The sequence below is a fragment of the Desmodus rotundus genome, chromosome 8 (assembly GCF_022682495.2).
Source record: "Desmodus rotundus isolate HL8 chromosome 8, HLdesRot8A.1, whole genome shotgun sequence".
NCBI lineage: Eukaryota > Metazoa > Chordata > Mammalia > Chiroptera > Phyllostomidae > Desmodus > Desmodus rotundus.
Genome location: NC_071394.1, coordinates 49,124,368 through 50,277,800, shown reverse-complemented (window position 1 = coordinate 50,277,800; position 1,153,433 = coordinate 49,124,368). Strand labels below are relative to the sequence as shown.

Genomic DNA, 1,153,433 nt, shown 5'->3' with positions numbered 1-1,153,433 from the left:
AGTTTTTTTAGTTTGATGTAGCCCCATTCATTTACATTTTTTTTACTTCCTTGATTTTGTGGTAAAGTTCACAAAAACCCTCCTGAGACAAGAGCCTGTTTTCCTCTATATTATTGTTTCAGGTCTTATATTCAAGTCTTTAATCCATGTTGAGTTGATTTTTTGTGTAGAGTGTCAGGCACCAATCTAGTTTCATTCTTTTGCAAGTAGCTGTCCAGTTTTCTCAACACAGTTTATTGAAGAAATTTTCTCCATTGTATGTTTCTGGCTTCTTTGTTGAAAATTACGTATTCCATTGGTCTGTCTGCTTTTCTGTCAATACCATGCTGTTATAATAATTGTAGCTTGATAGTATAATTTGAAGTCAAGGAGTAGTACCTCCAGCTTTGTTCTTTTATCTCTATTGCTTTGGTTATTTCAAGTCTTTTGTGGTTCCATAGAAATTTTAGGATATTTGTAAAGAATATAATTGGTATTTTGATAGATTGCATTAAATTTTTATGTTGATTTAGGCAATGCGGCCATTTTAACAATATTACTTCTTCCAATCCATGAAACAAAATATCTTTTTATTCTTTATATTTCCTTAGATTTCTTTCAACACGTTTTACAGTTTTCAGTATACAGCTCCATCCCTCCCATGCTAAGTTTATTCCTAGGTATTTTACATTTTTTCTTCATTTGTAAATGGGATTGTTTTCTTCATTTTTATTTCTGATATTTCATCAGCAGTATATAGGAATTCAACAGATTTTTGTATCCTGAAACTTTACTTGTTTATTGTTTATAATAGATTTTGGTGAAGTCTTTAAGGCTTTTTGTACATAGTGTACTGTCATCTGCAAATAGTGACAATTTTATTTCTTCATCCCCTAGTTGGATGACTTTTATTTCTTTTTCTTGCCTAAGAGCTTTGGATAAAACTTCCACTAATGTTTTGAGTAACAGTGGCAAAAGTAGGCATCCTTATCTTGTTCCTGATTTTAGAGAAAAAACTTAGTTTTTCACCATTGAATATGATGTTACCTGTGGTTTTGTCATATATGGTATTAATTATTAGAGGTACTTTTCTTGTATAGTCATTTTATTGAGTGTTTTAATCATAAATGGATATTGTATATTGTCAATATTTTTTTCTTCATCTATCAATAGATCATATGACTTTTATCTTTTCTTGTGTTAATGTGGTATATCAATTGATTAAGTTGCAAATATTGAGCCATCCTTGCATTTCTGAATGAACCTCACTTGATTGTGATACAAGATTCTTTTAATGTATTATTATATTTGATTTGCTAACATTGGTTTAGAATTTTTTGCATCTCTGTTCACTAAAGATAGTGACCTGTTATTATTATTGTTTTTATATGAGTTGTTCTTGCCTGGTTTTGTTATTAGGGTAATGTTGGCCTTGTAAAATGAGTTTAAAAGTATTTCTTCTTGAATTTTTTTGAAGAGATGAGAAGGATACATATTAAATTTTCTTTGAACGTTTGTTAGAATTTCATCAATGAAGACTTCTGGTCCCGGACTTTTGCTTTTTAGGAGGCTTTTGATTACTGTTTCATTTCCTTACTAGTTGATCATTCTATTATTTTTTTCACTTCATGACTTAGTCTAGGAAGTTTGGATAGTTCTAATAATTTGTTCATTTCTTTTAGTTTATTTAGTCTGGTGGTATATAACCTTTTGTATTATTCTCCTAAAGTTCTTGTACTTTTGTGGTGTTCACTGTAACATTTTCTCTAATTTATGATTTTATTTGCTTGAGTCTTTTCTCTTTAGTGAGTACAGACAGAGGTTTGTCAATTTTCTTTCTCTTTTCAAAGAATCAATTCTTTCTTTGTTAAATTTTTGTCTTTTTGTTCTCTGAATCATTTATTTCCACTTTGATTGCTATTATTTTCTCCCTTCTACAGACTTTAGGCTTACTTTTTTTTTTCTTTTTCTAGTTCTTTAAGGTATAAGGTTAAATTGTTTACCTGAGATTTTTCTTGTTTCTTGAGGTAGGTCTGTAATGCTATAAAATCTCCCCTTAGTACTCCTTTTTCTCTACTCCCAAAATTTTATGCCATATTTTTATTTTAATTTGTCTCTATGTATCTTTGACATCTTTTATTTCTTGTTTGACTCAATAATTGTTCAATAACATGTTGTTTAATCTCCTCTTATTTGTAGTTTTTCCAGATTTTTTCTTGTCATTAATTTCCAGTTTCATAATATAATGGTTAGAAAATATGGTTGGTATGATTCAAAAGTTTTAAATTTATTAAGACCAGTTTTGAGACCAACATATGGTTTATTCTTGAGAATGTTCCATTTTGCACTTGAGAAGAATGTGTATTTTGTCACTTTAAGAGGAAAAGTTACATAAATATCAATTAAGCCCATATGATTTTATAGATCTTTTAAGGCCAAAATTTCCTTACTGAATTTCTGGATGATATATCCATTGTTGTGAGTTGGGTGTTCAGGTTCTCTACTTCAGTTGTATTTTTGTTAGTTTTGCCTTTTAGGTCTTTTAGTAATTGGTTTACATATTTTGGTGCTCCTAGGCTGGGCACATATTTATTGATACGTATTATGACTTCTTGATGAATTGTCCACTTTATCATTATAAATTGTCCATCTTTGTCTTTTTATACTTTTTTATTTTGAAATATATTTTGTTTGATAAAAGTACTGCTACACCCACTTTTCTCTGGATACCATTGGCTGGGAATATCATCTTCTACCCCTTCACTTTCAATCTATATTTCTATTTGGAGCTGAGATGAGTCTCCTATAGGCAATATATAGGTGCGTTTTGTTTTTTAATCCATCCTGCTTCTTAGTAGCTTTTGATTGGTGAGATCAGTCTCTTGACATTAAGGGTGATAACCGATAAAAACAACTTACTACAGCCACTTTAACTTTTGCTTTCTGGTTCCTCTGTATCTCCATTTTTTTTTTTTTTTTTACATTGTAGTTCTGTCTGCTATTGATTTTCTATGATTTTTTCCCTTTACTTCCTTTTTTAAATGTTTTGTATCTCAGCTCTGGATTTTTGTTTTGTCATAAGGTTTGTGTAAATTGTCTCATACATATCAAAGTCCTTTTCCTTCTAATTACTGTTTATCTTTATTCACCTGTACACATCTAGTCTTCTTCCTCCACACCTTTTATGACTTAGTTGTCATAAACTATTTGTTACCAAATCACAATAATTATGGTTATTTTTAATGCTACCCCCTAACATTTATCTTATGATTAAGTGTTTACCATTGCTATTCTTGAGTAGAGTTGGAGTTTCCTGCTTCTGTCTGTCTTTTAGTCATCTTAGTTCTATATACTTTTGTCTTTTGGTTTCAGGTAGAAGAGCTGCTTTCAACACTTCCTGTAATGCAGGTTTTGTGGTAGAACATTCCCTCAGCTTTTGTTCGGGCAATTATTTATTTCTCCTTCATATCTGAAGGATAAATTTGCTGGATATATTATCCATGGCTGATTTTTCCATTCTTTCATTATTTTGAATATTTCTAACTTCCCTTGTTTTATAATGTTTCTATTAAAAATATGGTCATAATCTAATGGGATTTTTATAAGTTACAGGTTTTTATTTTTAAATCTAGGTGGCTTGAGCATCCTTTGTCATAATTTTTGGAAAGTTTGAATACAGTGTGTCTTAGAGAAGGTCATGTTGTATTGATATAGCTAGGTTTTCTATTAGCTTCTTGTTTTCTAAAGTTTAGGAGTTTTTCCACTAATTTGGGAAGTTCTCTCTGTTTTCTACTCCTCTTTTTCTTCTGGGATATCTATTATTTTTATTTTTCTTTCTGTAATTAAATCAAATAGTTCTCATAGAGTTCCTTCATTTTTAAAAACTCGGTTCTTTCTCATCTTCCTCCTGGGTTATTTCTATGTTTCTTTCTTCAGGCTCACTCATTCTCTCTTCCATCTGGTGTGCCTGATTTCCCTTGCTCTCTATTGTATTCCCCATGAAGTCTATTGAGTTCTTCACCTCCAGATTTTCTGTTGTTTTTTAAATAGTTTCAACCTCTTTGGTAAAGTACTCTTTTTTTGTAAATTAATTTTATTCCTTAGCTCATTTAACTTTATTTCTGAGGAAACAAAAATACTCTGCATCCACTGGGATGGTGGGAGTACCTTCTGTGACTGACTCTCCTCTGGGGCACCACCACTATGGCAATTGTTACAGAATCAGTTTTGTGAGCTCGTAGAGCTACCTCCTTTTTACTATATGTTGCTGGCCCTGCTGTATTTTTGGAGGCTTCTCCACTGCCTCTAACAGATTCTGTTGGGTTGGTTGGGGCAGGGGGATGAGGCAAGTTTACAATTTCAAAGCTCTACCCCCTCTACCACCAATGGCTGTCAACATTGCTGTATTTTTTCAGGCATTTTTGGCTTCTCTACTTGATTCTGTCAGAATGGGTAGAACAACAGAGGCAATTCTGTGATCTCCTGGCTCTGTCCTTGGCCAGCAATGGCTGTTAGCACTGCTGTACTGTCTAAAGTTCTCTAGCCATTTCTATAGTGTCTGCTGTGAGGTGAAGGGGGTAGTTCCTTTTTCTGGGTGATCAGTGCTTCTGTTTTTCTTATAACCTAGGCCATTGTGTGAGAGCTGAAGCTCAACTTCTCCACCACTATATGCTGCTGTAGCTGCAGTAGGCAATTACTGCATCTGCAGCTACCATCTTTGTCATTCCCCTTCCCTGCCTACGCTGCTTATTCCAACATACCCACCATCAGATGTTCAATTCTTTGAATCTTTTAGGCATGTTTTTGTGTGGAGCAGGGGATACTTTGTTGAGTTATAATTGTCTGACTTGTAAATTCAAGGGAAGAAACAAAGGAGTCTTGTCATTCCACCATGATTCTGATATCACTCCTCCAAAAGTTTCTCAAACTTCTATAACTATTGTCATTAAATTTCTGTCCTCAATTTCCCAGGGCTGTGATGCATAAGACTCGCATATATATGTCAGATATGGGACACAACATTCCAGCTGTTAAATACTTAGAAAAGTCAGCTGTCAATTAGAAAATAAGTCATTTTGAAGTCAGTCTAAAGATCATTGTTTCTTTTTCTACCTTTCTATAGATGACAAAAGGATAAAAATAACAGGAAGTATAATTGCAATATTAGATCCATTATGTAAATTGCCCATACTCTACTTGCAAAGTTTGGGAAAGTGGCAGAATAAATGGCTTTGGTTTAAAATAAGCCTGAATGAAAAACATGAATTTTCTAGCATTATTAAATTATGTAAATGATTATTCTTGATTAATACACTGCTTTTACTTTCAGTCTATTAACAAAAATAAGTTAATTAATAGTCAATTCTCAGCATTCATCCAAAGTGCAAACATTGGAGCAATGAATTCCTACCTTGCCTACATTATCTTAGATTGCTTAGTCTGGGGTGATCTCTGGAGGTGGGATTCAGATATCAAGATTGAAAGTAATTTTTAGGTAAATCAAATGAGCCACCAGGGTGAGAACCACTCTCTTAGCTATTTTATTCCAAAAGTCATTTGATTTGCCTCTAAACAATTAAAGGGAGTGCATTTTCTTTATTCTTATATTTGAAAATATTATCCTATATCTTTTAGAAGCATGATAGAGTGTCTCAGGTTCCTCTGATTGAAAAACAGCCACATGTTCAAACAGAGTAGAAATTTGTTTTACTAGAATTAGAGAAATATACAGTAGAGAGAAGATCATCACTAATGTAAATCAGTTATGCTGGTAGTCTGTTTAATTTAATAGCAATGTTGAGTGTGATTTGAAATATATGACTATAGAGGTGATACTAATGCTTTAGTTAGTTACCAAGGACTAAAGCCAGGAGAATGACTAAGCATTGGCAAAATGAAAAGAGAGAATGATACTATCAGTTTTCAGCTTGAAAGCTAAGCCTTAGAATTTCTAACTCATCTTCTTCCAAAACAAGGAGAAAATTAATTATAAGCAAATAATGCAATAAATTTGTTCTGGAATGGTAGTCAGCGCAAATTATTCCAAAGACCTGCTAAATATGAAGGGGGAATTTATAATCAAGACTGGGTGAAGTGGTCCATTTGCTATTTGAAATTCACCTGCATCCATAAATTTTTATTTTATTTTCATAATAAATGTAAATATAATTATAAAACATAATTAAGAAAAAAGTTGTCTATAAGTATATATGAAGTACTAATAACTAAATTGTTAATAACTAAATTATAATGCATATAATTTTTGTCAACTTATAAAGAACATCTTATGTTTTCCTGAATACATTTGTAATGATATAATTTTGAGGAAAAGACTTAAAAATCAATGTCAGGAAGCTTTTTATAGGAAGCTCTTTTAGATAGTATTTAGAACACATACAGTGTATTAAAATTCCCATATAGCCCTGGCTGGTATGGCTCAGTGGATTGAGTGCCAGCCTGTGAACCAAAGGGTCAGCAGTTGGATTCCCAGTCAGGGCACATCTGGGTTGCAGGCCAGATTCCCAATAGGGGACACATGAGAGGCAACCACATATTGATGTTTCTGTTCCTCTCTTTCTCCTTCCCTTCCCTTCTCTAAAAATAAATAAATGAAATCTTTAAAATAACAAAATCCCCATATATATGTGTGCATATATATACACACATACATATATACATGTATACACACACATATATGTACATGTATATGTGTATATACATGTATGTGGCCTTGCAGAATGTATTGCTTATTACATGCAGCATTAAATACATTTACACCAGTAAGCCCTTCAGTGAATCTTTTTTAGAACAAGAAAAATTACCTTTTCTATTCCATATTTAGTTTTGAACGTATTCCCTGATTTTAAATGAAAACTTAGAGAACTGTTCTTCATTTATAACTTTTCTCATATGTGCACCTATTTTTGTGTGTTGTTTTCTATTTTGAAACAGCCATACATGAATCAGCAAAAGTCATCCCAAAGTAAAATGTATATGTGCTGTGTGTATGTGTGTGCATATATACTTGTGTGTATGTGAACATATATATGTACATATGTATGTTTCCTGAGCTTTGAGTTATGTCTAGTGAGGAGCAGAGTCCTGTATTCTACTCTGTCCAGAAGTTCCTCCTAGTTGAACCAGTGATTTCAGTCAGCCTGTGTCACCATAGAAAATACCACAGATTGGGTGTCTTAAACAATAGACATTTATTTGTCACAGTGCTGGAGGCTGGGAATCCAAAATCAGAGTGGCAGCATGGTCAGGTTCTAATGTGAGCCTTCTTTCTGGCTTGCAGAAGGCCACCTTCTCACTGTATTGTCACAGGGAATAAAGAGAACTCTGCAGTCTTTTCTCCTACAGAAACCAGCTCTCTCACTTCAGGGCCCCACCCTCCTGACCTCATTAACCTTAATCACTTCCTAGAGGCCTTATTTACAATGCAGTCATATAAGGGGTTAGGCTTTCAACATATGAATGGGGGGAGCACAATTCAGTCCATGGCAACCAAAATCTATTCTCTTACTTAAGATGAAACCAATGCTATTTTCATTGCTGTAGCAAGCACACAATGCCAAGAACTAAAATAGATCATTGGGAAATAAAATACTTTTCAGACAATGCCATGCTTGAATTTGTACCTTTGTATAGTATTTTAAGAAATTGAGAGCTGAAGTTTTATTCACCTCTAAATGTACTTCTTTGTATCAGCCTTATTCCCCGAAGAGACTGCAAAAATCTGGTTGTCCAAACCATTAGCCTGTGAAGAATACCAAGTAAGAGTCAAGGGAGCATGGAGTTGTAGATCAAATGGCCTTCCAATTATCACCTTCACCAGACACTTGTCCTTGAAACCTTTCAGCTCTTGTGTTCACTTGGTTTCAGATTTACCTCAGCTTTTTTTCTAGCAGAAAAAACCTCACATTTCCTTAAATAATGAGTTGAATTATTTAACATGAAATTGTAGAGGAACTGTATTAACCTATAGATGCCTGTCGTTATTGACTTTTGAGATGACAGTTAATGAACACCCTTGCTCTTTGTCCTATGCTATTGTCTCTGTGCATCTCACTCATGCAACACATTTATTATATAACCACTGTGACTCCCAATACAAGATGTGATTTATTGTATTGTGGCACTACAATTTACTACTCTGATATGTCTTCATTGTATAATTGATGATAATAATGACAAAGTGGGGGAACCAAAAAGTTACCCCTATTAAATAAGAAACTGAGTGTGAAAACTGATAAAAACTAATAGGAAATGAGAGTGTATTTATTTTTATCCTGTCTTTTATTTTTTAAGAACAAAATGACTGATTAAATTGGGGTGGTGATGGGAAAGGAAATTCTAAGTAAAGGAGTTGCCACAGTGAACCCCTTATCATGGGTACAGACATCAGCACAGGTTCTCCTGACCAGTCTTTGAAGTTAACCAGCTTTTAGCACCCAACCTTTTATATTTAATAAACATGGTTACACATAGGTCCTGAACTGTTTCTCCCAACTTTCAGAGAGGCTCTGAATCTACTTGAGTAGTATCACAATATATAGTTTATTGGTTTTGACATCCATGTTGCTAGAAAAGAATAAATAGCAGTTTTCCTTAAATAGTTTAAATACCGAACATGTACTTTAAACACAATATACCAGAGATTATAAAATTTGAAAGCATGAAGAGTATATTTTCATAGAATTTTATGTCAGAAAGCACCCTGAGGTGGCCCTAATGTTTGGTTTTCAGAGCAATACCCATTTGCTTAATTTAAATTAAATCTAATTTTGTCCCATTATTTAACAAATGAAAAACCTGGAGGACAGGGAGATTATAAAGCCACACAGCTTGTAGAGTTAGGGTAAAATCCCAGACGTTTTTGGTCCAAAACCAGTGCATTCATATGAATGGTAATATCTAGCTATTGAAGATTAAATAGTTTCTGAGTCACATAGTTTTTCTTGTGTCAGACAATATGCTAATCAATATTTAATGCATTAGCTACTCTCTTTGATAAAAGGTTACTGCAAATGTTAGACCTTGGGCACCTAAATTCCTCTCAGTCTACTTAAAATCTTTGTGAGACTTGAGTGTGAGGGGCTCCTTCACTGTGTTAAGAGTCGAGTCATTGGTGAAGCATTTTTTTTTTTTTTTAACCAGGCTAACACTCATTGCTTCCCATTGATGGGATGAAGGGTGATGAGGAGAAATGTATTAGGTTTTTCAGAGAAGAATTATGTATGTTTGGGAATATTATTTGAAATAAAACAGAACTGTGATTTAGTGGCTCTGAATATATTATCATCTTTAATTAGATAAATTCTTAGTTTCCAAAGTTTTTCTCTGAACAACATATACAAGATCTCTCCAGAAAGTATCCAGCCATGTAATATGAAAAATAGAGACATTTATCGAAGAAAATACAAGATACAGGAAACATTGTACATACAATAATGACACCTCAGTCCCCTTCAGAGTAGGCACCTTGGGACCTCACACAGTTGTCCCAATTGCCATCAGGTGCCCACTTGCATTTTCCTGAATCTTATTGATGGTTTGATATCTCTCCCCTTCAAAGATGATTTTAGTTTTGGGAAAAGCCAGAAGTCACAGGGTGCCAAATCTAGGCTGTAGTGGGGCTGAGTCACCTGGGGGATTTAATGTTTCATCAAAAAACCCTACATAAGACATGACGCATGAGTGGGTACATTGTTGTAATGAAGCTGCCATTTACCAGTTGCCCATAGCTGTGGCCTTCTGAATCATCTGAATAGTTTCTGCAGAGGAATGTTCAAGCTTAATGCAAAATTTAATGCAGATTCATTGCTCTACTCGCTCAGACATTTTGAATGCAAGTCACACAGTACATGTGCTCACTCAAAGGCATCTACTGTGCCCACTGACTAGTACAGTGAAGTCATCATTGTTCATGCATGTGCATTCCAGTCCACTCTCCTTGGCTGCCAGGTTACATTGATATCATGCAAACCATTCTTGGACCAACCTTGTATATTTTAATGGCTTAACTGATGAAATGAAAGATGTGCTTCTATGTCATTTGTAGACTAAGTAGTTAGAGCTGGATTAAAGAAGTACCAGCTTTGGTTTCAAATTCTCTTAGTAGGTGGGAGACTTTGAGCAAGAAATGTAAAGTAAGTCTTATGTGAAATGAAGATAATACTGTAGAGCACAAACCCAGTGGTAGCATGAAATAAATAACATGTATTGTTATTGATCCTAACATAATAACAAATTTAGATTAGAAACTTGATGTAGAACCCACAAATCTTTGTTGTTTCCTTTCTACATTGAGCTTGACTACATTTGTGGTATACTGTAATTAGTGAGGTATGATCTATTAATAGTTAAGAAATCAGTCCATTTATATATGAAACCTTAGCATCACAGTGCTGGCATGATGTGAAGATGTGTCCATTCTGGTGAACCTCTCCCCATTCTCTACAATTTCTTCCCAGGATTTCTCTTGAACTACACTTCAATGAAATTGCTCTCTTCCCAATTTACTCTCCTAATTCTTACTTAACTTTTTGATTTAGTACTGAATTTTCAAATACTTATTTGTGGAAGTTTTTTTAGCCAAGGCAAAAAATATTATACTGTGATTGATTTTGCTCATGTAAAACATAATTTTTAAATTGTTTCCCTGTGAGCACATTAGATTTACCACTCCAAATTCCCATATGAATATGACTGAAAGAGATTCAAGAGATTTCCATATTGAAATAGTTGAACATTTGTCTTCCTCTGGCATTCTTTTTGTGTTTTTGGAAAGAGATGTTTGAGAACAAATGATAATGAGCAGAACTAATTGATACTGAATACTGTTTTATGCTCATCAGTCACATCTTTGTAGTTCTGTAACATATCACATGTGTTGACAGAAAGAAGTGAATAAAAATTCTTTAGACCCTGCTGTTAGGACCTCTCATTTCTTGCATGTCCAGTTAAAAGATAAACTAAGGTATATTAAATTTTTAAGGGTTTATTTCAGCAGAAATCATTTCCAATCAGGCGGCACCAAACCAGAAGTGGTTAGGAGTACTTCAGGTCAAGAGCTCAGGGAAGGGCTTTTACAGAGAAGATGTGGAAGCAAAGCAAGAAAATTGTTTGCTTGGATGCAGCTTGAGTGTTTGCTTTATTTGGAGGAGACTAGTTGACTGTTTGTAGTTGGTAAAACTTAGATTTTCATTTCTTAACCTTGAGGCATTTACAGTCTTAAGTTTGCTTATGTAGGTCTCCAAGGTCTTAGAGACACCTCAGTCTAATGGCCTAATTGTTTAATTAATTAATGCTTCCTAGAGGCTGGCCTGGATAAAGAGGAGGTTTGGAAATTGGGATGGTTCTATTTTTGAGACCTTATCCAAGAAGGCCATTGCCTCTACTAAAAACAGCCTAAATCTATTTTGGCCTTGGCTTCTTAAGATTATTTTGGTTCTATCTATAAACAAGTCTAAATTTAGGTTATAAGACCAATAGATACTCAAGTTAACAAGAAAGTGTTTTGGATCAGGTAGGACTGTGGGGATTTGAAATACAACCTTTGAAATTATCTTTATAAATGTAAGAAATCACAAAAATGTCTTCATCTTTCTCCTGGCCTAGGAATAAGATTTGAGTGGAGGGAGAAAGCGATTATCTTGGCATTTTTCATTGGTACCAACAATGATGTACCTCTATTTTGATGACTTCCCTTAGTTGGTTATACTTAACTTTACATTTTATATTTAAGACTTTTCCCTTATTTTAAATTAACTTTCTTTATTTATAAGTCAAGCTAACTTATAAATATTTAATCCTAATTGATTATAGCTTTTTTCTTTAGAAGAATAATACTTATTCACATATGAGATTAGCCCATCAAACTGTTGATAATCCAATTGCAGTTCTGTTGGTTTGGTCTTTACAGAAGGGAAAAATAAGAGCTGAAAATGAAAGAGCTGACTTTCATTATCAGAGAAGTTAGGAGGACATGATTTCATTATTTCTCTATTACTTTACAGAGTATGGTAGATTTTTTTATAGACTTTCTTCACTAGCTGTTTGGAAGGAAATTAAATGTGCAGTCTATGAAAGTTAAGGGGGCCTCTCTGTGGTGGTGGAACTTTGGAAGATGCTTATATTTATCAGAGATTGGAAAATCTAAACCTGTGCTTCATTAGTGGTATTCTCAGTGCACTTCAGTGCAGCATGGTTCTGAGAATGGGAAACGAATTCTAATTTCATAGAACCAGTCCCCTCTCTATGTACTTATTTTCTTTAATTGGCAGAGTAAAGGTGTTAATAGATAACTTTCTAGATGGTTCGCTGTTTATGTTTTGGTTTTCTTATAAATCTATGTTCTGTCTTTTCTTCCTCCAGCATTAGGGTTCACTGTGATGAAAAGCTGCAGAAGTCATTACCTTATTAAAATAAAATACATCAGGTAATAGCCCCCTAAAATATCACTGCTTTTGGTAGCACATATAAGACAAACGTAATGATGAGAGAACTGGTTACTTCCTCAAATAAAACCAGCAGCTCAAACAAGGATAAAAAAATCAGCCATGCATTGGCTTAACCAATAGAGAGGTTACAAAGTGCAAGTCAAGCATATATAAAGTTCTTTAGTAGATTTATATTTAAATTCTTTGCCTAAAATAAAGCAAAAAATCTGGTTGTCTGAGATGACCCATAAATTGGAGCTCTTGCAAAGAGCTGACAAAAGTCATGAGGAGCCCAAGAGCAGTTGCTTCAGTGTTGCCAGAGCAGATTAGCCTCCTGCTGTAGAAAGTGTGATTCTTGCGTTTCATTAGGTGCCAAGGTAATCCCGGTGCAATTTCCATCCTGTCCTGTGGCTGGGCTCTGAAAGATTTATAGGCTGGCAACCTGCTGTTTGAACAGATGAGCCCAAATACAGGCAGCTCAGTGCGTGACAGTGCTTAAGTCTTTTGTTAGGTAATTTCTCAAAGCCCAGCTTTCCTAACAGTGCGGCTAGGGAGACTGCTGTAGCTGATCCAGGTGTGAGCCGTCTGAACCTCCTAATTTACAAAAATAGTTTATCTCGTTGTAAGACAAGTGACTGAAACTTCATGAGTTAAAAGGAAATCTGCTCTGGGATAAAGATAATTATCATCCCAGAGATCTAATTCTTCCTGGCTTTCTGCACGTAAAAATAAAGTAAGCTTTTCTAATTAGATAATTATTTGGGATACAAGTTCTCACTTATTTTTGGAAACATCTGTTCATCCCAGGCTGATTTCTGTCTTAAGTTTGGCTAGTGCTTGATTTCATTTACCATCAATAGTGATATGTACAGACATGTTTGCTGTGTCATACTATCAATTGATGGGGACTATAAAACATTAAAAGTTTGGATAATAAGGGTTAATCAAATAAAAAATATATTTTACCCTTTAACATTGGTATAGCTGTCACTCATGCCAGAATACTCAGTCATCCCAGGTTTCATCGGCTTCCTGTAGCTGCCTCAACCCAAAAGGTCACCAGATTGTTTTTTCAACTTTGTCATTTAACTGCGGCAGGACTACGTATATTGTAAATGTATTACTTTGACCCCATTTTCCATTTTGCAGTATTTCTGTTTGTTTTTCTCATGAATCTCCCAAAAAGTCAACAGAATGCCCTTCTCGATGTTATTCAGACTATGTTACTCTCTTGCTTTAATATCTTAAATTAATTCTAAATACCTGAAAGATAAGGTTAAAATTCCTTTGCCTGATTTTAAGCCCTATGTGCTCCTGATGCCCAAGTGTTGTTTTACCCCCTTGAGCCATCAGTGTCCCTTCCCTTCCCTGATAGACCCGCACTTTTTCTGGAAATACTGACCTGCTACAGCAGTTGTGCCGCAAGCTTTTTAGAGCTATTAGGAAGAAATGTTTACTGATCAAATTTTATCATCCCACCAGAAATAACTTTCTTGTCCTCTGTGGTATTGCAGGAAAGAATTCAGGGACACTCACATAGGAGAAGTTTAAGCAACAGTAGCAAGGTTTATTAAAGCAAAAAGTGAGGGTACACTCTGGAGAGAGACACAGCAGGCAGGCTAGAGACCAGCTGCCCCAAGGTCTTTGTGTAAACTTTCTTTTATTTCCTTAGGTTTGGGAAAGAGCAGCCTCCCTCACCCCACACACAATATACAATCTTGTTCTTGGATTTTCCCCGGATTTGTGCCCTCTCTTTTATGGTTGCCATGTGCTTAATAAAATGAACTCCCTCTGCACCATTTCTTCCTCCCCAGTTAGGCAGGCATATCAATATTGGTTATACCCCAGGGCGAGTGAAAGTTGTTTACCTGCCTAGTCAGGTGTTTTGTTCTGTTTGCTCTCTTCTTCACTATTAATATCTAACTAGCAGCCCACTCTAACATTATAACCTAGATTTTCTATTTCAGTGAAGTAGAGAACATCATTGAAATCATTGGAACTATGTAGATAATGAAATGTCAGTATTGGTGCTGTTTAAAAGTAATAGCACTTTTAACAGATTTTCAATCTTTTATTCTGAAAGCAGGCTGAGGACTTTAATGTGAAGTTGCCTAGGCTGTATTTGGAACACATACCATGGTTTACTCATTACATATAACTTCTATGACTGAGGTGTATCTTTTACTTTAACCACAAATGTCTTTTGCTTTATTACTATGATATTTCCATACTCATTATCAGATTTTTTTCTTAAATAATCCACTTTATTAGGTTACAATTTACCCACAGTAAACTTTACTCATTTTAAGAAAATTGTCTGATAGGTTTTGATAAATGTATATGGTTGTTTAGCCACCACCACGATGAAGATGTAAAAGCTCACTATCAACCCAAAAGTTCCCTGGTGTGCTCTTGTAGTCAATCTCCTTCCCCCACCCCCCCACCATGCAGCCCATTGAACTTCTTTCTGTCACTATAGTTTTACCTTTTCTAGGATTCCATATAAATGGAAACCTATAATATGTAATCTTTTGTGGCTGGATTCCTTTGCTTAGATGATGGTTGGGATTCATCCATGGTGAATGTGTCAGTGGTCGGATTTTTTTCTCTGCATTCCTTTGGGTGGATCCAAATTTCCACCTGGTAGCATTTCCCTTCTTCCTAAAGAGCTTTGTATTTAATATTTCTTGGAGAGCAGATAAATTCTCCCAGAGTTTGTCTGTAAGTCTTTATTTTTTCCTTCATTTTTGAAAATTTATTTTACTTTATTATTTATTTTTTGAATTTATTGGGGTGACATTGGGATTAAGTGAAGAAAAACCTCATAGACATAGAAAACAGTATGGTGATTACAAGAGGGAAAGGGGTGGAGAGAGGTAGAAAAAGGTAAAAGGGGGATAAATGGTGATGGAAGGAAATGACTTGGGGTGGTGGACACACAATACAATATACAGATGATGTCTTATAGAACTGGATACCTGAAACCTATATAATTTATTACCAATGTCACCTCGTTATCAGATATATACCTTATTACAATGACTATTTTAAAAACATGTCTATGTCCTCTATTGGACCATGAGTTCCATGAACCAGGAACTTTAATCTCTAGTGATCATATCAGGCATGGACACAGAAAGAGCTCAATCAAGTTCTTTTGGATCAAGTTGAATCAGTCATATGATTTTGATAATTCCATTTAGTAGGCTGTTTGTGATGTTCTAATTATAAATTCATTTACATGTTTATACAGAAAACTTGGAAAAGAAATAAATATTAAGTTTCACATATCAGAGATAGTTATATTTAGCAGGCAGGCATATTTCCTCCTAGTTTTACTTCTGGTTATACATGTACACAAAATAGTTGGGATGATAGCTATAGATATACTTATTAAAAGAATTATATCACGAACATTTTTGTCTTATTATTTTCCAGAATATTCTTCTAAAAATGGAATTATTGTACCAAAGTGCCTGACATATTAAGACTCCTAAAACATAATGACAAATTGTTTTAGAGAAAGGAGGTTAACAATTTTCACTTTCACTGGTTAAGTGGAGGTATTTGGTTTTGCTACATTCTTGCTCCCTTTGAATATTTAATATTATTATTTAAACTTTAGCCACATCGTATCACATCACAAGATAAGGAATTATATTTGCATTTCTTTGATTATTAATGAGTATAATCCATGTTCTTAAATATGTAAATAAGAAAATGTATTTAAGAATATATATATATACACACTCTTAATACATATAAGAAGATTTCTTTAAGAAAAATATATAATTTGTGAAATGTCTATTTACCCAGTCTTTGTCCATGTTTCCCCTGGGGTTTTGACTTATAAAAGACAATATATTAAGAATATTAACTGTTTTTGATTTGTTATAATCATTTCTTAGATTGTTCACCTTTTGGCTTTTATAATTTTTTGAGCAGTGTCTATGACATTTTTCAATGTTACACAAAAGTTTTGATGCATTATTTTGCCACATATTCCATTTTTTAAAAGATTTTATTTATTTATTTTAGAGAGGAGAAGGGAGGGGAGAAAGAGAGGGAAAGAAACATAAATGTGTGGTTGCCTCTCACGCAACCCCTACTGGGGACCTGGCCTGCAGCCCAGGCATGTGCCCTGACTGGGAATTGAACCAGTGACCCTTTGGTTTGCAGGCTGGTGCTCAATCCACTGAGCCACACCAGCCAGAGCTATTCCAATTTTTTATACCTATAACACATCTCACCATTCAAACCTTAGAAATTTCCTTATATTTTTATTGTCATTTTTTAAAATTAGATTTAACTTTTTACCTATCTGGAAATTATTTCAATATTTTATATGAGATAAATCTTTAATTTAACTTTTCCCCATTAATTTTGATCAATTCCCATGCACAGAAACACCATTTAAAAAATACTGTGTCTCTACCCATCGTACTCAATGAATGTAAAAAATATTGATTTTTTCAGCCTAATGGTCAAGTGGGACTCATTAAATCAGAGAACCTGATTGGAGAAAAGGAGAAAAAATATCAATAATTTTTACTATTTTACTGACTCTTATTTTATTATACAAGTCAGTAGGAAAGGCAGAGGTTTCCATTCTTTTATTGTTGTTGCTGTTGCTCTGTTTGCTCATGGCCACTGTGAATTGATCTAGGCTGGGAACGAAGCATGACTCTTGCCTCCTTATACTGAATCATCTCCAGAGATATGGAAGTGCCAAACCATTACTATGGGGTGTTATTACATTACCAAGTGAGTTCTAGAGAATTGCTTAAAAGCAATTTCATGGTGTACTTGGCTAGAGAGTGGGTCTCTTTTCCAGATCAATCTATCTCATACTCCATTGGAAAGAGGAATTGAGGAAAGAGATTACACATTCTTACTTTTGCCTTAATGGAAAGTATTGGAAGATTATTGTCAGAAATAGCTAATCTTTAGGCATGCCATCCTTGGAATGTAGCAAGAATATTTGGATTTGCTCAATGGGGAAAACTTCCAAAATTTGAGTATCTAAATAGAAGCTAAAATATGTCATGTTACGTATATTCTTTATATAATATTCATTAATTTAGTAAATATTATTGTGGGAACTCCTTTTAAAATATAATGAGAGAGATAATGGAAATACACAAAAAGTACAATATATACCAATGTAATTGGATTTATGAAATGGATTAAAGAAGTTGGGAGATAACATTTTCATTTGTATGTGTGAATCAGAGAGATAAGATTCTGAGACTTCTAAAAGAAGGTATGATTTGATGAGTCTTTAAAAATAACATTTTATTTGAATGAATCAGTGCTTGTGTGTGTATATATGTTTGTATGTGTGGGGGAATAAGAAAGAAAGGGGTTTAGATTAGAAGGGATAGAGGGAAAGATATGAGTACAGTCACAGAGACAGGAAAATATTCAATGTGTTCATGGGATGTTAGCAGATAATAGGGTTCCCAGAGAGGATAAGCAGATAGGCACGAGGCTAGGAAAGCCCTTATATACGGGGCTAATTCAGTGGTTCTCAGGGGGGTGTTGCCAAATGTGAGTTGTTTGGGGTTGCCATAGTAACTTAGGAACACTAACTGGTATTTGAAGAGTGAGGGCCTTGCCTATTAGACAATCTGCAATATATAGGACAGACCTATTCAGTAAAGGAGTTTCCCATATATTCAAATGTCAAATTTTTCACCAGACATTCACTAGGTGAAAAACCTGTGCATAATGATTTCAGTCTAGAACCCATCTCCATTTTACATGTGAAGTTTCTAGCATAGTTGATAAAATTGTGAGGGGGGTATAAGAACACAGAAGTATTTAGACATTTGTTTGGGCCAATTAAAAAAAGTACTTTATTTTCTGTACTCATTTTCTATTGCTGCATAACACACAAATTACCACAAACTTAGTACCTTACAATGTACCCATTCATCAGTTCAGCGAGGCATGGCTATGTTTCCCTTCAGGGTGTCCAGCAGCTGGAGGAATCAAGCATCAGCTGGGACTGCGATCTCATCTCAGGTTTGCTCCTCTTGCAAGGTCATGCAGCTGATTGGCAGAATTCACATCCTTGCAGTCATCTGGCTAAAGCCCTTCCTTCCTGGCTGACTATCACTTGGGAGTCATTCTCCTCTCTTAGCAGCAGCCTGTTGTTGCCTGTCATATGATTCCACAAAATAGACATTTGCTTTTCTGGGGCCAGTAGGAGAATCTCTCTGTGGTTTCAAATTTCTGACTTCCCTTGTCTCTAGTCTTTGTCTGGACCCCGATTTACAGGGCTTATGTAATTAAGTCAGGCCTACCCAGATACTCTCCCCTTTGGTGAAGTCAAAGCCAATTGATTCGTAACCTTGATTACATTTGCAAATTCTCTTATGCAAATACCATAATATAATTACAGAGTAATACCTTATCTTATTCACTGGTTTGCTCACACTGAAGGGCTTGGGGGAACTATACAGATATGCACATCAGGGAATGGGACTCTTGGAGGCTGTATTAAAATTCAGATTTCTACATTGTCTAGTAGCATCCAGAGCATTTTGTGCTAGGACTTTCATGTTCATGGTGATGACTGAATACTTAATTAGATCTGCTCAATTCCAATCTTGATTATTGCTTTTACCTTGGCAGTGGATCAGATGCAAAGTGATTTTGTGAAATCTGTGAATTGGACAAAATTACTGCTCCTTTCTTGATGGAAAATATCACAGGATAATTAATAAGTATGTGGACACATATGCTAAGTAGCCATAAAAACAAACTGTGTTTAATATATAACCCTCCCCAAGGGAAAACATAACATAGATATTGATGTTGTAATGATTGTGAACTATTTAAATTGGCTAATGTGTCAAGTCTAATTTTAGTTTATAATCCCTTTATTTCATTCAGTCTGGAGGTGGTCAACATGAAGTGGATGAGAGGAAGAAAAACAGAAAAGCAGCCATGGGACAATCAAGGTGAGAACAGTACATTAGTGAGAAAAGAAGAAAGTGAGCCCTGGAAAACCAGTTGTCCTCTTTGCCTTCCTTTTCCTGTGCTGGGTTATTTGCACATTACTATCACTTGCCTTAGAATCTCTGCCTCCTTATGGTCTTGCTAATACTCCATAGAGCTTCAAAGTGTGGTCTCTGATGAGGCTTTTTGTTCAGAAGAATTAGAGGAACATAGAGCGGGCTAGCAGCACCTTTTAATGTGTTTCTACTTTGCTCCAGTATCTTACTTATTTCTTGTTGCTGATTGGTTGTATGTACTCTGTTATTAATTCTTGGTCTTTTTTATTGATTCTAGATATTTTTTGTAAGCTATGACCTTCTTTTATACATTGGCCTAAGTCACTATTCATTTATAATTGTTGGTACCTCGTGACTAGTGTGGCTCAGTTGGTTGGGTGTCATTCTGAAAAGTGAACGGTGGCTGGTTTGGTTCTCTGTCAGTGCACACGCCTGGGTAGCAGATTCAGTCCCCAGATGGGGCATCTGTGAGATGCAACCAATCAATGTTTCTCTCTGCCCCTTTCTTTCCCTTTCTTTCTCTGCCTTTCTTTCTCCCCCATTTTCCCTCACTATAAAAATAAACAAACAAACAAATAAATAAATACAAGTTGTGGTACCTGTGGTTTGGAACAGGGGTATGGCCTAGTCCATGGTTCTTAAAGTATAAGTAATTTTGGCATCATCTGGGGCTGGGAGTGAGGGTTGTTCCCAGCCACCTGTGTTTAATTAAGCCCTTCCGGTGATTCTGATGAACTCTAGTTAGAGAACAAGTGTTTTTCTAGTCAAATTGTGTAATTTCTCTCTCCACCCCCCATCCTATCTTCATTACTGTCACCCTCTATCTCTATCTCTGAACTTGTATCAAAAAGCTGGAGACAACAGATATTATTTTTTACATTTCCAAACAAACAAGTATTTTGGCTAACAAAGGTAACATTGATTTAAGCTAAAGAGGAGGTAAATCAGGAGAATGCAAGTGGTATAAGTGGTTTAAGGCATCACAGATGTGCAGCACAGTTGTTCGGCAACAAACAGGTGAAGGCTGGAGCTCTGTGGTGTGAATAGAGGTCCATAAAGGCGGTGGAGCTCTTCATTCCTGAGTTTTTGTGAACACAGCACCAATGAGTAGGACCCCAAGGTCCCTTTCAAAAAGATCTTCATCACTCATAGTAGATTAGACAAAAAGCTATAAGCTTTTTTGTTTGTTTTGTTTTTAACAACACAGTGGTGGAAACTAGCCCATAGCAGCAAAAATCTCCTGCAAATGCCAACTGTTTTGGCATTTCTTTCAAAAAATATTTCTTGATTGAAAATTTCTTCTATAAAACACTTTCCCAGAATGTACATATAATGTTTAAAATATTTTGTACATGTTGGTTTATAGTAATGTTGGTTTATTTGTAATGTTTAATGTATAATAGTTGTGTTTGTACTGCAGCACTTACATAACGCTATTTGCTAACTGTGTTTTAGCACTCCAGTGTAAAGACCACTATTTTCTTATTGGTTATCTCTGAATGGTGTGATTTTACATATTCTCTTTCTTAGAGTGTTTCATATTTTATTTTTGTATGTGCATATATTCTTTTACTCTTGTAAAAAGTTGTCCTAAGTATACCTTTAACTTTCTAATATCTTTTTAAATGGTAGACGTGTACTGATTCCATAATTAAGAGTGTCTAAGATTTATGAAGTGCTAGCTTGCGCACTAATGCCTGGTGGAAACAGTGCCTAATGGAAGCTGAAGTTGACAGGCATATGCTGGAAATGCAGTGTTATATACATGTGGGAAAAAATGCTTCAAAACTCCAGTAAAGCCGTACTTTCTATTTTTGAGTTGGGTTATTTTGAAGATGCTGTAGTGCTTTTTTTCCCCAGTGAGTGTTACAACCTTGTAAAAATAGTGGTACTCATGGTCATATGTGGGCCATTGTCTGAGACGGACTGGGGAGTGGGTGGGGCAGCAGGAGCCTGGGTGTTGCCTGACCCTACAGTATTACTAACTTGTACAGCTTTGATGCTGAGGGTCCCAGAGCCAGCCTGTTTGTGCAAAGTGATTAAGTCAAATAGCCAGAATCAAGAAAAACAAATGGTGTGTGTAGATTCTACTCCTGAGAACTTCAAGAATAAATACCAGGAAGCCAGATATCCATTTTTAATTCTGTGGGGCCATAAATGGGAGAGAAAGTTAAGAGATAAATGTATGAACGATCTGGGAAGTGAAATTTAAGGGTATCTAGGGAAAGGAGAGGTAAAACAATTAGGGAGTTATTCTCTTATGGGTGCTTCTGTAAGGTGACTGATGGCCTTCTGGAGGCTATGTTAGGGAGAAGGGAGGGTACGTGTTTGGCTTGTGAAATCTGAACAAACCTTTATGTTTGCTTTGTTCTTACAGTTTGCTTTTTTTTTTTTTTTAATTAGTGAATGGGCCAGCATAATGGATGCTTCAGATCCACTCAGAAAGTTATACAAGGAATCCTGTACTGAATCCAGAATCTCTCTTTCCTGCTACAGTGGTAAAAGCAGCCCCTACAAATTCATCCCCTACAAAAACAGGTTGATAAAGCACCACCAGGCCCACTGCCCCAGACTTGTCCCATTGATGTTTATGAGCTAATCCAAGAACATTGGTCTTCTAGAGCTCAGTTAGATCTAGGAACATAGGGTGAAAAATTTCATAGTAAAATAGTGCCATCTCCCTCTGATTAAAACAAGTGTGGTATCTAATCAATTTTCTTAATAATTAATTTTCACAATAGTGCTACAAGATAAATACAACTTAACAATGAGAAAATTGAGGCATAAAGACATTAATAACCTGGCCAAGATCACACAGGTAGGACTTAGCAGTCTGAAGCAGGAGCCCTGCCACATGCCTGCTTGTGTTCATCCAGAGCCCATTGCCTTGCCTCTGTATGGCTGGAGGAGAGGGTATTGTTGGTTAGAGGGCAGGAGGGTACCAAGGACAGTAATGGTATTTTCCCCCACTCATTAAAACTTTTGTTTGTCAAGTCCTGGCTGGTGTGGCTCAGTTGGTTAGAGCATCATCCTGTACACTATAAGGTCGCCAGTTCGAGTCCCATTCAGGGCACATACCTAGGTTGTGGGTTGGTCCCCAGTTAGGGTGTATAAGGGTGGCAACCAATTGCTGTTTCTCTCTCTCCTGTCCCTGCTCTCTGTCTCTCTGAAAAAAAAAAAAAAGAAAAAGAAAAAGAAAAAGAACCATCTCAACACCATGACTATCTATCTCTTCAATATGCTTAAAAATACTTGTGTTTGTCAAGAGAACTAAATAATGTCAAATGGCATTGTGTTTGAGAACATATCATCTCTTTTAAATAAACACAATCACATGTAGTATTAAATATACTGAGGATAATTTTCATTTTTAAATATTTTATTGATTATGCTATTATTGTAGTCTCAATTTTTCTCCCTTTTCCCCCTCCATCCAGTACCCCCCATTCCCTCTGTCAATCCCCCTACCTTAATTCATGTCCATGGGTCATGCATATGAGTTCTTTGGCTTCTCCATTTCCTATACTGTTCTTAACATCTCCCTGTCTATTCTGTACCTACCAATTTGTACTTAATCCCTGCATCTTTTCCCCCATTCACCTCATTTCCCCTCTTAGCTGATAAAACTCCAAATGATCGTCATATCTATGACCCTGTTTCTGTTCTGCTTGTTTGTTTTTTAGATTCAATTGTTGACATGAATTTATCAACACTTTAATGTTCATAGTTTTGATCTTCTTTTTCTTAAATAAGTCCTTTTAATATTTCTTATAATAATGACTTGGTGATGTTGAACACTTTATCTTTATGGGAAGCACTTTATCTTGTCTGGGAAGCACTTTATCTGCCCTTCTATTCAATGATAGCTTTGCTGGATAGAATAATCTATCCAGCAAGGTTGTAGGTCCTTGCTTTGTATCACTTTGAATACTTCTTGCCTGCAAAGTTTCTTTTGAGAAATCAGCTGACAGTCATATGGGAACTCCTTTGTAGGTAACTGCTTTGCTCTTTATGCTTTTAAGATTCTCTCTTTATCTTTAACCTTTGGCATTTTAATTATGGTGTGTCTTGATGTGATCCTCTTTGCATCCATCTTGTTTGGGACTCTGTGCTTCCTGGACTTGTATGTCCATTTTCTTCACCAAATTGGGGAAGTATTCTTTCATTATTTTTTCATATAATTTTTCAATTTCTTGCTCTTCTTTGTCTTCCTTCCAGCACTCCTATGATTTGAATGTTCATACATTTCAAGTTGTCCCAGAGGCTCCTTAGCTATCCTTGGGGGGGGTTTTTTTGGATTATTTTTTCTTTTTGCTGTTCTGAATGAATGTTTTTTTTCTTCCTTATGTTCCAAATCATTGATTTTATGCTCAGCTTTATCCACACCACTGTTGATTCCCTGTAAAGTTTTCTTTATTTCATTTAGTGTAACCTTTGTTTCTGTCTGTTTTTTTTTTTTATGCTGTTGAAGTACCCAATGAGTTCCTTGAGCATCCTAATAACCAGTGTTTTGGACCCTGCATCTGATAGATTGCTTATCTTTGTTTTATTTATTTCTTTTCCTGGAGTTTTGTCTGTTGTTTCACTTAGGCCATATTTCTTTGTCTCCTCAATTTGGCAGCCTCCCTCTGTGTATTTCTATGCATTAGGTAGAGCTTCTTTTTTTTCCCCCCTCTAATTTTATTGTTGTTCAAGCACAGTTCTCTGCTTTTTCCCCCACCCAAGCCTAAGCCCAGCCCTCCTAACCTCCCTCCTGTTTCCACACCCCACCCCCGTTATTGTCCATGTGTCCTTTATAATTGTTTCTACAAACTCTTCACCCTTTTCCCTGAAATTCCCTCCCCTCTTCCCTCTGGTCATTGTTGGACTGTTCTCAATTTCAGTGTCTTTGGTTATATTTTGCTTGTTTGTTTGTTTTGTTGATTAGGTTCCTGTTAAAGGTGAGATCATATGGTATTTGTCTTTTACCACCTTGCTTATTTTGCTTAGCATAATGCACTCCAGTACCATCCATGCTGTCCCAAAGGGTAGGAGCTCCTTCTTTCTTTCTGCTGCATAGAATTCCATTGTGTAAATGTACCACAGTTTTTTGATCCATTCATTTACTGATGGGCACTGAGGTTGCTTCCAGCACTTGACTATTGTAAATTGTGCTGCTATGAACATTGGAGTGCATAGGTTTTTTTGGATTGGTGTTTCAGGGTTCTTAGGATATAATCCTAGCAGTGGAATTGCTGGGTCAAAAGGCAGATCCATTTTTAGTTTTCTGAGGAAATTCCATATTGTTTTCCATAGCGGTTGCACCAGTCTGAAATCCCACCAACAGTGCACTAGGGTTCCCTTTTTTCCACAACCTCTCCATCACTTGTTGTTTGTTGATTTGTTTATGATGGCCATTCTGACTGGTGTGAGGTGGTATCTCATTGTGGTTTTAATTTGCATCTCTCTGATAGCTAGCGATACTGAACATCTTTTCATATGTCTCTGGACTCTCTATATGTCCTCTTTGGAGAAGTGTCTGTTCAAGTCCTTTGCCCATTTTTTAATTGGGTTGCTTGTCTTCTTAGAATGGAGTTGTGTGAGTTCTTTCTATATTTTGGAGATTAAACCTTTGTCTGAGGTATCATTGGCAAATGTGTTTTCTGATATGGTTGGTTCTCTTTTTATTTTAATACTGTTTTCTTTAGTCATGCAGAAGCTGTTTATTTTCATGAGATCCCATTTGTTTATTCTTTCCTTTATGTCCCTTGCTCTAGGGGACATATCAGTGAAAATACTGCTGTGTGAAATATCTGAGATTTTCCTGCCTATGTTCTCCTCTAGGACTTTAATGGTGTCCTGACTTATATTTAACTCTTTTATCCACCTTGAATTTATTTTGGTGTATGGTGTAAGTTGGTGCTTGAGTTTCATTTTTTTTTTTTTAATGTAGCTGTCCACCTCTCCCAACTCCATTAGTTGAAGAGGCTATTTTTACTCCATTTTATGCTGCTGCCCCTTTTGTCGAAAATTAATTGACCATAGAGACTTGGGTTTATTTCTGGGCTCTCTGTTCTGTTCCATTAGTCTATGTGCCTGTTTTTATGCCAGTACCAGTCTGTTTTGATTACAGTGGCCTTTTAATACAGTTTGGTATCAGGTATTGTGATCCTCCTACTTTGCTCTTCTTTCTCAAAATTGCAGCAGCTATTTGAGGTCATTTATGGTTCCATATAAATTTTTGAAGTGTTTGTTCTATATCTGTGAAATATGTCGTGGGTACTTTAATAGGTATTGCATTGAATCTATAAATCACTTTGGGTAGTATGGACATTTTGATGATGTTCAATCTTCCAATCCATGAACACGGTGTATGTTTCCATTTGTTTGTGTCTTCCTTGATTTCTTTCTTCAGTGTTGTGTAGTTTTCTGAGTACAGGTTGTTTACCTCCTTGGTTAGGTTTTTTCCTTGGTATTTTATTTTTCTTGTTCCTATATCAAATGGGATTTTTTGCCCCTGATTTATGTTTCTGATATTTCATAGTTGGTATACAAAAATGCCTTTGATTTCCGGACATTGACTTTGTATCCCGCTGTTTTGTCAAATTCATTTATTAGGTCAAGCAGTTTTTTGGCAGAGTCTATAGGATTTTCCATGTACACTATCATGTCAGCTGCAAACAATGACAGTTTTGTTTCCTCCTTTCCAATTTGGATGCCTTTTCTATCCTTTACTTGCCTGATTGCTATGGCTAAAACTTCTAATACTATGTTGAATAGAAGTGCTGAAAGTGGACAACCTTGTCTTGTTTGATCTTAGTGGGAAAGATTTTATTTTTTGCTCATTGAGTATGATGTTGGCTGTAGGTCTCTCATATATTGCCTTTATTATGTTGAGGAATATTCTCTCTATTCCCACTTGGCTGAGTGTTTTTATCAGAAATGGGAGCTGTACCTTGTCAAATGCTTTTTCTGCCTCTATTGATATGATCATGTGATTTTTGTCTTTGCTGTTGTTCATGTGATGTATTACGTTTATTGATTTGTGAATATTGTACCATCGTTGCATCCCTGGGATGAATCCCAGTTGATCATGGTGTATGATCTTTTTAACCTATTGCTGGGTGCGGTTTGCCAATATTTTGTTGAGAATTTTAACATCTATGTTCGTTGGCAATGTTGGCCTGAAGTTTTCTCTTTGTTATGTCTTTATCTGGTTTAGGGATTAGGATGATGCTGGCTTTATAAAATGAGTTTGGGAGTCTTCCATCATCTTGGATTTTTTGGAATAGTCTGTGAAGGGTAAGGGTTAGCTCTTCCTTAAATACTTTGTAGAATTCTCTTGTGAAACCATCTGGTCTAGGGCTTTTGTGTGTTGCGAGTTTTTTGATTACTGCTTTAATTTCGTCTGCTGTTATTGGTCTGTTCAGGCTTTCTGCTTCTTCTTCATTCAGTTTTGGAAGATTATATTTTTCTAGAAATTTGTCCATTTCACCTAGGTTTTCACATTTCTTGGCATACAGTTCTTTGTAGTAATTTCTTACAATCCTTTGTATTTCTGTGGTATCAGTTGGAATCCCTCCTCTTTCATTTCTAATTGTGTTTATTTGGATTCTCTCTCTTTTTTTCTTGATGAGCCTGCTTAAAGGCTTGTTGATTTTGTTTACCTTTTGAAAGGACCAGCTCCTGGATTCATTGATCCTTAGAATTGTGCTTTTAGTCTCTAGTTCATTTAACTCTGTTCTGATCTTGGTATTTCCTTCCTTCTACTTGCGCTGGGCTGTCTTTGTTGTTGTTCCTTAAGTTCTTGTAAGTGTAGGGTTAGGTTGTTTATTTGAAATGTGTCTATCTTCTTTAGATAGGCCTGTGTTGCTATGAACTTCCGTCTCAGGACTCCCTTCACTGTGTCCCATAAGTTTTGGTTGTTGTGAGTTTGTTTTCATTTGTTTCCAGAAACTTTTTGATTTCTTCCCTAATCTCATTCTTGACTCACTCATTGTTTAATAGCATGCTATTCACTCTCCATGATTTTGAGTGTTTTGGGTTTTTCCCTTTGGGGGTTGGTTTCTAGTTTCAGTCCCTTGAGGTGAGAGAAAATGCTTGATATGATTTCAATTTTCTTGAACTTGTTGAGGCTTGCTTTATGTCCTATCATGTGGTCTATCTTTGGAAATGTTCCTTGTGCATTTGAAAAGAATATGTATTTTGCTTCTTTGGGATGAAAGGGTCTATATATATATCAGTTAAGTCCATTTCATCTAGGGCATTGTTCAATGCCACAATATCTTTGTTGATATTTTGTTTGGAAGATCTGTCCATCTTTGACAGTGGGGTGTTAAAATTCCCTACTATAATTGTGTTGCTGTCAATATCTTTCTTGAAGTTCTCCAAGATTTCCTTTATCTATTTGGGTGCTCCTATGTTGGGTGCATATATTTTTAGAATGTTTATGTCTTCTTGGTGGATTCTTCCTTTGAGTATTATGAAGTGACCTTCTGGGTCTCTCTGTATGGCCCTTTTTTTGAAGTCTTTTTGGTCTGATATGAGTATTGCTACCCTGGCTTTTTTTCCCTATCCGTTTGCTTGGAAAATTTGTTTCCATCCCTTCACTTTCAGTCTGTGTAGGTCTTTTCTCCTGAGGTGGGTCTCTTGTAAGTAACATATGTATGGGTCATGATTTCTTATCCATTCAGCTATTCTGTGTCTTTTGATTGGAGCATTTAATCCATTTACATTTAAGGTTATTATTGATAGGTACTTATTCATTGCCATTTTTTCATACCTGTCTTTCTCTCTCTCTCTCTCTTTTTCTTCCTTTCTTTAAAGCAGTCCCTTTAGCATCTTTTGCAGAGTTGGTTTGGTTGAGGTATATTCTTTTAGACTTCTTTTGTCTGGGAAGCTCCTTATTTGGCCTTCTGTCTTGGTTGAGAGCCTTGCTGGGTAAAGTAGCTTTGGTTGCAGACCTCTGATTCTCATTACTGGGAATATTTTTTGCCATTCTTTTCTGGCTTAGAGCGTTTCCATTCAGAATTCAGCTGCTAACCTTATCGGGGCTCCCTTATATATTACTTCCGGTTTCTCCCTTGCTGCCTTTAAGATTCTCTCTTTGTCTTGGAATTTTGCCATTTGAATTATGATGTGTCTTGCAGTGGGCCTCTTTGGGTTCCTCTTGCTTGGAACTCTCTGTGTTTCCTGGATTTGTGTGACTTTTTCTCTGATCAGATTAGGGAATTTTTCCATCATTACTTTTTCAACAGGTTTTCTATGCCTTGCTCTTCTTCTTCTCCTTCTGGTATCCCTATTGTATGGATATTATTATGTTTCATGTTGTCCTGCATTTCCCTTAATCCCTCTTCATTCTTTCTGAGCCTCTTTTCCTTTTCTTGCTCTTTCTTTTTTCTACTTTGTCCTCCAGCTTGCTGATCCGATCCTCTGCTTCATCAAGTCTGCCTTTGATTCTTTCTACTGTGTTCTTCAGTTCAGAAATTGTATTCTTCATTTCTCTTGGCTCTTGTTGATAGTTTCTATTTCCTTTTTCATGTTGACATAGTTTGCAGTGAGTTCATTGTAGTTTCCCTGTAGTTTCTGGTAATACTTTGTGAGCTCCTCTATCAGAGGAGCTTCCTGATAACCATTGCTTTGAACTCAGTATCTGATAGTTGACTTGCCTCTATTTCAGTTAGCATTCTTTCTGAGGCTTCCTCCTATCCTTTCATTTGGGGATTGCTTCTTTGTCTTCCGATTGTTTGTGAGACTCTTCTTGTTAGCCTCTGCTTCTTAAATTTGTCTGTTCTGACTCCCTGGGTTTATGGTGTGAACGTCTATGGTACAATGCCTGTGGGCTTCAGTGGTGTGGTCTCCTTAATCTCCTGTGCTCACTGGTCCTGTGCTGTTGTTTATGTTGGCTCTCTGTATGTCTTTGGGTTTTGATTGTTGTTGGGTCTTTCTTTGGTGTGTCCTTCCCTCCAGCTGCTTAACTGAGGGTCACTCCATCCACCACATCTTGTATTCTGTTGTGCAGGTGTGGACAAGTATTGAAGCTGATTCTTCAGTGTGTACAAGGTTTTTAGGCTTCTCTCTCGCTCTTGTTCAGTTGTTTGTTCTGAGTAATTTCTCCACTATTTAGTTGTACTTGCAGATCAGTCCTTGATTGAGGTTAGTGTGGCTTCCACTCCCTCCTTACCCTTCTTCCATTGTTATTTGTTGGTGGTTCCTTTGTTGATGGGTTTTCTTTCCAGCAGGTGTACTGGTGTTCACCACTCCCACCTTGCAAGTTCTCTGGAGTAGCAAAGTGAAATTTGTCTTACTGTCTCTGTTCTTAGGATGACCCCTGTTTGGGTCTGTCTCTGGTCTTTTCACAGCTCCAGGTTTTATTGTCTCATCTGTAGGGAAAGAAGAAAAAAAAGAAAAGAAAAAGGGAAGGAAAAAAGGAAGAAGGAATAAAAAAGGAAAGGAAGGAAGGAAGGAGTAAGGAAAAAAAAAGAAGGACAGGAAGGAAGAAGGAATTAAAAAAAAAAAAAAGCCTTCTGCTGGCTTTAACCGATCAGGCCCGTTCTGCTGGTCTTCCTGTTTGACGTCAGGCTGGGGAGGGATTGATTTTGCTTTTCTCCTTTCCTGAGCCACACTCTTCACTGTTGTCCAGCCTCCAGCTGAGTTCTTTAGTGCCCTTCTGCTCCCCGCCTAGGCCTTTGGTCCACTAGTTGTGCTGTCCTTGACTTGCACCAGTTAGGGGCAACTCATACTCCGCCTACTTGCCCTTTGCTGTCATAGATGCTAGGGACTCTCAGTGGACCTTCAGGGCGGTTCAGCCCCCTACTGAGTCAAGTCTTTCCCGGGACTGCTATCTCCCATAGCCCTGCAGCTGTCCTCTGCAGGGCTTTCCACCTGCCTCCTAGAGAGCCAGTAGGCCCTGCAGGGCTCTGTGTGCAGAGGCTAGGCGGGAGGTATTCATTCCCAGGTGCTTCAGGCTCGGGTGCCCACGGTAGCTGGGCCACTGATGGGGGTGCGCACCTACTGGGGGTTTGGATGTGCGCGCCTACGGCATGGTGTGCACTGTCCAGGGCTCCGGGGGTGGGGGTGCAAGAGGCCGGCGGCCGCTGTGGAGAATTCTCCAAACAGCCGCTCAGTACCTATTTTTTCTGTTTTTCTTTTCAAGAAATTCCTCCTATTCAAGCCCCCAGTCCAAACAAACACCTGGTCTCTCACACAGCCCATCCTGGCTATCTCCCAAGAATCTTACAGCAGACCTGGCAGGCACCGGGCCTGGGGCTTCAGCTGCCCTAGTCCCTGCGCTTGTCCCAGGGACCTTATTGTCCTTAATCCCTCTTCTTACCATCTGATTTTTCAATGTCTTCTATAATTTTTGGTCTCCAATCTTCATATATGCTGGAATACTGCTGGCTGTTTTCTCTGTTACTCAGAAGATCAGCTTGGTGTTTCACCGGTGCCCAGAGGGAATTAGACTCTGCTCCCACCTATCTTACTGCCATCTTCTCTCTCTCAGGTAGAGCTTCTTTGACTCCCTGTCTCAGTAGCGTGCCCTGTTGTAGAAAAGCACACTGGTACATTGGATGGAACAGAGCCTTAGGTAATGGCCAGAGGAGAGAAACCCATGTGAAGCAGGTTGATGGAGTCTCTGATATGGGGTTGCCACTCTGTGGCTCTGTGTGTGGGAGGATTCAGAAAGGGGAAATGCCACTGCCTAACCTCTGGACTTTTATCCAGGGGAGGCAGTCCCCTGGCACTTTCTCTGATGCCATATACTTCAGTTTCTCTATGCCACTGGTGCCCTTTCAGCTGCTGCCCTAGTGCTGAAGTCTAGAGGGAGTGAGTCTGTGTGAGTCTAAGTCTGCCTAAGTCTGTTACCGGCCCTTTAAGAGGAGACTCCTGAGAATCCCACAGTTTTGTCCACTGCCCCAACCCCAACTTGTTGTTATAGCCAGAAGTTATAGAGACTTATTTTCCCAGCACTGGAAACTTGGGCTGGGTGGTCTGGAGTGGGGCTGGGATTCCTTGCTCCCAAGGTATCCATCCCACTTTTTATCTACCGCACATGGGTGTGGAACCACCCATCGTGTATATGCTTCTCTGGGCCTCTCTGCACCTCTCCATGTCTCTGTCCCTCCTACTAGTGTGGATGAATGTGACTTCTTTAATTCCTTGGTTCTCAGACTTCCATACAGCTCAATTTTCAGATGATTCTAGGTGATACTTGTTTTGTAGTCTAGTTTTAATTTTTGCTGTTGTGGTAGGAGGTGAGTTGTGTTTACCTATGCCTCCATCCTGAGAAGAAAATTTTCCTCCCTGTTACAAACCTTCACTCATAGAGTTGTCAATGAGAGATTTCTGTACTCTATTAGACATGGTCTTCATTGGCAAACTAGCCATGAAAATCCTGGATAAGTTCAAGACACAGCCAAGCAAGAACATCACCCCTACTTCTCTATTTTTTGAAGAGAATTCTGTTTCATAACCAAAATCTTCAATTCAAGTTGCATGCATACAGGTCCAGCTGCCTCATGGACATCTGGTCTCTGGTAAAGCCATTTCCATTTGTGCAGTGTCTGTCCTGTGGACTAAGTGGAATCATAGTTACAAGTACATAAGCACGAGATTGAAGACTTTGATGTGCCATCTTAACAACCAGAAAAGAAACCATCAAAGCTTATTGTAAATGAAAAAAAAGTGAATATTTTTAAGCATTAATCAAAGTAAGTGTTAGGAATAGAGTTAGCCTGTGAAATTTATAGTGTATTAATTCATAAACAAGTTTCAGAGAATGACAACAAGATTAAATGGAAAAATTCTTTGCAATTAATGGATGTGTGGGTCCCAGAAGAAACTTATACACATATCAACAGAGACAACCCTCACTATCTTATTAGTTTTACTTTGATGAAGTTGTTCTGACAGGATAAATAACTGTGGTTTGCATTTTGCTCTTGAAGGTGATGCATATTCATGAAATAGGTACTTGTCAGGCCATCATTCTGTACTGTGAAAAGGAATTCTATTACCAGACTTTGAAGTTCTATGAAGTTCACATAATGCTGACCATATGCTAAATGTTTCTCTTGGGAAGGTGAGATGGGAAGCCCTAATGCAAAGTAAAAAGTCAGTCCCTGACTCTTCAGGAATGAGTATGTTAAATAAATAAAATGGATGCATATAGACCCAAGGATGAACACAAAACAATAATAAACATAAATAGCATTTATCAAGGATTTACTACTTGCCAGTCATTTTACACCAACTATCTCTGTCTTCTCCAATACTGTGAGTTAGAAACTGTTACTCCCATTTACAAATAGATGTTATGTAATTTGTTCAAGTTTGTATAAGACCTATGACTCTAATGTAAGCTGTTTTAGGTAATCTGTACCCATCATATCTCACTGAATCTTTATTTGTAGATGTAACTACTGATAACTGAGGTTTATGCAAATTACCTAATGCCCCATAATTAAGGAGTATGTGATCCAAACTTCCAATCAGATCCCTCTGTCCAACTGTAACTGAAAAAGCAGGTTTGGCTCCTACCACAACAAAAGCCAAACTCATGAGACAGGTGCTGGTACAAAAAGAAAGGGATTTACTCATGTGCCTTGACCTAGGAGAGCCATGGACTACTGTCTCTAAGACCATCTCACCATCCTGCTTAAGCCTGTAGTTCTTACAGAGATAGGGAGGGGATTATTTTTCCTATCCAATTATCTTTCTATTTTTTAGCATGCTCAGTGTAAGAACCGCCCCCTGCCCCCGTACCATCTTGGTCAATGGGGGAGGCTCCAGATGCTCCCTGATTATCTACAGTATGAGGGTCAGTGAAGAGTAGGGGGTGCTGCAGGACCTCTGGAAACAGAAGCCTGGAGATGCTGCAACCCTCAGCCTACCTCCCGAGGCTGGACATAGTGCCTGCACATCTGTGGAAGCCATTGGAGTTGGGGGAGCACTGTTGGATCCTGGCATGCAGGGCCCTCTGCACAGCTCCTCTGAAGTGGTCAGCTAGGCCACACTCACCCTGCGGCCATCTGCTTGTACTCCCACTGACTATCTGTAGTAACACAATATGTGTATTCTCTTTCCTATAAGAGTCTGTTTTCCAGGCTCCAAAATATGGAGGATACATTGTCTAACATCAAACAACATTCTAAGTGAAGGGAACAAATTAATCAGAGCACTATAACTACAATGTGCGCAAGGTACCGTCTTCCTCTGCACTACCTCATCACTGTGTCACTGCATCTGCCTGGTTTACGTATTTGCTCACACAGTCTTTCTCCCACACCAGACTCTTTAAAGGCCCTATCTTCCAAGGTTTGTGCTTTACTCATCATTTCCTCAGAACTTAGAACAACATCAGGCACATAGTAGGTATGAAACGAATGTTAGTAATTTTAACAGAATTTGGTTTTAAATAGTCAAAACAATCCAGGTAAATTAAGAGGCAATTTTTACATATCATTATTAGATTCTATTTTTTAAATTATTAAATTCTACATAGTACCTACATAGCAGGGGATATACGAACATATTTGTTGAATAAATACACAAGTATCTCCCACAATGTGATAAACTGGTGCTATGTTTTAAGTGTTTACAGTGATCTTTTTTAAAGGAATAAGTCTGAGAGCTGATTATATTAAGGCACTCAAGAATATAATTCTGCTGATGAAAATGTCAAATTGAACATTAAAATAGAAATGATGGAGTTCTGAGATAGATATTAGAATGTAGAACAGAGACGTGTGAAATTCATTTTAGTTTAAGCACTACTCCATCCTACAGTTTAATATGTGGCCTGGCATTTTCTTGCCAAATTTCTAATAAAAGAATTGCATTTTACAAATAAGGAAAAGCTATGCATTTGTGATTAGATATCAGAAAATTAGATATGTGGAGAACCCAGAAGAGGAGCTATAAAGAGGGAGGTCCTGGAATGTCAGATTGAGATCAGCAGGGATAAGCATTTGTTGTATGGTAAAATCTAGCTTAATAAAAGCAGTAGTTGGATTATTGGAGACCCACTCTATGTGCTCTACTCCTCCTTATAGCAGGAATGTGGCAACTATATCAGAACCCAATGCTTGGAGAATAATATATTTTGACAAAGAGGAGATCCAAGGTTCTTCTTAGGTGATGTTCTATGAACTGCAAGCCTTCTCTCTGCCTCCCTTTCTTCATGTAAGACAGGGGTTTCATGAGATAATCTCTATGGACTCTCTTAGTTCTGTGATCTAATCCTGTAAACTGTTGTTATTCAGGACGTTCTCCAAGAACTCATCAAGGGTTTCCTAGTGAAGGAAATCCTGCTCCTAATACTAATGGTAGCTGAAGCCCAGGTTCTTTAAGGTTTTAATCCAGCCATCAAATACTTAAGAAATTAAGAAACTGGTTTCCACATTTGCTCTCATTGTGGATCAATAAAGTAGTGCTTCTGAAAACAGTTATAATTTATCCAAATCTTATTTTATTTTGGGTAAAGATTTTATGTGAAGAATAGTATGTGTTTATTTAAATTTGAGACCAATATTTCACTTTCATTTTTAAACCAATATTTCCCAAATCTATTTAGGAAATTAATATTGACTTCAAGCTAGTTATTAACTGTTCATTTCTTTATTTTTAACTCTTTCACACATAACAATACAGGAGCTAGCAGTTCTATTGCATTTCAAAAATATGGTTCAAAGTTCTTTTCTTCTGAATACATTGGAATACATTTTCTTCTGAATACATCTTCTGTTTGCTGTAAGCAGTGGAGAATAATATTTTTTTCTGAATTGAGGAAATGTGTGTCATATGTTGCATAGATCAACTGTTGTTATAAAAGAACAATTAGGAGATCGTGGACTCATGAACAAGGAGGTATGTAGTGCGACGCATGCCTCTGAGCAATGGAAAGTCATTCAACAATTTGGTACCAGAAATGCTTACCTAGTGTTTTCATACATCCCCTTTCGCCATCACAACAAATGGGAAAAGTAATCAGAAACGAAGCAAAAGCTTTGGCAGTAAGCTCTCTTTTAAATTAGAGCTTCAAGTAAACAATCATACATGAATCCTGTCCTAAACTTAATGACTCAAGTTACAGGGATAAGCCTCTAATCCCTGTGCTTTTGTCATTGACCTTGAACTTTCTTTTGGATCCATTTTAGGATTCCCACTTGGGATTCTATCCTGAGACCTTAGGTCATTGTGTTTCTTTATTCCTTGACTGTCTGGAAAAATTTAATAGGATTAATTGTTGATTTTTTTGCTCAGTGTTGATTTTTAAATTAATTAAAAGGTTTCTGTTATGTGGACAAAGGATATTTAACAGTGATCTAGATAATTCATGGTAATGATACAGAATACAAGCAAAAGTCTGTTCTAACAGTTCTAAAAACTAATATAGATAGAAGAGATAGAGTCATTTAGCCAAGAAATACCACATGGTGTGGTAATTCTGATCCCAGCAGAGTAGGTTTAATTGTCTGGATGGGAACTGGATAGCTTCTGGAACAGGGCACTTCTACTTTGTTGGAGAGTGGGGAAGGGAGGGCTAGTGGTCAAAGATGATTCTATCCTGAAAGAACCACAGTGAAAACAGACACTGGTCAGACAGCTAATAGCTAGGACAAATGAAGGAACTAGTGGATTTCAAAGACATGCAGGACATTCATAGGGGGTAGAGATAATCCCACAAGTAATACAGTCAACAATAATCTGAGTAATAAACATGCTTATTGAGGACTTATTTATTTACATACATTCTTCCATTTAATTGTCTTAAGCCTGTTTTATGGAGGAGCAAAGGCTTAGAACTTTTTGTAACTTTCTCAAAACAACACAGATTATTGAATGTTATGTTAAGAATGACTGAAAAATTGTAAGAGATATAATGGGTTAAAAATCTATATAAGTGACTTTTAGAAAGTCTTGCATGTTTAGACTTAAAGTAGAGCTACCTTGCAAAAAACAAATCATTGAAGGAGGACAACAGTATTCCAATGGAGAGATGACTAGGGTTTGTAAGAGCAAGTGAGTTTCAAGAGTGTGGAATAAGTACATTGAAAAAGTAGGAGAGCATTTAGCAAATGGTGGGTATGTAGAATATAAAGTGATTGATAGTCAAAAGCTGTTCTCAGTTTCCAATGAACTCCTGGAATGTTATCACCATAGAAGGCCTCTAAGTTATTGACTCACTCTGACTCAGTTTGGGAAACTAAGATCTGGGGAGAAAATGCAATGTGTGTACAATCTAAGGAAGTATAGCAGAGCTGGTAAGTAAACACTTTGGAAAAAGATAAATATGGGTTTATCTTTTTACCTGACTGTGCTATTAACTAGCTGAGCAAATAGGTAGTACTTGGGCATATTATTTACTTACCTCATGTGTGACCTGTGGGCGGCACACCCGTAGAACAAGGCAGGGGTGAAATGTAGGAGAGAGCTGGCCCGGCACTCACTAAATGGTGGCTCTGTTGCCGTTTTCACTACAACCAGCACATGAATCCAAACTCCTGGCTCTCAGGTCCATGCTCTTCAGCACAGCAAATTGCTCGCGTGTCAGTGCCAAATAGCACTTTGATTTCAGAAGACTTTTAACCAAGTCATTTTCTATAATCCTCTTCAACGTGCCACTCTTCCAGGGGAATTTACCATTCAGTAACGTGCACATATATTAAGAGAATGGCAACAACAGACATCCTTGTGTCTAAGGTTATCTGAAACAAAGCAGTCTTGGAAGAAGTTTCTCTTTCCAAAGTCATGGCATCCAATTATTTCAGGGGTTCTCCTTTATGCGCACTTCAAGAGAGTCAATTTGCCATTATTTCCTTTACATTTCAGTTAACTGGCGCTGAGAGATTTCAACTCCCCAGGCTATTCAGCTTTAGTTACTGAATCCATCTCAGCACTAGTCAGCCCGCGCTTCATGCATCACTGAGCTGAATCCTGAAGCTGCAATGCAATCTCTTTGTCTTTTTAGGATCCATAATAGAGTGCCACGGTAAGAGAAAACAGGCAATGATTTGAATCCTGCTCCTTAGTGAGTATAAAATGGAAGAAAATGTATGGAATTTAGAGACACTGGGTATATTTTACGAATATGTAAGAGATGAAAGCTGTTTTTGAAACCTAATGGTGGAAAATAGCAGACTTAAAAATTGGTCATTAATAAATTGGCTTCAAATTTTGGGCCACGTTGTTTTAATCAGTGCGTTTTAAATAGCTTCTTAGTTCTTATTTATGTTCTCAAAGACTTTCAGAAAAGAATTACTTAGTATCTGGGATGTGTTGACATTTTCTAATTAAATATTGAAAAAAGTTATATCGACATCTAAACACCTATAAGCCTAACCTTTTCCTAAGTCTAAATTGCTGGAGAACTAATGTTGTTCTGTACACCATCTCCATGTTTAAACAAACTATTTAGAGAGGTGGGGCTTTGTGTCTCTTGGGTTTCTAATTCTGGTTTTCACATTGAAGGGATCATAGATTCTCTGCATTAAACGGATAGTACAAGTTGGAAACATCTGCTTGATTCACTGTCAGTCGTCATCTAGCCTTTGTCAGGAGCTCTGACTCTTCTTCAAGGCCCTGTATTGATTTTATTGGACAACTCTGCCTTAAAATGTTGATTAAGCTGAAATCTGTCTCCCCATATCTGCTGATCTTTATTGTTGTCTTTTGGGAGGAACACATAAGCATGTTTTTCATTATAACAATATTGTTTACATTTATAAAAAAGTATTTGTTTATTGTAGAAACTTTGGAAAAGATAAAACAGAATAAAAGATAAAATTAAATTCACCACATTTCTATCCTGCTAATGTAGTTACTATTAACATTCAAATCTTTTTTATAAGTTTCCCCGTGTGTGCTTATAAACACATGTAGGTGCGAAATTGGAATTGAACACTGGCTTCATCCACTATTTTCAGAGTTACTTCTTATGTTGAGAACACTTCCCTACATCATTAAATATTCTTCAAAAGTATGGTTTCAAATAGTCTAAATTTTGATGTGCCATAATTTATTTACCATTCCATTCATTTTTGGTCACTTACTTCAGATAAAGAAACATGTAAAAACCTTGGAATTACTTTCAAATATTTGAGAATAACCTTGAGTCTTTCAAAGTTAAAAAGTGCCTCATTTAAAAAAATTGTTTCTCCTCTAACGCACTTTTCCTACCTTTCATTGTCTAAATTGCTTTCTCCAGAATTTCATTCTGTTTTGTTATATCTTTTACCCACAACGAACACAATACTTTGGTTAGCATCTGAGCATTTCAGATGCTAACCAAAGCAAATCAGGATATATTTCCTGTATTTGATGAATGTTCTTTTACAATCTAGTGACACAATGTAATATTTCATTATGTTTTTCACTGATTACTACTAGATAATACTAGCTTTACACTTAATTGTTTTTGGCTTATAACCTCATAGAGTGCCTGCTACATAGCCCTTGATGAAGAGTAATTAATTATAAAAACAAAATTCAAAAATTACTCCTCTTTATTCTAGTCAATACAATGTGGTATTTGCACTGGAAAGAATATTTGTTAATTTTTGAGTATATTTTATTGACTATGCTATTACAGTTGTCTCATTTTTATTTCTCTCCTTTATTTTCCCCTCCACCCTGCACCACTCCTCCCACCAGCATTCTCCCCCACCCTGACTTAGTTCACGTCCATGGGTCATACATATAAGTTCTTTGCCTTCTCCTTTTCATATACTATCCTTAATATCCCCCCTGTCTATTTTGTACCTACCAATTGTGCTTCTCATCCCCCGGACTTCTTCCCCCACTCTTGCTCCGCCCCTCCCTGCTGACAAAAATCCTTGTGATCTCCATTTTTGTGATTCTGTTCCTGTTCTGGTTGTTTGCTTAGTTTGTTTTTGTTTATTTTTGTTTTTTTAGGTTCAGTTGGTGATAGTTGTGAGTTTGTAGTCATTTTACTGTTCATAGTTTTGATAGTCTCCTTTTTTTTAGATCAATCCCTTTAACATTTCCTATATTAAGGGCTTGATGATGATGAACTCCTTTAACTTGACCTTATCTGGGAAGCACTTTATCTGTCCTTCCATCTAAATGATAGCTTTGCTGGATCCAGTAATCTTGGATGTAGGTCCTTGCCTTTCAAGACTTTGAATACTTCTTTACAGCTGCTTCTTTCCTGCAAGGTTTCTTTTGAGAAATCAGCTGACAGTCTTATGGGAACTCCCTTGCAGGTAACTGTGTCCTTTTCTCTTGCTGCTTTTAAGATTCTCTCCTTATCTTTAATCTTGGCTAATGTAATTATGGTATCTTTTGGTGTGTTCCTCTTTGGGTCCAATTTCTTTGGGACTCTATGAGCTTCTTGGACTTCCTGGAAGTCTATTTCCTTTGCCATATTGGGGAAGTTCTACTTCATTATTTGTTTAAGTAAATTTTCAATTTCTTGCTCTTCCTCTTCTACTTCTGGCAACCCTATGATTTGGATGTTAGAATATTTAAAGTTTTCCATTGGCAGGAAAATCTCAGACATTCCACGCAGCAACATCCTCACAGACACATCCCCTAAAGCAAGGGACATAAAGGAAAGAATAAACAAATGGGACCTCATCAGAATAAAAAGCTTCTGCATGGCTAAAGAAAACAGCACCAAATTACAAAGAGTACCAACAATATGGGAAAACATATTTGCCAACGATACCTCAGATAAGGGCCTGATCTCCAAAATATATAAAGAACTCACACGACTCCACTCCAGGAAGACAAACAACCCAATTAAAAAATGGGCAAAGGACTTGAACAGACACTTCTCCAAGGAAGACATACAGAGGGCCCAGAGACATATGAAAAGATGCTCAGCATCACTAGCCATCAGAGAGATGCAAATTAAAACCACAATGAGGTATCATCTCACACCAGTCAGAATGGCCAACATAAACAAATCCACAAACAAATGTTGGAGAGGATGCGGAGAAAAGGGAACCCTTGTGCACTGTTGGTGGGAATGCAGACTGGTGAGGCCACTGTGGAAAACAATATGGAATTTCCTCAGAAAACTAAAAATGGAACTGCCCTTTGACCCAGTAATTCCGCTGCTGGGATTATACCCTAAGAACACTGAAACACCAATCCAAAAGAACCTGTGCACCCCAATGTTCATAGCAGCACAATTTACAATAGCCAAGTACTGGAAGCAACCGAAGTGCCCATCAGCAAACGAGTGGATCCAAAAACTATGGTATATTTACACAATGGAATTCTACGCAGCAGAGAGAAAGAAGGAGCTTATACCCTTTGCAACAGCATGGATGAAACTGGAGAGCATTATGCTAAGTGAAATAAGCCAGGAAGTGAGGGACAAGTACCATATGATCTCACCTTTAACTGGAACATAAGCAATAGAAGAAAAAAGCAAACAAAATATAACCAGAGACATTGAAGTTAAGAACAATCTAACAATAGCCAGGGCGGGGGTGGGGGGTGGGGGCGGGGATAGTGGGAAGAGGGTATTACAGGAACTACTATAAAGGACACATGGACAAAACCAAGGGGGAGGGTGGAGAGGGGGGAGGGAGGTGGGTTCACCTGGGGTGGGGTAGAGGGATGGGGAGAAAAGGCATACAACTGTAATTGCATAACAATAAAAAAAAAAAAAATACAAAAAAAAAAAAAAAAACAGTGAAAAAAAAAAAAAAAAAAAAAAAAAAGAATATTTAAAGTTTTCCCAGAGGTTCCTTAGCTGCTCCTCATTTATTTGAATTCTTGTTTCTTCATTCTCTTCTGGTTGAATATTTATTTCTTCCTTCTTTTCCAAATTGTTGAGTTGAGTCCCAGTTTCCTTTTCTTCACTGTTGGTTACCTGTATATTTTCCTTTATTTCATTTTTCATAGCCTTCACTTTTTCTTTTACTTTGTAGACATACTCAGTGATATCTCTGAGCATCCTGATTACCAGTGTTTTGGACTCTGCATCAGATAGGTTGTCTATCTCTTCCTTGCTTAGTTATTTTTCTAGAGTTTTGATCTGTTCTTTCATTCGAGTCACATTTCTTTGTCTCAGCACACCTGTTACATTGTAAGGGGTGGATCTTAGGTATTCACTAGGTCAGGGCAACCTACTTCACTGCATTGTGGTGCTGTATATGGGGGAGGGGTCAGAAAGGGAACAATGCTGCTTGCTTAGCTCTCACCCCACTTTCAGTCGCTTCCCCCACTACCTGCAAGCAAATTAGGCCCTTCTGGTGCTGATTCCCAGGTGGGCAGGTTTGTGTATGTTCTAGGACCTAGTGGTTTCCTCTAACAGACTCTCCTGTGAGACTAAGAGTTTCAGACAAGAATGCAACCCCCACAGATTTTTACAGACAGGGGTTTTGAGGCTTTATTTCCCCTTCAGTGGAACCCTGGGTTGTATGGTCTGTCTCACTCCCCGGTTCTGTCCATTTTATCTGCACACAAACATGGGATTGCCTGATCCTCCAGCCACCACCTCAGCCACCCAGTCCACCAGCTGCCAACTTGCTATGCATCCTCTCTGCCCCAGCTGCCTGTCTCCATCCCTCCTACCAGTCTGGAAGAATGTTTCTTCTTTAACTCCTTGGTTGTCAGACTTCCATACAGTTCAATTTTCAGGCAGTTCTCATTCTTTTTTTAAAAAAAATTAATTGTTGTCCTTCTTTTGTTTGTATAAGGAAACAAAACAGATCTACTTATGCCTGGCTAGGAGTCATCTTCATTCTTTAAGTATACAAAAATATAGCCAACTATATATGTTTTTGTTCCTATGCAGAAAATGGCTCTGGAAGGACACAAAACAAAATGGACATCGTGGTGGCCTCCAGGAAGGGAAACTGAGTTGATGAAGGCCAGGGATGGGAAGGAGGTTTTCCAGAGGTTAACTTTTTTGGACATTTTGAACTTTGATTCACATGAGTGTACTACTTACTCAAAACATACGGACATACATACAAATATAAATAAATACATCACTTTCAATAGTCTTTATGATGAATGTTGATCAGTAACTCTGCAGCTATGGCCTAAAGCAATAATTGTCTTAGGAATTCTATACTGCACTAAATATTCCAAATAGAGTTTATTCTAACAATATAGCATGGGAGCTTGTTTTAATGAGTTAGAGTTAGTATCCCAGATACTGGCTTTACACATATAAAACATACTTGAGAGGGAGAAAGAGGAATCTTAAGATAGGAATATAGGAAAACTGATTAGTCATCTCCCAGAAAAGATTTTTGTTCTTATTGTAGACAAGATCGTGAAGGCAAAAACAGGTAGCCTGCCTTAGTCAAAATACTTTTTTATGAGTTCCCTCTCTCTATATTTACCAGTTAGGCAAAAGAGTATTTATTCATTTTATATTTGAAATTTGTGCTATTATTCCAAGGGTCATTTAGAAAATGACTCATGCAGACAACATAAAACCTTTTCCACAAAGCTCCAGGCTATTTGTAGATTTGGCATTTCCTTCTCTACTATTCTCTATTTTATTAATAAGATGTTTAGCCAGACAGAACTGAACACATAGGATTCTAGCACTCCTTTTAGGTTGAAGTCAATTTTTACATCTGCTGTTATTGACCAGCTGTTGACCAAGTTTTCACTTGGTCTTTGTAAGATAATTTACCTAAAGACACTTCTGTTAAGTTTGTTGCATTTCAAGATTCTCAAGATTCTTGAATGTCAAGAATCAAAATGTCAGATTCCAAGACATTTTTAGAATGATTTGGCTTGAATTAATTTATTCTTGGTGATACAATGCTAATTCTTTGTAATCATTATTTAAAACATCATGGGCTAATTAACCTTTTTCAAAAATTCCCTTTTGGGGTCTTTTGAAAGATTCAGGTCAAATTCACTTACTCATTAAGTAAGCTGCTTAAGTTACTTAGACATCACTTAATTTTTTAAATTATATTTTATTGATTATGCTATTACAGTTGTCCCAATTTTTCTCCCTTGCCCCTTTCCACCTAGCACCCCCTACTCCCTCAGGCAATACCCCACCATTGTTCATGTCCATGGGTCACATGTATAAGTTCTTTGGCTATTCCATGTCATATACTGTTCTTTACATCCCCATGGCTATTTTGTAACTACCTATTTGCACTTCTTAATCCATTCACCTCTTCCCTCATTCTCCCACACTCCCTCCTATCTGGCAACCATCAAAACCTCTCTATATCCATGATTGTGTCTCTGTACTTGTTTGTTTAATTTGCTTTTTAGATTCAGTTGTTGATATGTATTTATTGTCAGTTTATTTTACATAGCTTTGATCTTGTTTTTCTTAATAAATCTTCTTAACATTTCATATAATGATTGGTTGGTAATGAACTCCTTTAATTTTTTCTTATCTGGGAAGCTCTTTATTTTCTCTTATATTCTAAATGATATTTTTGGTGGGTAGAGCAATATTGGCTATAAGTCCCTGCTTTTCATGACTTTAAATATTTCTTGCTAATCCCTTCTAGCTTGCAAAGTCTCAAAAGAAACTTTTGAAGCTGACCATTTTATGGGAACTCCCCTGTAGGTTACTAACTGCTTTTCTCTTGCTGCTTTTAAGATTCTCACTTCATCTTTGACCTTTGGCATTTTAATTGTGATGTGTCTTGGAGTAGGCCTCTTTGCAACTACTTTGTTTGGAACTCTTTGTGCTTCCTGGACTTGCATGTCTACTTCCTTCACCAGTTTGAGAAGTTTTCTTTCATTATTTTTTCAACTGGATTTCCACTTTCTCTTCTCATTTTCATACCCCTATGATGTGAATGTTAGAATGCTCAAAGTTGTCCCAGAGGCTGCTTACGCTATCCTAGTATTTTTGCATTCTTTTTTCTTCTTCTTTCTTGTTCTGGTTGGTTTTTTTTGCTTTCTTATGTTCCAAATCATTGATTTGATTCTCGGCTTCAACCACTCTAGTTATTTCCCTGTAAATTGTTCTTTGTTTCAATTAGTGTATCCTCTGTTTCTGATTAGACCTTTTTTAGTGTTGTTGAGGTCCTCACTAAATTCCTTGAGCATCCTTATAACCAGTGTTTTGAACTCTGCATCTGATAGATTGCTTACTTCCATTTCATTTAGCTCTTTTTCTGGAGTTTTGACCTGTCCTTTCATCTGTGCCATGTTTCTTTGTCTCCTCATTTTGGCAGCCCCCCTGTGTTTGTTTCTGTGTATTAGGTAGAGCTGCTTTGACTCTGTGGCCTAATGTAGTGGTGTCCTGTAGGGTCAAGTGGCACAGCCTCCCCTATCACTCAAGCTGGATTCGCCCTTTGTGTGGGTGGAGTACACCCTCATCTTGTAGTTGAGCCTTGATTGCTGTTGGCAGGTCAATGGGAGTGATTTAGTTAGGACAGTCAGCTACAAGGACTGGCTGTAACCACTGACCACCAACCTCCACCTTCCATAGATGATTAGCTGTGCAGGGGCAGGATGGTGGTGCTCCAACATGGTCTATAGCTGTCCACTGGGTTGCAGACTCTGGGTTTTCAGGGTGGTACAGGCCAACATCAGCCCACACTTGTGTTGTGTCCCAGTGCCACCCTGCATGAGCTATAAAGCAATCCGAGATGGCTGTTACTTAATGCTGACCTTTGAGGTTCCCAGGTGAAACCAAGCTGTAGACCTAGGCTGCCTACTGGTAGTGTCAAACCTGGGGCTACTTAGCAAATGGTATGAGGGGTGGGGGTTCACTGAGACAGGCTGTTGCTCATTTGAGAGGATTAAAAAGTTGTGAAGCATGAGCCAAGACCAGCCATTCATATGGAAAAGCAGCTTGGGTGGGCCCGTAAGTTGGCTGGGATGGAGTCTCTAGGGACCTGCAGGGCTGGGCAAGAACTATTAGCCAGGTTGATGGAAGCTCAGATATGCCATCTGCCTGCCTGTGGGGGAGTGTTCAGAAAAGAGACAATGGCCTCTGCCCACCTTACTGTTTGGGAGAAAGCTGTCCCCCAGCTCCTGCCTTGATGCCAGAAACTTCAGGTTCTTCTCTGTATGCCGCTGGTGCCTTTCAAGCTGGCATCTCAGTGCTGGAGCTCAGAGGAAGTGAGTCTGAGTAAGTCCGTGTGTGGGTTCTTTAAGAGGAACTGCTTGGGACTCCAGAAATTTCTTCTACCAACTGAGTCCTTGCTGGATTTTGCAGCCAGAAGTTATGGGGATTTATCTTCCTGGCACTGGAACCCTGGACTCAGGGGCCTTGTGTGGGGCTAGGACTCCTCTCTCCTGAGCTATCCCTCCTGAATTTTTATCCCCCACAATTGGATGTGGGACCAGGCTCTTCTGCATCTCCGCCCTTCCATCCAATCAGGATGGATGTGTTTTTTTTTAATTCCATTGTTGTCAGATTTCCATTTAACTTGATTTTGAATGGTTCTGAGTGATGGCTGCTCTGTGTTTTAGTTGTAATTTTGATGTGATTTTGTGAGGAGGCTAGCATGATTTCCTATGTGCCATCTTGACTGGAAGTCCAGATCTCACTTAATTTTTTAAATTCTTTTCTTCTTTGTATTTTATTTTTGATAATTTTGATTGTTATGACTTCAAGTTCACTAATATTTTCTTCCATAATACCTAATGAGCTGTTAATCCCATTCAATGTATTTTTCAATGTGAAGATTATCATTTTCACCTCTACAATTTTTATTGTAATGTTATCATGTTACTATTTACGTTTTTGACCTATGAATTACTGATGTAATATCTTTTTCTGTATCAGTTCTGAGTCAGTTTTAATGGATTGATCTTTCTCCTCATTATGAGGCATGTTTTTTGGTCTCTTCCTGCCTGTTAATCTTTAATTGTATGTCTGACATTGTGAATTTTATCTTCTTGGGACTGGATTCTGTTTTATTTGTACAAATCCTATGAACATTGTTCTGGAGTGCAGTTAAGTTGTTTTTAAATAGTTTGACCCATTTGGCACCACTTCCCTTGGTGCTGTTCATTCTTTCAAATGGTTCTTTTCACTCATGTGCACTGAGGATATTCTGCTGAATACCTGAAAGGACATCTGCAGATGTCTGGGTTTCTTTCTCTATTGACTTGGGCTCATCTCATTTGTTTCTCATCTCCCAGGGATCGCTATTTTTTATTGCCTGCTATATTGCAGTTTTGTCCTGCTTTATTTTACTTTTTTTATTGTTTCAAGTAGAAGGGAAAATGTGGCCTGTCCTTATTAATCATTCTTGGCCTGAAGTTCAAGAATTGCAGTTTGGGTTTAAATTTTGACTCTGTCATATCCCAATTATGGATTATTTATTAGTCTGTTTGTTTATTTGTTTATTTATAATATTTTTACCCAAATCTAATGATCTTTGTTTTTATGTGGAACATTTAGGCCACATTTACATTTATTGAAAATACTGATAGATCTTAATTTATTTCTACTATCATTTCTGGTTTCTGTTTTTCTTTGCATTCCTTTGTTTTGTTTCTATTTTTAAAAAAACTTTTTCCTTAAAGGCAAACAAAATATAACCAGTGACATTGAAATTAAGAACAATGTAACAATAGCCAGAGGGGAGTGGGGAGGGGATAGTGGGGAGAGGGGTCTACAAGAGCTACTATAAAAGACACATGGACAAAATCAAAGGGGAGGGTAGAGGTGGGGGAGGGAGGTGGGACTGGCTGGGGTGGGAGAAAATGCAGACAATTGTATCTGAATAAAAAAAAAAATTTCAAAAAACCCCCAAAAACAATAAAAATTTTTTTAACAAGTTTATTTATAATTACTAATAAATTGAACTGCTTGAAGTTGTTTACTGAAAAAAGTAAAAAAAACAATAAAAACATTTTTTCTTGATTTCTTTTGTACTAATTGATTATTTTCTTATAAATTTTCCTACTGGTAGTTTAGAAGTTAAACATTTCATTTTTATATTTAGTACTAGATGTTTTAGCATATCAGAGATGCTTTAGCTCAATGCCTCAGAGTGTAAGTGTAACTGATATTTTTACCTACTCCCAAATGTAGTCTTTATAAAGATTTAATTCTAACAACCCCTCTGAATATATATTGTCTTTTATTGTGTAATTTAATCTTTTTCTTTTGAACCTCGGTAAGCAATTATTTTAAAATTTAAACCATCAATGTAAATTTGATTTGATGATATTATTTACTAGTTCTTTGTTATTCATTTGTTCTTGCAAATAAGTTTTAGCATAGATCTTAAAGGGAAAAACTCTTGGTTTTTCTTTTTCTACCGAACACACTGACTGACCTTCATGGAGAGAGAGTCATGCTGAGTGAAGTGGGGATTGCTGTACTGAGAGATCCAGGAGTGTGGTCAAGATTGAGACCAGCCAGCTGGCAAGTAATCCCAGGTCCCGGTTTTGGAGGGGTCTGGAATGATAGGGGATGAAGGCTATTAAAGAATAATTTTGCTCAGTTTACAATTTTTCTTAGGATTTTCTGTAAGAAAGAAAAGAAGTTGTAGTCAATTAGAAATTAGTAGAGGAGATATAGTCACATGAATTGAAAATAATAGTAGCATAATTTCTGTACTTACAGAGAAAACTCAGACTTTTGCTTTTAAATAGAATTTGGTAAAAAATGAAAAGGTAGAGGTGGGTCTCTGTTCCTGTAATTTCTGAAAGGCTATAAAGGAGAAAACATCATAAGTTCTACTGTAACATCTAAATCCTAAGCAGGAGACTTCACAATATGCTTGAGGCACAGAGATTTCAAATACCTTATTATTAATCTAACATAGACTGATGGTGATTTCATACCTCATTATAAGATTTAGCAGGTGTGCCACTTACCATAGAGCTAGAAAAAGCTTATCTTTCCCCAATGAAGACACTTCAGTTCACAGAGTTTAAAAAGATTTCCAGTGTCCTGTAGCTATTTCACAGTTCATCGTAATTTAAATATAGTGTTCTTTCCATTGCATTAGACTTTATCAGCAGTGAGCAATTTAAAAATGGTAAATAAATCATAAAATGATAAATCATAATGGTATTATTTTATTATTAATCAATGCATTTGTTTAATGTGATAAAATATGAAGAAATGTAACATATTCTATGTTCTCAATGTATTCATAGAGGTATATATGTGTGTACAGTACCATTTTGTAAATGATTATATTGTGTGGTTACATATGTGATACATTCCTGCCAATTTGTAGCTCATTTGAAACCCTGAAGTTACCCTGCAAAGTCTGACCAACCATCTCCAAATCAAGAGACTAAAGGATGCCACAAACTATAAATTCCTAAGGAGTGTGAAATGTTTCCAAAAACCTAAATAGTAATTTTAATCCTTAATTTTAATCATTCTAGTCATGCAAAAAAGCTGCTGATGAAGAACTACAGTATTCTTTTGCTTGCTAAAAAACACTTTTTTTTCTGATAATAACAGGGCATGTTTGTAAAAATAATAGGCTAATTTTTTTTATTTTAGTTACCAGAAGCATATTTATACAAGATATTCTAATAAAATATCACTTTGATCAAAGTCAGAAGATCTGAAATCAAGTTCCCTTTTTAGACAGTTAATTCTATGAATTTTTCCAGACTACATTTCCTTATCCTTAATCTGGTTTTCAATATATGATTGACAAGATTTCTTCCAGCCTATTGTTTTTTGTTTAACCTGTAGGATAAAATAGGTTAATGTTTTAACATATTTATTCATTGTTATTTATTAGTCATTGATTTATTTATACTATTTCAGTTACTTCACTGTTAAGCTACTTATTAATTTTTATTTTTTATTAATTTTCTTCTTGGAAGAGTTCATATTGATCCTTCCATGCATTTGTCCTTCCATCCATCCATCATTTGTCACCAAATGTTCATCGATTGTTTATTGTATGTAAGAACTTTCAGATGTTTATGGACCTTCCAGGCAGGTAATATGTCTAGAAATTTCTAGAGCATTTCATAAAAATATATTTACATGTTTACTTCACATGCCACTTAAAGAAAGAATAATTTTTAACAGGAGATAATATTGCTTAATATATTATTAAAATTTTTAATGACATTGATAATTATAATGATGTCAGAATTATGTATATAAATGGGATTACAAAGAATATAATGCACTCATTTCATTCATCCCTTTGATAAACCAATATTACATCCCAGTGGCCATGCTTGATGTGAGATAGTTCTTGTGGGCTGTGTTGCAGGTGCTTACAGAATAGCAGCTAAAGGAGAGGAAGGGTAAGTACACTGGGAACGTGATAAAGCTTTCTATTTGTTTTCTAAGATTCCATACTGTTTCGATTACTATCGCTTCATAATACATTTTGAAACAAGGAAGCATGATGCCTCCAGCTTTGTTCTTCTTTTCAAGATTGCTTTGACTATTGGGGGATTTTTGTGGTTCCATACCATTTTAGGATAGTTTTGTGTGTGTGTGTGTGTGAAATATATCTTTATAATTTTATTAGGGATTGCATTGAATCTGTAATAGATTGATTTGGGTTGTATGGACATTTTAACAATATTTATTTTTACAAACCATGCATGGGATAATCCATGCACTTTGCCATGGCTTGAAGGGTAAGGCAGAGAAGTAGTAGAATGTGGGAGGACCTCATACACCATACAAGCCGCTCTGATTACTCTCTGCTTGCAAGGGAGAGCCACTGAAAGATTTTGAAGTGAGAGAGTTCAATTTAATAACTGCAAATAAAAACTGTTTGCTTTCCTACAGAAATCCTCCAAAGCTGTGTGCAAGAAGGATGCAAGGAGTGCAAGAGCATGGATCATCAGGATGCTGACGATGTGAACACGGGAACTGTCTAAGGAAGGATTTAGAGAAATTGGTAGCTATTTGCTCTTTGTTTTTTGATTTTGTGTCTGGGTGAATAAAGAAAAAACAGAAAGAAGAGAAGGATTTTTAGGCTTGGGGAAAAGTTGAGGTCCTTTGTTATATTTATCTATTAGAGAAACCAAATGAGTAGATTAATGTCAGGCACAGAAGACATGGTAGACATCTAAGAGATTTGGTGGATGAGTGTGTCTATATGTATACATGTACATGTGTGTACACACACATACTTATACATCCTTACTTATATATACTTTCAGTTTTCTTACTTTTATACAGTTTCATGGAAACCAGAAGAGTGAATGGGATTCCTCAAGAAGGTAAAGGGATTAGCAGGGGTCCAACCTTTTGGTGTCTCTAGGCCACACTGGAAGAAGAGTTGTCTTGGGCCACAAGTTAAATACATTGTGACATGTAATCTCAAAAAAAAATTTCATAATGTTTTAAGCAAATTTAAGATTTTGTGTTGAGCTGCACTGATAAGCCACCCTGGGATGCGTTCGGTCCATGGGCCACAGGTTGGGCACCCCTGGATTAGAGAATGGGTTGGGGGCATAGCCTTAAGGTCATTAGCATTTAAGGGGTAGGCAGAAGAACATGATCTGGAAAAGGATTCTGGAACAGACTGAAGAGAAAGAGGTCAGCTAACATTACCAAATACCACCAAAGATAAAGTACTGTAGATGGATGACTCAGACTCATGTATTGACTTTACCCTTCAAGAGTACATAGATAACCTGAGCCAGGACAGTTTGAATGAAACGATAAAGGAGGAAGTCAGCTTGCAGTGGGTTAGAATGAATGCAGCAAAAATGATAAATGTATTTTTTAAATATAAAATTACAGTCTGTTTTTTTAGTTGTCGTGATTGGCATCCAAATCGTCATATGGAAGGTAGAGCAAAAATGTTAATAATTTACTAATTTACTAGAATTATAGACAGATATATTTTCCTAAAAGAACATTACCTATTTGAGAAATTGAGGTTATTGCAAATCTAATGTCTTTATTTGTTTCTCTGCATAGTTATTGAGATTTGACTCTCAGCAATTGCCTGAGGCACGCAGGCCACACTTCCCATACTCGGGCTGATCTGGAGTGTGACACTCAGGCACAGGAGCTCAGGGACAGTGACCAACTCTTTTAGTCTTATAAAGTTAACTGCATTTCTCTTTTCTTTCTCAAAATTGATTTTGAATTAGTGCATGTTTTCACTAATATTTACAAAAAGTTATTTCACTTACTGATGCTGATATAGATGCCTTATATGCAGCTGAACTGAAATCTAACTTTCCATTTGTTGTATATTTATAGTATTTCTTATTTTGCCTATTATGGACCATAGGTGGTTTATCCTACTTATTATTGTTATTATTATTCAAAGCTGTCTATCAATATTTATGCTAGGGATGTAAATATTGTGCTCTGTATACAAAGGTGGCTTAGACATACTGCCTACTCTTATGGTGCTTCAATTCACCTATGTTGGGTGGGAAGCAGACGTAGTAATTGGACAATTTCAATGCCATATTTAAAATGTTGTAATAGCAGGATTTGTATTGATAATATTACAACTTCTAGCACTTGCTGCATGTAAGAAACTATTCTAAATGATTTACATAAATTATGGCATTTAATATAATAGCCCGAGTAGTATTATCTGCATTTTATGATGAAGAAACTCTGGGAGAATATAAGCCTGTCCCAAGTTGCACTGCTGGGGAGTGGCCCAGTGGGACCAAGTCCAGAATTGCTTCCAAACTCTGAATCCCACACACCTAACTGCAATGCTAAATTGCTTCCCCTTGCAAAAGCCTCAGGGGAGCGCACAGGACCCCAGATAACTGTCGTTAGGGAATGCTTCCCTGAAAAATTAAGGATAGATTTGGAGGCACATATCAGCATTGAAGTGTGGCAGCCAGTCTGGACATTGATAGTGAGAGACACCCAGTAGATGGTGCAGATGGCAGAGCTGCTATCACTGGCTATGCTTCTTTCTGACCTGCCACAAGGTTGCTCCAAAGCTGAGGGGGTGCCTTTACCTTCATGGATGTGATATTTATGTATTGTTTTGAAAGATATTTGAGAATGTAATAAACAGAGAAGAAAGGGAAGGGCATTCCAGATAAAGGATCAGCAAGTGTGCATGTACAGAGTTATAAAACAGTGTGACCAGGGTGTGATTAGAAAATTTAGCTCATCGTCTCCCAGTATGCCTCGGGGGTGAGCAGAGAGGTGTAGAAGCTGGATGTGCACCATGTAGATAGGTTCAGTTGTATCCTGTGCCTCAGGACATCCTGGAAGTGGATCTCACTCCTGGTAAGTCCTAAGTCACCAAATAAATGGTGGAGAGCCAGTTTGCAGGATCTTTTTCACTTTTCCAGAACAAAGTAGTAACAACTTAGCAGTAGGACACAAGAAAGACAATGGAGATAAAAGTTAATGCAAGATAAGAATGTAACCAAGTCTGATGTCAGCGATCTTTTAATATTCTTTCTACCTTCTGACTGTGTTTATTCTTGCTACTGTGAAGTGTGCGAATGGGCCACATTTGGATCTAGCTTATCCAACAGCACTGGCTGTCCTCCCATTCAGAGCAGCCACGCTTAACACGAAGAGAGGGGACAGAACAAAGTGAAATTGTTGTACAGTTGAACAGTGGTCCTATACTGTAAATTATGTTAAGTATGATTTTTAAAATTTAAATCGTATTATTTTGAAAGACATTTTCACCAAAGTGACAAAGTTGGCAATGCTTTAACATTCAAGACTCTAAGCTCCAGTTTTACGTAACAATTTTCTTAGAACTTCTAATTCCCTGAGAGCCGTTACTTTATGCAAGGTGGTGTATTATCATCTGAGTAAAGTTTTGCTGCTGGCTGCAATATTTATGTGCAAATGAATGTGATTTAGTGAATATTATTCAGCCTGTAGCCTACTGGCTTATTTAGCCCAAATTAAATGACTTCACCTCCTTTGACATCATCTCTTTGACCTGGAAGAGAGGACTACTCTTTAGCGACATCTGCTGGATTTACCAGGTTTGTGGACGAGGAAGAAATCTGGACCGGTTGCATCAGGATTTCCTGTTTTCTCTATGTTTCAACTCTTCAAAGTTATTATGATTTCTTTTACATTTTGATGCTTTGAATGTCCTGACTAATTCAGCTGGACACTCATGTCCTTGCTGACTTATCTTGGACTGTCTGACAGCTTCCATTAACACTGTGAGCTCATTTGTGCAAGTAAGGGGTGTTTGTTAATTCTAACCATATAATCCTTGAAAGGCTGGGGATTCAAAATGGAATACTAACTTCTCTGTTTGAGGAAAGTGGGAATTTGTTTTGGATAATAAGATAGAAATTGTACTGAGATAAAAATCAGGAGAACTGTCTTCTGATGCATATAAGTCAGCAGTTGGATATGTAAGACAGCTCCTTCTTAAAAAAAAAAAAAAGTTCTTCAAGATTATAATATTAGCACTTGTTCCCTGTACCAAACTGGGGCAAAAGAGAAAAGTACAACTTTTAAGTCTTTATGCTTATGTGTGTGTGTTGCTACCTTTCAAGTTGTGCTTCCTGTAAGCCCTGGACAATGCTCAGCACTTTACGACTCATAAAGTTTTGGGGTCTTATTTTCTCATCCCAGTGATTTTGTGAGCAAGCACCTCAGTGGAGAGTTTCAGTCCAGCCTGGGTTAGTTCATAGTTTGAGAAGAGATGCAGTTCATTTCTGGAAAATAGTGTGCAGCTGGGCTGGAACTTTTATGAAGAAGCAAAATAAAGAAACTAGGTTTAAGAACTGGTATAAAGTTGTTCTAGTATCTTCTTTGAAGCCCTCATAGTATTCTGATTTATGTAAAAGCACTTTAGCCATTTTTGGAGATATGTAGATGAGCATCAAACATGTGAAAAAATAAGATGTAAAACAAAAACAACTCAGCACCATCTGCCCTGCACCAATTCTCAGCAATGTTGCCGCACCTGCTCACTCTTTCTTGTGCCCTTTACTTGGAGGTCTCAGTAGAGCTGGTGAGATGATTCTTACCAAGCAATCACAATAGCAGCCCCCTTTTGGGAGTGGAGACTGCTTGGGGTTACTGTCCTTAGAGCTTTCTGATATGCAAATCTGACCTTGGCAGGTCCTTTATTGACTGCACATATTCCATACCTGTTTGGAAGTCCTACCTGAACCTCCTGGCCCAGGCTTCCAACCCCACTTCCTAGGAACCCAGGCCTGTTTTATTCATTGACATTATATGCCCCACCCTTGTAAGGGATGGCACTTAGCCAAGTGGGGAACATGTCTTCAGAAAAGCCTCATTGAATGAGGGAATAGATGGATACCACTACTTTTACTTCAGCAGAGAGGGTCATATCAGGTGAACCAGGGTTCTTTAGAGAAATTGAACCAATAAGTAGAATGAAAAGATCAATAGGATCTCAAAGAGGGAGAGAGGCGGAGAGAGAGAGAGATGATAGGTAGGTAGGTAGATGATAGGTAGACGATAGATAGATGATAGACAGATAGAGAGATGATAGATAGAGATTGATTTTAAAGAATTAGCTCATGCTCTTGTGGGAGCTCCCAAGTCCAAATTCTTCAGAGCAGGCCAGCAGGCCGGAGAACAGGGAAGAGCGGATTTGCAGCTCAAACTTGAAGGTACTTTGGAGGCAGAATTTTCTCTTTCTCTGGGCCCTCTAATTCTTCTTTCTTATGGCTCTCATATGGCTTTTAAGTGACTGGATGAGACCCACCACATTAGGGAGGATAATCTCTTTACTCAAAGTCTACTGATTTTAAGTGTTGATGACATAGAAAATACAATTTCACAGCAACATTCTGACTGGTATTTGACCCAAAAATGGGTACCATGGCTTAGCCAAGTTGACACATAAATTAACTTTTACAAACAGGTTAATATCAGTCAGACAAAGAGTAACAGATGACAGCCTCAAGCTCTGGCTGCTTGGTATTTGGTAGACAGAAGATGCACCTGAGTTCAGAGGGAACAAACATTTCTCAGCTGTGGAAATGATGGGGAATCAGGCATGCACTGAGAGGTGCCCTTAAGAGATCTTTCTCAGGCCTGGAAAATGTATTTCCAATTCCCACCCTGACATAGGTATAAAATGAAAAGAAAAAGTAGATTTTTAGGGCAGTGGGGAGTTGTGGAGAAATACCTTACATTCTTCTCCTGACTGCAAGCTCTGGCAGTGAGGGTGGAATTGTCCAGACACCATGGATGGAGGGATGGCACACAGGACAGAGGCTGAGGAAGAAAACAAAGGGCTATAGCAACTCCATGAGCTGGGCTGAGTGACTGGGGGCCTGGGCCACATAGCATAGTATGCACTGTGTCTGATTCCGGGAACAGGCCAGAGGCAGGAGAGCAGAGATGTGAACTCGTGGCAAAGAAGATAATGGCCAGCTATCAGGATTTATCTTGCTTCCTCCTCCTGCTCTCCCTGGAAGCATGCAGTTGCATGCTTTTGTTTTTACAGTGACTTAGTCGCATCTCTTCTTTTAATAGGAATGCTTCTGGTTCAAGTACAGATCTGCTTGTTTTTTATGAAGATAGGCTTTCTGCTAGGATGAATATTTCGCAGTTATGAGAGGAAAAAGCACACTCAGACAGAATACAACCTATTAAGATGTCACTCTTTAAGAGTTTCACCTTATTTGTTTTGTTCTCTCCATATCAGATTCTCAGCTATATTGCTAGAAATGGGCCCACTTATCACCTGGTTTTACTCTGTAACTTGAAAGATCATCCCCAACCTGGGACATTATTAGACAGAATCATACCACAGTGGGACCAGATGAGCTATGTGGCCTGGGTCTCACCTATGTGAAGATTTTTGATTTTATCTCCTAATGAAATTGTACATTCAATTGCAGAGCTAGACTGAAAATATTTTAAGAGCGTCATCTTACAACTTAATCTATACTGCAAACATTACATATAATATAATATACTCAAAATGAATTCTGCAATTGTTTTGTGAATTATAGTATAGACAATTTAATATGTTAACTGATTTTTGTGTATTGATTTTATATATTAATTTATTTGCTTAATGTACTTTTATATATTAATTTAGTTGTTTAATGTTAACATTTGTTTAAATTGCCCACTTATTTATTATTAACATACACTATGCTCTAAATTTGGTAATTTCTAAAATATACTGGGAACCTCAGGATCTGAACAAGTCCTAGCCTCTCTGTCCCTCTGCGTGGTCTTTCTCTGGACTTTTCCACACATTTACATGGCATAACTCCATTTAACCCTCTGAGAGGAGATATACCAGACTGTGACATGGGGGCTGGTCTCTGACACATTTCTCTTGAGGATTAAATGGCATAATCTTGAGCTGTATTAATTTGGGGGGGAGCTAGTTCATGTTGTGCTCTCCCCATTCTTGCCCTCTGAACTCCTTCTGCAACGGGGAATCATTTTAAACTCCTTTTGCAGAAGAACAATCTGGACTGAGTTTGAGCTCAAAACTCATCTCTTATCTGGTTGGAAACATGGATTTCAAATTTGTCACTGTGAATAATATTGAACATTTTCTTCCCCCAGCTTCAGCAGCGTGGGCTAGGGAGGCAGGAGAGTCAGAGAGAAAAACAGACTAACCTGTATTTAACCAATCCCAGCCAGCTCCGTGTGCCTACATTTATCTTGGTGCTATTCTTAGAATTGCTTCTAAATTGTATAGAAGTGAAACTGATTTTTATATATTAATTTTGTATTCTGTGACTTTACTGAATCCACTTATTTTTTAGTAGAGTCTTTAGGGTTTCTATATATAATATCGTGTCATCTGCAAAGAATGGCTTTTATTTGTTTTCCTTGTCTTATTTCTGTGCCCAAGACTTCTAATACTATGTTGAATAAAAGTGGTGAGAGTAGGCATCCTTGTCTTGTTCCTGATCTTAGACGAAAATCTTTCAGCTACCTTGTTAAGTATAATGTTAGCGATGGGTTTGTCATATATTGCCTTAATTATGTTAATGTATGTTCCCTCCATGTCCACTTTGTTGAGAGTCTTTGTCATTAAGGGATGTTGAATAATGTCAAATATTTGCTTGTAAATTGAATTCCAATAAGCAATAGTTGGAATAAAAATTGTGCTGAAGAGTGGTTATTATTATCGTGAACATTATGTTACCAATAATATATATGATAATGGAATAATTCAATTTTTACTCTAATTATGTAAAGAGTGAAAATATAATGCTACATGTTATGATAAGGAAGGTTTTGTGTAAATGACAAATTTTGTATGAGTGAAATCACCAGTGACATATCTTGACCAAAATAGAGGCAATATGAGGAAATGAGTTACATTTTTTGATAAACTTATTTATACATAAAGCAGCATGATCCAAATGTGGTGATCATTTGAATTAAAATGATCTAATTTTTAGTTTAGCTATATAAAAATATTTGCTCTACTAAAACAGGAAAAACCATCTTTTTTTTTTTTGCCTGTTTTTTCTTTCTTACAAAAAACACTTCTACTTCCGGTTACCAAATTTGCAAAGGCTTTTTTGTCCCATTAAACAATCTTCTAGATGCCTTACAACTTAACTGAATTCTAACACTATGTATTTGGAAATAGTGTCAGTTTGTACAGATTAAAGTCTCAGTTCTGCAAGGTTCCATCCTACTTCAGATGCCAATCACAAGTAGTAGATCTCTAAGTGACTCACACAATTTCTGTTCCATTTGGTTACAAATCAAAGCTTCCCACAACCCCCTCCTGAAGTTTGATTAGTTTGCTAGAGCAGCTCACAGAGCTCAGGGAAACACATTTACTGGTTCATTAAAGGATATGATAAAGGATACAGATGAACAGCCAAATAAAATGACACATAAAGGCAAGGTCTGAGCACAGGAACTTCTTTCTTGTGAAACTGAAGTGTGCTACCCCTCTGGTCTGTGATTGTGTTCAGTAACCTGGAAGTTCTCCAAACCCCACACTTCTGGGATTTTGTGGAGGCTTTTTCACCTAATCATGATAAATAATTAAGTCCATTTCCAGCCTCCCTCTCCTCTCTGGAAAATGGTGGGGGGATGTAACAGAATTTAGGTTGGGAGGTCCCAAGGCCCCCCAAAGGAAGGATTTGTAATGGGTCCAGAACTTGGGGTATCTGGGAATATAGGATATCCTTACAGACACGGCTGGGGGATGGGAGACATGGAGCAGGGCCACTTATTTTGCATAACAACAGCAGGCTAACTAGGGATATGGGTGTGACTTTGACCCATGACGTATCTGGGAGGGAGCTCCTCCTGGTTACAGTGCCTGTGTGAAAGCTTGAAGCTGGTTCACTTCTTGCCACGGGGCCACACCTGCCTGGATAAACTACAGCAGCCAAAAAGGCTGAAAATATGGGAGTGCTGGCAGGTGTAGCTGATTGTGGGAGGAGTTGGAAATGGGGTTACAAAGGAGGTTCCAGGCTGTGATTTAAACTACAGGCGGGCTGCCATGAAGGAGAGAGGCAACAGGAGACAAGGAAGAGATAATGTGCAGCCATGCTGGAAGAAAAGCAGTGAAAGGACTCTTGCTGATGGGTCATGAGGAGGGGCCATGTGGTTTTGGATTAAGAAAGGGAGATCATGGTGGCTACATGGCTGATGGTGCTGGGGACTGCGGCAGACCGCCCAGCTGAGCACAGACTTCTAGGAGGAACCGGAAGTCCAACTGAGCCAAGGACTTCTATTTCTTTTCCTGAGATACAGTACCCCTGAGACTAGCCTGAATGGGAAAAGGCAGGACTGTGTGTGTGTTTGTTTCAAAAGGGTCTTTGGGATTTTAATGGCAACATTCTGCCATTACTCTAAACCTGTATAACTTTTGAATAAATAATTCCTTTCCTTTTCACCAAACTCTGGCATTGAAAGCCACAGTTCATATTGGTGATGGGCAAAGATGAACCTAAAACAGAAAGACCCTGGGACGCTTGTTTCAGGACCAGTATCGCGGCTCCTCCATGGGTCCTTTTCTGTAAGGGAGGGAGGGCTGAAAATTCTAAGCTCCTATTCATGGCTTGGTCTTAGAAGTGACCAGCCCCCATCCAGGACTTATCCAGAAGCCCACCCAGAGTCACCTCACTGGAACAAAAAATGCATCTAGTGCTTTTATCACATAAGAATTTACCAGAGTCTTAGGAATCCTGTGTCAGGGATGGAGCCAAAAACAAATATTAGAAAAAGAGATGCTCCTAGTGTTTTAATCACTTAGGAAATTACAAGGATTTCAGCAGTTCTGTGCCAGGAACTGGGGGTAGAGTCCAATATATACATATATATTTTTTAAACTGTATTTTTTCATTATCATTTAGTCCCCTTATATCCCCTCCCCCGGCATTCACCACACTGTTGTCTATGTCCATAATATATATTTATTATCTTATATACCTACTCTAAGCAACACATTGTAAAATGTTCCATATGCAATCTAAAATATGAGTTATAATAATAAAGGAAGTTTTCCCCAGAATTTCAGTTTATAATATATTTAACCCTAAAAGTTTATGTGGTAATAACACTAGCCAAAGATGGCCAAGTGTTAACATATTAATTTGGAGACATTTGAATGCACTTTATAGAAATTTAAGTCAATCTAGAAAAAATCTTTGGGTCTCCAAGGAAACTTTGCTTTTCAGGAAGAGGCTGCTTCCCAAATGAGAATGGCAGAAAATTTTTTGTTATTAAATTTACTGGGGTGACCTGGGTTAATAAGATTATATAGCTTTTAAGTGTACATTTCTATGATACATGATCTGTATATTGCATTGTGTGCCCATCACCCAAAGTCAAATCACCTTCTGTCACCATATATTTCCCCCCTTTACCATTTACTACCCTTCACACCCTTCCCTCTGGTAAGCGACGTACTGTTGTGTGTGTCTATGAGTTTCAGTTTTACGTCCCACATATGAGTGAAATCATATTGTTCTTAGTTTTTTTCTGATGGGCTCATTTCACTTAGCACAGTATTCTCATGGTCCATCTATGTTGACACAAATGGTAATATTTTATCTTTTCTTATGGCTGAGTAGTATTCCATTATATATATGTACCACATCTTCTTTATCCAAACATTTATTGCATGACATTTTGGTTGTTTCCATGTCTTGGCCACTGTGAATAATGCTGCAATGAACATAGGGTACATATATCTTTGCCAGTAAATATTTTCAACTTTTTCGGGTAGATACCCAGAAGAGGGATTGCCAGGTCATATGGAAACTCTTATTCTTAATTTTTTGAGGAAGCTCCATATTGTTTTCCATAATGGCTGTACCAGTTTATATTCCCACCAGTAGAGAATGAGGATTTTTTCCCCCATGGCCTCTCCAACACTTGTAATTACCTCTCTCGTTGATACAAACTCCTGGCTAGACTCACTAAGGTAAAAAGAGAAAAGGAAAATAAACAAAATCAGAAATAAAAGAGGAGAAGTTACCGAAGACATCACAGAAATCCAGGGATTATACTAGAATACTATGGCAGACTATATGCCATGAAATTCAATAACCTAGAAGAAATGGATAAGTTTCTGGAAATATAACCTTCCTAGACTATATCATGAGGAATTGGAAAATATAAATAGACTGATTAACAGTGAGGAAATTCAAACAGTCATCAAATACTTCCCCAAACATAAAAGTCCAGGACCAGATGGCTTCACTAGAGAATTCAAGCAGTCAAAGAAGATTTGATATTATCTTTCTCAAACTCTTCCAAAAAGCTGAAGGAGAGGCAGTACTTCTAATACATTTTATGATGCCAACTCAAACCTGATACTGAAACCTGACAACAATGGCACAAAAAAGAAAACCACAGACCAATAGCTCTGATGAATACAGATGCAAAAAATCTGGCACAAAATACTAACAAATTAAATACAATAATACATTAAAATAGACATCACAGTTGAGTGGGGCTCAATCCAGGGGTACCAGGATGTTTCAACAAACACAAATGGATCGATGCAATACACCACATTCATAATATCAATAGATACAGAAAACAATGTCGATAATAACAAAGTATGTGAAGGGCCTATACTGAAAACTACAAAGTGTTATTAAAAGAGATTGACCAGTGGGGAGGGAGGAAAGGGGTACTGGGGGGAAGAAATGGAAGGGTCAAGTCAAGGAACATGTATAAAGGACACATGAACGAACACAATGAGGGGGAGGATTGAATGTAGGAGGTGGGGGTAGAGAGGACAGGGGAGAGTAATGGGGGAAAATGGGGATAACTGTAATAGAACAACAATTAAAACAAAGACATTGAAGAAGACACAATGAAATGGAAATATATTCCATGCTCATAGATGGAAGAGTCAACATAGTTAAAATGTCCATATTACCCAAATCAATATACAGATTTAATGCAATCCCCATCAAAATCTCAATGGCATTTTTTAAAGAAATAAAACAAAAAAAATGAGATTTGTATCAACCACAAAAGACACAAAATAGGCAAAACTCTCATGTGAAAATGGAATAAAACAAGAAGTATCACACTACCTGTCTTCAAATTATACTACAGACCTATGCTAATGAAAACATCATCGGTGTTGGCAGAAGAACAGACACACAGACCAATGAAGGAAAATCAAGAGCCCAGAAATAAACCCAAATGTATAGGGCAAATATTTTTTAACAAAGGAGTCAAAAAACATACAATGGACAAAACAAATCTTCAATAAATAGTGCTGGGAAAATTGGAGAGCCACAGGCAAAACAAATAAACAAACTAGACTGTTATTAGTCCCCATGTACAGAAATCAAATTAAAATAGATCAAACAATAAATTACATAGGGGAAAACATAAGTACCAAGCTTATGGACCTTAATGTTAGAGACAACTTTATGATTTTGACCCCAAAGCCAAGGGAAGTAAAGGTAAAAATAAATGAAAAGAACTATATCAACTAAAAAGCTTCTGCACAGCAAAAGAAGCCACCAACAAAATAGGAGTTGATATTTGCAAACAACAGCTCTCTGACAAAAGTTTAATATCCAATGTATATATAAAGAACTCATAAAACTCAACACCAAACAAACAAACAATTCAATCATAAAATGGGCAGAGGATCTGAACAGATACTTCTCTCAATAAGACATAAAAACGGCCAACAGATGCATGAAAAGATGCTCAACTTCACTAGCTATGAGGAAAATACAAATCAAAACTACAATGAGATACCACCTCACACCTGATAGAATGACTATTATCAACAAAAATGAAATTTTAACAGCAAACAGAACCTTGATTTTTAATCCAATAAAAAGTTTGAATTTATACTTTGATGATTATTTCAAACAACTTTTCACATTATTTTCAATTACTTATGTTGCTGTATAATGCAAGTAGTTGAAAATAAATTTGGAATTAGCTTAATTTTGTAAACCTGAAGATGCGCACACCTTATGACCTAGCAACCCCAATTCCAAATATTTACCCCAGAGGAAATTTCCTTCACGTAGACAAGGTGGCATGCATGCATATATATTGCAATACTGTTTGCAAATAGTGTTGTAAAAAACTGAAAGTGACCAAAATGTTGTTAGTAAAGGAATATACAAGGTCCAGCAAAAATAGTGCCCCTTTTTTATTACAAAATCATAAGCATGTAATTCTGTAACACTCAATCACACCATATGACATTTTAGGTGAAATGTTGAAATTAAAACTATAAATTATTACACCCATATTATTACCCTACCAATCACACTCAAGCAGGCGTTACTGCTGCCAGACCCCATACAAACAAGCTGAGGTCTGTCTGCATGGTGGGGTATTATAGAACAGGGGCAAATTCCTAGAGTTTGATATCTCAACAGGAATGACTTAGAAAAGATGTAATAGAGGAGACTGAAAGGAAATTTTTAAAAACTGCATATAAAGTTTGATATTTTTATGTTTTAAGTCACTAAGTATTTTATATTTACCTACATTTATTTTAGTATTTATATATATACATTTTATGTTATATTTATCCATATACAAATACATGTACGTCTGAAGGAGGGTAGCAAACCCATAGTGATTACATTTGGATGGGGAGACAAAGCTGTTAATATTATTTCTCCCTTTTTTATTTTCTGAAATTTTCAAAACTTTCAAACCTTCAAAGAAAGAAAAGGATTTATCTTTTTATATTTTCTCCCTTCTTGTATTGTTGAATCCCAATTTGGGAGGATAACTAGGATTCATGGTCTACTGAGAGAGGAAAGTCTCTTAATATAAAACTTCCATTTTTAAGGGAAACCAGTGATTCTATGATATGTGAGTTGTTAACCTAAACATAAAAGACCAAAGTGAGAGGCAACAAGAATTTATTTGAGATAAAAGAAGCACAATCTGGGAAGACTTGACTCAGGCAGGAACCCAAATAGTGTTCTGACTAGTAGGGGAAGGCAAGGGGTCTTTCTAAGGACGAGAATGGAATAATTACATGAATATATGAATAAATTTCTATTGGTATTAATTAGCCAAGAAAGTAATTTCTGTAGGTGCAAATAAGCTAAGTTATTCTTTAGCTATACATGATGGTGCTAACACTAGAATGTCACTGACTTCCAGTCTGGTAGTCGGATGTCTGTTTTCCTGTTACCTTTGCAAACAGTTGTTTGCAGTACAATATCATTTTGGCCTAGTCCAAAGGTCATTTTGCCCAGTTCAGTCATGCTGAAGATTTGAGCGGGAAGATGACAATGCCTTTGGGATGATGGCTCTGACTCCATTTTGAAGTGTCTTCATTAATATTTTCAAAGGGCCTATGTAACTTTATGTCTTATAGGTTTATAGGGAGAATCTCACGTAACTAATTAAGTTTCATTTAAAATTTTAGTGTAGACACATAAAATAACAATGTCTGGTGCTTAAGCAGTGCATTCTATCTCACAAAGAGGTATATTCACAGTGAGATATTTTAATCGAATGATTTTAATTAAAAACAACAGCTTCTATGAAATTGTGCATATTTTCCCTAACTCAACTCCCGAGGAACATAAAATAATAGATAAAATTTTAAGGTAATTTTACAAAGGTTTGTAAATCAAGTAATTTTTGAGAAACTGAGGGGAAATAAAGATAGTTTTGTTTTTGCTTTTTGGTTTTTGTTTTTTTTTTGATGCCCTAATGTCCTGTAGAATTTTCTTGATATGACTTCCCTTGGCTTCACATTTCCAACCAAATTATTTCATATTTCTCCTATGATTTGCACATTCATTTATGAAATAAACAGTCATGTTGATAATTATTTCCTAAAGTAATCTGAAAAGTCAAAAGGTAAATGTGGACTCAGGCATAGCTGGATCCAGAGCTTTATTACTTTTCCTATTTTTTTTACCTTATTTATTTCTGCTTGGCTTTATTCTCAGGCTCGTTTTTTCTGGTCTGAGCCTCCTGGACACTAGTAACCCTACACACTCATTTTTAACCATAAGCTCTGAATCCCACATGAAGAACATAACTCTCTGTTATTCAGCAGCCTTATCAACACTCATCAAGGTCCCCAGTTAGGTTTGCTTGAATCATATGTCCCCCATGGAAGAAACAGTGTGTCTAGGAAGACGGTGTCATCATTTGGCTAACTTTAGTGACTCTGTTGGGGGCAGGAAGAGGCCCATGATTGATGTCCACCCAAATCACAAGGAGTGGAGCAGGTTGTTTTCCTATGGATAGAGAAAGTCCAGGCAAACCATTACTTAAATCAGTTCTCTGTGTGAAGCATTTCGTTTGTTTCTCTGTGTACCATGGATACTTTACATACTGGTTCTGTAATAATTTGCTTCTCACCTACAACTGAGCTATGCCTGTTCAGTAGCAGGGACCCTATCTTTCTCATCTTTGCGGTCCTATTACTTAAACTAAAATGTGGCATGAAGTTGATAAATAATTTACATGTTGAATAAAGTCATATATTAATTGATGAAAGAAGATGTTGATTGTGGAGAAACAGCTCTCATACCAATTGTTTTTTTTTTAAAGTATATTTTATTGATTATGCTATTACAATTGTCCCATTTTTTTCCTCTCCTTTATTCCCCTCCATCCTGCACCCCCTCCCATCAGCATCCCCTCACTCCCTTAGTTCACGTCCACGGGATGTACATATAAGTTCTTTGGCTTCTCCATTTCCTGTATTATTCTTAACCTCCCCCTGTCTATTTTGTGCTATTTATGCTTCTTATTCCCCCATTCTCCCTCATCTCCTCCTCTCTGCTGATAACCCTATATGTGATCTCCATTTCTGTGATTTTTATGTTGTAGTTGTTTGCTTAGTTTATTTATTTATTTATTTATTTTTAGGTTCAGTGGTTGATATTTGTTGTCATTTTACTCTTCATGGTTTTGATCTTCTTTTTCTTAGATAAGTCCCTTTAACATTTTATATAATAAAGTCTTGGTGATGATGAACTCCTTTAACTTGACCTTATCTGGGAAGCCCTTTATCTGGCCTTCCATTCTAAGTGAAAGCTTTGCTGGATAGAGTAATCTTGGGAATAGGTCCTTGCCTTTCATGACTTTGAATACTTCTTTCAAGCTCATTCTTGCCTGCAAGGTTTCTTTTGAGAAATCAGCTGATAGTTTTATGGGAACTCCTTTGTAGGTAGCTGTCTCCTTTTCTCTTGCTGCTTTTAAGATTCTCTCTTTATCTTTAATCTTGGGTAATGTAATTATGATGTGCCTTGGTGTGTGCTTCCTTGGGTCCAACTTCTTTGGGATTCTCTGAGCTTCCTGGACTTTCTAGAAGTCGATTTTGTTTACCAGATTGGGGAAGTTTTCCTTCATGATTCATTCAAATAAGTTTTCAATTCCTTGTTCTTCCTCTTCTCCTTCTGGCACCCCTATGATTTGGATGTTGGAACATTTAAAGTTGTCCCCAAGGTTCCTAAGCTTCTCCTCTTTTTTAAAAAAAATTCCTGTTTCTTCATTCTGTTCCAGTTGAATGTTTATTTCTTCCTTCTGCTCCAAATCATTGATTTGAGTCTGGATTTCTTTCCCTTTACTGTTGGTTCCCTGTACATTTTTCTTTATTTCATTTTCCATAGCCTTCACTTTTCCCTCTATTTTGTGACCATACTCAACCATTTCTGTGAGCATGCTGATTACTAATGTTTTTGAAGTCTGCATCTGATAGGTTGGCTATCTCTTTATCACACAGTTCTATTTTTGGAGCTTTGATCTCTTCTTTCATTTTGGGCCATGTATCTTTGTCTTGGCGCTCCTGTTACATTGTAAGGGGCAGAGCCTTAGGTATTCACCAGGGTTAGGTAACCCACGTGTCTGCCTTGTGGCACTATATGTGGAGGAGGGGTCAAAGAGGGAACAATGCTGGTTGCTGGGCTCTCCACTGGCTTTCAGTCACTGGCTGTTTTTATAGCCAGAGGTTTTGGGGCTTTATTTCCCTGTGCTGGAATCCTGGATTGCAGAGTTCGTCTCACTCCCTAGTTGCTCCTCCCAGTTTATCTGCACACAACTGTGGGAACTCCTGGTCCACCAGCTGCTGCCTTGTTTTGTGTCCTCTCTGCCCCAGCTGCCCATATCCACCCCTCCTACTAGTCTGAATGAATGTTTATTCTTTAACTGCTTTATCTGCTTGTCAGACTTCCATACAGTTCAATTTTCTGATAGTTCTGCTTATTTTTTGTTTTTAAATTTGTTGTTTTCCTTCTTTTGGTTGTGCGAGGAGGCAAAGTATATATACCTATGCCTCCATCTTTGCTGGAAGTCTCATACTAATTGTTTCGTTGACTTGTTTTAATAATTTCTAAGAAAGCTGTTGTAGTTCTTGACTATAAAGAAAATTGAACTAATTAATAACTTTGTCTAAACTCAAGCAATGGTGTTGAGTTGATGGATGACATCTGATATATCAATACTATTTTCTAAACTAAATATATTAACTGAATTATTGTCAGACATAGAATTTGTTTTGGTGTCATACAAACATAACTGAAAGCAAATAATGTAACTGTCCTTCACACTCTGAAGTGCTGTCTGCCCTTGACTAGCATATGTGCCCCATATGCATAATCTGCTGTAAACAATGTGCCTACCTAGTAGTTCATGCATGATGCCTAATTATGTTTAGTCTTTTAGTCCTACATATTTGATTATAACAGAAGAGTTCATTTCCAAGTTTTGGAAATAATTGCAGAACTGGAATCAACATATCATAATCTTTCTTCCCCTTTTTAATGTTCCCAGAGAGTTGAGTTGAACAGAATAAAAGAAATTCTCGGGAGAACCTTCAAGAAACTCAAGAATTTGAACAACTTGTGAGTACTTACTGCTTGTCTATAGGATTTCTAAAATTATGAGCTAGTTGTATTGCGGTCTACCATGAGAAGTCACTTTGAGATTAAAGAACAGCTAGAGCTAGAAAGAAATATTGTTAGAGGTTTCATAACTAGCAAAATTCTGGTACTTCTTTCCACTGCCTATCTTTTTGCTACCTTTGAATTTGGGAGACATTCTTATTTATATAATTGTCATTTATATTCTATTTGTTTAGAATAGCCTCCTGAGATGAAGAAACATGAGAAGAAATAGTTAAATAACTTGTCTCTGAGTCCCATAGCCAAAGCTTGGAAATGGAGTAACTCATGATTCCAAAGCTCGTGCTTTCCCTGATGTGCTGCTGGAACTCCTTACTTGTGATACTATGAAAACCTTACAGTGATTTAGTAGAAAAATTACAACTTTATGGTTAAATTCTGATAGAAATTTTCAATGTTTGAAAAACATTGATTTTTTTCACTCTACAGATATTTATTATCTGTTTTCTCTGAGGGCTTGGTATTCAGACCACAATGACCCACAATCCTGCTGTGATTACTGGGAGTCTGACCTTGTAGGACAGTCAGTAAATAAAAACCCAACTGTAAAACATATATCATAAAAGCGCAATAAGTGCTAAAATGAAAAAGAGTACAATGCTATGATAGATGATGACAAGAGGCTTAGAAGTGTTAATAGTGCTCAATATTTAAAATACTGCATTTAGATTAATCCATACAGTCAAACTTCTAAAAGTTTAGAGTATTCATTGTTGTTAGAACCATGTGGGTGCATCAACCTTCTTGTCAAAATGTTTTCATAATCAAGTTAGCAGTATTATTAATTTAGCTGAACTTCTCACCATATTACAGTCAAGCTAGTCCTAATTTTAGGGTTGAGATCATTTTACACTTATACTTTTTCCATCTGGTTTCTTTCCAAAAACTAATGCCTGAATACACATACTTGATCACAATATCTCTGGTTATGATGGTGTTAAGTTTATAAGTAATTAAGGACCATGGGATCTATTCCTTGCTTAACATTAAAGCAGTGGTTTCCAAAGTGTAATGTGTAAAACATTTTTCTGGAATACTTGTGGGCATGAAATTGTCCAGCTTTGTTCCCAGAGATTCTGGTTTAACTGTTCTCAGGACCAACCCACAGATTTACATTTTTTATGAGTGTCTCTAGGGGGTCTGATTCTTGGGGAGTACATCATAGAAGCTTCCGACACTGTCTACTGAGATATGTAGATGATAAATAACAAATCTTATTAATTTATTAAATTGCTATTTTGCCAAATATTATTCAATTCCTTCCTTAGGAGAGTATAACAAAATGAAAACCTCCATTGGAATTTGTCCACATTCTGGAGTATAGCCCATGATACTTTAACTATTGATGAACAATCCACTTCTTCATTTGGTAGAAACTATATTTCATCTTAATTTGTGTCTGAATGTTTTTGTTATAAAACATATTAAAATAACGATCATTTATGGTTTTAATTACAGGCCACATGATATGCTAGTGGCTTTATATAATTTAGTGCTGGTCCTCGCTGCCACACATTTTGATCTGCGTCATTAAACGAGGGAACTGAGGCTGTCGTGCGATTTACCCACGTTTGCATGATTAGAATGGGGTGGTCTCAGGGTTCACGTACAGTTTGAAGTGTTAACTGATATTTTGCACGGTTTCTCTTGAAAGCTTTCTGGAAGGTTAGTTTATCATAACACACAATGCATCACTTAAGTAATAAATTCTGTAAGATGCAGGGACATGGAGTAGGAAATGGGACATTAAAAGACTCCTGGGATTGGAGAGAACTTGAGTTACAGAGGTAAATACCCCAGGATTTAATGGGTTCTGAGGATCTATTGAATTTATATTGATGCTGCAAGCATGTTAAGTGAAAAGTAAATCTTTTAGTTTAGGGTAATTACTGAGTTTCTAGTTGTGTTTTTCAAAACTTTCAAACTACCAAATTTTTCAAGAAAATATCAGTATCTAAAGTATTTCCCAAATTTGATATAATTGTTGGGTTTGTGGTACTATGTTTTATATAATATGATGTGAATTCTTCACTTATGTTTCATCTATGAGAGCTTGTTGATGAATCACCCAGTCACTATTTCATTTATTTGCTTTTATTTAAAGATCTGTTAGAACACTTTTTTCCCGTTAAAACTTTAGAGGACTGATGTTCAATGTTTTGCCAAAGGTGTAAGTAGCCATACTTTAACTACGAGGTTTGTTTTTAAGGTTATCTTGTAGCAAAAGAGCAAAATTTCCAGCAGTAAATATATGCACAACTTTATAATTGGAGGTATGTGGTAGAATTTAAATAAGGCATTAATTTTGGGGATAGTGGAAACATGAAGATTATACCTGGCTTTCCATCATTAACAGTAATATCACTTTGCAATTTCTTTACTTTGTAACTTATTTTTAGGATGAAAAGATAACCACAAGGGGATTTACGCTGATCTAGATGGTAGCATACAAACCATTCAGGTGAAAACAAAGAAAGAAACAAACAAACAGACATCTGGATAAACTACAAAAGCAATCCTATGAAAATTTCATAGGCACTCAAAGCAACCAGGACTTAAGAAGCTAAATAAAATCTAGGAAAGAAAGGAAACTCATTGAGCTGACTCAAACCTTCTGTACTACTTTTTTTTTTTGTCTCTGGCCATTAGGTAATTCAATAATAGAGGCTAAAGAGAAGGCAGAGTCTTAGATTTCATGACAGTCTCACTGGGCTGGAAAGACAAAGATCGAAGTTTAAGGCCACCAAGACAAGCAGCTTTAGCAGTTCAAGATACCCAACGGAAGGCAGGGGCAGAATAGTGAGGTGAAGAGTGTGCAGGCATTTCAGTGGAGACAGTTGCTCAATTAGAACCTACGCATAAGGGGAGTGACTGCCAAAAACTGATGAAAGCAGCTGCTAAGTCTTGAAAAGCTAGTCAGCCTTTTGGTAGATTCAAGATACCAGAAAAATAAAATAAAAAGTTTAGGGACCATCACAGAAAAAACAATCGATCGAACAAGCAAACAAGTGAAAAAACAGGTCCTGATAAATACTTCAGGTTTTAATTTTGTACCTCTGCAGAGCTTTTCCGTAAGGGCTCCGGGCCATCCCAGACTGAGCCACGATGATCTGCTATATTATGTCTGCCTCACAAAAACAAATGTAACTGTCTCTGGAAAAATATAAAATGATCCAAGTACTCTATACTTTTTCATTCACACTGTCTGGCATTTGATAAAAGATTGTCCAAGCATGCCAGGAAACGAAGAGAAAAAAACAGACAACTAAAAAGCCATGTTTAAAATTTTGAGCTTGTAACATAGATTTAAAAAAAATTATTATATTGTTGTTCAATTACTGTTGTCTGCATTTGCCCTCCACCACTCCCCCAACCCCAGCTAAACCCACCCTTCTCCCTTGGTTTTGTCCATGTGTCCTTTATAGTAGTTCCTGAAAACCCTTACCCCCACTGTCCCCTCCCCATCCCTCTGGTTATTGTTAGATTTTTCTTAATTTCAATGTCTCTGGTTACATTTTATTTGCTTTTTTCTTTTGTTGATTATGTTCCATTTAAAGGTGAGATCATATGGTATTTGTCCCTCACTGCCTGGTTTATTTCACTTAGCATAATGCTCTCCAGTTCCATCCATGCTGTCCCAAAGGGTGGGCGCTCCTTCTTTCTCTCTGCTGCATAGTATTCCATTGTCTAAATGTACCATGGTTTTTTGATCCACTCATTTACTGCTGGGCACTTAGGTTGCTTCCAGCACTTGGCTATTGTAAATTGTGCTGCTATGAACATTGGGGTGCACAGGTTCTTTTGGATTGGTGATTCAGGGCTCTTAGGATATAGTCCCAGCAGTGGAATTGCTGGGCCAAAAGGCAGTTCCATTTTTAGTTTTCTGAAGAAATTCCATACTGTTTTCCACCAACAGTGCACTAGGGTTCCTTTTTCTCCACATCCTCTCCAACACTTGATTTGTTTATGATGGCCATTCTGACCGGTGTGAAGCGGTATCTCATTGTAGTTTTAATTTGCATCTCTCTGATGGCTAGTGATGCTGAGCATCTTTTCATGTGTCTCTGGGCCCTCTGTAACTCCCCCTTGGAGAAGTGTCTGTTCAAGTCTTTTGCCCATTTTTTAATTGGGGTTTTTGTCTTCCTGTAGTGGAGTCATGTGAGTTCTTTATATATTTTGGAGATCAAATAACAAAATAATATATCTAAAATATATGAAAAAATAGTGATTTTTATCAGAGAAAAGGAAATTGTTGTATGTTTTTCTTAGAACTGAAAAAAAGAAATGTTAAATTTAGGGATTGAGTAGATTAGTTCAGTAATAGATTAGAATATTGCAGAAGAAAATTTGGGTACAGGATAGATCATTTAAAAATCCAGATAGTAACACATTAGGAAAAAAGATGAGGAATATGGGAAAGGTAGTAGGAATGTGACAAAAATTACATGATGTGTAATTGGAATCACAGACAGATGAAAGAGATAATGGGTCAGGAGCAATAATTAAAATGATTTAAAACACTTGTATTTTCTCAAAAAAAAAATCCCAAGCCACAGATTCAAGAAAACTCTATGAAACATACAAGGCAATGAAAAGAAAAATATAGTCAAGAACATTGTAGTATAATTGCTAAAAACCAAAGACAAAGGGATAATTTTAAACATATTCTTAGGTAAAAATACATTATCTTTGAAAAAATAACCACAGAATAATGTAACAAAAAGGGATAAGCATTTTTGAAGTGCTAAAAGAAAATAACTGGAAGACTTGAATTTTATTTACAGGAAAATTATCCTTTAAAAGTGAAGGTAAGCCCTGGCTTGCGTGGCTCAGTGGGCTGAGTGCTGGCCTGTGAACCAAGGGGTCACTGGTTCAATTCCCAGTCAGGGCTGGTGCCTGGGTTGCCAACCAGGTCCCCAACTGGGTGCTGTGAGAGGAAACTGATTGCTGTTTCTCTCGCACATCGATGTTTCTTTCCCTCCCTTCCTTTCTCCTTTCCCCTGTTTCTAAAATAAATAAGTAAAATCTTTAAAAAACCATAAAGTAAACTCAAGTGTATTTTGTTTAAAGAGATAAACATAAAGGCACATAAAAATCAGAAGTTTAATACTACAAAAGAAAGCTATTTTATTACAATAATTGTTAACAGAGTAGAGTTCATGCTGAATAAAACACCAATTCAACAGGAAGATACAATAATAAATTTGCACACACCTATAAAATTTATAAAGCTGAAATTAGCAAATAAAAGGAAAAACAGAAATGTCCACACACATATAGTTACAGATTTTAACAGAGTACTCAGTACAAAGACAAAAATGAATAAGAATATAAAAGATTTATAACAATCAAATTTAAAAAATGAGCAAAGGACCTAAATAGACATTTCTCCAAAGAGGACATAGAAATGGCTAACTGACATATGAAAAAATGCTCAGTGTCACTAAAAATCAGAGATTCAAACAAAAACCTCAAAGCTATATCACTTTACACCTGTCAGAATGGCTACCATCAATCAATAAAAAAACAGGTGCTGGTGAGGATGTGGAGAAAAGGGAACCCTAGTGCACTGTTGATGGGAATGAAGACTGGTGCAGCCACTGTGGAAAACAATATGGAGTATCCCAGAAATTCCACTTCTGGGAATACACCCTAAGGATCCTGAAACACCAATACAAAAAAAAAAATAATGCACCCCTATGTTTATAGCAGTGCTATTTTTAATAGCCAAGTTTTGGAAACAGCCTAAGGATCCACTGGTAAATGAGTGAATAAAGAAGCTTTGGTACATTTACACAATGGAATACCATGTAGCAGTAAAAAAGAAACTCTTATATTTTACAACAGCATGGATGGACCTGGAAACAATTACGCTAAGTGAATTAAGCCAGTCAGTGAAAGAAAAATACCACCTGATCTCACTTATATGTGGAATCTAATGAACACAGTAAACTAATGAACAGAATAGTAACAGAAGCTTAGATACCTAAAACAGACTGACAGCTGCTGAGACAGAGGAGAGGGGATGGTGAAGGGATTAACCAAAGAACATTTGTGCACAACCCATGGACGTGGACATGGACATGGACATGGACAACAATATAGGGACTGACTTGGGGAGCAGAAAAGGTGAGGCTGGGTGGAAGTGGGGAAAAGGAGAAACAGCAGGAATAACTGTAACAGCATAAATAATAAAAAAGAAAGAATAAATTGCTGAATACAGTAAAAATTAGTAATAAACATTCTAATTAATAATTAAATAGTAGAAACTTTCCTTCAAAAATAAAAGATGAGGTATGGATGCTTACTTACTCTTACAACTTATAATCAACATTATATTCCAGACTTTTTTTGCTGTAAGGTTAGATAAAAAAATACAAAATGATAAAGATTATAAAAGAATAATTAAAATAGTATTATTTACATATATATTTGTACACACAAAACAAAGTACTATTTAGATTGACTATTGTAATAAATAACAATGTAGTGATGGTATAAAAAACAAGTATATTTCTATATTTTGGCAACAACCATTTCAAAAAAATCTTTGTGATACAATTTGCAGTAATATTAAAATATTTGATAACTAAAAATAAATGTAACAAAGCCTGTGAGAAAAACTATAAAACATTACTAAGAGAAATTTAAGAAATCTGAAATAAATGAACAAATATATTATGGTTATGAATTGGAAGACATATTATTAAGATATCACTTTTTAAAATTTGATTTATATATTCAATGTCATCCCAGTCAAATATCAGCAGACCATTTTGTGGAAATGTGTGAGCTAAATCTACAAAGGGCCAAGCATAGCTTGTCAAATGTTAAAGAAGGACGTGGTAGAAGCCCCGAGACCCCGAGATATCAAGACTTATAAACAAAAGAAATTAAAAGTATGCCATTGGTTCAGTAGTAGAGAGACTAATGAAACAGAATGAAGAGTTTAGGAGCAGACACACGTGTAGTGACCAATGGAGCTATTACACAGGTGTACCTCCTGGCAGTGGGAAAATGACAATTTTCAAATAAATGGTGCATAGGCATTTGGATATACATGTAGAATAGATGGATTTTGCCACTATTTCACTACTTTGCCTCATACACAATAATCAATTCCAGATAGATCATAGATCATGTAAAAGCTAAAAATATCAAAGATTGTGGAAGATAACAGAAAATATCTTTATACTCTTAAGACAAAGATTTCTCAGCAGACACAAAAATCAGTAACAAAAGAAAATAATTGATAAATTTGAGTTTATTAAAATTGAGAACTTTAGCTTACCAAAGACCAATGTGACCAAAATGAGAAGTCAGACTGGGACATTTGCAAACATGTTTGTCCAGCAAAGGGTTAGTATCAGGAACTCTTACAGATTCATGAGTGAAAGGCAGAAACACAACTGAAAAATGGGTAACTTTTAAACTGCCATTTGGCAAATAATATCCAAATAGCCAGTAAACTCATGAAACAATATTCATCGTCATTTGTAATCAGGGATTATTGATTTGTAGCTTTATTCCAATTGTTTGGAGAAGATACTTTGTATCTGCTGATTTCAATCTATTTAAATTTTCTGGTACTTGATTTATGGTTTCACACATGCTCTTTGCTAAAGAATGATCCATGTGCACTTGAGAAGAATGATTATTCTTTTCTCACATTCTAAAGGATGCTTATTCTCTTCTGTTGTGTAGTGTGATCAAAAAACATATACATGTAATATATACAATCTTACACATGTCTGTAATTGTCTACAATTGACTACAACTATAAACATCTTTTATTAAGTTTTAGATAAAGATAACCATTTATAGTTACAAAGTCAAATGTATCTATTCAAATAAATACATATGCTTTGTTGATGTTAAAGATATAATTAAATGTGCTATTGTAAATGTATTAGACTCTATTATGAGAAAGTGTGCATGCATTGTAAGTTTGGCAGAACAACTTCACGACAGCAGAGGTGATGTGACCAGAAAGCCTAAGGTTACCACTACTCTGCACTGGGGAGTGACTTCCCCCAGGAGTGGAAAAGAAGAGTGGGGCATTTCTTCTCACAGGGAATAGCTTGAGGGAGAGGACAATTGGATGCCCTTTTAATAGTGAGAGGTAAAGTTTCAGAGCAAGAATCATAGGAACTGTTGTGCTTATTATGTAACAATATTAAAAGTTTTATGTTGAGGAGAGCAGGTTTAGCATAAGTGCACGTTATGGCACAGGTGGCAATCCCCCAGTCTTCCCACTCAGACGGGGGTGATAAACAGCACTGGCTAGTTAGCACTCACTGCTCAGTGTTGGTGTTGGGGGAGGGACAGGGCAGAGTGAACATTTGATCTGGGAGAGACAAGGGGAGAGTAGGTCCATCTTGAAGGTAGGACCCTTCAGAGGTCTGAGGCTTGATTTTGTCTTCATCAATTATAGAAATAATATAGTGCACACAACTTCTTTTGGAGAGGCACTGAGGCCCAGACTGGCTATGGATTAAGCAACCATTTAGCAGAAGAGCCAAGAATAAAATAGTTCCCTTAAGTCACAGGTGGCAAACACAAGGCCCGAGGGCCGAATCTGGCCCTCCACCTTGTTTTATCTGGCCCGGCACCTTGTTTCTACCTGGCAGCAGCGTGGAGCTCTTGCTTAACTAACTGTTAAGAAGTAGTTACATTCATACAGTGCTAAAATTACATTCGGCCCTTTGAAGGCAACATCGAGGATGATGTGGCCTCTGGTGAAAATGAGTTTGACACCCCTGCCTTAAGTCCTCACTCCAAGCCATTTCTGCTGCTGTTTGTTCATCTTGCTACTGGTGGCTCTTATGCTAATTTATTGTCCTGTGGTACCTTTTATTCGGCTTTTGCTTCTTGAGAGGTCATATTATAAAAATGTGTGAAGCATCATTCTAGGTGTTAAAAAAGTTACTTAACATTCAGATTGTTATTTTTATATTGTCAGGCATTTCGGGGACCCACAAAAAAATGGAATTATCTTCTGGAGGGCAGGCCCCTTGTAGTACAGGCTTCTCCCACTAGGTGAGTGTTCTAGGAACCCATCTGTATCAATGTATCAGCTGGCAGGTTGTCCTGAGAGGCTGCATTCAGCTTTAGTGAATTTTTTTTTTTGACTCTTTCAACGTGTTTGCCCATTGCATGATGGGTGATTTAGTAGTGCACCTCCTCACACAGCTCTGACTGTTCGGCAGTTTTTGATCAAAAACAGCATGCCTCACCCTCCCTATTAACCCGATCTTGCCCCAAGTGACTTTTTTTTAACCTACCCTAATTAAAAAGTCCTCAAAGGGAAATCTTGCAGATGTGGAAGAGGTGAAACAAAAAACAGGAGAAGCACTAAAAAGCATTACCATTGACAAGTTCAAAAGCTGTTTTTAGCAGTGGAAAAAAACATCTCAATAGGTGTATTGCATTACATGGAGAGTACTTTTGAAGGTGACAGAAGTTTATACATGTAAGAATAAACACACAATTTTTTATAAATCAATTCCATTTTCTAGGGGGGTTCCCCCTCATACAACATCTTAAACTACATAAAATATCCTTCTCCACTAGTTTCCTATTGTAGCTTGGTAAATTGCCACAAACTTTGTGAATGAAAACTACCCCCAGTTATGAGCCCGCAGTCTGGAAGTTCTGTGAGCAGAGGTCTGGCAGGCTGGGCTCTCAGCAAGGTGTCAGCAGTTGAGCACTTCACTGGAGGCTGAGGGAAGCACCTGCCCCCAGGTTCATTCAGGTTGTTTCTGAATTCAGATCCGGCCAGTCATAGGTGAGGTTCCTACTTCTTCACTTGGGAGTCATTCTCAGCTCCTATAGGCCTCTCTCTGGGGACAGGTGACCCCCTCCCCACCATCTTCACAGATAGCATAGGCCCACCAAATTCTTCCTATGCTTTAAGTCTCTCTGACTTGCTCTTCTGCCAGGAATAGCAAAAACACTGCTTCCAGCAGTGGTCCCCAACCTTTTTAGCACCCGGGACTGGTAGAGAGCAGCGGTGTGGGGAGTAGGGAGGTGGAGCTCAGGTGAGCTTTGCCTGCAGCCCAGTTCCTAACAGGCCAGACTGGTACTGGTCTGCAGCTGGGGGTTGGGGATCCCTAAAGGACTCATGAAAATATATCAGGTCTGTCCAGGTAATTTCACTTTGATTAACTCTAAGTCAGCTGATTAGTAACTTTACATTTGAAAATTCCTTTTTCAAGGTAATTTAGTCAGACATGATATATCATCATATTCAAAGTCTCATCTGTGGGGAATCTTAGAATTTTGCCTGCCATTCCCTCTGAAGTCTGAATTTCTGCTTCACTTGGTATGTGTGCTTGTGTGTGTATATATATTATATATAGTGCACAAAAGTAGGCTTAAAGTTGAGTATGCAAAAGTTTATTATTGTATTATTATTTTTTTACAATTAAAAAATACTTTTGTCCACCCTCTCTATGTATGTATTCTTATAATCTATTTTTAATTAATGTATCATTTTTCTTAATAAGATTTTATGCCAGCACATAATAGGACATTATTAAAGTATTTTATAACTTTTGCTATCATTTCATTTATACTTTACAGAGTACATGCTTGTATATTACTATAAAGCAATTAAATACTATTCTAAAACCTACAGATTAGTAGCAACTTTATGATGTGTGGAAACCTAGAATACTAAAATCCATTTGAATACAGATATACTTGATATACTTTCCTACTGATTTTTTAATGGAGATATTAGTAGGATAGTACTTTTTCTGTTCATTTTACAATATATTAGTAATATAAAATTATGACTCATGTACCAGTCTTTTGCTAAACTTAAATGTTAAACTACATTGCTATTTAGCAATTTAATTTCCATTTCTTTTGAAGTTCATAAAAATAAGGATATGGTGTCCTGAGGGAGCACACAAAAGTAACTTATTTAGCTGTCAGAAGAAATTATTTCTGTTTCTATAAATGGCTGAGTTGTAAGAGAGTCTCAGCTGGAACTATGCAAATGCCATGGTTACATGGTTACCCTATGAATTAAGCTTTTGTAATATCCAGAATTCCAAGAAAACAGTCAGTAACAAGCAAGACATTAAGGGAAAATGTTTGCAATATGTTGCCTAAAACCACTCGGAATACACTATATTGTTGTATATAACAAATTAGGAAAGTTATTTTTATTGCACATTTTGAGACTATTTAACCCTCTCCCTTCCACTCTCAGGATTAAAGGCATTTGCAAAACCTTCAAAATATAGAAAATTTCTCCAGGATATCTCCCATAAATATGGCTACAAGCCACATGCCTTAGGGCAGGGGTGTCAAACTCATTTTCACCAGGGGCCACATCAGCCTCACAGTTGCCTTCAAAGGGCTTAACGTAATTACGACTCCTGAACTGTTAAGGAGTAGTTACGTTTATACAATCCTAAAATTATTTCGGCCCTTTGAAGGCCACTGCAAAGCTGATATGACCTCTGGTGAAAACGAGTTTGACACCCCTGCCTTAGGAGTTACCTTCAGTTCAATGATAAATTTCATCCACAGTTTTCATGGTAACTTCATTGTGTTCAGAAACTACATTTTCAAGTGGTCCCTTAAATTACAATAGGTTTTCATAGCAAAATCTTTGAAGTGTGATCTATTTTATAGGACATATGCTCCAGATTGTGTATCCAAGTCTAAAAATACTTCCCCAAATACATAAGGAACACTTAAGAGCCTCCACTTGTATAAAGAAATGTAGGAATCTAGAAGACCTACCACCCTTTTAATAAGAGCCATCAACATGTTTTGAGCGCTCAATAAGGACCAACCTGTGCTACTTAAATTCTCATGAGAGTTGTATACAGGAAGGCATTATCCACCTTAAAAACAAAAGTTGAGCAGGTATTGTCACCAAAAAGAATGTATTATGGGAAAAAAACAAAGGATTGAAATGCACTATGTGTAGCCACGGTGCACCACATAAAGCAAGAGAAGGAGAAAAAGTAAGAAGGCCCTTTTATAGAGGGAAAGAGGAAGTTAAGCAGAGGGAGGGGCTATTAAACCTTAGAGCTCAGCAGCAAACACAGAGTTCTTCCTGCAGGGCTCTCTCCCAGAGGTAAAGTGTGAGAGCCCCTCCCATAGCCCTCCCTATCTCTGCCCAGATTAACGTCTGTGTCATAAATTTGAACAGCTTTATTATTTTTCCCACCATGCAAGCTAAGATAGTGGATTTGAATGTAGAACCCAAACTTGAATCCAGAGCACCAAACTGTAGCCACTGTACTTAATGACACTTTTCACGAATTCCCAGTTCCCACATGGAGCAACATCTTGTTTTTAAATTTACCCTTATACAGAGCCCTGCTCTTCCCTAGGAAAGGCCCAGGCACTGTCCTTTTGTGGTAGGCAGTTAGACAGACGTGAGTAGAGTAACCACGATAGGCCAGGTATGGAAGGTCACCAGGGTGGAGAGACCCAAGTGCCTGGTAATGGGCAAAACTGGGAAAACAAAAACCTTGCCTTCAGGGTGAACTTTCCTCTGGCTGGTCATGTGGTTTAAAACCCCTGACTTTTCTCACTGGATGTGCCACTCATACCCTCCCCTGACCTTTCCTCCCCTGTCATGTCACTAGTCATGCAGTAGATCCCCTTGGAGGAGGAATATGGGTCTGAAGAATGGTCTCCTGTGCCTCCCACACAGGCCTTTGCCTGTTCACTCCCTTAGGCATCAACCCCTAGAGATGAGATCTAGGTGTCAGTTATGTTTCAGTTCCAGGCCCAGAAAAGGAGCAAAACTGAAACCAAAAATCCAACATTCGTGCTGCCTGTCACATACTGAACCCAATAAGCAGAGATAGGGGTTGAATCTTTGTGGGTGCTTTCTTCAGATGGCTGGCAATCTGAGAAGACAGCGGGTTCATACCCTCACGGACAGTCTTAGATTTTGTTCAAGCCAGCCTTTTCATAGCAGGGAATATACAAGGTGTGGTGAGAGGTTTTGAAATTCAGGGAAAATTAGGTAAAAGAAAACTTCAGCATTCTTGCCCTGGGTGGTTAGCTGGTCCCCCAGTGGGGCGGTCAGCTGTCTCTCTGGGGAGTGGTGGGCCTTAACTGCAATTCCTGAAACAACAGCTTTAACAAATGCATTACCTACTAGGCTTATTAACTATTTACCTTAAACTAAAACTTTCCAACTCTGGAGTCCCCTATCAAAACCTGATAAGCATTGCCGTGGCTGACGTCAGGACCAGCTGCATTGATTAATGACTCCCAGCTCTGATACTGATCAATCCATGGAGACCACGGCTCTGAAAGGACACACCTGGAAAGCTAACAAATACTCTATTGAGATCCTCCCCTGGGACTCCCCCTAAAATCCCCACCCTTAAAAGCCCTTAGGAAGAAGGACCCAGCACAGCTCCCTCTCTAAGGCTCTGTCTTTATGGAGCATGTCGGAGCCTTTCCCCACCCCTTCCATCCAGACTCATTTTCCTTGCCTCTGTCTTTCTCCTGAACTCCAAGGGCCCTTTCTTTTGCCTCTGTAACATGTTTCCTGCATGCATTTCTTCTACGGCTCACTTCTTCTACCTATGTGACTTTCTAAATGACCTTTCCCTTGCAGTTTGAGGCTTAATTCTGAACTCTTTCTTAGCCGGAACTCAAGTACTGAGGTTGCTGAACTGAGGTCTGACACCTGGTGCCGTTTTTTGCCGACAGCACTTTCATCCACCATATAGGCATTCTCAGGCACTAAAAGCTGAGAACTTACTTCAGGGTAAACCAAAAATGGGGAACTTAAATAGGAACAGTTGGCTGGTAATTGGAGACTACTGTACTTTTCTCTTTAAAAGCAGTTAAGTTTTCCCAAAAGAATATAGTAGCAATTTTAGAGTATCTGGTTCTAAGATTGCAGTTCCATCTTTATGCTGCCCAGTCAATCCATCAGTCAGGTTTTTATTCAATTTTCCATTTACTATTTGGTTTATTGAAGTCCATAGGAATGGATTTTTTTCTGAATGCCAACACCTGCTGCCTTTCATACTGTAATGCCTCACCTTTCCCACTTTGCTTTGTTGTACTTCCTATTTCTGGTCCATTCTGTGCGTTGGTAATCAATGGTGTCTTTGCCCTTTAGCTTCAGTCCTGCTGCGGCCATATGGAGTGCCTGGTGCCTGGCGGCTTTCTGGAGAGAGGCAGGACCTGGGGGCTCAGAAGACCATTTTCATTGCACAATGACTCACTGGGGAGCTAGAAGTTGGCAACCAGGAAAAATAAAGGAGTAATTTCAAACTGGTGGAACTTTCTTCAAAAGACCTTTCATAACCACTTGGAAATCTTTGTGTTTGAATAAGATTGGAATAAAAGACTCCTCGAAGTGTGTGTGTGTGTGTGTGTTCTCCACTGGAGTTAGAAGGAAAGAGGACAATTTTCAAACACTTTTGACTTTTTTTTTCCTGTTATCAGTAGAAGTAGATCTAGTAAGTTTTGAAAAACCCATGCATCATTTGTTTCTTAAAATGTGTACTTGTTTCATTATAAAATTATTGCATAGTTGTATAGACAACTTATAAAATACAGAAAAGTCAAACATTAAGAGGCAAACCTAAGGCAACATTCCAACGTTCAGAGGACATTGTCTTGCTAACATTTGTATGCTCTCATTCCCTGATCCAGAAATCATTACTCTTTTTTTTTAACAATAATTTCTGTGGTGAAAGTAAAGCTGAATTTGTGACTTTTTAAAGATTTTATTTATTTTATTTTTCGACAGAGGGGAGAAGAGGGAGAAAGAGAGGGAGAGAAACATCAAAGTGCTGTTGCCTCTTGCGCTCCCCCTACTCGGGACCTGGCCTGCAATCCAGGCATGTGCCCTGACTGGGAATCGAACTGGTGACCCTGTGGTTCCCAGGCCAGTGCTCAATCCACTGAGCCACATTATCCATGGGAGAAATCATTACTCTTTAAAAAAAATATGTATATGTATATTTACTTTTTATATTGAAGGAGGGAGAAAGATCAGGAAAGAAACATACATGTGAAAGAGAAATATCGGTTGCTTCTTGCATGTGCCCCATCTGGAGACCAAACCTGCAATTCAGGCATGTGCCCTGACTGGGACTCAAACTAGTGACCTTTTTCTTTGCAGAATGATGCTCAACCAAAGGGCCACACTGGTCAGGGCAGGGATTATTACCTTAAAAATTATATTTCTTTAAGCTCCTCAGGTACTATGTAGCACATGTGAAAACCAGACAGAAATGGAGCATGCTTTTTGGTGTTGCTGTTTTCAGTGGCATCAGTAGAACCAAAAAAAACTTGTGGCACTTAATAGAAAAGTATTACACTTGAAGGATAAAGTTCTACTTTTTGAAGTGAATTAATAGAGTGTTTATATATTTTATTAGCACTATTGTTATGGTAACTTTTATTAGTCTTCTGCAAATGTACAAATATATAGCACCAAAGGTTATCTTTTAATGTCACTAATATCAAAGAATGGATAAATTAAATTTTACTGCTTTTAAATTTTGTGAGCATTTATTTAATTTAAAAAGGTTGGGGAATTGGGAAGGCCTTTGGCCAAACTGTCAGACTGGTGAGTTATTCTGTTAATTTTCTCCTTTTTAGCTTCCCCAGGATTCTCTGTTAACAGTCCAACCTCCTGACCCTTCTCAGACTTTCTTAACCCCTTTTCCATGCACACAAAAACACATACATACACAGATGTAGATATAGTTATGGATAAAAGTGTGTGTGCGTGTGTGCATTTAAAAAATTTTTTTTCTTTTTTTACTTTTTAGCCCAGAGGAGGCACAACCCATGGATTTACACTTTGATGCTTATAGCACCTTAATTATAATCTCTCTCAAGCTGAATTTATGACAGACCTGACTCAACAACTTCTATCCCTCTGGCTATATTTTCTTTTTTGGTGAATGGTGACATCAATACCATCCTTCCGGTAATCCCGATCTGAAATTTGGGAGTAACCTTTGTTATTTATGACCCCATATTCAATTACTTATCAACTATTATTGATTTTACTTCTGAATCATTCAGATCCTTCTTTTCCTTATTTATAGCCTTAATCTGGGTTATTGTCAAGTCTCCCTAAGATTATGTCAACAGCCTCCTATGCCAGGCAGTCTCTGACAGGAAACAATGGCACACACAGATCGGGCGTTTTGAAGAGAATTTAGTTAAGGGACAATTACAATGGTTTGGGCATAGTTTAGAAAAACACAATAAAAATGGTGATATCCCATGCGAAGTGGATTTTATCACCCCTGAAGGGACAGTTGGAGGGAGCATATATAATGTATAAATACAGAGATATATAGAGAGAATTATGTGCAGAGAAATGCTTGATAGGAACTATGGTCTTTAGATGGAGGCAGTCAGCCTTCCTTTAAGGAAGGAGAGTGGGGAGTAGATATCTCAATTTCACTTTCCTTCCTGTCTTCAAATCTTGCTGTTGCTTCCCACTGGCTGATCCCAACTGAAAGGCAGAAGAAAGAAACCATTGTTTCAGTCCCTATAGGTCAGCGCAGAGTTGCATGGAAAAGGGCAAAGAGTGGATCCCAGAAGCAAACAGAAAATATCCCACATACTTTAGCCTCCTTTCACTATTTTCCTTTACCTCACTCCAATCTAAACTAACAAGACGAAACAAAACAGAACAATGATACTGTTTTTATCCTATTTTAACATTTATATTTGTAAATGCCATTATTTCTTTGTCTAAAGAGTTCCAGTGTGTCTCCAGGACTTTCAGGATAAGAAGGGAACTTGTAGGAAATCATACAAGTCATTCAAAACTTATCCCACACCTAAGTGACCCCTCTAATCTGCACACGTCTAATGTCTTCTGGCCGTGATTGATATCCACAACTGTGAGACACTCCCTGTACCATCTCTGGAACCCTCTCACCACACTGTATTTTTACTTCTTTATATAATTCCCATCTGTCCCTCAAAATTCTATGTGTTCTCCTCTTGGAAACTTCCCTTGGCTTTCTGGGAAGCTTTTCCTTCCTGATTTGTCCCATAGCTCTTTAACATAAAAATTTATTTAAAAAATGTGATTTGTTATTTGGTTCCTTTGTTAAAGCTTTGAGAATGTTAAAGGAAGAAGCTTTGCTTTATAACTCTGAAAATAGAGTTGGGTACAGAAAGAAGTGTTTAAAACTATTTAAATATGCATTATATAATATTTAAGGTCTCTTAAAATGTCTAATAATGAACACAAATGTAAACATCCAAGTTAAGAAATAAATCAACAGTAAACCTAATTGCATCCCTTTTTCTCAGCACCAAGGTATCTACTATGATAAAATTACTATTTTTTATTTCTAATATTTATTTATACTTCAATGGGGTGATCTATATCTCTAAATAATGCATCATCTTATTAAGCGATATCACACTGTAAAGCAGGGAGCAGTTAATATTAATAGTGATATTTTGATTGGATATCTGAATAAATCCAGTCTGCCTCAACTGCTAACCAAAAACTCAAGATGGCAGGAGTTACGACTGCCAATGACCCATGCATTGACCCTTCTCTGGAGTGTGGGTGCTACTTATGTGTATAATAATGCATAAATCCTATGGTATTTACACTGCATGACAAAGGTAAAGGGGTTTTTCATATATAATAAAGATCTCACTCTAATTAGTTGACTTTTAATAAATCAAAATGGAGGTTATTTCCTGTGAGCCAAACCTATTCAGCTGAGCCCTTTAAAAGTGACTTAAGCAGCAGACATGCTCTCCCAGTGGCGTGGAAGGAGAAAACCAGTCAAGCCATGAAGGAGAGGGGGGCTTCCAGCAGCTGAGAGCCTCAGCCCTCCAACTGTGAGGAACTGAATTCTGCCCATAACCTGAGTGAGTTGGGAAGAGGGCCCCAAGCTCTCTTTTTGACCTGAAACCAAATACATGGAAAAAAACATAGACACTAAGCCACTGAACATTGGTTTTAGTGATTTTTTTGTGTGTGAATTTTACTCCAAAAGCAAGGGAAACAAAAAGTAGACAAATGCGACTATATCAAACTCAAAACGTTCTGCACAACAAAAGAAACCATCAATGAAGTAAAAAGTAAGCTGACCTAATGGAAGAATATGTTTGTAAGTGATATTTCCAATATGGAGTTAATATTCAAAATATTTTTAAAAACTTTACACAACTGAACAAGAACAGTAACAAGAACTGACTAAGAAATGGGCAGAGGATCTGATAGACATTTTTCAAAGGAAGACAGACAGATGGCTAACAGACACATGTGATTTTCAACATTGCTAATTACAAGGCAAGTGCAAATTGGAGTCACAATGAGGTATTGTCTCATACCTGTTAGAATGGTTATTATCAAAATGACAAGAAATAACAAGTGCTGGAGATACAGTGGAAAAAAGGGAACTCTTATACACTCCTGGTGGGGATGTCAATTGGTTCATCCACTATGGAAAACAGTATGGAGTTCCTCATCAAATTAATAATTGAACTACTGTACCATCCAGCAATTTCTTTTTTGGGTATTGAGCTAAAGAATGTGAAAACACATATTCAAAAAGATATATATATACCCTTATGTTTATTGCAGCATTGTGTATAATAGTCAAGATATGGAAACAGCCTAAGTACCCATCGCCAGATAAAATGTTTTATATATGCCTTGTATATTAATATATATAATAAAATAGTCATAAAAAAGATGAAATATTGCCATCTGCAACAACATGGATGGACCTTGAGAGTACTGTGCCACATGAAAGAAATCAGGTGGAAAAGGAAAAAACAAATCAAAACCAAAGTCAGACATGTGAACAACAGATAGGTGGTTACAGAAGGGAAAGGGGAACGGGTAGGGCAAATGGGTAAAGGAGATCCAATGTATGGTGATAAATGGAAACTAGACTTCGGTGGTAAGCACAGCCTAGTGTATTCAGACATCAAATTATAATGTTGTACACCTGAAGCTAATATAATGAAAACTCCCACATTTAACAGAAAGAATTCTTCTAAAGTGTACTGAGCTATAAAAGATGATTTAGTAAGTGGAAGGACAAACCTTGTTCTTAGATAGATAACGTCAATATGATAAAATGTAGATATTAATTTAAAAATTTAAAAGATATTTTAAAAATTTGAATAATGCTCCTAAAGTACACCTAGAAAAAAACATCTGTGAAAATAACCATTAAAACAGTAGAAGAGGCGCACTGTATTAGGAAAAATATTTCTAATACATGTTATAAGCAAAAAAATTTTTTACATGCAAAGAGTTAATAAATCAATAAAGACAAACAAGTAGATATATGGAGAAAGAATCTAGTTAATTTATATGAAACTACTCTTCATATAACATAAACCAGAAAGCAATACTTTAAATATTTTCATTTTAATATCTACAAATAGACTCAGACACATGTCAGAAATACACATGTGATTATGTCAGCATTGCAGATCACATGGAAATATAAATATATCAATAGTAATGACAATAAGTCTTTTGGAAAAATAAAATTAATTGCTATGAATCAAAGATATAAGCATGTAAATGGAACCACAATAGCTTAAGAAAACAAGTAAGGTTATAATGTAACTTTAGACTCAGGGAAGCCTAAACATGATATAAGATGCAAAAATGTTGAAAGAAATGACCAATAAATTGCATTACATAAAATTTAAAACATTTGTGTGGTATAAATAATAAAACAATCCCAAAGTACAAACTATAAGCTTAAAAAAATATTTTTAATACATGTTATAAGCAAATTAAAATTTTTTACATGCAGAGTTAATAGTAAATCAATAAAGACAAATGAGTAGATATATGGAGAAAGAATCTAGTTAATTTACAGAAAAAGAAAAAAATGGACATTACTACAAATTTTCAAAATATCTATTTTTTACTTCTGAATATTTAAATTATGAAGTCTTAAAATTTCAGAAGACAGAGGACAATCAATCTATTGGATGTGTAAAAGAATTTGTCACTCATAGAGAGATTTGACATGTAAATGTGCCTTTTCCTTTGAGAAATATACATGTTCAATTGATAATAAATCTATGTTCTTTAAATCAGCCTGACATTTTTTATTCCCTTTCACCATGCCCCCTGTTTGAATGTTTTGAATTACAAATGTGGTACTTCCAATAAAGTAAATATTTTTAGTGGTATTGAGGATGGCACATTTTTAAAAGATAGTTGTTACTGATTTTTCCCACATATCTCTTTGTAGCTACACAAATCACTCAGGAATTATGCTTTATGCATATTGAAAGTTTGGTTCTCTGTTTACTTCAGTAAGCATGGAAATGAAGTACACAATCCTGCCACGTTAATGGCAGCAGAACCAGATTTCTGGAGAGTGTCCAAATGAAAAGTAAACATAACAAGCAGAAACATCAACATTATTGCCACTTACAAAAACAAAAAGAATATGTTATTTGCATTTAAATGTGGATATAATGATTCACTTTCAGAGTAAATCTTGCCATTTTCTCGAATGGAGAATTTTACATTACACATGAGAAAGCTCTATTTTGCTTTTTTCCACTTTGATGAGTATATAACTATGCAAAAAGCTTTTACCTTTCCTAATAGTTACTTGTTGCTTTTTTTTAAACAAAATATTTCCAACCACAGTATATTTTTATGTAACATCAAGTGTACAAGCATATGTGTGCATTGTGTTTATTTAACACACTGTATTTCAGCAACAAAAGATGTAGCTGATAAAACAGGCCTATTGGTCTCTGCTGTTTCCTTTTTGCCTCCAAGGATTTAATCATCAGGATAAACAGATCCCGCGCTTCAGAAATTATTTTATTTCTTCAGTAAAAATATAACGTTTTTTTACTTGGGAATTTTGTTTGTATCTTTTATTGTTTCTCGGCATCATAGGCAATAGTAGAACACAGAGGCCCATCATGACTTTCCTTAAGCTCGCACTGATTTTTGGTGAAGATGCGTTAGGTGCTGGTTTATACCCTGAATTTCAGCAGGAGCACTCATAAATTTTGAACGCATCTTCTTTGTGAAAAATAAAATAAAAATAATAAATGACAGTCTCTATAATCACTTAACCAAAACATTGTTAGGAAAAGGTTTCATCCATGAAAATTATAACAAAGATTTTGATGGAAGACATAGGCTTTGAATAAACTTTGACAGAAATATGTATTTGTGATTGAAAAATGCATTCAACTGTGAACCATTTTAATAAATTTGTTTCTTGTCAGCAATAAAAATAGTTCCAAGAAAACTATCTCACACTTTAGATTATTAACATTCATATTGAATTACAATGTTAAAGAAATGGAAACAACTTCAGTGCAATTTTTAGAAATTTCATGTTTTATTTTTTACCAAAATTTAGATTACTATGTAAGAATATGCAGAAATATAGGCTTCAAGCACTTTTTCTAAAATAATGAAAAATGATGAATTATGATAAGTAGTATCTTTTCCTCTCTGTATGGTGGTATTGAAAGAGAATAAGCATTAATATCCGAAGGCATCCTTTGTATGAAATAGATCAACTTCTTTCCTAGGCACCATCTTTGGGAGAACTAAGAAAATAGTCAAACATATTGTTTCCTGTGTTTTGTGGTCCAGATAAGATTGAGATTGTATATATATACCATGTATCACACATAGGCACATATCACATAGATAATGCACAAATTACACATATGTAATGTATGCACAAACATATGGGTACACATATGCGTATGTATCCACATGCATATGAATATAAATATGCACATAAAAATGTGCTTACATGCATATACCTTATGGTACATGCATTCATGCGTATACTTAATAGATTATGGAGACAGAATAGTAGTCATGCTTCAAGTAAAAATAGCTGTATACTGGTAGTTTCGGGACCTAAAGAAGTGTAGTAACATATTCTCTCAGGACAACAGTTGTGACTGGTATCAATTACATATAAATGAGCCATGTTGCTTTCAGCCAGTTGAAAAATTCCTTTAACATATGGTGAATTCTAAAGTTTATTGGGTTGTTTACTGAAGCTAAGAATAATCCACAAAATGGGCATTATTTCTTTATGGTGTCAGCTCTAATGCATAGTGTAGATTGATTGATTTACCCCCTGATACCCAGAAACTAGACAATCATAAATGGTGAGTGATAGTTTCAGTGTCATAGATGGGATGTTAGAAAGTGGCTTTGGATGCTGTTTGGGAAATAGAGTGGCTGAGCCTTTAAGGATGAAGCATGTGGTGAGCAAGTTAGGAGAAGTTGAGACTGAGGATGTCTACACTGTCTTTGTCATTCTGTATAATGACTACAATAATCATCTGCTTCATTGGCCAAAGCATTTCTATTTTCCTAATCAGTTATGTCAACTAATACCCCACAAAACAAATACTTTACATATACTAAAAGTGAACCTTCTAGCATTTGACTTAGACGATGGATTTTAGAAGATTTGGATTTTTAAAATACTATAGAATATTCAGAAACATGTGCCACTATAATTAGCAGATTTTTCTCGTACACTTAGACATGCCATAATTATTTAAATTTGAAAGAAATTTAAAATGTATTTACTGAAAAATCTATAATTTTAACTTGCCAGAATGCTTTTTCAAAAGCATTCAGAGTTGCTGAAAGATGATTTTCTGTAAGTTGTTTTGCTGTTCAATTTATTCTACCACCTGTTATTGTTCTCCCTGGATTTTCTAGAAGTCATTTTTGGACCATTTGATAGTTCTATAAAAAGAGCCGCACTTTCTATCGTATAATAGACTCTGGGTTTGACAGTTTAACAAATACACACTGAGAGTCCACTGTGTGCCAAGAGCAATGATATTTATTTTTCCAAGGGAAATACTTAAGCTAGGGTGTATGTATCTCTCCATCTGTTTATTTAGGAGTATGTTTCTTTGTTACCATGATTATGTTCATAATATTCCTTTTAAATAATAGGCTCCAGGAAAACAAGAATTTTGTCCCTGGCTTTATTGTGCTTTTGGGTATATTTTAGGGTAATTTAATAAATATAAATTATTTTTGAAAAGTCTTTTGTTATGAATTACTGTCTTAATATAGCTTTTTTTTGAATAGAAAATTATAAATTTCTAAATTTAGTCAGCCATGTCAGTAAATGTTTTTCTATTGTATAAAGCACTATATCTGGTAGAATTCTTGTTTGTAAAATCTGTTTCTCACTGTGGAATTTTGTTAATTTGTGTTTTTCAGTCTCCTTAACAACCACCAAATCACAAAGATATCCAGAAATGCTTTTGAAGGACTTGAAAATTTGTTATATCTATGAGTTTCAAGAAAGGTCAACAATAACTTATAATATTGATAGATTATTTTGGCCTTTATGTTGATTCAACTAAAGTAATTCCTCATCTTCTTGAAAAGCACTATCAACTTTTGCATGAAACTCACATTTTAAACAAAGTCAATTGTTGCTTCAAATAGATGCTTCATCAGAAAATATTCAAATATTTATGCACATATCTATCTTTACCCCTGCAACAAAAATTCTAAATTAGAGAAAAATACCAACAAAACAGAGTTTGTTCAACTTTCACTTTCAAATCTAATTAATCAATAATTGTAAAATCTATAGATCCAAAAGAAGCTTTACATCAACTCAGCCATCCAACACCTTCTATAGCCAATGATCAAATATAATTAGGAACTAATGAACTTGGGTAAGAACCAAATTTTGGAGACTTGGATCAACAGTGTGGGGGTGAGGGCAGAGAGACTGCCTTCCACTGTCATGGTTTGGTGGAACTGGAGAATCACCAGGACAGCCAGACAGGACTCCAGTCAAAGGCTAGCCAGAGCCCTGTGGTGGGGGCAGTCCCCGGAGGAAGTGCTCCTTGTCTGTAAGTGAGCAGTCTGGCCAAGACAGAGGTATGGGTAGAAACACTTGGCTTCCTTGCACAACCAAAAGAAGGATAACAGCAATTTAAAAACAAAAAACAACCACAAGTACCAGAAATCCAAACTGCATGGAATTCTGACAACTAAGAAGCTAGAGAAACATTTATCCAGACTGGTAGGAGGGGCAGAGATGGGCTAAAAAACTTCCTGAACTGTAATAGCATAATCAATAAAATATACTAAAATAAAAGTAAAAAGTACATTAGAAAAAAGAAAAAAAACAAATTTTGGAAAAATTAGCTCACCAAAATAACATTTATAAATGTTGTTCATTGTTTTTCTGGGTGATTTTTTTTAACTGTCTTGTCTGAGCTTTAATGTCATTCCTCTAGGACTAATGCTAGGTCAAGTAAACCTGTCCTCTTTTTTCTCTATCATGATGCTCTGTTTATTTCATTATTTTTTAAGTTTCCATGGATTCTATGAAGGCAAGTGGCCAAACTCCTCTTATTTATCACATGGTCCAGCATTTAGATGTAGTAACTGCTCATTAAATATTTGTTGAATAAATAAGGCAACATAAGGCACTCAATAAATATTTGATATTTGTTTTATTAATATTCTTAGTTATGTTGAGTTCATTAGTTTTTGAGCAGATTGATAACACAATTAAATGCCTCAGCTTTTTCAGGAATATGAATCAATCTATTATTTATTTTGTGTTTTTTTGCAAGGACTTCAGTTGTTTATATTACAGAAGGTAGTTATAGTGCAAGTCTAATCAAGAGGCTAGTTTTCATTAGACTAGGCATGCCTCAGAAATGCTGTTTTGCCCCTCTGAACACAAAGGAGAACACATATTTTTCTCTAAAGCAAATGCATTTCTGAACTCTTCTGCAATTCTAACATATTTTGGTCCAAAACATATCATTGTTGGGAACTGCCCTGCCTGGTTTCAGAAGCTGTAAACCCCCATGGGTAAGGCTGAGTCACAGACCTTGGGACCATAAGCCATTAAGGAGACAAAGCTTATTTCCCTGGCAGGGGCGCCGCCTCTGCCCACTTTACTTCACCCTGCTTGGCCCTGAGCCTGACTAGTTAGCCAATGACGGGTAAGATTCCTTAAGGGAGGGACAACCTAAGACAGGCATGGTCACAAAGAGGCCCTCAGGGAAGGACTTGGGGGGGCTGTAGAAAAAAGGGGGTGATGTACCCTCGCCCCTCAGCTTTGACATAGCCTGAGTCCTCATTCTGTCTGCAAGAAGTCTCCTAATCTCTTGGCTGCCTTACTTCCCCTGCCTGACTTAAGCCTGAAACAATGACAGAGGGAGGTGCAGTCCTGTGCTGGAAAGTCTGGATTCCCCAGGGGCCATCAGGCCTAAGAAAGAATACATAAAGCATTGTGAAACCTGCTTTGCTAAGAATGCCCTCAGTTTTCTGTTAAGGGTTTAAGCATGAAATGAGTTTGTTTCCCAAAGTTTTATAGCCCTTTAGCTAACTGACCCTGACTCACAATAAGCCCTCAGAGTTCTTTGTATATTATCTATTATTTGATCCTTACTGCCTGACAATGATTGATGAGCTTTACCTGTATTCCTGTGCAAATTGAACCCAATAAAAGCCCATGGAGGAAAAGGCTGTTGGCCCTTCTCCTTGGAGAGATTGGCCATCTTTCCTCCCCAAGCAGATAATGTCTGGGTAGACTTATTCTTATCCGTGGTGGCCGGAGGGTCCTGCAGGTGGAGCACCCCCACAGTTGATTCCCTTGGACAAAAACAAATGGAAACATCTTAGGACAAATTTTGGTTTTAGAGTCACAAGTAAAAGTACTATTGTTTAAGAATATCTTTGGAAACTGTGGTTCATTTAAGATCAGCTGAATTTGCCCTCACCGGTGTTTCTCAGTTGATTGGGCATCATCCACACAGCAAAATGTCACCAGTGCAATTCTCAGTGGGGCTCTTGCCTAGTTTGTGGGTTTGGCTTGATTCAATCCTTGGTTAAGTGTGTACGAGAGGCAACCAATTGATGTTTCTCTTTCACATCAATGTTTCTCTACCTCTTCTTCTCCCTCCCTCCCCCTCTTTCTATAAATAAAAATTTTAAAAAAGATTAGCTGAATTTTAGAGCTGAGATACCTTTGAAAAACTGAGGCCAACATTTTCTTTTTCTCAGTTTAGCAGACCAGTAACTGCTAAGCATAGCATACCCTGTATTCATTATTGTTAACCACTATTTCTAACTATTAGAAATAGTGTAATGGTATACTTGAAAATGAAATGTATTTATTGAGCAACATCTTAACATATACAAAGTGGTAATTATATCATCATTTATGAGCACTGAATGATTTTTAAAAATTATTCATAGGGCAAAAACTGTTGCATATCTGTGCATGTTAGAGATGAATTCAGCATGATTTGAAAGCATTTAAAGGGGAAATTTACTCCACATTCAAATCCATGATTCTGTTTCTGGGTATGGTTCCCATTTCCAAAGTTTAGTTTTTTCTCTGCATTGTAGCTTCTCCCTGCCCTTCTAGCCCAGCTCTTGGAGTCATTGTCCTCATGAACTCCTATCACTGAATGCTACTTCCTCTGCAGAAAACTTGCCTTCTTAGATCTTGGAAAAATGTATCATTTGCAATTGTGTGTTTAGCACTGGCCTTTTCCATCACTCTCCAGTCTCAGAATTTATTTGGAGTCTTCCCCATTTCTTTTGCAACCTATAGTTAAAAATGTCTTCTTGTGGAAATATTGGGCAAATGAATGTGATTGAAGAATCTGACCTCTAATGGTGTAAACTTGAGGAACACAGCTCACTTCTCTGGCCACTCTTTTAACCCTCTTTGAGGATTACTGACAATCTAACAAAATGAGTGGGTTTCTTCTTCACTCTAGCAGTGAGCTTTTGCTGTGTACTAAACTATTCCAGAACTTAGTGACAAAGCAATAAAGAGTTACTATTTGTCACAAATGATTTATGGGTTGACTAGGCAGTTTGTCTGGTTTAGGCTGGCTCAGTTGGGGCTGGAAGGTCTAGGATCGCTTCACTCACATATCTGGCAATTGCGCAGTATCAGTGAAGATAGCTTTCTCCTCCACGTGAACTCTCTTTCTCTAGCAAGTGAAATTTTGCTTGTTCATAAAGTGATCTTATTCTTAGTGCCATCAAGGATGAATGTCTCATGCCTTACTTGGGTCATGTTTGCTAGTGCCTCATTTCCCAAGTCAAGTCACATGGCCAAGATCTGATTCAAGCAAACATTGGAGTAATAGATTCCAATCTCCAGGTAGGAAAAGTAGCATAATGACATTTCAAAGGATATGAACCTAGAGGAGAGAAACTTGTGACCATTTCTATAATCTATCACATTCACTGAAGGATTGGGAAATTCCAAGAGTGGTTGCAATCATGATCAGTCACATCCTGGGTTAGTCACCAGGATAGATGTACGCAATGGATACCATATTCACAAAGGGAGAAGAGGTCTTGTCTACTTGGGGAAACGAGGCAGGTTAGACTTGATGAAAGGAAAAAGGCTTCAGCTTAACCTTCAGAGAAGATGTGTTAGAAAAGGCAAGGCATGGTCTGGTATTTTCCCAAAATTATAAGTATCTTTTAATGACTAGATTGTAGGGTCCAAATAGAACGTGATGAGAGATAGGGCTAGTGAGTTTGATAAAGGTCAAATAATTGGGAGGGTTTTGTGCCAAGCTCTCTGTCTCCACTTATTAACCTCTTATTTATTTCTACTCACCCCAAATCAGCCTCCATTCTTATGACTCCACTTGAAGTTCTCTGACAAAGGACACTTATGTTGCTGAACATATTAAAAACATTCTGTTACATACTGTGTTAAATTATGTCTAGTGGTTTCCTTTGTTTGCCACTCATCTTTTTGGAAATTTCTTCGGTGTTAGTGACACATCATGTTCCTGGTTTTCCCTTTGTTGTTCTGCCTGCTGCTCAGACTCCTTCACCTAGAGCTCTACCACAGGCATTGTCATTTTTCATTCTTTATACCTCTCTGTGGTTGAACATACCTGCTTTCATGGTATAAGTATCAGTTTTTATGTACATGCTACTGGCTCACAAATATTTACTTTTAGCCTAAATTGCTTTGATGTTTCAAAGTCTACACACACATACATATTTGTTTACTCAATATTTCCACTGATGTGTCCCATGTGAGCTTCAAACTCAACATGACTTAAACTGATTATCTTTCTTCATTAAAAGCTGCTCTTTATTTTCCGTTCAAAAATACTTCTTATTTTGATAAATGATGACAGGCTCATACAATCATTGAAACTAAATATTCTTGCAACATACTGGCTTTCTCCCAATTCCTCACTCACTATATAGTTAGTTGAAAAGTCCTATAGATTCTACCTGTACATTGTTCATAGCTTTCCCTCCTATTTATTATACTGTGCTGACTTCAATTTTAACCTTGTTAGCCATCACACTGACTGTAAGGAAACCTCGTTTCTCTCTTAAAGCCTTTCCTCCTCTAACTCTCTGGAGGACAGCCAGTTCTGTTAAAAAAAGAAAACAAAACAAAACAAAATGTCAGTCATGCCATTCTCTAAGTGTTCTTCAATGGTTCTCCGTCACTGTTTGGATGCACCATAGGTAAGATTTGACTTCATTTACATTTTCACATTTCTTGACAATCACCTCCTTAACTGTGCTACCAAGTTCCTGATGGGTGAAAGTTGATGCCTTCCTGAATAGCCGCTTTCAGATCCTCTCTGGGTTACTGGATTATAGAAGAGAATTGTGTTTTCCAGTGAATCTTTCCTGCTCTGACTTTGATACTCAGATCATGTCACAGATCTATTGCTCATTATCAGCTACACCATATATCACAATACACAATATCAGTAATCTGTGCAACACACCTGTAAAGTTTAATAGATGGGAAAAATGAACTCAGAGTAATTAACTTTACAGGGACACAAATGTGGAAATGCTCTTGACTTCTAAGAATAAATTGGAGAACTGAAGGGAAAAACAGAGACTGGGGTGGAGAGGAGTAACACAGATCTCTACCTTGTGTGAGACGGAGTGCCCTAGTTTACTGAGTGAGTTGTCATTTACTTAGATAGCTGCATCAAACTATCAGAAGTTAATGAGAACAAGCATCAACATAATGTAACTCTGAATCTATTTTCATCATTTCTGATTATCATCTAATTCTCATAGAGGTTTACTTTCAGGGAAAGAATATACTGGCTAGCTAGCTGATAAGAGTAGTATGATCTTCAAGAAATTCAAATTATTTCTATTTTCTTATGAGTTTGGCTTGGGTGGATCAGTTTCCAAAGGCATAAAATATATTTGGGTTCTCCGACCAAATCCATTTTATAGGCCAAGGTGAGGAACCAAGGTAGTGACCGCTGGGAGAGTAATGCCTTCTGGGAGATCCTCTTTGGGCCATTAGTTCAGCTTCCCTCCACAACATCCGCTTTCCCCCTCTATGCTGGCAACTATATTCTGTACAGAATTTATAATTCAGAACTATAAAATTTTGCTTTATAGTTTTGAACTATAAAAACTTTGCATATTTTGGCTAGGAAATTTTAGTTTTTATTTATCTGTCTATTGTTCCATCTACTCATTCATCCAACCATCCAGGATTCTACACATTTAACATCTATTCACCCATCCATCAATCATGTAATAAACACCTACTACATACCAAGTATTGTATTGGTCCTATAAAACTGTGGTGAGCAAAAAAGAAATGATTGTTGCAATTACTGAGCCTATAGACTGATTGAGCAGATGGACATTATTTGAGAATTTTCTTTCTTAATATTTTAATTATAGATTACCATACCCTGTGTATTTGGAATCAGCGATGTCCAAAATGAGGTTCAGGAAATCTGAGAAGGGATGTTTCAATTTGACCCAAACTCTCTGATGTTTAATTTTATGCTTTCATGAATTTCCAAAAAAGACTTCACTTTTTTTCTGGCATATATGAATTTATGAAGCAGTTTGGTGATATAAGCTCAACCTTATACAGGAAAAGGGCCAGAAAGACTGTTTTCTTAGTCAGAATGACCCATGGGTACAAGAATTCTTTTTTGTCCAGAGATTTCCCTCACTCTTTTTTCCTTCCTGATTTCTATTTGACTTCAGACCTTTTGAGACCATGTTTCCCAAATCCACCACATTACTGTCTCTGACCTACTATTCACTTGGGCAGTGTTTGCAGTAAATAACTTCCAGGTTGGAAAAAGAGGAGGGAGGAGTGGATTCAGTATTGCTTTGAATTGTGTATTTGCTAATAATGCAAAAACTGTCTTTGGAATTTGAGTTCCATTAAAAATGCATTTAATGAACATCCAACAATTCAGTTATCTATGTACCTTTTTATTTTTAAATATTTTATTTATTTAAAAATTATTTCATTGTTGTTCAATTACAGTCATCTCCATTTTTGCCCCATTACTCTCCCCTGCTATGCCCACCCCCAACCACATTCAGATTTTTTTCAATTAGAAGTTCTCCTCACATTTGATATAATTTCTGAGCTGCAATTAGCAAGTACGTATCAAGGAATTTATTAAATACTTTTGCTTTTCAGGTAAAATATAGCATAGTCCCTGGAATCCAGAAGTATTAAATAAATGATCATTAAGTTTATCTATATTTTTAGTTTGTAAAATGGATGACTTAGAAAAAACACAATATTCAAAAGTTTGATGGATAGGTGTGTAAAACAAATTGGGACTTAGATTAATTTCCAGAAAGAATGATTTCAGTTAAGTTATTCACTCATTCATTCAACAAACTTTTTTATTATGTATTTTTAATAGAAGTTATTAGGGTAACATTGGTTAATGAAATTATATAGGCTTCAGGTGTACAATTCTATAATACATCATCAGTTTATTGTATTGCATGCTCACCACTCCAAGTCAAGTCTCCTTGCATTCCCATTTATTCCCCCTTTACCCTGTTTTATCTCCACCCATTCCGGTTTCCCTCTGGTAGTCACCATACTGTTGTCTGACTGTGTCTACAAGGTTTCTTTTCTATGCTTAATCCCTTTACCTTTTTCACCCAGCCCCCCGACCCTCCTCCCCCTGACAGCTGTCAGTCTGTTCTCTGTATCTATGAGTCTGTTTCTATTTTGTTAGTTTATTTTGTTCATTAGATTCCACATATAAGTGAAATCATACAGTACTTCTCTTTCTTTGACTGGCTTATTTCACTTACATAATGAAACAGGGTGCAGCCAAGAGGAGGGCCCCAGATAGAGATTTGTAATGGGGTCCAGAACTCAAGGTGTCCAGGAAATATTAGAAAAATATATATAGGATGCCCTCACCTCCACAGGCCTGAGCTGGGGGATAGGACACATGGTGCAGGGCCATTCAGAGCTGTTTTGTATAGCAACAGCTTTGCACCTTGCCCCTGGCATGGTCATTTAACATATATATAACCTTTAACTGGTTTCATAGATATGTTAAATAGCTGTGGCCATGCTTTGAGCCAGGGGGATGGGAATGACTTCCACCCAAGATGTAACTGGGAAGCAACTCCCCCTGGTTACAGGGCCTGCATGAGAGCTTGGAGATGATTGGCTCCATGCCATAGGGCCACACCTGCCCAGACTTACTATGGCAGCCCAGTAAAGCTGGAAGAATATGGGAATGCTGGCAGGTGTAACTGATTGTAGGAGGAGCCAGAAATGGGGCTGCAGAGGAAGACGGGCGCTGGGATTTAAACCCAGGCGTGGCAGCCATAGAAAGAGAGGACCACCCGCTTTTGGGGAAGAAGGGGGAGGATCGTGAAGCTTTGGCGAAGTGAATAGAGAGGACCCTGCAGTTTTGGAGGAGAGGGACGAGGACCATGTGGCTTTGGAGTGCTCCTTTTTGCCACGTGGCTTAGGCAGCAGGAGAGACTTTGCCAGGAAGAAAAGGGAAGAAAGGACTCATGCTGGTGGGCCTTGAGAAGGTGCCATGTGGCTTTGGATTAACTGGAGATTGCAGCAGCCACACAGTTGATGGTGCCGGGAGCCTGAATCACAGACTTCTACTTCTTTTCCTGAGACATGTTACCCCGGACTGGCCAGAGGGAGAGGGAAGGACTGTCCATCTGTGAGTATTCTAGAGGACTTTAGTATCTTAATGAAGACATTAAGTCATTACTCTAAGTCTGTGTAACTTTTAAATAAATAATTTCTTTCCTTTTCACCAGTCTCTGGCATTGAGAGACGTCTTTCTTCTGGCGGTGGGCATTTCAAACCTAGTAGGTGTGTGTTTGTGCATGTGTGTGTGTGGGGGAACCTCCAGAGAGAGAAAGGGGGGATCCTTTCTGTAATAATATATCGTGAACCACCCCCATCCTGTTCTGTAACAATAATATTCTCGAATCCATCCATGCTGCAGCAAAGAATAAGATTTCCTTCCTTTAAAGGCTGAATAGTGTAAATGTACCAATGTTTTATCCACCCACTTACTGATGGGCACTTTAGCTGCTTCCAAATCTTGGCTGTAAAAATGCTGCAATGAACATAGAGGTGCATATATTCATTTAAATTAGTGTTTCAGTTTTCTTCAGGTGTATTTCCAGAAGTGCAATCACTTTGTCATAAGGCAGTTCAACTTTTAATTTTTTGAGGAAATTCCATACTGCTTTCCTCAGTGGCTGCACAAATCTGCATTCTCAGCAACAGTGCATGAAGTTTCTTTTCTTTACATCCTCACCAACCTTTTGTTTGTTGACTTATTGATGACAGCCATTCTTACAGGTGTGAGGTGATATTTCACTGTGGCTTTAATTTGCCACAGTGAAATATCTGATGATATTGAACATCTTTTCATATCTATTGGTGATATTGAACATCTTCTCATATCTATGGCCATCTGTAAGTCCACTTTGAAGAAGTTTCTATGCAGGTCCTTTGCCCATTAAAAAAATTTTTTTGGTGTTGAGTTGTAAAATGTTTTTATATATTTTGGATATTAACCCCTTATCAAATGTATCATTGGCAAATACATTCTGCCATTCATTGGGTTGTTTTTTCATTTTGTTGAAGGTTTTCTTTGCTGTGTCCTATTTGTTTATTTTTTCATTGTTTCCCTTTCCCAAGGAGATATATCATAAAAAAGTATTATTATGAGAAATGTCTGAGATTTTACTGGCTATGTTTTCTTATAGGATTTTTATGGTTTTTAGAAAAACATTTAAGTCTTTAATGAATTTTGAGTTTTTTTCTTGTGTATGGTGTAAGAAGGTGGTTTAGTTTCTTTTTTTTTGCACCTATCTGTTCAATTATCTCAACACCATTAATTAAATAAACTATCATTACCCTATTGCACATTCTTGCCTCCTTAATAAAATATTAATTGACCATAAAAACATGGGCTTAATTCTTGGATCTCTATTATGTTCTGTTGATCTATATGTCTGTTTTTATACCATACCATCCTGTTTTGATTACTATGGCCTTGAAGTGTAGTTTTATATCAGATGGGGTGATTCCTCCAACTTTGTTTTTCTTTCTGAAGATTGCTGTGGCTATTTGGGGTCTTTTTTGGTTCCATCTAAATTTTTGCAATATTTGTTATAGCTCTGTGAAACTATATCAATTTTATGTTGATAGGAATTGCATTGAATCTATAGATAGCTTTGGTTAATATGAATGTTTTGTTAATGTTAATTATTAATATAGCAATAAACATAGTATAATGTTTCACTTATTTATTTCATCTTTGTCAATTTCTTTCTTTTTTAAAATTTCTTTTGTTGGTGTCTTATAATTTCCTGCGTACTTTTAATGTTTTTCTTCAGTGTGCTGCTTTTTAACAAAAGGAAGAAATAGCTAATAATCACGACTCAATAAGTAATAACATTTCTTTATTTTTATTATGGTTAAATATACATACATAAAATTTACCATTTTAATCATTTTTAGTTGTTCAATTCAGTGACATTATGCACATTCACAATGTTATGCAACCATAACAATTATTCATTTCTAGAACTTTTTCATTATCACCAATAAAAACTCGGTATCCAATAAACAATAAATTTCCATTGCTCTCTTGCATCAGCCCTTGGTAGTTCTATTCTACTTGATGTCCATGAATTGGCCTATTAAAAGCAGCTCATATAAGTGGAATAATTCAATATTTGTCTTTTTTGTTTGGCTTATTTCAATTAGCATGTTTTTCAAGTTCCATCTGTGTTATAACATGTATCCAAACACCATTTCTTTTCAAGTTTTCAATAACATTTTATTGTATGGTTATACCACTTTTTGTTATCTAGTCATCTGTTGATGGAAATTTAGGTTGTTTCCACTTTTTGCCTATTTGAATAATGCTACTATGAATATTACTATATGTTATGTTGGTCCATGCTTTAAATTTTTTAGGTATGTTATAGAAATGAAATGCAATTTTTCATGCAATAGTTTACTGATGTATTACTTTCATTAATTTATATATTCATTCAATATTCTGTTGAATCCTTACAATGGACCTATGATTTGGCTTATTATATACTAACTACAGAAATAAAGAACATATGTCTTTATTGGAATAATAACCCTATTCCTTCCTCAAATGGCTAATGATTAATATTAAAGCTGTATTACTTTTAAGTAAAGAAAAAGTGTATTTGTCTTCATAGAAACATATCCAATTGCCAAGTTTGCTTTAAAAATGTGTGTATCTCTGTCTTAGTTTTCTCTCAAAATTTTAATTTGAATAGTTGTAAGAAACAGAAAAGTTGTTAAACACCTATATACCATTCCTCTAATAAAATTAATTCAAATTAATTAAATTTTCAACTTTTAATTTACCTGTTTTTATGCATAATACATTTTACTAAACCATATGAAAATGTGTAGCACACATGGCACAAGTCATCCTTTGGCACTGAGTAACTATTTACCTCAGTTCACACTACTTGATATGTCTTGTCAACAAATAGAAAATAATTATACATATATGTTAGGCATTAATACAGTTATATTAATAATGTGCAAATGGTCTCAGTATAACAATTAAAATGACACTATTTGAATGTGATAAAAAATCAACTATAGTTGTCTACAAGAAACCCACGTTAAATATAAAAATTTAATATTTAGATTAAATATTTAACATTAATATTTTGATTAAAAGTAAAGTGATAAAAAGATGTACCATGCTAACATATATCTAAAGAGAAATAGGATAGCTATATTAATTTTGGATAAAGCAGACTTCAGAACAAGAAAAATTATAAAGGATAAATGGAATAATTACATAATGATAAATAAGGGTAATTCTTCAAGAAGACATAATTTTTTATGTGTATGCACCTAACAATAGAGCATTATATTTTGAGGCAAAAACCTGTAGACCTGAAAAGAGAAACAAACTAATTAAATTTGGAGACTTCAACACCTGTCTGTAAGTAACTGACAGATTCAGCAGTAAGAAAATTAGTAAGGACATAAATGAACTGAATAGCATTATCACTTAATGAACTTAGAGATCCAAGATGGCAGAGAAGTAAGTGGAAGCTACACTAACCTCCTCCCAGGACCAATCTGGAATTACAACTAAATTGTAAAGACATAGTGAGTAACTGACTGAACAATAGCTGGATAAAAACCTTATAAACAACGATAGACAAAAGAAACCACTTCACCACTACAAGACTGGTAGGGAGTGCAGATGAGGTGCAAGAGGGCTATCTGGGCTACCACAGGTGGCAGCTGAAGCTCTGGAGGGTTATTTCAGTGGACAGGAAAGTCCACTGAGAAGAGTGGGGTCTAAACCCCAAGATGGGCTCCCCAGCCTACAGCATCAGAGCTGGAAAGGAACCCAAATAACATCCAGCTGTGAAAAGCAGCAGGGTTTTTGTCTACCAGGGAAAGATGGATGGCTGGTCTCTTAAAGGGCCAACACACAAATTTTCCTTTGCAATCACTTACTCTGAGCTTCAGCAGATGGAGGGCAGAGTGGACTAGAGACACTTGCTGAGACTCTGAGGTTGGTGGCTCTGAGGAGAGAACTGAAGAAATAGCCACCAGGATCCTTGTGCTGAGATTCCCCATATTGCAGAAGCCACTTTTGTCAGGCAGAACACTCCTCCCCAAGTGGCATCAGCCTGAGCAGAAGCAATAGGCCCACCCACAGGAATTATTCTGCCCCACCCTGTGGAGCTTCTGATTACAGCTTGCTTAGTTCAGCAACAGATCAGCTTAATAATGGATTAGTTTAACAACTAAGGCAGAAAATACAAAGCAACCAAAATTTGAAGACAAAAAAACAGACCCCACATGAAAGTAAAAGAGAATTCTCCAAAAGCACTAGATGAAATGGAGGCAAGCATTTATGAGATAGAGAGTTTAGAGTAATGATTATAAGGATACTCAACAGAATGAAAAAAAGCATAGAAACCGTAAAACAGGACTAATCAGAAATAAAGAATGCAATATCTGAAATAAATAATATACTGGAAAGAATAAATAGTAGGTTAGATGAAGCAGAGGATTGAATCAGTGTTTTGGAAGACAAGGTAGAAAAAAACACACAGGCAGAGCAGCAAGAGGAAACAAAGAAATTTTAAAAAATGAGGAGAACTTAAGAAACATTTTGGAAACATGAAGCATAACAACATCTGTATCATGGGAATACCAGAAGAAGAGAACAATCAAGGGATCGAGAACCTATTTGAAGAAATTTTCTGGTAAAAGAAAAAGACACACAAATCCAGGAAGCTCAGAGAGTTCCAAAAAAGTTGGATACAAAGAGGCCTACACTGAGACACATCACAATTAACATGACAAGGCTTAAAGAGAAGGAGAGAATCCTAAAAGCTTCAAGAGAAAAGGAGGTATTTACCTACAAGGGAGCCCCAATTAGAATGTTACCTGATTTCTCAACAGAAACATTTCAGGCCAGAAGGGAGTGGCATGAAATATTCAAGGTAGTGAAGAGCAAGGACCTACAACCAAGGCTACTTTACCTAGCAAGGCTATCATTTAAAATGGAAGGAGAGATAAGGAACTTTCTAGACAAGAAAAAGTTAAAGGAGTTTGTTAACACCAAACCAGTACTGCAACAAATGGTAAAGGGCTTGCTTCAAGAAGAAGAGAAGGAAAAGAGGGAGAAAGAAAGAAAAAAAAATAAACCCCAGGAAAACAGGCCAACAATAAAATTGCACTACATACACATGTATCAACAATCACCTTAATGTAAGTAGCTTAAATGCTTCAACCAAATGACATAGGGTAGCTGAATGGATAAGAAAACAAGACCCATATGTATGCTGTCTCTAAGAGATCCCTTGCAGATCAAAAGATACACACAGACTAAAAGTAAATGGTTGGAAGAAGATATTTCCTGTGAATGGAAGAGAAAAAAAATTGTGGTAGCTGTACTTATATCCAATAAAATAGACTTTAGAACCAAGGCTATAGTAAGAGACAGAAGTACACTACATAATGATAAAGGGAACAATCCAACAGGAGGATGAAACCCTAGTAAATATCTGCACACCCAATACAGGATCACCTAAATATGTAAAGCAAATCTTGGTGGACATAAAGAGAGAGATAAAGAGAAAATACAGTCATAGTCAGAGATTTTAACATCCCATGGACTTCAATGGATAGATCTCCTAGGCAGAAAATCAAGTAGAAGTCAGCATCCTTAAATGACACACTAGATAAAGTAGTTTACATCGATACCTTCAGAACATTTCACCTCAAAGCAGCAGAATACACACACTTTTCCATGTGCACATGGAATGTTGTCTAGGATAGATCACATGTTAGGACACAAAACAAGTCTCAATAAATTTAAGAAGATTGAAATCATATCAAGCATCTTCTTTGACCACAATGCTATGAAACTAGAAATCAATCACAAGATGAACTCTGAAAAACACACAAAGACATGGAAGCTAAATACCATGTTATTAAACAATGAAAGGGTCAACAATGAGATCAAGGAAGAAATCAAAAGATACTTTGAAATAAATGAAAATGAGCATACAACAATCCAAAATCTGTAGGACACTGGAAAAGTAATCCTAAGAGGAAAATTCATAGTATTACAGGTGTATCTCAAAAAAAAACAAGAAAAAGTTTAAGTAAGCAATCTAACTTTACACTAAAGAAATTGAAAAAGAACAAAAAACCCTGAAGTGAATATTATGAGTGAAATAATAAAGATCAGAGAAAAAATAAATGAAATAGAGTTTAAAAAATTATACAAAAGATCAATGAATCAAAATGCTGTGCCTCTGAAAAGATAAACAAGATTGACAAACCTTTAACCAGACTCACCAAGATAAGAAGAGAAAGTACCCAAATAAATAAAATCAGAAGTGAAAGAGGAAAAATAGCAACCAACACCAAAGAAATAGGAGGGACTATAAGAAAATATTATGAACAACTATATGCCCCAAAACTGGACAACCTGGACTAAATGGATAAATTTCTAGACACATACAATCTTTCAAAACTAAATCAGGAAGAATCAGAGAATCTGAATAGACAGATGATAACTAGTGAAATTGAAGCAGTAATAAAAAATCTCCCCAAAACAAAAGTCCTGGACCAGAAGACTTCACAGATGAATTTTACCAAACATTCTGAGAGGAACTAATACCTCTCATTCTCAAACTATTTCATAAGAGGAGTGAAGGCTTCCAAACTCATTTTACAAAGCCAGCATTATCCTAATTCCAAAACTAGCTAAAGACACTACAAAGAAAGAAAATAATAGGCCAATATCTCTGATGAACATTGATGCTAAAATCCTCAACAAAACATTAGCAGACTGAATACAGCAATGCATTAAAAAGATCATGTACCATTATCAAGTAGGATTTATTCTAGAAATGCAAGGTTGGTACAACATTCACAAATCTGTATATATGATTCAATGCATAAACAAAATGAAGGATAGAAACCACATGATCATATCAATAAATGCAAAAAAAAGCATTTGATAAAATCCAGCATCCATTTATGAGAAAAACTTTTAGCAAAGTGGAATGCGGAGAACATACCAAAACATAATAAAGGTGATATATGACGAACTTACTGCCAGCATCATACTCAGTGGACAAAAACTATAAATGTTCCCATTAAGATTAGGAAAAAGACAGGGGGTATCCATTTTCACCTTTCTTATTTAACATAGGACTGAAATTCCTAGCCACTGCAATCAGACAAGAAGAAGAAATGAAAGGCATCCAAATTGGAAAGGAGGTAGTAAAATTCTCTTTCTTTGCAGATGACATGACACTGTACATAGAGAACCACAAAGATTCCACCAAGAAACTACTAGAACTGATAAATGATTCAGCAAAATAGCAGGATACAAAATTAATATTCAGAAATCAGTTGCATTTTTATTTGCCAATAATAAACTAACAGAAAGGGAAATTTAGAAAACAATCCCATTTAGAATTGCTAAAAAAGAATAAAATACCTAGGAATAAACATAACCAAGGGTGTAAAAGACCTGTACTTGGAAAATTATAATACACTGAAGAAAGAAATTGAAGATACAAATAAGTGGAAGCACATATTGTGCTCATGGATAGTATGAATTAATATCATTAAAATGTCCATGCTACCCAAAGCAATCTATAGATTCAACACAATTCCATTCAAGATTCCAATGATGTATTTCACAGAACTAGAACAGATATTTCAAAAATTTCTAAGGAACCACAAAAGGCCTTGTATAGCATCAGCGATCCCAAGGAAGAAGGAAAAAAAGCACCTTCTCGTGGCCCACCAGCAAGACTCCTTTCACTCCTTTTCTCCCCAGCAAGGTCTCTCCTGCTTCCTAAGCCACATGGCTAGAGGGAGCACCCCGAATCTTCGTGGTCCCAACCTTGCATGGCTGCCGTGCCTGGGTTTAAATCCCAGCAGCAATCTTCCCCCTGAAGCCCCATTTCTGACTCCTCCCACAATCAGCTACTCCTGCCAGCATTCCCATGTTTTTCTAGCTTTTCTGGGCTGCCATAGTAAGTCTGGGCAGAAATGGACCCATAGTGTGGAGCGAATAATCTCCAAGCTCTCATGCAAGCACTGTAACCAGTGGGAGTTCCCTCCAGTTACATCATGGGTGGAAGTCACTCCCATCTTCCTGGCTCAAAGCATGGCCACAGCTATTTAACATATCTATGAAACCAGTTAAAGGTTATAGATATGTTAAATGACCATGCCTGAGGTTACTTGCAAAACTGTTGCTACACAGAACAACTCTCAATGGCCCTGCTCCATTTGTCTCATTCCACAGTTCAGACTTGTAGGGGTGAGGACATTATATATATATATCATATATATTTATATTTATATTTCCTCGACACCTGAGTTCTGGACCTCATTACAAATCCCTATTTGGGGACTCCCTGCCTGGCTTCACCCTGTTACACCTGTGTATTAGTCACTTGGTAGCATCTTGGTTTTGAGATTATCACATTATCACAGTGGTTGTGTTCAAGTAACCCTTGTTTTACTTATAGTATCCACCAAAGCACAAGAGTAGGATGCTGGCAATTCAGATATGTCAAAGAGAAGCCATAATGTGCTTCCTTTAAGTGAAAAGTTATGTTTGTATAGGAAAAATCATAATATATGTAAGGTTCAGTACTATTTACATTTCAGGCATACATTGGGGGTCTGAGAATGTACCCCCACAGATAAGAGGGGGATTACTGTAGAAGGCTTAAGGCAGAGTTCAAAATGATGTCTTAAAAATACTACTGGTTCTCATATCTCTTCACTAATTCACATGCAACCACATTTGAGAACTACCAGTGGCTTTTGAGGCCACAGTTCAATCAATGCTCCTTGTAAACCTGTTTGAAGACACATGGTCCCAGAATATTCTTTTTCTTACTATCCAAATATGTAACTATTTTTGAGACTCTGTGTCAAAGCAAGATGTCCCATAGTAACAAATAATGCTAAAGGAAAACAAAATCTCCTGTTGGACATAAATCCCCAACTGGCCCTCCTCTTTGAGAAACTACAGCAGTTCTAATTTGTGAGAAGAGCAAGTAGTTTGGAACTTCCCAAACGTCACTAAACAAGATTTAGAAAAGCAGTCTCTTTACATTCACATTCAGCTAGAACTGTATTTCTATGCTCCCTAAGTCATTTGAGGATGGATTACATCAGAATCACTGGGAAACTTGTAAAACAAGTGGTTTCTTAGACCTCACCCCAAGAGAATTGTGTGGAGCTGGATTTTGGGGGTGGGGGTAGGCTCAGGATTTGTTTTTAACAAACTACCAGGTGATTCGGATGCAATCAGAATAGCTGTGAATTGTAGCCTATGGAAAGGCACATTCCAAAGGAACTTGTTAGAAATTTTCAGGAATTCTGGTTGCCTCAAACTCCCAGAGGAACAATTAGAAAAGATCCAAGGTTTCACTTTTATAACATTTACAAAACCCATAAAGATTAGAGTTAAATAATTTTGCCACCCTATATCTTAAGAAAAAAATACAAAGAAAGTGCTCATACTTTAAATAAGTTGTTTCCATCAAATCGTAAGGTCAGATTGGATATATCATTACATTTGTGAACCCATTTACAGTATTCTTTCCTGTAGGTTTTCAGCAGCAGCCATGGGAGAACCAAAATGCATCTTGTGAATCTGTTAAAATGTGTTTATCGCCATTCAGATGATATCCCCATGGTGATATTTGCCAGCTTTGCAAATGTAACTCTCAATTCAATATATTCAGTATGATAGAATGGATTTTTGAAAATTGTTACAGTTGAAGTTTTTCTTAAAAATGTTGCTATTCAGTATATATGACCTCATTAGTCAGATTTTGTTTTTATAATCACTTTATGTTTTAGAGTCTAAAGTGGTGATTCTTAATATCTTGGATCAATAATCCCTTTGAGAATCTTACATGAGACTTTGAACTTTCTTATCCAGGCAGTTGAACATATTTGAATGAAATAAAAAATTTTATATAATTTTAGGGACTATTAACATGCAAATTCTCCTTAGATCAACACTGCAATTTAAAAAGTCATGATCTAAGTTGAGTTTATGTGTTTTTTTGGTACCTGAAAAAGAATAAAATTCATGCCTTTGATAAGCAAACCTTTAAATAACTCAAATCTCTGGAACAGCTGCAAGTAATTAAAAGATAGTTGAACATTTTTATTTGAAGCTTTGTAATGCCGCTTAAATGATGGACTGTTCTGTCATAAATTGAATAAAAATCAGGAAGTATGAATCAGTTGGCAGGAGGACAGAAAGATAGAACTCAGCTGGAATCCCAGCTCCTGACTTAATTAGTTGTGGGCCAGCAGGCAAGTTGCCTTCCCTCTGTTTCCAAATCTATAAAATGAAGATAGTTCTGCTATGAGGATTAAGATCTGCATCCAAAGAAACTAGTTTATTGATTAACACAAAATAGGCATTTTAGAATAGGTAATTGATAGCTGTGATTGTTATTAATTTATGAAACAAGTTTATAGACATTTGACTGATATGAGAACTTCCAGAACATGAGATCTAAACTCTCATTTACAAATGATAAAAGCAATTCCAAGGTAATTAAAGAACTTGTCTAAGATTAAAAGTTCATGTTATTATTGTTACAGCCTAGACCTCCTGACTTCTATCTACCTCATTGCACTTTTTAACCTTTGACACTTTACTGCTGGTTTCAAAAATGTCTGAAATTCCATAAACCTTAGGTTCCCCTGTCAGAATTTTAGTGTGAAATATGAGTTTCTCAATATAAAAAAGTCATGTCATGTAGTTACACTGCTATGAACTACAATTTGATATAATAAATAGAGGTATCACTCAATTATTAGTGTCTGCCACACTAATTAGATATTTGAAGAGATTTTTTTCTATTGATGACAAGCTGCAGGATATTTTTTAAGCTCAGATATATAGGATGCTTGTTGACTTTTAATAAATAGGACTCAAATGCTAGAAACCTTTTTACTTCCAAATTATTTCTATCTTCAAGGTGGCTTCTTAGTTTCAAAATGCTATTTACATTCATTTCTATAATAAACATGTTTTTATAAAACTCCAAAAAATATCTGGATTTTTTTTCTAGCAGGTTAATGTGTTAGGTTATAGTTTTAAAATATAATTAATCAATTAAATGTATTTTAAAAAATCATTGTTTCTGTCTACTTCTTCCCTTATTAATTTTGTTTTACATGACTAATGAACTATCCCTGTGAAAAGTGTGTTTCTTCATTTTTTTGTGTGATGTTTTAGGTAATTTTTACTACATTGCAGAATCAATACAAAAACCAGTTAAGTGTAAAATCTTGCCCTGGCTGGTATGGCTCAGTGGACTGACTACAGGCCTGCGAACCAAAGAACTGCAGGTTAGATTTCCAGTCAGGGCACATGCCTAGGTTGCAGGCCAGGTCCCCAGTTGGGGGTGCAAGAGACGCAACCACACACTGACATTTCTCTCCCTCTCTTTCTCCCTCCCTTTCCGTCTCTGTCTCTCTAAAAATAAATGAATAAAATCTTTTTAAAAAAACAATTAAGTGTAGAATCTTTAATAACAACAACAAACAAACCCTTATCAGATGGTTTATAAATATTAGCATATGAAAGCTTCTAATTACCATTTAAAATGCACATAATTCTCATTAGCAAATTCTTTGTATTTTCATAATAATTACTGGGCTTATTAATACTGAGCTGTGATGATGTTTAAAGCCATGGGGGAAAAAATCTACTTTCTGTTTCAAAAGCATGATTCCATGCTTATGTATATCACTATTTGAAGTTAATTTTTGGATACCAACATTGTAATCTTTAATCCTGGGATTTTTTAAAATTTTAATCATAGCTCTGAAAACCAATTTTATTTTAGTATATTTCTACAAAACTGAAGTAGAGCTTGAGGTGCCAAAGATATTTGTCTCTTTAAGATTTATTGACATTGCCTTATTTTTAATGATTCTATTGTACATGATCTTATTTGGGTTAAATTCCTTTTAGAGAAAGGCCGAATATATGATAAACACATTGCCTTGCATAGTAAAATATTGTAATGCCAGTTTCGCTACTGTTATGATTCTTTATAATGAGTATAAAAATATAATGAGTATGATTCTTTATGATGAGTATTTTCCTATAAACTTCAAGACAGCCTGTGATCAAACAAATGTAGAAATGGGAAGTGAGAGACGAAATATTGAAAAAGGATCTTTTAACCTTTGGTTATGTATTTTGCCTTGTATAATGTGCACTTTTTTGCCCAGATTTTTTAGAGAAAAATAAGGATGCACATTATACATGGGTAGCAATAATTCCATATCTATATTGGTGTTTTTCATTCTTTTATTTATGCTTATGCATTAAAAATATAATTCTAGAAAGCAATAATGATATCTGTATGCAAATAATACCCTGGAATATGATAATCAATTTTGTTAAAATTAAATTAAACAAATTTTGTTAAAAAATTATAACGAAATGTTTTTTTTCATGAAAGTTTGGGCCAAAAATGTGGGTGTGCATTATACGTGGCAAAATATGGTAACTGAAAATTTGATAAACTAACTTATTTAAAAACCACTTTATTAAGTTATGTTTGACATATGAACACTTCATATTTAATGTATATACCTTGATGAGTTTAAAAATAGGTATACACTTATGAATCCTTCACCACAATCTCTTCCATAAACATATCCCTCACGTCATAAAATTTCTCTCCACCTTCTTTATGTTCTTATGATGACAAGGTAATGTAAGAACAGTTAACATAAGATCTACCCACTTAGAAAAATCTTTAAGCATATAATATAGTATTAAGTCCAGACACCATAAAACTACTAAAAGAAAACACAGAGAAAATCCTCTTCAAATTGATGTTGGCATAATTCTCAGATATGAAATGAGGAACAAAAGCAAAAACTAAACAATTATAGCTACATTGAACTAAAAACCTTCTGCCTAGCAAAGAAAACCATCAACAAAAGGAAAGACAACCTATGTAATGGGAGGAAATATTTACAAACATATAGCTGATAAGTTCAAAATATATAGGGAAACTTTACAAATAAAAAAGCAAATAAACTGATTTTAAAAATAGGCGAAGGACTGGGACAGATAGTTCTCCAAAACGACTTATAAATGGCAAACATGTATATGAAAATGTGCTCCACATCAGTAATCATCCAGGAAATGCAAATCAAAACACAATGAGAAGTCCTGTTAGAATGCTTATTATCACTCTGCCCACCAGCAAAAAAAAAAGAAAAAAAAATAGCTGCCGGTAAGGATGTGGAGGAAAGGAAATTTGTACACCTTTGATGAGATTGTAAATTAGTGCAGCCACTACAGAAAAGAGTATGGGGGTTCCTCAAAAGATTTAAAATGGCCCTGGCTGGTGTGACTCAGTGGATTGACTGCCAGTTCAATTCCCAGTCAGGGCACATGCCTGGGTTGTGGGCCAGGTCTCCAGTAGGGGGCACATGAGAGGCAACAGCATATTGATGTTTCTCTTCTAAACGTTCTCCTTCCCTTCCCCTCCATCTAAAAATAGAACAAATAAAATCTTAAAAAAAGATTTAAAATAAACTTTCATATAATCAACCAGTTTCACTTCTTGGTATATCAAAAAGATACCTGCATTTCCATGTTTACTGCAGCATTCTTCATAATAGTTAAAATGTGGAAGCAATCTAGATGTCCAGCATCAGATAAATGGATAAAGAAAATGTGGTACATACATACAATGGAATGTTCTTCCGAACTTTAAAAAATCTTGCCAGTTGTGTATTTATGGGTGAATTTGGAGGCCATATGCTAAGTGAAATATGCCAGACACAGAAGGACAAATCCTACCTGGTACTGTTTCTAAGAGGATCAAGAACAAGCAAATTCTTAGAAGCATAGGGTAGAATAGGGATTGCCAGGGAATGAGGTAGGGGAAAATAGGGGGTATTAATTACACAGTAGAAAGTTTTAGTGATGCAAAATGAATAAAACCTAGAGACTTACTTTATAAAACTGTGACAAACCACATTCTACTTAAAGATAAATGTTTTCTTTATGCTGCCTTAAACTGTTTTCTATGTGTTGGCTACATAAAGAAAAATTTGTGATCAAACATAACAAAATCATACACTAAAACATAAATATCATCTGTGTTGGGAACCGCCCTGCCTGGTTTCAGAGGCTGTAACCCCTCATGGTTAAGGCTGAGTCAGAGTTGGGACCATAAGCCACTAAGGAGACAAAGCTTGTCTCCCTGGCAGAAGTGCCACCTCTGCCCACTTCACCCTGCTTGGCCCTGAGCTTGGCCAGTTAGCCAATGACGGGTAAGAATCCTCAAGGGAGGATCAACCTAAGACAGGCTCTGGTCACGAAAGAGGCCTGCAGGGAAGGACTCGGGGGGCTGTGGAAAAAGGGGGTGATGGACCCTCGCCCCTCGGCTTTGAAATAGCCCAAGTCCTCATTCTGTCTGCAAGAAGTCTCCTAATCTCTTGGCTGCCTTACTTCCCTTGCCTGATTTAAGCCTGAAGCAATAACAGAGGGCAGTGCAGTCCTGTGCTGGGAGGGGCGGATTCCCTGGGGAATCAGGCCTAACAAAAATACATACATTCCTGTGAAACCTACTTAATCTGTACCCTCAGTTTAAGAGATAAGGGTCCAGACCTGAGATGAGTCTGGCGCCTAAAGTTTTATGGCCCTCTAACTAATTGGCTGTAACTCAGAATAAGCCCTCAGAGTTCTCTGTAAATCTTGTATTTTTTAACCCTTACTGGCTGACAATGATTGATGAGCTTTATCTGTATTCCTATGTGAATGAACCTAATAAAAGCCCCTGGAGAGAGAGGCTCGGGGCCCTTCTCCCCCTGAGAGAAACGGCCACCTTTCCTCCCCAAGCAGATCATATCTTGGTAGTCTTTTTCTTAGGCCGTGGCGGAACCTGGGGGGCTGCGTTAAAGCCCCCCCGACACATCTGAAGCCTTAATGAGGTGTAGTTATTTCTGTTGAATAATGCGTTCTCCTATGGATTGTGTTCAAAGCAGTAGGTGGAGTAGGGAAGAGTAATTATCTTCATAAAAATTTTAACAATTGAATTTTACATAGGAAGATGGAATGATCATACATTAGGATAGCATATATTAAAATGAACTTATGAGGATATAATGAATTTTACCCAGTGTAAAGATCATGTTCTTAAGTATAATTTTCTATTTCACATCCAATATTCCTGGTTAAGGAGGATGGTGTCTTCAGAGCAGATTTCTGCTCTACAAATGAAACAGAGGATTCTAATGCTTACACCTTTCAAAAACAGAGGCACTGCTGTGCTCTTGGAAAGCCCAGTTTAATATTTCTCATATTATTAGTCAATCATTGTGTCAATGAAGTTTTTGTCTTGCCTCTTTAATAGGCACCAAATAACTCTTTTGTAAAAAATAATATTTTGTAGTCGTTTCTTATGTGACCATTGAACTAGAGCGATATTATCCATTTTAATTAGTCATTAGTGTTTAACCTATATTTCCTTTTCAATATAGTACTTTATATTTCTTATTTTTTCTTTTCTTTAGATGTTTACATATTTATAAATTGTATATTTCATCCAGAGTATCTTTATTAGGTAACAGCAGACTTTCATACCTTGTTAAACTGTTATATATTGCTCCAGCTCTTAAATCATCTACTGTAATTATGAAAAGAGGCAAGCTGTGATTCTGAGGACATAGGGTCTTAGATATTAGACTGAACTAAGTTTGATTTAATGGAAAATGTATTGCACTTATAAGCTATCTGATCTTGAGCATCTCACTTTACAATTGTAAACCTTAATTTCCTTTATTATTTTTAAAGGAGAATAATAAAGGCAATTTCCAGGCTAACTCTGAGATATAGGATACATATGTGAAATGCTTGGGAAGAGTAGATTTTGAAATAAAAATACCTATTATCTTTGTTACTGTATTTGTTACTATTTTATAATTATTATTTCACTAATTGCTTTCAGCACAACTTCTTTGAAGAATCAGCTAATATTGAGTGATGAATTTTAAATACAAAATTATCTTTCACCTTTCTTGATCTGCCTAGTCTATTTTAAAGCATATTCTAATTTTATTCCTTCATGTAAGCCAATACTGGCTGTAAATGCTAAAAATATAATATTTAAAAAATGTAAGTATCTAAAATTATAAAGTTAATATTTCAAAGGTTTTATTAAAATTTCTCATTTTTTCTGAGAAGACTAATTAAAATTTTTTTTAAGAATACAAAGTTATAAGAAATGGAATAACTAGCAGATTTTTACATTCATATGTACTTGAAAATGCAAAAAAAATCTGACTGGAATAAAAGAATATATAAGTAAAACTTCTTTGCTCATTCATTGCCTGAAAATTCTGCATTAGAGTCATTTTAAATTTATCCAGATTGTCAAAGATTGTCAATACCATTCATCCAAAGACTACCAGGAATATACCTGTAGTTAAACAAGTTGAGTTTTTCACTTTTGCAGTGAAGGAGAACATAAGACATGGAGGATCAGTAAGATCAGTAAGAAGGAGTGTCAGTAAGAAGGTGTTAGACCATACTATAGAACTTAGACTTGGTGTGAGTGATTTGGAGACAGGTAGGAAAGCTCAAGTGTTCTTTAAATTGGATAATGCCACAAAGTAAGCACAATTTATGATTGAGCATATTAATAAATCTTATTTTTAGAGAAGAGAGAATAGAATGAATATAAAGTTGTAATTGGTAAGGATCTGACATTCACTCAATTTGGTCAAGATAATAGGATGTTTGGTATTTTGTGGGTGGCACAGTAATCTTGTTTTATCTGTGCTTAAAATTGTAAAGTAGCCTTATTTTATCCCATTTTATTAAGGTTTCAGAATAACCTTGTTTTAGCTTGAATTCTGTGAGAATATATTCCGTAGAAGAATACCATGGCCTATCCATGAGTGCCAGCCAGCTCCTCAATGTCAATGTCAAGATGCTTTTTCTTTTTTCTTTCTCAAGATAAATTAGGATCCAAAATTCAAACCATTATGGTTGTAATGATTCTTCATCAAATAATTTATTTAAAATAATTCTTTCATCATGATGATTAGTAACTTATCCTCAGTATAAAAAACATCTTTGATGTTATACATCTGGGAGAGTTTCATTAATTTATAAACAGAGACAAATTTCTGATTTTGACAATGATGGAGTAGGAGAGAGAAAATTTACATTTTGATGTTAAAAACCAGAAAACCAGATAAAATGTAAGAAACAACGGTTTGCAGGCATTTAGACAACAAAAGTCTGTGATCCGTGAGAGAAGTAACGCATGAAGTGATCTCTCTGATTGTTACAGTTTACTGCTTTGTGGAAGTTTACAGGTTGAAATGTGAGGAGGAAGAGTTACACAACCAGAGACCAGCAGGTTTGGTGAGTTGAGGAAACAGAAACTGGAGTTTGAGAAGCCTAGCATGTTTAAAATTGTTGGCATGGGGTACCAAAGAGCAGGATGCTGCACACAGAGAGCTCTGGAAATCTAAAGTCTTTGGCTGGATGCTGATCTGCACATGTATGAAAGGAAACTACCTATGTGCAGAAAAGAAAAACTGGAAAAGTTTAGGCCCAAAATTCCCAGAAATTTCCACTCAGAGCAGAGAATAGTTTGTGTCACTACCAGCCATTATGGAAGAACCTCATGCTGGATAAAATCCTCAGAAGGATGTCACCCTAATAGATGGGAATATATAAGTTCTATTATTAAAATTGCTCTAATAAATGTTAAAACAAACCTGAGAGACTGAAACCGATCCCAGCTAATATGACTGTATTCTAGGACATATTCCAATATTATTCAAAGGAATACAACAAAATCTAGCACCCAATAACCCAACATTCACAATTCTCATTATTCAATAAAAAATTACCAGGCAAGTACATTATACCAGAGTTATAAAATTGAGAAACCCAAACCTGAAAGAACTAAAAAAAGAAATAAACAAATTTAATATTCCTCTGTCTAATTGATAGAACAAACATAAAAATCAGTAAGTATAAAGAAGACCAGACTACTAATATGAACTAAATAGACATAACTGATATCAATAGAGCACTCCATCTAAACCCCAAATAATATACATTTTTAGTGCATAAAGAATATTTTCCAAGATAAATCATATTCTGGGCTAAAAATACATCTCAATAAATATAAGAGGATTAAAATCATACAAAATATTTTTTCAGATGAAAACAGAATTAAACTAGAAAATAATAAAAAGATCTATAAATTTCAAATATTTAGAATTATTAAGTAATTCAAAGAAGAAATCATAAAAAGGCTATAAACTTTTTTGAATAGAATAAAAATGAAATTATAAATATTGAAAATTTGATGATGCAATTAAAGTCATGGCTAGATTTAAATTTATAAAATTAAATACTTATATTTGAAAAGAATAAAGATCTCAAATCAATGATACAAGTTTCTACTTAATGAACAGAGGCAAAACAGTAAATACATTCAAAGTAAGGAGAAATAAAAAATAACAAAGATGAGTTAAAAATCAAAGAAATTAAAAACATAACCACAACAGAGAGAAGTCAATACAAAAAAATACTCCTTGAGAATACCAATAGTATTGTTACCTCAATATTGGTACCTCAATAATATTGGTATTTCAAGCCAAAGTATCAGAAAAAAGGAAGAAGACACCATTTCCAATATCAAAAATGGGGGTGTTGATGTAAAACAAATAGTGTAGAAACACTGATAGATAATAAGAAAGTATCATGAACAATTTTCTGCCAATAAATTTGACAACAAATGAAATAAAATATTTTTGAAATATACAACTTATAAAGTTTATTCAAGACCAAAGAAATAATCTTTGTAACAATATATGTACATATAATTCAACTTGTAATTAAGTATTTTCAATTTAAAATAATTTTATATTCAGATATCTTCACTGGTGAATTCTTACATTTAATGAAGAAATGAATTCAATTCTATACCTATTCTTTCAGAAAAAAAAATATTTCTCAGCTCATTTTATGAGTTGCAATCATTTCATGACACCAAAATAAAACAAAAGCATTACAAGAAAATAAAATATCTCTCATTAACATGTATGTAAAATTCCTTAACAAAATATTAACAAATCAAATCCAGCAGTTATATAAAAGAGACAATAAATAAATCATACACAACTAGGTTTAATTTTAGGCACACCAGTTGGTTTAATATTTTAAAACCAAAAATATATTTTACCATATTAGTAGATTAAAGAAGAAAAAACATGATTATCTCAATATATGCAGAAAATTATTTGACAAAATTTAATACATATTCATAATTAAAACCTCCTAAAATTAAGAACAAGTAAGAATTTTCTCTACGTGGTAAAGGGCATCTAGGAAAGGCCCTTGCTTCTCTTCACACTGGTTCTACTTTACTGACTACTTTACTCTTGCCACTGAGAACAAAGGGAGAATGAAAGACAATAAGCACATCATCGTAAATCATTGGGGAAATGCACATTTAAATCACTATAGGATACCAATGACATGTCTTGTAGAATGGCTGAAATTAAAGAGACTGAAAATACAAAGTTTTAGGGTAAATGTGAAGCAACTGGAACTCTCACACATTGCTGCTGAGAATGCAAAATCACACAGCTGCTTTGAAAGAAGATGTGGCAGTTTTTTAAGAAAGTTAAACATTAAGAGTTTTTATGAGTAATTTTAAGAGCAATTTCACTTTTAAGTATTTACCCTGAAAAAATAATAAAACATATTTCTATAGGAAGAGTACTGTTTGAGTGATTATGACAGCTTATTAAAATCACCCTGGACAAAAACACTAGTATCCATCAACTGGTGAAGAGATAAACAAATCATGGTACACCCATACAACAGGATGACAATTGGCAATAAACGGGAGCAAACCTCTGATAGCCATATGATACCCATAACATCATGGATGATTTTCTAATGCATTCACTAAGTGAAAGGAGCTAGACAAGTGAGACTTGATACTATTTGATTAAATTTACATAACATTCTAGGAAATGCACAACTATAGTGATGGAGAGAAGCTAAGACTTTCCATGGGGCCAGAGGATGGGGTGGAGGTCGGAAATGGCTGCAAAGATAAGGGAATTTTTTGTAATCATGGAAATATCTTATGTCATACCTGTGATGCCACTTAGATGATATATGTTTATCACAAGTAATTTTCTAATTTGTATAGTTAAAATTGATGAATTATATGTAAATCATATCTCAATAAAGCTGGCTTTAAAAAGACAAATGAATTTAATTGATATCATCAGAGCATTTAACCCCAAAGCAGCAGGATATACATACTTTTCAAATGAACATAGGATGTTTTCTAGGGTAGACCACATACTAGGACACAAAACAAATCTCAAAAAATTTAAGAAGATTGAAATCATATCAAGCATCTTCTATGAAAACAATGCCATGAAATTAGAAATCATCTAAAAGAGGAACACTGAAAATCATGCAAAAACATGAAAGCTAAATCACATGTTATTAAACAATGGATGCGTCAACAACAAGAGCAAGGAAGAAATCAAAAGATAACTTGAAGCAAGTTAAAATGAGGATACAACAATCTAAAATCTGTGGGACACTGGGAAAGCAATCCTAAGTGGGAAATTCATACAGATTACAGGTATTTCTCAAAAAACAAGAAAAATCTAAAAAAAAAACCAATCAACTTCACATTTAAAGGAACTTGAAAAGGAACAACAAATAAAGCCCAATGTGAGTAGAAGGAAGGAAAAAATTAATACCAGAGCAGAAATAAATGAATTAGAGTCTAAAAAATGATACAAAAGATCAGTGAAACCAAGAGTTGTTTCTTTGAAAAGACAAACAAGATAGACAAGTTTTTAACCAAACTCATCAAAACAAAAAAGAGAGAGGACCCAAATAAATAAAACCAAAAATGAAAGAGGAGAAATTACAACTGACACCAAAGAAATACAAAGGATTGTAAAAAATATTATGAAAAATTATATGCCAACAAACTGGATGACCTGGACAAAATGGATACATTCTTAGAAACATACAATCTTCCAAAACTAAATCACGAAGAATCAGAGAATCTGAATAGACAGATTACATCTAATAAAATTGAGTATTAATCAAAAAACTCTCAACAAACAAAAGCCCTGGACCAGATAACTTCACAGGTGAATTTTACCAAACATTCTGAGAGGAAATAACACCTCTTCTTCTCAAACTATTTCATAAAATTCAACAGGAATGAAGGCTCCAAACTCATTTTACAAGGCCATAATTATATTAATTCCAAAACCAGATAAAAACACTGCAAAGACAGAAAATAATAGGCCAATATCACTGAAGACCATAGATGCTAAAATCCTTAACAAAATATTAACAGACCAAATACAGCAATTCTAAAAGGACATACATTAGGATCAAGTGGGATTTATCCTAAGAATGCAAGGATGGTACAACATTGCCAAATCAATAAAAGGGATTCACCACATAAACAAGAAAGGATAAAAACCACATGATTTTATCCATACATGCAGAAAAACTTTTGATAAAACTCAGCACCTATTTGTGATAAAAACTCTTAGCAAAGTGGGAATAGAGGAAACGTACTTAAACATAATAAAGGCCTTATATGACAAACCCAGTGCCAGCATTTACTCAATGGACAAAAACTACAAACAATGCCCTAAAGACTGGGAACAAAACAGGGATGCCCATTTTCACCTCTCTTATTCAACATAACATTGGAAGTACAAGCCACAGCAATCAGACAAGAAGAAGAAATGAAAGGCATCCAAATTGGAAAGGAAGAAGTAAAACTGTCTTTGCAGATAACAAGACACTGTACATAGAGACCACAAAGATTCCACCAAGAAACTATTAGAACTGATAAATAAAAAGCAAAGTAGCAGGATACAAAATTAATATCCAGAAATCAGTTGCATTTTTAATACTAATAATGAACTAACAGAAAGGGAAATTAAGAAAACAATCCCATTTAGAATTGCTAAAAAAGAATAAAATACCTAGGAATAAACCTAACCAAGGTACTTGGAAAATTATAAGGCACTGAAGAAAGAAATTGATGAAGATATAAATAAATGGAAGCACATACCATGTTCATGGAGAGCATGAATTAATAACATTAAAATGTCCATACTACCCCAAACAATCTATAGATTCAATACAATTCCTATCAAGATTCCAATAACATATTTCATGGAACAAGAACAAATATTTCAAAAATTTATATGGAACCACAAAAGGACCCACATAGCAATAGTGATCCTGAGGAAGAAAACAAAGTTGGAGGAATCATTCTAACTAACATCAAACTATACGACTAGGCCATAGTAATCAAAACAGCCCAGTCCTGGCATAAAAACAGACACAAAGATCAATGGAACAGATTAGAAAGCCCAGAAATAAACCCACACCTATATAGTCAACTAGAATATATATTCTAGTGTCTGCCATGAGGAAGTAACCGCTTGAGCTAAAGCCGACCCAGTCAATTAATATTCTACAGAAGAAGAAAGCACACACAATGGGCTAAAGATAGTTTATTCAATAAATGGTGTTGAGAAAATTGGACCGATACATGTAGAAAAATGAAATTAGACCACCTTCTTACACCACACACAAGAATAAATTCAAAATGGATTGAAGACTTAAATGTTAGACTCCAAACCATAAAAACCCCAGAAGAAAACACATAGGTGGCAAAATCTTATTGCTCATAGCAATTTTTTATCAGATATATTTCCCCAGGCAAGGGGAACAAACAAACAAACAAATAAATAAACAAATGGGACTACATGAATCTAAGAAGTTTTTGCACAGCAAAGGAAATCATTAACAAAATAAAAAGATAACCCACAGAATGGGAGAACATATTCACCAATTCATCTGAGAAGGGCTTAATATCCAAAATTGATCAAGTGTTTACAAAACTCAAAACCAAAAAGACCCCAAACAATTCAATTAAAAATGGGCAAAGAACCCGAATAGACAGTTCTCCAAAGAGGACATACAGATGCCAACAGACATATGAAAAAGTTGTTCAATGTCACTAATCATCAGAGAAATGCAAATAGAAACCACAATGAGATACCATCTCACAACTGTCAAAATGGCTATCATCAATAAATCAATAAACAAGTGCTAGCAAGGACGTGGAGAAAGGGGAACCCTTTTCCACTGTTGGCGGGAAGGCAGACTGGTGCAGCCACTGTGGAAAACAGTATGGAGATACCTCAAAAAATTAAAAATGGAACTGATGTTGGGAACCGCCCTGCCTGGTTTCAGAGGCTGTAACCCCTCATGGTTAAGGCTGAGTCAGAGTTGGGACCATAAGCCACTAAGGAGACAAAGCTTATCTCCCTGGCAGGGGTGCCACCTCTGCCCACTTCACCCTGTTTGGCCCTGAGATTGACTAGTTAGCCAACGACGGGTAAGAATCCTCAAGGGAGGATCAACCTAAGACAGGCTCTGGTCACCAGGGATAAGCTCGCACGGAAGGACTCGGGGAGCTGTGGCAAAAGGGGGTGATGGACCCTCGCCCCTCGGCTTTGAAATAGCCTGAGTCCTCATTCTGTCTGCAAGAAGTCTCCTAATCTCTTGGCTGCCTTACTTCCCTTGCCTGAGTTAAGCCTGAAGCAATAACAGAGGGCAGTGCAGTCCTGTGCTGGGAGGGGCAGATTCCCTGGGGAATCAGGCCTAAGAAAAATACATACATTCCTGTGAAACCTACTTAATTTGTACCCTCAGCTTAAAAGATAAGGGTCCAGACCAGAGATGAGTCTGGCGCTTAAAGTTTTGTGGCCCACACCCTTACTGCCTGACAATGATTGATGAGCTTTATCTGCATTCCTATGAGAATGAACCTAATAAAAGCCCATGGAGGGAAAGGCTGTGGGCCTTTCTCCTTTGAGAGAACGGCCACCTCTCCTCCCCAAGCAGATCATGTCTTGGTAGACTTATTCTTCATCCGTGGAGGACTGGGGGGCTGCGTTAAAGCTCCCCGACAAACTGCCTTTTGACCGAGACATCTCACTTCTAGGAATATATATGAAGAAACCCAAAACCCTAATTCAAAAGAACACAAGCACCCTTATGCTCATTGCAGCATTATTTACAATCTCCAAGATATGGAAGTAGCCCAAATGTCCATCAATAGATGAGTGGATAAAACAACTATGGATCATTTATACAATGGAATTCTACTCAGCCATAAAAAATAAGAAAATATTATCCTTTTTAACAGTGTGGATAGACCTGGAGACCATGATGCTAAGTGAAATGAACCATTCAGTGAAAGATAATACCATATGATTTCACTCATATGTGGAATCTAATGAACAAACTGAACTAACAAGCAAAAGAGAGAGACTCATAGATGGAGAACAGATGACAGGCAGTTGGTGGGGAGGTTACAGGGTGGAGGGATTGAGCAAAAAAAAATCACTCATGGACATGGGCAACAAGATGGTGATTGCTGGGGGTAGGGGAGTATAAGGGGACTAAATGGTAACGGAAAATATAATAAAGGTTATATATTTAAAAAATTAAAAGATAAATAAATATTTCATTATTTACCATATTTTTCTGTGGACTTACCCTCATTCACTTTTTTGTTTGCTCAATGTATGAATTCTTATACTGCCTTAGAGTAATTCTTGAAGTCTGACAGTAAAATGTTTCCAATTTTTATTTTAAAAATTTGTTTGCATTCCCATATAAATTTTAGAATTATCTTGTTCATTTCTAATTGCCCCTTAATTGCTTCCTGCTTCAATCAACACAACCACCAAATAAAAGCTGTGTGACAGTCTGATTGGAGTTACATTTAATTTATAGATCAATTTATTGGGATTTTTATTATGAAACATACTATAAATATGTTCAGACTAGATATAATCAAATGGGTTATTTGTGGTAGAGTTATATCCAAGCAAAATTTCAGTCACTTCAAAAGTTTTGATAAAACCAAAACACATCTTTGGCTGGTAACAGCATCACATGTATCTTGGTTAGAGCAACCAGGGGAAGTTTCCTGGGACCTGAGAGTTGAGAACTGGATATGCAGTTATAGGGGAGAGCAATTTAATCCTATTCCCTGAGCATCATTAAAATTCCATTTTTAATCACCTTTCTAGGAATAGGGATTTTTCCTAACCAGAAGATATGTTTTCTTTAAATTGATTTGGGAGAGAGAAGACAGAGAGAGAGAGAGAGAGAGAGAGATCCCTCAGTTGTTTCCCATATGCACCCTGGCCTGGGATCCAACCAGCAACCTAGTTATGTGCCCTGACAGGGAATCAATCCCGCAACCTTTTGATGTATGGACAATGCTGCAACCAAATGAGCCACCTGACCAAGGCTCTCAAAATAGTTTTGTTCTTGCATTATTTAATTTTTTCTTTCAAAGTTGCTTTATGACAAAGTTTGAGATACATTTGAGAAAATGGTAATATAACATTCTCTTTGTTAACACTCAAGACCATCCCTTGAGTGGTTCTGGGGACAGGATGGACTGCCCATCAGGCTGAGAGTGTTGTGGCTTTTTAAATTCATTCCACGATATCATCCTTATTCCTCATTGCAATACCCCAGTGTGAGTGTCACTCTGGCAAATCCTCTTTTTGGATACTTCATGCAAAGAAGGCTTTGTGGGTCTTTTCCTCTACTGTACAATTCTAGATAAAATCAGTAAGACATAAAGGATAATCCTGACTTTGAAAATGTCTAAGTTTGTTCTTCAACAGAAGCTAAATGTTAAAAATAGAAAAGTTCTCTGATATCCTTTGAAATTCTCCAAGATTCCTAGGGAGAGGCTCAGCCACTCACACTGAGAAATAGATCACTGGGGTTGGGATTGAGTAAATCTCATCTTTCCTGTGACTCTGTGTTGCACACAGGCGCTTCTGACTGGCTGGGATCAGAGATAAAGAGGAAGTCAGGTCAGACTTCAAGCCCCACCACTGCTGTTAAAATGTCTAGAGTGGAGAATAACATTTATGGGTGTATGTTTTTAAGCCATTCTGTAAACAACTAATGCCAACGCATTTGCGTTTGGGTTTTTGACTGAATTTCCTTCCCTAACTTAGGTTTTCAGAGGACAGGTTATGCATCAGTGTTCCAAAGGTAAAACTTCCATCAGCCTTGCAGTTTGCTCAGTAGTGTTCCCAAACCAAAGAGTATTCAGCCTGGCAGCATGTTAGAATGACCCAGCAAGCTCATATAAATAGCTCTTTCTGCCCACCCTCACAAAAAATCAGACTCTCAGGAGGATGATGCTGGCATTGGAGGTTTATTTTAAATTTTCCTGGGAGATTCTAATGTGCAGTTAAGGGTAAGAATCATTAGTAACTGGAAGACCAGAAAGTGCACTTCCCAGGCTGACTGGCTTTTCAGCTGCCAGCCCTTTCCACACCTCCACCCTTCTTAGCAGCCTCTATGTGGCTTCTTCTGTAAATCCTTGGTAATAATATCTTAGTTCAAGTAGACTCTAATTGGTTGTTTAGGTTGATTGCTCTATAACATAACTACAAATTTGGTTTGGCACTGGGAGCAGGTGAATAGCTTCAACCTACTCAGAAGCCAACTTGAAATCCAATCTCTTTTAAAATTCTCATGAAGTCTTAAGTGTTAATAATCAAAGATATCTACGGAGCCTGTGTTTCCAGTGGGACTGCTATGGTCAAAGGTGTTTAAAAGAAGTATGCTTATCCCTGAACAATAGGTTAAAACTACTCCAACTCATCCACAGTCTGTGCTATAGACAAATTATATGAATATGCTTGCCTCAAAAATTATAGCACCTTGATCTGCACAAAAGCCTACTGCAAAGACTGAAGATTGTGGTAGCAAAATTTAGTCAAAAACAGGTATATATTAAGGGGCATTCAGGGTATGTTCTTGCTTATTGGGACATCTTCCACTAAATGAATGGTGGCTGTGTAAGAAATTTTTCACCATTACTAGATTCCTACTGTTTCTTAATCTTAACTCACCTAGTCATTTCCTACTCTGGAACCTTTTCATTATCCTCTGCTTGGAATGCTCTGACCCAAGATGGTCCCCTCCCTCTGTTAGGGTCTCTGTTGAAACACCCCTCACTGTGAGGCTGCTCCTCCACTTGATGTAATATCACCCCTCGTCCTCCCCCTCTTTCACAATTGCACTACAACCATCTCCCTGATATGCTGTACATTGACTTGTTTTTTCATTTTCTTTATTCATTAGAATATAAATACCCCGAAACAAATTTTTTCTGTTTTATTCACTAATTTATTTCCAGTGTCTATAAAACACTAATCACTTTATATGATTACACCATTCACTGGGATATGTGATGACAATCACTATCCATGCTTTGAATGTGTTCATCTCTCACCTCTAAGTCTGTTCAGATGCTCTTTGCTATTCCTGGAATCTCATACCCATCTTTTCTAGCTCATGAAATTTCTTGTTGCTCAGCATCTGTATAAGTTAGGTGAGTGTTCTGACTTAAGTAACAGAAAATGACCTTACGGTGTCTCATACTTTACCTCTCTGCTAACTTGAAAGAGCCCTGTTTTCATACTTTACTTGCTATTGAGTGTACCTGCCTTGCCCCCAGTGATGAGACTGATTCCCATCAAGTTCCTGCCACCAGCCAGGGGTCTGAGATATCTGTGTCATGTTATTTTCCACAGCTGCTCCAGATGTGACCTCCAGCATCTAATGGTCCCAGATAGGTGATCTGTCTTCCTTCAGTCTACACGGGACAGAAATAACAGGATAAACCAAAACAGGCAAGTAAATAGGGAACACATATGACTATGTGTGGCCTACATGGATACCACTTCCTGATGGGCAATGATAGTGAGAACCCGCTTCAGTAGATTCAGTTCCTTGACTAAGCAAGTTGGTAGCCGTACATGCACTCTGGCCAAACCCCTTCTTAGCATGTGTTTTGGGGAGATAGTCCTGACTCTGAGCTGAGCAGATTCAACTGCCCACTTTCCTCTTGGTGTGTGTTTAAAGGCTAAAGGACTGATTCAATATGTTAAAAGTCATATACCCTAGCCTTCAGATTTGGGTTTTCATCCAACTACAATTCATTCATTCATTCATTCATTCACTCATTCATGTGCACGTTCAAAATATTTACTGAGCATGTACTTTGTGCTAAGTGATTTATAGGCACTGGAAGTAAATTAGGGAAGAAAACAGAAAAAACTTGTTTCAGGGTATTTATATTCTAATGAGTAAAGAAAATGAAAAAGCAACTCAATGTATAGAATATCAGGGAGATGGTTGTAGTGAAATTGTGAAAGGGTGAGAGGGCAAGGGGTAGTGTTACATAGGGTGGAGGAGCAGCCTTACAGTGACGGGTGTTTCAACAGACCCTAACAGAGGGAGGGGACCATTTTGGAAGGAAGCATTTCAAGCAAAGGGTAAGTGCAAAGGCTCCAAAGTAGGAACTGACTTGGGGCATTAAAATTAAAGAGAGTCTGTTTAATGGGCTCGCTCAGTCCTAGAACATATACAAACCCACCCACTCTGGGAATCATCACCAGGGTAGCAGCTGGAGTGGTGTCAGTCACATACAGGAAGTGGGTGAAGTGACTGGAAACTGGGCAAGTGATGGGCAAACCTCCAGAGGCCAGGCAGCAACACTCTCCCTTCTCCAAGCAATCCCCCCCCACCACCAGAGACTTAGAAATGGCTAGTGAATTATGAGAACCAAGAAAAGATATTCTAGAAGCCCAACAAATATTTTTAGGTTTTAAGGAGTCATAAACTAGTTCAAGGCTGTTAAGAAGTCAAGTAAGAGATGAATGGAAACTGAACATTTGATTTTGCAAACTCATCATCAGTGTCACTCTTTACATGTTAATCTAGGTGCAAGCATGAGGCACAGAGTCAAGAGAGACAGCAGATAAGAAAAAGGATAAGACAATGACAATTGGTAGCATACAAAGAAGAAAAGAAGAACACCCATAATCTCCAACTCTGAAAAAGTATTTTTAGTCACACTTGTGCTTATGTGTATGTAGAACTGGGATGAGTGACATGAAAGTGTACATGCACTTCTATGTTGGAATTCTTTTTTTTTAAAGTGTGCACTTATAGTGTTTATTAAATGTATTGGCTTCCTAATGCTTCCATAACATTACCACAAATTTAATAGCTTAAACCACACAAATTAATTTTTCAATGGTTCTGTAGGTCAGAATTTGGTATGGTCTCAAGTGGCTAAAATCAGTGCATTGGCAGAGCTGTGTTTCCTTTCTGATGCTTTAGGCGGCCTCATTTCCTGCTCATTGAGGTTGTTGGCAAAATGCAGTTTCATGAGGTTGTAGAACTGTGAGCTGAGGTATGGTCCCAGCTTGTACAAGTTACCTGCATTTCTTGGCTCATGGCTCCCTTCCTCCACCTTCAGGAATAGCAGTGGTGGATTCTCTTTGATGGGTCTCCGCTGTTTCTTCTTTTATATCTCTTAATTGACCCTGGCGCCTTCCTTTTCAGTTTTTAATAACTCATGTGACCAGATTTGTCCCACCCAGATAATCCCCATTCCCAAATTCTCAACCGTAATCATGGTTGTGAAGTCCCTTCTGCCATGTAATGTAACACATTCACAGGTTTTAGGGATTAGATAACTTGGAGCAGCATTATTCTGCCTACTACAGTACTATAACATTAAACATTCTTTGATGATGCAATTTAATGGCTGTATATTGTTAACTATGTGAATGTATTACAATTAATTTTAAACATTTATTTTATTGTTGGACATTTTTATATTTTCAAATTTTGCCACCTGAAATAGTACTATGGTGACATCCTTTTTTTGTCTTCATTTTTAAATTATATCCTGCAGAGAAATTATGTACATGTTTTTGACACAAGCTAGGAAAACTTATTTTCTGCCTTCCTAAGTCATTTTTACAGTTTCAAGGAACATGGGAGAATCTGTAATTTTTGGTCCCAGAACGATTGCCTAAATAACTTGAGGATGAGTCAAATGACCTTTTTTAGTAGTGTTTTAATCATCTCCTGGTTGTAATGTTGCAATGGTCTGATCTTTCCCTTTTGAAATCATCTTATACACAACCACCAGATCAGACACAGAAGAAAACTGGGACACAGATGAATTAAGCTACTTGGCCAAGATCAAACAGCCAGTGAGTGAAGGAGCCAGGATTCAAGTCAGGAGTCTGGGTCCAGATTTCTGCTCCTGACTTCTATACATATTTCCTTTTCTGCATTTTTTTCATGACCGCCTCACTAGTCAGGAAAGGATTGCAGAGAAGTCAAGTAGCAGTGACCTCAGTCTCTCCCCTGTAGGTTTCTACTCTGTGTGTACGCTGCACAGTTTTGTCCTACTCCCCAATGAATCTCTCTCCTACTAGGTTTTAAGGATAATGAGGGATTTGTGTTTTACTACTAACTACCACTGTTACCTGCAGCTCACTTTAAGTATATACATGCAGAAGAGTAGTGGCCACTTAGGCTGTCATCAGCCCTGGACTATAATATCTTCTGAAGATAATCGTAATAATTACCTCATAGAGCTGTAAAGATTAAATAGGGTGATTCATATAAAGTGGCTAGATCAGGGCCTGGCAGACAGTAAATGCCACAGAAGTTCTTATATATTGTTTAGGTTAGAGTCTTGAGAGAGAGTGAATATTCAATAAGTACGGATTGGAATTTGAGGCTGGACAGCAGATAAGGAGAGCAGATAGAAATATGAAGGGACTTGTGGGTAGAGGTGCTCAGGCATGAAGACTTGGCAGGCTAGGACACATACATAATTTCCTCATAGCAGACAGCAGTGGGGTGTGGAGGTAAAAAAAAAAATCATACGTTCCAGATTATGGCAGGCCTTATACCACATGCTAAGGTATCTTGTTGGTGAGAAGATGATGAGGAGTGATTTAATCAGATTCATACTTTAGAAAGTCTTTCTGTCAGCTACTTAATAAATGGGCTGTATGCATCTAAAATGAGAAAAAAAAGTAAAGAAAAAAAATTTTTTTAAATAAGAATGAAGACACTGCACTGGGGAATGGGCAAAGGTAAATGTAAAATCTACAGCAACTGACACAAGTGAACAGTAGCATAAAAGAGGCGCTGAGTCATCTGATTGAATATTGATGCTATTCTCTGAATGAGGAGCCCAGAAGGGACAGCTGGAGGGAACAAGGATGCCATGCTGTGTTAGAGGTGCCTACAGGACACCCGGGTGGAGGTGTCTAGCACGCAGCTGGGAATGCAGGTCTGAACTGCAAGAATACGTAGCGAAGTCATTAGCACAGATAGATATGTGTGGTCAAGGTGACTGGTGAAGTTTTGTAGTAATACTATCAGCTGCATCAATTCCACCCACCCCCAGTTTTATTAGAAATAATTGGCATATATCATTGTATAAGTTCAAAGGACACAGCACAATTACTTGATTTTCATATATTGTAAGTTAATTACCACAATAGGTTTAACTAACATCCATTATATTATATAGAGATACAAGAAAAAAAACTCTGTTTGTGATGAGAGGTTGTAGGATCTACTCTTTTAACTTTCCTATATATCCCATGAAGCAGTAACTATAGCCATCGTGCTGTGCATGACAGTCCCATTGAAGCAGGGTGCAGCCAAGAGGAGGGCCCCAAGAAGGGATTTGTAATGGGGTCCAGGACTCAGGGTGTCCAGGAAATATTAGAAAAATGTATGTAGGATGTCCTCACCCTCACAGGCCTGAGCCAGGGGGGATGGGACACATGGAACAGGGCCGTTCAGAGCTGTTTTGGGTAGCAAGAGCTTTGCAGCTAACCCCTGTCATGGTCATTTAACATATCTATAACCTTTAACTGGTTTCATGCATATGTTAAATAGCTGTGGCCCTGCTTTGAGCCAGGGGGATGGGACCAAATTCCACCCAGGATGGGACTGGGAAGTAACTCCCCCTGATTACAGGGCCTGCGTGAGAGCGTGGAGATGATTGGCTCCATGCCATGGGGCCACACCTGCCCAGACTTACTATGGCAGTCCAGTAAAGCTGGAAGAATACAGGGATGCTGGCAGGTGTAGCTGACTGTAGGAGGAGTCAGAAATGGGGCTGCAAAGGAAGACGGGCGCTGGGATTTAAACCTAGGCCCAGCAGCCATAGAAAGGGGAGACCATGCGGCTCTGGAGTAAAGAAGAGACCACGCGGCTCCATAGTAGTAGGGAGGACCAAAAGGTTTTGGGGAAGGAAGGAAGAGACCACGCAGCTCCAAAGTAAATAGGGAAGAGACCATGCGGCTCTGAAGGAGAGAAGAGACCACGCACCTCTGAAGTAAATGGGAGAACCACGAGGCTCTGAAGCAAGTAGATAGATAGAGGTCCATGTGGTTCTGAAGTGGGGAAAAGGACCACGCGGTTCTGAAGGAGAGTAGAGAGGACCACGAGGTTTTGGAGTGCTTCTTCTTGCCACGCGGCTTAGGCAGCAGGAGAGACTTTGCAGCCATAGAAAAGGGGAGAAAGGACTCTTGCTGGTGGGCCATGAGAAGGTGCCACATGGCTTTGGATTAACTGGAGATTGCAGCAGCCACACAGCTGATGGTGCCGGGAGCCTGAATCACGGACTTCTACTTCTTTTCCTGAGACATGGTACCCCAGACTGGGCACAGGGAGAGGGAAGGACTGTGCATCTGTGGGTATTCTAGAGGACTTTAGTATCTTATTGAAGACATTAGGTCATTATTTTAAGTTTGTGTAACTTTTAAATAAACAATTCCTTTCCTTTTCACCAGTCTCTGGCATTGAGAGATGTCTTTCCTCTGGCGGCGGGCATTGCGAACCTAGCAGGTGGGCGTGGGGGAAGGAACCTCCAGAGACAGAAAGGGGGAATCCTTTCTGTAATAATTTATCGTGAAGGAACCACCCCCCCTCTTGCTCTGTAACACCAGTTCTTATTTATCTTATAATTAGGAGTTTGTGCTTTTGACCACTGTTCTTTAATCTTCTCTACTTCCCTCCTCTGGTAATGAACATCTCCTTTAAATGGCAATTAAATGGTACGCACTGTTAACATTCAATCATATACTGGTAACGAATGTAATCAGAAGGATATGCTGTGCACCTGGAAATGCACAACTTGAGAGACAGGAAGACTAACTACTTAGTGACAGAAATAGAGTAGGAGGTGGGATGAGAGGCATGAAAATAGATATCATTGTTTACCTCAGGAATGAAAATTTTTCTTAAACTGCTGGTATATTGTTACTCACATACCTTCTAGATGGAGCTATAACCTTAACATATGTGTTAAATAAAGCTTTAGACACTATTGGTTTAACAAATTGAATATTAACATGTACACTGATCCTATAATAATTTAAATTCCTTAAGATTCAGTTACCCGGTGGTTCTGACAGGCTTCTCATAAGAACAGCTATTCTGATGTGTTGTTATACCTCTTGCCTCCTGCAGGTGTCACTGTTAACTCACAGTCCTGACCTGGCCGGCCTTGCGCACCGGCAGCAGACCAAGAGTTTGTCCTCAAGGGCCTTGCCTATCTAGCTAAGATTCTTGTGTGCGGTACCTGCACTTTGGGAAGATTCTGAGGACAGATTGTAGTAATATGAGGGCAATATTTATATTTCAACAACACTTTTACTTTGGTGAGAGGAAAAACTATGTGTAGAATAAAGTTTCAGATGGAAATATATCTGGATATTGTTATTCCCCTGCTACCCACTCCACCCCCTTCCAGAACTTAAATTAGCAACCCATTTTACACATAACAAACTGTTAGGTTTTCCTATTTCTTACTTACCACGACACTATATAGCCAGTATTTGTGTTTTTAGGGCAAATCTGTGGGCAGGCTCAAAATCAAGCATGAGTATGACGTTTACCAGGTAATGTGACTATCTGAGGTCCTGTTTTCTGCCTGTCATTGTGTAAGTGACGCTCAACATGGACACTTGCTGGGTTTTTAGCAGTCACCCAATGCTTTGCTGTAAGAGGACAGATAACCTGCCAGAATTTTCTCTGAGTCAGAAATCATTGGTTTCATGGTTGGGTCTTGATTGAATCTCATTTTATTATTATTTTTTTTCTTTTTTTATTGGTTTTCACGTACAGTTGCCTCCATTTCCCCTCCCCCCTCCCCCACCTCACTCCCCCCCTCCCCCCCACAATCCTACCTCCCATTTGTCCATGGGTCCTTTATATGTGTTCCTTGACAACCTTATCCCTTCTTTCCCTTGTTATCTCCCCCCCCCACCTTCTGATTAGCGTCAGTCTGTTCTTTATTGCAATGTCTCTGGTTATATTTTGCTTGCTTGTTTATTTTGTTGATCAGGTTCTGCTTATCAGTGAGATCATATGGTATTTGTCTTTCACCACCATTTTGAACCTGGCTGATCCATAAAGCATCATCTAGATTTTCCTTCTGTTAAAAGTCTCCATATTTTGTAATTGTTTACTGAAATGGTTTAGTGGAAAGAGATGTTATATTAAGTTGTATACATGTTTCTGAGTGTGTATAATTACAGAAAGATGCAGAAAAATGGGCCCCCCAAAAGTTACAGATGGTAATTATTGGGTAGTGGGATTGTTAGAGGTTTTTTTTTCAAGGCACTTTTCTGTATTGTCAGAATTTTCCTCAAGCAATATACGATTTTTAAACAGTTTTATTTAGCTATAATTTATATACCATAAAATTCACCACTTAACAGAATAATTTTTATAAAAGCCATAACTCTTTAAAAAATCATGGGCAGGTCGGCCCTGACCAAGTGGCTCAGCTGGAACATCATCCTGTAAACTAGAAAATTCAGGTTCAGCTCCTGGAGCGCACTACCTGGGTTGTTGCACGGAGCTTCTGGGAGGCAACCAGATTAATGTTTCTCTCACATTAATGTTTCTCTCTCTCGTCTCCCTTCTCCACTCTCTAAAATCAGTGGAAGAAAAACATGTCTTTAGGTGAGGGTTAAAAAAAAATCATGGATAGGTCAGACAAAAAACAAAACAGACTTCACAGAGCATGTCTTTTCTGGACTTTTCCTGTAGTGAGGAACATGATTATGTGTGGAGACTTTTAAAAGATTTTTTTTTTTTTTGAATGAAGGTGGCATATAAGCTAGACTAGCAAACAAAAGCAGTTTTGGTTCAAAATTGTTCTTCTTCCTTCTTATAAGCTCTCAGTCCTCTGGGATTGTACCTTATCAAGGACAATTCAACACAGCTTTATTTCAATAAATCAGGGTTGTGATTGAACAACTTCAGTGTTTTCCTGGTTGGTTTGGAACTTTTGCATTCCTAACCTTAAACTTGTTCAAAGGTTCCAAAAGTTTCAAGCTTGAAGTTTTAGGTTGGAAAACTCCCAAGAGCAATTTCCTATGAAATTGTGCTGTTTCTATTTCAGGAGAGAATCAGTGACCACATAATAGAATTTGATGATTTCCTGTTCTATAACTAGGCACAAACCAAAAGTAAGAGTTTCATTAATGCATCCCAAATGTTCAAAGGATAATTGTAAATGACAAGTAAAGAATTATTTGAGGATAACTTATTTTTATATTAGTGGTTTTATGTTTTTCACTTAATGGTGGCATCACTAGAAAAATTTCACATCCAAAATGGAAATTCAGTGTTACACATTTATGTGATATCTTTGACTCCATATTAAGTGGGAATATTTGCCTAAAATTGCCTAAATGTTCAGAGTTGTAGTGATCTTTCAAAAAGTCCAGAGAAAGAGGTTTAAGGGTGTTTTTTAAAAGCTCATACTGTAACAGCTTAAATGCATTTCCCTTTTAGAGAAAGGCCAGTCTGTCAATCCAATTGTTCATAACATGTCAGCCATTCAACATAAAATTATTTCCAAGTTCTATGACATGCTTCTGAGCGAGAACTTTGTAATAGCTCATACTTATTAGTATGTCTTTGGAGCACTTGCCCTATGCTTAGCACTTTGCAGATATCTCTTTTTATTCTAAGAAAACAGCTTTTCAGATGATTAAAACAATTATATGCCATGTAAAAGAGGGTATTTAAAATATATAATAACATGATTATATTTAAAACAAGGTCATATACACTTGTTATAATTTCCATCCTAAATTAGGAGTCAGGAGGAAGCCAGGTGACAAATGAGATCACCAGAGGTGGCACTACTTAGGCAGTTGAGTGGACCCTATTCCTGTTGCCAAAGCCCTTGTGCCTCTGGGTTACATGCTTAAATTCTATCCAAGGCCCTGAGCTTGGCCAGGATCTAACATGAGGCTAACTTTTCTTTTTCTCTATTGTTATCTTTAAACATTTTTGGAGAATTTTCCTTTACTAGACCTTATTTTCATCTCTGGAAGATCTGGAAATTTACTGATTTCTTTGAGGGATTAAAAAATTCTAGCCATGTAGAGTTAAATCTTGTATCGATTTTAAATTCCCTCTCATTGCTCAGGTTTACTGTTGGGCCTGAGGGACCTGCTATACAAAAGCAGCAAGGTCACATTCATCCACCTTAAAATATGGATGTGGAAGTCTTCTTGGGAACATCTGACTGCTGATGTATAAAGGAGTTAGTAGGGGATGCAGTTTGTGCAAATATTCTTGAGATAATGTGAGTTTTCATTTTTACAAAAGCATGGCATATTAATCTTAGAAGGACTTTGGGCATCAAGTTTAACCCTTCCATTTGTGTTTTGCCATGTTTTATTTTTTAGTTGCTGATAAAATTAAGAACTGGACAAATTAACTGATTTTCTCAAAAATCACAAGGCAAGTTAATGGCAGGCCCAAATTGGAAACCAGGATTTTAGACTACTAGTAAATTCTTTTCCAGCCTGTCACGGCTGCTGGGTCATGTTGGCTGCATATTCAACTTGATAAAAAGAAAATGTTATTTTTAAAATACAGTTTTAAAATTATTTTGAAAAGCAAGGAAGAACAGAAATGAATACACATTTGTAGATGCTCCACAACATTCTTCTGTCATATATAAGAATATTTAAAAACGCATATCACTCACAAATCATAATGCCTTTATCAATTGTGAACTTAATTCTTTTCACAGTAAAATCCTGGAGTCATCTTTTACTTCACATCTATTTCATCTTTTATGTCAGCCTTTAATTCTTTCCTTTCTCCCTACTCCCTTTACCCCCATATGTGCCTCTCTTCTGTGACACCTGCAATGGCCACTTAACAGGTTTTCCTGCCATTATTATCCCTCTTATTTAGTTCATTCTCTGTATCTCTGTCAGATTTTTTTCAGCCACTTTCTGCCTCATTAATATACAATTGCTGTGTGTCATGTACAGGGATGAGAGCAGATTCACTCTTCTCTCATTGTCAAGGTATTATGTAGTGGAAACTGCCAGTCGTCTCCCTTTACTTTCATAGTGCATATAACCCTCTAGTGAGGTTAGTGTTTTTTGTGCTATTATTTATGCTGTTTTCCTATTACTGGCCTCTTTCTCTTAATTTCATCTCTATAAAAATTTCTCAAGATACAAATCAACATTTAACATAGCTCTCTTGGGCACCAACAATTGTTGGATTCCCCCAAATTTCAATCCATAGTGATTTCTGTTACTTTTAACAGATTAAAACATTTAGCTATATCCACAGTTTAGAACATATTATATGCTGTCTTATACTGTGGTTGCTTCACAAAATATATCTTGATTTGTATAAATACTGTGCACTCATTGATTTTTATGGTCTTTAAGATAAAAATAAGTGATATATGCCCAGCTGGATCTCCATGAGAAATCGTATGCTAATTAAAATTTCAGAATAGGAATCCATCTATTGGGTTACTATAACCACACAAAAGTTCTCATTCATTTAATATAAGTTGGCCATTATTTCTTGTTTGTTCTTTAAAAAGATTAATATGTAAAAAAACATGATAAAAATAAAACAATATATACTTACTTGTGAAGTTAAAAAAGAGCTCTGTTAAAAACATCTCTGTAGCCTTAGAGAGGTTTGTTGGATATATAGCCTTGCCATTACATGAAGATAAATGAATGCAATAACTACATTAAACAGAAGCAATCTCTTAAAGTCAACATTAATCGAAACCCACATTACATTTTTTTTATACTCCACTATAAGGGAGTATAGTGGAGGAAAAAACCTATTTTGCTTTTAGCTGTTAATTTGCAAAGGCTCAAAAAATATTGTCAATAATGTATTATTGATTGGATGTTGATCTTCACAAACTAGAAGCAATGGTTACAAGGTAGTAGACTGCAATTAATCTATTTTTCCTTTGAAGCTAATTGAAAGCTTGTCACAAGTTGAGAAATAGAGCAAGGACATATAAAGTTGTCCCTGCATAAAAAAGTATAAAGAGCAATTACACTTAAAATAATATTGCCACTCATCTTTGATATGCAATACAAAGCAAGTATGATGAAAGTTGTTTTACACTTAGCATTTTAGAAATAGCAAATCTGCTCTGGCAAAGAAGCTCAGCCAAGTCTTAGAAATCATGAGCAAAACATAGTTAAGTCTATTTAAAATAGATTATTATGGTGATTATTTTGTGATGTCTCTAAATATCAAATCACTATACTGTCACCTGAAACTAACAGGATATTGTAGGCCAATTATACCTTAATAAATGAATGAAAGGGTTTTATTCATAAACTGCTTCAGCACACAGAGCAATATTATATAAATACATATGAGGTCTGTGCAGAAACTATCCATCCATGTACCATGCACAATAAAGACCTTTATTGAAGAAGACACAAGATACAAGAAACATTGTACGCAGAACAATGATACCTCAGTCTCCTTCACAGTAGGAACCATGGGACCTCACACAGTTCTCCCAGTCACCATCAGCTGTCCCAACATATTTTCCTGAATCTGGTTGATGGTCTGAAATCTCTTCCCTTTCAAAGGTAATTTCAGTTTTGGGAAAAGCCAGAAGTCAAAGGGCACCAAATCTGGGCTGTAGGCGGCTGAGTCACCTGGGTGATTTTATGCTTCCCCAAAAATACTCTGCATGAGATGTAATGAATGAGTGGGTACATTGTCATTCATGATGAAGCTGCCAATCACCAGTTGCCTATAGCTGTGGCCTTCTGAATCATCCAAATAGTTTCCATAGCAGAATGTTCAAGCTTAATGCAAAATTTGGTGCAGACTCATTGCTCTACTTGCTCAGCCATTTTGAATGTGACAGCCACACAGTACATGTGCTCACTCAATGGTGTTTACCACCCCCAATGGCTAGTACAGTAAAGTTGTCATTGTTCACACATGTGCATTCCAATTGGCTGCCAGGTTACATCAATATTGCACAAACCATTCTTGTTATATTTATAATGGCTGGACATTTTCTGGACAGAACTCATATATTGTATTATATATAATATATAAAATGATTTGAATTGGTGGTTTTGAACTTGTTTGAGTATAATAAAAAGACTTTGCATGCTATATAATTAATTTTTGCTTCAGAAAGATCTTTAATATATTTTAGCAAAATTCAGTTATAGCACAGGATGATATTTTATTGCTGTAGAACAATAGATCTCCACTAGAGTTCTAATAGGAATCATCTAATACATAAAAACAAATGGAGAGGCAGTAAAAATGAACAGACAAAGAAACAGGTCTCAAATGCAAAAAAGGAGAAAACTCCAAAAAAGAACTAAATGAAGTGGAGGCTAGCAATCCACCAGATATAGAGTTCAAAACACTGGTTAAGGAAGGTCAATGAACTTAAAGGAAGAATATATGAAATCAGTGAGAATTAAAAAAAAGACATAGTAAGAATAAAAAAGGACATTGAAATAAGAAAAAGTGAGCCAAAAGTAAGGAATGTAACAACTGAAAAAAGACTACACTGGAAGGAATCAATAGCAGATTAAATGAAACAGAGGATTGAATCATTAATTTGGAAAACAAGATAGTAGAAAAAATACAATCAGAACAGTGATAAAGAAAAAAAATAAAAAATAAGGATAGCTTAAGGGACCTCTGGGACATCAAGCATACAAACTTTGCATCATAGGGTTATGAGAAAGAGGAGAGAGCAGAAGACTGAGAAATTATTTAAAGAAATAATTACTGGAAACTTCCTTAATCTGGAGAAGGAAAAAGACATACAAGATCAGGAGGAGCAGAGTACTAAAACATGATGAACCCAAAGAGGCCTACACCAAGACATGTTACAATTAAAATGGCAAAGTTTAAAGACAAGGAGAGTATCTTAAAAGCATCAAGACAAAAACAGTTACCTACAAGGGAGAACATATAGGAATGTCAGCTGATTTCCCAACAGAAACCAGGACCCATGTGCTTAGTCCCTCTCCATACCATAGATACCATCTTTTGTGGGTATAGCACTCCCCTCCTTACTGCATCAGCCTGGGGGGATGCAACATCCTCACCCTTTGAGCTCTTTGTTGCCTTTTTCTGTGGAGCTCATCCCCTTCTGAAGAGTCAGAAGCAACCAGCACTAAAGAGTCAAAGTGATGAAGAGCAAGGACCTAAAGGCAAGACTATTTTACCCAGTAAGTCTATTCTTAAAAAAAAAATTGAAGGAAATATAAAGAACATCCAGACAAAAATAAGCTAAAAAATTAATCACCATGAAACCAGTATTACACAAAATGTTAGTGACATTTTTAAGAAGGAAAAAAGAGCATAAATATAAATAATAAAATGATAATAACTACATATCTGTCAATAGTCACCTTAAATATAAATGGCTTGAGATCCAATATGGTGGAGAAGTAGGTGGATATTATACTCCCCCCCCAGACCAAACTTGAATTACAACCAAAATATAGAAAAATCAACCTGAATAACCAACTTAAAAGTAGCTGAAGAATCTTATAATCAAGGATTTAGAAAAGAAAGTACATTGAGATTGGTAGGAAGGGTGGCGATGTGGAAAGGACTAGCACTGCTTCCATGGGTGGCAGCTGAGATTCTGGAGGGATATCTCAGCTGCAAAGTTTCTCCCAAAGAGTTGAGGTCTCAATTCCAAGCTGGACTCCTCAGCCCAGAGCAACAGAGCTGGGAAGAGGTGCCCACATAACTCATGGCTGTGGAAATCAGCAAAGATTCTGTCTGACAGGGCCAGAGGTCTACTAGAGACACAGTCACCCTCTTAAAGGGTCAACGTACAAAATCACGTTCACTACTACTCAAGTTGTGCTCAAAGGGAAAGAGGGCAGAGCAAGCTAGAGTCATGTGAGGAGAGAGAGGAATTTATGGCTCTGGGGAGACAACTGAAAAGACAGCCACCAGGACCCATGTGCTTAGGCCCTCTCCCACACCACAGATGCCATCTTTTATGGGTGTAGCACTCCACTCTTTACTGCATCAGCCCGTGAGGATACAACAACCCCACCCTTTGAGCTCTTCGTTGCCCTTCTCTGTGGAGCTCATGCCCTTCTGAAGAGTCAGCTGTCTGGGATGAAGTGTTGAGTTCTGGAAAGACTCAAGAAATGTCAGTGCCTGAGTGGGGTAGGAGCCATTCCCTGGACTTTCCTGTGAACCTTACTAGAGACACCTCCCCCTGGGAAATATACTAACCCGATCCTCTGGGTTTCTGGTGGCCCCAGCCTCCCGACTCTTGGTGGTCTTACCTTGCTGAGGTCTGGGCAGAATCCACAACAGACTGAGTTGTGTGGCTCTGAGGCAAGGACCACTTCTCCCACCTTCCACCAAGCCTGACTGGCAACTTTCCTTCATGGGAGATCCACTAGCCCCAACCGCTCAGCTTCTGGCAGTTCCACTCTACTGAGCTCAGACTCCCAGTAGAATCTTGGAGAGATTGAGTTGTATGGCTCTAGAACAGGGGCCATTATTCTCTTGCATGCCCAGCCAGTGCAGAGCCCTACCTTAATGTGACCAAATCTTGGCCTGTTTGGGCCTTGCACTGCTGGCGTCACCCTGATGGCTTCCTGAAATCCCACTGCAGCACAAATGTCTGCAGGGATCCTGGCAAAATAAAAAGACACACAAGCTCAGGCAGTGCAGAGAGTCCTAAACAAGATGAACCCAGAGAAGCACACATCATAATTAAAATGGCAAAATTTAAAGACAAAGAGAGAAGGTTAAAAGCAGCAAGAGAAAGACAGTTACCTACAAGGGAGTTCCCATAAGACTGTCAGCTGATTTCTCAACAGATACATTTCAGGCCAGAACGGGTTGGCATGAAATATTCAAGCTGATTAAAAGCAAGGACATACAACCAGACTACTTTACCCAGCAAGACTATCATTTAAAATTGAACAAGAAATAAAGAGCTTCCCATACAAGAAAAAGTTAAAGGAGTTCATTACCACCAAATCAGTATTACAAGAAATGTTAAAGGATCGTTTTGAAGAAGGAGGACGAAGATGAGGAGGAAAGAGAGGAATATAGTTATTTATAATGAAATGGCAATAAATATATACCTATATTTAATAATGACTTTAAATGTGAATGGCTTAAGTACACAAATAAAATGGTCATAGGGCAGCAGGAGGGATAAGAAAACATATACATACATATATATACATTCGGCAAGAGACCCACCTGAGAACAAAAGTAAAGGGTTGGAAAACTAGTTCATGCAAACGTAAATGAAAAAAGCTGGGGTAGTAATACTTATGCCAGACAAAACAGACTTCAAAACAAAGGCCATAAAAAAAGACAATGGAAAACATTACATAATGCTAAAGGGATTAATTTAAAAAGAATATGCATTTACACAATGGAATTCTATGCAGCAGAGAGAAGGAAGGAGTTTATACCCTTTGCAACAGCATGGATGGAACTGGAGAGCATTATGCTAAGTGAAATAAGCCAGATGGTGAGGGACAAATACCATATGATCTCACCTTTAACTGGAACATAATCAACAAAAGAAAAAAGCAAACAAAATATAACCAGAGACATTGAAATTAAGAACAATGTAACAATAGCCAGAGGGGATTGAGGAGGGGATAGTGGGGAGAGGGGTTTACAGGAGCTACTATAAAGGACACAAGGACAAAATCAAGGGGGAGGGTAGAGGTAGGGGAGGGAGGTGGGATTGGCTGGAGTGGGGTGGAAGGGTGGGGAGAAAATGCAGATAGTTGTAATTGAATAACAATTAAAAAAAGGAAAAAAAGCCCCCCCAAACCCAAAAAACAAAACAAACAAAACAGGATATAATCCCTGCAAACATTTATGCACACAACATAGAAACATATAAATATTTACAGCACATGTTGATGGATATAAAGGGAGAGATTGACAATAATGCAGTCATAGTGAGAGATTTTTAATGTACCTTCAACATCAATGTATTAATCTTCCAAATAGAAAATTAACAGGGAAACAACAGTCTTAAATGACACACTAGAACAGATGAATTTCATTGATATCTTCAGAGCATTTGACACAAAGGCTGCATTCTTTTCAAGTGCATATGGAATATTTTCAAGGATAGGCCACATGTTAGGACACAAAGCAAGTCTTAATAAATTTAAGAAGATTGAAATCATGTCATCTGATAATGTTATGAAACTAGAAATCAATCACAGGAAAAAAACTGAAAAAAGACACAAAGACTTGAAGGCTAAATAAACAATGAATGGTTTTGCAATGAGATCAATGAAAAAGTCATACCTTGAAACAAATGACAGTGAGGACACAACAACCAAAAATCTAGCGGACAGATTGAAACCAGTCTTAAGAGGGCAATTCATAGCATTACAGGCCTACCTCAAGAAACAAGAAAAAGTGCAAATAAACAATCTAACTTTACACTTAAAGGAACTTGAAAGAGTACAACAAACAAAGCCCAAAGTGAGTAGAAGAAAGGATATAATAAAGGTCAGAGCAAAAATAAATGAGACAGAGTCTAGAAAAACAATACACAAGGTCAGTGAAATCAAGAGCTGGTTCTATGAAAAGATAAAGAAGATTGACCAACTTTAACCAGACTTATCAAGAAAAAAAGGAGAGACCCAAATAAATAAAATAAAATAAATGAAAGAGGAGAAGTAACAACTGATCCATAGAAATGCAAAGGAATGCAAGAAATTACAAACAACTATATGCTAACAAACTGAATAATCTAGACAAAAAGAATAAATTCCTAGAGTCATACAATCCTCCAAAACTGAATCAGGAAGAATCAGAGTATCTGAATAGATAGATTATATCTTGTGGAATTGAAGTAGTAATCAAAGAACTGCCAACAAGCAAAAGACCTGGATCAGATGGCTTCACAGGTGAATGCTACCAAACATTCAAAAAAGAAATAACACTTATCTTTCTCAACATACTCCAAAAAAATTCAAGAGAAGGGAAATCTTTGAAGCTCATGTTATGATGCCAGCATTATCTTAATCCCAAAAGAAAATAAAGACACTACAAAAAACATATATTATAGAGCAAGACCAATCATGAACATGGATGCTAAAATCTTTCACAAAATATTCGCAGGCTGGATACAGCAATACATTAAGAGAATCATACATTGTGATCAAGTGGGATTTATTCCACGGATGCCAGGTTGGTACAATATCTTCGAATCAATAAACTTGATATGCCAAATAAACTAAATGAAAGATAAAAATCACATGATCATATGATGAGATTCAGAAAAAGCATTTGATAAGATCCAGTACCCATTTATTATAAAACTCTCAGCAAGGTGGGAATAGAGAGAACATACCCCAACATTAAAAAAAGTCCATATATGACAAACCCACAGTAAACATCACACTCACTGGGCCAAAACTTCAAACGTTTCCCTTAAGATTAGAAACATGACAGGATGTCTATTTTCACCACTCTTATTCAACTTGGTACTACAAGTAGTAACCACAGGAATCATGCAAGAAGAAGGAAAAGCAACCCTCCCACTCTATTAATGAGATTGCAAATTGGTATAGCTACTATGAAAAATAGTATGGAAATTCCTCAAAATATTAAAAATAGAATTCCCTTATGACCCAGCAATTCCTTTTCTAGATATTTATCTGAAGAAGTTCAAAACATTACTTTGAAAAGATGTATGTATCCCAATATTAATTGCAGCATTAATTACAATAGCCAAGATATGGAAGCAACCAAAATGTCCATCAATAGACCACTGGATAAAATAGTAGTGGTATATATATTGAATGGAATATTACCTGTCCATAAAAAGAATGAGATCTTAATAATTCTAACATTGGTGGACCTAGAGGGTATGATTCTAAGTGAAATGTGTGAGATAGGGAAAGACAAATTCTGTATGATCTCACTTATATGTGAAATCTAAATAACTAAATAAACAAACAAAACAGAAACTGACTCAGACACAGAAAGCAAACTAATAGTTGCCAGATGAGAGGGATTTTCAGGGACTGGATGGAAAAGTGAAGGGATTAAGAAGTACAAATAGGTACTTTCAGAATTGTCACTGAGATATAAAGTACAGCATAAGGAATACAGTCAATAATATTATAATAAGTATAGATGGCAATAGGTGGCTAATAAATTATCAGGGTGGTCACTTCATAAGTTATATAAATGTCTAACCACACTGCTGTACACCTGAAACTAATATAAAGTTGTATGTCAACTCTAATTTTAAAAAAAAGAACAAAAAGAATCATCTGCAGAATTTGTTACAAATATCAATAATTGTGTCATACCCAGCCCAATGCAAACCAAATTTCCCATATTGGGTGCCTCAAATCCATATATATTAAAAAACAGTTCTCCATGAAATTATAATGTTCACATAGGTTAAAAAATTAGTGATGAAAGGTCACATTTAATGAAATGACTCCATAATGTTGCTTTATTTATTTTAATATTTATTCTTAAAAGAAATATGATCAGATCAGGAGTAAACATTATTAAACTCTATGGTTTGATAACTCTAATTGTTTTATTTGTCAATCTTTGGTATTGAAATAAAGCTTTAGGGGCATTTTAAATTTGGGGGCACTGAGAATCTAATACACAATTTATAATGGCTTAATAGACCCCTAGAGTTGCGAAACAGTTAAAGGAGCCCTGATAGCATGTTACTACCAAGGAGTGATTTACAATATCCAATGGCAAAATACAGATGATTATATGACTTGAGGCAAAATATATCATTTCTTTGTATTTCTCATCTTATTCTGGCAAATGAGAATAGTACCATACTCTCCAGGGAATGCTAATATTTTAAAATTAATTTTATCTAGAAATATACTGGAGTAGAATGTTAATTTAAAGTTAAAATGAAGAGCCATGAAGACATTCTAAGTTTTTTTTATCTTAGTGGATTTTATTGCTATGAATCCTTTTTCTTTGAAGGAAAAATATAAATGAAAATATATTCTTGGAAAGACTGTAGTTTGTGTCTGTCAAAGCCACGATTCTCACAGAGCCTCAGACTTAAATAACAGTTTGTCTTCTCAATGGGCCAAATGAAAATCAACTTCTTTTTAGAGTTGACTTGAACTTATATTTCTAATCAAGAGTTGCTAAGCAGTAGTTTCATAATCAGAGCTATATTTTATACCTGTCATATTTTACATGAATTGAATAGAGTAAATACAACTTGATTCTTTGAGTCAAATTGTATGATCCTGTTATTCATCTCAGATGGATTTTATAAATTTTTTAAAATTGCATAACTTTATTTTAGAGAAAGCTTTAATAATATCCTTTCAGAGTTAGAAACATAGAGAAATAAAATCTACCCAAAGTGGAATCTATATCCTTTCAAGTGTTTTATTATTAAAAAGGGTATGCATTATTATACCTCAGTTATGATTCTAAATTGAAGTTTCACATCCAAGTGGTTTACACAGTTACTTAGAGGACTTCAAAGACTATTATATATCTATATTGATATAAAAAGTTTGAACCAGGTGAGTACTTTAAAATACCATAAAATTTGAAGTAAGGAAGAGAGAGGAACTAATAGAAAGATGACATCAAAATGTTTATAATTATTAAGTGTCAGTCTGTACTATGTGTTATATATGTCTCTCTATATATGAATAATATTTTGCTAACCCTCATCAAACCTCTAAAATATTGTCATTTTCACTTGTGATGAGTAATAACAGTAAATCTCTGGGAGTTTAGCTTATGTGACAAAAATCACACGGTTCATTTTTTCCTCATGACTCCCATGGCTTTCAGCCATGGAAAGGACAGATAAACATCTAAAAAAACACCCATGATGTGATTGGATAAATGCTTAATGGATGTGTGTATAAAACACTGTTGCTAGGCATTTAATTTTTGGGTCAACTTTCCAGAATGATTAAGTATATGTCCAGAACACTGTTTACCTCACTCCCACTTTGTCCCAATGCCCCTGCTTTATCTTGTAGCCTGAGATTACTTGAAAACAGTCTGAATTGATGAACAGAAGATTTTCCTTACTTGGAATGACCTTTTCCCCATGTGTACTTATTTACCTAGAAGCAAATACCCATTTGTCTTTCAAAACTCTAATCAAATATTATAGACTACAAATATTCCCTAATCTCCACCCTTCATCAATGGACAGGTGCTCCATAATTCCATTTCTCTTGTGATACTCTGATCATCATACTTTGTAAATTTATATTGTTTCTTCAGTTCCAGACTACAAACTCCTAGAAGATAGAGGCATATCTCCTTCACCTGAGAAAATCCCTCATAATCAAGTCCAAGCATCATGTCAGACATTCACCTAGTGCTCAATAAAGGTGTTTATGCATGTATAAAGCAGTGATTAAATAAAGACACAAATTATGCCTGGGATGGTAAGAAAAGTCTACGGAAACCATGATATTTTAAAGTGGTCTTAAAGGTTGTGTAGAAATTTTTAAGTCAGAGAACTGGGCAAGGCACCTCTTACATGAGAAAAGGGAGCAATATATGAAAGGGAGCAATCACAATATTTACTGATGGACTGGTTATCAGATGTAAGAAAGGGAGGAGCTAAGGATAGCTTTCAGGAGTTGGAAGGATGGGGCTCTCATCCTTTGAGATAAGGAGGTGAGGAAGAAGGTTTGCAACTTAAATGCCTGTCAGTAAATGAATGGGTAAAAAAACGGTGGTACATTTACATGATGGAGTACTACACAGCAGAAAGAAAGAAGGAGCTCCTACCCTTTGAGACAGCATGGATGAAACTGGAGAGCTGTAGGGGGGCTTTAACGCAGCCCCCCGGTTCCACCACGGATGAAGAAAAAGACTACCAAGACATGATCTGCTTGGGGAGGAAAGGTGGCCGCTTCTCTCAAGGGGACAAGGGCCCCGAGCCTCTCTCTCCAGGGGCTTTTATTAGGTTCATTCACATAGAAACACGGATAAAGCTCATCAATCATTGTCAGCCAGTAAGGGTTAAACAATACATGATTTACAGAGAACTCTGAGGGCTTATTCTGAGCTACAGCCAATTAGTTAGAGGGCCATAAAACTTTAGGCGCCAGACTCATCTCAGGTCTGAACCATTATCTCTTAAACTGAGGGTACAAATTAAGTAGGTTTCACAGGAATGTATGTATTTTTGTTAGGCCTGATTCCCCAGGGAATCCGCCCCTCCCAGCACAGGACTGCACTGCCCTCTGTTATTGCTTCAGGCTTAAGTCAGGCAAGGGAAGTAAGGCAGCCAAGAGATTAGGAGACTTCTTGCAGACAGAATGAGGACTCAGGCTATTTCAAAGCCGAGGGGCGAGGGTCCATCACCCCCTTTTTCCACAGCCCCCTGAGTCCTTCCCTGCGGGCCTCTTCTGTGACCAGAGCCTGTCTTAGGTTGATCCTCCCTTGAGGATTCTTACCCGTCATTGGCTAACTGGCCAAGCTCAGGGCCAAGCAGGGTGAAGTGGGAAGAAGTGGCACACCTGCCAGGGAGACAAGCTTTGTCTCCTTAGTGGCTTATGGTCCCAACTCTGACTCAGCCTTAACCATGGGGGGTTACAGCCTCTGAAACCAGGCAGGGCGGTTCTCAACAGAGAGCATTATGCTAAGTGAAATAAGGCAGGCGGTGAAAGACAAATATCATATGACCTCACCTATAAGTGGAACCTAATCAACAAAACAAACAAGCAAACAAAAATATAACCAGAAGCTTTGAAGTTAAGAACAAACTGAGAGTAACCAGAGGGGAGGTGGGAGGGAATAATGGGGGGAAAGGGGAAAGGGTTTTCAGGAACATCTATGAAGGACACATGGACAAAACCAAAGTGGAGTAGGATCAAGTGTGGGAAGTGAGGATGTCTGGGGTGGGGGAGAGTGGTGAGGGGAAAATGGAGACAATTGTACTTGAACAACATTTTTAAAAAGTTAAAAAATAAAAAATTAATTAAAAAAGAGGAAGGTTTGGTTGACTGAGGGATTGAAGAAGGTATTAGGTGTTTGGACTGGAGTATTTAAATGTGAGATATTTACTGCACATTGAGGTTATACATATGCAGTTCATGTGGAAGAGGAGTTCAGGGGAATTGTAGGAACTATATGTATAAATTTAGGAATTTTGATAGTAGAAATATTATTTAAGCCATGACACTAGAATGAAATAATTTAGGGAGTAAAGTTAGATAAATAAAAAAAAGGGAAATAAGGAATTATTTCAAAGAACTTCAAATTTTACCAGTAAGGAAGATGACGAGGGGCCAGCTAAAGAGATGGAGGAGTGGCCATCAACAGCAGTTACGTGAAAATTGACGTCTGATTGCCTCCATTCAGATCTGTTCTCTACTCTCAACATTGCCTACCTCATCTGGGACCTTACTGTATAACACTCCAGTTAGGCCATTCTCCCATGTTTTTAGCCTTTTCCAAGGAAACAGTGATCTCTGTGGCTGATCTTCCCTTTTTTAAATTTAATATCTTTTTTTAATTGTTGTTCAATTACAGTTGTCCCCATCCCCTCCCCATTATTCTCCTCTGCCCTATCCACGCCACCTCCCACATTCAGTCCTCCCATCCCCCATTGTCTTTGTCCATGGGTCCTTCATACATGTTCCTTGACTAACCTTCCCCTTCTTTCCTCCATTATTTCCCTCCCCGCTCCCCTCTGCTTACTGTCAGTTTGTTCTTTATTTCCATGTCTCTGGTTCTATTTTGCTTGCTTTTTTTGTTGTTGTTGTTGATTAGGTTCCACGTACAGGTGAGATCCTATGATATTTGTCTTTCACCACCTGAATTATTTCACTTAGCATACTGTTCTCCAGTTCCATCCCTACTCTCACGAAGAGTAGGAGCTCCTTCTTTCTTTCTGCTGCATAGTATTCCATCATGTAAATGCACCAGTTTTTTGATCCACTCATTTACTGATGGGCACATAAGCTGTTTCCAGCCCTTGGCTATTGTAAATTACACTGCAATATTTTCACTGATATGTCCCCTACAGCAAGAGACATGAAAGAAGGAATAATCAAATGGGTCTTCATTAAATTAAAAGGCTTCTGCACTGCTAAAGAAAAACATCAGCAAAATGTAAAGGGAACCAACCTTAAGGGAAAACATATTTGCCAATGATACCTCAGAGAAGGGTTTCATCTCCAAAATATATAAAGAACTCACATGACTCTACTCCAGGGACACAAACAATCCAATTAAAAAATGGGCAAAGGACCTGAACTGACACTTCTTCAGGGAGGACATACAAAGGACTGAGAGACACATGAAAAAATGCTCAACATCACTAGCCATTAGAGAGATTCAAACTGAAACCACAATGCGATACCTCTTCACAGTGGTCAGAATGTCTGTCATTAATAAATCAGCAAACAGCAATTACTGGCGAGGTTGTGGAGAAAAGGGAACCCTAGTATGCTGTTGGTGGGAATGCAGACTGGTGCAGCCGCTGTGGATAACAACATGGAATTTCCTCAAAAAACTAAAAATAGAACTGGCTTGTGACCTGGCAATACCCTGCTAGGAGTATACCCTAAGAATCCTGAAACACCAATTCAAAAGAATTAATGCACCCCAGTGTTCATAGCAGCACAATTTACAATAGCCAAGTGATCTTCCCTTTTGATCTTCCATCTAAACTCTCTTTCACTGTGTCCTTTAGAACTGCAGCTCAATGACCAAGATGCTTTCATAGCTTCATGGTTTTGCTTTTTAAAGCCCTTCTTGCCAACTTCTCTCTTCAGCTGGAACCAAGCCCTGCTTCTTCAAAACCGATGTCCTCAGGTGAGGAGGCAGCATTAGCATCCTCCCAGCTTCACATTGCTGTTTTAGCAGCAGGTGTGATTTTAGGTCTTAAAGTTTTATGTTTTACTATGTGTTTCTCTACCTGAGATAATGTCATGGTGCTTCAGATTAATGTTTCTCAATGCATGTGTCCTCCAGAGTGTATGCTATGAAACAGGAATTTTGTACATAGCAGCAGTGATTTAAAGAAAAATTTGAGCATTGGCTTATTTGTAAATGCAACTTTTCTTCACTAATCTCGGCTTTCAGAGATCAGAGTGGGGATATAATCCCCCACATTTTCCAGGGCTATGTTTACTGAGGCTCTGCCTTCTCCACGGAGCCCTGGAAGATATTACATGACTGCCTGGACTCAATTTGGGGTGACAGAGTGCATGTGGGAAATAGACATATGTAAATTGATAACATTTGTTTGAAGTATTGGATCTCTGAAGGTTCAGCAATTCAAATTTATTATACTTTACCTCTCTTCAGCAGTCTTATGTAAGATAAGGAATTCAAATTGGCCATTTGGAAGGTGCCACCTAACAGGTTGGTGTATTACAAATAATTATATCATAAGTGTTTCAATGACCAAATCATATGTATTTTCATAATATAGTATTTAATCTACCTAATAGGGTCTTAAATTCTGCATTTAAAAAGCTTTACATATATCTTCATATTTTTCATATGTAGAAATATTACACTTTCTACTAAATATGAAATTAATGACTTAAAAGGACAGGACTATGGATTAAAATTTGGAAATACGTCACATTTGCTGATTGAGTAATTGATTCTTTTTGCAATTAAAAAAAATTTTTAGTTGTTCAATTATAGTTGTATGCCTTTTCTCCCCAGCAATTTTTTTGATTAACTATTTCATATGACGATCGTGTTCTTCTTTATAACTATTATCTTCTGCTTATATATTATTAATTTCCAATGAGATATGTTTCCAATGGGATAGAAACAATTTATTCTTAATGCAATGCTAATATGCCCAGGATTTCAAACAGCCACAAACTTCCTTAGAGAGAAATACACCTCTGTGTTCTTCTTCAATTGTTGTAAGATGGTCTATTCATGGTTGACAGAACTCCTGTAATCTGTGACATGTCATTTATGGCTTAAATCCAGAAATAAAATGTAAAATAAAAGCATAACTTTATATATGAGCATAGAGAAAACATTGTAAATATATGGGAAACTTTGGTCAAAGCTGTTTCTAGTTCTCTCTCAGGTATAAATCTCCAAGTGGCAATCAACCATGTCCAGATATTGGATTTATGGGTTCACATGAGAGGATGTTACAGCCCAGAACGCTTAGAGAATTATTGAATTTTGACTTGGCAAGAATTTTGTAGGGCAAGCTTGAATTTAACTTTTATAATGTATGCATTTAGAAAGTGAGTTTGAATTTCTGAAATCAATTTTAAGCAAGAGGAGGCAGGCATACATGTATGACAATAATAATAATAAAAAATAATAATTCTTGGTATGTTGTTTTCTCATTATTGTGAAACAAATACATTCGTAATAAATATTGTGACTCTTGTTGTCTTCATTAGATTTTGAGTAATTTTTATTATAGCTACATTCCATTTCCTATTGCAAAGTTTCTCACTGATATAGTAGTCAAATGCCATGTTTGTTGCTGGTCACAAAAAAAAAAGGCAGTAAGTTCATACTGGTATGTGAATTAAAATTTTTTCTTGCCCATTGCCCATCTGACTCAGCTTCCCCAGCTACTCAGATTTAGGCCAACTACCTTTATCCTCAGATTCATCCCAGCTCAGTTTCCCAAGCCACTTTCATTGAAGAAGGAGGACACAGTTCCATTGCTCAGGCGTAAGGCACAGGCCAGAGTACATAAAATGCGGGCCGCTGGTGCTTCTCTCACTGTTTCCCATTTTCAGAGACTTCTTGCAACCAATTTGACCTCTTATGCTAAGAGCTAGCCTTGAAGCACATAGCCTCTCTTGGATAGGAGCCCACTTCTGATACTAGCCTATAGTAGCAGCTTTTCTACCTCAATTGTTACCTGTTATTAATCTCTCCTGAGTTCAGGTCTTTAACATACCTGCTAGCTAGAATCTACTCTGTTTGAAAAAGTCTTAACTTCTTGGTGCTTATATAAAATTGATTTCATATGAAAGCTCTGGAGGCTGAGGAAAAGATGAATCATCCTATAACACATGGCCATGAAGCCTTCTAAGATGCCATTCATCTCCTTATAACCCATCTCACACATCTAGACTAATCAAACAAGCAAATCTGCACTTTATGGCCAAGATAGGGACATATTGAAATATTTCTTTCTTTTTGATTTTGGTCCTTCCTGTCTGACTTCTGTCTGTGCCAGCTTCTTAGAAATCCCATTGCACAAATCCTATCATTTTCTTTTTTTTTTTAGCATTGCTTCACATAATCCGGTGGTTTAGTGTTTGCTTTTTCTTTCAGCCTATTTCTTCCTTCTACTGGGAGCAACTTAATTGCTCTCTTTTCTTCACAGTATGAGCTCTGAAATTTCTACATTATGCTGCTTTTACCTGATTTTCATTTCCAAAATTTTAGTTGATGTATAAATTGTGTATAATGGCACATTTAGGGGATTTTTGTGGAAATGAGCTCAGGAGGAGCCATCTGACCTAATGAATATTGTCCATTGTGACAGTGTCATGGAATTATGATACATGAAGGAAATGAGAAATCATGTAGTTATTCCCTTGGTTTTAAACTCAGCTAAAGTATTTAGCAAGTAACGTGTTTGGGGAAGGCACGTAGCAAGCTGGGGAGGAGGGACAGCCACCACAAACACCCTAAGTTAGGAGTGTTACTGGCATATGAGAGGAGCCCTTTGAATGCTGATGTGACCACAGCAATGAGGCGGGTTCAATTGGCACAGGACCTTGTAGATTAGAGGAACCAATCTGCTTTGTACTGTTGTGAATAATTTGCTTTTTTATACTCAGCAAATACTGCAGGATTTTGAAGAAAGAGAAGGTAGGGTTGATATCACAGGTTATTATTTAATTTTATATATTTTATTTTATTTTTCCAATACCATTTAGTCCCCTCATACTACTCACCCCCTACAATCACTACCCTGTGGTCCATATCCATGAGTCCTTTTTCCTCTTTGCTCAGTTCCTCTACCTTCTACCCAACCCGCACCCCCTTAGCTGTCAGGCTGCTCTCTGAGTCTGTCTCTATATTTCTTGTTAGTTCAGTTTGTTCATTAGATTCCACATGAGTGAAATCATATGGTGTTTGTCTTTCTCTGACTGGTTTATTTCACTTAGCATAATGCTCTTCATGTCTATCCATACTGTTCCAAAGGGTAAAATTTTCTTATTTTTTTACTGCTGAGTAGTATTCCATTGTGTAAATATCCCATAGTTGTTTTATCCACTCATCTACTGATGGACACTTGGCTATACTTAGGTTCATTGCAACATTATTTCCTATCTTACAGATTTTAAAATGATTATTCTGACTTCTGCATTTTCTGCCTTCTTTTGACTGCAATGTTGACAATACACTGAGATCAGGTGAGGAAAGGCAGTAAGGGAAGTAGTAAGGAGTCCCTTAGTGTAAACTAGGCCAGAGAGGGTGGTACCTCTGACCAGGGAGGTAGCACCATGGGTGTGGGTGCAGATTCTGGATCTATTTTTTAAAATATTTTATTTATTTGTTTTCAGAGAGAAGGGAAGGGATGGAGAAAGAGAGGGAGAGAAACATCAGCGTGTGGTTGCCTCTCGTGTACCCCCAGCTAGGGACCTGGCCTGAAACCCAAGCATGTGCCCTGACTGGGAATTGAATCAGTGGCCCTTTGGTTCACAGGCCAGTACTCAACCCACTGAGCCAACCAGCCAGGGCTGGATCTATTTTTAAACTAACCACTTGGTTATAGGATGCTGGAGAAAGATAGTAAAGAATGTTACTGAGATTTTTGACCTGAGCAACTAGAAGAAAGTTTCATCAGCTGAGATTGGGAAGGCTGTGGGTAGAATGGGTGATGGAGGGGTAATTCAGATTACACATTTGTACATGATGAGTTTCAGATGTCTACTAAGCAGCCATGTGAGCATGAGGGTGTGGGGTAGGCAATAGAATGTAGGAGTCTGGAGTGCTACAGAGTGACCTGAGCTGGCTATACAATTTTGGTGTCACTGGCTACAGCTATGAGACTGGATGGCTTTTAGAGAAGAGCCTCAGGACTGATCCCTGTGTATTCAAAACAAGAGGATGGGTAAAAGAAAACAAAGCGCCAAAGGAGTCTGAGAAGGAATAGCTATTTAGGTAGGACAGAAGCCAGTGAAGGAAGCATATTGAAGAGGACGGGGTTATCAATGGGCTCGAATGTTGTTGAACTGTCAAATTAAGAAATGACTCAACACTGAGCAGCAGCTTTAGTAGTAACAACAAAAATGACCTGAATTCTTTATCTTGCTTGCTGTAGTGACAATTCAAACTGTGCTCCTCTGTCCTTTTTTTCATACATTTCTCTGATATTTCATAGTTGACTTTGCCTTTTTGCTTAGGAAAAAAGTTGAAGGCAAATGTTAGTAAACATCTAGCTTTCCCTGCCAACAAGAACCTATCATGAATTTGCCTCAACCTGTTTTACTGGAACACTTTATTACCATTTATTTATGTATTTATTTGTTTTTAATTTTTATCATTTTTTTATTTTCAATTATGGTTGACATACATTATTATATTAGTTTCAGGTTATACCCCAGTGATTAGACATAAATCACTTAGTAAGTGATCATCCTGCTCTTACCACCTTTTCCAAAGTGACATTTTTAAATAGTGCATTTTGATATCATCCAATCCCTTTCCTCCTCTCATGGTCTTTCTCAACTTGCATCTTTAATTTTTATCTCTTCTTCTCTGATGCCCTTTTAATTACTTCCCATCATTTTTCCTTTCTGGGATCTTAAGTAGCTCTTTCACTCATGCAGCCCTTCAGTCTAGGCTCCACACAGCAGCCAAAGTCACCACCACTATTCCCTGCTTAAAAATTAAGCCAGGTTCTGGTTCCTCATTTCTCAACCTCGGCACCACTGACAAATTGGGCAAGGTAATGTTATGGGGGCTGTCCTGTGCATTGTAGAATATTTAGCCACATCCCTTTTCTCTTCCCACTAGATGGCTGTAGCCCCACCTCCTCCAGATATAACAAACAAAAATTTCTCTGCATGTTACCAAATATCCCCTGAGTGGGCAAAATTACCCTGAGTTGGAAACCACTGATCTAGCTCATCACACTTTACCTTGAGCTAACTTCCAATCTTCTTTTGTTCAAATTACTACCATGATAATGTTTTAAAAACAAAATTTAATGAAATTTTATTTATTTATATCATCTAATGTATCTTTATAACTTTTAGGATAAAAATCAATCGTCCTTATTGAGCACAGAGGAAATGTGTGATTTGGTTCCTGCCTAACTCTATCTTTCCAAAGCTCCACAGACATGTATGCCTCTGTCCAACTACTACTGTTCTGTAAGAGTCATGTGCTTCCATGTCTCGGTGCTTCAGATATTCTTGCCTTCTCACTTCTTACACTGCCTTTGCTCTTTTGCACCTACATAAGTACAACTTTCCCATGATAATTACATTATAAATTTTATTCTCTGAACATCCTTTCTTTATTTTTAAACCTGGCTTAGATCTTTTATTCTCTCATGGTATTCTTTGGATGCCCTTATCATAATACATATCCTATTAGACTATGGTAAATTATTTCTTATCTTTTACCTCCTACCAGAATATAATCTCAGAGAAAGTCAAGGATCTTGTCTTCCACTTCATAGGCACATAATACATGCATATTAATTTTTTAATATGCTAAAAGATCACAGAGGAGTAAAGTTACCTTTTTTAGATTGTAGAAACTTAATTTTTTCCTTTTTTATTTTTGTGCAATTGCAGTTATACTCATTTTCCCTCCATTACTTTCCCTTACCCTATCTACCTCTACCTCCCATATTCGATCCTCCTCCCTCCCCTTGTCTTTGTCCATGGGTCCTTTATACATGTTCCTCAATGACCCTTCCCTTTCTTTGCCCTGTTATCCTCCTCCCCTTCTGCTTTGGTTACTGTCATTTGTTCTTTACTTCTATGACACTTCTCCAAGGAGGACATACATAGGGCCCAGAGACATATGAAAGGATGCTCAGCATCACTAGCCATCAGAGAGATGCAAATTAAAACCACAATGAGATACCACATCACACCAATGAGAATGGCCATCATAAACAAAGCAACAAAAAACAAGTGTTGGAGAGGATGTGGAGAAAAGGGAAAACTAGTACATTGTTGATGGCAATGAAGACTGGTGCAACCACTATGGAAAACAGTATAGAATTTCCTCAGAAAACTAAAAATGGATCTGCCTTTTGACCTGACAATTCCACTGCTAGGATTAGGTCCTAAGAACCCTGAAACAACAATCCAAAAGAACCTATGCACTCCAATGTTCATAGCAGCACAATTTACAATAGTCAAGTGCTGGAAGCAACCTCAGTGCCCATCAGTAAATGAATGGATCAAAAAACTATGGTACATTTACACAATGGAATTCTATGCAGCAGAAAGAAAGGAGTTCCTACCCTTTGGGAAAGCATGGATGGAACTGGAGAGCATTATGCTAAGTGAAATAAGCCAGGCGGTGAGGGACAAATACCATATGATCTCACCTCTAATAGGAACCTAATCAACAAAATGAACAAACAATCAAAATATAACCAAAGACATTGAAATTGAGAACAGGCTGACAGTGACCAGAGGGGAGAGGGGAAGGGATTTTAGGGGAAAAGGGTGAAGGGTTTGCAGGAACAATTATAGAGGACACATGGACAATAACAAGGAGGGGTGGAAATAGGGGAGGGAGATGAGGAGGCTTGGGGTGGTGGGGAGGGGTGGGGGGAAAAGGCAGAAAACTCTACTTGAACAATAAAAAAATTACATCACTTTTTCTATGAATAATCTAAGATTGAATACTTCTTGAGGAGTCAATCTGTACAATATCATTTTAGCTCAGTTTAACTATTTAAGAATAAATATGTTTTGTATTACAGATTTTGGTAGAATATACTGTTACTGACTTCAGCATAGCATGCAAATAAGATACTGGAAAGCTTTTCTCTTGAACTTAATGGGTTATGGAAATTTAGTCATTTTTCCCCTTTAACATCAGTTAAAATAATTTACTGTTCTCTGAAATGAAGATCTCCACTCATATGCTTAATTAACTCTTCAAATGTGTGAATAATTTATTTCTCTAACAGATTATTCTTATTTGCTCTTGTGCAACAAAGCCAGAAAACCCACATTTTAATTTCATATGAACTATATGGAAAGTTGGGGTCCCCATGATGCACCAGCGTGTAAAAATTCTTTGGTGGATATGGAGGCAGGACACAGATCTCCATCAGCTATCTCTCATTGCTCCTGCTCCGAATTGTTTCATGTTCTAAGATTGTTGAGGTCCTTTTTTAAACATCCCCTCACCTGCACGTTTCCAATATGTATTCTTTTAGCTTATATTTTACATATACATAGACACCTGCAAAATTATACACACAGATACACACAGACTCATATACATAAACAGAACTTCCCTTTATCATCAGTACTCCTTTATTTATATATGTCCTCAAGGCTTTTGAGGAAATAAAAAGTAGCTTTTTTATAAAATGTTGAGATATTAAACATACCATTTTGACTGTGTAGTTAGATACAGATATATATATATACATATATGTGTGTGTGTGTGTATATATATATATATCTATATATATATATAGATATATATATATATATAGTGTTCTTCTCCCCCTCTCTGCTCTTACGTTAGAGTGGGGTTGCCAAGGTGACAATATGGCACAGTGGGTTTGCTTTCACGTGGCTCAGTGAGTTCACACCAAAAGCTAAATCAATACCAGCAAGTACTCATCTTTAGAATCACTCTCTATTATTTTTGTTGTCATTTTTTTTGCTACATGTTCCTGCTCTGCATGTTTTAGAGAAGTTGGGAAGATTTCTGTCCTCATTTTGGTCACCTAATACCTGCAGATAGTTGTGTAAGTAAACATTAATCAGGTACTAGCTCGAACACTTGACATTCTAAAACATCTCTTTGGAATGACATTTATTCTCTTTCAGAAACTCCCAGAAGAATTTGTTCTCCAAGGTCATTAGTGCCTAAGGATCCTATAAGGTTCTTTTTTTATTGTTGTTCAGTTACAGTTGGCCCATTTTGACCCCATTACTCTCCCTGCCCTACCCACACCCACCTCCCACATTCAATCCTTGCCCTCACTGTTGCCTTTAATACTTGTTCTTTGATGACCATTCCCCTACTTTCCCCTGTTGTTCCCTGCCCTCTGGTTACTGTCAGTTTGTTCTTTATTTCCATATCTGTGGTTCTATTTTGCTCATTTGTTTGTTTTGTTGATTAGTTCTTATATTACCATACCTGAGGATGTAGCTTAGTTGACTTAGTGTGGTAGTTGTGGTTAAAAGGAGAATGGAATAAATTCAAGAGATGTTTATGAGGCAAAATCAAAAGACTTTGGGTTGGATAACATACAGGGAGTGAGGAAGAAGGAGGTGTTAACACTAGTTTTCTGAGTTGTACAAACTGATACATGATAGTTACATTAATTAAGACAAACAATAGCAGAAACAGCAGATGTAGTGGGGGAAGATTATGAATTAGGTTTCAGACATGTTTGGTTAGAGGTACCTTTGTGACATCCAGAGGATATTTAAGTTGGATCTATAAATCTAGATCTTACAGGTAAATCTGGAGAGGTAATTTGTAAGCTTTCTGCATAGAGATAATAATTGAAGCCATGGGTGTAGATGAGTTATTTAGGAAGGCTGTGTTTGAATATATAAGAAATGACAATGAGGATAATTTTCTGCCTTAAAAATTTGAAGAAATAGCTAACAGCCTATTGATGTCTAAATTTCTTGAAATATTTTAAACATATTTAAAATCCTTTCAAGTGAATATTCACATTTATCTGCTTGCAATAGATGCCTAAAAAGGTTAGGATTTTCAACAGCATAGTAAATATAAGATTACAGAAGAGGATAGACTTGCTATATTATTAAGTTTAGAAGGGAGAGAAAAATCAAAGCTAAATCCCTAACGGGGCTAAAGCCATTACAGAAATCAAACAAACCTAACTTGAAACATCATACTGCTTTAAATTGTTTCAAAGTAAAAAAAATTTTTTTGGAAAAATTTTTGCTGTAAAATTTGTCAAATCATATGGACAAAAAGCTTAAAGATGTCTGCACTATATTCAGTCAGAACTCTCTGGGTTGTCTTATTTCCCTGCTAAGAACAAAATCTAGTTTTGCAAATTTTTCACCATCTTCAGTGAATTCAAATGCAATTTGCTTATCCTACCGCATGTTAGATTGAAGTCAAGCGGAAAGCATTTATCCTGCAAGGCATCCCTGAATGAGTTTAGAAATGGGAATCTGTATTCTAGGGAAGCATTGTTGGAATGGAGAATAAAATAGGGCTGTGATTAGTAGGTTCTCGGTAGGTGTATTCTGATAGAGATCAAGTATTTCTTATGAATTACTAAGTATAAACTGGTAAGTATAAACTATTTAAAAGTAAAATCAATATTTATTAATCACTTTAATTACTGTAGAGTAAAAATCACAAATTCTATTGGCAAAAATGTAATTGTATGATTTGCCTTTAACATCATAGTAGCTATGATCTTGAATAAACAATTGTAGGTTATTTTAACCCTTGGATTATCTCCTTGGCCTGAGTTTAGTTGGCTTGGTGTATTAGAAACTTCCCCAACAGAAAGCTCTCTTTATTCTATTTACTTTTCTAGTTACCTTCTTTCTGCTTACCCAGACACCTGTGCAAGCTATGCAAGCTGCACATTTGATTGACGATGGCAGGAAGAACAGTGCCAAGGGAAAATGTTTTTGCTAAATTCCAGTTTTATTTGTGTTGAAAAGTATAAACAAATTTCAAAGGGAGTTTAAAGTGTAGAAAGAAGAAATATCAGAGGTCTAGCTCACTCATAAACCAGAATATACATTTTAAAAATCTGAAAGTTGGTATTAAGGTAGCAAAGAACAAATCCTGGCTTATGACATCTTCCCTTGTGGTTTGTTAGGTTGTTTCATGACCTGCAATGGGCTACTTTTACTCACCTTTTAAAGACAAAGGCCCTAAAATTGGTTGGAATGACTGCCAGGCAAACTGAGAAGCAGCCTCCATTGGTGTTTGGGGGCATGGGTCTTGCTTGATTTATGGCTTGGATTTAGTACTGATCAGCTCTGTGGCCTTGGACACTAGCCTTCTCCAAGTGGCGTATCTGTTTCTATACTGAAGAAAGGCTTTGTTCCTGGCATTGTTAGATGAAATTTCAGTTGGTCATGCATGCGTGTTCCATCTGTCAGGTAAGTCCAAATATGCTGCTCTCTTTACCACCAGACAGGCTGTTGTCCCAGGTTATAAGAGACACATCTACCTAAACTGAATCTTGGTCCTAGCATTTCCAAGCTTTGAGAAATTGAACAAGTTACTTAAACTCTCTGTCCCACATTTTCCCATTCAAATAATGGGTGTATTCACAGAATCTACCTCACAGTAGGTAGGAAGGCTGTGTTAGAAAGAACATGAAATGATGATAATTTTCTGCCTTAAATACATGAAGAGATAGCTACTGGTCTATTGATGTCTAAATTCCTTGAAATGTTTTAAACATATTTCAAATCCTTTCAAGCAATCATTCACATTTCTCTACTTGAAATAGATGCCTGAAAATGGATTAAATATGGCTAAATGCATGTAAAGCACTTAGAATAATAAATAAATGGTTGGTGTTATTATTATTATTATATTGTTCATGCTAAATTGAAGCTCTAAGCAACATTTATTCATATCCATCATAAAGGGTCTATTTGCATTCCACATTTGTGAGCATGAAATCCAATGATGCAATGCATTTTACTTGGAAAGAAAAATCCTATAATAGATCTCTTTCCAAATCTTTTTTCACCAGTCACTGAAGCTTCTCACTCTCCCCTTCTTCCTGCTTCCTCCAGCACACCCAAACATCTCTTCAACACTCTTTCCCCCTCTCTCTTTTTCTTAATTCTTTCAGGATCCCTCTCCTTCATTATATTCTAGAAGGTGTGTGTGTAAATTTAAAGTAACAAAGTTGCTTTATGTAAATACTAAAGCAATCATTGCTTTTTATCTCATACTTTAAAAAAGTAAAAGTAAAAGTATCTCATACTTTTACTTTTATATTAAATGGACACCTTGGGAGGAATGCGTGTGTTCACCAACTAGGATGCCAAATCTCGGAGGGTGGGAAGGTGCAGCTCAGACTGTAGGAAATTATTGTAACTGAAGACGGGCTGGCTGCCTGCCACTTTGAAAGCCAATACTCCAGAGACAGGTACTAAGGAAAGTGGTTTATTTTCAGGTGCCAGCAACATGAGAAGATAAGGGACACTTGTCTCAAAGCCTATCTTAACATATCCGATCAAGCCAGTGATTCTTACAGGGAGTTGGTGGGTATTTGGGAAGGGGGAAATTCCTAGGGGGATTGTGTATGCTCTGTTTCTCTTGGGAATAAAGGGAGGGAGGGACTGAAAGGGGAGTCAGCACAGCTTCTTCCCAAGCTCACTCCCTTTGCTCCCATGTTATTTCTCTATTTGCATTAGCATTCTTCCCTTCCCTGGACACCTGTGGTTTATGGCCAGCACCAGTGTATCTTGTACCTGCAAGGAGAACTGAAGCATAGGGTGACTAAATACTTTGATCTGTTACAGAATACATACTAACTGGGAGATACTAAATTGTGATTACAAGTTAACATCTTAGTGCAGGCAGAGGTTTTTACAAGGAGGAAGGAGAGGGAAAGCAGAACAAATAGATGAGGGGGAGAGGTTGTGGGCATGCAGGCACTATCTTTGCTGGTCCTGGTATGAATCTTCATGGTCAGCATCCTTGAGTCACTGGGACTCTGAGGTCAGACTCTTTCTTAGGTACACACAGGAACTGAACCTGTTGATTCTAGTAAAGTGTACTTAAAAAGGAAAATTTTAACATGTAAACTCTAGCTTTGAGAGAGAAATCAGGTTAGAGTACAAGCTGGGTTTAATGTTTACTAAGATTAACATGGGTAGCTTTATATAAATATAGTGTATTCATTCCACATTACAGCATCATTCCTTTCCAACTGCATCCTTTTCATTCTCTTGTGATTATTATGCTCTTGCATTAGGTGTCTTAAATGCTGGTTCTATAATAATGATTTTACAAGAAAGAGGCTCATGAATGGAGAAGAGGTGTTTCTTTTCCTTCAATGTTTTATTTTTTATCAAAAATATTTCCATTTGTGATGAAATAAATAAGTTTTATGTAAACATGTAAGACATAAAGCTTTTCTTTTTATCTGAGAGCCCTCACTTCAAGTCAAAGAACTTTCTCTTGTAAACTTGACCAAGTCAAGTGCAATTTACTGCTTCCTCCCACAGGGATGTAGCTCAGTGTGAGACTTAGGTTGTTTCTTTTCACCATGACTTTTGTGTTTGAGGTGCTTTCTGCAGGCAATTCACCATAGACTGAGGCATATGGCTGTCAGTTTTAATTTAATGATTTGAGAAAGTTGTGTTTACTAGTCAGGTGCAGTGTGAAATTTAAATTTTGTAGCGGTGTATCCAACCTTACCAGCAGATCTAAGGTAGGCTCTGCTCAGCTCTCTGCTGTGAAGGTACACTTCTCCATTTCATCACAAGATTTCGGAGGGAAATGTAAACCTTAACATCTTTGGTGTTGGTGCTTGTTATTTCAAGAGGAACCTTTCTCAAGTGGCATCTTTGGAAATACTTACTGGATAAATTGCACCGGGAAGTAATGAGCACAGAAAAGGTCTAGTTCTGAACAGATTAAAACAAGACACATAACTTTTCATACATCCTTTGGCATTATAATTAATTCATTTCAAATATTCATCATATTGTGTCAACTATGTCACTTTTTTTAGACAGGAAAATTATCTCTATTCTGAAATAAAAATAAGCATGTGGTCCTAAGTAATATGTGGTACTATGATTTCAATCTTTCCAATTATTCTAGCTTCACTTTAGGTGTTTTAATGAATAGAAGAGTAACTTTACCAACCGCTTAGCATCTTTCTATTTAAGAGCACAACCTAAGGACAGGGGCATCATCAAGTTACAATTTCTGAAGGGGCTGTCCTTTCCTTGTTGCAAAGTCAGGTTTTTAGATGCATGATTGTAAAGGTCAGAAGAGACTTGAAATATCTCAGAGTTGAATGTTAACTAAAGCTATTGCTCACTTCTCAAACATGTTACTTTACTTAACAGCACAAGAAATGAACGACTTGATTTTGTGCCTTCCAGGTACATCCATTTTGCTCAGATAGAAACACTACAGGCAGAAACCTTTGGAGACCTTTTGAAATTAGAGTTGATTCATAGAAGTTCTTTGCTTCTGCTTTACATATTCCATTTGTTAACATATTGACTTCCTTGGAAATCAGAATATTTTGTTGTAAGTCTAAGAAGCAGAGCCTGCACCCTTGTCCTATAAAATAGAGTTACTATAAGACATCACATAGTTTGAAATAAATGGATAAAAGATGGCTAACCCAGTTAAAAATAGGGCTAAAATGATGAACTGTACTTCAAAATGAGGTACAACCACCTTAAACACTTATGGCAGAAACTATTACAATTAAATATACGCATTCCATATGACCTGTGAATTCTACTTCCAGTTATGGACAGGGCAGAAATGCACATGTGTTTGCACCACAAAATGTGTTTGTGTGCATTTGTGGCAGCGTTGTTCCTCGCAGCTCCACACTGCAGGCTACCCAGACACCCAACAACAAAAGAGAAATAACTTGCACATATCCATAAAATAAAATACTATATAATATAGATGAATCTCAGAAACATTTTGAGCCAAAAATTTAAAAAAAATCAAAAACACTGAAAGGTCCATAACTTGATTTTGTTTTTAGAGGATATTATAAAAACAGCAGAAATCCACAGTACTTGGAAGGCAGACAGTATGTAGCTATGGATGAAAGAGGTGACAGAGAATGGCGGGGGGAGCTTCTGCTGTCCTGGGTGGTATTTACACAGCTGCCTTCACTTCTGGGAATGGCATTGTGCTCTTTATAATGATGTGTGAGATTTTCTAGATAAATGTTATGCTTCAATTGAACTTTATTAAATATCAGTGACAAATCAAAAGGGCACTTGAACACCCTTCTTGTGTTTTGTCTTTTATCAGATAAAGATACTCTACTACTTAGCTTCCACTAATTTCTCATAGTTACAAATTTACTGTGCCTTTAGGTAAAGATATGGTACTTTTTCTGAAAAAAGAAAGAAAACACAAAATTACACAGCTAAACTTAATTAGGAATATCTTTCCTCATACAAATCTGAATTAAGACCTATAAGTTTCTAAAAAGAACTAGTAAAATTAAAAGATAAATAAATCTAGTCAGCTACATTCCTAAGATATCATGGGAGTAGTAGTCTAGTAGATAAATAGTAATTATTATACTATTTCCCCATTTTATAAATAGAGACAGGTTTAGAGGGATTAATTGGCTTAAAAACAGTTACAGAAATAACAAGTAGCAGTTATATCTGAATTGGGAGCCATAATAATATGTATGACACAGACTAATATTAAAATAACATTAATTTGGATATATTGTCACAATCTGTATAAAAATAAAAATTTTGGAACTGGAGAGCATTATGCTAAGTGAAATAAGCCAGGCGGTGAGGGACAAATACCATATGATCTCACCTTTAACTGGAACATAATCAACAAAAGAAAAAAGCAAACAAAATATAACCAGAGACATTGAAATTAAGAACAATGTAACAATAGCCAGAGGGGAGTGGGGAGGGGACAGTGAGGAGAGGGGTCTACAAGAGCTACTATAAAGGACACAAGGACAAAATCAAGGGGGAAGGTAGAGGTATGGGAGGGAGGTGGGACTGGCTGGGGTGGGGTGGAGGGATGGGGAAAAATGCAGACTATTGTAACTGAATAAAAAAATAAATAAAATAAAATAAAAAATTTGGGCAATGATTTTTCAATATTTACATACCTTTTTTCAAAATCTATTATGAAGGATACGTGCTTTTCTCTTGATTTGGTTTGCCTTTAAAACAATTAATTCTGGTCTATTTGGCTTAGAATATAGATAATATCTTACATGTATGATTATCAATGTTATTTCCACTCTTAAATATGCTATGAGAAGAAACAGCTGCCATTTTAATGTTTCACATTGAACTACAGTAGTTGTAACAAAATGATGAAATAAAACTTATAGCCTAGCAAAATTAAAATATGCATAAATTGTCCCAATCATACAGCTTTTTCCAAAATTCAGCTGCAATATGCTACCATAAGCTATTTCTCCCTCATAAAATTCTACTCCAGTATACCCTGAGATATGGAAATGGGTTAGGACTTGTGGTTCGGAATGAGAATTAATGTGACTTCCATCTGTCCACCCATTTTAACCTAATTGTCTTCTATTTCTTCTCTTGTCATATTTCTGAATTTGGTGGATTGGATGAAACAGGGAAAAATGAGAATAAAGAACCAAAATAGAAAAGATCAGGGAAAATTTATGTCTACCCAGATGTGCATCAAATTATCAAAACCATAAAAAGAGTTTGACTTCTGCTCACTCTCCTCTACTTTAATCCCTAACAGATAAAATAGTTAAAATATAGCTAAAATACCATATTTATAGGTGAACATGGTCAGGTGATTTTACTTAATTTTGAGACAGGGGTACTGGTCATAAAGTAGCACCATGAAGAGCCTGCAGATTCAAGAATAAATGGCATGGGGCTTGCCTCTGTTGTGCAGAGACTATTGTTTTGCTCTCTCTTCATACGTGTTGAATATTCAATCAGTAACCAGAGAGATCCTACGTGGTTATTTCCTGAGTCATAATTTATCTAGTCATAGTAGGAGGAGGTGATGTGGCCAATGCCACCCAGGAAAAAAGAGGGGGAGAAATACTGTGGCTGCATCTCCTCTGCTTTCTCCACCCTCCATCATCTCCCATGGTGAAACCTAAACCAAAAGAGGAAGTCCTGGGCCATGGGGCCTGGGAAATGCCCTTCTTTGTGATCTTGCCTTTGTGAAGGACGTGGGCATGGTTTAGAGAGGGAAGAAGCAGAGAGCTGTCTAGCCAGCAATCACCACAGCACCAAATGGGACTAGTTTAGCTAGACTATGGCTGATCAGTAAACTGAAGTACAGAAAAAGGGTTGCCATCTGCAGGATTCAGCTCAGCATGGTTCATTTGCAGGCTTCTGAAGTCATATATCTTTATTGTGCCATTTTCTTAATGAATATATTATCTATTTACCTTGATTTCCTATGCGTTTAAAGATTTTTTGAATTACTCTTTAGCATTTGTAATTTCTAAATAAAACTTCAAAAGAGGAGAAAATGCTAATATACTGGTAGGCACATACCTGTAAACCTTAAAAACAAATGCTTGCATGAATGATACTCTGCTTTGTATTCGACCTTTTTCACTGAAATACTTATATAATTGCACTTGGTTTCACAATTAGGTTAAAACAGTTGTTGCCTAAACTCATTGTTACTGTGTTATGATTTCAAGTTGTCTCTTATTTTTTCAGATTTTTGCATAACAACAAACTATCTAAAATCCCAGCTAGGAGCTTTTTTCATCTGAATTCATTAAAGAGACTGTAAGTGAAAGCAAATGCATAAACGCAAAAACCTTATGAAATTCTCCAAAATAACTAAATTCCAAACAAAGATTTGCTTTTGTTTTCTTTTGACGTGAAAGATCATTGCGGTTCTAGGGTGTTAGGGAGAAAATGGTGTTGTTAACTGCAGAGTGATAGAGGACACAGGCAGTCTACTGAGCTTTCATGTATTCTCTTAGAAGTGATTTTCAAAAGGAATATTGAAGATAGAAGTTTTCCTCGGTTCTCGGTAATTTCTTTGTTGGGCAAATCTAAAGACTCCCAAGACTTCCTTTAACTTTTATTTAAAAAACAAGATGTGAGAAGTTCCAAAGAAAGTCTAACTCCTCTGGTAAGGCTTCAGGAGTTTTCCCTCGTCACACACGTGGTTACCAGTACAGTCCGTTTCCTTCTATATTAAATGAAACTACTAAAATTCCAATCCCAATCTTCTCATAATCTCCATTTGCCTCACTTGTCTTTTATGCGAATCACTCTCCTTTACTCTGATCTGTCTTTTCACCCTGATCTGATCTGTGTGTATTCTTCTGCCTTGTCGATACTTTTTTTCCTTTCCTTTTATTTTTTTTCTGACAGTACACATAGACATAAGTTCCACTTATCAGGTAAATGTCAAATGCCCTGCTTCCACAGGCTGGTTGGAAAGCACATAGTAGAAAAATCAGAAAGGTGTACTTTTCACTTATGATTGAGGCTGCTTTGTTGTTTTTGCCGTTCTGAGCTTGTGTGCCCAGATCCCCGTCCATGTGCAAAGGAGTGTTAAGAATAAGTAAAAATCAGACTATTGAAGGAAATAAATATGTGATCAATCAGTGCCTGGAGATAACATTTGTTGTCTTTGCATTTAAAATAGCATGAATGATCACGAGAACAAATGATCCAGTTCTAGTTTATTTTCTTTTTCAAGTTTATATTCCCTATTTTTTGGCAATTCTCACGGCAGAGGGTCATGATGCTTCCTCACAGTCTTCTCTCTTCCGGCTTTTTTTTTTTAAATATATTTATTGATTAAGCAATTACAGTTGTCCCATTTCCCCTCCTCACTCCACTCCATCCTGCCCACCCCCTCCCTCCCACATTCCCCCCCTATAGTTCATGTCCATGGGTCATACTTATAAGTTCTTTGGCTTCTACATTTCCTACACTATTTTTACCCTTCCCCTGTCTATTTTCCACCTATCATCTATGCTACTTATTCTCTGTGCCTTTCCCCCTCCCCCTCCCACTCCCCTATTGACAACCCTCCATGTGATCTCCATCTCTATGCTTCTGTTCCTGTTCTAGTTGTTTGCCTAGTTTGCTCTTGTTTTTATTTTAGGTGTGGTCGTTAATAACTGTGAGTTTGCTGTCATTTTTACTGTTCCTATTTTTGATCTTCTTTTTCTTAGGTAAGTCCCTTTAATATTTCATATAATAAGGGCGTGGTGATGATGAACTTCTTTAACTTGACCTTATCTGAGAAACACTTTATCTTCCCTTCCATTCTAAATGATAGCTTTGCTGGATACAGTAATCTTGGATGTAGGTCCTTGCCTTTCATGACTTGGAATACTTCTTGCCAGCCCCTTCTTGCCTGTAAGGTCTCTTTGGAGAAATCAGCTGACAGTCTTATGGGAAGTCCTTTGTAGGTAACTGTCTCCTTTTCTCTTGCTGCTTCTCAGATTGTCTCCTTCTGCTTAATCTTGGGTAATGTAATTATGATGTGCCTTGGTGTGTTCCTCCTTGGGTCCAGCTTCTCTTCTGGCTTTTCTCTTTGTGCTCAAACCCACAAAGTCCTTGGTTAAAGATCTTCTTTTTCTGCCAAAGTTTTCTTGTCAGAACTGGTTGCACCACAGTAATTTGAAATAAAAAGCATATCCATTCTTTTTGTTGTTGTTTTGGGTGTTTAAAATAAACTATTTCTCAGAGTAGTTTTAAGTTCACAGAAAAATTTAGTAGAAATTATTGAAATTTCTCATATATCCCCTTCTCCCCACACATGCACAGCCTCCCCCACTATCAACATGTAGACCTTCATAAAATGGTATTGTTTTCAGTGATAGCTGGATATTTCCTATAAATTTATTTTAAAAGTCCTGTCTCTATCCTGCAGTGGTTCCCAGCCCTTTTGGCACCGAGGACCAATTTCATGCAAGACAATTTTTCTATGGACAGGGGCTAGGAGGATGGTTTTGGGATGGTTCAAGAGCTTTACATTTAAGCTCACCTCCTTTTGTGTGGTCAGGTTCCTAAGAGGCCTGGACCGGTATGGATCTATGACTCAGAGGTTGGGAACCCCTGCTTTAGAGCAAATTTAAAACATGGGGAACACATGCTCACCAATATCTCTGTGTCAAGGTAGTTTACAAGACAAAATAACAAGTCATCTAGGGTAGCTGCATGAATCTTACACAAGCATAATTACAAGCCTCCTTTGAGCAATAAAGCCTCTACTCTTTCTTTTAACTAATTCAATATGAAAAAGTAAAAAAACTAAACACCAAAGATAAACAAAATTGACAAGCCTATAACCAGACTCATTCAAACAAAAAAGAGGACCCAAATAAATAAAATCAGAAATGAAAGAGGAGAAATTACAACCCATATTACAAAAATGCAAAGGATTATAAGAAATTACTATGAATGACTATACGCCAAGAAATTTGAAAACCTGGGTGAAATGGACAAATTTCTAGAAAAATATAATCTTCCAAAACTGAATCAAGAAGGAGCAGAAAGCCTGATTAGGCTAACAGCTAGTGAAATTGAAGCAGTAATCAAATAACTCCTGGCACATAAAAGTCCTGGACTGAAATGGCTTCACAGGAGAATTTTACAAAACATTTAGGTAAGAACTAAAACCTATCCTGCTCAAGCTATTCCCAAAAATCCAAGAGGAGAGGAGCATTCTTTTTATGAGGCCAGCATCATCCTAATTCCAAAACCAGATAAAGACACAACAGAAAAAGAAAACTACGGGTCCGTATCACTGATGAACATGGATGCTAAAATCCTCAATGAAATATTGGCAAACCACACCCAGCAATCCATTAAAAAGGTCATACACTATGATCAACTGGGATTCATCCCAGGGACGCAAGGATGGTACAATACTTGTAAACCAATAAATGTAATACATCACATACACAAAATTAAAAACAAAAATCACGTGATTATATTAATAGATGCTGAAAAAGCATTTGATAAAGTACAGCACCCATTTACAATAAAAAGTACTTCGCAAAATGGGACTAGAGGGTGCATGCCTCAACATAATAAAGGTCATTTATGAGAACCTACAGTCAACATCATACTCAATGGGCAAAAACTAAAAGCTTTCCCCCTTAGATCAGCACAAGACATGGATGTTCTCTTCACTACTTCTATTCAACATAGTATTGGAAGTCTTAGCCACTGTGATCAGACAAGAAAAAGAAGTAAAAGGCATCCAGACTGGAAAGGAAGAAGTAAAACTGTCATTGTTTGCAGATGACATGATAGTGTGCATAGAAAATCCTATAGACTCCACCAAAAACTATTCAACCTAATCAGTCAATTTGACAAAAAGTTAAGATACAAGGTCAATATTCACAAATCAAAGGCATTTTTTATGCCAACAATGAACTATCAGAAATAGAAATTAGGGGGAAAAATCCCACTTACTAAAGAACCAGAAAAATAAAGTACCTAGGTATACTCTTAATCAAGAAGGTAAAAGAACTACAGTCAGGACACTACAGAATGTTGAAGAAAGAAATTAAGGAAGACATAAATAAATGGAAGCATATATCATGTTCATGGATTGGAAGAATTAACATCATTAAAACATCCATACTACCCAAAGCAATTTACAGATTCAATGCAACTCCTATTAATATACCAATGATATATTACACATAGATAGAACAAACATTTCAAAAATTTATGTGGAACTATAAATGAGCCCAAATAGCCTCAGCAATTTTGAGAAAGAAGACCCAAGTAGGAGGGATCACAATACCTGATATAAAACTATATAACAAGGCCACTGTAATCAACACAGTATGGTGCTGGCATAAGAACAGAACACATAGATAACTGAAACAGAATAGAGAACCCAGAAATAAACCTAAGTGTATATGGTCAATTAATATTTGCCAAAAGGGGCAGGAGCATAAAACAGAGTAAACATAGCCTTTTCAATAAATGGTGTTGGCAGATCTGGACAGGTACTTGCAAAAAATGAAACTAGACCACCAACTTATACTCTCCACCAAAATAAACTCAAGAAGGATAAAAAGACTTAAATATAAATCGTGACACCATAAGAGTCCTAGAAGAGAACATAGGCAAGAAAATTTCAAATATCACATGAAGCAATATTTTCACTGATATGCCCCTAGGGCAAGGGACATAAAGAAAAGAATAAACATAAAGAAAAGAATAAAATCCCATTCATTTGGGATTTTGGGGAAAATCCCAAAAGAATAAATGGGATTACATTAAATTAAAACCTTCTTCATGGCTAAAGAAAACATCAGCAAAATAAAAAACTGAACCAAATGAATGGGAAAACATACTTGCCAATGATACTTCAGACAAGTGTTTGTTCTCCCAAATATATAAAGAACTCACAGGACTCCACTCTAAGACAAGCAACCCAATTAAAAAATGGGCAAAGGACTTGAACAGACACTTCTCCAAGGAGGACATACAGAGGGCCCAGAGACATATAAAAGGATTCTCAGCATCACTAGCCATCAGAGAGATGCAAATTAAAACCACAATGAGATACCACTTCACACTGACCAGAGTGGCCATCATAACCAAATTAACAAACCACAAGTGCTGGCAAGGTTGTGGAGAAAAGGGAACACTACTTAGTACACTGTTCGTGGGAATGCAGGCTGGTACAACCACTGTGGAAAACAGTATGGAATTTCCTCACAAAACTAAAATGGAACTGCCTTTTGACCTGGCAGTTCCACTGCTGGGACTACACCCTAAGAACCCTGAAACACCAATTCAAAAGAAGCTATGCACCCCAAAGTTCACAGCAGTGTTATTTATAATAGCCATGTGCTGGCAACATAAGTAAATGAATGGAAAAAAAACCCAAAACAAAACTATGGTACATTTACACAACAGAATACTACACAGCAGAAAGAAAGAAGGAGCTCCTACCCTTTGTGACAGCATGTCTGGAACTGGAGAGTATCATGCTAAGTGAAATAAGTCAGGCTGTGAAAGGCAAATAGCATATGATCTCACCTATAAGTGGAACCTAGTCAACAAAACAAACAAATGAGCATAAAAGAACCAGAGACATAGAATCAAAGAACTGTCTGACAGTGGTTAGAAGGCAGATGGGAGGGGGATAATGGGGAAAAGAAGGGGAATGGTCAGGTCAAGGAAAATGTACAAAAGACCCATGGACAAAGACAATGGGGTGGGGATTATCTTTCGGAACAGGGTTTGGATGGGGCAGGGGAGAGCAACTAGGGGGGAAATGGGACAACTGTAACTGAACAATAATAAAGAATGTTTTAATTAAAAATATTCAGAACAGAACTTCATAGTCCCTTGTAACATTTGTAAGTCTTGCCTGCATGTGTAGGCGTCTGGGTTATGATACTGTACTTTGTGACTGTGATTTAATGTGGCTGGGGGAACTTATGCAAAGTTATGTCTGTAATGGCTGAACTCAGGCTGCTGCTACATGTGAATATCCCAACAGGCTCCGTCCACATTCCTTAGTTTTAGTGACAGAAAAGGAATTCCGTCACGGTATGCTATGTTCTCTCCATCTATACAACTTTAACACAGAAAGTAATTAAAACTACTTACAGATCTCTCTCAACGATATCTTAGAATTCTAAAATTCTGTATCTTTCAAAAATATACTAATAATTTTTTGTTAGAGAATCCTTGAGTTACTTTGAGCCCCAAGATGTGGAGGTAACATAGAAAATATCATCTACGTCTCTTTCTGGGCTGAGATTATTTGGAAACATAACAAGTAAATCCTGAGCATGGGCTCGTGTTGCAACCTTCTTTCTAAATTCAGTAATCTCTTTATGTTGCTTCACATCACTTATCTAGAGATGAAATCTCTCCCACATGACCAGAATTTCTTAGAGATAAAATGTCTTTAATTTCATTTTTTCATTTGCTAAAGGTATGCAGAGGATTTAAAAATTGCATATTTCTGGACTTAAATGATTGTGAAACTGACACATAATTTTATATTATTTTTAGAAGGAATATTAGAATTAATAACAAACCATTATGTTTTAAAATTAAAATACAATTTTTATTTTATTTATTTATTTATTTATTTTTAGAGAGGAGGAAGGAAGAAAGAGAGGGAGAGAAACATCAATGTGGGGTTGCCTCTTGCACACCCCCTGCTCAGGACCTGGCCCACAACCCAGGCATGTGCCTTGACTGGGTTTGAACTGGCAACACTCTGGTTCACAGGCTGACACTCAATCCACTGAGCCACACCAGCCAGGGCTGAAATACAATTTAATATAATCTCATCTTAATTATTTTAGTTTCAAACTTATATTTTATGCTGTCACTTTTATATAGTAAATCAGTAAAGGATTATGTACATGAATTGGCAAAAAAGGATATTAAAGATTATTTAAAATATTAGTATTTAATTATTGTTGTACTATTTGATAAAATGCAGAACCTATATGTTTAAAAGCTTGTGAATATAAAATCAATTAGCAATAGTAAACCCTTAAAAAGTTGAAATAAACCTGCCAAAAAGGAATGAGAAGATAATATAAAATAGAAAATAAAATGAATTATATATTTAACTCAATTCAATGATAATATTTAAATAAGTATATTATTATTAATTACATTATCAGTAACTAGAATGATCTGTTATGTATCTTTTCCATTCTTGCACAAATTCTGATTTTTTTGTCATGTGTACAATCAGCTCTGAATTTTTATTCTCTTATTTATAAAATATTCTAAGAGATATTATAAATAGTTGATGTACCTTTTTGTTTAATTTGGATTTCTACCTTAGTCACAAACTCAGACATGCTTGTAAAATGTGACTTTAATTCTTGCCAAAAACTAATAAGTATAGGTTAAAAATAGCTTGGAAAGAAGGCAATTATAAATACTATTAAATTTGGAATCCAGCCCAGGAGAAAAACTTCAATTAAAAGAAGACTTTAATTGATTTCCATTTAAAGTTTGTTCAAGGGTACTTGAGAAACAGAAAGCGATACTTGTAATGTCTTAAAACTGCTTGTTCAGACTTTTTACATTTTAAATTCCGTCATTGTGAGTTCAAGGTGACAAAGGTACTGACTGACTAATGTTTAGAAAGAAGCAAGTGAAAAAATCATATTGCCTGATGGAACTTAGGACGTAAAGGTTTTATTTATAATGACTGTAGAAGGTAAGATACATTTAATAGGAAACAAAGAAATTGAAAAGAAAGGATAAAATTAAAGAAAGGTGACGTATAGGTGGAAATACCTGTTAAAGTATTAATTATTTCATGTAGAAAAGTTGAAAATAAAAAGGAAGAATTCATGCCAAGAAATTTAATATCAACAAGTTCTAACTTAATGACTATTTGTTGTTAGTGATTTTTTATGAAAAGATAATACAAATAATGAAAGTATATGAAGTATAATGCAGCAAATAATTTCAAACCAACAAATATAAACCAAGTCAAGAAAATAATACTGTCAATTAATTAGAAGGTACTTAGGTATCCCTTTCTTTACACTGGCCAGGTTCTTCAACCTGCGGCTAGTAGGCTGCATGCTGCCCACGATGGCCGTGAATGCAGCCCAACACAAAATCATAAATTTACTTAAAATATGGGATTTTTTTGTGATTATGTGTCACAATGTATTTAATGCATGGCCCAAGACATCTCTTCTTCCAGTGTGGCCCAGAGATGCCAGAAGGTTGGACACCCCCATATCCCATCCTCCTGCCCTGGGGATAACACCTGTCCTGACTCTAGGATCTTTGGAGGAATGAGGTAAGCAGGGGGAGAATAACGGGGGTCGGGGAGGGAATGGGGACAACTGTAACGGAACAACAGTAAAAAAATTATGCCATTAAAAAAAAGCACTAATTGAACACAAGCAAAGGTAGAATTAAAGAATTAAAAGCTAGATTTATTGAAGTAAAGTAGGTTTCAGAGTGGTTAAGACACATGGACTCTATAGTGCAAAGGTCTGGAACATACCCAGTAGGAAAGGTGAGAAATTATGAGTCGGAGGAAATTTTTGGAGAGGTAACAATTTTCCAGACGTGAAAAAGAAAATCATAAGATTTCAGGCTAAGAGTTGTATCAATTCCCAAGAGGTTTTAAAAAGAAATCTATATTTGGGGCATTATGATTGGAACATTGGAACTTAGAGATAAAAAGCTTTTATTTCAAGATAATTTTCCGATTTGCTTCAAATGCATAGCTCAAAATGACAACTTTGTATCAGCTAAAAGGTGTGAAACATATTTAAAGTGTTAAGGAAAAATTGGTTTTCTTCACCTTTAGATAAACCTAAATTATTTGACAAATTAAAGACATTTTTAGACAAAAAATTGGGCCTTACTCAGGAATATTTGTTAAAAATGAAAAACAAACTACAAATGTAATGCTTCAGTAAATAGGAAATTGGATCCATAGGGAAGATGTGATATGCAAGAAGCAAAGGCAAATAAAGTATTTCTTAAACATGTTGGTAAATAAGAATAAACTGACATAATTAAATATAGTATTGATCAAGTTGAAAGTGAGGGAGAAGTAAAATATTAGATACATTAACTAAAGAATTATAAGGAATGAAGACATAATTAAATTATTTTCCATGCTTCATTTTTGCAGTGGAGAGTACTATTAACTTTGAAATTAGATCGGTCAAGAAGGCCTGTTAAAATTATAATAAAATACTAAAAATTAGAAAGAGAATATAACTTCCATACTAGGGGGAGCAAAATATTGTATGACTCTGACAAAAAAGAAGAAATAGAATAAAAAGGCAAAGAAAGAAATGGCATGGAGAAAAGAAAACAAAATACCTCATCAGAAATAAATCAAAGTAAATTAGTGAAAATAATAAATGTAGAGATTTAAATAGCCTATTGAGAAACATTATAAAATTGGTTAAAAAAATAAAACCCAGAAAGTGCACTTATTAGGCGTGTCTAAAACATTATAATGCTGATTGTAAACTAGATGGACAGATATAACCACTGAGTTATACTAATCAAAATATAGGTGCTATAGAAATGTTAATATCAAGTAAAATTGTACTTTCAAGGCAAAAGTATAATTGCATAAGATTTATAAATCTTTACATATCTTGCAAAAAAGCTGCCAAAATATAAAGAAAATTAAGACAATTGGAAGGATAAGTTAACACAGCCCTGTTATAGTAAGAAAAATTATACTTTTTTCTCAAAAGAATAATAACAAAAATTAGGAAGAATTTCTAAACCACATAAGAAACCTGATTTTATTATATATTCAGCTACTATATGAAAACCTAAAATGTACTGCTTTTTTTCAAGTAGCTATGAAACATTTACCCAAATTAATCACATATAAAGAAATAAAATCTCACCTCCTAGCAAAGAATCAATTTCTAAAGACCCCTTTCTTTTAAATTTATTTATTTATTTTTATTCAGTTACAATTGTCTGCATTTTCTCCCCTTCCCTCCACCCCACCCCAGCCAGTCCCACCTCCCTCCCCCACCCCTACCCTCCCCCGTGATTTTGTCCTTGTGTCCTTTATAGTAGCTCTTGTAGACCCCTCTCCCCACTATCCCCTCCCCACTCTCCTGTGGCTATTGTTACAATGTTCTTAATTTCAATGTCTCTGGTTATATTTTGTTTGCTTTTTTCTTTTGTTGATTATGTTCCAGTTAAAGGAGAGATCATATGGTATTTGTCCCTCACCATCTGGCTTATTTCACTTAGCATGATGCTCTCCAGTTCCATCCATTTCTTTTAAAATGATTTAATAAAATTAGAAATCAACTATCTTTTAATGTAATTTTAGAGATTCTTTGGACTATTCAGCAGAAAAGTAAAGTAATTACCAGCAGCTAGGAGTAACACTCAAAAATAAATTTTGAATAAGTAATTAGATATCAGTAAAGACTGTATTTAAGAAAGAGGGTAGACCATGTTTTTTGGAATAAAGGTTTTACCAATGAAAATAATAGAAAAAGACTGCATTATAACTGGAAGCCTAATGAATGTGGCTTTTAATATATCATCTTTGAATGTCACTAGATTTTGAACAAGATTGTGACATGATAAAGGAAATTCTAAACCAGCCATACTTTTCTAATGTTGAGGTTCTAGGTCATATAAATTTCCACAACTGTAAAAAAGTTATAACTGTGAAGTGATTTCTCATTGTGGTTTTAATTTGCATCTCTCTGATGGTTACTGATAGTGAGCATCTTTTCATATGTCTATGTGCCCTCTGTATGCCTTCCTTGGAGAAGTGTCTACCCAGGTCCTTTCTCCATTTTTTAATTGTATTGTTTGTCTTCCTGGTGTTGAGTCGTGTGAGTTCTTTATATATTTTGGAGATCCACCCCTTGTCTGAGATATCATTGGCAAATATGTTTTCCCATACAGTTTGTTCCCTTTTCAATTTGCTAATGTTTTCTTTAGCTGTGCAGAAGCTTTTTATTTTGATGAAGTCCCATTTGTTTATTTTTTCCTTTATGTCCCTTGTTCTAGGGGACATATCAGTGAAAATATTGCTGCATGGAAAAAAAGAGTTGTAACGCTATCAAATATTATTATACTTATAGAGGTTACAAGCAAGCCTTATAATTACATTCTAACTTATAGTTAAAGATGTCTTTGTGTGAAGAGAGGAACTTTTAATTTGTGGGTATGGATGATAAATTATTCATCTTTATCTTTATGGTAGCTAGCCACAGTTTTTAGTTCTTAGGAAACACTTAAAAAATGCTTGGTGCAATGAATTGCTTTTAATAAAGATTACTCATACTTTTCCATTAAGTCAAATGTGTTCATTGGCACATTTTCAAAGAAAAACTAAGTAAATTTCATTTATGCCAACCTTTATGTTTTTACATATGATTGCTGCTTGATTTGCATCAAAACGACAATGTAAAAGGAATATATTGAACGATAAAGACTAGGTTTGAATTTTTGAAGGAATATCATGATATAGGAATCTTAAAACTCATTTGTTTTATGAACAGATCCATCCATTTATTCACTTATATATGTATATATTTACTCACATGTATATATTACTCATGTGTATATATTACTCACATGAATCTCAGTTGTTTTTTAAAAAAGTTCCAATGAAGGTAAATTATGTTATGAATTATAAAATACAGCATGTAATCCTCAAGGTCGTGAGCCTAAATTTTGTTATCTGAGCATGTTTTAAACATGGGTTTTCACAAACTGATTATGTGTTCTCATTGTCATTGCCTTTTTATAATGTTGTATTTTAGAAGAAGCCAAGTGCATCTATGTTTTATTATAGCACTTTTTGAAACTTTTACTTATGGTGAGAAATGTTATTTTGAAAGAGTCCTTTACATGTTTTGTTTGATGACAGTTCTGATTTTAGAACAGCCGAATTCTCTCTTGTCATTTTCAAAAGAAAAAGTCTCCACCTACATTGTGTTTCAAGTATGTTAAAACAATTCATGGAGAAATATATTTGAATTCATAATATTAGACATGAAAAATTAAGAATATTTTTCTTTTTAAAATTTTTGATATTCATTATTATTTTCTGTTATTTTCAGGTGTATGACATACTGGTCAGACAATTATGTGATTTACAAAGTGATCCCTCAATTCTATCACCTATCTGGCACTGTATCGGGTTATTACAATGTTGCTGACTATATTCCTCATGCTGTATTTCACATGCCAGTGATATTTTTTTAACACCAATTTTTGCTTCTTAACCTCTTTATCTTGTTAACCTATCCCCTCAAGTTCCTCTCCCTATCTGACAAATCTCTGTTTGTTCTCTGTATCGGAGTCTGTTTCTGTTTTGTCTGCTTTTTTATTTTGGTCTTTAGATGGCACATATGAGGGGCATCATATATTATTTGTTTTTCTCTGTCTTATTTTACTTAACATAATACCCTCTAAATCCATTCATCTTATTGCAAATGGAAAGATTTCATTTTTCTTTACAGCAAAGTAATATTCTATTGTATATATGTACCACTTCTTATTTATCCAATAGTCTACATTGATGGACACTTGGGTTGCTTCTAAATCTTGGCTATTGTAAATAACTCTACAATGAATAGAGGGGTGCATAGGTCCTTTTGAATTAACACTTTGGATTTCTTTGGAAATTCATGGAAGTGCAATTGCTGTGTCATTAAGTAATTATATTTTTAATTTTTTGAGTAAACTCCATATCCTTTATAATAGTGCCTGCACTGATCTGTATTTCCATCAACAGTGCAGGAAGGCTCCCTTTTCTCCACATTCTCACCAACATCTGTTTCTTGTGTTATTGATAATAGTTATTCTGACAAGTGTGAGGTAATATCTCATTGTGGTTTTAATTTGCGTATCTCTGATGATTAGTGACACTGAGCACCTTTCCATGTCTCCTGGCCATCGGCATGTCCTCTTTGGAGCGATGTCTCTTTAGGTCTTTTGCCAAATTTTAATTAAATTGTTTGTCTCTTTGGTTTTGAGTTGTATAAATTCTTTATAAATTGTATATATTAACACCTTATCAGATGTATCATTAGCAAATATCCCCCACTCAGTAGGTTGCTTTTACATTTTGTTCACGGTTTTCTTTGTTGTGCAAAAAACTTTTAGTCTGATATATTTCCACTTGTTTATTCTTTGTTTGCTTGTTTCTTTGTTTCCCTTGCCCAAAAAGATATATCAGAAAAAATATTACTAAGAAAAATGTCAGAGTTTACTGCCTATGCTTTCTTTTAGGAGTTTTTGTTGTTCTTTCTGTTGTTTTAAATCTTACATCTAAAGTCTTTAATTTATTTTGAGTTTATTCTTGTATAAAAAGAACTTTTATGCATAAAAACACTTAACATTTCAGGAAAAAAGACATTTTATACACTTTCCTCATTCTTACACAATATATAAAATTCAGGCAACCTAAGCTCCTCTTAAACGAACACACCCCTTCAATGGCCTTATTTAGTAAACTGCAGATGTTTTATACTTTGAAGTCAAAATGCTATACACTTTTTAGTTCAGTTTGTAACTCATTCAGTAAGTATTTGTGAAGTGCCTACTAAAGAAAAATATAAAATATTAAACTTAAGGTGGATAAAAAGAAAAGGTATTGTTTATTACCATAAAGACAATAGTTTTTTGCTGGTGGGAGTTATGGAGAAAAATTATTACAAGATTATACACTTATTATAGTTGATATACTTAATAGGTGCAATGGGTTTAAGGCCCCATCTGTGCATTTCAACTGAATATGTGAACAGAATTGAGACAAGAAAAATGTTTGGTTGTCCAGAACCAATTTTAACTGCCTTTTATACCATATCATATTTAATTAGTGTTTGTTCAACTTTTGCCATAAAAGGTAGGATTGGAGGAATATCAGCTGATGTTTGTTAAAAATGATTATTTTTATTTCCTATCTACTTTGTATTAAAGCAATTATAGTGCATGAAATTTTATGGTAACTAGCACAAGGACATTGCCTTGTTTCTGGCATCCATATGATGCGCTTTATATTTGCAGTCAAATAAACATAAAGAATGCAAGAGTGGAAAGTTCTGTGATGAAACCGAAGGTGGAGAGGAAAAACAAAGACCGTTTCTCCTGGGAGGAGAGAGCTCAGTATAGCCCCACCAGAGCGTAAATTATGTTAGAGAAATTCATCAACTGATACAAGCCATAAAGCCATCAAAGTTCTCCTAAAATAAGGGTTAATGGGATCTTCAAATCAAATACATACTCAATTTAAATACCTCATATTTCAATGTTGTCTCTATAGTGAACCTTTAATGAGTTTTTTCTCAATCCCCCACCACTCCCACCCAGCACCCCAAAGCCTCCTGCCCACCTGACAGCTGTCAGGCTGCTCTCTGAGTCTGTCCTCATTTTTTTGTTACTTCAGTTTGTTCATTAGGTTCCACATATGAGTGAAATCATATTATGGTACTTGTCTTTCTCTGACTGGCATGTTTCACTTACCAAAATGCTGTCTAGGTCCATTTGTGCTAGGGGTATCCAACCCACAGCCCTCAGGCCTCATGTGGCCGAGGATGGCTATGAATGTGGCCCAACACAAAATTGTAAATTTACTTAAAACAGTAATTAGTTTTCTTATTAAGTCTTATTACTTAGATATATACATTTTCTATATTAGTGATCACAAATTCAGGACCTGTTCAATGATATTAAAAGATTATTCAAAGAGCTGCTGGATATATGTGAGGACTTTTTTGCTTATCTATGGTGGCAGATACCATGAAAATTATGCATGGGCCTTTTTTTTTTTTGCTCATCAGTTTTTGTTAGTGTTTGTGTATTTAATGTGTGGTCCAGTAAACTCTCTACTTCCAGTGTGGTCCAGAGATGCCAAAAGGCTGGATACCCCTGATCTATGCTGTTGCAAGGAGTAAGATTTCCTTCCTTTTTAAGATTAAGTCTTTGAATAAAAAAATATAAACAAAATCTGTTACAAGATTTGGCTACATTATTTTCTGTTTTTATATCACATAAATGTCCTTTTTATTGAATGATAAGCAATATATTCTTAATTTTTCTACATCTTCTCTCTTTATCACCTCCTAACCAAAATGGTTTAGTAGATTGTATTCCTTCTCTTTTAAAATATTATCTTAGGGTCACTGGTTTGGTTACCAGTCAGAGCACATGACTGTGTTGCAGATGAGGTCCCCAGTAGGGGGTGGGTGAGAGACAGCCACACACTGATGTTTTTCTCTCTTTGTCTTTCTCTAAAAATAAATAAATAAAATCTTTAAAAAATAAAATTAAATAAAATATCATCTTACCATCCTACAACTTTTACCCTTTCTATCACTGATTTTTATTCTTGTTTTTTAATAGACATTTTTTTACTTCATACTCAAATTTCTTCCCCATTGGATAGAAAATAACTGGAGAATGAATAAATGATAGAAACTTAAAATATATATTGATAATTATACTTATTGATTATACATTTCAAGTATTTCCAACCATACTTCTTTCAGGTACTTAATTACTTATTAGGAATTATTCAACCTGTTACATCTCTTGAAACTTCACAACAACAAAAATAACCACTATTTATTCTAGGTGTGCTAACTGCCTCTCAGTTACTGACTATTTATAGGCATTGTTAATTCAATTTTTACATCAATCATATAAGTATAATTTAGGAACATGGTTAAAACATAAAAAATGAGGCATTCAGAATTTTATTGACTTGTCTAAGAAGCACATTTCAGTAGGACGTTTGGATTTAAACACTGACTTATCTACTAAATATATACTGTTCTTTATACGCTATTTAATCTCCACAGGTGATAAGATAAATGTAACATTATTTTTCAACCAGAAAAATAATTAGATATATCAAGATGATCTCAGATAAGAATTAGCCAAATTGCAAGCAGAAATGGAAGGAAAATGTAAAACATCAGAAATTGAGTACGTATATAGTTCGGAAAGCTACATGCTTTTGAAACTTAAACTAAGGAGATGAAAGCCTTACCTACCTCTAAAGACCAAATATATTCAGGTGACCACAGCTGCCCTTCATTAAATTAAGGAAATGTTTGGATTGAGTGAGGAAGTAAAGAAATTAAACATGAGAACTAATTCCAGGGAGAATTTTAATTTTGGCTACCGGCGTATGGAATTGATTGGGGGTCATAGATCAAAAGTCAGCCATCTTAGGTCAAGTTCTCAAGAACCAAGAGCCTGAGCACAAGTTTGAAGGGTTGATATTTATTTGGAAAGTATAATCCCAGTATTTTGAATGTGATGAAAAAGAAAATGAAACAAAGAACAATGAAAACTGGCCATCACTTCAAGATGAACTCCAAAAGGCACAGCATATCTCTGTAGAGAGTGTGTGTAACTATACCTCAGGGCAGCCCACAAAAGAAGGGAATGCATCTTCCTGGCTTCATCCCATGGCCCATTTTCCATTACTCAGGACTTGCTCCTAGTGACTTAATTGCAGCTCTATGGTGCTTATAGGAATCATGCCTTTTGTGATGTGCCATCTGAAATGAACCTGGAAATGGAAGTGTCAGTTGTGGTTGATGGAAGTGAAGTGTATACATGGGAACCATGCAGAGCTGGGTCTTAACTAAAACTCCAGCTGGCTCAGGAAGCTTGACAGGGTGATAGCAGCATGGTGTAGGATGTAAGAGGTGCCACAATGAAGGGAGCAATAGATGCATGTGAAACATCTTTTAAGTTGTACTGCATATGAAACTATAAAACTAACCAGAAATGTCTGTGATTTTTCAAGTTTTAAACTAATATTTTTGCTCTCCAACTTGCTACTCTATTAATTTTCTATGGCTATCACAACAAATTACCACAAACTGAGTTGCACAAAACAACATAAATTTATTCTCTCACAATTTTGGAGCCTGGAAGTACAAAATCAACATGTTGGCAGGGCCATGCTACTACTGAAGGCTTTAGGAAAAATTCCTTCCTTGCCTCTTCTGAATTCTGGTAGCTCCAGGCACTTTTGCCTTGTATCTTCCTAACTCTAATCTCTGCCTCCATCTCCACTTCACCTTGTCTTCTGTGTCCGGTCCATGTCTTCTCCTTTTCTTTCTCTTATAAGGAAAATTGTCATTGTATTATGGCCTACTTAGATAATTTAGGATAATCTCACCTTGAGATCTTTGGCTTACTTACATCTGCAAATTCTTTCTCCAAATTAGGTTACATTCACAAGTTCCAGGGATTAGGCATGGACATGTCTATTGAGAGAGGCAAAAATTCAACCAACACACCCAGAACAAGCTGTCTTCAGCTTGTCTTCATATATAGTCTTAAAAGAACGCACTCTCCAAGATGCATTTCAGGTGTGACCTTAAAGAACAAAGGTCTGTGAAGAATCTCCCAAAAGGTTGAGTCAGTGGCCCTGGAGATCAACAGACTAGGGAGTTCTTTCAGAGTCCATAACAAGGAAAGTCAAGTAGGCTAAGTCTGAAAAAAAGACATAGTAGAAAATATTTGCAATTCTTGACCAGCCAAATTTGGTAGTTGCTATAAAGCAGTGATTTCTTGTGGTTTTCTGCTCTTTCCTGTTCTTCATGGGAGTTGTATCATGAATACCTTGGATCTGCTCCACCTGGATGTATCTGCGTATTAAAGGAGGAAAGGGAAGCAAGTACCTAACATTTAAATTAAAGATTCTCATCCTATGAAGAGCAGCATCCAGAGCTGATGGAACGAACTGCACATCACACACTAATTCTGGATTTAGGGATTGCACTTCAGTCCTCTTGTTTTATTAAGGGATAAATGTGAATCATTTTGTGGAAGGGTATATAGAGGAAGAGGGGTGCACTCTGGCAGAAAACAGTAGTTGTTCACACATATACACACATAAAGTTGTTCTTTCCTTCCTGTAGGCAGAGTTGTGGCCTGTAGCTGGGATATAGGCTACACGCAGACTGTATTTATCAGCCCCTTTACATCTAGACGTGGTTATATAACTCCTCAAAACCTATACTTATGAGTGAATGTAATACATGTCTAGTCCAGGGTCATCCTCCAATGTTTCTTACATTCACTGTGCCATGATGTTTGTTCTTTCTTACTGGTTGATGTAACCACAAGTTCTTGAAAGATACATGTTGGAAAGAAGGTAGTCACTGTCAGCAGATGTCCTTGAATGTCCTTGTGAGACAGACATTTTTCAGTTGCTTGATCATGTCCAGTGATGTTTAAGACACACCACAAATGATTACCTGAGTGAGAAATAATTTGTCCTTTAGGTTTTATAGTTTTGAAGTCTGTTGCAGTCATTAAGCATTTTACCCTGATTAAGACCACCAATAACAAACTTGGATACTTCACTTGAATTAAATTAACTTTCAGCAATTATTATTGCAAGAGAAGACATTAGGTATTGTGGATGGAAAATTAGCAGGTAGAGCTTTTAGGTAATTGGAGGTGTCTGGGTTAAAAAGAATAAAATTAGCAGACAACTAATTAAAACATGGGGTATTATAAAATAATGTTTTATTTAAAAAGTCAGGAAAAGCCAAATATGTTTACAGAAAACAAAGAAGACTTCACAAATAGTGTCACACATGGAGTGGAGATCCAACATGGATCAGAGATTGTCAGGGTGTGAGGGAACTGCAGCTGGGGAGTGAGCTACCCACGTGACGGTGGGGAGAGTCATGGTGTGCCTGTTCAAATATGTGATATACACCTTGCACATGCAAGGCGTTAACTACATCTTGTGAGGGATCTTTGGATTGTAAGATTAATTTTTCTCTCAATAAACTTGCATATTAGCCAGGAATACAAGTATTTGAAGTATTAACAGCCCTAAAAATAGAATTTAATAAGTACTATGAGGTAACAAATAAAACTTGTTGGCTAAAGCGGTAAACCTACTTTTGCCCACATTTGTGTTATATTGTCTACACCCATAGCTTCTATTTCCTTACCAATGATTTAATTTCTAATGTGCTCTATATGTATCACCTTTCAAAGGACTTTAGCCATTTGCATCCTACCTGAAGAAAAAGACCTGTATGTTTTATTTATTTATTCTTAATCACTTCTTAGTAGTACTTTTATTTCTGTAGTGGGTATTGGAGTTGGGAAATATTGGGTGAAGTTTTGTTTCCATGAACACATTTTATTAAAATAAGAGATTTGGCAAATATAGTTGAAAATATAACTTTAAGAAAAAATAAGGGATATAAATGCCAATATAGATATGATTATTTGAACAAAATAAAATTGTGAAAGTGGTACCTAATAAAACATAAAGATGATATGGCTTTTTTAAGCTTCCACCACACCAAAAAACCTTTCTCCTCTTTCAACTGCATTAAAGAAAAATGAACTTGCCCAACAAAGTGCCAGTGGTTTTTCTACTAATGATGAGTAGGAAGAGTTGGTGATGTTTAAATGTAAACTAATATAGCTAGAGTCATTGAGATTAAGTATATTCTACTGTATTTGCAATGTAACACTTAAAAGTAGAAGTAAACCCCACTTCTGGCCTGATTCCTCTATCTCATAAATGGCTCCTATCCTCACTGAAGCACATAATAGATTTAGTGCCTAACATTCGTCACTGTGAACCACAATACACAAGTCTTAAAACTCCTTCTGACACACATTGACTTAACATTCTCTCACAATTCCCTGTGATGAGTGAAATCCTCATTTCATTATCTTATATGTTTATGGTAATCCTTCCTAGTTTCTCAGTTGCAAAACTCCAGGGTCATAATTACATGACATAATCCAGGTTCGAATAGTGAATTCCAAACACAGGGAAAAGTTATTTAGGTAATAACAGCTCTTTGTTGTTGCAATTGTTATTTGATCTAGCTCCCAAGGCATTTATGTTTATTCATAAAAAAATAATGTGAGCTACACTAAATAAAATACAGTAAAGACTTACTTTTGCTAGAGGTATATAATTCCATAGTTTCAAAAAATGTTTAGATACCTTCTTAATAGAAATAAAAGTGACTTTTTAAACAACTCAGTAAATTTTCACAGTGAAATAAAGACTATTATATATATAATTCCTCTGCCCCATTAAGGTAGGAAAATCAATAATGAGGTTTACCAAAATTGTGTGGTCAAAATTTATATATTACCAGAAGTGAAGGCAAAATAGTTATTTGATCTGTTTTCTGTAGGATCAGAATTTGAAAACAATTTTAAAAAATGGCTAAAAATTTTGAAACCAAATTAATGTTACATTAAATATAATCCAAAATTCAAGCATTAAGTAGTAAGTCTAAAATAGGACAGCAATTAAATGCCAAAGCTTTGGCTTTTATGGTTTTGGTTAGGGTATGGTTTTTATTGTTTATGGTTGAGATATGTATTTAAGCATATAGTTTCAGGAAGCTGAGTGCTTATAATAAAGTTTGTCTTGAGGAACTAGTGTTACCTTTAATGATTTGATGCATTAAGTCACACACACATACACACACATGAGATGAGGTATGTCCAGAAATTATCCACCCATGCATCATGTCTCATGATGTTTTTTGGCAAAACATCAAATCACCCTGGGTGACTTAGACCCCCTGCAGCCCAGATTTGGCACCCTGCAACTTCTGGTGAATGAAAACTAAAATTTCCTTTGAAAGGGAAGAGATTTCAGACCATCACTGATATTCAGGGAAATATGACGGGGCAGCTGATGGAGATTCCAACAAAAAAATTGCAATGTTTTGAATAGTGGAAGAGACACTGAGAGAACTGTGTGAGGTCTAAGGTGCCTATTTTGAAGGAGACTGAGGTGTCGTTGTCCTATGTACAATGTTTTTTTGTATTTTCTTCAATAAATGTCTTTATATTTCATTATTTCATGGCTGGATACTTTCTGGACTGACCTTGCACATACATATATTCATAGTTTGTTAAAAAGCTGTGTTAACATATAAAAATTTTGAGAAAGTAAATTTATATCAATGTACTCATGCTTATTTCCTATTAAGCATTCTGGAGAGAATAAAAATCCCACCCTTCTCTGGGGTTATAAAAGAAACTCTTCTCCAACACTTCTGTTGTACTTGAGTTCATCAATATATTGATAGTAAAATGGAGAAGATGCTAAAGACATTTGGAATATTTAAACAGGTACACTTATTATAATAGCTAAATGAGGAACTAATAGAAAAGAACTTTGTCTATTAAACATCATCATCTTGAAACTAGCCCTGGTCAGTGTGGCTCAGTTGGTTGAAGCATTATCCATAAACAGAACAGCTGCAGGTTTGATTCCCAGCCAGGGCACATGCCTATGCTGCAGGTTCGATCCCCAGTTTGGACATATGCAGGAGGCAACTGATTGAGGTTTCTCCCTTTCCATCTCAAATTAAAAAAAAAAAAAGAGAGAGACATTGAAGTTAAGAACAATCTAACAATAGCCAGGGTGTCGGGGGGCTTTAACGCAGCCCCGGGGTTCGGCCACGGAGGAAGAAAAAGACTACCAAGACATGATCTGCTTGGGGAGGAAAGGTGGCTGCTTCTCTCAAGGGGAGAAGGGCCCCGAGCCTCTCTCTCCAGGGGCTTTTATTAGGTTCATTCACATAGGAATGCAGATAAAGCTCATCAATCATTGTCAACCAGTAAGGGTTAAACAATACAGGATTTACAGAGAACTCTGAGGGCTTATTCTGAGCTACAGCCAATCAGCTAGAGGGCCATAAAACTTTAAGCTCCAGACTCAGCTCAGGTCTGGACCCTTATCTTTTAAACTGAGGGTACAGATTAAGTAGGTTTCACAGGAATGTATGTATTTTCCTTAGGCTTGATTCCCCAGGGAATCCGCCCCTCCCAGCACAGGACTGCACCGCCCTCTGTTATATCTTCAGGCTCAAGTCAGACAGGGAAGTAAAGCAGCCAAGAGATTAGGAGACTTCTTGCAGACAGAATGAGGACTCAGGCTATTTCAAAGCCTAGGGGAGAGGGTCCATCATCCCCTTTTGCCACAGCCCCCCGAGTCCTTCCCTGCGAGCTTATCCCTGGTGACCAGAGCCTGTCTTAGGTTGATCCTCCCTTGAGGATTCTTACCGGTCATTGGCTAACTGGCTAAGCTCAGGGCCAAGCAGGGTGAAGTGGGCAGAGGTGGCACTTCTGCCAGGGAGATAAGCTTTGTCTCCTTAGTGGCTTATGGTCTCTACTCTGACTCAGCCTTAACCATGGGGGGTTACAGCCTCTGAAACCAGGCAGGGCGGTTCCCAACACCAGGGGGGAGTGGGGTGGGGACAGTGGGAAGAGGGGATTACAGGAACTACTATAAAGGACGCATGGACAAAATCAAGGGGGAGGGTGGAGGTGGGGGAGGGAGGTGGGTTCAGCTGGGGTCGGGTGGAGGGATGGGGAGAAAAGGCATACAACTGTAATTGAATAACAATAAAAATTAAAAAAAAAGATAAAGAAGGAAAAGAAAAAAAAACTGTCTTTGTCTCACCTCCAACTGCAACTTTTTCTTTATCCTCCAGGGTATATCCCATAGCTTCCTGGAGGCATTTTGAAAGTAGAAACATCCTGGGCAGGCTGATGTAAAACCTTTATATGACATGTGTCTCAAGGATTCTCCCTACTTGCCTACTCAGACTTGATCTTTGGTTGAATGATGTGCAAAAGGAAAGGGGCTCTGTCTGCTCTTTTAGTTTTCCTCTTTCTATATAGAGCTACTCATTTGTAGGGAATTCAGGGAAAGGCAGGAGGAGGATACATTAGAAGAGACAGTTCACACATTAGCTTCAAGGACATATGGAATAGATTCTGCTGCTAGAGTTCCCTCTTGTCTTATGGCAATGCGTGCTTTCCATTTGGTAAGTCTCCAAACACAGTAATCTCATGCAGTGTCTTATGAATTCTTAAAAGTCTCTCCAAGCTTCCTGGAACACATCCACAAACTTCAAAGGAAACTGCTAATTGCTCAGTTATTTCACAGCAATAGAAACTAACTGAACAAATGTAAGCCAAACTAGAGAAGATAATCTCCAACATCACTGTAGCTTGCAGTGACTAACTTCATGTACTTAAGGTCTAACTGAGTGCATCTAAGTGCTTCTAACTAAGGTCTCACTAATGGTTAGAGGGCTATTTTCAGGTAGAACTCAGATGGTTCCAGCTGGAACTCAGAGGTGCCACAAACTACCTTTGGCCATACAGAGGAAGGCAATGACCTAGGAGAGGACAGAGTAACAGGTGGAAGGAGCCTGGATCCCTGAATGACTCTGTGGAGCAGAGATATCTCTCCAACCTGTGCCACTTCCCTTGGGATATTTATGTCAGAAAATTTTAGAGCACTATATTGTAGCTGGTCTTCTTTTATCAGCTTAGTATTTCCCTTTCTAATACCCCAATTTGCCTAATATAACTTATCCTAAGCTTCTGCTGAGATTCCTCCATCTTGACAAAAAGCTTTCTTAGAAAGATCTTACCAAAAATCATCTGGTCTGACTACCTTCTCAGTTGTCCAAGTTATCAAGTGAGAATTCACATAGTATTGACCATTTAAACAATAGAAGTATTCCTCTGCATAGATAGCCTTTCTCCTTCACCTATTAAGTCAAATGGCAGTGTCAGCCTCTGGCTTTCTGATTGTATCAGACAGAATGTAAATGTGAGTCTCTATGTTCACACATAACTCATCAGAACCCATGGCAGCTTTGGCACCATGGCTCATAGAATTTACTTTGAAAAGGGAGATCCCAGAGCTTCTTTCCTCCACACCCCTGCCTTTCCCCCAATATCTCCACATATTTGTTCAAACATTATTCTGTGAATGAGTTTTTGGATGAGGTTAATATTTGGACCTTGAGAGCTTGTGTGGAGGTTCTAGCAGGGGAGCACAGCTACTCGTATACCCTTGACCGAAGACCGGTCCTCTCCTCTAGTTGGGAAGGTCATCCTCTTCGACCGAGCGTGCAGCTTTGGGAGGGATGCACATGGACCAGTGAGGGAAGAAGGGGACACCCGCCTAGCCAGCCAGATCAGCCGAATCAACCCTGGTGATCAATGGGGTGACAGATGTCACAGCCAGATCACCCTCACATCCAGATGAGGTTAATATTTAAATCAGTAGACTGTCTAAAGCAGTTTGCCCTCCTCAGTGTGAATGGGCTTCATTAGTTAAAGGACTTACTAGAACAACAACAAAAAAAGCTGACCTTCCTCAAGTAAGAGAATTCTGTCTGACTGTCTTCCAGCTAGGACATCAGATTTTTCCTACCTTTAACTGAAACATCATCTCTTCCTGGTCTCAAGCCAGCTGACTGTGGGACTGGAGCTACACCATCAGTTCTCCTAATCTCCAACTCGCCAACTGTGCATGGCAGATCTCGGGTTTGTCTCTATGGCCTCTAGTATCACATGAACCAGTTCCTTACAATAAAGCTCTCTCTGTGTAGGGCTCTGGTTCTCTCTGTACATTCTCTGGAGAGCCCTAAAATAAGCACCACTCCTTAGAATGTGGGTACTTCAAACATCTTTTCCTTTACCTTGGGTTTTCATACAAAATCTAAGACCACAGGAAAAGATTATTTAGTAACTATTTTTTAGTACTAAATCTTGAGGGGAATAGAAAAAGTATTTTAAAAAATTTTACATTTATTTTGACCTAAAATAAAACAAAATCTTTTTTGTTCCAAAGGAAGTAACTAGAAGTTAAATAATTCCAGGAATGGTGCAGGATTATTATTCCATGTAATTTTGTATCAAATAAAGATAACATATAGTAATTTCTAAAATTAATATTCTCGCTTCCAAAGCATACTGGCAAATGGAGCATTTGAAATTTGAAGTTTGAATTTGGCACTATTACTGATTCTCTCTCTCTCTTCACATTTATTATTAATATGAATAACAATAAAAAATTAAAATTAAAAAAAGATATCAAATGAGATCAATTTAGAAATGGCCCTATCTACTTGGTACAGGTTTACATAAATAACTATTCTTTGGCAGTTTGTATGGTAAGGAGAACCTTACATATCTTTGGCTCTATGAGTTTCAAAAACAGAAAGACACATAACATTTCTTCTATGTTAATCATTGCTTAAATTTTAAATTTGTAATTCTTTAGAGAAACCTCAGAAGGCAGGTATTACTTTTACCCCCTTTAAGATGAGGAAAGTGAAACCAGACAGAAACATGCCCAAGTCTCAGAACCCCCAGGGGAAAACAAGGAGCGGAGGGCAGGGGCTACACGCTCTTTCCTCTCACTGGACGATCCACAGCTCCACAAAGCTGACCTGCCTGTCACTCCAGGGACTAGGATCTCTACCATAGAGGATGATTACAATTGTGCTAATTAATCAGGAGGAAAGGTTAGGAGAAGGGCAGAGAAAAGAAGGGGAGTGTGTATTGCAAACACAATGTTTTCCCTAAAATTTGGGATGATTTTATAGTACTGATTGTCATGGGGAATGGCTGAGTCCTCGCAAGCTGGTTTTGATGCTCCCATAGAAAACACCCTCTGAGTTGACTCAAGGTCATGAGTTGCTTTTGTTTGGTATCTAGTCATGATTACATCATCTCAAGAAGGTCCTTGACAGAAAGGTTCTTTTCAAAGCATTTTTCTTTATATAAATGTTATTTAATTGTTTTTATATCACTTCATTGAATAACAAATAAAGTTGGATTGTCATCAACTTGAATTTCCTGTAACATTTCTGTGAAACCACCCAGCTCCCTGAACTAGTGTCAGAGAGGGCCCAGGGCTGAAAGCCACATATTTTAAGGCAGTGAGATGCATCCAGGCAGCTGTACTTGTTCATTTCTTTCAGTATGAGTGACTTTTCTAGTAATTGAACTTATGTTTACTAATTCATAATTTGTATGGGAACATGGTTTGTTATTATCTAATTCAACATTCATATAATAAACCTGATCTTAGTAATGGAAATATAAATATAATTTTTATTGAAAATATTAACTTGATTAATTTTTGATGTACTCAATTTTATATTCATAACAATATTCTAGAAGCCCAAGTGCCTCATATGGCCTATGTTCATTTTTCATAGTATATTTTTCATTTGTTTAGAAATAGTATTCTGCCCTGGCTGATGTGGCTTAGTTGGATGGGGCATTCTCCCATACACCAAAAGGTTGAGAGTTTGATTGCCAGTCAGGGCACATACTTACGTTGTGGGTTCAATCCCTGGGTGGGGCACATATGGGAAGCAACCAATCGATGTGTCTCTCTCACATTGATGTTTGTCTATCACTCCCATCCTCTCTTTCTAAAATCAATACACATGTTTTTAAGAAGAAATAATATTCTAATAGTCTTCTTCAAGGTAAAGTTTGTATTGTTTTATTTGTGCTGAAAGCAATCTAAGCAATTTCTCTGGTTGTTAAAACAGTTTAACTTTGTTTTTGTTTTTTTTGATCGAGAAATAGAATTATAAACCTTAAAATTGTCAAATTGTAGAATACTACATGTCATATTTCAGACAGTACTTTAGAATGAGAAAGTAGGAGTGGGCAGGTAAAGTGATTCCTATGCCAACAATATGACAGTTTGTAACCACTCCAGAGAGGGGCAGCAGATTGAAAGCAGAGATGAATAGTGATAAGGAGGCTGCAGCTATACATGGTGTCCAACAGGTGAATTTCAAAACCATAGACAAAGAAAACAAAGCAGTATCTTCATTCTTTAATTAAAAATTAAATTATACAAATTAAAAAAAAAGTTTGCAAGAAACAATGAATGGGACCCCTCTCTTTCCCTTTAGGGCTTTCTAAAATTTCTAATTAGTGCTACCAGAAGGTAGAGCTACTTAATATGTGTGGGGTGGCCACATGTAAACAAGTTGATTTTTAAATAAAAGTTCTTCTGAAGCACTGCACATGAAATGGAAAAGGTATAAGACATTGGATGCATTAAGAGAGCACATTTTGTGCATCTGAGGACAGTTGACACCTTGGTTCTGCTGCACTCAGTGTAGGGCTGCATGCTGCTTAGATTGTTGTCCTAGGGATTCCTAGGGAAGCAGTGTGAAGTACTGGAAACAACATGGACCTTAGTGGGATAAGACCTGGGTTCTATTCCTATCTTTGCCATTGTGAATGATCTTATGCATCATTTAATATTCCTAAACCTCAGTTTTCTCAACTGTAAAATGAACATAACCTACCTAAAAGAATTGACATGACAATCAAATTAATTTGATAGCAAATTTCAAACAAATTATGAAAGGCTAAAAAGCATCCTACATAGGACCAAAAGAGAATGTTCCATATCACTATTTCTACTTAAAATTGTGTGAATTTTCCTAATCCATATAGTAATGCAAAATTATAAAAATAAATAATCTTAGGAAGGAAGAAAATCAAAACTTTGATACTTATAAAAGATACAATAGTTTGCCTAAGAAATTCAAGAGAATCTGAATTGGCAAGATGGCAGAGGATTGAATGGAAGTCACACTAACCTCCTCCCAGGACTAATCTCAAATTACCACTAAATTGTGGAGAAATCACCCAGAACCAGCAACTGAAAATTAAATTACATGGTGAGTGAGAGAGGAGTGAGAGAGAAGACGTATAACCTCACATAGACAGACAAATCAGCTTCAACACAACCTGATTAGTAGGGAGTGTGGTGGACACTTGAGAAGGCTGGCTGGGCACCCATAGGCAGCAGCACCAAAGAGATAATTAAGTGGCTGGTTGAATCCCTCTGAGAAAAGTGGGGTCTAAACCCTAAGCTGGGATCCCCAGCCTATTACAGAAAGGACCTGTGGCTGGGGAACAAGATACTGTTACTGAATGGACTCCCACCTCCCCAGGGGTCCCTCAGTACTAGATTCTCCTTGCCTGCTGCCCTTAGGAATTATGGCTCTCAATGCCAGAGTGTGGTAAAAAGGAAAGGAACTATTTATTCAAAAGTGATACAGACTTAGAGTAATGTCTTAATGTCTTTGTTAAAATGCCAAAGTCCCTTAAAACACCCACAAACACACACAGTCCTTTCTCCCCACCTTTGCCCAGTCAGGCCAGTCAGCAGTACCATATCTCAGGAAAAAATAGAAGGCCGTGGCTTAGTTAGCTCGCAGTCCTTCCCAGAAATCTGTGCTTGGCTGGCAGGCCTCCTGCATTTCCCAACACCATCAGCTGTGTCCCCATGATCTCCAGTTCTTAACCCAAACCCATGTGGCACCTTTTCACAGCCCAGAAGCAAGATTCCTTTCATCCCTTGCTTCTGGGGATGTCTCTCCTACATTCTTCTGAACTGCTGTAAGAGAGCTGTGCATGTCTGCTACATCTTGCTTTCATGCTTCTTAAGCTGTGAGGTAAAAGGAGCCCCAAACTGCCTGATTCCAACCTACATGGCTGCCGCGTCTGGGTTTAAATCCTGGTGCAAATCTTCCTCTGCAACCCCATTTCCGACTCCTCCCACAATCAGCTACACCTGCCAGCATTCCTGTATTTTTCCAGCCTTTCTTGGTGGCCGTAGTTAGTCTGGGCAGGCATGGCCTCATGGTGTGGAACAAACCATCTTCAAGCTCTCATGCAGGCCCTGTAACCAGGGGGAGCTGCCTCCCAGTTATGTCATAGGTCAAAGTCACTCCCATCTCCTTGGCTCAAAGCAGGGCCACAGCTAATTAACATAACTATGAAGCTAGCCAGCTGTTATAGATATGCAAAATAAACATTTTTTCATATCAGATTAGAAGGTGGCCAACTGTTGATATGCAAAAAAACTCTCAATGGCCCCGCTCCATGGGTCCCATACCCCAGTTCAGACTTGTGAGGGTGAGGATATCTATATGTTTTATATTTCATGGACATCCCAAATTCTGGACCCCATTACAAATCACTCTTTGTTGGGGGCCCTGGCTGCACCCCATTACAAGTCTATAACACCAGAGTCCAAAAAGTGTACAGATAACAACCAGCGGTGAAAAGTGGCAGGGTTGCTCTCTGCCAGAGATGGTCAGCGAAGATGCAATGAGCTGTTTAAAGGGCCAATGACAAACTTTCTTTTGCAGCCACTTACCGTGGGCTCTGGCAAAGGTGGGGGCAGAGTGGTCTAGAGACACCTGAGGAAAGACTAGGGATGGAGGCTATGGGGAGCAAACTGGGAGAGTGGACACCGAGATCTTGGTGCTGGGTTGTCCCCCATATGGCAGCAGCCAAGATACTCAGGCAGACTACTCTCCTGAGGGGCAGCAGCCTGAGGGGAAACAATAGTGCCGCTCCCAGGACGGACTCTGCCCTGGCCCTTGGGTGCTTAAGCCTGATTGCTGAGTTCAAAGTGACTAAATCAACAAGAGTCAAGAGGAAGAGAAAAATGCAATTTCTGAACTGAAGAACACAGTAGAAGGAATCAAAAGAAGGCTAGATGAAGCAGAGGTTGAATCAGTGAGCTGAGGGACAGGTAGAAATAAACTCCCAGAAAGGGCAAGAAAAGGAAAAAAAGATTCAAAAAGAATGAAGAGGGGTTAAGGGAACTGCAGGACAACATGAAACCTAATAATATCTGTATTATAGGGATACCAGAAGGAGAAGAGGAACAAGGAAGAGAAAACCTTTTGAAAAAGTAATAATAAAACTTCCCTAAGTTGATGAGGGAAAAAGTCATGAAAGTCCAGGAAGCACAAAGGGTCCAAACCAAGAGACCACAAAGAGGCCCACTCTCAGAGACATCAAAATTAAAATAGCAAAATTCAAAGACAAAGAAAGAATCTTAAAGGCAGCAAGGGAGAAACAGGGAGTAACGTAGAAGGGACCCCAATAAGGCTAACAGCTGACTTCTCAACAGAAACAGTACAGGTCTGAAGGGAATGGAAAGAAATATTTCAAATAATGAAAATCAAAGGTCTGCAACCAAGACTACTCTACCCAGCTAGGATCTCAATTAAAATGGAATTGAAATAAGGAGTTTCCCAGACAAAAGATGGCTAAAAGAATGCACTCTCACCAAACCAGCACTGAAAGATATGCTAAAGGGACTGCTTTAAGAAAGTTAAAAAAAAAAAAAAAAACAGTGGGAGGAAGAGGAACGCAGATACAAAGGTGATAGAAGAGTAATGAATAAGTACCTATCAATAATAATCCTAAATGAAAATGGAATACATGCTCCAATAAAAAGACAAAGAGTAGCTGAATGGATAAGAAAACATGGCCTGCACATATGCTGCCTACAAGAGACCCACCTCAGAACAAAATACCTACACAGACTGAAAGTGAAGGGTTGGAAGATATATTCCAAGCAACCAGACAGGAAAAAGGAAGCTGGAGAAGCAATATTCATATCAGACAAAGTATATTTAAAAATAAAGGCCATAAAAAGAGACACAAAAGAGCACTTCATAATACTCAAGGGAAGAATGCACCAAGAAGACGTAAATATTGTAAACATATATGCACCCAACATAGGAACACCGAAGTATATAAGGAAAATCTTGGTGGACTTCAAGAAAGATATACACAACAACACAGTTACACAGGGGATTTTAATACCCCACTATAAACAATGAATAGATCTTCCAAACAAAATATCAGAAAGTATATTGTGAAAGTGAATGGCACATTAGATCAAATGGACTTAACTGATATATATAGAAACTTTCATCCCAAAGAAGCAAAACATACATTTTTTACAAATGAACATGGAATACTTTCAAAGATAGACCACATGGTAAGACACAAAATAAGCCTCAACAAATTCAAGAAAATTAAAATCATATCAAGCATTTTATTGGAGCACAAGAGTCTGAAACTAGAAACCAATCTCAAGGAAAAAACTCAAAAACATTTAAACTCATGGAAACTGAATAGCATACTATTAAACAATGAATGGGTTAATAATGAGATCAAGGAAGAAATCAGAAATTTTCTAGAAATAAATGAAAATGAACACACAACAGTCCAAACCTATGGGACATAGCGAAGGCAGTCCTGAGAAGGAAGTTCATAGCAATACAGGCATAAGAAGATAGAGACATTTCAGATAAACAACCTAACCCTACATCTACAAGAACTGGAGGAACAACAACAAAGGCCAGAGAAAGTAGAAGGAAGAAAATAATCAAGATCAGAGGAGAATTAAATGACGTAAAGACTAACAGAACAATCCAAAGGATCAATAAATCCAGGAGCTTGTTCTTTGAAAAAATAAACAAAATTGGCAAGCCTTTAATCAGACTCATCAAGAAAAAAAGGGAGAGGAGATTGAAATGAAAGAATAGAAATTACAAAAGATGACATAGAAATACAAAGGATTGTCAGAAACTACAATGAACAACTGTATGCCAAGAAATTTGAAAACTTGGGTGAAATGGACAAAATTCTAGAAAAATATAATCTTCCACACCTGAACCAAGAAGAAGCAGAAAGTCTGCAGAGACAGATAACAGATGGTGAAACTGAAGCAGTAATCAAAAAACTCCTGGCACACAAAAGCCATGGACCAGACAGATTCACAGGAGAATTTTACAAAATATTTAAGGAAGAGCTAGCTCCTATCCTTCTCATACTATTCCAAAAAATCCAAGAAGAAAGAAGACTCCAAAACTCTTTTATGAGGACATCATTATCTTAATCCAAAAACCAGACAAAGACACAACAGAAAAAGAAAACTATAGGTTAATATCACTGATGCACATAGATGCTAAAATCTTCAACAAAATATTGGCAAACCACATCCAGCAATACATTAAAAAGATCATACACCATGATTAAGTGGGATTCATCCCGAGGATACAAGAATGGAACATTTGCAAATCAATAAACATAATACATCATATAAACAAAAGTAAAGATAAAAATCACAAGATCATCTCAATAGATGTGGAAAAAGCATTTAATAAGATGCAGCACCCATTTATGATAAAAACACTCAGCAAAGTGGGAATAGAGGGATCATACCTCAACATATTAAAGGCATTATATGAGAAGCCTACAGCCACCATCATACTTATGGGCAAAAACTAAAAGCTTTTCTACTAAGATCAGGAGCAAGACAAGGATGTCCGCTTTCACCACTTCCATTCAATATAGTATTGATAGTCCTAGCACAGCGATCAGACAAGATAGAAATAAAAGGCATCCAAATTGGAAAGGAGGAAGTAAAACTGTCATTGTTTGCAGATGACTTGATAGTGTACATAGAAAACCCTACAACTTCCACCAAAAAATTACTTGACCTATAAGTGAATTTAGAAAAACAGAGAGATATAAAGTCAGTATTCACAAATTGAAGGCATTTTTGTACACCAACATTGAAATATCAGAAACAGAAATTAGGAAAATATCCCATTTGATCTAGCAACAAGAAAAGTAAATTTCCTAGGAATAAACCTAACCAAGGAGGTAAAAGACCTGTACTCAGAAAACTACGCAACACTAAAGAAAGAAATTAAGGAAGACACAAATGGAAGCATATGCCATGTTCATGGATTAGAAAAATTAAATCATCAAAATGTCCATACTACCCAAAGCAATTTATAGATTCAACACAATCCTTATTACAATGCCAATGACATATTTCACAGATATAGAACAAAGATTTCAAAAATTTTTATGGAACCATAAATAACCCCGAATAGCCTCAGCAATTTTGAGAAAGAAGAATGAAGTAGGAGGGTTCACAATACCTGATATCAAACTATATTACAAGGCCACTATAACCAAAATAAGTCTGGTACTTGCATAAGAACAGACACATAGATTGATGGAACATAATTGAGGCCACAGAAATAAACCCATGTTTCTATGGTCAATTAATATTTGACAAAGGGGGCAGAAGCATAAAATGGAGTAAAAATTTAATGGAGTTCAACAAATGGTGTTGGGGGACCTGGACAGCTACATGCAAAAAAATGAAACTTGACCACCAAATTATATTATACATAAAAATAAACTCAAGATGGATAAAAAAGTTAAATATAAGGTGTGACACCATAAAAGTCCTAAAGGAGAGCATAGGCAGGAAAATTTCAGATATTCCACACAGTGATATTTTCACTGATATGTCCCCTAGGCCAAGGGACATAGAGGAAAGAATAAACAAATGGGACTGAATCAAAATAAAAAGATTCTGCATGGATAAAGAAAACAGCAGCAAAATGAAAAAAGGAATCGACCATATGGTAATAGGTATTTGCCAATGATAACTTGGAAAAGGGTTTGATCTCCAAAAGACCTCACACAACTTCACTCCAGGAAGACAAACAATCCAATTAAAAAATGCACCAATGCCCTGGTCATACGCTTCTCCGAGGAGGACATACAGAGGGCCCAGAGACATATGAAATGATGCTCACCATTTCTAGGCATCAGAGAGAAGCAAATTAAAACCAAAATGGGTTACCACTTCACTGCGGGCAGAATGGCCATCACAAACAAATCAATAAAACAACAAGTGCTGCCAAGGTTGTGAAGAAAAGGGAACCCTATTACACTGTAGTTGTGAATGCAGACTGGTGCAGCCACTGTGGGAAACAGTATGGAATTTCCTCAGAAAACTATAAATGGAACTGCCTTTTGACCTGGCAATTCTACTGCTGGGATTATATCCTAAGAACCCTGAAACACCAATCCAAAAGAACCTATGCACCCCAATGTTCATAGCAGCACAATTTACAATAGCCATGTCCTGGAAGCAACCTAAGTGCCCATCAGTAAATAAGTGGATCAAAAAAATGTCTACATTTACATGACGCAATATTATGTAGCAGAAAGAAAGGAGCTCCTACCCTTTGCGACAGCATGGATGGAACTGGAGAGCATTATGCTAAGTGAAATAATCTAGGCGGTGAAAGACACATACCATATGATCTCACCTATAAGTGGAACTTAATCAACAAAACAAATAAGCAAGAAAAATATAACCAGAGACATTGAAATAATGAACAAGCTGACAGTGACTGTGACCAGAGGGGAGGGGGATAAAGGGGGAAAGGGGATGGCTTATCAAGGATCATATATAAAGGACCCATGGACAAAGCCAAAGGGCGGTAGGACTGAGGGTCAGAAGTGGGGGTTGGTGGGGCAGGGGAAAGTGGTGGCAGGAAAATGGGACAACTGTACTTGGACAACAGTGAAAAAAGTGCAAAAAAGAAAGAAATTCAAGAGAATCTAGAAATAAATTAATAGGATTAATTAAAGAATTCAAGAGTGGGAGAACCAAGATGGCGGCGTAGGTAAACACACTACGCCTCCTTGCACAACCAGAACTGACAGAAAATTGAATGGCAAGGGGGTTCAACACCAAGGAAATACAAAATAAACATTCATCCAGACCGGTAGGAGGGGCAGAGATGGGCACCGGGGTGGAGAGGACTCACGTGGCGGGACTGAGACTGGCGGAGTGTGGGATGAAGGGCGCAGGCAGTCTGACCACTAGCAGACTCTGCAGCCCCACATTCACTCACAGATAAACCGAGAGGGCCGGACTCAGAGTGGCAGAGAGTGGGGCAGGCAGAGCAGTGGGTAGCACCCCGGAGCCCCACATTCACACACAGATAAACCGGGCGAACGGCGGGGAGTGAAGCAGACTGCGCAACCCAGGGCTCCAGCTCCAGGAAATAAAGCCTCAAACCTCTGATTGAAAGCGCCCATGGGGGTTGGGGCAGCAGCAGAAGAGACTCCCAGCCTCACGGGAGAGGTCGTTGGAGAGACCCACAGGGGCCTAGAGTGTGCACAAGCCCACCCACTGGGGAACCAGCACCAGAGGGGCCCAGTTTGATTGTGGGTAGCGGAGTGAAAGATTGAAAGCCGGAGGAGAGTGGAGCGGGCATCATTGCTCCCTCTCCGCCCCTCCCCCACGTACAGCATCACAGCGCAGCACAGACCAGCGTTACCCCGCCCCGGGGAACACCTAAAGCTCCGCCCCTTTAAGTAACAGACGTCCCAAGACAAAAAAAAAAAAAAAGAAGGCCCAAATGACACAACACTTCAAAGCTCCAGAAAAAATACAACTAAGCGAGGAAGAGATAGCCAACCTATTGGATGCACAGTTCAAAGCACTGGTTATCAAGATGCTCACAGAATTGGTTGAATCTGTTCGAAAAGTAGATGAAAAAATGAAGCCTATGCTAAGAGAAACAAAGGAAAATGTACAGGGAACCAATAGTGATGTGAAGGAAACTGGGACTCAAATCAACGGTGTGGGCCAGAAGGAAGAAAGAAACATCCAACCAGAAAAGAATGAAGAAACAAGAACTCGGAAAAATGAGGAGAGGCTTAGGAACCTCCAGGACATCTCGAAACCTTCCAACATCTGAATTATAGGGGTGCCAGAAGGAGAAGAGGAAGAACAAAAAATTGAAAACTTATTTGAACAAATAATGAAGGAGAACTTCCCCAGTCTGGCAAAGGAAATAGACTTCTGGGAAGTCCAGGAAGCTCAGAGAGTCCCAAAGAAGCTGGACCCAAGGAGGAACACACCAAGGCACATCATCATTACATTACCCAAGATTAAACGCAAGGACCTACATCCAAGATTACTGTATCCAGCAAAGCTATCATTTAGAATGGAAGGGAAGATAAAGTGCTTCTTAGGTAAGGTCAAGTTAAAGAAGTTCATCATCACCAAGCCCTTATTATATGAAATGTTAAAGGGAGTTACCTAAGAAAAGGAAGATCAAAAATATGAACAGTAAAAATGACAGCAAACTCACAGTTATTAACGACCACACCTAAAACAAAAATGAGAGCAAACTAGGCAAACAACTAGAACATGAGGGTGGTCAATAAGGGAGTGGGAGGGGGAGAGGGGGGAAACGTACAGAGAATAAGTAGCATAGATGATAGGTTGAAAATAGACAGGGGGAGGGTAAAAATAGTGTAGGAAATGTAGAGGCCAAAGAACTTATAAGTATGACCCATGGACATGAACTATATGGGGGGAATGTGTGAGGGAGGGGGTGGGCAGGATGGAGTGGAGTGTGGGGGGAAATGGGACAACTGTAATAGCATAATCAATAAATATATTTTTAAAAAATGAAAAAAAAAGAATTCAAGAGTGTTACTAGCTTTCTGATCAATGTAAAAATGAATTGCATTCCTGTATGTTAGCAACAAACAATATAAAACATAATTTATAAGGATCCATTTTAATATAATCATAACAACTTAATATTTTCAAAAATTCAGCTAATCAAAGATGTGGGACATATTTATAAGAGGGAAATAGCAATACTACAGAAAAAGAATGGATAAGCATAAAACAAATGGAAAGACATGGTGCATCTGTGTAAAGACTCGGTATCACAGTTTTCTTATTCTTTTTTATGTAAGTAAAGATTATTTTATTTATTTTTAAATATATTTTATTGATTATGCTATTACAGTTGTCCCTTTTTTTCTCCCTTTTATTCACCTCAGCCTTGCACCACCCCTCCCAAAAGTATCCCCACTCCCTTAGTTCATGTCCATTGGTCATATATATGTCCTTTGGCTTCTCCATTTCCTATACTATTCTTAATCTCCCCCTGTCTATTTGTACCTACAATTTATGCTTCTTCTTCCCTGTACCTTTTCCCCCATTCTCCCCCTGCCCTTTCCCCACTGATAACCCTCCATGTTATCTCCATTTCTCCTATTCTGTTCTTGTTCTAGTTGTTTACTTAGTTTCTTTTGTTTTTTTAAGTTCAGTTGTTGATAGTTGTGAGTTTATTGTCATTTTATAGTTCATAGTTTTGATCTTGTTTTTCTTAGATATGTCCCTTTAACATTTTATATGATAACAATTTGGTGAAGAACTCCTTTAACTTTACCTTATCTTGGAAGCACTTTGTCTGCCCTTCCATCCTAAATGATAGCTTTGCTGGATAGAGTAATCTTGGATGTATGTCCTTGCCTTTGATGACTTTGAATACTTTCCAGGCCCCTGTTCTCTATAAGTTTTCTTTTGAGAATCTAGATGACAGTCTTATGGGAACTCCTTTGGAGGTAACTGTGTCCTTTTCTCTTGCTGCTTTTAAGATTCTCTCCTTATCTTTAATCCTGGGAATGTAATTATGATGTGTCTTGGTGTTTGCTTCCTTGGGTTCAACTTCTTTTGGGGTCTCTAAGCTTCCTGGATTTCCTGGAAGTCTATTTCCTTTGCCAGGTTAGGGAAGTTGTCATTCATTATTTTTGAAAATAAATTTTCAATTTCTTGCTCTTCCTGTTTTCCTTCTGGAGTCCCTATGATTTGGATGTTGAAAGGTTTAAAATTGTCCCGGAGGTTCCTAAGCCTCTGCTCATATTTTTGAATTCTTGTTTCTTTATTCTGTTCTGGTTGAATGTTTATTTCTTCCTTCTGGTCCAAATCATTGAGTCCTGGTTTTCTTCCTTTCACTGTTGGCTCCCTGTATATTTTGCTTTATTTCATTTTGTATAGCCTTCACTTTTTCCTCTATTTGCAACCACACTCAACCATTTCTGTGAACTTCCTGATAACCAGTGTTTTGAACTCTGCATCTGATAGGTTGGCTATCTCTTCATCTCTTAGTTTTATTTTTGGAGCTTTTACCTGTTTTTTTCATTTGGGCCATATTTTTTGTCTTGCTGTGTTTTTTGCATTGAAAGGGGTGGAGTCTTAGGTGTTCATCAGAGTGGGGCAACCAACTTTGCTGTGTTGCGGTGCCATATGGGGGGGACATGTCAGAGAGGGAATAATGCTATTTACTGGGCTCTAGGCTGGCTTTCAGATACCTCCCCTGCTATCCACAAACAAATGGGGGCCTTTTGGTGCTGATTCCTGGGTGGGTGGGCTTCTGTATGTTCAAGGGCCCTGTGGACCTCTCCAATGAACTCTCCCATGAGGATGGGAGTTTCTCCCACTGCCCTAAAGCCCACAGGTTTTTACAGCCACAGCTTCTGAAGCTTTCTTTTCCCATGCTGGAACCCTGGGTTTCTTGGTCTGTCTCACTCCCCATTTGTTCCTACGGGTTTATCTGTATGCAAATGTGGTACTCCCTGGTCTGCCAGCTGCCACCCTGCCTGCCAGATCTTCCAACCTACTGCCTTGTCAGCTGTCCTCTCCACCCTGGCTGCCCATCTCCACCCCTCCTACCAGTCTGAATGAATGTTTGTTCTTTAACTCCTTGGTTGTTGGACTTTCATACAGTTCGATGTTCTGACAATTCTGCTTTTTTTTTTTTTTTTTTTTTTAATTTGTTATTGTCCTTCTTTTGGCTGTGCAAAGAGGCAAAGTATATCTACCTAAGCTTCCATCTTGGCTGAAAGTCCTATACACTCTTTTACAACTACCCTTTTACACTGACTTTGGACTCATCCGTTTTTAATCTAATTTGTAAGATATTAAATTGTATCCTACTTAAGTATTAAGAAAATGTTGGAATTACTCCTATAACTGAATATTCTTTATTTTGTGATTTTATGGCTGCCCATGAAGAAAATGTTTTTGACTTTCCACTACTTTTTACCTTTGTCTACCTGATTGACCTAAATTATAACATGATAGAGATGTTTTTTTTTCCCCCATGAATTAACTTCCTACTCATTTTTGTAGGCAGATTGAGCATAATGGGCCAATAAACTTCTCCTTGGAAATAGCATCATTTATCATCTAAGAATCTCTGTGTTAATAAAACCAAATTCCTAAAATGTATATTGTTGATTCCATGGAGAAACATGCCATAATAATCTCCATTTCCTACAATTGCTTCTGTGTTCTGGGGGTGTTAATTATTGGATTGAAATAAAAATTTAGGATAAAGAAAAAGAAAATGTTGGGATGCTTTAGCAGAGTTGTCTCAATAGTGCCATATATTATGTGTTTCTGTCAAGTAGTAATAGTCAACAGTTTCTCCATTCACTTTTTTATGATATAAAAGCTCAAGTAAGTTCTAGATGTGAATAATACTTGAACAAAGCAGAGCTCAATAGTACTAATCGACTTTTACGTAAAATCAATTGCTACTTTTTTAACATTCTATCCAATTTAACTGCCTGTTAACATAGATATTTGCACCTTTGACATGCTTGAGGAAAAAAGAAACAAGGAAGCTAAAACGTACTGTTATTTCTATAATAAAAACATGAAATGCCTACTTTTAGTGAACATTTCTGAATATAACACAGGCATGTTCAAAAGCCAGAATATTTAGTGTAACTTGTATGTCTTATCAATTCCTGGCTGGAAATGTACACTAGAACTCAATATATTGAACAGTTTCTTCAATTATTATAAAAATTTTCATAAATAGAAGTGATATAGTTGTGATAAACACTAAAGGTCCTCACTCTGCCCAGCAGCCATTCATAATCTCTTTATCTTATACAGACATCCTACCACGGAAACTATGAAAAATAAACACTCATGTTCCAAGACTCCCTTGCAGTTCGGGGTGGTCAGATGGCATGATACTGGCCAATATAAGCAGAAATATGCAGGGGGCAGGGAGTTTTGTGTAAGTTTTATTTTTCTAATAAAAGGGACAGAAAGCTTTAAGCATTGATATCTACCGGTATTAGCACAGCCATATTAAGACCCTGAGGCAACAAACATTAGGAGGAAAGCACAAGTAGATCCAAGAAGTTGGCTCTATCATTACACTAATGACAGAGGTCACTATATTCACACCTCGTATTTTTAAGACAGTATAATCAAAAGTAACTGCTGGTGTTATTTTTTCTTCAAATGTCTCTAACAATTGCATTTTGCTTTTCATTTTTTTCTTTAGGATTATATTTAACTTTCTCATCATCTAACACCAAAAATCTAGTTGTGAACAAGTTCATTTTTCTGATTATGGATCCATAGCCTTCTGTTTTTTGAGTCTTATCCATCCTGTCTATACATAATACACCCCAGAACAAAACTTGGGTCCATAGGATCAAGAGAGAATCCTCTCACTAGTTCTGTTTGGTAGAACTATATTTGTGATAGAAATGTCCCTTGCCTATGCTGTCTAATATAGTGGCCATTAGCTGTAATTGACTAGTGAGCATTGAAAATGTGGTTAGCACAACTGAGGAAGTAAAATATTAATATCATCTAATTTAATTAATTTAAATTTATATATCCCCATGTGTTTAGTGGCTACCATATTGGAGACCAGAGCCCAGAGCAACTGAAAAAGAATGGTCTAGGGTAGTGTAAGTTCAATGTATAAGTATGGCTTTCAGACTAAATTTTAGACTTAATTGCCTCCAATTATTTGTTCTTTAATCCAATTTACCTACATATCTCTTTTTTTTCCACTTAAATTCCTCAAGCAATGGATAATTTCACTTGCTTGCTCAAAAGCCTATAAAGGCATCTCATGGCCTATCTTTACTTCAAAAGTTGGCATTTAAGAGTCTTCAAAACAGATTCTTTTTGTCTCCTAAAGATTCTCTATTCACACAATTTTTCTTGCTAAAGTGGTCTGCTCTTTGTGAACATAGAAATGATTTTTTTCTCTGCTCATTGTGATTTTCTCACTTGAGCTGAGCTGCATAAAACTAGATCAAGTTGGCAAGAATTTCTATCTTAATAATATGAATTCCCTAATTCATAAACATGGATCTCTTTCCATTTATTTTGGCCCTTTTTAGTTTCTTTAAACAATAATTATTATTTCTAAAGTAATTTTTTTAGTATCTTTGTTAAATGTATTCCAAAGTATTTTAACCTTTTTGATGCTAAAAAATAGAATCATTTTGTGAGTTCATTTTCATTGTGCTTCTTGCTAGTTCATAGGAACACAATTGACTTTATGTATTCAGAATTTCCGCAATCTTGATTAAATTGTTTATTATTTTAGTAGTTTTAGTAAGTTCCTTAAGATTTTAATATATACAAGATTATGTCTTCTTCAAATAGAGATCATTTTATCTCCTTTCCAACCTAAATGCCTTTTTTTTCCTGCCTAAGTGGCTTGGCTAGAAATTACAGCATGTAACTGAATAGAGGTGGTGAGTGGACAAACTTTTCTGATCATAAAGAGGAAACATTCAGTCTTTCACCAGTAAGTATGATGTTAGGTCTGGGTTTTCATAGGTGTCCTTTATCAGTTAAGAAGTTTTTATTCTAGTCTTAATTTGTTGAGGGCTTTTTAAAAATCATCAAATGATATTAGATTTTGTTAAATGCAATTTCTATGTATATTTAGATAATTGTATGGTTTTGTCCTTTGTTGAAGTGATATATTACATGAGTTGATTTTCAGATGTTAAATCAACCTTGCACTCTTGGGATAAATTGAAGTTGGCTGTGGTACCATATATGTTACTGGATTCTGTTTGCTAGTGTTTGGTTGAGGACTTCTGTATTTATATTCATAAGATGTTCTGGTCTTTGATTATGATGTCTTTGTCTAGGTTTCATATCATAATAATACTGGTCTCATAGCATATGTTTGAAAGTATTCTTAACTTCTGTATTTTTTGGAAGAGTTTGTGAAAAATTGTTATTAATCCTTCTCTAAATATTTGTTAGAATTCACCAATGAAGCCATCTAAACCTAAACTGTCCTTTGTAGGCATTTTTAAAAAATTACTAGTTGAATCTCTTTACTTGTTTTTAATCTATTCACATTTTCTATATCTTGAGTTAGTTTTGCAGTAAGTCTAGGATTTTTTCTATTTCATCTAGATATATTATATTATGGCATACAGTTACCCCCTTATAATCCTTTTTATTTCATAAGATTGAGAATAGTATTTCCTCTTTCTAATATTGGTAATTTAAATGCCCCCACCTCTCATTAGTCTAGCCAAAGTTTGCTAAATTAATCTTTCTAAATAATCTTTCTAAATTTGATTTTGTTTATTTTGTTTTTCTATTGTTTACTTCATTGATTTCACCTTCTCTTTTCTCCATTTTTAAGGTAAGTGGTTATGTATTGATTTGAGATATTATTTTTATTAATAATATAGGTATTTACAGCTTCTAATTTTCCTAAAACTGCATCTATCTTCACTTCAGTCTTGATATATTTTGTTTTTATTTATTCATCTTATAGTATTTTGTAATTTTTCTTGTGATTTCTTCCATACTTTTTGGTTATTTAGCAATAGATTGTTTTTAAAAAACCACATATTTTTAATATGACAAGTTTTTCTGTGATTATTTGTAATTTTAATCCATTTATGATAATAACACATATTTTGTATGATTATAATCATTATAATTTACTGAGTCTTGTTTTATGGCTGAAAACATGGTCAATCCTGGGTATGTTCCATTTGTGCTTGAGAAAAATACGTATTATGCTGAAGGAGTATTCCATTGGTGTCCATTAGCTCTAGTTCATTTATACCATTTTAAAAGTGTTTCATAGCCTTGTTGTTAGTTTGTCTAATTGTTCTATTTTTATTGAAAGTGAGGTATTGAAATCTCTGACCATTGTTGTTAAATTGTCTAAGTCTTCCTCAATTTTTCTGTTGCCTCACTCATTTTGGGGCTCTGTTTTAGATGCATATGTCTTTATAACTGTGATACATTCTTGATGGATTGATCCTTTTATCATAAAATATTTATGTTATGTTTAGTACATTTTTTGTTTTAATATCTATTTTATCTGATATTAGTGTAGCCACTGGAACTCTCTTGGTTCCTTTTTTCATAGTATATCTTACTTAACTTATTACTTTCAATCTATTTGCATTTTTATATCTGAAGTGAGTGGTCTGTCAACAGGGTACAGTTAGATCTTGTTTTTTGTTTGTTAAATTTATTTTTTAATTTTAAACTGACAATCTTTTTCTTTAATTAGATTTTTAGAGTAACTAAAGTTTATGTTACTGAGTCAGTTCCCTAAGCAGCCAGGAGCGGATTATATTAAAAGATACCACTACCAAATGTACGTTGTATACTTATGCTGTTTAATTTATAAGCAAACAGTGGTAATACTCCATTATTATTTTGTTTTATTTTATTATTATAATTTAGGTAATCTTTTAAAAAAGATTTTATTTATTTTTAGAAGAGAAGAGGGATAGAAAAAGAGAGGAAAAGTAATATCAATGTATGAGAGAAACATTGATTGGTTGCCTCTCAAAAGTGCCCCAACCAGGGATTTACAACCCAGGCATTTGCCCTGACCAGTTACCTTTTGCTTTATGGGACAATGCCCCACCAGCTGAGTCACAATGGTCAGGGCCGTTTTAGGTAATCTTGAGCCTATTTCCTAATTTGGTGTGATGCAATAAAGTGAAATGAACTTTGAAATATATCATAAAGTAGATGAGTTGTACTGTCTCTCCAAGACACTCTCACATCTATCTCAATTTTTTTTTTTACATAAAAGAACATTAAGAATGTTCTGTGCTCTAAAATTCTCAATGAAATATTGGCAAACCGCATCCAGCAATACATTAAAAAGATCATACACCATGATCAAGTGGGATTCATTCCAGGGATGCAAGGATGGTACAATATTCGCAAATCAATGCACATAAGGCATCACATAAACAACAGCAAAGACAAAAATCAGATGATCATATCAATAGATGCATAAAAAGCATTTGATAAGATAGAGCGCCCATTTCTGATAAAAACACTCAGCAAAGTAGGAATAGAGGGAGCAGTCCTCAACATAATAAAGGCCATATATGAGAGACCTACAGCCAACATCATACTCAATGGACAAAAACTTAGAGTTTTCCCACTAAGATCAGGAAAAAGACAAGGATGCCCTCTCTCACCACTCTTATTCAACATAGTATTGGAAATCCTAGCCACAGCAATCATACAAGAAAAAGAAATAAAAGGAATCCAAATTGGAAAGGAGGAAATGAAACTGTCACTGTTTGCAGATGACATGATAGTGTACATGGAAAAACCTATAGACTCCACCAAAAAACTACTTGACCTAGCAAATGAATTTGGCAAAACAGCTGGATACAAAGTCCATACTCAGAAATCAAAGGCATTCCTGTATACCAACAATGAAACAGCAGAAATAGAAATCAGGAAAACAATCCCATTTGATATAGCAACAAGAAAAATAAAGTACCTGGGAATAAACCTAACCAAGGAGGTAAAAGACCTGTATTCAGAAAACTACACAACACTGAAGAAAGAAATTAAGGGAGACACAAACAAATGGAAGCAGGTACCATGCTCATGGATTGGAAGAATTAACATCATCAAAATGGCCATACTACCCAAAGCAATTTATAGATTCAGTGAAATCCCTATTAAAGTACCCATGGCATATTTCACAGATATACAACAAACATTTCAGAAATTCATATGGAACCATAAACGATCCTGAATAGTTGCAGCAATTTTGAGAAAGAAGAACAAAGCAGGAGGGATCACAATACCTGATATCAAACTGTATTACAAGGCCACTGTAATCAAAACAGCCTGGTACTGGCATAAAAACAGGCACATAGACCAATGGCACAGCCAATGGCACAGAACAGAGAACCCAGAAATAAACCCAAGTCTTTACAATCAATTAATATTTGACAAAGGAGGCAGGAGCATAAAATGGAACAAAAACAGCCTCTTTAACAAATGGTGTTGGGATATCTGGACAGCTATGTGCAAAAAAAGGAAACTCGATCACCAATTTACACCATATACAAAAATAAATTCAAGGTGGATAAAAGCCTTAAATATAAGTCGTAACACCATAAAAGTCCTAGAGGAAAACATTTGGCAGGAAAATCTCAGGTATTCCACACAGCAATATTTTCACTGATATTTCCATTAGAGCAAGGGACATAAAGGAAAGAATAAACAAATGGGACCTCATCAAAATAAAAAGCCTCTGCATGGCTAAAGAAAACATGATTAAAATAAAAAGAGAACCAACAGTATGGGAAAACATATTTGCCAATGATACCTCAGACAAGGGCCTGATCTCCAAAATATATAAAGAACTCACACGACTGCACTTCAGGAAGACAAAAAACCCAATTAAAAAATGGGCAAAGGACTTGAACAGACACTTCTCCAAGGAAGACATACAGAGGGCCCAGAGACATATGAAAACATGCTCAGCATCACTAGCCATCAGCGAGATGCAAATTAAAACCACAATGAGATACCATCTCACACAGTCAGAATGGCCAACATAAACAAATCAACAAACAAGTGTTGGAGAGGATGCAGAGAAAAGGGAACCCTAATACATTGTTGGTGGGAATGCAGAGTGGTGTGGCCACTGTGGAAAACAGTATAGAATTTCCTCAGAAAATGAAAAATGGAACTGCCCTTTGACCCAGCAATTCCGATGTTGGGATTATACCCTTAGAACCCTGAAACACCAATCCAAAAGAACCTATGCACCCCAATGTTCATAGCAGCACAATTTACAATAGCTAAGTACTGGAAGCAACCTAAGTGCCCATCAGCAAATGAGTGGATCAAGAAACCATGGTATATTTACACAATGGAATTCTACGCAGCAGAGAGAAAGAAGGAGCTTATACCCTTTGCAACAGCATGGATTGAACTGGAGAGCATCATGCTAAGTGAAATAAGCCAGGCGGTGAAGGACAAATACCATATGATCTCACCTTTAACTGGAACATAATCAAAAAAAAAAAAGCAAACAAATTATAACCAGAGACATTGAAGTTAAGAACAATCTAACAATAGCCAGGGGTGGGGTGGGGTGGGGACAGTGGGAAGAGGGGATTACAGGAAGTACTATAAAGGACACGTAGACAAAATCAAGGGGAGGGTGGAGGCAGGGGAGGGAGGTGGATTTGGCTGGGGTGGGGTGGAGGGATGGGGAGAAAAGGCATACAACTCTAATTGAATAACAATAAAAATTTAGAAAAAGAGAATGTTGTGTGAATAAAAATAGGTGCAGCCATAAACTCAGAAATTCATGATGAAATTCATCAAAATAATACCTACAAATGCATATATTATAAATACATACCCTTGCCTATCTCCATAACTTTTTACTTTGATTTCTGGGTTCTAACTTATTGTACATTGATTCTTATTCCTTGCTTCCACTTTTAATGTTTGTTGCTGACTGCTCTCCAAAATAGATTTCCTTTTGTATTTCAGTCTTAATATGCTAAAAGATGCAAAATTCAGTTTTCATCCTATGAGTGTACATTGGAAAAGGGTAGCTTCCTGGGCTCTGTGACATAACCTGTACTCCTAGATATACCTATATTTTTCTGGCCTTTATACTCCCCTGGTTGTTTTGGATTTATCCCCATTATATTTTTTGAAGTCTTGTTTTTATGTTAACAAAGCTAATGACTTGTGTTTTTTAGTTTCATTTTTATTGTTTATGCTGTTACAGTTTTTCTCACTATATCAAAGAGAAACATGTTTGCTTAAGTGTGTAACTCTCATCTTTGAATATTTAAATCATTGACCCATGGAGATTTTATAGTTCTACATTAACTAGATAACAGTTTTCTGCTCTTATAATTGAGACACTCCATATTCATGCTAGTTAAATGAACTTGACAAGGTTTTTGTCTTGTTTTGTTTTGTTTGTGTCATATCACTTCCTTTGGAGATGTTGTAAAGTTCTAGGTTGGTTTTCAAAAATGAAACTCACTCTCTCTGTTGCTGCTGCTGGTAGAGGATGGAGCTGCTTAGAACACTGACTGAGGCTCAGAGACAGTGACTTCTCTTTAGAGGTGAGCTCTGGTGTTTGAAGCTGAGCCACTCCATCTCTGACTGCCATGGGCAATCCTGATGCCAATGTGGTGTGTTAGCTCCTATAATTCTCTAGCTGTTAACATAATGACATTTGGTTTCAAACTGCACTTCAGAAAATTGCCTCTTCTTAAGATTCTTTACCATTCCAGGATCTCATAGTATACATTTATTCAGTTTTAAAGCACAAAAATATATCTTTAATGAATGAAGCTGATTATGTCAAAGACTCTCTCCTCCAATATAATACAGAAGGACACTAGCTCCTATTTCATAACCACTTCACCCCTTCCTTCTCTCAGATAGGAATCTCCAGAAATCATTAGAACACAGATTCTTTCATTGATTATCAAGAAAGTTAATACATGAAATACTTCCCTGAGACATATTTTATATGTATAATTAATGAAGTTTACATCCATGTAGTACAATAAAATCATTGTTTAGTACACCAAAGTACTACACCATAGCCCTTACCATTTAGAATTAGGAAGTTACTAATAAATACATGATTTATAAAAATTTCTTCTCAAGACTTCAGAAAACTAAAAAAAGAGATGATTGAAGAAAATCTATTGACATCATGGGAATTTTTTAATAAAAAATAATTAATACCTTTTCCATAATCTACCATATTGGACACTAGGAGAAATGATGTTAGTTAACCTACATAAATGGGAATTGCCTTTGAGAAGAATGGTTACAATCATAACTGAGAGCAAATTTAAATAATTCATTAATGTCAGAGTTTTATGGAATCCAATTTTGGACTTTTTTTTCTTTTTCAATATATTTTATTGATTATGCTATTACAGTTGCCCCATTCCCCCCCCCCCTCTTTATTCCCCTCAGGCCTGCACACCCCTCCCACTCCCATTCCCTCACCTTAGTTCATGTCCATGGGTCATACATATAAGTTCTTTGGCTTCTCCATTTCCAATACTATTCTTAACCTCCCCCTATCCATTTTCTACCTACCGTTTATGCTATTTATTCCCTGTACCTTTTCCACCATTCTCCCCCCTCTCTCTTCCTGCTGACAAACCTCCATGTGATCTCCATTTCTGTGATTCTGTTCCTGTTCTAGTTGTTTGATTAGTTCATTTTTGATTTTGTTTTTGTTTAGGTTCACTTGTTAATAGTTGTGAGTTTGTTGTCATTTTGCTGTTCATATTTTTGATCTTTTTTTCTTAGGTAAGTCCCTTTAACATTTCATACAATAAGGTCTTGGTGATGATGAACTCCTTGAAGTTGACCTTATCTGGGAAGCACTTTATCTGCCCTTCCATTCTAAATGATAGCTTTGCTGGATAGAGTAATTTTGGATGTAGGACCTTGCCTTTCATGATTTTGAATACTTCTTTCCAATCCCTTCTTGCCTGCAAGGTTTCTTTTGAGAAATCAGCTGATGGTCTTATGGGAACTCCTTTGTAGGTAACTGTCTCCTTTTCTCTTGCTGCTTTTAAGATTCTCTCTTTATCTTCCATCTTGGGTAATTTAGTTATGATGTGTCTTGATATGTTCCTCCTTGGGTCCAACATCTTTGGGAGTCTGTGAGCTTCCTGGACTTCCTGGAAGTCTATTTCCTTTGCCAGATTGGGGAAGTTCTCCATTATTTGCTCAAATAAGTTTTCAATTTCTTGCTCTTCCTCTTCTTCTCTGACACCCCTATAATTCAGATGCTGTAACGTTTAAAGTTGTCCCAGAGGTTCCTAAGCCTCTCTTCATTTTTTTTGAATTGTTATTTCTTCATCCTGTTCTCATTGAATGTTTATTTCTTCCTTCTGTTCCAAATCTTTCATTTTAGTCCCGGTTTCCTTCCCATCACTATTGGCTCCCTGTACATTTTCCTTCATTTTACTTTTCATAGCTCTCACTTTCCCCTTTATTTTGCAATCATACTCAACCAATTCTATGAGCATCCTGATTACCAGTGTTTTGAACTGTGCATCTGATAGGCTGGCTATCTCCTCATTGCTTAGTTGTGTTTTTTTCTGGATCTTTGATCTGTTCTTTCATTTGGGCCATTTTTCTTTTCTTTTTTTTGTCTCTGCATGCCTGTTACACATAATGGGTGGAGCCTTAGGTATTTGCCAGGGAAGGGCAATGCTTGTCACTATGTTGTGGCTTGTAGGTGGGGTAGGAGTCAGAGAGGGAACAATGCCGCTTGCTCAGCTCTCTGTTGACTTTCAGTCACTTCTGCCACTAGCCACAAACAAATTGGGCCCTTTTGGTGCTAATTCCCAGGTGGGTGGTTTTATGTGCATTCTAGGACCCATTGGGTCTCTCCAATGAACTCTCCTGTGATGCTGAGATTTTCTCCTGCCATCTCAACCTCCACAGACTTTTTCAGTCATAGGTTTTGAGGCTTTATTTCCTGGCATTGGAACCCTAGGCTGCATAGTTTGTCTCACTCCCCAGGTGTTCTTCTGGGTTTATCTGCACATAAAAGTGGGACTGACTGTTCCTCCAGCAGCTGCCTTGACATGAGTCCTCTCTGCCTGGCTGTCTCTCTCCACCCCTCCTATGGGTCTGGATGAATGTTTCTTCTTTAACTCCTTGGTTGTCAGACTTTCATATAATTCAATTTTCTGGCAGTTCTGGTTGTTTTTTGTTTTTAAATTTGTTGTCCTTCTTTTAGTTCTGTGAGGAGGCACAGTGTATCTACCTACACTTCCACCTAGACCAGAAGTCCACACATGATGGACTTTAACATGAAATAAATGTGAAGTTAGTAGATTGCATAAGGAAGAGATATGTTCTTAACATGATTGATGAAAAATACAATGCTAGCAATCCAAACTGCATTGACTCTCAAATTTTCCAAAACATCATCAGTCGCAATTTATAAACTAATGAACCTACAACTAAGAACTTTTCTTCTTACTGACCTTGTTTTCTAGAAAAATAAGTTAATAAACATGAAACAATATGGGAATGTTTGTAGCAACTAATACAAAAAACATCGTTCTTCATGAAAACAATGACAAAATAAATGCGTGGGGATCTAGATGTCCAGACTTTTTCATATGGATTATTTTAACTGAATAATGAAATTATCACTGCAGTTTGTTATAGGAGGGGAACAAAGGGTAATTTTATCCAAAACTTGTTAGGGTTTATCTTTAAAGTTCTGTCTTATAACCTTTACACATTAAGAGAAATGTAGTTTGGGTAGAGATGTGAGAAAGATTAGACTCTGAAGAGTTACAGATACACACACATGTTCATGATATATCATATGATTGATACATATCAAAGAAACTTTAACCCTAACATTTACTGTAAGTACCAAATAAATTGGTTTACAGGTCTTTTTTTTTTTTTCCTATTTTGACTTGAACCTTAAACACTTGTAGAGATAGGAAGCATATCCTTTATTTCCTGTGTTGTTTAACATTTGAGACAAGTTTAGCCCATGAGAAGCAGTATTGGACATTTTTTTCTAAGGCTTTTAACTAACATACTGGCTCCATGCCACCAGGCATAAGTTGTACAATAGTAACAGCCCAGTTTGGTCATCATTATCTCTTCTGCTTTGTAAAGACCTCAATTTAAGTTAGCTCTCACTCACAATAGCAGTGATACCACCACAGACAGGTGATTGCAAGGCAATTAACAATTACGAGGCACTACATAAGTGTCCCTTTCACTGTGTATTTCTATAACCCTGCACTGGCAGTACAGAAGGGTAACACACCAAAAGCTATTTTCTGTTCTAAACTTTGGATTTACACCTTTTCCTCATATTTCTCATTGTTATCTTTGCCCTATTACTCTACAGTTGCTCAGTCTGTGAATTAATGTCTTGTGTATTATATGGTCAGTATGATCAGAGAAAATCTTAGGAGCTAAAAATATAAACCGCTTAGATAAGGTCAAAATAAACTATGACACATTATATTTCACAATTTTTGCTGCTCTCTGCAAGTTTCATTATGTGGTTTTTATTTACTGGTTATCTATTTTTTAGTTTTAGGTCTAGCCTAATACTTCATAATATCCATTTTAATATTTTGTTGATGGAAATATTTTGCATATGAAATCTGTTAAAGTATGCCAGAAAACCTAGGGTCTGTTATGGAAAACATTTCACATAGAGATGTAAAGCATATGTATTCTCTTACTGTCAGGGGCAGCACTGCTTGTGTGAGCATTAGATCAAGTTTGTTGACTGTTGTTCAAATCTTGACTAAGTTGTGATCTGCTTGATATGTCAGTTTCTTAGTGAAGTTGTCAATCGATAGTTGCTGGATCCAATTCCACATCACCAGGAATCCCAAATTTATGATTCAGCAAAGGAGGAAACTCTATTCAGTGAAAACAGCATGGTGCAAAACAGCATGGCTGTAAGGAAGTTCAAACATTACAACTCACTTATGATACTGCACAGCTGTGAAGCGGCCCTCTAGCAACTGGGCTCTGGGGCGAAGGGCCATCTCCAGCTAGACAGCTGGGCTCCACTCTGATTCCCACTCCATTCGCCCTCTCTGACCCACTCTGCCTGCCCTGCGCTGTTCCTTTCTGCTCCACTCAGTTCTGCTCTTCTGCAGCAAGATGTTTTCAGTGTTACAGCTCTAGAGATATTTTAGGTGTTACAGCTCTAGCCCTAGGCAGGGAAATGCAGTCTTCAGTCTTCGATGGAAATAGGATGAGCTTGACAGGAACCCAACCTGATAAGTGAAGCCAACTGCAAAGAAGAAATCAATGTGTAATTAACCAAGTAGTGTATAGAAGCACTAACTAGCTAAGCCTCCCTTTGTGGAGAGATAGCTTTGGATGTGAATCCCCTGTCTCCCGTTACTTGCTGCATGTAAATAAAACTACCTTGAGACAACCATGTCTAATTCTTGGATGGAACACCCCAAGTGGCAAAGCCCTTGAGTATGGTAACAAAATGACAGGGAAACTCTCTAAGAAAGGAAAACGTCTGATAATACCATGAATATAAGAATTACAGTACACTATACAGTTTTGTTCTGGTCTTAACTACAAAGTCTTGAGAATAAAAGGATATTTGGCGGGGAGTCAGAGAACAGAGTGAACCAAAGCTTCCCTTCTCCTACCCATCCATGCGTTTATTGCTAGAATATAGAAATACAACGCACTTTTGTATGTTTATCTTGTGTATCTTATATCCTGCAACCTTGGTGAACGTGCTTATTAACTCTAGCAGTTGTTTGGTAGATTCCTTGTGATTTTCTATAGAGGTAACGGCAGGCATACCTTGTTTTATTGCGTTGCACATTATTGCGCTTCACGTGTACTGTATTTTCTATGAACTGAAAATAAGACCTTCTACCAGCAAAAAGATTATGACTTGCTGAAGTCTCAGATGATTAGCATTTTTAAGCAAAAAAAAAAGTGTTTTATTTTCTGTAGGTAAAGGATATACTTGCAAGATAAACTCCTAGTTTAACACTTTAAATAAATACTAGCTCTGGTCAATAAAATATAATGACACAGGTGTAACCACAAATCTAAATCATAAAATAATAAGTCTATATGATCCTCTTAGATAAGGAGAAAATACCAGTATTATACCAAAAACTTGTGGAAAAGGATATATTATAATAAGTATACAGTTTATTTTTACTATGATTTTGACATTTATACATAAATAAATGCTTATTTTTTTAATTTCAAATATTCAATTCAATTCAATCTTGTCTGTCTTATTTAACTTGAATAGAATTTGAAATAAATTGTTTAAGAGCTGATTTGAATGGTCTAGATTTTTTTAAAAGAATCTGACAGTTTAAATTCTGAATGTTTGCCCTATTTTTCTCTATACTTATTCAAAATAAAACTGGGTATCTAAGAATGTGTCCCAAGGCTTCAACATTTTTTTATTCTCATCCAAGGACAACTTTTCACTCCTTGTAAAGAGAGAGGAAGAGAGAGAGAGAGAGACAAACACTAATGTGAGAGAGAAACACTGATTGCTTCCCATACACACCAGGACTTGGAATGGTATACTCCAGACAGGGTATTAAACTCTCAACCCAGGCATGTTCCCTGATCGAGAATCAAATCTGCAACCTTTTTGTTACAGGATGACATTCCGATCAACTGAACCACACTGGCCAGGGCTCAACTATTGTATTTGTTTGTTTGTTTGTTTGTTTGTTTAATTGTTGTTTAAATACAGTTGTCATGCCTCCCCTGCCCCACCCATTCCTTCCTCCCATCCTCAAACTTACCCTCTTCGGCTTTGTCCAGATGTCCTTTATACATGTTCCTTGATGTCCCTTCCTCTAATATCCCCTATTATCTCTCTCCTCCCCACTCTCTGGTTACTGTCAGTTTTATTTGTTATTTCAGTGTCTCTGGTTGCATTTTGCTTGCTTGTTTGTTTAGTTGATTAGGTTACACTTATAGGTGAGATCATATGGTATCTGTCTTTCATCACCTGGCTTATTTCACTTAGTATAATGCTCTCCAGTTCCATCCATGTTGTCCTGAAGTGTAGGAGCTCCTTCTTGTCGGGGGGCTTTAACGCAGCCCCCCAGGTTCCGCCACGGACGAAGAAAAAGACTACCAAGACATGATCTGCTTGGGGAGGAAAGGTGGCCGTTTCTCTCAAGGGGAGAAGGGCCCAGAGCCTCTCTCTCCAGGGGCTTTTATTAGGTTCATTCACATAGAAATACAGATAAAGCTCATCAATCATTGTCAGCCAGTAAGGGTTAAACAATACATGATTTACAGAGAACTCTGAGGGCTTATTCTGAGCTACAGCCAATTAGTTAGAGGGCCATAAAACTTTAGGCGCCAGACTCATCTCAGGTCTGGACCCTTATCTGAGGGTACAAATTAAGTAGGTTTCACAGGAATGTATGTATTTTTCTTAGGCCTGATTCCCCAGGGAATCCGCCCCTCCCAGCACAGGACGGCACAGCCCTCTGTTATTGCTTCAGGCTTAAGTCAGGCAAGGGAAGTAAGGCAGCCAAGAGATTAGGAGACTTCTTGCAGACAGAATGAGGACTCAGGCTATTTCAAAGCCGAGGGGCGAGGGTCCACCACCCCTTTTTTCCACAGCCCCCTGAGTCCTTCCCTGCGGGCCTCTTCTGTGACCAGAGCCTGTCTTAGGTCGATCCTCCCTAGAGGATTCTTACCCGTCATTGGCTAACTGGCCAAGCTCAGGGCCAAGCAGTGTGAAGTGGGCAGAGGTGTTACACTTGCCAGGGAGACAAGCTTTGTCTCCTTAGCGGCTTATGGTCCCAACTCTGACTCAGCCTTAACCATGGGGGGTTACAGCCTCTGAAACCAGGCAGGACGGTTCCCAACACCTTCTTTCTTTCTGCTGCATAGTATTCAACTATTTTTATAAAGCAATTGCTCCAGAACAGCAATAATCTCTGAAGTAATTAGTACCACTATGGAGTACAGTTTTCATGTACTGTTTAATCTACCTCTTCATTGTCTTTAATTTCATCACCAGAAATACAGACTCAATCAGTATACTTGTTTTTCATAAAATAAAGGCTTCAAAAATTCTTTACACAATTTGTGACATTCATGCTAATGAGTGATAGAAAAACCACAAATGTTAATGTTAGAGCAAATGTTAATTTCATAAATTGTAAGGGCTTGTCATATCTGAAATTATGCTTTGGTAGCAGAAGATGGCTTCATCATCCTTTGCACGTCTGGGTGCTTATGCTCTGGTCTAGTTATGGATGCTCCTGGGGGCCACCCAAGACATATGCTGTTTATCTGTTTTCCACTCTGGACTCTTTCTTTTTTAGTCTCCTTTACATGATCTGGGTTGATGTCTGGTTTTAGTCTATGTTCCCCAATGCTGGTGCTCTGTCATATTTAGTTATTTATATAATTCTCACCTCTCAAGGTTTTGTTATGTATTATTCAGTGTGGACATGGTACTGTGTACCACTGCAGCCTCTTCCCACGTCAGGTAAACCTTGGACCTCTGTCATAGCTCTCAGGATCCTCTAACTCTCTCTTCCAGTTTGTTTAGCCCCAACACACTGTTTATATTCCTTTTATATCTGGAGCTAACTTGCTGTGTTCCAAAAAAAATAGTTATTTTTGAACAAGTACTATACATCAGGCATTAAGAATCCAGCAGTGTAAAGTCCCAGCTAGTAACAAATTTACAATGTAATAAAAGAGATGGGGTGAAATAATAGGGAAAACCACTGTGTCTAGAAACATTTAGAGATATGTGCAACTTCCAACTGCTATTGGACGCCTAGAAGGGCCACTACTTCAGTCTTGGGGTGCCTGGGATGCTTTTAATCACTACAGTACATATTACCAATAAAAATATCACCAGCAATATGAAGATAAAATAAGATTGAAATGTTGCTTATAAATTCTACCTGTGTCTGCAAATCCATAAAATAAATTTATGAAAAAGAATGTGCTGCATGGCCCTGGTTGGGTGACTCAGTTGGTTGGAATACAGTCCCATACATCAAAGGGTTGAGCGTTCATTTCCTGGTCAGGGCACATACCTTGGTTGTGGGTTCAATCCCTGGTCAGGGAGCTAGTAGGAGGCAGCCAATGGATGTTTCTCTCTTTCTTTCTCCTTTTCTCCCTTCTCTCTCTAAAATCAATAAACATATCTAGGAGTGAAGATTGAAAAAAAAAGAATGTGCTGCAGGAATGAATGGATTAATATTTAAATCAACAGGGTCCCCCTTCTCTAGCTTAGTGCTGAGGATTCTCCCCTGCCACTACAACTTATCTCTTCTGTGAAACATAAACTCACTCAAAATAAAATAGAGGTTCCCAGACTCAGTAGTACACTGGAGTCTAAGGTCACCCCACCCATTCCATGACGGAATGACCTTAACCTTTAGGAATAACCTTCTAGAAACAATGCCTCATGCCTTTCAGATATATGTTTAGACTTAGATTGGAAGGGCCCTGGTGGGTAGCACACTGATGCTCCACCATGGCTCCAGCCAGTCTCTATTTTATGCAGCACATGAAGCAGGTAATCGTTCATCTCTAAATAGGATGATGTGTTCACTTACAAAAGCAACAGTAATACTTTGAGGGGGTTACAGTTCACAAAGAGTTTCTGCCATATGATCTCATTAGATTCTCATAACTTTCCTGAATGTCCAGATGAGGACACTTATTTGGAGTGATTAAATGAATTGCCAGGTCAGGCAACTAGTAAAGGCAGAACCTCTTCATAGCAAAACCTGACTCTTCTGAGAGTGTTTTCTGCCTCAAGGCCTTTGAAAGAAAGTATATGTGTCGAAGTGACATTGAAGTCTAAGAAGGAGCTAGTTTGGCACTATGCTTTAAAAAATTTCGGTCTTCTACTTCTGAATAAAAATATCTATATTGTTATTTCTAATACAAGCCAAAGCTCTCATTTATTTATTCTAAGGTTTTAGGAAAAATTAAATCATGAGCCAAAACAACTGAGAAGATAAGCAAAAGTGCAGAGGAGTGTAGACACTTTAACAATAGCTTTTTTTAGGAACGGAAAACCAGACAAAGTAATAATCCCTGAGAGGCTTCTTTGACTTCATTCCAAGAAAAAAAATGATGAGAAAAGTATGTGTTGTGCCTATTACAAATTATCTACATCCACAGAGATGAAGACAGCACCCAGATACAACTATTCAGAAACTGACTGGCAGAGAGCCATGGACACTTGAGCCCTCTGTATTTAAGAAGTTGGCACTAGGAAGGGAGGGTAAAATTATCTGCATCTGTGTGATGTGAGTTTCAGCCAAGCCCTCCTTCCCTAATTCAGCTTCTCATTTCAAGAAAGCTCCCCATGTATGTGGTTATTATTCTGGTATGGTGCTATATCTTTTGAGAGTTATTTGACAGATTTTTTAAAAATGTAGTTTTCCAATCTATACAACAAGGGCATGTTACTTGGGGGGAAAAACAAACCTGCTGTTTGAGAACTTTGATGGCTTTTTGAATTTCTGCTGCAATATTGCTGAAATCCTGATTGAATTTTCTTTTTGCCAGAAGTGTCACATTTATACCATCTTTATTCCCAACAAGTTATCTTGTTGCCTGGTTATACAAGAAGAAAATAAAATGCTGAAAAACACAAGTTATATGAGGATAAAAAATTAACAAATATCCCTTTGGCATTTGTCATGCACGAGGCACTGTGCTTGCTGCTCTGCGTGATCATGAAAAGAAAACGAAATGACAGGAACCAGAAATTAAAAGTAAATGGCACATAAGAAGATAATCCAGCATGTCACATCTGCTTCACATAGTTCACTTAAATGATAAGAAAGTATTTCTTATGAAACAGAGGGAATGTGATGTCATATTACATGTATATTTGGCATTATTTAGATTTTAAAGTTTGTCTTTTGCTAATGAAATGTTCATTTTACTTTAAACAGTGAACATCTGTGACAGATTCAATATTCCATATTATGCAGCACCCAGGTGGAGAAGTTCCATGCTCTATTATAAATTCATGGCAAGAACTAAATTAAGATAAGGATATTATGTCTGAGAATAATCTAATCCTGAACCAGATACAAAATAGCTCAGTATTGTCAATAATAAAAGGAAATAAAAAGTCTTGGGTTGAGTTTAAGATATATTACTTAGAAGTACTCAAAAGACAGCAGTAAATAACAAGTTTGGGAAATTAAAAGGAAAGTTTTATTTATCCATGATGGTCATATATTGTTAAAAATATTTCTGTGTAAGTTTGATTTAGTTGACACATTGTCTATGTCTCAAGTTTTCTATTTTTGTTCCTGGTGAAGAAGGCACTGTAACTTTTACAATTGTTCTGCTTTTTTCTGTTTCGTATGTGTCTTGTATTGTTCAATAAGAGAATGGTTTGCCAGAAATGGTACATCCTATAACTTTTTAAAATAATTTCTAAATCAGAGACATGATTGGGAGCTTACATCAGAGAGGGGGTTTAAGAAAGGGAAGCATTGAAAAAGAACAGACGTTTCCAATCCAGCACCTTTATCACTTAGTAAACTCTATGTTCCTTAAGACACTGAATTAGAGGGCCATGAGTCAATAGTGGCTACATGCCAGCTTTTCATGTGGTGCTCTGTTAAAATCAATTCAGGTGTACAATGATGATATGAATAATATTACTAACAATGGATAATTTTAATTAAAATGGTTTCACACTTTTGTTTTCTTAATATTCTCTCTTGGAAATCCTCATTGTCTAACCAAAGGGGATTTAACTACAAAGAAGTCTGGACAATTGTCTAAAGATATAAGCAAGACTTGAGGTACTGAATGTAGGAATGTGGAGTGTGGCTGATGTTGACAAGACTTGATATTGTAGGAATCCAAGATGACTGCAGAGTAGCTGGAAGCTCCATCCACTTGCTCCTGTACCTGGACCGGTCTAGCAGCTAAACCACAGATCATTCAACTAAAAAATCCAGCTGAGAGTGAGTGAGAATGTATGTGAGTGTGTACATGGATGAGTGTGTGATATGTGTGCATGATTAGGCAAAAGCTTGCCTGCCTGCAGGCCACACAGGAGCAGGTGGCCTGGGCTTTCCTTGTAGAGCAGCTGCTGCCACTGCTGCCCAACCCAGCACTTCTGGTTGTGCAGATTTGGGGTGGGAGTTATTTAAAATGAGGAATTTAAAATATCCTTTTCAAGAAGAAACCTCCAGAGTACCTGCACCTCAGTGCCCAGATGTGTCACTGTGCCCTCCTCCATGGCAGGGCTGTGCTCCCCACTGTGCCTGGAGACAGATTCCGGGGACAGTGATATTTATTGGGTAAGGGGCTGTCATCTCCTTGACCCTGGGTACCACAGGAACCATGAATGGGAAAGAATCTGACTGGGGAGGCTGTGGTTTGGCTCAGGAGTCACAAACTCTGGGGGTGGAGAGAGGCCGGGTGGGAGGTGGATACTTGACTGCAGAGACAGGGTGGTGAGAGCAGGCCTGCTCCAGACCGAGATTCACTGTGGGGAGCAGCAACAGCACCCTGCCACTGCCTCCTGTGAAAGTGTCACTGGGGGACTCTTCCCAGTGCCTCCTGGGGGAGATCCAGAGAGAAATTATCTAAAACCATTGGATGCTCTGACAGGCTGTGGCCAACCCCAACCAAGAGAGACTTTAGGACTATAGGGGAGAGGTAGCTTGCAGAGAACAGACTTCCCAGGGCTCAGTGATGCTAGGGGGGCTGTTTTAAAAGAGGAGCTGAGGCAAGACTGTCACTCGGCTCTGACAAAAAAGAAGTCAGAGAGATAGAGTCATGTTGAAGGGACTATGGGACCAAACCCAGCATGGCTGGCAACCAGGAGACTGTAGAGTGGAGAGCTTGGCCCTGAGTCTCAAATGCCTGAGATTTACTGCAGCCAGGCAGGTCCCCTCACAGGCAGGCAGGCAGGATTACAGACTCTGCAGATCAGGGAGGCCAGGCTCAGGAGTCCCCTGCTGGGAGCATACCCACCAGGGAAAGCACAGAGCTCTGAGCCATCCCTTCCTACCCAACACTATGAGCCACACTGCTCCTTGGGCCTTGATCCAATGAAACGGTAGAGGAGAGAGATTAGAGACAGGCTCAACAAGGGGTGTTCAGGGCTCCACCCAGCCTTGGCACCTAAACAGAGATGCCATCTGCGCCAAGCAGGAAAGGGCTACCTCTTTTACACAGACTGCCCCCTCACAAGAAACAAACAGTTAATTCATCAGAAACCACACTTTATTGGAAAGAATCCAAGAAAGATCAAGACCTGTGGTGAGGGGGCAGGAAAACACTCTCACCATCTTCCCTGAAAAATGAACAGTGCCACTCAGGGGTGACCTAGCATTCCCAGCCTTATTATCACAGCAGAGGTCCCATCTGGGGGCAGGTGGGGAAGGTACTGACAGTCCTCTTGGGTCATTAAATGAACCACTCCTGTGTTCTGTGCTGACAGAAAGCCAGCAGGACAGAACAGTGGGGACCAGCCAAATCCAAAGGAGGCAGCCACAGACTAGATTGCTTGTAGTCTCAAACAGGTTGCCTAGGGCCAGACTAGGACACCATCTAACATTACCAGGGGCAAATCCAGAAAGAGAAAACAGTGGTAAACACTGGATTCTACTAAGACAAATTCCACTGCAGTCTTTTTCATGACTTGTGTTATTTTCTCTCTAAATAGCATAGCTTTTTAACATTCATTTTTTCTTTCAAATTTGTGCCTATTATTTCACTGGTAGTTTTTTAATTTTAGTTTATTTCAAATTTCATATTTCTCTTCTCTCTTCTCTTGCTCCATTTTACCATCTTCCTCCCACTTCATATTTTTGTTTTAAATTTTATTTTTCTCTGGCTACAATGTGTTTCTAGTCTTCAGTCTTACTATTTCTCCCCTCTTCAGGATACAAAGTCAATATTCATAAATCAAAGGCATTTTTAGACACCGACAGTGAAATATCAGAAACATAAATTAGGAAAAAATCCCACTTAATATAGCAACAAGAAAAATAGAATACCTAGGAATAAACTTAATGAAAGAGGTAAAAGATCTGTACTCAGTAAACTACACAACACTGAAGAAAGAAATTCAGGAAGACATAAATGAATGGAAGCATATACCATGCTCATAAATTGGAAGAATTAACATCATTAAAATGCCCATAGTCTCCAAAGCATTCTATAGATTCAACACAATCTTTATTAAGATACCAATGACATATTTCACAGAGATAGAACAAACATTTCAAAAATTTATATGGAACCATAATGACTATGGATAGATGCAGAAATTTTGAGGATGAAGAACAGAGTTGGAGGGATGACAATACCTGATATCAAACTATATTACAAGGCCACTGTAATCAAAACAGTCTGGTAGTGGCATAAGAACAGATACATAAATCATTGGAATAGAAATGAGGACCCAGAAATAAATCCATGTCTCTATGGCCAATTATATTTGACAAAGGGGGCAGGAGCACACAATGGAGTAAATATAGTCTCTTCAATAAATGGCGTTGGGAGAATTGGACTGAAAATGCAAAAAAAATGAAACTAGTCCACAGACATACACCATACACCAGAATAAACTAAAGATGGATAATAGATTTAAATATAAGTTGTGACACCAAAAAAGTCTTAGAGGAAAACATAGGTAGTAAAATTTCAGATACCCCACAGAGCAATATTTTTGTCAATATATATCCTAGGATGAGTGGACTAAAAGAAGATATAAACAAATGGGACCACATCAAATTAAAAACTTCTGCAGAGCTAGAGAAACCATCATCAAAATGAAAACAGAAATGACCATATGGGAATTTTCCAATGATATCTCAGACAAGGGTTTGATCTCCAAAATATATAAAAATCTCATATGACTCAACACCAAGAAGACAAATAATCCAATTAAAAATGGGCAAAGGGCCCTGGCTGGTGTGGCTCAGTGGATTGAGCACAGGCTGTGAATCAAAGGGTTGCTGGTTTGATTCCCAGTCAGGGCACATGCCTGCATTGTGGGCCAGGTCCCCCAGTGAGGGCCACGTGAGAAACAACCACGCATTGATGTCTCTCTCCCTTTCTTTCTCCCTCCCTTCCCCTCTCTCTGGAAATAAATGAACAAAATTTCAAAAAAAAAAGGGGGGGGGCAAAAGACCTGAATAGACATTTCTTCAAAGAGGGCATACAGATGGCCATTGGCATATGAAAAGATGTTCAACATCACTACCTATCAAGAGATGCAAATTAAAAACAAAATGAGATACCATCTCACACCAGTCAGAATGGCCATCATTGAGAAATTAACTAACAACAAGTGCTGACAAGGACATGGACAAGGAAACTAGTGCACTGCTGTTGGGATTGTAGACTGGTGAAGTCACTGTGGAAGAAAGTATGGAATTTCCTCAAAAACTAAAAATCAAAATGCCTTTTGTCTCAGCAATTCTACTGCTGGTAAAATACCCTAAGAACTCTGAAACACAAATTCAAAAGAACTTGTTCTTTTGAATGTTCATAGCAGCGTTATTTACAATAGCCAAGTGCTGGAAGCAACCTAAATGCCCATCAGTAGATGAGTGGATTAAAAAACTGTGGTACATTTACACAATGGGATACTATGCAACAAAAAGAAGGAAGGAACTCCTAGCCTTCATGACAGTATGGATGGAACTGGAGAATATGATGCTAAGTGAAATAAGCCAGGCTATGAAAGACAAATACCATATGATCTCACCTATAAAAGAAATCTAATGAACAAAACAACAAATGAGACAAAATAGGACCAGAGGCATGGAAACAAGGAACAGACTACACGGTGAGCAGAAGGAGTGGGAAGGATGTGGATAAGGGTGGGAAGAATAGGAGAGGAATAAGTATGAATGACTCATGGACATGAACAACAGGTTGGGGATTGACTGTGGGAGTGGAGGTGGGGTGTGCTTGGTGGAGGAGAGCAAAGGGGGAATATTGGGACAACCGTAATAGAACAACAATAAAATATTTAATAAAAAGACTACATATTGTACACTATGATAGTATGTACAATTTAACAAGTATGTTTTGGGTATGTGTCACACTTCAGGCATTCTGCTAAGGTAAATATGAAGGTGTTTTCAGCAGGTTGCTCACTTTGTCTTAGAAAAGACCATTTAATGAACAAACAGGAAATAAATGGGTGGGGAAGGGACAAGATGGGTTGAAAATGCAGACAACTGTACTTGAACAACAATAAAATGTATATATATACACACATATACATACACTCGAATTAGGAAGACAGGCAAGAATGCAATTATTTCTGCCTGGGGCCAGATTGGGGATGGTTTGAGTTATGAGCTAGGGAAATCTCTAGAACGACTATTGTAGTTCTTTATCCATTTTGGGGATGATATAGGAATGTCTGCTCTGCACCAATCAGTAGTCTAAGTGCTGGAGTTCTCTTCATGTCACTCAATCCGCCAAGCAGTGCTAAGAAACAATTTAAGTAGCCTTGTTTTTCAGATGAGACTAGAAAATACATATCCAAGTAATGTAGTTATTAAATTTCACAGCTGGGATGCAAATTAGAATTTTAAGAAATTGAAATGTCCTTTCTTAAGCACTACACAGACTGTTTAACATTCATGGAGAGCTGAGTGTCATTTTAAACATGATCATATTTATGTTTTAGACACTATAGAAGGAAAAGAGACTGACAAGGATACCAGTTAAAGGCATTATTGAAAAAAAATGAAAGAAGAAATAGACATTATTGATGTTGCTATACTCAAATTCTTATTGCAAATATGAAACTCAGTATATAGTTTGTAAGAAAAGATGGTGATATTTATCAAGTTCAACTGACTTTAATTCATAAATAGTCTATTAAAATTAAAGCTCAATTTGTGAATAAGAGGGGGTATGTGCAACAAAGATGATTGTGCAGAGAAAAGTAAAAGTTAAGTCACAACCTGAGTAATGTGTACACATTGGTTGAGGCATTTGACCCTCATTGTTGAAATAAGTATGCTCCATTGAAGCATAAGAGAACATTCTACCAAGAGTTACTGAAGTGTACAGTTACAAAACCAAACAAACCTCATTTTTAATCAGATTAATGATAAACAGAACTGCCAGTTATCCAGTTTGTGTTTGAGTATAACTTTGATAAGGTTGGCAGGAGGCTAAATGAAATCAACCAATTTTAAGCTGATTTCCTTAGGCTATATACAAGCAGAACTTCAGTGAAGCCACCATAGTCTTAAGAGCTTAGAACATAATGTACATTTTTACCTCAAAATAAGCAAAATGAATCTTTGTGGAAAAACTTGGATATAGCTGTGGCACAGGGCAGAAAGCAAGTAATGGGTGGTATTATTCCACACACTTGTGGAAGTGACTGGAAAAGCTAGATCTCTATCAACAGTTTATATATATATAAAAATAAGGAAATTGCACACACAAATGTGGACCCAATATCCATTTCTTAGTATGCACTGGTTAAACATCTCACCTAGTGGAATCAATTACAAACTAAATAAAATGTCAAATTAAACTTAGGGGCAAGTGACTGTTTTCTGCCCTTTCAGTTATTTAAAGAAGGCTCTAACTACGGCTACTCTCCTGGTCAACATTGTAATTACCTTGCAGGAAAGAGCTCCAGGAGCACATGGAATAGAGTTACTTTCCTTCACTTGGAATTTAAGGACCTTCTCTCTGGCTTTTATGGGACATTTTCCAGAATGTTCTTTATCTCTAAATATTGAAAACACCGAGTAGATCCAAAAACTATGGTATATTTACATAATGGAATTCTACGCAGCAGAGAGAAAGAAGGAGCTTATACCCTTTGCAACAGCATGGATTGAACTGGAGAGCATTATGTTAAGTGAAATAAGCCAGACGGTGAGGGACAAATACCATAAGATCTCACCTTTAACTGGAACATAATCAATAGAATAAAAAAGCAAACAAAATATAACCAGAGACATTGGAGTTAAGAATAATCTAACAATGGGCAGGGGGGAGTGGGGAGGGGACAGTGAGGAGAGAGGATTACAGGAACTACTATAAAGGACACATGGAACAAATCAAGGGGGAGGGTGGAGGTGGGGGAGGAAGGGAGTTTCAGCTGGGGTGGGGTGGAGGGATGGGGAGAAAAGGCACAAAACTGTAATTGAATAAAAAAAATAAAATTAAAAAAAAAAAAAAAGAAAACACCAGGTCGCTTAGATACACCACATACTGCTCTCCAAACACACCTTACTTTCCTTTGTTCCCATGACTACTTATTGTTCTTTCAGACTGGTAAGCCCTTAACCTCTATCAAAATCTTACCCTATTCTTTCAGATGCCTCCTCTCTATAGCCTAAGTGAACAGTTAGAATTAACCACCCCTTGTTCTGAACTATATTACATCCTAATTGGATATGATATAGAAATATAAGTTCTTATATGAGCAAGTTTGTTAAATGAATTAATGTTTGTGTAGTATTTAAAAGAATATTTGGCATACAGTGAACACTGTAACAGCTTCAACTATCCTGTCTTTTATGAAATGCCTATAAAATTATCGGTGCTATGTTAGTATTAGGTGCTTTACATCTATATCCCTAGCATAACAATCTCGTAAAGTAGGTATTGTTATATTGATTTTACAGCCAAGGAAAATGAAATAGAAATTCTCTATGTCTTGCAATTATGAAACAATGGAAACAGGATGTGAATCTGTCTGCCTGAATCTAAAGGCTTCACCCATCTCTCCTATCACATGACACTATCTCCTCTCGTGAATTGTAAATCCTGCAAGACAGGGACTTTGTCTTGTTTATTTCTACGTACTTCACAAATTTCCACTTGTAATTGAAGAAATAGACCCAGACATGAATATTGAATTTGATTCAATTATGCTACGTAGTGGTCTGCTATGAAAGGCAAAGTTACTGCAGTTAGTGCCTTCAATGGTGCTTCGCCTATGGGGCTGTGAACTGCAATCTTTATGTAGGTAATTTAATTATGCAAGTACCTATTGAATGTTTACTCCATGAAAAGAAACTATTAGATATGACCATGCACAAGCCACTGTTTCTGTTTTCAGAAGCCTCAAAGTCAATGGAAAGGAAAAACTTGTAAAGAAGTAACTGTATGTGAAGCTACTATATCAATGTCATAGGAGGAGTCCTAAGACATTTCAAAGAAATATGATTGACATTTCTCAATTATCTAAGAGTGCAAAAGTATTCCATCTTGGTCACAAATTGAGTCTTCCTTGCAATACACTATACGTGAATTAAATTAAACTTAACTTGATAAATATTATTACTTTCTTACAAACAGTATACTGAGTTTTATGTTTTCAAAAAGAATTTGAAAAACAGTAACATCCATCATGTGGTTTAAGGAGTCAAAAATAGCATCTATGATGTGTAATTTTCTGTACTTTATTGAGAAAAGAAAAACTTATTGTCAAACACAAACCCTGAATATAATGTTCCAGAGTATAAAGAAACCATGCATATTACGGAATTTATCTATGTGCTTGTTTCTCTTTATGTAATTTATATTATATGTAAATGAGTCAACTACAGTACCTATAAACTCCCTTAAACTATATTTGAAGTAAATCTATACTAAATAACCTATAAAATAGATATTTTATACATACCTACTAATTAGATCACTTAAGTCCATATCTTTCTCATCAGGATAGCTGTATGGAGCAGTGTTTCTTTCAATATTCTTGTGTGAATGCGCTGAATTGTCCTCTATTCCTACAATTTATGCGGGGGTGAGGGGAGGGGAGAAGTATCCACATAAGCATCGTGAGAGATTGGAGTCTACCTTTTTGTCCAGATTCTTTCCTTAATGGGGGATGGGGAGAGAGAGAAGGGGGTCTGTTCAGTCAGTTTGATATCATTGGGTCACAGTTTTCTGGTATTGAATGGTGAATCTCTATTTTTACCTAAAGCAGATGAAATACAAGGCAGTTTTCAAACTCTTTAGAGGCCCCACAGGGAGAATTATGCTCAATCTGAGTGAAGACATGAATCACAGGGCATATTTATTTTATTCATTAGAGGTCTTGACAATGTGTTAAGGAGCAGAAAAGTTGTGGGTGAAACATTTGAACTTTAGATCTCAAATTATCATATCCACACAAACTATCGAGTAGAGATTTTTTAATGACCTCTACTATAAAAAAATGTGCATATGGTGAACATGACTGTATTGTACATTTTAAAATACTTAAGATAGTAAATTTTATGTATTTGCCACAATAAAAATAAGAAAGATATGAAAAACTTTTTGCACATAAATCTAAAACTTTTTTAAAAGTTCTGTAAATTTCATCTGAAAAACGGACTGAAAACTAAAATATTTTGGAAAAAAAGATGTAGGGACTAGTTCTAAGTACTATCACTGTGCCATCTCTGATGTAGACATATTTGCCAACAATACTTGTGCCACATAACTAATTAGCTGTGAGGCAGTTTTGCAGGAAAAAAGGATAAAATCAAGAAAATTTAAGGAGAGATGTTAACATTTAAAAGACTTCATTGCAAAATACAAAATACTTGATTATGTTTCAAATGTGTGTAGATTTATAGTAATGCTGTGGAAATAAGTGATTTTATTTTGAGGACTGTACCTCAGCACTTGTCTTTCTTCTATGGAAAATGTGGGTCAACTCTGCCCTCAAGAGGGTGCTTGACCTCTCTTTCTGCTCCCAATCTAGTATGTTTCAAAATAAGAAACAAACTCTTGGGGCAAATCATTGTCATCTGGAAAACACCCAAACTGTTTTAAGACCCCCCCCCACCATGTCAGCTCACCACTGTATAACCCAGTATGTGGGCTAATTAAAATTAATATGCAGTATAAAAATGGGAGTAGCTGGAGACCTTTGTCAATGCAAAAGTGAAACTGAAATGACAACTACCTTAAACACATTTAAATTGGCCAAAGGCAGTTCACTGATTCATCAATGGAGAAATGAAAGGAAACAACAATAACAAAACAAAACTTGTCAATCAGTTATCTTATTTTTTTTACAGCAAAATTGCTTCATGGCCAATTAGTTATGTGGCAAAATAATCTGCAGCAAAAGTATTTGAAGCAAACATGTCTAAGGCAAAGATGCCTACAACAAAAATACCAGACATGGTAGGACCATACCTCTGAGACAATAAAATTAATATATATAAGAGTAAAAAAATTGTTTATACTGATAGAAAGTAATAGCTCAAAATGTTTTAACAATCTTGGAACATCTCACTATGCAATTGAATCTATAGATTAGAGTGAGTCATTCTAAATTGGAGGGAAGGGAATGATCACTTTACAGTTTTTTTATTTGCGTGTGTTTGCACATGTGTGTTATGCAATTTTGCACATTAGTTCTTAGGAAAGGGAAGTAAAGACAACTTAAATATTAACTAAAGTATGTGTAAATTACATTCTAGAAAAATATGTCTCATTATAGATTGTTAAGCATGTATGCAGATGAAATTTAAGCTGATTTTTAAATGACAAAATTAAATGCACATGCTATAAAGTTAGACACAAAATTAAATTTTTGTGTTATATAATATGAACTCATCAATATTAAAAGGTATAGAAAATAGACTGAAATAAAAAGTCTACAAGTGATAATAGTGATGTGTCTAGAATACTGGATATGGTTGTTGCTTTTTTTATTTCTACCTCTACCTTTTGTTTTGTCCCAGTTTTTAATAAAAAATAGTAACTATGTAATTCAAATGTGTTTATTGAGGTAAAATGGAAGAGCTTTGTAAAGTTAACAAGTTAATTATCACTGTACCTATTGCTATAACTGAATAAGAGATTTCTGGAAATGTAAATATGACATAGAGAATGAGTCACTTCATTAAGCAATCCTGGGACAGGTGAGTTATTTTGGACAATCAAGGAGCAATGTGAATTCCTACTGAATTCCTGAGGACAGAGAATTATTCTGGAAGGGAAATGGAAGGGTAGCAGTGAAAAATTACCTCACCTGGGCAGCTTTGCCAATGAACTGATGGAAAAGGCGTGCTACTGAAAATGCTTCTTTTGTTACTTTTGTAACTATGGAATCAAGACATCATAGATAAAGCTATACATTATATTAATGGATCCATAGGTACCTACTTTTATACTGTTACTTCAACCTAGTATCTTACCATCAATAATCCATATATATTTGAAAATCTGGGTAAGAAAAAGAAATAGAAATAAAAATAATAGTTATTTCAATCATGTAATGAAACAGTATGTCTATTTCTGAATAGTATATGTTTTTTCTCAAAATATTTATGTAGAACTTACTAAGTTAAGGTATTAAACTAAGCACTGTAGGAAAATAAGAATGAATAAAACATGGTTCCTGATTTTAGAGAGTTTTCAAATGAGTAAACACTTTTTCAGTTAAGCAAAATATCTCCCCTTCTAATCCTTGTATAAAATGGAAAAATATATATACAGAAAAGATTGCATAGGTCAACTTTCATTATCCATTGTCTCTCACTTAATTTTTAGAAAGATAAAACTTTAGAATGCATTTAAAGCACCAATGTAAGGTAACATACATAAAACCCACAAGCAAACAGCAGTGCATGTGATGTGATAGGTACACAGAGATTCACACATGTGAAGAGAAACACAGACAAGTACTCCACCCCACCCCTGCTCCACCAGAGAATGCATGCTGAGACTTTCCATTGGTGGTGGGATTTGGGAGGGCAACCCACTGGTATTGAAATGACCATTCAGCTTTTTAAATGTGAGATCTGAGGTGTTTTATTCTTGAGTTTACTTTTTTAAATTTGCCTTGTTATTTATCATTAGTTACTGCTGAAGAGGCAAAGTATCCTTGATTGTGAGTGTTTGGCTTTCTTGTGCAAATGGCATCTGAATTGAAATAGTTTGTTAATTTGGTAGATGCATTGGTTTTATATCCATGCACGCATATATTATATAAATATGCAAGTTCAACATGTGTGTGTATATATATATTGGTTTGCACATATGTACATATGTGTACATATATACATATGTGTGTTCAAACTTTGTTCTTAGGCCTAGTATGAATTATCTATTTGAAACTTTATAATAACCTGTGGTGCATATTATTATCTATATAGTTAACTTGAGAAAACTAAGTCACAAAGAAGTTACATTACCTTCTCCAAAGTACTACAGCTTTTTAATGGAAGATTCAGGATTGAAATTCAGACAGTCTGACTCAAAAGTTCAACCTTTTATTTCAGGCTCTACAACACAGAATGAGGAAAACAGAAGTAACAAGATTAACTCCTAGATTTCTGGTGTGTACAACATCAAAATTATGGTACTGTTATTTGTCAAATGATAGAATGAATGATTTTAGATTGGGAGATAATAAAGGAGATGATTTCAATTCAGATTGGCTCAAAATTATTGTAAAATTTCTGGTATACTCATGACTTGAGGGCCAGAAATATAGGAAATAGTGTTTCAAGACACCAGTAGGAAGGGCAGGTGAAAATATAGCAATATTGCACTGTGGAGGGCAGGGAGAATACATCAAATTAAAAGGTTGCTACACAGTGAAGGAAACCATCAATAAAACAAAAACAGCCTATTGAATGGGAGAAGATATTTTCAAATAATATATCTGGTAAGGGGTTAATATCCAAAATATATAACGGACATATTCAAGAAGCATAATGCAATATGTGTATGCATAAATGTGTGTATTTTCCCACTCAGTGCAAACTTAGTTGACCCCACCCTATTCTCCAGCCTTTCCTTTGTGAAGAGCCCTAGATCTTCACTTTGTCAAAAAAAAAAAAAAGCCCTTCCCTGTACACACCTTCTTTCCTCTCTAGCCTCATTTCTTTCTAATTCATGGCTAATAATCCAGCTCCAATTTTATTTGATCTCACACGAGTGACAAACACCATTAGTGCCATAATATTTCTCTAGGAAGCCTTTCCTGACTTCAGAGACCAAGTCAGATTCAAATTCACTCTCACCACTCTGCATACATCTGATGCCCCATTGGCTGAGAAACAAAAGAGGAGAGATGTCCTACCTACCAGCTTATCCCCACCACATAGCACAGCACCTGTGCATGATACACATTCAATCAAAATTTTAATGAACAATAAAATCAGAGAACAAATGATGACTGTTAAATATTCTGTTATTTTTCTGTATTTAAGAGATATGAGCCCAGAACAACATAAAATACCTAGGAATAAATTTAATGAAAGAGGTGAAAGACCTCTATTCCCCAAACTGTAAGACATTTAAGAAATAAATTGAAGAGGATACAAGTAAATAAAAGAATATACTAAAGGGGGTGGGATTGAGGGTGGGAGGTGGGAATGGGTGAGGTGGGGTGGAGTGGTGGAGGAAAAATGGGGACACCTGTACTTGAACAATAAAAAAAGGAAGTTAAAAAAAAGAATATACCATTCTGAAGAATTGGGAGGGTTAATATTGTTAAAATGTCTCTACTAGCTAAAGCAATATACAGATTCAATGAATCCCTATTAATTTCCTACCAATAGCATTCTTCTCAGACTAGAACTACTAATCCTATCATTTATATAGAACCACAAAAAAACCCCTACAAAACCAAAGAAACCTTGAGAAAGAACAAAGTGGGAGGCATCACATGCTCTGATTTCAAACTCTGCTACAAAGCTACAATAATTAAAACAGTATGATACTGTCATAAAAACCAGATATATAGATTAATGGAATAGAATAGACAGCTCGGAAATAAATCCTTGATAATATGGTCAATAATCTATGACGAAGGAGGTGAGGACATACAATGTGGTAAAGACAGACTCTTAAATAGTGCTGTTGGGAAAACAGGAAAGATACATATAAAAAATGAATTTGGGACCTTTTTAATACTACATACAAAATAAACACAAATTAGATTAAAGACTTACACGTAAGACCTGAAACCATAAAACTTCTAGAAAAAAACATGGGCAGTAAACTTTTTGACATCAGTTTTAGCAATACATTTTTGGGTACCTATCTCCTCAGGCAAGGGCAGCAAAAGCCTCCAAAAGGGTGGGGGAAGAATACATCAAATTAAAAGGTTGCTGCACAGTGAAGGAAACCATCAACAAAACTAAAAAGCCTATTGAATAGGAGAGGATATTTGCAAATGATACATCCGATAAGGGATTACTATCTAAAATATGTCAGGGACTCATACAGCTAAACACACACACACACACACACACAAACCAAAACCAAAAATGATCTATGTTAAAAATGAGCGGAGGACCAGTTTAGACATTTTTCCAAAGAAGACATACAAATGCCAAACAGACATATCCAGGGAAATGTAAATCAAAACCACAGTGAGATACCGCCTCATACCTGTCAGAGTGGCTGTCATCAAAAATCTAACACAAGTGCTGGAGAGAATGTGGAGAAAAGGGAACTTTTGTACACTACTGGTGGGATTGTCAATTGGTGAAGCCACTATGGAAAACAGTAGGAAGATTCTTCAAAAAAATTAAAAACAAAGCTGCTACATGATCCAGCAATATCACCTTTGAGCACTTATCTGAAGAAAATGAAAACACACTTCAAAAAGATATATACACCCCTATGTTCATTGCAGCATTATTTTCTTTTTTTTAGTCTGCAAAGAAATGTTTATTGCTATTTCTTTTTTGTTGCTGTTCAAGTACAGTTGTCTCCATTTTCACCCCACCACTGCAGCAATATTTTCAATAGCCAAGATATGAAAGTAACCTAGGTATCTGTCAATACATACATGGATAAAGAAAATGTGATGTAACTATGTATAATCTCTATATATGTATAAATAACAATAAATAACAAAATCTTCTCATTTGTGACAGCATGGATGGACCTAGACAGCATTATGCTAAGAGAAATAAGTTAGAGAAAGGCAACTACTGTATGATTTCAGTTATATTTCACTTTTATGTGGAATCCAAAAACACAAAACGTAAGCAAACAACAAAAATGTAAACAGACACACAGGTATACAGAATATGCCAGTGGTTGCCAAATGGGAGGGAAAAGGTTGGATGAGTAAAAAGGGGGGAAATAAAGAGAGAGAGAGAAAGATTATAGCTAAAGAAGCACATTAAAACCCACTTAAAAAAAAAGAGTATGATTCCAGGAATCTGGGTTTGTATCCTGTCTTCCACACTTGAAATATATTACTTTGGGTAAGCTACATAAGCTTTTTTGACTATGCTCTCTGATCTGCAAATGAAGATGATAATATTACCCATCTCATGCAGTTATTGAGAGGATTATATGAGTTAATGTAAGTGAAGCAATTTGCAAGAATTCCTAACACAGAGTAAGTCAAATGTGGCTCCAATCTTTGCACTAAATGCTAGACAATAAGATAACTATCCGATTCAGTTCATAAATAAGTTTTTCATAATGCCAGTTATATTTATATATGTTCGTTCATGTGCATAAAACTGGCATTCAAAAATGTTGTTGAATAAATTAAATCTTAAGGTAATGTATTTGTATACTGTTTTTAAGGTTATTCCAAAGGAGTTTGAAAAACATTTTCCCTAAAAACAATTGGGTGTATACATTTTAGCATTTTTAAAAATCTGCATTTCTTTATTGTGAAAAATAGTACAGAACAATTTGCAGAACTTATAAATGTGGAATAATTTGCTATGTAAAGTTATCACCAAATCAGACCAGTAGAAATGTGTCAGTCTGGCTTGGTAGTGAGTGCTGGAAAAAGGAAAGTTTATTTTATTTTATTTTTATTTTTTAAAATATATTTTATTTATTATGCTATTACAGTTCTCCCATTTCCCCCTCTTAATTCCCCTCCACTCTACATAGCCCCTCCCACCTGCATTTTCATCCCCTCCCTTAGTTCATGTCCATGGGTCGTACATATAAATTCTTTGGCTTCTCCATTTCTTATACTATACTTAACCTCCCCCTATTTTGTACCTACCATTTCTGCTACTTATTCCCTGTACCTTTCCCCCATCCCCCACCCCTCCTCACTGATAACCCTCTATGTGATCACTATTTCTGTAATTCTGTTCCTGGTTTAGTTGTTTTCTTAGTTTGTTTTTGTTTTCTTTTTAGGTTCGGTTGTTGATAGTTGTGAGATTGTCATCATTTTACTGTTCATATTTTTGATCATCTTCTTTTTCCTAGATAAGTCCCTTTAAAATTTCATATAATAAGGGTTTGGTGATGATGAACTCTTTTAACTTGGCCTTATCTGGGAAGCACTTTGTCTGCCCTTTGATTCTAAATGAAAGCTTTGCTGGATAGAGTAATCTTGGATGTAGGTCTTTGCCTTTCATGACTTTGAATACTTCTTTCCAGCCCCTTCTTGCCGGGTAAGTTTTCTTTTGATAAATCAGGTGATAGCCTTATAGGAACTCCTTTGTAGGTAACTGTTTCCTTTTCTCTTAAAGGGAAACATATTTTTCCTTTTAAGGAAGCTGCTTTTAAGATTCTCTCCTTATGTTTAATCTTGGGTAATGTAATTATGATGTGCCTTGTTGTGTGCTTCCTTGCATCCAACTTCTTTGGGACTCGAGTTTCCTACACTTTTTGAAAGTCTATTTTCTTCACCAAATTAGGGAAGATTTCTTTCATTATTTTTTCAAATAAGTTTTCAATTTCTTGCTCTTCCTTTTCTCCTTCTGACACACCTATGATTCAGATGTTAGAAAGTTTAAAGTTGTCCTGGAGATTCCTAAGCCTCTCCTCATTTTTTTGAATTCTTGTTTCTTCATTCTCTTCCGGTTAAATGTTCATTTCTTCCTTCTGGTCCAAACCATTCATTTGAATCCTGGTTTCCTTCCTGTCACTGTTAATTCCCTGAGCATTTTCCTTTATTTCAATTTTTATAACCTTCATTTTTTCCTCTATTTTGTGACTATATTCAATCATTTTTGTGAACATCCTGATTACCAGTGTTTTGAACTCTGAACCTGATAGGCTGGCTATTTCTTTGTCCTTTAGTTGTATTTTTTTCAGGAGCTTTGATCTGTTCTTTCATTTAGGTCATTTTTTTGTCTTAGTGCACCTGTTATGTAGTAGGGTCCTAGCCTTAGGTGTTTACCTGGGTGAGGCAATCCACGTCTCTGATTTGTGGTGCTGTTTGTGGGGGAGGGGCCCAAGAAGTAACAATGTAGCTTGCTCAGCTCTGGGCTGGTTTAGTCCCTTCCTCTACTACCCACAAGCAAATTGGGCCCTTCTGGTGCTGATATCTGGGTGGGTGGTTTTTGTATACATTCTGGGACCCCGTGGGTCTCTCCAACGAACTCTCCTGTGAAGCTGAAAGTTTCTCCCACCACTGCAACCCACACAGGTTTTTTCAGTCAGAGATTTTAGGACTTTATTTCACTGCAACTGCAACTGGGTTGCATGGTCTGTCCCTCTCTCCATTTGTTCCTCCCGGTTTATTGGCACGTGAATGTGGGACTTCTCAGTCTGCCTGCTGCCACCTGGCCTGTCCTAGTCCTCCAGCCACTGCCTTGCTGTGAGTGCTCTCAGCCCAGCTGCCCATCTCTGCCCCTCCTACAGGTCTGGATGAATGTTTCTTTAACTCCTTGGTTGTCAGACTTCCATTAAGTTTGATTTTCTGTCAGTTCTGGTTGTTTTTTGTTTTTAAATTTATTGTTGTCTTTCTTTTGGTTGTGAGAGAAGGCACAGTGTATCTACCTAAGCCTCCATCTTGGCTGGAACTAAGGAAAGTTTATTTTAATATCTATGTAGAATTCAATCATGCCTCTCAGAGTCACATTCAAACTCAGACCACATCTGATCTGTCCAAGAGGTGGACAAATGGTAAGGATGTAATTAAGAACAAAAGTTACAGGTATTAATGATTAATTTATGCCAATCAGAAGATTAAAAAGAATAGGTTGCTTTAGGAATATGCCTAGATATTCCAACTTGTTGGGGTACATTGATGTTACTTGATGGGTAAATAAGTTCAAATAGGGAAGATAGGCTACAGCAGTTCAGACAATCACACATTTTCCAGGTATCGATCCAAACTGCAACTTTGGGACACTGGTGTCTCAATGCTGCCTTTCATATTGTGAAAAAATATAAATAATTGAAGAGAATAAATTCATGATTGCCACAGGGGACTGAGATGCAGAGATGGGTGGAAGAGGGCAAGGGTATTAAGAAGTATAAACTTCCAGTTATAAAATAAGTATCAGGGATGAAATGTAAACAAAGGGTATATAGTCAATAACATTGTAATAACTGTACAGTGACAGACGGTTACTAAACTTACTGTGATCACTTTGTAAAGTATAAATGCTGAATCACTATTTTGTTCATCTGAAACAATTATAATAGTGTATGTTAACTATAATTAAAATAAATTTTAAAGTAGATATCAATTATACAAACTTTAAAATGGAATATAATTGATATTTTCTGATTTTATCTTCAACACTTGTTTCTAACACATTCTGCACCTCTCATTTTTTTTGGAAGAAGTAAAAAATTGAAAAGTGCAGATAATATAAAGAAAACATAAAAATGACAATTTCAGGGGGAGTTTGAGAATAAGTTTATTCATTGTGTGGTTTTATATTGTGTGTGTGTATGTGTGTGTGTGTGTGTGTATATATATATATATATATAAGCAAGATATAATTCCTAGTTCCGACTTCCACACCCAGGTCCTAGAGTCCACCTACATACAGGATCCTGTGGTACCCTTCGTATGCCATCCACGTTGTGGCTGTTTGCTGCTTCAAAATCAGTGGGAGAATGTCTCTCACACTGTCTGGACAAGTATAGTTTTATATAATTTAAAACAATCATGTGGGCAACATGCTATCACCTTTGCCATGTTCTGTTTATTAAAAGAAAATAACAGATTCTGTCCACCCTAAAGAGAGGGGGATATAGACGGTTGTGACTCATTCAGAATTACCTAAGGGTAAGTTCACCTGAACAATTGATGTTACTTGATGGGTAACATCAAGTAACTCATCTTGTGGATTGCATGTGACTTCTTTTTATGAATCAAATGGATAGTTCTCTCAACAAAACATAATGGACTACCAATATATAACATATCATAAATTGTATTCATTTTTATAATTATAGGTTTTAAAAATTACAAAGTAAAGTTATTAGTACTAATTTATATGGAGTATTAAAATGATAAAGACTCTTTGTATTAAACTTAGAAAATAAAGTACAAAGAAAAAACAACTAAAGAGAATTTGTAACCCTCATAACCTCAGAAACATAATTGCTATGAATGACTTAATTGAGAAATTTTAAAGCATACATTTTGGTAAATAATGCTGTCATTATTTTTAAATACCACTTAATTTTAATTTCCTATTTAACAAAATATTTATTTGCTCAAATGATTTAAAAATTTCTAAATCGCCATTTTATTTTGTTTAATTATTTAACTTTAGATTAGTTGAATTGAAGAATATTGTCCATGTGAAGTTTGTTCTTGATAATTTAATTTTTAATGATATAACATATAATCAATTTTTTAAAATTCTCCAATGCTTGAAGATAAAGTTAATTTTAGTTTACAGAATACAAAGATGGATACATCTGTCATAAATTGATCTCAATAATATTAAAATACCCTTCCATTAAAGTGTGATGAGTGATGCTAAGCTATTTCAAGTATGAGAGTTTCTGTGACTCGTACACACTATTAAATGAAGGTAGATTTTTCTGTCTCACGTAATGCTTTTTCTTCCCTGGCTTGGCACTCAGGTTTCTATCTGTGTGCCTCACTTCTACTTACATTTTATTGTTTTATCATTCTCAATATTTTTGCTTACTTATGTCTCTTTTAATGGTATAGAGTTTAAATTTGCTTTTGGATACGTCTAAGAATTTTCTACTTTTAATAATTCTCTTAGTGCATTGAAACTTCAGCCATATCTAGATCTTACTAGCCTTTTATTTTTATTTTGTTTTACTAATGTTTCCTTTAGTTTTACATTATTGATTTTATTTTTCTCGTGATCTGCAGGGTATACATTTTGTTTTCATTGGTCAATAACTTTGTATTTCATGGGAGCATGTTTTAAGAAAAATTTCACTAATTATCAATGTCAGTACTTAAATAATATGAATAATTATAAATATAATTAGAATTTAAAAATTCATAGTAATACTAAAAGGGACATGTCTAATGGAAAAATGAAATTTTGGTATTAAAATACCACTTAGTAACTTAATGAAACTTTATTAATAAGCTAGTTTTGATATGGGAAGATATTGACCCCCTGGGGTGTCATAGATTATAAATAAATGTATAATGCTGTATTTGAAACATAAGTTAAAATCCTCGGAACTTTTAAAAGGTAGTTTTTAAGTGAAAGCTTTATGCTCTATGTAAAGTCCATATTTTCAGTAGAGTTTGATTCATTAACTGTATCAACTTTTGAACACATCATACTTTGTATTATTTCAGGGCTATTTAGTGTCCTTTCTCCTGCTGTGAGGTTTGTTCTCACCTTGATTTTAAGATAATATAAAGCTTTTCATGTAAGATAATATATACTAGCCAAAACAAGGACAGCGGAAGATGTCCTTATAGCATTCTATTAGAATAGCAACAACTTTCAAAGACAAACCTAAAAACACGGTTGCAATTTAATTGGTTTATTAAAACCTCATAGGAGTTGCTGAAATCTTTAATAATACTTTGAAGGCATTTTATAAGTTAAGCATGAAACATTGTGAAATGTTATGGTAGTAAAAGTCTCTTATGGAAGAAATTGAACATTCATTAAATTTCAAACATAAGCACAATTTGTTTGAAATAAAGGCATAAGTAAACAAATATATTTATGTTTGTATATAAACTATATTGTATTTAGAATTACTTGATACTTTAATATTTTTTGTTTATTCATGGGAGAGAAGCATCGACTTGTCCCACTTATTTATGTATTCATTGGTTGACTCTAGCCTGTGCCCTGACCAGTGATTGAACCCAGAAATCTGGCAGGTCTGTATGAAGCTCTAACAAACTGGGCTACCTGGTCAGGGCCTAAAATTACCTGATACTTTAAAGACAGAACTTAATGTGAAGTATGCAGCTCGAAACTGCAAAACTGGGTGGTTCCATAAATCTCAGAGAAAATATACATCTGTTAGCTCTTTGTGAACTATGTTATTTAATCAAGCGACATGGCATCTTAACACACTACTTATCTTGTCTTAGGAAATGTACCACTTATATTAGGTGCTATTTTTCATTTCTAAAATGAATGGAGAGGAAATAATTTTCTGTTTGATTTTCAAGGGAATATTTTATGCTCTATTTAAAATAATTTTGTCATTAGAATTTGATTTATTTGATTTATGGCACAAACAAATGTGCCAATTATAAAGTTTGCTAAAATAAGGTGATTGATTATAAGGACTGTGCATATTGTTTAATTGAATCTGTAAAGCCTACAATATTATGCAAAGAATCTTGATTTATTGATTAGACTATAATGAAAATGAGATTAAATTAATGGCAAAATGTCAGTGTTGCATTTATAATTTGTAAGCATAAAATTCTAAGAAGGAAAGGTGGTCAGCTAATAAAGGTTTCCATATTTACTAACATAAAAGAGATTGGAGGAAATTATAGACAGTAGAAAGAAAAAAGCTAGCTATGAAGTTATTTGTTAGGATAAAGAAAAAAATTGGACTTGGAATTGTGTGAGACATCTGAGTTACATCCTTAGCTCTGCCAATAATTAACCAAGGGCAAATTACTTAGACCTTTTCAACTTTTGCATCCTAATCTTAAAATGATTTTTTAAAATCAAATGCTCTCTCAGGTCATCTCTAGCTCTGAGAACCTATAACTAAGATAACTAAAGAGTGAAAATAACCCAGAAATGTAATGTGAAATGTTTTACATTTTATAATTATGCTAAGTGATGTAAAATATTAAATCTCAATAAAAATTTGAGAGATTTCCCTTCTTTTATTCTGGTAAAATAAGATTCCTAACTTACTTCTTGTATTTATTCCATTCTTTGCTAATCTTAATTGTTGTGATCTTTTGATACCTACAAGTTTAGCATTTCCCTTGAGAGTTTTCCATGTTCCCTTTTCCTTAAAATCAAATCAAGTCAATACGGACTTTGAGTACTTGCTACTCATAAAATAAGTTCAACAGCTAAGGCTCTGCTCTGGGCCTCTCTTTGTTCCACATGCTTTTCCCCATGTCTTAAGTGAGAACTTAGTCTTTCTTAGCACTTACCTGTGACATTGAGTCATTATTTTTCTGCTGGTTGAAAGAAGAATGACACCAAATCAAGCAATTGATTCATCTGAGCATTACCTCCACAAACTAACCTAATGTTTATATATGTTTTGAGTCAACCTGTAAGTTGTTTTGACATAATAAAGACACATTGACTGGACAACATTTTCTCAGGTACTCAGATAAATAAATAGAAACATCATGGGCAACATGTAAAATAATCTTTGGCCAGAATATCCATAATTTTACTAGAATATTGATTTTTTGTATGCTTAATAGTATTAATCATTCCAGAGAGCTATACTGAAAGACTAATCATAAGCATCCAAAGTTTATTCAGTGTAACTGGTACCAAAGGCATGTATGTACCTTATTCAAATTAATATCCAGAGTCAGCACACAGCTTCCAGCTTGCCTCTGCCATTTTCCCATGTTTTCTGGTAGCAGTGGTAGTAGAAGCTGTGCAAATTACAGGCTTCTCAGAGTGACTTCTAGAGCACTGTTGGGTGGTGCAACAAAGGAATTAAACAGGAACTATCTGGAATTGGTTTCTGAAGGAAGTCATTCTAGTAGATGGCATGCAGTTTGTCTTTATATACATTTAAATGTATTAGTTCACACATATTTAGATGCACTTTGCTCATAGACAAAATCAGAACTGAGACAGCAGATAGTTTAAATTCATGGGTAAAAATACAGAGGCTAGTCAGAAGAATGGGCAATGTCAAAATAGAATAAATGGAATATCTAGGGGAGAGGGACTCCCTAAATTTTTGGAGGTTAGCTGTGTGATTTTCATTTTTAAACAGAGGGCCTACCAACTTACTTTTCATTAAGAAGGGAATATATCAGATTAGACAATCAGTCCAAAATCTACAACATACCTTAAAAACTATACTCACTTCCGGACATCCTACTTTAATAAACTATAGTATTCTCAGAGAAGAACATGCAAAATTAGAATACTGAAACAACTCTGAATGGTACAATATGAAGAAAATGGGGAGTTAAGGGGATGTCTATTTAGTGAAAATGAAAAGAGATTGTAGAAAATATATTCATCTTTAAAGGTAGATATCATATTCCATATTTCTCCAGAAGGAATCAAAATAGCCAAAGAGAAACCTCTCATCATAAATTTGGTCTTAGTGCAACATTAAAAATAAATCCTAATAATCTTTCTTTAAATAAAATGTACTCTTAGAAAACATGGATTCAGAGCCCATGGGACAGGAGGGAGGTTGGATGACATAGTAAACTGTTAATACATGTTTTGCTTTTTTCTTGTGGTAACTTCTGAGGTTCTGTCTGAAGGTGCTTTTAATCTTCAAAGAAACAAGTGTTCTATAATTGAATTCCAGGTCCTACTTTACCTTCAGATAAAAACTGGTTTTCTCACAGCTTGCCTTGGTATATTTTTAGCCCACACAATAGTGTGCATAAAATGATTAAACAGGAACCTCCATGACCTTCAACAACCACAGCTTCTGGCTAATGCTGTCACACAGGAAATCTCATGTACCCATGTTTTTCCCAAAGATTTAAGACCTTGATCAGAATAAAGGTCAAAAAAGGCAAGAAGAAGGCGGCTCATCACAGGATCACAGAACCTGTAGCACATGGGCATGAAGCTCACATGGATTTTTCAGGGCCCAGGACAGGCCAAACAAAAATATCCTGCAGTGGCATATCGATTACTTTGAATTAAAGTTACTTGACAAGCAGCTGGTGCCAGAAGGGCACCTTGACCCTCTCTTGTCTCCTTGACTGCAGGAAATAAATCTCCCCTGTGAAAGGTGTCATCCCTGCACCTGAAGGACTTCTTATCACTAAAGTGGAAACCTCAAAGCCAAAAATTCTATAAACAAATCTTATTGCCTCTTTTCAAATTTACTACTTTGTTTAAATTCTTCATTAATGAGTATCCAACTGCACTTACATTATTTTGTAATTAGTATTAACATTTTTTCTTTGCCCTGTCAATTCATCACAAATGTATTGTTTCTTTGTCCAAAAGGTATTTAAAAGATGCTTGGTGTGATTATTTTTGTCCTGATTTTAGGATCTCAGCATTATAGTGTGATTCCACTATGCACATGCATTGATTTGTGTTTTTCCCCCCTGGTACTCTAGTCTTGTGTAAATATTTCTGTTTTATTATTAGTTCAGCTATAAGAACTAAAGCAGGGTTGGTAGGTGTGGAGAAACTCTCCCCTTCCCTAACATTTTTGGTAAGCCAGCCAGGAGAACTTTTCAGCTAGGAAAAATGGTTTTTCCTGAGACGACTAGATTTAGAGATGCTGGGGTCTCTGACAACTAAGGCAGAAAACAAGTAATTTTTTAAAATAAGTTTTTCAGCCTCCCAGAACCTCTGTATGCAGAATGCAGTGGGAAAAAAAAGAGGGTCAAATTTTATTCTCATTTTCTAAATTTAGATTAGCAAGAGACAATATTTATGAAACTAGTTCCTTGGGCATGGCAACTCTGATAAAAACTTGGTTTAAGTATTCTTGTTTCTAGTGATTCATTTCCTTTCAGAGATGGCCATTTTTTTTCTTTTTTGTCTACTTTCTCTGAAATCTGGAAGATGCATTTATATCTGGCTAGCAACTGATAGTCTGTGGATTCAAGCTCAGGGACTCTAAAACTCAATTCTGTTCAATGGTGGGGAAACATGTGACTCCCTGTGTTTTGGAACAGCTCTTAAAATAAAAAATCTCTCTTAGGCAAACTCTGAGTAAATTTTCTGGATCTTGTGAGGACTGGCACTTCTTGCATGGTAGGTTAAGCCATAAAAGGCTTATTGGTTTGAGTTCCTATTGATATTAATTGAATGAACTTCTAAATTGAAAAAAAAATTAGATATTTCTCATATTGTTATAATGGCTAGCTGATAAGACTCCATTAGTAAAATGGAAGGACAGAAATTAAAACAAAACTCAAAATTCACTTAGATCCCTTCCTATTTGCCTTCAGATATTTGAAGATATTTTTGAAAATGAAGACATTGAGGTTCAGTTATCCAGCACTTGAGAATAAAAATGGAAAAAATATAACATTTTATATTTAAAGACTTCCTAACAAGATAAAAGAAAAGAAACTAGACTTAAAACATAAATCCAACATAAACTCCTTAAGAAAACACCCTGTCCCTTCAGCAATCCCCCAGTTGTCTTATTAAAAAATCAGAAAAAGAGTCAGATTGAAGACAAAAATTAAGGACTAATAAAAGCAACTGTCTTTGCCTTAACAATCTTTATTAAATGAGGCAAACAACTCTAGAAGCAAATCAAAGCCTGCTGTTTTTTACCAAGCCAAAAACTCTATTATTACTCTCAAAATGATTGCAGACATTATAAATGATCAAGATGTTAAATACAATTTAAAATAAACAGAAATTATACTAAAATTTGTGTAAGAAAACTCACATGCCTTCTTTATCCTTGAATTTACCATGCGTATAAAATGTGTAACATCCCACAATCACCTGAGATGGAACCCAACTAACTCAACTGATAGAACCTCAAACCATGGGCAGGACAAGCATGGTCTTTTAAAAACTATAAACTACAATGGACACAAAGATAGTAGCAGGGTAGAAGAATTCATCTCTCACAACTTTCCAGAATGAAGCTGAAAATAAAAATAAAGAATATTCACCAGAAATACATAACTGAACACTACCTGAAGAGGAGATACTTAACCAAGGATGGGCAGAAACCACCTTATGAATGGTAGAAAGGACTGGGACATGAAAGGAGCCAGCATCACTTTCACTGCCCCATAGCAAATATGATACTAGACTTCTCCGGAGAGACATACTAGGACAGTATTGAAATTAAACTCTATTGTTTGATTTCACTAGTGGAATTTTCAGACCTTCCACAGAGATTGTAAATGACTTAAATTTAATCTTTTTGGCACAAACATCTGCCAAATCACCAAATATTTGGATGGCTTACAAGCCACCTTCTCACAGCTTGGAATGTTGCAGCTGCTTCCCTGATTAAGCTGCCCAATACCAAAAACTACATATGGGTGAACCAAAAATCTGGATTCACTTGGCCAGGCAATAAAACCAAACTTTTTAGCAGCAAAAGCCAGACTGTAAGCTACTTCACAATCTTTTCTGCTCTCACAGATTGATGGGATATAAATCAAGAAATATTTCAGATCCTCGGAATTACAGGTTCCACTTTAACCTTGTCTATAAACCATACTAGTCTTTTTATTTTATGTGGCAGTAAAGTATTTAAAGGGTTCCAACCTAAATGGTCAAGATGATATGGACTCAGATTCCTGCCTCCTTCTGTCACTAAATATTGTACCTTAATGACAGCCAAATCACAAATTTGGGCTCCTTTGTTCATAAAGTTATGCAATATAAACATGTCAGTAGAAAGATCATGGAAAATCTACTTGTGTATCACAACTCCAACTTGTTTTTCAGCATCAAGGATCTTATTCCCCAATTTTGGAGATTGTAAATTGGAAAAACCAATTTTAAATCTCTCCATGGTAATTAAAGAAAAGTTCAACACACTATGAAAACTTTGGGAGTACTCCAGTCAGAAGTTAACAGCTTAGCCCCTGTTTCACTCCAAGCCTGGGAGGGGCTTATGTCACAACACAGCCCAATGAGCCTTCACCATCTGCAAGGTCTCTGCTATGAGAGTAACTGCACTGACATGACTTGAACACAAATTATTCAAGAGAGGAAAACTAACTGTCCATTCCAGGAGTCCAAGAGCCAGAGACAGAAAAGGAGGTGACAGAGTCAAAACCTGCCCCATGGGATAAAAGGGACAGAGGTAATAACACAGAGATTTAAGGCATTGTAAATGCTTCAGGAAAAAAAAAATACTTCCTAAAGCTTAAACAGATGAAATTTGAACTATGAAATTAAATAAATTAAATAAAAAGGAAGAAAATACAGACAACTGTAATTGAACAACAATAAAGTAATTAAAAAAAAAAAAGGAGAATGGTCCCTGTTGAGATGGACACTAGTAAATTTGATATTAATGGCCATGTGCAAAAAATAAATTAGAACATTTAACAAAAATATAGAAGATATAGAAATATGAAGCAAAAGAAGAGAAATAGGGAAGGTGGATCCAGCAGGCCTAATATCAAGAATATCAAATATCAAAAGAGAAAAGTAGGCTTCTGGCCAAGATGGAGGTGTAGGTAGACACACTGCACCTCCTCACACAACCAAAAGAAGGACAACAATTTAAAAACAAAAAACAACCAGAACTGACTGATAATCGAACTGCATGGAAGTCCAACAACCAAGGAGATAAAGAAGAAACATTCATACAGACCAGTAGGAGGGGCAGAGATGGGCAATTGGGGCAGGGAGGACTCACAGCCTGGTGGCGGCTGATGGACCCATCGAGGAGGTGGATTGTGGAACAGGGCAGGCAGTGCGACTAGCAGCCCCAGCAGCCCCACATTCGCCCATAGTTAACCAGGAGGAACAGCGGGGGAGTGAAGCAGATCGCCCAGCCCAGGGCTCCAGCACAGGGAAATAAAGCCTCAAACCCCTGATTGAAAACACCCGTGGGAGTTGAGGCGGCAGTGGGAGAAACTCCCAGCCTCACAGGAGAGGTCGTTGGAGAGACCCACAGGGCCTAGAGCGTGCACAAGCCCATCCACCCACTCGGTAATCAGCACCAGAGGGGCCCAGTTTGATTGTGGGTAGTGGAGGGAGTGACTGAAATCCAGCAGAGAGTGGAGCAGGCGCCATTGTGCCCTCTCGGCCACACCCTCACATTTAGCATCACAGCGCAGTGACCAGCATTACCCTGCCCTGGGGAACACCTAAGGCTCTGCCCCTTTACTTAACAGGTGCGCCAAGACAAAAAAAAAAAAAAAAAAAAAAAAAAGGCCCAAATGAAAGAACAGATCAAAGCTCCAAAAAAAATACAACTAAGCAACGAAGAGATAGCCAACCGATCAGATGCACAGTTCAAAACACTGGTAATTAGGATGCTCACGGAATTGGTTGAATTTGGTCAAAAACTAGATGAAAAAGTGAAGGCTATGCTAAGAGAAACAAAGGAAAATGTACAGGGAACCAATAGTGATGCGAAGGAAACTGGGACTCAAATCAACGCTGTGGACCAGAAGGAAGAAAGAAACATCCAACCAGAAAAGAATGAAGAAACAAGAATTCAAAAAAATGAGGAGAGGCTTAGGAACCTCCAGGGCATCTTGAAACGTTCCAACATCCGAATTATAGGGGTGCGAGAAGGAGAAGAGGAAGAACAAAAAATTGAAAACTTATTTGAACAAATAATGAAGGAGAACTTCCCTAATCTGGCAAAGGAAATAGACTTCCAGGAAGTCCAGGAATCTCAGAGAGTCCCAAAGAAGCTGGCCCAAGGAGGAACACACCAAGGCACATCAGAATTACATTACCCAAGATTAAACAGAGGGAGAGAATCTTAGAAGTAGCAAGAGGAAAGGAGACAGTTACCTACAAAGGAGTTCCCATAAGACTGTCAGCTGATTTCTCAAAAGAGACCTTACAGGCAGGAAGGGGCTGGCAAGAAGTATTCCAAGTCATGAAAGGCAAGGGCCTACATCCAAGATTACTGTATCCAGCAAAGCTATCATTTAGAATGAAAGGGCAGATAAGGTGCTTCTCAGATAAGGTCAAGTTAAAGGAGTTCCTCATCACCAAGCCCTTATTATATGAAATGTTAAAGGGATTTGTCTAAGAAAAAGAAGATAAAAAATATGAACATTAAAATGACAGCAAACTCACAGTTATAAACAACCACACCTAAAACAAAAACAAAAGCAAACTAAGCAAACAACTAGAACAGGAACAGAACTACAGAAATGGAGATCACATGAAGGGTTATTAACAGGGGAGTGGGAGGGGGAGAGAGGGGGGAAAGGTACAGAGAAGAAGTAGCATAAATGGTAGGTAGAAAATAGATGGGGGAGGGGTAAGAAGAGTACAGGAAATGTAGAAACCAAAGAACTAATATGTATGACCCATGGACATGAACTATAGGGGGGAATGTGGGAGGGAGGGGATGGGCAGGATGGAGTGGAGTGAAGATGGGGAAATGGGACAACTGTAATAGCATAATCAATACATATATTAAAAAAGAAAAAAGTAATAGTATACAATATTTAAGAAATACATAGTAAGTAAAATATGAGATTCACATATCCCTTTGTTGAAGAAAAATGTAAATCCATGAATTGAAATTGCTCATTAGGTTTGAGAATGGGTTGATAAGAAAAGTTACATGTAGGTAAATTATGATCTAATTCTGAAACTCTTAGAAAAAAAACACAAAAATCTAGTAAAATCACAGTAATAAAGAATTAGAAATACCTATATGAACAAGAACATAAGGTATCTAACCTTCCAACTGCAGTATGAGAAGGTTAAAAAAAGCTCTAAAGCATCTATAAACAATCAGAAAAAAAGACTACAATTCAGGCATCATATACAAAATAAGATAGCCCTTACTTTTCAGGGAGCAAAAGATGTTTGACAATAAAACATAACACAGAATATTTTACACAAGTGCCTCAAATGAGAGCGTTGCCTGAGAAAAGGACTCAGCAACTCCACGATGGGAATACACGCTAAGAGTCCCAAGTCACCAATTCAGAAAAACTTATACACCCCTATGTTCATAGCAGCCAGTTGCTGGAAACAGCCTAAGTGCCCATCAGTAAATGAGTGGATCAAAAACCAGCGGTACATTTATACAATAGAATATTATACAGCAGAAAGAAAGAAGGAACTCCTCCCTTTTGCAACAGCATGGATGGAACTGAAGAATATTATGCTGAGTGAAATAAGCCAGTCAGTGAAAGACAAATACCAGATAATCTTACCGATAAGAGCACTGAACAGAATAAACTAACAAACAACATAGAATCACAGGCATGGAACAGACTGACAGCGACCAGAGGGAAGGGAGGAGGGGGGTAATGGTGGGAAGAAGGGGAAGGGACCAAAGAACATGCATGGACAACAGGGTGGGAAGTGACTGCAGGAGTGGGGGATGGGGTTGGTGAAGGGGGGCAAAGGGAGAAATATTGGGACAACTGTAATAAAATAACAATAAAAATGATAGAAAAATGAACCAAATAATAAAACAAAACAGACCACCTGAAGACAAGGGACAAGAAAGAGAAAATTATGAAGTGTGCATCTTCCACCTGCCATAGTACAGACAGTCATGGTACAGTTTGTGTGTTTATGTACATAACACACATGCACATAATGGCATAAGTGAATAAGGTGAAACTGTTAAGGAAAGCTCTAAGTAACAGTAAATGCAGAACATAAGTGAAAAAATTCTCATGTTAATAAAACTCTCCCTGCACACTAGGATTGCGGGTGGGGCAGTCAGTGAGCAAGGAGAAGGAACAGCACTGATAAAATGTAGCAGCTGTCCCTGTTAAATATAAGTACAGCAATATAGGAAACTTGGGTAACCATAAAGAAATATGTATACAAGAAACCAAATATGTAGCTACAGGGTAAAATGATAAAATTATCTTAATTCAGTAATAAGCTGGAATGATCATTCCCACCATTGTTGTAATATAATGTTGAATCTGCAGGGCTCATACAGATTGGTAAGAAAATAAATATACAATGCACAGAAGAGGCAACCCCTCCATCCAAATCAACAGCCATGTAAAAAGTTGAACACACTTACAGAGAAATTCAAATTAAAAATAAACAGGAGATCCCTGGCTGGTGTGGCTCAGTGGATTGAGTGCCAGCTTGCAAATCAAAGGGCTGCTGGTTCGATATCTGGTCAGGGCATATGCCTGGGTTGCTGGCCAAGTCCTCAGTGGGGGGCACACAAGAGGCAACTACACATTGATGTTTTTCTCCCTCTCTTTCTCCTTCCCCTCCACTCTCTCTAAAAATTAAGAAATAAATCTTTTAAAAATAAAAATAAACAGGAGATAATTAAGTTTTTATTCACTGGACTATCAAAAAGCATAGGTGAAGAAATGAGTATCCTTGTAATTGTTCATAATTCATAAAGTTTGCCTTCTTTAGAAATAAATCACATATATTTTATATTAGAAACATATACCTTTAAGAAAGCAACACTACTTTTAGAATTCTATGATAATCCAGCCCCTGGAAATACAAATAATGGTGTATAAAATATGGCTACATAAATTTTGGTGTATGCAAATGTATCCAATAAACCCTATTAAATAATTAAAAGGAATTAAATATGTATACATAGATGGAATGAATGACTTGGGGAAATTTATACAAGGTATGAAGCAAACATAAATGGATGACACAAAATCAAAAAGAAGAAAACAACTTGGAGGAAATAGAATTTTCTCCAAATTCAGTGAAAAGAAATTTTAAATTTCTGGGTAAAAAGGTAGAAAAAATTCATCATGAAATGTGATGAAAGGTGTTGGGAACCGCCCTGCCTGGTTTCAGAGACTGTAACCCCTCATGGTTAAGGCTGAGTCAGAGTTGGGACCATAAGCCACTAAGGAGACAAAGCTTATCTCCCTGGCAGGTGTGCCATTTCTGCCCACTTCACCCTGCTTGGCCCTGAGCTTGGCCAGTTAGCCAATGATGGGTAAGAATCCTCAAGGGAGGATCAACCTAAGACAGGCTCTGGTCACAGAAGAGGCCCGCAGGGAAGGACTTGGGGGGCTGTGGAAAAAGGGGGTGATGGACCCTCGCCCCTCGGCTTTGAAATAGCCTGAGTCCTCATTCTGTCTGCAAGAAGTCTCCTAATCTCTTGGCTGCCTTACTTCCCTTGCCTGACTTAAGCCTGAAGCAATAACACAGGGCAGTGCAGTCCTGTGCTGGGAGGGGCGGATTCCCTGGGGAATCAGGCCTAAGAAAAATACATACATTCCTGTGAAACCTACTTAATTTGTACCCTCAGTTTAAGAGATAAGGGTCCAGACCTGAGATGAGTCTGGCGCCTAAAGTTTTATGGCCCTCTAACTAATTGGCTGTAACTCAGAATAAGCCCTCAAAGTTCTCTGTAAATCTTGTATTGTTTAACCCTTACTGGCTGACAATGATTGATGAGCTTTATCTGTATTCCTATGTGAATGAACCTAATAAAAGCCCCTGGAGAGAGAGGCTCTGGGCCCTTCTCCCCTTGAGAGAAATGGCCACCTTTCCTCCCCAAGCAGATCATGTCTTGGTAGTCTTTTTCTTCATCTGTGGCGGACCGGGGGGCTGCGTTAAAGCCCCCCAACAGAAAGGCATGTGAAATTAAACAAAGTCTTATTCCTTAACATCCCTAGATAATCCACAGCTACATTACGCACGTGAACCCACAGCATCACAGCTGTCTCAGTGAAACACGTCTTACGTCCATCTCTTAGGTCTCAGGCCTTCTATCTACAAGGAACAATATAGTTATCTAGAGTCTATTACATTGTATTATTACTGTCTTAGGCAGGTTATTTTTCACACCTTTATGGATGTCCCCATTTTGCCCCCTTTGCCCACCTCCCAACGCATTCACTCCCACTTCCTTTTGGCCATCACCACACTGTTGTCTGTGTCTATGGGTTATGCATATGTGAGGTCTGTCCAGAAGGTATCCAGACATGCAATATGAAAAATAGAGACATTTATTGAAGAAGATACAAGATACAAGAAACATTGCATGTAGGACAATAAGGCCTCAGTCCCCTTAATGTAGGCACCTTGGGACTTCACACAGTTTTCCCAATTGCCATCAGCTGCCCCGTCATATTTTCTTGAATCTTATCATCGATCTGAAATATCTTCCCTTTCAAAGATGATTTTAGTTTTGGGAAAAGCCAAGAATCGCATGGCACTGGATCTGGACTATAGGGGGGATGAGTCACCTAGGTGATTTGATGTTTTGACAAAAATCTCTGCATGAGACGTGATGCATGGGCAGGCACATTGTTGTGATGAAGCTGCCAATCCTCAGTTGCCCATAGCTGTGGACTTCTGAATTACCCAAATAGTTTCTGCAGAGGAATGCTTAACATAAAACTTGATGTAGATTTGTTGCTCTACTTGCTCATTTTGAATGTAAAGGCCACACAGTACACATGCTTGCTCAATGGCGTCTACTGCCCTCACTGACTAGTACAGTGAATTCATGATTGTTCATGCATGCACATTCCAGTCCACTCTCCTTGGCTGCCAGGTTACATCAATGTTGCACAAACCGTTCTCTTTATATTAACAATGGCTGGACTTTTTCTGGACAGACCCCATATGTTCTTTGGTTAAAGCTTTCAACTTCTTTTATCCAATTACTCTCCCTTCTCCCCTCTGACAGTTATCAGTCTGTTTCATGCATCTATTCCTCTGTTTTAATTTTGTTCATCAGTTTATTTTGTTCATTAGATTCCACATATAAGTGAGATCATATGGTATTTGTCTTTCACCCACTGGCTTATTTCACTTAGCACAAAATCTCCAGGTGGATCAAAAAACTATGGTACATTTACACAATGGAATTCTACACAGCAGAGAGAAAGGAGCTTATGCCTTTTGTGACAGTGTGGATGGAACTGGAGAGCATTATGCTAAGTGAAATAAGCCAGGTGGTGAAGGACAAATACCATATGATCTCACCTTTAACTGGAACATAGTCAACAGAAGAAAAAAGCAAACAAAATATAACCAGAGACATTGAATTTAAGAACAATCTAACAATAGCCAGAAGGGAGGGAGCAGTGGGGAGAAGGGTTTTCAGGAACTACTATAAAGGACACATGGACAAAACCAAGGGGGAAGGTGGAAGCAAGGGAGGGAGGTGGGTTTGTCTGGGGTGGGGTGGAGGGGTGGGGAGAAAATGCAGACAACTGCAATCGAACAATAAAATAATTTTTAAAAATCACTAAAAATAAAAAAGTTTCACTAAGATATTAAAAACAGTGTTAGTATAATGGACCTTCTTAAACAATTTATAAATTTAATATACTTGTAAAAAAACACAAGATTTTTTGAGTAAGTTTTCCTAATATATAAAGTTTATTTGAAGAAATAAACAGGTGGGAAAAAAAATCTCCAGGTCCATCCATGCTCTCAAAAAAAGTAAGAGTTCCTTCTTTTTTATGTCCTCATAGTATTCCATTTTGTAATGTACCACAACATTTTTACCCATTTATCTAGTGATGGGAACTTGGGCTGTTTCCAGATCTTGGCTATTATAAATAACACTGCTATGAACATAAGGGCGGAATATGTGTGCATGTATTTTGGAAATTAACCCCTTATGAGATGTATCATTAGCAAATTATATTGTCTCATACAGTAGGTTCCCTTTTCACTTTGTTGATTTATTTGTATATTTGTTTTTGCTGTGCAGAAGCTTAATTTTGATGCAGTCCCATTTGTTTAGTTATTTCCCTTTATTTCCCTTGCCCTAGGAGGTATATTGGCACAAATATTGCTACAAGAGATGTCTGTGATTTTAGTTCCTGTTTTCTTCTAGGACTTTTATTATTTTGTGACTTGCATTTATGTCTTTCATCCATTTTGAGCTTATCTTAGTGTATGGTGTAAGTTGGTGGTCTTGTTTCATTTTTTTGCATGTAACTGTCCAGTTTTCCCAACACTATTTATTGAAGAGACTGTCTTTACTCCATTGTATGTTATTGTCTCCTTTGTCAAATATTAACTGACCATAAAAGTGTGGGTTTATTTCTTGGCTCTCTGCTTCATTCCATTGATCTATAGGCATGTTTTATGCCAATACCAGGATGTTTTGATTACAATAACCATGTAGTATAGATTGATCTGAGGTATTGTAATAACTCTAACTTTATTCTTCCTTCTCAAGGTTCCTGAGGCTATTGAGGGTCTTTTTGTTTCCATATACATTTTTGGAATATTTGTTTTAGATCTGTGAAATATGCCATTGATATGTTGATAGCAATTGCACTGATCTATAAGATTGCTTTGGGTGGTAGGGACATTTTTCGATGCTATTTCTCTTAATCCATGAACACGTGGTATGTACTTCCACTTACTTGTTATCTTCCTCAATTTCTTTCTTCAATGTCCCATAGTTTTCATGTGGAGTTTTTTTCTTCCTTTATTCCTAAGTGCCTTATTTTTGTTGTTGTTGTTGTTGTTGTTGCAGTAGTAAATGGGATTGTTTTACTTTCTCCTTCTGAGTTCACTGTTGATATATAACAATGCAACTAATTTCTGAATATTAATTTTGCATGCTGCTACTTTGCATTTATTAGATCTCATAGACTTTGGAGAGAACTAGGGTTTTCTATGTATAATATCCTGTCATCTGCTAATAAGGACAGTTTTAATTTGTCCATTCCAATTTGGATGCCTTTTATTTCCTCTTTTTGTCTGGTCACTGTGTCTAGGACTTCTTTTTATTATTATTTTTTTCTTTTTTGATATATTTATTGATTATGCTATTACAGTTGTCCCATTTCCCCCCTTCACTCAACTCCATCCTTCCCACCCCCTCCCTCCCACTCACCACTCTTATTCAACATAGGACTTCTATTCCTATGTTGAATAAGAGTGGTGAACACAGACATTCTTGTCTTGTTCCTGATCTTATGGGAAACACTTTTAGTTTCTGGCCATTGAGTATGATGATGGCTGCAGGTTTTCATATATGGCCTTTATTATGTTGAGGTGTGATCTCTCTTTTCTCATTTTGTGAGAGTTTTTATCATAAAAGGTGGTGTATTTTATTGAATTATTTTTCTGCCTCTATTGATATGATTATGTTATTTTTTCTTTCATTTAGTTTATGTGATGTATCACATTTATTGATTTGTGAATATTGTACCAACCTCGCATCCCTGGAGTAAAACCCACTTGATCATGGTGTATCATCTGCTTTCTGTATTGCTGAATACAGTTTCCTATATTTTGTTGAGAAATTTAGCATCTGTGTCATCAGGGATATTGATGACCTTGGAAGTCTTCTTTGATCTTGAATTTTTTTTGAATAGTTTGAGAAAAATAGGTGTTTTTCTTTGAATGTTTGCTAAAATTTGCCTGTAAAACCATTTGCTCCAGGACTTTTGTTTTCTGGGAGTTTTTAAAAACATTATTTATTGATTATAGAGAAGGGAGAAGGAGAACTGGGGGGAGGGAGAGAGGGGAGACAAAGAGGGAAGGAGCGAAGGAGGGAAAGAGAGAGAGAGAGAGAGAGAGAGAGAGAGAGAGAGAGAGACATCAATTTTTTTGCACTTATTTATACATTCATTGGTAACTTCTTGTATGTGCCCTTAACAGGGTTCAAATCCACAGCCTTGGCCTATCAGGACTATACTCTAACCAACTGAGTTACCCAGACAGGGCTGGGAGTTTTTTATAACTGGTCCAATTTTATTAGCTGTAATCAGTCTATTCAGGTTTTCTGATTATTCCTGATTCAGTTTTGGAAGAATTGTAGGTTTCTAAGGTTTATCCATTTGCCCCCAGTTGTCCAATTTTTTGGTATATAGATGCTTATAGTATTTTCTTGCAATTTTTTATTTCTGTGGAGTCAGTTGTTATTTCTCTTTTATTCCTGGCTTTCTTTTGTGTCCTCTCTCATTTTTCTTGACAAGTCTATTAAAGGTTTGTCAATCTTGTCTATGTTTTTTTAAAAAAACAGCTCTTGGTTTTATTGATTTTGTATTATTCTTTTAGTTTCTGTGTCATTTATTTGCTTCTACCTACCCTGGACTTCATTTTTGTTATTTTTCTAGTTCTTTTAGGTGTAGACTTAAATTGTTTTTTTGAGATGTTTCATCCTTCTTGAGGTTGGCCTATAATGCTATGAACTTTCCTCTCAGAATTTTCAATGTGTCCCATGGATTTTTGGTTAGGTGTGTTTATTTTCATTTGTTTTCAGGTAATTTTTAATTTCTTCCTTGATATCATTGATAATCCCTTCATTGTTTAATAACATTCTACTTAACCTCCATGGGTTTGAATGTTCTTGAGTTTGTTTTAATTGTGGTTGATTTCTATTTTCATGCCATTGTGATTTGAAAAGATGCTTGATATGATTTCAATCTTCTGGAATTTGTTAACACTTATTTTGTGCCCTAACATCTGGTCTGTCTTTGAGAATATTTCATGTGCGCTTGAGCAGAATGTATATTCTGCTGCTTCAGAATGAAATGTTCTGCAAATGTCAATAAATCCATCTGATCTAGTGTGTCATTTAAGGTCACTGTGTCCTTGATGTTTTTGTCTGGAAGATCTGTTAGTTGATGACAGTGAAGTGTTAAAATCACCTATGATTGTGTTTCTGTCCCTTATGTATAGGATATATATAAACCCTATTTTGGGTGCATATATGTTTACAAGGGTTATTTATATCCTCTTGTTGGATTGTTTTCACTTTATCATTTATACTGTCCTTTTTCTCTTACTATAGACATATTGTGAAGTCTATTTTGTCAGACATAAATATTGCTACCAAAACTTTTTATTTGTTTCCATTTACACGTAGTATTTTTTTCTTCCCTTCACTTTCAGCCTGTGTGAACCTTTTGTTTCGAAGTGAGTACTGTAGACAGTATATATGTCATGTTTTCTTACAGATTCAGCTACCCTTTCTTTTAATTAGATAATTTAATTCACTTACTTTTAATGTTATTATTGATAGGTACTTATTTACTGCCATTTTATCCTTTATACTGATATTCCTTGCTCTTTCTCTGTACCTCTTTTTTCTTCTTTTTAAAGCAAGTGCTTTAACATTTCTTGCAATACTTGTTTGTTGGTAATAAACTCCTCTAACTTTTTTTTTTGTCTTTGGAAGTTATTTATTATCCCTTCAATTTTAAATGATAGTCTTTTTGGTTATAGTAGTTCTGGTTGCATGTCATTGTTTTTTATCATTTTGAATAATTCATGCCAATCCCTTCTGGCTTCAAGTGTTTCTATTGAGAAATCAGCTGACAGTCTTACGGTAACTCTATTGTAGGTAACTCTCTCTACTGCTGCCTTTAAGACTCTTACTTTCTCTTTAACACTTGCCATTTTAATTATGATATGTCTTTGTGTGGGTCTCTTTGGGTTCATATTCACTGGGACTCTTTGTGCTTCCTGAACTTTTCATTCATAAATTCAGGGAAGTTTTCTTGAATTATTTCTTCAGACAGGTTCCTTATCCCTTGCTTACTCTCTTATCCTTCTGGTACCCTTATGATGTGAATGTTGTTATGTTTCATATTGTCCCAAAGATGCTTATATTTTCCTCATTTCTCTTTAATTCTTTTTCTTTTTCATGCTCTCCTTGTTTGGCTACTCTTATCTTGTCCTCAAATTGCTGATTAAATCCCCTTCTTCATCTAACCTGCTCTTTATTCATTCTAATGTATTCTTAATTTCAGATATTTTTTTCTTCATTTCTGACTGGTTCCTTTTTATGATTCTTATGTCCTTTTAATGCTACCTATCTGTTTGTCTAAGTTCTCACTGAGATTATCTATTCTTCTCCTAAGGTCCTTGAGCATCTTTATAACCATTATTTTAAACTCGGCATCTTGTATATTCATTGCTTCCATTTCATTCGTTTCCTTTAAATGCTTTTTTTCTGGGGATCTGTCTTGTTCTTTTGCTTGTGGCATTTTCTTTTTGTCTTCCAATTTTTTTCTGTGTATCAGGTCGATTTGCTATAACTCACAAAACTGTTTTTATAGTTTTATGATAAAGGTGTCTTTTTGGACTCAATGGCACAATCTTCCAGATCACCCAAGCTTCATACTCCAAGAAGGTTACCCATGGGTTATGTTCCCCCCCTGTTCTAGTTGAGACTTGGATGCTGTTGGCTTTTTTGTGGGTGGATGACTACAAGTGTAAATCTCAATTTTCATGTATGAGACACCATGCCGGAGTTGCTCCCTAAGGTGGGGTTGTTCTCAGCAGTATTTGGTGCCTGTTGGAATCCCCATATGGGTGTGTCACTTGTGTGGCTAGTTGGGTCAAGCTCTTGTGACACCTGAAGCCTGCCATTATGTGTTAGTTCTGCTTCCACTTGGGTGGGATTCAGGTACAGGTCACTGTAATGTGTGCATAACTGGCCTTGGGCTCCCTATCTATAAATGCCCCACTGTTCACTGTTTATGTTTGTGTCTACTGGACCTGCATGTGCATGTGAGTGACTAATCTATGTGAAAGACTTGGCTTCTCTCCACTTAGAGCTAGGGACAGATCTGTAAGAGTACCAAAGCTCTCTAAGGTCCACTTCCATCTGTCAGCTATTCCTTCTATCCCTGAGGTTGCCTGGTCTTTTTCCAGAGCTTTCCAAAGAGATACTCTAGAATGAGCCCAGGCAAGCTGATATATGGCTAGTGGATCCTCTGTGGGGGGATCACACAGTCAGGAACTCAAAAAGGATAAAGTAACCCTTACATCAGTCAGACTCCTCAGTCTATGGCAGATTCTCCAACTCTAGTTTCCCCTAGGGGGACTCTCTGCAGGTCTAGTTTGGGTACGACTAGCTGTTCCCTCTGCATAAGCAAACTCAGCTGCCCTATGCTTGGGGAGATAGATCAAAAGAGTCTCCTGTTGGTGATGATGCTGGCCTAACCCTCAGGAGGAGACTAAGCACTTTGTACCAGTACCAGAAAATAGCCCCCAAGAGTCTCACACTTTGAATGTCAATGTCTCAGGTATGAGCCAGTTTCCCTTCCTCCCATGGAATGCACACAGTGGGGGGGATCTTGGACTTGACAAGGCTGATCCAAACAGTCTCCCATTAGAGGTGGTGCCTGCAAGCCTGTAATAAGGGGGTGAGCACATCTCCTCCCCAGGATAGCATGGGCTAAGCTTGCAAGGGAGCTTGGATTTGCCTCCCCTTAACGTAGCCACTCAGCCGAGAACTTACCTATCTGGCTCCTCGAAAGAAACTTCCCCAGGAGACACAGTTTAGAAATCTCATTCCTTCACAGCTACCCTGCACCACAAAACTAAGTAGGATGGGGCAAGCCAAGTGGCTCAACAGTTGGGGGAAGGGGCACTGCCTGTGCACTGGAGATGGGGGAAGCTAGACGTCTATTCCAGACCACACAGTTTAGTCACCATCTGGGTTTCCACTATAAGCTTCCCCAGAAAGTAGAGGGGCCTTAAGTCAGGACCTGATTATGGCAGCATGACTTTACCAGCAGTTGGAGTCCAGGCCATGAACTTCCCAAGCTAGTAATGTGACAGTGGGGACTGCTCATCCCTGGGAGGGTTTGGTCTGAGTCTCCAAACTCTAACAAGGACAAACTTAGATGTCGAAACCTGGAGAACAGTGATTTTGCATGCTCCAGTCTTGTCCTTTATCTTTCTAGCTTTTGGAAGGCTTAGTGTAAAAACCTGCTCCTATGCCCTCTGTGGTGCTCCCTGACTGTCCACAGTATCAGGATCAGTTGAGAGGAGGGGTGGCTACAAGACTTGCCATCAGGAGGCCTGGAGATATCATAGTCTTCAGCTTATACCCTGATGCTGGACATTGTGCCCACATGTATTGCAGAGCTGGTTGGAGACTGTGGACCACCCCTGGATCTCAGTAGACTCATCCTCTACACAGCTCCCACTCACTCCCTGCCTATGGAAATAACTTCTGTGTATCATCTTTTAAAGAAAACCAGCTATCCAGGTCTACAGTTTCTATATGTAACATGCACAAAGCAATGTGTTGGCGGTAGCAATGAGGAACTGTAAACATGATGTCACATGATAGATATGTGCTCACAGAATTAAGCACCAGCAAGATCTGCTCAGAACCATCAGCCCTTACTTTGTCTTTGCCTTACTTTATCCTCAGAACCATCAGGCTCTTACATTTCTAGGTGTCGACAGACAACACATCTTTTCTGTGGTCCCTGGTCACCAATTACTCTATGTCACCTAATATTTTTGAGACATAGTTTCCTCCTCTACAAAAATAGAATAGAGCCACATTTCTTAACAGATACTGTGATCAAAACAGATGTCTATGAAGCACCTTAGGCTCATAAAGGTGATATGGTAAATGCTGCAAATTTTGTTGCATACTAAAAAAATTTCTTGGTCTAACTCTATCAGGACTTCCTCAAGTTTCCAATGAACGTGGCATCATATCTTATATAGAATGAATGGTCGAAGTTAGCTAGGTTACTATAATTTTTCTCTTCTCTCTGTTCAGCCAACTACCAGGAAGTAGGTATATTCAGTACAAAATGACTGGAGCTTATTCTTTGGTAATGTGAACTGAAATGCAGTGAGCATGCAAAGACCAGATCAATTACCAAGCCTCTCTCCACTCTAACAAGGTTCATATGAAATGGAAGAGGTTGGGGAGAGGGAAGTAGCTCTGTCTTTCCTATTGTCCTCTCCATAACATCCGATTTCTGAAGTAAGAACAAAGCTTTAATGTTGTTTTCCTTTGTGTACCTTTACGTGGCATAATCTTTGACACTGGAAAAGAAACAATACCCACACACAAGCACATACAATCCAGATGGTGCTAGTGATGTTATCACTGACCTTCATAGCAGTCTTGCCACACTCACAAATCAACTTTTGGTATCTCACTACAACTTACATAATACTGCAGGTATTCTGCCTTCATGAAGACATCAGTCTGGGCTTGCCGAATGTTGTCACCATTGTCACAAAGCACATGGCCCAGTGATGCCTGTTTCAGCTAAGTTGTGATAGGGTAAACACTCCAGGGGTTCATACCAGAATCTGGTGGTCGACACAGAAAGTAGGGGTGTGATGAGTCTGAGGTCTAAGCACTGACCGTATGTGCCAAGAAATTATACCGAGCACAGAAAAGCAGCAGAAAAACAGACAGAAAGGGCAATGTTTGTTCTCCCACTAAGGATACTTTGAAATGGTTTCAATATTTACCAAGTTATAACATCCCCATTCTTTTCAACCGTCACTGACTCTTCAGGTTTTAAAACAATGATTCAAAGTAAAGTTCTTTAAAATTTTTAAGCATATCTAAATTAAAACTCCATGGCATTAGACATTGTCTGAGCAACTAATATTAGGATGTTTAAAAGGAAATATTGTTTTTAAATATTAATTTGTATCAAGTGATTTTTATCTACTAATTAGAATAAACACATTCAAGTTTAAATGAAAATATATAATTTAAAAACATTATTACCACAAGACCTTGTGTTCTTTCCTTCAAGAAATATTTAAATACCATATACTGAGCACTTTCCTTATGCTGGGTATACAACAATAAATTAAGATAGGAAGCAAAGAATTGTTGCCACTCATGACATTATGGGTTGAATATTTGTCCCCCAAACTTCATATGTTGAAATCTTAACTTCCAGTACCTCAAAATGTGACTATATTTGGAGGTAAGGTTTTTAAAAAGGCAGTTAAATACAAAGGAGGTCACGAGAAGGTCTTGATCCAATTATCACCAGTGTCCTTATGAGAAACGGAAGTGTGGACACAGATAGGTAGAGAGTGTACATGCTAAGATGAAGAGTGAAGATGGACATCTAAAAGCCAAGGAGAAGATAGGAACGAATCCTCCCAATACATTAATCTCAAATTTCTAGACTCCAGAACTGTGAGACAATAAATTTTTGCTACAAGTCTGTGATACCTTGTTATGGTAGCCTTAGAAACTAATACACATGGGGAAGCAACTTACTCAGAAAAAACAATGTTTTCCCAAATTTGTTTTTTTTTGAACCACATATATTCTTAAGACATACCAATGAAATATGTTAGCCCAATTATGTATTCAATAAATCCAAGTGTTAAAAGTAATTTATAAAAATTTATTTCATGAAATATACTATTTATGTTTTTTAAAAATTTTTATTGTTATTCAATTACAGTTGTCTGCATTTTCTCCCCATCCCTCCACCCCACCCAGCTGAACCCACCTCCTTCCCCTACCTCCACCCTCCCCCTTGATTATGTCCATGTGTCCTTTATAGTAGCTCCTGTAATCCCCTCTCCTCACTGTCCCCTCCCCACTCCCCTCTGGTTATTGTTAGATTGTTCTTAACTTCAATGTCTCTGGTTATATTTTGTTTGCTTTTTTCTTTTGTTGATTATGTTTCAGTTAAAGGTGAGATCATATGGTATTTGTCCCTCCCTGCCATGGATGGAACTGGAGATGATTATGCTAAGTGAAATAACTCATGAAATATATTATTAATGTTTGCAAATGTGCAGTTAAGCAAATTAAATCTTTTACTATTTTATAATATAATTCATAAAGAAGAAATTCCATAATGGAAGAGATTTGGGAGAAAAGAATAAGTAAAGAATAACTTTTAACATAACTAATTAAAAACTACATTCTAGACAGTGTTTTAAATTCTCTATATATCATCTCTTTGATATTACAGAAGTTTGAATTGCCAAACAGGTTCACAAGAATACTAGCTGTTACTCAAGACTGTACATTTCTAATGATTGAGGAGATAAAACACCCCAGAACACATTTGGTCCAAGTGATAGAAGAGAACTAACAGTGGGGGATGACCAACTTGGGGGATGAAGGGCACTGCTTAGTTTTGAGTTTTCTTTGTTTTTATACTTGGTTAGTCTTGCAACAGAAAAGAGATTACATGACTAACTTATATTCTCCTGTCAGCTGTCTACCATAATTCCATAAATTCAAGATTATTTACAACAAGCACTTTGGGTATACCAAGATATATATATATATATATATTTTAGAATTCCTGGTTATCTTTCTACTACTAAGTAAATGCTTGCAGCACATGGTTTTTCAAGGAGGTTTGGTCTCAGGTCAACAAGTCTTCAGTGAGGATAGAGGGAGGGAGTCTCAGGCTTGCTGTCAACTCCTGCACTCCTAACACCATTTACAGTGGCCACAATCTATAAATATATGTACCTTTGTTATATAGACTTTACAGATGAGGAAACAGGTTTTGAGTGCTATGCTTCCCAAAGTTAAACAGCTGTCAGTGGTTCCCAGATTCAAATTCATGGTAATAAGTCTACTGCATCCTCTCAACCACTGAATTCTTCTGCCTTCTACTGCCTTCCTAGGAAGTCAATTTCTCTTTTCCTTACAAGGAATTACAAGAACTTACAAAAATAAGTGCTATCTGGTATCAATGATCACCAAAATTCTGTGACCAGATGCTATTTGTTATTTCTTGTATTCAATATGCTTTAATGTATAATATTATAAATATATATAAATATATATATATATATATATATATATATATATATATATATATTGGGGAAAATAAAACAACTGATAAGTATAACAGATAATCATTTACCTATTCCCATCTCTTAGGCACTGAAACTGGGTCAGAAACAAGCATGTAAGTGTTGGAGCCACTCTTGTACCAGGGATCAGGTCTTCAACCATGAGGAGCAAGGCAGAAGTCAACGTTGCTGGAGCTCCACACAGCCTGACACAAAGACAGGCAGATATGACATTATTGATACAGATGACTATGAAGCATTATTTATTTTGTACACACAAACAGGAAAAGCAGGTATTATTATTAATTTCATTTTACAGGTGAAAGCACTGAGATGATGGAAACATTTGGTGTCACTTAGCGGGCAGGGAGCAGATCAATGACCTAACCAATGATATTTGACATCAAAAAACATATGACGTACACTGTGTTATTCTTCATAATTATCTTATAAGTATATGTAATATACCTAAATATATTTGTATACTTGTATACAAAAGTGTGCATATGTATATACATATATAAAAATAAAATCTACAAATAAATCTTTCAGAAGAATGTAGAAAATAAACAAATTAATTAAGCATTCACAATTTCTTTGATATTGTACATGATTGGCATTTTTAAAAAAGTGAAAATATAATTTGTGGAAATAATATAATGTTTTAGATAAATGCTCTATTGCTGAAAAGCCCATGATCATTTGATCTGGAATTTATGGCAGTTTTTTAAAGTTAAAAAAAGTATAACTCAAATGACAACTTAACTAAACAGCTTTGGACACACCACCTACATCAAGAAAGAAAATATGACCAGTACCTGTGGGATCTGATTTAATTGTCTTTTTTTCCTCTACCCCTAAGGATAAACATGAGAAAATTTAACATGCTTTTTACTATCATTTGCCATGTCATTTCATGTGTATGATACTATAAAATACACATAGTTTAGCTTTGTATGTGTTAACCTTGACACAGATGGAAATGGAGTTGTCCACTTCTCACATTTTACTCAACAGTTTATTTTGAGATTCAATCATGTTGCACACTTCTGTACCTAGTTCATTTTCTCTGCTGTATAGTAGTCCATTGTTGGGTAATGGATTCTCAATTTAGTTTTATATTTTAGTGGTGATGAATATCTGCGATGTTTTTAGCTTTTACTATGTATAATAAATGAGCATTCTCTTACATATTTCTTGATCTGTACAAATGTCTCTCTAGGCTAAGTATAAGCATGTTTTTATTGTACAAGGCCACATTTAAATCACATATTGCATACTTAAATCTTTCATTTTGCACAAAAGCAGTTGTGGGAAATGCATAAATTAATAAACACAGTTGGGTTCCAATAAAGTGTTATTTATAAAATCAGGCAGTGAATCTGATTTGACCAATAGGCTGTGGTTTGCGGATCCTTGCTCAGAACCAGCCGATGCTAGAGCTACAAATGCTGAATGCAGAGCATGATGTCTTTAATTTTAATAGATAATGAATGTCAAAATACTGTTGAAATATATGTACATTTCAAATTCTCATAATAAGTGCATAGAAATTCTCTATAATGTACTTCCTAGCCAAGTAATTTCTCATCCCTTGGCACATTGTAACTTCTTATTCTTCAGTTTCTTTCTTTTTGTTTCTTTGTTTCTTTGTTTCTTTGTTTCTTTCTTCTTTCTTTCTTCTTTGTTTCTTTGTTTGTTTGTTTGTTTGTTTCTTTCTTTCTTTCTTCTTTTTCTTTCTTTCTTCTTTCTTTTTTAGTTCAGTCAATTCTTATTGCTGCTGCCCTCATTCTTCTCCTCCTCTTCTTCCCTCCTTCCCCTCTCCCCTTCCCCTACTGCTTCTCTTACTGCATTTCTTTTCATAATATCTGATGATAGCTGGGCTTTTTATATCTCGAGTACTTGTCTGGGTGTTGGAGTGCTTGTTTATTTCAGATTTGAGTGTTGTATTATAGTTTCCCTCTGTTTCAAATTTTGTTTTTCCCTGGGAGAATTTTTCCCTGAAATGTTTTGATTTGCATTTATGTTTCCTTGCCATATAGTTTTATTCAAAATAAGTACCCATCCTCTCCCTGTCCTTTATTTCTAGGCATTTCATGAAACGAGTTCCTAGTTCAGTAGCGTACTCTTCTGTCACAGCAGGGAAGCACAGCTGCTTTCATTGCCGTGGTGGTGGTGATGGGGAAGGAAAGACATCAATTTGTTTTATTTCTCTTTTGTTTCTACAGCATTTTAACTTCACTTAATTCTACTTTCACTTCACTGTCAACTCTGAGGGGGAACTATCCCTTATGTCTTTATTTCCTTCATTCCTTAAAACAATGCTATCACTGAGAAAGTTAACAAAACTTCTGTTGTTAACTCCTGGGTTCCAGATGTACATTTATAAATTTAGTGTTGAATACTTCGTGTCAAACTTTTTCTTTCTAGAGAGAGTTTTGTTTGTCTTGTAGTTCTTCTGTGCCCTACTCCGTTGTCTTGTGCTGACAGAAAATTTTTAATCCCTATCCTTTTCTCCACACCCACAGACTTACAGTGGGCGTAGAATTTCAAATAGTAACTCTGTTGGAATTTGGTGATTATTTTCAAATTTACAATATTTTAAACTCATGCCATTATCTGTGTCCTACTAATTCTGAACATACAAGTCATGCGTTATTTGATGTATCCTCTGTTGTCCTCTTACAGTTTGCAAGAGACAGTGTTGATTTATTTAGAATCACATGAACATTATTTTCCTAGGGCTAACTTGAAAATATATCTGCTTTTAAAATTTTGTGTTGCTCTGACTGGTGTAGCTCAGTGGGTGGGGCATTGTCCCACAAACCCAAAGGTCACCAGTTCAATTCCGGGTAAGGGCACACGCCTGGGTTGTGGGCCAGGTCCCTGGTTGGGGTGTGCTAGAGGCTACTGATTGATGTTCCTCTCTCATATTGATGTTTGTCTGCCTCTCTTTCTCCCTCCTGTCCCCTTCTTCTAAAAATAAATAAACTCTTTTTAAAAAGTATGTTAATGTGATGGGTCTGAAATGCTGTTTCACTATGGTTTGGGGTTTTCCTGATTAATTATGTGGTTGAGCATCTTCTATGCATTGACTGAACACTTAGTTTTTTTCATATATAAGATGCCTATTTATATCTTTCACTCATTTTCCCATTGGGTTAAGTTTTTTTTCTTTACTTTAAGACTGCTATATATATTCTGGATGCTATGTTCAAATGTGTTCCTTCAAGTGTATGACTTATTATCACTTTTATTAAATTTGACTTTGATGAAGATATTTTCTTAATTTTAAGGTCAGTTTTATCAACTTTACAGTTAGTATTTTTTAATCTTTATTAAAAATGTTTTCCTCTAATGTAATAAGTATATTTTCCTCTATGTTTTATAAATTTTTAAAATTCTGCCCCTTAAATGTAAGTCCTTCATCTATTTGGAATTTATTTTAAATATGACATGAGGTAAAAATCCATATTCATTTTATCCATGGATAGTCAATGGTTAGTTACTGTATCACTTACTGAATATGTTCTTATTTCTCACTGATTTCCTTGCAGTTCCTTCAAATATAACACTTCCATATTTGAGCATGTTTTTGTGCCTCTCTGCTCTATTTTATCACTCTGTTTCTCTGTTCTTGAATCAATATTGCACTGTCTTAATCACTAAAAGCTCTATAATAGGTCCTGCTAACTGGAACAACACAACACTCCACTAGATTCTTCTTGGCCATTCTCTCCACCAAGTTAATTTTAAAACTTGTTTCTTGGCGCCATAAAAAATCATTATTAAGATCTTAATTGAAATTACAACAAATACATCATTTTGGGGAAGCCGTCACAAATATGTACTGCTGCATTTGTCAAATTTGGCAATTTTCTTGCCACAATGTTACCAGTATCCTGTTCTCATCTGCTGATTTGTAATGTAATATAATTTTGACTGTACTTTTGAAGGTATCATTCAATTAATTTCTGAGAATAAGTGATAAAGATATTTTGCATTCTAAATGGTTAAAATTAAATTATATGGAAATAATTTGATAAGTAATGGTTAATGGTAATCAGAAAGTTAAATAAAGTGAAATTATTTTCTGTGAATTGTAAGCATTCAGAAAAGAAATGGTAGTTTAAGGTTAGAGATTAGAACATTGAACCTTCCCAGATAGTGCAATCTTGGTTTTGTCAATTTCAATTTTTTGATAATGATCTGTTTCTCATCTCTTCACCAATTCAATTAAACCCTAACCATTCCTATCCCTATGGTTACTTATTGTTTTTACTATGGCTCACTATATAGCTCCAAAAATGTGAGGGCATTTTTTATATTACTTAGTACAATTATCATTTTGAATATATTTTAATTGGATATAGCTTATGTTTGAAACAATATGATTTATATTTAAGATAATAACATTAATAAGCTTCAATTTCTTACAGGAAAGTGTGAAATCAGTCAGTTTTGAAAGCATTTCTTATTGATTTATCTGAATTACTTGGGAGAATTTCAGCTCTATTGTTTTTTAAGTTTGTTATTGCAGACATTGTATTTCTTCTTCTTTGGGGATAATTAGTCCTTAGTAGGTATATAAAGCAGCCTCTGTATTAATACTTTTGGTATGTCATTTCACTTGTCGTATTTCCTCCCCAAATCTAATACCTAACAACACTTGTTCCATGATTAAAAATAGCAATCCGATGTAAAGGTGATGTGGTTCTGACTATAAAGTTATATAACCCGGGATGGCCTCTTATGCGCACTGCTCCACAGAGTAACAGTGACAGTGCGCATCGACCTCTTTGCTGTTGAGTGCAGGGGCAAACGTTAAGGCTCCCCATACTTTTGAACATAACCCTGCTCTAATATGCACAGCATTAGAGAGCACGGCCCAGAACAAGGGCGAACACCGCCCTCATAAAGTGTCCTGGCTTTGATAATATAACGTAGAACTGTGTTTAAACTCAGTTTCCAGACTTTTCTATTACTGCAAAACTAATGCAAACATGGATAATACGAGTAAACCATATCTAGCTATGTTTAAAAGTGGTACTTTAAAAAAATAAATGAAAGTGGTACTTTTATTGCTGTTTTGATGTATGAAGAGTTGAAAGAAAATATTTGCAGATGAAGAAATGAGCTATCACATGCCACAAAGACTACAGTGTCAATCTGTATCTAATTTCATAAAGAAAGTTTGATTTAAAATCTGTTTTAGAAAGATGGATAATTAAAAATTTCATTCAACTGGATCATTCAGAGAGACAGAAGGGTAGACGTTCTTGTAGATTTTTTTAAGGTTATACAAACTCACCTGATTCAGAGTAAAAGACAATGTTGCAATGTATATTAATGGAAGAAATAAAAGCCTTAATTAAAAGTTCTCATGACGAAAGGGTTAACCAGACAAAGGCAAAGATAAGTATGTTTGAAATAGAAATTCAGTAGTAGGTTGGAAGATAAAGTTAAGGAATTCTCTTGGTTTGGTATTTCTGAATCTTGGCGTTACTGACATTCGGGGCTGGAAATTCTTTGTAGTGGGAAGTTGCCCTGTGCGTTGTAAGATTGTTAGCAGCCTCTCTGGCCTGCTAACTGGAGAAACCGAAGCAGACATTCCCAAATGGCTGAGGTGGGGAGAACCAACAACTCCACCCTCAGTTGAGAACCTCTGTCTTTGTCTCTCACCATCTGGCTTATTTCACTTAACATAATGCAATCCAGTTCCATCCATGCTGTTGCAAAGGGTATAAGCTCCTTCTTTCTCTCTGCTGCCTTTAACTGGAACATAATAAGTAGAAGAAAAAAGGAAACAAAATATAACCAGAGACATTGAAGTTAAGAACAATCTAACAATGGGCAGGGGGGAGTGGGGAGGGGACAGTGAGGAGAGGGGATTACAGGGACTACTATAAAGGACACATGGACCAAATCAAGGGGGAGGGTGAAGGTGGGGGAGGGAGGTGGGTTCAGCTGGGGTGGGGTGGAGGGATGGGGAGAAAAGGCACACAACTATAATTGAATAACAATACAAAATTAAAATAAAAAAAGAAAATTTAAAAAAAGACAGAACCTCTGTCTTAGACAGAAAAGAAAGATGCAAAGATGATCAACAGGATAAAAGGACAATAAATCTAGAGAGTAATATAAAAATATCAACATCATACAAACAAAATTTTATTGGGAGCCCAGAGAAAATGAGAAGGAAATTAGCAAAGAAATAGTAAAAGAAAAAATTTACAGATGAGAACTAAAGAATCCCTTTGTCTCCAGCACAATGAAAAAAGACTAAAGAAATAAAGGGCAGTTTCTTTTTTTTTTAAATATATTTATTGATTATGCTATTATAGTTGTCCCATTTGTCCTCCCCACTCCACTCCATCCTGCCCACCCCCTCCCTCCCACATTCCCCCCCTATAGTTCATGTCCATGGGTCATACTCATAAGTTCTTTGGCTTCCACATTTCCTACACTATTCTTACCCTCCCCCTGTCTATTTTCCACCTATCATCTATGCTACTTATTCTCTGTACCTTTCCCCCCCTCTCCCCCTCCCACTCCCCTATTGACAACCCTCCATGTATGTGATCTCCATCTCTATGGTTCTGTTCCTGTTCTAGTTGTTTGCCTAGTTTGCTCTTGTTTTTGTTTTAGGTGTGGTCGTTAATAACTGTGAGTTTGCTGTCACTTTTACTGTTCATATTTTTTATCTTCTTTTTCTTAGGTAAGTCCCTTTAACATTTCATATAATAAGGGCTTGGTGATGATGAACTTCTTTAACTTGACCTTATCTGAGAAGCACTTTATCTGCCCTTCCATTCTAAATGATAGCTTTGCTGGATAGAGCAATCTTGGATGTAGGTCCTTGCCTTTCATGACTTGGAATACTTCTTGCCAGCCCCTTCTTGCCTGTAAGGTCTCTTTGGAGAAATCAGCTGACAGTCTTATGGGAACTCCTTTGTAGGTAACTGTGTTCTTTTCTCTTGCTGCTTGTAAGATTCTCTCCTTCTGCTTAATCTTGGGTAATGTAATGATGATGTGCCTTGGTGTGTTCCTCCTTGGGTCCAGCTTCTTTGGGACTCTCTGAGCTTCCTGGACTTCCTGGAAGTCTATTTCCTTTGCCAGATTAGGGAAGTTCTCCTTCATTATTTGTTCAAATAAGTTTTCAATTTTTTGTTCTTCCTCTTCTCCTTCTCGCACCCCTATAATTCGGATGTTGGAATGTTTCAAGATGCCCTGGAGGTTCCTAAGCCTCTCCTCATTTTTCTGAATTCTTGTTTCTTCATTCTTTTCTGGTTGGATGTTTCTTTCTTCCTTCTGGCCCACACCGTTGATTTGAGTCCCAGTTTCCTTCGCATCACTATTGGTTCCCTGTACATTTTCCTTTATTTCTCTTAGCATAGGCTTCATTTTTTCATCTGGTTTTCGAACATATTCAACCAATTCTGTGAGCATCTTGATAACCAGTGTTTTGAACTGTGCATCCGATAGGTTGGCTATCTCTTCGTTGCTTAGTTGTATTTTTTCTGGAGCTTTGAAGTGTTCTGTCATTTGGGCCTTTTTTTTTCTTTTTGTCTTGGCGAGTCTGTTATTTTAAGGGGTGGAGCCTGAGGTGTTCCCGGGGTGGGGTAATGCTGGTCGCTGTGCTGTGATGCTGTACGTGGGGGAGGGGCCAAGAGGGAGCAGTGGCGCCCACTCCACTCTCCACCGGACTTCAGTCTTTCACTCCACTACCCACAATCAAACTGGGCCCCTCTGGTGCTGGTTCCCGAGTGGGTGGGCCTGTGCATGCCCCAGGCCCCTGTGGGTCTCTCCAAGGACCTCTCCTGTGAGTCTGGGAGTCTCCCCAGCTGCCGCCCTAACCCCCAGGGGCGCTTTCAATCAGAGTTTTGTCTGGGTTGCGCGGTCTGCTTCACTCCCTGCCATTGGTCTGGTTTATCTGTGGTGGAATGTGGGGCCGCAGGGTGCTTCCCGCTGCTCTGCCTTCCCCGTTCTCCGCCACTTTGAGTCTGGCCCTCTAGGTTTATCTGTGTGTGAATGTGGGGCCACAGGGTCTGCTAATGGTCAGACTGCCTGCCCTGTGGGTCCCACACTCCGCCAGTCTTGGTCCCGCCACTGCAACGTGAGTCCTCTCCGCCCTGGCTGCCTGTCTCCGCCCCTCCTACCGGTCTGGATGAATGTTTACATTTTATTTCCTTGGTGTTGGACTTCCTGGCCGTTGGATTTTCTGTCAGTTCTGGTTGTGCGAGGAGGTGCAGTGTGTCTACCTACGCCGCCATCTTGGTTCCCTCGGCAGTTTCTAAAAAGAAAAACTGGCCAGTAGCAGAGGAATGGGAACTAGAAAGGCATAAGACATTTCAATGGTAACACTAGAGATAAAAGGCAGTGAAACAATGTCTTTAAAATGGTTAGAGAAAATAATCTTAACTTTATCCAAATTATCAATCAAGAATGAGAATTATCTGACAGCAAGCACTCTAAAATGATACCTTCCATGAACTCCTCTGAATAAACTCCTAGAGCCTGTGCTTCAGCAAAATAAGAGAGTACACTAAAAATAATGTGTTTGGACATTGGAAGATATTATTGATGGACACTTGGTAGGTATGTTAAAGCATTTGGATAAAATTCAGGTTAAATACATTTTTTTAAAAAGCACAAAAAAACAAGGCATTTGTTAACTTCAGGAACAACAGGAAATTTTCAAAAGCATGATCATGGCCCCTTATTTGATTCAGCAATGCAGTATATTTATGATATCAGGGTGATATAAACCCCAGTGACTGATTCGTTGAAAGTTGTGATGTTATATATGCTATTAGAGGGAAGGTTAAGGGCACAGTGGTGCCAGGCAAAAACAGCTATCTTCAAACCTTGACAGGAAGTCAATAAATAATGTCTAAAACTGAAAAGCAAGAAACATTGGCTTAAGTATATCATTTAGAAAATTAAGAACACCTAGCAGGGTTATGTGGAATGTAGGTGAAGCCAGGTGGGAAGAAGTTGGGGGACTCATGCTACTCATGGGTGTTTTTTGTTATAAACCTTTAAGAACCATTTGAATTTTTACATATTATATATATAATATACATATAATATATATACACACATATATTTCATTAAAAATAAAAATGCAAGCAAAAGCAACTAACATAGAAAAAATCACATAAAATAAGCAAAAGAACACAAAACACATAGAATCTCACTCACTCAAATATGAATAATGTTAATATCATCAAATTCTAAAAAATGAATGAAAGTACTTTTAAATACTCAAAAACATCTTACAAAAATTCTTGATACACTAGAACTACCAACATATGAAATAATACTTTTGGGGTTATTCATTTTTGACTAAATCAATCCTTCTGACCAAAATATTTGGTGTTTATTTTTGGTTATATCTTCACCAATGGAGCAGAGTGTGAAAATGGTAGCAGGTTTCCAAAATACTTTTGTTTATAATTTTCTTGTTATTTCAGAAAAAAGCAGCTTTTGGATTCAGTTTTCTGAATAATTGGCACTATTTAGAACTTTAGGTATTTTTGTAAACAGAAATTTATTTAAAAATTGTTTCAAAATAATTTCTGTATATTTCTCTTTTTAAGCATGAATGAATTTTTCTTTGAACTGTTTAAATGAACAAAAAATTTAAAAAGCAGATTTCAACTTTAATACCTCACATTTAAATTGCGGAAAAACAATATAGTAAATATTGTTTTACTATAATACTGTAAATATTGTTTTACTATAATACTGTAAATATCATTTCCAAGGACAGGTCCACTCAAAACTGTCCTTGGAAAGGGAGTCTTGGTAAAGCAAAGTTAAGAATAATTAAAGATTTAAATGTGAATGATATAAGAAGGTAATCTAGTTTCATTTTTCTGCACATATCTGTCCAATTTTTCCAACACCATTTATTGGATAAACTATCTTTAGCCCATTGTACGGGCTTGCTTCCTCTGCCGAATATTAATTGACTGTAATGGCATCGGTTTATTTCTGGGATCTCTATTCTGTTCCATTGATCTATGTGTCTGTTTTTATGCCAGTATTGTGATGTTTTGATTACTATGACTGTATAGTTTGATATTAGATAGTGTGATTCTTCCAACTTTGTTCTTTCTCAAGGATCGTTATTGCTACGCAGGTTCTTTTGTAGTTCTATATAAATTTTTGAAATATTCTAGTTTTGTGAAATATGTCATTGGAATCTTGATAGGAAAAGCATTGAATCTATAGAGTGCTTTGGGTAGTATGGACATTTTAATAATGTTAATTCATCGTATTCATGAACACAGTATGTGCTTCCACTTATTTGTATCTTCTGTAATTTCTTTCTTTAGTGTCTTATAATTTTCTGAGTAAAAGTCCCTTACTTCCTCGGTTAGATTTATTCCTATGTATTTATTCTTTTTGTAAGCAACTATGAATTGAGTTGTTTTCTTAAGTTCCCTGTCTGTTAGTTCATTATTGGCATATAAAAATACAACTGATTTCTGAATATTAATTTTATATCCTACTACTTGGCTGAATTCATTTTTCAGTTCTAGTAGTTTCTTGGTGGAATCTTGGGGTTCTCTATGTAGAGTATCATGCCATCTGAAAATAATGACAGTTTTAGTTCTTCCTTTCCAATTTGGATGCCTTTTATTTCTTTTTCTCATCTGATTGCAGTGGATAAGACTTTCAGTAATATGTTGAGTAAAAGAAGTGAAAGCAACCATCCTTGTCTTGTTCCCGATCTTAAGGGGAACACTTGTAGTTTTTGCCCATTGAGTATGATGCTAGCATTGGGTCTAGACCACCATCTTACACCACACACAGGAACAAATTCAAAACAGATCAAAGACTGAAATGTTAGACCCCAAACCATAAAAGTCCTAGAAGAAAACATAGGCAATGAAATCTCAGATAATGTTCATAGCAATATTTTATTCGATGTATCTACCCAGGCAAAGGAAACAAAAGAAAAAAATGAACAAATGGGACTTCATCAAACAAAAGTTTTTGAACAGTAAAAAATCATCTACAAAATTAAAACAAACAAACCAACCCATAGAATGGGAGAACATATTTGCCAATACATTTGATGAGCAGATAAATATCCAAAGTTTAAAAAGAACTTATAAAACTCAACACCAAAATAACAACCCAATTAAGACATGGGCATAGGACCTGAATAGACACTTATACAAAGAGGACATATAGATGGCCATTAGACATATGAAAAGATGCTCGACCTCACTAATCATCAGAGAAATGCAAATTAAAACCACAGTGAGATACCATCTCACACCTCCTCAGATTGGCTATCATCAATAAATCAACAAATAAGAAGTGCTGGCAAGGATGTGGAGAAAGGGGAACCCTTTTGCAGTATTGGTGGGAATGCAGATTGGTGCAGGCACTGTGGAAAGCAGTATGGAGATACCTCAACAAATTAAAAATGGATCTGCCTTTTGAGCCAATGATCTCACTTCTGGGAATATATCTTAAGGAACTCAAGATAATTTGAAAGGACATACAGACCTCTATGTTCATTGCAACATTATTTACAATTGCAAAGATATGGAAGCAGCTTAACTGTCCATCAGTAAATGAGTGGATAAAACAACTATGGGATATTTCCACAATGTAATACTATTTGACCATTAAAAAGAAGAAAATTTTACTCTTAGCGATAATACAGATTGACCTGAAGAACATTATGCTAAGTGAAATAAGCCAGTCAGAGAAAGACAAATACTGTATGATTTCACTCATATATGGAATCTAATTAACAGACCAAACTAAGGAAAGTGGGGACAGACTCATAGATGGAGAGCAGGATGACAGTTTGTGGGGAGGAGTTAGGAGGTAGAAGGATTGAGCAAAAAGGAGAAAGGACTCATGGACAACAGTGTGGTGATTGCTGGGTATGGGACTAAGTGCTAATGGAAAAAAACCATGAATGATAAAATAAATATTTTAAAGGAATTATATGCATTAAAATTTGAAGGAAAATATACAGTTGATATAGTCTTCTACCTCTTAAGGTCATCATTGAGTTCTGGATAGTTTAAAAGTTACAAAATTCAACTAATTACTGAATTCCTTCCATATCTCAGGCCTTATCTTTGTATATTTACTTACATACTATTATAATCTCAAAACAATCCCACAGGTGTGGTGATACATTTTGAGAGGTCTAACATGAAGGAGTACAGTGGGACTTGAAGTGTAACGGACTTCCATGGGTTTACTTGACTTTGGCTTCTGCTATGGATATTAGAGAATATACACATCAACAGTGAATAAATAAACAAATGAATGAATGAATAAAGAAATAAAATCCTTACCACAAACACTTAGGAAGAGGGCATTGTGTGAAAGTTTCCTTATGGAAAGGATTTCTGAGACTCATGAATTTTTAGAATAAATACAATAATTTAGGGAGAAAATATGAAACATGTCCTTCAAAAGTAGCACAATGTCCTTCTGTGTTCTCACACAAAACAAATTTTTTTCTGCCTCAGGGTAACTATTCCAATTTGACATGATATCAGAGAAAGTAAAATAATGAGAACATATTAATCCACTAGCATAATTAGACCAGACACAGTGTACCATATAACCTTATGGTTAACTTAAAGTCACTAAAACACCAGAAAGAAATGTTTCTTAACCTGGAAGAAAAAGTCCTCAGTATGCTTTTTACTAGAAGTTTATCTCAGGACCCTTAAAGTCTCCTGAAAAATTTTAATGGCACTCTATTTTTTCTTTTAATATTCTTCAACAATTAAAATTTTATGCATTTTGGAGAGCTATTATGCTCTATCTTTAAGAAACATTTCTGTAACTGAAGTGGCACGGGGATTAAGCAAATGGGAAGAATGAATTGTCCTAATGCCCTAGCCTCACTGCATTACAGGAACTACTATAAAGGACACATGGACAAAATCAAGGGGGAGGGTGGAGGTGGGGGAGGGAGGTGGGTTCAGCTGGGATGGGGTAGAGGGATGGGGAGAAAAGGCATACAACTGTAATTGAATAACAATAAAAATTAAAAAAAATGAATTATCACATTTTCAAAAAAATTACAAATATCCCAAGAAAACCAAAATACTAATTTGAAAGAATACATGCACCCCTATGTCCATTGCAGCATTATTTACAATAGGCAATCTATGGAAGCAACCCAAGTGCCCATCAATAGACAAATAGGTTAAAAAAAAGTGGTGGTACATATATAGTGGACTATTAGTTGGACATAAAAAAGAATGAAATATTACCATTTGCAAGAGCACCGAAGGACCCAGAGGGCATTTTCCTAAATGAAATAAGTAAGTCAGAGAAAGATGAACACCATATGATTTCATTTGTATGTGGTATCTAAAAAACAATATAAATGGACAAGCCAAATAGAAACAGATTCATAGATACAGAGAACAGACTGATGGTTGCCAGAGGAAAGGGGGTTTGGGAAATTAGGTGAAAAAGGTGAAGGGATTTAGAAGTACATATTTATAGTTACAAAATAGTCATGGAATTTAAAGTACAACACAGGAAATATAGTTAATAATGTTTTACTAACTATGTATGGAACCTGGTGGGTACTGGAAATGTCAGGGGGCACAAGTATATAAAAATATACAAGTATATTTTCTCATCACTATACTGTATACCTGAAACTATTACAAAAATATTATTGAATGTAAACTATAATTGAAAGAATTTTTAAAAATTAAAAAAAAGAACAGCTGCTACATCTCAGATATTTCTATCCTCAACTTTTCCCCCCAGCTTTGAGGTATGATTAAAAAATTAAATTTGTATATATTTAAGGTGCTCAAAAATAATAATAAACAAACAAACAAATAAAACAAATATATAATACTGTTTTTGCTTGTACAGGAAGGGGAACTTTTCTTTTTACTACTACTTTATAGGAGGAAAACAATCTAAACTCTAATATTTTATAGAGAATTAAAAATGTAATAGTCATCAAATTTTCAAAAGCAGAGTACAGAATATAGAGCTCTAAAATCATGTATAATAATAAAAAAATGGTCATTTAAACTCCACCTGTAATCAGTTACAGAAAAAGGGAAAGAGAGGGGACAGAAAAATTAAAAAAAAAACAAGAACAGAAAAATGAAAACATAAAATTAACAAAGGCAGAGAATCAGGAACTAGACAGAAATCCTTCCAGGCAATCATTGAGACTGGATTAGACTTTCACAAAGGAAAAGGAACAGGTTCACATCCATCAGAAATGTATGTGTGGGGACCACTGGAATATTTGAAAAAGAAATTCAGAGAAAATATTTCATGAAAATAACATGTGGGCATTTACCACATGGCAAATTTTACCAATTAAATTCCTCTCCCTCCTTTTTCCCCCCCCAAATGGTGGGCATAGATGACAAATTTGTTTTTTGGTGTATTTCATTGTCACGATCTATACAAGTACTGAAAAAGAAAACATTTTTATTAAATACTACTGACATGTAGTTCTCTGGTCCTGAGAAACACTTGATTTTTGCTTTTAAGGTTCATTAACAAGTGAGTATTGGGTGATGACATGCAACCCCAAACAGACAATTTTGACTCTACAGTATTGGCTGTGTACCTTTTAGTAAGAAAATACCTGAAACAGATTAGGAACTTAATAAATATTTATTAATTAACTTAATTATTTATTGAATAAAAAAATTACTATAATGGTTAAAAAGTTTCTTTTCCAAGAATATTATGTTGTTATTTTTGGTACTGTTGTGGTTGTTATTATTCTCAGCTTAAATATGTGTTTGATTTTACCAAATGTCATTTTGTCATATTCTGAGATGATTGTGTGGGTTTTATACTTGTATTCTATCGCGTTCATTCTATGGATACTGACACAGACTTATATTCCTAAATTATCCCTCCTTAATCACGTTGATGTATGTCGTTACTCTTCATGATTTGAATTACAAGCACTTTAAACATTTTTTTCATTCCTTGTCAAAAAACTAACATTAAGATACAATTTTATTGATTCTGTCTTAAGGTTTATTATTAGAGGGATGCTAGTTTTATCTAATAAGTTGAGTACATTATTTATCTCTTTATGAATTCTATAATAACATGTGTTCTCTACAATTTGAGTTTGCATACTTGAAACCTAGAGACTGTTTAAACACAATTTTCGATTATTTCAAATTTCTATAGACTCCAATTTGAAATTTGTTTTCTAATTATACTAAGATCAATTAAAATTATTCATTTAATAAGATTTTCACAATTATTTTTATAAAACCACAAATAGCAACTTTTTAAAGTTGTACTCTTTTTATGTTTTTTATTATTTCCAGCTCTTAGATATATTCACTAGTCTTGTTTTTCAACTTTCCACTTTATTAATTTTCGCTTTTATATTTATAGTTTCCACCTTCCATTGGGCACAGCATATGTGAGAAGAAATAAATGCCTGATGTGTTCACCCTGTGAGATTTGTGGTTGTTGATTGCAATAACTTAGCCTATCTTCGCTATACAGACTTCAAAAACACAGACTTACTCTATTTCCTAGGTTAGGTAGTCAGTAGAATGGTATATTGCTACAGGTTCTGAACATTAAACTTGAAAAGTCAATTCTTTCTTCATTTCTGTAATTCTTCTACCATTAAATCTTTAAACTTATTCTCTCCCACATGGCTTTTTCTATCTTTTGGGACACCTATAAATATTTGACCTCATCAATCTTTTCTTTTAATAACTCTTTTTTTGATATATTTATTGATTATGCTGTTACAGTTGTCCCATTTCCCCCATTCACTCAACTCCATCCTGCCCACCCTCTCCCTCCCACATTCCCCCCTATAGTTCATGTCCATGGGTCATACTTATAAGTTCTTTGGCTTCTACATTTACTACACTATTCTTACCCTCCCCCTGTCTATTTTCCACCTATCATTTATGCTATTTATTCTCTGTACCTTTCTCCCTTCTCTCCCCCTCCCAATCCCCTACTGATAACCCTCCATGTGATCTCCATTTCTGCGGTTCCATTTCTGTTCTAGTTGTTTGCTTAGTTTTCTTTTGTTTGGGTTTTAGGTGTGTTTGTTAATAACTGTGAGTTTGCTGTCATTTTTACTGTTCCTATTTTTGATCTTCTTTTTCTTAACATTTAATATAATAAGGGCTTGGTGATGATGAACTCCTTTAACTTGACCTTATCTGAGAAGCACTTTATCTGCCCTTTCATTCTAAATGATAGCTTTGCTGGATACAGTAGTCTTGGATGTAGGCCCTTGCCTTTCATGACTTGGAATACTTCTTGCCAGTGCCTTCTTGCCTGTAAGGTCTCTTTGGAGAAATCAGCTGACAGTCTTATGGGAACCCCTTTGTAGGTAACTGTGTCCTTTTCTCTTGCTGCTTCTAAGATTCTCTCCTTCTGCTTAATCTTGGGTAATGTAATGATGATGTGCCTTGGTGTGTTCCTCCTTGGGTCCAGTTTCTTTGGGACTCTCTGAGCTTCCTGGACTTCCTGGAAGTCTATTACCTTTGCCAGACTGGGGAAGTTCTCCTTCATTATTTGTTCAAATAAATTTTCAATTTTTTGTTCTTCCTCTTCTCCTTCTCACACCCCTATAATTCGGATGTTGGAATGTTTCAAGATGCCCTGGAGGTTCCTAAGCCTCTCCTCATTTTTCCAAATTCTTGTTTCTTCATTCTTTTCTGGTTGGATGTTTCTTTCTTCCTTCTGGTCCACAGCGTTGATCTGAATCCCAGTTTCCTTCGCATCACTATTGGTTCCCTATACATTTTCCTTTGTTTCTCTTTGTATAGGCTTCATTTTTTTCATGTAGTTTTTGACCAAATTCAACCAATTCTGTGAGTGTCTTAATAACCAGTGTTTTGAACTGTGCATCCGATAGGTTAGCTATCTCTTCCTCGCTTAGTTATATTTTTTCTGGAGCTTTGAAGTGTTCTGTCATTTGGGCCTTTTTTTTTTTTTTTTTTTTTTGTCTTGGTGCGTCTGTTACTTAAAGGGGTGGAGCCTTAGGTGTTCACTGGGGCGGGCTAATGCTGGTCCCTGCGCTGTGATGCTGTACATGGGGGAGGGGCCGAGAGGGAGCAATGGTGCCCGCTCCACTCTCCACCGGATTTTGTCACTCCCTCCACTTCCCACAATCAAACTGGGCCCCTCTGGTGCTGCTTCCTGAGTGGGTGGGCTTGTGCACACTCTAGGCCCCTGTGGGTCTCCCCAGTGACCTCTCCTGTGAGGCTGGGAGTCTCTCCTGTTGCCGCCCCAACCCCCACGGGTGCTTTCAATCAGAGGTCTGAGGCTTTATTTCCCTCTGCTGGAGCCCTGGGTTGCACGGTCTTCTTCCCTGCCATTCGTCCCGGTTTATCTGTGCCCGAGTGTGGGGCCGCGGGGTACTACCCGCTGCTCTGCCTGCCCCATTCTCCACCACTCTGAGTCCGGCCCTCTTGGTTTATCTGTGCACGAATGTGGGGCCGCAGGGTCTGCTAGTGCTTGGACTGCCTGCCCTGTTCGTCCCACACTCCGCCAGTCTTGGTCCCACCAGGGCAACTCGAGTCCTCTCCACCCCAGCTGCCCGTCTCCACCCCTCCTACTAGTCTGGATGAATGTTTATTTTTTATTTCCTTGGTGTCAGACTTCCTTGCTGTTCGATTTTCCATCAGTTCTGGTTGTGCGAGGAGGCTCAGTGTGTCTACCTACACAGCCATCTTGGTTCTCCCTACTTAATACCTGTTATGATTTATTCTTTTCATCTGTCAGTACTCCATGCTAAGTGATTTCTTTAGATTTCTTTTCCAATTCACTAATTCTTTTTTTCTAATCTGCTGTTTAGCATATCTATTAAGATAATTATTTCAATTCTATCATGTCTTGAAATTAGATTTTTTTTTCAAATATCTGTTTTTCTTATATTTTCATTTTCTTTTAATATGACTTCTATTTATTCTTTTACATGATAAATTATGTTAAGTGTAATTATTTTATAGTGTCCTTTATAGTGTTCTAACTTCCTTTGATTTTGTATCCCAGTTATTTCTTTTTGTTTTATTTTGTTTTACTTCATTTAATTCCATTGTGGCTATTTATGTACTCTGTTGGTTTTTAATCTGTGGGCATGTGAGAGAGCAAGAGAGAACTTCTTGGGAATCTGTTCACATTGGCTTGTGGAAGAATGCTTACATGGTACTTCCTGTGAGCTTCTGACAGGACCATAGTAGTTTCATGTGTTCCAGAACAGTTTTTATGCTAATGTATCTGCTTTTATTTCTAGCACCACTGGTGTTTGAGTAAATTCAAATTCCTTTCCTGTGTTACATAGGCTTAGATAAAAATTTCATGAAGCTTTCTGTTTTTTATGTGTGAGTCCTTGCTGCCATTAACAGCTGTCCTAGATGCTTCTTCATTCATAATGGGAAGTGTTCTCTTCATCCCATGAATAAATGAGATAGCCTTTACCCTGAGATCTCTATCTCAGCCTTCTGCCTACGACAGCCCAGAGGGATCATGGCTTCTTGGCCTGTGTGTGTATTGAAACCCCAACCTGTGATTCTTACAACTATTATCTATGTATAATTATGGCTAGGCCAAGACAATATTAGTTACAGATTTCTCCTCATCTTTTAGTGTTCTAGTCCTTGTGGCATGTAAAAATCGTTATTTATTTTGAGCTTATATTTAAAATCACTCTTTATATTTTTATTTTTATTCAATAGCTGTGGGCTTAAAAAAAAAGAAGCTTACTTTACTGAATTGGTTATTTCCCAAGAAGCTGTCTTGATATCAAACTGTCACTGAGGAGTCTATTATTTAAGTCCCTTGAAAGACATCCCATACTCTTTAAAATTGCTTTTATATTATATATTCCAATAGTGAAATAGATAAAAAAATCAATTAAAATTTTAATATTAAATATAGTACCATATTTTTACATATATTAATTACATTTTAAAATATTACTTCAGGAAAAAATAGAAAATAATTTAATGAATTTATTGACTATAGAAGTCAGTGACTATAAACCTAGAAAAAGGCCCAGGTATATTACTAGACCTATGCCTTTCCTAATATTCTCCAGTTCCCTCATATAGATTATTGATCAAGTAAGTATGGATATTAATTCACAAATTTATTTCCTATAACATATTGAACACTTAAGAATATTTTCTGTATATTAACTACGTTTGCATGATAGGTTATTATTGTTTTCTTCACTCAAACAGAAACCCACATCACCTGCTTTCCTCATTTCTGGCCAACAAATGAAGATCAAAGACTTCTAGGATTTCTATCTGTTTAGTGAAGCAACCAACTGACCAAATTAAATGGCACAAAAAACAGATTTTCAACAGCGACAATAGTGCAATTTCTATTGTAAGGTTAGGAGAAATTGTTTGATAGTCATATAACTTAATAATATCAAAGTTCCACTATAATTTTAATATAAAAAGTAGATTAGAGATTATACAAATGGGATTAGTCTGACAGACATTGACTTATATTTTGTGATCAAAAGCAAATACTGTGTTACACTCAACCTACTGTGGGTTTTGCATAATTTAAAGACAATCTTTGTTTTTAATATGGAGTGTCTTTAACATGGCTTTCATGTGAATGCCATGGTGCCATAAAAAGGAAAATGGAAGACTTGATTCTTTCCAGTTTTACTTAAAGAATATTTTTCTTTAATTTTCTTAAATCAACACTATTAACAACTGGAAGCTAAAGAAGATTCATTTAAACATGGAATTCTAATGTGTTCAGAGATTTGCTATTCATTGGGAGCTTCTTATGGGCCAGGCACTCTGCTAAATTTGTTGTGTGACATGTGTAAAATAACTTAATCTTCTCAATAAAATTACTGCTATTATTCTTATTTTAGAGCCAAAAAAATATGCAACTGAGAGAATCAGAGAGAGCATCTAAATCCCCTGTGGTCTGGCATTAGAGCTTTTAATCCTATGTATTGTATTAGAATGTTTTTCACAATGTCCAAGGCAAAGTGCTGTTAACAACAATGAAAATAAAAATAAAATAGAAAGGAAACAAAAGAAAATATATTTGCAATGGTGACATTTACATAATTGCTACACACCCCTTGCACTCCACAGATATGCTTGCCCTAATCTCTGGAACCTGGGAATATGTTTACTAACAGCAAAAAAAGCTTTTGCAAATGTGATTAAGTCAAGACTGTTTAGACAGGGAGATCATGGTAGGTTGTCTGTGAGAGCCTGTGTAATCACATGGGTCCTTAAAAGTAGAAATGGCACCCTGGCTGGTGTGACTAGTTGGACCATCATATCATAAACTGAAAGGTTGTGGGTTCGGTTCTTGGTCAGTGCACATGTCTAAGCTGCAAGTTCAGTCCATGACAGGGTGTGTGTGGGAGGCAGCCAATCGATGTTTCTCTCTGGCATCAATTTTTCTTTCCCTCTCTCTGAAATCAATGAGGGTGTCCTTGAATGAGGATTTAAAATAAAAGTAGAAATGGGAGGTGAAAGAAGGATATAAGGGAGATATAACTACAGAAAAGTGTGAGAACTATGTGATATCAGAAACTCAACCACCCTTGCTGGCTCTGACAATGGAGGAAGTAGCCACAAGCCAAGGAATGAAGGTAGGTAACCTCTAGGAGCTGTCAAGGCAATGATTGGAGCTCCTAGAAAGAACATGTTGATTTTAGTGCAGTGAGACATATTTCAGGCTTTTGACCCCTAGAACTATAAAATAATTACTTTATATTGTTTTAAGGCACGAAATTGTGACAATTTGTTACAGCAGTCACAGGAAACTAATATTTATACAAGGTATGTCCAGAAACTATCCATCCATGTACCATGAAAAATAGAGACATTTATTGAAGAAGATACAAGTTATAAGAAACATTATACATAGGACAATGATGCCTCAGTCCCCTTCAAAGTAGGCACGTTGGGACCTCACACAGCTCTCCCAGAAATTTTCCTGAATCTCACTGATGGTCTGAAATCTATTCTTTTTCAAAGGTGATTGTAGTTTTAGGAGAAGTCAGAAGTCACAGGGCACCAAATCTGAGCTGCATGGGGGCAGAGTCACCTGGATGATTTGAGTTTTGACAAAAAACTCTGCACAAGATGTGATGCATGAGCAGGTGCGTTGTTTTGTGATGAATATGCCAATCCTCTGTAGCCCATAGCTGTGGCCTTCTGAATCATTCAAATAGTTTCCGTGGAGGAATATTCAAGCTTAATGCAAAATCAGATGCAGATTCATTGTTGTATTTGCTCAGTCATTTTTGAATGCCATAGCCACACAATACACACATTCACTCAACAGCATCTACTGCCCCCACTGAGTAGTACAGTGAAGTCGTCATTGTTCATGCATGCATATTCCAGTCCACTCTCCTTGGCAGCCAGGTTATATCCATGTCACACAAGCTGTTCTCTTTATATTAACGATGGCAGGACTTTTTCTCAACAGACTTTGTTATATATTAATTTTAACTAAAGATAAAATCATAGATTTTAGAATCAAATAGATTAAAATTAAAGTTTGAATTTTCCACTTGAAAAATATTCATTCTTAGGAAAGTTAACACTAAGTTACCAGATAACAACCTAGAAAGTGTGTATGTCTTCATGGCATATATAGAAAAGATCTGCCTTAAACTAGTCTATTCACCTTAAAACGTGAAGAACTAATTTTAAAAAGGCAATATCTCATATATTAAATTGTCTTAAAATCCATAAAATTTCAAAAATTAATAAGAAAGACATGATTTCCATTTAGCAACTTTTTGATAGCTCTATGTCTCATTTTAATATGAGAAAGTTATAAATCTGAAGAAGAATAGTGTCATTCTCAAGTATGGAAATAAATTCCAATAATTCATCTAAGAATATCATCCTTCTATTGTGCCTTTATATTTTTAGAGCAGGGATCAGCAACCTTGTTCTTAATGAGCAGATCGTAAATATTTTTGATTTTTCAGGGCATAAAATCTTTATTGCAGTTACTCAGTTCTGTCATTATAGTGGGGAAGTAGCAATAGATAATACATAAATAAATGGGTGTGGCTGTGTAACAATAAAAGTGTTTATAAGTACAGGTGGCCAGCCATAAGCTGTAGTTTGCCAAACTAATTAGAGTCTGATAGTCACATTAACTCTGAAGTTTAAATATTCATAGTGCTATCATTCTATCTCAAAAGTGCCCTGGGTTATATGCTGCTAGTCTTATGGCCACATATACCCAGAAGTCATTAACCTGCCCAAAGAGCTCCCCAAAGGATTCAGCCTCTCCTATGACATCAATTCTATTCCCTTGGTGTAAATTAGAACTGGCCCAGACAAACAAGCACAATGGTCATTCCATGTCTGCCTCACAGGTTGCAAAAATGCAGTAGAGTCACCAGGTCCAAGAGATATGTGCTTGGACAAGGGAACAAACCTGTGGTGGCTAAATCTAACTACTGAGTAATTACACAGAGGCAAATTAAAGGTAATGGAACAAATGAAGATAATTCTTCAAGGTCAAAACACCAAGGCTTCTCCCAAGGTTCTAGAAGGAGACTAAAAAGTGTCCATGCAATCACATGTGTTGGCAAAATGTGTATAAGTGTTTCAGGTCCTGCAATCCTGGATCCTCCTCTGATTTTGTAAACAATATTCCATATGCTGAGCAAAATAGCTCTCATGATGAGATGGAGTTTAACAAATTCTTTAAAATTATACTTTAGAGATTATTAAATACAAGAATGGTGTTTAATTCATCTGTGTTATTTCCAAATTCTGTTTTATAAATACCAGTGCTTAATAAATATTTGTAGAACTGATGCAATATTCAGAGGATCAAAGCATAAATAATGTAAACAGAAAAGCTAGGTCATTGTAGAAGTTATTTTTAAGGATTTAATAAATATAAATGGAGACAAGTGAACTTGAACAACAATAAAAAAAAGAAATAAAAGAAATAAACTTTCCAACAGCAAAAAATAAAAAATGAAAAAATAGAAAAAAGGGAATTAAGAACATTATAAAACAAAACTAAATAAAACATTAGGAACAATAGAAAAAAGGGAATTAGGAACATTTTTGAAAAGGATATGTTTAATTAAAAATAAAAGTTGAAAATACAGAACAGAGAATGTTGGAAGATAAAAAGATATATAAGTTAAATTCTCTTTTTGTGTGTGTGTGTGTGTCTTTTTTTTCTTTTCTTTCTTTTTACATTTTTTAAATTGTTGTTCAAGTACAAGTGTCTCCATTTTCCCCCACTAATCCCCCCTACCTCAACCATCTCCATTTTTGGCCCTCTATCCTACACCCTTTGTTATTGTCCATTGTCCTTTATACATGTTCCTGAAAACCCCTCCCTTTTTTCCCCTTTTATCCCCTCCTACCTCCCCTCTGGTTACTGTCAGTTTGTTCTTAATTTCACAGTCCATGGTTATATTTTGCTTGCTTGTTTATTTTGTTGATTAGGCTCCACTTATAGGTGAGATCATAAGGTATTTTTCTTTCACTGCCTGGCTTATTTCATTTAGCGTAATGCTCTCCAGTTCCATCCATGATGTTGCAAAGAGTAGAAGCTCCTTCTTTGTTTCTGCTCAGTAGTATTCCATCCTGTAAATGTTCCATAGATTTTTGATCCATTATTTACTGATGGGCACTTAGGTTGCTTCCAGTACTTGGTTATTGTAAATTGTGCTGCTATGAACTTTGGGGTGCATAGGTTCTTTTGGATTGGGGTTTCAGGGCTCTTAGGTTATAATCCCAGCAGCAGAACTGCTGGGTCAAAAGGCAGTTCCATTTTTAGTTTTCTGAGGAAATTCCATACTGTTTTCCACAGTGGCTGTACCAGCCTACATTCTCACCAACAGTGTACTAAGTAGTGTTCCCTTTTCTCCACAACCTTGCCAGCACTTGTTGTTTGTTAATTTGGTTATGATGGCCACTCTGGCCAATGTGAAGTGGTATCTCATTGTGGTTTTAATTTGCTTCTCTCTGATGGCTAGTGATGCTGAGAATCCTTTCATATGTCTCTGGGCCTTCTGTATGTCCTCCTTGGAGAAGTGTCTGTTCAAGTCTTTGCCCATTTTTCAAGTGGGTTTTTTGTCTTCCTGGAGTGGAGTCATGTGAGTTCTTTATGTATATTTGGAGACCAAATCCTTGTCTGAGGTATCATTGGCAAATATGTTTTCCCATACTGTTGGTTCTCTTTTCATTTTAATGCTGTTTTCTTTAGCCATGCAGAAGCTTTTTATTTTATGAGATCTCATTTTGTTTATTCTTTCCTTTATGTCCTTTGATCTAGAGGACATATCAGTGAAAATATTGCTGTGTGGAATATCTGAGATTTTCCTGCCTATATTCTTCTCTAGGACTGTTAGTGTGTCACGACTTATATTTAAGTCTTTTATCCACCTTGAATTTATTTTTGTGTATGGTGTGAGTTGGTGATCATGTTTCATTTTTTTGCATGTAGCTGTCCAGAGCTCCACCAGAAAACTATTTGACCTAATATATGAATTTGACAAAACAGTGGGATACAAAGTCAATATTCAGAAATTAAACCATTTTGTTCACCAACAATAAAATATCAGAAACAGAAATCAGGAAAAAATCCCATTTGATATAGCAACAAGAAAAGTAAATTTCCTAGGAATAAACCTAACCAAGGAGGTAAAAGACCTGTACTCAGAAAACTACACAACACTGAAGAAAGAAATTAAGGAAGACACAAACAATGGAAGCAGGTACCATGTTCATGGATTGGGAGAATTAACATCACGGAAATATCCATATTACCCGAAGCAACTTATGCATTCAATGCAATCCTTATTAGAGTACCAATGGCATATTTCACAGATATAAAAATGGCACATTTCAAAAATTTATATGGAACCATAAATGACCCTGAATAGCCACAGGAATATTGAGAATAAAAAAAAAGTAGGAGGGAATCACAATGCCTGATATCAAACTGTATTACAAACTATACTACTATAATCAAAACAGCCTGGTACTGGCATAAGAGCAGATACATAGACCAATGGGACAGAATAGAGCGTTCAGAAATAAACCCAAGTCTCTATGGTCAATTAATATTTGACAAAGGGGGCAGAAGCATAAAATGGAGTAAAAATAACTTCTTCAACAAATGGTGTTGAGAGATCTGGACAGCTATATTCTGATTTCTAAAGAGAGAAAAGAATGCCATAGAGTTAGAAAACTTGATTGGTAGAAGGAATCACATTAAGATGAGATATATTAAAAAATAGGCAACAAATATGTATGTTGTTGCTTTCATTCATTTCTCTTTTTTTTAGCAGAGAAAAATAACTTTGCAAAGCTTTAAAATCTAATGTCTAATGAGACTCATACTTACTTTAATTCACTTTCAGGGCCAATAGCCTGTCCAACTCTTTAAATCACCAGCATAATATCATTGGGTAATGGATCTTCCATAATATAATTTCATAGCTACCCCACTGCTCCTTTCTTAGTTTCCTAAGGGAAGATTATGTGAGATTATAGCAAATTACAGCTCTATGTGCCTCTTTTGCTACAGGTACTGACACTAATGAAACTTAGCTCCACTTGGCTAAGAAATAAATACATTCTATGCATTGGCAATAAATAGGGCCACACTCAGGGAAATAAGCTTCAGCAGACCACACACAGTTCCAAGAAGAAAGAGAATCTGAATGTCATATTCATTTATGTTTGATTTGTTATTGAGGTGGCTAAACTGCAGTTTTTTTCCCCTTTCTAGATGTCAAGGCAGATTCTCTAGGAAGAGCCTCCCTGTTGGCAGTGTGTCAGGATGTGTGTTCCCAGTATGAAGCAGGGACTTGGGAAGACCCTTGGTCCCCAAAGACCTTCCTCACCAGAGTGTAAAGCTGCCTGTATTTCTATGTCTCACTGATAATTGAGGCATAAGAAGCCTAGATACATGTAAACATGAATCTGGAAGAAAACAATAAATAAATAAGCCATTTATACATTAGTCAAAATATTAGTTCCAATTAGCCCTGTTTTTCCCTCTAAGGCTTGTAATAAAGCAATTCTCTATTTTTAACTCACAAAGGGAAATCATGTACTTGATCATAAAGTATTTGATCATAAAGTACTGTTTGTACTTTATTTTTAACATTTTAATGAATGTTTTTGCCATGGCCATTCTGAGGTGATCTTCACAGATGTGTCATGTATGAACCCATATACATCAGGTCTGACACTAAACCAAAGTATTTCATTAAGAATTTGGGTTAATAAATAAAAAGTTAATAAAAGGTATTGATCCACAACTGTCTTTAAAGTGATTATCTACAAGGGACTGTTCATGGTCATCAAGTCTTTATGAAATAAGAAAAATAAGCTTACTTGCTAAAAATTAATATTTTAGGTCCTTAACTAGAAATGGGTTTCAAATAAGTTCCAATGCTTGTATTCATTTCAAAATCACAAACAAATTGCCCTACTACTTTTGAAGTGTTTTTGTAGTTAAATTTCTTATTCTCTGTTAAGATATATTAAAAATTATAATGATTTTTGTAATCCAAATCCCTTATCTAAAGCAATAGAAATTAACATATAACAAAACAACCCCCCCCCAAATTGTAACATCCATTCATTAATCCTCTGCTATTTAACTCATTTTACTAAGAACCACGTATTTTTAGACATGAAGGACAGAAAGTTTAAGGAGACTTGATATTTCTATCCACAGTGTTCACAGTTTAATGAAAAAGTTGAGCACATAGTTACTATAAGAAAATTTTAATGAAAATTAACACAAAGTGCTAAGATGTCACTGAAGAAAAGTAGGCTCTGCAGAGATAACAGTATTAGGAAACTTTGATTTGGATTTGGAAGACTGAGGAAGTCTTAGACAAGTAGGCAAAAGAAAGAAATGTTTTCTGGGAAGAAGTAATAACCTCTACAAAGGCATAAAGGCTGGAAAGATCATGGCATTCTTGGGGAATATGGTTGAAGCATAGAATACCTGAGTTTGGATTGGAATATTATAAGAAATATGACTGAAACTATAGAATAGAACCACAGTCTGAAGGGATTTCTTCCCAAGTACAATTTTTTTTAACCTAAAAAGGAAGACAATATCCTATATTTTCAAGTAAAATATGAGGCACTCTAAAACTGTACTGTGTAATGAATCTGATTCTATAAGATGAAAAGAATGTGGTGCAGGAGGATACCTACAGAGAGAGCTGTTGTAAAAACTCAGGTGGAAGTAGAGGAAAGCTTAAAATGTAGACTTAAGGAAGGTAAAACCTTCTGTTTAAAACTTTTGCTTTGTTCAAACATTTGCACTAGGACTAAAGTTGAAGGAAACAAAACCATAATTAATTATTGTATATTAGATTCTGTTTCTGACTATGGCATCATAACTGGAAGGAGACTAGTCCTTCCTTTATAAACACCACAGAAAAGAATGAAATATATGAGTGCATGGTTTTCAAACACTGGGTGATAAATAGAATAAACTACGAAACTCGAGGAAAGGAAAACTAGTGACTATAGCCCAGCTCTCTGCCCCGGGAAAATTTCCCCAATGCCTTCAGGATGCTAGAATCCAAGCAGGACATGATGGTGGTGCTGAGGGGGCCCATTAGAGTTCAGGGCCACTGGAGCAGCTGGAGCACAGTAGGGAAGGGAGCAAATGCTGATTTGAGGGCCCCCATAGTCCGTGGGAGGGGCTGGCTGACACCCAAGAAGAAAAAACTATGTCTTATAGAGAAAACTACCTTTGGGGGCTGAATCAGAAAAGCAAGACCGCTTTAACATTTGCTTTGTTTGAACAATTGTACAAGGACTAAAATTGAAGGAAACAAAACCATAATTAAGTATTGTATATTAGATTCTGGGGTATTAATAGCATCCCAGGCAGCTCAGGTAGCAACACGGCAAATTTCAGGAAAAGTTCTATCCTTATACGGATAAAACACACTCTAACAGGGAGTAAAAACCAAGCCTTGCCAAGATTTGCATGGCAGACACAGCACGAAGGTTGGGCCTCACCAAGTCAATAGAGGTTATGTAACACTTGTGTTTTCCACCTTTTTTTACTCAAAGTATGAAGCAAAGCCTACACAAGTCCAAAATGAAATAATAGTTATTGATATGTATTTAAAAGTTACCATACAGGAAAAGAAACACACAAATTTAGTTCATACTTAAAAAAATAAACTCCATTGTAATCTACTTCAGACCAATGGTTGTGATGTTGAATTAATCAGAAAAGGACAATAAAATGGTTATTATAAATGTATTCAAAAATTTAAAGCAAATATGTTCTTAATGAGTTAATATTTAGGCAAATGTCAACAGAAATTAGGAACCATAAAAACTGTAAGTTCTAGAACCAGAATAACTGAAAGGAAAATTTAACTCGATGAAAGAAGATGAAAGAGGAGATTGAAGACAGCAGAGAAAAATATCAGTGAACTTAAAAATTACAAAAAAAAAAACAACAGAAACTATCCAACCTAAAGAACAGATAAATATAGAATTACCAAGTAATCTAGAAATTACACTGTGAGGTTTTTATTCAAAAGAAATGAATACATAAGTCCATAAGACCTACATATGATTGTTCATATCAGTGTAAAGTAGATGAAAACTGGAAATAACTTATATGGCCATCTCAAGTGAATGAATCAACTGATATTTGTACATTCATCAAACAATGCTATTCACAATTTAAAGAAACAAAATATATCTATTGATACATATACATGAATTTCAAAATCATGGTGAATAAAAAAGGCCAAGCTTAAAAGAATACACACGGTATGATTCCATTTATATGAAGTCCTAGAACAGACGCACTGATATATAGTGATAGAAATCTGGTCTACGGTTGCTGTGGAGGAGCTGGGTGGGGAGAATAACTGCAAAGAGCATGAAGTAAATTTCTGGGGTAATGAAATGTTCTTCGTCATCACTGGAGTGAGATTACACAGGTATGAATATTGCTCAAAGTCATATAATTGTACAGAAAATGTGTGCATTGTATTGCATATTTCTTTTACATATGATGATTAAATATTAATTTTAGTTTAGTAATATTTTGAGGATTTATACAAAATACATTAAGTTGCACTCAGATACATACTTTTTTGGTAAGATAGAATTTTAAAATAAAATAAATAATATATTTTGTTCATTCTAGTTTTCTGTAAAGTATTTATTATTATTTCATAACATATATAACCAGGAATATTAAGTTATGGTATAATATTAGTGTATATTAGGATAATATAGAGTATATTAAGTATGCTATGGTGTACATTTCTTCAACTGAGTTATTGTAATTGTAAAATAATCTAATATAGCATCAATTTTCAAGGATGGAAATAAAAGCAGATTCTCAAACAAAAAGGGTAGACAGATAGATAATACACTTTTTTATAAAACAAAGTTATTAGGGCTCACCACTATAAAATCCACAATGCTGATGCTAAATTAAATGTCATGCTTTAAAGTACTGAATTAATTAATTTTCATTTTGTTCTTGCTAACTAAATGGCACCAAATGCTTTCTAAGAATGGGACCTCTGGGGATAACTGACTGACAACCTGATTTTTAATTGTCCTCTTGTCACTTTTGATTAGCTCAGTCATGTGTTTTCCTTGTGGCAGGGTTACAGATTTGATTGAGTTTTTAATTTTTTGAAATTGGGGTTAAGGTAATGGAACAATCAAATACATATATGATTTTCTCTTTTGTAGCTTTTCATTATTTTATATATAAAATTTAAGTACATTACAGTTGATTGAGGTCACAAATTTTTGTTGAAAAAATAAATTGGTATGGATAAGTATAAAAACCTAGTTTTCATCTTAGGAAACATATCTGGTTATGGATTTCAAACTGAGACTAGTTTTCAAAGACAGGGCCCATGGGAAACTAAAATGAACCTCACCAGGCTGGTCATACTTCCCCTAATGAACTACCTAATGTCTATTGAGCTGTTCTATTGTGTTTGGCCCTACTATTAGCTCTGGGGTTTCAAAGATAAATTAGGCAACTTATCTGCATCCAAGAAAGGCATACTCTTGGAACCTTCTCAAGAAAGGCAGAAACATGATAGAATGAAAATGATCAGGGGAGGGATGTCTCTAAAAATGACAATTTTTCATTTTTATTTTAAATTATATTTTATCACTGTGCTATTGAAGATGTCCCAATTTTCTCCTCTTTACAACCCTATCCAGCCACTTATCCATTTCTTCAGATAATCCCCACACCATTGTCTCTGTCCTTGGGTCGTGTTGGGAACCTCCCTGCCTGATTTCAGAAGCTGTAATTCCCAGTGGCTAAGGCTGAGTAAAAAGACCTTGGGACCTTAAGCCATTTATGAGACAAAGCTTATCTTCCTGGTAGGGGCACTGCCTTTGCCCCCTTTCACCTCACCCTGCTTGGCCTCAGGAGGATGACTAGTTAGCCAATGAAGGGTAAGATTCCTGAAAGGAGGGACAACCTAGGACAGGCACAGTTGCAAAGGGAAGGACTTGGGGGGCTCTAGAAAAAGGGGGTGATTGATCCTCACCCCTCAGCTTTGAAATAGCCTAAGTCCTCATTCTGTCTGCAAGAACTCTCCTAATTTCTTGGCTGCCTTACTTCCCCTGCCTGACTTAAGCCTGAAACAATGACAGAGGGAGGTGCAGTCTTGTGCTGGAAAGGATGGATTCCCTGGGGCCATCAGGCCTAAGAAAGAATACATAAAGCATTGTGAAACCTGCTTTGCTAAGAATGCCCTCAGTTTTCTGATAAGGGTCCAAGCATGAAATGATTTTGTTTCCCAAAGTTTTATAGCCCTTTAGCTAACTGACCGTGACTCAGAATAAGCCCTCAGAGTCTTTGAAAGTTATTTATTGTTTGATCCTTACTGCCTGACAATGATTGATGAGCTTTACCTGTATTCCTGTGCAAACTGAACCCAATAAAAGCCCATTGAGGAAAAGGCTCTTGGTCCTTCTCCTTTGAGAGATTGGCCACCTTTCCTCCCCAAGCAGATCATGTCTTGGTAGACTTATTGTCATCTGTGGCAGATGGGGCGGGGGGGAGGGGGCTGCGGGTGGAGCCCCCCGCACTTAGCAAGATGTATAGGGCTCACTGAAGGCAGATATTGCCTATTTGAGAGAACTTAGGAAAAATCTGAAGCATGCACCAAGATAAGCCATCCTTATGGAAAAGCCACTCAAAACAGCTTGGGTGGGCCCAAAATTTGGGTGGGGCAGGGGCTCAGGGATCACCAGGGTGGGGCAAACAGTGTGAGGCAGGTTGATGGAGTCTGAGATGTGGTGCCCACCTTCCAGCTCTGTGGCTCTGTGTGGTGAGGGCTCAGAGAAAGAACAATGGCCTCTGCCAGCACTTCTGTCTGTGAGAAAGATGCCCCCCAGCTCTCACCCTTATGCCAGACAACTCAGATCCTCCCTGTATGTCTCTGATACACTTCAATCTGCTGCTCTTGCACTGGAACTCATAGGGAGTGAGACTAAGTTTGTGCACAGGTCTTTTAAGAGGAATTGCCTAGGACTCCAGCAGTTTTTCTGTCTTCCACAGCCTCTATCACCACTGGTTTTTACAGTCAGAAGTTATAGAGACTTTTTTTCCTGGCACTGGAGCTCTAGGCTGGGTGTCTGATATGTGGGCTAGGACCCCTTGCACCAGAGGTACCCCTCCCAATCCACCACACATGGATGTGGGGCCAGCCCATTCCATGTATGAACCTCTCTTACCAGTTTCCATGTGATTTCTTCTTTAATTCTGTACTTTTAGGACTTCCATTTAGCTTGATTTATGATGGTTCTGAATAATGGTTGTTTTATAGTTTAGTTGCATATTTGATGTGGTTGTGTGAGGAAGTGATTAATGTTTACCTATACTGCCATCTTAACTGGAAGTTTAAAAATAGCATTTAGAATGAAACAATATGACGATATAATTGTATAAGTGGTATACTTATAAAATTACTTTTTAGGAAAAATGTGTTCAGTACTCTTGTGCTAGCTATGCCATAAAAGAAGTACATGAACTTGGGGGCTCTGGAAGAGCAACTTTAGTGTACCATTTGTATAAAAAAGTAGATGTGAGAATTTAGGGAGAAAGGAAAATAAATCCTGAACAGAAAGAAGAGATAAGAGGTAGAAAGAGTTTACTAGTCCTCTGGAGGCCTGGCTGTATTTAAACAGTCCAGTTTCCTTCAGTAAGAAAAAGAACAAAGTCATTCCCTCCAAAAGTGATAGAAGACAAGGATGGTTGAAGGCATAAGAAATGGTAATTTCAAACTCTGGGCCTCCTGCTTTTTTTGGTTAAGGGAACAGCCATTTGGAGAAATAAAGTGGAGAAGCACCTATTTCATATGCTTGGTGAACCCTGTGAAGAAGGGGGTGTAAAATAAATATTTGTAAAGTCAATGAGAGAAGAATGTCCATGGATGCCTTCCAGGAATGTATGAGTCCTCTGAAAATACATGCAGAATCATAGGTGTGTAGTTTTTTGTGCTTTTCTGCAAAACAAGTTTTATAGCTTCTATCAGATTTCTAAAATGGTCTTATAAAAATGATTAAGAATCACTGTTTCACAGCAACTGAGTGGTTTCTGCACATACTGACTATTCAATAAAGGTGAAGGAGGATGTTGATTTAACGTCCTTTGAGGCTGGTTTGAATATGGAAGTTGAGAGATATTTGGAAGAATGAGAGTTGTGAATCCTGAGTAAGGAAGGCCAACCTCTGAGAAAAGTGGCCAAGCTCACTCAGATGACAGAAAGATGGAGAGATATTACAGGTTATTGAGAAGGCATCATTGCAGAATATGACCCTGTGGTACCTAAAAGTGGAAGGGGGATAAACCAGGGATTTAAAAATTATATGATCAAAGAAGCACCTATAAGAAAGGTGTATATACTGAGTAGGAATTACACAATTGGTGAATTGCAAGCTAGTCTTTAAAAAGGCTGAGGTAGCCTGTGATGATGGGTTACAATAAACTGGCACTTACTGAAGAACGGAAGTTAACCATATCCACAAAAATATGAGCATTATGTTTTCAAAAGATGATTCAAAATAGCTTTTAAAATGGCCTCTCTCTTCTTCAAAAATTTATGTTCACCACTCAATGGATAATTAATCTTCACATTCAGCTCATTATATGCTTTAGAAAGAATAAAAAGAAATAATATAATTTTTAGAGCAAATATAATCATATACTCTAAAAAGCAATTAATTTATTTTCATATGACCTATAAAACAACTCTAAAAATAAAATACTTTTGAACCCCGCACCCCCCAAAAAATGTTTCCTACAGCTCTTGGTACTAAAGGAAGTAAGAAGACTATGCATTTCACAGATCCTCCTCAAAAGGCTGTGGGTCTTTGGGTCCAGGAGAACTAAAGTGAGGAGAGTAGAAGCCAAGGGGTCCAGCACTGTTCCACCTTATTCTTCCAAAACTGTTATTATCTCCTTTATCTAGCAAGGCCCTATATAAAACTTCTCTTGGGAGAAAAGTGTCAGTTTCTTAAAATAATTTTTTTTAAAAAAGGAGACCAACTTTGAAAATTCTCTAGACAGGAAAGCAATTTAGTCATTCAAGCAAAGCTTAATTTAGCTTATTTTGCAAGACTCACTCAGCCTGGGTCTTTTCTTGCTTATCCCTCTGGAAATCGTAAGTAAAAGAACTGTTTCCCAAGGTTTATATAAAGTAGCCACTGGAAATTCTAATATTATAACCAATTACTGCAAAGAGTAAAGTCATTACTTTCTCACTGTATAAGCTGCTTTGTATTATACCCTTAAGCTTCATTCCTTATTTTTCATTTGAGTGTCCTTGGTTCACAGACTGTTTTTTTTTTTTTTTGGTGTGTGCACACCAACTTTTATTAATCACTACTTTGGTGATTCATTGATTTAACTTCTGTTATTTTTTGAACTTTTGACATCCCCCCAAATGTTACAAACTTTGGAGTAGAATAAGTCCAATGCTAATTCTAGGAATAGCCTCCGCCATGCCATGCACTCAATAAGCCAGCATGATAGACAGCTTTTAGTTCGTCAAGTTTATCACACTGGTCCAGGTGACAAGTTTTTCTTCTCTCTACTTTTAAAAATATTTTATTTGTTTATTTTTAGGGAGAGGGGGAGGGAGAGAGAAAGAGAGTGAGAGAAACAACAACGTGTGCCTGCCTCCCACACATCCCCCCACTGGGGACGTGGATCCCAATCTGGGCATGTGCCCTGACTGGGAATTGAACCAGCGACCCCCTGGCTTACAGGGCAGCACTCAATCCACTGAGTCACATCAGCCAGGGAGTATATATTTAAAATCTTGATTGACCTCTGTCTGCCCTTTCTCAGATGACAGTCTTTCACAGATAATTGGCACACTTTTTTAGGGCTGACATCATCTTCTAGGAGAAATCCTTCCTGCATCTCTGTGGAGAGGAGGACTAATAAAATTTCACTGGTCTGGTCAAGATAGCATAAACTATATAAAACAGAATGGAGTCACTCATGTCAACCAATATGAATGCCAGTCAACCATGACACTTGGTTTAAGAAGGAAACTACCTAGGTCATGCTAGACATACCTATTAAGGAGGCACACCTAAGATATCTGCACACAGAACAAGAACAGTTGTGTCTGCAGATCAAGGCCACCTATAGATAGGCTCCTGGGGAAAAGTCCCCACTTGCTATCATGGGTGCCAAGATACTTATCAAGAGACCTAGAAGGGTGGAGTATATCACTTTCAAGGTATAACTGAGGCAGGCTCCAGGCCACTGCTGAGACAGCTGAGCTCTGCACACCAGAGTGCTGCTCCAGGCCACACTGATCTCCCCTGGCATCAGCCACTGGAGGCTCTGCCCTGCTGGACTAAAGACTTTGTCTGCCTTGCTGCCCACCTGCCTCTGGAGATTGTTCCTTGCAAGATGCTGACAGCTCCCTTGCTCACCGTGCTGTCTCCTGGACTTGCTGACTGAGACTCTTGGACTTGGGCTCATTATTACTGATTGCTTCTGAGTGATTAGTATTGCTATTAGGTTAGTACAGATTTGGATTAAATCTGCATTAATAGAAGCTGAGTGCACTTGCATTAATAAAATCTGAGTGAATAACATAGTCACCTATGTTGGCTCCCTGTCATTTCTCCGTCCCGGTGTCACATGTAGTCGTAAAGGCAGCTCAGAGCTTTTGTTTCTTGAGGCCCAGATCAGACAGTCCAAGTGGGGACTGCAGGCTGCTGACCCATAGGAAAGACTATATCGTGAACATGTGTTCGCAACAATCTCCGATGGTGCTGCTCCAGGCATCGCGCAACCGGGTTATGTGGTTCGTGAGTCCCTCGCCCCCCATACCCTGAGGTCCTTGAGGAGAATACAAAGTGTCTAGCTGATCTCACAGAAGTAAACCAAAAGATAACTAGAAAAACTTGTCTCATATGGCTTTCCTGTGACAGAACAGGTGTTGCTCATGGTAAAAATAGTTGCTCATTTGAGAGGAAGTCTCTTGGCATGAATTTCCACATATTGTTCTGGTTTTTTGCTACTTACAATATGTCATGGAAAGTAATACATTTTTTTGGTGCCTTTGACATGTAAATATCCAGAAGCTAACCAAAACATTGCCTACAGAGACTGAAGGGAAAAAGAGGCCTTTTTAAAAAGGCAGAGTGTTAATTAAGTTCACTTGCCAAAATTAATTTGTAAAAGAGCTAAGGTTTTATTTATTTTTTATTAAACTACTAGAAAATAATGAGAATAAAACAAAATAACTATTTATGGAATACAGAATGTATGTTTTTAGTAGAAGAAAATATAAAGCGTGGAGATACATTTTTGTTGAAGGAAATGAAAACAGAATGAGTTTTCTAGATGAGAAAATACATAAAGCACCTGGGTGTTTTTTGTTTGTTTATTTGATGAAGAAAGAGAAGAATTAATTTATTCCTAAAATCAAATAATCGTTTCAAAATAAGGACAAGATAAGACAAAAACTGAAGGTATATAAGAATTGCAGAAGGTTTGTGGGTGTTGCAGAAGGTTCGTGGAAAAAAACATCTTGAATAAAGAATTTTATATGTGGTCAAGTTAACAAAGATTGGAATGGCAATTGAATTATTTGTACGTGTATGTATGTAAACCCTCACAAGATCTTTAACCATCGTCCCTTTTAAATCTTTTATCACTTACTGACAATTATTGTTTTACTCTGATGCTTTGTTAAAAATATTTCTATAAATGTCTTTCATCTTCAAAGAGATTAATAAAATTAAAGACAAACCCTGAACTTTAAAAGCATAGTACTATCCTGGGTAAAGATTTACAGAAATTTAAGGAATAGATTCATAGCTGCTAATAAAAACTAAGGTCAACAAGAATTAATAACATGGGACTATATTAACTAGTAAGGATAATTATATATATTTTTAATTTTTATATAAAATCACTTTATATAAAATAGCTGTTTTTAATTTTTATTTTCCAGATATAAGAAAAAATTTCCCAGTAGCTACATAAGCCTTACAGCAATTCGGTAAATCGTGCATTTGTAAACAAAATTAAAGCATTTATCTTTTCTTTCTTAATCCCTCTAAAGTTCAGGTACTGTTAACTAATTCATATGTGACAAAACTTAAAGATGTTGACTCTTAGATTCATGTTTCCAATTTAAAAGAATTTCTTCCACCTAACTCAACTGCTCATCCAACAGAGGAGATGAAATTTAAAAATTACTAGGAAGTGAAGCAGATAATATCTATTGCAGATAGCTAGCCCAAGATGATGGACCAGGTCTGAATAATCTATACCTTCATTTATCATTTTTCCTTGCTTTTACATCCTTCCTATCTCACAAGTAAGAAGCCATGCACTCACTATAATAGTTATTGTTTTCTTTCCCCTTTGAAAACATAACTGAATATTGAGCATCCTCTTTAAATCTACTTCACAGGTACCACTGGTTACACATATAAGCAGGAATAGTCAATAGCTGATGATGCCAAACCCAGTGAAGTTACCAGATTTGGAAAAATACTTTTTCCTTGAGCAGGTATTATAGTAAATAAATACATAATTAGAAATATTAATAATTTTTGAGGAAATTATTGGAGCTATCACCAAAACAATAGCTAGCCAGGAAAAAAGAATATTTAAATTCTCTCGCACCAGTTATATTAGACAATAAGGTACCAATTATCAGAGAAATGCAAATTTAAATCACAATGAGATATCACCTTACCCCTGTCAAAAAGACTATCATCAAAAAATCAACAAACAAGAAATTTTGATGAGAATGTGGAGAAAAAGGGACCCTCTTGCACTGTTAGTGGGATTGCAAATAGGCTTAGCTGTTATAAAAAAAGTATAAAGATTCTTCAAAAAATTAAAAATAGAGCTATATAGCAATTCTATTTCTGGGTATATATCCAGAGAAATCCAAAACACCAATTTGAAAAGATTTATTTACCCCTATGTTCACTGCAGGGTTATTTACGATAGCCAAGACATGGAAACAACACAAATGCCCATCAATAGATGAGTGGATGAAAAAGAGATGATACAATGGTATATTACTCAGCCATAAAAAAGAATGCAATCTTACCATTTACAACAGTATGGATACACCTAGAGGTTATTTTGCTAAATGAGTAAGATCAGGCAGGGAAATATAAGTACCATGATTTCACTTATATGTGGAATCTAAAAAACAAAATAAACAAACAAACACAACTGAAACAGACTCATAGACACAGAGAATGGCCTGGTGGTTGCCAGAGGAAAGAGGTTTGCAGGACTGAATGAAAAAGATGAAGGGATTAAGAAGTACAGACTTGTAGTTACACAATAGTTATGGGGATGCCAAGTACAACATAGGAAATATAGTGAATAATACTCTAGTAACTATGCATGATGCCAGGTGGGTACTGAAACTATCAGGGAGAACACCTTGTAAAGTATATGATTATCTAATTACTATGCTAATATAAATAATGTAGAATGTTAATGGTAATTGAAAAATAAAAAATATATTTTTTAGTTATGTAAGATTTGTATATGTATTATTTTTGTAATTCTCTACTTTGTACAATTCTTAATCAATCTGTCCTCATTGTATAAACCATAAACTATGAGATTTTTAATGTTACAGGTCAGGATTTATATTGTGATTCATTGATATATGTTCTAGCTCTTTCCAAAATTGACTGAGTTGGTTTAGAAACAAATTCCTAAAACTACACATGTAAATTAACACAAAAGGAAAAGAAATAAGGGTAGTAAAAAACTGTCACGTAAGTTCTCATATTTAAAGCCACTCCACTTTCATTAGCATAATCAGCTCCTGAAAAACTGGGATCACAGATGTGAAGATGACTGTAAAAATCACAGCACTGTATTTATTTTGTGTTCATAGTTGAATGAGTCTATGGTTGATATTTTATAAATTTGCTACTGATCACAGGGAAAGTCAGACAAGAGGCAGCCTTAACAGAATAGAATGTAGCTTGGCCTCCGGGCCTCCCTGAAGCCACCCACAGCTGGTCAGCCCTGCAGTCCTCGGGCGGAATGAAGTTCCTTTAGTTTAAATATTCCCTGAAGGAAGGATAATAACTCCACATTTAAGTTTCGGAAGGCTCTGTGTTGAGATTCCAGATAAATTAAAGAAGCACAGAGAAAGCCAACTGTGTGAATGTTCAGTGTGCAGGGTCTTGGCCACTGTCCATTTTAAAAACCAGTCATTTATTTTGAGCCACCTGCCCTGCAGTGGAGGAGCCAAATCTATAATCCGGCCCTATGCTGCTTGAGGCAACAAGTAGACACACATTAGAACCATAGGGTTTAGGAGGGCTTGTGACAGGGAATTTTTAAGAGAAAATATTTCTGTTTCTCTATAATTTGTAGTGAATCTACAAATTAGCTGTGAATTGAGAAGTGGGACTCAAATGAATTGCAAAGCAAGAGTGGGCTCATCTTTATTCAATGGAGATAATGTGTTCCCAGGGAATAACTGAAATGCTCATAGTACTGCAGCGTCTGCCACAAGCTATCTAAGGGGTCCTCTTGCTTCACCTGGACGACTGTCGTCGTAACTGTAGAATTTCTTGTTGCTAGCCTCTCCTCCTTCCAGTATATCTTATAAATTCCTGCCACCTACCATTTATGAAAAAGTATTCCCTCATGCCACTCTCCTGCTCTAGAATTAATCACAGGGTGAAGACCAAATTCCTTTGCATGACATAAAAGGCCCTTTAAAAGCTGTCCCCTGTAATCTTTTTATTTCCTCCTCCTGTCTCTCCTGTCTTTCCGATACTGATAGACTGGCACCAGACTGCTGGGAGAAGGTTGAGGGCAGGAAGCAGGAGAGGCCCTCATTTGCAAAGGACCGTCCAGAGGATTATGCAAGCCAGAGGGTATGCACTAAAAACAATCCTAAGACAGAATGTGTCCCAATGGGAAAGGAAGTACAGTACAAACAGATGTGCCCATATGAAGACTGAGAAGTTGACTCTACACAGATGCCTAAACCCAAAGGAAACTTTACATTTTTATTAGTTTTTGTGAATACTTTTTACGGATGAATAAAGGTGTACTCTACTAGAACTGAGAAGGCAACTGAGGTAGCAAAACTCCTACTTAAGGTTGGGACTTCCTCACGGCATTCAAAGGGACAATGGACATCTTTCGCTTTAGAGATCTCCCAGAAGACAGGGCAGGTGCACAGGCTCAAAGGAAACTACGTGCATCTTGGAGACTTCAATCTGTGTAAAAGACTTAGAAAATGAACCACACAATAAAGAGGACCCTGGCAAAAATATGTCAGGGAAAACATTTGAAATAGGATGAAGCACTCCCTCTTGCCTTGCTCCAAATTAGGGCAGCACCCCAAAGCAGGTTTATATTAAGCCCTTTTGAAATTGTATATGGGAAACTCTTCCAAGTTTCTGCTTTAGGAAAACCCCCTTTAGATCTAGAGCATGAATAAAAAATCAAGCAAAATATACAACATTTAGGACAAAGATTAACACTTTTGCACAAGACTGTTCACTGCAGGTCCATCTACCCTCTGACTCATCAGTCCTTACACCCATCCCATCTGGGAGACTGAGTCTTACTAAAGACCTAGAGTACTCAAGGCCCTGAACAGCAGTTAGCCGAGCAATGAACCAGTCCCTATGATGTCCTGCTGACAACATGCTCTGCCTGAAACTCATGGGAATCGAGCCTTGGATCCACCACACACAGGTAAAGTGGGCAATGCCTGAGAAGGACTTGGATCTTGCTGCTGCAGGTGATACTGAAAGGGAGAACTGGACCTGCACTCCTGAAGATGTAAAATTCCGCCTTCAGAAAAGGCTGGCAGCTTCCAAAGCTAGTTGACAATGTTACATTTCATTTTGTTTCAATTATTTTCCTTTCTTTCTTTCTGCATTTCCCAGGCAGTGGTTACCTTAGCAAATTTATTCTGCTAGGGCAGGGTGTACCACCCATGCCCAATTCAGAGTGAGATCACACGGAACCTTTAGTCTTTCTCTGGTCTCTAACCCTTCACCAAACACTTGGTTATTTGTCTGCAGAGTATGTCTCACTTTGGAAGCCCATCTGCAACCCTGTCTCTTGAAACATGAAGCTGTCTACCAGCTTTGCTTATCCAGCAATGCCACACTTTGGACATCACATATGCCGCTTCCCAGGGACAGCCAACTGACCTGGACTTTGCAAGATACTTATCACTCACATAAAGGTTTCCTTTCATTCCTGAGTCCCCTTTACTTGTTGGAGAGTAAGAATCTCTGGGCCCAGGGGTAGGTAAGACTATGGCCTTTGTCAGCAGAAAGTAATTACAGGAGAATGACACCTTTGTCCATGTGCCCTTGTAAGAATACCAGGGTCTAGAGTTTTGAGGGAGCGAATTGATATTGATAACCTGGTTGGGCCACTGGGAGCAGGTGGAGGGTGGGGAACAAGAGGGGCCAATGGAGGAGATCACCTGAGGCAGCAGGCTGGGCAACGGTGCCCATGTAACCAAGCTTGCGCCTTACAAATGCTCTGTCCCCAGGGCAGAGCATCCTGCTCCTTGCAGCAGACCCCCCGCCCCCAGGCACGAAGGTGGCAGGAAGAAGTATTGCACTGAGCCCACCCAAAAGCCAGCAGGATAATTGGAGAAGGAGAAAGCCGTCCCACTGGAAAGCTTACTTCCAGTACCTGACTGAAGGTGGGGCCAGGGGAAGGAAGGCACATGAACCATAGAGGTCAGAATGGTGGCAGGGGGAGGTGCTGGATTTAAGAAGCCTGTCAGTTTACCCTGGGGTAAAGAAGGGATTGGATGGAGGCTGGAGTCTCCCAGAGTGTGTGGAAGTTTGGGAAGTTATTTGGGAATTCTGAGAAAGCACCTGGTCCTCCCCATACCCCAAACTAATGCAATCCTAAGGGGAGGAAGGAATGGTATTTTATTCACCTGGCAAATGTACTGGCCAGTGTGTTCATGGGACCTTCTGGCCCTGAAAGCCACATGGCCAATGATGGTGTCAGAACCACATGCAGGTTCCAGGAGGGATCCAGAGGCCTGTGGGTGTCCAGGAGCAAGCTGAGCTGCCTGGGTGGCCACTAATTGGACACCTGCAGCTTCCAAGGGAGAGTACTTTAAATAGCAGTACTCTGGACACCGCCTTTGGTTCTGGTCTGGCTGAGGATGGCTGGGTTTTCCTCTGGGTTTCCTGGAGGGAAGGGGATTTGGGAGAAAAGTCTGCCATTCCTTCCCTATGATAGGCCTTCTCACACTGATTGCAGCAGCTCCCTGACTTCCCTGCATGCTGTCAAGGAAGTCAGAGGAGGGATGTGACTCCTTCATCTCAAGTCCCAGCACCTAGCACAGGGCTGAGGCATAGCAGCTGTACAATATAATAATGATGTCGACAACTGAAATGATAATGTTATAATACGAATTGATTGTAAATGTTATAACATTAAATGTTTTCATGTTTATTGATTACCATTGATGCACCAGATCTGGGCTAGGGATTTAATACATTTTTTTATATTAAATATTTAAACAACTTGAAAAAGGAAACAATACTTTCTCATTTTATAGATATTCTGAGATTCAGAACTGTTCAAATAATTTTCACAAGTTCTTAGAACTAAATAAAAAATATTTAAACACAATGAATCCAAATCTATGAATCCAAAGTAAATATTCTTTCCAGTAAAAACTTGTACATTCAATTTGTATGATACTCTGATGTATTTTAAGATTTTATTTATTTTCTTAAAATACATCAGAGTATCATACATGAAAACATTTAATGTTATAACATTTACAATCAATTCATATTATATAACATTATCATTTCAGTTATAGAGAGGGGATGAGAGGGAGAAAGAGAGGGAGAGGAACATCTATGTGCAAGAGAAACATTGATCGATTGCCTTTCACATACTTCCAACCAGGGACCTGGTCTGCAACCTAGGTATGTTCCCTCACTATGAATCAAACTGGTGACGTTTCGGTTTGTGGGACAATGCCCAAGGTACTCAGCCATACCAGTCAGGGCTACTCTGGTTTCAAGGTCCAGCTGAAGTGAGGCCTGCTTGAGTGTGGTTGGTAGGGTAATAATATGGGCCTAATAATTTACAGTTTTAATTTTAGCATTCATCTAAAATGTCATATGGTGAGTTTAAGTGTGATATTGTTATGTTACAGAAATGCATGCTTATAATTTTGTAATAAAAGATTTTGTAATGAAAAGGGTTGTTTGTTCCAGACCCTGTATTTTTAATATGTTATACATTTTCACAGTTTGATATACTACATAAACATGAGAAAAATATCCTCGATATTAACAAAATGGCATAATATTGACAATTAACTCCATAGCTTGTGAACAATATTAAGCTTCTCTGAATGATTTCACATTAATATACCATAATCTGTTGGTAAATACACTAGTCGTTTATATTTAGTTTACTATATAAAAATACTTCTTGATTAAGCATTTCTATAATTTTTAAGCATATTTTAAGGGATAAGGGGTTGTTAGCATGAGGAACAGTTAGAGCTCTTTCCTGAAAATCTTTTATGCTTCTAGGTTCAAAGAAAATTTGTATCTTACATGTAGAAAAAGTTATACTTTACTCACAGGTACTAACGGTGCAGTTAAAATTCCCTGACATATTCTGAAGATAAATGTATAATTATTTATTCTTTTTAAAAATATAATTGAATTTCACCCCACTATTTTGCTCTGCTTAAGAAGACACATGTGATGGGCCAGTTTATTACACGGCTTTCCATTAGAGCTTAGACCTCCCCATAACAATCAAACGGCCTTGCTTGGACTGCCACAGATGCGAACGCACTAGACATGCCCACCTCTCCTAGGTGAGATGTGTTGGCAATACATCTTTGTAAATATATATATGGAAGTGGGCAGACAGAGAGGTAAACATGGGGTTTTTATCTCTGGAAATCCTTTCTCTAATATTTAACTTCTCCCACAATAACAATTACTCGAAGCTCTGCAATAACATCACCAGGACACCAAATTCCTTATATGCAAATGCCCTTTAACACTCTTACCTCTCAAGAAATTGTTAAATCCAGGTAACATTTGCATACCTACATTTTCAGTTTTTGTCTAATTTCTGAGTTTTTATTTCATTTTGAAGATCTTCAAAATTTTCAATAGAAGACACATTGCAGAAAACTCTGATGTCAACATATGGAGGGATCCCCTGGTCTTGTCCCCTTTGAGTGTTGGCGGCAGCCAAATCCAGGGCCACAGAATGGACTGTGGAGAATAGCTGCTCAGCCAGGTCCAGGCCGAGAAGTAGAGAAGGCATCTGCTACTTAGTGGCTACACAAGAGAGCCCCCAAAGATGCAGATCTATCTTACCCTCCTTGATTATTCTGGATGGTGTAAAGAAAGCTTTGTGGAGTGGAAGGTGGTCTTTGGGGATTTCACTAAAGGTGTCATTCAGTTGATAAAGAATAAGGGTTGGTTAATTGTGGCCAAATCTGAAGGCTGCAGGAGTGAAAGTTAACGATACCTGCATTCACATTGGAGTTGCAACCCTGATAATCCCTCAGCATCTGCGTGCTAGGTTCCCTCAGGATCTTGGGTAGCCAGTGGCTGTAGGTGATGTGCTGCAGCTCAGCACCCAATTTTCCTGGCTTTGTGGTAAAGGGTCTTGATCGCAGTGAGGGTTCAGGAAGCTACCCTGTAGTGTTCCCGGAACCACAGCATATGCATGGTTGAGAGTCCTGTGGTCTCGGCCAGGAAACAGGCTGTGGCTGTCCTGCTCATGTCATGTGTACTTGGTGGGTGGGCCTGTAGAAAAAGACAGTAAGTGCTTTCCCAAAGGGGACCAAGGTAAGCCTATCCTCAGGAGTTCCCACGACTCCTAGTGTTTCTCGGAAAGAGTCTCCAAGACTCTGAGTGTTTCTCTCAGTACTTGAGATTCTCACTCTGAGCTCCTGTAAACATTAGAAACGTCGACATATGCCATGAGCTGGCCAATCTGTTCTCAGGTATATGAATTCATCACCAAGGAGGTAATTCCACCACCACACACAAGGCTGGAGCATACAAAAAACATATATGGTCATGGGTTCTCTGAGGGTCGATGTGAGGAATGACATTTGGAAAGTAAGGGGTGTCATTAGTACACGCAGAGCTGCATAGTTGCCCATCAGAAAAGCAAGATATGTTCAACCAGACACCATATGGTCCAAATTGTAGTCTAAAAACTAGCCCCATTGCATGAGTATGTGTGTGTATGTATCGTCAGGGTGACAATTGCTGTGGCCACCAACTCTGTGGAGACCAGCCTGGTCAAGGGAAGGGCATACACACTGGGCATTGCATGGCAGCCAACCCCACAAGGCAAGTTGAAGCCATTCCCACAGGTGGGTTTCAGGATGTGCTCAAAGGAGGCCAGAGCCAGGCCCTTGTGGGGCAGTGCAGATCATTGCACATTCAATCCTGGGCTCAGTTCTTCCGATAGAACCACATATCAGAGCAGTTGGGCATGTGCCTGTGGGCTGTGCATTCAGATAAATTGCAGATGAGGCAGAGGTAGCTCGGGGGACACCAAGTCATTGCAACAATATTCTGAAATGCACAGGAGTAAAAGCAATGAAGGGAGATGTCCTTGAGGGGTGAAGGGAAAACCTCCAACTCTAGGGCAGTAGGGAACAGATCACTATGAGTCAGCAGAAATGCTTATGTCCAACAACATATCAGTAGGGCAAAACTGAAAGTAAAATTATTAGGAAAAAAAGGGGGATACACAGTTATATAACAGTTTCCAAAAGATAGGGGAATTGCTTGGTGATGTCTATTTTATGAGCAATTACTACCTGCTAAAATGAACTAAAATGATGAAGAAAGATGTTCCCAGTCCTGTGTACACCTTAGTTCTGTGACTTTACCAATGTAATCTCAGTAAGGATTTGTTAGTCCTCATCCCAGAACTGTGAATCTTTGTTTTTCCATTCAGAACTTTTTCTTTCAAGTATTATGCTTCCAGAAGGTAGAGTCTAAGATGTGCCAGTGTGGATCGTGTGAGTATTAACCTAATGATACTTGATATGAAGGGAATGACTACCTGTCATTCCCCAGGGAGTGGGAAACAAACCCAGAGGTGGTTTAGGCCGTTCTTATTCTAAGAGCTTAAAATTGCAGCACTATCCCAAATCTGCAAAGAATTATTCACTAAATCCTGCTTCGTAAGAGTTATTATGCCTATTTAATCACCACTTAATTAGGAAGTAGCTAATGATATGAGCATTGTGTATCTTTTATCTGTGTAAACCTGTCCCTGGCTGGACCCTGGGATATCTTAATCTTGAACAGATACAATAATTTTCACGTCTGCCCAAACATGGATACGAGTTCACTTTTAAAGCCAAGTTGCTCCTGGGGTGAAAACGGTCTTTAACTTTAAAAACAATGGAAAATAAGGTAGGGAAAATTATTAAAGTTTGAATAGTTTAGATGAGAAGATATTCAGTTTGCAATGATCATCATAAACTTCAGATGCCTATTTTAGCAAAGCAGTATCTCTGTAGTTACTGATCACTTCAAATGTTCTAGTTGTGGATTAAGAGTAAGTTATTCCTGAAAACTTGAACTCAAAGATGTCCAGAAAGACCATGGGCCTAATCCTCACCTGGAACTGAAGAATGATGTAGAACTGGGTTTTCTGCAGCTTTGACCATGATCGGCTTATGCATGGTATGATTCAATATTCAATATATGGAGGTTTAATTAAAGTGCTGATATGGACATATTAGGAAAATTTCACTCATGTATTTTAGTTAAGGAAGCTTTGAAAACCCAAGACATACTTGACCAGTAGGGGCTGTCAAATGTACTTTGGAGTATAATTGTTTAGAGCACCTAAGGGCTGAGCCAAGCACATAAATTGCCTTCTACATCACATCTCAGTTTATTTTCTGAAGGAGAAAACAAAGGTAGATCTATAGACTTTGCTTTTGCAATTACAGTACAGATAGTGTATAGCAAGGCATCACATTTGTTTACTTCATTTTAAAGAGAAAAGCATATAAAACTTGAAAGCTTTCTATAACATTTTTATTCGACATATATTAAATAGATGTCTGGAGTCAGGGAGAAAAACATGAAAACTTCAGTATAACAAAGACAAAGAGTAGAGTTACAGACAAGTGGAGAAGGGATGCATATGTTATAGGTGGTGAATGGGGTCAGGTAGATTCACTGAGTGACTTAAGGGATTACAATAATAAGTAAGGAAATATTATCCTGGTAATAAATGATATTCTATAAGAAATACTAATAGTTTTTGGATTCCAAAAGTAAAATTATATAAAATGAGCCTGCTACATTGACTTCATGCATATAATGGGAAAAATCTAACAAGTTTAAATATATATATATATAATTATATATATTTATATATCTCTATATATAATTATATATTTAGTCATATACATTTAAATATATATTTATATTATATATATTATTTATCTAAATATATGCATATCATCCTTACTTTTGAATTACACTTCCTATGAGAAACATTAGCATTCATATGATAAAACTGGTGAATAAATGAATTTTTAAATGACATGATGCTTTGGAGATTAAGAGCCGAGGGGTAGTCAGTGTTGCTGTAGACAGTAGAACAGAACGCTTCCAGAGGCTGACCTCTGCCTTCCAAATCAGCTGTGACCCCCTGCTTCACATATTCCTAACCAGTTGGAGTGTGCTCAAAAATCTCTGCCACTCTTCCTATCTCTCCAGTAAACAGGTCACAAAGGTAGCAGAACTGCTATCTTTGGAGATCCAAAGATTTTTAGCAGCAGATCTTGGGAAGTGTGAGGTTTTCTGTAAATGACAAAAGATATTACTGTTTGCAGGGCAAGACTGCAGAATCTGTGAATCTTACATCTGCCATGCACGTAAGAATCATATATTTTCCAAATGTTTGAGAAGAATTAAGCTCCAACACCAGAATATAAGGGGAGCTGTAGGTTCTTTTCATAATTTGTTAATAAGTGAATTAATGACTGAAAAATAGTCTTCTATAAAAAGCTACATCTATGGTGAGGGTTGTAAACTTGAAAGGTCCTTGCATGAGTCCTGGGGCTCAGTAAAGTTTCTGAAATAATGTATACCACTCAATGCGTAGGTCTTGGCACTTTCTGTCTTCTCTTTCCCTAAATGTAACTGCCTGGAAATTCCCCCTTATCTTTACTCAGGCATTACTGCTCAGGCATTACTCTGCCTATAAAGTTTTCCCGATAGCTCTGAGAAGCTAGCGTCTTTTGTTACTTCTGTTTCATTATATGCATCTATTACACGCACAAGATGTACTTAAATTGCTGACATGTTGTCTTCTCTACTAAAGAGAGACTGTGTTAAGGATGCGATGATGCTTTGCTCATCTTCATATCATAAGGACCAAGCCCACTGAACAGCACACAATATTGGTTTATACACATTTGGAGAACTGAACAAAGTTAAAAAGTATTGCAGTCACTGAAAATGTGAAACAACTTTAGAGATTTTGGTCAACTGAGGCATATCTAGTTATCTATGTCTGGAATCATAATAACTTTAGATAATAGAAGAATGGTAATTATATTAATATTCCACTTTAATTAAGCGCTTTCTATGTTCCAGGCACATTTGAAACACTTTATCTGTATTAACTTGATTAATCTCTCTGGCAAGTATATCCTATCATGATCTCAATTGTACAGGCAAGAAGTCTGAGGTTCAAAGATGTTTAATCACCTGCCCAAGGTCACCTAGATAGTGATAAGGTGAGGAATTACAATAAGGGTAGAAATAAACTGTATGTCCCTGATGGGTGTGGCTCAGTAGGTTGGACATCACCCACAAAGGGGAAGGTCACTGGTTGGATTCCTGGTCATGGCACATGCCTGGGCTGCAGGCTTGGTCCCTCAATAGGGTGCATGTGAGAGGCAACCAACTGATGTTTCTTTCCCTCTCTTTCTACCTCCTTTTCCCTCTCTAAAATTAAATAAATAAAATCTTTAAAAAAATAAGTTCTATGGCTGTAGAACAGGAATCTATAACCAAAACACCATATTGTTTGTGGGTAAACAAGGTTCAAGGCAACACTTGCTTATGTCATTTTAATATGTTCTGTTTTGACCAACAACTGTGAAGACTGGGTATATACTTTATTTGATGACTATGAAAACAGCAAACATATTTTCTTTAAAACATTCAGGTGTTGCAAAACATCCCAAGGTGGCTCTAGCAGGACAGTTGGGAAGTTTATACAACTGGAAGGCATCAGTAGTCGACATGCTGATTCTAACCTAAGTGCTACATATCCTAAGCAAAATTTTCACCGCTGCGTGATCAGAAGTGAAGTTTATGACCAGGTGTGTTCAACTTGACAATCACTCTCAATTCATTGATTGGCAGGATTACTGTGTCTGACACTGGTGGATGCTGGTAAAACAGGGTCCAATGTCTAATACCTACTGTGGACCATACAGAGTGAAGGTGTGACAGAAATTAATGCCATTTGGATACTAGGTCAATAAGTTCCCTTCTCTTTGAGGCCGAACTGACAATGGTGAGTAGTTCAGAGGTCGGTGCATGTACACAGACTGAAGAAAAGACACTTTGACTGTCTCATGCACTATCCTTCTTGTGATTTATAGAGATTATAAAAACTAAGTAGAATAGAAGTGAAAACAATTTTTAATCAAAATAAAATGAGTTATTTTTTTGAAAACAAATGTCTTCATGTGGATTTAATCGCCACATCAACCCCAGTACAGCACCAAGAATGGATAATTCAATAGTCATCTCAACTTGTCTACTCTGTATTGCTTTGAAAATCATTTCAATGATTAAAACATCCAACAGATTTTGAAGATAAGTATGATGTGACATAAATGGCATTACAAAAACTTCTAAGACAATAAAAATGTTATACAGTGTGCTCTTGATACTCTTCATTGCAGAGAAGTGGCTAATTATCCCGAAGCAAAGCATCTACCAACAGTTACAACACTACTCAGGGAATTAGAGCATTCTAAAATCTATTAAAACTTTGTGAAATATTTCCATTTTTACAACACTGATTCAAATGGGATTCGAGTGTGTTAGCAATTTGTCATCTTGGGGAAGGTAGAAATGTCTATCTCTTCAGCCATCTTGCTTTAATGTTAAACATCAAAACAAAATTAAATATTATCATATCCCTATGGAGATTTCTTAAAGCAAGAATTGAACTCTCAATAAAATTTTAGTGAAAAATATTTCATGCTAGTACCATAGTTTTCCAATGTGTGAGAATTGTGTCAAGTTGAATATTATAAACAAAAGAAGCTTTTTGTTTAAGTAGAGTTGATAATCTTCAACATATTAAGTCTTCTCCAGATGATGGTTTAAGAATTTTAGCCTTAAAGAAGGGGAAGGGTCATCAAGGAATATGTATAACGGACCCACGGACAAAGCCAAAGGGGATAGGATTGAAGGTGGGAGGCGGGAGTGGGTGGGTTGGGGGAGGGAGGTGAGGGTAAAGTGGAGACAACTGTGCTTGAACAACAATAAAAAATAAAAAATATATTTGGTAGCAAAAGAAAAGAGCTAAAATTTTAAAAAAGTTTATCCTTAAAAGAAATAAAATCCTAAATAAAATTATCATGAATAAATATTTAAACTTCATTTAAGGAAATAATAAAACATATCCATATTATTTAGTTAATTTTTAAGGTTTAAAAGTACAATACATTTTTATATGACAAAACAATAATTTTTAGCACATTAAATATTGAAAACTAGAGTAAGTATAGTTTCAACAATTGAGTTTGAAAATATCATTGAAGAGAAATAAAAGAAATGAAAAACAAAAAATAGAATAGTATTTTACATATATTAACTATAAATTATGATACATTATACATGGTGTTATATAATACAATGTTTTATTAAAATAGTGTATATGTATATATGTGAGTGAATATACTTATTTTTTATATTTTATAACAGATGGGTCTAAATAGTATTTCACATTTGGCCATTTTAAGAAAATTTCTTTATTTTATGACAGTATATACATACTAGCATTTTTCATTGTTCTAAAAAGACCATTAACATAAAAATTCCAAGAAAATAATTACCAGTAGTATGACTACTATAAGAAAAAAGTTAAATCAATGACACTGCTGAAAGATGTTCTTAGTAAAGTGGATTATGTGCAGTAGTTAAGAGTTGGAGGCTACAATGTGAATTCAGTCTTACCTTTTACAGTCCAAAAAACACATTGGATTGACCACATATTAGCTAAAGATAACTGAAAGAAAAAAGATAAATTGATTAATTTGATTATATATAATTAACAATTATCATTTAAGGAAAGACATGAATAAAAAGGTAAAAAGTCATATGTAAACAACATACTAGGTATCAATATATTCAATTTCTAAATCTGGCTGAGATTTAATATTCTATTTCATACAAGGGATTCTTGTAATGCAGTATATATATACATATATATATATATATATATATAAAACCCTAGAAGTTAATTAAGTATATGAGAAATTAAATTTAAATATCAATAAATTACTTGTGTATACTTTCTTACCCAGAAATCTCATTCCCACATATACATACAGATAAATTCTCATACATATCTGTAAGGGGTATAAATGAGAATGGTACTGTAACTTTTTCTGAAAGTAATTGAAGAAAATTATGCAGCAATAGAAGTGTGTGGGAAAGAAAAATATGGTGGACGCACGATACGGAATACCATGCAGCGGTTAGAATGTATGTATCCATGGATGGAAACTAGAAAGAGTACTGAATGTACACATTAGAAAACTAAAGGAGATTACCATGAAGTGATTTAATGAAAATATAACTAGTTAAAGGCGTTATTGTTGTTACATATAGAATGAGCATGATGGAAGTTGGGTATGGATATACAAGGAAATGAATTAACCAATTTAGCAATCAATATAATTACAATGATTATGAGAAAACTAAATATTCTCAATATAGTTACATGAACTTTCTCATTATATGTTCATGGAAAAAGTCAGTAAGACTGAACATACTTAACTTGTTAACTTTTACTTAGACATAAGGAAACCGAGATCAATCTCTGCTGACATGTAGATTAAAGATCAATCAAGATATTAAACTTTTCTTTACTGTTTTCCCTTTAACTATTTCACTTGTGAACCTCAAGTGTAGACATTGGCATGAATCATGTGCTCTTATTCATGACAATTATTGACATTGGGCCACTGCATTTGTATGCAATGTATGTTATCAAAAGTCTCCTCGGATTTGGAATTAAGAAAAGTTATATGTTAGGGTTGATTTATCACACAATATAATGTTGAGATGCCAAAATCCAGGCTGTTCATTGTGGTAGACAGAACTTAGAAACTGATAGTTAAATTTCAGAAAAGTATCATTTAACATGTTAATATGAATTTTACTTATTTGATAATTTTGCTTTTATTCTATTTATAAAATAGTTTTGCTACTATAGTTGTATAAAATTTACAAGCATATGCCCTGGCTGGCATGGCTCAGTGGATTGAGCATGGGCTGCAAACCAAAGGGTTGCTGGTTCAATTCCCAGTCAGGGCACATGCCTGGGTTGCAGGCCAGGTCCCCAGTGGGGGCCACATGAGAGACAACCACACATTGATATTTCTCTCTCTTTCTCCCTCCCTTCCCCTTCTCTAAAAATAAATAAATAAAATCTTTAAACAAATTTACAAGCATAAGGAGTTTGATGACTGTGTTTCATCTTTTGACTTATTCACAAAATAGAAGTACTAAGACTTGCACAGCACATAGTTCAGGCCTGAAGTGATTGTGAAGTGTAATTATCAAATAAAAAAAGGCAAGCAAAGTTCTTTGAAAGCTACATGTCAATGCAAATATGAGGTGTCCTTCGATGATGATTTGTTATACATCAATAGGTAATCTATGTGCACACATAATTATCAATTGATACTGTATTGTTATGTCATTTCCTTAAACTTGAGCACTCAAGTATTCATAAGATACTAACAAGTGTGTGGATGTGCAAAGGAGAATGTAACATGAAAGTTAGCATAATATGTAAATATACCTTCATATAATGAAATTCTAAAGTATATAAATAAAAATATATAAAGATTATTCATGGAATCATAAAATCATATTAAATATGTGATATGTTCACCTAGAAAATATTGTCTATAACATTCTCTCACTTTTCTATTATTTTAATAATGAATTTTTAATTTCCATAGTTTTATGGTAAATAAAATAACATTTTTATTATTCATTTGGATTTAGTATTATTTTATTTGGCTTGATACAAATTGCAAAAAGATTTCCATACATTTCTTCAGAACAACATTCTATTATGCAAAACAAATTCAGTTTTTGGGACACATTAGAATCAAACAATATTAATATTTTATTTGTTTCAATATCTACTTCAATTAATGGCAGAAAAGATAGAATGATTAGAAAAATCTAGCATATTCTTTATCTTTTTATGCAAAATTTTACAGAGGTGAAAAAATGACTAGATCATTTTTTTTAAGTCTTGGGGTTAACAAAAAGTAAAAAAAGGCCTCAGTAGAGTTAAGAAATAAACACGTTTCACGTTGTCTGATGAACATGCACTTTCAAATCCTACCCATGTATCTATGAGACTCTCCCATCTCCCTTGAGGGTAAAGTCAAAAAACAAATTAGAGTCCTTTTAGGAATGGGAGCTTAGGCCAAATGGCTCACAACTGTGCTGTGTCTACCATATTAAAGACTTCGCTTTGATGACTGGGCAGAATCTAGAGGGACACTATGCTGAAACTGTTGTGATCCTGCTGTCACTCGCACCATAAAATACCTATAACTCCATAAAAGCTTAGTTTCTTCCACAATTGCTGATGGATTTTTTGAGTATTCTTTTTTTAAGACTTTATTTACTTATTTTCTGAGAGACAGGGGAAGGAGGGAGAAAGAGAGGGTGAGAAACATTGACTGGTTGCCTCTTGCATATCCCCAACTGGAGACCTGGCCTGCAACCCAGGGATATGTGCTGATGGGGAATTGAACCAGTGACCTTTTGGTTCCTAGGCCAGTGCTCAAGCCACTGAGCCACACCAGCCAGGGCAAGTATTCTTTATCTCTCCCTCCCCAACCCCTTAGAGAAAACTAGGTGGATAATATAACTATGACAACTAAATAGAACTTATCACATTAAATCATCTCCTAAAAAGAATGAGACTGAATACACCTGACACTTATGGATGTTCTAAGAAACCAGATACTTTTACAGCATATAAATTGACATTATGACTGCATTTGTGATACAATTTTCTTTGCACTGAAACAATTCTGCCTTACTTATCATTTTCCATCATTAAATATGTAAATAGTTCATTACCTTGCAGGTGACATTATTTTTTTAGAGACTGAAAAAACAAAACACACCAACTATTTTATTTTTAGTTGTGATGTTTGAGATATGCCTTTTATTTATTTTTACTTTTTTTGATTTAAACTTTATTGTATTTATTTTTCCATTACCATTTAGTCACCTTATAATCCCCTCCCCCCAGCAGTTACCACATTGTAGTCCATGTGCATTCTAAACACTCAAAATTCTACTAAACCAAAAATCTGGAAATACTATTTACTAATCATGAAATTTAATGTTAAAAATTTTAAAAACATCTATCTTATCTTAGGATAGACATATTGTCATTATTAATTTTACATACAAATATAAGGAAAAAGTGTTCAAAATGGTTAAACTGTATAAATATATGTATATGGCCCTAGCTTGTGTAGCTCAGTGGATTGAGCATGGACCTGCGAACCAAAGGGTCACTGGTTCAATTCCCAGTCAGGGCACATGCCTGGGTTATAGGCCAGGTACCCAGTAATGGGTGCATGAGAGGTAAACACACATTGATGTTTCTCTGCCTCTCTTTCTCCTTCCTTTCCTCTCTCCCTAAAAATAAATAAATAAAAATCTAAAAAATTATTAAAAATATATGTATATATGTATTAGGTATATGGTGCTGTAATAGAAATATTTCACCATTAATTGTATTATTAAAGTTTGGCAAGGTAAACAATTGTCACATATCTATTAATTATTATGTAAAATAATTTCTTCCATCTTTAGAATAAGTTAACAAATACAGTAAAATAGCATTTAAAATGATTCGGTTATTGATTTCATTTCATTGATATATTTGAGTAAATATAATTCATTAAACATTTTCAATACTTAATAGTTCACTTGTGCAACAACTACAGTGGTTTTTGAAAGATATTTTGTCTAGATAATGACATCCAAGTATATCTGGATTAACATGTCAAATAATCAGTAAATTATTCATTCAGAATTTTAAAAAATAGCTAGACTTCATAGGAATTAAGTAAGTTCACTGATGTATAGCACTTGGAACACATAGTAAATGAAGTCACAGAAGTGGTGGGTCTAGTTTGGTTCATGGTTTGCCATCTTGGTGGTGTTCAGGTTGATAATGACCTTCCATCAAAGTCTATACGCTCCCAGGTTTGCAATGGAGGGTAATTACTAGACCTCCACCCCTACTGCTAGGTTACAGGAGTAGGTCAAGCCTACACATCTGACTGTGTCTCCATGATTCTCAGTCTTGTTGATCAGTGTGAGTCCCCATCCCCCAAGTGGGAAAAGGCTTGATGAAACTGCTAAAGTCACAGAACTTGTGGGTATGGCCTATGATAAATGATAATTGCTCAACAAATGTTAACTATTTTTATGAGTAATATTAGTATGAGTTTAATATAGGTTATTTACTTAACAGAATAGAAAAGCTCTCAAAGTTAAAGTCAAGTAATGCAACCTTAATTCTCATTAACTTTAGTTCAATGATGATTTATTGGATTGAAGATATAGTCAAAGTAAAGAATGTTATAGGTAGGAAGGTCACTTAAAAAGCTATTGGAAAAACTTACTTGACAAAAGGGTAAACTGTGGATAGGATAAACAAATGGAGAAGAGCAGTGGACAATAAGTACCATGTGGAAGGAAAAACTTGTGATACGTCATAGTGGGGGGTAAAGGAAGAAACACAAAAGAAACCCCCAGGAGGTGCTCATGCTTCCTGCATATATTAATATAAATTATATTAGAGGTCTGCTAGGCAGATACAAGATCTTGAGAGAAAAATGAAGAGTTCAGTTAGAATACATTCAAGCTCAGTTTTTAGCACTTGGAACTGGGAAGACTGTGGGCCAACCAAATGTAATGTACAACAGACAATTAGATATCCAAATCAGAATTTCAGAGAAAAGGACATTATTTAGATTTATTTTTAGGTAATTAAAACAGAATGTGCATGTTTGTGCTCTAAAATGTTTGTTTAATAAATATTGTGTAACCATCATTTGTAGGTTTGTCCACACACTATTGTCTCAATGGTGATCATTTGATCCTGCAGACATGTTATAAACTGCTTCCGGACTACTGTTGCATATCTGAATCTATCATGAAAACATAGAAATCCTGTGCCAAGAAGGATCCTTGGGAGTGTCCAATTCCACCTTTTTAAGGAATGAGAATGTTAATTCCAGTTATGAGTAAGTAAGGTATCCAGTGGCTAAGATCAATAAAGTCTGATGACTTAACTCAGGGTTTTTCCTCACTATCCACACTTCTAATCATCAGTGTAAGCGTCTTGTGTCTTCAGATAGACTGACCCATTTCACAAGCAATAAATAACTCTTATACCTCATAGCATTTAACAGTATATATATATACACATAGATTTAGATGTCAAATATGACCTAGAGAAAGAATTATATAGACATGAGTAATTACCAAGATAAAATACATTGAGAGCATCCTTAAACAAAAGAATAAATTCCCAGTAAATACCATATCAATTTTATAGATTATTTAAATCTATTAAAACATTAAAACTCTATTAAGTCTATGAAAAAAATAAACTTCTTTAAAAATTACAACTTGTGGGAGAACCAAGATGGAGGCATAGGTAGACACACTGCGCCTCCTCGCACAACCAGAACTGACAGAAAATCGAAGGGCAAGGAAGTCCAACACCAAGTAGATAAAAAAAAGAAACATTCATCCAGAGCAGTAGGAGGGGCGGAGACAGGCAGCCGGGGTGGGGAGAGGACCCTCGTGGGTGGCCTTGGCGGGACCGCAACTGGCGGAGTGTGGGACTAACGGGGCAGGCAATTTGCCCCACATTCGCACACAGATAAACTGGGACGAATGGCGGGGGAGCAAAGCAGACCGTGTAACAAAGGGCTCCAGCGTGGGGAAATAAAGCCTCAAACCTCTGATTGAAAACACCTGTGGGGGTTGGAGCAGCAGCAGGAGAGCCTCACAGCTTCGCAGGAGAGGTCGTTGGAGAGACCCACAGGGGCCTAGAGCGTGCACAAGTCCACCCACTCGGGAACCAGCACCAGAGGGGCCCAATTTGATTGTGGGTAGTGGAGGGAGTGACTCAAATCCGGTGGAGAGTGGAGCAAGCACCATTGCTCCCTCTCTGCCCTTCCCCCACATACAGCGTCACAGCGCAGTGACCAGCATTACCCCGCCCAGGGGAAGACCAAAGGCTCTGCCCCTTTAAGTAACAGACGCGCCAAGACAAAAAAAAAAAAAAAAAAAGGCCCAAAAGACAGAACACTTCAAAGCTCCAGAAAAAATACAACTAAGCGAGGAAGAGATAGCCAACCTATCGGATGCACAGTTCAAAACACTGGTTATTAAGATGCTCACAGAATTGGTTGAATTTGTTCAAAAACTAGATGAAAAAATGAAGCCTATGCTAAGAGAAACAGAGGAAAATGTACAGGGAACCAATAGTGAGGCGAAGGAAACTGGGACTCAAATCAATGGTGTGGACCAGAAGGAAGAAAGAAGCATCCAACCAGAAAAGAATGAAGAAACAAGAATTCGGAAAAATGAGGAGATGCTTAGGAACCTCCAGGACATCTTGGAACGTTCCAACATCAGAATTATAGGGGTGCCAGAAGGAGAAGAGGAAGAACACAAAATTGAAAACTTATTTGAACAAATAATGAAGGAGAACTTCCCCAGTCTGGCAAAGGAAATAGACTTCCAGGAAGTCCAGGAAGCTCAGGGAGTCCCAAAGAAGGTAGACCCAAGGAGGAACACACCAAGGCACATCATAATTACATTACCCAAGATTACACAGAAGGAGAGAATCTTAAAAGCAGCAAGAGAAAAGGAGACAGTTACCTACAAAGGAGTGCCCATAAGACTATCAGCTGATTTCTCAAAAGGGACCTTGCAGGCAAGAAGGGACTAGAAAGAAATATTTGAAGTCATGAAAGGCAAGGATCTATATCCAAGATTACGTGATCCAGCAAAGCTATCATTTAGAATGAAAGGGCAGATAAAGTGCTTCTCAGATAAGGTCAACTTCAAGGAGTTCATCATCACCAAGCCATTATTATATGAAATGTTAAAGGGACTTATCTAAGAAAAAGAAGAAGATGAAAAACTATGAACAGTAAAATGACAACAAACTCACAACTATCAACAACTGAACCTAAAAAACAAAAACAAAAACAAAAACTAAGCAAACAACTATAACAGGAACAGAGTCAGAGAAATGGACATCACATGGAGGGTTTTCAGTGGGGAAGGGGAGAGGAAGAATGAGAGGGATAGGTACAGGGAATAAGAAGCATAATTGGTAGGCATAAAATAGACGGGGAGAGGTTGAGAATAGTATAGGAAACAGAGAAGTCAAAGAACTTATATGTACAACCCATGGACATGAAATAAGAGGGTAGGAATGCTGGAGGGTTGGAGGGTACAGGGCAGAGGGAGCATAAAGGGGGAAAAATTGGGAAAACTGTAATAACCTAATCAATAAAATATACTTAAAAATGAATAAATTAGTTTTTACCATATAATATAATAAATACATGAAGTTTGATGTGCTATTGATGAAAATGTACACTTTATATAAAATACCCAAACAAATGGAATTTCAGAAGTTTTTTATTTCAAAATAATTTGGGAGTGGAAGAATATGAAGTTATACTATATGATAGGAAAATGGTGACTTCTTAAAAATGTCATTTATTTAAATAAACTTATTTTTAACCGTCTGTATTTATAATAAAAAAGTAATCAATATCTTTCACAGACCCATAAAAGCTGGAAAAACTAAAAGGGAAAAATAAATCAACAAAACCCTGCTTATGAAATCTGCCCTTTTCTAAGGAAACCAAAAAACAAGCAAAACCCATCACAGCATTCCATATGCTTGCACCTGAACTCATCTATTTTCACTTCTGATTATCAAAATGCAAAAACTTGTAAAACAATTTTCAAAAAGCAAATCTGATGTTAATTCACATGTACAGACATGCCGTACTTTTCTCTGAATGCTTTCCCCGCGTGGAGAACCAATTGGTCAGTCATAACAGACTGTCTCCATTTCTATCATCACAGCCAAGGCTGAGTTCAGTCTATTTGAGCTGCCTACAAATGGACTCTTATCTCTTATGAACTGATTAATTTAAAAACAGGACTTTATTTTTTATAAAACTATGAAAATCAAATTTTGGAATCTGTCATTATTTATAATCAACCAGCAGAGGGCTATAGCTATATAACCAGGTTGATGATAATTAAATGTAAAGAAAATGCCAATTTGGGCCAAATGTAAATGTTTTCAAATATTAAGATATTTGTCCTCATAGTGGCAAATCTTACCTAGAAACCTGACTGATTGACTTTTAATTTTAACATAGGATTAAATATATGAGGCCAAAGTGACTAATATATGGTAAATTTCATTTATTCACATTTATTTGGCTATGAATAGATCTTATATTTTATAATTTTCAGTTCCATAAAAAACACGACATACATTTGCAGATTATTGTTATTTATGTTCCTTTTTGGCATTGTTGGTTTTGGTATTTGATACCCATTATTAAACAAGATCTTAGATTTTTTAAAACATTAAAATAGCTCTGATTTAATATTAGCATATTAAATTAGAAAGAATGTATAGGGAACTTGGGTAGTGCGATGAATCAGGTTTAAAATTATAAGCTGTTGAAATGCATTCAGTTGGGTATTGTGTGAGGAGCTATAAATACTTACCGACGACTGTGGGAAACATGTTAACCACAACAAGGCCAGTGAATTCTGAACCACATCCGCGTCGTTCTCGGTCAGCGTGGCTTGCATCGTGGCCGGTTAGCATGCCTCCAGCACTGACATGCAATTCACCACCAGCAGGAATCTGAACACCTGCCTAGGGTGTGAAAAAGAATTGCCACTGGAAGAAAATGTGATTCCCTTAAAAACAACATCTTTACATTTTGTTTGATATAGTTTTATTTGTTCAGTGAATATCTACTGAGAGCATACTATGTGTCAAGCGCAAGATGAGACAGTATACAAATCTAATGGAGAGGAAGAAAGAGAGAGAGAGGTTTCCAGGAAGTGGGGTTTATTCAATCGTGTAATTATTTAATATGATGATTATTTTAAAATCATCATTCCAAAGCATGAATATGTACAGTTTATTCATATCCTGTTTATTTCTAAAAGAATTCTGATGACAATATAAATAAAATTTGAAAAGGAGAAAAATACTTACAAATCTACCACCTAAAAACATCAAACTAATTTCATATTTCTGACTTCCCCATCTATTTCTTCTTCATAGATACTCAGAAATTTTGTATAGCTGAAAAGTGTTTACATCTGTGTTTCTCAATTAAAATTATAACTTAAGAAGATTAAAATAACTACACTGTCTATGAAATATTGTTAACATGCATTCATTATAATTAATATGAATGTATATACTTTTCATTATTTTGTTATTAATTTAAAAAGCAAAAGAAATAGGCTTTATGAGATTGCAATTGGAGTGGAATAAGGGTGAAGATGGTCTCATCTTGCCCCTCTCCAAAAGACTTACAGGAAACCGAGGATGGGAGATACTATTTCAAAAAAGCTTTTGGAGAGGAATGGGGAAAACCGGATGAAAGAAGGTGATGGGATTAGCCAAAGAACATATGAACATCACCCACAGACAACAGCGTGGTTATGGCCAGAGGGAAGGAGGGCGAGATCGGGGGGAGGTGAACGAAGTGTGTGTGCAGGGGTATGGGGACATCTGTAATAATGTTAACAATAAAAATAAAGAAAAAAAGAAAAAGAAAACCTTTTATTCCAGTGATGGCCAATAGGCCAGAATGTAACCATAGAGGTGTAGAGAGAAAAAAAAAGTGTTTCGTAGGTATTCAGATCTCACAGCTGTCTTTGGCCAGGCTAAGAAGCAAGTCAAAGGTAATAGGTAGCTAGCTGGTAACTCAGGTCAGGGAATGAAAAAAGGTGTCAGGGACCTACCAGACTGAAGGGCATACTGAAAGGGATCAGATGCTACATAGAAGGGGTGTGAGGCAACCTTGTGCTTTCCTGATCTTTCATGCCACTTTCCTTAGATGGACCATGGCTGCATCTTCCTTTCAAAGTTGCTACCCTTGCCTCTCTTGTCCTTACTTACTGCTAGAACTCTCAAGTTAAATATACAGTTCTACAGTTTTTGTTTAAAATCTCTGAGCTAGCAAATAGCTTTTCAATAAACTCCTTATCTGCTTATTTCAGGTAGTTTCTTTCCTCCAGAAGAAACATCCTAGCTCAAATCCTTTCAAACTTGTCACTTAAAGCAGATTTTTATAAAGATTAAATGTAGTAATGTATGTAAAATGTTTGGCATATAGCCATTCTTCAATCAATTTGTGATTAGAAGCTACCTTTTAGAAATTAGACTCTGAGATATTTTGCTGATATATCTCAGGATTAGGCAAAAGGAAGTTTACAGTTGTTTGTATGGAAAATAATACAATAATTAACAAATGATAATATAAGAATATTCTGTTTTATGTACTCACAACTGTAAACCTACTTTTGCCCCATCCTATATAATAAAACAGTTAGTACAATGTATAGTAAGGTTCTAGATATGGACCAAAATGTATATTTTTCATATATTTTAATTTTACTGTAAAAATATTTGAATTATATAATAGTAAATTTAAAAGAAATCAAAATAATTATTTAAACTATTTGAGAGAACATGGTCCTAAAGTTGTAAATTTGTGACAATTAAACTTACTCTTTATCGAGAACAGCATCTGATCCTTAGCTACAGCAAAAAACAAGTGAGCCACCAAAGTTATAGAACATTGTTACTATAATGTAAAAACAAAATAAGCCAAGTGGTTTTGAAAAACAACTTTCAAAAATTTTATATTTTGTTAAATTTTACCATAAAAAATGCCATTCAGGTGTACGTAGTTTTATTTATTTGTAAGACTACTGGAATCTGAAATCTATTATTTTATCTTCATGAAAAACTTAAAATTGGAGAAGCAATTATGTTGAATAAATATGGCTCAAGGAACCAAAGGAAGTGAGATATATAAATAAAGGCTTAATATTTACACTCACTTAAGTTTTGATTTACAGAATTACTTTTTCCATGTCACTTTGTTTTAGTACCAAGCTTTCATTCCTTTCTTGTATCAGCTAATGACCTACTTTTAATACACTCTGAGTTATTAATTCAAAATTGTTTCTTGCTAGCTGCTAAAACTCTTAATTTATATGTGACAACAGCAATTTTTCCTTAGAGGATTTTAGTTATGCTTGTGAAGCTATTATTACCAAGTAAATGAAAAAGGATAAACTTTATCAAAGCCCTCAGTGAAAATCAGATATAGTCACTTTAAAAAAAAAAAAAGAAGCAGGAAACAAACCTATTTCAGTGTAAAAAGTGCTAGTTGTTAGCAAAAATCTCAGCAGCAATAAATCAATATGAGAATCATTACCTCTGTTTCAGTGGGTCAATACATCTGTCAGTGTTTTTAATATTACTGTACTTTTAGCTGAGATCTTACCTTATTCCAAGCAATTATGGGCTGTAGTTCTCCTTGAACATGACATGAAATGTTTATATTCTTTCCAACCTCTATGCTTGTAACCTGAGGTAGTTGAGTAAACACTGGGAGAACTGTGGAAACAAAATAATGTCACGTCAATATCATTTTTGTCAATATATGCCAGCCATGTCAAACTTTATAAATCTAGATACCATATTGGTTAGCAACACTAGTCTTTTAAAAATCAGTTACTTGTACATCTGAGAAAATGATAAACATCACACCCAGTGTAGTGGTAATTACGGTACAGGTGAGAGCAGTAGAAAAGGAAGACGAATAAACACAGTCTTACCATATTTATAATACTTATTTCTTCATCTAAGTGGTGGTTTTAAGAATTTTCATTATTCTTTCTCAGTATCTTTTTGTAAGTCTGAAATAAAAATATATGGTAAAATAAAAAATGTAATGCTGGCTAAGATAAAAAGAGTTAATCTTAATTTATTTTCTAAAAAAACACAAACTACATGACTCACCAAATATGAAATAGGTAACTGGAATAGCCCAATTATTAAGGAAATCAAATTCATAATTGTCTAAACACCCCAAAAATAAATCTCCAAGAAATAATTTAAAATATTAGTGAATAAATTAATACCAATTCTATACAATTTCATCTAAAACATAAGAGCGCATGTTTCTTGACTCTTTTGCGGAGACTTACTCTAACATCAGAATCAGAGAGAGTCCCCAAAAGAAAACTACGGACCAGTACCTCTTATACACATAGACAAAAAATCATTAACAAAGTATTAGAAAGTGAAATTCATCAATGTAAAAAGGCTTATAAGTCCATGACCATGTAGAGTTTATACAGATGCAAGACTGGTTCAATATTTGAAAATCAGTTAATGGACTCTACCATACTAACATCTAAAGGAGAAAAGTCACTGGATAATATCAATTAATGTAAAAGTACTTGACTAAACTCAACACTCATTTATAATTAAATAAAAACTATCAGCAAAAATAGAAGGCAATTTACACATTTGAAAATAAACAAAAAATACATAAAACTTTCTACTTAATGGTGGAAGAATAAATGCTTTTTCTCTCAGACAGCAAACAAGGCAAGGATGTCTGCACTCTCATTCAACATATTGCTGGAATTTCTAGCCAGTGTAATATGGTAGGAAAGGGCATAGAGGGCATATTAATCGGGAAAAAAAAGAAACAAAACTCCCTATTTGCAGATTATATTGTTTTCTATGTAGAAAATTCTAAAAAATTTACCAAAATACTTCAAAGTGAGCTCAGCAGGAGTGAAAGATATGATAAATATTTTAAAAATTACATTTGTATATTCAAGTGATGAACATATGGACACAGAAATTTTAAAAACAATTTATAAGTGTTCAAAAACATTAAAATACTTAGGTATAATTTAACAAAATGTATACAGCACCTGTGTGCTGAAATCTACAAAATGCTGATGTGAGAAATAAAAAAAAATGTGAATAAATGAAGAGACATTAGCAGATCGAAAATCTCAAGAGAGCAAAGATGACATTTCTTCAAAAATTTGATATTTATATCACAATTCCAGGAAAATTAGTTCTTTGGAGATATAGACAAGATTATTCTAAAGTTTATATGGAAATGCAAATGAATTGAAATGGCTAAACAATTTTGACAAAGAAGAATAAATTGAGAGGAGTCAACCTACAAGTGACTGAATACATAGTTGCAGCAGTAAAGACTGTGTGTTATTGACAAATGGTGAACGCAGACACATATAAATGGCACAGAGTAAACAACTCAGTAAAAGAAACCACGCAAATACCCCAATTGATTTTGACAAAGATGCAAAACAATTACATGGAGGCTTTTTAAACAAACGGTGCTGGAGCAATCGGGTACTCACAGACAAACATACAAACAAAAGATGACCTTTAACCTAAGTCTCAACCCTTATACAAAAAAAAATTAACTCAAAGAGAACAACACACTTAAACATAAAATGTAAAACTATCAAAATTTTAGAAAAAAATATAAGAGATAATCTTTAGAATCTAGGGCCAGGAAAAACGTTCTTAGACTTTGCATCAAAAGCACAATCCATCAAAGAAAAAAATGATAAACTGGACTTCATAAAAATTAAAGCTATTGTGTTATGTTCAGAAAATAAAAAGACAAGTTACAGACCAAGAAATAGTTGCAAATCACATACACAACAAAGGGTTACTGATTCCTCTGATGTAACAAAGTGATCTTTAACATGTCAATACACAACATCTAGATGAATCTCTAGATAATTATGCTGAATTAAAAAACCAACCCCCAAAGCTACATACTGTATAAATCTATTCATATAACATTCTTGAAGTGAAAATTTATAGAAATAGAGAAAAAGTAGTAGTTACCAAGTTTTTAGTGAGTGGTGAATCTGGAGGGGGTGAGAATGGGAGGCAAGCAAGCAACATGAGGATCCCTGTATTAATGACAATTTTCTTTATCTTTACATGTCAATATTCTCATTGTGATATTGTATTATAATTTTGAAATATGTTACCACTGGAGAAAATTGTATAAACAGTACACCAGATCTCTCTGGGTTGTTTCTAACAACCAAATGTGAATCAACAATTATCTCAAAATAAAAAGTTTCATTAAACTAAGTCAACTACGTGAATATGCAAGGGAATCATAAGCATCAAACTCAGCTTAGTGACGAGTAGGCTGGACTTGTGGACTGGTAGAAAAGAAGACGAATGAACACCCTCTAAGCATATTTGCAATGTTTATTTCTTTATCTGAGTGCTGGGTATAAGCACTTTCATCACATCTTTCCTGATATCTTTTTTGCACCACTGAAATAGCAATATATGCTAACATCAAAAATGCATTACTAAGATAAACAAATTCTGTTCTTAAATTGATGATCTTACTTTGTTTTATTAAAATATTTGTTATGTGCTAAGTTAAATATGACTTTGGGTTTGCTGACTCATAGCTTATAGATTCCTGACAATCATAGGGGGCACCTCATGAAGCCCAGTGAATCTATCAGGAAATGATTCTTCTGATTAAACCAAGTGATTTTTAACATCTAATATTTCACATCATGACCTTGATTACCTGATTTCCTGTTTCTCCAACCACTTTCTTCTCTTGTCACAACAACTACTCATTAGCATAGGTTGTGCCATTACTTATAATTTTTTAGAAATGTCTCATACCAAACTCCAAAGCAAAACCTCCTCTCTCTATTGCTCTCTCATTTTCTCATGTTGACTTCAACTATACTCCTGGGAGCCTGTCTCTTCCTCCCTACTGATTAACATCCTTCTAGTTTCATTCTCTTCCCTTTATGGCCAAGATCCCAAATTTCATGACCTCTACCACTTTCTTTCCAGAATTCTCAGCTTCTTTACACCATTGTTCTTCTGTTCAACATAATTGCACTGTTTTCTTCTCACCTCTCCCCCCAAAATATCTGGAGTGGTCATGTCTTGATTTATTGGGGACAAATTGCCCTTGTCACTTCAGATCCCACTGAGCAATAACAGAAAAGATAAACAAACAAACAAAAAACCCTCTGAGCAGTTACTACTCTTTTCAAGTCACTTACTTCATTTCTCAGCATACCCTCCTCCTACAAAATTATGCATCTTCTACTCTACAGAGAAAATACAAGTTGCCAAGACTAGAAATTCCTCAAATTCCTATCATAGAGGTATCTCTCTATATCCATTCTCAGCTCACCACCTCTCCTCATGTAAACTAAAGACATATTGCTTCTCTTACTTTAAAGGCAAATTGCTTCACTGCATTTGCAAATCCCATTCACACTTGTCACCTGAAAGAGATTGAACCATTCATTACTTTCTATTTCATCTTTCTGACTTCTTTCCTTCAGAAAAGCAGGCAGTTCACCACATTCTTCTGTGTATCTGATCCATCTTCACTGCCACCTTTTACTCTTTCCCTTCATGAAACAAAACAAAACAAAACAAAACAAAACCCTGAATAAAAGTAGTCACTGCTCTTATGTCCTTCATTCCTTAAAAAAAAATTAGTTACTAATCAAAGGGTAAAAATTTAAGTTCGGCAAGATGAATAAGCTCTAGACATCTGCTGCACAAGATTGTACTTGTACTCCACAATACTGTATTGTTAAATTTATTTTTAACTAACTTATACTTCCTTGCTATTTTAAGAAGTATCATTTTTAGGACTTCCAGCCAAGATGGAGGTGTAGGTCGATACACTTTGCCTCCTTGTACAACCAAAAGAAGGACAACAACAAATTTAAAAATAAAAAATAACCAGAACTGCCAGAAAATCGAACTGTATAGAAGTCTGACAACCAAGGAGTTAAAGAAGAAACATTCATCCAGACTAGTAGGAGGGGAGGAGACAGGCAGTAGGGCTGGCAGGACTCATGGCAAGGTGGAGGCTGGAGGACCAGGGTGGGCCAGGAGGTGGCAGGCAGGCTGAGCAGTCCCACATTTGAGTGCTGATAAACCATAAGGAACAACTGGGGAGCAAGAGAGGCCATACAATGAAGGGTTCCAGCATGAGGAAATAAAGTCTCAAGACCTCTGACTGGAAAACTTGTGGGGATTGAGGTATCAGGAGAAAATCCCAGGCTCACAGGAGAGTTTCATGGAGAGACCCACAGGGTCCTAGAACTTATACAAAACCACCCACCTGGGAAACAGCATCAGAAGGGCCCAATTTGCCTGCGAGTAGTGGAGGAAATGACTGGAAGTTGTCAGAGAGGTGACCAAGGGGCATTGTTCTCTCTCAGACTCCTGCCCCACATACAGTGTCACAACGTAGCCATGTGGGTTGCCCCACCCTGGTGAATACCTAAGGCTCCCCCCCTTACCAAGTAACAGGCACACTGAGACAAAGAAGTCTGGTCCAAATGAAAGAACAGATCAAAACTTCAGGAAAAATACAACTAAGTGATGAAGAGATAGCTCACCTATCAGATACAGAGTTCAAAACACTGGTTATCAGGATGCTCACAGAAATGGTTGAGGATGGCTGCAAAGTAGAGAAAAAAGTGAAAACTATGGAAAATGAAATAAAGGAAAATGTACAGGAAACCAACAGTGAAGGGAAGGAAACCAGGACTCAAATCAAAAGTTTGGACCAGAAGGAAGAAAAAAACATTCAATCAGAACACAATGATGAAGCAAGAATTCAGAAAAAAGAGAGGCTTAGGAACCAATGGGACAACTTTAAACATTCCAAGATCTGAATCATAGGGGTTCCAGAAAGAGAAGACCAAGAGATAGAAATTGAAAACTTATTTGGAAACATAATGATGGAGAACTTCCCTACTCAAGCAAATAAAATAGACTTCCAGGACTTCCAGGAAGCTCAGAGAGACCAAAAAATGTTGGACTCAAGGAAGGACACACCAAGGCACATCATAATTACATTACCCAAGATTAAAGATAAGGAGAGAATCTTAAAAGCAGCAAAAGAAAAGGAGACAGGTACCTACAAAGGAGTTCCCATAAGACAGTTGATTGCTCAAAAGAAACCTTGCAGTCATGAAAGGGCTGGAAAGAAGTATTCCAAGTCATGAAAGGCAAGGACCTACACCCCAGATTATTTTATCCAGCAAAGCTATCATTTGGAATGGAAGGGAAGATAATGTACTTCCCAGATAAGGTCAAGTAAAAGTAGTTCATCATCACCAAGCCTTTATGATATGAAATGTTAAAGGGACTTATCTAAGAAAAAGAAGATAAAAATATAAACAGTAAAATGACAATTAACTCATAACTATCAACAACTGAACCTAAAAAAACAAAAACAAAAGCGTAATAAGCAAACAACTAGAACAGGAACAGAATCACAGAAATGGAGATCACATGGAGGTTTGTCAGCAGGGAGAGACAGCGGGGAGAATGGTGGAAAAGTACAGAGAATAATAAGCATAAATGGCAGGTACAAAATAGACAGGGAAGGTTAAGAACTATATGGGAAATGTAGAAGCCAAAGAACTTATATGTATGACCCATGCACATGAACTAAGTTGGGGGAATGCTGGTGGGAGGAGAGGGTACAAGGTGGAGAGGAATAAAGTGTAGAAAAAAATGAGACAACTTTAATAGCATAATCAGTAAAACATATTTAAAAATAAAATAAAATAGTTTAAATAAAAAAGAAGTATCATTATTAAAATAAAATTAATTATTCTGTTGATGGAGTACAGAAAAGAAAATGTTTTTTATTTGTCAATATCATATGCAATGATCTCGCTAAACTCATAATTTCTGATAGTATATTTGTAGATGATTTTGTATTATGTGTGAAGGAAATCCTGTTATATAATAATCCAATTGTACATATTTCATCTAAATTCATAACTTTTTTTGTCCTTTTTGTACCAGCTAGGACCTTCTAATATAGTATTTAGTAAATACAGTCTTCTTTCTAATTTCAAAAGCAATATTTCTAACATTTTATCTTGAAAATATTATTTCCTGTACATTTTTTCTATACAAAAAACATTTTTATAGAAACATTTTAGTGGCTTATTTTTATATTGTTAAGATCTTCAGATTTTTAAAAAAAATTTTTAATCCTCGCTGGAGGACATTTTTTTTTTCTTTGTTTTTAGAGAGAGGAAGGGAGAGAAGGAAACACCATGTGAGAGAGAAGCATGGATTGATTGCCTCCTGTATGCGTCTGACAGGGAATGGCTCCCGATCAGCGATCCTACATGTCTGGACCTGGGGTTGCACATGCCTGTGCCACACTGGAGATCAAACCACAATCTAGGTGTGTGCCCTGACCAGGAATTGAACCTGCAACCTTTTGGCTACAGGATGATGCTCCAAACAACTGTTTCACCAGCCAGGACAAAATGTTTTCTTAATAATGCAGAGATGATAAATTAAATCAAATATATTTTACTACATCTATTGAAATCATGATTTTCCTCCAGTAATCTCAATGTCTATGGTTAGAGTTGGACAGTATTTTATAGAAGTTATCCTTAATATTTTTCTTATAATATCCTTTATTAAAGTTGGAAAAAATTTCCTTCCATACTCTGGAGAATCATATCAGAATGAATTGATTTTTGGATGGTTACAAATAGAATATATAATCTCAAACTCCTGTAAGCTTTAATACAATTCATTTTCAATATCTTAATATTTTTCCCCTTTTTTTATTGTTGTGCAATTACAGTTGTCCCCATTTACCCCCGTTACTGTTCCCGGCCTGACCCACCCCCACCTCCCACATTCAATCAATATTTTTTTTAACCACTTTAATGTTCTAAGGGGAAAGTTAACCATTAAAAAATGACATAAAAGCATGTATAAGTGGGGCATGTGTCACTTTATCTTGGTCTCCAAAATGGCTTGACACAGCACTGTTAATTCAACACTGCATTTACATAAAATTTTGACATTTCGTTGCACTGCACGGTACATCATTCAGCACTTTATTCCTGCTGAATGTTCAAAGGACAGTGCGATAAATTTAACATCTGGCACCGTTGGTTTTCTTGGCTTTGTGCATGTTAAACCTGGTATTTTTGATACAGCATAAAAATTTTCACATTTTGTTCACAATGAGTTTTATGCATTCATTTTGAATTGTTGAAATATTGCTTTAATACCATTCCTTTTAATTACCAAGGTATATGGTGGCCTGCTAAATAAGGGTCCCAGGAGAGTGCCTCCCCAGCCTCACATGAGCTTGCAAGGACCTTGGCAGTGTTGCGGACATCTGTGGTTGCCACGACTAGGGAGCGGGTGCTCCTGGCATGGAGTAGGTGGGGGTAAGGAGTGTTGCACAATGCCCCATGGTGCCCAAGATGCCCCCTCCACCCCTCATGGAGAAAGACTGGACCACAGTGTAAGCAATGCCAAGGGGGAGACTCTGCAATAGAAAGTCTTTTAAAAGTTCCTTGTATGGCACCTTCCAGTTTAATTTTTATTTTTTTTCCTTTTTTGGAGATGAGCAGGAAAGTGTGTCTACTTGGAAACTAAGCCAGCCAGCCTGGAAAAGGAGGCTTATTTCAAAGGAGCAAAGGGAGACTTAGCAAAGGGAAGAGAAGTGGGCAACCCCACCCCTCCTTCCTGGGGTCATGTCCACCCTCCCAGTCAGGCCACCATGTCAGCACATGGCCTCTGGACCAGCTGCTAGCGGTACAATCCCAGGAGCCCAGCTTGGGCCAGATTCCTTGAGAAGCAAATGAGAAGCAAGTGGGGACACATGTGGTGTATATTTGATAGTGGTTCTTCAGGTCAAAATCCTGTGACCTAACACCACGTATTCATCAGGATGGTTACTATCAAAAACAAAACAAAACCCAGAAAACAAGTGCTAGCAAGAATGTGGATAAATCAGAACCCTTGTGCATTGGTGCACTGTTGGTGGGAAGATGAAATGGGGCAGCCACTGTGGAAAGCAGGATGGTGGTTCCTCAAAGAATTAAACATAGACTTATTGTCTGACTCAGCAATTTCATTTCTGGAATTTCATTTCTGTGTATACCCCAAAAACTGAAAGCAGGGTGGGGTGAGGGGGCGGTAGTTCTGGGTACCCTTGACACAAGGTGGGCGTAGTTAATACTTTTTCCTTTAAACATGTTCATATGGCTTCACTGATTATAAGTAATTTGTTTGTCTCTGTATTACATTTCTTCAATTAAGAAATGAAGTCATGCCCTGGCTCGTGTGGCTCAGTTGGTTGGAGTGTCATCCCATAACCAAAAGGTCATCAGTTCAACTCCTGATCAGCACATGCCTAGGCCGTGGGTTCCATCCTCACTCAGAGTGGGAAGGGCGACCAATGATGTTTCTGTCTCTCTATCTCCCTTCCCCTCTCTTGATGAATTGATTTTTATCTTAGAATATTTACAGAATTTTTCTGCAAATTAACTGCTAATTTTTTACTTCTTTCTTATGTTTTACTTAAATAATTATTTGTTGGTTTTGTGATATCCATCTTTTTCATCTTTCTGATTTGAAATTTATAACTATATTTTAATTTTTTTCTAATTACTCTTGATATTCCTGCATTGATTGTTTTAAAAACCTGAGATTAACAGATTAGCCAACCCCTCCACTCAGGTATATACAAATTTATAACACTTTCAAAAACCATTTTCCCAAATGATATTCCACTATTAGGTAATATTTAATTATGTAATTTTTATTCAATGCCACATCTAAACATTAGTATTTAATACAGAATATATTTTAATATTACCTACATATTCAACAGGTTTTTAAAATTCTATTTCATATTCTTTTTTGGATCTCAGCCATTCTTTGGAGATCTTTTCCTTTTTTAAGAAGTATAAACTTTAGAAATTTCTTTAAAGTAATGTTATAGTTCACAAGCACTCTCAGTTTACCTAAAATGTCTTTATTTAGCTTTCATCCTTGAAAATTTTATGATTATATAATACTAGATGTACAGCTATATTTCTTAAAACACTGAAGGCTTTGATTCCAACATCTTGTGACTTAAGCGTTTACTTATAGATGAATGGGTGAAGAGGTTGTGGTATACATACAATGGGGTATCATTCAACCATTAAAAAAGGAAATCCTACCATTTGCAATAACAGAGATAAAACTTGAAGACATTACGCTAAGTGAAGTAAGTCATACAGAGAAAGACAAATACTATGTAATCTCACTTATATATGCAGTCTTTTAAAAAGCCAACAAATTTCTAGAAAAGGGGATCAGATTTGTGGTTACCAGAAGCAGGGTTGGAGGGGGAGATAGGAAGTAGGTGGTCACGGGGTAAGAACTTCCAGTGGTAAAATAAATACTCGGATGTTAGTTAGGACAGGAGTCTCAAGTCTGGGAAGTTCTTTCTAAATGCTCTTCTTGCTAAATGCTAAAGTGGAGCACAGTATTTCTTTAGATGCAGCTACAGCCAGATGAACTTGTTTGTAGCCAACTGCAAAGAAGAAATACAAACAGAAGAACTAAGAAGCTGAGTCTGTGCAGTATAGTCTTTCCAGTGCCCTCAGCATGATCTACCCTAATTATAATAGTAACATTCCCACCCAGAGAAAGAAGTCTCTGCTATTTTCTGAACATGTGACATATGTAATAGCATGCATTGTAAATATGCAAACTCTGAAGCAACACATAATTACATAACCAAATGTTGTATATAAGCAATGGCTAAGCCTCCCTACAAGAGACAGAGCTTTGGATGTCAATCCATCTCCTTTACTTGTTGCAAGAAAATAAAACTACTTAATGACAACTACATGTTGTTCTTGAATAGAACACTCAAGCAGTGAGCACCATGAGAGACTGGTTGCAGGGATTTGATGCACGACATGATGACTATAGTTGGCACTGTTGTAATATATAAAGGAAAGTTGTAAAGAGTGGAGATCCTAAGAGTTCTCATCACAAGGAGAATTTTCGTTTGCTTCTTTTTATTGTATCTATGCGAGATAATGGATGTTAACTAAGTGTATTTTGGTAATCATTTCACCATATATAAGTAAATCAAACCATCATGCTGTACATCTTATATTTATATGTTAATGTATTTTAATTTATTTTGCAATAATATTCAAAACAAAAGAGGCCTTCCCTTCAGGATATGTAAACGAAATCGCAACATGATTTATCTTTGGGTTTTACAGTCAGCAGGACACTTTTTTTTACTTGCAATGGACTGACTACTTGACATTCATATTGGCCTTGATGATGATGTATGCATGGTCAATTCTCAAAGTGCCAGAGGAGAGCACTGTCTACTGACCAACCTGAAGGAGCTGCCCTCCTAAAAAGGGGATTGGGGGTACTTTGTATTGCATTTGTACAGCTCAAAGAGCTGAAAGCTATTCCCACAATACACAATTGTCCTGGGTAAAGGTTGGAATCTGTCTTTTGGGAAATCCTTGGTGTCATGGAATAGTGTGATGACCCACTCCCTACTACTGTATTTAGAAAACATGGCAGCACTCTTGGTTGCCGTCCAACCCCACCAAAGAACAGCTCAGCAACCTAAGGAATTCCCCCAACTTCTTATTTGCCCCTTCAGTTTTATTATCACAATTAGAGTGCAAATTTCATAACCAATCTCATCACAACATCGCTCTTGTTTTCCGTGGTTCCTATTACTCTTAGAATAAGAACTGACAGTCTTAACAGGGTGTGTGAGGTTTTGCACAGGCTTGCACATCTCTTCTTCTGCAGCTTTATCTCCTTACCCCTTACTTAATGAAATACAAAAAAAGGCAATATTTGGCTAGGAGAGAAGCTGGTTTTGGATTTGTTTATATTAATAGCAGTTTTTATTCTTAGATTATGCACAGAATGATTACTAAATACAACATTCACCTTCATGATATTTGTTTATTACATATATGCAATATTTGGAATATAAAAACATTATTGAATTATAACATTTAAGGTGCTGAGGTAGTGCCTTAAGAATGGTGATTTTTGTGACATCTATGCCGATAATCCCAACAGCCATGCCCCAAGCCATAACTGTACAAATTACCTTCGAGCTTACACTGACCTTACTAACAAGTAAATGTGTTGTCATTCTCAACTATTTCAGTGAATATTTGTCTTATTAAGTGTCTAATTCATGTATGAAAGGAAAAAATAATAGCTAAACTTTACTGAATTTGTACATAGATGTGCTAGTTACTGTTCTACATGTTTAAAAATGTAAATAATTGAAATTAGTCCCTACAGCCACCCTAGTTGTAAGAAATATAATTATCCCCAATATACAGATGCAGGGACTCTGTTAACAGCAGTTAACTTACTTGTCCAAGTTCATACTACTAGTAAATGAAGTGCAGGTGTGCATCTCAGCTTTCTGGCTCCAATGTCCATCTCCTATTCACTCTAATAAAGACTAGAGCAAAAACTTCACTCAAAAGGAATTCACACATGTTGACATATTTATAATTTAATCTAGTACCTGAACTATTGTGGAAGGTAGGAATTCCAAGCCCAGAGAAATCATGGGCAAGATCTCATCTCACAGATTGTCAGCTTCATTCTGTAGTGTTCCCAGGGCTCCCGGGAAGTGCCAGACCCCTTCTGTGGGAAAGGCAGCCCCTGTCTCCCTGGCTTTAAACTCTACCAGTGACAGCAGCTCTCTTTTATCCATTTAATACATTAGCTTCACTTATGATTTCATTTTATTTACAGTTTCACTTTAGACTGTAAAAGGATCCTGCTACTTAAAAAATAAATCATTTAAAACTGCTGAACTTTCCAGTAAATTAATTTTACAAATTAGGAAACTGAGTCCCAGAAAAAAAGATCTAAGGAAGGCCACATATCCAAATGCTGAAACATAAACCTTACCGGAAATTCTAATGGCCTGTTTATATCAAAAATTACTTTCATTGAGCCATGGCTGGTGTGACTCAGTTGGGGGGAGCATTGTCTTGTAAAACCAAAAAGACGTGTGTTTGATTCTTGGTCAGGGCACATGCCTCGGTGCACGTTTGGTCCCTGGTTGAGGCATGTGCAAGAGGCAAACAATTGATGTTTCTCTCTCACATCAATGTTTCTCTCCTTCTCTCTCTCCCTCTCTTAACCTCTCTCGAAAATCATAAGCATGTCCTTAGGTGAGGATAAAAAATTACTTTCATTGAGTCCTGGCCAGGTGGCTCAGTTGGTTGGAGTGTTGTCCCGTGAGCCAAGAAGGTTTCAGGTTCGATCCCTGATAAGGGCACATACCTAAATTGCGAGTTTGATCCCCAGGCTTGTGTGGGAGGCAAGGGATTGATGTTTCTCTATTTTTCTGTCCCTCTCCCATCCTCTCTCTAAAATTAGTAAAAGTATCCTCAGGTGAGGATTAAAAAATAACTTTCATTGTAATATTTTCATGCCCATGATATACTTATGATAATTAGTTTAAACTATTTGTGTACTCCTCTGGAAATAAGATGTGTTTCTTCAAACAATCTCTTGTAAATACAGTAATATCTCTTTTTTTCCAGGCAATTACTGGACGTATGTGTCCTTCAGCTTCACAAAGGAATTCTATAGCAGATCCTTTTAGCATTCTTGTGTCTTATAAATTGTGGAGAAGCAAAAGAGAATGAAAAGTCACAACAGAATTGAAAATTATTTTATAAAATTTTAATAACAGGGCAAATATGTTCAACTAGGTCACATAATTAGAATTTGTTTCCAATTATTTTTATGAAGGAGGATATCAAGAGTGCGTAGGTATTTGCATATGTTTGTGCCTAACTACAAAGAAACAAGAAATATACAAATCTGGTTTGCAAAGCAAAGATGCAGTGGACAATAAGAAGTTATTTCTAAATCTTATGGGATCTGTTTCATATGATTAAATCCTTATAGTTGTTATTTATTAGCAATGATAGAGATATTTAAAATAAGTCATATTTTATTAACAAAATCATTTTCTCTATACTTTCACACACAGAGTACAATTTTAAACAATTTTCTCTATAAATTTCAGAAAGAAACAATGTTTCCCCCACACATGAAATGACACCTTTGAAAAGTCACATGTAAGTCAAAATCCTAAGATTTCCAAATATTCACATCTTTTACAGTTGATTTGGTTTCATAATGAATACACAGTTATAGAATCTATTGATGATTCTTTTATTAATATGAAAAATAAATCAATGTGACCATTGAAAAAAAGGCATAATGATCTCCAGTAATACCATATTCAAAACAATTTTCTGAAATGACCTGACAAATTACTTCTTTGTCCTTAAATCTTTCTGTAATTTCTGCTGTTTTTTTTAATTCCACCCACCCTCTGGAAGTATAAGTAACATGATAAATAATATTTGGAAAAGTGTATTTGTTTCAAGTTTTGTACTACTGAGTGCCACTAATAAAGATTTTAAAAAGTTTTCAGTTCTAAGTAAGGTGCTAGGTTATGTAACTATAGTAGAAGGTAAATTAAAAGGTCACTTAAATTCATGAAAGCCCTCAGGAATGCCTGCAAGATATTTGTTATAGAGTCCTATAGGACACTCGACTTGGAAAACAACCTACCATCCTAGGCTACATGTTCCACAAATGAAGAAATTCAGGCTGGGGGAGGCTGGAGTGCATCACTGTCTGTCACAGGAAATACGTGGCAGTGGCAGTTTGAAAACCTAGGTCACCCAACCTCTGCTTTTCAGAACATTACAATAATTCTTAATATTACTGAGAAGTACTTGAAATTAACAAAAATATTTCCACATTAAAAAATGGATTCATGACACAGGAAAAGGGCTATGTAACAAAAATAGGTCATAGTTAAGACAAATCACTCAGTCAAGATACCAATGTTGACCAATGTTGGCAAATTTGATTTCAACTACTCAATTAAACTAAAACTCATAATTAGCCAAGTCTGGGTGAAAAGCACTAATTTATTTAATGTGTCCTCATAATTAAAAAAGCAATTCTCTAAGAGTCCACCTTCTACCAAAAATATTTTAAAAACTAAGTAAATGATCATTTTACATTCACTTCTAACACTAAAATGACTGACTTGCTAGATCAATGAAGAAATTTTGACCCAGAGGTAAGAAAACCCAAAGACCAGAACATCACAAAGGCAGGAAGTGGAAGCTGGAGAAAACAGGCCTGAATGATGATATGTTTCTGGGTCTTCCTCTTACAATGGTGGCCCTCAGAGTCCCGTGTCCAGTGCTGAAACAGCTTGTGCTCAGGCAAAGCACTTTGCATTTTATTAAACCTTACCCTCATAGTGGGCTTTATAAAGTTTATGACCATAACTCCTCATACAACAAAAGTATTTTTATTTACAGTGTTGATGACTACACAGCTTTTCATCTAGGTGTCCCACACTGTGATTCACACCTTTAAATTGAAGGGTTGTTTTTTTTTGGTTTTTTGTTTTCATCTTACTTATCATTTGTTCAGCTAGTATAGGGAAGGAAATTATCTATGGTTAATTGTGATCTAGGATGAAATGGATATTGAAACAACTAAAAAGAACTAAAAGAAAATATGTTAAATAAAACAAAAAGGGTAAATCTTAAATTTATTTACTCTATGCAAAGTCAAATAAAATAAGCCTCTTTTTAGATGTATTGATTAATGAACCAAGGGTTTGATCTCCAAAATATAAAGAACTCAATGACTCCACTCCAGGAAAACAAATCATACAATTAAAAGATGGGCAAAGACCTGAACAGACAATTCTCCAAGGAAGACATACAAAGGGCCCAGAGACATATGAAAGGATGCTCAGCATCACTAGCCATCATAGAGATGCAAATTAAAACCACAATGAGGTACCATCTTACACCAGTCAGAATGGCTATCATAAACAAATCAACAAACAAGAACTGGTGAGGCTGTGGAGGAAAGGGAACCCTAGTACACTGTTGATGGGAATGTAGACTAGTACAGCCACTGTGGAAAACAGTGTATATTTTCCTCAGAAAACTAAAAATGGAAATGTCATTTGACCTGGTAATTCCATTGCTGGGACTATACCCTAAGAATTCTGAAACACTAATTCAAAAGAACCCATGCATGCCAATGTTCATAGCAGCACAATTTACAATAGCCAAGTGCTGGAAGCAATCTAAGTGCCCATCAGTAAATGAATGGATCAAAAACTATGGTACATTTACACAAATGAATCCTATGCAGAAAGAAAGAAGGAGCTCCTTCCCTTTGTAACAGCAGGGATGGAACTGGAGAGCATCATGCTAAGTGAAATAAACCAGGCAGTGAAAGACAAATACCATACGATCTCACCTATAAGTGGAACCTAATCAACAAAACAAACAAATAAGCCAAATATAATCAGAGATATTCAAATTAAGAGCAAACTGACAGTAACCAGAGGGGAGGTGGGAGGGGATAATGGGGGGAAAAGGGAAAGGGTTGTCAGGAACATGTATAAAGGACACATGGACAAAGCCATAGTGGGGTACGATCAAAGGTGGGAAGTGGGGATGGCTGGGGTGGGGAGGTGTGGTGGGGAAAAATGGAGACAACTGTACTTTTACAATAAAAAGACTGTGAAAAAAAGACCAATTAAAAATCTTGACACAGATATACAAGTAACACAAGTACACACTTTCAAGGAACAAAGGATAAACACATTGTGATTTCAGTGCAAAATGACAGGCAAAAAGAGATCATTAGACTATTGTAGTTTGAGAAATAAATAAGATTATAAATGTTATTAGAGTTTAGTTAAACATCAACTTGTGGAGATGAATAAATAGAACAAATAGAACCTAAATGCAAGAAGCTGAAAAACAAGATTAGCATGATATAAAATTAAACAAAAATTATTAGAGGGCAATTGTTTAATTAGGCATTAGGCTCCAAAAAAAAGAAAAAAGACATTGAATACAAAATAACACAAGCAAACAAAAACCAAACATTATTCTTTTGACAGTATTTTTTAATCCCAACACATTAAAAATATAAAAAATAATGTTTGGGTCTTTCAAAAGTAATGTCCTGCAGGAACTACCAAAGACTTCAAAAAAAGAATTCATTTTATACCTTCTTTTGAGAGCACAGAAAATGTTTTTCATCGTATTAACATTCCTAGAGAAGAACAATTTTTCCTCAGATATATCAATATAAACAGGAAATTAATAATCTGTTGCTATTTAAGGAGTTGATGCTAAACAATTCAATTCAGAAACATTTACTGAATGGGGGAAACCTAGGATGGGTGAAGTACTGTGCCTTTCGGTGAGTCAGGCACACTGCTTGCAGCCTCCAGCTCTCACCGTCTTAAATTTGCCCCAACTCTGGTATTGAACTATGCTGGTCAGTTTCAGATTTCTAAGCTATTTTTTTGTGTGTTTATCAGGGTCTGATTTTTTGAAAGATAAGATATTGTGCAAATATCTTAAATAAGATAGTAAAGTTTTTTAACTAAATGATAATGTCTTTGACTCCAGGAAGCTCTTAAAATGAATGATTGTAAATCATTGTACCCTTTGTCAGCTGATGAAAAACTTTTGCCGTCGCTCCAACAACACATGTTCTGCAGTTTACTCAACCTCTAAGTTCACAAGGAGTGTTGCGCACTTGCGTGCTTACACAGACACACACACAATGCTATACCCCCATACACAACAACCACAACAGAAACAGAGGGGCAGCCTGGGTTAAGAACAAAAAATAGCAGAAAAATACAAGTATATAAATTATTTATTGTGTTTAGAATACTTTTATCATTGTTTTTGTTACACAGTCCAGGATACTTGGAAGCGCCATCAGCATATTTTTAAGCTATGTTAAGTAGACAGCTCAATAAATGACTGTGAATGTAGGGCCCAGCCTTTCCGCTTTCCTATCTGGAGTGTCTTTCCTGTGTCTGTAAAGCATCCTGAAGGAAAAATACCTTTTGACAATTTGCTGCCACATTAATGACTTCATCTCTTTTATTGCTAGTGGTTGATGATGGCATTTCGATGAAGACTGAAGTGAAAAAATATCAACTTTTAACATGAAACAGATTAGTTTTGAAAATTCTATTTTTTTAAAAATAAACAACAAGTAAAAATACCTCTCCACTGATTTATATGACATTATTTCTTAAGTTGAAAAACAATTTTCTGAGTGTGGCACCAAGTGCATTTCAATCATGGCCTTCTGCTCTATACCTTGTACAATTACGTTTGCTGCAGCTTCAACAGAGCCATGATTATTTTGGGCATGACAAGTAAATGGGCCGTGATCCAGCAGTGTGATGTTCTGCAAGGACATGCCTCCAGAAGTAGCCAGGTGCCTGGTTTACCGAAAGCCTCTCTACTGCCCCAGGTCCAAGTAACATGGGTGTGTGGGTAGCTGGTGGCCATACATTTTAAAGTTGTGCTTGTGCCAATTAAAACCCCCGTGTCCTGGGGCTAGGTTACAAAACTAGGCTTGGCTAAGGGAAAGAGGAACAAAAAAATGCAGCAGTTAAGTACCAGAAGCAATTAAGAAGGTTTATTAATTCTACACTGTGGTTTTAATATTATTGTCATTTTCAAAATGCCTTTATACTAAAATGTTATATACACACATTAAGTTCTCAAGTAATTAAATCCAAAATAAATTAAATCTGGATTTGATATAAATACATAGTTAAAAAAAAAACAGCACTGCTGGTCTTGATACCATGATGTAGCATATATACTGTTAACACCTATCTATCTTTTACTTTATAGTACAAATGTTCAAATGTTCCCACTGAAAAATTTTCCCTTTCAGAGTCCCTTGCAGTTAAAGGTATCTGTGTCACACAGACCTGCTATGAGATGTAGGCACATGTCACTGTGATGAGTGTACTTCCCAAATAAAAGGGCAGAGTGCAACCAATCAGTGCTCTTACTCCTGTTTGCTATCTGGAATTCAGACAGGAGTTTGGGCCACAGGAGCCACCTTATGACTAAGCAGTGACAATTATGAGAAGAAAAAAGAGGCCTATATGCAAAGGATTGAACAGAAAGGAAGATACCATTGCAAAGTGCTCATGAAGCAGCTCTGTACAGCTGCCCCTGAGCTATACTGTACCCGTGACATTGGATCAAACCAAATAAGCATACGCTATGTGTTCAAGCTGTGTCAAATGCTCAGTTACCTTCAGACAAACATGCTACACACTAATTCATCAATTATCTTTCAAATACAAAATTTAGACTTTCATATAGGGTATTCCACTCCTATTGATTTATAAGAGTTTGATCTTTTCTGCGAATCTCAAGCAGAAATTAAAGATTCATTAGGATGTTTAAAATGCCTAATTATTGTGTCTTAAGTTTTGGGGTCTTCTCAATTGCTAAGACAAATACACCTTGAAAAGCAGAGATAAATTGATTTAAACTAATTCAACAATCAATATTTAATTCATTTTTATCAATGTTGAATATCTGACACCAAGCCATTATTATATGAAGTGTTAAAGGGACTTATTAAGAAAAGGAAGATACAAAATATGAACAGTAAAATGACAACAAACTCTCAACTATCAACAAATGAACCTAAAAAAAAAGAAAAACAACAAAAACTAAAACTAAGCAAACAACTAGAAGAGGAATAGAATCAGAGAAATGGACATCACATGGAGAGATTTCAGTGGGGAGGGGGAAGGAGGAATAGTGGGGAAAAGGCACAGGGAAGAAGAAGCACAATTGGTAGGCATGAAATAGATGGGGAGAGGTCAAAAATAGTATAAGAAACAGAACTCAAAGAACTTATATGTACAACCATGGACATGAACTAAGGAGAGGATGCTGGAGATTTGGGGGTGCAGGGCAGAGGGGGGATAAAGGGGGAAAATTGTGAAAACTATAATAGCATAATCAAGAAAATATACTTAAAAAGAATATTAATAAAATATTAGATATTGGAAAGATAAAGATGCATATGACACATTGCTCTTCTATATTTCATGCATTAGCTATAAGAATAGAGGAGAAGAGGCATGCTCTGTAAAACTACAGCATACCTTGGAAATCATTATATTAGAATTTGGTGTTAACTGCTATGGACAAAATGTATGAGCAGAAGGGAAGGAATCATATAGGGAAAGGTATAATAATTGAAGTAAGAAAGGTTTTAAAAGTGAGTCAGTGGCAATGAAAATGGAAGGGAAGATAATAAGGTGCATCTAGGAACTAAATTTTTAGAGACTGCAAAAAAGAGGTAGCCACAGAGGCTGAACCTGAAGATTTTGGAAGATATTAATAGTATAAAAGGGATGACGAACACAAGATGAAGTGCTAGCAAATAGGTTTTCGGAAAGTGAAAAATTTACCTGTAAAAATGAGCAAGAAAGCAGTGGCAATATCAGTTCAAGTATCAGGAAAGATATCAGCAACAAAAGCTATGAATTGTACATTACTTATTCAAGTTAAATAATAGGGAATTACTTTAAAATTCAAGGAGAGCTGAAAGGGATGTAATTTGGGCAGACTGAAAGAAGAGAGGGGAGGCTGGAGGGATTAAGAAAGAAGAGTGAGGATTTTGGAAGGGATCAAGAAGATGTGGTGTCTCAGAAGTAGTAGAAATACTTCCATGTGCTGTGTCAGGCTTGACACAGAGGTGAAAGAGAATGAGGAGCTAGTGGGTTTGTCAGAAATTATTTGGGAGCTGTGAAAGGGATCCAACATTAAATCTCTAACTCAAATGCATCTTTATCCTGGAATAACCTTGATTCAGTTCTCTATTCCCCTGTCACTACCCCATCCATGCAAGTACTTCATTCTACATCATTGCAATAGCCTGCTAACTCCCTCATCTTACCTTGTCTTTCTGCCTGTTTCCAAACTATGACCAGACAGATCTTTGTAAAAGAAAAATCTAATTGTGATACTCCTAGTGTATAGTCATGAATAGCCTGAATCATCTGACCCTGCCTTGTGTTTCTCTAAATCTCATATAATTCCCAGCCTTTATCTGTATCCTCCCAGCATGCAGAACTGTCTCGTCCTGAATGTGCTTTACTCTGTTTTCTGTCACTGCCCTTTACACTAAAATAGTGTGTCAACTAGACTTATTGTGGCTTTCCCCTGCTTGTCCTTGCTTTCAGCTTAGATGTCACTGCTTCTGGAAAAACTTTTCTTAAGTGAGTACAGCTTTCCAAGTCTGCTCCAAAGGCTCCTGCTCTGGAAGGGATGTGCTGGACCTGTCTCTGTACAGCTAGTTGTCAATTTTTCATAATTTTGTAAGCTGATAATTATGCAGAGCCATTATTAAAAATTAAATTACATACTCTTACAACTAGATAAATCTCATTAGTATCAAAGATGAATTCTGAAAATCACTACTTCTAATTATTTTACATTTTATTATTATCCAGAATTTGAAATTATCTGCATCCATTGCATCTGCATGATGGAAATACTACTGTATGATGGTATGTCACTCTGCATTCAATGGGATCATGTCAGTAACTTGAAATTGGCCATGGTGGGATTATTTATATCACAGAAATTGGCAAATGCTGTTAATCAGACCTTCCCCCTCATGCCCCAGAGCCAGTTGTTGAACATTTACAAGCACACAACTGTGCTTTAGGCTCTATCCCCTCTCCTTACCTGTTATAAAACTTACCATTTTATTGAATCATAGCTATGATTTAAAAGATTACAGGTAAGGTAAGAGATAGTGTCTCACAATTTCTATCATCTCAAAATGATATAAATAAATGTTTGTCACACTTATTGTGTCTGGTTTATGTAGAGCATTGAAATACAGCTCCTGGAAGGTTAACGGGGCATGGTTGTTAAATTTGCAATTTTCAACAGCCAGTTCAGTGGGCATTCAATAAATATTTATTGAATAAACTGTTAAAAGGAATGAAATTCCTGCCTAGATACCTCTGGCTTAGGATACTGAGTCATCTTCTGAATAAGTAGGATGGGTAATCAAAAGGAGAATAATAAAGTCTTAGAAGAGCATCCAAGGTGACTGAGAAAAAAATAGAACTAAGGCAGAAATCAAAATAAACCTCAAGAGAAAAAGATTCAAGTTTGTCTTGAAGAAGATTAGAAAGTGATATCCAATGATAATGATTTCACTTTTAAGCATTACATAATTTAAAGAAGCAATATAACATCACTTTCTGGTGCAAAAAAACTGATGGAAAACTGATACATTTACATTAAGTTCAGTCAAGAAAAACAAAAGTCTTACCTGGAAGACTGGAATGACTGACTATGGTAATCTGTGTCTTGACTTCCTTAGCTGAGATCCTGGCCACACTGACACCCACCTTGGTCTGACTCACAAATGTTTCGTGTCACGGCTGTCACATCATCAAACAAATTAAGTCAAGTATCATCTTCCAAATCCAATGAGTGTCTGGAAATATATGTTTTACATATGTATTATTTAATCCCAATCATTCAAAACTCTTAAAGATTGAGAATATAGGACTTTCTAACTATATTTCATGTATGTCAACTTAATTTTTATCTTAATAATACAAATCATTTAAATTTAAATCCTAGTTGTTCCATCTGATTCTTAAGATTGTACCGATTCTTAAGTGCAGACATTATAGAAGGAGAGGAGGACTAGCTGTCCTGTCCTCAAGGGCAGTGTGAATTTAGACACTGAAGCAGGGTCTCCTATATGAAGGATGTTTTAGCATATTTTTATGCCTCTGAATTCCCACTAAAATATAAAAGGAATCATCAGATATGTTGGCTTTTCACCTCTTTTCTTTGAGTTGTTCAGTATACTTTCATACTTTGTTAAAGTATTAAAGAAATAATCATATCAAGTCAGCACAGCTCAAAGACAGGTATAATTATATGACTTAGCATTAAATAATTACATACCACTAACCCAATTGTTGGATGTTAGCCCCCTAATTGATCTGGACCATTTTGGAGATACCAGGAAAATTTGTCAATTTAAAAGGAAAATCCTTTGAGTTCAAGTAGTAAAGGTTATCACCCAGAAGTTTCAGACATATGACATCATATTACATCAATAATCACAAGAAATAGAGTGCTTGTATGGATTATTTTCAGCAATAAATGCAAAACTACTGAAACGTAGGGAATATAGTCAATAACGCTGTAGTAATTATGTATGGTAGCAGATGGGTACTAGACTTTTCAGGGGACTACTTCATAAGTTTTATAAATATCTAACTACTATGTTGTACACCTAAAACTTTTGTATGTAAAATATTGTATGTCAACTGTGATTGAAAAACAAAAAAGACATCAGCAGAACTATAAAACAATGCTGTATTATCACTAAATTTTGTTTTGAAAATTTTAGTTATCATAAAATGTGTGATGTATGTTAACATGTAATGAGGTTGTCATATTTAATGATCTAATTAATTTGTTTTATATTTCTTAAAAGACTGAGTTTAAATGGAAAAATAATAAACTGCAGATATTTAAACTATATATTGATCAGTTCTTAAATGTTTTTAATTATAGTTGATATTAAATATTTTATGTTACTTTTTGGAGTTTTATGATTTTGAGACTTATACTTAAATCCTTCATCTATTTTGAGTTTAATTTTGTATATGATGTAAGAAGTTAGTTTAGTTTCATTTTTTAATATGTCTGTGTAATTTTCTTAAGATCATTTATTGAATAGACTGTCTTTACACCATCGTATGCTCATGCTGAGGGTGTCAAGAGAGGCATAGGAACCAGGATCTTCATACTGAAGACATATAATTTGTGGGGAAGGGTGAGCACTACTATGACATTAGAGAATGGAAGTTACATATTTATTGGTGGATAACAGTGGTGCTGACCACAGATATTTTTCCTGTGGAGGACATGACCACCTAAACATAGGCACATGTAGAAGTCAGTTCCCAGGGTTCTTATCTTCTACATCAGACATCTGGTCATCTGTTGTGAAAAAGTATGTTACCAGAGGCAGTTAGTCCATTTGGGGGGCTACTTTGGTGTTAAGAACAATGGGCCCCCCTCCCATGCTTCCTCCTCTTTCCATATTTTCTAACTCTACCTAACAGCTTACACTACTCTCCACAGTGTTTGCACAAATTTGCATTCCCACCATAGGACACAAGGGTTCCCTTTTCTCCATATCTTTGCCAACACCTGTTGTTTGTTGATTTACTGATGAAAGTCATTCTGACAGGTGTGAGGTGATATCTCACTGTAGTTTTAATTTGCATTTCGATGATGATTAGTGACATTGAACATCTGTTCATATGTCTATTAGCCATCTGATGTTCTCTTTGGAGAAGTGTCTATTCAGATCCTTTGCCAATTTTTAATTAGATTATTGTTTTGCTGTTGACTTGTATAAATTCTTTATGAATTTTGGATATTAACTTATTATCAGATATATCATTGGCAAATATGTTCTCCCATTCAGTGGGTTTTGATAATTTTGATAATGGTTTCATTTGCTGTGCAAAAGCTTTTTAGTTTGATTCAGTCACACTTGTTTATTTTTATGTTTTTTTCCCCTTGCCCAAGGAGATATATAAGTAAAATATTTTTTTATATATGAGAAATGTTTAAAATTGTATTGCCTTTATTTTTTCCTTGTATTTTTATGGTTTTGTGCCTGACATTTAAGTGCATTATGAGTTTATTCTTGTGCATGGTGTAAGAAGGTAATCTAGTTTTATTTTTTCCACATATTTGTTTAATTTTCCCAACACCATTTGTTGACTAGACTACCTTTACCCCATTGTATATTCTTGCCATTTTTGTCAAAATTTAATTGACCATAAGGGCATGGGTTTATTTCAAGGTTCTCTAGTCTCTTACATTGATCTATATGTTTGTTTTTATGGCAGTACCATGCTATTTTGATTATTATTAGTTTCTAGTATATAGTTTGATGTCAGTTAGTGTAATTTCTCCATGTTCTTCTTTCTCAACATTTCTGTGGTTCTTCAGAATATTTTGTGGTACCATGTACATTTTTGGAGCATTTGTTTTTCTATGAATGATGTCTTTGTTATGTTAATAAGAATTGCATTGAATCTACAGATTGCTTTGGGTAGTATGGGCATTTTAATATGTTAATTTTTTCTACCCATGAACATCGTATATGCTTCCACTTATTTGTATCTTCTTAAATTTTATCTCCAGTGTCTTATAATTTTCCAAGTACCAGGTTTTCTATCCTTGTTTAAATTTATTTCTAGGTATTCTTTATTGATGCAGTTGTAAATGAGATTATTTCCTTAGTTTCCGTTTCTTATAGTTTATTATTGGTGTACAAAATTCAACATATTTCTGGATATTAATTTTATATTCTGCTACTTTATATTCTGATTCATTTACCAGTTCTTATAGTTTTATGGTGGAATAATTAGTGTTCTCTGTATAAAGTATCATATAATCTGCAAATAATCACTGTTTTACTTCTTCCTTCCCAGTTTGAATTATTTTTATTTTTGCTTTTCTGATTGCTTTATCTAAGACTTCTAGTACTATGCTGAATAGTTGAAGTCATGAAATGCATAGGCAGGCAGCTGCTTAGGCCATTTACTGCTGGGTAGAGTGATGACTCTTCTCTTGCATCAGTGGTGCTATGGTTTGCATCTTCCACCCCCCACCACCCTGCCCTAAAGTGGTGAGACTGGGCATCCTTGTCTTAAACTTGATCTTAGTGGAAATGCTTTTAGTTTTTGCCCATTGAGTTTAACAATAGATGTAGGTCTCTCGTATATGGCCTTTATTATGTTGAGGTATGATCCCTCTACTCCTACTTTGTTGAGTGTTTTTATCATAAATGCTGTACCTTACCAAAAGCTTTTCCTGCATCTATTGAAACGATCATGTAATAATTTTTGTCTTTCCTTTTGTTTATGTGACATATTACATTTGTTGATTTGAGAATATTGTACCACCCTTGCATCTGTGGGATGAATCCCACTTGATCATGGTATATGATCTTTTTAATGTATTGCTGGATGTGGTTTGCTGATACTTTGTTGAGGATTTTAGCATTTATGTTTATCAGTGATATTGGCCTGTAGTTGTCTTTCTTTGTTGTGTCTTTATCTGGTTTGGGGATTAGGATGATGCTGGCTTCATAAAAAGAGTTTGTGAGTCTTTCTTCTTCTTGGATTTCTTGGAATAGTCTGAGAATGATAGGGGTTAGTTCTTCCTTAAATGTTTTGTAAAATTCTCCTGTGAAACCATCTGGTCCAGGGCTTTTGTAGGCCAGGAGTTTTTTGATTACTGCTTTGATTTCACCAGCTGTTATCTGTCTCTTCAGGCTTTTTGCTTCTTATTCAATTGTAGGAGATATTTCTCTAGAAATTTGTCCATTTCACCCAGGTTTTCAAATTCCTTTGCATATAGTTCTTCCTAGTAATTTCTTACGATCTCTGCATTTCTGTGGTATCAGTTGTAATCTCTCCTCTTTTATTTCTGATAGTGTTTATTTTGGTCTTCTCTCCTTTTGTCTTCATGAGTCTTCTTAAAGGCTTGTTGATTTTGTTTGTCTTTTCAAAGAAGAAACTTCTGGATTTATTGATACTTTAGATTGTTTTTTTAGTCTTTATGTCATTTAATTCTGATCTGATCTTGTTTTTTTCCTTCCTTCTACTTACTCTGGCCTTTGTTTGTTGTTGTTCAGTTCTTGTAGGTGTAGGGTTAGGCTGTTTGTTTGAATTCTTTCTATCTTTTTTGGGTAGTCCTGTATTGCTATGAACTTCTCTCTCAGGACTACCTTTGCTGTGACCCATAAATTTTGGACTGTTGTGTGTTCATTTTAATTTGTTTCCAGAGACTTTTTGATTTATTCCTTGATCTCATTATTTACCTATTCAATGTTTAATAGCATGCTATTTAATCTCCATGAATTTGAGTGTTTTGAGTTTTTTCCTTGAGATTGGTTTCTAGTTTCAAGCCCTTGTGGTCCAAGAAATTCTTGATGTGATTTCATTTTTCTTGAATTTGTTAAGGCTTGTTTTGTGTCCTATCATGTGGTCTGTCTTTGAAAATGTTCCATATGCATTTGAAAAGAATGTGTATTTTGCTTCTTTGGGATGAAAAGCTATATATATATATATCAATTAAGTCCATTTGATCTAGAGTATTGTTGAATGGCATATTATCCTTGTTGATATATTTTTTTGAAGACCTATACATTTTTTTCAGTGGGGTGTTAAAATCCCCTAGAGTAAGTGTGTTACTGCTCTCTATATCTTTCTTGAAGTCTTCCAAGATTTTCTTCATATATTTTGGTGCTCCTATGTTGAATGCATATATTTTTTACAATGTTTATGTCTTCCTGATGGATTCTTCCCTTGAGTATTATGAAGTATCCTTCAGTGTCTCCTTTTATGGCTTTTGTTTGAAGTCTATTTTGTCTAAGTATTGCTACCCTAGCTTTTATTTTCCTGTTCATTTACTTAGAATATTTTTTCCAACCCTTCACTTTTAGTCTGTGTAGGTCTTTTGTTCTGAGGTGGGTCTCTTAGAGACAGTATATATGCAGGTCATGTTTTATCCATTCAGTTACCCTATATCTTTTGATTGGAGCATTTCCTCCATTAATATTTAAAGTTATTACTGATAGGTACTTATTCATTTTACCCATTTTGCACCTGTGTTCCTCTCTCTCTCGGTCTTTATATTCCTCTTCTTATAGCAGTCCCTTTAGCATATCTTAAGTTGCTGGCTTGGTGCAGGTATATTCTTTCACCCTTCATTTGTCGGAGAATCTCCTTATTTGTCTTCCATTTTAATTGAGAGCCTATCTGGGTAGAGTAGTCTTGGTTGCAGGCTTTTGCTTTTCATTACTTGTAATATTTCTCGCAATTCTCTTCTGGTTTGTAGTGTTTCTGTTGAGAAATCTGTGGATAGCCTTATCGGAGCTCCCTTGTATGCTTTTTCTTGCTCCCCCCTTGCTGCTTTTAAGATTCTCTCTTTGTCATTAAAATTTGGCATTTTAATTCTATGTGTCTTGAAGTAGGCATCTTTGGGTTCATCTTGATTGAGACCCTCTGTGCCTCCTGAACTTGTGTGGTTTATCCCTTGTCCAGGTTCAGAAAGTTTTCTGTCATTATTTTTTCAAACAGGATTTCCGTCCCTAGCTCCTTTTCTTTACCTTCTGGTATCACTTTGATTTGAATATTGTTGTGTTTCATTTTTGTCTTGTAGTTCCCTTAAGCTATCTTGATATTTTTTGTCTTCTTTCATGCAACTGCTTTACCTGGGTATTTCTACTTTGTGTTCTATCTCACTAATGTGGTCGTTTGCTTCATCTAGCCTGCTTGTAAGTCCTTCTAGTGTGTTTTTTTATTTCAGAAATTGTATTCTTTATTTCTTTTGTGCTCTTATTTATAGTTTCCATTTCCTTTTTCATACTATTGTAGTTCTCACTCAGTTCCTTGTAGTTGTTTGTGAGTTCCTTGAGCACCCTTATAACCATTCTTCTGAATTCTATATCTGATAGTTTGCTTACCTCCATTTCATTTAGCTGTTTAAGTGGGGAGTCTTTCATTCTTTTTGATTGCAGGTTCTTTCTTTGTCTTCCCATTTTAGGTGACTCTACTTGTTTGTTTCTGCAATTCCCAGTACTATGCTTTGCTAGATTTCTTCATAGGGTGAACTTCTATGGTAGGAGTTCTGTGGGACTCAGTGTTGTGGTATCTTTGATCTCCTTGTCTGGGTGCTCTAGGGTTACCATTTCTTCTCTTTGTGTGGGCTCTCTTGTTATACTTGGATTTTACCTATTGTTGGCTCCTTTGATGATTGGTTCTTTCCTCCAGTGGGTTTATGGGTATTCACATCTCCCAACGTCGTATCTTGTATGTGATCAGGGGAAGGGCAAAGGTGGAATGGATTTTGACAGCAGGAGAGTATTCTATGGGACTTAAAGTATAAATGAATACAGAACAGATAGGAGATCCTTTGGAGAAATACAACAATAACTGTGATATTTCACCCAACTAGCCACTTTTTATAAAAGGTAAAAAAGAGATAAGATTCTTATTACAGGGGAAAAAGAATATGAGCTGACTCCAGAAAAAAGAACGCTTAAGCAAGGTTAGATGGTGAGGAATAGTGAGAGTAAGTGATAGAAACTTGGCGTAATGTGTGAGAGAATGACATTAACCACGACAGTAATAAAGCTCAGAATGTTAGTGAAATGGACCAAGATCAGAGGTGGGTGCTGTGTGGGATTTGGAACTATAATATCACAAGAAATATATGATTTGAATAAAAAGAATAAAAATTAAAAGACCAAGAGTGGTGTATTATTAGAATATGAGTGAAGTGAAAGAAGAAAGATTAAAATGCAATATTTAAGGGAGAACAAAAAAACTAGTCAAACAACAAAATAAACCCAACAAATAAAACAAAAAAAAGACTAAACAGAAAAAAGAGAAATAAATAAAAAATTAAAAAACTAAAAATAGCAGAAACAGATAATAAAAATAAAAAATAAAATGCAAGTTCTACAGGATAGCAAAGATAAATTTGTCTCAGTTGCTGGTGTTAGCCTTCTGATCTCTCTCTAAATCTGTCTTTGGTCCTTTTGATACAGGTTGCAGCCAGGGGGCCCCCAAATAAGGATCTGTAATGGTGTCCAGAACTCAGGGTGTCCAGGAAATATTAAAGTCTAGGATGTCCTCACCCCCACAAGTCTGAACTGGGGGACGGGACACATAGAGAAAGGCCATTGAGAGTTGTTTTGCACAGCAACAGTGTTGCAGATAACTTCTGGCATGGTCATTTAACATATCTATAACCTTTAACTGGTTTCATGGATATGTTAAATAGCTGTGGCCATGCTTTGAGCTAGGGAGATGGGAATGTCTTCAACCCAGGATGTAACTGGGAGGCAACTCCCTCTGGTTACAGCACCTGCATGAGAGAGAAAAGAAGGAAGGTTGAGGCTCACAGGACTTTGGAGTAGTTGGGGACCACACAGCTTTGGCAAGAGTCAGCTTTGGGGTGCTCCCTTTTGCCACATGTCTTAGGAAGCAGGAGAGACCTTGCTGGGAAGAAAAGGGGTTAAAGGATTCTTGGTGGTGGCAATGAGAAGGTGCCACATGGTTTTGGAATGACAGGAGATCATGGTGGCAACACAGCTGGTGGTGCCAGGAACCGAGGGGCTGCCTGAGCCATGGACTTCTACTTCTTTTCCTGGGATACAGTACCCCAGACTGGGCAGAGGGAGAAGGAAGGACTGTGTGTGTTGGTGGGTATTCTAAAGGACTTTAGTATTTTAATGAAGACATTAAGTCATTATTTTAAGTCAATATAACTTTTTGAATAAATAATTCCTTTCCTTTCCAGCAATCTCCAGCATTGAGAGATGTCTTTCCCTAGAGGTGAGCAAGGCAAACCAAGTACAGGGATGGGACCCCCGGAGCAGAAGGGGGGTCCATTTGGTAATAGTATATTGTTCACCCTCCCCCAGGTCTGTTCTGTAACAATATGAAGGACTAATATTAATTTTTCACTAAAAATTTGGTAGAATTCATCAATGGAACCATCTGTTCCTAGGTTTTTCTTGGTGTCTAGTAACAATATCAGCCAAATGTTATTTTTTTACTCTCTGTAGTGGAAGTGGCCCCTGAAAAGAGAGTTTACAATATGTTTGTTTTACCAAGAAATAGTGTATAAAACAACAACTTAGAAATATTAGGAATTGTCAGTTCCATTTTTAGTTTTCTGAGGAAATTCCACACTGTTTTCCACAGTGGCTGCACCAGTCTACATTCCCACCAACAGTGCACTAGGGTTCCCTCTTCTCCGCATCCTCTCCAACACTTGTTTGTTGATTTGATTATGTTGGCCATTCTGATTGGTATGAGGTGGTATCTCATTGTGGTTTTCATTTGCATCTCTCTGATGGCTAGTGACATTGAGCATCTTTTCATATGTCTCTGGTCCCTCTGTGTGTCCACCTTGGAGAAGTGCCTGTTCAAGTCTTTTGCCCACTTTTTAATTGGGTTTTTTGTCTTCCTGGAGTGGAGTCGTGTGAGTTCTTTATATATTTTGGAGATCAAACTGTTGTCTGAGGTATCATTGGAAAATATGTTTTCTATATGGTTGGTTCTCTTTTCATTTTAATGCTGTTTTCTTTAGCCATGCAGGAGCTTTTTAATTTGATGAGGTCCTATTTGTTTATTCTTTCTTTTATGTCCCTTGCTTTAGGGACATATCCATGACCCAGCAATTCTACTGCTGGGATTATACCCTAGAGTGCTGAAACACCAATCCAAAAGAAGTTATGCACCCCAATGTTCATAGCCACACAATTTACAATAGCCAAGTGCTGGAAGCAACTTAAGTGCCCATCAGTAAATGAGTGGATAAAAAAACTATGGTACATTCACACAATGGAATTCTACACAGCAGAAAGAAAGAAGGAGCTCCTACCCTTTGAGACAACATGGATGGAACTGGAGAACATTATGCTAAATGAAATAAGCCAGACAGTGAGGGACAAATACCATTATGATCTCACCTTTAACTGGAACATAACCAAGAAAAGAAAAAAAAGAAACAAAATATAACCAGAGACATTGAAATTAAGAACAATCTAACAATAGCCAGAGGGGAGGGGGGAGGGGACAGTGGGGAGAAGGGTTTTCAGGAACTACTATAAAGGACACATGGACAAAACCAAGTGGGAGGGTGGAAGCAAGGGAGGGAGGTAGGTTTGGATGGGGTGGGGAGGGGGGTGGGGAGAAAATGCAGACAACTATAACTGAACAACAATAAATTAAAAAAAGAAATACTAGGAATTACTTTTATATCTGTAATCACAACTTCGACATAAGTGGTACTCCAAATGAAACTAGAAATGTTCATTGCCTCAGAGTAAAATAATTGTTGCATGAAAATCTAGATTGTATAATAATTGAGGTGAGTAGGATTGCTTTGGTTTTGAAATGAGTCAAACTCTTTGAATTATATTGCTAATTCAGCAACAGTCATAAACTTACTAAATATTAATATGAAAGGGTTGATGCAATTGCAGAAAAAACTAAAACTTTTGGAAATAATTATAAGAAAATTAGGTTCCTAGTCCTTGGTACATAACATTTGCTCTTCTATCTACACCCCTGTAGGAAGCAACATCTCAGGAAAGGCCTGACATTTCACTCAGATGTTAAGAATGAGTATATAACACAGCTTGTCTCCACCAGGTTGCAGGCCTTACTCATGCTCTGGGATTGCTGCCCCTTACTGGCTCTAGACCCCATCACAACATCCTTGTGTGCCCAGGCCTCATCATCCTTCTGACAGACAGCTAGGATCACTTGGCTCTGAAGGAAATCCTCTTCCCTCTTCAGCAGGAATTAGCTGCAGAAGAGATCCTACACCCCTTTCCGTTAGAGAATTCAAAGCCAAGAATCCTTGAGGAGAGAATGATATAGTAGACAGTTAGACATGAACACAGTAGGAACAATAGGCCAAGTACAGAAAGTCCCCAGGGTGGAAAGCCCCAGGTGCCTAGCAACGGCAAAACTGTGCTTGGACCTTGCTCCTCGGGTGACCTTTCCTACCCTAGTATATCACTGGTCATGTGGTTTAGAACCCTATGACCTTTCATATAGCTAGTCATGGGGCTTGGGCTATCCCCAGAACCTTTCCTTATCTGGCAGGTCCCTAATCATGTGGTTGATCCCCTTAGAGAAGGACCAAGAGGGCTGGAGAATAGCCTCATACAACTCCTATATGCGTCCTTGTGTGACTACTCATTTATGCATTAAGCCCGAGAGATAACATCTAGGCCTCAGTTGTGTTTCAGCTCTAGGTCCAGAGAAGTGGAAAGGCCAGGCAGGGAGATACTATGGCTGACATCAGGACCAGCTGTGATGACTAATGACCCTCTTCTCTGGTGCAAACCAACCTGTAGAGACCAGGATGCTAAAAAGGCACACCTGGAAAGCTGATGAGTATTCTATTGAGCGTCTCCCCTGAGAGCTCTCCCTAAAATCTCCATCTTTAAAACTCTTAAGAGGATGGACACAGCTCACTCTCTCCCTCGTTCTCTCCCTCGTTCTCTCTCTCTCTCTCTCTCTCTCTCTCTCTCTCTCTCTCTCTCTCGCATGCCCACTCCTTTCCCCACCACCTTCTTTCCTTAGGCACACTCTCTCTGGAGCGCACTGGAGCCTTTTTTCCTCTTTCTCCTGGGTGTGTTTCCTTTGCCTTTCTTTCTCCTAAGCTGCAAGGGCTCTTTTGTCTCTGTAACTTATTTCCTGAGTCCACAGAGGCCAGCTGGTTCACTTGTTCCTCAGCTCACTTCTGTGACTTTCTAAATAAATGTTCACTTGCATTTGAGTCTTGGCTCTGAATGTTTTCTTAGCTGAACCTCAAGGAATAATCTGGTGCTGTTCACTGTTAACACTTGCACACTTATTCCTCAGGTGTGTCTCTCCTAGCAGGCTGACCAGCTTTCCCACAGGGCTCCTGGACATCTACTCCATGAAAATATCTCCATCTCACCACAGTATCCCTCTCACCATCTTTTGAAAGGGAAGCAGAATGTCCTGGCTGAGAATTAAAGTTTGGCTATTTGTTGAGCTTCTTAAAAGGGTGTTTAAATCTGCAAAACTTTGATTTTGGAGGTTAGAAGGGGGTGTGTCACTCATCACTTGTCACAATAATGCTATATATTAAACAGAAAACCCAGTGGCTTCAAATAGACTATATTTAATAGACTGTATTTAATTCACAAGTCTGTGGTTTAGCTGGTTGGTTCTTTTGGTCTTCTCAATCTCACTCCTCTGAAAAAGCAGGTCATCTGCACAGCACTGCTGAAAAAAAGTAATTAGTTTTTTTTTTTTCTGTAGCACTTTCTAAAACTTATCATTGAAGGCATTTTCCTGGCAATATGGAGTTATTTTAATAGCTGGATATTCTCTAGTGATTACTTAGCTATTTATAGTGGCTTTTGGTTCCCAAGTGGCTTTTGGGTGCTTTTCTTCACTCCTGCATATCAAGACTTTAGTAAAAGTTTTATTTGCTTTCCTTTATTTCTGCATGACATTTTATTTGGTACTATCTTAGTTAAAAATTGGTCCTTTCATAAATAACATAAATAATACCTTTGGAGTTTATATCAAAGTCAATCAAATAAAATTTTAGGCAAAATCTTCACCATCAAAAATTATGAAATTTATGTTATGTAATTGTACAGCACACATAATATCTTAGCAGTTTATTATAGTACTGAAGGAGAAGATTCTTATCTAACAAAATATAGAAAGATTACTTGGAGGTTAATAGACTGATTGAAAGTAAAGAAGGGAGATATCTAATTCTATCTATGAATGATGTGGCTCTATTCATCAACTTTTCCCTTCTATCACTGGTAAGCTACAATAAGAATCCAACATAGCTGTGCTGTAAAGATAAGGGATACTCTCAACAACTCTGGGTATCACTTATTTATGGTTTTATATCTCTATCCATGGCTGGTTCATATTTCTACACGATTTTAGCTCTTAGCTTTTTACATATAGTTGTTTGTCAATCACCTACACCAAAGCAGTAAACCAAAAATGTATCTATGTCTAGACCAAGAATCCCTGATAGTAAATCTCATAGATAGTGTTGAAGCCATAAACCATCCAAGGTGGTCAGTCATTAGTCACATGACTGAGAGAGAACCTTCTAGATAGAGTTCAGGGAAAAATTAAAAATATGTCGTAAATATTCTTAATTTCTTAGAATTAGAATTTAAAAGTTTATTAAAAACTCATAAAAGTTTATTAAACAGTATAAACTTTACCAAAATGTTGATATTTATAGAATAGTATGGGTCTTACTTGCACAAATATTTGGTTACACTTGGATATGTATGTGCACATATCCAGAAATGAATAGTTTAATTTATATTTAAAATGTAAATTTATTTGTGAATGGTGTAATAATTAGAGATGTGCAGCTAGAATACATTAACAAGTAAAACAAATCACATGAGGAATTTCATTTGTTACCAATAAATTTTAACTGTTAAAAGGTACATGAAAAATATCATTTTAAAAATTAAAAGAATAAAGATGGATTTTTCCTTCAAAAGATAATATAAATAACCATTTATTCAAACTGTTCAATGTTCTCTCATAAAAGGTTAGCAAGCTGATTAGTTGTTTCTAGAGGAAGTCATGTTAATTTTAAACATTTTACACATTTGCAGCACTTGTACTAAGAGAAATATAATCTACAATTAATTTAATCAATCACCAAATATGCTTCTGTGTACAGTTTTCTGGACACTGGGTAACATATATGTTTGATACAACATATTTTATTTATACCACGATTCTTTTACTGGAGAAATATTAATGGAATCTAAATTACTGAATAAGGACTTTGAGGTAAAATGATCATGTGAATATTTAGAATAATGTGCTTTAATTTTCTGGAAAACATTAATAAGATTGTGCTCTGGCTAAATGAGTAAATACATCCAAATTTACATGCCAGTACCATTGTTTGATTTGCAAACAATGTGTGCTCATTGCATTCAAAATAAATTATGTTGTTACATAATTAAGTCCTAAATAAAAACAAGCCTTCTATAATTACCTCATTGTACTTTCTTTTATGTATGCATGTATATTGATAATTATTAACCAACATAAAGTTTGCACTGTATGCTAAATATTTTCCAAGATGATTGATATTTGTTAACTTATTTAAATCTTACAATATCCCTGATGCAGGTCCTAATATTATACTAAATTTTACCAGTTGGAAAACTGAGGTATATATAATGAGACAATCTGAATTCAGAATACATGCTTTTGACCATTACTATCATAAATCATATTAAATTAGCACCTATAGATATTCCACTAATTATATTTTCTTTAAACATTATCTGCAATTTGAAAAATTAAAATATAATAAGTTTATACAATCTCATATAAATTAGTAGATAAAGTAGTGTGGAAATGAATCAAGAATTGAATTCCAAAATTGAGGCAATTAACCTGCTAATTAAGAAAATAAACACTGCTATTTTGTGATGAAAAGGTGATCTTAAATGGTTGCGAATATAATGGAGTATATAAAGCTAAGTCTTGATGCTACCTTTTGCCATATGCAAAAATCAATCCTAGATTAATTATATATGAATATGAAGGATGGAACAATGAAATCTTTAGACATACAGGAAAAATATTTTTATGATATTAAAGTAGGCAACAGTTCTTAAAGGAGGAACGAAAAGTACTAGTCACAAAAAAATTGCTGAATTGCCTTGATTTACAAATGGTACCTGCACATCCTCAATGGCATCATTAACTGAGTAAAAAATAGCCCACAGGGACATAGAAGATAATCATAAAATATACATGTGACAATACACTCATATCCAGAATATATAAAGAACACTAACAAATCAATAATAAAGCAAAACAATTTGACACAAAATGAGCAAAAAGTCTTGAACAGACACTTCAAATAAAAGAATGTCCAAATGTTCAATAAACACATGAAATGTTTTTTATCTTCATTTACCATCTGAAAAATGCACATTAAAACCACATTGCAAAGTCACAAAACATTTAGCATTTACAGCAATGTTAAAAGGAAGATGACAATTCAAGTGGTGTAAATGATGTGGAACAAATGAATCATTGATATATTGCTAGTGAAACTGTAAATTAATGCTACCATATCAAAAAACTGTTTGCCAGTGTCTATTATTCCCAAACACATGTATACTTTGTAGCTATACAATTCCTAAGCTAAAATAGGAACACTGGAAGCTAAAATAGAAACATGTATTCACCAAAAGACATGCCGAAGAATGTGAGAGCATAACTTTTAATAGAAGCCTCAAAATATTTTTAAAAAACCCACACATCAAGTCTTCAACAATGAAATGAATAAAGAGTAAGCTATAAATAAAAATAAAATATGGTATATCAACAAGAATGAAAAAGTACAATTACATGCAACTTCAATAAAACTCTCAACTATAATGTTGAGAAATGAAAGCCAAAAACAAAGTGTAAATTTTGTGTTAATCTATTTATACAAGGTAATCTACTTGTATAAAGCCAATACAAGGGCCTGATTAATTCCTGGCATGGAAGTCTGGATAGTGGTTGTGTTTGGTGATAACAGTGACTTGGAAGAGGCCCTTGGAGTGTTCTTTTTTTCTTTCTTTAAGTATATTTTATTGATTATGCTATTACAGTTTTCCCAATTGTTTCATCCCTTTTATCCTCCTCTGCTCTGCAACCCCCACACTCGCCAGCATTCCCCACCCCTTAGTTGATGTCCATGGGTTCTACATATGATTTCCTTGGCTTCTCCATTTCATATACTATTCTTAACCTCCACCTATTTTGTGCCTAATAATTATGATTCTTATACCTGTACCTTTCATGCGATCCCCATTTTTGTGATTCTGTTTCTGTTCTAGTTGTTTGCTTAATTTTTGTTTTTGTGTTTTAGGTTCAGTTGTTGGTAGTTGTAGGTTTGTTGTTATTTTACTGTTCACAGTTTTTTATCTTCTTTTTTTTCTAAGTCCCTTTAACATTTCATATAATAAGGGCTCGGTAATGATGAAGTCCTTTAACTTGACATTATCTGGGAAGCACTTTAACTGCCCTTCCATTCTAAATGAAAGCTTTGCTGGATAGAGTAATCTTGGATGTAGATCCTTGCCTTTCATGACTCTGAATACTTCTTTCAGCCCCTTCTATAGGATTTCTTTTGAGAAATCAGCTGATAGGCTTATGGGAACTCCTTTGTAGATAACTCTTTCATTTTCTATTGCTGCTTTTTAAAATTTATTTTTATTTTTTAGAGATTTTATTTATTTATTTTTAGAGAGAGGGGAAAGGAGGGAGAAGGAGAGGGAGAGAAACATCAATGTGTGGTTGCTTCCCACACTCCCCCTGCTGGGGACCTGGCCCATAACCCAACATAATACGTAGCATCCATATCAAATTGCTTTATAGACCAGGCAGGGTGTCCCTGGACAAAATCCAGGTGGGAGCTGACCTTGGCCTGTATGACCCAGGAAACACGAGAGTCTCAGCACTCAGCTGACTGGCCTGGGTAAATCCCTTCCATTGACTTGCCAACAGCAATCTAGGCTCAACTAAAGAGGAGACTGTACTCAGCTCACATGAAGGGTGTACCTCGATTACCCAGCTTGGGTGACAGGGGAGGCTGTGCCACTGGATTCTACAAGACACTTATCATATTGTAGTTTTAATTAGCATTTAGCAAATGGCTATTGTGGTTGAACATCATTTCATGTGCTTACCTTACATTCATATACCCTATTCAATGAAATAGTTCTTCATGTCTTTTGCCCAATTTATAACTAGATTTTTAAAAGTTGTTTAGTGTTGATAAAATTTTACATATTCTAGATTTTAGTCCTTTGTCAGAAAGGTAGTTTACAAATATTATTTTCCAGCCTGTAGTTTGGCTTTTATTCTCTTAAAAGTCTTCTACAGAAACAAATTTTTTAAGTTATTTGTTTATTTTTAGAAAGAGGGGAAGGGAGGGAGAAAGAAAGGGAGAGAAACATTGATGTAAGAGAGAAACATCAATCAGTTGCCTCTTCTATGTGCCCTGACTGACTGGGGACCAAACCTACAACACAGGCATGTGCCCCAACCCAGAAGGGAACAAGTAAACTTTTGCTTTGTGAGATGATGCCCAACCAACTGAACCACACTGAGCAGGGCAAACAAATTTTTAAAAATTGGAACAAAGTCCAATATAGCATTTGTGTGTGTGTGTGTGTGCGTGTGTTTTCTAAGAACATTGATTATCTTGTTTAGAGAACTTGCCTAGATTATTCTGTTTAGGGAATTTCCTGTAGCCATTCTTTTAGGATTTGTCTATTGGTGGCAAGTTCTATTAGTTTCGATCTTCTGAAAACCCTTGACTTCTAATTTATTACTGAAGAATATTTTCGCTGGAACCAAATTCTACATTTATAGTACATTTCTTTTCATACATGAAAAATGTTGTATTACTTCCTTCTGATTTCAGGGGCTTTTGAAGAAACATCTTGCAATTTTATTGTTTTTACTTAAAATAAGGTGTTTTTTCTATGACTGCATTCAAATTTTTTTCCTTTGTCTTTGTTTTTGGAAATTTGAATATGATATGTCTTGGTGTTTAATCTGTTAAGTGTTCACTCAGTGTCTTAGATCTGTAGGTTTATGTATCTTGGCAAATTTTTGAAGTTCTCACCCATTAATTATTTCTTCTAGTACTTCTTCAGATCTGCTCTTTTTCTCCTTTCCTTGCAATAGTCTGATATGAATGTCAGAAGCTGCATTATGATCTAATTTTTCTTTGAATTTCTATTCACTTTTTCTTCAGTCTATTTTCTCTGTTGTTTAGACTGTGTTAATTTTTATTGTTCTATCTTCCAGTTCAAGTTTTCTTATTCTTCCCCCACAATCTTGCTGCTGTATAAATATATTGAGGCTTTTACTTTAGCAATTGTGATTTTAGTTCATAAATTTGTATTTTGTTCTACTGTTTTTTTGCTGAGACTTTTCATTTGTAATTGCTCATTGAAACATTTTAATGATGGCTGCTTGAAAGTCTATGGTAATTCTAACATCTCTTTCATCTTGGTATTGGTAGTTAGATACTATCTTTTCTTATTCAAGATTAAATCCTCCTGGTTCCTGATATTGTAGCAAGGAGGAATGTGGCTGGATTTCTGGACAGAGGGGCATGGGGACCCCTGGAGCAGTGAGAGAGTCTGCAACAGCCCCCATCGATGGGGGAGGGGTTGGGAAGCACTGAGGACTGTGCATGAGTAGTTGCCTTGGCAACTGGGCAGTGTGGCATAATAGAGAGAACTACCTTTCTCCATACTTCTGCCATTTAAAGAATTTTGGGCTGGACTATATAAAACAGAGTTTAGAAATGCCATTCTTTTTGTTCTCCCCTATTTCCTGGAGGCTGGGCATTCGAGTTCCTGAGGCAGCAGGCTCTGGAGAACATGTGGTCCTGGAACACCCCCAGCACCCTACCCTGAGCACTTCATGGGCTTGCCTACCTAGGAGCACAGCAGATGCTGGGCTATTAAGGCAGAAGGGGAAGAAGCCTGGGCTGGCAGGCCCTGGAAGCCATGTTGCCAGGCAACAAGCCCTGTGTCCATCTCCCACATGGGAAGCCAAGGAGGCGCTGGAAAATGGAACTGCACTGCACAGACTTGCCCAGCCAGGCACACAGATGCACTGGAGGGAAATGGCTGGAAGAAGAGGGTAGCAGGCCATGAGCAGGACACTGGACACACAGACTCTGAAAGATACCCGAAGCCTCAGTGACTAGAAACCAGTTAAACCATCTGTTTCTTAAAGGATAGTACTTTCAGGTGGGAGAGAAGTTCCTGGTACAGGTTTGGACTGAGCAAGTGAAGGGTGGTAGGGTGATTTTATTTGGGTATTTTAGAGAAAATGGGCTTTGAGGCAGATACGTGCCATTATTTCAAACTCTATAGCCTTTGAATAAATGATTCATTTCCCTTTCCATCAAACTCTGTCTCCAGAGTTTTTGTCTGTTGGCAGTGAGTGGTAGGACCCCACTGGTTGTTTAGTTACAGTATGAGTTATTTTCCACTGAAACCTGCATATTTTTAAAAAATTATGTTTATTGACTTTAGAGAGAGGAAGGAAGAGAGAGACAGAAACGTCAATGTGAGAGAGAAACATCGATTGGTTGCCTCCCATGCATTTCTCAGCTGGGAATTGAACCCACAACCTACGTATGTGCCCTGACCAGGAATTGAACCCCCAACATTTTGTTGTATGTGATGGCACTCCAACCAACTTGGCCATGACCAGGGTGAAATCTGGAAATTTTTGGCATTGGTTTATAAGGCTCTGGAACTAAACCTTTTGTTTTAGTTGTTTACCTCTAATATTGCTCCAACAGAGAAATAGAGGTGTCCCTCATTATTGCCAGGTGAAAATAGAAGTCCAAGTTTCCACTGATTGGGGGACATTGACATGAGTGGGGGACATCCTTGCCATTGTTGGGCAAAAGTGGGAGTCCCAGCAGCTCTCCCTGATACTTCCCTGCCTGAAGGGGAATAGGAGTCCTTAATTACTGCTCCCCACATCCTGGCCTTCACTGAAACCCAAAAACAGTTGGTCTCATTACTGCTGGATAATGGCGAAAATTCTGAGGATCCTCTGATACCATCAAACACAGAAGCTAAGGGGAACTTCATTACTACTATGCAGTGGTGGAAGTCCAGTCTTCACACCCAGTCTTCAAGACATCATTGGTATGTGGGAAGGGGAAACCTCAGTAATGTCTGATTGATATCTCTGATTCTTTGTCCCATTTTTCCCCAATATCACTTTGCTATTGTTGCTATAATAAATTACCATACATTTAGTGGCTTAATCCAGCACACATTTATTTTCTTACAGTGCTGAAAGTCCGCAGTCTAAAATCAACATGTTCACAAGGCTGTGTTTCTTTTTCAGGCTTTAGAGAATTGTTTCCTTGATTTTCTCTTATTAGAGACCACCTACATTCTTTGGCTCATTGCCCTTGCCTTATATTACTCCAATCTCTTGTTTTCAGTGTCACATTTTCTACCAGTGATTCTATCCCTTGTACCTTCTTATTCTAAAGACTTTTGTGATTATATTGAGCCTACAGGGATAATATAATAACTTCCTCATTTCAAATCCTTACGTTCATCATTTCTGCAAAATTCCTTTTAACATGTAGGTAACATAATCACAGGTCGCTGTAATCGAGACATAAATATTTGGGGGGTCCATTATTCATCTTACTTCACCCTATATAAACCAAAGTCAACTCAGTTTCTATATCTAAAATATCCAGATTTTATTTTTCAATCTCTACTTTTATACCTTGATGCAGGCTTCTATTTATTATCTTGACTACCTCTATAGGCTTTATGCTGTAGCAACAACAATAAATTAGGACTTTAGAAGGCATTTTGAAAGAGATGGAAGTAGGACTAAATGTAAAAATATTAAAGTCCCTTACTGAGCATATGAGTGTGTAAAGAGCATTTCATTCAGGGTAATTTGATATAAACTGGCTCACATTAATTGAATTTCTACCATGTACAATGCCTTGGCATGAATCTTTACTTGGGTTAGTATAGAAAGAGGTGAAAAATATGAGATGCTAGATATGTTAAAATATGTGAGAAGAAACTTGAATAGCAGATATGCTGTAATGTTGGACTATGGTGAGTGTTGGAGAAATAGGTAGACATGGAATAGCAACCATTAAATGGAACTAAGAATGGTCATTCTATGGAAAAGGAGTTTAATTAAATTTAACTAACCTTGATTGAGCGTGTACTGTGTTTCAGACTGTCAGCTAGGAAAAGACTAAATATAGGAAGAGTTGTACATAGCGCCTACCTAAATCATCTTAAATTTAATGAATGCAATGAAGCATTTAAAACTTTTGCACACAAATTATTGTATCTAGTAGTTTGTAAAGATTTTATTTTCTTCTGCCAGCAAACACAGATAAAAGGGAGAATGTATAAGATTAACAAGAGCAATTAATTCATTATAAAAGTCATAGTAAACAACAGTTACAATAACAATAATAAACTGCCACTAAAACAACTTGGGAGATAGTATACAAAAAGTAAGAATTTAGAGAAATTAAAGATCATTTAGGTATTTTTTATAACATCCTTAATTTCAGAAAAGTATTTTTTGTTTCACAAAGAAGAATGATATGTGGAAACACTTTTTCAGGAAAAGTGCATCTGTTTTTCATTAATACTACACTGCTATCAGTTGGCACTCTTCTTGAACTTTTCCAGCAAAATATAGCTATATTATGTTTCAGTGTCAAAACATGAATACCAATATCACAAAAATTTAAAAGATCAAAGTTTAAATCAATTTCCTAGCTAATATAACACAAATTGTTGAAACATATTTGGCATTCAGCTAATGTTCTAGAGATTTGAGATAAAATTGTTTGTTTTCCAAAATAGAGGAAATTTGTTTTCGTGTATGGATTTTATTAAATTGCTATAACCTTTTAAGCTTTTACAAGTGTCATTAATCCATAACTGCTTAAAATCTGGAGACTTAAGTGGTCTTAGTTGATGCAGTAACACATAAAGAAAATTGTATCAAATATTTAGGTATTAAAAATCTTCTTGCAAAATACACTTTAAAAGCTTAAATGTGTGTGGCTCTTCATTGGATTTAGGAGTGAGTCATTTTCACATGCTGGGACTTGTAGCAGAGTGAGTTGTTACTGAAAATGAACACTCATGGGGAACTGTAGAAATTTATGTTCCCTCAGCAGGGCATATGCCCTACAGTCACACAAAAAATGGTTTTCCTTAGCAGGAAAAATATATTAACATGTTTTTATTCCAAAGTAAAAACTAATTTCATGTTTCAGTAGAGAAAAGGATTATAAAAACTCAATTAATTAGACTTGGAGAACCATACAGGCTCACTGTAGACTATAACCAGTATTGCAAATTTTACATATTTTAGAGTTAATTGATATTTAGAAAATTTTAGTATTGCCTATCTTTTAAATTAATATTTTAATAAATCAATTAGAGTGTTCTATTAGAACAGAATATTGTTCTTGTCACACCATCAAGAAAGACATGGTTTGACTCTTAATGATTATGTTTAAAAGAATAGACTCTTTGGCTAAAAAATACCCCCCAAAAACTGAATGTTAAAATTTAGAAAATAAAATTGTCAAGGGCTGTATTGACAATATAGTGCATGATTCAATGAGTTACATGTGGAACCATTTAGGAAATAAGACTTTGGTCAAAAAGTAATGAAGATATAAAGCTATAAATATGGTTTCCTATTTAAAAATTGCTCTAGGTGTAGGAGCTCCTTTGATCTAGAAGCTGCAACTCTCCCCCCAAAGCAGCCCTGGTAACAATTCCACAAACATAACTCTAGTGCCCCCAAAAAACCTGCCTAGTCACAAGTTACCTCTCAAGAAAGCCCAAAGGTAGAATGACGCCACTGTATATTTATGGGGTTCTTCAACAGATGAAATTCAGTCACCAGGGGTCATTCGTGTAAGTTACATTGCCTTGTATAAATATGAAAGAAAGGGAGGAAATAAATAATGGTTGAATTCTCATGAATAAGGGGAAATTTTGATAAACTTTATCCATCATCTTATTCTACTTATAATTATTGTACTAAATTTCAGTACATTAATTGATTTTGTAATGTAAAACCAAACATGAGATCCTAACATATATCCTACTTTGTAAGAATATATTGTCCTTACTTAATGATAGTTTTGATTTATATAGTTTTTGTTTGCTTATTTTGTCATTCTGTTACAAAAATAGTCTGTATTTTAAAATATTTGATTAATTTCTTTCAGTTTCTATTTGCTTTTATTGTGGCAAGCACATTTAACATGACATCTACCCTTTTAAAAATTCTGAAGTGCACCATCATGTACTGTTAACTATAGGAACTATGTTTTATAGCAGATCTCTAAAAATCATTCATCTCGTATAACTGAAACTTTATATCTGGTGAACAAAATTGTCTGATTTTCTCTCTTTTCTGCCTCTGGCAACCACCATTCTACTGTCTGATTCCGTAAGTCTGACTAAATTAGATATTTCATATAAGTGAAAACACAGAGTATATGTATTTTTGTGACCAGCTTATTTCATTTAACATGACATCCTCCGTGTTTATCCATGTGGCTGAATGCCACAGAATTTCTTTTTTTTAAAGGTTATGTTGAACACTATAGCTATTTATGTACAAACTATATTTCCTTTATCCATTCATTTGTTGATGTACATTTAGTTTATTCAAATCTTAATCATTGTGAATAATGTTGCAAAAAACATAGGAGTACAAATATATCTTCAAGATCCTTATTTCAATTTTTTTGGATATGTATCAAAAAGTGGAATTACTGGATCATATATTTGAAAAGGGAGTCAAGAATACAAAAAGGGAAAGAACTATTTCTTCAACAAGTGATGTAAGATACCTTGAAAGGAGAGATAAAATGGAACTGTATAAAAATGTTCATTTAAAACTATAAAAGACAGAGATTCTCAGTGTGTATTAAAAACACATGAACTATATGTTAAGTACAAGAAATTCACATTTAAAATACTGAGAGAAGTTAAAAATAAAAAGGTGGAAAAATATCTGTAATGTTAACACTAGTTAAAGAAAAGCTGGTGTAGCTATACTAATTTCAGACAAGGCAGACTTCAGAGCAAGGAGAATTATCAGGGGAAAAGTGGGACCTTACATAATTAGTAAGGGATGAATTTCCAAGAAAACAAATACATTCTTTAAATATCTATGCACCAAACAATGGAATGTCAAAATATGTGAACAAAAAACTGATAGAGCTGAAAGGAAAAATAGACAAATCTAGCACTATATTTGGAGATTTCAACATACCATATTAGTAACTGAAAGATGAAACATGCAGAAAAGCAATAAAGATATATTAACTTGGACAGCCCTATCAATCAAGTTACTCTAATTGACATTTATGAAATACATTCAACTGTTGAAGAATACACATTGCTCCAAGCTTACATGGAACATTTATCAGATAAACCACATTCTGGGGCATAAAACACACCATTAAAAGCTTAATGGAATTGAATCAACACACAACCTCTTCAAATTCTCCCTCCCCCCAAAATGAGAGAGTATTTCCAAACTCATTCTATGAGGCCAGAATTTCCTTGATAACAAAGTTAGAAAAAGACATCACAATGAAACCAGAGACTGATATCCTTGAGGAATATTGGTACAAAATGCTCAACAAAATACTAACCAACAGAAAGCACTCTAAAAGTATTATATATTCCATGACCATGTGGAATTTATTACTGAAATGCAAGTGGATGACATAGAAATCAATCAATACATTACACTAACAATAAAGAAAAAAATGAGAATATAAAACATATAAAGTATCTTCTCAGGCAATAATGGAATTATACTAGAAAACCCTAACAGAGAGATCCCTTGAAATTTTCCAAATATTTGGGAATTAAACAGATTACTTTTAACTAACATAAGAATCAACAAAGAATTCTGAGAAATTCTAAAATATTTTGATATAATAGAAAATAAAAATATGATTTCTCAAATATGTACAAAGCAGAGGAAATAGTACTGAAAGGGAAGTTTCTGGAACTGAAGGTGTATTTTAGAAAGCAAAAAGATCTGGAATCAATATCTCTGCTATTACTTTAGAAACTAGAGAAAGAAAAGATATTTAAGCCTAATTAAAGCACCAAAATTAATTAAAAATTGAGCAGAAATCAATAAAATTTAAAACATGAAAATGAGTGATTATCAATGAAACCAAAAATTGAGTTTTTGAAAAGCACAATAAAAGTCATCCACTTCTAGCCAGGCAAATCAAAAATAAGTAGATAAATAAATAGGCAGTAAAAATAAACTAGCAATAAAACAAATGCATTACTAGTGTTATCAGCTATATTAAATGCATTAAATACAAAAAATATGTACAAATTTATGATTGCAAAATTGATAACTAGATGAAATATATCAATTCCATGAAAGACATTAATTACAACTCACACCAGGAATGTTGCTATTTGTTCTTAACTATTTGAATCAATAATTAATAGACTTCTAAAATAGAAATGACTAGACAAAATTGTTTGACTAGTGAATTGCATAGAACATTAAGAATAAATAATACCTATTGTTCACAATTGTCTCCCAAAAGTAGAAGCAGAAGAAGACTGCTAACTCATTCTAAATGTACAGAATTATCCTAACACCAAATCCAAATATCAAAACATTAAAAGAAAAGAAAATAGCAATATTTCTCATAAACATGGAGGCAAAAATCCTTAACATGTTAGCAAACTGATTTTAATAATGCATAAAATATTATACATCATGACCGTGTGGAATTTCTTCTAGTTATGCAAAGTTGGCTCAACATTTTCTGTTGAGCCAACTTTGCATAACTAGAAGAAATATCAGTGTGATCCATCAAATCAATAGATTAAAAGGTAAAAATTATATAGTCACATCAACTGACTCAGAAAAATAATTTGAAAAAACTCAGCTAGAAACAGCCTTAGTGCCCATCAGTAAATGGGTGGATCAAAAAACTATGGTACATTTACACAATGGCATACTACACAGCAGAAAAAAAAGGAGCTCCTACCTTTTGCAACAGCATGGATGGATCTGGAGAATATCATGCTAAGTGAAATAAGCCAGTTGGTGAAAGACAAATACCATTTGATCTCACCTATAAGAGGAATCTAATGAACAAAATAAACTAACAAACAAAATAGAATCACAGGCATGGAAACATGGAGCAAACTGAAAGTGACCAGAGGGGAGAGGGAAGGAAGATAATGGTGGAAAGAAGGGGAAGGGACTAGTCAAGAACATGTATGAATGACCCATGGACATGGACAACAGTTTGGGGATTGGCTCTGGGAGTGGAGGTGAGATGGACAGAGGAGGGCAAAAGAGGAAAAATTGAGACAACTGTAATAGAATAACAATAAAAAATGATTTAAGAAAAGGAAAAAAAACAGCATGCTTTTTTCATTAAAATGTCACTTAGTTATAAATAGAGAACATTCTAAATTAATTAATAGCTACAAAGTTCTAGAGCAGCATCATACTTATTGGTAAGAAAGTGTATGATTTAAACCTAAAATTGGGAAGAAACAATGTCCTTTGTTACCACTCCTCTTCACCATGGTACTGGAACTTCTCCTAAGAGAAGAAAGGGAAATATATAGGTTGAAAAGGAAGAAATAAATTATTTATAATTGCAGAATATATATTGAAAATCCCAAATAATTAAATTAAAAAAAACTCTTACAAATTAATACATACTTTTTACCAAGGTTTCAAGAGACAATGTTAATATAAAAGAATTTAATTAATTTCCTATACACCAGAAGTGAATAACTGGAAGTTAAAATTAATACAGTTTAAATAACATGTAAATAAGATAATTTGTCATAAAACTAAATATAAAATATACCAATATGCAGACAAATGCAAAATACTGATGAAGTCTAAATAAATGGAAAAATATTTCATATGTATGATTTGGAAACTCAATATTGTCAAGATGTCCATTCTTCCAAAATTGATCTGTAGATTCAACACAATAAAAATTAAAATTCCAGTACAGTATTTTGTAGATACTGACAAATTTATTCTGATGTTTATGTGGAAAAGAGAAATACCTAGAATACCCAATACTAGATTGAAGAAGAAGAGAAAAGTTGGAGAACTCAAATACTGTGTTTCAAATCTTACTATAAGGCTAAAGTAATAGTGACAGTCTAGTGTTAGCAAAAGAATAAATGTATAAATCAATGAACCAGAAGAGAGAGCCCAGAAATGGACCCTTAGAAATTATTGTAAACTTATTTTTGACAATGGAAAATTCCTTGAAGAAAGAATGATAGTCTTTCAAACAAATTATCCTGGAAAATTAATTGTCTATATGCAAAAAATACAAAATATTAAGCAGAGATTTTACATTTTTTGCAAAAATGTACAGAATGGATTATAGATCTATATGTAAAATATTAGACTATACAACTACCAGATAAAAATATAGGAAAAAAAAACTGTGTCACCACAGGTTTAGAAATAAGCTTTTAAATATAATATCAAAATTGTGATTCAAGAAAGAAAATTGATAATTCAGACTTTGTTGAAATTAAAACTTCTCTGCAAAAGACACTGTTATGAGAATGAAAAGACAAGCCATGTACTAGAAGCCTTGTACCAATAATATCCAAAGAATTCTTAAAATTCAACAATAAGAAGGAAATAAGCCAATTAAAAATTGCCAAATGATCTGAATATTTTTATCAAATAAGATGTACAAATGCCTAATAAGCATATAAAAGGTGTTTAATGTCATTTGCCAACAAAGATTCAAAATTAAAACCACAGTGAGATATGACTACATACCCATTGGAATGGAAATAATCTAAAATATTGACAATACCAAAAAATGGTGGGGTGCAGAGTAGTTCATTTACTGACAATAAGCATTCAAAATGCTACCACCACATTGGAAGGCACTTTGGCTACTTCCTACATGGTCTTACATACAAAGAAGTAATTGTACTCCTATTTACTTAATTGATTTGAAAATAACTTAGATTCTCACAGAATCCTGTATGTTTTTATTTATAATAGTAGATTTATTTATAATTGCTCAAATTAGAAACAACCTGGATGTCCTTTAAAAGGTGAATGAATAAGACTTTTGCTCAAGACAGGGGAGTAGGGGAGCATAGTTCTTGTTACCTCCAGTGACCACATCAAAATTACAACTAAATTATAGATAACCTGAAGAGTCACCTGAAGACTATCTGAACGGAAGTCCATTAACTAAGGATCTGAAGAAGCAGCCTCATCAGGACTGGCAGGAGAGGCTGAAATGCAAAACAACCTGGCCCCACCCCCATTTGTGGTGGTTGATAATCAGGAGGAAAATCTCAATTGCAAGGTACCCCCTGAAGAGCAAGGGGTCCCAGACTCATGCTGACCTCCCCAGTTTGGAGCACCAGTGTTGGGAATAGGATCCCCGACTACATCTGGCCGTGAAAATTAGCATGGATTTTATTAGTCCAGGTGAGATAAAAATTGCTAGACACCCAGGGAAGGGATTCTCTGAAAGGGCCTGCACACAGACTCACTCACTCTCAGGTATCCACCCTGGACTCCAGCAGAGGGGAAACATCCTGGCGATGGGGGGTTTGTGCCAAGTACATACAAGGAGAACCTGAGTTGTCCCTGTATTGAGCCTGCTTTCCAAGGGGCTGGTAGGTAGGTACCATCTTTCCTGTGTTGAGCCCTCCCCACAAATAGCCAAATTTGAATCAGCATTAACCTAGTGACCACTACTTGCTCTAGCCTGGTGACTTCCTAACACCATGCCTCATGCAAATTTGTTAACCACTCAAGGATTTTTTTGTGGCTGAGCCATACAGCCAGCCAGCAGATGAGAGTAGGCCTCAAGTGTCTTTTGCTAAATGGTCTCAGGCTTGGTATTGGTGGCAGCCGGAGTTGGTTCACAGTATATCTTCCAAATGCCTCCAGGCTCAGCACAAAAAGCTACCAAACATGAATTCTTTCTAGCTCCTATCATGTAGCTCTGGGCTGGTCATAACTTTAGCATGCCCCAGAGCTCTTCCCAATTGGCTGCAGAACACACACACCGAGCTTCAGATCACAACAGACCACCACCCAATTTGCTCCATAAGCAGTACACCTAAAAGGTGGTCTCAACAGGCAGTCGAAACAACTGAAGCAAATTCTGCTTCATGGGGTCAGCCTTTGCACAGAAGTTCATATGCTGTGATCGTGACCGATAGATCCACAGCCAGTCAGCCTGAGGGTCAACTTCACCCAGTAAGGTGGCGATGGCAATCAAGGTTCAATTACAACAGGAGAGCACACACAACTGATAAAAGTAACAATCCTGGAATGCCCCCCATACAGATGATTAGGGAGATTGCTCTACAGGGCCACCCTGCCAAGGCTAGAAGATGTAGCAAATCTACATAATACACATAAACAAACACAGGGAGACAGCCAAAATAGGGAGACAAAGAAATATGTCCCAATTGAAAGAACAGGAGACAATTCCAAAAAAAGAATTAAACAGAATAAATACAAGCAATCTACTAGACACAGAGTTCAAAACACTGGTTATAAGGATGCTGAAGGAATAATCTGAAAGAAGTGAATAAACTTCTAGGAACAAATATTCTTCCAAAACTGAATCAAAAGGAAACAGAAAATCTAAACAGACTCATTACTACAATTGAAATAGAACCTGTAATCAAAACAACTCTCAACAAAGAAAAGCTCTGAACAAGATAGCTTCCCAGGTCAATTTTACCAAAATTTTAAAGAATTAACATTTATCTTTTTCAAACTATTCCAAAAAGCTCTAGAGAAGAGAAGACTGCCATGCTTATTTTATGAGGCTACCATTACCCTAATTCCAAAACCAAAGACATTACAAAAAATATATTGCAATATTTCTGATTAACATAGATGTAAATATCCTCAGCAAAATATTAGCAAACTGAATTTAGCTGTAAAGTAAAAAGATGACACATCACAATCAAGTGGGATTTATTCACCAGAAGGCTGGTATAATATTTGCAAATCAGTTACGATGATACACCATATAAACCAAATGAAAAATAAAACTATATGACTCATATTAATAGATGAAGGAAAAGCATTTGACAAAATTCAGCAACCATTTATAATAAAACCTCTCAGCAAAGTGGGAATAGAGGAAACATACCTCAACATGATAAAGGCCACATATGACAAACCCACAGCTAACATAATATTTAACAAGGAAAACCTGAATTATTGTCTTTAAGATTAAAATAAAGACAAGGATGTCCACTTTCACCACTTTTATTAAACATAGCATTGAAATTTTTAGCCACAGAAAACATACAAAGAAAAGAAATAAATGATATACAAATTGGAAAAGAAGTAAAACCATCATTATATGCAGATGACATGATACCATGTATAGAGACCTCAAGATTCCATCAAAAAGCTACTCAAACTCCTAAATGTTATTCAGTATAGTACAATACAAAATTAATACTTAGAAATTGGTTGTACTTTATACACTGATAACAAATTATCAGAAAGAGAATATAAGAAAACTATACAATTTACAATTGTATCAAACAATAAAATATCTAGAAATAAATTTAACTAAGAACATAGAAGACCTGGACTTGGAAAATTATAAGAAATTGAAGAAAGAAGTTGAAGTATATAAATAAATGGAAGCATTGTATATTGCTCATGGATAGAAAGAATTAACATTATGAAAATGTCTATACTACCCAAAGCAACCTATAGTTTTAAACAGTAATGACATTTATTTCACAACTAGAACAAATTATTTTAAAATTTATGTGGAACCACAGAAGACCCCAAATAGACATAGCAATCTTGAGAAAGAAGAACAAAATTGAAGATATAGTGCTACCCAATGTCAAATTATACTACAAGGCTATAGTAATCAAAATGGCATGGTACTTTCTTAAGAACATAATAGAGACTCCAGAAATAAACCCACACCTACATAGTCAAGTATTCAATGACAGAGGAGGCAAGAATATATACAATTGGATAAAGACAATCTATCCAATAAATGGTGTTGGAAACACTGGACAGATAATGCAAAAAATTAAGTAGACCACCTTGTTTACCATTTACAAGAATAAACTCAAATTGATTAAAGACTTAAATGTAATACCTGTAAACACAAATCTTCTAGACAAAACCATACACAGGAAACACTCTAAAATTTTGCTTAGTAATATTTTGTTCTGATATATCTCCTTGGCCAAGGAAAAAGAAAGAAAAAAAAAAACAAATGAAACTAAATCAAACATATATTTTTTTTCACAGAAAAGGAAACCATCAACAAAATAAGAAGACAGGCTACTTATTACAGAACAGAGCTGAGGGTGGGGGTGCAAATAATATACTATTACCGAATGGACCCGCCTTTGTGCTCCCTGTCCGCCTTCCCGCTGTACTAGGTTCGCCTTGCCAGCTGCCAGGGAAAGACATCTCTCAATGCCAGAGATTGGTGAAAAGGAAAGGGATTTATTTAAGAAGTTATACAGACTTAGAGTAATGACTTAATGTCTTCATCAAAAATACTAAAGTCCTTTAGAATACCCACAAACTCACAGTCCTTCCTTCTCCCCTTTGCCAGTCTGGGGTACCGTCTCTCAGGAAAAGAAGTAGAAGTTTGAGGTTCAGGCAGCCACTGAGTTCTAGCACCATCTGCTGTGTCATCACCATGATCTCCAGTTAATCCAAAACCATGTGGCACCTTCTCATGGCCCATCATCAAGAATCCTTTCACCCCTTTTCTTCCCAGCAAGGTCTCTTCTGCTTCCTAAGCCACGTGGCAAAGGGAGCACCCTAAAACTGCACCGTCCCAAAAAGCCCCAGCATGGCTGTGCCTGGGTTTAAATCGCAGCGCCAATCTTTCCCTGCATCACCATTTCCCACTCCTCCCACAATCAGTTACACCTGCCAGCATTCCCATATTCTTCCAGCTTTACTGGGCTGCCATAGTAAGTCTGGGCAGGTGTGGCCCGGCATGGAGCCAGTCATCTCCAAGCTCTCATACAAGCGCTGTAACCAAGGGGAGTTGCCTCCCAGTTACATCCTGGGTTGAAGTCACTCCCATCCCCCTGGTTCAAAGCATGGCCACAACTATTTAACATATCTATGAAACCAGTTAAAGGTTATAGATATGTTAAATGACCATTCTAAAAGTTATCTGCAAAACTGTTGCTATTCAAAACAACTTTCTTTTTTTTCTCTTTTCTATTTTTTATTAACAAGCAAAATAATAATTAAAAAAACAACACAACAACAACAATCTTAAAGTTGGAACAGCAATAAGTCAAACTGCTACTGTAGTTCGCCAGTGCACCTGGGGTACATGCTCTCTTATTGTGAGGCAGGACCTAGGCACAAAACTATGTATTTAGGTATATATGTGACCAAGAAGAATCAGAGATGGAAACCACTGGAGAGCAGAAAACACTGAGTTTCTCATCAGGCAATCCCAAAGCGCTCTGCTCTTTTCCTCTTCTTTGCCTCTGTATCTTCTGCGGTTCCTGTTCCAGCTGAACTTGTGACAATTCCAAATCGCTCCTTCCTCTTTTTCAGTTTCTCATCATCTTCATACTTTCTGGAGATTGAAGAGATTTTCGAACTGAATCTTTGAGCTCTTTCCTTTAGCTTGTCCAGGTTAACCATAGGCTTGGTGTCAGAGGACAGGCCTTTTGATGGAATTGAAGAAACCCCAAATCTAGCTGCCCGGGCAGCTTTCTTACTCTCCAAGCTTACAGGTACATTGAATCGTTCAGCTCTCTTCTGCATTCTCTCAGTCTGTGGTATTTCAGACGTAATTTTTACCACTTTCTTTTCTGATGCCACATCAACAGTTTTTTCAGGGGGTTCTTCCTCTTTAACAGGCAGTTCTATGGGCTTTGGTTCTTCTTCCTCTGTTTCATCTCCCAGTACATCTTCTTCATTTGCTCCTCTTCAGCATGCTCTTCAAGGTAGGCCTGGAGCCTGTTGATGAGATCTTGTTTTATTCCCTTAGTCTCCAAACCACGAGCAAGACATTCCTGCTTTAGTTCAGCAAGCTTCAGTTTATGGAGCTCTACCGTCTCCGCCGCCATCTTGCTACACCTCTCTCAAAACAACTTTCAATGGCCCTGCTCCATGCGTCCTATCCCCCAGCTCAGACTTGCGGGGGCAAGGACATCCTATATATATATATTTTTTCTAATATTTCCTGGATACCCTGAGTTCTGGACCCCATTACAAATCCCCATTTGGAACCCCTCCACACCTGGCTGACTCTGTTTCTGATTGGGAGGGGATACTTGCAATGCTACATCAGATAAGAGGTAAATATCTGAAATTTATAAAGAACTGATACAACTTAACACCAAAATAAATAAATAAATAAAAGCAATCAATTTAATTAAAAAATGGGTAAACATCTTGAATAGCCATTTCTCCAAGGGGGACACACAAAAGCTAATAGAAATATGAAAAGATTCTCGGTGTCATTAATCATCAGAAAAATACAAATTAAAACTACAATGAGATGTCACCTCGCACTTGTCGGGATCCATCCAGCATTGCCAGTGGGACCACAACATGGGGCAGCCACTGTAAAAAAAAGATGGACTTCCTTAAATATTCAAGTCAAATTTACCTATGACTCAGCAGTTCCTTTTCTGAGTATTTAACTGAGGATATCACAGCCAAAAATAGCCTGAGGAGACATGACTACTAAGTGAAAAAATTCTATCAAATATGGGATCCTAGAACAAAAAAAGGACATTAGGGAAAAACTGGGAAGATCTAAAGAAAGTATGAATATAAGTTAATATTCTAACAATATTTGTTCTTAATTGTGACAGATGCACTATACCAATGTAATATTTTAATAAAAAGGACACTAGGGGCTTGGGTCTATGGGAACTCTGTACTATCATTGCAATAATTCTATGTATCTAAAACTCTTGTAAAATAGAAAGACTTTTAAAATAAAAACAGAAAGTATCATTTATTTGTTTGATAACATTTAAATATGCTTATTTATTATGTGGTGAAGATAAATCTACTTTTGTACTTTTTTTCAAATATATAAAATTGTAAATTTATTTATAGTAGGCAATAGTACAAGCCTGTCATCAATTGTTACTGGTTTTGTTCTAAATATCTGTGTAACCTTACGAGGATTTGAATAGCCTTATCTCAGATAAAGAGTTTTAGTGCATTCCATTTCCCTTTTACACTTTTTGCCAAGAAATATCTCAAAATATTTTTTTATCAATTTATACTTCTAATTTTGCTATTTTATCAATTTTGGAAACAACTTCAGATCTATTTGACTAGAGAAGTGTATGAATGAATAAATATGTATGATGTTTACTGCAGTTTTCATTTTTCTTTGAAAGCATTATTTTTGAACTTCTGTTTCATGGACATACACTTAAAAGTTTTTGATATCTTTGTCATAAGGTTTCCTAGAGGCAAGAAAAAAAATAAAAAGGAAAGGATTTTCAAGGAACTCATCTTCAAAAAGCTGTTTTTCCATTGTAGGGAATCAAACAAAAAAGAATACTAAGTACATAAGTATTTTTTACTTAGTGTTTACATAACCCTAGAAAAATGTCTGAATGCAACTGTATGAGGGCAAGAATAAAAATTCCATATATTTTTAGTAACATAGCCTGAACGAACTAATACCATGAGACTAGAGTTAGAGGTTAGCATCACGTAATTGGAGAGGTTTCATGTGTATATTTTTGTTTTTTAAAAATCATTGTTGACCTAATTGTTGTCACAGGTCTACACCAAAAACAAACAACCGAATAAACAACTCATTCACATTGTTTGAGGAATGAGTTACCCTAGAAAGTGTGATTTTTCAATCCCTTTTAAAATCCAAAATTCCATTTAATTGTGTTTCTTTCTAAACACACTAATTTTATTGATCAAAATGACTACAGTGTGATCACTGTTGATATACTAAGGTTGTGGTTACAACCCCAGGTATCATGGGCGCCTAGATGTCATTGTAGCTGTCAGTGCAGGTAATTAGGAAGCCAGAGCTGAGTGCCAACCATTTTCAACTTTCATGGGAAGCTCACAGACTTCAGAAGTCTATATTAAGGCCCTTACTTATTTCTAACAAACATATATTCTGCCCACAGTCTAAGTAAGAAAATAAAGTTAAATAACTTGACTGAGGTCAACCAGTGAATAAGTGCTGGAGATAGGGTTTCTGTGACTCTAAAAGCCACTCTCATCTGCAATTGAGCATGTTGCATTTCAGGAACTCCCACTTTATTTCTGGTAAAAACAATATTTATGATCAGATGTCATGTAACACCATAAAAGTTCTAGAGAAAAACAGAGCCAGGAAAATTTCAGATATCCCATGCAGCAATATTTCAGTGATACATCCCCTAAGACAAGGAATATACAGGAAAGAATAAACAAATGGAACTAAAACAAACTAAAAAGCTTCAGCACAGACAAAGAAAACATCAACAAAATGGAAAAAGGACAAATCATACGGGAAAACATATTTGCTAATGATACTTTGGACAAGGGTTTGGTCTCCAAAATATGTAAAGAAGTCACATGACTCCACATCAGGAATCAAACAATCCAATTAAAAAATGGGCAAAGGACCTGAACTGACACTTTTCCTAGGAGGACATACAGAGGGCCCAGAGACATATGAAAGGATGCTCAGCATCACTAGCCATCAGAGAGATGCAAATTAAAACCACAGTGAGATACCACTTCACACCAGTCAGAATGGCCATCATAACCAAATCAACAAACAACAAGTGCTGGAGAGGTTGTGGAGAAAAGGGAATCATAGTACACTGTTGGTGGGAATGCATACTGGTGCAGCCACTGTGGAAAACAGTGTGGAGTTTCCTCAAAAAACTAAAGATGGAACTGCCTTTCAATCCAGCAATCCCATTGCTGGGATTATACCCTAAGAATCTTGAATCACCAATTCAAAAGAATCTATGAATCCCAATGTTCATAGCAGTAGCTTTTACAATAGCAAATGCTGGAAACAGCCTAAGTGCCCATCAGTAAATGAGTGGATCAAAAAAGTGTGGTACATCTAGACAATGGAATACTATGCAGCAGAAAGAAAGAAGGAGCTCCTACCCTTCACCACAGCATGGATAGAACTGGAGAGTATTATGCCAAGTGAAATAAACCAAGCAGTGAGAGACAAATACCATATGATCTCACCTATAAGCAGAACCTGATCAACAAAACAAGCAGGCAAGCAAAATATAACCAAAGACATTGAAATAAAGAACAAACTTCCAGTGACCAGAGGGGAGGGGTGAGAGGGAGGCAATGGGGGAAATAAGGGTAAGGGGCAATCAAGGAAGACAAATAGAGGACTCATGGGCATGGACAATGGAGGGGATTGACTGTGGAAGTGAGGGGGGAAGGGGCGGGGGAGAGCAATGGAGAAAAAGGCAGGACAACTGTAACTGAACAACAATAAAAAAAAAATCACATACAAATACAAAAGTTAATCTTCCTCTGACCCTTTCCACAACCAGTAAAGAAGTCTCTACCACAAAGGGCCACTGCTGACTGCTGTCATTTTCTGTCTTTCAGCAGATATTCTATCCAGGTTTCTTTTTAAAAAGGTGTTACTTCTAAAAATCTGATCCACCATACATATTTTATTGTTGTCCATAGAGCTAATGGTTTTTATATTGTCCTTAGTGATTTTTGGTGTTTTGTTTTTTTCTGTTGGGAGGTGGAATTCAGAATCAAGCAGTAGCAGCTGTTCTCCCTCCATTTGCAATTTTGAGGCAAATAAATTCTTTGTTGAACGTGTCCTGTCTCATGCTGTTCTCACTCAATTTTGGGTGTCCTTGTGGTTTGGATTGAGTCCTACTGACTATTAAGGAAATCTTCCCAATGATCTCTAATTGATCTTCCATTTCATAGTATATTTACCATATTCATTAATCATGATTAGAAAAATATTGCAAAGACATCATCTTCTCCAAGTATGTATTTTCTAAATCACTCCTTTGCTGTACTTAGCTCCATCAGTCTCTCCTGATTAACTCCTTTTTTTCAGTACTCTCTCATTTTCTCATATAATTCAGGGTTACTCAAAAAGTCATTTATTTCACTTTCTGAAATGTAAACTGTATACCCCTAATCAATCTTTTGTAACATAAGTTTCTTGTGTCAATTAACTACCATCTACTCAGTTCCAGGCTTTGTGCCAAAAGCTTTACATAAATTATCTCATTTAAACTTTATACATTTTAATGAGGTAAATGTTAGTATTCAACCTTTAGATATAAGGACATTGGGGCATGGATTAGAACCCAGGTGTGATTTGAAAATCTGAGCTCTTAATCACTGTAGTGTCTCTATTTGTTAAGATTTTATTATACACTTTCAGCTTTATTAAGTAGCATTCTCTTGACCTAATTAATTATACTATTGTTTTATCAAAAGAAAAAACAGGGATTGAAGTAAGAAATCATACCTATGTCTAAAGATGATCTAGAAATTCTCTGGGAAATACTTGCTTAATATCTTGGGATAGAGTAATGGGAAAATGACAGTATGTTGGTATGTTTTTAAATTTGACCTCTAAGATCAACTTTTCTCCCACCTCCATTTTTCTCCCTATTCTAGAAGGCTGAACATATGAATGGCATCAACAGGTTTATTTGCCCTATGGCTTATGACTGAATTTGGCTAAGGAAAAATGTGAGAAAGGGAAGTAACTGAGGTGGTTTTTCTTCTTCTTTTTTTTTGGTGGGGGGAGTGATTGTTTTCTATGAGGTAATCCCTGGTTGGTTACATTCCTCAGCCAAAAATTATAGTTTTTCTCAAAGAATGAAAGAACTTGAACACCAGTTTTTCCTTTGGTTTGGAAAAGAAAATAATTTTTTAAATGTAAATAAATTCTAATTTTATTAAAACAAGGAAACACATTTTATTTCTTCCTTTTTAGATAAAAGAATATCCTTCTTATTTTAAAGTTTTCTTAAAATCTTCAAGTATTTTATTATAATAAGAGATATAAAATAGATCATGATACAATTTTATCAAATATAAGTATACGTATTTTCTGGGTTTTTATAATAATATTCTTGTATTAATACATGACTGTAATGAAATTTTGAAACTTTGAGTTTTATCAAGATTTTCATTTGTTTATTTTATAATAACTGCAATAATACTCATCATCATTAACATATGATATAATGTTTCTGACTCTGATTTACTGTTATGCGTGTGTGTGTGTGTGTGTGTGTGTGCTGGAGTATTGACCTAGTAAAAATAAATATCAGAATGAAGATCCTGTGTAAAAATGAATTAAAAATTGTATATCAAATTTTGAGTCAGTATGGAGCTTATATGTCAGCATTGTTCTATTGAACATGGAATTGTGTCTACATGGTAATGCTAATTTTCCTATCAACAAAGTTACCAAGCAGAGTGCTTTCCTCAAAGTAGACACAAAATAAGTATTTAGTAAGTTAGTAAATACCCACTACGCTCTTTTCAGAAATCAATTCAGCAAAGATATATTTTTTCCACATTTATTTCTGTATAAAATGTAACACTGAACTAAATAATTATAATTTTCAGATATTTATGAAGAATTTTATATATGACTTCAAAGCCACTTTATCTAAAGAAATCTATCACTTTTTGAAGCAAGCAAGGTTCATTGTTATCATCTACAAGGCTAAGATCATTAATTCACTCATTTTCCAAAAGGCATGCATGAGAATATATCTGAATTTCATTTTCATTAAAAACCTCTCCATCTTTTAGGTTTTAAATTCTATAAAACATCTGACCCTTAGAGACATTTCTTTCCTTTTACACTAAGGCAAAGCTTATACAAAGTACACAAACCCATAATATATCTTTAAAAATTATTATATGTGTGATTACCCAGGTAGCCACACAGATCAAGATAGGAAACGTTACCAGGCCCAGAAAGAGACCTCATGACACATCTGAGTCAGCTTCTAGTGAAAATACTAGTTATTGCTGACTTTAAACTCTAAGTAAGTAAAAGCAGATTATATATACTTTTTATGCTGTGAAATTTACTTATGTTTTTGCTGATATCAGTAATAGTTCTATATTTTTGTAATACAGAATAAATTTGATGAATATGCTCCTATATATTAATTTTGATGTTTATTGATATGGAAATTGTTCCAAATTTTCGGCAACTATAAATCATACCAGCATGAAAGTTCTTTAGATATCATTTAATGAACATAACCACTCATTGCCAGGAATGAAAGTGCTGAGTAACAGCATGTATATACAGGGTGGGGCAAAAGTAGATTTACAGTTGTTCATATGGAAAATAATACAATAATTAGTAAATAATAATACAAGTATAAACTGTTTCATGTACTCACAACTGTAAACCTACTTTTGCCCCACTGGTATCAATTTTTAATTTTCTGATATTTGGTTTTCTGTATTATTATTCGAGATATATAATTGATTTTTGTGTTGCCAATTCATGGAAGAAGCTCCCCACAGGTTTATGTTGATGTAGAAGAATTTATCTCCCTACCACAAATAAAATAACATAAAGAAATTCTTTTGTCTCCAGGTCTGAGAACAATATCTTCACTATGCATCTTGAAGGACAGAATTTATTTAAATAGCTGAAGAGAAATTGTATAATTGTATTAATGCAAATTGCCTTATGTAGTAAGAATTACTAATAGAAAAATCCATGATTGATGGCTCTCCTGTAGCCATTAAGATGATTTCTTCTAACTGAGCTGGCCAAGTGGTTTTAGAGGATAAATTTTTTAAATTTCTAATCAGAGACAGGGTAGGCTTTGGTCATCAGGTATAATTTACTTACATCTAGGTTTATTATTAACTTTAATAGGAAACATATTTAAAAACATATATTTCATATTTCATATTGATTTATTTTTTACCTCATGCACAACTTTGTTTATAGCATTTGAATGCTATAATGATTGCAGAAGTGAGGTAATAGATAACATTAATTCTTCAAATAGTTGACTACCATAAATACAACTGTTAGATATTCTCAGATTAATGCAAAGAGGTAGTTTTCAGGAAAATAGCAGCAGCAAACACCTCATTCAGACATTTCTGGTTGGCTACTTAGTCATGGAGTTATTTTCTTGTGAAAAATCTAAGAATATAAACTAATAAAAAGATGTAATAAAAATATTTACATGTTATTTTCATTCTTATCATAGTCCGTTGATCTCAATATCAAATTGATTTTTAAAATTTTGATTTAATTAGAACATAATAAAATAACATTTAGATGAGAGAGTCTAAAAACAGATGTGATCAAATAATGTTACATACAGAATGTTCCTACACTCTTAAAATGAATACTTGTCGCTTAATTTCTGTTCTCTCACTTTTACCAAAGAATTTATGTTGAAGACATGTTACATTAGCATCATTTACCTTAGTATTTACCACATCATTAACAGGTAAAAAATGCATTTGGTGTAAATTACTTTTACTTATACATAAATAAAACAGAATCTACCAGTATGTGGGGGAGAAGTTACAAAGAAAAAGACAGGTTGAATGATGAGTAAAATTGAAGAATATCACATACTCTCTATGATAATCTTCATGAAACTTTCTGAAATTTCCTGTCCCCATTATTGCTCATCATAGTAAACATTCAATCTGTGTAGGCCCTAACTGAGTAAAAGTAGAAAAATAAGAGCCTAAGATGTTCACTTCTGCTTTGATAAGAATGGTGGGTAAGAGTGGGGGAAAGTCCTAAGTGGACACAGGCCTTTCTTTATTGCACTAAATATTACCCAACTACATTACATTTACCCTATGAGAAAGTAACCTCCTAAGAGGGCAGACTGATTGTCTGTTTCTTTCATTGTTGAATTGTTATCACTTAGAAAATATCTTTCATGTAGTAATATAAAAGCCCATGAATTATCAAAAGATTTAAAAATAAGGATTCTAGTTATGACCATAAAATGCACTAAGACAGGGATTATAAATTATTGAAATAAAATATTATATATCAAATTGAACTATTCTTGACAAACCAATTTATGGTTTTTAATTTATATGAGAATTTATATACTATGAAAAAGATCACTAGGGTACACTGACTTCTCTAAATTTGTATAACTTGTTATGTAATTCTAATTACTGAGGAGATTAAATTTTCCACAAAATACTAGATGAGAACTGTCAATTGTTAATGATTAATATATGTAGAAATGATTAACATATGTGAAATTTCTAGCTTAGTGACTGAGATACAGCAGGCATTACCTAAACATTATTTCCCTTCTTCATTACCCTTCTAAAGTGTATTTAATTTAGAGTAAATTAGAACCAGTGTAGTTACTTTTTTACATAGATGACTTAACTTCAAAGGTAAGGTGAAACTGTTTCTCTGTGCAAATGTAAAATAAACAATTTATTAATATTATAATCAGGTATACAATAAAAAAACATACCTGCTTAGGGAACTGGCTGGACTTGGGTTTGAATATAGGTGACATATTTATTAATTGTTAACCTTGGATGATAATTAGGTTTTTGCTTAGTTGTAATTTGCTATATGCAAAATATTGGTAATATTATCAACAACCCAGAGGAGCAAATGAATTAGTCCTGTCCCAGAGGTTCAATTTCACTCATTTTATTGGTTGAGCCTGTGCAGCAAGGGTTTTAACATCAATCCAATACAATTGCAGTACAGCAAGATGAAATGAGAGACTGCAAACAAGTATAAAGAAAACACAGAATAGACATACCAAAGGAAAAAATAAGGTAAAAAAATGTGGTACTAAATCACTCAGTAGATAATGAGTTGAAATGGAATCATTTTAATTTTGTAGAAAATTGCTGTGTCTCATGTTAAATATGAGAATTATCCACCTCAGGTACCCCCTTTCTAGAGATGTGATTGATGATTTGACAAACATTTCCCTAGATCATTGTCACTGAAGGTAAGAATACTTAAAGATTATTTTTTAGGATCATAATTCTTTGAATGATATAATAACATGAGTTCTCTGTGCAGAACACAATTAGTATTCTAGATGGTAACATTGTCAATGGAGTCATCTTTCATATAAAATAACTAATACACATTGCACTTTCCTGTTTAGAGAAATTGTGGCTGCAAAATCCTTCAAAACAAATATGTTCATTAGTGCTTAGCAGTTCTAGTAAAAAGTTTGGTAGGGCTTGTAGTAATCTAAATCAGTAGCATTAGATGTATGGTAAAATTTTAATTTTTAAAATATTCTTTAAGATATAATGTATGCTTTATAAAACTCTTTCTATACAAATGAATTTACATGTGTCAAGTGCTGATATTACGGTTTACAGATTTGTTGTATTTGGTCTCTTAGCATTGTGTTTTGTGAAACAAAGATAATGTATTATATGGAGTAGTCTCCCATTTTAATGTGGCAACAAATGAATAGAAATGAGTAATAACGTCTACACCAGAAAATGCCTTTACCTGGTGAACCGTACCAAGAAGATAGAGCAATTATTATTTTTTAAGCTTATACTATGTTCAAGGAACTAACATAAATATTTAATACAAAACACAAAACTCAGAAATGTATATAACTTGTTCTCATGTAATCAGGAACTCATAATTTTTTTGTAGATGGGACTAACCATCTACAGGAAATATATGTTCAAAATAGCACTCCCATATTGCATCGGTCTGAGGAATAATATCATAATTCAGTGTTAACCAGGATCAAAAGAGAGAAGGGTTTCTGGGAGTTAGTGGTGATGAAAGTGCAGATGGAATGAATGGGATTTAGATAGAAAAGAAGTGGAAGTGAAAAATAGTAAGTTTGGAGAAACACAAGATGACAGTGATAGAAATATGCTTTATTTACTACATGGGCAGTATGAAGGTTAGTAACGAATATCTGGGTGGGAAAGTCAGGAGCAGTGAGTTTGGAAAGGATGGCTGGAAATTAAAATGTACACAGAGAAACTTGGCTCAGTGTTTTGTATTTGTAGTCCTTAAAAATCAGTAAACAAGCATATGGCACAAGAAACGAGCATTTGCTTCCTTCAGAAATTTATCCAGGGACAGTACTGAAATAACTCAAGCAAGGAGTAACAAAAAATGACTCACTGGGGGACTGCTGCATATAAAGAACCCCCTTCAAGAAAGGTGTTGCTGCCCAGCTGTGAGAAGTGTGCTTAGCTGCCAGCATCCAGTGCTTAGCTCTGTCAGAATATACTTCAGCTTCTTAGCCCAGGAGAAGCTCATCTCACTCTGCAGGAGGTGGTACAAGGGCCCCAGTATGTCTGCACAGCACCCATCCAGTTGCTGATGCCCAGACACCAGATGCCATGCCCATTCCTTCCCCACCTTTTTTTCTCTTTTTTACCACATGTGCCATTTAAATCTTCAAACCTTGTCAATTTGGCCTAGAACATATACCCTGAAACTTTCTACTTTTCAATTTCCATATCCCAGCCCAAGTCACACTTTTTTTCGACTACTAATACTATTTAGCATGAAATAAATTACATTCTTAATGTGTATATTTTTACCTGCAGAAAAAAATTCCAAATGGTTCAAATATCAAATATTAATACCCTCTTTTTACATTTTTATTTTATTTATTTATTTTTTAGAGTGAGGGGAAGGGAAGGAGGAAAAGAGGGAGTGAAACATGGATGTGAGAGAGAAACCTCAACCAATTGCCTCTCATACACACCTTGACCAGGGCCCAAACATGCAACCAGGCATGTGCTCTGACCAGGAATTGAACCAGCAAACCTTTGCTATATGGCACAGTGCCCAACTCACTGAGCCACACTGGTCAGGACATATTAATACCCGCTCAACTAGCTTGAATGCTTCTATATGTGCCTGTGTCATTTAGTATTAAGCTCATCTGTGCCTAAGAGAAGGCTCATGACTTAAATTTTTAAGGGCCCTCTTTTCTCTTACAAAATAAGAAGTCCAGAGGTAGATTATAAAAAAACTAGCATGATGGCTCTGTAGTCATCAGGGACCCAGGTTCATTCATCCTTCTGCTTAGCTATCCTCAGCATATGGCTGCCATCCACAAGGTCGCCATTTATTCCAAATAGCTACTAAAGCACCATCCATCATGCTGGTGTTTCAGGCTGCGGAAAGAAGTGGTAGTAAAGACTATGCCACCAAGCTGAATCAGCTCCTAAGTAGACTTGCTAGAGGTTCCACATCTGGCTTACATCTTATAAGCAAGTAAATAGAAACATGGTCTCAACTATCCACAAGGGAGTTTAGAAAACATAGGATTTTATTAAGAACACATTGTTAATTATGAAGAAGGCAGGGGTGGGAAATGGATGTATTGTAGGCAGACACATGGCCTTAACATCATTTTTTTCTATAGCAGCCAGAGGGATATTTTTGTTTGTTTTAAAACTAAACTCTATACTTTTGGGAGATGTATTCATTTTTTCCTATTGTACTTTATCTGTTCCAGGATTATTTCTATATTATACTTCATTGGATCACTCTGTCCCCTTGGGCTACTCTGGTTTTCGTTACTTTTTCAGATATTTGGTAAAATGTCCCTCAATTGGGTTTACCTAGTGTTTGTCTCAAGGTTAGGCTGGGGTTTTGTGTTGTGGGGAAAGGCTAAAGGGGTAAGAGCAATTCTCATCATACCAAGTCAAGGGTAGACACTAGCAATATGATTTATCATTAACGATGTTAAAACTTTGATCACCTGAAGAAGATATTGTTTACCAGGTTTTTCCACTATAAAGTTAACTCCCTTCCCCCTATTTCTATACTGTACTCTGAAGTTATTACATGTAGAATATACTTCAAGGTGTCCCAAGTCTTTGAGAAGGGAGTGTCTACATACATTACTTGATGTTCTCTATAGAATGTTTTTGCTTCTAGGTCCTTTTAAGGTACAGAGCTAGGAAATATATGTATGTATACTAATTATATGTATAATGTATATATATCCCATCAGTACCTATATTAAGCTAAAGAGTTCATAGTGGTGTTTCAACTCTAATCCAGTAGTTCATGATTCATTCTAGCCTTTCACTTTGCTTACCTCCACAGAGAAATCTTCTAAGTTACATAATTCATAAGATTCCTCTTGTCTGCTTAAAACATATAAGCCCTGTTGCCTTAGGATGAAATCCAGACTTATAATTCTGGTCTACAAGGTCTTACACTGTAGTAAATGAGCTAAATTAATCATTTAATTTTTTAGCTATTAAGTGCTGTCAGTGGGAAAGTGAACAACCCATTTGTAACTCCTTCCTCAGGTGATGAGAAAACAATCACAAAATAAAATAAGGAAAACTTCATATTCAATAGTTTGAACTGTACATTTCAAAGTCAAATGCATTTTGTTAATATTTAATCAGTTAATGAATATTTAATTTATTATCAATTACATTGGTACTATATTGAAATACAAATAAAATGGTATTAAATTTTCAATAAATTTTCTCATTTAGCCACCATTAATCAGTTTATCATGTTTGTTTCACACAAATTTAGGAAAAATCAAACAAAGCTGTAATAATATGAATTTTGTGTATATGTGTGTGTACACTTATATCAGGAAGTTATACTGATTGCAATGCTTCAAATTATTACACATGTATCTATATCAACTTAAAAGAGAGCAAAGTATAACATGTCATTAGTTTCTCTAATCTTAATTAAGGTGAGCATTTCTAATTTACAATTACATTTTTTAAAAAAAGAGTATTGGGAACTTTGTTAAATAGACTGGAAACTCAGATCTGACTTTGACAACTTCACAAACTTTGGAGATATTTTTCATAATAGATGAATAAGTGATTCATAAAAGTTGGAAGTTTAAATTTAAACATAGAAGAAGACAAGGAAAGAATTTTCTACCGTCTCTTTGGTTGCATTCACATCTGAAATATGTTTTTGCATGTCCAGTGGTTTAATTTAGCCATGGTGTAAAAAAGAATTAATAAGTGGGTAAAACAAATGTCAAGATTCTCCTCAGTTTGTTTTCCAAAGAAATAATGATAACTTTTTCTCAATATTGAAAAAAAAAGTCATCTCAGGACTGAAGTGAGAGGGTCAGATTTTTCAGTGTAACAAGTAATATGCAAAAATATGTCTTTCTTAAGAAATGAAAAAAAAATCATGTCTTTCATTTTAATACATTAAGTGTGCATCTCTCTCCCTGGACAGAGAGCATACTTAATTGTGTAAAGACAGACTTCACCCTATGGTCCATTTCTGTGCATGGCATGATGGAGAGCTGGACAGTTATGTCTATGATTGGCCAAAGTCATATACTTCACCATTGCTTTCAGCCATAATGTATGTTATTTATGACCAGTTGTCTGTGGATGAAAGATGTTTATGATGATTTTAAAATATGATTTCAGTCTCTACCAAGTCTGCCAAAAAAAGTTGCTCAATATATAAAAAATTATTTCTCAGTGCAAAACACTGAGTAAGCACTCTCCCTTAAATGGTTCTCACATGTATGCCAAAAGAAGATTCATATTCTTTTATGATTTAATCCAGCTCTATAAGTATAATCATTCTCCAAGTGATATGTAATTTCCTCAGTGTCATATGATGAATAGGTTAGCCAATATTTATTCACAAGATTTTTTTTCATTAACTTTGGTATTGGTTTTTAAGCTTTTCAGTAATAGATTTACCTGGATGAGTTTTTATTTTAACTAGTATTCCTTTAAATTATATTTCTCTAGTTTAGGTCTCCTGTGAGCCTAAGGGCAAAAAACAACCTATTGCTTATTAAAAACATTCTTTTGACCATGTTCCAAAAGAACATCTTTTTCAGAAAAATAAAATGATACAAATATTATTGTTAGCTTTTTGCTAGTTTCTGACAAAATTTAGAAAATGTGATGTATAGGGAACTGGGGGCTTTGGGTGTCATAAAAACAATTTGAATTTTAGATTATTATAATGGTACTTTCTATTCAAAAATTACTTTTTCAGAGCTTAAGTATAGTTGTAACATTTAAATATTTACTTCTCATTCATATGTCAAATTACATTCCATGAGTCATGTTCTCCACTAACATTTATATTGCTGTTCTCTGTTTGTATTTTTACTTTATATGTTAGTATTTTCTTTACTGATAATTATTAGTTTTTGCATTGTTAAATCCTTTTGAGTCACTGGCCTATAAACAACCTTTTGAATTCAAAAAAGTAAATGTAACAAAAGAGAGCAGTGATGTATGACTACCAAGAAAAGAGATTGCTCAGGGCGTGGCACCTAGCTAACTTAAGCTTGGTGGGCACCTTTTCATTTACTATTCATAATTATTTGCAAATTTTAAGGGTACACCAAAAATCTCAACAATACAATAAGTAATACTTAATGCAATAATTAAATATCAAAGTTAATGCAAAATAAATCCCTGAGGAATAAAATATCAACCTTTTAAATTTGATCAGTATTACTAAACTTCTTTTTTCTTGTTTTTGCTTCAGACTAAAATATGGCTCTGAAAAGCACTGACTGACATATCAAAATCTCTATGCAAACTATTCATAAAATATACATGCAAGTTGAGCAATGTTTATAAGTTAATTGCCACTGACTTTTATTCTGAAACCGACAAGTAGTTGTAAACCACAAGATAACCAATTGAGGATTATAGTTTATATTCTAAGAAAATTTATCAAAAACATTTATCCATTTCGTGTTTATGTTCTCTGAAAGGACTACCACTTTGTACATGGCTACTTTTGCTTAATGACAGTAACTATGGCATGGCTTGTGAAATTCCTTCATTAATTCCAAAGCTGTGTTCACATGTAAGCTGTTGCCATTATATGTAGTAAAGAATACTCTACACTTTATTTTCTCCCATTCATGAAGATAACAGTTTCCATAAATATATTTTCAAACTCCATTGAGATATGTGCAGACTTTTAAATTTTCATTATTATGCATAAGCATGTAAAATAGAGGATAAAATACCACTGTTTAATTTAAATTCTCTTTTACTTGGTATTTTTCTTACATTAAATCATCCATATCAAGGTGAAATATATTCAGTGTAATGTTTTGTTTTGAGATATCATATTGTTTGAAATATGTTTTAGCATGTTCAAAAATGTGCAGTAATAAATCATGCATTTTAAATGTAAACTCTTGGCCTTCTACATCAATGGAAAATTTTCTTTCAATAATATATAAAATGTTTATATGATTCTTGAGCAAATGAAATCAGTCCAGAGATTATGTGCAACATAGTTAATGTGCTGGAAAAAGATTAAAGAAAAATATAGCATGGCGTAACATCTTACATCATAAAAAGCATGAGACTGCATTTCAGTCATTCTTTCCATTCATAGCAAAATCTTCAGAGCTTGCCTTAGTGTGACAGAAGCACTTGGGACAATTGTCACAGCAAATAAGCCACAGTATCTCCCCAACTCCAACTTTACTTCATAGGCATCTTAGGAGTTCTTTAAATATGAGCTGCCTGCTTGGCAGCTTAGATTTTAAAATGTGATATCGGTATGAGGAGCCTACCACTCCCCAATGTGAGGCTGAGTCTGTCTGATAATGTTATGTCAAAGCAGCCTACTTACCAACACATAAGACGTTCATTTTTATGAACAAAATGTAATCTTTTGTTCAGATTAAATTCAAACAGTTGGCAAACAGACCTGACCCTAAAGACAGTACTAAAGACAGCTTCTGTGAAATAATTTGGCATGTTATTTTCCCTTTAAGTTGGTTTAATATCATGAAAAGAAATCTCAACTCAGGAAGTAATTTCAAAAGCAATTAACATCATAGATCATATTGAAAAAGCTCTCAAGGCAAGATAGACATAGTAATGCTAATTGGAAATTATGTATATAATAATATGGTATGTATATGCTTATATACATACCAAATTTATATTATATATAATATTCAGTATGTATATAAAACATGTATAGGAATCATACACATACATATATTAACATATTTTATATACATACCAAACATTAATGTTTCTAATGGAAACTGATTTCAAATCTGTGTTTTTAGCAAGTAATATTAATAATTTTAGCTAATTCAAAAGAAAATCTTGCCATTTCTAAAAAAAATGAAAGAAAAAAACATTAAAAAATAATACAGCCTCCATAGCTGTTGAAGTGTTTTTAGGAAGTCGGTAAGAAAGTTTGAATTAGAATATTCACCAGTTTTCATTTTACTGATTTAATTTTAATGGTCTGTTACCCCTCTGAATAGTGAATGGGAAATATCTATCAGGTAGAAAGAAATGATAGATTTTACTGCCCATGTTTTCTTCAAGGATTTTTATGGTTTCAAGTCCAACATTTAAGTCTTTAATCCATTTTGAGTTTATTTTTGTGTATGGTTTAAGAAGGTGGTCTAGTTTTATTTTTTTGCAGGTATCTGTCCAATATTCCCCAAACCACTTACTGAATAGACTATCTTTACCCCATTGTGTGTTTTTGCCTCCTTTGTCAAATATTAAATGGACTAAAAAGGTGTGCATTAATTTCTGGGCTCTTTATACTTTTTCATTGATCTCTATGCATGTTTTTATGCTGGTACTGTGCTGTTTTTGTTACTATGGCTTTGCAGTATAGTTTTACAACAGGTATCATGATTCTTCTGATTTTTGTTGTTCTTTCTCAATATTGCTGTAGCTATTTGGGGTCCTTTTTGGTTCCATATAAATTTTTGAAATATTTGTTCTAGTTCTGTGAAATATGCTATTTGTATCTTGATAGGAACTGCATTGAATTATAGATTGCTTTAGGTAGTATGGACGTTTTAATGATATTAATTCTTCCTATCCATGAACACAATATATGCTTCTAATTATTTGTATCTTCTTCAATATTTTTCATCAGTGTCTTATAATTTTTTTGAGTGTAGCTCTCTTACATCCTTGGTTAAATTTTTTTAGGTATTTTATTTTTCTGAAACAATTGTGAATGGGATTATTTTCTTAGTTTCCACTTTTAATAGTTCATTATTGGTGTATAAAAATACCACTGATTACTGCCCTGTCCTGGTGGCTCAGTTGACTGTAACAAGGTCCCATGCACCAAAGGCTGCGTGTTCAATCCCCTTTCAGGGTGTTTGATCCCTTGTCAGGGAGCAGACCTAGATTGCAGGTTCAGTCCTCAGGTTTGTACAGGAGGCAACTGATCAATGTTTCTCACATCAGTGTTTCTCTCTCCCTTGTTATCCTCTTCCTCTTTATCTCTGAAATCATTTAATATATCTTTGAGTGAGGGCTAAAATAATGATAATAATTAATAATAATAATAATGCAACTGACTTCTGGATATTTATTTTGCGTTCTTCCACTTTACTGAATTAATTTAACAGTTCTAGAAGCAATATTTTTTCTAATATATTTCCTAGGGCAAGGGAAAAAAAGAAATAATAAATAATGGAACTACATCAAACTAAGAAGTTTTTCCACCTCAAAGGAAACACCATCAACAAAATGAAATGACAACCTACTGAGAGAACATATTTGCTGATATATCTAATAAGGGGTTTATATCCAAAAATTATAAAACTCAACAACAAAAGAGCAAATGATCCAATTAAAGAATGGCAAAGGACCTAAATAGACATTTCTCCAAAGAGGACAGACAGATAGCCAAAAGACATATGAAAAGATACTCAGTGTCACTAATTGTCAGAGAAATGCAACTTAAAACCACAATGAGATATAACCTCATGCCTGTCATAATGTCTATCATAGGTAAATCAGCAAACAGTAAGTTTTGGTAAGGATGTGGAGAAAGGGGAGCCCTTGTACACTCCTGGTGGAAATACAGATTGGTGCAGATTGGTACAGATTGGTACAGAGGCTGTGTTGTGGAATCGTGAACCTGAAATCTGTGCAATTTTGTTAGACAGTGTCACACACATAAATTTAATAAAAAGGAAAAAAGAAAAAGGGAATTAAAGAGCTAGAAAGGTTGTTTTCGGCACTGTTCAGAAAGATATCAATGGCTTGAGAGAACATTTACAAGTGAATAAAAGTCGTAAAGGAGTCATTTGAGTAGCCACATTTGGAAGATCTGGACAGAGATATTGAAGATATGTATCTGTATTACTAAAGCAATGCTATGACAGGAGTGAATCACTTTAAGATGGGTAGAATAAAAATTATTAAGACATCTCTTGGGGAAGATACAGTACTCAGTGCATTGTAAGTGGGCTTCTGTTTATTTTTTATTTTTTTAAATTATTTTATTGTTGTAAGTACAGTTCTCTGCATTTACCCTCTACCACATCCACCCCACCACAGCCATTCCCACCTGCCTCCCCTGCTTCCACACCCCCTTGGTTTTCTACATGTGCCCTTTTACTTCTTCCTGAAAATCCTTCCCCACCTCCCCTACATTATACCGTCCGACTTCCCATATGGTTACTGTCAAATTGTTCTTAATTTCAACGTCTCTGGTTATATTTTGCTTGCTTGTTTGTTTTGTTGATTAGGTTCCACTTAAAGGTGAGATCATATGGTATTTGTCCCTCATTGCCTGGCTTATTTCACTTAGCATAATTCTCTCCAGTTCCATCCATGCTGTTGAAAAGGGCAGGAGCTCCTTCTTTCTTTCTGCTGCATAGTATTCCACTATGTAAATGTACCATCATTTTTTGATCCATTCATTTACTGATGGGCACTTAAGTTGCTTCCAGCACTTGGCTATTATCAATTGTGCTGCTATGAACATTGGGGGGCATAGGTTCTTTTGGATTGGTGTTTCAGGATTTTTAGGATATAATCCCAGCATTAGAATTGCTGGGTCAAAAAACAGTTCCATCTTTAGATTTTTAAGGAAATTCCATACTGTTTTCCACAGTGGCTGCACCAGTCTGCATTCCCACCAACAGTGCATTAGGGTTCCCTTTTCTCCACATCCTCACCAGCACTTATTCTTTGTTGATTTGTTTATGATGGCCATTCTGACTGGTGTGAAGTGGTATCTCATTGTGATTTTAATTTGCTTCTCTCTGATGGCTAGCGACACTGAGCATCTTTTCATATGTCTCTGGGCCCTCCGTATGTTCTCCTTGGAAAAGTGTCAGTTCAAGTCCTTTGCCCATTTTTTTTTATTGGATTGTTTGTCTTCCTGGAGTGGAGTCATGTGAGTTCTTTATATATTTTGGAGATCAAACCCTTGTCCGAGGTATCATTAGTAAATATGTTTTACCATATATCGGCTCTCTTTTCATTTTAATGCTGTCTTCTTTACCCATGCAGAAGCTTTTTAATTTGATGAGATCCCATTTGTTTATTCTTTCCTTTGTGTTCCTTGCTCTAGGGAACATATTGGTGAAAATATTGTTGTGTGGAATGTCTGAGATTTTCCTACCTATGTTTTCCTCTAGTACTTTTATGGTGTTATGACTTATATTTACGTCTTTTATCCACTTTGAATTCACTTTTGTGTATGGTGTAAATTGGTGATCAAGTTTTATTTATTTATTTATTTTTCATGTAGCTGGCCAGATCTCCCAACACCATTTGTTGAAGAGGCTATTTTTACTCCATTTTATGCATCTTCCCCCTTTGTCAAATATTAATTGACCATAGAGACTTGGGTTTATTTCTGGGTTCTCTGTTCTGTTCCATTTGTCTATGTGTCTGTTCTTACGCCAGTACCAGACTGTACTGATTACAGTGGCCTTGTAATACAGTTTTATATCAGGTACTGTAATCCCTCCTGCTTTGTTCTTCTTTCTCAAAGTTGTTGCAGTATTCAGGGTCATTTATGGTTCCATATAAATTTTTGAAATGTTTCTTCTATACCTGTGAAATATGTCATTGATACTTTAATAGGGATTGCATTGAATCTATAAATTGCTTTGAGTAGTATGGGCATTTTGATGATATTAATTCTTCCAATCCAGTGCTCGCTTCGGCAGCACATACACTAATTCTTCCAATACATGAGCATGGTACCTGCTTCCATTTGTTTGTTTCTTCCTTAATTTCTCTCTTCAGTGTTGTGTAGCTTTCTAAGTACAGGTTTTTACCTCCTTGGTTAGGTTTATTCCTAAGTACTTTATTTTTCTTGTTATATCAAATGGGATTTTTTTTTCCTGATTTCTGTTTCTGATATTTCATTGCTGGTGTACAAAAATGCCTTTGACTTCTCAATATTGACATTGTATCCTGCTGTTTTTCCAAATTCAATTATTAGGTTGAGTAGTTTTTTGGTGGAGTCTATAGGATTTTCCATGTACACTATCATGTCATCTGCAAACAGTGACAGTTTCATTTCCTCCTCTCCAATTTGGATGTCTTTTATATCTATTTCTTTCTGATTGCTGTGGCTAGGACTTCCAATACTATAGGAGTGTTGAGAGCGGGCATCCTTCTCTTGTTCCTCATCTTAATGGGAAAGCTTTGAGTTTTTGCCCATTGAGTATGATGTTGGCTGTAGGTCTCTCATAGATGGCCTTTATTATGTTGAAAAATGCTCCCTCTATTTCCACTTTGCTGAGTGTCTTTATCATAAATGGGTGCTGTATCTTATCAAATGCTTTTTCTGCATCTATTGATATGATCAGGTGATTTTTATCTTTTGTTTTGTTTATGTGATGTATTATGTTTAATGATTTGAGAATATTGTACCATCCTTGCATTCCTGGGATGAATCCCACTTGGTCATGGTGTATGATCTTTTTAACGTATTTCTGGATGTGGTTTGTCAATATTTTATTGAGGATTTTAGTGTCTATGTTCATCAGCGATATTGGCCTGAAGTTGTCTCTCTTTGTTATGTCTTCATCTGGTTTGGGGATTAGGATGATGTTGGCTTCATAAAAAGAGTTTGGGAGTCTTCCATCTTCTTGGATTTTTGGAATAGTCTGTGGAGAATGCGGGTTAGTTCTCCTGTAAATGCTTTGTAAAATCCTCCTGTGAAATCATCTGGTCCAGGGCTTTTGTGTTTTGGGAGCTTTTTGATTACTGCTTCAATTTTGCCAGCTGTTATTGGTTTGTTTAGGCTTTCTGCTTCTTCTTCATTCAGTTTTGAAAGATTATATTTTTCTAGAAATTTGTCCATTTCATCTAGGTTTTCAAATTTTTTGGCATATAGTTTTTCACAGTATTTCTTATAATCCTTTGTATTTTTGTGGTATCAGTTGTAATCTCTCCTCTTTCATTCCTGATTGTGTTTATTTGGGTCCTCTCTCTTTTTTTCCTTGATGAGTCTACTCAAAAGCTTGTTGATTTTGTGTATCTTTTCAGAGAACCAGCTCCTGGACTCATTGACCCTTAGAATTGTGCTTTTAGTCTCTATGTCATTTAACTCTGCTCTGATCTTGGTTATTTCCTTCCTTCTGCTTGCTCTGGGCTGTCTTTGTTGTTGTTCCTCAAGTTCTTGTAGGTGTAGGGTTAGGTTATTTGAAATGTTTCTATCCTTTTTAGGTAGGCTTGTATTGCTATGAACTTCCCCTTCAGGACTGCCTTTGCTGTGTCCCATAAGTTTTGGATTATTGTGAGTTCTTTTACATTTGTTTCCAGAAACTTTTTGATTTCTTCCTTGATCTCATTCTTGACCCATTCATTGTTTAATAGCATGCTATTCATCTCCATGAGTTTGAGTGTTTTTTAATTTTTTTCCCTGAGGCTGGATTCTAGTTTCAGTCCCTTGTGGTCAGAGAAAATGCTTGATATGATTTCAATTTCCTTGAATTTGTTGAGGTTTGTTTTGTGTCCTATCATGTGGTGTGTCTTTGAAAATATTCCATGTGCATTTGCAAAGAATGTGTATTTTGCTTCTTTGGGATGGAAAGCTCTATATATGTCAGTTGAGTTCATTAGATTTAAGACATTGTTCAATGCCACAATATCTTCGCTATTTTGTTTGGAAGAACTGTTCATTTTTGACAGTGGTGTGTTAAAATCCCCTACTGTAATTGTGTTGCTGTCAATATCTTTCTTGACATCCTCCAAGATTTTCTTTATGTATTTGGGTGCTCCTATGTTGGGTGTGTATATATTTACAATGTTTATGCCTTCTTGATGGATTCTTCCCTCGAGTATTATGAAGTACTCTGATGGGTCTCTTTTTATGGACCTTTGTTTGAAGTCTATTTTCTCTTATATGAGAATTGCTACCCCATCTTTTTTTTTCCTGTCCATTTACTTTGAATATTTTTTTTCAAGCCTTTTACTTTCAGTCTGTGTAGGCCTTTGTTCTGAGGTGGGTCTCTTGTAGGCATCATCTATGTGGGTCATGATTTCTTATCCATTCTGCTATTCTGTGTCTTTTATTGGGGCATTTAATCCATTTACGTTTAAGGTGATTGTTGATAGGTACTTGTTCATTGCCATATTTGACTATCTCATTTTCTTGGAATTTTGCCATTTTAATTATGATGTTTCTTGAAGTGGGTCTCTTTGGGTTCCTCTTAATTGGGATGCGCTCTGTTTCCTGGATTTTTGTGCCTTTTTCTCTCATCAAATTAGGGAAGTTTTCCATCATTATTTTTTCAAACAGGTTTTCTATCCCTTGCTCTTCTTTTCCTTCTAGTATCCCTATTATACCAATATTATTCCGTTTCATGTTGTCTTGCAGTTCCCTTAACACCTCTTCATTCTTTTTGAGTCACTTTTCCTTTTTTTTTTTTTTTTTTTGCTCATTCTGGGTGCTCTTTTTTTCTACCTTGTTCTCTAGCTTGCTGATTTGATACTATGGTTCATCTAGCCTGCTTTTGATTCCTTCTACTGTGTCCTTCAATTCAGAAATTGTATTCTCTTTTCCTCTTTGCCTTTGTTGATAGTTTCTATTTCCTTTTTCATGTTGATATTGTTTGCAGTGAGTTCTTTGTAGTTTCCCTGTAGTTTTTGGTAACTCTGTCAGCTCACTTAGCTTCCTCATAACCATTGCTTTGAACTCAATATCTGATAGTTGACTTGCTTGTATTTCATTTAACATTCTTTCTGAAGCTTTCCTCCTTTCCTTTTATTTGGGGATTGTTTCTTTTCCTTCTCATTGCTTGTGAGACTCTTCTTATTAGCTTCTGCTTCTTAAATTGGTCTGTTCTGACTCCCTGGGTTTATAGTGTGAACTTCTGTCGTAGAAGATCTGTGAGATTCCGTGGTTCACTCTCCTTGATCTCTTGAACTTACTGCTCTTGGTCTGTCATTTATGTTGGCTCTCTGTGTGTCTTTGGGTTTTGCTTGTTGTTGGGTCTTTGTTTGGTGGGTCTTTCTCTCCAACTGGTTAACTGAGGGTCACTCAGCCCACTACATCTTGTACTCTGTTGTGTGGGTGCAGGCAGGTTGTGTTGACAATGGTTCTTTTGTCTGTCCAAAGTCTGGAGTCTTCTCTCTCGCTATTGTTCAGTTTTTTGTTTTGGGTAATTTCTCCACCATGTAGTTGTAATGCCAGACTGGTCCTGGGAGGAGGTTAGTATGGCTTCTGCTCACTCCTTCACCTTCTTTCTTTATTTTCTGTTGGTGGTTCCTTTGTTGGTAGGTTCCCTCTTCTAGCAGGTATACTGGTGTTCACAGCTCTCACCTACTCTTTTATGTAATCAGTTGGAGGGGAAAAGCAAAATGGATTAAAAGACCGTGGGAGTGTATTTTATGGGATTTAAAGTACCAACGTGTAGAGAAGAGATGGTAGATCCTTTGGATATGTACAGTGTTAAACATGATATTTCACCCCACTAGCAACTTTTTAGAAAGGGTGGAAAGAAGATAAGACTCTTATTGTCGGGGGAAGGGTTGTGAGTTGGATCCAGAAAACAGTGAGTTTGTGGGAGGTCAGATTATGAGATGCAGTGAGAATAAAGGATAGAAAATAGTAGTGTGTGACAGAATAGAGTTAACCACAGCAGTAATAAATTTATAGAGGGCAGTGAAATGAACTAAGATCCAGGTGCTGTGTATTCTTATATTTGCATGGAACAACAGTTACGTACAATAACAGTGGAACAACAATCATATGACAGAATCTATGTGATTCAAATAACAAGAATAGGAAGTGCATGACCTAGGGTATTGTGCTATTGGAACACAAGTGAAGTGAAAGAAGGAAAATTAAAAATATACTATGAAAGAGAGACTAAGGAAAACCAGTCAAACAATGTAATTAAACAAACAAGATGAAGAAAACTAAACAAAAGAAGAGAAACAAAAAATATTAATAAAGTAAAAGGAGTAAAAATAGTGAAAAAAATAATAATACAAATAAACAATAACTTGCAAGTTCTCTGGAATAGCAAAGTAAAATTTGTCTCAGTTTCCCATTTGTGATGATCCTTCCTTAGGTCTGACTGTGGTCCTTTCACAGCTATAGGCTTTATTATCTCACTTGTGGGGAGAAAAAAAAGAAAGAAAGAAAAGAAAAGCATCCTGCTGGTTTTTAAACTGGCCAAGCAAGTTTTGCTGGTCTTCTGGGGCTGCAAGAGGCTGGGGGTGGGGGTGGGTGTTGGGTTTTGCTTTTCTCCCTTCCTGTGGTTTTGATGAGGGCCAGGTCTGGGCCATAATCTTCACGGTTGCCCAGCCCCCAGCCCAGTTCCTCAGCTGGTTGCCAGCCTCCCAGTGCCCCAGTGGGCCAAGCCTACACCTTCAGTTCACCAGTTGTAGTTTCCTTGAGGTGCACCAATTAGTTGAGGTGCAACTTCTGTGAGAAGGCACTCACAGAGTGCCTTCTTGCTCTTTGCTGTCCTAGGTGCTGGGGAATCTTTAAGTCTCTTCATGGTAGTTTAGCTCCTCCACTGGATTGTCTTTCTGGGGACTGCTAACTCCCTGAGCTCTGCTGCTCTTTTCTGCAGGTGTGTGTGTGTGGGGAGGGCCTCCTCCTTCCTCCTAGTGAGCCAGTAGAGCCCCACAGGGCAGGAGCTCCGCAGTGGCTGCCAGGGCGGGTGTGGGTGTGGGCCTCAGGTACGGTGGTTGTGGGGTGGGGCAGCTGGGATGGTGGTTGTGTGTGCACTACCATGGGGTGGCAGGGTCAGGTGTGCCTGCTGGGGCTGCAGGCGCCAGCAGCTGCCTTCCTTGGCTGAGAGGGGGGAGTTGAGGGAGTGCAGGGCACAGCTGCCGCTGTGGCATTAAGGGCAGGCCCAGAGCAGAGGCAGTGGCAGCTGTGGGGGTGCTGCAGGGGTAGACCCGGCGGCCGCTGCAGGAGAACTCCCTAAACAGCCACAGAGAGCCTTGCTTTTTTTCCTCCCTCCAAATAAATTCCTCCTGTTCAAGTTGCTGCTCTAAACAAGCACCCGGCCTCTCTCATAGCTCAACTATCCAAACAGCTGGGAGACTATCGAGGTCAGGGTCTATCATGACCCAACTCCCATCTCTTCTCCAGGCATCACACGGCTCCCCAATTTCTCTGGTAATGACCCAGCCGGTGTATACAGTCTCAGTGGGCGGATACTGACCCTGTGCATTTGTCACTTAGTCTTTATTCCCCCAGTGACTTCAAGCATCTAGGTCCATCCTGGTGCCTCTCTATCCGCCCTGTTTGGCAGGGGAGGGAGCGTTGACCTGGCTCTCTGCCAAGAATACTGGGGTAGGAACGGCAGGTAACCGGGTCTGGGGCTGCAGCTACCCTAGTACCCGCGCTGGTCCTAAGGACCTTATCGTCCCAAAGCAATCTCTTTACCATCTGATTTTTCAATGTCCTCTACAATTTTTGTCCTCCAAATCTTCATATATGCTGGGATATTGTTGGATGTTCAGTCTGTTCCTCAGAAGATTGGCTAGGTGTTCCACCTCTGCCAGGGGGAAGTGGACTCCACTCCCACCTACCTTGGGCTTCTGTTTAAATAGCTACAAGGCTGCTACTCAGTGAAATAGAACTGAAATTAAGGGTAGAAGTAATTGATGATCAGTAGTTCAGGATGATTTTTAAGGAGATGCATGAGCCTGTTAGAATGACACCAAATTTGATCCATTATTTTGCTGAAGCTTGATGACAAGATAAGGATATTGAAAATCTCGAATTTCAGAGTGTAAATGATTCATAATAATAAACAATATACCAATGATTGTTTCTTTCTTTATTTAAACACAGTACCTTCTGGAGAAGTTTTAGGTTCATATCAAAATAGAGTGGAAAGAACAGGGAATTCCCCAAACCCCTTTGCCCACATACATAAAGCCTCCCCTAGTATCAACATACTTCACCAGAATGGTGCATTTGTTACAATTAATGAATGTGCATCGACATAGTCCCATTACTACTCAAATTTGGAGCTTTTGTTCAAACCTAAAATACACATTTGGTTTAAGTGATTCATCTATACTTTTACACAATTATAGGTTCACATGCAGTTTAGGAAATAATACAGAGACAGCCCATATACTTTTCACAAAGTTTCACACAACAGTGTGTTACATTAAAATAGGAAATAAGTATCGATGCCACAAATTTTCCATACGTCATCATTTTTATATGCAGTTGCCCGTGTGTGCATTTTGTTCTATACAATCACATGTGCAGTCAAGATCAAGGACAGTTTCATTGCAAAGATTCCTTGTGCTACCTTTTATAAGCTGCAGTCACCCTCTTCACCCATCCCTAAACTCTAGAAACCATTAATGTCTTCTTTTGTCACAATGATTTTTATAAGTGGAATCATAAAGTTTTAATTTTTTGGAACTGACTTTTTTCCCCCTCAGCCAAAGCTCCTTAAAATCCCTCCAAGTTGATGCCTGTAGCAATAGTTTCTTCTATTTTACTGCTGCATGGAATTCCATGATATGGATGTGCCACAACTTGTCTAATCACTCAACTGTTGAAGGACACGTATGTTGTTTCCAGTGTTTGAGTATTACAAATAACCTTGTTAGAAACATTCATGTACAGGATTTTATATGGGAAGGTAAGTTTTATTTCTGAGATGAATGAATGCCCAGGAGTACAATTGTTGAGTCATATGGTAAAGAGATATTTTGTTAGAAACTGACTAATCATTTTCAGAATAGCTGCAGGAACCTACATTCCCAACAACAATTTACGAGTGATCCCATTATTCCACATGCTAGGCAGTGTTCCATGTTGTCATTGTTTTTTTTTAATTTTAGTCATTCTAATAGGTGTTAGTGATATTTTATTGTGGCTTTAATCTGATTTCCTTAATAATTAATGATGTTGACCAACTTTTCTTATGCTTAGACACCATCTGTAAATATTTTTCAAGGAAATGTCTGCTCATGCCTTTTGACTATTTCTAATTTATTTTTGTTTTGTTTTGTTTTACCAGTTTGGAGAGTTTTTCCATATTGTAGATATGAGTCCTTTGTCAGAAATGTGGTCTGCAAATATTTCCTTCCAGACTGTAGCTTGTTTTTTCATTCTTTTAATGGGGTAATTTAATTAAATTTTAAAAGTATTAATTTTGATGAGGTCCCATTTAAGACATTTTCCTTTTATGAAATGTGCTTTGTGTGAAGTCTAAGAATTTTTCACCAAGCTCTAGTTCACATAAATTTTCTTAGTTTTTTCTATAATTTTATAGTTTTATGTTTTACATTTATGTGTCTGATACATTTTAATTTTTTAATAACTATGAGGTTTAGGTTGAGGTAGTTGTTATTTGTTTTTATGCCTATAAAAACAATCCAATTTCTCTAGCACCGTTTGTTAATATTGTTTTTCCATTGCAAAACTGTTAATTCAGTAGTGCACATTTGTGTGGGTCTGCTTCTGTGTTTTCTAATCTGTTTCACTGAATATGTTTTTCCAAAATAAATATATCTATTCCCCTGCCAATAGTGTAGAATCTTGACTACTGTAGCTATACAATGTTTCTGAATATTAGATACAGTGATGATTCTCCCTTTAATCTTTTTCAAATTGTTTTAGCTACTCAAGGTCATGGTACCATGTTTTGCCATGTAAATTTTAGGATAAAGTTGTGTATATATGCAGTATACCTTGCTGGAATTTTGATAGAAATTGTGTTAAACCTATATTTCAATTTGGAAAGAACTGGCATTTTTACAAAGCCGAGTATTTCAATCCTTGAACACAGTTTCTCTTTTTATTCTGGACTTCTTTAATTTTGTTCACCTGAGTTACTAATTTCAGCACACAGATCCTGTACATGTTTGTTAGATTTATATCTAACTACTTCAATTTTTAGAATAATTATAAATGATACTATGTTCTTAATTTTGGTTTCCATATGTTTATCATTGTTATATGAAAATGAAATTGAATTTTTAATGAACCTTTATTTAAATAGTTTTATAGTTCTATAAAGATGACACAGAGTTCCCACATACCTCTCATCCAGCTGCATCCACCATCAATATCCCCTATTAGTGTTGTGTATTTGTCATAGTGAACCAAAACTGACACATTATTATCATCTAACTGGTAAGTAAATACATAAGAAAAATGTGGTATATACATGCAAAGGAATATTATTCATGTTTAAAAAGAAAAATGCTACAAAATAGATGAATCTTAAGGACATTTTTCTTAGTGAAATAAGCTGTGTACAAAAAATACTCTGATTCTACTTATGTGAGGTACTAATGTTCTCAAAATCATAAAAGCAAAGGATAATAATGGAGTTGCCAGAGTGTAAGAGGAGGAAGGCATGAATAGGCAGAGAGCAGGGAGGCTTGTTGGGGCTATAAAACTACTTTGTATGACACTGTAATGGGAGATAAACATCTATAAATATTTTTCCAAGGTCATAGAATGCACAACACCAGAGGTGAACCCTGATGTAAACTACAGACTTTGAGTAATAATAAGGTAATAATGTGGGACTAATAAATTTTAACAAATTTTCTACTCTAGTGGGTGATGTTAATAATGAGGGAGGCTATATATTAGGGGGAATCATGGTGTATAGGGCAAATCTCGGTACAATTCTTCCATTTTTGCTGTGAACCTAACTGCCCTAAAATATAAAATCTGTTATAAAAATGAAGACAACTTCATATTTTTTGCAACAAAACTAGATGAAGAATTTATCCTAATAAAGGATAAATTGTGTAATAAAGATTTTGTTGTTATAAATTTGAAAATAACCTAACACAAAAGTATATAACAGAGTAGCTTCAGATAAACAAAGGTGATACCACACGGCAATATATTCACTGATATGTCCCCTAAAACAAGGAACATAAAGGAAAGAATAAACAAATGGGTCATCATCAAAATAAAAAGGTTATGCATGGCTAAATAAAACATCAGCAAAATGAAAAGGAAGCCAAATGTATGGGAAAATATATTTGCCAATGACACATCAGACAAGGGTTCAATCTCCAAAATATATAAAGCACTCACATGACTCCACTCCAAGAAGACAAACAACCCAATTAAAAAATAGGTAAAGGACTTGGGCACTTCTCCAAGGTGGACACACAGAGGGCCCAGAGACACATGAAAGGATGCTCAGTGTTACTAGCCATCAGAAAGATTCCAATTAAAACCACAATGAGACACCACATCACACCAGTCAGAATGGCCATCATAGACACATCAACAGAAAACAAGTGCTGGCAATGATGTGGAGAAAAGGGAACTCTAGTGCACTGTTGGTGGGAATGCAGACTGGTACAGCCACTGTGGAAAACAGTATGGAATTTCCTTAAAAATCTAAAGATGGAACTGTCTTTTGACCCAGCAATTCTAGTGCTGGGATTATATCCTAAGAATCCTGAAATATCAATTCAAATGAACCTATGCACCCCAATGTTCATAGCAGCACAATTGACAATAGCCAAGGGTTGGAAGCAACCTAAGTGTCCATCAGTAAATGAGTGGATCAAAAAACTATGGTACATCTACACAATGGAATAGAAAGAAAGGAGCTCTTATGTTTCCTGACAGCATGGATGGAACTGGAGAGCATGATGCTAAGTGAAATAAGCCAGGCAGTGAAAGACAAATACCATATGATCTTACCTATAAGTGGAACCTAATCAACAAAACAAACACGTGAGCAAAATAAAACCAGAGACATTGAAATAAAGAACAAACTGACAGTAACCAGAGGGGAAGGGAAAGGGGATAACAGAGAAAAGAAGGGAAAGGGTCATCAAGGAACATGTATAAAGGGCCCATGGGCAAAGCCAAAGCAGGGTAAGATCAAAGGTGTAAGGTGGGGATGGGTGGGGTGGGTGAAAGTGGTGGCAGGAAAATGGAGACAATTGTACCTGAACAACATAAAGAAAAGGAAAAAATAAACAAAGAAGCTATAATAATAATAATAGAAGGACACATTAAAAGGAACTAATAGTAGATGGATTAATTCTCTTAGCTTCACCAATGTAATTAGTAGCCTTGGTGCAATCTGCCAAAATATGTTTCTTGGCTTGTACAGTAGAATAAAATTGTTTGAATTTTAATGCCTTTACTTCTACACCCCTCATAAAATTAACTGAAATCTTTAAGAAACAAAAACAATATTATGCAACTTAAATCACTGCTGATCAAGAAAAAATAAATTTTCACATTATTTTTACTAATAGGATTAATTTTGTGTCAACTATTGGGTCATGGAATTCCAAGATATTTGGCAAAACATTATTCTCAGTATTTCTTTGAGTTTGTTTTGAATGAAAATAACATTGAAATTGGTAGATTGAATAAAGCTTGTTACTCTCTTTAATATGGGTGGGCCTTATTAGGTCAGTTAAAAGCCTTAATAGAATACAACTGATTATTCCCCCTGCGGAAGAAAGAATTCTGCCTGAAAGCCCTCAGAGACTGGGACATTGGATCTACCTGGTCCTCCAGCCGCCAGCCAGTCTTCAGTCTCTAACTGGTACATTGGCCAGGCCAGTGTTTTGAACTTTCCAGCTCTTATAATCATATGAGTCAATTTCTTATGAGAAGTCTCTTCTTCTCTCCATATATGTATTTCCTACTGGTTCTGTTTCTTTGGAGAATTCTAATACATTATATGTTTTATTTCAGAAGCTTTATTGTTATATCTTTACATTGATTTTTAAAAATGTTTTGTTTTAAATGTTATTTAAGAGTGAGGGGAAGGGAGTGAGAAGAAGAGGGAGAGAAACATCAATATGAAAGAGAAATATTGATTTCTCCTTCTGCAAGCACCCCAACTGGGACTAAACATGGAACCCACAACCCAGGTATGTGTCCTGAACAAGAATTGGATCGGCAACTTTCTGGTTTGTGGGATGATGCCCAACCAACTGAGCCACACTAGTCAGGGCAACTTTTTTTTTTTGTCTAATATAGAGTAACAATTTTCAGAAGATTATTTAGATAATTTGCATGTTAGTATACATATGAGTAAATTTGCATAAATTAATATGGCATTTATACATCTAGTAAATTGCTGGAAGGATACACTAGGGACTTATTAAATATTATTTATTACTATTTCACTGGATTTAATCTTATATTACCAGGTGTGGGGACACACTTTTTTACTTTAGATGGATCAAGAAGAATATTCAGTGGTACTTAAAATGTGCTTAAAATCTCTTACCTAATAGATCTCTAAAATAATTATTTTGTAGAGTTTCAGAAAAAATTGACATGAAAATTTCAACCAGAAGAGACTTTTAGGAAACAAACACTGTGTTTGCTTTTTTTTTTTATTGTTGTGCCACAGATCAAAATTATAAAACCTTTCTTCTTGCAGAGAGTCATTATCTCTTCTCTGAAATGCCACTCCGGTAGCCTGGAGGATCAGCATGTTGCCTACTAGTTATAATTGTTTTTTTTTAAATAACAATACAGAAAAAAAACATGCTGTGAATAGTTTAATAATAAAGCTTGAAGAAATTGGAAAACTCCTTATAATCTTAACTATGATTTCCAATAGATAAAACTAATTAAATCAAATCCAGCTCAGGTTCAATTTGATTATTTTATGACACAATATGGTTTTGAGGGTGTCTTTGGAACAATTTTATAAAAACTTACTGTGCCTGATGGACTTTCAAAACCAGCACTATTTTAATAATTCAAAACAATACAAAGAAGATTTTTTCATATAACCTGAGAATATTATGACCCTTTAGTGCATTACAAGTTAGTACCACTTCATTTCCTCATTCTGTCACATAGGAAAAGAATGGAATTATTTAGTGACCTAAAAAAGTTCATCATTAAGTCTAGACTAATCAAAATGTAACTTTTCTAAATAAAGGTTTACAACTAAGGGAAAGTGAAGAAAAAATACAAGTAAATAACTCATTTTCATCTAGCCAATGCATATAAGTAGTCTCATGTTTTTAAAATGATGTAGTTGATTATTGGCATAAAGATAAATTATATCAAGATGCAAATAAAGATAATGATGTTAATGAATACTTACTGTTAGCATTCAGGCAAAATTTGGGGTTTACTTATATGGAACTAAGATTTATTATGTAATATAATGACTGAAATTCTGGGTCTTATTTTTGTGTTAATCATGGCAATGACTAGAGGATTTTAAATGAGTTGAGGTTGTTGACTCCTCTGGGATCAGGCTGCCAAGTATGGGAGTTGGGAAACACTCTCACTGGAAAAGATAGCTCTGATCCTTGGCAAGGGTGTGAACTGGTGTTAGGGTTAAGTGATCTAGTATAGTGGAAGGGCATGGCTCAATCTGGCCCAAAGGAAAGCACCTTCTCAAAAAATGATCTAGGTTAGTGTCCTAATTTGGAAAAGAGCTCCTATGAGTCAAAAGTGATTAGTATTGATTTAGCATTTTGCACTAAACATGGTAAGTAGCTTCATCAAGCCATTGCATTCAGAAGGAGCTGGCTCCAGAGGAACTGATGCTCCTGTGTGACTACAACAATCAGGACTTCGAAAACTTTGCACCTTTATTTTTTTAAATAATTTTGTTATTATTCTTCAAGTATAGTTGCCTCCATTTTCCCCTCTTGCATGCACCCCTGCCCTACCAATTCCTGCCTCCCACCCTCAAATCTACCCCCCTTTGGCTTTGTCCATGTGTCCTTCATACATGTTCCTTGATGGTCCTTCCCCTATTTTCTCTCTCCCATTATCTCTCTCCCCACTTCCCTCTGATTACTGTCAGTTTTTTCTTTATTTCAATGTCTCTGGTTATATTTTGCTCGCTTATTTGTTTTGTTGATTATGTTCCACTTATAGGTGAGATCATATGGTGTCTGTTTTTCACTGCCTGGCTTACTCCACTTAGCATAATGCTCTCTGCTTTCATCCATGCTGTCACAGGGTAGGAGCTCCTTCTTTCTTTCTGCTGCATAGAATTTCATCATGTAAATGTACCGTAGTGTTTTGATCCATTCATTTACTGATGGGCACTTAAGTTGCTTCCAGCACTTGGCTATTGTCAATTGTGCTGCTATGAACATTGGGGTGCATAGGTTCTTTTGAATTGATGTTACAGGATCTTAGGATATAATGCCAGTAGTGGAATTGCTGGGTCAAAAGGCAGTTCCATTTTTGGTTTTCTGAGGAAATTCCATATGTTTTTCACAAGGCACCTTTAAATTTAGAGTGTAGTGATGGATTAAAATCCACTGACTCTGAGTTAGACCAGAGCACATTCCCAAGTGTTGCCTTAAAACACAAGTCAAAGTAGCAATTCTTAAAAAAAATAACATACATGATTGTCACTACTTTCATAGCTCTTAAGTTGGGTTAGGAAAGAATTTTCCTTGTTGCCTTGTGGGAAGAATCACTTTGTTTGAGCAATAAGCAGACTCCTGGATAAGAAATTGCCCTAAGAGAGTGTTGTGAACATATGTTGATCTGAGAGCAAGTTCTTAGCCATCTCAGTATCAATCATTTAGATTTCTTTTCTGACTCTGTCAGTTGAGAGAAAAATTTAGTTGAACTTTTTATATTTTGAGAAGCAAGAAAAATGTTTGAAAAACTCTATCATGCATTTGGGACAATTGGCCACACAAAAGAAAATTGGGAAAACAAAACATTTTTCTACTTCTGACTGGAACAGGCTGGAGGGAAGATAGGATCAATGTGAGAGACTCATATCAGTACTCATAGAAGAAAAGGTTTGATGGTAGTTTTAATGGAAATTCCAGACCTGAAGGACAGAATATCTTAAAGTTCCTGGGAAGTGGACACTGGAGGCTCATTTTAAGGCACCTTCTGGAGGTTTTAAGAGTCTCAATGCTGGTATCATGGAAGGATTACACAATAAGAAAGGAAGGAAACAGCTAATGTCATCTTGAAGTTTGTAGATGTATTGGAGAGCATGTGTAAACCACCCCTTACAACATGTATGAATTCCACGATATGACTGAGACCAAGATAATTCAGGGTCCTGGAAGTCTGCAATGGGAAGAGCAAATGAGAACCAGTGAATCTGGGCAATGACTAAGAATGCATGTATGTTTGCATCTTCAAGATGGATAGACTAAGGAAACCAGTTTTGTGTTGTATTATTCTTACACCATCATATTCTAAAACCATTTGAAATGACCATTAAACATTTGTGCTTTATTATCAATATCAATATCTTAACATATAATACTCTATCAAAAATATATTTTTGTTGACAATAGCCATTCTGACAAGTAGTACCAATTGTTTTAGGGTTGGGGAGTAAAGAAAACCCTCATTCACTGCATGTGGGAATGGGAATGGATACAGCCACTATGGAAACCAGCATGGAGGTTCCTCAAAAAATTAGGGATAAAAGTACCATACGATCCAGTAGTTCCTCTTCTGAGTATCTACATCCAAAATATAAATACATTTATTTGCAAAAATATATCCACCCTTCTGTTCATTGTAGCATTATTTATGGTGTCCAAGACATGAAAAAAAACCCAAAACAATAGGTGTCCCTTAAAGAAGATGTATACATATATACAATGGAATGTTACTCAGGCATTAAAAAAAAAGAAATACTGCTATTTGCAACAATATGGATTGATCTTGAGGATATCATGCTAAATGAAATAGGACAGAAAAAGTTAAGAAACATATAATTTTACTAATACATGGGATATAAAACTGAAAGCAACAAATGAACAAATAAGACAACAACAAAAACTCACCAACACACACACACACACACACAACTACAAACACAGACAATAGTATGGTGGATAGCAGAGGGAAAATGGAGCAGGGGATACTAAGGTGTAAAGGGAATCAAATATATGGTAACAAAAGGAGATTTGACATTGGGTGATAAACACACAATACAAAGTACCAATGATATATCATAAAATTATATACTTAAAATTTATATAATTCTATTAACTAATATCACTGCAACAAATTTAACTAAAAATAAAAAGAGAATGCTGAGTAAAATATATATATTTCACGCCATCTATAATTTAAAACTTTCTGTGTTGAAATTTCTATCCAATAACTACAATAGCCTCGTATTAGTATACAATTTATACAATTAGTACATATATACAGAGAGAGAGAGAAAGAGATCCTTTTAACCACTTGTTTGAAGTGTGAATTTTGACAGTGTAACAGCACTTCAAAATTCCATTCTTTATCTGGGAAGTTGGCTATTTGTGTGTTAGGAAACATGGGAATATACCTCTAGGAAATGGGAAAGTTGGAGAAGAATATTCCATTAAATACTGCTTTGTGATCCCCCAAATATCATGGATTGAATGACAATGATTAATATTTTAACTGGATCTCTGCCAGTGTATATCTGTAGCATTGAAAACTAGATAGATATTGTATAGTAATATGAACCTTATTTAAGATTCCTTGGAAATTTTGATCTAGTGCTAAAGCCAACATAAATTATCTTTGTATCTGCTTCCTTACAGCATTCAAATTAAAAAATCTTTTAAATGTCATTTACCAACTTTACCAATGATGAAGAAAAAGAAAGATCTACTGTCAAAGAAAACTAAGTGTATATCTCAAAGCAGAAATTACTACCCCAGTAAAGCTAGCTCCCTTTATGTTTTGTATTTTCATTTATAATATAGAAGGATGTGAAAATATATTTCTATTTCAATTTTTTTAAGACTAAAGTCACATGCACTTGACAAGAAAAATTTTCAGGCCCTTTTTGTTATGGATTTTTAAATCTGGTTTATCAAATTGAAGTAACAGAATTTTGAACACAAATGTAAATTTTAATCACTCCTGTTCATTTGTTTCTCAAGAAAAATATATTTAAAAATTAAATTCAGCCTACCAAATGAACTATAGGCACTTAAATAGAAGCCAAAAGTAGATCTATGTAATATTTACAAATATACTACTGTTTCGCTGGTAGCATTCTGATATTAACCATCAGTACCTGCTTGTTATAAAAGTGAAACCCCTAGACAGAAGACATGGGATTAACTTAGCTGTGGTTCTTATCAATTACTTTACTTTTATTTTATATGTTCTATGTGTTTGTAACATTGAATAACAGTTAGGATCATCGCTTTGAAGTCAGGCTGTTGAGTTCAAATCTCCCCAGGTAACCTGAGCTAATGACATTGGACAGATTTTTATTATCTGGAAGTGGTGACACTGGAACCCATCTAATGGAGTGGTTTGGAAGGTGAGATGAGACAGCACATGTAAGGGACTATGTGCCTAGCAAATTATAGGAGATTAATAAATATATTATTTTATGTTTACTATTATTAGTATTGGGCTAAGATAAATGCTCTTTGTATAAATTTTTACTCCATTACAGATAAATATAACTCATTTCAATTACATCCATTATCATTATTTTGATCTTAAATGATATTGCACAAATTGGAGCAATTCAATAATTGCAAGTTTATTATTGCCTGTGGAATTTCTTAAGAATACAAGAGTTCTCAGTATAACTGACAAATTAAGTGCTTAATAAATGTTCTTGTTTAATATACTGCAATAGAGGACGTATAGATGGTCAACAGACTTACAAAAAGATGCTTAACCTTCACTAACCATCAAGGATATGCAAACTAAAACCACAATGAGATACCATCTCATACCAGTCAGAAAGATGATTAACAAAATGTCAACAAACAACAAGTGCTGGAGAGGATGTGGAAAAAGGGAATACTTGTGCACTGCTGGTGGAAAATGGTAATGAGTTTCCTCAAAAAATTAAGAATAACACCACTATACAATACAGCAATTCCATTGCTAGGTATATAGATGAAAAAACAAAACCAAACATCTCACTAATTGGAAAAGACAGTCACCGTTATGTTCATTGTTGCATTATTTACAATAGCCAATATATGGCAGCAACCTAGGTGTCCATCAATAGATAAATGAATAAAGAAGTGGTATGTGGATATACAATGGAATATTACTTTGCAATAACAAAAAATAATGGAATTTTTCTATTTACAGCAATATGAATGGACCTAGACTGTATTATGCTTAGAGAAATGTCAGACTAGAAAAGACAAATATCATATGATTTTGCTTATATGTGTAATCTAAAAAACTCAACAAATGAACAAACAAACAAAACAGAAACAGACTCATAAATACAGAAAACAAAGTAAGGGTTACTGGAGAGTAGAGAATGGGTAAAAACAGGCGGAAGGGCATAACAAGCACAAGCTTCCATTTACAAAATAAATAGGCCATGGGAATGTAGTGTATAGCAGAGGAAAGATAGTCAATAATATAGTAATAACTTTACATGGTGACAAATCATTACTAAATTTATTGTGGTGATCATATAGTAAAATATGTAAACTGTTAAATCACTATGTTGTACACCAGAAAATAATATAATACTGTATGCCAACTTCAATATATTTTTCAAAAAATCATGATGACTTGGTATAAATTAAACCTACAATTTTTTTTTATTCTTCATGTTCTAACCTACATTTCTCAACATTTTTTAAATAAAATTACTATTTTGTTCCTGAACAATAGGTTAAAATTGAAGCTACTTCTACAATCATTTTAAAGAAAATAGTAAATCAGCAATAACTCCTATAATTTGAAATGATTCCCATGTGTTTACTAACAAAATAATTATTGTACTGTCACCTAAGTTTGCCAGGAGTGTTTATACTTTGATTTTTTTATCAGAGTAAGGTGTTTTTTTTATTGTTGTCCAATTACGGTTGTCCTCATTTCCCCCCATTATTCTCCTCCACCCTATCCACCCCCACTTCCCACATTCAATTCCCCCGCTCCCATTGTCTTTGTCCTTGGGTCCTTTATACATGCTCCTTGACCATCCTCCCCCTTCTTTCTCCCATTATGCCCCTCCCTCCTCCCTTCAGTCACTGTCAGTTTGTTCTTCATTTCCATGTCTAATTTTAATTTGATTTTTAGATTATTTTATAAAAGCTGTGTATTTTTGTTTTGTGAACACAAAAATAAAATTTTCTACAATGTTCCTACTTTGTCATTATTCAGAGTCTATTAAATTATTAAGGCATTGGCCCACAGCAATGTCATGAAGTCTGTACTGAAGTGAACCATTTACTGGTTTAACTATTAAACAGTCAGACTAATCTTGTGTGAAATTTAGAGATATTCAAAATACTTAGCTAGATCATAGTTATTTGGGGCATACATGATACTAGTATAACAGTACATAGTAAACAGTAAATGTAATGTGATTATCAGTAGTGATAAAAATCTTTTTAAAAATGTCAAAACTTTCAGCTGCAACCAGGATGAACTAAATCTCATGCATTGCCACCTTTTGCTATCAGAAAACAGGGGGTCTACCTAGTGACCTTGCCACTAGAGGAAGGATACTGGCCTGAGTCCACTCTACATCTGTTGCCTTCCATGTATCATTGACCCAGTCCTGCAGGACCTGTAACCTAGGACCCTCACAGGCATAGACAAAAAAGCTCTAGGAAAATCCAAAGGTTTTTTGTCCCATGTTAGAGAGAAAGTGCACACATTGTAAATTTATTGTAGTCATAAAAAGGACTAGAAGACAGATATCTCAGGCATTTCCCATCTAAAACTGAGTATCTTAGAATAGTGAATATGGCAAAAATACACTCATAACTAAAAGAATTAAAGAAGCATTTTGGGAAGGAACAATGCAAGAATAAAACATAAAGCAGTTAAACAATATTGTTATCTGAACAGCAAATGTTTGGAACAAAAAAATGTCTTAATAATGCAGGCTGTTGTTTGCAATTTGAAATGGAAAAGAGTCCAGAGCCAATTAATAGTCTACATAAAAGAGAGGCTTTTATGCTGTTGCAAAGGGTAGGAGCTCCTTCTTTCTTTCTGCTGCATAGTATTCCATCATGTAAATGTACTATCGTTTTTTGATCCATTCATTTACTGATGGGCACTGAGGTTACTTTCAGCACTTGGCTATTGTAAATTGTGCTGCTATGAACATTGGGGTGCATAGGTTCTTTTGAATTGATGTTTCAGGGTTCCTAGGGTATAATCCCAGCAGTGGATTTGTCAGGTCCAAAGGCAGTTCCATTTTTAGTTTTCTGAGGAAATTCCATACTGTTTTCCACTGTGGCTGCACCAGTCTGCATTCCCACCAACAGTGTACTAGGGTTACATTTTCTCCACAACCTCTCCAACACTTGTTGTTTGTTGAATTGTTTATGATGGTCATCCTGACTGATGTAAAGTGGTATCTCAGAGAGTATTATGCTAAGTGAAAATAAGTCAGATGGTGAAAGACAAATACCATATGATTTCACCTGTAAGTGGAATCTAATCAACAAAACAAACAAGGGGGCAATATATAACCAGAGACATTAAAATTAAGAACAAACTGACAGTATTCAGAGGGAAGGTGGGAGGGGATAATGAGGGGGAAAAGGGGAAGGACTTTCAGGAACATATATGAAGGACACATGGACAAAACCAAAGGCAGGTAGTATCAAGGTTGGGAAGTGGGGATGCCTGGGGTTGGGGTGAGTGGCAGTGGGGGAAATGGAGACAATTGTACTTGAGCAACAATAAAAAAAAGAGAAAAAAATATTTTAAAAAAGAGAGGCTTCTATAAACTTTAAATCTTCTAATGGTCTGAATATCTTGGAAAACTGTCTCATCAGATGATTGCCTCCTTAAATTTTGGGAAATCTTCACCTTCTAGTCATGAGATCATGTGAAGGTCTAGCCAGGGTTAGGTGCCTTCTTTAGATGTGTCATATGAATCCAAGAGTCTAATTTCTGGGGTTTGGCAACACAAGGGTTTGTTAGTAATACCTGATAGGGGCTTTTCCTTAAGGTTTCAGTGAATCTTTTGGGAGGTTCTTTTCCAATAGACAAAACAGTGCTGCCTAATGTCTTCATCTCCCTGAAGCACACTGTAAAAATATTGTTCAACCAGAACATGGTTACTTTTGATAGAAGTAATTAGGCTTTTATTATCAGTTGTAAAAAGTAGGCAGGGACCAGGTATACTGGGAACCCTCTGACTGTCTCAAATGGTGAGGATTTATGAGTTCCAAAAGAAGTGAATTTGAGATTTAGAAGGACCAGAAGCAATGCTTTTGGCCAAGGAATTTGTAGAGTCTCTATAAATGTTCCCAATTGAATCTTAATGATTTATTGTTGCCTTTGACTAAGCCTCAGGATTGAGGGAAAGTACAGTGAAAGTGATATAAAAGAATCCAAACAACAAACTTGTAAAAGCCTACTGGTGAAATGTGTTCCTCATCAACTGTGAAGTTTGAGAGGGATCCCCCAGGCAGGAATAATCTTTTTCAAAAGGGCTTTTGCCACCAAAGAGGAAGTAGCTTGTCTACAAGAGAAAGCTTCAGTTCAGTGAGAAAACACACAGTAACTAAAACATTTTTAGAATCCATGAGATGGGAGAAGCTGTAGGAAATCCATTTGCTGAACCTCAAATTTTTCTTTAAGCAATTTAAAATGTCCTTGAGTGGTGTGAATAGTTATAGTTTGGACAAATGGGGCACAGGAGGGGAGGTAGGCATTCATTGCAGCTTTATTCATATTTCCACACCAACATTGATTCATGAATGCTACTTTTTAGTGGGCCAAAGCTTTAATGCATGTACAATAATTAAGAGTGGGAATTTCAGAGTGTACAGTATAACTAAGTTATTATTTGGCCTTTTATACAAAATTAATAAAACTTATCTTTCTGTTTTTGTTTAGAACTCCATCACTCAGGGCTGTGGTGAGCCCTGAGTAGGACACCAGTGAGAGATACCCTGCCCAGAACCGTCATTCCCCTCCTAGAGTAAGGCCACCTTACTGAGTCAAGCTTATTGTTTCTATTTCTTCTTTCTTTTGGATAAGTTCTCTTCTAAGAAACTATCACTTCCTTTGAAAGTAAGTTTAAAGGGGAGGTTTGCCACACAACCTTGCCAAACATATTTGAATATCCTTTAGATTTGAGCTGGATCACCCATTTTGAATGTTTAACAACAAAAAAAGAACAGTATTAAATGTATGGACATATAAAAAGTTCTAAATGTAAAAATTTTGCTTCAAATTATCTTCAAGGAAATAGAACACTTTCCAACAAAGTCATCCTATATTCCTTACCACCCAAAAAATTCCAGTGTCTGACCAAGCAATATATTGTCCTACCAAGTTTGTTATTGGAACAAGAACTTTATTCAATATCATCAGCTGAATTACAACTTTATGCCTTATAATTTTTGATCCTAGTATCACTTGTAGATCAATTATAAGAAAAAATTGAGAAATATTAGTGAGTATATTTTTGAAAAAAAACACTCAAATTTGTTTTGATTTTGTCTAGATGAGTCACTTCACATTTTGAGTTACATAATGTTGCTTTGCAAAGAAAATTAAATCACTAATAACATGAATACTTCTTATTGTTAAATAATAATTCTTACTGTGCTATTAAAGATTGGTTTACTTTTCAACAGTTCATTGGCATACTTTAGTGATAAATACAATATGATTTTTATTTGTTTAATACTATTCTGCAGTTTAGAATCATATACTGCTGGCTTTGGTTCCAGGACACTAAAACCACTCCTTGTGAAGCTTAACAGCATATTTTACCTTGTATTTCTGGTCTTTTTTTTCTTGAATTTCCATTACCATATAATTTGGTACATGTTCTGTTCATTCACATGGCTAGTGGATATTGTTACATTGTCAAATACTGAATGTACAGTTAGTCTCATTTCAATGGTTACGGATTTCCATTTGTGAGGTAGTTAAAGTCACATCCTTGTTTTTCAAAATCACCAGTTGGGTCATAGTTAAGTGTCAATGTGGAATAATTTAATGGGAATTTATATTAATACCACATTTTAAAACACACAGTTTTCCTGAATTCCTAAGTATTTACTCTCTATGTTTTAAAAACAAAGACAGTGGTCTGAAATCACAGTTGGCACTGTAATTACTTCTATGATATTGGTAAAAGACTTAAATTTGTGAAATCGGTGTTATTACTTCTATAATATTGGTAAAAGGCTTCAATTTGTGAAAGACTTAAAATTGTGAAAAGACTTTAAGTTTCTTATTGAAAAATAAAAAATGCCTGTGTTAAGTTTGCATCACCCTTATCCTGAAGGTTCTTCCTTTTCTGTGCTCTAAGTCACCGGCAGACACAGAGGTAGCTCTAAATGCCTAGTAACCCTTTCGGTAGCTCAAATGAACTGACTCACAAGCAAGATGAATAAGAAGACTGCATATTGTCAGGCTACACACCAGTGAACTCAGATTGGAGGTTAATTCCCATCAACTAAACACTCAGCAGATGCTATAGGAACATTAATTTGGGGCTGCTTGGGTTGACATTTCGTACATTTTAGAAAGAAATAGAAAGCTGCTGTGTTGTGCTATAAGCATGTCACAATAATTATGTGTAGAATATAATTTGCCTTGTAAGGCTTGTTGTGATAGAGTTGTGAGGTAACTGAAAGAACAGAGCAGAAAAATAAAGAAAAATTTCCAAAGTACTTTGCAGGTCTATAGAACTTTGTAGTCCAAAATTTCTTGGTGTTGTACCTTGACTTTTGAGGCAACTAACCCAAAAATCAGTGTATTCTTTCTTCTGAAATGTTGAAGAGGATTTTTATGTAATTAGAATCCATTATTTCACAGAAAAAAACTAGAGATTTATGTAATATGTATGATAAATTGAGAGCATTTTAAAAATAACTGATACTGCTTCTTCATTTTGTATATTGTCTAATAAGAGGTAAAAGAGGATAGAAAGCAGCTTTACAAACAATTATTAATGTAATACTATTTAGGGCCAATTAATAGAGGCAGCCAACATAGAATTATACTGTTTTCAAATGAATTTTAAATTCATTTTAGTAAAAATATAGGTCTTTCATGAAATTATTTGATAAATAGTGGTTAATTGTCAAGAATTAGACACTTTAGAAAATGATGAAAATCTGTATTTTCTCCTTTTTCTATGTGACAGGTAACCTGTGCGTCATTGTTTAAAAATGTACACATACATACACATGTCAGCAACACCAGAACCACACCACACACCTCTTTCTCTCTCAGGCATAAGTAAATGATGGGAGACACCTTCTCAAAAAGCAAAACTTAATAACTCAATAAGCAGACAAAACACATATATGCCCAGAGAAATAGCAAAAAATAAGAGCATTTAAAATTTGTTAAAGCAATATTTTTAAAAGCAGTAAATTAGTTACCATAACAAAAAATGTTTTTTCTTTCACTATATTTTCTTACTTTTAATTTAAATAGCATTATTTTTATTGTAAAGTACATATGAGATTGCCAAAATACTTTCAGTATCTAAAATAAAGGTCTTCATCTGCTTCAAGACTGTTGTGTGACCATATAGTGGACTTTCTCTTTTAAGCCCTTTAGGGATCACTTAAACTCTGGTCTCATCTCTAGTGTTCTCTTTCTCCTCTTGCTGGGCTAACCCTCTGACTGCCCACCTGATTCTGCTCCCTGGTGCTCATGCTCTGTGTAATTCCCTCCTTCTGAATATGCACAGAAAATGTGATTGGCTAATACACTATGGCCAAAGTGAAGGGATTTTGCAGTTAAGGACCCAATTCAGTTGCTGTTAAATTAATCAAAAGGGACATCATCCTCAGTGGGCCTGAGCTAATTAAGTAAAGGCCCTTGAAAGAAGGATAGGGAAATTTCTAAGGTGAAAGACTCTCCTTGCTGGCTTAGTGAAGTAATAGCCCATGTCTGGAAGAGTCCATATGATAAGGAACTGGAGGACTTGTGTGTGGATTCCAGCTCACAGCCAGGAAAAAGCCAGGGTTTTCAGTCACACAGCTACGGCGAAATGAATTCTAACAACAAAATGAATGAGTTATTCTTCCCCAGTTCAGCCTCCAGATGAGAATATAGCCCAGCAACACCTTCACTGCAACCTCATGAGACTTAAGAGAAAATCAAGCCAAGCTGTGCCTGAGCTCTTAGCTCATGGAAAGTAAGAGATAATAAGTGTGCTTTGTTTTTAGGCACTAATTTTGTGGTGATTTGTGATGGAGCAATAGAAAACTATGTATTTTTTCTCTTTGTAGCCAGCATTTGAGACAATCTATTTTTTTCTTTCCAGTTAAGTAACATTTGACAGAAAATAAATAAGCCATTTCTTTCTGGCAATTCCTGAAAGAAAGAGTCTCTTGTCTGTTGAACTAGATTAGGTTTTTTTCTTTGTGAATATTCCTTGACATATTTTGGCAAACAATTACTTCCTCTTTTTGTCACCACCATCAAAACCAATGAAAGTCACCAGCATCCTTCATTCTTCTTGAGTTCATCAATAAAGTTACTCTTTTGCAAAGTACAATTATTAAATTACAAAATTTCCCTTGTCTATGTACTGGATTTCATTTGAGCTGCAAAATAGAAACATTTGTGAATATACCAATTGGCCCTGGCTGGGTGGGTCAGTTGGTTGAATTATCACCCAGTACACCAAAATGTTGTGTGTTTGTTCCCCAGTTGGGGTGCGTACAGGAGGCAACCAATTGATGTTTCTCTCTTTCTCTGTCTCAAAAAAGAATATACCTATTGTTTCTTTTAAAGTACAATGGCATAAAGATATCTTATTACATTAAAAGGTAATTCTCTAATCGATTATCTACAATTGTAATAGATTTCTTCTTATTTGTGAATATTTTTCCAATGTCAGCCTATACTTTTAAGTAAGTATTTTCAATACCGATTTTGTGTTTGTTTTTTTTAATTTCCCAAGGAAAATAAAGCCCTCTTTTCAAATACTTGTAAAATTATTTGCACACAGAACAAGTGAAAACATTGTGAACTTCCATGATATCTATAGAACAGCACTGTGAAATGGAATAACATTAATGTTAAAACAAGGAAGTCAAACAATATTGAAAGAGAAAATTTGATCATGGGTAATCATAATGATAATATTTCCTTAATTATTGTCAGACTAGAAATGGGGGTCCTGCTTCCTTGGTCCACGCAGGGACTAGCCAGAACTCGTTTAAGCAGCTCTGTGAACTCCAGCCCTTATCTGCTGGCTTCAGGACAGTCGTGTTTTCTCTTTTCAACTGATCTTACTTACGCTGCAAAGTTATTTTATAATATCTTTTTCTCTGTTTATCTGCTGATATTCTCTGGCATTTTCTCATTTAGTGCAAAGGACAAAGAAAATAAAGTCAAGTCTTTAGAAATGACTAGGTGCTTAGAAAGTTCTATTTGTGTTGATGTTTCCTTTTGATTATAAATTATTTGTGGTACATTGTCAGTTGTGCTCTGTAATTTTTACTTAAAACTCAATAATATTGAATAAGAAGATATAGTTTCAGGCTCATATACTTTGACAGAATATGTAATGCGTAATGAAGCAGATTCTTTTTACAAGCTGTTTCATGATATAAAAGTTATGCAATATTAACCAACCAGGCTGATATAAACAATTCTAGTATTTAAGTGCAATAAATATTGGAGAAATAAAAAGAGAAAATGGGAGTGAAAACTACCATTTATTGATGTAAAATACATGTCAGTCTTTATTAGCTGTTATCTCAATGAATTCTGATAATAAATCAGTAAAATAAGTATTTTAGGTATTTTTGATGTGAGGGAAACTGAAACTCAGAAAAATAAAATAAATACATTGAAAAAACATATATGAAGCATATATTTTAATTTTTAAAATATATTTTATTGATTATGCTATTACAGTTATCCCATTTTTCCCCTTTATTCCCCTCTGCCCTGCACACCCCCTCCCACCCTCATTTGCTGCCTTTAGTTCATGTCCATGGGTCATACATATAAGTTCTTTGGCTTCTACATTTCCTACACTATTCTTAACCTCCCCCCTGTCTATTTTCTACCTACCATTTATGCTAGTTCTTTTCTGTACCTTTTCCCCCTCTCTCTCCCTCCCACTCCCCCGCTGATAAACCTCCACATGATCTCCATTTCTGTGATTCTGTTCCTGTTCTAGTTGTTTTCTTAGTTCATTTTTGTTTTAGGTTCTCTTGTTAATAACTGTGAGTTTATTGTCATTTTACTGAGTTCATAGTTTTTAGGAGTTCATAGTTTTATCTTCTTTTTCTTAGATAAGTCCCTTTAATATTTCATATGATAAGGGCTTGGTGATGATTAACTCCTTTAACTTGACCTTATCTGGGAAGCACTTTATGTGCCCTTCCATTCTAAATGATAGCTTTGCTGAATAAAGTAATCTTGGATGTAGGTCCTTACCTGTTATGACTTCGAATACTTCTTTGCAGCCCCTTCTTGCCCATAAGGTTTCTTTTGAAAAATCAGCTGACAGTCTTATGGGAACTCCTTTGTAGGTAACTGTCTCCTTTTCTCTTGCTATTAAGATTTTTTCCTTATCTTTAATCTTGGGTAATGTAATTGTGATGTGTCTTGGTGTGTTCCTCCTTGTGTCCAACTTTTTTGGGACTCTGCAAGCTTCCTGGACTTCCTGGAACTCTCTTTCCTTTGCCAGATTAGGGAAGTTCTCCTTCATTATTTGTTCAAATAAGTTTTCAATTTCTTGCTTTTCCTCTTTTCCTTCTGGCACCCCTATGATTCAGATGTTGGAACGTTTAAAGTTGTCTCATAGGTTCCTAAGCCTCTTCTCATTTTTTTGAATTCTTCTTTCGTCATTCTGCTCTGGTTGAATGTTTCTTTCTTCCTTCTGGTCCACACCATTGATTTGAGTCCTGGGTTCCTTCCCTTCACTGTTGGTTCCCTGTACATTTTCCTTTATCTCACTTTTCATGGCCTTCACTTTTTCCTCTGTTTTGCAAGCATACTCAACCAATTCTGTGAGCATCCTGATTACCAGAGTTTTGAACTCTGCATCTGATAGATTGCCTGTCTCTTCATCATTTAGTTGTATCTTTTCTGGAGTTTTTATCAGTTCTTTCATTTGGGCCACATTTTTTGTCTCTGCTCACCTGTTATGTAGTAAGGCATGGAGCCTTAGGTATTCGGCATGGCAGGGCAACCCATGTTGCTGCATTGTGGCTCTGTATGTAGGGGAGGGGTCTGAGAGGGAACAATGCCACCTGCTGAGCTCTCAGTGGGATTTTAGTCACTTCTTTCACTACCCACAGCAAATTGGGCCCTTCTGGTGCTGATTCCCAGGTGGGTGGTTTTGTGAAAATATTAGGACCCTGTGGGTCTCTCCAACAAACTGTGTTGTGAGGCTGGGAGTTTCTCCTGCTGCCTGAATCCCCACAGGTTTTTCCAGTCAGAGGATTTGAGACTCTATTTATGAGCACTAGAACCCTAGGTTGTGCGATCTGTCTCGCTCCCCAGTTGTTCCTCCCGGCTTACCTACAAGTAAATGTGGGACTGCCTGTTCCATCAGCCACTGCCTTGGCATAGGTGCTCTCTTCCCCTGCTGCCCATTTCCACTCCTCCAACTGGTTGGATGAATATTTCTTCTTTAACTCCTTTGTTGTTGGACTTCCATACAGTTTGATTTTCTGGAAGTTCTGGATATTTTTTTTAAACTTGTTATTATCCTTTTGGTTGTGCGAGGAGGCAAAGTATATCTACCTATGCCTTCATCTTGGCCAGAAGTCACGTGCTAGAACATCTGGCCTGTAGAAAAGAGCTTCCCCTTTGGTCCTCACTCTATAGCCAGGAAATGTAGTACCTCCCTTTTCGTCCCTTGCACTTTTCTAACCATTGTCCCTTTGCTGGAGCTTAGGGTGAGTATTTATGAGCAAATGAGTCTGTGTCCCAGCCCTTTAATAAGATGCCTGTGTTTACAGCATCTTTCCCTCTCACCCAGATCGATTCTCTGCTATTTTCACAGCCAGATGTTTTAGGGGCTCCTTTTTCTGGCACTAAACTTGGGTCTGGGAGCCCAGTGTGGGTGGGGCTGGGATCAATTACTCCTCAGGGAGAACCTCTGAAGCTGAGATATCCTTTTTGATTCATCATAGGTAGGTGTGGAACCAGCTTATTTCCTGTTTCCGCCCCTTCTACCAACTTGGATGTGGCTTATTCTTTATAACTTTAGTTATAGTAGTTCTGTTCATGGGTTCTATAATTTTGTAGCCATTTTAATTTAGTCGTGGGAGAAGGTGACCATGGCATTTACTTACTCAAGCCTTTTGATGAGAAGTCCTCTGGATCTTCTATAGGTCAAACACTGTTGTCAGTACTACTTGTTTCAAAGTCATAGATAAATTTTGTAACCAATTAGAAATTTGACTCCAAGTATAATTCTAAAAATCTGTGTCATTTTTCACTATAGCGAGGTGGTAAAGTAAAAACAAAACATAGTTTTTGAAGCAGGTGAGGCTTATTTTAAATTCCTGCTCTGTCATTTATAGATGTGGAACCATGGCAACATAGCTTGATCTTTCTGATTTTCAGTTTCCCCAGTGGATTCCTGAAGTCAATGGCATTTTTCTCTTGTTGCCACATTGTGACAGCAAGAAGAAATGTCGAGAAAGCAACAAACCCAAGCCTGGGTCCAGCAAATGAAATTTACTGTTATTCTTACTGCCTGGCAACTTAGGACATTCTAGATCTAAGCATGCTTAAAATTGCATTTATTGAAATTATTGCAATTATTCATTAAGCCCCAAGTCCTTAATGAATAATTTAGTAAATGCTATATTAAAAATAGTAAATTTGGTCATTAAAATTCCCTGGTTCATACCATATTATTTAATTGAATGATTTGATAAAAAATAATCACATAATAATAAAATATAATTGTTCCACAGCAATCTGTTATTGTCACACTTCACTCATTTTCAGACTATTTACTTTCAAAGTGTTCTATGCAAATGTATTAGATAATTAGTCCATCAACAAATTAATTGACAAACAAAACACTACATCTTATTCTCTTGGATTTATTATTAAGGAATGGGGTAGATTTTAGAGGATGAATTCAGAGGCAAATACACATGCAATATCCATCGGAAAGGCAAAAAGCTGTTGCCAGTGTCTGCCCTGTCCAATGGGACATGAACGAGACTGCTGGGCCCTGGAGGATGAAGTGGTGAGAGAGACAAAGGCATGAAATGGTTCTCCAGCTCTTCCATAAGCCTATTCTGTTATAGCTCTTTTGCTGCTGATGAGAAATTTGTTCTTCACTCTAATTGATAAATATACTTAGGGGAAAACCTATATCCAGTTGGGTGTGGGGAACTCTTTCAGGTGACTTCTCATTGCCTAGATTTCCTAAAATATTTTCCAAAGGTTATTTTTAATAATAGCATTTTGCCAATCTGTGACTAGAGAACCAAATATAAGTTTGGGAATTTGTGTAAGTAACAACCATAAGCACACAGTTCAATACAAACAATAAGTTATGAGCAGGGCCTCCCAGTTTCCCTAAGGCTTTGTTCTCTGCAGAGAGAAGAATTAACTTTACAAAGGCCTGATCTCCAAAATATATAAAGAACTCACACGACTCCACTCCAGGAAGACAAAAAACCCAAATTAAAAAATTGGCAAGGGACTTGAACAGACACCTCTCCAAGGAAGACATACAAAGGGCCCAGAGACATATGAAAAGATGCTCAGCATCACTAGCTATCAGAGAGATACAAATTAAAACCACAGTGAGGTACCATCTCACACCAGGCAGAGTGGCCAACATAAACAAATCCACAAACAAATGTTGGAGAGGATGTGGAGAAAAGGGAACCCTAGTGCACTGTTGGTGGGAATGCAGACTGGTGAGGCCACTGTGGAAAACAGTATGGAATTTCCTCAGAAAACTAAAAATGGAACTGCCCTTTGACCCAGCAATTCTGCTGCTGGGATTATACCCTAAGAACCCTGAAACACCAATCCAAAAGAACCTGTGCACCCCAATGTTCATAGCAGCACAATTTACAATAGCCAAGTGCTGGAAGCAACCTAAGTGCCCATCAGCAAAGGAGTGGATCCAAAAACCATGGTATATTTACACAATATAATTCTACGCAGCAGAGAGAAAGAAGGAGCTTATACCCTTTGCAACAGCATGGATGGAACTGGAGGGCATTATGTTAAGTGAAATAAGCCAGATGGTGAGGGATAAATACCATATGATCTCACCTTTAACTGGAACATAATAAATAGAAGAAAAAAGGAAACAAAATATAACCGGAGACATTGAAGTTAAGAACAATCTAACAATGGGCAGGGGGGAGTGAGGAGGGGACAGTGAGGAGAAGGGATTACAGGAACTACTATAAAGGACACATGGACCAAATCAAGGGGGGGGGTGGAGGTGGGGGAGGGAGGGGGGTTTGGCTGGGGTGGGGTGGAGGGATGGGGAGAAAAGGCACACAACTGTAATTGAATAACAATAAAAACTTAAAATAAAAAAAAGAATTAACTTTACTAAGCTGCGACCTTTGCTTTCCATCTCAGAGGAAATACGTGTTGCATTTAGAGTGTAGTGGGAAGATAACAGCGGTCCCTTTGTTGCTTGCAAATAGCATAGGTTGAGCAGAACAGAGAAAGGAAGACACAGGCACATCAATGCGGACACTGCAGCTGCAGGAGCTCTGGGCCCCACTGTCAGGGCCTGTGAACATGTGACTGTCAGTGGGTGGTTGGGTAGCAGGTCAGTAGGGTAATGTTCCTGGCTAAGCATTTCTAGTAAACCACCTAGAAGACAGATAGAAGAAACTAGGGGTCTTCAAGCCTTGAGTCATTGGTTGTGATTAATTTCTTCATTTTAAATAAATGTTTATCTTTGTCCCTAATTTTGTATAGATAATTTTGCATTCTTTTTCTGAAAGTGGATTCCTCAATTTATATAAATTTCAGGTATCACAAACCCAGATCCATCTCTGGATTAACCAGCCTTAATCAGGTTGTAAATATTAGGGAGCTATATCACAGGGGAAAATTACTTCCTCTGGAAAGGGCAAATCTGAACTGGTTATTCTCCTGTGTGTACTGTTTCAGTTGCCCTTTCTGGCCCATAGCAGGAAGTGTGAACTCCTGCACACACTGGGCACACAGGACCTCCCTGCTTGGGTCTGTCGCAGCTCCCTAGGTCATTCATCCTCACGGCCACTCACCTGCCCTTTATAGGACTTGCCAGCCCCCAGGCCATCCTCCCCTCAGCCCTTTTACCCTAATCTGCCTTCCCGTGGCTACTCATGATTAAAGAGAAGATCCAGAACATTAATTACTGTTTGGAAACCTTTCCTGGTTGTTCCAGAACAACACTGGGGAGCTATTGTGTGCTGCTGTCAGGGCCACTAACTACTGCTATTTGATCCTATCCCACTCTGTGCACCCCACGAATATCAGCCCAGGCCTAGGATCTGCATGATATGTGAAGGGACAGTGGTTATTTTCTAAATAAAAGTAAGGTGATGACCTAGATATTATTATTATGAATATAGTGTTTAGGAACAACCACTCCTTAGACTTTTAATGAGTTTTCTTTACTTACGGTCTTTCCTTACTCCGTTGAGAAAAGCCCTGGTAGCTGTTCTATTTTAGTTTGCCCTTATCTCAGGTTTTACCCATGATCAATTCATTCTACACCCATGAGCATTTTTCTCTTGCTGAAATGACAACCCAAAATTAAACTCTCAATACGATATGGTCTTTGCTTACTAACAAGTACTGTGTTCTTTATTTCCTACAGTTGCATCAGTATAAATTCATCTATTAAAAGTTCATCTTGGTTTTTTTCTAAAGGAAAAAGATGGCTAAAGCAAATAGTCATTCCAAAGTCACATATACATTTGTGTTGTCGCTTTAAACCTATCTGCTTCTCTTCCTTAATTTACATAACAGATTTTACATATATATCATATTTTTCAGACTATGACACACTTTCCCCCCCCAAATTTGGGAGGAAAATGGGGTGCGTCTTATAGTCTGAATGTAGCTTGCCTGGCTCGCTGTGTGGGGGGGCAGTGGTGGAACAGGTTTTTTTTTCCCTATTTCCTCTTCTAAAACCTATATACATCTTATGGTCCAGTGCATTTTATAGTCTGAAAACTATGGTAATAACGTTATCTAATAATATTCATACTTCATATGTCAACTAATAAGTCATTTTTAGATGGTTATTAATTTATTTGTAATCCTGTTTTTTTGTATGTTTGATGGTATCACTTCCATGTGAATTTATTATAAAACTTTCCTAGTAAAGTGATACTTGATTCCCCCCACCCAAGGAAAGAGCTGTACTAAATCCTTCTACATTATTTCACAGATATATTTAGAAGTTAAGTACTTCTAAATTTTCAGTGAAGCTTCAACGAGATAATGCATTTTGAAATCATTCTGCAGGAAAGGGATGTTTTAGTGGTATTAGATGACGTGAGAAATACAATCACTTGTATGTGTTTTGTTCCCCTCTAATGTTGTTGACTGCATCAACAAGGGAGAAAGGATCTAAAGTAAATAAAAATTATGTGAAATTATTTTATACCTTTTCTGTACCAGGATCTCTTACCTCCCAGCCTCCCAGGATTCAGATCACAGAATTGAGTCCAAAACTGATCATGATAACATTTTGCGTTTTGTATTATTACCCTACAGAGACAAATAAAATGCTTTTTATCAATCCCAATTTACTGTCTCCCGGATCTTTTTACTCATCAATTAGTGCTTATTATTTCCATCTCAGTATGGTCATATCAACCTTTCATGTGAAAATTAGCCTTTTCATAATTGATTGGTAAAATATCTACCTACATTTTTTCAGCCTCTAGTTTTGAATGATTTTCAAAAATTTGAATTCTTGTCATTTCACCTGGAGCTATTTGGACTAACAGTTCATTTCAGATCCTATTATTTCCCTATCTGAACCCAATTTAACCACCCTTTGTTAATGATATTTAGTGTAAATTATTATTCATCTGATGTCTCTCTTTTCTTCTTTTTACTTATATTGTTAACATATTTTTCTGTGTTGATAAGCATCATTCACATCTTTACATCATAAAACTCATTTACATAATGTGTGTGAAACTGAACTTGCAAAGTGTTACAGAATATATAACATATTAATATATGATTGACTATTAATAGATACAAGTCTAACTGTGTTAATTATCATCTTCAAGGACTGTAAAAATAATAAATGCCATGATAGATTTAATGAAAAATGTTAGCAATATATTTAATTCAATTATTCCCATGTTTTTTGTTCTGACATATGTATTGTTTTTACTTCTTCCTAAAGATTATGTTCCTCTTATGTAGCATTTTTGAAATGTTTGAAATAAATTATTAATCTCAGTTGTTTTATTTTGATGCACAAATTTTATTTAATTTCAGAAGGCTTATAAATTCTCTGATTCAGACTCAGGAGGATGCAAAGAACAAAGTAAATCATTATGCTAATATGTTACTTAGAAATTCTGGAAACAGACATGAGGATCTCTCCTTGATTAATCTTTTCTGGGTACTTGTGTCTACAATTGAGGAGACAGTGAGCTTGTCTCACCTGAGGCTCAAACAGAAGTCTCCAATGTGGTATTGAAAGCAGTTGCATCCCTTCTTAAAACCCTGAGTGTCTTAGCTCCCATGAAAGCACCATGACATTGAAAACAAAACCCTACTGTTATTCTTGAACACCACCTCAATCCCGGCAGAAGTACAAATGCACTTACTGCATAGTAGTGCTCAAAGAAGCAGTTGTTGAAGTGACCAAGGAAGAGCACACTCATGTGCATTCACACACATGCATGCACGTGCAACACACACAGGCACACACATATAATTGGTAACAAAAAGAAAACAGAAGTTCTTATTGAATTCTTGACAAGTGAGAATATATTCAGAGGCTCCATTCTGAGAAACTCGTATAAGTGTAATACAATATACTAAAATATCAAAGAATTTAAGACCCTAGAATGCAATTTTAAAATTATTTTTAAAAATTATGTTAGAAATGGTACTTTGATGAGACAGATTGCTTTGGCATCCACAGACTAGAAAGAACTGGTTAGCCCAGGTTCTTTTGTATAAGAATTGTAGGAACTAACTTTAAAAGATATAGACTCTGACCTTCAGTCATCCCAGCTCTGGAAAATTTGTTGACCTTCAACCATAAAACCAAAATGGTGTAAAACCTGGATAACAAAACCCAGGGCGATGCAGAACAAACCACTGGCTGACCAGTTTTGAGATCCACATTGGGATGGACTGTGCTGGTCTGAATATAGAGAATTTTTCAACCCCCTCCCTTGAACACTTTGTTCTACTTCCCCTCTCCCCTCTTGTAAAAACCTGCACCTACCCTGAGATGATGAGATAGGCTTTGAGAATTGAGTCCCCCACCTCCTCAGATTGTTAGCTTCTGAATAAACCACTTTTCACCAGGACCTGTCTCACGAGTTTCACTTTTGTTGTGGCAGGCAGGCGGACCTGCTTTCAGTTACAGAATGAGTTATCTACAACATATGGAAAGCTTTGAAAATGAGGCGTATATTAGAATAGGAAGAGGAGGCAAAGGAGGTGCCATATGACAAGCAATATCTGCCAAATGATCACATAAAACAATCTATTTTGACCCCAATTTTATAGATGAGAAATAGCCTCAGAAGACTGAAGTACTGTACCCTGGCCCACAATTCTGTATGAAGCACTAGACAAGAAATTTCAGCTGTGATGCAATTACCTGAAGCTTCTTAAGCACTCTTCCAGTATTCTATTCGATACTAGGATTTAAAGCATTTTAGCTTCTATTTTCTGATTAACAAGTCAAGGAGTAGAAACCTGGGTGGTCTTTAATTGATTAAATTGACCTCTTTGTTTAGCTTTTACTTCAGCTATAGAGTTTTTGGAATCATATGTACTTAGTACTGATATTTTAAATGCCTTAGGCCAGTACTGATACATGTGCTCAATATAAATTCTCCCTTGAAAATAAAATGTGCATTAGACAGATTACAGAGACATAAGGGCAAAAATAAATAAAACAAAATAAAAAAATAATGCTGTTCTTGAAACTAAACTACAAAATGTATGTGGGATTTGTTATCCCTTTTGCCATCACTCATTTTTATTAAATGTATTGGCTGCCACCTCAGGCATCTAGTTACGCCTCACAACCTTATTATTTCTTTACTCTGGTTGACAGCAGAGTGATTAAATCTGTCTGTAAAAATCTAAATAACATCAGTAATATTATTCAGTTGGTCATTTTATTTTTAACTCATAAAGAGCATTTTTCCAGAACTACAGTCTGTAAATAAAATTTTAAGTAAATCTAGGTTGATATATCCAGACAATAGATATATCATGTTAGTATAAAATTGTGGACTCAAAACTGCTAAGTCTAAATTAGTTAATATGGTTTTCACTTGTAATTGTTTAATTAAGTAAGTGTATATAATATATAGCAGCATGTGTTTTGTGTCTGACCCCTTAGACCACTCGGCCGTCCCGATACCTCCAGCAGCTTGTATTGTTATTATATCACAGAAGTTTATTTGACACTTTATTTGGCTACACTGAAACAGTTTAAAAGGAAAGTATAAATGTTTTACCAGGATACTTTTTTACATGGCTGACAACCTCAAATTTGGGCATATGAGTGGGCCTTGCTTCTATGTATATGGATTGGTCTTTGACAACACCCTGGTATTATGGGCAAATAAGAAGCACATACAAAAGGTAAAACTGTCTAACAGAATAAGTTTATATCTCATATGCACTGTGAAATAGCTATTTGAGATAATTTATTTCGTAAATATTTGTTAAATCCTCTTATTCATCCTATAGGTGGTTTTTTATATATTTTTAAAATTATATTTTATTATTATGCTATTGCAGTGTAGGGTAAGTGGAGGCAGTCTGGCTTCCTCACCCAGGTGTCTGGGTAACTAAGGGAAGCAGTGTTCCCATAGCCTTGGAGAAGCCTAATAACTAGTGTACTCATAGCCTTGAGACTGGGTCCGATAAACTGTTCCCATAACATAAAATGAGCTCACATGCACAGAATTATGTCATGTTATGTAGTGTTCTGGCAGTTTTCCAGCTTTGTTCCCCTCTAGTACTTAAGAGAGTAGGGGCTTCTCAGAAGTTAGACACATGCAAGGGGACAGGCGCCACGATGGGTGCCATGCTGGGGAGCAAGGGCCATGACATGGGCCAGCAGAGACATGTAGATAGACACCCAGCTTACAGAGTGCATGGCTCACCCGCCCATGAATAAAGGCATGCCAGACATCCCAACGACTCTATAAATATTTTTCCATCTGCATGAATACCATGAACATGCTCAGCCTTGAACAGTCACAACACATACAGTTGTCCTGATTTTTCCTCCGTTGCCATCCCCCACCCAGCGCCCCCATTCCCTCAGGCAATCCCCCCACCATTGGTTACATCTATGGGTCATGTATGTAAGTTCTTTGACTACTCTATTTCCTACATTGCACTTTACATCCCCGTGGCTATTCTGTAACTACCTATTTGTACTTCTTAACCCCTCACCTCTTCATCCATTCTTGAACATCTTTGTGCTAGGCACCTAAAAATGAGATAATTTTTTGACCTTTTACTGGAAAAGCAAGTTCAAGACCAGATATTGCATTTAACCTTGAAAATGATATTGCAAAATAGCCAGTGTAAATCTGATTGCTTTGTAACCTAAATGTGCATTTTCTTCTATATTTTACATGACTTCTTCCTCACTTAGACTTTTTCTTCCCAAGAAGACAAAACATACAAACTATTATATTGCACTTACCATGGTTTATGTAGCAATCATCTTGTACAGTTTACTTAGGAAATGACTATTTATAATTAGTATAAGCTATTATCTGTCAAACACTTCTATTCTGCTTGCATTGAGCTAAATGTCTTACATAGTTTTCACTTAACCCAACACCCCAAGTACTGTAGTCATCCCCTTTTTACAAATGAAGACACTAAACCTAGTGTGTAAGTTTTTCCAAGGCCCATAGGGTATACTATTAGAGGTACTGGTTCTTGAAGACAGAAGTTTGACTTCAAGGTTGGTGCAGTTCAGTGAGCCTTGATGTCCCACCTACATTTCCTGCCACTTCTCACCTGAGACAGCAGTGAAGGCAGAGGCCCCTTTGCCACACCTGAGGGTGAGGAACCCTAACACTGAAACCACATCCTAATTGTTTTCTTTTTCTCTCTTTCTAGGTTGTTTTCCTACTACATGTTGTTGCTGCTGCTGTTCATTGCCCTTAAAGGGGTAATAGCAAGCCTCCTAACAGCATCCTAAAGATTACCAGACCAAGCCAGATGAGTCTTATCCTAGAGGCTTATACAGGCATATAAAACCAACCAATGAAATCAAACTAATGCCAATGGGTGATGAGAACCAACATTCACCCTTAGCCAGGACCTCTGTGCCTGGACCCAGGCCCTCAGGGACAGACTGAGAATCGAGGGATGCCTAGCAGTTTGTGCTTGGCTGGGCACCTATGTCTCATCCAAACAGACCTTGACAACTTGGAATTCCTTTATGCTCTCTCTTATTTTTCACATTCCTTACCTTAGACGACTTAATTCAAAGATTATCCAATTAAGACTCCAGAATTAGAATTAATAAATATGTATAGTTTCTCGTTATCATTATCCTTTAAATTTGCTCTCTGTCTATTCAGGGAGACTAATCTGAGCTTGTCTGTAGTCTCCTCATTTGGCAGCTAGACATATAAATCTTTTCACCTCAGACTTTGCTTCTCTCTTTGTGACCAGCATCAAACTCACAAACTTTGTTCAGTAACTATAGTGACTGTAAGTTGGACTGACTCTCCAGCAGAGGAAAGGAAGGACTGTTGCACTTATTTGAAAATGGAAATTATTATGGAGTAATTATCTCAGGGGAAAGTGGTACATAAGTAATAAGTCGTGTCTGCAATGGTAACCAACAGGGATCTGGTCTCCAACTCCAATTTGTCACTTATTTTACTGATGATTTGTCAACAATCCAGAATAAGTAAAATTCAGCATAACCTCTCCTAACTATCACTATCTTTTTAAAACAAAATAACATTTCTATCACATCAGTGAGTTTTTAAAGAAACATCAGGCAATTACAAAAGAGTGCATTTATTAACATTAATTTTACCAAAAGAATATGTTGTGTTTACACAGGTAAGAATTTAAGTTTAGAAATTATGGCTCCTTCAATCAGTATGAAGTAACAACACAACATAAACCACTAAATAGCTGGCAATTATTTGGTAATGAGTTGTAATTATAAGCAATTTCTCTAAGAGTAAATTAAGTATTTATTGAAAAGTAATCACTATTGCATTAATCATTTCAGTTAAAAGGCAGAAAATGCATTTTTATATAAATCTAGGATTATCTTAGGTTTCATTTTGAAAATCTCAATTCTCTAGATTTAAAAAATATAAAAATAAAACATAAAATGAGCATGTAGATAAAGTATATACAGCTTGCTTCTACAATGTTTGAAGATTTACTAAAGTGATCCCTCCTCTTTAGTCATTATTAATCTGTACTTATGTTGTAGATCCTAGAAAATTAATTCAATGTTTCCAGAAAAAGTGTAAAACCTTTATTTTTGTACCACACAATGGTTTATATGACACATCTCTCATATTTTAACATTTAAATCTGTAGATGAGTGACACTCTAACTTTTTAGTACAGTGTTATAACCCAGCCTGTGATGGTTAATTTTGTCAATGTGACCAGGCCATGAGATGCCTAAATATCTAATCAACCATTGTTTCTGGGTGTGTGTGTGAGGTTACTTCCCAAAGAGATTAGCCTATGAATTGGTGGTCTGAGTTAAGCATGTCCTCCCCAGCCGGCTAGGGAAGACCTAGTTAGAATGAAAGCATGGAGGGAGGAAGGATTTGTTCTCCCTGACTAACTGCAGAGCTGGAACATCTATCTTCTGCTTTCAGCAATTTTGGTTCTCAGGCCTTCAGATTCAGACTGGAATTTGTACCTCTGGACCTCTAGTTCTCAGGACTTTGGACTACACCACTAGCCTTTCTGGGGTTCCAGCCTGTAGACAGCAGATCTTGGGACTTCTCAGCGTCCACAATCATGTGAGATAATACCTCATTGGCTCTCTAATGTGATAGGACCTAAAGATGTGAATGACCATTTCTATCTGAAAATTGATGGTATTATTTGGCAATAGAGATGTGTAAAATATTTGCACTGGATAACCACATATAAGAAGCATAGAGGTAGGTTACAAAATGGGTAAAGAAAAGGATGAGCTCAGGGACTGACATTCTCTTCAAGGGCCACCAGAAACAAGCAAACACAAATGATGTTAAAGCTTCTACATGTGACCAGAAGAGAGATCCTTATCTTCTGTAGGGACAGGGATGGGACTGGTGAAAATAAAATGATCTCCAGTTATCTGAATTACCATGCAAATTGAATTCTCTACCTTCAAGGTTATCTACTGTTAAAGTGAGGGCCTGATTAGGAAAGAATGGGAGCCTGGAAGTGGGGATGGGGATGGGTGAGTAGCCCCTGATGAAGCTGAGGACTTTGAGCCTCTAAATTCTGCGGAGTCTTCTTTGCCAGAGGCAGTGGCCTCCCCACCACAGTGGCAAGGGCACCCCCCCCACAGTGAGTAGTAGTGAGTAGTAGTATCACATTTCTCACCTTGTCTAAGGGGATTAACTCTGTATTGCGTGAGGAAATGGTAATGGCATCTCCTGAGGCAGTTGCCTAGCAAGCCAAGGCTAATTCTCCTCAGGACCCACCTTAACCATCCTGCTCTGCTTCTAGACCAATGACTAAACTTAAGTACCAACAAACCTTTAAAGGTGAGGTACAAAGTAATGACCCATGAGGAACTGGGTCATTACTCCAAAAATCTACTTGAGTTTTCTAATTTATATAGACAGAAATCTGGGGAATATATGTAGCAATGAATATTAATTGTGTGTCATAATGGCGGGAAGGATATAAAGTTGGATCAGACCAAATTTATTGAAATGGATTCATAAGGCAGAGATTTCACGTTTAATGTTGCAGCTTGGTGACTTAGAAGAGAGTCTAAAGTTTGTTTGTTTGGCTGAAACATCAGCCAGAAAATGGTCTACAGTGAAAGAATTTGAAATGCACTGTTCCAGTTTTTCCAAAGGTTGTGGGTTATTGTTAAGCTGAAATGCACTGTTCCACTTAGTTTAATATAGGTAACAGTATAATAGGGTGCAACCAGGGCCCCCGAAAAGAGGGGTTTGTAATAGCACCAGAACTCAGGGTGTCCATGAAATACAGAAATATAGCCTCACTCCCACAAGTCTGAGCTGGTGGGAGGGTCACAGGGAGCAGGGCCATTGAAAGTTATTTTGCATATCAACAGTTGGCCAGCTTCATACCTAATATGCAAAAATGATTATTTTACATATCTATAACAGCTGGCTAGCTTCATAGATATGTTAAGTAGCTGTGGCCATGCTTTGAGCCAGAGAGATGGGAATGACTTGGACCCATGAAGTAACTGGGAGGCAGCTCCCCCTGGTTACAGTGCCTGCATCAGAGTTTGGAGATGGTTCACTCCACACTGTGGAGCCACACCTGCCTGGACTTACTAAGGCAGCCAAGAAATTCTGGAAAAAAAAATACAGGAATGCTGGCAGATGTAGCCAATTGTGGAAGGCGTCAGAAATGGGGTTGGAGAAGAAGATTCACACTGGGATTTAAACACAGGCCTGGCAGCCATGCAGGTTGGAACCACACAGTTTTAGGGCTCCTTTCACCACATGGCTTAGAAAGCAGGGAGAGAATGCAAGACTAGAGATGGGGACAATGCGAGACCTTGCAGGGAAGGAAAAGGGTGAAGGACTCTTGCTGGTAGACCATGAGAAGGTGCCGCGTGGTTTTGGATTAAAAACTGGAGATCCCAGAGAAACAGCTGATGGTGCTTGGAACTGTGGGAGGCCTGCCAGCTGAGCATGGATTACTGGGAAGAACCGGGAACTAGCTGAGCCACAGTCTTCTATTTTTTTCCTGAGATATAGTACCCCTGACTGGGCAAAGCGGGGAAGGAAGGATTGTGGGTGTTTGTTGGTGTTTGTGGGTGTTTTAAGGGACTTTGGGATTTTAACAAAGACATTAAGTCATTACTCTAAGTCTGTATTAACTTTTGAATAAATAGGTCCTTTCCTTTTCTTTAAACTGTGGAATTGAGAGCCATAATTCCAATGCCCTGGTGGCAAAGAATTCACAGTGACAGAGGGACCCCGTAACCCCCGGGTCCGTTCTGTAACAAGAGGATTTAAAGGCTTAAGGAAAATGGAATGTTGAAGTGGATTTGTCATTTAAGATCTGCTCACTAACACTAGGAAGACCCAGAAGATATGTATTTAAGCACTGTTGTGAGAAGTAAATTTGTGAGGGGAACAGTAGCATCCTTGAAGAGCTCCGTGATTGCTCTTGCTTTTCTTGAGTTTTAATAGAAATGTTTTCTAAATTAAATTTTAATAAACATTCAATAAAGTGTAGGAAATATACATGTTGTAGAAAAATAATTTGAAATACATAGGTAAGAATTATTTTCCTGTTTTTATAAAGTGTCCTTGGAGTAACTTAGAAAGTAGCAAGCACTGCATTTGAAAAGAACAATCTTGCAGAGATGGTTGAGGAAGGAAAAGGTCCTTGCTTCTGTTTTTAGGAGCAGAAAGATCAGAGTTTCGGTCATGAAATTGAACTCCTGTGTGCACATCCTACTTCTTCTAATGGGTGTGAAACAAACTGGATCTGTAGGTCTTTCCCAACATTAGCAAAGTCAAGTTCCTCTGGTGCCATATTAATTAGCCACATCCATCATGCAGGAAATGACCAGCTCTGGTAATGAGAGCATCCTACTTCAGACCTAGATGAAAACTTAAAAAATCAGGTGAGTAGTGCTTCCTTCTTGACTTACTTTTTTTTGTTTGTTTTTGTTTTGTTTTGTTTTTCCTTTTTAAGAATCAACTGTGAAGTAGACTCAATTTAGTCAGTAAATAACCACGTTAGAGAAATAAGAGAGGAGCTCCTTCCTCTATTCCCTCATTCCTTTAGCTAAAACATAAACAATGACAACAAGTCATTCTTAAAAGATAACACAAATGTGAAAAAAAGCAAATTTGCAAACCTTTGTAGCTAGACAAAGAAAGAAATTGATGATGGATATATTTTAAAAAATGAGAATGAAGAAATCACCTTGTTAATTTTTTGTAACTTCACAGGATTGATGGGAGCTTGGTTTTTATTTCTGTTCCACAAGTTCACATGCCATTTATTTGGCTATAAAAAGGGAAGTATATGATTATAATTTTGTTACAGTTCTGAACCCATTTATAATTCTAATCAACACTTTTAATTTAGTTTTAGAAAAAATAATCTGCATTATATTAAGACTACAAAATCACATTTCAACAATGATAATAAATTATTTTAAAAGGTTTGTTTTATCTTAACCCTTTATTAATAATAGTGAAAATCCGGAAACAACCCAGATGCTCTTCACGAGATAAATGGTTAAAAAACCTGTCATACATTTATACCATAAAATATTTATTACTCAATGAAAAAGAACACATTCCATATGCAAGTAACTATCTAGATAAAATTCAGAGAATTATACTGAGAAAAAAAAGCTAAATCTGAAAAGTTATAAATTCTGAGTTTATGTTAATATAACAGTTTTGAAATAACAAAGATATAGAAATGGGAAACAGATATAGAGTCCGATGTGGGAGGGGTGGTGCAGGAGGAATGTGAGTGTGGCTATTCAAGGGCAACTGAGGGAACCTATGAGGATGGAAATGTTCTGGGTATTGACAGCACCAGTGTCAATATTCTACTTGTGCTATGGTTTTGCAAGACATTACCAATGGGGGAAACTGGGAAAAGAGTACACAGAATCACTCTGTACTGTGTCTCACATCTACTTTCAGGGTGGGGGGAAAGTAGGTTTATGTTTGTTCATATGGAAAATAATTCAATAACTAATAAGTAATACAAGAATAAACTCAGTTTCACATACTCACAACTGTGAACCTACCTTTTACTGGCCCTCTATAAGCCTACAGTTATCTCAAACTTAACAAATTAATGGAAAAAATGGTACTCCAGATTTGAAATTAATGAACATGTGTTTGAACCCTACTAAACCTGCTAGCTATAGACAATAACATCTTTACTTAAATACTTTGGGTCTGAATTTCCTATCTGTAAAATGAAGATGCAGTACAACTGTTGACATGATTAATAAGATTATTGATTTTTTTTTTTTAAAGCCTATTTTAAAATACAAAGAGTTGGCCCTGACTGGTGTGGCTCAGAGAGTTGGGAATCATCCTGAAGATCGAAGGGTTGCTGGTTCATTTCCCAGTCAGGGCATATGCCTGCATTGTGGGCCAGGTACCTGGTTTAGGGTTTGCAAGAGGCAGCCAAAGGATGTTTCTCTGACACGACAGTGTTTCCCTCCCTGTCTCTCTCCCTCCCGTCCCCAACTCTAAAAATAAATACATAAATTCTTTAATAAAATATAAATATTTGTATGTTTTCATACATAGAATTTGAGGTAAGTTCTTTAAGAAAATACAATATTTTTCAACTTATAGGTTTTTTATAGGCTTTTTAAATGTTTTCAACTTATAAAACATGTTTAAATGCCCACATCTGCAAAAGATGTTGTACCTTATAATAGGTTTTAAACACTTGGCAGCAGGATTCCAATGGTTCAGAACTACTGCAGATTGCATGAAGGCTGGCAGAGCATCACTTAGCTCCTCTTCCCCAACTGTGGTAGACTGGAAGGTTATAAGATACACACTTTAAAAATAACTGATCAATAGTATATCCTATCAGTGTTTCAAACATGTGGGAAAGACTATTTAAAGTCATTTAAATACATGTAAGTTATTAGGTTGATAAAGATAAAATTGTACAAAATGCAATTTAAGATTTTATGTGAACTGAAATGGTTGTTTTATATGAATCACTGTATCTCATTTAATCCTCAGATAAGCTATATAAAATTGGCATTATTCATAAATCTATTATGTAGATTAAAAATATACATGGAAATGATAACTTTTCTAAAATCACACTCCATTGAATGAAAAGGTGTTACTCAAGTCAAACATACTTAAGCCTGAGTAATTTTTCTCTATGCATTTCTAAAGGCTAAATGTAACAGATAATTAATTGAACTTATAATTGCTATTTCTTATTTTGATCATTGAAATATCTGTGTTAACTGAGAAGGACACCCTTTTGTTATCCTAGATCTAATCCAGCTAATGACTTCAGTGTAGGATGTTGTAAAATGACAATTGAATCAGTCTAATTTCAAGCACCAGTTCAACTTCTGTGACTACAAGTGATGGCAATTTCCATAGCCAAAGGAATCATTGGCCACAATTAGTGGCACTACAATGTTTACATGGCTAGTTAGTGGCACAGAGGTCAGTGGGAACACAGACTAGGAGGTAAAAGCTTCACAGTATCCTCATCTATTTGTCTGAAAAGCTGCAACTCCTCCTCAGTTCTGTCATCACTTCTCCCTTGGTGGAGACTGGTTGGTCTTTCTGGGTAAGTGGACGGCTTTCTCCAAGGAGTTCTCACTGTAATTCAGTCCCAACTTCCATTAAAAAAGTGCCTAAGCTTTGTGAGAAACTGCTATTTGCCAAGCACTTTGATTGATTGTTCTCCAGGGTATTTATTTATTAACTGTATCTCTCTCCCAGTTCACTGGAAGCATCCAGTAAGGAAAAATCTTATTCATTTCTCTATCCTTAGCCCCAAGCAGCTGGAGCCTGATATATATAATATATAAGCCAGATAATATATATATTATATTATATGTTATATATAATAGATATCTATAGATATATAATTTGTGAGTGTTTATTATATGTAGTTGGAACATTAGAATGCTTATTTTCTATTTTTATTTTGACTGATAAGCCATTCAGCTTATCTTGTTGGAACTCAAACTCTTCACATTTTTTTGGACACATGACTTGGTCTTCTTTGGGAGACATATTGTTATTTTTCTGATCATTTAATATATAGACATTTCCAATATGTCAGATGTGTATACTTCAGAATAATCTGACACTATTCAAAGAACTGATAAAATGCCATTAATTAAAAAGTCATGACTAACTCATCTATCTAAAGAGAAGATCACCTAAAAGAAGTTTGTTAGTAGTTTAACTAAACGAGATCTCATCAAATTATCATTCATGGTTTAGGTATAGTGTAGGTATAGCATAGTATAGACTCTACATGAGGCTTGTGCAAATCATCCAGTCAGTCTATTATCATGTGTTTTTTGCTTTCCAAAAAATGGTATCACTATTGGTTAGTCTTAATATCTTAGCAGGGAATTTGTAGCTAATTATTTTATTGACTAATTTTTTTCAGATAAAAATATATACCTACATAGTCACTGTATAATAATGATCACAATAAATAATTGTTGCATATCATTGTTATTGTTGTATTTTTCTAATTTAAAGTAATATGCCCAGATGAACCATTGGTATATATTTCATACAAGAATATGAAGATAAAATGAAACATTTCAAGCATAAGACTTAATTTAACTGTCAAGATAAATTTAACAACCTGAAAAATGTTCATGACATTTTCTGACTATTATCTGAATATTCATTTATTCATGAATTATTGGATTTACATTTTAAAACACTATTCCAAAAACAGGAACAAAGTATATCTGCCCTACTAATCCCTCAAACTTTGTAAATGACAATTTGACGCAGTATAAAGAGAGATACTCTAATGACATTAGTGAGAAAATGACTATTCAGAAGATTAATATAAATTCTCATAAAATGTCACATTTATTCAATTGGAATTATAAAGGAAGGTGATAAGTCTGATACATATAGTGTGAATACTCAGAGTAAAATTACATTATTTTATTAAGCAGTTTCAAGAATTTATAATTAAGTGAATATAATAAACTCTCAAACTTTAACATAGCAAGCAAGTACTGATAAGGTATTATATCTCAGATAAAGTACTTTTGGAAAAAAAATTTCTAAAAGACTAATCAATTCATTGTTGAAAATGGTTTAACAATGAGATCAGTAAGAAAGAATCTTCTTCCTATATTAATGAATTTGTGGTTGGGAGTAAGTAGGCATTAAAGGATCTCATTAAAAAAAACAGAGATTGTAGGCATCCACTTATTGAGGGGAGAGAAAGAAAAGGCAAGAAGATACAAAATGTGACTGAATCTTATCTTTAGGAAGATATGAAAGATCAAGAAAGAATGCTAAAAACAAAAAATAATTAAGGAGGCATGTAATAGAAAATAATATGAATTATGGGTCTTTATATTAAAGTTCATGGAATTGCATTTTATACATATGTAACTTATACTTTAGCTGTTTTATCTTTAATGATTGCCAAAGAGCAGTACTGGTGGAAGAAGTATTCCAACTGCTTGAAGAGGCTGCAAACACATAGTAAAAAGATGGCTGCTCCTTTTTCTGATTAAAATCATCCTTGAATATCTGAGCCCAAGAATAAATCATGGGTTCCAGCCAAGATGGAGGCATAGGTAGAAACCCTTTGCCTCCTCACACAACCAAAAGGAGGATAACAACCAATCTAAAATCAATAAACAACCAGAAGTGCCAGAAAATCAAACTGCGTGGAACTCTGATAACCAAGGATTTAAAGAAACAGTCAAACAAAACAACCAGACCAGTAAGAACCCTCAGTGAGGTGGTGGGCTGTGTGGGTGGGGCTGGCTGAACTGGAAACTGAGACTCAGAGCTCACTGTGGACTATGGCGGTTGCCACACTGGGAGAAACTCCCAGTCTCACATGAGAGTTTGTTGGAAAGTGGGACAGAGCCAAGCAGGCAAACTGCATTGTTTCCTCTCTGACGCCTCCCCCACAGACAGTGCCACAGTGCAGGAAAGAGGGTTGCTCCACCCTGGTGAATACCTAAGGCCCCCTTACAACTTAACAGTTGTGCCAAGCAAATGGCCCATATGAAAGAACAGAGCAAAGCATCAGAAAGACAGCTAAGCAACGAGGAGGTAGCCAACCTATCTGATGGAGAATTTAAAGCCCTGGTAATCAAAATGCTCACAGAACTGATTGAGCTTGGTTGAAAAATGAAAGAACAAATAAAAGATAACCAAAGTGAAATAAAGCAAAATATTCAGGGAACCAACAGTGACAGGAAGGAAACCAGGACTCAAAGCAACAATTTGGAACAAAAGGAAGGAATAAACATCCAGTCAGAACAGAATGAAGAAACAAGAATTCAAAATAATTAAGAGAGGCTGAGGAATCTCTGGGACAACCTGAAACATTCCAATATCCAAATTATAGGGGTGCAAGAAGGAAAAGAACAACATCAAGAAATTGAAAACTTATTTGAACAAATAATGAAGGAAAACTTCCCCAATCTAGTGAAGGAAATAGACTTCCAGGGGGTCCAGGAAGCCCAGAGAGTCCCAAAGAATTTGGACCCATAGAGGATCACACCAAGGCACATCATCATTAGTTACCCAAGATGAAAGATAATCTTAAATGCAGCAAAAGGAGAGGAGAGAGTTACCTACAAAGGAGTGCCCATTAGGCTATCAGCTGATTTCTCAAAAGAAACCTTGTAGGCAAGAAGAGGCTACAAAGAAGTATTTGAAGTCATGAAAGGTAAGGATCTACATCTAAGATTACTCTATCCATCAAAGCTATCTTTTAGAATGGAAGGGCAGATAAAGTGCATCCCAGATGAGGTCAAGTTAAAGGAGTTCATCATCACAAAGCCATTATTATATGAAATGTTAAAGGGATTTATCTAAGAAAAAGAAGATCAAAACTATGAACAGTAAAATGACAACAAACTCACAACTATCAACAAATGAACCTAAAAGAAATGAAAAACAACAGAAACGAAAATTAAGCAAACAACAGTAACAGGAACAGAATCAGAGAAATGGACATCACATGGAGTGATTTCAGTGGGGTGGGGAAGGGAGGAATAGAGGGGAAAATAGGAAGGGGCATCATATGTGTTTTAAGTTACATATGTTCATAGTGCTTGAGAGCTAGATGATAGGGGAAAAAAAAACTCAGTATAGAATGACACATCTAAGAGTATCCTTATTGAAAACAGAGACTGTATAAGTTATTGGCAAAATGAAATAGAATCAAAATTAAAACAATGGGTGGTGTGAAGAAGATTTTTTGACAAAAGAAGCTAAAACAATAGCATAACATATTAAAAATGTCATTGGTTCCAGTCAAGACAGCAGAGTGGGGAGATGCTATACTCCCTTCCTCCCAAGACTATACCAAAATTACAACTAAATTATAGGATAATCAGTCTGGATAATCAAATAAGACTAGCTGAACACAAATACTATACCTAAGGATATTAAAAAAATTAAAAAGCCACATGGAGACTGATAGGAGGGGCTGAGACATGCAACAGGCTGTCCTCACACCAATGTGTGGCTGTTGAGAATCGGAAGGCATATCTGAGCTTCAGAGCTGCAGAGGTCCCTATGGAGGAGTGAGAGGTTTCAGCTCTATGTTGGGTTCTCCAGCTTGGAAAACAGTGCTGGGAAGAGGAGCCCAAATAACATCTGGCTGTGAAAATCAGCAGGAATTCTGTCCATCCAGGTGAGATGGAAGGCCGCTGCTGAACACCCAGGTGTCCCCTTAAAGAACCAGTCCACAAACTCTCTTTTGATGGCACTCACAGTGAACTGTGGTGGAAGGAAGTGCTAAAACTATACAGGGGGAGACTGAGTTATGTGGCTTCAGGGTGAAGGCTGGAATGATGGCCACCATTGTTTTGCCTTGGGCTCTCCCCATGCACAGCCAAATCTGAATCTGCATTAACCTGATGAACTCCATTAGCATCACCATTATGACTTCCAGAGACCCCCATTCTACTGCAAAGGTCCACAGGCTCCAGGTGCATGGCAGCTGGTCTCTGTGTACCATGAGACTTTTGCTGAATGGCCTTGGGCTCAGCTAAAGAACAAAATCTGAATATGGGTTAACCTGGAGAACAATGTTTATTCATGTACTCCATGATACCTTATTTATAGCATGTATGGATTTAAGACATTTATACATTTTGTATGAATATTGGAGTCATTGAGGTTTCCTTGTATATTTCTAACCCAGATTGGGGAACTGGTGCGATACCATGGAGAAAAAAGTAGGGGCTATTTGGAGAAAATGGGTTTTGCATCCTTCAACAAATATTGAACAAGGCAAATGCTGAACAAGGCAAATACTGAACTGTCATTTTGTGCCCTCAAAGGATCTACTTTTCATTCAGTTATGTAAATATCAAACATCTATTCATAATAATAAGGAGTTCAACAAATGAAATAAATTAGAGTTCTGTAGGAATGTATGTAGTCTGAGTTCAAGGATGGTCTCCTAAACATGTGAGGTGGAGAAAGTCAGAGTCAAAGGTGAGATAAAGATCTGTTATAGTAGAAATAATAGCTTGTCCAAAGAATATTCAAAGAACCTGAGTTGAGAATATACAACATCATTGATAAGCAAAGGGTCAGATTATACAATGCCTAGGATGCCATGGTAGGAAATTTGAATTTATCCTAAAATAAAAGGCAGGCATATATGGTTCATAACAATAATGTAAATGCTAGAAGAAGAGGAAAAACTTAAGGATAATCTGATTAGATTTGCTTCAAAATGAAAATCCTGCTTATGTTTGAAGAGGGAAGTAGATAGAAGATGGTATGACTGGGTGCTGTATAAAATCTAAGGTGCTATTTGTATTTCAGACATTTATGATTTGAGTAACTGTGTGGGTAGTGATGCCATTTCCTAAGCTAAGTATCACAGGAGGATTATATGAGAAAGCTATAAATTCAGATTTGTACTTATGGAATTTGCAGCACCTGTGAAAAAATCCCAGGAAAACATGTAGTCTGCAGCCTTTAAAAATGGATTTGGCTAGAATTTTAGGTCTTAATTAATTAATTGACAGAGCACTGTGTGGTCTTTAATTGTGCTCTTTCATTATAAAGCTCACAAATCCTTCTAGTCAGCTGTATTTTCTTGCATTCTCATCTCTATACTATATCTGTATCTCTACACTTGGTTTCTCTTCTCTCATCAACCTGCTATCTAGAAACCAATTGTATATTTTTAGCATTGTCCTAACTTTTTAAATTCAATTTTCTCTATGAATTAGTTATGATAATCTGGGTCCTATGACAATTAATTTAAGTTATTAAATCAAAATGCCTATGATTCAAGCACAATGGAATTATTTCTCACTTACTCATGGTACCTTCAGTGAGCACGTTTGTTGGTTATCCTTTATATTGAGGACTTGGGATGACAGAAGCTATCTTATGTTACATGGGTTTGTAAGTCCAAATCCCTGGGTGACTATTCCATTCCAGGCAGCCAGAAGAGAAAATGGGCATCAAAGACCCTAAGCAGAAAGTTTTTGTAAAGCAGAAGTGGAAAAGACTCACATATTATCTCCTTATCTTCCAGTAATTTTAGCTAAGTCACAGGAAATGCCAAACTACATGAGAAGCTGGGAAGTGTGGTCTATCTAGCTGTTTGTAAGGAAGAAAGGAACAGAGATTTTTTTTTGTGGATAGTTAGCTGACTTTCCCAGAGTCAATTGGTTTATTTGAATAAAAACTTAATTTTTCTCCTAAAACATTTCTTCATTAAAGTGCTCTTGACTGAAGAAGGCTGGTTATTCTCCCAGGTACACAGGTAAAATGGTGTCCAGAGACACAATATGATTACCCAAACATCCCTCTCCTACCTTACAGGGCAAAGCACAGTTGAAAGCCACTCACTGAGGGAGCTCGCATGATACAATCTTCACAGTAGGAGACAAGGGCAAAGGATGCTTGCAAAGCACACACATCACCTTTGGACATGCCTTCACACAAATAGAAGTTTTTAATCTAGTCTTCTATAATACTCTGGGTACCTTAAATCTCTACTTTTGTCTATGTGTAACCTATTTAATAGCTTAATTATTTATATTCTTGTATTCCTAGGTTTAATTATATTCCCGTATATCCTATTTTAACAGCACACACTGATGATTTGTTTGTTATTTGATTTCTGTCTTTCCACATTGGAATGTAAGCTTCACAGGGGCAGTGATACTATTTATCTTGTTCTGCTCGGTTGCCATTCCTAAAGAGTGCCTAGAACGTATTTTTTGACCAATATTTGGTTGGAAAAGGTATGGGTAGAAAATGGGTTGGAGATTAACATTAAATAGCATAAAAGTGAAGATTTGGAATATGAAGCCTGTCCTGAAAAAGTTCAGCCACTGATAATAGAAAGAGAATGGTTTGCATGACATCAATGTAACTAGACACCCAAGGAGAGTGGACTAGAATGTTCATGTGTGAACAATGATGATTTCACTCTACTAGTCAGTGGGGGTGGTAGACACCATGCAGTGAGTGTGTGTACTATGTGGCCATCACATTCAAAATGACTGAGTAGAACAATGAATCTGCATCAAATTTTGCATTAACCTTGATCATTCCTGCATGGAAACTATTCAGATGATTCAGAAGGATGAAATTATGGGCAACTGGTGATTAGTAGCTTCATCAGGACAATGCATTCACTCATGCACCACATCGCATGCAGAGATTTTTGGCAAAACATCAAATCACCCAGGTGACTCAGCCCCTCTATAGCTCAGACTTGGTGCCCTGAGACTTCTGGCTTTTCCCAAAACTAAAATCACCTTTGAAAAGGAAGACATTTTAGACCACTGATGAGATTCAGGAAAAGATGATGGGGCAGCTGATGGCAAGTGGAAGAACTGTGTGAGGTCCCAATGTGCCTACTTTGAAAGGAACTGAGGAGTCATTGTCCTATGTACAGTGTTTCCTGTATCTTGTGTTTTCTTCAATGTCTCTATTTTTCATATTACATGGCTGGACACCTCCTGGGAAGACCTCGCATATGCTGAAGATAGTAAAAGGCAAGTCAGTAACACATAAAATACTTGTGGAAAGAGAAGTTAATGATTAAAAACATAATACTAATTAACATTTCAGATTATTATTCACAGAACTAAGAAACCTGAATACAAAGTAGAGACAAATAATTTTTAAGTGATTTCTAAAATAACTTTTTTGTGGAAAATTGAAGAAAAAAGACAGAACTGGAAATGATTTAAGGGTGTTTGGATGACTGGCTTAAGTAGTCATTCTTAGAGTCTGAAATGGCTGAAGAAAGTGGTCTTAAGAAGGGACTCAAAAGTGTCAGGGTCACAAAAAATAAATATATAGAGGAGCTATCCCCCATTAGACAAAACAGAGATGCCATGCAATGTGTGACCCTGAATTGGTCTTCACTTAGAAAAAAGACATTAGTAAGTGATGAAATTTGAATAAGTTCTGTAGAGCTGATACCAATACATTATCGATATTAATTCTTGATTTTAATAATTATATTATAGTTATATATGTTAACATTTTGGGACTTGAGTGTATATACTAATTTTAGTATTATATTCCAAATAATGTTACATTTAAAATTATTTCAAAATAACATTTTTAAAAGAGAGAAAAGAAGTGTCTCAGAGACTCAGAGAAAATTAAAAAAATAAGGCATGGGCTATTTTCAAGAGACTTAAGAAAAGGTAAATTAGAGATAAGCGAATTCAATTTCTATTAAAATGAGAAGTTTTCATAAGACAATATGATCTTAAAATTTACTATTTCAGACTTGGAGTACGTTGTTTTAAAAATAAACTTTCTATTTCAGTACATATATTGCTCTTCATTTCTAACAATCATCAGATTATAAAACAGCACTCTACCAATATATATTCTTACCTTAAACTCTCCTAAAAATCAAAACCAGAGACCATGATTTGTATGGTTTTCTTTGGGCTGACACTGGTCAACAAAATTACACAGGTTTCAGGTGCATGGTTCCACAACACATAATCTGCATATTGTGTCATGTATTCACCACCCAAGTCAATTCTCCCTCCAAAAATTAAACAATCCAATTAAAAAATGGGCAATGGACCTGAATAGATACTTCTCCAAGGAGGACATACAGATGGCCAATAGATATATGAAAAGATGCTCAATGTCACTAATCATCAGAGAAATGAAAATTAAAGCCACCATGAGCTATCACCTCACACATATCAATAAATCAACAAACAAGTGTTGGTGAAGATGTGGAGAACCCTCATGCACTCTTGGTGGAATTGCAGACTGGTGAAGCCACTGTGAAAATCAGTATGGAGTTACATCAAAAAATTAAAAGTGAAATTGCCTTATGACTAAGGGATTTCACTTATGGAAATTTATCTGAAGAACACTGAAACACTAATTTGAAAGAATATATGCATCACTTGTTTATTGTAGCATTATTTAAAATAACCAAGATTTGGAAGCAGCCAAAGTTTCCACCAGTAGATGAGTGGATAAAACAACTATGGGACATTTACACAATGAAATACTACTCAGCCTTAAAAAAAAAAAAAAAGAATTCTTACCCTTTGCAACAGTATGGATGGACCTGGAAAGTATTATGCTAAGTGAAATAAGCCAGTTAGAGAAAGATAAATACCATATGACTTTACTCATTTGTAGACTATAATGAACAAAATGAACTAACAAGCAAAACAAAGACAGATTCATAGATAGAGAGCAGGCTGATAGCAGTCAGGGGTGTGGGGAGTAGAAGGATTGAGCACAGAAGAAAAAAAGAAAAAAAATTCATGGACACAGAAAACAGTATGGTGTTTACTAGAGAAAAGAGGGATGGAGAAGTTAGAAGAGAGTAAAGGGGAATAAATGGTGACAAAAGGAGACTTCATTTGGGGTCATGAACACACAATAAAATATACAGATGATGTGTTATAGAATTATACACATGAAACCTACAATTTTATTAACTAATTTTATTATCCAAATGATTTTATTAATGAATGCCACTCCAATAAATTGAATAAAACTTAAAGAAAAAGTACTTGAGATCTAAGTACAGTATTTTAAAAAATTATAAGTGAATTTTAAAATTTAAAATGTAAGATTTAATAGATATGTTCTGCTTCATGGTTATTATCTGTATGCAATTAAGGACATAGAAAATCAAGAGGAACACATACTTTTAAGCCCAGGGCAAAAATAACAGATAAAACTCTCATAAGATAATAAATTTGGAAGATCTCACATGTAAATAACAGTGTATACAGAGATGTAAAAAGGTCTGATAAAGAAGGGAATGCTTAAGTTAATAAGCATTAAATAAGCAGAAAATAGAATTTTCCTGAAGTGAAGAAAGATATACAATTTCAGTTTCAAAGAATTCAAGTTCTAGGGTAAATTGATTAGAAAATAAATACACCATGATATATCATGGATGATTCCTAAATGTTCTCAAATTTCTACATTTCAAAGATAACGATAAAATTCTGCAGGTAATCTTAGAAAAAATCTTACTATTTACCAAGGAAAAAAATACTAGACTGTTTTCATCTGAAAATATCAAAATAACATAAAAAATATTGAGAATAAGGGACTCAAATTAATTACATGATACATACAAGATATCGTTCCTGCTGGGATATTTACAGACATGCAGAATTCAGAGTATAATTCATTCATCTAACACATGTGAGCAACTGTTTACTGAATTCTTCTTTGTAACTAGGATTTCACTAATATTTAAAAACATCTTTTTATTTCGTCTTTATAATTCTTTGAGACCAATGTATTTATTTTGTTTTTTATATGAAGATCCATGGCTCAAAAAGGTTAACAAATTTGGGAAAAGCACAAAACTGGCATTTTCTCTTTGGATAAAAATTAAGTGGTTTTGAACTCATTAATTTTTTAAAAGCATCATCTTTTTTTTTCCCAGGTAGCTGTAATGGAAACTGAAAGTACGAGTTTCATATTTATTGTACTATTTTTTGGCTGAAATGGAAAAAATAACTTTTTGCAAGAGAGAGATTCCTGATAACCTGCAAGCCCTTTAGCAGATTGCAGTTTGTAAAACTATTTCTAATTTTTTATTCTGAAATCATTGTGGAAAATGAACTATATGTTGAAGAGAAATAATTTGTCTCACAGGAAAACTAAGTTAATATATGTTGAGGATTTTTATTTGTTTTAGTGGACTTTATTAGGATTCGTATGTTGTGGGAGAACTCCATCCTGCAGAGCTCTCCCAGCCTCCTTGGATTAGAATAAATCTACCAAGACATGATCTGATTGGGGAGGAAAGGTGTCCCATCTCTCACAGGAGAAGAGCCTCCAGCCTCTTTCTCAATGAGCTTTTATCGGATTTAGTTTGCATAGGAATACAGGGTGTATATGTAAAGCTCATTAATCATTGTCAGGCAGTAATGATCAAGGAACAGATAACATTAAAAGAACTATAAGGGCTTATTCTGAGTCAGGGTCAGATAGACAGAGTGACCATAAAACTTTGGGAAACAACCTCATTTTACGCTTGGACTCTTAACATTTAAATTGAGGGCATTCTTAGCAAAACAGATTTTGCAGGATTTTATGCATTCTTTCTTAGGCCTGATCGCCCCCACCCATCTCTCTCCAGGAACTGCCCATTCTGGCACAGGGCTGCACCCCCCTTCGGCATTGTTTCAAGCCTGAATCAGGTGGGGGAAGCAAGGAAGCCAAGAGATTAGGAGACTTTTTACAGATAGAATGAGGACTCAGGCTATATGACAAAACCAAGGGGTGAGGGTCTTTTGTCCCTCCTCCACAATCCCCTAAATCCTTCCCTGATGGCCCCTCTGTGACTGTGCCTTTCTTAGGTTGTTTCTTCCCTGAGGAATCTCACCCTTACCCATGGTCCCAAGGTCTTTTTACTTAGCCTTAGCCATGGGGAGTTACAGCTTCTGAAACCAGCAGGGCGGTTCCCAACAATATATAACCAGTAAAAGTTGTAGTTGAGATTGAGATAAATTGTACTACAAGTGTAGATTCCATGGGGAAGATCCAGGTATTCATTATATTATTTTTTAAAAAATCATTGTATTTTTTCCACTGCCATTTAACACCCTTATACCACCCTCCCCCCTGCAATCATGCCCATGATTGTCCATGCCCATGAGTCCTTTTTCCTTTTGCTCCATCCCTCCAACCCCAACCTCCCCAAGGCATGTATTGTATTGTGTGTTCCATATATATATATATATATGTGTATGTGTGTATATATGTGTGTATATATATACATATATATACACACATATATACACACATATATAACCCGTATATATGTATACCCATATATATACCTGTATATATATAAGTATGTATATATATATATATACAGGTATATATATATTTAATGTTGATATGCAAGGTAAATTCACAGCTTTACAAGTTCTGATGTTAATGTTCAAAAGTTTTTCCTTGAAAAATTGCTGGGATATCGTCAAGGAAAAAAGGATACATAGCAGCAGTTTTACAGAGTTGGAAATGCTAAGACAGACTGCTCTGCAAACTAAGAGAAATTAGTACAATACAGATTTCATCTGCAATTATTTTATAAATCTAGTTCATTTTATCTTGTAGTGGTATATCAGCTGTTAAAAGCCATATTAAGCCCTGGCTGGTGTAGCTCAGTGAATTAAGTGTCGGCCTGTGACCCAAAGGGTCACTGGTTCGATTCCCAGTCAGGGCACATGCCTGGGTTGCAGGCCAGGTCCCCAGTGGGGGGCACACAAGAGGCAACTACACATTGATGTTTCTTTCCCTCACTTCTCCCTCCTTTCCCCTCTATCTAAGAATAAATAAATAAAATATTTTTTTTAAAAAAGCCATATTAATCTTGTAGAGGTATAGTATGTGATAACATAGTATAACATTACATTAGTATAATGTAATAGAAAGCACTATAAAATGTTAAACATATATAAAGGACCCATGAACAAAGACAATGGAGGAGGGGGAGGATTGAATGTGGGAGGTGGGGGTGGGTAGGGCAGGGAGAGTAATGGGGGTAGATGGGGACAACAGTAATTGAACAACAATAAAAAAAGAAACTATATATATGTACACACACACAGAAAAGGAAAATATAAAACATTATGAAATATTAAATAGCACCCAAGAAGCCTTAAAGAATTAATAGACTCTGATAACTATTAACTTCTTGTCAGGGAATGTCAGACAGTGGGGAGAACTAAGACAAGGTATTATTTCCCCTGAACAAGCACACTCAGAATGAAAGAACAGTAATTTGAATTTTATATAACAAAACTTCCCTTTCACATTTTGTACAATTCCTGCTTCTCTATGACTGTTCACTTTAGCCTGTCCTGTGTACAATGAGTTCTGCATCATGAAGGATTATTTTATACTACAGGCTTGAAGATGGCAGGACGTGAAAATTTGAGTTATTTTTCTGCCACCTATAGAAAAAGAAATAACTCATATTAAGAACTTCAAGAAAGAGCCATTGTTTTGATGACAGTTTCATAGATAACTACAATGTCCCTAACTTATTTGTCAGTGAAAAATTAATATATTATAAAAAAAAGTATAGCTTCATAATATCAATGGGCACTAAAGGGGAAGAAATCTTTTGGGAAAAATACAAATCACATATCACAGCTTTAAAGTCAATTGAATTAATGTTTAAATTTATGAAGTAATGAAAATTATTTCTAATGAGAGCACTGAAAGACATATGTTAAGTATTATTTTAATGCTAATTGTTAAATTAATGTGATAAAAATAACAATATTGCTAGCTTTTTTGTTTGGCTGCCTTAAATGATTTTTTATTAGCTTTGATTATGCCTCCTATAAATATGATACTAAAAGACTGTTCCAGTCAGTTACATGTTGGGCAGTTTTATTACACTCTGGTTAAAGATGTTGGCAATGTACCTTTGTTTGAAGGAGATAAAACTTTTATTTGACTTAATGCATGAACCCTATGACCTGGCTAATAAACTGAAGCAGTAAACAGCTTTATTATGCACTAAATAATGTTATAATGACTATGACCTCTACCTGTTGAACAGGGACTAAATGCTCAGTAAATCTTCATCTCAGACACTCTACCTTGTTCTTACAGTGGATTCCATAATTACCTCTTTAAGAGGTTATTCAATGAAAACACTGAATTAAAATTAGTATAATATGGGTATCAAATATTGCAATAAATTTTATTGCCTGTGTTCCCTGGAAAGCAGCTATATGGCAAACTGTGGACTCAGTACGCAGTGACTACGTTTCTGCTAGTGAACAATTAAGATCCAAGAGCAAAGTGATGCAGAAAATAAGGAAATATATTTATACCAAGTGGAATGACAAAAGAACAGCTCATTGAGACATTGCTGCCCCAATATATACACACACACACACACAGAGGCAGCACCTGTAACGGGCAGTCCTATCACACCCCTGAAAGTCCCCTTTGTCTTCATGAGCAGAGGCCAGATGCAAAGCCTCATAGCTGAAGTGTTTATAGATGATGGAATATTATGTGCTGACACTTGTTAACAAAAGTGTTGAGAAAACCTAGGATGCACAAGTGAAAAAATGTATATTTTTCATGATACATAATCCTTTAATATGAAACATTTTTTTCCAGTTATTTTATATATTTAAAAGACAAAGTCAGGTATTTTTGCTTTTAATCATAAAATGAGTCGTTTTCTGCTTTGAAGTGGATCATTGTATTTTTTCAACTTGCTAATCTTTAAACTCTAGCTTCAGTCTCTTATGTGATATTCATGAAAGCAAATATAAATTTTGTAAAGTACCTGCTCAAAGAAATAAAATGGACACAGTGATTAAATTCCATTATGGCTTTGGAATAAGTGCTGTGGCTCTATTAAATACATTAAAGTGACAGGTATTAATTTTTATAACATAACCTGTGTTGAATTTAATTACTCCACTTTTCCATATATGTTTAAAAAACACTTATTTAGTTCACAATGCACACTAAATTATACAATCATTGCAAGATACAGAGAGTACAACTTCTCATCTCAGTGATGGTTGTATTTCAGAAGAAAATTTGTAAATAAATTAGAATGTCAGTTATTCATATGTAAAATATTTAGTGACTTAATGTGTATTTATTGAACCAATATGAATCATGCCACATGAAAGAAATAGTGTTAAGAAAATGGACAGAAATGCAGAACTGAATTACCTGTAAATTTAAGGAAGAACTTATAGAATTAGCAATATTTCAGCTAAGCCATTTCTGGTTATAGAAATTTGGAAGATACATAAAAGAGGCAATGAGTATGTTCACTGTAGCTTTAAAGAGTTTGTTGTAAATCTTTCTAAAATATAGGATTTGATGAACTTCAAATAGAAAAAGATAAAATTGGAGAAATAAAGTTAGAACTAAATTTGGGGAATTTTACTTCTGGCTGCATAATTCAGAATTGCTTTCCAGTGGAGGGAGAGTCATCAGGAGATATTTGAGAACTTATATAAATTATAAGTTATAAATATATAAATAAATATATAAGTTATATTTAACTTAAATATATAACTTAAATATAACTTAAATATGTAAGTTAAATATATAACTTATATAAATATATAAATATGAAATTATATAAATAGAGTAATACATGGGGAAAGGTAAATATTACAAGATTGTAAAGTGGCGATTCTCAACCCTACATTCATTTTTGAATCATGAGAGGTAGTTTTAAGTAAGAATGTGTGACAGAATAGGTGAATCTGGAGAGCATAATGCACGTGAAATAAGCCCGGTGGTGAAACACAAATACCATGATCTCACCTATCAGTGGAACCTAATCAACAAAACAAACGAGCAAAGTAAATATAACCAGAGACATTGAAATAAAGAACAAACTGACAGTAATCAGAGGGGAGAGAGAAGGGGGGTAACGTGGGGAAGAAGGGGAGGGGTCATCAAGGAACATGTATAAAGGATCCATAAAAACCAAAGGGGGTTAGGATTAAGGGTGAGAGGTGGGGATGGGTGGGGAGGGGGGAGTGGTATGGCAAAAATGGAGACAACTGTACTTGAACAACAATAAAAAAAGAAAAAGCAGTAATGATATCCGTATGCAAAATTATACTCTGGAATACGATAATTGGTTATGTTTCTAAATACAAATACATAAAAAATTGAATTAAAAATTTAAAAAAAAAGAATTCAATGAACTTGGAAGTCATTGCTCCTGTCTATACCACAGTAAAAGCGGAGCAAAATAAAAATTTTATTTTTTTCTGGCCCCATCCAAATACTGATTTGTCAGGCAAACAGTTACCCTAATGTAGTGAGGGACAGGAAATCCACAGTCACAGCCAAGATCTGCTTACCTGAAGCAAAAGCTGTGATAACTGTAAAAAGCAGGAACATTTACATGGTAATTTTGTCAAATTGACAGCAGCTGAGTTGGATTAGTGTAAAAGTGAGAAACTCCTGGGAACCTGAAAAATGGTTCCCTTTGCAAGTGATCAAGGTCAACATCAACATTTACAAATCATGTTACCTTTGATGGGTAATGAAAATGCCCTTTACCTCTCTGTTTTTGCTTCCTAGGACCTATACACCCACCCTTATCATCTGAAGACATGACACATACATACCAATGGAGGGACTTTCTGTAAAAGCCTGACAGTACTTCTCAAAATTGTCAAGATTGTTGAAAACTAAAAAAGTTTGAAAAAAACTACCAAAAATTGCCTGTTTAGGCATGACTACTAAATGCAATGTGGTATCCCGAATGAGACACTAGAACAAATTAAAAAAAAATTAGGTGAAAACTAAGAAAATCTGAATAAAGCATAGACTTTAATCAACAATTTATAAATACTGTTTTTTTAATTATGACATATACTATATCATCATATGATCGTAGTGTTGCCAGTGGAAATCAGGTTCTTCCACAGGATCGTAAGTAAAGAATTTCATAGACCCACTGATGGGAGATTGTGGTGTGACAAAATTTATTCAGGTGGAAATCTTTCCATGTGCTTCCAATGGCCTATCTCTGTCCATCCCACCACAGAAAAAAGTCCAACAGTGTCTTCAGCAAGGCCAAAACAAAAGCCAGTGTCCAGAGCTTCTGTTTCATATTAAAACAATCCAGTCAAGCCTTTCTCACCATCTGACTAGCTTAGCTTGTATTTCCCACTGTATCTGTTGCTGTGCTGTGGTATCCAGACACCTGCCTAGAGCCTGGGGCCACATGGTTATGGAGAGTGAAAGTGTGCCAGTGCCGTGGGTCAGTGTGGGTTACCCAACAAGAGAGAGAACTTCTTTGTTCCCCTGAGCTATAACCAGGAGATTTTTCAAAATAACCTATCATCATCCCAAACTTTTATGGGCTTCCCATGGGTCCACCCCGACTTACATCCTTTTCCCAGGTTAGGCTGACAGATCTCTATAGTCAAGCAACTCCCCCTGTACCACTTTGACTTTTATTTCACATGTCCTTACCAGCCCCTTCTTTGTGTGATCCCTTCCACAAGTGATCTGCGGGGAACAGACCAGGACAGACCTGTGGTTAGGGATGGGACATATGAAGCTATGGCTTCTTGGTTAAACAAACAGGTTGTGTCTATATCCTTTTGCTCTCTTTCCTTTATTAATATCTAGTGAACTATGGTGACAATTGGGAGACTAGCTTTGTCAATGAAATTAGAAAGAAGGTGTTAAATACTTGTCTGGAATCAATATAATGTGCTGTTTGATGAAAGAAATGGACTGTTCAAGGGGATCAAAAATTGACCTCACCATTAACAGCTTCAAAACATGGTTATAAGACTGATGTAGAAAGGACACAAAGATCCAAAAGGAACTTTGTATAAATTAAAATGATACTTGTTTAGTACAGAAAGTTATAATCCTCTAGCATTCCAAGAATATTGTACATAAGATATTTAATTAGAATTTTATCTATATTTATATAATATTACATTATTTTCATGAATAAACTCTTAAACTCCCTTTAATTAATTGATCAATTTCTTCAAAGTATTTTCATTGTATTATACTGAAATTAGTTTCATCCTGCTGAATCTTTTAATATTGAATATTTTAAGCATGTACTTTCACAAGGTCAGATTTTATGTTTTATATAAGTTATACATTATTGCTTCAGCCAGGGTTGATGTAGCCATTATGTCGACTAAATACAATTATCCATGAACAAATTTTGCAAACCTGAATGTTCAAGATCTAAATTTAATTTCCTTTCAATTTTTACTCAGTGAATTTTACCACATACAGTTGTAGCTATTGTCAATTTTTGCTTGGGGCTGTTCATTTTTACTAAGGTGTTCCTCATATTAGAAACTAATTGGGAAAGGTAGATTAAGACAAAGATGTGAGTGGAAAAAGAGAGGACAATTATTTTGGGAAATTGGCTTAAAGTCAGTAAAAGGTCTAGTAGAATGTGTTCTAGGATAAAAATGACAGTAAATGTACATGGTACACACACATATACACACATAGCACATTTACTAGAAATAGTGACAACATCCACACGCAATTTATGTTAGTCATTGAACGTCTTTTCATATGTCTATTGGCATCTGTATGTCCTCTTTGCAGAAGTGTCTGTTCAGGTCTTTTGCCCATTTTTAAAATTGCATTATTTGTTTGTTTTGGTGTTTTTACATGTTTTTTATAAATTTTGGATATTAATCCCTATCAGATCTATTGGCAAATACATTCTCCCACTCAGTGGGTTGTATTTGAATTTTGTTGATGATTATATTAATCATTTCTCTAAGAAGAAAGAGAAAGAGGATAAATTCCTGCTTTATTTTACTATTTTTGGTCTTCTCTATGCATTGGTAGTAGTGTAAGTTACATTAGTATACACTAAGTAGCATACATATTTTAAAAATATATCTGTTATTATAACCATATTGTTTGTTTGTTTTGTTATATATCATTCTTTCAAATTAAAATTCTGAAATTTATTTTAGCATATATGGGATATAGAATTTTGCCCAATAGTTTGTATTCTAAAAAAAGTAGTACACTACTTATCTTTCCCTACCAACATAAATAATTTCTTAACAAATAATTAACTATCTGAGTCTCAGAATTGTGTGAAATGACACTTTGCATGTACCATAAATCTCAAGGTTGAACAGCTTTGCTCATGATGACAGGTGATTTGTTCTCTTCTTCCATGGAATATTCCATGAGGGATTTTCCATTTTTTAATTGTGTGTTTGTCATTTTTAAAAACTAATTTTAGAAGATTAGTTGTATCTTGAAAAATCAATTATCTGTCTCTAACATACTGATTGTTCCATGATCCTCCCACTTAATCGGTATATCTTTTTATTAAATAACAAGGTATTTATAAGTACTTATGCATTTGCAATCCACACATTTAGTTCCTTTCTGAATTAAATCTTTGCTCTGTTACCTTATTTTTCTATTCATATAAAAATACCACAATATTTTAATAATTATCTGATGACTTGAAGCAAATGTAAATATTTTTAATTTTGCTAATTCATAATGTTTGAATATTTTTATTGTTGTTCAAGTACTGTTGTTCCCATTTTCACCCCACCTTGGCCCCCTGCCCTAGCCATCCCTGCCTCCTACCCTTGTACTTACCCCCTTTGGCTTTGTCCATGTGTCCTTTAAACATGTTCCTTGATGGACCTTCCCTATTTTCCCCCATTATCCCTCTTTCCCCTCCCCTCTGGTCACTATCAGTTTGTTCTTTAATTCAAGGTTTCTGTTTATATTTTGTTTGCTTGTTTGTTTTATTGATTAGATTCCACTTACAGGTGAGATCATATGATATCTGTCTTTCACCGCCTGGCTTATTTTACTTAGCATAATGCTCTCCAGTTCCATCCATGCTGTTGTGAAGGGTAGGAGCTCCTTCTTTCATTCTGCCATGTAGTATTCCTTTGTGTAAATTAACCATAGTTTTTTTATCCACTCATTCACTGGTAGATGTTTAGGTTGGTTCCAGCACTTGACTATTGTAAATAGTTCTGCTATGAACATTGGGGTGCGTAGGTTCTTTTGAATTGGTGTTTCAGGATTCTTAGGGTATAATCCCAACAGTGGTATTGCTGGATCAAAAGGCAGTTCCATTTTTATTTTTCTGAGGAAATTCCATACTGTTTTCCACAGTGGCTTCACCAGTCTGCATTTCCACCATCAGAGTACTAGGGTTCCCTCTGCTTCACATCATTGTCAGCACTTGTTGTTTGTTGATTTGGTTATGATGGCCATTCTGACTGGTATGAAGTGGTGTCTGATTGTGGTTTGAATTTTTACCATGATTTTTCTGAAACACATGCTCTTACATATTAACTTAAAAATTAGTTTGCTACTTTTTCTTTTCTTTTTCCTTTTTTAAAAGAACAAATATGCATATGTAAACTTCTTTTTTATTGATATACAATTGACATACATAATTACATTGTTAGGTATACATATAATGTTTTGATATATGTATATATTGTGAAATGATTAAAATACATCTAGTTAATATCTATCACCATGCATAGGTACAATTTTTTTCTTGTGATAAGAATTTTAAAAATCTGCTCTCTTTGCAACCTTCAAATGTATAACATTATATTAGTTTAATATTTTTTTCTGAAAAGCTTGTTTTATTTTTCTTTCCTTCCTTCCTTCCTTCCATCCCTCCTTCCTTCCTTCCTCCCTTCCCTTTCTTTTTTTCTTTCCTTTTCTTTATTTACCTTCATTCTTTCTTCCTTTCTATTTTTATATTTGCACTTGTGAACTAATGTTAGAGTCATGACATCTTTGTGTTATGTCTTTGTACCAATATCCATAGGAAAAAAAGATCCCTTTTGTGATTGTCAAAAAAGTATCCAGTGTCATTTCTGATTCTTTCTCCTACCTTTGTAACTGTCATACCATTTTTAAAGGTTTACTTCTAATTATAGTTTAGTACATTATTTGTATTATTATCATAGTGCACTAATTTATTTTTAAATTAGTTATTTTTCATTAACACTCTTCTAAGATTTTGTCAATTATTTAGCTAAAAAACTCCAATGGCAATTGTGGGGACCATTTGCACAGAGAGGTATTAGAAGAATAGTAACTTGTCTCTATCCCACCACTTTACTTTATGTTCCTAAGGAAACCATTATATATACACTTTAAAAATACCTATCCCTACTATTTTCTATATTTATAAGAACAATATACACTCTTCAATTTTGTTAGTTTTTTGTTTCTATAATTAAAGCAGGCTTACTATATATTTCATTTTAATCTTGTGGAGATACAGATACATATTAATATAAAATAATTTAAAATACTTAAAAATAAGTCAAATATAGCTTTATAAGTCATTATAAACTCATCTTATGATGCGTACACTTGCCTGCAGTGTCCGCAGTGTTATGGATGAGAGGAGACAAATGCACACAGACTACAGAAATCCTGTGGAGGAAAAGGGATGACATGGCCACTCTCTCAATGAAAGAGAGAGCCAGCCCTGTCCCTTGCTTGGACAGGCTTTTATTGCTTTTCTGGGCACATTACATTGAGGATGGTCCTCATTTACTATGCATAGGATCACTTTAGGTGGTTACCTTTCACAGAAAACACAGGAGAGAATGTTGTTAATTATAGCAAAAAAGGATATTTGCAAATGTAAAGGGAAAAGTGGTTGAACTGGTTACGCTAGTCCTTGGGAGGTTTAGTATAGATTTTGGAGGTTACCTTAAAGATATGCAGTAAACATTTGTGGCCTCAATTCAGGGTGAGAGAGTTTTAGCAAAAAGCAAGTCTCAAAGTGGCCTAGGTACAATGTAGTCCTCATTCCCCACAGGAGAGCCTATGCATGGGTGTGGGTCCTGTGTGCCAGACCTTGGTTTCCACTGGCCTTTCCGAGGGGGAGCTGGGCTACATTTCCCATGCCATGCAGAACGGTCTCCTATATTTCCCCCCTTGTTTTTAGTTAGAACTGCTATAGACCCCACAAAACTCGCTACTTGCTGGGCTCTCACACAACCCTGGGAAAATAATTTACAAATACAGTGAAGTACACAGAGCATTATTACAATCAGTAAGCAACCAGCAGCTCCAAAGACCCACATTCTCAAATTAAGCCCATCAAAACAATTTTTTTTTTTTGGTTTAGCTACACGAGATTGTCACAGAGGGTTTGAAAACTCTCTTGCTTAGTTAAGCATTGAATGTCCTGTGGCTGCTAATGTATTCTAGCTGCAATTTATCAATTTGTTCTTTTAAATTGTTGGAAAAAGTCCCTCTAGGTGATGGTGATATCGCTCCAAGAGTACTGGCTGGAATTTCACTTCAACTTGGAGAATCCAGTATCAGGAGAGTCAAATAGTGTGGAGGTGGGTCACTGCCAGGGAAGCCTTTTCTGTGATACGGCTTTACCCTCTATGCCAGCAGCTCCACAGGTCCTCTGGAGAGAAAACATAAGCATACCCTCTTCCCCAAGTTAATAGTGGAAATGGGCCTTCCCATTTTCCTTCCCCTAATGGGTCTTTGTATAAGAATAAAGGGTGTGGGACTGCAGGCCTGTTTTGTACAAAGTGTTTGTCTAGGGTGACTTCAGATTATCATCACAATTCAAAAAATTGTATGTATATATTGCTAGCATGGTTAAATTCCTGGGGGGTTAATTTGAAGGGCTGGAGGCCAAGTTGTCCTATTAAAAAGGATATAGCCTAAATATTTCCAAAGTTCTGAATGCTGGATTTTTTTTTGGAGCAATTACTAACCCAGAAGAGGCTACAGAATTTTCAAGAAAGGAAGCAGTTTTTGCTAAAATATCTTGTGAAGAAGCTGTGATGAGGATGTCATCCATATAATAATAGATAATTGAATTAGGGAACTGATCTCTTACTGACTGAATGGCTGTATGAACAAAATGTTGGCAGATAGTTGGGCCATGAAGCATTCCCTGAGGCAAAACTCTCCACTGAAACTGCTGTAAAGGCTGAGAATTGTTAATGACTGGGAGGGAAAATATAGAACACTCCCGATCAATCCCTTTCTGCTAAAGGGATTGTAAAGAAACAATCCTTTAGGTCAATAAGTAAAAGTGGCCAATCCTTTGGAATGCAAGCTGGATTGGGGACTCCTGGCTGTAGGGGGCCCATAGGTTGGAGGGATTCATTGATTTTTTCTTAGATCATGAATAAGCTTCCATTTGCTAGATTTATTTGGTACAACAAAAATAGGCATATTCCAAGGGCTGTTAGAGGGTTCAGTATGACCTGCTTCTAATTGTTGTTTAACTAAAAGGCAGTTCTGTTCAAGTCGCTCTCCTTTAAGTGGCCACTGATCAATCCATACCAGTGTATTGGAGAGCCAGGTAAGCAGTAGGGGAGTTATAAGAGCAGGGGCCACTAAGGAAAATGCAGAAGAGAGATTTTCATCCCCCATTGACTGAGGAGATCATGGCCCCAAATATTAAGGGGCATAGGCAGGATATATGGTCAAATTCTCTCTACCTGTCCTTTTGGTCCGTAACAGTTAAGAGACCATACACTGACTTGTTGAGAAACTCCTCCAACACCTGTCACAGGTGTTTGCTGTCTGTTAGAGGCCACTCCGGAGGCCAAAACTGATTTGAGAAAATGGAGATGTCAGCTCCTGTATCTATGAGGTCGTGAAAGGTCTTATCCTTTATCTTTATTTGTAAGATTGGTTTATTTAATTTAATTGATTCTGTCCAAAAAACTGATTGATTGTCTGTACTACTGAAGCCTCCTCTGCCCTCACTGTATTTTGAGTCTTTGAGATTACGTAGGGGAGTAGGAGCAGCTGGGCAATACACATCTGGGCAGGAATAATATGATAACCAGAAGCTTTAAGCATGATTTTAATTTCCCCTTGATAGTATGAGTCAATGACCCCTGGCTGAACAAAAATGCTTTTGGTAGTAATACTGGATCTCCCTAAGATTAAACCTGCCATTCCTGGGGGTAAGGTCCCCAGACACTAGTGGAAGCTATAATTAGTTGATCCTATTCCTTTAAGATGAGCTAGTTGGTGGTGACCAAGTCTAGCCTTGTGCTTCTGGGGGTGGCTGCAGGAAGGTCAGAAACTGTGCATTTCCCTGCATTCTCTGATACTGATTGCTGTTCTGAAAGCTCCGATTGGGGTGGGGGGTGTTGGTGCGGGCACCCCCTTGGAAGCTTCCCTGAATAGGTTGGCTGTTTTTGTCAAATTTAGAGCAGCATTCCTTTGCCCAATGTCTGCCCTTGCCACAGCGTGGACAATCCTTGAGGGGAAGCTTGTCATTACTTTTTCCCCTTTTCCATGTGGATCAACAGTCCTTGAGCAGGTGACCAGGCTTTCCACAATTGTAACATCTACAATCTCCTTTAATTGCAGCAGCCAAGAAAGAAGCCTTATGCTGCTCTGTGCTGACATCTTGGCAAGTCTTGATAAACTCACTGATGTCTTTGGTGGTAGTTCACAGGGGTCCTATAATGGTCCTGCAGTCTTTGTTAGCATTTTCATAAGCTAGCTGCCACAAAAGAGATTTGGCTGCTCTGTCATTATCTATTTGCCTTTCAATAGCTTCTTGGAGTCGATCAATAAAATCAATATATGCCTCCACAGCACCCTGATGGATATTGGTAAAGGAAGAAGTTTCCTTGGCCCGAGAATCAGGCACAGCCTTCATGGCTCTAAAAGCAATTTGAGCACTTTGACTAAAGCATGAGGATCAAGCCTGGCCTGATCCGCTGTGGTGGCAAAATCCCCAGACCCAAGCAGCACAGGGAGGGTGACAGGATTATTCATCTGTGCATTTTCAGCTGCTTGGTGGCTGGCTTGCTGAGAGTACTCCGAATGCCAGACTGTGAACTGAGCTGGGGTTAAGACTGTCCTGGCCAGAGCAATCCAGTCACAAGGGGCCATTCTGTAGCTGTCAGTGATGGCTTGAAATAGCCTGTTAGTATAAGGAGACTGAAGCCCATTTTCTCTAATGCTCTTTTTTAGATCCTTGTAAAGGGAAAAAGGAAGGGGTTCATGGACATTTCTTTGACCCTTCCTTGACTGTAATGGGGAAGGCTGAAAGGGCATCTAAATCCCCAGCCTCTGCTGCCTGCTGAAGGCACCGTCACATGGCCCTAACAAGTTATCTGTCTAAATTTTCTGGCTCTCTTGGTGATGAGTCATTCTGCAAGGAGGAACACTCCCAAGGTTGAAGTAAGGAGCAACGGCTATGAGGCAGGTCCTCTAGCAGGGCTGTAGGCAGAACTTTCATAGCTGGTTCTTCCACTACATCATATATGACTTCCTCCTCTGAACTAGACTCTCTATCCTCCTCTGTGACTAGTTCTGTTCTCTTAGCCCATATGGGCAGGAGAACAGTCCTGACTAGCCCTCAAGTTATTAAGTTTTCAGCTCCTATAGAGACACCACTGTTCTGTAAAGATCTTAACTTATCACCTGCATCTTCCCAAACCTCGATATCTAAGGTTCCCTTGTCAGGAAAAGTAGGGTAGTATTCTTTTATACTTCATAAAAGCTGAGTGAGATTACAACCCACTCCCTAGAAGAACTGCTGTAACATTTGTGGGTAAACTTCCTGCTCTTTAGATAAACCAGAGCCCCTTCTTGCTATTAAAAGGCTCCTTTTTACTTTTGATTGTTGTCCTTTCAGATTCTGCCACCTGTGCTGAACCCTAACTAGTTAGCTATTGAAGGATATAGTGTGGTGGGTTGAAATGAGTCCAGCTGAAACCGAAACACTCACTATCTGCTTTTCCTTATGCAGGTGAACGGAGGGAAAGGTAAAATCGAAAGGACCACAAGAGGCAGCTTAAAAGAAAGAAAGAATTTACTGAGATGCTTGTAAAGTGTCCTGTAACTAGTTGATGTTTTTAAAGCTAATTAAAGGGAAAATCTTTGCTCTTTCTCCCAAGCCTAGACCTATTTGGGAGTTGTGCTGAGGGGATGGACTTGTGAGTTTTTTTACAGTGTGCCTCTTGTTGCGTGGACTTTTGCTTGTGGCTGGCGAGAAATCTAGTGTTCTGTCCCTGTCCAGGTCCAGGTAATCCTTTCACGGGAGTCTTTATTGCGGTGAGCTCACCCTTGTGGCTCTTAAGGCTCAACCTGTGCCCGGGAGATTGCAGCAGATGCTTGGGAGAGAGAGCTAGGTTCCTGCTCACTAAAGAGGCTGCAGATGTAAAGCAGTCACAAGAGAGGGTGACCTAGGAAGAAAACCCTTTTCCTCTGAAATCCAACACACCCTCTGACCTAACCGAAAAGCACTCGGTGTTGTCGGCCCTTACCTGGGCTGATGTGCTCACTCCAACAAAGTTGGTGTATTGTCCACAACGATGGCTTGTAGCCCTGTTCCGGGTGCCAGCTGATGCAGACACCAGGCCGCAGTGTCTGTGGCATTATAAATGAGATTAGACAAATGCACACAGACTACAGAAATCCTGTGGAGGAAAAGGGATGACATGGCCACTCTCTCAGTGAAAGAGAGGGCTGGCCCTGTCCCTTGGCTGGACAGGTTTATTGCTTTTCTGGGCACATTACATTGAGAATGGCCCTCACTTACTATGTACAGGTTCACTTTAGGTGGTTACCTTTTACAGAAAACAAATGAGAGAATGTTGCTAATTACATAAAAAAGAAGGGTATTTGCAAATGTAAAGGGAAAAGTGGTTGAACTGGTTACACTAGTCTTTGGGAGGTTTAGCATAGATTTTGGGAAGTTACTTAAAAGATATACAGTAAATGTCTGCTGCCTCAATTCAGGGTGAGGGAGTTTTAGCAAAAAGCAAGTCTCAAAGTGGCCTCGGTACAATGTAGTCCAGATTCCCCACCAGAGAGCCTATCTGTGGGTGTGGGTCCTGTGTGCCAGACCTTGGTTTCCACTGGCCTTTCCAAGTGGGAGCTGGGCTATATTTCCCATGCCACGCAGAATGGTCTATAATCTTAGATAGCTGTATGGACTTTCCATTTATTGCATCTCTTTTTATGTAACAATCATGTTGAAATCCTCTATTTATTCTCATTGCTTTAGAGGGTCAAAAGGCACTCATATATCAATGGCTTTAGGGAAATTCTATATTAAAAGCATATATTTAACTTTACCCCAGAATCTCAAATTTGTTTGAATAAGAAACTACTTTTACAGATTAGTATTAACATCTATCAAAATAATAATTGCCAGAAATTCTTTAGATTACTTGGTATTATAAATTATGAAATAAAGACCTAGTCTTTTCAATAAATATGTATTTTATGCTTAAAATATTTCTACCTATTACTGGACTGTAGGAATGCATGAGTAAATTAATTTTATGGCATTTATATACTTGTATAGTAATAGTAGATGAAATCTGGTCATTTTATTTCCAGTTCTAATGTAGACTATATATAGGATGTTCTGAGTACTGATATGAGGCACACATGATGAGCCTGGGGAGACCATTAAAGACTTCTACAGTAGGTGCTACCTAATTGTTCCTCACGTGCTGAGTAGGGCACATCCAGGGAAAGAAGAGAGATACAATGGGTCAGATTACATAAACAAATGGGCAAAATCAAAACACGGTAGGCTATCTTATGGAATTTTTAACAATGGCTAGGTGGGAATTAGAGAATGCATGAGATGAGATTCGAGAGGTGTGCTGTGGTTATAGCACAAGCCTGTGTGTCTAGGGTTGGTGGGTCAGTTTTTAAATGTTTAAGCAGGAGAGTGATGTGGGCAAATTTCTAAATTATTTGTTTATGAGAATTTTGGAGAATTGTCTTGAAGGGGAATTTTGAAGCAGAAAGACATTAAGGAGATGACTGGAGCTCTCTAGGTAAGAAAGGATGAAAGTAAGAAAATTATGTAGGGTGAGTAACAGGAAGCATAGAAGCAGAGTCAAGATCAATTTAATAAGTAAAGGCAGCAGAACATGACACTTAATTAATTGGCAGTGGGGGAGGAAAGGCATGGTGATGTCAAGTTCATGCTCCAACAAATGAGACTGAGATTGCAAAGGGTGTTAGAAGAAGGAAATGAATTCTGTTGTGACCCTGTGGGGTTTGAAATTCCTCAGCACATTTGAGTTACATCCTGCAGGTGGTTAGATGATAGAAATGTTACATCTGTAGCTATAAATTTATGTCTGATCAATCCTGCTTGACAAAGTTACACTCATCAAAGAATGTATAGCATGACAAAATAAGGACTAAGGATCAGGCTCCTTAACTCCTTCTTTATGGGTGACAAGAGAAAGACAGTTTTTAATAGTTTGGAAAATAAAGAGAGCCTAGGCACATTTCAGAAGAGAGTGGCATTTGTGACAATGTAGAAAACAAAGTTTTAATCATGAGAATGATTTAACTCTTAGAAGTGAAAATAGTGTAAGAGTTTAGAAAATGATCTCCCAATTGTGTCACATCTTGGCAAAGATTTATTTAAGCCACAAATTGTGTCACCTTAGGTAAATTACTGAGTTTTGTGAGCATTATTATTTTTATATAGACTATTTTTTAGAGTAATTTTAAGTTCACGGCAAAACTTAGGGGAAGGTGCAAACATTTCCCCTAAGCCCCCTGCCCCAACACATGCACTGTTTTCCTATTATCAACATCCCCTTGCAGAGTGGTGCATTTGTTACAATCGATGAACCTATAGTGACACATCATTATCACCTCAAAGACCCTAGGTCACATCAGCATTTGCTCTTCATGTTGTACATTCTATGGCTTTGGACAAATTTTTATTGATATATATATACCAATCTGGTATCATACAGAACAATTTCACTGCTCTAAGAATCCCCTGTTAGCATCACTTTACATAAATAAAATGTTTAAAAATATGTACATTAAAGTGCTTTGTGAAAAACAAATTGTATAATGAGTATAAAGAACTTAGCATGCAGCAGAGTTCAAAATAAATTTAGTAAGCTGTGATAAAAATAAAAATGATATGATGATATTTCTATTGCATTTAATGTTCATAATATCCTTGATGATTTATTGCAAAGCAGGTTTCAGGTGAGTGATAGAACCAGATGTAAAAATGAATGGAACTGCCAGGGGAAGGAGATCTGAAGGCCTGGGACTACAGGACAGCAGAGATGAACTGAGCTTTTGAGAAGAAGAAGTCCACGGGAGAAGAGCATCTAAGGGACAGTGAGAAATGTTCAAGATCCAGCAGCAAACTTAGTTTAAAAAAATTATTTTAGGGTAGAGAGACTTGATTATAGGCTTCCAGGAAAATGCCAAGATGGAAGGAGAAACTGATGACACAGGAGAGAAGAGGTCAGATAAGGAGGCCAGTTATGTTGAAAATGGATCCTGACCCATAGATGCCTCTAAATGAGTGTTTTGGCATGAAATAAATGAACTTTTAATAACTTACAGCATGAGAAGAGTGTGGGCCTTTGACTGCTGGTGGCAGATGTAGAATCCAGTTTTGCTGAACTGTGTCATTTGCAGTTAGTTTCATTTGTTTATTTAAGATACAAAAATAATTGGTTTTTTGTTCAAATAATATTCAGACTAGCCATCTTTATATATCACCAAAATATGCAAATACATTTCCAAGATTAAATTTACTGATAAATAAATTGATATCAAAAAACAAAACTAATTTCTTATGGTTTTAATTATCATAGATATTTCTCAAAAAATACCATGTGAAAGATAGTTATAGTAACCCTGAGTCAGAGAGAGAACCATCCTGTGAAAATATACACTAACTACAGTATTTCTGTTTAGAAAGTTAAAAATAATTCCTGATAGCCAAGACTGTTTGTAGTAAATTCCAGAGATTTCATATAGAAGAAAAACTCTGTGATTGATTATAAAATCTATTAGCATGTGGCATTTAACTTAAAACACTTATTGTTAAATATTAGATCTACATATTTATGAATTTACATTAAAATATTTCTGCTTATTGGTATCTTGGTTGTCACACGAGCTGTATTCCCAGAAAGGTTACATATATTTTATTTACAAACGTTTGTAAATACTGTACACATTCTGGGTCCTCTCTGAATTCTTCCCTTAAATTTTCTTTTGTCTTATTCTCCAGAAAATCTTAGATATTTTCTCAGTGTTACATTTTCTAGTTTGGCTTCTATGAACCATACCTCAGACTCTTTTTTAAAGTGGTGAGATAAATAGTACCATTTCCGCCATAATCAAAACCAGAAGAAGCTATAACAAAAGCAGGCCTTTCCTTGTGCCCTGCTGTCCTACTCATTACCAGCTGGTGCCAGGATAAATAATCATTTCTATAATTGTCAACGCAACAGTTTCACCTGAAATGCATCATGTTAGGAGCTAGTCATATTGCATCCTACAGAGCAGAAAAATTTCTTTTGTCATCTCTGCATTCTGATACAGCAGTGGTGGCCTTTTTACCTTTTAGTTTATTATTTTCCAGAAGCCTGTTAGCTAAGTTGGTTTTTTAAACACTTTTAGGGCAGCCTTGGCTTGCTTGGTTGGAGCTTCATCTCATACACCAAAGGGCTGCAGGTTCAATTGCGGACAAAGTGTTTACTGAAGCAACCAACTGATGTTTCTCCCTCCCTCCCTCTCTCTCTAAAATCAATTTTTTAAAAAAGAACATATCCTTGGATGAGATTTAAAGAAACAAACATTTTTAGGGCAGGGCAGTGTTTTTCCATGTACAGATTTCCATGTGACATTGCAGGTGGTCTCAAAGAATCAGTCAAACTGGCTTTAACCATCGTGATACCCATCTAAACACACACACACACACACACACACAGACTTTTCTGTAGCATATACTCCTCATATTGATATTATTAGTTTTTAAGTATTATTCATTTATAAGTATGTACTTATTTTAACATATTTTAAAAGTTATCTTTTAGAATGAACAAAACATGAACTTTAAATTTGACACTCCCACATATTTCACATTAGTATGTAATAGCAAATTCATGAATATTCATCTTATATAGCCATTGCACAATTAATAAAAGAAGAAAATTTAATATTGAAAAACTACTATTACTAATTTGGAGTCCATATTCAAGTTTAGTCAGCTTGTCACAATATGTACTAGAAATCACCATATATCAGTTCATAGAGGACTCTCAAATCATTTTTTTTTATATTCTTGTGCCAGAGTTTATACAGACAACTTTCTACAAATAAGCATTTTGAAAAATGTTGAAATGACATTATCTCAGAATGAGTCAATACATTAATTTAATTTTGTTATAAATAACCTTTTTAAATTAAATTAAATTTTATTATTTTATTTTACTATGAACCATAAATATTTTTTCAAAGACATGTGCTAGACTGTGGGCCAGCACTTATACATTTATATACTTGTGTACTATCTGATATCTTTGCCTTTTGAAATATTTTTATGATTAGAATTGAATGTACCTATCTCTCTCTCTCTCTCTCTCACACAGACATGATGAAACTATATATATGATATGCATCTTCTTTTAAGTGAATATATTTAATGCAAACCATTTTTTTGTGTGTGTTTTAAATCTAATAGTTCACATTGGCTAAGTGAAACTTTTGTGAACATTTTTAATTTGGGCTCAGAACTAAGGTTATTCCAAGGTTAGCAGCCTGCTTTATTCAGCTTTTAAACAAGGGCTATTTCCAGGCTGGTTTTTTATTTAAATTGAATGTAAGATAATATCTTCACATTACTGTAGACAGCCCATCTGAGCCCTGGCAGCCAGTGATGGGGTAAGTGTGGACGGCTGGCCACTTAGGGGGTCAGACCATTCTGGGGCAGTGTAGAGGACCGGGCCAAGCTGAACCCTCCGGTGCCCTACGGACTCCATATGGCTTCCCTGGATGTGCAGGCCCAGTGTCCAGAATTAAGAGGTGGGTTGAGGGCTGTCTGTGATATCTCCAGGCTTGCTGATGTTGGATCCTGCAGCCCCACCTCCCCACCATTGGCAGTCAGGGGGCACCAGGAAGTTTCCCCCAATGGCCAAGATAGCTGCACGGGAAGGCTCTTACACTGACCATGCCAAAAGCTAGAAAGATGAATGGATAGGGCCCGAGTGTGCCAAAAGCAAGAAAGATAATTGTATAGAAAAAAGAGCCCTTCCTTCCTTCTCCTTATAAGAACTAGGAGTTTGAACAGGAAGGGGACATGATCTTTGAAACGGGAGTTCACCATTTTCCCAGATCACAGCACCTGAATAAACCTCTTTTCTTTTGCGCCAGCACCTGTATCATGAGTTTGGCTTTCATTGTGGCAGATAGCCAAACGTGCATTTCAGTTATGTTTATTCTGCGCAAATATAATTTCTTTCAATGTAGTACAGGAAACTTCTTAGCTGTACTTTATAAAAGAATAAATCATGTTCTCCCTTTTCATTACATGTCATACAGTGTATCTGTAACCTGCATAGCCAGAGCCTCACAGCCATTCTTTTATTTCTTGTGTGCTAAAATATAGACGGCGTGGTTACAGGGAATCGCTGTGCATAGGTAGCTAGTGTTGCCACTCACCCAATCCTATAAACACACACATTTCTATCTTAATACAAGTTCCCATGATCTAATTTTCTCCTTCAAGCACATCTGGTTTTTTAAAACTAAAAGTAAGTTATGAATAAAACCTTAATTATAATTTGCTAACTCTTTCATTATCCCTTCTCTCCAATCATTACAACTTCATCAGCCTCACAAAAAAATGTTTGTCCAAATTCGTAGATTCGACCAAGCAATCTCTTGCTTAAAGCTATAGTCTCCCTAGCTGACATAAGTAAAAATTACTTTGCATTTTAAAAAATCTCCTTAAAGCTCCCAAAAAAGAAAGGCCTCAGTCATTTTGTTCAATGGTTGCTGAACTATAGTTTTGGCTCTAACTTTGTGTCACCTATGGTCATGTCATTCTAATTTAAATACCTTTATTTCTGAATATGAAGACAGAACCGATGGCACAAACAGAAAGCCAGAATTTAGCATGAAAAAAAATATAAAAAGATTCCCAATTTCTATTATTTGTTCTCTGGTGGAAAAATTCAGATAAAATAAGGGATGCAAATTGGTTTTTGCAAAGTCCTTCACGGAAAGCAGTTAGAGACAAGGCATAGGTAGAATTGGGAGAAGAAGCCAGAATTTTTATCTATGATGTTTAGTTGTAATTTATTAAAAGGAAGAAGTCTTAAATCTTAAGATACAAGATGGGTGTAGGGAAGAGCCACAGAAATATTCCTGAGGAAAGCTATTAGAAAGCACAGGGAGGTCAGAGTGGACTGTTGGTCCTACATTCAGTCACAGAGCAGATCACAGAGTTTCATAAGTCACTGCCTGTGTTTCCAGGCACACAAGGCTCTTCTGCTGCATTTGGTCACCTGGCCTCCAGGGTGTGTCCTACATGAGTTTTAGTTCTAGCTCAGATGTATTCCACAGCTCCTATGTGGAAGTGCTTTTGTTCTGACACGCTCTCCCCTGCAGTTCAGCCAGTCAAGCATTCTGCAGAGGGTGTGTGTTGAAATAATTCCCGGGTCCAAGACGGAGCAGCTCCTGTCTGGGGTGCCATGTTAATAAACCAAACTTAGATGACTTTTATGCCACTGTAAATGCTCCACTTAGTTGGAAATGTAGTTTATCCAGTTAGCCAGTCCTCAAAAGCCAAGTCAACTCTGGGCTCTATATTTATTTCCTTTTTCCTTGATATTTCTTGGATAAAGGCTTTCCCTGCTGCTCCTATTTGGTGAGTGGAAGGCAATGTCACTTTAGTTTGGCGGGTGCCCAAATGCTGCCAAGTAATTCTGCTAAGTAGTATTTTCTTTTATTTTTTAAAAAGATTTTATTTATTTATTCTTAGAGAGAGGGGAAGGGAGGGAGAAAGACAGGGATAGAAACATCAATGTGTGTTTCCCTCTCATGTGCCCCCTAATCAGGACCTGGACTACAAACGATGCATGTGCCCTGACTAGGAATCCAACCAGCTACCCTTTGGTTCACAGGCCGGTGCTCAATCCACTGAGCCGCACTAAGTAGTATTTTAGAAGAAGCTGTAATACTTCTGAGATGACGAAGGCCTGCAGGACATGCAGAAGCCACGAGGTTGCATTTAAAGGGTTTTAGACTATGAAGATTTCCAGAATGGGCCCCAGTAAAATGTTGGTATCAGAGCCAGAAGGATGTTCTAAAGATCCAGGCAACAGATGGACTAGACCCAGAAGGTGAAACTCAGATACAAAGACACTCTCTCTTGCATGCTGCCTGATTTATGTAAGTTTCTATCTTCTGGGTAAGCCTAGGGGGAGGAAAAGAACAAGAAGGGGACTTGACTAATTATCCCCAAAGAGTCTGAACTAAGTTGAAATAGACAGTTTTAAACTGAAAAAAATTACACTTAAGCACAAGTTACATTTTCCCCACATATCCATCCCATCATTCTCTCATTCTATATGGTATTCTTGGAATAGAAAGAAAGGTTAAATGAGTTAGTCATTTATTTAACAGAAGGCTCTACTTCTCTCCCAGAATATTGGAATGTACAGGGGCATTGGCAGGCCTGATACACAGGATCTGGCCTTTTATCCTATAGGGGACTTGAAATCAGCAGCCTAAACGTAAGTTATAGCACACGCGTTCATTTTGTTTGGCCTGCATAGCAGACACCATGCTTAAAAAGAGCAATTTAACTTAACTGTCAACATTTAAATAATAGCAGATTTCATTAAAATTTGGATTTTAGGTTTCTGATCACATTGTTAAAATATCTGGCAACATTAATTAAGCCTGCATGGCATGACTCAGTAAGACTAAGAAATAACTTCATTCTATGAACAAGAAGTTCACTCACTGGAGAGTGAACATCTCAGATCCATGCCACTAAACCATAACACTCTCCGGACACCAGAGAAGTTTTAGTTTATAGCCCATGAGTTATAACCACAAAGGTTATGGCCTGTGCTATAGTTAAGATCTCAGAATCTCTACACTGAAAGTACTTCGGTGTGAGTACAGGATAGAGAAGTGATTCTGAGATTTTCCCCCACTCTTACCCTCAAGGCTATTCAGCAATATCTGGAGACATATCTGGTTGTCCCAATTGTTATTAACATCTAATGTGTATAAGCCAGGAAAGCAGTTAAACATCCTAAAATGTAGTGGGAAGCCCCCATATCAAAGATTGAGAAACCCTGCACTACAGCATATAGAGATGGAAAACACTTGCCTGGAATTAAAATTTTCGTAGGTATTAAAAAAATATGGAGCCTTTCTATGATATACAAATCTACAAACATTACCTGTGTTTCTCATTCAGCGAATATTCATTGTGCATCTACACATGTGTGACATGTTGTGTCTGCCCAGTGAACAAAAACATTCTATGTCTGGGTTGCTTTCAAGAATTTTAGAATATCAAACTATTTTTTGCTTTATTGTATGTTCAATTTTAGAGAATTAGTTAGGAAAGATACTTTCTGAAAATTTCAAAATTGGTGTTACTTTCTCTTTAACAACCAGCCAGAAAATGTTATCAGAGATTTTCTCAAACCACTGTTAAGAGTGTGTTTTTGGCAGGATTTGTGGGCTAAAAGCCCTGGAAATAGCTACAGACTTAAGGGCATGAGTTCTCCCACTCTTGCCTTTCACAGGTATGTGGAAGTAGATAAATCACTTACCTTTCTGTCCTATCTGTAAGTTTTCTTCTGAATCATAGGTTCTCTAATGACTTTTACCTAAGTAACCAAGCCTCATATGTCTTTTAATTTATAGAAACTTTGTGAGTCCCAGACAAGATGGAGGTGTAGATAGAAACCTTTTGCTTCCTCCCACAACCAAAAGGATAACAACCAATCTAAAGTCAATAAACACCAGAAGTTCCAGAAAATCAAACTGCATGGAATTCCAATAACCAAGGAATTAAAGAAAAAAAATCAATCAGAAAAACCAGACCATATGGCGGTGGACCCCACAGGCCCACCAGCGGAGAAAAACTGAGGTGAGCGGGACCAGGAGGGAGGGGCTGACTTAAGGGGTAACTGAGACTCAGAGGTGATATGGTGGTTGCTATGGTGGGAGAAACTCCCAGTCTCACACGAGAGTCTGTCCCGGGAGCAGGCAAGCTGCACTGTTCCCTCTCTGGGTCCTCCCTCACAGGTAGTGCACAGCGCAGCAAGGAGGGTTACCCTCCCTGGTGAATTCCTAAGGCCCCGCACCCTTACAATGGTCAGGTGCATCAAGACAGAGAAATATGGCCCAGATGAAAGAACAGAGCATAACCTCAGAAAGAGAACAAAACAATAAGGACATAGTCAATCTGTCTGATGTAGAATTTAAAGCCCTGGTAACCAAAATGCTCAAATATCTGATTGAACTTGGTTGAAAAATGAAAAAACAAATGAAAGATATAAAAAATGAAATAAAGTAAAATATTCAGGGAACCAACAATTACAGGAAGGAAACCAGAACTCAAAGCAATGATTTGAAACAAAAGAAAAAGTAAACATCCAACTGGAACAGAATGAAGAAACAAGAAATCAGAAAAGTAAAGAGAGTCTTACAAACCTCTGGGACAACCTGAAACATTCCAATATCCAAATTATAGGGGAGCCAGAAGGAGAAGAACAACAGCAAGAAATTAAAAACTTATTTGAACAAATATTGAAGAAAAACTTCCCCAATCTGGTGAAGGAAATAGACTTCCAGGGGGACCAGGAAGCCCAGAGAGTCCCAAAGAAGTTGGGCCCAAAAAGGAACACATGAAGGCACATCATCAATAAGTTACCCAAGATTAAAGATGAAGAGAAAATCCTAAAAGCAACAAGGGGAAAGGAGACAATTACCTACAAAGGAGTGCGCATAAGACAATCAGCTGATTTCTCAAAAGAAACCTTGCAGCCAAGAAGGGGATGGAAAGAAGTATTTGAGGTCATGAAAGGCAAGGACCTACATCCAACATTAATCTATCCAGCAAAGCTTTAATTTAGAATGGAAGGGCAGATAAAGTGCTTCCCAGATAAGTTCAAGTTGGAGGAGTTCATCATCACCAAGCCATTATTATATGAAATATTAAAAGGACTTATCTAAGAAAAAGATAAAAATAGGAACAGTAAAATGACAACAAACTCACAACTATCAAAAAATGAACCTAAAAGAAAAGAAAAACAGTGAAAACAAAAACTAAGCAAACAACCACGACAGGAACAAAATCAGAGAAATGGACATCACACGGAGGGATTTCGGTGGGGAGAGGGAAGGGAAGAATAAGGGGGAAAAGGTACAGGGAAGAAGAAGCATAATTGGTAAGCATAAAATAGACAGGGAGATATAAAAAGTGGTATAGGAAACAGAGAACTCAAAGAACTTGTATGTACAACCCATGGACATGAACTAAGGAGGAATGCTGGAAGGTTGTGGGGTTCAGGGCAGAGTGGGGATAAAGGGAGAGAAAATTGGGAAAACTGTAATAGCATAATCAATAAAAAATACTTTAAAAAAGAAACTTTGCTCTATTCTAGAAAGCTCGGTATTCATTTATATAAAAAATTTAAAATTATTATTTCTCAGAGATATTTTTGTGAGAAGCTGAAAGATCACTCAATACTTTAAAACAAGACAATCATTGATTTCTAATACAAATTAACTTAATAGGTTAACCTCAGGTATTCTTCAGGCCTTGATTTTCTTTTTAAAAATACTGTCATGGTTACCATGGGAAAGATTTCTTGGACACTTTGACATGAGACACACAAACAATGTAAGGGAATTATTAAAGAAGAGAGTAATGGTAGAGGGAAGGATGAGAAAAGAAGAGGTGAGAATGGAATATAGAAGAAAGTATGGAGGAAGGAAGAAGTGTTCATTTATAAAATTCTTCAAAATTATTTTTAAAATATTGATCCAGTTCACATGCAAAAATCATGAAATTATCAAATTACATAGAATTTTATATTTAAGTTCAGCCATGCATTGCATAAAGATGATGGACCCAATATACAACAGTGGTAAGCCATATAGCTTAAGTGTGTAGTAGGTAGCACCTCTAGCTTTGTGTAACGACACTCTATGGTGTTCACACCATGAAGTCACCTGAAGATGCATTTTTCAGAATACTGTTAAGCAGCACTAGATGATAACTACTTTTACTCTTGAACAGTATCAAAGTTTAGACTCTACTTGTCAATGCCCTTCATCCATATACCCTAGAAACATACCTATATGAATAGAGAACTCATGGGCACAGACAATGGAGTGGGGATTGACTGTGGGAGTGGGGGCCAGGGGAGAACAATGAGGAAAAAGGTAGAACAACTGTAACTGAACAACAATAATTAAAAGAAAGAAAAAAAAATGTTGGGTTTATTCCTCATTGCAGAAAGAGAAAAAAGGAAGTAGAATTAAAATGAAATTTGCGCCTTTTCAGTCTATCTTTTGTAAAGCAAAACTGGTTGCATTTCCAATTTTGTTGGCTTGTACCACAGATTTTGGGTTGATCGTCCTGTGTAAAGCATGAATCAAGTGGTCCAGATCCTGTTTCCAGCACACGTAAAATGACTAAGTCAAGCACATTGCTGGTGGTGGTGAAATTACAACGCGTATCAGTCGATGGTTGCTGAAGCAGAGCAGATTATTAACTCTCTTGAAATCCTAAAGTTATAGCTGCAGTTACTAAGACTGGCCACGATTTGTAAAGCTCACCGAGTTGCGGATAATTCAGAAAAAGAATATGTACTTAGTATAAATTTAGTGGATTGTTTTCTTCCTTTCAAATCTACCTAACATTTATTGTTAACCATTTTATCAGGATTCTACAATAATCCAAGTTTCATTGATTCTCTACAAGGGCTCATGGGGCTCAGTACATTGCCGTATTCATGGCAATGAATAGCAGAAGGATACAAAGCAATATCCGAAAGGGCAAAAGAAACATGGGGCAAAGTCCAGAGGAAACCATGCACACAAGCTCCAAGAATCCTCCCTCAGGTGACTCAGTATGTGCTTTATTTCAGCAGCAATGAGTTAGAATAGATGTGAAGTATTTCCTACCATGGTAGTTTTAGAGAGGCAGTGCCCAGGGATTTTAATAAGGTCTGGCCACATAGCTAAGCTTTGCTTAAAAGGAAAGAAGGGATGTTGCAGACCACATCGTACAAACAATGTAGACACAGTGAGCCACACTTATTATTTCAGGGAATGGCAGAAACTCTTCCAAAATCTAACTTCCCAGGTGTCAGCCAAGGGCTAAGCTTGCAGGGAGGACTTTCTAAGGGCTGCAGTCAAGCCTGCTGTGTTAACTTTTTAAAACAGGACTATGTATTAAAATAATCAAATATAGGAATATTTGTAAGAAAACATCCCCATTTCTTATTAGGCTGGCCCAGGTAGTGCAGTTCTAAGCTGTGAAGTTTGTGAAAAGACCAAGACTTACCAGAGTGGAAGTAGTTGACGAAATCTATAGAACATGTGAAGTAGCAAGTTGGTGTAAAGAAATACCTGAAGGAAAATGACAGTAGTAAAGCAGAGAAGGAGGTCTAAAAATGCTTGAAAATAACATTGTGTTGTGTGGTGGGAAAGGGAGGAATAGGATTCAAATTTCTCTTGGGAAACTTTTTCAGTTATCAAGCTACAGGTGATTTGAAGTCATTTTAAAATTGGTTTATGTCACATAGATATCCTCAGGGTGATGATTACTCCATAAACACTCCACTGACATCTGGCAGTTAGATAAGTAGTTTTGCTTAAAAATATTCTCAAGATTATTTAAAATGCATATCTGTGTGGAATTTTAGAATGATAAAGTGTACATATTAAAGCCCACATATCTTTTGGGCTTATGGAACCCTTTAGTTAGCTTTGTCATGGACTCTGCTCCACTCTATGGGAATTGTCTATTTTTATGTTTGTATCCCTTCACTATGAGGCAGGGACCATGTCTTTTTTACTATTTTATAACTAGTACCTAGAAAAATAAAGTTTAATATAAAATCATCTTATAAAAATCTCAGACTAATGAACTACAGCAGTCCATAAATTTAATTAATTTGTGTGATAGTATGAAATGGAAGAGCTCACTAAAGTCAGGGAGGCGTTATCCAGCCAGTAGTTAGAGTGCAATTACCTGTGTTAAGGCTTATTGGCTTAAGGGATACTTTTCATTGATTTGTGCCAGAGAGGGATGGGAAGGATCAGTCTACAATTTTGCAGATCTGTGAAGGTTTTAAAACCATTGATGCCAAGAAAAATACTGCTTCATTATTGGTTGTATAAAATCATTAATACTAATTCATAGTAGGAGATATGGACTGAATGTGGTTTCTTCCAAACAGAAATTAGTGAAATTGTTCAACAAAACTGTCTGTGAATGATAATCTACTACTACTTTCAAGTTTTCTGATTGTACATCTCATTAATAAAATAATTTTAAACCCAATTTTACTATTTATGTGTATGACTTCAAATCACCAGTAGAGAATAACTCAAAAAGTATAGTATACACTTATTTATTAGGTAGTTCATTGTTAGCTATACAGAAAATACATCCACATTTTCAGGATTTCAGTTTTATAGTTTTACTTTTCTCTTACTTACCTGTCAGATATAATTAGATCATCAATATTTTTCTTGCCATGAAATAGTCAAAAAAACTCTTAGTATGAATAAAAACATCATATTTTTACTGTTAATTTGCACTTATTTTATTTATATAGTCAATTCAGGATTTCTTTGAAAGATACTTTTTTACTTATAACATGTTATTGAATTTTAGTTTATATAATTTTGTTGACTTAGCATACATCGAATACCTTTTGTAATGATATCGTAAAAATAATAAAAGAAATAAAGGCTCCACCACCCACCAATACCTCTGCTTTGCACAAGACAGCTTCTACTCACAATTTATCTCTATATCACATGTGAAAAGGGATGCACAGATCATAAAGAATAATTGAAGGTACCATATTCAATTAATGTATTAAATGATGGTACCATATGATTTCACCTGTAAGTGGAATCTAATTAACAAAACAAACAAGCAAGCAAAATATAACCAGAGACATTGAAATTAAGAACAATCTGACAGTAACCAGAGGGGAGGTGGGAGGGAATAATGGGAGGAAAGGAAAGAAGGGTTTTCAGGAACAACTATAAAGGACACATGGACAAAACCATGGGGGAGGGTGGAATCAGGGTTCGGGGAAGGTGGGGATGGCTGGAGTTGGTGGGGGGAGTGGTGAGGGGAAAATGCAAACTGTACTTGAACAACAAAAAATAAAAAATAATAATTAAAAAAACAGGAAGCACAATATTCCATGAGAAGAGGAGAAACGCATCAACAATAGCTTCCGATTTGTCACTGGAACAATTTTCAGTCTGTGGTGTGTGAATGGGGGGAACCATGGCAGAGTCGGTCTGATCGCACTGAGTTGAAGAGGTACAGATTAGATTTTAGGGAGGCCAACCAGCTAGAATAGAGAACGGGGTTTCTCAGAAAGAAAGAGCTCCAGAGACCTGCAGCAGGTCTCCTATGCTTCTTTAGTTGAGTGCTAATCTGTGTTCGCATAAGAGAAAAATGCTTGAGGCTAGGGGACAAAACTGAGTAAACAGAAAATGTTTAATGTCCTAACAGTATGGGAGTAGTTTGTGTCTGTTCAAGGCAGCGTGGATAAAACTTCTAAGGCTACATTACCTGTATGTGCATTACTGAATCTTAAAAGAAAACCCCAGAGAAATCTGATTCAAAGTAACTTAATTGTTTGCCAATATGAAGTCCAACTTTATTGAAAGAAATGGAACACAACACAAGAACCAATATCTAATGGATGGCATTCAATTAAAAATGTCCAGGTATTCAAAAAAGCATGAAAATAAGACTCATAAACCAATGGAACTTAAACAGAGATGATGAAAAAGCAACTACTAGACAAGGACATCAAAATAAATCACTATATACATATATATATATGTGTGTGTATATATATGTGTGTGTATATATGTGTGTGTGTGTATATATATATATATATATATATATATATATATATACATATATATATATATGAAGGGTTTTTTTGAGTGACTACATTTTATCTAAGTATCTTTAACCACCAGCCTACTAAACTGAAAATCAATTATAGAACAATACTTGAAAACTTCAAATGTATGAAAATTTAAGAATATACTTCTAAATATCTTCTGGGTAACATAAGAAATAATAAAGGAAATATTTTGAAATAAATAAAAATTAAAATACACACAGATACATTTGTGAGATATAGCTAAAGACATAAATTTATAGAATTAGAAACTTAGAAGAAAAAAGTTGAATCTAAATAATCAAATTAAATAATAATGGTAAGAACAAAATTATTGACCATAAAATAAAACCAATGGAGCAAATTAATGCAAGTAAAATGTAATTTATTGAATAGATGAAGAAAATATTGAACGTCTAATGAGATAACTCAGAAAAAAAAGGGAAAACTACAAATTAAAACTATCAGGAAAGACAGAGATTACACTACAGATCCTATGAAAATAAAAGTATAAGAGGAAATATTATAGACAGCTTTATGTGAATATAGTCAATATAGAAAAATGGATGCATATCTCAAAAAACAAAATTTTCAGCAATTTTTAGCAAATTAAATCAATCTGTACAAAGAATAATCTCATGACCAAGTTGCATTATTTTTGGAAGTCAAGATTTGTTTAAGATTTAGAAATCAATTGCAATAGTCACCATATTAACTCAATCACATATTTTCAACAAATGTGGCAAAACATATTTGACAAAACTCAATGTCCACTCATGATAAACACTTACAGTAAACTAGGAACAATAGAAAACTTTCCTAATTTGACAAAAACATTTGTGAATGTCCACAGCTTAATTTATATGATATTTTAGAGTTTAAGTTATGTATTTTAATACTTAATAACATTTTATATTAGTGAATATCTCCCTGTAAAATTATGAATAAACAGTGATGTCCACATTCACAACTTTTATTTATTATTATACTGGTGGCATAGCCAATGTGATGGAGTGAGAAAAAAAGTTATTTGGTTGAAGGGAGAAACTAAAATTGTGTTTACTAGAGGATGACATAATCATTTCCATAAAAAATTCAATGTAATCTATGAAAAACTACTGAAATAATAAAGAGTTTAGAAGGATAATAGGATATAAAGTCAATATACAACAAACAGTTTTATTTCCATAGGTTAAAAATAAAGAGTAGGATATTTATATTTAATATCTAGTTTACAATGCATTTACATTAATATCAAAATGTAAAATATTTAAATAAAACAAGAATACATTGCATTTTAAATTTTTTAATATTTAAACACAGCAAAGAAAATGCCATATTTTGTTTGGCTATGCATTTGGGATTTTAAAAAAATATTTCACAGAGGATATGTCTTTTTGTATTTTCTCATTCTCACAAGTCAACCAATCCCTCTTAAATATGAGCCCTTCATTTGCATACCTTAAAGTTACTGGCAGTCCCTCTAAATCAGGAATTGGCAGACATTTTCTGAAAGGATCCAGATAGTAAACCTTGGAAGTTTGTGGGCCATACATAGCCTTTGACACTACTATTAAATTCTGCCATTGTAGCACAAATATTTACTTAGATAATAGCAAAATGAATGGTCATAGATATGTTTCAACATAAGTTTATTTATCAAAACAGCCAAACAGGCAGCAGGTGAGATTTAATCCATAGTGATAGTTTGCCAAACCTTACCCTAGAACAGTACTATTCAGTAGAAATATCATGTGAAACATAAATGTAATCTATACATGTAATTTTTAATCTCCTACTTGCCCAAAAACATGTTTTAAAAGTGACATTGATTTTAATATATTTTATTCTACTTAAATAGACAAATTTTATAATTTTAACATATAATCAACACAAAATATTATTAATAAGCTATCTTACATTCTTGGATTCATCCTAAAACTTTTAATTTCTAGTGTATAATTTGCAATTCAACTAGCCACATTTCAAGAGCTCAGTAGCCACATTCAGCTAATGGCTACCTTACTGGACAGCTCAGCTCTCAATGTCTCTGGTGGCCACCCCTTAGGAAGGCTTAATCTCAAAGGGACCTGTTGACATTCCAAAGGAGTTCTGATAATATATTATTTTATCTTTGGGTCAGGCTTTTCTTTTCTGGGATAATTTTAACATGGCATATGTGAAGAAGAATATCATTATTTTATTGGTGTGTGTTTGGCTGGTTGATTTCACAAACATTTCAGAATCACTAGTAATCATTTCGCCAAGTCACCTTCTGACACCAATTTATGGCCTCTGCTAACAGTTATTTCTAATCCTCTTCTTTTTTTACATTGTGAAATGGGAGGACTTATACAAATAGTCTATTACAATACTATATTTTGGGAAAGGACACAAAGATGCCAACACTCAATCTAAAATAATAAAATAATGGAGTCTGATTTTTAAAATGTAAGTGTGACAATCATTTCAGGAGCAGACTTATATACAGATATATAGAGGGTAGCAATACAAAATAAAAATAATTTGAGGTTATGCTTTTTTCAATTAGGGAAATGTGACATCTATAACTTGCATTTTGGGATACTTCAATGTCAGATTTTCAAAAACAAGAAGATTGAGGTAGCCTCTAAGGAGGAAGGTTAATAAAACAATTAATATGGGATAGAGGAGACTTAAGGTGAATTAACTTATATTCAAGAGCATTATAGTTGGAGACAATTGCCTTTATTTTCACTAAGGATAAATATGAAGAAAATTAGCTTCAACTCCAATAGAAGTAATTTAGCCTAGATATTGAAAGAAACTTTTTTTCATCATTGCAAAGAAAGCGTTGCTATGGTAGTCCTTGGTATATTATTTTCTCAAATATGTGTTTTAAAATAAAAGGTAAACAGATAAGAATGGGAGAGTGTTACTTGGATATGACTTTCTCCCTAAGTACAGGGAAGTAATAAAAAACAATAGTGGTTCTTTTAATTTCTTTAACCTCCTGTTCATTTAGAGACACAAACATTAGTCTTAAATGAAAGGAAAAGACAAAGAGATGTGCTAGAAAAGTTGAGGACTGGTGTTGAGAATATGGATCAAAGACTTGTGTGATGAATATCATTTTCAAGCCCTTATATTTCATTTTAATAACAGATAGGAAGAATTACCAGAAAAAATTTATTGTTTATAATCTTTACCTTGAAAGAATACAAAGCTTCTTTTTAACTGTAAAGAGAACTTTAATTATCTATTTGGCATTCACTTCTAGTGTTTAATAAAAAAATGTAATGCATTCCTCTATTTAGTTCTTTTATCTACCTATAAAGTGATGTCTCATTTTCCTACAAATATATAGGGGTGACCAATTTTAAATTTTAAATAAGTTGAACATTATTTCCCTTATGTGGTAAGTTTGATGGAATATAGGTGGCAACAGGCACACTACTGTCTTTAATGGTGACTATGGCTGGGAACGAGGTTGGGTATTATAATGAGATTATGGCTGGGTTTTCAAGCCAAATGTAACTCATCACTGCTCTACTCTTTGTTAGTCTGCTGTACCTTCAATTAACTACCCTCCCCAGACCCAGAAGTACTGTGTGAAGGATGTATTACAATATAGTAGTGAGATTAAACTTCATAATATATCCTTTGTGAAAGTTTATAAGTAGTGAGAGGCACTGCTCTGTACTATCTTACTCTCATTTTTTCAGCAAGTTACTGTAGCCAATTTGTTCCGATAACTAACAATCCTCAGCTCAATTGTGAAACAGCTCAGCTGTGAGACAGCTCAGTTGTGGTATATCCAGGCTGTGGAACAGCACGGTGTGAGACAACTCAGTATTGATACAGCTCAATTATGACACAGTGCAGTACTGTCTGTGAGGCTGCCCAGGCAAGGCAGTGCCAGTATTAAGGCTCAGGTATTACAGCTCCAGGATCACAGGTCTGATCTGGCAAGACAGTTCAGCTCACGTGTGGGAAGTCTGCTCTATTCCACTAAGTACTGCAGCTCAGCCAATGTTGCATTTCCAGCCAAAGTTACAGATCTAGCTGGGGAAATGCAGTCTTCCATAGATACTGAAAATGAGCTCAATTGATAATACAGAGGGGAGCTGACATATATGGAAGAGTGCCTAGTCCCAAATTGGCTCATTCTCATGCAAAAGAGGATTCCAAATTCTCACAATTTTCATTGGTCCAAAAAGCACTGTCCCGATTGGTTGGAATGGAACTGCTCTGATTAGTCAGTAAAGATGCAAATGAGGATGTCGCTACTGCCCTTCAATTGGACAGGGAAAGTCTCAGTCCTACTGGTCAAATGTTGAGCCTAGCAGCTCTCATATTAGGATTAATTCAGACAGCAAGAGCACAGTGCAGTAGGCTCATCCATACAGTCTGGCTTTTCCCGGACAAGAAGAATGCATGAGGGATCTCTATACACAAGGGCTGCTAGACAATGGGTGTGAATTGGAGCCTAATGAACCAGGAGGAGTCTTTTTTTTGGCTGGTATATGGGGGTCAACACCTGCTATGGGGAACCGTGGGAAGCCTGGGAAATGTGGCCTGTTGAGAGCTAGACAATTATAAGCATTGCTAAGCAGAAAACCTCTTGAAGGTCACTAGAATGGATAAGGAAGAGAAACAAATCGTCATCTGAAATAAGCTTATCAACAGGAGACAGACAGATAGTTCCTCCTGAACCCAGAGCAAAACTCCTCCAGAGCTCAGAGCTATGCAGAGATAACAGCAACTCCTGCTTTTGTAACTTGCTTGTTTGCTTCTCACTGTATAAAAGAGCTAGCCTGTGAGCGTTTGGCGCGGCTCTCATCTGCAGCTCTTCTGAGCAAGTGTCTCCGGGACACATCGAGAGTCCGCCCCTGCGCAGGTTAAAAGAGTTGGCCATTAAAGTAACATCTCTGTAAACGTCCTGAAAGTCTCCGAACATCTGTTTCTTGCGTCAGTGGGTGCAACATGGCCCAGCCCCCACTCGGAAAAGCCAGTGGGGAGCAAGGTTCAGTAGGCAGAACCCACGCCCACAGATAGGTTCTCCTCTGGTAAATCAGGCCTGCATTTTACGTAGGCTGCTATGAGACTTGCTCTTGCTAAAACTCCCCCACCCTGAATTGAGGCAGCAAACACTACTGCATATCTTTAAAGTAACTTCCTAAAATCTATGCTGAACCTTTCAAGGAGCAGTGTAACCAGCTTAACCACTTTTCCCTTTACATTTGCAAATATCCTTCCTCTTTTATGTAATTAGCAACACCCCCTACTTTGTTTTCTGTAACCGCCTAAAGTGAACCTGTGCATAGTAAATGAGGATCATCCTCAATGTAATGTGCCCAGAAAAGCAATAAAAGCCTGTCAAGGCAAGGGTCTGGTGCTCTCCTCTTGAGAGAGTGGCCACGCTGTCCCTTTTCCTCCACAGAACTTGGTAGTCCATGTGTATTTGTCTATTGCCACCACAACACGGATCCTGAGGGCCGGGATCCGCATCAACCTACAACAAATCTATGGTCCTGTTATCATCCTCTTACAGTACTGCTGAGGTTTCAAATTTTAGGTATAATTTATACACACACACACACACACACATATATTTATTTATATATGTGTACACTTATAACTATATATATATCTCCATATGTATATATATCCATATGTATGTATATGTGTGTATATATGCATGTGTGTGTATATATATATATATATACACACACACACACATATATGCTAGTTAACCTGTTGCATTTTTTGGCTTCTAATAATCCTAATCTTTAGGATTATTAAATCCTAATGGAAATGTTTTGTAGGACAGGGACTCTTACTGGGACACCAGAAGAACCATTTATTTCTGGACTACATATTTTCTCTCTGACTATGCTATTTCATTTACTTTTTTTTACAAGATCTCCACATTGTATTAAATACTAGTGTTGTGAACACATTTTCTAGATAATTTTATAAATGCCTGCGTCTCCAATTTCTGCCTGTTGTCAATAACTTTCATTACTCATTCATATATTTACATCACACATTGATTATATAGTTTGTATACATATATCACTCATAAATGTTATTGTCTTCCTAATCCATAAAAACTATTATTGACCAAATAACTTGATCTGAAGACCCTAAGAGCTCCTTTAAAACAGGTGAATATAGCATATTTTCCCTTAAGCTTCTTTCTCTTTTGTTTTCCCACTTTTGTTAAAAGACTTATAGCCAGTCTTTACCTAAGCCACATCTGAAAATTATGCTGTGACCTCATGCTCATCAGTCACATGCAAATGATACCAGTAGCTAAGCCCTTTTTCAACTCCCTGGTTTCTCTTGGAACACTGTTTTTAAAAATGCTTGTTTGAAGAAGGACGGAGTTAGTGGGAAATGAGGGAGAAGAAGCTGTATTAAGGAGCAGATTTATGTCAGTTTAGACTAATCTTACTACCCAGTGCCTCATGTTCTTCCAAAGAACATTTAGACTTCCACAAAGAAAACATATTCATGGAAATCTGTCACTTTTTACTGCAAAAAAATTACCTTAACTGTTTTTTCTTATGGATACTATTACCCAAAGTACACTTATAACTCTACATTATTTTCTTGTTTGACATATATAAAAAGACATGTTTAAAATTATTTTCCCCATTTCTTATTCCTGTAATTGATTTATCTTACTAGATTGCATTGATTAATATCTGCAATACACAGTTAAACAGAAAGAGTGGTCATTCTCCCTGCCCCCATAGCTTTATTTAAAAAGTTAATATACTCTACTCTTTACATCATTTTTAGATTTGCAGAAAACTGGAGCAGTGAGTACAGAGAGTTCTCATATTTCACCACCTCCCTACAACCCACTCTACCCCATACCCCTGGAAAACAGTTTCTCCCATGATTAATGTCATGCATTAGTGTGGTATATTTGTTACAATTGACAAACTAATACTGATACATTATTATTAACTAAAGTCCATAGTTTACACAGAGGTTTATTATCTGTATTGTATAGTTCTATGGGTTTTAGCAAATGCAAAACATTATATTTCTACCATTTTAATATAATAAATAATAGTTTCTTTGCCCTATAAATTCCCTGTGCTCCATGTATCCATCCCTCCATCCCTCTCTACCACCTCAAGACCTTGGCCAGTGCTGATCTGCTTACTGTTTTTATAGTGTATATCCATTTTCTTTTCAGAATAGCTTCTTACACTTAACTGTCTTCTTTCATTTATGAGATTTAAGGTTTCTCTATATGCCTTATGGCTTGGTAGCTCATTTTCATTTATCACTGAATACTATTTCATTCACGGATACAGTTATCTATTCACCTATTTAAGGACATCTTTGTTGCATCCAAGTTTCAGCAGCTATAAATAAAGCTGTTATAAAGATTTTATGTACAGGTTTTTGTGAGAACATAAGTTTTCAAATCCTCTGGGTATATACCAGGCAGTGAAATTTTTGGTTCTTATGGTAGACAAAGTTTAGCTTTATAAAACTGTTTTCCAAAATAGCTGTACCATTTGCATTTCCACCAGCAATGTATGAGAATTCCAATTGTTCCACATCCTTGCCAGTTATTTAAGTTGTCAATGTTTTAAATTTTAGCCATTCTTATAAATGTGTATGGTATATAATTATTATTTTAGCTTGCAATTCTTTAATGACTTATGATGTGTAGCATCTTTCAAATGATTATTTGCTACCTATATATCAGACACTAAATTGTTATCAGGTATATAACATGCAAATATTTTCCCATTTTTAGATTTTCTTTCAAACTCTTGATGACATCTTTTGATAGAGGAAAGTTTCTACTTTTGATCGTCTCATTTTATCTATATTTTCTTTTGTTGTTCATGCTTTTGGTGTCTTTATCAAGTGAAGGGTCTTGGGGATTTACCAGAATGATTTCTTCTAAGAGAAGACTTACATTTAACCCTTCGATCCTTTGTAATTTAAATTTTGTACAAATTGTGAGCAAAGAGTCTAATTTTTATTCTTTTGCATGTGGATATCCAATGTTTTAAACACAAGAGGTTAAAGAGTCTATTTTTCACATTAAATGATCTTGATGTCTTTGTAAAAAATCAATTGGCCATAAATATATGAATTTACTTCTGGACTCTCAGTTCTACTACTCCGGTTTGTTTGTCTATACATACGCCAGTACCACCCTGCTCAATTAATGTAGCTCTGTAATTTGATTGGAAATTGGAAAGTGTTAGTCCTCCAGATTTGTTATTTTTCCAATATTTTAGGCATTTAGCATCCCTTGCATTTCCTATAAATATTAGGATTTATTTTCCCTTAAAAATTAGGATAATAAAATTATATGTTATCAATAGATTTATTTTAGTAGTATCTCCATTATTAAGCTTTCTAATTCATGAACACGGTTTCTTTCCATTCATTTAAGACTTTTTAAATTTTTTTCAGCAATGTTTTGTTGCTTCAGTATACAAATATTTCACCACCTTGATTAAATTCAAATTTAGTATTTTATTCTTTTAGATGTTATAGAACATGTAATTGTTTCCTTAATGTCATATTTTGATTCTATTGTGCTAGTGTACGGAATTACAATTGATATCTCTGCATTAACATTAAGCCATGTAATTTTGATGAACTTGTTTATTACATTTAACAGTCGTGTGTATGTGGGTGGGTATTAACTTTTCAGTATTTTCCTTACATAAGATCACATATCTACAAAATCAAATCTATGTTTGTTTGGTCTAGTTGGTTTTAAGTATCACTCACATCTTCTAGTTATTGATCCTGTTTGATTATTTATCTATTTTTGAAATTGTGGTAATTGAAACTCCACTATCATTATGGAATAGTCTATTTCTTCCACTAACATTGTCAACGTTTGCTTAAATATATTTTTGGGCTACTTTTGAGGTGTGTATGCATTTAGAGTTACATTATCTTGATAAATTGATCTTTTATCCATATATATGTCCAGAAAAAGCCCAGTCATTGTTAATATAATGAGAATAGTTTGTGTAACATTGATGTAACCTGGCAGCCAAGGACAGTGGACTGGGATGTGCCTGTGTGAACAATGATGACTTCACTGTATTAGCCAATGGGGACTGTAGACACCATTGAGTGAGCATGTGTGCTCTGTGGCTGTTGCATTCTTGACTAAGCAAGTAGAACAATGAATCTGCATCAAATTTTATGTTAAGCTCGAACATTCCTCTGGGGAAACTATGTGGATGATTCAGAAGGCCACAGCTATGGGCAAAATGCTATTAGCAGCTTCATTATGGCTACATCCCCACTCATGCATCATATCTCAGGCAGAATTTTTGGTGAAACATCAAATCACTCAGGTGACTCAGCCCCACTACAACCCATACTTGGTGCCCTGTGACTTCTGGCTTTTCCCAAAACTAAAATCATGTTTAAAAGGGAAGAGATTTCAGACTGTTGATGAGATTCAGGAAAATAGGATTTTGCAGCTGATGGTGATTGGGAGAATTGTGTGAGGCCCCAAGGCACCCACTTTGAAGGGCCTGAGGAGTCATTGTCCTGTGTGCAATGTTTCTTATATCTTGTATCTTCTTGAATAAATGTCTCTATTTTTCATGTTACATGGCTGGATACCTTCTGGACACATTTCATATATTCTTTTCTCTTGCAACAATTGTTTAATTAATTTTTTTTATTGTTGTTCAAGTACAGTTGTCTCCATTTTCCTGCCCCTCCCCCCCAGATCCTACCCCTCTTTGGCCTTGTCCATGTGTCCTTTATACATGTTCCTGACAACTTTTTCCCCTTACCCCCTACCCCATTTTCCCCTCCCACTTCCCCTCTGGTTACTGTCAATTTGTTCTTAATTTAACTGTCTCTGGTTGTATTTTGCTTGCTTGTTTGTTTTGTTGATTAGGTTCCACTTAAAGGTGAGATCATAAGGCATTTGTCTTTCACAGCCTGTCTTATTTCACTTAGCATAATGCTCTCCAGTTCCATCCATGCTGTCACAAAGGGTAGGAGTTCCTTCTTTCTTTTTGCTGAGTAGTATTCCATTGTATAAATGTACCATATGTTTTTTATCCACTCATTTACTGATGGGCACTTAGGTTTTTCCAACATTCACTATTGTAAATAATGCTGCTACGAACATTGGAGTGCCTAGGTTCTTTTGAATCAGTGTTTCAGGATTCTTAGGGTATAGTCTCAGTTGTGGAATTGCCGGGTCAAAAGGTAGTTCCATTTTTAGTTTGCTGAGGAAATTCCATACTGTTTTCCACAGTGGCCTCACCAGTCTGCATTCCCACCAACAGTGCACTAGGGTTCCCTTTCCTCCACAACCTCACTGGCACTTGTTGTTTGTTGATTTATTAACGATGGCCATTCTGACAGGTGTGAGATGTTACCTCATTGTGGTTTTAATTTTCATCTCTCTGATGGCTAGTGATGCTGAGCATACTTTCATATATCTTTGTGCCCTCTGTATGACACTTCTCCAAAGAAGTGTCAGTTCGGGTCCTTTGTCCATTTTTTAATTGGGTTTTTGTCTTCCTGAAGTGGAGTCCTGTGACTTCTTTATATATTTTGGAGATTAAACCCTTGTCTGAGGTATCATTGGCAAATATGTTTTCCCATACAGTTGGTTCTTTTTCATTTTAATGCTGTTTCCTTTAGCCATGTAGGAGCTTTTTATTTTGATGAAGTCTCATTTGTTTATTCTTTCCTTTATGTACCTTGCTCTAGGGGACACATTGGTGAGAATATTACTGCGTGGAATATCTGAGATTTTCCTGCCTATGTTCTCCTCTAGGATTTTTATGGTGTCATGACTTACATTTAAGTCTTGTATCTGTCTTGAGTTTATTTTTGTATATGGTTTAAGTTTGTGGTCGAGTTTCATTTTTTTGCATGTAGCTGTCCAGCTCTTCCAACACCACTTTTTAAAGAGGCTATTTTCACTCCATTTTATGCTCCTGCCCCCTTTGTCAAACATTAATTGACCATAGAAACATAGGTTTATTTCTGGGCTCTCTATTCTGTCTTGTAACAATTTTGATTTAAATTTTATTTTTTTATTAATAGTTTTTGCCGTTTCTGCTCTGTTTGGGTTACAGAGAACCCCAGTGTCTGACGATTGGCTTTTTGTTGTGCACACCTGTGTTTAGCCAGTTTGAGTTCTCTTTGTTAGTCTTCACTCAGCTTACTTGCCCCTAAGGATCAGCTGGGACTAAAAGCATGGGCTTTCTCTATTCTTTTCTGAGCATGACTTTTGCCTGGGTATGTCCAAGGCTTTCCAGATACCCTGCTATATGAGAGAGGTTCTTGATGCTTTTAAACCCTAAATTAACTCTTTCCCTAGCTTTTCTTCCAAAACTCTTCAGCCTATTGTTTATCTCAACTGTAATCTTTTGTCCCAGGCAATGGCGGTTTGTTAATTCCTCTTTCAATGTTTCCAATCAATGCCATACACTTGACAGTTTTATATTTCTGAGGTAATTCAAATTAAGCTAAGCAAAACAAGTGCCTTGCATCTGTCAATTATAACAGCAATTTTCAACATTTTCATCTTATGACACTCATGAACTAATTACTAAAATTCTGATTATATTGGCAAAAATATATTTTTTGCCAATCTGACAAAAATAAGTATAATTTTGATTGATTCAACCATATGGCTATTGTCGTGTTTGCAGTTGTCATTTTTTAATTTGACAGCCTAAGGGAGAATAGGTCAGTGTGTAACAGGGTGCAGCCAGGGCCCCCCCCAAAGAGGGATTTGTAATGGGTTCCAGAACCCAGGGTGTCCAGTATATATTAAAAATATAGGATGTCCTCACCCCCACAAGTCTGAACTGGAGGATGGGACACATGGAGCAGGGCTATTGAGAGTTGTTTTGCATAGCAACAGTTTTGCAAATAATCCCAGGAATAGTCATTTAACATAACTATAACTTTTAACTGGTTTCATGGATATGTTAAGTAGCTGTGGCCATGCTTTGAGACAAGGAGATGTGAGTGACTTCAACCCATGACATAACTGGTAAGCAACTCCCTCTAGTTACAGCGCCTGCATAAGAGCTTGGAGATGATTGGCTCCACACCAGGGGTCCACGCCTGCCGGGACTTACTATGGCAGCTCAGAAAAGCTGGAAAGTTATGGGAATGCTGTCAGGTGTAGCTGATTTTTGGAGGAGTCGGAAATGACCCTGCAGAGGAAGATCGGCACCAGGATTTAAACCCAGGGGTGATAGCCATAGTGGGGTTGGGTGGCACATCGCTTTGGAGAAGAAGGGGAGAACTATGAGGCTTTGGAGAGGTCATAACTATGCAACTTTGGGGCTCCCTTTGCCATCCAGCTTAGGATGCTGGAAAGCAAGATGTAGCAGCGATGCATAACTCTCTCTCAGCAGTTCAGAAGAATGCAGGAGAGACGTTGCAGGAAGGAAAGGGGTGAAAGGACTCTTGCTAAGGGGCCAGGAGAAGGTGCCATGTGGGTTTGGATTAAGAACTGGAGATCCCAACAACACAACTGATGGTGTTGGGAACCGCCGGAGGCCTGCCAGCCGAGCACGGATTATTGGAAAGAACCAGGGCCTAGCTGAGCCATGGGCTTCTATTTCTTTTCCTGAGATACGGTACCCCAGACTGGGCAAAGTGGGGAAGGAAGGACGGTATGTGTTTGTGGGTGTTTTAAGGGACTTTGGGATTTTAATGGAGACATTAAGTCATTAATTACTCTTAAGTCTGTATAGCTCTTGAATAAATAATTACGTCCCTTTTTACCAATCTCTGACTTTAAGAGCTATAATTCCCTGGTGGCAGGCAAGGCAAACCTAGTACAGGGGGACCCCAGGAGAAGTGTGGGTCTATTCAGTAATAGTATATAGTCCCCCCACCCATGGGTACATTCGGTAACAAGTGTCCATGACTAAATAGTCATCTATTGCCTGTTTTAAAAATTCTTCTGGTATACCAGTTGAAAATCGCTGCCTCATAACACAGATACCATACTGGAAATATTGGTTACCATCTCAACCACCCTGATACCAGGCAAGGGAACTTAGGACAGACTAAAATGCCACAAAGCTTGTTTGTTTGTTTGTTTAATATTCACTTGGCTGCTATAAATCTTTGAATATTTCAGGAGTTCTGGCAAACTTGATTCTGACAGAATTTGCTTCTCTCTGACCTCCAATATTTCCATGAAAGGACCGATCCTTGTTGCTCTCTGCAATGCCTAGTTCCTGAATCAGCAAAATATTAAACAAGTATGATGCTGACTTTTAGGTTGGAAATGTCTTCTATGTATAAAAAAGATGCATGGATTCTTATTTCATATATCTTTTTTGGTTGATTAGGGGTGTATTTTTCAAATATTTTCAGCATAAATATGTAGATTATTATATTATTTTCTCTTGATTTTAAATATAAATATATTAACGTATATTTTAATTATGATCAAACTTTTATTCATAGAATCAATTCCATTTGATTATTACATATTATATTTCTAACATGCAATTTAGCTCTATTTATTTCCATTTTATTTGGGAATTGTGTATTTATGAGATTGATTTAATCTATTTTGTGTAATTTATATGAGATTCACTTGTATTTCTGTTTCTGTGAAAGAAGTTGGAAATTTTCCTTTATTTTGGTGATCTGGGTCAACTTAAATAAACTTGGCATTATGTTACATATACCAGTGTTTTAAAATACTATTAAACGTAATCTCAGAGAAAAAATAATCACATTATTTAAGATGTTAAAAAATATTTTCTCTTAGCATAATGTTCTCCAGGTCCATCCATACTGTCACAAAGGGTAACATTTTCTTCTTTTTTATGCCCAAGTGGCATTCGATTGTGTAAATGCCCCATAGTTGTCTTATCCACTCATCTACCGAGGAATCCATATTTTGGTGATTGTAAATAATGATGCAATGAACATAGGAGTGGTTATGTTCTTTCAAATTAGCATTTTGAGTTTCTTTGGATATATTCTCAGAAGTGGGATCACTGGGTCAAAGACAGATAAAATTTAAAATTTTTGAGGTATCTCCATACTGCTTTCCACAGTGGGTTCACCAATCTGCTTTCCCACCAACGGTGCAAAAGGGTTCCTCTTCTCCATATCTTCACCAGCACTTGTTTTTTGTTGATTTATTGATGATAGCCATTCTAATAGGTGTGAGATGATATCTCATTGTGGTTTTAATTTGCATTTCTCTGATGATTAGTGATGTTGAGCATCTTTTCATAAGTCTATTGGCCCTCTGTCTTTTTTTGATAAGTGTCTATTCAGAGCCTTTGATCGTTTTTAATTTTTGGGGGGGTGTTGAACTTAATAAGTTATTTATAAACTTTGGTTATTAACTCCCCTATCAGATGTACTGGTGAATATGTTCTCCCATTCTGTGGGTTGCCTTTTTATTTTGTTGATATTTTCCTTTGTTGTACAAAAAAGTTTTAGCTTGCTGTAGTCCCAGGTGTTTAAGTTTTTGTTTGTTTGTTTTTTTGTTTTTTGTTTCCCTAGCTTTGAGAGATAGATCCAATGTAATATTGCTACAAATAGTATCTGGCATTTTACTGCCTGTGATTTCACTCACATATGGAATCCAATGAACAAACTATACTAAGAAGAAAAATAGAGACAGACTCATAGATAGAAAGCAGGGTGACAGCTAAAGGGGGAAGGTTGGAGGGTGGAGGGATTGAGCAAAAAGGAAAAAGTACTCATGGACATGGACAACAGTGTGGTGATTGTGGGAGAGCGGGTCTAAGGGGACTAAATAGTAATAGAAAAAATACAATGAAATAGAAAAATTTAAAAAATATTTTCTTTTGAGGTTTAATCTTTTTTGGCCGCTTGAATAAAATAATCAGAATAAATCAAATGTTATGCAGTACCTTAGTGTTAAAGAAAGATTAACTATCTACTAATGTAAAAGTCAAAATTGTTACTAATGTTACTTGTACTTACGAATATCTAGCCTCATCTTAGCCTACAATGCTCTCTGAAATTTTTAAAATAAAGACATAGATAAGTTAACCCTCACCCTCCAGGATGAAAATGAATCAAATGTGTCAAGTGAATAATTCCATTACAATAAAAATTCCATTCAGTTTAAATGTGTGTACATAAATGTTAATCTTTTTATTTATCTTCAATAAAACAGTTAATTAAATAGTTCACACCTCTGAAGCTGCTTTTATCAAAACATTGTAAAAGAATTCCTGAGGCAGTCTTCTAGGCAGTAAGCAAATTATTAAAAAAATATGTGTTAATATCTCAAAATTGAGGAGAGAGTTAGTTGCCTGAAAATACATAATTTGGAGGTGGGATGCTTGACTTTAAAGAATGAATTCCTAAAGATATTATTCAGCATAAGAAAAGATGTGTATAAATTATTTATAAAAGTAACAGAAAAAATGAAGAGAAAAATAATAAAAATACGTTTTTAAAGAAATAACATCATATAGACTAAAATTGAATCTTTTAAACACAATTAAATTTTTAAATTATTCCAACAAAACAATTATCTTTGAATGACTAAAGTTTATGTACTTCACCTAGGAAAAAACATTACTAATATTATTTTCTTAGGAAAAATCAAAAGCCCTGCAAAACAATTTCTGTTCACTGAGATCCTTCAAAAAGCAACTGTCCAACTTCTTAAATTAACAGAGAAAACCATCACCACAAAATATGGAGAGACAAGTAAATATGGAGAAAAAATATTTGTTTATATGGAGAAGAAGTTACAGAAGTATAAACTCATGAGAACACTTAAGTGGTAATTTGATGAACAGCTCCAGGCTGTGTGTAAACTACCATGAGGGTGGGAAACTTCTAAAGGTGACAATCTTAATGTGGGGCATATTTCCCTGAGCTGTGTCTCCAGTAACCTCGTCTGGTTGTTCACGTGAGAAATTCCTCCTAGCTGTGGCAGAGGAGGGGTAAAGCACCCATTATGAAAAATATTAAGGAGTATTCTCCAAACAAAGACCTACACTCTAGGGGAAAAGATGACAGAACAAAAGTCTGAAATGTTACCCTAGATTGTAAAAAGGGATCCTTCCATACCTCTGCCTCCCTAGCCTTCTTGAATCACCTGGGGGTAGGTGAACCCTTAGCCAACAAGAGTCAATAATTCAAGGAAATGCATTGGTTGTACTACATGCCTGGAAGAGAATAGGAGCCAATGGGTGAAGAAGCGCCAAAGAAGATCAGAAGCTCAGCCCAAATAAAGTACTGAGATTTATTTAGAACATTATGGAGAGTCCCATTTTACAACCTTACCACCATACCAACAGGTCTCAAGCCTGTAAGAATGAAGTACAGCAAAATAGTTGTCAGACACAAACTCTGAAGAGGTATGCATGTGTGATAATTAATTTCATATGTCAACTTAACTGGGACATATTGTGCAGATATTTGTTCAAACATTCTCGATGTATCTCCAGGGGTGTTTTGGGGTAAGATGTGCATTTAAATCAGTGTACTTAGAGTAAGTAGATCACCTCCATAACATGGATGTGTGGCCAGTAGAAATAGGGTTATTTTGTGGAATCACAGGAAATGTGATGGACCCATTCATGGGAGGACCCATGAATAGGAGAACTTGAAGCATCATGGCAAAATTTACTGGGGCTACAACAAAGAACTACTCCCAGGTGCTCAATATTTCGCCCATGACTGGGTGGCTCAGCTCTGTCTTGCTGCAGAAGAAGTCCAGCCTCTGGAGCCTCAGATCCACACTCACGCCTGTCAGGCCCAGGAGGTCCAAGAACCAGAGGAGATGAAGAACTCTGCATCTCATTTCCCCATCTGTACATGTGCTGCCAAAGCCCAATGGTAACCAGGCCACAGCTGATGCTGCACTTGGGCCTGTGCTTCCTCTCATGCAGGTACTACACCAGCACAGCTACTAGGGAGAGAGATCATGTACCAGCAAACTCTGAGTCTTTGCTAAGTTCTTATTATATTTCCTTGGGCTTGGGAAAGGGTAAGCTTTCTTTCAAATTAACCAATCTTTCTTCTCATTTTTCACGGGCTTGTTCTGGGCCCACCCTCTATCCAATCTTTTTCTTGGATCATTGCCGGTTCTGTGCCCTTATCCTATCCAATTCTTTTTCAAGATCTTTCCAGGTTTTACTCCTTCCCCTCATGGTTGCCATTTTGGCTCCTACTGAACATGCTTCAGCAGAGGAATTTCCTCTTTACTCTTCCCCATACTCCTGTAATCAGGAGGAACAGATGCTTGTTCACTGGGAAGATTGGAAAGCCAGTCTTTTCTCCCTATTCAGGGCAGGGGAAGGCTCTTAATCCCATTGGTGGGTCAATGAGACTGTCTCCTGGAGTGTCTGGAAGCTGTAGCTTCCTAGTCAACCAGGCTTGTCTAATTATATTTGCTTCCTTTCTTTATTAATACTGACTAGCTGACTATGCTACTAGGTAGCCCTCACATACTCAGTTGAAGTCATAAATATAACAAAAGACTGACTTCTCCTATTCAAGAGGTAATTGTGCCAACAAACTGCTTTCTGATTTCAACAGCAACATTGGCACTTCCTGAGTTTTCACTGTGCTAGCCTGTTCTGCTGATTTTGGATTTGCCAGACTCCATAATTTTATGCCAATCTATAGATAGGTACATAGATAGATAGATGATGAACAGAAATCCTATTAGCTCTATTTCACTGGAGAACCCTGACTAATAATACACTGTGGAAACCTGCAGACCAGAAAACAGACTAATGCCCTATTAAGGGCATTAGAGAAATTTGGAGACTTGTGTATCTTTACCCAAAACAAATAGCGAACACAGTCCAATTCCCAGCCAAACCAATGTGAATACTAACACTAAAGTCTGGTTTACCTTAATTCTACTGCTCAATACAATATGTTCTATTTATAATAGAAAATTATAAGGTAGCAAAAGGGCAAGAGAAAACACATTCTGAAGAAATAAAGATATCATCAGAACTAGATCCAAATATCTTAAGAGCTCTAATGTAAAAAGCAGACAACATAAAAGAACTGATGGATAATGACAGTTAAGTGATTGGTAGGTTAAGGAAGAGTTAGAAAATAAAAAGCACAGGATCATAAATAAAGAATTTCTTTAACAATTCCTTATAGACTGAAAAAAGCCAAGGAAAGCTATGAAGATATCTTAATAAAAACTCCCCAAGCTGAAATACAAAGGAAAAAAAGAATGTAAAATAAAAAAAGAATATTCAAATGCTGAAGAATACATCAAAATATATAACATTTAGGTTAATGGAATCAAAGACTGAGAAGAAAGTAAGAACAGAGCATAAGAAATATTTGAAATAATAGCAGAGCAATGCTTAAAATAAATTCATTTCCATGGATTAGAAGATTCTATATATTTTAAGATATCATATATTGCCAAGTAGATTTATAGAATAAAAAAACATTAAAAATTCCAGTAAAGCATTTTTAGATTTTGACAAAGAATTCTAAAATTTTATAATATCACAAGACAAAGAACCTAGAATAGCCAATACAATTCTGAAAAAAAATATTTGGAGAACTCACATTTTCTAAGTTCAATATTACTATAAAACTACTAACGACTAGTTCATATTGGGGAAAAATAGATGTCAATTAAAGCACAGAATGGAGAGCCCAGAAATGATTTCAAAAATACCTTTCACACAGAAATGATCTTCACCTTTGGCAAAGGCAGTGTAATGGATGGAGATATGATAATATTTTCAATAGATAGTATCAGAAAAACTGTGAATGAAAATGATAAAAAAAGAAAGAGTAAAAATTATGAGAAGACAACTGAAATGTTATCTAGTTGAAAGATCAAAAGGAAAAAAATGAAGAAATGGACATATTCTAAGAGACTATGGGATACCATCAAGATCAACATACACATTCTGAGTGTCCCAGAAGGAGAAGAGAGATAAAGGGACAAAAAGAATATTTGAAGAAATAATGGCCAAACACTTCATAAATTTTAAGAAATAACTGAATCTATATATCCAAGAAGCTCAACAAACTCAAGATGATAAACTCAAAGAGATCTGCAGTGATGAGAGTGTAACCAAATGTCAAAAGATGATGAGATAATCTTGAATTTAAAGAGAGAGGTAACATCTTATGTATGAGATTTCAAATATTAACAACTAAATTATTATTATAAATAATGAAGGCCAGAAAAAGACAGGATGCCATATTTTTAAAAATCTTGTTAATTAAGAATTTTGTATATGGGCTTGGCAAAACTATCCTTTGAAAATGAGGGATAAATTAATTCAGTCTCAGATATATAAGGCTGAGGGAGTTCATTACCAGTAGGCCTTCCCTATAGAGAGTCCAGCTAAAGAGAGTTCTACTTGTTGAAATGAAAAGATACTATATAGTATCTTGAAGCAAAACAGAGAAATAAAAATTTCTGGTAAAGATAACTACATAGGTAAATATAAAACTGGTATTATTATTTTTATACCAATTCGTATTGTCTACATTTCTAGACTTCATTTTCTACATTTCTACAAATGCACAAAATAATTATAAATCTATATCACTGGATATGTAATTTATAAAGATATAATTTGTGACAAAACAATAAAACTGTGGATATATATTCAAACTAGACTTTTATAAATGTATGAGGTTAATTGTAACTCCATAGTAACCTCCAAGAAAATATATATTCAAAATAAAAATGAGAAAGAAATAAAAATAACTTTGGCACAACAAATCACCTAAACATAAAACAAAACAGTAATGAAGAAACTGAGGGACCAAAAAATCATTGTAATGTTTTCAGACAACAAACAGCATAATGACAGATGTGAGTCCTTTAAAAAAAAATCAGTAATTACTTTAAAGGCAATCAGATTCAACTTGCTAGGAATCCAAGATTAGTTTAGATTTACATACAGAAATACATAGAAAGTAAAAGCCTGAAAAAAGATATTCAATGCAAATAATAACTAGAAACAAACAGAGTTAACTACACAAATATAAGTCAAACTTGACTTAAGTTAAAAACTGTTACAAGAGACAAAGGAAGAAATTCTATATTGATAAAAATGTTAATTTATCAAAAAGATAAAACTAATTTTAAATATGAGTGCACCAAGCATAGAATCTACAATATCTGAAGCAAACATAGACACACATGAAGGGAGAAATATATAGCTCTACATGACTAAAATAAAACTTAAACCCAATTCCTACTATGATAGCACACAAAAGAATAACATACCTTGGAATAAATTAGTCCAAGGAGTTAGATTTGGTCAATGAAAACACAAACATTACTGGAAGCAATTAAGCAAGTCTTAAGTGGAAAGTCATCTCTTCTTCAAGACTAGAAGAAAGAAGATGTCAATACTACCCTAAGTGATATACAGGTTCAATGCAATCCTTATTAAAATTGCAATAGCATCAATCAATCAATAGATGATCAATCAATCATCTATATATCTATCTATTTTTATTTGTATATTCAATACTGTAACAGGCCTGTGTATATTAGCATAGAGAATAAAAGAGAACAAAGCAAGCAAGAACAACAACATCTGTTTAACATAGTTTCTAAGGTCCTAAAGTCTGAATATTGACAATGTGTATGGTCTCATTTTGCATCTCGTAGCTTCTCTTTCTCAGTTTTCCAGAAACCTGGATTCATTTTGGCTATTCTCCTTATGGACATATGCCCTTTTTTCTGCCAAGACACAATTCCCATCTCTGTTAACACAATAACCATTGATATATTAGCTCAAATGTGATTTCCTCAAGAAAAGTTTTTCTTACCTTCTACATGAGGTTTGCTTCCTTGTTAAACCTCTTATGGAACCCTGTATATTATCTTATCACTTTTCATAATTTTAATTTTACATATACAAGTTAAATTTTGAGCAAAGATTAAGCTCTAGTAGCTAAACTTATTCTCCTATAGGAATAAAAAATCCATACAAATATATACAATAATGACTTTCAAGATACTGGATATTAGTCAATGAAGAGTGATCCCAAATAGAAAGAAAACAATTGTGGTGAGTTTTACCACCTCCTTAGTTTACAGCTTAGAGAGAGTTTCCAGGCTACAGAGCAGGGAGATAAAACCTAAGATGAGCCTTGGTTCAGAAAATGGAGTTGAGGTTTTGAAGAGACAAAGAAGGCTATAGTTTGTAGATCAGAATAACTGGTAGGGAACAGTTGAACAGAGAAAAAAATCTGGAAATATACAGAGATGGCAATTTGAGTCTTCAGCTGACTACTGTCCTGCAGGTATGAATAAGACAATCACCTTTGTTAAGGGTTTTCTCACCAACAGGAGTAGAAAAACCTTATGATTCACAGGACATTTGTAAGAAAATTTAGTAGAATTTTGTATCAGTAGTTGGGAAAAGTTAGGCCTAGACTACACTATTCTGAGTCTATCTAAAGAAGTTTCAAAGCAATATATTATAGGATGAAACTATTTCCAAGTAACTTAACTGCATCCTACAATAAGCTGAAGAATATTTATAGGAATACAAACACAGAGAGCATCCAAGCAGATAAGACAGGGGTGGGCAAAAGTAAGTTTACAGTTGTTTGTAAGGAAAAAGACAAATAATACAAGTAAATAATATAATAATTAATAAATAAATAATATGACTCACAACTATTAATCAATTTTACCTACATGTGTATTTACAATGTATGGCACCTAAATATAAATTATCAGGCATTCAAAGAAGCCAGAAAGTAGAATAACTACAATGAGAAAATTTAAACAACCAAAACCAATCCAGAAATTACACAGAATATAACTTATTAAATAAGAACATTAAAATAGTTATCATAAATATATTCCATATGTTCAAGAGCCATTGGAAAGATCAGGCCTATTAACTACAGATATGTAGAGTATAAATGACCAAAATTAACTTCTAGAAGTGAAAATCACAGTGACAGATGAAACCTGTAGTGGATGGAATAAACAACACCTAAGGTACTACAGAAACAAAAATCAGGAGCATGAATACATGATAATATATTTATTGAGCATGAAAAATACGAGGTTAAAATGCTAAAGAAATAAGTAGACTGCCAGTGAGGTGGGGGACAAATTAAAGTGGCCAAATACATATGGAGTTGGAATTCACAAAGATTAAGGGTGGTACCAAAAATAACTGAGCAAATTATGACTATTTTTAAAACTTTGACAAAAACTATAGACTGAAATATTTAAGAAGATAGAGAATGCCAAGCACAAGAATCTTAAAGAAAATTATCCAACAGATTATAGACAAATATCTTAATATAGCCAGAAAAAGTGATACATTGCACACAGAAATAAAGATAGGAATGACAGCATGTTCTAAGAAATAATGCAAATGAGAAGACAGAGAAGCAACATTATGAAGAGAAGCATCTTTTAATGTAAACTTCTATAACTGTGAAAATTATTTCAAAATAAAGGTGAACTAAATACTTGATAAGATATATAGAAGATAAACAAACTGTCATCCCAGATTTTCATACCAGAAGGAGAATGATACAGGTGGAAATGTGGGTCCACACACAGGAATGAGGAGAACTACCTGATGAGGATTTGGGTGAATGTGTAGGGCATTTTTGTTCCACATACTTTAAACTCTTTAAAAGAAAAATAACTGTTTAAATAAAAATTAATAACAACATATACTGGGATTTATTATATATCTGAAGCAAAATATGTGATAGCACAAATCTGAGGAGGAAAAAATAAGGTACATCATTTAAAGTTTCTTACAGTATACATGAACTGATACAACATAATTAAAGTCTTGATTATGAGAAATTAAAGATGGATATGACCAATTCTAAAGCAATTTCTAAAAATAAAGCAATAATGATAAAGCTATATAGGCCATTAAATAGGGTAAAATTGAATCATAGTACTTATCTAATTAATTTTTTCAATTAGAAAAACTATTTTATGGTTTAAATGATTTTTATTCCAAGTCAGATAACTTATACAATGTTTTTAAATCATTTTTTATTGTTATTCTATTACAATTGTCCCAATTTTTCCCCCTTTGCCCTCCTCCAACTATCCCACCCCTGGTCCCACACTCAATTCCTACACTGTTTCTATGTCCGTGGGTCATTTATACATGTTTTTTATCTAGTCTCTTCCCCTTCTTTCCACCACTATGCTTCCCCGTCCCCTCTGGTCATTTTCAGTTTGTTCCATGTTTCCAGGCCTGTGGTTCAATATTGCTCATTAGTTTATTTTTGTTCATTATATTCCTCTTATGGGTGAGATCATATGGTATTTGTCTTTTACCTACTGGCTTATTTCACTTAGCATAATATTCTCCAGTTCCATGCTGTTGCAAAATGGTAGGAGTTCCTTCTTTCTTCCCGCTGCATAGTATTCCATTGTGTAAATGTACCACATTTTTGTGATCCACTCATTTGCTGATGGGCACTTAGGTTGCTTCCGGCACTTGGCTATTGTAAATTGTGCTGCTATGAAAATTGGGGTGCATAGGTTCTTTGGGATTGGTGTTTCAGGGCTCTTAGGGTATAATCCCAACAGTGGAATTGCTGGGTCACAGATATGTCCCCTAAAGCAAGGGACATAAAAGAAAGAATAAACAAATGGGACCTTATCAAAATAAAAAGCTTCTGCATGGCTAAAGAAAACAGCAGTAAAATGAAAAGAGAACCAACAGTATGGGAAAACATATTTGCCAATGATACCTCGGACAAGGGTTTGATCTCCAAAATATATAAAGAACTCACATGAGTCCACTTCAGGAAGACAAAAAGCCTAATTTAAAAATGGGCAAAAGACTTGAACAGACACTTCTCCGAGGAGGACACACAGAGGGCCCAGAGACATATGAAAAGATGTTCAGCATCACTAGCCTTAATTTGCATCAGAGAGATGCAAATTAAAACCACAGTGAGATACTACTTCACACCATTGAGAATGGGCATCATAAACAAAGCAACAAATAACAAGTGTTGGAGAGGTTGTGGAGAAAAGGGAACCCTAGTGCACTGTTGGTGGGAATGCAGACTGGTGCAGCCACTGTGGGAAAAAGTATAGAATTTCCTCAGAAAACTATAAATGGAACTGCCTTTTGACATAGCAATCCCACTCCTGGGATTATATCATAAGAACCCTAAAACACCAATCCAAAAGAAATAATTTCTTTAATTAAAGCAATTACCAAAGATAAAGGTTACTACTACATAAATATCAAAGAATCAATTAATCAATGACATAAATTGTAGCTTTTATTCACTGAATACCATAGCCTTAAAGACAAAATTTGTACACTAACAGACTTAGAAGGAACTATGACAAATCTGTAATAATGAAGAGGGATTTTTATCACCATTTCCTAATTTCTGATGATACATAAGTTTGCAAGAGTGTTCACCAGAAAAAAAATTCAAAAGTATTAATAGGCATAAACATTTGCAATAGCAACACATTGTAATCAACACAAATATCTATCATCAAAGGAAATAAAATGATTTACCATGATGCATTTACATATTGAACTTTTGGGCATTTATTTAAAAAACTGTTAGTAGCAGGTTTTTTTAATACTAGTCAAAAACAGGAAATAATGAAAAACCAAATGTCTGTCAGCAACTAAATGGTTAAATAAATTAAGGTACATCAATACCATGGAATATTATGCAGCAATAAAAAAACACGACAGTATGCTGATATATACAACAACTTGCATGGATCTCAAGTGGATATTGCTGATGAAAAAGGTCAGTACCAAAAGGTTCAATAATGTGTGGCTCCATTTACATAACATTCTTGCAAGAGCAAAATTGGAGAGATGAAAATCTGATGATTGCCTGGAATAAGGAAGAAGGACTGGGGGAGATGACTTTTCAATTGTTAGTGCAAGGAATACTTGTGATGAGATTGTAGGTGTCTTTATTGTGTGGTGGTGGTCATACAAGTGTATATATGTGATATTCACTGGATGTAAGTGGGCATGCACGCACATGTGCCCACAGGAATGCAAATGAAAATGGCGAAATCTAAGCCTACTAGAGGGTTGCATTAATGTCCATTTCCTTGTGGTATTATGACATTACAGCTATGAAAAATGTTACCATTTTGTGGAACTTAGTGAAGGGTATATGAGACCTCTATTATTTTTACCATTTTAAGTAAATCTATAATTATTTAAAACAATAAACATATGAAGTCAGTTGCACTAACAGATTTTTTCTTTTCATTTAAATTTCTATGTTTGTGTTGGGGGTGTGTGTATCTATCTGTATGTGTGTATGTTTGCCTTTAAGTAAATGTTATTTCAATGTTGACCATTTCAAAGTGTTGTTAGTTGTGGTTAATAAGGATTTCAGTAAAGCTAAAGGCTGTAAGCTCTGTACGAGGAATTCAGAATTCTTGCTGATGCTATAACTCTATTATTTCCATGTAATTTAATCTTTCCTACCACTTTTCAATTCTTTATTATGAGATAGGGTCCTTTGTACTCAGCACAAAATAGGAAATAGGTAAAAGGTATTTGCATAAGAAAGTGAGAAAATGGGGAAATTAAAAAAAAAGTTAGCAAGTGGGTAATAAGTACTAACTATTGAAGCAAACTGAAAATCTAATTGATTTTTGGATTATTGACAATTTCACACTACTTCATTAAGTGAGGGGTGATGTATGCACACCGTCTTAAAGATTGTTTTGTCGATTGTTAGAATCTTAGAAGTAACCTGACAAAGGACTCTGCTGTTTGCATATCTTATATGGGTGTAATTCCTGACGGTAAGGTTGTTTGAATGATTTCTTTATGGCTACAGTAATATCTTATTGATTGTGACATCATTTTGTCCTACAGCATAGAACTTTATTTTTGCCATTTTGCAATGTTTTGTTTTTACCTTAAAATGTAGCTATAAAGTCTTACTGACAGTCTATCATTTCAGAAACAACAGACTGAAAAATCATCAATATGCATTATTTTCTGCAGTTCCTAAAATGCTCTTTTGTTTGTCATAACAAATTATATAATAGCTTGAAGTTTAATAAAATATTACAGCACTTAATTCAATGTGTATTGCATTATTATTTTGCAGAGTAATTTGAGTAAATCTTGGTTAGCATCATGTTAAAATTACCAATATGAAAAAAGCATGTCTTTAAAAACAGCTTTATGGTTATAGTTTTCCTTGCTTACATTTTCTACTAATCTTTTTCCTACTGTTTAGTGAGTATCATAGATTTAATTGTATCCTACCCCCGCCAAAATTCAAATGAAGTCCTCGGTCATCTGTTGAAGTTCCAACCCCCAGGATCTCAGAATGTGTCTGTATTTACAGACAGGGTCTTTAAAGAGGAAATTAAAGTGAAATGAGCATGGAACTTAATCTAATATTGCTAGTGTCTTTATCAAGAGAAGGTTATGACACAGACATGTACACATGGAGGGAAGGTCATGTAAAGACAAATGAAGTGGACAGACCTTTGACAAGCCAATATAAGAGTAGCCTCAGAAGAAACCAACTCCACTGACACTGCGATTTAGCTCTTCTAGTTCCCAAATTATGAGAAAATATATTTCTGTTGTTTAAGTCACCCAATCACTGATACTTTGTTGTGGCGACCCTAACAAACTAACAAAGTCAGGGTCATCGAGAATACATATTAGGGAGGCTGGTGAACAGTCCTAGGTTTGCACTCAATATCACTTCATGCTGGAAAGGGTTCACCACTGTCAATAGTTGAAAGGCTGATTCTAGATCATTAGCACCTGAAAAGACCAGTAGCATTAATATAGCAAGCTGGAGCTTGAGAGAGATAAAATTAAGGTCTGAAATTGGGGCACACACACACACACAAAACTAATAAAGGACAATGAAATTTTTTTGTTGAGTGGGTGTGAGAGAAAGTAGTTAACTGACAGCAACATTGAATAGCTTACAAGTTTAGTTTCAAGCTCTTGTACAAATATTTGTATTTGAGTGTCAGTTCTTCTTTTTCAGACTATGGCATCTGCCTTAATCTTTGTTAGCTTCAATGTTCTTATTCTAAAATCTGGATGAGAATGATAACTACTTTCTGAGGTTGTTGTAAGTGTTAAGAATGTTAATACAAGTAGTATATTTAAAATATTAACTTGCATATAGTTCATAGTCAATATTGATGTTATTTTTTGTAGTCCATTTGCTATGAATGACAAAGAAACATCTGAATATTTTACTTTCTTATTATATTCCATAATCTTTAGATAAAATATCTACAGAATATTTGAGGTTCATATTGTTACATTAAAAATACTACTTTACCATTTATGAAACAATTCCTATAAAGTAAAAATTTCCTTTTTAGGTTCATATGTTAAATGTAATAAATAGATATTTTGTAAATGACTGTGTTTGACAGTTGATCAATTATCCTTTGTAAAATTTTGGTCCAAACTCTGAGTATGGAAAGGTTGATTGGAGGAATCTGTGTGTTCTAAATAAGGTGAAATTTTATAATTTATGGCCAAAGAGCAGAAATAATTTTACACAATATGTTTTAGGGGGTCTGTCCTGAAGGTATCAGCCATGTAATATGAAAAATAGAGACATTTGTTGAAGAAGATACAAGATACAGGAACATTGTACATAGGACAATGACGTCTCAGCCCCCTTCAAAATAGACACCTTGCAACCTCACACAGTTCTCCCAGTTTCCATCAGCTGCCCTGTCCTATTTTCCTGAATCTCAATGATGGCCTGAAATCTCTTCCCTTTCAAAGGTGATTTTAATTTTGTGAAAAGCCAGAAGTCAAAAGCGTACCAAATCTGGGCTCTAGGGGGGCTCAGTCACTTGGGTGACTTGATGTGTCACCAAAAAACTCTGCCAGACAGGTGATGCATGAGTGGGAATGTTGTCATGATGAAGCTGCCAATCACCAGTTGCCCATAGCTACAGCCTTCTGAATCATCCAAATAGTTTCTGCAGAGGAATGTTCAAGCTTAACACAAAATTAGATGCAGATTCATTGCTCTACTTGCTCAGTCATTTTGAATGAGAGAGCCACACGTGCTCACTCAACGGCATCTACTGTCCCCACTGACTAGTACAGTGAAGTCATCATTGTTCACACGCATTCCAGTCCACTCTCCTTGACTTCCAGGTTACATCAATGTTGCACAAATAGTTCTTGTTATATTAACAATAGCTGAACTTTTCCCAGAGATCTGGTATATCACTAACGGTCTTTCTCTAAGATGGCTTTCAGTGAGCCATGTACAGATACATAACAATACAAACCCTTTGTGTTATTCTTGCCTTTAGTGTGTATGACTCAATTTTAATGAATAGAAGCTATGGAAAACTGCAAGGATATCACTTTCAAGTTTAGGTTTGCAAAAAGATAGTGGTTTCAGTGTTGCTTACTCCATCTTGCTCTCCTTGTTTTCTTTGATGACAATTAGCATTCATACTCTAAGATATGCTATAAAGAGATCCATGAGTTGAAAAACTGAGGGTGGCCTCTGGCCACCTGACCATGTGGAAATAAACTCAGTCATCAATCACATGAATGAGCTTTGAAGTGAATCTCTCTCAGTCAAGACTTACAAGAAGTCAGCAGCCCTGGGAGGAAATGCCCATATTATTAAGCCCATGCATAGAACAAGAAAGGCTTGTTTTGTGTAACTACCGCAAAGGGCCATTTTGTATTTGAATAAGAATTCAAGTGTCTGGGTCACCTTGCCCATATGATTTTGGGGAGTTTCCTTTAGTATGGATGTTTTCTTATGAGCAATGATATAACATGTGAATATATGCTAGTTCCTGGAGGTTTATCCACATCTCTCTTTCTCTTAATCTTTCTTGTCACCGATTTTCCAAGCTTTTACTTTACAAACTGTTAAACATAATCGATATGTCAATATGTACCCAAACCTTAAAACCTTAAGCCATCTCTCCTTTGGTCAAAGTTGATAAGTCTTGTTCATTGGTATGACTTCTTTTGTCCATATTTTTTTGAGTCACCAATGAATGAGGATAGCATTCAGTAACCGTACTTTGAGTCCAGTGTCAGCACATGATGTAATTTATTTCTCAATCACATCCATGTGTTTTCCTCCTCTATTATGTAGAATTACCCATTAGAGCAAGTGTGAATTGAGGGAAAGTGGATGAAGAATTAGAAGCAGATACCACGGTGAGTCTGACCCACCTGCTCCTGCAGTTTGTACTGCATAGGTCTGGTTACAGCCAGTCCAGACCCGGTGAGACAAGGGGAGTGCTAAACTGCTGGAAACAACAGAGAATATTGAGGTCTTTGTGAAATAACTACTCAATAGGAGTAGTAGTCTTCCACTGAGGGACACAACAAAATAGAGTAATTCAGCAGCAAAGTAACTAAGATAATAGATATATTAACCTCTTTGTGTCCACCCTTCCTTTCATATTTTCTGGTATATCCAAGTGAAGAAACCCAATAGGAAGCCAGAAACCAATATAAACTGACTAGGAAGTCCATATATGTCGCCCTCAAGGGGACAGAGCCAAGTGGCATATAGTAAACAGTGGAGTTAAGGGAGTAAGTTGAAAATATCAAGAACGCTTGGTATAGTATAATTTTTCACACGCATATTTGTACCACATTTTGTTGTTAAATTTGTATGTGTCTAGCTTTCAATTAGAATATGGTTGGGTTTTGTTCTGCTTTATATCATTTGTTAATTTGTTGGTCTATTTTTAATCTAATTCTATTACATCTGTTTTTTAAAAAGATATTGAATATATTTCATCAATATAAATGATTGATTTTAATAGTTTGCCATGCATTTGACTGCATACAACAAGAAAAATGTTTACAGTGGATTGATCAAATGGGACATTGATTTCCTTATGTAATAAGAATATCAGAGGTAGGCATTTAAGGGCTTGTATAGCTGCTTGGGTATGTTACAAAGGAAAGTACCCTTGAGGTTCCCCTTTTAATATGTGACTTCCATTCTCACAGATGCAAAACACCTGCTTTGTCTACAGGCATCATTTCTGTATTATGCAGCTAGAAAATGGTGGTGGTGATGGGAATGGGAGACAGACAAGAAGTGCATGCCAGTGAAGGTTATATACAGTTTTATAAATGAACATATCTAGAACATATCTAGAAGCTCTTTCTCTCACATGTTTCAGCACTGGGCCCATCACCACCAGCAGATAAAAAAATTACTGGCAGTGAGCATTTTATACTGTACCTATATTTATCTATCATCTATCTATCTATCATCTATCTATCATTTATCATCTATCATCTAAAATTGATTGCATTTCCTTCATTCCCATTTTCCTGTACAAGTGTGGGAGTTCATTGTTCTGTTTCTCTTTTTTTAAGGGTTACTTCATAAATATCTAACATGTGTACTTTAATTAGAAAGGCCCCCAAATAATTATTATCTCTTTGCTACCTATGAATTATAATATATTTTAAGTATTCACTCTGATAACCTGAAATATGTACATATTTAAAAAGTTATTTTGTAAGTTCTTGCATACAAGGTGCTCCTGGGAAGAGCCCTGTGTGCACAAGACTGTGCAGACTGGCTTGGTCAAAGTAGAAGTAGTCTGGGCATGTCACGAGTTCTGGAGCAGATTAATGACAAATACTGAGGTAGCACTGTAATTGGTATTATTGTAGGTTTATAGTACCTAAAACAATCTATAGATTCAATGTAACCCCCATCAAAATTTTTCCAAAATTTGTATGGAATAACAAAAATAAAAGGTATAACCATATCAATCTGGAGCTACAAGAACAAAGCTGAAAGAATTATTCTCCCAGATTTCAAACTATATTACAAAGCTATAATTATTAAAACAGTAAGGTATTGGTGTGAAAAACAGACATGTAGATTATTGTGACAGAGTTAAAAGTCCAGAAATGTCTAATTTGCCATGTCTAATGTGCACCCACATTTTTGTGCACATTATACACAGGATTGTTATATCCATGGTAAGCAATCATTATACCCATGTATAATTCAAATCCTTATTTCTCCCTCAAAAATTTGGGCAAAAATGTATGCATTATGCATGGCAAAATATGATATGTTCAACAAACTATGACAAAGACGCTAAGAAGACACAATGGGAAAAGAATTATCTCTTCAATAAATGGTGCTAGAAAAATTAAACGACCACATGCAAAACATCAAAAATGCATCACTATATTACTCGATAAATGAAGATTAAATCAAAATGGATTAAAGATGTGGACATAAGATCTAAGACTATAAAAACTCCTAGAGCAAAATATAGGCAATTAGTTCCTTGACATAGGTCTTAGCATTGATTGTTTGAATTGAACAGCAAGAACAACAACAACAAAAATACCCAGTGGAACTACATTAAACTAAAAAGATTATTAACAACAAAGAAAGCCATCAATAAAATACAAAGGCAACCTACTGGAATAAAGACAATATTTTCAAATAATATACCTGATAAGAGACTAGTACAGCTCAATAGTAAAAAACAAATTATGTGAAAAACGGGAAGAAGATCTGATTAGGCAGTTTTCCAAAGAAGACATAGTGATGGCCAAGAGGTACATGAAGACATGTTCTACATCACTAATCACAGGGGAAATGCAAGTCAAACCACATAAAGTATCACCTCACACCTGCAAGAGTAGCTATTATAAAAAAAGCTAGAAATAACAAATGTTGGTGGTACAGATGTAGATAAAAGTTACCCCTTGTACACTGTTGATAGAATGGAAATTGGTGGTTCAGCCACTATTACCTGGAGAACATGCTAAGTAAAATAAGCCAGTCAGAGAAAGACAAATACTATGTGATTTCACTCAGACATGAAATCTAATGAACAAACTGAACTAACAAGCTAAGTATAGACAGACTCACAGAGAGCTGGCTGACAGCTCTGGAAGGGGGTTAGGAGGCAGAGGAATCAAGCAAGAAAGAAAAAGCTCTCATGGACATGGACAACAGTGTGGTGATTGTGGGAGAGTTGGAGGTGAAAGATGTAAGGGAGATAAATGGCAACAGAAAAAATACAGTAAAATAAATAAATAAAATAAAACTGTATGGGGATTTGTCAAAAAGTTAAAAATAGAACTATTATATGATCCAGAAATTCTTATTTTAGGTATTGATCTCAAAAAAACAAAATCACTAACTCAAAAATATACATGCATTCCCATGTTTATTGATGCTTATTTACAATAGCCAAGATATGGAAACAGCCTAAATGCCCATTGATGGATGAATTGATGAAGAAAATGTGCTCTATCTATCTATGTATCTATAGATAATGAAATATTATTCAAATTAGAATTAAATAACTAAATTTGTGACAATGTGAATTGACTTGAGAGCATTATGTTAAGTAAAATAAGTCCAACAAACACAATACTGTATGATTCCTCTTACATGTGAAATGGTGAAATATATATACATATATATATAAAATCTCTGTATTATCTCAATTTGTTGTAAATCTAAAAGTCTACTAATAAATCAAATTATTATTAAAAAGATAAGCCATTGATTAATGACATGTATTTGCTAAGTATATAAAGGACTCATTCAGAATACAGAATGAACACTCAAGCTAAATAAATAAACACAGTAATACGATATGCAAAATTTTAACAACTGCTTAATTTAAAATAATATATGAATGCTGAAAAAACATATGAGAAGTTGGAGAACTTATTAGTCATAATATGTGTAAATTAAACTATAGTGAGATACCACAAGACATCTACTAGAATGTTTAAAATTCTTGGCAAGTATTTGTAACATGTGTAACTTAAAAAAATTTTTGTTGTTGTTCAAGTGCAGTTTTCTGCCTTTTCCCCCCACCCCTCCCCACCATCCCAGCCCTCCCACCTCCTTCTCTTGTTTCCACACCCCTTGTTATTGTCCATGTATTCTTTATAATTGTTCCTGTAAACCCTTCACCCTTTTCCCCCATTATCCCCTCCCCTCCCTTTTAAAACAATTTCATACATCTCTCATATGATTCAGCTTTTATACTTCTGCATGCTGTTTGAAAAGAAATAAAAATATATGTTCACAGAAAAATTTTACATCAATGTTTATAGTAGTTTAATTTCTATTATCCACAAACTGAAGGCAATGCAAATACCAATCAAGAATTAAATAAAATAAGAAAAATTATGGCACATCCATACAATCTGATAATACTCAGAAATTAAAAGATATGAATGATTGATAATATAAGAATGTTGCCAAAACTTTAAATAATTATGCTAAATAAAAGTAGCCAAATAAAAACAAATGCATACCCCCTTGCTGGTGTAGCTCAGTGGATTGAGTGTGAGTCTGTGAACCAAAGGGTTGCCAGTTCAATTCCCAGTCAGGGCATAGGCCTGGGTTGTGGGCCAGGTCCCCAGTACGGGGCATGAGAGGGAACCACACATTGATGTTTCTCTCCCTCTCTTTCTCCTTCCCTTCCCCTTTCTCTAAAAATAAATTTTAAAAGTGCGTTCCATGAAATTCTAATATTTATATTTTTAAATTTTAAACTACAATTAATGACAACAGATCGATCAGTCATGGCCTAGGGGGAGACGGAAGCAGGAGGGAGGGATGAAAAGGGGAACAGAAGATTTTTGATGCTATGATCATTTTTGGTGGTGATTTCATATACACACACATATGCATATGTTAAAACATCAAATTGTATTTCTTAAGTATATGCACATTATTATATGTAAGTTATTCCTCTATAAAGCTGTTAAAATGTATTAGTTTGGAATGTCTGAGAAACTCACAAGATACGAATAGCCATGCAATAAATTTACTAGGGGAAATGCTTGTGATGAAAAATGAGAGTAAATCTGGAGAAACTGGATAAAGAGTTGCTCTGTGAAGAAAGAAAAGTGAGGGAAAGTGAGAGGAATTAATGACTTGAGACAAGACATGTTAGGAAAGCCATTCTCAGGAAAGTTGGGCAATGCTGTAATGGAATTCTTCTGTTTCTGTTGGAGAGGCATGACACAGTATCCCTGCTATGGGGAACATGGCCTTTGCTCAAATACACAAATGGATCTCAAAATTTAGCCGCTGGAGCCTTGGCCTATTAAGGTTCACAAAGGCAGAAATCTGAGTCATGCATTCTCATCGTTCATATAATCCACTTACAGACAGATTGGGAATAACTTCATACTCTCTTTTCCTGAGGTCAAATCAAACTTTGAAGGAGTGGGCAAACAACTTCCTGTTAATTGATCTTGGAGCCACAACTGTTACTCACCCTCTCTCTACCCAGAATTGTCATTGTTGTAGCTCACTTGGTATTGTGACCCAAACTGCTGTTCTTGAGTGTCTGAATCTTGGAATCACACCATTTTCAGTCTGCGTGTGCTGCATGCACCCACCCATAATTATGGCATTATGATGGGGAAGACAATAGCGGGGGCGATATTCCATGTCATCCAGAATGCAGGGCTGAGTGGTATTCCCGGGTGTGGAGTGTATTGCCTGCAGAACCCACACTGGCCTTTTAGGCACTGTGATTTCTGCTTCATAAGAGGAATTTCAAGACGCAGCATATTCTGGAATATTTATCATAATAGGATTCTTAAAAACTCCCACACTCTGGGCCTTCCCAGGGCCTCCAGCACTCCAGCCAGCTCTTGTCCATCCTTTCCAATCAGCACAGTGTTGTGGATGTAATGAGTCAGTGTGATGTTCTATGGGATGTCCAGGCAGTCAGGGTCCCTTTGGGTTAAATTATGGTAGATGGCAAGGGATTTCCAAAGTCCTACCTGATGCAAAACCATAGATGAGTATTGTTATCCATGTCCTACAAATGTGAACTATTTATGATGTTCTTTTCTAATTAGAATGAAAGAAAATAAATTCACCAAATTAATGGCTGCACACCACATGCTTGAGAACTCTTTATGGGCTCTAGCTACAATACCACATTTGAACAATGCTGCAGTCAGCGCTACCCTTGGTTAAGTCTGCTATAGTCCACAGTTATCTCAGAAGATCAGGCTGGACTGGCGAGTTCCCTGGAGTTATGATAGGAAACAACGCTCTGAAGCCTTTAAATTTACAAAGACTGGTGCAAATGCCAACCATCCTCCAGGGCATAGTTCTGTGTTATATAAACTATCTTGATGAAGCCAGGGACAGTTTGAGAGATAACTTTCCATGTGGTTTTTCTCACTATGATATCTCTTATACCACAAGGCTAGAATATTAAAGTATTTTAACTGCCAAGTAAATTAATTCCATTTATATAAGTTAGACCCATTCAGTGGCACTCAGGAATACTGCTGGGTGGGTCCACAAACACTGTGGATCCATCAGGAGCTGTTCCTTAGCCACTGTTCCATTGATTGCCAGAATTCTCTACACCCACACCCACCATTGCGGTGCTATCAGTTTCTGAGTATATCAACTGAGATCCTGTGTCTAATTAACTCTAATATCTGATTGTTCCTCTTTCTCCAAGATATGCTTGTTCGAATGAATGATTATAGGTCAACTTGGAGAAATACTGGGTAATCGTTATGTTCTATATTTTCTTTGCTATTCCAGGATTCTTCCTCCTAGGGATCTGCCAGCTTTGGAAACAACTAAGCAAGAGATTATTTATTATTAATGGAGTAATTGTACTTTGTGTTTTCCACTAGTTATATTTATTTATTTTTATTTTTTAAAATTTTATTCAATTTATTGGGATATCAATGGTTAATAAAATTATATAGGTGTTTTTTCCCCAAAGCATTAAACAGTAATTTATTTTTAATAGTTCATTTTTATTGTATTTTTCCAGAAGCATTTTTCCCTCATACTTTCTTCCACCTCCACCCACACCCCACATCCCTACAATCACCCCACTGTTGTCTGTGTCCGTAAGTTCATCTTTTTTGCTAGATCCCTCTACCCCTGTGCCAGAGCTATCAGGCCAGCTGTCTATGGTTCTGTCTCTATTTTGCTAGTGAGTTCAGTTTGTTCCTTAAATTCTACATATGAGTGAAATCATATGGTATTTGTCTTTCTCTGACTGGCTTATTTCACTTAGTATAATGTTCTGCAAGTCTATCCACGCTGTTGCTAAGGGTAAAGCAAAGGAAACCATCAACAAAATGAAAAGACAACCCACTGAATGGGAGAACATATTTGCCAATGATACATCTGATAAAGGGGTAATGTCCAAAATTTATAAAGAACTTATAAAATTCAACACCAAAAACTCAAACAATCCAATTTAAAAATGGGCAAAGAATCTGAATAGACACTTTTCCAAAGAGGACAAACAGATGGACATAGACATATGAAAACATGCTCATTGTCAATAATCGTCAGAGAGATGCAAAGTAAAACCACAGTGAGATATCACCTCATGCCTTTCGGAATGGCTATCATTATTAAATCAACAAAAAACTGTTACTGGCAAGAATGTGAAGAAGGGGAACCTTCTTCACAGGTGGGAATGTAGATCGGTGCAGCCATTGTGGAATACAATATGGAGTCACTTTAAAAAAGTAAAAATGAAATTGCCTTACAACCCATCAATTCCATTTCTAAGAATATATCCAAAGAAACCAGAAACACTAATTTGAAAGAACATATGCACCCCTATGTTCACTGCAGCATTTTTTTCAATAGCTGAGATTTGGAAGCAGCCAAGTGTCTATCAATAGCTGAATGGATAAAACAGCATTTACACAGTGGTATATAGATTTTAAGTGTACAATTCTATAAAACATCATCTGTATATTATATTGTGTGTTCACCACCCAAAGTATCTTTCTATCACCATTTATCCCCTCTTTACCCTCATACTTTCCCCCACCCCCTTTCCCTCTGGTAATCACCGTGCTGTTTTCTGTGTCTATAAGTTGTTGGTTTTTTTTTCTTTTTTCTCTCCTTTTTTACTTAATCCCTTCACCTTTTTCACTCAGTCCCCCAACCACCCTCCCCTCTGACAGCTAACAGTCTATTTTCTGTATCTATAAATCTGTTTCTATTTTCCTTAGCATAATAGTCTCCATGTTTATCCATGTTTTTGCAAAAGATAAAATTTCCAATGTATCACAACATTTTATCCACTCATCTACTGATGAGCACTTGTGTTGCTTCCAGATCTTGGCTGTTGTAAATGAGGATTCAGTAAACATAGGGGTGTATATATACTTTCAAATAATGTTTTGGGTTTCTTTGGATCTATTCCTAGCAGTGGAATTGCTGGGTTATAAGGCAGTTCCATTATTAATTTTTTGAAATAATTCCATACTGCTTTCCACTGTGGCTGCACCAATCTGCACGCCCACTAACAGTGCATGAGATTACTTTTTTCTCCACATCCTTGTCAATACTTGCTGTTTGTTAGTTTATTGATGTAGCCATTTTGACAGGTGTGAGGTGATATCTTATTGTAGTTTTAATTGCATTTCTCTGACAATTCTTGATGTTGAGCTTGTTTTTATATATCTATTGGCCATTTGTATCTCTTTTTTTTGGATAAGTGTCTGTTCAGATCCTCTGCCCATTTTTTAATTGGATTTTTTTGGTGTTTAGTTGTATAAGTTTTTACACTTTTTTAATTTTGGGGGGCAATAGATAGTAAGCAGCATGCATGTGGGCTTCTTAAATTGGCCCTAGGGTCACTGTGTTTTTTTAACCATCTCTGCTACTCCCCTGATCAGTAATTTGGCTGTTTCTCTGACTTTTCAGACCTTAGGGTAATTGAGGCATTGTGCTTTTGGTGTTTCATGGCTGGCCAGTAGCTTCCCTGCCCTTGGTTATGAATGAACATATCTGTGTGTGTCTTGTTTACTGTCACCCCGGTCTTCAGAAAAGAGCCACTAACAGAGTTCTTTCACCATAATATCACTGATTCTATTGATAAATAACTTGTGTTCTAGACCTTCTGTGCAGCCTAGCTATCTAATTGGCTTCTGGCCTCCAAGCATCTCTCATCAAACAAACCTCCTTTCCACAGTCTATTGCTTCCTCTCCTGTCTGCAGGAGCCACTCAGTATTCCCATTTTACCAAGTGTTGGCCACATTTTCAAGCTTTAAAGATACACTGCACAGCAACTTTACTGGTTACCTGTGGTCCTCTCCAGGTTACTAAATCCCATGTTCCAGAGAAATGCTCTGAATCAATGAATCCTTAATTATTCAGTCTTACATTCCAGGCTGCTTGACCAAGCACCTCAAAGCACAACCCCAGGAGCTGTATTCTTGCTTTTTCCAATAAATGTTTCTCCCACATCAGGCCCTGTACATCCCCAGAGATATCATGCTGGCATTTACCTTGTTTTAGGATTTGCCACTTGCATTGGACACAAAATATAATAGATCACCAAAAAACTTCGCAACCAAGGTAAATATAAATACAGTACTTTTAAATAAAAATTTATGCAAAAATAATGTATGTTTAATAAACTATCAAAATTTTAAAAGAAGACAAGATTGCCTTAGTCTAAAATTACCAGCATCTTCATTTCTGTCCCTGGTCTCTCTCTATTTAATAGCTATTGAGGTGAGAACTGACAGACAGGTTAAGTGGGAGCACTTCTCACCCAGTGTGTTCAGTTCCATGCACTACCACTTAGCTGGACTTTTCTTACAGTCAGCTTATCTCATAAAGGAACTAGAAACATTTGCTTACAACTGAACTCAACTTCTCTTACTCCCAATCATCCTTTTCCTATAATATATTGACACAAGATTCCCCCACCCCAACAAATGCTATAGTAGAGTTTCTGTCCTAAGGCAGAATCATAAATTATAGCTTTGGCAGTTTAAAATATCAGGCAATTTTGAGTTAGACAGAAGAATTTTCTCCATCAAAATTGTTAAAACACTACATGACTTACACAAGAGATTTCCTTACTGAGGGTTACATATATTTTAAAGAAAAATAAATTCAGTGCAAAGGATTATTGATATAATACACTTTCTAAATAGTTGATTTATCTGACCCTGAAATATTTATCATTTATGGTACTTTTTCCAAAGGACTTTAATTACCAATAAATATTTTCTTTTCATAGACCATAATTTTGTAAGAAAATCAGTTGTCTTTAAAATAATAAAAGTAAGACTATTAAAAAGCTTTATAAAATAAGGTAACATTCCATGACATGAAGTACAAATATAGTTATTAATATCAGCCTGGCATGTTAATTTTCGTTCTGAATGTTTCTTAGTCATTTTGTAATCACAAATAACACCCTTTGTTCCTACTTTCTCATAGGCTTTGTGTATGAGTAATGTTATTGACTTTATAGAGAAACTATATTTATTACATGTATGATGCAGTTAATGAGATGAACAAAAACACAAGAAATTATGATGAAGGTGAGTAATATCATTATTTATAATTTATTCTACTGCAGCACACATACCTATTACTATAATGCAGAAATCTCTCTTTCATTTTAATTTCATGTCATTAACAAAAGTCTTAGGAAATAATCCAATTTAATTTTTAGCCCTTACACAAGACTATACCCATATTTACACCTCACTTGCAAGTACAATTATTTTATTAACAGTAAAAGTAATTGAAAGGAAATATCATAACTATATGACAATGTTTGCTACCATTTGGTTTTATATTTAAATTGTTGTGTTCAATTTGGTTTAAATTCTACACAGAGAAATTTTTCCTCAGTATATTTAATGTTTTTATCCTCACCTAAGGAAGGACATTTTTTCATTGCTTTTAGACATAAAGGAAAGGAGATATGTATATCTTATATGAGCAAGATATATATATATATATATATATATATACACACACACACACATATATATATATATGAAAACCTCTGTGTGTGTATCTATATATATGTCCATATATAGAGATAGATACACATACACACATATGGAGAGAGAGAGAGAGACATTGAAGTGAGAGGGAAACATGGGTTGACTGCCTCCTCATGGCCCGAACCGGGTTTGTAAGCACTCAGTCCAGGGATCCAGCCAGAAACCTCTTGGTGAACTGAATGACAATCCAATCAACTGGGCCATACCAAGGCAAGGGCTCAGATTATATTTATTTAGTCTTTAAAGTAGTTATGATATTCCTTCTGACTGGAGGCAGAATACTGGTTTGGGTTTTCCAACATGCCTTTCCGTAAAACAGAGGTGTCCAATCTGCGGCCTGCGGGCTGCACACGGCCAAGGATGGCTAACCAGCTTGTGGCCCAACACAAAATTGTTAATTAACTTAAAACATTATGAGACATTTTTGTTTTTGCTAGTGTTTTGCTAGTATTTAATGTGTGGCATGAAACTACACTTCTTTCAATGTGGCCCAGATATGTCAAAAGGTTGGACATCACCGCAAGGGATGTGAATGAACCTTTATACTACAATATGGCATTTTAATCCTTAGGCTTTGTGACTTATATTTCTATGAAATATGAGTAAGTCAAGGTTGATTTCTTTGATAGAGGCAACTGAGCAATAGGAATCATTGGTGTATTCAGCCAAATATTTGGTTTCTTTCAGTAAAGCAGCATTGAGAATTTAAGTATCATTTTCTGTAGTTGAACATTTAAAAATTGAAGCTTTGATATTTGATGGTACTTGCCTAATATGAACCAGTAAATTCCTTGATGTAGAAATTCAATCCAGGTCATCTTACTCCAAGTATGTAACTATATTCACTTACATTTTTATCTAGTATAATGGTTTTAGAAATCATTTCCCCTAATTTTACATGCCATAAATTAAATCCTAGAAAAGTTGACTTGGATAAATTCTCAAAGCATTTTTTGTCAGGGTAAAGAAGAAAGCTCTTGTCTCCCAATTTCGTGCTCACTCCTCTGTACCAAACAGTCTTTCTCGGTGAACTACATACAGACAAGTATGTATTCAACACAGCAAGGAGTGTTTGCCAGTAGCATTTCAATACAGGATTTCAATTCTTAGGTGCCCATTCTATTTCAATTTTGTGTCATTTCCCTTTGTTTGGTTTTTGTTTTAATTAGTCAGATTTCACTGACAAACTGATAATTTTGTGTTTGCTGGTAACCTGAAATTAACCAGTAGCAAATATTGATTCACATTTTAGTTTAATGGTTTTTGAAAAGAAAATAAGGCACTTGTTTCTGTGTTTATGTGGTAACATTTATACATATTTTTCTGTAATTCTGAATCAGGAAGTATCTTCTCTCAATCACAAGTTAAAACATATTTAGTAGTCTAGTGTTTTACAATCTTTTCTGAGAACTGTCCCTCTGGCTACTCTTGGGTTTTTACCATGACTTCATTTGCTGTACAATACAGTTCACAAAAATTCTTTACAAACAAGAGGGAAAACAGTCAAGTAGAGTTTTCACATTAGAATAAAGTCCCCAGACTAAATTGCAGTACAACAACTCATGAATGTTAGAAGTTCTACTTTCAAGTTGTCACATAGAGTAAAACAAAATATAAGTGAAAAAATTTCAAGAATACATGTTCTGCACTATTTAGATGTAGGTTTGGGGGTCCTATTTGTTTAAAGAAATATATCCATGCATTCAGATATTCTAAAATTTAAGTTTAAATATTTAATAAAGTTAATCATTTTCAGTGCTTTGATCTTACTGTGAATATAAATTTTATATCTGCCGTTACATTGACTTATGTCTGTTTTTTCCATCCACTAGATAGAAATCTCCTAGAGGTCAGAGAATACCATCATCATTCCTTTACTTCCAAGACAACAAATATTTGTGGAATAAATGAATTGTCATATTTATTTAGTGTTAATAGGGAACAGATTATCAGAACCAAGTGTTTACAGTCAATTTTTCTACTATATCATCAGAAAAATCACAACAAAGACCAGTGGTGGGGTGCTTAGGAAGGCAGAGCTGGTGTTTCACACGATGTTAGATGTCAAAACAGAGTCAAGGCACAGGAGTTTTGAAGCCTGGATGCTGGTGCAGCCCTGAGATGACCACCTGACTTAACTGGCTGCCTAGAGATTTTGGTCCCTGTGTTTCCATGTAGTTTTCAACGAAATTAGGACAGTGTTCATTGGTCCTCACAGGCTTGTTTTAAGAAAATCAGTGCCTCCATTCATGCCCTTCCACCACCCACCTAGAGCTGTCAGCCTGCTCTCTATCTATGAGCCTGTCTCTATTTTGTTTGTTAGTTCAGTTTGGTCATTAGATGCCACATATGAGGGAAGTCTTATGGTATTTGTTTTTCTCTGGAGGCACTGAGCAAAAGGAAAAAAAGGACTCATGAACATGGACTACAGTGTGGTGATTATGGTTAGGAGGGAAGTATAAGGGGGACTAATAGTAATAGAAAAGAATACAGTAAAAGTAAATTTATAAAAGAAAGCAATACAACTCTTCATTTATTTCAGCTGTGTCTTTTTCTAAGAATATTGTCTGTTCATGACAGCATAGGTGTAAAACTTCTTCCAAATAGTTAATGCATGATATATCTAATGAAAATTAATGGAATAGTTTTACAATTAAGGTTCTTCAACAATATTTCATTAATAGAACGAAGTTGAGCACATTTTTGTGTAGGGACAAACTCATGTTAGAAATTCTTTGGGCCTATAGGTGAGATAAAAGCTGAACGGCATGTTCAGAATGTGGTTAGATAAAGGAAGATGATGCTGAACCCCTCTCCTCAGCAATTCTCACAGGGATGTAGGAAGGCTGAAGATTCTTTGAGGTACATTGCTGGAAAATGTCTTATGAGAGAAATAGTGATTATGTAATTTGGGAAGGTTCTTCAGGACAGCAGAGGAGTATGATGTAAGTATAGGTTTATATTTTATTAAACCACTCTGTTTCATGTGTTTCCCTTCTTTCTCCATTTGTTTTCTTGCTGCCACTACTGACTGTTTATATTTTTACATATTTGTGCTGCATGGTAATTGTTCTCTATTTTACTTACGTTTTAACTATTATGAAGTAAAATGAAATTAACAAACGTTTCAAACCATCCACTATGTGCTCAGGTTACTGAGTTAGAGTGATGGCTAAGAACTCAGGCCCTGGATTCAGATATACTTGTGGAAGAGTTTCGATTTTGCATAAAGTAGTTAATGTTAGCTTTGGTTATGATTTCAGTTACTTATACTTTATAACAACCTTCCTAGACTTAGTGAACTGAAATAATAATTTATATTTAAAAATAATTTATAGAATGAATTCATGCAGAGATCAGGTGGGCAGTTAGTTGTTTGTCCATCACTCATGGATGTGGTCATTTATATGGCCCCATTTGGCTGGTGGTTGTACTGACTTAGAAAATCCCGTATTCACGTACATGTTAGATGCCTCAGTGTTCCTCTGTAATTCTCTCTCAGTCTCTCTATCTCCTTCTTGTTCTCTTTCTCTTCCTCTTTCACATAGTGGCTCAACACTCAGTATTCCAGCCTGAACTTTTTTAGAGCAGAGTGGTTGGCTTCCCCACAAAGCACAAAGGTAGAAGCTTCCAGAACCCAAAGTCTAAGATGGGACCTGGCACAGCATAACTCATACTAGATTGTGTTGGTCAAAGTAACGCTCATGGCCAGCTTATAAACAGAGATTATAGTTTTCGCTTCACATATCTACAAAGAGGTTTGGGGGAAGAATGGATTGTATTCATCTTTGGAGACTCTCTAAAACAATTATGCCAAACATTTCTAAGCATGAGACTCATCATCTATAAATGGAGATAATAGCTTCACAGAATTATGTGGACTAAGTGAAATAAATTTTGTAAATTATATAGTAAGGGCTTGTTATAGGTAAGAACACTTTACCTATATGTTAGTCATTTTATGCATATAATAAACATTAATTTCACATTATTATTATTCTCACTGATTTACTTAAATACAGATAAACCAGGGCAGTAACTACTAAAACTTCATGTTAAAGCTATAGGAAAGAAATAATAAAATGAAAGTTCTATATCCACAGAGTGGCACTGAGAGATAAAGGAGAATTCAGAGAGAAATTTTCTGGTAGATGAATCAAATGCAAAAACATGTTGTCCAGTGCTGAGTCAATGGGGAGGGACAGGTGCTATAACAGGAGAACAGCCAAATTTCCAGGGGATTCTAGACAGACATTAGATTTGCACTTTTATAGTAAACTTATTTTTGCCCTTATTTAACTATTCTCAATGATTAAACATGGGAGATACAAATAATGATCAAATATAGTCCTCAAAGTGTTTAAAATTTTATAATCTGTGTAGTCATATTAATTTGCATATATTTTTATTGTTCAGTTACAATTGTCTACCATTTTCCCTGTTGCTGTCCCCTGCCCTGGCCCCCACATTATTTATTTATTTACTGTTATTCAATTTAATATTTGCAGTTTGAAGACTATAAGCATGATAAAGGGCAGAGATGATAAATGGAATAGAAAAGAGAGAAACTTATTAAAACTCAACACTTGGAATTCCCAGTTGCGTAACGCATCCTCTACCCTAAATTCAAATGTGTGACAATAAGGGGCTTACTGTTTGGGCACAAAAAAGGAAGAAATTTATCTAAAAATAACTGATTAAATTATGTGGCATGAACTAGAAAAGCTAGCAAGTATTTTGTTATTCTGGAGACTCTTAGGGCATATTTAGGGATAAAAGGCAGTTGTTTATTCTATTACTCAAAAGCAAAGCAAAATATTTCTATTATGTCATCTTATATGAATGGATAACAAAGGAATACCAGAAACTTAAAGAAATAGGCAACCTGAGACATCAAAACCAAAGTAAGAATATAAAGCTATCACATAACAAAAGAGGGAAAAACAGTAGTTAGTATCCACCAAAATTTTGTAAGATGATATTGCATTTAAAAAAAATTACAATTGCAGACAATTGTAACTGAATAAAAATTTAAAAAAAAATTACAATTGCATAAAACTAACTGGAAATAAATTTAACCAAGGAGGTGAAAAAGTTTTACACTAAAAAATATAAGATATTAATAGAAGTGGTAAAAAAAATACAAATAATTGGATTGAAAAAATTAATATTGTTAAAATATCCTACTATCAAAAATAATATACAATTTATATGCAATCTCTATTAAAACTCTAAGCAGTTTTTACAGAACTAGAGAACAATCTTCATTTTTATAGAACCCCAAAAATCCTCAAATAGACAAAACAATCTAGAGAAATAACAAAACTGGTCACGTCCCACACCCTGATTTTAAACTACATTACAAATCTACAGTAATAAAAACAGTAGGATACTGGCATAAAAAGAGACAAATAGATTAATGCAACAGAATCAAGAAATTAATGTTCAAAAATAAATCCACACATTTATGGTAACTAATTTATGAGAAAGGAAGCTAGAACATGCAATGAGGAAAGAACAGTCTCTTCAATAAATGGTGCTGGGAAAATTGGGCAACCATATGCAAAAGAATGAAAACTAGACTAATCTCTTACCCTAGATACAAAAACTAACTGAAAATGATTAAGACCCAAAGGTAAGTCTTTCTTATTTTTTGCAAATGTTAAAGGCTTATGAGATGCTATAAAATATTACAGAGGTTCTGCTTTGTTACAATATGTAGAGGACGTGTGTCTCTGCATCCTTTCCTAAGCCTCTTCACATGAAGACAGCATTATCTGCTAAAGCTTTTCTCCTTGAAAGGGCATAAAGTATCTAAGGAAAAATTGCAGTTTGTTTAGTCTTGAACATGTCATTCAGGGCACCTGATCTCAAAACAAGCACTATACCTAAATCCAGATAGGCTTCATGGAATCCCAAACTTCCGTAAACTGAAAACTAAGCCCACTTATGAGTTGTTTTTAGGAAGGAGGTTAGCTAGCTACTGTCAAAATTGGTTCCAAATTTCTTTCTGATGGTCCAAACCTTATATGTTTTACTAAAACATAAGAAACCTGAACTTATCATTTGAAAACATCAGGATGACCTACTTTTTAAAAAAGATTTTATTTATTTACTTTTAGAGACGGGGAAAGGGAGGGAGAAAGAGAGGGAGAGAAACATCAATGAGTGGTTGTTTCTCATGTGCCCCCTACTGGGAACCTGGCCTGCAACCCAGGCATGTGCCCTGACTGGGAACCAAACTGGAAAACCTTTGGTTCACAGTCTGGCACTCAATCCACTGAACCACATCAGTCAGGGCTATTTTTTAAAAGAATTTATTTATCTATCATCTATCTATCTATCTATCTATCTATCTATCTATCTATCTATCTTCTATCTATTTATTATGACCTACTTTTAATACATTTTTTAAAGCTTGATAAAGACCCTTGCCCTTGGATACTGAACAGTCAACTTTAATTTTCCTGTATACATGAAAAGGAGAGATATAGGGAACCATTCCACACATGGGAAATGTAGCCCAGCTCTAAAGGACGCTCAAAAACCTTAGGGGAAGAATAGATGATCTCAGTGAGAACTCAGATAAAGACATAGTACCGAAATTGAGGACAGGCTGACAGTGACCAGAGGGGAGAGGAGAGGGAATTTCAGGGGAAAAGGGTGAACGATTCATAGGAACAATTATAAAGGACACATGGACAATAATGGGGGGGTGGAAATGGGAGGGAGATGGGGAGGGCTGGGGGTTGGGCTGGAGTGGGAGGAAAAGGCAGAGAACTATACTTGAACAACAGTAAAATTAAAAAAAAAAAAAGACATAGTAAGCATTAAAAAAGACATAGAAACCATAAAGTAAAACCAGTCAGAAATGAAGAATATCTGAAATGGAGAATTTACATGAAGGAATCAAAAGTAGCTTAGATGAAGCAGATAATTGAATCAGCTAATTAGAGGACAAGATGAGAGTTATCTACCCAAAGAGAAAATAAAAAGAAAAGAGACAAGAGAAATGAGGAAAGTCTAATGGACCTTTGAGATTATGTCAGGCATAACAACACCCACATCATAGGATGACCAGAAGGAGATAAGTGTAAGAGAGGGATAAAGAACTTTTTTGGAGAAATAGTGGCAGGAAACTTTCCCAACCTGGTTAAGGAAAAGGGCACACAAGTTCAGAGTGGAAAGAGCATGCCAATAATGATGAATCCAAAGAGACCTACACTAAGGCACATCATAATTAAAATGGAAAAGCTTGAAGACAGAGAAATTTAAAGGCAGCAAGAGAGGGACAGTCAGTTACATACAAGACAGTCTCCATTAGAATCTCAGTCATAATAGGGGATTATAACAACTCACTGTCGACCAACAAAGGATCTTCCAGACAGTTATAGCAGCATTAAAAGACACACTAGATCAAATGGATTTAATTGATATTTACAAAACATTTCACCCTAAAGAAGAAGCATATACATTTTTCTTAAGTACATATGGATCACATGTTAGACCTTAGGAATCTTGTGTAAGAAGAACAAAGCTGGAGGTATCACAGCTCCTGATATCAAACTATATTGTAAGTCCACTGTAATAAAAACAGCCTAGTACTGGCAAAAGAACAGAAATATAGGTCAATGGAACAGAACAGAGAGCCCATGCCTGAATGAGCAGTTGATATTTGACAAAGGTGGCAAGAGCACATAATAGAGCAATGACAGTCTCTTCGATGAGTGCTGTTGGGAAAACTGGGTTGGTACACATCAAAAAAATGAAAGTAGACCATCGACTTACACCATACACAAAAACAAACTAAAAATGGATAAAAGACTTACATGTAAGTTGTGAATTCCCATTCAATTCCCGATCAGGGCACACGCCTCGGTTGTGAGACAGATTCCCAGTAGTGGGTGTGTGAGAGGTAACCACACATTGATGTTTCTCTCCCTCCCTTTCTCCCTGCCTTTCCCTCTCTCTAAATTAAATTAATAAAATATTTTAAAAATCCAGAAGAAAACATAGGTAGTGAAATCTCAGATATTTGACAGAAATGTTTTTGTCTATATATCTTCTAAGACACTGGAAGTAAAGCAGAAAATTATCAAATGAGACTACAGCAAATTAAAAGGCTTCTTTCTGTACAGCTAAAGAAACAATCAGCAAGACAATTAGGGAACCCACTGTATGGGAGAAGATTTGCACCAATGTTACTTCTGACAAGGGGTTAATCTCCAAAATGTACAAACAACTGATACAACTCAACACCAGGAAGACAAATGACCCAATTAAGAAATGGGCAAAAGACCTGAATAAACATTTGTTTAAAAAGAATGTATAGAGAACCCATAGACATGTGAGAAAATACTCAATATCAGTAATCATCAGAGAAATGCAAATTAAAACCTCAATGAGATATCACCTTATACCTGTCAGAATGGCTACCATCGATAAATCAACAAACAAGTGTAGGTGAGGATGTGGCAGAAAGTAAACCCTAGTGCAGTGTTGTGGAAATGCAGCCATACAGTCTGATGAAGCCACTGTGGAAAACAATATAGAGAATTCTTTTAAAAAATTAAAAATGAAACTCCCTTTTGACTCTGTGATTCCACTTCTGGGAATATACCCTAAGGATTCTGAGATACCAATACAAAAAATATATATGCACCCCATGCATATAATTTTATAGCAGAGCTACTTACAATAGCTGAGATTTGGAAACGGCTTAAATGCCCATCAGTAGGTGAGTGGAGAAAAAAGCTGTGGTACATTTATACAATGGAATACCATGCAGCAGTGAAAAAGAAGAAACTCTCACATTTTGCAACAGCATGGATGAACCCACAGAAAATTATGCTAAGTGAATTTAAGCCAGTCAGAAAAAGGAAAATACCATGTGATTTAACTTATATGTGGAATATAATGAACACAATAAACAAGCAAAATAGTAACAGAATCTTAGATATAGTAAACACTCTGACAGCTGTCAGAAAGGAGGTGGGGGGATGGGATGAAAGATGGTGAAGGGATTAGCCAAATGATGTTTATGCACAACCCACGGTCATGGATAACAGTATGGGGACTCGTTTGGGGACAAGTGAAAGTGGGGATGAGAGCAGGTGGGGAGAGGAACAAAAAGTGGGAATTATAACAACATAAACAATATAAATAAATAAATAAATAAATAAAAGTTTCAGTCCCATGTATATACATATTCAACTTGTGATGACCTTGGTTTCATAGTAATCTGTTTGGCTCTCTTCCTCTCACCAGTTTGTCAAGTACTCTGCTTTGGTTGCTATCATACTTAGCTGTTATGATGTTACATCTATATTGTTTATTACAAGGCTCTGTTTCTCAAATTGCTTCACAATCTCACCTAATTAGTAAAACCCTTTGCAAGGTTAGCCTTTGAGTCTAGTCTCTGAGGCTTGTTCTGTTCTAAGAAGACTCTTTTTAATTGTCTCATTCCCTGATGTTATCTGTTAAACTACTAGCTAGTCTATAGTTTAGCTGGTTGTTCTCCTGGATGTTCCAGCCTCCTTTTAATTGTTTAGCCCAATATCTCCACTGTTTTCAGTAGCATCCTTATACTTGAATGTTCTTATGCTTTGTTCCAAATCAATTCTCTTTGGAGGAGCCATGATCAGAAGTTTGGATTACATAAATATGTTTTTCAGAAAATGTGGTAGATTGAACATGAGGAAAAAGCAAAAGTTTAGAGAACTCCATGACATGTACAAATCTTATTTTGTAATTATAGTATAGTTAAAAAGTGTCCTATGATGAGAAAATAGCTTACATAGTTTTTAAAAACAATCTTTTAAAGATTTTATTTGTTTATTTTTTAGAGAGAAAGGAAGGGAGGGAGAAAAAGAAGGAGAGAAACAAGGATTGGTTGCCTCTTACATTCTCCAAACCAGGAACTTGGCCCACAACCCAGGCATGTTCCCTCCCTGACTGGGAATTGAACTGGTGACCTTTCAGTTTGCAGATCAATGCCCAACCCTCTGAGCCACAACACCAGTCAAGGTGGTTTACATAATTTTGACCAGTGGTAGCATATAACTGATATTTTATCTCCTTGGAATAAAAATCATCACTATATACTACCTCTTGCACACAAAAAAAATCAGTTCCTTTTTGACTGTAGACATAAATGTGAAATAGAAAACAATAAAGTTTCTAGAAAATTGAAAACAGAGAGAAAATAAGACCATTTTAATGATATTATGAAAAGCAACACTTAATTAAACAAGCAGGTAAAACACTAAACATAAAGGAAAAATGTCATTTATCTGGAGAACTAGATGTCCATAAGGGGCTATGTAATGCTTTGGTGCATTTCTGGAGATTAAAAGGCCATGAAAAAGGCACGGCTGTCTGCATATTTAGGAAGGACTTGAAAGACCCCATCTCTCAACTCTGACTGATGTTGAGCCCCTGTGAAAGCAGTAATTAAAAGTTAAGGCAGAATTTTAAACGCTCTGCGAATTGAAGGAGTGCCCCTAAACAACACAAAACTTAAGTTAGTGGGTGCAGATTTAGGCTTAAAGAATTTAAGGTAATTTCTCATCAATTATTACTTGTCAACTGACCCAGCTGCAAATAGATTTTAGTGCCAACAACAGGAAATAAATACTTTAAAATGTTAGTCCAGCGTGTCATTTAGTAAACATCAACAACAACCAAAAACACAACAGTAAAACTCAAAAAAAAGATAAACCCTTAAATAAGAGATATCTGATTCCCAGAGTTGCCTCATTATATTATCTACTATATTGTTCAGTTTCAACAATAGCAAAAAATATCAGTCACAAAGAACCAGTAAAGGGAAATAAATAAGAAAACATCTCAACAGAAATTGTCTTTGAGGAGATTCAAATGTTGGATTTACTGATCAATTATTGTAATAACAGTAAGCCTGTCATATATCAACAAATAGAGGATATCAATACTGAGACTAAAATAATATAAAAAGAATCAATAATAGTTTCTGGAATTAAAAAGTATAATTATTGCCATTTAAAAATTCACTAGAAGGGGACCAACAGCAGATTTGAACTAAAAGGAGAATAATCAAGGAACTTGAGAATAAGTCAATAATAAGAACAGAATGAGAACCAAAAAGAAAAAAAGATTTAAGATATATGAACATTTCTTCACAGATGTGTGAGATATCATCAAATATTCTAATACACACATAGTCATAATCCCGAGGAGGATAGAAGAAAGGGGAAAGAGCATATTTAAAGGACTAATGCCTGATTTTTTAAATTTTATGTATGACACTAATTTATACATCAGAGAAGTTGAACATACTCCAAGTAGTTTTACAAACTTAAGAACTACAGCTGGATACATCATAGTGAAATGTCAAAAGTCAAAGGAAGAATCTTTCAAGAAGAAACCCAGAGGTGACCTGCCATATTCCAGGAATGCTCAATAAGATTAACAGCCAATTTGTGAAGTTATGGAAGCCAGAGGGCAGTGGGATGACATATTTAAAGCACTGAGGGAGGGGAGAACTGTGTATAAACTATATCTATATTTTATTAGCCAGGGAAGTTAAGAGGTTTAAGAAATCTTTAAAATGAAATCAAGGTTGCAGTCTTAAATACAAACTATGTCAAAGTAAAAGATCAGGAATAGCTTTTCTGGCTAACTGCAGAGGACGTCCCCAACATGTTTAGCAGGATATACTATTTTACTGAGTTGTCTTTACTCTAGCGTATTAAAATACTCTCAAATCTGACAGCTTGATGATTCAGTCATTCCTTGCTGATGGCAGATGCTCTATCATGTAGGCTTTGAAAGTACCGTTCATTGAAGGACGGTGGAAAAATCTCTTAATGTGCAGTAGAAACTTATTGTTCCAAAGGTTCTTTTTTCCTATCTTTATCTCTTTTTTGGCAACATTTTGATAGAAGTTTGCATTTTAATGCACCCAGTAGGGTACTATAGCCAATGCTAGGGAGCCCCAGTAGAATGCAGATACTAGGAGGCTGCATCCAATGTCTAAGGTAAGGCAATATTTAAATTTTATATAATTGTTGAGATCAAAATTTATGAATCCATGACATAGAGAACTATGGTATAATAAAGCATAATTATATTTTAAATTCCCCTACAGTGATATTTTTTTTCTTATTTGAAAAACCTGTGAGGATTCCTGTTTTATTTCACTATTACTGCAAGATGTTATTTGTTTGCTCAAGAGCTTTGAATAAAATCAGTGAGTGGGAGTTTGGTGCCTAGGATATATGGAACTCATCTGTGTGTTAGATTCAGAAAATTTATACAATAGAGAGAATACACAGTACCTTTAAAAATGAACTTAATATTTGCCTTGTACTTATGGCAATTTAAGTATAAAGGATTATAAATATCAAAACTATATATGACACTCTAATGAAAAAAGTAGGTAAAAAGAAGAGCACAAAAGTGGGTATCATTTTGTCTTGTTTTAGTTCTCACCATCTGCACTGTTTCCCACACCCGCCTACTATATATTTAGTTTTTTTTCTTATTTTACTCCTCAGCTGAGGACATGTTTTTATTGATTTTAGATAGAGAGGATGGTAGAGGGAGAAAGAGCAAAGGAAAGAGAGAGAAACACCTATTGACTCTTCAACTGGGGATCGATCCCACAACCTTTTGGTGCACCAGGGCAATGCTCCCACCAACTTAACCACTAGTGGGCCAGGGCTATAATCACCATTTATATAGGACATGGAGCTAATATTCAGAACAGAATTGTCTACTATATTTCAATTATTTCCACTGGAAGAAATTGTTACATCCAGAGGGCTTGTGGCAGAGTTGTTTTAAATTATGGTACTGGTAATTCTTTTAAAATATGAATTTAGTAATTAAAAGTGAAATTATAACATTTTTACCAGTGCCTTTATTGTCTCAGTTCTCATTATGTAAGTATAAAGAGATTACATTAATATGTAGCACTCTGAGAAATCTATCTGAACTCATCTTTCATTTTCTTATTAAAGATATCTTCAAATTATTACACTTTAGTATTTTGTAAATTCAGTTCATTTATTTTTATGGCCAGTTTTCTAATTTTTGTACCAAGACTATAGTACATATCTTTTCATATAGAATGCATAATTTTTCAGATGTAAACATATATTTATTCATAGGATTTCTGCAAGGTATTATTATGACCATTATAAATTGCAACTATTACCAAAATACAAAAATATTGTATCTAACTGCAAATTTAGTGAAAGGTTTTTCATGGAATTCACATTATGATCACATTATTATTCTGAAAGAAATATATTTGAAGACTATTTTATTTATTTTGTATTTTATTTTATTTAATTTAATCTGATTTCAGAGTGATTCTTAAGAGATTTAAAGGATGGCAATCTAATCTCTAACAGAATGAAGATTTAAAGCCCCATTGACAAGTATGGGGTGGGGATGGATGGGAAAGTCCAGTGTGTTACATTATTCTAACATTACTATCTCCTTAATCTATTGATTCCTCAATGCATTTTTATATGAAATTCATCAAAACTTTTCTCACTAATAATGTTGCTATTACCAAATCCAAAAATTGCATTTAATTTGACTTGATGTCCTTTGGCTCAGTGGTTAGAAAAAAATGAAAGAAAAGTAACTATGAATTGATCAGTTTTTTTCCTTTCCTTCTCTGTCATCATTTTTAGCCTAAGTATTTGGTTAAGATGTGGAAATAACATGAATAAGAAAGGATATGGTAGGCTTCCTGAGAACCTTTCTTCCTTTTGTGTTTAAAGTAGGTTTTATTTTATTTTTTAAATTTAATTTAATTTAATATTTTTATTGTTTGAATACAGTTGTCTCCATTTTCCCACCACGACTCTCCCCCTCCCTACCCACCCCGCCTCCTACTCTATCTTTCCCCCTTTTGGCTTTGTCCATGGGGCCTTTATACATGTTACTTGGTGACCCTTCCCCTTCTTTCCCCCATTATCTCCCTCTCCCCTCCCCTATGGTTGCTGTCAGTTTGTTTTTTATTTCAATGTCTCTGATTATATTTTGCTTGCTTGTTTGTTTTGTTGATTAGGTTCCACTTACAGGTGAGACCATATGATATTTGTCTTTCACTGCCTGGCTTATTTCACTTAGCATAATGCTCCACAGTTCCACCCATGCTGTCACAAAGGGTAGGAGCTCCTTCTTTCTTTCTACTGTGTAGTATTACATTGTGTAAATGTGCCACAGTTTTTGATCCACTCCTTTACTGGTGGGCACCTAGGTGGGGAGCCTAAGTGCTTCCAGCACTTGACTATTGTAAATTGTGCTGCTTAGAGCAAAAAATCATGACTTCTAAGTTGTTATATTCACAGATATAATAAGCTCATCTTGCTGTCACTTTCTCTGAACTCCCATGCATTGTGCATGAGCCAAGCAGAATTCTGTGCTAATGGGGCATGACAAACCCTATATGTGAATGAGACAGCAAGGAACAGAGTATCTCCTCTGCTTACATGTATACTCTATTACCCATTTGACTTCAATTACAAAACACAAAATAAAAAAATGAATACCTGCCTTGGCTGGTGTATCTCAGTGGGTTGAATGCCAACCTGTGAGCCAGTCACTGGTTCAATTCCCAGTCAGGGCACACGCCTGGGCTGTGGGCCAGGTTCCCTGGTGTGGGTTGTGCAAGAAGCAACCACACACTGATGTTTCTCTCCCTCTCTTTCTCCCTCCCTGCCCCTCTCTCTAAAAATATATAAATAAAATCTTTAAAAAATGAATGTATAAGAATTTCAAGATAAAACCAGCAAAAGATTAAACCAATGTTGGAGCGCTTTTGAGTAAGGTGCCTGTACAATTGTACAGGTCACTGGCCACAAAGGCTAGTTCTGCCCCCAGTTCTAACAACCTTGGATGCTGCATACTAATCTCTGTCTCTGTTCCCTGGCTACAGTGTGACATTTACCCCAGGCAGAGTCATGGATTGTAATGGTATTCCATGTGTATTTCTCTTCTCTTGGACATACAAATCTCTAATGACTATGTATCTAAAAACTGAAAAAATTGAACTCATAATTATTTTGAAGTTTTACAGTTATTTAAAGGTACCATAAATAGGATGACAAATAAAAGCAGAAGTTGAATTAATTTTGTTATAACAATGTCTGCAAACTCTTCTTAGCTGCGTTCTCAAGGAAGTAGTTACTAATGATTCTTACAAAATCAAAATTCACTTAAGCACTCTTATTAAGTTATAGTAAATTATGGTATCAGAGTGACATCCTTATATTTATAACACTAGATACCTCTATTTCTGAGCATAATTTTTTTGAAATAAAATGTCTTAAAATACAATCCAGTGCTATGCAAGAATTTGTAATCAAAAGCTTATCTAATTCCCTTTTCTCCATGTTTTCTCCACCACTTGTTTGTTGACTTGTTTATTATGGCCACTCTGACTGGTGATGAATGTGGTTTTAATTTGCATCTCTCTGATAGCTAGTGATGCTGAGCATCTTTTCATATGTCTCTGGGCCCTCTCTGTACCCTCCTTGGAGAAGTGTCTGGTTGAAGTCCTTTGCCCATTTTTTTTAATTTCGTGGTTTGTCTTCCTGGAGAGGAGTCATGTGAGTTCTTTATATATTTTGGAGATCAGGTCCTTGTCTGAGGTGTCATTGCCAAATATGTTTTTCCATATGGTTGGTTCCCTTTTCGTTTTGATGTTTTCTTTAGCAATGAAGAAACTTTTTAAATTTGATACAGCCCCATTGGTTTATTTTTTTCTTTTATTTTCCTTAACCTAGAGGATGTATCTGCAAAAATATTGCTTCATGGGATATCTGAAATTTTATTGCCTTTGTTTTCCTCTAGGACTTTTATGTTGTCACAGCTGATGTGTAAGTCTTTTATCGATTTTGAGTTTATTTTGGTGTACAGTGTAAGTTGGTGGTCAAGTTTCATACTTTTCAAGAACAATTCCAGTTCTCCCAACACCATTTTCATCCCACTTTATGCTCCTGCACCCTTTGTCAAATATTAATTCACCATAGAGAATATTAATTCACCAAATATTAATTCATCATGGCTTATTTCTGGGCTCTCTATTCTGTTCCATTGATCTGTGTCTGTTGTTATTCCAGTACCACATCTTTTTGATTACAGTAGCCTTGTAGTATAGTTTGATATTAGGTATTGTGATCCCTCCTACTTTATTCCTCTTTCTCAAGATTGCTGAGGCCATTCAGGGTCTTTTTAGGTTCCATATACATTTTTGAAATATTTGTTTTAACTATCTCATTGGTATTTTAATAGGGATTGCATTGAATCTATAGATTGCTTTGAGTAGTATGGCCATTTTGATGATGTAAATTCTTCCAATCCATGAACATAGTACATGCTTCCATTTGTTTGTGTCTTCCTTAACTTCTTCAGTGTTGTGTAGTGTTCTGAGTACAGGTGTTTTACCTCCTTGGTTAAGTTTATTCCTAAGTATTTTATTATTCTTGTTGTTATAATAATTGGGATTTTTTCCTAGTTTCTAGTTCTGATATTTCATTGTTGGTATACAAAAATACCTTCCATTTATGAATATTGACTTTGTGTCCAGCTATTCTGCCAAATTCCCTTATAAGGTTGAATAGTTTTTTTAGTGGAACATATAGGGTTTTTTTTTTTTTCTTAATGTACACAATCATGTCATCTGCAAATAATGAAAATTTTACTTCCCATTTTCCAGTTAGGGTGCCTTTTATTTCTCTTTCTCTTCTGATCACTGTGACTAAACTTCCAATACTATGTTGAACAGAAGTGGTGAAAGCAGACACCCCTGTCTTGTTCCTGATCTTAGAGGGAAAACTTGTAGTTTTTGCCCTTTGAGTATGATGTTGGCTACAGGTTTCTTATACGTGGCCTTTATTATGTTGAGGAACATTCCATCTGTTCCCATTTTGCTGAGTGCTTTTATCATAAATGGGTACTGTACTTTTTTAAATGCTTTTTCTGACTCTATTGATATGATCATATGATTTTTGTCTTTCATTTTGTTTATGTGGTATATTACATGTATTGATTTGTGAATAATATACCATCCTTGCATCCCTTGGATGAATCCCACTTGATCATGATGTATGATCTTTCCATGTATTGCTGGATCTGATTTGCCAATGTTTTGTTGAGAATTTTAACATCTGTGTTTATCAACCTTATTAGTCTGTAGTTTCTTTTTTTCTTTATTGCATCTTTACCTGGTTTTGGAATTAAGACAATTCTGTCCTCAAAGAAAGAGTTTGGGAGTCATCCCTCTTCTTAAATTTTTTGGAATGCTTGAGAATGATAGGAGTTAACTCTTCCTTAAATGTTTGGCAAAATTTGTCTGTGAACCCATCTTGTCCAGGGCTTTTGTTTGCCAGGAGTTTTTGATTACTGCTTCAATTTCACTTGTTGTTATCAGTCTATTCAGGGTTTCTGCTTCTTCTTGATTTAGTTTTGGAAGATTATACTTTCTATATATAGAAATGTGTCCATTTCACACAAGTTGTCAAATTTCTAGGCATATATTTGTTCATAGTAATTTATTATAATCCTTTGTATTTTTGTGGTATCAGTTGTTATTTCTCCTCTTTCATTTCTGATTTTATTTATTTGGGTCCTCTCTCTTTATTTCTTGATGAGTCTGGTTAAAGGCTTGCCAATTTTGTTTGTCTTTTCAAAGAACCAGCTCCTGGATTTATTGATCCTTTGAATTGTTCTTTTAGTCTTTATGCCACTTAATTCTGCTTTGATCTTGATTATTTCTTTCCTTCTATTCCCCTGGGGTTTGTTTGTTGTTGTTCCTCTAGTCTTGTAGATGTTAGGTTAGGTTGTTTCTTTGAGATGGTTCTATCATTTTTAGGTAGGCCTTTGTTGCTATTTAGGTACAACTGTGTTGTAGTTCCTTCTCAAGGCTGCCTTTACTGTGTCCCATAAGTTTTGGTCTGTTGTGTGTTCAGTTTCATTTGTTTCCAAGTACTTTTTGAATTCTTCCTTGATCTCATTGTTACCCATTCATTATTTAGTAGCATCTTATTTGGTTTCCATTTATTTGAATGTTTTTGAGATTTTCCCTTGAGTTTGGTTTCTAGTTTCAAGCCATTAGGATCCGAGATGATGGTTGATATGATTTCAACTTTCTTGAATTTTTTGAGGCTTATTTTGTATCTTACCATGTGGTCTATCTTTGAAAGTGTTCCTTGCGCATTTGAAAAAAATGTATATTTTGTTTCTTTGGGTGAAAAGTTCTGTAAATATCAATTAAGTTCATTTGATCTAGACTGTCATTCAATGCCACAATATCCTTGTTGATTCTTTGCTTGGAAGATCTATCCATGGTTGACAGTGGGGTGTTTAATTCCCCAACAATAAGTGCCCTGCTGTTGACATCTTTCTTGAAGTCCTCCAATATTTTCCTTATATATTTAGGTGCTCTTATGTTGAGTGCATATATGTTTACACAGGTTATATCTTCTTGACAAATTACTCCCTTAAGTAGTATCTAGTGTCCTTCTGTGTCTCTTTTTATGGTCTTTGCTTTGAAATCTATTTTGTCTGTTATAAGTATTGCTACCAAGTTTTTTTTTTTCATGTCTATTTTCTAGGAATATTTGTTCCTTCACTTTCAGTTTGTGTAGATGTTTTGTTCTGAGGTGGGTCTCTAATAGATAGCATATATGCAGGTCATGTTTTCTTATCCATTTAGCTACCCTATGCCTTTTGATTGGAGCATGTGTTCCATTTACATTTAAGGATATTATTGATATGTATTATTCATTGCCATTTTTCCCCTTTCTACGTGTGTTCCTCTCTCTCTCTCTCTCTCTCTCTCTTTCTTCAATTTTTTAAAGCAGTCCCTTTAGCATCTCTTACAATGCAGGATTGGTGGAGATGTATTATTTTAACTGTTTTGTTTTTTCTTTTTTCTTTTTGTCTGGGAAACTCCTTATTTTGCCTTCCATTTTAAGTAAGAGCCCTGCTGGGTAGAGTAGTCTTGGTTGCAGTCCTTTGCTTTTCATTACTTGGAATATTTCTTGCCATTCCCTTATGGCTTGTTGTGTTTCTGTTGAGAAATCTACTGATAGCCTTATCTGAGCTCCCTTGTACTATACGAGATGTTTTTCCCTCGCTACTTTTAAGATTCTCTCTTTGTCTTCAAATATTGCCATTTACATTATGATGTGTCTTAGAGTGGGTCCCTTTGGGTTCATCTTGATTGGGACCCTCTGTGCTTCCTGGACTTACATGACTTTTTCCCTCATCAAGTTAAGGAAGTTTTCTGTTATTACTTTTTCAAACAGGTTTTCTTTCCCTTGCTCTTCTTCTTCTCCTTTTGGTACCCCTATGATATGAATATTATTAGGTTTCATGTTGTCCTGCAGCTGCCTTAAACTCTCTTCATTCTTTTTCAGTCCTTTTTGTTTTGTTGCTCTGTCTGAGAATTTTTTTCTACTTGTCCTCCAGCTCCCTGATTTGATTCTTTGTTTCATCTAGACTGCTTTTAATTCCTTCTACTGTGTTCTTCATTTCAGATACTGCATTCTTCATTTCTCCCTGGTTCTTATTGATAGTTTGTATGTCTTTCTTCATGCTGGCATAATTTGCAGTAAATTCCTTGTAGCTTCTATGGAGTCCTTTGCAGTTCGCAATGAGCTCATTGAGCATCCTTATAACCATTATTTTGAATTCAATGTCTGATAGTTGCTTGCCTCAGTTTCATTTAGCATTCTTTCTAGGGATTCTTCCTTTCCTTTCGTTTGGGGGTTGTCTCTTTTTCTTCCCATTTTTGGTGACTCTTCTTGTTCTTTTCTGCTCCTTAGATTGATCTGCTTTGACTCCCTGTCTTTGTGGTGTGACTGTCTGTGGTAGGAGACCTGTGGGATTCAGTGGTTCAGTCTCCTTGATCTCCTGAACTTGATGCTTTGGGGATATCCTTTATGACATTTATTTGGGCTCTGTGGTTGCATTTGGGTTTTGGTTATTGTTGAGTCATTTTTTTGTGGATCCTTCCTTACAGCTGGCTGACCAAGAGTCACTTTAGCTACCACTTCTTGTATTCTATTGTACAATGCACGTCTTTTGTTTCTGGATCTGCCCCTTGTGATGTTAGATGGTTTCCCAATCTGCCCTTAGCCTGTTCGAGATTACCAGGGATCCTCAGTCTATGGCTGTCTCCTTCAGTTGTTAATATAGTCAATCTGTAGTCAGCAGTCAGGTTTAAAGACCACAGGGTGGGGCAAAGTAATACCTATTAGTAGGTCTATTGTTTCCTCCCAGGCTGATGCCACTTGGAGAGAACTGCTCTGCCTGAGAAGGATGACTCCTGCACTATGGGGAATGACTCAGCACAGGGATGCTGGTAGCTGCTACCTCAGGTCTCTCCACATGGCCACCATCTCCAGACTCTCCTCAAGCATCTCTGGTTCACTCTGCACCCCCCTTTGGCAGAGCCCAGTATAAGTGGCTGCAAATGAAATTATGTGCATTAGCCCTTTAAGAGGCTTTCTGTGTCTCCCTTGCAGACAGAAACCACACCACTTTTCACAGCTGGATGCTATCTGGGTTCCTTTCAGCCTGGGTGCTGTAGGCTTGGGAGCCCAGCTTGGGGTTTAGACCCCACACTTCTCCATGGGAAACTTCCAGCAGCTGAAATTTCCCTCCAGCACTTCAGCTGCCAACCATGGGAGCCCAGACAGCCCTCTCACATCTCCTATGCATTCCATACCAGTCACATTGTGGTGAAGTGGTTTCTTCTGTCTGTCTGTGATTATGGCTTCTCTCCAGTTATTGTTCAGTTGATTATTTTGGATAATTCTATACAATTTAGTTGTAATTCCAGATTGGTCCTATGAGGATGTTAGTGTAGCTTCCATTTATTCCTGTGCCATCTTGGATCCCCTATATAGCTTATATATCTAATATATGAAGCAAGGATATTTAGTTAATATTCTTTATGTGCTCCCATCTAATCCATATAATCACTATCTGTAACATACAATAGAACCTTATTTTAACATATGTTTTAACATATTTATATTATATTATTATATTATAATATAATATTTAACATTTTAATTATCCATTATACTCAACATTAAATTTTTATGACATAGATTAGGTTACGCTTACCAAAGTTATGTTTGTTCAACACTGTAATAAGTTAAGAAGGTGAGCAATGTTTAACCATTCAAATTTTACATTACTCAAATGAAGGTAACTTAACTAGGCAGTTAAATTAAAATGATTAAATTATTTCTTGCTGATAAGTGAATTATTATATTTGAGAATTTAAAAATGAGAAAATATATCAATAATGAGAGATAATTTAAAACTCCACTATGTTGTGTCATAACTCACATTTTATGTTAAAACAAATTTAATGTTTTACAATTTCTTCAAAAGAACATTACTAAGATCCTCTGCCACTACTAGAGAATTATATAGAAAAATTATTTGCTTCTATTTGATTAAGTGCAATATTCTTTTCTACTGCTGTTAGGATATAGGAAATTTCATTCTCTTCAAAGTTTTATACAAAATAGCTAAAATGTATTTTTCTCAGTAGAGATATATGGTATCAGTCTCTCCAAACAGTTGTCATACTCTCTCTGTAAAAGCAGCCTCTTTAATATGCATAATGATTAATGCAACTCTGTTCATAGAAGACAGAGAGCTAGGAATTTTGACTCTACATGTTCTTTTTAAAATTTCATTAATTTGTATAAAATTACAAAAGCATATTTGTTTAATATGTTTCTTCAAAAGAAAAATATCTGAACATTATGTTTTCCTAAGTTCAGTGACACAAATGTTCTCATGTGCTTGAGTGTCTGGTGACTTTAATAACAAGGTCTTTTCAATAAGAAAAATAATTTGATGGTTTAAAAACTTCATTTCCTTCAATGATTATATGTATATAATGCCAAAAACTGGCAGCCTTTCTACTGCCTTTTTAATTTCAGCCATTGTGCAAACATGATGTTGCAATGGTAGTTATTATTCTGAGATACAACTTGCTGCAGTAATAATATCCCATGCAGTATTATGGCAACCGAGTTAGAACTGCCTGTACATTATCAGTGCATGTATAGGAGAAACAAGTATGTAATGCAATGAGATGTCTAAGTTGATCTCACCCACTCCGCTTACAGGCATATATCTCCTTCCCATACAGGCTAAGATGAGCCAGACCATATGTTCCTTTTTAAATGAAATCATGTTCCAGTACAGCTGTCACAATTACTTGTTATGAAAACTGTGAAAAACATGATGTATGATCCTGAATAATTACCACCTTAGTCAGTTTCAGTCTGTTAAATGGTCACTAGTGTCACCTTCTATTCCCTTCCTTTCTTCCTTCCTCCTTTCCTCTTTCCTTCCTCCCTCCCCCCTCCCTCTTTCTCTGCCTTCGTCCTTCCCTTCTTTCCTTCCTTTTTAAATCACATGCAGGAGAGAAGAAAAATAGTCGAATAACACGAGGCAGAATGTGAACAACACACTAGGAGAGGTACTGTGTTGCAGCCAAATTCAGAGCCCTGAGAGATCCTATAGGTTTGGGAGGGGTTTGAAAGGTTTCTTGGAGATGATGACCTTTGAATTAGGCCACAGTATAGGGGAAGGCATTTGCCAGAGGCATAAGGGCAGGAAGAGATGGGAGGACATTTCATGCAGAGGAAATGGTGTGAAAAGGACACTTGGTGGGATAGTATTTGCTGCATAAGACATATATATTTGACTAGAGTATAAGATACATAGAGGAAGATCAAAAGAAACATATGAAAATATAGGGTAGTGCCTGATCACAAAGAAACTTGATCAAATGGTTAAAAATTTGGAATTTGTTCTGAGAGTATAATCACTAGGAGTGCCCTCAAACAGGAGTGGCAATAGGCCAGAGTTCAGGAAAATTCCTCTGGTAGTGTGTGCAGGTCTTCCACTGATGTTGAGATAAATCCCAAATCCTCAACATGGCCTCTAAGTCCCTGTATTATTGAACTCCTGCTGCCTATTCACTCTACTCTCTCACCATAGCCAGCCTTGCTTTCTAAGCCCCAGCTTGGGGGTGCGGTGGGCTGCAAAGGTGCTTTCTGTTTCTCACCAACACACTTCCATTGCCAGCCAATACCTACATCTTCTGTCACAACTTAGCCAAATATCACTATCTCAGTCAGTTTCAGTCTGTTAAATGGTCACTATTGCTGCCTTATTTTTGCTTGTTTTCTAAATATAAAACTAAAATATTTGATAAATGGATTTGAGAAAATTAATTATCAGAAATAAAAATTACATTTTAAAAATATAAAAAATCCCCTCTTTTAAAGTAGATGTTCTACCCATTTGTATTTACTAATATTAGGAAAGAAATGACATTAATATTTTGCAAAATTTGCCACAGAAAAGAGGAACACTTCCACTGTTTGCATGAGATTAGTATAACATTTTATACCAAAACATAACAAGTATATTGCAATAAAGCTTGTCTAACTCAAACAGAGATGAAACAATTATAAACAAAAGATTATGAAACTAAATGCTACCAATATATAAACAGTATGTAAAACACAATGAAAGTGTGATTGTGTAAGAATGCATGTTTGTGTTAATATTTTTAAATTATTTAATATAATTTTGATATTAATGGAGTAAAAATATAAATTATATTTTATCTCAATAAGTGTAACAAAACACATGGTAATAATCAATATCTATTCATTAGAAAATTAAATACCTTAGCAAATTAGAAGTAAATATAATGCTTATAAACTGAAGAAGACATATATTAAAATACCAACAAAAATTATATCTGTTTATTATTTGAAAATATAATCATTGGTTAGGTTTAAAAATAAATCTATAAATTATTTAAGATAAAATGAATTTAGCAACATTGCTGAATTAAGATCAATGCTCTATGGTTACTTTTTATGTGGAGGACTCTCACATTTCTCAATTTTAAAATTTACTGTGAAGCTACAATAATTACACACACACACACAATGTGCATATAAAAAGCCCAGCTTGGAATAAAGAGATAATGGCTATTGATGACTGACTATATATATATATATATCCACATATCCAGTGATGACTGAGTATATATATATATATATATGTGTGTGTGTGTGTGTGTGTGTGTGTATGTATATATATGTATATATATCAGTCAAGTGGATATATATATATATATATCCACCTTTGGTTCCAACTTTCTACAGGCCCTCAAGTTCATTGATCAAGTTTCTCGCTATAATATTTTCTCTATTACCTTCATAAGATGTAGAAAAGAAGGAAACAGAAAGGAAGTCACAGTTGAGGATGCCATGAATTGAGGGTCACTATACCCCAAGAATAAAATCATTATTTGATCAAAATATATTCTCTGTGAAAAAATGTACTAGGACTTCAATTTTCCAAGTGGTATTTCAGAATTGCTATTTATGAGGGAGAGCTTTGTGTCTTTTATTCCTTCTCCTTTGAATGGAAGTGATGGTCATGTTTAGCCCCTCCCATTATCCTAGGTTGTGAAGCACGGTTAATATATCCTGGTTATTTGGATTAATAGAAGCCGTATTTGGACATTATATAGGTCATGAATTTTTGGACTTCATGTCTGATGCTCAAAGTGCCTTGAGTTGTTTTGGTGAGGGAGATTGAATGCATCCTGTGTATCTGAAGGAAATACATACTCATGATACAAAGGTAAATTTAAATAATGCTCTAATAATTCTAGTTTATCTGATAAAATTATATATTCATGCCATTACAATGCTTCTACGTAAATAGTATATACATATCTGTCTCAAAGTTTTGAGATTTTTTTCATGCAACTTAATGTAGGTGGAAGTCCCATTTTGAACAGAGACTCTGAAAGGCAATGGATCTTTCTACCCATCTCTCTTGTCCCAGAAATCTTCTACTTTATTTTGCATTTTGAAGTGAAAAAAAATGAGAAATGTATTAAAAGATGCTGATATTTTTGGATTGTTTGTTGTTACAGAACAAGATGACTAACAAACATGGTTAGGACTCCAAATTTTTTTTTGTGGGGAACACATTTCAACCCCACAACTGGTATGTGGTTAGACCCTATTAAATATTTTGATTGAAAATCATGATTATACCAGCATAATTCTAAATATTCTTTATGTTATACATCCTCAAAATGCAAAAGCAGATTTGCATTGAAGCTGAGGGAATTGGTGGAACTTCCTCATGAACACTCAAGAGCTTTTATTATTTTTTAAGAGTATTCCTTGCTAAAATATATAGGTTCAATATCAGTATTTTACATGAATAAATTGTTGCAAAAATAAAATTAAAACTCTGAAGGGTCTTTTAATCTTACATCTTTAAAATTTGTAGAAGCACTTATAAAATTTTCTAAGTTGTGATACATATTATCATGATTCCTCTCTGGGCTCTTATTATTCTAGGAATGGCTAAATTCACATTATTCTAAAGCTCATTCTAAAAAAAAAAGCCATTTTTGAAAAATGGGAAGTAACATGGTTATTTATGCTAGAGTATAAGCAGATATTTAAAACATCCTATTAAAACCTGAAGAGGGAATTTTTGAAAAAATTAGATTTTCTTTGGCAAAATTAGATTTTCTTTGGAAAAATATGTCTTTGTCCACAAAAATTATGTTAAATCATTTATTATATTAGTCAGTTTTCTGCCTTTCTTACAATACAAATACTTTAAATATTATCTGTTGTCTACACACTGCTTTGAGTTGAAGCCACTATAAAATTTGGTAGTACGTGGCTTACTTTATTAAGGTAGAAATGTGTTGTAAGAACTGTTTTCATTTGATTATCATGTTTCTCTCATACTCCAGTGTCACTGTTTTGATAACAGCCCTTTTGAAGAATTTGCTTATTCACAGGAATTTGATTCCAGTCCCCTAACAGAGCAATGGAACTAAGTGAGAAAGGTCATATTTACTTTACAAAGAATTTGAATATTGAGAAGAGAATAATTGAAACAAAAGAAATATGTGAAATCTTCTCTGATGCTTAAACACTAGAAATTGCTCACCATTCCACAGTTTCCTGGTCTTTGCTATTACTAAAATATTATTTTTGAAATTATTTGATTCTCTGAGATGCTTAAATGTCCATACAACCAACCATTCTTGTATCAATCAGAGTCTATTTTAATACTTGCAGCTCACAATATTCTAACATAAAATGCTGTGCCCAGACATCTGTGGGGCCCCTTTCTGAGTGCCACTTCTGTGCTGTAGAATGTAAAGCACACTGAATCAGAAATCAAGCTAATTTCCCGCATAATTCCCCCATAATTGTTTACATTTCATTTAATTTACAAAGAATTAGTCAGGCTCTTATTATCAATTACCTGAAATATTACAATAATCTCTTGATTTATTCTCTCCAGCCTATCTTGCATATTACTGTCACAGTGGCATTTTAATATCAAGACTGTTAATGTAACTCCTTTGTTCAAAACTTCCAAGGCCGTTCACAATCTATTAAATGTTCTTTGAAACCAGCAATTGATGCCCTAACACTATGATTTGAGCTTTACTTTTTAGCTATAAATTCTAAATGTACCTCTGTTGTGCACTTCTGAAAAACACCTGAAAAACTATGTAGTGGTTACTCCACAAACATGCTCCCATGTGGTATGATCCTCATGACTTTGCTCTTGTTAATTTCTGTTTCTAGAGTGAGAATCCTTTCTCAAGGTATCAGGTTGGATTTCTACAGTCACAGAAAATCTAAAATGGCTTAAAATATATTTTAAAAGATGTGCTGATTTATAAAACTGAATTCCGCGTTGTAAAGAGGTAAGGAGTTACAACGTTCTCGCACATTTCTGTTGCAGTCATCTTCTCTCTGCCCTAGATACAGTTGTAGTCTTAGGATGTGACAAGTTGGGACTGATGAATGTATCTGGAGATATGCAGACAATTAGAGACTGTCTTTTACAATATGTTAGATTATTCCTCAAAGCAAGAGCTTCTTTCTTAGAAGATACAGAAAAGTTTCTTGAAATGTATTGACTGAAATTGAATAAAATGCTTATGCTGATTCAAATCCTTTTTCCACATGATTTGCTATGTTGTGAATGGTTTGCCTGTGTCACTGAAACTTTTATAAACAGGAGGATCAAATACCCTGAGACAATCAGCCATGCCATTTAGGGAAGTCGTCAGCTTCCCTCCAGGCAATGAGTCTGAAAGGGAAAAAAAAAAGAGTAGTTGCTGAGAATGAGAGAGGGACCCTAGGTAGTCCCACGTGGCACCAACCTCATCCACCTCCTTTACCTGACTGAACACCAGTGGCTGGAGGTTATCACATTTCATATGTTCCCTTCCAGGCATCATTCTTTGGTGAGATACAAGCAGAAGTCCATAGTGCTGCCTTTCCTATTTTCTTCATTAATTTTAAGTCAGTGTAATTGGGTTTTCTAGTACTATCAGTTGGAAGTATAAATAAATGATATGGTGGGAAAACAATTTTCATTTCAGTAATTGAAAGCAGTGTGAAATACAACAACTAAAGTATTAAACCTTGTTCTGCTTTCGGCAAGCTACACGGTGTTCGAGTAAGAATTTCCCTGAACTTTAATTTTAAAAACAGAGCTCCTACCCTTCCCAACAGCATGCATGGAACTGGAGAGCATTATGCTAAGTGAAATAAGCCAGACAGTGAAAGACAAATACCATATGATCTCACCTATAAGTGGAACCTAATGAACAAAACAAACAAGCAAGCAAAATATAACCAGAGACATTGAAATAAAGAATAAACTGACAGTAACCAGAGGGCGGGGGGAGAGGAATAGTAGGGGAAATAGTGGGAGGGCCATCAAGGTACATGTATAAAGGACACATGGACACAGCCAAAGGGGGTGGTAGGTTCAAGGGTGGGAGGAGGGGATGGTTGGCGTCAGGGGCCAGGGTGGGGTGAAAATGGAGACAACTGTAGTAGAACAAGAATTTTAAAAATTGAGTTGTAAAATTGTTAAATGAAATACAATATATCTGATATCTAAAACTACTTCTTGTTTGAAAACTCTAAAAATATATAATTTTATAAAATATCCCATAATATGTAGGTTGAATGATTTCTTTTTCATTATCTCTTCAAGTTCTTTTTATTTTTAAATTGATGACTTTTACAAAGTAGATGTTTTCATTACAAAGATTTTATATATGTATAATTTTCCTTTAACATAAATAAATGAACATAAGAATTTATACTGTTTGATGAGTATAACTCTCTATTTAACTCCCCACTTTTACTGTTTTGTAACATGCATTCTTCTAAAAGATTTGAAAGAATATTTAACAATGGGCTAGTGAAAACCATGACAGCAGAGAGATTATTCAGCGAGATACAGGGTTTGATGTTCTAGATTCCTCCATCCTTCAGCCTATCATTTCCAATTTTACTGTTATCCTACTACAGTTTTATTGGCTGTATTGTTACATCTTTTTTTCTCTTCATAAATCTTTTATTATGACCAAACCATAGCTGGCCACTTAGTCCCGGATGAACAAATAATGCTACCAATAGATTTATCTTGCTAACAGAAAGCAATCAGAACTTTTCCTGTTATTAATGACTGTTTTTACTCAGATAACAAATAATTATTTCTTTTCTATATTTCTTTTCTATGTGTTGCTCTCCTTAGGAAAATTCAAAAAAAGAACATATTCATGATTTTGAATGAATACTATGCACCAGAAAGCATTTTACATGTGTTGACTTAGAATTTAATTTATGTCTCCAGAGAACAATAAATAACTCTCTTATATGGCATTCATAGAACAGTTCACTGTACCTTTGGATGTAGTTAACTGCATATTATGCTGTTATACCCTTTAAAAATAAAATTGTAAAAAAAAATCTAAAAGAGAAGAATAAAAGTGATTTGTGAATATGTGAAATGAAATGTGAGTAAATGACTTTTATCCTACACAAGGGGCAGGTAAAATAATTAGGAAAATTCAGTGACCCTAAGAAAGAATAAATGTTGTGCTATTAACCATCTCTAGGAAGAAAGTATTAGCATAGAGATTACAGTGCTCAGCTGTTCCCTATATAAGGGCAGAATAAGGGCAATCAACTTATTCATAGAATTAGAAACATTCAGTTTATTAGATATATAGATGTTTTTATTGTGAAGATTTTTTAATCCTTTAAGAAGTCATTGGAAGTTTCAGTGCAATCTATTGGGTACCTGGTTCTACAGTTTATAACATTAAAACAGCACATTGATTCTGCTTTATAATTAAATAGTAGGCACAAAAGAAACAGCACTAGGACCATAGTGACACAGGGGAGCACTGTTCTTCGGTCTTTTCCTGTACTTGACCTCTACTTGGTCAGTCCACTTGAAAGACTTTCACTTTAGCTTTGTAGTTTATCTTTGACTGTGATTTTTAAAAACATAGCATTCTATTACCTTCTAAAGGAGAGCAATTTACATACTGAATATTATGATATTGTGGAGTATAAACAATTGGGGGTACAATGAATGAAGCTGGGAAAAATTGTTCTGCATATTGAAATGGGAAGCATGGTTTTGAGTGTATAGATAAGCTCAACAGAAAGAAATGAGAATCAAAAATGTTTGTTTTGTTCTGTTTGTTGTGTTTTGTCTCTGAATGGCAAAAGAAGGAGATAATAAATCTGAGTTTCACAGCACTTCTCCAGCCCTACACAGAAAAATATAATTACTGGATTTTTAATTCCGTGAAATAGGAAATGGTAATAATCTCATCTCTCTATTACTTCTGGAAAGTGCTGTTTTTTTAAAAAATTATATTTTATTGATTATGCTGTTACAGTTGTCCCAATTTTTCCTCCTTACCCTCCTCCACCTAGTACCACCCACTTCCTCAGGCAGTCCCACACCCTTGTTTATATCCACGGGTCATGGGTATAAATGCTTTGGCTACTCTATTTCTTATACTGTACTTTACATCCCCATGGCTCTTGTGTAACTACCTATTTATACTTCTTATTTTAAATACATTTTATTGATTATGCTATTACAGTTGTCCCATTTTATCTTCCCTTTATTCCCCTCTGACCTGTACCCCCCCACCCCTCCCACCAGCATGATGCAGATCCCAGCCAGCAGGATCCTGTGTTGTGGCCGCAATAGACAAATATACACAGACTACAGAAATCCTGTGGAGGAAAAGGGACGGCATGACCACTCTCTAAGTGAGAGAGGGCGAGAGGGCTAGAGAGAGCCCAAGAGAGCCCAACTCCTGCCTGGACAGGCTTTTATGGCTTTTCTGGGCACATTACATCAAGGATGGTCCTCATTTACTATGCACAGGTTTGCCACAGGTGATTACCTTTGACAGACAACAAAGGACAGAATACTGCTAATTACTTCAAAGAGAAGGATGCTACAGCTCAAGGGGGCAACTGCTCACACTCCATACTTGGGTGGCTTAGCACAGACTTTAGGAAGTTAAAGATACTCAGTAAGCATTTGCTGCCTCAATTCAGGGTGAGGGAGTTTTAGCAAGAGCAAGTCTCATAGAAGTCTAGGTACAATGCAGGCCTGATTCCCCACGGGAGAACCTGTCCATGGCGTGGGTCCTGCCCGCCAACCTCTCTCCCCACTGGCTTTTCTGAGTGGGGGCTGGACCACATTTCCCACACTTGGAACAGTTCCCCATATGTATTCCTCTCTGCCCTGTACTCCCCTCCCACCAGCATTCCCCACCTTAGTTGATGTCCATGGGTCATGCATATAAGTTCCTTGGCTTCTCCAGTTCCCATACTATTCTTAATCTCCCCTTGTCCATTTTGTATCTATGATTTATGCTTCTTTTCCTCTGGTAACCCTCCATGTGTCTCTATTTCTGTGAATCTGTTCCTGTTGTAGTTGTTTGCTTAGTTCTTTTTGTTTGTTTGTTTGATTGTTTGTTTTTTTAGGTTCAGTTGTTGACACTTGTGAGTTTGTTGTCTTTTTACTGTCAAAAAACAGGAAAAAGTGAAGGCTATGAAAAGTGAAATAAAGGAAAATGTACAGGGAACCAACTGTGATAGGAAGGAAACCAGGACTCAAATCAATGGTTTGGAGCAGAAGGAAGAAATAAACTTTCAACCAGAACAGAATGAAGAAACAAGAATTCAAAAAAATGAGGAGAGGCAAAAATAAAGTTGACTTCTGAGACAACTTTAAACATTCCTACATCTGAATCATAGGGGTGCCAGAAGGAGAAGAGGAAGAGCAAGAAATTGAAAACTTATTTGAAAACATAATAAAGGAGAACTTCCCTAATCTAGCAAAGGAAATAAACTTTTAGGAAGTCCAGGAAGCTCAGAGAGTCCCCAAGAAAGTTGGAACCAAGGAAGCACACACCAAGGCACATTATAATTAAAATACTAAAGTTTAAAGATAAAGAGAGAACCTTAAAAGCAGCAAGAGAAAAGAAGAGAGTTACCTACAGAAGAGTTCCCTGGAGGCTATCATGATTTCTCAAAGGAACTTTGCAGGTAAGTAGGGGCTGGAAAGACATATTCAAAGTCAGGAAAGGCAAGGATCTACATCCAAGATTACTCTATTCAGCAAATAGAGTACTCTACTCTACTCTTATCATTTAGAATGGAAGGGCAGATAAAATGCTTCCCAAATAAGGTAAAGTTAAAGGAGTCCATCATCACCAAGCCCTTATTATATGAAATGTTAAAAGGACTTATCTAAGAAAAAGAAGAAGATCAAAAATATGAAAGTACTAAGTTTTTTAATACAGAAATGAAAAAAGAGCCAGTAAAATGGGTAAGAGAACTACATATGAAGAATAAGGGTAAAATTCACGTATCTAATCTTCCTACCTTATAATACTTCATGAAACTTAAAAAATAGGAGAGTTATAAAAATTTTAGATAAGCAAATAGAATTATATCACACATAGGCCATTATTCCTGGAAGCATGTTACTTCTCATTTGTATATATATTCAAATATTAAAAGAAGAATATTATATCAAATGTATATTTGAGACCCAAAGAATTTTAATTCTAGGAAGAAGTGATTCAGGCAGAAACCCAAATAGTGTTTTGATAAGGTGAATGCAATGGGGTTTTTCTTAATATGGGAAAGGAAAGGGAAATAAATGTATGTATAAAAAGAAGACATTTTTATTGATGCTAGTAAGCTAAATTATTCTTTAGCAATTCATGGCTGTTTACTGATTATAAAGAATATACATAATTATTTTTTATTATCTAAATTGTATTTATTTTTTTTATTGTGTTGTAAGTACAGTTGTCTCCATTTTCTCCCATCCTCCACTTCCCACCCTCAATCCTATCCCCTTTGGCTTTGTCCATCAGTCTTTTATACATGTTCCTTGATGACCCTTCCATATGTCTTTGTAGTCAGGATGTTCACTTTAAAAACAGTTGTTTTTGAGCCCTGGATGTTAGCTTTAAAAACAGCTTTAAAAACAGTTGGTTTTAGCTTTAAAAAGAGTTGTTTTTAAAGGGAATCAAACCTGTGGCCCTTTGGTTTGCAGGCCCATACTCAATCCACTGAGCTACACCAGCCAGGGCTAAAAATTTTGGATTTTTAAACAAAACAATGATTAACTTCAAAGATGACTATTACCCTAAGCATAAATACATGGGGTTGGGTCCATCCATCCAGTAAAATAAAACTACATATTTTTGGCCCTGCAGTTAAAACCAAGTTCAATTTTATTGGGATAAAATCAGCCTTTTTATCTTTGCACATCAAGGAAAAAAATAAATGAAATGGAACCCAAAGTTTTTACAGTTTAGAGCCTCACGTCACATCAGGGACTGGAAAAAGAGTACCTAGCCCGAGATGTTGCACCAAGTGCCTGAGGAGGAGTGTGAAAGTCTCCTTCTAGACAGCACTGCTGCTCCTGCTATGAATAGTTTTGGAGTAATATGTTTCTTTAAACATCTAATGTATGGGAGAAGACTGTCAAAAACTTAAGCAATACAATTTTGTAATAACAATTGATATTAATAAAGAATAGTTATCTGAATTACTTTATATCATCTGGTCACTCTCAAGTCACATTTTCATTCAGGTCACTAAACATAGGCTTTTATAAGACAGATATTATTAATTTTGTACATTATAATTAAACCTATGACACAGCACCCATCTTTATCTTTTAAAAAAGCACCAATGAAAAAAGTGAAAATATTAGTTTAAAAATATGCCACTAAAAAACTAATACTCACTGAATAAAATATATGCACACAGTACAGAAGGGCATCAAGAGTGGTTCCATTAGTTACTAGCATTGCCAATGGAGTAAAAATGATGTAAAACCCAAATAATCCCCCTGTAATTTTTGTGTCTATTTTCTTTGTTCTTAAATTATAAATTGAGATATACTATGCATTTGAAATACAAAAATTTAAATACATTATTGTGTCATGATTTTTAAATTTATATACAAGGTGGGGATAAAGTTTACAGTTGTTCATATGGAAAATGATACAATAATTAATAAGTAATAATGCAAGAATAAGCTGTTTAGTTACCTCACAACTGTAAACCTACTTTTGCTCCACCCTGCATGTCACCTTCTCTCTTGCCACTAAGATAAAAGTCCAAAGTTCACTGCTTATATAACAGGAATAAATAATCAATAATGTTCATATTTGTGAAATAAAAGTAAGAAATAGAAACTATTTGGCTTTCTCTTTGGAATCAGTATTAGTAACTTGTTTGAAATCATACTATTTGCTTTCAGGCTACTTGTTTTCAGGCCTGATGAAAAAGTCCAACCATTGTTAATACAACAATAATGGTTTGCACAACATCAATGTAACCTGGCAGCCAAGGAGAGTGGACTGGAATGCACATGTGTGAACAGTGACAACTTCACTGTACTAGTCAGTGGGGGTGGTAGATGCCATTGAGTGAGCATGTGCACTGTGTGGCCATTGTATTCAAAATGACTGAGCAAGTAGAGCAATGAATCTTCATCCAATTTTATGTTAAGCTTAAACATTCCTCCACAGAAACTATTTAGATGATTCAGAAGGCCACAACTATGGGCAACTGGTGATTGGCAGCTTCATCACAATAATGTGCCTGCTCATGCATCATGTCTTGTACAGAGTTTTTTGGTAAAACACCAAATCACCCAGGTGACTGAACCCCCCTACAGCCCAGATTTGGCACCCTGCCTACTTTTGGCTTTTCCCCAAACTAAAATCACCTTTTTTCCCTTATTCAATATTTTAAATTATATTTTATTGAATATGCTATTATTCTCAATAAAATATACTGTTATTGTTTCAATTTCCCCCTTTTCCACTTTCCACCTAGCACCCCCATCCACCTAGTACCCCCGCACTCCTTCAGGCAGTCCCCCCAACATATTCATGTCCATGGGTCATACCTGTAAGTTCTTTGGCTACTTCATTTCCTATACTGTACTTTACATCACCAGGCTGTTCTGTAACTATATATTTGTACTTAATTCCATGACTTTTCACCCATTCCCCACACCCCACTCTGTCTGGCAATCATCAAAATGCTCTCTGCATTCATGACTCTGTCTCTGTTACTCTTCTTTGCTTAGTTTGTTTTTTAGATTCAACTGTTGATAGATATATATTTTTGCCATTTTATTGTTCATAGTTTTGAACATCTTCTTTTTTTCAAATAAGTCCCTTTAACATTTCATATGATAATAGTTTGGAGATGATGAACTCCTTTAGTTTTTTGGGTTTTTTTTTTTTCTTGTCTGGAAAGCTCGTTATCTGCCCTTTGATTCTAAATGATATCTTCTGGGTAGAGCAGTCTTGGCTGTAGGTCTCTGCTTTTCATGACTTTGAATAATTCTTGCCAATCCCTCTAGTCTGAAATGTTTCTTTCAAGAAATTGCCTGGCAGTCTTGTGTGTGTGTGTGTGTGTGCACGTGCCATAGATTTTGGGTTGTTGTGTGTTCATTTTCATTCATTTCCAGAAAGTTTTTGATTTCTTCCTTGATCTCATTATTAATCCATTCATTGTTTAATAGCATGCTATTTAATCTCTATGAATTTGAATGACTTTTTAGTTTTTTCCTTGAGGTTGGTTTCGCTTCAAGCCCTTGCAGTCCAAGAAAATTCTTGATATAACTTCAATTTTATTGAATTTGTTGAGGCGTGTTTTGTGTCCTATCATGTGGTCTGTCTTTGAAAATGTTCCATGTGCATTTGAAAAGATTGTATATTTTGCTTCTTTGGGGTAAAAGTTTCTGTATATATCAGTTAAGTCCATTTGTTCTAGTGTGTCATTCAGTGCCATGTTATCTTTGTTGATTCTTTGTTTGTAAGATCTCTTCATTGTTGACTCTGGGGTGTTACACTGTCCACTATCACCTGGCAGTCTTATGGGAACTGCTCTTTAGGTGAAGAAAAGAGAAAAGAAAAGAAAAAAATGAGAAAAGAAACTTCTTTTCTCTTGCTGCTTTTGAGATCCTCTCTCTATCTTTAAACTTTGACATTTTAATTTTGATGTATTTTGGTGTGGGTCTCTTTGCATCTGTCTTGCTTAGGACTCTCTGTGCTTCCTGGACTTGCATGTCTATTTTCTTCACCGAATTAGGGAAGTTTTCTTTCATTATTTTTTTCCAATAGATTTCCAATTTCTTGTTTGTTCTCTTTTCATTGTGGCACCCCTATCATACAAATGTTGGGCCTCTTGAAGTTGTCCCAGAGGCTGCTTATACTATCCTCATTTGGGGGGACAATTTTTTCTTCTTGTTGATTTGATTGGTTGTTTTTTGCTTCCTTATGTTCCAAATCATTGATTTGATTCTCAGCTTCATCCACTCTACTGTTGTTTCCCTGTAAATTGTTCTTTATTTCAATTAGTATACCTTTATTTCTTATTTATGCTATTAAGGACCTCACTAAGTTTATTGAGCATCCTTATAACCAGTGTTTTGAACTTTGAACCTAATAGATCATTTATGTCTATTTTGTTTGGCTCTTTTTCTGGAGTATAGATCTGTTCTGTCATTTGGGCCATGTTTCTTTATCTCCTCATTTTGGCAACCTCCCTGTATTCACTTCTATATATCAGGTAGAGCTGCTTTAACTCAGTGTATTTGTAATGTGGCCTAATGTAGTAGGTGTCCTGTAGGGTCCAGTGGCACAGCTTCCCCTATCACCCAAGCCGGGTACTCGAGGTGTGCCCTTTGTGTGGACTAAGTACACCCTCCTCTTATAGCTGAGACTTGGTTGCTATTGGCGGATCAATGGGAGGGATTTGTGTAAGCCAGTCAGCTGCAAGGATTGGCTGTTACCACTGACCACCAAACTCTATGCTCTGTGGAGGATACTTCTGGTCAAGATGTGCCCAGAGACATATTGAAAGGATGCTCAGCATCACTAGCCATCAGAGAGATGCAAATTAAAACCACAATTAGATTCTTCTTCACAACAGTCAGAATGGTCATCATTAATGAATCAACAAACAAGTGCTAGTGAGAATGTGAAGAAAAGGGAATCCTAGTACACTATTGGTGGGAATGCAGACTGGTGCAGCCATTGAGGAAAACAGTATGGAATTTCCTCAAAGAACTAAAAATGGAACTGTTTTTTGACCAGGCAATTCCACTGCTGGGATTATACCCTAAGAACTCTGAAGCACCAATTCAAAAGAATATATGTACCCCAATGTTCATAGCAGCACCATTTATAATAGCCAAGTGTTGAAAGTAACCAAAAACTGAGACTTAATGATAAAATGATTGAGTTGGCCAAAAAGTTTGTTCAGGTTTTTTTTTTTCCATATGATGGTTCTAGCAGTGCTTAGTTTTCTTTAATTTCATTTGAAACAATTTTGTTAGATTGTATTATGACAGCTGTCATATCAGTGTGTATTGAAAAACATCAAAATTGGTGAATTTTTATGCAGCCATTTTATCATTGAGGGTGGAAGAAGATACACAACTTTTTCAGCATGTTATGCTTTATTATTTCAAGAAAGGTAAAAACACACCTGAAACACAAATAAAGATTTGTGCACTATATGAAGAACATACTGTGACTGATCAAATGTGTCAAAAGTGGTTTGTGAAATTTCTTGGTACTATTGACATTTTGGTCAAATAATTCTTTGCTGTGGGGCTGTCTTACGCATTGGAAGATGTTTAGCAGCACCCCTGGCCTCTACCTATAGAAGACAATAGCAGTAGGTAGCCAGCATACTCAAAATATCCAAATCTATAAAGTTACTGGTGAAAATAAAAATGTCTTTTATTTTACAGAAAAAAAACCTAAATTAATCTTTTGGCCAACCCTATACAATGTTTCTCCTCTATACCTTAATACCACACAAGAGGACTTTAGTATAACAAGTGAATTACAGTTGACAAGCTATGTGACACAGACTCTACTTAGAAAGAACTCCTTAGAGGAGCCCACAGACAATAGGGAAGACAAATCCAGGGACAGTAGGGGAATTTGAAGCCTCTGGCAGCTATAAATACAACGAACACTAACGGTTTAACTCCTACCCAGATTAATGTAATTCCTTACTAAATCCCTGTTTACCTCAGATATCTTGCCCCCAAAATTATGTCTAGCTTTAAACTAAAATTACAATTTACAAGGCATGCTAAAATGCAAGAATCAGAACTAGTGCATATATAGCATTGGACAAAAGTAAGTTTACAGTTTTGAGTATGCAAAGCAGAGTTTATTCTTGTATTTTTACTTATTATTGCATTATATTTCATACAAACAACTTTAAGCCTACTTTTGCCCAACCTTGCCTGTACCATACTTTTTTTATCCAACCATCTGTCACCAGACACCAGTTATTTCCATGTCTTGTCCACCATGAATAATGCTGCAATAAACACAAGGATGCATATATCTTTGCAAATAAATGTTTTTAATTTTTTCATATACACAATGGTGTACTACTACTCAGCCATAAGAAAAGTGAAATACTGCCATTTGTGACAACATAATGGATCTTGAAAATATCATGCTAAGCAAAATAAATCAAACCAAAAAATCAAGAACCATATGATTTCACTCATATGTGAGATATGAAACAGAAAGGAACAAATAAACAAAGAAGACAAACAAAACTCATATACACAAAATAAAAACAGTATGGTGGTTTCCAAAGGAGAAATGTCTGGGAGGTAGTAAAGGGTAAAGGGGGTCAAATATCTGGTGGTAATAGATTTGACTTTGTATGGTAAACACAAAAATATACAGTTAATGTCTTGTAGGATCTTACACTTGAAATCTATGTAATTTTATTAATGAATTTCACCCTAATAGTTTTAATGAAAAAAGAAAGAAGAAAAATCAGAACCAGGCTCAGAAATGATGCAAGTTTTGGAATTATTACTCAGAGAATTAAAAAGAAAAACTATGAGTATATTTTAAGAGCAATAATGGATAAAAAGCAGACGATATTCAGGAACAGATGGGTAATATAAGCAGCATGATGGAAACTATAAAAAGAATCAAAAGAAAATGCTAGCAAAAAATACTATAATGAAAATGAAAAATGTCTTTTTTGAGCTCATCAATAGAATAAAAATAGCCAAGGAAAGATCCAGTGAACTTAGAAAATAGTTCAATAAACTTCCCTATTTAAATTGCAAGCAGAAAAACAATTTAAGAATGCAGAACAGAACATCCTTGCATTCGGGGACAATTTCAGGAAGTGTAACATCCACATCAATGAACATGGCAGGAGAAGAAAAATATTTAAAAAGGTATATTTGAAATAACAAGGATTTCAGTTACAGGAGGCGTCTCATCAAATATCATCAGTGAGTGAAGTAAAGGAAAAAAACAACATTATCTAGGATTTAATATTTAGCAGAAGTATTCTTCAAGTAGGAAAGAAAAATAAAGGTTTTATCAAACAAACAAAATCTGGAGGATTTCTTTGCCAGAAGATCTGCCCTGCAGAAGAGTGTGAAGAAGTTCTTCAAGGAGAAGAAGTATAATATGTCAAAAATTTGGATCAACATGAAGATAAAAAGTGTCACAGAAGGAATAAATAAAGAAAAATCAGGATTTATTTTCACAGAAGCCATCATTTTTACCTATTTATATTGGTCAATACTATAAACTATTTAATAGTCTAAGCAATTAAAAACTAATTGAAAACAAACACTTTACAGGAAGTTTATTAGTCTTCATTTGTAATAAATATAACAATTAAAATACCCTACAAAAATGAGCTTTAAAATTCATGTTAAAACATTAAAAGGAAAGAAAAAAATTACAGAACAGTTTATATTTATGATGGAATTTTATAATTCAGGATTTTTTAAACATCCTATTACCACAAAAAAATGTTTTATATAATCCATCTTGCTTCCTTCTGTCAGGCACTAAGTTTCACCAAAAATTGTTTTCCACATAGATATATATCTTTATCATTTCTCAGTTACTATTATCAAAATTCCATTAAATAAATCATAATCCTAATTTGTGCTCTTTCAGTGCCTTCTCAAGGTCAAAAGTTCATTTTTGTTTGGTTCATTTTGAAAACTCAACATTAAACACCCCTAATGGCATGTGGTAGGTGCATAATTAATAAGTGTTGCATGAATGAATGATTGTATGAATGTATAAATATATCAACTTACTTTTTTATCATAATAATAGCTTACTTTCTTTATTTTAGAAATATCCTATTCTACCCCTATAATGGACTTAATACTGCTTGGTTTAAATCATTTTACCTGAGTTAAAGAATATGATTACTGAATTAGGAAACAACAACAAAAAAACTTTTCATAAATAAATTAGGCATATAACTTAATAGACATTTAAAGCTATAAAGAATGTTACAGGGTCCTGGACAAGTAGCTTAATTGGTTAGAGGGAACTCTCAATATGCCAAGGTTGTGGGTTCCATCCTGGGCCTGGGCATATGCAAAAATCAACCAGTTAGTGTGTAAATGAGTGGAGTGGCAAGTCAATGTTTTTGTTTTTTAGGTGTGTATTTAATTTTATTTTTTAAAATATATTTTATTTGTTATGCTATTGCAGTTCTCTCAATTTTCCCCCCTTTGTTCCCCTCCATCTGGTACCCCTATTCTCTCCAGCAATCCCCCCCCTTAGTTCATGTCCATGGGTCTTGTATACAAATTCTTTAGTTTAACATTTCTTATAATATTCATAATATTCCCCTATTTTGTACCTACCAATTGATGCTTCTTAATCCCTGTACATTTTCTCCCATTCTCCCCGTCCCAGATGATAACCTTCCAAGTGATCTTCATATTTATGATTCTGTTCTTGCTCTTGTTTGTTTTTTATTTTTATTATTATTCTTTTTTACATTCAGTTGTTGGTAGTTGTAAATTTGCTGCCATTTTAATGTTCATAGTTTTGATCTTTTTCTTGAATAAGCCCCTTTAACATTTCATATAATAAGGGCTTGGTGATGATGAATTCCTTTAGCTTTACCTTGTCTGGGAAGCACTTTATCTGCCTTCCCATTGTAAATGATAGCTTTGCTGGAGGGAGTAATCTAGGTTGTAGGTCTTTGTTTTTCATCACTTTGAATATTTCTTTCTAGTCCCTTCTAGCCTGCAAAGTTTCTTTTGAGAAATCAGCTGACAGTCTTATGGAAACTCCTTGTAGGTAACTCTCTGTTTTTCTCTTGCTGCTTTTAAGATTCTCTCTTTATCTTTAACTTTTCACATTTTAATTATGACATGCCTTGGTGTAATTTTCTTTGGGATCAAGTTGTTTCTGTCTCTAAAAATCAATAAAAAATTAAAAGAATTTTATATAGCTTTTGAATTCAAATCTCTAATTTTATAAACAAAAAGCCTTATTAATTTAAGAATAGTTAATTTTGCATGATGGTCATAGATGAGAGTTTGACTTATAACATTAAGTACTGATTCATGCACATGACCACATGGGGGGAAAGACATATATTGCTCAGTTCATTTAAATGAAGCTCTGGGTTCCTGGAAGTAGCATAGTTGGTAAAAATTTAAATCCACATATAATTCATTAAAAATAAGAGATCATATAAAAATTTCTAGAATGAAAATCAAGAGAATCTCATTTACTTTTATTCTCAGAGAGAGGACCAATATTTTGACCCAATTGTTTAAAATTCTCAGTCTTTTGCATAATATATAAATCTGTTCTAGAAGATTACATTTCTTTCATCATTTCCCAACATTACCTGGTTTTCCATACGTATACCAGATTATAAATATACATGATATTATCACTCAGTGCTCAAAAAATAGAATGTGCAATATGGAGCTGTGTCCAAAACTGTTTGAGTTTTCTTATGCTTATTGTTTTAAAAATAAGTAAACTTTATATATGTTTAAAAGGAGTAAAATAACCAAAGTCTTATATTATTGTGTGCTACTACAATTTATCTTTGTCAGTATATATGACAAAAACCTTGGCTAAACAAAACAAGTCATTGAAAATTCTTGCTTATGACTTAATAGAAATTAAATAAGAAAATCTAACATAACTGAACATTTCCACTATCTAATGGTAGAATGGGTCGATAGTAGAATAATAGAATGACTGACGCATACATTTTCACACACAAGATCTCATTACCAAGAAATGATTTAAAAATTGCTCCCTCTTTTTTCAAATCCACTGATAACCAATGCTTATAGTAAAAGAAAACACAATTCTTACAGTTTTAAAAATAAAATATAATCCTTGAATCTCAATGTCAGTTTTGAATTCTCTATTCCACCTTTTTAAAATTTTTATCTGAGTACAATAGCATTATATGAGAGCTGCAGATTGATGCTAGTGAGTCAGTCCCCATGAATCAGAAGGAAACCATTAAATGTTTCTTCACCGTTGTAAACACATCAAATGTATATAAAGTGTTAGAGGTGAATCACACAGCATTATTGGTCTCTCTTGCACCTTGTCAGAACTACTTAAGGTTTCTTTCTGTTTTTTGCTTATCAAGCCACAGAATCCTATGAACTACATTGACTCTTGTATGTGGTGTTTTTAACTAAACAAAAAATTCCCTTGAACTTTCCTCGAACAGGAAATCATTTTCCATATCTTAGAATTATATTTTTTGTCTACTTTAGGTTTGTTTACAAAGGAAGAACACTGTATGAGTCTCTGGAACGAAATGAAACTAGAGAGAAACTACTAAAACAGGAATGTGAATAGATGACTCAAGACACCACACCATTTCCAGAGAGAGTGGCGTGTAACAGAATTGACAATAAATCATTTTTAAGGAACTCCATTAAGAATAGAGTACTTTATTCAAAGTGCACAAATTATAAATTTTAAGGTTATTGCTAATAGCATTTATTTTATATATTTTTGAATCCTAAATAAACCATCTATTATTCTATGTACACTCATACACACACATACCACTGAAGCATGACAATTAAAAAAATAGTGAGTTGAGCAATTAAGTAAAATTCTTAATCTCAAACATTATTGACCTTTGTAACTGGAAATGTTCATTTCTCATTTTGCTACTGAAGAGCTTCCTGTCGTGTATTACAAACTCCTTTACAATTCTAGTTCAATTATTACGGCTTTCTTTCCCTCTATATAACAGACAACAAACTCCAAAGAAATTTTTAAAGGAAGAAAAAGAAAACACAAGTATTCAAATGATTAAAATAGGTGTTTTGTTTTGCTTTAATGTTAAGACTGAATATAGAGAAAGAAATTTCAAAAGGAAATATTTGAAAGGGCAGCAAAAGAGAAAATACAATCAGATTAAAGAAAAAAAAATACAATCAGATTAAAGAAAAAAAAACCTTGCCTATGATAAGATTTGGCTGCTCTTAGGTGATTAAAGATTTAACAAAGGGGTTAATACTGAAAACCACACTTCATTAAGGGAGGAAAAAGGAGAAAATAACTGAGAAAAGGGATAAAGAAAGCAAAAAATGTAAAGTAAGGCTTATGTTCATTTCTCGATTCTATTCCAATTTGTTATCTGCTGCAGCATAAGGTCAAAGTCTTTTCATTAAGTGTTTTCTTCTTTACATGTTTTGAAGCATTCATTTTTGTCCTTCCAGTGAGCAGATCTTGCCTACAACTTGCCCACCACCAGTCAATGAGTTAAAATCATGAAAAAATTCTTTAACATGTAATAAGAATTTTAAAAAATTAATTTAATCTTTATTGTATTTTTTTAGTATGGGAGGAGGTTAGGGGTTGGACAGATTGAGTAAAAAAGAAAAAGGACTCATGGACATGGACACCAGTGTGGTGACTGCTGGGGGCAGGAGGGTATAATGGGACTAAAAGGTAACATAAAAAAAAATTAACTACCTTTCTGAGGCATTTTAATCAAAGATTAATTTTGTGAAGACAAAGAGAAGAGTTGCATGCCAAAAATTGAGTTTGAGTTGTAACTGCAAAGAGAACAGGAAAACTAGCTGGGTCTCTAGGGCTATTACAAAGAAAAAATAAGAAGCAAAGCATATCTGGATATGAAATTTAGTCCAAGGGGTTAATTATAGCATAAAGATATAAGACTCCTTGGCAGTGATCTTAAGACATTTTAATCTCAGAAAAGTTTTATATGTGTGAAATTTCTTACTTTAAATCATTTCATGTGAATAATGCAGAAAATTAAAGAAAGCAAAGTAAAAAATTCCATAATCTATTTTGTTCTATAAAGTAAGAAATAAAAGCTTTTATCACTTCTGAGCTTCTTTCCCATCCTACTGGGTTAGAAAGTTTGCTTTTTTTGAACAATAAGAAAGGGTGATTAAGAAAACTCAGTGCATAATCGCATTGAAAATAATAAAATATTTAGGAATTTATCCAAGGCAGTACGATACTTGTAAACTAAAAAATACAAAATTGTAATTAAAAAATTAAAAAATCGATAGACAACCAAGATGGCGGTGCAGGTAGACACACTGCGCCTCCTCGCACAACCAGAACTGACAGAAAATCCAACGGCAAGGAAGTCCAACATCAAGTAGATAAAAAAGTAGCATAGATGATAGGTGGAAAATAGACAGGGGGAGGGTAAGAATAGTGTAGGAAATGTAGAAGCCAAAGAACTTATAAGTAATGACCCATGGACATGAACTATAGGGGGGGAATGTGGGAGGGAGGGGGTGGGCAGGATGGAGTGGAGTGAGGGGGGCAGGAAATGGGACAACTGTAATAGCATAATCAATAAATATATTAAAAAAAGAAAAAAGAAAGAATCATACATCCAGACTGGTAGGAGGGGCAGAGATGGGCACTGGGGCGGAGAGGACTCACGTGGCAGTGGCGGGACCAAGACTGGCGGAGTGTGGGACCAACGGGGCAAACAGTCCCAGCACTAGCAGACCCTGTGGCCCTACAATCCCGCACAGATAAACCAAGAGGGCCGGACTCAGAGTGGCAGAGAACGGGGCAGGCAGAGCAGCGGGTAGTACCCCGTGGCCACACGTTCGGGCACAGATAAACCAGGACGAACTGTGGGGAGCGAAGTAGACCGCATAACCCAGGGCTCCAGCTCGGGGAAATAAAGCCTCATACCTCTGATTGAAAGCGCCCGTGGGGGTTGGGGCAGCAGCAGGAGAGACTCCCAGCCTCACAGGAGAGGTCGTTGGAGAGACCCACAGGGGCCTAGAGTGTGCACAGGCCCACCCACTCTGGAACCAGCACCAGAGAAGCCCAATTTGATTGTTGGTAGCAGAGGGAGTGACTAAAATCCGGTGGAGAGTGGAGCAGGCGCCATTACTCCCTCTCGGCCCCTCCCCCACGTATAGCGTCACAGCGCAGCAACCAGCATTATCCCGCCCTGGGAAACACCTAAGGCTCTGCCCCTTCAAGTAACAGCTGTGCCAAGACAAAAAAAAAAAAAAAAAAAAAGGCCCAAATGACAGAACACTTCAAAGCTCCAGAAAAAATACAACTAAGCGAGGAAGAGATAGCCAACCTATCAGATGCACAGTTCAAAACACTGGTTATTAAGACACTCACAGAATTGGTTGAATTTGTTCAAAAACTAGATGAAAAAATGAAGCCTATGCTAAGAGAAACAAAGGAAAATGTACAGGGAACCAATAGTGATGGGAAGAAAACTGGGACTCAAATCAATGGTGTGGACCAGAAGGAAGAAAGAAACATCCAACCAGAAAAGTATGAAGAAACAAGAATTCAGAAAAATGAGGAGAGGCTTAGGAACCTCCAGGACATCTTGAAACATTCCAACATCCGAATTATAGGGGTGCCGGAAGAAGAAGAGGAAGAACAAAAAATTGAAAACTTACTTGAACAAATAATGAAGGAGAACTTCCCTCATCTGGCAAAGGAAATAGACTTCCAGGAAGTCCAGGAAGCTCAGAGAGTCCCAAAGAAGCTGGACCCAAGGAGGAACACACCAAGGCACATCATAATTACATTACCCAAGATTAAACGCAAGGACCTACATCTACGATTACTGTATCCAGCAAAGCTATCATTTAGAATGGAAGGGAAGATAAAGTGCTTCTCAGATAAGGTCAAGTTAAAGAAGTTCATCATCACCAAGCCCTTATTATATGAAATGTTAAAGGGACTTATCTAAGAAAAAGAAGATAAAAATAGGAACAGTAAGAATGACAGCAAACTCACAGTTATTAACGACCACACCTAAAACAAAAACAAGAGCAAACTAGGCAAACAACTAGAACAGGAACAGAACCATAGAGATGGAGATCACATACATGGAGGGTTGTCAATAGGGGAGTAGGAGGGGGAGAGGCGGGGAAAGGTACAGAGAATAAGTAGCATAGATGATAGGGGAAAATAGACAGGGGAAGGGTAAGAATAGTGTAGGAAATGTAGAAGCCACAGAACTTATAAGTATGACCCATGGACATGAACTATAGGGGGGGAATGTGGGAGGGAGGGGGTGAGCAGGATGGAGTTGAGTGAAGGGGCAGAAATGGGACAACTGTAATAGCATAATCAATAAATATATCAAAAAAATGACTTTAAAATAAAAAAAATTGTTAAGATGGTGGTTCTTATCATAGTTAAAAAAATAAAAGCAGAAATGAGTTTGAAAAAAAATTAAAAAATCTAAATGGAAAAGTATGTGCTCATGAATTAGAGGATATAATATCTTTACGATGTCAGTATTACTCAATGACATTTATAGATTCAACATAATGCCCATCAAAAGCACAAGTCATTTTTACAGAAATGGAGAATTGACCATACAATTGATATGGAATTGAAAAAAAACAAAAACCCAAAAACTGAATAGCCAAACTATCTTGAAAAAAAGAAAAACAAAAAAAAAAATGAAGCATTGGAACACACACATTTTCTAATTTTAAAATTGTCTACAAAGCTACTGTACTCAGGACAGCGTGGTGATGTTACCAGATAGGTACTGTGCCACAGCGTGTTTGTCTCAGGCCAGCCTGTGGTATGTGGGTTCTCAACTTCGTGTAGGAAAGATTTCACAACATGAGTCCAGGTGATTCTGAGAGTACCTTTTTTAGAGCTTGGGACAGTGAAACAAAGAAAGGACTTAGGGTAGAAGAAGTAACAGGTAAGAGCCTAGGCAGCGCTCTGCTTTGGCTCCCTAGAAACATTACAGGAAAGGAGTGAGCCCAGGCAGGGCTGCTGTTAGTTCAGTGGGAAGTCAGAGAAAAGGGGGGGCCTTAAGACAGGATCATGGAGTAAGCCCTTGGTGAGCTGCCGCTTCCCACTGCCTTCTTGGGTGCAAGTCTTGTGGGGACCTTTAGAATTTAGAGAAAGGTAAAAAGTTTAAGCTTGGGAAGGGGAATGGACGTGCTGTAGAGTGAGCGAGTACACTGAGTCTTTGTCCTGAGGGCGTTTTTTCTTTTCTTGGTGAGAATCTTAGGGTAGGTTTTCAGGCAAATATTCATTAGCTTTCCAGGTACACTTTTAATATGATGATGGGTCAAAATGTGCAAATAGAGGTGTTTGGGATTATTCTTTGGTTTGTTATTCTTTTATCTTGGGTCTGTCTGGTTTTTAATGAGGTTTTTGTTATCTGTTCCCTTGACTTCACCTCTCTTTGGGTTTAGCTGGCACAAATTGTATTTATTGGGTCTTTGTTCTCCATTTCCCAGACCAGGGTGATTTAAGCTGTGTATTCTTTGGTTAGGGAGGAGAGGTGTAAACCATTTTCTCTCAAGTGTCCTTGGCTATGGGGAGATAAAGTCTTTCAATTCAGGAACTGTCTATAAATTTCTCAAACTGTTTGATCGTGTTTAATTGTCTTGTCTCAGTTTCTCCATTCCACTAGCCCAGGAATTTCCCTAGCTTTTTACTATCATACCTCAGGAGGCTTAGAGGTTAATGGAATAGAAAAGTCAATCAACAAATGGTGTTGGAACAACTAAATAGTCACATGTTAAAAATGAAGTTGCATGTTTACCTCACACTTACAGAAAAGTTAACATATAATGAATCAAAGACATAAACATAAAAACAAAAACTATAAATCTCTAGGAGAAAATGTTTGTTAAATCTTTATGACCTTAGTTTTGTCAATTTTTAAAGATATAAAACCAAAGCAAAAGTAACAAAAATTAGACTTTATCAAAATTAAAAAATAAAACTTACGTGCATCAAAGAACACTACTGAGTGAAAAGAAAACTGACAAAATGGGGAATGTTCGCAAATTTTATATATGATAAAGTTCTTTTATTCTGAATACATAAGGGCCTCTTAAAGCTCAACATCTAAAAGACAAAAAAAAAATCAAAAGAATGGCAAATTACCAGTCATTTCTCTGAAAAAAACATGCAAATGACCAATAAGCAAATATGTTCAATATCATTAGCTATTAAGGAATTTAAAATCAAAGTCTCAGTGAATTACCCATTCCCACCAGTTAGGGTGGCTATACTCTTTCTAAAAATGAAGTAACACAGGCGCTGGCGAGGGAGTGCAGAAATTAGCACACTCACATGGCTGCATGGAAAATTAAGTGGTACAGCCACTGTGGGAAAAAAATTGGCAGTTGCCAAATATTGTAAACATAGGATTAACATATAAACCAGCAAATTTGCATTTAGTTATATTCCCAATACAACTCACAGCAAGTCTTCCAACAAAAATTGTACAAGAATATTCATAACAACTCTATTCATAGTAACAATAGGCAGAAGTAACTGAAATTTCCTTCAGCTGAGAAATAAATAAACAAAATGTGAAATATCCACATAATGCAGTATCATTCAGCTATAAAAATGAAGTAGTTTTGACACAGGTATACCTCATTTTACTGTGTTTCGCTTTATCGTGCTTTGCATCTACTGAAGTTTTTATAAACTGAAGCTTTGTTGCAACTGTCCTGGAGCAAACAGAGAGGCAGTATTTTTCCAACAGCATTTGTTCACTTCATGGCTTTGTGTTCCATTTTGCTAATTCTTATAATATCTCAAAGGTTTTTTTTATTATTTTATATATGTTATGGTGATTTTTGATTAGCTTTTTGGGGATGCCAAAAACCACACCTACATAGATGGTGAATTTAATTGACAAACGTTGTATGTGTTCTGTCTTCTCCTCCAAGTGGCTATTTCCCATCTCTCTTCCTGTCTTAAGGCCTCCCCTTTCCCTTGAGAAACAAGGATATTGAAATTAGGCCAATTATTAAAACTACCATTGCCTGTTGCATCAAAGAACCAAGTTGTGAATGCAAAGAAAAAGCTCTTAAACAAAACTGAAAGCACTACTCCAATAAAGGCATTAATGACAAAGAAGCAAAACAGCCTTATTACTGATATGGAGATATTTTTGTAGTCTGGGTAAAAGTTTACATCAACCACAACATTCCCTAAGCCAGAGCCTATTCCTGGGCATGGCCCTCTCTTTAATCATATGAAGGCTAAGAGGTGAGGAAGTTGCAGGAAAAAAGTTTGAATGTAGCAGAGGCTGGTTCATAAGGTTTAAGGAAATAAGTCCTCTCCATAACATAAAAGTACAAGGTGAAGCAGCAAGTGATGATGTAGGTTGCTACACTAAACAGAATATGTTCAATGTAAATAAAACCCCTTATATTGGAAGTAAATACCATCTAGAACTTTTCTAGCTAGAAACCTTATAGCCTGGCCATGAAGCTTCAAAGGATAGGCTGACTCTCTTGTTAAGAGCTGATGCAGCAAGTGATTTGAAGTTGAAGCCAGTGCTCATTTACCATTCCAAAAATCTTAGGGCCCTTGAGAATTATGTTAAATCTACTTTGCCTGTGCCCTACAAATGAAAGAAAAAAACATGGATGACATCACATCTACTTGTAATATGGTTTACTAAGTAAATATTTTTACTGAGTCGTACTGCTCAGAAAAAAGACTCTTCAAAATTTACTGCTGATTGACAATGCACCTAGTCATTCAAGAGTTTCTACAGACACGTACTACAATATTGATGTCATTGTCATGCCTGTTAACACAACATCCATTCTGCAGGCCAAACGATCAAGGAGTAATTTTTACTTTGAAGTCTTATTACTTAAGAAATACATGTTATAAAGCTACAGCTGCCACAGATAGTGATTCCTCTCAGGGATCTGTGCAGGAGCATGCTCCGTTAATACCCTCTTCATAAATTACCTTCCTCCTGGTAGAGATAACAGGACCGTCTCTGAGCCACTTTAATATCTCTTTAACCTCCTGTTTAGAATTTGCATCATGTGACCTTGACCGTATTCTCCTGGTCAAAGCAAGTCACAAAATCAAAAAAGATGCAAAATGTAATAAAATAGTCTCTTTTTGTTAGTGAAAGGGTATGTAAGATACTGTGGCAATTGGTACATGTCATTTGTCCAAATCTCAATTAGATAGTTATATTCTTACTATTAATCTTTGCATATTAGGAAAACTAAATTCATCATCTATAATGTGACTTGCAAATATTTTCTCCTTTTCCCTTGTTTCTGTTTTAAACCATACTTATGGTAACTTTCACTTTACAAGCATTTATAAATATTGGTACCTGTATTTGTCATACTTTTCCCTTATGGCTACATGTAATTCCTATGGAAGACTACTTCTGTCCCAATATTAAAACAAAGATATTTTCTGCTTTCTCTAACTTTGTTGTTTTTTTTTAAGTTCTTTTTGTCTGTATTTTAATATTTATAGCCTCCTAAAAATAGTTCCTGGTTGCATAAACTAAGATCACTTATGAAATGACCACCCAGATGTTCTTCATTCTGCCTATGAGTAAACCTGAACTTAGGGGGAAATCATTCCTGAAACATATTCTTCAGTTACAGGACTCATGGGAGAGATATGTAAATATACTTGACATAAAGTGAACATAACTGGCCCTGTTAGAATGCTTGAGGGCAGCCTGGCAGACACAATGTTTCCCTAGCAGCAGGCAGCTTACTGGCTTCTTTAGTAAACCACAGCCCACAAAACAGCTGTGTTCCATCAACTGGAGACATTGTGTCCGTATCTGTGGGGTAAGGACAGAGATGATGTCAATGAACTTCATGCCCTATAACAGGTAAACAGCTGCTTCTGTGAAGTAATGAAAGCTGGGCCTGGCCTCTTCATTCTGTGCTGGTATTTTGATGCATCAATCACAACCATAGATTCATCAAGATCTGCTCTATTTATTCCCTTGAATAAATCAGGGGCATATGCATTTTACATTGCAGTAAGCCAAAATTAATAACATTTGATGATCATCTTATATGCCAAGTTCCCTAGGTATTGATTCGTTTCTTAAAGCTATCTAGTATTTACCTTACAATTTCAGTTAAGCTCAAACAAATTCTTAAAAAGTTATAAAAATTCAGATAATCCCATATAATATGTTACTTTACTAAAACATATGTGTAAACACTTTGTTCTAAATAAGCATATTTTGAAGCTTCTATATTAGCAGTTGAATTAAATTTTTGAAATTTGATTGTTAGTATATTGGAAAGCAATATCTTGATGTCCTGGGAGAAAAGTGTCTGTAGAAAGTCAATTGCTTCTTTACATTATTAACCTTTTATTCTTTTATATTTTTGTCTATAATTCAGTAAAGGAATACTTTGTAAAGATAATGTATTCTAAAATACTAAAAATGTGTAATCATATAAATTAAAAAATGTAAAATTAATAAACATGATAGTAAACAAGTATCACTGAAGTATGCATTTAGAATATATAACTTGTAGGACTACCTGTGTTACTAGTATATTCTTTTTTGATGTTGCAGGGGAGATAATTTAATAAATGGAGCTGTGATAATATAAGTTCAATAAAGAATTGCTCAATAAATTAAATAATTCACTTATATGTGAGATATAAGACTGAAACTCATAAGTTTGGGGCTGCTGTGTGTTCATTTTCATTTGTTTCCAGAAACTTTTTGATTTTTTTCTTTGATCTCATTGTTAATCCATTAATTATTTAATAGCATGTTATTCAGTGTCCATGAATTTGAATGTTTTTGAGTTTTTTCCTTGAGGTTGGTTTCTAGATTCAAGCCATTATGATCTGAGAAGATGCTGGATATGATTTAACTTTTCTTGAATTTGTTGAGGTTTGTTTTGTGTCCTACATGTGGTCTACCTTTGAAAATGTACCATGTGCATTTGAAAAAAAATGTATATTTTGTTTCTTTGGGGTGAACCCAGCAATTCCACTGCTGGTATTATACCCTACGAATCCTGAAACACCAACTCATAAGAACCTATGAACCCCTATGTTCATAACTGTGTTATTTACAATAGTCAAGTGCTGGAAACAGCTTAAGTGCTCATCAGTAAACTAGTGGATCAAAACACTGTGGTACATTTACACAATGGAATACTACGCAGCAGAAAGAAAGGAGCTCCTTCCCTTTGTGACAGCAGGGATGGAACTGGAGAGCATTATGCTAAGTGAAATAAGCCAGGCAGTGAAAGACAAATACCATAAGATCTCACTTGTAAGAGGAACCTAATGAACAAAATAAAGGAGCAAGATAGAACCACAGGCAGTGAAACAAGGAACAAACTGACAGTGAACAGGGGGGGGGAGGGTAGTAAGGGGGGAAAGAAAGGGAAAGGGTTAATCAATGAATAGGTATAAATGACCCTGGACATATATAGGACATGGACAGCGGGGTGAGGATTGATTGTGGCAGTGGTGGGGTTTCCAGGGCAGGGGAGAGCAACAGGGGAAAATTAGGACAACTGTAATAGAATAATGATAAAAAAACAAAACATAACTCAGAGACACAGACAGACATCAGTATGGTGGTTACCAGAGAGAAGGGGGAGAGGTGGTAGAGGGTAAAAGGGGTCAAATAAATGGTGACAAACAATGATCTGGCTGTAGGTGGTGGACACACAATGCAGTACACAGTTCACGTATCACAGTAGTGTACACTTGAAACCTACATGACCCTATCAACCAATATCACCAATCAACTGATATCAACCAATGGGTATCAACCAGTATCACCTCAATAAATTAATTAAAAACTCTTTATTTTTGGAGTTATTATGTTCTCTTAATTCTACAAGAAAACTAAATGCCTGTAGAATGCTAATAGACAAGATGATTGATTCATTATCTGTGTAATATCCCTATATTCCTTATTGTCTTTGCCTGAACAGCACCTACCTTATTCCTGGGACTGGCAAAGCCAGAAAGGAAAATAGGTCAGTAAAAGTTGGGCAGTCTATAACTATTAAGAGATTTAAAACCAAGGACAAATAATAAAGTGACTCCTTAGCTCATTGTATGCCATATAATTATAGTTCCCACAGGTGACAACATCCAAGTAGAGATACATTTGCTTTTGACAGCATGGATTACAGTAAAGACAAGGGAACTATGGATCGGTAAAATTAAGAAAAAACAGGGAAAGTTCACAGCATCTTTCTAGAAACTTTTAGTTCCTAATTTGTGCCGGTGGCTCTCTTAAGCAGTCTGTGAAAGAAGAAAATTAATAAAACAATATTATAACCCCCAAGGAGCTTATTAGATGAGCTGAGAAAATATACAGAAAAGTGATCATGAAAACTGGGAGAAGACTCTAATGGGAATTAGAAGCTGTGACAGGTATAGTGATTTGGTACAAGGGAGGGAGATTGCCTTTCATTTCACATAACTTGATGAGCAAGATATCCTCACATGTGATCTAAGTAACAGACAGATACTGCTTTTACTCACAAGTGAAACAGGATACTGATTTAATGTATGTATCTGATTTAACATATAGCCCCATCATTTCTCACAGCATGCCCAGGTAAGCCTGGACCTTTCCCTTACTAACTGTAACTCCAGAGGCAGCAAGAAACAATGGCTGGGCCCTGCTAATGATCACAAGATAAGGGTTTCTTAAGCCAAAGATAACAACATGACTTAAGCTTGTTTGTTTATTTGTTTATATCTTTGATTTCTTTTTTTTGTAATTAAGAAAATATATACAGTGAAGTCTGTCCAGAAAGTATCCAGCCATGGTACATGAAATATACAGACTTTTGCTGAAGAAGATACAAGATACAAGAAACATTGTGCACAGGGCAATGATGCCTCATTACCCTTCAAAGCAGGCACCTTGGGACCTCACACAGTAGATAGCTGCCCTGTTGTATTTTCCTGAATCTCAACTATCTGAAATCTCTTCCCTTTCAAAAGTGATTTTAGTTTTGGGAAAAGCCGGAAGTCTCAAGGTGCCAAATCTGGGTCGTAGGGGGTTTAAGTCACCTGGGTTACTTGATGTTTTACCAAAAAGCTCTGCAGAAGACATAATGCATGAGCAGGCGTGTTGTTACGATGAAGTTGCCAGTCCTCAGTTGCCTGTTGCTGTGGCCTCTGAATCATCTGAATAGTTTCTGTGGATGAATGTTCAAGCTTAACACAAAATTGGATGCAGATTTTTTGCTCTACACTCTCAGTCATTTTGAATGTGACAACCACACAGTACACATGCTCACTCAATGGCATCCACTGCCCCCACTACTGAATTAAAGAAACCATGTTGAGAATGGTAGGAAGTGCAGAAACTTGGAACTGTCTGGGCCCACACCCATGTGTGGCCTATAAAAATCAGGAAGGCTATCTCAGGAGTGAGGGCTTCCATAGCCCAGGGTTCCAGTGACAGGAAGATAAGTCCCCAAATCACTTGGGTTTAAAAATCAGCAAGGATTCAAAGATAGAAACTGCTGGAAGTTCAAGCAGTTCCTCTTAAAAGGCCCACAAAAACTTACTTGAACTCACTCCCTCTGAGCTCAAGCATGGGAGCAGCAGATTAAAAAGCATTAGAGACACATGGGGAGGAACTGAGTTGTCTGGCATCAAGGGGAGAGCAGAGGAGTGGCTTTCTCCCACACAGAAGTGCTGGCGGAGGCCATTGTTCCTTTTCGGGCCCTACCCTGAGGAAGCCTCAGAGCTGGCAGTTGTGTGCCATATCTGAGACTCCACCATCCTGGATTACACTGTTTCCCCCACTCTGGTGATTCCCTGAGGCCCTGCCCATCCAACTTTCGGGCCCATCCTAGCTGTTTCCAGTGGCTTTTCTGTATGAATGGCTTATCTTGGCCCCTGCTTCACATTTTCCTGAATTATCTCAAATAAGCAGCAATTGACTTCAGAAAGCCTGTAACTCTCGTTAACTTGCTCTAGGCCTGGCACTAGCAGCAGATGGCCTTGGTTCACAGGTTGCCATTGCCTGGGTACCCTAAGTTTTGTTTTAGCTCCTGAGTTGTAAAGCGGAAGGACCTCCAGACTACACCCTGATGAAAACTGGCTGAGTGATACTTCGAGCTGCCCTCAAGACCTCAAATAATGATTTCCTGCCTTTCCTCACTCTGTACCAATAATTCTCACCTATGACCCTTAACCCCTTACTCATGTTGACATTTAATTGTTGCCCTACAAAACCTCTTGTCTGAGAGGCTTCAGTGAGCCAGGTATTTTGGAGCATGAGCTAACCAATTCCTGAATACCCCGATCTTTATTTTCTCCACTGTAAACTCCTGCTCCTACATTTCTTTCTGTCCATGTTCATCAGTGGATGAATGTTTGTTCAGCTCAATAAAACAAGGAGAAACACAAAGATCATGAAAAAAGCAGAAATTATGAATGAAAGTATTGATATTTTTACTAGATGCATTTGTGCTCATAATTATTTAAAATTAAACATTTTTTGGCAAGTACTTTACATTAAATGCTCATTTCAATTTTTAAAAATGTCAACAAAATTAGGTTCTTTACATAATTTTCAATACTCACACTTAAATTTAACAACTACACTAGCATATATAAGCAGCTTTACACATTTTTATACATATACAATTTGATTTTTTAATTAAATTTCTTCTAGAATCTAAATTTGGGTAAACATGTTTTCCAATCTAAGTCTTCAAATAATAATTCAATTGCAAAGTGTTGAATGAAAAATACTATATACTTTTAGTTTAAACACAGATATTCATATCAAGCATTTATTTTTTAGAGGTTATGATTAGAAGAAAAGGAGAACATTAAATATGAAAAAAACTAGCTTTGATAATTTCTAATTGTTAGCCATCTTTGAGGAAAAATATCAAAACAAAGTAAAAAAATAGAGATGGGCCATTTATAGAGTTTCCTGACAAATTATTTCACTTTGTTTTATCTATCATGCCTCCAAAGATTCTTCCATAATTTAGTTTAAATAGGCAGGATATGGACATGTGAACAGGTATTGGGTAACAAAATGCAAACAGAAGTAGTTATACAATTTTTTATTTATGTCCAATTTAAATACAAGCCAGTCGTACTAACATATTTCTCTCATTTCTTTATCTTCTGGAAGTAAAATCTTGATGTCAATCTGAATTACTTCAGATCCCAGCAAGAAAACATTTAAAAATACCATGCAAAACAGCAACAATTCTAGTCAACATTCTGGATTAACTCTCTTCAGAAAGAACTAATAATTTTTATTTTCAAACATTAAAATTTTCAGATAAAGGTGGTTCAGTGCTGTCACTGAGAAGAAAAAGTCTTAACATATACAACTTTCAGACAAGGTAGTTGGTGGACACTTTTGAACAATTTTATTGCTTTGCCATTTTTAAAATACATTTTTAGAGTGTCAATCAATTTTTGAGTTTTTTAAATGGAGGTAGCAGTGTTAATAATTTTAAAAATGTTGCAGGTATACAACATTAAAATTCAATGTCTGTATACCTTATAAAGTGCTCACCACCTAAAGTCTAGTTTACATCTGTCACCATATATTTGACCCCTTTTCCTCACTCAGCCTATCTTCACTCCCCTGCCCCTCTGGTAACTACCAAACTATTGCTTATATCTAGGAATTTGTTTTTTGTTTTGATGTTTGATTCTTTTTGTGTTTATAGTCCACATATGAATGAAACTACACATTTCTGTCCTTTTCCACCTAACCTATTTCACTTAGCATAATACCCTCAAGATCTATGTTGTTGCAAATGGCAGTGTTTTGTTTTTTTATCGTTGAGTAATATTGCATTGTACATGTACCACATATTTTTTTTTTTTATTGTTATGCAATTACAGTTGTATGCCTTTTCTCCCCATCCCTCTACCCCACCCCAGGTGAACCCACCTCCCTCCCCCCTCATTTATTTATGACAGACACAGAGCCATGGAACAGAACCAAAAACCCAGAAATAAATCCATACCAATATTGACAATTAACATATATGACAAAAAGGCAAGAATATATAATAAAGGGAAGTTTCTTCAATAAAGGATGGTGGGAAAACTGGACAGGCCCATGCAAAAGAATGAAACTGAACCACTGTATTACACCATACCCCCAAATTAATTCAGAAGTGGATTTAAGACTTAAGTGTAAGACCACAAACTGTAAAATGCCTAAAATAAAACATAGCCAATAATCTTCGGAACATTAGCATTAGTGGTGTTTTGTGAATTCAACTGCTGAGGCAAGGGAAACAAAAAAAAATAAAAATAAGCAAATAAGACTACATCAAACTCAGAAGTTTCTTCAAGGAAAAAGAAACCATCAAAAAAAAAAAGCAATCAACTAAATAGGGGAAGATATTTGTAAATGATATTTCTGATGGTAGGTAATACCTGAAAATATAGAGAAAACTCATAAAACTCAGCAACAACAAAACCCAATTAAAAAATGGGCAGAAGATCTGAATAGACATTTTTCCAAGGGAGACAGACTGATAGCAAATAGTCATATGAAAGATGTTTAAAATCACTAACTGTTCAGAAAATGCAAATTAAAGCCACAATGAGTTATTACCGCACATATGTTACAATGGCTATTATCAAAAGAATAAGATGTAACAGGTGTTGGAGATGATATGAAGAAAAGGGACCCCTTGTAGACTATTGGTATGGTTGTAAGTTTTTGAGTTTTTTACAAATTATGTCTTATGATGTTCATTGTCCTGTGATTTTGATATCCTGAAGACATATTCATTGTACTAAAAACTTTTTTCATTGTACTATGTATTGTCGGGGGTCTTTAACACAGCACCTCAGTCTGCCATGGATGAAGATTAAGACTACCAAGACATGATCTGCTTGGGGAGGAAAGGTGGCGGATCTCTCAAAGGAGAAGGGCCCAGAGCCTTTCTCTCCATTGGCTTTTATTAGGTTCATTGGCATAGGAATACGGATAAAGCTCATCAACCATTGTCAGCCAGTAAGGGTTAAACAATACAGGATTTACAGAGAACCTTGAGGGCTTATTCTGAGCTACAGCCAATCAGCTAGAGGGCCATAAAACTTTAGGCGCCAGACTCATCTCAGGTCTGGACCCTTATCTTTTAAGCTAAGGGTACAAATTAAGTAGGTTTCACAGGAATGTATGTATTTTGCTTAGGCCTGATTCCCCAGGGAATCCGCCCCTCCCAGCACAGGACTGCACAGCCCTCTGTTATTGCTTCAGGCTCAAGTCAGACAGGGAAGTAAAGTAGCCAAGAGATTAGGAGACTTCCTGCAGACAGAATGAGGACTCAGGCTATTTCAAAGCCGAGGGGCGAGGGTCCATCAACCCCTTTTGCCACAGACCCCGAGTCATTCCCTGGGGGCTTATCCCTGGTGACCAGAGCCTGTCTTAGGTTGATCCTCCCTTGAGGATTCTTACCCGTCATTGGCTAACTGGCCAAGCTCAGGGCCAAGCAGGGTGAAGTGGGCAGAGGTGGCACTTCTGCCAGGGAGATAAGCTTTGTCTCCTTAGTGGCTTATGGTCCCAACTCTTACTCAGCCTTAACCATGTGGGGTTACAGCCTCCAAAACCAGGCAGGGCGGTTCCCAACAATGTATATATACTTGTCTATAGAAACATTACACTTACATGTATAAAGGACACATGGACAAATCCAAAGTAGGGTAGAATTGAGGGTGGGAGGTGTGGTGGCTGGGGTGGGGGGACCGGTATGAGGAAATGGAGACAACTGTACTTGAACAACAATAAAAGAAAAGAAAAAAAAAGAATACACACTACAGTTAAAAACAAAAAGAAAGAAAGAAAGAGAGAAAGAGAGAAAGAGAGAAATAGAGAAAGAGAGAAAGAAAGAAAGAAAGAAAGAAAGAAAGAAAGAAAGAAAGAAAGAAAGAAGAAAGAAAGAAAGAAAGAAAGAAAGAAAAAGAAACATTACACTTAATTTGAATTTTACTGATAGTTTGTGCCTTTTCAGTTAGGTTTCAAAACTATGGTTCTGGTAGTTCAATCATGAGCCTTTCTTTAATCAACAGGTGCCATACAAAGAAGAGTCTGTGAAGTTGATTCTACATGCTTCCTCTAGAATATTATCACACAGTCTCATGTGTGAGACCAAATTATTTTTTATAGGTTAATTAATGAGATCCACTTTTAGTATCTAAATACAAGGAGACTTAATTTTCCTAAGTTTATCAGTTTATTATAAAAATATAATAATAAAGAAACAACCCAGTGGCGATAGATAGATAGATAGATATCTAACTATCGATATATATATATATATATATATATATATATATATATATATATATATATACACACACACATATATCTAGAGAGAGGGGGAGAGAGAGAGAGAAAGAAAGGAGGAGACATACACATACAGCTTCTATGGCCTAACTGTTGCAGCTTTTCAATGTATTCACCAACCTGGTTGCTCCAGTTATATTTTGCTAAAATAAAAGAGAAGAAAGAAAGACAGGAAGGAATGAAGGAAGGAAGGAAGGAAGGAAGGAAGGAAGGAAGGAAGGAAGGAAGGAAGAAAGAAAGAAAGAAAGAAAGAAAGAAAGAAAGAAAGAAAGAAAGAAAGAAAGAAAGAAAGAAAGAAAGAAAGAAAGAAAGAGGTAGGGAAAGAAAGATAGAAAAAGAAAGAAAGAAGAAAAGAAAAGAAAGAAGGAAGGAAGGAAATGATACTGAGAAGAAAAGTATAGTTTTAAAATTACATGCTATGCTAAGCGGAGATTAGCCAAGAACTGTAGAAGCTAGTTTAATATTTTGCAATCTATTAATGTAATTCAGACCATTAATAAGTAAATATGGCAAATCACATGATCATTTTAATAACTACAGAAAAAAATTAAAAATAACATCCATTTGTGATAAAAACTCTCAATACATCATGGAAGGGACATTCTAAAATCAAAAGATAACGGGTGTGGCTCAGGGTTTTGAGTGCCGGCAAATGGAAAGGTTGCCAGTTTTGTTCCAAGCTGCCTGGGTTGCAGGCCAGGTCCCCAGTTGGGGGTATGTGAGAGGCAGGCGATCTCTAGAGGCAGCCAATCTCAATAATTCTCTGCACATTGATGTTTCTTTACTTCTCTTTCTCCCTCTCTTCCGCTCTTTCTAAAAATAAATAAATAAAATCTTTTTAAAAATCTACAAAAACATATACCAAAAATACTACTAGTTTGTAAAAAACTGTCCCACAAAAACAAAGAGTAGTCAAGAACATTTTCTCTCAGTACTTCATTCAACAGCATACCTAACTTCCAACCCAGTCTTATAAGGAAAAACAAAGAAATAAAATTTAAAAAAATATTTAAATAGTATAAATATAATTGTATCTATTTACAAATGACATAAATATCTACATAGAATATCCCATTGTAACCTACAAAAAAGATTTTATAAGTAAGTTTAAAAAGTTTGCAGGAGACAAGATAATCATACACATAAAATTGCAAAAGCACACAAATAACAATCTATTTTTATTGTTGATACTATTAGAGATGTCCACATTTCCCCACCCCCATTTTGCCCATTTCCACCCAGCTTTCACCTCTCTTCCCTCTAGCCAGTAAAACACTGTTGTCTGTTCCTGTGGGGTATGGACATAGGTCTTTGGCCAATCCCTTCACTCCCTTTCTTCAAGTCTCCCACCCTCTGACAGCTATCAGTCTTTTCCATGTGTCCACACCTCTATTTCTATTTCATTCATCAGTTTATTTTGTTCATGAGATTCCACACATAAGTGATATCAAGTGGTATATGTCTTTCTCTGACTGGCTTATTTCACTTAGCATAATAATTTCCAGGTCCATACATGCTGTCCCTAGAGGTAAGATTTCATTCTTTTTTTTTTGGCACATAGAATTCCGTTATGTAAATGTACCACATTTTAAAAAAATCAACTCATCTACTAATGGACACTTAGGCTGTTTCCAGAACTTAGCTATTGCAAGTAATGCTGCTATGAACATAGCGGTGCATATATTCTTTCGGATTGGTGTTTCAGGATTCTTAGGATATATTTTCAGAAGTGGGATCTCTGGGTCCATTTTTATTTATTTATTTATTTATTTACTTGAAGATGTAACTATGTTTCTTTTTTGGAACACAGATCATGTTTAGACATTAGACATATTCAAGTTAGGATTAAAATAATCATTTACCACAATTACATGAATTCTTTTATAACATGTACATTTAAGTTTGCCTATTTACATTTTATGTGTATACCTTTGCACTCAGAGACTGGCAAAAGAATCGATACTAAATAAGTAATTTGTAGCATGGAGTTTGATTAAATTAATATACATGAACATACTTAATCTCAAAACAACACTGTGAATAGAATTGTGTTATTCCTGATACATAAATAATGAGACTGAGGTTGTGAGGTGTTAAATAAATATTACACCATAATTGTAATGTTTTAAGGTCCTCTTATTTAAATTCAGAGATACAAAATTCAAAATTATGTGTTCTTTTAGGGGGTGGGCAGGGCAGGAGAGAGCAATGGGGAAAAACTGGGACAACTGTAATAGAAAAACAATAAAAAAAGATACCTCAGACAAGGGTTTGATCTTCAAAATACATAAAGAACTCACATGACTCCACTTCAGGAAGACAAACAACCCAATTAAAACATGGGCAAAGGACTTGAACAGATGCTTCTCCAAGGAGGACATACGGAGGGCCCAGAGACATATGAAAGGATGCTCAGCATCACTAGCCATCAGAGAGATGCAAATTAAAACCACAATTAGGTACCACTTCACACTGGTCAGAATGGCCATCATAAACAAGTCAACAAACAACAAGTGCAGGAAAAGTTGTGGAGAAAAGGGAATCCTAGTGCACTGTTGGTGGGAATGCAGACTGGTATAGACACTGTGGCAAACAGTATGGAATTTACTCAAAAAACTAGAAATGGAACTGCATTTTGACCCAGCAATACCACTGCTGGGATCATACACTACGGTTCCTGAACATCAGTTCAAAAGAACCTGTGCACCCCAATGTTCACAGCAGCACAATTTACAATAGCTGAGTGCTGGAAGCAACCTAAGTGCCCATCAGCAAATGAGTGGATCAAAAAAGTGGTACATTTACATGATGGAATACTGTGCAGTAGAAAGAAAAAAGGAGCTCCTACCCCTTGTAACAGCATGGATGAAACTGGAAAGCATTATGCTAAGTGAAGTAAGCCAGGCAGTGAAAGATAAATACCACATGATCTCACCTATAAGTGAAACCTAATCAACAAAACAAACAAGCAAGGAAAATACAACCAAAGACATTAAAATAAAGAACAAACTGACAGTAACCAGAGAGGAGGGGGGAGAGAGATAATAGGGGAAGGGTCATCAAGGAACATGTATAAAGGACACATGGGCAAAGACAAAGGGGGTAGGTTTGAGGTTGGGAGGTAGGGATGGGCGGGGTGGGGGGTTGTGGTGGGATGAAAATGGAGACAACTGTATTTGAACAACAATAATGTGTATATATATATATATGCATATATGTATACATATGTATGTGTATATATACACACATATATGTACAAACCAAGAATAAACATAAGCCATAAATGTGGGCTAAACATAAATGTACACAAACCACAATTATATTCCTTTTCCTCATTACCATAACCCATATAAACCATGTTGGCTTACATAGCTTTCTGTACTCTCATATAATTATGGCCAAACCTGTATGTACCTACATGCCAAATGCCACATGTCATTATTTTAGAAAATGAGATCATACTGTGTATACATTGCTACATATTACTAGGAATACTCTTGGAAAGACCTTTAATCAGCTTGTGCAAATCCAACTCATAAATTAGGTGTCTTTAGTTTTTTAAATGACCTGGAATAATTTAAATTATATAAAATAATATTATTTAGAAGTTAGAAGATATTTCTTAGTTATTCTTGGGTTTGCTTTTATAATTCCTTAATTTTGAATCATCATTCACTTTTATAAGCTTTTACATTTTATGAAATAGAGATATTTAATTATCCTCGTAATACCTACAATCATGACTTCTTAAACCAAATCTTAGAAATCTTTCTTTTTACCAATGGATCATGGGTAACTGTTGGAGTTAATGTTCATCTACAGTTTTGGTATGATGTTGACCAAAGAGATGGGTCAACATCTACAAAATGCTTAGTTGACCCGTCTCTTTGGTCACTTGGCTACCGCTTGCACAATGGAGAGTTCCAACCAGGACCTTCACGTTTTGCTTCATCTCCAAACACCGTGGCTATCTCAGAAAGCCCTTCATAATTACTGGCTTTAATCACAGCTGCCGTTATCCTATGAAAGCCTGGAGAAATTCACTCTAAAAATTTAAAATAATATCATAAAGCATAATGCAAAAATCTCCCAGAAAGAGAATAAATTCAATATTGAAACTGTCTTTACCTGTAGAAATACAATTATAGAGTTATTATTATAACTATTCTGGAAAGGTTATAAATATTGACAATGTAGAACTGACATAATAATTGGAATAATTAAGAGGGAGAATATTTTGCTTTTGTATAAGGTACCAAACTTAAAATGTCAACTATCAGTAGGTTATCACTTCCAAGGTCAGCTGCATGATCACAATTTAAATTGCTTTTTTATTCATATTCAATAATATAGAATAAGTGCTGCACAAGGAGTACTTTATACATTTCCAAAATGCTAATACAAAAACTTAAAAAAGAAACACATCATGAGAGTTAACTGTTGAGTTGGGCTAATAGCATAGTTAAACAATAACACATAGTCCAAATATATTAGCAAGACTATTCCGAGTTAAAAATTCTAACCAAAATATATATGTTATATAAAAATGTAAGAACAGAATAGATATTGATGAAAAGGTGAAATTGATCAAAACTTTTATAATAATGCATCTTTAATTCAATTATTAAATGCCATAAAGGCAGAGATTTCTCTTGAAGGATGTTTTGTTTTCAAGGTGAGACTTATAAAGAATTGGGTTGCTGAGTAAATATTTGTCACAACAAAAAATTGTCTCTGATGGTTTATATAATGGCAGAGCTTGATGATAAATACTAACTAAAAATATTTTTCACTTTTTGCACTATTTTATTTATTCTGATTTTCATTAATTGAAAATTAGTATATTCCAATTAATCCCTTGACATTTAAAGATTCATGCAAGTAATTACTAACCTGCAAATACTTCCACAGATATAATAGATTTTAATAAGTATAAACAAATACTCTTTTGCATTGTGATATAGAACTTTTATACACAAACAAGTCATTAAATAAAAAATATGCAAACTAATTAGAATTTGAAGAATCATCGTTCTACAATTTCATAGTTGACCTCTAAGGTGGCTTTGTAATGTGTCAACCTGTCATGCTGAGCGACATTTCCCAGATATACTCTTCTCATATTTTTCATTATAAGGTGGCCACAAGAGACATGTTGCACATTATTAGCAAAGCAGTTGTCAAGCAGAAAGGACATGGCTTTTATGTTAGGAGGGTAGGTTTAGAGGCACCAGGAACTGTTGCAACTCAGTCATGTTGTTGCTCTTCTGTTGCCTCATTCATTATCATGGAGCAGCAGCCAAGCTGCAAACAGGGCACTTCTGGGCTGAGCCCTCCTTCAGTTTCTCTGATGTGTCCGCAGGTGCATGTTTAGCTTTGTGATAAAGGGAGCCAGGCTCTTCTGACGAACAGCCGCCTGCTTCATTAAAGTGGAATGTGTGAGATGACATGGTTTCTATTCCATCTTGTGGACAAAAAAAGGGCCACATACTAAACTTGACAAGCTCAGGGGAGACTGCTGTGGAAGCCTTATTAACTCAGAGATCTGAAGTAACCATAAAAGATGACCTGAAATTAAAACTTATTAACTAAAAGCAGTTTATGGCAGGAGGTCATGTCCTAGGCTAGAGTATTCCCTAACAAAAGTCAATCTTTACTTTAATTAAGCCTGTCTATTGTCATTTTTTTAATCTATGATAACATACCTTTGGAATGTCAAAGCAGTTTCCTTTTCCCTCACTGCTCATAGCACAAATACCTCACCACAGCACCAGAGCCGGGGACCACAAATCCCCTCATTGTTACTGAGTTAATTATTGACTGATAAGTATCTTGTACCCATTTATGTAAAAGAAGTATGTGTCTATCATTTTACTTTTTTTCAATCCCAGAAGTAACCCACTTACATTCTCTCTTTTGATTGTAATGTACAAAGCAAGGTGCAGAACAGCCATTTTATGGAACATTTTTCTCAATCTATTCAGGTCTTACTTCCTGGCAGTTGTCATCTGTTTGGTTCAAATAAACTCATAAAAATTCTTACAGGATTGGATGTTTCTTACGCTGACAATCTTTATGAATCCCAGTGTGCTAGTACATGCTATGTGTTCTAGTTTATCCATGCTCTCCCTACTTTATATCCATCTTCCTTCCCCAGTGCCTGCCCTGCAGACATGAAGCTCCAGCACCATATGAGAAAATAATAGATTTGCAGACTCTGACTAGCTCTAAAAATTGGATAAAGTCAAGCCCATATTAAAAAATTCATATGCACACACACCTAAGTATATATACCTATATATGTGTGTGTATATACGTAATACACACACACACAAGGTTCAACACAAACAATGCCCCCTTTTTATTACAAAGTTATAAGCATGTAATTCTGTAACATAACAATATCATGCTCAAGCACACCATAGGACATTTTAGGTGAAATGTTCAAATTAAAAGTATAAAGTATTGCACTCATATAATTATCTTACGAACCACACTCAAGTAGGCGTTACTTCTGCTGGGCCTTGTGTGTGTGTGTGTGTGTGTGTGTATATATATATATATATATATATATATATGCGTACATCCTGCTTGTGTTGTTCTACTATCTGAATCCTGAGTTACACATACGCTAAATGTTTGTGAAAACAGAAATGATCAAAAAGCCTTTTTAACTATTTTCAAATTCAAGTGGTAATTTTAGTCTAAAAGAAGTCAGACTTTATTTTGGTGCTTTTTACAGACATAATAATCATTCATGTCACTGTTGATTGTGGAATTTTCTGAGTACCTATTCTAGGTAGTTTAAAGAGATACTTGTGGGAGGGCAGGGCAAACTCCAGAGTGTATCGATTCAGGGAAACCAGCTAGAAGTTATCATCAGTCCCAAACTTAATGCTATGAAGAACTTTAAATGTTATACCATTCCCATTGACCAAAAAATGAAAAGGGAAAAAAATGTTACTGTACAAACCATAAAACTAGTAGGTGAACCTGCAGTATGATAGATGAAATCACAGAGCAACATATGTGCCTCTGACTAGGTATCAGAGAAGCAGTCTGTACACAGGACATGTAGTAAGATTCAGGGACCTTGAAACCAATGCTATTTACTTCACATGAACAACAAAAACAAAATGATATCTAGTAGTTTGTTTTATGAAAGGATTTAGGGCACTTTAGTTACTTTCACCCTGGTATCCTCAGTTCTATACAATCTCTCTTAATTCATTAGTTAAATATTTTTCTAAAGTGAGTTTTCAACTTTGAGTTTTTAGGGTCAAATGTTATTGTGAAACAAAGTATTCACAACAGCTAGTTCACCAACAATGTCTTAACATAAATTATATGGAAAAATGTATTCAATTACTCATTTACACTTCATAATAATATTTAGGCAACATATTTGAATATATTCTCTTTCTTGACTTCTCACAACAAAAGACAATTTTAGAATACCATTTTTTCCCAAAGGGCCAATAAACAATTAATTTTTTAAAATTGTTATTCAATTACAGTTATCTCCATTTACCTCCAATTACTCTCCCCCACCCTATCCACCCCCACCTCCCACATTCAATCCTCCTCTCCTCTGTTGTCTTTGTCCATGGGTCCTTTATACATGTTCCTTGACAACTCCTTCCCTTCTATCCCCTGTTATCCCTCTCCCCCTTTCCCTCTGGTTACTGTCAGTTTTTCCTTCATTTCCATGTCTCTGGTTATATTTTGTTCACTTGTTTGTTTTGTTAAGTTCCACTTATAGGTGAGATCATATAGTATGTCTTTTATCACCTGGATTATTTCACTTAGTATAATGTTCCCCAGTTCCATCCATGCTGGAACACAGTGGATTTTTATTCATTGATTTTTGTATCTTGCAACTTCATTGTATTTGTTTATTGTCTCCAATAATTTTTGGTAGAATCTTAGGGTTTTTTAAATTTTTAAAAAATTTTTCAATTACAGTTGACCTTGTATATTTTTTTCTTTTGAGATCTGCTTTATTTGATATTACTGTACCCATTCTTGTTTCCTTTTGCCTATTTTTTTCATGGTATATATATTTTTTCATTCTTTTCCTACACCTTATTTAAATCACTATATGTTAAATGAATTTCTTCTAAACAGTCTCTGGCTGGGTCATTTTTAAAATCCAGTCTTCCAATCTCTGCCTTTAAATTGGAATTGTTATATTATTTAATGTAAGTTGTGATATGTTGGGGATTCAAAATGCTATTTGACTTAATTGGTTTCTATTTGTTATCTCTGTTTTCATTTTCTTTAACTTTTCTCTTTTTCTGCCTTGATGAAATTTGCTTAAACATTTGTTTGGAATTGTATTTGGATTTATCTCTAGTGTTCTTAAGTGCAAATGACTGCATAGCAATTTTTTGAAATGCTGTGGGTAATACATCATATCTTCATAATATGTCTATTTGTGTCGTCTTTTATTAGTTACAGTGAATTGTAAACATCTTATTTTTCTTTTTATCCCTCTATTTTTCTTAATTTAAACTATATTTTATTAAGAACTTTATCAACCAGTATTATTATTTTTGCTCAACCATCATTCATAATTAGGAAACTCAAAATAAGAAGGCTAAACCTGCTATATTTAATCATGTTTACATTTTCTATTGCTTTTTTATTTCCTAATATCATAAGATTATGTTTTTTCTTAATTTTTTTTCTTTTATGGAGGTACCCATGGTTATGTTGTTAGTAAACTTCATATGGTTTTATTTGGCCTGAGAATTTCCTAATTCCTTCCTGTTCTTGAAGGATATTTTTACTGCATAAGATTTTGGGTTGATAATTCATTTCTTTTAGTACTTGAAAAGTGCTGTGCAACATTCCTCTGGCCACTGTGATTACTGAAGTAAAATCTATTGTCATTCTAATTGTTTATTTTTTCCCTATAGGTAAGGTGTCCTTTCTCTTATTGTTTTAATTTTCTTTTCCTTTACTTTGACAATTATAGTGTTTTGACTTTGATATAGTTTCACTATGACATAGTTTGTCATAGAGACCTTTGACTTTATCATGTTTGGAGTTCATTTTGATTCTTCAATCTACTTGTGTGTGTGTGCATAACAAATATGGGCAGTTTTCAATAATCAGTTCTTCCAATACTTTTATAAGCCCACTTTTTTGTGCTTTCCATCTAGGATTTCCATGACAATTTTTTTCTGTATGTTTATAGATTTCTGAGGCTCTGCTCATTTGTTTTGCTGTCTGTTTTCTCTTTCTTGTTTCATTGTTATAATTTCTATTGTCTTACCTTCACTTTCACTGATGACTTCTGTTTTCCAACTGCTTTATGTCTTATTAGTTTGTCCCTTAATACATCATATGATTAAAGAGAACAAGTCTTGTTTATTTTTTTTTTCTTTGTGCTGCTTGGTGTTCTAGGTTGTTGATTATTCTGGTACCTGGCCTGAAACACATATGGCCCATTCTTGGGTACTAAGTTTTTTAGCCAGTCTGTATTCTATGTTTCACGTAGCCAAGGAACTTGCATTCTAATCCAGTCTATTTCAGTTACAATTGGCTTGGCCTTGTACAAATAAATAGGTTATCTTTCTCAGTTCCCATATATACAAAAAGAAGACAATAAGAGGTAACTCAAAGATCTTGGTGATAATGATGGAAAGGAGTGGTGTCAGGCATGAAATTGTTGAAAAATGTGACATTTGAAATGAAGTCCAGAGTGAGTCCAACTTATCAAAGCATATTAGTGGATGAGTTTCCAACTGGACCCCACCCAAGCTCTAAGGTTCTGCGCAGAAGGAAGCATGAAGGAGTGGACATCTGAAAGAAGACTGGAGGAGTTGGAACCAACTTGACACAACACAAAGGGACCTGGGGTTGTCCAAGTGACAATAGTGAAAAGGCGAAAGTCAGTGGAAGTCCTGCTGTTATGTTGCTTGCTGACTGCTGGGCCTATTGTCATTTGATTATTAAAAATACGGCCCTGGCTTGTGTGGCTCAGTGGGTTGAGTGCCAGCCTGTGAACCAAAGGGTCACCAGTTTGATTCCCAGTCAGGGAACATGCCTGGGTTGTAGGACAGGTCTCCAGTAGAGAGCACATGAGAGGCAACCACACATTGATGTTTCTCTCATTCTTTCTCCTTCCCTTCCCCTCTCTCTGAAAATCAATAAATAAAATATTTTTTAAAACATACTCAAACAAGGAGCTTCTGTGTAATATTTCCCCAACTATAGAAAGCATCTTCCCTCAAAGGTGTTACAAATATGTAATACCTACATATTAATTTTGCCATAGATTCCACTGTAAACACACTGGTTGTACTCTGATGAATTTGGGATGCCAGATATCCCAAACAAAGTGTTTGCCAAGCAGAACAACACTCCACGAAAATCCACAAGTCCAAACATCTGATCATTGAAAACATTGCTGACCTTTGCTCCCATGTCTGATATTTTTTTCAATTTTATTGAACACTTACTAAATAATTACTGCTCATTAAAAATAGATTAAATTGCAGGTTTAGTAGGATGTAGTCTACTAAGCTGTTTATAAAACTTAAAAACAAGAAAAATAGAATGTTTTACAAATATAATGACTCAAAACCTTATTTTTTTCTAAAACACTCAACATTTGGGTTTAATTATTTTTTCAGTTTTTTTGTTGTTGTTCAAGTACAAATACCATATGATCTCACCTATAAATGTAACCTAATCAACAAAACAAACAAGCAAGCAAAATATAACCAGAGACATGAAATAAAGAACAAACTGACAGTGACCATAGGGAAGGAAGGAGGAGAATTATGGTGGGAAAAAGGAGAAAGGTCATTAAGGAACATGTACAAAAGACCCATAGACAAAGCCAAAGGAGGGTAGAATTGAGGATGGGAGGTGGAGATGGGTGGGGCAGGGGGGAGTAATAGGGGGAAGTGATAATGCATTTTTAAAAGTAAAAATATTTACTCATCTGGTGTACTCAACTTTTAAATAATTATTGACATTAAAATACATTTAAGTATTGGTTGGCCAAAAAGTTCATTCATTTTTTTCTGTAAGATGACTCTAGTAGCACTTAGTTGTCTTTAACTTAATTTGAAATAATTTTGTTAGATTGTATTGTGATAGCTGTCATATCAGAGTAAATTTTTAAAAGTCTTATCAAAATTGATGAATTTTTGCATAGCCATTTTAATGTTGAAGATGGAAGAAAACACACACCATTTTTGGCATATTATGCTTTATTACTTCAAGAAAGGTAAAAACGCCACTGAAACACACACACACACAAAGATTTGTGCAGTGTATGGAGAAGGTGCTGTGACTGATTGAAAGTGCCAAAAGTGGTTTATGAAGTTTCATGCTGGAGATTTCTCATTGGGCAAGGCTTCAGCTAGCCCAGAGAGCTTCAGTGAAGCTCTTGAAGCTAGTTAGTAGTTGAAGTTAGTAGTGATCAAATGAAGACATTAATTGAGAGCAATCAACATTATACCATGCAAAAGATAGCCAACATACTCAAAATATCTGAGTCAATAAAGTTTTTGGTGAAATGAAAAATGTATAATTTATTTTACAGAAAAAACTAAACAAACTTTTTGGTTAACCCAATACTTTCCAGAAAAAAAATTGAATACTACTAATGCTTTACTTATTTTATCTGCTTTTGTAACTTACTAGAAGATTTATTATGAATTGCTTACAACATATTTATGGAAAAGTATAAAGTAAGTTACACATGATTATCATGCAACAGTGTTTTAAACATAAATATCATTGTTTTGTATAAAGGGAAAACTAATCTGATAAAGGGGAGAATAGATAGAATATTCCTGACAGAGGTAACTATTACAACACAATGATTCCTCAGGGATGATATAACTTTGTTCCACAAAATTATGTTATGGGAACCATTGCAAAGGAGATCTGCTGCTCTCATTACTATACATTTAAAGTCAATTATAATGTCAATATAACATATTCAAGGTTATTTGACTCATCTCTTGGTTTCAACTCTTGTATTTTTAAATGAAATTAGTACTCAGGAAGAGAAGACTTGAAGCAGTTTCTACTGTCTTGAATATTGTTTAAAAAGCTATTGGGTTACTGCTACACAGCAGAGATATTCATCCTTTTTAGAAGTCATTCTGATTATTTTTATCTTGCACAGTGCATTCACAGAATTAGTAAATTGAGTTCCTATATCTCTACATTTTTCTTTGTTTACTTTACAATGTCTTAATTTTGAAGGTTTCTCTTTTATACTTGCTTTTGGAAAATATCACCCTAAATTAAAAAATTTAGTTATTCTCTGGAGATATAATACTGTATATTAGTTTAAAAATGACAATGTTGAAAATTTATTAACATACATTATATATTAGTAGAAGATGCTTTAAACAAAATGATAATGTAAGACAAGAAACATTAGACCTTAAAAAATAAAAGAAAAATACCAAGGAATATCAATTCATTTTTATTTTTAATTTTGTCAACTATTGTTTATATGATTAGCTGTAATCATATAAAAGCAAACGCACCAATAAGGATTTTCTTGAAAAATAAGCAATGATGTCAGGATAATCACTAAAATGGTGTCATGTAGTCACTTTTGAATTCCCAATGCACTTTAGTTTTGAACAAAATATTACTTTTGGTTATGGTTTTTTAGAAATTATTTAACAATAACACCTTTCATTAAGCATCTTCCATGTTCCAGCATGCCTGATAGGTGATAAATATATAAACATAAACAAAAAAGATATAGTCACTGCCTTCATACAAGTTAAAGTTTAATAGGGAAGATGGTAAATTTAACCACAGTAATAAAAGTGGCTAAGTGCTGTAAGTACATGGCATATAGAATTCAGCTTTTCTGATACAAGGAAAGGGAGCTAAAGCCTCTTATTATAAGTATCGTTTAAGCTGTCATCTTAAGGACTGTTATGTGCTGAAATGTGTCCCTCTCAAAATAGCCTAAAGTCTTAATACCTCAGAAGATGGTATTATTTGAAAATAACATTGCTGTAAATATAATTAGATAACATGAGGTTATAATGGAGCATAGCAGACCCCATTTTGACTGATGTCATTATAAAAATAAATAATTAAATAAAATGGTAACACACACACAAGGAGATTTCAATTATGCTGCTGTGAGCCAAGGAACCACTAGGTACTAGGAAAGAATCCTAGAATGGATCTTTTTAGTGCCTCAAAGGGAGCATGACCGTCCCGACACCTTGAGCTCAGGTTTCTAGACTCCAGTACTTTGGGCTAATAGATCTCCATTATTTTTTCTCATTCTGTTTGTGGTACTTTGTTATAGCAGCCCTAGCAAACAAATATAGTAATGAAGAGGAATTTCATATTGAAACACCTGGGAAGTAAAGGAGCTATTGAACACGGAGGACTTGAACGTTGTTCTACTTATAGTGTAATAGGGATACTACTACACTCTTGTTAGAACAGTCAAAATCTGTAACACTGAGAACACCAAGCACAGGTCAGGATGTGGATCAACAAAAACTCATATACATTACTGGTGGGAATGCAATATTCTACAGTAACTTTGGAAGAAGGTTGGACAGATTCTTACAAAACTGAACAAGCTCTTATATGATCTGGCAATTACCTTCTTTGGTATTTACTAACATAAATTAAAAATTTATGTCTATGTAAAAGTAAACTATTGCAACCCCTTGATTTCAAACACCTTCATTGTGATATTTTCCTTAAATGGAATGTTCTTTCCATACTTGCTCATATGAGGAAAAGTACATGACTCACGCCTAGAAAACTCTGAAGCTGGTTAGAAATGACCCTGACAGAGACTGGTAGGCTCCAGCGGACAAAGGGTAGAAGAGGATATAGGATATTTGTGAACACAGTGACATTGATTAGAATTGTCATTCCTCCTGAAAAAGCACATAGACTTTATGAAAGAAAAATGATGCTCCTCAAAAAAGGGAATAACCTCAAAATATAACTTACTATTCACTTTAATTTTGCAAATGGAAAGCTATAGATATAGAAAACAGATCAATAGTTGAATGAAGTTGAGATTAGTAGCAGAGGCTTTCTACAAATGGCACTAAGTAATATATTGGTGAGTCTGAACTGCTCTATATTTTGATCTTGGTGGTGTTACACAATCATACCTACTCATCAAAACTTACATAACTGTATTATGAAGAGGTTGACTTCCTGTATTTAAAATTTACCCTAATTTATCTTAGAAATTAATAAAATAATAATTTACAGGTTACAATCCATTTAAAATAAACATGCAATCCACTTTTGGCTAATACATGTTGACTCTTGAACAACACAGCTTTGAATCACACAGGTTCACTTCATATGCAGGTATTTTCTCAATAAATATATAGCCTCCCCTCTTATCCCCAGGTCTGCACCCTCAGATTCAACCAATCTCAGATCGAAAAGAACATTTTCAATCTGCATTGGGGATCTGTGGATGCAGAGAGCTGACTCTATGCATTCTTCTATACCATTTTGTATAAGGGACTTCAGCATCAGTGAGTCTTGGTATTCACAGGGGACCATGGAACCAATCCTCCCACAGATACCAAGGAATGACTATAGTTAAAATTTAGGGGAGTAAGAATTTTTATGCAGATTTTTGACGGCATAGGGATCAGTACTCCTAACCCTCACTTTAGTCAAGGGCCAATTGTATGTAGTTAACTTTTAAAAATCCACATTTTGCTATTCTTGTTTATAAATATTCCCAAAACACAGTCATATATTTATTTTACATTGTAATTTTGAGGGAATATATTTATAGAAACATTTAAATCTATGCACATCAACTAATTTTTACCTCTATATAAACACAGACATGTACAGAGTAACATTTATCTAAAATGTATAATACATATTTTTATGGTTGTGAGATTGAATGTAATAACTATTTGTTTTGTGTCTTGTATTCCAGTGCTTAAATTACTTATGATGAGCAAGTACAATTTTTCAGGTTTTTTTCAAAGCAAAAATTGAGTATATCAAAAATGAGAGAGAACTGCATTTGTTTACTAAAATAATATTGGTATCAGATTTGTTTTAAAATAATTTATATGAGCAATCACTTTTATGAAGCTGTAATTACCCAAAGACAACCGTGGCCTTGTATGACATAAAATGACGAGCTCTTCTAGTGACAAAGAACCAGATAACGATGCCCTGTCAGATTAGTCTACTCAATACAGATTCAGCTCAAAATGGACCACTGTGAAGATATCAGAGTTGTCATGCTTTCAGTAGTTGTGACTCGGGTTGTTTTAGTAATTTGTCAAATAACATCTTTCTTTAATCTTTAGGGCCTTTTAGAGGCCAGATATATAATCGTCATAAACATTGATGGGCTAGAACAGATCATGTCCGAAGCAGTGTGCCCCCAAGGCAGGGAGCTCACATCTGCCCTTGTTCTGTGCAGTTATGTCTCTCAGGGTCATGCTCTTAACACATGTAAAACTTGCATGCTATCCCCAAAAATGAAAACACAAATGTAGTAAAAAGTATTTGTTTTTATTTCCCAGTATGCTTCATTAAAAAAGATACAGTTTTATTAGTAGTACATTAATAAACTTAAAGAACAAAGTGACAACTTGTCACAAATATTAATTTATATTTACAAACATTCACCAAAACAATTAAAAATGAAATAAATACATTTACATGTTATATTTCTGGTATTTTCATTTTATTTTAATATCTATAAAATATATACTATTTATATTTTATTTATCTTTGAGAGCAACTTCAAGTGTGCAAATAAGTGGATTATGATTTTAAAATATTAAGGAACAAGAGTAAATCATAAATAACAGTTCCAGAGGAATGAATAAAAGAATTCTTTAAGGAGAATTCATGGTACAGAAGTATTGAGTGGCAAAATGTTTGTTATTAATATCAGAACATCTACATTTACCTTAAAAAGTAAAGCACAAGAATGTCCTTGTGCGTTTAAAGCTTCTCCACACTGCTGATTTCTAGCAGTAAAACTAAATAATTTTTAAATTAGTAATCTTCACAATGAAAAATCAAAATTCTCTCAAATCTAGCATTCCATGTAGACAAAAGTTTATAAGCAAGCTTTTTTGTAGATGAAGGAAATGTCAATCTACAAACTAATGCTTTCTCTGCTTACTTGGTTAATGAGGGCTTGACATTTATTTTCAAGTAATTACTTTTCTACTTGCTAAATGACAGTTCTGTGATCAAAAGCTCTCAAACTATAACTTGGTATAAGCCTGGAAAATGGACAAGAAGTGATTATTTTCCCTTAAAATAGTGCTGGATGATAAATGTTAGAATACACATTACACGTATATTATATATTAAAGTAGTTTTAAATAAATACTTTTTTGCAATATAACAAATTTAAAATGCCCCTGCTTTACTTTATTTTAGCTTAAATGAATTGTTATTTTTATCAGGCAAAATATGTTATTATAATAGCAAAATTCAAAATATTTGAACTTCTTTCTCTGACCTCAGTATCTGTTATACAATATTCTCGAACTTTCACTATGCACACTGTAATGAACCCTTGAAATGTGTGCATGTATATGCAAATGTATATATACACACACATATGTACATATATACATATAATATACACAAACATATACCAAGGCACTAGAAGAGTTAACACAAAATTAAGTTTTCTTCTGATAAAATGTGCTCTAGTATAAACTAGGTTTTAATATGAATAAATCTAATGATTCTAAATCTATATTACATGAGAAATAGAGATTAATCTGAGTATTTTTCATTCATGAGCTTTCTCATTCAATTAATCCAAGTTATAACAAATGACAGTAACTAATATTAGACTGCAAAAGAAAATGCTAAATACTATCTATTAACTAAGAAAAATCAGAATAATATTTTTAATAGGTGGCTGTTCTGCTAATTATACTATGTAGCATTTTAGGCTTTTTTTGTATCAATAGTATCAAAAATAAATTTAGTATTATCATACATTTTAATTCAAGTTATAAACTATAACATAAATTTAAAGATATTAAGTATGTGTATTTGGAACATTTTAATATAATCTGTTAGCATCTAATTATATATACATTTGTGTATATATGTATGTGTATGTGAGTACCTGTGTTGCACAAGGAGCTATATACCCATACATATCTCTTTGTGTATCTTTTTCTTCATCATACACATAAGTACAGGCTAGAATGTTTTTATGATGTAACAAAAAGGACATTTATACCAATTGCCTTTGTATTTTTAAAATGGAGCTTTTAAAAATCTGACATTAATTTTTAATAACTGTATTACAATTACATAAAGGTTTAAACATTTTTTTCTTTTGACTAACTTGCCCACTTCATATTTCCTGTGGACCAGCTTATCACAATGTGGACACACAGAGGTTCCCTCAAGGTGGGCCACACTGAGGGGTACAACTCTAGTTAGTAGCAGAGATTCTGTAATGAATTGCTGCAGCTTCATGTCCTAAGGTTGATGCCTCCCTCTACTTTTTCTCCATTACACACAATAGTGGGTGAGTAAAGCCTATCTTCTGTGGGCTTCTGATTTTAGAATGACTTTTGAGTTTGAGTGATACATATTGAGGAGAAATTCTATTGTATTACCCTAATTATGGATATGTAGTTTTATGGTCAAAATAAATTATATTAATTATCATTAATTTTTTCTGACATTCTTTGAATAACATGTCCTAGGCCCAACTTAGTATAATTATGAACCTTATTGTTTAAAAAATTTAATGTGACTCAGAATTTTAATCAGATGTAAAGTAAATTGATAATCTATGATTATAGAAATAGTTACATGCTAATTTTTAAATTATAATGGTAAAATCTTTTTACAACTTATTTTTCCTCCTTGAGTGGTATTTTTTTCCTCCTATTTAAAAAAAAAAATCAAACCACCTTATTAGATACTTGGTCATTTTCATAAGGAAATATCCAATTTTGTTTCAGTTGGGAACATGTGTATTAATAAGAAAGCATTTTTTCCTTTTTTAAAATAGGTAGATGGTTGTTTAAAAGCAGAGCTCAGTAGTGAAGGACGAAAAATGTTTTCCACATTAAAGTTATGTAATATCTGGAATCTGACTTGTGTGCACACCCCCCCAGCCCCATGTTTTCAAATTTCCAGCCTTTTCACATCTAGAATTCCTTAGAAAATATACCTAAATTAGCCCACATTGTTTGGAGTTATATAATAAATTTTTATGACATGGCAAGATAGAAATTTTTAATTTTATTTTCATATATTTATTTTATCTTCAAATACTACTAACATGAAAAAATTTAATTTAACTAACATAATAATAGATTTGAGATCACTTTCTAGAAACATTTTAATTCACAATTAGGGTTAGGGTTACAAAGAATTGTTTCTCACGCTGGAGTGGTTGATATGTTTTTCCACAAAAGTTTTAGAATCACTGAAAATTTATGAAACTTTAATTTGAAAATAAATTTTTAGGTAAAATATAAATCTTCCTAAATGAAGGACAAAATATATGTTCATGAATATTTCCTTCATTCATAATGAAATTTACACTGGCAGTGAACAAAACATTTAGTATAAGTGATCCAAGGAGGAAATAGTTCACTTCACATTGCATCTACCACAGGTCAATATTGTTTTGCAACTGTTAGGAATATTTTACAATAAGATAAACAAAATGAGAGTGTCAGTGTCAAATCATGAAATGAGACTACAAGGAGAAATCTACACCCGCAAATTAAAGTGTTTTTTTTTCTTTGATGAGATATTTTGCATGCTAGTGTCCTTGTTGCCATATGGGTTTTTTGCCTCCCTTAGGCTGCTCGTAATATAATTATAGAGCATTATTAGTTCACGATCCGACCCAACATATATTCGCATACAAATAATCTAAAATACAGAAATAGCCATTTAATTGGTATTTTTATTTATAGATAGCTTACAATTTTTATATTATTTACATAATTCAAATCATTCATTTTTTCTTCACTTTTAATGAAAGCAGTAAACTGGTACAAATCAACCAAATGAGATCAAGTTGTTCTGTTCATTTAGAATTATTCACAGTTGCCTTCTAAAATAGAAATGCCTTTGAGATCCCCTTATGACCATGTTTTTTCTGCTGAAATTTTATTTTGACTTCACTGTTGACTTGATGATGTTATTGTTTCTCTGTGGTCTAAAATGATGAATCTGTTTATTCTATTTATGGAGTCATGGGAAGTGGCAATACAAAGCTCAGTTATATCAAGTTGTATACTTTACTTTGCTTGTAGAAGCAGAACTGCCAGCAGCAGAAGCAGTAGCCTGACTGCCTAAAAAGAGAGGGTCCAAACAAGCTACTTTGGCAGCAAAGAATGAATGAATGCAGTGAAGAACAGCAAAAAGATTTGAAAATTCCAGCTCCTGAAAAGAAAAGACAAATGGGTCACAAAAATTTTTTCTTTAAAAAATTGATAGCAAGTAGAGAAGTAGATCATAGCTAAACACTTTTCAAGTGCAATAAATTAGACTATAATAAACTATTTGTAATGTTTGGCAACTGTAGGAAGTTTTGTTCAATAGGTAAATTTCACATATATTACAGACTTACCTCAAGACTGGTGATCTAAGAGCTTGAAGGACTAGGCATATTTATTATTCATGACAGTCATTTCAATATTGGTAAATGCTGCATAAAAATATGTTTGGCTAGATCAAAATTTTATTCTTGATAAAGTGTAACTAAAGAGAACCACAAAAGTAGTTTAAAAAGCATTTTTATTTCTTTGTACACACTTCAAATGATAGATTTGGATTGGAATGATTTTAGAAAGCATTATTCACTGTACTTTAGAATAAGTTACTATTTGTCATAGGACACTGAGTATGAACTCCTGAAAGAAAGGAGATATGAATGTTCATGACATTAGAAGCCATGGGGTTCAGTTTCAAAAAATAATGCATTTTATTAATTTTTAATTTAAATAATGTTAATTTTTATACTTGGTTTTTGTTAAAATCGTGAGGTAATTTTTAGGATAGATTTTAAAAGCTTATGAAAATCCATAAAAATTATGGAACCTAATCAATGAAACAAAGAAGCAAGCAAAATATAACCAGAGACATTGAAATTAAGAACAGACAGTAACCAGAGGGGAGGGAGGGGTAATGGGGTGAAGGGTTTTCAGGAACAACTATAAAGGACTCATGGACAAAACCAAGGGGGTGTGGGATCAGGGGAGGGAGGTGGGGATGGCTGGGGGAGAGTGGTGGGGAGAAAATGCAGACAACTGTACCTGAACAACAATAAAATTTAAAAAAGAAAATTCATAAAAATATAAACCATAAAATTATTTAATTCTAAGAGAATTGAGAAAAATACACATATGCTTAAAGAAGTATATATAATAAACTTATAAAGAAAACAAGAGAGTAATTAACCATATGAAATTGCTAAAGTTACTGCTATATAATTACATATTTGTAATAAAAGATACACAATTAAAATCAATGTGCATATTACTGTTGTTTTGTAATTTATAGTATATAGAAATGGAAAATAACACAAATAGAAAAGCAACTCATTTAGGACATATTTTAATGTCTTCATTTACTAGGAAACTATTTATTTATTTATTGCATCCATTTATTCTTATTGTTGTTGTTCAAGTACAGTTGTCTCCATTTCCCCCACACCACTCCCCCACACCCCATCCATCCATGGATGGATCTGGAGAGCATTATGCTAAGTGAAGAAAGGCAGGCAGTGAAAGACAAATACCATAGGATCTCACCTATAAGCGGCACTTAATCAACAAAACAAACAAGCAAGCAAAATATAACCAGGGAACTATTTAAATAAAATGATATTTTATTCACTTTGCAAATATTTTCTCTGTTCATGCCATAAGAGTGCAATATAGCACAATGTAGACTTATAGTTCTGTACAACATAGATAGAAATAGCCATACTGTCTCAACAATTCCCTTTAAAACCAGTATTTGATAGTTAGTTTCCTATGGCAAATATTGACTTATTCCAGAAAGAGGAAATATTTCCATTAACTATTCTAATATCCTAAAATGCTTCCATGTAAAAATTATTTTAGTTACTCCATCATTATTTCATATGTTTTTTTAACAATACCTACTTCAGTGGTACTATGATATGATATTGGTTAACTAAGAGGTTTTTTCCTTCCTTAACTCTATTCATCTCTTCATTCTTTGTGCAGTGAGCATATTGAATGCAGCTGCAGACTCTGATGCTTCCTGGGTCAACCCACATTAAGTCTACCACACATAAAAATAGGAATGTTTTGGAAAACATGAGATGTGCCTGTGTACAATTAAATAAATACAACAACAAAACACACAATTCATTCTTGGTGAAAGGAAGAATATTGTTGAAACTTGCAACCAGGCAAAATATAACAAATAACTTTTTTTCAAAATTAACTCTGCTGCACCTTTAATAAACTAGATATTTTATCACAGTTATTAAAAACCAAATATCTAAATATATAACATTTTTGGAAGGATTAATATTTTTCATTATTTACACCATGTCAATTATATGCCAATTATGTAATGTAGGTTGGCACTTTAAAATTTTTATACTTTTTCTCAGGGGAGTGAGTGGTAGGCAAAAATATGTATTTAAAAGAAAAAACAGGTGGCAGAGATGTGTTCAAGTTTGGACCTTGATGCCAAAGTCAATTCATGTTTCCTCAGCCTCAATGGTCACCTTTGACACCTTATATATATATCACTCCTTGGGCTTCAGTTTTTACTTCTATTGAACCAATGCCCTTCTTTTACTCTATAATGTGAGTTTTAGAACTACATGTTTATCTATAGGGAACTGTTCTACACGTGGGAAATGTAGCCCATCTCCTACTTGGAAAAGTCAGTGGGAGCGAGGTTCTGCACGTAGGACCCACACCCACAGACAGATTCTCCTGTGGGGAATCAGGCCTGCATTGTACCTAGGCTGCTATGACACTTGCTTTTGCTAAAACTCCCTCACCCTGGATCGAGGCAGCAAATGTTTACTGAGTATCTTTAACTTCCTAAAGTCTGTGCTAAACCACCCAAATATGGAGTGTAACCAGTTCGACCACTTTCCCCCTTGATCTGTTACATCCTTCTCTTTGAAGTAATTAGCAGCATTCTGTCCTTTGTTGTCTGTAAAAGGTGATCACCTACAGTGAACCTGTGCATAGTAAATGAGGACCATCCTCAATGTAATGTACCCAGAAAAGCAATAAAACCTGTCCAGGAAGGAGTCGGCCTATCTTGGGCTCTCTCCCACGCCATCCCTTTTTCTCCACAGGATTTCTGTAGTCTGTGTGAATTTGTCTATTGCTACCTCAACACAAGGATCCTGCTGGCCGGGATCTGCATCATTTATCTATCTACTGAACATCCACAGATGACTTCTACCTAGTTATCTACTATCTTCTTGTAATGAAGTTCTTCTGATCCTCCTGAATCTCACACTAAGCATAAGTTCTTGGCAAACTTAATCATTCATTCATCAATAAACATTTGTTGGTGCTTACTATGCATTTGGTGTTTTTCTTGGTGAAAAGATATAGTAGTTAGAAAAATAGACAAAAAAAGTACTGATGGGACCTACATTCTAGTGGCAGGAGGGAAATTGTAGTAATTAATACTAATTGAGGTCAAAGAAATAACACAGGCCAGAATTGGTGCAGTCATATGGGGCTTTTATGAATTTTACTGTGAGTGACATGGAAAACGGCTGTTGATTCTTTAGCTGAGAAGTGACAAAAATTGATGTAAGTTTTAAAATGATAATTTTTGGCTATATTGTTGAGAATGAGCAATTTGGGAATAAGAGTTTTAAAAGGGAAAGGAGCTTTAAAGATTTGCAATGAGGAAAGATGCAGAATTTAAATTTAAGTAAAGATGATTCCAAGATCTATGTTTTAACAACTAGAAGAGAGAGTTGCCATTTACTACAAAGGAGGAATTGAGGGAAACACAAATTTGACATAAAAGATCAAGAGTTTGATTTTGGACATGTTGCATTTGGGGGCAAATTAGAATTGGAAGGGATAAGTATATAGTTCTATAGATTGGTATAGATTTAAGGGAAAATTAGGGATGAGATTAAAAATTTAGGATCTGTCAGCATGTAGATAAGTAAACCTGCAGTCTGGGTGAAAAGATCAAGGTGCAGAGAGTATGTCGAGAAAAGGACTAAGAACCAATTCCTGGGATCCTAGACCAAAAAAAATGTAGAAAATAAGAAAGAACCAGCAAAGAAAGGGAGGGAGTTGCCAAGGAAGGGAGAGAAAGTAGAGTATGGGATAATGACAACTGGAAATTGACCATTAAATTTAACAACATGGAGGCCTTTTTTACTATTTACAGGAACATTGTTTATGGAGAAATGTTAGAAGAACTCATAAGGAATGGGTTCATGAGTACCTGCATGGAAAGAAATTGCAAAATAAGTATATATAGAAGGCCTTAAGAAGTCATTTTTCCCCTAACTGAACAGAAAAAAATAGGTCAATAGGTAAAGTCAATAATATTTTTCCAACAATTAAGAAATTAGGGCATATATCTATATCTGTCTATCTTCATAGATAGATATAGATATATAAGTGTATGTATATATATATGTATATATAAGTGTGTGTATATATATATACACACACATATTCACAGATATTAACAGAACTAATGGGATAAATAAACAGCAATATAATATTAGTAGGAGACTTTAATACCACACTTAAATCAGTGGATAGATCACCAGATAGAAAAATCAATAAGGAAAGATGAACCTCAGATAACACATTAGATCAGAAGAAGTTAACAGAAAGTTCTACCCAAATGGAACAGCATGTACATTCTTCTAAGAAACACAGAAAACATTCCCCAGGACAGATTATATGTTAGGTCATTAGGAAGTCTTAATAAATTTTAAAATTTGAAATAATCTCAATCAACATTTTTTACCACAATGGTATAAAAATAGAAATTAATTACAAGAAGAAAATTGAAAAACTCAGCCCTGGCTAAGTGGCTCAGTTGGTTGGAGCATCATCCCATACACCAAAGGGTTGTGAGTTGGATCCCTGGTCAGGGAACATACATAGTTTGTGGGTTCCATTCCCAGTCAGGGTGTGTGCAGGAGGCAAACAATCAATGTTTCTTTCTCATTTAACAATATTTCTCACCCTCTCTCTCTCTCCCTTCCTCTCTCTGAAAATCAATAAGCACATCCTTAGGTGAGGATTAGGAGAAATAATTACAAGTACTTTAAACAGGCAATGGTTAATTAAACAATGAAAAGAAAAATAATAAAAGGCTGAGACAATGAAAATGCAAATACAATATACTAAAACTTATGGGATGCAGCAAAGGCTGTATTTTTCTCTATGAACTTCTAAGTGTGAAATTCATGAAGATAGATGCCTACCTCACAAATATACCTGATAAACATAGATGCAAACATCTTCAACAAAATATTAGCAAACTGAATTCAACAAAACATTAAAAAGATCATACACATGATCACGTGGATTTATTCCAACTACATAAGCATAGTTCAACATCCACAAATCAAATACTGTGGTACACATTAACAAAATCAAGGACAAAAACCATGGTCATCTTAAAATATGCATAAAAATATTTGACAAAATTTAACATACATTTATGATTAAAACCTCTTAGTAAAGTGGGTAGAGAGGGAACGTATACCACCATAATAAAGTCAATGTACGGCAAACCCACAGAAAATAAACACAACAGGGAAAAGCTGAAAACTTTTCCTCTAAAATCAGGGTACATACAAGAAGCAACCAATGAATCCATAAATAAGAAAAACAGCAAATCTCTCTCTCTGTGTCACAGAAAGAAAGAAAGCTCTTGATATCATTCTTGTCAATGCTTGTGGGTGATCAGTTTTCAAAAACAGAGCAAAAACATACAAGTGTGACTATGTCAAACTGAACAGCTTCTGCATAGCAAAAGAAATTATCAAGAAATGAAAATCCAGACAATTGAACAGGAGAAAAGAATCACCAATCATATATCAGATAAGGAGTTAGTATGCAAAAATATGAAGACTTTATATTACTTAATAGAAAAAAATTCAATTAAGAAATGAACAGACATTTTTCACCAAGAAGACATACAGATGGCCAACATGTACAGGAAAAGATGCTCAATATCACTAGTCATCAGGGACATGCAAATCAAAACCAAAATGGTACTTCACCTCATGCCTGTTTGAATGGCTACTATAAAAAAAAAAAAAGAAAGCAAGAAAGAAAAAAGAGTAACAATTGTTGGCAAGGATGTGGATAAAATGGGACCTTTGTGGAGTCTTGGTAGAAATGTAAATCGGTGCAGCTACTCCAGAAAAGAGTATGGATATTCACAAAAAATTAAATTAGCCCTGGCTGGGTGGTACAGTGGTTGGAGCATCATCCTATACACAAAGAGTTTGCAGGTTTGATCCCTGGTCTCTATGAGTATGAGAGACAACCAATGGATCTCTCTCTCTCTCTCCCATCCTCTCTCCCTCTTCCTCTCCTTCTAAAATCAATAATAAAACATATGCTATGGTGGGGGTTAAAGAAGTAAACTTTTACATGATATAGCATTTCCCCTTTTGGGTAATTACTTGCAGAAAATAAAAAACACTAATTTGAAAAGATATGCACCTCCATATTCAACACAGCATTGTTTACAATAGCCAAGAAATGGAAACAACTTAAGTGGCTATCAATGGATGAATGAATAAATGAAAGTAGTATGCGTGTGTATGATGGATGTGTTTATCCATCACATATATATGAATGATAGAATTCACCATGAAAAATAATGAATTCCTGTCATTTGCAAGAACATGGATAAAACTTGAGGTCATGGTGCTAAGTAAAAGAAGTCAGAAAAAGAAAGACAATGGAGTATGATCTAACTTATATGTGGATTTTGTTTTTAAAAGCTTATAAATACAAAAAAACAGATTGGTAGTTACCAGAAAGTAGCCAAGAGAATAAATCTTAAAAGTCCTCATCAAAGAAAAAAATATAACTGTATTGTGATGGTGGTTACACAGACATTGCAGTGACCATTTCACAATAAATGCAAATACAAAGCATTATGTTATATACCTGAAACTAATATGATTTATATTTCTATTATAGTTCAATTTTTATAAAGCTATTTTAATAGACTCATAAATTCAGAAAAATCATCAGTTTTAATTAATATTTTATCACATATGTTGTTTTATTGTTCAAGTACATTTGTCTCAATATTCACCCCATATGTTTTAAACTATATACAATAAAACTGTGTACCCAGTATTGTGTAAAATGGAATTCTAATGTTGTTATTTGTGGATATGTTGCTTTCCATTTTATAGATTCTTTGTGATAAAGCTTTAATCCCAATCTCGGCCAGCTACAGCTGATGCTCAGAATATTTTTGGGAACTTCATGACTGCCTACCTTTTCATTAGTATTTAAAAATTTTTAAAGTAAATTTATTGGGGTGACATTGGTTATTAAAATTATATGTGTCAAGTGTAAAAAAACTCTCCAAATTAGAAAAGCAATAAATACAAATATAAAGATTAATATAAAAATCAAGAAGGAGCTATACCCTTTGTGACAGCATGGATGGAACTGGAGAGCATTATGCTAAGTGAAATAAACCAGGCAGTGAAAGACAAATACCACATGATCTCACTCATAAGTGGAACCTACTCAACAAAGCAAGCAAGCAAAATATAACCAGAGACAGTTAAATTAAGAACAAACTGACAAACCAGAGGGGTGGGGGGAGGGGATAATAGGGGAAAATAGGAGAAGGGCCATCAAAGAACATTGATAAAGAACACATGGACAAAGGCAAAGGGTGTAGGTTCCAGGGTGGGGGGTGGGGATGGATGAGGTGGGGGTAAGTGGTGGAGGAAAAATGGAGACAACTGTACTTGAACAACAATAAAAAAATAAAATAAAATAAAAAAATTAATATAAAAATCTAGAATATTTCTTTGTTAATATTTCCTTTTTGTTTGAAATGTTTAACCCATTTATTTTATTTTTTTATTTTTCATTGCTTATTCTATTATGGTTATCCCATTTTTTCCTTTTTGTACCCTTCCACCCAGCCCACCCTTCTTGGCAGAGTCTATCCCCTCTCCATTGTCCATGCTCATGAGTCATTCATACATGTTCTTTGACTAATCCCTTCCCTTTCCTTCCACCATACCGCCTTTCTATCCTCCCCTCCTACAGCTATCAGTCTGTTCCACGTTTCCATGTCTCTGGTTCTATTTTTCTCATTAGTTTCTGGTTATAGGTGAGGTCATATGGTATTTGTCTTTTGACAACTGGCTTATTTCACTTAGCATAATAGTCTCCAGTTCCATTCATGCTGTCACAAAAATACACATAAAATAAAATTTATATCTATTGTTTGCTATCTGTTTACTATATATTTGTCTTTTTTTCCTTTATTTCTCCATTGCTGTTTTCCTTATATGTGTATATATTGTTCAACACTATAAATATATAAAAATATATTTACATATACAAGTATATATCATTTATAAATGCATATTTACATGTATTTCTTTTTTACTATATACTTAATTATTTTCTTATTCTGGAACTATAACTAATATCTTAACCTAAAACTATCTTGTTAGATCAATACCAACTTAATTTCAATAGTATTAAAAAATTGTTCAAATATATCTCTGTTCCTTCCCCCTTTTATACTATTGCCATACATATTATATCTTTATAAATCATAAAGGCCCAATGACCTTGTTTCATAATAATTATTTTATGAAATTGTTTTTTTAATTGGAGAATTATAAACAAAAATGTACCTATACTGCCCATCACATTTAATTATGTGGTTACCTTTAAGTGTTCTTAATTTTTTCATGTGGATTCAAGTTACTGTCTTTTTTAAAAATATATTTATTGATTATGCTATTACAGTTGTCCCATTCCCCCCCCGACTTCACTCCATCCTGTCCACCCCCTCCCTCCCACATTCCCCCCCTATAGTTCATGTCCATGGGTCATACTTATAAGTTCTTTGGCTTCTACATTTCCTACACTATTCTTACCCTCTCCCTGTCTATTTTCCACCTATCATCTATGCTACTTATTCTCTGTACCTTCCCCCCCCTCTCCCCCTCCTGCTCCCCTATTGATAACCCTCCATGTGATCTCCATTTCTGTGGTTCTGTTTCTGTTCTAGTTGTTTTGGTTTTAGGTGTGGTTGTTAATAACTGTGAGTTTGCTGTCATTTTTACTATTCACATTTTTTATCTTCTTTTTCTTAGATAAGTCACTTTAACATCTCATATAATAAGGGCTTGGTGATGATGAACTCCTTTAACTTGACCTTATCTGAGAAGCACTTTATACTCCCTTCCATTCTAAATGATAGCTTTGCTGGATACAGTAATCTTGGATGTAGGTCCTTGCCTTTCATGACTTGGAATACTTCTTGCCAGTCCCTTCTTGCCTGTAAGGTCTCTTTGGAGTAATCAGCTGACAGTCTTATGGGAACCCCTTTGTAGGTAACTGTCTCCTTTTCTCTTGCTGCTTCTCAGATTCTCTCCTTCTGTTTCATCTTGGGTAATGGAATTATAATGTGCCTTGGTGTGTTCCTCCTTGGGTCCAGCTTCTTTGGGACTCTCTGAGCTTCCTAGACTTCCTGGAAGTCTATTTCCTTTGCCAGATTAGGGAAGTTCTCCTTCATTATTTGTTCAAATAAGTTTTCAATTTTTTGTTCTTCCTCTTCTCCTTCTGGCACCCCTATAATTCGGATGTTGGAACGTTTCAAGATCTCCTGGAGGTTCCTAAGTCTCTCCTCATTTTTCCGAATTCTTGTTTCTTCATTCTTTTCTGGTTGGATGTTTCTTTCTTCCTTCTGGTCCACACCATTGATTTGAGTCCCAGTTTCCTTCCCATCACTATTGGTTCCCTGTACATTTTCCTTTGTTTCTCTTAGCATAGCCTTCATTTTTTCATCTAGTTTTCAACCAAATTCAACCAATTCTGTGAGCGTCCTTATTACCAGTGTTTTGAACTGTGCATCTGATAGGTTGGCTATCTCTTCCTCGCTTAGTTGTATTTTTTCTGGAGCTTTGAAGTGTTCTGTCATTTGGGCCATTTTTTTTTTTTTTTTTGTCTTGGCACAGCTGTTACTTAAAGGGGCGGAGCCTTAGGTGTTCACTGGGGTGGGGCGGGTAATGCTGGTTGCTGCGCTGTGATGCTGTACGTGGGGGAGGGGCCGAGAGGGAGTAATGGCGCCTGCTCCACTCTCCAGCGGATTTCAATCACTCCCTCGGCTACCCACAGTCAAATTGGGCCCCTCTGGTGCTGGTTCCCGAGTGGGTGGGATTGTGCATGCTCTAGGCCCCTGTGGGTCTCTCCAACAAGCTCTCTCGTGAGGCTGGGAGTTTATCCTACTGCCACTCCAACCCCCACGGGTGTTTTCAATCAGAGGTGTGAGGCTTTATTTTCCGGTGCTGGAATCTGGGTTGCGTGGTCTGCTTCGCTCCCCGCCATTCCTCCCAGTTTATCTGTGCGCAAATGTGGAGCTGCAGGGTCTGCTGATGGTCGGACTGCCTGCCCCGTTCGTCCCACACTCTGCCAGTCTCAGTCCCACCATGGCAACGGAATTCCTCTCCCCCTCAGCTGCCCGTCTCCACCCCTCCTACGGGTCTGGACAAATGTTTATTTTTTATCTCCTTGGTTTCGGACTTCCTTGCCATTGGATTTTCTGTCAGTTCTGGTTGTGCGAGGAGGTGCAGTGTGTCTACCTACACCACCATCTTGGTTCTCCCTTTCTTTTTTAATTCCTAAGGACTCTAGTATTTCTTGTAGTGAAAATCTACTGGTGACAAATTATTTTGTTTTAATTGTTTAATCTAGTTATTCCTTAATTTCTCATTGTTTTGGTTTATTATGAGAAACTTATATTTATAAATAATCCCAATTATGATTCACATCCTTTTATTTATTTATTTTTCATATGGTAATTTTGGTTTTAATTTTTTGAGGATCCTCCATACCATTTTTCATAGTCAATGAAACAACATACGTTCCCACGAACAATGCAGAAGGGTTCCCTTTGCTTTCACATCTTTGCCAACACTTATTTCTTCTTTTTTTTTGCATTTTTTATTGTTATTCACATCCTTTTTATTTATTGCTTTCAAGATGCCTTATTTAAGGTTTTTGAAGTTCAGTTATGTTTTTTTGTGTGTGTGTGTTTAGCCTACTTGAAATTCACTGAGCTGGGATGTATAAGTTAATGCTTCAAATCAAATTTGAACTTTTCTTTTTATTGAATTTATTGGGGTGACACTGGTTAACAAAATTTTAGAGGCTTCAGGTGCACAGCTCTACAACACATCATCTCTATACTGTTTTGTGTGTTCACCACCCCAAATGAAGTTTCCTTTCATCAACATTTATCCTCCATTTTATTTCAAGTATTTTTTCTGCCCTTTCTTTCTATGCTATCCTAGGATTTCTATTAAGCATTTAATGGTGCACTCACTTGGTGCTGTCACACAAGTCACTAATGAACTTTTCATTTGTATTCATTTGTTGTTTTTCTGTTTCGTAGGCTGGATATTCTCAATTGAACTATTGATATTGAAAGATATTGAAGTTTTCAAGTCCTCTCATTCTTTCTTCAAAAACTTACATATGTTGTTTAATTCCTCTAGGGTATTTTTTAGTTCAGTTATCATACTTTTAACTTATAGAACTTTATTTCTCATTACTATCTCTATTGCTTCATTGACATTCCCCATGCCATGAGAACACTATACTTTGTTTTAATTATATGGGCATGTCTTTCTTTAGTATTTTGAAAATATATGTATTGACACTTCAAAGTTTTTGTGCAGTTTCAACACACCGGTTTCTTCAGAAATATTTCCTGACAGCTTATTTTATTATATGAAGACCACAATTTCTTGCCCTTGCTGGTGTAGCTCAGTGGAATGAGCACAGGCTATGAATCAAAAGGTCACTGGTTTGATTCCCTGTCATGGCACCTGCCTGGGTTGGGGGCCAGATGAGAGGCAACCACATATTGATGTTTCTCTCCCTCACTTTCTCCCTCCCTTCCCCTCTCTCTAAAAATAAATAAATTTTAAAAAGACCACAATTTCCCAATTCTTTGAATATTTCATAGTTTTTTTAACTGGACATTTCAAATAATATACCCTGAAAATTAGATTCTCATTCTTCCCAAGGGTTTGCTATACTGCCATACTTCATTATTGTGGTATTTTTCTTTTTTGTGTGATCCACCCAGAGCAATTCATAATTCTTTAAAACCTACATCTCCTAGCAATGTTGCCAGTAAAATCTGCTTGTTTAGCTTGCTGGTTACCGAATGATTTGGCAGATATATCCTTAAATGATTTGAAGCAATGTTTACCAACTTTTCCATGGGGTTCTGTGTGTATTTTGTGGTATTCCTTCAATTTTTTCTAAGCCTTTACCTCTTTCTTTCACAAGTTCATAAGGTCAGGCAAAGATGAGACATCAGGGCATCTTTCCTGGTCATGCATACAGGCCTGTTCTAGTTTTTCTGAAATAAAGTGGAGTTTCTCAAAGCCACTATTGATATCTTAATTCTCAGATTTTATTTTTTTAGTGCCTCTAGTTTTGTGTTTGTTACAACTGGTATCACCAATTCAGGGAGTGGAATCTTAAACAACTGCTGGGGATTGTTTTCAATAAATATCTTGGGGTAGGATTTCCCCAAAGACAAAAGTCTGAGTCATGTAAAGCACTGCAAATGGCATTTTTGGGAAACTGCCAGATAGATAGACAAAATAATTCCAATTTTCTGGAGATAGAGCTCTTTGAGGTGCTTCAAGCCTAGTCTGTACTTTTCAGATGCTTCTGGGATGCTGGTTTTCACATCTATGTTTTCAAGGTGATAATGAGCTCTGGAAAGAGTGATAGAAATAGGGCAAATTAAATTTCAACAAAGCTCCTTAATCATTACCAAAATTCATTGTACTTCCTGTTTCTCCCTTGCCGCCTTTAAGATTCTCTCTTTGTCTTGGGATTTTGTCATTTTAATTATGATGTGTCTTGAAGTAGGCCTCTTTGGGTTCCTCTTAATTGTGTTTCCTGGATTTGTGTGCTCTTTTCTCTCATCAAATTAGGGAAATTTCCCTAATTTGGGAATTACTTTTTCAAACAGGTTTTCTATCCCTCTTCTCTTTCTGGTATCCCTATTATATGGATATTATTACACTTCATGTTGTCCTGCATTTCCCTTAACCCCTATTCATTCTTTCTGAGCCTCTTGTCCTTTTCTTGCTCTTTCTGGGTGTGTTTTCTACCTTTTCCTCCAGTTCGCTGATCTATCCTCTGCTTCAGGGAGCTTGCTTTTGATTCCTTCTACAGTGTTCTTCAGTTCAGAAATTGTATTCTTCATTTCCTCTTGGCCCTTGTTGATAGTTTCTATTTCTCTTTTCGTGTTGATATAGTTTGCAGTGAGTTCATTGTAATTTCCCTGTAGTTTTTGGTTATTCTGTGTGAGCTCATTAAGCTTCCTTTTAACCAATTCTTTGAACTCAGCATCTGATAGTTGACTTGCCTCTTTTTCATTTAGCATTGTTTCTGAGACTTCCCCCTTTTCTCTCATTTGGGGATTGTTTCTTTGTCTTTCCATTGTTCGTGAGACTCTTCCTGTTATCCTGTGCTTCTTAAGTTGCTCTGTTCTGACCCCCTGGGTTTATGGTGTAAACTTCTTTGATAGAATACCTGTGAGATTCAGTGGTACAGTCTCCTTGATCTCCTGAGCTTACTGATTTGGGGCTGTGGTTTATGTTGGCTCTGTGTATGTCTTTGGTTTTTGGCTGTTGTTGGGTCTTTCTTTGGTGGGTGCTTCCCACCAGCTGCTTATCTGAGGGTCAGTCTGTCCCCCACCTCTTGTTTTCTGTTATGCAGTTGTGGGCAGGTTGTGTTGGAGCTGGTTCTTCTGTATGTACAAGGTTTTGAGGCTTTCCTCTTGCTCTTGTTCAGTTGTTTATTATGAGTAATTTCTCCACTATTTAGTTGTATTTCCAGACAGGTCCTGGGTTGAGTTAGTGTGACTTCCACTCCCTCCTTCACATTCTTCTGTTCTTAGCTGTTGGTATTTCCTCTGCTGGTGGGTTTCCTCTTCCAGGAGGTATCCTGGTGTTCACAGCTTCTACCTACTCTTTTTTATGGTAGGTTGTAGGGGGAAGGCAAAATGGTTTAAGAGAGCAGGAGTGTATTATATGATATTTAAAGTACCACCCCTTAGAGAAGAGATAGGAGATGCTTTGGATATGTATAGTGTTAACCGTGATAATTCACCCACCTAGCCACTTTTTAGAAAGGGTAGAAAGAAGATAAGACTCTTGTTGGGGAGGGGGGGAGGATTGTGAGTTGCATCTAGAAAGCTGTGAGCTTGTGGGAGGTCAAATTATGAGGTAAAGTGGGAGTAAAATGTAGAAAATAGGTGTAATGTGTCAGAGAATAGAGTTAACCACAGCAGTAATAAAGTTCAGGAACCAGTGAAGTGGGCTGAGATCTGGGAGAAGTTCTGTGTAATATTTACAAATGTATGGAACAGCTATTATTTACAATAGTAATGGAGCAACAATCATATGACAGAATCTATGTGATCCGGATAACTAGAATAGGGAGTATAGGTCCTAGAGTAGTGTGCTAAGGGAACACAAGTGAAATGAAAGACAGTTAATTAACAATACACTGTGAAAGAGAGAACAAGGGGAAACTAGTCAAACAATGCAAATTAACCAGTCAAGCGAAGAAGACTAAACATATAGAAGAGAAATACAAAAATATTAATAAAATGAGTGATGTAAGTATAATGAAAAAATAATAATAGAAATATACAATAACTTGCCAGTTCTCTGAGTAGCAAAGTGAAATTTGTTTCACTGTCTTTGCAGTTTGGATGCCCCCTCTTTGAGTCCAACTCGGGTCTTTTCACTGTTCTAGGTTTTATTGTCTCACTTGTGTAGATTTAAAAAAAAAAAACAAGAAGTAAGGAAGAAAAAATATAAAGGGAAAGAGAGAAGGAATAGAACAAGAAAGAAGGAAAAAGAGGAAGAAGGTTTTTAAATTTAAAAAAAATTTAAAAAATAATAAATAATTACTTTAAAAAAAAGCGCCTCCTGCTGGCTTCAAACTGGCCAAGCCAGTTTTGCTGGTCTATTTGGCTGCAGCAGACTCAGGGGTCTTAGATTAGCTCCTCTCCATTAAGACCAGCACTCAGCCAGCCTCCAGTCCAGCTCTCCAGCAGTCCCCTGTCCCACAGGTTCAGGTATGCTCCCCACTTAGGGTTATGGGTGCACGTGTGGGGCCTTCTGTGGTGCGCACTCTGCCTGGTGTCTCCGATGTGGTCTCAGGTTCCTCCGAGGTGCATACTCTCCCTGGTGCCTTGAATTTGGGCTCGATGCCGCCCACACCCCCAAGGGAGCACCAGGCAGCAAGGTGGAGAGGAGGCTGGAGTTGACGCCGCAGGAGAATCCCCCAAACTGCCCCTGAAATATCTCTCTCTTTTTTTTTTTTCACTTTTTCTTTTTGAGAAAATCTTCCTGCTCAATCCTGCCATTCTGTACAAGGAAGGGCCCATCTTCTCACACAGCCCACCTCTCCAGCTAGACTGGGGACTGTCCGGGTCAGGGCCCCACAAGGCCCAACTCTCAACTCTCCCCAGCCAGTGCCCACAGTTTCTGTAGGTTTACTGCTTCGTCCTTATTCCGCCCTTGTGACTTCAAGCAACCAGGTCTCTCACAGTGTTGCTCCAACCTTGTTTGACAGGGGAGGGAGCTGTTAACCAGCTATCTCCCAGAAGTCCTGTGGCAGGCCTGGTGGGCGTGGCCTGGGGCAGCAGTTGCTCTGGTCCCCACGCTGGTCCCAGGGACTTTTTGTCTTGAAGCAATCCCATTACCGTCTGTTTTTTCAGTGTCCTCTATACTTTTTGGTCTCCTCTCTTCATAAATGCTGGGGTACTGTTGGCTGTTTGCTTTGTTCCTCAGTAAATCGGCTAGGTGTTTCACCCATGTGCAGGGGGAAGTGGACTCTGCTCCCACCTATGTCGCTGCCATTTTCCTCTCTGATCCCAAATATTTCTTTGGATCTTCAATATGCACTCATAATGTGGATTTTTATAATCCATTGAGATTATGACTACTTACTTAATTTTTAAAAAAAGATTAGGAGGAGTGATTAATGAATGATACCAGAAAATATTAACTATAGCAGAGACAGTTTTTACTTATCTGCTGCCAAGCAATCATTACATAAGCTTTAAAAACACTATGTTGTAGGCATATTCTTTGCATTTAAAAGTTCTTTCTCTAGTGAAGAATGTATTGTAGTGAACAATTACACGAGTCATGGGTACCAATGTTATGGCATTTAAAATTTAGAAGAGTTATATAAAATATAGGAGAAGTCCCTGTTCCTTTCTTGGAGACAGGGACTCAGGGCAAACTTCCCATACTGAAATTTTTAAAATTAAAAGAAATTAAAACACAAAAAAATGTCCAAGGGATTGGATAAATGACACAAATTTAGGTTACGATTATACACTTGAATTTCTTAAGTGTGAGAAGGGCAACAAATATACATGTTAAAAATCACAAATACCATATAATCTCACCTATAAGTGGAACCTAATCAACAAAACAAAACAAGCAAGCAAAATATAACCAGAGACATTGAAATTAAAAATAAACAGAGAGTAACCAGAGGGGAGGTTGGAGAGAATAATGGGGGACAAAGGCATTTCAGGAACATCTATAAAAGACACATGGACAAAACCAAAGGAGGCTAGAATCGAGGGTGGGAGGTAGGGATGGCTGGGGTGAGGAGAGTGGTGGGCAGAAAATGGAGACAACTGTACTTGAACAACAATAAAAAAATAAATACAAGGAAAAATCATCTTTTTTGACCTGTCTTCTAGTAATAATAGCTGCTATTTTATTCCTTCCTCCATGATTATGTTAGGTTCTGACCTGGCATCCTGAAAGCACGGTCCTTCAAGGCTCTAAGGTCAAGTGCTCCAGCACTGGAGGCAGACACTTTATTGACTTTTATGACCTAGCCTCAGAAATTGTATCACGTACATTCAAAAAGAAGAGTCATTTTCTAGAAGAACACATGGGAAGGAATACATTATGGCCATCTCAGAAAAAATACTGTCTATAAAATCTCAAAAATAAAAAATATTTCACCAGTGATTGATTGTCTACTATGTGCCACAAACTGGGGATATTTATTTCTATACATCCCCTGCAAGGTAGCGGTTGTAATATAGTGATAAATACCAATGTAATATATCTAGGAAATGATAAAGAAGAAATTTAAATGGATGGATACTTGATTGTAAATTTTTCCACTGTATCATATGGTCTATCCATTCATTAAAAAAATGTTTTAACAAAGAAAATGTTGAATTTTCAGATGACATTGACTTCAACCATAGGTCATCCTTATGGTACAAGGGTCCCATAAGTCCAGAAATGTGATACATGTGGCAATATCTATGTCTTCCTTCTATGATGATAGCTTTGATTATTGTTCATAGGTTGCATTTATAATGGTTATAAAATATTAGCATTTGTACTAGCATTAATTCTTAAACAATTTCTGTGTCAGCAGAGATAATATATACCAGTATGGCTAACAATTCTATAGAACTAATCACCATTCTGAGTGTTTAGTACCATATTGTTGTTAAATAGTGTCTCTAGATAATCTGGTATTTTCATTGTTACTCATTGAAGTATTAGTATTCCTTTTATAAAGAAGGAGATGATAACTTTAAAGAACCTTAGTAATTCACTAAATACTTTTTGAGTTTTCTTTTTCTACTACTCAAAAATTGCTGCCTATAATTTTAAAACTTAATAAACATACTTATGAAATATTGCTTGAAAACAGTATAATAAGTAATATTTAACATCTGACAGGTGACTAATAACTATTAAAGTTAAGTAAGTATAGTCAGTTCCATATATAACACATGCTGCATTAGACTGAAACTTAAAGACCATAGTTTGTAGTCATTTCATTGCATTCATCCTTTAGTTTTTGTTGTGAACTAAGTATTTGTTAGCACATTTAAAAGGATTTGAAGAGAAGTAATTTATCAAATGCTATACAGCTGTCAGCAACTAGTGGTTGAGGTTCCACATTAACCAGAATAATATAAGAACTGAGAATATTAACATCATTCACTAGTGTTAGGATATGTCCTGTGTCTTGAAAGATTGAGAAATCTACCAAAAGCTAAAGATAAATATTTGGACTATAGTAATGTATTTTTAATAATAACATTGAGAATAAAATTAATAAGAAGTGCTAGTGGCTAGAACAAAGTAAATGATCAATAAATTGTAGACACAGGAGAAACCAGAAGCAACTGCACCAAGTGATGAAGAGAAAGCAACTTCATAGATGGGTCTGTAGTTAGCAAAGAGGCAGTGATGGAGTGTATTTGAAAATTATGAGGCAAATAAAATAAAGGAAGTGGTTAGAGTCACCAAGACATTTGTTTAAATAGATGGGAGACAAATACAAGGCAAGACTGTGGGTAACAACAAATCTTTAGAGAAATGTGGTAGAAAAGCGAGCAGCAAAAAAGAAGTGATAAGCCATAGTTTCCTCTTTAAACAACCTACAGGCTAGGGGCAGATAATAAGAAAAGTCTAAAGAGAAACATAAGACAGAAATGGAGTATTCTCACAGAGATTCAGATAAAAAACTAAGGAATTAAAAGATAAGAAAAAGCACCAGCTTATATATTTACATATAAGGCCAAAAAAAAAGGAAACATCTTGGTAAAAGAAGAATAAGAGCATGAAAATAGATAGGGTCATTCCTTGAAAGATTTTGAATGTCAGGCTATGACACTTACTCTATGAATTTAATAGGTACAGGAATGTAAAAGAATAATGTTAATTTTAATGAATAGTTAAAAATTATATTTGGGTTTTTAATAACATGGAATTAAAATTTTCACTTTGGTATTTATTATTTACCCATTCTTCCACACTGGAATATATATTTATAGTTTATTATAAGACAAACATTGTTATTGTAAATTCTATAGTAAGGTAATGGAAATAATTCAAATTTTGAATTTTTAAAAACATATGTATTCATAAAAAATGAAAGTAGTGAATCTTTTTTGATGACTTATAAAAACATAGTTAAATAGTTAAGCATTCTGAAAATTTGCATGAAGCAAAGCAAAAATGATTCATTTACAAATAAGTAAATTTTGTTTAAACATAATAACCTGAGGAAAATATGACTTGATATATATTTTTCTTTAAGGGTTTATAGCCATATCCAAAATAGTCAGAAATTTTTTTCAGCATTTAAAATTATAACTTAGTGTTGAAATAACCAAGAAAGTGACTTTTTCAATTCCCAGATTGTTGTTTTAGTGTGATGCAAATAAAATTCATAAAGAATTAAAACTAAAAATTATGCCTTTCAGTGAAAATTAGCCATTAAAATCTTAAAGTGATTTTTTTTTCTTTTGGACACGAGATATAGTCCAAAGTAAAGAGAAAATGTGTTTTTGCTCTTTTGGTTCTAAATTACCCCACACTTTGATTCATAACAGTATTAATGTAGTTAGAGGTGGTTTATGTGATGAACTTGGTTTTACCTTTGCTTCAATCTGTTTAGTATCTGGATTCTGAAACAAAAATTTGATTTTGCTCTTGCCATCATCTGAAGAACCTTTAAGCTGAGAAAATTTATACCTCCAAAGTACAGCCTAAAGGAAAAAAAGAAACATGTAAGTCAATACAATTAATATCTTCATTCAAATCAAAATATAGTTCTCTCTTAATTGGAAAAAGTTAATTATATTATTACAATGTCCCAGTATTAAAGAGTAAATTAAAATATATTTATGAAAAGCTATAATTTAGAATTCACTATATACTTGTATTTCTAGAAATAACTTTTGTATCCATGAAATAATTATTTCAAAATATACATACAAATAAATCAATTTGAGTGTATTGTTTTACCTTACCATGAAATAAAAACAAGATCACATAAAGCATTTTTATGCCAGTGAATAAGCAACACTATGTTTCTTTTTATTCTTTTTTTCTTTTTTTATTGAATTTATTGGGGTGACACTGGTTAACAAAGTTATACAGGTTTCAGGTACACAATTCTACAACACATAATCTGCACTCTGTATTGTGTGTTCACCACCCCAAGTCAATCCTCTGCCCATTACTATCAGATCATTTTTCTTAAAGTTAACTTTCCTCTATTCTGATTTTCTGTATTAAGTTGTGCTCCATTTTTTAAAAAACCAAGTATTTTACTTATCCCCAGAGGAATTCATCTTCTAGGTTTACCTCATAATTTCTTCAGATTCCTCCTCGTCCTCTCATTCCATCACTCTAAATATTAATTATGGCTCCCAGTTACAACATACACACACAGATCAAGCACATTATCACTATGTCTTTATCTTAGTTATTAATAAAAGTATCAAATAGGACAAGGTCAAGGACAATGGCCTCCACCCTGATAGACTTTTGTGTACCCTGATGCCAGTTCATTAATCAACAGGCTGTGGGTGAAGTTGTTCAGCAGAAATAAAGTGAAAGGATAATAATCTTCTAACATGTGAATTTCAATGTTAGTCTATTTATAAAGATCTCATGAGACTCCTTGTCATAAGATTTGCTGAAATCAAGAAATACCTCCATTTCTTACTAGAAGAAAAAGAAGATTATTAGACTTTAATGTCTGAAAATCTATTTTTGAATTTCACTAAAGGTCTATAGTAAACTTATATGTCTACAGATTCAGAGGTTTATTCCCTTTAAAAATCAGCACTACTTTTGTTCAATTTCATTCTTGATGATATCTTAAACATTATAAACAATCATTCTCTGAATACACAATCCACAAGAGGAACATTTCAGGCCAGAAGGGAGTGGCGTGAAATATTCAAGGTGATGAAAAGCAAGGACCTACAACTAAGGCTACTTTACACAGCAAGGCTATCATTTAAAATCAAAGGAGAAATAAGGAGCTTCCCAGACAAGGAAAAGCTAAAGGAGTTTCTTAACACAAAACCAGTACTGCAAAAAAAGGTAAAGGGCTTACTTAAAAAGAAAAAGAAAGGCCCTGGCTTGTGCATCTCAGTGGATTGACTCCCAGTTAGGGCATCTGTCTGGGTTGTGGGCCAGATCCCCATTAGAGGGTGCATAAGAGCCAACCACATATTGATGTTTCTCTCTCTTTCTCCCTCCCTTCTTCTCTCTCTAAAAATAAATAAATAAAATCTTTTAAAAAACAGAGGAAAAGATCTAACAATACAATGGCACTACATATGTATCTATCAATAATCATCTTAAATGTAAGTGACTTAAATGCTCCAACCAAAAGACATAGGGTAGCTGAATGGGTAGGAAACAAGACCCACATTTATATTGCCTCCAAGAGACCCATCTCAGATTGAAAGATACACACAGACTAAAAGTAAAGGGATTAAAAATATATTTTATGCAAATGCATAATGTCATTTTGTATTGACATTGACAAAATGATAATGTCATTTTGTATTGAGAACTCTAGAATTTTATAGAACTTTCTTTTGAAGCTCAAACTAATAACCTGTAGCTTTATCAAGATGAAAGTCAACCTGACTAAAAAATTATGACAAAAATTTACATGATAGCATCATGAGATTGAACTAGAATAGTCATGTTATAGAACTAGCCCAATCAGACTATAATATCTCAGTTTATAAGAGTATTTAACTAATACTTTCACATATTGTAACAATAAGTTTAGATAATATGAAATCTATATAAGACCCAGATACTGACTTCTGGCTAAGATGGAGGCATAGGTGGATACACTTTGCCTCCTTGCACAACCAAAAGAAGGAAAACAATAAATTTAAAAACAAAAAGACAACCAGAACTGACAGAAAATCAAACTGTATGGAAGTCTGACAACCAAAGGAGTTAAAGAAGAAACACTCATCTAGACTGGTAGGAGGGGTGGAGACAGGCAGACAGGCAGAAAGGACTTGCAGCAAGGTGGCAACTGGAGGACTGGGGCTGGTGAGGTGGTGGCTGGTTCACATTTGAGTGCAGATAAACTGGGAGGAACAACTCTGGGCCAGACAGACCGCTCAACCCAGTGTTCCAGCATGGGAAAATAAAACCTCAAAACCTCTGACTGAAAAAAACTGAGGGGTTGTGGCAGGGGGAAAAATGCATAGCTTCACAGGAGAGTTCATTGGAGAGACCCAAAGGGCCCTAGAACATACACAAAACCACTCACCCAGGAATCAGCACCAGAAGGGCCAATTTGCTCTGGGTAAGTGACTGAAAGCCAGCTGAGAGCTGAGCAAGCAGTGTTGTTCACTCTCAGACCCCCTGCCCCCACAAACAGTGTCAAAACCCAGTGACATGGGTTGTCCCACCCTGGCAAATACCTAAGGCTCTGCCCCTTACTATAAAACAAGTGCCCTGAGACAAATATTTTTTAAAAATGGCCCAAATGAAAGAAGAGATCAAAGCTCCAGAAAAATTACAACTAAGCGGTGAAGAGATAGCCAACCTATCAGATGCACAGTTCAAAACACTGGTAATCAGGATGTTCACAGAATTGTTTGAGTATGGTCAAAAAATAGAAGAAAAAGTGAAGGCTATGAAAAGTGAAATAAAGGAAAATGTACAGGGAACCAACAGTGAAAGGACAGAAACTGGGTCTCAAATCAATAGTTTGGGCCAGAAGGAAGAAATAAATAGTTGACCAGAACAGAATGAAGAAAGAAGAATTCGAGAAAATGAGGAGAGGCTTAGGAATCTCCGGGACAACTTTAAACATTCCAACATCAGAATCATCGGGGTGCCAGAAGGAGAAGAGAAAGAGCAAGAAATTGAAAACTTTTGTTTTTTGCTGTTCAATTACAATTCTCTGCATTTCCCCTACCTCCACCCCCCACCCCAGCCATCCCCAACTCCCTCCCCTGCTTCCACACCCCCTTGGTTATATCCATGTGTCCTTTACAGTTGTTCCTGAAAACGCTTTCCCCCATTATCTCTTCCTACCTCTCCTCTGTTTACTGTCAGATTGTTCTTAATTTCAATGTCTCTGGTTATATTTTGCTTGCTTGTTTGTTTTGTTGATTAAGGTTCCAATTAAAGGTGAGATCATATGGTATTTGTCCCTCACTGCCTGGCTTCTTATTTGAAAAAATAATGAAGGAGAACTTCCCCAAGCTGGCAAAGGAAATAGACTTTCCGGAAGTCCAGGAAGCTCAGATACTCCCAAAGAAGTTGGACTCAAGGAAGCACACACCAGGACACATAATAATTACATTAGCCAAGATTAAAGATAAGGAAGGAATCTTAACATCAGAAAGAGAAAATATAGTTACAAACAAAGGAGTTTCCATAAGGCTATCAGCTGATTTCTCAAAATTAACCTTACATGCAAGAAGAAGCTGGAAAGATGTATTCAAAGTTATGAAAGGGAAGGACCCACATCCAAGATTACTCTATCCAGCAAAACTATTATTTATAATGGAAGGGCAGATGAAGAGCTTCTCAGACAAGGTCAAGTTAAAGGAGTTCATCATTATCAAGCTCTGATTAGATGAAATGTTAAAAGGACTTTATCTAAGAAAAAGATAATAAAAAATATGAACAGTAAAATGACAACAAATTCACAACTATCAATAACTGAACCTTAAAAAAAAAAACAAAAACAAAACCAAAAACAAACTAAGCAAACAACTGCAACAGGAACAGAATTACAGAAATGGAGATCACATGGAGGGTTATCAGTGGGGGAGGCAGAGGGGGAGACAGGGGCAAAAGTTACAGAGAATAAGTAGCATAAATGGTAGGTAGAAAGTAGACACGGGGAGGTTAAGAATAGTATAGGAAATGTAGAAGCCAAAGAACTTATATGTACAACTCATGGACATGAACTAAAGAGGAAGGAATGCAGGTGGGAGGGGGTGTGCAGGCAGAGGGGAATAAATGGGGAAAAATGGGACAACTATAATAGCATAACCAATAAAATATATTTAAAAAAAGAAAAACATTCTGTAAACACTGTATCTTCAGAATTCATTCAAAATAAATGTTAAATAAAAAGTTCACATCTTAAAAATTATAAAATAACAAAATCATAAATCCCTTAAAAATAAGGATTAAAAATTTTTCTATAATATTAAATAATGAGGTATAATAAATTTATATAAAATGTCATTCACTTATTATTTATTCATTAACTAAAGCCTTATAAAATGCTAACTATATTTTAAGCATTTTGCTAAATATTTTTACAAAGAAGACAGTGTCACTATCCTGAAGATATTAATCTCTATACGAAAAAAAACTGTGTTTTTGTTCTTACTATGAGAGTATATAATTTATAAAGAAGCAATATCCAATCATTAAAGTTTTTCTTAAATTATTTCTTTAAATATAATTTCATATAGCATCTCAAGAATAAAATTTGAGGGGTAACTAACTTCCTGAAAAAAAAGTTAAATAATTTATCTCAAAACATCCTCTGAACTAAATCTCTATATTGTAAAAAGTAAAACAATTTAAACAATCCATATTATAGAAAAACTATAAGTTTAAATAAATAAATATTTAGTAACTTTTGAAAACAAGGAGTTCTAGACTGAGGAGTAATGAAAATTACATGTTCATTATTTACAATTAATACATGTTAAGAAAAAATGAAAAGAACAGCAAAAGACTGAATTTCACATAGTAACACATAAGGTAAAGTGTAAGGAAAATTCTAAACAATAAATAAAAAGACAAACAATTTTATACACAACTCATTCAAAATAGAAAAACAATTATCATTTTAATAAGAGAATATGCTTACCCTCCCTAGATATAAAAAATAATGTGATATTAAAATGACTCAGATTTTTAAAAATATTAAGTCAGTAAAGATCACTAAAAGTTATAATATCTAAACTTAGCAAGACTATGTTAAAACAAATACTTGCATAAAATACTAATATAACAGTGTGAAATACTTTAGGATAGTAATTTTAATATATATTTTAAGCCTTGAAAATGTTACTATTATTTAATCCAGAAATTAAAATTTTAAATATTAACTATAAGAAAAACAATATATAAAAATGAAAGTGCTAAATAAATAATTAAAATGGAAATCCAGAATATTTTACATTAAAACTCATGACAATCATGTATTTACATAGGAACATTATATTATTATTATTATTATTATTATTTGCAAATAATATAATGGTATGGGGTAATATTAGAACATAAAATTAGGGGAGATACCTATGTTAAAACAAAGGATCTTCTCAAAAGTTGTACAGAAAATGTCTTCTACCATATATTGCTATATGAAGCTCAAGTCCTGCCATTATTCTGCTGTGTGGTTTTAGATAATAAAAATCTTTATTTCTGGCTTAGTTTGCTGCAAAACTAAAGTTTTTCAAATTCTCAAGTTATAATTATAAATTTGAAATGCTATTTTATATGTAGTCATAGTAGTATAAAACAGGAAGTTGTTATTTGAACCATATGATCTTTCAAGAAGTAAAACAGGTCTAAAATATGGCTTGATTCAAGAACTCTTAGTCTATCCTTTTTTATGACAAAATTTTGTTTTTAAGGTTCTGATAAGCATTATTTCAACTATGTTAAGAATATTAAAGCTAAAAAAAGATGCATGGACACCACTGTCTCCCTAACATGTTATTTATTTATATAGCTATGGGTGAGTACAATTGCAGGATCCTTGTAGCGGGCTCTAAGGTAGACCCAGCAGGATAGTGTTGGGTGAGATGTGGATGGAGAGTAGGATTGTTTGTGATTATTTTACACACTTTGAACGAGGCGATAGTGAAGAATAACAGGAGCAGGTATACTTTGCCTTAAGAGCTTTCTAATCAGGGTAGAAAGTAAATGAAGATTCAGCACTAAGTTCTCTGTAAAATATATGAAGACTTTTGTTATAAAAATGACTTTTAATGATGCCACACTGAAGCTTAGAAGAAATGTATAAATATTCTGTCTTAATTCTTTTTAAATACTGGTGTAGTCCATATATAGTGGTATAGTCACCTGGTGCCTACATGGAGTGAGATTAGGGTTATAAAGGCCAGAAAACCCTCCTTCCTGATCATCTACTTTTGGTACTTTTTTGACTATTAACAGTAAATTAATTTTCCATATTATAATACATATATCCCTGGAAAGATAATGCTTTTTTTGATAATGCACTGACATTTAAAAATAAAATACTGATCTTAGAGTTATACCTATTTAAATGTAACTCAAACTTTCTATCTTATTCATAAGCCACATTACTTTGGGACAGATTATTCATTGACTAAAGCCTGAGTACATTCTATTAGAAATTAGAAGTAATAATACTTGGCTAAACAGTTTTAAAGTGTTATTGTGAAAATGAATGTGAAGGACAGACAATGGGGGCAATTGACTGCGGGAGTGAGGGAGGATGGGCAGGGGAGAGCAATGGTGGAAAGATGGGACAATTGTAACTGAACAATAAAAAATAAAAATTAAAAAAATAAAAACTTTAATAATAAAAATTTTATTATAAAATTTAAGTTTTTTAAATTTTTATTTTTATTCAATTACAGTTGTATGCCTTTTCTCCCCATCTGTCCACCCCACCCCAGCTGAACCCACCTCCCTCCCCCACCTCCACCCTCCCCCTTGATTTCATCCATGTGTCCTTTATACTAGATCTTGTAATTCCCTCACCTCACTATCCCCTCCCCACTCCCCCCTGCTCATTGTTAGATTGTTCTTAACTTCAATGTTTCTGGTTATATTTTGTTTCCTTTTTTCTTTTGTTGATTATGTTCCAGTTAAAGGTGAGATCATATGGTATTTGTCCCTCACCGTCTGGCTTATTTCACTTAACATAATGCTCTCCAGTTCCATCCATGCTGTTGCAAAAGGTATAAGCTCCTTCTTTTTCTCTGCTGCATAGAATTCCATTGTGTAAATATAACATGGTTTTTGGATCCACTCATTTGCCAATGGGCACTTAGGTTGCTTCCAGTACTTGGCTATTGTAAATTGTGCTGCTATGAACATTGGGGTGCATAGGTTCTTTTGGATTGGTGTTTCAGGGTTCTTAGGGTATAATCCCAGCAGTGGAATTGCTGGGTCAAAGGGCAGTTCCATTTTTAGTTTTCTGAGGAAATTCCATACTGTTTTCCACAGTGGCCACACCAGTCTGCATTCCCACCAACAGTGCACTAGGGTTCCTTTTCTCCACATCCTCTCCATTTGTTTGTTGATTTGTTTATCTTGGCCACTCTGACTGGTGTGAGATGGTACCTCATTGTGGTTTTAATTTGCATCTCTCTGATGGTTAGTGATGCTGAGCATCTTTTCATAAGTTTCTGGGCCCTCTGTATGTCTTCCTTGGAGAATTGTCTGTTCAAGTCCTTTGCCCATTTTTTAATTGGTTTGTTTTTCTTCCTGGAGTGGAGTCGTGTGAGTTCTTTATATATTTTGGAGATCAGGCCCTTGTCTGAGGTATCATTGACAAATATGTTTTCCCATACTGTTGGTTCTCTTTGTAATTTGGTGCTGTTTTCTTTAGCCATACAGAAGCTTTTTATTTTGATGAGGTCCCATTTGTTTATTCTTTCCTTTGTATCCCTTGCTTTAGGGGACATGTCTGTGAGGATGTTGCTGCGTGGAATGTCTGAGATTTTCCTGCCAATGTTTTCCTCAAGGACTTTTATGGTGTTACAACTTATATTTAAGTCTTTTATCCATCTTGAGTTTATTTTTGTGTATGGCATAAGTTGGTGATCGAGTTTCATTTTTTTGCACATAGCTGTCCAGATCTCCCAACATCATCTGTTGAAGAGGCTGTTTTTGCTCCATTTTATGCTCCTGCCTCCTTTGTCAAATAGTAATTGACCGTAAAGACTTGGGTTTATTTCTGGGCTCTCTGTTCTGTTCCATTGGTCTATGTGCCTGTTTTTATGCCAGTACCAGGCTGTTTTGATGACAGTGGCCTTGTAATACAGTTTGATATCAGGTATTGTGATCCCTCCTGCTTTGTTCTTCTTTCTCAAAATTGCTGCAGCTATTCAGGGTTGTTTATGGTTCCATATAAATTTCTGAAATGTTTGTTCTATATCTGTGAAATATGTCATGGGTACTCTAATGGGGACTGCATTGAATCTATAAATTGCCTTGGGTAGTGGCCATTTTGATGATGTTAATTCTTCCAATCCATAAGCATGGTACATGCTTCCATTTGTTTGTGTCTTCCTTAATTGCTTTCTTCAGTGTTGTATAGTTTTCTGAGTACAGGTCTTTTACCTCCTTGGTTAGGTTGATTCCTAGGTACTTGATTTTTCTTGTTGCTATATCAAATGGGATTTTTTTCCTGATTTCTGTTTCTGCAGTTTCATTGTTGGTATACAGGAATGCCTTTGATTTCTGAGTATTGACTTTGTATCTGGCTATTTTGCCAAATTCATTTATTAGGTTGAGTGGGTTTTTGGTGGAGTCTATAGGATTTTCCATGTACACTATCATGTCATCTGCAGACAGTGACAGTTTCATTTCCTCCTCTCCAATTTGGATGCCTTTTATTGCTTTTTCTTGTCTGATTGCTGTGGCTAGGACTTCCAATACTATGTTGAATAGGAGTGGTGAGAGAGGGCATCCTTGTCTTGTTCCTGATCTTAGTGGGAAAGCTCTAAGTTTTTGTCCATTGAGTGTGATGTTGGCTGTAGGTCTCTCATATATGGCCTTTATTATGTTGAGGACTGCTCCCTTTATTCCCACTTTGCTGAGTGTTTTTATCAGAAATGGGTGCTGTATCTTATCGAATGCTTTTTCTGCATCTATTGATATGATCATGTGATTTTTGTCTTTGCTGTTGTTGATGTGATGTATTATGTTTATTGATTTGCAAATATTGTACCATCCCTGCATCCCTGGGATGAATCCCACTTGGTCATGGTGTATGATCTTTTTAATGTATTGCTGGATGCGGTTTGCCAATATTTTGTTGAGAATTTTAGCGTCTATGTTCATCAGCGATATTGGCCTGAAGTTTTCTTTCTTTGTTGTGTCTTTATCTGGTTTTGGAATTTGGATGATGCTGGCTTCATAAAAACAGTTTGGGAGTCTTCTGTCTTCTTGGATTTTGGAATAGTCTGTGAAGGGTTGGGGTTAGCACTTCCTTAAATGCTCTGTAGAATTCTCCTTTGAAACTGTCTGATCCAAGGCTTTTGCCTGTTAGGAATTTTTTGATTACTACTTCAATTTCATTAGATGTTATTAGTCTGTTTGGGCTTTCTGCTTCTTCTTCATTCAGTTTTGGAAGACTATATATTTCTACAAATTTTTACATTTCACCTCGGTTTTCAAGTTTCTTGGCACATAGTTTTTCATAGTAATTTCTTACACTCCCTTGTATTTCTGTGGTATCAGTTGTGATCTCTCCTCTTTCATTTCTGATTGTGTTGATTTGGGTCCTCTGTCTTTTTTTTTTCTTGATGAGTCTGCGTAAAGGCTTGTCAATTTTGTTTATTTTTTCAAAGAACCAGCTCCTGGATTCATTGATCCTTAAAATTGTGCTTTTAGTTTCTGTGTCATCTAATGGTGCTCTGGTCTTGGTTATTTCCTTCCTTGTACTTGCTGTGGGTTGTCTTTGTTGTTGTTCCTCGAGTAGTTGTAGGTGTAGGGTTAGGGTGTTTATTGGAAATGTTTCTACTCTTTTTATGTAGGCCTGTATTGCTATGAACTTCCCTCTCAGGACTGCCTTCGCTGTGTCCCACAGGTTTTGGATTGTTGTGAGTTCATTTTTGTTTCCAGAAACTTTTTGATTTCTCCCCTAATCTCATTCTTTACCCATTCGTTGTTTAATAGCATGCTATTCAATCTCCATGTTTTTGAGTGTTGTGTGTTTTTTTTCCTTGAGGTTTGTTTCTAGTTTCAGTTCCTTGTGGTCAGAGGAAAGTGCTTGATATGATTTCAATTTTCTTGAACTTGTTGAGGTTTGTTTTGTGTCCTATTATGTGGTCTATCTTTGAAAATATTCCATGTGCATTTGGAAAGAATGTGTATTTTGATTCTTTGGGATGAAATGCTATATATATATATATATATATATATAATCAGTTTAGTCCATTTCATCTAGGGCATTGTTCAATGCCACAAGTTCTCTGTTAATGTTTTGTTTGGATCTGTCCATCTTTGACAATGGGGTGTTAAAGTCCCCTACTATATTTGTGTTGCTGTCAATATCTTTCTTGAAGTCCTCCAAGATTTTATGTATTTGGGTGCTCCTATGTTGGATGCATATATATTTACAATATTTATGTATTCCTGGTAGATTTTTCCTTTGAGTATTATGAAGGGACCTTCTGGGTCTCTCTTTATGGCCCTTTTTTTGAGGTTTATTTTGTCTGATATGAGTATTGCTAGCCCTGCTTTTTTTTCCTGTCCTTTTGCTTGGAAAATTTGTTTCCAGCCCTTCACTTTCAGTCTGTGTAGGTCTTCTGTTCTGAGGTGGGTCTCTTGTAGGCAGCATATGTGTGGGTCATGCTTTCTCATTCATTCAGCTATTCCATGTCTTTTGATTGGAGCATTTAATCCATTTACATTTAACATTATTGACAGGTATTTGTTCATTGCCGTTTCTTTGTACCTGCGTTCCTCTCTCTCTCTCTCTTTTCCTTCTTTTCCTTAAAGCAATCCATTTAGCATCTCTTGAAGAACTGGTTTGATGGAGGTATATTCTTTTAGACCTCTTTTGTCTGGGAAACTCCTTATTTGGCCTTCTATCTTGATTTAGAGCCTTGCTGGGTAAAGCAGTCTTTGTTGTAGGTCTCTGGTTCTCATTACTTGGAATATTTTTTGCCATTCTCTTCTGGGTTGGAGCATTTCTATTGAGAAGTCAGCTGCTAACCTTTTTTTGGGCTACCTTGTATGTTACTTCTTTTTCTCCCTTGCTGCCTTTAAGATTCTGTCTTTGTCTTGGAATTTTTCCATTTTAATTATGATGTGTCTTGAAGTAGGCCTCCTTGGGTTCCTCTTGATTGGGACTCTCTGTGTTTCCTAGATTTGTGTGCCTTTTTCTCTCATTAAATTAGGGAAATTTTCCATGATAACTTGTTCAAATAGGTTTTGTATTCCTTGCTCTTCCTCTTCTCCTTCTCGTATCCCTATTATATGGATATTATTATGTTTCATGTTGTCTTGCATTTCCCTTAACCCCTCTTCATTCTTTTTGAGCCTCTTTTCCTTTTCTTGCTCATTCTGGGTATTTTTTTCCTACCTTGTCCTCCAGTTTGCTGATCTGATCCTCTGCTTCATCAAGTCTGCTTTTGATTCCTTCTACTGTGTTCTTCAGTTCAGAAATTGTATTCTTCATTTCTCTTGGCCCTTGTTGATAGTTTCTATTTTCTTTTCATGTTGATATAGTTTCTAGTGAGTTCATTGTACTTTCTGTGCAGTTTTTGGTAATTCTGTGTGAGCTCATTATGTTTCCTCATAACCAATTTTTGAACTCAGCATCTGATAGTTGACTTGCCGCTCTTTCATTTAGCATTGTTTCTGAGTCTTCCCCCTTTCCTTTCACTTGGGGATTGTTTCTTTGTCTTCCCATTGTTTGTGAGACTCTTCCTGTTACCCTGTGCTTCTTAAGTTGCTCTGTTCTGACCCCCTGGGTTTATGGTGTAAACTTCTGTGGTAGAATACCTGTGAGATTCAGTGCTACAGTTTTCTTGATCACCTGAGCTTACTGATTTTGGGCTGTGGTTTATGTTGCTTCTGTGTATGTCTTTGGTTTTTGGCTATTGTTGGGTCTTTCTTTGGTGGGTGCTTCCCACCAGCTGCTTATCTGAGGGTCAGTCTGTCCCCCACCTCTTGTTTTCTGTTGTGCAGTTGTGGGCAGGTTGTGTTGGAGCTGGTTCTTCTGTATGTACAAGGTTTTGAGGCTTTTCTCTTGCTCTTGTTCAGTTGTTTACTATGAGTAATTTCTCCCCTATTTAGTTGTATTTTCAGATAGGTGCTGGGTTGAGTTAGTGTGACTTCCACTCCCTCCTTCACATTCTTATGTTCTTTGCTGTTGGTGCTTCCTGTGTTGGTGGGCTTCCTCTTCTAGGAGGTATTCTGTTTTTCACACATTATACCTACTCCTGGTGCACAAGTGAGTTCCAGGTGGGAGAACAGCCACTGTGAGGACTCTGAGAAATGTGCCCTTGGCCCACAATGAGCCAGCCAAGTCTCCTAAGTTTTCTTATGCATGTATCAAAGTGAAACTATTGATATTGATTTGTCTCTATTAGATCTTTTCTTACTTTAAATATTTTTAAAATTTTTCAATTATACTTGACATACAATATTATCTTAACTGTACAGCCCAGTGACCTGATATCACTTACTAAATGATCACCCAATAAATCTAGTACCTATACATCACAGTTATTATATTATTGACAAGATTCCCTATTTTGTAATTCACATCACTGTGAATATTTTATAACTACCAATTTGTATTCCTTAATCTCTTCATCTTTTCTACCCAGACCCTCAACTCCTCTCCCATCTGGCAACCATCAAAAAATCCTCTGTGTCTGTGAGTCTGCTTCTGTTCTCCTTATTCATTTATTTTTTTGGTCTATCTTCCACATATAAGTGAAATCATATTGCATTTGTTTTCCTCTCTCTGACTTATGTCATTCAGCAAAATACCTTCTAGGTCCACCCATTTGTTGCATATGGCAAGATATTATTCTTTTTTATGGATGTGACACATATGTACCACTTCTTTATGCATTCATCTATCCATGGACACTCAGGTTGCTTTTATATGTTGGCTATTATAAATAATTCTGCAATGAATATATGGAGATATATTTCTTTTCAACTCAGTGTTTTGGATTTCTTTTGATAAATGCCCAGAAGTGGAAATTCTGGGTCCTTTTTTTCCTCTTTTACAATATATAGCCTTTTTTTTTTCTTTCTTTCTTTTCTTTTTTTATTGCTCAAGTACAGTTGTCTCCATTTTTCCCCCACCATTCCCCTCCACCCCAGCCATCCCCTCCTCCCACCCTCAATTCTACCCCCCTTTGGCTTTGTCCATGTGTCCTTTATACATGTACCTTGACAACTGTTTCCCTTTCTCCCCCATTATCCCCTCCCACCTCCTCTGGTTAATGTCAGTTCTTTATTTTAGTGTCTCTGGTTATATTTTGCTTGTTTGTTTGTTTTGTTGGTTAAATTCCACTTATAGGTGAGATGATTCCTCAGAAAACCAAAAATGGAACTGCTTTTTGATCCAGCAATTCCATTGATGGGACTTTACCCTAAGAATCCTGAAACATCAATTTGAAAGAACCTATGCACCCCAATGTGCATAGTAGCACAATTTACAATAGCCAAGTACTGGAAGCAACCTAAGTGCCCATCAGTAAATGAGTGGATCAAAAAATTGTGATACATTTACAAGATGGAATACCATACAGTAGAGAAAAAGGAGCTCTTACCTTTTGTGACAACATGGATGGATCTGGAGAGCATTATGTCAAGTAAAATATAGCTTTTGTTTTGAAGTCAATTTTTTTTCTGGTATAAGTATTGCTACCCCAGCTTTTAGTTATCTGTTTGCTTATTTTCATTTTAATGAAATATTATTTATTTTGAAAGAGGAATAAATAATAGCTAAAGAGGTTTAATAGTTCTTCCTTATTTATTTAATTTCCTGAAAAATGCATTAAACATTAATTTGACAAGATGAATATAACAAATGAAAAGGGAAGAAACAGAAATCCACCCAATTCTTGAATCACGGGTTGAGTTTTAGAACATGATCTATCTTGCACTCTTTTTCATTGGTCCTCTTTTGGCATTTACTATCTTCTGATAAGCTGTATTGTATCTTTCCATTTTTACTAGATTCTCTTTCATTCTGTCGTATTCATTCATATGCTGCCTTCTAGAAATTTGGTTTAAACGAGAGACCTGAGATAATTTAGCTAAGTATAATTGGCGTTCATCCTTGATCTTTTGGTAAGCCTTTGATTCTTCTTCCAGTTTAAGTACATAGTATTTCAGTTGATGTTCAAGATGCCTTTTTTCTTTTTCTAGCTTTTCAAGTAATGCAACTAAGGATTTTGCTGGCATTTGTTCATAGACACGAATAGAAGATAATCTGTCTGAAGGATCTGCATGTAGTTTTTCCCATTTCTCTTTGAGAGTAACTATTTGCTTTTTTAGTTGATCATTCACTTCAAGTTGTATCTCATAACGGGTTTTCCATTCATTGCCTATATTAGCAATAGTGAGTTTGGCTTTCAGTTCCATTATTTTGCATCTTAGTTCAGTTATTGAGAGCTGTATTAAATCTTTCATATGGAGTTCTTCCAGTAACTCTGATTTCAGTTGTTCAATGCTCATTCCTTCAAAGTTGTCACCTTTTTCATCCCCCATAGTGTCAGGTAAGAGATCTCCCCAAGCCCTTCCCCTCAGTGCCTCTTAGAGCAGAAGACCTGAAGGGGCACCCAAAGCTGTCTAGAGAAAGTGTTCTCATAAGTTGTTACCATGGTGACCTGAATTCTGGAATTCTAGGTTGAAGTCCCCTCAGCCAGCACTTTGTGTATGTCATAACACTGCTTCTTGTCCCCATTGTTTCTTTTTTTTTTTAGATAACTGGTTATATATATTTTTTATTTTTAAATTTCAATTTACATTCAATATTATTTTGTATTAGTTTTGGCTGTACAGCATAGTGGTTATACAATCATATACTTTACAAAGTATTCTCCCTGATATTTCTAGTACCCGCCTGGCACCATAAATAGTTATTAAAATATTATTGACTATTAATGTATTCCCAATGCTATGCTTTACATACCTGTGGCCACTTGGAAACCACCAATCTGTACTTTAAAAAATATCCTCACCTGAGGATATGCTTATTGATTTTGGAGAGAGAGGAATAAGGACAGAGAGAGAGAAAGAGAGAGAGAGAAACAACTATGTGAGAGAAACACATTGGTGGATTGCCTTCCATACATACCCTGACCGGGGATCAAACCCACAACCTAGGTATGTGCTCTGACCAGGGATTAAACCCAAAACCTTTTGGTGTATTACACTATGATCCAAACAACCGAGCCACCTGGCCAGGACCTACTTTGTACTTCTTAATCTCCTCACCTTGCGCACCTAGTCACCCAACCCCCTTCCAATCTGCAGCAACTACCAATATGTTCTCTGTATCTATGTGTATATTTCTGTTTTGTACATACATTTATATTGTTCAGTAGATTCCACATATAAGTGAAATTATATAGTATTTGTCTTTCTCTGTCTGAGTTATTTCACTTAGTATAATGCCCTCTAGGTCCATCTATGCTGTTGCAGATTGTAAGATTTTATTCTTTTTATGGCCAAGTGACATTCCATTGTATATTTGTTTATATACCAGAACTATTTTCATCCATTCACTTACTGATGGGCACTTGGGTTGCTTCCGTTTGTCTCCACTGTTTCTGATGAGAAGTCAGCTATTAATCTTACTGTAGTTTCTTTGCATATTACATGTAATTTTTCTACTGCTGTTTTCAAGTTTTTCTCTTTGGCTTTGGATTTCAATGGTTTGATTAATATCTCTCTACTTGTGAATACCATTGTGATTGCTCTACTTGGAATTCATTGAGCTTCTTGGATACATAAAGTTTTTCATCTAATTTGAGAAATTTCACCCATTATTCTTCAAATACTTGTTATGTTCTTTTTTTCCTCTTCTCCTCTTCTGGCATGACCATTATGCATATGTGGTGTGTTTGATGGTGTCTCACAGGACTTTGAGATTATTCAGTTTTCTTCATTCTTTTTGCATTCTGTTCTTTAGACTGGGTAATCTCTATTGATCTTCGTTTTTTAAATATTTTTTAAAGATTTTTTTTATTGTTGTTCAATTACAGTTGTCCCCATTTTTCCTCCATTACTCTCTTCTGTCCTACCCACCCCCACTTCCCACATTCAGTCCTCCCCACCCTGTTGTCTTTGTCCATGGGTCCTTTATACACATTCCTTGACTCTTGCCCTTCTTTCCAGTTATCCCCCTCTGCCATCCTCTCCCCACTGGTCACTATCAGTTTGTTATTTATTTCCATGTCTCTGGTTCTATTGATCTACTTTTGAGTTTGCTAATCTTTTGCTTCTAGAAGCTCAAATCTTCTGTTGAGCCCCTTGAGTACATTTTTCATTTCAGTTGTTGTACCATTTAACTACAGGATTTCAATTTATTTCTATAATTTGTATCTCTTTATTAATATTCCCTATATGATGAATTATTGTCATTAAACATTCCTTTAATTCTTTTTACATGGTTTCTTTTAGTTATTTGAACATATTTATAATAGCTTACTTGAAATCTTTATGTACTTTATCTATCATCTATGCCTTCCCAGAAACAATTTATTTAAGCTGTTTTCTCCTCTGTACCGGCTACATCTTATTCCTTTGTTTTTAAATATTTATTTACTTGTTTGTTTATGTATTTATTGTAGTGATGTGCTTGGCCTAATTATGTAGTGCCTATTTACCCTGCAGTGTGTGATAACTGGAATCTCTGCTCAGTTTCTATAAAATCCTTGTTCTTATATTTAAGCCTAGCTACCTACTGTTCCTTCACCCTTGGGTTTCAAAGCTGGTACCATATATAGTTACTACAATATTATTGACTATATTACCTATGCTGTACATTTATGTCTCCTTTGACACCTGGGTTATTTGGAAGTGTATTTTATCATTTTAAAAGACAGATTTCCTATTATCTTTTTGACACTGATTTCTAGAGTAATTCTACTGCGGTCTGATAATATACTCTGTGTGGTTTCAGTCCTTTGAAGTATGAGACTGGCTTTGGGGCTTCTGGTCAGGATGGCAGCGTAGATAAATGCAGCTCACCTCCTCATACAACCACATCAGAGTTACAACTAAACTATAAAACAACCATCATTAAGAAATGTCAGAGACTGTGCTGAATAAAAGTCCTACAGCTATGGAATTAAAGAAGAAACCAAATCGAGACTGGTAGGAAGGGTGGAGACACAGAATGAGCTGGTCCCAAGCCCAGATGTGGCAGATACAAACTAGGAGTCATATCTCAGGAATGAGGATTCCCAGTCCCACACCAGGCCCCCCAGCCCAGGGTTCAAGTGCCAGGAAGATAAGTCATCATAACTTCTGGCTATAAAAACCAGTGGGGCTTGAGGCTGAGAAAGAAAGAAATTGCTGGACTCCTTGGCAGTTCCTCTTAAAAGGCCCATGCATAGAATTACTCAAACTCACTCCCTCTGAGCTCCAGCATGGGGACAGAATATTGAAAAGTACAAGAGACATACAGGGAAGAACTGAGTTGTCCAGCATCAGGGCAAGAGGTGGAGGTCAGCTTTCTCCCAGACAGAGGTGTTGGCAGAGGCCACTGTTCCTTTTCTGAGCCCTTCCCACCACAGAGCTGGCAGGTGGGAACCATATCTGAGACTCCATCAACCTGGCTCACACTATCTGCCCCACACTGGTGATTCCCTGAGGCCCTGCCCCACTCAACTTTCAGGCCAATCCAAGCTGTTTCTAGTGACTTTTCTATAGGAATTGCTTGTCTTGGCCCATGCTTCAGATTTTTCTAAATTTTCTCAAACAAGCAGCATCTGGCTTCAGAGATCAGTACCTTTCACCAAGTTGCCTCAGGCCCTGCACTAGCAGCAGCTGGCCTTGGTTCACAACTTGGTCTTGCCCAGGCACCTCCAAGTCCAGCACAAGTAGCAGCAGATCACTTTGTAGCTTATGCTGTGTGAGTTCAGACAGAACACAGGAGGTGTCTGACATTGGATGTGCCAACAACAATCAAGGCTCAACTACAACAGGAGGGTGTGCACAGCCCACATGGGGGGTACACTATGAGTACCCTACTTAGGCGATAGGGGGACTGAGCCACTGGACCCTACAAGACACCTACTATATTCGGCCAGTCATCCAAGTCCGGGAAACAACCAGCTCTACCTGATACATAGAAACAAACACAGGGAGGCTGTCTAAATGAGAAGAAAAAGAAACATGTTCCAAATGAAACAACAGAACAAAACTCAAGCAAAAGAGCTAAACAAGATGGAAAAAAGCAAGCTACTAGATGCAGAGTTCAAAACACTGGTTATAGGGATGTTGAAGGAACTTAGTGAAGACTTCAAGAATTAAAAATCCAGTCAGAAATGAAGGATATACTAATTGAAATAAAGAACAATTTAAAGGGAATCAACAGTAGAGTGGATGAAGCCAAGAATCAAATCAGCGATTTAGAATATAAGGAAGCAAAAAACAACCAGTCAGGACAGTAAATAGAAAAAAAGAATCCCCCAAAATGAAGATAGTGTAAGGAGGCTCTGGGACAACTTCAAGTGTACCAACATTCACATAATAAGGGTGCCAGAAGAAGAGAGAGAGCAAGAAATTGGAAACCTATTTGAAAAAATAATGACAGAAAACTTCCCCAACTTGGGGAAGGAAATAGATGTAAGTTCAGGAAGCACAGAGTGTCCCCAAAAAATGAACCCAAATTGGCCCACACCAAGACACATCATAATTAAACTGCCAAAGCTTAATACAAGAGAGAATTTTAAAAGCAGCAAGAGAAAAGCAGTTAATTACCTACAAGGAAGCCCTCGTAAGACTTGTCAACTAATTTCTCAAGAGAAACTGAAGTCTAGAAGGGATTGGCAAGAAATATTCAAAGTGATAAAAAGAAAGGACCTACAACTAAGGTTACTCTACCCTGAAATGCTATCATTTAGAATTGAAGTTACATATAAAGAGCTTCCCAGACAGGAAAAAGCTAAAAGAATTCCTCACCACCAAACCAGTATTATATGAAACGTTAAAGGGTCTTCTCTAAGAAGAAAATAAAAAATATGAACAATAAAATGGTAATGAATATATACCAACTGAATCTAAAAATCAAAATAAACAAATAGGCAGAAAAGAAATCATAGATACAGAGAACATTTTGATGGCTGCCAGATGGGAGGGGGCTGGGAGGTTGGGTGAAAAAGGTGAAAAGATTAAGAAGTACAAATTAGTAGCTACAGATCAGTCATGGGGATGCAAAGCACAGCACAGGAAATAGAGGAGCCATAGAACATATATGCATGATCCATGGACATGGGCAACAATGTGGGGATTGCCTGAGGGAACAGGGGGTGCTGGTTGGAGTGGGGCAAAAGGGTAAAAGCCGTGACAACTCTAATAACATAATCAGTAAAATATAATCAGGCCCTAGCTGGTGTGGCCCAGTGGATCCAGTACCAGCCTGAGAACTAAGAGGTCACTGGTTTGATTCCCAGCCAGGACATATACCTGGGTTGCAGGCCAAGTCCCCCATTGGGGGACTGTGAGAGGCAACCAATTGGTGTCTCTCTCCCTCTCCCACTGTATAAAAATAAACAAATAAATGAAATTTTAAATAGAAATTTAAAAAACATAATTAAAAAAACTATCTTTATAGCCTATAGTATGGTAAATGTTGTTGAATGTTTTATTTGCAATTGAGTAGAGCATGTTTATAATCTTCAGTTGTTGTATCTAGTATTCTATACTCATCAGGTCAGCTTTGTTGATACTGCTGTTCAACATATGCTTAATGATTTTATATATACATATAAAAGAATATATATATATATATGTTGTTGTTCAGTTATAGTTGTCCCAACTTTTTCCCCTTGCTCTCCCCTGCCCCATCCCCCCAACACTCCCACAGCCAACCCCTTCCCATTGGCCATGTCCATGAGTCCTCTATTCATATTCCTTGGCTTGCCCTTTACCCTTCTTGCCCCCATTATTCCCCTTCCACCTCCTCCCCTCTTGTCACTGTCAGTTTGTTCTTTATTTCCAAGTCTCTAATTCTATTTTGCTTATTTGTTTGTTTTGCTGATTAGGTTCCACTTATAGGTGAGATTATGTGATATTGTCTTTCACTGACTGGCTTATTTCACTTAGCATAATGCTCTTTATTTGTTGATGATGGGAAGTTGTGGTAAGTTGTCCTTCCCATTTTTATCTGCCACATGTGGGTGTGGAATCAACTTTTCTGTGTCTCCACCCCTCCTAAGGTATCAATGTGGCTTCTTCTTTATATCTTAAGTTGTAGGACTTGTGTTCAGCTAGATTTAATATAGTTTGGAATGATGGTTGTTCTGTAGTTTGTTGTAATTTTGATCAATCTAGTAACATGTTTATCTATGCCACTATCTTGACTAAAACATTGTCCATCAATGTTTTAATTAGAAAATTCATTATCAAAGAGATGCAAATTAAAACCACAATGAGATACCACTTCACCCATGTCAAAATGGCCATGATAAACAAATCAACAAATAACAAGTGCTAGTGAGGTTGTGGAGAAAAGGGAACCCTAGTACACAATTGGTGGGAATGCGGACTGGTGCAGCCACTGTGAAAAACAGTATGCAATTCCCTCAAAAAGCTAAAAATGCAACTGCTTTTGACCCAGCAATTCCACTGCTGGGATTATACCCTAAGAACCCTGAAACACTAATTCAAAAGAACCTATGCACCCAAAAGTTCATAGCATTACAATCTGCAATAGCCAAGTACTGGAAGCAACCTAAATGCCCATCAGTAAATGAGTGGATCAAAAACTATGGTATATTTACACAATGGAATACTACATAGCAGAAAGAAAGGAGCTCCTATCCTTCACAACAGTGTGGATGGAACTGGAGAGCATTATGCTAAGTGAAGTAAGCCAGGCAGTGAAAGACAAATACCATATGATCTCACCTATTAGTGGAACCTAATGAACAAGACAAACAAGCAAGCAAAATATAACCAGACATTGAAATAAGGAACAAACTGACAGTAACCAGATGGAGGGGAGGTGAGGGGGATAAATGAGGAAAGACGGAGAATGGTCATCAAGGAACACATATAAAGGACCCATGGACAAAGCCAAAGGGGAATGGGATTGAGGGTGGGAGGTGGGGGTAGGGGAGGGTGGTGGGGGGAAAGTGGAGAAAATTATGCTTGAACAACAACAAAAAAAAGGAAAAGAAAAGAAAGAAAAAGAAAATTTGTTAATTTTAGTAACTTTTTTTCACTTAATTTGCAAAATCAAAGTAAAGGTTTATAAATTTCATTATGTCAAAATTATAATATATATCATGATGTATGCTACCACAAAATTCAATTATAGTTTAAAATTGAATATGCTGTTTGTAATTAAAATGATAATATGAATATATACTATAAATAGAGCACAGTAGCTGTTAAAATCAATATTTTCCTATATGAAGAAATGAATGTAGCTAAAGTGTACTTGAATTAGTTTTGGTAAATACATCATTCATAATTGCATCTTAACAAGCTGTGATACTTTACTAAATTATGTTCTAAAAATAATGACCCTTGTTAATGCTTAGATACTTGATATAAATATCTCTTAGTTTTCCTTTACTGTGCCTAAATATGTTTACATTTTAAGCATTATAGTCTTTTAAAAATAATTTTTGAACAGAACCATTTTAAGAGTTCACCAATATCATAAATCCACTTTATTATCTCTTAAATACTCATTTATCACTACATTGTGGACAGTAAATTGCATGCCACCTCATTTATTGACCACAAAGGGGCCTGATATTCAGCTAGAATTATAGGGAACTCAAACTTGAGGAAAATATTTGATTATGTATTCTACTCTCATGTGTATTCCAGAGATCAGATACCTCTTATTTAATGATCAATAACCATAAATGCACAATATTTTTCATTTGTTACCTTTGTTTCTTTGTGATTATCCCCATTATATCTGTGATAATCTCCAAAACCAATGGCCCACCCTTTTTCTGATATCAAATACGGAAAAGGTAGTTAACTTAAATCATTTAAAGTAGAAGGCAAATGTTAAATACAAGTAATGTCATAAAAGAAAGGGCTTAGATAAAGTACAATGAAACATGAATCCATTTTTTTTCTTTTTTTGCAGTCAGAATGATCTCTCTCTCTCTCCTTTGTATTTCTGAAAATAAATTAAAAATCCTTTCATACTTCTTGCTTAATGCTTTCTGTTCTCTCTGCTTGAAAATTCTTCCCCCAACTCGCTCATAACTGCTGCATTCTCGCCATCTAGGCCCCCAGAAATATCAAAAAATAACTGAGTGGCTGCTATACAGCAGGCACAGAAGGAACCTAAGTTTTGTAAAAGAAATGCATTAAAGAGGGGTCTATAGGAGCTACTATAAAGGACACAAGGACAAAATCAAGGGGGAGGGTAGAGGTGGGGGAGGGAGGTGGGACTGGCTGGGGTGGGGTGGAGGGATGGGGAGAAAATGCATACAATTGTAACTGAATAAAAATTAAAAAAATTTTAAAAGAAATGCATTAAAATAAAATAAATATTGAAGAATAAAAATGTTTCTTCTTTTCTTTTTCATTATTTGGTTGTTATGCTATTGGAGACATGCATTTGGGAGAGATGGGGAAAGCATATGCTAAAATGAGAACTTACAAAGTAGTGTGAAATTTCCAACCACAAGTAGTAGTCTTAATTGGTTGAACTTGATGTAGATCAAGTACAAAAGGAGGGGATAGATTAAATAAATAAATAAATAAATAAATAAATAAATAAATAAATATAGATAGATAGATAGATAGATGATTGATGATAGATAGATAGATAGATAGATAGATGAAGAAATTTCTCAATATTTTTAAAATCTGGCATTTGACCCAAAGCCTTTATAATGAATGATCACAGACTATATATTCACTTTTCCAAGTCTTTCTATGGATACCTTCTATGTGCTCCTGGAGAAAAAGGAGCTCAAAGATGGTCAAATGCATTTGATATTGGAGGTTCATTTGCACAAGAAAGTCTCAGGATATTTTTAGGCAAGAAACTCATCTAATTGTTTAACCAGGTGGCTTTTCTCATGCAATATATTTTGAGAAACAACAATAATTCATACTGTAAAATAAAATATTTAATGAATTTCAGTGTAGTTATAATTGATTCAAAATACCTTATTGATTTTCTAAAACTTATTTGCTTGTTTTTGACAATCAGAAATAGTATTAAGGCAACATTTCCTTGAATGATAAATACAAGATGTATCTGGCATTTTGAAGATACATTTAAATATTTTAAGAGCATAAAAAGCTGGAAACAAAGATAACTATATGTAAGAAAAAACTACAATGAATCACAGCACTTTCAATACTGTAGTTATAATAAAGTTATTGAAGACAACAAAAGAAGAAAGCAAATAATATGAAAAATATGAAGTTTGTCCAGAAAGTATCCGTCCATGCAATATGAAAAATAGAGACATTTATTGAAGAAGATATAAGATACAAGAAACATTTTAAATAGGAAAATGACATCTCAGTCCCCTTCAAAGAAGGTACCTTGAGACCTCACACAGTTTTCCCTGCCTCATTAGCAACGGCAGGATGATGTTCCTTCTGCTCTGGTAGCAGAAGCCCTGGAATGAATTTTGCCATGATGAGTTTCATGCCAAGATCGTGCATCAAAATCTCGGACACAGTGGATTTTGGAATCCCCAGATCAACTTCTAGTTCTCTCACTGTCAGTCGCAAGCCTTCTGAATCATCTGAATAGTTTCCATGGAGGAATGTGCAAGCTTAACACAAAACTGGATCTGGATTTGTTGCTCTACTCGCTCAGTCATCTTGAATGCATTGGCCGCATGGACCACATGCTCCCTCAACAGTGTCTACCACCCCCACTGGCTAGTACAGTGAAGTTGTCCATGTATGTGCATTCCAGTCCCCTCCCCTTGGTGGCCAGGTTACACAGGTATCATGCAAACCACTCTTGTTATATTAACAATGACTCAACATTTTTCTGGACAGATTTCATACATAGTAAATTCTTATTGATTAAAGTGCTCTCACAATTAAGGATTTTGAAAAATGATTCATTTGCCTCTGAGCTACTCTTTACAGTAGATATATTTTATGTAAAATAATGCAGGCAAGCAGATAAATGGTAGAAAACTTAGATTTAATGTCATTTGAGGTTTACAATTTAAAGTCACCATTTTAAAACCAGGGATTAATCTTTATAAAATGCGCTTATGAGCAATGATTAATCCATGTGTTTTGAAGATGAAACATTGATTATTATCAAAAAAAATATTCATGTGAAGAAAATGAGGGCCATACTATGGACTCTATCATTTATTCCTGACATTGATGGGTAAACACATGTACAGATCATTTTAAAAGTACCTCATTTAATACCTGTGAAGCATTCTGTGTATCCGCTTTTATCCCTCCACGGAACATTGTCTTTGTTATTACAATTAACATAGTACTATTCTAGGCCTTGTATTACATTTTCTCTAATCTCTGCAACAGCTATGTACTAGCTAGAATATTGACATTTTCCAGATACAATTAAGAAAACATCATACACATTCATAATATTTTATAACTAATAAGTAGGAAACAAACCCAAGTCTGTGATTCTCCATGGTTCATATTTCTTCTTTAATCTCAACCTGCTGCTTTGTTTTCTATAATTATTTGTTTACCTAAATGTCACAGACCCACTTACTGAGAATGACTATTAATGAATTTTCATCGCAAATGCCTGATTCCTTTCATATAATAGAGAAGAGACCCGGAGTCACATTTAGTACAAAACATTAAACCCAGAAAAGCAATTTATTGATTTTTTCAAACATAGTGTTTTCTGAGTCATAGTTTATTCTTCCCTGTAATTCTGTTATTATTTTAAGCTTTCTTTTCTTTTTCTACAAGTAAAAATATTCCATTAACCTATTTATTTGTGTAAGATCCATTGTTGGAATTGGCTTAAGGTTTGAAACAGCCACTTATGTAGATAACTTCAGTGGGAAGGAAAAAGAAAAAAACCTATCCTTGCTATTCAATTTTGTTCTTTGTAACCAAGATTCTCATAGCTGGCTGTAATCCATCAGAGAGAGCTGGGATGCAAAGCTAGCTCAATTAAGGGATGCAAGTTAGTGAATGAATTCACCTTTGTATAGCATCAAGTATTCCTTAAATGAATAGTATTTAAAACATTCATTAGTTACATATAAATAAAAATAAAGTTATATAATAATAAAACTATTACATTGAACAAAAACAGGCAAAAATAACCTCTAATACATTCCTTATCGATTTCCTTATCAGTTCACTGTTTGCATGCCCCAAATGTCTACACCTCACATAAAAATTCCTCTTAAAAAAAACTGAAACAACTTCTACATTGTTTTTAAAGGTAATTTAAGGTAATTTAAGCATTATGTCATCAGTCTTATGAAAAATGGAAGTAGGCTATTACTACTGAGGGGGTAAAGACACCAAAATAATGATTTGTATAGATTACAATTTATTACATTAAAAAAATTAAAAATTACAACAAAGATACTTAGAAGCTAGGATTCAATTCATTCCATATAACACTGATCACATGGTATTTGATATTTAACTGTTTTCCCAGCAATACCCATACACATGCTTATTTTTCTTGCACATTGTATTTTGAGTCTTCTAATAAAGCAGTATATCAGATCTTCCCACACGGTCCTATTTCCATTTTTCATTGTCATTCAAAATGACAAAAAGCCCATGAACATATATCTGCTTTTGTCTTCTATCTATCCATTGCCCCCTTAATGTTAATGTTCTAAAAGTGTCTCCTTTTTCTTCCTTTTTTATATGGGTGGGCTAGGGTGCATGTGTAATAGAACACTATGAGAAACCTTTTCTCTAAAACAATTATTTATTTATTTTACATTTTTTATTTTTAAAATTTTTTTCAATTACATTTTACATTCAATATTATTTTTTTAACATTTTCAGGAGCATAGCATAGTGGTTAGGCAATCATATACTTTACTAAATGTTCCCCCTGATATTTCCAGTACTCAACTGACACTATATGTAGTTATTACAATATTATTGACTACATTTGCTGTGACTATTTTGTAACTACCAATTTGCACTTCTTTTTTTTCATAAAACATATTATTTATTTTATTTTATTATTTTATTGTTCAATTACAGTTTTCTGCATTTTCTCCCCACCCATCTACCATACCCCATCCAAACCCACCTCCCTCCCCTCCCCTGCTTCCACCCTCCCCCTTGGTTTTGTCCATGTGTCTTTTATAGTAGTTCCTGAAAAACCTTCTCCCCCTATCCCTTCCACCTTCCCCTCTGGCTATTGTTAGATTGTTCTTACCTTCAATGTCTCTGATTATATTTTGTTTGCTTTTTTCTTTTGTTGATTAAAGTTCCAGTTAAAGGTGAGATCATATGGTATTTGTCCCTCAATTTTTTCTCTACATATCTTTATACTTCTATAATACTTTGTTCATGTGAAATTATCCTAAGTAAGTATTTTAGGACTTAAATAATTGTATTTTTACTAACATTAGTACTTCATCTACACAATAATTTTATAAATTTTGTAAATTTGAATGGTGATGATAAATAAAGGGATAAAATAGAAACATAAAAAGATCACAGAAAGCTTATAAATTTCATTTATTTCCTTAACAGTATTATATCCATTAATATTTTCACCACTAGTCATTACATTAATATGTGTGCTTGACCTGTGCTTGAGTCTAGACAAAGGATTAGAGTTAACATCTCCACCAGACTCAGCTGCAAGGCATAACGATTGATAAGTGCTATGTTAGGGTATGCTTACAATTCTCTGCTCTCAAAGGGACATCTAAATCAGATTGGTGAAAGAAGGCTTTCTGGATAAAGATTTACATTGAAGGATAAAAATAAGTCATGGGAATGCAATTTGCAAAGTCATGGAGTATGGTTGAGCCACCAAGCTGAGGGGATGCAGGAGATGATGCTAAATTGTAAACAGAGACCAGAGCATTGAAAAGCTTATCTACTATGCTAATGGTTGTCTTAAAGGCAGTAAGAAGCCACTAAAGTAATTTAACAAGAGAGACTAATGACATAGTTGACTTTACATCATAGACGTATTGTTAATCTGAGACTGTCAGCCAAGATGGAGGCGTAGGTAGATACACTTTGTATCCTCACATAACCAAAAGAAGGACAACAAATTAAAAAACAAAAAATAACTAGAACTGACAGAAAATCAAACTGTATGGAAGTCTGACAACCAAGGAGTTAAAGAAACATTCATCCAGACTGATATCAGGGGTAGAGACAGGCAGTCGGGGTGGAGAGGACTCTGGGCAAGGGAGCAGCTGGAGGAACAGGCAAGGTGGTGGCTGGCAGACAGGGCAAGGCAGCGGATGGCAGAGTAGGCTGTCCCACATTTGTGTACTGATAAACCAGGAGGAGCAACTGGGGAGCTAGACAGACCTTGGAACCCAGGATTCCAGTGCAGGGAAAGAAAGCCTCAAAACCTCTAACTGAAAATACCTGTGGGGGTTGTGGCACTGGGAGAAACTCCCAGTCTCACAGAAGAGTTTGTTGGAGAGACCCATGGGGCCCTAGAGCATACACAAAACAACCAACCCAGGAATCAGCACCAGAAGGGCCCAATATGCTTGAGGGTAGTGGAGGAAGTGACTGAAAGATGCCAAGAGCTGAGGCAAGCGGCATTGTTCCCCCTTGGACCACTCCCCCACATACACTGCCACAATGCAGCGATGTGGGTTACCTTGCCCTGGCCAATATCTAAGACTCTGCCATTTACTAAGTAAAAGGCAAGTCAAGACCAAAAAAAAAAAAAAATGGCCCAAATGAAAGAACAGATTAAAGCTCCAGAAAATATACAACTAGGTGACGAAAAGATAGCCAACCTATCAGATGCACAGTTCAAAATACTGGTAATCAGGAACCTCACTGGTTCTGAATACTGGAATCTGAAATGGCTGCATATGGTTGCAAAATAGAGGAAAAAGTGAAGGTTATGAAAAGTGAAATAAAGGAAAATGTACAGAGAACTAACAGTGAAAGGAAGGAAACTGGGACTCAAATCAATGGATTGGACCAGAAGGAAGAAGTGAACAGTCAACCAGAACATAATAAAGAAACAAGAATTCAAAAAAAGGAGAAGCTTAGGAACTTCCAGGACATCTTTAAACACCCTAACATCGAAATCATAGTGATGCCAGGAGAAGAGGAAGAACAAGAAACTGAAAACTTATTTGAACAAATAATGGAGAACCTCCCCAATCTGGCAAAGGAAATAGATCTCCAGGAAGTCCAGGAAGCTCAGAGAGTCCCAAAGAAGTCGGCTGCAAGGAAGCACACACTGAGGCATATGGTAATTACATTAGCCAAAATTAAAGATAAGGACAGAATCTTAATACAGGCAAGAGAAAAGAAGACAGTTACCTACAAAGGAGTAACTGTCAGCAGATTTCTCAAAAGAAACCTTGCAGGCAAGAAGGGGCTGGAAAGAAGCATTCAAAGTCATGAAAGGCAAGGACCTACTTCCAAGATTACTCTATCCAGCAAAGATAGAATTCATTTAGAATGGAAGGACAGATAAAGTGTTTCCCAGATAAGGTCAAGTTAATGGAGTTCATCATCACCAAGCCCTTATTATATGAAATGTTAAAGGAACTTTATCTATGAAAAAGAAGATCAAAACTATGAACTGTAAAAGGACAGCAAACTCAGAGCTATTAACAACTGAACCTAAAAAGACAAAAACAGAAACAAACTAAGCAAACAACTAGAACAGAAACAGATTCACAGAAGTGGAGATCACATGGAGGATTATTAGTGGAGAGTGGGGGAGGGAGAATGGGGAAAAAGGTACAGGATGTAAGAAGCATAAATGGTAGGTACAAAATAGACAGGGGGGTGGTTAAGAATAGTCTGGGAAATGGAGAAGCCAAAGAACTTATATGTATGACTTACTATGTATGGACATAAACTAAGGTGGGGTAATGCTGGTGGGATATGAGGGGTACAGGGCAGAGGGAAATAAAGGGGAGAAAAAAATGGGAAGCATAATCAATAAAATATATTTTAAAAAGAAGTATTGTTAATCTTGTAATGGTGTGGAATGGAACAGAGAAGGGTGTAACTCTAAGTGTTCACAATGCTTTTGCTTCTCCCCATACTTTCTGAAAGCACTCAGGTCCAGACCTGTGTTTCCCATGAGATTTCAGTCTCTTTGAAAGACTTGACTATGTCTATTTTGGTATTCCTAGTGTCTATCACTGGTTCTGGAACATAGCTGATGTATAAAAAGTGGGTATTCAATAGATAAATTGAGAAGGCCTGCTGAACAATATTATATTGATCCAAATGAGATGGGATTATCCAAGTTAGTTAGGGTGCACCTTCTAGATTTATTTAGAGGGAGTTGTTGAGGAAGAAGTAGAGTATAAAACACAATTTTGATTTTTTTGGATAAAGAACTCAACCCAAACTGAACAAGCAGCTCAGTGTTGGACACACTGTGTTGAATATGCAGCCTTAGAGATCAAGATGCATGTCTGAGCTGGAGTTAACAGAACAGAAATTCATTATCATCAGGAGGGTCGCTTAAATTAAAGACTGGATGAAGTTCTTCAATCAAGCTCAGAGTCTCCAACAACATATTTCATTTAAATTGATTCCTCCAAAATGGACTCTATTTATAAGTGTGTGTGTGTGTGTGTGTATCCATCCATCAAACACATGAAACATTCAAAGAAGAGTATCATTTTCACTCTAAGAATTCATTTGGAATCTATAATGAAGTAAAAAAAAAAAGCAAAGTAAGTGTTTCTGAAAATCAGACCTTGTGGGATATTTTATAATAAAGTCATTAATCTGTGAGTTGATGTGCATAGAGTACTTATTTTAATAACGGCTACATACATATTTTCAAAAGGATAACCAAAATACATGTGAGAAAGAAGCACTAACATCTTTTCACATACTATTGGACTTGGAATGCCATTTGTTATTCTTAAGATACTAATTTGATTTTCAGAAACTTTACATGTTGGCTACATAATAGACGTTAGCAAGAACACTTGGTTTTATTGGTATAAATTTCTCAAATATTCAGGGTTTTGGTTTTGTTTTGTTTATTGTTGCTGTTTTCTGGTAACATGATAAAACTCAGTTACATTTCTACTTCTTATTATCAATTCTTTATACAAATCAACATTTTTCTAATTATTTCCTTTCATCATCTGCACACATAGTAGCCAGCCCAGTGGATAGTAATGGCTCTGAGAGAAGAATGAGTTTCCTGCGATAGCTTCATCTAAGTCAAAATACCTGTGCAATGTAATACGCCATCGCTGTTTCATTCCCTCCAGATTGTCTGCAGGCTGCTCCACTGACAGAGATGAAGCACTTTATTAAATAACTGCTAATTTAACACATAAGCTTCTGCATATCTTTATTTTGAGGCAGCACTATTCTTCACATTTTCTAATTTGATTTCTAAAATGTAATTATGAGCTTTATTGGTATGAATCAATCATTTCCCCCCTAACAAAATAACAACTCCCCAAAGTAAAAGAACTTTGTATTTCTAGAAATTAGTAGTTTACATTTGACTGAAATGTAAATGTCGTAACTCGGGAAACTATTGTATTCATTTAATCAGAAACATATAATGGATTACCTTGTGATGTATAATCTTTCTGCATTGAATCATTTTGATTTAGTTAAAAAAGCCATTTTTTAGTTAAATCCTTTATTTTAGTTAAATAAAAATATAATATTGCAAGCAGTTGAACATGAGAGTCTAAATCATGCAAGGTTAGAGAAAGAATGTGTAAGTCTAATGCATGAATGAATCTATCAAGAATAGATAAATATGGGTGGTCACAGTGTAGTGTAAAAATGAATTTAGAAATACTTTGTATTTTTATTAGAGACTAGAAAGTCTCTCTTTTCTTAAAAAAAAAATCCTTACCTGAAGATATGTTTTTATTGATTTGAAGGGAAGAGCAGGGAGAGAGAGTAACAGACAGACAGACATGGGTTGCCTCCCATATGTACCCTGACTTGGAATCAAACCTGCAACCCAGGTACGTTCTCTGACCAGGAATCAAACTGGCAACATTTTGGTTAATGGGACGATGCCCCAACCAACTGGGCCACTTGGCCAGGGCAAGGCTAGGAAGTTTCTTCAGCTAGGAGTCATTCTGAGATGAGTAATATGTTACATAGCACTGCATAGTATATGCAAAAGCTATTAGAACTACACCTTGGCATTTAAATCCACAATATACTTTTTTTATAATATCTGAATCTTTGATATATCACACTATGCTGGAGTGTGTTTTTCTAAGATAAAGAGACAAGTTGTTTAACTAATGTAAGATACATAGCACCAGAAAAGTGAAAAACAATAGTGTTTTCATTTTTACATTGAACACAGTCACATTCAGTGACCTCTCCAAAACTACTTTCATGACAGTTAATTCAACAGGTGTCTTGAAGATCCTCTTATTTTTTATTGTATTTCCTTTTCTCACACAATTTTTCAGATCAGAAACTTTCTTTACACACTTAGTTCCATCCTTTGTCTCCCCGAGCCCTATTGAGAATTTATCACTATTATTAATCAATCCCTGCCACTCTGCATCCTCAAAGCTCCTTACTCTAAGCCACAGGTTTTCTAATGACCTCCTCCCTTCCCAACATTCACTCTTCCCTTTCTCCAAATCATTCTCTACAAGGGTGCCAAAGTCATTGTAGATTGCATTCTGTTACTCGCATAAAATATGTTCTTGGCTTTCCATGGTCTTTGGCACTAATGGCATATCAACCCTAATTCTCATCATTCCTGATTTCAGTGTAACTGTGAAGTGTCCTCCCACCATGGGCTACGGTGATCTGTCTTCTTATTTGGTTGTAGTCTCAGTCACATGACATGCTTTGACCAATGGGATTTTGCAATTGTTCCAACAGCAAAGGCTAAAGAATCACATATTATGCTTGCTCTCTTCTGCCTTTGCTACCTGCAAGAAATGGGCATCCCTGGGCTAGTCTGGCTCAAGAAGAGTAAGGCACAAGCAGAGCAGAACCAAAAAGCAGATGTTTGAGGGAACCATTCAAACTGCAGACTTACTGATGAGCCCTTTTCAGATCAATACTAGTCTGAATCCCACAGAAATGTGAGAAATAAATATTTACTGCTGTAAGCCAGGGAAGTATTGTTATTGTTACATAGGACTTTTGTGGCCTCAGCTAACTAATGTAAAGTGTCAAAATTTTACTGTAAGGACCAAGGCTTCTCACTATTTGCTGCCTCATTACTTTACCTTGGAAGAATTTTTTATTCTTACCTGATCTAGTTCTTTATATACTCAAATTATAAATCCTATAGGCAATAAAATGTGTTAATTTCTACAGTACTTTATAATGTCCTTGGATTGCAACTAATGAACAAAAAATCCAGGATTTTATTATTATATTATAGTTAGCTAATATTCTGGCATGAAAACTGGTGTTAATATTTTCCTTTTGAACATTTATTTTAGGGGGATCTTTGAAATGTTTGAGGGTTAAAAAGAAATTACCTGATAGATTGTTTCCCTAAATGGCTGAGTTTGTTTTGAAAAAAAATGCAATGTTCTTCATTCTCCTAAAGGCAAAGAAGAAATAATTATCTAAAGAAGAATATAAAAATTCTATTAAGCACCTCTCTTAGCCCATGTTTTGGAGCTATGTTATACAATTAGAAAATAAAAGATTGAAAGATACTGTAAGAAGAAATATGTTAAGATTTGTAGAAATATTGCCATAATGACATCACAACATACATATACTGAAAATTTCTATTTATGTGGAAGACATTTCAAGTAGGTAGTCATTTGAATAATTTCAAATTTTGCTTTTGGATTCTTAATAATCACCTTTGATATGAATAATTCCAATACTATAAAATAAATAGCATACAATTTTTTAAAAGGTTAAATTCTATTTTGAGAAGTTGGAACCATGGAATTTACATTATAATTATGATATAATTATGTAAATGCTTTTTAGAAAAAGTCAAATACACATATTATATAATGTATATATATGAAGGTCATATATCTTGTGGTGAAAAGGTATTAAAACCGAGGGCCCTTATGATTTTGATTACATTTAGTTCATTTAGTTTTAAACTCTTACTTTGAAAATCCTCTCTCTCCCTCTCTCTCTCTCTCTCTCTCTCCCTCTCTCTCTCTCTCTCTCTCTCTCTCTATATATATATATATATATATATATATATATATATATATATATACATACACCCCTCATAGTTATAGTCTTCCCCCTCCAGATAATTAGAAAGTCCATAGGCAGCATAAAACAATAGCCTGGACCTGACTAATGGTCATGTGGACTGACATCTGGCAGGCTAAGTTATATTTCAGCTCCTGAGTCCCAAAGTGAAATGACCTCTTGGCTACTTTCCCATGAGACTGGACAGAAGGACACCAGAGCCGCCCACAAAGCTGTCTGTAAGACCTAAAGAAATGATTTGTTATTAACCTTACGTCACCTATATCCAATCAGCTTCCAGCAATACCCCTAACCCCCTAAGCCATGGTGTCTTGTGACAACATCTGGGAATCCAGTCTTTAGACCATTAGTTCCCTATACTCTGAACTGGCCAATTATTTAATAAACCTAATTTCTAAATTGCAAACTGCTACTCATAAGTTTTGGGGGGCCAGGCTGTACAGGTAGATGGACTCAAGTATCGGGGTCCTGGTAACAATATGAATAAAATATAAATATTGAGATATTTTATTCATCCTTGTATTAACAATGAAGTTAGTGCAGAAGTACAATTATTCAGGAATAGAGTGTTTTCTAACTTTATAGAGAAAATATAGAAAACAAGAGGAAATGATTTCAGTAAAGGTGACTATCCTTTACTGCACGGAACGTAAGTTTCTAGCCTGCAGGTCACCGTGCACATGCATGGATTGTGCAGGTTTCCCCCAGATCATGTTTTAAATTTATGTTTATTGAAAGTTATGGAGACAATGGAACAGAATATTATAACAGCTTCTAACATACTTAAAATGTTGCCTCATAATTTATTATCCTTATAGATCTATATTCCAACCATGATTTCAAAATATATTTTACTATTCTGTGTATTTCCAGATATACTGAAATAAAAAAGCTTTTAAGTAAAGGTGCTTTTAAGAAATACTCTCAGCATTTCTCAAATTCAGCTATTAAAACAACTTTAAAAAACTACCAGACAATAACAATTTTGGGGAACTAATGTTTTCAGAAATTCTACCAGAGAAATAGTCAGAATAAGAGTAATACTGTCTTTTACTTTTACCCAGGTGTAAGAGTCAAGATTCCTGGTGGTCCACACATTGCAGTGGACTTTAACCCAGGATGAAAGTCCTCGTGCACCAACTACAGCCAATGGAGCCCTTGGAGTGCTGCTCGCCCTCTGGGCTTCAGCAGGGCTGGGAGTGAGGGGGTCTACATTCCTTTGTCCTCATTTTAACCATTAGAGCTCAGGTGCTACCTGTTTGAAATAGATAAAAAGCACTGTCCTTCATTTTGTTGTTGTTGTTTTTCTCTAAATTTCATGGTTTAAAAATAAGTTATTCTCCTAAATTATCAAGGGGAAACATAGATGCCCATTACTTCAGTCTTGCCTCCGTCCAATCAATGCAATCTGTACACCTGGGCTAGAATAATCTGTCCACAGTGTCCATCTGCTTCAGTTCAAATGTGCAATGGCACTTAGCCACATGGCCCAGTTTTTTTCTCAAGTGCCGTCCTACTTGCCCCTCCTGTACTCATTTTTCACTCATACTAAATATACGATGAGATTATTTTCATGCTCAATTTGTAAAACAGTGTTTGTTTGAGCTCATCTGCCATGCACATCACTTTCTCAGGAATGCGGCACAGAGTGATAGATGGCCAGTGCGGGGCAGGTTTAAAAAACAGCATCTGCAGTTTGTCCAGGTTCTCCCAATCTCAGCTATACACGTCCTACAAGTTTTGTTCTGTCAAGTACACATTTGATCATTTCCTTCTTATGTCTTAAACCCTTCAAAAGTATTCTTTTCTTAGTATCAAATCCCCTTTTGTAGGCCCCCTTTTGTAATCTGGCTCTTGGTTACACACAGATTTGATCTCTCATCTCCTCTGACATCAAATTAAATGTCCTTCCTTACTGACAGATATTTGGATAATCTTACCCTTGGTATCTCAATTTCTGTGAAGCCTTCCTTGAACACCCAAGACTGATACATATACCCCTTCTGTGCCTCTCTATAGAGAGCAAATTTTCAGTATATATTTATTTTAAACTATTACTCTTAAAGTCTCTGTTTACATAGAAATCTATTAATATCTGTAATTAATTAATGCACATTTGCAGGTTCAAATGAATATACTGGCAACAAATCTATAGTTTAAGATATGAGAATCATACAAGGTGTGTATGGAAAAAGTCCAGCCATTGTTAATGTAGTGAGAACGGTTTGCATGACTTCGATGTAACCTGGCAGCCAAGGATTGTGGACTGGAATGTGCACGTGTGAACAATGACTTCTCTGTGCTAGCCAGTGGGGGTGGCAGATGCTGTTGAATGAGCGTGTGTACTGTGTGGCCGTCACGTTCAAAAATAACTGAGCAAGTAGAACAACCAATCTGCATTCAATTTTGCATTAAGCTTGAACATTCCTTCGTAGAAACTATTCAGAAAATTCAGAAGGCTGCAGCTACGGGCAACTAAAGATTGGCAGCTTCAGCATGACAATGTTCCCCCTCATGCATCATCTCTCTGGCAGAGTTCTTTGGCGAAACATCAAATCACCCAGGTGACTGAGCCCTCATACAACCCAGATTTGGTGCCCTGCGACTTCTGGTTTCTTCCAAAACTAAATCACCTTTGAAAGGGAAGAGATTTCACACAGTGTATGAGATTCAGGAAAATAGGATGGGGCAGTTGATGGTGATTGGGAGAACTGTGCGAGGTCCCAAGGTGCCTACTTGAAGGGGACTGAAGAATCATTGTCCATGTACAATGTTTCCTTTATCTTGTATCTTCTTCAATAAATTGCTGCATTGTTCGTATTATATAGCTGGATGCCTCTGGACAGACCTCCTATAAGTATGCAATGTCATACTTTGACACATTAGTGAGAAAACCTTTCTCTGACACTGAAAAGGCTTCTTTTTCACAAAAATGAAGATTACAAAGAACAAGCTGTGTTGTATATGACAACACAGCAACAGTAAAGGAAAAAGAAGAGTGTATAACCTATTGCTATGTTGCCAATGTAAAGTGGCATTTGTGGAATACAGTGCTATGCAGTGTATCTTGAACTCACTCTCTGGGAAATTCATGCACAAGTAATAAATAATGAGAACCAGCTTGACATTTCCAGACATCTCACTGCTCTCAAACCTGCAGCATTTTAAAATGATCTAAAATCATGCTGACTCTCATGTCCAGCCATAAAAGTTCCTGATCTGGTCTTTTAGTTTAATTTTTCATTATTGTTTATTTTGTTTTTTCAAAATTTCTTGTAAATATGAAAAAAAGGGTTTTAAAATACATTAATGTGTCAATTCTCCCCTTTGTGCTGTGTAAACAGTGCAGTATTTGCTTCATATGTACTCAGTCAGCCACTGAGAACACCGTTCTCCCTTTTCCTGGAACCCGTACTTTATCATAAGCCCTTCCGTGTGTTCGCACAGTCACTTCGAAGCCTGATCAAGATGCAGAGCAGAAAGACAAAATGTGTGCAGCTAAAGGATATGAGGTGTATCGTTGCCATAAACTCTAGCATTCAAACATTTAAAAAATCTGCTGGACACGTCCTTCCTTAAGGATTCTTTCCACACACATATAGAGAAAAAACACCTAAATTTTACTGAATTATTTTAATAAATTATTAGAATGAAGCTTTTTAAGTTATATGTAACTGGACTTTTTTTGTCTTTAAAAATAACTTCTGGGCTCACTCCATGTGGTGACACAACCTTTTTGCAGTAAGGTCAGCTCAGTGGTTTGCCCACGGCTCTCTCGGTCTTTGCTGGTTGTGCTGGCGTAATTATTAATAGCTCTCCCTTTCACGCTCCAAGCGTCACAGTTTTAGCAATGATACTATCTTAACTATAATGTGTATAGATTATTTTCCATCCCTCCCAAATATCTAATTGCATTGAAGTTAGATACTTCCAACAGCAGTCAGAAATGAGGGATAGTGATTACTACTCCTGAAGGCCAATTATGACAATTTGCTTAGCTTCTCATGACTCATCCCTCCCGCCCAGCATACCCAAGCAAGAAGCTATACACATGTTGTGTAGACCGTCCATATCACTATTTTCTTCCTTACACACAACTTAAAGAGAAGCTCAGAATAGATTCAAGCTTTCAGAAATGTGTTCAGATGAATTGTGTTTCCCTCTTCTCTACTAGTATAAGATATATATTTTTTCACCATGTGATAGGGTTTGGTGGCAATTGTGGCAATAATGTTGCCTTTTTTAAATATCAGACTTCAACTTTTTTCTCTAATCATATGAATTTATTTTAAAAATTACTTATATTAATAAATACATATGAATTTGGCTAATTAAATTAGTAAAGTCATTAAACTGATTTAATACTCATGAGCCTGTGCTGATTTTGAAAAGTATTACACACACACACACACACACACACACGGGGGAGAGGAAGAGACTTTAGTCATAGGAAAAGTGTATATAAGTCTCATATGAAAGTTATTGAAGGAGCTGCTGGCATCTGAACTTCCATACTCGGAGAAGAAATTGTTGTCATTATATAAAGGCAACACGCTGGACAGTCAAATCTGACCAGTGTATGTATGCTATTTATTAATTTTACAATTTCAAAATAAAAAGAAACATTGGCCATCTTTAAATAATGTGAGATTTTGTGTGAGAGTTTTGGTTGCTTAGTTACAAAACATCATAAGATCTCCAAACACCAGCTCACATCTTACTTGGCTGTGAACAACTGGCTGTGCCACTAGACTTCCATTTTCCCAAGATCAAAATAATCCCACTGTCCATACACTCTGCCTTTCTCACATGTTTGTATTACTGTCACATTTTATTTGCATTTGTTTTTGAAAATCCTATACAAGGGTTAATTTCTAGGTAAAATATAAGTTTGCCGGTACAGAATTACCCTTAATCCTTAAAATTATTGAGAAGGAATACACCAGTTTATTTCTGAGACCACACTTTGATGAAGGAGGAAGTGGAGTGAATCTAAAGAAATGATGTCCTGATGGGAAGAAAGAGACTGGCTTCTGTTGGGGACCAGAGCCCCAGTCACAAACTGCAGCAGCGACTGCAGTGCTGTGTGGCACAGGCTATTAGTGGTGGGAAGCAGGTCAGCTGAGCTTTAAAGTGTTTTGGACATGACTGGCTGAGAAGGTGCCCTTCATCACTCAGTACACATAACTCCCAGACGCATAACCTTTATGGAAAGGGCACCCAATCAGATAGTGTAAGACCTTATTAAGTTAAATATTTACAAGGATTATATGCCCTGGCTAGAAACTTCAACTACTCAAATTCCTCCATTCTATAATTCTAACTTATTGCTTATAAAACTAAAAAATATGCTTTATCCATTTTCATGTTAGAGATGCTGATAAAGAAAATAATCAAAAGAACATTTTGTTTAAAAAAGTTTTTGAGAAAGAAAATTTCCCCTCAATATGATGTCACACCTTTAGTAAAAGAGGAAAATGAATATATATAGATATATGACGGGGGACCCCCAAAATAGAATTATCTTCTGGAGGGCAGGCCCCTGGAGGTACATGCTTCCCTTGAAGGTGAGTATTCTGGGAACCCATCTGTGTTACTGTACCAGTTGGCATTGTTGTCAGAGGCTGCCTTTGGTTTCAGTGAATTTTTTTCAAAGATTCTTTGAATGCCTTTGCCCATTTCATGATGGGTGACTTCCAAGTACACCCACCCACACCCCACTGAGTGTTGAGCAGTTTTTGACCAAAACCCAGCATGACCCCTGTGCCCCACCCTCCCTATTCATCTAATCTTGCCCCAATCAACTTTTTTCTGTTTCCCCCATAAAAAAAGTCCTCAAAGGGAAATATTTTGCTGATGTGGAAGAGGTGAAACCAAAAATGGCAGAGGCACTAAAAGGCATCAAAATTGACAAGTTCAAAAATAGTTTTGAGCAGTGGAAAAAAAATGTCTCAATAAGTGTATTGCATCAAATGGCAAGAACTTTGAAGGTGACTGAAGTTAAAACATGTAAGAATAAATACACCATTTTTAAGAAATAAATTCTGCTTTTTGGGTCCCCTCTCACATACATATAAACATAATATATATTCAGTTTATATGGTTCTAATGTTTTGTGGCAACACATCTGTTATATTGAAATTTTAAACATTTGTTTTCTATGAAGATATTAAAATGTAATTTAACTTTTATTAACAAAAATGAGAATCTTAAATTTGGCACAGGATAACCAATTAAAAGGCTGACAGTTGTTTGAAGTTATTTCAATCATTCTTAAATTAGAATGTCCGGAGCACACTTCTCAGAGCCGCCCCAAACACATTACCTTTGTCGCAGCATCGAAGCAGATAAATCCTGTGCTAAAGTCAATCGTGAGTCCCATCAGATGACTTTCTAGCACACACGCATATGTCTTGCACTAGACGGAATAGAAAACACTGTTACTTTTTATGCGATTGATCTAATATCAGTATTAATAGCTATTTATCCAAGACTGTGTGACAGCTTCTTTAATAATTTCTTACTTACATAATAGCTAACAATAACATCAGTAATTGTGTAAGGTAGATAGTATTATCAACACCGTAATGTTAATAAATCAGAAGCCACATTGCTTCTGACCTTCCAAGGGGTATGCAGGGCCAAGTTCCCAATTTTTTTATAGGACTGTTTTTACCTTGCCCCACTTTCACCAGGCTCCCCTGCTATATTGGCAAGAAAACTGGTACAAAAAATTTTAGGTGTAGGCAAGATTATGAAAGTTGTTCGGTCCTCCAGCTAAATATCACTACATTTTCATTAAAGCAAAAGTGAATTATTAAAGATTAAGGTATTACTCAAATTCTTGGCATGCCACTTTTATAGATATTGTTAAAAGAGAATTGTCAGGCATGTAAATAGATTCTGTGATGAAGGCAAAAATGTACACGAAATATCTTGACCTTAACAGTCTCTGTATGTTCACCCATGTGGCATAAGCTATTTGCCAAAGACATTTACCACTTGTTATTTGCATGAACTGTTGATTATTCACAAATCAACAATCAATGACCTTTCACATTGAGATAGATTAATTCTAGTTTTACTTACATAAAAGTTTTGGAAAGACTAATATAATTTAGATTCTGAATTATCTATAATTTAGATATAATAACATGAAAGAAAAAACTTGGGGCTTATATGCAACATGGTACAATTTTATGTCTGTGGGCCAGTTTCATCTGCATTCCATTGCAAACTGTAAGTGGGATTTAAATAAAGAGAAATAACTGTAATTAAACAAGGAGAAAGAAAAGGAGGGAGAGAGAGAAATCTATCTTATGCAAATTTTTAAAGTGATTCTTACATCATATTGGTTTTTGTAATACTGTATATATAAGTACATTGAATGAACCACATTCTCACTATAATAATGAATAAATGCTTTTGCCTTCACCAAAAAGCTGTATACTATATTCATATGTTTAAGCCCACTTTGTATAGAAAAGTTATAGCCATGCAAAATTATTCATTTGGAAGTGAGATTTCCAAAAAAGCGTATTAAAAAACAAACTTAATACACCTTTTAAGTTCATTTTGGGTGTGCTTTTATTTAATATGTAAGCATATTCCATGCTTGCATCTACCCATTACTGTTTTGTTAAAACTATTATCAAATTGAGGAATGTTCAAGGTTTCCTCTGATTTAGACACAATTGTTTGCTACTTTCAAGTACTACCATTTAAAAAAGAATATATCAGGTAGAAACATTGAAAATTATAGAACATTAAATTTATTTTTTTAAGTTTGTAAGTACAAATTGAATTACATTCTCAATAATCATTAAATGAAAGTGATATAAGTTGAGACATACTGAAATTTAATTTTATAATGTATAAACTTAATATGCATATATAATTAATATACTTAATATGTTTTAATATTAAATATTTGATTTGTTTAATTTCTATGTTTATTTTATAATAAAAATTGAACTATAGTTAGGAAAAAAGCAAAACATTATACTTTTTAGGAAAGTTCAAATTAAGACACACTTTGAAAGATTTTTGCACAATTATATGTTATTATACAATATTTGAAGGTAACATCACACATAAAATACTTCTTATTTTTAATCCCAAAAATTTTAATTGAGAATGTTTTCACAATTATTTAATAGAAGCATCACCTGATCAAGTAGGTTAATCCTTATTTGATTTCTTAGCCAAAGTAGACATTTTGACTATCTGTATCCAATTTATAAATGTTAGACTTAATCAGGCCATTTTTTTTCTCAATATACAACCTGGTCTCGGGCAACCTCACTCACTCCTATGATTTTTAAATCTATCTAAAGGCTAACAGCACAAAACATGTTCTTTTAGATGACAGTTAACTGCCTATAGCTTGATAAAACACATATAAAACAGTTTGAAATAATAATAGTTAAAGGAAACCATTTCAAAAGTATTATACTTTTTCTTAAAAGTACTATTTTAAAAGAGCTATACATATTTTTTCAAATTCAATTAGTGTAAGTTCAAAAGAGTTATCTACTTCTTACCAGTATATTCACTTACTCTTGGAAAATTGCTCACAAATAAGACAAGCAAAAGTACTAAAAATAATGTAAATGAATTAAGTCCTATTTGGTACTTTTAATATTAGAGAAATATTGTAAGATTTTATTCATATAAAATTGTATCTTTTTGTCATAATTTTCCAAATTTTAAGGTGTTAATTTAAAAGACAATGTAGAATATTTAGAAGTGTCCTGCATTCAATGAATTACCTCTTAAAATAAATATATTGATATTTATATCATTATTAAGTACATTAGAGATCAGAAAATGTGTAAATAAGGAAAGGGATAGATTAGAAGCTAGGAAATGTTAGTGTTCAATCCCATTCAAGAAAACCAATTTCAAAATGACAATCAATTATATTTATTAATTCATTAATTACATTAGTCAATTCTATAATTTTCCATGTTTCTGCTCACTTCCCTATAGGTCATATGTTCCTTCTTTATTTTATTTCTTAATCAAATTTAATGGTAGTGGGACTATTGTTAACATAGAAGGAAACATTGTAATGTTTTTCATGTAAATATGTTCATATCTTTGAATTCTGAAAACAATACCAAAATGTTGAGCCATTGACTATTGATTTTTGACACAGTAATCAATATAAAATATTGTATTTTTGTAGAAAATTTATGACTAGGAAATTATAAAATACATTTAAAATATAAAGTTAAAAGGCATTAAACATTTTATTTTTTAGTTACTATGTGTATCATAAATTGGTATTTTGAGTAAGTAAGGTGATAGTCAAAAAAAAATGCATTGCTCAAGATATCAGCTTACAGAAATGAATCCCAGTTTTTTTTTTTAAAGTATTGACATACAGTGAAACAACATAATTTCATCTCTCTTATTTCTAAACATCAGGAGATTTAAAATGAAATATTAAATAGAGAGATTATCAAGTTGAAAACACCATGTGTTTCCAAGTGTGATATTCTAGGGAAATAATAATTTGAAAAACCTAAAAATATCAGTATAGGTTTAACATTTAAAATGGCAGCTCCTATTAAACTAAGATATTTTAATATATAATCTTTATTATATTTTTTCGATTACCATTTACTACCCTTATACCCCCTCACCCCTGCAATCACCACACTGCTGTCCTGCTTTAAAATGGTCTTAGATGATGATACTTGAAATAAAATAATAATTAAGATAATTTCTTTCTATTTATGATATTCAAGTATCTATTGTCTGCATTGAGGTTCTATACAGTTAAATGATTAAAACAATGTTTGTTTTTAAACATGTTTGGATATGTGCAGACTAGAGGAGCTATTAGGAACCATCAAAAGTGAAATGAAACAAGTGAAATGTTAGCCTTGTCCCTGTTTGCTTCCCTGATTGCCATGTCAAATGTGTGCAACTTGATGTACTGAACACAGAATTGTACTCAGAAAAAAAATAATAGATGTTAAAAATCAGTTCAATGCATTGAAAACAACATTCATCCAAGTCTCCTATTGGAGATAAGCATTCTAGAACTATTCGAAGTTATATTACTATTTTCATGTATTTGTTTTCAAAAGTAAGTATTTACTTCTGTATTTATTTAAGTCCTATCTCTAAATCCACTTGCATGTGTCACGTGCACCATAACTGTTCAGTTTTGCCACACGTCTCTGTTAGCAGTCAGTGGCAGAGCCAGTATTTGGTAACCTATTCCATTCATGATTCTCTGAATTGGAGAGGCTGAAAGTTCTATAAAGTTTGATTAGATATAACTTCATAGTTAATAAATAAAGTTTAATAATGATCTTTTGAATACTTGTGATGTACAAAATGCACTGTACTTCAGTTGCTAGATGAATGAAATAATCTCAAGCAAACTATAACTCATTGTGAGCAATGCCAAGAACACATCACTCCAATCCATGACAGCAAGACCAGAGCTGAGAAAATAATACTGGTGACAAAAGAAGGTAATATTGGTGTTCATAAGGGGGGGATTTGGACGGAATTGTTGTGGATGGAGTAGTGGTGATGAGTGGGCAGAGTAGACTGGAAATCAGGAAAACCTTCATGGATGATACTATCCATGAAAAATTTTCAAAGTCTATGTGTAGTTTTGAAGGGTAGAAATGAAGTGAAGGCTTTCTGGCAAGAAACAGCATTATGAGTGAATGGAGCCATTTAGCTGAAAATCAGGTGGTCATGTTGGGAGAACAGGAAATGGTCTTGTAAAAGATTGATTAAATCAGAACATTTTCATTTAGATTTAAAGTGGAGCTGAATCTAATTAAAATTACCAGTATACTCTTGATGAGTGGTAAGAAATAGCCTAGAGAGATCAAATTATAAAAATTAAAATGTGTCTCAAAGCTGCATTACCATTCATTTAATCACAATTGCTAATTATCAAGTGTATTTAGGAAGGAGAGCAAGACTCAGAGAACTATGTTTTTTCACTAATTTGAATTTATTTGATAACTCTAGGCAAGTGGGCATGCATCTGTGTGAGTTGCAGACCCTAACATTCCACAGACTCCCACCTGTATCCTTTCCACTTCCAGAAAGGTTGCTGTTTGGAAGGCTCTTTCCCACTGGGCGAGGTCATAGTCTAACTCCACAGAGAAGTAGAGGTCCTCTCCAGTCTCAGACTGCACAGTGAAACAGTGTTTCCGCCGATCCAGCAGGTCACTGTCCTGATGAAAACCTGAAGTTACACAGGCTGGCATACATCAATTCATATTGCTAACATGGTCATACCTTACATCAATGTCAATTAATGCATGGTGGAGATGCCAGTCATAAAGATTACACTCTATATCACTAAAACTTCATTAAAATGATTGCTGCTTAGAAGGTGACTGAACTTGGGGTGATGAGCACAAAGGCAATACACAAATGATGTATTATAAAATTGTATACTTGAAACATGTGTAACTTTATTAAACAATGTAATCCCAATAAATTTAATTTTAAAAGGGTCATTGCAGCCAAAATTCCAGGCCTTAAAGTCCATGACTAACACAGTTCTTCTCTGTATAGACATTGAAGCATGTCCATAAAATGGGAGTTAGGATTTCTGGTTTCAGCTTCACTGGCAACATTTCTAACTATAAAAAAGGATGACATACAATCTCCATTTTTTTCTTAAAGAGCTGTCAAGATGATGAAATTAAAGAGTATCAGTTTGGCCCTAAGAGAAACAATAGGCTCCAGAATACTTTCTGCACATTGGAAGGTATCATTTAAAAATGGAAATAAAATACTAGCTAAGTGCACATTTGTGCATTTTTCTCATTTGTGACTCCTCTTTCAGTAGTATTCTCTAGTCTTTAAGATTTATTCCAAGTCTCTTGGATACTTTCTGTAGACTAATAACCAAATACTGCCATTTCTGGGATATGACTCACATTTATAAAGCTGTATTACACAGAAACAACATATTATGAATGTGTTTGCTAATAATGTATATACTTTTCTATTCAGATGTCAACAGGCATAAGCAAAGTGTATTTTTATTTTGAAAAACAAAATAAACCATGTATTTAGAATAATTATTGACCACATTGATATCACTAGTCATGAATTTTTATTATACTTTAAATATATAAAACTAAAGGCAGACAAGGTTGCCAAATACGGGTGAGTTATTCCTATGGCAAGTTTCTGCATATGCAGGTATGATTTCTTCTCTCCTGCACTTTACGGTTATGTAGCCCAACATTTGCTAACATGGTAACTCACTTTTTTTCTCACCTTTCTGGACACAATGATCATTACTCTAATACTAAATTATTTCCTTTAAGTTAATGGCATTTTTGAAATTTAAAAGGGAAATAATAAGAAAGGCAGATGAAGGATAAATATTTTATATTAAATATAAATTTATAAACAGTCCAAACTATTGTTTTTTACTGTCATGTTCACTACTGTTTTTTTTATTGAACTTGTCACGAGTCAGGAAATCATTGTCATTATACATAAGGTTACTTAAAAGTAACAAAAACTGATTTTTTTATGAAAAAGGAAAGCAAACACGATGTGGAGTCTTCAGCAATAAATATTTTTATTCTTTTATAATTATTCTAATAAGGGACTATGACATCTACATCATGTCCTATACAAATAAATGATAATTTTAATAACCTATTATAATAATACTATTTTTTTATTTTTATGAAATACTGTTCTTAGTGGATCCGGGAAGATGGCGGCGAGATAGGTGGGAGCAGAGTCCACGTCCCCTCAACACCAGTGAAACACCTTGCTGATCTGAGGAGCAGAGCGAACAGCCAACGGTATTCCAGCATATATGAAGATCGGAGACCAAAGATAGAGGACACTGAAAGATCTCACGGTAAGAAGAGTGCTTAAGGACAATAAGGTCCCTGGGACCTGCACGGGGACCAGGGCGGCTGAAGCCCCAGCCGGGGTGCAGGGTCTGCTGCAGGATTCTTGGGAGAGAGCCAGGCTGAGCTGTGTCAGCAGCCAGCTGCTTGTTTGTACCAGGGGGGCTTGAATAGGAAGAATTTCACAAAAAGAAAAAGAAAATAGAGGCAATCAGGGGCTAGTTAGAGAACTCTCCCCAGCAGCCGCAGCCGCTGGCGCCCCTCCCCCCTCAGCCCCTGGCCCGTGAACTTGGGATAAGCAGCCCCAGCGCTCATCTGAAGCCCGGTTGTGCACACCCAGATTAGCGGACTGGGGGCCCACAACTGAAACCCCAGCTGGCTGCCCACACATGAGACCCCAGCAGGGCGCCCACACCTAAAACCTCGGGTGGGTGAGCACCGGGAGCAGAGGCTAGCTGCCCCACGCACAGGCCCAAGGCGACAGACCGGCCAGCCATGTGCGTGACTCAGGCCCAAAGTGGGGGAATGGCCTGCCACAAGTGACTCAGGCCCAGAGAAGACCAGCCGGCCACGTGCAACCCAGGCCCAAAGAAGCAGATCCACTGATCAACAGACTGGCTGCCTGTGAGGGACCACACCTAAAAGAACTGGTTCTGAATGACTCCTACCTAGCCCCTGTGCACAGAGCCCTGCAGGGCCTACTGGTTCTCTAGGATGAAGGCAAAACACCCAGCAGAGGGGAGCTGCAGGGTTAGGGAAGACTGCATTCCCTGGAAAGACTCAACCCAGTAGGGGGCTGAACTACCCCAGAGCAGCACCCAGAGCCCCTAGCATCTAAGACAGCAAAGAGCGAGAAGGGGGAGTGTGAGTTGCCCCTAATTGGTGCAACTCAAGGACAACACAACTGGTGAACTAAAGGCCTAGTGGGGAGCAGAAGGACCCTGAGGAACTGGACTGGAGGCTGAACAACAGTGAAGAGTGTGGCTCAGGAAGGGAGAAAAGTGAAACCAATCCTTCCAATAACCCCCTCCCGTTCCACAGACAGGAAGACCAGCAGAACTAACCTGACAGGTTTAAAGCAGAAGACTTTTTTTTTTTTTCTTTCCTCCTTTCCCCCTGAATTCCTTCTTCCTTTCTGTCCTTCTATCATTTTTTTATTCCTCCTTCCTTCCATCCTTTACCTTTTTTATTCCTTCTTCCTGCCTTCTTTTATATATACTTTTTTTTAATTTTTGTTAAAATTCCTTCTTATCTTGCCTCTGATCTTTCTTTATTCCTTCTTCCTTCTTTCCTTTCCTATTCCCTCTTTCCCTCCTTCCCTTCTCTCCCCCCACCCCCACCTTTCTCTTTTTCCCAAAGGTGAGACAATAAAACCTGGAGTGCTGAAAGCCCAGAGTTAGACCATGTTACACCCATAAATGTCAGCTCAAGACCAGTGAGCACAGGAGATTAAGGAGACAGCACCACTGAATCCCATTGGCATTCTACCATAGAAGTTCATACCATAAACGCAGGGAGTCAGAATAGATCAATTTAAGAAGCAGAGGCTAACAAGAAGAGTCTCACAAACAATGGGAAGACAAAGAAACAATCCCCAAATGAAAGGAAAGGAGGAAGCCTCAGAAAGAATGCTAACTGAAAAAGAGGCAACTCAACTCTCAGATACTGAGTTCAAAGCAATGGTCATCAGGAAGCTCACTGAGCTCACAGAGAACTCCCAGAAACTACAGGGAAACTACAATGAACTCATATCATTGCAAACTATATCAACATGAAAAAGGAAATAGAAACTATCAACAAGGGCCAAGAGGAAATGAAGAATACAATTTCTGAACTGAAGAACACAGTAGAAGGAATGAAAAGCAGACTTGATGAAGCAGAGGATCGGATCAGCGAGCTGGATGACAAGGTAGAAAAAAACACCCAGAAAGAGCAAGAAAAGGAAAAGAGGCTCAGAAAGAATGAAGAGGGATTAAGGGAAATGCAGGACAACATGAAACGTAACAATATCCGTATAATAGGAATACCAGAAGGAGAAGAAGAAGAGCAAGGGATAGAAAACCTGTTTGAAAAAGTAATGATGGAAAATTTCCCTAATCTGAGGAGAGAAAAAGTCACCCAAATCCAGGAAACACAGAGAGTCCCAAGCAGGAGGAACCCAAAGAGGCCCACCCCAAGACACATCATAATTAAAATGGCAAAATTCCAAGACAAAGAGAGGATCTTAAAGGTAGCAAGGGAGAAACAGGAAGTAACATACAAGGGAGCCCCAATAAGGTTAGAAGCTGACTTCTCAATGGAAACACTCCAAGCCAGAAGACAATGGCAAAAAATATTCCAAGTAATGAGAACCAGAGGCCTGCAACCAAGACTACTGTACCTATCTCAATCAAGATAGAAGGCCAAATAAAGAGTTTCCCAGACAAAAGAAGTCTAAAAGAATACACTTCCACCAAACCAGCTCTGCAAGAGATGCTAAAGGGACTGCTTTAAGGAAAGGAAGGAAAAGAGAAAGAGAGAGGAACACAGGTAGAAAAAAATGGCAATGAATAACTACCTATTGATAATAACCTTAAATGTAAATGGATTAAATGCTCCAATCAAAAGACATAGAATAGCTGAATGGATAAGAAAACAAGACCCACACATATGCTGCCTACAAGAGACCCATCTCAGGACAGAAGACTTACACAGACTGAAAGTGAAGGGCTGGAAACAAATTTTCCAAGCAAACGGACAGGAAAAAAAAAGCAGGGGTAGCAATACTCATATCAGACAAAATAGACTTCCAAAGAAGAGCCATAAAGAGAGACACAGAAGGTCACTTCATAATACTCAAAGGAAGAATCCACGAAGAAGACATAAACATTGTAAATATATATGCACCCAACATAGGAGCACCCAAATACATAAAGAAAATCTTGGAAGACTTCAAGAAAGATATTGACAGCAACACAATTATAGTAGGGGACTTTAACACCCCACTATCAAAAATGGACAGGTCTTCCAAACAAAATATCAAGAAGGATATTGTGTCACTTAACAATACCCTAGAGGAAATGGACTTAACTGATATATATAGAGCTTTTCATCCCAAAGAAGCAAAATACACATTCTTTTCAAGTGTCCATGGAACTTTTTCAAAGATAGACCACATGATAGGACACAAAGCAGGCCTCAACAAATTCAAGAAAATTGAAATCATATCAAGCATTTTCTCTGACCACAAGGGACTGAAACTAGAAACCAACCCCAAAGGAAGAAACCCAAAACACTCAAAATCATGGAGACTGAGTAGCATGCTATTAAACAATGAATGGGTCAAGAACGAGATTAGGGAAGAAATCAAGAACTTTCTGGAAACAAATGAAAATGAACTCACAAGAACCCAGAACCTATGGGACACAGCAAAGGCAGTCCTGAGAGGGAAGTTCATAGCAATACAGGCCTACCTTAAAAAGATAGAAACATTTCAAACAAACCACCTAACCCTACGCCTACAGGAACTGGAGGAACAACAACAAAGACAGCCCAGAGCAAGCAGAAGGAAGGAAATAACCAAGATCAGAGCAGAGTTAAATGACATAGAGACTAAAGGCACAATTCTAAGGATCAATGAATCCAGGAGCTGGTTCTTTAAAAAGATAAACAAAATCAACAAGCCTTTAAATATTCTCATCAAGAAGAAAAGAGAGAGGATTTAAATAAACACAATTAGAAATGAAAGAGAAGAGATTACAACTGGTATCACAGAAATATAAAGGATTGTAAGAAATTACTATGAAGAACTGTATGGCAAGAAATTTGAAAACCTAGGTGAAATGGACACATTTCCAGAAAAATATAATCTTCCACAACTGAATGAAGAAGAAGCAGAAAGCCCGAACAGACCAATAACCACAGACGATATTGAAGCAGTAATCAAAAAACTCCCAACACACAAAAGCCCTGGACCAGATGGTTTCACAGGAGAATCTACAAAGCCTTTAAGGAAGAGCTAACCCCTATCCTTCACAGACTATTTGAAAAAATCCAAACTGATGGAAGACTCCCAAACTCTTTTTATGAAGCCAGCATCATCCTAATCCCAAAACCAGATAAAGACACAACGAAGAAATAAAATTTCAGGCCAATGTCTCTGATGAACATAGACGCTAACATTCTCAACAAAATATTGGCAAACTGCATCCAGCAATACATTAAAAAGATCATACACCATGGACAAGTGGGATTCATCCCACAGATGCAAGGATGGTACAATATTCGCAAATCAATAAACATAATACATCACATCAATAACTGCAAAGACAAAAATCACATGATCATATCAATAGATGCAGAAAAAGCATTTGATAAGGTACAGCACCCATTTCTGATAAAAACACTCAGCAAAGTGGGAATAGAGGAAGCAGTCCTCAACATAATAAAGGCCATATATTCGAGATCTACAGCCAACATCATACTCAATGGATAAAAACTTAGATCTTTCCCACTAAGATCAGGAACAAGACAAGGATGTCCTTCAACATAGTATTGGAAGTCCTAGCCACAGCAATCAGACAAGAAAAAGAAATAAAAGGCATCCAAATTGGAAAGGAGGAAATGAAACTGTCACTGTTTGCAGATGACATGATAGTGTACATGGAAAATCCTATAGACTCCACCAAAAAACTACTCGACCTAATAAATGAATTTGGCAAAACAGCTGGATACAAAGTCAATACTCAGAAATCAAAGGCATTCCTGTATAACAACAATGAAACTGCAGAAACAGAAATCAGGAAAAAAATCCCATTTGATATAGCAACAAGAAAAATAAAGTACCTAGGAATAAATATAACCAAGGAGGTAAAAGACCTGTACTCAGAAAACTACACAACACTGAAGAAAGAAATTAAGGAAGACACAAACAAATGGAAGCATGTACCATACTCATGGATTGGAACAATTACCATCATTAAAATGGCCATACTACCCAAAGCAATTTATAGATTCAATGCAATCCCTATTAGAGTACCCATGACATATTTCACAGATATAGAACAAACATTTCAGAAATTTATATGGAACCATAAACGGCATCGAATAGCTGCAGCAATTTTGAGAAAGAAGAACAAAGCAGGAGGGATCACAATACCTGATATCAAACTGTATAACAAGGCCACTGTAATCAAAACAGCCTGGTACTGGCATAAAAACAGGCACATAGACCAATGGAACAGAACAGAGAGCCCAGAAATAAATCCAAGTTTTTATGGTCAATTACTATTTGACAAAGGAGGCAGGAGCATAAAATGGAGCCAAAACAGCCTCTTCAACAGATGTTGTAGGGAGATCTGGACAGCTATGTGCAAAAAAATGAAACTCGATCACCAACTTACGCCATACACAAAAATAAACTCAAGATGGATAAAAGACTTAAATATAAGTCGTAACACCATAAATGTCCTCGAGAAAACATTGGCAGGAAAATCTCAACATTCCACGCAGCAACATCCTCACAGACATGTCCCCTAAAACAAAGGACATAAAGGAAAGAATAAACAAATGGGGCTTCATCAAAATAAAAAGCTTCTGCATGGCTAAAGAAAACAGCACCAAATTACAAAGAGAACCAACAGTATGGGAAAACATATTTGCCAATGATACCTCAGACAAGGGCCTGATCTCCAAAATATATAAAGAACTCACACAACTCCACTCCAGGAAGACAAACAACCCAATTAAAAAATGGACAAAGGACTTGAACAGACACTTCTCCAAGGAAGACATACAGAGGGCCCAGAGACATATGAAAAGATGCTCAGCATCACTAGCCATCAGAGAGATGCAAATTAAAACCACAATGAGGTACCATCTCACACCTGTCAGAGTGGCCAACATAAAAAAAATCCACAAACAAATGTTGCAGAGGATGTGGAGAAAAGGGAACCCTAGTGCACTGTTGGTGGGAATGCAGACTGCTGAGGCCACTGTGGAAAACAGTATGGAATTTCCTCAGAAAACTAAAAATGTAATTGCCCTTTGACCCAGCAATTCCACTGCTGGGATTATACCCTAAGAACCCTGAAACACCAATACAAAAGAGCCTGTGCACCCCAATGTTCATAGGAGCACCCTTTACAATAGCCAAGTACTGGAAGCAACCTAAGTGCCCATCAGGAATTGAGTGGATCAAAAAACTATGGTATATTTACACAATGGAATTCTACGCAGCAGAGAGAAATAAGGAGCTTATACCCTTTGCAACAGCAGGGATGGAACTGCAGGGCATTATGTTAAGTGAAATAAGCCAGATGGTGAGGGACAAATACCATATGATCTCACCTTTAACTGGAACATAATCAATAGAAGAAAAAAGGAAAACAAAATATGACCAGAGACATTGAAGTTAAGAACAATCTAACAATGGGCAGGGGGGAGTGGGGAGGGGACAGTGAGGAGAGGGGATTACAGGAACTACTATAAAGGACACATGGACAAAATCAAGAGGGAGGGTGGAGGTGGGGGAAGGTGGGGGTTTCAGCTGGGGGTTTCAGCTGGGGTGGGGTGGACAGATGGGGAGAAAAGGCACACAACTGTAATTGAATTACAATAAAAAATTAAAATTAAAAAAATAAAAAAATGAAAATTACTGATACACACAATGAAAAATACTGTTGTTAATATTTTTGTGTAGTGAAAATTTTGAAATACATCAAAATATTTTTAGGAATATTTTCCACCATTAGATATTGCAAAAGAGAAATTTGGGAATTCAACTCAAAATATTAGAAATCTGATTCTGTATATCACAGAATGAAAAGAAGGTATATTATTCAGCCAGTATGATATACATGGGAAAATAACATTTATTTTTAAGTTACATTGTAACAGAGTGAAATGCTGGGTCTCTGACTCCGTTTTCTTCAAGCTTGAATTGTTCCCATGTCCTTCCCACAGGCATGCTAATTATTAGAGAAATTCTGCTTGTGACACAAGTTTAAAGACCAAAAATTCCCTCCTACTTGCCTCCTACCCACTGCTTCATAAAAGAAGCCCAAACCCGATATTTTCTTAGGGTGGATTTGAGGACTAGACCTCCCCTCTTCTTTGTTGATGATCTCTCAGTCAACCCACCTTTTCTATCTGCAAAATCTGGTGTTTTGAGTTTCGGCTTTTTGAAGCGTTGGACATACATAATTTGGAACAGTAGCAATATTAAATTAATTAATAATATAATTAATTATATAATTTCCACTTTCTTTTTTGCTATGCAAGAATACATCAAAAGTAAGTGAAAGTGATGTCCATGAATTTGAATATTTTCATTTTTTATACCAATTGCAGATACTAAGATACCAAAATCACTTTTCTACTAAAATGTCACCTTATGCATGCCAAAGTATTTATTTAGAATATCATTAAATCTGTAAATTATGACTTATATATTCACAGGCAAATCTCATCTAAAAAGTAAAAGTTTTAACTTTTAAAAAATATAATTTAAATAAAAAAATTGAATTAAAATTCAATACATTTTAGGTATTAAGACTTCATTTAAAATAAATCCAAATGAACACTCTATGCATGTAAATGAATTCATTTTTCTGGATATTAGTTGCCTTATAAGGAAAAAGAAAAAATAGAACTTTAATTTTTCTCCTTCTTAGGAAATTTGAATCCCTATATAAATAGACATAAAGCAAACTTTAGAAAAACAACATAAAGCATATCTTTCAAATACACTCTGTAAATTAATCCTTATAATGACCCATCAAAATAGTCTATCACCTTCATTTCCCTGAGGAGGGAAATAGGTCTTTGACACATCAGTCACTTCCACATTTTAGAAGCTGTTTCATCTAGGGTTTAAAACTCATTAGCTTAGAAGTCATTCAGTTTAGAAACAGTGCAGGCATTTTAAAAAACGGGATCATAGTAGTTTACCTCAAGGATCTTATAAAGATTAAATGACTTTAAATGTATATCACTTAGAAATGACCTGGCTCATCATGTTAAGTGTTCCATAATATCACTAATAATTAACAATGTTAGCCATCACTAATACTGAGTGTCACTAAAGCCTGGGTGATATCAGACTCTGAATTCTATATTCCAGCGCATGCACACACACCCCTTTCTTTGTAGGACAGTGTGACACTGTTATATAGAATGTAGGATATGTACGTTAGCAGAGTCAGAAAGGCTCAGTTCATTAACAAAACTAACGCCAGTCACAATGAAAGGGACACACGCTTGCTGAAGCTGATGCACACTTGACTTCTGCCATTCCGTAAATATTTTGTGTGTGCTGCATGCGTGTGTCCACAGAAGTATGGAATTCAGTCCCAGCTTAAAATAGCTTTGTATATGGTAACCCTGGTCCCTGTAGACATTTGTCATTCCTGTTAATAACATTTGACTTGACTGATATCATATATATTACAAAAAGCTTTTACAGACATTTTCTCCTGATCCATTCTGTATTGAGACCATTAAAGTCTAGAAAGTTTAAATGACTTAATAAGTAAAGATGCTGAACATTCAGAGATTTTTGAATTTTTAATTAAAATATATATATTTTAAAAAACATAACCATTCACATAGTGAATGGATTATTGGCATTAGAATATTTAAGATTAATACTCTTGGGTTCAGTACTCTTTGGGGAAAGAGCTGAGTGGCTCAAACAGGGTGGATGTGGGATAATCTCCCCCGACCACCAGAGCACTAGGAGACTGACAGTTTCAAAGGGCAAAAATTTTCCTGCGGAGCATCTGTCTTTGCACTAGAATTTATGTGATTCAGTTGCAAATGCATTAACTGATATCTTAAAGCAAAACCAACATTATTTTTTGTGACTCTGTTAGGTAGGGGATAATGACCCCAGCTAACTTCCTGTCCTTCCAACAGGCTCCTCAGTTACAGAATCCATAACAACCTCCTTGTTTAAATCTATCCACCAGCATAGCTTAAGCTCCTTCACTGGCTTAATATGTGTTTGATTTAGCTTTTCACAGGATTTAGAAATGGAAAAAGAAAAGCGTTTCAGTGAAGACAACTAGCAGCCCATGTGGAAAAGTGCTATGCACCTTCAAAGGAAGAATGCTTTTTTACGTAATAATTGTTTTTTTAAAGTTTATAAACAATATCATATAATAAAAATAAAACTTTCATCCTGGCATTTGATTTGTATTCATGATTTCTTATTTAATATACTTGAATAAATTTTCATTATTATTTTATTTTTAATCTTTACCCAAAGATATGTTTATTGCTTTTAGGGGGAGAGGGAAGGAGAGAGGGAGAGAGAAAGAGAAAAAAGAGAAACATCAATCAGTTGCCTCCAGTATGCACCCCACAATCTATGAACAAATCACAATCAGTATATGAAAATTATTCTTCAATCTTCTTTTTTTGAAAACTGAATGTCTCACATTGTAGTTTGCAGTTTCTGTTCTTAATATTTGTTCACACGTGATTAAAAACATTGGGGTTGTCAATTCCTAAAAAGTAACCCTTTAGAGCCTCAAGAACAGATGTGACCTACCTTTCAGCTTTCTATTTGTAAAACCAAATCAAGCACATTATTTTACCTCTCTCCATTGGTCGTGTTTTAGCTATCTTATTTATTTATTTATTTGAGAGAGAGAGAGAGAGAGGGGAAGGTAGTGATAGAGAGAGGCACATCAATTTTTTTTCTACCTATTTATGCATTCATTGGTTGATTCTTCTATGTGGCCTGACCAGTGATAGAACCTGCAACCCTAGCACATCAAGAAAATGCTCTAACCAACTGAGCTACCTGGCCAGGGTTATGTTAGTATCTCTTCACTGTGACCTATCCAACTTTTTCCTAATCCCTTAAGTAGTAAAATCCATCAGTCAGCCAGAATGGACCTGTATGGATCTGGCCAACATGAGATACAAAGGGAATTACTCATGTCACCTAAAACTAAACTTTTATTTATATACCCTGCTATACTTTATCAGTGCTATGCCCATGGAAAATAAAAAAGTGCATATCATAGTGGGAAGGAGTATCTGGCTAGCAAATCATTCATAAAATGTATACAATTAATCTTGAACATGTTAGCAGATAAAGGGGAACATTTGGGGCCCCAAAGTTCAATTACTCTTCATGAATATAAATTATAAAATTTTTAGCCTGGCTTTTGATTTTTGTCTCCTAAAAATGATCACAGTCCTATTAGATGCTATCTATTTTGTTGTTTTCTTGTTACTTCTTTTACAAATACAGGAACTTTTAACTGTGGAAATATTTCCAGCACAGTTCAAGATAGCATACCTCCACTACTATGTCAGAAACTATTTTACCCTTTGCCTATAATAGGTATTCATTTTATGTCAACCAAAAAAGTACTGCATGCCTGATGGATGCCAGGCACTGTTCTAGTGTAGGTACATATCGCAGAGCCAAACAAGATATCTCTGCCTCATGGAGATTGTTTGATTGGGGATGAGACAGTTCGCAAAGGAAACAAAAACACTGTTCAATCATAACATGCCATCTGGTGAAAAAGCCTGTTATGAGCTTTTGGGAGTCCAGCCTTCCAGGGCATTGCCATTTCAATAGAATACTTAGGAAAGGGCTCTTTAAGGAGGTCCCATTTGAGGAGTAGCATGAAATAAAAGAGTAAACAATTTAGATATTTAGAGAGGATGGCAACAAGTTAAAGAACTTAAAGCTTATGTGTGTCAAAACATAATAATGAAATTGCAATGAGTTAGCGGGCAGGTAGCAGCAGACTAGGGAAACAGGGGACAGCATGAGGGGGGTGGTGTGATAGAGATCTTACAGTGTCCTGTAGTTGCCTTGAAGACTTTGAAGTCTACTTTGAGTGAAATTGAAAGCTACTAGGGGGGCAATGGATAGGCATAAAAATAGGAGAAAAACGATTAGACTAATGCAGTTGAGCCATGAGGTCACCTAACCAGTGTCATAGCCATGGTTTGGGATACATTTTTGCTGATGCAGCATATAAGTGTATGAGAGAGAGAGACTTGAGATTGACCCCAAGGTCTTGGAATTAAGCAAGAGGAAAGTTAAGATGGACATTAACTGAGGTGGGCATTTGGATTGTGGGAGGGCATGTTAAGTTTGAAAAATCTATTAGATATCCATGCAGAGGCATCTAGAATATAATAAATACATTTGTAATTAAGAGAGAACTCTGCACAATGAGGTACCATCTCACACCAGTCAGAGTGGCCAAGATAAACAAATCCACAAACAAATGTTGGAGAGGATGCAGAGAAAAGGGAACCCTAGTGCACTGTTGGTGGGAATGCAGACTGGTGCGGCCACTGTGGAAAACAGTATGGAATTTCCTCAGAAAACTAAAAATGGAACTGCCTTTTGACCCAGCAATTCCGCTGCTGGGATTATACCCTAAGAACCCTGAAACACCAATCCAAAAGAACCTATGCACCCCAATGTTCATAGCAGCACAATTTACAATAGCCAAGTACTGGAAGCAACCTAAGTGCCCATCAGCAAAAGAGTAGATGCAAAAACTATGGTATATTTACACAATGGAATTCTATGCAGCAGAGAGAAAGAAGGAGCTTATACCCTTTGCAACAGCATGGATGAAACTGGAGAGCATTATGTTAAGTGAAATAAGCCAGATGGTGAGGGACAAATACCATATGATCTCACCTTTAACTGGAACATAATAAATAGAAGAAAAAAGGAAACAAAATATAACCAGAGACATTGAAGTTAAGAACAATCTAACAAGGGGCAGGGGGGAGTGGGGAGGGGACAGTGAGGAGAAGGGATTACAGGAACTACTATAAAGGACACATGGACAAAATCAAGGGGGAGGGTGGAGGTGGGGGAGGGAGGGGGGTTCAGCTGGGGTGGGGTGGAGGGATGGGGAGAAAAGGCACACAACTGTAACTGAATAGAAGGTAATAAATACATACATTTGTAATTAAGAGAGAACTCTGAATGAATTCATAGTTATTGGTATATAAATGTCATTTAAAGCAATGTTATTGGCAATTGGTTGGGAAAAATTCTAACGTGTGAGTTTCCATAAAGGACTATTAACATACTGGATTATTCTGAGGAACTTTTGTTTTTTCTTTCACTTTTATACATAATAGTAAAACCATCAAAATACATATCAATAATAAATTTCCTTTCACATATAAAAATAGAGTTATTGTCATAAGTATATATAACAATGTATAATTTAAAAATATAATATATAAAATGTGGCATATGTACATATATACTAATGAAATATGTTTTAATATAAATACTATTTTTGATAAATACATTATGAAAATAATTGATTATGGTATAACTCAGAGCCATTAAATATCTGGAATAAGACACATTCCTCTTTCCTTTTGTATGTAATTCTTTTCCATTCCTGACATGTAACAAGCTATATATGCCCTTTAGTATTCATTGTGTCAGTTTATGTTTCTACATCAATAATCTTGACTTTATATAAATACAAAGCATGCAGGTATAATTCTGTCCAAAATAAGTTTTTATTTCTGCAATCAAATTTGATGAAACTTAGTTAATGCCCATATTTGATCTGTTACATAGCATTTATTACATTATGTCTCAAATGATCAGCTCAATTAATAATAGTCTATATCAATTTATTTTTTTGTTTAGATGGTTATTGAAAAAAAGTCAGTAAGCCAGGACAAGAGAAGTAGGGAAATAGACAGCTGAACAATTTGCAGCCAGATACAAGCTCCAGGCCCAGAAAAGCAGCAAAACCAAGTGGGCGATGCCAGGGCCAGCTGAAGTGCCTAATGACACCCCTGATTCTGGCACTGACCAATCAGTAGAGACCATGACCCTGAAAAAGCACACCTAGAAAACTAGTGAATATTTTGCTGAAACCCTCTCCTATGGCCCTAGCAGACCTGATCAGGGCCAGGTCACCAATCTGGTTACAGTTATGGCTTTTGTTTATTTGAAAACATTTCTACAGAAAACAGAAATATAGGGGAGGAGACAAACCAAATAAAATAAAGTTTAAGTATTTGTTAATTCTATCATGTTGTGTTTGCACATATTGTCCCTCGGGTCATTCTAATGGAATGTCAGCACAGATAGTCTGTCCACCTACAAGTCATTTACTGTTGATGGGACTAACTTGGGCTGAGCTGTGAGTTCATACCTGGTTCTGGTGTTACCTTCTGTCTCGCTTCTATGTCACAGAACAATGCTTTAAGTCACCAGGGCCCCAGGATGCTACACCTGAGGGTCTTAGGTCAAACTGTAGGGTTATGGACAAAGGAAGACAGAGAGAGAGGGTGGCTGGGAAGCTGGTTGGCTGAAGTTGTAGGCAGAGTGACTGCTGTTCTCTAAGTGTGTCTAGTCTATAGTGCTTTCCCTCACTCGTTGCAGTGTGTGCAAGCTTAGGTCCTCTCCACACAGAACCTGAAAAATGATACATAAGGACAGCATAACATAGTCCAACAAGACAAAATGAATCTACTACTTTTACATGTCATCCTTGTGCAGGGGACATGCTAATCTCTGTATTGTTTTAATTTTAGTATATGTGCTGCCCAAGCAAATGCATGAGTCTATTAATTTTAGTGCTTTGATGATATTCACAATATTTTACATTCTGTGTATTGACCAACTACATGGTCATCACCCTTTTGTCTCTAAATCAAAAAGCTGAAGCCCATAAAAACTGTATTATACAAACAAAGATTCCTGATATGATTTGCAAATTCTGTGAGACCATCAAGAGGAGAATACTATTTGAATCATATTGTTTGAATTGTCATATTTAAAAGGTATGTTACATTAAGCAAGTCTTTAAAATGAAATTGCATGTTGTAGACAACACCAATTTTTGTTTTTTATTGTATTTTTTATATTACATTTTAGTCCCCTTACACCATCCTCCCCCCAGCAATCACCGCACTGTTGTCCATGTCCATAAGTCATTTTTCCTTTTTGCTCGGTCTTTCCACCCCCTAACGAAAGGTCCCACATAGCAGCAGAGATCCTCAGAAAGAACAAAGGTGGATGAATCACTCTACCTAATATCAAACTGTACTATAAGGCCTTAGTAATCAAAACAGCCTAGTACTGGCAAAAAAACCAGACACAGATCAGTGGAACAGAATAGAGAGCCCAGAAGTAAACCCCCAGTTTATAATCAACAATACCCTTTCTGAAGAAGCTATCTGCACTACGCGCCTGTCCTTGTTTCCCCACTGTTATACAGGTTAAGCAGACGGAGCAATGAGTTATAGGAATTGCAAATGACACAGTCAATTACTATCTTCAAAAGAATTTTTCTAATAATTAAAGTCAGTGGAGAAAAAGTAGAACCCTGGGGGTCAACTGACCAGGGTTATTTTTGGGGACCACTTTGTGTGGTATTGGGAATTGTAGCCTCCTGCAAGCCAGGCTTTGAATAAGGGCCTGTGAGTCTTGACCAGAACTTTGGGAATGCTGGGAGGCAAGCATGATCTGATGCTAGCACCAAGGGTTCTCGTGGGAAATCTGGCCAAAAGAATGCATTTTATCCACTGAAGCTTGCTCTGCTACAGCCCTGATAATGAATAACCAGGTGTTTAACTTCAAGGCAGGGAAGAAGATTCCTGAGCCATACCTTAAAGACCATTTGGTATCGGTATGTCTAACAGACCCTAACCTGAGGCTGATCTCTGTGTTCCTTCTATTGTTACCTGTAAACAACATCTGTTTTGCATTAACTGTAGCCCTCTAACACTGATTAATGAGCTACCCATGTATGCTTTACAGCCCTGCACATATCGTTCTCAATGAAAGCCTCAGGAGAAAGGACGTCGGGGCTCTTCTCCTCTGAGAGATTAGCCAGCCTTTTCTCTCTAAGCAGATCTTTCATTCATAGCCTCATTTTATCTGTGACTCATGGGGACACTGTGGGATGGGGTCCCCCACAGGTTATATTCCCAGCCCCAAGGAATCCATGCCACATAGGTCCTTCAATGCCCAGATAGACTTCTACATAAGACGTGGTTGCTGAAAAATATGCTAGCGAATTATAGACACCTCTGATATCTAGGACACTCCTTATTTCTCGTTCTATAAAGTGAGTGGTTGTAAGGGAACTGATGCCACACCCAGAGAATAGTAACCTTCAAGAGTTACAAAAATAATAAAATTCCATGGCATCACTGAGACCTGACATCCTTCTCTTAATATCCAACTTTTGCTCATAAGACTGTCCTCTGATTTCAAAGATGAAAGGGATATCTCATTTAAATAAGGAACTAAAATAAAACACATCTAGGTCTTCACATTTCTCAAAAAGTTATATCACTCAGAAAATGGGCCTTGAAACTATGATGAATAAAAGTAAAGGAGCTGCCTTGGTGGACATGACTAATACCACTTTAGGGTGCCACATATTTCAGGAGAAATTTAGAGACAGAAATCACCAACATGTATTTAATGTCTATTAATTGTCCTTTGTTAATATACTTTTTCATATCACTAACCCTAGAAGATAACTATATTTATAATTCCTGGTTTACAGGTAAGGATTTGAAATAAAGATAAGTAATTTATCAATGATATATTGCTGGGAATTTATGGGTCCAAACCGGGGTCAGAAGTCAAGCACGGACATTCTGATTCAGATTCATACTGTTAACATTTCACTGCTCCTTCTGTCAACCAACTAATCTGGTAATCATGTTACTATGGCATACAGAAACAAATTATAATACTTAGTACATAATAAATGGCTGAAGTATGCATAAATGTTAGGGAAATAAAAATAAAAGTACTGTAGTAAAATTATCAATTGAAATAAAAGTAACCATAAATCTGTTCCTATGAATTGCCTTAGTTCTATTAAGTCCATTGGCTCTTGTTTAGAGAAAACAATGATGAAGACAATGAAAAATTTGCATAGTGATGCTAAAACAAAATTGAACTTTACTCAATGTTTTTATAAGACGTTTATCGAAAAGTTAGCTATTATTTACAAAACATCATAATATCTCCACAGCACAAAATGCAAAACACAGACAAACACACACCTTGGAAAGGAAAACATGTCATAAGAGTTCATCATTTCCTTCTTAATTACTCTTTGTTAGCCACAATAAATTGAAACACTATAATAAATCTTCTCAGTAAGTTTTTTTTTAAATTAGGAACAAGGTAAATTTTGACACAATCCAACTGTTAACTGATGTAATCTGAAAGGCAAATATAAATGATCCTAATTTTATTTTTCTATAAAAGTGTGTTAATTGAAAATAGAACCACAGGCGTGGGCACTTGGAACAGACTGAAAGTGAGGAGAAAGGAGGAGGGAGGGGGATAATGGTTGAAAGAAGGGGGAGGAACTAGACAAAGAACATGTATGAATGACCCAGACACATGAACAACAGTGTGGGAATTGACTATGAGTGAGTAGTGGGATGGGTGGAGGAGGGCCAAGGAAGAAAAACTGGGACAACTGTAACACAATATCTAATACAATAACAATAAAAAGTGATTTAAAAAGAAAAAAAATTTCAAAACTGATCAAAGACATATGGACAAAGCCAAAGGGGATAGGTTTCAGGTTGGGAGGTGGGGATTGGTGGGGCAGCGGGGGGAAGGTGGGGTGAAAATGGAGACAACTGTATTTGAACAACAATAAAAAATATATATACTTAAAAAAAAGAAAAAAACACTCTTTTTCTCTTATAGCTGTGACATATAATTTTAAGGCTGCTAGGCTGAAAGAAGAAAAAAGCAAACAAACACTGAAATCTAAATGCAACAATTCAATTTAACATATCAGGTTCATGTATGTCTTGAAAACCATAAAACTTGACTTACTCCACAGCTCATTTCTAATAGTATAAATGTCTTGACAGCTTCAATGTAAACATCACAGACTTATAAAACCATACTTAAAAAATATAGGTTAATAAGGACAGAGAGCAGCATGGTCCAGAAAGTCTGTGCCTTACATGTTCCTGTACCCAGCAGTTAAGTCATTACTAGGCAGAGAACCTCTACTCTTCACTTTTTCTACTTAGTAGAGTGAGATGATGAGCAGGAGGCTCGATCTAGTCAACTCCATTAAATATGCAAATGACAAGTAACAAAATTTAGACAGTGTTCATTTTATGTTGCTAATTCCCTATAAGAAAAATCATTATTCATAGAAATTGATATTCTAAAGACATGATTACAAAATAATAGGAACAGTCATCAATTAAAATGTACAACAGCAAAAATATAGTTATTACTAATAATACCTAATTATGTGATTGAATACTGGTACTTCACATGAACTCTGCCACAGCATAATTTTTTTAAAAAGGGCAATCTAAATAAATTTGAAGGACATTTCAACACTTCTCTGAAATGTTTTTTTAAAAGATAAAGGTTTCAAAAGAGGCTGATACTTGGTTCCTATGGTATTAAATCTGTATTTTTACTTTAAAAAATAATATAAAGTTGTGGAAGTCAAAACAGATTTAAGATTTCATACAATAGTAAATTTGCCAGCAGAACACTTATGGAAACAGAAATCCAAAGTATTCAGTTAAGAAAGATTATATAAAAACCTAAACTGGTATTGAAGGAATTTAAATGGAATAAAGGATTACAAATAGCTCCCTTCTTAAAAGGTGAATCCTTGAGATTGGCACAATTGATTTGAGTGAGAAAATCAATTTTCTAGCTTTCTCCATACACAGAGGATATGTTCTCACTACCCATACAAATTTTTACTAAGCAGAAAATTATTATAGAAGATAAATTGGTATTCATTTGAAATGCTTTAAAAGTTTTCAATTTATTCATAATTCATTAATATTATACACATTTCATTTGGAATATGTAAGAAAGATATACTCTAACATTTTATTAAAGTCATCAGAACAAATTAGAATGTTAGGATTTAAAACAGAAATGCTCCCTAGTGCTTATTTTCAGAATGGTATTCTTCTAATTCAGTTTGAAAGGGAATAGATTTCTGCAACATGAAATTGTAATAATTTATAAAAAGAGTGCTTTTAGACCTACTTAGTTGGGGAAAGAATGACCTATCAAAATTACATATCAGAAAATGCAGAGGTAAGTTTAAGGTTTATTTGAAAAACAAGATTAGATATCTTGTATGTTAAGTTCTTAAAAAAAGGAGTGAATCATTTTATTAGTACATCCCATTGCTAAGAGATACTAGCATGGTTTAAATAAGGACCTTGATTTCCTTTAGGAGGTTCATGAAAACATCATAAGGCTGTGATTTCATTATGAAAAAGACAAACAGAATGAACGTAAGGGTGCTGGGGGATCCAAGAAGTCAGAGGAGTAAGTGGAAGCTACACGAACATCCTCCCAGGACCAATCTGGAATTACAACTAAATTGTAGAGAAATCATCCTGAATAACCAACTGAACACTAGCTGGAGAGAAGCCTTATAACCAAGGAGAGACAGAAGAAACCACTTCACCACAACAAGGCTGGTAGGGAATGCAGAGGAAGCACGAGGAGGCTGGCTGGGCTCCCATAGGAGGCGGCTGAAGTTCTTGATGGATATTTCTGTGGCCAGGGGTTTCCCCCTGAGAAGTGTAGGGCCTAAAACCCAAGCTGGGATCCCCAGGCTACAGCATCAGAACCAGAAAGGAACCCAGATAACCTCCAGCTGTGAAAATCAGCAGGGTTCCTGTCTGCCAGGGAGAGCTGGCTGGAGACACAGAGAGCCTCTAAAAGAGAAGCTCTGCACAAAATTATGTTTGTAGCCACTTACCCTGGGCCAAGGCAGAGGGAGGTCAGAGGGCACTAGAGAAGCTTGAGGAAACTTTGTGGTCATTGGCTCTAGGGAAAGAACTGGATGCATAGCTTCCAGGATTGCTGTGCTGAGTCATCCCCCAAACTGCAGAAGCCATCTCCTCAGGCAGAGCACTCCTCTCCAAGTGGCATCAGCCTACAGGGAAGCAATAGCTCCAACTGTAGGAATTAGTCCCACCCTGTGGTATTTAAACCTGGCTTTTGATTATAGCTCAAGGCTATGTCATTGATAAGTTTAACAATTAAGGCTGAATATACAAAGAAGCTGCCAAAATGGGAAGACAAAGAAACAGAATGCAAATGAAAGAACAAGAAAATTCTCCAGAGGAAGAACTAAAGATAATGCAAGCAAGAGATTTATCAAATAGAGATCTTTCAGTAATGATTATAAGGATACTCAACAGCATGAAAAAATATATAGAAACCATAAAATGGACCAGTCAGAAATAAAGAATGCAATATCTGAAATATGTTATATACTGGAAGGAATAAACAGTAGGTTAGATGAAGCAGAGGATCAAATGAGTGATTTGGAAGACAAGGTAGAAAAAAACACACAAGCAGAGAAGCAAAAAGGAAAACAATTTTTTTTTTAAATGAGGAGAGCTTAGAAACATTTTGGGGAACATGAAGCATAACAACATCTGCTACATGGGAGTATCAGAAGGAGAAGAGAGTGAGCAGGGGATCAAGAACATATTTCAAGGAATAATTACCAAAAACTTCCCTAATCTGGTGAAAGAAAAAGATATATATATATATATATATATATATATATATATATATATATATATATAGAGAGAGAGAGAGAGAGAGAGAGAGAGAGAGAGAGAGAGAGAGAGATATCTATCTCCAGGAAGTTCAGAGAGTCCCAAATAAGTCAGACCCAAAGAGGCATACATGGAGACACATCATAATTAAAAAGACAAAGCTAGAAGACAAGAAGTGAATCCTAAAAGCCACAAGAGGAAAGCAAGTAGTTCTATTAAAGAAACACCAATTAGGCTGTCATCTGATTTCTAAACAGAATCATTTCAGGGCAGAAGGGAGTGGCATGAAATAGTCAAGGTGATGAAAAGTAAGAACCTACAACCAAGGCTACTTAATCCAGCAAAGCTATCATTTAAAACTGAAGGAGAAATAGGAGCTTCTCAGACAAGAAAGAGCTAAAGAAGTTTGTTAACACCAAACCAATACTGCAACAAATGTTAAAGGCTTGCTTTAAGAAAAAGAAGAAGAGAAATTAAAAAAACAGAGGAAAATAGTCTAACAATAAAATGACACTAAATAGGTATCTCTCAATAATTACCTTAACTTTAAATGGTTTAAATGTTCCAACCAAAAGACATAGGGTAGCTGAATGGATAAGAAAATAAAAACCATATATATGCTGTGTCCAAGAGATCCATCTCAGATGGAAAGATATACACAGACTAAAAGTGAATGGATGGAAATAGATATTTCATGCAAATGGAAAGGGGGGGAAAGCTGGGATAGCAGTACCTATATCTGACAAAATAGACCTTAAAATCAAGGCTATAGTAAGAGACAAAGATACTACATGATGATAAAGGAGATAATCCAACAAGAGGATATAATCTTAGTTAAGATTTGCACACCCAACATAGGAGCACCTAAATATGTGAAGTAACTCTGATAGACATAAAAGGAGAGATTGCAGAAATTCAGTCATGGTTGGGGAGTTTTACACCCCACTTAATTCAATGGATAGACCTTCCAGACAGAAAATCAACAAGAAGACAATGTCCTAAAATGACACACTAGATCAAATGGATTAATCAATATCTTCAGAACATTTCACCCCAAAGCAGCAGAATGTTCATACTTTTCAAATGCATGTTAGGACACAAAGCAAGTGTCAATAAATTTAAGAAGATTGAAGTCATATCAAGAATCTTCTCTGACAAGAATGTTATGAAACTAGAAATCAATCACAAGAAAAACACTGAAAAACATGCAAATACATGGAAGCTAAAGAACATGTTATTAAACAACTAATGGATAAACAGTGAGATCAAGGAAGAAATGAAATGATACCTTAAAACAAATGAAAATCAGGACACAACAATCCAAAATCCGCGGGACACTGGGAAAGCAATCCTAACAGGGAAATTAATAACATTACAGGCCTATTTCGAAAAAAAAAAATGAGAAAAGCCAATATAAATAGTCTAACCTCACACTTGAAGGAACTTGAAGAAGAATAACAAACAAAACCCAAAGTGAGTAGAAGGAAGGAAATAATAAAGATCAGATCACAAATAAACAAAATAGTGTCTAAAAAGTGATACAAAAGATCAATGAGTCCAAGAGTAGTTTTTTTGAAAAGAGAAACAAGATTGAAAAATCTTTAATCTGACTCATCAAGAAAGAAGAGAAAGGACCCAAATAAATAAAATCAGAAATGAAAGAGGAGAAAAAAACAACCAACACCAAAGAAATACAAAGGATTGTAAGAAAATATTATGAACAACTATATGCCAACAAACTGGACAAACTGGATGAAATGGTTTGATTTCTAGAATGTTCCAAAACAAAATCAGGAAGAATCCGAGAATCTGAGTAGACATTATACCTAGTGAAATTAAAGTAGTCAAAAATCTTGCAACAAACAAAAGCCCTGGATTGGATGGCAAACATATCAAGAACTAACACCAGTCCTCTGTCATAAAATTCGAGAGTTGGAAAGGCTCCCAAACTCATTTCACAAGGCCAGCATTATCCTAATTCAAAAACCAGAAAAGACACTACAAAGAAAGAAAACTACAGGCCAATATCCCTGTTGAACACAGATGTTAAAATCTTCAACAAAATATTAGCAAACCAAATATAGCAATGCAACAAAACGATCATACAACATGATGAATGGGATTTATTCCATGAATGCAAGGTTGGTACAACATTTGCAAATCAATCAATGTGATTAACCACATAAACAAAATGGAGGATAAAAAACATATGATTATATCAATAGATTCGGAAAAAGCTTTGGATAAAATCCAACACACATTTATGATATAAACTATCAGCAAAGTGGGAATAGGGGGAACATACATAAACATAATGAAGGCCATAGATGACAATCCCACTGCCTCATATTCAATGGGCAAAAACTACAGGGGCTCCCCTAAAGATTGGGAACAAGATATCCTCTTTTATTCAACAGAGTACTGGAATTTCTAGCCACAACAATCACACAAGAAGAAATAAAAGACATATAAATTGGAAAGGAAGAAGTAAGCTGTCATTATTTGCCAAAGATAAGTTACTGTACATAGAGAAACCCAAAGATTCCACCAAGAAACTACTATAACTGAGAAATGAATTCAGCAAAATAGGAGGATACAAAATTAATATCCAGAAATCAGTTGCATTTTTACATGCCAATAATGAACTAAAAGAAAAGGAAATTAAGAAAGAAAACCCATTCACAATTGCTGCAAAAGAATAAAATTCCTAGGAATAAACCTAACCAAGGATTAAAAGGCCTGTACTTGGAAAATTATAAGACACTGAAGAAACTGAAAAAGATACAAATAAGTGGAAATACATACTGTATTCATGGATATGAAAAATGAACATCATTAAAATATCCATACTACCCTAGCAATCTATAGATTTAATGCCATTTCTATCAAGATTCCAATGACATATTTCACAAAAATAGACCAAATATTTCACAAAAGGCCCCCCAAAGCAACAACAATCCTGAGAAAGAAGGACATAGTTGGAGGAATCATACTACCTAACATCAAACTATACTGTAAGGCCATGGTAATCAAAACAGCATTGTACTGGCATAAAAAAACAGACACATAGATCAATAGAACAAATATAGAGCCCAGAAATAAACTCACACCATTCTAGTCAATTAATATTCGACAGGGGAAGCAAACACATACAATGGTTTAAGGCAGTTTATCCATAAATGGTGGTGGAGAGATACATGCAGAAAAATGAAACTACACCACCTTCTTATACTACACAGGACAATAAATTCAAAATGTATCAAAGACTTAAATGTTATACATGAAACCATAAAAATCCTAGGAGAAATCATTGGCAGAGAAAACTCGGACATTTCTCTTAGCAATATTTTATCAAATACATCTCAACAGGCAATGGAAACAAAAGAAAAAATAAACAAGTGGAAATACATCAAACTAAAAAGGTTCTTCCCAGCAAAGAAAATGATTAATGAATAAAAAGACAACCCATATAATGTAAGAATATGTTTGCTGATACATCTTATAAGGGGTTAGTTAATATGCAAAATTTATAAAATACTTACAAAGCTCAACACCAAAAAATAAACCCAAATTAAAAATGTGCCAAGGACGTGAATAGACACTTACCTAAAGAGAACATGCAGAGCCAGTCAGAGAAAGACAAATATATGATTTCACTCATATGTGGAATTTTATGAACAAACTGAACTAAAGGAAAATGGGGACAGACTCATAATGGAGAAAATGGAGAGCAGGATGACAGCTTATGGGGTTGGAGGTTAGAGGGTGGGAGAACTGAGTGAAAAGGAAAAAGGACTCATGGACATGGACAAAACTGTCATGATTGGAGGGGGTATAAGGGCACTAAATGGTAATGGGAAAATACAATTAAAAATCTAAAAAAAATAAAAATGTAATTTAACAAGTGGGTGCTCAAAAAAATGGAAAGGAAGAAGTAAAACTCTTGTTATTGAATGTTTGCCAGGTAATGCAATACCTGGCAAATGTATAAATGTATTAAGAATCCTAAAGACTCCTGCCAAAAAGCTATTAGAACTGATAAATAAATTCAGTAATGCCCTGGCTGATGTGGCTCAGTGGATTGAGCACTGTCCTGTGAACCAAAGGGTCACTGGTTCAATTCGCAGACAGGGCACAGCCCAGGTTGTGGGCCAGGTCATCAGTAGGGGGCACTCCACAGGAAACCAAACATTGCCTCTGGAGGAAACATTTGACAATGTGTGGAAACATTGATGTTTTTCTCTCTCCCCCTTCCCCTCTCTAAACATAAATAAAATCTTTTTAAAAAGTCACTAATAAGTAGGATATACAATTAATATTCACAAATCAAATGACTTCTATATGCCATAAATGAATTATGAGAAGGGGGAAATAATAAAATCCCATTTACAATTACCACAATAAAATACCTTGGAATAAATTTAACCAATAAGGAAAGGAACTTTACTCAGAATATTATGATGCTGTGGAAAAAAATTGAAGAAAATACAAATAAATGGAGGCATATACTGTGTCCCTGGATAGGAAGAATTAATATCAATGAAATGTCCACACTACCAAAAGCAATCTATAAAGTCAACACAATTCCAATCAAAATAATAATGGTATATTTCACTGAACTACGTCAAACAATCTAAAAATTATGAAACCACGAAAGACCCCAAATAACCACAGCAATCTTGAGAAAGTAGAACAAAGTTGAAGGTATCATACTACCTGACATCAAACCATACAACAAGGCCAATCAAAACAGCATGGTTATGGAATAAAAACCGACATGTATCTCAATGGAACAGAATAGAGAGCCTAGAAATAAACCCACCCCTATATGGTTGATTCATATTTGACAGAGGAGGCAAGAATACACAATAAGGTAGTTATTATTCAATAAATCGTACTGGGAAAAATTGGACTGATACATTAGAAAATACAACTAGACTAAATTCAAAATGAATTAAGAACTTAAATGTAAGACTCAAAACCATGAAACTACTAGAAGAAAACATAAGCAGTAAAATCTCTGACATTTTTCTTAGCAATATATTTTATGATATATCTACTTGGACCAAGAAACATAAGCAAAAGCAAATAAATGGGACTACATCAAACTAAAATGTTTTTGCATAGCAAAGGAAACCACTAACAAAATGAAAGGACAACCCACTGAATGGAAAAATGTGTTCACCAATGATAAGGGGCTAATATCCAAAATGTACGAAGAACTCATACTACTCAACAGAAAGGCACACACTCACAAAAAATCAAGTTAAAAAATGGGCAGAGAACCTGAATAAATAAATTTTCACAGGTATGTAAGTTACCCCATAGGGAATATGGTCAATAATATAGCAATAACTATGTATGGTGTCTAGTGTGTATTGAAAATATCTTGGGGAACACTTTGTAAAGTATATGATTGTCTAACCACTATGCTGTTCACCTAAAACCAATAGAAAATTTATTTAAAGTAAATTAAAATTGAAAAAAAAAATAAATGTATAAAAGGAAATATTATATATATATATTAATTTTTAGGAAACTGCTTTTCAGAGTAATATTATATGTATTCAGCTTAAATTCTTGATAAAATATACATAGTGCCCAATATAGTAATAGTGATACTTTTCTAAAATCAATTTCATAAAAAACAACAAAATAGCATGCCTGGCTTGATTGAGTAAGAGGTTTTTGGGTATTTATTAGTAAGAGATAGTGAGAGGGATGGATCAACTAATTAAATGTGTTATGGGGAATGAAAGATGTGAACCTGATTTTTTCACTATCAGTGATAAGTGTTGCAAATACAGAAGGCGACTAGAACACTGTAATTCTGGATTATAATTAGAAATATTAGTATGCAATTATTTTCTACATATATTATATGTAATATATGTGTATATATACATAGTTGGCTACAGAAGTAAATAAAGATGTGTTTGCACAGATTTATACAGTATGTGTATGTATACATATGTACACATTTAGACAAGTAGCCTCCTGCTAATACCTGGGATGAAAGAGTTCCCAAGAGGAAAACATACACCCAGCACTCACCTGTCACTTTCGTAATATCATTCTTCACTTACGAGAAGCTAGAATTCAGTAGTAAAAATTTTTGATGGCTGGATTGTAGCAAAATATAATTTTATTGTCCCAGAAAATAAGGAAGTGCTCAAAAAAATGGAGACCTATCAAAAGACAGAAGCCATCTTCAAGGATATCCACAGGTAAATCTTACTCAAACTGATTTTCAAAATAAAAAATGATAGTAATGACCCTCGATGGGTGGTTCAATGGGTGGAGCATTTTCTTGTTCCACAGAAAGTTGGGGGTTCGATACCCAGTGAGGACACATACCTAAGTTGCAGATTTGATTCCTGGTTGGGATGCATCAATACAAACAATTGATGTTTCTCACACCAATATCTGTCTATCTGTCTCTCTCTATCTCTCTCTCTTCCCCCAATCAATAAACATATCCTCAGTGAGGATTGTTTAAAAAATGATAGTAATGAGTTATAATCCAGTGATTAAAATAGGAAACCATAAATATATATATATTTTTTGTGACACAGCTTTAAATGTTTTTATTTAACAACTTAATGCTCTGCTTTTAATTCCCAAATACAGTATATTATTCTGTTATTCATATGATAATTATATGACATATTAAAATATATTTATTCATAAGGTATAACAGTGAGATGTGTTTTAGTATTTTTTCACCATCTTAACGAATTTTTATTTATTTATTTATTTTATTGTTGTTCAATTACAGTTGTCTGCATTTTCTCCCAACCCCTCTACCCTATCCCAGCCACATCCACCTCCCTCCCCTGCCTCCACCCTCCCCCTTGGTTTTGTCCATGTGTCCTTTATAGTAGTTCCTGTAATCCCCTCTCCCCACTATCCCCTCCCCACTCCCCTCTGGCTATTGTTAGATTGTTCTTAACTTCAATGTCTCTGGTTATATTTTGTTTGCTTTTTTCTTTTGTTGATTATGTTCCAGTTAAAGGTCAGATCATATGGTGTTTGTCCCTCACCATCTGGCTTATTTCACTTAGCATATTGCTCTCCAGTTCCATCCCTGCTGTTTCAATGGGTAGAAGCTCCTTCTTTCTCTCTGCTGTGTAGAATTCCATTGTGTATATGTACCATAGATTTTTGATCCACTCATTTGCTGATGGGCACTTAGGTTGCTTCCAGTACTTGGCTATTGTAAATTGTGCTGCTATGAACATTGGGGTGCATAGGTTCTTTTGGATTGGTGTTTCAGGGTTCTTAGGGTATAATCCCAGCAGTGGAATTGCTGGGTCAAAAGGCAGTTCCATTTTTAGTTTTCTGAGGAAATTCTATACTTGAATTTCCACAGTGGCCTCAGCAGTCTGCATTCCCACCAACAATGTACTAGGGTTCCCTTTTCTCTGCATCCTCTCCAACATTTGTTTGTTGATTTGTTTATGTTGGCCACTCTGACCATAAATATATCTTTAAAATGTTAATGAATAAGTGGAAATATTCATAAAGACTGAACACATATAGCTTCAAAGTACCTCCCTATATAGTACTTATTATATTAAAAATTTAAAAAGTAACTTTACAGAGACAAGAATGACAGCATAGACTTAAACAGGTCTTTTGCTAAGAGAATAAACCAAAACATGCATGTCTGATAAAACAATAGTATAATATCACAATAAGAAAAATATGTGGTCTGAGGAGAAAATATCCAATCTGATTTAATGTCATAACGGGGAAAATTAAAGTGATCTAATCTAATCTAGTGTGATGTAATGTAATGTAGTCTCACATTTTGTAAGGCAAACCCAGGTAAGAGAATCTATAAAATAATTGACCTGTATTCTTTAGTAGGGTCAAGGTCATTGGAGTAGAGAAAGGTCAGGTGCTGTTCTCATTGAAGGCAACTAAAGAGACCTGACAACTTCATGCATCAGATGACTCTGAACTGGTGAATCACAAGTAGAGTCAGAAGACTGGAGGACCACAATATGCAATGCCAAATTCCTTGTTTTGATTCTTATATGGTGGTTTTGTGGGTCAATATCTTAATGTTCTTGTTCATGAAAACTACATGAAAAATTATGGGACTGGAATTGATGGGGAATCACACTGGCAATTATCAAATGATTCTAGAAATTAATCTTTGTCATTGAGATGCAAATTTTCATTGCCTGATTGTAATAATAACCATTGCACTTCAGGACTTTCTAAATAAAAAATATGTAAAACAAACAAGAGAAAAACAAATCCTGCCTGACGTAGAGTAAATGCAGTGAATCGCGCCTAAAGGAAACCTGCTATTACAAACACTTTAAGACAGTTCTGATTAAAATTTTGCTCAAATACAAAATAATTAAAAAGTGTTATTAAAATGAAAGCAATGGGGAAACAGGCAAAACAAAAAAATAACTTGTCAAAGTAAAATAATGGAATAATTACATCTTAAAAATAAATATTAGTTTTATTGATCTAGTTATTCTCTAGAAAGTTCAGAGGCATCACACTTTAATACTCTTTTCCTGGTTTGTTTTCAGACTGGAGGTTTCCAATCATTTTTGTTTGTTTTTAAGTAGTGACACACATTTCTATCATTCTTCTTATTTTTATGTGATATCTTTTGCATTGTATTTTCTATATCATGTGTGAACATAATATTTATCAAGTATTTTAAATAATTGTGCATGATTTCTGAAACCTATGATTCCTAACATTTTTGTTTTTTCAATATACTTTTATTTAATCTTGAATGTGCTTTTTCCATTATCATTTAGTTCCCTTATACCACCTACCCCCAGCAATCACCACACTGTTGTCCATGTCCATGAGTCCTTTTTCCTTTTTGCTCAATCCCTCCACCCACTAACCTCCCTCTGTCAGCTGTCAGTTGTTCTCCATCTATGAGTCTGTCCCCATTTTCCTTGTTAGTTCAGTTCACTATACATATGAATTCATACACATATGAATGAAATCATATGGTATGTTTCTGAATGCTTATTTCACTTAGCATAATGTCATCCATACTGTTGCAAAGGGTAAATTTTTCTTCTTTTTATGGCTGTATAGTATTCCATTGTGTAAATGTCCCATAGTTGTTTCATCCACTCATGTACTGATGGACGCTTGGGCTGCTTCCATATCTTGGTGTTTGTAAGTAGCCCTGCAATGGACATAGGGGTGCTTATGTTCTTTCAAATTAGTGCTTTGGGTTCCTTTGGATATATTCCCAAAAGTGGGATAGCTGGGTCTAAAAGCAGACCCATTTTTAATTTTTTGAGATCTCCATAACACTTTCCACTGTGGCTGCTCCAGTCTGCATTCCAACCAACAGGACAAAAGGGTTCGCCTTTCTCCACATCCTCACCAGGACTTGTTACTCCTTGAATGTGTGGGAAAAATCACCTGTGAAGCTGTCTGGTCTAGGGCTTTCGTTTGCTATGAGGTGGTTTTTTTTTTTTTTTTTTTTTTTTTTACTGCTTCTATTTCATTAGTTATAATTGGTCTGTACAGATTTTATTTTTCTTCTTGATTTAGTTTTGGAGGATTGTATATTTCTAGGAACTTATCCATTTTTTCCAGATTATCCACTTTGCTGGTATATAGCTGTTTCTAACATTTTCTTATAATCCTTTGTATTTGTGAGGTGTCTGTTGTTACTTCTCCTCTTTTATATCTGATTTTATTTATTTGGGTCTTTTTTTTCCTGGTGAGTCTGGTTAAAAGTTTGCTAACCTTTTTATCTATTCAAAGAACCAAGTTGGTTTCACTGATCTTTTGTATTACTTTGTAACTCTATTTCATGTATTTCCACTCTGATCTTGATTATTTTTTCCCTTGAACTCATTTCGGGCTTTGTTTGTTTTTCTTTTTCTAGTTCCTTTAAGTGTAACATTAGATTGTTTATTTGAGAATTTTCTTGATTTTTGAGGTAGGGTTGGGTTGTTATGAATTTCCTTGTTAGCACTTTTTTGTGTGTGTCCCATAAATTTTGTGTTACTGGATTTTCATTTGCACCTGTCTCAAGGTAACTATTGATTTCTTCATTAATCTCATTGTTAACTCATTTATTATTTAGTAACATGTTTTTTAACTTCCATGTGTTTATGTTTTGTTAGGTTTTTTTTTCTTTTAATTGATTTCATGTTTCATAACATTGTGGTTGGAGAAAATACTTGATATGATTTCAAGTCAATTTAAATTTATTGAAACTTGTTTTTTGCCCTAACATGTGGTCTATCTTAGAGAATGTTCCATGAAAACATGAAAAGAATGTATATTCTGCTGCCTTGGGATGAACTTCTCTGAAAATATGAATTAAATCCATCCCGTCTAGTGTGTCATTTAAGTTAAGGCTATTGCTTCTGTGTTGATTTTTCTGTTTGACTGATGTATCCATTGATGTTGACAGCTTTTAAAATCCACTACTATGACTACATTATTGTCAATCTCTCCCTTTATGTCCAAGATTTGCTTTACATATTTAGGTGTTCTTATGTTAGGTGCATAAATGTTTAGAAGAGTTATATCTTCTTGTTAGATGGATCCATCTATTATAATGTACTTATTGTCTCATTATAGCCTTTGTTTTAAAGTCCATTTGTCTGATATAAATATTGATACAGCAGCTTTTTTGTTTCCATTTGCATGACATTTATTTTATCATTATTTTACTTTTAATCTGTGTGTATCTTTCCTTCTAATGTGATTCTCTTGTAGACAGTATATATGTGGACCTTATTTTCTTATCCATTCAGCTACCCCATGTCTTGTGACTGGAGCATTTAAAGTGACTTACATTTAAAATGATTATTCATAGAATTGTATTTATTTCCATTTTGTATTTTATATCTATGATTCTTTTTTTTCCTCCTCTTCTTAAAGACCCTTTTATATTTCTTATAATACTGGTTTACTGGTAATAAAATCCTTTAGATACTTCTTAAAATCTAAAGCAATTTAAATATATAAATATTGTCAGTATATTAAAATATTTTCCACCCAGGAATTCCTAAACTTGGAATTTATATTAAAGGACATTACTTGAAAGTTAATGTCCTTTAATAGTCCTATAATAATAGTCTGTGAGCAAAGATCAATTCTTTACTATCTATTTTTTTTGTCCTTTTATATTTACTTAACCTCACTGTCACCCTAATAAAATGTAAGCTCAATGACAGCAGAAATTTTTTCTGCCTTTTCTTTCCAGCCCTAACAAGTGTTTAGCAGATTACCTGATATATAGTCATATCAAGGTTTACCTATTAAATATCAAAAAATGATCATTTAGATATGACTGATAGAGTGAGGAAGTATCTAAACTACTAAATAAACCTGGGCAAATAATTAGGTAACAACTTTCAAAAAAGATACCACAGTATTTTTAGAAGAATATTACTCTAGATTTTAAATTCAAAATATATTTTTACATAAAATCAGATTACAAGCCATATAATCCTAACTTTGTAGAAAATAAAAAATAAAAGTGTTTATAGGAAGCAGAAATCACTCATATTGTCTCCTTTAAAATTGTCCTTATTTAAAGTACTGTTTCTTTACATGTTTTTAAATGTAAATGTTTTAAATGTTTAAAACCTTTTTATTAAGTAGAAGTTTATAAAGATCACACTATTTCCTTAGAAAGTGTTTGAAAATAATTCTAAATAAGAATATAGAAATGCATACTAGACATGAAAGTTATATTAATGTATGAAAAAGTTATATTAAGTATGATAAGCGGATGGATAAAAAGCACTGATTTGTGAGGGTAGTTAGTTTCTGGATTTCTCTCTTATTTTTCCTTTCTCTCTATGACTCTCTTTTTCCCTCCTTTCCTCCCTCCTTCCCTTGTTTCCATTGTTCCTTCCTGTCTTTCTTTTTAATTACACTAGTTTTTCTTTTCTTTGTTCTTTTTCTTTTTGCTAACAATTCAATTAGAAAGCTATTTTATTTGCCATTTTGGTAATTATTTCAGATAACTGGAGTTGAATATGGTCTCTCTTTTCTTCAGATACTTGTACATCTTTTAGAAGTTTCCAGAGATTTTTTGCTAACAATAAATTCAAGTATAGCAAAGTTATTCTTCCACCATTAGTCCCACACTACAACTAAATCAATGCACAGTGATGAGCAAGCAATGACCTATATTTCTATTTAGCTCTGTGTTATTGTAAATGTCAAATTTAATCTAGAGTTTTTTCTACAGAGAAAAATTATGAACACTTTTGAGGTAATCATTTTTCTTTGTCTCTGCTTTCAGACACATTTGATACATTTAATTATGTTTCAAATGTTCCAGAATTTTCTACTTTACTGAATCTTTAACTGGAAGGGAAATACCATATTCTTTGGACCATAAGACGCACCTAGGTTTTAGAAGAGGAAAATAGGAAAAAAAAATGTTGAAGGAAAAATGTGGTAAAATATTTAATAACATAAATAATAACTCCTCCCTCCATGAGCCAGGTAAGCTACATTCGTACTATAAGACACACCCCCCATTTTCCTCCCAAATTTGGGGGAAAAAAGTTTGTCTTATACTCCGAAAAATATGGTAATTGACATAAAATACAAGGAACTTAGTTCTTGATTACACAAACAAGATCAACTCTAACAAGGAAAAATAAACAATCTCTAGTATGTCCAAACCCACAGACCCTAGAGTAGAAATTGAATATAGAGTCTTATTTAGGTTTTATAAAATATTACCATTTTTAATTATTAAAAATGACTAGAGAAACCATTTGGAATTTTAAAGAATTCTTGATGATTATCTATTTTGACAATTTTATGTATAGCACAGACATGTAATTTATTAAAAACAATTGTATATTATTTTGCATACTCAGAATGATAACCTCACTCTGAGAATTAAAAATAAAAACAAACCTGTCTTCGAACATACCTTTACATTTTCTACATTTTCTAAATCCAAGTTTTATCCAAATCTTGTTTTTCCTGAATTTTGTTCAGCAGAAAACTATGGTAATAATTAAGGTTTAAATTCAGACAATTTCAAATTGAACTTTCTACTTCTTCCTCAATGGATTTCTATCACATTTCTCCTTGTTCCTTCCCCACACGGAGGGACTACAGAATCTGCTTAACAATTATGTGAGCCAGTACAAGGGTGCCAACACATTTCTCTGCCATATATATATATAATCTTTTATGTGTATTTATCTTGTATTTTCTCTTATATCCATTCATCATTTCTTCTCCAGAGTTAGGTACTTATGATCCCAGACCCATAAACAGTTACTTATGACCTCAGAACTGTTTGCTGAGGAAAAACCATTAAAATATTTATTACTTATTAATCATACCTTGAGAATCTTGCACATAATCTCATAAACTGAAAATGTTTTCTCTGCTCGAGTCCAGTCCCACGTTGTCACCTATAAAGGATGAGAAACTAATATGTTATTTGTTTTAGAAAGATAGCTCCTATTCCCCTTTTATGTGATTTATATACTGTGGTGCATAAGGAAACCTGTCACATGTACTATACAGTCTCTTAGCTGTGAAGTTACACTCATAAAGGTCCATGCAGAATGTTGTGGTTTCTTCTCTTCCAAGCTTTATCACTATTTCTCTTCCTCTTTCAGCAAATATCTCATATTATATGCAACAAGCTCCATTTGCCCAATATCTTTACATATTTTAAATAATGTGAGTATTCTTTATATATAAATATTATATAAAGTTTACCACTAGTTACCTCCAGATAAAAATATTATGTAGTAGGACTGGCTTTAATTTTTAAAAATGACATAATTTAAATTAGAAGTCATTATAAGATGTGAATATTTTAGAAAATTATGATGATACCAAACACTACAATGAAGTTGTTTCACTTATTGAAGTTCAAGCCGTATATCTATCCAATCATAAGAAATTATTCAGAGTAATAATATGTAAAAATATAAATATTAATGGTTTTTTACCCGCCTACCTGATGTTTAGAAATTTATATAGACAGACATTCAAAATAGCAGCAAGTCAGACATTATTCCAAGATCTAATCTACTTTTAGACCTGTAAGTGAGTGGTCTGGCATTGGATATTTATTTTCAATAAATATTTATTAAGAAACTACTATTGTGTAAGGTATATCTTTCAAAAAGCAAGACATTAGGTGCAGTAGATACCCATACATATTTAGTACAAAGCCCAGTGACTTGCATATAGAATATCAAAAATACTATTGCTTTGATGTGTAGACAAACCTGGGCCATATCAACATATTTTGACTGTCATAAATGCCTAAGTAGAAAAGATTTCTAGATTTTTCAAGGGTTATAAAAGAGGGTTTAATGCCAGAACTTATATATTTAATGAAATACTGGCTCTGGCACAAATAACACCCCTTTTTATTACAAAATCATAAGCATGTGATTCTATAACATAGCAATATCACACTCAAGCACATCACATAACATTTTAGATGAAATGTTCAAATTAAAACTATAAATTATTATACTCATATTATTACCCTATCAACCTCACTCAAGCAGGTGTTACTTTTCCTAGACACTAAATATTCAAAAACATTTGGATTGTTCTCTATTTTTTCTGTATCTTATCTTCAAAATATATTAGTAACATGCAATTTGTTATTACTAAGTTGATGTCACTCTGTTGTGATAAGATGGGAAAAATAAAAGTGTTTGACAAAAACACTTACTGGGGGTGCCAGAAACTTGTAAAGACAGGAGCCCCTCAGAGCCAGAAATATTGGAGAGTATGCACAATCTTGAAGTGAGTCCTGTTCCCGTGCTTCACACCAGCCCATGTAGACTATCTGCAGGGAAATTGAATATAATTACTGACAACAAATTCTCATATCAGATGTATTATGTGTATTTTTCATATCTTGTAATACCTTAAAGCTCTCATAAATTTATCACATTAATTGAAGCAAAAGCACATTAATCAGTTTTAACTTCAGTAAATATATGTGAGCCACCTATATTATATAATCTGGATCCACTTCTGGCCAAGATGGAGGCAAGGTAGACACACTGTGCCTCCTTGCACAAACAAAAGAAGGATAACAAATTTAAAAACCATAAACAACCAGAACTGACAGCAAATTGAACTGTATGGAAGTCCAGCAACCAAGGAGTTAAAGAAGAAACATTCATCCAGATCAGGTAGGAGGGGCAGAGACTGGCAGTAGGGGGAGAACACTTGCAGCAAGGCAGTGGCTGGAGGACATGGTGGGGCAAGACCTCAGCTGGCAGACCAGGCAAGGTGGTGGCTGCAGAGCAGGCAGTCCCACATTTGCATGCAGATAAACTGGGAGGAATAACTGGGGAGCGAGACAGACCACGCAATGCAGGGTTCCAGCCCGGGAAAAGTAAGCCACAAAACCTCTGACTGAAAAAAACTGTGAGGATTGAGATGGCAGGAGAAACACCCAGCCTCATAGGAAAGTTCATTGTAGAGACCCACAGGGCCCTAGAATGTACATAAAATCACCCACCTGGGAATCAGGACCAGAAGGGCCCAATTTGTTTGTGGAGAGTGATGGAAGTGACTGAAAGCCAGCAGAGAGCTCAACAAGTGGCACCGTTCCCTCTCGAACCCCTCCCCCACAAACAGTACTACAAGGAAGAGATGTGGGTTTCCTCACCCTAGTGAATACCTAAGGCTCTGCTCCTTATGACATAAGGTGTGCTGAGACAAAAAAGAAAAAAGTCCCAAATGAAAGAATGGGTCAAAGCTACAGGAAAAAAAAAAAAAACAAACAAAAAAACAACTAAGTGGTGAAGAGATAGCCATACTGTCAGATGCATAGTTCAAAACACTGGTAATCAGATGCTCACAGAATTGGTTGAGTATGCTTGCAAAATAGAGGAAAATGTGAAGGCTATGAAAAGTGAAATAAAGGAAAATGTACAAAGAACCAACAGTGAAAGGAAGGAAACTGGGACTCAAATGAATGGTTTGGACCAGAAGGAAGAAATAAATAGTTGGCCAGAACAGAATGAAGAAACAAGAACTGAAAAATATGAGCAAAGGCTTAGGAACCTCCAGGACAACTTTAAACATTCCAATATCAGAATCATAGGGATACCAGAAGGAGAAAAGGAAGAGCAAGAAATTGAAAACTTATTTGAAAAAATAATGGAGAACTTCCCCAACCTGGCAAAGGAAATAGACTTCCAGGAAGTCCAGGAATCTGAGAGAGTCCCAAAGAAGTTGGACCCAAGGAAGCACACACCAAGGCACATTATAATTACATTACCCAAGATTAAACATAAGTAGAGAATCTTAAAAGCAGCAAGAGAAAAGGAGACAGTCACTTACAAAGGAGTTCCCATAAGACTATCAGCTGATTTCTCCAAAGGAAACTTGCAGGCAAGAAGGGGCTGGAAAGAAGTATTTGAAATCATGAAAGTCAAGGACCTACATCCAAGATTCTCTATCCAGCAAAACTATCATTTAGCATGGAAGGGCAGATAAAGTGCTTCTCAGACAACATCAAGTTAAGACAACATCAAGTTAAAGGAGTTCATCATCACCCAGACCTTATTATATGAAATGTTAAAGGGACTTATCTAAGAAAAACATGATGATCAAAACTATGAACAGTAAAATGACAGCAATCTCACAACTATCAACAACTGAACCTAAAAAATAAAGGAACAAAAACAAACTAAGCAAACTACTAGAACAGGAACAGAATCACAGAAATGGAGATCACATGGAGGGTTTTCAGCAGGGGAGGGGGTGGTATAGACAGGGGGAAAAGATACAGAGAATAAGTAGCATAAACGGAAGGTAGAAAATAGACAGGGGGGAGGTTAAGAATAGTCTAGGAAATGTAGAAGCCCAGGAACTTATATTTATGACCCATGAATGTGAACTAAAGGAGGGAATGCATGTGGAAGGTTGTCTGCAGAGTGGAGGGGAATAAAGGGGGGGAATGGGACAACTGTAATAGCATAATCAATAAAATATATTTAAAAATATCTGTGTCCATCCAATGAAGAAAATTTTAGAAAACAAGGAATTTTCCTTTAAATAACACTCATGTAAACATATGTAAAGCTTTAGACAGTCTCAATATTAAAATATTTGCAAAACAAAAAAATGAACAAAATAATAATAATTTATAATCTGTTTCCATCAGCACTTATCTAGTGTTTATCCATTTTTGCAATTCAACTTGGCATGAATTGTGTCTTGCACTTTATACCCTTCATGCTAAGAAAATATTTAGTTGTTATAGAATTGAATGACTTATACCACCTGTTTTCCATAGTGAAATTTTATTATCTGGTAATGTGATACCAGGATAAAATATTCAAATGGGTAAAGAGATAAGCCAAAGAAAGATACTTGATACTTGATGTTATTACCACTAGTGTGGTGTACCACATCTCCCCTGTGCCTCTTTTGGTTTAGTCACTGGTGTAAAATGATTCAAGTTTGTTCAAGTGTTATTCATATATCAAATGGCAGTGACAACAACTCTTTTCCTTCTAGCTCTTAAATTTACATCGATCAATTTCCAAAAATATTATATGGTTACTCCTCTTCCCATCATTTGTTGTGAAGGTCAAACATGTACACAAACACTTATTAAATGAGTATTACGTTCTTAAATGTATTTGTGTCATTTCACTTATCTCTTACCACAGTCTATGTGGTAGAGGCCCCTGGGAGGATATATTTTCCACCACATGTTTGCAGAAGGTACAGCAAGACCGATAACTGAATTCTGAATAGAAACAATGCACAGCAAAATATTATGGAATATAAACATCAATGTATGGAATAGTAACTGCCAGCCTAGGACCCCATCCAGAGCAAAATTCTCTTTTAAGTTGAAGATGAAAATGTATACTTCTGTAACATATTGATTTAGCATTCTTAAAAAAGCACTAAAGAAAAAATTTAATGCTTCAGAGAGAAAAAGTAGACAAAGGGTTGGAAATATTTGTGTACATTTATTAATAATTTTAGCATGACACAATCATTAAAATTCAGAAGGACACAGTTTTAGTTAAGATATATTAGGTCCTGCACTAAATAGGAAAATTACGTAATATTTAACATTATGATTTAGTAGTCTGCACTTTCTAATATCTAAAGAACTTTTTCAGTGGTAATGATAATCTCTAAAGTAATCTCTTTGCTAAAGGGTATGAGAAAGTAAACAGCAGTTCTGAACCTTTGGAATTGCATTCTTGAAGACCTTGATTCTTTTATAATATGGTTATGTTTTTAATATTTAACTTGTTAGAAAATAAAACTATAAATTTAAAAATTATTAAAAGTATAAAGAGAAAGATGGCTTAGTGAAAAATATAAAACTTCATAATAAATGGGAAAAACACAAATACTAAACAATACTTATTCAAAAGAAAATGTAAAAGAAATAAAAGGAAACAGAGCTAATAAAACAGTATAATATAAAAATGTTACAACTAATAAATATATAATAAGCAATAAGGTTACAGAATATAACCAAAATATGGTAATAATCATACTATACATAAACAGAATAATTGTGTTCTATAGACATTTTCACTAGCACATACACACAAACCCTATATTCTGTTTGCATAAGGCACATCTAAGAAAGGCACATCTAAGAGTACAGAAAGTTTATAAAGAAAGGAATGAAAAAAATTATACCAAACTGCAAACAAAAATAAACTGGCCTAGCAATATTACAAAATGTAGACGTAAGGCAAGAATTGTTACTAGAAATAAAGAAACTTTCATAACGATGCAGTGTCAAATCTAAAAAAATCCATAGTAATGCTTAGACTTCATGTATCTGATAACCTAATTTTAAAAGCTACAAATAAAAAACTGTCAGAACAACAAAATGAACAAATTGATAATCATAGAAGGAGAGTTTAGTGTGATTCAATAAATAAGTAATCAAATAGGAGGAAAAAATCAATCAAATTATGGAAATTTTGAACAATATAATTAATAAAATTTGCCTAATTGACATTTAGGATGCAGCAAAAACTGAGTATACTTTTTTTTTAAGTTTACTGGAAACTGCAAGAAATCATTATGTTTTTTGGTGATAAAGGTAGTCTCAAATAAGTTTTATCATATAATAATGTGCTATGTCCTAAATATCAATAGAATTAAATTTGGGAGCAATATTTAAAGGTAACTATAATATCCAACTCCAAATATTTAGAAATTAAGTAATAAACATCCACAGGTCAAAGAAAAATCACAAAGAAAGTTAGAAAATAGCTTGAATTAAATTACAAGGAAAATTTGTCATCAAACTTGAGAGATTCAGCAACGGTTAGTCTTAGAATTTTAATCTATGTGTATGTATTTGAAAATCCTTAAGTCAATAATTTGGGAAACTCAATCAAGTACTTAGAACATTGAGGGTTAGCCAAAAAGTCCATTTAGTTTTATTTTCTGTATGATGGCTCTCACAGTGTTAGTTGTCTTTAACTTAATTCAAAAAAGTTTTTGTTATTGCACAGTTCTCATATCAGCATGCATTAAAAAAACATCAACATTGGTAAATTTTTTGCAGTTATTTTAATCTTGAAGATGGAAGAAGATACACAACATCTTGGACATGTTATATAGTTTGGAGAATGGTGACAAATGCAACTGAAATGCAAAAAAGGATTTGTACAGTGTATGGAGAAGGTGCTGTGACTGAGTGAATGTGTCAAAAGTGGTTTGCGAAATTTCGTGGTACTATTGACATTTTTGCAAAATAACTCTTTGTGGGGCTTTCTTATGAATTGGAAGATGTTCAGCAGCATCCCTGGCCTCTAACCACTAGAAGCCAATAGTGGGAGACAGACAACATACTCAAAATATTCAAATCAATGAAGTAATTGGTGAAAATTAAAAATGTGTCATTTACTTTAGGGAAAAAAATGAATGGACTTTTTGGCCAATCCAATATTAAAAGATGAGAGAGAAAGACAAGTGTAGAAAGAGAGAGTGAGAGAGCTCCAAAAATGAAGTAAAAGAAATAAAGTCTAATACTTTAGTCATTAATGAAGTCATTAATGAAATAGAAATATACAGTAGATATTCATCAAGATGAAAAATATTATTTAATAGATACTTTATAATATGAATGCTCATGTCAGGATAAGTCAAAGTTACTAATACCCACAATACCAGAGCCTATAGACATTATAATCATTTAAAATGATATTATAAATGAAAATTTTCAAATTAATTAAAAAATTTTAATGAACTATGTTAACTCCTGGAAAATTATCAGGACAGATGCAGGAAGAAATTTTTTAAATGAGCAATCTTATAGTTATTTAAGCAATTTGATGTGTAGTTTAAAATAGCCCAAAAAGAAAATTTAATGTTCTATTTAATTCACCTTACAATTTCTACTTCGCAGTTAAGAAAAAAAGAACTAAATATTTGTGAAGTCCTCAGAGAAGGGAATAACAGAACGGTCACTCCACAACAGTCTATGAGGCCAACATGACCTTAACAGCAAACCTGACAGACAGTCAATATGAAAAAGGAAATTGCATTTCATCATTTTAAATACAAAAGATGGAAATATATCAATGAAATAAATCCAGTGATATTTAAAAGTGTCAATATAATTTCCCACATAAACAGAGTGAAGGGTTAAAATTGTCTAGCCACTCTGATGTACACCTGAAACTAATAAAAATAATCTTAAATGCAAACTGCAAGTGACAAATAAAAATATTTTAAAAATTAGTAAAATCTCTAAAAATGCAGAAAAACTTTTAATGAAATCCAACATCTATTCATAAAAAAGACTCTAAAAATAACAATAAAATGTCTTAATCTAAGTAAAGATATTTATATACAAAAAGATCAGTGCATCACTTCACTTAATGGTTAATTGTTGATAAGACAGGTGGTGAGGGACAAATACCATATGATCTCACCTTTAACTGGAACATAATCAACAAAAGAAAAAAGCAAACAAAATATAACCAGAGACATTGAAGTTAAGAACAATCTAACAATAGCCAGAGGGGAGTGGGGAGGGGACAGCGGGGAGAGGGTATTACAGGAACTACTATAAAGGACACATGGGCAAAATCAAGGGGGAGGGTGGAGGTGGAGGACAGAGGTGGGTTCGGCTGGGGTGGGGTGGAGGGATGGGGAGAAAAGGCAGACAACTGTAACTGAATAACAATAAAAAATAAAAAAAAAGAAAAGAAAATATCTCCTTAAGATCAGAAACAATACAAGAATATTCACTACCAACATTGAAAATCAACTGTAACTTTAAGATTTTACCCAATGTTATGTGAAAAAAGTGGTAGATGTAAGAAAAGAAAAAAAAATCATCATTATATTTTAACTTGAATTTGTGTGTAAAAATATAATTTAAAAATAAAGAGCTATAAAGTTTGTAAGTTTGTCAATGTTTATGGTACAAAATTACAATTAAAAAATTTTAAAAAGTATAATTAAAAAATAAATTATAATACTGAGTGTCCCAAATATTAAAAAAGACAAAGATTTAAAAAAGAGAAAATAACAATAATCTGAAATAAGAAAAAGAGACAGATAAGCATATTAATGATGCATTTCATAAAGAAAATTTTGGCTATTCAACTCATGCAATACATTCAACTTAAGTGTTCATAAATTAGATGCTGCTAGCTTTATTGAGGCATATTTGACAAATAAAAACTGTATATATTTTAGGTTTAAAAGATGATGTTTCTCTTTCTCCCCCCCTTACCTCCTCTCTAAAAATTTATTTGATTTTATTTTTTCTTCCTTTGTCAGTCTTATAGTACAGTGTAAGCATTTCCTGTAAAGGGCTAGAAGTAAATATATTTTTCTCTTTTTTTTATTGTTGTTCAAGTACAGTTGTCTCCATTTTCACCCCACCTTGGCCACCCGCCCCACCCATCCCTACCTCCCACCCTGGAACCTACCCTCTTTGGCTTTGTCCATGTGTCCTTTATACATGTTCCTTGATGGACCTTCCTCTATTTTCCCCCATTATCCCTCTCCCTCCTCCCCTCTGGATACTGCTAGTTTGTGGGGCTCAGAAGGGAAGCAGTCTCCAGAGAGACTTAATTTAATAGGGGAAATAAACTGCCCTGAAGGGGCTTTGCAAGTGCGCAGTGCCCAGGAAAGAGTGGCACAATGAGGTAGATTAAATGTACCAGCCTGGCGCAAATGGGCAGTGGGGGTTACATAGCACAGTGAGGGCTTGGGCTGGAGGTTGAACACCTGTGAATATTGGAGCCCAGACCTAGCCCCCAAAGCAGAACCACAGGAAAGGAAAAAAATAAAACGGAGCCCAGCCCCCCCTCTGCCTGCAACATCCAGGAAGACCAGCAGAACCAGCTTGGTGGGTTCAAAGTCAGCAAGAGTCTTTTAGTTTAGTTTAGTTTTCTTTTTTTTCTTTTTTCTCGCCCTCTCTCAAAATTAAAAAAGTAAAAATAAAAAACAATAAAAAACTCAATGGTGTACAAAGCAATACAATTTAAAAATGTGCAAACAATTTGAACGGACACTTTACCCAAGGAGAGATACAAACAGCAAATAAGCATATAAACAGATAATCGACACTAGTATTAGGGAAACACAAATTAAATCCACAATGATATACCACTACACACCTATTAGAATAACCCGAATTCTAATTCGGGAAAATGACTAACCTACCACACTACGTGTTGGGGAGCACCTGCTGGAGGTACAATTCTCATGCACTATTGGAAGGAGTATTAAATAGCACAACTACTTTGGAAACATTGGTAGTTTCTTAAAATGTAAAAAAAAAAAAAGATGATGGTTTGATATATGTATTCATTGTGAAATACTTTGCACAATCAACCTAGTTAACATCTCAGTCACCTCACACAGTTAGCATCAACTCTCCTAGTACATTTCTAGAACCCACTACAGTATTATTAACTATAGTCATCGTTCCATACATTAGAACTTCATAGCTTCATTTATTCTGCATTACTGAACCTTTGTACACTTTGACCAACATCGCCGTTTCCTTCATCCTTCAAGCCCCTGGCAGCTACCATTTACTCTTTGCTTTGATCAGTTTGCTTTTTTAAAATACACATTCCACACACACATGAGATCATAGAGTATTTGTCTTGTTTTGTCTGGTTTATTTCCCTTAGCATAATGTTTTTCGGGTTTATCCATGTTGTCAAAAATGACAAAATTTCCTTTTTTAAAGCTGAAAAATATTTATATAATTTCCTTACCCATTCATATGTCAATGGGCACAATTCATTTTTTATATTTTGGCTATCCTGAATAATACTGCAATTAAAATGCAGTACCGATATCTCTTAGAAGTATTCATTTTATTTTCTTAGGGTAATACATCCTGAATTGGGATTGCCGGATCATATGGTAATTGTATTTTTAATTTTTTGAGAAACCTCCATACTGTTTTCCATAGTGGCTAAACCAATTTACACTTGTACCAACAGGTGTGAGGTAATGATCCTTCTGGCTTTGATGTACACGTCCCTGATGCTTTCATGATGGTAAATATCTTTTGATATGCCTATTGGCTAATTGTATATCTTCTTTTGAGAAATATCCATTCCAGTCCTTTGCCAATTTTTTAATTGGGTTATTTGTCTTTTTGTTGTTAAGTTATTTTAGTCCTTTATACATTTTGAATATTAACACTTTATTAAATATATGATTTGCAAATTTTTTTTCCTGCTCCAGAGGTTGTCTTTTCACTCTGTTGTTTTCTTTGCTGTACAGAAGCTGTTATATTGATTCAATCCCACATGCTTATTTTTTGTTTTGTTGACTATGTTTTTGGTATCATATCTAAAAAAATATTGGCCAGACTAGTGTCAAGAAGATTTTCCTTATGTTTTCTTTTTTTCCTTTTGTCCAAAAATGAAATTAAGAAAACATCTCATTCACAATTGCAACAATAATCATAAAATATTAAGGAATACACTTAATCAAAAAGGTGAAAAACTTGTACACTGAAAATTACAAAACATTAGTGAAGGAAATTAAATAAGAAATAGATAAATAAATATCTCATATTCATGGATTAGCAGTTTTCATTTCCTTTGGATACATACTTAGAAGTAGGATTGGTAGATTATATGGTAGTTTAATTTTTAACTTTTAAAGGAACCTCTACACTGCTTCACACAGTGGCTGTACAAATTTAGAATCTCTCCACCAGTGTACAAGGGTTTCCTTTTCTTTATGTCCTCACCAACATTGTTATCTATCTTTTGATGATAGCCATTCTAACAAGTATGATATCTCACGGTGGTTTTGATCTGGGCAAACTTGTCTATTTAAACTACTGGTATAATTATATGAACATGTGGCTCCTATGTAAAGCATTTCCTTCATAACATTTTATATGTTCTATTATTTTTAAAAAATATTATATCTTAAATATATTCTAGCCTTTAAAATGTATTTTACGTCTACGGCCATACCACCCTGAACGCACCAGATCTCATCTAAAATATATTTTACTTTTGAGCAATTGTAGGTTCAGTGCAGAGCTGAATGGAAGATACAGATATTTCACACAGAACTCCTGCACCCATACATGCATAGCTGTGCGATGTTCTATTATCAACATCTCCACCAGGGTGATACATTTGCTACTACTGATGATCCTACATAGACAGGTGAGTATCAGCCAAATTCAACACTGAGTTATGGTTCACTCTTGGTGTTATACATGGTATAGTTTTTTAAAAATATATTGATGTGTATCCACCATGGTGATATCATACAAAATAATTCCAGTGTTTTAAAAATCATCTGTGCATCATCAATTAATTTTTCTCTCAACCCTTAGCAACCATTGATTTTTAACTATCTTTATAATTTAACCTTTTCCAGAATGACATACTGTTGAGATGACACAGTCTGTAGCTTTTTTCATATTGACTTCCTTTACTTAATAATGTACATTTAAGATTCCTCTTTGTCTTTTCATGGCTTGGTTCTACATTCCTTTTGAACACTGAATGATATTCCATCTTTGGATGTAACACATTTTATTTATATATTCACCTACAGAAGACTATTTTGGTTGCTTCCAAGTTTTAGTAACTATAAATAAATATGCTATAAACATCCGTGGGCAGGTTTTTGTGTGGATATAGATTTTCAGCTCCTTTAGGTTAATACCATAGAAAAGGAGTTCATCATCACCAAGCCCTTATTATATGAAAGGCTAAGGGGACTTATCTATGAAAAAGATGATAAAAAATATGAACAGTAAAATGACAACAAACTCACAACTATCAATAACCAATCCAAACCCCCCCCCCAAACAAGCAAACAAGTAGAATAGGAACAGAATCACAGAAATAGAGATCACGTGGAGGGTGATCAGCAGGGAGAGAAGGAGAGGAGTGGAGGAAAAGGTACAGGGAATAAGTACCATAAATGGTAGGTACAAAATAGACAAAGAGAGGTTAAGAATAGTATAGGAAATGTAGAAGCCAAATAACTTATATGTACAACCCATGGACATGAACTAAGGGGGTGGAATGTGGATCAGAGGGGGGATATGGGGCAGAGGAGAATAAAAGGGGAAAATAGGACAACTGTAATAGCATAATCAATAAAATATAATTTAAAAAAGAAATTAAAAAATTATTGCCAAATGTATGATAAAAGTATACTTAGTTCATTAAGAAACCACCAAACTGTCTCCCAAAGTGGCTATATATTTTCTATTCCCACCAGCCAACTATGAAAGTTCCTCTTGCTCCACATCATCATCGGCATTTGATGTTGTCAGTGTACTAGGCTTTGGCTGTTCTAAAAGGTGTGTAGTTGTATCACACTGTATCTCATTTGCATTTTCCTGATAACATATCATGTGCAACATGTTTTCATATGTTTATTTGTCATCTGCATTACCTTCTACGGTGAGATGTCTATTCATGGATTTTGCTCATTTCTAATTCAGTTATTTTTGTTCTTACCCTTAAGTTTCAAGAATTCTTTGCACATGTCAGATAACAGTCCTTTATCAAACGTGTTTTGCAAATATTTTTTCACAGTCTGTGGATTGTCTTCTTTTTCTATCGATACTGTCTTTTGACAAACAAAGGGGTTTTGTTTGTTTGTTTGTTTTTATTTTTAATGAAGTCTAACTTAACAATAATTTCTTTCATGAATCATGCCTTAGGGGCTGCATCTAAAATGTTATCAACATATCCATATCAACTTTTTTTCCTATGTTATCTTCTGGAAGTTTTATAGTTTAGGATTTTACATTTAAGTCTGCATCTATTTTTTTAGTTAATTTTTATGAAGAATGCAAGGCCTATGTCTAGCTTTTTTTTTTTTCTTCAAGTAAATATCCAGTTTCTACAACACCATTTGTTTAAAAGGCTATCTTTTCTCCACTGCATTGCCTTTGCTCCTTTGTTAAAGATTAATTAATATTTGTGTGGGTTTATTTCTGGTTTCTCTATTCTGTAACATTGATCTGTGTCTCTATTCTTTTGCCAATACCACACTATCTTGTTTAATATAGCTTTATAGTAAGATTTGAAGTCTGGTAGTTACAATTCTCCAAACTAATTAAAATCCATTATTATGTTGGCCATTCTGGGTCTTTTGCATCTCCATATAAACTTTAGATTCAGTTTGTAGATATATACAAAATAAATTGCTGAGATTTTTATTGGGATTGCTAAGAATAATAGTGATTATTTTTATATATGCATCCTTAGGCTTTGGGGGGGCAAATGGGAGAGAGGGTTACTTAAGAAGATGCAATAGAGCGTGTAACAACATATTTATAATACATAACAAACTGAAGCAAATAGTACATTCTTACAAGAAAATCATTATAGCACTCTAAAACCTTTGCATTTATTAACATATGTCAACAAGTTTGGCTCTAACTTTGTTAGCCAAAGTGAAGACAGAACACTTGTATAATCTCCCCGTGATAGTGTGGTCCTTGGGTCCTTGGTCCATCAGCATGACTATCACCTAGAAACTTGTGCAAAATGCAAACTCTCATGCTATATCCCAGACCTGCTGAATCAGAAAGCTTGGTGTTGGGGCCCAACACTCTGTGATTTAACAAACCATCAAACTGAGGTTGATGTTGTCTTAATTTTGTTTTGAACATACTCATCCTAAAATCAGGGAGTAAACCATTAAATTATGTTATACTCCTAACATCTGGTAATGCTTTGAATTATTGAAAACATTTTTTGTTTGTTTGTTTTACTTATGATAGGATAAACCATAATGAAAGTATCCTAGTATTTGAAAATGAAAAAGAAATGATATATTCTTGATAAGCAGGATATTTCCAAATGAAACAATAGAATGCCAGCTTGTTGAAGATTCAACTGAAATAAAACAGACAGACATTTCATAAAGAAGATAAAAACACCTTAGAAGGAAACATTTATTTGCAAAGATATATCCTTCCCTGTGTTCATTGTAGCATTATTCACAGTGGCCAAGACATGGGAACAATGAAAGTGTCCCTTGATGGATGACTGGATAAAGAAGATGTGCTACATACATACAATGGACTATTACTCAGCCATAAGAGAAGATAAAATATTGCTATTGAGACAACATGGGTAGGTATTGAAAATATAATTTTAAGCAAAGTAAGTCAGACAGGAAAAGCTAAGAACCATATGACTTTACTCATATGTGGGTATAAAACAGAAAGCAACAAATGAGCAAACAAGAAAAACAAGCAAAAACTCATAGACATAGAGAATAGCATGGTGGTAACCACAGGAATGTGGGGTGGGAGATAGTAAAGGGCAAAGGAGGTGAAATATATGGTGATGGAAAAACAATTTTGGGTGGTGGGCACACAATCCAATACACAAGTGATGTATCACAGAAACACTTGAAAACCATAATTTTATTAACCAATGCCACCACAATAAATTTAATTAAATATTATGGTACTTTTTAAAAAGGGGTATTGCAATGTAACCAAGGGACAAAGAAACAGCCTAAGTCCTAGTGAAAGGTAAAGTGCAGAGATATGAGTCCATGTCAGTGCCACCTCCACCAGGGCATTTGTCCACTGCAGACTGGCTGCAGAGGAGCTGGCAGAGTGGATCTCAGCCACACATCATGAAGACTGTAGCCTAGTTCATGAGCACTCAGTTCTGACAGCGACTAAACTGTACTTCTGATTTCATTTTGCAGAAAGCAAAAATAATTCCTCTCTGAAGCAAGATCATTCTGATCCTCAAATTGCATCTATAATTTTACAAGCACTGTCTATTTTTTAACCATTATTTAGAAGCCATATGAGGAGACAAATATAAATATAATCAGAATAGCAAGAGATAAAAAAGAAAATGGGGGAAAACACACACACATTGTGGGATTCAGATTTTGGAGGTTTGAGACCCAAATTTTAAAATTAGTACTTTGTTCAATGTATATTCAGAATTTAGATGACTAGACAATAAATTATAGCAGATAACTGGAAATTGTGAAATAATAAAACACATCTAGAAGTGAAAACAGAGTAACTGAAACTGCAATGCAATATAAGGGTTTGCCAGAAGTTTATATGCAGCTGAAAAGAGGAGCACAGGATTAAGTTCATTAATAATCACTGTATACAGAACCAGCATATTAATTGTATTTCTATAGTCAAAAAGTCCATTTTTCTACCCTATCACGTGTGTGCATGTGCACAAGTGCATGTATGTGTGTGTACACAGATGATTGGCAGAAGTTTAAATGTTGCAGCTAAAATCATAGGGGAGTAACAGGTGTTTCTCAAAGCTACATCAATCTAAAATGTCTACAAAAAGCAAGATAATTAAAACAAATTATTTGCCAAGAAGTCTTTGTTTGGTGGTACTCTCATCTCATGGCACTCCTCAACTTGAAGAATTTCAGAATTAATCTCAAGTCCCTAACTCAAGCAAGAAGAGATGTGACCACAGCCGAATACCCTCATCTTCATGTTCTACCTAGACTCTCATTCATTGAGACAGCAACATCAACAGCATCTAACAAATCCATTGTCTGCTTTTGATAATATTAACAGGAAATTTCTGACAGAACCATGCCTATACAGATGACAGTATGTGGTCACCACTACCACTGTGTACCTTACTGGTATTTTCCCATAGTGTCCACTCCTCTACCTCTTTGAGAGAAACCTTTCTGTGGACCCCCGGACTTGAGTTACGGATTGGCCATGCACTAATATAAATGCACTCTTTATTCTCCTTCCATTGTTCTTTGCATTCAGTGGACACTGCTCCCAGAAGTTGAGGTCATTCAGCTCAAGTAACAGGTCAGACTATGTCTCATCAAAGCCATTCACGTTATGTGGCCTCAGGTTCACCCTCCCTCTCAAACCAGGAGTCCAGCCTGCTGCCTTCTTCTAGGTGTCACAATCAAACTTACTCCTTCAGTCCTTTCCAGAAAATTACTTCTCTGCCCAGCCCCTTCTAATGTCAGTCACCACTGTTCGATAAATGTTTTATCAGGTGATTTTATTTTATAGGGGGGACTTTTTGCTGTGTTAATGTTTCTCTAACAAAAATATTAATAAAATGAATTTGGATGAGAGTTAAAAATGGAAGAGAAGTTACAAAATGAGCTAAACGTTCCCTAAGTGCTCTGGTGCAAGCAGAAAGTAATCTTCACTTTTAGTAGAAGGGCACAAGGTTGATTATACATTTACAAATGAACCCATTGTCATTTTTATATCAGCTGTAGAAAACCATCTCCTTTTCCACTTGCCAGCTGCTTCCCTGAAAACCACTGCTGAGCCAGCAATTACTTCAGCAGCACAAAGCCCCTCAAACGGGGGACCATGACAATTACTCTGATTTGTCACCACAAAGGGTTGGCTATAAAGGCATTTTTCAAGATATGGAAATTAAGCAGCTTGACACTTTGCCAGGGTGTATTGGAGAGTGGCAATCAGGAAAGAAAAAAGAGACACCACTGTCAGCACAAAAAGGCAGGTAGTGTTGGCAGCAGGGGCCAAGTGTGTTGATAAGAAATATGACAGCTATTTTCTGGCAACACGTGCCAGTGTTACCTGAAATACACTGTTTATTTTACATTGGTCACTTTCTGACAAATGAAATAATTCTAGGCCCTACTGACTCACAACTAAAGAGTAAAATGGAAGATTTTTGTTGTTGTTTGGCAAAGAGATATTGCAGATAAAATGGCATCTAAGCTCTCTGCAGATAGAGGTAACATTTTCAGGTGATTGGTAACCTGAACATTTTTCCTCCTCACTGAGACAAAATTTACAGTAATTAATTCAAACCACTGTTACAAACTTGGGGACATGGTAGTAAATTAAATATAATGTCATAACATAATTTAGATTCTCCTTTGGGTGATTGAGAATAAAGAAAGAAAGAAGTAAAATATAGGCTATATTAAAGAATATAGAAATCCCAGGGAAAACAGTTTATTGTGGAAAGCAATATGGGGATACCTCAAAAATTAAAAATGGATCTGCCTTTTACCCACTGACCCCACTTCTGGGAATATATCTGAGGAACCCAAAACACTAATCTGAAAGAACATAAACACCCCATGTTCACTGCCATGTTATTTACAATCACTAAGATATGGGCGCAGCCCAAGTGTTCATATGAGTGGACAAAACAACTATGATGAGTGGATAAGTAGATGAGTGGATAAAACAACTATGAGACATTTACACAATGGAATTCCAGTTGACCATAAAAAAGAAGAAAATTTTACCCTTTGCAACAGTATGGATGGACCTAGAGAACTTTATGCTAAGTGAAATAAGCCAGTCAGAAAAAGACAAATACTATATAATTTCACCTATATGTAGAATCTAATGAACAAAGTGAACTAACAAGCAAAATAGAGATAGATTCATAGATAGAGAGCAGGATGACAGCTAAGGTGGTAGGGGAAGGTAGGGGCAGAGGGACTGAGCAAAAAGGAAAAAGGATTCATGGACATGGACAACAGTGTGGTGACTGCTAGTGGGGTGTGTATGGAAGGTTAAATGGTAATGGAAAATACAATTAAATTTTTTTAAAAAAGAATATAGAAGTCCTAAGAAAAAAGTTAAAAAGAAAAAGACACAGGGAAAGGAAGATAGGAAGTATTGCAAAGTGTCTGAAATTTTAGATGAAGTTGCATAAAGTCGCACACAGGGAACATTTAAGTACAGACTTAACAGAAGAGAAGTTGTCCATATATCTATTTGGAGGAAGGGAATTAAGGCAGGGGCACTAACAAAGGTAAAGACTGTCATGCAAGATCCTGAGAGGACTATCTGGGGAGGATTGTGAGGCCTCAGTAGTTAGAGAAAAATGATTTAGAGAGAAAGGTTGATTGTGAGACAGAGTGGAATGTGACCTCAGATTTGCAGACTTGCATGTCATTGTAAGAGCTCTGGCTTTTGCTCCACGTGAGATGGTAAGTCATCGGATGATTTGAATAAAGAGATAAAATCTGACTAGTTTCAGAACAGGGAGCAATATCACTCAATTTAAAAGGAAGTGAAAAAAGAGGCAAAGAAGCCTTAAGAATGCTATCAGGGCAATTCAAGAAAAGACAATAGAGGTTTAGGAAAGACTGGCAGCAGAGGAGACTTTAGGAAGTTGTTGGACTCTGAATACATTTTGAAAATTGAATTTCAACATATGGTATGAAAGAAAAAGTGAGGTTAAAGATGATACAAGATTTTCAACCTTTATATCCAGAAGAATGGAAACAACCATTAATGAGATGGAAAAGGTTTTGAGAAAATCAGCGTTGGAGGAGAAAATCTAGAAGGCGGTATTACATACTTTGAGATTATGAGTATTTCAAAGAGATGAATCTGTTAAAGCATTGTGGAGTTCTTAGGAATGGTCAAGCATTCTTGTGTAGAATGTTGATTTGTCAATTTAAGACACATTACAGCCTTGAAACTGCATAAATATATACTGAAGAGGGAAATAACTCAAAGACAGAGTCTTGGAGCAGCAGGTGATAGGAGTGGCAGAGAACAGGAGAAAACAACAAGCAACGTTGATGTCATGAGAGACAAGTGTAAAGAGGATGATCAACTGGGTCAAACGGTGCTGATGATGCAATTACCATGAGGACTGAGAACTGATCATTGATATAGCTGATCGGTGTTCATTTGTAACCTTGGGGCAAATTGTTATTGGGTGGGGCTCAAGAGAGAATGTATGGAGACTAAGTGAACACATTGAATCTGTAGTCTCTCTCTTTTAATGATGTTTGCTCTAAAATTGAGCAGAGAATGGAGTGGTCATGAGAAAAATTCAGTGGAGAGGGAAACAGTGATGCAAGCAGAGAGAAGTGAGAGCTGTTTGAGTGAGTGATAGTGATCGCTAGGAGCTCAGAAGGTTCATTTACAACAACAGCAGAGCACGCATATTCCTATATCTTTTTTCCTATGGAAAGAAGTATTAAAGGGCTAATTGTGGAAATGTTTACACTGCACAGTATGGAATGTCTAAATGCATTCCTCATATAGCTAATATTTTCATGAGTCAAAGTAATTAATGCATATTACTTAAGTTTTTAATATTTTTTGTATTGCTAAATCAACTTCTCAAGCAAATTTCCAAACTCATTTTGGTAGAGAGATTAAAATATTCTCAAATCTACAATGACAGAATGACAGTACCTAAGAAATTTAATGGTCAAAAAACAAAAACAAAAACAAAACACACAAATGAAACATGAGAATACAACATAAAGCCTGGCCATAAAAAAGTAAAATTGAGTATGTCACCTCATTTAATAGACAGTGATTTCAGATGGAAAAGTCTTTGTCAATAAACTCTATAGAAAAAATGAACTCTAATTAGAATAGTTTGTTGCAAAAGTCTTGCAACATCATTATATACTAAAAGTAGATTAAAACTTAAGCTTGCTAATAGTTAACAGCTTTCAGTTTATAAATATTCAGACAAGGGTGTTTAATTGATACATTGTTTGAATGCAAGTATATTTTAAAATTTATATTACTATAATGGAGATTTAATTAACTATGCCAAGAAGGCATAATAAGCATAATTATAGAGGATTCTGTTGGGATCAATAATACATGTTTCAGTACCTTAAGCAAATGTATATATTTAAAGTTAACATGCAAACAATAAAATCAAATCACATTTCTTATAATTCATTTTCATTTCATTGCTAAGCTGGCATCTCAATTTTGTTTTCTCATATATAATTTCAGAGAAGAAAAATGCAATAAATTTTACGTATAAGAGAAACACATGAAGAGAATAAAAATATTAAAAATTTAGAGAACTTAGCGAGGCATTGTTCATGATTTATTATTCTGATAAAGATCAGTGACTGAAGCACCATTGTGACAATGAATAAGCCATTGAAATATTGCAATAGCTTTTTTTTGAAAAGCATTTCTTTCACTAACAGATTTTTGACAGGATAATTAGTTTATTCTTGTATAAAACTTTAAACTTACATTTCTGTTTTCTATATTTATAATTTCTACTTTTACATAAATATCATCTTCTTTACATCAAATATAGTTACATTTGTACACATTGAACTAATGTTATGTAAAATCCAATTATTGAATAGTTAAAAAACAAACAGTAATACGAATTTTTTTCAGCTTCTTGAGCATAACATTGATAGTTTAGTTAACTTTAGTGAACTGAATCAATCATGAATCTAGATCTGCACAGAATAATCCGTAAGAATTATCATTACTTATGACTTTGTAAATATCTGATATTTTATTGGTTCAGGAAAACTGCTACTGTTAAAACACAGTACTCTAAACTCAAATTTTAGTTATACAACAAATTTTCAATGAGGTAATATAGTATCTAAACTGGAAATCTTGAGAGGGTTTTATTCTGTTATAAAGAATGTCTACTGAGAGAAACATATAGTTACCTCCTCTTCCAGAGTAGAGGTGGGATAGAACCTCAAGAAAATTCTCAAGAATAACTCATGGTCTTAAGGATAACTGCTTCTCTTCATTCTCTGAACATATAAATATTTTGTAAGGCATTTTCTATTAAGACACCTCAGGAGAGTTGCTATCCTACCCTATCTACTTCCACTGGAGTTGACAGTGTTCTGTAAAAAAAATTCTTAGAACTCTACTCCTGTGCTAGCTTCGGCAGCACATATACTAAAATTGGAACCATACAGAGAAGATTAGCATGGCCCCTGCGCAAGGATGACACACAAATTCATGAAGTGTTCCATATTTTTGAGCTGGTTCTTTGAAAAGATAAACAAAATCGACAAGCCTTTAGGTAGGCTCATCAAGAAGAAAAGAGAGAGGATCCAAATAAACACAATTTGAAATGAAAGAGGAGAGATTACAACTGATACCACAGAAATACAAAGGATTGTAAGAAATTACTACGAAGAACTGTATGCCAAGAAATTTGAAAACCTAGGTGAAATGGACACATTTCTAGAAAAACATAATCTTCAAAACTGAATGAAGAAGCAGAAAATCTGAACAGAACAATAACAGCAGATGAAATTGAAGCAGTCATCAAAAAACTCCCAACACACAAAAGCCCTGGAAACTGATGGAAGACCCAAACTCTTTTTATGAAGCCAGCATCATCCTAATCCCAAAACCAGATAAAGACACAACGAAGAAAGAAAACTTTAGGCCAATATCTCTGATGAACATAGACGCTAAAATTCTCAACAAAATATTGGCAAACCGCATCCAGCAATACATTAAAAAGATCATCCACCATGACCAAGTGGGATTCATCCCAGGGATGCAAGGATGGTACAATATTTGCAAATCAATAAACATAATACATCACATCAACAACACCAAAGACAAAAATCACATGATCATATCAATAGATGCGGAAAAAGCATTTGATAAGGTACAGCACCCATTTCTGATAAAAACACTCAGCAAAGTGGGAATAGAGGGAGCATTCCTCAACATAATAAAGGCCATATATGAGAGACCTACAGCCAACATCATATTCAATGGACAAAAACTTAGAGCTTTCCCACTAAGATCAGGAACAAGACAAGGATGCCTTCTCTCACCACTCCTATTCAACATAGTATTGGAAGTCCTTGCCACAGCAATCAGACAAGAAAAAGCAATAAAAGGCATCCAAATTGGAAAGGAGGAAATGAAACTGTCACTGTTTGCAGATGACATGATAGTGTACATGGAAAATCCTATAGACTCCACCAAAAACCCACTCGACCTAATAAATGAATTTGGCAAAACAGCTGGATACAAAGTCAATACTCAGAAATCAAAGGCATTCCTGTACACCAACAACGAAACTGCAGAAACAGAAATCAGGAAAAAAATCCCATTCGATATAGCAACAAGAAAAATAAAGTACCTAGGAATAAACCTAACCAAGGAGGTAAAAGACCTGTACTCGGAAAACTACACAACATTGAAGACAGAAATTAAGGAAGACACAAACAAATGGAAGCATGTACCATGCTCATGGATTGGAAGAATTAACATCATCAAATTGGCCATACTACCCAAAGCAATTTATAGATTCAATGCAATCCCTATTAGAGTACCAATGACATATTTCACAGATATAGAATGAACATTTCAGAAATTTATATGGAACCATAAATGACCCTGAATAGCTGCAGCAATTTTGAGAAAGAAGAACAAAGCAGGAGGGATCACAATACCTGATATCAAACTGTATTACAAGGCCACGGTAATCAAAACAGCCTGGTACTGGCATAAAAACAGGCACATAGACCAATGGAACAGAACAGAGAGCCCAGAAATAAACCCAAGTCTTTACGGTCAATTACTATTTGACAAAGGAGGCAGGAGCATAAAATGGAGCAAAAACAGCCTCTTCAACAGATGGTGTTGGGAGATCTGGACAGCTACGTGCAAAAAAATGAAACTTGATCACCAACTTACGCCATACACAAAAATAAACTCAAGATGGATAAAAGACTTAAATATAAGTTGTAACACCATAAAAGTCCTCGAGGAAAACATTGGCAGGAAAATCTCAGACATTCCACGCAGCAACATCCTCACAGACACGTCCCTTAAAGCAAGAGACATAAAGGAAAGAATAAACAAATGGGACCTCATCAAAATAAAAAGCTTCTGCAAGGCTAAAGAAAACCACACCAAATTACAAAGAGAACCAACAGTATGGGAAAACATATTTGCCAATGATACCTCAGACAAGGGCCTGATCTCCAAAATATATAAAGAACTCACACAACTCCACTCCAGGAAGACAAACAACCCAATTAAAAAATGGGCAAAGGACTTGAACAGACACTTCTCCAAGGAAGACATACAGAGGGCCCAGAGACATATGAAAAGATGCTCAGCATCACTAGCCATCAGAGAGATGCAAATTAAAACCACAATGAGGTACCATCTCACACCAGTCAGAGTGGCCAACATAAACAAATCCACAAACAAATGTTGGAGAGGATGCAGAGAAAAGGGAACCCTAGTACATTGTTGGTGGGAATGCAGACTGGTGAGGCCACTGTGGAAAACAGTATGGAATTTCCTCAGAAAACTAAAAATGGAACTGCCCTTTGACCCAGCAATTCCACTGCTGGGATTATACCCTAAAAACCCTGAAACACCAATGCAAAAGAACCTATGCACCCCAATGTTCATAGCAGCACAATTTATATAGCCAAGTAATGGAAGCAACCTAAGTGCCCATCAGCAAACGAGTGGATCCAAAAACCTTGGTATATTTACACAATGGAATTCTACACAGCAGAGAGAAAGAAGGAGCTTATACCCTTTGCAACAGCATGGATGAAACTGGAGAGCATTATGCGAAGTGAAATAAGCCAGATGGTGAGGGACAAATACCATATGATCTCACCTTTAACTGGAACATAATCAACAAAAGAAAAAAGCAAACAAAATACCACCAGAGACATTGAGGGGGCAAACTGTCTAGCAGTAGCCAGGGGGGAGTGAGGTGGGGACAGTGGGAAGAGGGGATTGCAGGAACTATTATAAAGGACACATGGACAAAATCTGGGGGGATGGTGGGGGTAGGGGAGGGAGGTGGGTTCAGCCGGCGTGGGGAGAGGGAAGGGGAGAAAAGGCATACAACTGTAATTGAATAACAATAAAAATAAATAAATAAATAAATAAATAAAGAACTCTACTCCTTGATTTTTTTTTTTTTTGCTAAAAAAATGGCAAAACGCAGATGAGAAACATCAACATTGTTTTATGATACTTTTGAATCTAAACTCATTTATAAATAATTACAGATTTGGTACTTTAAAATGGCATTTCACTTCCAAATACCAAAATCTACATTGGTTTCTTGTCGCAGCTATAAAAATGACTACAGATTTAGTGGCTTAAAATACCACAATTTTATTTTATTACAATTCTGCTAGTCAGAAGTCTGAAACAAGTCTCATTGGGCTGAAATGAAGATGCCAGTAGTCTGCATTCTTTTCTGGGGCTCTGGAGAAGAATCCAATTCCTTAAATTGTCCAATTTCTAGAGAGGACATATCTTATACCCCCCTCCCTCATTCTTCAAAGCCAGGAAAGGAGCATCTCTTCATTTCTTCTGTGGTCATATCATCATCATCACCTTAATATCCCTCTTGCTCTCTCTTTCACTCACCTTATCCTGAAATTTTTGTTTGTTTGTTTGTTTTTAAGGAGTTATGTGATTTAAATAGGCACACCCAGATAATACAGGATAATGTCTCCATATCAATGTCCTCAACAAAATTATATATTATATCTCTAAGTTTCTTTTTGCATGAAAGGTAACCTATTTATAGGTTGTAGGGATTAAAATATGGACCCACTTTTGATGGCTACTATTCATATTATTGTTATAATATTTTTGAAATAAATTCGTGTCAAAGTGTTCAGAAAATGTGCTGAAGCCTAAAGACTGTTCTAAATACTGTAGTGAAATAAGATTTATGAATCCTGTATCCTAAGCCTGTGTCTAAAATTTACTTGCTTTATAACCTTAAATAAATGATTTAACCAAAACATATTTTAAGTTCCTTGAAAACAAGAATGATTTATTCACATCAGGCCATCAATCTATGAAAAGTTATCTTATAAAAATAACAGAAAGATAATATATTGAATTAAATTAATATTTTGGGTTCTTTCTCTCAGTAAAATGAGGAAATTAAACTTAAGAATTCCTAAAAATAACTTTAAAGATTTTATAGTATTAAAAAACAATCATATAACAAAAAAAAAGAAGAAACCTTTTAGTCATAAGACACCTGAGTCCCAAGCAAGTGAAAACAAAATGCTAAGGTTTAGAGATAATTTTAATAAATAAAGTTGAAACATACAGTTAGATACCCAGAGGGTTATATTTCCCAGGCATCTTTTTAGGTAGGTCTGACCATGTGCCTAGAACTCACCAATGGCATGTGAGCTGAAATGGTGTGTACCACTTTCAGAGTAGGTTTCTCTAGCCTGTTCTTCAAACTGCATGCATTTTGATACTAGGACTGTAGAAGATAATGAAGTTACAATATAAGTTTCTGAATCACAGTGTAGAGGCAACTTGCCTTACCTGTTAGGAACCCCTGTCTTGGACTGTTAGGTGAGAAAAAAAAGAAACAAAACAATTTACGTTGTTTGAGACATTATACATTTGTGACTTTCTTTGATATGGTAGCTTACTTATCTTGACTAATTTAATAATTAGAGAAATTAGCATTGTTATAATTATTTAATGTTTTTCCAAGAATAGAAACCTTATTATAATTATTTAAAACTGTTATGATATAACAATATGCTGGTCTAGCTCAGGCATCAGGAAGTCTTATCTTCTCAAAACCTAAAGTCTTGTGTCAACAGAAGATGATGATTTTACATTAATTCTTCCTTTCCTGGTTGTCATCAAATTCAATGGAGTGCCTGATCTTGCAGGCATTATATCGAATGTGGGAAAGGAAGAAATTAATTCATGCAACAAGTACTAATAAAGTCTCCAGATTATCATGAGATACTATACTAGGTAATGAGGCAGAAGTTTTTAAGAGAATACCCAAGACTTATTTAGAATTTCTCAAAGTCTAATAAGTCTGTTAGAGAGAATAAAATGTTTTTAAAAAGTGAATGCTACCATAATGCCTGATGGCTCATCCCGTTTCATAATTCCCTTCTTTTGAGTGTGAGAGGAACCCATGAATAGGCAAGATGCCACTCCCTGGATTATATATTACATGAAGGTGAAGAGATATTGCACGTATAATTAAAATCTCTAATCACTTGAGTAAATTTAATCAAAAGGAAATTATCCTGGAGGAGCTTAATCAAGTAAGCCATTTAAAGGAGGCTGGAAACAGCAGGGACACAGGCCAGTTGGCCTTCAACAAGCAAGCTTCCATGCTGTGAATAGGGTCATGTGATAGGAAACAGCAAGTGGCCTCTAGATGGAGGATATCAGTCCCATTCATAATCTGAACCGAATTCTTAAAGAGAATCCCCAGCCTCACATGAGATAATAGCAGAAGTCAAACCTTGATTCTCATTCTGGGAGACACAGAATAGAAAAACAGGTTAAGCTAAGCTTGGACTGTTCACCAACAGAAACTATGATATAATAAATATGTATAGTTTAAGGTCACTATGTTTATATATATTTGTTATGTCACAATAGAATAGGAACAGAGATTTTGAAACTGGAAGCAAAATAATGCTGTTATAAATATCTAAGACATAGGTATAGCTTTGACACTGAGAAGTGGGTAAAGTCTGGAAGCATTTTAGGGTAACATGACAGAGCAAGTCTAAATCATATTCATTGATTAACAAGACTTATTCAACTTGAACTGCAGTAGAAACCTAGACTTAGGAATGCCACTAGCCAGTAAGGACTCAGAAGGAAGAAACACATACTGATATTTTATTTAAAACTGGAAGAAAGGAGAGCCTTGCTATGTATTGGCAGCAAGCTTGATGAAATTGTCTTTTGCAGTTATTTGGAAAGTAAAAATTGTGAAAAATGAACTGCATTATAAACCTATGGAGATTTTCAAGCAAAATCGTGAAAGTACTGCTTGGTTGCTTCTCACTGTAAATAGTAAAATGTATGAAGAAAAAATGAAGGGAAAAATTTGGTTAAAAAACATTAAATACAAATGAAACAAGGCTTAATGATTTTTAATATTCTCAGTTACTCCAGATGGTCAAATATGCTAAGAGTTGGGTAGCTTCTAAAATTTTATCACAGAAAAAAGATGAGATGTGTGATTATACAAACTTTTACCAAAAATCTTAGAAAATCAAAATTTCACCCAGAGGGTTGGTCCTTTTAAAAGATAGCAGATATGACTCAGAAATCTTCTAAACTAGGGTCTCTAGTTGTTGGCAGCCATCCTGCTTGGTTTCAGGGACTGTAGCCTCATTAACGGACATGAGTCCCATGGCTAGGGCTGAGTGAAAAGGCCTCGGGGCCATGAGCCACTAAGGAGACAGAACATTTCCTCCTGGCAGGAGCACAGCCCCTGCCTCCCTCACTTAACCCTGCTTGGCCCAGGCAGATGACTGGTTAGCCAATGACGGGTAAGATTCCTCAAGGGAGTAACAACCTAAGACAGGCACATTCATGAAGGGACCATCAGGGAAGAACTTAGGGGACTATAGAAAAGGGGCAGAAAGACCCTCACCCCTCAGCTTTGTCATAGCCTGAGTCCTGATTCTATCTGTAAAAAGTTTCCTAACCTCTTGGCTGCTTTGCTGCCCCATCTGACTCAGACTGAAAACAATGCCAGGGGCAGCTTCAGCCTTGTAATGGAAAGAACAGCTCCGAGGGGCAAATCTGGCCTGAGAAAGAATGTACATTTTGCCCTTTGAAGACTGCTCTGCCTAGCATAACCCTATTGATATAAACTGGATATTTAAATTTAACACATAAGGAGTAAGTAAACCCCTTATCTCATGAAACATGCCTTAAAGAGCATCTGGCATCACCATGTATCACAGACCCTGACTTATGACAAATCTCTGTGTTCCTTCAACTGTTATCTATAGATAATACCTGTTTTTATATGACTATAACCTTTTGATATTGATTTATGGGCTATGCATGTATGCTGTATACGCCTACACATATCATTCCCAATAAAAGCCATTTGGCTCGGGGCATTCTCCACTAGAGGGAATCACCACCCCCTTTTTCCACTGGAACAGCCAGATTGTGTCTGGGACAACTTATTTCTCATCCTTGGTGGCCAGGAGAAGTTCTGTGAGACAGAGTATCTCCCACATGGAGAAATCTTAATGGTGTTGTCCCCAGGCATCTCAGCAAGAGGCCAAGATAGAAAGATTATCTTAGAAATATCTGTGAAAATAACTATTGTCTAACAGAGTGAATACTTTTAAACTCTATGAGCAACTTCAAATAAGTAAGAAAATTGTCTCAGTAGAAACACTGCTAACATGAAACACAACAGGAACAGAAAAAATACAAAATTAAAGCAGGCCATTGGATTCGCTTAATCCTATTGGCAAAAAGCAGTCCTGATGAAACTACTCAGCTGCAAACACGTGCTACCCTTCCTAAAAAACTAAAGAATGACTCAGAGAATAGAATCAAGATCTACAGAGAATTACGACCAAATCTTGAGACCTAATCAACTAAATCCGACATTTTCCCTGATGAATTTTAGAACTGTTATGCACCAGTGACTCCTTTTGATCTTACATTTCTATTTTGAACTGGAATGTCAATGCATTTTCCAATGTTGTATGTTAAAAACACTGGAGGCAGACAAACGGTCTCTTTAGCTTTGCAGTCCATAGAAAGGGATTGAGACCCAAGAACTGTGCTTAATGGATTACACCAGGAAGTTCCATTTGTGTATTATTTATGTGATTTAAATGCTTATGTTTTGAACTCTGAACTGATAACCTTTAGATGAGACCTTAAATTTCGAGCTTATTCTATATTGAGATAAAACCTTTGGAAAGCTTTGATAGTGTGAATGTATTTTACATTTCAAAGGAACAAGATCCATTGGTGGCCAGAGTGCAGATTTTGGTGACCAGAGTACAAATTTTGGTAGCCAATCACAAAAGACTGCATGCTATATCACTGAATTTATATTAAATTTTTGAAAAAAACTAGAAATGGAAAATGGATTATTGATGGTCAGAGATTAAGGAAAAGTGTGGAGATAGAAATGGATGTAATTATAAATAGGGTAGCACAAGGGAGCATGATAGGGGTGTTCATTATCTTGACTGGTGGTAGATAAATGGACATATACATGTTCTTAAATTGTATAAAACTAAAATACACACATACTACAAATGCTTAAAAAGAACTGGAAAAATAAGAAAAAGTATATGAATCATATCAATTTAAATATCCTAGTTGTGATGTTATATTATTAGTTTTGCAAAATGATGCTCATCTGGTAAATTAGGTAAAAGGTACATAGGCTCTCTCTTAATTATTTCTCAAAACTACAGGTGAATCTACATTTTCTCAATAAAAATTTTAATAAAAATTTGCTTAACAAGGCACACAACCTGAATGAAAAAAAAATCATGTCTGCAAACCTTGAAGATGTGTGAAAAAAATCAATCTGCACAAGATATGAATGGGGTCTCAGCTGAGGGCTTATTTTTACTGTGGGCATCTAGATGATTGACCCAAAGAGTTGATCAGCAGCAATGACTTGTTTCCACAATTAGTGGCTCCCAGTGGAGTCTTTAATTTGCCAGTTAGTAGTTTTCCAAGTGACAGGCCAGATAGCTGTGTCACAGATTAAAGATCAGTAAAAATACAACAAAGGTTATCAAGGAGAGCATTGTTAAGAGCTGTGAGAATGGCCATGAGTCTGCCTGCTGAGTGGAGTGACTGTGTTCACATTTGGGTCTGCACTGCTGGTGCTCAGCTTGGACAGTCCTGGCAGCCCAACTGACACCTTCAGATTTCAGCTTTGCTGAACCATCAGTGACCCAAGTCCAGGCATTTGAGGTGACCTGTGTGAACAAAGGTCTTCTTTGAGTTGGTGTTTTTGCTTTAGATATCAGAAGGAGAAGTAAAGTTTCCCCAAAAGGGGAAGCTGTCAGTTTCATAGAAAGCTAAGATGCTGATGAGGCCAACTAACTACATTTCTAAAAATTCCATTTCCATTTCACAAGTGAGGCCTTTTGGGCTCTTCCTGTCTTGTTACTTGTGGAGTTTGAGCTGAACCACCATAAAATGGAAATGTCAAGTGAGAGAGTCCTAAGTCCTCCCTTGGACAGCTCAACTATAACACAGAAAGAACTTTTTCTTTTCTTTTAAAAAAATATTTTTTATTATTGTTCAAGTACAGTTGTCTCCATTTTTCCCTCATTACTCCCCCCAACTCAGCCATTCCCACAGTTCACCCTCAATCCTACCCTCCTTGTCTTTGTCCAAGTGTCCTTTAAACATGTTCCTTGATGACCCTTCTCCTTTTCCCCCTGTTATCCCCTGTCACCTCCCTTCTGGTTACTGTCAGTTTGTTCTTAATTTCAATGTCTCTGGTTCTATTTTGCTTGCTTATTTATTTTGCTGATTAGGTTCCACTTGTAGGTGAGATCATATGGTATTTGTCTTTCACCTCGTGGTTTATTTCACTTAGCATAATGCTCTCCAGATCCAAGAAAACTATGATACATTTACACAATGGAATACTATGAAGCATGGATGGATAAAGAGCTATTTTTCAAAAGAGGTATGTTTGGTAACCATGTCGGGGAAAAGACAAGTCTAACCCCTAGGGATGCCTCCTTTAGTCAGGATTCCAATTAGCTAAATCATCAGTCACAGAAAATCTAGCTCAAAGGAATCACATAGGTCATGGAGCCACAAAGGTGCAAGCTCATCTATACATGTGGCAATTTTCAATTTAGAGAATCTCCTCTGGCACTTATGAAACAGGGAAGCACAAGCATACAATGCACAGTGCTTATATGTCTCCATTGTATATACTATACACTATACAATGAATTGTGTATAGTTCCTACTATACATATGGATATTAAAGCAACAACACAAGTACATTGACTTGGCCCAAAGGACTTAACCTTAAAGTCACATTAGACTCTCATATACTTTAAGCCCTTTCCAAACAGCATTTATTTTTTAAATTCAGGCATTCTGTCATCCCACAAGAACAGGTGGGTTGATAATATGGGTACTTGTGTCAAACAGAACCATACAATTTTGAGCCCCTTCCTTATCCAAAGTTCTGCAGCTTATTTGGATAGTTATGTATCAATTATCCTTAGAGTCAGAGTGACCTCAATATCTGCTCTTCTTCTCAAATTATATTTCCTCATAAGGCAACTTAGATCAAGGTATGGACAGCGATAGATCAGAGTAAAGAGGAGGCTCTATGCTACAAAGCAAGGTTCATTTTTTTTCCTATTTGAGCAGAGCTCTTGTCATTCTTTCTTATAAAACATTATGTGTCCCACTTTATCATCTCTCTCAAGTGAACAGGTAGAGTGCTAACTATTCATCTGGTTGCTGCTCATAATGGTTATAAATTTCCCCTCTTTATGCTTAGTGTGGGAGCATATCTGTAACCATTGTCTGTTAGAGGTAGAACATTCTGCTTTCCTAGGACAGAATCAAGCTGTCATGGGGTGACAGACTTGAGATTGACTCTGTGACTGGTGAGCAAGACTCACCCATTTGAAGTACACTAAAAGTACCTGAGGGACTATTTATTGAGGGGGCTGTTTTTGAATTTACTTTCCAGTCCTCTGCCTGTAATAATTTCTAAAATTCTCCTCTTTAATAGGCAATATAATGGAGGACAATATTATGGTGTGATTGACCAAACAATTTGATTGACATATTTTCTACTGATGTCCATGGGCTTCTCCTAAATCTGATTAATGCTCCATGAGGCCCTCCTTACCCTTCTCTACCAAAAAGCTATATTTCTGTCAGCATGTCATCCTCACTCTAGACTGTTATGCAACATGAAGAATCTAAGATTTTATGAAATTAGGCTGTCATAGGTTTATGGATACTGGCAGGTTGTAATATTCATGGTTCAGAGACAAAGGACCTTATTAATCATGGCACAACACGCATCATGGATATCAGCATATTTGTGGCAGATGTGCCTGAACATAGAGTGGGTTGCATTATACAAGAGCACTTAGAAAACCAAAACTTTCACAACCAACAGTAGGCATGTCTCCCTCTTGCTCTGAAGAAAGCTATTGTCTCAATCCTAAGACTATATACAACTTTTCCTTTTGCTCTGAAGAGGAATGCTATCTCTATTCTCTGAGGCTGTTTGCTGTATAAATATCATTAAAAATAGTCTGTAACTAAGTGTTTCTGCTCATGAGACATACAGAAGTGCAAAATGTTCATAGAGTAATGTTTCCCAATAATCTGGCAACTGTTTGGTGATGCACTTAACACCTCTGTTTTCCCTGATCATAAGGATCTGCAAGGTCTATGTCTGTGACTCTTCAAATGAAAAATGAAATGGGCTGCAGCCAATATTTTGAATACTTGTTTTCTTTCTGTGTCAATGGGTCCTATGATACCCAAAACAATGATCATTTTTTCATTTGAAATATATATTTCTATATTTTACAATATAGAAATAACATACACAGTATATTTACTTTGTTAATAAAAGTAAAATATATACAATATATCTATTATTTTATAATATAGTCCCCAAATTCCCAAGCATGCAACTATGTTTTACTGCTACAGTGTAACTGTAAATATAATTTAATAAATAGTTTTGTATTTTGAGCTGTTTTCTCCTTCAGTTAATGGCATATATTATACCTGTGACAATTAACCACTGTTGAAAACTATCTTTTCTAAACAGTATAGTATTTTTTTAAGTCAACTTGTATTACAGAATTCCTTAATGATAAATCACTTAACAGATTAGTCACATCATCTGAGTTGTACCTTAACACCTCAACTAACACACAAAAAACTAGTCTAGTAAAACACAGCACACATGTGAATTAGTTTAGTGTCCACCATCAAACCTGTTAGGAAAGGAATCCTGGCAATAAAGTTTCTACAGTGTATTCACTATGGAACAAAGGGTCAATCCATTAAATCCCCAATGGGATGAATGTTTCTCTTAAGTCAAACATACTTACTATGCTTTTCAGGGCCACTAATCACTTCTATCTTCCTTCATACACCAAGTGGAATTAATTACACAATTTGACCAATTAAATTATGCTTAAGGCATGACAATGGAAGCAAAAAACATGTGGTACATTTCTTTTTTCTCTGCAGCTTGTCTTACTTAACTTTTGCTAATTCATCTCTATAACATGTTACCCCTTCCTTGACTAAATCTTTTGGTCATTTCATCAGAGCTATTCATTGTTAATTTGATTAAGTCAATGAAATATTAAAAACTATTCCAAAATATGGAAATAATATTCCTCAGGCAAGCATAGAAAATGTGTGCTGGTTTAACTAGACTCATTTTCTTCTGTTGTAATAAAATATGATCGCACTTGATGATTATGAATAAACAATGTAAAATGTCATATTAATATTCAAAATAGTTGTGCTCACTTATATAAGGGAATAAAACTTCTCTGAGTTTCTTAGTGCTACTATCAAATCATAGGCTCCTGATACAAGGAAATATATACAGAATGACGCAAGAATGTTTACCTTTACTTATACGAGAAAAATTGTTCTTTTCACATACCATGAAAATTAGACCTGTAGCTATTTTTCTAGTTTATTGCTCTGATACAAACTGAAAAATAATAAACTTCCCTTAATTTCTTTGGGAGGGCCAAATAGTTATAGCTCAGACAAGGTCCCCAGATTAAGACCTCAAGATGCCAGGAAGACCGAATTACTCTTACTTCACTTAGCATAATACTCTCCAGGTCAATCAACACTGATGCAAAATGTAAGATTTCATTTTTTTATAGCCAAGTAGTATTACATTGTGAAAATATACCACAGCTTTCCAACACATATGTGCAAAAATAAATACAATTAGATGACCTTCTTACTCTATTACAGAAGAATGAACTCAAAATGAATTAACGACTTAAATTTAAGACTCAAAACAATAAATATTCTAGAAGAAAAAGTAGGCAGTAAAATCTTGGACAGTTCTTGCAGCAATATTTTTTTATGATATATCACCTAAGGCAAATGGGAAAAAAGAAAAATAAACAAATGAGACTACATCAAACTAAAATGCTTTTGCACAACTAAAGAAACCATCAACAAAATGAAAAGACCACTCTCTGAATGGGAGAACATAGTTGCCAATGATAAATCTGATAAGGGGTTAGTATCCAAAATTTATTTTTTAAAAAAAGCTTATACAACTCTAAACCAAATAACAATTCAATTAAAAATGGGCTAAGAACCTGAATAGACATTTCTCAAAAGAGCACATACAGATGGCCAACAGACATATGAAAAGATGCTCAATGTCACTACTGATCAAGGAAATGCAAATTAAAAACAATGACATATCACCTCACACCCTCTAAAATAACTATCATTAATAAAACAACAAACAACAAGTGTTGGTGAGGATGTAGAGAGAAGGGAACCCTAGTGCACTATTGGTGGGAATGCAGATTGGTACAACCACTGAGGAAAGCATTATGGAGTTACCTCAAAAAATTAAAAATGGAACTGCTTTATGAACCAGAGATTCTACTTCTGAGAATATATCCAAAAATGCTGTGCTATTAACATCTATTAAATAACATCATACATTAAAGCAACCGATTTATAGGTCAGGCAACTAGAAGCAAAGGTAGTTTATAACAACTACCAAGGACATTCAGCCAGTAAGAAGTGGGGAGATTAGAAATTGCACTTACATAACTCCAAAACTGCTGGTTAGTTACTAGTCTGCTTTCATCACACATTTTATAGGTAAAGATTTAGAAACTTAATGCACATAATTTCTATATTCTGTTCTCTTAAAACCGGAAACTATACCAAGTCCACTACTCTTTTTTTTTTTATTGTTGTTTAAGTACAGTTGTCTCCATTTTCTCCCCACCATGTCCCCCTGTCCCACCCATCCCCATGTCCCACCCTTGATCCTACCCCTTTTGGGCTTTGTCCATGTGTCCTTTATACATATTCCTTGACCACCCTTCTACTTTTTCCCATTATCTGCCCCCTCAGCCCTCTGGTTACTGTCAGTTTGTTATTTATTTCAATGTCTCTGGTTATATTTTGCTTGTTTGTTTTGTTGATCAGCCACTACTCTCTTTTAAGGAGATTTAACTTAAGATATTTATCATCCAATTATTGAAAGACACAGGTACAGACATAAGATTTCAAGCCTCGTTTTTATTTATTTCATGATCTAACACATATAAAATTGTGTAAATATTTTAAAACTTTCATAAATCTTTTCTTAGCTTTTATCATTTCTAATTTCTCATTGATATTCCCAAATAAAATTGAATATTGAAAATTATAAAATTAATCAGATATTAGAGAAATCAACTGATTTATCAATTGAAAAATAATAATCCAACACTTCACATACATAGACCCTGGAACAGGTGATGTGGTCATACCTATAAATAATATCAGAAGAGCATTGTTATATATTTCCTTTAACACCTTATTTAAGCTCATCAGACAATGTATCTTCCCAACATTTTGCATTACAAGATGTGCCAGTTACAGTATAGCATGTTAAAAAGCAGACGAAATAATAAACTTACAGTTTATGTGAGCACAGATGACCTAATAAACGTGGATATGAAGTCATAAAATATAGTGCTCCATGTAAATTCTACAGAAGTGTAAGCAGCAGATGAGTAATAAAATGAATCTTCTATGGTTCATGTCTAATTTTAAGGATTCAGTATTCCCTCAGCTCATAGAAATGGTTCATGTCACTGATGACACATTTACAAAGTTTTCAGTAATAGAAAGTATATATGATTAGCAAATATTGTAAACCTCAGGGGAAAAAGAGTATGTTCATATGTTTTTCTTTTCATAATCAGAATTTTGAATTAATTATCAGGGTATAGTTAGAAAGGATTTGTTAAGTTAAATTATTTCAGGAATTTTTTGCAATATTGAATAGTGTTGGCTTCTCTTTTATAGGCTTGACCAGGAAAAAATGACTTCATTTAAAGTATCTCCTTAGTATCTTTATAATCTCTTTATACTTACTACACCATGAGGGAGATGATGAACACAACATGTAATTTCAAAATAAAGTATAATGAATAGAAAATATTGCAACAATAAGTTAAATTGTAATAAAAATCATAAACTCAAGAAAATTGAAAAAATAAATCCCCCTTTACATAATAAAATAAAACCAAAAGAAAAGCAGACATAAAGACCACAAGTAAGACACTATAGAAAAAAAGAAAAGAAACATTCATCTCAGAAGAGAAATGAAAGCAAAAAAAATTAAAACTCACTGAAATTATGTTAAAGTTCAAAGACATTATTAGAATAAACACTGCTGAAAACTAAGAATACAGAATATGACTAAAAAAATAAGAAAACAAAATAGAAAAAGATGAAGAATATAAAAGAGTTTATAAGGAAATAATATGGGCCCTGGTTGGTGCGACTCAGTGGATTGAGCATCAGCCTGCAAACCAAAGGGTCGCTGGTTCAGTTCCCAGTCAGGGCACAAGTCTGGGTTGCAGGTCAGTATCCCAGTAGGTGTGTCTGAGAGGCAACCACACATTTATATTTCTCTCCCTTTCTTTCTCCTTCCCTTCTCCTCTGTTTAAAAATCAATCAATCAATCAATCAATCAATCTATGGGAAACAAAGAAAATAATATGGAAGAGAAGTAAGACATCCATATGGACATAATTAGTGAACCTGGAAAAGAGAATAATTAAAAGAAAAACATATAAAGCTTTATTTAAAGCATACAAACTTTTCAAAGTATAAGCTTATTTGAGGCTACCAATTAAGCAGACATTTTTTGTCCTGAGAATAATTAAACCAGGAAAAGCAATTCTGGGTCTACATCAATCAAGTTATTGAACTTTAAAGAAAAGAAAAGAAAAGAATCTTTGATCAGCTAGACAAGGTCAATAAAGAAATCTTCAAAGGGAAAAAAAATCTATTTAACTTCAGTAACCTCAACTGCAAAATTGAACACATGAAGATAATGTTCTGAAAGAAAGGAAATGTGAACTTCCAATACAAGGATGCTATTCAGGAATAAAGGACACAGTTTAAAATTTCTGAACATGTAAAAACAAATGGAAAACATATTCTCCTGAGGAGAGAGAATTTTCTTCTAGATAATGCAAAAGGATAAACTTCTGGCAACCAAGACATGAAAGTATTAAAAAATAAATGGTACTGTATAGTAGAAAACATGCTGTCTTTAAAAATAAGTACTGAAAATGAATTGGCAATTATTGTTACAAAAGAGGATTTAAAATATAGCAAAAGAGGATTTAAATGTGCAATAAAATGAATAACAACAGTTGGTAATGGTTGGAAAAAGAAAACCACCAGTAGCATAATTATGCTCACTTTATCATATGTTATGGCCAGTTATCAAAATCTATCATTCAAACAGAAAAAAAAACCAAAACATATTTATTGGCAAAATTTTTTGACAAAGGAGCCAAATATGTACAAAGGAGAGAAGAAAATCTTTTCAATAAATGGTGCTGGGAAAAGTTGGAAAGCCATATGCAAAAGAATTAAAGTAGACTGCTGTTTGTCATCATTTACAAAATTTATTCAAAATGGATCAAAGACCTAAACATAAGATCTGAAATGATAAAACACATAAAAGAAGATATAAGTATCAAACTTATGAAACTTGCTCTTAGGATTTTATAAATTGGACCTCAAAGGAAAAGGAAGTAAAAGCAAAAATGAATGAAACTATACCAAACTAAAATGTTTTTGCACAGCAGAAGAAATCATCAACATATGCAAACAAAAATGCAATCAAATGAATAGGAGGAGATATTTGCAAACAATACTTCCAATAAGGGGTTAGTATCCAAAATATATAAAGAACTCATACAACTCAACAACAACAACAACAACAAAACAACTCAATTAAAAAACGGGCAGGGGACCTGAACAGACACTTTTCGTAAGAAGTCACACAAATGGCCAACAAATATATGAAAAGATGTTCAACTTTACTAGCTGTTAGGGAAATAAAAATAAAAACCATAATGAGACAACACCTCATGCCTTATTAGAATGTCTATTAACAATAAGTAATAACAAGTATTGGAGATGTTGTGGGAAAAAAGAAAGCCTTATTCATTGTTGGTGGGAATGTAAATTGGTACAGCCACTATGAAAAACAGTAGGGAGGTTCTTCAAACAATTAAGAATAGTTACCATATAATCCAGGAATCCCTCTTCTAGGTATCTACCAGAAAAAATTTTAAAACTTTTATTTGTAAAGACAGATACACACACACACACACACACACATTTATTTCATTATATATGTAATCCTGCAATGAACATAGATATATATCTATTATAATATGTGATATATATCATATATGGTATATATCTATATGATATCTATATAATCGATATACACACAAACACATGTAATATGGTGTATTAAATATTACATGCACACACATGCACCTGTCTACATAATATGTGACAACATACACACACATGTGTACACATGTATATGTGCACATGCATATATTACATGCATATGAGTAATATACACATGTGTATCACACACATATCATAGAGATATATATCATATATTACCCACAGTAATCAAGACATGATAACAACCAAACTGTCCTTTGAAAGATAATGGGGTAAAGAAGATGTGCTATATATACACAAAGAAATAGTACTCATCCATAAAAAATATGGAATACTGTCATTTGAGACAACATGGATGGATCTTAAGAATATTATGCTAATCTATATAAATCAGAAAAAATTGGGAACCATATGATTTTACTCATATATAGGATGGCAAACTGAAGGCAACAAACAAACAAAACAAACAAACAAAAAGTCATAGACACAGACAGCAGTATGGTGGTTGCCATAGGAAAAGAGGGGTAGGGAGGCAGGTAGAAAAGGGTAAAGGAGGTAAATATATGGTGACAGAGACTTGACTTTGGGTGGTGAACACACAATGCAATATACAGAGATATAATGTAGAGCCGTACAACATAAACCTATATATTATAATTTATTAACCAGTGTCACCTTCAATAAATTTAATAAAATTAAAAAATATATCATTCAATGCTAAAATCAATAATATTAAAAATCAAGTAAATAAGTTCAATATATAAAATAATTTCTTGAAATAATGGGATATTTGAAAAGAAAAAACAGAAGAACAAATGTATACATTCTCTATTTTTTAAAATAAGGATTCTGTACTGATATCTAATAACATGGAGAATGATTATAATTTAGATGATTAGAGTTAAGACAAACTTTCTCAACTAAAAGTAAGCACAAACAAGGAATAACAATTTACAATAGCCAAGTGCTGGAAGCAAATGAGTGGATCAAAAAATTATGGAACACAATGGAATATTACACAGCAGAGAGAAAGAAGGAGCCCCTACCCTTTGCGATGGCATGGATGGAACTGGAGCACTAAGTGAAATAAGCCAGACGGTGAAAGACCAATACCATGTGATCTCACCTGTAAGTGGAACCTAATCAACAGAACAAACAAGCAAGCAAAATATAACCAGAGACATTGAAATAAAAAACAAACTGACAGTAACCAGAGGGTAGTGGGGAAAGGGATAATGAGGGAAAATAGGGGAAGGGCCATCAAGGAACATGTGTAAAGGACCCATGGACAAAGCCAAAAGGGGTAGGTTTGAGGGTGGGAGACAGTGATGGGTGGGGTGGGGGGCATGGTGAGGAGAAAATGGAGACAACTGTACTTGAACAACAATTAAAAAAAATTAAAAATAAATAAATAATAAAATTTCTTTATTAAAACTGATAGAATATGATTGTATAATTGGACCATACCGATTTTTTAAAAAGATTTTATGTATTTATTTTTAGAGAGGGGAAGAGAGGGAGAAAAATAGGCAGAGCAAATCAATGTGTAGTTGCCTCTCGTGTGCTCCGTACTGGGGACCTGGCCCCCAACCCAGGAATGTGAATAGAACTGGGAATAGAACCAGAGATCCTTTTGTTTGTAGACCCGCACTCAATCCACTGAGACACACCAGTCAGGGCCCACGCATAGATCTTATTTTAATTAATATAAATTAAGTAAATTTATCCATTATAATAAGATGTCTTTCATTTTAGTTCAGTAAGCAAAACACAACTATGTAATATATGCAAAAACATGTAAAATGAGGTGATTTAGGAAAGTTAAAGATAAAAAAGGATTAACAAAGACAGATACGACAGGCAAATGGAATAAAATAGAGGTGGTAGTGTTTATGTCAGAAAATGTAGAATTCAGAGAGCAAGTCATCTTATAACATTAAAGTATGCAGTCTACAATACAATGCACATATAATAAAACATTAAAATCAATAATAGAAAATAAATGCAAATTATATGAGAAATAAACTGGCACTTTAATTTATATTTCTTTTTACCATGACAGATCAAGTCAATAAACTTAAGTAATGACATAGAAGATTGTATCTTTCTAAACTCAGGAACATATTTTCCTTAATTTCTTGAACTGACATATAGTTTACACTTGTACCATTGCCCTTGTTATCTACATCTATGTGCAGTCAACAATGGCCAATAACAATTTCTCCATGTACTTTGGAAACACTCCGCAGCTCTAACAAGAAATGCGCAGTAAAAGAATGTCGTAACGCAAAGGAAATTCAGCCCACATTCTCATAGGTGTTTTAATGCCCCTGAATATACCTAAGAAGCTGCTGAATCTAGAATAATCTAAAAAAGCTTATGCTGTCAGATACGTAAATCTGTGTTTGAATTCTGATATAACAAGAGTCTTTGAACAACTTATAAAACCAGTCTGACTGTGAATGTAGCTGAAGGAAGTGTATGTGATCCCATTGCCACAGTGACACTAGGAGGAAAAGCAAATATGAATTGTCTGTTTTCTAACAGAAAGTTAAAGATAACTTAACACATTTGTATTCCTATCCCACCCTACCTATATGAATCATATCTAGACATATCTGATAACCCAGATCATTTTTAGTAATTTTATGACTAATTTGGCTGAAGGCAGAAAATATTATCAGTATTGCAGTGACAAGAAGTTAGGAATATTAGCTAATACATTGGAGTAAAAAATGCAGATCCAAACACTTTTTGTCACATTGAACCAAACTGATGGCATTTAAAGTACTAAATGTGAACTATTCATTTACTTTTAGAACATTAATTACAAATAAGTGGAATAATCTGTGGTTGTAATACATTAAAATAGCTAGTTGCCTAAAAGATCAAGATAAGTAGATGACTTAACGTACAGGCATACCTCGTTATTGTGTTTCATTTTACTGCACTTTGCAGGTATTGATTTTTTTTTTTAACAAACTGAAGGCTTGTGGCAATCCTGAACTGAGCAATACTATTAGCTCCATTTTTCAAACAGCATTTATTCATTCCATGTCCGTGTATCTCAGTGTCTCAAAAATTCTCACAATATTTCAAACTTATTTATCACTGTGTGAGTTATGGTGATCTCTGGTCAAAAATATTAGGTTACTATTGTCACTGTTGCAGGGCTCCACAAACCATGCCCAAATAAAACTTGAACTTATTCCATAAATGTGTATACTCTGACTGCTCCACCAAACCCTCCCCTACCTCTCTCTCTCTCTTCAGGCCTCCCTATTCCCTGAGACCCAACATATTAAATTTAATCCAGTGAAAAACCCAATAGTACCCTATAAGTCGTTAGGTGAAAGCAACAGTCACATTTTTTTCATTTTAAATTTAAATCTAGAAAAAATGATGCTTAATGAGGAAGGCATCTTGAAAGCCAAGAAAGGCTGAAAATGTTCTTGAAAAAATTAAAAGTGCTACTCCAGTGAACATAAGAATGATAAGAAAGCAAAACAGCCCTACTACTAATATGGACAAAGTTTTAGGGGTCTGGATAGAAGATGAAACCAACCATAACATTCTCTAAGCCAAAGCCTAATTGTCAGTAAGATCCTAATTCTTTTTAATTCTTCAAAAACTGAGAGAGGTGAGGAAGCTGCAGAAGAAAAGTTTGAAGGTAACAGAGTTTGATTTACGTGGTTCAAGGAAAGAAGCCATCTCTCTAACACAAAGTATAGTTTGAAGAAACAAGTGCTGATGTAGAAGTTGCAGCACGTAATCAAAGAGGTCTAATATAATTAATGAAGATGGCTATGCCAAACGATTGATTTTCAACGAAGACAAAATAGTCTTACATGAAAGAAATAATAATTTTTCTTTGTGTCAAGGCTCCAAAAGACTCAGTGATATCATTGAACGATTACTGCCAACAACATGACTCCTTACCATTTTAAGGTAACTTATAAACAGTAAACATTTTACTAGTAGAAAACATTTTCCTATAAATAATGGAGTAAGTTGTGAAAATGTAATGCACAAACTGAGCACAAGTTAGCAAGAAAGACAGTGATGTTAAAAAATGGAGGATCAAGGTTCAGAATACATAAGGTCTTTCTCAAGATGAGAATCACAAAGCTCAACAAAGGGTATTAATACTATTTACTTCAGATGACTTCAAAACTGTTATATTTTCTAAGAGCAGTACTACTCGCATAACACTCTATGCGGGTCTTGACCTCATTCTCTCAGAAAATTGAATATTGCATCCCTTGTGCTGCCTCTGACTTAAAATGATCTTCAGGGCTATTTTTCCATCCAAGCAAAGTGGATCACAATTGATAAGTGACTAGAGTGAACCAGACAACTAACAGAGATTCCCAATATATAAAGAGATAAAACAATTTTAGATCCAGCAAATAAAGTTATCAAGCTACTCAGTATTATTAGTCAACAGAGGTGGTTTTCTGCCAGAGGTAAAGAAATAAATCATTGCACACACAAGAAGGAACTGAATGAATTCTAGTGTGGAGCACTGAAATTAAATTAAAATGGCACCAGTGGCCACTCTAATGTGATTGTAGAGACTTTTAAAAAATAAAATCAATAACATGTTGAAGGTAGTTTTGTGATATATAATTATATATAACAATAGTTATTAAAATTATGTGACAACAATCTATTACATTTTTTCTAAGAAAAGAAATAGCAATTCATACAAACAAGAATACACAGGGTGTTTATTGAATTCATATGGTTAAGTTTAAAGAATAAAAATGAAATTATGACAATAGAAGATTGTATCTACAAACTTGGTATGACCAATAAAGATTAGATGGGAAAGAGAGATCCAAGATGGTGGCATGGTAGGTGGAAACTATACTCACCTCAGCCCATGACCAAACTAGAATTACAACTAAATTAAAGAATAATCATCCTGAATAAACCACCCAAGTATCAGCTGAGAAGAAGCCTTATAACCAAGGATTTACAGAGGAAGCCACATTGAGACTGATAGAAAGGGTTGAGACAAAAAAAAAAAAAAAAAAAAGGGCTGACATGATCCCATGGGTGGCAACTCAGATTCGGGGGGATATGTCAGCTGTGGGGGGTTACACTTGAGAAGCATGGAGTCTAAATCACAAGCCCTGCAAGTACCCACATGACATCCGGCTGTGAAAAGTAGTGGGATTTCTGCCCACCAGGTAGGGATGTCTGGAAAAACAGGCATCCTCATCTACATGAATGGACCTGCATGAAATAAGCCAAAGAGAGAAGGGTGAATGTCATATAATTTTATTTAAAATGTGAAATTAAAAAAAATAAATGAACAAACAAAACAGAAACAAACTCATAGAACATTTTGATGGTTGCCAAATGAGAGGAAGATTGGGGGTGGGGGAAAAAGGGGACAGGATTAAGAAGTATAAATTTGTGGTAACATAGTAGTCATGGGCATATAAATTAGAGCACAGCATAGGGAACGTAGCCAATAACATTGCAACAAGTGTGTATGGTGTCAGATTGTTATTAGATTTATCCAGGTGATCACTTCACAAGTTATATAAATGTCTAATCACTATATTGTAAAAAATAGATCATAGTATATGATTTCATTTGTGTAAAAATGTAGACCAAGCAAATTAATCTTTAGTGACAAAAAACCCATCAGTATGTTTGGAGGTTGTGAGGAGGCATGAGACGGGGAAGAAGCGGGGATGACTACAAAGGAACACTGGGAATCTTTTGGGGGTGACGCATGTGTTCATTATCTTAGCAGTGGTAATGGTTGAGTGTATACTTAGACCAAAATATCAAATTGTAATTAAATATGTGCAGTTTATTGTATATCAATTATGCCTCAGTAAACATATTTAAAATAAAAAATAGAGTAAAATGAGAATGGGAGTTTGTGAAAATTCTGATAGTTTTTGTGTGAAGTGAAAGGGGGACATTCAAAACATATACTCTGGAATCCACATTTTTGACCATTGAATAGAATATTTTCTTTCTCCATGTCTATGGTAAACAATTAAATTATATCTAATGAAGAAATAAGTTATTGTAAGACTAAAGTATCTCTAATATAATTTTTATTAAATTTATGATGAAACCAAATGCCACAGTTTGAGAATTTAAAAGCATTTTTGTGTATACAAATAAATAAACAACCTTACTTATGTAGATGAGATTAGTGAATATTCACATATAAGTTAACATAAAATGTAATTAATTAATTTTTGTACTCTGTTTACTTTTAGATATAAGAACTTAAAAATTTGCTTTAATAATTCTAAGGATTTTTATTGTAAATATTAAATTATAAGTTTTTGTTATAAGAAATATTTATGGGGATTTTTATAAAAATTTCTTTTGGAAAACTGTATCCGCTCACTTAAAGTTGTATATGAGGCTTGCCATTTATTAAGTGACTTGTTAAAATTAACACATTGACTATAACCTCACTATCTTATTTGATGAAACTCAAGAGGAATAAACTATATAAATTTGGTCTTAAAATTATTAATATAGGTAAATAAATTTTACCTTATAAAACCATATACTCTAATAAATATTAAAACATAAACTTTTCTCCAATTCCAATGAAAACAATCTAACTTTACACATTAAAGAACAAACTAAATTCTAAGTTAGCAGAATAAAGGAAACAATAAAGTTTAAAACAAACTAAATAGAGAATAGAAAGACAAATGGAGAAAATAAACTTAAAAAAAACTGAGTTGATTCTTGAAAATAATCAATAAAATTGACAAATTATAGCAAAATTGGCTAATAAGAAAGTATGAGATTTAAATAACTAAAATTAGAAATGAAAGAGGGTCCACTGCTACCAATTCTACAGAGAAAAAATATACCACAGAAAATTGTATGCCAATTATTGAATAATCTAGATGAAATAGGAAAAGAGAGCTGTGGCCCTAAGAGGCATATGTGTATGACATAAACAATTCAATATCTCAAAGAATGTTGCTTACTTGAAATTTTTGAGAAAACATCTAAAAAAGTATAAAATTATGACTATATCACAACAAAAGAAAATAGCATAGGCAGTAAAATTCTTATTCGGTAACCACATCTCAAAGAAGGTATCTCTTTATGTTCACAGCTTCATTTAATCCTCTATCTTTTCATTTTAGTCAAAGCTCCAAAGGCCTTTGGCCTGGACTGCAAAGCTCTGGGTGACCTAGCAGTTGCCAATCTTTCCAGGCTCATCTGGAACCACTTTCTTTATTATCTACTTTGCTGTAGCCACAGTTTCTTTACTTACAGGAAAAAGCCAAGATCAGTTACCCTTGAACAGGTTTGCACTATATCTTTGCTTCACCTTTCCTCTACACTTTTCCCAGGTATATCTCACTCTAGGCTGAGACTTTTATTCACCAATCAGCCTCCTCTACAGGGAACAACCTGGCACTTTATAAATATGCATTTGTTTATTGTTTACTTTGCTTAATTGGGGTTATTATGCACATTCTACACATGTGGAAACTAAAGTCTAGGAAGGGTAAAAACTTATATAAGGCCCCACAGCAAATATGAGCCATGCCCAGCTCCAAATACTATGTATTATCTTCAATCATCCATCCCTATCATAGTGGACAAATCTATATTCCCTGAGCCATATCCTGTACCCAGAACATATAAATATGTCTCTTTATATGCCAAAAGGGACTGCATAGATGTTAATTTTAAAGACTTTGAGATGAAGATATTTTCCTGGATTATTCATATGGGATCAATCTAATCACATATATTTTTAACAGTGGAAGAGGGAAGCAAAAGAGTCCATCAAAGAGATGTGACAATAAAAAAGAGCAAAGATTCCAAGCAGGAGAGGGACTCAATGCACCATTCCCAGTTTTAAAAGAGGGAGAGCATTATGCTAAGTGAAATAAGCCAGGTGGTGAAAGACAAATATCATATGATCTCACGTACTAGTGGAACCTAATCAACAAAACAAACAAGTGAGAAAAATATAATCAGAGATAAGGAAATAAAGAACAAACTGACAGTAACCAGAGGGGCTGGGGAAGGGGAATAACAGGGGAAGGAAGTGGAAGGGTCATCAAGGAACATGTATAAAGGGCCCATAGACAAAGACAATGGGGTAAGGAGAGGATTGAATGTAGGAGGTAGGTTTGTGTAGGGCAGGGGAGAGTAATGTGGGGGGATGGGGACAACTGTAATTGAACAACAATCAAAAACAGAAAAGAAAGAGAGGCAAAAATTTGGCAATCACTAGAATTTCAAAATGACCATCACCTGACAAGCAGCAAGAAACTGCAGACCTCAGACCTATAACCACAGGGACTGTACTCTGTCAAGGAATTTGGAAAAGTTTAAACAAGAAAACAAATTCTTTCTTAAATATTCCTGAAAGAAACACAGTCTTGCTAACACCTTAGTTTTAGACTAATGGAACCCATGAGAGACTTCTGGCCTACAGACATGTACAATAAGAAATCTGTGGTTTAAACTGCTAAGTTTCTGTTAACTTGCTATGGCATCAATAGAAAAATACAACTATACTACTTGTCCACAAAGTTGTCTATAAATCAGTCTGAAGCATATGAACCACTACATTTCAAGTAGAAAATGGTTGGATCAGGGCTAATGAATGGAAAAAGATAATGCAGGTTTAGAGAATGCACGAGTCCCAAACCAACTACTTTTTTGAGCTATGTGTCATAGACTAGCTCAGAGATGACAGCAGCGATATAGATATTCTCACATATTGTTCAGGAAATGTGAATTGGTATACCCTTTTTGGAATCTAATTTCGCTATTAGTGTCAAAAGAATTTAAAGTAGTCATCATATTTGAAATAAAAATCCATTTATGAAATCCATTTATGAAATCCATTTCTAATTCATGTCTGAAACATCAAACATTTGTATGGGTCATATATTTGTCTTAATGCTATTAATGAGAACATAACTGCTCTGATACTCCATAATAGAGAATCTCTGTAACAGATAATCAAAACACTCATACAATATAAAGGTTAAATTATATAGAATAAAACATGTTATAACCCATCTCACCATTCTTGACTTTTTTTTTCTGTAAGTGTGGACTCTGACAAATATGTATCTTGTAGATGAAGAGCATGTTTGTATAAGAATCCTAGGAACTAGTTTTAAAAGATATAGACCTGGACCTTCAGGCATCTCAGCTCTGGGAGACTGGCTGACCTTCATGCATGAAGCCGGGATGATGTGAATCCATAATGACTAAACCAAGATGATGCACCATCACTTGCCTTATCGGGGTGGACTGTGCTCATCTGCATAGAGAACTTTGCAACCACCTCCCTTGATCTCTTTGTTCTGTTCCCCTCTCTCTCCTTAAAAAAAAAAAACCCTCTGCCCAGCCAGGGCACATGCCTGGGTTCCAGTCCAGGTCCCCAGTTGTGGGCATGTACAAGAGGCAACCAATCCACGTTTCTCTTCTTTTTCCCTTCCTGCCCCTCTGTCTAAAAATAAAATAAAAATAAAACATTTTTTTTTAATTTTAAAGGTTGTATTTATTTATTTTTAGATAGAGAGCAAGGGAGGGAGAAAGAGAGGGAGAGAAACATCAAAGTGTGGCTGTCTCTACCGTGTGCCCCCTAGTGGGGACCTGGATAGCAACCCAGGCATGTGCCCTACCTATACTGGGAATCGAACCAGCAACTCTTTGGTTCACAGGCCGGCACTCAATCCACTGAGACACACCAGCCATAGCAAAAAAATAAAATCTCTAAAAAATAAAATGAAACATGGAAATAATAAACAGAATTTTCCCCAGAGCTTCTGCAGAGAGCACATTCTGTTGCACCGTGATTTCAGCCCGGTGAATCCCGCTTCTGGCTTCTGGCCTCAAGACATATAGGCCAAGTGTGAGGTCATTTGTGAGCAGCCATTTGAATATAATTCATTTTCCAGTGAGGAAAGTACTATGAAATGTCAAAATTCTATAAGAAGTAAGCAGCAAAGTATGTTTGGGGTTTACTTTGGGGGATGTTTGTATATTTTACTTTTATATGGTTATGTGGTGGACATATACACAGGTGACCCCAATGAATCATGTACTCGTGTCTTTATAAATTTTTTTCCCTTTGAGGGAACTGTGACTTGCTTCTAACCAACAATATATTTGTGTAGCAAAATTCAATCTTATGAGCATATTCTAGAGAGAATTACCTGCTGGTGTCGAAGAAGCAAGCAGTGATGTAATGAACTGCCTATGCAGAGGGACACTTGAAAGGAAATTGCTGTGGATTTTAGTACCTGAGATCTATAGCTGGCAACCAAGCAGGAGCTGGTGCCCTTTTACAGAAATACAAGGAGCTGAAATCTGCCAACAACATAATTTGATTGGAAGTGAATTCTATCTCAGTCAAGCCTCCCATGAGAACATAGCCTGAACAACAAGTGGCTTGCAGCCCTGGGACACCTGAGCAGAACAAGCTAAGTTAGGGAGGAATCCTGACCTGGAGAACTGTGAGCTTATGCAATATATATCATTTTAAAGAATTTACTTTGGAGTAATTCATTATACCAGCAATAGAACTCACACAGGTTTCTAGTTAGACTATTTTGAAAAAAAATTAAACATCTTTTAATAGAGAAAAACCCACTAAATGATGAGAAAATAATGTGAATATAATGTATATTTAAAAATAGTAATTGGAACATTAACAGTGGAAAATGCTTAAGACATAAAATGAACACACAACAAGTAAAATTCCTTGATTAAAAAATTCAAGTGCACAACAAATTTTGGGGGACAACCAAGTACCAGTTATAGATATGGTTATGTATTTTGTTGTTATTGTTGTAATGATAGTGATTTTTTTTATTATTTTCCAGTTACTTGTAATTTTTTAAAGTTTCATAGTAGAAATCACAAGTTATAAGTAAAAATTTAAATATAACATAATATCTTAGGAACACATAAATGCTGTCATTCACTTTGACTTTTCTTAATTCAGTTAATTAATTATTCAAAAGGTGGTATCAGCCCTGGGCAGTATAGTTCAGTTGGTTGGAGCATTGTTTCATAAAACAAAAGGTTATGGATTCGATTCCTGGTCAGGGCACATGCCTGGGTTGCGGGTTTGGTGCACGTGTGGGAGGCAATCGATTGATGTTTCTCCCTCACATCGACGTTTCTCTCCCTTTCTTTCTCCCTCCCTTCTCCTCTCTCTAAAATCAAAAAGTACGTCCTTGGGTGAGGATAAAAAATGTTGCTATCAGCCAGGCTTATTTCCCAGTATTCGGGGCATAATGTTAAAAGAGAAGAAAGATCTGTTTATTGGGTCTGTAATTTATCTCATTTCCCAGTGGAAAACATTTTAATTTTTTCTTTCTTATTTTGTTTATGGCATATTATAAAACTTACTATTACTGTATGCTACTAGCTTAGTCACATTGACACTTGGGGTACACGTACCAAGATTCACCTGTTCACTGAACACATTTATTTTGATGTGAAAGTATGCCATGCCAAGTTGAAGCCATGAGGAAAGGACCAGGAGGCACAACAAAACCCCTACTCTTACAAGTATATATTCTTGCAGGTGTGGTAAGGAATAACAAAGTAAAGAGATAAATAGTATGGCTTCGGGTAGGAATAAGCGATACGCAGGAAATGAACGCAGAGTGAGTGAGATAGAGAATCATGGAATGATATTAGTTACAATATTCTGGGGGTGGCTGTACCTCAGGTATTTGACCAGACCTAAATGAAGTAACCAGGTTAAGTGCTTATACAGTAGAAAGACTATGGGTTGAGACAAAAACAATTGCCAATTCCCTGGTGTAGCAATGCACTTGGTAAATTAGATGAGTATTAAGGAGACTAATGAAGCTGTAGTTGTAAAATTAGGGAAAGGATGGTTGAGATTTAATTTTGAGTGGTATTTAAAGGCCATATATATCTGCCACAAGCTTTTGTCAGGGAACTCTCTTACTCTTTTCTATTATAATCTATAGAGAGCAAGATCATCTTGACATTCTGCATAATATGACAGGTCTATTACACTGACATTTTGCTAATTGATTCTGGCCTTATGCACTCTAGGAAGCAGAAGAGTTTGGCTCAAAAAACAAGATTGCAAAGATAAAGGGACTTCACTGTTTGTTCCCATCTGCTTCCTATTTGCTTCCTATCAGCAACCCTCAGAAAGACTTCTTCAGCCTGGCAGTAGCAAATTCTGCCCTATATGAGTAGCAGTATACTTGTCGCTGCTTTTTTTTTTTTTTTCAGTATATAGTTCAGTATATGGTTCAGTATATGATTAATCTGTTTTTTTTTCAGAACCAGATTAATTGTGTCCCATTTCAAAAGGACTCCCCCTCAATTCAGAGAAACCAGCAATAGTTAATCAGTGCCTTCTTCTCCTCAGAAGTCTGAATTTCATTTGCCCAGGCCCCTCAAATAAGTTCTTATTTAATGATTCCTACTTATGATGATGGTTAATTTTATATGGCAACTGACTAGGGTACAGTGCCACGTGTTGGTCAAATATTACTTTAGATAATGATATGAAGCTATTTTGAAGTTGTGATTAACATTTACAATAAGTTAACTTTAAGTAAAGCAGATTAAACTCCATAATGGAAGTGGGCCTCTTACAATCAGTTGAAGGTTTTAAGGGCATAAACTGAGATGTCCTGGAGAAGAAGGACTCCTGTCTCAAGACTCTAACATTGAAACCCTGGCTAAGTTTTCAAACTACTGGCCTGTCTTATAAATTTTATACTTGCCAGCCCCAAAACTCACATGAGCCAATTACTTAAAGTAAATATCTTTCTCTCACAGATTAGATGACAGATAGATAGATGGTAGATGGTAGATAGATGATTGATAGATAGATAGATAGATAGATAGATAGATATCCTATTGGTTCTTTTTCTCTAGGGAATCTGACTCATGCACTATCTCTTTCAATCTTCCCTATAGACTTAGGTGTAGGGATGCTTCTTGCTACCTCCTTTGATAACCCTAGTGCCTCTCTTTAACTTTTCAGTTATTTATTTAACACTAGTAAAAATTATTTACATTAAATTCTCTATTTTCAAATAACCTATATATTTTCTATCTTTTGGTGGGTCTCTGAATGATATTTTCTTATAAAGCCTTTGGGTAGTATTTAAAGAGTGATTGGAAGCAATTGAAATGTCTTATGAAATGACAATTTCTCATCTCTCTACCTTTCACAAGCATTCTAACACCTATCAAAAAGATGATGTAGGTTGCCTATGCCCTTCACAATACTTTCGTCTGTATCTTTTTTTCAAGTCCTCTCTAAAAGGCACAGCACAAGTGTTTCTCCATGTGGAAATGTTCACGTTTTAATTGAACTAAATGTCAAAATAAGCTGTGTTTATTTCTGTTTCTTTCTCCAGCCACAGTTGTACTCTGCTTCTAGATTTCCTTCCTTCAATGGTATTATCATAGACTATTCAGTAATTATTAACTTCTAAATATACTATATCATTTTATAGTGAAAAACTGTTCCTTAACAATTCTATCTTAAAACTTTACATTATCATACATCTTTAGGGTTTTTTAATTAAATTAATGACTACTAAATATTAATGATTATATTTTATTATACTTCACATATTCTTTGATACACATCCTACCTTTATTTCTTTTCTTATAGAAATAAAACTATTTTAAGGAGTGTTAGAAATCCAAGTAAATTTCATTTCTTAAAATTTTCAGTTTCAATCATTAAAACAAGTACACATTAAGCATATTGATGTAATTATTCTCAAATATGCATGTTGTTCAAACTGTGATTAAAATTTGCTCATGCCTCAGTGGGTAAGATTATGTAATTAAAATGCAAATTTTAGTATAGGTCATTGCTCATTGAGTAGATAAAAATAACTACAACTATTATCATGACATTCTACTATATGTTAATTTGTCAGAATATACTTTGAGGCATGACAAATTAATTCTCCCACTAGATTTCTAATTTCATTTTTATGGTAATATCAAAATTAACAAACCAGGAAAGTTTCTATATTTGGTGAATGAAAATTATCTCTAGATTTCTTGCTATTGTAAAATGGAATGACTTTCCTTCTGCTGTGAGAATTATAGGCATTCTAACTTAGAACTAATCTCTTCCAAATTTAATATTATCAAGGGCTGCTTTTCTGTATTTTAGAAATATGTTGCTGTCTTTTCTAAATATTTTAAGTTAAAATTTTCTTAAAACTTTAAGAATTTCTGTGTCACGAAAATTCAAATATTCTATCCAGATTTTCTCATTTTTGTATAATAAATTGTACTAAATATATTATAATTGTCTTATTTGCATTTTTAATTTAATAAGTACTATCTATAAAATAATAAGCCAAACATTAAAAATATATAAAATAAAATGCGAAAGTTAGATCTTCCCGCCACTGTCTTCCATAGAGACACTGAGGGTTAACCACCTCTTAGACATCATCCTCAACTCAAAAGAGAAACTTGTGAACATAGGCATACGTAACCCCAAACAGACGGAACCATTGGGTGCAAAAGTGTTTTATTTCTTCACTTTTATATCTGCACACATAAATCTTTGTGAATATGTTGGTATTATTATCCCTGAAATGATTGTAACAAATTTATGTAACCATTCCTATATTGGTAGGACCATTGTTTTGTCTTCGTTTTTCTATTGCATGCATTTTTTGTTAATTACATCTTTAAAAATTGTTGAGTCCAACAGTATGTGCAATTTAACTTTTGACACTTAATACAAAACTGTCCTCTGAATTTTTAATATAATTCACACCGTAACTGATAGTATATGGGAATATCTGAAGATTTAAATGGATTTAGAGTAAATACTTTTATAAACACAAATACATCTAAATCTGATGATATCTGCATTTCACAAAATATCTGTATGTACCAATGTATTAGTATATGGGAGAGCATATCTCAAATGTATCTTCATTATTTCTCCTTATGTATTCCAATTGACCATGTGAAGCCATAAATATCAAATTCATATGATTAAATTTGGATTTTCAAATAATTGTGATTTATTACTACCCAATAGAAGGGATATATTCTTATTGATATATACTTGTACTCAAGGAAACAACTTTTTGTTGTTATTGTTGCTGTTTTGCAAAAAGACTACTTTTATTTGTCCCACATCTCAAAACCAAACCACCTAATTTTAAGCAATCAACGTACTCTACATTTTTTCTCTCGCCACCACAGGTTTAATAAACCTCATCTAAGTCTACCAAAACCACTCTATCTGCAGAAAGCATGGGTATGAATTGTACTAGACTAACACTTCATACTCACTTGAACCTTTAAAATTTCCATCACTACCATCAGACACAAGGCTCTATCTTGCACTTGTATTGTGACAAAGGCATTTCTCCCATACCCCCAATTTTTAAGCAAGTCCCTTTCTGGTTTTACATACCTGAGAAGCAGCTTTATTAAAATTAATAATTTTGCTAGTGTACTCCTTTTTTGCACTAGGCTTTTTGACATCATATTGCCTGTTTTAACCTTTCTAGGAATTAAATTTGTCTGAACTACTCCTTTGATTTATGATCCAACTTATTTGTATCTCTGTGTGCAGCTGCTGGTCAGATACATGCTAAAACTGTACATTAGAATCTAAACCCTAAATTGGTGCTGAAATTGCTGTCCATGACTATACAGCTCTGCTGTCCTAGAAAATTTGCCTACACTGAGTTTCTTGTAAAGACAGATTTAAATGTTGGCTTTGTACCCAAGTTACATAGAGGATACACTTCACGAGCCCTCTTGCTTCCTGTGTAGTCATTCCATGAAGAAAACTAGTGGGAGAAAAGAAAGTAGGAAGAGAGTGAGGTGACTGCATATTTTCCAGCTGTGTTCCTGCATAGGCTGCCAAAGGGTTCACACATTTTTAAGGGACGCATGTTTTTCAGCCATCGTTATCTATATAAATAGTATTTAATGATTCTCATAATGGCACCCTTCCTTTGCCTCTTCAAGCTGAGGTACTATCTCTCCAAAGATAGATAGACGAAAGTATATATATAGTTATACTATACTTTCAGCTTTTTAGAAATAGACTTATGTTTTTATAAATAGTTCCTTAACTTCAATAGCCTCAAATTTCAGTTTAGTGTTTTGCTACCTCTTATTTACAAAAATGCTGAATGATTAAAAAAATTAGTACTGTTTACTTATAAAGAGTTTAACAAACCCTATTGATATGAAACAAGTTTAAAACTGGAAAAGATCGTCAGAAACAACCATTTCGAGGCTCTGGAGATTGACTAAAGACAGACAAGGAATTAAAAAGTGTTACTCTTCAAAATATGCAAGAAATTTGCATGAGAACTCTAGAAGTCTGTGGCCTTGATGGAGGGTAGGAGGCAGTGGCCTTGATGTTCCTACCCTCCAATCCCACCCCCAATGTTCAGTAAAAATAGTTTACCATGTAGGCCTAGAATCGAAATTTGACAGTTCTGTTACACAAAGGACTGGAATCAACAGGACTTAAATAGCAAAACTTGTGGAATAGGTGGGTAAAGTAGTAAACTTGCCAGGATGCAAATGAGGAAATATCATAGGATATCACTTTGAAGTTCTGATATCTACTGAAGAAATGGTCAGACAACTCAGAGATTTAACAAACTGACCCTAGAAACACAATGTATAATGAAGTGATATGGCAGAATTAAAAAATAAAAACAACAATGATAACTTGATATTTAGGTATTATAATCATAACAATTGATAGAACAGATAATGAAAAAGTCAGCAAAAGTGTAGAAGACTTGAATAGCACCACAAGCCAGTTTGACAAACATGACATTTAAAAATATTTTCCACCCAAAACAACAGAGTAAATACAAATTTTTTATAAATACACATGTAATATGTCTCAGGATAAACCATAACATAAACCTGAATAAAATTGAAAGATTTAGGATCTCATAAAATATGCTTTCCAACTAAATCATAATTATATTAGAAATAAAAGGCATAAATAAACAAAGAATGTCCAAAAATATTTTGAAATAGAATAAAACTTTTTAAAATACCCATGTGTGCAATAAAATGACTCTTAAATAACATTGGAGAATGCTGTGAAAAGATGGCAAAGGAAAACATATGCCAAGTTTGATGACATGCAGTTAAGCAGTATTCTTAAAAATATTCTAGCTATTAAGGTATACATTAGAGAGGAAGGAAGTTTTAAATTTCGTAACAGCTAATCAAGGAAGTACTAAAACATCAACAACAACAACAAAATAAAACAAATTTACAACCTAACTTATTGTATAAGGATAGCATTATCCTAATCCCAAAACAAGAATTAGATACTATAAAGGAATAAAATTGTAGGATCATATCCCTGATTAATATATATGCTAAAGTTCTGAACAAAATATTATCAAAACAGATTCAGCAATACAATAAAAAGATCATACACTGTGATAAAGTGGGATTTGTTCCAGGAATGTAAGGTTGGTACAATATGCAGAAATCAATAAACATGATAAACCACATACACAAATTGAAGAATAAAGATCACATGATTATATCAATAATGCAGAAAAAACATTTGATAAAATTCAGCACCCATTTATAATAAAAACTCTGAGCAAAGAAGGAATAGAGGGAATGAAAATAAACACAACAAAGGACATATATGACAAACTCATAGCAAACTCAAACTCTATAAGCAAAAACTACAAGCATATCCCTTAAGATCAGGAGTACTGGAAGTCCTAGCCACAGAAATCAGACAAGAAGAAGAAATAAAAGATATTTAGATTGGAAGGGAAAAAGTAAAACTGAGATTACTGCAGATGATATGATACTGTACATAGAACCCCAAAGACTCCACCAAGAAACTACTAGAAGTTATAGATGAATTCAGTAAAGTAGTAGGATACAAAATAAATACTCAGAAATTGGTTGCATTTTTATCATCAGTAAAAACTATCAGAAGGGAAAAATCAGAAAATAACCCCATTCACAACAAAAGGATTAAAATACCTAGGAATAAATTTAACCATGGATGTAAAAGACCTATATTCAGAAATTTCTAAGACTGAAGAAAGAAACTGAAGAACTTACAGATAAGTGGAAGCATATGCTGTGTTCATGAATAGGAAGACTTAACATAATTAAAATGCCCATACTACCACCCTGGTTGGTGTGGCTCAGTTGGTTGGAGGGTGTCCCATAAACTGAAAGGTTGTGGGTTTGATTCCCAGTCAGGATACACACAAGAGGCAACAAATTGATGCTTCTCATGTCAATTTTGTCTTTCTCCCTTCCCTTCCCTTCCCTTCCCTTCTTCTCGTTCTTTCTCTCTTTCTCTCTCTTTCTTCCTTCTCTCCCTCCCTCCGTCTCTCCCCGTCTCCCTCTCGCTGCCTCCCTCCTACTTTCTCTAAAAATCAATAAACAAGTTTAGCTGGTATGGCTCAGTGGATTGAGTGTCGGCCTGTGAACCAAAAGGTCTCTGGTTTGATTCCCAGTCAGGGCATGTGCCTGGGTTGTGGGTCAGGTCCTCAACTGGGGGTGCGTGAGAGGCAACCACACATTGATGTTTCTCTCCCTCTCTATCTCCCTCACTCTCCCTCTCTCTGAAAATAAATAAAATCTTTTTAAAAAATCAATAAACACGTTCTTGGGTGAGAATTAAAAATAATTTCACAGAACTAGAATATTACAAAAATTTATATGAAACCACAAAAAGTTCCAAATAGCAACAGCAGACTTGAAAAAGAACAAAATTAAAGGAATCATGCTACCAGATAGCAAATTATACTACAAGAACATAGTAGTAAAAATATATATATGGTACTGGCATAAAAACAGATATCTCGATCAATGGTACAAAATAGAGAGCCCAGAAATAACCCACACCTTAATAGTCAATTAACATTTGACAAAGGAAAGAAACCACACAATGGGGTAAAGATAGTTGATTCAATAAATGGTGTTGAGAAAATTGGACAGACATATAAATATAATTAAACTAGACCACTTTCTTACACCGTACACAGAATAAACTCAAAATGGATTGAAGACTTGAATGTTAGACATGAAACCATAAAATACTAGAAGGAAACATAGACAATACATTCTCAGACATTTTTTGTAGCAGTACATTTTCTGATATATCACCTTAGTTAAGAAAAACAAAGAAAGATGCAGGATTGTGGCAAAGTAGGTGGAAGCTACACTAACTGCCTCCTAGGACCAAACTGGTATTACAACTAAATTATAGAAAAACCATTCTGATAACCAACTGAACATTACCTCGAGAGAAGCCTTATGACCATGGACTTGTGGAAGAAACCACAGCACCACAATGAGACTATTAGGAAGTACGGAAGCACTAGAGGGCTGACTGAGCTCCCACAGGAGGCAGCAGCTGAACTTACAGAGGAATATTTCAGTGGCCAGGGGGTCCCTCTGAGAAGCTGGAGTCTAAAGCCCAAACTGGGCTCCCCAGCCTAAAGCATCAGACTTGGAAAGAAACCCAAATAACACCTGGCTGAAAAATCAGCAGAGTTTCTGTTCACCAGAAAGAGGTGGGTAGAGATGAAGAGAGTCTCTTAAAGGGCCAACACCCAAAACTTGTTTGTAGCCATATACACTGGGGTATGGCAAAGAAGAATAAAATGGAGTAGGGAGAGTAAAGCGTCTCTGGGTAGAAAACTGAAGGGTCAGCCACTAGGATCACTGTGCTGATTCATTCCCCAAAGTGCAGAAGCCATCTTTATTGAGCAGAGCACTCCCCTGCAAGTGGCATCAGCCTAGGAAGAAGCAATAGCCCCACCCACAGGTATCTCTCTCACCCCACCCTGTGGAGTTTAAGCCCAGCTGATGAGGGGTACAGATGGAGAGACTTACAATGATTAAGCATAATAGCAACCCTCCAGGTGGAGGTGGATCTCTGGGAGATTTGAGACTTTAGCTGAGCCTCCTCCAGGCCCAGTGATGGTAAAAGCCAGCCTTGGTGCACAGCTTGATTCTTTCTGCACAGAGCCAGTCCCAGCAGATGTAGCTACAAGCTGTGGATCAGTGATAGCTCCAAACAGGTTGCCCTGGGCCAGTCACATGTAGAGTCTGACATAGACCTGAACCAGAGTATTTGCAGACCTACGTAATACATATAAACAAACACAGAGAGGCAGCCAAAAGGAGAATACAAAGAAACAGGCCCCAAATAAAAGAACAAGAGAATTCTCCAGAAGAAAAGTAAAGTGAAATGGATGCAAGTAATTTATCAGGTAAAAGGCTTAAAGTAATGATTGTAAGGATGCTCAAAAGCATGAAAAAAGATAAAAAAAATTAAGATTCAGAAATAAAAAAGCAATATCTGAAATAAATAATACACTGGAAAAAATAAACAGTAGGTTAGATGAAGCAGAGGATCAAATAAGCATTTTGGAAGTCAAGGTAGAAAAAAACACCTAAGCAGAGCAGAAAAAAAATGAGGAGAGGTTAGAGGACCTTTGGGACAGCATGAAACATAACAACATCTGGATGATAGGGATACCAGGAGGAGACGAGTATAAGCAAGAGATTGGAAATCTATCTGAAGAAATTATGCTCCAAAACTTCCCTAACCAGATGAAGGAAAAAGACACACAAATCCAGGGAGCACAGAAAGTTCCAAATGAGATGGATCCTAAGAGGCCTACACAAAGACACATCATAATTAAAATGGCTTAACTGTAATTGAACAACAATACAATAATTCAAAATTTGGAAAAAAATAAAATGGCTTAAAGGCAAAGAAAGAATCTTAAAAACCACAAGAGAAAAGAAGTTGGAAGTTAGAAGTTAACTACAAGAGAAGTCAATTACCCATTAGAATGTCACTTATTTATCGACAGAAAAAAATTTCAGAACAGAAAGAATTAGAACGAAATATTCAAGGTGATGAAAAACAAGGAGCTACAACTAGGCTACTTTACACAGCAAGGCTATCATTTAAAATCGAAGAAAATATAAGGAGCTTCCCAGAGAAGAAAAAGCTAAAAGATTTTGTTACCACCAAACAAGTATTGTAACACATGTTAAATGATCTGCTTGAAGAAGAAAAGAAAGAAGGAAGGAAGGAAGGAAAAAAGAAAGGAAGGAAGGAAGGAAGGAGAAAAAAATTGTTAAAAATAAAATGGTAATAAATATATATTATTAATAACCAGTTCAAATGTAAATGGCTTAATGCTCCAATCAAAAGACATAGGTAGGATTGGATAAGAAAACAATACCCATATATATGCTTTTTCCACTTTTGTTCCACAAAAGACACACACAGACTAAAAAAAAGGGCTGGAAAACAATATTTTATGCAAAGGAAAAAGAAAAAGGCTGGTATAGCAATACTTATATCTGAAAAAAATAGACTTTAAAACCAAGGCTATAGTAAGAGTCATAGTAGGAGACTACATAATGATAAAGAGAATAATCCAACAGGAGGGCATAACCCTAGTAAATATTTTTGCATTTAACATGGGAGCACTAAATATATAAAACAAATCTTTATGGACATAAAGAGAGATATTGACAGAAATGCAGCAATATTAGGGAATTTTAACACCCCACTGATTTCAATACATAGATCTTCCAAACAGAAAATCAACAAGAAGACAGTGGCATTAAATGACACACTAGATCAAATGTATTTAATTGATATATTCAGAGTATTTTACTCCAAGATGCAGAATATACATTCTTTTCAAGTGGCATGGAATGTTTTCTAGGATAGAACACATTTGGACACAAAACAAATCTCAATAAATTTAAGAAGATTAAAATCATATTAAGCATCTTCTCAGACCATAATGCTATGAAACTAAATATCAATCACAAGTATAAAACTGAAAAATCACAAAGACATGGAAGATAAATAACATGTTATTAATAAATGTGTTAACAATGAGATGAAGAAATTCAAAGATAACTTGAAACAAATGAAAATGGGAACACAACACCCCAAAATCTGTGGGACACTGGGTGAACAGTCCTAAGAGGGACATTCATAGCACTACAGGATTGTCCCAAGAAAAAGAAAAAACACACATAAACAATCTAACTTTACACTTAAAGGAAATTGAAAAAGAACAACAAACAAAGCCCAAAGTGAGTAGAAGGAAGGAAATAATAAAGATCAGAGCAGAAACAAACAAAATTGAGTCTAAAAAAGATACAAAAGATAAATGAATTTAGGAACTGGTTCTTTGAAAAAATAAACAAGATTAACAAACCATTAAGCAATTTCCTCAAGGAAAAAAGAGAGGGACCTAATAAATAAAATCAGAAATGAAAGAAGAGAAATAACAATTGACACTAAAGAAATAAAATGGATTATAAAAAATATTACAAACAAATATATGCCAACATATTGGGCCACCTGGATGAAATGGATCAATTCCTAGAAATATACAATCTGCCACAACTAAATCAGGAAGATTCAGACAATCTGAATAAATAGATTACATCTAATGAAATTAAAGCGGTAACCAAAAACTTCCCAATGAGTAAAAGCCCTGGGTCAGATATTTAAACAGGCATATTTTACCAAAAATGGTGAAAAAAACTAAAATGTCTTCTTACACTATGCCAAAAGACTCAAGAAAGAAAGCTCCCAAGCTCATTTTACAAGTCCAGCATTACCCTAATTCTAAAACCAGATAGACACTACAAAATAAGGAAGTTATAGGCCAATATTCCTGATGAACATAGATGCTAAAATCCTCAACAGAATATTAGCAAACCAAATACAACAATGCATCAAAAAGATCATACATCATGATCAAGTAGGGTTTATTCCAGAAATGCAAAGTTGGTACAACATTCACAAATCAGTAAATGTGACTCACCTCATAAACAAAATTAAGGATAAAAAGCACATGATCCCATCAATAGATGCACAAAGATCATTTGATAAAATACAGTATCATTTATGATAAAAACACTCAGCAAAGTGTGAATAGGTGAACATACCTAACATAAGGAAGGCCATAGATGACAAACCCACTGCCAGCATCATACTCAGTGGGCAAAACTATAATGGCTCCCCTTAAGATTGGTTACAAGACAGGGATGTCTGCAATCATCATTTTATTCCACATAAATATATACTGGAAGTCCTAGCCACAGCAGTGAGACAAAAAGAAGAAGAAAAAAAAGGCGTCCAAATTGGAAAGGAAGAAGTAAAACTGTGATTATTTTCAGATGACATGACAATGTACATAGAGACCCTGAAAGACTCCATCAAGAAATTACTAGAAATTAACTCAGTGAAGTAGCAGGATACTAAATTAATATCCAGAAATCAGTTGCATTTTACATGCCTATGAGAAACTAACAAAAAGGGACATTAAGAAAACAATCCATTCAAAATTGCATCAAATATAAAGGAGACATGGACAAAACCAAGGGGGAGGGTGGAGGTGGGGGAGAGAGGTGGGTTTGGCTGAGGTGGGGTGGAGGGGTGAGGAGAAAATACAGACAACTGTAATTGAACAATAAAAAATGTTTTAAAAATTAAAATATAAAAATATATAAATAAACAATAAATTTGTGGTATGGTAAAAACAAAACAAAACAAACAAATATGTTACAAAATTAAGGAAGCAGCAATAAACAACCATTTAAAAAAATTGCATCAAATAGAATAAAATATCCAGGAATAAATCTAACTAAACATGTAAAAAGCTGTACTCAGAAAAGTATAAGACACTTAAGAAAGAAATTGAAGAAGATACCAATAAGTGGAAGCATGTACTGTGTTATTGGATAGGAAGAATTAACATCATTATGTCCATACTACTCAAAACAATATATGGATTCAACATAATTCCTATCAAGATACCAATGAAGTATTTCACAGAACTAGACCAAATATTTCAATAATTTATATGGAACCACAAAAGCTCCAAATAGCAACAATGTTCTTGAGAAAGAAGAACAAAGTTGGAAGGATCACCCTGCTTAATATCAAACTATACCATAAGGTCAGAATAATCAAATAGCTACGTACTGGCATAAAAAAAAACAAACATAGATCAATGGAACAGAACAGAGAACCCAGAAATACACACACATATTTATATTCAATTAATATTTGACAGAGGAAGAAAGGACATACAATGAGCTAATGATCGTCTATTCAATAAATGGTTGGGAAAATTAGACAAATAAGTGCAGAAAAAGGAAACTAGACCATTTTCTTATACCACACAGAAAAATAAATTCCAAATGGATTGAAGACATAAATGTTAGAATCTAAACTATTAAAATTCTAGAAGAATACATACACAGTAAAATCTCACTCATTGCTCATAGTAATATTTGTTCTGATATATCTCCTTAGGCAAGGAAAACAAAATAAAAACAAATGGGACTACATCAAATTAAAAGTTTTGCACAACAGGAAACTATCAACAAAATAAAAAGAAACTCACTGAATGGGAGAACATAGTCACTGATACACATGAAAAGGGGTTAATACCCACATTTTTTAAAGAACTTATAAAACTCCACACAAACAAATCAAACAATCCAATTTTAAAAATGAGCAAAGGACCTGAGTAGACACTTTTCAAAAGATGACATACAGATGGCCAATTGACATTTGAAAAAATGTTCAACATCACTAATCATCAGAGAAATACAAATCGAAACCACAATGGGATATTACTTCACACATTTCAGAATGGCTATCATCAATAAATCAACAAACAAGTGTTGGCGAGGGTGTGGAGAAAGGGAATCTTTTGCATTGTTGGTGGGAATGCAGATTGGTATAGCCACTGTGGAAAGCGGCATGGAGTTATGTCAAAATTTAAAAATGGAATTACCTTATGACCCTGTGATTTTTATGTAAAGACACCTGAAATGCTAATTTGAAAGAATATAAGCACCCCTATGTTCATCACAGTGTTATTTACAATAGCCAAGATTTTGAAGCAACTCAAGTGTCTAGCAATGGATGAGCAGATAAAAAAGCCATGGTTCTGTTATATAATGAAATACTACTCAGGCATCAAAAAAGAAGAAAAATTTACCCTTTGCGACAGCATGGATAGAGCTGGAGAACATTACACTAAGTGAAATAAGCCAGTTAAAGACAAATACAGTATAATTCTACTCACATGTGGAATCTAATAAACAGACTGAACTAAGCAACAAAATAGAGATAGATTCAAAGACAGCAGGCTGACAGCTCTATCACGGGCTTAGGGTGTGGAGTGGAGAGCAAAAAAAGAAAAAGGACTCATGGACTTGGACAACAGTGTGGTAGGGGAAGGGTGTTGTGGAGATGGAAGAGGGCAGAAGAGGATATGTAGTAATGGGAAAAATACCATAAAAATAGACTATAAAAAAAGAAAAATGTAAGAAAATCAGAGAAACACCATATGATAAAAAGTTTTTTAAAAAAGCAAATCATCAACAAATGAAAAGACAAGTCACTGAATGAGAGATCAAATTCACAGATACATCTAATAAGAGGTTAATATCCAACATTTATAAAGAACTTAAAAACACAACACCAAAAAAAAAAAAATCCCAAAACCTAATCAACAAAACAAACAAATGAGCAAAATAGAACCAGAGATTTGGAAACAAAGAACAAACTGACAGTGACCAGAGGGAAGGGGGAAGAGGAATAACAGGGGAAAAGCGGGGAAGGGACACAAGCAAAATAACACAGGTAGAGGAATCATGGGCATGGACAATGAGGGGAATTGACTGTGTGAGTTGAGGAGATGGGGTAGAGGAGAGCAATGGTAAAAAAGGCAGGACAAAGGTACTGAACAACAATAAAATTAAAAAAAATAAAGAAAAGCCAAAAAAAAAATAAAGATAGGTAAAGCCCCAAACAGACACTTCTCCAAAGAAGAAATATAGATAGGCAACTGATATATGAATAGATGCTCAACATCGTTAATCATTAGAGAAATTTAAATTAAAACCACAATGAGACATCACCTCATACCTGTCAGAATTAATAACATCAATAAATTATTAAATAACAGGTATTGATGAAGATGTGGAGAAAAGGGAACCCTCATGTACTGTTGGTGAGAATGCAATTGGTGAAGCCACTGTGGAAATCAGCATGGATTTACTTCAAAAAATTAGAAATGGAACTGCCTTGTAACCCAATGATTCTACTTCTGGGAATATATACAAAAAAACCTAAATTACTAATTCTAAAAAATATATTCATCCCTATATTAATTAAACAGTTATTTATAAGAGCCTAGCTTTGGAAGCAGCCCATGTGTCCATCAGTAGATGAGTGGATAAAAAAAGTTGTGGTACATTTACATAAATCAATATTACTCAGACATAAAAATAGAAGGAAATCTGTTTTTCAACAGCATGGGTGGACATAGAGAGTATTATGTGAAATGAAATAAGTCAAAGAAAGTTAAGTGCTATGTAATATCACTTATATGTGGAATCTAATGAACAAAATAAACTAACCAACAAAATAGAAACAGACTCTAAGATACAGAAGGGAAGAGGTTAGGGTTGAGTGAAAAAGGTGAATGGATTAATTAAAGAAAAAATAACCCATAGATTCAGGAAACAGTGTGGTGATTACAAGAGGGAAAGGTGGTGGAGGGAAGAAGACAAGGGCAAAACTAGACAATGATGATGGAAGGAGACTTGACTTGGCATGGTGAACACACAATACACTCTACAGATGATGTATTATAGAATGGTATACCAGTGTCATCCCAATAAATTTAATACACAAATAAATAAATATAAAATAGGAAAGTAATACAAGTAGCCATTGGCAATATGTAAATAGGAGAGGAAGAGAGGCTGTATTCCAACAACACTTTATTAATGGATGCTGAAATTTGAATTTCATAAATGTTCACGGGTAACAAAATATTTTCTTTTGATTTTTTGATCATTTAAATATGTAAAAAATATTGTTAGCTTGTGAGCTGTATGGAAAGATGGATTTTGGCCTGTGAGTTATAGTTGAAAATTCCTGATCTAGGAATTAATGCTTGCCTAATCAAAACCTCTGAACTTTTGAGAATTTTTCAGGTCTCATAAACTATATCTATTTATATATAATATGTGTATATATATGTATATATATATGAGTTTCTAACATGTTTTTTGGTTCAACATATGAAATGTGTTATAGTTCATTTTTTTCACATAGTATGATAATCATTGTACCATTTTTCAAATGTACATTTGAAATAATTTTTTCTAACTGTAACAAAATAGAAATAAGCTCTTTCACTGTGAAAATTTATTTTGTGTTGGTATTTTCACATCTTATTCTTATCTTTTTGTAAAACTGGTGAACATAATTTTATTTTAAAATTGATATTTTAATAATAATAAACATTGAATTTTTTACCAAAACCATAAGAATAAAACAAAAAATGTACAGCCAAAATAATACAAAAAGTAATAAATATCACAATGAAAAACATTACAATAAAAAAGAGCAACAGAAGTCAAATAAGTCAAAATTTGGCTCTTTAAAAAAATCAAAACAATTAATAAGCCTTTACTTAAAATAATAAAATAAAAAAAGAAAAAGGATCAGGAAAGCAAGAGGATACAGGAGAGATATATAAGATACTATTGTGAATAAGTTTATGCAAAACAGATCAGTAAAATGAAATGCATGGATTTCTAAACAAACATAAATTACCAAATCTTATTCTAAAAGAAATAATCTTAATAGACTTATACTTTCAAAAGAATATAAATTTTGGTTGGAAACCTACAAATAAATAAAACTTCAGGTCTATATAGCTTTACTGGGAGAATTTTACCAAACACTTAAAGAATAAATAAAAACAATGCAGTACAAACTCCACCAGAAAATTCAAGAAATGCAACAATTTCCCAACTCATTATATTGCTACTATTACTCTGCTATTAGGTGTTATAAATCCCTAAATAAGTTAAACAACACTTTTCCAAATAGTTCTCAGTTAAAAAATTAAGTAAGTTAAAAACTATCTCAAATAAAATGCAAATAAAATGCAGTATATCAAATCTGATTTCATATAAAGGTATTAGAAGAAGGAGATGAAAGAAATGAAGGCATTAAAAGAAAACTACAAATCAATATCTCAGAAACATAGATGTAAAATTCTTAAGAATATATTAGAAAATCAAACCCAATAATACAAAAAAAAGTTTAAGACATTTTGAACAAGTGTTGTATATAACCAAAATATAAAGGTTGGCTTAACATTTTAAAATATATAAATATAATAAACCATATTAATATAATTAAAGGCAAAAATATAGTATCATATCACTTGTCACAGAAAAGACATTTTAAAAATGCTAATATTCATTCCTGATTAAAAAAAAGAAGCTCTCGAAATTTTGGAACTTCCAGCCAAGTTGGAGGCATAGGTAGACACACTGTGCCTCCTCGCACAACCAAAAGGACAACAACAAATTTAAAAACAAAAAACAACCGGAACTGACAGAAAATCAAACTGTATGGAAGTCCAACAACCAAGGAAATAAAGAAGAAACATTCATCAAGACCAGTAGGAGGGGCAGAGACAGCAAACTGGGTGGAGAGGACTCACCCCAAAGCAATGGCTGGAGGACCTGGGGGTCAAGGTAGCAGCTGGCAGACAGGGCAAGGTAGTAGCTGGGACTGGGCAGTCCCACATTCACATGCCGATAAACTGGGAGGATCAACTGGGAAGCAAGACAGACCATGCAACCCAGGGCTCCAGTGGGGAAATAAAGCCTCAAAGCCTCTGACTGAAAACACCTGTGGGGATTGAGGCAGCAGTGGGAGAAACTCCCAGCCTCACAGGAGAGTTTGTTGGAGAGATGCACAGGGTCCTAGAATGTACGCAAGCCCACCTACCTGGGAATCAGCACCAGAAGGGCCCAATTTGATTGTGGGTAGCTGGGGAAGTGACTGAAAACCGGCAGAGAGCAGAGCAAGCAGCACTGTTCCCTTTTGGACCTTTCCCCAACATACAGCTTTACAATGCAGCAAAGTGGGTTGCCCCGCCCCTGTGAACACCTAAGGCTCTGCCCCTTACAACTAACAGGCATACAGAGACAAAAAAAGGAATGGTCCAAATGAAAGAACAGATCAAAGCTCCAGAAAAGTACAACTAAGCAACAAAGAGATAGCCAACCTATCAGATGCACATTTCAAAAATCTGGTAAACAGGATGCTCATAGAATTGGCTGACTATGATCACAAAATAGAGGAAAAAGTGAAGGCTATGAAAAGTGAAATAAAGGAAAATGTACAGGGAACCAAGAGTGACAGGAAGGAAACCAGGACTCAAATCAACAGTTTGGACCAGAAGGAAGAAAGAAACGTGCAGCCAGAACAGAATAAAAAACAAGAATTCAAAAAAATGAGGAGAGGCTTAGGAACCTATAAGACAACTTTAAATGTTCCAACATTTGAATCGCAGGGGTGCCAGAAGGAGAAGAGGAAGAGCAAGAAACTGAAAACTTATTTGAAAAAATAATGAAGGAGAACTTCCCCAACCTGGCAAAGGAAATAGACTTTCAGGAAGTCCAGGAAGCTCAGAGTCCCAAAGAAACTGGACCCAAGGAGGAACACACCAAGGCACATCATAATTACATTACTCAAGATTAAAGATAAGGAGAAAATCTTATAAGCAGCTATAGAAAAGGACACAGTTACCTAAAAAGGAGTTCCCATTAGACTATCAGCTGATTTCTCCAAAGAAACATTTCAGGCAAGAAGGGTCTGGAAAGAAGTATTCCAAGTCATGGAAAGCAAGGACCTACATCCAAGATTACTGTATCCAGCTAAGCTATCATTTAGAATGGAAGGGCAGATAAAGTGCTTCCCAGACAAGGTCAAGGTAAAGGAGTTCATCATCAGCAAGCCCTTATTATATGAAATGTTAAAGGGGCTTATCTAAGAAAAAGAAGATAAAAAATATGAACAGTAAAATGACAACAAACTCACAGCTATTAACAACCAAACCTAAAACAACAACAATAACAACGAAACAAGCAAATGACTAGAACAAGAACAGAATCACAGAAATGGAGATCACATGGAGGGTTATTTGCGGGGGAGGGGAGGAGGTACAGAGAATAAGTAGCATAAATGGGAGAAAATAGGTAGAAAATAGAGAGGGTGAGGTTAAGAATAGTATAGGAAATGTAGAAACCAAGGAAATTAAATGTATGACCCATGGACATTAACTAAAGGGGGTGAATGCAAGTGGGAGGGGGTGTGCAGGGTAGAGAGGAATAAAGATGAGAAATGGGAAAACTGCAATAGCATAATCAATAAATTATTTTTTTACAAAAGAAAACTCTCAACAAACTAGTAATAGGTATTTCTTACATGATAAAGGGCATCTTTGAAAAACATTCAGTTAATATCATACTTTAAATATTAAATATTTTCCCGCTAAAATCAGAAACAAAGTATGAATGTCCATTCTCCATAATTATACTCTACATTGTATTGGAGGATCTCAGAGAGCCATAGCCAATTTAAAACAAAAATAAAGTATATTTATATTGAAAAATATATATATTTTTTCAACAGACAACATTATAATCTATGGTTCCTAGAAATTAGAAATTATTTTCCAAGATTGCAGAACACCAATCATTATATATATATACATACATATATATATAATTTTTAAAATATTTTATTTGTTTATTTTTAGAGAAAGGGGAAGGGCGGGAGAAAGAGAGGGAGAGAAACATCAATGTGTGGTTGCCTCTCACGCGCCCCCTACTGGGGACCTGGCCCACAACCCAGGCATGTGCCTAGAGGGAATCGAACTGGCGACCCTTTGGTTTGCAGCCCACACTCAACCCACTGAGCTACACCAGCCAGGTATATAATTTATATATAAATATATATAAATTTTTATCAACATACTAGCAAAGAAAAATTAGAAATTTAATTTGAGAAATAATACACTTTTAGCATTAGAATTTATTAATAAATTGGATAAAAATATACACAAGTTCTTTCTCTACACTAAAATCTACATACCGTTTTTGGAAGAAATTAAAGACCTAAAGACATGGAGGGATATGCCGTGTTAATGAATCTTAAGACTAAGTAATGGTAATATGTCAACTTTGCCCAAATTTTGTTACTGATTCAACAAAATCCCAATAAAAATTCAAATACCCTTTTAAAAATACACACATTGGACATTTCATTTTATTCATGTAAAAAGAGTAGGAGCCTAGAGTAGCCAAAACAATAATGGATAAGAATTACATAATTAGGAGACTTACACTACTGATTTTCTGACATTATAAAGCTATAATAATACAGCCAGTGTGTTTGTTACCAGTGTCAAAATATATAAATTTAACCAATTCAACAGAACAGAGTGTCCAGAAATCTATCCACAAAAGCATTGTTGTGGGGAACTTTTCCAAGTGTGGGAAATGTGGCTCAGCCCCCAATCGGAAAAGCCAGTGGGGAGCGAGGTTGGCGGGCAGGACCCACATCCATGGATAGGTTCTCCAGTGGGAAATCAGGCCTGCATTGTACCTAGACTGCTATGAGACTTGCTCTTGCTAAAACTCCCTCACCCTGAGGCAAGCAAATGTTTACTGAGTATCGTTATCTTCCTAAAATCTGGGCTAGAACTTCCAGGTATGGAACCTAGACCTTTGACCACTTCTCCCTTTACACTGCAAATATCCTCCTTTGATGTATTCAGCGGACACCCTCTCCTTTGTCTGCAAAAGATAACCACCCAGAACAAACCTTTGCATAGTAAAGGAGGACCTTCTTTGATGTAAGGGACCTAGAAAAACAATAAAAGCCTGTCAAGGCAAGGGTCGGGGCACTCTCCTCTTGAGGGAGTGGCCTCGTTGTCCCTTTTCCTCCACAGGATTTCTGTAGTCTGTGTGTATTTGAATACTGCAACCACAGTGGATCCTGCTGGCCGGGTCCCACGTCACACTGTCAAATTTATTTTTTGATAGAAGCATGAAATAATTCAATGGATAAAGAACAGTATATTCAAACATGGTACTGTAACAATTAAATATTTATTTTAAAATATTTTTCATTGGTACATCACTTTTAAAACATACTCCAGATTTCTGGTCAAGATGGTGGTGTAGGAAAATGTGGTACTCCGATTCTCCCACAACCACATCAAAATTACAAGTAAACTACAGAGCAACTATCATTCAGAATCACCTGAAATCTGAACAGAAGTCCTACAATTAAGGATATAAAGAAATAACTACATCAAGACAGTAGGAGGGGCAGAGATGTAGAACAAACTGTTCTTATACTCATGTGTGGCAGATAAAAATTGGAAGGGATATCTTGGCTGTGAAGGTTCTCCCTAAGAAGCAAAGAGTCTCAGCTCCACATCAGAACCCCTAGCCCAGGGTTCAAGTGCTGGGAAGAGAAGTTCCCATAACTTCTGACCGTAAAAACCATTTAGGATTGTGGCTGAGTCAATTAGGAGTCCCTGGAGTCCCAGGTGTTCCTCTTGTTAAAGGGCCAGCACAAACTTACAATGTGGCCTCTCTTGGGCACATCCAAGCTTGCAGAAATAGGAGCCATCTGCAAATCTCTCTGTAGCTAATGCTGGGTAGCCCCAGGCAGGGCACAGGAGGCAGCCAAACTTGGCCTGCATTTTCTAGGAGGCCCCAGGGGCCTACTTGTTTGGTGGACAACTTTAGACCACCTTGAGCACCATCCAACCACTTTCACAAGCAACATATGCATAAGCAGCAAAGCATAAGGAGTAGATTAATTGGGCACCAGATCTCTGCTGACATTATTCAACCTCAATGGAGTTAGCCCCTGCACAGATGATCTTCCACAGGGGTCTCAGTCAGTTTTTGCAATAAATCTGCCAGGGTTAAATCCCTGCCACTGAGGAAAAACAGCAATCAAGGCTCAATTACAACAGGCAGGTGTACACACCACACACAAGAGGCCCACCTGGAGTGCCCAGCTCTGATGCTTCAGGAGGCTGTGCTCCTGGAACCCATAAGACGCCTACTAAAAAAGGCCACTTTACTAAGCCCGGGAGACATAGCAGCTTTACCTAATACATAGAAACAAACAAAGGGGGGTTGTCAAAATTAGGAAACAAGGAAATATGCCCCAAATGAAAAAACAGAAAATAACTCCAGAAAAAAAATTAACAAAATGGTGATAAGCAATCTAGAAAAAGATTACAAAAATGTACTTGGAAATGAAGAATACATTAACTGAAAAGAAGAATATATTATAGGGACTTGACAGTGGATTAGATGAAACAGATGATCAGATCAGAGATTTGGAACATAAGGGATAAGAAAACCCACAAACAGAACAGAAAAAAATTTTTAAAATAAAAATAGTATAAGGATCTTCTGGGACAACTTGAATCATACCAACATTTGCATCATAGGGGTGCCAGAAGAAGAGAGAAAACAAGAAATTTAAAACTATGTGAAAATAATAGGAGACATCCTTATCCTAGTGAAAGAGATAGACATACCAGTCCAGGCAATATGGTGAGTCACGAATACAACAAACCCAAAAAGGATCAATCCAAGACACATCGTAATTAAAATGTCAAAGGTTAAAGGCAAAGAGAGAAACTTAAATTCAGCAAGAGAAATGCAGTTAATTACTTAGGAGGGAGCTCCCATAAGGCTGTCAGCTGATTTCTCAACAGAATCTTTGTAGGACAGAGGTGATAGGTAAGAACACTTAAAGAGATGACAAGCAAGGATCTATGGCCAAGATATTCAACCCAGCAAAGCTATCATTTTGAATCAGAAGACAGATAAAGAGCTTCCCAGACAAGAAAAAGCTGAAGGAGTTCATCACCACCAAACCTAAGTATTACAAAAAAATGTTAATTTAAGGGTCTACTTTAAGAAGAGAAAAAGTTCAAAAAATGTATGTAATAAAGTGACTATAAATAAGTATCTATCAACAATAATGTTAAATGAAAATGGATTAAATGCATCAGTCAAAAGACACAAGGAGAGTAAGAGGATAACAAAACAAGACCTTTAGATATGGGGTCTAAAAGAGATTCACTTTTGATCAAAAGACACATACCAACTGAAAGTAAGCAGATGAAAAAAGATATTTTGTAAAAATGAAAACAAACAAACAAATGCTGGGATAGCAATACTTATAGTGGACAAAATAGATGTTAAAACAAAGGCTATATAACAAGAGAAAAAGAAGAACCCAGAAATTTCACTTCTTGGTATTTATATAAAGAAATATATTAAATCAAAATATTAAATCAAAAACATATATACATCCATATGTTCACTGCAGCATTATTTACAATAGTCAAGCTATGGAAGCAACCTAACTGTCCATCAATAGATGAATTGATAAAGAAGTGGCACCTACATACTGTACAGTGGAATATGATTCAGCTGTAAAAAAGAATGAAGTCTTGCCACCTGCAACAACATGAATGAACCTGGATAGTATTGTGCTGAGTGAAGTCAGATAGATGAAGACAAATGCCATATGATTTCACTTATATGTGGAATCTAACAAACAAAATAAACAATTAGAACACTCACAGACTCAAAGATGCAGAGAGCATTTTGATGGTGGCCAGATGGGAAGGCAGTTGGAAGAATGACTGAAAAAGTTGAAGGGATTAAGAAGTACAAATTGGTAATTACAGATTAGTCAGGGGGATATAAGTACAGCATAGAGAAAATAGTAATTAATACTATATTATCTATTCATGGTGTCAGATGGGTACTAGGTCGTCAGGGGTGATCACTTAGTAAGTTATATTATGTAAAATATTGGGCTATATATCTAAAACTACTATAATATTGTATGTTAATTATAATTTAAAATTATTTGAAGGAAAATAAATAAGTAAATAAAACCACTTCAAATGGATCATAACCCTAAAACAGAAATTTGTAAAATAACCTAGCATAGAACATAGTTGAAAATCTGTGCTGGAAAATACAAAGATTTTTAAATAAAAGTAGCAAAAGTATAATTTATTAAAATATGAAAAATTAGACTGGGACAACATATTTGAACAATCACTTCAGAATATTAAAAAAAATACAGATGGAACATAATCATATAAAATGATGTTTAGTGTAATTTAAATACTGACCCTACTAATAACTCTTTATACTACTAGTGTGAATGTCATATGATAAAACCCCTTAGAAAATAGTTTTTCATTTTCTTAAAATGTAGAAAACACCTCCATATTAGCCAGCTATAGTATTTGAGACAAAAGACATAAAAGAATGTGTCAGTACAAAGACTTGTTCATGTATTTATGCTAGCTTTATCTTTAATGCACTAAAATTTAGAATAGAACAAACATACATTAATATGAGAATGGATGTACAAATGGTAGTATTATCATCAATGAAACACTACTCAGCAATAAAAAGCAATGAAGAATTGATGCATATAGTAACATGTAGAAAATGAAAAGTCATCATTCTGTGTGAGAATTCAGACAACAGAATCATACACATGGTATGATTCCATTTATGTAACATTCTGAAAAATGCAAACAATTCTGTAGTGGCAGAAAGCAGTCTGGGGATGGGGTCAGGGTGGGGCGGAGGGGGACCATGATTCTGCAACTCTTGTGTGTGTACAGGTTATCTCCTCTCAGGATGGATTTTATACTTCCCAAGAGGAATGTGCCAGAATCTAAACGCTATTAAAAGACCAAGAGAAGTAATTGATGTTAAGTCCTAAGGCTATTTATTTGTGAACATTTCTTCCTGAGGCAAGTGCTTCAGATGAAGTGTCTGTTTTCGCTAGCGAGGAAAGTTCATGGAAATTTGGGCTTTATCTTTTTAGCCTCGACTGTACCTGCACAAATGTTCCCACCCCATTACTCTGGATTCTATTTCTTCCACATCAATGCCTTTACTTTAATATAAAAGACTATATTCAGTATGTACTACTTCTACCTAATCACACGTCTACTATCTATCATCTATCTATCTATCTATCTATCTATCTATCTATCTATCTATCTATCTAATCATCATCATCATTCAATATACTAAGCTACTGATCTATATGTGTGTCAGTTATTTTGAACATATATATAAAAAAGAGAAGCTTGTTTCATGTTATGAATTCTTCCCTCAGGATTTTGATTTTTTTGTTTAGTAAGCAAAACAAGTGAGAATAATGACAGCTTTTTCAATAACAAAGCAACATACAAACACACACACAGAGCATCTCATCTTTTAATAAACTCTCTTCCAGGATTTCTAAATGTATTTTATTTTATCTTAATTGTAGTTACTAATATCTGTGCATAATTAGGGGTGGGCTCTTTTAGCTCAATTGTAGAATACATTTTTGTAATTGTCTTTTTATTTTTCTACCCTGCTACTAATTTTTACAGGGATTTATAATATAGTTGATTTTATAAGAGTTAACGTAAATGAAAATGTTACTTTTTTGAGGGAGGATTCCCCTTTATATAATAACTACCAGCATATTTTATCACCAAGTATTATAACATGGACAAAAAGAGCAACAGGCTCATTAACTCCAGGTTACATGACTCTACGATTTGTTGTCAACATTTATAAATAGCATTTTAAGTTGAATAAATAAAGATTTTTTAAAAAGTTTTCCTCCAGTTGTAAAGAACCTGAATTTTGAAGTCCAAAGTAAAAACCAATTGCTACTCTTATTAATAGAATAATATGTTTAAAAAATCACACACACACCTTCAATAAAGCTGAAAGTATATTAAAACACATGGCCTCATACTAGATTATAAATTTTACACTACTTGGTTGTTAAAGATGTTTGGATCACAACTATACAATTAATAGATCTGAAGAGATACATTACACTTGAAATGCAATCTGTTTTTCTTTTTTCCTGTTCTAATTTAATATTAATTGTATTTTTTCCATTGCCTTTCAGTCCCTTTATACCCTTCTCTCCGCAGCAATCACCACACTGTTGTCCATGTCTATGAGTCCTTTTTCCTTTTTAATCAAACCTTCTACCTCCTAAACCTCCCCTCACTAGCTATCATCCTGCTCTCCATTTATGAGTCTGTCCCCATTTTCCTTGATAGTTCAGTTTTTTCGTTATTCAAGTCTACTGAATTACTGGTGAGTAGGGTTTAGGAGTAGATCAAGTTAAAATGCTGTGAATTGCCCTCACTAGTGTAGCTCAGTGGATTGAGTGCCAGCCTGTGGACCAAAAGGTTGTTGGTTTAATTCCAATTGATGTATCTCTCACACATCAATGTTTTTTTTTTCTCTCTCTCCCTCCTTTTCCCTGTATCTATAAATAAATAAGTAAATAAGTAAGTAAATGAATGAATAAAGTCTTTAAAACATAAATAAGTAAAATGCTGCAAAGCTTACAGTTCCTATAGATTCAGCTGTTTTTTCCTTGAATATGTGCCCGCTGGGTTCAGCAAGATTTTGTGAATTTCCATAGTTGTGAAAAAGTTGATTTTGACCATTTTTGCTGTTTTTTTGTTGTTTTTATGGAGAGGTAAATTTTGGAGGTACTTCCCTCTTTTCTTTGATGTTACTCCAAAAATGGATTTTAAAATTTCCTTTAATTTCTTAGCTCTCCCAACAGAATTAGAGACTGACTCCAACATGCTATGAATTGGATGTAGCTACCTATAATAATGTGTCCATGTTACTATAGCTAGACAAAAATGAATGCTCCTCTAAGATAAATATCTGAAGTAATATTTTACTTATTTCAAATACGTATGTTTTATGTATTTAAACTGTTATAATTTAATTATATTATTAGTGTAGTGTCCTATATAAAAGAAACCTATTACATTTTCAGTATGAATTAGTCCTCTAATGTGACCCCTTGCTAAGCATAGAAGATATTGATTGTAAACACCATTTTGTGGGGATTATAAGGTATTATTGAGGTTGCAAACATTTTTGTTAGTAATGATTAAATAATAAAATGTAAAAAATTAACAACATATTTTGGTACACATTGTGGTGTGAAATACATATGCTTGTCTAAAATGATTTCTAATTCATTGAGTGGATTTTCAAAATGTGTTTTATACTGAGCTGAGAGTCATTGTTTAATTTAACAAGATTACTTTCACCATTCCCCCTGCTTTCTAATAAAAGTATCAAATGAAGGATACTGTTAGCATGAACACGATCAAAACTGTAATACAGAAAGCAGATGTATGTGCCCCAGATGCATACGGAAAATGAGAAAGTAACTCCTACCAAAAAGTGACTTAGGAGTTACACTATTGTAATTTCAAGTATAGACAATAATTAACATTAAACTAAACCTCAGTGGCCTTGGTTTAATATAATTTCTCATTTATTTGATTCCCAGACAATATAATAATAAAATTTTTTAACTTTATTGAAGTATAGTGACATAAGTCAACCATACATAGTTATAGGGGAAAGTTTGCTAAATTTTGACATATAGATGTGCCTGTCAAACTATCACTACAATCAATATAATGAACATATTCTTCAACATCTAAAATTCCCCATGCTTCTTCATAATTCTTCCTTTAGCTATCCTTTCCTTTCCCCAGGCAAATGCTGATTTGCTTTCTGATTTTATAATTTAGTTTGAATTTTCAAGAATATTATAAAATAGAAGCATAGTAATTTTGAGATTTGATGCCATTGAATAATAAAATTTACAGGTTTTAAGTGTACAATTTTATGACACATTATCTGGGTATTGATTGCATTGTGTCCACCATCAAAAGTCAAATCTTTTGTCACCATATATTTGACTCCCTATACTCTTTACTACTTCCCACCCTTTCTCTAGTAAGCACCATACTGTATTGTTTTTTATTACTAAGTAATACACCATTATGGAAATATGACTTGGTGTGTTTGCCATTCACCTATTGATGGAATTTGAGGTGTTTCCTATTTAGGGCTGTTAGCATAGAGAGCTCCTATGAATATTCATGAACAAATCTTTTTTATGGACATATGTTTTTATTTCCTAGGAGTAGAATGGCTAGATTATATGGTACATGTACATTTAACTTTTTAAATAACTGCCAGACTGTCTTCCAAAATGATTGTGTCATTTTACATCGCCACCTGCTCTGTGTAATAATTCAAATTCCTCCTCATCAATACTTAGTATGGACAGTTATAATTAGTCACACTGTCCAGCGTGACATTGCCATTTAATAAACTTTCTTGGACAATCTTCCATATCAGTATCAAGATTCTGTACCAGAAACAAGAGAGACATCTCATCCTTTTTTGGTTTGTTTTTTTATTGCACTTTCCATTACCATTTAGTCACCTTATTCTCCCACCCCCACAATCACCACACTGTTACCTATGTCCATGAATCCTCTTTCCTTTTTGCTCAATCCATCTAACACCTCCCCTCCCCCACTCTTAGCTGTCATCCTGCTCTCTGTGAGTCTGTCTCTCTTTTGCTTGTTACTTCAGTTTGTTCATTAGATTCCACATATGAGTAAAATCATATGGTATTTGTCTTTCTCTGACTGGCTTATTTCACTTAGAGTCATCTCATCCTTTTAATGTCTGCATAATGCCCAACCAATTGGATATTTAGGTTGTTTCAGACCCTTTGTTTCTTTTCTTCATGCTCAAGGGTTAGTTCGGTTCTTAAAAGTTTCATAGGAGCTTAACAGACAAGTGTTGGAGAGGATGCGGAGAAAAGGGAACCCTAGTGCACTGTTGGTGGGAATGCAGACTGGTGCAGCCACTGTGGAAAACATTATGGAATTTCCTCAGAAAACTAAAAATGGAACTGTCTTTTGACCCAGCAATTCCGCTGCTGGGATTATACCCTGAGAGCCCTGAAACACCAATCCAAAAGAACCTATGCACCCCAATGTTCACAGCAGCACAATTTACAATAGCCAAGTTCTGGTTCCCATCAGCAAATGAATAGATCAAAAATCTATGGTACATTTACACAGTGGAATTCTATGCAGCAGAGAGAAAGAAGGAGCTTCTACCTTTGCGACAGTATGGATGGAACTGGAATGCATTATGCTAAATGAAATAAGCCAGGTGGTGAGGGACAAATACAGTATGATCTCACCTTTAACTGGAACATAATTAACAAAAGAAAAAAGCAAACAAAATATAATCAGAGTCATTGAAATTAAGAACAATCTAACAATAGTCAGAGGGGAGGAGGGAGGGGATAGTGGGGAGAGGGGTTTTCAGGAACTACTATAAAGGACACATGGACAAAACCAAGGGGCAAGGTGGAAGCAAGGGAGGGAGGTGGGTTTGGATAGGGTTGGGGGGAGGGGTGGGGAGAAAATACAGACAACTGTAATTGAACAACAATAATTTAAAAGAAAGTTTCATAGGAACTTGAAGCTATCATCTTTTCTTCAGTCTTTTGCAGTATTTATTTTTTGGAGCTTCTCATTCTAAACTTTATGTCTTATGGTAGCTTTCATATGTTTTTCCCTTTTAAGTTTATCACATTCTGATGATATTCTCAGATATATTACTTCTAATTATATTTTTTCTTCATTTTAATCTATTTTTCAGTAAGTTAACTATTTTTATTTTAAATAAACACTTTTTTATTTTTGAACTTCTATTTGGTTCTTCTGCAGATGTACATTTTTGACAACATGTTCACTTCTTGACTTACAATTTATATTCTTTTTTTGCTATCTATAAGAGGGTTATTTTTATTTTTTTAATTTTATTATATTTTTACTGTATGGTTTCATTACCATTTAGCTTCCCTATAACACCTCCCCCCCACCCCTTCTCTGTTGTCCAAGTTCATGAATCACTTTTCCTTTTTGCTCAATCCGTCCCTCCACTCCTCCCCACATAGCTGTCATCCTGCTCTCTCTGAGTCTCTATTTTGCTTATTAATTCAGTTTGTTCAATAGACTCTAAATATGAGTGAAATCATATGGCATTTGTCTTTCTCTTGATTGGCTTATTTCGCTTAGCATATATTTCTTTTATACAACAAAAAAGTCTGAAGGGGAGGCAGGAGGGGTAACAGTGGAAGAAATGGGAAGGGACTAGTCAAAGAGTACATATGAATGACACATGGGCATGGACAACAGAGAGGGGATTGACTGTGGGACAGAGGGGTGGGTTGGGTGGAGGGGAGCAAAAGGGAAAAAAAGTGGGACCACTGATAGAATAAATAATAATTTAAAAAATAAGAGAAAAATTCATGAATAAAAACAAAATAAGATAAAAACAATTTTGGATTGTTCTTTAATCTTGACATTATGATTTTTCTTACAATGGTTTATTTCTTCATATAGTTTATAATACTTGATTACAATCTCTTCTTTGGTGAATGTAGTTTTACTGAATGTCTCATATATTCTGAACTGTGGGAGTATCCCTAGAGAGCTAAACTGTGGTACTGGCCACTCCCAGACAGTAGTGAATTTCTTCAGTTCCAGAGTCCTTTTTGTTTTTTGTTTTAATTTATTTGGTTGTGGTTTCCATAACCCATGGGTTGCACAATTGAAAATCAAATACCACAGTTAAGTTGGAGACTTCTGTTCAAATGTATCTTGGGTGACATCTTGTTTTTTCATTTTGAGACCTAGAGCTTTGAGGGGGCTTCATTTTCATTGTACAACAATTAATATTTTAAAATATGTCATAACATTTACTCAGAAGCACCATATCCACATATATGTGATATAAGACTCAGAGAATTTTACATGAAAAATTAATTAGGAAGAAATTTGAGGTGAAAGCAACAATGTGGTTTAGTCCAAGATAAGAGTTCTGTTTGAATGGTAAATCTTGAGAAATAAGATTATATGTGTTTTTAGATTTTTACTCCTTAATGTGGCTCAGATTTTATTAAGGAACAGATTCTGCTTTCCAAACTCACTGGTATAACACTCTGCAGGTTATGGATATATGTGAATGTTGAACTCACTATGTTTCCTGATAATCTTTGTATACTTGATGGAAAGTAGTAAGGGAAAAATCTGTTAACTCTTCCTTTTGTATTTTAAAATGACAGGAAGAATTCATTTTAATTTAAAAATTATGAAATTCTAAGAAATTTCAAATTGAATTTCAGTGATAACATCAGAAAGTCTAGTAAACAAAAGGCCATGAATACTGATGGTGACTTATGTTTATTATGTGTGTTAAAATACCAAACATTTATTTTCATTATTTATTTTATATGTAAATTGTTTTCAGATTCTTATCACTTCAGTTAGTATTATTCAAAACCATAATAAATATAGAAGTGTCAAGGAATATTACAAGTCACTAAAATAAATATATAGGAAGTGTTAAATGTAGTTTTCATTATAAATAAAAAATAGCTGTGGGGTTATCAGGGTTGTGAAACACAGCATTATAAATTATACTAATTATTAATTCTTCACATGCTGAGTTTAAAAGGGCAAGGAAGGGTGATAACACAGATATTAGAGTCATTCTCCAAAAATGTTTATTACTTGTATTTTTGGCAAGAATTCCCCAAATAAGTAGATCTGTGTTTTTATATATCTAACAATAAAACAACCATGTTTACTGATGTACAGTACAACCTTCCCCCACAGCTGATGCATCTTTCTATTTAAATGACTTCTATTAACAAATTTTCCCTCTACTTCAGTCCTATGAAATTATTAAACTGCTTTTTCTAAGATGTCACCTGTGCACCATCAGTATTGGAATCAGCTGGGATGGGATGGGAGCTATGAAGAGAATTTCCTTGGCCATCACAGAGATACTGAGACAGCAGCTCTGGTCTAGAACTCCGGTCTTAGCATTTTCAACAAGGGCCTCCGTTGCAAATACAGCTTGCCACAGAATGTGGCAAGACCCACATGTCTCTCCAACCTTTGCATCTATCCAGCACATCGAATTGGCTCAGGCATGATGACCTGAACTTAAGAAGCAGGGGACACCTAGGGCTGGAAATACATAGTTCAGAAAATTGTAGACACAATGCATTCTTCAAAGCTGTTCTCAATATTTCAGTCACACACAGCTTGGCAGGCTAGTCAGGGTTGGTGGTATAACTAGTGATATAATTTATACAAGAACATACATTTTGTATTCCAAGGGAAAAGTTTAAAAACAACACATTAATAATAATAATGGCAAATAGAGAACTTTACATGTGTTGTCACTTAGTCCTCAAGAATAAGTGTGGAAGATAGTTGTGTTTCTACTGACAGGTGGGGGAACTGAGACATAGGTAAGAAAAGTAACCTAGTTTTTATAAGCTAATACATTATTTTTAAATTTTTACCAACAAAATTAACCTCAGATTTGTGTGCCATTTATAAGTAGATATCTAAGATATTTCAATTATGGTCCTTGGTTGAAAATTGAGGTTGTTGTCAAGAGTAAGTTTACGCCTTTCAATTGCGGTTCCACCATCACACAAACTTGATATACCAGAACATGAGTCAAACACTGAGCTTTCACTTACTTTTAAAAATCAAATTAATAATTTTAGTATGTTTATGTAAGAAACACAAAAGTTAATTTTGGCAAAAAAAGTTGTAAGGAGAACCAGTTATTTTTTCTATAATTATTTTATTCTACAATCAATTATTAGTCTTATAAGTCAACTAAATTCGTTGCTTGATTAATCAGACATTATTTTTATTCTATGCATTTATACTCATTTCAAATATAGTCAGCAAATTTTTTAAATCCCTTTTAACTTTTAGATTACTTATGTATGTTCTTCTAAAAGATAATACAGTAAAACTGTGCCATATAAATTGCTCTATGTCATGTGTTTATATACAACATTGTATATAAATAAATATAATTTGTGGAAAAAAGTATTTACTTTATTTAGATAAAAGTTTTTTAAAACTGCTTTTAATGTGATTAGATGAACAGATATATCACAAAATATGAATGAAATCTAATCAGCTCTGTATTTTCCTGAAAATAGCTAGTGATAATATCAATTATTTCCACATACAAATTAAATTCAATCAAGATTTTCTTCAATAATAAATAAAATGAAATAAATATATAATTTGACTTTCCAAGTATTTCTCAATCTTACCTGCTGGTTTACAGGGAAATTTCTGTTGATTTTTTTAATCTGCAATGATAAATAAATAATAAAAGTAAGAACAACAAAGATAAGGTGACACAAAATTTCCCAAATTTTATGAGAGACAATTTTTGTTAGTAAACATATATTGACATAGTAAAATCATTGCATATAAGACAGGAATTATGAAAGAAAAATAATTTTTACTACCAAAATTATTTCAAGTTTCATATGTAAACTTTTCTAGTGAATGTCATGATACCACTTCAGGAGAAGCAAGCAGATCATCTGTGCAGTGACTCATATCAAAAAGAAAAAGGAGGCTTTGTTGTTATATAATTATCTACCAAGAACATAGAGAGTAATGTTCTACAGCTTATTTTTTACTTTGAAATCATATTTTTATCAATTTGTGTTAACTCTCAAGAGAACAGAGGAAATAGAATATTCAAACATTAAAGTGTATATGTCAAAATATTTTCAGTAAGGATCCCAAATGAAGTATAACATTCATTTTCAGACAATTTAATGAGTAACTTTTTAATAAGAATTTAATATAAATCCTCAAAGAAAAAACATTTGTTTGTTGTTACACAAAAAACTCTTAAAAATAAATAAAATGAATATGAAATTTAGACAAATGTCCTTATACTGTGCAAAGTCATTGTTCAGAATTTTACTAATTAAAACCAAATATAATTTTTCATTGTTTTTCTAGAGAAACAAATAATGTTAACTCTGTATGGCATAATCTTACATCAGCCTAATGAAGCCTATTTTTGTTTATAAATTGTTTTATTGAAATATTGTATTCTTTCCTTTTAAAATTTTAGTTTCCTTGTCTTACTGAATTTAATGAAGTCACAGGAAATTAATGGATATGGCAGACAAAGTTGGAGAATCATCAAATGGCTCACCGATAAGGTCAGACTAACTGGCAAGATATTTCTCTTTTAAACATAAAAGAAAATTAAATTTGAGAAGATTTATATGATTTCAGGAAGGCTGTATACAAAAACATGCCTCTCTTACATTGTAATAATCCCTTCAAAATAGTTTTTCTCTGATAGAGAAGCAGCTAAGAAAATCTCTAAAACTACTGGTGCCATCAGCTAAAATGAAGATAGTTTGGAGACATAAACAGAAAGATCAGATCCCTAAATATCTTTTATTAATCAATTAAAAAGCCCTTATTGAATACTATGTGGAATTATGCTTTTTGCCAGATCATATTATTTGTTATACAAATTCAATTTTATAAATGTATGAAAACATTTTATGTGGACCCTTGTCTTTAAGTGTACACTGTCTAGCTTTATAGCTTTTCATTTTCACACTGAAAAAAAAAACAGTTTGAATAATCTATTTTGGAAAGCTAAAAATCAGCTACACAGATAAGCACGGCATCGTAGAAAGTAGGGGTTGAAGGGAAATACATGTGAATCACAGAAATCTTGTTTTAGTAACCCCCCTCAATAGTTTTTGTGGCATTGACATGCTTTCTCCAGTACTGGTCCAATTTAATTCCCCATTAGAGTATTTACTAGATGAACAGTTTTATTTATCTGTGCAAATATGTCATTTTGTATTTTCTATTGTTTTTGTTAGAGTTTTCCTAAGTATAACCTGACTCCACTCATAAATCAAATTAGTAACATATTAATCTTACTATCTTTGTCCTTTCAATAAATGTATTGTATACTATTACTTCTATTATAAATAAAATATAGGCTATATTTCCCACCATTTCTCAAAATAGCCAAAAATGTAGGAGCAACATAGATGGACAAAAAAAAGAACATAAGGAAAGGTAAATGAAGAAAATATTAATGATGAGACAGTTAGAATGACATAGTATTTGGTTCAAACAATTAGAATAAAATCTTTTTAAAAATAATATTAAAAATGTTTGGACAATCATGCAATGAGCTTTAGAAATTAGTTTTAGGTAGTTTTCCTAACATGCAACAAATACAATAAAAATAAAACAAAACAATGATAATAAGCCAGCTCCTGAAGAATTAACATTCTTCCAATTGTAAATATTTTAGGAAATCTAAATTTTAAATGAACTCTCTATAGAAAATACCAGAAGTCATTTTCTTAAAATTACTTATGATGTAATAATAACACATACTATGAATAAAATAGCTTAATAAGATAAAAATATCAAAAACATTAATAATATAGATTTATTCTTTAAAATAAATCTTTATGTCATATGATTAAGGTAATGTTTAACTTATATGTAGGAAAATATTAAACTCTAAATAATATTCAGGGTAGGCAAAAATAGGTTTATAGTTGTGAGTACATGAAACAGTTTATTTTTATATTATGTATTAAAAATTACATTATTTTCCAAGTGTACCACCATAAACCTACTTTTTCTCACTCCTGTATTTTTGGTAATGAAACTCAATTATAGAACAAAGTTTTCCATATTGCCCAATTTTGACAATAATGTAATTTCTAAATAATGGAAATTCTGAATTATCTGTATCACTTTTAGATTGCTCTTCAAATAAGAAAAATTAAAATTTGCCCAAAAGACATTTAATGTTAATCTTATTAGAAGCCAATGCTAATTTTATGTTATAAGAATCAATCATTTGTGTTATCAGAAGTTGAAAAATAATCTATAACAAAGTCAGTGTCTGAACTTGAAGCCTTGTAGAGATGAAAGGACATAACTTCTGTCCACATCATACCAGCTGTTTATAGAACGCGATTACTGAAGCTATCACCCCTAAAGCTGTAAGAGAAACAGAACATGATTTAGACTGGGATTGCCTAACACGTTCTATAAGAAGAGGACTGATATAAACCATTACAGAGTAAAATACACCCACATAAAGAAAATTCATGTTAAGACTTTTAGTCCAAAATAGAAAGATAAAACCATGCATTATATATTCATCTCCAGCTAATTTCTTGAAAGATACTTCTCCTAAACCTCAGAAGCAGACATTATGTTATTTCCAAGGCACCAGCTACAGTGCCTCACGTAGCAGACACGTAGAGCTTTTCAATTCCACAGTTATGTCCCTGAGACTATGTCTGTGAATATGAAACCCTCTTTCACAAACATTGGTTCCAGGCTGCAGAGACTCAGGATAGTTCTTGTTCCAAGCACCCTGGGTCCTCGGGGGTTGATACAGACATAACCAGTGGATGGATCCACTACTCATCGAAGTCGGTGGCTGTCTTTGTTGCCATCATGTCGGTGGCAACAACATGACAGTGTACTGCTTTACCTGAAGACAGATCACACCATTGTACAGCTATACAGCTGAAGCAGATTCCAGGTCACCAATGAGTATTTTCTTCTTCCATATGCACACTAATGACATTATCTTAAGTTTCTTTCCAGACTACATTTAAAATATAGCTTTGAGGTCCACAGTTGTTCAGTCTCCTTGAATAAAAGAGTCATGTGTTTTCTCCTGAGAGGGGGCAAAAGGTAAATATGATGGGAACCCCACAAAACCGGAATTATCTTCTGGAGGGTGGGCCCATTGTAATATAGGCTTCTCCTGCTAGGTGAGTGTTGTTTTAGGAACTGATCTGTATCAGTGTACCAGCTGGTGGTGTTGTGAGAGGCTGCACTCAGCTTCAGTGAAATTTATTTTTAAGACTCTTACAACATGTTTGCCTGTTTGATGATGAAGGATTTAAGAGCCCACCTTCCCACACAATGCTGAGTGTTCAACAATTTTTAACCCAAAACAGCATGATCCCTGAGTCGCACCCTTCCTATTCACTCAATTTTGCCCTTAGGGACTTGTTTTTTTTGTTTCCCCAGATGAAAGCAGTCCTGGAAGGGAAATGTTTTGCCAATGCGGAAGAGGTGAAACAAACAAACAACAAACAAACAAACGGTAGAAGCACTAAAAGACATCAAAATCAATGAGTTCAAAAACTGTTTTAAGCAGTGGAAAAATGTCTCGACAGGTGTTTTGCATCAAATGGAGAGTATTTGAAGGTGACTGAAGTTGAAACATGTAAGAATAAATACACAATTTTTATGAATAAATTCTGTTTTGGTTTGGGTTCTCCCTCATAGTTGCTGTTACCTAAAACCACAATGACACAACCATGGAGACTACATAGCTATATTGTCTCTTTAGTTTATTATTTAATTTAATTTGTGCCTTCTGACATTTTCAGGGCCTTTTTTGCCAACTCTTAGAGGATAGATCCTGTCTCCTTGTTCTTTAGCAAATCGTTTCTTCAGTGCCCAGAAAGCCTTTGTAACACATTTACACATAATAAATGTTCAAAAGTTGAAGAACATATCATATATTCTGCACTCAAATGGGATGATTTGTTGGGAACCACCCTGCCTGGTTTCAGAGGCTGTAACCCCCCATGGTTAAGGCTGAGTCAGAGTTGGGACCAAAAGCCACTAAGGAGACAAAGCTTATCTCCCTGGCAGAAGTGCCACCTCTGCCCACTTCACCCTGCTTGGCCCTGAGATTGACCAGTTAGCCAATGATGGGTAAGAATCCTCAAGGGAGGATCAACCTAAGACAGGTTCTGGTCACGGAAGAGGCCCACAGGGAAGGACTCAGGGGGCTGTGGAAAAAGGGGGTGATGGACCCTCGCCCCTCGGCTTTGAAATAGCATGAGTCCTCATTCTGTCTACAAGAAGTCTCCTAATCTCTTGGCTGCTTTACTTCCCTTCCCTGACTTAAGCCTGAAGCAATACAGAGGGCAGTGCAGTCCTGTCCTGGGAGGGGCGGATTCCCTGGGGAATCAGGCCTAAGGAAAATAGTACATTCCTGTGAAACCTACTTAATCTGTACCCTCAGCTTAAAAGATAAGGGTCCAGACCTGAGATGAGTCTGGTGCCTAAAGTTTTATGGCCCTCTAGCTGACTGGCTGTAACTCAGAATAAACCCTCAAAGTTCTCTGTAAATCCTGTATTGTTTAACCCTTACTGGCTGACAATGATTGATGAGCTTTATCTGCATTCCTATGCAAATGAACCTAATAAAAGCCCATGGAGGGAAAGGATCAAGGCCCTTCTCCTTTGAGAGATTGGCCACCTTTCCTCCCCAAGCAGATTATGTCTTGGTAGTCTTATTCTTCATCCCTGGCGGACGGGGGGGGGGGGGGGGGGGGGGCTGCGTTAAAGCTCCCCGATAATGATGCACTAAAATATAAATCTGTTATAACAGAAACAATCCATGTTTCCTTACATTATGAATCAATTTTGAATTGTAAGTTGCTAAAACTTGCTGAATATTTTTAATCTAGTGTTGATTCAAGCTGAGAATGTGGGATACAATTAAAACCCACTGACAGTATAAGAGCATATAATTTACATTGTGCAATTTTTCAGAAATCCCTCACAGAAAACAGAAAGTGTACTTCAGTCCATACTCATAACAAATGATGAGAAGGAAGAAAGGAAGGAAGGAAGGAAAGAAGGTGGGAAATATCCAAGGCAGAAGAGATGCAAATAATTTACGTAGTTATCCTACCTTAAGGATGAGTATAGAATTAGAATATCTTCTGTTACTTTAAAGACATTTATTTCAAAGACAGAAATATTTTATTTTTTCAATCTTTTTAAAACATATTTTATTGATTATGCTATTATAGTTGTCCCATTTCCCCCCTTTTATTCCCTTCTACCTTGCACCGCCCCTCCCCCTGCTTAGTTCATGTTCATTGGTTATATATATAAATTCTTCACTTTCTCCATACTGTTCTTAACCTCCCCCTATTTTGGACATACCATTTATGCTTCTTATTCCCTGTACCTTTCCACACAGCCATGCCATCCCTCCCTGCTTATAACCCTCCATGTGATCTCCATTTCTGTGATCCTCTTCCTGTTGTTTGCTTAGTTTGTTTTTGTAGGTTCATTTGTTGATATTTGTGAGTTTTTTGTCATATTACTGTTTGTATTTTTGACCTTCTACTACTTAGATAAGTCCTTTTAACATTTCCTGTAATAAGGGCTTCGTGATGATGAACTCTTTTAACTTGACCTTATCTGGGAAGCATTTATCCGCCCTTCCATTCTAAATGATAGCTTTGCTAGATAGAGTCATCTTGAATGTAGGTCCTTGCCTTTCATGACTTTGAATACTTCTTTCCAACCCCTTGCGGCCTGCAAGGTTTCTTTGGAGAAATCAGCTGATCGTCTAATGGGAACTCCTTTGTAGGTAACTCTCTCCTTTTCTATAGCTGCTTTTAAGATTCCCTCTTTATCTTTAATCTTGAGTAATGTAATTATGATGTGCCTTGGTCTGGTCTTCCTTTGTTCCAACTTCTTTGACACTCTCTTAGCTTCCAGACTTCCTGGAAGTCTATTTCCTTTGCCAGATTGGGAAAGTTCACCTTCATTTTTTTTCAAATAAGTTTTCAATTATTTGCTCTTCGTCTTTTCCTTCTGTCACCCCTATGATTTGGACATTGGAACATTTAAAGTTGTTCCAGAGGTTCCTAAGCCTATCCTTATTTTTTGAATTCTTGTTTCTTCATTCTGCTCTGGTTGAATGTTTCTTTCTTCCATCTGCTCCAAACTGTTGATTTGAGTCTATTTCCTTCCCATCACTGTTGGTTACTTGTACATTTTCCTTTATTTCACTTTTCCCTCTATTTTGTGACCATACTTGACCAATTCTGTGAGCATCCTGATTACCAGTGTTTTGAACTCTGCATCTGATAAGTTGGCTACCTCTTCATCTCTTAGTTATATTTTTTCTGGAGCTTTGATCTGTTCTTTCATTGGACTTTTTTTTTTTGTCTTGGCATGCTGTTATGTAGTAAGGGGCAGAGCTGTAGGTAGTTGCTAGGTTGGGGCAACCCACTTTGCTGTGTTGTGGCTCTGTATATGGGGGGAGGGGTCCAAGAGGGAACAATGCCACTTGCTGTGATCTGTGCTAGCTTTCAGTCACTTCCCCCACCACCCACATGCAAATTGGGCCTTTCTGGTGCTGATTCCAGGGTGGGTGGGTTTTTGTATGTTCTAGGACCCTGTGGGTCTCTCCAACAAACTCTCTTGTGGGGCTGGGAGTTTCTCCCACTGCCTCAACCACCACAGATTTTTTTCAGTCAGAGGTTTTGAGGCTTTATTTCCCCGCACTGGATCCCTGGGTTGTTTGGTCTGTCCTGCTGCCCAGTTGTTCCTCCCAGTTTATCTACATGGAAATGTGGGACCGCCCCTTCCACCAGCTGCTGCCTCACCATGAGTCCTCTCCACCCCGGCTGCCTGCCTATGCCCCTTCTACCAATCTGGGTGAATGTTTATTTAACTCCTCGGTTGGTGGACTTCCATACAGTTCAATTTTCTGGAAGTTCTGGTTGTTTTTTGTTTTCATATTTGTTGTTGTCCTTCTTTTGGTTGTGCATGGAGGCACAGTGTATCCTATGCCTCCATCTTGGCCAGAAGTCTAGAAATTTTAAATTATTTTAAATTATAGAACTGTAAAATTTGATAAATCTTATGTGAACTCAGCAAAAAAAAAGTGTTCAAGTTTTCTTGCATTTCAAAGGATTTATAAATACTGTCATTCTATAGAGACTTCTGGAAAAAAGAAAAATTAAATCTATGTCACAAGAAGCAGAGTTGATTTGTCCTTCTTCCATTAAGGAGTAAAGTATGTTAAGGAGTAAAATATGTTATGAGTGTCTTTCTTCAGAAAGGATGACTATAGATAAAAAAGCTGAAAAACTGAGACAAAGAATGATATATTCCATGCAAGATGGCTTTGCATCTACAAGAGTTTTTGATACCAAGTTAATTACAAACATATAAGTTGGTTTAACAACTTGTATAAGTTTTGGAAGACAGTATCTATGTTTAGGATAGTGTGACCTATGCAAAAGAAACAAAATCTACATAATGATTATTTTTATTTTACTTGAGAACATAAGTTTCATGTAAGTATGATAAGAAATTTAAATATTTCAACATCAAATATCAATTATGTTTTAAATTCTGGTAAGGTGATGCCCAATTCAGTGGGTCATTCTTAGAATTATATTTGAGGCCTGAAAAACTGTAGACATTTTAAGAATGAAAAGTCTATTGTAAATTGTGCTGCTATGAACATTGGGGTGCATAGGTTCTTTTGGATTGGTGTTTCAGGGTTCTTAGGGTATAATCCCAGCATCGGAATTGCTGGGTCAAAGGGCAGTTCCATTTTTAGTTTTCTGAGGAAATTCCATATTGTTTTCTACAGTGGCTGCACCAGTCTGCATTCCCAGCAACAATGTACTAGGGTTCCCTTTTCTCCGCATCCTCTCCAACATTTGTTTGTTGATTTGTTTATGTTGGCCACTTTGACCAGTGTGAGATGGTACCTCATTGTGGTTTTAATTTGGATCTCTCTGAGTAGCCAAGTACTGGGAGCAACCAAAGTGCCCATCAGCAAATGAGTGGATCAAAAATCTATGGTACATTTATACAGTGGAATTCTATGCAGCAGAGAGAAAGAAGGAGCTTATACCCTTTGCTATAGCATGGATGGAACTGGAATGTATTATGCTAAGTGAAATAAGCCAGGCGGTAAGGGACAAATACCATACAATCTCACTTTTAACTGGAACATAATCAACAAAAGAAAAAGGCAAACAAAATATAACTGGAGACATTGAAGTTAAGAACAATCTAACAATAGCCAGAGGGGAGTGGGGAGGGGATAGTGGGGAGAAGGGTTTACAGGAGCTACTATAAAGGACACATGGACAAAATCAAGGGGGAGGGTGGAGGTGGGGACCGAGGTGGGTTTGGCTGGGGTGGTGTGGAAGGATGGGGAGAAAATGGATACAACTGTAATTGAATGACAATAAAAATTTTAAAAAAGAATGAAAAGTCTAACTTCTATTAGTTCTCTCAGTATGTAATTTTTATTCTCTGAATGACATAAAACTTATAATCAAAAGTTAAATAAATGATACTGATTGTGTAGTATTTATTAAAGTGTCATTCATTAAAAATTATTTTGTAAATCAAAATTATGTCATTTCATTTGCTTAAATACAATCCTCCAGATTTGTTCAAGAAAATGATATATAGTGCTCTAATTTTATCTTTCTAAAATTATATTGGACAATTTCTTCCAAGTAGAAAATCACAATACCTCAGGTAAATTATTTTTTTCAAATTTATATCATAAATATATGCACACACAATTGGAACTTTGCAGCATACTATGATTTTATATTGTGGACAGATCTAGAAATATTTCCTAGTTAATCATATTCATATTATCTGAATATATCTTTAATAATTTTAAATAAAAAATTAGAAAATAGTTACCTGAACAAAAGTTTTCCTTAAAATAGATGAAGTCCTTTTAAGTTACCATGGTATAAAAAAGAAAATAAAGTTAAGTTGATGTTTCTTCATAATTTCATAAGCTTTGAGGTAGTAAAACAATGATATAAAAATGGTATTCTTTTATAAATGGTCTTTCTCTGATTTTTCCTTTCATATCATTTAGCATTATCTAATACTATTTAATTAATAAATTAAGTTATTTATTTCTGTATCTATATTCTTCCATTAGAAATTAACTTTATGAGGTCACCTATTTCTGTTTCATTAAATACATTACCTCTTGCATATATAAGATTCCCTAGTCCTCACTAGGTACTCAAATAGTATTTGTTAAACAAGTGAAAAGACAGAATATCTCAGAACAAAAGCCAAAGTCTTATATTTGAGTTCTAACTTAGTCTGGAAAACAAGGCACTTTTCAAGAAAAAGAATCTATATTTTTGAGTTTGAATGATTATAGTAATTCTGATGGCTTCCAAACCTATAATTTATACCATACATAAAAGAGTTGGAAGGAAAAGTAATGATTTAGAAGTAAGTTCTTATCTCACAGGAAGAACAGTTTCTGGGTTGAATTATATATATATACACACACACATTATCTAAATGATGTAGCATTACATTATCTAAAGGATGTGTTTCAGTCTGACGGAGATAATCCAAGATTTCTCATGCCCACAAGGCTGGTGATAAAATAACCAGGAGTGCGGGAAGACAGACAAGAAGAAGCTTCATGAGATGTATGCTGGAGATATTGGTGGGACCACACACAACAGCAACAAGTGCATCAGGAACAAAGGGGAACATTAAGACCACATGGAAAGATCTCTGCAGAAGAGTTTACAAGGACCAATACCAAAATAATATATTATTTATGTGGAAAGAAGGGGGTGGGAAAAAAAGGAGAACTACAAGCTAGGTATTTACCCAAAAAGATTGAATTCAAATTTAGAAGTGGCCGAAATACTAAGAATCACCAAGTTTGAGATTTCAATACAATAGAAATGGTAGAATGAATGCAGTGAGATTTAAATAGATTTGTATTAAAAGAATTTTAATACAAATCATTTTTTAAATGATTTTATTTATTTATTTTTAGAAAGACAGGAAGGGAGGGAGAAAGAGGGGGAGTGAAACATCAATGTGTGGTTACCTCTAATGCACCCCCTAGTGGGGACATGGCCTGCAACCCAGGCATGTGCCCTGACTGGGAATCAAACTGGCTATGCTTTGGTTTGCAGGCCCATTCTCAATCCACTGAGCTACAGCAGCCAGGGCTGTTAAAAAATTCTTATGAAACCTGAGCACAAGACTTATCCAATAAATTATTAAAGGTAACATTCTCAGTAAAATTTCCTATCATCTGCTTTTCCTGACTTTTGGCATTGCCTTATATCCATTCAATTTTAGAAGGGATTTTTCAATATGGTTATCCAGTTTATTGTGTGGCAAAAACAGACATTGGAGGTAAAGGGACATATTTCTATAAGTATATATTGTATTTTTTGGACCATAAGACACACCTAGGTTTTAGAGGAGGGAAATAGAAAAAAAATTTTGAAGCAAAAAATGTGGCAAAATATTTAATAACATAAATGACATAATATTTCACCAATGTAAATGTAAGCTACATTCAGACTATAAGACGTACCCCCATTTTCCTCCCAAATTTGGGGGTGTGTGTCTTATAGTCCAAAAAATGTGGCATGTTCTTAAAAAGGGTAAATGATTAAATATAACGTTTCAAGTTTTGCTTATATTGCATATTCTACTTTATCCTCAGGCTAGCAGTGTGCCCACACTACTTAACAAGCACTGTCAACCACGGTTACCACCTTGTGATACCCCTTGCATTCTGCTCTGAACTTCTCAGACATGTTGAGAATCCTAGCTCTGAATGAAAATAAGGCTAATTGCTCCTTCTGCTGCTGTTGATGCTCTGAGATCATTACCCGAGCTTAGAGTGAGGCTCTCATTTCTAACTTGAAAATCTGTAACTATCTCAGCTATTTTAATTCTTCTTACCTAGAATACAATTTAATACTCCTTATTAGTGTACTTTGAGACTCTGTAATTTATTGAAAGAACACCATGTTTTATGTTGTCAATGATTTTGCATGAGGAAAATTAATAGAAATACAAAAATAATGAATATCTTTAATAATGTATATTTTGGAAAAATGGGAGTAGTTTGTACTAAAATCTGGCATATTTTGTTAGACTACAATATGGCAGCATTCTATTTTTATCAGATTTTGTTGAAATTTAATTTTCATGACAAATTTCAATATATACAAGGGAAGACCCCCCAAAATGAATGTATCTTCTGGAGGGCAGGACCCTTGTAGCACAGGCTTCTCCCACTAGGTGAGTGTTTTAGGAACCTATCTGTTGTAGCGCTCCAGTTGGAGTTGTTGTGAGAGGCTGCATTCAGCTTCAGTGAATTTGTTGTGAATTTTCAACACATTTGCCCATTTCATATTGGTGAGTTATGGGTGCACCTGCCCATACCATGCTGTGTGTTCAGCAGTTTCCAACCAAAAATGACATGATCCCCAGGTCCCACCTTCCCTACTCACCTGATCTTGCACTGAGCAACTTTTTAATGTTTTCCCAGATGGAAAACGTCCCTAAAGGAAAACGTTTTGCTGACGTAGAAGAGGTGAAACAAAGAATGGCAGATGCACTAAAAGGCATCAAAATTGATGAGATCAAAAACTGTTTTGAGCAGTGGAGAAAACATTTCAGTAAGTGTATTGCATCAAATGGAGAGTACTTTTAATGTGATTGAAGTTTAGACATCTAAGTTTAGATGTGAAGTTTAAACATCTAAGAATAAATATTTTTTTATAAATATGTTCTGGGTTTTTTGGGGTATCTCCTCATAAATTTTTGACATTTATGTTAAATTGCAATTATAGAACTAAACACAAAAACATATTTTAAGCCAGATATAGTTTATGAAAACATATCTATGGGATGGCTATATTAAGAAGACAAATAATGTTATAAGTCATATATACAAGGTCTGTTCAGAAGGTATCCAGCCACGTAATATGAAAAACAGAGACATTTATTTAGGAAAATACAAAGTACAAGAAACATTGTACATAGGACAATGACACCTCAGTCCCCTTCAAAGAAGGCACCTTGGGACCTCACACAGTTCTCTCAATCACCATCATCTGCCCTGTTGTATTTTCCTGAATCTCATCAACAGTCCAAAATCTCTTCCTTTTCAAAGATGATTTTAGTTTTGGGAAAAGACAGAAGTCTCAGGGTGCCAAATCTGAGCTGTAGGGGGGGCTGAGTAATCACCTGGGTATCAAATCACCTGGGTAATTTGATGTTTTGCCAAAATACTCTGCATTAGTGAGTGAGTTGTTATGATGAAGCTGCTAATCACCAGTTGCCCATAGCTGCAGCCTTATGAATTATCCAAATAGTTTCCATGCAGGAATGTTTAAGCCTAATGCAAAATTTGATGCAGATTTGTTGCTCTACCTGCTCAGTAATTTTGAATGCAATGGCCACACAGTACATCTACCATCCATACTGACTAGTCATCATTGTTCACACATTTGCATTCCAGTCCCATTCTCCTTGGCTGCCAAGTTATGTCGAAGTTGTGCACACCATTCTCATTATATTAACAATGACTGCACTTCTTCCAGACAGACCTCGTATATGCAAAAATATTTTTAAATGTAATCCCAAGCTTTTAAAAGAATGTTAAAAATATAAAAAGTAAAATAAGAAAATAATCCTTTTTAAATCATGTTAAATCAACATTTCTACTTAACAATACCAAGATTTAATAAAATGTATAATCCATTTAACAAAAGAATATAAGGATTGTCTTTATCAGTATTATTTAATAATAGCATTAAAAATTATAGCAAAGGTGATATGGTAGAAAATAGAATGTAAGGTATGACTGTCAGAAATGGCAGATACATGTGAAGTTAACAGAAAATAATCATGTCATAAATATCCAAGACATTTAGATTAAAACTGACTTAGAGATTTCAAGGTGTTTGAATACTAAGTATATGTATCTAAATCAATAATCTTATGTTTGAAAAAGGAAGATACAGAAATAGAATTAAGTATTTTTTAATCACTCTAGTAAGAATACAATTCATAACAATTAACCTGATATGTAATATATAGATCCACTTCTGAATGTCAAATTTCTTCCAAATTCAAATATATGATAATGTTATTCTAGTGTGACTCTTTTTATATATTTATGGGTCAAGAATAAATAATTAAATATAACTAATGGTATTTAAAACAGTGTTTCACCACAGCAAAACTAAATGTGCCAGTGACTTTTAATAGAAAAATAATTATTGTGCCCTGGCTGGTGTGGCTCAGTGGATAGAGTGCTGGCCCATGAACCAAAGGGTTGCTGGTTCGATTCCCAGTCAGGGCACATGGCTGGGTTGTGGGCCAGGTCCCCAGTGGGGGGTATGTGAGAGGCAACCACACATTGATGTTTCTCTCTCTCTCTTTCTCCCTCCATTCCCCTCTCTGTAAAAATAAATAAAAATCTTAAAAAAATAAAAAGAATTATTGAATCTATAATGTTTATTATTGACTTGATTATAGATGTTGCATTTTAAACTTAAATAGAGAAGAACATTGAAAAACTCCTAATGCAGTACATCAGGGGTGTCAAACTCATTTTCACCAAGGGCCACATAAGCCTCGTGGTTGCCGTCAAAGGGTCAAATGTAATTTTAGGACTGTAGAAATGTAACTATTCCTTAACAGTTAAGTAAGAGCTCAGCACTGCCAGTGGGTAAAAACAGGGTGCCAGGCTGGATAAAACAAGGTGGAGGGCCAGATTCGGCCCGCGCGCCTTGTGTTTGCCACCTGTGCAGTACATATTTAACACACATATTTGAGAAATAAAATATATATATGTTTGGGTTCTCAATGGAATAGGATAGGAAGAAGTACATCTTCCTTCTTATTGATAAAAACTAGAGCAGAAAGATAAACTTTCTAAAAGCATTTTGTTTAAAGGTGTCTGAGAGCTCCTGCTGTATCAAGGGTGTGCAGGGCTAACATTCCAAAGTGATGAAAAGCACCAAGATGTCAGTTGAGCCTGGTGAGTGTGGCTCAGTTGGTTGGAGAGTCCTATCATAATGGAAAGGTAGCGGGTGCGATTCCCAGTCAGGGCACATACCTAGGTTGTGGGTTTGATCCCTGGTCTGAGCTTGTGCAAACCCAGTCCAGATATGCACAGTAGGCGAGCCACTGATGTTTCTCTCTCCCTTCCTCTCTCTCAAAAAGCAACACAAAATGTCCTCAGATGAAATTTTATATGTATGGACTTGTAGTCACTAAATAAGCATAGGGAAGGGACTGAGAAGTACAATTTGACCACACAAAGAAGATGTAGACAGAGAAAGATACAGAACATTTACTTTTCTCCTAGGATAATATTAGCAACAGTTGAACTTGGGGGGTTTCAAATACAATGTGGGTTTTCATCTCAAGACATTTGCTGAATTCTGAACCAAACATGCCAAATGGCTACAAAAATTACCAGTAATCTGAAAACTTATGAAAAAGCGGACAAAAGTATTAGAAATCTTGTTGTGCTGAGATGTAAGCAAGAAAAATTTATTGTTATCTAAGAAAAGATTCCAGGGATAGGCCATGCTCTCACCTCCAAGGCCTGGAATGTTGTATCTTTGGGGCAGGAAAATAGAAGTAAACAGAGCCTTACAAAAGCCTCACACTAGACTTGATTCAGCTAATTGTGTTAAGACATCAATCTTGGTTTACAAGACTGAAGAATGTTCATATTTTTTATTCTTATTACAGATACTTATATTAAGATATAATCAGTAAGTTTTTCACTGATTATATATCAAAATATTCATAGAACACTTTGATATTAATAATATATTTTAAATGATTTATATGTGAAATGATTCGTTCATCAATTATGATATAAACAAATACCAAAATGCCAACTAGTCCACTAAAATGAGGTAATCTTAGGATATAATTCCCATCATGGGAAAATGCTAATGATTAATGTTAATTGAACAAAGGATAATACCATATACACAAGAAGATGGTAATTTTATTTTGTATATATAAACAAAAAATATATTTTAATGCATATGTAATCCATACACTAATAAAAACACAAGCAATAAATATACCATTATCATTCCAATATTTTGTATAACTTTCTGACATTTAGGAAGTATCTAACATTAAAAAATTATAAAAACATATTTAAAAATATACTTTTGACCAATTCTATTACTCTAAAAGGCAAATGAGGTTTTGTACTAGATTTAATAGAAAACAATATGCTAAAGTTAAATAAAAATCAGGTAATAAAGATATATTTTTCCAGGAAGTAAATTTTGAATAATTTTCTTAAAGGAAAGAGTCAGTTGAAAACCTAACATGGGACGCTCTTCATATTTTGGATAAAATGGAATAGAAAAAATTTATTTTTCAAGATCTTACAATTTATTGCTGAAAATTGTACTTGCTGTATGTCATTCACATATTATATATATTGAATAATAATAGAAAAATATATATATTTTATCAAACATTTTCACATTTTACTCTGCTTTCTTATTTTATTCTATCACATTAGTGATGTTTCCTTGTAGGAATCTCTGGTATCAATAAAGCCTTATATTTAAAGAAACAAATAGTTAAAATCTCTATTATATGCAAGACTATATTTTATTTTATTAAAAATTTAGTTTGTATTTGGTAGTTTTGTCATTACAGACTTTTCTTAAAACTTTGAATGTTAAATTTAAAACTGCTTAAAAAACTTGAGAAACAAATATAAAGTCATTAAATGCTTATATACCAAATGTTTTTCAAATGATATTCCTCGTAGTCTACTCAAGAAAAGGATAATGACAATTCTATTACACTACAATTTACCTAATATCAAGAATGAACATCTGCTTAAACATTATGAACAGTATATTTAGAAAAAATATTAACCTTGTCTAAATGCTGGGGGAAATGATAAATATGTGTCCCTCTTTTTCTTTAAAAAAATTTCATTGAAAGTTGATGTTAGAAACCCCTTAAAGGAAGCTTAATTATTGCCTATCTATTAATTTGCATGCAATGAAGATGATGATATAACTAAATCTACTAAAGATTTTTTGAAGTTAATTTATTAAAAATAAAATTTGGTATTAAAAGAGAGTTATTTGCTTTAAGTATTGCTCTTATTCTATTAATCACTTCACTTTACATATTCCATTTTAGCATCTTCAATTGTATCCAGAAACTAAAGCAGTGATACCTTCTTTTGACTATCCCTTTAGACAAAAATAGGAATGCAACAGGAAGTTCATATAGTCCTCTAAAAAAAACCAACTTTTTTCATCCTGCTTTAAATGTCTTTAGGGATTGTTTTGTCCAAGTAAATGTTTAAAATTCTAGTGATAATCTTATATTTCAAAAACATTTTCCTAATTGTATTAATCTTTTTAAATTTATTTTTGTTCAGTTACAGTTGTCCCACCTTTTCTCCATCGCTCTTCCCTGCCCTGGCCAGCCACTCCCACAATCAATCCTCCCCTTTGTCCATTACCATGAGTTCTTTGTTGGTGTTTCTTGGCTTGCACCTTCCTCTTCTTTCCCCTGTTGTGTCTGTCCCTCCCTGCTCCCCTCTGGTTACTGTCAGTTTGTTCTTTATTTCCAAGTCTCTGGTTCTATTTTGCTCATTTGTTTGTTTTGTTGATTAGGTTCCAGTTATAGGTGAGATCATGTGGTATTTGTCTTTTACCACCTGACTTATCTCACTTGGTGCAATGCTCTCCAGTTCCATCCATGTTCTCAGGAAGGGCAGGAGCTCCTTATTTCTGCTGCATAGTATTCCATTGTGTAAAGTACCATAGTTTTTTGATGCACTCATTTACTAATGGGAACTTAGGCTGTTTCCAGCATTTAGCTGTTGTAAATAATGCTGCTATGAACATTGGGGTGCATAGATTCTTTTGAATTAGTGATGCAGGATTCTTAGGGTATAGTCCCAGCAGTGGGATTGCTGCATCAAAAGGCAGTTCCATCTTTAGTTTTTTGAGGAAATTCCATACTGTTTCCCACAGTGGCTGCACCAGTCTGCATTCCCACCAACAGTGCTCTAGGGTTCCCTTTTCTCCACAACCTCACCAGCACTTGTTGTTTGTTGATTTATTAATGATGGTAATTTTTTAAACCTCATACCTGAATAAGTTTTGATGCTGCAGGATTCTGCTAACAAGGTATATTTTCTACTGAAAATCGATTTTGAAGATTTACACAAACAAATCATTCTTACAGAATCAAGATCAATCATTCAATTCCCTTGGAGATTTGTGGCCAATATTATTTAACAGATATGCAAGAATGTAGAGAGAGATTTATTCTGTAGATATAAATCTACCTGATGACAAATATTAGCGTGGGGCGCACCAAAGTAATAATCTACTCTGAAACTGCTGATAAACTCTGCCTTACCATGTAAATGAAAAATAATTGTTTTTCCTTGAGAGGCCATATTTCAGCTCATATTTTTCATTCATTTTCCCCATGATATAATTTGATGCCCTTATACATTAGTTATTCCCCCTGCCTGTGGATAAAATTTTAAAAGCATACCATCTTCCTTTTGAAAACACATCCATTAATAGTAAATCAATACATCAGGATGATTTGGTGTTATGTCTGAGCTTTCTCAAACCTTATTTTCCTTAGTACAATAAATGTTCAATTGCACCTGTCATCATCTTTCAGATGAACATATTGATAACATATATCACATATAACACACACACACACCTTATCATGTGTTAGAAGCCTGAAAACTGAAACTGGGCTGCAACCCTTCACAAACATCAACATTTACTCATTCAGAACTGACTCATTCACCCTTCTGTGAATTCACTAAACAACACCGAAATTCACTAAAGTGACTTTTTTGTCACACATCAAGTGAATGCCAAAAATACAGTATTCTTATCCTCAATAATCATCTGGTATTAATGGTAAACATACATGTAACAAGTAATTTTAAGACTTTGGGATGAGCATTCCAGCCAGGAATATATGGCACTGCGGTAAAAGTGAGCAGGAACAGAAAACTGGCTGGAGTGGTAGGTGTACTGAAACACTAGAATCACTGTGGGCTTCAAGAAATGAAGGAACATTTTTTATCTATAAGTGCTAGTCATACATGAAAAAATAGATATGCTATTGCTACATTGTTAGGATTCCCAATTAGGGAAATGCACAGTATCCATGCATAAGAATTCAGATAAGTACTCAGGAGATGTTTGTAGCTGCCTCTTTCCCCTAGTCATGTGTCCTTAGCTTTTAGACTTCATTTCAGAATAAGGATGTTCTAAAATACATTTAATTAAGTAACTGCAAATTTAAAATTATTTCTTGCATAATTTCCTCATGGCACTTCATCTCTCTAATTAGCACAAGTCATTTACGCCTTCTCTTCCCTAGTATGCCCGCTACTCAGTGAGTCTGTATCCCCTGTGGAATGCTCAGTACTCTGTAATGAACATTTGGAGGTAAAATGTGTATTCTTAGTCTTGATTCCTTGGAAATAGAGCCTGAGGGAAAATCATGTTAGATTTTTATTGAGGGAGGATATCCAAACCCAAGGAAGTAAGAGTAAAACCAACGTGAAGGGAAGTCAGATGGGGGAGCAGAAAGCAAATGTAAGGTGGTAACTTGCCTATGTCGCTGAGCTGGCCACAGTGTTTCAATTAAACATTTTTGGTTATTCAGTCAAGTCACCTAAGTCACTATGCTGGTTACAGTGATTTAATAAAAGACTGTTGGTTGTTCAGTCAAGTCACCTAAGTCACTAAGTTAACACAGCTTGTCAATAAAATACTATTAAGTTCAATCAAATGAGATATGCCTACAGAGTCTTATGCAATCACTGTACTCTTAACTGTTGATCTACTGAGGAAGGGCAAGTAATTTGTTAGTTAGCTTCTTTTTGCCCCTAGTTTCTCACTGGACAATATATTACCAATGAGGGATTAGTTACTTCACATTCCTGTTGAGTTCCCATTATTCCTGGAGCAGCTTGTGCGATCAGCTCTTGCCACTATGGACGTGATGAAAAACATGTTGAAGGTATTCCTCAGGGATGTGGGTGGCAGAAGGTGAGCATGCGTCAGGGTGAGGCCCCCTGCGCAGTTCCTGTAGCTTTGAGACTGATTGAACATTCAGACATTGAAATTAAGAACAAACTGACAGTAACCAGAGGGAAGGCAGGAGGGGATAATGGGAGGAAGAAGGGGAAGGGTGGTCAAGGAATATGTGTAAAGGACACATGGACAAAGCCAAAGGGGGTAGGATAGAGGGTAGGAGATGGGGATGGGTGGGGTGTGGGGGGGAAATAGAGACAACTGTACTTGAACAACATTTAAAAAAGAAAAAGAAAAAAAGAAGAAATGTATAAAGCTATTGTCATTCTCATAATTCATCTCATTAAAAAATCTGAAAAATGTAAAAAAAAAAACAAAAAAAACTGGGAATGCTCTGTCCAGGAAGAAAGAATGAGGCCTAATGAGGAAAGAAATATGAGGGAGGCAAGTAAAGGCCATTTGAATCAAGTGGTATATAAATTGTGTCCCATAAAACTTTATTATGATTGCAATATTCAGTTAATATCAAGGCAGATATTTTAGATTATGCAAATAAAAGTCAGCTACTATTTTTCTAATATCAATTTTGTTTTAAAACTTTAACTTTTAGTGAGTAGTTTTCCAAGAGACAAGTAGGCTAGTTATTTTCTTGAGATGCCTCCTGACATAAAATGCCAAAATAGACTCTAATTGTACAAAACACAAACATATGATTGTGAAAAATATGCATATAATTCCCCAACTTTGCCTTGCTTTTATTTTGACTTAAGTTACTGGCTGCCGTTGTTTGCTTTCACTCTCTGCTACTCATTTTTGGTTGACATGGCATGTCTGACAATCGTATTTTCGTGTATGAGAGAAAACGTGCAGAAAACAACAACCTGCTGGCACTGAAAGGTACATGTAAGGACCCAGAAATGTCAGCAGCTATAAAGGGGAAAAGTCTGCTTGAATGACACCCGTGTCTGTCAGAGCCACGCTCTGCAATCTCGGATCACAGTCTCTAGTTCATTTTCACTAAATCTTTTTTCGGTTAGGTTTTATTTTTTCGTGACTTTCAAATCACCTACAAGATTTGTCAAGTCTTTTCAATGTGGCAGACGTAACAGAAGTTGTTTTTTTTTTTTTTCTTTAGCTTTTCACAACCAACATGTTTATGGAAAAATATTCCATTTGTTCTGCTTGCAAGTGTTTGCCATCTATTTCTGAACTCCTCGGGTCAAACATATAGGTCTGTCCATTTATTTCACTTCTGTGGATAAACGAGTAAAACATAGGAAGATAAATGAAACATCTGCTTGGTAAACTCAAAGAACTGATTGTGTGTGTGTGTGTAAAATCTGAAGGACTGTGATGATCCCACAAAAATCAAAGAGAATGTTGGTTATCTTTGCATTTTCTTTATGATTAATATGTCTTTAGATTAAGCAAGTGGCACATATTGTATATTAACTGAATCAAAAAATATTCACAATCTTTTTTTGTTGATCATATCCCACTATAAACGTTAAAGAAGGTAGAGACTAACCGTCTTCATTGCCCTCGGCCCCTCCTGCTGGGATTTTCTCAGGACTGAGTTCAGAAGAACGAGAAGTGAGCTTTACTTAGTCCACTAAAGGGTTTTTAGGAAATTTTGTCTTAGCTTGATGAAAGGAAGGAGATGTAGGTGATGCTACTTCTTTTCCCTTTCTTCCTTGTTCTTAACACTGAAGCGATGTTCAGAAATGTCACAGACCCTGCGTGACCATGTGGTGGCAAACATAAGGTAAAAGCCAATTCCCTAAGGGTAGTAGAGGTCAAATATGTGAACAGATAAAAGATGGGTCCTTGGTGGCTTCATGGAACCACTGCAGGCCAGCAAATGCCACTATCCAGAATTTCTGTCAGTTGAGAACAAAAGCCAAATATTTACTCCATTAGTCTATAAGACTTCTCTTATTTGTCATTGAAAACATTCTTTATTGATACACATGTTTGGGGAAGAGAGTCTATTTTCTTTCACACAGTAAGATATGAATGATATATTTTGAGAATCTCATATATGCAATTATACATTCTCATTTAAGATAACACTAATTTTCACTGAAACTTTAAGGATAGAAGCATTAATTTATCTATATCTGTATCTACCTATCTATCTATTATCTATCTATCATCTATTAGCACACACAAGTAATACTTTTCAAGTAACACATTTCATTCCTGTAAGAAAATTAATACATAGGATATGTATGGAAGAATCTAGAATATTAGAGGAGATTACTTTACCATTGTAGTAGTAAAGAATGATAGGAAAAGTGAGCTTCATGAAATACCAGCTGAAAAATAGCTTTGCACCTTACCTGCTTCCTCTGTCTCTTTTAAAGGTGGTGGAACTGAGGGGCACATACCTGGCTTGCTAAAAATCATAGTTGTTTAATGATCTAGTCACTACTAGACATTTATTTTAACACATTATGTCGAGTTTCATCAACATTCCGTTACCCAAACAACTGTCTTTCAAGATCTTAAAGGACAATTTGTTAAAACAAAAATGTGCAACCTCACAATAAAGAAATCAATACAGCATTTTATTGATGGTTTATCGATGAAATAATTTAATTAAGAATGCAACTGGAGAGATAGAAAAAACATATGTTTCAGTACCAGAATACTTAAAGTACTCTCTTTCTTTAATCCTCACAGTGACTGAAGTTAATTTAGTGCCTGTTTATAAAGAAAAACATGAAGCCCAAGTCCCATAATTAGTAAATAAAGAAGCTAAGACTTTATACCGAGTCCGATGACACCTATGCTACCACTTTTTCCACATTGCAAAAATACCTCTGCAAAAACATCAGACTGAATTCCCTTTGACTCCTCAAGCAATGGAGTGTTTTGAAGTTACACTTCTGTCTAGTTTCAGGTCTAGCATATACGCAAATACCTTTAACTACTTGCTGCTCTATTTCCAACTCAGTCACACAGATCTTAGAGCTTTCTCTTACCTTAATCTACAATAATATTTGTTCTTCCTATCATATCCAGTGTGTGTGTTTATGTGTGTGAATAGTTTTGTAACCCATTTAATTAATATCACAAATGTCCTGGAGTCACATGAGATTAGCCTGAGTTGAGGAGTTGGTCTTGTTGACTTTCTAAAATCCAACCTCTTCTTAATAACTTTTTTTTAAAGTTACATCTCCATTTCCACTCAATCCAGGATTCAGTGATCTGGTACTAATAACTTTATAGTTTCCAGATATTTTAGGAGTATATCTAGATTCTCTCTATTTGGTAAGACTCTAATTCAACAATTTGGAGGCGTATTTCCTGGATCGTCAGAAGTTTCAATAGTTTGGCATATATCATAGGATAAATATTACCTTATTTCATTAAAGATGGATATAAAATAGAACAGACTTTATATTATAATGATTATTTTGTAAGAGAAAGGGTACTTATACCACAAACATAGGAAGAATATACATTAAATTAATATCTGTTCTTAAAAATACTTATAAAATACTCACTATTTTTATCTAAACATTTTTATTTTACCAACAATCACTGATAATTTTCATATGAGATTCATTGTTGTGCTTAAGTTTATTAATTTTTCTCTTGTATAGGTACATACTATTACCACTGCATAAAATGTCTTCCACGACCGATTCACCTATCTTACTTATTGTTCATATATCAACTTTGGGAAACTGTCCTTACATTTCTGAGTATATACAGATATAGTCTCTCATAACAGTTCTTTATGTTATCTATAAAAGTTGTAATTTTACATTTACTTGTGTGTTTAATTAGTGGCTCCCTTCCTCACTAGACTATTTGCTCCATGAGGCCAAAGGTTATGCTTTTTTGCTCAAAATGATAGTCCCAACCCATAGCAAATTGACACTGTAGGCCCTCAAAAATATTTATTGAATAAATAAAAATATCAATAAATCAAAGAGCTGACAATCATTTGAAATATGTTCAGATCTGGTATTAATGTAAATATATGTATACATACATTTATATTATATATACATATATATACACTTATATGTATTTAAATTAACTTTTTATTTAAAGAAAACTCTTAGATTCACAGCAAAATTCCAAAAACAATGATTCCTATATACCACACATGCTTTTTCCTGTATTATTAGCATCTTACAACTTATGACCATGGAAAATTTTTTTTTAATTAATGAAACAATAGAAAATATATTATTATTAACTAAATCCAAACTGTTTTACGATTTCTTTAGCTTTTATGTAATGTACGTTTCAATTCCAGAATCTCATCCAGGATATCATATTTCATTTAGTCACCATGTCTGCTTAAGCTACTCTTGGTTTTGGAAGTTTCTCTGACTTTTTTTCATGACATTAATTTTGAGGCTTATTGGTCAGGTATTTTGCAGAATCGTCCTCAGTTGGAGTGTTTTGCTGCTTTTCTCATGACATAAGAGACGTTATGAATTTGTAGGAGGAAGACCACAGTGGTAAAGTAGTATTTTTACTACATCATATCAAGGTACTCACTGTCAACATGGCTATAACTGTTGAGGTCAACTTTGATCATTTGGCTGAAGTTATGCTGTTTTAGCTGTTTTCATAAAAAAGTTACTCTTCTGTCTTATTTTTATATGTATTCTGCAAGAAAGCCACTATGCACATTAAGAAACATTAAAAAAGAAAGCATATCTTTAGTACTCTCATAATTTTTATTAATTTACTAATATCCTCAAGATTTTATTTGCATTTCCACTTCAAGCCAAACTTCTCAAAAACAGGAGTTATAAGTGATGGTATTTTGCAGCTACAGAAACATCTTACTTGAATCTCCTTGTTACCTAGTGAGAAACTGAATCTTTAAATATTTGAGAAAACAAGCTTTGGTCTTAATGGTTTTAGCATGGCTTGCTTGCCTCACATTTAGTATTTTGTAATTGGTGTGACCAAGAAAGAAGCAGAAGTTCTAACTCATAAGTGTATTTAGATAAAAATACATATTTAAATTTTGTATTTTTTCACTACTGTTAATAGTATGTATTAATGAGAAATCATGAACTTTGATTAATCATCATCATAAAAATAACATCGATAAGTGCTTTTGATATGTGGATAGTACACAGTCAATAAATGCATGCCAAGAAAATAATAAATCCTTAAGATACATGAGTTCATGGTAATGTCAGTAATGAAAGCATAGACATAATTAACGCTCTTCTTATTCTAAAGTGCTTCTACATACAGAGACAGTGAACAGAATGAGAAAGCATAGGATTACATTCCACCAAGGAGCAGGAAGAAACCAATAATATTACTATTAAAAAAAACTGTGGCATAAATACTTGCCATTATATATGTGAGGAATTGCCAAATAAAGGAGGAAGTAAAAGTATGTGTGTCTCCCAAGGCAGAACAAGTACAAATGGATGAGAGTTATGAAAGAGAAAGTTTTGCTCATTATAAGTAGAATTTCCTAATAGTAACTGTCAAATGTTCAGTTGCTGCATGAAGAAGCAGAGGTTTTCTTAACACTGAGAAGCTTCCAGCAAAGCTGTCTGTAGAAAACTTCACAGGAGATATTTCTTCTGGAGATATTTGGGTGGGAGGTGAGGTAAGATGATCTTCACGGTCCCTTCTTATGAGAAAGTTTCAGGAAACCACAAGTTAAAATGTTCTGAAGAGAATCATGGTTGTTGTGCAATACACACATGGTCAAGTGTACCACCTTGATTGGCGATCAGATACATTCCTTACAGGTGATTTATCCCTGAACCTCTGCTACGCTGTATTTTCTACTCTTACCTACTAGAAAGTCATCCAGTGATTTATATGAAGAAGCTTTATTTCTAAAACACACCTGTTTATCAGACACTATGACAGGTAGAGATTTATAAGGGACAACGAGAATTACATCCAGACAACAAACAATCTACAGGAATCATCTGTGGTGAACAGAGCTGCCAGCACCTCCTCTTCACAGCTACTCCAATACTGCATAGATGATTCTAAAGTGTGTAAGAACTTCATGATTACTATTTAATGAATTGTAATACTATAATGAGAAGCTCATACTGCAATGCTTAGTGTAGCTCAATAAATTTCCTCTCCTTTTATTTTGCTTTCTCAGTCATCTTTTTTTCAAAGAACTATTGTTTGCTGATGGACTCATTTATTCACTTTGTATTTGTTCACCATGGACAGTGCTAATGAAAAATACAGAGACACAGGACATAGTTGTTGCCTGTTTGATCACAGCCAAGTCAAGCAGGACACACCAGCTCCTTGCCCAGGACCACTGCTAATGTTGTGACCCTGAGTCAGCCGGCACTTGGAACATCACCTCTTCCCTGTGACTCCCTTTGACTTCAGTCACCATCGTACTCAATCTGACCTCCTAAAGGTTAGACAAGTCACGCTTCCTCTTCGGGCACCAGCAGTTCTTGTTTCATCTTTCATGTAATTTTTTGCTTCTCATTTTTGTGTAGCATTGAAGGCTTCTAGCCATGCCTGCCAAGGCACTGTGTAAAACAGGTATTTTTTTCCAATTCAAAGTCAGTCCTTGTTCAGTGTGCTTAAAATCAACAATTATGATAACTTTTCTAGTAATATTATTATAAATAGTTATTTTTAATGAACCTAGAAATTGAAATGATATTATAAGCTGCTTTGCATTTGTACTGATTAATAATATAATTTGTTTTCTAATATATGTAATTATATTTTATAATTATTCTGACAAAGCCTAATGTGATAAATGTATGCTTTTTACATTAAGCTGTGATTTTAGATTAAGGTAAATAGATGCAATAACCTTACTTGAAGGTAAGTAGATGTTGTATTAGGTTTTCTGTTATTGTAATAACAAATTACTCTACATGGAGTAGCTAACAAAGGACCTACTCAATTATCTTATAATCTGTATGTCAGAAGTCCTAAATAGGGTAAAATCAAGATCCTGGCAGGGATCTATTCCTTTCAGGAGGATTTGGAGGAGCAACATAACCTTGTCTTTAGCAGCTTCTACTGGCCTCCTGCTCTATTTGGATCATTGGACCTTCCCCCATCTTTATGCCAGTAATGTCAGACTCCCTCCTTCTAATGTGGCCATCTCCACTGGTTCTCTCCCTTTCCCTTCTTTTTCCACTTGTAAAGACACCACTGATGATATTGGACTCTCCTGGATAGTCAAGGCCAATCTTCCTGTTTTAATGTCAGTTGATTAGTGAAGTTAACTCCATCTACAATCTTATTTTTTTTGCCATGTGGCATAACATATTCATAGGTTCTAGAGATTAATACATAGACATTTGGCCCCCTGGCTTGTAAAGCTCAGTGGATTGAGCACGGGCTTGCGAACCAAAGGGTCACAGGTTCAATTCCCAGTTAGGGCACATGCCTGGTTTACAGGCCAGGTCTCCAGTGGGTGCCACATGAGAGGCAACCACACATGGATGTTTCTGTCCCTCTCTTTCTCCCTCCCTTCACTTCTCTCTAAAAATAAATAAATAAAAATTTAAAAAAAAGACAGACATTTGGAGAAGGGGTCATTATTCTGCCCCCAAAAATGTTCAGAGTAAAATTTATTAACAAAAGCAAATTTAATTTTCAATTTTCTGTTGTTAATGGCTAACGTTTTCAATTTTTTTCTGTTATTTTTTGTAATTTGTAAATTAAAAACTCTTAAGCATTTTTAAATGGATGTATGGTTATCTATTTTTTTTGGTGGAGCAGGTAGCATTTAAAGGGTATATGTGGGATGAATATTAGATTGTGAAAACCTTATTAGAACTAATTTTGCACTAAGAAATCTCAGTGAGATACTGTTAGGTTTTAGATGATAGGTAATTAAAATGAGCTCCTCACCCTGGCTTAGACTGTGGAGGCATTCAAGACATCCTGTCCTGAACAAGTAATTCATTCAATGGAAGTGATACTCTTATGTAGGATGGAAGATTGTGATAATGACACTGTATAGGCTACAATGAAGAGGTAGCATATATCAGTTCTTTTCCTGTTGTGATTACATAATCCATTATATTTCTTTTCTCTGCCTCATAAATATGCCTTAATTTTTGTGTGGTTCTAGCTCTGGGGTAGAACATCTACTTTTCTTCTCTTCAGCCTGCTTTTCAATCCCCTATAGTAGATAATTTTTAGTTTCATGTGATCTCGGTAGTATACGTTTTCTCTATTTAATGAATTAAACTTTTTATAATTATGAAGTAACCACCTCTAACTTTAGTAATATATTTCCCATAAAGTCCAATTCACTTGATATTTACCTATCAAGAGGACATGTACAGCCCCTCAAGAAGCTAAACTCAGTGAAGCTCTACGTTTCTGGAAAAATCAAGACAAGGACTCCTTGAGAACCAGGGAGCATCAGGGATATCCCACAGATGATCTGGTGGGAGAAAAAGATACCCGATTCCATGTGTGAACTGAAGAAACTTCTGGGTTAACTCCCAGACAGTGCAGAATAAAGACTTTAAAAAATCAACTGATATTAAAGACACTGTCAAGGAAGATAAGACAGAACTCAATGACTGAATTTAAGCATGTTGTTTATATGATGCAGGAGTTTTTGTGGTAGGCGAAAAACATGACTTCTGCCTCCCCAAGAAATATCTACATGAAATCCCTGGAAATTGCAAATGTTTTCTTACTAAGAAAAAAAATATATTTTCAGGTGTAATTAAGGATCTTGGAGTGAGATCAACCTGGATATGTCCTTGAGAGGGACATATATTCAATCACCAGTGTCCTTATAAAAGACACATAAAGGGGAATAGACACAAAGAAGAGGTGAAGTGACTGCGGAAGCAGAGAACTGAGGAATCTGACCATGAACCACATGGGCTGAAAAATGCTGACAACCACCAGAAGCTGGAAGAGGAAAGAAAGGATTCTCCCCTAGAAACTCCTGTGGGAATACAGCCATGTTGGTACCTTGACTTTGGACTTTTGGCTTTGAAACAAGGGAAGCATAAATTCATGTTGTTTTAAGTGACCAAGTTTGTTGTCACTTGTTACGGCAGGTCTAGATAACAAATATAGCTCCTCATTGCTGTAATTCCAACACTTAAAGAGAACAAAACATTTCCTATATCTGGATTGAAAGGCAGTTCCATCTTTAGTTTTCTGAGGAAAATCCATACTGTTTTCCACAGGGGTTGCATCAGTCTGCATTCTGACCAACAGTATACTAGGGTTCCCTTTTCTTCACAACCTCACCAGCACTTGTTTATTGATTTATTAATGATGGCCATTCTGACTGGTGTGAAATGGTGTCTCATTGTGGTTTTAATTGCCATCTCTCTGATGGTTAGTGATGCTGAGAATCTTTTCCTATATCTCTGGGCCCTCTGTATGTCTTCCTTGGAGAAGTGTCTGTTCAAGTCCTTTGCCCATTTTTTAATTGGGTTGTTTGTCTTTCTGGGGTGGAGTCTTGTAAGTTCTTTATACATTTTGGAGATCGAGCCCTTGTCCAAGGTATCATTGGCAAATATGTTTTCCCATACAGTCGGTTCCCTTTCCATTTTGTTGATGTTTTCCTTAGATATGCAGAAACCTTTTAGTTTGATGTAGTCTCATTTGTTTCTTCTTTCCTTTATATCCCCTTGTCCTAGGGGACATATCAGTGAAAATATTGCTGCATGGAATATCTGACTGCTGTAAATATACCCTAAGAATACTGAATCACCAATTCAAAAGAACCTATGCACCCCAATGTTCATAGCAGCATTATTTACAAAAGCCAAGTACTGGAAACAGCTTAACGGCCAATTAGTAAATGAGTGGATGAAAAACTGTGGTTTATTTACACAATGGAATACTATGCAGGAGAAAGAAAGAAGGAATTCCTGCCTTTTGTGACAGCATGGATGGAACTGGAGAGCATTATGCTAAGTGAAGTAAGCCAGTCAATGAAAGAAAAATACCATATGATCTTACCTATAAGTGAAACCTAATCAATGAAACAAACAAATGAGCAAAATAGAACCAGAAACTTGGAAATAAGAACAAACTGGCAGTGACAGAGGACAGGGGGGAGGGGAATAATGGGGGAAAGAAGGGGAAGGGGCAAGCAAGGGAACATGAATAGAGGACTCATGGGCATGGACAATGGGGGGACTGACTATAAGAGTGAGGGTGGATGAGGCAGGGGAGAGCAATGGAGAAAAAGGGAAGAAAACTGTAACTGAACAACAGTAAATTTTTTAAAAATAATAATGTACATTGTGAAAACCAGCACACACACAAAAACATTTCCTATCTAATATTTGCATTGGTCAAGAATCTAGGTGTGGCTTAGGCATCAACTCTTCCTGGGTTTCCCACAAGTCGGTAATCAAGACTCAGTTGAAACTGTAGTCTCACTGGAAATTTTGAGAGGAATGCAGCTGCTTCTGAGCTCATTATTCAGCCCACACATGGAGAAAATATGGCCTAAGTATGTGAATAGCAGGAAGTGAAAACCCTTTCAGCCTACCAAAATCTGCCTACTGACCATATTCTCTCTACATGAAAATATATTTATCCATCCAAAGGTTCCCAAGAATTTCATATCATTACATCAGCATATTTTAACATCTGCAGTTATTTAATATAATTCAATGATGGAAATAAATATTAATAACTTTCTACATATAATTGATTATATAACTGGTAAATAATGAGGGATATAAAAGATATGAACTTGAAGCAAGTACTATTTTTTAGAATCATGAACCGTACTGTTTTTTACAATTCATAAATTTGGCCTTTGTGAATATTTTCAAGTCCACTATACCCGGGATAATAGCAAATGCCCAGTGGGAGTTGGTTTATGCCTTCCCTGAAACCCACCCCACTAAACCAGGGCCCCTGCCAGTCCTCCCTTTCCAATGTGTAAGAATATAATTTAAGAAGAATGAATGGGCTTCTGTGTAAGCACAGCTTTCCGACAGGTCCTTAAAGCATCCTTTTCTACTGTAACCATTTACTAAGTACATTGTAGATATTCTGAAGCCACTTGAGTAATGGTATGATAAAATTAAAATATGTTTGTCTGAATATTTTAATCATCTACTTATCTAGAAAAAGAAATTAAAAAAACAACTATAATTACATACAACTTTCACACAAAACAGGTATGAAAATCTCCCTATTTCAAAGAATTATTACTTCTGAAATTAGTGAGCAAAGAGAATGAAAAATGGGTAGTGTATTGCTCCAGTGATTCTAGCACCAGTTTGTATATTGTTTGTTTTTCACTTTTAATTTATTTTTGAACTCTTTTAACTTTCTCCTCAATCCATTCTTCAATTGGTGCTTACACTAAAATATAATTCATTACTTAAAACAATTCTATAAAATTGTTATTTTAATATTCCATTTTTCATTCTAATACTTATACATATGTAATTATATTTCATGTACATCATTCCAATACATTAATTTTATTTTCAACTTATTTTATAATTAGTATTAGTTGATCATTTTTTCAAATTGATTCTTATTCATGCTAATCTCCAGATTGAAATATCCTTAGATATTTATCTCAATATTTTCCTTTTGTACCTATTAATAACAGGTAAACTATTCAGTCAGACTTATATAAATCCACATTCCTTCAGAATATTTGCAAAATATAGACAAAGTTAGTTTTATACCCTCTGTAAGGTATTATTTCTAGTATTCTCTGAGACCAAACAAATAAATGTTAAGAAAACTAGAATGAAGATCTGACTAACTAAACACAACTTTTCTAACTACTTTCATGTGTCTATATTCTTTCTTCATACTAATTAAGCATATCAGCTATATTATGAATGTGGTCATTACCTCCACTGAAATCAGTCTAACTTTCACATATTATTACTATGCATAATTATGTTTGAACATTCATGTAGCTGTATATATATACATGAATATATATATACACACACATACACAATATATATATATTTATAAAATAACTTTTTCTTAATATAGCCAACCCATAGATGTATTTATATAAACCATATCTGAATCAAAATAAATTTTTGTGTTTAGTATTCATCTGTCTTTAAAATTTAACATAAATGTCAAATATTTATTAGATGGGACCAAAAAACCCTCAGAATTTATTTTTAAAGAATTGCATATTGATTCTTACATGCTTAAACTTCAGTCACCTTTGAAATTTCTCCATTTGATGTTATATGCCAATCAAGATTTTTTTTCACTGGTCAAAAAATTTTTTTAACTCATTGATTTTGATGCCTTTTAGTGCTTCTGCCATTTTTTGTTTCGCTTCTTTCACATTAGCAAAATGTTTCCATTGGAGGACTTTTTAAATCCAGGGAAACATAATAAATTCCCTGGGGCGAGATTGGGTGAATAAGGAGAGTGGGGAATAGGGGCCATGCCGTTATTGGTCAAAAACTGCTGGACGAGCAGTGTGGTGTGGGCAGGTGGACTCGTAAATCGCACATCATAAAATGGGAAATGCATTGAAAGATTCTTCAGAAAAATTCACTGAAGACTAACACAGACTCTCACAACAACAGCTGGTACACTGATACAAATGGGTTCCTAAAGCACTCACCTAGCATTTTTACCTTTCTTCAAATAATAAAGCATAATATGCTGAAAATATTGCTTCTTTTTTTCCATCTTAAATACTAAAATGGCTACACAAAGTGCTCAGATTTTTAAGTTTCATGCTGAGCACTTACCCCAGGAGTGAAAAACCAGCACTAAAATTTGGCTTTCCATCTTTGAGCTTACAGAGGATATCTTCACTTTTTGCTTAAAATAAAGTGTTGACTATTCATGTCCTTGTTTCCTGGGTTATAGCATTTTAACTGAACATACATTACAATGAAACACAGTTTTTATCAGAGTACTCCTAGTTTTGGAGGTAAATGTAAATTTGGATCTAGGTAAACAGAAAATATCAGGATATAAACTTTAACGTTGTTTTCTCTTCAATTTTTTTAAAATATAAATACAAGATCTTAGCTCACTTTGGCATTAATTATTGCATGTAATGAAATAGAGAGTTGGTATTCTTATAAAGTGTGTATCTCTCTTCTTTAACCCTAGAATAACCCCTTTAAGGAAGTTAGGGTTGAGAAGGAGAGGCATGATCCTCAGAAAAATACTGCTTCTTTTTGCCTTCTTCCTTCTTCCTCCCTCCTTCCTTCTCCTTCTTTTTCTTTTGGTTAATCTGATACCCCTTGCTATCATCTGCAGTTCCAACATGATGAAAACATCAGATTAACACAGATTGAGTGTTACAGGGTCATTTTTGCCTAAGATAGGCATGCCCAAGACAGGCATGTCCAAGCCAGGCCTCTTTGTTGAGTGATGTCTCAGGTTAGTCTTTGTGTAGATGTACCTATTCAGGCATCATGAAAAAAAAAAATTGCCTGCCTTTATTTTGAGACATAGTTTGAACATACCAAGTAACTAAAAATGTAAAAGTCAGGATAATATCAAGTTGAGGTGATCTGTGGTAAAAGACCTGTCACCCAAAGGGAGTAAATGTACAATGTACCTTGGGAAACATTTGAAATTACCAGGGAATGTTGAACATGTACATGTTCCATCAATTCCCTTCCCAGATAATACCTTAAACTTTCACTCAGAGGATATATGCATGGCCATTTATGACAACATTTTTGTCTGTATTAGCAGACAGTCTTCCTACTTATAAGAAATATTTGCCACAATCTTTTTTAGATTTCAAAGCAAAATCTGTGCAAAGATATTTGGGTCTAGAAAGTCATTTATATGAAGAGTTCTGTATGTTCATGACTTGGTTAAAAAAGTTACACAACACGGGTGAGTCTTGGAAACATTAAGTGAGAGAAGCCAATCACAAAAAACATATAGTGTATAATCCCATGTATATGAAATGTGTGAATAAGCAGATCTAGAGACAGAAAGATTACTGTCTGCCAGGGGCTGGAAGGTAGGGGGAATGGGGAGTAACTGCTAAAGAGTATGGGGTTTCTTTTTGAGTGAATAAAATATTAAAATGGAAAAAAAAAGTCACATATTTTGCTTGACTTCCTAGTTTTCCTTAGGGCTTCTTAAACTTTCCAACATGGCATAGAAGAGTTTTGGAAAGAGAAGAGTATTAAGATATGGATAATATCTAATATACTTTTAAAAATATAATTAAGATAAAATCATTGAAATGCTGTGTATCAATACTCAGTGAAGTGAGGTTTATAGTTTCATATATCTTGTTAAACTCTACTTCCCCAAAAAGTACGGGGAAGAAAGAATTGACTAAGTTTTTAATCAATAGGGTTTTGGAGTAGAAAGACATAGAAAAAGCAGAGAAACCATTCCTAATAATATAGATATGTCTATAATATGTGAGTTACCAGTTCCCACAGGGACACCTGAGAGTCTGTTCCTCTACCAGCTCAGGCAAGACCTTTGGTCTCCATGTTAATTCTGCTTACCTTTCCTCTGACTGCTTTAAAATTTTCTACCTATAATTCTAAAATCACTAAAGAAAAATCAGCAATATTCTTAAAATTTAGTATTATTTTAAGCCAGAATGTTTACACACACACCCCTACATACCATATATATATATGTAGCATATATTCATTATATATATATATATATATATTCACTCATTTAATCAATGTAGATATTTAGCAGGATTTGGAAGGCAAATCTATGTGTAAAAATATTCTTGAAATGATGAATTGGGCTGCTCGGGATAAAGTGATTTTCTTTTGGGAAATATTCCAGAAAGATTATATGGAATTAATCCATATTATGGAATTAATATGGAATTAATCTTATATGATGGATTTTCTTATATGAACACCAAATAATCGATGCAAAGTTATATGGGGGGGCTTGTAGTACAGGCTTTTCTCACTACATGAGTATTCTAGGGACCCATCTGTGTTAATGTACCAGCTGGCATTGTTGTGAGACACTGCGTTTGGCTTCAGTGAATTTTTCTGAAGACTCCTTCAATGTTGGCCCATTTCATGATGGGTGATTTATGAGCACACCTGCCCAAAACACACTGAGTGTTCAGCCGTTTTTGACCAAAATAGTAAGACCCCCCAGACCCTTCCCTCTCTATTCACCCAATCTTGCCCTAAGCGACTTTTTTCTTCCCTGGATGAAAAAAGTCCTCAAAGGAAAACATTTTAATGATGTGGAAGAGATGAAACAAAAAATGGCAGAAGCACAGGAAGACATCAAAATCAACGCATTCAAACACTGTTTTGAGCAGTGGGAAAATACATCTTGACTAGCATACTGCATCAAATGGAGAGTACTTTGAAAGTGACTGAAGTTTAAAGATGTAAGAATAAATACACACTTTTATAAATAAACTCCATTTGGCGGAGGTTCCCCCATTGTATATACATTTGTGTGTAAATACATATATGTGTATGTATATACACACCCATGCACATATACATATCCACATATATATATACATATATTTTAAATTACCCAAATGAGAACTTGATGGCCAGGTATTACTTGAATTACTACTTACATTGTGCTTTGTGAGGTTTGAAATATTAGTAGCTATTGCTTGTAGCCAGTCAATGCAGTCTTCAGCAGAGAGGCACTGAATAATCCCACTGGAAACCCCATCCACAGCAATGACTTGAAAAGCATTCTGCCTGCAGATATGTCAGAACAAATCAGATCAAAACATCATCTCATTTATCTATTTGTAACTTTAAATTAGATCGGCTGTAAAGCTCTTATTTCAAACAATATAAATACAGCTTCAAATTCAAATTTGCTTACTTCTCTTAGTATCTCTATTTTAAAATGGGAGACTGAAGATAAACTAAGCCAACATGTAATTTTGAATTACTAGAATACATCTTGAGATTCAGATAAATTTAGAGACACTGAGTTATGAAATATGTATTATGTAAATGTAAGTACATCTATTATATTTTAGGATTTTTGTCCCAATTTACCATAAAATTATACATAGAAGTTCATTATTTTGGCTACCATCATCTCTTCACATTTTTTCAATGCACCTTCTTATTTATAATTGAAAGGTTATATGACAACACAAATATTAAATATCATGTGAAAAGTCACCTGTTATCGAAAGCCGCTGCATTTTGTCAATTGTTAAACCACTTTCGATCTCAGTATATTCACCTTCTCATGGATGGTTTGGAAAATGAGGCCCTTGTGGCTCCTCTTCAGGTCTAAATTTTCATTCTCTAAGTTATGTGAATGTTGTGCATTTAAATAGCAATTAAACTTTCCTTAAAATGTAATAACCAGTGTAAATATCTCCATGATCTTTTGTTGATTTTTTGTTGTTGGAGAAAAATGATGCCCTTCTAAACTGTTTACCAGAGTCCTATGGAATTTAAAGCAGCTCTGTACAGCTTTAATATTTGCTTTTTTTCTGTATCAAGTCTTGCGTGTTCAGATATCAGCTTAAAGAACAGGAATAGACAAAAATCTCAAAATAAATGGAAGGTAACCCAATGTCTCATGCTTGGGAATTACTCTATTGCACAACACAGTTCACTTCAGAAAATGGACCAATTGCAGTTAAATTCTGTCTTAGGACTGGGCATTTGGTAAAAGCCTTTTGCCTCGAAGACACCCTGCATCCAAATTATAAATATTTTTAGAGAAACTTGTCCTCATATCTTTTACCAAGAACTTTCAAGTGATAACAAAAATGTATTCAATTTTTTTTTGTTTTATCTTAAAACTACATGAAAGGCCTTTAAGATGTGCAACTGATGTTGTCTCTGAAGTAATCTCTTGTTGAACTGGTGACAAAAATATGCATAGCATGGAAAAATAAAACTTTACATAATTTTCTTACTTTTAATTTTGATACACAACAGGAAGATTAAAAAAATGTCTAGACAGAAGCTCAACCATCCTTGAACAATGTGAATAAATTTGAGTTTAGCAACATGCATTTCCTTCCACTCCCTGACAATCACAGTCATTGCTTCATGTACCATAAATGAAAGCATGTTTGAGCATGTTTGTTCTTTCTGCTTTCAATAAATCATAGCAGCTGGTTATCTTAGCTGACTACAGTTAACATACCTAGGTCACATCTGCAATCTATGTAATTATATATATAAGATAGGTCCTAGCTAAAATAATTCTGAAGAACCTTTTATGAACCCAGGCTTGTATATTAGTATCTATTACTTTTTATATTCTGTTTATACTTTTCAGGTTGATTTGATAAAAACCCAATCATAAGTACAAGTGAAGTAAGTAAAGCCCTGGTTAGATGGCTCAGTTGGTTGGAGCACCTTTACATACACCAAAAGATTGCATGTTCGATTCCTAGTCAGGGCACATACCTAGTTACAGGTTCAGTCCCCATTTGGGGTCCTCACAGGAGACAGATAATCCATATTTCTCTCTTATATCAATGTTTCTCTCTCTCTTTCTTTTTCTCTCCCTTTCTTTCCCTCTAAAATCAATAAACATATCCTTGGGTGAGGATTTTTTTAAAAAAGCAATAAATAAATTAATTAATTAATTAAATAAATAAAGTGAAGCATTTGAAAGATTTCTTTGCTTACATATAATCTCTTAAAAAAACAGACTCACTATAAAGATTACCACCTGGTACATAGTTTTGCCTTTACTATTGAATAAATGAGAATATTGATGAATTAGTAGTTCACTCGGCCTCAATTTTCCCTAAAGGAAAATGAGAATAATATACTTTACAACTTAACAAGTATTTATTAGTAACTGGTACAATTCACATATGTTCAAATATCACTGAAGTTCTATGAATACTTTTCTTCTGAATAATCCATTAATATGTGGTCATGATAGCAGTATTTAAGAGCATTTAGTGAGAATGTCTCTACATGCACCGTTTGTTTCACCAAGCATGAAGAAGAACTTCGGTGCCTTTGATTTTATTTGTAGCTTTTAGAAAATGTAATTCTTCGAGTTGAGATTATCAGTAGTTACAGAACAAAAAATATTTATTTCATATAATTTGATTGCATACTTTTTAATATGAATAGAATACATTATCCATTTATTTACTATTGTGAGGCATTAAACCTTAATAATATGTATACGAGTCTCCAAGCTACCCAGACAAAATTGTAATACTCACTACACCCACAGACACACACACACACACTTGCTGGAAACAAAAGTTGCAAAATTAAAGAGTTATATAATCTGAAGTTTTGAGTGCAGATTAATTTTATAATCTCATTCAAAATATTTTATATTTTTCTAATTATTCTTGGTTATTGGTCTGGCAACAAAAATTATTCTCAAATGTGGTTGAATTTGAAAATAAGTTTATTCATTTTTTTTTACTTATTTTTATTTTTTCAAAAACCCAGGTCATTCCACTGGCTGGTGTGGCTCAGTGAATTGAGTGCTGGCCTGCAAACCAAAAGGTTGCTGGTTCAATTCCCAGTCAGGGCACATGTCTGGGTTGCAAGCCAGGTCCTGAGTGGGGGCATGTGAGAGGCAACCACACATTGATGTTTCTCTGTCTCTCTTTCTCCCTCCCTTCCCCTTCTCTAAAAATAAATAAATAAAATCTTTTCTAAAAATCCAGGTTTTTTAAATTGAAATTATTGGTCTGACATTGGTTAATGAAATTATATATGTTTCAGGTGTACAGTTCTATAATACAACAGCTGTATATTGTACTGTGTGTTCACCACCCTAAGTCAAGTTTCCTTCCATCACCATTTATCTCCCCTTCCCTTCTTTTACCTTCCCCAATCCTCCTCCTCCTCCGGTAATCACCATAGTGTTTTCTGTATCTGAGTTTTTAAATTTTTCAAAAGTAAATTTATTCATTTAAAATTCAAATTTAGTCTTACTTTATATGAAAAACATACTATCCACTATAAAATCCATAAATAAATTTAATATAACTTTTGCATATACATAAATATATATGCATTTATGATTAACACAATTAATAATTCTTGTTTTGATTCATTATTGATTTTATACCACATGAAGGCATATGTAGGAACATGTTTAAATTTGTGAGGGGGTAAAACACTAATTCAAAAGAATACATGCACCCCGATTTCATTACAACATTATTTACAATAGTCAAGTGTAAAAACTACCCAAGTGTGCATCAGTAGATGAGTAGGAAAAATAGCTGTGGTATATGTACATGCAATAGAATTTTATTCTGCATTTAAAAAGGATGAAATCTTGCCATTTGCAACAGCATGGGTGGGCCTAGAGATTATTATGCTCAGTGAAATAAGTCACTCAGAGGAGGACAAATAGCGTATGAGTTCACTGATATGTGGAACTTAAAGAACAAGCACGTTCCTGTTGTTGGGTTTGTGCATGAGTTTTTAACAGTCTGTTGAGAATGTTCTATCCATTGAGCTAAGTTATTTTTATTGTAATAACACCAAGTTTATGTTAAATACTACTGGAATATAGTATAATACTGAATTATAGGAAAAATAACTTTAAGATTAAAAAAGAAACCTATGATAATATTGATACTGAAAATGCAATATACTGGGGAATTGAACTTAATCCTCTCCATGAAGTCATTTCTGTAGAAACTAACTGGCTGGAAAAAAATGAGAGGTTCCAGATATTGATATAGTAGAAAGTCTTAATTCATCTGGCTAAACATATCAAAGGTACGAATAACAATGGACGGAGAAGGAAAACATTAGCTTAATAAAAAACTCTGATGATTCATGTAAAAGGTTTTTTGGTTGGCTGGGATGCTTGTTCTTCTTAGATTCTTCTTTGTGTAGTATTAGATATTTTCTATTCCTAATCAATGTTATCAGTTTAATACTATTACTCCTATGTAAGTGCTATACTAGATGAAAAAAAAGCAAAATTTAAGACAAGCAGCAAAAGACTCGGATAATGGTAGCTCAAAAATTAGAAATGGTCCAGAATATTTTTGAATGAGGACATATAGGATCTGACAGCCTCCCATTCATCTGCCTTTTTGAATAATGGCGATTTAACCTTAAATGGTATCTAAAGTTACAGTCTTGCCCCATTCCCAGCATCTGCCCTGTTCAGCAAGACAAATGCTGACTCTGAGAGGTCCTAGGAATGAGCCTTCCTAGCACTGTGGAACCTCCGTTATTCAACCAAATGGTTGGTCGTCAATGAATCCTTTGGATTAATTTATGACCAAAAAGGGGACAAGTGGAAGAAGAGGTGCCACATATTAACCTGACAAGCTCAGGGGAAGCCTGAAGGCAGCCTTACAAACTCAGACCTAAAGTAACCACAAAGGATGGTCTAACATGAAAATTTATTAACTAAAAGCAGTACATGGCAGATAGCCCTGTTCTCCACCAGTATTTTTCTCTAACAAAGGTCAATCTTTACCTTAACTAAGCCTGTCTATTGTATTTTTGCATCTATGATAAAATACTTTTGGAATGTCAAGGTAAGTTCCCTTTTTCCCAAACCCCTTGGGCGTGTGGTGAGACAACAAATTCCCTCATTGCTATTGTTATGGTAATTTTTGATTGTTAACTATCCTTTACTCACCACCTATGTAAAAGTGTCCATCATTTTACCTTTTATCCAATCCCAGAGTTTTCCCTGCTTTGATTTCTCCTGCCTCCCCTAACCTATCACCAATGGACTTCACCTAACCCCCTTATGACTCGTCCTTTGATTCTTTTTTTTAAATCAATCAATTAATTTTTTGTCTTTCTTTCTTGTTGTTCAAGTATAATCATCTCCATTTTCACCTCACCATGCCCCCCTGCCCCAGCCATCTGCACCCCCCCACCCTTGAAACCACCCCATTTGGCTTTGTCCATGTGTCCTTCATACATGTTCCTTGATGGCCCTTCCCCTATTATCCCTCTCACTCTTCCTCTGTGGTTACTGTCAGATTGTTCTTTATTTCAATGTCTCTGGTTTTATTTTGTTTGCTTATTTGTTTTGTTCATTAGATTCCACTTATAGATAAGATCACATGGTATTGCTCTTTCACTGCTTGTATAAAATAAGGTGCTAAACTGCCATTCTCCAGAGTATTTCTCAATCCATTGAGATGTTGAGATGACTTTCCAGCTATCATCATCAGTTTGGCTCAAATAAACAAGAAAAAAAAGAAAGGAAGGAAGGAAGAAAGGAAGAAAGGAAGGCAGGAAGGAAGAAAGGAAAGAAGAAAGAGGAAAGGAAGGAAAGGAGGAAGGGAGGAAAGGAAGGAAAGGAGGAAGGAAGGAAGGAAGGAAAGAAGGAAGGAAGGAAGGGAGGAAGGAAGGAAGGGAGGAAGGAAGGACATTAAAACAGAAAAAAATCATGAGGAGTTGAATAGAAGCAAAATGAGAAAGCATTTCAAGCAAGAGGAACAAGTTTGACAGGTTTGGAGAGGCTGTACTACCGCTTCCTTGAGAAGTGCAGAATATCACAATGGAAAAGCAGTGAGGTTTGGAGTTAGCACCTTTATGTCACTCAAGGAGCTTCAAGTTCTCCATGAGGAACTGCTGCTGAACATACCAGAGAGGGCTACTATCATGGTTAGATTTGTCTGGAGTGTTTGGTCCTGTGAGACAAGTTAGAGACCATTATAACTGAAATAACATGTATTTGTGAGAGTGAAAAAGAAGCAATCAGTTCAAAGGATTTTAAAGAATTAGAAAGGATGTGATTTAATTACTTTTTTTTTATTTTAATAGAACGTGAAGGAGTCAGTAGGGTTAAAATTACTCCAGAGTTTTGGACCTCACTGGTTGTACAGCTTAGATGAGAGAAGGAAGGGAAAGCACACATTTTTTTGACAGGAGATAATTAATCCTAAAACAAATATCAGCAGTGTGAAAAGCGTGACATTTTGAGAGAAATGCAGGTTGTTTGACTTTATATACATGCATATGGGAAGCAGCCAAGTCCTAAATTGGTGATGAAGCAAAGCTCCATCATTAAGAACTTTACAAGCCATGCTACAACATTTCTATCTAATTTTGAAAGCCAGGGAAAACCAATGAAAATATTTAAGCGTTGGAATAAAAGGATCAGATTTGCGGTTTAGAAAGATATCTCTGTGGTGGTTAAAAAGACAGGAAACATAATGAAGTAAGAAAGGTGTAACAATGAGAAGAATTTGTTTCTGGAGAGTGGTTCTGTCTACATAGGAAAGGATAATTACTCAAAAAGTATTGAAAACATGACATTTACTTGATTTGGTTATTTGAGAAGTTGTTGAATGAAAAGAAATGTAAAAAGCAGCACTCCGGTTAGTGACTTCAACATATACTCTATTTCTGAATGAGTTCCATTCACATACAGCAAGTTCAGAATTGTTTCTGCTCTACATGTGCTCCCTTCATTCACTCCCTCGTTTTATCTTTTATTATTCAGGGTTCAAACCTAAACTGTTTGGTGAGGTACATGGGTTCTTTCAAACAACTTTGCTTTCTATTTCCCAAGGTTAACTTTACCAAACTGTGTTATGATTAAAAACCCTGAAACGCATCATCCCCCAAATGCACCTCTCTCCCTCAACCCTGGTATTTCCTTTGTCTAAAATGTCCTTTTATCCCACTTAATTTATTATCTACAAGGTTATTACAGGTAACAATTTATTTGTGTGTAAAATGAAGATGGCAACATTTGTCCTGTATACCTCACATATGTAAAAACTATTTTAAAGCATTTTTTAGTTTGTAACAACATTAAGAAGGTACAGAGATTTCCTATATACCTCTTGCCCTCATACATACATGCAAAGCCTCCCTCATTATCAACACCCGCCACCAGAGGGGCACATGTGTTACATTTGATGAACCTACATTGACACGTTATTATCACCCAAAGTCGAAAATTTACCTTAGGGTTCACTCTTGGTGTTCTACAGTCTATGGGTTTGGACAAATGTACAACAGCATATGTCCATCATTATATTATACAGAATATTTTCACTGCCTAAAAGTCCTCTCTGCTCTGCCTGGCTATAAATACCAACACCCCACCATTTCCAGCTCTGGCGATTACTGATCTTTTATTGTCTCCATAGTTTTGCCTTTTCTAGCGTGTCACATAGTTGGAATCATACAGTATACAGTCTTTTCAGATTAGTTTTTTTTTTTTTTTCCATTTAGTAACAGGTATTTATGGTTTCTGTTATTTTCATGGCTTGGTAGTTATTCTCTTTTTAGCATTGCCTGGATGTACCATATTTTATTTATCCATTCACTTACTGAAAGATATCTGTCTTTCAAGTTTTGGCAATTGTGAATAAAGGTACTATAAATATCTATGTGCAAGTTTTTGTGTGAATATAGTTTCAATTCCTTTGGTTAAATACCAAGAAGTATGATTGCTCTATCATATGGCAAGAGTATTTTTAGTTTTGTAAGAATACACTGAATGTCTTCCAACGTGACTATACCGTATGCATTCCCACCAGCTGTAACTGAGAGCCCCTGGTGCTTCACATCCTCACCAGCATTTGATGTCAGTGTTCGGGGTTATTACCATTCAAACAGAGGCATCATGATATCTCATAGTTCTTTCTTTTTCTTTTTTTCCCACATTTTTTATTGTTGTCCAAGTACAGTGTCCCCATTTCCCTCCTCCACTCCCCCACCCAGCCATCCCCACTTCCCATCCTTGATCTTACCCCCCTTGGTTTTGTCCATATGTCCCTTATACATGTTCCTGAAAACTAGTTTTAATTTGAATTTCCCTGATGATATGTTTATTTGCCATCGCTATATCTTCTTTGAGGAGATGTCTATAGACGTTTTTAGCCCTTCTTTGGTAGATTTTTTTTTTATTGTTCAGTTTTAAGAGTTCTTTGTATATTTTGTATATTTTGTATACTTTGTCAGATATTTCTTCTGCAAATATTTCCTCCCAGGATATGGTTTGTCATCTCTTTTTTCTGACATTGTCTTTGGCTGAACAAAAGTATTTAATTTTAATGAAGTCCAGCATATCAATGATCTCTTTCATAGATTATATCTTTGTTGCTGTATTTAAAAAATCATCACCCTACCTAAGGTCTTACAGGTTATCTCCTATGCTATCTTCTAGGAGTTTTAGAGTTTTGTGTTTTACAATATGTCTTTGATACAATTTGAGTTAAATTTTGTGAAAAGTGAAAGATCTGTATTTAGATTCTTTTTTTTTTTGCATGTGGATATCCAGTTGGTCTAGAACCATTTAAAAAAAAAAAAAAAACCTAATGATTTCCCCCCATTTTATTGCTTTTGCTGCTTTGTCAAAGATCAGTTGACTATATTTAAGTGAATCTAGGTTGGGCTATCCATTCTGTTCCATTGATCTATTTCTTTATTATTTTTCAATCCCACAATGTCTTGATTACTGTAGCTTTATAGTGAGTCTTAAAGTCAGGTACTATTAGCCCTCCAACTTGTTGCTTCTTAGTATTGTGACGGCAGTTCTGGGTCTTTTGCCTATCCACAAAATCACAAAACAACTTGCTGGGATTTTGAGAGACTGCATTGGATCTCTAGAACATATTGGAAAGAACTGGCATCTTGAACATATTGAATCTTCCTAGCTATGAACATTGAATATCACTCCATTTAACTGTTATTTGATTTTGTTCATCAAAGTTTTTTAAACTTAATCATACAGATTTTGCATGTATTTTGTTAGAGTTATAGTTAAGTATTTCATTTACCTGGTTGCTGATGTAAATAGCATTGTGTTTTTAAATTCAAATTTTACTTGTACATTAATTGTATAAAGAAAAGTCATTGGCTTTTGTATATTGATCTTGTTTCCTACATACTTGTTATGATTTATTATTAGCTCTAGGATATTTCTTTTGTTGATTTTTAAAATATTTTCTACATATATGATAATGTCATCTCCAAACAAAGACAGTTTGATATCTTTTCCCAATCTGTATACCATTTTAAAAAATAATTTATTTATTTGAGAGACATCCGTTTGTTATTTCAGTTATTTATGCATTCTTTAACTGATTTTTTATGTGCCCCAACCTTGACATATCAGGATGACACTCTAACCAACTGAGATACTGGGCCAGGACCCAGCATGTTTACCTTTTATTAGCCAGGACCTCCAGTATGGTGTTAAAAAGGAGTAGGGAGAGGGGATGCTCTTGCCTTACTCCTAATTTTAGTGGGAAACTTTCTTGTTTCTCACCTTGAGTTTAATGTTAGCTGTAGTTTTTTATAGATACTTTTTATCAAATTGAGAAAGTCCTACTTTACTGAGTCTTTTTTAATCATTAATGGATGTTATATTTTTTGAAATGCTTTTTTCTGCATATATTTTTATAATCATGTGATTTGTCTTTTTTGTTGCTGTTGATTTGGTGGTTAATATCAATTTTTTAAATGTGAACTAGGTCTTTATAGCTGAGAAAAATCATGGTTGTGGAATATAATTCTTTTATATATTGTTGGATTCAAATGGCTAATATTTTGTTGAGAATTTTTGCATCTATGTTAATGAAAGATATTGGTCTGTATTTCTTATTGTTGTTCTTCTTCCTGATAATGTATCTGTCTGGTATTGGTATGATTTTAATATTGATTTCAAAGAAGGAGTTAGAAAGTATTACTCCTTCTTCTGTCCAGTGAAAGATCATAGAGAATTGGTATAATTTCTTTCTTAAAGTTTTGTCAGCATTCCCACTGGATGTGGCTTTCTGTTTTGGATGCTTATTAATTTTTGATTCAGTTTCTATAATATATATAGGCCAATTCAGCTCATCTATTTCTACATGGGTGAATTTAAGCAAATTTTGCCTTTGAAGGAATTCATTGATTTTGTCTAAGCTATCAAATGTGGATATAAGTATTGTTCATAACATTCCTTTATTATCTTTTTAATGCCCATAAGATGTGTAATGATGTCTTGTATTTCTTTCTGATATTATAGATTCATTTTCATTCTCTCTTTTTCTTAGCCTGTTTAGAGGCTTTGTCAATTATATTGCTTTTTACAAGAAACAGCTTTTGATTTTCTTGATTTTTTTTCTATTGGTTTCCTGTTTTCAATTTCATTAATTTATGCTCTAATTCTTAGTCCTTTTCTTTAATATTAGTTTAATTTACCTTTATCTAGTTTGATAAGATAGAAACTCAGGTTATTGATTTTATGTCTCTTTTTTCTTAATATATGCAATTAATTCTATAAATTTTCCTTCAAGCAATGTTCTTACTGCACCCCAAACTTTTTTGGTAAGTTGTATTTTTATTTTCATTTAGTTCAAAATATTTTTAAATTTTGCTTGAGATTTCTTCTTTCAGACATGTGTCATTTAGAAGGGTATTGTTTAATACCCATGTATTTTTGGCTTTTTATTTAAATATTTTATTTACTTATTTTTAGAGAGAGGGGAAGGAAGGGACAAAGAGGGGGAGAAACATCAGTGTGCGGTTGCCTCTTACACACCCTGTACTGAGGACCTGGCCTACAACCAAGGCATGTGCCTTGACTGGGAGTCAAACCAGCACACCTTTGCTTTGCAGTCTGGTGCTTAATCCACCGAGCCACACCAGCCAGGGCTTGGGCTTTTCTTGTTATCTTTCTGTTATTACTTTCTACTTTAGTCCCATTGTGTTCTGAGATCAGACACTGTATGGTTTCTCTCATTTTAAATCTTTACAGTGTGTATTATGGCTCAGAATTTGGCCTATCCTGATGAATATTCTATTACATTATATTTAAAACTTATGGATTGGGCTTCTTAAATCTTTACAATCTGTTAAAAATGCTTGTTTTATTATTTCTACCTGTCAAAATCCAATTAAAAATGTAAAAAAATAACTCAGGTGCCACCTGTTCCATGTTATTTTTTATAACTCATGTATTTGAAATGAATCTCTACCATTTTAGTAATCCCATATTTCCTAGTCCAGTTAGTATTTGTACTTGTTCTCTACAAGTAAAGGGTTAGTAACCTGTTTGTGTGTCTGCTGAATACAGTTCTTTCTTACTAGGCTGCAAGTTGGATGATGAGGTGCCATGCATGTTAATTTCCATTGCTTGTAGTCCTGGTACACTGTTAGTGCTCTGAGTCTTAACTTGTAAATGCAAAAGTATTATCCCCATTTTATTTTAACAATCTCCTGTTTTTGCTAATATGAGATCAAGTCATCATTTCAGACAGTTCCCCTGTCAGACCTGAATTCTGACATTTTTGTTCCTCAACTATACCCTTTTTCTTCCCATATCTACCTAATTAAATTTTTCCTTTTCATCTTTCTTTTTTTCCTTTTCCAAATGTCTGGTTCATAAACCTATTCAGGATATACCTGATTTCTCCCTAGACTATGCTCTCTGTTCCTTTATACCAATTAGGAGGTTTTTCCCCCACCCTAGATTATCCTGTCATTTTGACCTCCAGCTGTTCCTGCCTTACTAATGCTTAGCCCTCAATAACTTCAATTTATAGCCTTTTCTTCTTAATATGCCAGAATTCCCTGATGAAAGAACAATTTGTTTTAAAGCTGTTCCAATTCAGTTTGTCTCTGGGAATCAGGATTTTAGTTCATAAGTACACTACTATCTTTCTACCCTCACAGTGGTCAGCATTGCAAATTCTTGTGCCCACCTCTCAGTCATTTTACTTATCTCTTCCTGACTGAAAAATCCTATTTCTGATGACATATCTTCCATAGTTTATCTGCCATTCCTATATTCCCGAATCCTTCCATCTTTACATCATTCTGAGAGGATGGCTTTGCTTTTCAACTCTTAAGCATCTAGTTTCCAGCCAGTAGACACACTATATTGTGTGTCTTTATTCTGTTTTTATAATAATTTATGGGATTTTGAAATACATATCCTCTCATTTTATCAATCAGAAAATCTTTCATATGGCCTTAAAATATACTGGAATATGCTGTTTTAAAGGTTATTCCTTATTGATTTTTTTAAAAAAAATTTCCAGAGATACTCAAGTTCCCTGGTATTCTATCCTTCTCTGGCTATAGAAAATTCTAAAATGTAATTGATAATCTTATATCCTTGGATAAATATGTTACAAACTTGAGAAATGAAACCAGTAGGAAATCTTAGACAACATAATTTTTCCAGTTTGAAAAACCTATGATAACTGATCTAGAGCTGTCCATAGGATGTTTGAGCTTTTTACAGAGGGAATTATATTTTTAAAGGGTTTATGGAAATTTCTTCCTTAGCACCACAGTGCAAATGTGTTAAGAACAGGTGAAAAGGTGGGTGTATATGAAGACGATGCTAGACAAAGGGACATTTACATAGCTCATGGAGTAGCTACATCAAGTAGGATCTTAATTTTTATTTCGTTGAATATTTTTTAAATCATTGAATGTTCTTAGTTTACATAGAACACGTTTTATGTGTGTGTATGGACCTGTTAGGCTGTGAAAATGAAAAAAAGTCAATCAATTCAGTCATTCTGGATCCAAATGTGTAGAATCACAGGTAAATATAGGCAATGGAATGGCAAGGGCAGTGTCTGACAAACATAGGAATGCTGTCTCTATCTTTGGTATTGAGTCCTTCCCCTTAATCAGTAACCATGACCATGACATGCCTTGAAATTTATATCCCTCTTCTTCTCCCCTCATCACATTATAAATACAATATCCTTAGACATTGTTTCTTTCTTTACTGTCAATACTCTTCTTATAACAAACTATTTTTTCAACCCAATTAGCTCCAAAAATTATTCTACCCCAAATCACCACCAAATTAATCATTGTTTCTCAGTCTTTTTGGTATATTTTATATCATTGATATGATCAACCATTTTATCCTCTTTACAACCCTGTTTGCAATATCATGTTCAATATTATAGTATCATACTTAGTTCTTCAGTTTACTTCTTTTCTCTTTCATACTCACTGCTTCTGTTTTCCTTTCAGATCCCCTAGTACACATTCCTAAAACTGCCATCCTTCAACAAGCAACCATGAACTGAGTGTTTACTATGAGTCCGATTTATATTTGGCTTTATTATTAGAAACTTATTTAATAAAATACATTGATTATTGAAAGCACACCTCTCACAACTACACTCCTCACTTTCTGTTCAGGGACTAAATTTCATCCAAAATGCCCAATATGTCACCTTCTCAAATGTCCTCACTTCAGGAGGAAAAGGCTATGTGCGGAGAACCAAGATGGTGGCGTAGGTAGACACACTGCGCCTCCTTGCACAACCAGAACTGACAGAGAATCGAATGGCAAGGGGGTCCGACACCAAGGAAATAAAAAATAAACATTCATCTAGACCGGTAGGAGGGGCGGAGACGGGCACTGGGGTGGAGAGGACTCTCGTGGCTGTGGCAGGACTGAGACTGGCGGAGTTTGGGACAAACGGGGAAGGCAGTCCGAGCACTAGCAGACCCTGCAAGCCACACATTCGCGCAGATAAACCGAGAGGGCTGGACTCGGAGTGGCGGAGAGCGGGGCAGGCAGAGTGCAGGTAGCACACCACAGCCCCACATTCAAACATAGATAAACTGGATGAACCATGGGGAGTGAAGCAGACTGCGCAACCCAGGGCTACAACTCAGGGAAATAAAGCCTCAAACTTTTGATTGAAAATGCCCGTGGGGGTTGGGGCAGCAGCAGGAGAGACTCCCAGCCTCACGGGAGAGGTCGTTGGAGAGACCCACAGGGGCCTAGAGTGTGCACAAGCCCACCCACTTGGGAACCAGCACCAGAGGGGCTCAGTTTGATTGTGGGTAGCGGAGTGAAAGACTGAAATCCGGAGGAGAGTGAAGCGGGCGCCATTGCTCCCTCTGGGCCCCTCCCCCACGTACAGTGTCACAGCACAGCAACCAGCATTACCCCGCCCCGGGAACACCTAAGGCTCCACCCCTTAAAGTAACAGAAGCTCCAAGACAAAGAAAGAAAAATTAAAAAATGGCCCAAATGACAGAACACTTCAAAGCTCCAGAAAAAATACAACTAAGCGAGGAAGAGATAGCCAACATATCGGATGCACAGTTCAAAGCACTGGTTATCAATATGCTCACAGAATTGGTTGAATCTGTTTGAAAAGTAGATGAAAAAATGAAGCCTATGCTAAGAGAAACAAAGGAAAATGTACAGGGAACCAATAGTGAGGCGAAGGAAACTGGGACTCAAATCAATGGTGTGGAACAGAAGGAAGAAAGGAACATCCAACCAAAAAAGAATGAAGAAACAAGAATTCGGAAAAATGAGGAGAGGCTTAGAAACCTCCGGGACATCTTGAAACGTTCCAACATCCGAATTATAGGGGTGCCAGGAGAAGAGGAAGAACAAAAAATTGAAAACTTATTTGAACAAATAATGAAGGAGAACCTCCCTAATATGGCAAAGGAAACAGACTTCCAGGAAGTCCAGGAAGCTCAGAGAGTCCCAAAGAAGCTAGACCCAAGGAGGAACACACCAAGGCACATCATAATTACATTACCCAAGATTAAATGCAAGGACCTACATCCAAGATTACTGTATCCAGCAAAGCTATCATTTAGAATGGAAGGGAAGATAAAGTGCTTCTCAGATAAGGTCAAGTTAAAGAAGTTCATCATCACCAAGCCCTTATTATATGAAATGTTAAAGGGAGTTACCTAAGAAAAAGATCAAAAATATGAACAGTAAAAATGACAGCAAACTCACAGTTATTAACGACCACACCTAAAACAAAAACAAGAGCAATCTAGGCAAACAACTAGAACAGGAACAGAACCCTAGAGATGGAGATCACATGGATGGTTGTCAATAGGGGAGGGGGGAAGGTACAGAGAATAAGTAGCATAGATGATAGGTGGAAAATAGACAGGGGGAGGGTAAGAATAGTGTAGGAAATGTAGAAGCCAAAGAACTTATAAGTATGACCCATGGACATGAACTATAGGGGGGAATGTGGGAGGGAGGGGGTGGGCAGGATGGAGTGGCGTTGAGGGGGGAATGGGACAACTGTAATAGCATAATCAATAAATATATTTAAAAAAAAATAAAAAGGCTATGTGCTCCTGGAAGGACACTAGAAAGTCTGCTGTCATTTAAAAGTTCTTAAAGGTAATAGTACAAATTAGTTCATTTCAAAACTACTTTCATAGCTTTTAATAAATATGCAATTCATGATACTGCTACTCAAAAAGTAAATTGAGAGACAGAATTCTTCCTCATTATAACTCATAATACACAAACCCTTTTGACCCACAAAGCATGTTAAGCACTGAAAGTGCAGAGATAAATACTGTTTCCAAACTCAAATATATATTATGTATATATTATATAGTATTATACATATATTGAAAATAAAGCTTAGAGATTAAAAGATCAGCCAAAGTTCATTTATAAACCTCTACTTCCCATTCTAATTCCCTGACACTGCAATGTTCTGTAGTGTTACAAAACTTCAGAATTAAAATTAGGCACACACTTATTAATCTGGGGCCATTACCATAAAATGTGCATAACCGTCTCATTACTGATAAAATATTGTGATGTTTTAATTCATCTATGCAATAGTATAGGATGGCAACAAAATTTTGTAGCAATTAAATGAGAAGTACTACATCATTGAAGTTAAAATTATGGACCTTGGCAAGGCCAACCAACAGACCATATCCTAGTTTTTGAACTAATCTAAATAATCTTCTACATTTGTCATCACGGGACATTTATTTATCCTTCTATTTTTTTTTTTATTTTTGCTGCTTCCACTGCCTATGAGCATCTTTACTGAAGGAATAAAACACAACAGCTCCCAGTTACAGACATTAAATCAACTTTTATTGAGTGAATCAGTGAACAATAAATTTGCTCTTGAATTTGAATTGCAGTGCTATCCACTCTAGTGCTATGTTTATAACAGTTTATTACTGTAATATTTATTGTGTGTAATTAATTCAATTGCTAAAAGCTGTTGATGTGTGAAGCTGTCATAAAACTAAAAATGTGAACAGTCATCTGGACTCACCCAAACAATATCTTTTTTTTTCCTAAATTGTTTTAGGTAAACACTTCTACATCATGAATCTGTATAAAATATTTAAAAAGAAAAAGAGCCCTGGCTGGTGTGGCTCAGTGGATTGAGTGCCAACCTGCAAAACAAAGGGTCACTGGTTCGATTCCCAGTTAAGACACATGACTGGGTTGCAGGTCCTCTGTATGGGGTGTGTAAGAGGCAACCACAGATTGATGGTTCTCTCCCTCTCTTTCTCCCTTCCCCTCTCTCTAAAAATAAATAAATAAAATCTGAAAAAAAGAAAGAAGAAAAAGAAAACACCATAAATGTATACATTTTTAAAAATTAGCATTAATAGAAATATTAAGAGAGTTTCTTAACATGGAAAAGGCAGGGGAGAGCGACAGGGAAAATGGTGGGACATCTGTAACTAAACAACAATTAAAAAAAGAAAGAAGAGACCTCCGTCCATGATGGAGTCATAGGTAGACATACTGTGCCTCCTCGCACAACCAAAAGAAGGAAAACAACAATTTAAAAACAAAAAAACAACCAGTACTGACAGAAAATTGAACTGTATGGAAGTCCGAAAACCAAGGAGATAAAGGAGAAACATTCATCCAGACCGGTAGGAGAGGCAGAGAGGACTTGTGGCAAGGCAGTGGCTCGTGGACACAGCGAGGTGGCGAATTGTGGAGCAGGGTGGGCAAAGCTGCAGCTGGCATCTAGGCAGCAGCTGGCAGACCTGGCCACAGACCATGCAACCCAGAGCTCCACTGTGGGTAAATAAAGCCTCAAACCACTGACTGAAAACACCTGTGGGGGTTGAGGCAGCAGTGGGAGGAACTCCCAGACTCACAGGAGAGTTCATTGGAGAGACCCACAGGGTCCTAGAACATACAGAAACCCACCCACTGGGGAAGCAGCAGCAGAAGGGCCCAATTTTATTGTGGGTAGTGGAGGGAGTGACTGAAAACTGGCAGAGCAAGAGCAAGAGCAAAGCAAGGGACATTGCTCCCTATCAGACCCCTCCCCCACGTACAGTGTCATAGTGCAGCAAGGAACATTACCCGGCCCTAGTGAATGCCTAAGGCTCTGCCCTTTAAGTAACAGAAGCACCAAGACAAAAAAAAAAAAAAGGCCCAAATGAAAGAACTGATCAAAGCTCCAGAAAAAATACAACTAAGCAACGAAGAGATAGCCAACCTATCAGATGCACAGTTCAAAACACTGGTAATCAGGAAGCTCACAGAATTGGTTGAATTTAGTCACAAATTAGATGAAAAAATGAATGCTATGCTAAGTGCTAAGTGAAACAAAGGAAAATGTACAGGGAACCAATAGTGAGGCGAAGGAAAGAGGAACTCAAATCACCACTGTGGACCAGAAGGAAGAAAGAAACATCCAACCAGAAAAGAATGAAGAAACGAGAATTCAAAAAAATGAGGAAAGGCTTAGGAACCTCCAGGACATCTTTAAACATTCCAACATCTGAATTATAAGGGTACCAGAGGGAGAAGAGAAAGAGCAAGAAATTGAAAACTTATTTGAACAAATAATGAAGGAGAAGTTCCCCAATCTGGCAAAGGAAATAGACTTCCAGGAAGTGCATAAAGCTCAGATAGTCCCAAAGAAGCTGGACCCAAGGAAGAACACACCAAGGCATATCATAATTACATTACCCAAGATTAAACACAAGGAGAGAATCTTAGGAGCAGCAAAGAAAAAGACACAGTTACCTACAAAGGAGTTCCCATAAGACTGTCAGCTGATTTCTGAAAAGACACCTTACAGGCAAGAAGGGGCTGGCAAGAAGTATTTGAAGGCATGAAAGGCAAGGACCTACGTCCAAGATTGCTCTATCCAGCAAAATTTTCATTTAGAATGGAAGGGCAGATAAAGTGCTTCTCAGATAAGGTCAAGTTAAAGGAGTTCATCAGTACCAAGCCCTTATTATATGAAATGTTGAAGGGATTTATCTAAGAAAAAGAAGATAAAAAATACGAACAGTAAAATGACAGCAAACCCACAGTTATTAAAAACCATACCTAAAACAAAAACAAAAGCAAACTAAGCAAACAACTAGAACAGGAACAGAACCACAGAAATGGAGATCACATGGAGGGTTATCAACAGGGGAGTGGGAGGGGGAGAGAGGGGGGAAAGGTACAGAGAATAAGTATCATAAACGGTAGGTGGAAAGTAGACAGGGGGAGGGTAAGAATGGTATAGGAAATGTAGAAGCCAAAGAACTTATATGTATGACCCATGGACATGAACTAAAGGGGGGGAAGTGGGAGGGAGGGGGTGTGCAGGATGGAGGGGAGTGAAGGGGGGAAAATGGGACAACTGTAATAGCATAATCAATAAAATATATTTTATAAAATACATAAAAAAGAGAAAGAAATAGAACCAAAAAATAATGAGAAACAGAAGAAGAATTAAATTTAAGATATAGTATTTGTAAACAAAATTATATAAAGATAATATAACTATTATCTGAGGATTTTAAAATATACATTTAATTAAATTATTTCAAAAATATACCCAAAGAAAGGGATGAAATAAAGAAATTAGTGTCCTAGGTTACTCATATTTTCTGAAATAATTAAAAATTAATAAATTTCATTAAATTCTAATGAATCATGTACATATACTATTATATAGTGTTATGATCTGAATGTTGGTGTCCTCCCCCACTCCCAATTCATCTGTAAAAATCTCAATGCTTAATGTGATTGTATTAATAGGTGAGATTTGATAGATACTTAAGCCATAAGCCTGGATTCCTCATGAATGAGATTAGTGCCTTATCAAAGAGGCTCCAGAGAGATTCCTAGCCCCTTTCACCAAGTGAGGACACAGAGAGAAGGCACCAACTCTGAACTAGGAAAAGAACCTTCATCAGAGAATGCAACCATGATGGTGTCTTGACATTGGACTTCCAGCATTCAGAACTGTGAGAAATAAATTCCTGCTGTTTATAAGCCACACATTCGGTGCTATTTTTGTATTGAAGCCCAAATGGATTAAGACATATAGTCTAATGTTTAGGCAATAATTAAAACATAATGTAAGGTTCTATTAATAAATGTTCTTTAAATGACAAATAATAGAGATGAAGAATGGATTAGTAGTTTTAAGAGATTAGGGACATGGTGGAGGAAGAGCGATGATGGCATGGTGACAGGGCAAGAGGGGCCTTCCTGTGGTGAAGAAAGTGCTCTGTGCATTGACTGTGTCGGTGAACATAGGAACGTGCACATGTGATAAAATGCTATAGAACTAAACATAATCATCCATGAAAGCTGAATGAGTAGTGAATTTTACCAATGTCAATTTCTAAAATGTGGTATTATACTACAGTTCTGCGAGATGTTACCATTTGAGAAAATAGGTAATTGGTAAGTGGAATCTCTTGTATTAATTTTTAAACTGCATGAGAAATATACAATTAATTGAAGTTAAATATTTAATGATAAAAAACAAAAAAAGTGTTAAAAGTAATACAAATATTAAAAACGTAGATATTATCCAAAACATTTCAGTAATTACATTAAACATAAATAGACTTAATGATCCAAATAAAAAACTAAGATTGTTACTTTTGTTTAAAACAAAAAGAAAAAGATGAATCCAAATATATACAGCTCAGAAGAGACATATCTCATAGATAAAGACTTAGAAGAGTTGAAAGATGAATAAAAATATATACAATGTCAATATTAACCAACACATAGCTGGTGTAATTATCCTATTGTTAAAGGAGACGTGAAAGCAAAGACATTTCCAGAGATGCAGAATATTTTATAATCAAAGGTTCATACTTTAGGAAGTTATAAAAATCCCAAATCCACTAGTATCAAATAGCATAAAATTAAGTACATGTAGCATATATTGATACAACTGAAAGAAAAACTACATAAAGTCACTATCAGTGGGAGATTTGAATGAACCTTTCTTAATATCTAATATAAACAGACAAAATCATCATCAATGATACAGAAGATCAGAATTCCTAGTAAATGTGACCTCTTGAAATATGTAGAACATAAAAAAAGTAAATATGTGGAACACTATACTAAATTAACATTTTTAAGTGCTTATGAAACAGTTGCCAAAATTATTCATATAGTGGGTAAAACCAAGCCTCAAAAATGTCAAAAGATTGAAATCATTCAGCATAAAATTCTAGAAAGCAACAACAAAAATGATAATTAGGAAATTCTAAAATATATTAATATTTTACAATACATTTAAAAATAGTCCATGGGTCAAATAAGTAATAAAGAATTAGAAAATATCACTAAGTATGTTTTTTATTGTATTTTTTCCATTACCATTTAGTTCCTTTAAAAGACATGAATATCAATACTTGTGACCTTCCAATTCTGGCCAAGAAAGAGTAGCCCCATTTTTACCAGGTGTTACCTAATACAACTAAAGAACATTGGACATAACCCAAGAACAAGTACAGTTTGTTGTTGAAAGGTCCAATGATAAAACAGATTGCCAGGGACCTCAGAACCAGAAAATGGCAAGGTGGTAAATCTCCTGGGTTTCCTTGTTGCCTCCCATACATCCTAGACACATGCTCTAGAAGCCTCTAGACAAGAACTGCCAACAGCAAGACCAAAAAATGCTCCAAGGAAAGCTTATTTCCTGTGATTAAAAGACTGGGAAATAAGAGAGCTAAAAACATTAAATCTCTTTGGTAACCTTCCCTAATCTTGGCAAACATCTATAGAGAGATACATTGTCCCACATCCCCCAATGTTAGAGTGAACAGGGGGCTGGTTTTCCACCCATCCTCTAATTCTTCCACCTGGTGGTGTTCAAGGGGCCAAGCAGGTTGCTGATCTTCCATCCCCCACCTGAAAGAAGCAGGCGGCATCCAAATCCTTCCCAGGGTAGTTAGTGAGGTCCAGTGGGAAGCTGAACCTCCGTCCCCCCTGGCAGCAATTAAACTGAGGGAGGTAGTATGAGATGTGGCTAGTCAGTACTGCAATTAAACTGAGGGAGGTAGTAAACTATGCCTCCCTCCAATTCTGACCATCATGACTGAGCTGGGAGATGAACAACCACTCCCACCAATCACCAGCAAGGTGGAATCAGGTGATGGGGCATGAGGCTGGTTTCCCTCAGCTTTTCCTTTATCCTCTCAGTTCTCATCAGGGTTCTGTTGTGAGCTGAGCTTCTCCTATCATCCAGTAGAAACAAAACAAGGCGAATCAGCCTTCCATGTCCACCCTCCCAGGTAGCAGCAGAGAGCAGAGTCAAGGGAGAAACTGAACTGACACCATATTTTTAGGTCCTGAAAGAAAAGAATTGTCTACCACAAATTCTATAGCCAAGGAAACTATCCTTAGGAATGAAGTTAAAATAAAGATAATTCTCGGACAAAGAAAAACTAAAATAATTTGATTCCAGAAAATTCACCTTTAAGGAATGGCTAAAAAAAATTAAACAGAAAGAAAATGTTAACAGAAGGCTTGGAACTTCAGGAAAAAAAATAACAACTGTGGTGTGGGTAAACATTGGGTTGAATACAGAATGTAGGTTTACATTGTTCATATGAAAATAATATAGTAATTAATAAATACTAATATAAGAATAAACTCTGTGTTTCACAAACTCACAACTATATAAACCTACTTTTGCTCCACTCTGTATTCTACCCTCTATAGATTACTCTTTTTGTATGAGTTTTTAAAATTATTTTGATAACTAACACAGAATATCTATCATATCACTTGATAGGGTGCTTGATATATATATAGGAAATTAAGATAATTATACTTATAAATTTAGGAAGACCTTTTATAAATAAAAGGACCTAAATGGAATTAATGTTTCTATACTTTATTCAAAGTGGTACATTGTCAAAATCAGTAGTGTCCAAAGATATGTGTGTATGCTATAGAACCTCGAAGAACTAAATACTCAGAAAACTGTACAAAATGTTATACTCAAAAACAGTGTAAACAAATCAAGATACAATTCTAAAACTTGTGGGTATAGCACAAGCAAACTTTGATTGAAATGTCCAGCTCTGATTACACATATTAGGAAAAAAGTCTGAAAAATTAATGTTCAAATGAGGGTTTGGCAAAACCGTGACTTATGAGCTAAATGTAGCCTGTCATCTGTTTTTATAAATAAAGTTTCATTGGAACAGAGCCATGCCCATTCATTTATATACTGTGTACAGCAGTTTTCATTATAAAAGGGCAGAGATGAGTAGTTGGGACAGACACAGGAGGGCCCACAAAGCATAAAATATTTACTGTGACATTTTTACAGGCAACTTTCTGGACCCCCAAGAACTTCCATCTCAACTAACTAACTGTAAGGATGAAAAGACAAGCCAAGAAGTTTAAGGAATGGAAACAATTAAATAAGCAGCAGAAAATCATGATTTACAATATGTACACATAATGAAGACTTACAAAAAGTCCCAAATTAGTCCACTGAAAAAAGAAATTAATAAAATTTATAACCCCCTAGTATAACTTACCAAAATTAAAAAGAAAAAACAAATTTCAAGAATGAAAAGGAAGACATCACTAGTGTCCCTACACTTCCTTAAAGATAACAATCGGAGAATATTAGAAACTACATAAGAATAATCTTTTCCTATTAAACTATATTTTCCTTAACAAATAAAACATTGAAAAGAAATACAAAAATCCAATAAAACTGTATCTATTAAAGAAACTGAATCCATTACAAAGTTAGAATCAGAGTCAGGGTTATTTTTTTTCCCCACTAGATTTATAAATGGTTTACTGTATTATACTCTTTTTGTCTAGTTCTTCCTACTATTAGGAATATGCTGGAAATAAGAACCATAAGGCATACTATGTTAAGAGTTTGACAAAAGGTCTGTTTTTCAAACAACAGAAAATCAGAACTCAGAAAATCAGAAAATCGTAACACAAACTCACCGACTCAAATCTGTCCCAGGCACGTACTGAGAGAACCGGCAATGAAGCAGAGGGATCAGTCTGAGGTCACACCATCGCTTTTCCCATCTCAAGCCTGGAGACGTTGGCCATGAAGAACATGATAATGTGTCCTGAAAAGGATAGCAACATTCAGTATTGTTTTTTCCTTTTGGGGTTTTGAGTTTCTATGTCACAAATTCTTTTTATTTGAGGATATATTTTCTCCTAAATAATCAAAATATATTTACAGACCTGGCTGGTATAGCTCAATGGATTGAGTGTGGGCTGCAAACCAAACAAAGGGTCACCAGTTTGATTCCTAGTCAGGGCACATGCCTGGGTTGTGGGCCAGGTCCCCAGTACAGGGCATGCGAGAGGCAACCACACATTAATATTTCTCTCCCTCTCTTTCTCCTCTTCTCTTCTCTCTAAAAATGAGTAAGTAAAATCTGCCACAAGAAGAAATGTATATTCATTGACAATAAAATTGTATTTGTTAACTTCTTTGGTTTGCAGTCCCGTGCTCCATCCACTGAGCAACACCAGCCAGGGCTGTTAACTTCTTTATTAATTGAATTCTATAAGAAAGTGAAGGAGTGTGTCACTGAGATAAAGAATGGTAGAAAAATATTTTAAAATGGGGTGGGAGACAGAAAAAAATGTGTGACAGAATTGAATTCATCCATAAATGGGACAGATGAGGCAAAACCGTAATTTCAATGAACTTGAAAGTGATAAATAATAACAAGTTGTACTTAATTCAATTAGCCAGTATTTTCTGAGTATCTGGTAAGTACGGAACACTTGCCACTGCTTCGGATTTATCAGTTACTTGCAAATATTTCTGAATATAATGAGTTATAAAACAACTTTTAAAAACTACTCAAATAAATTTTGTCCATTGTTTTAACTTCATGTTTATAAAATGTCTGTAATTTATTGTATTGTTAAATCAAATACTGCTGATTTCAAATTACATGCATTTTGTGTTTTATTAGAAGTTTGGATTATTTTCTTATGTATAGAAAAGACAGAATTGGATAAAATTTGAGCTTTAAACTTGCCATTGATTTATGCTATCATTATATGAGCTTCACTATTAAATTTTCTTCATGGCACTAGCACACGGAATAATGGTGACATTTAAGTTGGCATGGGTTGTAACAGGCCAAGGCTTAATTTGATCAGGGAACTATTGATACTGATTTCGCTATTCTATTTCTGCATAATGATGTTAGAAAGAGGTTCTATTTTAATTATGTTGAAAGTATTAGTCTATTATTAACCTTTTCTTTCAGATATTAATTTATTTAAAATTGTTTAGGGAATAAAAATAACAACTCTTGTTATCACTAAAGGTCAAATGTTCCTTGGAATTATTATGTTATTTGTCTCCAGTGGTGGAAATACAAAACTACTAAATCCTTAGAACAGTTTAGAACACTGAGAAGGGTGAAGTAAGAGCCCTCAGTGTGGGGCCCCCTGTTGGTGCTTCAGTGAGCACTTTAGTTTCAGACACCTATCCTTTGATGCAAGACAGTTGTTTTTATTACTTATCTGGTGGTGGCAAAAACACAAACATAGGTTTTATATTAATCTTTTCTGGCCTTCATGTCAGATGTTGTAGACGATCAGCATAGGGTCATTCAGGTAGCAGCACAACAGGGTGATGAAGACTTAGGCTCCAGATAAGAATCAGACCACCTGGTTTCAAAATGCCAATTTCCCAACTGATTAGTCCTTTAACCTAGGAGCAGGTTATGTGAACTGTCTGTGCCTTATTGTGACTATTAATGGAACATAATCAACAAAACAAACAAGCAAGCAAAATATAACCAAAGACACTGAAATTGAGAACAGGCTGACAGTGACCAGAGGGGGGAGGGGAGGGAATTTCAGGGAAAAGGGTGAAGGGTTTGTAGGAACAATTATAAAGGACACATGAACAATAATGGGGGATGGGGGTGGAAATGGGAGGGAGGTGGGGAGGGCTGGGGGGTTGGGCTGCGGTGGGGGGAAAAGGCAGAAAACTGTACTTGAACAACAATAAAGAAATAATAATAAAATAAAAATAAATTTGGCTGTCACAAGACTCCTCTAACAAAACATAAAATAGCCAAAAGCATTTTTAGATATCATTAGAATATTTCTTCCCACATTTTGTATATGAAGGCACTTGAAGAAAATATAGCCCTTTGTGAGACACTAGGATAAACAGGTTAGGTTGCTGTGCTCAGGCCAGAACTAACCACAGGTATCTTCAGTGTTGCAGGGCCCACCAGGCTATCTTAAAATTAAGCCAGTTCTACAGTCATAATTGATCCAAGTCATCCAGCCAGCAAATGCACAGTCAGTATTTGCACAGACCTACATTTTTTTCTAACTTGAGGGCCAAATCCTCTATCATGTCACAACATTTAATATTTATAGAGGTGAAACTATGAAAATAATTCATACATGTATTTCAATTATTTTATAATTTTGCTGTGCAAGTGTAGACAAATTATTTAAATATGGTTCCATATCTTTCTTGAAAAGCAAAATTAACATCCCTTACTTTATATATTTATAAACAAATGGGATAGGAAATGTAAAAGAACATGAAAGACACAGGCAATGAAATATTACCAACAATGATAATCACCAGTAGATGAGTATAATGTTTTACAAATCTTATGGTATAGATTTCATAGACTGGTAGACATGGAAATGCATATGGTCTTTTATATGATTTTAATGTAGAATTTTGGTTTGGTGCCTCTAGGTACCAAAGTTGTAAAATGTCACTTTGTTTTAGTTTTTCTCCTTATAAAAATTATGAATAAGCCAAACGTCAACTACTGACCTAATCGGGATTAATATATTTCACTTTAGAGATCTGCTATTTAGTAGAACACCTGGTGACTTTCAAAGGTTACTTATCTTTATTTACTTTAATAATGAAAATGTAATATAAATTTGCCTTCTAGTATTTTTCTGTAACAGCAATATTAGAGTTATTTTAATTGTATAGAAGGTAATCTAAAAAATACAAAAATTTTTATGGTTTTTAGTTCCTATAACTACTTTTCAAGTGCTTTATTCTTCAATGCCAAAAATACTGTTTCCTATGTTATTAATAATATTAATGGCAAAAGTAGCATTTGCATAGTCTTTAAAACACTTTTGTCCCCCAAACTTAACACATTTCAAGGTATAATGCCACAAAATAACCTTAAGGATGTTTATCCTTAATAGAATTGTATCAATGGCAAATGCTGATCTAGCTTTTGTTAAGTATTTGGCATAAAAAGTATTCATTAAGTATATAATTATGAAAAAATGTTTCTAAAAATCTGACTAGGTGATTATCTGAATTTAAGTAAACATAAAGTTAATTGCTTTTCTCTACCTTGGCTGGCAAACCAATTGACTCTATACCCTAAAATTGATAACCTCAAGTCCTTAGGAGGTCTAGACTATTTTTTTTTTTATGGAAGATAGTGGAGCAATGCTAATATATTAAAAGGTGTTATTTTCCCGTATGCTTACAATGCTGTTTCAAAAAACAGAGCTGGGCTTACTTAACTTCAAATTTAATTCAGAGAATAATTAAGGCATAGGAATTAAAACTGAAGTTACCTGGGCCCCAAATAGAATTGAGGATTTAGAACAGCAGATAATTAAATATTTTTCTTAAGACCTTATATAGTATGTCTACATTCTGTGGAAAATTTACTTTAAAATGCATGCTTTCTTCCAAGTTTCTACTGTTCATTGTTATTTAGTGATGGATTAGAAGTAAACAAGTGCTTGATTTCTTCTAGTTTTATAAATCTCTGAATAAAAATGTCATCCATTCTTCACATCTTCATCAAAGCTTATTCGGGATTTGGAAGAGAAATACTGGAGACACTGTCTGTGTAAGGCCGGTGTGATTCCACCAGGCTTGAAGGCTTATTATCCCTGATGAACAATAGTCCCTCAATTTTGGTGAATTAAATTAAGTCAGTTGTATAAAAGTTTCTGGCAGGTCTTTAGTCTGATATTAGAATGTTAATATCCATTGTTCTCCTTCTCCTGATAATTAATTTGGTCCATTTGTCTATAGATCTAGATTTGTCCAAGATCTGAATTTTAAACTTTTTGGATCAAGAACCCTAATTAACATCTGCCCCTAGTACCTAGAAGAGTGTTTCCTCAGAGTAAGCTCATGGCAAATATTAATGTAATTGAAATGCACTGAGATTATTTTTCTTTATTTTTAATATACTTTATTTGAATTTATATTTGTCTTGATTAGTGTGGTCTAAAATAATAAATACCCTCAAACTTAAAGATTGTTAACAGTGTCAAAATAATTTTTAATCTCATGCTACAAATAAAATGTGCCTCTTGAAAACAGAAAGACATTATTTCCTGTAAAATATTTTCAGACAACTTTAAGAAAATTTATATAGCTGGATTTGTTGGAACAATTTTGTTATAGAATTACTCAATGATTTTTCCCCTTTAATTACATCTTTTTAAACAGAAGCACAACACGTAAAATTAATGTCATGGATTATTTTTCATATGCCAATGAAATGAGTTAAAAACCAGAATGATTCTTACCCATAGATGTTTAACTCTGACTTCTCTACTTTTCATTATTATAGTGTAAAAATATTACTAATCTTCTCTAACTACTCTTAGGCAAACTTGCTCTTCCTTCCTATCTTACCAGCAGAGCTGACAGGGATTCTTCTGTGAACGTCTTGTGAAGGGTAAGTTCTCAGGAGAAACCTGTCAGGACTAAGGGAAGCAGGGGATGAGGCAGGGAGCAACCTGGCCAGAGATGTGTGCCCGGTGTGTGTGGGGAACCTCTGCGTCATCTGCCAAGGCTCTGTAAGGGGGCCTGCCTTTATACCTCTATCACCTGTCACAAGTCCCTGGCTGAAGCCACATGAGAATAGGGGGTGGTGACCCCTGATTCCCAAAAGATTTTCCTTACAAGAGAGATCAGCTGTAAATTAGGTGCAGCCAACACGCACGGCCACTGAGCATACACATGCCAGCCCAGTAAAGGGACCGGATGAGCATCAAAAGTATCAGAGCATATAGACCATGAGGGAGGAGGTGAGCAAAGAAGTTGCTGAAGTGAAAGGCAAAGATTTGACTGGATATTGTAAGACTGGAGAATTCAGAAGCGAGCTGATGGGAGCACCGAGTGTACAGATTCATTTTCTCATTAGTCAATGTTTAAGTCATTTTCCTCATTAGACCACAGGTAAGATACTCAGATCTTTCCATCTTCTGAAGATTAGCATTTTAATATTAGCTCTTATGTGACAACTATTTCTCTGACAACAAAAATTAAAAATAAAGTCAATTTAAATATTCCCAAATGTGGTTAGGTTACACTTATGGAAGTAACACCTGGTCTTGCCAAGGGTCTTCAGGATACAGATAGATGATGGATAGATAGATAGATAGATGATAGATACATAGATGATACATAGATAGATGACAGATAGATAAAAGGCTTGGGGACCTAAAGCACTCAACTACATAACAATACTGGTGCGATTAAGTACAGTGAAGGCCATTCAGACCTGTAGATGTTCAAAAGGAGCATTTTGAAGTAAAATGCTGCAACCGGGTCAATTACTTCAAATAGAAGATGATCTATGTAAGTCAGAAGTAGGTATATGTCTTATATACCCCAAAATGTGGAATGAAAAAATAGAAGCCTCTTAAAGTTAGCTCTGCTAAACTTCATGTTTGTGAGCATAGTGGAAAATTGTTAGTCTCACATAAAACCAGAAAGAATTACTTTGTATTTAGAATGTGTGAATGTTTTAAAGTGTGAAATACATGAAGTTTAAAAAAATATATATAAAATTCAAATAAAACCTGTTACTCCAAAATATAAGTGAATAATTTAAAAATAACATTTTATTAAATATATATAAAACACACATGCCAATTTTATCGATTATTAAATACACATATAGTTTAATATTCATTACATTTAACATAATGTATAGATTGTTTTTTTACTTTGTATTAATTCCCTGGTATGCATAGAAGTTGCTAAGAAATCCTTTAAGATGACAAATGAAATAGCTACTTTTAGCTAAATAATTTAAATAGAAAAATGGCAAAAATCATGGCAAATTATTTAGAGCATGAAATTACATATAATATGCAATGTTAAAAAATGATTCTAAGATGTTATGCATGGCCTCTTGAAGTTAAAAATTTCTATAGCTTATAGACTTCAGAGAAGAAAAAAATGACATTAAAAAATAAATGACCTACTTATTTTTTCCTTCCTGGTTTCTCATAATATGTAAATGATGAAGCAACCAAGGATTTTAAACCAGATGCTATAGCAGGTATTGCAATAAGTATACATATTTTGGAGGGCGCATTTGTGTTAATATCCTTATTAATGTGAACCATGCTTCAGTCTTACTGTATTGTTGGGATGATAGTTGAGATGTAAGCCACTGTCACAAAGAGGAGACGAGGTGCCACTACTCTGGTCACTTGGTGCACCTATAGGAAACACAAACACAATAGCCTACTGGTCAGAATGCCAAGGTGTTCTAGACTAATACATTCTACATTACCATAGTTCATTATATTCAATTATATCAAGTGAATCGGGTAGTAAAATGAATTTTTATTTCACTTATAAGCCAGAGTTTTGCAAATAAGTTAACTGACTAAAGTTAATGGAACACTAAAAGAGACTTGCAAATATTGATCTTTGATTTCAGAAAAAATAAGGTTTTATAAGGAAAACAAACAGGTAATATTTTATGTTATTATCCAAAGTGGACTATTCTTATGAACCGTATTTATAATAGTTAATAGTGCAGGATTTTGTTTGTCTTTAAATTTCTACATAACTCATGTTTCAACCTACTGCCAAATCCTATCTTTAGATACCATAATTTTCCATGATGCAAAAGCAATGTTTTTCTGTGGGCTCTTGGTAAATACTATAATTAAGTAGCCTTTTTACAGTAACTACTTTTGCAAAATGCAACTAAAATCTTAAACCTACTAATATCTATTTTTAAATCATAAGTTATGTGTGTCTAAAGATTGTTGTTTTTAACTAGTCCCTCCCCCTTCTTTCCATGATTAAACCCCTCCCCTGTACCCTCAGTCACTGTCACTCCGTTCCATGTTTCCATGACTGTGGTTCTACTTTGTTCATTAGTTTATTTTGTTTATTAGATTCCTCTTATAGGTGAGGTCATATGGTATTTGTTTTTCACCAACTGGCTTATTTCACTTAACATAATTTTCTCCAGTTCCGTCCATGTTGTTGCAAAAGGTAGGAGTTCTTTCTTTCTGCTGTGTAGTATTCCATTGTGTAAATGCATCACAGTTTTTTGACCCATTCATTTCCTGATGGGCCCTTGGACTGTTTCTAGCACTTGGTTATTATAAATTGTGCTGCTATGAACATTGGGGTGCATAGGTTCTTTTGAATTGGTGTTTCAGGATTCTTAGGGTATAGCCCCGACAGTGGAATTGCTGGGTCAAAAAGCAGTTCCATTTTTAGTTTTTTTGAGGAAATTCCATATTGTTTTCCAGAGTGGCTGCACCAGTCTGTATTCCCACCAACAGAGCACTAGGGTTCTGTTTTCTCCACAACCTTGCCAGCACTTGTTTGTTGATTTGGTTATGATGGTCACGCTGACCAGTGTGAAGTGGTGTCTCATTGTACTTTTAACTGGCATGTCTCTGACAGCTAGTGATGCTGAGCATCCTTTCATATGTCTCTGGGCCTTCTGTATGTCCCCCTTGGAGAAGTGTCTGCTCAGGTCCCTTGGCCATTTTTTTAATTGGATTGTTTGTCTTCCTGGTGTGGAGTCGTGTGACTTCTTTATATATTTTGGATATCAAACCCTTGTCCAAGGTATCATTGGAAAATATATTTTCCCATACAATTGGTTCCCTTTTCTCTTTGTTGATCTTTCCTGTAGCTGTGCAGCTTTTTAAGTTGATGCAGCCCCATTTGTTTATTCTTTCTTTTATGTCCCTTGCTCTAGGGGACATATCAGTGAAAATATTGCTGTGTGGAATGTCTGAAATTTTCCTGCCTATGTTCTCTTCTGCAATTTTGAGAAAGAAGAACAAAGTGGAAAAGATCACTATACCTGATATCAAACTATATTACAAAGCTACTGTAATGAAAACAGTCTGGGACACACATAAGAAGAGACACATAGATCTATGGAACAGCATAGAGAGCCCAGAAATAAACCCATTTCTCTATGGTCAGTAATATATGACAAAGGGGGAATGAGCATAAAATGGAGTAAAAATAGCCTCTTCAACAAATGGTGTTGGGAGATCTGATAACCTGCATGCAAAAAAATTAAACTCCAAGTTATACCATACACAAAAATAAACTCAACATGGGTAAAAGACTTAATATTAGTTGTGTTGCCATAATTTGGTAACTTTCTAAATTAAGACTAGAAATATATTTCTTGATTTGTTTTATATTTTTCTACAGATATTATGTTGTTTTAGAAATGCTAAATGTTCTCCATGTTTATTATCCTAAAAGTCTCAAGTATTACTATGCTACAAAGGGAATCATACACTTTTTGCTATACTAATATAATTTCTCCACAAAGTATGAAAACAGAGATTTCATACTTTGTTTTTTCTATTTTTTCTTGTTGATCTGCATCTCTTTAACGAGACAATTTTTTAGTGCACACACTTTAAAACATATCCATTTTGAATTGAATAAAAAGAATAATAACATATCAAATTTAATGAATTGAGAACTGGACTTCAATGGACAAAAACACTGGGAAAAAAACTTACCACACTTAACAATATATTAGCAAATCAAAACCAGTAAAAATAATTAAAAATTTAAAAAAGATGTAATACTTCATGCCTATATAGTGTTGATTCTAAGAATATAAGCTTGATTTGACATTCAAAATCAGGTTTTAAATGATCACCATATCAATAGAATTGTGTGTGTGTGTGTGTATGTATATATATATATATACATAGTTTGTTATTATAGGGCTGAATATAATTTCAACTCCTTAATAGCTAAGGAGTGGTTACATTTATACAGTCCTAAAATTATTTCAGCCCTTCAAAGGCAACCACAAGGCTGGTGTGGCCCCCGATGAAAATGAGTTTTACACCCCTGATCTAGAAGAACTTGAGGGAATGCTTTTTTTTTTAAGAGACTCTAATGTGGAGCTTTAAAACTAGAGTTATCATTCTCTTTGCCTGTGGTATAAAGTGTGCTTTGCACAGGTATTGATTTTTAACAAAAAACTAATTGTGATTCTCCTTCAGTGCCGCTGCTATTCAGACTAGCTCTAAGTGTCTTGATTTTTTTAAGGAAAAGTAATTGGGCTGTGAGAGTAGAAACAGAAAGCCCCAAAAAGGAAATCTGTAGTTATTTCAACATTTACTCTAATCCCTTAGCATCAGCTCCTCTCTAAGCGGTTTATGCATCGGGATTGCAGCATACATGATTCCAGGTAACTTGTATGCAATGGATATGAGGTAACTTGAATTTCAGTTCAAGAAGCAGGAAATGTAGTTGTTATATTAGAGATGCTAGGACACTGTATCTTGCTATCACTATAACTATCTAGTGCCCTCCAAAATGACTTTGTTACAAAATTATAGATGTACCCTAAAAGAAATGAGGTAAATTGCCATAAGCATACTTTTAAAAAAGAGAGAGAGAAAGAGAAAGAAAAATCCTAAATAATCAAGGAATAGAAAGACATTTCCTCAATCTAATAAAGGGCATCTGTGCATACCCATAGCTAATAATGGTAAAAGACTGGAAACTTCCCCTGTAATATCTTGAGCAAAAGAAAGATTTCTGCCTTCAATAACTTAATCAACATTTTACTGGAGGTCCTGGCTATTGCAATAGGGAATAAAAAGAAATTGAAGCATGTAATTTGGAAAGAAATAAGCAAAACATTATTTTAAAGTGGCAGTCTTATACATACAAAAATTTAAAGGATGTACAAAAAAACCTTACCAAAATTAAAAAGAAATTGAGATATGTTGAGGAATTTATCAATATATAAAAATGTATTTCTGCATTAGCAACAGATAATTAGAAAATAAAATATTTAAAATAGCATTTATAATAATATAAAAAAATAAAATTCTTAAAATAAATTTAATGCAAGACTTGCAAGACTTCCCCACTGAAAACACTAAAATATTGCTGAAAAAATTAATATATATATAAATAGAAAGGTACATTATGTTCATAGATTGAAAGATTTAAATGTTAGGGAATTAATTATTCAAATTGCCTATAAATTCAATATACTCCCATTCAAAATCATAATAGCTTCTATTTTAATAGAATTTGACAAGCTATGTCTGAAATGTATGCAGTAATGTAAAGGATTTAGAACATTCAAGTGATCTGGATAACTTGCACTGTTGAAGAACCCACCCGAGGTGACCGTTTACGGACACTATAGGAGTACCACAGAGATAGTGTGGTTGCAGGTTCAGACCACCACAGTGAAGCAGTGCATGTGCAGTTATGTTTACACTACTGCAGTCTATTAAGTGTGTAATAGCATTGTGTCTAAAAACCACTTTGGGTAAAAGAAAATTTTAATGTTTAAAAATGCTAACCATTATCTGAGCTTTTAACAGGTTGTAATCTTTTTTGCTGGTAGAGCGTGTTGCCTCAATATTGATGGCGGGTGACTGATCAGGGTGGTGGATGTTGAAGGTTGGGACTGCTATGGCAAATTCTTGGAATATGATGACGAAGTATCTGCCTCAATTGACTTTTCCTTGAAAATTCCTTGGTAGCCTGCAGTGTTGTTTGACAGCATTTACCCACAGTAAACCTTCCTTCAAAACTGGAGTCAGTCTTCACAAACACTGCCAATGCTTTATACACTGTTATGTAGTATTCTAAGTCTTTCATTGCCATTGGAACGATATTCATAGCATCTTCTCAGGAGTAGACTCTATCTCAAGAAACCACTTTCTTTGATCATCCAAAAGAAGTACAACTTTATCCATAAAAGTTTTATCATGAGATTGTAGCAATTCAGTCACATCCTCAGGCTCCACTTCTAATTCTAGTTCTTTTGCTATTTCCACCACATCTGCAGTTACTTCCTCCTCTAAAGTCTTGAATTCTGCAAAGTTATCCATGAGGGTAGGAATCAACTTCTTCAAAATTCCTGTTGATATTGATAGTCTATTCCCATTAATCATGAATGTCCTTCAAGGCATCTAGAATGATGAATACTTTTCATAAGGTTTTCAATTTATTTTTGAAGATCCATCAGAGTAATCACTATTTCTGGAAGTGATACCTTTATGAAATGTATTTTTTTAGGTAATAAGACCTGAAAGTCAAATTTATTCCAGAAACATGAGCTACATAATGGCTGTTAACAAGCATGAAAACAACATTCATACCATTGTATATCTCCATCAGAGCTGTTCAGTAACCAGGTGCATTGTCAATGAGCAGTGATATTTTTAAAGAAATCTTAGTTTCTTTGCAGTAGGTGTCAACAGTAGGATTAAAATACTTGGTAAATGATGTTGTAAACAGATGTGCTATTATGCAGGCTTTGTTGTTCCATTAAATCTACTAATTCAGAGCAGATGTAGTATAATTTTTAAGGTCCTTAATGGTAAATGAGCTTGGGCTTCAAATATAAATACCAGCTCTACTAACTTCTAACAAGAGAGCCAGCATGTCATTTGAAGCTTTGAAACCAGACATTGACTTTTCTTCTCTACTCATGAAAGTCTTAGAAGGTATCTTCTTCCAACATAAGGTTGTTTTATCTACATTGACAGACTATTGTTTAGCATAACTACCTTCATTAATTACCTGCTAAATTTCCTTGATAATTTGCTGCTTCACCTTGCACTTTTAGTGTGTGGAGAGAACTTCTTTTCTTAAACCTCAGGAGTTAGTCTCTGCTACTTTCAAACATTTCCTTCTGCAGATTCTTCACATCTCTTAGTCATAGAGTAGAAGAAACCTAGTCTTCCTCTGGACTAGACTTTGGCTTATGGAACTGTAGTGGCTGCTTTGATCTTCTATGCAGTTCACTAAAATTTTCTTTATATAAGCAATGATGCTGTTTCACATTCTTGTCCTTTGGGTGGTCACTGGAGTAGCACTTTTAATTTCCTCCAAGAGCTTCCTTTGCATTCACAGCTTGGCTAACTGTTTGGCACAGGAGGCCTAACTTTCAAGCGACCTTGGCTTTCAACATACCTTTCTCACTAAGCTTAGTCATCTCTAGCTTTTGATTTAAAATGAGAGATATGTGACTATTCTTTTTGCTTGAACACTTACAGGCTATTTTAATTTGTTTAATTTTAGTTTTGTATCTCAGGGACTCGGGAGGCTTGAGAAGAGAGAAAGAGGTGAGGGAACAGCTAGTTGGGTAGAGCGGTAAGAACAACATCGATCAATTGTTTGCCATCTTATGTGGGCAGTTTGTGGCAACTACAAAACAACTGTAATACTAACTTCAAAGAAAACTGATCACTAATCACCATAATAAATAATTTCAAAATATTGTGAGAATTACCAAAATGTGACACAGAGTCAGGAAGTGAGCAAGTGCTGGTGGAGAAATGGGGCCGGTAGACTTGTTCCACACAGGTTTACTATAGAACTTCAGTTTGTAAAAAATACAGTGTCTGCAAAGCTCAGTAAAGCACAATAAAATATGCATGCTTATATAACGTTTCAGTAATCATCACTGTGGTTTTGTTGAAAGAACAGATGCATAAATTAATGAAATGAGAAAATGATTCCTTAATTCTTGATTCCTACTTCAGACAATTAAAAATTAATGTAAAATGAAGTACAAAAGTCAATTGCTCTAAAGCTGATAGGAAAAATATAAGAAATAACTTTTTGACCGTGGGTTAGGCAGTTATTTTTCATAGAAGATACAGAAAAGAATTAGCATATATGGCAAAAATGACCAAGATATGGTAAATTAGACATTATCAAAGTTAAAAACTGCAAACCTAAGACAACTTTATGGAAAAAATATAGTTATGCACAGATGGAGTGAAAATGTAAAAAAAGAAAAAAGAAAATGTAACACATATAGCTGACAAAGGCTTATATACAGATTACATTTTTAAACTCCTGCAGTGCAGTATAAAAAGACATGACAATAGAAAAATGGGCAAAAATATTGAGCAGACACATTACAAAATAAGATATGCAAATGGATAATAAAATATGCAAATGCCATATAACAAGGAGCTAGTCATCATTAGTCTTCTGAGAAACACAAAACTACAAAAAGAGCACTACACATTCAATATAATGGCGAAAGATCTTTGACCATCAAATATTGGAATAAATGTACCCAACCAGAACACTCATAAATTGCTGGAGTAGGAAGTGAGAGGCCTTGAGATATATGCTTATTTTAGAAATACTCTTGGTAGTTTGTTAACAAGTTACTTATACATTTATTCTGTGACTCAGCAGTTCTATTTCTAGATACTTACAATTGTGACAAAATTGTAAGACTTTCAATGCCTGCACAAGAATGTTCATAGCAGTTAAATGTACAATAACAAAATACTGGAAACAGCTCTGTTGTCTTTAAACAAAATAATGCATTATGAAGATTTAATATATTCACATAATGGAATATTACACAGAAAAATAAATGAACACACTATTGAAATATATAACAAGTGCTTGCACATAATGGAAGAAGCCAGACATAGAAGAGTAAATACAGTAATATTACATTCAATAAAGTTTTAAAAGGAACAATGAGAAAAATAGGGACAACTGTAGTTGAACAATACAAAAAAAAATTTTTTTAAAGGAATAAACATAATATATGGTGATAAGATATAAAGTCAATGATTGTTTCTGGTGATGTTATTTACTGGGAAGAGGCACACAAGAACCATTCTGTGATTCAAAGGATGTGGAGTAAGCAAATGTGTATTTGTTAGAACTGTTCCAACTATTCATTTAAGACCTTTGTAATTAATTGCATGCAAATTAGGCTTCAGTTAAAAATATATTCTTCTTTGATAGTATGCACATGATAAATTTTTAAGGAGCTCTTATGAAAATTAATACATTTGCACATATACTGGTGCTTCCTTCAATCTCACAATTTCTTCCAGGCAGCTTAAGTGCAAATGCTTGCTTAGCAAATCCAGTAGCCAAATCAGGGTCTATATGTTTCTCCAATTAAAGATATGACAATAACAGTAAATGTAATGAATTTGTTCTGCCATAAAAATAATATCTGTTCTCTTTACATAAGAATTAATAAAATAATTTGTGACAAAAATGTTTTTGTTCAGGAAGGAATCCAAATTTTAAAAAGAAATAACTAATTAATGTCAGGAAATAATATTTAAAAAGCAAATGCAATGATGTGAGCATTTTACCCATCCTTCATAAATGCTTACATGCGCAGTCTTCATTCAGTGGGAGTTTGAGGAAAGCAGGTGCTCTTTTTAAAAAAGACACTGTTAGCGTCACTTCTTCTCCAGCATTCCGAAGAACTTGAACCTAAAATGAAAAAGCATAAATCATACAATATCAGTACGTTCACAAAATTTTTATAATTGCAAAGTCTTGAAATGATTTGTTGTCTTTTCCACCTTTGATTTTTTCCTAGTGGCAAAAGAAACTTTATGAGAGACAGAGGAATAAGTTATCTAACGTTGCAGAAATGCAGCTGCCACTGCTCTTCCACTTTCCACCATTCTGCGGTGCCCGTTCACACCCAACATCATCCTCTTCTATCCACATCTGTGGAGGTTTTCTGGAGCCTATGATCTATTCTAGGCAAGTATGATGGATTATGGAGTTTACAGAAAAATCGTAGTGCTAAAATCTCTATATTTATCAATTTAATAAATATTTATTGAGCATATATTATGCAACATTTGGAGATAACAAATAAATGACCCTGCAGATGTTGTCCAGAGTGCTAATTTTGTTTAAATAAAATTGCCCGAATTTACTCCAACCTTTTGAAAAAACTAGGTACTATTTTTCCATTACACCATTGAATGTTTTCTTTTTCTTTCCCTGAAGGCTTAGAATAATAGTGAAAACTATTATTATCAATAACTCAACATTTTCCAAATCATACATTTGATAGGTCTCAATCCACCTGTTGAAAAAATGGCTATTTCTCAAAAGAAATATTCCAAAACAGGTACAAAAATACTAAAAGAAATATAAAAAGCTGATGATTTATTTAAAGCAAAAATACCTGGAAAAGATATATTTATACTTTAAAAAATCTCACATAAACTAAGAGAACAATTAAGATAATTAGAGAAGTAGCAGTTAATAGAAATGGAAACACGATTTGATACAAATCAGATAAAAAAGATGGTCAACTTCAAATTGTTAAAGAATTGGCTATCAGGACCCGGCTGGTGTGGCTCAGTAGACTGAATGCCAGCCTGCAAGCCAAAGGGTTGCTGGTTCGATTTCCAGTCAGGGCACATGCCTGGGTTGCAGGCCAGGTCCCTTGTAGGGGGTATGTGAGAGGCAACCACACATTGATGTTTCTTTTCCTCTCTTTCTTCCTCCCTTCCTTGCTCTCTAAAAATAAATAAAATATTTTCAAAAGTAATTGGCTATCAAAATAATTTACAATAACTTTTGTTTCCAAGAAGATGGCATAGATTCACCTCTCCTTGCCCCCCACCAATAAGTACAACTGTAAACAATGGGGGGGAAATGCCAGAGACACCCAAGGAAACTTTGAAAGATATAATAAAAATAGACTTCATTAGGGACCCCAGGACTAGAACAACAGGACAGAGGAAGGATATTTTAAATGCTTCTGCCCAGTAGAGGGAGCAACTACCCACTGCTAGGCAATGCATCCCTTTATGTTAGTAGCACTAGGGAAAACTCTTTCCACCTCCTCAAATAGTACCAACAGAGCATAGTAGGAGCCCTAGGGACACAAGGTAAGTCAATCAGATCAAAGTAGCAACAAAGATCCTCTAAGAATTGTACTGGCAATGAAACCACAGCCGTAGCCACAGAAGTAGGTTAGTACATGAGTGTTAAGAGTGAATCCCCATTAAAAAGGAAAAAAAAAATCTTGAACAGGAGCCAGAGCCTCTTAACATAAGCAAAATGGCCAGGATACAATAAAATAACATGGCACTCTACAAACCAGAAAATCATTTGAATGAGAAATCATTTGAAATTTGAATGAGAAAATAATACCAACTAGATGAATCACATAGTGAAATTATCTGACAAGAATTTAAAAGCTACTTTAATAAAAATATTTCAACAGAAAATACTTCTCTTTTGAAACAAATAAAAAATTACAAAAATTTAAGAAAGAAATAGAAAACTTTAAAAATAAGCAAATAAAAATTAAATAATTAAAAATACAATAATATACATTTTAATAAACCTGCTAAATTGGTTCAATAAAAAACATAGAGGATAGATCAGTAAACTTGAGAGCAGAACAATAGAAGTAGCCCAATCTAAAAAACAGAGATGTAGACACATATGCATAAAAAGCAATATATTTTATCACCTTAAAGTAGAAAAAAATGTTTTAAAATTAAATATATAATTAATGCAATATATGCAAAAAGTCCTTTGATAAAATTCATTTGATAAAAACTCATAGAAAACTGAGTATATAAATGAGTACCCATATTATAAAGAATATATATACAATTTTAACATTATCAATGATGAATTCTTAAAATATTTCTTTCTCAGATGAAAAATGAAGCAAAAATATTCACTATCTCCATTTTTTAAAAATCTTCATGTGTTACTTTGATGAGGCAAAAAGGTAATAAAATGTATATAATTATTAAAAGAAGAAATTAAACCGTTATTATTTGGAACATAGAAAATATTTAACCTATAAGCATTATTACATGATGCATTAATAGGTAAGTTAATAAGCAAGTTTAGTAAGGAATAACATAGATATAAAGTTAATATACAAAGATAGATTGGTTTTGATTTAATATCAATAAACAAATATAACATTAATTTTAAATAAATGGAAAAATATGCAATATCATGGATTGCTAGACATCATATTCTAAAAATATCAAATCTCTCCTACTTTTCTATAGTGAATCCTATTATTTTTTTATTCAGTTTTTGTCTTAATATGAACTTATGAACCTGGCTTATATTTTACACCGATATTTAATATTGATGTTATCATTATTACATACTGTATTGGGAGTTTATGACTCAGTGAAACACAGAGCAGTAGAATGCAACAAAAACTCATATTTTATAGTAAGTATACAATAGAAATTTATATACAGAGTTAAAATAAAGAAATAATAGTATGGACATCTAAGTGTAAACATGAAAATAAATTAGACATGCATAAGTTAAATGTAGTTACCTCAGAAATAGACAATGGGCATTTACTTTGAATTCAAAACTACATTTGCACTTCAACTTTGAACTTTTGTTCAAGTGTAAATGAGAAAAATAAACACTTTTTTAAAAATTACAAAATCTCAACCTGAATAACTTTTTCTACCTTCCTCCCTCCCTCCCTCCCTCCCACCCTCCCTCCCTCCCTTCCTTTCCTCCTTTCTATCTTTTTCTTCTTTCTTTCTTATTTTTGATTTAATCTTTATTATATTTTCCTATTACCATTTAGTTCCCTTATACCCCCTCTCCCCAGAAATCACCACACTATTGTCCATGTCCATGAGTCCTTTTTCTTTTTTACTCAATCCCTCCATTGTTTTCAACAAAAGATCAATTATGGATATCTTTTCTGAGTAATCACAATTTCAATCTTCAACAGACCTTTTTTCTTTTTCTTTTTTTAAAATATATTTATTGATTATGCTATTACAGTTGTCCCATTCCCCCCTCAACGCCACTCCATCCTGCCCACCCCCTCCCTCCCACATTCCCCCCCTATAGTTCATGTCCTTGGGTCATACTTATAAGTTCTTTGGCTTCTACATTTCCTACACTATTTTTACCCTCCCCCTGTCTATTTTCCACCTATCATCTATGCTACTTATTCTCTGTACCTTTACCCCCCCCTCCCCCTCCCCCTCCCCTATTGACAACCATCCATGTGATCTCCATCTCTAGGGTTCTGTTCCTGTTCTAGTTGTTTGCCTAGTTTGCTCTCGTTTTTGTTTTAGGTGTGGTCGTTAATAACTGTGAGTTTGCTGTCATTTTTACTGTTCATATTTTTGATCTTCTTTTTCTTAGGTAACTCCCTTTAACATTTCATAGAATAAGGGCTTGGTGATGAAGAACTTCTTTAACTTGACCTTATCTGAGAAGCACTTTATCTGCCCTTCCATTCTAAATGATAGCTTTGCTGGATACAGTAATCTTGGATGTAGGTCCTTGCCTTTCATGACTTGGAATACTTCTTGCCAGCCCCTTCTTGCCTGTAAGGTCTCTTTGGAGAAATCAGCTGACAGTCTTATGGGAAGACCTTTGTAGGTAACTGTGTCCTTTTCTCTTGCTGCTTCTAAGATTCTCTCCTTCTATTTAATCTTAGGTAATGTAATTCTGATGTGCCTTGGTGTGTTCCTCCTTGGGTCCAGCTTCTTTGGGACTCTCTGAGCTTCCTGGACTTCCTGGAAGTCTATTTCCTTTGCCAGACTGGGGAAGTTCTCCTTCATTATTTGTTCAAATAAGTTTTAAATTTTTTGTTCTTCCTCTTCTCCTTCTGGCACCCTATAATTCGGATGTTGGAATGTTTCAAGATGTCCTGGAGGTTCCTTAGCCTCTCCTCATTTTTCCAAATTCTTGTTTCTTCATTCTTTTCTGGTTGGATGTTTCTTTCTTCCTTCTGGTCCACACCGTTGATTTGAGTCCCAGTTTCCTTCGCATCACTATTGGTTCCCTGTACATTTTCCTTTGTTTCTCTTAGCATAGGCTTCATTTTTTCATCTGGTTTTCGAACAGATTCAACCAATTCTGTGAGCATCTTGATAACAAGTGTTTTGAACTGTGCATCCAATAGGTTGGCTATCTCTTTCTCGCTTAGTTGTATTTTTTCTGGAGCTTTGAAGTGTTCTGTCATTTGGGCCATTTTTTTTTTTTTGTCTTGGCCATCTGTTACTTAAAGGGGCGGAGCCTTAGGTGTTCACCGGGGTGGGGTAACGCTGGTTGCTGCACTGTGACACTGTATGTGGGGGAGGGGCTGAGAGGGAGCAATGGCACCCACTCCACTCTCCACTGGATTTTGGTCACTCCCTCCACTACCCACAATCAAATTGGGCCCCTCTGGTGCTGGTTCCCGAGTGGGTAGGCTTGTGCACACTCTATGCCCCTGTGGGTCTCTCCAACAAACTCTCCTGTGAGGCTGGGAGTCTCTTCTGCTGCTGCCCCAACCCCCACGGGCATTTTCAATCAGAGGTTTGAGGCTTTATTTCCCCGAGCTGGAGCCCTGGGTTGTGCGGTCTGCCTCGATCCCCGCTGTTTGTCCAGTTTATCTGTGCGCGAATGTGGCACTGTGGGGTGCTACCTGCTGCTCTGCCTGCCCCATTCTTTGTCACTCTGAGTCTGGCCCTCTCGGCCTGTCTGCGTGAATGTGGGGCCGCAGGGTCTGCTTGTGGTCAGACTGTCTGCCCTGTTTGTCCCACACTCCACTAGTCTCGGTCCCACCACAGCAACTCGAGTCCTCTCTGCCCCAGTACCCGTCTCGGCCCCTCCTACCGGTCTCGATGAATGTTTATTTTTTATGTCCTTGGTGTCAGACTTCCTTGCCGTTCGATTTTCTGTCAGTTCTGGTTGTGTGAGGAGGCGCAGTGTGTCTACCTACGCCGCCATCTTAGTTCTCCTCTTATCACTATCACTCTTATTCACATAGTACAAGAGTCCTAGCCACAGCTTTCAGATATAAAGTAAAAATAAAAGGTATCCAAATTGGAAAGGAACAAGTAAAAAAAAATGTCATTATTTGCAGATGACATGTTGCTGCATATGGGAGAATATGAAAGATTCCACTAAAAACTACTAGTTTTGATAAATGAATTCATTAAGGTAGCAGAACAAAAAATAAATTTCCAGAAATCAGTTGCATTTTTATATACCAATAATGAATGATCAGAAAGGAAACTAAGAAAACAATCCCATTAATGATTGCTTCAAAAAATAAAATAAAATACCTAGGAATTTATTTTAACCAAGGATGCAAAAGGCCTGTACTCAGAAAATTATAAGACACTATAGAAAGAAATGGAAGAAGATACAAATAGGTGAAAGCATAATGTATGTTCATGGATATGAAGAATTAACACCACTGAAATGTCCACCCTCCCCAAAGTAACCTATAGATTCAGCACAATTCTCTTCAAGATACCAATGGTGTATTTCACAAAACTATAACAAATACTCCAAAAATTTATGTGTAACCAAAAAGACTTCAAATAGTCTCAGCCTTGAGAAAATAGAGAAAAGATTAAGAAAATATGCTACCTGATATCAAACTATACTATAACACTATATTAATAAAAACAGCATGGAACTGTCATAAAAACAGGTAAATAGATCAATGGAACAGAATAGAGAGCCCAGAAATAAACCCACACCTACATGGTCAATTAGTATTTGACAAAGGAAGCAAGAGCATATAATAGGGTTAAGATAATCTAATCAAAGTGGTTTTGGAAAAATTGGACCAACACAGGCAAAAAAAAAAGAAACTATACCACCTTCTTAAACCTTACACAAGAAAAAAATGCAAAATGAATTAAAAATTTAGATGTTAAACTTGAAAACATAAAAATATCCAAGAAGAAAACATACATGATACAATCTTGGACATATCTCATAGCAATATTTTTTTCTGGTATATCTCCTTGGGCAAGGAAAACAAAAGAAGAAATATAAATAAATGTGATTACATCAAACAAAAAAGTTTTTGCATGCCAAAGGAAACCATCAACAAATTGAAAAGGCAACCTACTGAGTGGGAGGAAATATTTTCCAATGATACATCTGATAAAAGGTTAATATTCAGAAATTTATAAAGAACTTATAAAGCTCAACACAAAAAAAGTCAATTAAAAATGGGGAAAAGATACGAACAGACACATTTCAGAAGAGGACATACAGATGGCCAATAACCATAGGAAATATGCTCAACATCACTAATCATCAGAGAAATGCAAATTAAAAGCACAATTAAATACCATCTCACACCTGTCAGAATGGATCTCATCAATAAATCAACAAGTAATGGCGAGGATGTGGGGAAAAGTGAACCCTTTGGCAGTGTTGGTGGGAATGTAAATTGGTGTGGCCACTGTGGGAAGCAGTGTGGAGGTAACTCAAAGAGTTAAAAATAGAATTGCCTATGACCCAGTGATTCTACATCTGGGAATATACCCAAAGAAACTCAAAACACTAATTTGAAAGAATATATGCACCCCTATGTTAATTCCATTGTTATTTAAAATAGCCAATATTTGAAAGCAGCCCCAGTGTCCATCAGTAGATTAGTGGATAAAAAAGCATGGTACATTTACACGTAGAATACTACTCAGCTGTAAAGAAGAAAGGAGGAGAGGAAGAAGGAGGAGGAGGAAGAGGAGGAGAAAAGAAGCAGGGGGAGAAGAAGGAGAAGAAAAGGAGAAAGAGGAGAAGAAAATAATCTTACCCTCAGAGACAGCATCAATGAACCTAGAGAACATTATATGAAGTGAAATAAGCCAGTTGGAGAAAGACAAGTGCCATATATGATTTCACTCATATGTGAACTCTAACAAACAAAATAAACTAACAAACAAAATAGAAACAGACTCTTATATAGAGAACAGATTGGCATCAGTCAGAGGGGAGGTGGGTTACCGAGCTAGATGCAAAAGGGGAAGGAATGTAGCCAACAACAACAACAAAACCTCATAGACACAGACAATGGTATGGTGATTACCAGAGGGAAAGTAGTGTAGGAAAGGTCGAAGAGGGTGGAAGGGGGATAAACAGTAATGGAAGGAGACTTGACTTGAGTGGTAAACACACAACACAATATATTTGTACAGATAATGTATTATAGAATTTTGCACCCAAAACTTATGTAATTTTATTAACCGATGTTACCCCCATACATTAAGTAAAAATAAAAATACAATGTATTTGAAAAATTGAAGTTAAAATAAAGAATCCCTGGCTAAGTAGCTCAGTTTGTTGAGAGTCATTCTGCTACACTAAGGTTTGGGGTCAGGGCACATGGAAGAACAGGCAATGAATGTATAAATGTGTGGAACAACATATTCTCTCTCTTTCTCTACTCCCCTCTCTCCCTTCCTCTCTGTTTCTAAAATTAAAACAAAACAAAATGAACAAAAAAACAGAGCAACATGGTAAAAGATAGCTGTATCATAGCAAGGGTTCTACCCAGCCTGACTTGAATGTCACTATTATTCTTAATTAACCTATATACACATCAATGGTTCTTTAAACACTACACTTTCAAAGATGACAATGACATATAATGCAACATTGTTAAAATATTTTAACACCAATTCAATGACAATATTTTCTCTAGTGAATATTAGACCACTTTATTTTACCAATAAATAATTATGATTTGTTAATCTGTTTCTCCAAAAAGTTTTTCATTTAGTTGTATGTTTAATGATCCATGTTTATATAAATGAACAATGTGTCACCAAGTGGTGCAAGTTCCAATGTAGCCTTAGCTTTATAAAATAAAGCCTATGAAGTAAACAACACAAAATTTACTATCTTTTATTTTTAAAATGAGAACCTGAAAACATTTAAAAGTGCAGTGTCTTGCTCAATTACCACAGCTAATATATGCTAGTAGGGACCCCCCAAAATGGATTATCTTCTGGAGGGCGGGCCTCTTGTAGTATATAGGATTCCCCCACTAGGTGAGTGTTCTACAAATCCATCTGTATCAGTGTATCCACTGGCATTGTGAGAGGCTGTGTGTGGCTTCAGTGAATTTTTGCAAAGACTCATTTAAGGTGTTTGTCCATTTCATGATGGGTATTTACCAGTGCAGCCGCCCACACTGCACTGAGTGTTAGGCAGGTTCTGATCAAAAACGACATAAGCCCTCTGCCCCACCCTCCCTATTCACCTGATCTCACCCTGAGAAACTTTTTGGTTTGTTTGTTTCCCCAGATGAAAAAAGTCCTCACAGGGAAACATTTTGCTGATGTGGAAGAAGTGAAACAAAAAACAGCAGAGGCACTAAAAGGCATCAAACTCAATGAGTTCAAAAACTGTCCTGAGCAATGGAAAAAAATGTTTCAAAGGGCATATTGCATCAAATGGAGAGTACTTTGAAGGTGACTAAAGTTTAAATGTGTAAGAATAAAAAACACTATTTTTAATAAGTAAATTCTGGCTTCTTTTTTGGCCACCCCTCATAAGAGATTGGCTAGTAAAACTGTATGTATAAAGGAACTCTCTATTCTTCCAGTGGCCATTTTCCAGAAAGCCCATTGGCTTTCAATTAACCAATTAATTTTTAATAAATATTTAAAATAAATAAATAAACTTTAATAAATGTTTTAAATAAATATTTAAATTTTTAATAAATATTATTTTTTAAATTTTAAATATTAAGAATTTTTAATAAATATTTTAAAAGCATATTTGACTCTCATAGAACTTTTAAGATGATAATCGCCACCTCTTAGGTTCCAGATATATGTTCAAATATAGAAACAGCTACACAGTATCACCTCCCTGCCCACGTTCCAAGAGGGAGATAGAAGATTGACTCCACTCAGGTGCCAGAAAACAAGACAAAATGGATTAGGTAGTTTCTGTATAAATTGGTAAAACTGCATATGTATAAGTTTCTGACTTATGCATATTTTCTGCTAGAGATCAATGAATATAGAGTTCAAATCAGTGCAACAAGCATTCAAGTCTCCACCATGTTCAAAACGCCATATTATGGAACATAGAATGTGCGATGTTGAAATGAAAATGATAAAGCCCTTCAGCTCCAGAAACTGCTTAACAAGTGAGAAAACAAATCCTCACAATAAATCAATATATTAAAAAAGAGAAAAAATATATAAGGAAGGTTTGAAAAAGTAAATAGTATATGTAAATTCCTCAGACCCAAATTTTGTCAGCATAATAGATGTCACAGTATTTTTTTCCCAGTCACTCTGCTAATAATACTGGTATCATTAGAGGGTCGCACACAATTTTTATTGCTTACTGTGATGAGAAACAAACATAAACAAAGCCTTCACAATGTGAAGTTCTCAGCAGTCTGGCCAGCAGTTTCTGCCGTTCCCTCATGGGTCACACTCCAGAAATCATCACTGACTTTGTCAAATGAGCAAGGTTCGATGAATACATCAAATGCAATCAAATGTTTACTGAGGCCCTAATCAGATTGTCTATTTGAATGGCCCCCTACCTTACTTCAGTGATGAAAATTATATCTATAAAATGAGTCATTGCACATTAATAAAGCACATTCACTTCAAGTATTGGGAGAGAAGAGAAAAAGACATTTTACAGGCTGAAAATATTCTTTTTAAGGTTTACTGTATTCTCATTCTAGAGAAACATCAGTGTGAGAGGAAAACACAGATCGGCTGTCTTCCACACACACACACACCACAACTGGGACAGAGCCTGCAACCTGGGCATGTGCCCTGACCAGGAATCCAACTGGCAAACTTTCAGTTATGGGATGATGCTCCAACCAACTGAGTCACGCAGGCCAGGACCAGGCTGAAAATATTCTAGCAGGATTTTATACACAGTTAGGGTATATTTGAGGCAGGATAATGCAGTACAGAACATCTCCATATTTATCTAGGAAAATCCAGAGTGTTTCAAATAGCCTCATATAGATAATATTTTTTCATTATTTCAAGATATTTTATTTTTTTATTTTCTTATTTATTGTTTTTCTATTACAGTTGTCCCGATTTCCCCCCACTGATAATATTTTGGATATTTTTTTTACATTTTATTTATTTATTTTTAGAGAGAGGGGAAGAGAAGGAGAAAGAAAGGGAGAGAAACATCCATGTGTGGTTGCCTCTTAGGCATCCCTACTGGGGACCTGGCCCTCAACCTACACATGTGCCCTGACTGGGAATCGAAACAGTGACCCTTTGGTTTGCAGGCCTGTGCTCAATCCACTGAGAAAACCAGCCAGGGCCCCCATTGATAATATTTTGTGTAATCAAATTTGACTAAATTAACTAATACACATATTATTATACATTTATGATATTATAAGGCACAGCTACATGGATGTCTAATTTGTAAAATACAGATTTTAGTAGAATTTTTGTAGGAAGAGAGTAAAATCATAAAACTTTTCCTAATTTTTTAGAATTCTATATAAAATTATCTCATATAAAAGGAGTTATTAAGAGCTGAAAAACAAACGTTATCATCCCACTAGATTTGCAGCTGCAGCGAACAGTTACTAAATAGCTGTTAAGGCATATTATCATGTTTGCCCGACACAGACCTAAGAATTAAATATTTTGGAACGGCTGGTGCTATTTCCTGCATATACTGTCATTTTAGTCTACTGGTGAGTCATTTACTTACATTATTCTGAATTTAAAGGCCACCCCCCCCCCGTGATGCTCACTGAGTGCAGTATAAATACTCTGATACCATTAGCATCATTGTTGGGGCCACCAGATAAGGCCGGGAGAGCACTTCCTTGGTAACTGAAGTTTGCACAGGGAAAAGCAAAGCTGTACTGCCAGGGGAAAACAGTAGTTTCTTTGGGAATCTGGTAATTTCAAATACTTGAAAATAGATATGTATGTCTCAAATACAATATACTAAATGAGTAGGAAGAAAATAATTTGCATTAGATGTTGCTTAATAACATAAAGAAAAATTGTCTCTTCTATTACTTCATAATGACTTCAAATTGCAGTCTTCAGAGAAATCTATCATGCACAGAAATATTGGAGAGGACAGTTGTACAAGCTGTAAGATATTTATAAAATTACACATGATGCCTGTACCTATGAGTGCATGCACTTCATCTGGAAGCCTTTTCCCATCATACTTATATGGAAATTACTGGAAACATATTGTATAAGAATGACTGTTAGCAAAATGTAAACTTGCTGTCTTTCTATTTTGTCTTCTTAAATTCCTCTCTAGTCTACTTTTCTATTTCTACTCCAACAAAGTCCCTAAGGAAACTCCTGTGACCTGGTATCTGAATGACAAAACAAACACACACACACCCAAAAATCACTCTGTGGGAAAGCACTCTGTTCACACACTCGGCTTCGGGCTCAGACTTCATTCTCACCCCTATTCCCTCCAAACCACATGTGCCTCTTAACCCAAAAGAACTGCCAGAAAGGGGTGAACACATCAATGACAATATATTACAAATAGCTCTGTGCCAGTCTGTTTTTATAGCTTCCATATTAAAACTGCATTTTGTCAAAGGACATCTAAAGTCATATATATCTTTTGTTACCTCACAGCAGTGGTCTAGTAACAAGGGAATTTACCCTCTCTTTCAATGAGTAGAAGTAAATTCAGGCCATCTATAGGCTATTCACTTGAGACCTAAAATCGAGATGGTTTATGTTCAGATAGGAATTTTAGAAGAATGTGTTGCTTTAGGATATGTAAAGTTACAGATAATACTTTCAAATGCAAGAGTGTAGGAGAAAACTATTGATTGTAATTTTCACAAACATTTTATTTGAAAAGCAGGTGATAAGTGAGAATAAGGGAAGCTGGGCTCCCCGTCCAGCTAGTTTTAAAGACACTGGACTCATGTGTCTTTGAAATTCCCTTAGTGACATTTTACTTGCCTTAGTTATATTTGAATTGCTGAGTACAATGAGTTAATGTTTGGTAGTAATAAGAGGAGGGAAAAAAAAGCTTTACTTCCATATTTATCATTGCTGTCTCCATAGCAACCAGAGGCGGCTATGCCCCCAGACAGTGCTGCTGCACAGCTCCAACTTAGTGAGAGAAAGAGCAAGCTTGGGAAAGGCATGGTGACAGATTGATGGGGTGACAATGTGTCAGGTCCCTGGACTGGGCAATCACTACAACGTGGCTGCTGGCTCTGTTCCTACCTTAGCTTCATAAACTGAGACTCAACAAAGACGTCTCAAACACACAGCACGGATGTCTGGAAATCTGGGACCCGCACTGCTTCTGTTCACTGCTGGAACTGACCATCTCACTTCATTACAGGGCAGGAAGCACAAAATTATTCATTAACAACAAATATTGCATTGTCAAGGAAATCAGTAACAGTGACAATGTATGCTTTCTTTTTGATGTTGCTTTGCGAAAGAAACTAAAAAGAAATTCTTAGACATTTTCTAAACCTATCATCAAACTCAAATGGGTATTACTAGGAGATATATAACCTTATTCCTCCTAATTGTTGATAAGGAACAATTATCAGAGAAATGTTATGATTTCTGTCATAACATTATGACAGAAAGTCCAGAGTAAGAAAGCAGAAAACAAAGTGTAGTCCTCTTATCCATTATTGATTTATGATCTTTTTTAATTTAGAAAAAGTCAAGTTTTTAAATTTCACTTCATATGGTCTAGTCATTTGTTACTACATAAGCATAATACTTTAGATTCCTTGAATATGTGGAGCATGATTAATTAATTATAGGGACAGAGTGTAAAACTATCAAAATAAAGCATATATTACATATTGTCTATTACTAGCATCTAGCAATCCCTTATGCTGTATGCTGCATATAATACCTCATATAGCATGCCGTGTGTAATAACTTGTATGACTGTTATTACTGTTCTTTTGCAGGTGCTGTCATCTTAAATATAAGCTCTATAGGGAAAAACAACCTCTAGTATGACTTGATCCAAAAGAAGGCTATATTCATTAGATATTCAATACATATTTATTAATAAATATAATTATGGTCTGTGTCTCTGACATAGTATTTGAGTTGTAGTACTTAAAAAATATGCATGCTCTCATTTTCACAACCTGTAATTATTTTGATTAAATATTTTATATTATTAAATATAAGCTGATTTGTGTTGTGAAAGTAAAAATATTTTATGAACCATTATTAGACAATACAAAATATTTTATATCTGATCATCAAAATATAATTTTGTAAAGAACTAATACATTTTTTACAAGACCTTCACATCAAGTCAGTGTGAGATTGAAAACTTTAGAGATTATAAATATTTTCTGGATACTTTATGTTAACACTTTATGTTAACATTTTCATGCCAAAAAAATATATATCTCATCTAATTACTCTAATGCTAACTAGCAATTTGTTTCTTTTTATTTTCTTGGATTTTTTATGATACCATATGTGATTGTTTACAATGCCATATGTGAATTTGTATGAGCAGTTGCCCAGGTAAATCGCAATTAAATATGAGTAAATCAAGTCTTACAGATCCAACTAATGTAATGGATTTAGACATATTTTGTCCTGAATATCTTTAAGATACCTCAAGTGAACTGAAAGTGGTTGTATCCATTTCAAAGGCGACTGCACTCACTTTACCAAAGGCTGCGCCCGAAGTTACATTTGTTCATGTTGGACAAGACCTCAAAGAAGAAAAAAATGATGATATTAGCCAGAGCTAACTTTAGGCTCCAGAATCAGAATGAGTAAAAATGTGTGTAAGATGAAGGCAGGAAGAAGGGGAGTGAGTGACTCACTAAAGAAGGTTATATTGAAAGGGTTATGATATTAATTCTTATGTGTAAACAAAATAATATTAGAGTTATATCCCAAGATATTTGACATATACTTCTATCCAGATGTGTTCTTTCCCTAGTTAGGGGCTTACTGTTTTATGGTCTCCATCGTTAATAATTAATCTATTTTTATAATTTCTTCTCATTCAATTTATCATTCTTACCAACAAACATTTACTGAGCTTCTACAATGAAAATTGCAACAACATTCATTAAGAGCCCAGGAAAACTTGAAATAGAAATAAGTATTTGTGATCGTGAAGGTCTAGTTAATAGAAACTTTGGAATTAATCTTTCTCGTATTTTTTCCTTTACCATTTAGTTCCTTATACCCCACTCCCCCAACAATCACCATACTGTTATCCATGTCCGTGAGTCCTTTTTCCTATTTCCGCAATTGCTCTACTCCCCACCCCACCCTGCATTTTTCTCTCATCTGCTCTCCATCTATGATTCTGTCCCCATTTTCCTTGTTAGTTCAATATGTTCATTAGATTCCACATATGAGTGAAATCACATGGTATTTGTCTTTCTCTGACTGGCTTATTTCACTTAGCATAATGTTCTCCAGGTCTATCCATACTGTCACAAAGGGTAAAACTTTCTTCTTTGTTATGGCTGAGTACTATTCCATTGTGTAAATACGCCATAGTTGTTTTATCCACTTATTTATTGATGGACATGTGGGCTGCTTCCATATTGTGGTGATTTAAATAACACTGCAATGAACATAAGGGTAGCTATTTTTTTTTCAAATTAGCGTTTTGAGTTTCTCTGGATATATTCCCAGAAGTAGTTTAGCTGGGTCAAAAGGAAGATCCCTTTTTAATTAATTGAGGTATCTCCATACTGTTTTCCACAGTGGCTAAAATAATCTGCATTCCCACCAACAGTGCAAAAGCATTCCCTTTTCTCCACATCCTCAGCAGCACTTGTTTGTTGATTTATTGATGATAGCCATTCTGACAGGTGTGAGATGATATTGCACTGTGGTTTTAATTTGCATCTCTCTGATGAATAATGACATTGAGCAACTTTTCACATGTCTAATGGCCATCAGTATGTCCTCTTTGGATAAGTGTCTATTCAGGTCCATTGCCCATTTTTTAATTGGGTTACTTGATTTTCTGGTGTTGAGTTTTGTAAGTGCTTTAAAAGTTTTACCCCTTATCAGATGTATCAGCAAATATGTTCTCCCATTCTATGGGTTGTCTTTTTCATTTGATTGATGATTTCTTTTGCTGTGAAAAAACTTTTTAGTCTGCTATAGACCCATTTGATTATTTTTACTTTTGTTTCCTTGCCTGAGGAGATACATATCATAAAAATTGCTACAAGCAGTGTCTGAAACTTTGCTGCGTTTGGCTTTTTCTAGACTTTTATAGTTTCAAGTCTAACATTTAAGTCTTTCATCCATTTTGGATTTATTCTTGTGTGTAGTATAAGAAGGTGGTCTAGTTTTATTTTTCTGCACATGTCTGTCCAATTTTTACAACACCATTTATTGAACAAACTATCTTAATCCCATTGTATGTGCTTGCTTCCTCCAATATTAATTGACTATAAAGATGTGGGTTTATTTCTGGGTTCTCTATTTTGTTCCACTGATCAATGCCAGTACCATGCTGTTTTGATTAGTATGGCCTTATAGTATAGTTTGATATTAGGTAGAATGATTCCTCCAACTTTATTCTTCTTTTTCAGAATCAGGGTTGTTACATGGGGCCTTTTGTGGCTTCATATAAATTTTTGAAATATTTGTTCTGGTTCTGTGAAATATATCATTGGAATCTTGATAGGAATTGCATTGAATCTATAGATTGCTTTGGGTAGTATGTACATTTTAATGACATTTATTCTTCCTATCCATAGACACGGTATATGCTTCCACTTATTTGTATTTTCATCAATTTTTTTCTTCAGTGTAATGATTTTCCAAGTACAGGTCTTTTACCTCCTTGGTTAGGTATTGTATTCTTTTTGAAGCACTTGTGAATGGGATTGTTTTCTTAATTTTCATTTCTGTTAGTTTATTATTGGCATATAAAAATGCAACTGATTTCTTGATATTAATTTTGTATTCTGCTACTTTGCTGAATTCATTTATCATTTCTAGTAGTTTCTTGGTGGAATATTTGGGATTCTCTGTGTACAGTACCATGACACCTGCAAATCAAGTCAGTTTTACTTCTTCCTTTCCATTGTGGATGCCTTTTATTTCTTCTTCTTGTCTGATTACTGTGTCTAGGACTTCCAGTACTATTTTTAATAAGAGAGGTGAAAGTGGACATCTCTGTGTTGTTCCTGATCTTAAAGGTAACTTGTAGTTTTTGCCCATTGAGTATGATGCAGGCAGCATATTTGTCATACATGCCCTTTATTATGTTTAGGTATTTCCCTGTATTCTCACTTTGCCAAGAATATTTATCATACATGGGTGCTGGATTTTATCAATTGTTTTTTCTGCATCTATTGATATGATTGTGTAGTTTGTATCCTCTATTTTGTTTATGAGTTGAATCACATGTACAGATTTGCAAATGTTGGAACAACCTTGCATTCCCTGAAAAAAATCCCACTTGATCCTGGTGTATGATCTTTTTGATGTATTAATGTATTCAGTTTGCTAATATTTTGCTGAAGATTTTAGCATCTGTGTTCATGAGGGATTTTGGCCTATAATTTTCTTTCTTTGTTGTGTCTTTATCTAATTTTGGAATTAGGATAATGCTGCCCTCATAAAATAAGTTTGGGAGACTTCCTTCCTCTTGAATTTTATGAAATAATTTTGAAGAGGAGAGGTGTTAGTTCTCAATATGCTTGGTAAAATTCACCTGTGAAACCATCTGGTCCAGGGCTTTTGTTTGTTGGGAGTTTTTTGATTACTGCTTCAATTTCACTAGGTGTAATCTGCCTATTCAGATTCTCTAATTCTTCTATTTAGTTTTGAAAGATTGTGTATTTCTAGGAATTTATCCATTTCATTAACATAGTCCAGTTTCTTGGCATGTAGTTGCTTATAATATTATCTAACAATCCTTTATATTTCTTTGTTGTCAGTTGTTATTTCTCTTCTTTCACATCTGATTATTTGGGTCATTTCCCTTTTTTCTTATGAGTCTGGTTAAAGGTCTGTCAGTCTTCTTTATTTTTTTCAAAGAACCAGCTGTTGGATTCATTGATCTTTTGTATCACTTTGTTAAGACTTTAAGTCATTTATTTCTGCTCTGATCTTTTTATTTCCTCCCTTCTACTCACTTGGGGTTTTGTTTGTTGTTCTTTTTCAAGTTCTTTTAAGTATGAAATTAGAGTGTTTATTTGACTTTTTTCTTGCTTTTTTGAGATAGGCCTATAATGCCATGAATTTTCCCCTTAGGATTGCTTTCCCTGTATCCCACAGATTTTGAATTGTTGCCTCCTTTTCTCTTGTTTCAAGGTATTTTTTGATTTCTTCCTTGATCTTGTTATTGACCCATTCATTGTTTATAACATGTTATTTACTTTCCATGTGTGTGTTTTTCTGTGTTCTACTTGTGATTGATGTCTAGTTTCATAGCATTGTGGTCAGAGAAAATGCTTGAGATGATTTCAATGTTCATAAATTTATTGAGACTTGTTTAGTGTTCTAACATGTGGTCTATCCTAGAAAATATTCCATGTACACTTGAAAAAGTATGTTTATTCTGCTGCTTTTGGGTGAAATGCTCTGAAGATATCAATTATATCCATTTGATCCAATGTGTCATTTAAGGCTGCTGTCTCCTTGTTGATTTTCTGCCTGGAAGATCTATCCATTGAAGTCAATGGGGTGTAAAAACCTCTGAGTATGACTGTATTTTTTTTTTTTTTTGATCTCACACTCTATGTCTGTCAAGATTTGCTTCACATATTTAGGTGCTCCTACGTTGAGTATGTAAATGTTTACTAGGGTTATATCTTCTTGTTGGATTGTTCCCTTTATCATTAAGTAGTGTCCTTTCTTGTCTCTTACTATAACCTTAGTTTTAAAGTCTATTTTGTTGGATATAATTATTGCTATCTCAGCTTCTTTTTCTTTTCCATTTGAATGAAATATCTTTTTTCATCCCTTTACTTTTAGTCTGTGTGTATCTTTCAATTTGAAATAGGTCTTTGGAGGCAGTATATATATATATATATATATATATATATATATATATATATATGTCTTATTTTCTTATCCATTCAGCTACCCTACCCTTATGTTGTTTGGTTGGAGTATTTAAGCCATTTACATTTAAGGTGATTATTGATAGATACATATGTAGTACCATTTTATTGTTATATTGTTTTCCTCTGGGTGTTTTTTTCCCCCTTTCTTTTTTCCTTTGTTTCCCCTTCTTCTTCTTAAAGCAAGCCTTTTAACATTTGTTGCAATACTTGTTTGGTGTTAACAAACTCCTTTAGCTTTTTTTTCCTGGGCACCTCTTTATTTCTCCTTTGATTTTACATGATAGCTTTGCTGGATAAAATAGCCGTGGTTGAAGGTCCTTGTTTTTCATCACCTTGAATATTTCACACCACTCCCTTTTGGCCTGGATGTTTCTGTTGAGTAATTGGATGATAGTCTATGTGTTGCTCCCTTATAGGTGACTACCTGCTTTTCTCTTGTGGCTTTTTGGATTCTTGTCTTGTCATTTTAATTATGATGTATCTCAGTATAGGTCTCTTTGGATTTGATTTGTTTGGGACTCTCCAAACTTCCTGGACTTGTGTGTCTTTTTCCTTTACTAGATTAGGGAAGTTTTTGGTAATAATTTCTTCAAATAAGTTATCAATCACTTGCTCACTCTCTTTACCTTCTAGTATTCTCATGTTGTGGATGTTGTTATGCTTCATGTTGCCTAAAATGTTTCTTAACCTCTCCTCATTCTTCTTTTGTTGCTGCTCTGCCTGTGTGTTTTTTTTATACCTTGTTTTCCAAATCACTGATTTGATCCTTTGTTTCATCTAACCTACTGTTCATTCCTTCCAATGTTTTAGTTCCAGTGAATTCAGATACTGCATTCTTTATTTCTGACTGGTCCTTTTTTATGGTTTCTATGTTTTGTTTTCATGCTGTTGAGTATCCTTATGATCATTACTCTAAACTACCTGAAAAATTGATTGCTTGCCAGCTTTTCTTCTGAAGAATTCTCCTGTTTTTTCATTTGGGGTCAGTTTTTCTGTGTTCCTATTTTGTCTGCTTCTTTGTATTTTCCTCCTTAGTTTTTAATCAGTTGTTAAGCTGATCAGTGGTTACACTAATCAGGATGTAATAAGCAGCCTGGCTTAAACTCCACAGGGTGGGGCAGAGTAATTCCTACAGGTGGGGTTATTGCTTCTCCTCAGCCTGATGCCACTTTAGGGCTGTGCTTTGCCTGAGAAACATGGCTTTGCAGTTTGGGTAATGGTTCAGCATAAGGATCCTGGCAGCTGTTCCTTCGGTTCTTTCCCCAGAGCCACTACCTCCAGACCCTGCTCAAGTGTCTCTAGTCTACACTGCCCTGCCTCTGCTTTAATCCAGGGTAAGTAGATGCAAATGAAATTTTGAGCATTGGCCTTTTAAGAGGCTCTTTGCTTCTCTTTCTCTTCCTGGCACACAGAAACCCTACTGCTTTTCAAAGCTGGCTGTTATCTTGGTTCCTTTCTGTCTCTGGTGCTGTAGGCTGGGAAGCCCAGCTTGGGGTTTAGATCCCACACTTCTCAGAGGGAATCCCCCCAGCAGCTGAAGTATCCCTCCAGAACTTTAGCTGCCGCCCATGAGAGCCCAGCCAGTATCCTTGCACCTCCTTCTCACTCTCTACTGGGCTTTTTTGTGGTGAAGTAGTTTCTCCTGTCTGTCCATAGTTATACAGCATGTCTCTAGCTAGTTTTCAGTTGGTTATTTGGGATGATTTCTCTACTATTTATTTGTAATTCCATATTGTTCCTGGGAGGAGGTTAGTGTAGCTTCCAATTACTCCTCCACAATCTCAGATCTCTCAACATTACATTTTACTTCCACATTTTCTTAAGTTTACCTTGGCTGTGACAATTTCTCTGACTTGTCTTGTTTTTGATAACTTCAATAATTTTGAGGAGTACTTGTTAGATGTTTTGTAGAATGTTTATGAATTGTAACCACTGTGATATTTTTCTCATTATTAGACAGAGTTTATGTGACTTTTACAAAAAACTCCACAGAAGTATAATGTTATTGTCCTTTTACAATATCAAGAGTGCATACTATCACCAGAACTACTAAGGTTATGTTGACCTTAATTAATTGGCTGTGGTAGTGTGTGTCATATTTCTACACTCCCGGTTACTCTTTCTCTCCCTTCCATGTTATATCACATTCTTTGGGAAGAAGTCACTATGTACAGTCTACATTTAAGAAGTGAGGAGTTGGGTGAAGGGATGGGGAGAAAATGCAGACAATTGTAACTGAATAAAAATAAATAAAGAAAAGAAAAGAAAAAAAAAGAAGTGAGGAGTTATATTTCACTTCCATGAATTTGTCATATCTACATAAGTTGATATTGTTCTACACATGTTTGTCTATTCATCTGCATTTAATTTATATCATTTATACCATTCAATCATTTATTTATATTAGGGCTCATAGATATGTATTTTAATAAAAAAATTATAATCTAAAACTACTTTATTCCTTTTGTTGTTTAAGTGGCTCCAGCTTTGGCGATTGGCAGCTCTTTCAGTTGACTTTTTAGGCCCTTTAAAATACACCCATCAACGAGGTATGTGTGTGTGATACAATAAAAATCATCCAAGTAAGTGATGAATATAAAATTTAGGTAAGTGGTTACAGTTGGAAGGTTTTAATTAATATGGAATACACAATGGGTATTATGTATGTTAGACAAAATTTTATTTCTTGGCATAGTATTGATTTAAAATATTTGTATGATAATAATTTATAAGCTATATATTTGCTTTCTGTATTTGCCTTTTATTTTAGCATAAAGTTAAATAAAATTGAATATAAAAAGTAAATTTTAAAATTATATTTAAATGGTACTAAATGACTTCTTCAAATGTATTTTCTTTTTACATAAAATCTTTATTGATAAATTTTTATAGACCATTAAATTCACTGATTTGAAGTATATAACTCAAATGGTTTTTAGTATATACATAGAGTTGTATAACCATCACCCCTATCTAACTTTAGAAAAATTTTTGTCAACCCAAATAGAACCTCTGTACCTGTTAATATTAACTTTTCATTACTCGTTTTCCCCAGTTCTAGTCAGTCACTAATCTACTTTCTGTCTCTATGCATTTGCCTTTCTGGATATTTCATGTAAATGAGATCATATGACATAGAGTCTGTCATGACTACCTTTTTTTACATAGTTGCTGGGAACCACCCTGCCTGGTTTCAGAGACTGTAACTCCTCATGGCTAAGGCTGAGTGAGAGACCTTGAGACCCTAAGCCACTAGGGCGACAAAGCTTATCTCCCTGGCAGGGGCACCACCTCTGCCCACTTTACTTCACCCTGCCTGGTCCCCAGTGCATGACCAGTTAGCCAATGATGGGTAAGATTCCGCAAGGGGGGGATGACCCAAGATAGGCACAGACATGAGGGTGCCCTCAGGGAAGGACTTGGGGGGGTTATGGAGAAAAGGGGTGATGGACCCTCACCCCTCAACTTCGACATAGCCGGAGTCCTCATTCTGTCTGCAAGAAGTCTCCTAATTTTTGGCTGCTTTACTCCCCCTGCTCACCTAAGCCTGAAATAATGCTGGAGGTGGGTGTGGCCCTGTTCTGGAAAGGGCAGGTTCCTTGGGATGATCAGGCTAAGAAAGAATGCATAAAATCCTGTGAAACCTGCTTTGCTAATGCCCTCAATTGAAATAATAAGGGTCCAAGCATGAAATGAGTTTGTTTCCCCAAAGTTTTATGGTCCTTTAACTATCTGACCCTGACTCAAAATAAGCCCTCAGAGTTCTTTGAATGTTATCTATTTGATTATTACTGCCTGACAATGATTGATAAGCTTCCCATATATGCCCTGTATTCCTATGCAAATTAAGCCAATAAAAGCCTGTCAAGGCAAGCCTCGGGGCCCTCTCCCCTTGAGAGAGTGGCCGTGCCATCCCTTCTCCTCCACAGGACTCGGTAGTCCATGTGGATTTGTCTCATCTCAGCCACAACACCACGGACACTGCTTGCTGGTGACCGTGTCACATAGTATGTCTTCATGGTTCATCTATGTAGTCCCTTGAATCACTACTTCATTCAGATTATTGTCAAATAAAATTGCGTAATGTGAATATACAATTGTTTCCATGTATCAGTTAATGTGTTCTTTTGGCTTTTGGGCTACTATCAGTTATGTTGTTGTTAACATTAGTGTATGAGTTTTTGTGTGAATACATTATTTTTCTTGGGTAACTACCACAAAAACTCAAACTTTAGAAAATCAAGCACAAAGAAGAAATCCTGAAGTAAGCCATAGATTAAGTGAAACAATTTACTTATGGCAGAACAAGAATAGAATTACAGCTGACTCCTCATAAAAAGTCATGAAAGCAAGTAGAGACTGAAGTGAAATATTTACTGTGTTGAAAGAGAAAACCATAAACTGAGAATTCTATATCCTGGGACACTATTCTTCTAAGGTGGAGAAATAAAAACTTTGTTAGATATATAACAACAGAGAATACCTTACTAGAAGTCCTGTATTGCAACAAGTGTTATAAGAATTTCTTTAGGAATTAAGAAAATAGGTCAGAAAGCCAGATCAACACAAAGATAGCAAAAGATAAATACATGAACTTAAATATTTTATTTTTCTTATTCTTAATTGGAAACATAACTTTTAATTTAAAATAGTGATAGTAACAATAAATGGGGTTATTAAAAAGCAGAGGTAAGTGATATGAATAATACCAATGTTGTAATATATGAAATGTGTGAATTAGGAACATTCTGTTATAAGGGACCTGAATTGTACATGAAGCAGTACAGGGCTATTTGAAAGTATATGCACAGAAAAGTGACTTGGGTGGTGATCACACAATAGAGTATACAAATGACATGTTGTGGAACAGTGAACCCGAAACTTGTATAATTTTTCTTAATCCTCAATGGAGGAAACACTTATTGATTCTAGAGAGAGAGGATGATTGAGAGAGAGAGAGAGAGAGCTGTGGGGGAGAGAGAAAAATTTATGGGAGAGAGAAACACGGATTGGCCATGCCCATACATGCCCAAACCTGGGATGAACTTGCAACCTTTTGGTACACAGGATGATGCTCAACCAACTAAGCCACCCAGCCAGGGCAACCTGCATAATTTTATTAAATGGTGTCACCTGAAAAAATTCAGTAAAAGGAAAAATCATGCAGATTAATTAAAATGTATACTGGAAACTCTAAGGTAAACACAAAGTGCTTTTTGTGTATAGTCAATACAAAAAAAGAAGACATTTAATTAATTCATATAAAAACCTTAATTTAAACCAAGGAAATGAAAAAATATGGTGATCAGAGGTGAGGGGGGACAAATAATACATGCAGCAAATAGAAGAGTTGTAAATGTTGGATATTTACTGTTTTATTAATAATCACTTTATATTTCAATGATCCAAAAATATAAATTTAAAGACAGACTGTTAAGGAGTAAAAGGCCAAACTACAGCCCTGGCCAAGTGGCAGTTGTCTGGGGTGCCATCCCGGCTCCAGGGGCGTGTGGATTTGGCCCCTGAGGGAGCACGTACAGTAGGCAACTGCTCAGATTTTCTCTCACATCAGAGTTTCTCACTCTCTCCCTTCCTCTCTCTCTAAAATCAATAAACATATCATCAGGTGAGGATTTGAAAAATGATGTAACTAAAAATTTTACAAAAAATATTAATTTAAAGACATTGACAGGCTTAAGGATATGCATAGAGAAACGTGTATCTTGCTAATACTATCAAAGTGTTAGGAAGATATATGTGTGAAGATATAGTGTGAATATATAGTAATTACATACAAAGCAGACTTCAGAACAAGAAAAGTTATCCAGGTTCTATAGGGGAATTAATTAATAACAACGTGGTAGAAGCTCTAAGAATACATAGTAATACTAAACAACCTAACAACAAGAATGTCAAAGTTATGATGCAAATGCTGATGGAACTGAAAGGAGAAATAGACAAAGTCATTATAATAGTTGGAGACTTGAACCACACTCTTTCAAGAATTGATAGTTCAACCAAGTAGCAATTTAGTAAGAATATATTTGAACTAAAGAACACTTTTAAATTGCTATAATAGACTTTTAGAGAACAATCCAACCAAAGACAGTAAAATGCATATTCTTCCAAGGCTGATACGGAATATTTACAAAGATAGGTCACAGTCTAGGTTAAAAATTAAACCTTAACAAATTCAAAAATAAAAATAAAAATTATATAAAATATGTCACCAGACAAGAAGAAATTTAAACTAGAAGTCAGTAATAGAAAAATAGCCGTAATGGTCCCAGATGTTGGAGATAAAGCAGTACCTTTCTGTATAACATATAAGTCAAAGAAAAGGTCTAAAGAGAAATTTTAAAAGAATTTGAAAAATTAATTATGAAACACAACTTTTCAAAATTTGTGGAATGCAGTGACAGCAGTACTTACAAAGAAATTTATATCATTTAAATGTACACATTGTTAAAGAAGATTAAAATCAATTATTTAAACTTCCTTTATAGCAAACTATGAAAAGTAGAGCAATCAAAGCCAAAAGCATGAAGAAGAAAACAAATAATTAAATTACAGAGGAAATCAATGAAATGGAAAAGAAACAAACAAAAACAACAGAGAAAACTCAATAAAACTAAACCTGTACTCTTTTTTAAAATAATTAGTAAAATTGATAAACCTCTACCCAGACTAACCCAGAAATTAAAAAATAAAGATATAAATTACCAATACCAAAAATAAAAGAGTGGTCAACTATACTGACCCAAGGACATTTAAAAAAAGGTTTATAATGGAACATTATGAATAACTGTATGTCAACAATTAAATAATTTAGATAATATAGATCAATTTTTTGAAAGACATAACTACTAAAACTCCCACAAAGAGAAATCAATATTTTGAAATGGCTTCTACTTACTAAAGAAATATTACTACATACATTATTATTTAGCTTCAGGTATACACCCCAGTAATTAGACATCACATAACTTAATAAGTGGTCATCCTAATAAATCTCACACCCATCTGACACGATACATAGTTACTAGACTATTAGTGACTGTATTCCCTATGTTGTACTTGATATCCTCATGACTATTCTGTAACAACCAAAAGTGATTTATAAATTACAATCATTTCCCAATTAAGTTATATTTACTCCTTTGATAAAAATAAGTGGACCACATGTATATGAGTCTGAAAAAAAGGAAATACTACTACAAATGTGTGCAAATCTTTTTTAAAAAAGTATTTAGGAAGTTGGAGGATATCATGATGAAATGCAGAATGTGCCAAAGGATCTTATATAACAAATGCTTGAAACAGTCTCACTGAATGGCTTGTGGTGGTGGTACTGACCTATGTCACTTTGGAAATGAATGAAATCTGTAATACTGAAGGCAAAGATGAATTGTACCTAAACCCTTTAATCCCCTAAATAAAAATGCCCCCACATGGGAATGGGTTAACAATTTTGACACTGCTGCACATATGTACTGGATTTGAACAATTAAATAAATAGATGGCAGAGGGTATGACTGCCTGTTGGAGAGAGATGTTACATATTAACGAAGGGAAGAGTCTAGAATGATCATTGAGACAATGAATCAAGTTAGAGATGCCATATAAACTTAATATTTAGTTTAATATAGATATAATGATTACACACAGAAATATGTATGAATAGATATGTGTATATGAAGAAGTTTATAGTCACATGTATTTTCTGTTCTATAAGCTGAAAGGGCCTAGAAGACACTGTTACTCCAGTAGCATTGAGCCAGATACGGTTTATAATACATTCTCTAATAAAAGGAAGAAGGACCCCTCACAGAAATGGCTGACTCTTAGAATGGCAGGAAATATACACAATGAGCTCCAAACATCTTTTTGTGCCAGCAACATACGAAGTGTTCAACAACAACAAAAAAATCACAGGGAGTACGTTAAAGCAACGCTGACGCTGACTGAAAGAGCTCACAATAGCCAAAGCTGGAATCACTTGAGAAAAATAAGTAAGTAAGTAAGTAAATAAATACATAAATAAATAAGAAAGAAAGTGTTGGCTTTTAAAACCAAAGTATAAATATTCTAAATCTATGATTGAATAAATTAATTGAGATGAATAAACATATCCCCCATGTAACAGAATTTCAAATAATTTATGTAGCTAGTCCATCTTTACAGACATACAGCATATGCTCTGCGGCTTAAATATGAGTTCTGCACAGTCACCTTCTGCCACAGAGCATAGTATGGAAAGGAAACAAAAAGTAACTTTAGAGTGGAGAAACCTGGCAAACCCTATCTCAGGCAACTGAGCAAGGTTAATGTCACTATTGATGAAGTCATGCTCATTGTATGTACACTTAATATAATGTGAGGACAATGACCCCTTACCTCTGTGGTCTTTGTCCCCAAAACACATAACCCCAGTCTAAAAACAAGAAAAATATCAGAAAAAATCCCACTTCTGGCATATTTCACAAAACACCTGACCAGTAACTCCTCAAGAATGTCAAGGTTATCAAAAACAAGGAGTCCTAGAAACTATAACAGCCAAGAGGAGCTGAAGGAGACATGACTACTAACTAAATGTAATTGGTATTCTTGATGAGACCTTGAAATCTGGAAAAGTTACTAGGTAAAAATTAAGGAAATCTAATAAAGTGTGTATTTTGTTAAAATAATATTAGTTTATTAATTGTAAGAAATGTATTATAATAATATAAAATATTAGTAATAGATAAAACAGGGTATGGAGTATGTTGTAATTATCAGCACTATCTTCACAATCTATCTTTACAATTTTCTGTTAAAACTCTTTTAACATAAACTATTAAACAATCAAGTGTAAAAAGAACCATTTGAGGATTTACATATTTAGTGTGATACTGACATAAACATATGCAAATAGATTAATAGAACTTAATTTTAATTCTACTAATAAACTCCTACATTTAGAGCAATTCATTTTTAATGAAAGTGCCAAAGCAATTTAATGAGAAAGAATAAATAAATAAAAAAAAAGATGCTGGAGCAATGGAATATCCACATTACTATGCACAAAAATTAACTCAAAGTTGATTGTAGACTTAAATGTTATAGTTAAACCTATAAAACTAATGGAAGAAAACAAAGCAGTAAATCTCCCTGTTCTTAGATACGTTAAATAAGACAGAAAAAGCATGTGATAAAATTAAAATATACATAAATTTAGATTTCATGATATGATTAAGAAACTGAAACTGAAGATGAACTACTACAAATAAAATTTTAAAATAATAATAAAAAATGGACAACAAGCCACAGGCTGGGAAATAAATTTGCAAATCATATTGGAATTGTTGCTAGAATAAAAAAAATTAATAAAACATAAAAACTCTTCTTTTTCTTTTCCTTCTTCTCTCTCTCTCTCTCCCCACCTCTGTTCAATTTTTTTTTAGTCATGGCCAACCTTGACAAGCATTACTATTTTTGCTCAGCATTATGGCTGCTTCTGTACCACTCATTTCATTGTGTAGTGGGAGTACAAGTGTTCTGTGAGGCATTTTCTAAGAGGTAGCAATGCACTGTGCCTTGTGTCCTGATATTCAAAAGGTATTTTAAAAGATGTTTCTTTCAAATATTTTCCTTTGGATTTTATTCCTTAATGAGTTCTCTCCTGGGAACTGAGACATAAATCCACATGAGTTATGCGTGCCTGAAAGAAATAACTAATTTAGTAATTACAACCATTTTCAGTATTGCTTTTTTCATTTCCATAATTTTTTAAAGATTTTATTTATTTATTTTTAGAATGAAGGGAAAGGAGGAAGAAAGAAAGGGAAAGAAACTGATTGGTTTCCTCTTGTACACCCCCAAGTGGGGACCAGGCCCACAACCAAGGCATGTGCCCTGACCAGGAATTGAACTACCAACCATTAGGTCCATAGGCCAGTGCTCAAACCATGGAGCCACACCAGCCAGGGTTTTTCCATTATTTTTATATACATTTCCTTTCTTATAAAACATGGTAATTTTTCTATATATCAACTTGCTCATGAAAGAGTAAAGGGTAGTGGTGGTGTGGTATATTTTTAAAAATTGATTAGCCCATGATGATAGGTTATTATTAACTAAGACCCATAGTTAGGTCCATTAAAGTTCACCATTTGTGTTGCATATTTCTATAGGTTTTCATGAAAGTGTGTGCTTTTTTAAAATAAATGAATTATGTTCCAGTTAAAGGTGAGATCATATGGTATTTGTCCCTCACCGCCTGGCTTATTTCACTTAGCATAATGCTCACCAGTTCCATCCACGCTGTTGCAAAGGGTATAAGCTCCTTCTTTCTCTCTGCTGCATAGAATTCCATTGTGTAAATATACCATAGTTTTTTGATCCATTTGTTTGCTGATGGGCACTTAGGTTGCTTCCAGTACTTGGCTATTGTAAATTGTGCTGCTATGAACATCGGGGTGCATAGGTTCTTATAATCAGCAGAAGAAAAAGGCAAACAAAATATAACCAGAGACATTGAAGTTAAGAACAATCTAACAATAGCCAGGGGGGAGTGGTGAGGGGACAGTGAGGAGAGGGGATTACAGGAACTATTATAAAGGACACATGGACAAAATCAAGGGGGTGGGTGGGGGGAGGGATGGGGAGAAAAGGCATACAACTGTAATCGAATAACAATAAAAATTTAAAAAATAAAATAAATAAAATAAACGAATTGATGTCCTTACTGGTGTGGCCTAGTGTATTGAGTGTTGGCCTGAGAACCAAAGGGTTGCTGGTTCAATTCCCAATCTGGGTACATGCCTGGGGTGCAGGCCAGGTCCCCAGTAGGGGTCATGTGAGAGTCAACCACACATTGATGTTTCTCTCCCTTTCTTTCTCCCTCCCTTCCCTCTCTCTAAAAATAAATAAATAAAAACCTTAAAAAATAAATAAAATAAAATAAATAAATTGAACATTTTAAGTGGAAAAGACACTGAATGATTTATTTCAAACTATTTATCTTTCAAATAAGAAAAATTTATATCAGAATGATGTAGGCCCTTCAAGAACATCGAATAGCTGAGAAGTGTCTATAACAAAAATATTACTTAAACTTTCATACTTTCGTTCTAATATACTTTCTTCTCTTTATCTTTCAGCTTATCATTGTGAAAATAAACCAGCAAAAGCATTTCTACCACATCTTTATCCTTTTGCTTCATACGACATGGACCACTGGCAGCAGCTGCTATATATCCTCCATGTTAATTTCTCTAGATAAAAATTGGCTGGGGCCCCACTAGTTGGTTTATCAGTCTTGGGATTGTCACATTATCGAGGGAGCTGCAAAATCAGGTTTTTGAACTACATGAGACAACAAAAAGGAATTTAATGAGAATCAGTAGCCAGAAGTAAGGAGCATCCATTTAATTAAGCTGTCACTTATGCTGTCTGCATTCATAACCTAATTAGGGGACAGCAGCAATGGAACTCCTAAGTGTATTAACAAAAAGCTAGCATGTAATTAATGCCAGTTCTGAATATTTTTCCTTTTCAAAATCAGAGATAATATAAACAATATTTTTCACCTTTTTCTCTTTGCTCTTACCATTTCTCAAACCAGTGGGAAATATTAAAAGTTCAATTATTTCAAATAGGGCTTTCCTTAGTTGGTAGACAATTTGAAGAAAAGAGTCCACTATGTTTAGAATTCTTAAGGAAATTATTAATCAGTTAGAGCTCAAAACCGGTTTCCAAATTGAGAACAAACTGAGAATTGTTAGCACTTACATAAACCATAATTTGCACTCAGTGACATTTTAATATTTCTGCCAAGATCTAAAATAATTTGTGTTCTCAAATTGCATCCTAAATAGTTTCCAACCTCCTAAACTTTTCCAGCATAGAAATTAATCATTGTCCAGTGATATAACTCTTATAATGTTATTTTCTTATTAAACTAAAAAAATGTTCTTTTTATTCCAATGGAAAATTTAAATTAAGTTAAACATATAACAATTAAGATGCTATTAATCAATATTTTATGTTAGCTTTATCAAAATTTGTTTTCATTGCATGAATGTATTATTTTTAACACTTTATTTTAGCTGATCATTTTTGCTTTTAAAAAATTATAGTTTTTTAGGGTTGGATATAAAATCACAAATTAGAAATAGCGGGATATTCTTTGCATTTCTAATTATCTACTATTTTTATCAATAAAACCATAAAAGCAAAAAGAACAGATGAACTTCTTCTTTAAGACCCATAAGTCTCAAACCTGAAACCAAAAATGTATTTTTAGAAGAAAATTTTTGGAATCACCTATCCATTGATGCTGCTTTGCCTAGTGATGGGCTGCTCTATTTCAAAAGTTTTATGAGATAGAAATTTCAATTACATTAATGGATTAGTATATCCAACAGTGTTGACTGCAGGATCAAGATGCATACTTTTCTGTTACAATTAAACTTTATTTACTTTTATTTCCAGTGAGTATAGATAAGTCACCATTGTTATATTTTGAAGACCACTATAAATAAGCATTTTTCATATTACCTGTCCTAATAATTTTTGTATATTCTTAATTATTAAACTCTAAATGAAATGATGTCCATATAGTAATCTGGCTAGAGATATATAAAGTTATTCTTTTTCTTGCATCACAAATGATTCAGTCCTTGTCTATTTTTCATAGATGATACTAGGGAGATTTTTATATGTCATCAGTTTACATGACAAGCAAAAGCAAATATGGTAGTTTGATAAAGAGATGACAATCACCAGCCAGCCTCTGTTCACAGCTAAGTCTCTTCCAGTTGCTTCCAAGTCCCATACAAGTGACAACCCTCTGGAGATTACTTTGAAGCTCATACCAAGTTGCCCCAACTGGATACAGGCAGCAGTTGCCCATGGCCTTCAGCAGAGCTCCTCCAAACATACCAGGTGGCCAGCTTCTAAATGACACCAGAGCACCACCCAACCACCTGCTCACATGGCACACCCAAAAGACAGACACAGGAGGCAATCAGAGCCCTGCTAAAGTGAATCATGCTCAATAGTCAACCCCTGAACAACAGTTCCTCTATTGCAATCACAGCCAGTACTCAAAACCATTCAGCCTAAGGGTCAATCCCTCCAAACAGCAATCAAGGCTCATCTACAACAGGAGGGTACACATGACCCACAGAGGGTACACATGACCCACAGAAGGAACACATATGGTGAACCAAGGAGACTGTGCCCTTGGACTCCACAGGACAACTATTCCATAGGGCCATCATACTAAGAACAGGAGATGCCGCTAGCTAATCTACCTGATATGTAGAAAGAAATACACAGAGAGTCAGCCAAAGTGAGAAGACAAAAAATATGTCCCAAATGAAAACAAAGGAAAAAAGAACAAAACTCCAGAAAAAGAGCTAAACAAAATAAGGACAAGTAATACACTAGTGGCAGAGTTCAAAATAGTGGTTATAAGGATGCTCAGTGAACTTAGGACAAAAGTAGACAAACTCAGTGAGAACTTGAACAAAGAGATAGAAAATATAAAAATAGAGGTAGAAAACAAAAAAGAACCAGTCAGAAATGAAGAATACAATAACTGAAATGAAGAATATAATAGAGGGAATCAACAGTAGATTAAAATAAGCAATTTGTAAGATGAGGTAGCATAAAACACCCAATCAGAACAGCAAAAAGAAAAATAATAAAAAAATGAGGATCGTTTAAGGGGCTCTGGGACAACATTAAGAATACCAACATATGCCTCATAGGGTTTCCAGAAAGAGAAGAGAGAGAGAGGAAGGAATTGAAGATGTATTTGAAGAAACAATGACTAAAAACTTTTGTAGTCTGGTGAAAGAAATAGATATACAAGTTCAGGAAGCACAGAATCACAAACAAAATAAATCACAAGAGGTCCACAACAACACAAATCATAACTGAAATGCCAAACATTAAAGACAAAGAGAAAATTTTATAAGCAGCAAGAGAAAAGCAGTTAGTTACTTCCAAGGGAACTTCCATAATACTACCAGCTGATTTCTCAACAGCAAATTTGCAGACCAGACGAGATCAGTACAAAACCTATATTCAAAGTGATGAAAAGTGACAACGTACAACCAAGATCAAGCTACCCAGCAATGTTATCGTTCATAATCAAAGGAGAGATAAAGAGCTTCTCAGACACGAAAAAGCTAAAAGAGTTCATCATTACCAAACCAGTATTACAAGAAATATTAAAGGGGCTCTAGAAGAAAAAAGTAGAGGAAGATGAAGAAGAGGAGGAAGAGAGATCAGAAGTATGAATAATAAAATGGCAATAACTTACATTTATCAATAATTACTTTAATTGTAAATGGATTAAGTGCTCCAATCAGAAAACATAGGATAGGGTGATTGAATGAAGAAGAAAACGAAACCCATATATATACTGTCCACAAGAGACACACTTCAAATCAAAACATATACAGACTGAAAATAAATGGGTAGAAGAGGCATTTTATTCAAGTCAAAACAAACAAATAAAGCTGAGATAACAATACTTATATCAGACAAAACAGACAAACAAAAGCTGTGATAAGAGTCTAGGAATGACTCAACAATTCCACTTCTACTTATCCAAAGAAACCCAAAACACTAATTCAAAAAGACATATGCATCTCTATTGCAGCATCACTTAACAACCGTCAAGATAGGGAAACAACTAATACCCATCAACAGACAAACAGATGAAGACAAGGTGGGGGTTATGTACAATGAAATATTACTCTGCAATAATAAAGGAATGAGATCTTACCATTTAAACAATATGGATGGATCTAGAGGGTGTTATGCTAAGTGAAATGAGTCAGAGTCAAATGGAGAAAGACAAATGCAATCTGATTTTACGTATATGTGCAATCTACAAAACAAAATAAGCAAACAAACACGCTCATAGATACAGAGAATGTTTTGATGGTTGCCAGATGGAAGGCAAGCTGGGGGGATGGGTGAAACAGGGAAAGTGATTAAGATTTGCAAATTGCCAGTTATAAAATCAATCATGGGGATGTAAAGTACAGCATAGGAAATATAATCAATCATATGTTAATAACTATGTATGGCATCAAATGGGTATTATAGTTATTGGGGTGATCTGATCACTTTGAAAGTTATATAAATTCTGTATCACTGTGTTGTACACTGGTAACTGATACAATTTTGTATGTCAATTCCAATTGAAAAATAAAAGATGCATATATTTTTAAAAATGAAATAAATTATAAAATAAAACAGAGAAGAAATGACAACCACCTAGTGTGTCTAGGGCTCAATGGTAAGTTAAAGAAAGTAGAGACAATCTTAACATCAGCAATGGCAGCAAATCTAGCTTTCCTTGAAAAAAAAAAAGGTACATTATGAACTTGTGTTTTGGGGACACAAGTCATGGACTATAAAACACATTTACATCAAAAATAAAAAGATGCACACTGCTAGAATGAGCAAGGTGCCCTCATTTTTCAAATGGCTCTGCCATACCAGTCAGGGGTGCCTAATTTGATTCCCAACTGTAAGTGGTAGAAGAAGCTTGGGATGTGTAGTAGCATCATCATGAATTTTGTTTGTGTTGTGGGACCTCTCAGGGTCCAGCATGGGTCACAAGACACTTTTCAACACTCACATAGCAGCGGCCACTAGGGAAAATAAGAAGACTGCTAAAATGTGAAGCAGTATTATTTGATGGAATAAAGTAATGTAAAATGTTTTTTAATTTCCAGATCTGTGTTAGGATTTTTTTACACATTATACTAAATCCTTAAAAGAATTATTATTAGATCCATTTTCTTTTTAATGGCTGTGTAATATTTCTTTGTGTTGTGCACATGTGCACACACACACACACCAACTTCTCCATCCATTCATCTAGCGATGAATACTGAGGTTGCTTCAATAACTTGGCTATTTTAAATAATGCAGCAGTAAACATAGAGGTGTATATATCATTTTTAATTGTTCCACTTCTGGGCGCTTATCAGAAGAAGAGCTGGGTCCTTTTTTGTCTCTTGTTAGATAGCCTTTGTTTTAGTCTTTTTGTCTGATATAAGTATTGCCATCCCAGCTTCTCTCTAATTTTTCATTTCTGTTTTCATGAAATATCTTTTTAATTCCTTTATTTTCAGTCTCTGTGTATCTTTCAATGTGGAGTCTCATGTAGGCAGTACATGTAGGAGTCTTATTTTTTTTTTTGATAGGGGACTCAAGAGTTGGAAAATTTTAGTAAATAGTTAATAAGCCTAGTAAGTAATGCGTATGTTAAAGCTATTGTTTCAGGAACTGCGGGTACTGTGGCTCAGCACTCCTGGGAGAGACAACAGACCACCTCCTGGGGCACAGCTGGAGACATCCCAGCCATTGTATTGCAGGGAGAGACAGACACCTAACTGCCAGCCTGGGGACAGCTAATTTGCAGGGGCAAGAACGCTGCAGATTTTTATCTAATTTTCCCTGAATTTCAAAACCCCTCACTGCACAGTTGTCCTCTGTTATAAAAAGGCTGGCTTGAAAGAAAATGTAAGATGGTGTGTTAGGGTATAAACCCACCGTCTTCTCAGACTGCTGGCCATCTGAATAAAGTGCCCATAAAGATTCAATCACTATCTCTGTTTCTTGGGTGCAGTATGTAACAGGCAGCACGGACTCTTGCTTTTTCCAGTATCATATTCTGGCAACTCTGTTCTGAGGCAGACTTTGGGACTCTCGGGTAAGTCTGGGTATTTGGCAGGGAGTCCCATTGACTGCCTGGACTGGGAGGCTCTGGGAGTTTGGATTTAGAGATTCCCAAGCAGTTGCCAAATGATTTCACTTGGGGACTCTCCTCCTCACTCGCTCACTCCTAAGAACTTCTCATCGTTTATCACATTTGATTGAATCATTGAGCTTTCTGGTTTAGGTTACAGTCCCAGGTCTTAACTTAGGTTGTCTGGTCTCTGTCTGGGAAAAGACATCTAATTTGGTTAAGGTACCACCTGTTTTATGGAGCGCTGTTTGGTAGAATGGGAGAAAAAGCTTCCATTCCAGAAAACAGCCCACTGGGGCGAGTTCTGGCTAATTGGTTGACTTATACTTATAAACATATGACTAGAGCTAATGTGGGTTTATTGTAATACTGTTTGGCTTATGTATTGGATAATCTAGACTCAGGAGAGTGCTCGCCACTGAATGAGTCTGTAAATTACTGTATTACACTGTAACTAGTTTTTTTTTTTTTTTTTTTTTTTTGTCAAAAATCAGGGAAGTGGGACAAAACGCCTTACCTAGAAGTTTTTTTTAAGAGTTTACATGATAAATGTGCAGAATTAAAAGGAAGCAAGTTAATGGTTCACAGAAAAGGGAATTTGCATGTGAAAGGTAGCAGAAGCTCAGAGGAGAAGGACCAAGAAGATCTAGATATTATGACTCCTGCTGGCAGAGTCAGAGCTCCCAGGCCTCTCCAGCCAGGGGGTGGGGGGGGGGGGAGGATCTACTCTGCTGAGGGAAATGGGGAAAGTGTGCCTGTACTGGTATCGCTGTCTTGAACCCATCAGGGAACCAAATTTGGTGGAGGACAAGCCCCTACTGGGTCAGGGCAATATCCTTTGTGGAGACTTCCAGTGGGAGTAGGGCCAGAGGGCCAGCCTGCTGGATATTATTGGGCACATATTCTGTTTTCTACATCAGATCTGTTAAACTGGAACAGCTCAAATCCATCTTACAGGGATGAGCCTACTAAAATGACTGCTTTGGTTGCACTGGTTTTCTCCAATCATCATCCTAAATGGGCAGACATACAAGCCTTATTAAACATTTTGCTTGTGGGAGATGAGTGGAGGCTGCTGTTGGATAAGGCAAATAAAGAGGCTCAGAGGTTACACCAAGAAAGTCCAGATGGGGCTCTCAGCCCTACTAGGACAATACCTTTAACCAAGATCTACTGGGACCCTAATGGGAATGGCCTTCCTCTCTTAGAGCATTATAAGAGGTGCATCCTTGAGGGAATGAGGAAAGGTGTCCCTAAGCAGAACAGTCTGAATATGGGGCAGGCGGTGCAACAAAAGTCCACAGAGGACCTCTCCCAATACCAGGAAACAGTTAAGAGGGTTCTTGGAAATACTGCTGCATTTCGATTCCAAACTTTGGGCTCATTGCTAAATCACTGTATGAAGCTCTGAAGGGACCAGAATATTGCCCTTTAGAGTGGACAAAGGAGTGCACTCAGGCTTTTGAGTCCCTGAAGGTGCACCTGGCTTCTGCACTGGCCTCGGGGCTTCCAAACCTACTGAAGCCCTTTCAATGATATGTGCATGAGAGACAGGGCATTGGTCTAGGAGTCCTCACCCAAATGCTTAATGACATTCCACAACCCACTGCACACTTGTCAAGGAATCTAGATCTCACTGTCCAGGTGTGGCCAGCCTGCTTGAAAGCTGTGGCAGCCACTTGCAAACTCTTACAGGAAGCTGAAAAGTTTTCCTTAGGACAGCCTATCACCATTTATGCACCCCAGCAAGTGCTGAGCCTGCTGGAGCAAAAGGGAAATAGACTGGACTACCTATACAGATAGACACAGCTATATGGACAAAGGAAACAGAGAGTCCGGGTATGGCCAAGGCCTTGCCACCAGGAACCTCTGCTCAGAAACCTGAACTGATTGCATCAACAAGGACATTGGAATTGTTACAAAAAAAGACAGTGAATGTATATACCAACTCAAAGTACACTTTCCTAATTTTGTATGCACATGGTTCCATCTGGAAAGCAAAAAGAACTGTTAACCTCCAAATAAAGAGAAGAATAAGCATGAAGCAGAAATTTTAAAATTATGAGAGGTTCTTCAGGTACCTTTACAGATGGCAGTTATGCACTGCCTGGGGCATCAGAAGGAGGGCACTAAAGCAGCCAGAGGAAACAATCTGGCTGATCTAAGCAGCAAAAGAGGCTGCTAAAGGAGCATTTATAACACGTTGATATCTGTCCTAGGCTTTTCACAATTTGACCCGGAATACTCAACTGCAGACTTAGAGAAAGCCAAGGGCTTGCGTTTTGGTGAAGAAGGTGCTGATAGTGGATGGAAAAGAATAAGAAAGGAGTTATACTGCTTCCTGAACATTTAGTAGAGCCAGTCATCAAGCATTTGCATGAGGCCACACACTATGGAAGAGACTCATACACCACTTATGTCAAACCATGGCTCACAGGTCCTGGAATTTCTAAAGCCATACGAAAAGTAATTTCTAGATGTGTTGTGTGCCAGAAGAACAAACCCAAGACAGATCCTCACAATACCAAGGACAGTGCCCACTTGAGGACTGCTAAATAGACTTTACTCAGATACCAAGGGCCTGTGGGTAGAAATATTTATTAGTCTTTGTTGACAGCTTTTCAGGATCGGTAGATGTTGGGAACTGCCCTGCTTGGTTTCAGAAGCTGTAACCCCCCATGGCTAAGGCTGAGAAAAAGTCCTGGGGACCATAAGCCACTAAGGAGATAAAGCTTACCTTCCTTGCAGGGGTGTTGCCTCTGCCCCTCAGTTAACCAATGATGGGTAAGATTCCTCAAGGGAGGGATGACCTAAGACAGGGATGGTCATAAAGGGGCCAACCGGGAAGGACGTGGGGGGCTATAGAAAAAGGGGGTGATGGACCCTCACCCCTTGGCTTTGATATAGCCTGAGTCATCATTCTGCCTGTGAGAAGTCTCCTAATCTCTTAGCTGCCTTACTTCCCCTGCCTGACTTAAGCCTGAAACAATGCTGGAGGTGGGTGCAACCCTGTGCTGGAAAGGGCAGTTCCCCGGGGCAATCAGGTCTAAGAAAGAATGCATAAGATCCTGTGAAACCTGCTTTGCTAAGAATGCCCTCTATTTAAATGATAAGGTTCCAAGCATGAAATGAGTGTTTCCCAAAGTTTTATGGCCCTTTGACTATCTGACCCTGACTCAGAATAAGCCCTCACAGTTCTTTGAATGTTATTTACTGTTTGATCATCACTGCCTGACAATGACTGATGAGCTTTACGTATATGTCCTGTTTTCCTGTGCAAATTAAACCCAATAAAAGCCCATTGAGGAACAGGCTCCAGGCCCTTCTCCTTTGAGAGATTGGCCATCTTTCCTCCCCAAGTAGATAACATCTTGGTAGACTTATTCTCATCCATGGCAGACGGGGTGGGGGGGTGCTCTGCAGGCAAAGCCCCCCCACAGGTAGAAACCTATCCTACTAGAATGGAAAAATCCTCGGAAGCAGTGAAAGCTTTACTGAAGGAAATAATCCCTCACTTTGGCCTCCCTGGAAGCATCCAGAGTGATAACAGACCTGCTTTCATTTCAGAAATTATACAGAAGGTTAGTAAATTTTAGAAATCAAGTGGAGACTCCACATGGCATGGAGACCTCAGGCTTCTGGGAAGGTAGAGAAAATGAATCACACCTTGAAGAAAAATATAGCCAAGCTGTGTCAAGAAACTTATCTCCATTGGCATCAAGCTTTGCCTATTGCCCTGCTTAGGATAAGGGTGACTCCTTGAAGTGGGATTCAGTTGAGTTCCTATGAAATTGTAAACAAGTTACCATTTCAGGTTATGACTGGGGTGGGAGAGATGTATATAGATCAAGAAGTGAAGGCAAATAAATATGTATAACATTTAAGTCTTAAGGCATAAACACCATCAGTCTTCCCCAAGAGCATGGTCCCCTTCATGTCTTGTAGGTGTTTGTTCTCCCTGGGAAAGCCTTAGAAATTATACTGTGTTTGGGCATATCGAAAAGAAAATGATCTGCTCGGACTGATAACTGGGGACCAGTGGTGACTATAAAGGACAGGAAAATATTTTCCTTGAAGGTCGCTAATGTAGCCCCAGCTAGAGAGTGTGCAACTTTTGTCAACTGTACTAAAAACTGTTTTGTGCTCTCAGCAGGTATGAAGATGAATTGCACCAGCACCACTGATGTATCTTATGCTTATCTCACGTTAAATTGCTCGCTGGATTGTTTCTAATATACAGAATGATTGTTAATGCCTATGTTCCAGCAAATGGTTCTGGGGGACCATGCTCTTGGGGAAGACTGATGGTGTTTATGCCTCAGAAGCCTCACCTGACCCAGGCTAGATGGGATCTCTCCCTTGCACCTAATTGGTGATTAGTGATTTATACCTTTTTAGCCTTGCTGAATATGTGTCTTTAACCATATTTGTAATACCAGCCATGGTAACCTATTTGAATGTAGAAATAAGCAGATTAATCTGTGCTATGGCAAAAGCTTTGAATGCCACCTCACTGTGGGGGAGCTTTACCCACAGAGCACCGCCCCCCCCCCACACACACACCATCTGCTGCGGATGAGAATAAGTATTCTCATAAGTCTTGCTTGGGGAGGAAAGGTGGCAGATCTCTCAAAGGAGAAGGACCAGAAGCCTGTTCCTCAATGGGCTTTTATTGAATTTCATTTGCATAGGAATACAGGACTTAAACATAAAGCTCATCAATCATTGTCAAGCAGTACTGATCAAATGATAGATAACATTTAAAGAACTCTGAGAGCTTATTTTGAGTTAGGGTCAGATAGCTCAAGGGCTATAAAACTTTGGGGAACAAACTCATTTCATGCTTGGAACCTTATCATTTAAATTGAGGGTATTAGCAAAGTAGGTTTCATAGGATTTTATGCATTCTTTCTTAGGCTTGCTTGCCCAAGAACCTGCCCTTTCCAGCACAGGATTGCACCCACCTCCACCATTGTTTCAGGCTTAAGGCATTGATTGTTTCAGGCTTAAGTCAGGGAGGGGAAGTAAGGCAGCCAAGAAATTAGGAGACTTTTCACAGACACGATGAAGACTCAGGCCATGTCAAAGCCAAGGGGCAAGGGTCCATCACCCCCTTTCTCCATAGCCCCCCAAGCCCTTCCCTGAGGGCCCCTTCATGACCATCCCTGTCTTAGGTCATCCCTCCTTTGAGGAATCTTACCCGTCATTGGCTAACCAGTCATCCACCTGGGGCCAAGCAGACTGAGGTGAAAGTGGGTAGAGGTGGTGCCCCTACAAGGAAGATAATCTTTGTCTCCTAAGTGGCTTATGGTCCCAAGGTCTTTTTACTCAGCCTTAGCCATGAGGGGTTACAGTTTCTGAAACCAGGCAGGGCAGTTCCCAATACCTTACAAGCCATCAGTGCCATTAGCCAAGAATTAGGACTTGTTTGCAACAACATGGATAGGCCTAGAGGGTGTTATGCTAAGTGAAATTAAGTCAGAGAAAGACAAATACTGTTATCATTTCACTATGTGTGGAATCTAAAAAAACTAAAATGAATAAACAAAACAAACTGACCTAATTGCCACAGGATTGGGCAGCGGGGATATGGGCAAAGTGGTTAAGGGGATTAAGAAGTACAAACTTTACATGAGGATGTAAAGTACAACACAGGGAATATTAATAATATCGCAATAACTTCATATGGTGATAGAGGGATAGTGGACTTTTTGGGATCACTTTGTAAGGTATGTAAGTGTGAAATCTCACTCTTCTACACCTGAAACTACTATAATATTGTATGTCAACTGTACTTTAATTCAGAAGAGCTTTACATTTTAGAATAAAAATTAGATATAAAAAATAATTATTATTAGTTTATTTTTACAGATTATTAAAAAAGGGACAGAAAAAGTAAATTTATTTGCCTGAAAATATAATACTAGTTAGTGGTCAGAGGTAAGATTTCTATGCAATTTTTTCTCAGTGTTAAATCCCTCTATACCCAGTATCCTGCTATCTCCGTACCAGGTCACATGCAAAGCAGCTTTTGGCACTTGTTCTAGTCTTTCTTAATGAGGAAACTTTGGGAGCTTCTTTTCCTTAGCAATCTCTAGGAAGAACGCCTTGCATGGTGTGGGTGAAGCCCAGAAGTGACTTATTATGCTCCCAGACAGAAACATATGGATGCAACTGCTTCAATATCCGAATTCCAGGCACTTGGATAAATAATTCCATCAATAATTCTACTGAGCTCCCACAATAGACAACATGGGATCCCCTTCTACAAAAAGTTACACCTTAAATTTCAAAACAAAAGTAACAGCTATACTATTGAAGGCTTCCTAACAGTGTAACTGATAGAGCCACATATAGAATTACTAAAAACATCAATGAATAGTGTAGATTAGAAAAGAAACTTTACATGCCCAAACAATATAGTCATACCTACCCAATTTGTTTCTGAATTTGAAAGTTTATGTGAATCACTGATTGGAATAAGGAAGGTGGTATATCAGCACGCTATTTAAAGACCATCCATATCCTCTGAGATTCTTGTTCTTTTTCTGCCCATGTAAATCCACTCTTGAACATTTAATTAACATCTTAGTCCCACTGAGGTGTATGTAGTTATTCCATTTGAGTAGGTAATTGATAGTGAGGACAAAAGTATCATGTTACTGTTGAAAAGTTAAAAATTGAAATTAAGTAAGAATATTAATATCAAAGCCAATAAGGTTAAGAATCTTGAAAATAAAAGTTTATTGTGAAGGACTACTATAATTTGCAATGCAATTTTAAGTTCTTTTTCTTTGAAAAGGAATGAACACCTTTAAAAACGGCATTATTACTGCGTTCTAGCCTTTCATGCCATGTTAATCCATTTAATCAAAGGTCCATCACTGTTTGTCTTAAGCATGCTGACTGCCTCTGAAGGGAAAATTACAAAAACTGTTTAATCTAACAGCATGTGGTTCTAAAAAAGGATGTACTTGTTTTTGCTCCCTGTATAATGAGTTTAAACTCATTCTGTACTTTTGAAAAAATGTCCAAAATATGTTTGCTTACATGGCAAAAATGAAAAGACAACCCCATTAAATAGAACATATTCTCCAATGATACATCTGATATGGACTTAATATCTAAAATTTATAAGAAATTTATAAAACACAACACCAAAAAAATCCAATTAAAAAATGAGCAAAGGACCTGAACAGACCCTTCTCCAAAGAGGACATACAGAGGTCCCAGAGACATATGAAAGGAAGCTCATTGTCACTAATCATCACAGAAATGCCAAATAAAACACGAGATACCATCTCACACTTGTCAGAATGGCCATCACCAATAAATCAACAAACAAGTATTAGCAAGAATGTGGAGAAAAAAGAACTCTCGTTCATTGTTGGCAGGAATGCAGACTGGTGCAGCCACTGTGAAAAGCAGTACAGAGCCACCTCAAGAAAACTAAAAATGGAACTGTTTATGACCCAGCATTTTCACTTCTGGGAATATATCCAAAGAAACCTGAAACACGAATTCAAAAGAATATATGTACCCTTAGGTTAAGTGCAGTGTTATTTACAATAGCCAAAATTTAAAAGCAGCAGCTCAAGTGCCCATTAGTAGATGAATGGATAACAAACCTATGGTACATTTACACAATGAAATAGTACTTAGCTATAAAAAGGAGTGAAATCCTACCTTTATGACAGCATGGACAGACCTGGAGAGTACTATGCTAAATGAAGTAAGCGAAAGAGAAGTACCATATGATTTCAATTATATGTGGAATCTGATGAAATAAACTAACAAAGTGAGGCAAAATTATGGATACATAGAACAGATTGACAATTGTCACAGGGGATAGGGTTGGGGACTGGATGAAAAAGATTAAGGGATTAAGCAAAGGGAAAAAAAGCTCATGGACACAGATTACAGATAACAGTGGTGACTGCCAGAGGGGGTGAATGGAGGCGGAAGATGTAAAGCAGGGATAAATGCTAATGGAAGGAAGCTTGACTGGGGGTGGTAAATACAAGGTACAATATGCAGATCATGTATCTGAAAACTATATAATCTTATTAGCCAATGTTACCTGAACAAGTTCAATAAAAAGCAGTATTTAAAATTAACATAAATCTGCACAGTGCTCTTTGCTATGCTGTCCACTCACTTGTCTAAAACAATATTTTCTCTGTACATATTTATAGGAAACTTGAGACTTGAAATATCTATATTTTACATAAAGTCCACAACAGAGTGGCAATAGGGGTGGCCAAGTAAGATTTTTAAGAAAACAAAGAGAAGGGTGAATAGTGATGAATGCTAACGAATCCTGATTAATTATTCCAAGTGCTCATAATCAAGAATCCTCTCTAAGATCACTACTTGTAGAAATGTGGCTTTTCATAGACACTTCAGTTTGCCTCTTTGAGGTTAAAATATGTACATATATCAGAGAGTTTTCCAAATAGCTTTTAGCAGAGGAGCAGTGTAATTAAAAAAACATACAAATTCTGAGCTCTAAGAAGCAAAAGGGTTATAGTATTTTTCATTTTGTTTGATCCTCGAGTGTAGAGTTTTAAACATAATTTCTCCTCTATACTTTCCCATGTGAACTGATGTAGAAATTCAGCAAAGGTTCTACAAATGTTATTTAGCAACCTAAGCGCCTATAAGTAAATGAGTGCATCAAAAAACTGCAGTACATTTACACAATAGAATACTATACAGCAGAAAGAAAGGAGCCCTACCCTTCAAGACAGCATAGATGGATATGGAGAGCATTATGCTAAGTGAAATAAGCCAGGTGGTGAAAGACAGATATCATATGATCTCACCTCATCAACAAAACAAACAAATGAGCAAAATAGAACCAGAGACATGGAAATAATGAACACACTGACAGTGACCAGAGGGGAGGGGGGAGAAGGATAACAGGGGAAAGAGGAAGGGTCTAGTCAAGGGACACATATAAAAGATCCATGGTAATGGACAACAAGGTGGGGAGTGACTGAGGGAGTGGGGTGGGAGTTGTGCGGGACAGGGAAGAGCAACAGGGAAAAATTGGGACCACTGTGATTGAACAACAATAAAAAAAAAATCAACCATGACAAATATTTTCCAAAGTGTCTAATACTGTCCTATTTCTTTCTGTATAATTTTTATTCCATCTCATCATCCCCAACAGAAGCTTCTCAACCTTCTAGCTTCTCCCACAGTGTAGTTTAGAAGCCACCTACAATGGGAACCACTTGAGTTGACTATTTAAAATCCAAATTCCTGAGTCCACCTAAACAGACTGGATTTGAATATCTAAAGACAGGGTTTCAGATCTGCACATTTACCAAAATCAAAAAAAAATTACCACAGTAAAAAATTGATGACCATTTTGATTAGTGTTAAAACTGTCTGCCTTGAGATTAAGCTCCTTTAAATTCTCTCTCTCACAGACACATACACAACACACAGTCTTTATATGATCGTCCAACTGCCCCTGCTACTGTCTGAGAATTTACAGGAATAAATCTTATATTTATTTATTTTTAACAATAAAAGCTTTATTGTTCATAAGCTTTTATACATTTGTAAAAATTTAGAGATGTAGTTTATGTAGAGATATACTTTAGTGCACATTAATTGGTAGAGGTTAATAGAAAAACAGAAAAAGCATAACAAATAACCATCTTTAAGTATTTCTTTGGACAGTACTCTTGATCTGTTTCTAATATGAAAAAAAAAACAAGAGATCAAGATATCCTTTGTAAATATGATAATACATTGTACCAATGTCATATCTTATTTAATAAAGAAATTAACCAGGTTTTAGGAGTGTATTAAATCTTCATTTGCACATGGGAAAAATCATGATATCAAGAAAGAGGAAAGAAAACTCACCACTTCTTCATGTCTGCATTTTCTCACATTAATTCCATTTATCTGCAATGAAAGAAAAGCATAGTTTTACGTGATATATTATAAGTGACTTTATGTTTTGGCTGATATAGAACAATAATAGTAAAATGTATACCTGTAGAATTGCATCCCCAATAAAGAGCAGGCCTGAAAGTTCCGCTACGAATGAAAAAGGACATTTGATTATGCATCAACTACTTTCTTCATACAGATGGGGTTTTTAAATTAAACTCAAAAGCAAAAAAAAAAAAGTTTTATGTGGATATTACCTTAAAAGATGTACAAGGAATGGAAATACAAAAGTAATCATTTGATTCAACCCAAATATTGAAACACAAGCTGAGATATTTCTATTTAGTTCCATTTCAGATTTTACAGTTGTTAAAAAATGGCCTGTCTTCTGCATGGATGACTAAATTTTATCAGATACTAACAATTTTAAGGTGTCTATGAAAATGTTTAGGTGTAGACATTCAATTCATCAATCATTGAATCAGCTCCAAATTTCTTTTTAAACATTTAATTATCTTACACATTTCAGTCATTTTAGTCGCTTTATATCTTTATTTCCCCTAGATGAAATTTTATGTGAAAGGTTAACTGAGTTAAATTGCACATAGGAACTGAAAATATTGGGTTGTCCAAAAAGTTCATTTATTTTTTTTCCATATAGTAGCTCTAGTAGCACTTAGTTGTGTTTAACATCATTTGAAACAATTTTGTTAGATTGTATTGTGACAGCTGTCATATCAGCGTGCATTTAAAAAACTTATCAAAACTGGTGAATTTTTGTGTAGCCATTTTAATATTGAAGGAAGAAAATACATAACATTTATGGCATATTATGTTTTATTAATTTAAGAAAGGTGAAAATGCAACTGAACACATAAAAAGATTGGAGCAGTATATGGAGAAGGTGCTGTGACTACGCGCAAGTGTCAAACATGGTTTGTGGAGGTTCTTGGTACTAGTGACTTCCTGGCCAAATAATTCTTTGCTCAGGGGCTGTCTTATGCATTGGAAGATGTTTAGCAGCATCCATGGCTTCTACCCACTAGAAGCCAATAACGAGAGATAGCCAACATGAATAAAACGTTCAAATCAGTAAAGTTATTGGTGAAAATGAAAAATGTGTCTTTTATAGAAAAAAAAACTAAATGACTGTTTGGCCAACCCAATAATATATATCTAAAATTGCTTATACTTGATGTGACTTGTTCTTATTACATATGTTGGTATGTTTGTTTAATGAAACAATTGAAAAGTTATGCACTCCCCAATTCATACACAGTTATATGTTCTCTTATCTTTCATGAAGTCCTTCCTTGGAATAATAAAGGTCATAGACCCAGGAATCAGACTCAATCACTTACTGCCTGATCATGGGGAAGCTCATCAATGACATACCAATTAGCTAGTCAATGCCATACTAATTTATGATTCTTAAATATCATCTTATTCTTCAATAACAATGGCTTACAAAGGAGTGGCTACTGTATAATTCTCTTGACACTTTACCTCTTTGCTCCTTGGAGATTTTTGAAATGACAACTGGAATGTTATGTTCCGCTCCCCCCTGAAAAAAGAAAATAATATATTGTTCTTTTTAATCTAAAAAGAAAAAATAATGCAGTGTTTAGTTAAAAACTATATATGCTATGAATAGTATGTTAAGGAATACTAGATAAAATTTAAATTAACTTGTGGAATTTCTTCACTATGTAGAAAGCACTTCCAAGACACTTATCTACTTATTCAGAATTTCACTGTGACATCCAATATTTAATAACAAGTGACTTTTAAAGTTTTTATTTTTCAAATAAAGAATGTCAGTATGTTCAACAGTCATTTTTTTTCCAATGTATAACAGTACTGTCCATTGTAGAAATTTCTATTTAGGGCTCAACTACCAGACGATCATGTGTTTCCACTGTATGATTAAGTTGTTCTATGCTGGTGACTGAGCACTGACCCTCCTGCGTGGTGAATGACAAGAGAGCCTCTACTGCCACGGATGGATGTGCAAAAGCAGAGTGTGCATACCCAAGGTGGGAAAGCCGTAGTCTGCACGTCCTTACTTAGTATCAGATTCCATTTTTCAGTAAAAACACAATAACAGAATAAAACAAAATTGCAAGAATGTTGCAGTACTTTTTCTAATTGAGCAAATGAAATATGAAAAAAGGAAACAAAAATAAGTTAGCCAATCTTATGCAGAATGCAATAAAATAAATCCCTGACATAACTGCAGAAAGATTGTTTCCATATTACACAGTTGAGGCAGTTGAAAACAACAGCTAGAAACTCAAGTAAGTGCATTAAAGAATAATATGTCTTATAGAAAAGAAGCACAAGACGGGGATTTACAGCTGTGAGTATATGAAACACAGAGTTTATTGGTATATGGTTAATTATATTATTTTCCATATAAACAACTGAAAACCTACTTTTGTCCCATCCTGTATAGCACATTGAAGATAGTTCAATTGAAAAGATTATCTAAATTCCACTGGGGTTTCTCTATTTTCAGAATAAGTATACCTCCTAAGCCACTTTTTTTTTTCCCAAGGACAATAAATTATTTTATAACAGACATTTTTCCCCCAAGAATGCCTATTTTTAACACTAAATTGCCAAAATACTTAAATATAAGATAGGCAGTAGTTCTTAAGAAAAGAGGTGGTTTACAACTTTTCCTTGGCAAGTAGTTCTTTATTTTTCTGGAATATTAAGAAGAGATATGAAAAATAAAATATTGAAAACTGTCTTACTCAATTTGAAATTCAAACCACAACTCAGTTAATATTTTCTCACTATTTTCCACCTGCTCAGTACTTACCCACTTACCCTCACCAACTCAGTGAGAAGTCTCTGGCATAAGCTACACTGGTTCCTAAGTCTGTCTTTGCTTTGTAGTCTGTGTGTGCCTAACAATGTTTATGATCTCTCATCTGATAAAAGGGAGAGAAATTTGTGACTGACAATTGGATGGAAGTGAGTGCTTAATTAGAACACAGAAATACTAAATAAAAAGTAGTTATCATCATTATTATTACACAATTATATGGGTTCAGAAAGAGTCACCACAAGATGTGCCTCTGGGTTTTGCAGATTATTTTGAGCTTAAGGCAACGTTAGCCACAGGCTGAATAGAAACTTCTGTCCCTCCCTTTAACCACCTAGCAGAACTTAAATCAGAGGTCATGCCCATAATAAGAGATTATCAAAGAGAAGCTCTTTTGAACTATCTATAGGGGAGAACAAACTTCTGTTTACTAAACTTGTGTTCTTAACACCTTACAATGACCTTTTGAAGGTCCCAGGTACATTACCTCATTTCTAGCTCAGGATACTTTATATAACTCATCCCCCTTTCTACTTCTAAACTTCTCTTGCATGTGAGGGTCTCTGATTCTCTCATGTATGTGGAGTTCCCATACATATATATGTATTAAATTTGGTTATTTTCTTTTGTTAATCTTCTCCTGTCTGTTTGATTATTAGATCAGCCAGAAGAACCTTGGTAGGAGAGGAAATTTTGTTTCTCCCCCATGCGGTTTATCGATTAAGATTTGTGAGTAGAATTACATGGCACTAAATAAATAAAGTTAAGACTAATCTATTCTAAGATCCTTAATATTTACTAGTAAGGATTCCAAGTTCCCAATACCCTATATTCTGTTCTATTCTTTTCTATTATCCTTATCAGCTTCTAACCTGCTATTTTTTAGTCATCATTTACATTTATTACTTGTTTTCTTCCTTCTTTACCCATCCTGAACTAAAAAGTAAGTATCCCATAAGGGCACTGACTTTTTTGGTAATTTGTTTTGTCCACAGATGTAATCCAGTGCATGAGAGATAAAGTATGAGGTGAAGAGGCTATAAGTGATAAGGAGATGGGAAAACCAAACCCCAGTGAATTTATGGCTTAGAACCAGCAAAGACCAGCTCCATCCAACATTGTGACTAATTTCACCTAAGGGTAACCCCTGACCTCATTATACACTCATTGTAATACACTAGTATGTTAAATGACACACCCTGTACTTCCATGAGAGAAAACGAAAGTCCATAAAAGGTCACAAAATTGACAACGGAGCTCCACCAAGAAGCCTTTATCCCTCTCCTGGAAAAATTCTAAATATTCCTCCCCCTCATTGAATGCCATACCTTCAATCAAATAAACCTCATTAAAGGAAGCAAAGTCCAATAAAGAGGGGCTGCTCTGTCTGTGGATTAGCCCACTGTCTGTCTCACTACTCAATAATAAACTCCCTTTCACTTTAACACTATGCTGGCTTGGATTTGATACTTTCCTGCTTGAAGCCAAGATCCCACAATGGTTTACTGACTCTACCACCAAAATGCCTGTATCATATGGAATAATATCTTTCTTTTTTATCTTGAAATGTTTGTTGAATAAGTCAATGAGTCAATAATTAAAGCCTAAAACTGTTCTCTTAAAAAAAAATTGCAGCCCTGGCCAATGTGGCTCAGTTGGTTGGAGCATCATCCCATACACCACAATGTTGTGGGTTCGATTCCTGCTCAGAGCACATAAGTAGGTTGCATCTTTGATCCCCAGTCAGGGCACATATAGGAGGCAACAATTGATGTTTCTCTGTCATATCAATGTTTTTTTCTCACGTTCTTCCTTCCACTCTCTGTAAACTCAATAAATTATATATTTTTCAAATTGTAGAATTTTTTTTGTTGTTGTTGGAGCTAGGAAATTGTACAATAAAATGTACATGATCACTGAGAGTTTCTAGACATACCTAGAAACTGGAAAGTATTTTAAAAACACATTTCCTTTTCTTAAAAGAAAAAGCTTGTTCAGTCATTCATTAAAGAAATTTTAGGTAACACAGAAAGAGAAAACAAGATCATGCGGACATTGTGGTTCAGACATTTTAAGGTAGACAGTGATATTGTTTATGTCACTCTTTTCTGTGTAGCTGTCGTTAGAGTATTTTCTTCCAGCTTTTTTGTTTGTTTGTTTTCCACAGTTTTCTCTCCTTAATTATTGATCCAAAGATTTTCTTAGTATTTAGGTTTTTAATTCATGTTGCCATGGGAAGAAAATGGGGAATCTCTCCCTGGGATCTGTCTAGAGAAAATGCAGTTGAGGTAGCAACTTTTTCAGGGCCACCTCAGTAACTCATTCCTCCCTCAACAGCCAGAGTTATAACCATCTCTTAATGACAAGATATAACTAACCCTTATTTTTTCAACATTTTTCTTTTGTATATAAAGTTTTTCCTGAATCTGTATAGTTTGTACTCAAAGATAATATTTTTTTTAATTTAAATTGTATTTTTTTTCATTTTTATTTTTAAATTATTTATTTACTTTTAGAGAAAGGGGAAGGAAGGGAGAAAGAGAGGGAGAGAAACACCAATGTGTAGGAAAAACATTTTGATCGGTTGCCTCTCGCATTCCTCCCACTGGACACCTAGCCCGCAACCCCAGCATGTGCCCTGACTGGGAATCAAACCAGTGACCTGTTGGTTCACAGGCTGGCACTCAGTCTGCTGAGCCACACCATCCAGGGCCTATTTTTATTATTATTATTTTTAAATCAGTAATTTAGAACTCTGAGAAAAATTTTAAACTAATTTCAGAAAGTGAATTTATAGTTAATTAGATAGAAAATTTTACGACAAAACTCAGGAGATAAAAATTGTAACAAAATTGTTATCATAGATAACTAGATATTAACAAAGGAAAGGAGCAAAGAGACATAGACATTAAGAAGCTTAATCTACTAGGAAGCTACAGCTGCACATCCTCCCTAGGGGATCACAGCATGCCCTGCCAAGAAGATTAATACTGTTCCCTCCTTTGTATAGAGAGAAAGGGTCAGCTTCCCAATATCCCCAGAGTACAATCAGATCATTGGCCTAGACTCTGAGGAAGGAGGAATAGAACAATAATGGGGAAGTGGGCACATGTGCAGAAAAAGCCAAGATGGTGCAGAAGCAGATGCTTCTACTATGGATCATGAGCTGTAGGAACCAGGACGGTGACCATAAAAGACCTGTCAGCATAGCCTGAGAAAAGGATCAGATTGCAAAAGGGACACAGAACCCCAGAAGATCCAGGAAATGGATTGGTTAAAGGGAGGATTCTATGTAAGCCTATGAAGAATTGGGAAAATGATTGGTTTGTTTGAAAAAATTTCTGGTTTTCAAAGCCCGAGATAATATAACCCAAGCAGGCCTAGCAGCTGCCTGGGGCCTGCGGCAGACTGCACTGGGTCCAAGCGTGGGCCTGAGCACAGCAGCAGCCAAAGCACAGCCAGGAACACAGACTAAGCCAACCCCATGGGTAAAAAGACTGGTCTGGAGTAAACTCTGGTAGAGTCTGAACCAATGGCACAAAATTTGTGGATCTCAGCCTTTGTTCTGAGTTTGGTGAATACAAAACTGAACTTTTTCCATGGCAGGAAGCTGAACCTAGGACAGTCTTTTCTGTTTGCTACAGTTCAGCAAACATTGCCACTAAAGCTCTGTCCTCCCACGTGGGTCCTTGAAATGCTTTTCTTGCAACACGACAAGGACCCCATTTCCACTGGCAAGAAAATCACAGTACCTTCATTTATTGTATGAAATGTGAGATCAATCCAGCTCCATTAGAGTTAATTAAATTTAGTTCTGGATCTAAATGGGAAACTCAAGATTTTCTGGGAAGGAATCAAATAATGTGACTCACTCTGTTCAAAGCAGATAATAGGCTTCCCCTTAAACTTAGAATAAAACACAAAATCCTGAACAGCCCTCTGCCATGTGACCTCAGCTTCCCTCTCTAACTCACTCTCCACCTTTATCAGTTTGAACATTAAAGGGGGTCAAAATATGCTGCCCATTCTGCCATGAAAATATTTTTTTTGCCTTTACTTTTAAGCTGGTAAACTCCTGCTCATATTCAAGACTTTAGCTGAAGTGTCCCTTCTTTACCACCTCCTTACTTCAAGTAATTCATTTCCATAGCACTGAGACATGGCTGTGATTTACGTTTACTTACATCACAAATTTTAGCTGTCATACAGTTTTTGAAAAATGTTTAGGTATTGATTTTTTTTTTTTGAAAAGAGAAAGAGGAAAAAAGAGAGAGAGGGGGAAACATTGCTTTGTTGTTCCACTTATTTAAGCATTTATTCGTTGTTTCTTGTATGTGTCTTCAGTGAGAATCGAACATGCAAACTTGGCGTATCAAGTTGACACCCCAACCTACTGCATAGCTGGCTGGCAGGGTCCTATTTACATCACAATTTTATCAATTTGTACTCCACTCTCAGAGTGTAAAGGCCCCAGGGTCAGGGCAGGCTTTCCTTTACCATCTTTTCCTCAACCTATCCTTAGCCCAGGCTTTGTGACCCAGGGGTTTTGAGGATAAGTGAACTAACTGACCTCTGCTGTGCCGGTGTGAAATCAAGGTTAGGGAAAGTCAACTGACATCTAAGGGTAGCCTCGAAATATTAAAACATATATCATTCAATTTTTAATAGTCTGTTTATAAAGCATAGCTAATTTTATAGTTTTATAGGAACCAGGATATAAAGTCCCATCTAAAGCATTTTGAATAGGACTCTATATAATGATTTTTGCCATCATAACTGTGAAATTCAAACCCAGAGTATTTTTAGAACATCAGGAATCTTGCAAAATAAGTCTTTTCAATTCATTATTTTTATTATTTCAATCAATCAATCCATCAATCAACTATATTCTGGGTTCCTGAGGATAAAAAAATGCATAGACCAAACCATTATATATTCATTTAGAGTAAGGAAAGTACTTATGAACAGATAAAAACATACTAATTAGAATTCAGAACCCAGTGCAAGAGGCACCTAAAAGAAGACTACCTGATATAATATAGGCAACTATCCTTAATCTATTAGAATCCCACACTTAGCTGCTGAGGGTTCTAGTATCACAACTGAACACTGAGTATCGGGACTCTTCTGCAATTTGGTTGCTGACCATGCTTAAGTAAACAGGCCATTTTGCAGTTTAAACTCTGACTCTCTATACCTGAGGAACTGAATCTTTGCATTGTCTGTTTCACCACTAAACTTGTTTTACCAGTTTATTTTGCAGACTCCAAGAAAAACTGAGGTGTTGGCCATGCTTTATGACCCCCTTTGCTGATCATACCTTATTAATTTGATAGGCATTTAGACAGACATAAGCGGAGTAGGAATGATAGGCCAGGTGCAGAAGGTCACCCAGGGCAGAAAGCCCTGGTTTCCTAGCACAGACAACTGTAAGGTGGGACTTCTATAGTTAAAAGCTGCAGGAGCTGTCAAAAAGAAAGACTACCTGCCCCCCACTGAATTTATAGGTTAAAACTGGCAGAGACCAGCTCATCTAACATATGACAACTAATTTAACCTAAAGGTAACCCCTAGCCCCATTATATGTTCATTGTAATACATGAGCACGCTAAAGGAGACACTCCACACTACCATGACTGGGAACAAAAAGCCCATGTAAGGACACAGATTGGCAATGGGGCTCCTCTGTGAAACATCCACCCACTTTCCTGGAAAGATTCTGAGTATTCTCCCCCTCACTGAATACCCTGCCCCCAATTAAATGAACCTCAATAAAGGAAGCAAATTTGTTGAAGAAGGGCTGCTCCATCTGTGCAGTAGTCCACTCTCTGTCTCAGTGTCTCCCATAAACATGCTTTGACTTTAAACTCTATGCTGGCTCGAGTTTGAATTGTTTTTTGTGGGAAGCCAAAAATGCACAGTGGGTCATGGACCCTAAGTCCCTGGACCACCAAAACGGTTGCATCAGCTATGTTATTTTCTGAGTTGATGACTATGTTTTAAAACAGACTGAAGTGATGGTTGCACATGTCAGGTCCAGGGTAGGGCACCTCAAGATACCCCATAATGGCGTAGTGAGTATTTTGAACTAAAGTTACTTAAACTATACTTAAAATAAGAAAGCCCTGAACTCTCTGTCCCCCTACAGACAAAAATAAACCTCCCATGTGTTTGGTGTCCTCTCTGCTCTTGAAGGCTGAGACACAACTTTATCACAATAGTTTAAAGAATCCAGAGTTGAAAAGCTTATGTAAACAAATCTTGTACCATCTTTACGAATTTACTATCCAAACTCAAACTTTGTTTAGATTCCTCACAAAGTAATACTCATACCTTGCTTAGATTCCTTTGTGATGAGCAGTAAATTTCCTGTTCTGTTAATTTATCACAAATTTAGTGTTTCTTTGGCTAAAAGGTATAAAAGGTACCTGGTTTGACCATTTCTGTGGGCCTAATTTTATGATCGGAGCATCAGACTGTGATTCTCCCTTGGGCATGTATCAAGTTGGTTTTTCTCTTGTTGATCTGGTCTTCTGTCAAGTCCTGATTTAAGAGTTTAAGAAGAGGAGTTTTCTCCCTCCCCTACATGCTTATCTGTGAATATAATAAAAATCATTGAACTGTACACTTTAAATGTGTAAACTATATAGTGTATATATATTACATGTAGATAAGCTATTTAATTTAAGAAAGACAGTCTTTCTGATGATAATTGGCCAGTGGGTGGTCTGAACTGATTCTTGAGACTAATTCATAATCTTCAATGTAAGCTTCATTACCTGCCTGTTATGTTCCTGCTTCTGTGGTGGTATGCATCAGCGCTGTCTCTGGTGAACACATATCAATCGACTCAAGTATAAAGAGCAGGAGGACAATATGAGGAAAAATGTATACGAATGTGTGTGTAATTATATCAACAGTTGATATTTAAAGACTTTTGCCCTAAAATAACTATATATTTATGGCAGAAATGTATTATACAGTGAAGAGATATATTTTTATTTGGTAAATTTGATACAATTAAAATTCAGCACTTGATATTAAAATTTTGCTTGCTTGATCTTGAATATTTAAATTAATATGTTTGTTTGTTTTAAATACACCAGTGTATAAATAACTTAGGAAACCTTCCTAAGAGTTTAGAGATAATTTAGTCTAGGTTTTATTTCTATAGAGCACAGTTTTGAAGAAGGGATTTGACATCAGCTTTACGTGGGGTTTAGCCTCACCCACTTACAACAATGGGTAAGTTAACCTCTCAATACTTAATCTTATTGCTTGTAAAGGGATAACAGTCATTGCTGGATAGCAATAAGCACCAAGTGAAACAGAATACAAAGTATTTAGCTCAGAATATAGCACCTAAATAGCCATTAGTAAATATTAACAATTATTGTTTATAAATGATAAGATTGAAATGTTAATAATATTTATTATTTTATTTACTTTTTAAAGATTTTATTTGTTTATTTTTAGAGAGAGGGGAAAAGAAGGAGAGTTAGAAAAACATCAATGTATGGTTGCCTCTTGTTCACCCCCTACCGGGTACCTGGCCAGCAACCCGGGCATGTGCCCTGACTGGGAATTGAACCAGCAACCTTTTGGTTTGCAGGCTGGCACTCAATCCACTGAGCTATACCAGCCAGGGCTGTCGTAATTTTTCAGCTATAATTACAGCTGAAAAATTACAGCCAATTACAGGTTGTAGAGTAGGGGCTTGTGGGTGAAAGGTCACTTAAACACAACAGAGGGCCAGGCCAGGTTTCAGTGCCTGTGAGCCATGCCCATTTTCATTACACCGTGGTTCAGTTACGTGTTTGTTCCTTCTGGAAGGGAATAACTATAACATGGGACTAGAAAGCTATGAGCCAGGATTGCACACACTCTTCAGGGTTTAAAAATAATTCCTTTCAGTTTTACAAGCTGAAGACAAATAGTTCATTTTAACCAGAGAATGAAAAGTGGGAGCAAGACTGTTAGCGTTGCGGGTGGCATCTCCTCTTCAGGGCATCTGCTCTCCCACCTGCAGCACCAGTGAAAATCTGCTATGTATTCATTGGTCTTAGGCTCTGTGTGGGCTTAATTTGGAAATCACATGGATATACAGATAATTTTGCTTTCTACCTTTCCATAGTCAAATGATCTTTATAAAATTATGGCATTTCAGGAAGCTATACAATAAGTTTGCCTATGAAGATAAATCTGCGATTTTGATATTAAATATCAATGCATTTGATTTAAAAATTCTTGGATTAGTGTTTCAAATTAAGGATTTTGGACATAATTTTTAAAATAATAATTATAATTTTCACAGGAGAGTCTCAGATTTTGTTAAAAATTCTCATAAGGTAAACTAAACAATTTAAGGTTAAAAAGCAAACTAATAATAGAAAGGGAAGTAGATAAAATCTGAAAGTAAAGTGAATTAAAACTTACTTAAATCATATTATTATTTAAGTCAATAATTATTTCTTTCAGTTTTATTAAATTTATTTCTTCCCCTTATCGTTTGGGATTTTAGGAAATTTTGAAATGGGTACCCTCCTCATTGTATACTACGTCATATCTCATGTTTGGTCTTCAAGGCAAGATGTCAAACAGAAGACCTAGAATTAAACTGTGGAGACATATAACTATGTCAACTTCTGAGACACCTACACAATTTTTATTCCAGAAGTTTCAAAGCTGTCTAATGAATAAGATAGATAAAATAAAAAAGGTAATGGCTGAGTTTTATTTCACTCCCATACAGGGGAATCTCTGGCTGGAGACAATGTTTGGGAGCGAAAATAATGTTGTACATGAACAGATGACATTCGGCTTAATAGACACTGATAGCATCAGGGACATCATACTACCCCAAATTATAATCACTGAGGAATGTTAATAAAGAAAGCATTGCCCTGGCTGGTGTGGCTCAGTGGATTGACTGCCAGCCTGTGAACCAAGGGGTCACTGGTTTGATTCCCAGTCAGGGCACATACCTGGGTTTCGGGCCAGGTCCCCAGATGGAGACATACAAGAGGCAACCACGCATTAATGTTTCTCTCCCTCTCTTTCTCCCTGTCTTCCATTCTCTATAAAAATAAATAAAATCTTTGAAAAAAGGCATTAGAATAGATGCTATACTCAAAGTTTTTCTGGCTATCACCTGGGAAGAATTTCTGCCATGTGCAGTGGCAAAAAGTTGCAAGAAAGGTCCCCAAAGCCAAGATTTGTCAGGAGAATGTAGCATAGTTACAAGCCTTGTCTTCCAACAGCACATTTTAAAGTCAGTGCTTTCAAATCAGAAAGGAAATTTTGTTGTCCCTCAGCCAAGATTTTTAAAAGAGTTTCTGGGAAGGAAAACCTGAAATAACAGTATTACATGTTCTGAGTACAGTGAAATTCAGAAACACCTGTCAGAATCTTAACTATATTGGCAAAAGCCTTTCAATTGTCTACCACACACTCTTCCTTCTGTTACATCTAGCTGAGACATTTGAGATTATAAATAATAGTCCTCACTACAAAACCTCCATGTGTGTCAGCAGTGGTTACTTGACTCCATGAAGTAAGAATGAAATATGTGTTCATATCTTCACGTGCATAGTTATGGCTAACTGAAATTAGCCAGCAACAAATAGATAAATGATCAACACTAAAATATTAACTCTGCACTAAAATAATTTCCTAAGCTGTTCATTTCATATGTGTAGTTTATAACAAATCATGTAAAATTATACAATATTCAACTTTTAATATTATAAAGTATAATGTTAAAGTATGTAACATGCATATTTTAGATCTCAGATCTAAAGAAAATAGATAAACCCAGTATTTTTTCCAATTTACATGTGACAAGATAAAGGGAAAAAGGATTTGTACAATAACATTGCTATTTTAAATGAAGAAATAATTATATTTTGAAATATAAAAACAAAATAAAAATGGTTTAAAATAAGAAATATAGTAACAGAATAAAAGTTTTAAAAATAGAGTGTGGCCCAGTTGGTTGGAGCATTGTCCTGGAGACTGAAATGCTGTTTGTTTGATTAGGGCAGGGCATGCCCGGGTTGTCCGTATGGTCCCCAGGCATGTGTCCTGACCAGGAATCGAACTGGCTACCTATGGGTTTACAGGATGATGCCCAACCAGCTGAGCCATGCCAGCCAGGGCTCACATCAGTATTTCTCTCTCTCTCTCCCTTCTTTTCTCTCTGAAGTCAATGAACATGTCCTTAGGTGAGGATTAAAACTGAAATTAAAAAAAGAAAAATAAGGCCCTGGCTGGTGTAGCTCAGTGGATTGAGTGCGGGCCTGTGAACCAAAAAAAGAAAAATAGAAAAGCGAAGATCAGTGGTAAGTACTGAGAAAACCAAAGTGGAAAGCTCTACTATTAGTCATTTATCTTCAGGATAAATGAGTTATATTCTAAATAAATCTATTGATGCTTATATTTCTGGTTGGTTTGTATGTCATAAATTTTTTTAAAAATAATTTCCTTTTTTGTTTAACCTCCCAAAATATGGCAACAATCACAGTTCACGTGCTACTTTTATGGCCAATATTTTGAATGCAACATACACACATGGAATTTTGAAAATTACTGTATTTTTTGTGTCTAAAAGTTTTACTTTGATTGAAATAATGAAATCATTAAGCTGAAATTATTCATTTGGCAGAATTCTTGATATTTTAAAAACTGCCTAGGTTAAAATGTGGTATTTTACTAAAAATAAATAACAATGTATTATTAGGTTTAAATTATAAGTTGAAATTAAAAAAAAAAAAAGAAGTAACATTTTTAGCTCCACTCTCAGAATTAGAGTCAATGCAGGTTAGAGAAAAATGCATACCTAAAATGAAACCTACTCTCACTATTGAACTTTATTCATACTCGGCTTTTGTGGTCTCTTCATGGACTTCCAAAGTCACACCTTTAAATCCTTGGCAGCATTCTCAGTAAGTATTGTGGTAAAAAACGAAACAAACAAACAAAACCCTGTCTATTGAACTTTAGAATTGCCACAACATCATTTCCATACTTAAACCTTATAATTTGTTCTGTGTGTCTTCCTGGTCTTAATTGATGATAGATAAAGTACAAGTATATTTTAAAATTAATATTTTATATAGTAATATTATTATTATTTGACTACATAATCTATTCCATGTTGATCAGTTTTCTAAGCCATTTTCATAATGTCAACTAGAGCTATCACACTAAACTTTGAGTTTTAATTTTCAAGCATATATAACTTGAGTTGTATTAAAATTTCATGAAGCATATGCTTCAGGTGTATGATTTTCACCTTACGTAAGCAAAATGCCTAGCCCACCAATCAAGATGAATATAAATTTCAATGACCTATTTAGAGATGAAGGTTTCTAAAATGTATTTTAAAGTCATTGAGTTAACTTTCCCAATATTTATATAATTTCTCAGCATTAAAAAAATTCTGTTTGGCTTCAAGATGATAAGTTGCAGGTGTAGTACATCTTTAATAGCCAACAATAGACAGAAAGAAAAGCCCATCAGTGTGGTGATTTCAAGGGGTTGGGGGGAGGGAAGTAGGTGGAGGAGGAAGAAGGTATAGGGGAAATAAGTGGTAATGGAAAAAATACAATAAAAAGTGAACAATTAAAATAAATTTTGAGGAAAATTTTTTAATAGATTGAAATTAAAAGATAATTTTTATAATCAAATGCTAAACTTTAAGTTTATCCTATATATTTGGCAATGTAACATGAGATTTTACTCTTTTCTTAAAAATGAAGACTAAACAAAAGAAAAAGATGAATATAATACAATTAATACTTAACTTATATAAGACCTCATTAGATAGAACTTGTTCTGTCTACATTCGCCAACAGGTCAGTATTTCCCACTCTGGTTGGTTAAAAGATGATATGCACACTCAAGCACCATATTTATTAATTTAAATGAAAATAGGTACAAAAGGTAATTAATTAGTATTATTCAATGCCAGGTGAGGTAAAATTTCCAATACTTTTGTAAAATTTCTAAATCCAAAAGTGACCAAGGGTCTATGAGAAACTACTTAGCTTACATCTCAGTTCAGATATTGAGGAGTTACAGTTATGCTTGTCTAATTATTAACCTTCCCCAAATTAAAATACACCAAAAATACAGCAATATAGTATGTCTTTTGTAGGAATAGACTGGAAAGACTGACTACCTTTATGCTTAATCCAAATCCGCCTACAGTTTGTCTTCTAATGGTCACCGTTCTTTCCTGCAAGACAGGATTTTAAGTGGTTAGCTTTTCATAAAACCGTATTCGCACAACATATTCCTCCTTTAAGTTTTGTTTTTACTCTTAAATATATAGAGACTCCAAATCTGGCAATAAATGGAGTTTTAAAATTTTAAATTAAACATTAATAATTTATTTGACAAGATAAAAGGACTGCAGTGCTGTTAAACAGCTAAACTTGTAAAATTAATTCCTTTCAATGATTTTTTGGACATATTTTGGAATCAACTTTTAAATCTCTTCTCATTTTCACATTATTATTCTTGTTGCCTAAGAAATGACGAGGTTCTGGTTACATCAAAGCAACTTAATGTCAATGGTAAATATTATCTTTTAACTAAGCTCTTATCTCGATCACTACAAGTCATATGTTTATGGAGATTTGAGAGCAGAGCTTGGAGGCTGCTATGTCCCAGCACATAAATGATTCATGTGTATTTCTGGGATTGCAAGTGCAAATAAGCCAGGTTCAAAATGATTGCTTTCCTTTTATTCTTTAAAGTGTTTTACACCTAATTAATAATGAAATGGAATTATCAATTTTCAAAACCAGTTCTTTTTCCTCCCATATTGGAAACAATAATTCAATCATTGGTATATGAAAATTTAAAAAAATCCACAAGGAGAGACATTTGAACAAATTCTTTAATCTCCAATATTAAATCAATAATACTCTGTTTTAGGGTAGTAATCTCTACATAATGCATATTCTGGAACCATGGAGAAAGGTTAAAAGCTTTTATTTGCAAGCTTCTCCATTTATTTATAACTTCTCATCTTCTTGAAATTTTTCCTGTCCATAAAGATGTGAGACACCACTTTTCTCCCCTTGCACCTGCCACACACATTTGTCATCTGGTTCCTGCATCTTACAAATGCCTAATCTATTTGCATTTCTATTCCTATATTACCTTTTTCCAAATCCAAATGCTCCTCTCTTTCTTATAGATGAATTTTCTCTTTTATTCCCTAGTTTTAGAGGGGATGTGTGGAATAGATGTAACATCATTTGAAAAAAAAACAGGAGAAAATTTGAAAAAACGTGTGCCTCTAGTGGCTCTTTTTAAATGTTTTAAAACAGCATGAACCTCATCAATTTGCAAAGTTACACACTACCTTAATTTTAACCAAATATTTACATTTCATAAATAAAAACAAAACAATGCTTAAAGAACATGATTGCCATACAAGAAATTAAGGTTTATTAACTGTTATTTATTTTTAATTAAAAATAAGCCTTATTGGTTGGAGATAGTTATAAATTAAAAGATATTAGTGTCAATGAGTAGCATTTAATAACATAAATTTTCTTCTTTTGACCACATGCTAAGTAATTTGGTCTATTTTAAAAACATTTAAAATTTTACTCTTGTAACCAGTCACCTAATCATGTTTTCAAGCCAACATTAAACTTATGTTTATACAAATAAGTTTATAGATGCAGTACAGCTTATGCAAACTGGCTTAAAACATAGGACATCATATTGAATACTATATTAAATAACACTATAAACTCTCTTTTACAATTAATAAACAAACATTACTTTTCATTGGTGGTGTCACAAGTATGAGAAAATGCATTGTTCTAAAATTTATATTGCACAATTTATAAATATAAACATACCTGCATGCACAAAAGCAATGAAAGTTGAACACATGCATTATAAATATGGAAAATCTAATTTAAAATAAATTAAATATTTTGGGAGTGTACTTTTATTGACTAAACAAAAGCAATCTGTTAAATTAATTAATCTTTGATTATTTCCCATTAAAAGATTAATTAAAGGAAACTTGTACAATACAAATAATGTTGTGATTAGCGTCAGAGGCTCTATTAATGACTCAAATATTTACAATTTAAAGTGTTTGGCAAATTAACTAAGCCCTCTGTGTCTTTGTTTTTAAATCTATAAAATCATAATAAATAATATACAGTAACAGTTTTGTTCTGAGGACTAATATTTGCGAAGGACTTTGGCATATAGTAGAAACTTAATGAACTAACACACATACAATCTACAATTCTAGACAGAATTTTTTACTTACTAATCCCATAAATATCTAAATAAGATTTTCCATCTCATGTCCCAATACCTCACAGAGTAGCTCAAATACTGGAAGACTCAGACTCAGGGTTTGAAGAACTAATCGACTATGTTTATTCTTATAAAACAGAGAGTCAAACTGATTTCACAACAGTGCTTATCATACTAAACTAACATTCTCGGAGGGCAGAGCTATTTTCTTAATTCCTTTTCTGTATAGAATAAATACTTAATTCCTTAAAATAGCATTAAAACCAATGGTGAACTTAGCTTAGACAGCTCACATAAACTGTCTTAAAATAAAAATTTCAATCTGTCAAAGTAAGTGTGTTTTAATTGGCAAATACTGTCACCTAAATTTTCTGGTACCTTTCACAGCAATCATTAGCCCAGAGGGCAACCTGGTGGGTAAATTCTATCTAGTAGCAAATATGTACTGAAATACTGCTTTTCTTTGAAGGAACAACAAGCATTCTGGGGTGGCCAAAGGTCCCTGCAATGTCTTTATTCATTCTCTACACGACTGCCTTACAATCTTTGGTGGAGAATATTAAGAACATGTTCCAAATCCAATACAAAATTACTGATTCAGATAGGAGTTTGGAGAGATTAAATAGTCAGCAGAAACTTCTGAAAATCTCAGAAGCAGCACGTATCTTAATATTTTTAATAACATGAGCACACACACATACACATGCAAACCCCAGCCATCACCTCTACATGCTATCGCTTCATCAGCTGACTATTGAGAAAATTAAGAGAGATGGGCAAGACAAGTTACATCTTGATTTTTAAAGCCAAAATATTAAATTGGTTATTGCAGGCAGCAAGAATAAAAAGGCAAGTAACTGTTCTCACTGTGGCACCTTGCTGATAATTCTATGCTTGGTAGTTATGATCTCTGTCACCTTTCTTCCTCTCTGTATTTGGTGTTTCCATCCTTCGCCCTCCAAAATGCTAATGAACTGTTTCAGCTGTTCACCTCATAAGTCAGAAAATATTAGAAAGCTGGTTTATATTTAGTTCTATTTATATTTAGTTAACATATCTTTCTTCAGCATCATAAAAGTGTTGCCTGGTAACAAAGTTCTTTATTTTGGAAAACCATGGTATTATCTATTATTTTATTATTTAAAACACAAAATTAAGGTGGGTTTCATATAAACTCATATAAATAAAATATATTTATTTAATCTTCCTATTTGTTACAAAATGTAAAGGATGGAGTACTAAATAATTTGGGACTATAAAATAACATGCTGCATACTGGGATAATCATAATTAATCTTATGAAAAAGCTTATTTTAATTGTTTAACCTGCTTGATATGAAAATATAATTCTAACTGCTCTCTAGAATATATTATATTTGAAGTTCTCTCTATACTATATGAACTATATGAGAACCAAAATCTGCATGTTACCAAATAAAAAAATGTACGTATTATATATCCAAGGTATAAACATTTTTGAGAGATATATGTAAAAAGAAAAAAATGAGCACAATGCAGAACCTAGAGAGATCATCAAGTAGAGAATTGTATTTATTAATTTGATTCGATGGAAACAAAAAAAGAAATGTAATAGAAGAGCTAGGGAATGCCATTAACTCTGTTTGATCACTCAGGAAGAATGAAGAGTCTTGAAAGGAATAATAATGGTCGTAGTTTCTAATTATTAAAGCTACTCTATAAACATATAATTCTCATTGGACATATGATTATATATTAAAATATTCTATTTCCTTAATTTATTTTTCCACTACAGTTTTCAGAGAGCTAATCCCATGTGTTATTCACAGTTGTATTCCAAGTATTTAGCATATGCCCTAAATCAAAGTTAGGAATTCAATAAAGTTTCTTTAAACATTTTCACACATAATCATCACACCAGCTCACTGGCATAGGCAATATTTTTCTAATTTAGAATGAGAAGACAAATGCAAAGGATTTAAATTAACTTTACTAAAATCCAAATCATGATTTAAATGAATGTGTGAAATTCATCACATTCTCTGATTTCCACTGTCTTTTCTATCATAATGAGCCCTGGAAGAGCTGGTGAATTATGATCAAAGAAACAAAGAAACTAAAACATCAAGGTGCACGGTAGTAAACAGGGAGGGAGTTGTGAGCAATCGGATGTTTTCCCTCTGAGATTGGAACAAAGCAAGGATGTTCCTTGCTACTGTCCTAGCTAATGCAAAATGGCAAGAAAATAAAATAAAAGGCATACAGATTAAAGAGGAAAATGCAAAACTTTGTCCCTTGTCTATGTAGATAGCTCCAAAGAATCAATAAAATTGTCATATAACTAATTAGTTATCACAAACTAAGAGGAGACAAGGTTAATACAGTGATTCCTGGAATATCATTTCATTAAATGTTGTTTCATTATATGTTAATGAGAAAATAATCAATTACTGGCTGGACACATTGTCTGTGTGAAGTTTGCATGTTTTTTCCATTGTTATCTCTGGGTACTCCAGTTTCCTTCCACGTCCCAGATACAACATGCATGGTAAGCGAATTGATGTGTCTAAATTGTTCCAATATGAGTGAGTGTGTGTGTTTGTAAGTGTGCAAACTGTGATGGAATGGCATTCCCACACTGGTCCCTGAGCTGCTGGGATAAGCTCCAACCACCATGACCCAGAGCTGGAATACGAAAGAGGCTTTAAAAAGAATTTATTGCTTCTTTGTATTCATCTTAAGTGTATGATAGCTTACATTTATTCAAATGATTAATACTAGAAGTGTTTTGGGCCTTTTCTTAGAAGTTTGGTGATGTTTTTGTGACCAGCAATATGCCATGGGAACTTTACTTTTTTATATCATTTAGCCTATGGTAAAATTGATTTTATTATACATTGTTTCACTTAAACTTGCAGTTTCTATCGATGATATTAAGTGAAGACTTTCTGTTTACAAAAGTCAATTGTTCTGTTGTGTATGAGACGCTGGAATTTGAAACTAAAATGACAATACTATTTACAATATCACACTAAAAAAAGAATATTTAAGTGTAAATCTAACAAAGTGAATATTTATATGTGGAAAACTACAAGACTAGGGAAAAAATCAAAGAGGATCAAAAATAAATATGAAGATATTCCATATTCATGAATTAGAAAACTCAATATTTCTGAAATGTAAGTTCTTCCCAACTTGACCTATAGAATCAGCGCAATCTTAAAACTCACAACAAGCTATTTGTGATTATCGAGAAACTGGTGCTAAAGTTTGTACGGAAAGCCAAAACACCCATAGTAGCCAACACAATATTGAATTGGAAGAACAAAGTTGGAGGACTCAGGATACTTGACACAAGACTTACTATAAAGCTGTAGTAATCAAAATAGCCTGAAGTTTTTTAAAGACTAAATGCATATATCAATAAATAAAATAGAGAGCCCCAAAATAGAACCAAAAATAAATAAATAAATAAATAAATAAATAAATAAATATATGGAGAGACAGTCAACTGATCTTTGACAAAGGAATAAAGACAATTTAATGAAGAAAAACAGGATAGTCTTTAGACAGAAAAGAAGGATTCTAGACCTAGATATTATGTCTTACACAAAAATTAACACAAAACAGATAAAAGATCTAGAGATAAAAGTCAATATTATAAAGCTTTCTAAAGAAAACATAGGGTAAAATTTACATGGCTTTGGGTTTGGCAATGAGATTTGAGGTGTAACATCCAAAACATGGTCCATAAAAAAAGAGAAAATTGATCTTAGAATAAATTAAAATTAAAAAGTTCTGAGAAAGTCATAGAAGATGGCAGCGTAGGAAAACATGGCTCACCTCCTCACACAACCACAGCAAAATTACAACTAAAATATAGAACAACCATCATTCAGAACTGTCAGAAATCAAGAAGGATGAAGTACGACAACTACAATATTAAAGGAACCGCATCCAGCCCTGACTGATGTGGCTCAATGGATTGAGCACAGGGCTGCAAACCAAAAGGTCACATGTTCGATTCCCAGTCAGAGCACAAGCCTGGGTTATGACCCAGGTTCCCCAGTTGGGGGCATGCTATAGGCAACCAATCCATGTATCTCTTGCACACTGATGTTTCTTATCCTTTCTTTCTCCCTTCCTTACCCTCTCTCTAAAATGAAAATAAATAAAATCTTTAAAAAAGACCCACATCCATCCAGACTGGTAGGAGGGGCAGAGATGTGGAACAGTCTGCTTCCACATCCATGTGTGGTGGATAAAAATTTGAGAAGGATACCTCAGGAGTGAGGAGTCCCTGCCCCCCCAGTCCAGGGTTCCCGTGCCAGGAGAATAAGTCCCCATAACTTTTAGCTGCAAAACCAGTGGGGATTGAGTCAGTGTAAGAAACTTCTGGAGACCCAAGCAGTTCCCCATAAAAAACCCACAGTGGACTTACACAGACTCACTCCTTTTGAATTACAGCACCAGGGTAGCAGCTTGAAAAGCACCAATGGCATACAGGGAGGCACTGAAGGGTCTGGTAGCCCGTGCCATATCTGAAACGCCATCAACCTGGCTAACACTGTTTGCCCCACCTTGGAGATCCCCTGAGGCTTTATCCCACTCAAATTACAGGCCCACCCAAGATAGAAATAGCTGGTCTTGGCCCATGCTTCATGACTTCCTAAATTCTATCAAACAAGCAACAGCTGGCTTCTGTAAGCTGCCAGCACACTGCTCCTCTACCTCTTGCTAAGTGGGCCCAGGCCCGGCACTAGCAGCAGCCAGACTAGATACACAGATTGACATCAGCTGGGAACCTCCAAACCCAGCACAAGTTGCAGTCATCTCAGATGCTTAATAGCTCATGCAGGGTGGCCCTGGGCAGAATACAGGTGGGGGCTGACCTTGGCCTGCACCACCTGGGAAAGCCCAGAGCCTGCCCTACCCTGTGGACAGCCACAGACCACACTGGAGCACCACCACCCCTCCGCTGCATAGTTGCTCTTCTCTGGATGGCAGAGGTTGGTGGTCAGTGTTCACAGCCAGTCCTTGCAGCTGACTGGCCTGGGTAAATCCCTCCCATTGACCTGTGAACAGCAATCAAGGCTCAATTACAAGAGGAGGGTATACTCAGCCCACACAAATAGTGCAGCACAAGTACCCAACTTGGGTGATAGGGGATGCTGTGCCACTGGACCCTACAAGACACCTACTACATTAGGTCACACTACCAAGACAGGGAGTCATAGCAGCTCTACCTTATACACAGAAACAAACACAGAGAGGTAGCCTACGTGAGGAGACAAAGAAACATGGCCCAAATGAAAGAACAGATCAAAACTCAAGAAAAAGACCTAAACAAAATGGAGGTAAGCAATCTATCAGATGCAGAGTTCAAAACACTGTTTATAAGGATGCTCAAGGAGCTTAGTGAGTACTTCAACAGTATAACAACGATCCACTTAGAAACAAAGAATACACTAATTGAAATGAAGAACAATTCACAGGAAAAACAAATGAATGTATGAAGCTGAGAATCAAATCAATGATTTGGAACAGAAGGAAGCAAAAAACAACCAATCAGAATAAGCAAAAGAAGGAAAAAAAATGAGTATAGTGTAAGCAGCCTCTGGGACATCTTTGATCCTTTTAACATTTGCATCATGGGGTGCCAGAAGGAGAAGAGAAAGAGCAAGAAATTGGAAATCTATTTGAAAAAATAATGAAAGAAGACTTCCAGACTTCTGGCCAAAATGGAGGCATAGGTAGATACACTGTGCCTCCTCGCATGACCAAAATAAGGACAACAACAAACCCTTATCTGATTGTTTATTGGGACCAACAAATCCCAACAAACAACCAGAACAGCCAGAAAATTGAACTGTATGGAAGCACGACAACCAAGGAGTTAAAGCAGAAATATTCATCCAGAACAGTAGGAAGGGCAGAGATAGGCAGCTGGGTGAAAAGGACTCGCAGCAAGGCGGCAGTTTGCAGACCAGGTTAGGCGGCATCTGGTGGAGCAGGTGGTCCCACATTTATGTGAGGATAAACCAGGAAGAACACCTGGGGAACTAGACAGACTGTGCAACCCAGGGTTCCGGCATGAGGAAATAAACCTCAAAAACTCTGATTGTAAAAACCTGTGGGGGTTGTGGCAGTGGGAGAAACTCCCAGCCTCACAGGAAAGTTCATTGGAGAGACCCACAGGATCCTAGAATGTACACAAACCACCCACCAGGGAATCAGCACCAGAAGGGCCCAATCTGCTTGTGGGGAGTGGAGGAAGTGACTGAAAGCTAGACGAGAGCCCAGCAAGCGGCATTGTTCCCTCTCAGAACCCTCCCCCACATACATCACCACAACGCAGCGATGTGGATTGCCCCGCCTTGGCAAATACCTAAGGCTCTACCCATTACTATGTAACAGGCATGCCGAGACAGAAAAAAAAAAATGGCCCAAATGAAAGAACGGGTCAAAGCTACAGAAAACATACAACAAAGTGATTAAGAGATTACTAGAGTTCAAAACAGTGGTAATCAGGATGCTCACAGAAATGGTTGAATATGGTTGCAAAATAGAGGAAAAGTGAAGGCTATGAAAAGTGAAATAAAGAAAAATGTTCAGGGAATCAACAGTGACAGGAAGCAAACCAGGATTGAAATCAATGGTTTGGACCAGAAGGAAGAAATAAATATTTAAGCGGAACAGAATGAAGAAACAAGAATTCAAAAAAATGAGGAGAGGCTTAGGGACTTCTGGGACAACTTTAAACGTTCCAACATCTGAACAGAAGGAGAAGGAGAAGGAGAAGAGAGAAGGAGAAGAGGAAGAGCAAGAAATTGAAAACTTTTTTGAAATATTAATAAAGGAGAGCTTCCCTAATTTGGCAAAGGAAATAGACTTCCAGAAAGTTCAGGAAGCTCAGAGAGTCCCAAAGAAGTTTGACCCAAGGAAGAACATGACAAGGCACATCATAATTACATTAGCCAAACTGAAAGATAAGGAGAGAATCTTAAAAGCAGCAAGAGAAAAGTAGACAGTTACCTACAAAAGAGTTCCCATAAGACTATCAGCTGATTTCTCAAAAGAAACCTTACAGGCAACAATTATTCCAAGTCATGAAAGACAAGGACCTACATCCAAGATTACTCTATCCAGCAAAGCTATCACTTAGAATGAAAGGGCAGATAAAGTGCCTCCCAGAGAAGGTCTAGTTAAAGGAGTTCATTATCACCAAGCCCTTTAAAATATGAAATGTTAAAGGGACTTATCTAAGGAAAAGAAGATCAAAAACTATGAACAGTAAAATGACAACAAACTCACAACTATCAACAAACAAACCTAAAAAACAAACAAACTAAGCAAACAACTAGATCAGGAACAGAATCAATGGAGATCACATGGAGAGTTATCAGTGGGTACAGGGTGGGGGGAGAATGGGGGAAAAGGTATAGGGAATAGGAAGCATAGAGAGAGGTAAAAAATAGACATGGGGAGGTTAAGAATAGTATGGGAAATGTAGAAGCCAAAGAACTTATATGTACAACCCATGGACATGAACTAAGGCGGGGGGAATGCGGGTGGAAGGGGGTGCACAAGTTGGATGGGAATAATGGGGGGAATAGGACAACTGTAATAGTGTAATCAATAAAATATATTTTAAAAAGAGAAAGAAAACTTCCCTAATTTGGTGAAGGAAACAGATATCCAAGTCCAGGAAGCACAGAGAGTCCCCAAAAAGATGGATTCAAAGAGGTCCACTTCAAGACACATCATAAGTAAAATACCAAAGGTTAAAGGTAAAGAGAGAATCTATAGCCAAGATTGCTCTACCCAGCAAAGCTATCATTTAGAATCAGAGCAGATAAAGAGCTTCCCATACAATAAAAAACTAAAGGAGTTCACCATCACCAAACCATTATTATATGAAATATTAAATGGACCTATTTAAGAAAAAGATAAAAACTATGAACAATAAAATGGCAATAAATACGTATCTATCAACAATTGAATCTAAAAAACAAATGGAGGAAATAAGATCAGAGACAGAATCATGGCTATAGAGAATGTTTTTGATGGTTGCCAGATATGAGAGGGTGTGGAGTAATGGGTGAATAGGTGAGGGGATTAAGAAGTACAAATAGGTAGTTACAAAATGCCCACGGGGATATAAAATACTGTACAGGAAATGGAGTAGCCAAGAACTTATGAGTATGACCCATGCACATGAACAATGGTGTGGGGATTGCCTGAGGGTGTGGGGTGTGGAGCTGAGTGGAGGGGGCAAAGGGGAAAAATCAGAACAACTATAATAGCATAATCAATAAAGTATAATTTAAAAATAAAATTAAATTTAAAACTTCTGCTTTACAAAAAGACACTATTGAAGTAAAGATAAGACAAGCCACATATGGGAAGAAAATACTGCAAAACTTATATCTTATAAAGGACTGTTTCCAAAATATACAAAGAACTCTTAATATTAAGCAAGGCAAATAAGCAACCCAATTAAAAACTAACCAAACAATTTGAGCAAACATCTTATCAAAGAATATACATTTATCAATTAAGCATATGGAAAGAGGCTCTTGTCATTTATTATTAGGGGTTTCAGATTAAAACAATAAGATAATATTACATACCTATTAGAATAGCTAAAATCCAAAATATTACAATACCAAATTCCAGCAAGGATTCTCATCTACAGGAATTCTCATTCTTTGCTGGTGGGGACTCAAAAAGAAGTTTGGTAGTTTCTTACAAAGCTAAACGTAGTATTAAAACATGATCTAGGAATTGCACTCCTAGATACTTGAGTATTTTAAAATTTATGTTTACATAAAAACCTGAATGTAATTAGTTTATTAATTATTGCTCAAAACTGGAGGCAACCAAAATGTTCTTCAGTAGGTAAATTGAATTAACAAAGAAACAAAAACCTATGCTACATCTACACAATAAAATATCATTTAGCAATGAAAAAAAAAAAGAAATACCCAGTTGCAAAAAGACATGGAGAAACCACAGTTGTATATTACTAAGTAACTGAAGGTGCTTGAAAAGTATGGATTCTCTAATTCCATTCATATGACTTTCTGGAAAGGCACTACTATAGAGACAGTGAAACTATTAGTAGTTGCCAGGATTCAGGTTGGGAAAGGGAAGGTTGAATAGGTGAGGGACAGCGGATTTATGGGGCAATAAAAGGATCCTTTATGATAATTCTGTAGTGGATACATGATATTTTGCATATGTCCAAATCTATAGAATTTTATAAAACAAAGAGGAAACCTTACTGTAGGCAAATTTAAGAGAGTGATTTAGCAAGTTAAGGGTTCCAAAAAGAAAAGCATACTGTGGTAAACAGTATAACTGTATTATGAAGGTGTGCTACCACCTCACTGATAGGGGGAGGGAGAAAGTGCTTACTTAGGTAAGTCTAGATATAAATGGAGTCTTTAAGGCAAACAACTGCAGACCAAAGACCAAAAGAACTGAACATGGCACTGCACTCGAGTTGTTTCACGTGAGGGCATGCTCTGTGCTCTCGTGGTTTACCATTGTTTCACCTGAGGGCAGGGTCAACCATTCTAATACTACTCTACATGTATGTTGAAAGTAAACAAGTAAACGGATGCTGGTTGGGAGAAACCAGTTTTTCACTGCTCAAGTGGGAATTCAGATACACAAGGAGAGAATGCTAGAATATTTCATGGGGTAATGGAAGATAGTTGGAGATATCAGTATTAACTCATGGGTATCCTAATATAGATACAGATGGTTACGTAGAAAAACATTTATAGATATACGAATATACACAAGTTATTTTTATCTTTTTAAAAATGTCTTTACCAAGATATAATACATATATCATAAAACCACTCATTTAAAGTATATAATTTAGTGGATTTTAGTATTTCAAAGAGTCATGAATCCATTACTACAATAAATTTTAAAACATTTGCATTTTATAAAAAGTAAACCCGTACTCTCAGTCCCCATTCCCCCATTCCAGCTCTAGGCAATAACTAATCTATTTTCTGTCTCTACAGATTTGCCTACTTTGGCTCCTTACCATGAGGTTTTCAATGTTTGTTCATGTTATGGCATGTATAAATACTTAACTTTTAAAAAATTTTTAAATTAATTTTTATTGTTCTTCAATTACAGTTGTCCCCATTCACCCCCATTCGTCTCCCCTGCCCTACCCTCCCACTGCCTGCCACATTCATTCCTACCTCCTAGTTGTCTTTCTCCTTGAGTACTTTATGCAAGTCAAGTACTCCTTGACTTGACCCTTCCCCTGTTTTGCCCCATTATCCCCCTCCCTGCCCCCCTCTGGTTACTGTCAGGTTGTTCTTCATTTCCAAATCTCTGGTTTTATTTTGCTTGCCTGTTTGTGTTGTTCACTAGGTTCCACTTATAGGTGAGATCACATGGTATTTGTCTTTCACCACCTGGCTTATTTCACTTAGCAAAACACTCTCCATTTCTACCCTTGCTGTCATGAAGGGTAGGAGCTCCCTTTTCCTTCCTGCTGTGTAGAATTCCATTGTGTAAATGTACCACGGTTTTGTGATGCACTCATTTCCTGATGGGCACTTAGATTGTGTCCAGTACTTGGCTATTGTAAATTGTGCTGCTATGAACATTGAGATGCATAGGTTCTTTTGAATTGGTGTTTCAGGGTTCTTAGGGTATAGTCCCAGCAATGAATTTACCAGGTCAAAAGGCAGTTCCACTTTTAGTTTTCTGAGGAAATTCCAGTGTTTTCCACAGTGGCTGCACCAGCCTGCATTCCCACCAACAGTGCACTAGGGTTCCCTTTTCTCCAGAACCCTGCCAGCACTGGTTGTTTCTTGATTTGTTTATGATGGCCATTCTGACCAGTGTGAAGTGTTATCTCATTGTGGTTTTAATTTGCATCTCTCTGGTGACTAGTGATACTGAGCATCCTTTCATATGTCCCTGGGCCCTTTGTATGTCCTCCTTGGAGAAGTGCCTACTCAGGCCCTTTGGCCATTTTTTTAAATTCGATTGTTTGACTTATTGGTGTGGAGTCATGTGAATTCTTTATATATTTTGGAGATCAAACCCTTGTCTGATACACCATTAGCAAATATGTTTTCCCATATTGTTGGTTCCCTTTTCATTTTGCTGATGTTTACTTTAGCCATGCAGAAGCTTTTTAATTTGATGTTGTCCCATTTGTTCATTCTTTCCTTTACAACCCTTGCTCGAGGGGGCATATTGGTGAAAATATTGTTCTAAGGAGTATCTGAAATATTCATGCCTATGTTCTCCTCTAGGACTTTTATGGTGTTGCAACTTATATTTAAATCTTTTAAACATCTTGAGTTTAATTTTGTGTGTGGTGTTAAGTTGGTGGTCTAGTTTCATTTTTTTTGCATGTAGCTGTCCAGATCTCTCTGCACGATTTGTTGAAAAGGTTATTTTTATTCCATTTTATGCTCCTTCCCCCTTTGTCAAATATTAATTGACCATAGAGACATGAGTTTATTTATGGGCTCTCTATTCTGTTCCATTAAGCTATGTGTCTGTTCTTATGCCAGTACCATACTGTTTTGTTTATCATGGTCTTGTAATGTAGTTTGATATCGAGTATTGTGATCTCTCATACTTTGTTATTCTTTCTCAAAATTGCTGTGGATTTTCAGGGTTGTTTATGGTTCCCTATATATTTTTGAAATGTTTGTTCTATATCTGTGAAATATGTCATTGGTATTTTAATAGGGATTGCATTAAATCTATAAATTGCTTTGGGTAGTGTGGACATTTTGATGATGTAAATTCTTCTAATCCATGAACATAGTATAGCTTCCATTTATTTGTGTCTTTCTTTATCTCAATCTTCAGTGTTCTGTAGTTTTCTGAATACAGGTCTTTTACCTCCTTGGTTAGGTTTATTTCTAGGCACTTTATTTTTCTTGTTGCTATAGCAAATGCGATTTTTTCCCTGATTTCTGTTTCTGATATTTTGTTGTTGGTTTATAAAAATGCCTTCAATTTCTGAATGTTGACTTTGTATACTGCTGTTTTGCCAAATATACTTATTAGGCCTTACTACTCAATACTTCGTTTCTTAAATTGTCCAATAACATTGCATTGCATGGGTGCACCAAAGTTTACATATCCATTCACCCACTTATGTACATTTGGGTTGTTTATATTTGGCTATTATTAATGACAGTGGTATGAACATTTCTGTGACAGATTTTGTGTGGACATACGTGAACATTTGTTCATTTGAGTGTATGGCAAGAAAGGAAATTGGGAAATTTCCTTTCCCAACTAGGAAAGGAAATGAGGCTGTTTTCTAGTGCAGTTGTACCATTGAGCATTCTCAGCAGTGTCTGAGAATTCCAGTGTGTTAAGATTCTCACTAAAATTTTCTTATATCTCATTTTGATTATAATCATTCTCATGGATATAAAGTTATCCTTTTGATATGTACTTATTTGATGTCTAATGATGTTGAGCATCTCTTTATTTGAGTAATATACATTTTTACATATTCTTTGGAGATATGTCTATTCAGATCCTTTGTCTATATTTTATTGTCCACTTTATCCATGTTATTCTGATAAATAAATATATATAATTTGCAAATATTCTTATATTCTCATAAAAATATATGAGGTCTGCCCTGAAGGTTTCCAACCATGAAATATGAAACATAGAGACATTTATTGAAGAAGATACAAGAAACATTGTACATAGGACAAGACACCTCAGTCCCCCTCAAAGTAGGTACCTCAGGACCTCACACAGTTCTCCCAATCACCATCAGCTGCTCTGTCATATTTTCCTGAATCTTATTGATGGTCTAAATCTCTTCCCTTTCAAAGGTGATTTTAGTTTTGGGAAAAGCCAGAAGTAACAGAGTGCCAAATCTGGAATCTAGTTGGGCTGAGTCACCTGGGTGATTTGATGTTTTGCAAAATCTCTGCATGAGACGTGATGCATGAACAGGCGTGTTGTTATGATGAAGCTGCCACTCTCCAGTTGTCCATAGCTGAGGCCTTCTGAGTCATCTGGATAGTTTCCATGGAGGAATGTTCAAGCTTAATGCAAAATGTGATGCAGATTCATTTCTCTATTTGCTCAGTTATTCTGAATGCTAAGGCCCCTCAGTACACATGCTCACTGAATGACATCTACCGCCCCCACTGACTAGTACAGTTAAGTTGTCACTGTTCACACATTTACATTCCAGTCCCACCCTCCTTGGCTACCCGGTTACATCAACATTACACAAACTGTTCTCACTATATTAACAATGGCTGGACTTTTTCTGGACAGACCTCATCATATTCTTTATATATTCTAGACATAAGTCCATTCTCAGATTCATAATTTGCAAAAAAAATACCCTCCTATTTTCTGTGTTGCCTTTAAAACATCTTGATAGTATACTGTGAGGATCAAAAATTTTATTTGGTGATGTACAGTTTATTTTTTGTTAATTTATACCTATGGTGTGGTAAATAAGAAATCATTTATCAATCCCATATCACAATTTTTTACACCAATATTTTCTTTGAGTTTTGTATTTTTACCTCTTAAATATAGGTTTTTTCATCCATTGGGAGGATTTTTTCTGTATATGGCATGAGATATCTCCAAATTTATTATTATGCCTGTGGATATCTATTTTTCCCAGCACCATTTGTCAACAACAACAACAACAACCACAATTCTCTCCCCAATTGGTTTTGTCACAGCTAACAACGAACTGGCTATAAATGTGAGGATTTTCTTTATGGACCATCAGTTTTATTCCAATTAGTTGTATGACTATCCATATGCCATATGTGAACATACCCTACTCTGTCTAGATTACTATTTAAAACTAAGTTTTGAAATGAAGAAGTGTGACTTTCATTTTTTTTATTCATTTTCCAATTTTTTTTGACTACTTTAAGACCCTTGCATTTCCATCTAAATCTTAGTATTAGCTTGTCTATTTCTGCGAAGAGGCAAGCTGGGATTTTAATAGAGATTAATCTGTAAATGAATATGGAAGTCATTGCTATTGCATTAATACTGTCTTTGGATCCATGAAAATGTCATGTATTTCATGCAGGTCTTTAATTTCTGTCAGCCACATTTTTTTTTTTTTTTTACTTTTCAAGTATATGTTTTGTACTTTTGCAAATTTATTCCTAAGTATTTCATTTTAAAAATTTTATTTTAAATGAATAATATTTAAAATTTATAATTCCTTGGTCTAAAGAAATACTACCTTTCCTTCTAAAATGGCTTAGGCATTAAACTTAAACTTACCTCTCTATATAATTTCACACACACACACACACACAACTTAGCAAATGAGGAGAAAAAATTATAAAACATTCCTTTCTTTTCTTATAGCACATCATCTCTATATTGCATTGTGTATTTTCTACTTAAAGTCAAATCTTCTGTCACCAAATATTTGACGCCCTTCAACTTTGACTACCTTTCCCCAACCCCTTTTCTGTCTGGTAACCACCATGTATCTATGAGATTTTGTTTGTTTATGTTGTTTGTTGATCTGTTGCTTTCAGTTTTATATCTCATGTATGAGTGAAATTATACGTTTTTTGACTATTTCTGTCTGAATTATTTTGCTTAGCATGATATTCTCAAGGCCCATCTACACTGTCACAGATAGCAGTGTTTCATCTTTTCTTATGACTAAGTAGTATTCCATTATATGTATGTACCACATCTTTATCCACCCATCTATCGAATGAAACAACTTTGGTTGTTTCCATTTCTTGGCTACTTTGAATAATGTTGCAATAACATAGGTGTACATATATCTTTATGAAAAAATATTTCAAAATTTGGGGGTAGATATATAGAAGTGGGGTGGCTAGGTCATATGGTAAATCTATTCTTAATTTTTAGAGGAATCTCTACGCTGTTTTCCATAGTGGCTATACCAGTTCACATTCCCACCAGTAGAGAATGAAGATTCCTTTTTTCCCCCAACATCTCCAACACTTGTTAATTGTCTTGTTTATAACAGTCATTCTAACAGGTGTGAGATGGGTCTCACAGTAGTTTTGATTTGCATTTTCCTAATAGCTAGTGAAGTTGAGCATTTATTAATATATCTGTTGATCATTTGTATGTCCTCTTGGGAGAAATATCCATTCTTAATGCGACCTCTGTCAGAGTTCCAATGACATTTTTTTAAAAAATAGGACAAAAGTCATCAGATTTGTATGGAACCACAAAAGACCTCAAATAGCCAAAGCAATCTTGAGACAAAAAGAACAAAGCCAGAGGTATTACACCCCTGACTTCACATTGTACTACAAAATGACAATAATCAAAACAGCACAGTATTGGCAGGAAAACAGACACACAGATCAGTGGAAGAGAATTGAGAGCCCAGAAATAAACTCACATATACGTAGGCAAATAATTTTTGACAAAGGAACTAAAAATATACAATGGAGAAAAGAAAGTCTTTTCCATAAATGGTTCTGGGAAAATTGGAAAGACATGCAAAAAAATGAAGCTAGGCTGATATTTGTCAACATGCACAAAAATTAACTCATAATTGATCAAAGACCTAAATATAAGACTTGAGACAGTAAATGATATAGAAGAAAACAAAAAAATAAACTTATGGATCTTGGGCTTAGGTTTTTATGAATTTGACCTTTAGTGCAAGGAAAGTAAAGGCAAAAATAAATTAATTAGACTGTATCAAGCTAAAAAGCTCTGTGCAGCAAAAAAAATAAATAAATCAAAAAAATAAAAAGGTGAAGAACTGAACAGGAGAATATATTTGCAAACAGCACCTCCAACAAGGGGATAATATTATATATTTATATATATAAAATATGTGTGTGTATATATATATCTTACAAATCAATAACAAATAAATACTCTAATTTTAAAATGTTCCTTTTTATATGTTCTTTTGCAGGTCACATTTAATACACTTCTAGGGTAACTGATTTATTTTCTTTATTTCTGTCTAAGCTCTGGTGGACCCTTCTCCTGCTACATAGGTGGCAGAGATAAAAGAGGCTGTCATTTCCCTAAGCCCCTCAGAAAACATTGCTTATAGTCCTTTATATTAACTCTAACAGTGGTTAGAAAAAGGGAGTTTTTGAAATTTAAATTTTTATGTTTAGCTTAAAAGATACCATTAGAGAGAATTGGGAATTGTGTGATTCCACTTTCATTTCTCACCACTTACAAAACTGAAATGCTAATGTCTTTATAGCTCTGCTCTTGAAAATGAGCATCTATAATGTAAACAGAGGCACAGGGATATCAAGTCCTTTGATCAAGGTCAGTCAGTGGTGAACCTTCACATTAAAATCCAGGCACGTTAAATCACCACTCATGTGCATGTCCCTGATATATATATATATTCTGTCTCTTATTTCACAACATATTAAAATTATAATGGCTCTGAGAAGGCCTATGTTAAACTTACTATTCTCTTTAATCTATTTTTTTCCTAATTTAAAACTCTGCCATGGGAATTTTTTTTCTGTGTGAAATCTTCATTATTTTAAGTATATTTTATTAATTATGCTAGTACAGTTTTCCCAATTTTTCCGCCTTTATTCCCCTCCACCCTGCACCCCCAAAACCCCAGAATTTCCCATCCCTTAGTTCATGTCCATGGCTTGTACTTATGAGTTATTTGACTTCTCTGTTTCCTATACCATTCTTAACCTTTCCCCATCTATTTTATACCTACCAATTACGCTTCTTATTCCCTGTACGTTCCTCCACCATTCTTCCCTTTCCATTCCCCACTGATAACACTCCATGTGATCTCTATTTCTCTGATTCTGTTCCTGTTCTAGTTGTTTGCTTAGTTTTTGTTTTCTTTTTTGGGGGGGATCACTTGTTGATAGTTGTGAGTTTGTTGTCATTTTACTGTTCCTAGTTTTTTCTAATTGATTCAGGCATATATATATTTAAAAAGTTGTATGAAACAAATATTCACTAACTTTTAATAATCTAATAAATTGTGTTTAAATATGTTGTTACAACAAATCCTCTTGGCAGATTAAAGAAAGAACACTTGAGTAAGTTATTGTCTTAAAATATTTTGAATTATTATGTGGAAATATTTTTGAATATTTCTATAACTGTTCACTTCTTTTAAATCTTTTATTTGTATATTATATAATACTTTATATTAACATTTTAATTATTTTTATTATTATTTTTACATTTTAGTTGAATTTATCTGGGTGACATTGGTTAATAAAATTATATAGGTTTCATGTGTACAATTCTATAATATTGTACATCATCTGTATGTTGTATTATGTGCTCACCACCCCAAGTCATTTTTTCTAATGGTTTCAACAATCCAATTTTCAAAGAAAAAGATTCATATAATTTGTAAATATTGATATTAAGTATATTGTGGTTACATTTCTGTAATATTTAATATTTTTACTTATTGGAATTCCCTTGTAATACTTGAATATTATTAAATAACCTGTGTTGTTGTTGCCTTTGTCATAATGCTGATTTATAGCAGAATTACAATATTATTTACCTTGATTTTTGCTGTTAGTAAAATTATCATTCTGTATAGTTTTATATGTATGTGTAATCTCCATGCTCCTTCAGCCAAAGGGCCTAAAAATATGACATCCTGTAACACAGTGTTTTAAAATGCTGTCTTGACCCAGTTTTGAGGTCCTGTCTCAAGCCTGTTGGTTCCCCTTTTTGAGCAGTGGACTCAATCCCTGCCCCAGTCACTGCCCTTACGAAGCTCTTACACTCCAGGTCACTATGCGTGCGCCCTAATCACCCAGAGTGGTGCAATGCCTGCTCCTCACAACACTAACATTATTCAAACTAGTCAATTCTAAATCAATTTACCCTTCCTCACCTATTCTTTGAAACCATAATAAAGGTGTTTGCCCACAGCTTTCTCTCTCTGCTGGATGCCCCACCCCTGTGCTTTCCTGGGCCTGCATAGGTGTTCTCCCCAGGGAACTGTGAATATAACAAAACTGTAAAACTCTTTCTGGTTTCTCTCTTTATCTGTACCTGACGTCACTACACCTCACCCAGAGTAACATCATATAAACAATTGGTGCACTGAGTGGGGTGGTTCAGCCCCAGACTAGACAGAGATACAGCTTCCTACTTACATTATCTGATGGCAGAGGTAGCCTGAGAAAGTGTTCCAGCCACTGGCTAGCACTCTTGCACTCTGACCACTCTGCTGTGTGCTGTTTGTTTCAGCTTCGGCTACCACTTCTCACTCCAAATTGCACATCTCCTCATGTGAGGCCTCCCTGAGTCTCCACTGTCTAAGGAAAAATTAAGTGACCTCAGGCTACTACCTAAGGGCCTGGGGTTAGGAAGCTCCTGTGTTGTTGCCTCTCTGCCTCGGATATTGGGGCACACAAACCTGGAAACCAGTGTCTCTAAATCGTATGATCTTTACCTCTGTGCTCCCTAAAGCTCTGGAGGATGGATTCAAGTTCCTAGAGAAATGTAAAACTCCAAGTCAGTGTTCCTGGGCACTAACTAGTGCCAAGGCAGCCTATCAAAAAGCTAAGAACTTGATATTGACATAAAAAAACTAGCTTTTATTCCTGCAGCCAGAGCTACCACTTCTCTCCTGAACACTGGACTCTGCCACTCCGAGGCCAACTGACACTTGCCTGGACAGGGAGAGAGGCTAGGCCATGCACAGGGCCGCTCAGGACCACCAGGAGTTTATTCACTAAACACTCACAGGATAAAAATAGTTGGGGACAGACAGGAGACTAAAACAGAAACTAAGATATTTACCCACTTAGAGATACACACTTTCATAAGAGATTTAGTCCAAAAAGCTAATGAAAAAGAATTGATATTTCACACAAGAAGGCCAACTGTGCTGTTCCAAAGAGAGACTGCTTTGGCTCCTCTATGGGGAAACTCCGGTCCCAGAAGTGGACTTGAAAGCTTTAGAACAAGATACACCTCTTTTCCTCTCCTCTTTTCCTGTAAGCACCTTTCAGGTCCACATTGAGTTAACAGAGACAAAAGCTAAAAACCACGGTCTCAGATGATTAAAGACCAACATAAACCAAAATAAAACAAGCAAACAAAAAGGATAAAGAAGAAAAATGGGGAAAAATCCCTAGATACACAGGGAGAAAATAAAAAGTAAATAAATCATATATATAAATGTAGCATGCATAATATGTAATTAATATATATTTGTATATATTAATTTAAACTAAAGCTCATAATTTAACGTAAATGGAAATCTAAAATTTCCTAAAAGTATTTAACAAAAAAATATATAAATAATTGACTTTAAGGGGGGAATCCAAGATGGCAGCAGAGATGGCAGCTGGAAGCTCCATCTACTTGCTTACAGACCCAGACTGGTCTTGCAGCTAAACCACAGAGCAACTAACTCAAAAATCCAGCAGAGTCAGTGAGAACTATGTGAGTGAGTGCATATGCAGAAGAGAGTGTGGGGAGTATGTTTGAGTGGGAAGGAGCCCACCAGCCTGTAGGGCACTTGGGAGCAGGCAGCCCAGGCTCTCCTAGAGGAGCAATTGCTACTGCCACTACCCAACCCAGTACTTGTGGCTGCACAAATTTGGGGCAGCTGTGGATCAGCTCTGAAGCCATGAGCCCTGGGGGTAAAGAGAGATGGCCTGGGAGGTGCTGGCTGCAAAAACAGCATGGCAGGAGTAGACCCGCCCAAGACTGAAATCACTGGAGGGAACAGTGAGAGTACCCCGCCACTGCCCCATGTTATAGTATTGCTGTAGGATTCTTCTCAGCACCATTTGGGAGAGATCCAAAGAAAAACTTTACCTAAAACTGTCAGAGGCTCTGACAGGCTATGGCCAGCCCTGGCCGAGAGAGACTTAGTGAGTATAGGGGAGGGGGAGCGTGTGGAGTACAGGGCCCCCAGGGGTCAGTGTTGCAGTGTGGGGGATACACAGAAACTCTTTTAAAAGAGGACCTAAGGCAAGACTCAAGTCGCAGCTCTGCCAACAAAGAACTCAGAGAGATAGAGTCACGCTGAAGGATCTCTGGTCCTACCCAGCATGATTGGCTATCCGTGGGCTGTACAGAGTGGAGAGTTAGGGCCTGAGGCCCAGTGAGAGAGTGGCAGGCTGGGGACTGGATGGCCAGGAGCTAAGTGCCTGTGATTTGCTGCATCCATACAGGTCCCCTTACAGCCAGGTGAGCCCACCCCCATTTGGGGGATTACAGGCTCTGCAGATCAGTGAGCCCAGGCTCAGGAGCCCACTGCTGGGAAAATTCCACAAGGGAAATAAGAAAAAGCTCTAAAAGGGCCCTTTACCAGACACTAAGAGCTATACCGTTCCTCGGGCTCTGATACACTGAGACAAAGAGAGCAAAGATGAGAGACAGGCACAAAAAGGGGTGTTGAGGGCCCTGCCCAGCCTTGGCACCTAGACAGAGCTGCTGTCTGCACCAAGCAGGAAAGAGGCGTCCCTTTTACACAGACTGGCCCCTCACAAGGAAAGCTAATTCACCAGAAACTGTACACTATTGGAAAGAATCTGGAACAGATCAAGACAAGTGGTGAGGGGGTGGAGAAACACTCCCACCATCTTCCTGGGAAGACTGAACAGTGCTCCTTGGAGGGCACACAGGATACCGGTCCCACCAGAGGCCCCATTTGGAGATAGGTAGAGAAGGTACTCTACCTTCTTGGTTATTAAATGAACCACACCTGGAACCTGGGCTGATGGAAAGCCAACAGGGCAGAACAGTGGGAACCAGCCAGATCTGAAGGAGATAGCCACAGACTATGAATCACTTGTAGCCTCGAACAGGCTGCCTAGGGCCAGATTAGGACAACATATGACATTAACAGGGTAGGATCCAGAAAGAGAAGACAGTGGTAAACTCTGGATTCTATTGAGACAAATTCCACCATGGTCTTCTTTATGATTTCCATTATTTCCTCTCCTGCATAGTATTTTTAATGTTCGTTCTTTTTTCTTAAAGTTTGTCCCTATTACTTCACTAGATTTTATATTTTGATTTATTTCAAATTTAATACTTTGCTCTTCTTTTTTAATCAATTTTACCTTCTTCCTTCATGTTTTAAATTTTATTTTTTCTCTTGCTACGACTTGTTCTATTCCATACTCTTACAATTTCTCCCCACTCCAGCCTCTCAAAAACATTTTTCTTGTCATTAGTCATCTCCCATTCTTTCTCCCATTCTTAAAATGTCCTTATTTTGTCTCCATCTTTATCAATCTTTGCTCCTTGGTTGTTGATATGGTGGTTGTTGTTGCATTTCTTCAATTTTGTATCTAGATCTTTACTATTTTTTATTTCAAATATCAAAGTTTACCTCCCCCTTCTCCTATTCCATTTTGCCTTCCTCTCACCCTTTCTTTTATACATTTTAAATTTTAATTTTCCCCTGTCTTAGCCTGGTTTTCATTCCTCGCTTTTAGTATTCCTTCTACCGCTATCTTCTCAAAATCATTTTTCTTTCCTCTAGACATCTCATATTCTTTCTTTCTTTCTTCCTTCCTTCCTTCCTTCCTTCCTTCCTTCCTTCCTTCCTTCCTTCCTTCCTTCCTTTCTTTCTTTCTTTCTTTCTTTCTTTCTTTCTTTCTTTTCCTTCCTATTACCATTCCACCTATATTAATATATGTTCATTTGTTGTTGATATTGCCATGGTGGAACTTATTCTCCAATTTGGTTCCTATTTTATCACTGTATTTTAAAAAATTGTTGTTTAAACCTAATACTATACTCTTACCATTTCTTACTCCATTCTTCCTTCTTCTCTCCCTTTTTCATTTATGGTGTAAATTTTCTTTTCTTTCTTTCTTCACCTTGTTTTTATTACCTACTCATTATTTCTCCTCCTTCAACCCTCTAAAAATTATTTTTCTTTCAGTTAGTTATCTCATATTTATTTTTCCCTCCTTATAATAGTCTCAATCTCTTTACACCTTTATTAATATTTGCTCATTTACTGTTGATAGTGTGGGTGTGTTAACTGGGTTGTTCAGTTTTATTTTGGTAGCACCTGTACAACAGCATACAAGATATATTGGGTGGTGTGACTCTCAGTCAGCCAGCCAGAAGAAAGGATCCACCAAAGACTGACCCAACAACAACCAAAACCCAATTACAACTGGAGAGCCCACATAAACAGCAAAAAGAACACCTCAAGAGTATCCTGCCCAAGAGATCAAGAAAACACCAGTGATTCCCACAGATCTCCTACCACACGTCACACCATGAAAAGCCGATCAATATTATATGCAGAAAAAAACAAGCAGAGTTACCTAAATGGGGAGACAAAGAAACAACCACCAATCAAAAGGAGGGGGGGAATCCCCAGAAAAAGTGCTAAATGAAATTGAGACAAGCAAACCATCAGATATTGAGTTCAAAATAGTGGTTATAAGGATGCTCAAGGGGCTCAGTGAGAATTATAAGGAATACCATGGAAGCTACAAGAAACTTACCAGGAACTACACCAGCAAGTAAAAGAACAGAAACTATCAACAGGAGCCAGGAGGAAATGAAAAATAATACAATATCTGAAATGAAGAGTACATTAGAAGGAATTAAAAGCAGACTAGATGAAGTAGAGGATCAAATCGGCAAATGGGAAGGCAATGTAGTAAAAAACTCCTAGACAGAGCAACAAAATGAAAGAAGACTCAAAATGAATGAAAAAGGTTTAAGGAAGCAGAAGGACAACATGAAATATGATAATATTTGTATCATAGGGATACCAGAAGGAGAAGAGAAGCAAGGGATAGAAAACCTTTTTGAAAATGTAATGACAGAAAACTTCCCTAGCTTAATGAGGGAAAAAGTCATGTAAGTCCAGGAAGTACAGAGGGTCCTAATCAAGATGAACCCAAAGAGGCCCATGCTGAGACACATCATAATTAAAATGGCACAATTTAAAGACAAATAGGGAATCTTAAAGGCAACAAAAGAGAAACAGCTAGTAACATACAAGGGCACACTGATGAAGCTATCAGCTGATTTCTCAACAGAAACACTACAAGCCAGAAGGGAATGGCAAGAAATATTCCAAACAATGAAAAGCAAAGGCCTGCAACAAAGACTACACTACCCATCAAGGCTCTCATTTAAAATGGAAGGCAAAATAGTTTCCCAAACAAAAAAGAAAGGCTAACAGAATACTTCTCCACCAAACAAGCAATGCAAGACATGCTAAAGTGATTGATTCAAGAAGATGAAGGGGGGGGGAGGGTGACACAGGTTCAAAGAGGGAAAATGTCAATGAATAAGTACCTAAGAATAATAACCTTAAATATAAATTGATTAAATCCTCCAATCAAAAGACATGGGAAGCTGAATGGATAAGAAAATATGGCCTGCATATATGCTGTCTGCAAGAGATTCACCTCAGAACAAAAGATGTATACAGACAGAAAGTGAAGAGAAGGAAAAAAATTCCAAACAATAGACATGAAAGAAAATGTTGGGACGGCAATATTTATATAAAACGAAATAGATTTCAAAAGAAAAGCCATAAAAAGAGACAAATAAGAACATTACATAATACTTAAGGGAGTAATCCCTCAAGAAGATATAACCATTATAAACATATATGCACCCAACAGAAGAGCATGCAAATATACAAGGAAAATCTTGGAGGACTTCAAGAAAGATATTGACAGTAACACACTCACCATAGGGGATTTTAACACCCCACTGTCAACAATGGATAGATCTTCCAAGCAAAGAATCACTAAGGATATTGTGGTATTGAACAACACTCCAGACAAATGGACTTAATTGATATATACAGAACCTTTCACCCCAAAGAAGCAAAATACATATTATTTTCAAATGCACATGAAACATTTCAAAGATAGACCACATGGTAGGACACAAAGCAAGCCTAAACAAATTCAAGAAAATTGAAATCATATCCAGAATCTTCTTAGATCACAATGGCTTGAAACTAGAAACCACCTCAAGGAAAAAACTCAAAAATATTCAAATGTATAGAGAGTGAATAACATGCCATTAAATAATAAATGGGTTAACAATGAGATCAAGGAAGAAATCAAAACATTTCTTGACACAAATAAAAATGAACACACAACAGCCCAAAACATATGGGGCACAGTGAAGGCAGTCCTAAGAGGGAAGATCCTAGCAATACAGGCCCACATAAGAAAGATAGAAAAATCTCAAATAAACAACCTAACCCTACATCAACAGAACTAGAAGAATGGCTACAAACAAAGCCCAGAGGGAATAGAAGGAAGGAAACAATAATAGTACAAAATTTAATGACATAGAAACTAAAAGAACAATTCTAAGGATCAATAAACCCAGGGGTAGGTCCTTTGAAAAGATAAACAAAATGGAACAAGGCATTAACCAGACTCATCAAGAAAAAAAAAAAGAGAGGTCCCAAATAAATAAAATGAGAAATAAAAAAGGAAAAGTTACAACCAATACCACAGAAATACAAAGGTTTCTAAGAAATTACTACAAACAAGTATATGACAAGAAAGTGGACAACTTGAATGAAATGGCCAAATTTCTAGAAACATACAAGCTTCCAAAATGTAATCAAGAAGAAGCAGAAAGTCTGAACAGATGGAAAACCACTCGTGAAATGGGAGCAGTAATCAAAAAACTCTGGCATAAATATGCCCTGTACTGGATGGCTTCACAGGTGAATTTTCCCAACATTTAAAGAAGAACTAATTCCTATTTTTCTCAATCTATTCCAAAAAATTCAAGAAGAGGGAAGATTCCCAAACTCTGTATGAGGCCATTATTATCCTAATTCCAGAATCAGGTAAAGACACAACAAAGAAAGAAAACTACAGAGCAATATCTATGCTCATCACTAAAATACTCAACAAAATATTGGCAATCTGGATCCAGCAATAAATTTAAAAAATCATACACCAGGATCAATTGGTATTCACCTCAAGAATGCAAGGTTGCATTCACAAATCAGTAAAGGTAATATACCATGTAAACAAAATGAATGACAAAAGTCACTTGATCATATCAATAGATGCTGAAAAAGCATTTGATAAAGTATAGTACCAATTTATGATAAAAACACTCAGCAAAGTAGGAATAGAGGGAGCATACCTCAACATAATAAAGGCCATATACAAGAAAACTACTGCCAACATTATCCTCAATGGAAAAAAACTAAAATCTTTCCCCGTAAGATCAGGAGCAAGACAAGGGTGTCCAATTTCACCACTCTTATTCAACACAGTATTGGAAGTTCTATCTACAGTGATGAGACTAGAAAAAGAAATAAAAGGCATCCAAATTGGAAAGGAGGAAGTAAAACTGTCATTATTTGCAGATGACATGATAGTGTACATGGAAAACCCTATAATCTCTACCAAAACAACTAATTGAACTAATAAATGAATTTGGCAAAATGGTAGAATACAAAGTCAATATTCAGATATTGAAGGTAGTTTTGTACACCAACAATGAAACATCAGAAACAGAAATCAGGAAAAAAATCCAATTTACTACAGCAATAAGAAAACTAAAGTTTCTAGAAATACACTTAACCAAGAAGGCAAAATTCTGTACTTAGAAAACTACAGAACACTAAAGAAAGAAATTAAGAAGATACAAACAAACGGAAACATGTACCATGATTATGGATTGGAAGAATTAACATCATCAAAATGTCCATACTACCCAAAGCAATTTATAGATTTAACACAATCCCTATTAAAATACCAATGACATATTTCAAATTTAGAAGAAATATTTCAAAAGTTTATATAGTCCCAAAAAAGACCCTGAATAGCCTCAGCAATTTTGAAAAAGTAGACCAAAGTAGGAGGGATCACAATACCTAATATCAAACTATACTACAAGGGCACTGTAATCAAAACAGTTCGGTAGTGGCACAAGAACACATATAAATCAATGAAACAGAATAGAGAACCCGGAAATAGAATGATGTCTCTATAATCAATTAATATTAGACAAAGAGGGTAGGAGCAAAAAATGTAGTAAAAATAGTTTCTTCAATAATTTCAATATTTCTTCAATGTCGGGAGATTTGAACAGCTACCTACAAAAAAATGAAACTAGACTACAACTACTCCATACACCAGAATAAACTCAAGATGGTTAAAAGACTTAAATACACGTTGTGACACCATAAAAGCCCTAGAGGAAAACACAGGTAGTAAGATTTCAGATATCCCACACAGTAATATTTTCACTAATATATCTCCTAGGGCAAGGGAGTTAAAGGAAAAAATAAACAAATGGTTCTACATGAAAGTAAAAAGCTTTTGTATGGCTAAAGAGAACATCATCAAAATTAAAAGGGACCCAAATGTATTGGAAAACATTTTTGCCAATGATACCTCAGACAAGGTTTTGATCTCCAAAATATATAAAGAACTCATACAACTCAACATTAGGATGACAAACAATCAAATTAGAAAATGGGGCCCTGGCTGGTGTAGCTCAGTGGATTGAGTGTGGGCCTGTGAATCAAAGGGTCGCTGGTTCGATTCCCAGTCAGGGCACATGCCTGGGTTGCAGGCCAGGTCCCTAAGTAGGGGGCTCATGAGAGGCAACCACACATTGATGTTTCTCTCCTTTCTCCCTCCCCTCCCCTCTCTATAAAAATAAACTAAATCTTTAATTTTTTTAATTTAAAAATGAAGAAAATGGGCAAAGGACCAAACAGACAGTTCTCCAAGGAGGACATGTAGAGGGCCCATAGATATATGAAAGGATGCTCAATATCACCTGACATCAGAGAGATGCAAATTAAACCACAATAAGATATCACCTCACACTTAATCAGAATCACCATCATTAATAAATCAATAAGAACATTGCTGGCTAGGATGCAGAGAAAAGGGAACCCTAGTGCACTGTTGGTGGACATGCAGACCAGTGAAGCCACTGTGGAAAACAGTATGGAATTTCCTCAAAAAACTAAAAATGGATCTGCCTTTTGTCCCAGTGATTCCACTCCTGGGATTTTACCCCAAGAATCCTGAAATACCAATTCTAAAAATCTATACACCCCCATGTTCATAGCAGCACAATTTGCAATAGCCAATTATTGGAAGCAACCTAAGAGCCCATTAGTAAATGGGTGGATCAAAAACAATGGTGCATTTACACAACAGAATACTACATAGCAGAAAGAAAGGAGCTCCTACTCTTCACAACAGCACAGATGAAACTGGAGAGCATTACGCTAAGTGAAATAAGCCAGGTGGTAAAAGACAAATACGATTTGATCTCACCTATAAGGGAATCCTAAGGAACAAAAACAAACTGATGAGCCCAATAGAACCAGAGGCATGGAAACATGGAACACTCTATGGTGACAGAAGGGAGGGAGAAGGGGATAATGGGGAAAGGAGGGTAAGGGACTGGTCAAAGAACCTTTCCGAATGACCCATGAACATGGATGACAGTGTGGGGACTGACTGTGGGAGTGGGGTTGGACTGGGCAAAGGAGGGCAAAGGGGGGAAAGATGAGATACCTGTAATAGAGCAAGAATAAAATATTATTTAAAATTACTGACTTCTGTGTCTGCAACATAGGTTGTAAATTAATTTTGGCATTTGATAAAATTCAACATTTGGCAAAGCTTCTTTCACTTAATCAGTACTTGGGCTCAAATTATAGTTATATCTGAGGATCCCTATAAATGAATACATTATTCTTTATAATCTATGAAGGTAAATAGTCAAGTAGCACAGTTGGTTGGAGTGTTATCCTGATACATCAAGGTTGCAGGGTTTTGTCCCTGGTCAGGGAGTAGACAAGTATCAACCAATGAATGCATCAATAATTGGAACTACAAATCCATGTTTCTCTCTCTCTCCCTTCCTTTATACCTCTAAAAATCCATAAATTAAAAAAATAAAAAAACAAAGTAACTAAATATAAACATGTTATTCCTTATAATCTTAAGGAAAAATATATAAGAGGCAAAATCAGTTTGCTTCACTTTAACTATAACCTTGCCTAAATTTCTCATAGTAACAGTACCAACTACATTAAAATATTCCATCATGGGCATAGACTCTCTCACACAATGAACAATAATTTATATCTTCTACATCTACAAATTGGCTTGATAAAATGAGAACTCAGGAACTCCAAATCAAAATAGTAACATGGCCCATTAATAAGTTTAATTCTTGAAGGTTCTGTATGTTAAAACAGAACCTTCAAGAATTAAACTTATTCTACAATACCTAGTTAATAATAGAGAAATTATTCTTACTGCTTATACATTTAAAAACTCAGTTTTACCTGTTCCAAATCCTGGAAAAAATAAATAGCACCTCATTGTGCAGTTTCACCTGCCCTGCGCTGACTGTCTCTCTGATAGTGGGGCTATATTAATTTGTGCAGGCCAAAGTGTTCTTCTTTTTCTATTTCTATTTATAATTTGAACCCAATAAAACATAGTTTTAGTAAAATACAACATTTTAATCTGGACAGTTTTTAAAATATGAAGAATTTTGCCAATGAATCGTTTCAGTTTAATATTTTCTTTATTTCCATGTAAGCAAAACTCTTATACAGAAAACAAATAGACTAATTTTCTAAATTATATAAGTTTGTGTTTTCCATTAAAAATATTGGTATCAAAAGTAATAGCTGAACTGTGACTAGTGTTATATGTTAGGAGGTTTGACCAAAACAAAAGTGATTTTTTTATTGTTGTTCAAGTACATCTTGTGATACATAAACTAACCAGAAATATAGTATAACTTGTGCCAACCTATTACTACAACATTGATTCTGTGGTCCCATCCATTAAAGCTCCCACCCCCAACACCCAATATTATTAAAATCACTAACTCCATACAATCAACAGAGAAATATTATGCTATCATGAAATTGGCTAATATATTTTGTTGAGTGTCTGTTTTAATAGCTTGTCATCAGCAGTGTGCCTTTATCTTGAAGGGACACTACACCCATTTCTAGGTGCGTGTTAATACAGGGCACCTCAACAGCTTTGCTGTGTCTCACAGTCTTTCCAGATGAGATCTTAACTGCATCCACATGTCTCCAGGAGCACAGGTATGGCATTACATTGATGATATCCTCCTCCACACATTAAGGACATAAAAGTCCAGTACATGTTGGTCCTTTTTGGATTCTGGCAGTAATATATTCCTCACTACAAATTTTACTTAATCTTATTGATGTTGCTACTTACAAATCAGCCCAATTTCAGTGTGCCCCTTCAAACAAAGGCTCTAAAATCTATCCAAATTAAATTAAACAGGCACTTCTATTAGTGCCCTCAAAGACTCCTTAACTATAGAGACTTTGGCAACCTCTTCTTATGACCCCTGGAGTTTATGGATTAAATTCATGGCCATAAATTGTCCGAGGGCTTCTTATGCAAGAAACTAGCCCTCTCAGCTGCATGCTAATCACAATAAAAGCAATAGCTTTCTACTGGGTACTCCTGGAAATAAATCTCAAACCCAAGTCTGTGCCCCTCCTTACCCAGCTGCCCATTATCCTTTAGGGCGTAGACATAACACTTCACCAGTACAGCATGGCTACTGAGGCCTCCTTAAGACAGGATGGTGCCAAATCTGGGTCCTCTGATGTATTTCACCTGTAGCAGGTGTAGCCTCCCTAGTCCTCAGCCTTTTGCTGATTCCATGATGCTGGAGGAAGTCAGCCCTCTCCCAGCCCCTTGCTGTACTGGGAATTCCATTGAGATTAATTGAATGAACATCAATGAGACTTCATAGATTCTATGAATGACATTGTTACCATCTTAAATGATGAAGCTCAGTGGAATATTGATGTTTTTAGTTCCTTAGTCAAGACACTGCTGATAAAGGATGGGAACCAAGGGTCAATACAATTGGTCAAACATCAGGAAATCATTTTAGTGCTGGATTCCCTGACTCCATGTAACAAATGGTCCAATCCAAACAAACAATAAAAAAGGCCCCATCTTCACATTTGTTACAAACTATTGAGACATTACCTGAGAGCTGTCCCCTTCAGAGTAAAGAACTGTAAGAATTTCTTGCCTCAAAGATACACAAAATATAAATCAAAATCACACATGCCTACAGATACTAAGGCCACAATGCAAGACCTTGGCAGGACACTCCGTATCTCCTTCATAGTACAAGCAAGTAACCAAGCACATGTACAGGATAGTAACCAAGGCACACATTTTAATTCCTAGAATACACAATGCTGAGCTCTCAAAGAAGACATTCAGTAGAACTTCTGTGCTTCTTCTAGGTCTCAGAAAAATAAATGTGAGAGAAACATTAATTGATTGCCTCCCATACATGCCCCAACCAGGGAACAAACCCTCCACCTAGGTATGTGCCCTGACCAAAAAGCACACCTGAAACCTTTTAGTGTACAGGATGATCAACTGAGCCACACATCCAGGGAAAGTCTTTCTACCGTTATAGGTCCTCAAACTTGCACTCATCCTGTAAGAGTTGGAGCCCAGGTCAAAGGTTCTAACTCTCCCGGGACCCACTAACTATAGATTGTATCTATGGACACAGCAAGACCATCAGATAGAGACCCATTTAAGCCTAAACTTTTACCATTCCTCCCCAAGACACATTCTGGAATATTTGGGTTATAAAGGGTAGATATTTAACTTGGGCTCTCCCTCCGATGCTTTCCAGAAAATTTAAATGTGTATTCCAATGTCAATCCAACAAATAATGTGCACCATTAAGGAGGGAGATATACAGCTCCACTTAGTAAATAGAAACTCACATTCATAAGTAATAACGAAATCAACACCATGTGTCATTATAATCAACCCTTTTTTAGCAATAACACATGCTGGTGTAAAATTAACATCAGACAACAAAAACTTGTAAATTACACAATTAATTGTTGATCTCATTAGTATTTTTCTGGGTACTTTCATTGGTTTGTAATTACGAGGCCCAAACCCTCCCAGTAAGCCATTTCGTAAAAGCTACAGTAAATATTGGGGCCCACATACCACTGAATTTGGTTAATACAAGCCCTACAACCAGACCTTGTTGGCATGCTTATTACCAACCAAATCAACAACGGAAGCAAAGGGCCCATAACAATTGGCTACAGTAAGAGGGTCTGCCTCCGGGCTGATGCTGGACCTCCAACCTCAGTCACAGATATTTTAAGTGGCAAACAATCTGACATTTTATTAACATCCAAATAAGGCCACTTGCTTTAAATATATTTGCAATAGAAAACCTCTTATCATCTGTCTGGGTAAAACCTTGGACTGTTACGAATATTTTATATTCAACTACTGTTAATGAAGGCTGATTAATTGTACCATTGACATCTATTACCATAGTATCACAAAAGGCAACATCATCTTTGCTAGCTCAGGTCCCTGGACTTAAAAGATATTTGTAAGTAAATTCCCAGGCCTAGGGTTTCTTTCTAATTATACGAGCAGCTCATCTTCTTTGTAATACCACTGAGCTATAAAAAGAAGAAACTGTATCAACTTGAGTGTGCATCTATTTGGACAGGAGCTCACTGCTGGAGATGACATCACCTCAGTCAACATCACCCCAGCCCAACATCATGGTATTAGAGATGACTTGTCCCCTGCCAGAGATGGGTTCATTCTGACCACTAACACCTCAACTCTAGTAACTCCTAGTAACACCTCTGCTACAGTGCTGACAAATGGACACAAGGCATTTATTGCTTTCCTTACATTGAGATTAAGGATTCCATTATGTTTTCTGAGTCCTTTGTCTGCTTAACCCATGATCCTGGTATACTTTTGCTCCCTGACACAATGTCCATCCCCACCCTCCCATGCCTTAAGGGAAATCTGCTAGAGGTACCTACTATTTGTGCCATCCCAAAAATTAATCAAAATTACCACTTTCTCCAGGAAGAAACTGCCTCAGATCAATCAATCCCTCAACTCCATGCACGGACAGAGGAAAGGGCCACCTATTCCCCATGGCTTCTGTTCTTCCTGCTATCTTGACTCAAATACTTTTAACACCACCAAAATATTGTTAGAGACTGGAAATTTCAGATATGTTTTCTTGGCTAATATCACATAAACAGAAAACTTAATTATGGGATGGCCTAGAAGGGCTCCTTATATTTGTTTTCCTTTATTTTTTGTTCTCAAAATGAAAAGTTTGTTGTGCTGTTTAGGACAATGGAGGTCCACCTCTCTAAAGCTCCCCTCAACTATTCAGGCTACTCAAATGCCAAAAATAGTCAAGTCAAAGTTGAATCAAGACATCAAGGAGTCAACTATAATATGGTTCTTATATATGCTGTCTTGCTTCAAATTTGAGGCCTTGGCTAGAAGCTGGAGAGTTTCCCTTTTTCAGCAGTTAAGTCCACACTGCAACCATATGTAAGTACAAGAAACTACAGTCATCAAAGTGATGTACATTTCAAGAAGAATCCCAGTTTTGTGAAAATCCATGTGCTACTGAACAGAATTATGCAGGTGCTTGGGGTACCTCATGGTGAAAAGAAGGAATATGTTATCAAAGAATCAGAAGGTCCTGCTTTCTTCCCTCCATGATGTGCTAAGATTTATGCCAACGGTCAAAGCACTGGGAAGGTTGGGGTCCTTACCTTGATAGCATCACCAGACTTGAGCTTACCATGCCCTGCCCCTCCCTGGAAATCAATTATTAAACTCTTTTTGTGAAGATGGGTTTCTGTTGTACGATTCTGTCCCTCAGTATGTCTCCTTTTCTCTTCCCCCATAGAGAACATCCATTTGTGCTTTAATGTTTAATAAAGTAGAAAGCACTGTCAGAGAAATATTTTGCACAGAACTGTAACACTCTTTTCCAATTTCCCCCCTTTCTCCCTGCTTTGTGATCAGTGTTGGTGCTTTCTGTTAAGTGGCCCTGTATAGTGTGTGCTGTGTTCTTCCCAGGAAACAGTAACAAAGCTGTAAAATATTCTCTGATTTTTCTCTCAATATGCATCTTGTTCACTACACCTCACCTAAGGTAATATGGTTAAAACACACTCCTGTAGCAACCAGCAACACATCTAACACCGTTCCTGGTTTCTAATACCATTCCCCAATAAAATGAAATAGGCTCTCTTGGATAAATGACTGATTCTAGGACTAGGGTGGAAAATAAGAAGAGCCAAGAGCATCTTGTAGTGCTGGGAAATAAGGACCTGCTAAAAATAAAACATGATAAAGCAAACAACAGCAACAAAAGCCCATATCAGGGGCACAGGAGCCAACTGAAAGAGCTGCCAAAGACCAAAGCTAGAACAACAAAATTTTCTCCTGAGATGGCCTGCCTTCTGAAAGGAATCTTCAATCTACTTGCCAAAGACTTACAAACCAAGTCTTCTGTAGCCTGGGGGAAGGAGTGATGTTGAAGGGGAGTGACTGGGGTATCTCACCATTCACCTAACTGTTTTTAATCTCTTCATTTTCAGCACAGTAGCGCATCACAGCTTCATGTGGGCCACATTCCCTGAGCCTCTCGTTCACCCTCTCCAAAACACAGTCTAGGGAAGGAAGAGCTATGGGATAGGGAAGCTGAGCCAATCCATTAACACTTCACCCACCTCCAACCAGTTTCTCTGTCTTTAGTTGTTCCCTGCACCCTGTATTTCAGAAGAATTAGTGTTACTAAACAGACCCAGAGGTTATGGGGTCCCTCTGTCACTGTGGATTCTTTGCCCAACACAAGGGAACTAGAATTATGGTTCTCAATGCCAGAGTTTGGTGAAAAGGAAAGGGACTATTTATTCAAAAGTTATACAGATTTAGAGTAATAGTGGAATGTCACCATTAAAAATCCCAAAGTTCCTTAAAACACCCATAAATACACCCAGTCCTTCCTTCCCTACTTTGCCCAGCCAGGCCAGTCAGGGATACCATATCTCAGGAAAAAAATAGAAGTCCTTGGCTCAGCTAGCTCCCGGTCCTTCCCAGTAATCCATGCTGGCCTGGCAGGCCTCCTGCAGTTCCCAGTACCATCGGCCCTGTCGCCGTGATCTCCATTTCTTAACTGAAAGTCATGTGGCACCTTCTCATGGCCCACCAGAGTCCCTTCACATCTTTCATTCCCACAATGTCTCTCCTGCATTCTTGCGAACCACTATGAGAGTGCTCTGCATGTCTGCTACACCTTGCTTTCCTGCTCTCTAAGCCATGTGGTAAAGGGAGCCCCCAAACCACATGGCTATCCCCCAAAACCTGTGTGGTTAGGCCCCGCATGGCTGTCGTACCTGGGTTTAAATCTTGGCACTAATCTTCCACTGAAACCCAATTTCCAACTCCTCCCGCAGTCAGCTACACCTGCCAGCACTCCTGTATTTTTCCAGCCTTTCTTTGCTTCCATAATAAGTCCGGGAAGGTGTGGCCCTGAGGCATGGAATGAACCATCTCCAAGCTCTCATGCAGGCAGGCACTCTAACCAGGGGGAACTGCCTTCCAGTTACATCATGGGTCCCATCTCCCTGGCTCAAAGCAAAGCTACAGCTATTTAACAAAGCAATAAAGCTAGCCAGCTGTTATAAATATGTAAATTAACCATTTTGCATATATTTTTGAAGCTGGCCAACTGTTGATACACAAAATAACACTCAGTGACCCTGCCTCTGTGTGTCCAATCCCCTATTCCGTACTTGTTGGGGTGAGGATATCCTACATTTTTATATTTCCTGGACACCCCAAGTTTTGGACCCCATTACAAATCCTTAGTTTGTGGGGCCCAGGCTGTACCCCATTACATTAAGGCTTTGAATTCTTGAGTGTTTCACCATTTGAAGTTAGGAATTTGATTACTTCACATCGCCTACATTAGCCCTTCCAACCCCATTTCTGGCATTCAGATTTAGCCTCCTTTAATCAGGTAAATTAGCTATCTCTCCCTGCCAGATTTTTGTCAATTGTCACTTGTTTTTGTTTGGTTGGCTTTTATTTTTTTTATTTTTTTGCATCTCTTATCTGCTTTATGCCTCTTTTAAAAGTTATTTGGAGATTTGTGCAAAGTAAATTCTTCACATACTGAGGCTTAACTGATTTCCATGAAGGACACCATTTTTTTTATATTCAAATTAGAAGTATTGTCTATGTTTATACAATCACCCTATGTCTCTGTGAGATAAGATTTTTTTCTGCTGTGCTTGAGTAAAAGATTTTGAACACGCTTTATAAAAACATAAAGAGAATGGATAAAGAAGATATTTTTAGTTAAAAGTAAAGGCTATATCAGAATATTAAGGTCTAAAAAAGGGCAGTTAATTAACTTTTGGAAAAGGAAAATGGATATAAATTAAATAGAGAACTCAAAACCAGGAGAAATAAGAGATTTTTTTGAAATGTTGAATATTTTCAAATAGTTAGTGAGTGGTTACTATTTAGTAGGTACTAATTTGCTGTAACTACAGCAGAGAATAAAATGTCAAAAAAACATGCCTGTCAGGTGTTCACATTTTAAATATAGGGAGAATAATGTTGATAAATGCTCTGGAGAAAAATAATTCCAGGGAAATTCAGTTTGGTATCAATAAAAGGGAATAAAAGATCTTTTTAAGATGTCGACATTTGAGCAAAATAAGATTTTGTGAGAAAATATTCATTGATACAGTTACCTGGATGAAGGGTAATATAAGCATGAGGGGCCATCAAGTACTGGGTTGGCCAAAAAGTTCTTAAGCTGGCTCTTGTAGCACTTACTTTTCTTTAACTTCATTAGAAACAATTTTGTTAGACTGTATTGTGACAGCTGTCATATCAGCATGCATTTTTTAAAAAAACATCAAAATTGGTGAATTTTTGTGTAGCCATTTTAATATTGAAGATTGAAGAAAACAGGCAACATTTTCAGCATATTATGCTTTACTATTTCACGAAAGGTAAAAGCACAACTGAAATGCAAAAAAAAGAAGAAAAAAAAAGATTTGTGCCATGTATAAGGAAGGTGCTGTGACTGATTGATCATGTCCAAAGTGTTTCGTGAAGATTTGCACTGGAGATTTCTCGCTGGACAATGCTCCACCGTCAGGTAAAGCAGTTGAAATTGATAGTGATCATATTGCAACATTAAATGAGAACAGTGTTATACCACATAGAATATAGCCAACACACTCAAAATATCCAAATCAATAAAGTTATTGGTGATAATGAAAAAAGTGTCTTTTATTTTACTGAAAAAACCACACAAACTTTTTAGCCGACCCAATGTAAAAGCCTTATGATAGAAGGTACCTAGTATACCCAGGAAATAGCAGGTATACTAAGGATAACCATGTCATCTGAGAAAAAAGGACATTTCATTTTTTTCCTGATCTATATTACCTCATTTATTTTTGCCTTATTGCACTGGCTAAAACTTCCAGTATTAGGTAGAGGACCAGTGGTATGAACCGATATCTTTGCCTTTTTATCAAACTTAGGGAGGAAAACATTCAATCTTTCTATATCAAATATGGTATTAACTGTAAACTTTTCAGATGTTTTCTTCAAAATTGCAGAATTTCTGCTGTATTCCTAATATTATGTAAGTTTTTCTCTATCATGGATCAAGTTCATTGACTGGTTTTTGTATATCAAACCAGTCCATATCCCTGTAATAAATTTAGTCATAGTATATAATAATTCCTTTTATATATTGTTTTTATTTTTTGCAAAGATAAAACCTTTTATTCCTTTCTCATTATAGTGGTGCATATAGAATATTTCACTTAAGCTTCACAGTCTTTAACTTAGATATCAGAGGTGTACAAAAAGGCAAACAAAACAAAGATAAAATACTATCTCTAGAAACAGCTTTGGACAGCAATTCGTCCAGCCCCCGCTGTTCAGATGAAAAATGTAAGGCCAGAGGTTAACAGAATTGCTCAATAACATAAGCTAAGTTAGGCAATATGATATTTTATGCATAGTTGGTATAGGCAGTATTTCCCATGGATGTAATTGAAATAAAATCTCATTGATTCTTGCAGTTAAAAAGTCACAGACAACAGATATTTGTTAATCCCATTGCTCACTGACTTAATTTTAGGGGAAAAACATGACATTTTTTCCTTTTTTCTTTTAAATTATATTGTTGAATTCTATTTGCTAATATTTTGTTAAGAATTTTTGTGTCTATATTTATAAAGTATATTTGTCCATAGTTTTTATTTTTGTACTGTCTTTGTCTGGTTTGGGTATGTGAAATACAAAGGCCATGAAACATTAAATATTATGTTCCCTATGCTTTTTTTTTCTGGAAGATATTTTATAGAATTTTTAATAATTTTTCTTTGATAGAGTTCTACAACAAAACCACAGAAGCCTTGAGATTACATTTTTAGTTACTTCTTTACAAGTTCCATATCCTTAAGTTGCGAAGAGAATCGAATAAACCATTTCGCATTTTTCTGAGCTGTAGTACCCTGAGCTACTTGAGAAATCGGCCAATTTCATCTCTTCTATTAAATGTATGTATGTAGAGTTGTTCATAGTATTCCTTATTCTTTTTTTGATATCTGTAGGATTTGTAGTAATACCTTCTGTTTTATTCTGAATATCAGCATTTTGTGTCTTCAGTCTTTTTCAGTCTTACTGAGGGCTTGTCAATTTTATTGATGTTTACAAATAAATTGGTTTTAGTTACATTAGTTTCTTCTATTGATTTTGTTTTAATTTCATTTATTTCTGTCCTGACATTTATCATTCCCTTCATTCTAATTGCTTTTGTTTATTTTGTTCTTCTATTTCTATGTCCTTGGTGTGGGAGCTTCGATTATCGGTTTGAGATTTTTCTTCTTTTCTAAAGTATGCATCTAAAGCTATTTCCCTGTCAATACTACTTTAGCTGAATCCCACACATATTGACATATTGTAGTTTCATTTTCATTCATCTAAATGTATTTGTTAATCTCTTGATGCATCTTATTTGGCTCATATGTGATTTAAAATGTCTTGATTCATTCCAAAGTGTTTGGAGATTTTTCTCTTATCTTCCTGTTTTTGATTTCCAGTTTTATTCAATTTTAGTCAAAGAGCACACTCTAATTTCAATTTTCAAAAAAATTTCTTGATGTTTGTTTTATGGTCCATAATATATTCTATCTTGATAAATCCCCTCTGTTGTTTCTTTAAAAGAATATGTAATTTTTGATATGTTCTCTAAATGTTCATTAAATCAGGTTGGTTGATGTATTATTAATTATTCCGTATTTTTTTGTATTTTTGTCTAGTTATATTATCAGTGTTTGAGAGAGGATGTTGAAGTCAATTGCTCTAATCATGGATTTCTCTATTCATCCTTTCATGGATTTTGCAGCTCTGTTGTTTAATTCACACACATTAATGATTGCTAGTACTTTGGGGGGATTGAATTTTTTATTGTTGTATAATATCTACCTGTCCCGATCATTTTCTTTGCTCTAAATTCTACTTTAGAGCCAACAGCTCTGCTTTGACAGTTCTTCTCCCATCCTCCAGCTATTGAATAGAGAGCCCAGAAATAAACTCAAGTCTATACGATCAATTAATATTTGACAAAGGAGGCAGGAGCATAAAATGGAGCAAAAACAGCCTCTTCAACAGATGGTGTTGGGAGATCTGGACAACTACGTGCAAAAAAATGAAACTCGATCACCAACTTACGCCATACACGAAAATAAACTCAAGATGGATAAAAGACTTAAATATAAGCCGTAACACCATAAAAGTCCTTGAGGAAAACATTGGCAGGAAAATCTCAGACATTCCACGCAGCAACATCCTCACAGACACATCCCCTAAAGCAAGGGACATAAAGGAAAGAATAAACAAATGGGACCTCATCAGAATAAAAAGCTTCTGCATGGCTAAAGAAAACAGCACCAAATTACAAAGAGTACCAACAGTATGGGAAAACATATTTGCCAACGATACCTCAGACAAGGGCCTGATCTCCAAAATATATAAAGAACTCACTCGACTCCACTCCAGGAAGACAAACAACCCAATTAAAAAATGGGCAAAGGACTTGAACAGACACTTCTCCAAGGAAGACATACAGAGGGCCCAGAGACATATGAAAAGATGCTCAGCATCACTAGCCATCAGAGAGATGCAAATTAAAACCACAATGAGGTATCATCTCACACCAGTCAGAATGGCCAACATAAACAAATCCACAAACAAATGTTGGAGAGGATGTGGAGAAAAGGGAACCCTTGTGCACTGTTGGTGGGAATGCAGACTGGTGAGGCCACTGTGGAAAACAATATGGAATTTCCTCAGAAAACTAAAAATGGAACTGCCCTTTGACCCAGTAATTCCGCTGCTGGGATTATACCCTAAGAACACTGAAACACCAATCCAAAAGAATCTGTGCACCCCAATGTTCATAGCAGCACAATTTACAATAGCCAAGTACTGGAAGCAACCGAAGTGCCCATCAGCAAACGAGTGGATCCAAAAACTATGGTATATTTACACAATGGAATTCTACGCAGCAGAGAGAAAGAAGGAGCTTATACCCTTTGCAACAGCATGGATGAAACTGGAGAGTATTATGCTAAGTGAAATAAGCCAGGAAGTGAGGGACAAGTACCATATGATCTCACCTTTAACTGGAACATAAGCAATAGAAGAAAAAAGCAAACAAAATATAACCAGAGACATTTTAGTTAAGAACAATCTAACAATAGCCAGGGCGGGGGTGGGGGGTGGGGGCGGGGATAGTGGGAAGAGGGTATTACAGGAACTACTATAAAGGACACATGGACAAAACCAAGGGGGAGGGTGGAGAGGGGGGAGGGAGGTGGGTTCACCTGGGGTGGGGTAGAGGGATGGGGAGAAAAGGCATACAACTGTAATTGCATAACAATAAAAAAAAAAAAAAAAGAAAAGAAAACTACTGTACCACTTACTTCTAGTTTCCATTTTTTTCTGGGGAAAAAAAATCTATCATTTAAATTGTTTTTCCCCTATTGCTAAATTTTTATTTTTTCTCATTCTTTAAAATTTTTCCTTTTGCCTTTAGTTTTCAGGATTTGACTACAATATGCCTTGACATGGTTTTCTTTGGATTTATTCTTTTGAGATTTGTCCCGCTTCTTAAATGTATAGTTTATGTCTTTAGCAAAATTTTGGGAGATTTTAGTCATTATTTCTTCAAGTACTCTTTGAGCTCTGTCCTTTTTCTCTTGGCTTGGGACTCTAATGAAACAAATGTTAGATATGCTGTTATAGTTCCATGGGTCTCTCTTTTTTGAGTCCAATGTATTTATTTTGTTCAAAAAGTTTAATTTTTATTGTTCTCTTCCTGGCTACTTAGTTCATTTCTCTTTTCCCTCCATTGTGCTGTTAAGCCCATCCATTGAGCTTTTATTGTAGTTGTATTTTCAGCTCTACAATTTGAATTTGTTTTTTGCTGAGACTTTCTATTTACTCACTTATTTCAACCCTGTTTGTAACAAATATGAAGCAATTTTATGACAATTACTTGAAAATCCTTGTTAAAAATTGTAACATCTGAGTCATTTCAGCATTGGCATTTGTTGATACTCTTTTCTATTTCAAGGTGAGAATTTTCTGTTACTGCTGGAACCATGGTGATGGGAATTGCAGCTGCCCACCAGGCCCCACCGACAAGACCCTGGCTGGGGGAAGGGCTCCATTACCGCTCCCTGAGATGTTTCAGCTGACACGCGGGGAAGGTGGTCTCTTTATCAGCGAGGTTAAGTAGCAGTCCTGACTTTCCTCTAGACCTCCACTTTCACATACTCGGGGATGCGGAAGAGAAAAGCACATTCTTTAAACATAAAATTTCTCAATCTGTAGTACAAACCCACAGATGAAATAACTTTCAAGGGAGAAAAGTAATAATCATGCCATTAATAATCATGACAATTTTGACCAAACATTTCCCTATTAGGGAAATATAGGATACATATATCCTATAGGTAATTCATATAGGATAGGGTTAATGTATAATAAATTAAATGGACCTCATTTTTACATTATTATCTATTTTATTATACCAAATTCGTATGGTATTTCATTTCCAGAAAAATATAAATTTTTGCCCTTTAGTCTACATTCAAAATCATTGAAGTATTGTAATGGGTTGCAGCCAGGGGCCCCCAAACAAAGGATTTGAAACAGAGTTAGAACTCAGGATGTCCAGGAAATATAAAAATATAGGATATCCCCACTCCCCCTGGACTACGGGATGGGACACATGGGGCAGGGCCATTGGGAATTATTTTGCATACCAACAGCTGGCCAGTTTCACACCTGATATGTAAAAATGGTTATTTTGCATATAAACAAGTATAGCTAGGGAGATATGCATAACTTTGACCCATGATGTAACTGGGAGGCAGTTCCCCCTGGTTACTGTGCCTGCCTGCATGAGAGCTTAGAGATGGTTGCTCCATGCCTACCTAGACTTACTATGGCAGCAAAGAAAGGCTGGAAAATGCGCGAACGCTGGCAGGTGTAGCCGATTGTGGGAGAAGTCAGAAATGGGGATACAGAGGAAGATTTGTGCCCGGATTTAAACACAGGTGCAGCCAGTGGGGTCTAACCACGTGGTTTTGGGGCTCTCTTTACCATGTGACTTAGGAAGCAGGAAAACAAGATATAGCAGACATGCAAAGCTCTCTCATAGCTGTTTGAAAGAATGTAGGAGAGACATTGTGGGAAGGAAAGAGGTGAAGGGACTCTTGCTGGTGGACCATGAGAAGGTGGCACGTGGGTTTTGATTAAGAACTAGAGATCACTGCAACTCAGCTAATGGTGCTGGGAACCGCAGGAGGCTTACCAGTTGAGCGAGGATTACTGGGAAGAACGGGAGCTAGCTGAGCCTAGGACTTCTGTTTTTTCCTGAGATATGGTACCCCTGATTGGCCTGATTGGGAAAAGGGAGGAAGGAAGGACTGTGTGTGTTTGTGGGTGTTTTAAGGAACTTTGGGATTTTTAATGATGACATTCCACCATTACTCTAAATCTGTGTAACTTTTGAGTAAATAGTTCCTTTCCTTTTCACCAAACTCTGGCATTGAGAGCCATAATTCCTAATACTTGGCAGTGGGCAAAGAATCCACAGTGACCGAGAGACTCTGTATCTGGGCCCCCTCCCCCACAGGTTCGTTCTGTAACAGCTTTACATATTTAATTAAAATATATTTCTATAGAAGTGCTATAACTTTCATAAATCTATAACCTTTATAATGATTTAAAGCTTCTTTTACTAATATCATATTAACAATGCTTTGGTTTGAAGCACTAATGATACTTTTTCGTATTTAAAAAACATTCACTCACAGAACATTTTTTTTGAGGTGAGATGATTTGTTTCCTAATCTTATACAGGAACACTATTTATCCAGTTCAAATTGCTCACTGAGAATAATTATTCAAAGTTTTACACAAAGCGAAATAGAGAAAGGAACAAATATTCAGATCTGTAGCTCATTCCTTATTTTAGGAAACAATTATGACCTCAAATAAGGTTGTAAAACTAAAGTGAACATATATAAATAGTAAAAAATCAGAAAATGAAAAAAAAGAATAACTTTTATTATTCACTTCGAGGAGCCACCATGGCAATTCAATCTCATTTAATGCTTACAGGTGAATTAGGTAAATCAGGAGTTCAGTCTTTTTCACTCAGGAGAACCAATATTCAGCGATAGTAATCAAGTCACTTAGAATCACAAAGTCAGCAAATGTTGAAGCTGAGATTATATCTCAGAAAATCCAATTGATTTTCTACCATAAAAAAAAAAAAAAACAACAAAAACCAACAACCACATACACATAACTAACCTTGGGTCTGACACTCCTGAGTTAAATGTATTGAAATACTTTTCCAGGGCAACACACAATAAAAAAATAAAACAAAACAAAACAAAAAGCCAAATGGCAACAATAAGATAATGGATAAAACAAAGCAAACAAACATAAAATAATGTCAGGGCAATAACAGAAGAAAAAACTCTCAGTTGTCAGGAATCATGACAAAGTGGTACGAAAATTAGAGGAACTAAGAGGTCGGAAGGCTCCACATTCACTTTGGCTTTGACGGCATCCACCGGGAGCCCATACACGGAAGGATGCAGGCAAGGTGAGAAGCAGTAGAATGCAAAAATGAAAAATCATTCTGACCACCAGAAAAGTAATAGTAGAAATTTTGTCTATTTTGAACTTGACACTGAATGAAAGAATTAGAAAACAATTGTTCTGAGAATTTGTAAATATAAATTGGTCCATAGGTGGGTTTGAAATGAGATTTATTTTACCTGTGCAGCCTCGAATCCCCAACCAAGAATTAAGTTTAAAATGTATCTGGAGTGATAGTGTCCTCTGGCACCAAGCAAAGACAAACGCAAACCCTGTCTTTGTGACACATGATAGAGACAAACCCCAAGAATTCCCACGGAGAACCAGAAAACATGAGTTCACAGAGGACAATCACGGGAGGAAACAGAACACAATGAGTGAGTCAGCAAACAAACAAATGAGGGGAAAATAACACACTAAGATCTAGAAAAAACTTTGGATACTAGAATTCTAGATCCAGTCATATAAATAGAATTGTTTAACATGAATACTAGAACAAAAGATGGCAAATGCATGACAGTAATATAAAATATTATGAGGCAAATAAATGGGACAGAAAGGAACTTTTAGAAGCAAAAGTACAATTACCAGAACGAGAATTTCAATAAATAGTTTAAATGAAAGACTAATCCAGAAACTTGGTGATCTAAGAGGAACACTGAAGGAGTTATTTTAGTACTCTACAAAAAGATAACAAGTATAAAATATGAGAAAGAGTAGAGAATAAGGAACAAAGGGGATGATTTAACATCCATGTAAAAAAAAGTATTACTAAAAGCCCAGGATGGTGTGGCTGAGTGGATTGAGCACCATCCTGAGAGCAAAAGGGTCACTGGTTCAATTCCCAGTCAGAGTACATGCCTGGGTTGCGGGTCAGGTCCCCAGTAAGGGGTGCACAAGAGGCAACCACACATTGATGTTATAAGCCAGTGTAACTTAACTGTCATTGTTTTAATAAACCAATTTCAGTTCTTATATTGTTACCAGCCTATGACAAAATTTTAACTGATGTGTGATGAAAACAGAAAATTTTTTAAAAATATTATAAGCTTTGTTTTTTGGTAAAATTAAAAGTCTGTCCTACATTGTTAGTTTCACTTTGGAAATATTAAATTATATTTTTGCAGTTTAAAATGATAGGCATCATTCCAATGTTTTTATTTAAAAAAATCAAATCTACAGATACATTGCAACAATGTTTAATTAGCACTGTTATGCTATTAATCTAAAATTAACAAGATATTTATATTTGCCACATTTACCTTCTCTCATTCTTTTTAGATATCAATGTAGATATTATTTTTGCTGAAGCATTTGCGATTTGTAGGCATTTGACATTTTACCCTTATATATTCCTCGTGTTTGTTCTAAGAACAAGGACATGCCCATTTTTCTAATACAATTATCACTCTCAGTAAATTTAGGATTGCTACCCTAATATTGTCTAATATGTAGTCCATATTTAAATGTGTCTACTTGATTAAAAAATATTATGTATAAGTATTTTCTCCCAATCTGAGATCCAATCAATATATTGTACTGTTGGCATGTCCCTAGTATCCTTTACCTTTCTTCTACTTCAGCTCCAGTCCTGAAATGAATTCTAGGTATTATCACTGCTATACAATGCTCAGAGAAGAAAGGCTAGGAGAACTAGAACTAGGAGAAGCTGTAGTTTCCATGCCATTCCTCCTAAGTCTCTCTAACTAATTATCCTGGAACTAGCTACTCCACTGGCTGCTCCTTGGTCAATTAACACGTTCAGCACTCATAGAGAAGTTACAGGATGATTAGTACAAGCTCCCATCCCTCCAGAGACTCATGGTCTTTTGAAGACAGAAAACATGTCAATAGAGAAGAGCAATGAATACATTACTATGCAGACAGAGAGAACTGCAACCAGGCCTAATGAAGACTCATATTAGCCTAAGTGTGTGAAGTCAGTGTTGGCTTTGCTTGTTTGTTTTCTGTCCCATACCTATATATTAGTCTCCAAGGCATGTCCTATGGAGTTTTTATGAGAAATTCTAGCTGAATGAGTCTCATATTCTATTTTTATCTTACTTTTCTCTGAAATCTGATATTCTGCCTCAGGTTCCTCCCATCCTCAATAGAACTACAACCCAGCAAGCCACTTTTCCTTTGAGTTTTCACCTTACCCTACATCTTGTCCCTCTCCATCCCACAAGCAACTTGTCCCATAACCCACAGCCTTCGATGACTGCATGCTCTTTCATAGCTTGGTGATTCTGCACACACTTCCCTCTCTGCGTAGATGTTCTGCTCTTCAAATGCGTCTTGTAAAATTCTGCCTAATAGTTAAGGTACGATTCCTTAATTATATCCCTTAGGAAGCACTATCTCATTTAGGTCTCTGAACTGTCATCGCCATGTCATATACACCTCCACTGCATCACATTTCATGTTAATGGAGATATTATATATTTAGCCCCTAGTATGTGCCAGGGACTGCATTGCCTGTTTTATGTACATCAACTAATTTAATCCTTACAATTAGCCAATGAAGTAGATACTGTTATCCTCATTTATATGATTTACACTTAAGGGAATGAGGTAAATTTGTCTTCCTTTTTACATTTAAGAAAACTGAGATTGTCAAACTGTAAGTGGAAAAACCTGACCTAGAACTAGTGTAATTCTCACACCTATGCTTATACTGTTTCTATGACGACATTTACTTAAAACATGGGGTCATCAAACACAGATATGCACTGGTTCAGGGAACCTTAGTACACTGTGGGTGGGAAAGCAGAGAGGTGCAGCCACTGTGGAAAACAGTATGGAATTTCCTTACAACACTAAACATGGAACTGCCTTTTGACCCAGTGATTCTGCTGCTGGGAATATGCCCTAGGAATCCCGAATCACCAATTCAAAAGAACTTATGCACCACAATGTTCATAGAGGCACTATTTACAATGGTCAAGTCGGGAAACAGCCTAAGTGCCCATCAGTAAATGAGTGGATCCAAAAACTGTGGTACATTTACACAATGGAATTCTATGCAGCAGAAAGAAAGAGGAATTCCTACCTTTTGAGACAGCATGGATGGAACTGGAGGATATTACACTTAGTGAAATAAGCCAGTCGATGAAAGACAAATACCATATGATCTCACCTATAAGAGGAATCTAATGAACAATAAACTAATGAACAAAATAGAACCACAGGCACGGAAACATGGAACAGACTGAAAGTGACCAGAGGAGAGGGGAGAAGAGGCTAATAGTGGAAAGAAGGGGAAGGGACTAGTCAAAGAACATGTATGAATGACCTATGGACATGGACAACAGTATGAGGATTGGCTGTGGGAGGGGGGGTGTGGTGGGCAGAGGAGGGCAAAGAGGGAAAAATTGAGACAACTATAATAGAATAACAGTAAAAATGATTAAATAAATAAATTCATTCATTCATTAAAAAAAAAAAAACAAAGACAGACAAGAGACAATTTGTTTACATTCCAGTTCTAAATAATTACATCTTTGACAGTTGATACAACATAACTGGGCAAGGATTAGATATCATCTTTCTATGAAAATGCTTTCTCTTCTTGGATAATTTGATAGTATATACATATTGGGCAACAAAAGATCACTTCTGCCCATAAGCATTCAGGATAATGAAATAAAAATAATTTTATTATGTGTTATTTGAAAATCCTTAACACAAAACTAATAAAGTTGTAAAAATGCACTATTAATAAGGGACATACCCAAACTCCTTTGGTGACTGTAGGCTGATCCATGTTGAAGATAAACCAAATTGCCAACCAAACAAATAAGCAGTCTGGATCCACGAACCATGCTTTTAAGGACACGTAATCTATTAATTGTGTGCGAGCCCAATAAATGGAAACCATAATAGAATTTATCAACTAAAATACTAATTCAATATATATCATGGGGATGACTTCTTATTCTGTCCAAATATTTAACTCATATACTTCAAAAATGTATGTTTATTCTTACATCTTACATTTGTATAATTCAGAAATTATGCATGTCATCAATTTAATACATTCTGACATCATGTGGATGTTTCTTACAAAAACTCAATGGCAATAAGCTGCAAAAGTAATATGATAAGTAATGAAATATTAAAAACTTGTCAATAAATTTGCATTATATGTAATGAGTAAAATACAACATTTGATGCATAATATATAAATGCCCTTAAAATCTGCATTTAACAAAATATGTTAAGCATAATATCCTTAATATGCATTTCCTACTTAATGATTTCATGGAAAAATTCAGCTCAGTTTATAAAGCTTACTTCTACCAGGTGCTGTTATTGTTCTTGAGGTAAATATTATCACTCCTTTCTTTTTCATTTGGAAGATTCTTCAACTAACAACACCAAAAGTTCCCACCACATCCCCTCCATCTATCATAACCAAAGGGGCTGCCAGCAATCACGAGCTTTGATGCAGCTGCCACTGTTGCACAAACCAACACAAGTGTAACTAAACAGAACTGCTGCTACCATAGGACCTTCCCACTGTGCGCCTACCATGGGCCTGGAGACATTTTTGCTAAAACCACAATCTTTTCTTCCAGGGCTGCCTCTCCCACAGTTTAAGCCCCAGAAAATTTAAGAATATCATTGGCTCTAGTGGTGATTGTTTACTACTTCAAAAACAAAAGCCACATAAGTAACAATGGAAAAGTTTTTCAGCACTGTCTGGTGATAATCTCTGTAACAATAAAAGAAAATGATACTGTAGTTTTCAAGGTTAAGCCTTTATACATCCTTTCCTTATAAAATCATAACTTGAACTATCTAAATCATAATTGTCTATCTATAACATTTTTTTATCTTCACCTGAGGACATGCTTATTGATTTTAGAGAGCAGGGAAGGGAGTGAGAGAGTGAGAGAAACATCAATGTGAGAGAGAAACCTTGATCAGTTGTCTCTCATATGCTCCCCAACCAGGACCAAACCCATAACCTAGGTATGTGCCCTGACAGGGATTCGAACCTGTAACCCTTCCATTTACAGGATGAAACTCCAATCAACTGAGCTACACCAGCCAGCACAGTATCTTTTCTTAATCTTATTTGAAACACATTTGGAATGGCAGCTTCTGCCCTCCCCACTCCACAAAAAAAAAAAAAAAAAAAAAGAAAGGAAGACAGAAGGAAAAGAAAAAATTGAAAAAGGAGGAACAGAAACAAATGTCCTCCATGGCTTCCTTCATAGATTAAAAAATCAAATGTAAAAAGGGTCAAAATTAAACTAATAACTTCTGTGTTAATTTTACTCAACAATAAACCCTTTTACCTCTAAAACTGACTCTGGGTAATCAAATGAATTTACCTAGAACACATCAAACTTTATATCATATTTTAATAGGTAATTGTTGGCATATGAAACTACTTTAAAAGTTTGAAAAAATATATTTGTGTATTATGCCTGTGCATGTGTGCACACAGATTTTGATCTCTGCATTGAATGGCTCTTTGCTGTGAGGATAAGAAAAAAATTTATGTGAGTCTACAGGCACCCTCCATCCTAGATGACCTAGTAAGACTCTGTCTTCAGTGAATGCAGTGACTAATCCAGCTGCAGTCTCTCTGCTGATCAAATTTTCCACAGATAACAAACCTCACCTCAGATGGCTGTGCATCTTGTCACATCCCACATGGAAGTTAGCTGTAGTTAGCTTTAACCCCAAGATTAAAGGTAAGTATTACTTTCTCTTAACAGTATCTTCAGGAAATTATAGTTTTACTAATTATTTTTTACACATAAACCTATACAAATTTTTCATAATGTTTTACTGTTTATGCTGTTAGAGTTGTCCCATCTTCCCCCCTTCTCCACTGTCTATCCAGCTCACCCCTCCCACTTCCATAGTCAATCCCCACACCATTGTCTGTGTTCATCGGTCCTTCATATATGTTCTTTGACTAATCCCTTCACCTTGCACGTTTGCTCTCTCAAGGACAACTAAAGGAAGTTTTTTTTTTTTTTTTAATTCTAAACTCTAACAATGCCCGTTAAAACTTTGCTGAGGTACTTATTATATTGTTGCTGTATGTCTATCTGACATATATTCTGACATATTTGGAATTTAGTCTCCAAGGTATTCTTGTCTTTACTGACAACACCTTTGAAACTGGTGTCTTTGTAAAAAATATGTAACCATCTCATATTGATTTTAGTCTCATCAGCCTTCTAAAATATTTTGTTTAATATTTATAACTAGCACAGGCTAGATATGATTTTCCTTCTGAGTAACATTGAAGGGGATAATATCCCTAGGGCAGCCACAGCTATTCCTGACTCCAAGTGATAGAGGACAGAAGGAGGATGACAGGGACTGGATGTTTGATTTCTGAGCACAAGGGATGATGATCACTTCCTTTTTTGTTAACTGAAGCTATAACATACAGTAGTCCCCTCTTATCCACTGGGGATACATTCCAAGAGACCAGGTGCCTGAAACCACAGATAGTACTGAGCCCTATATAAATTTTTTCCCTATACATACATGCATTTTCACTTACAGAAAACACTAATGACTTCTACTTGGTGTATCTGAATTGCAAGCATCACTAGTTTTATACTTTGGGGCCATTGTAAAGTAAAACAAGAATTATGTGAACATAAACACTGTGATACTGTGAGAGTTGATTTCATGACCCAAAAGTCTGCTGAGTGACTAATGGGTGAAGACTGCATGCAGTGTGGAGACACTGGACAAAGGGATCATTCACATCTTGGAAGGAGGGAGCTGGATGACGTGAGACTTCATTGCATTACTTGGAATGACATGAAATGTAAAACTTACGAACTGTTTATTTCTAAAATCTTCTGTGTCATATTTTTAGAATGTAATTGACCACAGAAACCACAGAACACAAAACCATGGATAATGAGGGACTACTATGTCTATCCGACAAGTGCCATGTATCATTCTGACCACTGGTCACTTTGCTATCTGCATCTAAAGATCTTGAATAATTGCGGTGTGCATTTTGTTAGTTTCCAAATTATCAGAGAAGAAGAGGTCTTATCTCATATGTACTCAGTACTGCACTCCAATCATATAATCTCTGAACAAATCATAGAATATTTCCAAAAAGTAGCTAACACAAAGCACTGGGGCAAAATCTAGCCTGTTTGCTGATAAGAGTCACAGTAACTTCACTGGATATCTCAGCTTTTCCTCTCTGTCGCTGATAAGTGGCTATGTTTCCAGACTTTTCCAGGAGAGCAATAATTTACTGGAATTTCTTTGTATATCTGGAATAAGAGTATCCAAAGTGCAAAATATGCCAAAGTGTTTTTCTTTTGCCCCAGACTCCACCTCAATTCTACTGAAGACTTAAAGACTCTGTAACCAGGGGATGATGAGATAGGTTTAATTCCCTGTCTGATGGGGTGAATTACTGAGTCATTGTCATTACTGAACTCATAGTGAGTGCATTCACAGAGCTCAGCCCCATCTTTGCTGGTAACATTCATGAGGCTGCTTGTGCACAGCTCACGTAGTTTTCCCCATGCTGCTCTCCTCCTTTAACTCCACACCTAGCTTCCTGAAGTAAAGTCTCTGTCTTAGTTAGCTCAGGCTGCTATAATAAATACCATGGACTTGGTAACTTAAACAACACAAATGTATTTTCTCACAGTTCTGAGCCTGGGAGTCCAAGGTCAGAGAGCCAGCACAGTTAAATTCAGACACGGGCCCACTTCCTGGTTTACAGATGACCGCCTTCCTGTTGTGTCCTCACATGGGGGAAAAGGAAGCCCCAGTGTCTCCTCCTCTTCTTATAAGAGCTCTGTTCCATCATGGGGGATCTACCCTCATAACCCCATCTAAACCTAATTATCTTCCAAACACCCCACCTCTTAACACTATTACATTTGGGGTTAGAGCTTCCATGTGTAAAATTTGGGGCGGCACATATACCCAGTTCATAACGGCCTTTTCTCAGTTATTCTTTCATCATCCAACTCTAGTATCCTGCCTTCTCATAGGGGCACTCATAGACTTATTCTGAATTTTCCTAATCTGCATTCCTGCTGTGAACTAAGCCCATCCATTTGTCAAGAACTTTGGAGAATGGGGCTAAGAGGATCCCTCATCTTGGATGCCTTGGTTTTAACCAGTCTGCTAATCCTTTATCTTCAGACACTAACGTTCTGCCTGACTCAAACTCTTTAACCATTCAGTTTCCTTTCTCATGAATCTGAGCAATTTTTTCCCTGGACTCATACCCCAATATTTGTGCACCATGGTCATTAGGCCAATTCCAGATCCCTGGGTCCCCTCTCCCATGTATTCCTCAAGTGCGGGCATTGTCAGTTTCCACCACTAATTTCCTATCCCAGGAATCATCCCAGTGTGCCTCCTGAGTCCCATTGCCCCAGGGCTTTCTCTCAGACTGGGCTGGGTAGGCCAGAAGTGTCAGCAGGTGGCAACCCCAGGTGGAGGCCTGAGATAATGGGATGGAAATAGGAACACAAGTGCCAGTTTCTTCCTGCACCATTGTCAGGATGTATGGAAACTGACATTCTATGCTCTCCAACAGTTCTCTAAAGAATAGAGCTTCATTTTCCCTTACAAGTAAACTGCCTGATGATATGGCTTTCATTAGTCCCCCTGATGCCTGTGTCTTATTGCCACATTCTCCAACCAGAGCTTCATAGCATCACTGTCAGATTTCATACTAGCATTCTTGCTTTGATTCTTCACCTAATATCTTCCAAGTCCTAAGGGCACTCTCCTAACCTGATCACTAACTTGAGGAGACTATTTCAACACTATTTCAACACTATTTCAGTTGTTGTACAGGGTTTGACTTTCTGCTCTCAAAAGTTGGATGATTACTTCAGCCCTAATCCCCTCCTCTGTTAAAGTCATCTTATAATTAAGTTAAAAGTGAGCTATCATTGTAGAAAGAGCACAATGTTGGAACAAAGACAATACATTGTGAAAGGTCACATTCAAAAAGGGTTTGTTTTTCAGCGCAGAGGTGTCCGAGGAGTTTTAGCAGTGGGAGGTTTTAAAAAGCAGAAACACAGAGTTCTCCCAGAGAAAATCCGTGAGTCTGAGAGTGCAGTGTGCTACATTTTCTTTAGTTGGTCTCCTCAGATGTAGATACAGGGGAAGAATTTTATTTGGGAAGAGTCCCAGGAAGTGCTCTCAGGTAAGGGGCAGTGGGTTGGAGAGCAGAAGACAATGAGAACCATGCAGGGCATTTCCACCCCTGCCCCCAAGCAGATGACTTCACTGTGCGATGGAACCCAGTTCTACTGAGAGTCAGAATGTCCCTCGTAGTATTCACTCAAGATCAAGGAAGCTGGGGGCTCATCCCCTACCTCCTGTTGGTCCTTTGTTAAAGTCTGCTTCTGGAGGAGGCAGTTCCCAGCACCTTCTCCTGCCCAGTGCACAGGCATACCACACCGCCACAGCCAGAGAAAGCTCTGAGCCAGAGAGTGGCAGGTTCTGGAGGTAAGAAGTCACCATCATGCAGGAAACAGTGCTTCACAGGATATGGGCAGTCCCTTGCAGCATCCTTCTCCACCCTCGGGGGGTGGGGGGGAAGGGGGTGGGACAAATATATAGAACTGAAATGCTGCTGTGTCCCTGAAGATGTAGGGTCTAGTCACCTCTTGTTTGGAGAAGATTTCTGAGAAATGGTGTCTGAGCATAACTCTGGACCCTGCTGCCAAAAGAAAGAAACAGAGAATATCTATTTCATGGTTACCTACTGCTTTTGGAGGGAAAGGACTAGGGTCTCACGAGTTACAAAGGCTCTGTGAGGGAGAAAACAGGGATTATCTGAGCACCAGTAACTACCACATGCCTTCCTGCACAAATTCATTTGGCCTCATAAACAACAAACAGGGTGGGGCAAAAGTAGGTTTACACTTGTGAGTGCACAAAACAGAGCTTATTCTTGTATGATTATTTATTAACTATTATATTATTTTCCACACAAACAACTGTAAAACTACTTCTGGCCCTCCCCATACATGCTGGAAAGGAGATTGGGTCTGTTTTGTTGGCATTGTACCAAGGAGAGATGAGCCTTCCTTTCCAGGGTATTTCTACAATAAAGTTCTTTTTTCTTTTTTTAGCTTGTTGATATCATGAATTACATTAGTTGATTTTTTTTTAATGTTGAGCCTTGCATATCTGAGATTAATCTCATTTAATCATAGTAGACAATTCTTTTTACAATATACAATTCATAGTATACATTGTTGAATTCAAGTTCTGAATATTTTGTTGAAGATTTTGCATCTATATTCATTAAGGTATTAGTCTATGGTTTCTGTATATTTTTCTCTACCCATTAATTTTAATCTGCATGTGTCTTTACATTTTAAATGGATTCATTATAGACGACATATATTTGGGTCTGGATTTTGATCCACCCTGACAGTCTCTCTTTTTATTGGTATATTAGGCCACTGAGTTTAATTAGAATAATATCTAACATGTTTGTTTTTTTCAATTTGTTGCCCTTGTTCTTTGTTATTATTTTGGTCTTCCACTCTTTTTATGCCCTTTGTTATTTTAATTAAGTATTTTATATGATTATATTTTTCTCTTTTCTTAGCATATCAGTTGTCCTTTATTTTTTTAATTTTTTTAATGATTGGCCAAGAGTTTGCAATATATATTTACAACTAATTCAATTCCACATTCAAATAACACACTATTGCTTCACAGGTAGTGGGAGTACCTTATAACAAAATAATCCTAATTATTCTCTCCCTTCCCTTGTATAACTACTGTCATTCATTTGCTATATATAAGCATGCATATATATACATAATATTCATAAACACGAGTAACCAAAGACATTTTTGTTGTTATTATTTTGAACATACACTTATCTGTTATATCAGTTAAGAATAAGAAAAATAAAATGTTTTATTTTCCCTTTATTTATTCATTCTTTGATGCTCTCTCTTTCTTTATGAAAATCCAAGTTTTTGACCTATATTAATTTTCATCCCTCTAAAGAACTTCTCTCAACATTTTTTGCAAGGTAGGTTTATTGGCAACAAATTACCTCAATTTTTGTTAGAGAAAGTTTGTATCTCTCCTTCTGAAAAATAACTTTGCCCACTACAGAATTCTAGGTTAGTCTTTTACATTTTTTTTTCCTCTTAACTCTAAATATCTCACTCCACTCTATTTTTGCTTGCAAGGTTTCTAGGCGGAAGTGCATTGGAATTCTTACATTTGTTCCTCTACAGATTGGGTGTTTTCTCCCCTCTAGCTTTTGCTAGTATTTTTGTCTCTATTGTTGATTTTTGCATAGATGGAAAATGATATGCCTATGTGTGGGTTTAGGGCATTCGCCCTGCTGGGTGTTCTCTAAGATTTCTGCATCTGTGTTTGGTGCCTGCCAGTAACCAGAAAATTTCTCGGTCATTAGTGTTTTAAATATCTCTCTGTTTCTTACTCTCTTTCTTTGCCTTCTAGTATCCCATTGCACCTATTTTATGCTTTTTTGTAGATGTCCCACAGTTTTAAATATCCTGCTTTGTTTTTTTCAGTCATTTTTCTCATTGTTTTTTAGTTGCTAAGGATTATGTTGATACATCCCTTACCTCAGAGAATCCAAATCTCTGCTCAGTCTTCTAATAAGCCCACCAAAGGCATTCTTCATTTCTATTACAGTGTTTTGTTAATCTCTAATATTTCATTTTGGTTCTTTTCTTTAGGATTTCCATCTGTCTTCCCCACATTGCCTTCATGTTCCTACATTCTGTTTTATTCATGAGAGCCTAAGAGACTATGTTCTTTTAAATTCCTGATCTGATCATTCCAATGTCCTTGACATGTCTGGTACTACTGATGCTTGTTCTGTATCTTCAAATTGTGCTCTATTTTTTGGCCTTTAAAGTGCCTTGTAATATTTTCTTGGTATCCAGACATGATGTACTGGGTAAAAGGACCTGCCGTCAATGGGATTTTTAATAATGTGCTGGCAAAGTGGGGGAAAGGGAAGTGTTTTATTGTCCTAGGATTATGTCTTAGCCTTTTAACGAGCTTTTGCTTCTGAACTGTAAATTTTTTAAGTGCTCCTTAGGTTTTTCTTTCTCCTATAGGTGGGACAGGATGGTTGGGCGGGGGGGCTGGAGTTGAGTATTTTCATCCTTCAGGCCATTTACGGCTTAATGATACTCCCAGAAGGTTAGGGTGTAGTTAATTAGTGTCTTATGAGGGTCAGCCTTGTTAGTAGAGTGTTTGATATATTTCTAAATGATTCCATCTCCCCTCCCTTGACAGAACTCTAAAGGATTTTTTTTCTTTAATTTTTACTGTGGTGGTGAAAGTCGTGAAGCACCAAAATGTAAATTTAATAAAATTATGAGCTCCCCACATGACTGGGTGGCCCTGGAGTTTTTAACTCTCAGTCCATACTGAGCTGCCAGCGATTTGTCAGTGACAGTGCAGGTTTCCCTACTGTGGCACTGGGTCCTGAGGCAGTGTCTGTCTGAAGGCCTCTACTTTGGCAAGCTGTGACACTGTCTGCCTGTCTGCCCGATCTTAGGGGCAGTGTCTGTCTTGGGTCCTTGCCTCTCTTATGAATCTAAGCAGAGTTGATGATTCTTTGTTCAGGTATTTGTTGTTAGGACACCGTGGCAACTTTTAAGCTCCTTACATGTGGAACCAGAAATTGGAAGTCTCTATTATTTTTTTATTAAACAATAAATGAATAGAAATTCATTCTGTAAATATACCAAATTCATTTATCAGTTTGTAATTTGGTTTTAGCTATGCATGTTTTTGTACCAGTCTTTTTGTGAACATTCATTTTATTCCTATTGAGTATATCCCAAGGAATAGGAGTTTTGAGTTTAAAGTAGCTCTATGTTTAACTTTACGACACCATGCCAAATAGATTTCTAAAGTGGTTGCTCATTTGAAACTCTAGTTCATAAAATTTCGAAGTGAACCATATCTTTGCCAATCATCTATTTAAGCCATTGTAATGGATGTAAATATGTAAATTACATGATTTTAATCTAATCTGTAATTCCTTCATGACTGAGAACATCTTTTAATACTCTTCTTAACCATTTCAATGTTTTTTGCTCAGTTGTTTTTTTAAAAATTGGTTTGTTTGTACCATTTTTTGAGTTGTGATAGTTCCTTATATATTCTAGACACAAGTCCTGTGTCAGATATAGAAAATAATTTTCTCCTACTCTGTGGTTTGGATTTTCTTAAAAGAGGTTTTTTTTTTTTTTAATATAGGGTCTTTTTTTAAGTCAAAAGTGTTACTGATTTCATATTAACATTTTCTTTTTAATTTGTCAATAATCTTTTGTCCTTTTGTCCTAAGAAATTCTTGTCTACCCCTTAATACAAAATTATTTTTCTATATTTTTCTAGAAATGTATTTGTTTTGTGTTTACATTTAGGTGTATGATTGATCTAACCATATTTACAATTCATCTGAGGTAGGGGTCAAGTATAATTCTACTTATAATTCTACTTATCCAAACATGTACCAAGTTGTAATTGAAAACAGCAATATTTCCTTTTGAACTGATTTGACACATTTCTCTAAAAACAATTGACCAGTAATGTTAGGGAGACGCAGGACTTGGAAGCACTGGGAATCTGCTCCCCACTCAACAAAAAATGCACTTGTTGAATCTCTTAGATAATTATTTTAGAATTCTGAAGTCCATTGTAAAAATGGCAACTTTCAGGAGAAGGCTTGCAAAATAAATTGTGCTTAATTTAGGTCAATTTCAGCTCTTACAACAGTAGCAACTACTCATCCTCCACCATCTGTCAGTGACAGACAGTTGTGGGGATCCAACCTCTCTGATTGCTGCTTTCTGCTTCTGATTGCAGGGTGCAGGGACAGAAGCAAGATGGCATTGTTGCAGCACCTTCAAATGAGGATTAAAAATATATATGTATATCCAAATCAGAAAGGAAGAAATAAAGATACTTTTGTTCACTGGTGACATGATATTAATATGTAGAAAACCTACAGATTACAACCAGATGCAACCATTAAAACTAAAAAATGAATGTAGCAACTTAGCAGATACAAAGTGAACACATAAAAATCAGTTGCATTTCTATACACTCACAATTTTTTTTAAATTAATAATAAAATACTCTATTTACAATAGCATTAAAAAGAATATGATACTTAGGAATTAACTAATCAAGAAAGTGAAAGAAATACATTAAAAACTATAAAACATTACTATAGGAACTTAAAAGACATACATAAATGAAAAGGTATCCACATTGATGGAGTAAAAGGTTTAATATTGTTAAATTGCCAATAATATCCAAAGAAAGGTACAAATTCAATGCTATCTTATCAAAATCTCAGTGTGAGTTTTTACAGAAATAGAAAAATCCATCCTAAAATTTATGTGTCTAGGCCCTCCATATGTCTTTCTTGGAGAAGTGTCTGTTCAAGTCTTTTGCCCATTTTTTAATTGTTTTCTTTCCTTTTTTGTCTTTCTGGAGTAGACTCGTGTGAGTTCTCTATATATTTTGGACATCTAACTCTTGTCCAAGGTATCATTGGCAAATATGTTTTCCCATATAGTTGGTTCTCTTTTCATTTTAATGCTGTTTTCTTTAGCCATGCAGAAGCAAACAGGGAAATGGAAATTAATACCAAAATGAGATACCACTTCACACTGGTGAGAATGGCCATCATAAACAAGTGAACAAACAAGTGCTGGAGAGGATGTGGAGAAAAGGGAACCCTAGTGCACTGTTGGTGGGAATGCAGACTGGTGCAGCCACTGTGGAAAACAGTATAGAATTTCCTCAGAAAACTAAAAATGGAACTGTCTTTTGACCTGCCAATTCCCCTGCTGGGGTTATATCCTAAGAACCCTGAAACACCAATACAAAAGAACCTATGCACACCAATGTTCATAGCAGCACAATTTACAATAGCCAAGTGCTAGAAGCAACCTAAGTGCCCATCAGTAAATGAATGGATCAAAAAACTATGGTACATTTACACAATGAAATACTATGCAGCAGAAAGAAAGAAGGAGCTCCTACCCTTTGTGACAGCATGGATGGAACTGGAGAGCATTATGCTAAGTGAAATAAACCAGGCAGTAAGGGACAAATACCATATGATCTCACCTATAAGTGGAACCTAATCAACAAAACAGATAAGCATGTAAAATATAACCAGACACATTGAAATTAAGAATAAACTGACAGCAACCAGAGAGGAGGTACGAAAAGAGAATAGTGGGAAAAGGGGGAAGGGCTTTTTGCAACAGCTCTAAAGGACACATGGACAAAACCCAGGGGGGGTGGGATCAGGGGAGAGAGGTGGGGATGGCTGGGGTAGGGGGGAGTGGTGGTGGGGAAAATAAATAAATAAACAGACAAACAAACAATATTTATATGGAATATCAAGGGGCTCCAATTAAATATATATATATATTTTTTTTTAACAAAGGAACAAATCCAGCTGCCACACACTTCCTATTTTTGAAATTTGCAACAAAGTTATATTAAAAGAGTGAGGTACTGCCATAAAAAATGGACATACAGACCAATAGAGGAAAAAAAAAGGGAGAGAGAGAGAGAAGCCTGAAATAAAGCCTCACATATGTGGTCAAGTGATTTTCAACAAGAGTACAAAAACACAAATGGTGGCAGGAAAATTAAGTGTACATCTATCTGCAAAAGAATGAAGTTAGAACTTTAACGCCACATGCAAAACAAAACAAAACAAAAAAACAAAAAATCTAAAATGCTAAAATAGATAAATAAATAAATGTAGGACTCTCAGAAGAAAATATGAAATAAAATATTCATGACATTGAATTTGGCAATGATTTCTTAGATTAAACACCAAAAGTACAGTTAACAAAGGAGAAATAGACAAATTAACCTTCGTCAAAAATAAAAACTTTTAGGCATCAAAGGAAATAATCAACATAGTACAAAGGTAACCCAGAGTTTGGGAGAAAATATTTGTAAATCACATATCTGATAAGGGATTAAACAAAAAAGTGGCGTATAATTACCACTTTATCCATTGATTCTACTGCTGGAATCACACACACAAGAATTGGAAACAATGACTCAGGCATTTGTACGCCCATGTTCATAGCAGCATTTATAAAGGCTAAAAGACGTATACATATTACAGTGAGCCTCTAATATTTTATACTAAGTGAAGTAAGCCAACACAAAAAGACAAATATTGTATGATTCCACTTATATGAGTCAATATATAGAGACAGAAAATACAATAGTGGTTACCTGGGGCTGAGGAGAGGGGATCATGGGGAGTTATTATTAAATGAGTACAGAGTTTCAGTATGGGATGATGAAGATTCTGGAGATGAATAGTGAATCTACTCAATGTCACTGAAATGTACACTTAAAGTTGACTGAAATGGTAAATTTAATGTATAGTTTACCAGAATTAGGAAAAAGCAATTGATCAGTGGAAAGGGGAAGGGGAGGAATGGGGAAAAAGTTCAGGGAATAAGAAGTATAATTGGTAGGTACAAAATAGACAGGGGGAGGTTAAGAATAGTATGGGAAGTGGAGAAGCCAAAAAACTTACAAGTACGACCCTTGGACATGAACTAAGGGGGGACGGGATGTGGGTGGGAGGGAGTGTACAGGGTGGAGGGGAATCAAGGGGGTAAAATGGGGCAACTGTAATAGCATAATCAACATAATACATTTTAAAAAATAAAGAGCAATTGACCATATAAATGCGAGACTGTTTCTGGAGTCTTTATAATGTTCCATTGATTCATGTGCTTATACTTGCGGCAATAGCACATTGTCTTCACTATTGTGATACAGTTAAGTTCTGAAATCAGGAAGTTCTGAAATCTAATTTCATCTCAGGCTACCTTCCACAGTGGTACTTCAGTGTTAGTTAGAAGACCATGGTGCCAAGCATTGCCACTGAGTTAAGTGACCACTACCTAAAGCCTTACGCTTCCCACATGGCAAGAATTGAGTTCCACCTTTGCACCAACTCCAAAAGTTTCACATGATGCTAGAAAGTTCGGGGCAGGAAACAATGCCCTGCCGTGCACTATTAGAATAGCCATGCACTATTCCTAGCTAGTCCTCTGTGTGAAAATGTAGAATGCACTCTCTCGTGATCTGCTACAAATATAGGTGTCAGTCCAGTCACATAAAAACAGCTAGAGTCAATGAGTTGTCCAGCTGAAGATGGGGATTAAATGTGTGATTGTGGACAATAACCCAGCTCACTTAATAATGCAAACACAAATTCCATGCAGAATGACTGACTAGGCTCTAAAAGTGAAAGAAAAATGTATTAATAATTTTCTGTGAATAAATATTTTAATGAACAAAACCAAAAATCTTCAACAGAAGGGAAAGCTACTTACACCAGAATAGAAAGGCTCACCAGACACACATATCACATCCTGCTCCTGGATCATCAAAATATCTTTGGCTAGGTGCAGCCGAACTTTGAAAGGCTCCTGATTACCATCCTGCAGCAAACAAATTCCTGTCTTTGTCTTCGGACAAAAAAGAAAAACAGACAAAATATTACACTTAGTTTAAGATTATTATTATATGGTTTAGTTGCTATAAAACATGATGAATAACATTTAAGATCTAAGGAAAATTCATTCTAACAAATCTGAAACTTCATACCTAATATAGATAGAGAGAAAAGGATAACCACTTTACCTAAAGTAGTCCTCAGGTCCCAAATAATAGAGTTTATGTCAGCAAATACACATAAAGGTTTGGAAAATAAAGAGTATGGTTTTTATACCATATTTGAAAAATGATGAAAATTTTGTTTAATACTTACCTTAATATAAAATGTTTGTAGTAGTTTTATTGAATTATAATATAAATTCTATACAATTTAACCCTTTAGATTGTAAAATTTGATGTTTCTTTTTCCATATTAGAAGTTGTATAGCCATCATGATAATCAATTTTAGAATATTTTCATTATTCTGAAAAGAAACCTATTACCACCATTTTCCTAGCACCTTCTTCAGGCCTAGGCAACCACTAATCTACTTTCTGTTTCTATCACAGAATTTTAAATTTGTAAACATACCTACTTACATCTTCTCTATCTTCCCCTATTTAATTATTTTTAGTCACCAAAACATACACACACACGCACTCACACCCACTTTGTACAAATGAAGGAACAAGGATGAAGAGGTGATGTGAACTGCCTAAATTAATAGTTAATTGAAAGCAGAGCATGGTTTGAGACCCAAGGTTCTTGATTCCTAATTCACCGTTTTGCTTCACACTTTTTCGGGAATTTGAAACAGTCGAGGATTTCACAACTTGTACTCTGTAGCTTTAAACCAGCAGCCTAGTAATCACTGAAGAACCCCATGAGTCTTGTCATTCCTGAAGCATGCAGTGTTGTAATATTTACTAAGATAAATAAGTAGATTGTCCTTAGGAAGTGCATTTAATGTTCGCATTTGTCAGAGATAGGAAATGAAATTTTTTTGAGACAGAATATGGCCTCTGGCTGTTATTTTTCACTAAATGAAAAGGAACAATAACTACTTTGGCAATTATATTTTTATTTAATAATTATTGAACTACTCTTAATTTAAATAAGAAGATAAACTCATAGAAATACATATATATTCTTACAATTTTTAAGTACAATATTTTATGCAAATAATAGCAGGCTTTCTCTTGAAATATAAACTTAATGTGGATTGCTAGAAATTTGTTTCCTTAAAAGAATGTTCTATAACATTAAGAATAAGCTTAGATATAGCAGCCTCCAAAGAGAATTCTTTCTGTACACTGCTTTATACCACGTGCTAATACATACCATTTTACCCTCTGTCACTATAGTATTATATTAGCCTGTAATTTTATAAGGGTGATGATATACTGTAAGAAAAAATGTTGTTCTTTTCACCTCTATGACACTGATTCACAGCAGGAACTGACTAATTTGGGTCAATTAATCTATTCTAAAGCATAACTCCAGTGGACATGTCTAGAGGACAAAAAGATTTCAGTTAAAACAAATAATTTTTTCTTAATACAGAACACACTTTCTATGTTTTTGATATAGAAAAGTCTCATGCTTACAATGTGATTTCAACCAGAAACCAACATCAGGACTCTGTGAGGTGGTATGCGGAAGACAGGTGTATAAAAATATGAGAGCCAGGTGAACATAAGTGAGAACATTTTTTCGATTTTTTTTTGAAATATAGTAAAATCAGACCATTTATCCTTAGAAATGTAATGGAAGAAATGGCATTCACAAATAATGCTCTGTCAATTTGAGGATGAAAGAGGGGCCTTTTCCTAAAGTCCATAAATACAGTATTGCTACATATCAAAGAGATATCAAAGATCACCCAGGGAAAGTTTGAGGAACTAACACAATTATGAGGCTTATCTCATCACATTCTTAATGTAGTCAAAACTCCATTCACTCAACATTCAAATAATGTGTAAAATGTCTCCTAATTGTTATTTGTTGTCTAGAAAACAAAATTTAGACTTTGTGCTTATGTTTTGGTACTAAGAGAATGAGAGAATGAGGCAGTTTCTATTTTCATTTGAATAAAATGTATCTCTAGATACATATTTATATATTGGTGTATAAAATATCTTAATGCATATCAATAAATAGCTGTTTAAAAAAACAACAGAGAGATAGTAAAGGTAACAACAAATTCAAGTTAAAATATATTATCCAGTGGTTAAAGATGTTATTTACATATATTCTATATAATAATTCAGTTCATGTAAAATACATTTAAAATCCCTATGCACATCAATTTTGAAAATATTGTGTAATATTAACAGAATCCTATATGAATTAGATAATCCTCTCTGAACTTAGAGTATTCTTACTTATAAAAATATTAATATATAAATAAATGCAATGTGGTATCAGATACGAAGCAACATGGAAAGAGGAATTAAATATTCTTGAGGGATAAGGATGTTGAACGATGCTTTGTAAGTATAAAAATATGTGGTTTGTCTTAAAAATAAATGATAATTGGAGGAGGCAAATGTTATTTTATTCAAGAAGGAAAAAAGTAAATCTATGGAGGCATGACAACGCTTAGTTCGTCTGATGCAAGAAGACAGAAGCACACAAAGGCATCCCTGATGATGATAAGGTGTGATTCAGCAGTGGCCAAGGAAGAAGTGCAAGGAGAAGATGAAGTGGAACAAGGCCCTTGTGGGAAGTGGCAGGCGTCTGAAAGTAGTGGAGATGCCTTAGAGAAATTACAGCGGTAAAATAATGTATTTAGATGTATGTTTTTATAAAGACATTTCTGATAGCAGAGTAAAGATGGATGAGAATTTATAAAGTTAAAACATAGTTTTTGTTGACAGAAATGTAAACCTTGAACAGGAAATATTGGGGACAACTGTGGGGGTGGGATTGTATGTGGGGGGTGGGCAGGGCAGGAGAGAGCGATGGGGGAAAATGGGGACAACGGTTACTGAACAACAATAAAAAATTAAATAGGTAATACCTCTTAATTACTTAAAAAGCAATACTTTTAAAAACCTAGTCATTGACTTTTCTTTAAATAAGTAAAATGTGTTAATAAATTCATGTGAATTTAGTTTTTGTTTTAAAAGCAAACTTTACATTTACAGTTATTAGGAATTTATGCTTAGCTGAAATCTAGTAATTTTGGAATCTTCAAAAGTTGACTATCATTCATTTTGTATGTAAAACTTAAGGCCACTCTAGTTTCTCATGTTTGAAAGAACATAAACTGTGTTTTCTGGAAAATTAAAATCTATGTTCCTTTAATCTTGAAATGTAGAATTTATAACATGAGATATAAGAAACTACCAACTAAAAGTAAGTAGGTAGAGATCCTAATGCACTGCAAATATTCTTGTATGTATCCTCAGTATTCCTATACTTTGGTTGCCAAATGCAATTTAATTTGTTCTGTAAACTTGTAGCTTTAAGTGATACATGATTTCTTATACTGCACCTCATTGTAGCAGTAGTGCACTAAATGCCATTTCACGCAAGGTTCAAACTGAATTTCATACTTTTCCTTCCCCTTCCTACCTCTCATCACAGCCTCCTCTGCTAAAATAGCCCTTTTGAAGAAGTTGTGTAAGACCTGCTTTTCCTTGAAGCCTTTGGAGGCCACTTTATCTGAAGATGAGTCCTGTCGACAGTCATACCACCCTGAACGTGTCCAATCTCATCTGAAAATGAATCCTTACTGTTCTGAACTCAGGATTTTCATTAAATAAACATAATCTGCCTAACAATCAGTATTGTATTTAGTGATCACATATAGTAACTTCAATAATGTTTAGTTTAATATCACAATATTTAACTTCATCTTAATATTGTTATCTGATGAAAACCTGAATAAGTGATTACTGTTTTTATTATTAAGAATTATTCATTTATAGGACCTAGAACCATACATATTATATTCATAGTAGGATTTATTTCAGTATGTATTGATTGAATCATTGTCAAAGATTGTTTTTTAATGAGGTATTAAATTATGTATATACCTGAAGTATTCAATTATTAAAGATATTTATAGAGAAATATGCACTTTCATAATCAACAGAGACATAGATTATATTTGAAATAGGAGGAAAACCTAGACTAAAATAGTGTATTGGCTTATCGAACACATATCATTATTCTGATGAAACTTTCAAAGTAGATAAATCAGTAATTATGTTTGTCCATAAACTTTTTCTTCTAAATTTTAGAATTTTCAATTTTTTAGAATCATATTCTCTATTTCATTCTTGCATCTTGTCAGACTTCTAAAGTTTTTATTTATTGATTGATTTTAGAGAAAGAAAGGAAATGAGAGGCAGAGAAAGAGAGAGAGAAACATAGATTTGTTGTTTCACTTATGTCTGCATTCATTGGTTGATTCTGTATGTGCCCTGACTGAGGACCGAACCTTCAACCTTGGTGTATCAGGATGATGCTCTAACCAGTGATATACCTGGCCAGGGCTTACACTTGTATCTTAATTCCTGAAATAATTGCAACATTTTCTTTTTAAGAACAGAATGTCTTTAAACAATAAATGAACCTCTTTTTAAAAAAATCTGTATTAAAAATTAAGATGTTTTAAATGGAACTTATCTGGGCATGTGTAGGAGAAGTCAGAGATGCAATATGGCCCCAGCAGCAAGGGCATCTGGGAAATGTTGGACTTAGTTTAACCTTCTGTGACTGTTTAACTCTCTGGCTTCAGGCTTGGCTGACTACTCAGAAAGCCAGAATGCTTCCCCACAATATATGTCATGTCCCCAGGAAGGAGGGTAATGAACATATAGAGTGTGGATAACTGCCTGATATTATCTGTTAACTTATAAATGCTCTGTCCAGGTCTATGTAACTGTCCTTAATATGGTTTTACTGTTAACCCCCTATAAAAAAAGAGACCCTGTCCTGTGAGGGGTATGGATTTCTTCCTAGCCGGCAAGCAGCTGCTTTCCTCATGTATGAAAGTTTCTCCTATCAAAGTTCTTGTGAATTTGCATAAAGCTATGTGTCAGTTCTTTTGAATCTGCCTTGAATTTAGACTTCTGGGGCTTTCCTCGAACAGTGTGCTTCTCTACCTCTTCAAAGAAAAGATTTTCTGGAATCAGCATTGTGATATTCTAGTTAAATCTATCTGATAACATGGATATCTGATTTTTATCTTTAATGGCTTATTAGCAGTCAAGATAAAACATGTTTTATTTCATATATCTTTGGCTATAATATAATTTCCAGCAATGCAGTACTTTAGAATGAAACCCAAAGTCACAAATTATAATTTTGCTTTTAATTAATTAAATAAGTGGCACTCAGCACTTCATAAAACCTTTCAATTTCTTCATCTGCAAATAACAGTTAAGCTAAATTATCTTGATGAACACTGTCCACTAAAACATTCTGAGACTGTAAATTTCAGGCAAATTCCAAGCTGTCCATCTTCAGGAAGATTTAATCATCTTCCAAGGACCTTAGAGTTCTGTATTTCTGCCAATCCAGCCAGCATGTAGAAGACACAGGGGCACTGCTGCTCAGCGGTTCTGAGACATTTCCACTCTGTGGTGGGAGAATCTCTATCAATCTCTACATTGACAGAGATTCTCAAAGGGCTCATTGCAAGAGAGGAAGAAATCAGTACTACAGAAGCAAGGGTGAGATGATCAAAACAGTATTATCACTGTAAAATGCATCACCTGAACCCTACCTAGAATTCGATATGTATTCTAAATCAATAAACCAAAACAATTATATTTAATAAAAAAAAAAAAGGTCTGGGAAATCAGTCTTATATCAGCCTCTGAAGTCCAGGGTAAGCCATTTGTTAAAATAGCACTTGGCCATTATCCAGTCTCTATACCATGAATTTCATATGTGTTTCACTTGTGTTTCATTCACACAAATATTCCTGCAGTTTCAACAAGTGATTTACCACCCAAGATATAAGACACTCTTTGATGGAAATAGTAGACTTCATACCTTCAAAATTAAGACTATCATTATATATATAGTTTTAGTCATTATATAAAACAGAAAATAGAATTGAATTTAAATTTTGCTTCTAAATTTAAGCTTCTAAAATATGAATTCAATTTTATGAAAATTTACTGATAGATGTTAAGCTAAAGGAAGAATAAGTTATACAGTCTGACCTTATAGTATTCAAAATATAAAAACAACTTATTGAGGGGGAGAGGTGTGGGGAAAAGGCAGAAAACTGTAGCTGAACAACAATAAAATTAAAAAAAAAACTTACTAATTTTCTGAAAGAACTTAGGTTTTACACCATGAACTGTGACAAATTTTTTAAAGAAGAGATTTTTGCAAGACTTTTAACACATGACACTTCATTAAAAGAAAACAATCCTCACAAATGTTAATAACTGGAGCTTTTGTTGGTTTGTTTTTAATTCTATAATAGGTAATCTAGTTACGGTTGTTTTTCTCGGGTAATTTATACACTAAAAAATATTTTAAACCTTTTAAGCACATATGTGAAATATTTTAAACTATGGATGTTGGTGTTTTACCTGAAGAATGAAAAGATATGCTCTGAATGCCCTTCGTTTAGTTAAAAAAGACAGACCTTCTTCCTAAAAAAGGATAATTGCATCCCCTGGGGGCCCAAGCCGGGGCCCAAGTCCATGCACTTTGACTGCACACTTGACTGGCCTTTAATACCCTTGGAAGAGACACGTATCACCAACTCATGCTGCAGTGTGATGGCAGTTCTACAGAGCCTCTGAACTGCCATGTATTAATTCTTAAATTATAACAAGAAGACAAGCACACACGCTTTTGGCTTTATGAAATTGTCCTTCTCCATAAACTACGCGCTGAATGATTTCAGGTAGTAGAAGTGTTGGAAGTAATTCTTTTCCCATAAATGGTTATAAAGTAGAAGCACTAAATGTTATATAAATATTTTAAAGGAAGAATGACTATCTGAGTCTTCTTCCCCAAATACTCTCTGGCTTTCTAGTCTTGTAGAAACAGATCCTACTCTGGAAATAAGATAAACCCATCACACATCCCTCCACCAAAAGTGATGTTCCACTTAAATAAAGGAGGGACAAGTGTTTCCTGTTTATAAAATTTGAAAAGCACAAAACCATTTAACCTACCTCCTCACAGGCAGTCCTGAAATCCATGTGCTATGGCACCGCAAAGGATTTTGTCTGAAAAGAAAGAAATAGTAAGTCATTGAGCACAGCATCAAGTGTAAGAAAGAGAACACTAAAGAGTGTAAGAAATTATGAAGCAGATTCCGGGGGCACACTATGTTTACGGACACCTGTGTGGAACAAGAACTCCCGGAGTAAGGATGAGAGAAGGGAGAATTGACAGAGTCCGAATCCCTGCCTTTGTGATATACGTATCAGAATGTGCATATCAATGTCCTGCTCCATTCAGCATTCAGACGTGACCTACACGTGGTTACCTTCCCTCAGGTGTCCGCTCATTCCCAACACTCATTTTGAAACTTCGGTTAGCAACTGGGAATGAGACTTCAAAAGGAGTAATTGAAAGTTGACTTTCATGTGGTTATCTCTTGAAAAAATGTTGACTGATCTTTCTGTTTTTAATTAAAAAGTTACATGCATGAATAATTCTCTCTGGAACTTCAAACAATATGATGTAAGGAAGCAAGCTATTTATCAGAATGAATAATATTAAGATAACATTAAGATAATTTAGTGTATAAAATATACTCATATAATACAGATTCATTTCATGGATTTATGGACACTATAGTACCTAAATGGTGGACATGAACTTAAATGTAGAAAAATACATTTAAAGTTTGTTTTATTAATGCTGTTGGAGAGTTTTAATTATATGATAAACTTAGTAACACTAAGAACAACCATTAAAATGTACATCCTGACACTAAGAAAATGCAGAACATAACCCCAACCCTAATCCCTATGTCCATTGCAGCATTATTTATAATTGCCAAGATATAAAAGCAGCCCAAGCTGTTGTTTTATCCAGCTCAATAGATGAGTGGATAAAACAACTATGGGATATTTACACAATGGAATATTATTTGGCCATAAAAAAGAAGAAAAATTTACCTTTTGTGACAGCATGGATGGACCTAGAGAATATTATGGTAACTAAAATAAGCCAATCAGAGAAAGAAAAATACCATACGATCTCACTTATATGTGGAATCTAATAAACAACCCAAATTAATAAGCAAAATAGAGACAGACTCATAGAGAGCAGGATGACAGCTCTGGGGGGAGGTTATTGGTTGGAGGGATTGAGCAAAAAGGAAAAAGAACTCATGGACAACAGTGTGGTATTTGTGGGGGTAAGGGGAGAAAAGGGATATATGGTAATAGAAAACAAAAAGAAAAAACTGGAATAAAAGCTGTTCAAATGTTTTTATTTTTAAAATTTTCTGAGACTTTTTTTGTATAAACTTTTATGTTGAAACAGTTTTCTATCTATAGAAATTTGTAAAAATAGCACAGAGTTTTTATATAACCCACATCTCTTTTTTCTCTTTTACTAACAACTTACATTTGTGTGACACATTTGTTAAATTTAATGAACCATTATTGTATTGTGGGCAAAAAACATAAAGATATCTGTGTCCCATGTGATCCCCCAAAGGGTGAGTGAGGGGAAAATTTTAAAAATCAAGTGAACTGAATGAACTTCTTTGTGGCTACCAATCAGCCCCTTTTCCCATCCACTCCTGTCATTGACCAATGGACAAATGAAGAAAGGAACCTTTAGGACAGAAATGGAAGCTATTCAGGAGCTCAGCAACATGGACTTCCACACTCCAAGGACAACCTGGCTGCAGTCACTGCTCAGTAACGAATCTTCTAGCATCAGAGATCATCACTGAATCTGATCAAGCACGATTCCCTGAGATAATTAGCCAGCTATCTGGTGACAGGTTAATACCATTGAATTACTTCCATATTGGAAAGGAAACTGTTTTCTTCTTACTGGAGTAAACACTTTGGATATAGATATGCCTTCTCTATAAGCAATGTTTTTTATCAAAACTACCATATGCAGACTTACAGAATGCAGCATGCATTGTTATGGTATTCTGTAGAGCATTGCCGTGTAAGAAACTCAACAGCAGATGAAGTGGGGAACAAGCCCATGCTCATGAAATTTACATATTTCCATACTTTCTACCATCCAGAGTCAAACTAGCTTGATAAAACAGTGCAACGTCCTTTGGAAACTCAGTTGCAGTATCAGCTAGGTGCAATTGTAAGTGCAGGGTGAGATAAAGTTCTACAGAAAGCTGTATATGTGCTGATTCAGCATCCAATACATGGTGCCCTTTCTCCCTTAGTCAAAATTTGCAGGTTCAGGTATCAAGGCATGAAACTGGAGTGGCACCATTCAGTGTCACCTCAGTGATGCACTAGCAAAATTAGTGCTTCTTATTCTTGTGATGTTATGCTTTACTGGCCTAGAGGTGTTCATTTTGAGATAGGGTATGTGGCAAAAAGGATGCAACCAATAAAAGCTGCAGGAACAGCCAACAAGGAAGTAAGACAACCCCCTACTGGATTTACAGCTTAAAACTTGTAAAGATCAGCTGGATCCAACATAGCAACTAATTTAATCTACAGTTAACACCTAGCCACATTCTACACTCATTATAATACATTAGCGTGTTAAACAACACACCCTCTGACACCATAATCGGAAGTGGAAAGCCCATACAGGGACACAAAATGGCCAATGAAGCTCCCCTGACAAATCTCCACCCCTTTTCCCGGAAGATTATGTATATTCCTCCTCTTTATTGAACACCCTATATCTCATTAAATGAACCTCAATAAAGGAAAAAAATTTCACCAAAGGGGGGACGCTCTGCAGCCCATTCTCTGTGTCATTGCTTCACTAATAAACTCACTTTCACTTTAAACTATATGCTGGCAGGAGTTTTAATTCTTTCCTTTGTGAAACTAAGAACCCACAGTGGGTCTCAGACCCTTGTGTCCCCAGATCCCAGAAGGCCTGTGGCATCTCCAAAGGGGACATGTTTCCAGAAAGAGACTCGATGATTTCATTGAACTGCAAGTTAAGACTGCCACTCAGACACTTTGGACTTCTCATGACTCTGAATCAACACACAAAAAAGCAGCTACTTCTTTGGTGGGGAGGATTGGTCCTGACCACCAAAGGAGATTGGACTGCTACTCCACGGCGGAGGTAAAGAAGCACATGTATGTCATGGGGAAGATATCTTAGGGCCTTCCTTAGTATTACTTTGTCCTGTAAATAAATTCAATAGAAAACTACAGCAACTCAGTTAAGGCAGAGCTGCTAATAAATGGTCCAGACCCTTCAGGAGTGAAGGTTTGGATTATCTCATGAGATAAAAAACCACAACCAGCTGAGGTGCTTGCTGATGGCAAAATAATGAACAATGGATGGTAGAAGAAGATAGCTATAAACACCAGCTAGGACTGTGTAATTGTATGAGTATTTCTTCCTTATTTTGTTAGGAATATTTTTGTGTATATTATATATATATATATATGTAATTATATATAAATATCTTTGTTTTCTTCCCTCTCTTATCCCTTCAACATCCAATCATCTACCAGAATTTATTAGTAACATCAACCTTTATATTACAGCATGTAAGTTATAATACACTAAGAAGATTAAATATCACTTAAGGCCTTTGTATTTCTTTTAAAGAAAATGGTTAGTATATTTTACATTGCATAAATCATAATTGTATTGTCTTGGTTAAAAGGAAGACCTTATGGTTTTTATGTGGAGGTTAAATAGGATAAGAGGATGTGTTTTGTGCCAAGCAGACAAGGAGTGGAGTGTCATGATTACTTTTCATGTGTCAAGCAGGCTAGACCAGTTATTCAGTCTGGTATCCCAGTAATCGAGCACTAATGTAGGTGCTGCTGTGGAGTTATTTTCTAAATACAGCTAATAGCTACAAGCAGTTGACTTTAGGTAAATGAGGTTACTTTAGATAATGTAGGTAGACCTCACGTAATCGGTTGAAAGGCCTTCAAACGAATGCTGGCATTTCTCTGACAAATTCTGCTTTAAAAATTCAGCCCCAATTTCTGTCCAATAATTTTCAGCCTTCTAGACTGTCCTATGGATTTCAGACTCACCATCCCCACAGTGGTGTGACCCAATGTCTTAACATATGTATATAGATATCTAAGTATCCAACTAGTTCTATTTTTCTGGAGAATCCTGACTTTCTAATTGATAAATACTGTATGCCACTTCAATTTTTCCATGTTATTATGCATCCTTATTGTTATAATAACTAACAGAACATGTGTTTGGGCATATCTAAAAATCCATTAAGCACAATTAACAAGAGCAATTTCAATAATATTCATTTCACAATATTTTATATACCAGTCATGTCTAAGTTGTACTATAAAAAATGGGGGAGCACTTCATTAGTACAGTTGGTTCAATAAGATGTTTAACTCATAATGCCATTAAAAATTTCAAACAAACTTTTTCTCACAAAAGAAAATCTCTCCTTTTTCCCTTATAATAAACTACTCATCAAATCCATTTTTTTTCCTATTCAGATCTTCATTTTTTAGGTTTTTGTTCATATGACTGTTTAAAATAATTGTAAGCCAGGCAGCAAGGGACAAATACCATATTATCTCACCTTTAACTGGAACATAATCAACAGAAGAAAAAAGCAAACAAAATGTAACCAGGGACATTGAAGTTAAGAAGAATCTAACAATAGCCAGAGGAGAGGGGGGAAGGGATAGTGGGGAGAAGGGTTTTCAGGAACTACTATAAAGGACACATGGACAAAACCAAGGGGGAGTGTGGAAGCAGGGGAGGGAGGTGGGTTTGGCTGGGGTGGGGTAGAGAGGTGGGGAGAAAATGCAGACAACTGTAATTGAACAACAAAATAATTTAAAAATTAAAAAAAATAAAATAAAATAATTGATCTGTATTAAATATAATGCAACAAAAATATACAACTTTCAAATGTTTTCATCTATATCCAGGGATAAATACAAATAATTTATTATTTCATTCATATATATTGCAGTTTTACTAGGGAAAAATAAAGCTTTTATAAAAATAGATTCCTTAAAATACAATTAGAAAACATCATCATTTCAAATACAGAAATGAGAATCACAGTGCATTAGTAGCTTGGGTAAAAATGATAAAATTACTTTTACTGTTTACAAAAATCACAGTATATAAATGTGACCTACCTTATTCTTGATCCATTTGGAATCTTCATGATCAGTGTAGTGATTAGTTACACAGATCGAAAAGCCCTAGCCTTAGGAAATCTGTTTCTACTATTATCATAAAAGTGACCCAACAAACAATGGTGACTGCCCGGTCCCTGCCCAAGAGAAGTAAGAGGAGAGCTGAATATTCCTGAGGGCCTGCAGGGCGCTCCATGTATGTGGCCCGGTTCATCACATTTGGCCTCTGTCCAAAGGTTTCGCCTCTTATGACTAAATCTAACACTCAGAAACTAACAGAAACTATTGTCATCAGTTATGCTGAGAATAGGACTAATTTCTGCTGACTAAACCTCATCTTTATAACTAAAACAAGGAATGCAAAATTAGACAAATCCAAATTCATGTTCATTGCATAAACCACAACTTTATCCCATCAAAATGCTTTATTTGGCATGAGGCTGACAGAATAATAAGAATGCATCTCTACAATAGTACACATTTAAAATGCTGAACTATGGAACTGAATAGGTAGTTGTATAAAACAAGTAAATACATTGGTGCAAAATATTTAGATTTAAATTATTGAGATAATTTTCAGAATGCTTTACTTATGGAATGTAAAAAAACCATATCTATAATATCTGCTTACCGTGACAGTTGAGTTTACTGAAGGGAAAAATGTTATGTCTTCACAGAAATTTGCCTTAGGCAAAATTATAAAATATGCAAAATTAATCTTTCATTGTTTTATGTGTCCTAAACTCAAACCTAGCACACACCCTTCCCACGTACTTTCTCATCTCACATGATGCCTTGACTGGAAACTACGTTGGTCCCCTCTCAAAACTGTTTAAAACAATAGTATTAAAAATAACAGTGATAGTCACTTGGGTTTTATTTTTGGGACATTTTTGTGCGTTTAGCAATGTGTACTTCGGGAGCAACAACTTATGCATCTTTTATATTACTATATTGATTAGAATACTGGCTGATAATTTTTAAAAATTCCAACATAACAGTGGCTTACACAGAATTGCAATTTTTTTCCCTCTTCAGTAAGGTCCAAATTTAATAATCAAGAGGTAATTTCAAAAAATCTGAAACCCACTCTTCTCCCATCTTACTTTTCTGCTACCTTCAGCATATATGGACTGAGAGAGTCTAGCTCTGCCCAATGTCCAAATCTCTGTCAGGGGAAAGCATGGGAGTTGAATACATCAAGTCCATTCACATTTTATTTTTCTCTTGTAGCTACATCAAGAATTAGAAATGTAATGTTTATTGAGGCAGCCTTATGATAAAGTGAAATGTGTATCACAGAGGAGTAAAGGGTCCAGCAGCAAGCCAGGCTGTACTTAATATGAGAACTTCCTTTTCTCAGCATTGCTTCCCTGCAATTAACAAATACCTTTGTCTTTTTAGGGAAAAAATCCTCCTTTAAAGATAATTTTTATAGGCCCTGAGATTTTGGGGGAAATTTTATGCACTTTTTAGTGTGTTCAAATTATTTTCCCTAAGTATTGTTTTAGTTTGGGCCAGTTGTGCTGACTCTGCTTGTTTACAAAGTTGTCCAGAATTTTAGAAAAGTTTTGTCTATCTTTAAGAAACCTACTTAAGATCAATATTTTAAAAATATTAAAATGCAGACAACTGTACTTGAACAATAAAATAAAATAAAATAAAAAGAACAAACTGACAGTAACCAGAGGGTAGAGGGGTGAGTATAACGAGGGAAAATAGGGGAGGGCCCATCAAGGGAGATATATAAAGACCCATGGACAAAGCCGAAAGGGTAGGTTTGAGGGTGGGAGGCAGGGATGGGTGGGGTAGGTGGCCATGGTAGGGTGAAAATGGAGACAACTGTACTTGAACAACAATAAAAAGAATACATAATATAGATTAAATTTTTAAAAATTTAAAAAATAAATAATTCTAATAACATTGATGTTTGGATAATTTATGTGGACTCTAAATTTCTACATTGATTTTACAACCCTTAAATGCATATTTTAGGCTATTATGTCAATATCTTAAGTGATTTTGCTTTTTGTGCTAAATTCATTTTTAGCCAATCTATTTAGCTAGGTATTTTTGATGTGTTTGAGGGACTATTTATTTTTAATTCTGTAGCTTTAATAATATTCTTTCAAAAAGAAAAAGTCTTTTTTTAACATTTGATATTTTGCTTATGGGAATAGAAGAAATTCTGAAAATTCATGAATAGATTCCATACAAGCATTGCAAGTGAATCACAAATAAAACTAATATGATATTGAAAAAGACCTATGTGCTTAAAGGAACCATTCAAAACACTGAGGAATGCCTTATTTCACGAAAATCATCTCCTAGGCTGTGTTCCTGAATTTAGTGGAAACTAAAAAGGCTAAACTCATAAAACAGGAAGTGAAATGGTTACCAGGGCTAGAGTTTGGGGACCAAGAGAGACGCTGTTTAAGGGTGCACACTTGCAACTAGTAGACAAATAAGTTCTGGAGAGTTAACGCACAGCATAGTGAATACAGACAATAATATATCCTTATAATTATCAAACTCCTTAAAATTAGATCTTAATTATCCCCATCACAAAAAAGATAATTATGTAACATGATAGATGTGCTCATTCTTGCTACAATGACAATCATATTACACTATATTAATGTATTAAATCAACATGTCGTTTATCTCAAACTTACAAAATATAATATGCTGAATATTTCCATAAAAATTAAATTTATCTCTTCCTCTAAATCCAAATAATGGATAAAATACTTGAAATTATGTACAAACTGGTAAAACTTTTCCATTGTGCATGGAAGTAAACCAAGAAAGTATATATAAGTGGGTATCAATATTGCTAGATACTCAATTTTTTTCTTCTGTTTGTCCCCAAAGTCTTTTATTGATGAAGTAGCTGGCTTCCAAGTACCTAGGTGTTACTATTTCAAAACTTTAGCAAAGCTCACTGATGTCAACCTCCCCGCTCATTTCTACTCTCATCCTGGCCATATACCCATCTCCCAAATTCTCCTTCAAATGTGGCTATTCTGTGCCAACGACTCAGAAAGCTGACAGTTCACGGTACTTGTCTTAGCATCATCAGGGGGTTCATGGTTTCTGGCCAGGACAGGTCTGGTTTACTCACTATTCATTTCATGGTCTGGCACAGAAGCTCACACAGTGTATACTTTGTAACTGCAGGAAGGATTAGAGCATCAGGATTTCTACAGATACAAAGTCTTAACACAAGGAAGATATCTCCAATGGTGACATGCGTATTTTAAAGTTAATTACTTTTTGCTATGTTGAAACACTTTCTTCCACATGCCCATCTGCACAATACACCATATGACTGTCTGTTCTAATCTTCAGCAGTTCTGGACAGCCATTTCAGCTCTGAGGCATGAGATATAAGGAAGTAAATTCCGAATGAAGTATATAAAGAGCACAGGAGTAATGATCAATGTATATGACACAAGTGAGAATGAACGGAGTTACTGGTTAATGTTGTTTTTTAAAGTCCATAGGGGAAACACTTATATATAAATATAAAATACATTAAAATTAAGCCTTGGGATTTATGGAAGCAGATGAAAACAAATACAGCAGGTCTTTGAATAACATTATTTTGATCAACATTGTTTTGTTATAATGTTGATGAGAAAAAAAATAATTCCTGGCTGGGGTCACTGTTGTGTGAAGTATGCATGATATCCCTATGTCTGTTGGGGTTTTCTTCAAGGTACTCTAGTTTCCTCCCACATCCCAAAGATATGCAAATGATGTTCATTGACATGTCTGAATGGTTACAGTCTGCGCCAGTGTAGGTGGGTGTGAGTTTGCCCTGCGATATGAGTGTCCTGTCCACGGTTGGTTTCTGCCTGGTGCCCTGAGTTACTGGGATAGACTCTGGCACCCCACAGCCCTAAACTTGAATAAGAAGATTGGAAAATACCTATCTTACTTATTTTTATTAATATTTGTTAAATGTATGTATAGCTTACATTTATTTCAGTGTTTAGTACTGGACGTGTTTTGGGTCATTATTCTGAAGTTTGATGATGTTTTTGTGAACTTGAGAATATTGCAGGAAATTAACTCTTCTTTATATCATTTACCCTATGGTAAAATCTGTTGTATTAGTCCTTATTTCACTTAAAGTCAATTTCCAAGAACCTATCTATCTACAAATTGAGTAGTTACTATATCCACTTTGATGAAAATTCAGAAAGAAGGCAAGCGCAGCATGGAAAGCTTCAGGACACATTCAGGAAGTGCACTATATTGAGTGTGGTGCTTACTTGTTAATTAATTTACTTAAATGGTACAACTCATTATACCCGTTTCTATCCACTGAGAAGAGTAGTCGATGCCTTCCTTCTCAGGGATAATGTAAAGTTGAAATAAGATATGATACATGTAAATATCTTGCAAATTTATAAATTAATATAACTATGATCAGTCAAATGCATTACTACAGCAGCAATGAAAGCTCAGAAGGAAAATATAGAAATATATTTTACCTATTCTAGGACATGAAAGACTCCAAACTCAACCATAAAAATGAGGCTCAGTTTTTAGTGACTGCCAATTTAGTTTTACGTATAAAATAAAGAATGTATGTGATCTACATAGTAAATTCTAAATGTTCATCATACTATAAAAGGAATTTTTCAATACATCTTATCCTGACTCCTTTTATGGGACTAATGTACCCAAACAAGAGCATGCTAAGATTATAAAGCCAACACAATTCCCACTGGTTCAATCCAAAGAGTTCCTTTTCCCCTTTTCATTTCCTTGACCACTTACTAATATTTTCACATTTTGTTAAGATTATGATTATAATTATGATTATGTATCACTCATTCTCACAAACTACCTTTCCTTTAGTTCTTCTCTTCTTTAGTTCCTATTATTCACTCCCTTTCTTTACTTGGCTCCTTTACAAGTTGTATTTGTTTCATGCACAAACTCTTGACTCTGTAAAGTTCTGGAGTTTGTCACCCATGGCCGTCCTGTGACAAACCCACTTCCTTGAGATCCATACACCGGGTCAGCACAGCAGCCAGGACCACCCAGGTTGCTCCACTCCACCCAGCATGTGCCTGAAGGGAATCTGATGACACTAATAAAGATGCAGTTCTCATGACCACAGAGGACAGCAATGGACACGGCATATTTCATCACTAGCAAGCATCACATTTCAGAAATGTTTGTTTTATGGCACATTATTTATCTGCCCTGCATTTTTAAGTGTCTTCGATGTGAGAGATATTATTAACAAACCTAGGGCCAAACCTTGCCTGCAGACATATTTTGTTTGTGGGTTAAATTTTCATTTTTGCAGGACATTTACTCCTCAGGTAACTGATTATTTGTTTCCCCTGTACAGGATACATTACAGCTTCACTTGTTTAGTTTATCTCCCACTGCCTGAGGCATTTGAGCTTGTGACCCTTGCTCTTCACTACGAATATTTTCATTTATGTGGAAGCAAGTTTCCAACCTAAAAGTTTTCCATTTGCTGCAAGAAACACAAAATCACCTGAGGAATTTATGTATTATTTTAGCCATGGAATTCTTTGTTTTACCTAAATGCTATGTAGAAATCCAATATGAAAAAATACATAAATGCTGAGCAGTTTCCAATGATATGGGCTCAGATTATCAGGTTTGCTTTTTTTTTCCCCCATAGCAAATCAGACTAATCTCCTCAAGCCCACAGCTCTGTAGAGAACATTTTAAAGACCACTCTTCTAAGTCATTACTACTGTCCCTGTCACTTTCATGACCTGAGTATGTGGTCAACAGAGAGGCCTGACACAGAGTGGGCAAAAAATTAGACACTTTGCATAACTTATTGCAATGATATTATCCATATAAAATGTACCATTCATTACAATCTAAACAGAAAATAAGTAGATGTTTTCCCAGAAAAGACATCTGAATGGCCAACAGATATATGAAAAAGTGGTCAACATCACGGATACGCAGGGAAACAAAAATCAAATCCACAATGAGATATCATGTCACACCTGTTAGAATGGTAAGAAATCAAGAGACAACAAGTACATCTGAAGATGTGGAGAAAATGTAACTCTGAAAATTGGTACAGCTACTATACAAAACAGTATGGAAGTTTCCCCAAAATTAAAATTAGAGAGATCATATATAATCCATAAATTCCATATCTGGGTGTATACTTCTAAGAAATGAAAGCAGGCTATCCAAGAGATATATACACTCCTATGTATACTGAAGCATTATTCATGATAACCAAGATATGGAAACAACTCAGGTCCCCATCAATGGATAAATGGATAAAGAAGATGTAGCATCTATATACAATGGAATATTATTCAGGCATTAAAAAGGACATCCTGCTATTTGTGACAATATGAATGAACCTTGAGGTCATTATGCTGAGGAAGATAAGTCAGACAGGAAAAGACATATGCTGTATGATATCACTCATATGTAATTCTAAAAAAGACAAACTCAAAAACAGAGAGTAAAATGGTGGTTATAAAGTTACGGAGAGGGTAGAACAGTATAGTTTAAGAGTACAAACTTGCAATAAGTAGTAAATAAGTCCTAGAGAGTTAATGCAGAGGACAATGAATAGAAATAACAATATTGTATTATAATCATCAAACTTGCTAAAAAAACTAAAACTTAATTATTTCAACCACTAAAAAGAAATAATAATTTTGTAAGGTGATAGAGATGCTAATCACTTCTATATTGACAATCATATTAAAATATATAAATGTATCAAATTGTTATACATCTTAAATTTATACAAGGTTATGTATCAAATACATTTCAATAAAAAAGTCACTTGTCTACAGAAAATGGTAACAATACACTGAAGTATAGGAATAAAATTGAATAATTTGAAAGTGCTGGTATAATTTTGTTAGACAGAATTTAGTTACCTATTATATGATTCCAAAAATAACAACTCAGATATTTTGACTATAAAATGTTTTGATATTGAAGGAAAAAATATGACCACCATGCTCTTCCAAACATATTACCAGATTTTTACATAGTAATAACAATACTTTCACCAGAATGATTTTAACACCCAGCGCTTGGTCTTAACAATACTAATATTTTTAAGAGACATTTGAATTATCTTTTCTTTTTACAACTATTAAAAGAAATTCTGTTACAAATGTCAAGAGAAACATAATAATAATAATGGCTCTTATTAAAAAGTCAGGGACTGCCTGGCTGGTGTAGCTCAGTGGCCTGGGCATGGGTCTGCAAACCAGTGGGTCACTGGTTCAATTCCCAGTCGGAGCACATGCTTGGGTTGTGGTCCTGTTCCCAGTGGTGAGCACAAGAGAGGCAACCACACATTGATGTTTCTCTCTCTCTCTTTCTCCCTCCCTTACTCTCTCTCTAAAAACAAATAAATACAATCTTTAAAAAGGGGTCCACATAAGCAAAAACAAAACAAAAACAAAAACAACTTCCTTGACCATACTTCTGCATGTAATTCCCTACTTAAACATATGGAAAACATTCTGTTTTCAAAACAAATTGTGACAGGCAATGAAAAGTGAATATTTTACAATAAATAAAGTGGAATGGAAGAGATCAGTGACAAGGGAAATGAGCCACCACCAATCACACCAAAGGCCAATCTTCATCCAAAGAAGTGATGTTGTGTATATGGTGGGATTGAAAGAGAGTCGTCTATTTTGAGCTCCTTCCAGAAAACCAAACAAGTAATTCCAATAAGTACTGCTCCCAATTAGACAAACTGAAAGCAACACTCTGGGACTAGTCAACAGCAAATACTTCATCTTCCATTAGGATAATGCAAGACCGCATGTGTTTTTGATGACAGGTAAAAACGTTGCAGCTTGGCTGGGATGTTCTGATTCATCCACTGTACTCATCAGACATTGAACCTTCAGATTTCCACTTATTTAGGTCTTTACAAAGTTCTCCTAATGGAAAAAAATTCGATTCCCTGGTAGACTTGCAAAAGGCACCTGGAAGAGTAATTTCTCATGAGGACAAAATGTTTTAGGAAAATGGAATTATGAAGTTGTTTGAAAGATGATAGAACATAGTGGAACAAAATGGCAAATACATTGTTTAATAAAGTTATTGGTGAAAATGAAAAAAAATGCCTTTTATTTTTACTTTAAAACCGAATGAACATTTTGGCCAACACAGTATTTGTTTGCAACACAACAAAGTCCATGTCATTTCAGAAGAATACGACTAGAAATTTGTTATGCAAAGGAATCACTATTGCATCCTATGAGCATACAGAATGTAATTCAGTAGGTCCCTGGAGGGAAATCAGGCTCCCAGGAGATGGGCAAAACCCTGTTGGTTCTTTAATCCCATTGTTTAGCAAGGCTCTAGATTGCCAATCTGGACCAAGAGACAGACCATAATTAAATAACTTTTATTACATTAGGTTGGTGTAATTGTTCTATTTTATTATTAATTATTTTTGATAATTTCTTACTATTCCTAGTTTTTAAATTAAACTTTATCATATTTATGTATGTATTTTATGTATAGGAAAATCATATTATATAGAAGGTTCTAAAGCACTTGTAACTTCAGGCATCCACTGGGGGTCTTGGAACACATCCCCAGTAGATAAATGGGGAATATTGCAATGCACAGACTTCCTTTCAAGGCACCCCATAGTTAATATAAGCTTTCTTAAATATTTTTATCCTGTTATCTCTGTTTTCTTTTGACTGGGTAATTTCAAATAATTTATCTTTGACTTCCAAGATTCTTTTTTCTGCTTCATCAGGTCTGATGTTGACGTTCTATATTGCATTTTTCAACTCATACATTGTATTCTTCAGCTCCAGAATTTCTCTCTGGTTATTTCTATAATTTCTATATTTCTGTTATATTTGTTTTATTCATGTATTGCTTTTTTATTTTGATTTTTTTCTGTATGTTTCTTTTGTAGCTCAATGAGCTTTTTAAAAAAAGTCATGGTTAATTCTTTATCAAAAAAATTTTATATCTATTTTATATCTCCATTTTTTAAGGCTGATTATAGAGAAATTGTTATTTTTCCCTGGTGGTGCCATATACTCTTGATTTTTCATGTTCCTTGAAGTCTTACACTGATGTCCTCACATTTGAAGAAGGAGTCAGAATCTCCAGTCTTTACTGACTGATGTTGGAAGAGAAAAACCAACTGGCAGCCTTCTCTCAATCCTGAAAAGCCAAGTCTGATGTCAAAAGCCTCCCATTTACTTTCCTGAGGGTAGTGTTAAATGTTCAAATTTGTGTGCTTTCTCTGACTCCCACAAAGTTAGGATCAATTTCTACAGTACTCATTAGCTGTTTGCAAATGTTTGCACTAAATTACTTCAGGAGCCTGCACAAGGAGTCAGCCTTAGGGTGTGGGGGAAGTAAATGGAGCACTGGGAATGTCCATGGGCCATTACTGGACCCCCCCAACAACGCATCTGCTTCAGCTTTTGATGGGCTTCCCGGTGAGTCTGCAAAGTGGTTAATAGTATCCATATCTGTATAATGCACTTGTAGATCCCTGGCTGCTCTTCTCCCAGCCCCTCCTCACCTCCCAATCACACGGTTTATCTCAGTCTTCTGTGTGGGGCAAGTGTTCTGCACAACTAGGGAAGCCAGGGGCTCATTGTCACACATTCACTCTTCATAATGGAAAATACAAAGATCTCAGAAGATGTTTCTTGGCACTAAGCTGAGGCCCATTGGGAGAAATGTCATGTGGATAAAGTAAAACTGTTCCACTTACCCTCTTCAATATGTCCAATCTAGGATTTATTTTCTTCAACAATACCTTGAAATTTCTCCACTAAACTCCTATATTTCCATGAAGGTACTCTCACCCTTGACTGATTGTCAAACTTAGTTTTCTTTAGGGAAAAATGGTAGAAATTCTTACTCTGCCATTTTGCTTATGTCACCTGACCTGTAAGTTCGCGAATCGGTCTCTATTTTCTGAGGTGAGACCAAGACTAAAACTTTATTACTCAATGTCCTGTAACTTCACTTTATTTCATTGATGTTCTCAAGTGAGGTGCACTGTAATATTCTTGTTTATGCCACTTGGGCATGAATTGAGGCAGAAATGTGACATATTATGATTTGTATTCATTACTATGTAAAACATATATCCTTCTTATTAACACTATTGAGTGTCTATTAATAATATTTTTATATGTGCTATCTAACTGAAGTTTTACCATTCACCCTTGGAGGTAGAGACTATCAACCTGAAATTTTAGTGGGGGAAATTAAGGCTTAGAAAATTTAAATAATTTGACAGTCTTTTAAAGCTAGTAACTGAGTGCCATGAATTCAAACCTAGGTTTCCTTAACTACAAAGGATATTTTTTCTAATATTAAATTGGTATTTTGCCTTTCTAGTTATGAATGTTACATGTGCCTTCTATTATTTCACTCCCAACCTAACACTGTGCTTCAGTACGTATTTAAACCATAATGGAAGGAATATTTCACCTAAGTTTTAAAAATATTGAGTTCTATTTTAGATTTAGATACAAAACTGAGGGATTTTAGAAAACATATACTATTTTTATGTGACTCTCTTTTCTCAGTAGTTATTTTAGAAAAGCAGGAAATACTTAGAAAATAGCTTTTATGTAGGTGCCCCAGAATCAAACTTAATTTTAAATAGTTTTGCAACACTTTAGAGAAGAAAGTATCCAAAAAGATTTATGATAGCAATTAAAGACCAATAAGCTTTTGAAATATTTTGTGCAATTTAAAATAAATAGGAAAATGTGCTTTACCACTCTTAATTTGAGTTTTAATGAAGAGACACAGTTAAGATGACACTATAAAGTAATCAGGTGATTCAAATAAATAATAAGTATAGAGTAAATTCTTGAAGAGATTGGTCAAAACAACTGAATTTGAATTATTGTTTCCATTCTTGTAATTCATGCCTAGAAAATATTTTTAAAAAGTATTTATACATTTCTTTCTGCAAGATTTTCTAAAGTCTATAATTTTCCAAAGTACAAAGGCAAGAAACTTTTCAGGAGCCCCTGGATAAAGAATTTAGAGATCGGATTCTTTCCAACACACTTATAAGGAAAAAGACACTTTTCAAGATTCAAACTGGCTCCATCGTATTAGAAGAGTACCACGAAAGAGATAATAACAGTAAGTCCCCAGATCCCCAGAAATATCCATTTTTACACACCGTGGGTTAGGGGTATGGCTTTATAATGCATTATGCAAGAAGGGCACACTCTGGCAAAAATGGCAAAATACATTATATTTCTCCTCAAATCCTTCAGAGGTGCTCATTTTATAAAACCAAGAGCCAAGAAAAAGTTACATGTAATATTAAGGAAAATGTGATATTAAACTATAGCTCAAAAATTAAAAGGCTCTTATAAAGCTAAAATGATATTTTATATGTCAAGAAATCATAGTCTTTTTTCTTTCTGTAATAAAAAGATATCTGGGATGTACATTCGCATTTTGTATCTGCCAACATTACATATGTTTGTAATGCAAATGTAGGTGTAACCTATGCTTGGGCATTGTTTGAAATTATATACATGTATATAAATTAACACATAAGAATATATGTTTGACATATATTTTATGCAAATATATACTTGTATAACTTTTTGGATAGTGATTTAATCTAATAACTTTTGATAAAATTATTAAAAGAAAATTTTGTTGAATTAAAAAGTCTTTTTGCCAACAAATATGCAATTCTGCATCATACTGAATATATAATAAATAAATGATCAATATAGAGTAAATGGTAGATGCCATGCTTTATATTTGTTAAATGGCTATAACTTTTCAAAGCACTTTCACATTGCTATTAAATTCTCAAAATAAATATAAACAACATGTACCTTTAATATTTGTATAAAGCTGAGAGAAAAATACATGAAAAATAATCAGAAGTCCCAATTTTTTTCAAAGTGTTTATTTTCCATTATAATTTATTATAATTTTACTTGAAACACTTGAGAGCATTGCTCTAATTTCTTGTTATTCCCCTATTAAATTTGGGATCTAAGTTGCTTTTCTGAAGTTCATGAACAATGAAACTTCTAGTCAAAGACAATAGATAACGTTCCAGGAAACAATGATTCCCTATTTTGTTCTATACTACAGATATTTTTCCATGCAGAAATATAGTGGATTTTTGAGGTTTGTTTGCTTTTAGTGGGGGTTTTTTTGGCTAGCAATTTATATTTTTCTCAACCAAAAGTTCAATAACATCTGACCCAGATGTTAAATTCAAATTACAGATTTCATTATAAGTTCCATGTTTATCAAGAATTTTTTAATTATTTGTTGGAAGAAATGAAGTGGATCCAGTGTGTAGTACATGGCAGCTTTTATTTTTTAATTTTTAAAAGATTATATTTATTTATTTTTAGACAGAAGGGAAGGGGGGAGAAAGAAAAGGAGATAAAACATTGATGTGTGAGAGAAACATTCATCAGTTGCCTCTTGCACACGCCCAAATGGGAACCTGGCCTGCACCCCAGTATGTGCCTTGGCAAGGAATCGAACCCACAACCTTCTGTTCACAGGCCAGTGCTCAATCCAGCCAGGACAATATATGACAACCTTTTGAAAAATCTTCTTGGTTACTGATCTCTTGCAAACGATGTGAGGCAAATGTGTACAGATAAGTAATTCATGTTAAGTGGAAATGTAGTAGTAACAGCTGACAGAGAACACTCATGGAAATAATAAAATTTATATGAAAATAACTGTAATTCTAAATATTTTACAAATAGCTTCCAATTTATTAACAATGACCTAGATAATTATAAGACCATGATAATTAGTCCATGACCTGACTGTTAAGAATCTGAAGAGTCTGAGACTTTAAAAGCGAACAACTTGTTTGTGAGCTAACAATTTAACCTTACACCGTGTCATGGGTTCTGGCAGAATATGAGACTTCTAGGTTAGAGATTAAGGGTTTAGTCACAGCACAGCAAGCAGCATTAAGTATTAGCATATTGAGTCAGTTCTCCTTGTCCCCAGGTCCTATAGAGGTGGCACAGAGGGTCCAGATAGCTGGGAGCACAGAGAGTGGGTTGCATTATGGTAAAGGAATCTTGAGCTCAGGAAATCCAAATCCTTTACAGTCGGCATTAAACATCCCTTGCGTCTGTGCTTTAGGAAGGCATTATCTTTCTTTTGCTGGATATTAAGCATGCCTGCCCTTTGCTCTGGAAGGAGGTCTGTACCTTCCTGCTAAGGCTATTTGGTGTCAAAATATCCTTGAAAAGATATAAGAAATAAGGCATAGTAAGTGCACTTGGAGGTAAATTAAAAAGCAAAATTGAATTATTTTTTAAATGTGTCAGAGAAACCTATGCTTTCCAGGATATCATACAGGGACCACAATAAGACTGATAAATACCTTTCTTCAGAGAGAAAAAAATGAATCTGTCAGATGTTGGTAGAAAACCAGACTCTCAAGTAGATGTTGAATAACCCTGGTGTCTGGGAGATTCATATCTACTATATAAAATCACATGCATAACTGTGTTGTAGCTATTTTGGAAAAGGTGTTAGGGTTGCAATAGTATATGTAAAAACTGCCAAGTTTGTGAGCAATTTAGTTTGATAAGAGGAAAAACTAAATATTTGTAGCAATGATGATCTGCCTGTGTAGGTGTCTATACAGTATTTTCTGCATGAATATTAACACTAGCTAATAATAGTTGTTGATTATCACATTCATTGAAAATTAGAATTGAGTCATTCATTAATGTATCCTATGAACACCTCCATAAAAGCCTTACATTCCTAGAAAAAATCTGTTTTGTTGTTGTTATTAAACATAAACATTCATTAATTGGGTGCCAATGTAGTAAAAAAAATTGGTGACAATTTTTAATTGTGAATTAATTGGGTGCCAATGTAGTAAAAATATCTGTAATATTATATATTCATGTGGAAACAGAATGACATCACAGTAGAAAAACACAGAAGAGAATAATTGACTATAGGATTAGTGTAAAATAAGGATTAAATGAAGCCAATAGAAAGGAGAAATATAACTAAAAATACTTTAAAATATTTTTAATTATGAATTTTGAAGCTTTCTACCTAAAAATTTTCTTACTGTTCTGACAGATGTTTTAAAAAAGAGTTTAGGACAAGGAGAGTTGATTACTGCAGTTTTTCACATATGTAATTCAGTGCAGATTTGTTTTCATTTGCAAGACAATGACACATTTTAAATAGAATCACAAGATTACTTTGAGATTGGAAAACATTACTGCTATCATTGAGTAAGTCTTGCGACCAGCTCAAACCAAATTTTCTTGAAAGAATGATCACATTGGGAGCAACAAGAAAAACAAAGATGTAAAAATTAGAGATAAGCTGGGTTTATATTGTGTTATAATATGCAAGACAAAGAAATTTAGGACCACTTAAATGCCAGCAGGTTACAATGTGCAGACCCAGAAAGCAAACTGCATAGAGCAATAAAAGATCCAGCTTGAGTCCAGATGTCCAGTATACGCTGGTGATACAGCTGGGTGCAGAGCGGGGCCTGTGAACTGAAGAGTATGAAGCGTAGGAATGTCAGAAACCTAGAGACCCTGTCAAGCGGGCAACGACTTTATGGACAAAGGTGGGAAACTGAGATGAAGACCGAGCAAAGAACAGAATGAAAGCACATGTATTTTGAGAAATTTTGATGTCCATATACCCAAGGAAAGAACTAGCTGACAGCTTCAGCTATGAAAGCAAAGGCAAAAGGGAAAACACAGGACATACTGCAGTTGGAAGGCAGACAGTATTACGTTGACCAACACTGCAGTGCATTGTGGTGATGAGTCTGTGGACGGTCAGCAGTAAGGATATCAGGAGGCCACTTCTGAGGTCACAGAATAGCCATATAGCTCTTAAAAAACTTAAAGACAAAGTAATCTCCATCTATGTGCAGACTCTTCTCAGGCAGACTCTGAAAGGAAGGCTGTCTAAAAGAGAAGAAGGGCATATGTTAAGGTCCAGTAAGGGCATCCTGGATGCAACCCAAGCACAAAGCTCACACACTGATGATTCAATTAGAGTGGAAAAGCAGAACTCAGGCCTGGCTAGATGGGGGCCTCAGGTGTGCCAAGGTCTTTGTATGTGTGAGAACCAGCAAGGAGCTGGGCATTGTACCAACACCTCCTTAATAAATTCTCATAACAGTTACTTCTACATCATGAAGATAAGGAAACAGATTTGATGAGTATAGAACATTTGTCCAATATAACACTATATTCATTCTTAGAGTAAAATTGCACATGACTTTTCGTCTATAAATACCTGGTTCTGTCCACAACAGCACAGTGATACCCCTCAGATCCGTACTTCTTTATGAGATATTTGTAAAAGGTGATGAAAACCTAGGCTAAACAGAGTCCTGCTGAACTTCTGTGTGCAGCTTTCATATCTTTCTTGGGAAGGTAAACCTAGTAGTTTTGCTTAAAATTACTCCTATCAAGGTAGTGAATTGAGTAGGCATGTGACTCAGCTCTTCCTAGGTCCTGGTTACATACATGGGTGGATAGGAAATCAACAGTCCAAGGATGTTTCAAAAAGTACTGAAAGACAGAACAAAAGTGGGAGAATTTCAGCAGCCAGAAGGCCATAGGCCAACATTAAATATGACACAATTGCATAGGATGTTGTGAAGGGACTGGCCCTCTGGAACAGGGCAGGTCTCTGAAGCCTGGAATCAAATTAGCCTAAAAGTCATGATTAACTCCAAGCAAATAATCACAACCTTCTTCAATAAACAGATTAAACTTATTCTGGTGATAGTTAAAGCTAAAAATGAGAATATTTTGTCTTAAAATAAACCCTCTTTTTTTTCTTACAGCATAGGAACCTCACAGACTGAGATCAGACTCCACAAATGATTTTTTTAAAAGATTTTACTTATTTATATTTAGAAAGAAGGGAAGTGAGGGAGAAAGAGAGGGAGAGAAACATCAATGTGTGGTTGCCTCTCGGGTCCCCTACTGGGGACCTGGCCTACAACCCAGGCATATGCCCTGACTGGGATTTGAACCAGTGACCCTTTGCTTCACAGTCCCATGCTCAATCCACTGAGCTACACCAGCCAGGGCCACAGTTGACTTTTAAGAGAATGTGAAATATCTGGGAATCAGATTTCTCATCAGCAGCAATTGATGCTAAAAAACAATGGAGCGAAATCTTCAAAGTTCTGAGACACAATGTTTTTCCAACTATCCTTTAAATGTTAAGGCAGAACAAAGACATTTTTTGACATTAAAAGTTTCACAAATTCAATCTTTTATGTAACCTTTCTCAAGTAAAGCAGTGAGAATATAAAGAAACATATAACTTAAAAGGTACGAATCAGTCCAAGAATACTAATGCAGTTCTTGAATTTGGACAAGAGTGTGAGAAGGTAGTATAAATTAACTTGATTTTCTCCTTTCAATAGATAACATCTAGTGATACATCATGAATTAGAAATATAATCATATTATTTGGATTAAAGTGGGCAACTAATAAAATATTATAAATGAGTATGGGAAAATCTAGGTACTTCAATTCTCAAATCTTTACTAAATAGTTCTTTGGGTTACATTTTTCTTTGTCTTCATTTGTAAAATACAATATTTGAACGAAATTCTCTGTAAGGTAGCATGATTTCGGGGAAATAGTGTAGGCTTTGAAAGTAAACAGATTTGCATTTACATTTTTCTTCCACAACTTCTAGAACTCAAGTCTCCTTGTCAAAAATAATATGCAGTTCTCAAGCATGGCAGGCTTTCTTTTGTTAAAAGACAACTGAATCTCATATCTAAGTACATTTTCTTATATCCTACCACTTTCAAGAAGATTTGTAGCAACAATTTGTATTCCAATTTTACACAATTGGGCATGCATTTTTGTGAGCTTATTTCAAGCACTTAATTGTATTATATCACTTTTAGACAGAAAGAAAATGGGGACCTCAGTGCTAAAATTGAAAGGAACGAATTCTCCCAACAGCCATGTGAGCTAGGAAGAGGACCCCAAGTTCCAGACAGAACACAGCCTGGCCAACACTTTGATTGCAACCTTGAGGGACCCTGAACCAGGGACCCAGCTAAGCCATGGCTGGACTCCTCACACACAGAAACTGTGAGGTAATGATGCATGCTATTTTAAGCTGCTAAATTTGTGGCAATCTGTTATACAATAATAGAAAACTAACAGAGCAGAAGAGATGGTAATGGGTTAATGGGTTCAACCCCTGGGTTTCAATATTCACCTAGGGGTTACCAGGAGAAGGTGAAACAATGTATAATCACAGCTACTTTTTTTTAACCACTCCAAGCAAGATTCAGTAGTGATATAACATATAGAAAATATGATTCTGGACTATAAGAGCTTAAGTCAAGTATTATGAAAAAGGAAAGCAATCATTATTAATATTGCAGAGAGTGTTCCAGACAAGGTGTGATGATGTTGCAAAGCTTTTGATAAAATCTAATGCAAAGGATGTTTGGTCATGTTTTAATTTGCAGAGAGTTAGTAGTAGTTTTTTAATAAAAAGTAGATCTATGGCTATCCGCTGCAAACATAAAGAACTGTCTGTAACTTAAACCTTTTGAGAGAGAGAAAGTCAAGGCTTCCTTTATTAGTGACCAATAAAGGACGACTGTGGTTTGCACCAGCAGCAGGAATGCATAGAGAACAGGCAGCTTCAGCTCTCTGGACGATACAAGTGGGACAGAGCTTTCGGAAGGGAAAATACTGCTTTGGTGATTATTGAGTACATATTTCAATGATAGGTCTACCCCTCTGAGATAGACGCGTCCCTGCTGAGGGTTTATGTGTCCTCCTCACTGTGAGAACCAGGCACAGGCAAGCATTAATCCTTCTAAAGCACCACAGGTTTCCTTTGGGACCAATTAAAATACTAAACACTAAAAGCTTGCTATTTGTGACTGAACATTAATCCTTCGCCCTTGCCTTACTGGGTAATTTCCAATCTTCCTTTACCATTCTGCAAACATTCACTTTCTATTAAAAGCATCACTTCTGTTGTCATACTGAATATGGCTTTTTTGACTGAACTTTACCTTGTTTAAAAGAAAAGGGATGATTTCTGGCCTCAGTGCATCTGTAGTGATAGAACATATTCACACAAACACAAATCACTGGTTAAATACACTTAAAATAAATGCTCACTCTGCATTTGATGTGTGTATCATACACACACACACACACACACACACACACACCCTGAACTACCATGCCACATCTCATTAAAGGGAATTATTTGACTTGAATTACTTATCAAGGTAACATACTTTTTCATGATCTCGGTGAGTTCTGCCTGCCTGGATAATAAAAAGACTGAAATGTTTCCACCCACTTACAGTGCTGCTTTCAGGGAGCAGGATAATTCTAAAGGTGTTCTTTTAAGGCAGGTATTCTGAGAGGTCTAAATATAGTGAGACGAGGCCAGAGAATTTCAACTGCTTTGAAAATCTGTTTAATAGCTGTCTTAATTTGTGTGTTGGCTGTTTACCAGAAGAAATAAAAAATCAATCAGAAGGCTATTTTAACCTTGTGAGCCAGGGTTCATCCCTTCTCCAGAGGGGTCCTCCCTCGACAGTACAAAAGAGGTAGTAGATGTTTCCTTCCTCAAGAGTCAATTAAAACAGAAACATATTAGCCCAACTCTGTTTTGGAAATTACTTTCTAAGTGTAAACTAATTGTCTAATTGTTTTTACCCTTAACAGTTCACCTGTTTTTTTTTTTTTCTTTTACATTGAGTTTATTAGGGTAACATTGGTTAATAAAATTATATAAGTTTCAGGAGCATAATTCTATAATACAGTATCTATATATTGTACTGTGTTCACCACCCCAAGTCAAGTCTCATTCCATCACCTTTATCCCCCCATAGCCTCTTCTACCTCCCCCCACCCCGTTTTAGCTCTGGTAATTCCCTTGCTGTTGTTCGTGAGGTTTTGTTCGTTTAATCCCTTCACTGTTTTCACCCTAACCTTAGTATATCCCTTTTAATGTGAATAAGTCTACCTTGCTGGATAGTTCACAATTTTCTGAGTCCATGATTCACTCTCACTTGTAAAGTTAAGTAAGAGAAAATCAACTATATTAAACAGTGAGAGAGGAAAAAAATAACAATATTTTGCATTTTGTTTTAAAAATCAGGCAAAACAATACCTACAGAAAGGTTTACAAAATTTTCCAATGTCTCCTTTTCTTGTTACCAACAAAAGGCAAAGAAGTATAAGAAATGATGTAGATTAGTAAAATTCTCTACAAGATAAGAAATTTTGAACAAGATAAATGTCTAAAGAAGAATCATTTTCTTAAAACGGTTTCAGCATAAAACAAAAGTAACAACCCTTATAAGTTCTAAGTACAAGTGTATAAAGACCATGAGAAAAGTAAGCTTTAGGGAATCATAAGTATCATAAATGTGGCTATTGTGAAGTAAGACGTGTTACAATTCCTTATGTTGAGAAGACTACTTACTACTCTTTTGGAGGATAGAGAACCTTGATAATAATAATTACTACAACCAACACTACAGGACCCACATCTACTTTTTGTATGGTCTGTCTGAGCGCACCCTAACGCACAGGAGTGTAAATAAAACTTTCGAGGGCCAGATAAACTCCTCTGTCTCTGGCTGTTACATTGTAGAGGTTAACATGTGGTTGGCCCAGCAAATAAAAACAGAAAATCTTGCTGATTTGCAGATTTTACCATGCATTCAAAATTTTACTGTAAACTATCAATTTTTGTTCTTAATACTTAATTTATTATCTTTTTGATATCCACCAAATTGAAAGCATTAAAAATCTCTTCAATGGCAGGGTATGTTCTCCTTTTTCCTCCTCCTCAAGGACCACAGCACTTGCAACTTGAAGGCACTCATTATTTTTCATTCTTAAAAGTCAATATATTATTTTTTGTAATTCAGGGGAATGCAGTGGTATTTCTCCAATCACCAAAAATCAAGGAACTGCCTGTCTACTTCAGGAAAGATAGAACTTTAGATACTAGTTTTAAAGAAATCTTTTAAATTAGCAAATCACTCCTAGGATTTATTTTCCAGCTTTCTCAGACCAGGTATATCCTGAGACACAGGGACTGTACTGCTGTGTTTGACCCTTTATATCGCCTTAAATTATATAGTAATTTAGTTTTTAACATTATTAATTTTTTTCATTTGTTTTCACTATTTCCCCTTCAGTTTTTTAAGCCAAGGTCTATGTTTTACTGTGCTGTATCTATGTTATAGGCCTATTTATTTCCAGAATAACACATGGAACACTTTGAATTAAAACCCATTATTAAAATATGTATGATAAAAAGCAATGCTATAAGAAAAAGAAAAAGCATATTAGTCAAATAAAAAATAAAAACATTTATTGTTTTTAATGGTTAATTCCCTGGAAAGTTCCAAGAGCACTATTCTATTCACCTTTTCTTTTAAAAATAGAGTGTTTTTTTGTGTCTTTTCTATGTAAATGCTAAATTTGGGTAGCCAAACAATAGCCACTGGCGAACACTGTGTGTGGTAGTGTTCTGTCTAAGCAAACACTTTGCTCAGGTTTACCAGGACTCTCCCAGCTTCTCATTGGCAGTCACACATCTTAGTAATGAGAACATGTCATTCTAAGCAAGCTAGGCATGTCACCCACCCTAATGACAGCTAATATGGGAAAACAATTGACAAAACTAGAATATCAGTATTTGCAATCCTAGTAAGCAATATAGTTAATCATCACTAATGCCATCCAACAGCACAAAAAAGGACAAAGAAACATGAAGCCCTTCCTGAAGGAATCATGTAACACTACCTAGGAAAGCATCTTATCAAAACCCCACAACACACTAAACCAGAATCCCATCAAATCTCTAGAACTGAGCGCCAGTTACCGGACACACAGTGACATGAACAGCAATAGCACGGAGATGCGTTTAGCAAAATTCAGACTAGGAAACTGTAAAACAGGTCTCATTTCTTCAACAAATAAACTTTGAGGATAAAATAAACATATTGATAAAGAAAGAAAGGAGGAATGTCTAAACTAAAAGGTTTGGGGTTTTTTTGTTTTTTTGTTTTTGTCTTTAACTTGTCCTGCTAGGTAATGGAATCTTTGAAGCAAGACCCAAGCCAATCATTAGCACTCAACACTTTGCACAATTCCAAAAGTATAGTGGCCATTACAGAAGGGTTGCTGCATATTGAATACATACACTTTTTAAAATTTTATCTAACAAAAGTGATTTTTTTCCCTATGGAATCTAACAGTTTCCATAGGGAAACTAAATGTGTAAATCTAAAAGTTTACACATTTAATTCGTAACATATTTGGCTTGTTACACTAAGCACTTAGTCCATGGACTTAATCTGCAGTAAACCTCTCAATGTCAGGGACTCTTCCGTGTTACTCTGAATTCTGCAGTGTCTCCCTTGGCATCATACATACTATAAGAATTACATACATATCAAGCCACACGCACTATAAGAATTAAATTAGGATTAAATCCACCGGTGGTGATAATTGTAATCATATGCATGTATGGGAGGTGTACTGAAATAGTTCCTTACAAAGCTGTAGCCCAGCAGTGTTATTGAAAGATAAAACTAAATTTAAATCAAATACTCTCATGGTGGGGGTGATGATGAAACTATGGATAAGAGGGGAAAAAGTAAATGTAGGAGCTGCTTGTCTTAGATCCATACGATGTTACTTATCCTTCACTTGTCAGTTATTACAGGTTATCGACTTGTGGGGTATTTAAAATTCATCTACATTAGTTTTGTCCTACATGAATACACAGTATTCTGGATCACCGTCAGATTTCAGATTAATTGCCTTACAGTAAATTTTAAGTGCATTGGTCCCCCTTGCCTTAGACCTCACCTCTGGGGCAACATAATAAAAGACAATCCAAATACCTACAAGAGTAGCTGGACACCTATATGCAAGGGATGGAGAACAATGTATTTTTCTCCATTATATACAGAAGAGAGACAGTCATTCCATCTTCCCAAAAGGAGAAAGAGATGGGAAAATAAAACTTTATTGTTCTAGTGAGATTTGATGGGAAGGATTCTGGGTTCTTACCCTAACATTTTAGAATGCAAATAAAATTTTCAAGGGCTGGATAAACTCCTCTGTCTCTGGTTGTTAAATCCTAGATATGTATCTCGGCACCTTGACTTCACTCCTCCTTAAAGTACAATTACCAAGAAAGAAGGCTCAAGCGTCCCTGCCATCTTAAGACCTCATCTAGGTACCTCATTCAGGATGTACCCCGTCAGCTTTTGAGGAGATGCAGGAAGTTTTACTTTCCCTTTGCATTACAGCAATTAACTGCATTATTAGAAAAAACAACTGACTACAGACCTAATCCTTATAGTGTGTGAGAATGTTTATTGGGGAAATAAATATCCTCTAACATTATATCACATGTATTTCCATGGTTCATAAAACTAGGGCTTTTTACAGGCTCACTGGAAAAGCCAGGGATTTTTTTTCCATAGTTTGATTTAAAGTACACATGCATATATGAATATGTATGATAACTTCATAGGTTCTTACAATGAATGAATAAAGGAGTGAATATTTTTTAAATATCTACTATTGACCAAGCAGTAGAAAAATTCAGGAGATACAAGGCTGAGCAATAGCTGGTCCTCACTCTAAAGGATCTCACAGTTCACTATTTAGTTCCACCTTGCACATTTGTGTGACATATATATCATAAGTGTTCAGAATAAATGAATCAATAAATGGATCCCAGGTTGAAATCTATGGAAATCCAAATATAGCACAACTATATCTAATGACATTTATTGAAGATGGTTAGAAGCAAATGCCTATTTGTCTGTGGTTTACATATTATAAATATATGTTTAATACATCATATGTATTTTGGATATAACCTAGAACATCCTTTTACTCCATTATGCCCCTTCATGCTAAATCATATTATAAATTAAAACACAATTTTGAATTATAATCAAATATTTACATACTAGTAGTAAAGTTAACTAAACCCTGTTGATTTAAGTAAGCACAAAATGATTTGGTAAATAATACTGTTAAACTAAAGTAAAGGTGGTTAAAATTAACTAAATGAAAAAAAGATACCAGGCAAATGCAGATAAAATAAAAGAGAGTTTGTAATATTAACCAAAAATATACTTGAAAAGCATTATTTTATATAAAGAAATTTTATACTTATAGAGATAAAAGTGTAACACAGCATAACACTGAAATACTATAAGCAAACTTCTATGAAATAAAGAAAAATGATGAAAGTCAATATTCATTGCATATTTTGATTTTTGTCTGAACTTGATAAACCAGTGAGAAAATAGCTTAAAGTAGAAAGGAATAGCTACTAGAAATCAACTTTGAGGTGATATACTACATTCATAATACAGTCAATTTCTTATGAATCAAGACCATGTATTTTAAATTCTCAGGTATGGCACACTGGAAGTACAATTCAGAGTAAAAAGCCAGAATTCCAGAAGACAAACCCAAGAATCCAGAAGGCAGAATTGATATACCAAAGAGGTCAATGGGAAAAAACGAAATCACTGAAGCAGGAGCCAAGATCCTAGAGGAGAGAGTCAAGAGCCCAGCAGTTCCACACACACTGTAACTGAGCCCTAGTCCTGGAACTGATAAAATGTGCCTTTCTGGTTTCAGAATTGCTTTGGGCCAATGACAGCTGTGGACTTCCACAGTTCTCTGTTTTTGAACAGGAGGATGTATTGTGGCTATTTTACTCCTGCCCCACCTTTGTATATTGATTGTGGAGTAGAAGAAAATAATTCATCTCTGGTGAAGAAATGTATTAGTTACCATAACAGAATTCTGCAGACTGGTGATTAAACAACAGAATGTGGGGTTTTTTTTTTCCTCACAGTTCTAGTGACTGGAAGTCTGAAATCAAGGAGTTAGCCAGTTTGGTTTCCCATGGGGCCTCTCTCCTTGGCTTGCAGGTGGCTGTCTTCTTCCTGTGCCCTTTCATAGTCTTCCCCCCATGTGGGTCTGTTTATCCAAACTTCCCCTTCTTATAAGACACCACTCAAAATGCATAGCCTAGCAGTTTCATTTTAATTTAATCACATCCCTATGATTAAATTAAAGTTTATCTCCAAGCGCAGTTGCATTCTGAGGTACTGGGAGTTAGGGTTTCAACATATGAATTACGAACAGATACAATTTAACCCCAAAGCATATCCTTCAGAATCAAATGGGCTGTCCTTAAGGAGTCAAACATGGGAAGCCTTACATACACCCAGAGCTGAGTTGGATGATTAAGGTTTGACTTGGAGCAATAACAATATAAATCTTTGAAGAGTTTTTGAGAGAAGTAGAGTGTGCTTTGCATATAGAATGGTGTTGTATTAAATTGCGGTGGCCAAAGAGTAGAATATAATAGATTATATTATCAAAAAATAGCCATAGTAATATACTTTTCCACATACTCTTCTAGAACATTGCTTCTCTCCATCAAGAGACACAATCCATTTTCACTCCCCTTGGACCTGGGTCAAAGTGTGGAGACATCTCTGACAAATAGAATGATGCGGAAGTGACACTGCATGCTTCCCATGGTTAAGGCTTAGGAGTTATTGTGGCTGCATCTTGGTTTTCTTTATTTTTCTCTGTATCTTTTGCTTTTTTCTCAGCACACTTGCCTTTGGAACTCTGTTGACATGTTGTGAAAAGCGCAGGTCATGTAGAAAGGCCACATGTTGTATCAGACTAACAAGCGAAGGAACCTTCAGAGTGGAGGGGCCAGCCTTCAGTTCGCCGTAGTGAACACAGCCAGGAGCAGAAACCACCTAACCCCCTGAACCCTGCTCAAATTAAAGATCACTGAGCAAAATCAATATTCTTGTGTTGTTTTAAGCCACTACTCTACGTGTAATGTTTTAAATAAAGCCATACTGAGTGAACCCTGAGTTTTTTCAAAATGGGAATTTGAAAATTCACAGAAAAGAAATCATAAAATTTAAGTATAACATAGTCAACCAAAAGACTAATAATAAAACCATAAACCCTGTAACTGAAAACTGCTCAGACAAAAAGTAAAATGTCCTTGATATTTTAGTTTAAGTACTGTGTTTTAAAGATTGTCATTGGAGGCTATAGTGTTATGTACAAAAACAAAAGAAAAAAAAGGGAGAGAGAGAAACCAGCTGCAGTGCTGAGTTATCTCCTCAGGGTGCTAACACCCTGCTCTATCGTTTGTGTTGATTGATGTATTTTTCTTGAGTTTGCTACCCTGGGAAGCATCTGCACTTATCCTATTTTGAGGGTGATAAGGCCCAGGTTTTCAACCCCAGTTTAGAATATAATCTGATTAAAAAATGTTCATATTAGATATACGGAGCCAGCACCACCTTTTATTTAAAAGAACCAACAGGATTATTGCCTTGGTTTTCTTTATGTGAAAACCTCACTATATTAAGTGGTTATGGTCACCACATAAGAATGATACACATAATTTAACCAACGATTAAAATACTTTTATGCAACTACAGATAAAGTACAGTAAAATAAATTATTTCCTAAATCTGATTTAATTTAGTATTTATCTGCTATTTACATTCTTTTACTAAAAAATTCCAATGAAGTATTATTAATCCTGTTAAATATAATTTGTTTGGCTTTATTTTGTGTTTGTACATTTTCATTCTCTTAAAATAATCAATTGTTAATTGCTTTAAACCATTGTAATATTCATGACACTTTCTTCTTTTTTTCCCTTTTTATTGAATTTATTGAGGTATCACTTGTTAACAAAATCAGACAGGTTTCAGGTACCCAGCTCTACAACACATCATCTGTATAGTGTATTATATGTTCACAACCCCAAGTCAAGTCTCTATCCACCACCATTTATCCCCCATATACACTCATCCACATACCTCTTCCTCCTCCATCCCCCAGCAATCACCACACTGTTGTTCATGTCTGTGAGCTTTTTCTGTTTTATTTTTTGCTCAATTCCTCCATCTCCCCCACTCCACCTCACCCCCAACAGCTGCCAGCCTGCTCTCTGCCTACAAGTCTCTCACTATTTTGCATGTTAGTTCATTTTGTTCATTGAATTCCACATATGAGTGAAATTCTAAGGTACTTGTCTTTCTCTGACTGGCTTATACACTTAGCATAATGCTCTGTAGATACATCCATGCTTCTGCAAAGGGTACGATACCCTTCATTTTTTTTTAAGATTTTATTTATTTATTTTTCAAGAGAGGGGAAGGGAGGGAGAAAGAGAGGGAGAGAAATATTGATGTGTGGTTGTCTCTCACACACATCCCCACTGGGGAGGTAGCCTGTAACCCAGGCATGTGCCTCGACTGGGAATCAAAGCTGTGACCTTTCAGTTCTCTGGCCAGCACTCAATCCACTGAACCACACCAGCCAGGGCTAAATCCACAATTTTTTAGTCAATGAATATTTGACAGAGGAAGCAAGCACATACAATAGGCTAAAGGTAGTTTATTCAATAAATGGTGATGGGAAAATTGGACTGATATGTGTGGAAGAATTAAACTAGACCACGTTTTTAAACCACACACAACAATAAATTCAAAATGGATCAAAGATTTAAATGTTAGACCTGAAACCATAAAAATCCTTGAAGGACACAAAGGCAGCAAAATCTCAGACATTGCTCATAGCAGTATTTCATTGGATATATCTCCCCAGGCAAGGGAAATAAAAGAAAATAAAACAAATGGGACTATATCAATCTCTTTTTTTATTTGCTCAAGCTCTCCACCCACCAGCCTTTCCCAAGGCTGTCAGCTTGTTCTCTATCTCTATGTGTCTCCATTTTGCTTGTTGGTTTTTCCATACACACTTTTAAATATTTGTTACAGTTCTGTGAAATACAAATTGGTATGTTAGTTGGAATTTCATTGAATCTATAGATTGCCCTGGCTAGTGTGGGCATTTTAATGATGTTAATGATTCCTCTCCATGAACACGTTATATGCTTCCACTTATTTGTTCTTCAATTTCTTTCTTGTGTCTTTTTTTGACTACAGTTTTTTTTTTTTACAACTTGATCAAATTTATTCCTAGGTATTTTATTCTTTTTGAAGCAATTGTGAGTGAAATTCTTTTCTTAGTTTCCATTTCTGATACTTCACTATTGATGTATAAAGAGGCAACAGATTTCTGGATATTTATTTTGTATCTTGTTACTTTACTGAATTCATTTGTCTCTAGATTTTGATGGAATCTTCTGGGTACTCTATATACAGTATCATGTCATCTGCAAATAATGACAGTTTTACATTTTTTTCAACTTGGATGCCTTTTATTTCTTCTTCTTCTGTAATTGCTGTGGCTAAGAATACCAGTAGTAGGTTGAGTAATAATGGTGAAAGCAGACATCCCTGCCTTGGTCTCAATCTTAAGAAAAACCCTTGTAGTATTTGCTCATTGAATGTGATGTTGGCTGTGAGTTTGTCATATATGGCCTTTATTATTTTGAGTAATGTTCCTTCTATTCCCACTTTGCTGAATTTTTTTTTATCAGAAATGGGTGATGTATTCTATCAAATGCTTCTCCTGCATCTATTGATATGGTTTGTAGTTTCTATCCTTCATTTGGTTTATGTGGTGTACTACATTTATTGATTTGCAGATATTGTACCAACCTTGTATACCCGGAATAAATCCCACTTGATCTAAGTGTACAATTGTTTTAATGTATTGCTGGTCCTCTTATGTTGAGTGCACAAAAGTTTACAAGGTTTATGTCTTTGTTTTTCATTGTTTCTTTTGTCATTATGTAGTGTCCTTTGTGTCTCTTATAGTCTTTGCTTTAAAGTGTATTTTGTTAGACATAATATTGCTTAATATTTTGTTGAGGATTTTAGCATCTATGTTCCTCTGGGACATCAGCGTATAATTTTCTTACTTGTAGTGTTTATGTGGTTTTGAAATTAGAATAATGCTAATCTCATAAAATGAGCTTGGGTGTCTTCCTCCTTTTGAATTTCTTAGAATAATTTTTTTCTTTCTTCTTTTTAAAGATTTTATTTATTTATTTTTAGAGAGAAGGGAAGGAAGGGAGAAAGAGAGGGGGAGAAATATCAATGGGTGTTTACCACTTGCCTGCCCTCTACTGGGGAACTGGCCCACAACCCAGGCATGTGACCTGACTGGGAATTGATCCAACAACCCTTTGGTTTGCAGGCTGGCACTCAATCCACTGAGTCACACCAACCACGGTAAAATTTTCAGAATAGTTCAAAAAGGATAGGTGTTAGTCCTTGTTTGAATGTTTAGTGAAATTCACCTGTGAATCCATCCAGTCCAGGAATTTTGTGTGTTGAGAGTGTTTTGATTACCTCTTCATTTGTCAATTGTTGTCATCAGATTCTTTGATACTTCCAATTCAGCTTTAAAAGATTGTGTGTTCTAGGAATTTATCCATTTATTTCAAATTGTCCAATTCAGTGGCATAGTCATTTTGGCATATAAAAAATATTGGCATATTTTTTAACAATCTTTTGTATTTCTTTGATATGAGTTGTTATTTTTCCTCTTTCTTTTCTGATTTTATTTAGTTGGGCTTTCTCTTTTTTTCTTGCTGAGTCTGGCTAAAAGTTTGTCAGTCTTTTCAGAGAACCAGCTCTGGGTTTCATTTATCTTTTGTATTGCTTGTTAGACTCTATTTCATTTATTTCTGCTCTGATTTTTATTATTTCCTTCCTTCTACTCATTTTGAGCTATTTCTTGTTATTTCATAAGTTCCTTTAAGTGTAATGTTAGATTGTTTATTTAAGCCTTTTCTTGTTTCTTGAGATAGACCTGTAATGCTATGAATTTTCCTCTTAGGACTGCTTTCACTGTGTTCCATAGATTTTGGGTTGTTGTGTTCTCATTATCACTTGTTTCAAGGTACCTTTAGATTTCATCTTGATCTCACTGTTAACCCATTTATAGTCTCACAACATGTTATTTAGTCTCCATGACTTTGTGTGTTTTTCAGTATTTTTCTTGTGATTGCTTTTTAGTTTCATACCATTATAGTCAGGGAAGATGTTTGATATGATTTCAGTCTTCTTACATTTATTGAGACTCGCTTTGTGTCCTAACATGTGGTCTATTCTAGAAAATGTTTCATGTGCACTTGAAAAGAATGTGCACTTTGCTGTTCTTGGATGAAATGTTCTGAAAATATCAATGAAATTCATCTAATCTAGTGTGTCATTTAAGGTTGCCATTTTCTTGTTGATTTTCTGTCTGGAATATCTATCCATTGTAGTCAATGGGGTGTTAAAATCCCTGACTATGACTGTATTACTGTCAATCACTCCCTTTATATCCAAATTTCCTTTATATATTTAGGGGATCCTCTGTTAGGACGCATAAATGTTTTCAAAGGTTTTATACTTTTGTTGGATTGTTCCTTGTATCATTATGTAGTGACCTTCTGTGTTTCTTACTATGGGCTTTTTTGTTGTTGTTCAATTACAGTTTTCCCAATTTTTCCCCTACTGCTCTCCCCTGTCCTGCCCAATCCCCACTCCCCAGTCAATCTCTACCTTATTGCTTAACCTCTATTTTGTCAGATACAAGCATTGTTCCCCCAGCTTTTGTTTTTATTTCCATTTGCATGAAATATCTTTTTCTATGTCTTTAATTTTAGTCTGTGTGTATCTTTTATTTTGAGGTGTGTCTCTTATAGACAGCATATATATGGTGTTTGTTTTCTTATATATTCAGCTACCCTACATATTTTGATTTGGGCAAGTCATTTTCATTTGAAGTGATTATTGATAGATGCATATGGATTGTCATTTCATTCTTCCAACTATGTTCTTCTGTTTTTTTTCTTCTCCCTAAAGCAGTTGTTTTAACAAATTCCCTTATAGATTTTTCTTGGTTGGGAAGCTCTTTATTTCTCCTTCAGATTTTTACTTTAATATTTTTAATCCTTACACAAAAACATGTTCATTGATTCTAGACAGAGAGAAAGGGAGAATGAGATTGAGAGAAATATCAATGTAAGAGAGAAATATCCATCTGTTGCCTCCCATATGTGCCCTGACTGGGGATCATAACTGCAATTTAGGTATGTTCTGACCTGGGATTGAACCCACAAACTGCTTGGTGTGCAATACTCTAACTGAACTACCCAGCCAGGGCTCTATTTCAATTTTAAATAATAGCCTTGCCAGGTAAAGTAGTCTTGGTTGTAGAACATTGCTTTTCATCACTTTGAATATTTTGTGCCAACCTCTTTGGGCCTGAAATGTTTCTGTTGAGAAATCAGCTGAAAGTCTAACTGCAGTTCCCTTGTAGGTAAGTAATTGTTTTCCTCTTCTGGCTTTTAAGATCCTCTCTTTGTCTTTAAACTGTATCATTTTAATTACATCTTGGTGTTGGCATCTTTGGGTCCATCTTGAGTCGAACACTGTGATTCCAGGACTTGCATGTCTTTTTCCTTCATCAGGTTAGGGAAGTTTTCAGTCATTATTTTTCAAATAGATTTTTGACCCCTTGCTCTCTCTGTCACCTTCTGGTATGCATCTGATGCAAATGTTTCACTTCATGTTTTCCCAAAGGTCCTTTAAACTATTCTGATTTTTTTTAAATCTTGTTTCTTTTTGCTGTTCTGACTGGGTGTTTTTTCTACCTTGTCTTCCAAATCAGTGATTCATTTCTCTGCTTTATCCAACCTGTTTGTTCTTTCTATTGTATTCTTCATTTCTGATTTGTCTTTTTTATGGTCTCCATATCCTTTTTAACATTATGGAGCAATCTTATAACCATTAATTTGAACCCTATATCTGATAAATTGCTTGTCTCCATTTCATTTAGTTCTTTTCCTGGAGATTTATCCTCTTCTTTTATTTGGGACCTTTATTGTCTCACCATTATGTTTGCTTCATTATCTTTGTTTCTATGTAGTAGATGGATCTGCTATGACTCCCAATCTCCATGTGGTGGCCGTAGGTAGTATGTGTTATATGCTACAGTGGTGCAGTGAGTGTCCTTGGTCACTCAAACAAAGTAGGTGCTACAGGAATATCCCTAATGTGGGTTATGTAAGCCCTTCTGTTATAATTGAGTCTTTATTACTATTGGCCTTTCTCTTGACTGGGATCAATCATCAGTGGCTGAATGTGAGGCTGAACCCTGACCACAGTGTGCAAGTTGCTGTGCATGGGCTGACCACATGAAGCAGAATTCACATTAGCAGGATTTGGTGCCTGCCGAGATCTCTCTTTGGACGTGCTGCTTGTGAAACTTACTGGATTTTTCTCTAGTATTATCTGAAGCTGGTCACTGGGTGTGTTGCTTCTGAGCCTTTTGGGCAGGACTCTGATGCAGGCCAGTGTAAGACACTGCCTGTGACTTGCCTGTGATAACCTCTTTGAAGCTACAAGAGATCTGTAGCTTGTTGTTGCTTCTCCTGGGCCTGGGTGTATGCAGGAAGTACCAAGCTGCACACCAAAGCCAGCTTTTACCAGTACCAGCCCCAGGGACAGATCAGCAGAAGTCCCAAGTCACCTCTGGGAGATTCTCCTCTGCCTACTCCTGTCTACTATCTGCCTGTTAGGCTCATTCACTGAAAGAGCCTCAGGCTGTACTCCTCAGTAGGGTGTAAGCTCCAGGGGTGGGGCAAGAGGAAACCCCAAGAATGAGGCTATTGCTCTTGCCCTGGCTGATACCACAAGTGAGAGTGCTCCAGCCAAAACAGATGGTATCTGTGGTATGGGAGAATGACTGAGCACATGGATACTGGTAGTTGTCCCCCCAGCTGTTTCCCCAAAGCCACAAACATCAGACTCTCCTCACACAACTATAGATTGTTCCACCTTCCAGTCAGAGCCTAGACTGAGTAGCCACAAATGAAATTTTGTTCTTTGTCCCTTTAAGAGGGTACTTGTATCTTTAGGTGACTCCCGTATCTTCCTGGTGGACAGAAACCCACTGCTTTTTATACCCAGATATCACATGGGTGTCTCTTCCCAGCTCTGGTGCTCTGGGCTGGGGAGCCTGACACGGGGTTTAGACCCCATGCTTCACAGGGGGAATCCTTTGCAGCTGAACTTTCTCTCTGGAACTTCAGCCACTGCCCATAGGAGGAGGGCCAGCACTTTTTGGTCTCCACCCTTTCTACCAGTTTTTATATAGCTTCTTTTGTAAATCCTTGGTTATAAGACTTCAGCTAGTCTTCAGTTGGTTATTCAGAATGATTGTTCTATAATTACATGCAATTCTAGTTTCACAGTTTGGTCACGGAATGAGGTGAGTGTATCTTCCACCAATTCTGCCACAATCTTGGATGCTTGAGTTTATGATACTTTGTTCTAATAGAAATATTTCACTCTACCATTCTTGTCTCAAAATGTAGCTTCAGAAACTCAGGTAAAGACTTTGACATAGAAACTATCGTAATATATGAAAGTTTTCCATTTAGTAGTTGGTTCATAAACTACTTAGTAATTAATGCTAAGCAATCTATGTAATCAATATTTATGGTATCCTTATCCATCTTCCACTTTCTCTATTAGATTTGAAAGATTTTCAGTCACAGGAAGGTTAAGCTTGATCAAGTTCAAATGAGTACAATCCTGCTGACTGACATAAGCCCATTAGAAAATACTGTTGATTAAATAGCAAAGCAGGAAAATTTCATTGACCAATTTTGTTTGATTTGTGTGTTTATATGTTTTTCTTTTTAATTTCAATTTTGTTTTCTGGAATAATACTCCCAGGCAGTTTTCTTCAATGAGGGTGTTGACTTAATAATCACAAACTATTACACTGATGGGGTCAGTAGGGGTCATGCTAGAGGCAAACATGCATTGATGTTTCTCTCCCCCTCTTTCTCCCTCCCTTCCCCTCTCTAAAAATAAATAAAATATATATTTTAAAAAGATATATTTAAATTTTTAGAGCCACTATACCTCTTTCTAAATATATTTCTGTTTTTTCTACCTCAGTAAAACAATTTTTCTATCTCGTTGATGAATATTTCTTGTCTTTAAACATAGTATAGGAAGAAGCAGACCATTTATTGTTTACATAAAGCATATTGATGCTTTCATCTATTGAATTGGTATATATATATATATCCATTGGTATATATATACCAACTGAGATATATGTGTCCATATGTGTGTGTGTGTATAAACATACATAAATAGTACATGTTTTCACAGTTGGCTTTAGATATGTACTTTATCTTCAAGCAGGTGGAAGTCTGGATATTAAAGGGGACACGGTATTGTCCTGGAAACTTTTAAACTGTTTCATTTAGAACCAACATAAACAGAAGGGAAAATATGCTTATTTTAATGTTGCCTACTTATTCTTTAGAACAAAAGCAAGTTACATATTTATTGTCATTCTGCAAGCAATAACAAAATCATTACTGTACAAAAAGTGATTATGCCATTTTTTTATGGTCAGCAGACTGTAAGAGTGGCTTGAATTCTGGTTGAAACTACAATATTTGGAATAGTGTGTTTAATCTGAGAATACAGAAATAGTCACACAAAAACTATTTTTAAATGGTCGGTTATTTGACTATTTTCTAACATAGATAAGAATGAATAAAAAGATGTTATTTAATCTATTAGTTCTTGTTCTACAGGAACTATTATCCTTTTATGTCCCTAAAGTTATTCAGATTCTCAAAATCAATTACCTTTGCTAAGCAAAAATTACAATTCTCACCTCAAACTAATACCATTGCTGCTTGAACCTAACCCTACTAAATTAATTTCCTGTAATACATTAAATTTCATTCATCTGGGCAACAAAATTAAATGGTTATTTTGCCTTCTACCATGTTTTGTCTACAACTGTTTAATTTCCTTCATTACTCCAATCCAAATTTATTCTCAGCTTTGTGGCTTATTTCTCATATCAATTTTCACCTAATTTTATTTTCTCTATCTATTGACATTCAGTATTCAAAAGCATAGCAAACAGTAGATACTGTAATGCACATTTGTTGAATAAATTAATATAAATACTTGAATAAATAATTTGTCAAATTGGACATAGCAAATGTTCATTAAGTTTGAAGTCTGGTTTACAGATGTGGAAGAATGTCCCATTTATGGATCAGAGAAAAAAATATTAGAGGCTATTCAAACATATCTTTTCCCTTATGTGAACTCCAACACATTAATTCCTGTTTTTAAAGTATTGGTCACTTCTCAATATGTCAAAAGGAGTACTCAGTTGTATATTTCTATAGTTAGAGAGAGAGAATGCAATCTCTCTAAGGAAGCTTGGGACTAACCCTCTCTATCTGCATTGCACTGAGTTGGCTAAACTGTTATTTGGTCAGAAAAAAAAATGACAGCAACAAACAGCTGCAGTAATAAAAATTAAACCTGGTGCCCTGGCTGGTGTTGCTCAGTGGACTGAGCACTATCCTGTATATCAAGGGATTGCCAGTTCGATTCCCAGTTAGGGCACCAGGTCCCCAGGTGCCCTGGGTTGTGAACAAGGTCCCCAGTTGGGTGCATCTAGTTGAAGTTTCTCTCTCTTTCTCTCTCCCTTCTCCTCTCGCTAAAAATAAATAAGAATAAAAAATAAATAAATAAATAAATAAATAAGAATACAATCTTTAAATGTTTTTAAATCAAATAACTTCAACATCTTGGCTTTTATCCATGACTTTCCCACTCTTGAACATTTGGAATTAGGTGGATTATGTCCAGTTCAAGAGTAAAATATCATTCTTTTCTAACAAGACAAGTAATTTCTGCATTAAATTTTAGCTTATCTACTCTGTAATCAAACTCATTTAACAAATTGAGCACCTATTTGAAAGCAGGAAGTGTTTTACATATATATCAGCAGTACTGCAAAGACAAAAACATCATCTCTGCTTTACATAGTGTGTTATTTTTATTTGTGATCAATGGACCAGTCAGATATACAAATTCAAAACAGATGAAACTCTTGGAAATATCTCTTCTTATTTACAGAAGACAAAAGAGATGGTATGATTATAAGTCACATGCTACAAGTTAATAACAAACACATAAAGTCATTTTATGGCTTTTATGCAAAAATACTTTTAATTGTGAAATCACAGAATTTGAAGTGCTGATGATATCCTCTTGTTTTCTGAGGGCAAAATATCCAATTTAAAAATATGGGACAGTGTTAAAAACTGCTCAAATAACTTTGTTATTCAGTCAGATATATTATTTTAAGAACAATTTTTAAATGGCTCTTAATATTTTGTTAATATTTTCCTTGTGTCTGGCCAATAACAACCAAGCAGTCATTATTCTTTTTAAAAAGATTTTATGTATGTATGTATATATGTATATATTTATTATTATTGTTCAAGTAGAGTTTTCTCCATTTTCTCCCTACCACTCCCCCCTGTCCCATCTCTCCCCAGCTCCCACTCTCAATCCTACCCCTTTGGCTTTGTCCATAGATTCTTTATGTATGTCCCTTGATGACCCCTCCCCTGTTTTCCCCCATTATCCCCTCCCACCTCCCCTCTGGTTAATGTCAGTTTGTTCTTTATTTCAATGTCTTTGGTTATGTTTTGCTTGCTTGTTTGTTTTGTTGATTCTTAAATATTTTTATATATATATATAAAACTATATATATATATAAAAGAAACTCTCTCTCTCTCTCTATATATATATGGCTTAGGTTCAAGGTCACGAACAGCTGCATGTTTGTGCGTGACTAATGTTAAGCCATAATGTTTAGGCCATCTGGTTATAACATGTGTTTTGTCAGGGTGTGTGATATTTAATAGTAAATTGTATCTGGGAGATACTGAGAATCTAAAGTTAGTCAGTGTTGTATTTCTTTTTTCATTTACTGTTAAAGGTGGCTGGGAAAATATATCAATTTGATAATCCACGAGATGTTGAAGAACTTCAGTGAATGCCACTTGAGTCTGATGATGGGAGTGATGGAGTCGAATGTGAAAATAAAAATGATTTAGAAGATGAAGATTAGATGGAAGTTCATTCAGAAGATTAGGATACTGAGCAAGATTTTTCTAGTGAAGACAGTGAAGATCAATTAGACATGAATGAAGAGGTCTTTCTGGAAAGTATGAAGAATCAAAATGGAGGAAAAATTCAATAAGAAGACAATTTAGAAAACAGCTGCAGAATATTTTGTGTCAACTTCCATTAGTTCAGTGAAATGCAAAAAATGCCAAGACAGAACTTGAAACTTGGAACTGCTTTATAACAAATGATAATTCAGATGTAATCTTATTATACACAAATAAATACATCAATTCTATCTTGAGATGATTTTCACGAGAAAGATATGTTAAATAGATAGGCAAAACACAATTGAAAATATTTTTAGGCCTCTCCTATCTAGCTGGTTTACACCATAGCAATCAACTAAATCTGCAGGTTTTATGGGCTACAAATGTTAGTGTTTTTAATATTATTTTTAGCATTTTAGCACATACGAGTAATGAATGTATCATTCAGATACATATAACCTAGGCTGTAATTTTTTTTACTGTAACTGCCACATGGTTAGGTGGTTTAGTGCCATTCTGTAATACATGCTGACTTTTTTGGTATATTTACACAATGGAATTCTACGCAGCAGAGAGAAAGAAGTAGCTTATACCCTTTGCTACAGCATGGATGGAACTGGAGAGCATTATGCTAAGTGAAATAAGCCAGGCAGTGAGGGAAAAATACCATATGATCTCACCTTTAACTGGAACATAATCAACAGAAGAAAAAAGCAAACAAAATATAACCAGAGACATTGAAGTTAAGAAGAATCTAACAATAGCCAGAGGAGAGGGGGGAAGGGATAGTGGGGAGAAGGGTTTTCAGGAACTACATAAAGGACACATGGACAAAACCAAGAGGGAGGGTGGAAGCAGTGGAGGGAGGTGAGTTTGGCTGGGGTAGGGTAGAGGGGTGGGGGAGAAAATGCAGACAACTGTAATTGAACAACAATAAAATAATTTTAAAAACATAGGAAAAGTGTTTGGGTAAAAAGAACTTGGGTGGAATCCTGTCTCTGACAGACACTAGATTTGTAAGTTAATTTATTAGACTTCTTTTTACACTAATGAACTTTATTTTTGTAGAGCAGTTTTAGGTTTACAGAAAAGTTGAACAGAAATTAAAGGAGATTCAATGTACCTTCACTTCACCACACGCAGTATTCCCCTACTGTTAACATCCAGCATTAGTATGGTGTTTTGTTACAAGTGATGAACTAATATTAATACATCATTAATTAAAGTCCTTAGTTTATATCAAAGTTAATTCACTCTGTGTCGTACAGGTCTATGGCTTTAGACAAATACATTACATCGTGTATCCACTACTATAGTGTCGTACAGATAGTTTTGTTCTACAAATCCCATGTTCCTCCTGTTCATCTCTCTGTCTCTCTACTCAAACCCTTGGAAGCCACAGAACTCTAAAATGTCCATATATATTTTTTCTTGTATAAAATCCCATTATAGTTGTAATCATATGGGATTCTTCCACTTAGCAATATGAATTTAATGTTCCTCCATGCTTTTTGCGGCCTAATAGCCCATTTCTTTTTGTACTGAATGATATTCCATGGTACGAACATACCACAGTTTGGCGATCCATTCTCCTATTGAAAGACACTTTGATATCTTAAAGTTTCTTTGGCAATAAAGTCTTATGAATAAAGTTGCAATAAACACTACTGTGCAGTTTTTTTTCTGTCAAAATAAGTTTTCAACTAATGTATGTACACACTAGGAGTATTATTGGTGGATCATATGGTGAAAGTATGGTTTGTTTTGTAAAAAATTATCAAAATATCTTGGGTCTTGTTGATTTTTACTCACTTTACACTCTACCCCTTAATGTATTCATTCCCATTTAAAGCCATTGCTAATACTCATATATTTGAGTTCATATCTACCATATTTGTACTTGTTCTATTTGTCGTCTCCCCTTGTTTGGCCTTTCCTTCCTTTTTTGTTTTTGTTGTAGCTGAGCATTTCATATGATTCCATTTTCTCCTGTCTGCTAGCATATCAATTCTATTTATTTTTAATTATTTTAATGGTTGCTCTAATGAATGCAAAATACAGTTATAATTAATCTAAGTCTACTTTTAATTATACTACACATTTTCATGGGTAATGTAGGTTAGCTTATAACAGAGTACTCACAATTCCTCTCTCCTATGCCTTATTAACATTGTTATTAATTTCACTAACCAATAACTATGATCATCAAATATATTATCCCATTAATATTTTAAATATAGAATTGTTAATTATTAAAATAAATAATTTTATCCCACTTACATTTATTCCTTCATTAGCATTCTTCCTTTCTTTATGCAGATCCAAATTTCTGATCTACATAAATCCTCTCACTGAAAAAGCCTTTTTTAAAAGATGTGTTGAATGACAGGTTTAATGGAAACAAATTCTCAGTGTTTGTTTTATCGAGAAAGTCTTGAATACTCCTTCACTTTTGAAGGAAAATTTCACTAGATACGGAAGTTTAGTTTGGTGTTTCCATTATTCTCAGCAGTTAAATATTTTACTCCACTGTCTTCTTGTTTGTATGTCTTCTGAAGAGAAGTCTGGGTAATTCTTAACCTTGTTCCTCTATAAGTAAGGTGGTGTTTGGTTTGGTTTTGTTTACCTATTTTTTAAAAAATTTTCTTCTTTGGGTTATATGCAGTTTGCATGTGTTAGGTGTTGGTACAGATCGTTTCTTAGTATTCATTCAGTTTGAAGTTCTCTGAACGTCCTGATCTGTAGTTTCAGTCCGTCATTAATTTCGTAAAATTCTCAGCCATTATTACTCCAATATTTCTATCATCCCTTTCTCTGTTCCTTCTTCTGTTATTCTCTTTACATGTAGGTTACACGTTTTGAAATTGTCTCAGAGTTTTGGGATACTCTGTTCCATTTACTTAGTAATTTTTTTCTGTTTTTCTGTTTAAGGTTTTCTAATGACATATCTTCATGATTATTGCTCTTTTTCCTTGGCTCTGTTCAGTCATTTATCAGCCCATCAAAGAAATGATTCACTTCTGTTACAGGTTTTTTTTTTTTCATTTTCAGCATTTACTTTTTATTTTCATTGTAATTTCCATCTTTCTGCTTACAGTACTCACCTGATATTGCAAGGTGTCTAGTTTATTCCATTCCATTCCTCATATATACATATTCCATTATACCTTAAACTCACATTCTGATAATTCCAAACTATCTGCATATCTGATTCTAGTTATTTTGTTTTCTCTGTCTTGTCAAAAGAGTTTTATTTTGTTTTGTTTTGTTTTTTTGTCTTTTAGTATGGCTTGCAATCTTTTTTTTTGTTCAAAGCTGGACATCATACATAGGTAAAAAGAAACTTTAGTGTGAATTTTAATATTTATATGGTGCTTATTGTTTGCTGTAGCTACATATGTCCAAAATATCCATTCCCTCTAGTTTCCTTATTTTTGTGTTTCATGTTATTTTGGGGTTTTCCTACAGATTTATTCTTAAGTAGAGTCTGTTCCTTGACATTCTGTCCTGGAATCCACTGTTATTTTACTGGAGACTTGTTGATATGGTGGTAAATTGTGGGAGAAATAGAAACAGTATGTGACCTGATTAGGTCTCAGTCTTCTAGTGAGATTGTGCCACCCATCTGTGACTTTCGCAAATACCTCTCAGGTTTTCCTCTCTTTCTGCCCTTAAGTGGGAGGGCCAGCTTCGAGGAATCTGGAGGTTGGTATTTACCTTTCCCTATGTTGGTTAGTCTCTAATAAAGTAGTGTTTCTTTAGAAAGAACTTTGTTAATTACAAAAAAAATACTATTGCTTTATTTCAATATAGTTACTTTTCCCCTTGCACTGCAGGAAATAGATTTTTTTTTTTTTAATGTATTGGTGATCATTACTGTGAGAAACTGATGGGGTCCCTGGAGATAAAACTCATGAGTGCCCAGTGGCCTTTTTAAGGCTGGGCCCCTAGGAGTATTTAACTTTCAGATTTGTCTACAATAAACTTCCAGCAATTTATTAATTACAATTTAAATTTTCCTACATTTTCTGGTCCCAATGGTATTTTGTGCTAATAAGGTGTGATTCTCTGTATTTGCCTCTCTTTCCAGTTTGGGGGATGGTACTTTGCTCTGTGCCTAGTTTTCTAAGGGATAAGAAACACTGTTGATGTATAGCTTGTTCAGCTTTTTTTCACTATGAGAAAGGGTGTGGTGACCTCTAAACTCTTTATATATTAGAACAGAACCCAGAAACCTGAACTGTCAATTTGTTAATCTAATTGAAGAATGAAAAAAGCCCAGTAATGCCTCTTCCACAGAGAAGTTGTGAAGATCAATGTAAAGTCTGAATCAGGCTCAGGGAGGTCTAAAGGCCCTAGTATGTCTAAGGGCCCATGGCAATGAAGTGCTGAGGCCAGGACCTGAAGTCAGCAGACTGACTCTAGAGCGTAACCTGTTTCCTGCCTTAAAATATGCCTAGATGTGCATGACATTAGCTATCATTTAAAATATACCATAATTATATAGGTAAATGAAATAATTAAGTACAAACTCATGTGGAAATTTAGTGCAGCCATTCTTTAAACTATAGACTAGTAAAATAGTTGGAAGATTTCTTAGTTTTAAAATACTAAGTTTTTTTACAAAGTTAACAGTATCTTTTCAAAGTAGTATTTCTTTAGTTGCCTTTGCTTTTTTTCATTTTATATTGCATTTTTATTTAATTTAATTATTTTATTGTTGTTTAAGTACAGTTGTCTGCATTTACCCCCCACCACTCCCTCCCACCCCAGCCATCCCCACTTCCCACCCTTGATGTCATACCCCCTTGGTTTTTTGTCCATGTGTCCTTTATAGTTGTTCTGGAAAACCCTTACCCCCTTTCCCCTCATTATCCCCTCTGCCTCCCCTCTGGTTACTGTCAGATTGTTCTTAATTTCAATGTCTCTGGTTATATTTTGCTTGCTTGTTTGTTTGTTGATTAGGTTCCACTTAAAGGTGAGATCATATGTTATTTGTCTTTCACTGCCTGGCTTATTTCACTTAGCATAATGCTCTCCAGTTCCATCCATGCTGTTGTAAAGGGTAGGAGCTGCTTCTTTCTTTCTGCTGCGTAGAATTCCATCATGTAAATGTACCACAGGTTTTTGATCCACTCATTTACTGACAGGCACTTAGGTTGCTTCCAGCACTTGGCTATTGTGAATTGTGCTGCTATGAACATTGCGGTGCATAGGTTCTTTTGGATTGGTGTTTCAGGGTTCTTAAAATATAATCCCAGCAGTGGAATTGCTGGGTCAAAAGGCAGTTCCATTCTTAGTTTTCTGAGGAAATTCCATACTGTTTCCCACAGTGGCTGCACCAGTCTGCATTCCCACCAACAGTGCCTTTGCTTTTTATTGTTTTTGTTTTCATCATTGTTCATTTCTATAAGCTTGAGAAGTTTGTTACAAACACTTTAATTTATTTTAAGGGCAATATTTTCACATCCGAGGGAATCTCAACCTGTCTGTTGACATCGAGTATAATACATTTTATGTGTTTGTGTTCAGGTACACATTGCTACACATTTACAACCCGAGTACATGGAACAAATGGACCTGCTAAAATGATTACATTGGTTCTGAGAGCAAAGTAATTGTACTTCAGAAGAGAACAGCTGCTCTAACTGTGCTAGTCTGTATCTGAGCTTTTCCCTGGTGACACTGTCATCATTTAGCACTAAGTGCCTGAAATGCCCTGACATTACAGGAGCAACTGCACACTTGTTGCACTCAGGGGAATGGTGAATCTATTTTAACGATGGTGGACATGATTTGCTGGCAAAGCTTTCATTTCAATTTAAGAGACAGACGGCTGTATTAGTGGAGCAGCCATGCATACCTGTGACATACATTGCTAATAGTAAATAGCATGGTATCTTCACATAATAGCTGATTTCATCACGAGAATCATACAATTACGTAAATATACAATTAAGTCAATATTTTAATGTTTATTTATTTTTTAATCCTCAACCAAGGGTATTTTATTATTGATTTTATGGAGAGAAGAAGTGGGGAGTGGAGAGAGAGAGAGAGAAACATTAATGTGCAAAACATCAATCAGTTGTCTCCTGTGCCCACTTTGACTGGGGATCGAACTGATAACCTACGTATATGCCCTGACTGTGAATTGAACCCACAACCATGCAGTGCATGCGATGATGCTCCAACCAAATGAGCCACTACACTGGGTACAGTGAAGTAAATAGTTTTAAACATTTTCACATGATTCTATGTATGTTAACATTTTATTCCCAAAACACGTTTAATTGCCCCTCAATGAAATTCTTTAGACTATTAACTTAATTATAAAATAAATATATACATTTACTCCCAAGCCTTAAGCAAACATTTTTTACTAAGGATTCTGCTCTTTCTAAGCTGATGGGAGTCACAGGAACACTAATGAAAAGTGTGTAGAGAAATGTTATAAAAATAACAACTGGAGTAAATTTTAACTCTCTAAATCTCATTTTTTTTTTCTTTTGCGAAATGAAACTAATAACCACTTGCAGAATTAGAGGAATGATTAGAAATGACATCCATGTAATAAATGAATCACATGGTGCTTATTATATGGTAGCTCATGAAAATGGATGTGGTGGTGATTAAGGGGATTTTTCAGGTTGCATAAAAGTGAGCCTGCCTGGCTCCACAGCTCAGTGGTTAAGAATTTATGCTCAGGAGTTAGAGAAGACAAGAACTAAATGTAATCTGCAATAATTAGCCACGTGACCTCAGAATGCCTTATCCACTCTGAATCCACTTGTTGATAACACTCTTATCTTTAATTTATTTTTAATTTAATTTGTCACCTGTATCTCCCCTCTTGGCTTCAGGCATGACTTATCGGACATATTCTGAAAATTAAAATACTTCTATTGAATACTCTTTCTGATCTTTTTTTCCACTTGACATTTTGGCACCTCCATCTACCTAGTTGCCCCTGTCCTAGAATTGAAAAGAAGAAATTGAGAAATTGTCCTCTTTCTTATCCTACGACAGAGAATCCACCATCAAATCTTGTCTCCTATGCCTCCAAACTACATCTTTCACTGGTCTCCTCATCATGATACTCAAGGCACCACCATCTGTCACTTGGATCATTTTTAACTGCATCTTCTAATTCATTTATTCACAAGCACTGAGATGATCTGTTAAAGTAAGTATACATTTGCCATGTCTTGCCTGGGCTTAAATTCTACCAGTGGTTTTCCTATAAACAGAAAAAATTTCAAAAACTATTTCCAAGGACTCTGAGTTATCTGATTCCAAATGGGGCATTTGCCTCCTTGTTTGCCTGATTCAGCCTCGCTGGCTTTCCTTCAATTTCTAAAACTGTCAACCTCTTTTCTCACTCAGGTCTATTTCTTCCACTAATCAAGTATCCTTTGATCTCAAGTTAATGGGGTTTATTAGAGATTCTTCTTCTGCTTCTCTTAATCAAAATCAGGCCCCAGTTCCCTTCATTTTGCATTAAGAGGGTGCATCAATTCCACAATATTTGCTGCTGTGACCATGACACTTAGCCTGGTTCACAGCAGCTACTTTTTAAAAAATGATGTACAAGTGGATGAACTTGAGAAAGATATTTCATTTTTAAAGACTTTGGACTTCTGTGCAAAATAGAGCAAATGATAACTGCCCGATAAAAGAGTTTAAGAAAAATAGGTAACGTATATAAAGTTATCCAAAAAGAATCTAGCATATACTTCCTCTTACATTCAGAACTCTTGCCTACAATTTATCAAGGAACCTATTAAGTTCCAGAAAAGATTGGGGAAAAAGGTTGAAATACTAAGTTCAAATCCCTTTTCATTATCTGTTGTGAAATCATTCAAGAGCTATAAAATACACTTATATTAATACACCTAAAATATAAGATATATTAAATATATAATAATGTCCATAGTAATATATAAATAATATAAATATACTATATCAAATATATGAATTTATAACTTCTTATGGAATAAATGAAATCTTTTTATTGGATACATTAATTCTTATAATGTGATAGTTTCATAATACTGTATGTCTATTCCTTGTTTCTTAAGACTCTTTTCTGATTCAGCCTTTTGCTTAAATAATAGTTCATTAAAGTGCATATAGATGATAGGAATTTAATTTAATGGTGGAAAACAAACTCATTTGATATATATATTTAATATCTTGGCTTTAAAACTATTAGGTAGGATAGTCAGTTAACGAATCAGGGAGGAAGAAGGAGGCACGCCTCCCCCATTGATTCAGCAGTCCTGAGCCCAGTCCAGTAAAATCTCCGGGAGCTCCAAACTTCACAAGCAAAGACAGCACAGGAGAAGGGGAGTCATTGAGACTCTATGCTGGGGAAGGGAGCCTCTGTGGCAATTTCACTACTAAGACAAAGAGCCTTTACTAACTGAAAAAGCAAGCATTTGTAGCTAATGAAAGCATTTGTAGTATATTATTCCTAACATTTAGGAGGAGGAGGAGGGAGAACCTAGAAACTGACTAAAGCATATAACCCCTGAACCCCAATAGTCAGCGCACTCAGAGTAGCTGAGTGCCCACTTGTAGCTTCAGTTCATATGTATAGAACAAACTTACTAACAACTTGTTTTGTTCTGTACGTGGGCCACTTAGACTCTCTGCATTCTTGTCTGTAGTTTTGTGTTCATGTGTGTTTCATAAATAAACTTGCTATCTGATTTCCACCTTACATGTTGTCTCTCACTTGAATTCATCTCTTGTGAGTGAGGCAAAAACTGAGGAGTGGGGCAATGCTGACTCGGGTCTCTCCCCAGTAGCATATTTTGTCTTCCAGGCTCAGATCCCACCCGTTGTCTTCCGCAGCCCAGAAAGCAGTGAGTAAATGGTTTCACCAGCAATGTTTTATCCCCTGTTTCTCCCTCAGAGTTAAAGGAGGTGCAGCAGTGCTGTGGAGGAGGGGTATCCAGATAAGCTGGGTCTGTGTTTGGAGGCAGGAACAAAGATAAGACAAAATGATTGCTCAGGTTTGCCTGGGCCCCAAAGACTGAAGAGGCACATCATCCCTCTGGTCCAAGTTCTCCCGCATCCTATGAGAGCAGGAGCCTCAGGGAGGTGTCTGGGGTTAATCCCTAAGACCTGCAGGGGCTTCATAGGGAACTCCCATCACTGTAATGTAACTTTGGCTCATCTGGGGACATACAAAATAAGGGTTGATCACCCAGCACTCCAAGCCCACTGGCTGGTTTAGATGACCAGGGGAGAAACCCAGACATGGAAGAGAGCCAAGGATGAAAACAGCACACTTTGACCCACTACTCAAAACACCTAGTCCTTTCTGTCTCTAAACCATGGCCAGGGAACGATAAGTTTGGATCATTGACCTGTTGTAAGCCTGCTGCATCTCTCCCCAGAGGAATTGTATTTGCCAGGTGAATGTCTTGTTCTCTCTCCCTCTTGAGAAAGAGCTGTGCCCCTTCTCATACATAAACCTTTTCTTTCCTCTTAAATTCTAAGGGTCCTTAAGAGACTTGCAGCCAGGGGAGTGGATGGCAGTGGAAGCCTGACCTGGGCTAACCACCTGACCCTGTCTCTAGGGCTCCCTTTTTCTCTGACTTCCAGGTGAACCAGGGCAGCCCTGCCTTGACTCACTCCTTTTCTATCCACAACTTTTCTAAGGAGCCAAAGCACCCCACCCAGGCTCTCTCCTGTGACTTCCTCCACCCTGAGTCTTCCCTTTGTTTCACTGTCCCCAGAAGCAGTAACTCTCCCTCCCTCAATGTACAAGAGAAAAGCTGGTACTTTTAAAACTAAAGTGGCTGAAGGTCACCCAAGCCTGATATCCCCGCTTCTTCTCCAGCTACCTTGAAGATGTCAAGGTCACTGGATAATAAAACAACTCACTTTTGAGTACTGTTTATATCTTCCAATGGGAAAATAACTGTTTTATTTCTGAATGAATTAAAAAGAAACAAAGATGGACTGTGTATATTGCAGAAGGTCTGTACCTATTGTAGAGGGTTTCTAAAAAGAAAAATCTTGAGAGGAAATTATATAAATAAGCTAATATGAAATTTGGTGGGTTCTTTTCAGTATGATAAATGGGGAAAGTTTTTCCTGTATCTACCTAAAAAGCTAAGTATTAACTTAATGCTTAGTTTTCAAAGAAAATTCATCTCTCTCAATCCTAAGAACTGATGTTTGTTAGCCTATGTGGACACAGCATGCCAGTCCTTAGGGCAAGAATGTTTGGCAAGCTTTCCAGGTTTAAATTAACACCTAAAAAGGCTTCAAAATATTTCAAAGGGCCCCTGAAATATCTCAAGGATTTACCTTTCTTCTTATAAAAATAAAATACGGACTAATCAGGCTGTTTAATAGACTTAAAATACACAGAATGCTTTGTCAAAGAAAGGAATTACATAACCCCCCCCAAAGATTGCAAAGTTCTAATACACTTTCATTTATAATTCTGATGGTTATTTTAGAGTGCTGTGTCTTGCAGAAAGGAACTAGGGAACTTGCAGAAGGGTTGCATGTGTTGCAGAAGTTCTGTGCAAGCTAAAGATGTGTGGGGAGAAGGAGCAAAGAGAGAGGGAACTGAGGAAGTGAAAAGGGAGAGAACGAATACAAGAAAGAGACATACAGGAAAGGACATAGGAGAAGGAAACTCAAGGAGGGAAATGGGAGTGAGGAAATCTAGGAATAAGGTAAAAAAATGTCAAAAAGAAAAATGGTAAAGTAATCATTTTAGTGACAAATAGGAAAGCCAAACGCTCCCTTTGATTTTCCAAAACTAATTATTTCCCAGCAGAATCATCAGGTGAAATTAAACAGTGGGAAACCCGCTGATTAATAAAAATACTGTTACAGAAACAAATTCCTTTGTCAATAGCAATGTAATCACTGATCTGTGACTTAAGTTGGAGTAATTTACAGATTGTTCTCTCCCACTGTAGATTTTAAAAAGTTAAAAAGGCACAAAAATAATCTGCCAGGGTTTATACTGATAAATTAGTTGGTCATCGTACTCAACAGCGCATATTTCAACCAGGGGTAAATACAATCCCAGATCAGGCCCCTAAGCAGAGCAATCAAACTGGGACTGATGAAGAGTAAGAGGGGATAAAAATCCTGTCCTTTTCCAGGGACAATTAACTAGAACTTTACAAATGTGCACTAACATCAACCCTAAATATTCCCAGGGCTGAGCCCTGCTTTGGATACATTTTACCCAGCAGGCAGCCCCAGGCATCCGGTACAAAAGCTAGCCTTAGGACCCAAGGCCCTCACTAAGCAACTAGTAGAAATAGCTTTCAGTGTTTTTACAGTCAAAGCAGGGCAGCAGGAAAGCAGAAAGCCACGACCCAATGGCAACACAGGGCTCACTTGTCAGTTGTAGTTTTAAGCCCTATGCCATCTCTGGGACAACAAGTGCCTAGACTACAAATGACAGCAGAGGGATGGTGCTATTCCTGCAGACAAGGAGGGATACCCTAAGACCGGCACCACACCCTAGACCTTCCTTATATTCCAAACTCACCCTCTCCCCTGTCCCTCAGCTGAGCCCTCAGGTGCTCAAAAGTGACCATTAAACTATGGAGATCCCGCTGGTCAGTGAACTCATTCTCATCAGCTGAAGAAAGGTAGCGACAAACGTTTTCATCCCTTGGAAGGACCCATCCATAGTGCAGACGTCCCCTCTGGATACACTGGGTCTTAGGTCCTGGGACATCGAGCTCACAGGGTGCTCGTCTGTCTAGACTTCCGGTGTTCCCTCCTTCCAGATGGGGACTGAACTCCTTCTTCTACATCTGTCCATACCAGAGACATCTGCTCTAGATGTGTGGGGTCTTGGGTTCTGGAAGGCCAAGCCTCTCAGATCACACCCTGGGACACTGGGCTCTTTAATCTCTTGGTGTTTCTTCCTTCCAGATGGGAAATCAGAAGTCCATTCCAGATGGGCCGCCACTGGGCTGTATCCTTTCCAACTGGTCACAGTTTAATCCCTGAACACTAAAGAAGAAAGACTGGTATTCCTTTGCAAAACTGCTTGACCTCAGTATCAGTTAGCTGACAGGGAATCCTGGCCACTACATGAAATCTGAAATCACAGTACCAAATCCCAGCTTGATGACTTTCACAAATGCCAGCTCGGGTGGTCAGAAATCCCATTTGTGCAGGCATTCTCTATTTACCAGGCAGAGGGCACCTGTGCTCCAGATGTAAGCCAACTCTTACCACAATGCCATCTAGTGGCCATACCATAAGCACCTCTGGACCCACACCCCCACCTTTAGGAAAAACCCTTTTAAAAGAGGTGCCCTCAACATCATCATTACTGTCATATGCTGGACCTCCAACTCAGTTAGCCACCTTCACACCTTCTAGCCCTAGGCTCTCTCCACCAACTAAGCATATACCATCGTTTGAGGCTGCAGGAGAGTGTGGTCCTCAGCTAGTACATAGCCCTTCTCTCTGGTAGAATTTAAGCAAATTAAGTCAGACTTGGAAAGCTACTCCAACAATCCAGGTAAATACATAGATGCATTCCAACACCTTACTGTAGCCTACAAGTTAACCTGGAAGGACACTACGATTATCTTGGGGATATCTTATCAGATCTTGAGCAGGAAAAGGTTATAAAGAAGCCGGGAAGTTTGCTAACAACTTACGCCTGACAGCAAAAGCCCCATAGGAGAGTCAGCAGCTCCACTGGCAGCCCCTGGATGGTATACTACAGCAACTCCTCCCCAAAATGGGAAAGAAATCGCTTTCTAATTTGCATTAAAGTGGACCGCAAGACCAGCAGACAAAAGGCCATTAACTATTCTGAGGTCTCTTCTGTCAATCAAGGCCTGGATGAGAATGCCACCACATCTTTAGAAAGGCTAAGTGAGGCACTAAATCAAGTACACCAACCTAAATTTAAAACCCTATGAAGGCCAGGTCAATGAAAGATAAGTGTCCAACTCAGTCTGCCTCTAAAATTAAAAGAAAACTCCAGAAGCTTTTCCAGGAACCTGGAGTTTCCGTACGTGAGATATTAACCACAGCCAATACAGTCCTCTACAACTGAGAACGAGAGAGGCCAGGGAGGAGGTTAGACATACATGTCCTAGCTGCCCTTGTGGGACAGCCACATACCATAGCGATTCTGGGTCTACACCCAAGGATACCAAGTGTCTTATACGTCAAAAGGTGGGGCACTGGGACAAGGAATGTCCAAGCCACCTCAGGCACCATGCTGTAAGTGCAAGAAGGCAGGCCACAGGGTGGCACTTTGTTCCTCAGGCCGAGGGACCCCAGGCCTGAGGCCATGACTGTCTTGAAAATAGTAACTGAGGACAGAAGCTGCCTGCCTTAGCTGGCCCCAACTGAAAAGGGCACCATGACTAGAGACTAGGGAATGAAAGGATGTGACAGGTAGGATGGTAACTTTCTTACTAGATACTGGGGCCACCTACTCTGTCCTTACTTCCTTCTCTGGATTCCTCTCCTCACAATCTTGCACCATCCTAGGAGTGGCAGGAAAGCCTACAACCAGGAACTTCACTCCTCCTTTGGGTTGCCTCTATGATGGGTATTACATTACAAATTCTTTTATCTAGTCCTGGAATGTCTGACCCCTCTATTCAGAAGGAGCCTCTAAAATAGCAGGACAATATTATATACTCCTATAAGCCAGCAAAGGACCTCAAATTCCCCTTCAAGAAACAAAACTCCGTTACAGATAAGTAACACAACAACTAGGCTTTAATATAATTGTCTTTCTCATATTTCTAACTCTTTCTACCAGCCTGTCAATATGCTTAGCCTCCTCACTCAGAAGAGGAATTTTTCTATCCCTGTTAGATTTAACACTTATCAGATAAAGTCCCATGTCCTCCACTCCACTCACCTTCTTGTCAAATTTGTTGCCTCCAGGAAGCAACAATTAACTGTCAACCCCAGGGAACCCAGGCTCTGGACATCTATCATGAACCCATGGACGGGCACGTCCCTCCACCTCCTTGGACTAATAGTTAGCAAGGGGATGGAAACCAAAGAAATACCAATGTCCCTTTTACAACAGGAATTAGCCAGAGCAGTCATCGCCCAAAGTCCCCAACGACTGGGCTCCAAATGCCTGAGGGGGGAATATTAGCTAGCATAGTTAGTAAACTGAGGCAGGGAGGAGGAGGGAGACACGTCTCGCCTGTTGATTCAGAAGTCCTGAGCCCGGTTCAATAAAATCACCTGGTGCTCTGAACATCACAAACAAAGATGGTGCGGGAGAAGGGGAGTCCTTGAGACTCTGTGCTGTCAGAGGGAGCCTCTGTAGCAATTTCATTGACTAAGACAAAGAGCCTTTACTAGCAGAGAAAGAAAGCATTTGTAGCTGTATGTTATTCCTAAGATTTAGAAAGGAGGGGGGGGGGAACCTAGAAGCTGACTGAAGCATATAACCCCTGAACCCAAATAGTGCACTCACATTAGCTGAGTGCCCACTTGTACACTTGGCTCAAGTGTATAGAACAAACTCATTAAAAGCCTACGGACAACATTATTTCCTCTACAAGTGAGGCATTCAGACTTCCCAGGTGCCTGCCTGTAGTTTTGTGCACTTGTGTGTTTCATAAATAAATTTGCTATCTCATTTCCACTTTATGTGTTGTTTCTCACTTGAATTCATTTCTTGAAAGTGAAGCAAAAACTGAGGGGATTGCTGACTCAGGTCTTTCCCCAGCAACAAAACTGAAAAAAAGAGTATTATGAAATTATAGTTGTATATATGACTTTAAAGTGAAATTCAGTTTTTGAAGTCAAGTAGATCGATGATCATTATAACATATTCTTATGTTAGCCAGACACATAAATCCTAATATGTGTGTGTGGGGGGGTGTGTATATATAGACATATACACATATATATTAGTCCTTGTGTAGTTACAAACTGTCTTTCAGATTTTTTTCATTTTAAATTTGTTATTTATTTCTGTCTTCACCCTTGGTATTTCAATAATGTTCCTTAAAAAAAAGGAAAAAAAACCAATATTCCTCTTCTGAATATCACATTTTTAAAAATATTTCTCATTTCATTATTTCTGATTTTGCTTTCTTCTTGGATTTTCTAACAATATTCCTGCAGCATCAGCCTCTGTTTCTTTTTCAGTTAAACTTAGGAAAATATGGGTAAAGGAACAGTTTAATATTTCTTGGAATCCCACTAAGCAGTTTTACTAATAATCCCTAATTATATAACATATATTTTTATAGTTATGAAAAAACTCATAGGAAATATTTTTCATTCTTTTTAAAATTATATTTATTGGGACGACATTGGCTAATAAAATTATGTAGGTTTTAAGAGTACTATTCTATGATACATCATCTGCATATTGTATTGTATGCCCACCACACAAAGTCAAACCTTCTGTCCCCATATATTTGACACCCTTTACCCTTTACTACCCCCTCACCTCCCTTTCCACTCTTAATAAATCAATACATAAACATATACAATTTTTTGGAACACTCCACTTCTTATGATGGTGGGAAAGGGCCAATCATATGTTCACTTGGTGTTTGCACTTTGGGTATCTTACACCCTTTCTTTATTCAGTCATGGCTCACTATAACTTGCCACTATTTCAATGATACTCATATTTTACTCTCTTAAACAGAGTTCTCTCCTATCAGTGATGGGATCATTAATAATTCTCTGCCAGGAAGTGATGAGAGAAAGGATGATTAAATTGTTAAATGAAGTCAGTCAGCAAGAGATTTCAATGTTAACCAGAAATAATAACCAAATATCCAGATATGTACTCTATAAAATATAGTATTCTTGGAAAATAGCTGACAAGATCTATTTGATATTTTTATTTATGAGACTACATTTTATTGTACATTGTTTTTATCAATGAAACTAGTGACATTTTCATCCTAGAAGTTTCATCACTAGAAATATGATATTGATATGAGTGATTAAAAAGTTATTTAGGTCTAACCTAGAGCAAAAGAAGAAACTGATGGAAAAAATGCATTCCAAATTTTTTTACTCCATTACTTGGTTTTGGAGCACTGAAAAAATTTTTTTAAGAAAATACAAACTCATTATGTCTAGTCTCTATACATCTTTGGATGTGTATGATTATGATATGAGTAATTATACATAGAAATGTACATATAAATATATAACTTTTTAATTATTATTAAAAATTATTCCTGAATGGTGTGGTTTGATTACAAAAAGAGTCGCTAGTTTATTCTCAACCAATGCACATGCCTGAGTTGAGAGTTCGGTCCCAGGTTGGAGCATGTATGAGAGGCAACTAATCAATGTTTCTCTCCAACATTGATATTTCTCTCCCTGTCTTTCTCTTTCCTTTCCCCTCTCTCTAAAAATAAATGAACAAAATCTTTTAAAAAAATAAATTAAATAAAATTATATCTATATCTATCTATATATCTTTGGTTTTATATAAAAATACTATATTCCAGGCTTTTTTACTACATGTTTCAATGCAAAGCATGTGTTATGAGACTATTTCACTGACTTTCCTTTGTGACGATGAACTCTGTTAGTTTTACCTTGTCTGGGAAGCACTTTATCTGCTCTTAAATTCTAAACGATAGCTTTGCTAGATACAGTTATCTAGGTTTTAGGTCCTTGCTTTTCATCACTTTCAATACTTCTTGACAGTCCCTTCTAGCCTGCAAGTATCTTTTCAGAAATCAGCTGAAAGTCTTATGGGAAATCCTTTGTAGTTAACTCTGCTTTTCTCTTATCGCTTTTAAGATTCTCTATATATGTTTAACCTTTGGTATTTTAATTATGATGTGTCTTGCTGTGGTCCTCTTTGGGTCCAACCTGTTTGGGACTCTCTGTGCTTCCTGGACTTGTATGTCTATTTCCTTCACCAAATTAGAGGAGTTTTCTTTCATTATTTTTTCAAGTAAGTTTTCAATTCCTTGCTCTTCCTCTTCTTCTGGCACCCCTATGGTTCAGATGTTGTTGTGTTTGGAGTTGTCCCAGAGGTTCCTTATTCTATTCTCATTTTTAAAAAGTTCTTTTTATTTCTTGCTGTTTTGATTGAATGATTTTTCTTTCCTTATGTTCCAAATATTTTATTTGAATCCCAGCTTCATTCCCTCCACTGTTGGTTCCCTGTGGATTTTTCTTTATTTCACTTAGTGTAACCTTCATTTCTGCCTGGCTCTTTTTTATGCTGTTGAATTACTCAATGAGTTCCTTGAGCATTGTGATAACCAGTGTTTTGAACTTGAATCTGATAGGTTTCTTATCTCCATTTCACTAAGTTCTTTTTCAGGAGTTTTGTTCTGTTCTTTCATTTGGGCCATATTTCTTTGTCTCCTCAATTTGGCAGCCTCTCTGTATTGTTTCTGTGTATTAGGTAGAGCTGCTTTCACTCTCCGTCTTAGTAACACAGCCTATTGTAGAAAAAGTAGCCTTTTGGATGAATGTGGTTTCTTTAAATCTTTGGTTGCCAGACTTCCATACAGCTTAATTTTCTGGTGAGTCTGGGTTATGCTTATTTTGTAGTTTAGGTGTAATTTTTGCTGTAGTTGCATGTGGAGAAGAAGTGTGTTTACCTATTCCTCCATCTTGTCTGGAAATCTCTTAACAAGCCTGCAGCCAGCACGGTGGTCTGCGTAGTGGCTCCTCATACATGCAGTGCCAGAGTACATTTACTCATATTTTTATTCTAGATATTTTCCCCATGAATATATATATGTATATTAAATATATATGTAAGTGTATGGATATATATAAATATATATATTCTTCTTTTTCAAGTCTCCCCCAGTGAACAAATGATTATTTGAAAGAAATTTTGACATGCTACTTATAACAGTGAAAAATGTCCTAACAACCTTTTTTAATTGAATTTATTGGGATGACATTGGTTCACAAAACCATACAGGTTTTAAGTGTACAACTCAATAAAATATCATCTGTACACTGCATCATGCACCCACTGCCCCAAGAAAATTATCTTTCCATCCCCATTTCTCCCCGCGCCCACCTCCACCTACCCTTCACCCCCCATACTTCTGGCTATCACCACACTGTTGTCTGTTTTGATGTGTTATGTGTATTTTTTTCTTAATCCCTTCACCTTCCTTCATCTAGTCTACTAACCCCCTCTATTTTGACAGCCATTTGTCTGTTCCATGTATTTATGCCTCAAAACAACCAATTTTGAAAGACTTTGGAAATGTATATTCTAGGAGCCAGCAAATAAATCTATGGCATATGGCAATTCACTGATAAGGTGCTTAGAGAAAGTTACACACACATGTCAAAATTACGTGTATAAGAATGTTTACTGCTTGTATAAAATCCAATTCTATATAATACAGCAAATGCACAAATGTATTTTATCAAACCTATATAATTCCATAATGGGTAACTATATATCAGCTAAAGTAACTAACTTTACATGTATCAACATAAAAAATCACAGAGATATAATACTAGTAAACAATTTTTTTTAATTTTTTACTTCATAGGGATGTATGATACTATAAATATAGTGGGTAAAAGTTACCAAAGAAACACAATATTTTAATCCATATAAACATATTCATATAAAAACACAAGAAACCAATCAGAATTATTCTGAAAACAAAGGCCTTATTCTTTTAGAATAGAGGTGACTGTCATCATTATACTTGATGAAAAAGGCCCTGAAGGAAAACACTGACAATATATTTTTTTAAATATATACACACAATGAAAGTAATTTTGAGTTTAATTGCACCACAGACCATTATTTACATTTTGTGAACAAAATAGAAACATACTAAGTGAAAGGATATGAGTTGTTCTGTTCACCTTGCTTTCTGTAGGCAAGAGAAACATTTAAACTGTTTTAAATAGACTTTTCTGTACACTAGCTTTCTGAGCTATTGCATAAATACTCTGGTCTAAAAGTAAAAGTGATTCTTTATCCCTACTTGGCAAAACAGGAAAAGTCTGCTTCAAGTCCATGGACCCATGAAAAACTTTTGATATGGGGAGTATCAGGGGGCAAGAAAAAATTAAAGTATATTTTATTGATTATGTTATTACAGTTGTCCCATTTTTTTCTCCCATTTATTCACCTCTTCCTGGTACCCTGACTCCCACCAGCAATCCTCCCCCTTAGTTCTTGTCCATGGGTCATATATATAAGTTCTTTGGCTTCTCCCTTTCCTGTACTATTTTTAGCCTCCCCCCTGTCTATTTTGTACCTACCATTTACACTTCTTATTCCCTGTATCTTTCTCCCATTCTCCCCTCCCCTTCCCCACTAATAACCCTCCATGTGATCTCTTTTTCTGTGATTCTGTTCCTGTTCTAGTTGTTTGCTTAGTTTGTTTTTGCTTTTGTTGTTGTTTTTAGGTTCAGTTGTTGAAAGTTGTGAGTCTGTTGTCATTTTACCATTCATAGTTTTGATATTCCTCTTTTTCTTGATAAGTCCTTTTAACATTTCATATAATAAGGGCTTGATGATGATGAACTCCTTTAACTTGACCTTATCTGAGAAGCACTTTATCTTCCCTTCCATTATAAATGATAACTTTGCTGGATAAAGCAATCTTGGGTGTAGGTCCTTGCCTTTCATGACTTTGAATCTTCCTTCTAGGCCCTTCTTGAGTGTAAGGTTTCTTTTGAGAAATTAGCTGATTGTCTTATTCTTCTATAGGTAACTGTCTCCTTTTCTCTTATTGCTTTTAAGATTCTCTCCTTATATTTTTTTATCTTGGACAATATAATTATGATGTGCCTTAATGTCACAGGAGAGCTTGTTGGAGAGACCCACAGGGTCCTGGAATGTATACAAACCCACCCACCTGGGAATCAGCACCAGAGGGCCCCAAATTGCTTGTGGGTAGTAGGGGAAGTGACTGAAAGCCAGCAGAGAACCGAGCAAGCAGCATTGTTCCCTCTCAGACCACTCCCCCACATATAATACCACAAGACAGTGACATGGGTTGCCCCACCCTGGTGAATACCTAAGGCTGTGCCCTTTACAAAATAATAGGTGCATCAAGACAAAAAAATATGGCCCTAATGAAAGAACAAATCAAAGCTCCAAAAATAGAACTAAGTGACGAAGAGATAGCCAGTGTATCAGATGCAGAGTTCAAAACACTGGTAATAAGAATGCTCACAGAAATGGTTGAGTATGGTCACCTCAAAGAAGGCAAACTTTTTTTAAGAATAACAACAAGTGGCAGTTACAAATATGATAGGTATTATTATAATTACATCAATAACCACTTAATAATGCATGGTCTATAGACAATAATAAAAAGACAAAGACTGTTAGGGTGCATAAAAATGAAGTCACAACTATATGCTGTCTACAGAACTGGATTTATAAATTTGTAAAAAGATTAAAAGTAAAAGGATAGAGAAGAATCTATGGTAAACTAATCAAAAGAAACTGGAGTGACTTCTTGTTTCTAGTCCAACATGTAAAGAGCTTGGAAGTTGACACTCTATATTAAAAACAAACCAAAAACTGAAAGAAAAAAAAAAAACCTTGAAGAAAAAAAAAGTACTCTTAGATTCATCAGAGAATCGATGGATTAATAGAACAAGTGACTGCCCTCTAAATTAGATGAGCAGAACCAGAAAATCATAGCTCATTGGGGCAGAAACATTTTACCTAGGAACAGGAAGTTCTGTGGCTAAGTTATTGGAAAACCTGAACTGTGATTGACAAACTGCTGAAGACACAGTGTGGCTAAATCAGAGAATGAAAAATATCTGGGATGGCAGGCAGTGTGGGAGAGCGTCCACACTTCTTTGAGTTTTCCTCCGTTAGCTGTATCCGTTTCTCACAGTGAAAACTGGAAAAAAAAAATCCCCCATGCTTTTGGCAGCAGAAAAAAAAATGTTACTTTGACATGAGCCAGAGCATTCTGTTCTTAATAAGTTCAAACCTCAAGAAAAAATATTTTACCAGAACCTAACATACTGTGGTATATTCAAAGCCTAGCCAGCTGCGTGAAGGAAAATACACAACTCCAGCCCCTTTAGCCTTCAGTGTAGGGGAAGGAAAACACCCAACTCTGAACCCCTCTGTCTGTCCTGTCCCACTTAAGGGGTGAAGTTCACAGTCTAGGGAAACAGGCACATCAAAAGCCTGAAACCTATCTTGGAACTAAAGAATGTTAGGATGCTTCTATTCCTGACTCCCTACAAACCCTACAACCACACTACTAAAGACCTGTTTATAAAAGATCCTTTCATCCAGTATATCTTTCAACAAAAAATAATAACACATTCTAAAAAGGAAAACAAAACAAACAGACAAACATTTTCCAGAGATAGAGAAAGCTTCAGAATCAGATATGGTAGGGATGTTTAAATTCTCAGACTAGTAATTTAAAGCAACTATGATTAATATGCTAAGGGCTCTAATGGAAAATGATAAAAAGCAAGAACATATGGGTATTGCAAGAAGAGAGATGGAAGTTCTAAAAAAGAATAAAATAGAAATGCTATAGATCAAAATCCCTATAATGGAAATGAAGAATATCTTTGATGAGCTCATTAGTAGATTAAGCTCAGCTAAGGGAAAGAATCTCTGAACATGAGGCTGTGTCAATGGAAACTTCCAAAACTGAAAAAAGCAAAGAATACAAAGGCTGAAAAAACTGACAGAATATTCAAGAACTATAGGACTACTACAAAAAGTGTAACACATGGATAAGAATAATAGCAGAAAAAGAAGAAAAAAAGAGAAAGGATCATAAGAAACATTTTAAGAAATAATGGCTGAGAATTTTCCCCAAATTAATGTCAGACACCAAATCACAGATCCAGGAGCTCAAAGTGCACCAAAAACGTAAATGCCAAGAAACAGATAACAAAACAAACAAAAAATACATCTGCCATACATATCACAGTCCAACCTCAGAAAATAAAAAATATTGAAAACATCTTTTAGATGAGGGGGATCCTCTTCTACTAGGGAGGAAAGACAGGAATTGCATCCAAATGCTCAGAAACCAAGCAAACAAAAAGAGAATGGAGTAAGCTATTTAAAGTGCTGACAGAAAAAAATGTACAATATATTATTTATTTGAAACATTATTCTTCAAAAATGAAACATGAATAGACTTTCTCAAGCTAACAACATTTTAGGGAATTTGTTGTCAATAGGTCTGTCTTACATAAGTATTAAATAAGTTCTTAAGAGAGAAGAAAATGATAGAGTTCAGGAGCTCAGGTCTACATAAAGAAATAAAGCAACAGAGAAGAAATAAAGAAGGATAAAATAGAACTTAATTTTCTAACTCAATTAATCTGAAAGATAATAGTTTTTCCAAATACTAACAACAATGTATTTGATGATAATAGCTCATGTATAAGTGAAATAAATTACAGAAATGATACAATGAATGGGATGAAGGAATTCAGACCAGTCTATTATAAGTTACCAGCACTACCTGTAAAATCGAATGAGGCTATTTAACATGGACTTGAATTAGCTGCAAATATACATTGTAAAATCTAGACAACCATTAATAAAAGTTTGAAAAGAGGTATAGTCATTATGTTAAGAATGAAAAGAAAATATAAACACATAAATGCGTAATTAAAACCACAAAAGCCACAAAAAGAATAGAAAACAAAATAGGAACAAAAAGCAACAGAAATGAATGGAAAGAATAACAAGTATGGTAGATATTAATCTAACTATGTCAATAATTATCTAAATACATTAATCATCTAAATATACCAGTTTAAAACAAAGATTATCAGAGTTGATCTAAAAATAAGGCTCAACTGTCTGCCTGTATGCTCTCTTCAAGAAGCCCGTTTTAAATACAAAAACATATGTATGTGTATGTGTGTGTGTATATATACAGAGAGAGAGGGGGGGGAGACAGAGAGACATAGAGTTATATATAATTAATTTTTACTCCATAAAATAAAGTAAAATATACAACAAAAGCAAGGTCATCCACGTATGAGTAAATTGCTTTAGAATATTATGTATATAGGTATACAGCATGAAACAAGCCAGGTAGCTTTTTTTAACAATGTATTTTATCATAAGCTTCAAATAAGAACAACTACATATACATTCGCATAAGGACTAATGGTAAGCATTAAATACATAAACAATTTAAAATGTCTAAAAATAAAAGATTTGTCTCCTTTTTATTTTCCAATTACAGTTGACATGCAATATTTTACACTAGCTTCAGGTTACAGCACACTGGTTAAACATTTACATAAACTATGAAGTGATCTGCCTGATAAGTCTAGTACCCACCTGGCACCATACATAGTTATTATATCATGGATTATATTTCTGATGGTGAACTTAAATCCCCACGACTGTACTGTAACAACCAACTTGTATTTCCTAATCCCTTCACCTTTTTCACCCATCTCCCCCACCACCCTCCCAACTGGCAACCATCAGTTTGTTCTCTGGATCTATGAGTCTGTCTGCTTTATTTGAGAGATTATCATAAGTCTGTCAACAAAGATTTACTGAAATTATCAAGATACAATATAAACACAATTCATAATAGCCAAAAGGTAGAAAGAACCCAAATATTTACCAATGGCTAAATGTTAAAATAAAAGTGGTATTCCCATACACTGAAATAATAGTTAGCTATAAAAAGGAACGAGGTAGTAATATATGCTACAATGTGAACAGACCTCAACAATATTTTGCTCAGTGAAAGAATCCAGACACCAAAGGTCTCTAATTATACAATTCCATTTATATCAAATGTCCAGATTAAGTAAATCCATAGAGATGGGAAGCAGACATGGTGGAGGAGGAAACAGAGGGTAACCGATTAGTGGGTATGTTTTCTGTGGGGGTAATAAAACATTTTTAAAGTATATTTATTGATTATGCTATTACAGTGGCCCCATTTTTCTCCCCTTATTCCACTCTGCCCTGCACCCCACTCCCACAAGCACTCCTGTGCCCTTTAGTTAATGTCCATGAGTTGTACATATAAATTATTTGGCTTCTCCCTTTCCTATACTATTCTAATCCTCCCCCTGTCTAATTTGTACCTACCATTTATGCTTCTTATTCCCTGTACCTTTCTCCTCTCCCCCTCTCCACTGTTAACCCTCCATGTGATCTCCATTTCTGTGATTCTGTTCCTGTTCTAGTTGTCTGCTTAGATTGCTTTCGTTTTTGTTTTTAGGTTCAGTTGTTGAAAGTTGTGAGTCTGTTGTCATTTTACCATTCATAGTTTTGATCTTCTTTTCCTTAGATATGTCCCCTTAACATTTCATATATAAGGGCTTGGTGATGATGAACTCCTTTAACTTGACCTTGTCTTGGAAGCACTTTATCTGCCCTTTCATTCTAAATGATAACTTTGCTGGATACAGTAATCTTGGATGTGGGTCCTTCTTTGACTGTAAATACTTCTTTCCAGCCCCTTCTTGCCTGTAAGGTTTCTTTTGAGAAATCAGCTTATAGTCTTATGGAATTCCTTTGTAGGTAACTGTCTTCTTTTCTCTTATTGCTTTTAAGATTCTCTCCTTATATTTTTTATCTTGGGTAATATAATTATTATGTGCCTTGGTGTGTGCTTCCTTGGGTCCAACTTCTTTGGAACTCTGAGCTTCCTGGACTTTCTGAAAGTCTATTTCCTTTGTCCAGTTGGGGAATTTCTCCTTCATTATTTGTTCAAATAAGTTTTCAGTTTCTTCCTCTTCCTCTTCTCCTTCTGGCATCCCTATGATTTGGATGTTGGAACATTTGAAGTTTTCCATAGGTTCCTAAGACTCTCCTCTTTTTTTTGATTTCTTGTTTCTTCATTCTGTTCTGGTTGAAAGCTTATGTCTGCCTTCTGCTCCAAACCATTGATTTGAGTCCCAGTTTCCCTTTCTTCACTGTTCATTACCTGTACATTTTCCTTTATTTCACTTTTCATAGCCTTCACTTTTTCCTCTATTTTGCAACCATGCTCAACCATTTCTATGAGCATCCTGATTACCAGTGTTTTGAATTCTGTATCTGATAGGTTGGCTATCTCCTCATAGTTTAGTTGTTTTTCTGGAGTTTTGATCTGTTTTTTTCTTTTGCGCCATATTTCTTTGTCTTGGCACATCTGTTATGTTGTCAGAGGCAGAGCCGTAGGTATTCACCAGGGTGGGGTAACCCATGTCACTGCCTTGTGGTGCTGTATATGGGTGAGGGGTCAGAGAGGGAACAATGCACTTGCTTGGCACTCAGCTGGCTTTCAGTAACTTCCCCTGCTATGCACAAGCAATTTGGATCCTTCTGGTGCTGGTTCCCAGGTGGGTAGTTTTGTGTACTTTCCTGGACCCTGTGGTCTCTCCAACGAACTCTCCTGTGAGGCTCTGAGTCTTTCCCACTGCTGCAACCCCTATATATTTTTACAGCCAGAGGTTTAGAGGCTTTATTTCCCCATGCTGGAACCCTGGGTTGCATGGTCTGTCTTACTCCCCAGTTGTTCCTCCTGGTTTATCAGCATGCAAATGTGGGACGGCCTGCTCCAGCAGCTGCCACCTTGCCTGAAAAGGTCCTCCAGTTGCCACCTTGCCGCAAGTCTGCTCCACCCTGGCTGCCTGCCTCCAGCCCTTCTACCAGTCTGAATGATTGTTTCTTCCTCAACTCTTTGGTTGTCAGATTTTTATACACTTAGATTTTCTGGCAGTTCTGGTTGTTTTTTTGTTTTTAAATTTGTTGTTGCCCTCCTTTTGGTTGTGTGAGAAGCTTGTCTACAACTCAATCTTGGCCTAATAAAACATTTTATAACTAGACAGCAAAGGTGGTAGTACAACATTTTGAGTGTACTAAATGTTATCAAATTGTATATCTTAAACTCATTAATTTTATATTATATGAATTTCACTTCATCAAAAAAAGTCAAGAGAATTGTAAATATCAAAAAGTAGAAAAACTAAAAGGATATTATTTCAGATGCAATGTAAGAGGAAATGAGATCACCTGCTTATTTCATTATGGCTCACAAGTGGAAATTGTCAGTTAGTAACCAAAAACAAAACCCAAAGCAGCGGTAACGAGTCATAGGTCACTAAGCGTAATATATAAAGTTACTGATATAAACATTAGAACCAAAATATAAATATCTCTAACCATGAAAATATGTGCAAAAAGTAAAGATCACAAAGCAAAAGATCATTATTTTTAATTGAAGTATAAATCATAAAATGCTAAAAATTAGTATCTTATTGGGAGAGAAGGAAAAGGTAGGAGTAGACAGTGGTAAAGACTATACTCTTTAATTAGATCTTGTTTTATACATTTCACTTTGGAATCATGTTAATATTTATTATATAATTATGAAACAAAACTATTGAAAATTCAAGTTTTTAGAATTGGGAATAAAATGGAAAAAAAACCCAGCCTGTATGTCACAGATAACATAGTCACACAGAAAATTCATATGATAATAATTTAACTATATACCTATAGTGGGATAAATTATAAGATGAAAAGCACTGTTATAAAATATAACTTTTTTCAGCAATCATATTTTAATGCTAATATTAATGTTATTCTAAAGCTGTTGTGTTTGTAATTAAGATAAAGTTAAATTAGTACTTAGTAAATATGTAGCACTTTAATTCTATCAACAAGGATATTCTAGAGAAACCAGATTCTTGTCATAGAAGAGGTAAATGAAATATGGGAGGTTAAATAAAAAAATTCTTAGTATTAAATACAAAATCAAAATATTGGTAATATATTAATATTGGTAAGAATTAATGCGGTATTAATTGGTAATAATGCTGGAAGTTATGTATTAAATATACATTCTTCTTTTTGTAATTGAAATAATTTTGATACAGTTATCTATTCAGTAGATGTGAATATACCTAGATTAATTATTCCAATCCAGGAATACAATATAGCGATGGATGAATTAACATCATTAAACTATCCATACTACCTAAAGCAATCTGTGGATTCAATGCAAATGCAATTAAAATGCTAATGGCATATTTCACAGATCTAGAACAAATATTCCAAAAATGTATATGAACAGAAAGTGACCCTTAATAGCCTTAGCAATCTTGAGAAAGAAGAGCAAAGTTGGAGGGATCACAACACCTAATATCAAACTATACTACAAGGACACTGGAATCAAAACAGTCTGGTAGTAGCAAAAGAACAGACACATAGATAAGTGAAACAGAAGAGAGAGCCCAGAAATGAACCCATGCCTCTATGAACAATACTTTAGAAAGGGGGTACAATCATACAATGGAGTAAAGATAGTCACTTTAATAAATGGTGTTGGGAGAACTAGACTGTTATGTGAACAACAAAAAAATTAATCTAGAGCACCAACTTACACCATACACCAGGATAAAATCAAAATGGATGAAAGACTTAAATATGTGTCATGATACCATAAGAATCCTAGTAGAAAACATAGGCAGTAAAACTTCAGATATCTCACATTGCTATATTTTTGCCAATATACATCCTAGGGCAAGAGAAATAAAGGAAAAATAAACAAATAGGACTACATCTAATTAAATGCTTCCGCACAGCTAAAGAAACCATAATCAAACTGAAAAGGGAATCAACTGCATGGGAGAACATATTTGCCAATGATACACTGGATAAAGGTTTAATCTCCAAAATAGATAAAGAACTCATATGACTCAACATTAGAAAGATAAACAATCCAATTAAAAAATGGGCAAAGACCTGAATAGACACTCTTCCAAGAAGGACATTCAGATGGTTCATAGACATATGCAAAAAATGCTCAACATCACTAGCCATCAGAGAGATTCAAATTAAAACCAGAATGAGGTATCACCTCACACCTGTCAGAATGGCCATCGTTAATAAATCAACAAACAAGAAATGCTGTTGAGGTTGTGGAGAAAAGGGAAGCCTAGTGCACTATTGGTGGGAATGCAGAGTGGTGCTGCCATTGTGGAAAACTGTATGGAATTTCCTCAAAAAATTAAAAATGGAACTGCTTTTTGACCCAGTGATTCCATTGCTGGGAGTATATCCTACGAATCCCAAAACACCAATTCAAAAGAATTTACGCACCCTTATCTTCATAGCAGTGCTATTTACAATAGCCAAGATTTGAAAGCAGCCTAAGTGCCCATCAGTAAATGAGTGGGTTAAAAAACTGTGGTACATGGACACAATGGAATACTATGCAGCAGAAGGAAAGAAGGAACATCTACCTTTTCCAACAGCATGGATGGAACTGGAGAATATTATGCTAAGTGAAATAAGCCAGGTGGTGAAACACAAATACCATATGATCTCACTTGTAAGAGGAATCTAATGTACAAAATAAACTAATGAGCTAAATAAAATCTGAGACATAGAATCATGGGATGGATTGACAGCTGTAAGAGTTGGGGACCCTTTGAAGGGATTAGTCAAAGGACATATATAAAGGGACCATGGACATAAACAATGGTGTGGGGAATGATCACAGAAGTGGAGAGCAGCAGGTTGGAAGGGAGTGGAGTAGGGAAAATTGGACAACTGTAACAGCATAAAGAATAAAAATAAAAAAGAAATAAATATTCCTAGATTATACAAGTATCCAAACAGATAAATTTTTGTTTCAAAGATGTGCTATTTGGGAAGTGATATATTTCAGGTTTGGGGTAGGAAACATTGTGTGATCACCATATCAAACAGCAGGGAAACTGTGAAAAACTACTAGGATACTGTAAAAAAGACACAGTAGCTAAAACAATAATTTTAAGTAATAAATTAATTAATTAATGTAAAAAGATACAAACGCAACAAACACAGGCCCTCGGAGATAATTTGATCACCGATAAGAAAAGCAACATGTTTCGAGTGAAACACATGAGATGAGTTCATTGAGCTCACAGCTGTGTGCAGGATGTGTGCATGTTCAGGTTATGAGCTACCCTTAGTGAACCAAACCACGTTTTAAAGTTGTTTTACTTTACGTATTTTCTAGCACTGAAATCTTCATTAACAAGTATTAAGATAAGGAAACAGAAAGCTTATTACTCTAGGAAGCTCCACAGGCCACTCTGAGCAGTATGTTCCTCAGGGGTAACTATTAATTTAATTTCTGTTAGCAGAGATTATTTTTATCTGCTTTTAACTTTATATAAATATAACCATACATTTGAATTTTTGTCTGACTTCTTTAAATCAGAATTATATTTCTAATTTTATTCCATGCTATTGTGTATATTGCTGATTAATTCCTTTGAATTACTATGCAATATTCCACTGTAAGGATATAGCACAATGCACTCAACTATTCTCTATAGGCATTTGACTTGTTTCCAGTTCTTAGCTATGTGAGTAAAGCAACTATAACAACTTTTGTATGCATTTTAATGGGCATAACCATGTATTTCTGAGGATATCAGATCATTTTTTGAAAACTGCTAAATAAATGAAAGAAGCATTTCCTATTCAAGCTGTAACACTAGCTAACCAGAAGGCATGCTTCCTTTTATTTGCTATGGATGTTAATAAACAAAGGTGGAATGATAGAATGAGAATAGAAAATACATATGTACAATAGTACTTTGAAAGTTCTTTTAAAAAGAAGTACATTAAAATATGACATTGCCAGCTGGACAGGTGTGCATGTATTATAATTTTTCATATGATACATTGTTGTGGTTCACACACATAAGCAGAACACATATTTCAGTATTTTAAAATGGATGTTCATGGCTGTATAAGTCTAAATTATCATGGATAACTTAGTTCAGGTACTGACAAGAAAGGCTGGCAATTTTTAGTCTACTTGAGGAAATTTGTCCAGCAATACTGGCAGCAGAATGCTTGGTTGCCATTAGATTCCTCCCAAAAAATAGAGTTGTCACAGGAGTCACATGGCATCATTTGTATCATGGGTAATTGAGAGATTAGTTCAGTGCTGTAAAGTGATGGAGAGGAATGAATTACACACTATCTTCATTTTCCTTAGCAAAATGAATAAGAAATTTTAATAGATGGATCTCCAGTGAGGTAAATGAGATGTAGACCACAAAGAGTGTATCAATATGCATTCTCGAGTTAAAGAAAGACGGAAGCTCTTTATGCAGTTAAGCATTGTATCCACGGGATTCCACAACATTCCTTGAAACATTATTTTACCTTAAAACATTCTTTTACACACACCCATAGATTGTCTAGACATGCCAAAACAGTTCCAAGTACAAACTAAGCAAAATTAAAGGAGAAAGTCCCTGTCTTCAAGGCCAGTGAGGAAGCCAAACAAGCCTGTAGTAATTACAACTCAGGTGATAAATGACATGCCATAAGGACACAGAAAAGTCAACTTATTTACAATTCCATGTAGAGTTGCTGTACAAGATAATGACCAAATAGTAAGTGACATAAAGAAGAAAATGTTAATACCTTACACAGCTCTTAATTATGTCTTGTGATTAATTAATAATAGTGTGACCAAAGAAACTAATAAACAAATAATGAAACAAGCAAAATGGGTCCAAAATTAATTAAATAAACACAATCATGGTCACATGGTGCATTATTACAGAAGATGGGACTATGTACCAAATATTCAATGCCAAGAACTTACATTTTATGTTGTTAGTAAACATTTTCTATGATTGTCTTGGATTCCACCATTTTTACCAGATTCTGTAAGCTAGGAGAATGTGAATAAGTTTATTATGCATTATTTACAGATCAGCGGCATATTACAGGTGAAAAATTCCCAATAGTCACATATTGTTTTTTCTTGTAAGTATTATTATTTTGTATTGGTTTCAGACATACAACATAGTTATTAGACAATCATATACTTTATACAAAGCATCCCCCTGAAATTTCCAGTACTCATCTGGCACTATACATATTGTTTATATTAAGAATCCCAAAACACAATCCTAAAGAATATAAGCAACCTTCTGTTCATTTTAGTTTTATTTACAATAGTCAAACTATGGAAGCAATCCAAGTGCCCATCAATAGACAAGTGGATAAAAAAGCTGTGGTACATATATATAAGGGAATATTACTCAGTTATAAAAAAGAATGAAATCTTACCATTTGCAACAGCATGGATGGGACCTAGAGGGTATTATGCTCAGTAAAATAATTCAGTCAGAAAAAAACAAATATCATGTGATTTCACTTACATGTGGAATCTAAAGAACAAAATAAACAAAATTGAACCAAGCCCTAGACCAGACTGGTGACAGCCAGAGAGAAGGTGCATTGGAGGACTGGGTACAAGAGGTAAAGAGATAAGAAGTACGAATTTGTAGTTACAGGATAGTCACAGGGATGTGAAGGACAGCCTAGGGAATACAGTTACATGTTGTTTTATAAAGAAAGTACATTGAAGCTCTACTCTAGCAGATTTTAAAGATCATGAGGCTTAACTCCATCTTCTAACAGATAAAGAAAGTTAGATCCAGAGAGTTTTAAAATGTACTTAAGGTTACCACATTTATTAGATGATGATTATAGAACTAGAGCATAAATTTAAGTACTATTCTACTACACCATGGCGTATATTCAAGTTGATCACTTGCAATTATAAGACTAAGAAAGAAGAAGATTAAACATAATTAAAAGGACAATGAAAAAAGATAAGGTAAACCATAACACCTGAAATTTAAAAGAAAATGTGTGATTTTAATAAAAAATCAACTGAATTGTGATTTGGAAAAAATATTTGAGTAATATTGTGTCACTTGAATGATGTGCTTTCACATTCAATTTTCACGTTTCTGAATTTCCAGGTAGTATTTATTCAACTAAAATTCAAAAGGTAGAAACATGCTTGTGATCAGTACATGTTCAACTTACACCTGAGAACTGCTGAGCTTGATTGCAATGCAGATGTTCATGGTGTGAATAAAAGGGAGAAAAGTTTTGATGATTTTACATCCTTAGTATTATTGTTTGTTTTTTTATAGCGGTGGTGGTTTTGAATGAAATTTAGCTATGAAGCACACCTATATGTTCACTGGGAGTATTCAAGAAAAAAAAATTACTGAAATGACTGCATTATAACAATTTCATCTGTTATTCATTTTAATCCAACACACAAGTTTTCTGCTTTGTTTTCTGAAGCAATCTATATTTTCTGATTTTCCTTTTATCATTAAATAATATTCTTTTGCATTGTTTTTACTACCGGCAATATTATTTTATTAGATCTTACATGCTATTTTTATTACCCTCACATAATTTGCTTAACAATGTGGCACAGTACAATAAATTTCATTATGTTTTATTTGTTGTAGTATTTACTACTTAATTTGTAGTGACTGTTAATAAAATGTATCCAGAGTTTAAATAATATTAAAGTATTTATGAAGTAAATATTACTGTATTTATTAATTTCAATTTGTAACACATCTCTCGCTAGCTCCTGAAAAGCAATTACATTATTTTTTCCCTGTAGGTCACACATGGGAAATAGAGTTTCATTGCATTGCACACTGTCTGCTTGACATATAAAACAAATTGAAGCTATACTGGTGTGCCCTTAGTGACCAATGCAGCCATACCCGTTGATCTCAAATTTTAGAAATCAAAACTAATGTAAATGAAAGAACATTATAATAAAGTTAAACTGGATTTTTAAATTTATGTTAAAATGAGGTAAGCCACTCTCAGCCTTTAATGATTATTTCTCATTAATGAATTCTTTAATAAACACAGAAAAATAAATAAATTTGTCAATTTATCAAAATCCTATAATTAAAACCACTACCATAAAGTGTACATAAATGTAATACACAGTCTATATATCAAGCTAATGCCTATGGAGTGAGCAGTAAAATTGATGAGTACCTGTAATACAAGGTACATTAAAAGTATTCAAGTTCGGTATAAGCCAAATGTAGAACTGAAAGTAATCATATTTAATTAGAAAGATTACATAGCCTTTATAAAGCAAGTGACATTTGAAATGGCCTTGCATACAAAATAAAAACAGAGGCATGAATACATGGAACAGACTGACAGCTGTAAAAGGGGAGGGAGGAGCTGGATGAAAGAAGGTAAAGGGATTAGCCAAAGAACATATATGTATAACCAATGGATATACACAACAGTGTGGTGAGGGATGGAAGGAAGGGGGAGCAGGGACTGAGAAGAGGAAGACAAATGGAGAGGGGGGAGGAATAGGGACATCTGCAATAGTATCAACAATAAAAGTAAAGAAAAAATTGTCCTTATTATCCAAAGCAATATACAGACTCAATGCAATCACTACTAAAATACCAATGGCATTCTTCACAAAACTAGAACTAATCCTAAAATTTATATAGTACCACAGAGGACTCCAAATATTCAAAGCAACCTTGAAAAAGAATAAGTTGGAGGAATCACACTCCCTGGTTTCAAACTATAATATAAAGACACAATAATCAAAACAGTACGGTACAAAAAAAAAAAAAAACAGACACATAGATCAATGGAATAGAATATAGAACTCAATAACTAAATTTCTGCTTCAAGGTCAATTAATCTATGACAAAAGAGGCAAAGATATATAGTGGAGTAAGGACAGTGTTGGGGAAACTAGATAGATACATGCAAGAAATAAAATTGGAAAACATTCTTATATTGTATACAAAAATAAACTCAAAATGGATTAGAGACTTAAATGTAAGGCCTGAAACTATAACACCCCTAGAAGAAAACATAGGCAATGAACTCTGATATTGGTCTTAGCGATATCTTACCAGACATGTTTCCTAGGCAAGGGCAACAAAAGCAAAAATAAAAAAGTGTAACTACCTCAAACTAAACTGTTTCTATAGAGTGAAGGAAGTCAATAACAAAATGAAAACATATATTAAATGGGGGAACTTATTTACAAATTATATATCCAATAATGGGTTATTATCCAATGTACCTAAGAAATTCATATAACATATGAATTAACATAACGTAATATAAAAACAGTCCAATTGAAAAATAGGCATAAGACCTAAATATGAAAATGCATATGAAAAGATGCTCAATGTCACTAATTATCAGAAAAATGCAAATCAAAACCACAATGAGCTATCACTTCATACCTGTCAGAATGACTATCATCAAAAATTAACAAAGAAATGCTAGCAAGAATAGGGAGGAAAGGAACCATCATGCAATGTTGGTGGTATTATAAATTGTTGCAGCCCCTGAAGAAAACAGTATGGAATTTCCTAAAAAAATGTTTTTTTGAAAACTGCCATATGAACCAGCAATATCACTGTGGATATTTATCCAAAGAATAAGATCTACAACAAAAAAAACCCCAGTGATTCAAAAAGTACCCTATTTTGTTGTGTATAATGCTCACCTTTTTGCCAAAAATTTTTAGGGGAAAATAAGAGTCTGCATTATAATGGGTAGTACTAATTCAGTATCTATGTAAATGTGTTTAATTATTTTACTTGGGCTTATACATTAACAGTGTAACTCTAGAAAGCAATAACTATATCTACATGCAAAATAATACCCTGGAGTACAATAATTGGTTTTGTTTATAAATATAAATAAATAAAAGTTGAATTAAAAAATGAAAATGAAAAATTGTTTCCTGAAAGTTTGAGCCAAAAGCATAGGTGCCCATTATACATGGGAGTGCATTGTACATGGCAAAATACAGTATATGTCCCTCTATGTTCATTGAAGCATTACTCACAATAAATAAGATACGGAATCAGCCTATATGTTTAATGACATAGAGATAAAGAAGATGTGGCATATAATTACAATGGAATATTAGTAAAAACAAGAATGAAATCTTGCCATTTTTGAAAACTTCGATAGATATAGATGGTATTAGGCTAAGAGATGTAAGTCACACAGAGAAAGACAAACACCATATGCTTTCACTCGTACATGGAGCCTAACAAAATGAAACAAATGAATAACCAAACCAGAAACAGACACACAGATGCAGAGAACAAGCTCATGGTTGCAAAAGGGAAGAGAGTTGGTAACAGAAAAAATAAGGAAATTTCTTTTTTTTTTTTGGAATTGATTTATTTATTTTTAGAGAGGGGAAGGGAAGTAGAAAGAGAGGGAGAGAAACATCAATGTGAGGTTGCCTCTCGCTGCCCCCTACTGGGTACTTGGCCCACAACCCAGGCATGTGCCCTAGACTAGGAATCAAACCCAAGACCCTTTGATTCACCAACCTGCACTCAATCCACTGAGCCACATCAGCCAGGGCAGAAAGAAATATCTTATTCTTGTAAATACCTTGCCTTAAAAATAGCCTTTGACTGCATGGATTATAAAACACTGGGTTGCTCTGAAAGAAATGGCAGGTGTCAGCATATGACTGTGGACAGAGAGCCACTATCAGGCCAGAATATGTAGAGACAGAATGGCATCCCATAGGCAAAGGTATAAGACAAGGAATATTTTATCTCCCTCTTCATTTAATCTGTACATGAAACATACCATACAAAAAAATGGACTAGAATAGAAGCAAGAAGAGTAAAAATTGGTGGAAGAAATATCCATTACTTAAGATATACAGGTGACACCATCTCACTGGCAGAAAGTAGCAATGATGTGAAACTTCTGATGAAAGTAAAAGAATACACTGCCAAAGCAGAACTGTGTTTGAATGTCAAGACGACAAAAAGTGTAAGTACAGAATACATGCACAACTTTAAGACAGGCAATGAAGATACTACAATTGTTAAAACTTTTGCTTGTCTTTGTTTAGTTATCAATTCAAATGGAGAGTTCAGCCAAGCAATGAAGAGAAGGCTGAGAGTCAGAGGCGCAGCAATGGAAAAATTAGGAGAGATCACGAAGATATTTGTAAGCATGATTTTAGAAAAATAACACAATTTCAGGAAATACATATTCCTTTATGAGATTCAGATCTTCATCTACACTTCCCAATGTCATTTCTTCAAACGGAGGACTGTGTACAACTTGATGTTAGTCAAGTCTAACAAGACTCTCAACATTATCGTCTACTGAAAACTATCTCTGCCTTCTGACAGCCCAATCCCCTTGATACTCTTTCCTTTGTGACATCTTCTAAAACCAAACATGATCAAGATTATATATATAATAACAGAGAGAGGATTTACTCTCTAGCATAAATATATACAACAACGATTTTCAAAATAATGGACATCGGGTAAAGTCAGTGATCTATAGGAATAGAAAATATAATGGGATGAGCTCTATTATTCTCCCAGCTAACTGCCTTGAGAGAATTTTCAGGCCACAGTATAGGAAAATATACATATATATATGAAAAATATTACTCAAAGTCAAGGAAAAAACACCAAAAATATCAAATGAAATAGTATCTGGTCCTCTCACTGGCCAAGAAAAGTGTCTTTCCCCTAGTCCAGAGTACACTGAGCAATAAGCAAACTACTTGGAAGAGCCCCAACAATAAAAATAATTAGCCCAAAACTCAACCCTGCTGTAGTCCAATTAAAATCCCTTAGTCCAGCCTAAGAAACCTTAAAACAAAATCCAGAAGAATCAAGTTCTTTCTAAGCACTATAAAATACACACACACACACACATATACACACACACATACACACATATATATATCACAGAGTAAAGTAAGATATATAAAATATATATAAATAAAACAAATATATTTATATATGCATATATGTGATATATATGTATCATAAATTCAGTAAAATTTATCCAATGCAAGACTATGAGTCATGCAAAGAAGGACAATTCAATCCATTATAAGGAGTTGCCAAATCAACTGATATTGATTTACAACTGACACAGATATTAGCATTAAGAAAGACATTAAAACAATGATTATAACTATATTCTCTACATCCAAAGTGGTAAGGAAAGATAGAGAAGATGTGAAAAATCTACTAAATCCAACTTTTGGATATACAAATTACAATACCTGAGATTTAAAAAAAAATGGGATTGACAACATTATGGATATTAAAAGAAAAAATAGTGAAATTGAGATATTGAAACACAGAGGGAATACACATATATATATTTATTATATATATATAGTAAACAGAAAACCACAATTGACCAACTATATATGTAATTGAAATGTCTGAAATAGAAGAGAAAATAAAAGGCATACAAATTGGAAAGGAAGAAGTAAAACTGTCATTATTTTCAGATGACATGATAGTGTACATAGAAAACCCTACAGCTTCCACCAAAAAAATACTCGACCTGATAAGTGAATGTGGCAAAACAGCAGGACACAAAGTCAATATTGAGAAATTGAAGACATATTTGTACACCAAAACTGAAATATCAGAAGTAGAAACTAGGAAAATTATCCCATTTGCTATAGCAACAAGAAAAATATCCCAGGATGGTGTGGATCAGTGGATAGAGCACTGGCCTGCAAACCAAAGGGTTTCTGATTTGATTTCCAGTTATGGCATATGCCTGGGTTGCGGGCAAGGTCCCCAGCATGAGGCGCTCAAGAGGCAACCACGCACTGATATTTCTCTCTCTCTCTTTCTTCCTCCTTTCCCCTCTCTAAAAATAAATAAATAAAATCTTTAAAAAATTATAAAAGAAAAAGAAAAAGAAAGTACCTAGGAATGAACCTAACCAAGGAGGTAAAAAAACGGTACTCAGAAAACTACACAACACTGAAGAAAGAAATCAAGGAAGACACAGACGCATGCACTGTGTTAATGGATTGGAAGAATTTATATCATCAAAATATCCATACTACCAAAGCAATTTTTACATTCCTCGCAATTTCTATTAAAATATCAACAATATATTTCACAGGTATAGAACAAACATTTCAAACATTTATATGTAACCATAAACAACCCAAAATTCAAAATTGCTGAATACCACAGCAATTTTGAGAAAGAATAACAAAGTATTAGAGATCACAATACCTGATATCAAAGTATATTAGAAGGAAATGCTAATCAAAATAGTCTGGTACAGGCAAAAGAACAACTACAGTAACCAGAAGGGAGGGGTGAAGGGCTAAGGCGGGGGGAATGCAAAGGGTCATCACGGAACACGTATAAAGGACACATGGACAAAGCTAAAGGGGGTTAGGAATGGGAGTGGGAGGTGGGGATGAGTGTGGCAGGGGGTAAATAGAGACAACTGTCCTTGAACTGCATTAAAAAAAAAGAGATGTGGATCTACATCAAGTAAGAAAGGACATCAGATGAGGCATATGTGAATGTAAAATAAAAACTTTTATTTTTCTATTTGTAATGATCAAAGCAATTTGTTCAAAATAATAATAGAAAAATGGATTTGATTATGTATGTACATATATACATACTAAAATATGTATTCTTACATGTGCTTATGTATAGTTTAAATGAAAGTCAGCGATGATACAAGGGATGGGAGGAAAATAAGAATTATGTTGTTTGCCCTGCCCAGCGTGGCTCACTTAGGCTGTGAGTTTGTTAATGGGCAGGGCACATGCTTAGGCTGTGGGTGTGGTGCCTGGTCAGGAAATGTATGAGAAGCAACCAATTGATGTTTCTCTTTTCCACTGATGTTTCTCTCCCTCTCTCTCCTCTCCCTTCCCCATGGATATGCTCTTAAAATCAGCAAGTATGTCCTCTGGTGAGGTTTAAAAAAATAAGTAATTTTTTTTTAATTTCAGGAAAGTATGTTGTTATTATAAGGCACATGCACTACTAAGAAGTAAAATAGTATTATTTGTAAATAACATGGAATAGATGTATATTGCAAACTCTAGGGAAACATCTTTAAAATGTTTTAAATTAAGGCAATAATTTATAACCTTATAAAACAAAGTATCAGGACTAGATGGATTTATTGATAAGAAAGAAAGGGGAATAAATTAGTCCAAGAACATGTATGAATGACCCATGGACAGAGACAATGATGTGGGGATTGACTGTGGGAGTGGGGTTGGCAGGGCGGAGAAGGGCAAAGGAGGAAAATGGGTCAACTATAATAAAATAAACAAGAATTTTAGAAAAGGAAAAAAGAAAAAAAATGAATCAATAATTTATAGCCTTACAAAACAAAGTATCAGTACTAGAAAGATTTATAGAGAAGTTCTTCCAAATATTTAAGGGAACAGTTACAACAGTTCTCAACAATCTCTTTCAGAATTATAAGTGAAAGGAAAATTCCCTAACTCATTCTATGAGGCAAGTGTTACACTAATAGAAAAACCAGATAGGTATTCTAACCACAGAAAATTATAGACTGATATTTCTCATAAGTATAGATGCAAAAATAGTTAGAAAATATTAGCAAATTACATCCAGCAATGTATGAAAATAATTATATACCATAACTAAGTGTGTTATCCCTGGTATTCATTTATAAACATTTGAAAATCAGTTCAACATCATCCATCAAAAGCAAAGCCTACAGATGAAAACAGATCACTTAACTCTATCAATTGATTCAGAAAAAGTATTTGAGAAAATAAAAAAATAGTTGTCATGATAAAAACTTTTGGTAAACTATGAATAGAGGGGAACTTTCTTAGCTTGATTTTAAATTTTTACAAAAATATTATAGCTAAAATCATACTTATTGCTAAGAAACTCTAAGATTTCTGACTAAAACCAGAAAAAAACATTAACATGAACTCTCTCATCACTGCTTTTCAACATCATTCAAAATGTCCTAAAATATACAGAATATGCAAAAATCCTACCTAATGATACAGGAAAAGGGAACAAAATGTATAAAGCTTGGAAAGGAGAATATAAAACTGTCTTCATTTTCAGATGATATGATCATCTGTGTATAAAACCTGAAAGGATATAGCAAAATTCATGGAACTAATAAGCAATTTTGGCAAAGTCATATGACACAGGTTAATATAAAAAGTCACTTTTTTATATATCAACAATGAATAAATTAAAATTAAAATTTAAAACATTATATCATTTAAATTAACATCTAAAATTAAAAAGAGCAAAGGGTTTACAGGAACAACTATAAAGGACACATGGACAATAACGGTGGGGGTGGAAACAGGGGAGGGATGTGGGGATGGCTGGGGTGGTAGGGAGGGGTGGGGGCAAAAGGCAGAAAACTGTACTTCAACAACAATAAAAATAAAAAAAAATATTTTTAAAAAAGAGGAGAAATAGAGAGAAATTCTCTGACCTCCAAACTTGCCCCCCAAAAAATTCTTAGGTATAAATCTAACAATATATATTAAAGATCTATACAGGAAAAAACACAAAAAGAAACCAAAGAAGATCTAAATAAATGGAGACATATTCTGCGTCCATGAATATTAAGACTTAATATTGTTACTGTGTCAGTTCTTTCTAACATAAACTATAGATTCAAAGCAACCCCAATAAAAAGTCAGAAAGCTATTTTTGTGGATATTGATAAAATGATTGTTAAGTTCATATGAAGAGGCAAAAATCCAGAATAACTAATACAAGGTTGAGATGAACAAAGTTGGAATCAACCTTACATGACTTCAAGACTTACTATCAAGACAGTGTAATATTGGAAAAAGAAGATAGATTAATCACTGGAACAGACTTTGAGAACCCAGAAACTGACTCATATAAATATAGTTAACTAGTCTTTAAAAAAGGAGAAAAGGCAAAACAATGGAGCAAATATAGTGTTTTCAACAAATAGTGCAGGCCACTATTTGTTGAAATAAATGGACAGCCACATGCAAAAAATGAATCTAGATATAGATTTTGCACCCTTCAGACAAATTGATTCAAAATCGGCCATAGACAGAAATGTAAAATGCAAAAATAAAAAACTCTGAGAATATTACATAGTAGTTGTCTAGTTGGCCATGGAATAAATAGGACTAAATATAGATGACTTTGGGCTTGGCAATATTTTTTTAATTGATAAAGTGGACCACATTAAAATTCAAAAATTTTGCTCAGTGAAAGATACTGTAAAGATATGAAATGAAAAGAAAAGCCAGCATCTCGGAGAAAATATTTACAAAAGAAATATCTGATATAGTAGATAAAATATACTGCAAAATGCTTAAAACTCAACAATAAGAAAACAAACTGACAAAATAGGGTCAAAGAACTTACTATTACAGATCACAAAGCACATGAAAAAATGCTGCTCATCAGGGAAATGCAAAGCAGAACAACGATATGCCACGTACACACCTATTAGAATCGCCATAAGCAGAAAAGTGGTAACAACAAGTGCTGGGGAAGAGGAGCAAAAGGAACTGTGATTTATTGTTGGTGGAAACACAAAATGGAAACAGCCACTTTGTAATGCAGTGTAGGTTTTCTTACAAAACTAAACATACTTTAACCATAAAATTCAGCTATTATGCTTCTTGTTATTTACTCAAGGGAGTTGAAAATTATGTCCACAAAAAATATATACACAGAGATATTTACTGCAGTCATAATATCAAAACTTGGAAGCAACCAAGATGTAATTTCAATTAGATGAAAACACTATTATATATCCAAAGGAATGTTATTAATTTCTAAATAGAGATAAGCCATCAAGTCATTATAAGACATGAACAAATTAAATGCGTATTACTAACTGTAAAAAGACAATCTAAAAACTGTACATACTTCATGATTCCAACTCTATGACATTCTGCAAAAGGCAAAACTACAAATATACAGTAAAAAGATCAGCGGTTGTGAGGAGTTGGGGGAGTGAGGGATGAATACACACAGCCCAGAGAATGTTTAGGGTAATAAAAATACTCCGTATGACATTACAGTGGTTACTATATGTCATTGTGTATTATTCAAACCAAGAGTGTTCTCTAACAAAAACTATGGACTTTGGTAATGATGTGGGAATGTAGTTTCATCTTTTGTAACCAATGTCCTACTCAGGAGGGGAATGTGGATAATGAGGGAGGCCATGCATGTGTGGGGCAGGACATATATGGGAAATCTCTATACTTTCTGCTCAATTTTTTCCATGAATCTAAAATGGGCCTAATAAATATTGTCTATAAATTAAAAGTTAAAAAATTTTGCCTAAATTATATCTCCTTCCATAGTGATATCCCCCTTCCCTTAGCTGCTCAGTCAAGGTGTTCCATAAGGTTCTCCTTTATGAGATATGGGACGTGTTTGATTAATGCCAGTTTATTTCACTGCAGAGAAAATCAGTCAATAAAATGTGCAGCATTATAGCATATCCAAATTATAATTTTCTTTAAAACAAGTTGCAGTGTCATGATGGAGATAAAGCCAAGCTACGCTGTTAAAGAAAAGTAAAAAGATATACGTTTTGGCATAAATATTGTGTGGCACACTATCTAAGAGACATTAAGAAACTAGAATTGCAACAATGTAGTGTTGGGAACTGTTCTGCCTGGTTTCAGGAGCTGTAACCCTCCATGGCTAAGGCTGAGTAAAAAGACTTTGGGACCATAAACCACTAAGAAGACAAAACTTATCCTCCTGGCTGGGGTGCTGCCTCTGCCCCCTTTACTTCACCCTGCTTGGCCCCAGGTGGGTGACTCGTTAGCCAATGACGGGTAAGATTCCTCAAGGGAGGGATGACCTAAAACAGGCATGGTTGCAATCAGGGAAGGACTTGGAGTACTATAGAAAAAGGGGGTGATGGGCCCTCACCCCTCAGCTTTGACATAGCCTGAGTCCTCATTCTGTCTGTAAGAAGTTTCCTAATCTCTTGGCTGCCTTACTTCCCCTGTGTGACTTAAGCCTGAAACAACGCTAGAGGGCAGTGCAGCCCTGGGCAGGAAGGAGCAGTTCCCAGGGGTGATCAGGCCTAAGAAAGAATGCATAAAATCCTATAAAACCTGCTTTTCTAAGAATGCCCTCAATTTTTTTGATAAAGGTCCAAGCATAAAATGAGTTTGTTTCCCAAAGTTTTATAGCCCTTTAGCTAACTGACCTTGCCTCAGAATAAGCTCTCAGAGTTCTTTAAATGTTATCTACTGTTTGATCCTCACTGCCTGACAATAATTGATGAGCTTTACCTGTATTCCTGTGCAAATTGAACCCAATAAAACTCCACTGAGGAACAGGCTCAAGGCCCTTCTCTTTTGAGAGATTGTCTACCTTTCCTCCCCAACCAGATCATGTCTTGGTAGACTTATTCCCATTAGTGATGGCCAGGCGGGCTCTGCTGGACAAAGCTCCCCTACAATGTAGTACATAAAACAGCACATAATATTTTTATTTTTCATAAAAAATAAAGTAAAACATGAATAGAAACACAAAAGTATGACCCAAAGATGGGAAAAAATAGTAGTCAATAGAAACTGTCTTTGAGAACTTACAAGTATTGGACCTAATAAGACTTCAAATTAGCTATTATAAATATGTTAAAAATAAAGAAACTATTTTAAAAGAATTAACTGAAAGTATAATATGATGGCAATGATTATTCAAAGATAGAGTATCAATAAAGAGATAGTATTTTTAAAAGAACAAAATGGAAATTCTGGAGTTTAAAACAATAATTGAACTAAATAGTTTGGTATATAGTTACAGTGAATTTTATTTGGCTGAATAAAGAACTAGTGATCCTAAAGATAGCTCAGTATAGAGTGTCCAAATTGAATAGCAAAAATTAAAAAGCATAAGAAAAAACAGGAAGTTATAGGACTTCATCAAGCATAATAACATGTATAATAGAAGTCCAAGAAATAGAAGGAAGAGGGAAATGGGAAGAAAAAGTATTTGAAAAAAATAATGGCTAAAAGCTTCCTACATTTTATACTAATCTATGCATCCAAGTAGCTCAATAAACTCAAAATAAGATAAACATAAAACATCCATAGCTAGCTATAACATCGTCAAACCACTGAAAGACAAAGATCAAGATAAAATCTTGAAAGCAGCAATAGAAAAATCATTCATCACATATGAGGGGACCATAATATTATAAATATCTTACTACTTATTAGAATCAATGAATGTCAGAATTCAGTGGAATGACATATCCAAATTGTTAAATAAAATTTTAACAAAAAATTATATATCAATCAAAACTATCCTCTCAAAATAAAAGCAAAGTAAAAATATTAGAAGACAAAGAGGAACAAACAGAACTTGTTGCTGATCCCTGCCTTACCAAACACCTAAAACAATTTCTTCGTGCTAAATGGAAATGACACTAGACATTAACTCAAATTCATGTAAAATATGGTAATGATGACTAATAAAGAATATTTCATAGTTATATATAAGTATTCACCTTCTCCCAGATCATATGCATAATTATTCATTATATTTTACTTCTACACTTTTCTAAACCAGTCTTTTACTATTTTTCCTCCACTGAAAGAATTATCTGAATTACTTCATATCTAATTAGAAGAGAAAAATTCCAGTTATTGATATATATTAGCATACTAAATTTAAATTAATTTTAAGCGACAAGTTGCATTTTTAAAGAGGTTGCATATGCATAACTATGTGTATGAATACATGCTTTCCAAATATGTGTTGATGAACATCTTCTGCCCCAATGTCCTCTTGCAATTGTATATATTTCTGATTACATAGTAAATTGACCAGGAAAGTCGGAGTTAATTCACCAAAATTATCTTTGAAACCAGATTATTATTTTTTTATTTTTTAAGGATTATACTTCCTACATCCAGAAACATTTGTTATATCTTAATCAAAAATAAGGAAAATAAAAGAATGCCTTCTTAGGCAAGAAACCCAAAGTAGTCCACTTGTAGATATCACAGGACTAGACTCGTAGATTGCACAAAAAGAGAGAGATCCACACTACTGTTTCAGTTTGTCATTTTCTAAAGGTATGTGAAAAAAGCAAGGCAGACTTGTCGATCTGAGCCTTTTGCTCACTCACAACCTTCTGAGAAATGTGATGAAATAATAAAGTGAATATTCTCATTTTAAACTACAAAGTTTTTGGATGACTTGTTACATAATGTTAATGGAAAATGTACCACTTAGAATACTCTTTAAAAATATAATTTGACAAATTCACTTCAGGAATTATAATGATGTGGTCATATTAATTTAGTCTGTAAATAGACTGCCATAATAATTTTTTATGTAAATTTTCCTCTCTATTTTTGTTATGGTCCATGGGCAAGACTTATAAAATATATGAAAGATATAAATATGTAAGTACCTTAAGCCTCCAACATGGATCCAGTGAGTGAGACATACTATGGGTCTGATAATATCATTTCGTGTTTATACTTGTACTCCTGATTCTGGCCCCCTTGCTTCTAGCACAGTGGCAACAAGGAAAGGTAGAAAACTACACGATTAAAGATGTTGTGTATCATGTTTATAAATTACCCATGAATCTAGCACAGCACTTATAATTGGAATTAGTAAACTTTTGTTCAAGGAATGAATGAGTCAACGAATACAACCATTTGGTTTGAGTTCACTCTCCATGGACAGATGTGCTATCAGTGCAATTACAATTAATAAGTAATTAACTAATTTTTATTAAGAACCTTCTATGAACTGGGCAGTAGTCTAAGAGGTTTACCTACAACTAATTCATTTAAGCTTTAGAGCAAAATTGAGGATAATAGTAATTATCCTCATTTTACAGATAAAAAAAACTAAGAAATAAGGAGGTTATTAACTTACCTAAGTTTATAGAAATAATGTTAATAAAAATTTACGACTCTTATTTTACTTGTTTTCAGATGAGAAAAATTTCACAGAATTTTATTTGTGCATATTTATTTTACTTATTCAACTTTGACCCTTGAGACCACTATTCAAATAAACTGTATAATTTTGAAATTTCAAACATGTCCTTTTTATTGTAAGTGTAAAAAGTAACTTAGGCAAAGTAACATACTTAGATGCCATACAGAAAACTGTGTAATATAAGCTTATCTCATGTTTGATTAATGACTATGGATTATTAATATGTAAACCACTATACAAATACTATTTTTGAGAAACTTGTTTCTCATTTACTCTGAAAGAATTAAGTTTTCATAACTAAGGAACTAAAAATCTTTTCATATATTATGCATCAGTGCATAAAATACAGTGTATTATACTTTTAAACATTTATATTATTAATTTTCCTTTCTGACATTTTATCAAATATTTTCAGTTCTGATTTATATTTTGAGTTTCCTGTTTAAATAAAGGGAGGTGGGGGTGAGGGAGACAGGCAAAGGGGATATGGGGACATTTGTAATAGTGTCAACACTAAAATTAAATAAATAAAATAAATAATTAAATAATTAAATAATTAAATTTGCCTCTTTCTCTTATTTTTTGATGTAACTACTAGAAAATTAGAAACTGCACATTTGACTTACATATTTCTTTTTAAAAATTATTTTTATTTTTAAAAGATTTTACTTATTTATTTTTAAAGAGGGGGAAGAGAGAGAGAAAGAGAGGGAGAGAAACATCAATGTGTGGTTGCCTCTCAGGTGCCCCCTACTGGGAACCTGGCCCATAACCCAGGCATGTGCCCTGACTGGGAATCAAACTGATGACCCTTTGGTTCACAGGCTGGTACTCAATCCACTGAGCCACACCAGCCTGAGTAACTTACATGTTCCTATTAGACACTAATCTATTTTTCTTTAATTAATTTATTTATTTTTATTCAGTTACAAAAAAGACACTAATCTATTGTTGAACCAACCTATGATGATTTAATCTGTTTCTTCATTAAAAGATTATTATACAAGTGGCAAGACACCGAAAAGATTAAGTGCCTATCTCATTCTATGTGCACAATAAACAGTAAGTCCTCCCCCCCCCGCTTTTTCCTCTAAAATAATAAAAATAAGGAGTTCAGTACAAGGAAAAGGAGGAGGACTAGGAAGAAAACAGTGGGCCTTGAAACACTAGCAGGTGTTGAAGTAAAAGCAGACATTCTGCATGTGAACAAGTGGAACTCTCTGTTTTTTAGGTGGGTTCTACTCTCTCAAACGCATGCTCTAAACAAAGGGAAAGTAATGCCAGTCTGCTTGGGGGATCAGGATAAATTACCATAAAAATTCTTAACTGAACCTGAATACAGTAAGATTAGTATTCATATAACACATATAGGCAAATTGCTTTATACATATAGGCAAATAAAGCAATTGGAAAACCTTTTAATATTTTTCTGTGCTGTAGTACTCTTAAATCATTATATTTGGCATTAAAACCATCCAGTGTGTGAACTGGTCCTGGAGGAATCGACTTAATTTTAATGGGACATAAAATAATATTAGTCATGATTTGGGAATTATGTTTTTTTCACGCAAGAGTTTTGATCATTTAAATTAATGGTATATGCTATTTTACTTCCAAATAAAGGCATTTACAACAACTTTGATTTCATTGCTTTTTAAGAAATAAAACTTTTCTGTCAGGTCTTATAGGTTGCCACTGTTGCTATGAGATCGATGTTTAAAGCATATAAAATTACTAATCAAAGAATAAAGGCTTTGTGGGGAAATAAATCTTCCCTGGAGTTCCCAGAGTTCCTGTAAAATACCTTGGCCTTTGAGATATGGATATATAGAGAGAATAAAAATAGAAAATGCTTGCCTTTTCTTTTACTAAAAGCATTTTACCCTTCACACGACATGTGGATTAGATCTGTAGCCATTTGTAGAGGTTTTTTTTTTTCTCTTATCCTAAAGGGAAATCAAAATCTTGTGGCCCTGAGAGGGAAAAATGCTCATAGCACAGACTAGCTCCCAGGTTACACCACAAAGTACTAAGAAGACTGACTAGACAAGGTATCTTCTTTGCTATTATCATTCTAGAAACAAACAATACCTGAGAATTTGAAAACAACCCTAGGTTGTCAATATCCTGATACTTAGGACTATCTAGCTCACAGAGAGAGCTTGTTTACATTCCACGTGGTTGGAGTTAGGACTTAGGTTCATTTTGTTCCAAAGGAGGAGACTTTGTCAAAAGGAGAAGAGGGCATCTACCTCCTTCCCCTTTAAGAGCAGAGAAAAATAGATTTCTGGCCAAGTTGGACATGTAGGTAGATACACTTTGCCTCCTCACACAACCAAAAGAAGGACAACAAAAAATTTAAAAACAAAAAGTAACCAGAACTACCCAAAAATCAAACTGTATGGAATTCCAACAACCAAGGAGTTAACAAAGAAATATTCAGACAGACTGGTAGGAGGGGCGGACACAGCAGCTAGGGCTCAGAGGAAGCTCATCAAGGCGGTGAGTGGCAGACTGGCAGTCCCACGTTTGTGGGCAGAGAAACCGGGAGGAACAACTGGGGAGCGAGACAGACCAATAGAGTCCAATAAACAACCGAGGGGTCCAGTGTGGGGAAATCAAGCCTCAAAACCCCTGACTGTAAAACCTGTGGTCATTGTGGTGGTAGAAGAAACTCCCAGCCTCCCAGGAGAGTTTGTTGGAGAGATCCCCAGGGTCCTAAATGTACACAAACCCACTCACCTGGGAGTCAGCACCAGAAAGCCCCAATTTGCTTGTAACAGAGGAAGTTACTGAAAGCCAGCCAAGAGCCAAGCCAGCGGCATAGTTCCCTCTCTGACCAGCCCTGCCACATGCAGCGCCACAATGCAGAGACCTGGGTTGCCCCACCGTGGGGAATACCTAAGGCTCCGCCCTTTACAACATAACAGGTGCTGAGACAAGGAAATACGGCCTGGATGAAAAGTTTTATCAATGTTTTTCAAATTGTGATAATGGCAAGATAATTATGTTAAAAAAAGTCATTTTTATCTTAAGTGTGCATACTGGAATATTTAAAGTAAATAAAAAACAGTTCAAATTTACATTTAAATAATTCTGAAAAAATGGTTTTGAAAAAAATGAGAGAAGATCCTGATCATTGTCAGTTCATTATAACTATTCTTTATGTTTGTATAATTAAGTTTTCTATAATAAAAGGATTTTAAATTATTTATTTTATAAACTGAAAATGCATAATGTAAACAGTATCCTCTAAAAATGTTCTACATAAATTTGAAAATATAAAATAAATTCAAAATGTTCAAGTTAACTTTTTTCTTCTATTTTCTCATATGGCTTAGTTTCTCCACTTAAAAAAATAGCTAGAGTCCAATAAACAAAATATTTCTTATTAATGAAAATGAAATTTAAAGTAACTAAGCGAATGTATAGATTCAAACTAAGAATTTGCTGCTGAAATTAAAAGGCAGGTTTTAAATTTTCAAGTGCCTTTCTAATGTTTTTGGAAATGCTATTTATTTAACACAAAATTGTAAAACAAATAGATTTTCCCACATTCAAAGCATGAATGTAATCAAGGCCTTTAGCTATAGGGAATATAGCAATTAAGAAACCTTTCACCTGATATAACTGAAGCTTGATTGCAGTGAAATAAAATTAACTTTTCATGTATTTACAATCGTGTTCTAACTAAATGGCTGTAGCAGTGGTAACCCATTAAGCTGTTAGAATCCATATTGATAAGCATTAAAAAGACCTCTCTATATATTATATCAGTTTGGAGAATACTTTTGAAAATTAAGAGCATAGTTTCTGTCATCTTATTGCAGATTAGATTTTAGTTTTTGCTAAAATAAATTTGCAATTTCCATTCCATTAATGCTTCAACTGTTGGAAGTGATGAAGCATAACCAAACTGTATTATGGAAGGCTGAATCTATGCAGATCTGAATCTGAACATTATACAGCATCATTTGCTCCAAATGTCTTTTCTTATTTTTATTATTCTATTATTAGCTTCAACAATCAGAAAATTGCTAAGATTTTTGTTTAATATAGTCCATATACAGCTAAACACATTCACATGCATTTATGCATGTTTATACACATAGATATAAATATATGCATAAAAGTGCCAAAATAATGTTTTTGTGATTCACAAGCAAGTACAAAAAGGGTAAGTAATGTGATATAAATATATACTGTAAAGAAACTGCAGTTAGATTCAGGAAGATAATACAATTAATGAAATGAAAATAAATTGAGGAGAGGAAATAAAAATAATAAACTGTCAGATAATAAGTCTAATTTTTACTAAGAAATGAAATGAGCAAGTAAATGCTTTTTAAAATACAGTAGAAATATCATAAGTACAGGATATAATAAAAACTAAATACATAGATTATACTACAAAAAGGTAAAAAACATTCTGAATAAATCTGAGGCTCAGCAAGGAAGAGATGGCTGCTGCTCCTTGAGAAATCAAGAAAAATTTGAAAACAGATAAAATTGATCTCCATTTAAAATTATTTATGTGAAAATATAAGATAGATGACAGACATGTGTAGTCTTTAAATAATTTTAATGTAGTTAAATCAAAAACACTTAAATAATAGACTTGATACCATAACAATCCTGTATTTTTATGGCAATGTATTTTCTGATGTATCTCATCATGCAAGGGAAACAAAAGAAAAGATAAACAAATCGGAATACATCAAACTAAAGCTTTTGCACAGCAAAAGAAATGATCAAGAAAATATAAAGACAACCTACAGAATGGGAGAACATATGTGCCAATGATATATCCAATAAGGGGTTAATACCCAAAATTTATAAAGAACTTAAAAACTCAACACCAAAAACGTGAACAGCTAAATACAAATGGCCAGTAGGCCTATGAAAAAATGCTCAACATAACTCATCATCAGAGAACTGCAAATTAAAACCATAATGAGATATCACATCACACCTGTCAGAATAGCTATCATCAATAAATCAACAAACAACAAGTATTAGCAAGGATATGGAGAGAAGAGAACCCTTCTGCATTATTAGTGGGAATGCATATTTGTGAAGTCACTGTGGAAACCAGTATGTACTTTCCACAAACTGGGGATAGCTTGACTACCAACTTACATCACACAGAAAAATAAACTCAAGATGGATAAAAGACTTAAATATAAGTCACAAAACCAAAAAAAGTCCTAGTGGAGACAATAGGCAGGAAAATCTCAGATATTCCACACAGCAATATTTTCACTGATATGTCCCCTACAGCAAGGGACAAAAAGGAAAGAATAAATAAAATGGGATCTCATCAAAATAAAAAGCTTCTGCACAGCTAAAGAGAACAGCAGCAAAATGAAAAGGGAACCAACTGTATAGGAAAATATATTTGCAAATGATACCTCAGACAAGAGTTTGATCTCCAAAATACAAAACCATTATCAAGACACAAAGGTAGCCTACTGACTAAGAGAAGATATTTGCAAATGATATATCTGATAAGGAGTTAATATCACAAATATATTTTAAAAACTCATACAACTCACAATCAATCCAAAACCAAACAATCTAATTAAAAATGGGCAGGGGGAGAGGGAAGAGGATGGGGAAAAAGGCACAGGGAATAAGAAGCACAAATGGTAGGTACAAAACAGACAGGGGGAGGTTAAGAATGGTATGGGAAATGGAGAACCCAAAGAACTTACATGTATGACCCATGGACATGAACTGAGGTGGGGGAATGATGGTGGGGGTGGGTTCAGGGCTAGGGGAATAAAGGGGAGGAAAAATGGGACAACTGTAATAGCGTAATCAATAAAAATATTTTAAAACAAACAAAAAAAATGGGCAGAGGACCTAAATAAGCTTTCTCAAAGAGACATATAGATGACCAACAGACACATGAAAAGATGCTCAGCATCACTCGTTATCAGGGAGGAGCAATCAAAACCACAATGAGCTATCACATCACAACTGTAAAATGGCTATCATCAAAACAACAAATAATGACTGACAGTGAGGGTGTGGAGTAAAGGGGACCCTCATGCATTGTTGGTGGGATTGCAAAGTAGTGCAGTCACTATGGAACCACCCTATGTCCTAGCAATTTCACTTGTATTTATCTGAAGAAAGCAAAACAATAGTTCAAAAATATATACACTGCTGTGTTTATTCCAGCATCATTTACAATAACCAACACATGAAAGCAACTCCCTCATTGGAAGAATGGATAAAGAAGATATGGTACACATGTGAGTACAATGGAATACTAGTCATAAAAAAGAATGAAAACTTTGTATTTGCTACAACTTGGATGGACCTAGAGGATATTATGTTTAGTGACATATCAGACAGAGAAAGACAAATACTGTATAATTGCACTTATATGAAGAATCTAAAAAACAAGATAAATCAAGAACAAACAAATGAAACAAAAGCAAATTCATAGACACAGAGAAAAAGTGATGTTTGTCAGAGGTGAGGGTGGGTTGGGTGGAAGAATGGAAGGGGATTAAGTAGTATGAAATACCGGTTGTAAAATAAGACATGAATGTAAGGTACAGCATGTGGAAGAGTCAATAATACGGTAATAACTGTATGGTGATACATGGTTACTAGACTTATTGGGGGAATCACTTTGGATCACTCACATGCTGAATCACTATGTTGTATACTAGAAACTACTATAATTTTGTATGTCAGCTATAATTAAAAATAAGTTTAAGAAAAACACACAGGGTAGGGATATTGAACTATCAGGAACAAAGGAGAGAAGGTCTAGAGTGGTAGAAAGAATATTTTCCTTGTTGTCAGTTAGACTTGGGTAAATTATTTTACCCATCTGAGCCTCAGTTTCCTCATCTATAGTATGCTTACGATAAATTCTTTTTCATATGCAAAAGTAATAATAAAGTTTACATAAAACACAAAATACCCATAAGAATCAAAACAATACTGAAAACATAATTGGACACAAACTGTTTGACTTCATAATTCACGTAGATCAGTGGATCAGAACAGAGAGCCCAAAATAAAAAATATAAATTATATGCACAATGAGACACCACTACGTATTTATTATAAAGGTTAAAATACAGTAAAACTGACAATACAACAGTATGGCAAACATGTCTAATACAATAACAGGAATTTCACTGATTGACAGCCGGAATTCAAAATTGTACAGCCCCTTTACAAGACAGTTTGACAGTTCCTTACTAAGCTAAATATAGTCTTACCACATGACCCAGGCATTCTAATCCTAAGTTATTTATGCAGTTGATTTGAAAACATATGCCTACACAAAGAACTGCACAGAAATGCTTTTTGCCATATTCATAATCACTATAAGTCAGAAACAACCAAGATGCCATTCAACAGATGAATGCGGAATCAAATTATGGTAAACAGAATATTATTCAAAAATTAAAAAATGAAAGATCTATTTACAGAAAGAAATGAGGAAATATTAAATTCATATTATTAAGTTAACAAAGCCAGTCTTATAAAGCTATATTCTGTATGATTCCAACTATATGAAATTCTGGAAAAGGCAAAACTGTTGAGATAATAAAAATATCAATACTTGCCAGGGGTTTTTGGAGGAATTGAATAGGTGAGACACAGTGAACTTTTAGGGTGAAATTATTCTGTATTATACTGTAATGGCAGATACATAACATTATGTTTTTGTGACAATCCATAGACTTGTACAACAGAAAAAGTGGATCTTTATATAAACTATGGACTTTAGTTAACAATATTATACTGGTTCATTAATGTTAACAAATGTATTCTACTAACACAAATCGCTAATATTAAGGTAGTCTGTGGAGAAGAGAGTGTATGGAAATTTTCTGTGCTATCTGCTCAATCTAAAAACTGTTCTTATAAAGCCTATCCATTAAAACAATTGTTTATTTTTGAAGGGACATAAGTAGAAGTCATAAATGTCTGGCTAAATGAACAATATCCTATTCCATCCTTTTACTCCAAATAGGCCATGGCCAAATTGCTTTTTAAAAGCTACCTGGATCCTTTCCTAGCAATTCTTTTTTTTTCTTTATGGAACTGAGATACTCTTATTTTTCCCCTATACATTGAATAAAACATTGCATCTTGTCTTCAGTTATTCTCTACTTCCTTAACCATTTTATTTTATTTTACAGCAAAGATAATCTATTTTACTACCAGTTTTTGTGTTTATTATCAATCTCTTCTCACTGTAGTGTAAGCTCCCAGTCACACTGCTTTTTCCTGTTCCATGTCCAATCACAGCCTCTAGAGCAATGCCTGGCAATCAGTACTGGTTTAATGATGAATAAACTTTTCCCTGTATACCATATTTTTCAGACTATATGACACACCGGACCATAAGACACACCTAGGTTTTAGAGGAGGAAAATAGGAAAAAAAATTTTTGAAGCAAAAAATACGGTCCTGCTCCTGCTTCCTGTGACCCTGCTCCACCACTGCCCGACCCCATCCCAAGTGAGCCAGGTAAGCTACATTCGGACTATAAGATGCACCCCAATTTTCCTCCAAAATTTGGGGGGAAGTGCATCTTATAGTCCAAGAAATATGGTAAATTTATGTGTTTGGGAGAAAAGGAGAGGGGGAATGACAGTGAGATACCACCAAATCTGATCTCACAACACATGGATCTACTAAGGAAGCATTACTATACTACAAAGGAATACTTTCCTCCATGCAATAAATATGGCCTTGGAAAAAACTGTTTAAGTGTGAGAGAACCTCCCCTAATATCTTAGGCCTTGTGAATTCTTTAAATAATACTTTCCAACATATAGTGGTTCACTATTAATTTTGTAAATGTGAATTTCCCTATATATACTTTGCTTATCATTTTTATATATGATAGGTAGGTAGGTAGATAGAAGGTAGATGATATTTTACCTCTATTGGGAAGCTTCTCTTGGTTTTCTAATAGTATTTCCAATTCATCCTACTAAAATATAAATACCTGATATTACTGCCAGAATAAGTTACATTCACAGCCTTCCTTATCTCTAGGGATAGCATCTCCATCCTTCCCAATTTTCATGGCTAAAGCTACAGAGTCATCCGTGACTCCTCTTTTTCAATCACAGTTCACATCCAATCCATCAAGAAATGCTGTCGCCTCTCCTTTATAAGTACATTAATGAAGTAACTTCTTCTCACCACCTCATATGCTATTTCCCTGGTCGGGAGTCATCATAATGTTCATCCAGATTGCTATGTAAGTCTCTTACTGGTCTTCAAGACTGGACTCGACCCTGCTAAAGTCAATTCTTCCTGCAGCAGCCAGAATGAACTCTTGAAAATATTTTGATCTGCCCATATTAATACTCAGTTCAAACCCAGGGATGGCTCCCCATCTCAGTACACTATAAGCCAAAACCCTAGGTGAAGACACCCAATTCCCTCAAATAATCCCCAAGTTCTTATGTAAATTTCTTCCCAAAAAGTCCTCTCATTAAATCTCTGATCTCCTTTCTCAGCATTCTTCTTCCTTGCTCCCTCATTTCAATTATTCTGGTTTCCTTCCCATGGCTCAAACATACCACTTGTGAACTCACTTTAGGGCCTTGTTATGGCTGTTCCTATAATATAAAATGTTCTTCATCACCATTGTTAAAGCTCTTACTTTCTTCAATTTTTTTTTTTGTTTGTTTAAATGCTAGTCAGCTCCAGGAAACCTACACTCTGACCTTTCTGTTTGGAATTGCGATGTGCGTCTGTCCCTGTTAAGCACTTCCAATCTTCCCACTCCTTATTACACTGATCAGTGCTTCAGTTTTTTATAAAACACAACATAATTGCACATACCACATATTATTTTATTATTACAGCTATAGTTTGTTTTCTGTCTTTCCTGAGGTTAAGCCCAAATGCAGAAGCATTTTTCTGTTTGGGTCATTGAAGTATCTCAGCACCTAGAACAGTGCCTGATACACAGTAAGTATCATGTAAGTGTATGGAATGAAGGAGTAAAAATGGAGGAATGACAGGTATGCGTCTGTAGAACTTCTATCATAACTGTGTTCTTCAGAAACTATTTGAACCATGTTGAATTAGTACTTACACAGGCTCTCTATGTGAAACTATGCAATTGTGTTGTCAATGCTGCTCTTATTTTTTTGAAAGCCTGTATAAAACAATAAGACCACCTTAGAATTATTCAATAAAATATCCTGAAATTCATGAGTCATCTTTCAAGTTGATTCATATTCTATCTTACTCCAAGAAGAATTTGAGAAAATTTCTTAGTTCTCATTATGGAAAATTTGAATAAACCTAAATTTAAAAAAGTATATATATAATTACCAGGTATACGGTATAAATGACACATAGTATTGTACATAATCCCTTTACTCGTCAAGGCTAAAGGCTTTTTGTCTTGTGGCTACTGTATAGTACTTAAAGCTCATCCGATAGGCAGTGGGAGGGAAAGATGGATAGAAAGGCAAGGAGAACAAGAATAAGCTATCACTGTCAAGCAGGACCTGGGGACCACAGAAAGAAGTGAAACTTATGTTAGTTCTTGTCACTTATGACCTCAATGGTATGGGGACCTAGTGGAAGCTGGGACGCTTTGACATGCAGCTAAGTATACAGAACTGGTTGAGGAAAGAGAGAAAATAAAGAAGAATCCAGGGGAAGATGGCAGTTGCAAGCCCAGCTGCTGCCTCTGGTCAACGAGGTCAGCAGCAGGGAAGGAAGCACATGTGGGACCTACACAATAGCTGTGGCTTAACCTCTTCCTCCACAGTCTCTTACAGGAACATTTATGGTGGCCCACCACCACCAGAAAAATACAGAAGAGAGAATTCTGGGAAATGTAGTAGAGCCTAGCTAAGTGAACATTTAAGAAAGCCACAAAAATTACCAATTAATTAACAAGTCGATAATATTAGAAATAAGTATGAATGCTATATACCTTAACATAAATACAAGAAGCTTCCCCAAGGAATCTTAGCTACAGAATTTTCTGTGTCAAATTGGGAATTAAACTCTCATACAAATATATTTTGCTAACTCTCCACAGTTAAACTCTGTTGAATCATCCTGATTAAAAAAAAATAAAAAACCTGAATTAATCTTAATTGTTTAACCTACAATTTAATTATTGGAAAGAAAATTTGCTATAAGAAATTAAGGTATAAAATAAAGCTTTATAAATATAATCAGAAACAAAAGCACCTAAAAACTTTAAAACTGATTAAAATACCATTGCTTATTTATTATCAGAAATCCTCCTCATACACTTTCAGACTTTAAGCAGATGCCAAAATAAATATTTATTAGTGATTTTTTTAAGTGGAAAACACTCACTGTGATCTTGATAAACATAAAAACTTTCTGAGTTATGGATAAACATAAGAGGTATGACACATTAAAATGGAAAGTTACACTGTTTGGAGTTTTTCAGTAAATGTTCCCATCATTATTTTTGCTATTTGTTGGCAAAATAATAATGGATCTTCAGAAAGGGTATGGCTAATACCCCTAAACTGACATATTTTAATAATATTTTCTATTTCTCACATGCTCTTTAATTTTTTCCTCTACTCATGTTTGCCAGGGATGTTATTCTGCTTAGCCACCCAACCTCAGAGCACTCATTATTGATCTGAAAACGGTACATGGTACCTTATGTTCTCCCTCAGAACAAATAAGCAGTTTCATCTATTTCTTTTCCTCTGAGTGTTTCTAAGTGGTAATAAGACAAGCAGCAATAGCATATTTAGAGTAACTTTCACTGTATTTAAATATGCCCTAAAGCACTACAAACAGCTGAGCTGTGATTGTCTTATAACTCACATGGCTGTTTTTCCCTTATCTTTTTTTTTTTTTTAGATTTTATTTATTTATTTTTAGAGAGGGGAAGGGAGAAAGAGAGGAAGAGAAATATCAATGTGTAGCTGCATCTTGAGAGCCCCCTAGTGGGAGTCTGGCCCACAAACAGGCATGTGCCCTGACTGGGAATTGAACTGGTGACCATTTGATTTGCAGGTGGGCAATCTATACACCAAGCCACACCAGCCAAGGCATGTTATTTCCCTTATCTTTAAAGGAACTTTTTCCTCATTAGACACCAGTGCTTGAACAGCTCTTTGTTTTTATGTCTTCCCTTCCTTTTTGACAAACAAAATCAATATGTGCTAAGCCTAGGAATTCTATCTTATGTACATATGCACACATAATTCATTGAAAACACATATTGTTCATTTGTGCTCCAAACAGTGCAAATTACTGAGCAAAAAGCCCTTAACAGGAATGTGGTCCCTTTCTGTATTGAGGTTACAGAATGGAAGGGCTCTTGAATCCATCTCTTATTCTTTCAAAGACCAGGCAAGTTTCAGTTTCTCTGGACTACAATATTTCCACATCCTAATTACAGAAGACTTCTTTGCACCCCAATCATAACAGGCTTTTGGGTTTTTTGTTTTGTTTTGTTTTTAATTGTTGTTCAAGTACAGTTTTCTGCCTTTCCCCACCTACCTCCCATTTCCACCCCTCCCACCCCCATTATTGTCCATGTGTCCTTTATAATTGTTCCTGCAAACCCTTCACCATTTCCCCCTGAAATTCCCCCCTTCTCTTCTCTGGTTACTGTCAGCCTGTTCTCAGTTTCAGTGTCTTTGGTCATATTTTGCTTGTTTGTTTTGTTGATTAGGTTCCTGTTAAATGTGAGATCATATGGTTTTTAATTTACACAAGAAAACAGAGTTATTGGTTAAAAGAAATTTTGCTTTTTATATCTCCTGTTTCTTTTTGTTTAATTTAAATAAAAAAGAGTTTTCATACATTCATGTATTTTTAATCAGATTTCCTGTTTTACATCTGTTTGGCTCTATTGAAACACCTACAATGACTCTAATCACCTATAGGACAAAACCTGGAATTCAGTGCCTTCTAAAAATAATGTCTTGTATTTTTTCTGAGAACATCATCACATAGAGTGCTTTATTTGAAAGAAATGGACCGATGATATTTTGCCAAATACCTTTGCTTGAATAAGACCATACATATACATATAACTTACATACACATATATATGTATGCATATATACATATATACATATACATTTAACTTTTATATAACTTACCACATACTGCCTTGCACTGCAGTCATTTATATTTGTATCATCATCTTACTAAGTTACAGAGCCATTGAAGGCAACAACTATGGATGAATGCATTTTTCCCTTTTTTCTGCATCAAATTATGTTTTGCCATATGCAAGTTATTATACATGGTAAAATACTAACAGTTTGTACATATATATTATACACATTTACAGTACAGTTGTGCATAAATATGAGTACCATGCTTTAAGATCCCATGAGGGATGTTCAAATGTAATTTTGCCTGTATATGATTTGTTTACTTTTTATGTTTATTTTTCTTCAGTATTATTTTTATTATTGTTGTTCAATTACAGTTGTACCCATTTTCTCGCCATTACTCTCCTCCACCCTACCCACCCTCACCTCCCACATTCAACCCCCCATTGTCTTTGTCCATGGGTCCTTTATACATGTTCCTTGACTTCCCCTTTTTTTCCCCCTTCTCCCCCTCACCCCACCCATCTGATCACTGTCAGTTTGTTCTTTATTTCCATGTCTCTGGTTTTATTTTGCTTTCTTGTTTGTTTTGTTGATTAGGTTCCACTTTTAGGTAAGATCATGTGGTATTTGTCTTTCACCTCCTGGCTTATTTCACTTAGCATAATGCTCTCCAGTTTCATTCATGCTGTTGCAAAGGGGCGGAGCTCCTTCTTTCTTTCCACTGCGTAGTATTCCATTGTGTAAATGTACCACAGTTTTTCCATCCACTCATTTACTGATGGGCACTTAGGCTGTTTCCAGCACTTGTCTATTGTAAATTGTGCTGCTATGAACATTGGGGTGCATAGTGCTTTTGAATTGGTGTTTTAGGGTTCTTAGTGTATAATCCCAGCAGTGGATTTGCCAGGTCAAAAAGCAGTTCCATTTTTAGTTTTTTTGAGGAAATTCCATACTGTTTTCCACAGTGGCTGCACCAATCTGCATTTCCACCAACAGTGCACTAGGGTTCCCTTTTCTCCACAATCTCAACAGCACTTGTTGTTTGTATATTTGTTAATGATGGACATTCTGACTAGTGTGAAGTGGTATCTCACTGTGGTTTTATTTTGCATCTCTCTGATGGCTATTGATGCTGAGCATCCTTTCCTTTTTTTTAAAATAAAACTTTTTGAATAAAGTTTTAGTAAATTTAATTTTAGTGAAACAATTTAAAATTCCTACATGCACTGTAATAATTAACACAGAGATCCGCTGTACCCTTTACACAACTCATCTTAATGACACCTTAAAAAAACTAGTGTAATATCGCAACTCATGTTATAACATTATTATAACCCACCTATTTTGCTTGAATATCCTCAGTTATATTTGCACCTATTTGTATCTGTATATATTTCATTATATGTAATATTACCATTGTGGACTTGTGTATCTATGAGTACACTCATCTAGGCAAGTTCTATCACCCTAAGACCCCTCCTGTTGCCTTTTTGTAGTAACATCGATTTCCTCCCCACTCCCACTGCCACCCCCTGCCAACAAACAACAGACAACCACAAATGTTCTCAATTTTTACAATTTTTTATTTCACGAATAGCATATAATGGAAAACATACAATATATAACCTTTTGAAATTGCCTTTTTATCACAGTATAATTTCCTGGGATTTATACATGTGTTTCAACATTCCATTTATTTTTCTTGCTGACTAGTATTTGTGATAACTCTTCACCCATTAGGACATCTAGGTTATTTCTCAGTTTTGACTGTCACAAATAAAGAAAGCCTCTCTGACCATTTGTTAACAGGTTTTTATATGATCATACTTGACATTTTTCTAGGATGAATGTCCAAGAGTGCTATTTGGGGAGGGGGGTGTCTGTTATATGTTTAACTTTATAAGAAATTTCCAAACTGCTTTCAAGAATTACTGTTCTGTTTTATATTTGCATCATTGATTTAGGTCATCTGTTTCTTCTTAATTCCCACCAGCATTTGATGTTGTTATTCTTTTTATTTTAGCCATTCTGAGAGGTGTGTAGTGATACATTGCTGTGGTTTCATTTTTCATTTCCCTGATGGCTAATGGCGTTAAACATCTTTATATGTGCTCACTTATCATCTGTATATCACTTTGGTAAAGTGTCTCTTTATATCTCTCATCCATTTTATACTTGAAGTGTTTGTTTCTATGTTAAGGACATTTTAGATATATAAATTCTAGATATTATACCATATATTTTTTCAAATTTTTTCAGTGTTTAATTTGTCTTTTCATCCTCAAGTATTTTGCATAGTATTTTGAATTTTTATGAAACCTAATTTATGTATTCTTCCTTTTATGAATCTCATTTTTGGGGTTAATACTGAGAATTCTTGGTCCAATTTTAGATTTCAAATATATACTCCTTTTTTTTTTGTTAGTTTTATGTTTTATAGTTTACATTTGATGTTCAAGTCTGTGGTTCATTGGAGTTAATTTATCTATAAAGTGCAAGTTGCAGCCTAGTGATATTTTTGCCTGTTCATATCCAATTGCTTAAATATGAATTAATGAAAAGCCTATCTTATCTTAAATAAATCACTTTTACACTCTTTTCAGAATCAGATGGGCATAATTATGAGCATTTATTCCTGAGTTTTCCACTGTATTATGTCCCATTTATCTTTTTATCACTCCCTCTCCCAATGCCACACTGTCTTGAATATTGTAGCTAAATATTAAGGCCGAACATTGGAAATAGCAATTCTTCCCACTTTATTTTGTTTTACTTTTTCAATACTGTTTTGACTAATCTAGCACCAGAGCTTTGATATATAAATTTTAGAATAATTTTATCTATGACTATTAATAAATGCTGGGATTTTGATAGATATTAAGTCTGTAGGCCAATTTGAGCAAGAATGACCTCTTTACTATGCTGACCCTTCCATGACTCATGAAACCCGTGAATCCATGATTATGATGTTTTTCTCCATGTATTCAAATAGCTTTTGTTTCCATTTAGCAACCTCTCGTGATTTCTAGCATATAGATCCTGTACATGTTAAATTTTTACCAAACCACTTCATTTTCTTGGAAATATTTCATATGTTTTTTTAATAATTTTTTGTTTCCTCATGTTTATTTTTTTATTGTTTGTATATGAAAAAGTAAATGAATTTCATGTTGACCTTGTGTCCTATATCTTGCTAAACTCACATGTTATTTCTAGGAGTTTTTTGAACAGTCATATGTGTCCTTGGCAAATAGGGATAGTTTTCTTTCTTTCTTTCCATTGTGTATGACTTTTACCTTCTGGCACTTAGATGAATAGGAATGATGAGAGTAAAAGTTATGCTTTGTTTATTATCTTAGGGGTGTACTGTTTGTTCTAACACTGGATGTATGTTGTTAGCCATATTTTTAAAATTTCTTTGTAGATGCTCTCTATTAAATATGTCTTCTACATCAACCAATAAACTATATATTTTTTCTTTAGCCCACCAGTATGGTAGATTACATAGTTTGAATTGAATATTAAATAAACCAATTATTCATATAGGAGGAACTTATGTTTAATACTTGAGGAGCTGTCAAGTTGTTCCCCCTATGACTGCACGATTTTATATTCTCAGAAAAATGTACAAACATGTCAATTCCTTCGTATCTTCACATTCAAACCAGTTAGAGTATTGAAGTCAATATGTCTTTGACTTCAGCTATCCCAGTGTGTGTTAAGTGTATCTCATTGTGGTTTGAATGGAATTTCCCTAATTAACAGTGATGTTAAACATCTTTTCATATATTTATTAGCCAATTGAATATTAATACTGGAAAAATATCTACTCAAACTTTTCAATTGTTTTTAATTGGGCCATTTGTCTTTTTATTATTGAGATGTAAGCTCCCCCCACCAAGGAATCCCTCAAAGTCACTCCCTCTGAGTCCCAGCCCACAGCAGCTCAAAAGGCACCTGGGACATATGGAGCAGACCTGAAGTGTCTGGCATCAGAGCAAGAGATGATGGAGGGGCAGCTTTCTCCTCGACAGAAGTGCTGGCAGAGGCCATTTTTTTCTTTTCTGAGTCTTCCTGACACAGAGCTGGCAGGTGGGTGGCATATCTGAATCTCCAACAACATGGATATCACTGTTTGCCCCACCTTGGTGGAGGATGACCTTGACCTGCACCACCCAGGAGGCTCCAAAGACAGAACTCTATCTGGGTAGCTTCAGACCAAGTCAAAGAGACGCACTCTAGGGGCAGACACAGTGGCACCAGAGCACCACTGAAGTAAATCTTGCTTTGCGAGGCTGGTCCCTGCAGAGCTGAATCTCCATGGTGGTCCTAGCCAGTTTTGGCAACTACTGGCCTGGGGTAAATTCCTCCCATTGATGTGCCAATAGCAATCATGGTTCAACTATAATAGGAGTATGTACACAGTACAAACATGGGGTAGGGAGGTGCACCCGGAGTACCCAGGTCCAGCTGTGCCACTGTACCCTACAGAAAACACTGATTACGTTAGGCCACACTACCAAGCCCAGGAGACATGGAAGCTCTACCTAGTACATGGAAACACAGGACAACTGCCAGAACAGGGGGAGAAATAAACAGGTCCCAAATAAAAAAACAGAAAAAACTCCAAGAAAAAAACTAAACAAAATAAAAACAAGAAATCTACCAGACATAGTGTTCAAAACAATGGTTATAAGAATGCTTAATGAACCTAGGGTAAGAATAGATGAACTCAGTGAAAACTTTAACAGCATTAAAAGGACATGGAAACCATAAAAAAAAAGAACCAGTTAGAAATGAAGGATATACTAATTGAAATAAAGAATAATTTACAAGATATCAATAGTACAGTGATAAAGCCAAGAATCAAACTCATGATTTTCAATGTAAAGAAGCCAAAAATACCCAATCAGAACAGCAAAAAGAAAAAAAATATATAATCCAAAAAAATGAGAACAGTGTAAGGATGCTCTGGGACAATATCAAGTATACCAACATTCAGATCATGGAGGTGGTAGAAGGAGAAGAAAGAGAGCAGGGAATTAAAAACTATGTGAATAACAATGACAGAAAACTTTTGTAACTCGGTGAAGGAGAACACATACAAGTCTAGAAAGCACAGAGAGTCCCAAACAAGATACGCCCAAAGAGGCCCACACCAAGACACATCATAATTAAAATGCCACAAGGTTAAAGACAAAGTGAGAGTCTTCAAAGCAGCAAGAGAAAAGCAGTTAGTTACTTACAAGGGAGCTCCCATAAGACTGAAAGATGATTTCTAAGCAGAAACTTCTCAGGCCAGAAGGAATTAGAGAGAAAAAATCAAAGTGATAAAAAGCAAGAACCTACAACCAAAATTATTCTACCCAGCATAGCTAACATTTAGAATTAGATGACATAGAAAGTGATCCCAGAAAAAAAAAGCTAAAGGAGTTCATCACCACCAAATCAGTGTCACATGAATTGTTAAATCTTTAAGAAGAAAAGGGAAAAAAGATAAAAAATATGAACAATAACATGACAGTAAATACATATATGTATCAACAATTGAAGCTATACAACAAAATAAACAATCAGAACAGAAACAAACTCATAGCTATAGAAAATGTTTTGACCATTGCCTGATGGTAGGGGGCTAGGGAGATGGGTGAAAAAGATAAAGGGATTAAGAAGTACAAATGGGTAGTTACAGAATAGTCAGGGGATGTAAAGGACAGCATAGGGGATGTAGTTAGCAGTGTTCAGTAGCTATGTATGGTGTCAGATGAGTGTGGGATTTTGGGGATGAAAATCTGGTAAGTGTATGGAGTCTAGTTGTTGGACTGTGCATCTAAAACTAATGTAAAGTTGTATGTCAATGTATTGAAAAATTTTAAATGAAAAAATGCTATTAAATACATAAATTAATTAATTTGATGTCATAAACACAGTAGATTGGTTATTGCCATGGGCTCTGTTATTGGGAAGTCTAATATTGATCAACAGGTTCAAACTTCCAGTATAAGTTCTAAGGATTTAATGTATAGCATTATGCCAATAATTAATAATATAGTATTATATGCTTGAATGTTGCATAGAGTAGATTTTAAGCGTTCTTACTCTAAAAGTTGTTATATGAAATATGTGTTAACACTATTGTAGTAAGCATTTCACAACATACACATGTATCAAATCGTCACACTGCACAGCTTAAACTTACACAATGTTGCATTTCAACTATGTCTCAATAAATCTGCAAAGAAAGCTTGAAATGATTTCTTTAATAAATCATTGGTGGAACTTGTTAAACGACTTGTATCTCAGGAAACACTTAAAATTTTCTGTTCTTTTAAAGTATAAAATTCAGTGGATTTTAATGTATTCACAAGATTGTCTACCTATCAACAGTATCTAATCCCAGAACATATTTGTCCCCAAAAGAAAGTTAAACCCATTAATAGTCTCATTTATCCTCATTCTCATTAATGCCTCCTTAAATTTCTCAATAGTTAGCTTGTTAGTTTGTTTTGAGTTTGCCCTAAAATTGCCTCTCGGAATCTTTAAAATTTATTTAAATTTTCAAATGCATTGCTATTAAATGGTTAAGGATCTGCTTGTGAAAACTCCAATTTCTGAAGCCCCTTCCTGTTGATTTATTTCTAGTGAGTATTTTCTGCAATTTTCTTCATATTTTTGTCTATTCCTTCTGTTGGTGGTTAATTTTTATTTCATGCAAAACATTGTGTTTTAAAAAGTATTTATAGAAATGATCTAAAGTCTAAGATGATGTAATCTGCCTCCAAAAAGAATGCACCTTTGCTTCTGTCTGTACCTGGAGCCACTGGTACTCCAGGACTATTTAAACTAATTTTGACATTAGTCACTTTGGGCTGAGCAGCATGCCCAGGTGAGGAAATGTCTACTTTAGGTTTATTCTTACTTTTAACACATGGCTTTTCAAAGTCCTAACACCTTGCAATCCATACCTTCAAATTACTATCCCCATAGTGCCACAAAGCTGTCAAGTTCTTCCCAGATTGGAAGATGCAGAGGAAGAGTGGGCCAAACACAGAACACGCATTGCCAAAGCGCTATCCTTTACCAGATCCTTCCTATAGCATCAGCTCCGCCTTCCTGCCACTAATAATTGATCAGTTTATTATTATTATTTATTATTATTATTTGTTTGTGTGTGTGTGATGGGGATGGGAAGCAAATGTGGAAGCACTGTTTGTAGTAATCACTGTTTATTATTTTATTAATCTTTTGCTTTTCTATTTTTTGACACAAGCTTGGTTGATCCTCTTTATAGTGTTTGCTTTCCATTTTAATTATCACTTTTATGATTTTTCTCCTATTTCACTTTTCTTAATATTTAAATTAACTTTCAGTTGAATTTTTCCCAATGAATACATTAAGGACTATACACTTCTCATTGCCCTACAAGTTCTTGTATGTAATAAGTGTATATTACAACATTGTATGCATGTGTATTCATTTCCATTATGATATCTTCATTGAACTATAAACTACTTAGGTGATTATATTTAATTTTCAAATGTTCTAATTTCCAAACACAGGGAGGTTTTAAGAAATTTATTTAGTTATTGTTAATTCATGCTGTAGTCAGAAAATATAGTGTATGTGATACCAGTAAGTGTTTTATGGACTTGATTTGAACAAAGACGTTTTCTTCAATTACCCAGTGCAGTGTTCTACATACAGCCTATTATGCCCCAACACGTGTTTTTCCACTCCAGTGGGTCTGGTACATATTTTAGTAACCAGTGCAACAGCATCTATTCACATTAATATGTCTGTATGGGGAGTACACTTATCTCGAGTCTCAATCACTTTTTCATGTTCTTGCTACAAAATACATAGATTTGTACTGTTCTGCGAAACGCTCTTTATGTCAGAAGCCTTTCTGTTTTTGTGTATATTTTCACAGAACACAATCATTTAAGGATACACAAAATGTCTTAGAACAGAAATATCTATATGTCCTTCAGTATTATCTAGTAATTTTTATGGATGAAATCTTGGAAATAAAATTATTCAAATCTCCCTAAAGAACTATAGGTATGTCAATTTCACCTTAAAGTTCTTTCACTTTTGGCTTTACATATTTTAGTTGTGTTACAACATTTCTAAAAATTTAGAATTGTTCTTTTCACATGGGTAGGTGAACTTTCATGATTGATCTCTAAAAAGTCTTTTGCTCATACAATTTTGTCCTATATTGATAAAATTTTACTGCGTTGCCCCAGTTGATTTGCCTTTGGTAATCTGATTATTCCAGCTGGAAACTTTGCTACTTTGTCACTGGCATTTATTGCTTCTGCTACACTGGTTCCTTATGGTTTATATCCTTAGGTTTTATGTGATTTTGAGGATTGTGAGATTATGATCAATTTTGTGAAATTTTATCTATGGGATTTTTAAGGCTGTGATTTAGATTAAATTTATTTTATTTATTCCATCAGGTACATTTGAAGGGTACCAACTGGGATCCTTTAAAAATAAATTCCAGGCTTATGTCCTTTAGGAGCTATGACAGTAGGGGTGAGTCTCATTTTTAAAAATCAGGAGAAATTATTTGTTAAATGTTTTTAGTCCCTCCACATAAAGCATGAGAGTTTCCTCTCTCTTTTACCCTCTGAGTGCTTGCTTTTTTTTCATAATCTGCCTTTCCTTGAGAAAATCACCTTTGGAGTCTGTTTTTGTGAGAGATTCTCACAATGATTTCTCGGCTTTTGCAGGATGTAGGCTTTTTCTCCTGTTTTGCTTGAGAGCCCCATAAAAGAGATGAGACTTGGACCCTGGAGGCTCAAGAATGCTCTCAAGGCAGCCCCGGCACTGAAGCTATAACCCTTTCAATGTATTGTTTTGGTCTGAGTGTGTTGCTCACTCTTTTGCCAAATTAACTCTGCACATGAAGAGGATGAGTTTTATTTAATTTTTTATACATAATCCATTGGAAGGTTATTTAGGTCACAAGAAGAGGTCCAATTTGGTCATTTTATTTTCTTTGTGGATGTATTTTACAATTTCCATAATTAAAACATATTAATGTGATGTTAAAGTATTATTTTAAGCATAATGACATTCATTGAAGTGAAGCATTCACTGTAATCCCCTGTAAATGGGAACAATGTGATTGTGATTATGAAGCACTTTATAAGCTCCACTACCTCTGAAAATAAAGAGCTCCTTTTATTCCTCTAAGGATACAGGGTGGAGCAAAAGTAAGTTTAAAGTTGTTTATATGGAAAATAATACAATAATTAACCAATAATACAAGAATTCACTCGGTGTTTCACTTACAACGGTAAACCTACTTTTGTCAAACTGTGTATTACTTAAGTACTTATGAATATATAACAACCATACTATGAGTATTCTTACATATTAGAATACAATAAAGTTTAATGTAAATTAATTCTGTTTTCTGTGAATTTTTAAAAATGTAATAAATGTTTATTGAGTGACTGTGAATTTTTAAATACATTTTATATACCTGGAATGGTTAAAGGGTGTTTAGAAGCAAAGTGTAGCTGCCAATACTAACCATTCTTTTATGCCTGTAATCCTGTTATCTCCTACAGCCTTTCTTAAACTCTTCATCAGCCGTTAGGATGGTTAGGATGTATATTGTTCATGTGGTTCAACAGGAAACATTGTTCACATTATAAAGCAGCATTTGTAAAAAAGAAGCCCAAATTTTAACTATTATGAAAAAATGACAAAAAAGCCATGTACTCAAATTTTATGGCAGGGTATTAGTTCATGCTGAAGTAATATTCAGTAGTTTTGAAAACATACAAAACTCTCCTATCTCAAAGTCTGAAATGATTTTGAAATAATTTTGAAATAATTTTGAAATAATTTTTGAAATATTTTTGAAATAATTTTGAAATAATTTTGAAATAATTTTTTGAAATAATTTTGAAATAATTTTGAAATAATTTTGAAATGATTTTGAAATAAATGAAAATGAAATAATTATATACTTGTTATAATTAGTTTTATTCCCAGAGCAGAAGCTGATAACATCAAAGTTGAGAAAAGGAATCAAAGTCCCAAAACTGAGCTGATACGCACTTTTTTTCCCATGGCCCAGAATGAATTCAATCTCTAGTCTTTCCCTCATTTGAAAGTCACCGGCTCTGCCTTTAGCTTAAATATGTGGTAACAGCATAGAGCTAGAAATCAGAACAGGATCTAAATAATGTCTCCATCACTCTCAGGGGCACTTGAAAATCAGGTAATCTTTCTAAGTTTCGTAATTTTTAGTGTTGTCATGATAAACATATTTTCATTGAATATGAAAGAGTAACTGTAGATTATAAATGGACATTTAATGTGATAGGTTCTTAATGTCAAAAGCCTATTCTAGATCTTAGAATTAAATAGCAGATGGCAGAACTGGTCTTATGTGCTTCCACTGAACTTTTCACTATTAAGTCTACTGTTGGCCTATTTAAATTATTGAAATTAGATAAGAACATTACTACATAGTCATCACCTATTGCTGAATAGCAATACATATTGGCAACTGAATTTTATTGCCAAAATGAGGAAGTCGTACTTTAAAAATTCTGACATACAATAGATAAAAATTTCCTTAGCCCTCTGGACCTCCTTCCCAGTGACTGAAAAAAAAAGACTATTACTATTCCATTAATACAACTCTAACCATAGGCTAATATGATGTTCTTAGATTTTTTCCTACATATGATTATATTTTAGCAATATGAAATGAGGTATAATATATATTAGTACACCAATCATACTTAAATTAGTAACATTTAAATATGAAAGCACTCATATCATGATGAAGTTATATTTTTATTAATTGATATATCTGGGCCAACTTGAATTACAGGCTTAAAAAACAATTTCCCATTAGTGATAATACATTTATTCCATCAATGTTCAATATTAATAAGCTTTAAAAATACTTTATGCTTTTATCCTTGCAATATTTTTACCCAAACTAAGTTTATTATCTCTGTTAAATGTTAAGAAGAGAACATCTGGTACGTTGATCAATCTCTGCCCCCCAAATCCTTGTAGTAGTGAACCTCCAAATGCTATTCTGGCATGTATCCCATGGTAAAAACATCCAACGTGCTCTAAAATCATTTACGTTTTTCTACATATTCCAGTTAATTAACTTAAAATTTTAGCAACACTCCTCTGTTTATTGAACAAATCCCAAAACATTATATATTTCATCTAATTCAACATTCGAATATGATTCATGCATGCACAAGTTATTTTGAATTGTAAAAGAGTTATAATTATTACCTTCTAGACCTATAAAAAATCCATTTAATCACAGTGAAGTACATAACTTCAGATGAAACCTGAAACAAATTTGTTTAGGTAATTAAAAATAAACATGTCATAGATTAGTGACAACTACCTCCTTCCAAGTTTAGCACCACTCTTTAAAGTGTAAATTTATTGACTTTTCTTATTTTCTTCTTGCCATGTTCTTAAAAAAGATTAATAGATGATTATTGACAAAATAAATAGCACACCATCTTTCCTTCAGTAACGGGCTATCTTATTGAAGAGACTGGAGTTCCATACTTGAAAAAAAGTTGAATGTGTGTGTGTGTGTGTGTGTGTGTGTGTAACTAAATCATGTTCAGCCAGGACTAATAAATATAATTAATGCTACAGAAGGTAAAAAATAATCAATAATATGTAAAGAGGTGATTTCGAAACATTCTTGTCCATTTACATCTTTGGAAGGCACTTAAATGAAAAGATAAGAGAACATCAGTCCAACCAGTGGAATCAGCTGGCCCACTGAAGCAATCAATAGAATGACAGGTGTTGGAGCCATCTGTTAGCACCAAGCATTTAGACATTTGTCAGGAGCAAAGACACACCTATGTCATTGTCCTGAATGAGCAGGAAATTCTCTGGTTTTCTATTTTAAAATCATTGATTTTACAATTATTATTTATCTGGATTGATAATACTTTTAAAAATTTTAAAAATAAATCAATAATTTATCTCCTATTTTGTGAATTTCATTGATCCCCATTATTTTCACTTTGAATATAAATTATAAAATTTCAAAATATTCTAAACCGACCTCAACCTTTTATCTGTGCTGTGGGGAACTGTTCCAAGCGTGGGAAATGTGGCTCAACCCCACTCGGAAAAGTCAGTGGGGAGCGAGGTTGGCGGGCAGGACCCACATCCATGGATAAGTTCTCCAGTGGGAAATCAGGCCTGCATTGTACCTAGACTGCTCTGAGACTTGCTCTTGCTAAACCTCCCTCATCCTGAGACAAGCAAATGTTTACTGAGTATCTTTATCTTCCTAAAATCTAGGCTAGACCTTCCAGGTACAGAACCTAGCCATTTGGACCACTTCTCCCTTTACATTGCAAATGTCCTCCTTTGATGTATTCAGCGACACCCTCTCCTTTGTCTGCAAAGATAACCACCCAAAATAAACCTCTGCATAGTAAAGGAGGACCATCTTTGATGTAAGGGGCCTAGAAAAGCGATAAAAGCCTGTCAAGGCAAGGGTTGGGGCTTTCTCCTCTTGAGTGGCCGCACCGATCCTTTCCCCCCACAGGATTTCTGTAGTCCGTCTGTCTGTGTATACTGCAACCACAACGGATCCTGCGGGCCAGGATCCACCTCACTGTGCCTAGTTGTGGGTGACAAATTCAAGCAGGAATTTATATTACCAACATTTAGCCTTAGTAAAATAGATCATGTAATGAAGATTGCCATTTTTAGATAAAAGGTTTTTATTCCTCTCATTGATTATTTTATAACATGTTATATTTAATAATCTTACTTTAATGTGTCGATGTCAGTAAAAAATAAAAATAATGAAACTTGTTTACAATGTGGTATGTCACATAATGTGCTTTATACGGTTAATTTTGCTTTATTTGTAGTGGCAAATAAAAGTGTTACAGAGCAGGAAGGGGGTGGTTCACAATAAATTATTACAGAAAGGATTCCCCCTTTCTGTCTCTGGAGGTTCCCCCCCACACACGCACACCTGCTAGGTTCGAAATGCCCGCCGCCAGAGGAAAGACGTCTCTCAATGCCAGAGACTAGTGAAAAGGAAAGGAATTGTTTATTTAAAAGTTACACAGACTTAGAGTAATGACTTAATGTCTTCAAGAAGATACTAACGTCCTGTAGAATACCCACAGATGCACAGTCCTTCCCTCTCCCTCTGGCCAGTCCGGGGTACCGTGTCTCAGGGAAAGAAGTAGAAGTCTGTGATTCAGGCTCCTGGCACCATCAACTGTGTGGCTGCTGCAATCTCCAGTTAATCCAAAGCCATGTGGCACCTTCGCATGGCCCACCAGCAAGAGTCCTTTCTCCCCTTTTCTTCAGAACCGCATGGTCCTTCCTATTCACTCCAGAACCGTGTGGCCCCCTATTTGCTTCAGAACCTCGTGGTCCTCTTCCTTTCTCCTCAAAACCTCGTGGGCCTCTCCCTTTCCTTCAGAACCGCGTGGTCCTCCCTATGGCTGCCACGCCTAGGTTTAAATCCCAGTGCCCATCTTCCTTTGCAGCCCCATTTCTGACTCCTCCTATAGTCAGTTACAACTGCCAGCATCCCTGTGTTCTTCCAGCTTTACTGGGTTGCTATAGTAAGTCCGGGCAGGTGTGGCCCCATGGCATGGAGCCAATCATCTCCAAGCTCTCCTGCAGGCCCTGTAACCAGGGGGAGTTGCTTCCCAGTCCCATCTTGGGTGGAATTTGGTCCCATCCCGTGACTCAAAGCATGGCCACAGCTATTTAACACATCCATGAAACCAGTTAAAGGTTATAGATATGTTAAATGACCATGCCAGGGGTTAGCTGCAAAGCTCTAGCTACCCAAAACAGCTCTGAATGGCCCTGTTCCATGTGTCCCATCCCCCCTGGCTCAGGCTTGTGGGGGTGAGGACATCCTACATACATTTTTCTAATATTTACTGGACACCTTGAGCTCTGGACCCCATTACAAATCCCTTCTTGGGGCCCTCCTCTTGGCTGCACCCTGCTTCAAAAGCATATAGAGAAAAGAAAACTTTATTTCTCTCTTTGCCCCTGGCCCATCCTTCAGCCATTGATCAATGTTTTACGTATCCTTCTATATACAATGTTTCCTCTATTGATACACATTTATAAAATACACACAGTTTAATCTTACTCAGAAAACTCTTTTTTGAGTAAAAACAGCATAAAGCACTTTTATTGCAATAATAAAACTTGAAACTCACATGTAGTGCAGGGGAGGAGGGGCGAGGTAGGCAGCAGTTACTTGCTGCACCAAATCACTACACGGGACAGCAAAGGAGTGAGGGGCAAGGAAAGCCAAGAAGCTTTACAATCTGCAGGGGGATTAAGCATCAACAAAACAGGAGATGCTGAAACTGTGATGACTAGCATCGTTTTCTTTCCCCCCCCCCATTTAAAAAAAAATGTTAGTTATTCAATTACAATTGTATGCCTTTTCTCCCCATCCCTCCACCCCACCTAAGCCGAACCCCCCTCCGTCCCCCACACTCAAGGATTCGTCATAATGGCTGGGCTTTCATTGAGTTTTCAGTATCTAAAAATCAGCACCTTCAATTTAAACTTCCAATTAAAGTTCTTAACATTTAGGAAGTGGAGCTTGGATAGCTATGGCACTATAAAAGTCCTGAATATTTATTGGAAAAAAACACAGGATAAGGGAAAAATTTCCAGCCACAACAAAGGCTTCGGAGGTCCCTGCTGGCCCTGGGACAGATACTTGTAGCGTCCAATATTGCAGTGAAAATTATTCACTTTTAGAAGGCAGATATTTTAAGGAGAATTATTTAGAAAACTTTAAAATATCATGTAGCATAGCCAAGTTTTTATAAGACATTAAAATGTTGATTTATTTGTAATATACAATAGCAACTGAAAGCAATATAAACTTAGATCAATTTACAAAATGTATTTAGTTAACTAGAGCCAAATGTATTACCAAGTGTTACATCAGATTTTATTTTAATTGTTTCATTTAAAAGGTAGATACAATATTTTAATTTTTATATAAAAAGGGAACCTCATAATCACAAATCTACTAAAAATACCATCCTCTAAAATTCTCAACTAATTATTCTGTTTTTCTCTTTTGAATGCCCCGGTATTTTAGTTAAGATAAGCTCGGTTAGCTGTGCTTTGAAAGATAGGTTCTGTGGTCACATGGCCTCTTCAGGGGTGGGTGCCCATGGGCACATTTGTTGGTCAGGGGACAGAAAGTGGTAAAACAGCCTGACAATTGCTTTCTGGTTTCAGTAAATGAGAAAGAGAGACAGGTTTGTTTCTGTTTATTTATTTTTTCTCCTTTGACACAAAGCCACTTGATGCGCCACTAGTGAAATCAAACAAGGTCTTCCTGAAACATGCTGATGGGTACATGAAGGGTGATGATAATTTCCCCTTGCTTCTAGGATATCAATTTCCCATTGTTTCCTCATCCTTGTCAAGCTAGTGGTGCTGAAACTGCTTCCCTCATGATTTGTTTGCATCATTATTATCTGTTTTCTCTGTGCCTTTCATTTTTTATTCTGGGTCAAACACTAATGTGGACAAATGAAAAAGCTTTGGCCCTAAATCAAGCTGTTAGAGATATAGACTTACTTTTGAAACAGGTCAGGCAAATTGCAGTAATAATACCAATGAAATCTTCAGGAGCAGAAAACAAAGCAGTAGATTTCAAAAAAGATATTATCTTGACATCAATTTTCCTAGTACACATAAAATACAAGCACCTATTTACCTTCATTCCTTAACAATGTTGTACTTTCCTGTCTAAAGTGCTCTCAATATTTTCTGGTCCATATAAAGTTAAAGAGGATATAGTCCATGTGTCCTTTAAGCTCCTGTAAACCCCTCTCCCCACTATCCCCTCCCCACTCCCTTCTGGCTTTTGTTACATTGTTCCTAATTTCAATGTCTCTGGTTATATTTTGTTTGCTTTTTTCTTTTGTTGATTATGTTCCAGTTAAAGGTGAAATCATATGGTATTTGTCCCTCACTGCCGGGAAAATCAAGGGGGAGGGTAGAGGTGGGGGAGGGAGGTGGGTTTGGCTGGGGTAGGGTGGAGGGATGGGGAGAAAATGCAGATAACTGTAATTGAATAACAATAAAATTTTTAAAAAATGAAAGAAAAATGGCACTCAAGTATATCAAAAGGTCCTCTGAGAATATAAATTTCAAAATAAAAAAAATAAACAAGTGAAAAAAGATAAAGCGGATATAAAATTTGTATTTATTTTTAATGCTATACTTGAAAATAAAATCACATTTCATTCAACAGTTCAAGGGAAAAACACTTTATTTTCAGATCAATTTATAACTGTGTAGATCTACGTCAAAATATTCCTGGAACTCCCTCCCCAAAAATGACATATGGTAGACTACCATATACATAATTTATAAAAGATTTAATCAGTATTACTCCCATTCCCTCAGGTTTGCTTTACCACACTCAATATTTAATCACAACAATATAATTTGATAAAATAGACCCATTTGAAAGAAATAACTATATGGAATATTTCATTATAAATCCTGCTCAGATGTCAAATGTTCAGCTTACACACACACACACACACACTGTTTTGTTTTGTTTTTCCTTCTAGAAATATTTATTAAAGTCTTCTATGCATAACAAACATGCTTGGTCCTACTGCATATGCCAAGATGTGTATGTATCTACACTTGACAGGACATATAATATCTATGTAGAGAGGAAATTATAGCAGGGTCCTCATAACCAGCACAGGCAGCAAATTGTAATTGCAGTTTAGAAGGAAAAGAAAGGTTGTTTTCGAATGGAGGTTATTGGAAGAGGCTTCACTGAAATGTTACTCACCACTGCATAAACAGGCTTAAATTATGCTGTAGCTGCATTCATACACTCTCTGACAGGACAGTTCAGAGAATATTCAACCCAAAACTTCTATTCAAATTGCTTAGCTTGATCTTAAAACACAGCTGCTCAGAAGAAGTGAATGATGGGGAGGTGGCGGGGTGGAGGAGGGTGGTAGGGGGAAAGTGGAGACAACTGTGCTTGAACAACAGTTTAAAAAAGCAAGTGAATGGTGATTTTGAATCCCTGCCAATCACATTGCCTCATGGAGAATCCATGTCTGACATACTCCATTCAACACTTTAGAATTTGAATATTTTTTGCTACTAAGAATATATATATACACACATCCTACTGTGGCAACTTACAATAGAAAAACAGAATACTTATTTTTATAGTGAAGTGTATTTTTATCTCTCTTAGTAGCCCATGATTTCTTAGAGTACAAGGGTTATGCATATTTATATTTATACCTTATGTTATATGTTCAAAGAATGTTTGCCTAATGAATGTCTAATAGGTATTGAATGATTATATTACAGCCCCCATGCAACTTTGCCTCTCAACATTCACTGTTATATTATTCTATAGAGAAGCATTTTTACTACAAGGGAATTTTGTTAATCAGGTTGGTTAGAATCCCTATTATTCATTCATTAGGGATATAATCTGCATATTTTTACTAATGTCTACATTGTCCCTTTTTTGGAACCAGATGAATACAAGAAAGAAAAGTGTTGCCTGGGCAACAGAGCTGCTTTGTTTGAATGGCTTTCTTTTTTATTTTTAAATCATTTTTATTATTTTGTTTTTATTCGATTACAGCTGTCTCAATTTTTCCTCCTTTGCCCTCTTCTGCCCATCCCACACCTGCTCCCAGAGTCAATTCCCATGCTGTTTGTCCATATCTGTGAGTCTTTGTTTAGTCCTTTCCCCTTCTTTCCACGATTGTCACCATCCCACCTCCTCTCTGGTAACTTTCAGTCTGCTCCATGTTTCCATGCCTGTGGTTCTATTTTGTTCATTAGTAGATTCCACTTAAAGGTGAGATCATACGGTATTTGTCTTTCACAAACTGGCTTATTTCACTTAGCATAATGCTTTCCAGATCCATCCATGCTGCCACAAAAGGTAGGAAGTCCTTCTTTCTTTCTGTTGCATAGTATTCCATTGTGTAAATGTACCACATTTTTTTGATCCACTCATTTACTGATGGGCACTTAGGCTGTTCCCAGCACTTGACTATTAATATAGCGCCGCTCTGAACATAGGGTTGCATAAGTTCTTTTGAGTTGTTTACTTGGTATTCTTAGGGTATAATCTCCCCAGAAGAATGGCTGGGTCATAAGGCAGTTCCATTTTTTGTTTTGAAGGAAATTTCATACTGTGGCTTTCTTTATCATGACAATAGAAATTAAAAATGTAAAATATTCAAGAAATTACTATGTTTGTGTAAATAAGTGTGCTATAGAGAGAATAAGAGAAAAAGTTACTACCTTTAAGTGAAACATATTTCTGGATTCTCTCAATGTTGTTTATATTTTATAATACATTTATATTTATTAACAATTACTGAAGTCCCTAAAGAAATTAAGTTTACTGCAGCTCACAAATTCAGCCTGTCACTTGTTACTTGTTTATTTTCTATTTCTCATTTAGAGATGTGAGTATCTTGAAAACAGAAACCTTGTTCACAGAAGTTAACTCATACACTAGGATTTTAAGAGACATAAAATAACAGGAAAACAAATTTTGAAACTGGGTATCTGATACTATGTATTATTCAAGTTCTTATACTGTTAAAATAATTTTATATTTGTATTCAGCATTTCTTATGAGAAGAAAGCAATTTAAGAAAAAACAGCATTTCAATAGTATAGCTCATTTCATTGATAATTATTTTATTTCTATAAAGTTCTCTGATTATAAAGATTTTATCAAAGTCAGTTCAAATGTCAGAGTCTTCATTTTATAGAGTGTGGAGATGGGTTACAGTACACATGCATTATTTAAACATTTCCTTGGTGTTGAAATCAAACAGATTTCTTACATTCTCCTGGTGATACTAAACAATAAACATTTCATGTTTCTTAATATTTCATTATGGTTTTCCTGAATATCATCATGTTACAAAAATTATCCATTTTGTATAACTTCTAAAATCAACATATTTTGTCCTAATTACATTACATTTTGTCTAATTTGTAACACCCTCTTTCTTGACTTAGTGTTATTGAATACCACTGATTCTAAAACATTAGACTAGAAAGAACAACCAAATTACTGAGAACAACCTTGAAATTACTGAGGCATGAATTGCAGTCAATGAGAGTCTTTCACACTGTAGACAGAGTCCAGGAATATACATGACTTGGTTAAGAGCAAAGCTGATTAGGATAAAGTTAGTGTGCATTTTGGACTAGTTTCTACTCATGTTCTATTTTTACCCTGACACTTCTAAGAATTAAAGTACCATGAAACTAATCCTTTAAAAAATTGTTGGTATTATTACAATACTACTTTTAGATATTTGAATAAATCCTTGAGTGTTACAAATCAATTGGTGGATACCACTTTATCATTTAATCATAGTCCAACTCCATTTACCAATGAAGTTCCTATCATTAAATTATTTCTATCTGATTAGAAGATTAATTAAATTGATTTCCAAAAGATTTATTTTCCCATTAATGTAAATCCTAGTAATGTAAATCCTAGTCATATTGTCAAAACTGATTACTTTGGAAGTAATCTAGGCCAGAAATATGTTGGCTGACAAGGAAAAGACAGAAAAGCACTGTCAGGATAATCTACTGTGAGCACAATTTATGCCCAGATTATCCAGTATTGACTTTATTCATTCCAGTGTCACATTAATTAAACAACAGAAAGCTGTCTAGTATAAATCTAAATATAGTAGAGACAATTTAAAAATAGAAAAAAATTAATCTTCCTTTCAGATTTACTTGAGGTTTGCAATATAAATGGCTAGGTTATCAGCCACACAAATGAAGATATCAAACATTCCTGTTCCTGTTTTAATGCATTAGTAATTGTCAAATTTAGAATAAATGTTGTTGAATTTGGTTTGCTAATATTTTGTTGGGGATTTTTGCATTGATGTTCATCTAGATATTAGTCTTTAATATTTTTTGTGTGTCGTCCTTGTATAGCATTGATATTACAGCATTGCTGGCCTGATAAAGATATATTCTCTAGGGTTCCTTTCTCTTTAAATTTGTGGAAGACTTTGAAGGGGGTAGATATTAAATCTTCTTTGAATATTTGAAAGACTTCATCATTGAAGGTGTCTGGTCTTGGACTTTGGTTTGTTGAGAGGGTTTTGATTACAGATTCAATCTTCCTACTAGTAATTGGTATATTCAGGTTTCTTGTTTCTGTGTGATTTAGTTTGGGAAGATTGTATGCTTCTAAGAATTTATACACTTCTAGCTTATCCAATTTCTTGGTGTATAATTGTTCACAGTATTTTTCTTATTACCTTTTGTTATTTTTGTATGAGAAGTTGTAACTTCTCTTTCATTTCTGATTATTATCTCTCTCAGTGAGTCTAGCTAAAGTTTTTTTCTATTTTTGTTTATTTTTCAAACAACCCAATTTAAAAATTTCTGAATATGCATTTTTCCAAAGAACACATGGAGAGGTCCAACAAGCACAAGGAAAGATGTTCAATATCACTAGTTATACGGGAAATGCTAATCAAAACCACAATAAGATAATACCCCATACTTGTTACAGTTATTATTATCAAAAAGATAAGAAATAACTAGTTTTAAAGAAAAGGGAACACCTACTCTGTTGGTGGGGCTGTAAATTTGTATAGCTACTATGGAAACAGTACAGAAATTCCTCATATAATGAAGAGTAGAACTATTATATGATCTAGTTATTCCACTCGAGTATTTATCTGAAGAATAAAAAAGCAGCAATCTGAAAATATACATCCACCCCTATTGTTTATTACAGCATCATTTACAATAAGCAAGATATGGGAATAACATAAGAGTTCCTACATGCATGAATGAAAAAAGAATATATAAAGATTATATATATATGTATATATATTATATGATATATTATACATTATATATTACATATATACACAATGGGATGAATATTAATTATTCATAAAAATAATGAAATCTTGTCATTTTCAACAACATGGAGGGACCTACTGACTTATATGTGAAATTTAGTAGTACATTTACACAATGGAATACTATGTGGTCATTAAAAAAAAGGAAATCTTACTTCTTATGACAGAATGGATGGACTTGGAGATTTTTAGGCTCAGTGAAATAAGCCAGTCAGAGAAAGATAAATACCATAGGATCTCAGTTATATGTGGAATCTAATGAACAAAATAAACTGGCAAACAAAATAGAAACAGAGGCTTGGATATATTGAACCGATAGCTGTCAGATGGGAGAGCAGAAGAAGGAAATGGATTAAAGAAAGTGAAGGGATTAGCCAAATAGCATTTATGCATAGACTGTAGACACAGACAACAGTGCGGTGATGGCCAGAGGGAGGTAGGGGGCGGGGGCAGGGTGCAGGTGGGCAAAGGGCAGAGGAATGCGGACATGTGTACTAGTGTCAATAATAAAAATAAAGTGAAAAATACCACTTAATAAATCACTCCAAAGTAAAATACATAGGAATAATTCAGGCAAATTGGTCCCAATCTCTAAATGGGAAATTATATACAAAACTGTCTGTTGATGTATTGGAAGACTGAATATCGCTAAGATGTCATTTCTCTCATATTTACCTACAGTTTCAAAACAATCTTGTTAAAATCAGTAGCCTATTTTGTACATAGTTACAAACTAATTTCCAAATTTATATGGAATGACAAAAGGTCTAGAACAAATAGCAGAATACTGTAAAACCATAATACAATTTAAAGATTTATACTAGTTGATGTCAAGGCTTAATAAAGCTATAGTAATCAGGAAAGCATGGTATTTGCAAATGAACAGACAGGTACACAGACCAATTAAACAGAATAGAAAATCCAGAAATAGAGCCACACTATGAAGCCAACTGATTTCTGCAAAGGAGCAAAAGCAATTCCATAGAGAAAGAACAGTTCTTTCAATAAATGGTGTTGTTATATTATGATATTTATGAACAAAATTAAACTAAAATGATGTTACATTTTAGAAGAATTAACTCAAAATAAAACATATATCTAAATGTAACATGGAAAGCTATACAAATTTACAAAAAACATAAAAGAAAATCTATGGAACCTTATGTCTGGAGATGAGTTTTTAGATACAACATCAAAAGCATAAACATAATGCTTAAAAGTTAATAAATTGGACTTCAACATTAAAATTTAAAATTCTATACTGCAAAAGATACTGTTAAGAGAATGGAAATGCAAGCCAGAGCTTGAGGAAAAGCATTCGGAAAACCCATATGTGAAAAGGATTCGGCTCCAAAATATAAAAAGTTTCCTTAAAATTTAACAGCAAGAAATCAAACAACCTAGTTTAAAAATGGGCAAAGAATCTAAAGGGACACCTCACAAAAGAAAATATACAGATGGCTAATAAGCATATGAAAGTTGCTCAATATAATTTGTCAATAAAGAATTGCAAATTAGACAATGAGGTACCATTAACATCTATTAGCATGGCTCAAATCCAGAACACTACAATAGCAATTGCTGGCAAGGATGTGTGGCTACAAGAACTCTCTTTGATTGCTGGTGGATGTACCAAATGGTACAGCCACTTGGAAGAAAGTGTGGAAGTTTCTTCCAAAGCTAAACAGTCTCATTATGTGATCCATTTATTGAACTCCCAAGTATTTATCTATTTGATATGAAAATTATTTCCACACATAATGCACACAGATGTCTATGTCAACCTAGTCATATTGTCAAAACTGTAAACATTCAAGATGTCCCTCCACAAGTGAATTAATTAAAAACTATAGCTTATATAGAAAGCAATATTTTGTAATAATAAATGAACTATCAAGTGTCAGAAAGACATTGAAGAAAATAGTTATATTTGTGAAGTGGAAAAAGTGAGTCTGAAAGGACTACATCCTGAATGCTTCAATTTTTATCACATTCTGGAAAAGGCAAAAATATAGATGCGAATCAAAAAAAAGATAGCTCTAAGGCAAAGAAGAGAATACAGGAAGGATGAGTTGGTGAAACACAGGGCATTGTTCAGGGCACTAAAACTATTCTGTGTGATACTATCATTGTGGTTACAGGACTCTATCCATTTGTCAAAAAAACCAGAATTTACAGAATGAAATACAAAGCATATTGCATGCAAATTAAAAAGAGTGTCACTTAGGAGGTCAGGGGACTTCAGACTGTGGCAAGAAAATCTAATTGTATTACAGATATATGAAACGCCCTCACTGATGAGCATGGGGAGAAGAGATATAGACCTAAGTAACTTTGGAAAGGATTTGAGTCTATAAGGCAAAAGACAAAGTGACTACACATAAGCACTGTGCTTTAGTTGATAATGGTTTTCCCCATGGGGTTATAGTTTAAGGATCCTGATACTGTTATACTTACTGAAATTCAATATTTCAGGAAATAGTGCCTGATGATGGGTGGCATATTTTCGGAATTAGAGTGAGAGTTTACAGATAATCAAGGGAGGAAGCAAAAACAATCCATGAGGAAATACAGTTGAATTATTATTAACTTACGTTTAGCTTAATATTAACACAGATTAATATACAGAGAGAAACATATCTAGAAATATGTTTACATGGGTATTAGTACACGCAGATATATTTTTTGCTCTGTCAGCTGAGAGTACCTGAAAGAAAGGACGTCCAAGTAACACCCCGATCTTGTTTTCCAATATCATTCCCCCAAAAAAGAAACCGGGGCTCTTGCAAGAAATGCCTGATTCCTGACTTTGGGCAGGAAATACATAACATGACCCTGAAGTATCATGTAGTGCCAGAATGTAACAGAGTATTCCCAAAACAACAAAAACAGAAATCTCACCATCACCATGGTGTGTCAAAGAACTACAGGAGCTGTCTGAACAGCGCTCCCAATGGTCAAAACGGAAGCAATTTAAACTACAAATTAATAAATTCATATTGGGCTAAAGCCTGAAGTATAAAATAAATATCCATGAGTCAATAAGGACATAAAAATGATTGAATAAATTAATAAATGAAGAAGAGACAAATCTCTTTGCTGAAAAATTCTAAATAATTTTTGTAGATGCTGCCCCCTGAATAAAAGGGAGTATAACACCCTACTCCTAAAGCGTAGGTTTCATATAGTAACTTCCTTCCAAAGAGCACAGCATAGAAAGAGGTGGAGAGTAACTGTACCACGGAGAAACCACCTTTGCTAAGGTGTTGAAAGTTTGTGCACTGTGTGTGATGTGATGAAAATGGCACTCAGATTTGTCTTCTTTTCAAGAAGCCAGTTTAGCAGAATAAAAAAAAAAAAATCAGAAAGTTCCAAATTGAAGGGCATCCTATAAAATACCTGAAGAGTACTCCTAAAAACTCTCAATGACATAAAAATCAAGAGAAGTCTGAAAAAGTTGACATCCAAGAAAAATGTAAGGAGACATGAAAGTTAAAAGTACTATGACATTCTGGAACAGAAAAAAAAATACATTATTTAAAACTCAATAAATCAGAATATACTATAGACTTCAATGAAATAATTTATTAATATGAGTTCATCAGTTATGAGGAATTACTCAAAAACAAGATTAATGATATGGGACATTGGGGGTGGGGAACATGGTAGCTCTCTGTACTATCTTCTCAATTTCCCTAGGTCCATATATCAAAGTTTAATTAAAAATCACAGTAACAGGAACTACTATGGAGGACACATGGACAAAACCAAGGGGGAGGGTGGAGGTGGGGAAGGGAGGTGGGTTCAGTTGGGGTGGGGTGGAGGGATGGGGAGAAAAGGCATACAACTGTACTTGAATAACAATAAATTTTTTAAAAAAAAAATCACAGTAAAAGGGATAAAATAATCATTATGGATGTCCAACTCTAACCTGAATGACACTTCTTCCCATAACTCATAAACATTAAGTTAAACAAATAGTTCTAAATTTTATTTGTAACAGCAATCTATTTATATTCAATCTTTTTTTAAAAAGGAAAAAATTCTGCTACTTAATCATAATAAAATATCACCTTAATTGTTGGGGTAATACATACATGAGAAAACTTTAAACTAAGTATCTCTGTCAGACCTTGGGCCTATGCCCATAAGGAATATGTTACCTATTTTATATCTCTGGTTTCCTATTTTGAGAAAGAACTGATGTGGCATTTTCATGAACCTTTCTCCCTGAAGTATTCAAGTATACCTCAAAGTTACCCATGGCATTAGAGAAAGTTATAAGGCTTAAAATGAAAAGTCAAATAGATAATGAACAGAAGAGCTATTATAAATATGAGTCCTTTTCCAATTCGTGGGAAATAATATCATGCGTACAGACTGTATTCATACCGGTAGCCACCATGAGGAGCAAAGTTGACATATTTACTTATATGAACTGCAATCTTCTTATAGTGTAGTGTGTTTATCTGTTTTGTTTTCTTTAGCTCTGGTTGCCTCAATTATTGTTTACAAAATGTGTACATTGAAAAATTCATGGATCAGCAATACCACTGATGGGATTATACCCTAAGAACCCTGAAACACCAATCCAAAATAACCTATGCACGTCAATGTTCACAGCAGCACAATTTACAATAGTCAAGTGTTCGAAGCAACCTAAATGCCCACCAATAAGTGAGTGGATAAAAAAACTGTGGTACATTTACACAATGGAATACTATGCAGCAGAAAGAATGATGGGAACCCTACCCTTCATGATAGTATGGATGGATTTGGAAAGCATTATGCTAAATGAAATAGTGAAATAAGCCAGGTGGTGAAAGACAAATACCATGTGATCTCACCTACTAGTAGAACCTAATCAACAAAACAAACAAACAAGCAAAATAGAACCAGAAACATTGAAATAAATAGCAAACTGACAGTAACCACAGGGGAGGGGGGAGAGGGATAATGGGGGAAATAGGGGAAGGGCCATCAAGGAACATGTATAAAAGACACATGGACAAAGCCAAACAGGGTAGATTCCCCCTTTGGAGGAACCTGGGATGCGGTCGGGGATCCATGGTGGGGTGAAAATGGAGACAACTGTACTTGAACAACAATAATAAAAAAATCAAAAAAAAAGATAAAAGAAAAAAGAAAAAATGCATGGATCATTCCCCTGCCTTCTTCATAGACCTATTTGGTGCTCATTTTTTTCAATGCATTCTGAAATTGTCTTTCATCATCTCAGGTTTGCCAGCCCAAACACTTTCATTAGTTGTACTATTATGCTCACACTTGTAGTGACTCCAAAGGCTTTCAATACTTGCTACTATTATGCTTGTGGTGACTGCAAATGGACTAAACAGTTGATCCCTGGCTTACAAGGCATACTGCTCAATAACATAATCAACAGAAGAAAAGAGCAAACAAAATGTAACCAGAGACATTGAAATTAAGAACAATCTAACAATAGCCAGAGGGGAGGGGGGATGGGACAGTAGGGAGAAGGGTTTGCAGGAACTACTGTAAAGGACACATGGACAAAACCAAGGGTGAGGGTGGAAGCAGGGGAGGGAGGTGGGTTTGGCTGGGGTGGGGTAAAGAGGTGGGGAGAAAATGCAGACAAATATAATTGAACAACAATAAAATAATTTAAAAAATAAGTAAGTAAATAAATGTCTGGATGGAACAGGTCAAATTTCAAGAGAGAGCAGAGGCTCACAACTGCTCGTTGGACCACATAGGAAATGTTTCTCCTTGCTACATTTCCCAAATTTTAGCTAAAGTCTGGGGACTGAGCCTCAAGCTTTGGTGTACTACAAATCAAGGAATCAAAGTGTTCTGCTGTGAACTCTTACTTTCTCTGTAGTTCAAGTAATTATGACATTGGACTTTCTGGTATTATAATCATTAAAAGATTAAAATACTTTAGCAGAGGATTAACAGTGCAGTGGTTAAGTGAAGGGACTTCAAAGCTAACCTGCCTGAGTGAAAGTCCTTTTTCCAACATGCTTATTGTGACCCTAGGAAAATTATTTTCATGTCTGGTGACTTAGGGTTCGTATTGTAAAGTGAAATAGTAATGGGACTTATTCACAGGGTGCTTTGAGGATTCAGTGATCTATATATATAAAGACCATAGTAAAATGCAGTAGGAGCTAGAAAAGATTTGCCTTTCTAATACAACCATATACTCAAATGAAGATTTAGTAGTTATATCATTCATACCTTACAAACAAAAGTCAATTTATTGTGAGAGTGGTAAACCAAAAAGAAATATGTAGTTGGATTGTCTATCACTCTATTATTCACCCAATTTCTTTTGACAAAACCCACACCAGCAAAATAGATTCCCCCAACCTTGTTTCTTTATCTATGTAGTTTAGTTCAGAGTCAAAGTTCCCCACAAATGCAAGTGACTGATGAAACATAAATCACAGACAAAAAGTCTAAGAACTCTATTTAACTGTCCAATCTTGGCACACTGGAAGAGAATTGGAATGGGTGTTGGGCAGACAAGCTGCTTGTATTCACCACAGGTTCCAGAACGCCTCACAGATAAGACAAACATACTACAACAGGGCAACTGGTGGCCTACATTCATTATTTTAAATACATTCTCAGAATCTGTAATCACAAGTGGGGATTGGTTTCTTGGGCCACATCAGAATTGTGTTTCTCAATAAGAATTGCATGCTCAACACCTAACTATGTGACTCTCTTTTCTAGGAGCACATTGCAATTTGTGTCTTAATACACTGTGTTTCAACAGTTCCGTCTAACTGAAAAATAAAAATGATTTTTTACACTGAAAGGCAAAACCAAAAACTTCTACTGAAGGTTGAGTGTAACTCAACCCTAAGCATAAGTGATTTTTTTTATTACAGCTTCCCCATTGAGATCATCATAACTATATTCAACAAGAAAAATCTAGGTAAGGCATTTCATATGAAATTTTACCAAAGATAAAATCAATTTTGTAAGGTCACACTGAGCAAGTGTTGAATATATAATTTAGTTCAGACAGTGTAGCTTTAAAATCCCTTTGTTAACTCACTCTAGAGTTTATCCTCTGCAAAAAGATTTGAACCTCCTCATGAAAGTGATACCAGAAGATCCATAATTACAAAGACTTGGGCTATATAAAGTAAATGATCATAGAACTACATTTTGATTCATTGAATTTTAGCATTAATACCTATTGTTATTATCTCTTCAACCTATAACAAAAGTTCTACAAGGTTTCCATTGTTAATTTAAAAAAATAAGACACATAAAAGAAATCAGTGCTTTACTGTACTTTGCTGATGATGTTACTATTTCTGGCTATAATTCTGTCTCTTTTTCCATTGTAATCACTTTCTTTTTTAATGAGTTATTTTTTAAAATATACATATTTTTTAATTTTTTATTGTTGTTCAAGTACACTTGTCTCCTTTTTCCCCCTACCACTCCCCCCCACCCCAGCCATCCCCACTTCCCACCATTGATCCTACCCCCCTTTGGTTTTGTCCTTCTGTCCTTTACAGATGTTCCTGAAAACGCTTAATCACTTTCTTAATATCGGTCAACTGTTACAAATGTCAACTAGCAGGGCTAGTACTGCACTAGTATTTACCTTACGAAACTATGAAAGCAAGAAGGAAGCAGGAGCCTGCCTGCAGAGCTCCTATAAATTTGACTTGCAGCACAGGCTCTGCCATTACCTGAAGATTGTGTTGAGGATGAAAAAAAAAAAAAAAAACACAACTCTAATTAGGTTCTATTTGTCCCACGTTGTCATGTTAAGTTTCTGGCTGCCCATCTCCAGAGAAACAATCACTAGCAGCTCAGGCCAATGGAGTGGAATGGTAAAGTCAGAACAGTAAAGGACAACTGCTGGCACTGGGAGCTGCCGAAGTGCATTTATTTCTCTCTTTCCCCCACCTTTAGAGCTTGCTGATTAAAACTAGCAGATTGCATTCTCCCAGTTTACTCCCTCCCGGTACTGTTTCTTTCTATAGCCTAAAGGCAGTTACAGACAGGAGGATCGTCCTGGCTGAGGGCAGCAAGTGGGAGAGGGCACCACAGTGCCACATGTTGTGTGGTGTCTGTTGCTATTTGATGCCGGGCTCATCTTGAAAAGAAAACAAATGAGCAGATATACAACAAAGCCACAGAAATAAAGAAGTGGTAGGTCTACTGAAACTAAAGGAACACAATAAGGAGATTTAGTGATATACCGATTCCTAAGTGGCAACTAAATATACAATAAAGATGTCACTAAAATCAATAGAAAAATATATTGTTTAGCAGATGGTATCAGAAAATGTTCTGCTATTAAGGAGAACATAAAACTGTATCTCCACATAACTCCATGTTCAAAGTTTGAAAGCAGATGCTTTAAAAACTTAAATGTGGAACATAAAACAATAAAGATAATAGGAGATAAAGAGTAGGATATTTTTATTCTCAACAGAGATAGTTTGGTCTGCCATTCTGGAGAATAATTTAGCAGTATAAGGTCTAATTATGTATACATAAGCCTTAGGACAAGGTTTATTAACTTTGATAAAAATTTTGAAGATATTCTCACACAAGGAATCAAACTTTTTGTATTTGAGATTTTTTTTGGCTTAATATGATTTATATTGCAGGTACAATGTATGTGGATAATTGTAATTATATATCAAAGTTTCTTTAAATGATGAATACACACTGAATTTCAGTTTGAAGTAAATCATAATATATGTCTTCCATACTTTTTCATGGTATTTAAAGACATAAAAATAATTTAGTAAAATTATCTGCATTCCTAAAAAAATTGAAGACAAGTCAATTGAAGTCAGAAAAACAGTCCTCTCACAGTTCCACTGAGTAAACAGTTGTTCTCTACAGGCTCTTGTATATATTTAATCAGGATATTCTTAAATTTCCAAAATCCATAATGATGAAGGTGTAATGAAAAGATGTAAAACTGATAATAAATACATTTAAAATCAAAGCATATGTAAAGGGAATGCATAATTCTTTCTGAATGCCCACAATTTACCAATAAAATTTTTATTAAACTATTAATGTGAAGAAGAGTGGAGTCAACTTATATTATTGAGTCCATTTAAAATTAAAATGAAATTTTATTATCAATAATTTGCATTCAGATTTTTACCCATCAAAGTACATGAAGGTGATTTAACTAAAGTTAACTTCAGGAGTCCCTTCAGCTCAGTACAAAATTTTTTTTTTCCTAAAATTTTTGTCATTTCAGACTGTTGCATTTGGCAGGACTGTCCTAGTAAATCACTTCCATAAAGCCTCAGAAGAACTCACCTACGTTGGCCAGTATCCTCAAGAGGTTTTGACCTAGTGTCAAGGAAAAAGCACCAAAATAGTAGTCAGAAGGCAGTGATAGAAACTCAATTTGCTGAATCATGGCTAACTACTGGATATCTAGTTGTTTTTCTATAGAGTCTTATATAGTTTATCAAAAATGAAATGCACAAATGTTAAAAATAGAATCATTGTGACAGGTAATGATAAATTTAGAACATTTCTAATAGCTTTCAAACAATTTGTCTCCTCTTGTTGGAGCTACCTACTTTCAGTATAGCCCAAATCTGGATGGTTGAAACATTTAACCATTACCTATTCTGGATTATTTATATCACTATATCCTCTGTTTCCTGTTTTTATTTCAATCAACTTAAAAGAGAATAAAGAAGAAGGAGAAAAGATTTTGGGGCCATGGCGGCAGGTAAATTTGAAAGCTCGATGCACATATAATTAGAAGAGAGTAAAAAGAGAGAGAGTTATATCTAATCTAAAAGATGTTACAAGTATACTACCAAGTTTATTTTCTTAAAAAAATAGAAATTAACAGAAAGCCTATTCTGCAAATATGTTTGATGCAAAATAAGAGCAAAATGTTTGAAAAAGAAATTTTAAAACCTTCAAATTCACAATAGTATCAAAAACAATAAAATCCCTAGGAATAAGTTTAATCAGAAAAATGCTCGATCTGTTTAATGTGAACTACAAGATGTTGATGAAAAAACACTGAAGAAGACACAAATGCTCCATGTTCGTGGGTTTCCAAAATTCATATTATGGAAATGTCCATGCTCACCAAAGTCATCTATAGAATCAAGGCAAATCTTATCAAAAGTCCAATGACATTTTTCATATAAATAGAAATACAATTCTAAAAATTTACATAACTGCAAAAATCCCAAATAACAAAAAGAATCCTGAGGAAGAGAAAGAAAGCTGGAGGCATCACACTTCATGATTAAAAAATATACTACAAAGCTTTGGCAATCAAAACAGTATGGCACTGATGTAAAATAGATGCATAGATGAATGGAACAGAATAGAGAACCCAGTAAAAATCACTTACATATATGGTCAACCAGTATTGGACAATGGAGTCAAAATATCAGTGAAATGTCACCTCAGCCTATTAAAAAAGCTATCATCAAAAAGACTTGAGATAACAAATGTGAGAGAGGATGTAGAGAAAAAGGAGTTTCTGTGCACTGTTGGTAGTAATGTAAATTGGATCAGCTACTATGGAAAACAGTATAAAGCTTCCTCAGAAAATTATATATTGAAGTATAATATGATCCAGCAATGATTCTGGGTGTATATCCAAAGGTAATGGAAACAGGATAGCAGGATATTCTATGCTAATTAAAATATTATAAACAATAGCCCAAATATGTAAACAACTTAAATGTCCATCAATGAACAAATGGATTAAAGATGATTTATACTTATATACAATGAAATATCATTCAGCCACAGTAAAGAAGGATATCGTGCCTTTTGCCACAACATGGATGGTCAATGAGGGCATTGTACTAAGTGAGAGAAGTAAGAGAAAGATAAACACTATATGATATCACTTACATGTGGGACCAAACATAAACAAAAGTCATAGAAACAGAGAATGGAATGGTGGTTACCCGAGGCTGGGGAGGGTGGCAGAAATTAACAAGATATTTTCAAAGGATACAAACTTACAGTTAGATGATGAGTGGATTCAAGAGATATAATGCACAGTATTATCTTTTTCCTTAGCAATACTGTCATATACTTCAAAGCTGCAAGAAAATAGATCTTAAATATTCTCACCACAAAAAAATGTTGGTAATTATATGATATAATGGATGTGTTTGTTAGCTTATGTTACATTGCCATAAATAAATGTATCAAATCACCATGCTGTTCACCTCAAATTTACACAGTTATATGTCAATTTAAAAAAGGTGTATTATTCGTCAAGATAAAAAAATTCAACCTTAAGATTAAATTGTAAAAATGTCACAGCATACTATGGTAATAGCTCTGGGTTAATATTCTAGAGAGGATACTGTATTCCTCAGAGTTTTCCTGGGAAAAATATAGAGAAATCCTATTTTTCTCTCCTCCGAGTAACTTACTTATCTATAGTTTCTCTACACTAAATTTACTATCAGAGAATCATGAACAGGAAATTTTATCCCCCTAAAATGAGAAGTGTTAAGTTAATTAAATAAGGGGGACATTAGATTGTGGTGGCTTTAGTACCTTGGTAGCCTCATAAGCAAGTAAAACTCTGAACTTGTAATGCTTCAAGCTTAAGAAATCAAAACCTAAGGGCCAGATCACAAGTAGCCACCAGACTTTCCAAAATACTGCCCCTGCTTAAGTTATAGCCAGTCAAAATTTTGGTTGATTACTTTTGCCTTTTTTCTAAAAAAAGTCTTTCCGCTGGCTCCTGTTGGTGTAACACTCTTAACTACATGTAGTTTGGCACTACCCAGTTCAAAGTAATTTTTGCTCAAGTAAATTTAAAATTTTTCATATACCTCAGTTTATCTTTTGACAGTAGAAAACTGAAAACCTTTTCTGATGCTGTCAAATTAGTTTCTACTTTTGATCAGTGAGCTCACCCCACACTCACCTGTTACATGCCCTACCATGACGTCACACAGAAACAATTTTAAAGACACAGGTATGGATGTACACATACAAGTACACACACAGTATATGTTTCATGCTGGAGGATGGAAATTCCTCTCACATCTTAGTAAGGACATGACTTTGTATCACTCAGAAACACATTTTTATACTTTGATTTATTATTCAATTCTTTCAATGATATTATGAATTGCTAAGTCCCAGAAGAGAACATAGGCAGGAAAATCTCAGATATTCCATGCAGCAAATTTTCACAGTCATGTCCCCTAGAGCAAGGGACATAAAGGAAAGAGTAAACAAATGGAACCTCATCAAAATAAAAAGCCTCTGCCTGGCTAAAGAAAACAGCAGTTAAATGAAAACTGAACCAACTGTATGGAAAATATATTCGCAAATGATACCTTGCACAAGGGTTTGATCTCCAAAATGTATAAAGAACTTACATGACTTCACTCCAGGAAGACAAACAACCCAATTACAAAATAGTCAAAGAATAGGAACAGGCACTACTCTAAGGAGGACATACGGAGGACCCAGAGACATGTGAAAGGGTGTTCAGCATCACTAGCTATCAGATGCCAATTAAAACCACAATGAGATACCACTTCACACTGGTGATAATGGCCATCACAAACAAGTCAACAAACAACTGGAGAGGTTAGAGAGGTTGTGGAGAAAAGGGAACCCTAGTGCACTGTTGGTGGGAATGCAGATTGGCGTAGCCACTGTGGAAAACAGTATGGAGTTTCCTCAGAAAACTAAAAATGGAACTGCTCTTTAACTCAGCAGTCCCACCACTGGGATTATACCCTAAGAATCCTGAAACATCAGTTCAAAAGAACCTATGCACCCCAATGTTCTTAGCAGCGTTATTTACAACAGCCAAGTGCTGGAAAGAGCCTAAGTGCCCATCAGCAAATGAGTCAACCAAAAAACTGTGGTACATTTACACAATGGAATATAATGCAGCAGAAAGAAAGAAGACAGGCCTACATTTTGCAACAGCATAGATGGAACTGGAGATCATTATGCTAAGTGAAATAAGCCAGTCTGTGAAAGACAAATACCATATAATGTTACCTATAAGAGGAATCTAATGAAAAAAATAAACTAATAAAATAGAACCATAGGCCTGGAAACATGCAACAGACTGACAGTGAACAGAAGAGAGTGGAGAGGGGGATAATGGTGGAAAGACGGGGAAGGGACCAGACAAAGAACATATATGAATGACTCACAGACATGGACAACAGTGTGGGAATAGACTGTGGGAGTGAGGGTGGGATGGGCGGAGAAGGGCAAAAGGAGAAAAATTGGGACAATTGTAAGAGTATAACAATAAAAATGATTAAAAATAAATAACCAACCAAAATTAGATACCACCTCTTACCTGTCAGAATGGCTGTCATTAATAAAGCAACAAACAACAAGTGCTGGTGAGGATGCGGAGAAAGTGGAACCCTTTTTCACTGTTGCTAAATTCTTTCAAAACAACTTACAAATTTTCTTCCCCCAAACACAATGTATAAAAGTGCCTGTTAACGTCAGGATGGTGGGCATGTTGCCTTCTCTACCTAGCCCTGCTGCTGGTAGTTTAGACTTTATTCCCCAGAAATGGTCTTTTTCAGCTAGCACATGGCTCAGTACAGTCTTTCTTCTAAACAGGCTTCCAGCCATGGCAGTTAAGTTTTTTGTTTAACAGATGGTTAATCTGGAAGCACACCAAATCTCAGAAGACGAGAGCATTATTGCAGTGCTGTGGTGACTTTTTGCTACCATCTGGCTCTATTGAAGGTATTGGGCAGCCAAGACGTTATTCCGTAGTTCATATCAGCTCACAGTATTGCATTGTTACCTTGTATCACTCTGAATCATTTAAAATTTTTTTTTCTGCATCACTGTTTATCGGCCCTCCGTAATTCTCTATCACTACTAAATTTTCTTTCATCCTCCCACTTGCAATGTTATTCCTCATTACTTTTATTCTTTTAAATGCTTTAGACTGGGAAAAGAAAGGGAATGCTTGGGTTCAGAATTATAGTGGCATGTATTTAATGAAGAGAAAATACTCAACCAGCACAGCATCCCAGACTGTGCACACACAGAGCGGCTGCAAAGATGAGTAGCTGTAGTGAGAAGAGTTCACACAGGTCCACGAAAGAGATGTTGAGGAGATCACAGCTGTGACCTGGTAGAGTGAACTAAGATGTGCTGACTGCCCTTATAGAAACCCTGGAATAGAGTTGTACTTAACCTTTTAGGAATGGATCCTCCTAAAAGTGTTAAGGTTAGGTGATGGCTTCAGAATATGCATTTTCTGAAGAACTTGTAGATGAATTTGACTAGACTGAAATATGTCAGCCTGAACTAAAAAATTATTTACCTAAATAAACCATTTCTGAAGTTGTGCAATGCAACCAATAACCTCACAAATAAACATTTCTGCATTGTTTCTTACATTTTGCTTTGTTGTTGTTTTCCTTAAATGGCTGCTATGCATGCAGCTCATCATAACTCTGGGGCACTTCTAAAGTCTCTCAAAAGGAGTGCCTCAGGATTATGGTGAGCTGCATGGAATTTCCTCAGAAAACTAAAAATGGAACTGCCTTTTGACCAGGCAATTACACCACTGGGATTATACCCTAAGAACCCTGAAAAGCCAACTCAAAAGAACTTATGCACCCCAATATTCACAGCAGCACAATTTACAATAGCCAAGTGCTAGAAGCAACCTATGTGCCCATCAGTAAATGAGTGGATCAAAAAACTATGGTACATTTACACAGTGGGATCCTACACAGCAGAAAGGAGCTCCTACCCTTTGCGACATCTTGGGTGGACCTGGAGAGCATTAAGCTAAGTTAAATAAGCCAGGCAGTAAAAGACAAATACCATATGATCTCATCTATAAGCAGAACCTAATCAACAAAACAAACAAGCAAGCAAAATAGAACCAGAGACATTGAAATAAAGAACAAACTGACAGTAACCATAGGGGAGGGGCATAATGGGGTAAAGAAAGGGAAGGGTCATCAAGGAACATGTATAAGGGACCCATTGAAAAAGCCAAAGAGGCATAGGATCCAGGGTGGGAGGTGGGATGGGTGGGGTGGGAGAGAGTGGTGGTGGAGAAATGGAGACAACTGTATTTGAACAACAATAAAAAAAAACTTCCAATATTAGTCACCTGCACTGTATTAAATGATCTTCCTTACTTATATCATGTTAAGTATTTTAAATTTTTGATGGAATCTTAAATTTATTCAATTTGCTTGAGGAGAAAGGTCCAGAATGAATAACAAAAATGAGTAGGATCAGAAGCAACTTTGACAGCTTTCTGCAAGACTCCAGCCCTGGCCAACACCAAGAGTAAAGCCCTATAAGTGCCTGACGCCGAGGCCCAGACAAGCTGTGCTGGGATTCCAAACCCACAGACACTTTGAGATAATAAATAGGTATTGTCTTAAGTCACTAAGTTTGTGCTAATGTTTTATACAACAATAGATAATTAAAGCAAAGTACTAAAATAAAATTACAGAGAGAATTTTGTTGCCATGACTGTGGAAACTTACTGTTAATAAGAAGGTCATATCAAATGATAAAGGAACTCCGATCAACGGCGCAAATATGCATACATTTCTTTATGTCTTGGCAGGATAAATCCACTTTTTTCTAATATCTAAACTAAAATTTGTCTGCTTTAGTACACCATCTTGCATAAGTATTTCTTGAAGACCTTATCAAATGGAATCTGACTCAATTTTAGAAATAAAAAATATTTTAAAGTCAAGACCATCAAGATTTTTACTACTAAAATATTTTCACATTGAATATAAATAACATTTCATTTTTCTTCAAATAAAGAATAGCTCACATGGCATCTTTTCATTCACCAGCTAAATTCATGCAACAAATTTAACCATAAATGATATGGAATGAATAATTTTAATGGCAAGACACAAAAATGTTTATAGAAAGATGATTCTCCAAGAAAAGATTTTAATTAAATTTATTGTCTAATTTAAATCAGTAAGTTGATTACTGGTATCCTTTCTTTGCCAAGATAAAATGACACATTGTGGCATATGGTGTGTAGTATGTTTTTATTTCAATGTAATTCATGGGTATTTCTTCTAAATCCTTGACGTATGGGGGTACTTGTGACAATATAAATATAGGGCAAAGGTGAGAAATAGTCTCCAGTAGTTTTGAAGTAATATACACTGTTACACTTTATAACTCTCTGTTAAGCCATTTCTAGATTTAAATAAATAAAATGCATAAAATTTTATTTGAAAACAAATCTTGCTCATTTGTAGGATTTTGACCTGTTTTCCAATAATGTTATACAATTTTTTCTTAGATTTATTTTCCTCACCTGAGGACACTTTTTTCCCTTTCTTTTGGGGGAGAGAGGAAGGGAGAGAGAGAAACAAAGATGTGAAAGATAAACTGATAGGTTGCCTCCTGCACGCGCCAGACCAGGGATCGGACCTGCAGTCTAGGCTTCCGCCTGGCCAGGAATCAAGCCTTCGGCCGGTTACGGGATGATGCTCCAACTAACAGAGCCACACTAGCCAGGGCATATTTTCATCCATGACATCTCGTTTATTCAAATTATCAAATGATGTATCATATGTCAAACAACTAGTAGGGTATATTTCATAAAAGATAGTTATCAAATAGTAATATTCATATATTTTATAACTAAAAACAATATTAAACTCCCATCTTACATATTCAGTTCATAGAAACTTAGAATTATATGTTGCATAGAAAGAGAATAAGTATCCCTTTTTAAATTCTAATAATAGCGGAATTGAAATAGTGGTCATTTTATTAAATTATACTGATGTATGCTTCTACCAAGACCTTTTTATGCTTATAATTACACTAGGAAGATATGAGTATTCAAACATTTTAACAAACTACTTAAAGTAACATAATCATCCTAGTTGAAAATAAAGCTTTCAAATGATAAAAGATTAATCTAAATCATAGGGATAGTCTAAGAAAAACTGATGCTTTCGAATTTTTTACAGGTAAAAATGAAGCTCAGCCTTGGCTGCTGTGGCTCAGTGGATTGAGTGTTGGCCTGCAAACTGAAAGGTGGCCAGTTCGATTCCTGGTCGGGGCACATGCCTGGGTTGTGGGCCTGGTCCCCAGTTGGGGGTGTGCAAAAGGCAACCACTAGATGTATCTTTCATACATTGATGTTTCTCTCCTTCTCTTTCTCCCTTCCTTCCCCTCTCTCTAAAACTAAATTAAAAAATATTTAAAAAGAGGAGGATACTTTCTTTGAAAAAAGAACCTTAGTCTTAAAATAAATGGACAAATAACTGCATTCATTGCTCACTTTACTATTTAAAGGTATTTGAGATATAGTATAGATTTATCTCTTTTATTAATATGATAAATAAATAAAACAAATAAACACATTTAGAAGAGAAAGACCTGATTAAGTTAGTATTTTTCTGCTGGAGATAATCCCACACCTTAACACTAGGACAAAGCATAATTAGAATGTAGCACTGGAATGGGGCTAACTTACTCTACAGGTGAAATAACTAAGGCCCAAATAAAGTAAGTAAGGTTAGGAAATTCATAAAGTAGATGATTTAAGTCAGAGACTCATTTATCTCAGGCCAAGTAAAATCTGGCAACACCAATCTGCTTCTGGTTTTTGTTCTAAAAAAATCAAAACCTGTTTGTTGTTTTCTGCTTTGCTCAGCATGAGTGTCTGACAAGCTAGGTGTTTTTACTCAGGACACTGGCCAGGACCAGACTGGCTGGTCTCACAGATCAGGCCACACTCAGCCATCGCACGAATTCGCTGATTCTGTGTTATCCAGTAAATACTAAGACAAAAAAAAATGCAGCAAAATGTGGAGAGTTTGCCTTTTTATTGTTCTGTCATAATGGTTTATTGATAAGAAAACATTTAATAGTAATTACTATCATTGGTTTAATCTCAAAAATAGGCCCTCCTCAATTAAAGGTATGGGTTTTTCAACATAATTTATAATTTGCAGCTAATTAATCAATGAGAGCAACATAAGTGATCTGCCAAGCTGTTTCAAATTATGCTCTTGTGATGTTTAACAAAAATTTGCAAATCATTTTACCTTTTTCCTACACTGTTGATTCTGATGAACCAAAATAAGAATAAAAATAGTGGTCTTGGTTGCTATGGTACATTTACACGATGGAATACTACGCAGCAGTAAGAAAGAAGGAGCTCCTGCCCTTTGCGACAGCATGGATGGAACTGGAGAGCATTATGCTAAGTGAAATAAGCCAGGCGGTGAAAGACAAATACCATATGATCTCACCTATAAGTGGGACCTAATCAACAAAACAAGCAAGCAAGCAAAATATAAAGAGAGATATTGAAATAAAGAACAGACTGACGGTAATCAGCAGGGAGGCGGAGGGGGATAATGTAAGAATGGGAAGGGTCTAAGGAATGCGTATAATAGGACCCATGGACAAATCCAAAGGGGTTAGGATTGAGGGTGGTAGTTGGGGGTGGATGGGGCAGGGGGAGGGGATGGGGAAAATAGAGACAACTGTACTTGAAAAACAATAAAATAAATAAAACAAATAAAATTAAAGAAACAAACTTTAGAATAAAATCTTGATCTTACCATTACCAAATAGCCCCATACAATACAGGCAATTAGACATCACAGAGACTTTGTTCCTTGGTAATTTTCAGCTTAATATTAAAAATCATAACTTAATTTTTTTTTACTAAAAGTCCCATAAACAAATGAGCTTTATAAAGAATGAGCACACTATATAGGAAGACAGATAAAACAGAAAGTGCTGAAATGGTAAAATCTGAAAAGAGCAGTACAAGAAACGATAACAAGCTGCATATCTAGAAAATACTCGAACCCAGCAGGCTATTATGGCAATGAAAGGCTGTCTGTAGTGTAATTGCACCGTTCTATCTATGCCCCATTCGCTCTTATTATCTTGTCATTTTACCTCTTCCTGCAGACACTCTAGCTGCCTTGTGTCATCTACTGCAAGTGAACGGGCGGCTGCTTCCTCACTTGGAGCCTGTTAAACTATCTTGCTAACAGTAGCTTTTGCCCCTAATGAACAGGCATTCACTTCTGTGATGTGTGCTGTGTTTATTGACAGGGATGTTCAAGTGGCTTATGGGTCTTCTATAAGAGCATGCAGGAAGCTTTACTGAAACAATACACATGCAAAGGCACTGACAAATGTTTAAAGATAAAAAACAGTATGTGCTGTGACAATACTTTTCTAAGGTTTTCAAATGGAGAAAAATATCCATTTGACTTATAATCTGCTAGTTAGAGCTAATTCTTTGTTTCTTTTCTCAAAAAGAAATAATTGAAATTAATGGAAGCTAAGCATTTCAAACTGATTGGACATAGCCATACCCTTACTGATGTTACCAATGTTGTCAACAGCAGACTTAAATCACTGTCTTTTAATTTAATTATATATAGTTATTGACTCTTAAGTTAGTAAAACAGGGTAGGGTGCTATAGTAGCCACTGGAGTTTATGACAGAAAAATATCTTTTGGAGATATTTTTAAATATCTCTGTATTTTATTTTTTAATTTGACACACTGAATAAAAATAAGTGTGAATTGTAATCTTAAGAGCAGAAAATATGGAACATAAGTCTAATTACGTTTTTTGTGCTAACTAACTTCCTTAGTTGAGGGAGTGAGGACTGTAGAACACAGTTAACAGCTAAATTTTGCACTAGAGACGCCGTTATATATAATGAAACACAAAATGATCCTAGGAAGAAGCAGAGACAGAATGCAGGCCTTCCTCTGTAAAGACTCAGTTAGAAATCACTGGACTGTGAACCTCATAAAGGTAGCATTTATATATTTTCCATCTTTGAATCTCCATGGTTAACAAAGAACCTAGTATATGGTGGGTATTCAACACATACTTGTTGAAAAGATGAATAAATGAGGGAAAGCTACCAAATAACTGTTATGGGTAATTTAGTTTTCACATAGAAAATAGGGAATACCCAAACATAATCAAATATATTTCCATTGTTCACAAAATAACTTTGATTCAAATATGCTCTATAGGAGAATTAGAGTTTAACATAGGTTAGAATTTAGAATGTTTCAAAACTAATTCATAGATCTGCTACAAATATCACTTTAAATTCCTTTGTCATTTTTACACTTTTTTGTAAAGATACCATATCTTGTACGTAGAATATTCAATATTCATACTTACAAATTTATCTTTTCTGAAGTATACTGTATTGAATTCTACTGTGTAAAGGTCACACGGTACCTAGATGCAAGCAGATTAACACAAGAGTTCCAGCATGGTTCTCGCAGTGCCCCTGGTGCCCTGGAGTCTGAATGTCATTTAGAAAAAAGACACAGTTATAAGTGACAAATCACAGCAGAGTTGACTTATAACTTGATTTCTAATATAAATAATCTGTCGCAGCCTCTAATGATTCTCAAAGTATGGTCCCTGCATCGACAATGCCTGGGAACTCCTTAGAAATGCAAATTCTCAGGCTTCATCCTAGATATACAGAATTGGAAACTGTGTTTGGGGCCCAGAGACATTAGTTTCAATAATCCCTCTGGGTGATTTTGATTCATCTCTATTTGAGAACCACTACTCTCTGATACTTAAGGGTATTCAAAAATCATAAAGCCCTATTGGGTAACATTAAGCAAGTATTTTCATTCTATGAATTTTATCCTTAAATTCATAGGATTTCTGTTGGCTTAATTATTTTGCTTCCAAAGTTTCTAGGCTCCAGTGCTCTGGAGGTTGTCAAAATATCCCTTACAAAGTAAAAGACAAGAGTGCTTCTGGCTTTTTGTACTTCTCCTCCTGGGCCATCTTTGGATTTGGGAGGAAATATGTACTTCATTTGGGGATATGCTGCTAGTTTTAAACGGAACTCAGAACAAGAGAAATCTTGGCAACGGATCCAGCCTTCTGGGTCATGTGGTCTAGCTGATCTGGGCATTCCTGGAGTTCCAGTGGCAGTCAGGGATGTTGTTGAGTTTTAGCAGACCCTGCTCTGTGAATTACAGTGCAGGCCCTAACAATTTTGGAACAAAGCTCTATCATCCACAATGCATAACTACTCTCCTTTAAAGAAAGCAGCTTTAGGTCTTTCATAGGGACTTAGACAAGACTAAACATTTAACCATGGGCCACCAAGTTTTTCTGTATACATTATGAACTGAGTACTGTGTAGCCTCACAGAAATCATAACACTGAGTGTGTACATCAGCACCCATCACCCAAGTGATATGATATATACTCCACTGGGCCTGGGCAGGACCCAAGGCTCACATGGAATAAAAAAAGTGGCCCAAAGGCCTGTAGTCAGCTCTACAATGCCTTCTCTCTCTCTCTGCCTATATCTATAGCCTGATGGAGAATTCCTATAAATAGTTGACCAAGGACAAAACACACCAGGTTGATGTATCTATAGGATATATTTACAGGATATGTAGGAACTATTCACTAGTGGACGGCTACAGCACAACAGCCTCCAGGATAATCCTGAAGACGATCATGAAGGAAAATACTCTCAGTGGAATGAATTTGGATCAGACACCTGCTTGTTTATTTTGCCTGGAAAGACATACTGTTTTATGATCTGGATGATTTATTAGTCGAGGTTAATCATTTGAAATGGTTAAGAATTAAAGAAATATGATTGTAATATTGGTACAAGGAGGACTGGGAAAGAGGTATGTGGTTAGTCCACTTCAATCATCATAGGATGGGAAAATATGTATGAATTATGCCCAACAACTGACCTAGGCAGAGAAATATCTTAATAATGAGGATAGAATGACCTATTCTGTAAAGTCAGTCAGTCTCTTTCCCCAACCTTTATTGTCATATTTCGTGGGCTGGCGAACAATATGGCCATGGTGGAATGCCTACAATACCGGATGGTAACAGGTAAGTTGTACAGGGAATATTTGGAAGGTTCAGAGGAAATGGAAAGGGTGGAAGACTGAATCAGATTAGAAGTTACAACAAAACGGGGCAAGCTATAAGGTTCCTATGAATGTAGTTTCTCAGGACAATACTTCTGGGGAAAGAAGAGAAGAGAATGCATCCACTGGCGTTAGTATCCCTGTAGTTAAAATCTGACCTGTGGATTATTGATTTCACGGCATTTCTGGAATCCCTCCTAACTGGAAATTTCCAGGAAGGAGAAACAAGGTGAGTGGAAGGAGATGCAGGTCCCCATATTCAAGAGACAGAGAGTGGTTCACAGTCTCTGTCTTTTAAACATTTAAAAAGTTGCCCAGAATATGAAGTCAATCTTGAGTTCAAGGCTAGGCTTTTTTTTTTTTTGCCTTTTACAATTATGTCATTTTATCAAGGATAGAAAACAGAGTTATGATTGGCATGATATACAAAACTAGGAATAAAGGTCTTTTAAATAAATTTTATTTTTTCAGTTACATTTGACATACAATATTATACTCATTTCAGGTGTACAATGTAGTGATTGGACAGTTCTGTAACTGAAAAGTTATAATGGATCAGCCCAATAAAAATGATACCTATCAGACTATGTACCATAGTTATTATATTATGAACTATATTTCATGCTGTACCTTAAACCCCTGAAACTAATTTTGTGACTGGAAATTTGAACACACTAATCCCTTTCCCTTTTTCACTCACTTTTCCCAATCTCTTTTTAGTCAATTAGTATATGACAGAGGAAGCAAGCACATACAATGGGCTAAAGATAGTCTATCAATAAACGGCGTTAGGAAAATTGGAAAGATACAAGCATGTAGACCACCTTCTTACACTATGCAGAAGAATAAATTCAAAATGCATTAAAGACTTAAATGTTAGACCGGAAACTATAAAAATCCTAGGAGAAAACCTAGGTAGTAAAATCTCAGACATTGCTCGTAGCAATATTTTTTTCTGATATATCTCCTCAGGCAAGGGAAACAAAAGAAAAAATGTATGGAACTACATCAGACTAAAGTTTTTGCAAAGCAAAATAAAGTATCAACAAAATACAAAGACAACCCACTGAATGGAAGAACATATCTTGATACATCTGAAAAGGGGTTACTATGCAAAATTTATAAATAATTTATAAAACTCAATACCAAAAAAAACAAAGAAAGAAATGACACAATTAAAAAATGGGCAAAGGACCTGAATAGACACATCTTCAAAGAGGACATACAGACAGACAGCCAATAGACATATGAAAAGATGCTCAACATCTTTTCATCATCAGAGAAATGCAAATTAAAACCACAATGAAATATTACCTCACGCTGGTCAGACTATAATTTTCTGTTTTGTTTATTCATTTCTTTTGTTTTTGTTTTTTACTTTTCACATATAAGTGAAATCATATGACATTTATCTTTCTCTGTCAGACCCATTTCACTTAGCACAATTCCTTCTAGTCCATCCATGTTTTCACAGATGGCAACATTTCATTATTTTATATGGCTGATTAACATTTCATTGTATTTGTATGTCACCTCATCTTCATCCATTCACACATCAATGGACACTCAGGTTTCTTCCACATTTTTTACAATTTCTTTGCCATTGTAAAAAATACTGCAATGAACATATGGATGTGTATGTCTTTTCAAATTAGTGTTCTGGGTTTCTTTAAATAAACATGAAGAATTACAATTGCTGGGTCCTTCTTTGTTTCTTGTTATAGGATTTGTTTTAACATCTATTTCATCTCATTTAAATATACCCCAGCTTTTTTGGTTTGTTTGTTCTCATTTGCATGAAATATATTTTCCTCCCTTTACTTTCAATCTGTGTGTCTCTTTTTATCTAAAATGGGTCTCTTATATGGATGGAATATGTATCGATCTTGTTTTCTTATCCATTCAGCCACCCCAGGTCTTTTGTTTAGAGTATTTAATCCATTTACAAGTAATGTATTTATCGATAGGTATATAGTTATTGCCATTTTATTATTAATATTGTTGATATTTCCTTTTTTTTCATTTTCTCAAGAACGACCCTTTAACATTTCTTATAATACCAGTTGGTGGTCATGAATTCCTTTAGCTTATTCTTGTCTGGGAAGTTCTTTATCTGTCCTTCAGTTCTAAATGATAGCCTTGCTGGGTAGTATAATCTTGGTTATAGGTCCATCCTTTTCAACACTTCGAATATTTCTTGCTAATCCCTTCTGGCCTGCAGTTTCTGTTGAGAAATCAGTTTACATTCTAATGAGAGCTCCATTGTAGGTAACTGACTGGTTTTCTCTTGCTGCTTTTAGGATTCTCTCTGTGCCTTTAACTTTTGGTATTTAAATTATGAAGTATTTTAGTGTGGTGTCTTCGGGCTCATCTTGTTTGGGATTCTGTGCTTCCTGAACTTGTATATCTATTTCCTTCAACATTTTTGGGAAGCTTTCTGCCTTGTCTTCAAACAGGTTTTCAATTCCTTGCTCTCTCACTCCTCTTTCTGTGCTCCTATAATGCAAATGCTGGTATGCTTGAACTTGTCCCAGAGGCTCCTTAAATTATCTTCATTTTTTGGATTCTTTCTTTTCTTTTTGCCATTCTAATTGAATGTTTTCTGCTTCCTTATCTTCCAAAATGCTGATTTGTTCCTCTACTTCATCTAATATTTAATGTATTCTTCATTCTAGTTAATGCATTTTTTGTTTCTGAGTAGTTGTTTTTATGATTTTTTTTGTTTTATTTTTATTGTTGACACTATGACATGTGTCCCATTTACTATCCCTCCTTTACCCACCTCTACCTAGCCCCAGCCACCCTTTTCTCTGGCCATCACCACACCATTGTCTGTGTCTGTGGATTATGCATATATGTTCTTTGCCTAATTCTCTCACCTTCTTTCATAAAGCCCCCTCTCCCATCTGACAGCTGTTGGTCTATTTCATGAATTCATATCTGTATTTCTATTTTGTTTGTCCCTTCATTCTGTTCATTAGAGTCCATATGTAAGTGAGATTGTATGGTATTTTCTATCTCTATTTTTGTTTCCTAACTCGTTGTTGTAGTTCTAAGACCATCAGTTCTTCCCCTAAGTTCATTGACCATTCTTATAACCAGTGTTTTGAACTGTGCATCTGGTAGATTGCTCATCTACATTTTATTTAGTTTCTTTTCTGGAGTTTTGTTCTGTGTTTTCATTTGAGATATGTTTCTTTGTCTCTTCATTTTGGCCTCCCTGTGTTTGTTTCTGTGTATTAGGTAGAGCCACCACATCCCCCAGTCTTGGTAGAGAGTAGCCTATGCAGTCCTGTGGAGTCAGTGACACAGTTATCCTGGTCACCTGAGCCAGGTCTGGGTTGTGTGAGTACTCCTGTAGTAGCTGACCCTTGATTTCTGTTGGCATGTCAACTGGAGGGAATGGCCCTTAAGCTGATTGGCTGGAAGGACTGGTCATGACTACAGTGGACAAGCTGTTGTGCAGGAATTGACCCCCTGAGCAAAATTCACAGGACTCTAGGGCATGCTAATCCACTCAGGTGTGTCATTTGTAGAATTAGTTGGGTGGTATCTGTTGTGGTCTGAAGCTGCCCACTAAGTATATTCATTCTAAAGCCGCCTGAGAAGGGCTCTGAGGGGGCCAAGATTGGTCACTGCCTGGTATGAGCTACAAAGTGACCTGCAGATAGTTCCCACTTTTGATGGGCTTGGAGGTGCCCAGTAAAGGGTAAGCTACTCACTGTGGTTGGCTGCCACTCTTGTCAGTCTTGGTGCTGCTTAGTAAGATGTACTGGGTGTTCTGAGACATACCCTCCTTGTTTGGGGTTCGTAACACTTTGAGAGATGTTAAGTCCACAGCACAAACCAAAACAGGCTGTTTGTATGGAAACGCTACTGGAATCAATTCGGTGGGCTCTCAAGTTGGGTGAGGCAGGGCTTCAGGAATCACCAAGGCAGGATGAACAGCGCCTGCCTTCTTCTATATGGTGGGGGAGTGGGGGATTTAACAAAGGGACAATTGCTCTGACAGCAATTTTGTCTGGAAGAAACCTGACTCTCCAGCCCTCACCCTAAAACCATACAATACAATTCAGTGTCTCGTCTGCATGTGCACTTTTTGGGTGTTGCCATCAGCAAGTAAGTCTATGTGTGGGTCATTTAGGAAGAAAGCCTGGGTCTCCAGAAGTTCTGTGTCTCAGCTACAAACCTCACTGGATTTCACAGCCAAAAGGTATCCAGACTTTGTTTCCGCACACTGAAATGCTTAGGGAGAGCGCATGGTGCAGGGCTCCTCAGAGGTTCCTCTGCAGTGGAGCTACTCCTCTGGATTTTTAACCGCCACATGGTGGTGTGGGACCAGCTCGTCCCATGTCTCCACCCTTTCTATCAGTCTTGACATGGCTCCTTCTGTATATCCTTAGTTATATTATAGGACTTGTGTTCAGTTAGATTTCAGGCAATTATAAATCAGGGTTGTGTAGTTTTGTTGTAATTTTCATGTGGTCCTGGGGAGGAGGCGAGTATAGTGTTTACCTACTCCACCCACTTAACCCAAAATAAATGTTTTACCAGTACAGCTAGTGACACTTAACATCTCAAACTTGCCTGAAAACACTGGAAATTTCATTAATAACGTTGGTAGCAAATGGGCCCACAGAAGATGCATCCTGTGGATAGGTGCAATGTGGAACACAAAGAGGGGACAGAGCATGAACAGGCGAATTAAAGTATGACGTGAGATGGCTCAAACATTCTCAAAGCATTGAAAAGCAGCAGCAGCATTAAATTCACTTGTTCAAATATTAAGTATTTATATTATAGTAATTTTGTCCTGGCAATGAGAAGATGCCAGAAAGACAGAGCAGTCCTCTAGCCTAGAAGGGAGGTCAGCAAGCACAAAGCAGGGCCAGGCCGTCCAGCTGGGCATCTGCTCACACAATAGACATCCAGCTTGCATTTGCTCAGGGGGCTATTTTCCATTACAGTGTGAAACCAGACTGCCTTTAAATGTGGTGAAATATGAGCATGGATAAAACATGGGAAATACAAATAAAATACAACAGGTCAGGTGAGAGACTACAAAAATTCACTAACACTGCATGCTGAGACATGTATTTAGTTTTTAAATATTTCTTATGTGCAAAGTATCAGAAAATAGGCAATGTGGGTAGGCTATGTTTTCTTGTACTGTTTAGTTTCTCCTTTTTTTAATCCCCTTTCAAAATAATATCAATTCAAATGTGTTACTTCTCCATAAAGTATGTTAAACTCTAAAAAACAACATGGGAGGCAAAAATATCTACCCAAGAAGAGAGAAAAATGTTTGAAATGCATCCAGATATATTTGTAATAAAATATTTATGTTTTGTGATTGTAGAAGAAGGTGCATTGGGGATTAAAATAGTCACCCTCGAATTGTTGTTACTCTCCTTACAACTGCATTTCTCTTTTTTTTCATTTATATGTAAACTTTCTTGGGGTTCTGTCAGGGTTTACAGTACACTATACTTTAACACAACGGTGAAGTGAAAACATACAGAGCAACATGAGGTACTGGGAAATTGTAGGTAGGTGATAAATGACCATCTCTTGCAGAGCAATAATGTAGCCATTTATGGCTCTCACAGCATAATCTGGGGAGTTTCCACCTCTATAGTTTGCTCTCTTTCTCTGTTTAGTTTTTTTTGTGTGTTTTTTTTTCATATGGACTTCAAAACTAAAGGTCAAGAAACCAAAGAATCACAGGGTTTCAGGAAATATAAATGTTCATCAAATTTAAAGTGTTGGGGAAAGGAGGAATAAATTCAGAGGTAAGGCAAGGCAGTGGTAGAGAGAACAGGTTATTGTAGATCACTCACCCCTGTTTCAATTTTGTTAAAAAAATGTTATTTTCCTCTTTCTATTATCCATCATGCTTCTCTATGGTAATGTAATAAGGAAAAAAGTATAACTATTAAAAAAGGCCTAGCTATGAAAAACGTTGGATATAAGCCAGCATTTTTGGTGCACTAGAGTGTGTTCTTGTTGCTTGCTAAGAAACTATGTGATAGCATTTTCTGAGTTTCTTTAAACAATGATAAATCAGTGTTTAATTTAATGATGAGGAAAAAGCTACCTGGATACAGGTGGGTAGGGATTAGTTGAGGAAACAACAATCAATCTATTAGTAGCCCATCCCTGTATGGGCGATACTATGACAAAGAGAACACATTATGTTTTCCACATGTAAAAGAACGTTTAGTAATAACAAGTATAGACCTAATTGTCTGTAACCCTGAATGTCTCTGAACCTTGCCGTAACCTTTGAGAACCCAAAGTAATCTAACAATAAGCTTTCTGCACCCATGCATCCATTCTTAATAGTTTGTGGCTTTTACAACACAGATATACATACTGAAAAATTCTTGTAATTTTCATATTACATTTAAATAATATTTAATACCACAATATTTACACAATACTCTTTTCAGTGTTAGTATTCATTTAAACACAATAGATGACAATGAGTTTAGGATTCTCACTAAAACTACACTGGAAATCCTTGTACTGTCAAAAAATAAAAATTCAAATATACTCTAACAATTATTAGGATAAAAGCTTTAGCCATTTCCATCCAAAACTTTGGCAGCCAGGTTCTGATCTTTATAGCAAATACAGATTGGATCCTCCCAAAAAGAACATTCATCCTAGCACCAACGTCACAGATGATACTCATCTTCAAACTGGTGTCTTTCCCGACTCATGCTCCTTTTCTGTAGTTATGTTTAATTCATTTCATAATTTCACACTTTCCATCCTTTGTTCTGAATAAACAAATGAGGATGTGATAGTTCCCTAAGCTCTAGTGGTATGAAGCATTTTTTTTTTTTAGGTTCCCAGCATTGAGGGAAAAGTACAGAAATTTCCTATACCTCCTGCCCCCACATATCAATAGTCTCCTTTATTATCAACATCCATGAGAGTGGTATATTTGTTACAATTGATGAACATACATTGACACCTTATAATCACCCAAAGTCCATAGTGACAGTCCACTCTTAGTGTTGTACATTTTATGGGTTATGTTTCATGACAAATAACAAATGTATAATGATGTGTATCCACAAACTCCCTAGTTATAAGATAAATAAGTAGGGATGTAGTATATAATATGATGACTATACTTAACACTGCTGTATGGTATATAAGTATGAAGCATTTTAAGAAACACTTTGCCAAGCCCCTCTTTTGGATTATTGCACGTCTACGCTTTCTCCAGGCTTTCAGCATTCACTGAAATGTGTGACGCTAGTTCTCATCTTGGTAAGGAGTCACGGATGCCTCCCCATAAAACAAGCTTTTGAAAAGCTGATTAATATTGATCACTCCTCTGAATGATGCTCACTAAAGTAACAAAAATCCAAAGTATCTGTTTAAATGAATATGGTAGGAAGATATGTCTAAGTACAGTCTGACTACTAAACACCACCATGCATTTGAAATGTTCTTACCCTATCCATAGCAGGAGATTTTTTTAAAGTTTGATATTTGCATTAGAACAGATAAAGAAGCTTCATAAAGCTTAATAATGCAGAAAATGACTCTTTTATAAAAATGTAAAGGGAGAGGTTTTTTTCATTTATTCACAATGGCATATTGAAAAGTAATAATCTTACTTGAGTTTAAGTAGAGCAGTATTTTTCTTTTATCAGAAGTCACTTCTCTGGCAATCTCACCATTCTGGAGAGTAGTCTGATACGAAAAGCAAAAGAAAAAGTCTTGTGAACATTCAAAATAGATGCAACACAACTCATACACTGAAACTTATTTCATCCATAAAGGGAGACATACACCCCATTTACACTTATATCACCTGCAACTTTACTACATTTCTTGTTAATTTCTAGGAGCAACTCAAAACTTTCAAGAGACTGAAATAAGATAATATGTATTCCCTAGATGACTAATGTCATAAAATTAATTTCTGCAGAACACCGTTTGGGGAAATTGGTTTTAAAAGAAGTACAAAATGATATTTGATAATTTGCCCAAAATTGCATCTGCCAGTAGTTGGCATTGGGACCTAAACTGCCAATATTTCAGCCTTTAGAATAACTCCAAGTTTAAATTATCAATAATATTTAAATGCCTTCCTTGTGAAGAATCATCTATTGATTTGATGCCAAGAAGAGATTACTATTTTTAATGAAACACAGTCATTAACTCAGGTTTCCAAACATCAGAATATTTTGTTACACAATAAAATGTGTTCTAATAAAACAACCACCTCAGGCAGACTTCCCAGCAGCAGTTAGACACACATATAGCAGGGCGCTCTAACCACAGGGGTGAGTATTTGTGTTCAACTTGGACAGTATGTAAAAAACAGGTTCCACTTTATGTGAGTAGGGTTGAAATAATATTAGTGATACTATGAGTATTTTTACAATAGTGCCAAAAATTTTAATTAATTATTTTCATAATATTTATGGAAAATAATAAATTAGTGATGTTTCATTGCCTTCCTTACATTTCAGAAAACATTTTATATGATTACTGTGCCAAGGCAAGAGCTGATTTATTAGAGTCAGCTCAGCATAATAGAGATAGGAAGAAATCACATTCCTCAAGAAAACCACAGAGATTTGTAAAAGGATAAGTCTTAACTCTTCCCTGTGTCCAGTCCCTTCACAGTTGGACTTTCGAAGTCAGCCATTAAAAGTGCCCCATTCCTATCACGAAAATCTATGCTGCACTTCATCAGTAGCTTGCAACAGATGCAAAGATATTGCAGTACTGCAACTAAAGCTTTTATTTTTTATTGTAGCTTTTAAAATTTATTTTTACTATATTTTTCCATTACCATATCTTTCCCTTGTACCCCAACCCCACCTACAATAACCATATGTCATCCACGTGCACGAGTCCTTTTTCCTTTTTGCTCCATCCCTTCACCCCCTAATCGCCTCCTCAAGCTGTCAGCCTGCTCTTTCTCTATGATTTTTTTATTTTGCTTGTTAGTTCAGTTTGTTCATTAGATTCCATACATGAGTGAAATCAGATGGTACTTGATCTACTCTGACTGGCTTATTTTATTTAGCATATTCTCCAGATACATTCACGCTGTCTCAAAGGGTAAAATTTTCTTTTTTAGGGTTGAGTATTATTCCATTGTATAAATATCCCATAGCTGTTTTATGTAATCATCTATTGATGGGCACTTGGGTTGCTTCCATATCTTGTCAATTGTAAATAACACTACAATGAACATAGGGGTGCATATAATCTTTTCTTTTCTTTTCTTTTTTAATTTTTATTGTTATTCAAGTACAGTTGTATGCCTTTTCTCCCCATCCCTCCACCCCGCATATAATCTTTTCAATTAGTGTGATATGTTTCTTCAGATAAATTCCCAGAAGCAAAATCTCTGGGTCATAAGGCAGTTCTATTTTTTAATTTTTCGAGGTATATCCATACTGCTTTCCACAATGGGTGCACCTATCTGCATTCCAACCAACAGTGCAAAAGGGTTCCCCTTTCCCCACATCCTCACTGACGCTTAATGTTTGTTGGTTTATTGACGGTAGCCATTCTGACAGGTGTGAGGTGATATTTCATTGTAGTTTTAATTTGCATTTCTCTCATGATTATTGATATTGAGCATCCTTTCATATGTCTATTGGCCATCTGTATGTCCTCTTTGGAGAGCTGTCTATTCAGGTCCTTTGCCCATTTTATAATGGGATTTTATTTTTGGTATTGAGTTTTATAAGTTCTTTATAAATTTTCTCTATTAACCCCTTATCAGATGTATCAACAGATATGTTCTCCCACTTAGTGTCTTGTCTTTTTATTTTGTTGATGATTTCCACTACCCCATGTAATCTATAGAGTCAACACACCTCCTATCGAGATACCAATGGCGTATTTCACAGAACTAAAACAAATATTTCAAAAATTTATATGAAAGCACAAAAGGCCCAACATAGCAAAAGTGGTCTTGAAAAAGAACAAAGTTGGAGAAAGCATGCTACCTAACATCAAATTATAGTATAATGCCATAGTAATCAAAACAACATGGTACTGGCTTAAAATCGGACACATACATCAATGGAACACATGAGAGAATCCAGAAATAAAACCCACAACTTTACAGTCAATTAGTATTTGACAAAGGAAACAAGCACCACAATGGGTTAAATAATTTATTCAATACGTGGTGTTGGGAAAACTGGACAGATACATGCCAAAAAATGAAACTAGACCACTTTCTTACTCTACACACGAGAATAAATTCAAAATGGATCACAGAGTTAAATGTTAGACCTGAAACCATAAAAGTCCTAGAAGAAAATATAGACAGTAAAATCTCAGACCTTACTCATAACAATATTTTATCTTGATATAGCTCCTTAGGCAAAGGAAACAAAGAAAAAAATTAACAAATGAGACTACATCAAACTAAAAAGTTTTGCACAGCAAAGGAAATCATCAACAAAATAAAATGCAACTAAGTCTTAAATTCAGAACTTTTCCAGTAGAAATGACAAGCCCAGGATAGTCTTTCAGATGATTGACACTCATATGGAGGAGACACTAAGTGTTCCAACAGAGGCTCTGGGCATTGGAGAGTTTAGCAAAAGTGCTTGTCAGATCCACAGTCAACCATAGAGACACGCAAGAGGCAAGACAAGATTCTTAGCGGACACACAGGTAATCAGCAGTGATAATGACTTAGTTATTCAAGTTACTAAAATTTGGGATATTTTATTTTGCAGTAAATGCTAAAGGATACAACCACAAACTTGGAAAATTTATGCATGCAATTGTGCCTTTAATAGATACCTTCCTGAATCTATTCGTCTAAGTTATTCATATTGAATTTTTAATTTAATTTAATGGTTTAATAATTTATTTTTAATGTATTCCCATTACCATTTATCACCCTGATTATACACACACCAACTTCTTATATTCAGAAAACATCTTTGTATACTTCTACTCGTTAGACTGGATTATCAGATATCGTCTATTTTTGGTTTCCATCACTGTCATGACAAAAAGCCTGTATAAATTGTTGCAAAAATAAAAATCATGGACAATATTCTCCACTGTAGCCACATAAATTTATCTCTGATTCCCTGGAATTAACGCAACAATTTGAAAAACAGTTTGGTGGTTCCTCAAAGTGTGGAATTAATGTATGAGACGTCTCCTATTTTATTCATTAATAGAGTTTCACAAAAAGAGTATGCTTAAGTTGTTGAAATAAAATGCTAAACAAATAAACATTAAGTACCTGAAAATAATGCATTATAATACCATTTTATAAATTTAAAACATAATAAAAATAAACACTGTATTCTTTAGACATACATACTTTACAAAAAGCAAGGGAAATAAGAGGAATCTGGGAAGATATAAGATTAGGAAGTACCAGGGATCTGTTTCCTCACTGAGACCATAATTGCGCTGGCAGAGTCTGTAACTATTTTTGAACCCTGGAGTCTATTGAAGGCTTGCAACTTCCAGGGGAAGGTTTGGACAGTAAATTGTAGCTTACTGCAGCTCTTGATGCAGCCCTGTGTCAGGGAGCTGTGCATTTGTTTCTAGAACAGCCTGTTCACAGCTTGCAGACTTTAAAGACTAGGATATGCAAATACAATTTTATATTCAATGAGAGTTAGAAAGCAATTGTGTGGGCTGAGCTGGGTGGAGCTGAGGCTCAGTAAAGATTTGAGATGACCATGTTTATACCTCAAACTAGTCTTTGACAAGTGACAGTCTACCAATAAAAATTACAAAAATAAAACTAAGCAAAAACATTTTTTTGTTAAAGACAAACCCAGAAGAGGAAAATATAATATTCAGGATTATCACATTATTAGATTCAAATGTCCAGTTTAAAAATATCACAAAGCATACGAAGAAGAAGAAGAAAAATAAGGCTTGTCTTAAGGGGGAAAACCTATGTACCTGCTCCTGACGAAAGACCTCATGGGAGTCCTACTATTTGAAGACTTTAAAACTGACTGAAAGATGTTCAAAGAACTAAAGGAAGATACAGAGAAAGTCAGAAAAATTATGTATGGACTAAATGGAACCTTCAGTAAAGAGATAGTCTAAGAGGAACAAACAAAAATATGAAGCTGAAAAGTACAATAAATAAAAAAAAATAACTAGCAGAATCCAAATATATATTTGAGCAGGCAGAAAAAGAATCAGTAATTTCAAATACAGCACAATGGGCATTACTGAGTCCAAATTACAGAAAAACAAAGATTGAAGAATAGGTAAGTCTAAGGGATTTACAGTGGATTATCTGTAAAACCACATAAGTATGTGGTAGTCCCAGAAGGAGAAGAAAAAGAGAAACAAGAAGAGAAAATATTTGAAGAAATAATGATTTCTCAAGTTTAATAAAAGAAAGTAACATACACATACAACAAGCTCAGCAAACTCTAAGGAAAATGAAATCAAGAAGACCCACACTGAGACAGATTTTATTCAAACTAATAAAAGCCAAAGAGAGAATCTTGAACACAGCAAGAAAACGTTGACACACAGTATACAAAAGATCCTTATTAAAAATAGAAGACTTCTTGTCAGAAACCTTGGAGACTAGAAAGCAATAGGCAATATACTTAAAGTGCTGAAAGAAAAACAAGATAAAATGCAAACACAAACAAAACTCTTAACCAAAAATTTTATAGCAGGCAAAACTGTCCTTCAAATGTGAGTGGAAAATTAAGACATGCATATAGAAACAAAAGCTCAGCAAGTTCATTACCACTAGATCTGCTCTGCACAAAACACTCAAAGGAGTTCTGCAAAGTAAAATGAAGGGACATTAGACAGTAACTTGAAGTTATATAAAAAATAAAATTCTCAGTGAAGGTAAATACCTGGGCAGTTATCAAAGCTTGTGCTATTGCAACCACATTTTGTAAGTCTACTTTTGTTGTCTACATTATTTATGAGATGAATACATATTAAAAATTATTTTTCTGAAAGCTACTAATATTATAATTTTGGATTCTACCTAATTTAAGGGACTAGTGTATTTAATAATTATTAAATTATGTCAGGGAACATTCAATATATAAAGATGTAATTTTGTGACATCAACAACCAAAAGTATTAGAGGCAGAGGTATAAAGAAGCAACTATTTTGTTTGTTACTGAAGCTAAGTTAGCACAAATTAGAATGTTATAACTTTAGAATGTTAAATGTGATATCCATGGTAATCACAAATAAAGTAGCTATAAAATGTATGCAAAAAGTAATAAGAAAAGTACTTAATGCTTTACTACAAAATATAAGCTAAACAAAAGAAAAGAGTAATATAAGAAATACAGGACAAAAGTCTATATAACATAAAGGGGTGGGTGAAACTAGGTTTACAGTTTGTGTAGAAAATAATACAATAATTAATAAATAATAATAAAGAAATAGAAAAATGATGACATTAAGTCCATTAACAGTATTTACTTTAAATGTAGTGAACTAAAGTCTTCAATAAAAAGACAGAGATCGGCAGAAAAGCTAACAATTTATAATTCAGCTACGTGCTATCTACTAGAGACTAACTTTAGATCGAAAGAACAAAGAACTTGAAAGTAAAAAGTTGAAAAAAGTTATTTCATGTAAATAGTAAACAAAATAGTGCAATGATGGCTATACTATGATCAGAAACAATGGGTTTTGAGGCAAAAAGTTCACATCAGACAAAAAAGCACATTGTAGATTAATAATAGGTTCCATACAGCAAAAAGACATAATAATTATACGATTTTATGCATCTAGTAACAGACTAGCAAGCTTCTTTGCTTTGAATAGTTCATTAGACTGCAAAACGTTCTCAATATATTCATATACCCATCTGCTAAAGCCTCATTCCTGTCACTGCACCATGTTATGAAACATTAACCTTTTCAAATAGATAATTTGCTGTAACAAGGTGAATGGAGGTCTATGGCTTGGGATGGAGGCTAATCTTTAAATTAAATTGATTTTACTTAAATAAATAGCAATATCAAGCCATTTGTACTCCTTCACATAAATAAAATTATACTTGTTGAGATTATCATTGTGGAATGCAACACTGTTCTACACTAAGGACTGAAACCACTGGTTGCTATTTTCATAACATATTTTCTTAATGTAACATATGAAATAACCTAAAGGCAAATTTAAATACATGTAAATAAGTAATGACTCATTTTTCTACCAGAATGTTGGAGAAATATTTAGAATAATAAACTTTATCTCCTGATGCTTTATAGCCATATGTTTTAAGATGGCCAGAAAGTCAAATATTTCCAACTGATAACTATGGGTTATATATTTCCAAAGGTTATTTCTACTTATACATTCACCAAATATTTGAGTGTCTACTGGGAACCAAGTAATTTTTTTCTAGGGTCTTTGAATGTAGAAGAGAAAGAACACACACAATGAACAAATAAATAGATAAAATTTATGTAACATGTGATCTGTTATATGTGCTGAAGAGAACTACAAGCAAATGTTTCCTAGTTATTTCAAATGTGTGTCTCCGTGGCTTATTTTAAAAACCTGTCTATTTTAAAATATCTTTTTTATTTTTAGACTAAAAATAAGCCGACAAGTACCAGTGAATGGGATTTGCAATGTCATCTACTATTCATACTTGCAAGTTTTAGAATTATGTAATCCCTTTCCCAATTTGATACTGGAACAGAACACATTCATGTGCAAAGTTCTTTGTAACTGTTCACCATGTCACATAAACCAAGGTAAGGCATGTGAATAGCATTAGAGTCATTTTTATTTTCCTTAATCATTTTAAGTTTATATACAAAAATAAAAAGTAATGCAGCCTTTTGATAATTTTTACTTATGATCACTATTTTTTCCTTTTGAATTCTTTCTTTTTAAATTTTTTCTCTTTTTTATTACTGTTATTCAGTTACAGTTGTCCCATCTTTTTCCCTATTGCTCTCCCATGCCCCTCATCCTGCCCAGAGTCAACACCACCCCATTGTCATGCCCTTGAGTTCTCTACTCATGTTCCTTGACTTGCCTCTTTCCTTCCTTCCCCGTTATCCCCTTCCCCTCTGATCACTGTCAGTTTGTTATTTCCATATCTGTGGTTCTATTTTGTTCATTTGTTTGTTTTGTTGATTAGTTTCCACTTATAGGTGAGATCATATGGTATTTGTCTTTCACCACCTAGCTTATTTCACACAGCATAATAATCTCCAGTTCCATCCATGCTGTCTCAAAAGGTAGGAGTTCCTTCTTTCTTTCTGCTGCATAGCATTGCATTGTGTAAATTAACCACAATTTTTTGATTCATTGATTTACTGATGGGCACTTAGTACGTTTCCAGCACTTGGCTCTTGTAAATAATACTGCTATGAACATTGAGGTGCACGGGTTCTTTTGAATTGGAGTTTCAGGATTCTTAGGGTATAATCCCAAAAGTGGGATCACTGGGTCAAAAGGCAGTTCCATCTTTAGCTTTTTTAAGGAAATTCTATACTGTTTCCACAAGGGCTGTATTCCCACCAAAAATGTACTAGGGTTCCCTTTTCTCCACAAGCCCACCAGCACTCATTTGTTGATTTATTTATTTTATTTTTTTATTGTTGTTCAAGTACAGTTGTCTCCATTTTTCCCCCACGATTCCCCCACCCCAGCCATGCCCGCCTCCCACCCTCAATCCTACTCCCTTTGGATTTGTCCATGTGTTCTTTATAGATGTTCCTGAAAACCCTTCCCCCTTTCCCCCCCATTATCCCTTCCCACCTTCCCTCTGGTAACTGTCAGTTTGTTCTTAATTTCAATGTCTCTGGTTATATTTTGCTTGCTTGTTTGTTTTGTTGATTAGGTTCCACTTAAAGATGAGATCATATGGTATTTGCCTTCCATCGCCTGGCTTATTTCACTTAGCATAATGCTTTCCAGTTCCATCCATGCTGTCACAAAGAGTAGGAGCTCCTTCTTTCTTTCTGCTGTGTAGTATTCCATCACATAAATGTACATCACTTTTGATCCACTCATTTGATGACGGGCACTTAGGCTCTTTCCAGCATTTGGCTATTGTAAACTGTCTCCTTTGAACACAGAGTGCATAGGCTCTTTTAAATTGGTGTTTCAGAATCCTTAGGGTATAACCCCAACAGTGCAATTGCCATGTGAAAAGGCAGTTCCATTTTTCTGAGGAAATTCCATACTGTTTTGCACAGTGGCTGCACCAGTCTGCATTCCCACCAACAGTGTACTACAGTCGCCTTTTCTCCATATCCTCTCCATATCCACTTGTTGTTTGTTGATTTTTTAATAATGGCCATTCTCACCAGTGTGAAGTGGTATCTCAATATGATTTTAATTTACATCTGCCTGATGGCTGGTGATGTTCATTTTTTCAAGTGTATGGGCCTTCTATATGTCCTCCATTGAGAAGTGCCTGTTCAGGTCCTTTACTCATTTTTTAATTGGGTTGTTTGTCTTCCTGGTGTGGAGTAGTGTGAGTTCATTTTATATTGTGAAGATCAAACCCTTGCCCAAGGTATCACTGGCAAATATGTTTTCCCATATGGTTGGTTTGCTTTTCATTTTGTTGATGTATTCTTTAGCTATGCAGAAGATTTTTAATTTGATGTAGTCCCATTTATTTATTCTGCCCTAGGGGATGTATCAGTGAAAATATTTCTGCATGGGATATCCGTATTTTTCTGCCTATGTTCTCCTCTAGGACTTTTATGGTGTCATGATTTATATTTAAGTATTTTGTCTATTTTGATTTTATTCTGTTGTATGGTGTAAGTTGGTGGTCAAGTTTAATTTTTTGCAGGTATTTGTCCAGATCTCTCAACACCATTTGTTGAAGAGGCTATTTTTACTCCATTTTATGCTACTTCCCTCTTTGTCAAACATTAACTGACCTTATTGACATGGGTTTATTTCTGGGCTCTCTGTTCTGTTCCATTGATCTATGTCTGTTCTTATGCCTGTACCAGACTATTTTGAGTATAGTGACCGTGTAATATAATTTGATATCAGGTACTGTGATCCGTCCTACTCTGTCTTCTTTCTCAAAATCACTGATGCTATTCAGGGTCATTTATCATTCCATATAAGTTTTTGATATATTTGTTCTATATCTGTGAAATATGTCATTGATATTTTGATGGGGATTGTGTTGAATCTATAAACTGCTTTAGGTATTATGATTTTAATAATGTTAAATCTTCCAATTCATGAACATGGTATATGCTTCCATTAATTTGTGTCTTCCTTATTTTCTTTCTTCAGTGTCCTGTACTTTTCTGAGTACAGGGATTTTGCCTCCTTCATTAAATTTTATTCCTAAGTATTTTGTTCCTATTTTATTTTTCTTTTTGCTCTGGTTTCTCTTCAGATCATACAAATTTTTCACCTTTTACTTATGATCACTTGTATGCATATGAAGGATTTACAACCATGGTAATTAGAGCACAAGGAAGACCTCTATCTTCCTATTAAAGTCTCTGAGATCATCAAGAACATTATAATGAATAAAAATAAAATTTAAAATAGGTTAATACAACAGTTAGGTAAACCCTACAATTTTATATATTTCAGTTCAATAATTTCTACTGCTGAGGGATGCAATTGTAATGATACTGTTATTATCTTGAAAAGGTAAGATTCAATAAGTAAATTTGAATTTTTAACTTTTTAATTTTTAACTTTTTTTATTTTTAAACTATAATAATCACCATCATAAATGCTTATATATACTCATGTGTGGAAAGTTAATTTTTTAAATCCCTTAAAATAAACTTTTCATTCTTAAATTTTATTTAAGAATCACAAAAAACAGGAAGGTCCAAATTTCAGAAATAATTTATTTTGGTATACTGTGAATCAACAGTAAAACATAAAGTATTCTTTAATCAATATTGTATATATTATGATTAGGTAGATATTTTTCAAAATGTAAAACTAAATATCCCTGGCTGTTAATGAGATAGGTATTTCTTGAAAAGGAGTTGAAACAACAGACCAAGTAAAGAAGAAATGTTTTCTTTCCTGTTTCCATGACCTACAAATAATTTGGAAAAAAGAAAGGGCCTCTTTGGAAGGGGGAG

The 1,153,433-nt window shown here is 35.6% G+C and overlaps 3 protein-coding genes, 2 non-coding genes and 3 pseudogenes across 5 annotated transcripts; 2 read left to right on the top strand and 6 right to left on the bottom strand.

Moving 5' to 3' along the window:
* Nucleotides 1-232,756: 232,756 nt before the first annotated feature.
* Nucleotides 232,757-315,996, bottom strand: LOC139441094 (probable oxidoreductase PXDNL; annotated as a pseudogene).
* Nucleotides 315,997-324,566: 8,570 nt separating this feature from the next.
* Nucleotides 324,567-383,375, bottom strand: LOC112320783 (probable oxidoreductase PXDNL). Its single transcript, XM_053929252.2, is given in 11 exon segments — nucleotides 324,567-324,646; nucleotides 328,221-328,374; nucleotides 331,034-331,137; nucleotides 341,658-341,753; nucleotides 341,756-341,825; nucleotides 344,003-344,078; nucleotides 348,626-348,792; nucleotides 348,795-348,928; nucleotides 352,678-352,742; nucleotides 352,744-352,845; nucleotides 383,251-383,375. Coding segments are annotated over 11 exon segments (1,173 nt in total).
* On the top strand, nucleotides 338,468-338,599 carry LOC112320899 (small nucleolar RNA SNORA8). Its single transcript, XR_002976466.2, has one exon. It is a non-coding gene; the product is annotated as a small nucleolar RNA SNORA8 (small nucleolar RNA).
* A 481-nt stretch (nucleotides 383,376-383,856) lies between the features above and the next one.
* Nucleotides 383,857-384,740, bottom strand: LOC128781505 (SAP domain-containing ribonucleoprotein pseudogene; annotated as a pseudogene).
* Nucleotides 384,741-608,609: 223,869 nt separating this feature from the next.
* SNTG1 (syntrophin gamma 1) lies at nucleotides 608,610-1,143,022 on the bottom strand. Its single transcript, XM_024578290.3, has 18 exons — nucleotides 1,142,990-1,143,022; nucleotides 992,596-992,649; nucleotides 985,335-985,469; nucleotides 922,764-922,820; nucleotides 909,256-909,313; nucleotides 907,853-907,896; nucleotides 907,720-907,761; nucleotides 862,621-862,723; nucleotides 854,606-854,688; nucleotides 848,167-848,297; nucleotides 824,849-824,978; nucleotides 789,880-789,918; nucleotides 709,017-709,133; nucleotides 707,656-707,727; nucleotides 672,947-673,099; nucleotides 668,209-668,301; nucleotides 628,259-628,369; nucleotides 608,610-608,935 (listed from the first exon to the last, which is right to left on the bottom strand). Exons 2-18 carry the CDS (start codon nucleotides 992,620-992,622, stop codon nucleotides 608,777-608,779), a joined length of 1,554 nt encoding a protein of 517 aa, XP_024434058.1. The 5' UTR covers nucleotides 992,623-992,649; nucleotides 1,142,990-1,143,022; the 3' UTR covers nucleotides 608,610-608,776.
* LOC112320745 (coiled-coil domain-containing protein 169-like) lies at nucleotides 642,480-643,097 on the bottom strand. The gene has a single exon (XM_024578231.2). The coding sequence runs from the start codon at nucleotides 643,095-643,097 to the stop codon at nucleotides 642,480-642,482; it is 618 nt and encodes a 205-aa protein (XP_024433999.1).
* On the bottom strand, nucleotides 688,215-688,314 carry LOC112320896 (U6 spliceosomal RNA; annotated as a pseudogene).
* On the top strand, nucleotides 728,439-728,545 carry LOC112320888 (U6 spliceosomal RNA). The gene has a single exon (XR_002976458.2). It is a non-coding gene; the product is annotated as a U6 spliceosomal RNA (small nuclear RNA).
* Nucleotides 1,143,023-1,153,433: the final 10,411 nt, after the last annotated feature.

Coding starts and splice junctions, on each gene's coding strand:
- LOC112320745 (XM_024578231.2), bottom strand. CDS start 643,097: ATGGGGGATGAAAAAGGTGACAACTTTGAAGGAATGAGCATTGAACAA.
- SNTG1 (XM_024578290.3), bottom strand. CDS start 992,622: ATGGATTTCAGGACTGCCTGTGAGGAG. Junction 668,302..672,946: donor TGGAAGTGGAAAGGATACAG/GTGGGAGTCTGT, acceptor TATTCCGTCTAG/TGCAAGACATATGCGTGTGT. Junction 628,370..668,208: donor GCTTCGATGCTGCGACAAAG/GTAATGTGTTTG, acceptor TTTTTCCTTTAG/GCTGTACTTTGGAGGTATAA.